The sequence below is a fragment of the Oryctolagus cuniculus genome, chromosome 10 (genome assembly GCF_051225735.1).
Source record: "Oryctolagus cuniculus isolate XC-2025 breed Fujian yellow rabbit chromosome 10, ASM5122573v1, whole genome shotgun sequence".
NCBI lineage: Eukaryota > Metazoa > Chordata > Mammalia > Lagomorpha > Leporidae > Oryctolagus > Oryctolagus cuniculus.
In genome coordinates this window covers 108429619-109460952 of record NC_142876.1, presented here as the reverse complement: position 1 = coordinate 109460952, position 1031334 = coordinate 108429619, and the positions used below count along the sequence as shown (strand labels likewise).

The window sequence follows — 1031334 nt, the reverse complement described above, 5'->3', positions numbered from 1 at the left end:
TCCTATACCAGTCTTTCGGGTTCAGTTTCTGTTTGTGGTGCTCTTTCTATGCTTCATTGAATCTCTTCTAAACCATCATCTAATGGTTTGGAGCCCTACTGCCATATAATAGTAACAGTAAGATGGAAATACAGCAAATAATATAAATAGCAGGAAGTTGTGTGAAAGCATTTTAGCAGATTGAAATACAGTCAATGGTGTTCTCCTGACTAAATAAGAGCAAAGCCAAACTGGCCAACTCAGTTCTGCTGGCACAGGTGCACATTACATGAACCTGATAATAATTAACAAAGGCAATGAGATGCCCACGGAAATTGTCATTGATCTCACATTTCTGAAATGTTGCTGGTCTGTGTAGCGATCCCTGTCCATGTCCTGCTCATATTCCCCTGACACAAGTCTCACACGCGCTGATGGCCTCTCACTGCAAACAAAGGCCACTCTTAGCCTGGGGAATCTCTCTGGCTGCAGCACCAAGCCCTAGTGACACACAAGGCAGGCTGGAAGTGCCCCTGAATGCAGCCCTTGATCTCTAATGGGCTAGGGTGGAACACCATGAGGCATGCTCCGGACGGTATCCCCAGGGTCCCAGGGAGACCGAGCCCCAGCTGCCCACCGTGGAAATCTCTCATCAATGCTCCCTGCGTTGGTTTCCCTCCCCACCCAGTCTACCTTCCTTTCTTTCCATGAGTGCTTCGTGGGATCATCTCCCAAGGAAAACACTTAGCACTCACATTTTTTGTCTCTGTGTCTCTTTCTGGGGAAAATGAGCTCAGGGCAGTTTTTCCTCCTAAATATCCCTTTGACCATGAGTTTCCTGAGCCACACTTCAGGGGAACCTACTTTAGGTAGCTCCGCTCACTTCACAGATGAGCAAAGTGTGGCCCCGAGTGGTGGCCCTGATGTGTCTGGGGTTATCATGCTGTACTCAGAGGCGGGTCCAGTGCGCTGTGGTGTTCCCTGTGATGGAACTAGCACAAGCCAGAGTCCTGATACCCTTGGAGGCTGCTTTGGAGTACTTTGATCCTGTCCTCCACCCAGGCATGGCACACAGGGGCCTCTGCCCTTAGACTGATCTGGGCCAAACCTGCTGGCAGAAGCTGGGGCAGGAGGGAACAGAGGAATAGGAAACCAAAGGAGGAGACTGAGATCTCTGGCTTGTCGACTGCTCCACATCTCCTCTGCCCGTTGAGTGTCTCCCCGGTGTGCACACCGGGCTCCTCTTGCTCCCTGCCCCCACCACTGAATTGAAGGAGTTTTTGGGTCTTTCCTAAAGAAGTCCCCATCCAAACATAGCATTTATACACACTGGTTTCTCTGTGGGATTAGATTCTCAACTCTGGATCTCAAAGAAACTGTAGAAAGAATCTGGAGAGATAGGCTCATGTCCGGCAAGAGAAGACGAGAGATTTCTGTTTGCTTCGTCTTTACCTGTTTTTATTTCCTAGGAGAGAAATGTATGACCTTGAAACCATTTTCAGTAGAAGAAATCGGTTTCTAACTCAACTTTCTAAATAACATGATGATCTATTCTAAATGTCCAATCAATGAAACTTTTTTTATGTCTGTTTGATAGGCTGGGAAATCTAAGGCCAAGAAACAGGATATGAACTCAAGATCCAACTCCCAGGTAATGATCTTCCATCCAACCGCAGAGAAGGCCTTTGAGGGAGTTTGGCTTTTTTTTTTTTTTTTTTAAGATTTATTTATTTATTTGAAAAGCAGAGTTAGAGAGAGAGAGAGAGAGAGAGAGAGAGAGAGAGGGAGGATCATCCATCCACTGGTTCACTTCCCAAATGGCTGCTGGGACTAGGCCAGCAAGAGCCTGGAACTTCATTGAGGTCTCCCACGTGGCTGGCAGAGGTCCAAACACTCAGGCCATCTTCAGCTGCTTTCCCAGACATATTAGCAGGGAGTGGATCAGGACCGGATCAACCAGTACTCAAACTAGCACTCATATGGGATGCCACCATCACATGGGGCGGCTTAACCCAATGCACCCCAATATCGATGAGGCCATACATTTATCCTCACAATCACCCACCACTCCAAGATGAGCACAGCCTATTAGAGTCGTGGCCCAGCTGGTAAAACCACCTATCCTCCTGGCTCTGTCCTGCCCAAATCCCTCACCATGGTTTTTATGGCCAGCTCCTTCAAGAAGAAATTAATTTTTGTAACATTTTCTTTTTTTGTTTTTGTGACATTTTCTGAGTTGTGCAGTAGGCAGGGCCCTAGGTTCACTTGGGGAGTGATGAAAGGGATGGATCTTCAGGAATCTAATGGATCCCCACCCTTCCCCATGAATCCCATAGGCTAAAGAGGGGAATGGTTCACTTCCTAGAAGCTAGAGTATACTAAAGGCAACAAACAATAACAGCTACGATGGTTTAGAAACATGTCCTCGAATTCTTTCTTGATCCTCTTATTCAAAATGACATCTAATTATTTCCCTTGAACAGAGGCCAGCCCTAGTGGAAGAAGTGATTTACAAGGCTATCAGAAATAGTGATACAGCTTCTGTTTGGCTTTTTCTTGGCACATTCGCCTTTGCAACTCAGCTACCATAGTGTGAGGAAGCCCAAGCTGCATGGAGAAGCCATGTGTAGATGACATTGGTCAGCTTTTTATTACTATAACAAAAAAAAATTTTTTTTGACAGGCAGAGTGGATAGTGAAAGAGAGACAGAGAGAAAGGTCTTCCTTTTGCCGTTGGTTCACCCTCCAATGGCCGCCACAGCCAGCGCGCTGAGGCCGGCGCACCGCGCTGATCCGAAGCCAGGAGCCAGGTGCTTCCTCCTGGTCTCCCATGGGGTGCAGGGCCCAAGTACTCCGGCCATCCTCCACTGCCTTCCTGGGCCACAGCAGAGAGCTGGCCTGGAAGAGGGGCAACCGGGACAGAATCCGGCACCCCGACCGGGACTAGAACCTGGTGTGCCGGCGCCGCTAGGTGGAGGATTAGCCTAGTAAGCCGTGGCGCCGGCTACTATAACAAATTGATTAAAGCAGCCTAACTTTATAAACAGGGGACACATATTTCTTGTAGTGGTTAAGATACCACTTGGGGTGCCTGAATTCTATATTAGAGTGCCTGGATTTTTTTTTTTTTTTTTTTTTTTTTTTTTTTTTGATAGGCAGAGTGGACAGTGAGAGAGAGAGACAGAGAGAGAAAGGTCTTCCTTTGCCGTTGGTTCACCCTCCAATGGCCGCCGCGGCCGGCGCGCTGCGGCCGGCGCACCGCGCTGATCCGAAGCTGGGAGCCAGGTGCTTCTCCTGGTCTCCCATGGGGTGCAGGGCCCAAGCACCTGGGCCATCCTCCACTGCACTCCCTGGCCATAGCAGAGAGCTGGCCTGGAAGAGGGGCAACCGGGACAGAATCCGGCGCCCCGACCGGGACTAGAACCCGGTGTGCCGGCGCCGCAAGGTGGAGGATTAGCCTATTGAGCCACGGCGCCGGCTCTAGAGTGCCTGGATTTTAGTCTTGGCCCTGCTCCCAATTCCAGCTTCCTGCTAATGTGTACCCTGGGAGGCTCCTTGCTGGCTCCCTGCCACCCTCAAAGGAGACCAGGATTAAGTTCTGGCTCCTGGCTTTGACCTGGCCTGGCCCTGGTTGATGTGGGCAGTTAGGGATTAAACCAGCAGATGCAAGATTCCTGTGTCTCTTTGCCTTTCTAATAAAAAAGACAATAGATTTATTTCAGTTCATGGTTTTGGATGTTGGTCTCTGGTGATGGCATTTTTTTGGTGATGGCATTCTTGTTGGCAGAGTTGGGGTGGCACAGGGCATCACACGGCAAGAGACAGGGAGCACATGCATTATGTCTGTGTCTATGTGTGAAGCCACAGGATCGATCATGGGAGCTCTGTTAGTTTAATCCAATCTTAGCACTTCACAAAGACCCCACCTCTGAACACCATAACTGGATTAAGTTTCCACCTTCTTAGTACCATTAATTTAGGACTTGGTGACTAGACTCCCGAGTTCAGGGGGACAGATTCTCAGTATCCTCAGCTGACAGTGAGCGTCAATGTAAGTTTTAAGAGTGAACATGGCTGGAGCTCTGGCAAAGTGGGTAAAGCTGCCGCCTGCAGTGCCGGCATCCCATATGGGCGCTGGTTCAAGTCCCAGCTGCTCCACTTCCAATTCAGCTCTCTGCTATGGCCTGGGAAAGCAGTAGAGGATCCAAGTCCTTGGGCCCCTGGACCTGGGTGGGCGATTTGGAAGACCCTCCTGGCTTCAGATTAGCACAGCTCTGGCCATTGCAGCCAATTGGGGAGTGAACCAGCGGATGGAAGACCTCTCTCTCTGCCTCTCCTCTCTCTGTGTAATTCTGACTTTCAAATAAATAAATAAATCTTAAAAAAAAAAAAAGGCATGAACATGGCTTCAGACAATATCAACCTCCAGCCTTCATGTTATTTCAGTTATGGGCTATCTTTACCAAGTTCTGTCCCAATTATAGATTTCTGAGCAAAATAAATGTGTTCTGTCACTAAATTTGGGGGTTGGTTTGTTATGCAGCAATAAATAGATCATTGGAACCTTACTAAATGAAGTCTATTGAGTATTCGCTAGTAGCCAAACATTGTCTAAACATGTATCACAGGACTGTGACCACATGGAGTCCTCCAGACAACCCCATTGGGTCGACTGTATGGGATTTCCATAACTGGAACTCCAGGCTATTGAGCGATCTGGTTGAACACAGAGCTTGTGAGTGGCAGATGCAGAACTGGAGGTAGGAGCATGCTGGTCAATGTTTAACAAGTAATTCTCCGGGGTGGGGAGGGATGTAGTGATTTGTTATGTTTGCCAGTTTCCATGGTGTAAATTTTCCCACCACAGCTGATTTCAGGCTATTGGTCGAGGGCAAACGTGAAATTGGAAAGAAATGTGCACAAGCGGCTCTCCAGGGGTCCTGCACGTCATGGAGTGAAGGCTGCCAACCCCAGGACCCACGTTTATGGGCTTCTGAAAGCAGACAGCTGGAAGTGTTCTGAGATGATGGAGCTAAGTGTGCGGGGGTGAGGGCTGGGAAAAGCCATCCGGGGGACTGACTCATCCTACCTTCTGAACCATGTGCCAGACACCATTCTAGTCTGTGGTCAACCACAGCAAGTGGTACCAGACAAGCTCCCTGCTCTCACGGAGCTTTCCTTGTAGCAAGACAGAAGAAGGGAGATGCCACAGCACAGGGAATTGAGAAGTCTGAGTTCTCATGGGAGCAGGTGGTACAGGGGGAAGTGAAGTGCAGCCTGAACTTGGGCTCCAAGAGGGGAGATGCGCTGGGGGCTCCCTTGTCTTTTGCAAAACCTCGGTGTCAGAAAAGCCTCCAGTCTTAGATTCAAGTGCCTTCCCCAAGCTACCTCCAGTAACCAACCCCCTTCCCTCTGCCCCATCCCATCTGTTGGTGGGAAGCTTCCAGAATTTGGCCTGAGGCTCCTTCCACTGGGTCACCATCCTCGGGACCATCCTTGGGAAGTGCAATAAAGATAAAAACCAATGCATAATTCCCACATAAACTCAACAAATCTGGAACTAGTTTTTAACTGAAACAAATAAACAAAAAATCCAATCCAAAGGATTTTGTGCTCCAAGGTGAAGAAATACCTTGTGGAAGGCACAGCGTCACCAGAAAAAATTACAGCTATTGTCTCCTCTAAGATAATATCATCCAAACTTGTGTGATTTCATCTAAGGAAGAGGATTTATTTTTGGTATGCAAGATTGGAAACACTTAAAGTATTACATGTAAAATTATTTTAAAATAATTATTATTTGAAAGGGAGAAAGATCAAGAGAGAAACAGAAAAAGAGAGAGAGAGAGAGAGGTCTTCTGTCTGCTGGTTCACTGCCCAGACGCCTGCAGCAGCCAGGCCTGGACCAGGCTAAAGCCAAAAGTGAGGAACTCAGTCCAGGTCTCCTACATGGGTGGCAGGGACCCAAGTCCTCGAGCCATCCCCTGCTGGCTTCCCAGAGGACGCATTACCAAGAAGCTGGAGGTGGAAGTGGAGGCAGAATTGAAACCGGGCACACTGGGAGGGGGTGCAGGCATCCCAGCCAGCATCTTAACTGATGTGCCAAGCATTGGCCCCTAAAGTTATTGAAAACACACTTTGATGTATAGAATTCGGTTTTCCTGAAGTTTTAGGATGGATGGAGCAGAGGGGCAAGTCACTGAGGGGGATTACAGCACAGGGCAGGACATGGTTTAAGCACACACCAGAAGTCGCTGCTCCTGAAGCCACTGGCTGCACAGGCATCGCGAGTCCATCCTTCCTGGCTGAGCCTCTCCCAGACTCCATCAGCTCTCTACCAAGGGTCCCAGGGATGCCTTAAGCCTTGTCCTCATTCAGGGAACACTTTGCATGGGTTCTTTCAGCATTACATCTCTCTTGCCATGGAAGAACCTTTCAAAGTTTTTCTTTACGTATCTGAGAGGTGGAGAGAAGGAGAGAAAGAGAGAGATAGAGAAAGAGCTTCCAGCCACTGGTCCACTCCCCAAATCTCAGCAATTTCCAAGACTGGGTCAGACCAGAGCCAGTAGCTGGGAACTCAATCCAGGTCTCCCATGTGGGTGGCAGGAACCCAATTATTTGAGCCTCCACTGCGTCTCCCAGGGTCTGTATTGGTAGGAATTTGGAGTCAGGAGCTACAAGTGAGTATGAAACCCACATACTCCAGTATGAGGTGTAGATGTCTTACTGGCATCTTAACTGCAGGATTAAACAGTTGCCCTGAGCTTTTTTTTTTTTTTTAAGATTTATTTTATTTATTTGAAAGACAGAGTTATAGAGAGATAGAGAGAGGTCTTCCATCCACTGGTTCCTCAATGTCTGCAATGGCTGGAGCTGAGATGATTCGAAGCTAGGAGACAGGAGTTTCTTCTGGGTCTCCCACGTGGGGTCTCTCCTCCGCTGCTTTCCCAGGCACATTAGCAGGGAGCTGGATTGGAAGTGGAGCAGCCAGAGCTGGTGCTCATATAGGATGCTGGCACTGCAGGCCAGGGCTTTAATCCACTGCGCCACAGCGCCGGCCCTGTCCTGAGCTTTTTAAGCTGTATTTTTTTCCTTTTGATAAAATATACACATACCTGATTAAAAGCATCCAAAATGGAACTAAGTGAAAAGTTGGGTCTCCTTCTGTTTACCCCTAGATCCCTCTGCTAGAGGCACTATTAATAGTGTTTGTTTGTCACTTCCCAGAAATAGTCTGTGTACTTTACCCATAAACACACACCTCTCATCCTACTTGACCCATTTGGAGTAAGAGGGAACTTAAAAAAAAAAGTTCATGGAGATGGAATTAAAAGATAAGTTTATTTTGGTGCAGAGTTTCAAAATCCATGCTTTTTTAAAAAAAAATAATAATTTTCCATGTACTTTTTGAAGATCCCTTGTACGCATGGATTTCAAACTTTTATGCACCAAAATAACTTGTCTTTTAGTTCCATTTCTCCACGGACTTTCTGAAGCATCCTCCTGTTTATCCTAGCCTTCTCTTCCTACTCCAGGATGCCCTCACTCCACATCTCCTGGCTCACTGACTGTTCCTCTGTAGGATCCCTTCCTGGTTCTGTTTTACCTCTCGGTGTCTAACTACTGGGTGCCCCAGGCAGTGCCTCCTCCTTTTCGTATCCGAGCTGCTCACCGTGATGGGATCCCTGTTCCAGCTTATGGTCTTGGGTATCATCTTCACAGAGCCGGCAGCTTCTATATCCAGCTCCAGACACCACTGCCACCCTGCTCCTCCCTGCTTCCTGCTGGGAACTGGCCAGAATGGGCTCCATCAATTGGGCTCCTGTGGCCTCTGGCTTCCCAGAAGGTTCAGAGAAGGGGAAGAGAGGGAGGTCAGGCTGTATGTTCTACGTGTAAGGTTGCCATTGACTGGCTGCATCCTTCCATCAAAGGCCTCAGCTGGCAACATCGAAATGGAGATATGGGGCCGGTGCTGTGGTGCAGCGGGTTAACACTCTGGCCTGAAGGGCCGGCATCCCATATGGGTGCCGCTCCAGTCCCGGCTGCCCCACTTCTGATCCAGCTCTCTGCTATGGCCTGAGAAAGCAGTAGAAGATGGCCCAAGTCTTTGGGCCCCTGTACCCATGTAGGAGACTTGGAGGAGGCTCTTGGCTCCTGGCTTCAGATCGGCGCAGCTCTGGCTGTTGCGGCCAGTTAGGGAGTGAACCATCCAATGGAGGACATCTCTTTGCCTCTCCTCTCTGTGTAACTCTGACTTTCAAATAAATAAATAAATTTTTTAAAAAAAGAAATGGATATATCAAACACACACACACACACACACACACACACCTTTCCTGGGATGAAATCAAATGAGTTTGGATTTCATACTCTTCACTTAGGTCTCTCTTTTCACCCCTTCAAAGCTCCAGATAGTTAAGTCCCCACTGTTACCTACCCTGTCCTCATGATTGCTCCAATCTGTGCCACACACTTCTCAAGACCCCTTTTATTAGACCCTCCTCAGATGTCTCCATTCAGGTCTTCCAGCTGTTTCCAGGATCCTCTGGGCTCTCATATGTCTGTCACCCCCCTGGATGGTGTCTCCATGTAACACAGGGGGGATCTTTTAAAACCCAATTCAGCTTAAGCTGCTTTGTTGCCCAAGCCCTCCAATGGCTTCCCACCTGACTGCTTTAAAAACTAAATCCCTACCAAAAGCCTACAAGTTCCTATTTGACCCAAGGAAGCGGCTCAGTCCACTGATTCTTCATCCCAGCCCCTAAGAATCCTGCTCTCTGCTGTCCTCCCCTTCTTGGTGAGAAAATGAGTCTGTGCTTCAGCTAGTTACACAACCCCTTCCTCTCACACCCACCTCTGGCTTATCAGCAAATTCTATCAGCTCCACTATCACAGCACATCCAGGTGCAGGTCACTGCCTGCTATCTCCTACCACCCTGGTCCAGGCGTGACTGTGTCTCACACAGAGCCACTGCCGCGGCTGCCTCCCTGGGCTCCCTGACCCACCCCTGCCCCTCCAGGGGCATTTAAAAATATTTATTTATTTATTTGAAAGGCAGAGTTACAGAGAGGCAGAGGCAGAGAGAAAGAGAGAGGTCTTCCATCTACTGGTTCACTCCCCCAATGGCTGCAACAGCAGGAGCTGGGCCCATCTGAAGCCAGGAGCTTCTTCTCAGTCTCCCACATGGGTGCAGGGGCCCAAAGACTTGGGCCATCCTGTACTGCTTTCTCAGGCCATAGCAAGGAGCTGGATCGGCAGTGGAGCAGCCAGGACTTGAACAGGTGCCCTTATGGGATGCCTGCGCTGCAGGTGGAGGAGGCTTTACCCTCTAGGCTATAGGGCCAGCCCCCAGCAGGGATCTAAATCCCCACCAAGGTCCTACTTGACCCAAGTAAGCAGCTCAGTCCACTGAATCTGCATCTCAGTCCCTAAAGGGGATCCCTCCACTTTGTTCCAGCCCCTCCAAGGGCTTCCCATCCGGCTGGAGAAGCTCATCTCCTGTACCCCAAAAGTATACAAGGTCCTACGTAATAAGTCTTAACTCTTCACCGCCACCCCCCCCCCCCGCACCAACCGCCCCACCCCCTTCCGCCATGCTTCCCTCGCCCATGCTGTGGACAGCCACTCCGGCCTCCGCTCCGCTCCCCCATATGCCAAGGAAAGTCTGGCCTCCCCCGCACGGTGCCCTCAGCCCTACAGACCTAAGTTCTCTCAGCTCCTGGTTTCTGCACGCATCTCAGGTTGTCCGAGGCAGCCCAGCCCTTGCTCTGCCTCCTTCTCCTCCACACACCCATCACCACCTGATGCCTTGTCCTAGTTGACCTGCCATCTCCCCAAACCTGCAGGAATCCGGACCTCTGCATTGTTTCCGGGCCACTTTGCAGAGGCTCCGTATGTTGTTGAATGAATATACACCTTACAGAAGTGACCCATCACCGAGGGGAGCACAGGCAGGCACTAGCACCGTGCTCCTGGCTTGGACACGGGGGCCGCTAACAGCCGCCTGCCTCTCTGCGGCAGCACCCAAAGGACCGAAGCACACGGTACCCGGTCATTTTAAAGACTACTTCTCTCCCAGTGGGTCCCAAGCTTTGGTGCTTCACCCAGCGCTGCCCCAGACCATCTTAGGCATTTCTGGTTGTTTGTGTCCCTAGGGTGCATCCCGTAGTACACACACATGAGGCTGTCAGGTCAAAGGGTGGCACGTTCGCTTATAACTCTGGGCGTTTTTCCGAGTTGTTTTACTGGCACGGTCAGCCGGTTCTCCTGCTAGCCCGTGCGCTCTGGCCCGCGTCCTGTCACTCCTCGCCACCCTGGCCAGCTGCGATGGCATCTCTGTGTCCAGCTGGCTTTTCTCTAATTGGCAGGGCGCAGCTTCGTTTCCTTGGGAACCTTGGCCCGGGTCAGACACGCCGGGACCCCCGCCCCCGCCCCCGCCCGACTCGGCTCCTTGTCCGCGTCTCCCTCCTCGCCCCCACCACGAGCCCCTGATTCCTGGAACCCGGCTCGGTGACCTCACGCCGGTGACTTCACATCCGGGACCTTCTGGGAATTCTCAGCAGCGCTTTTTCGTAAGAAATCTTAGCGGGGGAGAGGGGAGGGAGGAGCTTTTGGGGAAGGAGGGAGGGAGAGGAGCGGGCAGCGCCGGCTTCCTGCTTCCGACGCGGGCGGGTGGGGCTGGCAGGGGCGCGCGGCGCCGGGCGGCCGGCGGGGCCGAAGCGCCCGCGCCGGCCCGGGGTTCGTGTGCTCTGCCCAGGACCGCCAGAGAAGCCCTTCCCGACGGCTCTGGCTTACTGGAAGAGGTTACCTCAGAACTTAAGTCTTCCAGAAATGGCAGGATGGAAAACAGGCGGGGGGCAGCACAAGCGAAAACTGGGGGTCCATGATGACCTGCGTGGGCTCCTTCTCCAGCAAGGAAAAGCTTTACAGTATTTTTACATCAATGGTGGCATAAAGATGCCTATGTTAAGGTTATACAGTAAAATATTTTCTTCTACCTAACATTTTTTTTTAAAGATCTATGTATTTATTTGAAAGAGTTAACAGAGAGAGGGAGACAGAGAATCTTCCGTCCGCTGGTTCACTTCCCACGTGGCCACAATGGCCAGAGCTGGGCAAGGCTGGAACCAGGAGCCAGGAGCTTCATCCGGGTCTCCACAGGGGCCCAAACACTTGGGTGCTCTCTGATTTCCCAGGCGCATTAGCAGGGAGCTGGATCAGAAGTGGAGCAGCTGGGACAGGAAGTGGCGCCTACCTGGGATGCTTAGGTGGCAGCTTTACCGCAACGTGGCTCCCTGCCTCAGAGTGACAGCGAAGGAGAGACCTTCCATCTGCTTGTTTCACTCCTCAGATGCCACCTGGGCTGGGCCAGCGTGAAGGCAGGAACTCCACCCCCACCTCCCACATGGGTGGCAGGGTCCCAAGCCCTTGGGCCATCTTCTGCTTTCCCAGGCGAATTAACACGGAGGTGGATCACAAGTGGAAGTGGAGCAGCCAGGATTCCAACCCGCGCTCCAGTATGGGTTGATGGTGTTGCACACGGCATGGCAGCTTAACCCACTGCACCACAACAGTAGCCCTGAGCTAAAGCATTTTTAGACTAGAAAAATAATAAACAGATGAGGAGATATTCAGGGAGAAGATATTGCAATGGAGAAGCCCCACTGTGGAGATGGCACTTCCGAGAGACAGCTCCGTGTTCTTCTAGAATTTTGTGCCTTCCCCATCAAAAGGCAATGTCTGACACCCCCCTTTCAATCTGGGCAGACCTGTCACTCACTTGTAAGCAACAGAATGCAGTAGATAGGATTTTAATTTTTTTGAAGGTTTATTTATTTGAGAGGCAGTTACAGAGATTTTCCATCCGCTGGTTCACTCCCCAAATGGTCTCAATGTCCAGAGCTGGGCCTATTCGAAGCCAGGAGCTTCTTCTGGGTCTCTCACGTGGGTACAGGGGCCCAAGGACTTGGGCCATCTTCTACTGCTTTCCCAGGCCCTAGCAGAGAGCTGGATTGGAAGAGGAGCAGCCGGGATCCCATATGGGATGGCAGCACCACAGGCAGAGGCTCAACCCGCTGTGCCACAGCCCTGGCCCCATTAGACAGGATTTGTTTGCGTGTGTAACTTCAACGCTGGGTCCTAAAAGGCCGTGCAGTTTCAGCCTTGTTAGTTGGATCACATGTCCTTGGAGCCCTGGAACTGCCATGCTCTGAGGGCGGCCAGGCCCTGGGGAGAGGCCTTGTGTGTCTGTTCTGGCCGACATCCCAGCTGAGATCCCAGACATCACAGCACAGAGACAAGCCAGCCCCACTGCGTCCAAATTCTGGACCCCCGGACATGGTAGAATGGTGGTTGTTTGGGGTGGTTGGTATGCAGGAATAATATTGAGAACTCACAGTAAATAAGCAAGTAAGCTAGCATGATAATTTCATGCTGTCACAGGTCCTCGGGAACATGGAGCCAGCCCTCTTCAGATAGACGCGTGGCTACTGATGTTGTAGGAGAGGTGACTGGTAGCTGGTACAGCAGCTACAAAGGCCCTGGGGCAACAATCAGTTTTCCACGTTTTATGTAGAGCAAGGGAGCCAGTGAGACCCGGATGTGAGTGAGGGGTCCGAGCCCTGGAGCTGGAGATGGTGGCAGAGGTAAGGAGGCATTCTGGCCCTACAGGCCACTGAGCAGAGTTTAGATTTTACACTGAGCTGGGAGGCCCATGCAGGTGACTTGATCTGGTCAACTCCTGATAGCAGTTCAGGAAGGAGGTGGCGCCCATGAGAGGCTAAGGCAGTGCCTCATTCCCCTGGAGAGCGGCCCGAGGTAGGGCGACAGTGGTGAAGATGGGGACTCGGCGGACACATTCCAGACACAGATGCAGGGACACGGAGTACCAAGGAGGGAGGAGGCGCCCTGCCCAGCAGGTCGGTCCCGGGCGGGGCCGAGACGTGGGTGAGGACCGGAACCCAGCATCCGTCTGGAATCCAGGAGGGAGGCTGGGAGCCAGGGCCGGCCAGGACGGCGCGTCCTGGCGTCCGGCGTCTGCAGCGTGGAGCCAGCCCCTGGCTGAGCGCCGGCTCGCCGTTTCCTGGCAACCGCCGCCGCCGCCGGACTGTTCGGAACGCGGCGGCCCTCGTGACGTCACCGTCACCCTGGCGACGGCGGTGGGGCCCCGCCCCGCGGCGCGCTCCGCCTCCGGTTCGAGCCCTCGTTCAGCCCCGCCCTCTTCCCCGGAGGGAGGGGGAGGAACGGGCCTGGCTCCGCGGCGGGGGCGGTGGCAGGTGTGCAGGGCGCGGGGAGGGGCGTCGCCGAGTGGGCGCTGCCCACCCGCCCGCTTCGCAGCCGCCCATCCTTCCAGGCTGCCACCTGCCGCATACAGGACCGGCTCCCCTGTCATTCAGGTCACCTTCCCGGGCCAGCCGAGCTAAAGTAACTGTCCACCCTCTGCTGGTGGACTGATTTTTTTTTTTTTTAAATGTTCTTCACCGAATTCTCCCCGTCTTACGTGATCTGTTTACTATGCTGTCTTGCTGTTTTAAACCCGAGTCCCGTGAGGTCAAGGAGAAGTTCTGCCTTGTTCATTCTGTTCTCAGCCCTCTGAGCGGACTCTATGCATAAAGTGCTAATCAGTGTTGCTGGGATGAATTGGCAGATTTAGTCCCTCATCGCATTCGAGTTTGCATTCCTCCATTTCCCAGCTATAGAGTGCCTTCTGGGCACTAGTGATAAGCACCAGGGATACAGGAGGAATGAGACAGGGACCTCCCCCGGAGGTGAGAAAAGAGATATATTTTAAAAAGTCATTTCGATAACACATCAAGTGGACATCCTTGAGTTCCAGCCCCCAGCATAGCTTCAAGCCTGTTCGTTCAGCGTTCCCCGTAGTAGATGAAGACGAGAACTCAGGCACGACTGGAGCTATGCGCTGCTGGGCCTGGGTGACGTGTGGCGAGGGGCTCAGCCCAGTACCCGCAGGCAGATCTGGCATCTTGATTATGCAGGGACTCACACCTGCGTCTCCACCCCCACCCTCCTTCTGCTCTCTGTCTCTGTATCTGAGTGCAGATCGGATCTCTGTGGCTCCAGGGCAGTCCGCCCACATCCCCTGAGCAGGCCACGCCGGGCAAATGAAGGGTAGGTAGGGCTGAGCCCTGAGCAGGAGATGTGGTGGAATCCTGTCCGTTCACCTGAAGCAGAATAGAGGTGAGTTTCCATATACACGTGTGAAAGGCAATGCTAGTTGCTATCTTACTGTGAGTGGTATCTAGGAAACCCAGGAGCTATGTTTATGTCACTCCTAGGTTTTTGCAACTTCTGTTCCCTTTGCCTACCATACTTTTCCCTTGTGATTCACTAGCTGTTTTTTTTTTTTTTTTTTTTAAGATTTATTTATTTAATTTAAAGGCAGAGTAATAGAGAGAGAGGGTGAGACAGAGAGGTCTTCCATCCTCTGGTTCACTCCCCAGATGGCCACAATGGCTGGAGTTGGGCCAGGATGAAGCCAGGAGCCAGGAGCTTCTTCTGGGTCTCCCATGTGGGTGCAGGGTCCCAACCCCTTGGGCCATCTTCTGATGCTTTTCCTGACGCTTTAGCAGAGAGCTGGATCAGAATTGGAGCATCCAGGGTGCTTGTTTTGGATGCCAGCACTGCTGGCAGAGGTTTAGCCTAGCCACAGCACTGGCCCCTGAAGATTTATTTGAAAGGCAGAGTGAAAGGGAGACACAGGCACGCACACACGCACACACACATATCTTTTTGTTCACTCCCCCAATTGCCTGTAACAGCCAGAGCTGGGCCAAGACAAAGCTAGGAGCCTGGAACTCCATCTGGGTATCCTGTGCAGGTGGCAGGGTCCTTGCACTGCCTTCCCAGGCACGTTAGTAGGGAGCTGGATTGGAAGCGGAACAGCCGGAACTTGAACGGAACTCAGACGTAGAATGCTGGGGGAGGTGCTTAACAACACCGGCCCCTTGGTGGTTCTTCTTCATTCAGGCCTCAGCTGAAATGTTTTATTCTCGTGGAGCTCTCTGCCTTGGCCACCTTCTCTAAGGCAGTCACCTGTCATTTGTCAAGTGAACGCATGTTAAGACTCCTGTCCCAGAGTGTGAGGGTGGCTTACCCTGGCTCATTGCTCTATTCCGGATTTCCTGATCCAATTTTCCTTTTTTTTTTTTTTTTAAATTCACTTTTAATGCATTGTTTCTGTCTCCTCACTCTGAAAAGTCAGTTCCAGGGGGCAGGTGTTTGGCCCCACAGTTAGGACGCTGGCTAGGATACCTGAGTCCCATCTCAGCGAGGCAGGGTTCCTGTCCCAGCTCTGCTTTCCGACTCCAGCTTCCTGGTAATGCAGACTCCCTCCGGCAGGAGGTGCTGGGCCACATAGTAGAGATCCGGCCACCCACGTGGCAGGTTCTGGGGGAGGGAGGCCGCAGATGGGAGCTTTCTCTCGGACTTTGTCCCTTTCCTCTAGTGCCTACAACAGGCCTGGCACACAGCAGGTGTCCAGTGCTTTCTGCAAGGCAGAGAGGAAAGGGCCCTTCAAGTCATTCCAGTTTTTCAGGCCAGGATCTGGGCACTCCCCTTCCCAGGGGCCCTGTGCTTGGCCCACAGCACTTGGCCATCGCGGCACTGGGATTCTCCTGGTGTGAGATCCTCTCACTGTTCCAGGCCCATGTGGGCTGCTGTCCTGCTCTGGGACAGGGTCCAAGACCCCTCTCCTCTCAGGCTGACATCCAAGACATCCTGAGGTGTGTGTGTGTGTGTGTGTGTGTGTGTGTGTCGGGGGGACAACAGGGGAGTGGGCACGAGCCTTCTGGTTCTCAGCCAAGATGGCAGAGAAAGGGGTTTTTCCCCAGAGCCTTCTACCACTGCTGTTGCTACCAGAACGGGGTACCTGGAGGTTGTGGCTGTTTCCCCCGACAGAGGGAACACAGGCTCTGGAACAGATGCCCAGGCAGCCAGACATGCAGGGTGGAGAATAAAATGAGTTTATTCAGACTGTATCCTTCCATTTGGGGTGCAGAGTGGGAGGCAGTGAGGGGCACAGGCAGGCAGTGTGCACTGGGCTTCCGGGGATGCTGCTGATTGCTGACCCTTGTTGGGTGACCTTGGGGTAGCAGCTGAGTGATGGGGATGGAGGGGCTGGCAGCCAGGGCCTTGCGGAGCCCTCGGACCAATCGCAAACAGAGACTGGTGCTGTGTGCATTTGGCCCGGGTCCTCTCCAGGGACTGAGAGCAGATGGCTGAGAACAGTGAGACTCCTAACAGGAGAAGTAAAGGCTGAGTGTGGGGGCTTCTACTCTGGCAGCGGTGTGCAAACTCACGCGTGTCGGTGCATGGGCCAGGCCTGGGTGGGGTACGTGTGCGTGTCTGTACATAGCATACCCTCCACATGCAGCCTGCCCTGCTCAGTGGGCCTCTTCCCAGCCTTTCTTCCCCTTTTGCAAGAATGGAAGCCACACGAGCAAGTGGCCCCCAGCAGTCCTTTCTCCTTGGCCTCACCCTGTGTGTGCTGGAGGTAGGCAGCGCCTCAGTCCTTGGGCCCTGGACAGTGACACCCCATGACAAGCAGGAGGCTGTCATGGAAACAGGGGCTCATTGGGCAGCTGGCTGGGAGGGGCTGCGGGGCACCCAGGCCATGTCGGCCTCTGACAGACCACTGCTGAACCCAGCAGGGCTGTGCAGGAAGTGCCGCAGCAGGGGGGAGGCGTGGCGCCCCGCATGGGAGCCTGGACCTCTGGGCGGCTCTGCCTGCTCCGTGACAGTGGTGGAGGAGGCGAGGACGGTGTTTCCAAACTGGTCCACCTCCTCATACTGCTCTGTCACGGTTCTCGTGGCTCCGTAGCGCTGGGAGCCGCCCAGCCCCGTCTGCAGCTCCAGCACGGTCTTCTGCCGCCCCGTGGACAGAGGGCCGGCTGAGGCCGGCGCAGGCTTGGGCTGTCCGGGGCACTGGCTGACCTCCTTCCTAGCCTCGACCTGGCCCAAGTCCTGAGACGAGCGTGCGCTTTTCCCTGCGACATCAGGGCTGTCCTTAGGGTTGCAAGTGTCCGGAAGCTTCCTGGTGGCTGACTGGATGGAGATGAAGGTTGGGGAGGAGGGTGAATTTCTGCTGGAAGGCAGGACTCGAGGGAGGCCCGAATCGTCTCTCGATGTCTCCGGCCTCCTGGTAGGAGGGACGGTGGAGGCTGCTCGACCTCTGGCCTCTGTCTGATTTCTGAGCTCAGCTTGGCCCTTGGCCTCAGGGTGGCCTGCAACCCGTGCTTGGCTCTTTGTTACAATTTGACTCCCAGAGCCACTGGGCCTGGCTCTGCTGCTGGCCGTGACATTGACCTTGTGGGCACTGTGGCCCTCCTGGGGTCCCTGGGTATGGCCCGTAGAGTTAGCTTCTGGCTGGAGGCTTGACATGGAGCTAAGGGCCTTGTGCACAGCTTCTTCGATGTCCAGCAGCCTGGCCAGGGTCTGTTCTTTCAGCCGGGCAACCTCTGTGCTAACCCGTGTCAGCTCCCCGAAGGCCTGCTCCACCGAGGCCTCGGGCGTGCGGGGGGCGGCAGGAGCCTGCGGGGCGGTCCCTGCCAGCTGGGGCACAGCCTCAAAGAGCCTCCGCAGGGCCTGCACATCCACACTGCTTGCAGCCTCTTCCTCCAGGGCTCGCACCTGACTCAGGAGGCCTTGGAGCTCCTGCTGGCTTCCCCGTGGAGCCTCAGGGCTCTCAGGGGTCCCCAGGTTGGCGTCTCCACGGGGCTGCCTTCCTGGGGGACTGGAGCCCTGTTGCGGTGGCTTGAGGTCACAGTTGAGAACGTTGAGCTTAGGGGGCTCAGGGCTCTGGGCATTGCTTCTCACAGCCTGACTCTTGCTGGGCCTGGAGGCCATGGTGGGGAAGCCATGTACAGGGCTGGGCTGGCTGTGTCCCTGGGGGCATCCAGGGAGAGGCCTCCCGCCCTGGCCTGTCGTGGTTGCGGGAACCTGGGTCGCTGGGAGGATGGCTGTCCCCGGCTCACCTTGTCTGTTTCCTTGCTCTGGCTCTGAGGAGGAGCTGTGGGATGGAGCCGAGGGCATGGGCAGCCTCCGAGGGGGGTGCATCTGGGCCAGGTACGCAGGTTTGGGGGGCACCTGAGGCTTCTTCCGTGGAGGCTCCGGTCTGGGGGTCTCTGTCTGCGACCCCCCAGGGTCTCTCTGGCCGGCAGGGCTGCTGTGGGAGTGAAGAAGGGGGTCCGGCAGGGGCTCAGAGGCCTGCTGGATGGAGTCCTCCTCCGGACGGGCTTGGGCTGGGAAGGCAGGTCCTGTCACAGCAGCTGGGAGAGCAGGAGGGGGAGGAACAGAGGCATTATGGGAGTGCAGGCTGGCACCTGTAGCCTGGGGCCCAGAGGCCAGGGTGTGGCGGGCTAGAGGGGCAGTCTTCAGGGCGTTCTCTGGAGCTTGGAGGCCTCCCAGGGAAACTTGTGCCGTGACCTTCCCCGGAGGCCCCCTGGCCCTCTGTGTGTGGCCCTCTGGCTCCTCGTGCTGTGGCTCAAGAATCTGAGCTGGGCCTCTCTCGAGTGGGTTGGGAGGCTGGGCCCTGAGGGCAGTCTCCCTGACCCCAGGCTGGGGGTGCTCCTTGGGAGGCTGGACGACCCTGGGTGGCTCGCAGGTCCGCACAGGGTGAGCGGTGTAGATGCCATCCTGAATCCTTCCCCACCCCCCAGGCAGCCCTCTGGGCAGTGCTTTCTCTTCCCCACTGACCTTTCTGGGGGCTGCTGGGATCCCGGGGTCACCTCCAGCCACAGGCCTGGTGTTGCTGTGGGGAGCGCCAGTGGCGGAGGCTGGCGCTTGCAGGCCATCCTGGACGGGCATGGGAGTGGCTGTGGGGGCAGAGCCCTGCTTGTGCCTGTTCAGGACTTGCTGGTGCAGGCTTTGGGCCTCGGCTGTTGCCATCCGCAGGCTCTGCATGGCGGCCTGGAGGTCTGGGGCCCCAGGGCCTGGAGGAGTGGCCGTGGCTCCTTCTGCCTCTGCCACGGCTGCCACCCCCCTGTGCCCAGTGTGTCTGTTTCTCTGCTCTTCTGTGACCTTCGGTGAAGTTGGGGCTGCAGCCTTCCCAGCCAGAGGGGTGGTCTTCGCAGTGGCCTGAGGTGGGCTGGGGGTGGCCCCCGGGCCTCTCAGATGCCCCATCCCCATGCCAGGGTCCAGTGGGGGAACGTGGATGATGCTCTCTGTTGGGGGCGGCCCCTGGGCCCCCTCACTGGCGGGCACCGCACTTGGGTCCGCTGGTGGCTCCCACCGCAGACTGTGCAGGCCACTCAGGTCTCCTTTGTCTATGCAGCTGGCCAGCAGCTGCACACTGCTCCTCTCGGGGGCCCTGCTGCTTAGCTGGGGCTGGAGGGAATAGGCGGTGAGTGCCACCAGGCCCTGCTCTGTCTCCTGCATCACCAGTCCCGTCCTCATCATGGAGGTGCCGAGACTGCAAGCCAGCAGCTGCTGGAGCTTGGGGTCCATGTCTTCAGTACTCCCACTGCTGCCCGGAGCTGGCAACCTCAGTGGCTGGAGCTGCAGCTGCCCAGCTGGGTCCTCCTGCACCAGCAGCCCCTGCTGGTCCACGTCTGGCCGGCGTAGCACTTGGCGGACAATCCTGGGAAGCTCACCAGCCACCAGCTCCTCCTTCCGGATGTAGGGGCGGCCCTGTCCTGGGCCTGGGAGCACGTACTTGGCGAGGCAGAGCTCACCCGGGCCTCGAGACTCCATGAGGATCCCTCCATGGTGCAGGATGCCGGGCGTGGCGTGCAGAGCCCGCAGGGTCCCCTCGGCTGCAGTCTCCTGCCTCTCGGGCATCCCGTTGCCCGAGGGACTTGCGGGCTGCTCTTCCTGCAGGTTGCCCCCTCGGATGCTCTCAGCTGCCAGGGAGCCCATGGGGCAGTTCTCAAAGAGCCAGGTGAACTTGTGCACCGAGCCTGCGGGGATGGGCTCAGCAGGGACCCGGGATGTTTGCTCTTCCCCCTTGCCTGCCTCCAGCGCTTGGAAAACCTCCTTCTGCCGAGACACCTGCCCTGAAGGGATCTCCACCCGGCTGCAGTATCTCACGGGCCCCCTTCCACAAGGACGGCCCGAGGCCGGCAGCGGCTCCGTCTCGAAGACGTGTCCGTCCGTGTGCCTCTCCCCAGCCTGGACCTGGCTGACCTGTAGATGCTGCTCCCTGGAGCCCTCTGCCTTGTCCAGGGGCTGGGGCTTGAACATCCAGGTGCAGGACCGTGCCTCAGCCTGGGCCGTGGGATCTGGGACTTCCAAGCCTTGCTTCTCCGCCAGCTCGCTCATGGGGCATGTCTCAAACAACCATCGGATGGTCTGCACGTCTCCTTTCGGGGGTGCCTCGGGCCGGGGGCCTTCCTGCCTCTGCCCCTCCTCTTCCTGTCGCTCCTGCTGCTCCCGCTGGTGGATCATCTCCAAGGGCTGAGTCTCAAAGAGCCAGCGAGCCGTGCCGACGTCCCCGGCCACCACTTCCTGCCGGGTGATACCCCGCACCACGTCAACGGTGCTGGGGCTGCGGCCGAGTCGGTCCAGCGGCTGCGTCTCAAACATCCACCTGTAGCCTCGCACATCACCCCCGACTACCTGCTCCCTGCTGACAGAGGTGAGGGCATGAAGGTGGCCCCTGCTGTCCTGCATGGCGTACACTGGGGACCCTGTGGCCTGGGACTGCCCAGTTTCGGCTCTGCTCTCATTGCCAAGGGTGGAAGGCTCGCCCTGCCCAATGCTATCCAAGGGAAGGGTCTCAAAAAGGTTCTTGAAGGTCTTCACGTCCCCCTTCACACCGTCCTCCAGGGGGGCTCTCTGAGAGGGGGGCTCATGCAGGAGCCCCTCCCCCTGCTGGGGCCCCACCCGCTGCAGGTGGCCCACTTGCACCTTGCCTCTGGGAGTGTCCAGGGGCTTCGTCTCAAATAGCCACAGGGTGGAGCGGACGTCGCCAGGGACCACTTCTTCCTTGGGCGGAGCCTCTGCTCCGGGCTCCTCCTCTCCCTTCAGGGTGTCCAGCGCTCGGGTCTCAAACAGATGCCGCTGCTGCTGCACATCTGGACCAGGGGGGACGAGGTCCGGGGACGGCTGGAAGTCCTTCTCATCTACCTCGATCTCCCGGATGGCATCCAGAGGCTGTGTCTCAAAGATCCAGCGCGTGGCACTGACGTCGGGCCGGGCCCCCTCCTCCAGGGAGATCCCCCGGATCACCCGCACCTGGCTGGGGTCCCGGTTGATGGCATCCAGCGGCCTGGTCTCAAAGAGCCAGCGGGCGGTCCTCACCGCGTTGCTTTGGATCTCCTCCCGGCACGCGGCCTTGACCTCGTGGATGGCGCCCTCGGAGTCCTGGATGGCACACAGCGGCTCTGTTTGGAACAGCTTCACCGTCTTCTGCACGTCACCCTTCAGCTCCTGGATCTCTGAGCGCAGCTCCAAGGGGCTCTGTTCCTGGGTGGAGGGGCGGGAGCCCAGGCGGTCCAGCGGCCGGGTCTCAAAGAGCATCCTGGTGCCCTGCACGTCCCCGCTGGCCGCAGGCTCCCTCACGGCAGCCCCCAGGGCCTCGGCCTGGCCCAGCTCACCCAGCGGCTTTGTCTCAAACAGCCGGCGGGCTGCGCGCACGTCCCCTCCGGCCGGCCGGGGTTCGGCTGGCTCCCGGTCCGTGCTGTTGGCGAAGGAGCCTTCTTCAAACTTGCGGGAAGTGGCCTGGACGTCGCCGCCCTGCACGGGCTCCCTGGCAGCCGGCTTCTCATGCTCTCCGATGGCATCCAGCCGCCAGTTCTCAAAGATCCAGCGCATGCACTGGACGTCGCCCTCCGTGGGCTCCTCGGAACCGAGGACTTCGGCCAGATCCTCAGCCACGGCCTCGGCCAGGTTCTTGCGGAGCTCGGGGTGGATGTGCCGGTAGAGCCGGCGCAGTTCGCTCGCCTGCCGCTGCTGGTGGAACTTGGAGAAGGACTCCTTGGGAGGCGGCAGCGGCAGGTCCTCCGGGGCTGGGGGCGGGGGGAGGGGCAGGTCCTGTGCCGTCGCCGTGGGGATGACTGGGGAGGGAGCCAGCTGGGTCTGGGCGTCGGCCATCCTTCTGGGGAGAAGGGGGCAGAAGTGAGACTGGGGTTGGGGACGAGTGGCAGGGGACAGGGCCCAGCAGCAGCTTAGAGACTCCCTCGCCAGGTCAGCTGGGCCTGTACCTCACTTTGCCACCTGTATGGTTGGAGGGCAACAGGTCTTGAAGTCAGACCTGTGGACCCATCCATCCAGGTGGGATTCTACTTCCCTGGGGTCACCTGGATTGCTAGGGAGCACTGCTGGCCACAAAGCTAGTTCCTTCAACCCCACAAAGGATGTCCAAGCCTCCGGCGGGAAAACTGAATATGTCTCATCCTCCCCTTTGGCAAACTCAGTTTTCCCTGGTAGATTCCCAAGGAAGTGGCCCCGGGGAATACTGACTTAAAGAGTCTTAGTCATGGAGAGGGAGTTCCCTAAACTGGGGTTTGGGCTTCCCCCACAGAGGTGAAATTCCCCTGGCAGAACACCAGAGGGCGCACTTGCCTCTTGGACCGGGAACTCTGCCCAACCTTGGCTCACAACTCCCTCCAACCTTTCCCAGACTCGGGGAGGCGGCAGCCCACGCTACAGCGGAAGCAGTGGAGGCCCCGAGAAGGGGATTGCTCACCAGATGTCCTGTGGTCAGACAGAGCCAAATTCTGAATCCCAGGTTAGGGTTTTTGTGCTGTACTCCCATGACTCAGACGATCTGGGCTTATGGGGGCTAACCAGGACCCTTTGTAATTACAGTTGGGGAAACTGGGGCCCAGAGTCGGATCCTAGTGAGTGAGTGACAGGTACTGCCGGCTCAGGGTCCCTAGACCCGATTAGGAACTGGTCCCCAAAAAGAAGGTGGGAGGTGGGAAACTTTCTAACTGGCGTGGTGCCCCTCTGTCCCCCAGCAGGTTCTCCCAGGAAAATGTGAAGGTGACACCCGAGGGGTGGCGGACAGTGGGCCCAAGGCCCCACCCCTGGCGTGTGGAGACCCCTCCCCAGTCACGTACAAGCAGGCAGCCTTCTAAGGGCTCAGCTGAGACCTCTTCCTGCAGGCCTCCATCATCACTGGGCCTGCACCTGGCTCCTGGTCCTCCGCTTCCTTTCTTCCCATGTGAATCAGCTTCCACCAGGACGTGGCCTCTCCCTAGTTCCACCCCTTGGCCCTCAAACCCTCCCCTGCTCTCCATCCCACGTCTGTCTTATCAGTCCTGTGACAGGTGTCTTGATAGTTCCCAGAGGCCATTAGGGAAAGAATGTTCACCGCCCCCCACACCCCAACCGCCTCCCCCACTGACCCTGACCCACTGCTCCGTTCTACACTTGGTGCTAAATATAGCTGAGGTCCTGGCCTCAGAACAGCAGCCCAGGGCTCAGCCAGTGGGGACCTGGGCTGCTCGTGGTTCAGCCAATCCTCTTTGTCATCCTGGTCTCCCCAATCCTGCCTCCTGAGTGGGTGCCAGGCCATTGGCTTGCGAGTCAAGTAGTGACCTTCCCGTGGTGAAAGGGACTCGCAGGTGGAGCAGGTGCAGGGACACTGGCAGCAGGTGGGGGCGGGAGCTCCTTCTATGGCTGTCTCGGAAAGAGGAGAGGGGAAGCTGACCACTTGCCCAGCCGGCCAGCCGTGTCCAGCAGAGGTGTGGGAGCCCCTGGGGAGCGTGAGCTCTGGGACCTGCAGCTACAGTCCCACCTCAGTGTCTGCCCAAGGCAGACCTGCCCCTTCCTGTCACTCCAGTGTGGCCCGAGCAGCCACCAGCTCCACCCCGCCCCCACCCCCAGGAATCCCCAGAATGCAGGGGAGGGAGTCACACCGAGGGAACCTCAGAGGTCACTGACACCGACTCAGAGAGGGAAACAGGTCCCTGGAGGGGCAAGGAGCTGTCTGCGGGGGCTCAGGAAGGCAGAGGCAGCTTCCTGCCCCTCATCTCCTGCACCTTTGTCTGGCCTGAGGCTCCTGGGGCAGGGGAAGGGTGAGGATGGAATTCAGATTTGGGACAAGACTTAGGGTGAGGTGGATCCCAAGAGCTATCCCAGGGAATGGGCTGCCAGGGCTCGGCCGGGCTCTCAGAACCACCCATCTCTGCCCCAGGCTTCCTCCTCCGCTCAGCTGGCCCCGGATAGCTTTACTTCTGGGCAGACTCAGAACTAGTCCCTGGCCCTGCCTCGAGCCCGCAGCTCGGCCCCCAGGGCTTTAGCACAGGGCAAGACGCTGGCTTGGGGCGGTCATCACGCCCAGGCTCTCGGCCACATCCGGGGGTTGCTGGGCTCAGTCCAGCCCAGGGAGTTATCCCTGGGGCCAAATATGCTAGGACTTTGACCCACGACAGCTGGCACAGGGCTTGTCTCAGCCCTGCACGCTGGGCCCACTTGCTGGGCCCTGTGGCCCACGCCCTCTTCCTCTCTGTCGCTGGTTCCTCCAGACCCTGGGCCCGCCTGGCACCTTCCTGCGAGGGAGTCTCGGAGGGGCTCCTGAAAAGCCTTTGTGGACTGTGCCTGGCTGGTGAGGACCTATTTCTTCTGCTGGCCTGGGCCCGCGGCGGCCACTCAAAGGGTTCGCGCCAGGCCCAGGTGGGCACAGCCTGATCAGAGACTCATCCGCTGCCCTACACCTACTGCCCATATGTGCCCCACCCCCCCACCCGAGCCACCCCTCTAACCCTATCCCGCAGGATCCACACGGGATTGCCATCTAGTAGCCGGTCCTGCCATGGAAGGACAGAGCGGGCAGCTTACTCACCGAGGGTCCTGTTTGGCTGGTGGGGGGCGTGGGGACTGTCGCAGGGTGGCCCGGGGGTCTGCCGTTGCTCTTGAGCTTCTTGGCCGGGGGCTGGTTCTGCTCCGTGGGCTCCGCCGTCAGGTGCCTTCTTGCAGCCCTGGCTCTGGGTCTGTGTCCCCTGGCAGCCCCGGCAGCTGCCTTTATCTCGCTGGCTGGGGGTGGGCCAGGGTGGGGCGGGCGGGCTATGTTCAGAGCATTAAGTGGTTCGGTTATTTTTAGGGCTGTGGAAGTCACTCTTGCATCCCGGGGAGTCAGTTACATGTCCTTCGGGCAGGGGAGGAGAAGGGGAGCTTCATTCATCCCCGGTCTTCCCCGGGGAAGGGGTCAGTGACTCAGCCTGAAGTGGGGTGGGGGGCGCCCCGAACTATTTTGAGGGAGTGAATAAGGAGGGCCGTCGGACCTGGGCAGCCTCGGTCCCTAATGCTGTGTCTCCATTGTCCTCTCTGGACTGGCCTTTGCCTCCTGCTGACTTGAGTGCCCGCTGTGCTGGGAGACCCGAGACCCCGCAAGGGGGCATCACCCTCTGTCACCCCCTGAGTGGGGCTCGGCTCTCGTTCTCCCGTTCCCTTGTGCCCCAAATCTTCTCTCCCCCACTCCTCCGTGGGCCCCACGGCTCAGCTCCTTGCAGCCCTGGGTCCAGCATGGCCTGCAGGAAGCACGTGGCGATGCCCAGGCCCCCGATCTATCCGAGAACTCCATGGAGTGGATCTGTGGCCTTGTCTCCTTCTGGACTGTTCTCTCTGACTCACGGCCCAGACTTTCTGGGAATGGAGGGGAGGGGAGGGGTGGCATTCGGGGGCTGACGGTGGGGTTATTTCTGACCCTCGAGTCATCCGCTTCCGAGTCATGGACGGAGTGTGCGTGGGGGGGAGGGGGCAGCTCCTTGCTGCCCGGAGCCCGAGGGGCCTGGCAGGCTCAAGGTCCCCGTACTCAGTCCAGGCTGGTGAGGACATCAGAGGGCCACGCACAGCGCACGTGACAGGGGCTTTTGTCCCGGATGGGAGGCCTGGCCCCAGCTCCGTGTCTAAGGGTTAGCAGGTGCCCTCTGTCACCTGGCAGGCACAGTCTTCCTTCAGTGTCGGGGGTGACACTTAGGCATGGCTCACTTTTTCCGTGCAGTCAGTAGCAGTCAGGTGGCGGCGGTGGCTGGGACATGTGGGAGCCCCGGCTCCCTGCTCTCCCCACCTCTTTCTTTCTTTCTTTCTTTCTGTCTTTCTTTCTTTCTTTCTTTCTTTCTTTCTTTCTTTCTTTCTTTCTTTCTGTCTGTCTGTCTTTCGACAGGCAGAGTGGACAGTGAGAGAGAGAGACAGAGAGAAAGGGCTTCCTTTGCCGTTGGTTCACCCTCCAATGGCCGCCGCGGCTGGCGCACCACGCTGATCCGAAGGCAGGAGCCAGGTGCTTCTCCTGGTCTCCCATGGGGTGCAGGGCCCAAGCACTTGGGCCATCCTCCACTGCACTCCCGGGCCACAGCAGAGAGCTGGCCTGCAAGACGGGCAACCGGGACAGAATCCGGCGCCCCAACCGGGACTAGAACCTGGTGTGCCGGCGCCGCAAGGAGGAGGATTAGCCTAGTGAGCCGCGGCGCTGGCCCCACCTCTCCTTTCTTCCCCGTGCTGTTGGCAGTCCTGTCCACCTGCTGCTCAGAATCCCAGGTCTCCCTCGGCGGGGCAGGGACATGGCCATTTGCCCTGTTTGATTCCAAGGGAAGGAGCCGGGCCCCTCCCGGAGCCTGGGGATATGGAGAGTGCTGCTTCCTTGGGTGGTTTGGAGAACGGTGCGAGTGAACGTGCGGCCGGGGTTTAGGATACGGCAGGACGGCAGGACGGTAGCAACACCTGTGCACAGGTTCTGATGAGAAGGGTGGTGTAGGCGGGCCTCACTCTCCCCTTTGCCTTTAGGGGAGAACGTTTTTCTGCCATACAGCCGTGCTGTCTAGAACACTCGTTACTAGCCACGTGGCTACTACAATTTAAATACAATAAAAAGAACTTCAGCTTGTTTGCTGTGCCCGCCACATTGTAAGTGTCACGCAGACACACGTGGCTAACCATGGCCATACTGGACAGTGCGGTCCGTTTCTACTTTTGTGGAAGGTTCTGCTGGACGGTGCTGTTGTGGACAGTAAACATCTCATTACATGCAGCATTCCCATCTTTGCCTTGGCAGCCAGGGAGCTCCAAGAGAAATTCTTAGTTTTCTTCTACTTTATGGCATAAGCCCTGTGGCCTCAGTCATCTGTTTCTGACGTCCCCCAGGACAAGGGGCTTTCAGTTTTAAAACTCAGAAAATTATTTAAAAAAAGAAAAAAAAACTCTTTATATTTACTCCCCTCCCCTGACACCAAAAAGCCTCAGAAAGTTCTGAGAAAGCCAGGACAAGTTGGCCTCTCCTTGTGTCACGTCATCATGATGTCAGCCACGAGGCTGTCACGGCACTGAGTCTGGCATTATTCACGGAGTGTCTCAGTGGTATCACAAAAGGTAAACCGAGGCACAATACATTCACAGTTTATTTATGCAAACAACATGTCGCGGATCAGCTCCCAGCTGGAAGTGTTCAGGAGCTCCACCAAGCACGTGCACACAGGAGGCTTTCATGGGCGGGACACAGAGGTTAAGGGGAGGCTGTGTGGCGGGTTGGTTAGACAGGAGCCTTATTTGGTCTGTCCCACAGGACAGCGTCCGGTTATAGGAGTTTGTTGGCCGCTTCCGATTGGTTACACTTAAGACCTAGCTTTCTTTAATGTAGGCGATTTTACAAACAGGTCAGGCAGAGCCGGTGCTGTGGCTTAGTGGGTAAAGCTCATGCCTGCATTGCCCACATCCCATATGGGCGATGGTTCGAATCCTGGCTGCTCCACTTCTGATCCAGCTTCCTGCTATGGCCTGGAAAAGCAGTGGAAGATGGCCCAAATGCTTGGGCCCCCACACTCCATTTGGGGAGTGAACCAGCAGATAGAAGGACCCCCCACCCCAACACCTCTCTGTAACTCTGCCTTTCAAATAAATAAATAAATCTTTAAAAAACAAAAACAGGTCAAGTTCAGTGTCACCTGTGAGTGCGAATCAAGCCAGGATGAGGTCACTTAGGAGACCTTAACGGCTTTGTCTGCACTGGGGTTTTTCTATGTCAAACCATTTTGGGAATTAGTGCACACACTGAGGCTGATCGGTCGGTCTAAAGGAAAAGGCAGAGACTGAAGGGAGCTGTGTGCCGGCTGTGGCTTCCCAGGCACCCCGGGCCCTCCTGGACCCCACTGCCTCCCCGTCTCCAGGGCGCCAGCCCGTGCCACGCCCTCCCTCCAGGTGGGGATCCTCCAAAGTCGCAGCTCGTGCCTTCATCTCCCTCTGCTCTAAGGAGGAGGTGGCCGCCCTGTGGTTCTGGAGAGACAGCGTCCAGAGATGGTGTGAAGGCAGCCCGCCTCGGTTCGAATCCACGTGCAACTGGCAAGCTTCTTTCTGTTTTAAATCGGAGGGTTATTATTTAAACTTTTTTTTTTCATTTTATTTGAAAGGCAGAGAGAAATTTCTTTTAAAAAATATTCTGTTTATTTATTTGAGAGACAGAGTTACAGACAGAAGAGACAGAGAGAAAGGTCTTCCATCTGCTGCTTCACTCCCCAGATGGCCACAATGGCTGGAGCTGGGCTCATCAGAAGCCAGGAGCCAGGAGCTTCTTCTGGGTCTCCAATGCCAGTTCAGGAGCCCTAGCACTTGGGCCGGGGCCATCTTCTACTGCCTTCCCAGGCCATCGCAGGGAGCTGGATTGGAAGTGGAGCAGCTTGGACTACAACTGACACCCAAACGCCACGCAGGTAGAGGCGTTAGCTCACTGTGCTGCAGCGCCGGTCCTGAGATGGAGAACTTGACATCCACTTTACATCCCCAAATGCGTGCACCAACCAGACTGGACCAGGCTGAAACCAGGAGTCTGTAGCTCTGCCCGGGTCTCCCATGTGTGTGGCAGGGAGCCAGCTGCTTGAGCCATCACCTGCTGTCTCCCACAGTAGGCATCAGCAGGGCGCTGGATGGGAAGTGGAGTTGCTGGGATGCCACCCAGGCACTGCGGCGCCGGATGCTGGGGTCCTGTGCAGCGACGTAAGCCACTGGGCCGAACGCCCACACTTGGCACATTTTGCGACCTGTCTGTTCCTCAGATGCCCCGTCAGTAACAAGGGAATGGTAATTGTGGCTACCGCAAAGCCTTGTTGCAAGAAACACACACAGGAGCTTCTTGCAACCCCTGGTGTCCGTCAACAATCCTTCCAAAAGTTCCTGGAAAGTGCACATGACTTTAAATTTCTACGAACTTTTTGAAGCTTGGAGCAGGCCTGGCCCAGAGTAAACTCAATAAATGACTAACGCTGGGGCAGGCGCGTGGACTAGCAGCCGGGCCTTCCGCATGGTGGGGCCCGTGTTCCACGCCCGTCTCCAGGTCCCGACGCCAGCTTCCCGCGGACGCGCACCCTGAGAGGCAGTGGTGCTGCGACCTGCCACTCACGTGGGAGGGCGGGATTGAGTTCCGGCTCCTGGCTTCCGCCGGGCCCTGGCCCCGCCCCTTACTTCCGGGTCCCAGGTGGCATCCGGGCTTCCCGCTGGCCCGCAGGTGGACGCGGGTGCCAGGGCAGGCCGGGCTGGGTCTGCTCAGCCTCTCGGTCCCCAGGGAGGCACTTGAATGCAGAGAAGGGGCTTCGTGCTCTGGGCTCAGCGCCAAGGCGAGCGCACGTGAGGGGAACGTGAGGCGGCCGCCGCCGAGGCCCCGTTTCCCAGGGGCAGCGAGTGGGGCCTGGTGTCAGCCTGCCTGGGATCCCGTTGCCCGTCTGTCCCTCGCTGTGTATCTGACCGCTGGGAGTCCGGCTTCGGGAGCAGGGTGTGGGGGAAGCCAGCGCGGTGACCTCCCCGGGAGGGGATCCCAGTGAGGGGAGGCTTGTCGCCTCTGGAAGCCGCTGCGGCTTCCTCTTCCTGGTTCCTTCCTTTCCGTTGTTTATTTATATTTTAAATATTCATTTATGGATTCGAGGGGCAGCGTTACAGAGGGGTCTGCAGTGGTTCACTCAGCTGGTTCAGGCCCTAAATGGCCGCAGCTGCTGGAGCTGGGCCGATCCGGAGCCAGGAGCCTCCGCCGGGTCTCCCACGCAGGTGCAGGGGCCCAAGGACTTGGGCCATCCTCCACTGCTATCCCAGGCCATAGCGAAGAGCTGGATCAGAAGAGGAGCAGCTGGGACTAGAACCAGCGCCCAGAGGGGTGCTGGTGCCACGGGGCGGGTATTAACCTACTGCACTGCACTGCCAGCCTCCTCATTTTTTTTTTTAAAGAAATTTATCTAATTGAGCTGGCACAGTGGTGTAGTGGGAACACCCACTGCCGCCGTCCCATATGGGCACCAGTTCTAGTCCCAGCTGCTCCACTTCCTGTCCAGCTTCCTGCTAATGAGCCTGGGAAAGCAGTGGAAGAGGGCCTGGGTGCTTGGGCGTCTGCGCCTCTGCCTCTCTGTAACTTTGCCTTTCAAATAAGTAAAATAATTTTTTTTTTAAAGAGCCCATCCACCCGCGCTCACTGCCCTGTTTTACACTTGGGGAAACAGAGGTTGGGTGTGGCCCTGGGTGCCCAGGGTGGAGAACAAAGCTGTTTCAGGCAGGCTTCTCCCCAGTGTCACAGCTCCAGCTCCGCGAGCCTTGCTCTGTCCATCTGCACAATGGGCACAGGGCGCTTTGGCTACAAGCGGATGGGGGAGGGTGATTCAGGCAGAGAGTCGCAGGCACGACACGCGATGCATGCGACGTGAGAGCGGCTCGGGCAGCAGGCTGGGCTAGGAGGGCTGAGTCCTTAGAGACAGGAGGCAGGGCCCAGAGCCTGTCGCTGCAGCCTGGTGCTGGGAGGCGTGGAGGGCTGATGAGGAGGAAGAATTGGCCACACCTGGAAACACTAAAACCTGCACCATCTGAGTGGTGTGGCCCATTGGGCGGGGCCGCAGGGCACGTCCCTGGCTGGCTGGCTTGGGGAAGGGGCTGGACAGTGGGAGTTGGGGGCTGGGGAGCAGGGTGACTGGTGGGGCAGGGACCGGACAGGTCGCTGTGGACGAGGTGAGCGTGAGATGCCAGGGTCTCCCAGGCGGAACTGGACTCCAGGTGGCCACCTCATCTGGAGCTCGGCGAGAAGACAGTGCTGGCGCCCTCTGTGTGCAGGTGAGAACTGAGGCTGGTAACGGGGTGTGGGCTTAGGGCCAGGCCTGGGAGAGGGGCTTGCAGCAGAGCAGCAGGAGCCAGAGAGGTGAGGAGAAAGCCTGGAGGGCTCGGGGTGAGCAACCCCACTGCTCCTCCGAGGCATCATGGGTCTAACAGGCGTCCACACAGAGGTCAGACAAATCAGCCCTTAAGGGTGTTCAGGTGGCTTGCAATACCCACGGTGGCCAGAAGGCGGCAGCACCACACCGAGAGACATTTCCTGTAGCTGCATTTCATAACACTTTGCACAGGGGCTGTGTGCTGGACTCTGGGGTGAGCACTGGAGATTTTACATTCGTACCCAAATTGTGTATGTATATATATTCTCACGGAGCCTACGTTTTAGCCAAAGAGGCAGTTAATTATTAATTAATCTCGCAACTGGCAGTGAAGTCTCCAGACTCCAAAACTTGATTGCTTTGGTTTAGAGAGGAGTCTTTCTGGAGTGTGTGACCCATGCCCCGTCCTCCCTGAACAAGAGCTGAGCTCGCATGGCAATGTGAGGAGCAGGCTGGAACTTGCGTCGCCCCTGTCAGGAAGTGCAGGGGTGGGAGGTGGTCCCTGAAGAACCTCCAAGACCTCCCCCGTGATAGAAGGAGTCAGCCTGGAACCCTGGAGGGGTCAGAGAAGTCACAAGGCGGGTCCATCAAGGGGGAGGTGGCAGCGGGCCGGGTGGGGACACGGAGGGCTGCGCTGGCCTGGCAACTCCCTGAGGAAGGGAGGTGTCCCCAGCTTCCTCTCTGTCTTCTCCCCAGGCCCCAGCACCCTGCGCTTACTCCTGTTGCCCCTGACTCATCTAGGGTGTAGACAGGGAAGCACTGCTGTGCTCGGGTGCCCTGGGGACACCACTCCCAGGCACCATCCCTTGATAAGGGTGACATAACCCCCAGCCAGCTGCTTACGGTGCTCCCCGCCTGCAGAGGTTCTTGTCTTGGTGGTGTCCTGTCCAGGACCCTTTAGCAGCTCTTGTCACTCTCGCATGAGAGCCAGTGCTGGGGCTGCAGGCCAAGCTCTCCCCGTGAAGAGCCCCCCTTCAGACTTGAGGGGAGAGGAGGAACAACTTTTCCCTTCTGGGATGCACGGTTAGCAGTTAAGATGCCCACATTTCCTGTCACAGGGCCTGGGTTTGGGTCCCAGCGCGGGCTCCTCACTCCAGCTTCCTGCTAGTGCAGTCCCTGGGAGGTGGTGGTGAGGACTCAACTACTGGGGTCCCTGCCACTTAGATGGGAGACCTGGATTGAGTTCCAGACCCTCGGCTTTGTCTGCTCCCAGCCCCGGCTTAAGTGGGTGTTCAGGGAGCAAACTAGCAGATGGGAACACACATTCTGTGTGTGTGTGTGTGTGTCTGTCTGTCTGTGTCTGTCCGTCCGTCCGTCCGTCCGTGTCCGTCCCTCTCTCCCTCCTGCCCCCCCCCCCCAAAAAAAAGAGAGCGGTCTTTGCAGATTCCCTCCGCGGCCTGTGCTTCCTCCATTTGCAGGTGCGTGGCAGAGATGGGCTGAAGGACTGGCTCCGGGTTGGCTGCTGGTGTGTCTGGAGTCTGCGCTTCCCTCCAGAGCTGGGGCACTTGACTGGGAGGCAGTCTCCTTGCCTCTGGGGCTCTGGCCCGTTCTTTGAGGTTCTTTGAGACGGGAGAGCCTCTTGGAAAATCTCGTCCTGAAGAATGATTTTGCACTTGTGAGAATCCAGCATGCCCTTCAGGGCACCAAGCTTGTTTTAAGCTAAATAATGCAATGAATAGCGGCTGCAGGGGATCAACAGGCCCTCAGAGCCGTGCGCATTTCCTTAGCGGGCTTAGCAGGACCTCCTGCCAAGTTACTGCTGGCAGAAATGCCCTTTCTGGGAGATTCACAGCCAGAAAAGAGGCCAGGTAACCTAAGACTCCGTGACCTCCATTTGTTCTATGGAAGTTCTCTTCCTTCCTCCTTACCAAGTGGGTTTACAAACCTCTGTTTTTGTTTCTGGGGAAGTTTCCTCATCTGAAATCTCCCTCACATTAATAAGTGTCGCCTTCTTGTCTGTTAATCTCTCTGTCAGCAGTTAATTTGAATCTGCCCTGAACCTGCGTGGGTAGAGGAAAGACTTTTCCTCCCAACGCTTCTTCCCTTTGCCACCCACGATTTTGAGTCTGGTACTGCACTTGATCTTCCTGCCCTGCCAGCGATACTGCATGGCCAAGTTTCTTTCACTCTTTCCTTCCTTCTGGCTCATGCATCAACTAGATCAGAAGAGACGGAAAACAGAGACCCTGTCGGAGACTTCGCAGAGTTCTTAGTGCAGGGTGGCAGAATAACGAGGTTACTTAAAAAGTTCGTGGGAAATGGAGTTACAAGGAAGCTTATTTTGCTGCAGAAGGTTTTGCAACCCGTGCGTGGTTTTTCACAATGGACGTTTTGAAGACGCTTCATGTGCCGCCCCGAGACGTGCCACTTTGGCACAAGGTCTGTGTTGAGCTGAAAGCAACGAAGAAGCAGCAGATGCCAGAAAGGCCGTCTGCTCTGCTCTGCTGTTTGCCTGAGAGCAGGACATAACTTGCTGAAGGTGCCCCTCCTCCCCTCTCCCCAGGAAAGACCAAGACCGAAGACTGCTTTAGACCCCTGTCAGCCTGGGAGGGCACCAGCTGAACCCGTGACTGACTCCCTCACCAGCCTCGTCTGTCGCATCTTCCCCACACAGGTGCCTTCCCATGTGTTGCCCCTGGAGGCTTGAGGTCCTTTTTCTGTTTTTGTCTTGTCACCTCTCTGGATGTGGGAACTCAATTCCAGTGTCCTGCATGGGTGGCCGAGATCCAGTCACTTGATCCTACACCTGTTGCCGCCTGTGCACTTTAGCAAGAAGCTGGAATCAGAAGCAGAGCAGAACTCAGGCACTTCAGTGTGGGATATGGTCATTTTATTTTTACAGAGATTTATTTTATTTATTTGAGAGGTAGTTACAGACAGAGGGAGAGACAGAGAAAGGTGTTCCATTTCCTGGTTCACTCTCCAAATGGCTGCAGTGGCAGAGCTGGGCAGGTCCGGAGTTAGGAGCCAGGAGCTTCTTCCGGGTCTCTCACGTGGGTACAGGGGCCCAAGGACTTGGGCCATCTTCCACTGCTTTCCTGGGCCATTAGCAGGGAACTGGATTGGAAATGGAGCAGCCAGGACATGAACCGGTGCCCATATGGGATGCCGACGCTGAAGGTGGAGGCTTATCCCCAGGATGTGGTCATTTTAGTTTATGTCTTTATCACTAGGCCAGATGCCTGTGCCTAAGCCACCTCTTTGAGTTACTCTTCACTTGAATTTTCTCATATATGTGAATGCTGCAGAATTTAGAATGGTGGAGAGAAAATGATTTTTCCTTCCCTACATTACTTTTATTTTTTTAAATATTTATTTATTTGAAAGGCAGAAAAAGCGAGAGGCAGAGGCAGAGGCAGAGAGAGAGGTCTTCCATCTGCTGGTTCACTCCCCAAATGGCAACAATGGCTGGAGCTGGGCCAATCCGAAGCCAGGAGCTGGGAGCTTCTTCCAGGTCTCCCATGTGGGTACAGGGGCCCAAGGACTGGGGCCATCTTCTGCTTTCCCAGGCCAAAGCAGGGGACTGGATTGGAAGTGGAGCATCTGGGACCCGAACTGGTGCCCACTGCACCTATGTAGGAGACCCGGAAGAAGCTCTTAGCTCCTAATTGGGGAGTGAACCAGAGGATGGAAGACCTACCCCTCTCTCTCTCTCTCTCTCTCTCTCTCTCTGTGTGTCTCCTTCTTTCTCTGTGTAACTCTTTCAAATAAATAAATCTTTAAAAACAAAACAAAACAAAAAAACAAAGTTAATGGCCAGGATGGTGGCAGATGAATTTGGCTTGTTTGCATTCTGTCTGGTGTAATTATATTTGAGTGCAATGTGACACAACAGGTGGCTGATTATGAAGTGACTGGAAAAAAATAAATCACTAGCCTGCCTGGGCTGCCGTAGGCAGATACCATGGATGGGTGGCTTAGACACCAGGCATTTCCTTCTCCCAGTTCTGGGGGCTGCAAGCCTCAGACCAGTGTGCCTGCTCATTCAGGCCGGGGAATCCACTGGCTCACGTGACCTCAGGAGGAGGGGTTGTTAACCCTTCTAAAGACTACCTGGAGAGGTGAGGTCACCCTTCCCCCTGTCTGCCAGCAGCTTTAAGCTGTGAGTGGGTGTCTGCTGTCCGAGCGTGAGAGAGCGCTCAAGTGCTGCTGACACTGGGGAAACCCAGCTTCCAGGCCTCTTCCCAGCACGGAACTCACACGTTCCCGCTGACCGCCGGCCTCTGCAGCTTTCACGTGGGCATAACCACCGAAGGGCCTGTCCTCGGTTTACAGGGGAGCCACTGTTCAGATGCTCACTACTCACGGTGGACGGTGGCTGTGACATCGCATGGTGCGCTTCCAGCAGTAACTCAAACAGACACATTTCCCTGCCCGCGTGGAGCTTACATTCCTGTGGGGGAGAGAGGCAGCATGAGGCCTAGGGTTGTGCTCACAGTTTCCACTCACTGCTGGTAGCTTTTTTTTTGGGGGGGGGGGTGCCAGAAGTTTTTTAAGATTCCTCGTGACTCCTGGTGTTCTGCAACTTGACCGTGAAGTGTGTACTTGTGTCTGTTTCCCACCCGGCCTGTTCAGCACTGGACAGGGTGTGTGGGGGCAGTTTCCCACGTGCACAGCGTGTCTTCAGTCACCTCCAGGAATGAACTGAGCCCTGCACTTGTAATCTGAGCGGGCCACTGCCAACCAGCAGACATTTCTGCAAAATTGACAGCGACAGTTGACAAGGACCAAGGTAAACAAAAAGAAAAAAAAATTCCCAGCTGGGATTGAGGGAACCGAAAGCTTTAAACTGCTGATGGGTCTCGCTCTAAATCAGTGACCACTGAAACCTCAAGTGGCCCTGAGTGCTGCCCAGCAGTCACCCTCCTCGTCTCCTCCCCGCTCCCCTAGACAATGGTTTCCGGTCCTGCTGCCCTTCTCAGGCCTCCAGCGAAGCCTCGTCCGTGAAGACTGCCTTCACTCCTTACTCCCGCGAGAAGCAGCAGGATCTGAAGGACCCTTCCATGAGTGTGCACCCGCAGATCACCCAGGCTGACCCAGCGCCCACACTCTCTGTGGTCCTCACTGTCACGATGGAGTAACTATGTCCCCTCTTCCTTGAGGCTGGCTCCTGGCTCCTGGATCCTCCTCAAGGAAGCGACCAGGTCGCTCTGCTGAGTCCTGCTTCCCTGCCCGCTGCGGCACCATTTCCATCAGCATGTAGACACAATACCGTTTTTCACATCTTAAAAAACAGCAACCCAGTGGAGGATGGCCCAAGTCCTTGGGCCCTGCACCTGCATGGGAGACCAGGAGAAGCACCTGGCTCCTGGCTTCGGATCAGCGCAGAGTGCCTGCTGGTCGCATTGCGCCGGCCGTAGTGGCCATTGTGGGGTGAACCAATGGAAAAGGAAGACCTTTCTCTCTCTCTCTCTCTCTCTCACTGTCCACTCTGCCTGTCAAAAAACAAGACAAAACAAAACAAAGCAAAAAAACAAAAAACAAACAAACAAAAAACAATCAGCAACCCCACTCCAGCTACTGCCTTTGTGTCTTCAGCCTACGAAGAGGCTTCAAAACCTTCAGGGAAAATGTGTGTCATGAAAAAACTGTGCAAGGATTTCACAATGTTTTTACACCAAAAGAAACTCATCTTTTAATTCCATTTGAAATTGAAGTTCGCTTGTATTTATCTATCCTTGTTGCCTCCAATTTCTGATCCCCCCTTCTCTGTTTATCAGTGTTTTGCTCCCACAGTTCTGCAAAAGCAAATCGTGTCAAGATCCACAGTGAGCTCCTGATAAAGCCCAGAGTTACTGCTCAGGCTTAAGTTCATCTGGACACAGGAATCACTCTGCTTGGCTTGAGACTGTCCTCACTTGGCTTCTAGCTCCGCCTGCTCCCTTGGCTCCCTGTCTGCCCACTGCTGCCTCTCCGATGTTTACCCTCCCAGTAGTGGACTCTCCATTTAGCAGTTCTTGGGCCTCTTCTCCTTATCTTTGTGAGTTTTCTTTTTAAAGGTCATCTGTTCGTGGTGTCTTTGACCCTAACTCTTCTCCTCTTACCTCAGGATGCATGTGTTTGATTGCCTGTTGAATATCCTCTTCTCTCTCTCTCTCTCTCTCTCTCTCTCTTTTTTAAAATATTTATTTATTTATCTGAAAGGCAGAGAGGCAGAGAGAGAGCGAGAGAGAGAGGTCTTGCATCAGCTGGTTCACTCCCCAAATGGCCACAATGGCCGGAGCTAGGCCAATCCAAAGCCAGGTGCCAGGAGCTTCTTTCGGGTCTCCTATGCAAGTGCAGGGGCCCAAGGACTCAGGCTGTCTTCTACTGCTTTCCCAGGTCACAGTAGAGAGCTGGATTGGAAGTGGAGCAGTTGAGCCGGCGCCGCGGCTCACTAGGCTAATCCTCCACCTTGCGGCGCCGGCACACCGGGTTCTAGTCCCGGTCGGGGCGCCGGATTCTGTCCCAGTTGCCCCTCTTCCAGGCCAGCTCTCTGCTGTGGCCCGGGAGTGCAGTGGAGGATGGCCCAAGTCCTTGGGCCCTGCACCCCATGGGAGACCAGGATAAGTACCTGGCTCCTGCCATCGGATCAGCGCGATGCGCTGGCCGCGGCGGCCATTGGAGGGTGAACCAACGGCAAGAGGAAAGACCTTTCTCTCTGTCTCTCTCTCTCACTGTCCACTCTCTGCCTGTCAAAAAAAAAAAAGTGGAGCAGTTGGGACTTGAACTGGCACCCACATGAGATGCCTGCATTGCAGGCAATGGCTTTACCCACTACAGCACAGTGCCAGCCCCTGGATATCCCTTTTCATACTCATTGATGAGCACAGGAATCATATCTGTTCTTCACATGATGCATCCCATGCACTGTATGTTGTATAGTATGTCTGTTAGATATTCAGTACTTGAGGTCGAATAGTCACTTCACCTTGTTCAAGCTCTAATCATTTCACACCTGGCCCTCTGGAACAGCCCCTGCCTGCAGGAGGCAGCCTGTCCTGGCTTGCCTGATAGTCTCCTGGTCTCTTTATTTATTATTTTTGTTTGAAAAGAAGAGTTAGAGAGAGAGAGAGGAGAGAGCTCTTCCATCTGCTGGTTCATTCCCCAAATGGCCACAATGGCCTGGGCTGGACAAGGTTGAAGCGAGGAACCTGGGACTTCCTCCGGGTCTCCTATGTGGGCAGCTGGGGCCCAAGCACTTGGGCCAACTTCCCTGCTTTCGCAGATGCATTAGCAGGGAGCTGGATCGGAAGTGGAGCAGCTAGATTTGAGCTGCTGCTCTTACGGGATGCTGGCGTCACGGGCAGTGCCGTAACCTGCTGTGCCCCAATGCTGGCCTCTGCTCTCCTGCTTTTCACACTAGAAGTCCAGTCTCAAGGAAATTTCTCAGCCCTGGGAAACCAAGAGACTTGGTCTCTTCAGATGATTCCTTATGTCTGTTCTCAGTGGATCCAGGGTTACCCTTTTAGAAAGCAAATTTTTATTCACTGCTTCTCTGCTCAAAACCCTTCAGTGGCTTCCCACCACCCTAATCAGAAAGAAAGCCTTCACTTTTAGGGGTCTACCAACTACAGGGTGTGCAGGCTTGCAGGCAAACATTGTGTTACAGTTTGGATATTAGTTCAGGTGTCCCCCAAAAGCCATGTTAAAAGCTTGGTTGCCCCCAGACTTGTGCTTGATGGGTTAATGTTAATGGTGATGAATGAAGGTTGGAGACCTGATCCGATTATGGTGTTGTTTAGGAGGTGGGTCTAGGAGGAGGTCCTTAGGCCATTGAGGGCATGATCTCAGAAGGGTGTTCTTGCAAGATCTGGGTTCACTGTAGCCTCTCTGCTTCCTGCCTCACCATGTAACTGTTCCTCTGCACCTGATCTGCCATTGCCAGCCTTCAGGTGGACTGCTCAGTTGTGAGCAGGCTGATACCGAGGTGTCTGTGGAACTTTCAACTGGCAATGTCCAGAACTGCAGAGAGAATCAAGCATGTCTTTTGTTTGTTAAACAAGAACAGATGGCCCTGGGAAACATTGCAAGAAAGAACTCTAAGAAATTAAAAATATTTGTTAAATTGGAAAAATTCAATGTTGGACAGAAAGATAAAATTATAGAATTAATTTCTGAGGACCCTAATGATAATGTTGTATAAAATTTAGAAATGTCTAAGTAAATATACAATGTATGTATTGCAGCCGTATGTCCCAAACACCCCAGATCCTCAGTGTGCATCTTCCTTACCGAGGACACTCCTCTGTATAACCAGTGTAGTCCTCACATCAGGAAATGAGGAATCAGCACTGGTATAACACTAATGTCTGAGCCAGGGATTCCATTCATGGTTCACCAGCCGTCCCTGACATGTCTTTTTCCTGCCTGGGCCAGGATCACACTTTGCATTTTACAAATTTATGCATTTGGGAGGCAGATATAGAGCTCCCATCTGCTGGTCCACTCCTCAATGCCTGCAGTAGCCAGGGCAGGGCTGGGACCCAAGCTAGGAGCCAGGAACCCAATCAGGTTTCCCACATGGGTAGCAGAAACCCTGTCACTTGAGCCCTTCATGGCTACTACTTGGTGTCTTCAATGGCAGGAAGCTGAAGTCAAGAGCTGGAGACAGGTATGGAACCCAGGCACTCAGATATGGGTTGTGGGTTTCTTAGCCATTGTCTTAATTGCTAGACTAAACACCCATCCCACACTTCGCTCTTAACAGTCAAGTCTCTTTAGTTTTCTTCAGTCTGTAAGCATTCCTCATCTCTCCGTGTGTTTCACGACCTTAACAGTGTTAAAATTTGCAGGCCTTTCAGTCTGTAGGACAAAGCTGAGTCTGGTTCCACTGATGTTTCTGCAAGACAAGACTCAGACTTGCATTCCTGGGCAGAGCGTGCGGAGGGGACGCGGTCCTTCTCTCGCTGGGTCACATGAGCAGGCTCATGATACGCACCGTCCCACCACAGGGGATATTGGCTTTATCACCTGCTCAGTTTGGTGCCTGCCAGGTTTCTTCACATCAACTCACTGTTTCCTGTCTGTGATTGATAAGTTGATGTTCCACATCTCATTAAACCTCTTTCCCTTGTCTTAGTATCCATTGGAAATGTTTGCCTGAAGTGATCATTGTTATAGTGGTTGCCAGAGGTGATTTTTCTATTTTTATCATTCCTACTAAATGATTAGTTGGCATTCTACTATTATTTGAATGATGCTTTTTGGCACAAGAAAATGCTCCAGCATCATCACAAATTTCTCTGCCTTTGCCTTGGAATTAACTATTTTTTTCCCAAGGAATCCCAGAGTGGAGAACAATATTTGAAGACTAAAACCTAGGTGCTTGGTTGCTTCTGGCTTCTGTTGTGTTGCTGATTCCAGGCCTTCTCAGTGTCCAAAGGTGGGACAAACACATGTACCTATGTGTGTGTGTGTGTACATGTGCGTGTATGTGTCACCCCCACAGAACTGTAACTGTTCCTGTTTAGCTGTGTACATATATATAATATATATATATTTAAAAAGATTTATTTGAAAGGCAGAGTTACAGAGAGGCAGAGGCAGAGAGAAAGGTCTTCCATTCACTGGTTCACTCCCCAGATGGCTGCAACAGCTGGAGCTGGGCTTGATCCAAAGCCAGAAGTCAAGAGCTTCTTCCAGGTCTGCCACGTGGGTGCAGGGGCCCAAACGGTTCGGTCATCTTCTGTTGCTTTCTCAGGCCATAGCAGAGAGCTGGGTTGGAAATGGAACAGCTGGGACTGGAATGGGCGCCCATATAGAATGCTGGCACTGTAGGTGGCGGCTTTTACCCCTATGCCACCACAACTGGCCACTTTTAATCTTTTAAATTAATCAACTTCCTCTGCTTGCACACAGCCCTGAAATAAGTCTGTCCTAACCACAGAGGTGCCCATTGTTGTTGACTGTGGAGTCTCTGTGAGAGGGATCACCTGCTTGTCTGAGGGCAGACTACAGATCTTGGGCTGTGTCCCACCTTGGGTCTAGGTTTATTTTGGCCAAAATGGAGAGCACAGTTATAAGGGTGACTGGCGGAACTGGTGCTGTGGTGTAGAGGGTACAGCTGCTACCTGCGGCACCAGCATCCCATATGGGTGCCAGTTTGAGTCCCAGCTGCTCTACTTTTTTTTTTTTTTTAAAGATTTATTTTATTTGTTAGAGAGAGAGATTGAGATTGAGATTGAGATTGAGATCTTCTGTCTGCTGGTTCACTCCCCAGATGGCCGCAATAGTAGAGCTGAACTGATTTGAAGCTAGGAGTCAGGAACTTCTTCCAGGTCTCCCACACAGGTTCGGGGGCCCAAGGACTTGGGCCATCTTCTGCTTCTTTCCCAGGCCATAGCAGAGAGCTGGATTGGAAATCTGAAAATTAAGCCTTCCTCTGGTTTCATGGGCCACTTCTTGGGAAACACTGACCCTAAATCTCACACGGTGATTTCTCTGATGAATTGACCGAGGTCTAGAGGCCACCCCAGACTTGTTCCCATCTCTGTGGCCTGTCAATGGCAGATCTGGAATTAGAAACCCGACTGGCACTAGGGTGAGACAGGCAAGATGCCAAAGATGCAGACTTCAGGAGGTCTTTGCCCTCAGGGTCACTGACATGCCCTGTGCACTCCCTTGCCTCACAGAGGCCCCGCCCAGATTAGAACTCTAGGGTCCTACTTACCAGGAGGGAGGGGGCACGTCTGGCTTGGGGAGCTCGGGTGAGGGGGACTTGCAGGGAGTTTTCTTATGCTGGTTCTCCCGAGGTGTGGGATTCCATGGCCTGGGATGGTTACTCACCTGGGAAGCATGCATCGCACTGTACGCACAGGGCGCTGAGGGCCTCTGCAGTCTGGGTGCAGAATTCCTTGCCTGGGTTATCTTTAACTGGTTGCTGAGGGTTGCAGTAGTAGATACTTCTCTCTTATAAGAATAGGCTTTCCCTCCAAGCAGATCTGTCTCGTAGGGTTCAGATTTCTTTGTCTCTGGTCTGGTGTCTGCTTTCTTCATGTAGAACTGCTTACTAAGAATTAAGAAGGGAGAACTAGCTTTGTTGTTGGTTGGTTGAGGTAAGAAACAATCTCCAAGATGGCCAATATAAGACATAGAAGGAAGAAGGGCGAGGGGGACAAGAGACATGTCTTGAGCCACTTTGTGACTCTTCCAGTACTCTGGTAGAAAGTGCAGTCTTTTCTTAGTTGGCCTCTTGGCCCACTCTCACCCTGATCTGGTATATTTTCAACAAGGCAGCTGGAGAGATCCACTAAGTTATACACAAGGCAAGAAAATGAAAATGAATTAAAAGGCATTGGAAAGGAAGAGGTAAAACCATCTCTATTTTCAGATGACAAGATCTCGCACAGCAAACACTAAAAACTATTAGGAGTAACAAATGGACTCAGCAGAGTTTCAGGATATGTGGCCAATATATAAAAATTTATAGCAGCATCAATATGAGTAACACATTTAGGAATACAGTTAACAAAGGAAGTGTAGCACCTATATACTGAAAACTACAAAACATTACTGAAAGAAATGAAAGATGATGAAAAGAAATGGAATGGCATCCCTATTCCTACATCAGAAGAGTTAATGTTCAGATAGCAACATGTGCTCCTTGAATGATTTATAGATTCAGTATAGCCACATAAGAATCCCACTTGATTTCTTTTAGAATTTCCAGTTGGTTTCTTTTACAAGCTAATTCCAAAATTTACATGGAAACTCAAGGAACCCAAAATATGCAAAATAATCTTGAAAAGAGGAAAAAGCTGGGTGTCTCACACTTTGCAATTTCAGAATAGCTATGAAGTGGTAGGACAGTATGGTACTGACATATGCATAGATGTATGGACCAATGGAATGGAATTGAGAGTTCAGAGATAAACCCGTGTATCTATGGTTAGTTGATTATTTACAGGGATGCTAAGACCATTCAATAGGAAAAGAATAATCTCTGTAGAAAATGGCATTGAAACAATTGGGAAGCCACACCTAAGAGGATGAAGTTGGATCCTTATCTCAGACTACGTAGAAAAGTGAAATCAAAGTGGGCCAAAGACCTAAATATGAGAGCCTAAACCATAATATCTTAAAAGAAAATGTAGGTGCAAATCTCCATGATCTTGGATTTGGCAGTGGGTTCTTAGACATGACATCAAAAGCACAAATTGGACTTTCATAAAAAAGACTTTTGTGTTTTGAAGGACACTATCAAGAAAGCAAAAAGACAACCTATAGAAAGGGAGAAAATATTGGCAAATCTAGAGTATTTGCTGAATGCTTACTGCTCAGTGATAAAAAGACAACCCAGTTAAGAAGACAGTGCTGCAAAGATACACAAACAGCCACTGAGCACACAAGAGGACACTAAACATCAGCAATTAGGGAATGCACATCAAAAGCACTGTGAGATAATACTTCAGATCTACTCAGGATGATTAGAATCAAAGAAAATCAGATAATAAGTGTTATCAAGGACATGAAGGAAGTGCTTTTACCCACTGCTGGTGGGAGTGTAAAATGGAAAACAGTCTGGCAATTCGACAAAAAATTAAACAGCATTACCTTTTAACTGTCCAGCAATTCCACGCTGATGTAGAAACCCAAGAAATAAAAAACGGCCACTCAAAAATTTGCATTTGAATGTTCACAGCAATATTATGCACAATAACCCAGAGGTCCACCAACTGGTGAATGGGTAAACAGGAAGTGGTATATTCATGCAATGAGATATTATTTGGCCATAAAAAGAAATGAAGTACGTGAATCATGCTACAACATGGATAAGCCTTGAAAACACACCTGGTGAAAAAAGAGTTACAAAATACTGCTGAATTCATCTACTCCCAAGGGAGTCTAAAAAGACGGCTGCTTTGGCTGCTGCTTCTTGAGGTTCAAGGTCTAGGGCCCTTGAGGTTGGAAGAGTCCCAAGATAGCAAGACACAGTGCATAAGTCTGTGCCTGTGTCTGCATCTATGTGATTGCTCTCCTTAAAAAGCCACCAGGATTTCATCATGGATGCGCCACCCTAAATACCGTAGTCATCATTAACGTGCTTGTGTGACTTTGGGGATTAAATTCCTACAGGACTTTTGGAGGGCAATCCATATACCAGCCACATGCTATAAGACTCTGTTTACAGGAAATGCCCAGAATAGGCAAATATGTAGAAATATAGCAAGTGCATCAGTAGTTAGACACAGCAAGGGGAGGCGGTGCTGAGAAAATTGGGGAGTGATAACTAAGGGGTAGGGTGTTTCTTTTTGAAGTAGTAGAAAGGTTTGAAAAATGACTTTGGTGATGGTTATTCAACTTTGGAAATTGCTGTAAAGCATAAATTGTGCAATTTATGTGAGTGAGTTAGATGACATATAAATTACATCTCATTAAATTCTGGTTCTATTTTCTATCTGTCTACCTCTCTGTCTAATCTCATCCATTTATCTAAACCGTTCCATGTCCTGCACTGCTGAGCACCCTTCAGGAGCTCCCATTTTACTCAGAAGAGTGCACTTCCAAGTCCTTATGATGACCTCCGAGGCTCACCAGCACCCGTGGCTAAACCTGCAGCTGTCATCTGGTCTCCTACTGCTGTGTGCCTATTTGCTGTCCCTCTGGACTGCTTTTCTCCCCCGTGACAGCATGGTTCCTTCCTTTCCTTTCCCTTTCTCTCTCTCTCTCCCGTCTCTGCCTCCTACCTAGGTTTAATACCCAGTTTCTGACTTCAGATTCCTACTAATTTTACAAACCCTGGGAGATAGCAGGTGATGGCTCAAGAGGTTAAGTCCCTGCCACCCATGTGGGAGACCTGGATTATATTCATGCATCCCAGCTTTGGCTTGCCTCAGCCCTGGTCCTGGCAGGCATTTGTAATGTGAACCAGTGAACAGGAGCACTTGGTCTCTCTGCTTCTCAAATATGTGGGGAGCAACTCGGACTAGACTAAGTTACTGGAACTAAGACTTATTCTATGCATCTGCTCTCCCACAATATGGCGCTGGGAGAGAAGAAAACAGCTTCTACACAGCTGCCTCCAGTTCAGCCAATAAACTGTAGGACTTGCTCCTGATTGGAGGAGAGCAGCGTACTCGGCGTGTGGGCAGCCGAGTTGGGATTGGCAGAGGAGGACTATAAAGGAGGAGAGAGACGGCATGCACCAGGAACATCTAAGGGGAACATCTAAGGGGAACACCTGTGCAGCCCCCGAGAGAGCCGGCCGGCGGTGTGCCGCTCCCCTGCGGAAGTGGGGAATGTGGCCAGGGGGAACTGCCCTTCCACGGAGGTGGAAGGGATAGTAGCCAACCCGGGAAGAACCAGCAGCAAACCCGGGGAGGGCCGAGCAGACAAAAGAACAGCGCAGGGTCCTGTGTCGTTCCTCCACGAAGACAGGGAGCGACATAATGGTGCCGTGACTCGGATATGAAGCCTAGGCAGGGTTTAGTGTCGTTCCTCCATGAAGAGGGGGAGCGACAAAATAAGTCCAAAATTTTTTTTCTTTTTTAGCTATAATGCTGTATTGTATGTTGAGAAGTTCTGGTGCTAATTGTACAAGACAAACAGCCTGGTTCTATCAGTCACTGAAAATGCCTAGACAAAGAGGAAAGGGAGTAAGTTGCTGGTGTTAGAGGTAGGGAAGGAGTGGATTGGTCAAGACTTTGAGTTGCAAGTTACAAGCAGTCTTCATAAAGTTCAAGGAAAATGTATATTGTAAAAAAACTATACATGGATTTCAAAAATCTTTGCAACAAAATAAAGTTAGCTTTCAATCCCACTTTCATATTAATTAATTTTTTTTTATTTCAGAAAGAGAGAGTGAGAGTGAGTACTCCTATCTTCTGGTTCACTCCTCAGTTGCCTGTAATAGCTGGAGCTGTGCTAGGCTGAAGCCAGGAGCCAAGGACTCCATCCAGGCCTCCATTTAAGTGGCAGGACCCAACTACTGGAACCCTAACCACTGTCGCCCAGATTTGGAGAATCAGAGAAGGAGACGAGTCTGGGGTGGTCCAAGGCTAGGGGTCTGGGCAGCTGAGAGGGTCAGAGTGCGACACTGAGAAGGAGCACATTTTGGGTGGAAGTCAGGAGCTTAGCTGTTGCCATGTTACCTTGAGGCATTTCTTAATGTGTAAGTAGAAGGAGATGTTAAGGGAAAAAATGGACATACAATTCACGATTAGGGGATATTTCCATGCTGGAAATTGACATTTGAAAGTCTACAGCAGACAGGTTATATTTAAGTTCATGAGCCTGAATGAGCACCTATGGAGTGGCCATAGATGGAGCCAAGGAAGGATGAAGAACTGAGCCCTGGGATGCAGGAACAGTAGAGAAAGAGGGATGAGGAGCCAGAAAACAAGGTTCAGAAAGAACAGCCAGCAGTGTCAGAGGAAAGCCAGCGGGACTGGGGAGCTCTGGAAACAGGGGACATAGAGTATGTCCAGGAAGAGGGAGCAGATAACTGGTCCGAATACTGTTTATAGGTTCAGTAAGGTAAGACCTAGGATTGACCTAGGGATTAGCAGTGTTGTAAGCAAGCTTGGTTGGGCCTGTTATGTGGATACCATATGGACAGATGTTTGGAGGGCATTTAAGACATAATGGAAAGAGAGGAACTGGACTCAATGAGTTGAGAAGGATTTGTTTTTAAAGACTTTCTGTGAAGGAGAACAGAGAGGTTAGGTTGTGGTATAGAAGGGAAGTGGATATCAAGAGGTGTTTTAAAACAAGTGCTTTAACTATTTTCTGTCAGTTTTCTTTATTTTTTTAAACGATTTCTTAGCATTTTTATTTCAGGGTAATAGTAGTGAGAAACAATACAGAGAGATCCCTTGTTCCTTTTACTGAGTTTTCCTAAATGGTAGCATCTTGCACGCATGGGACAATATTACAGCCAGGGTTTTGACATCAGAAGTGTCAAGATACAGAACACTTTCATCACCACAGGGGTCCCTCGTGCCGTATGGACACTCCCCCATAACCCCTGGCAACTACTAACCTCTCACCCACTTCTGTAATTCTGTCACTTCAAGAATATTGTGTACATGGAATTACAGAGTCTACAGCTGTGTGGAATGGTTTTCTCTTCACTGAGCATGCTTGCTAGGATTCAACCAGATTGCTGCATGAATCCATAATTCATTTCTTTTATTGCTGAGTAGTATCCCATGGCATTGACACACCACATTCTGTTTAACCGTTCCTCTGCTGAAGAGTAATATCTAGATCGTTTTCAGTTCTTGGCTATCACGCATGAAGCTTCTATAAACATTTGTGAATAGATTTTTTTAAAAAAATTATTTTTACTTTACTTGAAAAGTAGACACACACACACACACACAAAGAGAGAAAAAGAGAGAGGGAAGATCAGAAAGAAGACAAGAGAGTTCTTCCATCCGTTGCTTTAGTGCCCAAATGCCTGTAACAGCCATAGCTTTGCTCATATCTGTTTCCTCTGGGGATTCTCTGTGTATTGCAATCAATTTCTCCCAGCTTCCTAACACCTCCCCCATTATAAAATGAGCCCCCTGAGGACAAGATCTAGGTCTGTTTTGTTTTTATAGCCTCAGCGCTTGGGACTACGCCTGACACAGCAGAAGTGCTTCGGAACTGCCTTTCATTGGGTGCCCTCTGAAACTGTTGCTCACCTCTGTAAAGCAGTGAAGCAGGTACCATGGACAGAGCACGGACGGACAAAGATGTGGAATTCATGTTGGAGCACAGGCTTGAGCTAGGGATGGGCTGTTTTCCTGACTCTGGCAAGAGAATATGCACAGGATCAAGCATGTCCATTCATTTTTCTTCTAGATTTCCAGAGAGAGAATGAGCCCCATGCAGTGTGGGAATTGTGCTCCTGGTCTACTTTCCCCTGATCTACACTGCTTGGATCTTCAGGTGTCACTGTGTGGACGGCCCTGAGTCGTGACTCTTCCTAGACGCTGTAAACCTGCCTCCTCTCTCCTGTTGTGGAGTTGGCACAGCCTTTGGCTGGTCTCCAGACAGCTCCCCTCCCCCCCGCCTCCCCACTCTCCAAGACCATTTGGAGCAGAGAAAGGGCATACTAAGGCTGGAGGAGAGAACAACTTTCCTTTTTTTTTTGCATTCTGTCCCTTGTATCTATAAACTTTGGACTCTCACTGCTTGGGTTGATCTGCCTGTGCTCCTCAATGAGATCGTACGTGACTTAGAATCTCCCTGTCAGTGTCATTTTTAGACCTTATATTACGAAGTCCCATCATCTACATCTGCCTCGATTCACCTTAAAATCCCCCTCTCTTCATTTCCCTCAATGTGGCTGCATAGAAGAGCCCTTCCCCAGTGTGGAGTTCCTCCCAACCCTGGAGAGGCTGAAGACCTGTGCTTAGGACAGGACCTGCAGCAATGGAGAGCTCCTCAAAGGCAGTCTCTCACTAGCTCTTCCTCTGGATTCACACTGTGTGGAGCCTGAATGGAGGATCAGGTAAGGTAAATGCTTATTCTACCCCATCCTGCTGGTGAGAAACAGGCAGGACCTCAGGTGAGGCAGGAAGCTCTGGCTTAGGACTGGGAGAAGGGACAGAGCACTCGCTGCAGAGGGGGGTCCTGCAGGGAGGAAGGTGGAGGACGCCTGTGTTCCCAGAGTTTTCCTCTCTCCAGGAAGCCATGTGATCTTTGCCAGGTAAGGGATGGGCAGGCAAGGACCACAGAGCTCTTGCTGGAGAAACTGAGCAAAAATAAATGGAAAACTCAAAACTCAGCAGGTACCAAGACTAACTGAGTGATGCTGCAGGGCAGTGCTGCCTGCATTGAGACTTCTGGGGTTGTAGTTTCTTGTAAAGGGCTTTGGGGGAGGGGAGTGGTTCTATTTCCTGGCAAGGGTTACGGACCCACTGAGACCCTAGCCACAAGTGGGTGTCTCTGTCAGCTTCGAGGTGAGAACACACCCATGGCAAGAATTCTCTAGGAGCTGCTGCTCGCCCCTCCCATCCTGCGAGGGTGTGGTGAGCTGGGTGGGGTGGCCCTTGTTTGTGGGTGCCACGACTCCTGGCTGGAAGAGCTTGAGCCACTACTCAAGCGATGGTCACAGACTTACCTTCCCAGATGAGGTTCTACCACGTAGGATAAAGGCGTCAATAATGACTAATAAGTTAGGCCAGATTGACATGGAAGAATGATCTCAAGAGATGACTTCAGGGTTGTGGACTTGGAGCGTTAAAAGCATCGTCCCAGAGAAAGAATGAAGAACTGGCAGGAAGAGAGGATTGGGGCCAGAGTGGACGTTGATGGTGGCGGTGTTAGTGTGCCTGCTATGAGGAATGTGGCGGGCAGTAGGGAAGGTGGCACGGAAGTTGGGGATGGTGATGTGTTCACAGATCCTGAGAGGAAAGATGAGGAGCTGCTCATGGAGCACCTGCAGCCATCCTCAGAGACTACAGACACGAATGAGAGACTGGGATAAATTGTTCCCTGTTAGTACAGAGGGACCACCTATCAGCTGCTGTTTTACCTTTTTTTTTTTTTTAGCAAAAGTGAAGAAGGAGCTAACAGAGTTAGTAACTGACACATCATTTTATCTTGAAAATGTTTTGAAAACTTCATGGAAGATGGAACTAAAAGAAGTTTTGCACAAAATGCAGAACATTTTGTGAAGTCCATGCATAGTTGGTCCATATTGCACTTTTAAAAAATATTTATGTTTTATTTATTTGAAAGGCAGAGTTACAGAGAGGCAGTGACAAAGAGAGAGAGAAAGGTTGTCCACCCACTGGTTCACTCCCCAAATGGCCGCAAAAGATTCGAGGCTGGAAATAATTCTTCCTCCTTCCCCTGCCCCACCCACCCTGTGCTCTGGCCAGAGGCTCCTCCAGTCACAGACTCTGCTGGTAAACATCCCAGCAGACAGTCAGCGTCTAGGAAATTGTCATCTTTTTGTTGTTTGTCTCCTTTATCCAGAACTTTCTGTGGCTCTCTTACTGCTCTCTGAGTTGGCAGGACATAGTAGGGCAGATCAAATCCTGAAGTCAGTCCAACACGTTCCTTCTTTAGTAGCACATCAGTGGCTTCTGCCGTGGAGAGGCAGTGGGATGTGTTGGGGAGCCCAGGGAGACCCTGCCAAGCCACACTCAGGAGTGCAGGGCCCCCAGTCCTTGTACTTCACATTACTCTGTCTCTCGGCCGTGAGTGTCCCAGCTCAGGGGTGTTGGGTTGAATTGCATTCCCTCCAAAAGATATGTTGAAGTCTTAAGCCCTGATACTTTACTTGGAAATAGGGATTTTGCAGAAATGATTAAGTCGAATGAAGTTACACTGGATTAGGGTGGCCCTATATCTGATGACTGATGTCCTTACGCAGAGGCTGTGTGAAGACTCAGAGACACAGACACACAGGGATAGCCCATGTGACAAGAGGCAGAGGCCGGAGTGACACATCAATGAGCTAAGGGACGCCAAGGATTGCCTACAACTGCCAGATTCTGGGATAAAAGCCTGGGACCCCTTCTTCCTCCCCCAGGGCCCCAGGAAGATCCACCCCTGGTCTCTGACACCGTGGTTTCTGCCTTCGAGCCTCCGAGGCTGTGAGAGGACAAATCACATGGTGTGGTCACTGGGTATGGCAGCTGTGAGAAGCTAATACCAGAGGTCTCCAGCTAGTTCTGGAAGAGTCCGTTCCTGCAACAGTAGCTGTGGGAGCCCCACCCAGATCTCTGCCTTTCCTTGAGCGGCCAGATGGCTGCTGACTGCTGTCACCTCTGTCCTTCTCTTGCTCTATGGAGGATGCAGCTCCAGCTGTGCCTGGCTGCTATGCCTCCTCCTCCCATGTAGCCAGTGAGAGTCCAGTCCCTTTTCCTGGAGGCCAACAGACTGGGTGCTCTGTGTGGTGGAGAGCTCTCTGAGCCATCAGCCCGAGCGTGGACATCACTGACTCCGCATCCTAGCTTAGCTTCCTCCCCTGTCCCCGCCCTCCCCGAGCCCTTGCGAGATTCTCCTGCCAGCATCCCCAGCCCCACGTCGCCTGCACTGAGCCCTGTCTCAGACTGCTCCCAGAAGGCCTGACTTCAGATGCTTTCCAGGCCCTGCTCCTCCATCACTGGGCTCCTGGCTGTTGCAGGTGCTGTGCTGTGGGATGTCCACGTGGCATGCATTGAGAATCCCCGGGACTCTGCTGGGCACAAACACTGATGGGTGACTTGTTAGGGCAGGTGCTGATGAAGTGATGTCCTCATGAGGGCTGGTGGAGGGAGCACCATCAGTGTCAGGGTGTGGGTGATAGTGGGACCTTCCTTGGTGGAGCCATGGTGGCCTGCAGAAGGTTGACCCAGCACTCAGGGGCCCGTGGATGCCCCATTGACCTTGTGGCCCCTTGTCTTCTGAGGGGGCAACCTTCTTGGTCTCCTCTGAGGTCGTCAGAGTCTCTTCTCTCAAACTCCCCCCACCCCCCGCTTCCCCTCTTATATATTTATTCACTCATCCAACAAATATTTATTGAGTATCAGCTTTGCATTAGGTCCTGTCCTAGGTACTGGGAATAGAACAGTGGGCAAAAAGACCAAGTACCTGCTCACGTGAAGCTTGGGGCCCAGAGGCAGGGACAGCTGGACAAATAGATGCGTAGGATCCTGTCCAGCCCTGGGAAAGCCCCTTCTCGTTGCTGTGAAATCATTTCCTTTTCCTGTTTTTCTCAATGTGCAGCAAGTTCTCTTCTAGGGATTTAGACTATTGTGTAATGACAGCAGTAGTAATTATTATTACAACAGCCAGACTCTATGTAGGCTGTTTCTTTTTATCCTAATCATGCTACTCGATCATATGGGCAAGAGAGAAAGTGGAAAATAACAGGAAGAGAAAAGTAAAAGTTAGTATCCCAGGATATTATCTAGCAACCAATGTCATACCTATTAAATCATTGTTAGGTGTCATCTGACAGATCTCTTGAACAAGGGGGAGATGAGAGGCTATTTCTGGAACATTCCCATCTTCAGGGCTTGGGGAAGTTTACAAGAATACCTTGTATAATTGTTTTCCAGCCTCATCACTTAGAAGGTGTGTGACTTTGAGCAAGCTCCTTAGCCTCTGTGGGGCCTCAGTTTGACAAAGCTTAATTGTCTGAGTAAAGGCATAGGGATATGCCTGGCGTGCCCTAAACATCTGGGATCAGTGGAATCAGAGATGCAGATTTGGTTGGTATGTGGAGGACTCCCAGGAACCTGTATTTTTGAAGAACGTCTCAGAGTTCTGTACATTTGGGTTCCGGGATCCCTGCTGCATGGCTGCTCCTGCACTCAGTAAGTTTTGCTGAGTCACGGTGGATACTCATGGCACAGGGTTCACTATGACTTGTTCCCTGGCCTCAAGAGCACTTGGCCCAGTGGGGACAACAGACATGTAAACAAAGATGATGTCACAGGATGACCAGTGTTTGATAGATACGTGGGTGAGACGCAGTGGAAGTACAGGGAAGGTTGTGGGTTAATGTATTTTAGGGGCGGAGTAATTAGAGTGGGCTTCCAGATGAAGGGAGAGTTCGGGTGGGTTCTGATGGAACAGGGTTGGCAGAGGTGTGAGTAGATGATTCCAGGTAGAAGGAATGACACAGGCAAGTCGCAGAGGTGTTGGGTTCAGTTTCCAGGGCTGTCCTGACAAAGTACCCCAAATACTGTGGTTAAGACAGCAGAAATGTGTTCTGTCCATCTTGTGGAGGCTGGAAGTCTGAAGCCAAGGTGTCGGCATCGTTCGCTCCTCCTGAGCCTTTCCTCTTCCTCACTCCTGGGGGTCACTGGTGATCTTGGGCATTTCTTGGAGTGGGGCTGCATGACTCCTATCTCTGCCTTCTTTCTGTGTCTACGTCTTTTCATAAGCAGACGAATCATTGGATATGGGATCCACCCTAGTGGAACCTAGTGGAACCTTACATATTACTTTAAAGATTTATTTATTTGAAAGGCAGAATTTCAGAGAGGCAGAGGCAGAGAGAGAGGTCTTCCATCTGCTGGTTCACTCCCCAAATGATTACAATGGCTGGAGCTGCGCCAATCCGAAGCCAGGAGCCAGGAGCTTCTTTTGGGTCTCCCACATGAGTGCAGGGGCCCAAGCACTTGGACCACCTTCTGCTTTCCCAGGCCATAGCAGAGAGCTGGATTGGAAGTGGGGGAGCTGGTACTGGAACCAGTGACCAAATGGGATGCTGGCACCGCAGGCAGCGGCTTTACCCACTATGCCACAACACCAGCTTCTAGTGTGACCTTATATTAACTTGCATCTGCAAAGATCTTACTTCCAAACAAGGTCACATTCATAAGGGCTAGGGGTTAGGATTTGAGCATGTCTTTTTGGGAGACATAATTCAATCTATTGCTTTGTGAGACAATCTATTGTGAGATAACAAATATGCCATTTGTTCTACTTCTGTCATTCAGGTAGCCAGACTAACACATAGAGTGCATTATAAACATTGAGTGCTGGAATAATTTAGAAACATGAATAGTAAGGCTAAGGTAACTGGGAAATTGTTTGGGAATTAGGCCTGAACTGGCTCATGCTGTTGGTTCAACCGGTTCAGCCTTTTGGGTGACACTCTTGGGCTAAACTGATCACCCTACACTGGCCAGAGCATAGATTGGTTGCTCTTGGCCAGTAACCCACCCATTGCTGGTTCAATCAGCTGTGGCTGGGCAGGTCGGATTCTCTGACACCTCTCTGAGAGCTTAATCACGTCCCTTGGGTTCCTCGGAACAGATATCTCTATGTCAAGTCTTAGATGATGGGCAGAGATGGCTCATAGGCAGAGAGAGCTGGAGTCTAGTGGCTATTTTAGGAGAATTGTAGGTATGCCTTCTGGCTCTCAGCTCTCTCTCCATACTGCCCAGCTGCTAGGAGCTTTGTGGAGTCATGGGCTGGGCAGGTGCCACTGGTCCCAGGAGTGGTGGGGGGTAAAGCATCCCTGGATTTTCCTTGAGCTCTGGTGGGGCAGTGAGCCGCTCCCCATTTACTTTGCCCATACAGTTCCTACTTTGTACTCAACAAATAGAAAAATGCAACAATTCTTGCTTCCCTTGTCTTTTTTTTTTTTTAAAGATTTTATTTATTTATTTGAGAGGTAGAGTTACAGACAGTGAGAGGGAGAGACAGAGAGAAAGGTCTTCCTTCCATTGGTTCACTCCCCAAATGGCGCAACAGCCGGAGCTATGCCAATCCGAAGCCAGGAGCCAGGTGCTTCTTCCTGGTCTCCCATGCGGCTGCAGGGGCCCAAAGACTTGGGCCATCTTCTACTGTTTTCCCAGGCCTTAGCAGAGAGCTGGACTGGAAGAGGAGCAACTGGGACTAGAACCAGCGCCCATATGGGATGCCAGCACTGCAGGTGAAAGATTAACCTAGTGCGCCATGGCGCCGACTCCTCCCTTGTCTTTGATTGGACAGATCACATATGAGCGAAGCCAGGTGTGGCAGGGCCAGTTTTATTTTCTTATTTAACCATTGAACAGGAATATCTGAAAATGTGTTCTGTTTGGCCCTCATAGTGTGTTGTCTTAAATTTACATTTCATTTATGAGCGAGCGCTCGTGTGAGAGACCAGGCGAGCTGCCCTGCACTGGTCCACTCTGCTGTGATGCTGAGTTGGGCTGAGGCTGGCAGCCGGGAGCTCAATTCAAGTGTCCTTTGTGGTGGCAGGAACCCAGTCACTTGAATCATCGTCTGCTGCCTCTCAGGGTCTGCAGCCGCAGGAAGCTGGAACCAGGAGCCAAAGGTGAGTATCAACATGTGGGACACAGACTCTGACCACGAGGTCACACACCTGCCCCAGTTATGTATTGCTGTGAGAACATGTATTTTTATTTTAAAAAAACTTTAATAAATATAAATTTTGAAAGCACAACTTTTGGATTATAGCAGTTTTTCCTTCCATAACCAGCCTCCTACCTGCAAACCATCCCATCTCCTATACCCTCTCCCATCCCATTGAGAACATTTAAGATCTATTGTCTCAGCAGTCTTCTAGTCTATGATACAAATCTTTTACTGTTAATCATAGTCACTGCTAGCCATAAAATCCCTCACTTTTAAATTACTTTAATTAATTTTTGTTTCTTTTTTTAAAGATTTATTTATTTGAAAGAGTTACAGAGAGGTAGAGACGGAGCGTGATCTTCCATCCACAGTTCACTCCCCAGATGGCAGTCAGTTTTGAGGCCCCAAAGATGGTTTTTTAAATTTTTTCAGAATCTAAAGGTGAAAAAACTTGACTATATATGTATTTTTTTCTGGAGACCTCAGCACTCTCTCTCTGTTCCTGAAGAGAGAATAATTCTTGTGCCTGAGGAGCAGAGCTGGGTGCTTTCAGCTCGTGCGCACCCCAGGCAACTCCAGCCAGAGGGCTGAAAGGGAGGGCTGCCATGATGTAGAAGCACCTAGTAACACAACAGACGAGATGACTTCTCCTTTCAGTTCCTAATGTCTAGTTTTGGACCTTAAGGAATGGCAATTTCCAGATTAAAAACAGCTTCTTGGAAAGAGGGGGCTGGGTAGAACATGCTATGTGGACCACTCGCCACAACAGGGCAGTGAGGATCTGCAGAAGGTTCATGGAGAATGCACATTATCAAAAACTCTGCATGGCTTTAAAAAATTTTTGCAGCCTGATAAACTTTTTTTTTTGACTTTTATTAAATGAATATAAATTTCCAAAGTACAGCTTATGGATTACAATGGCTTTTGCCCCCCCCCCCCATAACTTCCCTCCCACCCACAACCCTCCCCTCTCCCGCTCCCTCTCCCATTCCATTCACATCAAGATTCATTTAAACTTGTTCTTTTTTATTTATTTATTTTTTTTAAGAGTTATTTATTGGCCGGTGCCGCGGCTTACTAGGCTAATCCTCCACCTGCAGCGCTGGCACCCCGGGTTCTAGTCCCGGTCGGGGCGCCGGATTCTGTCCCGGTTGGCCCTCCAGGCCAGCTCTCTGCTGTGGCCTGGGAGTGCAGTGGAGGATGGCCCATGTGCCTGGGCCCTGCACCTGCATGGGAGACCAGGAGAAGCACCTGGCTCCTGGCTTCGGATCAGCGTGGTGAACCAATGGCAAAGGAAGACCTTTCTCCCTGTCTCTCTCTCTCACTGTCCACTCTGCCTGTCAAAAAAAGAATTTATTTATTTATTTATTTATTTGAGAGGCAGAGTTACAGACAGAGATCTTCCATGTGCTGGTTCACTCCCCAAATGGCTGCAAGGGCCAGAGCTGGGCCAATTCGAAGCCAGGAGCCAGGAGCTTATTCCAGGTCTCCCACATGGCTATAGGGGCCCAAGTCCTCAGGCCATCTTCTACTGCTTTCCCAGGCCATAACAGAGAGCTGGATTAGAAGTGGAGTAGCCAGGTCTCAAACCAGTGCCCAGAGGCACGCTGTGGCCGGTGCACCGCGCTGATCCGAAGCCAGGAGCCAGGTGCTTATCCTGGTCTCCCATGCGGGTGCAGGGCCCAAGCATTTGGGCCATCCTCCACTGCACTCCCGGGCCACAGCAGAGAGCTGGCCTGGAAGAGGGGCAACCGGGACTAGAATCCAGTGTGATGGCGCCGCAGGTGGAGGATTAGCCTAGTGAGCCGCGGCACCGGCCTAAACTTGTCTTTAATTCCATCTTTCTGCCAATTTTTGACATCCCTCATCCATAACAATGATGATGTCACAACCAATATTCATGGACTGTGTGCTGTGTGCCAGGTCCAAGCCTAAGAACTTCACAAATATAATACATTTAATTCTGGTGACACTGTGAGGTGAGCTGTAGTTCTCACCTTCACTTTGCAGAGGAAGAATTATATTGCCAAAAGTCTCATAGCTGATGGTGAACTAGCTGAGATTTGTACCAGGCAGGGACCTCTGGAGGTCTCCTGGGTCACTGCTACACTGTATTGTCCTTCAGGCTGATGTAGGTTGACCTTCCTGAATTGGAGTCTGATAGCTTGGTTCTACTGTTAGAAGTCTTCCTGGATTTAGGATGCACCCAAGTCCAAGTTAGCCAGCATGGCCGCACTATCAGGAAGAGTCATGATAGAAGGGAACTGGCTGGTGGTTGGGTTTTGAGGAGGGGATGATCATGTGCATGTTGACCATTGAACACACCCGACCTGAGTGTTAACTTACTTTAACAAGGTCATCTCCCTTATGATTGGGGATTCCAGATGAGATATCTACAAGGACAATCAAGTATTTGTTTATTGATATTTATCAACTTGAAAGAGAGAGAGGGAGAGATCTTCCATCTGCTGATTCACTCCCAAAATGTCTGAAATTGCAAGGGCTGAGCCAGGCTGAAGCCAGGAGTCTGGAACTCCATGTGGGTTTCCCAAGTCCTTGAGCCATCATCTGCTGCCACCCAGGATGCATTAGCGGGGAGCTGGATCAGGAGTAGGCAGGACATGGGCCAGTGCTTGTGACTGAACCCGCTGTACCACAATGCCTGTCCCAGGGGCAACTCTTGAGGGAGCCAACCCTCCTGCCCAGTTGGGAGATCTTTGAGAAGTGATGAAATGAAATTCCATCAGATTCAGTTCTGGGAGGCAGATGGGTCAGCCTGTGCGTTCCAGTTTAGATTAGCTCTTTGAGGATTTGTGCCTGAAATTCCTCCTTGTGGAACTCTGATGCTCACTTAAACTCTTTTCCAAGCCCTCCTCCCCTCATCCATGGATAGCAGGAAGGGAACAACCAGAGTGGACACGATGGTCTCTCTGCTGGAAGGGGGCCGGTGCAGGGGCCAGTCACGTGGATACCGCGAGGGAATGAACTTGGAAAGGTCACACACCTGATTTTCTCAACCTGCAGTCAGACCCACAAACCTCGGTATTAGCCTCTTGCAGGTGAGAGCCACCACAGTGCTGGTTGCTGGGACTGGTTTCTCAGACTTTGGGGACTGCTCCAGGCTTGGGTACCTATCAGACCCAGAACTGGGGAAGGCTGCCCACAGCCCTGCCCACCACCTTGCACATATGCAGTAGACTCCATCAGTGGTAGCTCCATCCTTGGGTCAGTTTGTATAGGGCTACTGGCAGCTCCCTGGACCATGCCACCATTCTGAGTCTGCACCATTTCCTGGACTGTGTCACCCTAGGCCCAGCCCCTTAAATTACAAGTACAAGAGAGAGAAGAGTCAGCTCATCCTGCAGGGGGCCTGGCTTCCTGCTTGTCCCATCAGGCACAGAGATGCCCCCCACTGGAACAGCGCCTCTTAATCCTCTCCTCCTAGGGTCTTGGGAACTCACTTCAGGATAAGCTGGGGCTGCTTTTGTCCATTTTTAGAAAGGAGCTGTTTGGATTTTGCACATAGCTGCGAAAATAAAAACAGGACTTCCACTGCTGGGGCTTGAGGAAGAGTTTTGCAACTCAAACCCCAAAGGAGAAGTATGGGCTCGCCTCGCTTCCCCCTGACAATAGAGATTAATGTTTCCCTGACACAGGCAGTGGGAATTAAAATAGACCTTTGCCAGGCCCTCAGAATGGGGTGGGGGATAGAGAGAAGCTGACTGGTGAAGGTGGACAAAGTCACCCTGGGCTCCTGTGGGAAATAAGACAACTCAGGGGCAGGTGCAGGCCCTTGAACCTGAATGTTGGTCCTGGCTCTGGAGGAAGCCTCCTGCTTGAGCCACACAGTGCTGGAGACCCAGTGTGGGAGGCAGGAGGCAGATAGGTGTCAGTCCCAGGCCTTGCCTTGCTCGCCCAAGCCCTCCCCCATCCCTCTCCCACCTGCCCCTCTGACGCCTTTCTCTCCCCTTCTTACCCTCTTCTAGGTGGGGGACTGTGGCTGGAGGGAGGATCTGGGAGAGAACTCAAGAGAGAAAGGGAAAAAGGAAGGAGAAGGAAAAAGATAAAGACAGGAGGACTTGGGAATCGAGAGTGGGGAGAAGAGAAGGTAGGCAGTCCCAGAGGGCTGGAAGTTGGGGGAACACGGATGTCAGTAGAAACCTGGTCTAAACACTTCCACCTGAATTAAGTAAATTCTTGTATTAGAATGGCAGCCCAGTGGCAGGCATGAGAAGGTGCCCTCAGAGCTCCAGCCATGGGCAGAGAAGTTGACCCCTGTGCTCTTAATGAACTGAACGTAGGAACACCAACGCAGCTGCACCTGGGAGACGGCTCCATGACGCTCCAGTGGCTTTGTCCAAGTTTTCCTCACCTGTCTCCATGTCATGGTCTCTCGTTGCATTCCCGTTTCCCTTGCGGGTGTTGGGTTTTCCAATACCTCTGTCACATGTCACGTCCCTTCCCTGTTGGAGTATCAGAAACAGCAGAAACCCTTAAACCTGGCTACCATTGTGTTTGTATTACAGATGAGAAAGTCAAGGTACAGAGAGGTTAAGGAATGGCTTCAAATTTCATAATGTGGATATAGCAGAGCTAGGACTTAAACCCACACACCTGCCCTCACAGATCTGGGAGAAATGCTCAGAGGGCTACAAAGTCTGGGGCAGAGCCTGGGCAGGATGACACCTGCTTCTCTATTTCCACACCTTTGACATTGCTGGGCCCTGATACCTTTGCCCAGAGGCGGCTCCTTAGCTTCATGCCAATCACCCCCAAGGAGAATGTATCCTGCTGACCAGGGAACAGGGATGCCTGGGTCCTGAGAGGCCTCAGTGGGCAACACCCTGCACAGTTGGGAACAGAAACTGCTGGGCTGAGATTCCAGCCTGAGTCTGTCTTGGTGCATAAAAATCCCGTTCTCCCAAGTACCAGAGGTGGAAGAACCTGGAAGGGAGGGAGATCACAGAAGCGGTGATGGGGGCGGTGATGCTGTGGGATAAGGAGAGAGGAGCCGGCGCCGCGGCTCACTAGGCTAATCCTCCGCCTTGCGGTGCCGGCACACCGGGTTCTAGTCCCGGTCGGGGCGCCAGATTCTGTCCCGGTTGCCCCTCTTCCAGGCCAGCTCTCTGCTGTGGCCAGGGAGTGCAGTGGAGGATGGCCCAAGTACTTGGGCCCTGCACCCCATGGGAGACCAGGAGAAGTACCTGGCTCCTGCCATCGCATCAGCGTGGTGCGCCGGCCGCAGCGCGCCGGCCGTGGCGGCCATTGGAGGGTGAACCAACGGCAAAAGGAAGACCTTTCTCTCTGTCTCTCTCTCACTGTCCACTCTGCCTGTCAAAAAAAAAAAAAAAAAAAAAAAAAAGGAGAGAGGGTGCACCTTGGAGACACCAGGCTGCTCCCAGGGGCCCTGCAGGTGACAGCAGGCCAGGAGGGCATTTGCGTGGCCCCTCTGGCAGTGGGGGCTGTGTGGGAAAGGTCCACCTGAGAGTGGGCGGGGCGGGGACTTGCCCACGGGTAAGCAGATGTCTCTAAGCCCGTAGATTGCTGCTCTGCCACGCAGTCACCAGCTTCTCACCTTGGCCACACCCCCCGGGGACTTGTGGCTCCCCGCCAGCAGCTCCCTGGGTTCCTGTGGGAGCTCCCTGCTTATTTCTCAGCAGACCGGAGCTTGCTCCCCAAGCTTGCCCTCTTGCTGCTCGGAGGAGAGTACGTGCGTGCATGTGCATATGTTCCCCTGTGCACCTGCCTATGGCCCCATTCCCTCCCCCATGGATGGATGAACAGCCCCCAGCACAGGAATCATGACAGTGTCACCATGGTGACGGTTGGGTTAAAGACCACCAGCCAGTGCTTTGAGGCTTTTCAGGAGGTGACAGTCAGGGAAAGAGGCTCCAGCCAAGGCCATCCCCTTTTCCTCTCTGGGGCTGTGGCCTTGGACTGGGAAGGGCTGGGTGGGTGGGGAACAGGCTGTGAGGTCCAGGCTGGGAGGCTGAGCCATGAGAAGCTGAGGCAGGGGAGTGGGTTAGCAGGTGGTCCCCAGGCGGTGCTGGGGAACAGGAGGCTGACCTTGGTGGTGGCAGGGGTAGGGGCGGGGTGGGGTTGCTGAGGCAGTAGGTGGAGCTGTGCAGAGTGGGAGCTGGGAGGGGCTGTTTGTTGGAGGGTCTGGGCTGAAGGAGAACGGGGAGAGGCAACCGTGAGGGTTGACTGGGTAAAGTGGAGGGAGAAGAGGTCTTGAGGGACTACTTTTGGCCACCATTTCCTGTGTGTCTGTCACCTTGTCCACAGCTAACAGCACACCTGTGGGATCCAGTCCTGCCTGGCCACTAAGGCCACAGAATCACCATCCCTAATGCTTCCGCCTTCACTTTCTCCCTTTGACCTTGCATGGCCAGAGGCTGTGCCACACCCTGAGGCAAGCTGGCCCTCTTTCATTCCTTCTTTTCAAATCCACTCTCATCTATCTGATACCTACGCTGTACTGAGGGGGTTGGAAAAGTCACAGGGAATTTGAACCTAGTCTTTTTTCTGGTCTACCTTTCAAACATCTGAAATCCATGGGCAATGGTAACAAGAAGAGTCCCCCTCTCCTTTCTTTCCAGATTCCTCAGATCCTTTTTGTAGGAGAACAGAGAGCGTGGGCAGTGTGGCCACGAATGTGCAGACTGTGGTGTGTCCCAGAGAACAAGGCTCAGCCCCTGCCCCCGGGGATGCTACAGGATCCTCCATCACTTGTAAGCTCCAGTGGCAAAGGGGGTCTGTGGGCAGGGTCCTGAGAAGGAGTGAGGCTTCCGAGAGTGAATGGATCTGGGCTGGCCATAGGCAGCATCCTGGAGTCCTGTAGTGTGGCATGGAGGCTGCAGAGTGAATTCCAGTCCTTGGTGTGGCAGGGAGGAGCGAGAAGATCAGCTGGACCCGATAGGGCCAAAGCAGACAGACACAGCAGCCAGGCCACATATACTCCCCCACTGAGGGTCGATGGGAAGGTGCCCATCTGGGTGGGCAAGGGGATTTACCAGCTGGTTACATTGAGCTGCAAGTAGTAGAAAACCCAGTAGAAGGGCGTGAATCAGTGAGAAGCTCTGAGTCTAGTGGTAGGAATTCCTTAGAGTGGGCAGCCCAAAGGGTTACAGCACCAAGACGAGGTCTGCAGGATCCAAGCACCTGTCCCTTCCTTTACCATTTGCAATGGTTTGAGTTTCAGGTGTAGCCAATGTGTTGGTGTTAAGAGGTGGGGCCTTTAAGAGGTGATCAGGCCATCAAGGCTTCTCCCTTGCTGATGGAATTTAGGCCCTGATTCTCGGAGAGTTTCTCAGCTTGCCCTTCTGCTTTCTGCCATGTGAGAGCTATTGACCGATACACAGAGACTGGTTGGAAAATCAGTTACATTTCATTCATGGAGTCAAAATGAGCATTTAAACCCAGAAGTAGTTGCCTGAGCTGGCTGCTCTGCAAGCCTGAGTTTGGTTACCGTGTTTATTCTTTTATTACAGGAGCAGTATGAGCACTGGATCAGATTTATACGGGACAGACTTAGGCATGGTTAGCAACCACAGTGAAAATCAGAGTACCTCACTGTACACCTCGCAGCAGCTGGGCCTGCACTGCTGAGGAAGAAGGGACATGACGTTCCCACTCTCATTCCCAGCCTGCATGCCAGCAATATGAAGGAGAGGCAAACAATGAGGTCATTAATCACCCTTCCTAAGAGGGCCCTGAGATGTAAAACTCACTCCTTAAAGCACCATAGAGGTTTTCTTGGTCAGGGTTAGAGTGGGTGCAAAGGTCATGGTAGCTGGGAACCGGTTGCCAGACATTTTCACAGCATCAGACAGATTGGCTGACTTGTGCCTCTGCAGTCGCCATTCCACTCTTGGGTCCGTAGGGTGCCTCGAGAAGGAGCTCAGCACAGCCAGGCCAGGGCCTTGATGGTGGCCTTCCCAGGCTCCGGAGCTGTGACGTGCATTTCTGCTGTCTGTCAATTAATCTGGGGATTCTGACATTCTGTTAGAGTAGCTCAGATGGTCTAAGACGTTGTTCTTTATTTAGAAAAAAAAGAGCAAATTTTGGGTTTCTGACTTAAGAAATAAATATGACCCATGAAAATGATTAATCTGAAATTGAGTCATGAATACAGAAGCAGTGCATCTTCTTTGAGCGCTTTTTGAAAATACAGCCTACACTGATCTTCTGTATATTAAGATAATCGAAAATGAATCTTGACGTGAATGGAGGGGGAGAGGGAGTGGGAAGGGGGGGGTTGTGGGTGGGAGGGACGGTATGGGGGGGGAAGCCATTGTAACACATGAGTCGTACTTTGGAAATTTATATTCATTAAATAAAAGATAAAAAAAAATAAAAAAAATAAACAAATGGAAAAAAAATTCTATTTCAAAGCAACTGCTGTTAATACTATTATAATTTTTGTTTGAATTAGAAAATAAAATTACTACAAAATTGTTCAAAAAAAAAAAAAAAGAAAATACAGCCTACAGATATTGACGTGCTGCTAAGCATAGCTACTCCTACAACTTCAGGCTGCCTCCAACCCAGGCAGACGTCAAGATTCTATCACTAGAAACTCAATCACTGTGTTTCTTGCTGACTTAATTTTACCCCAGTAAACCTTCAGCACTTTAAAAATAAACATGGTGTGCAGTGTGAACAGCAGTGGCAGTCTTCAAGGGTGCACAGAGCAGAATGCCACCCCCACCTCCTCTGCTCCTCCTCTATTCATACGCTAGTAGGCAGAACAGTGACACAGTGGGGTTTCAGCCAACACCAGGCCAGGTATATGTCATCTTAATTTATGTCAATCCATGATACGATGTTGACCCCTTTACGAACCCATCTGACAATGCATTTCTCAGAACTCATCCTGTTGTTAAGCGACACATGACTGTACTTGGACATAGGACTTCAATCAAAATTAACTCATCTTTAATCCGACCTTTCATAAATTTTTTTGAAATATCCTTGTGTAACTTCAAGTCCCTCTTAGGCCCTGTGGTGGGTCCAGATCTACATGTGCAGCTTAGCACAGCTGGGGATACCTGCCTTTGTCTTTGAGGTCACACGCTACAAACCCTCACCCTGTTCTACTCCAGAAGATGGGGGAGAAGAGGGGCGTCTGGGGTGGGTTCCCAGATCCTGGAATTAAGGCCCTCATAGTTGTCTCATACACCAAGGAGGGGAAAAGGCATTGGGGCAGCATGATTCCTCCTTGAGATGGGGGGCAGTGAGGGACAGGGGTTGGGGGTCCAGGAGGCTTACAAATTTACTAGGATTTACCAGGCCATTCCTGCATGCTTGATGTCATCACACCGGCCTCTTAGCTCTCCCTGAAACAGGCTGAGCTGGTTCCCACCACAGGCCAGGGGCACCTGCTCCTTCCTCTGCCTGGGAGTGCATCCCTTAACCTTGGTCTCTGCTTCAGCGTCCTCTCTACCGATGGATCCTTATAAATGTGGCGTGGAAAGTCCCCAAGAGCGAGGCTAACGTTGTGTGATATGTGGAAGGAATGTGAGAGAACAGGAGGGCCAGGGGGAGGTTTCCTTAACTTTGGGGAAGCTGGATTGTACCTTATGGGGCAACCGTCAGAGGAAGAGGGAAGTGAGGCCATGTTGGGCCCCTGCGTTGGGCTGGGCACTGCCCTTTTCCCTGCCACTCCCTACTTTCTTCTCAGCACTGAGGTAGGTGTCAGCACCTGCTGTTTCTCACCAGTAAACTACAGTCCGAGGCAGGTAGGTGATTTCCAAAGACCAACAGCCTCAGAGGAGGGATGTCTAACATTCAAGTTCATGCTCGTCTGCATCAGGGATGGGAGACTGAGGAGGGACAAGGGCAGATGCTTATGGATGAGGGAGGACAAGGTGGCCTGGGGTTCCTGCTGGCCTCTCTGAAGCTCTGTGAAGGCAGAGATGCTGGGCCCCGGGGGAGCTCATCTGTGATCCTCAGAGAGCAATCGTGAGGCAGGTGCTCCCTGAGCCTGGGAGTGGCCCAGAGGGACCCGAGCTGATGGACTGGAACTCCCCCAAAGGCCCAGGTGTATAACCTGGGCTGTGCTGCTGGCATTGCGTTTAGGGTGTGTGCACACAGTGTTTTCAGTTCTCCTCTCTTGCTAGGAAGGGCACAGGAGATTTCAAAGGTTCTTTCAATCCCTGATTGCTGTGACTGTGCCACTCCTAGGGAGCGTGTCCCAAAGCCCTTTGTTGTATAAGGTTTTGGTCCTGTCTGGTTGGGTCATGCCCCTTCAGGTACAGTATCTGAATGCCTTTAGGAAGTAGCTGAATTGAGCGCCATAAAAACCCTAGAGAATTGCCTTGGCCTCAGCGGTGTGCACCGGGTAATGATGTACTAATGCGCTGTCACTTCTGCTGCCACTGACCATTCATGTGAGTGACCATGATCAACGTACTGCAGCCAAGAGCCCCTGCCTCGATGTGACGTCCAGACTTCATAACATCCAGCTAGCTGCTGGTGGGCAGTCCTTTCCCATATTTCATTAAAATGCTACCAAACACATGGGAGAAGGCAAAAGTGGCCAATAATGACACCGACAAAGACAGAAGACATCCAGGCTAGAATTGGGGAGGAATCTGTCTTTCCTGTGAGGCTGAGCTATTTTAAGAGAAACCACCACGGGTACTGCCTTACGAAACAGAAAAATAGAAAATGACAGAGCAGGGAAAATATTTGTGACATATGTCACAGCTGAAAAAGGTTATCATATTTCCTCTATAATGAGCTCGTAAAACCAATTCTGAAATGTCAGGCACACAAATAATAAATACGCCTCATGGTGCAAGAGACACCAAAAGGCAATTCACACACATATAAAATTTATTGATTTGTTCAGTTATTGGGTGTTGAATTCCTGCCACGTGTCAGGCACCATTTGAGGCACCATGGGCCTGGCCTTTATGTCCCCATGTGGCAAACAAACAAGAAATAGACAAATATATAATATAACGTCAGGTAGTGATAAAGAGGGAGAAAACAGGCACAGTTAAGAAGAGGGACAGGGAGTGGTGGTGTGTGTGGGTGCCGTCTGTGTTATCCTGAAGGCAGAGGCAACAGTATCCATATTTTGGGTGGGTGATTTGTGAGACTCCATTGGTAGAGAGGACGCTGAAGCAGAGACTAAGGTTAAGGGATGCACTCCCAGGCAGAGGAAGGAGCAGGTGCCAGTGGCCTGTGGTGGGAACCAGCTCTGCCTGTTTCAGGGAGAGCTAAGAGGCCGGTGTGATGACATCAAGCATGCAGGAATGGCCTGGGATATGAGTCTGGGAAAGTAGGCAGGAGGGGATGGCGCAGGGTCTCATGGATCCTAGTGGAGGGTCATTATACGCGAGGTGGGCACCATGGGTGGTCTCGAGTGAAGAAGTGACGAACCTGACTGTGGGATCCAGAGGACCCCCTCCCCGCCCTGGGGCCGTGCAGTGAATGCCCAGCTGGGTGGGAGCAGGGAGGCAGGTGTGGAGCTGTCCCAGGGAGATGGTGACGGGTGGGGTGGGGGACTGAGGTGGAGGCGGTGAGCCAGGATCTGCTTTGAGATACGTGGTTCTGAGTCTTGTGTGTTAGAAAGTAGAATGTCAAGGCAAAGAGGGGCGCCCAGGATGACTCTTAGGTTTTTCAGACCAGAGCACTGCTTCTCTCACTTGAGCTACTGTGGGGTAGCTTAGAACGTGGTTGCCAAGTCAGCAAGTTAAGCAAACAGTGAGTCATGGGGAGTCTGAGATGTCCCGGCGGGCGAGCGAGTGGGGCCCTCGTGGAGAAGGAAACTAGCTTCTGGGTCCGGCCAGACTGCCTCATTTGGAAGGCACTGATAGAACATTGGCCAGAAGCCAGACACCACCGTCCTTGCTATTTTTTTTTTTCAGTGAACTTTTTCATCTTCTCTCATTCAGTCCCATTCAGCAAAATAAAGGAAGGACTGAAAACACAGGTTTCTCATGAAACAAATTTAATTTTCTTCCAGAAATGAAAAGGTTTATTATTTATTTGAAAGACAGAGAGGCAGAGGCAGAGGTAGTGGCAGAGAAAGAGAGAGCAGTCTTCCATCTGATGGTTCACTCCCAAAATGGTCACAACGGCTGGAGCTGGGCTGATCTGAAGCCAAGAGCCAGGAGCTTCTTCCAGGTCTCCCACGCAGTTTCAGGGGCCCAAGCACTTGGGCCATCTTCCTCTGCTTTCCCAGGTGCATTAGCAGGGAGCTGGATCGGAAGTGGGGCAGTCAGGACTCAAACTGATGCCCATATGCAATGCTGGCACTGCAGGTGGTGGCTTTACCCATTATGCCACATCACTGGCCCCAGCAGTTAAACTTTTAAGTTAAAAGTCTCACGATCCAGTTGTTGGAATGAGAATCAGAGAGCAGTGGAGCAACCTTATGGACACCTTGGGGAGATCTGCCCCTTCTGTTGTGAGCCAGTGCCTGTAGCTAACAGCCCTGGTTCTAGAAGTTTCTTTCCACCCATTCTGTTCCAAGTACCTTTCAATATTTGCATAAAGTTTTCTCACTCCCTAATCCATCAAGTCCCAAGCTTTCAACTCAGAGAATATTTCAGTGACATAATATTTATTTTGAAGTTATCCTAAGTGGTATATTTATTGCTCAATTTTTGTTTTTATAGGTAACCTGGACCTAGAATGATGGGGTGTAATGGTTTAAGGTGCTCATGTACAGCTCCTCAACACACAGTAGCTAAGGTATGGAATCAACCCAGATTCTATATATTCATCTATAAACTGATGACTGGGTAGAGAAATTGTGGTGTATATATACAATGGAATACTACTCAGTGGTAAAAGAGAATGAAATCCTGTCTTTGGCGACTAAAGGGTTACAACTGGAGACTGTTATGCTTAGTGAAATAAGCCAGTTTCCAAAAGACGAGTAAGGAATATACAGAGTACAAAACCAGTAATGTATATGAACAAAATTGACATTTTGAGATTTGATTATTTTACAGCAGTATCCATACTCCTGAGGAACAGTGGGTTTTCATTGAATTCTTTATTTAGTAGAAGATTAAGCTTGTGATTATAAATAAATTTAAAGCACATCATTGTAAACATTAAAAGAAAAATAAGAAAGGAACGAGGGTAGGAGGGGGGGGAGGGTAGGAAGTATCATCATGCTCATTTATTTATGTATTTTTTATTTTTTTATTTTTTGACAGGCAGAGTGGACAGTGAGAGAAAGAGACAGAGAGAAAGGTCTTCCTTTGCCGTTGGTTCACCCTCCAATGGCCGCCACGGCTGGTGTGCTGCGGCCAGCGCACCGCACTGATCCGATGGCAGGAGCCAGGTACTTCTCCTGGTCTCCCATGGGGTGCAGGGCCCAAGTACTTGGGCCATCCTCCACTGCCTTCCCGGGCCACAGCAGAGAGCTGGCCTGGAAGAGGGGTAACTGGGAAAGAATCCGGCACCCCGACCGGGACTAGAACCCGGTGTGCCAGCGCCGCAAGGTGGAGGATTAGCCTAGTGAGCCGTGGCGCCGGCTTCATCATGCTCTTAAAACTGTATATATGAAATACATTTAATTTGTTTTCTTTATATAAATTTAAAAACATTTTAAAAATAAAAAACAAAAGATGCTCATGCATGCTTCTTTTACCGTGCCATTCTCTTGGCCTCACACGTGACCCCTTCTTTGCCTAGAGAACACCTTACCCATTTGGGGTTGATGTTTGTGGAGGGGGACGGGTTAAGCCACTTTTGACACTGGCATCCTCTGTGAACATTTCTTCAAGTCCTGGCTGCTCCACTTCCAATCCAGCTCCCTGCTAATGTACCTGGAAAAGCAGTGGAAGATGGCTTAAGTGCTTGGAGCCCTGCCACCCACATGGGACACCCAAATGTAGCTCCTATCTCCTGGTTTTGGCCTGTCCCAGCCCTGGTCATCATGGCCATTTGGGCAGTGAACCAGCAGATGGAAGATTCTCTTTCTCTCTCTTTCTGTAACTCTGCCTTTCAAATAAAGAATCTCTAGAAACGAAAAGACTCAGCTCTGAAGTCATATCCCTGTGCTACTACTCAATGCAAAGCATGCATATTTATTCATTTCTCAATCTGCACATAAATATTGGAGCGTTGAGAACTGAGGGCTGGTCTCATCATCTTTGGAATAAGCTGTGGATCTGGTCCCACACATTCTATCTGCTATGCGTTCAGTAAGTGTTTTGTAATACACTGATTTCATATGTGTGTATCAAAAGCTAAACAGTTCCCATACCCTTGATGTGGTTATCTCCAGGTAGGGAATTCACGTAAAGGTAATAACTGGACAGGAGAAAGGAAATGACACAAATGAATGGGCTGAAAAACTATGTATTTGCTAAGTATTGGAAACAAGTTAAATGTTTATCAACAGAGTAACAGAAGTTATTGTACATGATCCCAAAGGACTATAACTCATTTTCTTGTTGATTAAACAAACATGCAGACTGCCAAGGAGGTATAAATACACAGCAATGGATCAGTCACCTCACCTGCCTTCAATGAGTACGCAATCAAATGAGAGTTACAAATCTACATGGAAACAAGTTGTGGGGATCTAATGTTTAAAAGGAGCAGATCATAAAACTACACATTATGACTGCAACTCAGCATGTAGGGAGAATGAGCAAGGTCTGGATGGGCAAATGTAGGAATGAAAATATTTGCACAGTTAGATCATGAATTTTTTTTTAAACGTTATTACATAGTTTTTGAGCTTTAAAATTTTAGGCCATCCCAGATGTTTACTGAAAAAAGAAACCTGCTTCCATGGTCCTGGCTGTCCAGGTTGGCAATGTCATGAATAATGGAGAAATGGAGATTTTTTTTTTCCCCTCATGACCAGCCCCGTGAGGCACCTGAGAGGGTTGGGTCAGGGAAGGTTGTCAACCCACAGATGTAGAAGTGTCCACTGAGTGTCGCTGTAAAAACCAGTCCCCTCTGAGGCTGGCCTACGTCCTGTAGCAGAGCCTGCAGGCTCCTCTAGCTCCGTGAGTACCACCACTTGGGATGTGCAACTGTGCGAGGCTGGGGGAAAGATGAAGTAGACAAGAGGCTTGGAACCTGCACGAATTGGTGGCTGATTCCTTCTGTTGGAAAGGATGCTCTCTAGGTAACAGGTACCATTACCCTCCTTCTACAGATGAGGGAACGTCCCATAGGCAAGTGACAGAGTTGGAATTGGAATCCGTTGCTTCTTATTTTGGGGCAGGGTTCTTTCTATTTCTCCCCTCTGGGCCTGGGAGCAGGTGGAGATGCAGAGCTCATCTGGCAGGGACCTGGCTGACAGGGTGGGTAGAGTCGTGTGAAAGGGAGGCCGTGGGGAATCTGGGTGATGTACAGTGGGGGCTGGATGACGGAGGGTCTCAGAGGTCAGGCTGGTAAGTTTGGACTTGATGCAGTGAGAAATGGAGAGCTCTTGTAAAGTTGAGGACGTGAAAGCAGGCAGGTTAAGGAAGACGAGGCTGGCAATGGTGTCTGCTGGTGCAATCAGGGGAGAGGCTGGGTCAGGCTGGTGGTAAGGATGTTGTGTAGCTCTTACTCTGGCCGATCAGAACAGTACCAGCCCTTCCAGCATCTTGGAAACCTGCCGTCCTGCACCTCAAACCATGAGGTCAGATGGAAGCTCCCTTTATCCCTGTTGGCCAATGAGAACCCTCCCTGGGAATTTTGTCTTTGGGACCAGGGAGGGATGAGGCCCCTCTCTGGAGATAAAGTGGTGAGAGTGGAAGACCTGTCACTACTCAGAGACCTGAGGACCTGGGGTGGGGGGACCTACAGCTACATTCAAGCCACAGTTTCCCTTCATTCTCAGGGCTCAGCCGCTGCTTTGCTGATGTCACGACGTGAACAACACTCACCACCCCCTTTTTAATGAAGCTAGTCTGGGTTTAATTTTCATCATTTATAGTTTTTAAAGAAAGTCCTAACAATTGCAATAAGAGACATGTTTGACCTTAATCATTCCAAGTTCGAGCACAGTTCGCAGAAACACTCTGAGGTTGTTTTGTGAGCATCGGGGAACAATAAAAATCTGTTCGCAGTCTTCCATGTCAGACTTAGGAACTGTGAGCTCTGTAGAGACAAGACTTCGGGGATCCTTCAGAGAAGGAGGGACGCGTCTCCATCACTCGTGTAGTGAGTGAAATTGCTGCTGACAATGCTTTCCTGCCTGCTCCTCTGCGACTCAGATGGGGAGAAACTGACGTGGACTGGACGGCCGCACAGGACAGCCTGGCATTTCCTGGACAGGTGGCGAAGGTATCGTCTGAACTTCTGTCCAGCAAATGCATAGATAAGGGGATTGAGGCAACAGTGGCTAAATGCCACTGTCTCGGTCACACTGAGGGCCAACCTCAGGTCCCTCTTCATGTCACAGTTGGGAAAGAAGCCATAGAGCTTGAGCGTCTCCAGGAAAATCATAACATTGTAGGGTGTCCAGAAGAGGAAAAACACGATGACTACCAGTAGGATGAGTTTGATGGCTTTGGCTTTCTTGTGGTTCTTGCAGGAAAACAGGGTCTGGATGATTCGGAAGTAGCAGTAACTCATGATAAGTACGGGGAGCAGGAAGCCAAGGAAGTTGGCTTCTGTGTTCCGAAGCACAGGCCAGATGTCCTGCAGGACCTCGGGGTAGTCACCCAGACATTCGTTTCCTTTTTGCTTTGTGAACATGAACTGGGGAGCCGCCACCAGGATGGCTGCTGCCCAGACGCCGAGGCTGGTGGTGACGCCATGCTGCACAGTCCGGTTGTTAATGGAGTTGGCGGCCAGGACAATGGCCATGTACCTATCGATGCTGATGACAGTGATGAAGAATATGCCCCCAAAGAAGCCGATGAAGAACAGAGCCGTCGTGAGTTTGCACACGGCGTTGTGGAAGCCTTGTTCACTTATCACATAGTGAGTCCAGAAGGGCAGGGTGGCCACGAAGAGCAGGTCAGACAAGGCCAGGTTGAGGAGGTAAATGTCTGTGATGCTCTTGGGCTTCCGGCTGCTGGTGAGGGCACATACCACCAACAAGTTCCCCACCAAGCCAAAGGCAAAGACGAGGGAGTAGAATATGGACAGGAAGATGGTTCCGAAGGCCACGATGTCCCCTATGAAACAGGCTTCTGAAGACTCATCGTACTCAAAGCTTTCGGTAGCCCAGTCAGAGTAGAGGGTGGTCATGGTGAGGTCCTGGATCAGAAAGGGAAACAAGTCACAGCGTTAGTGCTCAGAGGGACACAGTGGGAATTCTGTCTGGTGCCTTCCAAGGCAGGCAGGAAGCTGCAGGTGTTGGTTGGGTGTGCATGCTGCCACCTTTCGCCCCACCCCTTCCTGCCATGGGGACTGCATCAGACTCCACGGTCAGCAGAGGAAACAGGTCTCTGAGAGGTTCAGTGGCTTGGCCAGGGTCACACAGTACATGGCTCAGGGAGCATTGAAACTTGAAACAGATCTTTTTTTGTTTTGACTATTGAAAGTGTCTTTAAAAGGGAGGTGGCTAGACTGGTGGGTGGATGGAGCAGAGAGGATCTGGGCGGGAGTTGAGAGGTGGGGTGGAGTGGGATAATGGGGGTGCAGCCATAACTCACCCCTGGTCCTCGCTTCCCCAAAGCAGTCCTCTGTCTCTTCCCGCATTTCTGCCTTCTCCACCCCCAGCCCCTCACCCTCAATTCTCCTTCCTGAACTTGGGGCTGGAAGGAGAGGTCTCAGACACAATCCCTGAACCTCAAGCAGACCAACATCCGGATGGCCTCATCTTTGTTTCTTAACTTTTTTTTTTTTTTTTTTTTTGACAGGCAGAGTGGACAGTGAGAGAGAGAGAGACAGAGAGAAAGGGCTTCCTTTGCCGTTGGTTCACCCTCCAATGGCCGCCACGGCCGGCATGCTGCGGCCAGCACACTGCACTGATCCGATGGCAGGAGCCAGGTGCTTCTCCTGGTCTCCCATGGGGTGCAGGGCTCAAGCACTTGGGCCATCCTCCACTGCACTCCCTGGCCACAGCAGAGAGCTGGCCTGGAAGAGGGGCAACCGGGACAGAATCCGGCGCCCCAACCGGGACTAGAACCCGGTGTGCCGGCGCCTCAAGGTGGAGGATTAGCCTAGTGAGCCGCGGCGCCGGCCCTGTTTCTTAACTTCTTTTTACAGATTTTAAATTGACATGTAATCATTGTGCGTATTTGTGGGGTACAATGTGACGCTTTATGGGTATACATGTATACAATGTGTAATGATCAGGGTAATTGGTATTCACTTCAGACAGCTATCATTTCTTTGTGTTGGGAGCATTGAAAACCTTCTTTCCTAGCGATTTTGATATATATATATGCTAACGGTTGTCAACCATTAGGAGTGATTTCCCCTCTTTCCCTGCACCCACTAACAATTCTCTCTTTGTGGGACCCCACCTTTGTGTTTTGAGAACCGCTTCTCCTTTCTTTTGGAACTAGCAAGTCTTTCTCTTCCTTAGCAGGGATCAGAGAGTCATGCAAAGGTGCTTCCGAAAGTTCTTGGGGGGGGGCAGTTAGTCTAGCAGTTAAGACACCAGTTCATATGCCCACACTTCACGTCGGAGTACCTGGGTTTATAACTGGCTCCAGCTCCTGACTCCAGCTCCCTGCTAAATGCAGACCTGAGAAGCAGCAGTGATGGCTCAAGGGATCGAGCTCCTGACACCCATGAGAGAGACTTTGATCGTGTTCCTTGTTTCTGGCTTTGGTCCAGCCCAATCCGGGCCTTTGTGAGCATTTGGGGGAATGAACAGCAAATGGAGGCACATGTGCTCACTCTCTTTCTGTCTCTCTGCATCCCAAATACATTAAAACTATTGTAAGTTCATAGAAAAATGAAAAGACCATTTTAAAAAATATTTATTTGAAAGGCAGTGTTACATACAGACAGAGAGGTCCTTCATCCTCTCGTTTACTCCCCAAAAGGCTGCAATGTCCAGAGCTAAGCCAATGCAAAGCCCGGAGGCAGGAGCTTCTTCTGGGCCTCCCACGTGGGTGCAGGGATCCAAGCACTTAGACTATCTTCTGCTGCTTTCCCAGGTACATTAGCAGGGAGCTGGACAGGAAGTGGAGTAGCAGGGACTTGAACTGGTACCCATGTAGGATGTAGGCACCACAGGCGGAGGCTTAATCTATTACGCCCCAAGATCCATTTATTTCAATGCAAATGTTTGAAATCCATGCATTTTTTTCACAACAGGAATTTTCCATGAACTTTTTGAAGACCTCTCATATGCATGGAGTTCAATATTTTTTGAACCAAAATAAACGTATTTAATTCCATTTATCCAAGAATGTTTTGAAGCCCCGTTGTGCATGCCAGGGTAACTCACTTGTTCTGGGTTGCCTAGGACTCTGCTGGTGAGAACCCACCAGTCCCAACAGACCAGGATGGTTGGCATCCTACAGCCCCCAGTGAGGAGCAAGTGTTGCTGTGATCTGGGCTGTGTGACGGTTCCAAGGTGGAGGATGGGATTCCACTAGCCTGCTGGGTGCGGCCCCAAGTGGCTGACTGCCCAAGCATTACTGACCTTGGCCTTCCCCACTGTTTTTATCTCCTGTTTCCTTCTGAGCTAGAACTGAAAAAGGAGACACTTCTGCACTGGTTGGGTTAGGGTTCCACTTTCCCTCTCTTCCCAGCCAGAGCTGGTCCTTCACTCCAGAGCTGGTAGACAAGGCAGTCTTGTCACCTTGCCCATCTGGGTGCCACCTCCTCTTCATAGCAGACAGGTCCCTCAGGAACTCCCAGGGTCCCTCTGATTGTCACCTGCCACACTTTTCACCACAACTGAAAGCAAAGCTTGCAGTTCTGTAACCAAGGGAGTTTCCACACCCGCTGTGCCCTGCTTGTGATGGTTTTACCCAAGCGGTGTCTCTGCCACCGTGAGGACCCACCCAGCCCGTGGGTCGCTTCTCCCTCCCCGCCTCTGCTGTGGGTTCTGCATCCACCCAGGCCCTTCCAGCATGAGCTGGGCTAACACCTTCCACCCTGGGCCGTCTCAGGCCGGGATGGGGTTCTCAACCCCAGGGAAGGTGTATGCTTCCTTCTCTTCAGGCTGCAGTACTCTTTTCTCAGAGAGGAATCTCTGGCTGTGAGCTTAATCGGAGCTATTTAAGTGGAAGAGTATTAAATGGCTGACAGGAAGCTGTTACGGAGACCACGCGCATGTCGGGTCCATATGACTCAAGCCTGTGGAATTGCTGCTCGTGCATGCCCTTGCTGCACAGTGCTCTCTTCCCAGGCTGGCTGCTGCCTAAGGACAGAAGCAGTGAAGTCCTGGGGCGAGGGAGGGCGTGCGTCAGAGACCCCAGGGCTGCTCACCCTCTCCTTCTCGTGACAGAGCTGCAGAGCTGACCGCGAGAGAAAGCCAAAGTCCTTAGAGATCATCGTCGATCTCTCTGTGCCTGTGGTCATTCCTTCCGCCCAGGAACTCCTCCTTCTGCGCTCTCTGGCTGAGTGATGGGCGAGTTTGGACTCTCTGGGCCTGGCATTGCTCATCTCCAAGACTGGGGTTCATTCTCATGCCTGACCACATTTGCTAAGTGCAGGGGAGCACCTGTTCTATGTGTCGCATACTGCAGGCACTTAATAAATGCCAACACCGCTTTCTGGGGTAGGTGGGGAAGCAGATGTCTGTGACTTGTGGAGTCATCCAGGCTGCCTTGGATACTCATGTTTCACCCCCTCCTTGGGTATCTGGGGAATTGGGTCTTTAAAATTTATTTTAATTTTCCCCACTGAAATAAAAAAAAATTGCTTTACTTTCAGATTATTTTGGCAGGGGTAGGGAGAAAGCTACCCTTGGTTGAAACTGTCAGACTCATGGCTAAACACTCCCTGTGCATAATTATCTATTGAGTTCACTGCAATTCTGAAAGTCCCAGATAAATTCACTGCCCTGCCGAATGGTTCCAGGATCGTGTGACACAAATAAGAGGCTAGCTGGGACCCAAGTGTGTAGAAGGCAGTGGTAGCAGAGTGGCAAAGGGTCCCAAACGCCACCCCTCTTCTTGCTGGGTGCCAGGGTCAGGCTGCCACACACACAGGGCCCCTTTCTCTGTCCTGCACTGAGACTTAAGTAAAGCCAGAGGTGCTGGTTAAAGAGGTTCAACGCCCATTCAGCAAACGTGTTTGTAGCCCCAGTGGGCTCAGCTGAGTTGTGGCTCCCAGAAATGTCAGTGAACGTATCACAGCCAGGAGGTTCGTCATCTCAGTGGGGAAAATGCACACAAGCAAAGACTTTGACAGAATAGAGGAAACTGGTCAATTTATGCTGTGCAGATGAGATGCAATTACAGATAATGCACGGGAGGGGTGGCTGTGCCTGACCTGCAGTCGTATTCTTTTTTGAGAGCCAGACAGCTGGTTACCGGGTACCAGTGTGGCTTGGGCCCACTCCCTGCCATGCAGTGATCAGCTTAGAGGACAGAGCAACCTTCATCATGGCTTCTTATTGGCTCCCAGTCCCTAGCATAGGCCCCAGATCTGTCCCAGTTCCCGCAGGTGATCCCCTGCTGAGCAATGGCACAGTCCTGTGCATACAGTAGGTGCATACTCAGCACATTGTGACGCCTGCCAATCTGTTCCATGCGATGGAGGAAAGAATGGCAGGAACATTGCTTCCAAAAAGCCCCCACGGCTGGGGAATTGCCGTAGTCTCCAGGGCGCCTGGCTTTGTTCTGTTGCAGGCATCTGGGGGGTAAACCAGCAGATGAGAGCTCTCTCTTTGTTTCTGTTTGTCTGTCTCTCTGTGTGTCTGTTTCTCAAATAAATAAATACATATTTTTTTTTTGACAGGCAGATTTAGACAGTGAGAGAGACAGAGAAAGGTCTTTTTTTCTGTTGGTTCACCCCCCAAATGGCTGCTACGGCCGGTGTGCTGCGCCGATCCAAAGCCAGGAGCCAGGTGCTTCCTCCTGGTCTCCCATGCGGGTGCAGGGCCCAAGCACTTGGGCCATCCTCCACTGCCTTCCGGGGCCACAGCAGAGAGTTGGACTGGAAGAGGGGCAACCGGGACAGAATCCGGCATCCCGACCGGGACTAGAACCCGGGGTGCCAGCGCCGCAGGCGGAGGATTAACCTAGTGAGCCGTGGCGCCAGCCAATAAATACATAATTTTTAAAGGTCATGAAAAATTTATATTATGAAAAAAATGCATGGTTTTCAAAAAAGTTTTTGCACCCAAATAAATCTCTTGTAATTTAATTTCTGCAGTTTTTTTGAAGTCATGTGTTCTGTTATGCTCAGTGAGGTACCCTGGGTATGGCATGCTGACATATGCGGAAGAGAATGCCATGGTATATTTTGTACAAGGTTTGACTATCTCTGAAGCGATACACTAGTGGAGTAACTAGCAGTTTACCCCTGGAGAGAGGTTCTGGGGAGGAGAGAAGGTAGGAAGGAGATTTAATTTTCACTGTAAACTTTTGGAATTTTAAAAATCATGTAAAATGTACAACCCATTTATTTTGGAAAATATTTTAATTAGTTGACTAGGAACTTTAAAAATAATCACACCCTAGACCTTCATCCGAAAGAATTCCTGAGCATGGTGAGGACAGCATCCTAGTGAGTGCCCTGTTCCTGGGGTTGCTCACAGGGCACACAGGGGTCTCTTCTGTTCAGGACCTGGAGGCTTGAACTCTTGAGATTTTAGAAGGTGCCTAGTGTGTCAAGTGAGTGAGTGAATGAATGAAAGGCCTGGAGGAACAAGAAACGAGATGCATCAGCCTCACAACATGGAGCCCCAGGAGATAAGCACAGGCCCACCAGCCCTCCACAAGCGGGCCACACTTGGAGAATACAGCTTCTCTTCTTAACGTGCTCCTTTGGCACGTGGCTACTGAGCATGAAAGATACTGACGTCAGCAATTTCAGCTCTGTCTGCTATGCAGCCAGGCACTGCCTCAACTGCATGAGTCATGGTTGACACATTTTTTTATCAGGTCAGGAAAGGACTTGTCTGTGTGCTCAAGCAAGTTCAAACCCACCTGTGAGAGACAGGCGCTGCTGAGTGAGAGCACCATTTACGTCAGATATGACGTCATTAAGGACATCTGCCCTGCACTGAACTTGGTAGTCTTAGGAAGTCCTCTTTACACGGATGACGGGTCTGAGCTGGATCACCTTGACCATTATTGCTGGATCATCTGAAATGTTCAAGGCTTGGGAGATGAGCCTAAGGAAAGGGCCTCCTTGAAGCTGGAGAGAGTGGCCAGTCCTTGGGGTGGCCTTCAGGAGAGCTCAGAGGCCTGCCAAGGGCATGATGGACTTTCATCTTTCATGGGACAATGGCCTTTGCTCCTGAGGCCACCAGACACCAAGAGTAAGAATCGTCAGGCTAAGCCTTTGCGGCATCTACTCTGCTGGGTTTCCCATGGAGCAGGGTTGCCAGGAGAAACAGGATGCCAGCGTGCGGCACTGGTGAAGGCGTGGCCTGGGGAGAGGCTGTGCTTTGTAACTGAGAGCAGTAGCCAGCCAGGACAGGAACCCTTCCACGCTGTTCTCTGAGCTCCTCACCCTCCATTCAGCCAAGCCAAGGTTTTACCCCCTTGGTGTTGACCTGGGGAAGTCTGGGCTCAACCTAGAAGCGGAGATTTGCACATGTGTGTGTTTCATATCCAGGCAGAAATGGATTTTGTATGCCCTTCCTTAAAACTTAATTGCTTTCCCCCACTGATCTTAGCTTACTTCCTCTGCTCCACTTCCTTTTCTCATGCCTGCTCATTTATTTTTTTTAACTTTTGGGGAGGCATCTTTACCCATTATTTCCAATCAGCTTCCCTTTTCTATACTTCCTTTCTCTTTCAGGTGGCTTAAATCCATTTTCTTTTTCTGTCAGGCTTGTTTTTGTCTTGCTTTTCCCCTTCTCTTTGTCTTCACATCCTGCTCACTTTTTTTTTTTTCTAAATCCAGCATATCTGCTTTTAGTTTTTTACCTGCCTTAGTCTCTGCTTATGGTGGCTTAGGAAACCCTGCATGAAGACTGAGCTTCAGGTTCAGTCCAGTGCCAAAACAAAACAAAGAAAAAATTGTGAACACCATGTGTTCCCCTGTTTGGAACAAATGCAACTAGAGAAGTCCCTGAGCCTCAGCCCAGACTTTCGCCATGGAGAGGTCCTTGTTCTGGTAGATCCCAGGGGCAGGAGCTACTCTCAGAAAGTCCAGTTCAGAAAGAGAAGGCAGCGTGCTGGGGTTTGGATCCTGCTGCACTCTCTACAGCCCTGCACGAGAAACAGTTATCCCCATCGCGCAGATGAACCAGCGAAGTTCAGAGGCTTGATTAACTTGTCCGGGATGTCACCAAGCCAAGATTGCCACTCCAGGTGCGTCTCCCCACAAGGCCTGGGCTGCCTGAGCTGCACGATGCTTTTCTCTCAGAGGGAACATCTGCAGGATAGGGGCTGCTTCTGTAGAACTGGGAGTGGAAGGCGGGAGCCATCACCCCGAGAAGAAGCCAGCCCACGAGTTGGTTGAGCTTCTCTCTTCTATACTGCAGACCACCAGGACTGACCCTTGGGGAGCGAGTGGCAGGTGGCAGGGGGGGGATGTCATTTGCCCCTCCAGCCACTACCACGTGGTCTCATTGCCAGGCCCCCAGAACCCACCTGCCGTCGGTGGTAGTGCAGAACTTGGGCTCATTTTCCCTGGAAAGGATAGGGCTGAGTGTTCAGCCTGTTTCCTGCCTTCGACTCTCCCATGGTGCTCTCAAGACCACACACTCCACAGGGCCCCCACACCCCACAAACGTGTGGCTGAGAGACCCTGGGAGGGTCCTCGCAGCCCTGCCACAGTTTCCTGATGGTGGCATCGGACTTGCCTACTCTCAGGGCCCTGCAGCGCTGACGTGCCCAGTTTGCAAGAATCCAACATGAGGAAGGAGTCTTAGGGAGCAGCAGGCGCTCCATGTCAGGGAAAGTGTGGTCGGTCCCGTGTCAACAGGATGGCTGCGGGCAGCCTCCCAGGGAATATAGCACTCTGGGGTCACAGCCCGCAAGCATTCAGATGAGGCTCTAGAGACCCCTGCTTTATAACTTTAAAAAAATGAGACAGGCTTGTTAGTTATTTTGTTATTAATTAGGTCAATATTTATTGAGCGTCTCTTACATAGGCTAGTGCAAGGACGTGTATAAATTAAAAATACGAGACGGTTCTTCTTAATGAATATAAGGAAAGAAATCCTCCTCACTGCTTTTTTTCTCAGAGCATTTACTTTAAGAAACTTAGCATTCTCGACATTTTCTCATCTCTTTAACTATATTTCAAACTTCACAGGCCTTTTGTCAGCCAATAACCTAGGACTTTCCTAAGGACCCAGCATCCTCTCCTTGAAATGCAAGTCTTAGTCTGGGAAAGCAATAGAAGATGGCCCAAGTGCTTGGGCCCCATACACTGCATAGGAGACCTGGAAGAAGCTCCTAGCTCCTGACTTCAGATCAGCCCAGCTGTGGCCATTGCAGCCATTTGGGGAGTGAACCAGGGGATGGAAGACCTTTCTCTCTGTCTCTCCCTCTGTAACTCAGCCTCACAAATAAATAAATCTTTAAAAACAAGAAAAGAAATCCAAGCCTTAGGTGACGAGTGCCCCTATCTGCCAAACAATCTCTTGTCATAAAGAGAAGTGTGTTTCTCCTCTGGGTAGAGTCAATTGGCTAACACAGTTACCAAGTAGAGGTAGAATGAACTTGACAAATGGTGCTGCCCAGGCCTCTTGGGGAGAGTCACTGCTTATCTTGAGAGCACACATGGAATGGTTTGTGCCTGCCTGGCTACTAAGATGTTAAGATTTTTTTCTCCATAGATTGCCTATGACGCATATCACATTCTGGCTTACTGATTCCACAACGGAACTGTTTCTCTCTCTGCCCCCTTTTGTGGACAGGATTTCTGCATTTGGAGTAAATTCTATCTTTGATTATACAAAGGAGCTGCAAAAGGGTTGTGCAAAAGTAGAATTAAAAGGTAAGTTTATTTTGTTTGATGCAAAACTTATTTTTAAAAAAAAGGGTTTCAAAATGTTTGCAGAAGTGCATAGTATAAAAATATACTATGAGAATTTTCAAAGTTGTTTTGCACCAGAATGAACTGAACTCTATCTTTTCCCATGAGTTCTTGAAGTACCCTTGTTTTGCCCCCAACACTAGGTATGGAGTACTAAGTTCTGCAGAGATAAGAATGTTTAAGATGCACTTTCCGTGAATGTGATCATTTATTAAGAGAACGTAAGCAAAGGTGGGTGAACCCAAGAACGGGACCTCTTTGTTGGGGGAGGGGGATCAGGAAAGGCTCATTTACGCTGAGAGTCAAGCTGGGAAGGAGTCCTCCAGGTGGATGGAGATGGAGGAAGCAGAGGATAGGGTGAGGCTGGGCTTTAAAGCCGAGGCACAGAGAGTCTGAGCCTAGAAGTTTCCAGAGGGCCAGGGCCTGGCAGATAGAGTATGAGGGAATGTTCTAGAAACTGAGGGTAGGGTTAGTGGTGCCAATGGAGGGGTTTACCTGTTTGCGGAGCAGCTAGGGAAGCTCATTTTAGGATGAGAGGAGGCCCAGTGAAGGACAGAGAGCCCAGGGTGAGAAGGCAGAATGGGGGGCCAGCACTGTATCGTAGCAGGTAAAGCCGATGCCTGCAGTACCAGCATCCCATGTGGGCACTGGTTCGAGACCCGGCTGCTCCACTTCCAATTCAGCTCTCTACTATGGCCTGGGAAAGCAGTGGAAGATGGCCCAAGTCATTGGGCCCCTGCACCCACATGGGAAGACCTGGAGGAAGCTCCTGGCTTCTGGCTTCGGATTGGTGTAGCTCCGACCGTTGTGGCCAATAGGGGAGTGAACCAGCAGATGGAAAACCTCTCTGTCTCTGCCTCTCCTTCTCTCTGTGTGTGTAACTCTGACTTTCAAATAAATAAATAAAATCTTTAAAAAAAAAAATAAAGAAGGCAGAATGGGGGTAAAGAGGGGGCCATGGATTCCACCCTAGGGGAAAGTCATTAGAGACTGCAGGAGGACACACACACACACAACTACTGGGCCGTCTCTCTAGCACAGCCTTTGGGGCCGTCTCCCTTTTGTCGTCTGAGCAAATTTACAACCCATAAACCATAGAAACCCGCCAGCTATGCAGATAGTTCTTGGTCATAGAAACACCAGCCGTGTCTGGCCGGAGATGCCCGGGGCTAGTGGATGTGGACTGATCTTTGTGTTTACCTGGACACGCGTCTCAGCATTTCTGGAAGCACCTCACCCATGCTGCCGTGGCTGCCGTCCCTTCATGCTCACTGCTGTGTGGATATCTACCTCCCAGCTCGCCATCACTCCACTGCTGGTGCTCGTGTGGGTGGTGTTCAGTTTGGACAATGCTGCCATGAAAATGGTTGTGCCTGTGCCTCTCCTACAACACGAAGCACCAGAAAAGCTCGGGTGTGCAGTGCTGAACAGGTTGTTTAAAGATATCTGTTTAGATTGGGTCCAAACAACAGGGAAAAGCAAAGATTTGATCACCCTAAAGTCCGGATTTTGCTCTCTTGCGGGGAAGGCTGCAGTGAGGGAGGGACGGACAGGGGGCTTTGGGTGCTGGCAAGGCCCCCTTTTTTGGTCTGGATTGTGCTTATGTGGGATTTGCTTTTAACCTGGAAGCTTAATTCAGTGTGTTATATTTCACAATAAGCATAGTTTAAGGAAAAGTCCAAAGGTGATGTGGAAAAATATTTAAAGAGATGTAATACAGGTTTTTTTTTCCCTCCTACAAAGACTCACATTCCAAAATGATCACACTCTGGCCACACAAGAAGATGACGTGGTTGAAACGTCGACTGCAGCCAGAGTTCCGTGAGAATTCTGCCGCACGGGGCGGCCAGCCGGCCCTGAGCCCCCACGGAGAGCACGCAGCATCGAGGTTCAGCTGGAAGCCTCCACCTCCGCTTGGCTCTCCTGGGCAGGGTGAGTGTTGCACGAGACCCCGGCTGCCGTGATTCCCGGGCCGTGCTGCTGGGACTCAGAACGGGTCCTCGGCATGGGCATCTATGATCTGGACTCTGCCGTCCTGGCTCCACAGCCTCGTGGGACCGCTGTGGGGCACCACGAGCTCTCCTTCCTGTCCAGCTCATCCACTGCAGGTACTGCTTCCAGACAGCTCTGGGCGGGGGAGGAGCTGCTAGGTGCCCTGCAAGCTGGGAGGGAGGTTGTTTGAGGCCAGGGCCTCTGGTTTGGGAGGACCATACCCAACACCGCTGCTTCCCCAGAGCCGACCCCCGGTGGGGACAGAAGGAGGAGGAGGTGCTGAAGTGGTCCGCTTTAACGTTCTTTCTTTTCTTGCCCCCACGACTCTGGATCCCTCACCACCTCATTTGAAAGGGTTGTAAGGGACCCAGATTCTCTTTAACTTCTTTTTTTTCCAAGAGGAAAAGAAAGCAAGAGAATATTCCATCCACTGGTTAACTCCCCAAATGTTCACAACAGTTAGAACTAGGGCTCAAGCCAGGAGCTGAGTTCCCGGCCAGGTCTCCCAGGTGAGTGGCAGGAACCCAGGGGTTGGAGCCATCACTGCTGCCTCTGAGCCTGCATTAGCAGGATGCTGGAATCAGGAGCTGGAGTCAGGTCTTGAACCCAGGTACTTCAGTGTGGGACACGGGCTTCTAAACTGACATCCTAACTGCAAGGCTTACTGCCTGCCCCAGTACTCAAACCTTCTGAGCCTCGGTTTCCCCAGGATAACAATATACATGGTTTCTGGAATACCAAAAATTGGCCAAGCAGTTTGCTTGGGACTTTATATCCCCTTGCCCTTGATCATTGTGAAAGGTGGACACACGTCCATTTCTGGTGCCAAGTCTCCAGTGCAAGAGAGCACACGGCCGGCACACACTTACCAAGGGCAGAGCCAGGACTATGCTCCAAAGCCGGCAGCCTTCCCTGCCCTGTGTGTGAGGTGGGACGGTTGTGGAGCAAGGATGGGAGCAGATTATATGGGAACCAGCATGCGGTAGCATATGGTAGATACTCCCTTGCAGGGCTGTGGGAAGAACCAGGGCAGTCTGAGAGGGAATGCTCTGGTTTGGGCTGAGCCTATTTCCTACCCTGTAGCCCTTTATGGAAATAAACGCCCAACAGGACCTGGCGTTGTGTGGTGGGTTGAGATTCAGCTTGCGACACCAGCATCTCATTACTAGAGTGCTGGTTTGAGCCCCAGCTGATGTGCCTGGGAGGGCAGTGGAGGATGGCCCTGGTGCTTGGGCCCCTGCCACCTATGTGGCAGATCAGGATGGAGTTCATGGCTCCTGAATTTGGCCAGGCCTGGCCTGGGCTACTGCAGCCATTTGGAGAGTAGACTGGTGGTTGGAATCTGTCTGTCTGTCTGTCTGTCTGTCTATCCATCCCTATCCCTCTCCCTCTCCCTCCTTTCCTCCCTCCCTTCCTCCCTCCTTCCCTTTTTGTCACTCTGCCTTTCAAATAAATAAATAAATCTTAAAGTCAAAAAAGGAGGTGAAAGATCAGAATCCACCCTGGCCATCCTGAGTCCATTTCTTTTTCCTAGGGGTCCTGGCACCAGTCATCACCTCCATCTAGACTCACAGTGGCCACCGGCTGCCTCTCCCACCCAGAGCCAAGCACAGCAAGGAAGCTTTCCTGCCTGCTTTGACATGGGTCACTTTTCTTTCCTTTTGGTTCATTCTTTTTTTATCTAAAGTTTCCTATCTCAAATAGTTGAAAATGAAGAACAAAACAAAACAAATTACTTTGGGGAGTAGAGGAGGAGGAACCCTAAAATTCTGGTGTCTTTCTGGATGTGCTGTAAAGTCGCAAAGTGGGAGGGTAGGTCTCTGGCTCTGATTGCCAGATGCAAGGCAAGCACCAGGAATTAACAGACTGCAGCCAGTCCTGCACTGGGGACCCCCCCCGCCATGCATTTCCTGCAGTCCTGCGCTCATAATTTCTTTCCCAAGACTGTTTTCCGAGGACACAAACCTGGGTCTGAGCATGTTTGCAATGATTCTAACAGCATTTATCAAAACTGAACATTGCATTTGTGCCAGCAATTTACTAATTAAAACCACTTTCATTAGAAAGGCAATATATAGGGCCTGTGCTGTGGCATAGTGGGTAAAGCTGATGCCTGTAGTGCCGGCATCCCATGTGGGCACTGGTTCAAGTCTTGGCTGCTTCACTTCTGATCCAGCTCTCTGCTGTGGCCTGGGAAAGCAGTAGAAGATGTCCCAAGTCCTTGGACTCTTATACCCACATGGGAGACCTGGAGGAAGCTCCAGGCTCTTGGCCTCAGATCAGCCCATTTGGGGAGTGAACCAGTGGATGGAAGGCCTTTCTCTGTGTATCCCTCTCTCTCTCTGGAACTCTACCTTTCAAATAAATAAATAAAATCATTTTTAAAAAAGGGCAATATATGCTCATGATAAAAAAAGCAAGGAAGAAAAAGGAAAAGAAAAACCCAAAGAACTATCCACAGTCCACCGTCCTAGAATCAACCACAACATTCTTCAACTTTATGTATATTTTCTATTTATGTTGATATTTAAAATGCAAATGCCATTTAAAGAAGTCTTTAATATTAAAATTTCAAACATGTATAAAAGCATTGAGAACCATCTTGCACCCATTACTCTGCTTCAACAATTAGCAACTCATGATCAATAGTTCCATCTATTTCTCATTTTATAGTCCTGCTGGATTATTTAATTTTACCTGTAAGCACTTAAACATGAGTTTCTGAAAGACAAAGACACACACATAGGAAACTTCAATACTATTTCTAATCTTTTAAAACTTTATCTAAAGGCAATTTTGTGTTTTCATTTAATGTCAAACTACTGGTTTTACTCCATGTCCCTGAAATGTAATTATTCCCGTTTCTAATCATATTCTGTCATGTTGGGCCGGTCACACATGATCTAATCACTGCTCCCCACGCCTCCACCCCTTGGACATGTGGAGGCTGCAGCACCCTCAAGAGAGCACCTTGCATTGTGAGCATGCAAAGCAAGCCAGCATCATTAGCCTATCTGTGCCTACCTGGGCGGAGGAGAAGCTCTGGACGTGCCAATCAGCCACTCTGTCTCACGCAGGCTCCACCAGAAGTGTTTCCCCTTCCCTCCCTCTGAGGGCATCTTTATTTGCAAAGTTAGCCAATAGTATCTGGTTTCCTGTGAGGAGACTATCTTTAGAATCTGCTGCAGGCAAACTCAGAAACTCCCAGCTGGAGGCCATCTGACCACAGGGAGTCTGAATTGACCAGCCTGGGTGGCTGGAGCCCAGACAGACCTGGAGGGGGCGTGATAATGAGGGGCTGTGCACCTGGGGAGAGGGGCCGGCAGCAGGCCCTGTGGTCCCCTCAGCACAGCACAGCACAGCACAGCACAGCACGGTTCAGCTCTTGTTAACGGAAGACCCCAGGCAAGCTGGGGAAGTTGAGAGAGCCTCAGCTTTCCTGCCCAGGAAAGGCAGTTAAAAACCCAGCAGACAGCACTGGGATGGACCTTAAGGAGCTGCAGCCTTTCTCCTCAAAGCGTGGGCCCTGGCAGCAGGAGCTTGTTAACCACGCAGCGCCCGAGGACCCCCTCAACCTGTGTGTGAGCGCAGTTCTTAGGTGAGCATGGGGAAGGAGTGCGTCCAGGAGCTCCTCCTCGCAGGCGTGGTGGCCACTCCCGATTGAGGAAGCCCGCTGCCCGCTTCCCTGCTTCCCTGCTTCCCTGCCTTTCCTCCTGGCCTCGCGGCTTCCCTACCTTTCCCTCCCCTTTGACCAGAAAGCTCCAGGCTGCTCCCGCCCACTCTCGGACCCTGGCCTTTTCTCGGTCCACAGTCCACGCGTTCCTACGATCTGGCCGAGATGGTCCTCTCTTCCAACAATCTCATCTGCTCCGGGACAGCCACCACCTGCGGGACCACAGCTCCACGTCACCATCGCCCTGTCTCTCCCCTCACCATGTCCCCCCTAGGAGTCAGCAAGCTCTTTGTAAAATCCAAATCCGCCACCTTAAAACCTCCTGAGGGCTCTCCTCTCTCCTAGGGGAAGACCCTGGCTTGTAAGCGTGGCCTCAGTGGGGTCCGTTCCTTGTTACTTCTGGCTCACACGTCCTATGGCCACATCTCCTGCCTGTGCACAGGTCCTGGGCTCTTCCCTTTGGGACTCTGTGTCACCCTCCTTTGAAACTAACGAGTAAACTTTTCTCATCCCATAGATGCTGGCAGAATACAGACTTCCAGTGCAGTGGGCAGCGTTTGCCGCCCAAATTCCGCAGGGTGATGCCCTGTGCCCAGAGGGATTGCTGCACACAGGAGAGGAGCACTGCGCTGGGGAGTGCGCCACGTCGTAGAACCAGCAAGCTAGCCCGCTCTTCAGCCCAGAGCGGGTGGCACCTCATCCTTCTAGGCTGCTCGTGGCGAGCACAACCTGGAGACGTGGGCCAAGTGAACTGCAGTGGGCTTTGCGTTCTTGGCACACCCAGCAAGATGAGAAGCACTTGGCAGTTGTCAGTCCCTGCACACCTCCGTGGGCCTTTGTGCAGGGGTCCTGGGCTCTACGCTGGGGACTCTGCTCCCAGGGCTCTGTTCACCCCTCTCCCAGGGCTCCCACTCTGGATGCAGCCTCTTTTGCCAGGCCCAGTCCCCACCCAGTAACTTCTGCTTGTCCATCCGTGTGAGCTGTGCCTTGTGTGCAAGTTCATCATCGCCCCGGCTTCCAAAGGGGTGAATACTGGAGAGTTCCTGGGCTTTATGTACAGTGCACAGATGTCCATACAATACAGAAACAGATGGACAGCGTCTCCCTACAGGCTTAAACTTTCATGATGGGTGAGTGGGAACACAACGTCTCCAAATACCTCTTGTGGAGGAGATAATAATGAAAAGAAGGTTGGGAAAGTCTCATCTAAGGTGTTACACAGGCCACTGTGCTGCGTCTCGTGTTCAGAGTCTGGGGTTAGGGAGTCACAGGACAAGAGCGATCTTTGCAGAAAAAAGAACTGGTGGTTGGCTGTGAGGGATAAGAGGGGAGGAACTGCTGCATGAACAGTGCTTCTCGGAGCCAGGCACCGTGCTGGGCCCGGTGTCTGCAGTGCCTCCTTGCGGTCATATTTTCATTTTCAGATGGTGAAATGAGGAGGAAAAAGCCACAAGCCTTGCACTGCATAGCTGGAAAAGGGTCAAATTGGGATTTTTTTTTTTAAGATTTATTTATGTATTTGAAAGGCAGAATTACACACACACACAGAGAGAGAGAGGGTAGGAGAGACAGAGAAAGAGTTCATCCATCTGCTGATTCACTCCCCAAATGGCTGCAGCAGCCAGGGCTGGGCCAAGCCAAAGCCAGAGCCAGGAGCTGCTTCCCATGTGTTGCAGGATCCCGAGCATTTGGGCCATCTGCTGCTTTCTCAGGCCATTAGCAGGGAGCTGAATTGGAAGTGGGGCAGTCAGGACTCGAACCAGTGCCCATATGGGCTTCGAGCCTACTCACTCTAAAGCAGAATATCCGTATTCCTGCAGGAACCACCTGCCAGACAGGCGTGTTCTGAGTGAATCACGGTGACCTCCCTGCCTACGTCTGATGCCTGTATGTGGCTGTCGAAGACACGTATCTGGCTGTTTACCGTCCCCTGGACATAGCTGGTAGAGTGACAGTTCTCCAATGACAGCTTGGCCGGGAGGGAGGGTGCGGTGTCCAGGCAGCAGTGCTGAGTCATGGAGCTCGGTCAGTGTGCCTGTTTTGATGGAACCCACAGGGACTCTTCAGCTTAGAAAGAGCCATCGAGTGCCCAGCTGTGTCTAGTTTCTGACACCCTGCCTCCTCAGTAGAACTCACATTATTTCAGTGCCTTCAGCAGTTCGCTTCTGGCAAGTTAGGAATAGCCCTGAAAGTGAATTTGGTGTGCCTTTCAATATGGTTGAGTGGCTTACATAGAAAAGTCCCCTTTCCCAAAGTGTCTTAGACCAGTGATGAAGATGTTGTGAAGCTGCAATGTCAAGTTCACTTGTGTAATAAACAGGATAAAAGATCTAGTTCCTGGCAGCCAGTACGTACCCCGTAGCTTAAGTGTATTTTGGGGTTCCATTAAGAAGTCAGTGTTTGGTTGAAATCATACAATGGGCAGCATGTCTTTACTTCCTGGGCTGTGGCATCTCTCCGCTAAGGCCTGAGGCTGACCCCCAAGGATTCATGTGGTGGAAGCTGTGTCCTCAGGGTGTTGATGTTAAGAGATGGTGGAATGTTTAAGAGGCCAGTTCTCCTGGGATGGGGTGGTGGGGCCGTCATCCTCCAAAAAGACTAAGTAACTCTCAAGGGATCTCTGTTGGCTCCCACGATACTGGGTTGTTAGAAAAAGAGCGAAACTGATCCCTTCCTGGTCCCTGACCTCCTGTCTTGCCTTGCGATCTCTCCCTCGTGCACATGCGTTTGCCGTGGTGCCATCTGCCACATTGAGATGCAGCCAAGGGAGCCCTCTCCAGGAGCCAAACCCATGAGTCCACCCAGTCTTGGACTTTCTGACTTCAGAACTGTGGGCTAAATAAACCTCCTCTCTTTGTACAGTACCCGGGTTCAGGAGTCTTGTTACAGCAACAGAAAACAGATTAATACACTCGCCATGGGGAATAATTTAAGCTTTTAATTAGAAGATGTGTTGTCATATTCCAGTGCCTACATGTGCGTGTGTGTGATGGTTGGTGTGTGTTTATAAAGTAAATGAAATCCATCTGTGATTCCTACACAAAAAACACATCTGTCTTTCTCCGGAGCCTCATGTGGGTTGGATTGTTTTCAGATCTCAAGACATTGAGGCAGAAGTCCTAAAGTCTCATTATAAATGGAAGCAAAAAAAAAAAAAAAAAAAAAAAAAAAAAAAAGGCCGGCGCCGCAGTTCAATAGGCTAATCCTCCGCCTTGTGGCACCGGCACACCGGGTTCTAGTCCCGGTTGGGGCGCCGGATTCTGTCCCGGTCGCCCCTCTTCCAGGCCAGCTCTCTGCTGTGGCCCGGGAGTGCAGTGGAGGATGGCCCAAGTGCTTGGGCCCTGCACCCCATGGGAGACCAGGAGAAGTACCTGGCTCCTGCCTTCGGATCAGCGCAATGCGCCGGCTGCAGCGGCCATTGGAGGGTGAACCAACGGCAAAAAGGAAGACCTTTCTCTTTGTCTCTCTCTCTCACTATCCACTCTGCCTGTCAAAAAAAAAAAAAAAAAAAAAAAAAAGCCTCTTTAACTCAGACGATGTCATCGTGTGCCTCATGGCTGTTGGTAACCAGCAGCGTAGGCACTGCACTTTTGCACTTGTGCCATGAACCACCAATCTCGCCCATTTGTTCACGCATGAGCCCCTGTTAAGTGCCCTGCCTTGTGCTCAGGGCTGGCTGCAGGGGTACAGAAATGAACAGGCTGGATCTCTTCTCTTAACCCTGACATTCTCGGTTTGGCTTGCACTCTTCTGGCTGCGAGAAGAGACGGCTGTGGGAACTGGGGGTGGCAGGCAGTAGGCAGGAAGGTCCTGGCTTGCCCTGCCTTGCCTCTGTGCAGGGAGCTCTGTCTCCCTCTCCTGGTCCCTCTGCTGCTCCCCGTCACCCCCGCAGTCAGGAGCATACGGCTGTACACCCAGATGTGGCCCCTGCCTCTAGTGGACAGTCTGGCTTCAGGACTCACCTCTGGTTCATGGACTTGGCTCAAAGCACGTGGCTTTGCTGACAGAAACATCTGTGGCAGCTGCATTTCCTAGGATGGAGCTGTGTGTGCGTGTGTGTGGCGGGGGTCGGGGCAGCAGACTGGCGTTTAGTGTAGTTTGTGATGAACCGGCAGACTCACTATGATCTGCGGTCAGTGTCCTGGCTCGAATTCTGACCTGCTGCTCTCAAGTTGTGTGGCCCTGGGCAGGCTAGTAGGAGTCTTCAAAAAACAGTTAATGGAAAGATCATGTTATAAAACAACTCTGCCGGGCTGGTGCTGTGGTGTAGCTGGTAAAGCCACTGCCTGCCGTGCCAGCATCCCATATGGAGCACCAGTTCAAGTCCCAGCTGCTCTACTTCCTATCCAACTCTCTGCTAATGTGCCTGGGAAAGCAGAGGAGGACGGCCCAAGTGCTTGGGCCTCTGCACCCAAGTGGGAGATCAGGAAGAAGCTTCTGGCTCCTGGCTTCGGCCTGGCCCAGCCCTGGCCATTGCAGCCATTTGGAGAGTGAAACAGCGGATAGAAGATTTCTCTCTCTCTCTCTCTCTCTCTCTCTCTCTTTCTCTTGCTGCCTCTCTGTAACTGTGCCCTCAAATAAATAAATAAATCTTTTAAAAAAATATTGTAATTTGTCTATGTCCCACATATGATTTAGGCTGATACCCAGAATAATGTCAAGATTGTAATCGGAACTATTAAGATTGCCATTGGTGTTGTCAAGGTTGAAATTGATAGTAATTTCACATATGTTTTAGGTTAAGATTATAATTGTTATTGTCAAGATTATAATTGATATTAGTTTCCCAAAGGCCTTGGGTCAGGTTGACGCTGGTAACCATGTATTCCCCCTCCATCCTTGTGGTTTTTGCCTTTTTAAACCCTGTTACTTTGGGCTTCAGAGTCCAAAGTTCTTTAGGACATGAGCCCGCTCTCGATAGCTGGCAATAAAGGACTCCAAAATTTCTCAGTGGGTGGCGCTCCTCCGTCCCCACTCACTCAGGCACAACAGTAGGACATGCCAGGAGAGGGACTGTGCTCCATGAAAGGTAGGTGAAGGGACTTCACTCACCCAAAAGCAGCCGCTTCTCCTGGGCTCTCTGGGGTTTGCTGATAGGCAGTGTCCCAGTAAAACTCTGCTCAACATTTGTGGTCCTGTTCCCACACCGCTCCCGGGCAAGGATTCCTGGACTTGGTGACCTTTCCCAAGTCTACCTTTTGGGCAGTCTTCTCACTCTCTGCTCCTGAATGGCCTTTGTACTACGCTTAGAAGAAAATGAAGGTCTCTCTCTCTCTCTCTCTCTCTCTCTCTCTCTCTCTCTGCCTCTCCTTCTCTCTATGTAACTCTGACTTTCAAATAAAAGAAATCATTCTTAAAAAAAAAAAAAAAGAAGAAGAAGAAAATGAAGAGGCCGGCACTGTGGCGTAGTGGGCTAAGCCTCCAGCTGTGGCACTGGCATCCTATATGGGCACTGGTTCGTGTCCCAGCTGCTCTACTTCCTAACCAGATCCCTGCTAGTGTGCCTGAGAAAGCAGTAGAAGATGGCCCAAGTGCTTGGACCCCTGCACCCACATGGGAGACCCAGAGGAAGCTCTTGGCTCCTGGCCTCAGTTTGGCCCAGCTCTGGCCATTGCAGCCATTTGGGGAGTGAACCAGTGGATGGAAGATCTTTACCTCGATCTCTCCCTCTCTGTTGGTAACTCTAGCTCTCAAATAAGTAAATACATCTTTTAAAAAAGAAGAAGAAGAAAATGAAAACCCAGCTGTTATGGACTGAAAAATGTCCCTCCCCAATCCACATGCTTAAGTCCTAACTCCCTACATGAGAGTGTTTGGAAATAGAGCCGTTAAGGACGTAATTAAGGTTAAGTGAGGTTAATGGGGCCAGCACTGTGGTACAGCGGGTTAAAGCTGTGCCAGCATCTCATATGGGCACCGGTTCGAGTCCCAGCTGCTCCCCTTCCAATCCAACTCTCTGCTATGGCCTGGGAAAGCAATAGAAGATGGCCCAAGTCTTTGGGCCCCTGCACCCATGTGGGAGACCCAGAGGAACCTCCTATCTCCTGGCTTCAGATCAACGCAGCTCCGGCCATTGCGGCCACTTTGGGGAGTGAACCTGTGGATGGAATACCTCTCTCTCTGTCTCTACCTCGCTCTGTAACTCTGTCTTTCAAATAAATAAAATAAATCTTTAAAAAAAAAAGGTAAGTGAGGTTAAATGAGTGGGGTCCTTATCCAATGGGCTGCTGTCCTTGTAAGAGAGAGCAGGGGTGTGCACGCGTAGAGAAGGATCCCCTGGGGACTCAGGAAGAGGTGGCCATCTGCAAACCAAGGGGAGAGGTCTCACGAGAAACCAAACCCACTGACACCTTGATTTTGGACTTTCAGCCAAGAAGAAATACTGCAGGAAACACGCACTGTTGCTGAAGTCACTCAAACTATGGTGTTTGGTTCTGGCAGCCCAAACTGACTGGGACAGCAAGGTAGGTATCATCCAGGGGAGAATTCTTTTTCTTAGTCCCTGGCTGGAGGCCATGAGGCACATGGGGAAGCTGAGGTTTGCTTGGCTTGCTGCAGCAAGTGTGGCCAAAGGCACCCTGGGAGATCCGCCTTAGGGATCTGGGCTTAGTGCAGGGCGAGCTTCAGGACGGATCCAGGAGGCTGACTCAGCTCTGGCTCAGGTGCTTTCAAGGAGCAGGGGCAGCATGTGAGTGGCTGCCTCAGGGTCCATCGTCTGGGAGATGGAGGCTGGAAGCAGGCTGGAGTCATCCCTTGTACAGGAGCAACCAGGCTCACATCGGTCAGGTGTGTCTGCTGTGCGCCTTTTCCACATGGGTTCGCAGTGTGTCCTTGTGTGACCTTGCTGATGGGTGGGAACCCCACAGCCTCGCAGCCGGAAGGCAAGTCTACACTTATTTTCCTACCTAGGAAATCGCAGGTGGTACCACCCACCAATGGGAACGAGCACGGGGCCAGTTCTGATGCACGGGTGGCCACTCAAGCCATGGTTTACGAAGCACCCTTGGTTACGGGCGTCCGGAGTCCTCGTTGTCAGCTCTCCCTTCAGGTGAGGAAACAGGTGTGAGGAGGAGTCACTCGGGCTGTTAGGCTGGCAGGGAGGGCCACCCAGGTCAGAAACTCACCAGCATGCCACGTCTGGCTTTGGAAACCAGGGCTGCTTCTCCAGGGGCTGCTGAACCCAGAGCAGGTGCCTTTAGGGCACACAGATCCACAGTGCAGGGCCACTGCCCAGAGGACTTTTTGCTCCTGGCCCTGAGAAAAACTGAGTGTGGAACAGCAGAAGCCCTGGGAGGAGTGGGCCATGAACCATTTCCCTGAGGGAACCCCTAGGGCTCCCTCTTATGGTTATTACATGAACTGCTGCCCCAGACGCAGACCTCCAAGAGCAAGTGCCAGGGGCTGAGCACCCACCCTGAGTCAGGGACTCATTAACCCTCCGCCCGTCAGCCTGCGAGCTGGGTGGACATTCTGTCTGCGCTGGAGATTAGAGAACAGGGATGCAGTTGGAATTGCAGCAGGAAGAGTGTTCGTCACTGGGCTTTGAGAGCTGGTCCAGGAACGGAGCCCCTTGTCTTCCAGAGTCGTCTTCCCACTGTGAAGTGGTTTGTTTTTTTTTGTTTTTTTTTTTTAAGATTTTTTTTATTTATTTGAAAGGCAGAGTTACGGGGCTGCGGGGAGGATAGGGGGAATGTTCCATCTGCCAGTTTGCTCTCCAGACTGATGCCAGGAGCCTGGATCTCCATCCAGGTCTCCCATGTGGGTGCAGGGACCCAAGCACTTGGGCCATCCTCTGCTGCTTTCCCAGGCACATGGGCGGGGATCTGGATGGGAAGTGGAGCAGCCGGGACTTGCTGACGCTCATATGGGATGCTGGTGTTGCAGATAGCAGCTTAACCAAACTACAACGCCGGCACACTCACTGAGGTGTTTTTTTTTTTTTTTTTTTTAAGATTTATTTATTTATTTGAAAGGCAGAGTTACAGAGAGGCAGAGAGAAAGAAACAGAGAGAGGTCTTCCATCCACTGGTTCACTCCCGAAGTGGCAGCAATGGCTGGAGCTGGGCTGATCTGAAGCCAGGAGCTCTTTCCAGGTCTCCCACGCGGGTGCAGGGGCCCAAGGACTTGGGCCATCTTTGACGGCTTTCCCAGGCCATAGCAGAGAGCTGGATCGGAAGTGGAGCAGCTGGGACTTGAACCGGCGCCCATATGGGGTGCCAGCACCACAGGCTGGGGCCCCTAACTAAAAGCTTAATAACGTTTTGCAGTCAGCTCTCCCGCTGCACTGGGGAATTGTTTTTAAATTATAAAGGATGCACCAGTTTTACAGGTGTATTCTCATACAGCATCTCTCTAAAGCCTCACGCAACCTCGTATGCCGGCTTTAGTAGGCCTGTCTCCACTTTAAAACCAAGAAAACAGAGGCCTGGGGACAGTAACAGGTCAGAGTAGCGGCCACTGCTGGTAAATGCCTGCCATGTGCCGGGCATCAGTGCTCGCTCTTTGTTACCTTGTTCAATTCTCCAGCAACACTAGCAGTGCCCCATTTTGCAGGTGGGGACCCCGAGGGAAAAGCTCCGGGCCTGGCGTGGCCGTCTGGCTCTCACTCAGCACATGACCCTGAGGCGTGGCGTCTCTCTACCAGTGCTTCACCATCTGCGGGCAATGGTCCAGGTGGAAACAGAAAAAGTAGGCCGGTTAGAGCCAATTCTGAAGACAGGAAAAAAGCAAAGTTGGAAAGATTACTGAGGGCAGGCTTGAGGCCCCTGGGGAGGGTGTGCACCCACTGTGTGTGAGAGCGAACTCGGGGTGAGGCCAAGCTCCGGGCCAGCCCGGGACCGAGCCTGGCTGGAATCCTGCACAGAGTTGCAGTAAGTTCCAGCTGCTTCCCTGTGTGTGTTCCCTGTGCCAGTAGATGGCTCTCTCCTGGGAGTAACAGCTGGAATATTACAGTGTCTGGAGTTGCACTGGCCGAGATGGTAGTCGTCTGCTTCGTGTATGTGGCTGATGAGCCATGGAAATACAGGGAAGCGCTGTAGAAGTGTAAAACATGTGATGGAAGTGTAAAACACGCACCAGGTTTTTAAAGGCACAGTACGCAAAACACTGTAAAATACCTCATTAACCATTGGATGTTAATTACATGTGGAGATCATAGTATTTTGGATGTGTTAGGTTTTAATTAAAAATTATTTTTCAGTATTTAATTATACATATCTCTGTTTGCAAAATCCGTATCTTGGGCAGCTCTGAGCTCGAGCACGGGGTCCCAGTGGATTTGCTTGTGGCATATACAGACGGTCCTTGACTAGGGGCGGTTTAATGTCCGAGGTTTTCACCCCACAGCGGCTTTATCAGGAAGGCAGGCAGCATCTGTCCTGGAAGCAAGGCGCTCCTTGGAGACGACTCGCAAGACAGGCCGGCTTGTCCCACTATGCGGCGGAGCCTGGAGGTGGTCAGATGTGTGGTTGGGGACAAATGACAATTAAGGTCTGCCCCCCGCCCCCGCCCCAGATGGGAGAACTGAAAAGTTCCTGTGGCTGATGACAGGGAAGCAGAGGAGTAGTGTGCTTTATTTATTTATTGAAAATGATTTGTTCGAGAGGCAGAGAGACAGAGACAAATGCACAAATGCATGCACTGGCTGGCTTGGACCGGGCTGAAGCCAGGGCCCCCTGCCGCTTCTCTTCCCCTTCCCTTGGCTAGCTCTCCGGGTGGTTAAGCTGTCCTTTACATAGATCGCCCATGACCCTCTAAATAGGAGTCAGTCCCCTGCCCCATCAAACCTCTCAGTCCAGTGTTTCTTCCCTGTGGGACTGACGACGTGTGCTAACACCTTCCTGTGCATCGGTGTGTGTTTAATGTCCATCTTCCCCACCAAGATGATGCCACCATGGGACAGGGGTCACATCTGTCTCCTCATGGCTGTGTCCCAGGGGCCAGCAGTAAGCCCTCTGCAGGGTTTGTTGGTGATTTCTTGTAGTTCGGGGACAAGTCCTACCTGCCTGCACCTGTTCTGGGCTGGGCACGTGGTAGGTCTCATCCTCAGTGCATCACAACCCTAGAGGGAGCCACACTGCCACACCTTGGTTGCAGGGCAGGTCACCAGCTTGGGAGAAGAAGCTACTGGCCCAGAGTCCCCCTGGGGGCGAATGCCCACGCAGGATCTCTGTGCTGTGCCTCAGTTTTCCGCTCTGCACAGTGAGACTGTGTCCTCCTCTAGAATGTCTGCAGCCTTATGCCATGGGTGTGCTTGCCAAATTCCCATTTCGGTAGATTTAAAAAGTCACTTGTAGATAAACCATGGGGAATACTGAGCTGGATGCGTGGGTCTGGTGCACATCCTTGAATTCTAGAGATTCCATTCCGATGTCTCTGGCAGACACATCAATGCCATATTCTGGGAGGAATGGGAGACCATGGCTCAGACCATGGTACAGAACACTGAACATGTTGAATAATTATTTTTAATTAATTGATTTGAAAGGCAGAGAGAGATGGACCAACAAGAAGTTCCTGTTCGTTGGTTCATCCCTCAAAAGTGGGCAACAGCTGGGGCTTGGGCCAGGAACCCAGTCTGGGTCTTCCATGTGGGTGGCAGAGACTCAAGCACTTGAACCATCACCTGCCGCCTCCCAGGGTGCGCGTTGGAACTGGGAGTGGAACTGGGACTTGGAACCAGGCTCTCCCATGTGTGTGAGGCAGGCATCCCGAGCAGTGTCTGATTAACTGTTAGGACAATGCCTCTGACTATTTTCTTTTTTAAAGATTTTTTAATTTATTTATTTGAAAGTCAGAGTTACACAGAGAGAGGAGAGGCAGAGAGAGAGAGAGAGAGAGAGGTCTTTCATCTGCTGGTTCACTCCCCAATTGGCCACAATGGCCAGAGCTGCGCAGATCCGAAGCTAGGAGCCAGGAGCTTTTTAAGGGTCTCCCACGTGGGTGCAGGGACCCACAGACTTGGGCCATGTTTACTGCTTTCCCAGGCCATAGCAGAGAGCTGGATTGGAAGAGGAGCAGCCAGGACTAGAACGGCACCCATATGGGATGCTGGTGGTTCAGGCCAGGGCGTTAACGCGCTGCGTCACAGCGCTAGCCTCGACCTCTGACTATTTTCAACATCTTATAAAATGAATGGTTGTTCTGGAGGGCAGGGAATGGATTTCTCAGCCTGGAATGCAAACCAGGAGAGGAACGGAGGCCTGGAAGCTCCCATTGGCCCTGTGCCCTCTGTGAACCTAGGGCAGGGAGTCTGGTCTTCATAGGGGGTGCAGCTGCAAGATAGAAGTTGGGTGGGTTGAGAGTTCTGTCCGAGATCCATACAGAGCAGTCCACCTAAAGGGCAGGCTTTCAGTGGGTGAGCTGAGAACCACACCCGCACAGAGGGGAGTTGTGTGACACCTGCATTGGCCTTGACCTCAGGGAGAAGACACACAAAAAAATTTCCCCAACTCCAAACCTGGATCCATGAGTGTTAACAGGAGTTGGGATTTACACAATCTGTGTAGCCCCAGTCCAAACACTCGGGCAAACAAGTGAAGCAGAATTGGCCCCAAGTTGGTGGTGCCCCAGGACACAGGTTGGAGGAGAGGTGAGCTCCGTGAGAGCAGGGCACTTGAAAGGTAGCCCCCCTGGGGCCGGCCTTGTAGCGTAGCGGGTAAAGCCACCGCTTGCAGTGCTGGCATCCCATATGGGTGCCGGTTCGAGTCCTGGCTTCTCCACCTCCCATCCAGCTCTCTGTTATGGCCTGAGAAAGCAGTAGAAGATGACTCAAATACTTGGGCCCCTGCACCCGTGTAGGAGAACTGGAAGAAGCTCCTGGTTCTTGGCTTCAAACTGGCCCAGTTTTGGCCATTGCAGCCATGTGGAGAGTGAACCAGCGGATGGAAAACTCTCCCCCTCTGCCTCTCTGTAACTCTGCCTTTCAAACAAACAAACAAACAAAAAAAGCATACTGTTTAGAAATTTTGATGGTGGGGCCAGTGCCGTGGCTCACTTGGTTAATCCTGTGCCTGTGGCACCGGCATCGCATATGGGCGCTGGGTTCTAATCCTAGTTGCTCCTCTTCCAGTCCAGCTCTCTGCTGTGGCCCAGGACGGCAGTGGAGGATAGCCCAAGTGCTTGGGCCCCTGAACCCGCGTGGGAGACCAGGAGGAAGTACCTGGCTCCTGGCCTCGGATCGGCGTAGCTCCGGCCGTTGTGGCCATTTTGGGGGTGAACCAACAGAAGGAAGACCTTTCTCTCTGTTTCTCTCTCTCTCTCTCATTGTCTAACTCTATCTGTCAAATAAATAAATTAAAAAAAAAAAAAGAAAAAATTTTGATGGTACATTCCAGAGGGGAAACACCGGCTAAGTATTATCAGTGATATTTTCTGGAGTATAGGAATAGTGTAGCAGTTGATGACATGGGACAGCTATTAAAAAAAAAAAATTAGCACTGTTTCATTTTATGCATACATTACTTAGAAAAAATATAAATAAATAATAAAAATTAAAATTAATTGAAATAAAAATTAATAAAATGTAGAAATCCCCAGCACACTACTCCTGCCCACATCCCCGCCCAGACAAAGCATAAGAACTAACCTTTGCGAGTTGCATAGGTCAGAGAGCCGTTTTTGTCTCTGTTCTGATGTTTATCTGAATTAAACCCGTTTGGTGCTCTCCCTGAACTCTGACTCATTCTTGGGGAGGTGCTAGTATTTGTGACCCCAGAGGCTTCTGGATCCTTCCTGCTCATGTGGAGGACTTTGTGGTCCTCTTCTCCCTCCGGAGTCCTCCGCCTCTGGCAGTTCCCATGGCCAGAGATGGAGCACTCACTCCATAGCGGAGAGCGGGCGTAGTGTTCTGGTTCACAGCGCTGGGGTTTGACAGCTGTGAGAGGCTTGGTTGGGGTGAGGGCTCTGGTCGGCAGCAGGTCCTCCAGGGCTCCTGGAAACGGAACTTTCCCATTGAGTTTACCGCAGGGGAAGCTGGGTTTGAGCTGATCGCACCATTTATTTACAGATTTTCTTGACCACAGGCACGTAACTGCTTTACTAAAGCTTCTGCGTTCTCATTAACAGAATGTTAATATCTGTCAGATAAAGGACGCAGAACAGGAAGGAGACAGAATACAAACTCGCAGCCAGGCAGAATTAAAGCATCAAAGAAAGTAAACTACAGAGGTCGACCAACTGCCTGCGTGCACACAGACCGAACCCGTGGCAGAGGCCCAGACCCCAGGGGCTGGGCTTTTCTGTATCTTAGGTGGGCTAGCGGTGGGGCGCAGTAGGCAGAGGTAAGCTTCTTGGACAGGTTCTTCAAGTTTGGCTGCTTCCAAACCTGGAGAAGAATGCAGGGTGTGGGGTGGAGAACGATGGGGTCTAAGACTGAGTTGAGATTTCAGTGCAAGGGCTATATTCTGATTTTATCTGTCTTTTGGGCCATGAGCTAGAATGGCTGAGGCTTACGTCCTTGTTCCATCAATATCTTCTTAAAATTTTAATGAAGATTACATGGGACAGTGTGTGTTATGACGAATGTAGTGTACCTATCTGGAATGGCCAGTATATTAGCTATGAGCAATGTCATTTTTTTAAAAAGACTTTTTTTATTCATATGAGAGACAGAGATACAGACAAAAAAAGGGAGAGACAGAGAGATCTTCCATCCACTGGTTCACTCCCCAAATGGCCGCAACGGCTGGAGCTTGGCTGATCTGAAGCCAGGAACTTCTCCCAGGACTCCCAGGGGCACAAGCATCTGGGCCATCCTCCACTGCCTTCCCAGGCCATAAGCAGAGATATAGGTTGGAAGAGGAGTGGCTGGGACATGAACGGGCGCCCACTGGGATACTGCCAAAGGCAGAGGCTTAGCTCAGTATGCCACAGTGCGGGCCCCTCAGCGGTATCATTTTTAAGAATGGTGTTGATCATATGTAGATTACCTCTCTCTCTCTCTATATATATATATCTATCTATATCTATCTATCTATCTATCTATCTATATCTATCTATCTATCTATCTATCTATCTATCTATCTATCCACAGGTAGCATATGTGGCATGGAAGATAATGTAGTATAATAGTTAACTAGTGGGCTGGGAGTTCAGCTGGGGGCTCGGTTACTGACCTTCTATTGATTCAGAGTGAGCGAACCTGGGTAAGGCGCTCGAGGCATTGCTTGCATCTTGCATCAGCTGTGTTTAGGATGGCCTGCTCAAAGCTCACCTGCTCAGATTTTTAAAAATTTGATTAATAGAATTTGAAAGGTAGCTGGCATCTTAGAGCCATATGAATAACATGTACTGGGTAGTAATGTCCATTATACTCATATATAAAGAGTTCTTACATATCAATAAGAAAAAGGTAGCTAAGTAGAAAACTGGGCAAGGGGGTAAGTAAGAAGAAATAAAACAAAATGATATCTATTTGAAAATGCTTCCACACTGGCATATTCAAATCAATAGAAATAAAAAGTGATATAACAGGTTGTTTCTGGTATAGAGCAAACAGACTTATATTGGTGTATTTGTTATTTTTATTTTAACTAACCATAGATTCACATGGAGTTAAATGAGGGATCTTCAGAAATTCCATGGAAAATGTGTATTATAAAAAACTATGCGTATTTCAAAAAAAAATTTTACACCAAAATAAATGTATGTTTTAACTCCATTTCCCATGAACTTTTTGAAGTACCCTCCTAGCTATAACATCATAGTCTTGTGCTATCAGCATTTTACCTGTTCAGTGAGGGGTAGGACCTTGGTCTCCCTTTCCCTGCTTATTATTGCCTTACACAGTTCTTCTGTGTACAGTTAGAACCACATCCAAGGATGTTGTAATCTTGTTTCAGTGAGCAAACATCTTAGGAAATTCAAGAGGGGAGAAAAATGTTTTTATCCATATTTTTACATTATCTCTTTTTCTTTCTTCCTTCTTAATGCCTCGAGTTTCTGTCTTTATATTTCCCTTTCTTTTTAGAGTATTTGCTTTCGCCATTCTTTTAGAGTAGGTCTGCTGTGACAAATTCTCCTAATTTTCCTTCATTTAAAAATGTCTTGATTTCAGCACTTGAAAAACATGCCACTTTTTTCTGGTCCCTATGGTTTTAATGAGAAATCTGCTATTCTTTTTCCATTGGTAAGGTATGATGTCTCTCATACTGCATACAAGATTTTTTCTTTCCTTTTTGTTTCAGAAGAGGCAGAGCTGGGGATCAGTGCCGTGGCATAGCGGGTAAAGCCGCCACCTGTGACGCATGCATCCCACATGGGCGCTGGTTCGAATCCTAGCTGCTCCACTTCCACTCCAGCTCCCTGCTAATGCACCTAGGAAAGCAGCAGAAGATGGCCCAGGTACTTGGGCCCCTGCCACCTATGTAGGAGACCTGGATGAAGTTCCTGGGTCCCGGCTTCAGCCTGGCCCCACTGTAGCCATTTGGGGAGTGAACCAGTAAATGGAACACCTCTCTCTCTCTCTCTATCTATCTATCTAGATATGTATGTATATCTTCATATATATATAAATACATATCTTCCTCTGTGTGTAATTACTTTCAAAAGTAAATCTTTAAAAAAAAAATAAGATGCAGCTGGGAATTGAACTGGTACTCATATGGGATGCTGGTGTTGTAGGTTGTGGCTTAACCTATTTTGCCATAAAGCCGGCCCCTGGGCTTTTTCTAAAAATTGTTAATATTTTTTACCTAGTTGAAAGGAAGAGAGGGGGAGGAGAGGGAGAGGAGAGAGATATAGAGAGAGGGATCAATTTTCCATTGGCTGGTTCACTCCCCAAATGCCCACAACAGCCGATGCTGGGCCAGGCTGAAGCCAGGAGCCTGAAATTCAATCCAGGTCTCCCAGGTGGGTGCCATGAACCCAAGCACTTGAACCGTTGGCCACTGCCTCCCAGCAAGGACCTCAGCAGGGAGCTGGAATGGAGAGTGGAGCCAGGACTCCAACCCAGGGTTCTGATGTGGGATGCAGACGTCCTAAGCAGCATCTTAACTACGGTGCCACACCTACACTTTTTAATGCCGATAAAAGACTATAGAAAAGGAGTGTCTACAGCCGAATGTGACACAGAGTGGGATGGGTCTGCCTGAGAAGTCATGTATGTAGGGAAGAATGAGCTGGCGGAGCTCACGGTGCCATTTGAGGGGACAGTGGTCAGGAAAGCAGTCATTTTCTGCTAGAACCCTGCAGAGTGCACTCAGTCAGTAACTCTGTGGCCTGTGTTCCAGCTTTTCGCAATGTGCTCAAGCAGCACTCTTTAGATTCTGTACAAGTTTCTCACCTTGCTCAGAACTTGAAGAGAGGAGGGGTGTGATTATTTGGCACCCAAAGATCCCCAGCAGCTACTGGGGTCTGCATCCAAGAGAGGGGGAGGGGGCACCAAGGACCGGCACATGCGTAGCAAGTCCAGTGTTGACATTTGGTCAGAGCACAGAGGTGCTGCCATCCTGGTTGTCTCTGGCCAGCATCCATTTGTTAAGTAGCTCGAACATCATCTCTGAGAAAAGGTGGACTCTGTAGGGTTGTAGAGAGTACTGTGATGGGTAGCCAGGAGTTCTTCTCCACAAGGCAATAGCCCAGGGCTCCAAGGATGCTATACGTATGCAATGACCTAGGTCCCCTGAAAACTGCAGGGTCTGGCTCTTCAGGTCTGGGGCACGCACAGGATTCTGCTTATCTAACAAGTCCCTAGGAGATAAAATACTTTGGGCCACAGACCTTATGATAGTAGCCAAGATTCAGAAAAGAACAGGGGTTCTCAATCTTAGCTGGGCACTAGAATCATGGTGGGGGGTGGTATTTGCAGAAAACTCGGGGCAGTTGCATTTTATTGATCTGCAGTGGGGATATTTTAAAAACTGCTCTGTGATTCTACAAACTGATAGGATTGATAAATGCCGATTCAGAATGTCTAAGAATCATAATTGTTACTTGTTTATGAGAGATAAATGTGGTTGAAGGATTAATACCTATGTGAACAAAGCATTATGGTCAATCTAATTATCTATGTACTGAAAAAAAAAAAAACAAACCGTGGACTAGTACCATTTCCCATTTGCACCTCTGTACCTCCTGCTAGTACGTGAGATGCCTGCTGATAAAAGCACCTTCCATGCTAACCACTGTCCAGGTGCAGATACCACTACCCTTGTACAGAGCTTAGAACTGGCCCCGCTTGATGGATTGTGGTTGCTTTGAGCTGTGTGCAGGAGGAAGGAAGGAAGGATATGTGTGTGTGTGTGTGTATGCACCAGAGATAAACACTCACCGCATTGTGTTAGATTACAGGGTTGGTGCTTGCCACACTTTTTACAGAAGGTCCACAGCATTTTAGGAATATACGCCATGTTTGCTGCTGCTCTGTTGGCACAGACAACTGATGGTTATTCCTTGAAAACGTGAACATGACATCATGTACATATAAAGTTGTACAGTTTCCTCTATAGAAAGTTCTTGCTCATTTTTATTATGTTAATACCTGGATACTTCATATTTGTTGATGCAATTATAAAATAAATCTTATTTTTAAAAATTACATTTTAAATGTTTGTTCTATAGAAATACAACCTAACCAAGTGAACATTTGCATATCATGACATTTTCATTCAGCAATATTTTCTGTAAGTTTTTTCTTGGAGTTGGGGGGAGAGAGAGATCCAGCTAGAGCTCTGATCCACTGGGTCACTTCCCAGATGCCTGTAATGGCCAGGGCCAGGGCCAGAGCTGGGATCCAGGAGTCTATCCCAGGCTCCCACGTGGGTGACAGGAATCCAGTCACTTGAGTCCTCACTGCTGCTTCTCAGAATCTGTGTTAACAGGAAGCTGGAGTCCGGAGTCAGAGCCCAGGACTGAACCCAGGAACACTGATGGGGGACATGGACATCACTGGTGTTTTAACCACTAGACTGCATGGCCACCACTCACTCAATAACCCTAATAAATGTTCTTGCTACTTGAATATTTTGTCTATAGGTTCTTCTGTATCTTCTATAGTATGTGGGATTCCTTCATCCTGTTTTGCATAGTTGTAGGTCATTCATTCTCATTGCTGTCATGTACAGTGTTGTGTGAGTATCCCAGAATCCATTTATTTATCCTGCCATTGATGGACGTTTGGATGGTTTCCAGGAGCCGATGATGAATGGAGCTGCAATGTCTTTTGTGAAATGTACGTATTTGTGTTGGATATGCACTTCAGAGCAGAACCGATAAGCCGTAGGCTGTGCAGATGTTCCTCTGCAGTAGATAATACGTGATTTTCCAAAGTGGCTGCATGAACTTACAGTCCAAGAACGGGAGAGTTTCACTCGTTCCACATGCATGCTGAATTCTATCAAAATTTTCCTGCATCAGTGAAGACGATCTTGTAATCGTCTGGTATTTTCCCACTAACCTTCTAACATGGTGAATTAGAATGATAGATTTTTCTAATGAAGTTAATCTTTCATTCCTGAGATAAAGCCAAACTGATCAAGATGCACATTTTTGAATGCTGATTGGTTCAGTGTGTTCCAGTTTTGTTCAGGGCTTTTACCTCTGTCTGTTTCAATGAGTTTGGCCTGTATTTTCTTTTTTGGTAATGACCCTGACCTCCTAAAGGTTATGAAAGCTAAGATTAACTCTTTGCACTCTCCATCCCTAACACTCTTTGATTCCCGGAATATCCCACTTTGGAAAACTGCAGATTTGTCCTCTTCCCTGTAGAGATGAGAGATGCTTAGCCCAGGCACTCCCTAGGCAGAAGAACATGGTGCGACTCCTCCATCCATCCTCACAGGGACCTTTGAGGATGTGTGCAAGTGTACCAGCGTCCCCAAGTGAGCTGAGACCTCACACTGTCACAAGAAAGGGATGATAAAAGCAAGCTTGCAGGGGTGAATGTGCAGAACCCTAGTTCGTGAGCCTGAGCCCTGCTCTGCAGTCTAAAACTCTCCCCAGTGCCTGCCCCCCCCCCCCACCCCTGCCCGGCGCTGAGTTTGCTGCTGGGAGCTCCTGTAGCTCCGCCCCCGCTAGCCCTGGTGCTGGTTGCATGACAGTGAGCTCCTGGTCTACAGCTTCCAAACGCCCCCTCTTCCCTCCCTGCTTGCACTAACCACACCGCCCCGACACAGGAAACCGGTGAAAAGCAGAACTCACGTCTCCTCAGCCAGCAACGCAGACATTCTTCAGTTTTGCATCTTTAGGAGAACTTCTTCCAGAGCAGCGCCCCTGAGAGTTTAACAGGGAGTGGGGTATGTGCATGGTCTCAAAGTCTCTTTCCACAAAGGACCTACTAGTTGCAAACGGAAGAACAGTAACTCTAGCACTGGCAGGCATCCTAACCAAGCAGACAAGGTTAACGTCGCAGGCACAGGGCCTAACCGATCATGTGTTCTCTGAGGCGAAAACACCACTTCTATGGTGTTTCTCCAAAGTTCTGAACCTATTCCCAAGGCAACATCAGACCCTCACAGACTGAAGGGCGTTCTGTGAAAGATCTGGCCTGATCAAAGGCAAATAAAGGCACTTAATGAAATGGAAGACGTGAGCTTGCGTCAGACCTTAGACCAAGAAACCAAAAATGCTCTATGGAACACTACTAAAGCAACTAGTGAGCTTGTAGAATGGACTTACTAAGGTAATACTATTACTTCAGTGTTAAATGTCTTGATTGTGATTACAGTACAGGTTATGTAAGAGAATACCCTTGTTTTGGGGATATTCCCACTGAAGCATTTAGTTCAAAAATGCAGGTGTGTAGATGTCACATACAGAGAAAATGGTAGTGTCAAAATGTTAACACTTGGTGAAGCCAGGAGAAGAATGTAACAGGGCTCTTTCTATGTTCCTGCAGTGTTTCTTTTCTGTTATTCCAAAATAACAAGTTTAAAAAGAACAGGTGTACTTCTAGCCCTTGGGAAACCACAGAGGTGGAATAATAAGGGCCATGCTGGGGGCTTGGAATATGAAGGGCAGTTAGAGCATAGTTGATTTTAGAGTTCTCGGGAGGAAATGTGTTATCTCCTTAACAAACCCTTTAGTTGGAGACCACCAGCCCCTTGTTTCAGTCTCTGCCCTGTGCCTTCTGGGCATGTCCACATGCGTCCATGCATGGCAGAGAGACAGTTACAGCCTAGGCACAACCTTAGTCTCTTTTCTGATCTTGAGGATTTCTCTGGGTTTCCACCTAGTTTTCACAATGATGTTTTTACCTTTCATTATTTGTCATTCCTCAAAAGACTGTCACCTCCTGGGATTCCTGTGAAGAAAAGTGCCATGGTTGCTAAGTTTCTTAAGGGTGGGGAATCATAAAACTTCAGCTTTTTTTTTTTAATGTCTTCTAATAGGGAAAGCAATGCTGAAAATGTGCTGTGCGCTTAATAGGTGTTGGTAGCCTTAAGAGGGGCAGGCGAGGCGTTAGTCAAAGGTAAATTCTGTGAATAAATGAAGCTTAAGAGATCTAATCAGTTTTTCTTGCACACAAAGTGGCATAAATTTCCTGAAATACAACTGAAAATACAAATCCGCTGTTAACTGTGTGTTTCTCCATCTTCAACCCTTCAAAGCAATAGTGTGGTTATACTTTTGATGGTAGGCAGGCAACAATCCTGACAACACTTAGAGAGGAAATAAACAGTAGAAATAAAAAGTATTTATTGCAATTTTGGCAATCTATGCATAATCGTTTTTGTATCTATTATATAGATAGTAAGACTTTTCTGATACACTAGTTTTACGATGAAAAACACCTAAATTTTTACTAGACTCCAGCTTCTTGTTTAGCATTTTTATTTATTTGTTTATTTGAGAGAGGCAAAGGTAGACAGGGAGATGATACATAAAGACAGACAGAGGGGTCTCCCATCCACTTGTTCGCTTGCCAAGTGCCTGCAACAGCTGTGGCTGGGCCAGGCTGACGCCAAGAGATGGGAGCTCCACCTGGGTCTCCCACGTGGGTAGCAGGGCCCCGTCTCCCAGGGTCTGCATCAGCAGATGCACGCTGCTTCCACGAAGCTGCAGCTGGCAGGGGAGCCAAGACGCGAGCACAGGCGCTGTCATAGAAACGTGGGCGCCATAACCGGCAGCTTCCTCGCTAGGCCAAATGCCGGACCCAAACTCGGGCTTTTTTCTACCACCTTTTGTTAAGCAAATGCTTTCTTTCTTAAAGATTTACTGAGAGTGGCCGGCGCCTCAGCTCACTAGGCTAATCCTCCACCTTGCGGCGCTGGCACACCGGGTTCTAGACCCGGTCGGGGCGGCGGATTCTGTTCCGGTTGCCCCTCTTCCAGGCCAGCTCTCTGCTGTGGCCAGGGAGTGCAGTGGAGGATGGCGCAAGTGCTTGGGCCCTGCACCCCATGGAGACCAGGAGAAGCACCTGGCTCCTGCCATCGGATCAGCGCGGTGCACCGGCCACAGCGCGCTGGCCGCGGCGGCCATTGGAGGGTGAATCAATGGCAAAGGAAGACCTTTCTCTCTGTCTCTTTCTCTCTCTCTCACTGTCCACTCTGCCTGTCAAAAAAAAAAAAAAAAAAATTTACTGAGAGTGTCAAACCTCAGCTCCCCTCCCCAACCACCAACCACCTGCATTCCCATGACACAGCCCCACTCCAAACTGCTTTTCCAGACTGCCGGGTGTGCCTTCATCCAGTCAAGGTGACACCTAAGGTTAACCATCACAGTGCAGGAAGGGTCACCCACAGATGTCAAGTCTCACCCCCTTGCAGGTGTGATTAAGTCAAGAGTCTCTGGGTGGGGGAGTTGTCAGGGATTATCCCGGTGGATCTAAACGCAATCACAAATGCCCTAGTGAATTAAAGGCAGTGGGAGGTCTGGCGTGGGCACCAGGGAAGGGGAGTGCTGGAATGCGCAGATGCTAGAATGATGTGGCCACAACCCCAGGATGGCAGAAGCATCCGCCGAGAGCTGGAAGGCTTTTCCCCGAGAGCCTCCCAAGGGAGGGCCGTCCTGGTGGATTACAGCTGTTTGGCTCTGAACCATGAGAGGATAAATTTTTGTTGTTTGAAGTCATTGAATTTGTGGCCATTTGTTCCAGTAGCCTTGGGAAACCAATACACAGGGCAAGGGCAGATGGGTGTTCAGTCCTGTAGGGACCCACACAGCCCTCTCATCCGTCCTGGGAACCCCAGAAAGAGGGTCGCCCTCAGTCCTGGATGCGTAGTTCTGTTCACTCACCCTTAACCCAACTCCCATGTTCTCTATTCAATTAGTCATTAAGAAGTTGCTGTGTGTCGAGTACGAAAGAACACCAGATAAATGCATCTTAAGGAACTCAGAAGAGACTTCTTTGGAAGTGACTGTTTTGGCTTAGTTGGGGTACCTGGGTTCAATTTCCTGCGCTGGCCCCTGACTCCAGCTTCCGGCTAACGCAGACTCTGGGAGGTAAAAGTGATGGTTTAACTGCTTGGGTCCCTGCCACCCCTGTGGAAGACCTGGACTGAGTTCTTGACTCCTGGATTTGGCTGTGGACTAGCCTTAGCCTTTCAGGCATTTGGAGAATGAATCAGTGAATGTTAGCTTGTGTGCTCTCTCTCTCTTTCTCTCTTTCTCTCTCTCTCTCTCTCTCTCTCTCACACACACACACACACACACACACATACACACAAGACTCTTTGGGATTTAAATAGGTCCCAGAACCCCCTGCTTTGGCTAATTTTGGTTCTAACCAAGTCAAGTTGCTTAGCAGAGTTCCCTCCCTAGTGCCCGACTCTGTTGAGTTCAGAAAATGTGTGCATGGAAGTCAGTCCACCATCCCTGGCCTCCTGCCATCCCACAGTCAATTACCATGCACCCCTGTGCTTTAGGTGCTGTCTTCTGGCCCAGCCTGGATTTGGGGCTCAGGGGAATTCTGCCTTAGTCCCCTGTGCCTTGCTTAGCTGGGCGGCAGCGGCGAACATCGCATCTCCACCTCCACCTCCACAGTCGATGAGGCAGATAACACAGTTTCCACTGTGATGACATGGAGCAACAGTACCTGAGAGCCCCAAGTTCACCGACAGCTCACCACTGATACTTGTTTATCACACACATCACTCTCGTAAAGGAGCTAGGGGTTCCCCGTAAGATTCATCAGAACATGAATGATGTAGTGGGGAGTTACCCAGCTATGAATTCAGCCACCAGCAGTTATTTCTCTCTCTCTGTCTCTTTTTTCTTAAACAAAGCATTTTATTTGAAAGGCAGAGTTACAGAGAGAGAGAGAGAGAGAGACAGAGACAGAGACAGAGACAGAGACAGAGAGATCTTCTACCTGTTGATTTACTCCCAAAATGGCTGCAACGGCTAGAGCTGGGTTGGGCAAAGCCAGAAACCAGAAGCTTCATCTGGGTCTTGCATGTGGCTGCAGGGGCCCAAGCACTTGGGCCATCTTCTGTTGCTTCTCCAGGCCATAGCAGAGAGTGAGATCAAAAGTGGAGCAGCCAGGACTCAAACCGGCGCCCATATGGGATGCTGGCACTGCAGGGGTGGCTTAACCTGCTGGCACCACAGTGCCAGCCCTGCCAGCAGGTATTTCTAGGAGATGAAATTTTCAGGAAAAAGGATTGGATTCAGGGGCCACAAATCAAGAACTGAGAGGAGCAGAAAGCCATTCTGCATTTATAGCTAAGGTATAACAGTTGAATTTGTGGCATCTGCTATGTTTGTGTAAATGCTCCCCGTGATGTTTGCACCATGACAAAGTCATCTAGAGATGCATTTCTCAAGACGTATCCCTGTCATTAGGCAACACGTTGACTGTGTTTCAGATATACCTGTATATGTGTACACATATGCACATACATGTGTATGTCACATGATATGGAGAGAAATCAGTGTGTACATTATATAGCTTCCAAATAATGATGATTTTTTCTTTTTATTATTCATTGTTAAAAATTGAGGTGTCATATGATATTTTGATGCATATGTATGTGTATAATTTTCAAATCAGGGTGAACACATCCATCTTCTCAAATATTTATCATTGATTTGTGGCAAAACATTCAGAATCCTTCTCCTAGCCTTTTTTTTTTTTAAGATTCATTTATTTATTTGAAAGACAAAGTTGCAGAGAGGGAAATGCAGAGGGAGAGAGAGAGAGAGACAGAGGTCTTTCAGCTGCGGGGTCACTCCCCAAATGGGCTCCAATGGCTGGAGCTGCACCCATCCAAAGCCAAGAGCCAGGAGCTTCTTCTAGGTTTCCCACATGGGTGCAGGGGCCCAAGGACCTGGGTCATCTTCTACTGCTTTCCCAGGCCATAGCAGACAGCTGGATCAGAAGTGGAGCAGCTGGGACTCGAACCAGCGCCCATATGGGGTGCTGGCACTGCAGGCGGTGGCTTTACCTGCTATACCACAGTGATGGCCCTCTCTCCTAGCCTTTTTGAAATACACAGCACATTGTTGTTATCTGTAGTCGTCCTGCTGTGCAACAGAACGCTCAAACTCATTTCTCCTACCTAACTGTAACTTGGTACCCACTAACCAGCCTCTCCCTTTCTCTCCCTCCTCCCACTTTCTTTGACCTCTGGGGACCACTATTCTATTCTCAACTTCATAAAATAAATGCTTTTGGATTCTGTCTATGAAGGAGATCGTGTGATACTTGTTTTTCTGTACCGGGCTCATAATGTCCTCCAGTTTCATTCATGTTGTTGCAAACAGTAGGATTTTATCCTTTTTATGGCCAAATAGTATTCCGTTGATGTACCACTTTATGTTTTTAAAACTGCCTACCTCTTAACGTACATTAATGTCATCATTCACTATTAACTATGAATATCATTGTTGTAGTTGTTTTGTTGTTCAGTCTTCACAATGAAGATGTAAATAATCCAAGCAGCCTGCTGACAGTAGAATCGTGGGTTTCCTTGGCCCAGCGCTGTGTCCCAAGGCAATGTCCTGTGCTTGCGTTCTTCCCGGCTCCCCAGCTGCTGGAGGCCTTCTCCCCACTGTCTACCTGAGGTGGAGGAAGGATGGGGGAGGCGCCTCTTGCCAGGCGAAGGTGTGTGCAGAGGCGTCGGCAGCGGGTGCTGAGCTGGGGGCAGGGGCTGGGGAGCACTGCCAGGTCCTGGGTTCTGGCTTGACCTAAAGGCTCTACTTAATTCCTTCTCTCTCCTCCAGGGCTCTGTCTGTCTCCACAGCGCACAGCTTCGGGCTGGGGAAGAGGTGCTGCAGGCAGCTCTTGCCTTTCTGCCTTCCTCAATGCATCTCTTCTTATTTATTTATTTATTTTTTGACAGGCAGAGTGGACAGTGAGAGAGAGAGACAGAGAGAAAGGTCTTCCTTTGCCATTGGTTCACCCTCCAATGACCGCCGTGGCAGGCGCGCTGCGGCTGACGCACCGCGCTGATCCGAAGGCAGGAGCCAGGTGCTTGCTTCTCCTGGTCTCCCATGGGGTGCAGGGCCCAAGCACTTGGGCCATCCTCCACTGCTATCCCAGGCCACAGCAGAGAGCTGGATTGGAAGAGGAGCAGCTGGGACTTGAACTGGCGCCCATATGGGATGCTGGTGCTGCAGGCGGAGGATTAACCTACTGCGTCACAGCGCCGACCCCAATTATTTAATTTTTAATGGCTGTTAAGAACGTTTTGATACGCTTCATTTTGACTTGACGGAACCTCCTTGTGAGCAATACAGATAGCCCCACAGAGCTCCTGGACTTTGGCCTGTTGGGGCTGAGCAGCTTAAATAGCAGAAACTTACTTTCTCACAGTCTGGAGGCTGGGAGGGCCATGATCCTGGCTCTGGCAGGGTCGGCCTCGTTCCAAGGCCTCTTCTGCTGGCTGGCCGATGGCTGCCTCTCTGTGTGCCCTCACGTGGCCTTTTCTCTGTGCCTCTGCTCTGTGGGCTGTTGCAGCCACATGGGGAGTGAACCAGCAGATTTAAGATCTCTGTAAGTCGGCATGGAAAGCCAAGACACTCTGGCAAAAAGATCTCTGTGAGTGAGATCCCAGTGGAAAGAACAGGTCTTCAAAGAAGGAGGTACCTTTCTCTGAAGGGAGGAGAGAACCTCCACTTTGACTATGACCTTGTCTAAACAAGATAAGAGTCGGAGAACTCAGAGGGCTTCCACAGCCTTGGAAACTCATGACTGGAGCATAGGGAGATTACTGATGCCATAGACAGGAGTGTCAATTTGTAGAGTCAACAACCGGAGTCACTGTGCACTTACTCCTCATGTAGGATCTTTGTCCTTAGTGTGCTGTACATTGAGATTTAATACTATAACGAGTACTCAAACAGTATATTTCACTTTGTGTTTCTATGGGGGTGCAAACTGTTGAAATCTTTACTTAATGCATACTAAACTGATCTTCTGTAAAAAAAAAAAAAAAAGAAAAGAAATTATCAATTCCCAACTTGACTCTCACTGGGATTAAACATGACAATAGGTCTGATCTGATTTCATCATCATTTAAAAAAATCATCTATTATTTTTCACTTTATGTTTCTGTGTGGGAGCAAACTGTTGAAATCCTTACTTAATGTATACTAACCTGATCTTCTGTATATTAAGATAATCGAAAATGAATCTTGATGTGAATGGAAGGGGAGATGGAGTGGGAAAGGGGAGGGTTGCGGGTGGGAGGGACGGTATGGGGGAGAAGCCATTGTAATCCATAAGTCGTACTTTGGAAATTTATATTCATTAAATAAAAGTTAAAAAAAAAAAAGAAAAAAAAATCTCTGTAAGTCTATAAATAAATCTTAAAAAAAAAAAAAAAAGGCTCAGAGCTGGCTTCCTCCCTCTCTGCTGTTGGACGCGTGAGAACACCTCCAGAGGAGCTGCTGCTGGCACATTGGGGTGGAGACTCTGAGAGGAACAAATTAGCGACACTGACACCTCCAGCACCAAGCCTCAAAGCAAGGTATGTTGATAAGCTGCCCTGGGGAAAAAGGGTAGGAGTAGACAGGGAGAGTCAAAAGGAAGGTGAATATTTTAGGGTCTGGCACAAAAGGCAAACGGTTTTTAATCTTTGCCTTGCCTCTGTCTTAGTGTCCTCAGCTCTGGCTCAAGTCGTGCCTTTTTCTCTGCACGTTGCTAGCAGGGAGACAGAGCTCTTAGGGAAATAGCAAGAAAACACTCCTCCTATCACCGGGCTTCTAGGGTTGTCTGTCCTGGTGCTGGCTCCGGAGTTCCATCAGATAACTGAAGGACACCTGGCATCATTCTTAAGGGAAGAACCTAGCAGATTTACTCGGCTACAAAGTCGTCTAAAACTTGGGAATCAGGTAAACTGGGCTACAAAAGGTCAGAGCTTTTTACTCTGCCTGCAGAAGGTAGAAGTATGATAAAGAACAGGCTCTGGGATAGATAGGTGGGACTGCAGGTCGAGACCCGTGCCTCACCCTCTATGTGAATTCAGGCACTGTAGTGCGCTCTCTGAGACTCGGTTAAGATTGCAACGCGAGAAATAGCAAGGGATTGGCAGCGGCTTCACAGAGGTCCATGAGGAAAAAGCTCAGTGACACACCTGAAACTGTTGCCTCCCCTTAACAAGAGGTGGGTGTTGTTTACACTCTCTGGAGGTTTTATTTATTTATGTTTTATAATACAACTTATAACTATAATTCATAAATATAATATTTCATGATTTTATACATATAATTTTAATAATATTTTTATACTGTGGAACCTGGTCTTGCAGTTATTTTCATTATTTTCTTACTATTGCTCTTTAAAGTGGCTGTCTTTTTAAAAAAAATTGATACATGCATTGCACATAATTATGGGAAACAGGAAGATAATTTGATACTTGTCTACATGCAGCAATCAAACCAACATAAATAGCATTTCCATCTCTGCCTTTCAAATAATAAATAAATAAATCTTAAAAAAAAGAATAAAGAAAAAGAAAGAGATCTTCTATCCCTTGGTTTATTTTCCAAATGGCCTCAATGGCTGGGGCTGGACCAGGCCAGGCCAAAACCGGGATCCCAGAACTCTATCCAAGTCTCCTCTGTGGGTGGCGGGAGCCAAAGCACCTGGGCCGTCTTCTGCTGCTTTCCCAGGCACATTAGCAGGGAGCTGGATTGGAAGCCGAGCAGCTGGGACTCGAACTGGTGGTCATATGGGATGCTGGCATCACAGAGGGTGGCTTAACTTGCTGTGCCACAAGGCCAGTCCAAAACATTTTGTCATTTCTTTGTGTTAGGAGCTTTTGTATTCTTCTTTTCTAGTTATTTTGAAATGCATACAAAATTGCTGTAGACGACAATCACTCTACTGTGCTAAGGAACACTAGGACTAATACCTCCTATATAATTGTGGTGGTTATGTATCTTGGTTATATATGGTTATATATGGTTAATATCTAATATCTGTCTATCCCTCACACCCTTATGCTTCCCGGTCTGGAACAACCACTGTTCTACTTTTTGCTATGAGATTAACTTTTTGAGCTTCGACAAATGAGTGAGAGCAAGTGCTATTGGTCTTTCTGTGCCTGGTTTATCTCACTTGACTTGGTGCCTTGTAGTTCCATTCATGTTGCTGCAAGTGATAGGATTCCATTATTTTCAAGGCTGCGCGATATTTCACTGTATATATTATATAGCACATTTTCTTATGTTCTGATGGATACTTTGACTCCGTATCTTGGCTATTGTGGGACTGCGGGACTGCAGGCATGTCTTCGATATACAGGGATTTCATTGACCCAATAGTGGGAGAGCTGGGTTAGGTTCTCTTTTCAGTTTTTTGAGGAGTCTCCATTCGATTTTTCATAATAGCTGCACTAATGGAGTTCATACTCCTTCATAATGGAGTTCCTGCTTCCTCTGTACTCTTGCCAGCATTTTTTCTTTGGTTGGTTTTGTGTGTGTGATGCCTAGTCTGACTAGGGAGCGAGGTGCTATCTCATTGTGGCTTGATTTGCATTTTCTTGATGTTTCCTGATACTGAGCATTCTTTCATGTGCTTGTTGGTAATCTATCTGTCTGCTTTTGAGAAACATCTGTTCAGGTCATTTGCCCTGTTTTGAACTGGTTTGCTTTTTGTTTGTTTGTTGCTGTTGAGTTGTTCTGAGTTGCTCATGTTCTGGGTGGTGATCCTTTGTCAGGTGAGTGGCTGGCAGACATGTCCTCCGTCCTGCAGGTTGTCTCCACGTTGTTGATTGCTTCCGTGGCTGTTCAGAAGCTTTTTAGTTTGATTTAATCTTGTCTGTCTACTGTTTGCTATTGTTTCATGTGGTTTGAGTTCTTGTGCAAACAAGTTCTTGCCGAGTCCCTTCCATGACTACACATACATATGTCTCATTTTAATCATATCCTTAAACATTTTAAGTTTAACTGACATATAAAAATTACATATAAATTTATGAGGTACCATGTGATGTCTTGGTTTATGTGTTATGTTCTGCAGGGTTCAGTTTAGGGTAAACATAACTATCTCAAGCACTTATAACTCTTTTTAATCCAAAATTCTCTCACATATAAGTATAAATACATAAAAAATGAGCTATTATTTACAGTCACCATACTGTGCAGTAGAACACAATAGACCCTCCTTCTCCTGTTCCTAACTTAGTACCCGTTAATCAGTCCTTCCCCATCCATCCCTACCCTCTTGTGTCCCCAGCATTCTGTTCTCAACCTCTGTGAGGTTGATTGTTGCTTTGGATTCCATGTGTGAGTGAAACCATGTAGCACTTGTCTTTTTTTGCTGTGTTTACTTCACTTAATGTAATTACCTCCGTGTTGCCACAAACGGCAGTGTTTCATCCTTTTAATGGCTAAATAATACTCTCTCGTATATCATATCACATCTTATTTATCTAGTCATCAATTGATGGACACTTAGTTTGCTTCCATTTCTTGGATGTTGTGAATAGTGCTACGTTAAATGCACAGTACCGTGCAGACGTCTCTTTGACAGATTCATTTCATTCCCTTTGGATGTATATACCCAGTAACGGAGTTGCTGGATCATGCATAGTTCTATTTTTAAATTTTTGGGGAGCCGCCTCACTAACGTCCACAGTGGTTATTCAAATTTACATTCCTACCAAGAGTGTTTAAAGATTCCCTTCTCTCCACATCTTTGCCAGAATTTGTTTTCTTTCTTTCTTTCTTTCTTTCTTTCTTTCTTTCTTTCTTTCTTTCTTTCTTTCTTTCTTTCTTTCTTTCTTTCTTTCTTTCTTCCTTCCTTCCTTCCTTCCTTCCTTCCTTCCTTCCTTCCTTCCTTCCTTTCTTTCTTTTTGTTTTTTTTTTTTATAATAGCCATCTACCTGGAGTGAAGTGTGGTTTTTTTTTTTATTTTTATTTTTTTAATTTTTTGACAGGCAGAGTGGACAGTGAGAGAGAGAGACAAGAGAGAAAGGTCTTCCTTTGCCGTTGGTTCACCCTCCAATGGCCGCCGCGGCTGGCGCGCTGCGGCCGACGCACCGCGCTGATCCGATGGCAGGTGCCAGGAGCCAGGTGCTTTTCCTGGTCTCCCATGGGGTGCAGGGCCCAAGCACCTGGGCCATCCTCCACTGCACTCCCTGGCCACAGCAGAGAGCTGGCCTGGAAGAGGGGCAACCAGGACAGAATCCGGCGCCCCGACCGGGACTAGAACCCGGTGTGCTGGCGCCACAAGGAGGAGGATTAGCCTAGTGAGCCGCGGCGCCGGCCGAGGTGTGGTTTTTATTTACATTTTAATTTATATTCTATTTGCATTTTCCTGAAGATTAGTGATGTTGATCATTTTTTAATGTGCCTCTTGTTCTTTTATGTCTTCTTTTGAAAAATAGCTATTTAGGGGCCGGTGCCGTGGCTCACTTGGTTAATCCTCCTCCTTCGTCACCGGCATCCCATGTGGGCACCGGCTTCTGGTCCCGGTTGCTCCTCTTCCAGTCCAGCTCTCTGCTGTGGCCCGGGAGTGCAGTGGAGGATGGCTCAAGTCCTTGGGGTCCTGCGCCCACATGGGAGACCAGGAAGAGGGGCCTGGCTCCTGGCTTCGGATCGGTGCAGCGCCGGCAGTAGCGGCCATTTGGGGGGTGAACCAACGGAGGGAAGACCTTTCTTTCTGTCTCTGTGTCTCACTGTCTAACTCTGCCTGTGAAAGGAAGGAAGGAAGGAAGGAAGGAAGGAAGGAAGGAAGGAAGGAAGGAAGGAAGGAAGGAAGCTATTTAGATCTACTACCTATTTTTTTTTAAGATTTTATTTATTTATTTGAAAGGTAGTTACAGACAGTGTGAAAGACAGAGAGAAAGGTCTTCCTTCCACTGGCTCACTCCCCAAATGGCCACAACTGCCAGAGCTGCACCGATCCAAAGCCAGGAGCCAGGTGCTTCCTCCAGGTCTCCCATGTGAGTGCAGGGGCCCAAGGACTTGGGCCATCTTCTACTGCTTTTCCAGGCCACAGCAGAGAGCTGGATCAAAAGTGGAGCAGCCCGGACTAGAACCAGAACCCACAGGGGATGCCAGCGGTGCAGGTGGAGAATTAACCTACTGTGCCACAGTGCCGGCCCCACTACTACCTATTTTTTTTTTAAGATTTATTTATTTATTTGAATGTCAGAGTTACACAGAGAGAGGAGAGGCAGAGAGAAAGAGAGAGAGAGACAGAGAGAGAAGTCTTCGATCTGCTGGTTCACTCCCCAGATGGCTGCAATGGCTGGAGTTGTGCCGATCCAAAGCCAGGAGCCAGGAGCTTCTTCCGGGTCTCCCACACAGGTGCAGGGGCCCAAGGCCTTGGACCATCTTCTACTGCTTTCCCAGGCCATAGCAGAGAGCTGGATCGGAAGTGGAGCAGCCGGGTCTCGAACTGGCACCCATATGGGATGCTGGCACTTCAGGCCAGGGCATTAACCAGCTGCACCTTAGTGCTGGCCCCTACTACCTATTTTTAGATTGATTTATTTGTTCCTGTCCTAATGAGTTGAGTTCCATATATGTTAATTTTTAACCCCCTGTCACATGTATAATTTGAAAATATTTTCTCCCATTATGTAAGTTGTCTCTTTACTTCTTTGTTTCCTGTCCTATGAAAATCCTTTGTAATATAATGAAATTCCATATATTTTTTACCTTTGTTTCCTGTGTTTTCAGAGTCTTTTCCATAAAATCCTTATACTTTCTGATGGCCTGCAGTGTTTTCCTCTAAGATTTTCTTATAATTTCAGGTTACATTTAAGTATTTAATTCTTTTTTAAGTTAATTTTTGTACATGGTGAAAGGTAGGGAGTGTCCAGTTCCGTTTTTCCATGTGTGAGTATCAAAATTCCCCGCATCCACAAACTGAAAAGACGGTTGTTTCTGTGCTGTGTGTTTTTGCATCTTTGTTGGGGATCAGTTGTAGACGTCTGAGCTTACTTCCAGGCCCTCTATTCAGTGGATCTGCTGCCTTCTGATACTTCTGTCTTTACTTGCTGGCATCTCTCCCTTTCAGTTTGAAGAGCTCTAGCACGTCTTGTGGACACACCTGGTGTCGATACATTCTCTCAGCTTTTGTTCGGGAACGTCTTTGAGCTCTCCTTCATATCTGAAGTTTGCTTGGTGCGCTGTTCCTGGTCGGCAGTATTTTTCCTTCAGTACGTTCTTTTCTGACTTGAAAAGCTGCTGCTGAGGGGCCGGCGCTGTGGCACAGCGGGTTAAGGCCCTGGCTGAAGCGCCGGCATCCCACCTGGGTGCCGGTTCAAGTCCCGTATGTTCCACTTCCGATCCAGCTCTCTGCTGTGGCCTGGGAAAGCAGTACAAGATGGCCCAAGTCCTTGGGCCCCTGCACCAGCATGGGAGACCCAGAAAAAGCTCCAGGCTCCTGGCTTTGGATTGGCCCAGCTCCGGCCATTGTGACCGTCTGGGGAGTGAACCAGCGGATGGAAGACCTTTCTCTCTGTCTCTACCTCTCTGTGTAACTCTGTCTTTCAAATAAATAAAATAAATCTTTTTTTTTTTTTATAATCTTTTTTTTTTTTTTTTTTTTGACAGGCAGAGTGGACAGTGAGAGAGAGAGACAGAGAGAGAAAGGTCTTCCTTTGCCGTTGGTTCACCCTCCAATGGCCGCCGCTGCAGCCGGCGCACCGCGCTGATCCTGGCAGGAGCCAGGAGCCAGGTGCTTTTCCTGGTCTCCCATGGGGTGCAGGGCCCAAGCACCTGGGCCATCCTCCACTGCACTCCCTGGCCATAGCAGAGAGCTGGCCTGGAAGAGGGGCAACCGGGACAGAATCCGGCGCCCCAACCGGGACTAGAACCCGGTGTGCCGGCACCGCTAGGTGGAGGATTAGCCTATTGAGCCACGGCGCCGGCTAATAAAATAAATCTTAAAAAAAAAAAAAAGAAAAAGACAAGCTTCTGCTGAGAATTCTGGGACACCTTCATGTGTTGTTTCCTGCTGTTTGCAGTTTTTGAGAATTCTCTGTCTTAGCCTTGCAGAACTGGCTTGTAGTATGTTCTGGCATAGACTTAGAGAAGTTGAGTCTGATGAGTAACCTTTGACCTTCCTGTTCTGGAAAGTTACATCTATCTCCAGGCTTAGGAAATTTTCTGTTATTGTCTACTTGAATATGCTTTCTGTCCCCATGACCATCTCAAACTCCTCTTGAACCCCAATAACTTGGATATTTCTTCTTTGAATGCCCTCCCGAAGTTCCCATAGGATTCCTTCATCCCTCTTCATTCTTTCTTTCTCCTCTGATTGTATATTTTCAAATAGATGGTCTTTGAGCTCACCAGTTCTCTTTTCTGTCTAATCTGTCCTGCTGTTGGTGCCTTCTATAAAATTTTAAATTTTGTTATGTTTATTTTTCAGCTCAGTGTTTTCTGTTCCATTTAAAAAAAAACTTACATGTCTGTTAAGTTTGTCTCTTAGAGTAGGGACTAATTTCTCTGACCATTAAGTTTCCAAAAACAGCTATTTTATTTATTTTTATTTTTATTTTTTATTTTTTTGACAGGCAGAGTGGACAGTGAGAGAGAGAGACAGAGAGAAAGGTCTTCCTTTGCCGTTGGTTCACCTTCCAATGGCCGCCGCGGCCGGCGCACCGCGCTGATCCGAAGGCAGGAGCCAGGTGCTTCTCCTGGTCTCCCATGGGGTGCAGGGCCCAAGAACTTGGGTCATCCTCCACTGCACTCCCAGGCCACAGCAGAGAGCTGACCTGGAAGAGGGGCAACCGGGACAGAATCCAGCGCCCTGACCGGGACTAGAACCCGGTGTGCCGGTGCCTCAAGCCGGAGGATTAGCCTAGTGAGCTGCGGCGCCGGCCCTATTTTATTTTAAAGATGTATTTATTTATTTGAAAGGCAGAGTTAACAGAGAGGCAGAGACAGAGAGAGAGAGAAAGAGAGGTCTTCCAGTCAGTGGTTCACTCCCCAGATTACCGCAACTGCCAGAGCTGTGCCGGTCTGATGCCAGGAGCCAGGAGCTTCTGGGTCTCCCAAGTGGGTGCAGGGGCCTGAGGACTTGGGCCGTCTTCCACTGCTTTCCCAGGCCATAGCAGAGAGTTGTATCAGAAGTGGAGCAGCCAAGATTAAAGCCAGCACACATATGGAATGCCGGCACTGCAGACGGCGGCTTTACCTACTATGCCACAATGCTGACCACAAAACAGCTATTTTTAATTCTTCAGCAGATAACTTTCATAAAGTTATTGCTATCTGGTCAGTTCTGATACCTTATTTTGCTTGTTAGATGAGGTCATGGTTCCCTAAAAATTCTTTTTTTTTTTTTTTTAAATCAGTTAATTTATTTGAAATGCAGAGTCACAGAGAGGCAGAGAGAGAGAAAGGGGAGGGTGTCTTCCATCTGCTGGTTCACTGCCCGAATGGCTGCAATGACTGGAGCTGGGCCAATCCAAAGCCAGGAGCCAGGAGCTTCTTCCAGGTCTCCCATCCAGGTGCAGGGGCCCAAGGACTTGGGCCATCTTCCACTGCTTTCCTAGGCCACAGCAGAGAGCTGGATCGGAAGTGGAGTATCCGGGACTCGAACCAGCGCCCATATGGGATGCCAGCACTGCATCGGCAGCTTTACCTGCTACGCCACAGCACTGAGCCCTGAAAATTCTTGATGCTTGTTGGTGTATGACTTCATCTGCACTTTGAAGGATCAGTCTTAACTTCCTGCTTTTTCCAGTCTTAACAAAGTGGCTTTGCTTCTGCCTGCCTTCCAGAAATTCTAAGCAGTCTGCTTGCTTTCTCTGAACCCACAGACACTTGTATTTCAGCGTTACATAGCACCGTGTGTTCCCGCTTACCACAAACCTATTGTGGATGTACTGCCACCCACATTTGTCCAACTCTGCTGTTGATAGGTTGTACAAAATAAAATGCAGAGTGTCTCAAAGTGTCTGGCAGAGTTCCTCCCGCCTCTTCCTGCGATCACACGGGCTGGAGATCCTGTCCACAGTCATTGCCTCTGGTCATGCACCGCAGGATCCCGCCTGGTCCTGAGCCTGACTGTGAAAGAACAAAGCCATAGGTCCCTATGCAGTGTCCTTCCTTTTCCTCCCCCAAGGGGAAAATCACTGTCTGTCTGTGTTCTGCTGCCTAGGGTTGTAGGGGAAAATGGGGTGGGTCTGCATGTGGCCACCAGTGTTTCTCACACCTGGATCCCACGGTCCACCAAATTCAGTCGGAGCATGGGAGTGGGATCAAGGCCCACACTGCTGCCAGCTTCCTGGTGCTGAGTTGTATTCACATCCAAGGCCTATCCATCTGCCATAGGTGATGCTGGCCAGGATGCAGTGCGCTGACTGGGCCATGGGTCTCCACTTGGCACTAGGGGTGATGCAGAGGCTCCCCCTGTAGGCACTGGACTGGGGATAGGGACCATTAGCGTCTGCCCTGTCTCGGGGTTTACCATTCTGGCACTGAGTCCCAAAACCAAACCCTGTGCTGAGTTTCGGGACCTGCTCCTCGGTGGCTGGGGTCTTGCCTCCTGGTGTCTACTCAAGGGGTGGTGACGGCAGTCCCTTGGCCACAGAGGCTGACATTAAGCTAGGATGTGCCCGAGTCTCGCAGCTGCAGCGCCCTGAACGGTCCCCCAGGAATGCACCAGGCCTTTGAAGGCGGTGGTAACACAAGCCCAAAGGAGTCTTTCTTAGCAGGGTCCACTTCACCTGATGCTGAGGGTCTGAGTCTTCATTGAGTTATGGGCTTAGCAGTTGAGATCTTTGAATCTTTTCTGGTGCTGGGTCTTAATGCAGCAGGCTCGGCCCTGAGCTGTAAGGAAAAATCCTGTACTTGCTTTCTCATTCTACAGCCAGACATCTGAAGTCTGGCTGTGCTGTTTGCTGGCGGTTATGGAAGGGGTGGTGGAATCTGTCCTTGGGCTGCTTGGCCAATGAGGGTCCACAGGCTCAGTCCGCAGGCACTGGCCAGAGGCATGGGTTGTGGGACCCTGTCTAGCAGTGGGTTTTTGCAATGGAGAGCCTGGTACTGGATTTCAGGTCTAAGAGCTGGACTTTTTTTTTTTTTTTTTTAAGATTTATTTATTTATTTGAGAGGTAGAGTTACAACAGTGAGAGGGAGAGACAGAGAGAAAGGTTTTCCATTTGCTGGTTCACTCCCCAAATGGCCACAACTGCCAGGGCTGAGCTGATCTGAAGCCAGGAGCCAGGAGCTTCTTCCGGGTCTCCCATGTGGGTGCAGGGGCCCAAGGACTTGGGCCATCCTCCACTGCTTTCCCAGGCCACAGCAGAGAGCTGGACTGGAAGTGGAGCAGCCGAGACTAGAACTGGTGCCCATATGGGATGCCACAGTGCCAGCCCCGAGAGCTGGACTTCATTCCCTCTCCCTCCTCCAGGTGGGAGGTGTCTATCTCCAGGCAGTGCTGCTTGGAGCTAAGGGAGGGGTGATGTGGGCCACTTCCTCCTTCCTGCCTTCACAGAGGTGTGTCTCGTCACTATTATACTAAAACCAGACACTGTCGTTTCCCAGTTGGCTTCCTTAGCTCCTGGGAAGGTGGCTTGATGTGTGATCCAATAGGTGGCTCTACAGAGAGAGGCACGCCAGAGCATCTTACTCAGCCGCCATCTCACTCTACTTCCAACCGTGTCTCCTTTTATGTCCCTCAGAAGAGTATTTAATTGTTTACATAATTGAATTTCACCTTTATTAGGCTTAGGAATGTCCCTAGTGATTGCAGTACTTTTCATTTTTCGTATAATTAGAATAATGTATTTCATATTTTAAAATTAGCTGGTTTCTGGTGCTTAGAAGAGCAATTAAAGGATAAACTAAAGAGTCATTCAAGTGCACATACAAAATAACAAGCAGAGCATAAAATGAGAAACAGGATATTGTATCGTTTATGTAAGTTAAAACTGAATGGCCGGCGCCGCGGCTCAACAGGCTAATCCTCTGCCTTGCGGCGCCGGCACACCGGGTTCTAGTCCTGGTCGGGGCACCAGATTCTGTCCCGGTTGCCCCTCTTCCAGGCCAGCTCTCTGCTGTGGCCCGGGAGTGCAGTGAAGGATGGCCCAAGTGCTTGGGCCCTGCACCCCATGGGAGACCAAAAGCACCTGGCTCCTGGCTCCTGCCTTCGGATCAGTGCGGTGCGCCAGTCGCAGCGCGCCGGCCGCGGCGGCCATTGGAGGGTGAACCAACGGCAAAGGAAGACCTTTCTCTCTGTCTCTCTCTCTCACTGTCCACTCTGCCTGTCAAAAAAAAAAAAAAAAAAAAGTTAAAACTGAACACAAAACAGTAGTCCATAGTTTTATGGATACGTATGGAAAGGAAAGGAAGAGAAGGGGAGGGATCGGGGACCCATGTTCATGACTCAGTTTACTTTAGTTACCTCTCCAAGGCTCAGGGTCCAAACTGACTCACACCGCAAGTGACAGCTTCCGCGTCTGCATGTGAGGGATTCACAGTGTATTCCACAGCATTTCCCAGTGTCTTAGATTTTTAAAAAGATTTTATTTATTTATTTGTTTATTGACAGGCAGAGTTAGACAGTGAGAGAGAGAGAGAGAGAGAGAGAGAGAGAGAGAGAGAGAAAGGTCTTCCTTCCGTTGGTTCACCCCCGAAATGGCCACTATGGCTTGTGCACCGCACTGATCCGAAGGCAAGAGCCAGGTCTTATCCTGGTCTCCCATGGGGTGCACTTGGGCCATCCTCCACTGCACTCCTGGGCCACAGCAGAGAGCTGGACTGGAAGAGGAGCAACCGGGACAGAATCCGACGCCCCATCCGGGACTAGAACCCGGAGTGCTGGTGCCACAGGCGGAGGATTAACCTAGTGAGCCACGGTGCCTGCAGATTTTATTTATTTATTTGAAAGGCAGAGTTACAGAGAGGCAGAAAGAGAGAGAGAGCGAGCGAGCGAGCGAGCGAGTGACAGAGAGGTCTTCCATCTGCTGGTTCACTCCTCAAAAGGCCGCAACAGCCGGAGCTGCACTGATCTGAAGCGAGGAGCCAGGAGCTTCTTCTGGGTCTCCCACACAGGTGCAGGGGCCCAAGGGCCTGGGCCATCTTTACTGCTTTCCCAGGCCATAGCAGAGAGCTGGATCGGAATTGGAGCAGCTGGGACTCAAACAGGCGCCCACATGGGATACTGGCACTGCAGGCAGCGGCTTTAACTGCTACACCACAGTACCAGCCCCCATTGTTTCAAATTTTTAAAAAATATTTTACTTATTTATCTGAGAGACATACCTCTCACCCACTGATACACACACACACACACACACACACAATGCCCAGTCCAGTAGAAGCCAGGAGCTGAGAACTCAGTCAAGGTCCTCAACATGGGTGGCAAGGAGCGAGTGACCTGAGCCATCCCTGCTGCCTCCCAGGGTCTGCATGAGCAAGAAGCTGGAGCCAGGCGCTGGGGCTGGCAGTCCGGCTCAGGTGCTCTGATGTGGAATGCAGGCGTCCTACGCAGCGCCTTAACTGCCAGGCCAAATGTCCGGTGTGGGGAATGACCCTCTCTCCTGGGTTTCTATAAGCAGGTCCCCTCGCCTTGATGGATTACACCCTCGAGCCCAACGTGACAGCAGTGACTGACTACTATTACCCTGATATCTTCTCGAGCCCCTGTGATGGAGAACTTACCCAGAGACGCAGCAAGTTGCCGCTTGCCATCTTCTACTGCCTCCTGTTCGTGTCAGGCCTGCTGGGAAACGGTCTGGTCATCCTGGTGCTTGTGGCCTACAAGAAGCTGCAGAGCATCACGGACATCTACCTCTTGAACTTGGCCCTGTCGGACCTGCTCTTCGTCTTCTCCTTCCCCTTTCTGACCCACTATCAGCTGGACCAGTGGGTGTTTGGGACTCCGATGTGCAAGCTGGTGTCTGGCCTCTATTACGTCGGCTTCTTCAGCAACATGTTCTTCATCACCCTCATGAGCGTGGACAGGTACCTGGCTGTCGTCCATGCTGTGTGTGCCCTCAGAGTGAGGACGGCCAGGACGGGCGTGGCTCTGAGCCTGGCCGTGTGGCTGACCGCCATCATGGCCACCAGCCCGTTGCTGGTGTTTTATCAGGTGGTCCCTGAAGACGGCGTTCTGCAGTGTTACTTGTCCTACAACCAGCAGACTCTGAGGTGGAAGATCTTCACCCACTTGGAAATGAACGTCTTGGGCCTGTTGATCCCCTTCGCCGTCCTCATGTTCTGCTACGTCCGCATCCTGCAGCAGCTGAGACATTGCCAAAACCACAACAAGACCAAGGCCATCAAGCTGGTGCTCATTGTGGTCCTTGCGTCCTTGCTCTTCTGGGTCCCCTTCAACGTGGTCCTCTTCCTCACCTCCCTGCACAACATGCACGTCTTGGACGGCTGTGTCATAAACCAGCGGCTGATTTACGCCACCCACGTCACGGAGGCCATTTCCTTCACGCACTGCTGTGTGAACCCTGTCATCTATGCCTTCATGGGAGAGAAGTTCAAGAAATACCTCTCCGACATATTTCAGAAGAGCTGCAGCCACGTTGTCTTCTACATAGGCAGGAACGTGTCCCGGCAGGGCTACGAGAGGTCATCTTCCTTCCCCCCGTCTTCCTCGCGTTCCTCCACCATGGACCACATCTTGTGAGGAGGGGCCCTTAAAGCAGGTGTCTGCTTTCGTCACCACTCTTCTCTAAAGAGGCAACAGTGACTTATATAGGAATCGAAGGTCACATGAAGAAAAACTCTCAGAACTTTGGTTATAGATCTGAAACATATCATACGATATTCATTGAATTCCTACTATTGCAGGTCAATCTCAACTTTCAAAAACTGTGTCACTCTTTTCAGTAGTCTACTGTTAAGTAAGATGTTAGTGGTAGGGTATTTTTAAAATCATAATCTTAAAGAAGTTACCTTCTGTTCTTAACTTTCTGAATGTCTTTATCATACATGAATTTAAATTTTATCAAATACCTTTTCCTTATATTGGGATTGTCCTAGAGTTTCCCCCCGTTATTCTACTAATTTGGTATACTACACTAATTTCCTGCCCTAAATCAACCTATATTTTCCCTGAAAAAAAAATAAAAAGACCTCTTGGTCATAGTAATTTTTAAACATATTTTTCTTTTCTTTTCTTTCTTTTTTTTTTTTTTTTTTTTTGACAGGCAGAGTGGACAGTGAGAGAGAGACAGAGAGAAAGGTCTTCCTTTTGCCGTTGGTTCACCCTCTGATGGCCGCCGTAGCCGGTGTGCTGTGGCCGGCGCACCGCGCTGATCTGATGGCAGGAGCCAGGTGCTTCTCCTGGTCTCCCATGGGGTTCAGGGCCCAAGCACTTGGGCCATCCTCCACTGCACTCCCTGGCCACAGCAGAGAGCTGGCCTGGAAGAGGGGCAACTGGGACAGAATCCGGCACCCCGACTGGGACTAGAACCTGGTGTGCCAGCGCCGCAGGCTGAGGATTAGCCTAGTGAGCCGCGGCGCTGGCCAACAAATTTTTCTTTTTAATTGACTCATAGAACCTGTACATTTATTTCTGGTGTTCAGTGTATGGCCATGCCTGTGTGCAATGGGTAATGATTAAATCACTGTAACTGGCATATTCACCCCCTCAGACAGTTATTCTATCTTTGGGTCATGGTCATTTTAATAAAGAATTTTATTCTCTGAGGAGTTTTGCATCTGTGTTCATGAGAGATACTGCCCTGTAATTTGTCTTTTCTATGATATCCTACTTGCTGGTTCACTCCCCAAATGTCTGCAACAGCCAAGGCTTGGCCAGGTTGAAGCCGGAAGCCAGGAACTCAATTCAGGTCTCCCGTGTGGGTAGGTAGCAGGGACCCCCCTGCTTGAGCCGTCACCCGCTGTCTCCTAGGGTGCACATCAGCAGGAAGCTGGTGTCAGGAATGTTACTGGAGCTCAAATCCAGGCCCTTTGCTATGGGATGTGGGCATCCCAAGTGGTGTTTTAACTGCTGTGTCAAATGCCTGTACCCCGTAGTCTTTTTAATGCAAAAAGATGTGAGTTCGTCTCCCTTTTTCGGTCCTGCTTTGTGATCAGTCATACCAGAAGAGGAACTCTCTTCACTCGGAATTTCGAGTCTGAAATCCATGTAGCAATGTCCTTATACTCTGCCGCTCTGGACTGTCACTGAACTCTTCGCTGTCATCTCTGGGCTGAAGGCCTCTGTTCTCTGGGTGTGATCTCTTCTACTGACGGCACTGAGCGTGTCGAGACATGGAAAGTTCTGATTGTAAATGCCCAAAGTGTTTCTTAGGTCTTTGGCAGACTCTTATCATTCAGAATAGATGATTTGGGGCTCTGGAGAGCTCTCGCACGTACTGGTCTGAGGATTGAGATGTCTGTGTCCAAGCCAAAGGTTTTGGTCCACTAGGGTTCCCAGCAGGAGTGCTGACCGCTACTGGCTGTGTAGCCTCCCTAGTAACTCCCCTGGTGCTTCCTGCTCCTCCGGTGGCACTCTCAACCAGACCATGCTCTGAGCTCTGGGCATCTCCTGGACTTGCGGGAGAGCTGCAGTAAGGACACGGGTGTCCATGACCCCGTACTTGGGACTCCACCGTTACAGAGTATTGCAGGGTCATTTATGTCCCTGTGTGTGTCGCCACAGTTGTCTATGAGAAGTCCCTAAGCGCGGGGAGAGTCGGTTCATTCGAACCCAGAGCGAAGAGGGCTGCTGCCTGAATTTCTAATATCCAGTTCGTGATCTTCCTCTTCTAATTGGCACGTGTGGTCCATTCACGTTTGTTGGAAACACACGAAGCAACAGCACAAGAGGCAGTAGAGGTTCGGTGGAGGAATAAATAGAATAAAACATTTATGTTGTTTTTCATTCCTCCAGGAGCTTCGAAATCCTACGTTAAGGATAACTGCAATAAGTAACTTGTCTCTATAAATATTGTCATTTCCAGAGTAACTGGTGAAAAAAAGTATAAGAGCATATAACTAAAAGTCTAATAAAGGGAAAAAGAATTAAGACAATACTTGGTTAATTCAAAAGAAGCCAGGAAAATAACCAGAAGCAGGTATAACCAACAGAAAACAAATAGCAATACAGTAGAATTAAATCCAACCCTATCAATAACAGATATCAATCCAAGGCTCTCATTGAGTTGTTTGACCAACCTGGAAAGCTCCTGCTGCTAACACTCCTTTTTTAAAAATTGCGGTAAAACGCACGTACCCTTCTGAAGTGGACATTTCAGCAGCATTTAGTGCACTCACGATGTTTAGTGGGTTCACCACTGTCGAGTTCCAGAACTTTCATCATCCCGAGTGGAAGCGCAGATCATTAAGCGACCACTCCCTGTTCCTTTTCCCCTATACCCTGTCAGCTCTACACTGCTTTCTGTCTCTGGATTTCATATTAGCAGAAGCCTACCATATGTGGCCTTGTGTCTGGCTCCTTTCATTTAGAAAGATATTTTCAAGTCTAGACTCCTTCATATGTGAGAAAAATGAGCGCTCATTTCTACCCTTGGTAGTGTCTGCCTAGGTCTGTCAGACCGAGCCTGCCATTGAAGAAAAGGGAAAAACTGGAGGAAAACTGAAACGTGCTTGTCTATAGTTGCTTGAAAGCTAATGCATAATTATAAGATTTTGGAAAAGACGTAATTCCAAAGAGGTAAGCTCAGCATTTGGGTCTATTTTTTCTCCTGGAGATATTTGGCTACATCTGAGAACAGGAGTTAGATTTTTAATTGGCTCACGGGAGAAACAAATTAAAGTTGGACCCCAGGACCTTCCAAAGACAGATGCTGTTAAGTCCTCTTTTAGGTTGGGTTTGGTTAGGCGATTTCTCAGGGTTAGGACAAACCAGAAAGACAGTGACCCTTGGAGAAACTTACTCCCAGTTATCTCAATTCCGAGGAATTGATTGGAGAGAATCTCATAGGAACCAGACAGAATCAAACATTAACCCCCTTTGGAAAAATCTAGTATTCTACACTTGGATCATTTCTACAGTTTTCCAAATAGTTTTGAAAATGTATACTGTGTGTGGCACACGGGCACATGAAGAGACATGGAAACATAAGACTAGAATCTGCCCGATGACCACAGGCCCTTCTAGTCAATAAATTCTCGAATGAATGAGTCCTAATGGGGTTGTGGTAGGCAGAGTCCACAGCCTTTTTGGACTTTCAGGTCTTAAGCAGGAGTCTTCTCTAGTCAGATATGAAGGACTGTCCCCTCCCCAGTGCTGGCTGGAGCTGGGTCATGGAGGAGAGTGTGGGTGGGTCACGGATAAGACTTCTGGTCACTGGTGCTTTGTGCAGCTCCTTAAAGAAGCAGTTCTTGCTAGGATTGCTACAGCTGTTCCTGGTATGTTCAAACCCCTGCACCAGGAGTGCGCAACCTGAGGGGGCCTCTAAATAGTACAGCACGCATCTGCAAAACTCTGTGTGCCTTGTCCGCCAGGCCGTCGGCTCTGTCTCCTGTGTGGCCTACATTACGCTGAGAGTCGAGACACAGGCTCTGGACAGGCTAATGATGGACTAATAAAATGTTCAGCCAGAGAAGAACCTGGGGCCCACTTGGTTCAGTCCCCGAAGGCTACCAGTGAAGAAACAGAGGCTAGAGGGGTGACACAGCGAGCTTCTGGCAGGCTGGGTGAGCCTCGGTAACTCCTGATTCTTGGTCCATGGCTCTCTTGCTCCTGTCTGCAGTCACTCCTGGCTTCTCTTAGCACCTGCTCGCCCCACCCGGTCTTCGTAGACTGAATGTGTGAGTTGAGAAGGGGCAGGACTTCACCCCAGTGTCCTCCCTCACTGCAGGGGGTGGAGTATCATCAGGTATCCCACTGACATTTGAGGCCAGGCGCCAGGACCTTTTGGGGCAGGGTGCGTGCTCCCTCTCGTGGTCAATTTGAGCAGATCTTCTGAGCAGGTGAAAGGGAAAGGATGGCAAAGAACAGAAGACACTGGAACACAGTCCGTAAGAAACAAGAGGGACCAGTGCAAACCTCCCCGCTTTACAAACCTCATCAGCCGCGGGGAATTCTGCTTTGTGATTCTGGCAAACATTGCAGGTGTTTTGTGGTGTTTTGTAAGTATTTGGGTTTTATAGATTGGCGTCTTCACTCTGGACCGCTGATTAAGACCCCGATACCCTCCCATTTCTCTTGGAGGTCATACTGTATAAACAAAGTTCCTTTAAGCAAATCCCAGACCTGTGGAGGTTAGCGGAAGGGGTGCAATTGTTCCTTTTACGGAAAAGAGTTTTCTCTCCTGCTTGTTCCTAGAGCCGCCCAAGTTAGTGCATTTCGGGTTAGTTTGAGAGTTCTTCAGTCAGTTCATTGAAAGAGCTGTATCCCAATTTCCCAGTGATGCATTCTCCTTCCAGGCCCTCACACTGAAAATCTCTCTCCCTCCCCGGAAGCTGCTCTCCCGGCCTCCAGTCAGTTGTGCAGGGCCATTCTAGAAGGCCCAGAGAAGACACTAAGGGCAGTGGGCTGTCCCGAGGACTTCGTCTGGTCAAGCGTCCTCCCTGGAGTTCTGCACCTGCCTGAGGCCAGACTGCACTGTGCCGTCCCTCGCACTGGCCTGACTCTTCCCTTTAGTCTGAATGATAGGAGACATGGCGTCTTTTCCGGGATCACGGCGGCAGAGAGACTTGGCTTTGATTATGTCGTCTTCCACGGTGACGGAGTAGAAGGGTGTGTTTGTTGCAGGCTGCGCGCCTCTTGGAGGGGCTGCCTGGGTACAGCATGGACGCCCATCCCAAGCAGCAGCTCAGATGGGGGAGCTTCTACCTGGTCAAGGAGTAGGCAGCAGGGGGAGAGGCCAGTTGGGAGGGTGTGGGTGCCTTCTGCAGAATCTTGCTTCCTGGGCAGGGAGGTTCCTCCAGGCACCCACTCAAGGCGTAGTCCGCTTCTGTTAGGGAATTCGTCCTTGTCAATGTTGATGTCCTCAGGTGCCGGTGAGTAAGCAGTGGCTGTCAAAAGTGAGAAGGGGCTGGCACCACGGCTCACTAGGCAAATCCTCCACCTTGCGGCGCCGGCACACCGGGTTCTAGTCCCGGTTGGGGCGCCGGATTCTGTCCCGGTTGCCCCTCTTCCAGGCCAGCTCTCTGCTGTGGCCCGGGAGTGCAGTGGAGGATGGCCCAGGTGCTTGGGCCCTGCACCCCATGGGAGACCAGGAGAAGTACCTGGCTCCTGGCTTCGGATCAGCGCGGTGCTCTGGCCGCGGCGACCATTGGAGGGTGAACCAACGGCAAAGGAAGACCTTTCTCTCTGTCTCTCTCTCTCACTGTCCACTCTGCCTGTCAAAAAAAAAAAAAAATTTAAAAAAAAGTGAGAAGGGTGAGGGCTGGGATATGTTAGACCCTGCACCGAGAGCTTTGGCAATGTTAATGTGCACCAAATGTCTTAAGCAGGAGATAATAGTTTTCCTATTTTATAGATGTGGAAATGCCCCCGCAGGGTCGGCTGGCTGGGAACATGGGTCTTGAGTTATGTTTTCCTGTCTGCAAAGAAAAGCAGCTCCTGAGGGAACACAGGACTGAGGAGAACCTGAGGTGGAGGCAGGGACTGTCCCTTCCTTTGTCACCGCCTCCGGCCCTGCAGGACTGCCCATAGCAGTGCACTGGGGACCATGGCAGAGGCCAGGTTTTCCCATGACGGTGTGCTGCAGTGCTGCTGTGGCCTTCACAGGGACAAGGGCCATCACGTTCCAGAGGCTGGTTGCTTTGCCTGGTTCAAGTTAGGAGTAGGCTGGTGTGGGGTGGGTGGTTCCGTGTCTTACGATGAGGAATTGAGGTTTGCTCCTAGAAGGGACAGCTGCTTTTGGTTTGTAAGCAGAGCAATCCAAGTGTTTCTATCATTCCTTCTTCATCCAAGGACAAAGTAGGAAATTTGGAGATGATCTATGTTGTTGCAACACAAATATATTCTTTTTTTTAATTTTTATTTATTTGACAGGCAGAGTTAGACAGTGAGAGAGAGAGAGTCAGAGAGAAAGGTCTTCCTTCCGTTGGTTCACCCCCCAAATGGCAGCTATGGCCGGCGCTGCGCTGATCCGAAGCCAGGAACCAGGTGCTTCCTCCTGGTCTCCCATGCGGGTGCAGGGCCCAAGCCTTGGGCCATCCTCCACTGCACTCCCGGGCCACAGCAGAGAGCTGGACTGGAAGAGGGGCAACCGGGACAGAACCGGCGCCTCAACTGGGACTAGAACCTGGAGTGCCGGCGCCGCAAGGCAGAGGATTAGCCTAGTGAGCCATGGTGCCAGCCCTCAACACAATCATATTCTACATGAAATGACAATGAACTATTTCTGGCCACCTATAATTTAGAGAGAGCTGACCAAGGGGCCTGCTAATATTTAACTCAGGCCACAGATAATTACTGAGTCCCTCCCAGAAGAATAATTCTTTATATTTGATTAAGTCTTTGCAGAACACTTCTATATGCATTATGTCATTAGATCATCAGGATAACCTTGGGAGGTAGATAATGTTATCTCCAAGCTGACAGATAAGGAAGCTGGGTGACACACAGCTAGCGGGTGGCAAAGCCAGGATCAAATGTCAGAACTGCTACCTGATTCCAAAGTCCACTTGCTTTGCACAGTGCTACCCAGCCTCCTGTGGGGCCTCAAGGACTCACAGCCAAGAGCAAGGCACAACAGCTCATATACTCTGCGCTCCCAAGGAGGGGAGCAAGGTGCTATCCGCCAGGGTTACGTGTGTGTGTGTGTGTGTGTGTGTGTCCTATGTGTAATGCTATCTATGGAGCAGGGGGTCCAGCTGGAAGCCCCTGGCCAGCTGCTGCTGCCGCCTCCAGGTGGAATCCCTTCCTCTGGAACACTTGTTTTGTTCTCAAGGTTTTTCGACTGATTGGATGAAGCCCACCCAGATTATTATTTTTTAAACATTATTTATTTATCCGAAAGCCAGACGTACAGGGAGGTCTTCCATCTGCTGGTTGACTCCCCACATGGCTGCAATGGCCAGGGCTGGGCCAAGCCGCAGCCAGGAGCTTCTGCCAGGTCTCTCACGTGAGTGGCAGGGGCCCAAACACTTGGACCGTATTCCGCGGCTCTTCTCAGGCCACAAGCAGCTGGATAGGAAGTGGAGCAGCCAAGACTCAACCAGGTGGCACAGCCTGAGCCATTGCGAGGCGGCTGGGCGACCCACAGGGCTGTAGACAGAGTCCAGAAGAGGCGCACACCAGATTCCTAATCACCTAGAGCAGCGCTGTCTAGCAGAAATGCAACGCAAGCATCTTCCGTGAGCTTTGCGAGGACCGCACTGGGTCGGTAGAGGCTCGGGACGCGAAGAGCGGACCCTGCAGTTCTAGACTCCCCCCACGAGGTGGCAGTGAGGAGCCCACGCTCACTGGGAGCGGGAGGGGCGTCCCGGAAGCGAAAGCGAATCCCTCTAAGTAGTTCCTGCGGCCTTCTCCGGTGCCCGGGTGCGGCGGCTGGCGGCTGGCGGCTGGCGGCATGGGCAGCAGGGCGGGCCCGCGGCGCCTGCGAAGCCAGTGAGTGAAGAGCGGCGGCGGTCTGTCCGCGGCGGCATCCTCGGGCTGGGCTGGGTGTGACCGCGGCGCCCGGGCCCCACCGTCCTCGTGCCTCTTCCGCCAGGGTCGCCAGGGCCGGGCCCGGGAGCCCACCGGCGCCACCCTGGGCCCAGAGCACTCGCGGGCCTCCCGGCCAATGATTCACAAGTCGCGCCCGGCGCTGCTGCCATCCCAAGATGTGGGCGACACGGTGGAAACGCTCATGGTAAGGGGACAAGTCGGGACCGGCGGCTCGGGCGAGGAAGTCCGTGACCCTTGGGGCGGTGGCGGGGGAGATGGAGGGTGTCGGGCAGGGAGCGGGGGGACGGGCGGGCAGGCGGAGGTCCCGCGGCGAGGCTGCCGTCTGGCCGGGGGGGCGGTGGCCCTGCGGGGCCTGGGTGGCCCCCAACCAGGTGGGTGCGCCACCGGGCGTCGCTCGGAGAGAGCGACAGCTGGGTGGACGCCTGGGCGGGTCTTTGGACCTGCGCAAGGCCCAGGGAAAGCGCCGAGTCTGAGAAGCCGGTGGTGTTGGAGCGAGCCCGGCAGAGAGGTGGGCACCTCCCGGGTCCCCGGCTCCTGGCTGGCTGCGGCGAGAAGCGGCCCGTGGGGCGAAGCCACGCCCCCTCCCCGTCCGGATTGGCTGCCGTGGTCGGGCCGCCGGGCTGCCATTGGTGGAGGCGGAGGCGGGGCGGGGCCGGGGCGGGGTGAAGCGTGGATGTTGGCAGGTGGCAGGTGCCAGGCGGGCTGCGGGCCGGATCCTGGACCGGGCGGGCAGGGGCCTCCGGTGAGAGCCACAGCTGGAGGGGAGCGCGGAAAATTGGCATTTAAAAAGATGTATAAAAAGGCGCCAGCTGCAGTTCTACATCGACTTTTTTTTTTTAAAGATATATTGAGCAATCTTGTGAGACTAGCAGGGGAGTGGCTCCTGCTTCTGTGCTCCCAGTTTATTGTATAGGAAATTAGGTGTCCCACCCTTCTGCGGCTCTTTGTTTTATGAGCTGAGCCAGACAGGATAAAGGACTGCAAATCAGCTCTTTTGGTGGGTTTTGCCCCCACCTTGTAACTGAATGTCAAGTTTTTTTTTTTTTTCCCCAAAATTGTGCTTAAAACCCCACTACCACCAGCTCTCCGGGTTTTGCTTCTCTCTCTCTCTCTTTTTTTTTTTTTGACAGGCAGAGTGGACAGTGAGAGAGAGAGACAGAGAGAAAGGTCTTCCTTCTGTTGGCTCACCCTCCAATGGCTGCTGTGGTGCAGCACCACGCTGATCTGAAGGCAGGAGCCAGGTGCTTCTCCTGGTCTCCCATGGGGTGCAGGGCCCAAGGACCTGGGCCATCCTCCACTGCACTCCTGGGCCACAGCAGAGAGCTGGCCTGGAAGAGGAGCAACCGGGACAGAATCCGGCACCCCAACCGGGACTAAAACCTGGGGTGCCGGTGCCACAGGTGGAGGATTAGCCTAGTGAGCTGCGGCGCCGGCCCGGGTTTTTCTTCTCTTGGAGCCATTCTGGCTGGAGGTCTCTGACTAGTAAATCTTGCTTTTAAACCTTTTAAAAAATATTTATTTATTTGAAGGCAGAAATATATGGAGATGTTCCATCTGCTGATTCACTTTCTGAATGGCCGCAACCACTGGGGCTGGACCAGGCTGAACTCAGGAGCCTCCTCCAGGTCTCCCATGTGGGTGCAGGGGCCCAGGGACTTGTGCCATGGAGTGGCCACGCTCAAACTGGTGCCCACGTGAGACCCCAGCACTGCAATGGGAGGCTTAATCTACTGCGCCACAGTGCTGGCCCCTACGTCATTGTTTTTGACAACCTGCCTAACTTTTTCTCTTTCTGGGTCTTTCTAGCCTTTGCCTCCAGATCTGAATTATAGTGAGGATTTTTTTTTTTTTTTTGAAGAGTAAGAACTGCTTCTGGAACCAGTTTGCAAAACTATTTAAGGGCTACTTATTCTCTTTGCGTTTGTGTATTTTATTTTGCCCTCCCCTTTCTTACCCCCAAAATACTGGATTATTTGTCTTATTTACCTTGAATAATAAGGATGTACCATCCCTTATCTTAGGACCATTCAGGCTCGCCTTGTTCTTACTGCTGTTTTACCTACTGGAGGTTAGTCTGTGTTGCTGGTATTCATATTCAGCATCTGCTGTAATCAAAAAGTTACGGGCTTGATGCAGTTATTGGACAGGTATTTACTGGGCCAGTAGTCACTGTGTTGTGATTAGACGTGGTGAAAAGACCGTTCCGGCCCCTGGGGTGTGAAGGACAGTGGCTTTCAAACAAGCCCCGTGCAGCACTGGTCAGCAGCTGACATACAGGGCATCCCCACAGCCTTGTGCAGCAGACTGAGAGGTTGGCCTGTCCCTGAGCTGGGGGGTGGGGAGGGGGGCGCTGGCTCAAGGGAGAGAGGACCAGATTCCTTCATTCGCCTGTCGGTGTTGCATGCCTACCGTGCAGCAGGTCAGTTCTTGAGCGACCACCATGAACAGGACAAGAGTTGTGATTCGGCCTGTCGTGGGCCCGAGTCGTCGTGGAGATGGGCACGGGTGTTGCGGCAGGGAGGAGCCCTGAGCCTGGTCCCAGGACTTAGAGTTAGGCAGCTACAGAGGGGCTAGGGCAGATCTGCAACCTGTCAGGATGTTCGGAGGTGACAGGAAGGCAGAGCAACCTCCATTATGGCTGAGGAGAGTGTGAGGAGGAGAGCGTGGGGCAGAGGGGAAGAAGGAGCCGTATGGGCGTCCCAAGAGGACTGTGAGGCAACTAAGGGCTATTGATTTAATTTTAATTAAAGAGCTGTTAATGAGATGTTTATGTGTTGCTATGGTTTCTGATAGAATTATCACTGAATTTTAATTTCGTCTTTTTTTCCTTTAACTTGGTAAATGCAAATCGTGCGTTATGTCGAGTTTCTCGTGGAAGGCCTCTGCACCCAGAAGCAGTGTGGTCCGAATCGGAGTTTTTGGAGATGGCTCTGGCTGCAGACTTGAGAGCGGAGGAGAGGGGCACAGCTGTGAGGTGTGAGGTAGTGACAGTCGCCCAGGCCAGGCATGGCAGGGCCCTGAGCCGGGGTGCCCTGAAGGGGTGCCTCGGGGAGCTGGGTGGGAGGCAGAGGGAGCACGTGTGGGCACTGGGCGCCTGGCTTGGGCACCTGGGCTAGCTCTGGGCCCAGGCTCCCTGGAGGAGTGGGTTGGGAGCAGAGCAGAGAGATGAGTTGAGCTTTGGGAAGGTGCCCTGAGATGCCTGGGGAACATCAGTGGCTCGGGGGTCTGAAGGTCCGGCGAGAGGTTGCAGTGGAGCTGGAGGGGTGGAAACGGAGGCCGCAGCGTGGCGGGGAGGGGTGATCCTGGGAAAGAAGGGAGCACCTCCATCTAGGTGAGGAGAGGCCGAGCGGCAGGAGGAACACCGGGACGCTGTTCTCCGGAGCAGCTGGGCGGAGAGAGCCCTTCCAGGAGGGAGGGTGGCCGCGGCGGAATTCTGCCGGGCGGCCCGAGAAGCGCCCTGGATTTTCATGTTGGACCCAGGGCCACAGTGAGGACAGCGCGGGTGTTGAGTCCTGGCCGCTGGCTTCACCTCTGTGACTCAGGAGCCTGTGCCGATGCCGTGGCGCAGCAGAGTAAGTCGATGCCTGTGCTGCCTGGAGTCCAGCTGCTGTTTCTGATGCAGCTCCCCGCGGCTGTGCCTGCGCAGCAGTGGAAGGCGGCCCGCGGACCTGGATCCTTGCCACCCACGGGGAGACCCAGATGGAGATCCTGGCTTCAGCCTGGCCCAGCCCTAGCTGTGGCCTTTTGGGGAGTGAACTGCAGATCTTCTCTCTCTCTCTCTCTCTCTCTTTCTCTCTCCCCCCTCCCTTCTATAAATCTGCCTTTCAAATAAATGACTCAATAAATCTTTTCTTGTTTTAAAAAATTTATTTATTTATTTGAAAGACAGAGTTACAGAGAGGCAGAGAGGCAGAGAGGCAGAGAGAGAGAGAGAGAGAGAGGTCTTCCATCCGCTGGTTCACTCCCCAGACGGCCATAATGGCCAGAGCCGCGCCAGTGCGAAGCCAGGAGGCACATTTACCTGCCAAGAAGAGCTGTCCTAAGAGACTGCCGGTGCTGACCACAGCCGTGGAAGTGACGTTGCTGAACCACGACTTCGCAGCTTGCTTGCTTTTTTTTTTTTTTTTTTTTTTCATTTATTTGACAGGTAGAGTTAGAGACAGAGAGAGAGACAGCGAGAAAGGTCTTCCTTCCGTTGGTTCACCCCCCAAATGGCAGCTACGGCTGGCCAGCGCACTGTGCTGATCCGAAGCCAGGAGCCAGGTACTTCTCCTGGTCTCCCATGCGGGTGCAGGGCCCAAGGACTTGGGCCATCCTCCACTGTACTCCTGGGCCACGGCAGAGAGCTGGCCTGGAGGAAGGGCAACCGGGACAGAACTGGCGCTCCAGCTGGGACTAGAACCCGGAGTGCTGGCGCCGCAAGCGGAGGATTAACCAAGTGAGCCACGGCGCTGGCCCGCAGCACTTTCTATGAAGACATTGCCCCAGAAACAGCCAGGTGCTGGGACGTTGCCGGTAGCACCAGAACCTCCAGTCAGTAACTCACAGCTCCGGCAGTGACCCTCCCCCATCAGTGAGTTTTGTTTCAAAACAGCTCCTCCCTGTGGTCTAAAAGCTTCCCTTGCAGTAATCTCAGACGTAGCCGTGAGTCCTTACAGCACCCTTACCCCGGATGTGCGAACCGTCTACTCAGTCCTGGATAAACGCGTTCCTTAGAGAATCTCTGCTGTGTAGGTTGTCAGGGTCAGAGGGGAGGCCTGAGGGCTCCACCAGCAGCACTTGGTCTTGGGGCAGCAGGCCGAGTGAATCTCGTGTATCCCGGGTTCTGGTCTGGGTGCCTGGAGTGTCCCAGTGTGCACTGGGGGAGAGGCACGTGTGGGGAGACTGCTACCTGGGTGTCCGTCTGGAACATGTTGGGATGGAGGGCAGAAGAGGGCGGCACTGGGATAGTGGGGTCCGGAGATGGGCACTCCCTGCATGTGTGCAGGGGTGGTGCTCAGGGCTGCAGGCAGGGGAGATAAGAGGAGCTGCCGGTGGAGGGGGAGGCAGGCAGGAAAGCAGCAGCGAGAAACGGACACCCTTGGGTGGCCAGCGGCTGTGTCAGATGCACCAGGGAAGCCAAGTAAGATACGGCCGGGCACGGGAGAGGGGCCCCGGGCGTGCAGGCTGGGAGAGCCCTCCCTCCCGGACCACTGTCGTGAGGAGGTTTGGGCCGTGAGAGTGGCTGACACGGAGGAAGTGGAGATGGTGTCGCACTGGGCTGGGGAGGTGGAGGCTGTGGAGCCCGTGCCCCAGCACAGGAGATGCGGATGGAAAGGAGCCGCCTAGCACGCGTCAAAGCCCCGATGCTAGGACGAGGCTGAGCGACACAGAACTCCTGTGGCTGTCGCTTTGCACACCTATGTGCGGGGCACCTCGGGCAGGGGCTTTGGCCGCTGGTGCAGACCCACACACCGTGGCCTGGCTCTCCTGTTTTCTCCAGTTGCCTTTAAGGCTTCAGGGGCTATTGAAACATGGAGGTCAGCTCAGTAGGGACTCACCCGAATGTACTTAGCCCTCTCCCAGACTTTTCTCATTTGGCAAAATTTTTAATGATTTCTCTGTGAAACAAACATCACAGATGACAAAGATTTCAGTTCTGAGTAGGAAATTATGTGATGAGTATAACAAAAAACTTAACTTTCATTGTAATCATGTTTTGGGGCTTTAGTATGTCATTTATGAAAAAGTAATAGTGCAAATGTGTTTAATGAAGGAAGAGAGAAGATCTTTTTGGATGGAGTTTGCCAAGTGTGGTCTTTAGAGACAAGGGCTTTTCCTCCTTCTTGGATTTCCTTGAGTGTTTTTGTTGTTGTTTGTTTTTAAATTCGAAAGGCAGAGTGACTAAGAGACAGCTCTCCGGTCTGCTTGTCTGCAGCAGCAGGGGCTTGGCCAGACCGAAGTCAGTTCTGAACTCGGTCCACGTCTCCCATGTGGCAAGGACCTAACAGCTTGAGCCGTCACGAATGCTTCCCAGTGTGTGCACCATCAGGAAGCTGGAATTACGAGTGGAGTCGGGACACAAAGCCAGACACTCTGATACGAGATGCAGATGTCCCAGCCGGGTCTAAGGCACCAAGCCAAGTGCTTGCTGTCCCCTGCTCCCAGCTGGGAGTTTTTAAAATGTCTTTCCACTGTCATTTGTAATTCTGCTGAGTTCCGGGTGCCTGTCCTGTTGTGATAACCCGGGGCTGGGAGCTGATGGTCCTGGAACAGGCTTTAGGGAGAGATACTGTTAGTCTTGGAAGCATTCTGCTCATCTGGTGGTACCTGTAGATTCGCCAGTGCGTGTGACAGCGCACAGGCTGATGGAGAGGCGGCAACTGGGAGTGACTCCTTGTCGTTAGAACCATCCGTCGTCTGCTTAGCTCCAGTGAGGTGGGTGGGTATAAGAGAAGGGGAGAGCTTGAAACCAAGGAACCTCATAGATTTAGACAGGAAATGTGCTTGCATGTTTCGGAGTGGCTTAGCTGAAGGTTTCATTTGGTTTGGCTCTGCAGGTGTCTGCGGGTCCTATAGCCACAGGACCCTGGAGACCAGCAGTTCAGGGTTAAAACATTATGCTCAATTGATTTTACTTTTGCAAAGATAAAGAGATGATCGGTAACTTCTTGAGTTGGGACAGACAGGAAAGTATAGGCGGTAGCGTGGAAATGAGACTCACTGCTCGGCGGGAGCAAAAGTAAGGCGAGAGCGACGGCCCTGCAGGGCGCGGTGTGGGCAACAGCGTTTTGTTAACTCCCAGCTGCGCTCCGCCCGTCTCGGGTGAGCTCTGAGGGACCCTGTAAAGGAAGCCGCTGGGCCTGGCGTGGAGAAGGGCAAGGCCTGCCCAGGCACGGAGGCCGACTCTCTGTTCTCTTGTCCTGCAGCTGCATCCGGTGTTCAAGGCCTTCCTCTGTGGCTCCATCAGCGGGACCTGCTCCACCCTGCTCTTCCAACCTCTGGATCTCCTGAAAACGCGCCTGCAGACACTGCAGCCCTCCGACCATGGGTAAGGCCTGCCGCCTGGCATTTCACGGAGGATCTGGGTCCAGTCCCTTCTCAGATCCTGGAGTGTCTTGGCTATGCTAGATCCGCTCCTCCCTGTTGGATGCTCAGAGAGAAACACAAGCCTCGCCCAACCTTGGTGTGCTTCGCGTGCACTCTCTCTGTGAATGTGTTTGACGTTTCTTGGTCGTGAAGTGGGGTCCCTACCTGGCAGTTCTGTGGGACCTGCCCTGGTGACCTTTGTGGGTTATCACGCTGGCTTGTGATGTTGTACTGCCTGGTGCGATTAGTGGGTGGTTCCTGAAAACAGCGTCGTACTGAGTGTCTGTTTTGTGTCTCCGTGTTGAGCTCACCACTGTGGGAAGCATACAAGGTGTTTATGAATTGGGAGGTTACCTAATGGCTTGCGGTGTCGGTGAACAGGTAAACACGGGTGTGCCGAAGCCTGAGCGCATAGGCAGTCAGGATCATTCCAGATGCCCTGTAGAGATTCTTCGTGTTCTATAGAAGAGGCTACACGGAGGGTCTTTGAGCGGGCAGTTCCTTCACGGCAAAGTTGCCTAAGTGATTGTCTCTGTCTCCACTTTGCCTTCAGGTCCAGACGTGTTGGGATGCTGGCTGTGTTCCTGAAGGTGGTTCGCACGGAGAGCCTTCTGGGCCTTTGGAAAGGGATGTCCCCTGTAAGCTACCTCTGGGTCTGGGGTCTCCTGCCACACCCTTTGCCTTGGTATCCACCCAATTCTCATCCACCTCCGCAGCTCCTAAGGATACTGAGTCAGGAGTGCTGGGAGTACAGTAGTTCCAACCTTTTCTGTTTTCAGTTACCCGTGGCCACCGGTGGTCCAAAATTATTAAATGGAAAATTCCAGAAACAATGCATAAGTTTTTAAGTTATGTGCCATTCTGAGTAGCATGTTGGAAATCTTTTTTTTTTTTTTTTGAATAGGCAGTTAGAGACAGAGAAAGGTCTTCCTTCTGTTGGTTCACCCCCCAAATGGCGCGCTGCGCCCATTTGAAGCCAGGAGCCAGGTGCTTCCTCCTGGTCTCCCATGCAGGTGCAGGGCCCAGGCATTTGGGCCATCCTCATGTTGGAAATCTTGACCACCCCACTCTGGCATCGTCCACTGCCTCCCAGGCACATGAGCAGAAAACTAGATTGGAAGCATGGAGCAGCCGGGCCTTAACCAGACATTCTGATAGGGGATGTGGCATCCCAGGTGGTGGCTTAGCTTGCTGCGCCACAACTCCTGCCTCTCTCTCTCTCTCTGTCTGTATGAAAATAAAATAAAACTTTATAAAGTCTGTGGAGGGGCCGATGCTGTGGCGTAGCTGGTAAAGCTGCCACCTGGGATGCTGGCATCCCATGTGAGTGATGGTTTGAGTCCTGGCTGTTCTACTTCTGATCTAGATCCCTGCTAATGGTCTGGGAAAACAGCAGAGCATGGCCCAAATGCTTGGGCGCCTGCACCCGTGTGGAAGACCTGGAAGAAGCTCCTGGTTCCTGGCTTCAGGCTGGCCCAGCCTTGGCTGTTGGCGGCCATTTGGGGAGTGAACCAGCAGATGGAAGACCTCTCTGTGTGTCTCTCCCTCTCTCTGTCTGTCACTCTGCCTCTCAAATGAATAAATAAATCTTTAAAACAAAAAAGATGAGTTTAGGAAGGGAGCTGCAGCAGAGCTGGGCCCAAGTACACAGTTGGTGTCCATGCTGCCTGTGGCCAAGGTCAGACAGAACTGAACGATTCTAGAACTCTACAACACTGTAGTGTGATCTTAGTTTACAGCCTGTATTATGTGCTGTATTAAAGAACTGAACAGAGGAACTGGTAGGCTCCAACACAAAGGAAGAAATAAGAAAATAGAAAAGCTGGTTGCCTTGCGTGGTCAGTTTCCAGTGCGCGCGTGTGGGGTCTTTGAAGAGAGCCCAGCTAGGAGAGAACCTTACAGTGTGGGGTCTTTGATTTCCTTCTTCCACAGTCCATCGTGAGATGTGTCCCCGGCATGGGAATCTACTTTGGTACTTTCTACTCCCTGAAGCAGTATTTCTTGCGGGGCCATCCCCCTACTGCCCTGGAGTCGGTCATCCTCGGCGTGGGCTCTCGCTCCATTGCGGGGGTCTGCATGTCCCCCATCACCGTGATCAAGACACGCTACGAGGTGAGTCTCCTGCTCTCGGGGACTGGGGGCGGGGGGGTGCGGTAAACAGAGCCACCGGAGGTCCTCCTGCCCGTCAGTGTCAGTGCCGCTTTGTAATTAACAAAGTGGATGTGGCCAGTCTCCATTTGTGTAGGCAGGCCGGGCCACGTGTGAACGGCAGCGTGTGACACAGTGCCCTGGCAGAGCCTCATGCCCTCGGGCCTGCTTGGCGGGTCCTCAGGTGCGGGGTCTGCGAGCCAGGCAGTCACTGGTGGTGTGCTCCCTTGCAGAGCGGGATGTACGGCTATGAGAGCGTCTACGCCGCCCTGAGGAGCATCTACCGCAGCGAGGGGCACCGAGGCCTCTTCAGCGGCCTGACAGCGACGCTCCTGCGGGACGCGCCCTTTTCAGGAATCTACCTGATGTTTTACAACCAGACCAAAGGCATAGTGCCCCACGGTATGGGCCGGGGAAGGCGCGGGGCCGGTGTGGGGGCGGGGCGGGGGGGGAGAGCCCCGAGACACGGCAGCTCCTCACCGTTTGCTTTGGGCTATGAAACAATTTGTTTTCGTTAGCAGCTCCAGATTCTTAGCAGAGTGTTAGGAGCTGAGCCCTACCAGGATTGTGTCGGGAACTGGGCTGGGTGCTGGGCTGCGGAGGTGGACCTGCCCGACCTGGTCCCTGCCCTTGGAGGTTCAGTCCTACCAAGGGGACGAGTACGTATGCGGCTGTAACGGGGGCGGGGGGAGGGGGTGCAGCATGCTTGGCAGAGGCCCTGCAAAGTGCTTCCCAGTTTTCCTCTTGGGGTCGCTGGGCCCCGTCCAAGGCCTCCTACAACAGCAGCTGTGGGATGTAATCTGGGAGCCTGTAGTTTTCAAGGAACACCTGATGGGGTTTGTGTCCAGCAAATTTGGCAAACTGATGAGCGGCGCAGCTGCAGGAAAGCACTGTTTCCCCTCCCTCCCGCGTTCCCTGCTAGCACTGTTTGGAGCCCTCCGTTTGCCTGGAGCTGAAGGTGCCGAATCTGAGGCAGTGAGGCAGGCCCCGCCCGCCGGGAAGCTCCTGCAGGGCTGGACACGGGCAAGCCCGAGCACGGGCAGTGAGCAGGATCCTCCCAAGCAGAGCGGCGTTGCTGGGGAGACATTCTGCAGAACGACTGCACTCGGCAAGGTGTCCGTGCATGACATGAGCAAGGAAGCGGGATCGGGGTCACGTGGTTAGGAGAGCAGGTGGGCCGTGCTGGCCAGCCGCGCTGGGGCTGCTGCTCCCTGGGCACCTGGCGTGTCATCCGACAGAGCCTCGGCGCACAACAGAATTAAGGCCGTAAGGAAGCATGGATGTGCATTTTGAACTTCTCAGTCCACCCTGATCCAATTTATGAAAAAGTCACAATAGTACAGGGTCTAATTTTCGAGTGAATTGTGGATGTGATGGTGTTGTGTTGCAGTTCACTCTGTCACTTGGAGAAGGTAGTGTCTGCCAGGTGTCTGCCCGTGAGTGTTCTCTTCTCAGCCCTAAGTATCTTTGAGAGAGAACACTCGGAGGCCGTCCTTTCCCTCAGATGTTTCAGCATCGTTCATCAGCCTCGCCTGAGCTGCTTGTTGCGATCGTGGGTGCAAAAGGGTTCATATTTGTCGCTGCAGTGAAATACCTGCGGCAACTTACTTTGTAAAAGAACAGGTTTATTCAGCTCGGAGTTTGGAGTTTTGTGTCCAAGATTGGTGGCCCCGTTGGTTTGGCCTGTGGCAGGGCGTGAGTGCAGAGGAAGGGTGGCGTGGCGAGCTGGGAAGCAGAGAGAGACTGGGCCGAGACAGTCCCTGCTGAGAGCACCCTGCAGTGACCTGAAGTTTCCACTGCATCCCAGTGGCCTGCCCTGGAGGCTAAGCCTTTAGCACGTGGACTTCTGGGAGGAGCTCAGATTAGTGTCTAAACCACAGAAGCATGCTTTCCTACCTCCATCAGTCCATCCACTTTTTTTTTTTTTTTTTAAGATTTATTTATTTGAGAGGCAGAGTTACAGAGAGAGGGAGAGGGAGAGGGAGAGAGAGGTCTTCGATCTGCTGGCTCACTTCCCAAATGGCTCCAACGGCCAGGGCCGAAGCCAGGAGCCAGGAGCTTCATCCGGGTCTCCTACGTGAGCTGTCCTCTGCTGCTTTTCCAGGCACTTTAGCAGAGATCTGGATAGGAGGTGGAGCAGCCGGGACTCAAACCAGTGCCCATGTGGGACGCCGGCGCTGCAGGCAGCAGCTTAACCTGCTACACCACAGTGCTGGCCCCGTGTTGTATTTTCTGAATTTTAATTCTTGGGGTGGGTGGCACTGGCACCACATATGGGAGTGCTGCTTCGAGTCCTGGTTGCTCTGCCTCTGATCCAGCTTCCTGCTAATACACCTGGGAAGGCAGCAGAAGATGGCCCAGAGACCTGGCCCCTGATGCCTGTATGGGAGACGACTGGCTCCTGGCTTTAGCCTGGCCTACCCCTGGCTGTTGTACCCATTTGGGGAATGAATTGGGACAGAAGATCTCTCTCTCTCTCTCTGTTGCTCAGCCTTTCAAATAAACAAACCAAATCTTTTTTGGAAAGAAAGTATATTTAAAAAATGTTTAAACGTTTTTAGCCTTTTTTGAATCTAGACTTTTCTGGCTTCTGGGAGGAATGAGTGGGAACCTCTGCTGACTGCTGGATGAGAAGTCTGCGATGTGTAGCTTCACATTCCCTTCGTTCTGTTTCAGACCAGTTGGATGCAGCCCTTGCTCCTGCTGTAAACTTTGGCTGTGGGGTGATTGCTGGTATTCTGGCCTCTCTGGTGACTCAACCTGCAGATGTTATCAAAACTCACATGCAGCTCTCCCCGGCGAAGTTCCAGTGGATTGGCCAAGCAGTGACCCTCATTTTCAGAGTAAGACAGTAGGATCAGTGTGGGTTCTTGTGGTTAGGGATCCAGCTCTGGAGCTGTGGCTCTTGTTCTCCGTCCCCGTTAGAGCCACCTGGAGAACATGTAAAACTCTTGTCCCCAGCACAGCATCTGGGCCAGTTATATGAGAAGCTTTGAAGGGCGAGACCCTAGCACCAGTAGCTGTTTGTTTTGTTTCGTGAAGGTTAAGAACCACAGACACTATGTTGTTTTTGAGGGGAAGGGCACTTCATTAGTATGTCCTGTGCATCAGCACGCGGGCCACCAGACAGCATTCGTCTGCTTTTCCTTGCTCGAACAAAATACCCGAGGCAGGCTAGTGTAACAAAGAAAATAAAAGGTTTGTTCTGGCAGATGGTTCCGGAGGGGTACAGTGTAGGGACCTCAAGTAGTGATAGCCTTCACACACTCCCAGAGCAGAGGAGAGCATCACACAGCAAGAGACAGGGTGGGGCGCAGATGTCTCTGTTTCTCCCCCTGTGTTTATAAAGCCAGCAGGATTCAGTCGGGAGCTTTACCTTAACCACTGTGGTCAGGGAAGTTTCCCCCTCTTCATTCCCTTAGCCATGACTTTAGGATTTGCACTGCTGTGTGAGTTTGTGGGAAGCAAGCCATAATCAAACCATAGCATGGACTCCACCTCAGACCTAAGGAATCAGTAAATCTTAGTGAACACATTACTCTTTTTTTTTTTTTAATTTAATTTTATTTTTTTATCTATTTGAAAGAGTTACACAGAGAGAAGGAGAGGCAGAGAGAGAGAGAGAGAGAGAGGTCTTCCATCTACTGGTTCACTCCCAGCTAGAGCTAGACTGATCCAAAGCCAGGAGCCTGGAGCTACTTCTGGGTCTCCCACGTGGGTGCAGGGGCCCAAGGACTTGGGCCATCTTCTGCTGCTTTCCCAGGCCACAGCAGAGAGGTGGATTGGAAGTGGAGTAGCTGGGACTCGAACTGGCACCCATATGGGATGTCGGCACTGCAGGCGAAGGCTTTACCCGCTATGCCACAGCGCCGGCCCCAACATAGTGCCCTAATTTAAGGACCAAGGACAAAATATAGTCAGAAAAAGAAACAGAAGAACCCACACACTGTTTGGTTCTAGCAGTGTGCTCTAATACAAATGGACTAAAGGTATGCTTGCAGATAAACAGGAAAGAAGGTATAAAGTGTATTAGAGTGGTATTTTAATGTACTGTTATCATAAACCAGATATTCTTGTTAAAGGTCGGTGTGAATTTGTGACTCTGATGTTCTTCACACTATTTGGGTTGCCTGCTTTCTTTTCTCAATGTAAAATCATACAGTTTTTTTTTTTTTTTTTCCAGATTTTTTTTTTTTTTAATTTGAGAGGTAGAATTAGAGAGAGAGAGAGGGAGAGACAGAGAGAGGTCTTCCATCTGCTGGTTCGTTCCCCAGATGGCTGCAACAGCTGGAGCTGGGCTGATCCAAAGCCAGGAGCCAGGAGCTTCTTACAGGTGTCCCACGTGGATGTGAAGGCCCAGACACTCAGGCCTTGTTCTGCTGCTTTCCCAGGCCGTGAACAGAGCTGTATCAGAAGAGGAGCAGCTGGCACACAATCCGGCGCCCATATGGGGATGCCAGCGCCACAGGCTGAGGCTTAGCCTACTATGCCACAGCACCAGCCCCCATAAAGTTTTATAATACTGGATTCTTTGGTGTCTGTGAAGTTGCCAATCCAGATCTCAGCAAAGAGGAAGGGGTGCCATGTCTTTAATTCCTAAAAAGATAGGCCCACCAAGAACAAACAGGGAATCAGAGAGAGGTGCACTCGCTTGATAGACAAATGCGCGGAGGACCAGACAGCTCGTCTTTCAGGCCGGGGCCAGGGCCCACTGCTTGGGAAACAGACCTGTGTCTGGACTTGGACTCTGTTAGTGCTTCTCTAGAATGTATAAACTGTGCAGCTGAACACAGCAACCTCGTGTGAAAGTTTACAGCTAAGAAACTGCCCTAGATAAGAGCAGGCCTAAAAAGATAGAGCCTAGCAACTCGGCAAAAACCAAACCAAACCCTGTAAGTTCACTGGTTATCTCCTTGGTCCCTTTATTCATAGATTTGATACAAAGTTTAGAAACCAAGACTCAAAAACGAGCTGGCACAGAGACCCTCGCTCTCATGCAGGTGGGTAATGTGTCGTAACGCTGCTTGGCTTCTGGAGTGCTGATGTGTATTTTCATCGTAGGACTACGGGCTGCGTGGTTTCTTCCAAGGCAGCGTCCCCCGGGCTCTCCGCAGGACTCTGATGGCTGCAATGGCGTGGACAGTCTATGAAGAAATGATGGCCAAGATGGGCCTCAAGTCCTGACGGGGGAGGGTGGGCAAGGGCGGAGCCTGTGCCCTGGTCCCTTTCTGCCACGGGCTGCTGCATCCCACTACCCTGCAGTCAGACGAAGGCCTACCTGGAAGGCGGGCGGAGAAGTCGTGGCCTTCAGCCACCCGGTTCAAGGAGAGAACAGATGGGCCTGCCCACCTCCGAGGCGTCCCCCTGGGGCGTTGTGCAGAGGCGTTTCCGGAGGGAGCTCTGTCGGATGTGCTCCGTGGACGTGTTCTCTGGGGAGGAATCAGCGCAGAGGAGCTGGGGCCTCCCGCTGTGTCAGAGGCACCCGTGCCGGCTGTCAGAGGCGGTGTCGGGGTGAGGGAGAGCGGACGGCATTGCTTAACCGGTTCCCGGCCACTTCTCAGAAGCTCTGGAGATTGGGGACGGTGGCTTCCCTACTTCTTAATGTCCAAATAAAATGTTCCTGATCTCGGCCCTGCACTGTTTCCATGCTAAGTTCTAACATTTTTCTGCATCTAAAGCGTCATGTATATGTACAGACACGTGCATTTATGTATGTGTGTATATACGTAAATACATGTTTTAAGTTACTTAATGATTTATAAGTTTACAGTTGCTGTTTTTGTTTAAAATGCCCTCTTCAAACTAAGAGTTTGGGTAGCGCTGTGGGAGAGGGTAGGGCAGGGTCCTGATCCCGTCCCGGCTCCCAGGCCCCCAGCGCTGTGACCTGCGTGTAGACCCATGCTGGGGGGCAGGAGGGCTGGAAGGCGAGTGGAGGTGGGAGGCAGGCTGGCTGGAGCAGCTGCCCCCCCTGGAAACGTGCACTCTGGCCTGGTGTTCCGCGTCCTTTCTCAGGGCCCCTTCCCCGGGGTCCGAGGAGCCTGGTGCCAGGGAGGCCTCCAGCACAGGAGGGGAGAGATGAGGCCTCCTTGACTGGTGCCTTTGGGCCACCAGGTCCTGTTGCGTGTCTTCATTTGCTTTGCAGGGGCGAGGACACGTGATACAATGAGGAGAAAGAGTCACCTGCTCTGACACCAAAGCTGCCTTTGGGACCCTGAATCCCAGCAGGTGGCACGGAGGCCTACCCCGGGGCCCCAGAACGGCCCCTCTCCGGCCGGGAGCTTTGGAAACCTCGCCCACTGTGTTTCTTTTCCTAATGATCTTTCTCGGCTGCTTCAGACTTCAGAGGTGGGGCTCTGTGGGAGGAAAACAGCCATCTGGTGACTGAAGATAAGGCACCCAGCGCACGAGCCAAGAAAGGTCTCCAGCTGCCGTTGCACTTGATCTCTGAAAATACGCCCTCAGGAGACACTTCAAACAGTCACAACTGCAGAGCTGAGGCATTATGGGCCCTGCATCCCCCTCACTCAGATGGGACAACTGTTAGGATGTCAACCACACTTTGGGGCCAGCGTTGTGGCGTAGCAGGTAAAGCCCCTGCCTGTGACGCCAGCATCCTTTATGGGCACTGGTTGGAGTGCCGGCTGTTCACTTCGTTCCAGTTCCCTGCTAATGACCTGGGAAAAGCACTAGAAGATGGCCCAAGTGTTTGGGCTGCTGCCATCCAAAGATTTTGTCACATTTGCTCAAGATTTATTTATTTATTTGAAAGTCAGAGTTAAACAGAGAGAGAGGAGAAGCCGGGGGCGGGGGGTCTTCCTTCTGCTGGTTCACTCCTCAATTGGCTGCAACAGCCGGAGCTGAGCCGATCCAGAGCCAGGAGCTTCTTCCAGGTCTCCCATACAGGTGCAGAGGCCCCAGTACTTGGGCCATCCTCCACTGCATTCCCAGGCCATAGCAGAGAGCTGGATCGGAAGTGGAGCAGCTGGGACTTGAACTGGCATCTATATGGGATGCCGACACTTCGGGCAGCGGCATTACCCGCTACGCCACAGTGCCGGCCCCCACCCTTATACACTTTAAGGTACATCTCTCAAAATTACAGACATTTGTTTACAGGAGTGCAGTGTCATTACCCCACCTGGAGAAATTTGATAGTTTCTGGGCATATCATCCACATTCACATTTCCCTAATGGTCTCAGACTTAAAAAAAAAAAAAAAAGGTTTATTTGAAAAGCAGAGTTAGAGGGAGAGACAGAGTTTCATCTGCTGGTTCACTCCCCAAATGGCCACAACAAACAGGCTGGGCCAGGCCAGAGCCAGGAGCTTCATCTGAGTTTCCAGGTAGCAGGGGCCCAAAAACTTGGGCCAGCATCCCATATGGGTGTCAGTTCGAGTCCTGGCTGCTCCACTTCCCATTTAGCTCCCTGCTAATGAGCCCTGGAAGGCAGCGGAGGATGGCCAAACGCTTGGACCCTATACCCATGTGGGAGCCCAGTAGGAAGCTTTTTGGCCTAGCCCAGTCCTGGCTATTGCAGCCATCTGGGGAGTGAACCAGCGGATGGAACATCTCTCTTTGTTTCCGTAATTCTGACTTGTAAAAAGTAAAAGAAATCTTAAAGAAAAAAAGGTGTAGCCGGGATTTGAACTGGTGCTGGCACTGCAGGCAGAGGCTTAACCTTCGCTGTGGCGCTGGTCCCTGTGGTGGTCTTTGTGCAGGCCTGTCCCCTGGGTTTCCAGTGAACTGTGTGATGGACCCTTTGCCATCCTAGGCAGTGGAGGAAATGTGGACCATGTCCTGGTTTTTAAATTCCCACTCAGACTTCATGTCCAGAGCAAGTCACCTGGCCATGCCTGTGGTCTGTCTGTCTGGGAAATGGGAAAGGTGATCCCTTCCCACTCGGCCTACCCAGGCCCTGCCTCTGCCAGGACCAGAGCACAAGAAAAAAAGTTTATGAATGATGCTAACTCTGTTGTTAGAATATCTAGTAGAGCAGGCCACTTAAATTTCAGTCCTTTTTCAGAGTTCCTGGTGTGTATATATATTTTATTTTGGTCTGTGTTTTAAAGTAAGGATTTATAATCAACTTGTCAAGCCCCAGTAGGTATTTTGATTAGAATCCCTTTAAATTTATAAATCAGGAGCTGGCACTGTGGTGCAGAGGGCTAAGCCGCTGCTTGTGACACCTGCATCCCATGTTGGGGTGCTGGTTCGAGTCCTGGCTACTCTGGTTCTGATCCAGCTTCCTGGTAATATGCCTGGGAAGACAGTGGATGATGGCCCAGGTAACTGGGACCCTGCCACCCATGTGGGAGACCTAGATGGTTGGAATTCTTGGCTCCTGGTTTTGGCCTGGCCTTTTGCAGCCATCTGTGGAATGAAACAGCAGATGGAAGGTCTCTTTCTCTCTCCCTTTCAAACAAGGGAAAATATTTTGAAAGAGATACTACTTAGCAATAAAAAGGAATGGGCTCCTGATGTACACTACAATGTAGATGAATCTCAAAATAATTAGCCTGATGGAAAAAAGCCAAAGACTAAAACTATGTGTGATTCCATGTATCTAAAACTCTACACAGTGCAAACTAACCAGTAGTGAAAGAGCCAATTCGTGGGGCCGGGGCTGGGGCTGGGGCTGGGGGAGGAGGCAGAGGAGGGCTATTAACAAACAGGAGGCCACCAGAAATGGCTGCGTCATTCTCTTGATTGTGGGCTCATTTGTGAAAGTACTGATTTGTTAAAACTTCTCAAATTGTGACCTAAAATTTGTGTAGCTCATTGTCCATTATAAATTAAGAAAGCTATAGAAATAAAAAAGTCTAGGTATAAGACAAGCAGGACCACTGTCATGGTTATTTAACATGTCCTGGATGGTCCCAGCTAATACAGGAGTGTTCAAGATGCCAAGACGAGGTCGTTGCCTCTCTCTTGCCTTCCTCCCCTACACTGTTGTCTGCAGCCGGGCTGCTGTGCCATCCTCAAGTCTCAGCTGGGTGTCCATCTCCCTGCCCTTCCACCTGTCCCCTAGCCTGCTTGCTGCTTCAGCACCTTTGTGCTGCTGCTTTCTCTGTCTGGAGCGCTCTTTTCCACCCCAAGGTTTTAATTCTTCCAAGTTTGGTTCAGGCATCTCTTGCACGAGAAAACCTGCAATCCTCACGCTAGTCACTCTCCCTGAGCTCGGAAACCCTTTGCTTTTCTCTTCACCATTCAGCACCTTTCTCTGCTCTTCAGCAGTAGGCTCCACCAGGCAGGGGCCACCTGTCTTGTTCACCACTGCCAGCCCCGCCTCTACCCATGCTGCAAGACCAGAGAAGCCGTGCAATGAACATTTAGTGACTGACGACTGAGTTTTAATTCTCTCAGACCTTGCCTCATGGCCGCTGTGCGTGGCTAGGCACCTGCTAGCCATCCCATTCCCGCCTGCTTGGATGCCCTGTGCCCACGTTTGCCCACAGGTTGGAGGGTAACCCGTCCTCTGAACCATGTGTTCATTCTTCGGGATGCAGCTTAGATCCTCGTCCCGCCATTTTAAGACCTGTGTTTTTTGTTTTTAAGATTTACTTATTTGAGAGGCAGAGTTAGAGATGAAAGCAGAGAGAGCTCTTCCATTCACTAGTTTACTCCCCAGATGGCCGCAACCAAAGCCAGGAGCCAGGAGCTTCTTTCAGGTCTCCCACGAGGATGCAGGGGCCCAAGGACTTGGGCCATCTTCCACTGCTCTCCCAGGCCATAGCAGAGAGCTGGATCAGAAGTGGAGCAGCCAGGACTGGAACCGGCACCCACATGGGATGCCAGCACTGCAGACTGGGGCTTTAACCTGCTGCACCAGAGCACTTGGCCCCAAGACCTGTGTTTCCAGAGGAACAAATTGGAAGAGGCATGAGTGTTAACAGTAACTGTGTCTCAACTTTCTGTATAACATTGGATTCTAGTTGGGCTCAGTTTTCCCATCTGTGTAAAAAGGTTTGGCACAGCTGGCTCTGAGAACTCATCCAGCCGGACTTCTGTGAACTTGGCCTTCTCAGTGAACTCCACGAGCATCCTGCAGGCTGTTCCTGAGCCTGGGAGTTCCTGCTGGCCGCTCTCATCCCACAGTTTTGGGACTGTTGGGCCAGGTGAGGATGCAGGTGCTTGGTGAGAATGCCCTGAAGACTGGGGACCAAACTGGCAGAAGCAAGCCAGAGTTTGCAGGCCTGTCTCCATTTTGGGAATAACTGTCCTGTTTTAATTAATGTGATTTCTTAAATACTCGAATGTACGGTGTGATTTGGTTTTTAAGCCTTTGAAGGCTAGTGTTTTACATATATATTGTTTAATAGGACATTAAGTCTCCCTGGTTCAGGAAGCATGAAGTGACTCTTCTCTCTTGAGTTGCCTCCTACATGATTTGCAGGCAGAGGGACGCAGCCAGGCTGAGTGGCAGCTCCAGTGTCAACAGCTCTTACCTCCAGGGAGAGATTAAGTGACTTGTACAGAGTCCCAGCATGTGGAGACGCTGCGATTCCAGTGCATGAACTACTACAAGGCTACTAAGAAAAGTTCACAGCATCATAATATAAATCTATAATATATTAGTAATAGTATCTTGGTTAAAAATTGAAATCCATGCATAGTTTTTTTCTTAATGTGCATTTTCCATCCACCTTTTGAAAACCTCTGTATGCATGCACTTTTAAGATTTCAGCACCATACTGAACTTATCTTTAAATGTCTATTTTCCACGAATCTTTTGAGGTACGCTTATACAAGACAGAAACTACCAAGGGAGAAGAAAAGTTGTGGCAAGGATGCTTTTGGTAGATAGGAGGGTCCATTTCACTTAAAAGAGGGAATGAGAGCTTTGGGCTAAGAGGGGGAACAGTTACGTGGAACACGGTTTAGGCAACTTGCAGAGCAGCCTGTAGGACAACTGGATGGCAGCTAAACAGGCGAGGAACAACAAGGCGTAGAAAGGGAGGTGCGAAGGTGCCCAAGCTGGACCTGATGCCCGTGGCCAGCTGGGTGCCCCAGGCTCTGGGTCTCTGGACTTCCAGCTGCAAACCAGAACAGCACCCTGTGAAACGGAACCCCCCCTTCTCTCCGCCTCCACTCACTAGTGCAATCTTACATTGGGGAAGAAATAATTTAAGCCCGGCTCTTTACAAAAGGAATATAAGCCCCAGAAACCAAGGTTTGCAAAAGGAAGTCAGTGCCTTGTTAATGATCAGAAGTGGGCATAGAGAACAGGGAAGGGACTGGGCAGGGGATGAGGGTGCTCAGCTGAGACCTGCAGCCCTGCCTCTCACGCTGGGGGACCCTCAGGGTCTGCAGCCATCATGGTGAGTTTTCTTCCTTTGCACTTTTGACTCTTCCTTGTCGGGCATTTTCATCACGGAGAACAGTTCTCAAGGGCCGAGTTATTAAATGGGAAAAAAAAATCTTAGGGTTCTGTGGAGAAACACCTAGGGACAGGCATTGTGGCCCAGCAGGTTAAGCCACTGCTTGCGACAGTCCCAGCCACTGTTTACAAACCAGCTCGCTGCTAACGCACCTGAGAAAGCAGTGGAAGATGGCCCAAGTCCTTGGGCCCCTGCCACCCACGTGGGAGACCTGGATGGAATTCCTGGCTCCAGGTGTCAGCTTGGCCCAGCCTTGGCTGTTGCAGCTATTTGGGGACTGAATCTCTCTCTCTGAGGTGCTGTCTTTTAAATAAATAAATCTTAAAAATCTAAACATAGTTACTCTACAATGTCCAGGGGGTCCTAAGTATTCCTGAGGCCCCATGGTGCACAGGGGAGGGGGCTGCTAAGACGGTTTGTAGGCGTCCAAAAAAAACTCCCCCGGAGTTCCTGCTGTCCATAGAAGCCAGCAAGTTGTTCTCGTTAGCTACCTCTCCGAGTCTTCCTTTGTGTTTGGAGGACCAAAATGTCTGCAGATCTTTTCAGCAGTTGCCAGGGAGAATTAACGGCGCCAAACCGATGGGGCTTACGCCTCTGCTGTGTCAGCTCCAGTAAAATGTAGTGGAGCTTTGTTTTGTTTCAATTTAAAAACCAAACCAGACCATGTTCCTCATAGATTTCAAAACTACCAAAAAATAGGGGGAGGGGGGAATCGCCCCGTTTCTCTCTTCTTACTTCAGTGGTTTGCAGCCTGGGTGCACATTATGTTATCTGGCAGCCATTTCTGAAAATAAGATTGTTTGGGGGTTGAGCAGGATAACCAACAATTTGGCTATTTGCAATTTTATTTTTACATTCGTCTTTTGAGTGCAGAGGGCTTCAAAAATTTTTTTATAATTGCCCCGATCCTGCAACTCTGTCTCGTATCACAGGACATAGTTTAATATTCTTAAATAGCTACACAGTATTGTACTGGACGGATTATATGCTTGCTAACTGATATCCAGTTGATGAACTTTTAGCCCCTGGCAGAACGTACCATGCATACTACCTGTGTAGTCTTGTCCTTTTCGTTTTCTAGGAAAACTTGTACCTGACCTTCTAAAATCTGAATTATGAGCCGCTAAACCGTTCTCCAAAAAAAATGAAGGTAAGCTCTCAGCGTTTGTTTAAGGAACATGCAGGCCCATCGAATCCAACAAAACCTACCTACGCTACAGGTAAGCAGCGCTGGCTGGCTGGGGGGCAGGCCCGTGTCCTCGCTAGGAATTACGGCCGAACCTGCAGCCAGGCGATGCGCGCCCCACGTAACAACTTCCCTGGCCCCGCCCAGATCCGCCCGTTGGCCACGCCCCCAGAGCCTGCGTCCGCGACGCACGCCCGCTTTCCGGAAAGAGAAGCCACATCCGGGCAACGCGCCCCTCCGGCTCCGCCTCTCTTCCGCTCGGCTTCCCTTGCCATTGGCTGTCGACGGAGTATATAATAACGTCATTTCCGGCTTCCTGTCCTTTCCGCGCTACCCGGCCAGGGGTCCATACGGCGTTGTTTTTGGTGAGCTCCTTTTTGGGTTTCCTGGCGCGTCCCAAGGCCACCAGAGCAAACTTTCCGCTGTGATAGGCGGCAGGGAAATGGAGCTGAGAGTCAGTCTGGCTGGATCGGTCTCCCACTTGGCGCGCTCCGGCTCCGGCGGGCGGCCCGGCCCGCACGTGGCCGGACGCAGACGGCCCCGGGCGCGCTGCAGCCCAGGCTCGGGGCTGGGGGGCTGGATCCGCCCACGGGCCGGTGGGCTGCCGAAAGCCGACTGAGGCCCGGGCGCGGATTACATCAGCGACTCGAGCTAGTCGGCTTGCCCCTTGGCCCCTGCAGGTTAGGAGTTTAGGCTTTTGTGGGGTTTGGAGGAGAGCTGGCTGTGAGTGTGTGACACGGTTATTCCCAAGTGCCCGCCGGTCGTCTGCTTGAATCCTGCCCGCAAACATGGCTGCGTTTCACCTGGGATTACTGCCCTTTAAGTAACTCCTGCGTGCCTTCACTGTTGGATTTTAGTTCACTCTCCGTGAGGTTGCGTTCTGTGGCTGTTGTACCATTGCCACGGCTTTTGCAAGGTGCACTGCGTTTCTGTACTGCTGGGCACATAGCTGCTGTGCGGTGTGTCCGCTGTTTAGGTAGGCTGCTCTTAAACAGGAAGTTGAGGAGGTAGATGGACACGACCGCACTAAACCTGGATTGAAAAGAACTAGGCTGTTACTTACTTTTCCCCCCACAGATTCCCGGCGTAACTTAAGGGGAAGCTGTCACAATGTCCGGAGCCCTTGATGTCCTGCAAATGAAGGAGGAGGACGTCCTCAAGTTCCTTGCAGCAGGAACCCACCTAGGTGGCACCAACCTTGACTTCCAGATGGAACAGTACATCTACAAAAGGAAGAGTGATGGTTAGTCAGTAGTGTGTAGTTCCAGATGTAGGTCGGAGCTCTGACCCTGCTCTCCGATGGGTAGTACTGGCTGAAGTAATTCTTGGTACTGGCTCTGCCTCCGAGTGCTGTCCGCTCAGTAGTACTGAGCCTGGATCCCTAGGCTAGGAGCCTGCTTTTGAAGACGAGGCGCTCTGGTTAGCGGGAGGGCAGATCTCTGGGCTGTGATGAAGAGCGTGGCAGTTGCTGGGTTACGGGGCTGGGGTTGGGTCATGAGGTGAGAAGAATGGGTTCTGATAACTGGAAAGACAGGGACAGATGTTCCACCCATTGCAAGGGCCAGAGCTGGGCTGATGGAAGCCAGGAGCTTCTTCCAGGTCTCCTTTGTGGGTGGCAGGGGCCATCCGCTGCTTTCCCAGGCCATTAGCTGGGAGTGGGGTCAGAAGTGGAGCAGCCGGGACACCAGCTGGTATTCATGGGATGCTGGCGCTTCAGGCAGAGGCCTGACCTGCTATGCCCTAGAGCCGGCCCCCCAGGAAGAGTTTTAGGATGAATCTGATCAGACTAGATTATCAGGGGATCTTAGGAAGGATTAGCACAATTTTACTTTATTTGAAAGGATTACAGGGAGAGGCGAAGGCTCACTCCCCAGATGGCCACAGTGGTTGGAGCTGGATGGATCCGAAGCCAGGAGCTTCTGGGTCTGCTTCGTGGGTGGCAGGGGCCCAAGCACTTGGGCCGTCTTCCGCTGCTCTCCCGGGAGGCCCGCACACTGTTAAAGCTCAGAGTGGAGGCCAGTTCTGGCCAGTGACCTTCTGAGTGTCGGAGGTGTGCTACAGCAATGGCAGGATTTTCGCTAACACCAGTAGAGCTTGTCTCCATGACTGGAGTTGATAGTAGTCACTGCCACATACTCAGGTGTTGAGAATTCTGTCCATTTGTGCAGCTAGGTTGGAGTTAAAAGTCTTCTGTCCCTCCCCTAGGCATCTACATCATCAATCTGAAGAGGACCTGGGAGAAGCTGCTGTTGGCGGCTCGTGCTATTGTGGCCATTGAAAACCCTGCTGATGTCAGTGTGATATCCTCCAGGAACACTGGCCAGGTGTGTGGGAGAGCCCTTGGCTGTTACAGAAACAAAGTTTGTAGATGTTTTGGAAATACATAGAAAAGTATAAGAAAATAATTTCACTGTTCAGAAAACTTAAGTTGGACTGAGCCCTGAGTGGTCAATATTTGGAACTTTAACACACATTTGGCATTTGTGCTAACAAAATTTCTAATGAAACACTAAATATCTCGAAACAACCTTTCATATGTCTTCCCTGGAATCATAATTTCTCATTAAAATGATGGAATGCTGGGACAAAAAGTAGATGTCAGCCACAGCATATTTCAGGCAGGTGTGAAGAGTGCTAATAACCACCTCAGCTCAGTTCTTTTTAAAGTAACCGAGTAAAACTTGTCTTTTTTCCACAGTTCCTGTTTTCTGTTGAGAAAACTGACAACTGAAATTGATTTATAAAGTTCTTGTAAGGATTTCATAAACCCTTTGAGATGAAGTTTCCTGGGAACTTACTCCCCAGGGGCTGAGGATGACTGGGTTCCTGTAATCTGTATAGTAAAAAGATGTAATTGTAAAAATGTATCCAGGTGGGCTTGGAGGTGTGGTCAGGTGCTTGGGATACGCAGCCAGGGGAGCCTTGGTTTTGGAAGGGAAACTTTTTGGAAGAGGAAAAGTAGGGGGGGGGGCGGGGAGACAACTTGAACACAAATACAGGTGAGTTAAGGTGTCCAAGTCAAAGTAACCCGCCCACTTGGGGCCAGGAGGTGGGGGTGTTCCCAGGGTCCCAGTACTCAGGACACCATTCTGGGTGAATGCTGGTGAATTTGACGCTTTCATTGTTGAGGAAGGGGTGTTTGAGTTTGAGGGTTCCCTCTGCCGAGGCTGCTTTCTGTGATTAGAGAACTGGGGTCAGCTTGTGGAGAATGTACTTATTTGGAGGTAGAGTTACGGGCAGAGGGAAAGAGAAGGGTCTTCGTCTCCTGGTTCGTTCCCCTAGTGGCTGCAATGGCTGGAGCTGGGCTGGGCTGATAGGAGCCGGGAGATGCTTCAGGGTCTCCCATGTGGGTGCAGTGGTCCCTGTGCTTTCCCGGGCCAAAGCAGAGGGCGAGATTGGAAAAGGAGCAGTCGGGACATGACCTGGCACCCCTTTGGGATGGTGTCGCTGCAGGCACTGTGCTACAGTGCTGGCCCTGAGAATACTGACTTCGTTTCGTTCTTTACAGAGAGCTGTGCTGAAGTTTGCTGCTGCCACTGGAGCTACTCCCATTGCTGGCCGCTTCACACCTGGAACCTTCACTAACCAGATCCAGGCAGCCTTCCGGGAGCCACGGCTTCTGGTGGTTACCGACCCTCGGGCTGACCACCAGCCTCTCACGGAGGCATCTTACGTGAACCTGCCTACCATTGCTCTGTGCAACACAGACTCGCCTCTGCGCTACGTGGACATCGCCATCCCGTGCAACAACAAGGTAACAATAGTGATCTAGAGGAGAATTTGCAAATAGAAGTGCTCGTAGAAGCAACTGAATGTTCCCGTGCACATTGTTAGAGCTTGGAGTTGGAGGCCACTGATTGGCCCATGAACTCGCAAGTGTAGGTAGTGTGCTACATGAGAGGCAAGTTTCTCGCTGACACCACAAGGGTCCCGGCCCAATGAGTGGAGTTGGATAGTGACACTTGCTACATGCCTCCCAGCTGTTAGAAATGAAAGCACTTAGAGGACATCCTGCGTTTTCCGCCTTTCTTCCTATTTCTTGCTCTACTTAGACCTCTGGCAGTGGCTTCTCAGTTTTCTGACCAACAGAGGCCTGCAATAAAATTCTAAAAAGGTGGGTTGTATATGAGTCACAGTTGGTCTAAAGGGGTTTGTTTGTTTTAATGCCAATGCCCAGGGATGTTTGATTGGGGTAGAGTCCTGGCAGGTGTTTTTTTTAATTGTCATGATTGCAATGCCCAGGTAAGGTTTATAGAACAATGTTTCTTGTTACAGTAGCTCAGAAGAGGTAACACCTCTATGGAAGGGTACCTAGATGATACAGGGGAGGGACATGTTAGCTGTGGCGAGGTGTCATTTGTTAATTTGATGTTCTTGCAGGGAGCCCATTCAGTGGGTCTGATGTGGTGGATGCTGGCCCGGGAGGTTCTGCGCATGCGTGGTACCATCTCCCGTGAACACCCCTGGGAGGTCATGCCTGATCTCTACTTCTACAGAGATCCTGAAGAGATTGAAAAAGAAGAGCAGGCCGCCGCTGAAAAAGCTGTGACCAAGGAGGAGTTTCAGGGTGAATGGACGGCCCCAGCGCCCGAGTTCACTGCTACTCAGCCCGAGGTTGCTGACTGGTCCGAAGGCGTGCAGGTGCCCTCTGTGCCTATTCAGCAGTTCCCCACTGGTACGTATCAAGGTGCAGATGGACCAGACTGATTTCAGGATCTTGTTCTAACTAGCATTGAGGTTTGAATCCTAATTAGTGTAGCTGCAAATCCCTTGGTAAGTTGAATATAGGTGCTTTGGGAAACTTGGTCTCTGTCCTTGGAAGTCTGTAGCTGATAGATTGCTGTTAGAGGTGGGGGGAGGGGAATGCTATTCTGGGGAGAGAGCTGATGGCTTAAAATTTCGCTGTTTTTCTTAACAGAGGACTGGAGTGCTCAGCCCGCCACTGAAGACTGGTCTGCAGCGCCCACTGCCCAGGCCACCGAGTGGGTGGGAACAACCACTGAGTGGTCTTAGGCTGCTTGTCACGGGCTCTCACGCAAACATGGAAATGAGGTTGACGGAAAATAAACATCAGTTTCTACAGACTGAATCTCTTTAATTCCTCGTTAAAACGCCTGGCGGTGTTTTTATGTCTGGATGTGCGGCGCCTCTGATAGATGAGCGGTTGCACGTACGTGGGTGGTCGTCCTGTTTGCGTTGGTGTGGGAGTACGTTGGGTGATTGGCAGCAGAGATTGCTGGAGTAAGTGGTGGGTGAGGGCTGGAAAGCTGGCAGCATTGGAGGGGGGCGGGGAGCTGGTCAGGTGGTGGGGAAGCTCACATTTGCTGGCACTTGGGGAGAATTTGTTAGTGGGTGTCATTCTGTCTGGAACCTGCCTGTCAGCCAGGTCTCATACAAACCCACCTTCCCTTCCGGTACCTTCCAGGCACTGCTGTTCCCCAGATTCCCAAACCTCCCCTTCCCTAGAATCCAAGGTTACAGGCAGGTATTCTCCCCTGGCAGAGTGGGAACCAGGATAACCTAGATTAGGGACTTTGCCATTTCCCACTTGGGTTTGACTTGCTCTGGGCCTCAACTTCACAGTCCATATAGTGTTCTCTGTCACTGTCCAACAGATGGTGGCCCAACCCAGAGCAAGCCAGTCAGGTCAGGTTACCTCTGGTCCCAGTGGCTGCCCCACAGCTGCAGGGCCAGGTCCCTCAAGCTGTGAGCCTGTTTAACCCCATGTTTTTTCGCCTGATGGTGTCCACCTGATGGGCCGCTCATCAGTGCCTTGCATGAAGGTGTCCATCTGCTCTAGGCACCAGGCATTCTCCAATGGCAACGTCTTGGTTGGGCCTAGGCCCGAGTATTCTCCAGGAGTGCTGGGAGCCTCTCCTGGCGCGAACATGTTTCTAGACTGAGGCAGAAACTCCCTGCTCCTCACTCCTGATGTTGCAGTTGACCCGGCCCAAGTGAACCTTTTCCCAGACCTCTTCTTTCACAAAGGAGCATTTCCTGAAAATAATTCCCTTGTTCAGCCTGTTGGAAACAGCTTGCTGTATTACTAAATGCCTTCATAGCTTTCAACTTGGGGTGGGGTGGGTGTGGTTTCCTCCTATAAATGTAGGAACTTTGGGAGTCCCACAAGGAACCAGTTTCCACTTCTCTCCTGAGTGTCTTGGGGGGCTCTTCATAGGATTCCAGGCGATAAACACAGTCTTCTGAGAAATCCCAAGTAAAAGTCCCATTGAGATTGGACTACCACAGAACCTAATATTTGGTAGATACTAATTTTGAGAAAGATTGAAGATTCTGTCTGACTTAATGAGCATTTAAATAGTTGGTGGTACATCCTGGCAGCCTGAGACTGCCAACAGGATCCCAGGAGCAGGCTCTTCAATATCGTTCGGGGGCGCGTGAGCAGGCTGCCTGGGGAACTAGGGTGGTAAAGCTGCAGGCTCACGTGATGGTGTAAGGATGCAGTGTCCCCTTCCCAGAGGCGGACTGGGCTGGGCCATTGCATCACCCTTCACACCGTGTTAATGTAGTGAAATAGATAGGAATTGGAAGTAGAACTGGAGGTGTGGGATAATGAAAGCTCTGGCCAATTCCTAGGGTGTGGCTCTGGGCAAGAGACTTGTCTCCAGACAAATTAGCCCCACCATCAAGGGGGTGACCATGAGGCTGTTGTGATTCAATAGACCATTGTACAGAGCAATTAGCCTGGCTCCAGGCATATGACAAACACTATCACCTTCATTGTGTTTTGTTAGTATTTAATTCAGAAATTGTAAACGGATCCACATTCTTGAAAACAATCAAGTTAAAGCCTTTGTAGCCGTGAAAGGAGTAAGTGCCAGGAGCAGGGAGCCTGCCGGCGGCCGCTGCTGCTTCAGCCCCTTGGTTGACTCCAGTGTTTTACTGCCTAAGTATGCGCCTTCCAGTCAGGAGTTTTAGTTTCCCTGCTTGTTTTTGAGCTTCCTATTAGTGGAATCAGTATGTCCTATGTGACTCGTGTCTTTCCTTCAGTGTTGCCTGCACATGTTACCTTCTATATTGTGATATCAGCATACTGTAGTGGTAATGTGGGTTACAATTTTGGGGCATTACCAACATGGCCACTTTTTGAACATTTTTGATTCTGGTGCAAAGTTTACCTCCCTGTCGGGTTTAAACTTTTTTTTTTTTTTTAAGATAAAATAAATCTTGAAAGAGTTACAGAGAGAGGTAGAGACAGACAGGTCCTCTATCTGCTGGTTCACTCCCCAGATGGCCGCAACAGTGGGAGCTGCGCCGATCCGAAGCCAGGAGCCTCCCCACACAGAGGTGCACGGGCCCAAGGACTTGGGCCATCCTCCACCACCATCCCAGGCCATAGCAGAGAGCCGATTGGAAGAGGAGCAGCCGGGACCAGAACTGGCACCCACATGGGATGCTGGCACTTCAGGCCAGGGCGTTAACCTGCTGCGCCACAGTGCTGGCCCCAACCAGATAATGTCCTATGGTTTCACAATCCTGAAACCATACAAAACCACAATCCTTAGCACTTTTCCTCACTGTTCAGAACTGCTGCCTCAATAATCCAGAGTCTATCTCGAGTTTGACACCGAGCTTCCTGTGTTCCCGGCTCTCAGTCTGTCCCTGGCCCAGTGACACACCTACTTACTAAAACTATAAAATCTGTTTGGTTTTAGGCAAACTTCCCTGCTTTCCAGGTGAATCTTGGCTGTTACCAATCCTGCATTGTTTTTGTTTTTAAACCGACTCCTGATGGCTTAGTTCAGTCCCATTAGCAAGCCTTTTGGGATTCCATTGACCATATCATGGAGAGCAATACCATTCTCAACCCGTGAGCAACCTCTGTGTCTGTTCCCTTCTCATGTTTATGTCCTTCAGTAATGTTTTTAATCATGTAGGAATTTGATACATCCTTTGGTGAGCTCACTCACAGGTAATGTGCCCTTTTAAGCAAGACCCACGTTGGGAACAGCACAAACATCCAGTGGTAAATGTCACTATCTCCAGGGAGTTTCTGACCTGGTCTGAAGAATCCATATCTCTTCTGCAAGGCAGGAGGGCTGAGGTCGCTAAGTTCCATCCATGGCAAATCAAACCTACGTACAAGACATCCTATGCATTCAGAATTCCACAGATATTTCTCATCAAGCACTTAACTCAGGACCAAACATTATTTTAAGCAGTGAGGACAGAGCAGTGACTTAAGGCAGAACTTGTGACCTTGTGGCAGTTACATTGTGATTGGAGAGGCAGGTAATATTTTTCCATGGAAACAAGTGAAAATGATGGAACAGGAAGAAACCTCTTGTCTAAAGCAAGAATTGGTATAGAAAAGGGAGCCAACTGTAGAGAATCTAAAAGCAAACTAACTCCCCCAGAGTGCAGCTGTAGTCCAGTCTCACCAAATGAAGCCTCATCAAGAGGTTCCGCCCTCCTGGGGAGCTGAGATTCACTGGAGGCCATGGGGTGCTTCCAGGGAAGTGCAACCCTCCATTGCAGCCCATGGGAAATCCACCTATGCATTTATCTCTTCCCTCCTTTAGATATTTCTGGAAGTGAGTTGGGAACAAGGAAGAAGACTATAATCAGGTAGACATCTACCCAGCTGTGAGCCCTTGCTGAAAGACATGGTGAAGGAGCACTCTCCCCCCTCTCTGGGTGGCTGGCTCAGTCCAAACTGGTGGTGCCAAGCGCACCCAGAATTGCCAGAGGTGTCCATCATCACATCCCTAGGGGAAAGCGCTCTGCCCCTCCTCAGCTCCTGACCCCTGCATTTCCTCCCAGTGCCCAATGCTGACGCAGGAAGTTGTCTGCCCATTGTACCTGGCAGAAGAAAGCCACAGCCTTCCGCTGGTGAGAGCAGTCCTCCAGGCCATCATGGCCACACACAAGACTGCGCGTGCTTTCAGGCCTGCAGGAATGATGGGGCTGGGTTGACATTTGCTTCAAGATCCCTTATCGAGGTTGGCTTGATACTGCTGTGCAGCGTTTCATATAATTCTGTTAAATAGTTTCTACAAAACCATGTCTATTAATGCTCTTGGCAATTTAGACATGAAAATGTGATCGTCACAATTTAAAAATGAGCAGATTAAGACACTCGGGAAAAAAAGACACTGTTGGAAGTGGGTTTGAGGAACTAGAAAAATATATGAAGAAATTATAAGAACAGGGATAGTGCATAGAATATACAAAAGAGAATATAACTGAAAACAGATCTTTGTAAAAATTAAGAGCGGGAATGTGAGAGGGAGGAGGAGGAGGGGTTGGAACATGGGCGGGAGGGAGCGTTGGGGAGGAAGTGTCACTATGTTCCTAAATCTGTGTTTATGAAATGCATGAAACTTGTATAACTTAAATTTTTTAAAAGGTAAAAAAAAAAAGATACAGAGAAGGTAAACTTAGAGGTTCTACTAATATAATTGCATTCCAGAGGGAGAGGAGAGAGAATGGGCAAACAGTGTTATCTGTGGGGAAAAGAAGCCATCATAGAAGATGGCGCCGGCAGCGCCGAGTGACCAGGAAATGGCAGCAGGGAGCAGCCACAGAAGTACTCTGCCCAGCAACCAGCACCTACAGGCCAACTAAAGAAACGCCCTCTGAGCTGATTGGCTAGAACCCCTATATAAGCTGCTGCACTGACTAAAATGAGTTTGCGAGCTGCTCGCCACTAGCTTGCTTCTGCAAACTCCCCAGTGTCTGTGCCATGCTTCCGCACCGTCTTACCCCCAGCCACCACGGGAGAACCCAAACGAGACAGCAGTTATCAAAGAGATAACTTTGTGAATTCTCATGAATTCACAAATTACATGAAGATCAGTTTTGTTTTGTTTTGTTTTGTTTTTTTTTTGACAGGCAGAGTGGACAGTGAGAGAGACAGAAAGGTCTTCCTTTGCCGTTGGTTCACCCTCCAATGGCCGCTGCAGCCGGCGCGCTGCGGCCGGCGCACCGCGCTGATCCGATGGCAGGAGCCAGGTGCTTCTCCTGGTCTCCCATGGGGTGCAGGGTCCAAGGACTTGGGCCATCCTCCACTGCACTCCCTGGCCACAGCAGAGAGCTGGCCTGGAAGAGGGGCAACCGGGACAGAATCCGGCGCCCCGACCAGGACTAGAACCCGGTGTGCCGGCACCACAAGGCGGAGGATTAGCCTAGTGAGCCGTGGTGCCGGCCATGAAGATCAGTTTTTAAAAACCCATCCTGGGGCTGGTGCTGTGGCACAGTAGGCTAAGCCTCCACCTGCAGTGCCCACATCCCATATGGGCGCTGGTTCATGTCCCGGCTGCTGCTCTTCAGACCCAGCTCTGTGGATTTCCTGGGAGATCCAGAAGAAGCTCCTGGCTTCTTTGGATTGGCCCAGCTCTGGCCATTTCGGCCATTTGGGGAGTGAACCAGCAGATGGAAGCCCTTTCTCTCTGTCTCTCCCTAAGTAAGTAAAATCTTTAGAAAAACATCCTTAGTTACGCTACTGAAGAATCATGGAAACATCAAAAACAAAAGTGTGATCAAAAGCGGCCAAGGCTGAGCCGGACAGAACCACCGTTCTGAATGAATAGTGACAGACAGCAGAATTGGAGGAGACAGGCCAAGGGGAAGCCCGGCTCTGTGGTCCAGAATTAGGGCAAGAGGAAGTTTCCCAAAAACAAAGTGAATAGGGAAAAAGGAACGTGAGGCGGCAAGGAAGCTGTGGCCAAGAGTGCTAGCAGTGTGCCAGTGTCTACCTTCCCCCCTTCCAAAGTACGGAAGCCTTGGCTTTAGACTGAGCATGGGTCAAAAGCCATGTCTCTTGTTACACTGTGGGAAAATGTCAGGTTTTGGGGCCTGAATTACTTCGGAGGGTTGTCCGTAAGTTGACTAAATCTGTAAATCTGTGACGTTCGAGAAACAGTAGAAAAGATGCAGAATGACGTGTTGAATCTCTCTTGGCTGCTTTGGGAACTTCTGCGAGAGACAAGAACTCTAGCTAAATCTAGCCACCCTGCAAGCAGACGTGGAAGGATCCAGAATTTTGCTAAGGCAGGAACTTCCTGTGTCTGCTGTATGTTGAGCCGAGCACTCCCGAAGGCTCACCCCAGACGGGGACTGACTCTGAAGGAGGTTGTGCTTGCACTCTGGGAGGGCAGCATGCATTGAGGTGACGTTAAGAGGGTAAACGGGCTGGTTTCCCACTGCAAGAAAAAATCTTGTAAAATCAGATTATAGTACCAAGGATTTGGAAAAGGAACTCTGACACTGACTGGTGGGAGTTAAAGTGGATATATTTGGCATTATTTAGTAACGTAAACATCTATGTTATCCCTCTTGGTGGTAAACACCAAAGAGACCCATGCATGCCTGCTCTAGGGGGTGTGGACAGTCATGTTAATTAACAAACTGGAAATGGCTCAGGGTCCATCTATGATTGAATTACTGTCTTGTATTTATACCACAGAGGGCCAGCCAACAATGAAAATTAACAGTGCACAGTAATAGACAGTGACTTGCATGAATCTTACAAACCTAACTTTGGGTAAAAGAAGTGTAAAAGATTATTTCTAATATGTGATTCCATTTGTAAAGAGCCCAGCAACAGACAAAGGTAAGTTATACTCTTTGGAGATGTATTAGTTGGTGGCCAGCATGCCATAAATCAGTAACTGTCAAACTTCTGGGTAAAATAGGCAAAATAAAAACATCCAATAAAATATATACAATGAGCATAGGGGCTATGTGGAAGTTAGGGCATTCCTTTGTTAATGACAAACTTCAGAAAATAAGAATGCCTCTTATACCACATGCTCATTTTGCACATGACACTGTCACGACTCCATGGGTGTAACCTCTGTTTCCTTCCCTTTAACGCAGGTGAACTCTGTGACTCCCCCAGCGAGTGATGCTGTGATTTACAAGGATGGAGCGCAGAGATGTCACCCCCTTCTCTCCGGACCACTTGGGATGCTGCTGTTGGTACTCAGCAGTCATCCAGTGTGGAAGCCTCCAGGCGCCCCTGGAGGACGAGGTCTGCACGGCCTAGCTGAACTCTCAGCCAGCAGGCAGCACTAACTTGGCAGCTGTGGGAGTGATCTGTACTGCAAGTGGATTGTCCAGTCTCAGCTTGAGTCCTCTCAGCTGACGTCACTGGAGCAGGTACAAGTCATTCCTGTCAAACTCTGCATGTTTGGAAGCAAAATAAATGACTGTTGTTGTTTTCATCAACTTAGCTTTAGGAGACTTTGTTACTGAGTAAGAGATAACAGATACAATGAGAAATTCATACCAGCATTTTAACTAACGTCAGAAGCAAGATACAGATGCCCAGTACTTTATATTATTGCAATAAACTTAGCAGGCAAAGTAATTACACAAGAGTAAATAACTATATACAAAATAAATAGCCAACTGTCTTTTCCCCTATGAATTTACAATAAGCATTTCTATGGTATTATAGCTTTTATAACTGTGGGATATATTAATTACATAATAAGCTATTAGTGACTGTAAAAGAGTTTGTTTTCCTATTTTTAGTTACTTTTTATTTGAAAGAGTTACCGAGAGGGAGAGACAGAGAGATTGATCCTCCATCCCCTGATTTACTTCCCAAATGGCCGCCAACATCTGGGGCTGGGCCAGGCCAAAGCCAGGAGCCTGGAACCCATCCAGGTCTCCTACGTGTGCCACAGGGGTTCAAACATTTGGGTCATCTTCCACTGCCTTCCTAGGCACATTAGCAGGGAGCTGGATTGGAAGTGCAGCAGCTGGGACTCTAACCAGCGCTCATATGGGACGCCAGCATTGCAGGTGGTATTTAAACCTGCTATGCCACAATGCTGGCCCCTCCTGTTTTTCATATTTTATAAAATTTCAGCTATTGTAAGCATAGCTATCGTGAGCATCCTTGAATCAAATAGCAGCGAACACTTTAGAGCAATGGCAGTGTTGGTAGAATTGACGTACAACTTCCTGGATTGATCACCAGCAGGGAAGTCCTGCTGTGCACACAGCCTCTAATTCAGGAGTAGGTTGTGAAACCATCAGCTCATAGTTTCTAAAACTTGCTTACAGATTGGAAGTGATTTTCTAAGTCAGGAAACTCCTTTTAGACACGTCAGCCGTGGGTAACCACCAAAAACTCTGGGAAAGCTCCTTGCTAGTGTGCCTGGGAAGGCAGAAGGTGGCCCAAGTCCTTGGGCACCTGCCACCTAAGCGGGAGACCCAGCTGGAATTCTTGGCTCCTGGCTCCTGGTTCATGGCTGTGGCCTGAAGAGATCATCAGCAGATGGATGATCTCTCTTTCTCCCCTATTCTCTCTCCTTCCCTCTCTCTGTTGCTCTTTCAAATACATTTTTAAAACTCTGGGAAATACATGATTGCTGGGTGATACAGCAGAAAAAAAACTATTCATTTTTAGAGGGGAAATGACCCTGAGAAGGAGAAAGTTACTTGTAGCCTTTGTCCTTCTGTCAGTGCACCCCTGAGGCTAACACCTGGACAGAATGTGGTGGTCTTCCATCTTGAAGAACCAGAGGTAGTCTCAGGCAATACTGGATTAAAATCACCAGTAGCCCCACTGGCCCTCAGTGGCAGTGATCTCGAACAAGGAAGGAGATTCCTTTCCTGTCCGTATCCCCACACGTCCAGGATGGTTTAGCCTGTGTGTTGAGGTGTGCAGACAGAGGACAGACTGTGACACGCATCAGGCACACAGGGCTTGCTTCCTTTCTTTCTCCTCTTGCTTCCCAGAAAACGGCAATAGCGTTCTCAGAGTTCACATTCCATGCTCCCAGATTCCCCTCTTTGAACTTGGGATTGTCTAGTGAAACTTAAGCAAGTTCCTGTCTGTGGATGCTGGCCCCATAAACATTACTGAGCAGAGAGTCAGTTTCCTCTTGGCCTTCGAATGTCATGAAACTTTAAGCTTCAGGTTATTGCTTGGAAAAAAAAAAAAAAGCCATGGAAGAATTTAGCACACTCAAGTAGCCTTGGGGGATACTTAATATTAGAAGGAAAAAGGAGGTAGTAGTTGTTTGAAGCAACAGACAGCAAAGACTTCTTCCATTTAGGAACACATGTAGCCTTAGACTACCCAGGACAATGTAACGGTGGTCCCTAGTTAGCCACACCCTGTACCCATCATCCCAACGAGTCCCTCATAATTCTGTTTTTTTTTGCTTACTGTTATGCATTCATATGTAACTTGGATATTTTATTTTAGCATTTATCTATTTGAAGGGCAGATAATGAGAGAAAGAGAGAGAGAGAGAGAGAGAGAGAGATCTTTCATCTGCTGGTTCCATGAACCCAGAACTACTCCTAGGTCTCTCATGTAGTCTACTTCCCCGGGCACTTGAGCAGGGAGCTGGGTCAGAGGTGGAAGAGCCGGGACTCGAACCAGTGCTCATGTGGGATGCTGGCATCACAGGTGGAGGCCTTAACCTGCTGCACCACAGCACTGACCCCGTAAACCTGTGTATTTTACTGTGTGCATTTAAGGAGCTGCCATATCCTACCTCAGGGGCGGCAGAGCCCAACGCGTCCATCAAAGCCTCTGGCAGAAAAGTTCTTAGTAAAAGGGGACACGCTGAGTTGTGAGCCAAACCTAACCTGGACAAATGCTCCTCAGGAGCTGTGCCTTGAGGGTCGGGACATCTCAGTCTCTGCAACTCACGTCACCCGCCTGTGTCAGGTCCTGGAGGTCGGCCCGCCCTCATACTCCAGCTGTAAGCACACAGCCCGTGGGGGGAGGCCTTGGCTGGGCAGCCCCTCGCTGCGTGAGGCAGAGGCAGGGAGCCCTAGGCTACCTTCTCCCCCAGGAGCTCACTAAGGCAGACAGCAAACGGGAGAATACGGGGGTGAGAGGTTGATTCTATTCCCCTAAGAACCCGAATCCTGGTTTCCCTCCCCGTCCTCAGGAAAGTCATTCCAGGGTCACTGCAGAGAGAGTCACCGTGCAATGGATTTCCTTCTCTTTAGTCCCCGAGTGCAGAGTCAAACGTGAGAGGGCCGTTCCTAGTACCTCACCTTGATGGTTCCGCCAAGCGTCATTTGGTGCCAAGGGCCTGGGGCAGGTTAGGGCACTGCAACAGCTGTGGATGAGGAAGGCAAACTGTTAAGACATCCTCCAGGACAGGGGGAGGCGCCAAGTGGAAGATTCTCCTATCACACTTGTAGCGAGTGCTGAGACTCCTGGGGTCCAGCATTTCCTACAGATCCCCCAGGCAATTCTGCCTCAGGGGACCTTGTGAAAGTGTTGGGAAAGGCTTCTTTAGAAACCCCACTGCGCCTCCTCCAAGTCTGGGTGTTCAGGATCAGGACAGACAGAGGCCCGGAAGGAGTAGGGCTCTGATACAAAGGTTTGAGTGTGGACCCTACCTCCTGCTATGCAGCCATCGACTTCACACCCACGGCACGGTGGAAGCTCGGGATTCTGCCAGGTGCCGCTCATCTCGGCTGGGTTTACAAGTCTGGGGTCAGGCAGCAGGTGTGTTGGGCTCTGGGTGACCCCGGATGGTCTCTCAGCTGGGTCTCTGTGGGTGCTGGACCACATCGTTTATCGGGATAGGCAGGGTTTGCTCGTGTGGAGTCCGGGTTTCAGGGGCAACATGAAGCCGTCTCCCGCCCCCTTTTTGCGGCTGTCCCACTGGGCCTACCAAATCACACGCCCACGCCCAGCATCCAGGTGCGAGGGTTTACCTAGGAGCGTGGATAGGGAAAGACAGGGCCAGCACCTTGCCCCAAGGCAGAAAGAAAAGACGAAAAGCAACGAATCCTAAAACAGAAGGGGAGCTCCTGATAGCGGGTGGGACTGGGGACTTCAGGGAGAAGGCCGGGCGAGGACCAAAGCCACCGGGAGCGCCCGACCTGAGCGCTGAGGGAGGCAGAGCGGCCAGAAGTCGGGGGCGTGCCCGGCCCCGATGCTCCCCAGCTTCTAAAACTGCATCCTGTGCTCCAGCAGGTCGGGAAACAGCCACAGCGAGGCCGGGAACGGCGTCCACTCCTCCAGGCTGGCCTCGGTCGCCGCGGGGCCCCGGGGGACGAGTCGCGCCCCCTGCTGGCCGGCCGCGTCCAGGCACCGCACCGGCTCGGCTCCGGCCGCCTGCAGAGGCGCCGAGGCTGGGGGCTGCGCCCGGGCGCCCTCGCCCTGGCCCTCGCTCATCGGCGCAGACCTCCGTCACCCCTCGTCGGAACCGGCAAGAGCGCTGGCGACTGGAGTCCTCCGGGTCGCCTTCAGGTCCGGAGTCTCCCGGTCCCAGCGGTCCCGGGAGAGCCGCCCGGTGCGCGCGCGGTGACGTCGGCGACCCCCAGCCGTGCCCTGTCCACTCCCAACGGTCGCCAACCGCCTGCGAACGCGCCTCGTCCCCTCAGCACCCTTCCACGACCTCCCCGAGGTGCCCCTCGCCCCTGCTGGTGGAGGCCGGCGCTGGGAGGGCTGCCGAGGGGAGCGAGCGGGAGGGTCGTGGAGCCTGAGGGCCACCAGGACGTGAAATCCTGGAGCAGAGCCTGGGACAGGAGGTGACCAGGCAGCTTGCACCAGTGACGCCCCCAAAAGCACCGACGAGCTCAAGAGCCAGTTTGCTTCCGTAGCTTTGCTAACTGGGACAGTCCCGAGCTCAGTTGAGACACAGAGGGTTCCCGTGAGGTGCAGCGGGATTGAGGCTTTCAAACAAAATGGCAGGAAGGACTCAGAGAGCCTGGTGGTGGGGAGCCGACGCCAGGCAGGGGCGGTAGGGTCGGAAATTGTGCAAGGCGGCTGAAATGCGGCGAGCCAGGCACAACGGATCCCTCTCTGGGCCTGCTGGGTCTTGATCGCGTTCAATGGTTTCATCTTCATTTCTTGACCCCAAGTGGCTGCCGCAATCTTATCCCGGTCTATGAGTCTCTTAAGATTCACAAAAGGATTTCTGCTGTTTTTTTTTTTTTTTTTTTTTTTTTTTTTTTTTTTTTTTTTTTTTTGAACAAATGCTCTTATCAAGCCAGAGAGAGGCAATGGTGTGGGGGTTGGGGGGTGGGGGTCGGGACTGAGTTCCCGAGGTTTCCAGGCCCTGATGAAAGGAGCTGGGATTACCATCACCTGTATATGTGTGTGTGATGGAGGAGGAGCCTTGGCCAGGTTCCCCCCTGGAAACAGTGGAAACCAATGTGGGGCTGGAAGTGGCCAGGAGAATGTGTAGGTCGACCCAGGGGGAAGCGATGATGTCCAGGGCTTAGGTGGTGGCCACTAGGGTAGAAAATCGTGGAATTAAGAAAAAAATTTTTTTGAAAGAGAGATTGGGACAAGGGGTGGGGGGGAGGAGAGGGAGAGAAAACTGCCATCTGCTGATTGACTCCGATGCCTACAATGACCGGGCCTGGGAGCTGAGAACTGAATCTGGGTCTCCCACGGGGGTGGCAGGGACTCAGCTACTTGAAGTCATCAGCTGTTTTCTCGCAGGGTCTGCATTGGCCGGAGGCTGGAAGTGGGAGCCGGTACGAGGAGTGAACTCAGGCCTTCCAGCATGGGACGTGGGCAGATCAGATGCCTGCCTCATGGCCTTTTTTTTTTCTATAAAAAAGAACATAACTCCCAGAGCATTCAGGACAGTGGGCTCAGGGCTCTAAAGATGTGGGCCGAGGGTGAAGGTAGCTGAGTTTAGCTGGTGGCATTGCCCCTGCCCCTGAGATGGGAGCACAGGAACAAGGGGAGGCAAAAGGACTGGGGGAAAGGAGCATCAGGCTCGATCCTGGAGGTGTTGAGTTTGTGAAGAGAGATGGCCTGGGCCTGTACCAAATTCATGAGGTGTCCACTGTGTGGACCTGAGGTCGAGAGGTGGCAGCGTGAGACAGAATGAGACAGGCTAGGTTTGTCAACATGCAAGGAGTCTTCAAAACGTTCATGGGAAACACATGGTTGGAAGAAACTGTACATGCATTTCAGATTTTTTTGCACCAAAATAAACTCATACCAATTGTGATAACATGTCTAAACAGGATCTAGTTTGAGGCACTATGAAGGCAGCATCAGACATCAATTTGAAAAGAGCCCTTATAATAGCAACATGAATTCTGCTGAAATTGAAAAAAAAAAATCGAATCAATCTATGGTCAGTTTTGGGTAGAAGAATGGCAAAATGATTGATGCATTACAGAAGGTTTATAGGGGTGTTATCCCGAAGGAATCAGCAGTATACAAACGGATAACTCATTTTAAGAAGGAGCAAGATAGTGTTAAAGCCTTCTGTGGTAGACCATCCGCATAAATTTTCCAAGGGGAAAATCTTGATTCTGTGAAGAGTTCTCACAGTTCACAGCATAAATAGCCAACACCATAGACATCTTAGTTGGTTATGTTTATAAACAATTGATTGAAAAAGTGGAGCAAATTCTGTGCTTGATGGGTGCCAAAACTGTTGTGGCCAGATCAGCTGAAGACAAGAGCAGTGCTTTCAATGGGGATCTTTTTTTTAAGGTCCATTTATTTATTTGAGAGGCAGAGTTACAGAGGGAGAGGGAGAGGCAGAGAGAGGTCTTCCCTTCGCTGGTGCACTCCCCAGATGGCCACAACAGCCAGAGCTGGGCCAGTTTGAAGCCAGGAGCCTGGAGCTTCTTTCAGGTCTCTCATGTGGGTATAGGGGCCCAAACTTGGGCCATTTCCACTGCCTTCTCAGGCCATTAGCAGAGAGCTAGATTGAGGAAGAACTGCTGGGACATAAAGCATAGCCCATATGTGATGTCGGCGCTGCAGGTAAAGGTTTAGCCTACTATGCCACAGTGCTGGCCCCTCAATGGAGATTTTAAATAAGTGGGATCAAGGGCCTAAAGTATTTCTTCCAGGAATTGCAATAGTAGGCAAAATGTGACTTTCCCTAAAGACAGAGCAATCCAAGCAATAGCTACCAAGAGGTAGAAGTGGTCCTGTCCAAGCAAAAGTGGACCCACCATTGGTCAAAAGCAAAGGTCACGGCAATAGGTTTTTTTTTTTTTTTTTTTTTAAAGATTTATTTACTTGAAAGACAGTGATTGAGAGGAACAGACAGATCTTCCATCTGTTGATTTGCTCCCCAAATTCCTACAACAGCTGGGGCTGGGCCAGGCCAAAGTCAGGAAGCCAGAAAGTCCATCTGGAACTCCCAAGTCGTGGCAGAAACTCAAGTACTTGGGCCATGATCTGCTGACTCTCAGGTGCATTAGCAGGAAGCTGGATCCGAAGTGGGATTGCCAGGACTTGATCCAGGCACTCGTGCGTGGGATGCAGGGGTGTCCCAAGTGACAACTTAACCTACCTGTCCCACAATGACAGTCACGCCAACCCCCCACCCCCCCCGACTGACTGATGCTTGAGGCATTTTACTTGTTGACTTTCTGGAAGGCTAAAGATCGGTACCATCTGCTTCTGAGAGTGTTTTGAGAAAATTAGCCCGTTAGATGAAAAATGCCTGGCCGGGCTTGGTTGGCGCGTGCTACACGTACCGTGTGACAATGCTCCTGCCCGTTCCTCTCATCAAACGGGCAATTTCCCGAGAGTTTCAATCAGAAATCACTAGGCATCCACCTTACAGTTCTGATTTAGTTCCTTCTGACTTTTCATTTCCTAATTTTAAAAAATCTTTAGAGGTAAATTTTGTTGTCCCATTTGTGCATGCAAACTCTCCTTAAGTTCTACTGTTTCTGGGGGCCCCAAGCAGGGCCCCAGGTGTCACATAGAAAGTGCTACTTGGGGCAGGCAGAGCCTGGAAGGGTGACAGATCCCCCACCCCCACCCCAAGTCCGCCTGCCAGATGTGGTTAGTAAGGTGGGACAGCAGCAGAGCTGAGGCCGGGAAGTGGCTCGTCCTTTTCCTCCTCTGTGCTAGGTTCTATGAACAGGCATGGCCCCGCCTCACTCCCAGGTACCCTCTCCCAGGCCACCTGCCCCATCGCTACCCAGCTTGGCCAGCTCCGAATCCAGGCCTGAATGGACAGGCTCAAGAGGGGGCTTGGGACTTTTCTTTCTACTGTATTTTGATTTACTTGGCTTTAAAAAGACACATCATGCTTTCAGAGTCCATTTTCCTGCAATGATTGGCTAACACTGTGAGCTTCCTTAAGGTTTGCTTTTACTGTCTGGAATTGAAAACTGGAGCTAAAAGTTGGCGACGCTGCCATCCTCTCCACTGGGATTTTGCTGACCACTGCAAAAGGCTGGGGTTTTTAAAACTCTCCAGACAGGGCAAAGAAAGGGAAACAGGGTGATCTGCATGGTGCTCACAGTGCTGGAACCTTCCTCCTGCGCTTCCCCAAGCAGGCCTTGCGTGCCAGCTCACTCTCCAGCTGTGCTCCTAAGTCAGGAAAACCTTCAGGCCGAGCTGATAATGAGAGGTGTCCCCCCCACCCCCCACCAAACTGTCTTCTGTCCTCTGCTCGCTTAGAGGCAGCAGCTGCCAGGCCCCGGGGTCCTTTCTCAAGCCTTAAGGTTTCTAGGTAGGGAAGAGACCCGTGCCCCTCCCCACTGCACCCGTCCCCACCCATGCTCCCAGGGCTGAGGCTTCAATTCCTGTTTCCCTCTGTTGGGAGGTGTTTAGCTCTAGGGGGTGGGTAGGAGTCTTGATCAAACCAGAGCCCCTTCTGCAGGAAGGCCAGATGATATTCCTGGGATGCTGACTTCCTGCTCTGAGGCTCCAGGCTGTGGGGAAGGGCTGGGAGGGGGGCTGGATCCCCTGGCTCGGGGAGACACTCTTGGGAAATCTCAGCAGGGTGGGGCGCTCTGATAGTCTCCCTGTACCGCCTGTGGCTGCTCTTGATCCCTAGCCCCACCTAAGTCCTCCCCCTAGCTGCTGTTTCCCATGTGACATTCTAGATTGTTCCTGTCCCACCCAAGAAGCCCCCTCCCGGCCCTGGCTGGGGAGTTAGTGCAAAGGGCATGATGCCAGGCAGCACAGGAAGTAAAGGAAGTTCTGGAAGATGGCTGATGTGGTGCTCTCATCATGTGTGTCAGTGAGAGGTGGTGCAGATGGTGACCACTCGGGAGGATGCAGAGGGGCACCTGTTCCTCTCAGCTGGGGCACTGATCCCGATGGCCCGGAAGGCCCGGTGTGGAGGGTGGTGGCAGGGGTTGATGGGGCACTGACCCGGAAGGCCTGGTGTGGAGGGTGGTGGCAGGGGTTGAAGGGGCACTGACCCGGAAGGCCTGGTGTGGAGGGTGGTGGCAGGGGTTGATGGGGCACTGACCTGGAAGGCCCGGTGTGGAGGGTGGTGGCAGGGGTTGATGGGGCACTGACCCGGAAGGCCTGGTGTGGAGGGTGGTGGCAGGGGTTGAAGGGGCACTGACCCGGAAGGCCTGGTGTGGAGGGTGGTGGCAGGGGTTGATGGGGCACTGACCCGGAAGGCCCGGTGTGGAGGGTGGTAGCAGGGGTTGATGAGAAGTGTGGGGGCCTCAGCTCCAGCCCCAGCCAGGCTGGCTGCTTGTGTGGAATGAGGAGCTAATGGGCCCAGTGTTGGCATCTTGAGGACAGGCAGGATCCCGGACCTTCCTCTGGGGCTCATGGTAGAAGCAGCAGGTATGTTGGGGAAGGTGTCTACCTGGGAGGGCTGGAGATACGTCTTTAGTTCCCCCATTTACCCACAGAAGCACCTGCAGAGATGATGGAGAAGCAAGTGCATCTCCCAGGCCTCCGTGCGTAGGGCTGGAGGGCTCCCCAGGGATCTCCCTCTGTCACAGCACGAGGAAGATCTCCCTGACGCTTCAGAAAGCCTCTCGGGCCAAGAGCTGGCCAATCTCCAGGCAGCAGGAGATTTCTGGGGCAAATTCACTGAATTGCAAAGATCTAAGAAGGCCAGTCCATATACCTTTGTTACTTCGTAGTACATGGTATATGCTGATGTAGTTCAAGTATATATATTGTTACCAGTTGTGGAGGGGAGCACAGTGCAAGCAGCCAGTCTTCTTGTGGGTTCTTTTCCTCAGCTTAGTGTAGAAATAAAAAGCCGGGAACCACTTTGCAAAGAGGCAGAAATTTTTATTTGACAGAAAAGAAACTTTTATTTGATTGGCAAGCGACAGATAAAATCTGGTTTGAGAGGAGAGCAGGCGGAGTGACCAAGCAGGACACTGGCTTTGAGGAAATGTTTAAGGCATTACTATCTGTTCATTGAGTCATCCTACTTGGGGCACCCATTGGATGGGGGGGTTTCACATATGTATACATATACATATGTACATGTTTGGCTTGGAGCTCATGGAAATAGCAGGGGTCTCCTGGAGACGGCCTGTCTCCTTAGGGACTCAGCCCCCTCTGCCAGCTCTGGGTGAAAGATTGCACCCAACCTGGAGGTGTGATTTAAAGCCGCAAGGCTACACGTGCAGCACAAGAAGCTGTATCAGTGGGGCAGATGCCACTCGGTCTGGGGACAGGCTTTCTAGCCACAGCCGACAGCTTGCTTGTGAAGGACATTCTACCCATGTCTGAGGGGCCCACTGCCCCCCAGCCCCACTGGATGGCCTCATACGCACACACACACATTTGATATATGTTTATATATTTACACAATTTCCTGAAATAATACTGTGTGAACTGTTCTCTGGTATTTCCTGTCTCCTTGAGGCTACGGAGTTCTCATTTTCTTTTAAAGATTTATTTTATTTATTTGAAAGAATTAGAGAGAGAGGTAGAGATAGAAGTCTTCCATCCGCTAGTGCATTCTCCAAATGGCCACAGCAGCCAAAGATGTGCAGATCCAAAGCCAGGAGCTTCTTCTGAGTCTCCCATGTGGGTGCAGGGGCCCAAGGACTTGGACCATCTTTCACTGCTTTCCTAGGCCATAGCAGAGAGCTGGATCAGAAGTGGAGCAGCCGGGACACAATCTGGCGCCCATCTGGGATGCCGGCACTGCATACTGAGGCTTTAACCCACTGTGCCACAGAGCTGGCCCCAGAGTTCTCATTCTTAATAAGTTTAGTTGACTTAATTGTTTGGCCACCTAAGAAGTACATCCCTTTGAAATATAAGTTGTTTAAATTTTCTTGTTTTTTTTTTTTTTAATTTACTGAGATGTAATTCATATACCATATAATTTATCATCTGGAGTGTACAATATAATGGTTGTTAGCCATCTCTGCAATCACTTTCAGAATCCGTTCCTCACCCTCAAAGCAATGCTGGGGTCAGTAGCAGCGATTCCCTGTACCCACATCTGGTTCCCAGCTCTCGACAGCCCTTAACTGACTTTTGATCTCTCTGGATTGCCAAAATGAGTCATGCAACACGTGGTCCTGTGCAGACTGCCCTCTCCTGCCTACTGCTTCGAGGCTCACCCATTCTGGAGCGTTTGTCAGCACTTTATTCTTTTTTATGGCTGAACAGCATTTCACTGCATGGATATACTTACTATATTTCAAAGTCTGTTCATCAGCTCATGGATATTTGGGTGGGTTCTTCTTTTTTGGGTCTTGTGAACAATGCTGCTATGAATATTCACTTGCAAGTGTTCATGTGGGCGTCTCTGCCTTTCTTTGGCAGATGTGCCTAGGAGTCGAATTGCTAGATCATGTGGTAACTCTGGAACTATCAGACTGTTTTCCAAAGTGGCTGCGCCGTTTTACCTTCCCATCAGCATATACCGTATGCATACACCAGCAGTAGAGGAGGGTCTGACTTCTCCACACTCTCACCAATCTTTTTGTCCATCTTTTATTTAAAAAATCAACTTCTCTGAGAGGCTGAGAGACAGAGATCTTCCATCTGCCAGTTTACTCCCCAACCAGGGCTGGGCCAGGCTCAAGCTGGGGTCTGAGAACTCCGTGCAGGTCTCTGACGTTATTGGTAGGGACCCAGTTCTGGGAATCGTCACCTGCTGTCTCCCAGGGTACGCATTAGTTGGGAGCTGGAATGGGGGGCTGAGGCCAGGCACTGCAGAAGGGGATGCAGACATCCCAAGCAGCATGTAAGTCCTCCACCAGACACCTAACCCAGCATGTTTTTGACAGATCCTGGCGCACATATGTTTTCTCCTAAGTTTTTCTTTTAGATAAAAAAAATATTTATTTGCAAAGCAGAGTGATAGGGGAAGTGGGGAAGGAGAGCAAGCGAGCGGGACAGAGAGAGAGAGAGAGAGAGATCTCGTCCATCTGCTGATTCACTCTCCAAATGCCTGCATCCACCAGGCCTGGGCCAGGCTGAAGTCCGGAGCCTGGAGCTCCATCTAGTTCTCCCACATAGGCAGAAGGAACCTAAGTACTTGGACCATCATCTGCTGCCTTCCCAGGTGTGTTAGCAAGGTGCTGGATCAGAAGCAGAGGAGGTGGAAGTAGAATTGGCTCTCTGAGATGGGATGTGGGTGTCCCAAGCAGTGGCTTAGCCCACTGCATCACAACGCCTGCTTCTAATAGGAAGATTTGTGCTAAGGAATTGGCCCATGTGGAGGTGCAGATCTAAACTCTGCAGGTTTACCAGGATGGAGACCTAGGGAAGAGTTGAGATCCAGCTGCAATGGTAGGGTGAAGTTCTTTTCTCTTTGCCCAGAAACTTTTTTTTTTTAAGCATTTGTGTGTTTATTTGAAAGGCAGAGTTAGAGAGGCAGAGGCAGAGGCAGAGAGAGAAGTCTTCCACCTGCTGGTTCACTCCCCAGATGGCTGCAATGGCTGGAGTTGTGCTGATCTGAAGCCAAGAGCCTGAGTTTCTTCCGGTTCTCCCACATGAGTGCAGGGGCCCAAGGACTTGGGCCATCTTCTTCTGCTTTCTCAGGCCATAGCTGAGAGTTGGATCAGAAGTGGAGCACCTGGGACTCGAACTGGCACCCATATGGGATACTGGCACTGCAGGCAGCAGCTTTACCTGCTATGCCACAGCGCTGGCCCCCCGGACAGCAACTTTGAAACGGTTTCTAGCAACAGATCTTTTGCAAAGATGTAAAGAGTGTATCCCCCAGCTGGGAGCAGAGATTAATGAAGTCAAAAGTACTCCTCTCACTTTCTTTTCCACCTAGACGACAGCACACATGCTAGCTAACTACAGCAGAGTCACACAGGAACAACTCTATCTTTGCTGCTGGAGGAGTGGGGATGGAGTGGCTCTTCCGCCTTCACCCTTTGAATGCTCGAAGGTTTCTGTGCTCCTTCGCCCGCTGGTCCCCTCATCTTCCCTCCTCCCTTTCTTTCTCTCCCTGAAGTTTCCTCCCGTTACACTTGTACTGACAGAAATCCTAGCTGTGTTTATGTTCTACACATTTTCAAAAGTCACACTTGTACGTCTTCCACAAGTACTTTTGGACCTCAGCAAAGTGGCTTTCAAAGTCTTTAGGTTTAATTGAAAAAACTGTAGGGACTAAGAGCTCTTAATTTCAATTACAGTGCCTCTGCCAGTCAGACTTGGTTCCATGCATGAGAATGAGATTCTTGTTTGATTGATGTGTGGGTCAGTCTCTGTGCTTCAGTTTCCTCATTTGTGGAAGGATAACAGTAGGGTTCTCTGTCTCATGGGGTTCTTAGGAGGTCAACTGAGGGAATCCAAATTGCACTTATAGCAGAGTAAGTGGCATTTAGTTAAAACTCTAACTTTACCTTCAAAAATTTTATTTGAGAGAGAGAGATCTCCCATGTGCTGATTCACTCCCCAGATGACCTTGATAGCTGGGCCGGGCCAAAATCAAGAGCCTGGAACTCAATCCACGTCTCCCTTGTGGGTGGTGGGGACCCAAGTATTTGAGTCATCACCTGTCTTCTGGGGTGTATATCAGCAGAAGCTGAAATTGGAGGTGGAGCGAAGACTCAAACCGAGGTGCTCCCAGGCACTCTGATATGGGATATGGGCATCTTAACGTGCGGCCAAATGCCTGGCCCAAGACTTCACCGGTGGGCGTGAACTTCAAATGCAGTCCCTATCTGACATATTTTTCCCAGTTTTTCTTTTTTTTAAAATTCTCTTCCCCTAGGCTAGGAGCAGTAAGCTCCCTCCCTATTCCGCCATCCTCCCAGACTTCCCTCACATACTTTGTGATTCAGGGGAAGGAAGATAATGGGAAAGTGCTTTTGCCACACTCAGGCTTGGTTTATTGGGAGGGTCTCTGGTCCGACTGAACCGCTTCCTGCCCGAGGAACATAAAATCAGAGACTTGTGAAAGCCTCTTGGGCTGTGACCTGCGCATCACAAGAGAGTTGGCATAGCTGTCCTCTCTCTCTCTCTCTCTCTCTCTCTCTCTTTTTTTTTTAAGATTTACTTATTTGAAAGGCAGAAAGAGAATGACCCCCCCCCCCCACACACACACCCCCCTTTTTTATCTGCTGGATCATTCCCTAAATGGGCACAATGGCCGGGGCTGGGCCAGGCTAAAGCCAGGAACCAGTAACTTTATCCGGGTCTCCCATGTAGGTGGCAGAGGCCCAACACTTGGGCCATCTTCACTGCTCTCCCAGGTGCCTTAGCAGGGAGCTGGATCAGAAAGTGGAGCAGCCAGAACTTGAACAAGTGCTCATATGGAGTGCTGATGTTGCAGGCAGCGGCTTCACCCACTGCACCACGCCAGCTCAGAGCATTTTGTTCTGAAGAGGAATTCATTTTCTAAGCAGTTCTGTCATGGTTTCTGTGACCCTGAAGCATCTACATTGCCTGCATCAGTTTGATTTTTAATCTTTTAAATTTATTATTTGAAAGGTAGATAGAAATCTCCCATCTACTGATTCACTTCCCAAATGCCTAAAATAGCTGGGACTGGACCAATGCTAAGTCTGAGAGCCTGGAACTCAATTCAGGTCTCACATGTGGGTGGCAGGGACCCAACTATTTGAGCCATTGTCTGCTGCTTCCCAGGGTGCAGATCAGCAGGAACCTGGGATTGGAGGTGGAGTCAGCCCTCATGTATATGGGTGGTGGGAAGTGGCATATTAACCACTACACCAAATGCCCACCCTGCTCTATTGGTTTTAAATTCTTGTTTATTTCTTTAGAGGTGGAGTTAGAGAGGGAGAGACAGACAAAGGTCTTCCATCTGCTGGTTTACTCCCCAAATGGCTGCAATGGCTGGAGCTGAGCTGATATGAAGCCAGGAGCCTAGGAGCTTTTTCCAGGTCTCCCACCAGGGGCCCTAGCACTTGGGCCATCTTCTACTGCTTTCTCAGGCCATTAGCAGAGAGCAGAATCAGAAGAGGAGCAGCTGGGACACAAACCGGTGCCCATATAGAGGATTCCAGAGCCATAGGGGCCTAGTCCACTGCGCTGCCTCGCCAGCCATCAGTTTTAAACTCTAACTTCACCAGATAATGTCAGCTGGTTTTACAACCATATATAAAATGCTATAAGGCAGCCCTTAGCACTTCCTCTTGAAAACACCACTCTTTCCTCACTGCTCACATTGCTGCCCGCCTCTCCAAAACCCACGGTCCATTCGTGCAGAGGCTGATCCTGGCCTCCCCACTCTCCTTGCTCTATGGGTCTCCCTGGGCCAGTGCTGCACCATTCTATTTAGTAGAACTCTTGCAGTTTCTACTGTGGCAAGGGGTAGGGGAAGATTTCAGCCTGTGAATTTTGGTTAGAGAAAAGCAGATTATCTCTTGCAGGACTTGTGTTGGGATGTACCAAAGGCATTGATCAGAGCTGGTGGTTTGGGGACATGTATGCTTGGAGACTTGGAAGTCCCGCAGGGTCCAGTCACCAAGGCAAAGCACAACTGTGGTGAGGGACACTGTATGAAGTGTTGGTTGGGAGGCTGTGGTACCAAGGGAGGCTGTGAGGTGGAAACAGGACTGTGTGCTCTCTGCCCTCCTTTTTAAGGTCTGTATTGTTTTAGACTTCTGGAACCCATGGTATTGTCCTCGGTCCTTCCTGCTGCTCCTTGGACTGGTTTTACCTATTAGATTGCAGCATCAGGCAGCTGAGAGACTACTCACATTTAGAAAAATAATCATTAAAATAGAAGGGTTTTGAGATGATCACTTTATGCACCATGAAGACACAGAACTTAGAAGGTCAGAGCAGAATTCTCTGGTCTGGATCACAGAAACACCTATTATTTGCTACTTTCTTATTAATACAAGAAAATGGTGCTCCAACTATGGAGTGGACCCTGAATCGTTGTTCAAATCAATTCAGAGTGTTCAACTATTATCTTTAGAGTGAAAAGAGAATAGGTTTGTCGACAATAAAACAGAAAATACCAGAAAAATGCCAGAAAACCAATAGAAAATACCAGAAACTGCCTCCTCACAAATTTGAGCAATGTTTAGTGAAATAATATTCCAGTTACGTATAGCCTGAACTAATTTGAAATGCCAAATCCGTATTGTAGCCTGGGTCTTGTCAAAGTTAGATGTCTGAATACTGAACTCTCTCTCTCTCTCTTTTTTTTAAAGATTTATTTATTTATTTGAAAGTCAGAGTTACAGAGAGAAAGGAGAGGCAGAGAGAGAGAGAGAGAGAGAGAGAGAAAGGTCTTCCATCCGGTAGTTCACTCCCCAATTGGCTGCAACGGCCAGAGGTATGCCGATCCGAAGCCAGGAGCCAGGAGCTTCTTCCATGTCTCCCACGTGGGTGCAGGGGCCCAAGCACTTGGGCCATCTTCTACTGCTTTCCCAGGCCATAGCAGAGAGCTGGATCAGAAGTGGAGCAGCCAGGTCTTGAACCGGCGCCCATAAGGGATGCCAGGGCATTAACCCACTGTGTCACAGCACCAGCCCCATGAATACTGAACTCTTAACAATAGATCTAGGTGTTCACTTGGGCTGGAGAAACTTCTAGTGTGTCGACATTGTACTCTATCCCATGGGTACCCTGGGCAGGATTGGATTATTGGGCCCTTGGAGCTCAGTATGGGTGAAAGGTGGGACCTGACACAGTCAAATTTCATGTTGGCTTTTCTCTTTTTCCCCATTATATAACGTCTCCAAGACATAGGTGGAGTAGGGAAAGGCCCGTATGCACACTTATGTGAGTAAATGAGGTTAACAGGAGAAACTTCCTACTCTTCTGCAGCATAACACAAACTGGTGGTCTCTGTCCCTCGTTCCTGGCACAGAGCTCTCAAAATTGTCGGGAGTGATAAAAAGTGTCTATTGCATGCCTACTGGATGACTCTAAAGTGGGGGCCCAGTATAGCTTCGGGATGGGCACTGGCCCCCAAGAAAATCACTCAAGTGATCGGGGGTTAGAGCTTTGAATCTCACCTCCAATTCCTGACTCCTGATGTCTGGGGAGAGGAGAAAGGCGGCTGGAGATTGAGGTCAAGCACAAGTGACCAGTGACCTAAACCTTGGCATCTATGTAATGAAACCTCAGGAAAAACCCTTGAACAGGGGGTTTTGAAACGTTTTTTGGTTGGTGAACCCATTGGGAGGGTGGTGTATTCAGAAAGGGACTACACCCTCCGAGTCCTCCCCCATACCCTGCCTTTATCCTTACTTTAACTAAAACACCCGAGAGGAGCTTTTTGGGAAAGTAAAGGTTTATTTCAGCACACACTTCAGGATCAAGTGGCCCCGTGGTCATGGATATGGAGGAATATCCCGTGGTGAGCCAGGAAGCAGAGAGTGCTGCTAGACCGAACTTGAACCTAAATAATCAAATATCTGGCGTGAATTGCATGGAGACAAGTTCTACTCAGTCTGTAACAGCTGCCTTACAAGTGTCTTCCACTTGGTTGTTCCTGAGCTGTATCGTTCATAATAAAGCAGTACTTGAAGTAAAGCATATCCTGTGTCCTCTGAGTCTTCTAGTGACTGAACTGGGATGGGTGGTCGTGGGAATTCCCAGATCGGTAGTTGGCTGGGCAGAAGTGTAGGTGGCCTGGGAATGGGCCCTTAACTTAGGGATTTATGCTAACTCCTGGAATTTAATGTCAGAATTGAATGCAATTATTGGACATTCAGTCAGTGTCAGAGAATTGGCGATTCGGTGGCTGTTTGGAGACAAACCTGGTCTCTGTCTGCCCTCCATGAAATCTGATCCACCGGTAGCAGCTCCTGCCTATAGTTTGAGTCACTGACTCAGGATCTGTGTCTCCATGCACAGCTGGGAATGGGACTCCTTCCTGTCCCCGTGAGTACAGTGGCCTCATTCCATTCCCTTGCTTTCTCCCCACTGGTGAACAAGGGCCCTTTCTGTGAGTGGTGGGCTGGCTCATGCTGTACACAGACCATCTCCTTCCTTCCCCTGTTATCTTGTTGGGAGGCCCCTAGTGCCATTGGGGCAGTCAGGAGCAGCCCCTCAGCCTTTGACCTCTGCTTCTCACGCCATCTCATCTTTCAGCTGGCCTTTTATGGCCAGGAACAAATTCTACCTGGAATGTCAGACACTTCCTAAACAGAGACCAGAGGCATGATCATTTTAGGGTCCCTTCCCTGGGGGGCTTTCTGTGTCTAACCAACCCCCAATCCCAGCCCAGAAGGTTTCTCATCCTTACTGCTTGTCCAGGAAATTTCTAGCCTTTGGCCTGGAAAAAGGAGCCTTTGAGTCTCCTGGCTGCTACCAGAGACCTCCTAGGTTTTCAGTCTCATGGAAGGATAGAACCCTGGAAATGCTTCCAAACGCATTGAAAAGTTGTATTGCCGTAATAGGCATTATTTAGACCTTCATTCCTCAACCTGCCCTCATTCTGTACTGATTTGTGTAACCGTATACATTTTTGTTTGCTTGTTTATAGAAGAATAGCTGGCTTATATTTGTACCTCCTGGGAACTGGGATGTCACTTTAGAAAACTGGAATTTGTCAATGGAGGAGTGAAGGGGACATTAACCCTTTGAGGAAAGTGGTTTTTCAGGGCATTTGTTCTCATTATGGAAGGCTTAGAACAGGTTCCAGGAGACCCATTAGAAGTAGGTTGGGAACCATGGTGTCTATGAAGGGCACAGTCAAGGGACCCTTCCCCAGTCCCTGGGGTATCATTATTGGGCTCATGTTCATTTTTCTTATCCCAAACAGTATATATTCTTGCCTTTTCTCTCAACTAGTGCAGCTTTAGAGAATATTCCGCATACCCTCCTCATCCTGTTTTGACAATTCCGAAGTTTGGCAGATCCCCAAGACCATCCTCAGCTCTGACAACCCAGGGAAGGACTCACGGAAGTCACTGAAGCTGTGAATCTCATGGCGACAGCTTGTTCCTGAGACAGGATACAGAACTGGGATGGGTGGTCGTGGCAATTCCCAGATTGGTAGTTGTCTGGGCAGAGAATAAGCCCAGAGAAGCAGCTCAGGGCACAGTCCCCTGAAGATGGGTGTGTCCCGCCGGCTCCACCCACAGAGCACAGGGGTGTGGATGACTGCTCGCTTGGCTGACCTGGTCTCTGGCTCCTCCAGACACAGAGCAGAGGCTGTGTGGCCTGGAGATCCCATCATAAGTTATTAGACTCTCTGGTTTGGCACAAGGGCCCCAGATAAACAAAGACAATCTTAGTCAGGCAGGCCTTTCCGAGAACTTAGAGCGCACCTCCCAGGATCTGAGGGCAAAGGACAGATCTCTCTGTAGGTGAGGTTATTTCTTAATTACTCAGTTTATTTAGTCAGTGGTAACATTTAGATTATATTCAGTTCTGCATTCTGATTTTCAAGTTCTTATTTCTGTACTCTTTGCTTTCCTTGTCTGTGATTTTCTGATTTCATTTGTTTGCAAACTTCTTGATGTGAATTACATTCTTTCATTCTTGTTCAATAGTGTGTATAATAAATTTGCTTCATTATTTTCTAAGTAATCTGCTGTTGTGGTTTGGACTTGTTCTTTGGGCAAATGCTGTTTGAGAGTGCTTTTTATTACTATAAGCATTCCTATTTGCTTTTTTAAAAAAATATTTATTTGAAAGAGTTATACAGAGAGAGGAGAGGCAGAGAGAGAGAGAGAGAGAGAGAGAGAGAGAGAGAGAAAGAAAGAAAGAAAGGAGAGAGGTCTTCTATCTGATGGTTAAGTCCCCAGTTGGCTGCAATGGCAGAAGTTGCGCTGATCCAAAGCCAGGAGCCAGGAGCTTCCTTCAGGTCTCCCACACGGTTGCAGGGTCCCAAGCACTTGGGCCATCCTCCACTGCACTCCCTGGCCACAGCAGAGAGCAGGCCTGGAAGAGGGACAACCGGGACAGAATCCAGTGCTCCGACCGGGACTAGAACCCGGTGTGCCGGCGCCACAAGGCGGAGGATTAGCCTAGTGAGCCGCGGCGCCGGCCATGATTCATATAATTTTAAAAATAAATGAATGGTGGTGGGAAGGCCAGCACTGTGGCATAGTGGGTAAAGCTACTGCCTGCAGTGCCGGCATCCCATATGGGTGCCAGTTCAAATTCCGGCTGCTCCTGTTCTGATCCAGCTGTCTGCTATGGCCTGGGAAAGCAGTGGAAGATGGCCCAAGTCCTTGGGCCCCTGCACCCATGTGGGAGACCTAGAAGAAGCTCCTGGCTCCTGACTTTGGATTGGCCACCAGTGAATGGAAGACTTCTCTCTCTCTTTCTGCCTCTCTGCCTTTCAAATAAATAAATAAATCTTCTAAAAAATTAATGAATGTGGAAGAAATACTATATATGTTAAAAGAAAAGAAGTTGAAATGTGGTTAAATTAAAGAGGAAAAGTATTAAATAAGAACAAGGAGGATGCTTCATAAACAGAAGAGGTGACACCTGCAGAGAGATACAAAAAGCACAAATCTTTTATTTTGTTTGTAAATTGACAAATTGCGTGTTTTTATGGGATATAAAATGAATGCAATTTGGAATAATGAAACCAAGCTTGTTAACACATCCATCATCATAGATATTGTCGGTTTTTTAGTAGAAACATTCTGAATTCATAAAAGTGAAACCGCTGTGTGTTCCATCTATGTTGTTGCAAATGACAGAATTTTCTTCTTTTTAAAAGGCTGAATAGTACGAACACAAATCTTTACTCACCAGATAACAATAATATCTAAATAGATGAACTCCTGATAACACAAGGAAAAATCTAGAAGAAGATAATAGCAAGACTTTAATGTGCTTCTGGAACGTACCTCAGGAATGGAACGTACAAAAACATTGGCCTATTATTTGAATATATTTGGTAATTATGATATTGGGGTAGGACTTTTGATGCAGTGGTTAAGATGCTGCTTGTGTGGAGCCGGAGCTGTGGCTCAGCAGGTTAAGCCGCCGCCTGCGGTACTGGAATCCCATGTGGGTCTAATTCAATTTCCAGCTGCTCCACTTTCAATCCCGCTCCCTGCTGATGTGCCTGGGAAAGCAGCACAAGATGGCCTGGGTGCTTGGGCCCATGTACTCATGCGGGAGACTCTGATGAAGCTCCTGGCTCCTGGCTTGCGCCTGATCCAGCCCTGATAGTTGTGGCCATCTGGGGAGTGAACCAGCAGAGAGAAGAACTTCCTCCCTCTCTCTGCCTCTGTCTCTCCCTCTATGTAACTCTAACTTCCAAATCTTTTTTTTTTTTAAGGATTTATTTGAAAGGCAGAGTTACGGGAAGAGAGAGAGGGGTCTTCCATCTGCTGGCTCACTCCCCAAATGGTCGCAACTGTCGGGGCTGGGCCAGACTAAAGGCAGGAGCCAGGAGCTTCATCTGGTACTCCCACGTGGGTGCATTGGTCCAAGGACCTGGACCATCCTCCACCTTCCCAGGTGCATCGGCAGGGAGCTATATTGGAAACGGAGCAGTTGGGACTGAAACCAGTGCCCATATGAGATGCTGGCGCTGCAGGCGGCAGCTTAACCTGCTCTACTACAACACAAACCCCATAAACAAAGCAAAAAACAAAAACCCAAAAAACAAAGACGGGGCTTGCAATGTCACATTCCTTCCGGAGTGCCTGGGTTTCAGTCCCTGGGAGGGTCAAGCGTTTGAATCCCTGCCACTCATGTGGGAGACCAGGATGAATTTGTATCTCATGGCTTTTATTTGACCTGGTCCAACCTCAGCCGTTGTGGACAACTGGGGAATAAACCAGCAGATGGGAGCTAGCGCTCTCTGTCTATTTCTCTGTCTCTCTACCTCTCAAAATTATATCTCTAAGTCTGTATTATCTCCATATAGCTATATCTGCCCCCAGGGCCACTCACTTGCCTGAAGGCAGACTGGAGCCCGAGACCTGCACCTGTAGAGGCACAGCAAATCCCTCCTGTGCACCCGCTCCCAGGCACCGATCACACGGAGACTGTGCCTTCAGAGAGCAGCTGACAGCTGATGGGACCAGGTCTTGAAAGAGTTCCTTCATTCAGCGTCAGGCTGCAGAGGTAAAGCAAAGGTTATCCAAGGCTGAAAAACCTCTGCCCACACTGGCTTCCCAGCCTGGCCCCCACACTCGGAGCTCTCGTATCCATGAGCACTTCAGTTGGTGCTGGTCTCTGTTTGTCTTTGGATTCTCCACGTCTCCCCCTTCTGCCCTTGCTTGTTCACCTGACTTGGGGTCCTGAAGATAATCATCAGAAAGAGGAATGTAGTGATGACAAAAATGGAGGACCTACAGCTTATAAATTGTGCAACAGCATAGTTGCTAAATTTTTACTGATTTGTAAGAGAGTGCTCCAATCCACTGGTTTATTCCTCAAATGCTCCAGATACTTGGAGGTGAACCAGAGGCCAGTGCCAGGAGCTGAAACTCTATGTGGGTGGTCATGGTCCGAACAACTTGACCCTTCATCTGCTGCCTCCCAGGGCACACATTAACAGGAAGCTGGAGTAGGGAGTGGAGCTGGCCCTCAAACTCAGACACTAGGATATGGGATGTGGCATTGCAAGCAGCTTTTTTTTTTTTTTTTTTTAAAAAAACATTTTATTTATTTGAGAGGTTAAGCTACAGTGAGAGGGCAAGACAGAGAGATAGGTCTTCTATCTGCTGGTCCAGTCCCCAAATGGCCGCAACAGCTGGAGCTGTGCTAATCTGAAGCCAGGAGCCAGGAGCTTCTTCCAGTTCTCCCATGCAGAATTTGTAAGTAATTGACTTTTAGCAATGTATAATAAATGTACATTCTATATTAATTTTAAAAATATTTTATTTATTTATTTGAGATAGAATTACAGAGAGTGGGAGAGAGAGAAAGGTCTTCCATCCTCTGGTTCACTCCCCAAGTGGCTGCAATGGCCTGAGATGAGCTTGTCCAAAGCTAGGAGCCAGCGTCTTCCAGTTCTCCCACAGGGGTGCAGAGGCCCGAGCAGCTGGGCCGTCTTCTACTGCTTTCCAAGGCGCATTGCCAGGGAGCTGGATGGGAAGAGGAGCAGCTGGGACTCGAACTGGAGCACATATGGGATGCTGGTGCTGCAGGCTGTAGCTTAACCCACTACACCACAGAATGGGCCCCACAGGCAGCATCTTAACCACAGCACTAAATGCCCTCCTCTAATGATACAATTATTTTTTATTTTTTAAAATATTTATTTATTTATTTGAAAGAGTTACACAGAGAGAAGAGAGGCAGAGAGAGAGAGTGGACTTCCATCTGCTGGTTCACTCCCCAAATGTCTGCAATGGCTGGAGCTGTGCCGATCTGAAGCCAGGAGCCAGGAGTTTCTTCTAGGTCTCCCATGTGGGTGCAGGGGCCCAAGGACTTGAGACATCTTCTATTTTTTTCCCAGGCCACAGCAGAGCTGGATTGGACGAGGAGCAGCTGGGACTTGAACTGGTGCCCATATGGGGTGCCGGTGCTTCAGGCCAGGGCGTATAACCAGCTGCGCCACAGTGCCAGCCCCATGATATATTTATTGATTCAGTCATTTATTTAGCCATAAGATGTGCGTTTGGAGCCCAGGCAGAGTCAGTCTTTGTGCTTGTTGAGTAACAGTGGCCAGAGCTCCTCTGCTCAGTGTAGGGCCCAAACGGCCCATGCAAACCTTGGGGGATGCGTGTTTTTCTCTGCTCGTCTCTCCAGGCCTGTTTTGTGATCCTCCTATGACAAGCCTGCCCTCCGGCCCTGCGCCTCCGACCTACCCCTGCAGCCCTGACCACTTCCCTCCCAGGCTGGCTCAGACACCTGGCCTCTTTCCGACATCTTTTTGTTTGCTGTCTCTCGGCATGTGGCATTTTTACCATTTTCTCTGGAGAGAACGTATTTGTGTTTGATTATTCAACCACGAAACACTGTGTGCTGATGACTCTAATACATAGAAAACAAGCTGTACAGGTATTTGTTTTAAATATGTTCCTGACACATTACACAGGTGCTGCCAGTTTTCAACAATGTGTGCCTGAATTATTTTGTGAAAAAAAAGTTACTCCCCCCCAAAAAAGAAAAGGTTTAAATCCCGGGTTTCTCCTGGTTTATTCCTTACACCTGATACTTGGAACTTTTTCTCTATGGGGGTAGCTCAGAGAGTTATACAATGAAACTGAAAGATGTCTATTTTGGTGAAAAAATGTTGAAATTCATGCACATGAGGGATATTTAAGAAGTTAATGGAAAATGCATATTATGCAAAGTTGCATGGATTTCAACATTTTTTTTGGCACCAAGATAAACTTACGTTTTAATTCCATTTTCACAAGCTTTTTGAAGTATCTTGTATTTTTTAGTTAATATATTCTCAGAGCATGGGAACTACTTTGAATGGTTTTCTCAGGAAGCATAAATCCAGGCTGAAATATATTTTCCACAGCTGAAAAAGCACAATGTAACCATAGCATTCTCTGAAATTCACAAGAAATAAGATTTGACTGAATTGGAAATACTGATATTCAATAGGTTACACTTGTTAAACAGTGAAGAGAAACAGCCTCTCATTTTCTTAAAGATCCCAGTCCAGAGTAATGCATCTCAACCACTGAATACCAAAGAGCTTTTATATCTTCAGTCTTTTAGAAAGAAAAAAAAAATATTACCAAAACCTTCTGTCCTGTCAAGTCATGACTGGTTTGAAGGAATCATTATACTTCACAAGCCGAGCAAAAACCTTCAATGCCATAAAATATGTATGAGGATAGATATTATGATTGGCAATGTTTTTTTTGCAGGGGAAAAAGGGCACATAGAGGTGGGATACTCGGCTTTGAAAACCAGAGCACAGGACTCAGTGCTAAGCTCATATCAGGATTAAGCCGCCGTGATCCGTGCCCTACCTCCCTTCTCTTGGCCACATGACTTGGAGATACTCGATCTGCCGATCTATCTTTTGGCCAATTACAGATTCCTGTGAGTCACTGTGCATGGCGAGCAGAAGCACTAAATCAATGCTGAAATATTTGAAAACTGGAACACAAAGCTATTCATCAAAGTAACTGTAGCGATTCACTGCAGGTGCAGTGTAACTTAGAGCGCTGTTCCCCGGCTGTTGTCTTTGTAATTGTTGCGATCAACATAAGAGGACTTCCTTCTGGCATGACTAAATGCACACGGCAGGATCCTGCCTTGAGTTTTGCATGCTGGACTGTGGTTGGTACAACCAAAGGCAGCGTTGTCATCTGAAGACTGGTGGGCATGCGCCGGCTGGTCCAGGGTGACCTCAGTCCACGGCTGTGTTTTCTTTCTTCCTTAACTCTGCCCTCTGCGAGCTTCTTCAGCAGAGGCTGCTCCCTTGTACCAGAGGAGGAAGAGACGAGACTGCGCTCAGATCTCCAGGAGGCTGGAAAGCAGCCCAACAGGGAAGAATGGTGCATCTGTAAACATTCCTGTGGTAAAGGACATAAAATTTACTCCATGATGCGTCTGAGTAAAGTGGCTGGACGTGAACATGCTAATTGTATTGTGTTTCACAATTGTAGTCCAAAGAAATATTTTTAATAATAAACAATTTCTTATTTAAAGATTTATTTACTTGAAGGGCAGAGTGACACAGAGAGGAAGAGAGTGCAAGATCAATCTTCCATCTTCTGGTTCACTCCCCAAATGGCTGCGATGGCTGGGGCTGGGCCAGGCTGAAGCCAGGAGCCTGGAACTCTGTCCAGGTCTCCAAATGGGTGGCAGGGACCCATGTACTGGGGCCATCTTCTGTTGCTTTTGCAGGCACGTTAGCAGGGAGCTGGATCAGAAGTGGAGCAGCCGAGACCTGATTTGTTGCTCCAATATGAGATGCTGGTGTTGCAGGTGGTGGCTTAACCCATTGCAGCACAATGCCAGCCCCAAAGAAATATTTTTTATAAACTTTGTATAAGAATTTATATAATGACTAATTTCAAATATTAACTTTCTAAGTTAATCAAAGAATATTTGTTTCCATTCATAAGAAAAGTGACCTTTACTAGTCATTTTTGTCACATAATTATAACTGGTAAGTAAAGATCTTACGACTTTTAGCAATGTATAATAAATGCACATTCCAGTATTAATTTTTAATAGCCCAGTACATGGAAGCACACTGCTTTACCTGCCTTTCAGAAAAGCTGCCTCGGGACTGGCGGTTAGACTGCTGGGTAAGGTGCCTGTGTGCACATCAGAGCACCGAGCTTCAGTTCCCAGCGCCCCCGCTGACTCTGGCTTCCTGAGAACGTGGACTCTGCGAGGCAGTGGTGATGGTTCAGGTGGCTGGCTTTCTGCCACCCATATGGAGGCCTGGATGGGGTTCCTGGCTCCTGGCTTTGGCCTGGCCCAGCCCCACCCCAGCCATTCTAAAAATTTGGGACTGACCTAGTGGATGGGAATTCTCATATCTGTTTTTCTCTTTTTTTTTCTCTCTCTCTCTGCCTGTCTCTCAAATTTAAAAAAAATTTTCCCTTAGACGTCTCCCTGTATCAAATGTGACTTGTACAACCCCCCTTCTCCCCCAGTTTTTGATATGCTCCATTTCCAAGCTGACTGTAAGTGCGGCAGGGAACTTCTTGCCTTACTCTCAGCTCTGCTCCTCCAAGGAGGTGTCCTGAGCTTTGGCCACTGTTAATGGACTTGCTAGAGCAGAAGCTGGCTAACATCTTAATTATTTAATTTAAGGCATACAAACTTCATGCATTTCATAAATACACATTTAGGAACATGATTCTTCCCACCCTACCCTCCCTACCACCCACATGCCCACCCTTCTTCCTCTTCTATTCCCATTCTTATTTTTTACTAAGATCTATTTTCTTTTTTTAAAATTTATTTATTTGAAGGACAGAGTTAGAGAGAGGCAGAGGCAGAGAAGAGAGAGAGGTCTTCCATCTGCTGGTTCACTCCCCAAATGGTCACAACAGCCAGAATTGGGCTGATCTGAAGCCAGGAGCCAAGAGCTTCTTCCAGGTCTCCCACGTGGGTGCAGGGGTCCAAGGACTTGGGCCATCTTCCACTGCTTTCCCAGGCCATAGCAGAGAGCTGGATTGGAAGTGGAACAGCCGGAACTTGAACCAGTGCCCATATGGGATGCTGGCACTGCAGGTGGTACATTTACCCACTAAGATTAGCCCTACACTAATCATAAGTAAGGAGTTCAACAAATAGTATGAGAAAAAACAACTGTTCCTCAACAGTGGAGATTAGGGCTATTCAAAGTCATCCGTCTTAAAGTGTCAGTTTTACTTCTCTAGATTACCTTTTAAGTACTCTGTTACCGCAGATCAGGATAACATCACATTTTAGTCTCCAGTTGCCATGTGGCAGCCAGGGCTGGAATCCAGGAAAACCCCATTCCAAAGTTGCATGCTGGATTCCATTCATTTCTTGCCACTGACTGGTTCTGGCCACAAGAGGGCAGTCGATCACAGTGATCGCCAGCAAACACTGGGTCAGATTTAGGATCCCATTTCTACCCCTTTGCTTTGTGACTGGGAAAGTTGCTGAAGATTTTTGTGTTTCAGTTTCATCATCTTTGGGAATAACAAAAATATATACCTAACAGGAATTTTGTGGAGGGAATATGTGAGATAATATAGATGAAGCACATGAAAAATACAAGTGTACTACGTCCTTTATATGATGATTAGCCCAAAGCATCCAGTTGAAAATTTGGAATTATTCTTATGCATACATTCTCTATGTTGACGTATAAGACCATGAACCAGGGCCGGTGTTGTGGTGCAGTGGGTAAAGCCGCTGCCTGTGACACCCACATCTCATGGACACCTGTTCCAGTCTCTCTCCCTGTCTCTCCCTCTTCCTCTCGCTCTTCCTTCTGTCTTTCAAATAAAATAACCCTTTAAAACAAGACTGCAGGCCTTTTCCTGCTTTCTGATGGGGTTCCTGGAGGAAATGTGTTCTCTGGATTTGATACGCAGGACAAGGTGGCGATTCAGTTGTTGATGGCATGAAGTTTAGCTGTTTGAAGCTCACCGTGTACTCCTTCCTCACCCATCAGTGGTAGTATTTATGCTTATAAAAGGTAATGATACAGAACCCCTTACAATGCGGACTTCAAAAAGACAGGAAAACTCACGTTCCAGGCGCTTGATAGAGTATTGTATTTTTTACATGAAGTTGTTTAGTCTTGTGAATAGCAATCAACCCGGAATAACTCGCTAAGAGCACTTCTCAGATTCAGAATGTGAAACTGAGGTCGGACGGTGTTGGCCGAGTTCTCCGTGAACAGCAAGGCAAGCTAGAAGGAGGGGAGTGTGGCAGTGTGGCTGCAGGGGGTGGCCTGGCATGGGCACCATGCAGGAACCCGTGGGCGTCCTGACTAGGCGGTGATGTGAGCGAGGCAGAGGCCCGCTGCGAGACCCCCGTGTGAAGGGCGCACCCTGCAGCAGCTCCAGCGAAGGGGGGCTGTGCCGGCAGAGAACAGCTCCTGGCTGAGGAGGGCAGCTGTTGCCGAGAGCAGAGGAGGGGCCTGCACCAGGCAAAGAAAGGGCATTTTGTTTGGAAAATTGTTTGCAAAAATCTGAGTAATTTGAGCCCTCGGAGAATTCACCTCTTTGCAGCGCAGAGTCACCTCTCCATGCTTGGGAATTCTCTTAATTTAGATTTATCTCAAGAAATTGAGACTTTTCTGGGGCAACCAGGGACTGCACAGCTGCGTAAAGAATATTGTAATTTCGGGACTGGCGCTGTGGCGCAGCGGGTTAACGCCCTGGTCTGAAGCCCTGGCATCCCATATGGGTGCCATTTCCAGTCCCGGCTGCTCTTCTTCTGATCCAGCCTTCTTCAGAACACCGCTAGTCCTGACCAATGCCCTTAGACCATAACAGAACCTGCCCTCCCAGCCCTCCTGGCATCAGACGGCAGTGGCGTGGCTTCTGATCCACCGCTCCTCCCTGTGGCTGGCGTATTCCAGGTGCTCTGACCTCCTGCTCTTCCACCTCGCGTGAGGTTGCTGCGCCTGGATCCCAGGCTTAGAAGAATTCACGGTTAGTGATTTTTCACACAGTGCTTTGAGGAAACATAGGGCCCTTCTGAGTTGCTTTAGGGACTCCACGACAAACACTAACGTTCAAGGTGCAGGCATGTTGGTGTAGTGGTTGAGATGCCACTGGGAAGCCTGCACCCTGTGTCAGACTGCCTGGTTCACATCCCCGCTCTGCGTCTGCCCCCAGCTTTCTGCTAACGCACCCTTGGAGGCAGCAGATAGTGGCTCAAGTACTTAGGTCCCTGCCACCCGTGTGTGAGGCCCAAATGGAGTTCCTGGCTCTTGGCTTTGGCTTGGCAATCATTTGGTGGTGGTGGTGGTGGTGAGGGTGAAACAGTGGATGGAAGATCTCTGTCTGTCTTTGTGTCTCTCTTTCTCTCACTTCTTTTCAAATAAAATGAAAAAAAAAGTTTGTAAAAATCAGACTTGAAGGTTTATTTTAAAAATTCTGTTAAAAGCAAAGATTTAATGTTGTGGAACACTTCTGTCACTTTGGAATGATTTACACCAGAGATTCTTTTTTTTTTTTTTTTTAAAGATTTATTTATTTTATTCGAAAGTCAGAGTTACAGAGAGGCAGAGGCAGGGAGAGAGACAGAGAGACAGAGATCGGTCTTCCATCCACTGGCTCACTCCCCAAATGGCTGCAAGGGCCGGAGCTGAGCTGATCTGAAGGCAGGAGCCAGGAGCTTCTTCCAGGTCTCCCACATGGTTGCGGGGGCCCAAGCACTTGGGCCATCTTCCACTGCTTTCCCAGGCCACAGCAGAGAGCTGGATGGGAAGTGGAACAGCCGGGTCTCGAACTGGTACCCATGTGGGATGCCAGCACTGTAGGCAGCGGCCTTACCAGCTGTGGTGTTGGCTCCCAAAAGAAATACTTAATATTTCTTTTTATGAAGTAGTTGGGCCTGAATAACTTAATAAGCACTGATGTTCTAACAGCTTAGTAGCAGTTTGAAAAAATAATTTGTGTTGATTGGCAACAACTGTAGTATTTTTATTTGTTTCTTAAATAATCTCACTTTCTTAGCTATAAGGTGTGTACCTATTGAGCCTTGTACAACTTCTCAGACTTTGGAATCAAATTTTCACATCCTCATGCCTACTTCCTATTCCACATTGACTTTTCTGCAATTCTAATTATTTAAAAAACAAGCTTTGGGGCCGGTGCTGTGACATAGTGGGTAAAGGTGCTGCCTGCAGTGCCGGCATCCCATATGGGCACCGGTTCAAGTCCCAGCTGCTGTACTTCCGATCCAGCTCCCTGCTAATGGCGTGGGAAAGGCACTGGAGGACAGCCCGAGTGTTGGGATCCTGCTACCTGTATGGCAAACTTGCATGGAGCTCTTGGCTCCTGGCTTTAGCATTGTGGTCACTTGGGAAGTGAACCAGTTGGTGGAAGATCTATTTCTCTCTTTGAAACTCCGACTTTCAAATAAAAACAATTTTTTTAAAGCCATCTTCATAAAAAATGTGACATTGTCCTTAGGAACACAGTATTTTCTATAGTGAAGATAGTGAATTATCTTGAGCCAGGGTTCACACAGGGTTTTGGACAGAAATTTGCAGTATCCCATGGCACCCCTTGGAGCTTGCTGTGGTCTAGGGTGGCTTCTTGGTAGAATTTGAGAACCCTGAGTGTGACATAGTAAAGTGCTTGTGTATTATCATCCTGCATCCACTCTCTCCTTCTCTAATGGCAGTGTTACACAAAGTCGTTTAGTTAAACAGCAGAGGTATGGCTTCTACAGAGAGACTTTTAACACAGCAAGTTGGAAAAAGAACCCAGTCCCTTAATTAGAGAACACAGTGTACGTATTCGCAGGTCACCACCAGCCAGAACACAATTGTGACTGGGCTCTAGTAGAGCAGGAGATGGACGGAGATGTTGGGTGTGGAGCTGGGAACACATAGAGGCTTTGTCTGCGTGACTGGCAGTCCAGGGTCCTATTCTGCTGTTTACCATCGAACGCTGCGGACTGGGCTCCACATCTCCAAGGTCAAGGTCGGAAGTTTGAAGGAGACAGATTTACACTGAAAATGAGGACTGGGGGGGGGGGGGGGGGGCTGGTGTGGACTTGTTTGTCTCACATCTGACCAGCAAATTCATTATCGTTTTCCGCTAGTTACATGGTCTTAACTGCTGTTCATAAAACAAAGCACCCATTTTCCGTGTTTATATGGGAAAAGAAAATTGTTATAAATCTGAAGATCTTTGGCCTGCATTTTATCATTTTTAATCAAAAAACAACTTTTACAGTATTTTGATGTGTGATTTTGTTAGGTAAACATTCATTGTCTGATTGTGACTATGACATTATGTACATTTCAGGCCTGGAAGAATCTGTGAATGGTGATGCAGCCACAGTCTTGTGCCTGTATTAAAAACCTCTACATATTTACAGTTTAAAATGGTGAACTCTGTGGCATGAAAATCATATGTCAATAAAAACAATCACTCTGTCCAGTGGGTAAAATGATAGACTACCAAACACACACTTATGTATTCTCTCTTCTAAAACATTGCTATCATTATAGGAGTAAAACATTTTTAAAAGATAAAGGATTTAAAAGATTTTACTTCCTAAGGACAGCAAAGCATTTTTGAAAAAAAAAAAAAGGTTTAAATCCCAGCGACAGGGAGATACCTAAAGATAAAAGATTATAACAGAATTCTAGGAGACAGAAAGTAGATGGAGGTTGGCAACTGACTTAGAGTGGAGGAAGCACCAAATTAGGCGCTTGCAGGTGCGACATCAGGGAAAAGCATGTGGAAACATCTGTCAGGATACAGCCCGAGGCACTAGGTGCAATGGGAAGCCAGGGTAAGGCGTGGAGAAGCTGCCCATCTGAAAGGGTCCCCAGGTTCACTGCCCTAACTTGCTGTGGAGAAATATCCAGACTCAGGAACATGGAAAAGCCAGGGGCAGAGCTTACCCAAGGAACAAGTCCACATACTCATCTGGGTCACACAGGTTCCTTGTCTAGCCTTATCACAGAATACCAACAGTAACTTCCCTACCCCTGCCAAGGTTGAAAATAGATTGCTCCTGCCTGAAGAAGCTCAGTGACCCTTGAAGATTCCTCTGGAGTTGTATATCTTGAAGTCTGCCAGTGTGAAGGCCAGCACGGCTACTCACTGAGACCCCACCAGTGGGCTCCGTGCTTGTACTTGGAGCATCCAGTTACCTCTTGTGGACAGTAGTGGACAATGAAAGATCGCTAGACAAAGGGGAAAGGTTTCAATAAGAAGGGAAAAATGAAAACAAGTAAACAGGATGAAGGAAGCTAGAGTAAGCAATCCAATGTAATGCGAGGAGCAAAACTTACAAGGAAGCAGACAAACAAGTCCAAAACAAGCAAACATCCCCCAGCGTCATAAATGACTATTTTTCTAGGTTTGGAGGAACTCCATTGTTCTTTGAAAAAGGGAAAGTCAGCAAATAACAATAAGGTGTTGGAATTTTAAAATACAAATGTCAAAATGAAATTCAGAATTCAACAGAAGGGGTACAGTGAATAAAATCAGAAAACTTTGTGAAAAATAAAAAAATCAAAGAATAGGCAACTGGAAAGAACAGAATTAGGAACAGTTTAGAGGATCAGCTGAGATGATTCAACAGCCAAATAGTAGAAAATTCAGAAAGAAGAAAGAAAATGGAGAGGAATAAGTTAATAAAGAACCGAAACAAAAAGAGAAAAAGAAAAAAAGAGAAAACTTCAGAATGAAATGTTATGAATTTCCAGATGAAAATAGTCCACCAAGTGGGGAAGAAAAGAGACTCAAATTGAATCATAACATGGTGAAGTTTTAGAGCAGTTGGAATTAGAATAAGATCCTGAACTTCTCCAGGAATTCAGAAAAAAAGTTACAATCTGAATCTGAAACATCTGGACTTCTTCCAAAAGTACTAGGGGAAAACTACAGACGAGGAGATGTGTCCATAATTCTGAGTATATAGAGTTCTGTGCCTAACCAGGCACACAAGTGTGCCATTTTCAGGTATGCAAGCACTTGGAAAAAATCCACTTTGTATATAACTTCTTGAGAAAGGTATATTGAAGGGTGTGTCTCAGGAAAATGAGGGGGGAAACTAAAGATGGTAATGGTATGGTATCCAGGCCAAGGTCACCTATTGAAGTAAAGCATTGGAGGGAAGAAGACTTAGGCCCACCCCAGACCTAGAGAACGAAACTTAACCCAGAGCAACAGAGCAGAGAATGAGAGGAAACAACAGAAAACATTATTCCATGTATTGAAGTAAATAAAGACTGCAAATCAGGGTGTGCGTCTGGCTTAGTGTTTAAACTGCTGGTTGGAATGCCTCTTTGAGTCTTGCCTCTTCTCTTGACTTCGACTTTTGGGGAGTGAACCAGTGGATGGGAGCTCTGTTGCCTGTCTGTCTGTCTTTGTATGTCTCTAACTCTAACTCTAACTCTAACTCTAACTCTAACTCTAACTCTAACTCTAACTCTAACTCTCTGACTCTCTAACTCTCTAACTCTCTAACAACTCTCTAAAACTCTAAAACTCTAACTCTCTAAAACTCTCTCTAAAACTCTAACTCTCTAAAACTAACTCTCTAAAACTCTCTAACTCTAACTCACTTTCTAACTTTCTAACTCACTCTCTAACTCTAAACTCTAAACTCTAATTCTAATTCTCTGCCTGTCAAATAAAAAAATATTCCAAAAAGTTACACTTGGTTATCTCTAGTGAGTAGAATGATGGAGTAGGTTGAGGTCCCATAAGGGGCTATTGTTCTAAAACGTAAGCTTTTTACTAATGAAAAATTTTGCACAAGCATTATTTCAATAAGTAGGAAAACTAATATAGTACTTATTGGCACCATAGTATATTAATTTGTTTGGGATTTCATAACAAAGTTCTGGCTGGCTTAAACAACACAAATGCATTGCTTTTGAAGCTACAAGTCAGATCAAGAAACTGGAGGGATTGGTTCCTTCTGAGGGCTGTGGGTGAAGGGATTGCCCAAGGCCTCTCTCCATGGTTTGTAGATGGCTACTTTCTCTCTTTGTGTCCAAATTTCTCCTTTTTGCTAAGACACTGGACATACTGGATTAGTGACCTCATTCTAACTTGATTGCTTCTCTAAAGACTGTCTTCAAGTAGTGGCACCCATAGATGTCCTAGGAGTTAGGTCTTCCCCATAGAGTTTGGAGGAGGGCAAAGGAGCACAGTTCACTCTGTAACGTGTGAGTCTGCGTGGATGGCTGGGAGGTCCAGCTGTGTGCGGAATGCCGGCTGTCATCTAAGAGGAGTGGCCCTGACTCAGAAGTGGCCGCCTCGGCAGTCTTTCTGGGACTGGAAGTGCTGTTGCGTGGAGGCAAGCACCAACATTTAACTAGGAATAAAACAGAGATGACATAATGAGCATTTTGTGAGACCTCCTTACACTGGTTGAATAAAGTAGGTATCATCCCAAATAGGTATTATGGAGGCGACTCCACAGGGACGGGCACTTATCCTAGTGGTCATGTTAGGTAGGAAGTCAGATATGAGCTTATGTGTGTGTGACACAGGCCTAAAGAAAAGACATCTATGTCCAGTATATGCATCTGCATCTCAAAGTCATCCCAATAACGTTTCAGAGGCAGCCCAGTATTTGCATCCTGCCCTGTTGGCTTCTACCCGATAACCTGCCGGGTGGGGGTCCCCGTCCCTTCTGCCTGAGAATCTTCCACAATCTCCCAGATGCAGCCCAGTATCTGCATTTCAAATACCCTGCTCCGGATCCTAATTCTCCAGGGGGTCTTGCTCACCTTTCCTCTAAACCCAGGACGGCACCAGCAAGGCCTCCTCCTGTCTGATACCTTCAGGAGAAAACTCAGATAGGAGCTTCTTAATATTTACATCCATAAAGTCCTTTGTTTCAGGAGATGTGTGAAGACAAAGAGACCCATCTCCTTAAAGCTACCCCTGCACCCCCGGCCTCAACCGGAAGGTGCGCTCAGCCCTCTGCCTCTCTGCTGAGCCGCCTGCCTGCCTGCCCAGGTGTGATCTCTCCACTCAGCCATGTAACCTTGCTCCTCCCCCTGTCCAAGCGACTGGGCACCCTCTCTCAGGTTCTGTCTGGAGAGGTGCCCATCCGTTCTTGCGGATGTCCCTTCCCTAATAAACTTTGCTACTTTTACTTTCCACTACTCTGTCTCACGCCTGAATTCTTTCTTGCGCGAAGACAAGAACCCTGCCACTCATCGGTAGCAGTTAAAAGACCTGCGCCCGTGGAGGAGTGCCTGGGTTTGTTCCAGGCTCCAGGTCTTGACTCCAGCTCCCTGTCAGTGCAGAGTCCGGGAAGCAGCAGTGGTGCTTCAAGTAGCTGAGTTCCTACCAACCCGTGTGGGAGACCTGGAGTGAGATCCAGCTTCCCCGCTTGCAGACATTAGGGGGAGTGAGCTGGTGGATGGGAGCTCTCGCTCTCTCCTACCCACCCCCCCCCCCCAAAGATAAAATTTGGAAAAATATTGTTTGTCTTTAAAAGAATTTTGCTTCACAGAAGTTTGCCTTTAAGGATCCCTGTTGGAAAGGTTTGAGAAGCAGAGGGATTCTTTACTGAACATGGATCTTCATAATCTACGCAGTCAACCTTGCAGTGTTAAAATATCTTGAATTGGTCTCCAGCTGTTTTGTAAACAGGATGCAAGTCCTTATAGCTGTCACGCACACCTGTTTGTGAGCTTCTTCAGGGCCAGGAGCAGGGAAGCTAGCACTGGTGCAGTATTCTGTGTTCCAGGCACTGCTGAAACCGGTGTGCACACCTTAACCAATTTGGTCCTCACTCTAACCTTTGAGGTGGGTCCTGTGGTTGTCCCAGGAGTCAGGACCTCCAGAACCCATGCTCTGAACCACCTCACTCCACCCCTCATCTCTCAGACGCATTCTTTATAACGCAAGCAACTGCTAGCCTCTTAGTAGACCCGAAAGAGAATCAGCCAGGGAACACAGTAGGAGTGCGTCAGCCAGAATCCAATTGTAACTCACTGCTCTGAGGAAGAATTTAATTAACCATGAAGTTAGGTATACCATGAGATTTACATTGAATGCTGTGGTGTCATTGGATTATCAGTTCCCTGGCTGATTCTCTTTTGAACATACTGAGACAAGGGCCTAAAATGAAACTTGGTGATAATGTTGACCTGCTTCACCATCATGTAGGGTACTCTGGGAATTCAAGAGGCAGAGCTGCTGTTGGTTGGATTGGGTTCAGAAATAAGCTTGCATTTCTCATATCAATAGTGGGTTAGTCTATATGTGTATGTATGTGTGTGTATCTGTATATATATATAAAAATATGTCTAATAAAATTTAGTAGCACAGAGTTATAGGATCCATGAAATTTAACACAGTGCAGGGAGTTATGGGACTCGATAGGGTAACCCCAAATTTTAGGAACATAATAAGAAAATATCAAAAACCAAAATCAACATTATTATATTAGCTAAATGAGATTCATCATTTACAGAAACCATGCACCGTAAGAGATGGTTTATAGAGATTTTCATAAATTTGGGTGCATAAGGTGATTGTCATGGAATCCTCCAACCTCAGTGTCAGTTTGAAGTAGACTAGGTTAGATTCTTGTCAAGTTAAATGTGCAAGGGTATGCATGTGTGAGTGTTAGTCTTGGTGTGTGTGTATGTAGATATTTTAGGGAGAGGAGTATGGGTGAATATTTAATCTGCATAGAGTATAAAAACAGGACCCAAGATGGGAATTTGTCAGTGTGACTTCAACATTGTTCATGGCCTATGGGTGTGGCTAGTGATGTGTGGGGTGAAGTGTGGTGTCCCGGGGTGATGGTTACTGTGACGGCACGGTGTGTTGGCAGGAGGGCGTGGTTTGGTAGTGTGGGCTGGTGTGTGGTATGGTTAGGCCTGACATGTGGTTTGATGTGGGGGTACAGTTGGTTTGGAATGAGCCTTTCTGGTAGTTGGTATCGTGAGCTGCGAGAGGCAGGAGGCTGGAGTACTTGAGTGTGTGTGAGGCGATAGTGTGGATATGGTGTGTGTGTGTGTGTGTGTGTGTGACTTAGCTTTTGTTTAGATTTTCTTTTGCTCTTTGTTTTGGCCTTTGTTTTTGTCTTTGTTTGGTCTTTGTTTTGTCTTTGTTTCACTCTTTGTTTAAACTTTCTTTGGCTTTTGTTTGGTCTGTCTTTAGCCTTTTGTTCAAACTTTGTGTGGCCTTTTTGTAGTTTTTGTGTAGCTTTTGTTTTAAAGTGGATCTTGGCTGAGGACCCATTACAAACACCTTGTGTTATGAAAAACCCAGATATATAATCTCTCCCTATATATTCTGCATGCATTGAAGTAGCTGGAACCCTTCAGGGACCTGGTACAGACGTGGAACCTGTTGCACACAACAATTGCTATTCGAAGGTAAGAAGATCCCTTTGGTTTTCATGTCACCTCATGTTGTGCTTCGTCTTTAAATGGCAAGTGTACGTTTTTGTATGGGTCCTTTTTCTTACATCCCAGGGGAAATGGGCTGTAATAGCGGTCAATTTTGGGAGGACGTAAAAGTATGAATGAAGGAATGCCAGGCTTCTGATGTGGGCAGGGGCTCTCCAGGGGTGTTCCTGCCAGTATGTGGGAATTGCCTGGGCCCAGCGGCAGTCTCTGAGATCTTAACTCAGACTTCCTTGGGTTCAAAGCCCCATGTCCCTGGAACAAGGTCATTGGTGCTGCTGGCTTCTTTTTCCTTCGATTTTTTATTTTATTATTTGTTCTGATTTGAAAATGAGTTTTTCTTCCCTTGTGTACATGGATTTGTGTGGGGAGGAAACTAACAGAACAAAGCCTGCGTTTTCTTAGAATTCTGCAGTTCTGTTCCTGTGGACCACTGAGTTTAAGTGGAAAAGATATGAATGCTTTGTCTTATATGAAATCTCTTAGAAATCACAGGGAGTTTTTCAGTTCTGTGGTTGCTAGAGAAGGGAGTGTCAGGGGACTCCAGTAATAGCATGGCTAGAGTACTGGGAAGAAAGTGTGGGAACAGATTTCACTGCTCTGTGAATAAAACAGGGAGGCAGGAGACAGACTGCTGGTAGATGTAAGATCTGCTGTTATGATTTCTTAGAATGGCAGGAGCATCACAGAGGGTTTTAAAAATTGCTTCAGATTTACAGAAAAATGGCAAATGGTATAAGAAATTCCAGATGCACCCAGATTATCCAAATGTTAACATCTTACCACATTTGCTTTCTCAGTCTCTCTCTGTATCCATGCATATATACACATTATTATTATTTTAAACGATTTATCTATTTATTTGAAAGGTGGAGTTACAGAGAGGCAGAGACAGAGAGAGGTCTTCTATCCGCTAGTTCACTCCCCAAATGGCCACAATGGCCAGAGCTGGGCTGATCCAAAGCCAGGAGCCAGGAGCTTCTTCCAGGTCTCTCACATGGGTGCAGGGGCCCAAGCACTCGGGCCGTTCTCCGCTGCTTTCCCAGACCAAGGCAGAGAGCTGGTAGTAGAGCACCTGGGACTTGACCCGGTGCCCATATGGGATGCCGGCACTGTAGGCGGTGGCTTTACCCATTATGCCACAGCGCTGGCCCCCTACATATTATTTTTTGATCCTTTTGAGATTAAATTTTAGATGTTGTCAAAATCAGAGAATTAACACTGAGAAAATACTATTATCTAATCTGGAGGTAATACGATTTCATCAGTAGTCCTAGGGCCAGTCCAGGATCATGCATTGCCTTTAGCTGTCCTGTCTCTTTGATCTCCTGTAATCTAGAACTGTTCCTGAGACCACCATTCTCTTTTACAACCTCAAGAGTTTTGGAGAATATAGGCCAATTATTACTAATTTTTAGGTCTTTTAAAAAAGTGTTTTATTGAAATACATATACATACCGAGAAATGCACACAAATGTACAGATAAATAAGTTTTGGGTTTTCTGATCATACTCAAACACCCAAATTAAGAGCAAAACATTACTAGTACCCTAAGACATCCCTCAGTACAGATTGGGTCTGAAATTTTCTCATTATTAGGTTCAGATGATGCAATTTTTAAAAGAATATGCTTGCATTTTAGATCATACATATCCAAATTTATATTTGAACCTGATGCCACAAACTTCTAATTCAAGATCTTGTTTAAAAGTGGGATTTTATTTCTTTTTAAAAATATTTTATTTATTTATTTGAGAGGTAGAGTTATAGACAGTGAGTGGGAGAGACAGAGAGAAAGGTCTTCCGTCCGCTGGTTCTCCCCAAATGGCCACAACGGCTGGAGCTGTGCCGATCCGAAGCCAGGAGCCAGGAGCTTCTTTCGGTCTCCCACAGGGGTGCAGGGGCCCAAGGACTTGGGCCATCTTCTACTGCTTTCCCAGGCCATAGTAGAGAGCTGGATTGGAAGAGGAGCAGCTGGGACTTGAACTGGTGCCCATATGGGATGCAGGCGCTGCAGGCGGAGGATTAACCTACTGAGCCACAGCGCCAGCCCCAAAAGTGGGATTTTCAATGAGTCCCTAATATCTTTGTACACAAAGTGACCAAAAATTAAAAATCCACAACTTTTATGGATAATTCTTAAGCATTCACCAAAAATGTGTGAGCACTGCCCTTCGAGTATGTACAGAAACCTGATAGGCTTAGACTGAGGCATTCAATTTGTGTGTGTTGGATTCACATCTACTGCCCTGTATTTGTCTTGTACATGTGATTGTTCCTCTCTAAGCACAACCATCTCTGAGAGCAGATACAGTGCAGTGAAGGGTGGTCCTGAGTGCTCCTCCAGGCTTGCTGGCATCGTTAGTGGGTTGACTGGGGGCATGCACAAATGGAGGAGGCACAGCTCTGTCGATGTTGTAGAAAGGCCTCCTGATCAAAAGTATTTCCCATTTCACTGTTCAATGGTCCCCAGGTCCATCCATTTAGCCGAAATCAGGACTGCATTCTGTTTGTGACTGAATAATATTCCATTGTGAGTGTAGATCACGTCTGTATCCATTCTCTGTCAGTAGACATGCAGGTTAATGCCATATCTTCTCTTGTGAACAGTGTTGCAATGAACGTGGGAGTGCAGGTATCTCTTTGCTAGACTGATTTCGGTTCTTTTGAATATATACCCAGAAGTGGAATGGCTGGGCCAAATGGAGTTTGAGTTTTTGAGAAGCCTGCATATGGTTTTCCATAATGGTAATACTAATTTACATTTCCACCAATACAGAAGGTCTAATACTTCTGTTTTTCCTCACACATGGAAGTTAAAAAATAGTTGATCTACAGGCTGGGAAGGGTTGGGATGGGGGATAGGGAGAGATCGGCTCACAGGTATAGACAGAAGTAGCACATTCCAGTGTTCCACAGCTCAGTAGAGTTATTGTAGTTCACAATAACATATTATATGCTGTATAAACAACTGGAAGAGAGAAGCTGATAGGCACCAAAAACAAGGAAAAGGATGCATCTGGTTGCCTGGATTCCTTGGTTTATCATGTGCATGTGTGTGGAAGTATTACACTGTACCCCACAGAAATGTGCAAGTATTTGATGTTAACAAAACATATAAGTAAATTTTAAAAAGTTTGCTTTATGTTCCAGTATCCATAACCCTGCATAAACTCTGTCTTTGTGGGGACAAGACCCATAATTCTGGGATCCCTGAGATGAACCAGGCATTCCTAAAACAAATCTGTCGCTCCCCCTCTTCATGGAGGAACGACACTAAACCCTGCCTAGGCTTCACATCCGAGTCACGGCACCATTATGTCGCTCCCCGTCTTCGTGGAGGAACGACACAGGACCCTGCGCTGTTCTTCTGTCTGCTCGGCCCTCCCCGGGTTTGCTGCTGGTTCTTCCCGGGTTGGCTACTGTCCCTTCCACCTCCGTGGAAGGGCGGTTCCCCCTGGCCACTTTCCCCACTTCTGCAGGGGAGCAGCACACCGCCGGCCGGCTCTCTCGGGGGCTGCACAGGTGTTCCTTCAGATAGATGTTCCCCTTAGATGTTCCTCGTGCATGCCGTCTCTCTCCTCCTTTATAGTCCTCCTCTGCCAATCCCAACTCGGTTGCCCACACGCCGAGTACGCTGCTCTCCTCCAATCAGGAGCAAGTCCTACAGTTTATTGGCTGAACTGGAGGCAGCTGTGTAGAAGCTGTTTTCTCCTCTCCCAGCGCCATATTGTGGGAGAGCAGATGCATAGAATAAGTCTTAATTCCAGTAACTTAGTCTAGTCCGAGTTGCTCCCCACACAAATCTCAAAATCTGTGAGCTGGGACGTGTTACCCACATTTTACAGATGGGAAAGTTAATATCCAGAGCCTGGTCCATGACCACAGCCAGTGAGCAGTAGAGCTGAGGACTCAAACCAGGATAGACGTCTGTGGGTTTTTCATAGGTAGCCTTCATTATTTTTTATTCAGATATTGTACACGTTAAAGTTACAGTTAGTATTGCACATAGAAGGAGATCCAACCCGTACTGAACTATATGTGCCATATTTCCCTAAAGAAATAATAGGTATATGCAAGTGTGATTTACCGCCTTGGAACACCAGAGCTGAGCTCATTTGTCCACATAATGTTTGCACTGAAAGGGATGGTGATTTCTAGTGTCTTCAAGCCCAGTGGATTTTCTGTATCTGTTATGGAGAGCCTTTATGGTGGTTTCCACAGAACCACCAGGATGCACTTCTAATCTCACCCTTGAGGTGGTTTTCTAGCCAGACACCCTGGTTGGTTTGGAAGTGGGAGAACTTGTGTTTGGAAGTAGCTGGCAGTTTTATGAAGACAGGCTTTTGACTTCCTTTATTTGGGGCAAAGTACTAAAATGTACTCTATATATGCACATATAAAGCATTCATTTTTTTTTTTTGCTCGGAGAAAATGTTGCAGTCACCAGAAATCTGAATGTGGAGTAGTTGATGAACCTGTTGTGTGACTTTTGTAGTGAAGTGAGCATATGGTGGCTTAACAAGACTAGTCCCTGGAGGAGGTAGATAAATGTTTCCTAGTTTACCAAATATGGGACTAAATTAAAAGTTTGGGCTTCTGTATGTGTGCTGTTTAGTTTTGGGGAGCTCAGCTACTGAGGAGAAGGTAGCACTGACTATTATGATTGCGTTGTCTGGGTCATGGAAGTCGATGTATGGTTTGATGAAGTAGTTTCTGCTTAAAGGACTATGTGTTCCTGTGACGAACCATCCTGGGATAAAACAGGAGGGACCCTTCTTTCCAGTTCCAAAAGATGTTCCAGGAAATGGAAAGCTTGGGAGGCCCCAAGTCTATGAGACTGTCCTGCTCTGTGTATATTGAAGAGATTATGGGCACATTTCCTACTTATAGCTGGCAAGGTTTGGAGTCACGTCATTACACAGAAAGCCGCTGTGGGGAATGTATCTCTGCCTGCCCAAGGGCACAGCCGAGTGACCCATGTTTTCTATGCTCAGGTACCACCACTCTGTGGCCCCACTCTCTGCTTCAATGTTCCTGAAAATGGGAACCAAAGTTTTTGAGTTGGCCCATACCACACCAGATATTTCTTTCACCACCTACCCTTTAGATTTTGACTTAGAAGTTTATGGAAAAATGGAATTAGAAGGTGATGGCAACTTCTCGTGAACTTTCTGAAGCCCCCTTTTCTGGGCAGATACGTGTCTGGCTACTGTTTTCTCCTGTTCTTCTTTCTCTCCCACAAGTGGAAGGGTTCCCTCAACTGATCTTTCCATCACATATGGATCCTTCAAATATCATGTCCTTTTCCTGGTCATAGTAGAACTCACACTTGCTTTCTTCTCTGGGATTATGGTGATACAGTGGCTAAAAAGAGTAAGGGTCATTGTAAGACTTGATAGACTAGGCTGATATATTAAAAATCATATCCATATCATAAATACTTTGAAATTTAAAAAAATCTACCTATGTTGAAATTTTGTGCTTCAAGAAGCACCACGGGACTACATAAATACATGACCTAGGAGCTAATTCCCATCAGTGCATCTGCAGCTCTGAGCGTGTTCCTTTACCTCTGCAGACCTCAGCAGGTTTAAAATGTTATCTAAGTTTAACTACTAGTTTTTTCTTTTCTTTGTTAAGCTTTTATTTAAAAGTCAGAGAGAGAGAGAGAGAGAGAGATCTTCCATCCATTGGTTCATTCCCCAAATAGCTGTAAAAGCCAGGGCTGGGCCAGGCTGAAGCCAGGAGCCAAAAACTTCATCTGGGTCTCCCACATGGGTCAGGGGCCCAAGCTCTTGGGCCGTCCTCCACTGCTTTCCCAGGCACATTAGCAGGGAGTTGGATTGGAAGTGGAGCAACCAGGACTTGAACCGGCACACACATGGGATGCCGGTGCTACAGATGGCAGCTTAACCCACTGTGCCATAGTACTAGTCCCCTAGTTTTTGTTAAATGAAATATACAATAGTCACAGTTGATTCCTTAGCCAGAACGTATGAAATTTATTGGAGTAATTTCAGGCTAAAACTCCACGCTAAAATATTTCAAATTTCAAAAATTCCCCTGCATAGCCCTCAACTTCATTTCATTGCTTCCCATCTCCCTACCCTACTCCTGCCACCACCACATTCAAACCAATCTCTTTAGTCAAACCGAACTGCTTGCAATCCCAATGGGCGAATCTCTTTTATGCAGGTTTTTGCACTATTAATTTCCAACTCCTGGAACACCCTTCCCATGTCATTACTTGGATAGTTGGATCTCATGATTTGAATCTTTTGGTTATCCCCTTCTCTGGATGGGCACCATTGATTTTTTTCAGCCATGATTGAAGTAGGGGTCCCAGCTGTTCAGCAGCACACACTGATCATGGGTATCACCACACTGTGTGCTGGTCTGTTTGTCCAATCTCAGGATGGCTTCAGCTGTGAGCTTTCAGAAGTCAGGGACTTGATGTCTTTACTCTGTTTCCATGCACCTGGCACATGGTAGGCACTTGATAAATACTTGTTGAACATATTTCAATAAACTCATTCCTTGGGAGAGGGAGAAGGAGGAAGAAAGAGGGAGGAAGGGACAGAGAAAAGGCAAAGCTTTGGCTCTCTTAGTGATCCCAAGGCAAAAAGTAAATAAATGAGAAAATAAGTCATGACTGGAAGAAAATAGATGTAGTCCGTGGGCGTAGATATTCTTGCTGATTATTTATGGACAATTGGCTTAGACCCTGGCATGTAGAAGCTCATCGCTTAGAGGAAGCAAATGCATAGCTCAGGGAGTTTTAATGAGAAGTGGTAAAGGTCACAACCAGATGTAAAGGAGGTAGACCTCAGTCATTAACGACGAGTCAAGCAAGTGAGGGTAACACCTGTCATGTAATCGAGGTAAACAGTGCGTCCACAGTCCGCTTCCAGACACTCCGTGAGAAATGCAGAGACTGGATACGAGTACTGAATCCCACTTCAACTTTTCCTCAGGGCCTCGGCTCACTGTAAGTAGGCTGTGATTGGATACTGTGCTCTCCTTGTAGTATGCATTTCTTCAAGATAATTTGGTTTCTTAATAAAACTACCATGTGCACAGTGGTGAGTAAAATCTGCTAATTAATAGATGTTGAATAAGTTGGGGACTTAAGAGTCCTAGTGCCTTCTGTAGTAGTAGAGGAGACAGGTTATTCTTTTTCTGCCTGGTTCTGTCCTACACCTAACTCTATGGAGCTTATTACTAACATGCACATTTCCTATGCAAGGAATAGTTGTGGTGCTTTAGTGCCAAAATGTAGGCACTTGATGTTAATCAGGTTGGTGTTAATATTTAATGTTAATCGTAATAAGTCAGAGAATTCCAGGTCACCTGAAAGTCCACATCCAGCATTTATCCCAGGTTCTTCACAAGCTTCTGTTGCATTTCTTTTCATTCACTCATTCAGCAAATATTTGTTGACAGCCCATGTGGCAGGCCCTGCATTAGTCCCTGAAGATCAAAGGTAGACAAAGCACGTTTACATTTTAGTGGCAGTGAAAAACGCATCATACAACAACTCCAATAATCAGAAAAGAAAAGGAGAACAAATACGCAGGACGCTATGATAATGTGTAACAGGATGCTTGGTAGTTAATCTAGACTAAATTCCCTCTAAGGGGGAGGGGTATTTGAAATCTCGTATTCTCAAACAGGCTTTGCACAAGTAAAGCAAGCTGAGTATTTCCAGAAAAAGCATTATTATTAGTCAGCGTCCAAGGCAGGAGAAACTATACAGCATTGAAGAGATTCAGTGTGGTTGAAGCACATTGAGCTAGGAGCTAAATACCAGCTTAGCTTCTCTTTACCTGACGTGGTTTGTTTTCTGAATCATCCAAAGAAGGAATTTGGAAGCTCCTACTCCATTCACTGAAATATTGTACACTGTTGTCATGAAAGCACATGATGACATTAACTTAAATGAAATACAGACTCTTAAAGTATATGTCAGCTAAATTATATCTATCATCTCCACCAGGAGCCATTTCTCCTAATTGTTCTCCCCCTCCATAATATTTTAACACCATAGAATACTGTATATCTGTTTATGTAATGTAAGCATAGGGATCTGTGTTTTGCACATAGAAAATACAAGAATTTTGTGCACCCCTCCCTCCAAAACCAATTTTCATCCTCTTGGGGGGTGATACATACGGTGTACTGTTCACTCAGATCCCTTTAAAGTTAGCATCTTACAGAACTGTCTGGTATAACTAGAATAAGTTAACAGTGGTAAACATCATTAATTATCCACAGACCTTATCCATATCTAAGAATTTTCACCACCAGTGTCCATTTTCTGCATCAGGATCTGATCCAGGATCCCACATACACTTAGTGATCATTTCTTCTCAGTCTTCTCTAATCTGTGATTGCTCTTTCATCTTTTTTTTAAAGATTTATTTATTTATTTGAAAATCAGAGTTACAGAGAGGGAGAGAGGCAGAGAGGGGAACCTTCCATCTGCTGGTTGACTCCCTAGATGGCTGCAATGGCCAGGGGCTGGGTCAGATCAAAGCCAGGAGTCAGGAGCTCCATCCTAGTCTCCCATGTGGATGGCAGGGGCCCAACATTTGGATCATTCTCTGCTGCTTTCCCCAGGCTGTTAGCAAGGAGCTGGATCACAGGAGAAGCCACGACATGAACCAGCGCCCATATGGGATGCTGGTGTTGTAGGCAGTAGCCTTATCTGCTATGCCACAACACCAGCCCCTCCTCAGTCTTTTTTGGAAAATTTTTATTTATCTATTTTCATATTATTTGAAAGGCAGGGAGACAGAGACAGACACACATTCCCCCAAATATCTGCAACAGCCAGGGCTGGGCTTGGCAGAATCCAGGAGCCAGCAGCTCAATCTGGGTTTCCTTTGTGGGTGGTAGGGACCCAAGTAGTTGAACAATCACCTGCTGCCCCCAGAGTAGGCATTAGCAGGAAACTGGAATCAGAAGTGGAGGAGCCAGGACTCAAACCAGGCTTGCTCGCTCTCGCTCTCGCTCTCTCTCTCTGCATGTGTGTGTCTCTCCATCTCTGTCACACTGCTTTTTAAATAAATAAACAAACAAATCTTAAAAAAAGAAAGATACCGCAAGGCTTGGGTTGTAGGCCTGGTTAGGGCAGGCCTATTTCATCTTTGTCGTCATTCCTAGGGGTGGTCTCTGCAAAGTGAGGTCTTCCTGGGATCTCCCTAATAGTGTGAGTGCTGATATTTCTGCTCAGTCATCAGCCTCTTAGCAGATATTTTTTCTTGGGCTTCACACAGTCTTTTTTTTTTTTTTCTTTATTATTTATTTATTTGAAAGTCAGAGTTACACAGAGAGAGAAGGAGGGGCAGAGGCGGAGAGAGAGAGGTCTTCCATCTGCCAGTTCACTCCCTGATTGGCTGCAATAGCTGGAGCTGTGCTGATCCGAAGCCAGGAGGCAGGAGCCTCCTCCAGGTCTCCCAAGCGGGTGCAGGGACCCAAGGACCTAGGCCATCTTCCACTGCTTTCCCAGGCCTAGCCGGGAGCTGGATCAGAAGTGGAGCAGCTGGGACTCAAACCGGCGCCCATACGGGATGCCTGCAGTGCAGGCAGCGGCTTTACCTGCTAGGCCACAGTGCTGCCCCCTTCCCACAGTGTTATACTACAGTTGCACATTGGGTCTGATCAACTATCTGGGGGGAATTCTCTCTCTCTCTGTCTGCTATCCTACTGTCTGTTAGCCTCCTCTCTGATTCCTTCTGGATTCCTGAAGTCTTAGCACCCTCTAACTTTTTTAAAAAGATATACTTATTTGAAAGGCAAAGTGACACACACACACACACACAGAGAGAGAGAGAGAGAGAGAGAGAGAGAGAGAGATCTTCCATCTGCTGATTGACTCCCCAAATGGCTGCAATAGGTGGGGCCGGGCCAGGTTGAAGCACGAAGCCTGGAACTCCACCGGGTCTACCCTGTGGGTGACAGGGCCCCCAGTACTTGGGTCATTTGCTGCTGCCTTCCCGGGTGCATTACGAGGAACTGGACTGGAGTAGCTGGGACTCAAACCGGCACTCCAATATGGAATACCAGAGTCACAAATGGTGCCACAACACCAGCCCCAGCCCTGTCACTTGTATCTGTTTCTCTGCTTACATTCTCTCTCCCGTTACAGCAGTTTGAATAAAGTATCTTCAGGGAGAAAACCAGCATGAACATGGGGTTCACCTTCTTTGCCTCCTTTCCCTCAGGGATCATAGCCCTGCAATGTGCGCCATCCAAAGCCCAAGGATATTTCATTTGTGTATTTTTATTTAGCTTTAGTTTTAGTGGGAGTGCAAGTTTAGTACTTGCCACTATATCATGTCTGATTGATGTTTTTAAAAACTAAGAAAGCGCCAGCGCCATGGCTCACTAGGCTAATCCTCCGCCTTGCGGCGCCGGCACACCGGGTTCTAGTCCCGGTCGGGGCACCGGATTCTGTCCTGGTTGCCCCTCTTCCAGGACAGCTCTCTGCTGCGGCCCAGGAGTGCAGTGGAGGATGGCCCAAGTGCTTGGGCCCTGCACCCCATGGGAGACCAGAAGCACCTGGCTCCTGCCATCGGATCAACGTGGTGTGCTGGCCACAGCGCGCTGGCCACGGTGGCCATTAGAGGGTGAACCAACGGCAAAGGAAGACCTTTCTCTCTGTCTCTCTCTCTCACTGTCCACTCTGCCTGTCAAAATAAATAAATAAATAAATAAAAAATCTTAAAAAAAAAAAAACTAAGAAAGCTCGCAGACTCACAGGATTCAGTTACTCTGTCAAGCAGGTGGGAGAAGAGGAACACGCTTGCGATTCTTTCCTGATGTGACTTAGTGTGCCTACAAAGATTTATACAGTTCATCACATACAGCTTCCAAATACATTATTGCTATAATAACACATTATCAACTAAGACAACCAATCAAAGTTAGAGCTTTCTCTTGCAGGTTATTTTTGTGTCTGGAATTTTCAGAATCTTGAAAGATCCCTTTGTTCAAACAACGCTTGCAAGATCTGATGTATGAGGGTATTGAGCAAGAAAGGGATCAAGGACAGTCTTATTGCATGAGAAAACAATATTGATGCCCCATGGAAGTTCTCAATTTAATGCCATATCAAATTGTATTTCTTCAATTAGTTTATAAGTAAAAAAAAATGCATCTATTTCCAGAGCTGTGGGGGAGGATGGCATTACTTTAACTCCTTTCTAGGGATGATTTATTTGATTACGAAGATTTAAATCTTAGATCCAGACTCTGGGATTTTATTCATTACTTTTATAAGTAAAATTCAGTCTCATGGAGCTCTTTAATAAAAGAGATGGGGAAAAAGCTGAAGATTTTTTACTTTATGACAGTGAATTAACTGAACATATAGAATTTTTCCTCTTTAATATTAAAATGTTTTATAAGAGTTTGCCTAGGATTTTGTGGCTGTACCCTTGACTCATCCTCCAGTGATCAAACCCAATCCTTCGTAGGATTGTGAGAATGAAGTTTCATGTGTAACACATTTGAGTTATCTGCAGCCTAAGCGACCAAAATGCTACATTAACACATTTTGCTGCTTCACTTTCAGGAAAAAAAAAAAGAAGCAAATGATACCAAGACAAGCTCATATCAGAGATTTAAACACCATATGCGTGTGGAAGAAAATACAGGTAAATTGTGTCTCTTATATTCTTTTGGATCTGTATGTAAATTGTTGTATGATAATAGCTAGTATTCAGAATATCACAACAGAGTGTAGAACAGCAAAGCACGCAGCAATCGAATTTTTTTTTTTAAGATTTACTTATTTATTTGAAAGTCAGAGTTACACAGAGAGAGGAGAGGCAGAGAGAGAGAGAGAGAGAGAGAGGTCTTCCATCCGATGGTTCACTCCCTAATTGGCCACAACAGCTGGAGCTGTGCTAATCCGAAGCCAGGAGCTTCTTCCGGGTCTCCCATGTGGGTGCAGGGGCCCAAGGAGTTGGGCCATCTTTTACTGCTTTCCCAGGCCATAGCAGAGAGCTGGATTGGAAGTGGAGCAACTGGGTTTTGAACTGGCGCCCATATGGGATGCTGGCACTTCAGGCCAGGTCGTTAACCCACTGCGCCACAGTGCCGGCCCTGCAATCAAACTTGCAATAAGAATTAAACTTTTCCCCAGCATATGCTGGTGTCTCACAGTATGCTAGGTTTTAAGAGTAGAAAGGTGAAATTTTTTTCCCCTGTGTATCAGAGAGACTACAAACCAAACCACCAGTTGTCCATCCTTGAAAAACTGATGTACTGATGTGCAGTGGAGTAGCCATTCTGTGAGAGAGATTTTTTCCTCCCATAATCTTCAGACTCTACTCAGGAGATTCCTTCTATCTCGTTGTCTTACCTGAATCTAGCCAGTCTTCTGAGAGCAAAGATTTACCTGTTAGCCTTCCAAATGGCTGTCATTTTGTCCTGTGAGTAGCTCTAAGTCTGAGACACATAGCCACGTTGTTGGGGTCGGTGTCCTTCCCATTGCTACTTTCAGGCCACTACGTCTTCACTCTGCATTCGGAAGCTTCTCCGTTCCTTGTGACAGTCTTCGTCTGACCTCCCGTCTTTCACTGGTGGTTTTGTTCCCAGGCTCCTCACTCCAGTAGTTACATGACTTCAGTAGTTTCATGAATGAACTATTTGCCACTCCAGTGAATTATACACTCGGCCTCATCCATCTATTGTCATGTTGTGGGCTTTGTCAATACTTGTCAATCGAACAGTGCAAACATCTAGCATCTCATTCACAACTTTTCTTCCAACTTGCTTTAAGTATCCCACTAGAATTATTCTTCCATTGAATGCTTTTAGTTGACTTGTTCCTCCATTTCCCCACCATTTCATGAACCCATTCACCAATCACCCTTTTCTAACATATTTTTTCATATTACTAGTAGATTCTAAAACCCATCATTTCAGTTATCCTTTTGGAAATTCTCTGGCAAAGCCCAGTCCTGGATGAACCTGTCTATTTTCTCCATGTCTCTACCTGAGTTACAGAGAAGTATTGGAGAAAAACTCATTTCGATATCACTACATAGCAATGGTCAATGCCTTTATCTGGGCTCTCCAAACCTTCTGGCACCTTGGTCTGTGACTTTCAGCAGAATCTCTTTTAAATCTATCCTAAAAAAATGCAAAAATTCCCAAGCTATTCTCAAATCTCCAAATCTCTCATTCTCAGCAGATAATCTTGCTTCCCATTTCACTGGAAAAATGGAAGCTAATAGATGGGAACTTCATTCAGCCAATTGTTTTTCCTCTTTTAACAAAGGCCAGTCATTCAGCATGTGCTCTGAATTCTATTTTCACTAAAGACCACTAATTATAGCCTCTAATTTTGCTTCAGTGTCGTCTTCTCTGTCAGATTCTTCCCATGAGCATTTATACATTTGATCATCGCTCATTATAACAAACAAATCAATAACCAACCAGCTTCCTTCCACCCCTTACATCCTCCCCCCTCACCCAAAATCCTCTGGAAACCATGTATTTATTTAGCTGCCGTAAGCCTTCTCCCTCTATTCTCGAATGCTTGGCCTGAATTTCTTATAATTTTTCTCTCCAAATCTTCAACCCCTGTTCTCTCTACAAGCCCTTGATATGACCCCTGTTTCAATCACTCCATTGGAATAGCTCTTATTAGAGCCATCAATTAGTTCCACATCATGTAGCCCAATGCTCTCTAACCATCTTCATGTCACACAGGCTCTCAGAGTCATTCTGCAGAGTTGACTGCTCCCTCCTCGGGGACACTCCTTCCCTTTGGCTGCCATGACAACGCGTGTTTCTAGGTTACCTCTACTTCTCTGACTCTTCTTTATCATTTGCCATTCACCCTTCCTCTACCTTACCTGTAAGTCTGGGAGTACCCCAAGGCTCAGTCCTAGTCTCTTCTAATTCTACGTTCTGTCACCAAGAAAACGCTGTCCCCCTTCATGGCTTAATTTATCATCTGTACTCCAAAAATCTTTATCTGCAGCCAGACCACTCTCATAAACTGTCCACGTGGCATCTCCAAACTGGATGCCTGCAGATGCCTTAACTTGAATGCATTTAAAATGGAACTCAAACTCTGTTTATTCCCAGGCTTTCTTTTCCTTTGCCTAGGTACTTGCCTAGGTACTTTCACTAGCCCCTTGCTCAAACTCTATACTTTGGATTTATGCTTGACTGCCTCTTGTTACCACTCCTCATGTGCAGTCAGTCACCAACTAGTGACTCTACTCAGAATATTTTGTCATCAACATCATTTTGCCCATGACTTTCTGAAATAGCCTTCTGACAGGTTTCTTGCCTTTATAGGCCTCCGTTAATTTTCCCCAAAGCTTTAGAAGGGACCTTACAAACATGCATGTCTCAGTATAGTATTTCCCCACTTAATATGCTTAGTGCCTTTAGTGTGTTTGATCTACTAAGCATGTCAGGTCATAACTAGGCCTCAGCTTTCCTCTCCAAGCCCATCCTGCTCTACTTTCCCTCCTTACATGCAGTGTTCCAGTCACTCTGGCCTTGTTCTAGTTCTCATTCCATGTGGACTCATTACCCCCTGCGCTTTCCCTTCATGGCACCAATCACAACTGTAATTAAATAACTGCTACTCAACATGGCATTTGTTGAACGTCTGACCCGCTTGCTAGAATATGCACTCTCTGGGGTCGGGGCCTCTGTCTACTTGTTTTATTGTCAGGGTCTGACATTGTATTGGGTCCCTCATATGTGCTATTTTGAATGCATGAAAGATTCTAATAGAATTCAATAAATAAGAATATAAAGACGGAGGCAAATAGATTGCAAAATGGAACAAAGATAAGTGGGATTCGATCCAGCTGAAGAAACCTACCAGTATAACTTCTATTGTATTGCTCTGATCAGAATCTTGGAAGAAAATTCCAGAAAAGTACATGGTCAATGATTGCATGCTTGTTTGGCCTTGTATCTTTAGCATGTGGTCTCTTCTTTGACTTTCACCCTTGGAGAACCCAAGGCAGCTGGTAGCTATCAACATCCACTCACTGTGAGTAGAGCAGTAAATCAGCCTATCAAGTAACATGGATTCTTTCATTAAGTCTCTTGCTGTGACTATAGACTATGTTTGCATTTAGGCTTTTCTATTAAAACAACACAATCAGGAAGACTGTTTGCCTTCTCCATCCCTCAGGAAAGGATTAGGAAAGGATTAACAAGAGAGATACGTCTTTCACTTAAATATGTTTATATTCAGAATCCCATAATTTTCTCTTTTTTTGACAGGCAGAGAGATAGAGAGAGTTATAGACAGTGAGAGAGAGAGAGAAAGGTATTCCTTCCGTTGGTTCACTCCCCCAATGGCCGCCATGGCTGGCACTGCGCTGATCCGAAGCCAGGAGCCGGGTGCTTCCTCCTAGTCTCCCATGCGGGTGCAGAGACCCAAGCACTTGGGCCATCCTCCACTACCTTCCTGGGCCACAGCAGAGAGCTGGACTAGAAGAGGAGCAACCAGGTCTGGTACCTGGTGCCCCAACCGGGACTAGAACCCGGGGTGCTTGCACTGCAGGCAGAGGATTAGCCTAGTGAGCCACGGCACTGGCCCAGAATCCCATCATTTTCATAGGGAGAAACATGCTGTCCTTGTTTCTGACCTCGCAAGCACTCAGTTAGAAGAAGGGAATACTGATAAAACCTGGCACACTTTAAAAACAAAAATGCTTTCTCCATGCAAATCATCGTATGCTAAAACCTTAATTCTTTTTTTTTTTTAAATATTTATTTATTTATTTGGAAGTCAGAGTTACACAGAGAGAGAAGGAGAGGCAGAAAGAGAGAGAGAGAGAGAGAGTCTTCCATTTGCTGGTTCACTCCTTAATTGATTGTAAAGGCTGGAGCTGTGCCGATCCGAGGCCAGGAGCCAGGAGCCTCTTCCGGGTCTCCCACGCAGGTGCAGGGGCTCAAGGACTTGGTCCATCTTCTGCTGCTTTCCCAGGCCATAGCAGAGAGTTGGATCGGAAGAGGAACAGCCAGGACTTGAACTGACACCCTTATGGGATGCTGGCACTGCAGGCAGCGGCTTTACTCGCTCTGCCACAACGCCGGCTCTCACTACTGAATTTTGGCAATTGCAGTTCGTTGTTGAAAAAGCACATTGATTCAAATAAATATTTGGGCAGAATTTCCCATTATCTGGTATCAATTTGACACTAACAAATTATTGTTCAACACTCATTGTACTAATTTGTAAACAGAATCGTTGCCGTGGAGACAAATGGATGAACAAGGACAAATAGCTAAAGATCTCCTTAGAGACAGCAGGTCATGGTTACAACCTGAAATTTTTGCTGCTGCGGACTAATTAACACAGCAGTCATCATCTTGCATTGTGTATGTCTACACTCAGAGGAAAGCACGGCTTCTGAAAGAGCAGACCAGTAAGGTCTTAGAGACTACTGAAGTCTCACAGCGAGCTGGTGAATGGGAAGGGTGCTTGCTCAGCAGTGAAAACTGAATTTTTCTCACAGCCGGGGAGCTGGGCTGCGCAGTCTTTGGAAGGCGTGGTTAGGGTAATGCTAAATGCGAGCTCTGGCCTACGATGGAATGTTTGAACCTCCAGTTATTATTCCAGAACAACTCTTCTACAAGCGCAGCGGTGCAGTCCTCACTTACAGGGCTCTGCTGAGTGCTTGTACCGAGCAGGAGCCCAGTCAGTACTTGGTGCAGGGTCATATCCCACTGCCCCTCTCCCTGGCGCCTCTGATTGGCTGCCTCTCCCCATCCTTTGCTGATGCCATTCTGGCCTCTGTTTTACATTTTAAAAATTATTTATTTATTTGAGAAGGAGAGAGTGAGCGAGCGAGCGAGCGAGCAAGAGAGCAAGAGAACGAGAGCGCACTCCTGTCTACTGATTCGCTCCTCCAGTGCCCATAATGGCTGAGGCTGGGATCTGGGAACCCAGTCCAGCTCTCCCGCATACGGGGCAGGCACTCAGCCACTTGAGCCATCTCCTGCTGCCTCCCAGGATTCTCTTGTTTTTGAGGGTCAACCAGAGTGGGCATGAAATGACATTTCCTTGCTTTCAATTCCCTTTCTTTGAGAACTGCAGGATTCAGTGTATCTGTAGATGATTACTGGCTGCTGGATATTCATTTTTCTAGTGTTTGCCTGTTTTCCTATTTTTAAAAATGCATAGTGCTTTAAAATTAAACATTATTACTAAACATTTATACTTTTATCTGTTAGAATATTCCTTTTTATACTGATATATAACTTTTAAGTTATGATATAATAAAATCTTTTTCATTCTACAGGGCAGGCTTTATGGTTTAATATCCTCCTCTTTATTTTTGCTGTGTTAGAAGGAACACAGGGTCAGGATAAGGAGTGTATCTTGGTGCCCCACTTCCTAGCTCTGTGTCCTTGGCTGAGTTGCTTGACTTCTCTATATTTGTCATTTGTACAACTGGGCTATAGTGAAGTTATGAGGTTTATTTCTTCAAGTTTTATTATTTTTTGTTTGAAAGTCAGAGTTAGAGAGAGAGGAAGAGAGAGAGAGGGAGAGAGAGATCTCCCATCTGCTGGTTCACTCCCTAGGGGGCTGCAGTGTCCAGGGCTGGGCCAGGCCAAAGCCAGGAGCCAGGATCCAGGAGCCAGGAGCTGCTCCTGGGTCTCCCACGTGGGTGTAGGGGCCCAAACACTTGGGCCATTTTCTGCTGCCTTTCCCAGGCCATTAGCAGGGAGCAGGATCAGAAGTGGAGCAGCTGGGACTTGAACTGGTCCTCATATGGAACACTGTGTTGTAGGCAGCAGCTTTATTTGTTATGCTATAACCCTGGCCTCATTATGAGGTTTAAATGAATTAAATATATAAAGCCTTTGAAAAGTGCATGTCTTGTGTCTTGTGCCAAGTGTATCCTATTATCAACTAAAGTCTTTGGTCTAATTCCATTCTACCTTTTGAGTAGTACATTCACTTCTTATTTTTTAAAGAAATCCTCTGTCTGTTATGAACCATGCTAAATATGTGTGTGTTTTAGTGTGTGTGTGTATATGCGTGCATGTGTGGGTCTATTACTCTGTTCCTTTGATCTGTTGTTCTTTTCTCAAGCCAATGCTATTTTAATTAGTAGAATTTATGGTGAGTGTAGTATCAACACTCACCATTCTTACTCAAAATTGTCTTACTTCCATAAGAACTATAGAATTATCTTGTTGATTCTGTGAAAATCTGATATTGTTGGAGTTATGTTAAATTTACAGATTTACATAAATCAAAGATATTCAGTGTACTTATGTTACTGAATATTTCTTTTTCAGCCTTCAAAATGATTTTGCAGATTTCTTCATGAAGGTTTTGCATATATATAAATCTTTCATCTGATGTATTTCTACCTGTAAGTCTTGTCCTGTGGTTTTATGGTCGGTGAAAACGTCTCCTTTCATGTTAAATTTTGTATTTTGTAATTGGACTGTCTTGATCTCTAGAAATGATTTTGGTTTCTGCATATTGATTTATGTCCACAAATCTGTTTGGACTCTTTTTTGTAGTTCTAATAGTTTGTAGAGGATCACAGTGCGTTGTTTTATTTTGTATTGTCTGGAATTTCAAGTGCAGTGTTTTTTTTTTTTTTTTTTTTTTTTTTTTTTTTTTTGACAGGCAGAGTTAGAGAGAGAGACAGAGAGAAAGGTCTTTCTTCTGTTGGTTCACCCCCCAAATGGCTGCTACGGCTGGCGTGCTGCACCGATCCCAAGCCAGGAGCTAGGTGCTTCCTCCTGGTCTCCCATGCGGGTGCAGGCACCCAAGCACTTGGGCCATCCTCCACTGCCTTCCCGGGCCACAGCAGAGAGCTGGACTGGAAGAGGAGCAACCGGGACAGAATCTGGCACCCCGAGGGGACTAGAACCGGGGTGCCGGTGCCGCAGGCAGAGGATTAGCCAAGTGAGCCGCAGTGCCAGCCCTGTGCAGTGTTAAACAGTGGTAATGATAGGTGATATTCATGGGACCTACCTTCTCTTCTCACTGTGCTAAGAATATTTATCAAGCATGGATATTAAATTTTATTGAATTATTTTATTATATATTTTCACTTGTTTTGTTAACATGGTAAATTGTAGACTTTCCAAATTTAAAGCATTCTGAGACTTACTTTATTTAGTTTACATCATAGAACAACTTACCTATCAGTTTGGTAAAAATTTAAGGGCTTGACAACCTACTTTATTCTTAAGGCCATGAGGAAATGGGCATTATCATACACTACTGGTAGAATGACAATTTGTACAAACCCTGTGGAGAGCAAGTTGGCGAATCTGTTGAAATCTACAACATTTCGCATGCAGGGACTCTTTGACCCAGTGATGTCATGTTTAGGAATTTACCCCTGGGATGTTCATGTGTGAATCGCAGTGAGCACTAAATCAATTGTTATTAGTAATTCATTTCCCAGCGGGTATGATTTAGGGCATATTAAAATTAGCACTTTTTGTTGTTGTTCTTTTTTTAAAGATTTATTTTATTTATTTGAAAGGCAGAGTTAGAGAGAGAGAGGGAGAGAAAGGGGGAGAGAGAAAGAGAGAGAGAGAGAGAGAGAGAGAGAGAGAGAGGCTTTCATCCACTGGTTTCACTCTCTAGATGGCCTCAATGGCTGGAGCTGCACTGATCCGAAGCCAGGAGCCAGGAACTTCTGATTTGCCCACATGAGCACAGGGGCCCAAGGACTTGGGCCATCTTCTACTGCTTTCCCAGGCACAGCAGGGAGCTGGATGAGAAGAGGAGCAGCCAGGACTCGAACCCCATATGGGATTCTGGCACTGCAAGTGGTGGCTTTACCTGCTACACCACAACACTGGCCTCTCTTTTTTTTTTTTTTTTTTTTTTTTTTTGATGGGAGATGTTGTATGGTGTGATGAAATCATCCAGATAGATTTGAAATAGTGTGTGTGTGTGTGTGTGTGTGTGTGCATGTGTGGCTAGTGACTCATGTCAACAGCAGTGGTGTGGGGTGGGCTGCAGTGCAGGCTTTTTGAGGAGGCCGGTCCTCAGCCCTATCCTGAGTGAGTGCACGGCTTGGCTGGGGTGCTGTCCAGGCCAGAGGCCCCAAGATAGTGCTCTTGATGCTCCATGTGCAGTTCATAGCCTGCATGGGAACCAGAAGTGTGGCAGAGCCGAGAGGAGACTGCTGAGTAGGGGTCCTGGTGACTAGTGGCTGTGGGCGAGTCTAGCGATCAGCAGCAACGTCTGCCTCTCCCAGTGAGACTGGATGAAGCAGAGTGCAGGGGCTCACTCAGCTTCCCCATGCTCTCACCAGGGAGGGGAGGAAGAGTCCTTTTAGGGAATGGAATTCTAACTGGCTGCGTACTCGGAAGAGATGGTTTAACCGGAAGTGATCCCGGCACTACAAATTCAGAGGTGCACTTGCTCTCTCCCTTCCCATTTCTTTCCCAGCCAATGAGCAGTATGGAATGGCGTGGAGTATTACATCAGCCGCGTAATTATAGAGAAGTGAAAAAAATTGTGTTTTTTTTTTTGGGGGGGGGTTGGGTAAAACTGAGCTGAGTTTGAATAAATCAGAAATTTCAAGCTATGTTAACTTAAAAAATGTTTTTCCGAAGTACATATTAAACTTCCCATTTCTTAGTGCATAGGGACTAAGTCTTGGGACTGACTGATACCTTCCTTTGGAGTTTCTGTATCTGAAGGCAGAATGTTGCTGTCCTGTAGGATTCAGGCCCTGGATGTCAAGACAAAGGTTCACTGCTGTCCTTCCCATGCGGAGTTCCATGTAACAAGGGCAGGGTAGACCCTTGCTTGTTCTGAGCCATCCGAGTGACAAGTGAAGATCTGTTCCGCTTTCCGAATAGTGGCCTGCGTCCGCCTGTCACTCCAGTTCCTAGCGATTTTCATGCTTGACTTCCTGTGGTTCCAGGCAGATGTGCAGGGGTGCGTGGGCTGTCTCACGGCAACCCACTGCTTGCACTGTCTTTTCTTCCCAGAGGACTGCCAGGGACTGCACATGCCTCTTCTGTTAAATAATCACCCCACATGTAAATTGCCTTTATTTATTTATTTATTTTTTTTGACAGGCAGAGTGGACAGTGAGAGAGAGAGACAGAGAGAAAGGTCTTCCTTTGCCGTTGGTTCACCCTCCAATGGCCGCCGCGGCTGGCGCACCACGCTGATCCGATGGCAGGAGCCAGGAGCTTCTCCTGGTCTCCCATGGGGTGCAGGGCCCAAGCACTTGGGCCATCCTCCACTGCACTCCCGGGCCACAGCAGAGAGCTGGCCTGGAAGAGGGGCAACCGGGACAGAATCTGGCTCCCTGACCAGGACTAGAACCCGGTGTGCTGGCGCCGCAAGGCAGAGGATTAGCCTAGTGAGCCGCGGCACTGGCCTCAATTGCCTTTTAAGAAGTTAAAATTTTTAAAAAAATTGTAGATTCTGTAAACTCTATTTTATATTCATGGCTTCAGATAGTGAAGTTGTGCTCAAAGATGTGGATGGCACTAGTGGTTACATAGAGTCCAGGGCTGTCTCTGGAATGTGTAGTGAAAATGAAAGTTGGCTAGCTAATTTGCATAAATAGGAAACGGTAAGGGGAGTTTGCAAAACTTCCCCCCGGCCCTGCCTAAAGATCCCAGTTTTGTAACTTTCCGGTTCAGTTAGAAGGATCCCTGCTTGCATTGTCTTTTTTATTGAACAGACACTGCTGCCTGAGCCAGTGCAGAGTTCCCGGGTGCAGGAGAGCATCTGGGGACAGCCAGTGAGTAGCTTAGGTTGTGAGAAACGCTCTGTGTACTCACTCATTAATCAAGCAGCTACTGGCACCTGCTCTCAGTTAAGTGTTGGATGAGGCTTCTAGGCACAGAACATTTAAGGAGACAGTGGGAGAAAGTGCTGAAACTTCTAGATGCTGGTCCTAGGATTACGTACAGTGTACAAAGTCAGGGCACAAGGAGGCAGGGGTAACCTTTACTCCTGGGGTACGGAAGGCTCTGGATAGGCTCCTAAGAAGTGACTTGGCTTCGAGCTGAGCCTTAAAGGAGTGGAAGTATTGGCCGTGCAGTTATTGGGTGGGAACGGAGCAAGGGGAAAAGGCCCTATGGGATGAAACCTAAAAGCTTGGAATAATAACTTGTGGGGCTTGGAACAGTGGGTTCCACTGGCTACACAACTCCCTGCCCCCTCCCCCCCCTCAAAAAAAGCCCTAGTGTTAAGGAAAGCTCATCTTCCCCATGGCTTGTGCTACATCTCCGTGGCTACAGCATGGTCACCTGGGGCGTGGGTATATTTAACTGGCCACACGATATCAGGGTTTGTCACTGAAGGAGAGAATAGATAGTGGGCAGCCAGTTAGCCATATTGACCAATATGCACATATTCATTGTATTCATTATTTATCTTCATTCAGTAATCCTGAGTTAATTTCTAGAAATGCACAATCTTTATGAACATATGTGGACCATTTACAATTATTAACTGTGTAGTTGGTCTTGAAGCAAATCTCAGTGACTATCAACAAGTTGTTGTCACACAGACTGCTTTATCTGACTTAAATGCAGCAAAATTTTAAGTCACTGTTATAAAAATAATTCCATAAAATTTTAAATTTTATAAAAGATTTTTAAAAACAATGGATAAATTCAAGAGCAATTTATCTACATTGAAAATGAATTGAAGATGAAAGAGTTGGGTTATCAATTGCAGTATGCAGCTAAAGTTGTACTCAATGGAAAAGTTATAGTTGTAAATATACATACACACACACATATATGCCAAGCATTTGGCTCAGTAATGGAGAACAAGAACATAAACCTAAAGAAAACTGAAGAAAAGTAATAAAAAGCACACACATAAATGAATGAGCTAGAAAGAACAAAGACAAAATCAAGAGCTTGTTTTTGAAAAAAATGAGATAATCTCTTAAAAGCTTACACAAGAGAAGAGCGATATAAACCATCAAAAGGGTTATAATGGCATTTATCACAGTTTAAAAACCATGAGAGTACTGTAAATATTGCATCTATAATTTTAAAACTTAAAAATGAATGATTTTCCAACTCTATAAGTTTGAACAGTGTAGAAGTTATGGTACCGATTTTTATTAACTATATATTTACATGCAAATATTCTCAAAGGAAAAAATGTTCAAACGTTTTACAAGTGTTTTATTATGAGTTAAGGATACAAAAATTTATATTACTTTCATCTGTGCATATTTTCTAATTTTTCAACAGTGAAAACAGATTGTAAAACCTGCTATAGGACTGGAGGGGAAGGAGCTGCAAAAGCACCTGTGGGTCACTCTCCCCCTGGGACCCATTTCAGGTTCACGTTCTGACCCCCAAGGCAGACAAGTCCTGGCTGCCATGTTGCTGCGAAGCCTTCCAGTTCCATCCCATCCCTTTCCCCTCGGGGGTGAGTTATGACCCCAGCTTTCTGTCTTCTCCACTCTAGGACAGAGACCCATGGGTCTGTCCAGCCTTGTCTATCACCCGAGGCCCATTCCTAATCTCCTGAAATGCAGTCCAGGTGCCGGGCCTGGACTCCTGCTCTGCTCCTTGGTGAGGAGGGCTGAGTATGAGTTGTTCAAAGCCACGCTGAGCTTGGAGTGTTGTAGTCACTTGGACGTGGATTCCAGTCCCCTGCCTGCATCTTGCTGGGTTTATGAACTTGGTCACGTTTCTTAGCCTCTCTCATCTTTCATTTGCTGACCATATAAAAAAGCAAGAGAAAATATGTAAATCAACCACCCTACAGCAGATCCCTCAGGAAGTGTCAGTTCTCTGCTTTGCTTTTGGTTATTTGCTGTATCTACAGCTGACTTCCTGGTAATCCTGGTGTTGGGAAAGGGTGACTCTTGTCACCCTTGCTGTTTTGTGAGCAGTGATTAGCTTGTCTAAACAGGAGGGTAGTGTGGGACAGAGCTGGAGAGGCAACCATGCCTCCCAACTAAATGTTGTGTGTCTGTTACGGGGAAAGGAGTTACTAACCAAGAACCTGGCCCCAGGATACGGACATTTTACTAAGGGAGGAGAAAAATCTCATTTTAAAAGGTGGATGAATTTTCAGCTGGTTGTCCTAGGACGGTGGTAGGGTTCTTCCAGGAAGAGAATTGCTTTTTCCTTCCAGACCACTCATTGCTGGGTGGCTAGAGGTGAGGCTGCCCCCTGCTGGAACGTAGTGGGGGTGCGTGACATTCTCAAGCTGAACTTGGCAACACATGTAGGATCGGGCATATTCTCAGGGTCTTTACAATGAATCAAAGCCTGTGAAGCATCTGTAGTTTCTCACTGGTCTATAAATGCCTGTTTGGGTAAAAGTCTTCTTTAGGTATCATTGGACATCTGCTCCTGAAAATTTGGAAATTTCTAAGAGACTGTGACTCAGCCTACCTCTCTGAGGACCCCTGCTTCCCCATTCTTTGTGATTCTTCCTCCTGTAGCCCAAAGGTGGGGGGAGGTGGGCCTGGTACCCTCCTCAGAGCTCCCCTTGTGCTCACTTCCGAGCGTCCCAACTGTTTCCAAGGCTGTGTCTCTTTCCACGTGTGGAAGGAAGGACTCTCACGATGCAGCTCCCAGGTTTTGGATGCCCATTTCCTCGGGGGTGTCCTGGGCACCTCAAACTCAGGGTATTCCAAACTGATGGGATGGCCTGCCTCCCTCTCGTCTTTCTGCACCTCTGACCAGCTGATGGCATGCCCATGTTCCCAGGCACTAGAGCTGCTCACTTCGTGGTGACAGGCGACTCTCCGTCTACCTTGACACCTGTAGCCCAGCATCATTTCCTCTTCCCCTTTCTGCACTGCACTTAGGATGAGGGCTCTTGGGGGCCCTATAATTCAATTCTGTCAGCATGTTCACAGGTTCCGGGACATGCTGTCCCTTCTAGTGCTGTCACTGGTGTCTGTGTAATGTTCCTCTGTCTATAGTGTCAGCTCATCCTGAGCGCAATGTTTATCTGATCCATCCTCTCACCCCATTCAGTGACTTGTACAGATGTGGGCTCCAAAAATGAGTTTTGTGACCATTGGTTCACTCTATGCATTCTAGTCTCACACTTGTTTCGTTTCCAAGGGGTGGGTAAGTTAAGTTTTTGAGGACTTAGCATAATTCAGGGCCCTGAGCATAGTGTCTGGTATATAACAGCTGTTGAATTAAATGATGGAGGGCAACTCTGTTAATCATTTCATATTTATTGCACCTAGAAGAGCTCCAGCATTAAAAGTTTTGGATAAACTGGATGAGTCGACAAGAGAAATCAAGAAAGAGGGGCTAGAGATGAAGAAATGCAGGAGAATGTGGTGTCACAGGAAAGGGAGGGGCTTCGATGGAGAGAGCTCCAGTGCAGAGGAGAAGAGGTTTCGCAGCATGGAGAACAGGAGCGCTAGCCAGACTGCAGTGCACTGCTGAGTGAGTGGGGGCCGTGGAAGTGGACACGGAATTGTACTGAAAAGTTTTCAAGGCCTTTGCTTATCAGGAGGAGTAGAGTAAGAGGCAAGTGGTTGGGGTAGTAGGATCCAGAGAGATTTTCTTTTTTTATTTAATGAATGCATTTTTTCATAGATACAACTTTAGGAATACAGTGTTTCTTTCCCCCACTCCCATCCCACCTCCCTCTCCCTCCCCTTCTCTCATCTCCTTCTTCATTATGGTTCATTTTTAGTTTGATTTTATATACAGAATACCAGCTCCATGTTAAGCATAGATTTCAATAGTTTGCACCCATGTACACACACAACACATAGAGTACAGTCGGGAACAAAACTTGCAGTCGATTCTTATAGTACAACTCATTAGGGATGGAGGACCTACATGGGGAGTAAGTGCACAGTTACTTCTGTTGTTCCTTTAACAATTGACACTCTGATTTATGAAGTCAGTGATCACCCGAGGCTCTTGCCATGGGCAACCAAGGCTATGGAAGCTTTTTGTGACTATAGACTCCATTGGTATTTGGACACGGCTATAAGCAAAGTGGATGTTCTCTCCTCCCTTCAGAGAAGAATGTCTCCTTCTTTGGTTACCCTTTCTTTCCACTGAGGTCTCAACAGAGATCCTCCGTGTATGATATCTTTTTGCCACAGAGTCTTGGCTTTCCATGCCTGAAATGCCGAGATGATTTTCATCAAAATAGCAAATACATGAATGTGCATAAAAGCTGATGGGATAGGGAAGGCCTTTCTAAGCAAAATACAGAACCTTGAATAAGAATTTTAATTACATAAAAATTATTTTTTGTATAGACAGAATTAAGTGAAACACTGGGAAAGAACATTGACCATAAGACACATAACCCAAAATTTAGACGATCATAATCAGAGGGCCAGCAAAGCGCACTCAATTTCCTGCCTTCATTTCTGTCTTTCCCTCCCTCCCTCTCTCCCTTCCTTCCTTTTTTAAGATTTACTTATTTATTTGAAAGGCAGAGTTACAGAGAGAGAGAAAGGAAGAGAGAGAGAGAGAGAGAGAGAGAGAGATCTTCCATCCATTGGTTCACTCCCCAAATGGCCACAATGGCCAGAGCTGGGCTAATATGAAACCAGGAGCCAGGAGCTTCTTTTTTTTTTTTTTTTTTTTTTTTTTTTTGACAGGCAGAGTGGACAGTGAGAGAGAGAGACAGAGAGAAAGGTCTTCCTTTGCCGTTGGTTCACCCTCCAATGGCCGCCGCGGCCAGCGCGCTGCGGCCGGCGCAACTCGCTGATCCGATGGCAGGAGCCAGGAGCCAGGTGCTTTTCCTGGTCTCCCATGGGGTGCAGGGCCCAAGCACCTGGGCCATCCTCCACTGCACTCCCGGGCCACAGCAGAGGGCTGGCCTGGAAGAGGGGCAACCGGGACAGAATCCGGCGCCCCGACCGGGACTAGAACCCGGTGTGCCGGCGCCGCAAGGCGGAGGATTAGCCTAGTGAGCCGTGGCGCCGGCCACCAGGAGCTTCTTTTGGGTCTTCTACATGGGTGCAGGGGCCCAAGCACTTGGGCCATCTTCTGCTTTCCCAGGCCATAGCGGAGAGCTGGATTGGAAGTGGAGCATCTGGGACTTGAACTGGCGCCCATATGGGATGCCGGCCCTGCAGGCTGCAGCTTTACCTGCTACGCCACATTGCTGGCTCCCCACCCTGATTTCTGTTTCTAGCAGAAGACAATCATATCAAAAAAGAACAAAGATATTAAAATACCCTTTTAGTGTAATTTAGTTGTGTTTAGCCTTAAAGATCCATCATGTCCTCTTCTTTGAAGAATCCATCGCTTTTTGTTCTCTCCCTGACCTTTGTTCAGTCCCTCTGCTGGCCAGAGTGAGAACTATTGCACACCAGTGCCTCCAGCTTGACCTTGCTTTTGTCAGCAGTGGGGACATTCCTGACTCGGATATGCCCATCACCCTTGTATACTGATTGGCTTGTTGGCGAGTAGTCATTTAAAGGCTGTGCGCCCCAGTGTTTTGGAGCATTGGGGAGGACTAGTTCTGCATTTTTCAGAGTCCTAGAAGGAACATTTTCACTCCCCTGTAGGCGCCTTTGTGCCTTTTCTTAGGCAGCTCCCACCTTCTCCAAACATAACCACAGATTCATTTCATTCATAAAATGAGCCATACAGCTTTTATTCTTTTGTGTCAACTTATTTTCTTCAACAGACCATTTCTAAGATCCAAAGATACTGATCTGTGTGTTGATTCTTTGTTCTTTTTCATAGTGTGTAGTATTTATAGTATAAATAGTGATGATGGTTTCAATCAAACTATTCTTAGTGTTAGAGGGAAACAACTTTACTATATCTATTATCTAATTTAACTAAGGATTTATTATTAAACCAAGGATATGTAAGCTTTTGTAATATTTTTCCTATCCTATATGGGTCTCTGAAACATAAGGGAAAAAAGAGTCTATGCCCCTCCCCCTTCCTAGGAAACATTAAAAATAAATACACAAATAAAAATGAGCATGCTCTTTTTAAAAACTATTTAAACATGTAATTTAATTTTTTCTTATAATTGTTAATGTTTTTAACAAATGCAATGTGCTTTTAAGAAACAATCAATTCTAAGAACGTAATGATGTTCCCTTCCTTCCCCCTCCCTACCTCCCTCCCATTCTCCTTCCTACTACCCTGCTTTCTTTTCTTTTCTTGGTTTTTTTTTTTTTTTTTTTAAAGATTTATTTATTTATTTGAAAGGCAGAGATACAGAGAGGCAGAGGCAGAGGCAGAGGCAGAGAGAGAGAGAGAGAGAGGTTGGTCACTCTTCCATCCAGTTCACTCCCCAGATGGCCACAACGGCTGGATCTGAGCCGTTCTGAAGCCAGGAGCCAGGAGCTTCTTTAGGGTCTCTCATGCAGTGCAGGGGCCTGAGGACTTGGGCCATCTTCCACTGCTTTCCCAGGCCATAGCAGAGAGCTGGATCGGAAGTGGAGCAGCTGGGACTCGAATCGGCACCCATATGGGATGCTGGCACCGCAGGCGGTGGCTTCACCAACTACACCACAGCGCTGGCCCCCCTTGCTTCTTTTATTTTAGCTTTTGAGTTAACATATTTCAAATTTACATCACAATAAAAATGCCTACTACTTCACTGAGTAAGAAGGTTACCAAGTAAACAGCAAAAAGAGCCTAGTGTAGTGTGGATGTAGCCAATGGCTAGAAGCCGTAATTGATGGGCAAGTGGCCATTTCACCCACATCCAGCGAACTTTAACGTAGTCACAGGTCATTGCGACGACAGCAGTATAGCATTCGTAACCACTGGCTTCACAAAGGCAGAGAGCAAAGCTTGAAGCAAACGCTCGGTTCCGTTGCTCGTGAAGCCGATCTTGGACATTCCCGTCCTGCGGGACAACCCTGCGTCCTGCGCCTCCGATGGGACTGTGGGCTTAGCAGGAGCAGGGTGGCTGCTCCCGCAGAGGCTCACGGGCTCACGGGCTGCTTTGTGTCTCCCCTCTCTCCTTGCCCCGATGATCCGCAGTGAGATGAGTCAGAAGACGGGTAAGGAGGGTCCCAGACTCTCCAAGAACCAGAGGTTCTCGGAGCACTTCAGCATACGCTGCTGCCCGCCCTTCACCTTCCTCAACTCCAAGACGGAAATTGTGGATCGCAAGTACAGCATCTGCAAGAGTGGCTGCTTCTACCAGAAGAAGGAGGAGGACTGGATCTGCTGCGCTTGCCAGAGGACCAGGTGAGTGGGGGCTCTGCCCGCTCGCCCTGGCCGGCCGGTGCGCTCCGAGCCCACCGGCCGCCTCTGCTCCGGGATGCCCACCACTCCTCCCCGGCTCCCTGCGAGGTCCTGACGGCGGAAGGCACTTGAGGGCGAGCGCAAGGCGGGAGGGGGCGCAGGGCCTGCCTTCCGGTTTGCAGCTCCGGTCAGCGTCCCTCGAGCGGCGGCGGAGAGCCCTGGCGCCAGCCTCCAGCTTCTTTTGGCCCTCTCAGCACCAGCCGCCGTGCAACGTCCCCTCAGAGGCCCAAGCTCCAGCCAGCTGCGCCCCCCGCGGTGGTCAGAGCGCCCGCCAAGCCACGGTCCCCTCCGAGGTCTGAGCGTCAGCCGCGTCCCCGCCCAGAGGTCCGACCACCGCCCGCCAAGCAGCGGCCCCCTCAGAAGGCCAAGGCCAAGCAACAGCCGCGCAGCAGCCCCGTCAGAGGGCCAGGCGCCAGCCGTGGGGGGTCCCCCAACAAAGCTTCTAGGTTCTGGTAACGCGGGCTCTTCCCTTTTGTTACCCCAGCCCTAAGGTTAGTAGCCGCTTCCTGTGTTTACTAACCCTCGGGCTATCTCAATGGCCCTCCTAGAGCCTTACCACGCCTGTGTAATCATCTCCCTACATTAAATCCCCTCTGTTTGAAATACCTAGTGTGGCTTCTGTTTTCCTTCTAGATGCTATGGCTGTGTACGTAAGGTGGCCGTGTCCACTGCTCCCTTTATGAAATAGGGCTGGAAGTCATTAATTTCCCAAGTCCAAGAATTTGCCACAGTAATAGATTGGATAAATGAATACTCAGTTTTCTGTGCTGAGAGAGAGAGAGAGAGAGAGAGAGAAATGAATGGTGCTCTACTGGAATATCTGTATATGTGTTAGAATAAAAAGCTTCAAGCATTTCATTCTACCATCCTCTCAACATATATCATCTGATGTTAAGCTTAGTCTCAATATTATACACTCATTAAGCAATTCAACAAAATTCTATATGTTGTACTGGGGAGGGCATACTTGTATGACAGTACATCAGACATGGCATTTGTGATTATCCAGGATCAAATAAGATAACGTTGGTCATAGTGTAGAGTGTTAAGTGCTCTAATATTGTTATAATTAGTAGGATATTGGACTGTGGGAGCCTGAAGAAGGAGATATTGGCTCTGCCCCAGGAGTTTGGGGCTTCGCAGAGGAGATTGGCTTAGGATGAAGAGTAGGTACAAAGAGAGTGACCCAGGTAGAGAAAAGGAGGGCTGGAGAAGCACATGTCCATCTTCTCTCTCATAGATATAGGACAATTATTTTAAAAAACAGATTTTATTTTATTTTTTAACAATTTAGGGAAGAGCAATTTTAGATTTACAGAAAAATTGAGAGAAGGTATAGTGATTTCCTCTGATCTCCTGTCTGCACACGTATCTAGCCAACTCTTTAGTCCTTTTAGTATTGAAAGCGAATCATTTTTATACATTCGTTATTAGTGTTGCTTGGGTTTGAGGGTCTCATGTCTACTCTGATAGCACTTGTAATGGTCGTTACTGCACGCAGATGTGACACAATGTTGACTGACTTAGTAGGAAGAAGAATCATCTGGGGAGTGTGTTAAAGTTGCTCCTAGACAATCTTATTGGTTGGCTCCCTGGTGAGGCCAGGGGATCTATATTTTCAACAACTAATTCCCACCCCTCTCCCATGCAAAACTGACAGGCAGTTCACAGACTACAGAAGGAACGGTACTGACCTAAGTCGACCTTAAACAAATGATCCAGATTGTCTGTGGCAGGTAGTACAGAAAAGTGGGAGGTGCTAAATTTAAGTTTTTGGTTTCCAAAGTGAAAGCATTAAAAAAGATGCAAGATCAAGTGAATTGGATTTGTGAAGAAAGTAACAACCTACCCATTGCTAAAACTTTAAAAGCACATTGTATGTCAGGTTACCTAGTCATTAACTTACTCTTCAGAGGGTTGCAGTAAAGGGAGCCTGGGTCAGGTAAGCACTGATACATGGAAGTGGTTAGAAATGTGCAGGGAAGAGGAAATGAATTATCTAAGAGGTGTGTCATCTATGGTCTGGCTTTCAGGCATCACTTACTGAATGATCATGACTGAGTGGTGGCTCTTGGGGTGGCCGGAGTTCAAGTGGAACGTGGAAAAGAGAAGGTTCCAATTTTGATGATTAAGAAAAAAACTACTACATACATTCATGTGAACATAAAATTTTTAGCAAATGACTAGATTTTAGTATATATATCTTGTACCTATTTTCTTACCATTTTAAAGCTATAGTTTTTGGTGCTATTAAAATAATATACTTTTCGTCATTAAAATTTTTCAGGTGTTCATTAACATACGAAATAGAAGTGGTTTTTTTTTTTTTTTTTTTTTTTTTGTATATTGATCTTGTATCTTGTGATTTTGCTCCCTTCCTTCTAGAGTTTTTCTGGTGTAATAGGATTTTCAACGTTGACATACATGTTGTCTTTGAATAAAGATAAATCTGTATTTTTCTTTTAAGTATGACTTTTTGGTATATTTTTGAACATCTAGTTTGCTTAAAACATTTACTTTTTAGACAAGTATTTTCACATTATGCCCTTATCAAATTGACTTTCCCGATCATTAAAGAGATTAGAAGCCAAGGGCCCGAGCCAACCAGACAAGGTTTTTGAATTGGATTGTCAGTGTATTCCTGTGCTTTCTTCACATCCTCATTTCAAGATGGGGCTCAGCTTTCCTCCCTGTCCATTGGTTGACATACTCGGTACCATAGTACAGAATGGGCATAGACATGCTTTGTGTTTAAAGAGCCATAGGGATTCCATTTACGGTCAGAATTACTATGGTGATAATTGGTCAGAATTACCAGGTACTGACATCACCCTGATGTTTATGAGAGATGGTTACCAAAGCTCTAGAGACTGGTTTTATGTGATGGATTTAATTCCAATTCCCATGCGGGACCAATCTCTCCTTGAGACATGTTAACACCTTGAAGAGCAGTCCTGTGATAGCCATCCATGTGTGGGCCAAAGATTTATGGCACTTCCTTCTACAACCTGCTATGGGCCGGAGTTACGTGTTTCTTCTGTTCTGCTATGTGGGCAGTGTTTATAATTTTAACCATTCAAAGCTGGGCTGCAATTAAACGATTAGGATGTTATGTTACAACAATGAACTGTTGTTTTCCTGTTTTGAGTGGGTTGCTGGGGATGATGTCTGAAGTATTTCATAGTGGCAAAGCACTTTCTCTTTTGTGTTTACAAAATTGTTACTGCCGGTGGTAAGGAGGCCTTTGACTTAAGAGCCTTCAACACTTTTTGCTGGGCAGATGTTCTTACTCTCCCTGGGCTCTGTTGATACTTGCCTGCTTTTCATCCACTCACTTGCCTGTCTATCTCCCTTGCTGGAGTGTGTAGGAGTAGGATCTGAAATCTTACACCCGTATCCGCAGGACCTGACTCAGAGCTTGGCGGATATTATTGATGGAATGAAATCTCTTAGTACACCCAGCAGTCTGGCAAAGGCTCTGGCATCAGGTTTGAGTCTAAGCTCTACTGCCTGTGGATTCCCTTTGTCCAAGCTACTTATTCTCTCAAAGCTGCACTTTCCCCTATCTACAAAATGAAGACATTATTTACTTAATTCATCAGTGATCATTACTAAATGTTTAGTTCATCATTATTATTATAGTACTAGGTAAATGGGTGTTACAAGAACTTCTATTTAGTGGGTACTTTGTGTCATTTAATCTCAACTCCTAGCAAGTTCTCTCCAATTTAGTTGTCCCCTGGTTGCTTTGGAGTTCAGGGGCCACTGTTGCATAATTTGGCCATTAGCATTGTCATCGAAGTGGCTGTCATTGTTATTGAGGTGCCAATGAAATAACCAGATGCTGCCATTAGATAATCAGATGTGGCTGCTTGCACACAGTGATGCCTGGGATCTGTGGGCTTCCATGCTGATCTCAGCATCTGGGTTTTATATTCCGCAGAATCTTTGGGGAGTTCAAACACACCCGGCTGCCCATGTCTTGAGGCCACAGAAGCAATCTGAAACATGTAAATAGATTCCCTCTCCAAATTTCAAGGGATGTGCTTCAACCCCCAGGCTACAATTTGCTCTGCAAGTTTCAGTAAAATATCACTTCATTTGTTTTCCCTAGTTTCCTCAATTCAGTTAGGAGGGATTGCTGTATCATTTCAGATTTTGGAAAATGCTATTGCTAATACCAAAATTTAATTTTATTTCTAATTAAAAAACTTTCCAAGTTACAAGAAAAACCGTGAGTCCCGCCCATAAGCTTGATCCTGAAATAAAAGCATGCTGCACTCCTAATGCCTGCATCTTGGTTTATTTGTCTTTTTTTTTTTTTTTTTGCTTTGTAAAATAAGAATGGTGATGATGCGATGAAACTTCGCCATGGCCTCACCTTCCCGGCAGTCACGCAGGGTCTGCTGTCTAAAGGCGATGTCCTAGAACATGCCAGTTGGTACACTTGCAAGCAGTGCCTCTCTGCAGTCACATTGTTGTAGTGTCTTTATTGGGTGTTGTTTATTTCCTTCTTTAACGTAGTCTGTTACCCCCCACAATTTTTTATGTGAGCACCTATACTCTGTGTACCTGTACTGTCACATCTTTCTGGGTAGTAAAACATGTTTTTATTTTTTTTCTCAGGAGTGGGGTGTACTTTGATTTCCTTAGTGGTTTTTTTTTTATGTTTCAAAGTCACAATAATTAACCAGAAAAACAGCAACAATGGGCACACATAAAAATGGGAGTATTTAAAAAAATTTTATTTCAGAGGCAGAGAGAGAGGGAGAGATACACTCCCATCCATTGGTTCACTCTCCAAATGTCCATAACAGCCAGGATTGGGCCAAGCCAAAGTTGAGAGCTGGAAACTCATTTGGCATTTGTCACATGGGTGGCAAGGACCCAAACACTTGAACTGTCACCCACCACCTCCCAGGGTGTACATTAGCAGGACTCTGGAATTGCAACAGAGCCCATACTTGAACCCAAGCATGTGGGCATCGCAACTTGCAGTTTAACTGGTATGCTAATCCAGAATATTTTTCCTAGGTCAGTCCAGGAAAAAAGTGATCACCCCAGTTTTGGCCAGAGACTACCAGAATTGAAAAAGAGGAGTCCAAGGCTGAATTTCCCAGAAGAAAAACAGCCTCGCAATCATCTACAGGTTCTGGCGCTGTGGCACAGTGGGTTAAGCTGTCGTCTGCAGTGCCCGCATCCCATATGGGTGCCAGTTCAAGTCCTGGCTATTCCATTTCCAATCCAGCTCCCTGCTAATGGCCTGGAAAAGTAGATGAAGATGGCCCAAGAGCTTGGGGCCCTGCCACTCCTGGCTCCTGGCTTTGGCCTGGCCTAGCCCTGGCCATTGCTGCCATTTGGGGAGTAAACCAGTAGATAGAAGATCTCTCTCTGTATCTCTCCTCTCTCTCTCTGTATCTCTGACTTTCAAATGAATAAATAAAATCTTTAAAAAATCATGTACAAATTTACAATTATAGTAACCGTGCACAGAGAGAGTGTGTATGCATCATTTAACCAGTGTTGTGCATTTCCTTTTTTCTTTTGGAAACCAGATTGAAAAGAAGAACCAAGCCAACCCCCAAAAAGAAGTGACCAAGAAAGTGAATGGATGGCCTCAGCTCCTGGACTCACTGTTTTGCGACCCATCTGCCCTCGGACAAGTTATCTGGCTTTGGAAGTGATGTGGCAATTGCCATTGTGCACAGTCCCCATGGCATGGGGGCCTCAGGACAGCCTTCCTGGAGGTGAGAAGGGGCATCTGTGTGTTACGCTCCAGTCTCTCGGTTACAGCAGCACCCTTAGGGCTCCTGGGCTCAGTGCATAGGTCTTTTGGTTTCACCTGCAGTCATTTTTTCCCTAGGGTGTGCACAGGCATCCGGGGTATTTGGGTAAGGATGGCTCAAGTGCCGGCCCTGTGTTGGCCTCCAAGCCTCGAGTCCCTGCTGTCGCTGGCATCCTGTTGCTGAGTCTGATTTTTAATCCTTAACTGTCTTATGTATAATCAGTTGTCTGTCTGGGTTCCTTTTGTCCCCTGTGCCCTTTGGTTTCCATTGGACCTCCTCAGTCAGTTCCCTGAAGTAGCCCATAGTCAGAGGCACAGTTGACACTGGAGAGTATCACAGCCACAGTTGCACTGGTGCATATCCTAGTTATTTTCTGAGTATGATAATAGGCTTCCATATAATCCAGAGGTGCAAAGCAGTTTCCAGAGAGGGAAGGGGTTTTCTGAATTCATGTGTCAGATGCAGCAGTGTGCTATATCAAAGGCAGGGAGAAAAGGCATGGGGAAGCAGACCCCTGCCTTTCCACAGGCCCCCTTTTCAACCTCGTGTGGGTTTGTGAACATTACCTCCCGGTCCCAACCTAGGTGAGAGCAGACAGCCTAAGATACTGCATTTGAGCCTTGTCCAGTCCGCCTGAATGGTCCCAACTCCAGAACTGATTGATTTCATACTGTGGGCACACTGCCTGACCTCATCCTCTCTCCTGAGGGAAGCTGGACACAGGCCTGCTGCCCTCCTGTCCCTCTGCACCTCATGACACAGGCTGATGGCCCCAGGGCATTTTCACAGCACCAGAAATGGTGCTCATAGTGATTCTGCAGCCTGGCTCCCTAGTGCTTTCCCTATGCTGGGATTGAGAAAAATAGGAGAGGAGCCTGGCCTTGGGGGAAAAGAGGGTCAGTTGGCAGGGGTGGGGGAAGGAGGGGAGAAGTCAGAGGGGGTTAAGTAGATGAAGACTTCCCTCCCTGTGTGGGAGGCCACCCATGGTGCAGGGGCTCTGAACCCAGCTATAATGGGACAGGGGTGGAGGTTGACTTCTCAGCTCTTCTTTCTGCGTTGATCCCGGTATTTGTACCCTCAAATTCTTGGGCAGGACTTCAGTCTTGAGTCTGAACTCTCGATCAGGGCTGTGGGATCTAACCCCCAGCCCCACTTCACCTGATTTCAACACGTCCTTTGCACACAAACACATTTGCCTCCAGGGTCAAGTGGAGGATATTTAGATTATCTTGCCCCGTGGACTGAGTTGTGTTTGTGTCTGTTGGGGAGCTTAACCTTGGGAGAATGTCTTTGGGTGCTCATTTTCTCTCCCAGGAACAAATACTGGAGAGCCCTACTCTAAGCTCATTGTCCATTCCTGGCCCTTGAGGCCCTTGACCGCTGGAGCTGATTGGTAGAAACGTGCACTCTAACACAACTCCTTCAGGGACTTGGCTTGTGGTTCCACCGTATCTTCAACAGCACCCTGTGAGAGCTTAGGTTGCTTTCCCTACTCAGCCCAGAGGACAGGGGTTGGAGCAGACCTGTCTCTAGTTAGGGCCCAGTTGGGTCCATCCCCAAAGCCATCTCAGCTTCTTTTAAGCCCACACTTGGAGACTTCTTATTTCCAAAAGTTGGAACTAAAAGGTGAAAGATGTAGGCATGTATCCTTGTGGCACTCCTCTCTAACCCCTCCAAGCCCTCCAACACTTTTCTACTTGGGAGGTCTGTGTGGGGGAGGGGAGCCCATGCCCCAGACTTCTATAGTACAGGACTCATTGTCCTTCCAGGCTTGACCTACTCTGCTTGTGTCTCAGAAACCCCCTTTCCTATCCAGCAAGACCATGTTTTCTTGCCTTCTTTCTGTTTCCTCCTTTTGCACACATAAACACACGTGCTTGTGCCTGTCTGAAGGTTCTGTTTTTGCTGTTGATTCTGCCTGTGATACGCTGGCCCAAGGTCTTTGCACAGGTGTTGTCATCTCAGAAATGTTTGCCTTGACAACTCAGTGTCTTCCATATGCTCCATTTTCAGTGTTATTTGTTTTCATAGCACTTATCACCTGGAAGAATTATCTTTTTCATTTATCTACCAGTTTGATACTTGGCTCCCTTTTTTCTTGTAACACGAGCTCCCCAGTGGCCAACCCCTTGTCTATTGCTACATCCTCAGTTCCTGGCGCTAGAAAGGTGAAGCTTGTGGAATGAATGGATATTTGTTAGTTGTTTGTTGTAGAAATGGTTTTTCAAAAGTTTAGATACTTCTGAGAAATCAAAGGCGTCTATTGGGCTTTGCAACAAGGAACTGTTGGTGACCTTAAAGGGCATTCTGTGTTGAGCCAAATGTAGGTGAAGAATGCAGCTCTATCCTAGCTTGACCCCAAAGGGAGTCAGAAGAACAGAGCAGTGGACACAGAGTTCCGTGAACTCAGGAAGCAATTCAACATGCTGAAATGTTTGTGGTAAGGAGACAGCAGCGAGGGTGTACGAAGGAGAAGATAGTTGATGGAACTGAGATAATTGCTGATGGGAAGAGAGAGTTGCATCACAGATGGCAGATCAGGCATGAAACAGGAATGACTTTTCACTGGAAATGAGGGGAGGAGGAAAATGTAGATTGTGGTGGCTTTGAGAGTCGGGAGTTTGAGGCAGTTCTTCCTTGGGGCTTTGATGACCGTTCTAAGGCAGAGGAGGTGGCCTGCTCGCTAGGGGGATAGTGGTGTTGGGGGTCAGAGGTGTGAGGATAGAGGAGAGGGTTACAAAGCAGTCACTTCATCCTATATCTTTGAAGTCTGTCTTCTGTCTGTCATGATTGTTTTTCCAGGTGGATTCATCTTTTTAAATTTATTTAAAATCCAAGACAACATTTTCCCAGTAAATCTAAACTTGATCCCAACGTGGTTTCAGATAGAAGGTGAAAGACTTAGAGAAAGAAAAGCAGAATCTAATCTTCCCTAGAAACTTCTAAACTTGGTTTGGTAGAAGCTGGGGTACTTGAAAATGTTGTGTTATGAACTGAGAGGAAGGTAGAGCCAAGAGGACTTTGGGCTATGACTCCACTGTAGCTTTTAGGGTCTATGGCTGACTTCTAATTTTATATGGATAAAGGATCCTGCTGATGATCTACATTTTCATGGGTGAAAGCAAAAATTTATAGGATCTTTATATTACTGTTTTTCAAAATGACTTACTGAATCAGAATGTGCTATGTGGTATCACATCTTAGGTTTGGGTTTAGTTGGCTGACATTTCAGTTACTACTTCTTTCCTCTTCGGAAGCAATTCACCTGTCACTAAATTAAGTGTTTTGACTTCTAAACAGCACTCCGGCCTCAGAATCAGCCCCTGGGACATTTGGATCTGGCTAAAAGGTCCATGAGAGTCTCACAGGCATGGGAAGCCATGACACGGTGGCAAAAAACAATCTAAATGAAAGGTCCTGGTGAACAAGACCCCAGCAGAAGGAACAGGCCATCAAGGAGGGAGGCGCCTTTCTCTGAAGGGAGGAAGGAACCTCCACTGTGATACGGCCTTGACTAAACAAGTTCAGAGTTGGTGAACTCAAGGGGCTTCCATAGCCTAGACAGCTCATAGCAAGAGTCTCGGGTGATTGCTGACGTCATAAATAAGAGTGCCAATTGTTAAATCAACAATGGGAGTCACTAGGTACAGGCTCCCCACGTAGGATCTCTGTCCTTAATGTGTTTTACTATGAAACTTAAAAACAACACTACTAGTCGAACAATACCCTATACCTTGTGCAGTTGTGTGAGTGCAGCCTGTTGAAATCCTTGCTTAGTATATAGTTGATCTTCTGTATATGAAGGTGATTGAAAATGAAACTCGATGAAGGGCGGGATGGGAGAGGGAGGGAGGGAGGTGGGGGGGAGCCACAACAATACAAAAGTTGCACTTTGTAAATTCACATTTATTAAATAAAAAAAAAAAAAGAAAAAAAAAGAGGTGCAGCCTAGTGGAGATAATAAGGTCACAGGGGCACTACTCTTGGAAGGGATTAATTCCCATCTTGTTGGAGTGGGTTAGGTGTTGTATGAGAGGCTCAGTTCTCACGAGAGCAGATTCTTGTAAAGTTTGGTCACCCTACATGCTTGGCCTCTCCTGCATGCAGTTCCCTGTCCACCGTCTGCCATGTGATACAGCCAGAAGCCCCAACAAAAACCAGCACCATGAAAAAAAAAATTAAGTGTTTTGATTTCTGATCAACTGGCTGGGTTTACCCAGACTACAAGTGAGCAACAAGTATAGATTAGCAACTAGTCCCAATAATTATTTCTGTTATGTAATTATTTAAGTTTATGTAAAAGTAGTGTATTCAATGTGGGACTAAAAGTCCATTTCTGATGCATAAGTTACATTAACCTCATAAGCTACATTAAATAACAGACAAAACAGGTTTGCAGAGAGTTGAAAAAAATGGCTATAGCTTAAGTGGTGGCCTAATTTTATAGCAAATAAAATGTGCATCTGATTTTAATAATTTTGCTTTAGAAGACCACTTAACAGTAAACCTAAGTTCTAAAAATGTGCTGAGTCTAGTTACCAAAGTAACATTTTTTGGCTTTTGAAGCACACAGACTCTCCCAAGAATCAGTTAAAAAAATGTGAGGCTGGCATCTGGGGAGGTTGGTGGACTCCTCCCTAGAGGGCAAAAGCTATAAGGATTTTGTAGAGAGAAAGGTAGACAATCCTAAGTAATTAGGGTCCAGAAAACAGGTGCTCTGTGTAGGGCTCTAAGTTTCTAAAAGTTCCTTCAGCAGGGATCCTGTCCTGTCCTGTGTTAGGGGAGGGAAAACCACTGGGAAGAAAGGGTGGGAAAGTGTCCGAGTCCACGTTTGAGAGGTTGGCTGCTGGTGGTGGGAGTCTTTTTCATGGTGAGCTAATGACACAATTCCTGATAAAGATGGAAAGTTATTTATATCAGCACCTGCTCCCAAATGCATATATTTTATTTTATTTCATTTTTAAAGATTTATTTATTTATTTGAAAGGCAGAGGCACAGAGAGAGAGAGAGAGAGCGAGAGAGAGAGCGGGAGATAGAGAGATCATCTTTCTGCTGGTTCACTCTTCAAATGGCTGCAATGGCTGGTGCTGGGCCCATCTGAAGCCAGGAGCCAGGAGCTTCTTCTGGGTCTCTCACGTAGGTGCAGGGGCCCAAGGGCTCGGGCCATCTTCTACTACTTTCCCAGGCCATAGCAGAGAGCTGGATTCCAACTGGAGCAGCCGAGACTTGAACTGATACCCATATGGGACGCTGGCACTGTAGGCAGCAGCTTTACCTGCTGTGCCACAGCGCCAGGCCAGAGGCAAATATTTTACAAGATGTTGAAAATTCTTCCTTGACCCACATGGATGCCCATGCATAACCCCACCCTGACAAACCTCCAGACAAATCTATTTGGTTATCAGTGGAGCAGGGATACACTGTGTGTCCACCTCCAAGGAGGGTTAGGTAGTCTGTCATCCTGAGATGGAGGCGGGGTGCACAATAGACATTACGACAACCATTTATTAATTAAATCAATCTTGGCTTACAGATCAGAGGGTAAAGTTTTTTCCCAACACCCGTACGTCCTCCCTAGGCATACTTCTTCCATAACAGAAGCAGCTGATTGGACTTATGGGGAAGCAAGTACCTCATAGGGATTGACCCCTTGCAGCCAGTCCGGTGTCCAGGATCTCTTACTGATGGGATTTGGTTCTGTGACTATGGACTGTGAAACACGTCCACGTTTGGGTTTGCTACATGCAACTTCTGTCTCAGGAAGGCAGGGAGAATAAATCTTGACCTATCAAGAAGGAAGACCTGTTGGCCTGGGATATTTTAGTTCTCATGATGAATCAGAAGCTTTTTACATAACATGCGTCCGCTCCAGTGCACCCTGTGTTTCTGGAATTCGTTGTGAACGTCCCCTTCTCGTTTGGCTCACAGATTTCGCTCTTTCTTCCCCGACTCTGGAGCATACCGAGTCAGGCCCCTTAGCAGAGCCTGAGCTTCCTGTTCGTGAAGATCATTAAGCGCCTCTACTACCAGCTGCATGGTTTTGTGTTTATTTTCTTTTTTTTGGACAGGCAGAGTGGATAGTGAGAGAGACAGAGAGAAAGGTCTTCCTTTTGCCGTTGGTTCACCCTCCAATGGCCGCCACGGCCGGCACGCTGCGTCCGGCGCACCGCGCTGATCCGATGGCAGGAGCCAGGTGGTTCTCCTGGTCTCCCATGGGGTGCAGGGCGCAAGCACTTGGGCCATCCTCCACTGCACTCACTGGCCACAGCAGAGAGCTGGCCTGGAAGCGGGGCAACCGGGACAGAATCCGGCGCCCCGACCGGGACTAGAACCCGGTGTGCCGGCACCGCTAGGCGGAGGATTAGCCTATTGAGCCGCGGCGCCGGCCTTGTGTTTATTTTCAATTAGAATTTTGCCTGCAAGAAGTAAAAGAAGTCATTTTCCAAGTTTTAAATGTTTTGCTTCCAGCTGATGCCTTGCTGACACCTCATTGTTTGCTTTAGAGCATGTATGTTTCCTCAACTCCTGTTTAAGGTGGGTTTCAGTATCATCTTGCTCTGCTTTCCCCTTCTTTGGTGTTCTGCTGACTGAGGTTGTTTTCAACATCACCTGGTGCATTTCCTTCCCCCCCCCTAATTTTTCTCCTTTGAGTCGAAGATCAAGATCAAGCAGTTTCAGCTGCACAACCTGTTTGTTCAGAACCTCACCTCCATTATTTTCCTAAGCTAAGCTGGCTCAGTGATTTCTGCAGGTGGAGGATGGGGGACAGGAGCAGGCAGGAACAGAAAGAGACCACAGCCTTCTGTCTTCTCTTCCCTTACCAATGAGTCTGTACGGCCTCTTCTCCTTCAAGCTCCCGTCTTCCTTCCAGCTCTTTCCCTCATCCATTATTCCAACACACACTTCTCTGATCGCTCTGGTTGTCTGCAACTGAAATTCACAGAAGATCTTTATTTATAGACTTCTAGATCTACTAACAACTTTTTTTTTTTTTTATTGTTCTGGACTTTCTATTCTCCTCACTGCATTCTCTCTGCAGATACTCCCCTGGTTGGTAAAGGAAATTCTGCCCACACCAGCTTCATTCTGACCTATGTGGTTCCTCACTGTCAAATAACCAGCAGGGCCCCTGGTGGGGGTGTGGACCCACAGCCAGGTGGACTCTGACTCCAGGTCTGTCCAATTCCCTAATAGCCAACCTCCATGGTCCTATCGTGTGTTACGGCTTTATTAGGGTGGTTACGTCACTACTGAGCCAACCTCCTTAGCTTGCTTTCACCTGCAGTTTTAGTTCACTGTTCCTTGCATTGTCTTCAGTCTGCAAGAGCCCGGAGTCAGTACATGAACCAGCTTCCCCGGTGACGTCTTTCTTCTCATCTAAACTTTTTCTCAAGTTCTTGGGATCCTTCTAGGAGACTCTGGAGAATGAGGTAGGCGTATTTGGCATCAGGTGTTCATGAATGAGTTGAGTGAGTGTGTGTGTGTGTGAGAGAGGAAGGCCGGGAGGAGATTGTGGCTTCTTTCCTTTTCTGGGAGGAAGGCTGGCTCCCTGCCTCCCATTCACTGTGTCCCCTTTACTCAAAATCGCACACACAGGAGGTCATGGCTGCTGGTATGGGAAATCTTTTTTTTTTTTTTTTGACAGGGAGAGTTAGACAGAGAGAGAGAGACAGAGGGAAAGGTCTTCCTTCTGTTGGTTCACCCCCCAAATGGCTGCTACGGCCGGCGCACTGCACTAATCCGAAGCCAGGAGCCAGGTGCTTCCTCCTGGTCTCCGTATGGGAAATCTTATTATGGTCCTTACCCTCCGGGAGGAGGCTTGTATGGCAGCTCACTCCGGTTCCTTCTGTTTTCTAACTGCCTGTCAAAATGGAAAAAAAAAAAAAAACCAACAATTTTAAGGAATCTTTATTCTCTGATCATTTTAAACTCCCATGGGGATATAAATGATTATAGTGATGTTTTATGGTGACTTTTTCCTAGGGAATGTGGTAACCGACTTGTTTAGAATAGGACATTATTTACACAAGGGAAAATCAGGTGTGTGTGTTTTGTCTAAATAATTTGTCTTAAAAATATTAAAATTTAAAGACCTTAGAGGATCAGCCAGACTTTTTTCTCTACTTGTTTTTAGAAGCTTACCTTTCATGGAATCCTGGAGTACTGAACACTGTTATAACATATTTAAAAGATAAAATTAATAGTTTCTGTCTTCAAATTCATGGGCAATCCTACTCATCACAGTGTTGACACTGACCAACAGGATCATTATTTTCTGACTAAATAAATAATGAAAATATATCAAAGATAAAAATCTTTAAGGATTTATTGAATAAATACTCAGAGGTGAAAATTTCAACTGTCGGTAACAGTGTTACTGTACTGTCTACTGTATCCACTCGGCATGACAGGAGGACTCATGGGGTACAATGAACACACTCTCTGACAAGTGCTCACTTGACTTGGTTGATGGCCTCAGGGTTGTGAGTGTGGGACTGTGTTAAGGGCATGAGAGCAGATTGGCTCGCCTGTGCTCACCAGAAGTGGGAGTTGACCACAGTAGCTCTCACTTTACCATCTTTGGGAGAGGTGTTTAGTGAGGTGAATCAGAGTATACACCTGTGGTTTTTTTTTAAACTTTTATTTAATGATTATAAATTTCCAAAGTACAGCTTATGGATTACAATGGCTTTCCCACCCCATAACTTCCCTCCCACCCACAACCCTCCCCTTTCCCGCTCCTTCTCCCCTCCATTCACATCAAGATTCATTTTCAATTTTCTTTATATACAGAAGATCAGTTTAGTATATATTAAGTAAAGATTTCAACAGTTTGCACCCACATAGCAACACAAAGTGAAAAATACTGTTTAGTACTAGTCATAGCATTAAATCACAATGTACAGCACATTAAGGACAGAGATCCTACATGAGGAGTAAGTGCACAGTGACTCCTGTTGTTGACTTAACAAATTGACACTCTTGTTTATGGCGTCAGTAATCACCCTAGGCTCTTGTCATGAGTTGCCATGGCTATGGAAGCCTTTTGAGTTCACCGACTCTGATCATATTTAGACAAGGTCATAGTCAAAGTGGAAGTTCTCTCCTCCCTTCAGAGAAAGGTACCTCCTTCTTTGATGACCTGTTCTTTCCACTGGGATCTCACTTGCAGAGATCTTTCATTTAGGTCATGGTCATTTTTTTTTTTTTTTGCCAGAGTGTCTTGGCTTTCCATACCTGAAATACTCTCATGGGCTTTTCAGCTGGATCCGAATGCCTTAAGGGCTGATTCTGGGGCCAGATACACCTGTGGTTGAGTCCCTGTCTGAGTATGGACAAGTGTATGACCCTGAACAAGTGACTAGAGTTTCCTAACCTAGGAAGGTGGCAAGTGGATATGAGTCTTCTTACTTTGATTGGTTACACAGAATTCCAGAAACCTGACTACTGTGATCAGGTAGGGTCTATTGATACAGAATGATGTTCAGAGCCACGTGGTGCTGAGAAAAGGAGCTGTTGATCCCATACTCAGCACAGAGAACCATGCATGTGCTATGCTTGTACGCTGGCCAAACACACTGAGCTTCCTGAGCAGAGTGGGCTTGAGGATTATGGGATATTTGGCAAATCAAATTGCTTTTGCCTTGCCAAGTAGCAAGGTGCTGAGGTAGAGGATTGCAATCCTGAACAAAGAGAGAGGTATTCTGGAATTTTGAGGAGGAAGGTAAGAGGGTGAGACCACTGAGGAACAGGAAATGTGGGAGACTTTGGCACAAGAACAGAGAACATTTGATGGCAAAATCTAATTAAATTTAATAATGTATATTGTAAGATTTATTTTTGTTTCAAATATTTTTTTTTAAATATTTAGTTTTTATTTACTTAAAAGGCAGAGTTAGAGAGAGAAATCTTCCATCTGCTGATTTGCTCCCCAAATAGCCACAGTGGCTGGGACTGGGCCAGGCTGGAGCCAAGAGCCAGGAACTTCTTCTGGGTCTCCCGCATGGGTGCAGGGACCCAAGCATTTGGGCCATCTTCCGCTGATTTCCCAGGTGGATTAGCAGGGTGTTGGATCAGAAGTGGTGCAGCTGGTCTCAAACTGGCGCCCATATGGGAACGCTGTCCCCTGTTCCAAAGCTTTTTGAAGCCTTCATCTTTTGGAATTGGATTATTTTTTCTTTTAGGATATTAAAGCATTAGACTAAATTTAAGGAGTATTTAGGTTAAGAGCAGAATCCACTCCAAATTGCAGGGTCACATTTGATTTTCCCACATCAGTGTCCTATCTGCTCCAAGCCCTCTCCTCACTCCATTTAACTATTGCAACCTCTCTGATACCTAGAATGTGGAATCTTCAGATTCATGGCAAAGTTCTAGGATAGCAAGTTTAACATCAAATCCAAGAACTTTCTAGTGAAGAAAAAACGAAGAGAAGGAACAAGAAGGACACAGCGGACAGCCAGCATTTGGAAAGTGTCTACTCCAGGCAGAGCGTTATGCTAGATGTCTGAGGAAAGGCACTCCAAGAATTCATGTGGTTGCAGAGACAGTGAGGCCTAAGGACTCAAGATTTCTAGCCCTAAATCCGTCCCTCACTAGCTCTGTCACTCCACACAGCTCAACCTGTGATCTTTGACACCCATCTATGCAATGAAAGCACTATAGTAAAAGGCCTTTTCAACATTTTTCAGTTCTTAAATTCTGTGGTTTAAATGGATTATGTTGTCCTGAGTTTGACTGAAGAATAAAAATGTAGAACACAAGGATGTCCAGATGTACCCGGTGTCTGTGCCTGTGATGGGGGTGTATACAGAGAAGTTGAGTTGCTCTTTTTTTCTGAGGTGGAAAGTTGTTTGTAGGTAGGTCTATAGAAGCTCATTTGCTGATGGGCAATGTTTTTATTCATTACTCTTTGTTTCCTGTATTTCACAGTGATTAGGCTCTATGAATCACTTAATCTTAACTACTTCTACACTTATAATCAGTTAAAAATGAACTCTCAGTAGAACATTGTCATCATCTTTTTTATTGTTTTAAAGATTCACTTTATTTATTTGAAAGAGTTACAGAGAGGGAGGGAGAGGGCGAGATCAGTTTTCTATCTGATGGTTTACCCCACAAATAACCACAACAGCCAGAGCTGAGCTGATCCAAAGCCAGGAGCCAGGAGCTTCTTCTGGGTCTCCCAAGCAAGTACAGGGGGCCAAGGACTTGTGCCTTCTTCTCCTGCTTTCCCAGGCCAGAGCAGGGAGTTGGATTGGAAGTGGAGCAGCCGGGACTCGAACAGGTGCCTGTATGGGATGCCAGTACTGCATGCTGGGCTTTAACCTGCTGTGCCACAATACTGGCCCTAAAACTTCTTGAATTGTCCTTGTATTTCTCTTCTCTTTTCTCTTAGTCTCATTTGGCTTCTATTTCAGTTTTTATTAATCTTAAGGAAAGATTCCTATTGGGACTCTCAGATGTAAGGGACAGAAATAAAGAATAGGCACTGTGGGGAGCAACTGGGAGCAACTCGGACTAGACTGTTACTGGAATTAAGACTTATTCTATGCATCTGCTCTCCCACAATATGGCGCTGAGAAGGGAGTAACAGCTTCTACACAGCTGCCTCCAGTTCAACCAATAAGCAGCAGGAGCTGATTCTGATTGGAGGAGAGCAGCGTACTCTGCGTGTGGGTAGCAGAGTTGGGATTGGCGGAAGAGGACTATAAAGGAGGAGAGAGACAACATGCACCAGGAACATCTATCTGAAGGAACACCTGAGCAGCCCCCGAGAGAGCCGGCCGGTGGTGTGCCGCTCCCCCGCGGAAGTGGGGAAAGTGGCAGGGGGAACCGCCCTTCCACGGAGGTGGAAGGGACGGTAGCCAACCCGGGAAGAACCAGCAGCAAACCTGGGAAGGGCCGAGCAGACGAAAGAACAGTGCAGGGTCCTGTGTCGTTCCTCCGCGAAGAGGGGGAGCGACAGGCACCTCCAAAACTTGGAGGGGGCAAGGTTGAACTGGTCTCAGAGATGATTCTCTGTTTGTTTTTATTTTACTTTTTTAAAATATTTATTCATTTGAAAGTCAGAGTTAGATACACAGAGACAGAAGGGGAGGCAGAGAGAGAGAGAGAGAGAGAGAGAGAGAGAGACAGACAGACCGAGACCTTCCATCCACTGGTTCACTCTCCAGTTGGCCACAACGGCCGGAGCTACGCTGATCCAAGGCCAGGAGTCAGGAGCTTCTTCCAGGTTTCCCACACGGGTGCAGGGGCCCACGCACTTCGGCCATCATCTTCCACTGCTTTCCCAGGCCATAGCAGAGAGCTGGATTGGAAGTGGAGCAGCCAGAACTTGCATTGGCACCCATGTGGGATGCCGGCACTGCAGGCGGTGGCTTTATCACTATGCCACAGCACCGGTCCCTGTTTATTTTCATACCTACCCTTTGGACCCATCATGTGACCGGGGGCATGAGTTTCTAGACATCTACTCAGTTTCAAATACCTGATCAAGGAACAGTATCTGTTTTTGAAGAAGGTAGTGAGACCAGTTGGGGATGTATGGATACAACCACTTATAGAATAATTGAACAGTAGCATATGGAATTGTGGTTTGACATTTTTTTTCAATTCCTCTTAGCACTTTGAAGATATCATCCCTTTGTTTTCTGACTTGTATCGTTACCTTGAGAAATCTGTCAGTCTGCCTGTCCTTCCATTGTAAGTAAATTGTACTTTCCTTTGTGTTGCTTTGAAGAGTTTTCTTTGTCTTTGCTATTCTGAAGTTTCACTGTGATGCTACTAAGTGTGACTTTGTTTTTATTTATTCTGCTCAGGACTCAAGTTTCTTCAATCTGAAGATATATATCTTTCTTCAGGGACATACAAAAAAGATTGTACAACCATCAAAATGGCAAAAATAAAAAAATTATCAAGTGTTGGCAAGGATGTGAGGAGAATTCTCATAAGCTACCAATGAGAATTTATGAACTGATACAATATCTTTGGGAGTAATACGGGGATAGCAAGTTATGATTTTAGTTATCTTTCGTAGAGAAAACTTGCACTCGTGGAAAAATGAGATGCACACAAATCTACTCAATGAATCATTGTTTGCCATTGAGAAAAAATAGATGCATAAAAAGAAATTAGCCAAAATGTCCACCAAATGTTCACCACAAATGAATGAATCAATTGTGACATATTCGTGAATAAAATACTAAAGAACAGTTAAGACACATGAATCAGATGTACCTATACCAAGTAAGTAAATTTGGAAGACAAAATGAGGAGTACAAAAAGCCAACAGTAGATGGTAGATGCAGTATGATGCCTTATTTATACCTTTTAACAACCCACATACCATATAGCATATCGCTCAATAAGCAGAAACCATACTTCACATTTTTTCCTACAGTTCAGTAGAACAAAAAAATGACAACAAAGTCCAAAAAATATACTCACGAAATCTATCCTTTCAGAAAAGATTGGAAGTAACTCCTGGTTTGAAGAAATTATTTACATTTAAAAGCCATATAGAAATATTTTACAATATTGGTCATATATATTTGTTTAGAAAGAAAAGTAGAGGCCTGATGAAGAGCCTAGGATGTGCTCAAGGTAACAGGTCTTAACAAGAAAAGTCTTTGTTATGGGTCCATTTTAGATCCAGGCCTGTGATTTTGGCATCTGATGGTTTCTGACTTGGGGGGGAAATGGAAGAATTGGAAAACATCTCTGCCTTCAGAATCTTCCTTCAGTACTAGGTAGTAAAACACAGAAGAAGACAATAGAATGTTGTGGAACGTGGAGGTATGTAAAACGGACTGTATCAGGATAGAGGGAAACACAGAGCACAGGACTCCTCAGTCAGAACAGTCTTGTGCTGGGAGCTGCTGTGGCCACGACAGGCGTATGCCCAAAGCTCCAACAAGGCCGTGGCTTTGTGCCTTTGAACACACCCAGACCTAGCCAAGTTTAACAGGCAAGTAAAAATTTAGGGGCAATGTCAGAGGAAATCCTGTTGGAAGTTGAGAAGAGAAAGGCAGAGAGCAGGGAAAAATGGTAGGCTCAGGTCTGAGATGTGGCTCACAGTGTCATTCCCCCCCAGAGAGGAATCAGGCCGGTACTATCCCAAGGCAGCTGAAGGAAGACCAGGGTGGCCTGGCTTCCTCACTTGGGCATCCATGGCTCTGTCAGTGAGCCAATAAGAAGGCAGGGGAGTTTAACTCTACAGAACCTTCAGGAAGAACTTTTCTCTTGCCTAAACTCAGGTGCTAAATGAACAACAAAATGAGAACCTCTCTGATGAACAGTTTCCAGTGATGAGTTATCTGAGGCCATTACATGGCTAGGAATAATGGGATGTGGAAGGGTGGGGGCGGGGTGGGAATACATGACAGACCACTGGTGAGTGAAAACAAATTACTAACCCATCCCTCTTTAGCTCCAGTAAAGAAGTTAACATCCCTTCAGGCTGTTGTAGATTTTGGCAAAGCCACATCCGCCGAGCTTGTAGAATCCTGTCCTTCCATGCTGTTTAGAAGACGTGTTTACTACAGAATGGTTGGGGAGGGTAGAGCATAGCATATATTAATGCATGCAAAAAGTTGGATATTAGACCAGTAATGTTACTAACTAGAAATGACTGAACTCTGTGTTTGTCTGTTGTGGAAATAAAACCTTCTGGGGATGGATCAAACATATCTGGAAATTACTTGAGACTGGTCAGTAGCTAATGCAATGTGCCTTGGATATCATAGCTAAAATGTGCTGTAATCCAATTATATTTCTGTCTTTACAGGGTTGTTTCTGGGGACCTACCCAAGAAATGTCGTAGAAATTATACAAAGAACCAAAATATATTCTATGTGAACTTACAGAGCAGAAATTATCAAGCACAATGAGTAGCACATGACTCTGATAATTCTTAATGTTCACTTATCTTATGCTCTGACATTTTGACTGGTTTTGGGGAAATGGAGAAGCGTGCCCAAAGTTTATCTACAAATTTTTAACAACAGGATTTCCACTTGGTAGTCCTGATTAATAGCCTTTGCTGTTTTCCATGGTGTACATATTTCCAGTTTGCTGATTTCAAGCTGCAAACGTGATGGCCTTGAATGCAGAGTAGGGAAGAGAGGTTCACAGTTGATGCTCACAAATCAGCGTAGGTAGCACCAGGGCACCAATTTGGATACCCATGGGAATCGGAAACTGGAGTTTATGACTAAAAATTATGCCCCACAAATATATAAAGACACTAGTAAAAGAAAAAATTGAAGAATATAAAATAAATTCAAATTAGGTGGCTTAGAGGAAGAGTGAAGTGAGAATTTTTAAAGCTTTGAGAAGCATTACTTGTCTATATTCTACATTCTATAATTATCTTTTATTAAGCAAAGAGGTTGTCTGTGTATCCCACTGAGTATTCTAAACTCTTAAATTTCCTTCGTGTTCTCTCAGAGGCTGCAACTTCTTTCCCTTCAGGTATGGGTGCTAAGTTGATGCTGGCCAAGCAATCAGTGGGACCCAGGAAGTCATTTGGGGGGTGAACCAACGGCCAAGGAAGACCTTTCTCTCTCTCTCTCTCTCACTAACTCTGCCTGTAAAGAAAGAAGAAAAAAAAAAAGACTGGGCTGAGGGTCAAGAAAGAAGAATAGATATGGAGCCTCCTGAATTTTGGGGAGGCAATACTGAAATTTAGACTTGTGAGTTGGCATGACAATATGCAGCTTTTTATGGTTTTTAAGGGAGTTAGTTGTATCTCTCAAAAAAATAAAAAAAAATGAAAAACAAATCTTCCCATAAAAGTAAGGCCAAGGATCTTATTAAAATAGAGAATTGGAAATGTCCATAGGAATCTATGGTGTTTTTAAAAAGAATTTGTATTTATATATATGAGAGGGGGAGGGGAGAGAGCACGTAGTGCATGCACTCCCATCTGCTGGTTCCCTGCCCAGACGCCTGCAAGGGCTGGGCTGGGCAGCTGGGAACTCAGCTCACCCATGTGGGTGGCAAGAATCCAATGTGCTTGAGCCATCGCCCACTGCCCCCCGGGGTCTGCATTAGCCGGAAGCTAGAGTCGGGAGCTGGAGCTGGGACTTGCACCCAGGTTCTCCCACGCGGGATGTGGGCATCTTTAACCACTAGGCTGAAAGCCCCTGTCTCCACGGGCATTTCGTTAGGAAGGCTTTATCTGTTCTGTCTCTACAGTGATTTTTACTGTTGCATATTTTTAGTGTCATCCTGCCAAATCCTAGTCAGAATGTGGAACAAGCATATTTTTTTTAGCCTTGTGCCTGTGGCTTCTAAAGCTATTCTAAAGCTACCCAGCACTCCTGGGTAGGACAGTTAATTCCATATCTGAGGGCAAGGGCAAGAATTAGACTTTGAATTATAGATGCTGAAAGAAAGCAAGGTTGCCTTAGGACACATGAGAGTGCTAAGTCCATAATACTATGAAAAAGATGTAGCATAATTGTCCAAAAATATACTGAATTTATGCAATTATTTACTGAAAAGTCTGTGTATGATTAACCCAAAGTATGTGAGATCTATTCTTGGGCTTTTATAACAGTTTGAAAATGCAGGTGGTTATTCTTTCTCTGAGGACTCAGAAAGAGCATTGCAGGGTGTTTTCACAGTTCCAAAGATCTCTGTGAAGTGCAGCTGATTTGCCAGAGAAGGATGCAGGAACCTTGGAGAGAATCAGTATTTCTGGGGGTGCTGGGGGTGGCCTGTGAGAGCTGCTTCTCTTCTCCTCCCGGCAATGAATGACAACCTTGCCTGTGTGCTTCCAGCAGCAGCTGCAGAGTATGTTGTCCCTGAAAGCCCTACGGAGATTTATCAACCACCAACACACACACTCCTCAAGTAGTGTCATTTTGATGGCCATTTATCCAACAATGATTCACTCTCTGCAGGGGCTCTGTATCCTTATTCTACACTATGTTTTTTTAAAGAAAGCTTTCATTTAATTAATACAAATTTCATAGGTACAACTTTAGAAATATAGTGGTTCTTCTCCCCATACCCTCCCACTCCCATTCCTGGCCCACCTCCTACTCCTTCTCCCATCCCATTCTTCATTAAGATTCATTTTTAACTAACTTTATATACAGAAGACCAACTCTAAAGATTTGAACAATTTGTACCCACACACACACACAACGTATAAAGTACTGTTTGAGAACAAATTTTGCAGTGAATTCTTATAGTACAACTCATTAAGGACAGAAGTCCTGCCCAGAGAATAAGTGCACAGTGACTCCTGTTGGCTCTTGCCATGAGCTGCCAAGGCTATGGAAACCTTTTGAGTCTACAAGCTCTGTCAGTATTTAGACAGGGTCACAAGCAAGGTGGAAGTTCTCTCCATCCTTCAGAGAAAAATAAATACTCCTTTGATGGCCCCTTCTTTCCACTGGGGTCATACAAAGATCCTTCATGTAGGACTTTTTAAAAATTTTTTTTGCCACTGTGTCTGGGCTTTCCATGCCTGAAATGTTCTCATGGGCTTGTCAGCTAGCCCAGAGAGCCTTAAGGGCTGATTCTGAGGTCAGAATGCTGTTTAGGGTGTTTGTTACTCTGAGTCTGCTGTCTACACTAATTTTCATTACTATGGGTATGTGCACCACAGGTAATAAAGCAGAACCAGCTTCTCAGCTTTCATCATGAGGCTTGTTATGCCTTACCTCAAATGGAGGAAATTTTACAGATGTCAGAAAATGTTAAGTGGATGGTGATGAACAAAACATAATGAGTGGGCCAGATCAAATAGAAGATATGTAGGTGGAGCCAGCACTGTGGCATAGCAGGTAAAGCCGCTGCCTGTGGTGCTGGCATCCCATATGGGTGCCAGTTTGAGTCCCGGCTGCTCCACTTCTGATACAGCTCTCTGCTATGGCCTTGGAGAGCAGTAGAAGGTGGCCCAAGTCCTTGGGCCCTTGCCCCCACATGGGAGACCCAGAGAAAGCTCCTGGCTTTGGATCAGCACAGCTCCGGCCATTGTGCCAATTGGGGAGTGAACCAGTGGATGGACGACCTCTGTTTCTCTGCCTCTCCTTCTCTCTCTGTGTAACTATGACTTTCAAATAAATCTTTTAAAAAAGCTATGCAGGCATAAGAAAAGCATCAAAATTAGTTAAAGAGAAAAATAAAGGGGAAAATGTGTCATAAAATGTACATTTTACTTACACATCTGCTCTTCAGGAGATTTTAAAATCAAGGAAGAGTATAAAATAAGTGAAGAAATGGGAAGTAAAATGATGAAGGAAAAGTCTGACCATAAAGATCTGGGGGCAAAGTGTGCTTGCACCAAAACCTCAAAAAGTACAAAGATCAAGTGTGAAAACAGTTCAGTAGAACACCAGTTGACATCTGATGTCTAACTACACGAGAAACAGCTGGCAGCTTTCTACCAACGGGTGTCTATAGTAATAACTGTTCTTGGCAAAATCCATATCTTAGACACAAACTGTGGTTTACCCAAAATTGGAAAAAGAAGAAAAAAACAACTCACAAATGGTTGACCAGCAATAAAACATCACATACACCAAACATGTACAACTAGGGATGAAGCCGTTTTCCCCGAATAAGGGGGCAGTGGCGACCTGATTTGCGCAAGCAGAGACCAGCACCGTGGGTCCACCCCGTGGATGGCGTGTACTGGGTGGGAACAAAGTGAGGTTAAGGGAGAATAAAGAGGGGTTTGGTGCTCTATAAGGGGATGTCAGAAAGTTTGTGGAAAGTGGAATTAAAAGTCAAGTTTATTGGCAAACATTTCAAATCCATGCATCATTTTTTTCATAGCACACATTTTCCATGACCTTTAAAAATGTTTAATTTAGGGGGGCAGGGAGAGAGAGCTCACTTCCATATGTTCATTTACTTTCCAAAAGCCCACAGCAGCTGGAGCTGGGCCAGGCGGAGTTAGGGGAGCCTGGAATTCAATACAGATGTCTCCCGTGAATGGCAGAACCCAACCACTTGAGCCATCACTGCTGACTCCTAGAGTCTGCATTAGCAGGAAGCTGGAACTGGGAACAGAGCCGGGACTCAAACCCGTGTGTTCTGATGTGAGATAACAGGATCTTAACTACTAGGCTACATCCCTACTCCATCCTTGAACTTTTTGAAGACCCCTTTGTATGCATGGATTTAAATTTTTTTTGCACCAAAATAAATTTGCCTGTTAATTGGATTTCCACAAACTTTTTGAAGTTCCTTTTTCTAAATATGTAGTTCCTGAGTGGGTGTTTGGTCAGTGTCAAACAGGACAGGCAGATGTGCCTGCTTAGTCTGCTCCACTTCTCTCCTATGAGTGTCACTGTGAAAACTCACTTGGTGGAGGCTTAAGAGTTTGAAATGGGTTTGTGGTGATGAAGGCAGCTCACTGCTCTGAGCAAATTTGTTCTCAGCACCTATGAAGGAAAGATGAGATCCCTGGAGAGAGGAGGAAATGAGAAGCTGTCAACATAGGAGCATCTCTCCTTTACTGGCTCTTTAAAATCCAAACATTTGGGAGAACCTGCTCTGAGCATTACTGAACCCTTATTGCCTCTGGATGGGCATTTGGCCTCATGGTTCGGAGGCTGGCTAAGATACCCACGTCCCATATCAGAGTCTGTGGGTTCCAGTCTCAGCTCTGACTCCACATTCCAGCTTCCTGCTGATGTTGACACAGAAGGATAACGTTGATGGCCTTGGGTCCCTGCCACCCACATGGGATACTGTGATTGTCTTCTTAGCTTCTGACTGTGTCCCTAGCCCAATCAGAGCCAGTGTGGGCATTGGGGGGCGTGAACCTGTGCATAGGAGTTCCTCTGTCTATGTCTCTTAAATAATAAAAAAGAAAGAAAACCTTGCCTAAACATATGTAATGATATCCAGAAAGCTCTATTTGTAGATCTTTGGTAAGCAAGGGAAATAGTGTGTTGGTGAGACTTCTTGTCTCTGAAGATGGTGAATGCTGCCTTGAGAGAAGGAAAAGCCAACTCTAATGGCAATTCTTGGATAATGTTAGTTTGTCCACCCCATTGTGAACACCTAGAGAAATCTTAAGGGTATTTTGAGGAGTTCAAATTCTTGCCATCACAGATTGGGGTTTGAAGCCATGTGAATATAATTTCTATAGTCACCAACAAGTCAAAATGATATTCCACATACTTTTCAAACTCCCTTGGTTTGCATCCTTACTCAGACTTAATGGATTTTATTTTGTAACTTTTGACACTATCCTATTCTTCCTGGCTCTTGCCTTCGCTCTATGAACTGTGTGTAGTCTAACTACTCTTTTTCTTTTGGTCCAAGGCAGTGGCGGCTTCTTGGTCCTGAGAATCTGGGTCATCTGCTAGAGGTTTTGCTACTCTCACTAAATTCTCAGACCTAAGCGCCTCCATCTCAAGACACAAGCACCTCATAGTTAGCATTTTTTTTTCAGCGTGTAGTTAATTTATCTCTATTTACTTACATACTGAGAAGTGTTTTTGCCCGAATTATTCACTAGCCTTAGTTTTTTCATACAGAAGGTATCCCAGAGTTTCTCATAAGAGCATGTGGAATTCTGGAGTTAGAAATGTCCCCGTGCACAGGCATCAGCTGAGTGTAAGACTGCAAAGGATGGCCGGCGCTGCGGCTTACTAGGCTAGTCCTCCGCCTTGTGGAGCCGGCACACCGGGTTCTAGTCCCGGTCGGGGCGGCGGATTCTGTCCTGGTTGCCCCTCTTCCAGGCCAGCTCTCTGCTGTGGCCAGGGAGTGCAGTGGAGGATGGCCCAAGTGCTTGGGCCCTGCACCTGCATGGGAGACCAGGAGGAAGCAACTGGCTCCTGGCTTCGGATTGGTGCAGCGCGCCGGCCACAGTGGCCACTTGGGGGTTGAACAAATGGACAAAGGAAGACCTTTCTGTCTCTCTTTCTCACTGTCTAACTCTGCCTGTCCAAAAAAAAAAAAAAAAAAAGTAAAATCTCCTCGGAATCATAGACCTGTAGACTGTAGACTGAATATAGACATTAGAGTGCAGTCCGAGATACCTAATTTCTTCTTCTTCTTTTTTTTAAGATTTATTTGAAAGAGTTGGAGAGAGAAGGAGAGGCAGAGAGAGAGAGAGGTCTTCTATCTGCTGGTTCACTCCCCAGTTGGCCGCAATGGCCAGAGCTGTGCTGATCTGAAGCCAGGAGCTTCTTCCGGCTCTCCCACGTGGGTGCGGGGCCCAAACACTTGGGCCATCTTCTACTGCTTTCCCGGCCATAGCAGAGAGCTGGATCAGAAATGGAGCAGCCAGGACTCAAGGCGGCATCCATATGGGATGCCAGTACTACGGGTGGCAGCTTTTTCCTGCTATGGCACAGCACCAGCCCCCAATGTATCTAATTTCACAGGTGAAGAAAATGAGTCCCAAAGAGGGTCAGTGTCTTCCCCTGAGTCTCTGAGAAGCCATGCTGGAAGCGAACTTTGCAATGCAGTGTTGGGGACACTTTGTGTCACTGAGGGCAGTGTAATTGGTGACAGCCTTCCGGAGGCTCCGAGAGCAGATTTGGGTGGGGAGGAAATATCAGGAAAGACACACAGGAGGCTGTTGCAAACGTCCAGGGAAGAGCCAAAGAGGGAAGGGAGTCTGATACTGATGGAGTTGAATATCTGCAAATTAATTTTTTCAGCTGAAAATGTGAATTAATATCTGTGAATTAATTTTTCCACGTACAAATGACACAGAGACCCATCTACCTGGTCCTCCTTCTTCTCACGGACCAGAAATTCCTAGCTGAGGTGACACTGTGTATGGTTGGGCAGAGCGGGGTCTCCAAAAGATTCAGCATGGATGAAGAGAGGGAGGCTGGTGGGGGCAAAGCAGGAGATAGGTCACTTCTTTGGAATTCAGGGTTTCTCTGCACAGTCTGGGATAGATACTCATTGCACCTAAGAATTTAGCCTGTAGAGAAGTTCCAGAAAAGGATCCAACCCAGCGTAGGACTACTGCAAGCCCTTTACCAGACAGGATGAAAGCAGAGCTGTCCAGGTTCAGTCTGTGAACCAGGAGCTGTAGCCCAGGGCCGTGGTGATTTAGGACGGAGGCCTCTGGAGCAGAGGGGACTGAGGTGTCCCCGGTTTAGCTGAGAGCAGCATCTCTTGGAACAGGGGGATGATGCAGGGGAAGCAGGAGACGAGCGCTCAGCCTTTAGAACGTGATGGCTCTGAGGGTGGCCCGTCCAGATGGGACGTAGATCTCTTCCCAGGCTATTAAAGATGTTTTACAGCTGCAGACCTACACACGCTGGACATTGCCCATTGCTGGACCGTAGTGAATGATGCTTCCAAGAGTGGTTTTCAGAATAGACGCAGTCTAGCCATTCATCTGTCAGCCCAGCTCGTACAAATGCTCTTTACCCCCTTCCATTGACATGGGCTTAAGATCTGCATTGCTTTCCCTATTAAATATTCTCTAACATGAGATGTTATTTTATAATAATGTAGCTTTTTAAGATAGTATCTTTCAGTTGAAAAAAAATTTTAGAGACTGTCCGTAGTCATTCAGCTGACAGAGGACCTGCCATTCTGACACCCATTTGAGTTCTACTGCTTGGCTTGATTTCCTCTTAGAACCCAATGAATAGAGAATGTCTGGGGTCCCTCTGCAGAACTGTCAGGCCTTGGGGGTGCCTTTCCTCAGGGGTGGATGATTCCTGCTGTTGCTGCCCACTCTCCCATGTAAATGGCCAGGATGTTCCTACACAGTGAATGGCCAGTGGTGGCCATTGGTGGGGAGTTAAAGGGAGTTGCAGGGAAAGTACCATAGCGCAATACTTCTACACAGACACTTCAAATGCAGTTTGGACAAGGCCAAAGGCCATAGGCTGCAGGTTCAGATGGGAATCATCTCTGTATTGAGCAAAGATCTGGTTCTCAATCTTCTCTGACCAGGCTCCTGGTTTGTGCTAGGCCCTGATTAACCCTAGGTTTATCTCTTCTCATTCATCTTGCTACAAAGTGGACACCTTTTATTGAGGGCTTACAGTGTGCCAGACACTGAACTCAGCCTTTATAATTTCAATCATTAAAATGTTGAGATATACAACGGTATTGTGTTGTTGCAGAAGAACAAATAAATCAGCAATGAGACATTGACACGTGGCCCGAGACTCCGTACTTTGTGTGAGTGGGGCGGGGATTAGCATTCAGCAGGCTGAATCACTGGCCTTCTTGACTCCATGCTGACCTGCTGTCTTCTCAGTTCTCGGTCTTGCCAACTTGCCTGGCTCCTGACACTGACCATAGGTATTCTTGGTTTCAACTCAGTGATGCACAGGCAGCATGGGTTCCTCAATTTCCAGCAACAAACCTGTGTTTTTTGAATGGATGATGTCCTTCAACTGGACACTTATGTCCCAGGAGTTTCCAGAGGCCCACTGGAAACACTGCCCAAGTGTTCTGAGTTTAACCCTTTGGAAAGTGAGCTGACAGCTTGTTAAAATAGAACCTACTCCAACGTTGAAGGTCAGGATTAACTCATTCCTAGAGGTAGGCATACCTTGAATCGCTATTTTCTAGATAAAAAGCTTGTCTAGACTATTTTTTTAACTTCTTAAAAGACCTTATACACCTAAATGTAAGATGTGGGTGTAATGGTTTAAATGATTTATGCCCCAGCTCCCAAACTCATGAAGTCTTATGTTAATAGTACAGGAGGGTAGAAACTAAATCCAGTTATGGTGTTTAGAAATGGGGCCTTTGGAAAATTGGGTGGGATTGGGTCATTAGGGTGGAGCCATGATTGAAACCTGGTGGCTTTATAAGAGATCACATAGGCACAGCCGGACATGCACACTGCCTTTTGCCATGTGATCCTCTGTGTCACTTTGGGACTCTGCCAGTAATAATGTCATCACCAGAGGCTGAACTGATGAGGCCCACTTGATCTTGTACTGTGAACCTTCAAAATTGTGTGCTAAAGCCTTTTCTTTTAGTTACCTCAGGTATTTCATTACAGTAATGAAAAGCAGACTAATATGGTTTATCATGCTTTTTGTCAATCATGTATTTTATGTAGGTTATGCTAGACTGAAGTAACAAAAATATCGAAATTTGATTAATGGTTCAGACAATCACAGTTTGTGCCTGGAATTGGGTGACTGTCCTGGGCAGCTGTGCAGGTTTGCGGAGCACCTCTCCCCCACACAGGAGGAGGGCCTCATCATCCTTAGAGCTTGTGATGTGACCATTGCCATGTCCTCAGGCAAGTAAAAAGAGGAAGAGTAGGGAAGAAGGCACAAGGAAGGGTGTTTTTAAAACAGCCAGAAGTAGCACAGCTTATTTCTGTTCACGTCCTGTTAGCTGAAATTCAAAAGGGGTGCAAGAAAGAAAACCTAGGTGTGTGCACAAGAAGGAGGAACATTGATTTGGAGAACGACATACTACTGACACCACTCTGCACTCGCATTTATATGTCTTGTTCAGTTTCTTCTGTGTTTTCCTGGACTCAGCTTTTATGTATTTATATTTTTATACCTCGTTGAGCATGCTTATTCTTAAATAGAAGATGATAGGAAAGGAATAGAGTAAATGGGTAATAATGCAAAGATGGTAATAGCCAGTTGCAGTGTGTAAAATGATTCTTCTTTTCCATACATGGATGGAAGAGAAAGTGGGAAGACATTAGGTTGTTTTAGTTTTAAGGAAAGAGCCACACTTGAGTAGCATTCTTCAATATTCTTGCAGGTCTTAAATTGTACCTTGGATTTACTTCCTGTCCAGATATTCCCGTGATTGGAATAAGGGCAACCTGACGTTCTTCTTTTAACCTTTTAATGTTATTCATCACTAATCGATGTATGCCACTCCACTGTCAGAGGTGAATAAAGATTTCTTGACTGGAATTTTGATAATGAAACTTGTCAAATTACTGTATAGAAATTCATGTAATGAAATCATACATAATGTTTGAAAAGCAAATGAAGACTTTGCTGTTACTGAATAATCTCCAAGATACATGAATGAAAAAAAGTGAGGTCCAGGGGAGCTGGGATGGTGGAGTAAAGAGCAAGTCCTGCTTTATATTCAGAACGATGTCTGTTCATGTGCTAGGGAAGGAGAATGGGAAGCCGGATAGGTGTGTATTATTTTTGCTTCTTTCCTAAAGATAAATCCAACTCTTTTATGTAAGCCACATAATTAGGTTTCCACTCAAGGGCTTCCGGGAGAGAAATGCACCTGCCGTTCCAATAGGGACGTGTTTGTGTGTCGATCATCTTCTCTTTCTCCTCCTGTGTGTCATAAGAAAGCAATACACAAGAGGAAAACATGCTAAACATCATTTTAGAAAATCAGAGATAACATCCAGGTTTCAAAACATAGACAATTAAACTCAGAAGCTGCTTGTGGGAAGTGAGTAGAAAGGTGTCCCCATGGCGGTGGATCTCAGAGATGAACTTTGTGTAGCTAAAGATGTGGTCTGAGTGATAACAGCCCTCTCTTGTGCATATCTGGCACTTGAAGGGTCTGGGAAAACAGTGTGGAGGTGGGAAAGGGACGGCAATGACAACACACAGTGAATAGCAAGCAGCAGTAAATATCAGAATATATCTCCCCATAAAGCCCAAATCAATAAAAAGTAGTCATTCTCTGCAAACAGACAGGAAAATCCAACTAAATCAATGTGAGAGAAATGAAAAGTAGCCCATCTGGCATCAGTGGGAGAATATAATTTTGAAATTCAGCCAAAATTATGAAATAAAACATGTCAGAAAAACTTGCAAGGCAATAGATGAATATTTAAACTAATTTTTTGTCATGGGTTGAAAAATAAAAAGTTCTTAAGAAATAGATTAGTTCTGTTCTTAAGAAATAGTGAGGGCTGGCGCCGTAGCTCAATAGGCTAATCCTCTGCCTGTGGCGCTGGCACCCCGGGTTCTAGTCCTGGTTGGGGCGCCGGATTCTGTCCCGGTCGCCCCTCTTCCAGTCCAGCTCTCTGCTGTGGCCCGGGAGTGCAGTGGAGGATGGCCCAAGTCCTTGGGCCCTGCACCTGCATGGGAGAACAGGAGAAGCACCTGGCTCTCGGCTTCAGATTGGTGCGGTGCGCCGGCTGTGGCATGCCAGCCGCAGCAGGCCATTGGAGGGTGAACCAACGGTAAAGGAAGACCTTTCTCTCTGTCTCTCTCTCTCACTGTCCACTCTGCCTGTCAAAGAAAGAAAGAAATAGTGAGAAGGAAGCTTACCAAGTACAAATGCAAAGACCCAATGGGAGAGCGGCCATTTGGGGGGTGAACCAACAGAAGGAAGACCTTTCTCTCTATCTCTCTCTCTCACTAACTCTGCCTGTCAAAAAAAGCAGAAGAAAATAAAGAGCAATAACTCAGTATACAGGAACCATGCAACACCCTCTTTGAAGCTCATTTGTCTTCTGGTTAGCAAATTTCAGCAGCCAATATGGATAAGAGTCCTGACGAGGGTCAGAACCGCCTTGGGTGTCTGCAAGGATACAAGTTACAGAGCTGCTAACACCCCACCCTTCCCCACAAACTTTTGAAGAAGGAATATACACAGAGAGGCAACAGAATGACCAACTGCAGAGCTTAAAAAAAGTGGAGAACGTATATGCTTAGCAACAGTGACAGGAAACAAGCCAATTGTATTACATTACTAAGTATAAACCAGCTCAATTAACCCACTGAAACAAAGATTTTCAGATTAGGTGACAAAGCAAACAGCATGAGACCTGTGTAGCACAGAGTGAGCGAGGAAGGCTGAGAGTAAGAGGAGGGGCAAAAGCACATTTGAAAAATGTGCCCTTTGTGATAAAAGGCAGGGAAGGCCACTGTGTTAACATCAGGGTAGCAGGCAATGCCAGAAAGTATGAAATAAAGTGGATGCTCTTTATGTCCGTGTGCAACTGCCACAAAAGTGGTGAACGTGTATTCGCAGAACAACACAATGTCAAAATTTATTTAACAGAAATTATAGGATATGGAAGGAAATAAAGAAATAAAAAAGAAACTATAGTAGGAAGTTGTTTCAATTTACTTTTCTCGGACCATCATGGAACAAAGTAGGCAAAAAGGCAACATGGATACAGAGGTCCTAATAACACAAGGAGTAAGACAGGAATAATTGACACATATGAACCTATTATTCCTAAAGATACAGGCAAACAAGGAAGGGGAAATCAAGAAAAGTGACCTTCTATTAGCCCCCTAGATAAAATCTTAATGAAGTCCATAATGCAAAGCAGGAAATAAATGAGATGAATAGCAACAATAAAAGCCAGAAGCTAGATAATACCACCTAGAAAATACCACCACCACCGCCATTATATCTCTCTTAAGAAATTTGTTTTTGGCTAAAAAGGACATACAAAACACAATTACAACATTTGGCGAAACAGAGAAAAAGAGAACACTGAAGTCAGAAGGGATAGGGCTAGAGCTGTTCAGAGATGAAAGGTATAGCCTTAAGTGCTTATGCAACTAAAAAGTAAAAAGCGAAAGTAACTCAGACTGTTAAAAAAAAAAGTAGCAAAATAATCCAAAGGAACCCACAGGAATGGAATAGTGAATATAAAGGAAGAAATTCACTAGAAAAGAGAAAATCTAATAAATCTGAAAGCTATTGATTGGTTGCCAGTCCAGCTCCTGGCTTCTGTCTCCCAAAGGATCGTGCTGTCCTGTTGAGGAAGGAACAAGGTGGCACAGCTGTGTGTCGGGAGCATGTGCTGGTTTCCTTAGTGAAGATCCCCGTCTCAGCCTCCAAAGCACTGGTCAGAAAGTGGGTTAGCGGTTAGGACTCAGCCAGCACCTGGCCTAGTGTCGCCCTCCCTTCCTGCCTCCCTCTCTCCTCCCTCTTTCTCTCTCTCTCTTTTTTTATAAGAACATATGTAAAAGAAAACTGCCAACTGGTATGATGAAGAAAAAAAGAAGATTATGGAGGAAATAATGACAAAAATGATCATAGCATTATTGTGGGGAGCAACTGGGAGCAACTCGGACTAGACTAAGTTACTGGAATTAAGACTTATTCTATGCATCTGCTCTCCCACAATATGGCGCTGGGAGAGGAGAAAACAGCTTCTACACAGCTGCCTCCAGTTCAACCAATAAGCAGCAGGAGCTGACTCTGATTGGAGGAGAGCAGCGTACTCAGTGTGTGGGTAGCAGAGTTGGGATTGGCAGAGGAGGACTATAAAGGAGGAGAGAGACAACATGCACCAAGGAACATCTATCTGAAGGAACACCTGTGCAGCCCCCGAGAGAGCCGGCCGATGGTGTGCCACTCCCCTGCGGAAGTGGGGAAAGTGGCAGGGGGAACCGCCCTTCCACGGAGGTGGAAGGGACGGTAGCCAACCCGGGAAGAACCAGCAGCAGACCCGGGGAGGGCCGAGCAGACAAAAGAACAGTGCAGGGTCCTGTGTCGTTCCTCCACGAAGAGGGGGAGCGACACATTATGTTCCTCAACTCCGGGGAAAATCTTTAAAATCTGGGTGAAATGGAAATATTTTAGAGTCCTGTCTAGAGGAGTCAGCAACACTGGAAGGAGCTAGGTAGCATTGGAAAATAAAGTTGGGAGAGAGATTTTGTTGCATATATGTATTTTTCTACTTTTGATATTTGAATCAATAAAACAAGACACAGTCTATGAATTAATAATAAAGCAGAGAAGAGCTCTCATGTCCTGGTGAGTCAATCAGGTACCAGTCCAAGGACTTGAGTTATTCCTTTTTATTTAATGATATTTAATAACAGGCTGGCTCACATTAATAAATAATCAGTTTAATGGATTTCATGTCGTCTAACATTTTTTTCTACTTTCTAAATTTTAAGATCTAACAATTTTTAACCTTTTCTGCATTGACTTCACATGTGGATATTACATACATGTATACTAGTTTTCCTTGAAAGCAGGGAAATTATTATCACAAAGTGTGGCATTCATGCCATTGATCATAAAGTGGGTAAAGAAGCGTATATTGGCTTGTACATGGTATTAACCAGTGAAGTAGTATTTATAGCTCTGCACCAAACACTATGACATCTGTTTAATTTTTACACTTACTCTATTAATTTCATAAATCAGAGAAAATACATAATATTTGTGTTTCTGGGTCTGACTTATTTTACTTCACATAGTGATCTCCAGTTCTCTCAAATCTGTTGCAAGTATCAGGATTTCATTCATTTTAATGGTTGAGTAATATTACATCATGTATGTTTGCCATATCATCTTTATCTAGTCATTAGTTGATGGGTATCTGGGTTGCTTCCATATCCTTACTACTGTAAATGCACCTGCTGTAAATATGGGAGTGAGGGTATCTCTTTTATATGCTGATTTCACTTAGGAAGTGGGGTAGATGGGATTCATTTTTAGCTTTCTGATGAATCTGCATACTGTTTTTCATAATGGTTGTGCTAATTAGGGAACTCTTTTCTCTACAACCTTGCCAGTGTTTGTTATATTTTTTAAAATTTTTGTATAACATCCATTCTAACTGGAGCGAGATAATACCTCATTGTGGTGTTTTTTCTCCAATACTTCAATGTAATATCAATATTTAATGTAATATTAATACAAAGAGAACAGATTCAATGTAGTTCATAGATACAATTCTAAGAATATGTGGTTTTTGGGGCTGGCATTGCGGTGCTGCGGGTTAAACCATCACCTGCAATGCCTGCATCTCATACAGGTGCTGGTTAAAGTCCTGGCTGAACCAGGATTGTCGAACTCCCTGCTAATGTGCCTGGGAAAGCAGCACAGGGGAGTCCCAGGCACCTGGCTTTGGTCTGGTCCAGCGCTGGCCATTGTGGCCATTTGGGGAGTGAGCCAGGAGATGAAAGATCTCTGTCTCTCTGTCTCTCCCTTTTTTTCTGTATCTCCGTCTTTGAAATAAACAAATAAACCTCCAAAAATAAAATATTGTGGTTTCTATTTGCATTTTGCTGATGGCTAGTGATTCTGAGCATTTTTTCATGTGGTTGTTGGACATTTCTATTTCTTCCTTTGAAAGATGTCTATTCGTATCCTTTGTCAATTCTAAACTGGATTGCTTGTTTGTTGCTGTTGAGTTTAGCTTGTTATATATTCTGTATATTAGTCCTTTATTTGATGCATAGTTTACAAATATTTTCTCCCATTCTCTCAGTTGTCTCTCCACCTTGTTAATTTTTTCCTTTGTTCTACAGAAGCTTCTTAGCTTGGTGTAATCACATTTGCCTATTTTTGCTTTTATTGCCCATGCTTTTGAGATCTTACCCAAAATTTCTTTGCCTAGCTCAATATGTTACAGCGTTTCTCATGTGTTTTCCTCTAGTGGTTGGATAGTTTCTGGTTTTACGTTTACATCGTTGATTGATTTTGAGTTGATTTTTGTATAGGGCGTAAGGTAGGGTCTTATTTCAAATTTCTGTATGTGGAAATCCAATTTTCTCAACACCATTATGTTGAAGAGACTGTGTTTTCTCCAGGGGATGTTTTTAACATATTTGTCAAAGATAAGTTGTCGTAGATGTGTTGATTTATTTCTTGTGTTTGTACTCTGTTCCATTTGTCTACATGTCTATTTTTATGACAGTGCCATGCTGTTTGAATTATAGTAGCTGTGTTGTAGGCCTTAAAATCTGGTATTGTGAGGCCTCTTGATTTGTTTTTAATATTTAGGATTTTTTAGGCTATTCAGGGCCCTTTGTGTTTTCATATTACTTTTAGGATTATTTTCACAGTTCTCTGAAGAATGTCCCTTGAATTTGATGAGAATTGCATTGAACCTGTAAATTGCTTTGGGGAGTATGGACATGTTGAGAAAATTAATTCTTCCATGGATTTTATTTCTAAATGATACTTTGTGGTAATTTAATGTGATTTATATTCTCTTACAATTATGAAATTACATGCTCTTATCTATTAATTTCATAATTTAAAATGTTGATATATGAGTATTAATTGTTCATGTAAATGTACTATATGTAAGTTTATTGTGTATTTATACATTTTTTATAAATGCATAAATTCATTGGTTTTTATTGAGAGAAGCGTACAAGATTAATTATGGTGACTTGGATCACTTGAATGATTCAATGAGTAGCTGACCAACTAGTGCACAGATCTGTGGGGCATAATGACAGGTTACTAATAAGTTTTAGGGATCACTTTACCCATATTTAAAAATGACTATCACTCTAAAAAGTCTTGTCCCTGGCCTACTCGTTTTGCTTCTTGGAAATCAAGACTATGATTATTCTTAAAGTTTCTTCTAAAAGAAAAACTTCATGTACAAAATGAAAAATTAGAATTACCTGAATAAACAGAGTCAGCCCTTAAGGCATTCAGATCCAGCTGAAAAGCCCATGAGAGTATTTCAGGCATGGAAAGCCAAGACACTCTGGCAAAAAAGAAAAAAAAAAAAAAAGGCAAAAAAGCCCTAAATGAAAGATCTCTGCGAGTGAGATCCCATCCCAGTGGAAAGAATGGGCCATCAAAGAAGGAGGTACTTTTCTCTGAAGGGAGGAGAGAACTTCCACTTTGACTATGACCTTGCCTAAATAAGATTGAAGTCGGTGAACTCAAAAGGCTTCCATAGCTTTGGCAACTCATGACAAGAGCCTAGGGTGGTTACTGACACCATAAACAAGAGTGTCAAATTGTTAAGTCAACAACAGGAGTCACTGTGTACTTACTCCTCATGTGGGATCTGTCCTTAATGTGTTGTCCAATGTGAAGTAATGCTATAACTAGTACTGAAACAGTATTTTACACTTTATGTTCTGTGTGGGTGCAAACTGATGAAATCTTTACTTAATATATACTGAATTGATCTTCTGTATATAAAGATAATTGAAAATGAATCTTGATGTGAATGGAATGGGAGAGGGAGCGGGAGAGGGGAGGGTTGCGGGTTGAGGGAAGTTATGGGGGGGAAAAGCCATTGTAATCCATAAACTGTACTTTGAAAATTTATATTTACTAAGTAAAAGTTAAAAAAGAATTACCTGAATAAAAATGATAAACGCACTGTTGTATTGTGGAATATTGTAAAATTATTCACAGTAGAACACAAAATACATTGTTAAATGAAAAATAGAATACAAAATCTCTCTCCCTATGTCTGTCTGTCTGTCTGTCTGTCTCTCTCTCTCTCACTCACACACACACACACATACACACTTCTTATTCACAGAGAAAGAAGTCACCAAAACTCCAACAATGACGACATCAGAGTAGTTGAATAATCGGTGTTTTTTTCTTTTCTGTATTTACCAAATTTCTTTCAATGTGAAAATTACTTAAATAAACATTTGAAAAATTAAAACTAACGTTGTGAAGGAGACCGTAAGTTGAAGGCTGAATGTGATATTCCTCAGTACTTATATAATGACTGGACCCCAGGTCAGAAACATATTGCAAGCTATTATCAAATTGAAGAAAAAATACCAAGTTTAATCACATTGCACTTGCCAACTGGGATTCATTGCGACTTGGCAGCTTGCTGGATTATGAAGAGAATGTGTTCAGCCAGCAGTATTTATCAAGTTTGTTCCAGTGCTTTACTAGAGCAGCAATAGAAAACCAGTAAACTGAGAAAGGAATTCATTCAAAATAGTGGAACCTAAAACACATATCCTGCAGTATTTTATGAGTTGTAGTCATCCATCCACTCAATTATAAACAAATTTATTATGTGATTGGACAGTGTTGGGCAAAAGAAAGTGCCATACTCCATTTATGAACAGTATCAGTACATATTAGCATGTTAGAAACTTTAAGGGTTCTACTTTGATTTTTAAAGATTTATCTTACTTGAGGGGCCGGTGTTGTGTTATAGTGGGTGGGGCTGCCACCTGCAGTGCCGGCATCCCATATGGATGCCAGTTCAAGACCCAGCTGCTCCACTTCCGACCCTGCTCTTTGCTATGGCCTGGGAAAGCAGTAGAAGATGGCCCAAGTCCTTGGGCCCCTGCCCCCACGTAGGAGATCTGGAAGAAGCTCCTGACTCCTGGCTTCGGATCAGCACAGCTCCGGCCATTGCAGCAGATTGGAGAGTGAGCAAGTGGATGGAGGACCTCTCTCTCTGCCTCTCCTTCTCTCTCTCTGTGTAACTCTGACTTTCAAATAAATAAATAAATCTTTAAAAAAATTATATTATTTGAAAGGGAAGGAGAGAGAGAGAGAGAGAGAGAGAGAGAAAGAGAAAATCTTCTATCTGCTGGTTTGCTGCCCAGATGACCAGTGATAGACTGGGCTGAGCCAGGAGTGTGGAACTCCATGCAGGCCTCCCATGTGGGTGGCAGGGGCCCAAGTACTTGGGGCATCTTCTGCTGCTTTTCCAGGTACATTAGCAGGGAGCTGGATCAGAAGTGGAGCAGCCATGACTTGAACGGACAATCTAATATGGATGCTGGTGTCACAAGCAGCAACTTAACCTGCTGTGTCACAGTTCTAGTCCTTTTTACCTTTTTAAACAAACAGGTTTCTACAATATTTCCCAAAGAAATTTGATAGAAGGCTTTTTACAAATAACACCTCTTAACACCCAATGGATCATGTGGTGGGGTATGTTGTCTCACTTTACTCATTTTATAAGAGTTGACTATGTAGGCTAATCCTCCGCCTTGCAGTGCTGGCACACCGGGTTCTAGTGCCAGTCGGGGCGCCAGATTCTGTCCCGGTTGCCCCTCTTCCAGGCCAGCTCTCTGCTGTGGCCAGGGAGTGCAGTGGAGGATGGCCCAAGTGCTTGGGCCCTGCACCCCATGGGAGACCAGGAGAAGCACCTGGCTCCTGCTATCGGATCAGCGCGGTGCGCCGGCCGCAGCACGCCGGCCGTGGTGGCCACTGGAGGGTGAACCAACGGCAAAGGAAGGCCTTTCTCTCTCTCTCTCTCACTATCCACTCTGCCTGTCAAAAAAAAAAAAAAAAGAGTTGACTATGAAAGATAGAAAATATTGTTTAAAAAATAATAGTGATAACTATTTGCTTAATGGCCAACTTTTTATATGTGTTAAACACTTTCTTTTAGTGTCTAAGATAATCCTGTAAAGCCATCTTGTACATTCTCTTCTCCAGGAAGTACAGGTCATTTTTCAGCTAATTTTTTCCTCAAGATATTGATGTGATTTTGAAGATAATGTGAATGTATTGACCTTTGCTTATGACTATAATCTTTGTAGATAAATATGATTTGGGAGGGAAATCTTAGAAATAAAAAGATCTTTTAGGAGAGGAACAGTGAGGATGTTTGTAAGAATCCCTAAGTACAGCTAGATTTATTTTCAGTGAATAATTTTCAGTGATTTATTTTCTGCAGTTGTAAAAAATCACAGAAGCTGAATGTCTTATAAGAGTTTTGAGAACAACTACCCAAAGTCATAGCCATCATCATCAGGAGCATTCAGACAAGGCAGGCCAGGCAGGGACAAGCAGTTAGGGAGAGGAATAGACTCTATCCTGCGTCTGGTTTTGGAACATGTGATGTTTCTACACCAAAGAGAGGATTTTTTTCTTTTATTTATGTGACAGAGTTATAGTTAGTGAGAGAGAGTCAGAGAGAAAGGTCTTCCTTCCATTGGTTCACTCCCCTAATGGCCGCCACGGCCAGTGCTGTGCCGATCCAAAGCCAGGAGCCAGGTACCTCTTCCTGGTCTCCCATGCGGGTGCAGGGCCCAAGCACTTGGGCCATCCTCCACTGCCCTCCCGGGCCACAGCAGAGAGCTGGACTGGAAGAGAACCAACTGGGACTAGAACCCAGTGACCATATGGGATGCGGGCACTGCAAGTGGAGGATTAACCAAGTGAGCCACAGCACAGGCCCCCAAAGAGAATATTTAATTTCCAACACCAGCCAGAGGAGTAGCTATCCAGGGTACTGAAACCTAATAGCCAACTCTAGTCTCTGCCCCAGAGCTTGCTTGACCATTTCTGCAGATTACATGCCAACACGATGCTACCAAACCACTGCCTGTGGGATGCGGACTTTATGCCGTTTCTCATCAGCGGGGGCCAATTCCTCAGGCAGCGCAAAGACTATCTGGCTTTAGAACCAAACAGTTGGGTGGTTGATCTCAGCACTACCGCTTTCAGTTGTGAGATGTTGAGCATATAGCTTCTCTGGGACTGTTTTCTCATCTGTGTAATGAAAAATAGCATCTTTAGGATGGTTTAAAGGGTTAGAAGTAATGAAAATAAAGTGCTTTGGACAGGTGTTGACATCTAGTAGGTGCACAACAAATAATAATCAGGTAATACTAATTACTACTTATGCATTCATTTGTTTATGATAATATTTACAAAGCACCTGCTCTGTGGAAGGACTTTGAGGAACAGAGATGCCTGAGATCTGCCCCTTGACTCTAGGAAGTTTCATTTTATTTGGGGAGATATAACTCAGCTGTTTCACCCAGACTGTTGCATTCCAAATTGCCTATTTGTGAGTGGTGGGGTTAGTTCATGTCCATTTGATGATGAGAGTCATTTTTTAAAAAAGATTTATTCATTCATTTGAAAGGCAGAGTTAGACACAGAGAGAAGGAGAGGCAGAGAGAGAGAGAGAAAGAAAGAGAGAAAGAGAGAGAGAGGTCCCCCATCTCCTGGTTCACTCCCCAAATGGCTGCAACAGCTGGAGCTGTGCCGATCTGAAGCCAGGAACCAGGAGCTTCCTCCAGGTCTCCCACACCGGTGCAGTGACCCAAGTACTTGAGCCATCCTCCACTGCTTTCCCAGGCCATAGCAGAGAGCCAGATTGGAAGTGGAGCAGCTGAGACTCAAACCGGCACCCATATGGGATGCTGGCACTGTAGGTGGCAGCTTTACCCACTATGCCATAGTGCCAGCCCTGAGTCATTTTTTCTTAACAGATATTCTACCTTTAAGACTGAAATTACCTATGTACTACTTTTGTCTGTTGAATAAAATCCAGCAGATGATAGTCATTGAGTAGCACCTTTTGAATTGAAAACCATCTATAGGCCATGCAATTAGAGAAATACCTAGACACCACCTTGATGGATTATGGCAGAGAGTTACTCAGAGTAAATTGTGGTTGTGATGGAAAAGGCACAATATAGGAACCAGTTTCTGTTTGGGAGCCAGGTTATGAATCTGCATTTTGCACTGGGTATATTTGCTCTGTCTTTCTGAATTGTGTGGGGATCTAATCAAATGTGACAGGAAATGGGAAATGGGAAATGCGATGGGAGTAGAGTTGATATTTGAATACATTTTAATATTTTATGAGATTTTATATGGTGTTTAAGCAGCCAGTGATCACATCTCAGACTTCTTGTGTTCTTTACTGTCAGATGACTTGGCAATTAATTACTGACAGCATACATTATAAATAGGCAGAGTAAGGTTGTGCGGAGAGCTCCCTATTATTGAATAACAGCAGGTTCTAAGTATATTTTTAATTTTCATGTTTATTTTTAAGCTTCTTGAAATCAAATGTATGAGTCAGGATTCCCCAGAGTGTGGAAATAGAAGCAATGAGATGTGTGTGAATCAATCAATCAATCTCTCTCTCTCTCTCTCTCTCTCTCTCTCCTTCTCTGTGTGTGTGTGTGAAGAGATTTATTGAGAGGCATACACTCACATCATAATGAACATTGAAAAGGCTGACAATCTGCAATCCACAAGATGGAGACCAGGAGAGCCATGGTGTGGTTCCCATCCTAAACAGAAGGACTGAGAACCAGGAAAACTGATGGTGTCCCTTCCAATCTGAGAGCTGGTAGGTTTGAGATCCCTAAGGAGGTGATGTTTCCATTCAAGTCCAGGGGCTGGTGCTGTGGTGCAGAGCGTTAACACCCTGGCCTGGAGCACTGGCATCCCATATGGGCGCCGGTTCAAGACCTGGCTGCTCCTTTTCTGATCCAGCTCTCTGCTATGGCCTGGGAAAGCAGTAGAAGATGGCCCAAGTTCTTGGGCCCCTACACCCACATGGGAGACCAGAAAGAAGCTCCTGGCTCCTGGCTTTGGATCGTCCCAGCTCCGGTTATAGCGGCCAACTGGGGAGTGAACCATTGGATGGAAAACCTCTCTCTCTCTCTCTCTCTCTGCCTCTCCTCTCTTTCTGTGTAACTCTGACTTTCAAATAAATAAATTAATTAAATTAAAAAAAGTCCAAAGGTAGCAAATGTCGCAGCTCAAGACAGGCAGGTGGCGGGGGGTGGGGGTGGGGGTGGAGTTTCCTCTTGTTTTTAAGATCCTCAGCCTTTTTGTTCTATTCAAACTTTCAGCTTCTAGATGAGGTCCACTCACCTTAGGGAGGGCAACCTGCTTTGCTCAGTCGATCTCATCCGGAATGACCACACAGAAACATCCAAAACAACAATGAACTAAATGTCTGAGAACACCGTGACCCCGTCAAGTCAACAAATAAATTGAGCATTGCATCAAGAAAGTTCTGTTTTCACTCACGTTGATGTGATTCTTCAGAAGTGGAAATAAAGGTTTTCTAGCGGCTATAGCCTGCGTGGGACACAGATGGTTTAGTCGCAAAGACAAATATTGACTCATGAACAATGATGATGACTTAAAAATAGCTTTTCTCAGTTTCAGATAAACAAGATAATTCATTTCCCAAAGAAATTGCTGTCTGAAAGAAGTAGCCATTAGAGGGAGCTCTGGTTGCAGCTGAAGAATACACTTATACTCTGTTTAGATGTTAACTTGGAACTCCAAGTCCAAGGTTTCATAGAGCCACAGAAAAAATATTTTTAAAAACATAAAGACCCCTAAATATCCTTTCACAACATAATTTGTAATCTGAACTGAGCCCAAAGTTACTTTATGGACTACAAGAGCCAACTGATAGAGAGACAAAGCTGGGCAGACAGTGGGAAAGGCACTGGGTTGACATTTAAGCCATTGCACAAAATAGCTGTGTACCCTTGATTCTGTTGCTTCCTTTCTCCTCTAGCCCACGGCTGCCCTGTACCATGAAGGTGACAGAGGTTCGTGCCCATCACATGGGAGTCTGTGGATGTTTCCTAGGGGCTGCAGACTCCTAAGAGGATTTCATTTTTTTAAATGTCAGTTTCCAAGAGACAATCCTCTTTAAGATTTAAGTTCTCAAGAACGATTCTTAGGATTCTTACATTCTCGGGAGGTGATGCTCTTGAAAGGACTATTTTAACTGTATTCTCAATCGTGTGGATGATAGACTCAAACTCAACTTCTGCCATGACGTCTCAGGGCTGTGTTGGCATTTGTACTGGCAATTATGTTGGTACCCAGTGATCCCTGTCTTGAAGTGACAGCACTGAACTTTTAATGCATCGCTGAGGCTTCCTGGCCGACATTAGTTGGTGCTGTCAAAATGACAATTGACTTGTAATTACTGTGGTACTCGTGTTGTAAAGACAAAATTTTCTCTTCTACAGGAATAATATTCAAGTGAACGCACTGTCTTGGAATAAGGCTTTAGAGTCATAAGTCACTTTGCAAACTGGGATTCTGATTTGACATAATGAAAATTAATGCAGAAGAGGAATGTAACTGCCACTTTGATTTCTTGGGCTAATGAGCTGAAAACAGAACAACAATGCATAACTAATATGTCCATACAAATAAGAATGGGGTGACAATGGGGGGATCTAAATATACCACATGCAGTGAGGAGTTTTGCATGGTTGGGAAAGAGGAAAGAGGTAGGTAGGAGAATTGAGTCCTCACTTAGATAGTAGACAAGATAAATCAAAAGACCTGGATCACAGCAGGCAGAAATATCCTCATGGAAAGGAAAAGATTAGTGCAGAACCTCCAACTCCTAAGAGTTTAGAAGCATTGGCTGTGAAGACCTCAATACATCCTCATTATCTTGGACCAAACAACTCTGTTGATTGGTTCATGATAATAATGAATCATTGTTAAATGAGAAAATGCCAATGGCTCAGCATGCTCAAAAATAAAAATAAAATAGGCTATCAAGGAGTATACAACACAGCCAAGCAAAAACCTAGCTTGTATATCTTTCTATTATTAAGCCAACATCTATGTTTTAGCTTCGGCAAAACAGTTCTATACGTAACATTGAACTTGTTTTTTTTTTTTTTTTTTAATTAAAGCAGTTTTGTAGTTTGGCTTCTGGGTGATTATCCTGAAAACACATCATGTTAAGGTGAGGGGCAGGGGTGTAAATCAGATATTAACATTCACTTCTAGTCTCCTTGTAGTTTATTCAGAGTCTACTTTGCATGGTCTCAGCAAGTCCCTGCTCTCTGGTGTAAGAGCTCTTCCTGCTCCTACACAGTCCTAGAACCTGCTAGATAAGTGGAAAAGAGGAAATACTGGGATCATCAGGAAGGCTCTGCAAAGTGGCCAGTCTGGTCACAGATCACTGGGAATGGACCGTGTTATGCTGACTCTGCACTCTGGTAGTTCTTGCTAAAGAATGTAAGAGATGGCAACTGAAGATAGTTTACTGGAAAATAAAGGTTTGAGCTCCTTTTGCTGACTTGACTTCAATTGAACAAAGTCTTGACACACAAAAAGATGTTAAGAAGAGGATATGCAGGCAGGTGCTGAGGGAAACTTGGAACTGGAGAAGAGCTTTGCCCCTCCTCCCTCAGTCCCACAGCTGAAAGGGAGAGGACAAATGTAAGGGGCCGTGGTTTACTGGGACTTCCCATGGGCAGTGCCATTACATTTCTAGGAGGAGAGCGGTTCACCTTGCCTTTGTTCCCCATTCTCAGCCCTATGGGGAACTTCTATAGTGAATTTTTTCTAGGAGAGGCAGTAAGTCTTATTAAGGGAGTGTTTCTATTTATCTCATAGAATCTCTACTCTCTCACTCCCAGGAGAAGTTTGGATTACGTTTTATCAGCCTCACCAAGGGACTGTGATGGAACTTAGTCTCTGTGGAGGGAACATTTGGGTAATAAAAGAAGAAGGAAATGGGGGCTTTGGGTGCCCATTTGAGATGAATTCTGTATGGATTGAGTGTGACCAGAGGGGAATAGTAAGACTACAGGAATGACAACAAAAACATTTAGCTCCACCTTTGGAATTCTGAGGATATTCTTGTGATATTGAAACTCTAGGGAACATAGTGGAATAATTATGGGAATGTGGTCTTATTGAAGTTCTACAACAATAATGTGAGGTAGGGATTCATTTGCATACCCATTGTAGAGTTGAAGAAACTGAATCTGAAAGAAGTTAGGTCATACATCTAGCAAGTGACAGGACTAGGCTTCAACCCATACCTATCTGACACCAGACTGGTTGGTTCTCTTTCCACACCACCCTGCCTCCTCATTCTCTACCTCTGTCTCCCAAACTTTCCATTGCCATTCCTCACTCTCACATCTGGACCCACTCTGACTGAAAACATGTAAGGGATCCAGAGTTTGGGCAAGCCCGGAACTCTGTGGCCAGGAGACACCAACAGGGACCCAAATCCGTAATTTGCAGGTCTATTGCAGCATGTCTACCTGTGCCTGTTAAATCAGAATTTCCATTTCAGCAAGATCCTTAAGTGACTAGTATGAGTACTGGAGTTTCAGATATAATTCCTTGAACATACCCAGCTAAATTACTATAGGTAATACAAATTTAGGGCTCTATCATTAACTTTTGAAAAACAGAAAAGACCACATTTTAAAGCTTTACACCTCAATTCAGGAATTGAACAGAGGAGTCATTGCCATATAAGTTCACAAGGAGGTTGTGGATTTTAATGGACTTTCATGAAGAATGCACAGATGTTCACCAAACATCTGCAACATGGAAGGCACACATTTGCTTTCTTTTTTTTCTTTTTTCTTTTTTTGACAGGCAGAGTGGACAGTGAGAGAGAGAGTCAGAGAGAAAGGTCTTCCTTTTTGCCGTTGGTTCATCCTCCAATGGCCTCTGAAAACTTGAACCAGGCACTTCTATGTGGGATGCAGGTATCCCAAGTGGCAAACTAACAGCTGATCCAAACACCCATCCCAAACTTCTTTGTTAATTACAACAGAAGGAAAATTAACTTCTTGGAAAATAAAGTGTTAGAAATGTAGGAATTGCGCTCTGACTTATAAAGAGGGAGCAGGCTTGGGGTGTTCTGGGAACAAGAAAAAGTGCTGAGATGATAGAGAAAACCTTAGCTAGAAGGAGGCTGGTGTGTGGTACCCAAGGGAAAAAGACACCTCCCAGGTGGCTGTCCATGGTGGTGGTGATGATGAGAGTGGGAAGAAGTAGAAAAATGTCAAACAGTGTACTTTTGGTATTTCCTGTTACCTGCCCTGCTTCTAAGCATGCTTGATTTTCCCCAGCTAACTCTGAGAGTTTGCCACACTCAATAGGTTGGTGCTGGCGTTCTGGAAAATGAAGCAGAAGGGGCTGAAAGTAGGTGAGCTTCCTCCCTCTGACTCATTCCCCTCCACCATTTCAGAATCTTCACTGATGTGGCACAGACCTGTTATATAGCAGGACAGCCAACAGGGTGATGAAGGGAAGAATCTGGCATAGTAGTATGCCCTAACTCTTACCCTGAAAATCTGTGGCTGGAAGACTTGGGGACACTTAGAGTATAGATACAAGGTCTCATTATCAAGTAAGTTTGTGAAGCTTGTATTTTAACCTTGAAACTATTAATATAAAGGGAACGCACTTCATGTATTTGATAGACACAATTCTAAGAAGATAACCATGTTTTCTTCCTACACTCCTTCCTTCATTCTCCCTTGTTCCTTCTTTTTTTACTTTATTTTTTTGTGATAATGTACTTTCAATTTACTTTATTATCGCAGGCTTAATTCACCACTAACCATAAAATTCAACAAGTAAAAACTAGAAGGACCATTGTTTCACAGGAATATAGACAAGGTCTATAAACAATAATCAAATCATAAGATGTCAGTCTCCTTATTTTTTATATATTTTGTAGTAACTACCACAAAATTATTAGAGAAAACATGGTATTTGTCTTTTTTGTTACTGACTTATTTAAGCATAATAGTCTCCAGTTACATTCATTTTGTTAAAAAGGTGGGGTTTTATTCCTTTTTATGGCTGAGTAGTATTCCATTGTGTATATAAACCACAATTTCTTTATCTAGTCATCAGCTGATGGACATCTGGGTTGATCTATATCTATGCTATTGTGAATTGAGCTGCTATAAACATGAGGGTGCAAATAACTCTTTCATATGCTGATTTCATTTCCTTTTGGTAAATTCCCATGAGTGAGATGGCTGGGTCATATGTATGGTACATTGATTTTGAGATTTCTGAGGAATCTCCATGCTGTCTTTCATAATAGTTGAACTAGTTTCCCACTTACAGCAGATTGGGGTACCTTTTTCCCTACATCCTCATTAGCATTTATTATTTTTTGATTTTTGGATGATGGCCATTCTACCTGGGACGAGATGAAACTTCATGGTGGTTTTTATTTGCATTTCCTTGATGGCTTGTGATCTTGAGCACTTTTTCATGCGTCTGTTGGCCATTTGTATTTCATTCTCTGAAAATGTCTGTTTATATCCTTTACCCATTTCTTTTTTTAAATTTATTTATTTGACAGGTAGAGTTACAGACAGTGAGAGAGACAGACAGAGAGAAAGGTCTTCCCTCTGTTGGTTTACTCCCCAAATGGCCACAATGGCTGGAGCTGCAGCCAGGATCCAGGTGCTTCTTCCTGGTCTCCCATGCGGGTGCAGGGGCCCAAGCACTTGGGCCATCTTTTACTGCTTTCCCAGGCCACAGCAGAGAGCTGGACTGGAAGAGGAGCAACCGGTACTAGAACGAGTGCCCATATGGGATGCGGGCGCCACAGGTGGAGGATTAACCTACTGTGCCATGGCGCCAGCCTGCTTAACCCATTTCTAAACTGGATTATTTGTTTCTTCTTGTTGAGATTCTTGAGATCTTTATGCATCCAGGATATTAATCCTTTATCGGATGTATTGCTTAAAAATATTTTCTCCCATTCTGTCAGTTGCCTCTTTACTTTTTTGAGAGTTTCCTTTATAGTGTAGAAGTTTCTTTGCTTGATGTAATCTTTTTATAAGAGATATTCTTTTATTATTATCATTATCACTTTATAAATAGGTGGAATAGTACATTTTAAATAGGAAAATAAATAAGTCAATACCTATTTTTTTAAAGAAAACTTTTATTTAATGAGTACAAATTTCATAAACACAACTTTAGGAATATAGTGATTCTTCCCACCATACCTGCCCTTCCACCCCCACCCCCACCTCCTCCTCCCTCTCTCATTCCCAGTCCCATTCTCCATTAAGAAAAACAAAATAGCTCCTCAATGGTTAAGACAGGGCTGTTCAAGTCATTCCTTCTCAAAGTGTCAATTTCACTTCTACAGGCTTCCTTTTAGGTGCTCTATTAGTTATCATAGATCAGGGAGAACATATGGTATTTGTCCCTTTGGGACTGGCTTCACTAAGTATGATGTTTTCCAGATTCATCCATTTTGTTGCAAATGACTGGATTTCATTTTTTTTTTTACCATTGTGTAGTATTCCACAGAGTACATATCTCATAATTTTTTTTATCCTGTCTTCCACTGAGGACATTTAGGTTGATTCCATGTCTTAGCTATTGTGAATTGAGCTGCATTGATGTAGCCTAATTTGTCTATTTTCACTTTTATTGCTTGTGCCTCTGAGATCTTATCTAAGCAGTCTTTGCTTATGCCAATGTCTTGCAGAATTTCTCTAATGTTTTCCTCTAGCAATTTGATGGTATTGGGTTATAGATGTATATCCTTGATCCATTTTGAGCTGATTTTTGTGTAAGGTGTTAGGCAGTAGTCTTGCTTCATACTTGTACATGCTGAGATCCGGTTTTCCCAACGCCATTCGTTGGAGAGACTCCTTTCTCCAGGTGGTGATTTTGGCTCTTTTTTCAAATATGAGTTGGTTGTAGCTGTGTGGATTAATTTGGTGTTTCTATTCTGTTCCATTGTTCTATATGCTTATTCTTGTACCAGTACCAGGTTATTTTGATTATAACTGCCTTGTAGTATATCTTGAAAGCTGACATAGTTATGCCACCAACTTTGTTTTTGTTCTTTAATATTGTTTTGGCTATTCAGGGTCTCTTGTGTTTCCACATGAATTTTAGCATCATTTTCTCTCTCTCTGAGAAGAATGTTTTGCTATTTGGATTGGGATTGCATTGAATCTGTAAATTGCTTTGGATAGTATGGACATTTTGATGATATTAATTCTTCCAATCCATGAACATCAAAGATTTTTTCCATTGATTGTTTTGTGTCCTCTTTTATTTCTTTCCTTAATGTTTTGTGATTTTCATTGTAGAGATATTTAACATCCTTGGTTAAATTTATTCCATAGTATTTAATTTTCTTGGTAGTTTTTGTGATGGGTATGATGTTACAAGTTCTTTCTCAGCCATGGCATTGCTTATGTATACAAATGCTATTGATTTTTAAATTTTTTTAAAGATTATTTATTTATTTGAAAGAGAGTTACACAGGGAGGTAGACACAGAGAGAGAGAGAGGTCTTCCATCCGCTGATTCACTCCCCAGATGGCTGCAACGGCCGGAGCTGTGCCTGTCCGGAGCCAGGAGCTTCTTCCAGGTCTCCCATGTGGGTGCAGGGGCCCAAGAACTTGGGCCATCTTCAACTTCTATCCCAGACCATAGCAGAGAGCTGGATTGGAAGAGGAGCAGCCAGGACTAGAACCGGCGCCCATATGGGATGCCAGCGCTTCAGGCCAGGGTTTTAACCTGCTGCGCCACAGCGCCAGCCCCGATTTTTAAATATTTTAAATAGTTATTTGAAAGGCAGAGTTACAGAGAGAGAGAGAGAGAGAGAGAGAGAATGAGAGACAGATTTTCCATCCACTGGTTTACTCCCCAGATGGCCACAATGGCCAGTGTTGGGCTAGGCCGAAGCCAGGAGCCTCGAGCTTCATCTGGGCCATCTTCCACTACTTTTCGAAGGTCATTAGCAGGGAGCTGGATTGGAAGAGGAGCAATTGGGACTCCAGTTAGTGCCCATATGAAATGCTAGCATTGTAGGCAGCGGTTTTACCTACTACACCACTATGCCAGCCCTTGATTCATATTTTCACCTGGCAATGTCTGGCTATTCAATGCTAGCTTGACTGAGCCTGTCAGTCCCTCTTACAGATGAACAATTTGACCAGTGGCAAGCCTGCTGGCTTGGGTGAAACCAAAGTCCCCTTTCCTTATTTTTTCCTTATTTCAGCCAGCTGTGGCCCCTTGGCTGTAATGACATGCGCTTATGCACCTAACACATGCCTTCTGGGTAACTCCTGAGCTGATGGGTGGCTGTCTTGCTCAGGGGTAGAGGCCCTCACTGGGTGCATGGCCCTGACGGTGGATGTGGAATTTTGACCTTTAGTGCCAAGACACCTAGGTGCCTGGAGGGGATGAGGAAGGTTTTGAGCAACAGTGGGAGTATAGTGGGGAAAAGCAGCTGGCTCCCTGTCTCAGCACCAACTGGGCCCTGGTGAGGCACTGGGAGTGAAGGAGAGAGCATACATCTCTATCACCTTCACTAATGTGTGACCAACACAGTGCACAGGACAAGCTTTGTCTGATTAAAAAAGCTGCCGGGGATGGGGTCAACTCCGAGACTGTGTCCTGTTAACAGTGACTAGCCCCAGTGTGTAAACCAGTGGACTTGTATATAAGCACACCATTAATTTGCCATCATTTCATAACCTTACAATGCATTTCACATCATGTAAGCAAACTCCAACAACTGTGACCTCACCAAGTGGAGTGTCTTGTTCTTGCAGAGTTTCAGGATCTGACTGGGAGTCCCAAATTCAGAAGACTCAATTTATAATTCTAAATCTAAAGCATTGTCAGAGGTTCAAAATATTTGGTCAAAATAAAAATATGCTGGTAATATACATTTAACCTGAGCACTTTAACCAAAGCTGTGGGCCAGATCTAATCAGAATTAAGATAGTCACTAATCATCAAAACAGGCAGATTAACTCCCTTAAGAGTCAGTTCCCTGAAAATCATGACTCAATACTGGCAACAGAACAAATACATAAAATCTTCCCCAAGACACATAAAATTCTCATTATTTAAGTCAGTTACAATAGTACAGGAAAATTTTGATTAAAAGGGTTAACACATGACATCATTATATTTAAGCCTAGAAAACATTTAAGTATTAACCAATCATGTTTTGTTAAGACCTAGCTCCATAAATGTAATCACAAATATTTTCAAAGTTAACTGGATGCCAGAAATACTTCCAATAGACGTTCACAGTAACTCAGCAGTTGATAGCATTTTGCAAAGTACCGCAGAGTTTCAGACTTTTTACCTTTCAGGTCTCAGGACCTACCATGGAGGGCAATGGTGATCAGAGAGCTCTGGGTTTAACAAGTTGAACAAGGCATGTATTGGCCCCAACTGAAGAGCAGAAGGATTTTTTTTTTTTTGAGAAGCAGAGTGGACACTGAGAGAGAGAGAGAGAGAGAGAGAGAGAGAGAGAGAGAGAGAGAGAGAGAAAGGTCTTCCTTTTGCCGTTGGTTCACCCTCCAATGGCCGCTGGGGCCGGCGCGCTGCGGCCGGCGCACCGTGCTGATCCGAAGGCAGGAGCCAGGTGCTTCTCCTGGTCTCCCATGCAGGTGCAGGGCCCAAGCACTTGGGCCATCCTCCACTGCACTCCCAGGCACAGCAGAGGGCTGGCCTGGAAGAGGGGCAACCGGGACAGAATCTGGCACCCCGACCGGGACTAGAACTCGGTGTGCCGGCACTGCAAGGCTGAGGATTAGCCTGGTGAGCCGCAGCGCTGGCATAGGATTTTTTTTTCTTTAAAAAGTTTATTTATTTGAAAGGAAGAGTTACAGAGAGAAGGGGAGAGACGGAGAGGTCTTCCATCCACTGATTGACTCCCCAAATGACTGAAACGACTGGAGCTGTGCTGATCCAAACCCAGGAGCTTCACCCATGTCTCTCAGGTGGGTGCAGGGCCCAAGCACCTGGACCATCTTCTGCTGCTTTCCCAGGTGCATTAGCAGGCAGCTGGAGTGAAAGTGGAGCAGCCAGGACTTAGCTGGCGCCCATATGGGGTGCCAGTGTCGCGGGCGGTGGCTTTACTTGCTATGCTACAGTGCCAACTCCGAAAGAAGGATCTTAAAACAGGTGGGCAGAGAAATTTTCATAATTTAACAAGCAAGAAAATGGGAACCCTCTGGGTGAGAAGGGCCCGGAGGCCCACTCCTGCAGGTCTAGAAGACCTTAGGAGGGAGTTGGAACACATGGCCCCGCAAGGCTGTGGTGGTAGTTAAAAATAGTGGCTTAAAATGAACCCTGTTATCAAAATGGGGGCAAAGAAGGCAGGGGAACAGAGGCACGTGGTAGCCTCCAGCAGGGAAGGCGATTGAGACGAGGACGTGGGCCTTGGCCGCCAACAGACTGAACGTTTCCCCCACTACCTGACATTGGAGACAAAGGCAAGGGGTAGGGAACAACGCTGGGCTGGTCAGGCAAGACAGGGCGAAGAGGGCCTTGGCAGAAAGTTGGAAAGAGAGTAAATTGTTTCGGCCTTTTGAAGGGTGCCCCTCCTGCCTGAGTGTGGGAAAGAGAATGGCTGAAAGAGACAGAACAGGGTAAGGCCAAGGTGCCTAGGTTACAAGAAAGGGGCAAGACTCTGCCTCCAGAACCATTGGCAAAGGGACTTTAGTTGCCACTAGAAAAGGCAGGAGGAAGGCTGGAAGTGCACCCCTCAGGGTGAGGTTGCTCAGGAGGCTCCACTGGGTCTCTTGAGTGACCCACGTCAGGTGCCACGTGTGTGTCGGGGTAGTTGGGGCGGGGGTCAGTTGCAAAGGGTTCTTTGTGCAAGAAAGAATTCAGGTGTGAGAGAGTAGCTGGCAAAGATTAATGAAGAGAAACAAGGAAGAGCGTACCAGGCAGCAGACAGACCAGAACGGCACTTCAGTAAAGAGCTGAGAACCCAAATGCTGCTGACTTTTTTTTTTTTTTTTTTTTTTAACAGGCAGAGTGGACAGTGAGAGAGAGACAGAGAGAAAGGTCTTCCTTTGCTGTTGGTTCACCTTCCAATGGCCGCCGCGGCTGGCGCGCTGCGGTCGGCGCACCGTGCTAGTCCAAAGCTAGGAGCCAGGTGCTTCTCCTGGTCTCCCAAGGGGTGCAGGGCCCAAGCACTTGGGCCATCCTCCACTGCACTCCCGGGCCACAGCAGAGAGCTGGCCTGGAAGAGGGGCAACCGGACCAGAATCTGGCGCCCCGACTGGGACTAGAACCCGGTGTGCCGGTGCCATTAGGCGGAGGATTAGCCTAGTGAACCGTGGCGCCGGCTATGCTGCTGACTTTTGTGTTGATTCTATAACCTGCAGCTGTGCCAAACTCACTTGTGCGTTCCAGTGGTCTCTTAGTGGAGTCTTTTGGTTTTCCTATATATAGGATCATGTTGTCTGCAAACAGGGATAGTTTGACTTCCTCCTTCTGGTTTGTATCCTTTTGATTTCTTTTTCTTGACTATTGTCCTTGACTATAACTTCCAGAACTATATTGAGTAGTATTGGTGAACATGGGCATCTTTGTCTGGATCTGGATCTAAGTGGAGATGCTTCCAGCCTGTCCCCATTCATTATGATGCTGGCTGTGGGTTTGTCCTAGATTGAGGCTTCCTTTTTTATCTTCCCCATTGCACAGATAATGAAACTGGGGTTGGTGGGCTTCAGTTACTTGTCCAGGTTCATAGGATGAAGAAAAATTTGAACCCAAAGAGTCAAGCCTCAAAAGCTGTCACAAGTTTGTATTCTTTTCAACATCACAAAATTATATATTTTAAAGGAAGTACCAGGAGCCGGTGCTATGGGCGTAGTAGGTTAAGCCTCTGCCTGCAGCGCTGGCATCCCATATGGATGCCTGTTTGAGTCCCAGCTGCTCCACTTCTGATCCAGCTCTCTGCCAATGGCCTGGGAAAGCAGTAGAAGATGGACCAAGTGTTTGGGCCCCTGAGCCAAGATGGATACCTGGAAGAGGCTCCTGGCTTCAGATGGGCTCAGCTCTGGCCATTGCAGCCATTTGTGATGTAATCTAGTGCATGGAAGACCTCTCTCTCTCTCTCTCTGTCTCCCTCTCTCTGTAACTCTGTCTCTCAAATAAGTAAAATCTTAAAAGAAGTGCGGATGGGTTCCAAGTCCCTCCTCATCTCTGGTTCCTGTGGGCTCATCCAGCTTGGCAGATGGGGAGTGGTGTCAGGAGTTTCAGAGGAACGCACGATCCTATAAACAGTTTCTGTCTTTAGTTTTCCCCCACGCCTGTGCAATCAGGGTGATTGAGCTAGTGCAAGGAGGAAGCTGAGACAGATGCCTTGTCTGTGTCTTAAATAATCGTTCTGAGTTGAGCTTCTAGGCCCCTTGGTCAAGTAGCTGAACTACTCTGTGTGTTCTTCTTTCCCCGTTTAGACTTAGTCCTAGGAGGGAGGTCAAGGGTTACATGGAGTTCTTTTCTTAGTTTCCCACGGAGCCCAGCACACAGATGTGTAATTCTGTGTTAACACGCACCTGTTGAATTTGATTGGGATTGCTTGCTGCTTTCTCCTAGGAATATCTAATTGCCGTGTCCCAGAGCTTGCTCAGAAATGGATGGGAAGTAGGACACCAGCTCATGGAAGCTTGAAAGGAAGGTAGAAGTTGTCAGCAGTCAAGTTAGGGTCTGGTGTGTCAACTTGAACAAAAAGAAAATACAGCCAGGGAGTTATGGAGGAAGGGCTTCTAACACAGGATTGCCCGAGGCAAACTATCACACAGGACTCCGTGGGAACCACAGGGTTGTACAAAGGCCACTGCAACCTTAACAAAAAGGACTCTTGCCAAGGATCTTCCAGTTGTAGCTTGCTTCCCGAGTCACAGGGACAGCTAGAGACTGACGCAGTACCTCTACGAATGAACTATCAACTCCTATGGTAAGTTTCTGCTACCGGTGTTCTCTGTGTCCAAACAACTTATGCATACTTTTTTTTTTTAAAAAAAGGATTATTTATTTGAATGGTAGAGTTTTAGAGAGAGAGAGGCAGAGACACCTTCCATTTGCTAGTTTACTCTGTGACTGATCTCAGTGGTAGGGCTCAGCCAGGCAGAAGCAGGAGCCTGGAACTCCATCTGGGTCTCTCACGTGGATGACAGAGGCTCAGGTACTTGGACCATCATCTGCTGCTTTCCTAGGCACATTAGCAGGGAGCTGGATTGGAAGTGGATCAGCCAGGACTTGAACTGGTGCTCATATGGGATGGTGGTATTGCAGGCAGCGACTTCACTGGCTGTGTCACAATGCTGGCCTCTACTTCTTATTTTACTTTTAAAAACCCTTGTTTCCTTTTGCCCTTCTGAATATGTCTGTGGTTTACTATGGCATGCACATGCCCATTGGACTGCTCTCCCCTCTCCCCCCTCTCCCCCTCCCTCCTTTTCCCTTCTCCCTCCTCTCTCTCCCCCTCCCCTTCTCCCTCCTCTCTCTCCTCTCTGCTGGATTGACAGAAGGCTTCATAACAATTCTTTCCATAAACTGAACAAAGGTCCCAAACCTTTCATACAAGGACACCTGGACACACTGAGCTCTTTGCACAGAATAAACTGATCTCTGTTTTGCTGCAGCACTGTTTATCCACAGCAATGAGATCTTGCTGGTGGGCACAGTGAGTTGCGCATAACTGCATGCTACACTGGCCTGGCTCAGGTCATCCAGGTGAAGTGCAATCCCTCATCTGTCACTGTGTTCTCACTTTGTGCTGCTCTACAGGATTATATCAAGGTAATTAAGGAGCGCCCTGCTCCTCCAATGAGGAACAATCCATTCTCATGAGAACCCTGAAGCTCTCCATGTGTAAGGGATTTGCTGATCCATGCACAACCGGTTTTGGCCTCTGTTTTAGGCTTAGCTTGGATTTTCCTTCCAAGTTTTACATTTGATTGTGGTTTGCTTTGGCCAAGTCTAACTCAGGCAAGACAATCTCCTGTGAGATTTTCAAGAACCAGCAACAGGAATCTTTCCACTAAAATATTACAACACGCAACTCAGATGGTTTTTATTTCCAGGGGCAATGATTGCATAGAGATGATTTCGTTGTCCAATAAACATGTCTCGAGTATTATTTATCTAAATTCTGGTGTTAACTAGGACAAAATGAAAGACACAGGGTATCTCATGAGAATTTAAAAGGAGTGCTTTATTTGTGTTGCTTGTTTTCAAACTGGTTACCTTGTCTTCAAACTGGACAGTTTGCACTGAAAACCTGCAAAGGTGGAAATGTCAGTCAAAACCTTTAATGCAATAAATAAAACATTAATATCCACAAAGGAGAAAGCAAAACTGTTAAGAGGAAAATCCAAAGGGAGAAGAGTAGGAGAGAAAAAGTATTCCCTGAGGCTTCACTGATCCCATTTAATTGAAAGGCAGAAATACAGAGAGCAAAGGCAGAGAGAAAGAGAGAGGTCTTCCATCCGCTGGTTCACTCCCCAAATGGCTGCAATGACCAAAGCTGAGCTGATCTGAAGCCAGGAGCCAGGAATTTGTTCCAGTTTCCCTACATGGGTATAGGGGCCCAAAGACTTGGGCCATCTTCCACTGCTTTTCCATGCCATAGCAGAAAGCCGGATCAGAAGTGGAGCAGCTGAGATTGAACCAGTGCCCATATGGGATGCTGGCACTGCAAGGCAGTGGCTTTACATGCTATGCCACAGTGATGGCCCCCTTTTCTTTTTAAGCTTACACCCTAGTGAAGTTGACTTCCACCTACCATCACCAGTTGGAAGTTCATGGGGGTAGATCTAGTGTATGCTGACCACTTTGTCCTCAGAAACAAATTCTATCCTCTACCCCGAAGACAGACATTCACCCAAGTTTTTGTAATGAAAGGTGCATGTTCAGGTCACCTCCATTTTTTTAAGATTGATTTATTTATTTGAAAGGTAGAGTGAACCATCCACTGGTTCACTTCCCAAACAGCCACAGTGGCTGGAGCTGTGCCAATCTGAAGCCAAGGAGCTTCCTCTGGGTCTCCCACATGGCTGCAGGGGCCCAAGCACTTACGCCATCTTTCACTGCTTTCCCAGGTCACAGCAGAGAGCTGGATCTGAAGTGGAGCAGCCAGGAGTCAAACCAGTGCCCATATGGGATGCCGGCACTGCAAGTGGTTTTTGCCCGCTATGCCACAGCGCCGACCTCTAGAGATTTCTTAAAACTAGAAATGGACTTGCCATCAAATGATCCAGCAATCCTGCTGCTGGGTATCTACCCCCCAAAAATGAGGTACTTGCTCTGCTATGTTTATAGCAGCACTGTTCACAACAGCCAAAATAGGGAATCAGTGCAGGTGTCCCTGGATAGAGCAAATGGAATATTATTCAACTATGAAAAGAATTCAGCTGTGAAAAAGAGCACGGGTCCATTCTTCCCATTTTGCTAGTAAAGTCCTGTTTATTGCCACTTTGCTCTCTCCAGCACGGGGCTGTTTTGCCTCATGACAAAGCTGCTGCTTCCACTTGTGTAGTTATGGGCTCTTATTTCTCTTCATCAGTTCAGAGACAAAACCCAGCACCTGTTGGTGGTCCAATTCACGTTCAAGCTCTCTGGCCCCCCACAGTACTACCTACCTTGAAATTTCCCCTGTGTGCCACCTGTGTTATCATGCTTCCTTCCTCAAAGTGTCAAAGTAAACATTTTTGCCACAGCAACAGCTTAAACTATTTAGAGGTCAAAGGAAAACAGGCTCCCGAAACAATTATAAGATTCAAAACCCGTATGTGACTCCTTTGTTAGAAATAATATCTGTAAGAACAATTTCGTGGAGCAGCGTGGATCACTTTTCAGCAGTGTTGAGATAAAAGAACACGTTCTGATGTTATTGAGACATTTTTCTGTTACCATTTGGTAGAAAAGGTTGTGACTATTAAGGCTAAATGCTAGAATTATATTAGTTTGTACCAAGAAAGATGAGAAAAAGAGGTCAGAAGTTTAAAGTATGGAAAGAAAATAGACTAAGGTTATTAAAAAGTTAGATGTGAGTTATGAAATGTTTTCCATCTGTAATATTAGACTGATGCCTCTAGGCTAGAATCTAATTTCATCATTATTAGTTTTGGGTATACTGTTAACTGAGAGTATTTTTCTATCCTTCTCCCTTAATTGACAACTGCTTATATTTGCTGATTTGGTTCAGCCACTTACTTACTATATTCTGCTCTGTGGGAGGTTGAAGTGCTAGGAAATTCAATTGTAACGTGGTTTTAGAATGAGTGAGAACTGAAGGCAAATCTTGACTCAGTCATTGGGCACCATTACATAACCTCCTCGGTTAGGGCAAAAGGGCCCTAGTATGCCATCTTTTGCAGGCCCAGCCCAATCCAAGGTTTCAACCAGAAGCAGAGGTCCTTTTCTTGACTATATTTGGCTCCAAAGATTTATTTTACTTAACCCACATAGACTTATTTTAAAGGTCAGTTTTGGGGGCCGGCGCTGTGGCGTAGCGGATAAAGCCGCTGACTGCAGTGCCGGCATCCCAGATGGATAAAGATTTGTTTATTTATTTGCAAGGCAGAGTCAGAGAGAGGCAGAGTCAGAGAGAGATCTTCTATGCACTGGTTCACTCCCTAAATGGCTGCAACGGCTGGAGCTAAGCTGATCCGACGCCAGGAGCCTCTTCTGGGTCTCCCACGTGGGTGCAGGGGCCCAAGGACTTGGGCCGTGTTCTACTACTTTCCCAGGCACATTAGCAGTGGAACAGTGGAGCAGCTGGAACTGGAATCGGCACCCATATGGGATGCCAGCACTGCAGGTCGGGGCCTAAACCCACTGTGCCACAGCGCCAGCCCAAATAAATAAATCTTTTTTTAAAAAAATAGTTATGTCAGTTATGCCCATCTGTAAAAACTGGATGATTCTATACAAAGGATGGAGTTTTCAGCTTCTCTTGAATAATTAGAAGGAAGCAGTGAGGCAGGTGCACTGGCCACCATGGGAAAGATCCCTGGGTTTGAGGAGTAGCAGCCGCTTTGAGCATTGTGGGCCAAGTTCATTAGAGCCTGCCCCAGCCTGAGGCTCTCGTGGACTTTATCTACCAAACATTTTACTTTGTCACTCTGAGAAAGACAAATGGCTGGGCTGCACTGCCCCTGGGGGAGTTGTCCTGCAAAAACAGTGATTTTCACATCCAGACTTGAGAAGCTGGGACAGCAAGGGGCCTTTGCTCTGTCCTGCGTGAAGCTGTGAGGTGGTGCTACTGCAGGGCTGGGGTGGGGTAACATTTTGGGCATCTGGCCAGAGGGCAGCCCCTGTTGGCCTGAAGGGTTCGTGAGGGCATTTGCTCCCTCAAAGAAGAGGCCAGGGCCGCGTGTGTGGAAGTTGTCTCCAGTTTGTAAAGTGCTGTTGAACACCTGCTCTTCTCCTAACGTCTTGGGTGCCAGGCCATTCATCCCTTTAATTTCACTTCTTCCTCCGGGGCACGCTTCCCTGCTCCTCCTGATGGAGCTGCCCAGCTCACTGGCAGTTGAAGGGAGCATGGTGAGCGAGAGGAGTCCGTGGTAACTTCAGGGATAAAATGGAAATGCACATGTGGCAGACCTCACTTATCTGAGATGAATAAACTGCATCTCCTTCCCAGAGCAAGGGATTTGATGGATCAGTACACAGGTGGAAAACTGGAAAACAAGGCAGATTTTCACCCTAGGAACACAATGGGGGAAGGAGCCCTACGAAATTATTAGACATTCACTAATCTAATCAAGATCCCGACCGTGGAGAGCTATTTAATAGCCACTTAGAGTATAAAAGCGAGAAAGGCATCATTTTGAGAAAGTAGTTTTTGGCTGGTGTATTGACCCATCTTTCTCCTCTGCTACAACTGGCAGTGTTGGGAGTTCTGCTCAGGGTTGAAGCCTGACTCTTTGAGGTCCAATTTCATTACCCCATTTCAGAATGCTTCTTTATTTTCAACTACTTGGAAGGCAGAGAGAGAGAAAACTTCCCATCTTTTTGTTCACTCCCCAAATGCCCACAACAGCTCTGGGGTTCAGGTAGGCCAAAGACATGAGCTTAGAATACAGTCTGGGTCTCCCATGTGGATGGGAGGGGCCCAAGAACTTGATCTGTCTTCTGTCTCCCAGGGTGCATTAGCAAGAAACCGGATTGGAAGCAGAGTAGCAGGATCTTGAACTGGCACTCTGATACAGGATGTGGGTGACATAAGGTGGCTCACTCCACTATGACACAAAGCCTGCCCCTCCTTGTCCTGTTTTCTACTTTGCCAAGTTATGTGACTTGTAGGTAATATTTCATATACTCGGAATAGAGTCAAGTCTCAGATATTAACTTTATGTTTTTTTAAAGAAATGATGAGAACAAATATTGTTGTCTTGTTCCTCATTTTTTTAAAAGACTTATTTATTTATTTCAAAGTCAGAGTTACACACACACACAGTGAAGGAGAGGCAGAGAGAGAGAGAGAGAGAGAGGTCAGTCGGTCGGTTGGTCAGTCTTCCATCTGCTGGTTCACTCCCCAATGGGCTGCAACTGCCGGAGCTGCACCAATCTGAAGCCAGGAGCCAGGAGCTTCTTCTGGGTCTCCCATGTAGGTGCAGGAGCCCAAGGACTTGAGCCATCTTCTACTGCTTTCCCAGGCCATATAAGAGAGCTGTATTGGAAGTGGAGCAGCCGGGACTTGAACTTGAGCCCATATGGGATGCCGGCATAGCAGGTGATGGCTTTACCCAGTACCCCACAGTGCTGGCCCCGATATTAACTTTATGTTAACACATGCCCTCTGCTGTTCCTCCAGCTGCATTTTTGTTTGCTAAGATATACATGAGGTGGCCTTTTCATGGTGGAAGCGTGAAAGGCAATTTCTACAAGAAATTTCCAGAAAGGGAGGATTTAATTAGAAAATCAGAGTATTTTCTAGTTCCATAAAAAACATTCCCAGGAAAAGTTATGCTTGGGAAGACATGTAGCCTTCCACTGTGTTTGTCATGCCTAGTTCATTATTAAACAAGTTGAGTTAATGAACTTATCACTAAGTAATTAAGGCCATGCACAGTCCAGAGCTTTAGTGTCCAACACAGTGACCCTGGGCTAAGTGTGGCCGTCGAACATCTGAAATGTGCCTTGTCCACATTGAGATGTGCTGTCAATGCAAAATAGACACTAGATTTCAAAGATTTAGTAATGTATTTTACTTTTTTTGCACTAACAATTTAAAAATATTAGTTGCATACCAGGTGATATGTTTTGGTTGTACTATAATACATGAAATCATTAACATTAATTTCAACCTTTTTTCATTTACTTTAAAAGATGTGACTACTTAGAGATTAAATGTCCATCCGTGACTTGCATTATATTTCTGTTGGACAGCGTTGCTCTAGAAGTTGGGAGAGCCACGGCTCAATAGGCTAATCCTCGCCTTGTGGCGCTGGCACCCCGGGTTCTAGTCTCAGTCGGGGCGCCGGATTCTGTCCTGGTTGCCCCTCTTCCAGGCTGGCTCTCTGCTGTGGCCAGGGAATGCAGTGGAGGATGGCCCAAGTGCTTGGACCCTGCACCCCATGGGAGACCAGGATAAGCACCTGGCTCCTGCCATCAGATCAGCGTGGTGCGCCAGCTGCGGCAGCCATTGGAGGGTGAACCAACGGCAAAGGAAGACCTTTCTCTCTGTCTCTCTCTCTCTCACTGTCCACTCTGCCTGTCAAAAAAAAAAAAAAGTTGGGAGAGAATATTCCTCTTCATGTTGAGTCACCTTTCAGCTCCTGTGAAGTCCCTCTAGGATGTACTCAGGAATCCACAAGTATCCGCTCTTGTCTTCTCCATCCTCTGCCTGAGTCTTTTCTAACCCGAGCACCCCTACTACCTCCCATACATCTGTCATTCTTGCTGATATTCTTAAAGTGATGATGTTTTTTCACTCTTTGTTGGAAAGGGACAGCCAGATCCACAGTCTGTCTCATGGGTGAACTGACTTGGATATTTCAAAATCTTCAAGTAGGTACGCCTGTTACACAAGCAACTTATCATCTGGCTGATTTTGTTGACATTCTATGGCTAAACTTTGAAGAGTTTTTGTGCTAATGTGGTCTCTGACTCTTGACTTGGATCTCCTGAAGACCCCACCATCCAACCATGCATACAAAATAAAGCCTGCTGAGTACTTTTCAATGTGTTTCATGTATTTTATTACTATATCCTTAGAGAGTACATCAGTGAAGGTAGGGCTTTTCTGAAATTTGTTTCACAGCTCCAAAATGTAAATGCTCACAAAGATTCAGTATGGTTAAGGATACAATTAGACCACAATCCTTACCTCTCTCTTCAAGCCTTGATTGTTTACGGAAGGTACAAGAAAAATGTACCATGGTCTCACACAAAAGCTCCAATCAATATCTCCTTCAATCCAGTTTCCTCAGTGTTGCTAGTGGAACCCTTTAAAAATGAAGACTTGGTGGTGTTTATTCCCCACAAAACCAACAAACAGAAGCAAGCAAAGAAAACCTCCAATGGCCACAGAATTATTACCATTCCCCTTACTGGGTGTAGTTGAACATTAACATGTCTTCCTGTCCAGCCTGTGATCTCCCCTCGCCCTCTGCCCGCAGTACCTGTACAAATGCTCCCACTCCATATTTCCTGGGTCCTTTGTGGTTCCTCTCCTCTGTTTCTTTCCAGCAATTCTGCATCCCCCAGACCCTTCATCTCCTGGTTCACTATTTGGGCCCAGAGCAAATGGCAGTTTTATGGGGCGCTTTCTCTGACCTTCACAGTCAAAATTAGCACTTCTTTCTTTGGGTTTCCACAATCCTTTGTACATTGTTTGTGCCTTAATTATTACTGTTACCATATTGAGTCAACTCTTGTGTCTGTCTTGTTTTTTAGACTGAATTTCCTGAGGGGGAACTATCCATCTCTTTATTTCTCTGCACAGTATATGCCCAGTGGATGATCCCATCCATTGTCTATATGTGGGTGTTTCCCAAATCTGTCTGCTGAACCCGACTATCTTCCTCAACTTTAGGCCCAGTTGTTTAACATATCTCTCATTTGCAGTGCCATGAAGACCTCAAACTCCTTTATGACTCAATGTGAACTCGCCATCTTCCCTTCCCTACCTACCCTTCACCTCTGTGTCTGGCATCACTGTCTATCCAGTTGCTGAATCCAGAAAGTGAGTTATCCTAGACTCCATCCCCTCTTTCGCCAACAGTCCTTCTCCTCATCCTGTCAGTCTTAGCCACTAACTGCTGCCTCCAAAATATCGATTAAACCTGCGTACTTCTCTTCACTCCTCTTGCTACTCTCCCAGGGCATCATTATCTCTTGTCTGCATTCTAAGAATCATAGCCTTTGGAATCTCCCTGCCTTCACATTGGCCACCAGCACCTGGAAAAATATCGAATAAATCAAGCTCTCAGTAAGTGTATATTGAATGAATAATCAATGAATGTACATATATGAATTCATGTCTGGCTTGGTCGTGTTCAGAGGAACCACATCTATTTGAATATGCCTGCCCTCTTCCTGGTTAGAAGACTCATAAAATGACTTTGAGGCTGTTTCTTTCTGAACTGCAGATTGGAACAATATTCTTAACCCGTGCAGCACCCAGGAGCTTTCTAAGCATTTGTGTATCAGTCTTGTCTGTTGAGTCCCACATTGCCCTGTGAGATATGAGACCTCAGTTGGTAGCTGAGACTATTTCTAAACAGGCTGGAGAGGCCAGGTGATTATCCCAAGGTTACTAATGTAGTAAGGAGCACAGGAAGAGCTCAATCAAAGCATATGGACTCCAAAACCTAGCTCAGTTTGTCTAAATCTGGACCCATGCTCAGCGGAGCGGGTATGATTCTCTTGCTCAGTGGCAAGTTTGCTCCTTGGAGGGGAGCTCTGGAAGGCCCTGGGGAGCTGTATGAAAACTTCTGAACTCCTACTGGCTGGAGCGCTAACACCTCTTTCTCCTAGCCAGGAGGAAGTCAGGAAAAGGGTGAGTCAAGAAGAGCCTGGAACTTGAGGGCTTGTGGCTCTTTCTTGCCTTCCTGCTGTCAGGAGTCATGCTGCTTGCCCCAGATTGCTGCTGGAGATGTTAGCGAGATGAAGCTGTCTTTTTTAGCTCTGTCCTTAGTTTACTTTCTGGAAGCCAAAACTGCTAAAAATGCAGAAACACAGTTGATGAGATCTACTTGGTCAGGGCAGAAATTTCAGAATCACGAGTAATCACAGGAAGCGAGATGGAGAATTGCTGCAGTCAGCTTTGATGCCAAGAAATAGGCTGTGGGTGGGCACAGATGGTAGAAGAAAAGAAGGAGAGAGAGCTCCAATGGCAGCTTGAGTTTTGCAGGTAGTCCACAGGTTCCCTAGTTGACCCAGTGTGATGGTGCTCATGGGAGCAGGCAGACTTCACTCTATGGTGTCTTAGTGCATTTTCTGCTGTTGCAATGGCATAACAGAGACTGGACAATTTCTAAAGAACAGAGATTATTTCTCACAGTTCTGGAGGCTTCACAAGGGCCAAGGGCTGGCATCTGTTAGGGGTCTTCTTGATGCATCAGAACATGGCAGAGGGCATTGCATGGCAAGAGAGCATGTGCCCAGGAGCACGAGACACAGAGATCAGATGGAACTCAACCATTTATCAGGATAAACTAACCCATGATAACTAACCCAGTAGCAGCCTGAATACATCCCTGGAGTATGGGGTATGCCATCATGACCCCCTCACATCTTAAAGATCCTGCCTCTTAATAGTGTTGCAGTGACAATTAAACTTTGACATGAGTTTTGGTGGGAACAGTCAAACCTCAGCAGCTGACTTGCAGCTGGGGCTTGTTGACTGTGTGAAAAGACTTTGTGCTACCACAGCACAGCCCCACTCTCTGTCATCGCAGTGTAGCTGAGCAGGTAAGACCTGGATATCAATAGCATAATGCAAAATACAAAGGCATAGGGTTCACAGAAGGTACTTTGGGTAAGGTCCCAGGACACTCGGGGGTGAGGAAACCTGGATGAGCTTAATCATGGAGGAGGGATGTTGTGAGTGTTAACTTAAGTATTTAAGTTAGGTTTGATGTAAGACATGTTACTGTGGGGGACATTCAGATTGGAATGGTGGAACGATTAAGCTAATTACTCATAGATCTAGAAAGATCAGGTCAGCATGTCTTGCAAGGCCAACAGGAAGGAGGAGAGGTATCTGGGATACATGAGCTCAACCAGCAGGTGGAGAACAAGAAAGAGAGGAAGGGATCTTTGGACTGAAGTCTTTATTGGGGTCCCGAGTATTACCTAAGTGGGTTTCTCATGATATGGCTGGGTTGGTTAATCGGAAGGGATTGTGAGATACTTATGGAAACTCGGGAGTTACATTATCAGTTGTGCCAAGCTTGAAGCAGAAGTTAGGTGGTCAAGTGGCTCAGGGAAGGAGGCCTCACCTGATTAAAACGTGAACACGGGAACTGGATGAAGATTGCCTCAAAGTCTGTAGGTCAAGGTTGACAAGCTAGGGATGGGGCAACACAATGGATGGCGAGGCAGCACTCACGTGATCCACAGTTACAACAAAGCATTTCATCAGGGATTTAGACAAAGATGTAGGATATGGGTAAACAGAGACTCAAAAACATTACAGACTGAAAGAGCTGCATATACAAAACCAAGAGCTAGGGTTCACGACAAGGAGTCTGTCTGCTAAAGGGTCCTTGGGACTCAGGAACGGGAACCCCAGCAGCCCCGGGCCATCCAGCCTTTTTATTGCTTCTGTGGAGCTTAATTCCTGCTCCTTGGGACTGATTGCTAATGGTTTGTGTTTCTCCAGGAGTCCAGAACCGTGTGGTACTTGACTCCTAGCTTGTTTGTTTCCCTGGAAATAAACCTGCCAGAGTTGATTTCCAGAACGCTGGGTCCTGTTACCTTGGAAACCCTCTGCAGAGCAGGTGTGGTAGGCTCTCTTGGTGTGCTGACCCTGAATCCCCTCCGTCCCATTATCATCATTGCACATACTGGCTCCCCTACTGTTTTCTGTCCCAGTGGGAGGCACCTGCACCCCTTTGTCAACAGCTGCCCCATGGCTGTGCACATGAGCAGCCAGCCATGCCTGGGGACTTCTGCCTTCCTAAGGTCATCCGTTGACCAATGAGTGGATGTGGGATGGAATTGCTCCACTTTCTGTGCCCCTGAGATGTGCCTAACCTGTGTCCAGAGCCCCTGGGAGGTTGAACTGAAGTTCTCACGGGGTCACATTACTGGGCATCACATATCACATGGTCTTTTTCCTTTCCTGGTCCCACTTCTCCTTCACCTCTTCAGTTTTTTCCTGGAAATACTATCTAATAAATTGCTGTCAATCAAATTCTCACCTGAGGATATGTCTCTGGGGAGCCCAATTAAAACATAATCTAAGGGTGGTAGGCAAATTGATGGTCCCCCAGAGGTGTGTCCCCAGTCTTAACCCCTGAGGTTTTTGAGTATGGCAAAGGAGACTTTTTAAAATCTCTAAGTTTATAGATTTTAAGATAGAGGGATTATCCTGGCTTATCTGGGTGGGCCCAATGTACGCACATGAATTTTCTTTAAATGTTTTTATTTATTTATTTGAGAGGTAGAGTTACAGACAGAGACAGTGAGAAACAGACAGAAAGGTCTTCCATCTGCTGGTTCACTCCCCAAATGGCTGCAGTGGCCGGAGCTGGGCTGATCCAAAGGCAGGAGCCAGGACCTTCTTCCCGATCTCCCATATGGGTACAGGAGTCCAAGCACTTGGGCCATCTTCCACTGCTTTCCCAGGCCTTAGCAGAGAGCTGGATCAGAAGAGGAGCAGCTGGGACCTTGAACTGGCACCCACAAGGGGAGATGGTGCCACAAGCAGAGGCTTAGCCCACTATGTCACAGTGCTGGCCCTTACATGAATCTCTACAAGATGGAGCGGCAGAAGCAACTGCAGAGATGGCATGTCTGGGAGTGTTTCAGCAGGATCTTGAGATGCAGGTGCTCTGTGAAAGGACCTGGAAGTGGCCCCTAGGAGATGACAGCCAGCAAGGAGAACAGAAGCCTTAGTCCCACGGTTACAAGTAACTAGATTCGGCCAACCATCTGAATGGGATACCGCTTAGATACCTGCAGCCCGTATGTCAAAGTGCCTGGTTCAAATCCTGGCTTATGCAGACCCTGGGAGGCAGCAGATGATGGTCCAGGTGGTTGTGTCCCTGCTGCCCACGTGGCAGGCTTGGATGGAGTTCCAGGGTCCAGATTCTGGCCTGGCCCAGCCCTAGTTGTTGGAGGCATTTGGGATGTGAACCCGGGGCATGGGAGGCTGCTCTGGGTATCTCTCTGTCTCTGTCTTTCAAATAAAAATTTAAAAAAGAAAAAGATGGGAGTGGAAAAAAGCTTAAAAAAAGAAACTCCTTTTTGAGAAACCAGCTAAGCCAATTTGTGCTTCTGATCCAGAGAGTAGTGAGATAATGAGTTTTTGTGTTGTTAAGGTGATGAATATGTCATGGTGTCTTACAGCAGCAATTGAGATGAACGTACCAGTTTTAGATAAATACAAGGGTCCTTCAGATATCTTGTGGACAATGAAATAAAAAGAGAAGTTTGGTTGCACAAAGTGTTGAAATCCATGCCTGCAAGAAATCTTCAAAATATTCATTAAAATGTGTATTATGTAAAAAGCTATATATAGATTTGGACAGTTTTTGCATCCAAGTAAACTTATCTTTTTGTTCCATTTTCCTACTAACTTTATTAATTTTTTCCACAAACTTTGTAAAACATTTATTGATTCACTTTCATCTACTTGGAAGGAACACACACACACAGTGAGAGTGAGAGCGAGAGGGAGGGAGAGAGAGAAAGCCCACGGATGTTGTTTGCTGGTTCCCTCCCCTTTCCTACAGTAGTCTTGTGGGTTGCCAGCCATGGAAGGGGTTTTAGAGGAAGCCCTGGGGAAGGGTGTGGTGACGCAGTTCTTCCAGATCTTTAACTGTGACTGTCCTCCTACCTGTAACCGCAGGTATTAAATGTAGCTTGAGCCACACAGAACATTACAATGAGTTGTATTTAGCTTTAATGATAATCTCTTTGTCTTTTGGGCTTGCATCACCTCTGGGAAATTATGATATTGTTACGGTTGGTAAAATTTATAAAAGAGTCTTTTAGCCCTGGGTGAGTAGTATATACTCACATAAAACACTAAAAAATATGAATTTTTTCTTTAAAAAAAAAAACCCTTTGCGGATCACATCAAATCCTTGGGTCCCTGTACCCATGTGGGAGACCCAGAAGAAGCTCCTGGCTTCGAATCAACGCAGCTCTGCCTGTTGCAGCCATCTAGGGAGTGAAACAGTGGATGGAAAATATTCTCTGTCTGTCTCTCTCTCTGCCTCTCTGTAACTCTGGCTTTCAAATAAAATAAATCTATAACAATTTCACATGCCCCATTTTCCACAAATAAATAGCCAAAGAAATAAAATAGGACACATAGAGTTGAAGGCTCCATTCTTCTTTGCCACAAAGGTAACCATTTTCCTTTATTTAATATTTAATATTCTTAAAAATGTCTTTATAGTTCTACTATCTCTATAGGTTTCCTCAAAATCATATATTTTGTTTTAATATTTTATATCAGTGGCATCAAACCACAATTTGTGGCCCCTCCACTTATCCTTCTCAGTATTATACTGATGAGAATCCTTATGTTGATACCTATAGCTCTGGGTCTTTTTCACTGCTTTATATAATTCCTTCATTGGAGCATAACAATCTCCTTTTCTTAGACATCTAAGGTAAGATTTTTTTTACTACTCCAAGCAATGAACACATGTGAAAATATTCTTTTATTTCTTTTTTTTTTCTTTTGACAGGCAGAGTGGACAGTGAGAGAGAGACAGAGAGAAAGGTCTTCCTTTACCGTTGGTTCACCCTCCAATGGCTGCTGCGGCCGGCGCACCGTGCTGATCCGAAGGCAGGAGCCAGGTGCTTCTCCTGGTCTCCCATGCGGGTGCAGGGCCCAAAGACCTGGGCCATCCTCCACTGTACTCCCGGGCCACAGCAGAGAGCTGGCCTGGAAGAGGGGCAACCGGGACAGAATCTGGCGCCCCGACCAGAACTAGAACCCGGTGTGCCGGTGCAGGATTAGCCTATTGAGCTGCGGTGCTGGCCATTCTTTTATTTCTTGTTATGTATCTGGGAATAGCATTGCTTTACCTGCATTCAAAAATCTACTTTTCAAATGTTTGACACTGACTTAAACTCCCTAAATAGCTAGAGTATTTCTATTGCTCCAGATCCGTACATTGTCCAGTTGTTAAAAGTTTGCCAGTCTTATGTTTGCCAAATAAGGAGCCATGGTTTGTTACATATGTGCTTTGTGAATATTGTCTCTGAGTCCGTGTCTTGCCTTTTCATTGTTTATCTGTCTCCATTTTATTTGAAGAACAGAGAGACAGAGACAGAAATACAGAGATCTTCCATCTGCTGATTCACTCCCCAAATGCCTACAACAGCCAGGGCTGGGCCAGACCAAAGCAAGGACCCCTGAGCTCAATCCAGGTCTCCCAAGTGGATGGCAGGGACCAAGTACTTGAGCCATCGCCAGCCATCTCCCAGGGTGGGCAGGAGGAAGTTGGATCAGAAGCAGAGGCACTGAGACTTGAAGCAGGTGTTCAGTTATGGGAAGAAGGCACCTCAAGCAGCTACTTAACCATTGTGTCAGATGTCCTCCCCTGCTCATTATTTAATGAAAAGCAAAGATGAAAACATTTTGATGAAATCTAATTTGTACATTTTTTTCTGTAATTGGTTGCTTTCTGTGTCCTTTCTAGGAAATTTTTGTCTATACTAAGTCATGAGGATATTCTCTTCTGTTGCATTCTAGTAGATACACAGTTCTAGCTCTTACATTGGGATTTAAGATTCATGGTGATGTGATTGCATGTCTGGTGTGAGACAGGGGTTGAGATTCTATTGATTGTAGTTGTGCTAGCACTTTGGCTGGAAACGACTTTCCTTTCCTCTACGCATTGCTTTAATGTGTTGTGGGAAAAGTCAGATGACCGTAGAAGTCACGGCTAGGCCTTCTGTGTGGTCCCACTGATTGGCTTGAGGAAGTGCCACACTGGCTTGAAGAGGCAGTGTTATGGGAAGCCTCAATGCAAAGTAGTAGAAGCTTTCCAACACTCACGATTGCTTTGGGTATTATGGATCTTCTACATATCTGTGAAGACTTAAGGATTGGCTTGTCAGTTTTGATAAAAATGTCTGCTGGGATTATTTTGATTTATGCATAAATTGTAGATCAATTTAGGAGAATATTTATCTTAACAATATTGAGTCTTTTTAATAATTTCTGACTTGTACAAAGGGAACAAATTTCATGTATTTCAAATACACAGTTTTAAGAACATAATGATAGCTCCCTTCAGTACCTAATCATAGTATACCTCTGTCTTATGTAGGTTTTCTTGATTTGCTGTCAGCTGTCAGTTACAGTTTTCAGGTCTTGTATGTTATTTATTAAATTAATTTTGAAATATTTCCTGGAAAGCCAAGACACCCTGAAAAAAAAAAAAAAGGAAGACCTAAATGGAAGATCTCTGCAAGTGAGATCCCAGTGGAAAGAACGGGGCCATCAAAGAAGGAGGTACCTTTCTCTGAAGGGAGGAGAGAACTTCCACTTTGACTATGACCCTGTCGGAATAAGATCGAAGTCGCCCCGAACTCAAAAGGCTTCCATAGCCTTGGCAACTCATGACTAGAGTCTAGGGAGATTACTGATGCCATAAACAAGAGTGTCAAATTGTTAAGTCAACAACAGGAGTCACTGTGTACTTACTTCTCATGTGGGATCTGTCCTTAGTGTGTTGTCCAATGTGAAGTAATGCTATAACTAGTACTGAAACAATATTTTACACTTTGTGTTTCTGTGTGAGTGCAAACTGATGAAATCTTTACTTAATATATACTGAATTGATCTTCTGTATATAAAGATAATTGAAAATGAATCTTGATGTGAATGGAATGGGAGAGGGAGCGGGAGATGAGAGGGGTGTGAATGGGAGGGAAATATTGGGGGGGAAGCCATTGTAATCCATTAACTGTACTTTGAAAATTTATATTTACTAAATAAAAAAAGGAACTATTTCCTTCACTGATGTTTTAAAAATGAAATTTTTAAAGACTTATTTATTTGAAAGAGTTAAAGAGAAGGAAAGATAGAAGAAATCTTCCATCTGCTGGTTCACTCACCAGATGGCCGCATTGGCTGGAACTGGGCCTGTCCGAAGCCAGGAGCCTGAGGCTTCTTCTGGATCTCCTATGTGGGTGTAGGGACCCAAACAGTTAGGCCACCTTCCACTGCTTTCCCAGGTGCATTAGCAGGGAGCTGGATTGGAAGTGGAGCAGATGGGACTCGAACTGGTGCCCATATGGGATGCCAGAGCTACAGGCTGTGGCTTTAACCCCCTCTGCCACAATGCTGGCCCCTAAAGATGGAACTTATTTTTTAAGTATTTAATCTCCCAGTATTTTGTGCTAGTACATAGCAATATAACTGGATTGGGATCCTGAAAGCTTGCTGAACTCATTTTTTATCCTACTATTTGTTTTATAATTTCATATATATATATATATATATATATATATATATATATAATTTCACCCACTTCCTCTCCCCTCTCCCCCCTTCATCACGTTTCATTTTCGGTTACCTTCATATACCGAAGATCAATTTAGTATATACTAAGCAGGGATTTCAACAGGTTGCACTCACACAACCGAACCAGGTATAGGGTATTGTTCGACTAGTAGTGTTGTTTTTGAGTTTCATAGATAAACATATTAAGGACAGAGATCCTGCATGGGGAGCATGAACCCAGTGACTCCCGTTGTTGATTTAACAATTGGCACTCTTATTTATGACGTCAGCAATCACCCGAGACTCTTGCTATGAGCTGTCTAGGCTATGGAGGCCCCTTGAGTTCACCAACTCTGAATTTGTTTAGTCAAGGCCATATCACAGTGGAGGTTCCTTCCTCCCTTCAGAGAAAGGTGCCTCTCTCCTTGATGGCCTGATCCTTCTGCTGGAGTGTTGTTTGCCAGGATCCTTCATTTAGATTGTTTTTTGCCACTGTGTCATGGCTTCCCATGCCTGTGAGACTCTCATGGACCTTTTAGTCAGATCCGAATGTCCCAAGGGTTGATTCTGAGGCAGGAGTGCTGTTTTGGGCATTTGCCATTCTATGAGTCTGCTGTGTGACCTGCTTCCCCCGCAGGATCATTCTCAACCCTTTTGATTCTATCTTTCATTATTTGCTTACACTGGTCTTATTTGTGTAATCTCTTCGACACTTACCCTATCTTTTGGATCAGTTGTGTATTTATATTTGTCTCTTTACCAAGTGTGCTGGCATTGGTACCTGCCTCCTTGGTAAGATTGAGTTGAAATCCCCTGGCACATTTCCAGTTCCACCATTGGAGGTAGGTCTGATTGAGTATGTGCCGTCCTATATATCTCCTCCCTCTCTTATTCCCACTCCCATGTTCCACAGAGATCAATTTCCTATTAATTTTTAAACGCTTAAGAATGGTTGTGCATTGATTGCAGAGTTCAACCAGTGGTCTTGTGTAGAGCATACCGAGCAACAACAACAACAACAAAAATACTAAAGGAACAAAATAGTAAGTTTTTCCTCAACAGTCTAGACAAGGGCTGATCATGTCCTTGTCTCTCATAGTGTCCATTTCACTTCAATGGGTATCATTTTAGGTGCTCGTTTAGTTGCCATCAATCAGGGAGAACATGTGATATTTATCCCTTTTGGACTGGCTTATTTCACTCAGCATGATGTTTTCCAGCTTCCTCCATTTTGTTGTGAATGCCCGGATTTCGTTGTTTTTTACTGCTGTATAGTGTTCCATAGAGTACATATCCCATAGTTTCTTTATCCAGTCATCCGTTGATGGACATTTAGGTTGATTCCATGTCTTAGCTATTGTGAATTGAGCTGCAACAAATATTGAGGTGCAAATGGCTTTTTTCACCCCTTTAATTCCATTTGGGTATATTCCAAGGAGTGGGATGGCTGGGTCCTGTGGTAGTGCTATGTTCAGGTTTCTGAGGACTCTCCAGACTGTCTTCCATAGTGGCTTTACCAGCTTGCATTCCCACCAACAGTGGATTAGTGTCCCCTTTTCTCCACATCCTCGCCAGCATCTGTTGTTGGTTGATTTCTGTATGTAAGCCAATCTAACCGGAGTGAGGTGGTATCTCATTGTGGTTTTGATCTGCATTTCCCTGATGGCTAGGGATCCTGAGCATTTTTTCATGTGCCTGTTGGCCATTTGGATTTCCTCTTTTGAAAAATGCCTGTTAAGGTCCTTGGCCCATTTTTTTATTGGGTTGTTTGTTTTGATTCTGTGGTGTTTTTTGATCATTGTGTAGATTCTAGTTGTTAATCCTTTATCTGTTGTGTAGTTTGCGAATAACGTCTCCCATTCTGTTGGTTGCCTCTTCGCTTTCCTGACTGTTTCCTTTGCTGTTAAGAAACTCTTCAATTTTAGGTAATCCCATTTGTTTATTTTATCTTTGATTACCCGTGCCTGTGGGGTCTTCTCCAGGAATTCTTCGCCTATTCCGATATCTTGAAGGGTTTCCCCTATGCTCTCAATTAGTTTCATGGTGTCGTGGCGTAACTCTAGTTCTTTGATCCATGTTGAGTGGATTTTTGTATAAGGTGTAAGGTAGGGGTCTTGCTTCATACTGCGGCATGTGGACATCCAGTTTTCCCAGCACCATTTGTTGAAGAGGCTGTCCTTGTTCCAGGGGTTGGTTTTAGGTCCTTTGTCAAATATGAGTTGGTTATAGATGTTTGGATTGATTGCCGGTGATTCTATTCTGTTCCATTGGTCTATCCATCTGTTTTTGTACCAGTACCAGGCTGTTTTGATTATAACTGCCCTGTAGTATGCTTTGAAGTCTGGAATTGTGATGCCTCCGGCCTTGTTTTTATTGTAAAGGATTGCTTTAGCTATTCTGGGTCTCCTGTTTCTCCATATGAATTTCAGCAACGTTTTTTCTAGGTCTTTGAAGAATGACTTTGGTATTTTGATTGGTATTGCATTGAACTTGTAAATTGCTTTTGGGAGAATGGACATTTTGATGATATTGATTCTTCCAATCCATGAGCATGGCAGGTTTTTCCATTTTTTTGTGTCGTCTTCTATTTCTTTCTTTAGTGTTTTGTAATTTTCATCATAGAGGTCTTTGACCTCCTTGGTTAAATTTATTCCAAGGTACTTTATTGTTTTTGTGGCTATTGTGAATGGGATTGATCTTAGTAGTTCTTCCTCGGCCCTGGCATTGTCTGTGTATACAAAGGCTGTTGATTTCTGAGCGTTGACTTTGTATCCTGCTACTTTACCAAACTCTTCTATGAGTTTCAGTAGCCTCTTATAGGAGTTTATTGGGTCCTCTATATATAGTATCATGTCATCTGCAAACAGGGATAGTTTGACTTCCTCCTTTCCCATTTGTATCCCTTTAATTTCTTTTTCTTGCCTGATGGCTCTGGCTAAGACTTCTAGGACTATATTGAATAGCAATGGTGAGAGTGGGCATCCCTGTCTGGTGCCAGTTCTCAATGGAAATGCCTCCAACTTTTCCCCATTCAATATGATGCTGGCCTTTGGTTTATCATAGATTGCCTTAATTGTGTTGAGGAATGTTCCTTCTAACCCCAATTTGCTTAGGGTTTTCATCATGAAGGGGTGTTGTATTTTGTCAAATGCTTTATCTGCATCTATTGAGATAACCATATGATTTTTGTTTCTCAATTTGTTAATGTGCTGGATTACGTTGATTGACTTTTGAATATTGAACCATCCCTGCATACCAGGGATAAATCCCACTTGGTCCGGGTGAATGATCTTTCTGATGTGTAGTTGGATTCGGTTTGCCAGAATTTTATTGAGTATTTTTGCATCTATGTTCATCAGGGAGATAGGTCTGTAGTTTTCTTTCTCTGCTGTGTCTTTTCCGGGCTTAGGAATTAAGGTGATATTGGCTTCGTAGAAGGAATTTGGGAGGATTCCCTCTCTTTCAATCGTTTGGAATAATTTGAGAAGAACTGGGGTTAGTTTTTCTCTAAATGCCTGGTAAAATTCGGCAGTGAAGCCATCCGGTCCTGGGCTCTTCTTTTTCGGTAGTGCGTTTATTACTGATTCAATTTCTTCCATGGTTATGGGTCTGTTTAGATTCTCTATATCTTCACAGCTCAGTTTAGGAAGGTTGCATTTGTCCAGGAATCTATCCATTTCTTCCAGGTTCCCCAATTTGTTAGCATACATCTCTTTGTAGTAGTTTCTGATGATTCTTTTTATTTCTATTGTGTCAGTTGTTACATTTCCATTACTATCTTTGATTTTACAGATTTGGGTCTTCTCTCTCCTTTTTTTGGTTAGTTGGGCCAATGGTGTGTCAATTTTGTTTATTTTTTCAAAGAACCAGCTCCTGGTTTTGTTGATCTTTTGTATTGTTTTTTTTTTTGGTTTCAATTCTGTTTATTTCTTCTCTGATCTTTAGTATTTCTTTCCTCCTTTTGGATTTGGGCTTGATTTGCTGCTGTTTTTCTAGTTCCTTGAGGTGCATGGAGAGTTCATTCGTTTGGTTCCTTTCCAGCTTCTTGATGTAGGCACTAATTGCTATAAACTTTCCTCTTAGCACTGCTTTTGCTGTGTCCCACAGGTTTTGATAGGTTGTGTTATCATTTTCATTTGTTTCTAGAAATCTTTTGATTTCTCTTTTAATTTCTTCGATGACCCACTGTTCATTTAGGATCATGTTGTCCATTCTCCATATATTTGCATATGGTGTAGAGATTCTTGGGTTGTTGACTTCAAGTTTCACTGCACTATGGTCTGAGAAGCTGCATGGTATAGTTTCATTTTTTTTGAACTTGTTGAGGCTCCCTTTATGGCCTAGTATATGGTCAATCCTAGAGAATGTTCCATGTACTGGGGAGAAATACGTGAACTCTGTGTCTGTGGGGTGGAGGGTTCTGAAGATATCTATTAGGTCTATTTGGTCTATGGCGTCAATTATCTCAGTTGTTTCCTTGTTGAATTTCTGTCTGGTTGATCTGTCCATTGGTGAGAGTGGGGTGTTGAAGTCCCCTGTTACTATTGTATTTGAGTCTATATCTCCCTTTAAATCCTTTAGTAATTCTTTCAGGTAGCCAGGCGCCCTGTAATTAGGTGCGTATACATTTATAATAGTAATGTCTTCCTGTTGGATAGATCCTTTAATCATTATATAGTGCCCTTCTCTGTCTCTTTTAATAGTTTTTATGTTAAAGTCTATTTTGTCTGATATTAGGATGGCCACACCAGCTCTTTTTTGATTTCCATTAGCTTGGAGTATCTTTTTCCATCCTTTCACTTTCAGTCTGTGTGCATCTTTGCTGATGAGGTGTGTCTCCTGAAGGCAGCATATAGTTGGATCCTCTTGTTTTATCCAATCCGCTAGTCTGTGCCTCTTTGTCGTGGAATTAAGACCATTCACATTCAATGTGATTACTGTTAAGTACTGTCTTTTTCCCTTCATGTTTCCTGAAACGAGCTGTTTATGTATTTTGAACTTTGTGGGTTACTCTACATTCGCTTTTTTTTGCAGTGAAGTTCTTGTTTTTGTATTTCTGTGTGCAGCACGTCTTTGAGCAAGTGTTGTAGGGTTGGACGCGTGGATACAAATTCTTTCAGTTTCTGTTTGTCGTGGAAGATCTTTATTTCCCCTTCATTCACAAATGATAGCTTTGCAGAATATAGTATTCTAGGTTGGCATTGTTTGTCTTTTAAAACTTGGAATATATCATGCCATTGTCTCCTTGCCTGTAGTGTTTGCGATGAGAAGTCTGGGGTGAGTCTGATTGACTTACCCCTGAATGTGATTTGTCGCTTTTCTCTGGCACATTTTAGGATTTGTTCTTTGTGTGTCACTGAGCTGAGTGTTGCCACAATGTGTCGTGGTGAATTTCTCTTCTGGTCTACTCTGTTTGGGGTCCTGGTTATCTGTTGTATTTGTGTGTTGTTATCCAGCTGCCTTTGTTTAAAGTTTTCTGATATTATTTCGTTGAAGACACCGTCTAATCCATTCTCTCTTTCCACCCCCTCAGGGACTCCTATTATCCGAACATTACACCGTTTGATTGAATCTTGTAGGTCTCCGACCGACCGTGTTTTTTAATTTTTTAATTTCTTCTTCCTGCGATTGAACTGACTGTATTATTTCTGGAAGTTTGTCTTCGAATTCTGATATTCGGTCTTCTATTTCATCTGTTCGATTTCCGAGGGATTCCACGGTGTTTTTTATATGGTCAATTGAGTTTTTCAGTTCTAGTATCTCATTCTGGCTTCTCTTTAAGATCTCTAATCCTTGGGCTTGTTTTTCATTCAGCTCTTGACACTGTTTCTCATTATTTCTAAGTATTCTGATTATTAATTTTCTGAATTCTTTTTCTGGCATGTTTTCAACTTCTTCTTCTGCCTCTGTTATGGTTGGTTTAGCCTGCTCCATTGGCAAATTTATATTATCTTCTATGTTTTTTTGGTTTTTGGTTTTGTTTTTTGGCATTTCGTCTGGGTGATTTTTCGGGTTGATTTCCCTCTACTATAGGCTGCTGAGAGTCTCTCCCAATATCCTGTGTAACCAGGCTGCTCTACACAGGCCGCAGGTAAACAGACAGGATGGCTGCTCTCTGCCCACTGCAGCTCTGGATCCTGTGCTTTTTCCCCACCAGGAGGCGCTATTCAGTAACTTGAGTAGTCGGGTCTCAGGGCTTCGGGTTGCCCTCCCTCGAGCACCCTCAGCTCCACCTTTGGGCTCCACCTCCGAAGGTTAGTGTGGAGGCAAAGATAGTTCTCCTTTAAGCCCGAATGTAAACAAACAAAATGGCTGCTTCCCGCCCGCTGGAGCTCCGGGGAGGCGCCAAGAGACACTGGCTTACTCAGTCTCTCAATTAGTGTCCCTGAATCGTGCACTCTCTCTGCCGGCGCCACTCACTCTGTTCCGTTCTCTATTTCCTCTCCCACTCAGTCGCGCATGTCCCAGTGTCCATCCCAGGATGTGTTGGGGGAGGGGTGGCGGCAGCTGTGCCGCGGTGCTGGGCGAGTGCCCCGTCTCACCTCGGCCTCCAGCGCTGGTGCGTACACGCTCCTGCTGGTGTCCTGAGTCCCAGGCGTCCGCGTCCTCCCTGCGTGTCCACCCCAACACCCCAGTTTGAGGAAGGGCTTAAAAACTACAAATTTTCATCCCTCTTTGAACCTTCCCTTAGTGGAGCTTCACTGTGCTCCCTCCCTCTCTATTCCGCCATCTTCCCATTAATCAATTCCTGGAATTGGTTCTAAGACTTCAATTCTTTTATATAAAATGGCACTGTATTTGCATATAACCTATGCACATCCTCCCATACACATTAAATCACCTGTAAATTATTTAAACTACTCAATACAATGTAAATGCTATGTAAATAGTTGTTATGTATTGTGTAGGGAATGGTGATGAGAAAGCATGTCTGTACTTGTTCAGTGCACACGCAATGCTTTTTCAAATCTTTTCAGTCCAAAGTTGGTTGACTCTATGGATGTGGAACCCACAGATGTGAAGGTCTGACTGTACCATGCAGACACTAATCAAAGTCTGGAGCAGTTAAAGTAGTCTTCAAAACAAAGGAATCTGCCAGGGACAAAGAGGGGCATTGCAGAATGACTGAAGAGTCCATTCACCAAGAAGGAACAGCAATTCTGTGTGTGCACTTGACAGTAGAGCCGCAGAATGCGTGATGCAAAACACGACAGAACTGAAAATGGAAATAGACAAATCCATAGTCAGAGACGTCAACACTCCCCTGTAATTGTTCCATAAAGGCAAGGTACGCAGTCCGTGAAGATATAGAAGAGCTGAACAATACTACCAACAAGGTAGATCCAACTGTCGTGAATAGAACATATTACCTATTATATACATATAAACATGTATATATATATACATTTCATATTACATATTATAGGTGCAGAATGCACGTTCTTTAGAAGTGGCTTTGGACCTTTCAGTGGGATAGATAATATCAAATCACACTTTAAAATATTTAGGAGGATTGAAAAAATGCAATGTGTACCCTTTTAATGTATTTTTTTTTAAAGATTATTTGAAAGGCAAAGTGAGAGCGAGAGAGAGATAGAGAGAGAACTGACTTCCATCTGCTTGGTTCACTCCCCAAAGGCTGCAATGGCCAGAGCTGAACTGATCTGGAGCCAGGAGCTTCTTCCAGGTCTCCCACGCAGGTACAAGGGCCCAAGAACTTGGGCCATCTTCTACTGTTTTCCCAACCATAGCAGAGAGCTGGATAGGAGGTGGAACAGCCGACTTTTGAAGCAGTGCCCATATGGGATACCAGCATTGTAGGCAGCAGTTTTACCCACTATGCCACAGCACAGGCCCCGAAAGATGGGATGCTTGCCTCTTAAGTTTTGGAGCAAGGCAAACATGCCTGTTCTTATTACTGCTATTTTTTTTAAAGATTTATTTATTTATTTGAAAGTCAGAGTTACACATAGAGAGGAGGGAGGGGAGAGAAGGGGACGGGTTGGTCTTCCCTCCGTTGGTTCACTCCCCAACTGGCTGCAATGGCTGGAGCTGCGCTGATCTGAAGCCAGGAGCCAGGAGCTTCTTTGGGTCTCCCACATGGGTGCAGGGGCCCAAGGACTTGGGCCATCTTCCACTGCTTTCCCAGGACATAGCAGAGAACTGGATTGGAAGTAGAGCAGCTGGGTCCTGAACCGGCGTCCATATGGGATGCCGGCACCCCAGGCCAGGGTGTTAACCCACTGTGCTACAGCACCGTCCCCTTGTTACTGCGATTAAATGAACATGGCACTTGAAGTTCTAACCAGAGCGTGAAGGCTAGAAAAATAAGTGAAAGTTGTGTAGACTGGACAGGAAGAATAAAAATGCTCTGTATTTGCTGTGGCATGGTTATATTTGTAGACTATCCCAAGAAAACAGCAGAAAACACTTCTGAAACACAAATTTAACAGCTTTTCAGGATCCAAAGTCAACATATAAAAAATCACTCTTATTTCTAAATGTTAGCAATGAACAACTGGAAACTGAGATTTAAGAAGAAATCATTTACAATGGTTGCAAAAGAATGAAACACTGAAATATAAATGCAAACATTATGGAATATGCATGGGGCAATCTACGAAATTGTGAAGAAATCAAAGGAGATCCAATTGTTACTGTAAGACTGAACAGAAAAAAGATGTCAATTTTTGCAGTTATGCAGATTTGTTAGCATTTAAATGAAAATTCTGGTGGAATTTTTATGGATAAAACCAAGTTGATTCTATATGGAAAGGCAAAGGAACTTAAATAGACAAAATAATTTGTAAAGTTAAAGAAATTGTACTATTCAATTTTAGAGTTACTTTACTATGAAGCTATACTTATCAAAACAGTGCTTATTGACAAAGCAATAAACATAGATCAATAGGACAGAACAGAGTCTAGAAATACACCCACCCAGATTTGGTCCATTGATTTCTGACAAAAGTACAGAGGCAAATCAACGTTGTCATGTTGGTCTTTTCAATAAACAGCATTGGATGGATGGGGCATCCACTTGCACAGTAATGAACCTGGACTTAAATTTCACACTTATTAGAAAAACTAACCTAAAATGTAATAGAAATCTAAAGGTAAAAAGGAAATTTAAGCTTTTTTGGGGCCTGCACCGTGGCTCATTTGGTTAATTCTCTGCCCACAGCGCTAGCGTCCCATATGGGCGCCGGGTTCTGGTCCCAGTTGCTCCTCTTCCAGGCCAGCTCTCTGCTGTGGCCTGGGAGGGCAGTGGAGGATGGCCCAGGTGCTTGGGCCCCTGCACCCGCATGGGAGACCAGGAAGAAGCGCTTGGCTTCGGATCGGCGCAGTGTCAGCTGTAGCGGCCATTAGGGGAGTGAACCAATGGAAGGAAGACCTTTCTCTGTCTCTCTCTCACACTGTCCATAACTCTACCTGTCAAATAAATTAAAAAAAATAGTTAAGTTTTTTGTTGTTGTTGTTTTTTGTTTTTGTTTTTAGATTAAGGCATTGGAAAAAAATCTTCCTGATCTGAGGTTAAGCAAAAAATTCTGGCTGGCACCGTGGCTCACTAGGCTAATCCTCCACCTGCGGTGCAGGCACCTCAGGTTCTAGTCCCGGTCGGGGTGCTGGATTCTGTCCCAGTTGCCCCTCTTCCAGGCCAGCTCTCTGCTGTGGCCCAGGAGTGCAGTGGAGGATGTCCCAGGTCCTTGGGCTCTGCACCCGCGTGGGAGACCAGGAGGAAGCTCCTGGCTCCTGGCTTCAGATTGGCGCAGCACGCCGGCCGTAGCGGCCATTTGGCGGGTGAACCAACAGAAAAAAGGAATACCTTTCTCTCTCTCACTGTCTAACTCTTCCTGTCAAAAAAAATTCTTAGATGCATCACCAAGAGCATGTTCTATTTTTTAAAAAATGGATAAATTAGACTTTGTTGATCTAAAGCAAATCTGATCTGTGGAAGACATCATTAAAAGAATGAAAAAGACTGGCAAAGATGTGGTGCCTCCAAATCATTCACTTCTTGCTAATGGGAATAAAAAGTGGTATAATAACTTGGGAATATGTTTTTGAAGTGTCATAAATTTACATATGCCATAACTCTAGGAGCCAGCAGTTTCATGCCTAGGAATTTGCTCCGAAGAAATGAAACTACGTCACCCCAAAAAGACTGGCATGAAAATGTTCATAACAACCTTGCTCATGACAGCCAAAACCTTAAAACAAACCAAATACTCGGCAACAGGACAACGCATAACACATTATTCAATGTACATGCTGTTTAAGATCAGGAAAGCTAATTCATGGTGATAGAGCGTTAGTGGCTTTGGGGAGGTGGTGGCTGAGGGGAGTGATTCAAGTAGGTAATTTCTAGGATGACAGATGCGTTGTAAACCTGCAATGGTGTGGCGAGTGTTTTAAGCTGTTCACGGTGAACCCTCCCATCATATATGCTGTGTCCTTGGGTGACTTTGCCTAGTGTGGTGATACTTTGTGACCGACCCAATGAAGAAGTGATGGGTGAGGGTCAAGGCTGGTCCTTAGCAGAGCTGCGGTTCCCATCTTTGTCGCTTGGAACCCCCCTCCTTGGAGGCCAGCTGCCCACAGAACTGCTTAGAGAGTGCTCCACCGACCGAGAGCCAAGGTCTGGTTAGTAGTGTTGACTAGTTAGTAGTGTCGACTAGTTGCCAATCCCAGCTGGTAGTCTTTTGGGGTTTTCCAGCGATTGTAGTCACCAGCTGACATGGGAAACAGTGTATCTTGAGAATCTCCAGACTAGAGTAAGACAGAAATAGAATCTTGAGTGACACTAAGTTCTTATTTCAAGTTGATTTGGGGGAAATTTGTTATGCAGTAGTAACTAACCAAACCTTCAGGACTATTACTTACATGGACTTACACCTTTGACAAAGCTTATAGGATTTTACACATGTTCTGAGCATTGTACTGTGTACTATTCTCAGTAAAATATTCAGAATATTATCTAATGATGAAAAACCAAGAACTAGAAAGTGGTATGATATAAATCAAAATTGCCTTGAAGGTGTTAGCTAACTCAGTGTACAGGAAATTAAAACTGTATCAAGTTTTGGAAAAGAGAAAAACATTTTTATTAGCTGGTGATAAATCGCATACCTAAAAATCTCCAGAGATTCTATGTGTATTTGATGAGAGCTAATAAAAATATAGGGAAGCAGATTAATTAACTGTAAATATACAAACATCAATGGCTTTCTACAGATAAACAATACTCAGAAATGGAAATTAAAAAGAAGCCCGATTCTTAAAAATAACAAAAATAACTTTAAAAGCTACAAAAACTATAAGGAGAAATCCTACAAAACACTGATGAAGAGAAAATCTAAATTGACATATGCTGTATACCTGATTAGGAAAATGCAATGTCATAAAAATGTAAATAGGGGTGGGTGTGTGACTTAGTGGTCAGGACACCGCGTCCCATATCAGGGAATCTGGGTTTGATCCCAGCTCCTAGTCTGACGTAACTTTCTGCTAATGCAGACGCTGGGGAGCACCATGTGATACTCAAGTAGCTGAGTCCTTGCCACCCGTGTGGGCTGGATTGGGCCCCTGAGATGGGAGTGTGTGTGTGCTCACTCACTCTCTCTCTCTCTCTGTCTATCTTTATTTCTGTGTCTAGTTCTCAAATGAATTTAAAAATGAAAAGCTAAAAATATTAATCTTCCATACACGTACACACTTAATATAGTTTCTTTTTTTTAAAGATGTATTTATTTGAAAAGCAGAGTTACAGAGAGGTGGAGAGGGAGAGAGGGAGAGAGGAAGAGAGGGAGAGGGAGAGGGAGAGGGAGACGGAGAGGGAGAGGGAGACGGAGAGGGAGAGGGAGAGAAGGAGAGAGGGAGAGAGGGAGAGGGAGAGGGAGAGGGAGAGGGAGAGGGAGAAAAGGTCTTCAATCTGCTGGTTCACTCCCCAAGTGGCTGCAACGGCCAGAGCTGGACTGATCTGAAGCCAGGAGCTTCTGCCAGATCTCCCAAGAGAGTGCAGGAGCCCAAGGACTTGGGCCATCTTCTGCTGCTTTCCCAGGCCATAACAGAGAGCTGTATCAGAAGTGGGGCAGCCGGGACATGAACCGGTGCCCATATGAGATGCTGGCACTGCAGGCAGTGGCTTTACCCCTTATGCCATAGCACCGGCCCCTTAATACAGCTTCTGTTATTCCTGGTTGAAATTACAGTTCACGTGAAAGAATATCTAAGATATTTTTGAAAAGTGAAGTGATTATTACACATTTGCTTTGTTAGCTATTAATATTTACTAAATAAAACACTGAAGGGAGAGGCATTTGATGATGTCAGGGTGTTTCTGGGCATGCCGCCTCTCCATACAGGAGTGCCTGGTTTGAATCTTGGCTACTCTGTGATCCAGCTTCCTGCTCCTGTGCACTCTGGGAAGCAGCAGGTTTTGGCCTAAGCACTTGGGTTCCTGCCACCCACGTGGGAGACCCAGATGGAGTCCTGGGCTCCTGGCTTTGAATGGGCCCAGCGCTGGCTGTTGTGGGCATTTGGGGAGCGAAGCAGCAGGTGGGAGTTCACACCCACCCTCCCACACCCACATCTGCTCCTTTTCTTTTGCCATGTGAAATTTGTACCTCCTTGAGACTCTGCCAGCAGGAAGACCATTACCAGCTCTTGACCTTGCACCTCCAAGACCGTAAGCCAAAATTAAACTCACTTCTTTATAACTTACCCAGTATGTGGTTTGTGTTATTAACAACAAAATCCAGACTGACAAAACCACTTACAGAATCTCAATATGTAATCAAGATGATGGGGCTGAGAAGAATAAAAGGTATTATGGATACTATTTTCCTTGTAGCATGTTATTCTAATTTTCATGAAAATTAGGATTTTTTCACTAATTTAAAGAAATGGAAGTGAAAATATCCTGTACATGAATGAAAATGATTTTTTTCCCCTGACTTTATATAAGAGCAACACAGAGGCTCACTGGACCCTTGGACAACTTTTTTTATTATTTTTTTCTATAACAAACAAGGCCTCTAAGGTACTTGATGGCACCTGACCAAGGTTGTTAGAGCCTCCATCTGGAATTCTGCGAAAGAAAAATAAGATGGATGTGGAGGAGAACTTCTATGGATAATTATGCATTGGGCTGTGGGTAGATAGGTAGGTATACTTTACAGTGGAATATTTCTTTTTTTTTTATTTGACAGAGTTAGACACACACAGAGAGAGAAAGATCTTCCTTCCGTTGGTTCACTCCCCAAATGGCCACTATGGCCGGCACTGTGCCGATCCGAAGCCAGGAGACAGGTGCTTCTTCCTGGTCTCCCATGTGGGTGCAGGGGCCCAAGCACTTGGGCCATCCTCCACTGCACTCCCGGGCCACAACAAAGAACTGGACTGGAAGAGGAGCAACCAGGACTAGAACCCAGTGCCCATATGGGATGCCAGCACTGCAGGCGAAGGATTAACCAAGTGAGCCATGGCGCTGGCCCCCTACAGTGGAATATTTCTTTTTACGGATTCATCAGTTTCTTCGGATGAGCACATTTGTAGAGTGAGTCCTGTCACCCACTGTAGTCCTTGCATAGCCTGAAGGCAGGTGTCCCTGTAGGGCAAATAGGATGCCAACTTGCCAAAAGGAAGTGATGTCTACCACACCAGTGGGCTGTCCTGGGTGAGCGCCCTGGATCGATCCACATTTCCCACTCTCCTTCCACAACGTGCTGAGTGCATTGTGGCTTCCAGCCCAGCTGGCAGAAGTTCTTGTGACGAATGCTGCCGGGGGGGAAGGGGGGTGCACATACCACTGCGAGTGCTGTTCAAATATGTCTTGGCTGAGAGCCCTGCCCACTATAGAATTTCTGCCTTAGGTGCCCAAGGCTTTCTCTGACCCAGGACTGTTTTGTACCGATGGCACACACTGCTGCTGGCAGAAGCAGAAGAAACCAGGCAAGCCCCCACCCCCCCCTTTTTTTTTTTTGCTCAACAGACCTAACAGACAACCCATGTGTTTGCTGCAGATACTTATCCCGGGGAAGCACCAAATTCGTATTCAACTTCCAGATGTTCACCAGCTGGGATAATTTGGTTAGAACTCTAGAGGTAGTTAGCCGCAGATACACCTTCCAACACCCATGGCCGTGAGTTTCTGGGTTCAGAGGGGACTCTGGAGTCCCCTGTTCTGGGCAGGTTCCTCCTAGCTGAGCCACTGGAGAACAAATGGCAGAATTTCCGGCAAGTGACTGGACTCATCGTGAGCTGTTTCTTCCAATGCGGGAGAATTCTGGGCTTAGGCCCATCTGACCTTCCAAGGCAGAATGGGGAGTTTGACCTGAGAGTATGAGGGGGTCAAGGGAAACTCCTTCTCTCACTTACTCTACACCTAATCTTGTAGAATAATAAGAAAAAAAAACCCATTTTTTTTTCAAAGAAGACAAAAGTGGAAGAGACTCAGAGCACTGGAAGATAGCGCCAGGAGGAAAGTGTGACGTCTGTGAGCACTGCCCCGGGTGCTGTGGGGACTGCAAGGAGAACATGGATGCCGCCTCCCCTGGCAGCAGGCGCTGGCAGAGGGCGCATCTGAGCTGCGGCTGGGCTCCACGCTCTCCTTGCAGTTTTCAGATATTCAGGCTGTTCTCATGTCCCTGCGCCCCCACAGGTGGAGTGGACTTCTGCCTACCTCCTGAAGAAGGTGTCCTTTGCCAGCGCCGCGGCTCACTAGGCTAATCCTCCGCCTTGCGGCGCTGGCACACCGGGTCCTAGTCCCGGTTGGGGCAACAGATTCTGTCCCGGTTGCCCCTCTTCCAGGCCAGCTCTCTGCTGTGGCCCGGGAAGGCAGTGGAGGATGGCCCAAGTTCTTGGGCCCTGCACCTGCATGGCAGACCAGGAGAAGCACCTGGCTCCTGCCTTTGGATCAGTGTGGTGCGCCGGCCGTGGCGGCCATTGGAGGGTGAACCAACAGCAAAGGAAGACCTTTCTCTCTGTCTCTCTCTCTCACTGTCCACTCTGCCTGTCAAAAAAAAAAAAAAAAAAAAAAGAAGGTGTCCTTCGCTGAGCTTCCTGAATAAAGGGTTAGAGAGTTAGAGGCTGCCCCGGATTCGGAGCCGTAGAGACTTTATTGGGCATGGTGAGCAGGAATGCTGTCCCAGTCAGTCTTTTTTCTCTGTGCTGGTGGGCAATGAGGTGTCCCTATGATCCAGCTGCCAACTCCCCCAAGGACAGAGAGCGAAGGTTGAACTCTATTAGAGTCAGTGTGTATGGGAGTTAACCAAGTGGCTAGGACACTTGTGTCCCATAGTGGTGTGCTTGAGTTCAATCCCAGGCTCCAGTTCCTGGCTACAGGTTCCCATCAATGCAGACCTGGGATGCAGCAGCAATGGCTCAAGTGACTGGGTTCCCACCAACCATATGGGAGACCTGGACTGTGCTCCTCCCAGCCCTGGCCACTGTGGGCATTTGCAAAGTGAGCTAGCAGACGGGAACTTTCTGTCAGCTTTTCCATCTCTCAGTTAAATAAATAAAAATAAGCTGTCGTGACTTCCCTAACAAGCATTCATTCATAAAGGAGTGACACGGACTTCGAAGAAACCACTCGGTCTCATGCAGGACATCATGCGTTGCGTCGCCTCATTGAGGGTAGAGCATGGTTCTCTAGAACAGTTCTAGGGAAAGCCAAGTTCCCAGAGATCTGGCAAGGGTTTTTGGTGAGAACTGAGCCAGTAGCACTCACATTTCATTTTCCCTCATGAAGGAGACAGTTGGGGATGGGGCCAGGAGTCTTCAACAAGGAAACGTTTATCTGATAGCTTTCTCGGGTCCTGGTTACCTGTCATCAGCTGTTCCTTCTGTGGGGTTGCGGCACTGACCCTGTAGGGGATGGGATCCCAGGAAGGGCCTGCAGTAGGGTGACAGTGGCTGTGGAGGCAGTGGAGGACAGAGTGAAGGCTGAGTAGCCTTCTCTGGAGATGACTAGGGTGTGCAAATGCAGAAATGGTAATGATTCTGCAATGGGAGCTAAATTAGAGAAAGGCTGAATTCTCATATCTTCAAAGAAGTGAGTGGGGTTTATGGAAATGCTTTAAGAAACAGATAAGGCTGATTTATAATTAGCATTACATTTTTAAAATGCATACTTTAAGAATGCTTAGATGGAATTGTTATGTTGAATAGATTAAACCACTTCTCTATAATCTCATTTGCACTATTGCTCAGCAAAAATATTGTTTTACTTAAGGGCATTTGCTGGGTGCTATGGGGGGATATTGGATAAGAATGTGTCATGGCCCTGCTGTTCAGGTAAACTTCACCTTGGGGCATTTTTGAATGCCTAAGAGGCAGGCATTTACCCTAGAAATTAAGATGCCTTGTCCACATCACAATGCCATGGTTCAATACCAGGCTCTGGCACCAACTTCCTGCTAATGCAGACCCTGGGAGACAGCGTGATGGCTCAAGTCATTGAGTTCCTGCCATCTCTGTAGGAGACCTGGATCAAGTTCTGCTCCTGGTGTGCAGTCATTTGGGGAGTGAACCAGAGTCCTCTGTTTCTCTCCTTCCCTCCCTCTCAAACGAATAAAAAATGATCCCTTATAGGCTCAAAATTAGTATTGCTTGGTTGCTCTGCTTTGAATGGTGATAGAACGCTTAGTCCTTTTCCTATCTCTAGGAATCAAACCAGATGTACTTGAGTTTGCACAAATCAATAGAAAAGGAAAACAAGCATATTTCATGTACATGTGTGCAGGCTTGTGTGTGTGTTGTTCACTGCAACACACACGCTATGAACATTTGCTGGATAAATGAACATTGAATATGAACAGGAATTTTTCTGTCTCCAGGAACAAACCACAGTGGCTATGGGGGGTATTCAAAAAATTCATGGAAAATGTGTATTGTGAAAATACCATACATGTATGTAAAAAACTCTTTTGGCACCAAAATAGACTTTTTTTAAAAAAGATTTAGTTTATTTATTTGAAAGAGTTACAGAGAGAGGTAGAGCCAGAGAGAGAGAGAGAGGGAGAGAGAGAGGTCTTCCATCCACTGGTTCACTCCCCAAATGACCGCAACGGACAGAGCTGAACTGATTCGAAGCCAGGAGCCAGGAGCCTCCCCCAGGTCTCCCACAAGGGTGCAGAGACCCTAGGACCTGGGCCATCTTCCACTGCTTTCCCAGGCCATAGCAGAGAGCTGGATCAGAAGTAGGCAGCTGGGACTCAAACTGGCGCCCATATGGAATGCCGGTGCTGCGGGCCACGGCCTTAACTCACTACATCACAGCACTGGCCCCCAAAATAAACCTTCAATTCTGTTTTCTGTGAACTTTTGAAGTTATGTGCAAGCTCAGGATCATCTTCCATTGATAACTTCCCGTCTCTATGGTCGGGAAATTTCTTCCTGCTTTCTTCCCTGGTTTCACAGGTTGTGACTTTGCAGGAATTCTACCAAAAGCCTTTCAGCCTCTTTGACTGGTATTTGGATCACATTTAGATATACTTCTATGGATTTCTTGGGATGCGTAGTGCCTACCTCTATGCTTCTAGTTAAGTAAATGTCAACTCAGTGGTTCCTATGGGCTAGTGGATTTACCTTCCAAAACTTGCTGTGGTCCGTTGTCATTAATCATGTGACTTTGTGCAAGGGGAGGCAGGCTCTGGAGCAGGGACGGTGTGCACCACACACCTGGGAGCTGTGGATATTGCTGGAGCTGGCCTGCATTGCAGCGTGGGCCAGTAGCAAGGCCGGAAGTCCGGAAGTCAGGGCACCTGTTAGGGATGTGTGAGGGCAAATGCAAAGGTGAAAGGGAGGAAATTTGTAAAGATTGGGAGGTTTTTTTTTTTTTTTCTTTTACAACCCAGGAAGTCCATGAACCTGCCAAATAACAAAGTGTGTGTTGCTGTTGTTTTTGGAATATGCTTTAAGGAAGTCTCTTCTGGACATTATTCTATTGGTCTGGAGTCCTTCCCTGAGCCACCTGCTTCCATGGGCCTGGGAAATCAGGCATCCATTAAGGGTTGTGCGTGTCACACAGCTGTCCTCGGCAGACATCTCTGACTGCTCTTTGTCTCTGACTCCTGCCACTGTTTTCCCCAAACTGAGTTGTTTGAGCGTTAAGACTTTTTTTTTCCACCTGTCTTTTATAAGAAATTATTATTACTTATCTTCAATTGAGATGAACTGTATTTAACATAAAATTTGCCATCTTAACTTTTATTTCATTTGAGGGTTTATTGTTTGAAAGGCGGAGTGATAGAGAAAGAGGGAAATAGAGCCATGGCCAGCCTGCTGTAGTCCGGAGCCTCGAACTGCGTCTGGGTCTCTCACATGTGTGGCAAGGCCACCTTTCATTGCTTTCCCGGACTTATTAGCAGGCAGCTGAATAGGAAATGGAGCAGCTGGGACTTGAAATGGTGTTCTGATGTGGGATACCAGTATTGCAAGTGGAGACAAACTGTTGCACCACTACGTTGGCCCTGTCTTAACCAATTTTAAGTCAAGACATCAGTGACATTAACTCTAGGCACACTGTGGTGCGATGACACCAGCACCCATCCCCAGAACTCTTCATCTTGCCAAACTGAAGCTCTGCACCCATTATACAGCAACTCCCAGCTGCTCTGCCCTCAGTCCCTGGTAACACGTCTCTATGAATTTGCCCTAGGTACCTTATATATGTGGAATCATACAATATTTGTCTTTTTGTGACTACCTTTTGTCACTTAGCATGATATTGTCAAAGTTCACCCGCATTGCTGTACGTAATGATTCTTTCTAATGCTGAATCATCTTCCATTGTGTGCTCATATATCAGACTCTGTGTGTCAGTGGACCCTTGAGTTACTTCTACCTTTTAGCTGTTGTGAGTAGTGTTGCTAAGAACATGAGTGTACAAACATCTTTTTGACATTCTGCTTTTAATTCTTTTGTGTGTACACCTGAAGTAGAACTGCTGGATCATATATAATTCTATTTTTAATTTTTAAAGAATTTCCTTTTGTTAAAGATTTATTTATATGTCTGAAAGGCAGAGTTACAGTGATAGAGGGAGGGAGGGAGGGAGAGAGGGAGAGAGGGATGGGGAGAGGGAGAGGGAGGTCTTCCATCCCTTGGTTCACTCCCCAGATGGCCCCAAGAGGCCGGAGCTGTGCCAATCCAAAGCCAGGAGCCAGGAGCTTCTTCTGGGTCTCCCACGTAGGTGCAGAGGTCCCAAGGACTTGGGCCATCTTCCACTGCTTTCCCAGGCCATAGCAGAGAGCTGGATCACAAGTGGAGCAGCCAGGACTCGAACTGAGGCCCATATGGGATGCTGGCACTGCAGGTGGCAGCTTTACCTGCTCTGTCACAGCGCTGGCCCTCCCTCCCTCCCTTCTACTCTCTCTACATTTCTTTATTTCTTTCTATTTGAAAGACAGAGAGACACAGATTGATCTTCCATTAACTGGTTCTTTCCCAAAATGCCTGCAGCAGCTGGGGCTGGGTCAGGCTGAAGGCAGGAGCCAGGAATTCAATCCAGGTCTCCCACGTGGGTGACAGGGATTCAAGTACATGAGCCACCATCTGCTGTTTCTCAGGGTGAACCTGGGATTGGCAATGGAACCAGGCACTCTGGTATGGGAAGCAGACATTTCAAGTGGTTCTGTGCCAAATGCCCACCTTTATTTTTAACATTTTGATGATTTTTCTTGCTGCTTCCTATAGCAGTTGCTCCATTTTGAATTCCTACCAAGAGAGCACAGGGTTCTCCTTTCTCCACATCTTAACCAGCACTTACTATTTCCCATTTTTTCTTTTTTTTTGATAGTAGCTGTTTTATTGGATTTTTACTCATCTTTGTATCTTCCACAACAGCACATGACAAAGCATATGGCCCAAGGCAGGACAATGATGAATAGCTTTTAAATAGAATGCCCTTTGGTTTCAATAACATGTTGAAACCTAACCAACCTCACCAAAGCCATCTTTAACAATGCATTGAGGTGATCAATATCAGGGCTGAGAAATCTGTCCCTGAAGACTCCCTCCTGACACAGGAAAGACTCAGCATTGTAAAGATATAGATCCTCTCCCAAACAGTCTTTAACATCAGTGTGATACCACAATATAGAATTTTGTCTAAAAAAAGATTATGAGAACAGGCATAGAGATTTCTGGAAGGGAAGAATAGCGAGGCACAGAAAAATGATACTGCCCTGCCATTTAACCTATTCAGACAATGTGCATCTGCTTTTGGCTGGGAGCCAGAGGGTTGCTGCTGGCTTGGTCTTGGTACACAGGTTTTTGTTCCATCCCCCTCCCTTGCTGTGGCTGAAGGTTCAACATGACCATTGTAGACCGCAGAGCTGCTGTTAGCGTTTTCCCTTGAGGCATCCTCTTTGCCTCAGCTTATTCACTCCTTGGCTGCTCTGGCTCTGGGTCCTGGCTTGGCGCTCTTGCTTCAGGAGTGAGGAGTAAGCACTGCAATTCAAAAAGTAGTTTCCTGTATGGTCTAGTTATTTTGAAATGGACACTGGCACCCTGCAAAGTGTCAAGTATGTCATTGCACTCAAAATTTGGTCATTTAAGGACTTCAACTACTATTTTGAACATTATCACTGTTCTGTCCCATAGTGAAACCAAGAGGGATGGAGCTAATTGTTGGACAGTGGCAATGCCCTGACTACACCTTAAGCCTGCAGTGCCCAGCATATCCCTATCTAGATGATGGCATTTTGCATTCCTCTGTTGAGTGGTTCATGGAGGGCACATGTTTTGTGATTTCTGGAAGTTGTTCAAGTCCATGAACCTCCTAGGAATCAAGAATGGCCTTGTGCTGTCGTCCTATCATGGTCCCTTTCCACTGCCTTGCCACTACTGGGCCAGCCAGGTATTTCGTTTTCTTCCTTTTTTCTTCCATGAAAGACCCCTTCTAGGCATTTGGACAAGCTAGAATTGCTGTGTTGGGCATGCCGAAATCCAGATAGGTTCAGTGTTAAACAACGAAGAGCAGGTACAACCATGAGAGAGCAAAATCTAAAAATATAAGACCTTTCCCCTATACAATGAGGTCTAGCCTACCATATCCCCCCTCTAGGTCACATATGGGGATTTATAAAGAGTTTATGGGCTAGGGAGGACTGGGCAGGTGTCAGAGACTCCTTGGAGACCTGGAAAGTTTATATCTACCATTTCTTCCTATTGTTCCACAATGCAGAGCTACTGGCACAAAGCAAACTAAGACGAAGAATGGCTTGAGTTTGCTAAATGCTCTCAGTTCTTCTCTATCAGGCTTAATCCTCTGCTTGTTTGTTCCAAGCTTTTCAGGCAGTTTTCTTGCCTAGAAGCTAATCAAGCCTTAATTGGCAACAGAAATGCTGCCTTTTGCCTGAGTCACAGGATGATAACAAACAGGGATAGATTAATGTTCAGCTTGCATGAGCCTGGTCTTCTCCTCCTAATGAGGCAAGCGCAAGCTAAAAACTGCAGCTGAGTGGAAGAAATGGTCCCTGTCTTGGTGTGTAGTAAATAAGGTCACTTGCTTTTGTATTTGTGGAGCTTCAAGCTCCTAAGTGTCTATTTGAAATTTCTCATCACATCTTTTAGCCATGCATCTAAGAATACTCTTAGTCACAACAAACACGTCCCATGTCATATCATGCAGAATACAAAGAAGCAACCCTATAAATTCAACACACTTGTAATTTAGGATGCTAAGAAGATATGACAGGTAGGCTGGATTAAATTTATTCCTAAATCTCCAGACTCATTTTAGACCATGAAATGAACTTCATTTCATCTCTCTTCTTCGCTTGGCCCCCAAATTGGCCAGAGATGAGGGACTAGGAGAAGACAGGCACAGCAATGTGGAAAAGACTGGTAGTTCTCCAAAATCCACTCCTCTGCCTGTAAAAAATATTAAATCTTTTAGCTGAGCATCTGGTTTCTGTTTTTCCTACTCTATGCTGTGTCTAGCTGTGTTCATGATTAAATCCGGGCTGATGAGATGCAAAGTGTCCTGTGGCAGCATCCAGGAATCTTCCTTAGCAGGACTCTGGCATGTGTCCTTGGCTGTTTTGCTTCAATTCGTCTTCTATCCCGGTGGTAGACATCTACAAGCAGGCATACATTCTTTGTAGCTCGTTCCGTTGCACAGTGGAGTCTATCTCTCTACCCCATCATTTTGGTCTTGGTATATCACATGTTCTGGCCAATGGGACATTAGCAAATTTGACATGAATAGGGCTTGAAAATACTTGCAAGATTGGCCTTGCCCTTTCTTGCTACAGGAATCTGAAATGATTGTGAGAAAAACTGTGTGTCAGTCTTTTTGGAGATGGGTGACCACAAAGATAGAAGGACTCCAACTATCTCAGTCTGGTCCAATAAGACCTTAGATTATGTGTCCATTGTAGACCAGTTAGCCCTGCCAAGCTGGCCCAGGCAATAAATACTACCTTGGTTAAACCAAAAAACTCATGGGGAAAATATATATTATTATTACTTTAATCAGATTAGATGCAGAAGAAAGAGGCAGTGAGTAGAAAATAAGACAGTAAAAAAGACTAAGACTGAAACCAAGAGAAAATAGGCTTAAAACTCAGAAGAGGGAGTAAGGCTCATTGGGAACACCGAGAAGTGTTTCAACACACAGGCACTTGGAGGTTCAGCAAGAGAAAATGTGACATAAACAGTATTTGAAAAGATGTGACTGACGATTTGCCAAACGTGATGAAAGACTGATCATTCATAGATCTAAGAAGTTCTGTAATTTTAACAGAATGAGTGCAGAGAAAACCATACCTTGGCATATCATAGAGTATTAATTGGGCTGTGTTGTGGTTTGGGTACTACATTTCCCCCAAAGGCCCAGATGTTAAAAAACGTGGTCCCAAGGGTGGAGCCATTAGAGCTATTGGGATCTCTAGGAGGTGGGGCCTAGTGGGACATCCGTAGCTCATTGACGGTGTGGGGTTTGCCCTTGGAAGATCCTTCTTGTGTGACTTAGTGAACTCTCCACAGAAGGTTGATATAAAAGCCCGAGTTTGGCCCCACCCCCTCACCCCCAGCTTCCTGCTTCCCCATGTGATCCTTCCTCTATACTCTAACCAGCCACCACCATGGGGCCTGTGCCAAAGTTAGCCTCATGCTGTTTGGACATTCAACCTCCAAAACTGTAGTGTTGCAAAGCTGACTAGGATGGACTGCTGTGAGGGAGTACCATAGACTAAGTGGATTCCACGGCAGAAGTTACTTCTCAAAGTTCTAGAGACGGAAGTCCAGGGAGAAGGTGCTGGCGGACTGGGTTCCTGGTGTGGCCCACTCTCCGGCTTTCAGGGTCCTCACACGATGGGGAGAACAGAGGAGATGGAAGTAGGGCACGAGTAAAGCAAGCTGTCTGTTCTCTTTTGATGATAACTCATCACCCTCATGGCCTGGTCTAAATCCCACTACTTCCCAATATCACATTAGGGCTTCAAATATCACATTAGGGCTTCAATATGTGAATCTGGGGGGGAGGGGATACAGTTCAGTCCATATCACAGCGCAAACCTGCTGAAAACCAAACAAAACCAGAAAAATTTAAAGCATCCAGAAAACAAAGACACATTATATTCCAAAGATCTACAATTGGGCTGATAGCTAGGTTTTCAGTAGTAACAATGAAAGCAGGAACACAGTGCAATGTTATCTTTAAAGCTCTGACGTAATAACTGCTAATGTAGAATTATATACTCAGTGATAATATTCTTCAAAAATAAAGTAGGGGTGGGCATTTGGCATAGAGGTTAGTATGCTAGTTTGGGATTGCTTGCATCCCACATTGGAGTGCCTGAGCCGAATCCTGGCTCTAGTTTCCAGACCCAGCTTCCTGTTAACACTCACCTAGGAGACAGCAGATGATGGCTCAAGTGATTGAGTCCCTGTCACCCACGTGGTTCCCAGCTCTTTGACTGAGCCCTGGCCCAGCCTTGGTCATTGCAGACATTTGGAAAGTGAACCAGTACATGGGAGGTCTCATCTCTCCGCCTCTCAAATAAACATTAATCAATCAAGCCAAAATGAAAACAGTTTTTGGTTAAAAGTAGAAAATTTGTCACCCATGAGCTTACAGTAAAACAAATAATAAAGGGAGGATTTGTGGTAGAAAGAAAATTGTCCCAGAAGGAAACACTGAAATGCAATGAGATAAAGGGGAAATAAGCATATTAACACAAATGAATCTCGACTGCAAAAACAAATAGTGCCCTGAGAATAACAACATCTGTAAAATTAAAAATGCATAAGAGGGGCCACCGCTGTGGGGCAGTGGGTTAATGTCCTGGCCTGAAGCGCCAGCATCCCATATGGACGCCGGTTCTAGTCCTGGCTGCTCCTCTTCTGATCCAGCTCTCTGCTGTGGCCTGGGAAAGCAGTGGAAGATGGCTCAAGTCCTTGGGCCCCTGCATCCATGTGGGAGACCCAGAAGAAGCTCCTAGCTCCTGGTTTCGGATTGGTGCAGCTCCAGCCATTGCGGCCAATTGGGGAGTGAACCATCGGATGGAAGACCTCTCTCTCTCTCTGCCTTTCTTCTCTCTGTGTAGCTCTGACTTTCAAATAAATAAAAAATAAATCTTAAAAAAATGCATAGCAACAATATAGGACAGTGGTAAATGGACTTAAACTGTTATAATTGCATGGCATTGCCAGGGGAATGGTAAAAACAATTTGAGAATCGGATGAGTCGAGAACAAATGTCAAAGTGTCTAGCATATAATTAAAATAAAAATAAAAATTTGTAACTAATAAGTTGAGTGAAGGAAAAGGAGAATAAAAAGTTTTACTCAAACAGAAGGCAAGAGAGAAAAAAATCTAAAATAAGTAGTTCAAAGAATAGATACCAGTCCCCAAAGAACAAATAAGGTCTGATTCTACTTGGCTGAGGAACCTAGAGTAGTCTAATATGGGGACAGAAAGTTGTGTTGCTGGTGGCTGAGAGAGGAATATAGGAAGCAACTGTTTAATGAACAGGGATTTTCAGTTATTCAAGATGAAAAAAATTCTGAGGGTGGATGTTGGTGATGGCTGCACAGTGTGAATGTTCTTCATACCAATGAATTATACACTTAAAAAGGATTAAACGTATAAATTTTATGTATATCACTAGGTTAAAAAAAAACCGGTAAGAAAATTCAAGTCTAATCAAAAACATACAAAAGATTTGTTTGTCTTTTTACAACTCTGTATCCTGATTTTTTAAAAAAAATGATTCAACCTTATTTAGTAAAAAAAAAAGTAGCTAATTTTTTAAAAATTAGTATTTATATACTCCTTTTATATTGAAATGCAAAAGCATGAAGTAATCTACATGAGAGAATTAGACTCAGAGTTGGTAAAAAATTAGAAGCTAACTATATGTTGTTCACAAGAGATTTACTTTATTTAAGGACACAGAAATATTGGAAGGAAAAAGAGACAGGAGTGGGTAGAGATAAACCATGGAAATACCAACCAAAAAGCCCAGATGGCTTCATTGCTGAAGCCTCCTAAACTTCAAAGAAAGAAATAGAACTGATATTTCACAGATTCTTCCTGAGAATAGGAAAAAAGGTAATATTTCACTTTCTGACTATTGATTAGGCAAAGCTTAATACAGATAAAAAACCTGGCATCATGGAAGGAAAATTAGTATCTCAAAAACCCTGTATAAAAGATTGATAACTTAAATCTCCCCAGATATACAAAATCATAATTTTAAATTGAATATATTCTAAATATTCAACACTGGTTTACAATTAAAAACTCAACATAATTGAACATTAATAGCATAATGTTATAAATAATAGATTATCTTAATAACTAAAGACAATAGTAAAATTCAATACCAACTTATAATAAAACTCTAGGAAACTACAAGTATGAAGAGGCTTTCTTAATTTTTTAGAGTATATTACAAAAAGCTACCATAAATTTATACTAAATGTTAAAATAGTGATCTATATCCCTGCACGTGACAAAGTGCCTGAGCTCACGACTTCCATTTAAATTGCACTAAAGGGAGGAGGAAGAAGGAGGGGAACATGGGCAGGAGGGAGGATAGGGTGGGAAGTATCACTCTGTTCCTGAATCTACATACATGAAATCTGAATAACTTAAAGAAAGGAAAAAAAAAAGAAAAAATTGCACTAAAGGCTCCAAACACTGCGATAAAAAAAGATGAAAGTGTTAGAAAAAAAGCAAAACAATTGTTATTATTTATCATTATTGGCTGATGATATCACTGTGTATCGATCAGCTCCAAACAATTTACATACATTTAAAATTAATAATCAATTTTTAGAACTAGTACTTCAATTTTAAGATCTTTGAGCTATAAGATCAATATATTAATATCGACTATATTTATGTTAGGAATAAATAACAGAGGAAGTAAAAACTTTATTTTACAAATGCAATTTATAATTGAATATAATGTATCAAGCATCTAGGAATACATATAGTGAAAGGTGTACAAGACCTCTACATTGAAAACCAAAAGCCCCAGGCTGGTGCCGCAGCTCACTAGGCTAATCCTCCGCCTGTGGCGCCAGCACCCTGGGTTCTAGTCCTGGTTGGGGCGCCGGATTCTGTCCCGGTTGCTCCTCTTCCAGTGCAGCTCTCTGCTGTGGCCCGGGAGTGCAGTGGAGGATGGCCCAAGTGCTTGGGCCCTGCACCCCATGGGAGACCAGGAGGAAGCACCTGGCTCCAGGCTTCAGATTGGCGAATCAACAGAAAAGGAAGGCCTTTTTCTCTGTTTCTCTCTCACTGTCCACTCTGCCTGTCAAGCAAAAAAAAAAAAAAAAAAAAAAAAAAAAAAAAAGAAAAGAAAACCAAAAACCCCAACAGGAGGACTTCAAAGAGTAGCCACGTAAATGGGAAGAGTATACAATGCTCATGAAAGCAATCAATATGATAAAGATGTTACTTCTCCACAAACCAATCTGTAGACTCAATGCAAATGGAGCCAAATCCCAGAAGGATGCTTCCTGGGAAAACTGACAAGTTGATTTTAAGTGTTGTAAGGAAATACATGCAAAAGGAAAAGAATAGCCAATTAGCCAAGGCGATATTGAAGACAAAATTGGAGGAGACTTATACAGTTAAATTTGTAAAAAAGATTTATTTATTTAAAAGTTAGAGTTACACAGTTACACAGAGGGAGAAGGAGAGGCAGCGAGAGAGAGAGAGAGAGACAGAGAGAGAGAGGTCTTCCATCTGATGGTTCATCCCCAATTGGCTGCAACCACTGGAGCTGTGCCGATCTGAAGCCAGGAACCAGGAGCTTCTTCTGGGTCTCCCACATGGGTGAGGGGCCCAATGCCTTGGGCCATCTTCTGCTGCTTTCCCAGGCCAGAGCAGAGAACTGGATCAAAAGTAGAGCAGCTAGGACTAGAACAGGCGCCCATATGCTATGCCAGTACTGCAGGCCAGGGCGTTGACCCACTGTGCCAGAGCACTGGCCCCTACACAGTTAAATTAATTAACACTGGTTTGGACAAATGCACCTATAGAGCAGAATGGGAGTTCTGCTGTAGACCCACATGGACCCATCACCTGACTGCCACAAAGGTAATGCTGCATTTCCGTGGAGACAAGAAGGCCATCTCAACATGTCGTGCTGACCCCTGCATCGTACTAGGCACACAACCCAGTTCCAGATAAATTATTGATCTAAATCTGAGCTGTAAACCTTTAAGCTTCTACAAGACAGCGTTAGAGAATATCTTCATGACTTTAAGGGGGCAGAATTTTGTTACATCGGACTCAGAAAATGTGAATACTTAAAATTGATAAAATTGGAATTCAGTAAAATTGAGAACATTTTTCATCATCCACATTGCCTTAAGGGAGTGGGAATGACAAAGAACTTGAACGTATCAATACAAAAAGATAATTCAGTAGAAAAATGGACACTGTATGTAAAGGGATCCAAAACATCAAATATGCTTGACATCAGGGAAATTCAAATTAATGCCACAAGAAGAGCCAAAACGGCATGAAGCAATAATTCCACTGCCTGATAAACATTTCACCCAAACGCTCTCTACTTCCCAGAATCTCCCACACATTCTCCAGCTCCCACAGGCCCCTTTACTTGATTTCTCTGGCCAGAGAGATATTCCCCTGTGATGCGGGCTACATTCTTTCTCTCTCTCTCTCTTTCTCTCTCCTCTCTTTTTCTTAAGTTTTTATGCAATGAATGCATTTTTTCATAGATACAACTTTAGGAATACAGTGATTCTTTCCCCCATACCCACCCCCCCAAACTCCTATCCTACCTCCCTCTCCCTCTCCCATCTCCTTCTTCATTATGGTTCATTTTTAGTTTGATTTTATATACAGAGGACCAACTCCATGCTAAGCATAGACTTCAACAATTTGCACCACGTACACACACAACATTTAGAGTACAGTTTGGGAACAAAATTTGCAGTCAATTCTCATAGTACAACTCATAAATGATGGAGGTCCTACATGGGAAGTAAGTGCACAGTGACTTCTGTTGTTCCTTTAACAATTAACACTCTTATTTATGACGTCAGTGATCACCCGAGGCTCTTGCCATAGGCTGCCAAGGCTATGGAAGCCTTCTGTGACTATAGACTCCATAGATATCTGGACATGGCCATAAGCAAAGTCGGTGTTTTCTCCTCCCTTCAGAGAAGGGTGTCTCCTTCTTTGATGACCCTTTCTTTCCTCTGATGTCTCACAGAGATCCTCCGTGCAGGATATTTTTTTGCCACAGAGTCTTGGCTTTCCATGACAGGCTACATTCTGAGCAAAGCTGTGAAAGAAGGAGTAGAGTAGAAAAGGTCGAAGGCATCCTCTCACTGTCCAGCCCTCTGCGGAGAGACAGGTGTTCTCACAGGGCCAGGGTTGGAGAGATGGTATACATTTAGTAATATTACTAAAAGTGTAGGTTAGTGGATTCTCCCATTCCTCACATATGTTCAACTCAGTACTAGAGATGTTGGCCCAGGTGGAATTTAACATCGTAACTACCGAAACACATGCTGGCGTCAAAGTGGTATGGAACTCTTCCGTGAAATGCAAGCAAAGGGGCTTCCCAACGACAGTCCCTCCTTCGCACAGAGCTCCTGTCCACCTCCTAGTGCAGGCTCTCAGGGCTGTTCAGCTCCCGCTTCACATTGCCACTGAAGTTCTCTCTCCTCCTTGGAAGTGCCTCGTTTTTGTTATTTTCCCATCTTCTCTTCACTCCTACTGATAGCCTCGTGCTGAGAATTTCTGCAGAGTTATGGAAAAAACCCACAGAAACAATCAACTGGGAAGCACTCATGTATTTCCTTTCTGATCCCTTGTGTATCTACCCTACTCCTAAGTGGGAGATGGACCTGGTGACATCATACCAAACTCGGAAGACTTCAGGCAGTTTAGATAGAGTACCAAGGTTAAAATGATAGACCTTCTCCTTAAAGATGCACCAGCCTGCGGCCCATTCACAGGCAGTCATTATCCTTGTCACACTGACCAGCAAGTGCGCCTGTAAGTAGCTTAGAGATTTCACTACAGCCACATATCCTCGTGAATGACTTAAGAGAAGCTCCACCGCTACCAACCAAGTCCAATCCACAGAAGCAGAATAAGCCTACTTTGGAGTATCTTTCACTGGCTCCACACACTAAGAAGCAAAGGGTGTGCTTTCAAACCAGGCATATTTGGGTAGACATTGAATCTTGCTACTCATCAGCTGTGTGAAGAGGAACAGGTTAATCAACCTCTCTGAGCTCACATTTCCACAAATGTAAAACGAGGACTAGCCACATCTGTGTTTGCATCTACAGTGTTTGGCAAAGTTCCTGAGTTAGGGTAGGAGCTGAATGAAGCTGACAAAAGGTTGAGACTCAGGATCTGGGAGCTCCTACTGACGCTGGGGAGGGTGGGAGTGGTAAGAGTGCATTTGAAGAAAGTGGTTCACAAGTGGAGGATGGTGTGAAGTCATAATGCCTGGTATTCCATAAAAAATGTACAAGTCAAAAATTTGAACAATTTTATGTAGAGGAGTGACAAATGTGGAAGAATCCGCCATTGCTTGGAAATTTGCTTCCTTGTTTATTCTTCCTTCTTGTCCTCCTCTCCCTCCCTCCCCAGAGGCTGTGACACTGTTTTCTCCAAGCCTCGAATGTCCCCCTTGCAATGCCCTTTCTGCTACTGCTGAGCAGCCACCGTCACGCTGTCACACGGCCATATTGATTTTTCCTTCCTTTACCAACAAAATCCTCCCGGCTCTGTCGGCAGAGCAAAGCACCCGCTCTGCTCCTTCCGGGCTCTCTTCGCATGCAGTCACTGTGCCAGGCTTCACGCCTTGGGCTGGGCAGAAAGCAGTTCACGAACATTGCAGGATCCCTGCACAGTGCCTACGCCCTTGCTCCTGGCTGGCGCGAGCCAATCAGAATGGTGCAAGTCGGGGACACGTGGATGCCTTCAAGTCAGTCCAGAGAGATTCCTAAGCTGCCTTTTTCCCGCGGGAGAAAGAAGGTGGGTGCAACTCCAGAGCTCTGGCTCACTTCTCTTCATCCTGCCGGCACGGGTGCTGTCTCCCACTCGCTCTGGCTGGTGAGGGCAGGGGACTGCTGGTAGCCTTCGTGGAGAGAATGCCTGGGAAGCCAGAAGCTGAGCCCTCACCTCCTGTGCCTGTGGCTCAGACAGAGCCCAGAGAGGTCGCCCACATGGTCTAGTGACAGATGCTGAGAGCCACCCTGCAGGTCTGACTTGATGTCTCCCTCTGTGTGTTTGCTCAGAACACCTGCCCATCGAGTGGTGCTCCTCTGGAGGGGATGCAGGGAAAGGGGCCGCCCAGGGCCCTCAGAGCTGCGGAGGGTCCTCCCCTGAGCCCCCGTTCAGCAGCTCCTACGCAGACAAGCGTGGCAGCTCTTCAAGCCCCTGGGACAGAGGAGGGGAGGCAGGGCATGGGACGACACAACAAAGCAAGGCATAAGGTGGCGAGATCCTTGGCTGGCCTTTCCTTGTTGGAATGGAGCCATCAGGAAAACCTGGGACACAGCCTTTTCTAAGGCTGTGAGAACCAGCAGAAGCTGGCCTTTCACAAAGGATTAGGGGAGCAGGGCAGGCGCTATGAGTAAAAAGAGAGGCTGAGGGGGCATTGTTCTGAGCAGGTGAAGTTACTCTGGCTCCCCGTTCCCTCTCCCTGGGGGAGCCAGTCTGAGAAGTCCCATCCGTGACCCCCCAGATCTGCTGCACCTGTGCAAGCCAGAGTTGGTTTTCTGTTTAAAACATCACAGCCTGCGATCATTCCTCTCTGGAGACCTACTAAAGAGCTATGAGGTTCCAGGCCAAGGAGTGGGGACCAGGGAAAAGCACAGCTGACAAAGCAAAGCAACATCAGACTTTTCTCAGATGAGCACACTGGGCTCAGGCGTCTATAAATCTCTTTTGTGGCCCATTTCTTTTGGATTCACATGTTATTCAGTCTGTTCATGCCTCTTAGCTGCTTGCCCAAATGTTTTCTCAGCTCAGATTTGCTAGAGCTGAGAACAGCATCTCCTATTTGAAGAGCCCAACTTTTGCCTACATTTTGCAAAGCAGAGGTTGGCTCAGAGCCGTGCAAGGCCAATAGAAGGAAGCAATATGTAAGAAGTAGGGACTGAGAGTTGAAGACAGCTAACTGGACCAACGTGAATCTGAGCTTTCAAAATATTTCCCCTTAAGATTACTATTAAACCATCTGTGGGAGAAATCACTTAATTTAACAAAGTTAATTGGGATTCAGTTTCCTTTCAGGTTCTATACTCAGTGCTAGGATATAGTGGGGGAATGAAGTGGGTAACATCTCTCTTTGAAAAGACTCTACATTGTAGTGAGGAAGATAAAAGTAAACAATAGCCCTGCCTGTCTGTAAATATAAATAGAGGTGAATATTTCCCATATACACACACACATGCGTGCAGGTGGAGTAATATGGATATTTAGTATAAAGAAAAAATTCTAAATTTAGTCTGGCCAGTGTGATAGCCACTTGTCACATGCAGCTATTTAAATATACATCTAAATTCACTAACGTAAATGTTTTAGGAACTTAGTTCCTCAGTCTCTGCCATTTTGGTGGATCAGTAGCCATAGTGTTGCCATGCTGGGCTGGGCAGACATGTAATGTTACTGTCATCACAGAAAGTTCTACCCCAGCTTATCTGTCTGCTTGGCTAATTAATTCTTGTCTAATTTTAAACCTCTCTGACTATATTGAAACAAATGTGTACAACACACACATACACACACACACATGCACACACACACACACACTTGCCTGTGGGTATTTTAGAAAGTTCATGGGGAAAAAAAAGTTTGTGGAAAATGGAATTAAAAAAATAGTTTTATATTGGTGCAAAACACATTAAACTTTGAATTTCATGTATGGTTTTTTTGTAATATGCATTTTCATGAACCTTTTGATGATCTTTGTGTGTGTGCGCACACATGTGTGTGCATTGCACTATGAAGAATTGGCTCATGTGATTTTGGAGGCTGGCATGTCCTGGGATCCCCAAGTGAGCTGAGGAACTGGAGACGCAGGAGCGTGGATGCTGGGGTTCCAGCCCGAGGCTGAGGCCCACGAGAACCCACGGTGTGGTTGTGGTCCAGAGGCTGGCAGGCTTGAGGACCAGGAAGAGCTGGCGTTTCAGTTCGAAGGCAGGAAAAAGCTGATGGCCCCGCCTGCGGGCTGTCGGGCAGTCGGGCAGTCGGGCAGTCGGGCAGGCGGAATTCTTTCTTCTTCAGGAGAGGTCAGGCCTCCAACAGATTGGATGAGACCTATTCCCCACAGGGAGGGCGATCTGCCTTAGTCTCTTCTTCAAACATCATCCAAAACCATGGTCACAGAAATGCCCAGAAGGTTTGACCAAATATCTGGGTGTCCTGGGCCTAACCAAGTGGACACATGGAATCAGCCATCCCAGCAACCTTAATTCACACTAGTATCAGTGACGGTGCCATTGTGAGCCGGTGTCTTTCCACGCCTAACAAGTCTGCCCACTAGCGTCTCCCCTCTGACTTCATTTCGCTTCCAAGGAGGTGAATTTTGAAGTCAGAAGGAAGAAGCAGCTTCCTCTTCAGCTTGGATCGAATACAATTTTAGAGCATTTTCTTGGGACAATATGGAGTGTAAGAAAGTAAAAAGAGTTTGGATGTACGGCGACATGGCTCAGGTTAAAATCCCAGCCCTGATGCTTGCTAGCTGCACCCCGTGGAGCAAACGGTTTAATGTCTCTGAGTCTCAGCTTTCTCACTGGTCAAACAGAATGACAGCACTTTCCCCACTGTTGCTGTAAAAAAATAAAATAATACCAAATAGTATTAAAAAGGTGATGGGACATTCCAGCTCTTCTATAATTGGCTTTGAAATGGGGCACATTTCATGGTGAGCCTGCTGAGAATATGGGGCATATTCTCTCTATCTTTTTACTTTGTTTATTTACCTTATTGATTTATCTGAGAGACAGAATTACAGACAGAATGGTCTTCCACCTGCTGGTTCACTTGACAAATGGACGTAATGGCCTGAACTGGGCTGATCCAAAGCCAGGAGCCAGGGGCTTCCTCTGGGTTTCCCACGTGGTTGCAGGGCCCAAGGACTTGGGCCATCTTCCACTGCTTTCCCAGGCCACAGCAGAGAGCTGGCTCAGAAGTAGAGCAGCCAGGACACGAACCAGCACCCCTATGGGATGCCTACACTGCAGGTGGAGGCTTAGCCCACTACACCACAATGCTGGTCCATCTCCCTCTTGATTTACCTCAGTGCACCTGCAATGTGGTAGACACTAAGGAACATGTATATGGTGAATATGTGCATGAATTGTGGGCCCAGCTAATTGTGAGCTTTTGAACAGCAGTTACAAATTCTGTCTCACCCTGTTTAACACAGCACTGTGTTCATATATTAAGCTTCTCTGGGAAGAGACACTGTTTCTTGACACAGGTAACATTTCTGACACCAGATGTGTGGTTTTTTTTTTTTTTTCCCCACATGGAGCAACTCTCCAACTCATAGCTGAGTGTCCTATAATTATCTCAATTCTGACACTGTCTGCCTGGAGCCGGCATCAGACCCCACAAGTTCAGGGCTCATCCCATTTCAGATGCCAGACGTACGTCTGGGCTTCCAGTGCTTCTGAGTATGCAGCTACACACTGGGGGTTCCCAGGACACGGTTCTCGGTTTTGATCACTTGCTGGAATAGCTCACGGAACTCAGGGAAGCATTTCATTCATGTTTTCTGGTTTCTTAGGAAGAACAGCCAGATGGAACCAGATGGAAGAGATGCATAAGGCAGGATATGGGACTTTGGGGCGCAGAGCTCTTCTGCCCTTTTTGGGGGGACACACCACCACATGTTCAGCAACCTGGGAACTTATCTAATCTTATTGTTCAAGAGTTGTTTCTTCTTCTTCTTCTTCTTCTTCTTCTTCTTCTTCTTCTCCTTCTCCTTCTCCTTCTCCTTCTCCTTCTCCTTCTCCTTCTCCTTCTCCTTCTCCTTCTCCTTCTCCTTCTCCTTCTCCTTCTCCTCCTTCTCCTCCTTCTCCTCCTTCTCCTCCTTCTCCTCCTTCTCCTCCTTCTCCTCCTTCTCCTCCTTCTCCTCCTTCTCCTCCTTCTCCTCCTTCTCCTCCTTCTCCTTCTTCTCCTTCTTCTTCTTCTTCTATAGGCAGAGTGGACAGTAAGAGAGAGAGAGAGAGAGAGAGAGAGAGAGAGAGAGAAAGGTCTTCCTTCTGTTGGTTCACCCCCCAGATGGCTGCTGCGGCCGGCACACTGCGCCGATCAGGAGCCAGGTGCTTCCTCCTGGTCTCCCATGCGGTGCAGGGCCCAAGGACTTGGGCCATCCTCCACTGCCTTCCCAGGCCACAGCAGAGAGCTGGACTGAAAGAGGAGCAACCGGGACAGAATCAGTGCCCCATCCGGGACTAGAACCCGGGGTGCTGGCACCGCAGGTGGAGGATTAGCCTAGTGAGCCACAGCACCGGCCTGTTCAAGAGTTTTTATAGAATTTAGTCTCCAGGCCTCCCCACTTCTTCCCAGATGTAGTGGATGGGGCTGAACAATCCAGCCCGCTCTTGGGGCCGGCATTATGGTGTAATGGGTTAAGCTACCACCTGCAATGCCAGTATCCCATATGAAAGCTGGTTCGAGTCCTGGCTGCTGCTTCTGATCTAGCTCCTTGCTAGTGTACCTGGGAAGGCAGCAAAGGATGGCCCAAGTCCTTGGATCCCAGCACCCACCTGGGAGACCCAGGTGAAGCTTCTGTCTCCTGATTTTAGCCTGACCCAATCCTGGTGGTTGCAGCCTTTTGGGGAGTGAACCAGTGGATGGGAACTCTCTCTATTTCTCCCTTTCTCTCTCTGTAACTCTTTCAAATAATAAAATAAATAAAAAAGACGGTTTCTACCCTCTAATTAGTTGGTCTTTCCAGCATCTAGCCCCATCCTGATACTAGGGACCTATTGAGGGACCTTACTGCAAGTTACCTTGTTGGTATAAACTCAGAAGTGATCAAAAAGGACTCCTCATGAATAGCAAGAGACACTTCACTCACTCGGAAAATTCTAAGCGTTTTGGGAACCTTGTGCTAGAATCTGGGACAAACACCAAATATATGACATGTTACGCTGCAGCTTCAGGAAGCTGTTTTTAAATAGATTATCCTAGTTCTAAGTTAAAGAGTTTTGTCATTAGCAATTCAAGTCTAGGAGAGTGAGTACTTTATAAAAATATGAAACTGTTAGATCCTTACTTTTGTGCGTCACTCCTCTTAGTGTGTCAAAGATTAAAATCACATTGAATAGCCTTTTGTTATTTTCACCCCATCCAGCCGCAGTTTGAGTTTGGTAATTCACCTACTATCGCAATTATTACATGTCTCTTGGAGAAAGAGAATAATTTGGTTTTACTCAAAAATGACACATTGGTCTATTTTCCTCCTTCCAATATCACCTGTGAAGTAGTTTCTGATTTTTCATTTTTCAGTTTCCTGTGACCTTTCTGTGTAATGAATACAAATGTGTTCATCAACTGATTTTAGTCAGTTTTCTTTGTGAAAATGAATGCTGTGACCCTCAGAAGAGACTTTCTCATTACATTAACAGAAAGATAAAAGATTGAGTCAGCAGTGGCTTCTGAGTCATTGACTTAGCCAGACAGAGTTGGTTGGACCTTGACAAGTGATTGGAAGTATAACACAGAGAACAGGCAGAGTCGGCTGCTCCTCTTGCCAGAATGCAACAGGGGGACAGGTCAACTAGTGGCACCAGAGACGGAGGCTCTGTAGATGAGGGAGACAGCGGAACCTCCTCAGAACAGCCAGAGAAAGCAAAGGGCTTTGACCAGGACCGCAAAAGGCTAAGGAGATGAGAGAATGAGTCAAGTTTTGCAGATACAGCAAAAGCACGAATTAGCGGCCGGCGCCGCCGCTCAATAGGCTAATCCTCCACCTGTGGCGCCGGCACACCGGGTTCTAGTCCTGGTCAGGGCACCAGATTCTGTCCTGGTTGCCCCTCTTCCAGTCCAGCTCTCTGCTGTGGCCAGGGAGTGCAGTGGAGGATGGCCCAGGTCCTTGGGCCCTGCACCTGCATGGGAGACCAGGAGAAGCACCTGGCTCCTGCCTTTGGATCAGTGCTGTGCGCCAGCTGCAGCAGCCATTGGAGGGTGAACCAACGGCAAAGGAAGACCTTTCTCTCTGTCTCTCTCTCTCACTGTCCACTCTGTCAGAAAAAAAAAGCATGAATAAGCTATGTGTAGGGCTTGTCTGTGAAATCTAGAAACAAAGCAGGTCTTACCTTGCTTGGTTCAATAAGAACAGTCCTTTCCAACTAAGTGCCTAGTGAAAATGGGAACATTCATTCCTAAGAGACTGTAAGGCAAGAGATACTATTGAGTTCAATAAAACCACAGGGCATGGGAAATGTTTAGGCAGCACTTTCTATGTTGGGTATTGCATATGTCATTCTATTCAGTCTACAACATTCCTGGGAATTATGATGAAGCATAAATCCTAAATTCATAAGTGTGCAGAGCATGCACATTCTGAAAAAACCTATGCCTGCATTTCAAAATTTTTTTGGTGCCAAAATGAACAGACCTTGTAATTTTAATTTTCCACAAACTTTGATAGTGCCCAGGAAGCTGCCCTACAATTGTGCAAATGGGAAACCTGTTTTGAATCAGAAAGGGATTCTTGTTACTTTCCATACACTGCTAGGAGGGAGTGCAAACAGACAAAGATTTCCTGGAGCACAGTTCAGCAATATTACTCAAATTTTCCTTTGCCACTTGCACAACATGAACATGCACAAAAAAATCATAAACGATCCCCTTTAGGATGCTATTGATAATATAGAAAATGTAGAAAAGACTATTATATAATAAGAAAAAAATTAGATGGATAATTGTCCAGGGAGTATAATAAATATACATACTATTTTTTAAAAGACATATTTTTTAAAGACTTATTTTTTTGAAAGAGTTACAGAGAGAGAGGGAAGAGACCCAGAGGATCTTCCATCCGCTAGTTCACTCCCCAGCTGGGACTGTACCAGGCCAAACCCAGGAGCTGAGAGCTGCCTCTGGATCTCTCATGTGGTTCAGGGGCCCCAGCACTTGGGCCATCTGCTGCTGCTTTCCCAGGTGCGTTAGCAGGGAGCTAGATCAGAAGTGGAGCAGCCCAGTCTCAAACTGGCGCCCATGTGGGATGCTGGCATTGTAGGTGGCAGCCTAACCTGCTATGTCACAACGCTGGCCCTATTTCTTATTTCTAACTAAAATTTACATAGGTAGTACTGTTCTATCATTTGCTCGACCTTTGATTTAATCTTAGTTCTACAAATAAAACATACGGAATTATCTTGTCTTTTCTCCAGAATTTCTCCAGTAACTTCTTCATTGGATGAACTCTGTTCTGGAGAAGAGCTCATGAGTGCAGAATTTCATAAGTTCCTGTTCCTGTTTAAAAATGTGATAATCACAGGACAGCCTGGCTGGCTATAAAATCTTTGGTTCACACTCTTTCCTCAAGTTTCTTGAAAATGTTACTCCACTGTCGCTCCCCGTCTTTGTGGAGGAACGACACAGGACCCTGCACTGTTCTTTTGTCTGCTTAGCCCTTCCCGGGTTTGCTGCTGGTCCTTTCCGGGTTGGCTGCCGATCCTTCCACCTCCGTGGAAGGGCGGCTCCCCCTGCCACTTGCCCCACTTCCGTGGGGGAGCGGCACACCGCCGGCCGGCTCTCTCGGGGGCTGCTCAGATGTTATCCAGATGTTCCCCTTAGATGTTCCTGGTGCATGTTGTCTCTCTCCTCCTTTATAGTCCTCTTCCACCAATCCCAACTCTGCTACCCACATGCCGAGCACGCTGCTCTCCTCCAATCAGGAGCAGGATCAGCTCCTGCAGGTTATTGGTCGAACTGGAGGCAGCTGTGTAAAAGTTGTTTACTCCTCTCCCAGCGCCATATTGTGGGAGAGCAGATGCATAGAATAAGTCTTAATTCAGTAACAGTCTAGTCCGAGTTGCTCCCCACACTCCACTGTCTCCGCTTGACTTCTATATTGCTGTGGAGAAAGGTTTATGCCAACCTAATTTTATAAACCTTCATGAATTACTTAGTTTTTTGGGGCTGGTAATCTGGAAAACAATGTTGTTATTTTTAAAATTTAGTAAGCTTTATCTTGAATATAATCATTATAGATCAATTTTCAATATTTAAAGTCAAGATTTCTTTTGCATTTGAAAATATTTTCGGATTGCAATTTAATACATTAAGTTCAAGTTTGAAAAAAAATTCTTAGAGGCTTCAATAATATGTAGGTTTGTGCTTTCTTGTCTGTTTTTCATCTCTGTCACTTTCCTTTTAGTTCATTTTACCTCATTATTTTGCTTTTGTTCTTTAGGCCATTTTTATTCCTCTTCTCAAAACATCACAATATAGTTTTGGATAAATCTATTTTCTCTTGTGTTTCATATAACTTAATTCATCATTGAGATGAATTTGCCTTTTTATATAACTTTTTCCTTGAGTTTGGTCAACTCCCATTTTCAATATCCTGTCTTGTCCATTTCTTTTATAAGTTTAAAATTTCTGAGTAGGATGACTTTGATGTTTATGAATAAATTTATCATTATTTTACTTAGGTTGGGAGTCATATAATTGCTTGCTTTTTGGATAGTTTATAGGAAAAAATATTATTAGGCACTGCTCTAGTTCCATTTAAATGTATTTCTTTAGATCGATGTGTATAGATATTGTATATAATTTCCTGTTCGTTTAAAAAATGCTTATATGAGTATTTTTCTGGACCAGAGAGGACATAAAGGCCTAAGGAGTTTGGATAACTTACCAGCTTAGTTCATGTCCATACTATTTGTCGGTATGCTGAAATACAGTTCCTATAATGGGTGGCCGTTGGGTTAGTGGAGGGAAGAATTCATAATTTTATATGTGCTGTGTTTCTCTGAGATCCTTAATTGCCACCTCTCATCTCCTTTCCATTTGCCGTGAGGATCCCAGGGGCAATCTTCCCTTCTGGTATGTCTCCTGTTCCCCAGAAGCACTGCCTTCCACTTCGGATCCCATGTGCTTTCACGTTGCTTCCCGTAGCCACCCCAAGCCCAGCCACAGCCCGTGCTCTGGCTTACCAGGTTGGACATCAGTTGTGGGTTTTCTGCCCATAGGGGAGACATGTCTTTCTGGTGTCCTTTCTTTTGTGTTTCGTTAAAGCCAGGCTTTGCAGCCTCCTTTCTCCTGCAGTTCCTGCCCAGTGCTCTGTTTGGATGTGAGTTCTGGAGCTGGCACAGGCCCTGCTGTTTTGAGGATTTCTTCCTCCACTTATAGTCAAGTTGATGTTAGTTATCTTTATCTCCCAGTTATGCTATGGCATGTGTTAAGGTACGTTTGCTTATTTGATGGTTTGTATGTTTATGAAGGATGAATAGATTCTAATTTAGATGCTGCCATTACCCCACAAAAACATGTAAGCTCTGTTTATGTAACTTCTGAAGATATCAGTGTCTTCCAGAGAAGCCCAAGTGTTTATCAGACACAATGCGGGACTTCTCTGGCGCCAGGCTGGGAACAGCATGTTGGGGGCCTCAGCACCATGTCTTGGGTCAGCCCTGGCAGGGGAGCCATGGACCCTCACCAGGGGGCATTACGAAGCTCCTCGGACTTGTCGTTTGCTGAGACCCTTCCAAGGCCTCATCTTCAAAGATCGAGTAAATCTGGAACTTTTCATGAGTGCGTATTTATCAAGAAGATCCAGTGAACTGGAAGCGTGTCACATGGAGCCTGTAAGACTGATATTTCTTGGATTTTCTCCCTCTTGCTTGTGCTCTGTGTTTTCTCGTAAGCAACAGTTAGGAACACAAGGAGTGGGGTACAGAAAGAAATTCTTTATTGTATGCTCTGTTTGTGGGCAAAGCTAAAATCCCTAACGGGCCCGGGCAGCTTCCGTCCTGCTGGATCAATCCTCTGCCCTAACAGCACTTCGTAAGTGCCTGCCCTTCAGAATCATCGTTTCTGAAGCCTCAGTGCCAGACTTGCTAAAAACAGCCCCGTCGAGTTCCTCCTACCTCTTCCTAATTGGCGTCCCAAGCTTCTGTCTACATTAACGAGTTTAAAATCCCCTTCTGTGTGTCTGATCTGACGCTCTTAACACACAAATCACAAAACTCGTCTAATCGCAGTGTCTCTTAGTACAAATACAATGCGTTCACTTTTTCCCCTGAAATCCTTTCAAATCATGTTCTCATCAAAGCCATTGTCACTGAGCTCAGCTGGGCAGTCATTGCCGAAAGTGTTTTATTTTTCACAGCGTAAAACTAAGACCGACAGAAGTGAAGTGACTCGCTCAAGATATTTGAGAAAGTTAGATTTATTATTTATGGGTTTTCATTCTCACAGGCATGTTGTCCACTAGATTTCTCCAAATCCTGTAATGAATGCATATGAACTTTTATTTCATTTTCAATCAGTGGTGATAGCAAGTTGCTTGGGACTCTTAGGGACTGTAGTTGCTTAATCAGTGCCTTTGCATCGAGCTCATTCCTCTGCTGGACAGGGTCCTGGCCCTTTCTGGTCACCGATGACCTGAGTTGTGACCTAATTAAGAGAGATGCCTGCCACATTTGGATCATGAGGTCATATGACAAAGAGGTTCATGAAAGAAGAGGAACTGATTGAAAGCCCTGAGACATGGCATGGTCTCTCTAAGACATCTGAAAAACGAACCCTACCCTCTGGTCTCTGCAAAGCGTATGGGTAAACGATAGTCCTCAAGCACACAGTGGGTGGCCATGGTGTTGGACCTGATTCTAAGAAGTTCCCCTTTTGCCTCCATGCCTGGATGTAGAGAGTTGGATGGTGTTCTATACTTAGGGCTTCCCCAGCACTTGCCTGGCCTCTTGGAGGGACAGCTTGCATTGAGCTGTGTTACTCCAGTTATTTGCCTGAGAGTTACAGTGCATTGCAATTCAGTTAGAATAACATTGGTTGGTCAGTAGATAATTGGATGAGTTAATTAAAAGCTATCCATGCATGACAAATTGAGTTCCAGCTAGAGGACCCAGAGCTAGGCTGGTGGCCAGCTTTTTGCCTCTATTATTGTTGGTGGGGATGTTTCACCAGATGGCAGGTGACTGACAGCCAGCCCCCTGACTGTTGTGAATGCTCAGGGTCTTTGGGATTTAAAACAAAGCTTATTCTTGATCTCAGGGCTCTGTGTCCTCGGAGCAGGCTGATCTCTGGGGAAGCTCAATCTGGCAGCTACTCAAGTCCCATTTTTACAAAAAAGCCAATAATGTACACTCTTTATTTTTAGCTTGGACACCTCTCTGGCAAGATCTAAGTCTCATGATAGAGTGGGGCTGGCTTTGTTTTCTGCTCTCCCAGCTCCTGTCTGAACTGCAACCCCTGGGATTGTGAAGTTCCTCTCTGTTCTCATTACCTGTCATCTTCATGGCCGTCAGCCTGCACTTCTTAACCACTTCATGCCATAGCCCACGATGAACCCATCTCCCTCCAGTACTCAAGAAAGAGATGCCGTTACCTCTTCCCTGATCTCAAAAACAGTTTTCCTGAAACTCTAGCACCTTCTTCCTCAGCCAATCAATTATCCACATCACAAGCAGCATAATCTATCCAAATACAGTGTCACTCCTACTATAGGTGCCTCATCACCCTAAGGATGAAGTCCAGGGGCTGGTTTTGTGGGGCAGCAGGTTAAGCGGATGCTTACGATGCTAATGCTGGCATTGTATATCAGAGTGTCAGTTCAAGTCCAGCTTTCTGCTAATGTGCCTGGGAAGGCAGAGGAAGATGGCGCAAGTACTTTGGCTCTGCCAACCACATAGGAGACCTGGATAGAATTCCTGGCTCTTGGTTTCAACCTGGCCCAGCCCAACCCTGGCTGTTATGGCCGTGTAGGAAAGGAACCAGAAGAAGGGAGACTGCTCGCTCTCTCTTTGCCTGTGCCTTTCAAATAAACGCATAAATAAGTTAATTCTGAGACTGGATCTAATAGCAAAGTGTAAATCCGTAAAGCTTTAGAAGATAAGAGAACTTTTTGCCCTCAGAGAAGAGGAAATTGCTAATAAATAGAATATTAAAATAATTAATTATGTCTAAAAGACTAAGAAATTGCATGACATTAATATTAAAACTGTTTACCAGGGGGATACCATTAAATAAATCAGATTTTTAAAATCATAAGAGAAAACATAAAATGTACTTCAAATGATGTAAAATGTATAGTAATAAACATAACAAAATATGTGCAAGAAGTGTAAGTGGAAAAAATAGGTTTGAGATAAAGAAGAACATAAGTTACACATAAACTGAGGAGATAAATTGCAGAGGGAGTAATTAAAGAAGAAACAAACTTAAAATGGAAGAGAAAATTACAAAAGATATATACCAATGTAAAGAAAAAAAGGTAAAAAGTCAAATTACAGAGCAGATTTTTTTTCAATACGTAGCACTAACAGGCTGTTTGTGTTCAGCATATAAAAAGAGAATTCACAAATCAATAAGAAAAAGACAACACAGAGAGTGATCAGCAAGAGACTTGAAAAGGTGCCTAAGGAAAAAAATTAGACAAGTGCTCAATAAAGAAATGAAAATGTATTTATTCTCATTGATTTAATCAGGTAAATATTTATTAGAAACAATAAACATGTGGCTGAATGACAACAAATGAAAACACTGGTGATAGCAAATGTTGGTAAGGATGTAGAGTAGCGGAAACTCTCATTCAGTCTCTGAAACCATTAGAAGTTATCCATATAATTATCCATATAATAAGGTACAATAACTTAGGATCCAGTCATTCTATTCCTATGTATAGCCCCCCCTCTGATGTGCTGTGTGAACCGACAGACACGAACACCAGTGTCCATACACAGCACCGTTCCTGGGAGAGAAAAGTCAGAAAAATACAGATGTCCATCAGCATTTAGCAAAATACCTCACGCACACGCATTTCCTCCAGTGGCAGAGCAGTGGTACTGCACGAGCGATAGCTACAGATGACCTGATGAAAATCAAAAACACCTGCAACCAAAAAGGCTGGAGACCAGAGAGCACCCACATCCCATTGTTGAAAAGACTCCTCCCCCAGGGGACAGACATAATTAAGCTGTGTTTACATAGACATGTACTCCATGCTGGAACATGGCTCCTTGTTTACTTTGCTATATGTCACAGAATAAAGGAGAATTCAAATGAATGAATGAACGGAAGCCCAGTGTTCTTGCTAGTCCAGAAAAGCTTTCTCTAAACTTGCCCTAACTGCTTCTGGAGAGGAAAAGTGAGGGAAGAACTCGGACAATAGGTCCTGTGCTGCTCTCATGGAGGCTGTGTCGTCCCATGCCCTGCCTCCCCTCCTCTGTCCCAGGGGCTTGAAGAGCTGCCACGCTTGTCTGCGTAGGAGCTGCTGAACGGGGGCTCAGGGGAGGACCCTCCGCAGCTCTGAGGGCCCTGGGCGGCCCCTTCCTTTCCCTGCATCCCCTCCAGAGGAGCATCACTCGATGGGCAGGTGTTCTGAGCAAACACACAGAGGGAGACATCAAGTCAGACCTGCAGGGTGGCTCTCAGCATCTGTCACCAGACCATGTGGGCGACCTCTCTGGGCTCTGTCTGAGCCACAGGCACAGGAGGTGAGGGCTCAGCTTCTGGCTTCCCAGGCATTCTCTCCACGAAGGCTACCAGCAGTCCCCTGCCCTCACCAGCCAGAGCGAGTGGGAGACAGCACCTGTGTCGGCAGGATGAAGAGAAGTGAGCCAGAGCTCTGGAGTTGCACCCACCTTCTTTCTCCCGCGGGAAAAAGGACTGACTTGAAGGCATCCGCGTGTCCCCGACTTGCACCATTCTGATTGGCTTGCGCCAGCCAGGAGCAAGGGCGCAGGCACTGTGCAGGGATCCTGCAGTGTTCGTGAGCTGCTTTCTGCGCAGCCCAAGGCGTGAAGCCTGGCACAGTGACTGCATGCGAAGAGAGCCCGGAAGGAGCAGAGCGGGTGCTTTGCTCTGCCGACAGAGCCGGGAGGATTTTGTTGGTAAAGGAAGGAAAAATCAATATGGCCGTGTGACAGCGTGACAGTGGCTGCTCAGCAGTAGCAGAACGGGCATTGCAAGGGGGATGTTGAAAGTTTCAGTAAATGAGGAAGAAGAATTACAGGGGAGTTTTTAAGCTTTGTACATTTATACTTACAATAGCTTCCAAACAGCTTACTTCCAAAACATTCCTGCTGTCAGTCTTGCCCAGCAATGGTCTCACTGCTTTTTCTTGAATGTCTAAAATATTCCTGGAGCTCTATAGACAACATCAGTGCTAAGACGAATCCTAGTGGAAGATTTTGCTCTCAAGATAATGACTCCTCTTCCTACTCTTCCTATTACTACTGTGTTCTGTCCAAGTTTTTGCCCACGCATTTTTGGTAAAGATATCTGGAAATTGGCTCTCTGATTTAAACAGTAATAGGATGATCAGAACGAATGGGCTAAATCAGTGGCAGAGCGGTCTGTGGAATCCCACAGGCAATTCGAGATTTCAGTGGATGGAGACCCAGGGAGCGACAGGATGATGTTAGCCCTGCAGGGGTTGGTTTTGCTGGTTTGGAAGATGTGCTTGATGTCACAGGCAAATCTCAAGAAGCCTGCCTGTGTGCACTATTTTCTAGCTTCCAGGGCTGTGTGTATGTACTCCAGCAGGGAAGCAATGCAAGCAGGTGTATCTCCCACAGTGACAGGGAGTCTAGCATCTTGACCATTTCTGTACTAGCATGGTCATCCGAAAGCCAACTCTTCCATTCTCTATGAGAACTGGAGCTTAAGGAGGCCTCATCTGACTTTGTTCCCCACAACAGTCAGAAAAGCACATTTTGACAACAGATACAGTGTGTGTGTGTGTGTGTGTGTGTGTGTGGAAGGCTAGGTGGTGGAAGGAAGCCAGACTAGAGCAGCAAATATTTAAAGTTGTAGTGCTTTGTAACAGAGTTAGAGATAAGGATGTAAGAGAATGTAGACTAGCAATGTCTTGCCAGTTGAAACCAGTCTCTTCAGTAGCCTGGCTCTGACACTGGAAGGGTTGCTACGTTGCCTTACAGCGCCCAGGGAAAAGTTTTCTGTTATCACTCCCAAGTACCCCGCCCCCGCCACCCCATGAAACTGACAGTATATGAGGAAGCTCTCCAGGGAGTCAGAAGGAGATCATCTGAACTCTCTAGGTGTAGGGATGGAGGGAGCTTCAGAACACCTGCCCTGGAACACCACTGTTGAATGCAGCTGCTTCCGAGACATCCAGTGTCCCCGTGCTCGGGCCTTGTTTAGCTCACACCATATGAATGAGGCAGCATGCAGAGAATACAGAGCTGAGACCCAAGACCTTCTCTCTGTGTCTCTCCAACTCTGGCGTCTCTTGATTAATAGCACCTTGCCTCTTAGCTTTCAACATGGGTAGAAAGTAGATGGATAAACAAATAATTAAAATAATGGTTATATTCACAATTTGATTTTTTTTTTATTTTTGACAGGCAGAGTGGATAGTGAGAGAGAGAGACAGAGAGAAGCCTTATAACTCTGTCCAGGTTATCTTACCTTACATCTTGGATTAACTTTGATGGTTCATCCATTATCCAGAAGACAATGTAATGCTAACTCCAAGGTGTTGAAGGAAAATAACCGACAGTCTAGTTTTCAATAGTCAACAAATGTATTTTTCAAAAATGAAAGTGAAATAAGGTACACCTGCACTTAAGCAAAAAACTAGGTTTGTTACCAGTAATATGCACTAACAGATAAGAGAAAAGGTATTATTTTGGAGTTTCAGGAAGGAAAGAAGAGCAATAAAAATAGTTATAATATGAATAAGCCTGAATGAACTTTATGTTTAACAAAGCAGTAATAGGAGTTGGGGCTGTGGTGCAGTAGTAAGCCTTTGCCTGTGGCCCCAGCATCCCATATGGGTGCTGGTTTGTGTCCTAGCTGCTCCCGTAGAATCCAGCTCTCTGCGTGTGGCCTGGGAAAGCAGTGGAGGATGGCTCAAATGCTTGGGGCACTGCACCCTCATGGGAGACCCAAAGGAAGCTCGTGGCTTCGGATTGGCCCATATCTGGCTGTTGTGACCATTTGGAGAGTGAACAGTAGGTGGAAGACCTCTCTGTCTCTCCCTCTTACTGTCTGTAATTCTGCCTTTCAAATAATAAGTCTTTTTAAAAAAGCAATAATGATAATGACTTGAAGCATTTAAAAATAAATATATGCATGGCTAAGGTAACATATAAGTACTACAGAGCAAGATAAATGGAATTAAACGTTCATGTTGTCAGATATGGACAGAACACTTAACTATCTTAAAATCTTTTTAAAAATATTTTTTATTTATGTAAGGTGAACAAATTTCATGTATTTCATATATACAGATATAGGAGCATAGTGGTACTTCCCACTATTCCTTGCCTCCTAGCCACACTCCACCCCTCCCTCCTATTCCTTTCTTAGTCTTTCTTTTAATTTTTATGATGACATACTTTCAGTTTATTTTATAATCATAAGCTTAACCTTCCACTAAATAAAGAATTCAACAAATAGTAAGAAGGAAAAAAACACACTGTTCCTCAACAGTGGAGACAAAGGCTAAAAACAGTAAATTACCACAGATCAGGGAAGACATGATAATTGTCTTTTGGGGACTGGCTTATTTCACTAAGTATAATAGTTTTCTGTTGCATCTATTTTGTTGCAAAAGACAGTATTTCATTCTTTTTTACAGCTCAGATTTTGGAGGAATCTCTATACTGTCCTCCACAGAGGCTGTACCAGTTTACGTTCCCACCAACACTGGATTAGGGTACCTTTTTCCCCACATTCTACCAGCATTTGTTGTTTTTTGAGTTCTGAATGAGAACCATTCTAACTGGGTTGAGGTGAAACCTCATTGTGGTTCTGATTTGCATTTCCCTGACAGCTAATGATCCTGAGATTATTTATTTATTTATTTTTGGCCAGGCAGAGTTAGACAGTGAGAGAGAGACAGAGAGAAAGGTCTTCCTTCCGTTGGTTCACTCCCCTAATGGCTGCTACGGCCGGCACTGTGCTGATCTGAAGCCAGGAGCTGGGTACTTCCTTCAGGTCTCCCATCTGGGTGCAGGGACTCAAGCACTTGGGCCATCCTCCGCTGCCCTCCTGGGCCACAGCAGAGAGCTGGACTGGAAGAGGAGCAACTGGGACTAGAACCCATGGTGCTGGTGCCGCAGGCAGAGGATTAGCCAAGTGAGCCACGGCACCAGCTGATCCTGAGAATTTTTTCATGTGTCTGTTGGCCATTTGAATTTTTTCTCTTGAAAAATGCCTGTTCAAGTCCTTTGCCTATTTCTTAACTGGACTGTTTTGTTGTTATTGAGTTTCTTGAGCTCTTTATAGATCCTGGATGTTAATCCCTTATCAGGTTCATAGTTTTCAAGTATTTTCTCCCATTCTTTAAAAATATGGCATCTCGAGGTGGCATGTACCAATGCCATCTCACTAGTCCCAGTGATCAATTTCTGTTCACAATTGATCGTAATGATAGGACTAAGAACCAAAGGGATCACATAAACAAGAATAGTGTCTGCAAATACTAGCTGATAGAATCAAAAAGGGAGAGAATGATCCAACATGGGAAGTGAGATACACAGCAGACCCATAGAATGGCAAATGTCCTAATAGCACTCTGGCCTCATAATCAGCCCTTAAGGTATGCGGATCCGGCTGAAATGCCCATGAGAGTATTTCAGGCATGGAAAGCCAAGACACTCTGGGGGAAAAAAAAACCTAAATGAAAGATCTCTGTGAGTGAGATCCCAGTGGAAAGAATGGGTCATCAAAGAAGGAGGTACCTTTCTCTGAAGGGAGGAGAGAATTTCCACTTTGACCATGGCCTTGTCTAAAAATGATCAGAGTCAGTGAACTCAGGGGGCTTCCATAGCCTTGGCAGCTCATGACAAGAGCCTAGGGTGATTACTGATGCCATAAACAAGAGTGTCAATTTGTTAAGTCAACAACAGGAGTCACTGTGCACTTACTCCTCATGTAGGATCTTTGTCCTTAGTGTGCTGTACATTGAGATTAATGCTATAACTAGTACTCAAACAGTATTTTTCACTTTATGTTTCTGTGTGGGAGCAAACTGTTGAAATCTTTACTTAATGTATGCTAAACTGATCTTCTGTATATAAAGAGAATCGAAAATGAATCTTGATGTGAATGAAAGGGGAGAGGGAGTGGATAAGGGGAGGGTTGTGGGTTGGAGGGACGTTATGGGGGGGAAGCCATTGTAATCCATAAGCTGTACTTTGGAAATTTATATTCATTAAATAAAAGTTAAAAAAAAATATGGCGTCTCCTCCTGATGCTGAACAGAGATGCACTGCCCGAGTTTGCACTGCCGAGTATGGTACTCTGCAGGAGTGCGGGAGGAGGAAGCAGGTTGGCTTCCCTGCTCCAAGCTCGGCAGTTGCTCAGACCCCAGTCTGTTGAACAGGCTGAGTGAACGTCAGAGGGGTGACTGTGGACTTTCCTCCCATCTGGGACTGGGAGCAGCGCACACAGGGCGATTTCTTCCTACTTTGTCCTTGTAGGGAGGCAGCTCATCGTCCGCGGCTGGTTGCACCGCGTGGCTGGCCGCAGCGGTGCCCCTGTGCTCTCTCCTCCTGTCACATGGAGTCTTCGCTGTTTTTTCAGTTCTTTGCAGAAAATTTCCCTGGTCAGGTCCCTGGACATGTGTTCCTCCCTTTGTTCTTTTCATGGCTCACAGCAGCTGAAGTTAGTGTGGCTACACTCTGTTCAGCCCTCTTGGATCCAGGCTCTGTCTATCGTCAGTTCCAAGCTGGGGATGCCTGTGATATTCTCTCATTCATTCATTCATTCATTCTCTCTCTCTCTTTTTCTCTTTCGCTCTCTTTCTCCCTCCCTCTCTCTCTCTTTCTCTCTTTCTATATTTCTCTCTTTCTTTCTGTCTTTTTGTATTTCTCCCTTTCTCTCTTTCTGTATTTCTTTCTTTCTGTCTTTCTGTATTTCTCTCTTTCTCTCTTTCTGTCTTTCTTTCTGTCTTTCTCTCTCTTTCTTTGTTAGAGTCCTTCCATCTGCTGGTTCATGCTCCAGATGATCGCAATGGCCCGGACTGGGTCAGACCAAAGCCAGGAGATAGGAGCTTCTTTTGGGTCTTCCACTTGAATTTAGGGGCCCCGACACTTGAGCCATCTTCCACTGCTTTCCTAGGCCATTAGTAGGGAGCTGGGTTGGAAGTGGAGTGGCCAGGACATGAACCGGCACCCATGGGGGATACCAGCATTACAGGTGGTGACTTTACCCACTATGCCACAACACTGGCCCCACACCTGTGATCATTTCTAAGGAAAGTACTCCAATGATTAAAATTAACTTACTAGTTAATGGGAAATAAAAATAGAAATGATAAATTATCAATTTAAAAAGAGGAGCAAAAATTAGGTAAAAATTTTAAGTTATCAATTTAAAAAGAGGAACAAAGATGAGGTAAAACTAACTATGAAGGAAAATAGAAAGCAAATAGTTCTATTAAAAGTAATAGGTGAGTATAAAGTAACAAATACAAATAGAATAAATTTGCCAAAAATATTTATAGTTTAATTAAAAAATTGAAAGCAAGTTATATGTTGCTTTCAGAGCACACACTTTATATACAAGGATATGGAAATACTTAAAGCGATGGGAAATAAAATTAAATATACCATTAACACACTAAAGAAAGAAAGCTCTATCAGTGTTAAACCTCCATCAATGTTAAATAAAGTAGTCTTTAAAACAAAAAGCATTAATAGAGGTAAAGACAGTTGTTATATCATGATAAAATCTGTAAGAAATACATGTATGATGTTTGCACCTCAAGATACACAAAGCAAATATTCATGGTCATGAAAAAGAAATACACTAATCCAAAATTATAGTGGTAACATTTTTTTTTTTTTTTGACAGGCAGAGTCGACAGTGAGAGAGAGAGAGACAGAGAGAAAGGGCTTCCTTTGCCGTTGGTTCACCCTCCAATGGCCGCCGCAGCCAGCGCGCTGCAGCCGGCGCACCGCGCTGATCCGATGGCAGGAGCCAGGTACTTCTCCTGGTCTCCCATGGGGTGCAGGGCCCAAGGACTTGGGCCATCCTCCACTGCACTCCCGGGCCATAGCAGAGAGCTGGCCTGGAAGAGGGGCAACCGGGAGAGGATCCGGCGCCCTGACCGGGACTAGAACCCAGGGTGCCGGCGCCGCAAGGCGGAGGATTAGCCTAGTGAGCTGCGGCGCCGGCCGTGGTAACATTTTATATACCACTCTTAATGACTGATAGAGCAAAATGTGTGTATATAGAATATTGTTAGAAAACTTTTAGTGTTCATTAACTTTTTTCATCTATTTGAAAGGCAGACACACACACACACACACACATTCAGAAAGATAAAGGGAATTAAGTATATTCCCTTCCCTTCTCTGGCTTAATCCCTAAATGCTGGCAATAGCCAGGGCTGGGCCAGGCTGAAACCAAGAACCTAGAACATAATCCAGGTCTTCCAGGTAGGCGGCAGGGGTCAAGCACTTGAGTCATCAGCTGCTGCCTCCCAGGATGCATTAGTAGGAAGCCATATAAGAAGCAGAGCAGCCTGAACTTGAACCAGTGCTCTGATATGGGATGCAGGCATCTCAGGTGGTGACCTAATCTACTACGCCACTTGCTGACTTCTGTATATAGAATATTTTAACGCCATGATTAACAAACTTGATCTGACTCGCAGATAGAGAATGTTATATAAACAGTAGAACACTTAAATTTCAGTGACACATAGCATTTAAAAAAATCATAGACCATAAAGCAAGTTTTTAAGTTTTAAAGGATTGAAATCTGTAACACCAATGAGAACCCTAGGAAATTCTCATATGCTTGGTGATCAGATAATATAAATAATCCATGGGTCAAGAAGAAATGGTAATAAAAAGCTTAGAAATACATAATTTCAAGTAAATCTTAGGAGAATACCATATTAATGATTGAAATTTTTAGCTAAAACAAAGCTTGAAGAAAAATTTATAGCATTATATGAATATAGAGATATTATAATACATATGCTTTACAAAATAGCCAAGGCTGATAATGAAAGAACCTAAGAGAAAAAAATAAAACCTAAACAATCTAGAAAGAGGGAGCAATAGAGATAAGAGTTATTAATAAAACAGAAGGAAACCCAACATACAGGGAATCTTTAAAGCCAAAGTTAACTTTTTGAAAAGAGAATAAACAACTCATATTAAGGATGAAAGAAGAAATAATTACAGATATTGAGAGAGTATTGATACTAAGAACAGCTTTCTTTTTTTAATTTTCTGTTGTTTCACTTCTCAAATGGCTGCAATGGCTGGGGTTGGGCCAGGAGAAAGCCAGGAGCTCAGGACTTCATTCAGGTCCCCTTCATGGTTGACAGGAGCCCAAGGGCAGGAGTCATCTTCCACTGCTTTCCCAAGTGCATTAGCAGGAAGTTGGTTTGGAAGGGGAGCAGCTGGTTCAAGAACATTGCAGACAGTGGCTTAGCCTGCTGCACCACAACACCAGCCCCCTAAGGATAACTTTACACCAATACATTTAAATACACACATGGAATTAACCAATTCCCAGGAAAAAGTAAGCCAGCAATTGGATCCAAAGAGAAATCAAAAGTTTGAATAGACCCATATATGTTAACAAACTTCAATATACAAGTAAAAATCCTTTCAGAAAGAACTCAGTGTCTAAATGGCCCACTGGTATATTCTAGTAAATTTTTAAATCTCTTCTAGAATACAAGAAAAGAGAGAATACTTTCTAATTCATTATATAAAGCCAATATAACTTTGATACTAAACCTGGCATTTATTAACAGAAAAATTAAAAATCTTACAAGAGAAAATACTAACAAAATCAAACAATATGAAAATAAAGCAATTCATCAAAACGTTAACAAAGTCCATAAACTGAGTCAAGTAACATGTGAAAAGCAGATTAGGATATGTGAGTTTAGGATTTGCTCAAGAATTAAGGTGGGGTGTCCTGAGGCACATAGGCACAGCACCCCACTGCGTGGGCATTCCATATGAGAGCACTGGTTCAAGTCCTGGCTCCTCCTCTTCCAATCCAGATTCCTGTTAATACATCTGGAAGGTGGCACATGAGGCCCAAATAGTTGGGTTTCTGCTACCCATAGGAGATACAGATCAAGTTCCTGGCTCCTGGACATTTAGGAATGAATCAGCAGATGAAAGATTTTCTCTCTCTCTGTTTTTCTCTGTCTTCTCCACTCCCTTTCCCTCTCTGTCTCTGCCATTCTGGCTTCCAAGTAAGCAAATAAATAAATCTTAAGAAAAAAAATTTGCCGGTGCCTTGGTTCACTAGGCTAATCCTCCGCCTAGCGGCACCGGCACACCAGGTTCTAGTCCCGGTCAGGGCGCCGGATTCTGTCCCGGTTGCCCCTCTTCCAGGCCAGCTCTCTGCTGTGGCCTGGGAGTGCAGTGGAGGATGGCCCAAGTGCTTGGGCTCCTGCACTCCATGGGAGATCAGGAGAAGCACCTGGCTCCTGCCTTCGGATCAGTGCGGTGCGCTGGCCGCGGTGGCCATTGGAGGGTGAACCATGGCAAAAGGAAGACCTTTCTCTCTGTCTCTTTCTCTCACTGTCCACTCTGCCTGTCAAAAAAAAAAAAAAAAATTAGGGGCTGGCACTGTGGCATAGCAGTAGCTACTGCCATAGTGCCAGCATCCCATATGGATGCTGGTTTGAGTTCCATTCAGCTCCCAGGTAATGCACATGGGAAGACAGTGGAAGATGGCTCAAGTCCATGGACCCCTGCACCCAGGTGGGAGACCTGGAAGAAGCTCCTGGCTCCTGGCTTTGGCCTGGCTCAGCCCAGACCATTGCGCTCATTTGGGGAGTGAACCAGTGGATGGAAGACCTCTCTCTCTTTGCCTCTGCCTCTGTAACTCTGCCCTTCAAATAAATACATAAATCTTTAAAAATAAATTTAAGGCAGGTTTAGTGTTTTAAAATAATCAGTACAAAAATAAAGAAAAATCAGCACAGTTAACTATATGAACAAATGAGAAAAAATATTATGATCATGTCCATAGATAGAGAAAATAATTTGTAAATTTAGAAAATATACAATTCAATATCTGTATGTTTGTAAAAATGCTCAGAGAAATGGGTTTGGAATGGAACCTTAATATTGTGATAATTGAGAGCTATAAAAAATCTACAGGAAGTACTATACTTAACGTAATGTGTTGAAAGCATTCCTTTGAGATCAAGGCTGAGACAAACTGTTCACTCAAGAATGGGTCAAGGAAAATGGTATAATGTGATGAGAAAAAGAAAATCATTCAATTAGAAGCGAAAAATACTGCCATCCCTTGCAGAGTACTGAGGTATACACTAAATATAGAAGACACTGCAGACATAATCAGGCTTAGTACAAGAATTTAGCAAGGTCTCTGAAAATGAAATTGCTTAGAAATCCGACAGTAGGGGTGGAAATTTGGCCTGGAGGTTAAAATGCTGGTTAGGATGCCCGTGTCCTTGTTGGAGTGCCTGGGTTTGGTGCTTGGCTCTGCTCCTGACCCAGCTTCCTGCTGGTGCATCCCCTGGAGGCATCTGTGAGTTCAGTGACTGGGTTCCTGCCATCCGTGTGGGAGACCTAGCTTTAGTACAGTGTCCTGGCCTCATTCCCAGCTGGAGGCCATGGCAGGATGGGATTCCATCTGTCTGTCTCTTTCTTCCTCCTTTTTGTTGTATGTCTCTCTTTCTCTCTATCCAAAAAAAAAAAAAAAATTCTGCAATGAGTTTTAAGAACATAGCCTCAGGGTGGATCATTTAAATTTATTTTGGGACATGATCCCAGGGAACAGGAAGGTCAGAAGAGAGAAACAAGAAGAGTAGAAAGCAAATCCAAATGTGTGATGTTGAATTGATGAATATTAGGAACGACCGGCGCTCTCCTCTGCTGAGGATCTTTGCAGACACTCTGAGGCAAGGGGACATCACTCAGAATCGTCCCCTCAGAGATTGAAGAGGGGGCCGGTGTTGTGGCACAGTGGGTTAAGCTACTGCTTGGGATGCCAGCTTCTCATATCAGAGTGCTGCTTTAGGTCCTGAATGCTCCACTTATAATCCTGCTCCCTGCAAATGTGCCTGGGGAAGCAGCAAAAGATGGCCCAAGTGCTTGGGCCCCTGCCACCCATGTATGACAACCTGATGGAGTTCCTGGCTCCTGGCTTCGGCCTGGCTCAGACCTGAGTGTTGTGATCATTTAAGTAGTGAGTCAGCAAATGAAGATCTCTCCCTCTCTCCCTCCTCCCCTATTGCTCTGCCTTTCAAATAGATAATTCTGGAAGAAAGAAAGAAAGAGGAAAGTATCCTCTGGTTCCCATCCTCCATTGCTGGAAAACTCTGGGGTAGTACCTCTGTTGGGTATTTAAATACCAAAGCCTCTAGCTGAACTCCTCAATACAATTGAACCCAAGGTTCCTGTGACGGTTCCTGTCCCGTGGACCCTGACATCATCATTGAGCTTGTCTTGCCCCAAGCTCTAGTCTCACTGAACAACCCAAGACGACTCCTTAAAATCATTTCCTTGTTGTAACTTTAGAATTACTGCTTCATGAACCGCTCTTCCTAACCCCTTCCTCTGGCCAGCTCCTAACTTCTTAGAAATTTTCTCCAGCCTTCTAGCCAACTCTATAGGTCTCTACTGTGAGGGTTCTCTAGTGCCTGTTAGTTAATCCCAGCAAAGCACTTTCTGCAAATGATAATTAGTTTTTCTTCTCTGTTAAACTGTGAGTTCCTAGAGTTTCCTGTTGGGTACCAGTGCTGAGCACATAGTAAAAACTGAATAAATACGTCATGAATTGGGTTGAATTATGAAAAAGAAATGGACTTTGGGTCTGAGTGGTTTATTCTGTTTCTTTTTTCTCTAGAGAACATTTCATACCTAGACCATTGCCTTAGTGTCATTTACTCCAAATTCCCACTAATTCCATGAAGGATTCTTTTCTATTTTTTTAAAGATTTTATTTATTTATTTGAGAGGCAGAGTTGGAGAGAGAGAGAGAGAGAGAGAGAGAGAAACAGAGAGAAAGAGAGAGAGAGAGAAAGAGAGGTCTTTCCATCCGCTGGTTCACTCCCCAGGCGGCTGCAATGCCTGGAGCTGAGCTGATCCAAAACTAGGAGCCAGGATCTTCTTCCAGGTTTGCCATACAGGTATAGGCTGAAGCATCTGGGCCGTCCTCCACTGCTTTCCCAAGCCTTTAGCAGAGAGCTGGATTGGAAGCAGAGCAGCCAGGAAATGAACCAGCGCCCATATGGGATGCCTATTACACCACAGTGCTGACAGCAGTCCACTTATGAATACTCACATCTAGGGAGGTCAGTGCTTGCTCTTTGAAAATATGGGTGTTCCATCTTTTAGCAACTGAAATTACAGGTAAAATTGTATGGATCCATCATTTTTTTACAGACAAATTTGACAAGGTTTCAGAGTGAATGAAGTGTATTGAGTCTAATATCCATAATGAATGAAGACAGACCCCTGTCTTGTCCCATATTTTAAAAATGAACTTGGGGCTGGTACTGTGGCGCAGTAGGTTAATCCTCCACCTGAGGCGCTGGCATCCCATATGGGCGCTGGTTCTGGTCCCAGCTGCTCCTCTTCCCATCCAGCTCTCTGCTGTGGCCTGGGAAAGCAATAGAAGATGGCCCAAGTGCTTGGGCCCCTGCACCCACATGGGAGACCAGGAAGAAGCTCCTGGTCCCTGGCTTGGGATGGGTGCATCTCCAGCCATTGCGGCCATTTAGGGAGTGAACCAGCGGAAGGAAGACCTTTCTCTCTGTCTCTCCCTCTCCCTGTCTGTAACTCTACTTCTCAAATAAATAAAATAAATAAAAACCTTTACAAAAAATGAACTGAAAAACGAACCAAAGAGCTACCTGTAAGCACTAAAGCTATCAAACACTCAAAAGAAGCATCATGTGAGCAAGCAACAGAGGAAAAAATGGGTAAACTGAACATTACCAAAACTTAGAATATTTATATTTCAAAGTATACCACTGATAAACTAAAAAGAGAGTCTACAAAAATAGAAGAAAATGTTGTAAATTATATATCTGATAAGGGTCTCTAGAATATATAATGAGTTCTTATAACCAAATAATAAAGACAAGCAATGCTATTAAAGATGAGCAACACATTTGTATACCCTTTATTTTAAAGAGTTACTTATTTATTTGAAAGTCAGAGTTACACACAGAGAGAAGAAGAGGCAGAGAGAGAGAGAGATCTTCCATCCGCTGGTTCACTCCCCAGGTGGCTGCAACGGCCGGAGCTGCGCCGATCCGAAGCCAGGAGCTTCTTCCGGGTCTCCCACGTGGGTGCAGGGGCCCAAGGACTTGGGTCATCTTCTGCTGCTTTCCCAGGCCACAGCAGAGAGCTGGATAGGAAATGGAGCAGCCAGGACTCAAAGCGGTGCCCATATGGGATGCTGGTACTGCAGGCGGAGGCTTTACCCGCTGTGACACAGGGCCAGCCCCTGTATACCCACCCTTTCTCCAAGGTTCGAGTCCTGGCTACTCCAGTTCTGATCCAGCCCAGTGCTATGGCCTGGGAAAGCAGTAGAAGATGACCCAGGTTCTTGGGCCCCTGCACCTGAGTGAGAGACCCTGAAGACAGTCCTGGCTCCTGGCTTCAGTTCAGCTCAGCTCTGGTTGTTACAGCCATTTTGGGAGTGAACCAGTGGATAGAAGACCTCTCTCTCTTTCTTTGCTTCTGACTCTCTGTAAGTCTGCCTTTCAAATAAATAAAATAAATAAATCTTTATAAAAACAACAAGCTATCTGCAGTTTTACTTTTCCCCTCCCAATGAACAGAGCAAAGCTTGTTTATTACTAAGTAATAACTTTATATAAATCATCCTCTCTCCCTTAGCAAATCTTTGACAATATGAGCAATTAAAGAGGCTCCCTCATTCCAGTTCTGTCTCCGCAGCACCAGCTGACAGAAAACCACGTGCCAATCAGGATTATAAAATAGTGCCTTCCTTTTTCTCACCAAGCCCGCACTGAGATGGCAGAGCTGGAAGACAATGGTTGAGCGTTCTAGTTCCTTTCATTTAATAAAAGCCCACGGTGCACCTGCAGTGCCTCTGGGGTTGAAAGGATGGCTTGAATTGAACAAGAAGCAAGAGTAACCTAAGGGGTTTTAAAAGGTAATTTTCTTTGAGCCAGTATATATATTCTGGAACCCAAGAGAACAAGACCCAAAGCTATTCCAACTAAACAAACTGTCAGAAAGCATCAAGGTGATAGAATCAGATAAACTGGAGTTGAATCCCACTTCCACCTATAATTAGTGTGAACCAAGTGTTTTCAGTTTCTTTAGCCCCTATATCCTCACATGCAGCAAAGGCCTAACTTCCAAAGTTCCTAGGATTACATGAGGTAAATGCAAAGTGCCTATTACAGTAATACTCACTTGATAGAATCTTATTATTTCTGTAAAGGTTCAGGTTGTTTTGTGAAAAGCCATAAGGCATGCTGGCTAATTGTTCTAGAGAGAATTAGAAGGGTGCATGCAAGTGTGTGTGTGTGTGTGTGTGTGGAAGAGAGGGAGAGGGAGAGGGAGAGGGAGAGGGAGAGGGAGAGGGAGAGGGAGAGAGAGAGAGAGAACACTTGAGTACATCAGGAGTGGTAATTAGAATCATTTGTGGTAGTGTGATATATAATTAGAGGTAGAAACTCAAACTCACAAAATCTAACAAAGAGGCTTCTAGATTCCAGGAATAAAAGTTATGAAGAAAGAAAATCAGTCAACTCATTTTTTAATGAGTCAGCTGGACCTAACTGTAGCGTCATGTTATGTTCTACCTGAAAGCTATTTTCAAATTGGTTGTGTATTATTTTCTTGTTCTTCGAGCCAAAAAAAACAAACAAACAAACAAACAAAAAAACCACAAACCCAACCCAAATGAAGTCAAAAAAAAAACTTGAAACTTAGACACAGGGAAGGGAAGGGAATTTTTCAAGGGCACAAAACAAAATGGTGCCCTGTTTTTGGAAAGGTAGGGCTTTCCTTGTCTTTTGAGATATGGCTGACACTTGTTCATAAAATGCCTGTTTTGGTAGACTCTGTGCCACGTGTGGAGCAAAGCAAGGTGTGGCTCCACCTCTCAGTGTTAGGAAGATGGGGAGATGCAGAGAGGGAGTCATAGGAGGTGGCAAAACAACCACGCCAATGTACGAGGAGCACACACTCACACATTACATACATATACACATCCACACACAGCCACACGTGGGTGTTTACGTAGCAGATCGTCCCAGGCCTACCGCTGTTTGTCGTGGATGGCTCTCCGGAAAGAGGTGTCTGGATCTTTAGGAGACCTTGGAAGAGGATTAGTGGTGGTGTTTTTTGGAGTCTGAAGTTCTCTGAGTGGCTGCATGCGTCTGGAAGGCTTCATCTGGCCACGTGACTTCAAGAAGTCATTTAGAATCCCCTCTTTACTTTCAGTTTTTTGATTGTTGTTTTTTCTTAAAGATTTTATTCATTTATTTATTTGAAAGGCAGAGTTACAGAGAGGCAGAGTCAGGGAGAAGGGAGAGGGGGAGGGGTGGGGGAGAGGGAGAGGGAGAGGGAGAGGGAGAGGGAGAGGGAGAGGGAGAGGGAGAGGGAGAGGGAGAGGGAGAGGGAGAGGGAGAGGGAGAGGGAGGTCTTTCATTTGGTGGTTCACTCCCCAAATGGCTGCATTGGCCAGAGCTGGTCTGATCTGAAGCCAGGAGCCAGGAGCTAGGTGCTTCTTCCGGGTCTCCCACATGGGTGCGGGGACCCAAGGACTTAGGTCATCTTCTACTGTTTTCCCAGGCCATAGCAGAGAGGTGGATCAGAAGTGGAGCAGCTAGGACTCAAACTGGTGCCGATATGGGATGCTGGTACTGCAGGCAGCAGCTTTACCTGCTATGCCACAGCACCAGCCCCTGATTATATTATCTTGATTTTCCAAGTCCTCCCAGCTTGGCACTGTAGTTGAGGTCATGGTAAGGGTCATGGATTCCTGACTCAGAGCTCCTAGTTATAGATCCAGGACTCTATGACCTTTCTTCAGGAACTTCTGGGCCTTCTTAAAGAACATAGCTGGAGACCGGCGCTCTGGCAGGTTAAGTCGCCACCTGTGATGCCAGCATCCCATATGGGCACAGGTTTGATTCCCGGCTACTCCACTTCTAATCTAGCTCTCTGCTAATGGCCTGAGAAAGCACTAGAAGATGGCTCAAGTCCTTGGGCCCCTGTACCCATGCAGGAGACCCAGAAGAAGCTCCTGGCTCCTGGTTTTGGATCCAGCCAGCTCCAGCCGTTGCTAGGAAACCACTGGTAATCCTACTGTGCTCAGGAAAGGAGTGACTTCTAGTTTGTAGAACTGAGCTCAAGTCTGAGTCCTGTCACAGTATGTGTGGAAGCCGAATGTAAGTGAGCATGTCGGTAAGGCAGCAGGAAGTCCATCAGTGGGCATTAGAAATGAACTGAATGGACACCGTGTCTTTGAGGGGGCCTGGTCCCACATGGAGAACCGCCCCCTCCCCTACATTCTCCACTCTCTGCTCACTCTTAAACACCCAGCTTTTAAAATGAAGAAAGTCCACATGGCCGAAGAATAGGAAACTCTGCAAAAGTAATGCTGCAGCCCTGGAAGAAGTCTACATCTCAGATGCTATGGGTGACCTCAACGACTGGTCTTCTGTTGTTTCAGAGCTCAGTTGCTGGGACAGCAGAGCTAAGGGGAGGGGGCATTCTCTGGCCAGAATTGTTTAGTTCTGCAGCCCATACTGGAAAAGATAGAGCACTTCTGTCAGCAGGCTGGAGAAGTAATGGAATTCTTAAAACTCATAGGAAAAGGGAAGTGGGCTACCAACTGCCCTATGCTTATTGATTTTGTTCTTGGGCTTTCCGCTGATGGTTGGAATGACATTACTGCAATATTGCTTCTCCTATTGCCAGATTCTAGACCACTAGTTCCCTTTCTTAGCAATTTCCAGTGAAAGTATTGAAAAAGTAACCCATGCAGTATATTAAATATTTTCTGTTTAAAGGTATGACTCTGTGGGCCTGGCATTGTTGTGCCTTGGCTTAAGTCGCTACTTTTGACACCTGCATTCCATGTCACAGTGTGGTTTGAGTCCCTGCTGCCCTGCTTCTAATCCAGCTTCCTGCTAATGTGAAACAGTGGATGATGTCCCAAGGGGTAGGACCCCTTCCACCCATGTGGGAGACCCGGATGTAGTTCCTGGTTTCTGCCTGGCCTAGCCCTGGCTGTTGTGGTATTTGGGGAAAGAACCAGCAGATGGAAGGCGCCCCTCCCCCACTCTCCATTCTCTCCCTTTCTCTCTGTCACTCTACCTTTCAAATAAATGCATGAAATAAATGTTAAAAATATAAAGATGGAACTGTAGAAAAACACATAAAATCAAGTTCCCTTCCCCTTCCCTTAGGTACTAAAGGATCATTTTCCAGGAGTAACAAATCCACAGTTATTTCAGAAATATTCTGTGCACATACGAATCTGCATAATTGTATTTGAAAAGATACAGGCTTTTTTTTTTATTTAATGAATATAAATTTCCAAAAGTACAGCTTATGGATTACAATGGCTCCCCCCCCCAATGACTTCCCTCCCACCCACAACCCTCCCCTTTCCCGCTCTCTCTCCCCTTCCATTCATATCAAGATTCATTTTCAATTTTCTTTATATACAGAAGATCAGTTTAGTATACATTAAGTAAAGATTTCAACAGTTTGCACCCACATAGAAACACAAAGTGAAATATGCTGTTTGAGTACTAGTTATAGCATTAAATCACAATGTACAGCACATTAAGGACAGAGATCCTACATGAGGAGTAAGTACACAGTGACTCCTGTTGTTGACTTTACAAATTGACACTCCTGTTTATGGCATCAGTAATCTCCCTATGCTCCAGTCATGAGTTTCCAAGGCTATGGAAGCCTTTTGAGTTCACCGACTCTGATCATATTTAGACAAGGTCATAGTCAAAGTGGAAGTTCTCTCCTCCCTTCAGAGAAAGGTACCTCCTTCTTTGAAGACCTAAGATACAGGCTTTAATACACATACTATTCTGTGATTTTTTTTAATCACATAACACTGTGGCTTGAACATCGTATTAGCACCCAAAGGACTATATATATGTGAGAAACAACTTGGGCATCTTGGTACAGAATAAAAAGCATGGGCTATAATTAAGGATATTTGAGGGGCCGGTGCTGTGGTGTGGTGTGTAAGGCCACCACCTGTGGTGCCAGCATCCCATATGGGTACCGGGTTTGAGTCCCAGATGCTCCAATTCTGATCTGGCTGTCTGCTATGACCTGGGAAAGCAGTAGAAGATGGCCCAAGTCCTTGGACCCCTGCACCTGTGTGGGAGGCCTGGAAGAAGCTCCTGGCTCCTGGCTTCAGATTGGCCCAGCTCTGGCCTTTACAGCCAACTTGGGAGTGAACCTGCAGATGGAAGACCTCTCACTCTCTCTCTCTTTCTCTCTGCCTCTCCTTCTCTCTATATGTAACTCTGACTTTCAAATAAATGAATCAATCTTTTAAAAAATATATGTGAAAGGATTTGACTTTACTATAATAGCCTCACTGTTTACAATAGCCAATTGTTTGTAACAATCCAAATATTCATTACATAAAAATGCCATTATGGTATAATAGAAATATAGCAAAATAGTGTTTTTAGATTTGCTGTGTAGGTGACTATTAGTTTCTTAAATATTTATTTTTTAATTTTTTTAAAAAATTTATTTATTTATTTGGAAGTCAGAATTATACAGAGAGAGAATGAGAGGCAGAGAGAGACAAGTCTTCCATCTACTAATTCACTCTCCAATTGGCCGCAGTGGCTGGAGCTGAGATAATCCGAAGCCAGGAGCCAGGAGCTTCTTCCAGGCCTCCCAGCGGGTGCAGGGGCCTGAGGACTGCCAGCATTCAAACTGGTGCCCATATGCGATGCCAACACTGCAGGCGGCAGCTTTACCCATGATATTGCAATGCCAGCCCAAGATTTATTTATTTTTTTAAAATTTTATTTAAAAGGCAAAGCAACAAAGTGAGGGAGACAGAGAGTGAGAGAAAGAGAGAGAGAGGGAAAGAGAGAGAGACAGACAGACAAACAGACACTTCTATTCTCTGGTTCATGCCCCAAAGGGCCCCAATGGACAGGGCTGGACCAAGCTGAAGCCCGGAGGCCAGGGACTCCATTTGAGTCTCTCACATGGGTGGCAGGGGCCCAAGGGCTTGGGCAATCTGATGCTTTCTTGGGTGCATTAGCAGGGAGCTGGACTGGAAGTGCAGCAGCCAGGACTTAAACTGGTGCTCTGATAAGGAATGCTGGCATCACAGTCAGCAGTTGTACCTGCTGTGTCACAATGCCTGCGCTGACTATTAGGTTTGTACCTTTTAAATGAATTTTAATTGCTATATGAGAACTTATTTCTAGTGTCTTAATTCATATATGCTATTCATAAGTTCTCAGTATTTTGTATTTATGTATTTATTCCATATCTCCCTGATGGGGAGATATGGGCTTTCTCTGATGGGTGGGATGAATTATTGTTGCTTAGTCATAGCAATAACCACATCAGCTTCCCTTGTCCCAAAGTCTTCCCCTCAGGGTGATGTGATGAGGGTCACATATCATCTATACATACTAGAGTCTACCCTGGAGGCACAGAACCCCCTCAATGTGAATCTTGGATTTTATATATAACTTTTCCCTTTTCCATCTGAGAGAAACCTCTGTTTTCTAATAACAGAGGGGAAAATCCTCCAAATTCTATGGAAAGAAAAGGTCAAGGTTCTTGACCTTTAGAATGTAAATAAATGCCTCCAAAGGAAAATAAGGTAAAAATAAAATCTGAATCTGCAGTCCCTGTGATGTCTGCATGGTTCTGGGTTCAGTGTCCCTTCTGAAATGGAAACACATATTTCCCAGGATGTAAATCTCTCTTCATTCATCACGACATTCCCAGGTTTGTCTTTTTTTTTTCTTTAAGATTTATTTTATTTATTTGAAAGACAGAGCTACAGAGAGAGGTAGAGAAAGAGAGAGGTCTTCCATCCGCTGGTTCACATACCAGATGGCTGAAACGGCTGGAGCTGTGCCCATCTGAAGCCAGGAGCTTCTTCCGGCATGTGGGTGCAGGGGCCCAAGGACTTGGACCATCTTCTAATGCTTTCCCAGGCCATAGTGGAGAGCAGGATTGGAAGTGGAGCAGCCAGGACTAGAACCAGCACCCATATGGGATGCTGGCGCTTCAGGCCAGGGCTTTTGCCTGCAGCACCACAGCGCTGGCTCCCCCAGGTTTGTCTTTTAACACAGGTCTTAGTAAAAATTTTCCAGAAATCCCTACCCATGCAAGAACAAAAACATTCATTTCTTGAAACAAACTAGTTACTATACTTCTTCTAGGCTAGGTAACTTTCCTCTGAGAAGTATGTATATGAATGTACAATCCATAATTATGGATTTCCCCGTGTTGATTTCTAGAGATAATCAAAACTAGATCTTCCTCCTGAACCAGATGGAACCTCGGCCCTTTCACCATCCTCTGCTCTCCTCTCTCACCTGCTGTGCTGAAATCACCTACAGTATTTATTTATTTTTTTTGACAGGCAGAGTGGACAGTGAGAGAGAGAGAGATACAGAGTGAAAGGTCTTCCTTTGCCGTTGGTTCACCCTCCAATGGCCGCCGCGGCCGGTGCACTGCGCTGATCTGAAGGCAAGAGTCAGGTGCTTCTCCTGATCTCCCATGGGGTGCAGGGCCCAAGCACTTGGGCCATCCTCCACTGTACTCCCGGGCCACAGCAGAGAGCTGGCCTGGAAGAGGGGCAACCGGGACAGAATTCGGCACCCTTACCGGGACTAGAACCCGGTGTGCCGGCGCTGTAAGGTGGAGGATTAGCCTAGTGAGCCGCGGTGCCGGCCCACCTACAGTTTTAATACATTTTTGTGGATGGCTATTTGACATCGTATATATTTTTTTTATAAATATTTATTTTTTACTTGAATGTCAGAGTTACACAGAGAAAGGAGAGGCAGAGAGAGAGAGAGAGAGAGAGAGAGAGAGAGAGAGAGGTCTTCCAACCGCTGGTTCACTCCCCAGTTGGCTGCAATGGCTGGAACTGCGCTGATCCGAAGCCAGGAGCCAGGAGCTTCCTCCGGGTCCCCTACGTGGGTGCAGGGGCCCAAGGACTTGGGCCATCTTCTACTGCTTTCCCAGGCCATAGCAGAGAGCTGGATGGAAAATGGAGCAGCCGGGTCTGGAACCGGCGCCCATATGGGATGCTGACGCTTCAGGCCAGAGCATTAACTCAGTGCGCCACAGTGCCAGCCACGACATTGTATATTCATATGCTATTTCATCCTTGATCTTAGCCTGAGTTCCCAGACAGAGTCTGAGACAGAGGCAGTGTTCCGTCATTGTAGTCCACTCAGGAGCAAGAGCGAACATCAATCAGAGTGCAGTAAGAAAAAGGGGAGGGTGATGCAATGGAACATCACCAAACTGACCAGTGCTTGGCACTAAACATGAATAATTGTTTGTTTTCATGGGCTCTCGTGATAAGAAGTTGTTGAAAAACTATTTCAGGACTGTGAATCTGGAGGGTGGAGGACAAAGAAGTTGTCCACAGTCCTCTGTCTCCTATTGGTCAAAGATTTGCTTCCCAGGGCGTAAGTCTCCCCGCCTTTTGAATTGGCGTGTGTGGGCGCAAAGCATGGATGGAGATGCTGCATTCTTCGGTGTCACCATGGAAACTCTGGAGCGGGAAGAAACAGGTGATAATGTGGGTATAAGACAATACCCCGAGGTTTGACTTTTAACTGCACTAACTGTTAAAAGTCCAGCTAGAGTTGGCCTCCAAAGAGGCATCAGGAGCTGGAATGAGGGGCTCCCTTCCCTCTAAAGCCCCAGGAGGTCCAGTGATAATAAGTTAGTGGTGCCTGGGTGTCAGCTGAGAGAGGTCACCCTTTATGCTCCTCACTGCCTCGGGTGAGCCCCCATTATACCTAGATAGCCTCACTTCTCTTATGGAAGATGTCGAAGTCGAAATTTCAGAGTCCCTTGTGGGTTGAAGCAAGCCAGAGTCTCTGAGAAGGTTTAAGACAAAGATGGTTGGAGGAACAAGAGAAAGCTTTATCTGCGGTGAGTGTGCAGAGGTCCTAATTCATGCTCATCGTTTCCTTCCTCCTCCAGCAACTTTACTTTTTCTCACCGTCAGCCGACATTTGAATCGAGCAGGATTGCCTTTCGGATGGGGTTGCTTAGATCTTTACCCCTGACTGTCTGGAAATTGTTGGTCCATGGTTGTTGCTGTAGGATTGTGATTTCTGCAACCTCCCATTTGCTCCTTTTTAAAAAACATTTATTTATTTATTTGAAAATTAGAGTTACACAGAGAGAGGAGAGGCAGAGAGAGAGAGAGAGAGAGAGAGAGAGTTTCTATCAGCTGATTCACTCTCCAACTGGCTGCAACGCCGGAGCTGGGATGCTCATGGGATGCTATAGCACCAGCCCCCCAGATTTTAGGGGAAATGGCAAGAGATGCCCTCTGTGCTTACATTATCTATTACTGTGCAACAGATCATCTTCAAATTGCTCAAAACAATCAAAATCATCCTTTTTGGCATATGCATTTTTTGGGTCAAAAATCTTGTCAGGGTTTGGTTGGAAACCTTTTCTTGTCCGTTCTGTGTCAGCTGGGCAGCTTGAGGGCGTTCAGCTGATGGCTGGGCTTGTTTTGAGGGTCAAGGGCTGGCCTACTCTCATCAATGGAGCCTTGTTCAGAGCATCTGAAGTGTTGGGCTCCCATGAGCCCACGTCCCTCTCTGTGTCATTTCAGGGCCTTTTCAGAAGTCTGTCTGGTCTGGTAACTGGACTTCCAATTGGAGGCTCGTGCTCTAAGAACAAGTGTTCCTAGCAACCAAGGCAGAAGCTGCAAAGCTTTGTGTGACCTTCCCTGGAAAGTTAAGTGGTGTTAGTTCTGCTGTATTCTACTTGTTACTCAGTGCTGGCCCAAGTTTAACATTGGTGGGGTTGACATATGAAGCGATTATTGGAGGAGAAGCTTCCTCAAGGCTTCCTTCTAGGGTCTGCTTGGACAATGAGTCGCCATTCCCAGTGAATTCCCTGGATTCTAGGCATTGGCTGTGCTTCCGTTGTAAGGTAGCTATCCCAGCTCCCTAAGGTAGGGAGAGGCAAAATCTGGCTTCCACATTGGTGGAACTTACTGTGTCTGTCCATGGAAGAAAGCCTTCTCCCTTTGGGAACCAGGGCATTTTACCCCAAAAACCTAAGATTGTTGAGACCGGAAAGCAAGTATTTCATCATTGGCTAATTGTGAGTGATGGTTAGAAGGGCTAATTCTGCTTGCATCCACTGGTTCCCAGATCCTTATTTTTCTAGCTATTGGAAGCACAGTAGGTTATAACCCACTTATTGATTTAGGACATAGAACAAATCCCCAGAGACCTTACCTTAACCACATAGGGTATATCTTGAAGTTGACAGCTCAGGAAAACATTTCTCGTATGTAATTTACTTCGGGGTGGCCCTAAGACCAATGGATGCTCCGATCTTTGCAGCAGGTGAGTGCCTTGATCAGTGCAAGCGTCTGTGGCATCCCAGAAGCCTTGGATGTGTAGCGGTGCTTGTGGAGGTTCTTGCATGCAAGGTGCACCTCTGCACTGACCGAGGAGAATCATTAGTCTCTCATATGTCTTAATTTCATTAAAGTTTATGAGAAAATTGCTTAAGCATTTTGTGAAGAGTACTAATTTCATCCCAGAAGGAGATTTTTATTGAGATTGTTTAAAATAGTTTTGTTTGAGAGCAGATTTGGGACATTTAAAAAATCAGATATTTCCAATGTATTCTTTCCTATAACAACCTATTCAAGCTGCATGTTTCAAAGGTTCTCGCTGATCACTCTGAAGATATGTATTAAATGCATTTTAAATTGTAATTCTATTTGGGCTCTTAGTGTGGCTTCCTTGAACATAATCCATTCAAGTCTGTTTTTCTTAAGAGTGCTTACATTTCTTAGGTGTTGGGTTATTTCTTTGTGGAGTAACTTGATAATATGACCATACAGGAATATTGTAAGTCTAAATATGAACTTGAACAGCTCTAGCTCTGTTGAAAATGGGACAGGAACATCTCAGGACTGAGATAAGAGGAGTGAGTGTTGCCATCTGGGTTTGATCAACGCCTGCTAGCATTTTCCCAACTTTCTCAAGTGCCCATTATCCACCAGGGGCCTCTGCCCAGGAGATTTCATTCTCTGATTCTTGTAAGAGGCTCAAGCTCTGGATTAAATAAGGAGGGACTGTGAAGTGGGGGATGCTTAGAGACTTGCCAATCTGTCAGCCACCACTCAGCCAAGACTTGCCCTAGGGTGATCTATATAATGTATAAATGAGATCATTCGCTCCTTAGCTTGAAACTGTACCAGTTTACTATTGTACTAAAATTTGAATTCTTTCTTGTGGCTCACAAGGTCCTGTCTTGCTGTTTCCTATCTTTCCTGCCTTATCTACCATCCCACTGCGGATCCAGTCTCCAGGAATCCCTGTTGGTCAAACTCAACTGGAAACCAGAAGTTGAGAGTGTCTATGAAGGTGCTCTGTAGAATTCAGCTCTCTGGCGAAGAAAGCAATATGGAAGTGGTAGAGAGCGGGCCAGGAGGGGAATGGAAGAGATCCAGCATTGATATTCCCCAAAAGATAAGAAACACAGGCTTATAGGCCTTGTGGTTGCATAAATTGTCAACCCATGCCTCATTCCGAGGAGCTCTGTCCTGCCATCTTCAAAGGGTCATAGCTACCTAGTGCAGGGAGGAGACTATGTCAGTGGGCAAAGGTGCATAGACCTTGACACTGCCCCCAGCAGGCTGCTTTCTCTCTAACCTTCTAAGTCATGGGGATAAGAGAATGCCTAGAAGGGGAGAGGAGGATATTTTTATTCCCTCCAGGACAACCACCATGGAAAGCCTTAAAGTCTGTGGGTGTGCTCCATAGGCAAACATGTTAGTTTGTAGTCCGAGTTTGTTTGTAATATCCCTGAAACACCCCTGAAAAGGGGTCAGAAGAGACTCTTGATCATCCAGATCTATGGATTTAAAAAATTTCATTATAGGGGCCAGTGTTGTGGCACAGCAGGTTAAGTTGCTGCCTGCAATGCTGGCATCCCTTATGGGCACCTGTTTGTGTCACAGCTGCTCCACTTTTGACCCAGCTCCCGGCTAATGTGCCTGGGAAAGCGGTGGAAGATGGCCCACATGCTTGGGGCCCTGCTACCTAAGCTTCTGGCTCCTGACTCCTGGCTACAACCTGGGCTAGCCCTGGCCATTGTGGCCATTTCAGGGAGTGAAAGAGTGGATGGCATAGTTTTCTCTCTCTGTCTCTCACTCTTGCTCTCTTTACCTCTGCCTTTCAAATAAATAAATAAATTTAAAAATATTCATTATAAAAGTAATATTTTCCAAGCAATCTATACATAATTCTAAAATTTGAAGTAGAACGTGAAGTTTTTCTGCCTAAGATGTGTTTGTGTGTGTGTAGCTTTTTTTATGTGTAGAGAAGATCAACTGTTTTTTTTAAAAAAGATTTATTTATTTATTGGAAATACAGAGATACAGAGAGAGGTAGAGACAGAGAGAGAGGTCTTCCATCTGCTGGTTCACTGCCCAAATGGCCTCAACGGCTGGAGCTGTGCCGATCTGAAGCCAGGAGCCAGGAGCTTCTTCCAGGTCTCCCATGTAGGTGCAGGGGCCCAAGCACTTGGGCCATCTTCTGCTGCTTTCCCAGGCCATAGCAGAGAGCTGGATCAGATGAGGAGCAGCTGGGACTAGAACTGGCACCCATATGGGATGCCAGCACTTCAGGCCAGGGCTTTAACCTGCTGCACCACAGCACTGGCCCCGATCAACTGGGTTTTTTTTCTGCTCCTCCTCCTTCCTCTTCCTTTTCTTCCCCTCAGTAACACCTGGCATAGCACACTGGAAGACAGTAACAGAATCTTTAACATAATCTAAATTTGCTATAGAGACACGGATCCCCCACCCCCTTTTTTAAACTTTTATTTAGTAAATATAATTTTCCAAAGTACAGTTTATGGATTACAATGGCTTCCCCCCCATAACTTCCCTCCCACCTGCAACCCTCCCCTCTCCCGCTCCCTCTTCCATTCCATTCACATCAAGATTCATTTTCAATTATCTTTATATACAGAAGATTGACTTAGTATATATTAAGTAAAAATTTCATCAGCTTGCACCCACACAGAAACACAGAGTGTAAAATACTGTTTGAGTACTAGTTATAGCATTACTTCACATTGGACAACACATTAAGGACAGAGATCCCACACGAGGAGTTAAGTACACAGTGACTCCTGTTGTTGACTTAACAATTTGACACTCTTGTTATGGTGTCAGTAATCTCCCTAGGCTCTAGTCATGAGTTTCCAAGACTATGGAAGCCTCTTGAGTTCGCTGACTTCGATCTTCTTTAGACAAGGTCATAGTCAAAGTGGAAGTTCTCTCCTCCCTTCAGAGAAAGGTACCTCCTTCTTTGATGGCCCGTTCTTTCCACTGGGATCTCACTCACAGAGATCTTTCATTTAGTTTTTTTTTTTTTTTTTTTTGCCAGAGTGTCTTGGCTTTCCATGCCTAAAATACTCTCATGGGCTCTTCAGCCAGATCCGAGTGTCTTAAGGGCTGATTTTGAGGCCAGAGTGCTATTTAGGACATCTGCCATTCTATGAGTCTGCTGTGTATCCCACTAACCATGTTGGGATCCCACTCTTAAGATTTCTCTCTAAGTTGTTGAAGAGACTAGAATCCCAAATCTCTTAATCCTGTTTGGGACTTTGTCAGGCACCTCCTGTTCTACTCTCTTGTATTATCACAAGCACAGCCTCATAAAGCAGATCCAAGGCAAAAGTCATTTCGAGTTGTGTCGTTGGAACAGTCAAGAGAACAGATTGGGAGAGTGAATTTGGTGCATGTCAAAGTTGAAAGAGTGATAGGAAGCAAATGTGAACCCCAGGTCTATTTGCTGCTGACTTTTTTCCCCTCATATATGCCAAAGGCTTATGTTTAGGGATGAATAACTCTTGGTGTCACCATTTTATCAACTCATTTATCAAGCGGAAAGAGTTGCAATCCTCACAGATGTTAGGGGTGAGTTATGCTCTAAGCATGCAGCCCATATGTGGCAGGCACTCCCTCAACTTTTAGTATTTTTGGAAGCAGCGACAGTGTTTGGAGATTTCCCTGGCTACTGAAGTCAATTAGAATGCAAAACTATTTTGATGGCCACCCAGGAAGCAGCTGCTACTTAAGAACTCATTGATCTATCTGTTTAAAATGACCTCACTGAGAATCAGCTACATGGGCTTCGTTAATTCTCCAACTGGTGACAGACTAAAGGCCTTGATAAAACTGTTTATGAACAAGGCCAGCCAGCCTTTGGAATTTAAGGCACAAACCAAGTGATCTACACAACTAATTTTTAGGACATTCCCTTTTGTGTCTCCAAGCTTTTGAATTTCCTAGTCTGGGCTTCAATTATACCCTTTCTGATGTGTGTGCGTTCGATTTTCTGGGATGGGTCTAGGTGTTTAGTGACATTTAATATCAAAAGTTAATATTTAAAGGAAATAGTCAAAGAGAAGACAAGAAAATAGAGATTGGATTGCAGATACTTGGCTGGTCTCGATTCTTCCTTAGTGATTGGGAGAGCATGGGGGTATTATTCTTTGACAGATGGTTGCTAAGTCTTTCCCCAAACCTAAGCCATCTGCATCTGTCTATCAATACCCAATTAGATTTATCTCTCGCTGCTTCTCTTAAAAAAAAGTCCAATCTATGTCCTTGAGTCATCTTCCCACTCAGAGTCCATTTATCGTCTCTGTTTTCAGATCAATTTAATGAGCTTGGCTATCTGGCTTCCGATCCACTGAGAAGCTCTTCAGGAAAGAGGATGTGGTAGAGTTATGGTAAACAGTCCAGAGCACAGGAAAGACGAGATGGGCGCAGGGGAGGGTCAGTGACTCCACTCACAGATCGTTTATTTTTCAGTTGGCTAAGGCTCCCGTAACAGCCTTAAGGCACAGAGGGACTTCAACAATTGAAATGTTTGTTTTATGGTCCTGGGGCTTAGATGTTTGAGATCAAGGTGTCTGCAAGGCCATGCTCCCTCTGAAGGTGCAAAGAAAGGATTGGAGGCCAGCTCTGTTCTGGCTTCTGCTAGTTCCTTAGCTTGTGGCAACATCACTGCAGGCTCTACCTGGCCTTCTCCCTGTGTACCTGTGTCCACATTTCCCTGCTGTGTAAGTGCTCATCCTGTTGAATTAGGTGCCCAACCTCTCTAGTGCAACTGCATCTTTATTAATCACATCAGTACCCAATTTCTAAATAAAGTCATGTTCTGGGGCATTGGGGATTAGGACTTCAGCATACAAATTTTGGGAATGCATGGTTCAGTGCATCACAGACTTCAATGACCTCAGGATGGTCATACCACAGAAAAATCCATGATAAACCAGCTGAGAAGAGGCTAAGTACTAGGAGAGATGGATTATTTGGGTCCTGAATTAGGATTTAGATCTGTGTTCTTTCTAACCATGTAACTTCAGGCTCCTTGGTTCATGTATTTCAGCCCTTTTTTTAAATAGTAGAAAAGGACAGGGGCCCACTTGGTTAATCCTCGGCCTGCGGTGCCAGTATCCCATATGGGTGCTGGGTTTTAGTCCCGGTTGCTTCTCTTCCAGTCCAGCTCTCTGCTGTGGCCCAGGAGTGCAGTGGAGGATGGCCCAAGTGCTTGGGCCCCTGCACCCGCATGGGAGACCAGGAGAAGCACCTGGCTCCTGGTTTCGGATCAGCGCACCACTGGCCGTAGTGGCCATTTGTGGAGTGAACCAACGGAAGGAAGACCTTTCTCTATGTCTCTCTCTCTCTCACTGTCTATAACTCGACGTGTCAAATAAAAAAAAATAAAAAATAAAAAAATAGTAGAAAAGGACTAATAGAAGTTTCTTTTGCTTTAGGATTGTTGAAATTGAAATATTTGTTGAATTGTTGAAGAATTTCAAATTCTATTCAATATAATGCAGGTTGCATTCACAGTCTATTTGGAATTAGTACTATAATAATTTATTGAAAATAAGAAAGCTTCGTAGTTGTGTAGTTTCATCAAAAAGTTTGTGGAAAATACATATTATGGAAAAACTATGCATGATTTCAAGAAACTGTGTGCCAAAATCAATTTATCCTTTAATTCCAGTCTGTACAGACTTTTTGAAATACCTACATACGTTACAAATCTGACAGGGTAGTGATAAAATGTTTGCTTTTTTAAAAAAACTGACAAATGTATTTTAAACAACTTGAGAAAAACTGGCTTTTATACTCACCCAAATATTTACTTCTAAAAATACTCTTCCTACATCCTGAAGATCCGAGTTTTCTTCAAGTATCATTTTCCTTCATTCTGAAGATCTTCCTTTAGCATTTTTATAGAGCACATTTTCTGGTGACACATTTTCTTTGACTTGAAAATGTCTTCCTTTTGCTATAGTTCTTGAAGGATATTTTTGCTGCACATGAAATTCTTAAAATTCTGGATTAACACGGTTTCTTCCCACCTCCATTCAGCATTTTAAAGTTGTTTTCCATCATCACCTGGACTCCATAATTTTAAAAGAGAAGTATGCAATATTGAAAATCACTCTCCTATTTATAATGTGGCATTTTCCTCTAATTTCTCTCAAGAATTTTCTTTTGTCTTTGATTTTCAGCAGTTTTTGACTATGACATATCTTGGCATGCTTGTCTTTTTGTTTATCCTGCTTGGAATTTTCTGGGATTCTTGAATCTATAAATTCATATCTTCCGTAACATCTGGGACATTGCTAGCCCCCAGTGGGCGGGTTCGTCTGTTAGGAGGTTACTTCATGATCTTAAAGGCAGGACTGTGCTTCAGAATCAGTGACTGGTAGAGCTCCCTGTGGAAGCTATCCAAGTGCTTGGGGAAGTCAGAATTCCTGGGAGCTGAGCACAGATGCACCAAGGAGAACCAGTTAAGACTTCATGAATGCATGTAGACAGGCACCTTTGTCAGCAAGTGCAAAAAGATGCGCTGTAGGGAGACGGAGATTGTTCTGAGTGAGGGGATCCTACTGGAAGCTGAGGTCATCCGTGTGTTTCCCTGTCCTTACTTAGGGTACACAGTGGCTGTGAGAGCTTGCAGGGATCCTGGACATGTGCTAGTGGGTGGCTCTGATGGCAGAAGCATGAAGGTCACCTCTTTTCTTCAAAAGCCTTTGGTGGAACAAGTAGAGCCCCAACACTCAGGGTCTCATCCCATCTCAATCATGAGCTGCTCGTAGTCATACTTACATGTCACTGGCTTTACTGTCTTCTTTCTCCTGGCTTAGTGAGCCAAGCCCAAATAACCCTTTTGAAGTTATTAAAGCATGACTTTGGGACACAAAGATCTCTCTGAGTAGAGGATGGTGACTCTCTTACATGAAAAGAAATAATAATATAAATGCTAATTACTATGAAATGATCACATATATGTATTGTATTGAATTATCACACTGTACTACATAAATATGTACAATTATTATGTGTCAATTAAAAAACATCACACACAAATAAAAAGAAATAACATTCACACATAACAGATAATGAACTAAGGATTTAAACATGAGGACACTTGTATTCCCCCTTCAGTTTTCAGTGCTTACTGAAAATCCAACAAATCAAGCAAATTCCTGGTGTTAAGTGGGACCACCTGCCAGAGAGTCATAGCTTTTCCTTTGAAAATTAGTCACATCATTAGAAAAATTACTGGTGTATGATCCAGAGTCTCTGGGAATGATTCAAAAAGAAAGAACTTTAGTTAGTAGATTCAGGTTTAGTTTTCTGCTTTTGGAAAATTATGAAATTCTACCTAGATTCTATGTAGAGTTTTGTGGATTTTAATGTAGGGCATGGAACAATGTTTTCTTCCACCATCAAAGTGTCTAAAAGGTCTATAAAGGGGTGCTAGTCCCAAATGCCAGGCTACCAAACCCAGAATCCATGGGCATTTTTGTCTATAACTAGAGCATAGGGGTTATCAAATTACAATCAGGATATGAAGAATTCTAACAAATTTTTAGTTTTCTGTGAGATGAAAATTCCATCTGGTGGTTTTCAGTTCTGGAGTTGGGTAATAGTGCCTAAATAATAAAGACCAACTTCTCACTAAGAATAATCAGAAAAATATCAATTTGTTATCAAATTGTTTGTTTGGAGACATCAGAGAATTAGCATAGTAAATAATTATTGGCCTAGGATCTGGGAAGAGAAGAGAGCTTATAGAGGTAAAAATTGCATTTGGGATACTTTTTTTTTTTTTTAGAAGATTTTATTTATTTGAAAGAGTTACAGAGAGAGAGGGAGACCAACATACACAGAGATCTTCCATCCATTGATTCACTTCCCAAGTGGCCTCAACAGCCAGGGCTGAGCCAGCCCAAAGCCAGGAGCCAGGAGCTTCATCTGGGTCTCCCACATGAGTTGTAAGGACCCAAGCCCTTGGGCCATCTTGCTTGGCTTTTTCCCAGGCTCTCATCAGGGAGCATGGGAAGTAGAGCAGCCAGGATGTGAATCAACACACATGTGGGATGCAAACATGGAAAATGATGGCTTTACCCACTATGCCACAGTGCCTGCCCTTTTAGGAACAATTTTCCATAGGGCTGGTACCATGGGTGGATAGAGTGTAGTCAACATTTCAGTGGATGTAAGTGCGATGAATGAAAGCTTCTCACTCAGTTTCCTTCTCACTCATTCCTCTTCTGTTTCCTTTGGGGAAATTTCTTTCTCATTCTGTGTACAACTAGTGGAGTTTTAATCATGACTCTCAACAGAACAGGCATATGCCCCATGCTAGGGACAATAAAATAATGCCAACCAGGAGAGCAGTGTTAAAATATATAATAATGTTGAGAACTGAAAATTTTTTCTTTTTTTAACTTTTATTTAGTAAATATAAATTTCCAAAGTACAGTTTATGGATTACAATGGCTTTTCCCCCCCTATAACTTCCCTCCCACTCGCACCCCTCCCATCTCCCACTCCCTTTCCCATTCCATTCACATCAAGATTCATTTTCAATTATCTTTATATACAGAAGATCAATTTAGTATATATTAAGTAAAGATTTCATCAGTTTGCAGCCACACAGAAACACAGAGTATAAAATACTGTTTGAGTACTAGTTATAGCATTTCTTCACATTGGACAACACATTAAGGACAGAGATCCCACACGAGGAGTTAAGTACACAGTGACTCCTGTTGTTGACTTAACAATTTGACACTTTTGTTTATGGTGTCAGTAATCTCCCTAGGCTCTAGTCATGAGTTGCCACGGCTATGGAAGCCTTTTGAGTTTGCCGACAAGAAGTGAAATTTGAAGAAGCTCCACTTTTAGATGTAGTCAAGAGAAGGGTCTTAGGAAAGGCATCAGTCCAAAGCAAGTGTAATCAGTAAATTAGGAGTGGGTTGTGTTGTGGAACTCGAGAAGATAGATTATTTTGTGAAATAAAAGAGAGGCTACTGACAGTTCAACTGAAATGCTTGTAGTCTGTGTGGCATCATGGAGTTGTTGGAGATTTTTGACAGGAGAAATTTCAGCAAAATGGTGAAGGAGAAGCCAGACAAAAGAAGGAGAGAAACTGGAGACACTTTGAAACAGTTGTTTTGAGGTTTGGCTTTGAAGAGAGTTGCGAATGTGGTCATATCTGGTGATTGATAAGGATGAAGAGGAACGTGTGTTTACTTAAGATGAGATACCCAGGCATGTTTGTATGAACGCTCTGAAGTCAAATCATTTGTAATTTAAGTAAAACCAGATTTTGTCCTGGTTTTAAGTTCTTTTCCATGTTGTCCTCTACAACCAACTTCTTTACATAAATGTTGACATAACTTTTCAGAAAATACATTTGGGAGCTTAAGGATTGTCATGAGATATGTTTGCAGATGACATGATTTTGTGCAAGGGGGAAACCTAAACCTAAACTCTTCAAGAAAAAGTTTTTTGAAGTGATCAACAAATTCAGTAAAATCATAAGACACAAAGTCAACATATGAAAAACAGTAGCGGCTGGCGCCGTGGCTCACTAGGCTAATCCTCTGCCTTGCAGCACCAGCACACCGGGTTCTAGTCCCGGTTGGGGCGCTGGATTCTGTCCCAGTTGCCCCTCTTCCAGGCCAGCTCTATGCTATGGCCCGGGAGTGCAGTGGAGGATGGCCCAAGTGCTTGGGCCCTGCACCCCATGGGAGATCAGGAGAAGCACCTGGCTCCTGCCTTCGGATCAGTGCAATGCGCCAGCCACAACGCGCCTGCCGCGGTGGCCATGGGAGGGTGAACCAACGGCAAAAGGAAGACCTTTCTCTCTGTCTCTCTCTCTCTCACTGTCCACTCTGCCTGTCAAAATTTAAAAAAAAAAAAAAAGAAAAACAGTAGCATTTTTAAAAAAGATTTATTTTATTTATTTGAAAGAGTTACAGGGAGAGAAAGAGACACAGAGAGAGGTCTTCCATCCCTTGATTCACTCTCCAGATGGCCGCAATGGCTGGAGCTGCGCAGATCTGAAACCAGGAGCCAGGAGCTTCTTCCAGGTCTCCCATGACTTGGGCCATCTTCTACTGCTCTTCCAGGCCATAGCAGAGAGCTGGATTGGAAGAGGAGCAGCGGGGACTCAAACTGGTGCCCATATGGGATGCCAGCACTTCACGCCAGGGCTTTAACCCACTGTGCAACAGCGCCGGCCCCAGTAGTAGCATTTTAAAACACCAATAATGATCTTGCTGAAAGGACAATTAAGAAAGAAATCCCATTCACAGTAGCTATAAAGTATTAAATATTTAGGAATAAACTCAACCAAAGAAGTGAAAGATCTATTCAATGAAAATAATAAAATACTGATGAAAGAAATCATACAAAAAAAGCAAAGATATTCTTTGTTCATGGTTTGGAAGAATTAATATTGTTAATAACTCAAGCTGAAGACAACACAGTGATTACTAGAGCTAGGAGGGTACAGTTGATAGAGGGAATTTGAATAATGGGTATAAAATCAGAGTCGGATGGCATGAATAAGTCTCTGTAGTGGGGAGACTTTAGTTCACAAAACCTAGTATATATTGTTTGAACAAAGAAGAAAGAATCTTCCAAGCCTCCATTCCTAAAGTAATGTCAAAGAAGGGGAAATATTGATTATTATATTTTGATTAGAACACATTGTATACATGTATTGAAAAATCACTGTGAAGCCCATAAATATGTACAATTACGGGACTTGAGGTCATCTAGTTCCATCATGATTTGCCTTGCCCAAGGTCTTTTTTTTTTTGACAGGCAGAGTGGATAGTGAGAGAGAGAGAGAGAGAGAAAGGTCTTCCTTTGCCGTTGGTTCACCCTCCAATGGCTGTCGCAGCCGGGTGCATTGCGCTGATCTGAAGCCAGGGGCCAGGTGCTTCTCCTGATCTCCCATGCGGGTGCAGGGCCCAAGCACTTGGGCCATCCTCCACTGCCTTCCCAGGCCACAGCAGGGAGCTGGCCTGGAAGAGGAGCAACCGGGACAGAATCTGGCACCCTGACCAGGACTAGAACCCGGTGTGCCGGTGCCACAGGTGGAGGATTAGCCTAGTGAGCCATGCACCGGCTGCCCAAGGTCTTAATGCTCATTGAGGACAGGATCTCTTTCTTGAAGTCTATAAAAGCCAGACAGAATTTCACCTTGAATGCTGAGTCCAGTGATTTGCAGGGCTCACATATACTCTCTAAGCTTTGAAAATTTTTTGCAAGAAAAGCAACCCAACACCTTCTTTCATCAATCTCCTATAAATTTGGTGAAGTTTGAACCTGTCCTATAGTCCATGATCATTGAATCTCTGGACTGTTGGACCTTACAACACAATGTACATTATGAGCCTTTAGCTGGCCAGTCAGTTTTAGCTGGTACACCACAATACCGACCCCACTCTTATTTCTTAATTAGACCATTGACTCAGGGAAGCACTCTTTCAGCTTTAAGCATCAACTCAGAATCTCAACAAAGTTGTGGGCTAATGAGTCAGTACATAGTACTTCATTCTTAAACCTTCCTTAGCAAGTAAATGCAAATATATGCCTGAGGAACCAAAAACAAAATCAAATGTAAGTGAAGATGACTTAATAAAAGTGTTTGAAACTTTTGAAAAAGTTATCTTGAAAAAAGATTAAATGGCAGACTATCTCAAGCGATGATCAAATCTCAGATTCCCCAGATGGTTGGATATATCATATAAGCAAAAGCAAGTTACAGCTTTATTATCTCCTTGGGAAACTCAACTCCCTGTTATGCTCTGCAAACTTTTCCACAGAAAATTACTTGAAACGTATTGGTGTCCTCATGCCAGGAGGCCATCTGATGCCAAGATAGCTAAGACATCACTAAAACAATGGGCTTTGAGACTTAAAAAATCTATGAAAGTACCAGATTTCTATTTCTGAAAACGCTTGGCTACTCCTGTATTTGTCTTGAAGGCTGAGGCTTAGGCAGTAAGGAATTATTCTATATTTGAGCAAGACATCATTTGGAAAATTTCCAGTTATTCAGGATTTCCTATTTTCTTTTGAATTTTCAGGTTATTTAAATTTTTGTCCTTATTACTACCTTAGGGATGGGAATTTTGCCTACTGGTGAAGATATTAGTGGAGACACTGGCATCCCACATCAGAGTACCTGGATTTGATGCCTGGGTCTAGTTCCTGATGCCAGCTTCCTGCTCATGCAGTTCCAGGGGGGCAGTGGTTATGGCTCAAGTAATTGAGTTCCTGCTACTCATGTGGGATACCTGGATGGAATCCTGGATCTTAGCTTCAGCCCTGGCCATTGCAGGTTTTTGGGGAGCACATCAGCAGGTGGTTACTCTCCATCTGTCTGTGTCTGTCTGTCTGTCTATCCATCCATCCATCTATCATGTGTCTGTATCTCTTTATCATATGTGGCTATACACATGCACATACACAGAATTTAATTCTTCCAGAATCATCTTTTAATGCAAATTTCACTGAAAGGCTAATATTGAAGTTTCCATGTGTGTTAGAAAATATTAAGTTAGTAATAATGGACTTGATTCATCATGAGAGTCAGCAATTTATTTTCATTGGAACAGGCTCCTATTCAGAATGCCAGCACCACTGCCCATGGATTTACTGTGTGTTTTATAACCCATCAGATATTCCTGATAGCATAGCTTCTAACCAAGGCATTCATCTCACTGCATGAGAAACAAAGCACTTGGCATGGCTCTCATCTCTAGAATGCACTCAACACCTATCCCATCACTGAGAAGGACATGGATCCTTAAAATGACTGTGCTGCCAGCTGGGAAAACAAAACCATGCAAGATCAAGGTGCTGCCCTTCAGAATGTGGTACACACTGAGACATGGAGCTTCGGCGCAAAGAGGTGGAAGTGGTTCATCATGATTATACTTAGTGCCCAACTGACGGTGTTTATTTCCCAGTCTAGAACCTTGGGCTCTGTGGGTCTATGAACCTCGCCCCCGAGGAAGGAATGCTTCTACCAGGGGATACACAATGACCTCATTACCTTGGGGACAGAGGTTGAGCAGGATAGACCCCTCATGCCATTGAAACCACAGGCAAAGCAGGGGTTAATCACTCTTTGGGTGATTTGTCCCCTTGAGCTAAAGAGGCATTGTCCTCCTTCTTCTGTTGTAGAACCTTCATATATTAGCTGGGCTCTTGGCTACCAGAACAACTTTTCATACTGGCCGGCTTGACTTGTACCAATGTAGCCATGATGAAATTTTTGCCAATGGAATACAAATGGAAGTGATACATGTACCTAACTGGAGCCATTCTTAAAGGGAGGGCTCACACTTTCCTCCCCATTTCTCATTCCTAGACATAAAGACTAGAACTCCAGCAGTCATCTTGGATAAACCTTTAGCATAGCAGAAGAGAAATCTTGAAGGAACCTTTGAATGGAAAGAACTTCCTTGTTAGTCCAAAGGTTTCCTGGAACCAGTGACATCATCAGGGAATCCAAGGAGGCCAGATGCTCTTGCCTTAAGACAAGAAGAATACAACGCTGCACCCAGAGTCCATAAAGGCTGAGAAGCTAGAATGCAGGGAAGCCTCCTCACCCCCAAATACGATAGATCCTGAACTTCCCATCTACCCATTTACAGCAAGGAGGTGGAGGCAGAACAAATGCACTTCTGTGATAGGGAGATGATCTTCAAATTCTCTGAATGTCTACTCCAAAGACAGACCAAAGGAAATACTGTACACCACGAGAGACAGAGACACCATTCACTGCGCCTTTCAAAGTTGGTTTGTTTTTCCTTGCATCCTAGTAGGTGCAAGGTTAAAGGGTATATTAGATCAGTTATAGGAAATAATTGTGTTATAGGAAATAGCAGTGTTTTCTTTGAATACATGGAGTACAGTTGGCATGATCACAAGGTCAACCTGACATTGACACGGCTGGGCTGATGGAATGTGGGAGCTGTAGTTTGTAGAGAATTCTACATGCTAAAACCAGGGAAATTTCAGATGATAGTATGGCTAAAGCTGTGAAGGAGATCTTGCACGTTACGTTGTAAGAGAAGACTACAGTGATGAAGCAATAATCTTCCAAGCCTTTCATATACGAGAAGAATCTATGAAACCTGTGAAGACTTCTGCCAACAGCAGCACAAGAGAACATCAACAAGCAGGTTGTAGAAACTTCAGAAAATGCCTCTTCCCAGTGCCCCAGAAACTAAACCCTGAGCCTTGCTGATCAGTATCTTCCTTCCCTGGAGCCCAAGTTCCAAGGAGACAGTGGCAGTGCCTTCTTTTGTTGACCGTTGTATGCCCCGTGCACAGAACAAGGCCGAGGACTGAATAACTGTTCAATAAATATTTAATGTATGAATGAGCATATGCTCTTTTCTTTCCTTTTAAAATTTTCTACCTTGAAGCAGTGGTACATTTCTATTCACAAGAAAACACTGAAAAGTATCTTTGGAAATATGAACTGTAGTAGTTACAAAAGTCCCTGTTGATAGCCCTAAAAGAAAACACTGGAAGACAATGGAGCAAAAATGACATGCTTTGGAGGGAAAAAGTTGTGACTCAAGCGAGAGAACCTGTGAGGGGCCCCAGGGTTTCCCAGGATGCACCAGGGCTGGGGAAAGAGGTGAGATGGGAGAACCAGAACATGGGGTGGGCCTAAGAGTCTCATTTTGGCTTCTGTTTCCTCTCAAATATTGAGGGTGACTACTGCAAGCAAAGAACTGTTTTGGGAATTTCTTCCAGTCCTCATAGCAATTCTGTAGGGTAGGAATGATTTCCATTTAACAGTATCAGAGAGGTTTAACAACTTTCCCCAAATCACACCGCTGGAGATACGTGGAGTGAGATCTGATCTGAGCTGGGTCACACACCCCTGGCCTCGACTGGACAAACTGCTCAGAGAGTGCTGCTCACTCACCAGCCACGTCTGCTTCTCACTCCAGCTCTCGACAGGGACATCGATGCAGGCTGAGGTTCTTTGCATTCTGGTTGTCTTGTTAACTCCAGCTCAGGCTTCAGACAAAGCTCAAAGATTGTTGCCCCTTAGCGACTCTCCTTGACCGTCCCTAGTCATGCCAGGACCTAATAGGGCTGTCACCACCGTAATGTTACATTCCATTGGGTGGTTATTCTGTTAATGTGGCTCCCTCACTAAAGTGAAGACAAATCTGTTTTCACGTCCAATTGTCATCCTAATGTTTAAGACAGTGCCTGGCAAATAGCAACTCTTGATAGGTATTTACTAAATGAATAAAGGGATGTTCTGATGTGAGAATCAGTTCTGGGGCTCATCCCTACAGCCCCTCTTTAAAATTTCCCAAATACAGTGCGTTAGAGAGATGTCCCTATGTGCCTTCTGATGTGTGTCTCTGTTGAACAGAAGTTTAGAGAAAAGGAATCAGGGTATGATTTTGATTAATTTTTAAAGTGGAATATATTGCTATTTTTTCTTCAAAGATTCTGACACAGTTATCCTAGTCTGGGGACTGTGTATTATTAGTGACAAATCTTAAGGCAGAAAAATGAATCATTCCTAATTAAAACTGAGTTACTGAGATGAAACAGGGTAAGTTTTAGTACTGAACATAGCCCTTTCGCAATTAGGCACTTTACAGTCTAGTAAAACCATATACATTCTCTGTCTCTATCAAACAACTCAGTTCCAGAAAAGTAAGATATTTGTGCTCTAAAAGGCCCACACTCTTATTGACTAAATCAACCACACGCACCTTGATTTTCAATATTTAAGAGAACATGTTGCAAACTATTTAACTGGTAGAGGACTTGTATCTAGAATATATGAAGAACATGCAACTCAATAATAAAAAAGGACAAATAGCTCACTTCAAAATTGGGCAACTACTTGAGCCATCGTCTGCTGCCTCCCTGTGTGTGCATGAGCAGGAATGCTGGATGTGAAGTGGAGTTGCCAGGACTCCAATCAGCATCCAATAAGAGATGCTGGCATCATAAGCCAAGGCTTTACCCACCAGGCCACAACACTGACCATGTTAGTATTGAGAGATTTTGTTATGAGTGAACATTTAATTTTGTCAAATGTTTTTTTCCGCATCTATTCAGGTCATCATATGGGTTTTGTCTTTGATTTTGTTTATGTTATGCGATGCATTACCTTGACTGTGTATGTTGAACCATCCTTGACTCTCATGGGTAAAACCCAGGTGGACGTAGTGTATAATCGTTTTAATATGCATTGCATTAATTTGCTAACATTTTGTTGCATCTATTTTCATTAAGGCTATTTGCCTATGGTTTTCTTGTGTTATTTTTGTCTGGCTTTAATGTTAGAGCAATACTGGTCTCAAAAAATGAATTTAGGAGTGTTGTTTCTATTTTGGGGGATTCAAGAGAATTGATATTAATTTTCTCTGAAGTGGTCAGTAGAGTTCAACCATGAAGTCCTCTGGTCCTCAGCATGTCTTTTTTTGGAAGTTTTTGATTACTGATTCAATCTCATTTGTTAGTAATCTGTGCATGCATTCTGTTTCTTCTTGATTCAGTCTTTTTTTTTTTAAGATTTATTTTATTTATTTGAAAGAGAGTTACAGTGAGAGGTAGAGACAGAGAGAGGTCTTCCCTCTGCTGGTTCACTGCCCAGATGGCCACAACAGCTGGAGCTGCGCCAATCGAAGCCAGGAGCCAGGAGCTTCTTCTGGTCTCCCACGTGGGTGCAGGGGCCCAAGGGTTTGGGCCATCTTTCACTGCTTTCCCAAGCCATAGCACAGAACTGGATCAGAAGAAGAGCAGCTGGGACCAGAACCAGCACCCATATGGGATGCCAGCACCGCAGGCCAGGGCTTTAACCCACTGCGCCACAGCGCCGGCCCCTTGATTCAGTCCTGATAGAAAGTATGTCTCCAGGGGTTTATTCATTTCTTCTAGGTTATATGATTTGTTGGTATATAATTGTCTGTAGTAAGGCCTTTTGATTCTTTTGCTTTAGAAGCATCTATTGTAATGTCTTCTCTTTAATTCACTTCTGATGTCCTTTGCTTGAATCTTCCTTTTTTTCTTAGTCTAACAGAGGATTTGTAGATTTTATTTTCCAAGAAGAATCACTTAATAGTCTTTTTAAAAAAAGATTTATTTATTTTACTTGAAAGTCACAGTCACACACAGAGAGACGGAGAGGCAGAGAGAGAGAGAGAGAGAGAGCGAGAGAGAGAGGGAGTCAGTCTTCCATCCGCTGGTCTGATCTGAAGCCAGGAGCCAGAAACTTCTTCTGTGTCTCCCATGTGGGTGCAGGGGCCCAAGGCCTTGGGCAATCCTCCACTGTTTTCCCAGGCTATAGCAGAGAGCTGGATCAGAAGTAGAGCAGCCAGGACTAGAACTGGCGCCCATGTGGGATGCCGGCACTGCAGGCATCGGCTTTACCTGCTTCGCCACAGCACCGGCCCCACTTAATAGTCTTGATTTTTCCTATGTTTTTATAGCTTCTATTTTTTTTTAAATTTCTACTCTACTGGTCATTGTTTCCTTCCTTCTGCTAACTTTGGGCTTATTTTTCTTTTCTTTTTCTGTTTTCTATAGGGTGAAGTTGGATAGCTTATTTTAGATCTTTCTTCTTTTTTTAATGTAGATGTATATCACTATAAATTTACCTCTTGGTATTTTTTTTTTTTTGCTGTACTGCATATGTTTTGGTATGATTATCTTAATTTTTATTTGTCTTGAGATATTTCAAAAGTCCCTTCTGAGTTCCTCTTTGTCAAAATAGTCACTCAAGAGGATGTAAGTTAGTTCCTTGTCCTTGGGACTTTGCCCATTTTCTTACTGTTACTGATTTCTAGCTTCATTTCACTGTGGTTGGAACATTGTCTTAGTATATTCTGATGTAAAATCTGTGAACACTTGTGAGCTCACATGTAACCTTCCTGGGAATGTACTGTGTGCCCTTGAGAAGGATATTCTGTTGTTGGGTAGAAAGTTCTGTGTATACCTGTTAGATCCACTTGTTCTCTATTAGTGTATAAGTTCTCTGTTTCTTTATCAATTTTCTGTCCAGGTGGTCTTTTCTTTTTCTTTTTCTTTTTTTTTTTTTTTTTTTTGACAGGCAGAGTGGACAGTGAGAGAGAGACAGAGAGAGAAAGGTCTTCCTTTGCCGTTGGTTCACCCTCCAATGGCCGCCGCTGCAGCCGGCGCACCGCGCTGATCCGATGGCAGGAGCCAGGAGCCAGGTGCTTTTCCTGGTCTCCCATGGGGTGCAGGGCCCAAGCACCTGGGCCATCCTCCACTGCACTCCCTGGCCATAGCAGAGAGCTGGCCTGGAAGAGGGGCAACTGGGACAGAATCCGGCGCCCCGACCGGGACTAGAACCCGGTGTGCCGGCGCCGCAAGGTGGAGGATTAGCCTATTGAGCCACGGCGCCGGCCTAGGTGGTCTTTTCATCATTGAAAGTGGAGGTAATGAAGACTTCAACTTCTACTGTATCACTGTCAATGTCTACCTTCAGATCTGGTAAGGTTTGCTTATGTAGTGGGGTATTCTGGTATTGGATGCTATATATGTACACTTGCCATATGTTCCTCTTATCCTTATATAATGGCATGCTTTGACTTCATCTCTGTTTTGTCTGAGAGTTCAGACTCTCCTGTTCTGCCATTTTGCTGATGTCACCCACTTCAACAGTGATTTCTTCGTTCCCCTCAGAAACCTCTTCTTAACAAACTTTATGCATCTCATAAGTACAACTTTAGGGACATGGTGATTATTCCCCTGTACCCACCCTCTCCCTTACACTCCCACCCCTCTTCCTCCTCCTTCTCCTATTCCCATTCTTATTTTATCATAAGATCTATTTCCATTAACTTTATACACATACGATTAACTATACTGAGGAAAAAAATTGTTCCTCAACAGTAGAGACAAGGGCTATTCAAAATCATTGTATCTCAAAGTATTAATTTCACTTCTACAGATTACCTTTTTGTTGCTCTATTAGTTAAAACAGATAAGGGAGAACATATGATATTTGTCCATTTGGGACTGGCTTATTTCACCAAGTATAATGTTTTCCAGATTCATCTGGTTTTTTTGTAAATGATACAATTTCATTTTTTTACTGCTGTGTAGTATTCCATAGTGTATATATCCCATAATTTCTTGATCCAGTATTCAGTTGATGGAAATTGGGGTTGATTCCATATATTAGCTATTGTTAATTGAACTGCAATAATCATGGGGTACAGATAACTGTTTCATATTCTGATTTCATTTCCCTTGGGTAAATTCCCAGGAGTAGGATGGCTGGGTCATATGATAGGTCTATATGCAGATTTCTGAGGTATCTCCGTATTGTCTTCCATAGTGGCTGTGCCAGTTTACATTCCTTTTGAGTAATTCACCATTTAAAGGGGCTGTATGCAGTGTTGTGGTGCAGCAGGGTAAGCCGCTGCTTGCGATGCCAGTATCCCACATGAGCACCGGTTCTAGTCCCAGCTGCTCCACTTCTCATCCAGTTCTGATGTGCCAGGGAAAGCAGTGGGTGATGGCCCAAGTCCTTTGGCCCCTGCCATCCATGTGGGATACCCAGATGGAGTTTCAGGCACCTGGCTTCAGCTTGGACCAGCCCTGGCTGTTGCAGCCATTAGGATTCTCTCTCTCTCTTTCTCTCTCTCTCTCTCTCTCTCTTTTTTGACAGGCAGAGTTAGAGAGAGAGAGAGAGACAGAGAGAAAGGTCTTCCGTTGGTTCATCCCTGAAATGGCCACTACGGCCGGGTGCTTCCTCTCTTTTTTCTTTTTAAAGATTTATTTATTTCTTTGAAAGTAAGAGTTACACAGAGAGAGGCAGAGGCAGAGGCAGAGGGGGAAAGAGGGGGAAGAGAGAGAGGGAGAGAGAGAGAGAGAGGCCTTCCATACGATGGTTCACTCCCCAGATGGCCACGAAGGCCGGAGCTGTGCTGATCTGAAACCAGGAGCCAGGAGCCTCCTCTGGGTCTCCCATGTGGGTGCAGGTGCCCAAGGACTTGGGCCATTTTGTACTGCTTTCCCAGGCCATAGCAGAGAGCTGGATGGGAAGTGGAGCAGCCAGGTCTTGAACTGGTGCCCATATGGGATGCCGGTGCCTCAGGCCAGGGCGTCAACCCACTGCGCCACAGCGCCAGCCTCAGGACTCTCTCTTTCTCTCTTTCTTCTGCCTAACTCTGTAATTTTGCCATTCAAATAAATAAATATTTTTTTTGGAAAGCAAAATAAAAAATAATAAAGAGGCTGTATGGAAAAGTTACAAAGAAAAGGCCAAATGTTCTCAAGAGAAAGGCACACAGCCAAGCTATATCTCAGAAGTGGGAATTTAATTTCTCGGGCCCTGCACTTGGTAAGGAAGCTCCTGTTGGCCAGGGCTGTCTGTATATATAAGCCATTAGCTGCAGCACTTGCAGGAGCCGGGCATGAGCATGTCAGGTAGTGGAGACCATTAAGGAGAGTATCAACAAGATCTACTGCACCTTGTCTCCACTGGGAGAGGTGCAAGAAGCGTCTCTCTCTCATTATTAAGAAGTAGATTGGCCAGTGCCGTGGCTCAATAGGCTAATCCTCCGCCTGTGGCGCCAGCACACTGGGTTCTAGTCCTGGTTGCTCCTCTTCCTGTCCAGCTCTCTGCTGTGGCCCGGGAAGGCAGTGGAGGATGGCCCAAGTGCTTGGGCCCTGCACCCGCATGGGAGACCAGAAGAAGCACCTGGCTCCTGGCTTCGGATTAGTGCAGCATGCCTCTGGAGTGGCCATTGAGGGGTGAACCAACAGCAAAAGGAAGACCTTTCTCTCTGTCTGTCTCTCTCACTGTCCACTCTGCCTATCAAAAAAAAAAAAAAAAGTAGATTAAGAAACTGTTGAGAACCCATGTCCCTGAGTACTCTAGGGTAGATACATGTTCAAAATCCTTTCCTCCAAACTACCCAAGTCCTTCTTCTTGGGGTCCCTATGAGCAGGGTCATTCCCCTTTACCTCATAATTGAGGCTGTCATAACCAAGTGTCAACTTAGAGGGGGTTAAACTTCTTACAGAATCCTATTCAGAGGACTCAGTCTCTCACTGCAGACACCTGACGTCCTCAACATCACTGCCTCTCCTCCCATGCTCATCTCGTAACCTAGGTGAGAGCAACAGAGACCATTCAGGACCATTGCTGTAAATCCTTACTGGAGCTGAACGTCCTGATGAGTCCTGTATCCGTGCCCTCACTCTTCCTTTTGGTTGAATTTTATTTGAATTCAGGTAATATGCTTGCATGGATTTACAGGTTAGTGCTGTGGAGAAGTCTTCTTCCAGAGACGCACACATCTAACCAACAGTGTTCCTGTATCAAATGGAATGCCATCATCCAGAATGCAGGTTTATTTCCCCTGTAAAATGCCTCCCCAACCCTTGACTGTGCAAAGCTGTCCAGAAAGCAAATCTCCCTTCTCCTGCCAGGATCTCACTGGGCTGCCTTGGTTCGGGGAGCCTGTCTGCTTGTGGATTTCTCCAGCTGCACCTTCAAACTCTCAATGAATCCCCTTTGTTTTTCAGATTCCCATCCCTACAGGCACACCCTACCTCCCTTAGGGGACACTTTCATTTTTATGCTCCTTGGGTTCTGTGGTCATAATGCCCTTGTTTTGTCTTGCTTTTTAGCATCTCTGAAGCTATGGCATTAAGCTTTCTCTGGTTAGCTAGGTCAGTAACCAGGTAGCTATTTCACTTTCAGCCTTTGAAAATATTGGAGAATTTGTATAATCTCCAGTTTTGACTAATCTCCCATTCTCTGTTCTTGTGAACTGATGGCCTTCTTATTCTTTGACTCTCCCTTTGATGAGGCTTCTAAAGGTAGATATACACACCTGGGTTCAGCCTGCTGTATTTCTGGTTCAGCCTTGGCAGATTTTGTCAGTTCATTACTTGGCTTCTCCCTGCGGACTCCTTGTTCATGTCTGTAATGATTACCTAGAGGGCCTTTGGTGGATTACAGAAAAGATATGATTTTTAAAATTTTGCTGTCAATCAAAGAACCATGGAGAATACAAGGATAAGTTCCTGGATGTGGAGAAGCCAACTGATTTCTGCCATGCTCTTCTGTGTTTACCCCAGCATCTTTTTCTGGTTTACTGAAAAAAATTGCTGAGACTGATAATGTCCTGTCCATTATAATGGCAGGAACTAAACTTTAAACTGCTTCTTCCAAAATCAGTTACAGTGGGGTCTTCTGCCATACTAGACTCTCTTCTTTTCTTTAAAAAAATTTATTTATTTATTTGAAAGGCAAGGTTACACGCACGCACACACACACACACACACACAGATCTTCTATCCACTGGTTCACTCCCCTACAATGGCCACAATAGCCAGAGCTGGGCCTATCAGAAGCCAGGAACCAGGAGCTTCTTCTGGGTTTCCCACATGCATGCAGTGCCTCAAACACTTGGGCCATCTTCTGCTGCTTTCTCTGCATTAACAGGGAGCTGCATCGGAAGTGGAGCAGCTGAGACTCCAGCCAGGACTCCAGTTTGCATCCATAGGAGATGCTGGTGCCACAGGTGGTGGCTTTACTCCCTGTGTCACAGTACTGGCCCCAACTTTATTATCTTCAAAACTAACCTGTGAAAGATTGCCTTTGGTAATTTGTGTTGTGAGTGTTGTTGACCTCATCCTTTATACGGAGAGCATGGTCAGGAATAGAGATGGTCTGTCCCGTCTTGGCAGTCATTAAAAAAACACAAAGGAGGGGCCGGCACTGTGGCGTAGTGGGTGAAGCTGCCGCCTGCAGGGCCAGCATCCCATATGGGCGCCAGTTTGAGTCCTGGCTGCTCCACTTCTGATCCAGCTCTCTGCCATGGCCTGAGAAAGCAGTACAAAATGGCCCAAGTCCTTGGGCCCCTGTTGCATGCATGGGAGACCTGGCTCCTGGCTTCAGATCCGTGAGGCTCCAGCTGCTGAGGCCATCTAGGGAGTGAGCCAGCAGATGGAGGACCGACCTCCCCCCCCCTCTCTCTCTCTGCCTCTGATTCTCTGTAACTCTGCCTTTCAAATAAATAAGTAAAATCTTTAAAAAAAACACACACAAAGGAACTAAAAGTTTTCCCCTTCTGACTATGCGTGAATCCAAGGTCCAGACTGCAGTCTTGATCCTGTTTCCAATGTAGTTTCTAGTTCTGAACTATTACCCAATAAATGGCCATTAGGGGGCACAAGAATTGTGATAGTATGATATCCTCCAGAAGGATGCTGCTAAGATCTTTTCCAACTGGTTGACGAAATGGACATTTTTCTTAACATTTTTAGAAAAACTTTTAAGCCACACCTAAAAATTTTGTGCAGGTGGCTGAATGCAAACAAAGGAAGGGAGATAGGAAGAAGTACTAAGTGACTGGACTGACCCATGGTTCAAAATGAAGCCTATTCATTAGTCCATTCAACAAATGTTTATTAAGCACCTACATGCCAGGCACTGCAGCAAATACTGGGGATTCAGCAAGAGACACTCAATGGTGCCTCCCAAATATTCAACTTGCAATTTCTTGTATTGCTTAATTAAGAGAATTTTGAATACATCCATAGATTTCCTACAAGTGACACCAGAGTATTTCAGGAGGAATTTTTGGCTAAAGCTTACAAGAGAATGATTTCTCTTAGTTATCAAATGAACTAACAAGTTCTTTTAAGAAGGCCATAAGGTGAAAATTTGCTCTTTAGATGTATGAATTGAAAAAAAGTTTTTAACCAAATTCAATACTTTTCTTACTCAGGATACCATTAGGAAAAATTTGAGTTGATGGTGATAACATCAAATTTGAGTTTCTCTTATTTCGTGTGAAGCTTTGTCCAATTCTTAAAGAGTAGCAGACAACATATTAGGCAAACAAAAAGAGTATGTTGTGGCCTAAGAACATCACATTCATTGATTGAGTCTCTTGTTCTAATATAAAATAATCTCAATGAAATGGAGCCATCTAGGCATGGCTGAACCTTGTTCTCCTGACAAGTTATCATTTCACATGTTCCCAGATCAAGGAAGTCTTAGCACATGACAAATGGCCATCTGGCCTGGCCTGATGAGGAAGGGTTGGGCCTGGATGGATCCCACGTATATGCTCATCTTTGCATGGATTTTCATGGGAAATATGGACACCCACAATTCCTGAGCAGTGTTTCTTACTAATTCTCCCAATGGAAAATACGGATTTTTTTCTAACTTTTATTTAGTAAATATAAATTTCCAAAGTACTGTTTATGGATTACAATGGCTTCCCCCCCATAACTTCCCTCCCACTCACACCCCTCCCACCTCCCACTCCCTCTCCCATTCCATTCACATCAAGATTCATTTTCAATTATCTTTATATACAGAAGATCAATTTAGTATATATTAAGTAAAGATTTCATCAGTTTGCACCCACACAGAAACACAAAGTGTAAAATACTGTTTCAGTACTAGTTATAGCATTACTTCACATTGGACAACACATTAAGGACAGATCCCACATGAGAAGTAAGTACACAGTGACTCCTGTTGTTGACTTAACAATTCAACACTCTTGTTTACAGATTTACTTTCTTAAAAATAAGTAGGTAAAAAGGTAGGTTAGAGGCATGGCTTCAGATACTACTCCTGGAATAATCAAATGTGAACAGAGGGTGGAGTTCTGGATGGATATTGGGTGGGTAGGGGGAGGGTAGGTGCAGTTCTTAGAGCCAAGGAAATGTTTTCAGAAGAACAGTCATGGAACAAAGATGAAACAATAGGTGTCTACTGTGGACACTCTCCCTTTATAGTATGGAATTAATTCTGATTTTTAGACTCAGGGTTATTTTAGTATGGAAAAAAAACTTCAACTTTTCCCCCCTGATTCGATAAAAATAGCAAAAAACTTTTGCACATGGATACTGCTTACATGAAGAAATCTTTGGAATCATCCCAGCTAGTGCATAATACAAAAAGCAAAATATCACTGATTCCAGCAAGTCTCTTACTGAGTTTTATTCTGCTTAAGTGAAACTCAGCACAATTACGGGCAAGTGCCATACTTTTCCTGACCTCACAAGATATCTCATTCCCAGCATTCTTAAGCTCTCGACTTTGACATCTGAGGGGTAGTGACAACACAATAGGAGCTTCTTGCTAACTGCCCCATCCATATGAGGAAAGATTACCCCTACAGAAACACATTTTGAAAGTCTCCCAACTTAGCACCTTTAAATTAGCAGCAGCAGACAGCAGATCCTGCATCTGGCAAGGAAAACATTTTCAAGTATGAAATTGAATTGAATTCCTGCAGATGGAACAAGCCCTAAATATAAAACTTTGAGGGAGGCTGATTTGATTAAAGGAATTGGCTTTTACTTTGTTTTTACGAAAAAAAAAATCCATCCGTTAATTAACAATATGTGGAGGAGTTTTAAAACATTTAAATCTCACATTCAAATTTAAGATGATTAAATTTATATCTCCAAAGATTAGAAATAGATTTTTCTTTTCAAAGAATGTTGTATAATATCAACTCACAGAAAAGTTTATTGAAGTTCAGTAACACCTCAAGTGAAACACACAGCTCTGTGAATGTTTGCATTGTGTGTACTGTGGTATGATTGCTACCCTGATCAAAACATACAGCATATTTAGAACCACAGAAGACCTCCTCATGTCCCTATACACTCCCTCAACTTCTACCCCTACCTCATGGCCCTGCAAATGACTATTATTCCAACTTTTGTGACTGATTTTCAAAAGATGGACTCAATTGGCATTTTTTTTCTGTCTTCTTTCCTTCAGTAGTTTTTCTCTGAGATCTACTCATCTCATTTCATGTGGCATTGTTTGCTTTCATTGTATGAACATACCACAATTAAATTATCCACCCACCGTCTTTGGTATGCATTCATTTCTCTCAGGTATGTCTATGGATGTGGAATTGCTGTATCATGGGGTAGGCAGGTGTTTAGTTTTGCTAGATAATGCTACCCAGTTATCCTGCATGATTTACCAATCATATTGCAGTGATTCTTGAGAGTTCCAGTTGCTCCACATTTCTTTTTTTTTTAACTTTTATTTAATGAATATAAATTTCCAAAGTACGGCTTATGGATTAAATGGCTTCCCCCCCATATCGTCTCTCCCACCCGCATCCCTCCCCTTTCCCACTCCCTCTCCCCTTCCATTCACACGAGGATTCATTTTCGATTCTCTTTATATACAGAAGATCAGTTTAGCATACATTAAGTAAAGATTTCAACAGTTTGCTCCCACACAGAAACATAAAGTGAAAAATAATAGATGATTTTTTAAATGATGATGAAATCAGATCAGACCTATTGTCATGTTTAATCCCAGTGAGAGTCAAGTTGGGAATTGATAATTTCTTCTTCTTTTTTTTTTTTTATAGAAGATCAGTTTAGTATACATTAAGTAAAGATTTCAACAGCTTGCACCCCCATAGAAACACAAAGCGAAATATACTGTTTGAGTACTCATTATAGCATTAAGTCTCAATGTACAGCACATTAAGGACAGAGATCCTACATGAGGAGTAAGTACACAGTGACTCCTGTTGTTGACTTTACAAATTGACACTCCTGTTTATGGCATCAGTAATCTCCCTCTGCACCAGTCATGAGTTTCCAAGGCTATGGAAGCCTTTTGAGTTCACCGACTCTTATCTTGTTTAGACAAGGTCATATTCAAAGTGGAGGTTCTCTCTTCCCTTCAGAGAAAGGTACCTCCTTCTTTGAAGACCTGTTCTTTCCACTGGGATCTCACTCACAGAGAGCTTTCATTTAGGGTGTGTTGTTGTTGTTTTTTTTTTTTTTTTTTTTTTTTTTTTTGCCAGAGTGTCTTGGCTTTCCATGCCTGAAATACTCTCATGGGCTTTTCAGCCAGATCCAAATGCCTTTAGGGCTGATTCTGAGGCCAGAGTGCTGTTTAGGACATCCACCATTCTATGAGTCTGCTGAGTATCTCGCTTCCCATGTTGGATCACTCTCCCCTTTATTTATTCTATCAGTAGGTATTAGCAGGTACTAGACTTGTTTATGTGCTTCCTTTGACTCTTAGTCCTTTCATTATGATCAATTGTGAACTGAAATTGATCACTTGGACTGGTGAGATGGCATTGGTACATGCCACCTTGATGGGATTAAATTGGAGTCCCCTGGTATGTTTCTAACTCTACCATTTGGGGCAAGTCAGCTTGAGCATGTCCCAAATTGTACATCTCTTCCCTCTCTTATTCCCACTCTTATGTTTAACAGGGATCACATTTCAGTTAATTTTAACACTTAAGAGTAACTGTGTATTAATTACAGAATTAAACCAGTCATATTAAGTAGCACAGACAAAAAAACTACTAAGAGGGATAATGTATTAAGTTGTTCATTAACAGTCAGGGCTATGCTGATCAAGTCACCGTTTCCCATAGTGTGCATTTCACTTCAGGAGGTTTCCTTTTTGGTGTTCAGTCAGTTGTCACCGATCAGGGAGAACATATGGTATTTGTCCCTTTGGGACTGGCTTACTTCACTCAGCATGATGTGTTCCAGATTCCTCCATTTTGTTGCAAAAGACTGGATTTCGTTGTTTCTTACTGCGGTATAGTATTCTAAAGAGTACATATCCCATAATTTCTTTATCCAGTCTACCGTTGATGGGCATTTAGGTTGGTTCCAGGTCTTAGCTATTGTGAATTGAGCTGCAATAAACATTAGGCTGCAGACCGCTTTTTTGTTTGCCAATTTAAATTCCTTTGGGTAAATTCCAAGGAGTGGGATGGCTGGGTCGAACGGTAGGGTTATCTTCAGGTTTCTGAGGAATCTCCAGACTGACTTCCATAGTGGCTTGACCAGTTTGCATTCCCACCAACAGTGGGTTAGTGTCCCTTTTTCCCCACATCCTCGCCAGCATCTGTTGTTGGTAGATTTCTGCATGTGAGCCATTCTAACGGGGGTGAGGTGAAACCTCATTGTGGTTTTGATTTGCATTTCCCTGATTGCTAATGACCTTGAACATTTTTTCATGTGCCTGTTGGCCATTTGGATTTCCTCTTTTGAAAAATGTCTATTGAGGTCCTTGGCCCATCTCTTAAGTGGGTTGTTGGTTTTGTTTTTGTGGAGTTTCTTGATTTCTTTGTAGATTCTGGTTATTAACCCTTTATCTGTTGCATAGTTTGCAAATATTTTTTCCCATTCTGTCGGTTGTCTCTTCACTCTCCTGACTGTTTCTTTTGCAGTACAGAAACTTCTCAATTTGATGCAATCCCAATAGTTGATTTTGGCTTTGACTGCCTGTGCCTCCCGGGTCTTTTCCAGAAACTCTTTGCCTGTGCCAATATCTTGAAGGGTCTCTCCAATGTTCTCTAATAACTTGATGGTGTCGGGTCATAGATTTAGGTCTTTAATCCATGTTGAGTGGATTTTTGTGTAAGGCGTAAGGTAGGGGTCTTGCTTCATGATTCTGCTCGTGAAAATCCAATTTTCCCAGCACCATTTATTGAATAGACTGTCCTTGCTCCAGGAATTGGTTTTAGATCCTTGGTCAAATATAAGTTGGCTGTAGATGTTTGGGTTGATTTCTGGTGTTTCAATTCTGTTCCATTGGTCTATCCATCTGTTTCTGTACCAGTACCATGCTGTTTTGATTACAACTGCCCTGTAGTATGTCCTGAAATCTGGTATTGTGATGCCTCCGGCTTTGTTTTTGTTGTACAAGATTGCTTTAGCTATTCGAGGTTTCTTGTGCCTCCATATAAATTTCAGCACCATTTTTTCCAGATCTGAGAAGAAGGTCTTCGGTATCTTGATTGGTATTGCATTGAATGTATAAATTGCTTTTGGGAGAATGGACATTTTGATGATATTGATTCTTCCAATCCATGAGCATGGAAGATTTTTCCATTTCTTGGTATCCTCTTCTATTTCTTTCTTTAAGGTTTTGTAATTTTCATCGTAGAGATCTTTAACGTCCTTGGTTAAGTTTATTCCAAGGTATTTGATTGTTTTTGTAGCTATTGTGAATGGGATTGATCTTAGAAGTTCTTCCTCAGCCGTGGCATTGTCTGTGTATACAAAGGCTGTTGATTTTTGTGCATTGATTTTATACCCGCTACTTTGCCAAACTCTTCTATGAGTTCCAATAGTCTCTTAGTAGAGTTCTTTGGGTCCCCTAAATAAAGAATCATGTCATCTGCAAAGAGGGATAGTTTGAGTTCTTCCTTCCCAATTTGTATCCCTTTAATTTCTTTTTCTTGCCTAATAGCTCTGGCTAGGACCTCCAGAACTATATTGAATAGCAGTGGTGAGAGTGGGCATCCCTGTCTGGTACCAGATCTCAGTGGAAATGCTTCCAACTTTTCCCCATTCAATAGGATGTTGGCTGTGGGTTTTTCATAGATTGCTTTGATTGTATTGAGGAATGTTCCTTCCAAACCCAGTTTGCTTAGAGTTTTCATCATGAATGGGTGTTGTATTTTATCAAATGCTTTCTCGGCATCTATTGAGATAATCATATGGTTTTTCTTCTGCAGTCTGTTAATGTGGTGTATCACATTGATTGTCTTGCGCACATTAAACCATCCCTGCATACCAGGGATAAATCCCACTTGGTTTGGGTGGATGATCTTTCTGATGTGTTGTTGCATTCTATTGGGGAGAATTTTATTGAGGATTTTTGCATCTGTGTTCATCAGGGATATTGGTCTGTAATTCTCTTTCAGTGCTGCATCTTTTTCCGGCTTAGGAATTAAGGTGATGCTGGATTCATAGAAAGAATTTGGGAGGATTCCCTCTTCTTCGATTGTTCTGAATAGTTTGAGAAGAATTGGAGTTAGTTCTTCTTTAAATGTCTGGTAGAATTCAGCAGTGAATCCATCTGGTCCTGGGCTTTTCTTTGTTGGGAGGGCCTTTATTACTGTTTCAATTTCTGTCTCAGTTATGGGTCTGTTTAGGTTTTTGATGTCTTCCTGGTTCAATTTAGGTAGGTTGCATGTGTCCAGGAATCTATCCATTTCTGATAGGTTTCCCTGTTTGCTGGCATACAAGTCCTTGTAGTAATTTCTGATGATTCTTTTTATTTCTGTGTTGTCTGTTGTTACATTTCCTTTTTCATCTCTGATTTTATTGATTGTGGTCTTTTCTCTTCTTTTTTTAGTTAGTTGGGCCACAGTTGCTCCACATTTCTAAAAACTCTTGGTTATAACTGGTCTCATCAATTTCAGTAATCCTGGTAATTCTAGTAGTATTTTATTGTGGTTTTACTTTATATTTTCCTAAACACCCCTATATTATGCTTATTTTAAAATGCTTGATATTGTTGGTGGGGGTGAAGGAAAAAAATCCCGTAAAAATATGCTCTCATTGCTTGCCTGTGACTTGATATGAAACTATTTTAAAGAAATAATATGTGAAATCAATGTAACAACTTTCATTAATAATCATTGGGCTCCTGGAATAAAGGAAGACAAAATACCCCAGAGTAATAGGCCTTTAGCCTACACTGCATAGAATTTCCACAGATAATGTTCTGTAAGTAGTTATTCATAATCCCAAATTATAAGATAGATGATGATATAATTCACTATGACAGAAGAACTACATATTGAATATAATCTGACCAAGAGTGTATATTAAAGACATTTAAAGCAATCAAAGAAAACTGGCCATAATGGGATATCAGTATCAAACTTACATTCCTGGTATAAAGTTTTAAAACTGGACAAAGTAGAACAAAAAACTATGGTTTTGGACCACAGACAATGCAGATATGTGATTCTTGAGAGAAAAGAAAAAAGCGAGGAGTTCATTCTACATTCATCCTGGTGCCTAAGACATCAGAGGACATGTCTAGAGTGGTAGTATAGGGAAGGGAACACAAGAAGAGTGCAATTGTCCCCTTGAACAAAGGAAGCACACAATGAAAATCAGAGCTGCAGAGACAATGGGGTTTGTAGAACAGGCGAGGAGAGAAGGAACCACAGAAATCTACAGAGGGACATTCTTAAATTTTTTAAAGATTTATTTGAGAGGCAGAGTTACAGACAGAGAGAGGGAGAGACAAAGAGAAAGGTCTTTTATCTGCTGGTTCACTCCCCAGGTAGCCGCAATGGCCGGAGCTGGGACTATCCAAAGCCAGGAGCCAGGAGATTATTCCAGGTCTCCCATGTGGGTGAAGGCCCAAGCACTTGGGCTATCTTTCATTGCTTTCCCAGGCCATTAGCAGGGAGCTGGATTGGAAGTGGAGCAGCCAGGATTCTAACTGGTGCCCATATGGGATATCAGTGCCATAGGAGGAGGCTCAACTTACTACACCACAGTGCCAGCCCCCACCCCTAAGATTTTTGCCAAATACCAAGCTGTGTGTAGCAAAGTAAGACTCCACAAGGCTTGATAGAGAAGAGAAATTCTTTGACACGAACTGATTGTGAAGATCACACAGTGATGTAAATGCTTACCGTTCTGACCAGCCGGAACAAAGTGACCTCACTGTGCACCTGGAAATTCAGTTGCAATCCCATTTAGACCACAGCTGATGAGTAGAGATTCTCTGTACCCATCTAAATAGAGACTAAAATAAAGATTTGATAGAATCGAAGTCACCAGCAAAGTAACTACCAGCCAAAACTAAACTTCAAATGTTTGAAAGGAAATCCACATAATGCAAATTCTCAGGTATAGGATATCAACACTGTCTAGAACACAATTGAAAATTTCAAAGACACATTTTAAAAAAGGCAGGAGAATGTGACCTACACCACAGAGGGAAAAACAGCTCATGTGCTGTGACAAAATTCAGTTTATTGTGGTTGTGCAACTGAGGTCTTGTTTCACTGCTGACAGTCAGCTGAAGGGTCCACTGTTAGCTCCTAGAGACCTTTTCCAGTGTCCCTTCCATCTTCAGGGGAGAATCTCTGTCATACTGAATACCTGCCATGCTTCAAATCTCTAATCTTTGGACCCACATACAAAGGAATTCATTTGGTTAGGTCAGACCCACCCGTTTTCCTTTCTTAAAGACAATTGTGTTGGGCAACATGAGCTAATGACTGCTAAGAGACCCCTTCTGTTCACAGTCCTGGGAATCATGAAGGGCATGCCCAGTAGGCAGTAGGCGGCCTTGGGGGCCATCTCAAAAATCCACACAATGGGGCCAGCACTGTGGTGTGGCAGATTAAGCTGCCAGTTGCGGTGCCAGCATTCCATATGAGTGCTGGTTCGAGTCCTGGATGCTCCACTTCCAATCCAGCTCCCTACTAATGTGTCTGGGAGAGCAGTGGAAGATAGCTCAAGTTCTTGGGCTCCTGCACACATATGAGAAGCCTGTAAGAAGCTCCTGGCTCCTGGCTTTGGCCTGGCCCAGCCCTGGCCATTGCAGCCATTAGGGGAGTGAACCAGTGGGTGGAAGATCTCTCTCTCTCTCTCTCTTTTCTCCCACCCTTCCTTCCTCCCTCTCTATAATGCTTTCAAATAAATAAAATAAATAAATATTTTAAAAAATTTCACACAACATAATAGCTGCATCTGTATCTAATTTCATTGAATAGAGAGCTAGGCACACAGCATGTTTATCCTGTACTAGATGTATGTTCCAATATTTGTCTACTGGGAACAACCAAATTCCAGTGCTAGGCCAGGCAGCCTTTGGTATGCTAGATTATGGAATGTTACCATTACTTTGAAACGTGTTTCTTTCTTTCTTTTTCTTTTTTTAAAGATTTATTTATTTGAAAGGCAGAGTTACACACACACACACACACACACAGAGAGAGAGAGAGAGAGAGAGAGAGAGAGCGCTCAATCTTCCATCTGCTGGTTCATTCCTCAAATGGCTGAAATGCCCAGGGCTGGGCCAGGCAGAAGCCAAGAACCAGGAGCTTCTTCCAGGTCTCTCTTATGCATGGCAGAGGCCCAAGTACTTGGACCATCTTCTGCCACTTTCTCAGGTGCATTAGCAGGGAGCTGGATCAGAAATGGAGCAGCCAGGACTTGAACTGGTATCCATATGGGATGCCAGCGTCTCAGGCAGTGGCTTAACTGGCTATGCCACAACATCAGCCCTGAAAATGCTTTTTTATGTTTCTGTGACATCCTTACCTACCTGCCACCTGTAGTGGTGATGTAGATGGGCAAACACAACATGGAGCAGGCACATGTATACTGACAGTAGGAGTTGGAAAATCATAAAAATAGAATTACTATCAGGATCAGAATAAAAATGGGGAGTGCAGAATTGTTTTTGTTATTGTCATAGTTGTTGGAAGGTAGAGGGGAGAGCAGTGAATGCCAGTAAATAAGTGGGCTTCTACTTCCTTTGCCGTTTTGGGGTTTCTGCCCACCCCAGATAAATTTTTCAAAATGTTTGGGCAGAATTGGAATGAGTTTGGCAAGCATAGGCTGCCGGTTGAAGCCAGTTTCCCTAATCCTGATGAGGCTGAATGAAGTTGCCTCGCAGGGACAGGATGGCTAGGGGAAGTTGAATTAAGTAAAGGAAGATGGAGGGATGGAGAGCTCAAGCCACCACCTCAGTGGCTCTCTTTGCCTTGGGTCTGAGCTCCTCCTAAAAGATCTCATCTCTAAGTCCCAGGGACGAGTGACAACTGGAGTGAACAGAAAAATCTCTCCTTCCCCTACAAGCCTGCTGTCCAAAGTCTCTCCCCTCAGGCTGCCAGGCCCCAGTCCCAGCTGCACCCTGAGCCCTCCAGGCTTTGGAACTCTGCCTTCTCGTGCGTGTTGTGCTCATTTTGTTTGCGTTGCCAGCCTGACTTCCTAAAGGCCTTAGAGGGAAGAGGCGAGTGGGGAGCCGCTGAGAAGTTCGCTTTCACACTTCAGAGGCTTGGGGAAATGAGTTTTTCTTCCCAATGGGTAAAGCCTCGAGACAAAAGGACCATGTTTGTTTGAAGCTTTTAATTTATCTATCCATCTTCTTGGTGAATTTGTGTTTCTAATTTCCTCAGAACACAGAATAAAAGAACCCCCACATTGCTTTCAGATGGCACAAGCTAGGTCTGAAACCAACATCCCACGATGCCTGTTCCCACAACTTCCCCCGTTCCTGCTTCCCCTCAGTTCCCTGATTCATCAGTTGGTGCTCTTTCCTCCTAAGAATGTTTTCAAGCTTTAAAAAGACCTCAGTTTTTTTCTCTTCTTCCATATCAATGATAGCTCTAAAAAGAAAAACACATTTTCCTGTTGTTGACACTGAAGTCCTTGGGACGCATGTGAGTGGGGTGAGGAGGAGATGGTTGAAAAGGCCAGGGTTCTGACTTGATTTGATATTTTCCCCACTCTGACGTCTTCTCACTGAATTCCCACCCATAGTCCTGCTCCTGTTTACAGATGCAGGTGGTAAATTTAGACCCACAATTGAGATGTTTTATTAAAAACAAAACAAAACAAAACTTCCTGAAAATCTCCATTGATCTTCCCAGCAAGTCTCTGGGGTATGAGCAATTTCTCCAGAGGTTGAAGATTTACCTCCATTTTTTCAGATGAGAAACAAGGCCAGAAGAGGGTAGAATTACTGGAAGAGAGTAGAATTACTTGAAGCAATCAGAAGACCCATGGCAAAGGAAGGCAAACCTACTCGAGGGAAGAGAAGAGGAAAAAATGCAGAGAAAATTAAACATGCAAAATTGCAAAGCTTTCTTTCCACTTGATCAAAATAAAAACTAGAATATGTCTTTATTATAACCAATGTGGGATAAATTGGACAGTTTCCTCCATTGCTGAGCATACATTTACCATATAACCCAGAATATTTACCCAAAAGGGAAACGAAGGCATACGTTCCCATAAGGACTTGTATGTGAATGTTCACACAGCTTTCCTTGTAAGAGCCACAAACTGGAAACAGTCCATCAGTAGGTGGGTGAATGTACAAATTGTGGTGCGTGCAGACAAAGAAATGCTACTCAGCCATAAAAATGTATTAATGCTGAATGAAAAAAGTCAGTCAAAAAGAGAGAACAATAGCATGTATATAAAATGCAAAGCAACCTACACTAAAAGAATCAAAGAATACAGCAGCTAAATTGCCGCTGGGAGTTGAGGTGTGGTTTACAAAGGGGAGGAAGGAAGTTTGGGATGATTATTTTGATTATCGTGATTGTTTTATGTGTGTCATCAAATTGTGCATTTTAAATATATGCACTTTGTTGTCAATTATATAAAGGCACTTCAAAAAGTTCATGAAAATTCATATTATGAAAAACTATGCATACATTTAAACATCTTTGAATGTAAATCTTTTCATTTCACTTCTATGAACTTTTTAAACTATTCTCATATTTCAACAAAACTGTAAAAAGTGCTTGTTTCCTTCTATTCAAAATGAAAACAAAAATATGCCTCTGTGCTCAAGACCTGTGAGACAATTTAGAAGTTGGTAATAAATAAATAATGACATAGAATCTTTTCATTTGAGTGTTTAGCACTAGTTAGGAAGGCCAGTGAAAGTAGTTTTCACTGTTCAAGCTCTCCAAATACGTAATAATCTCATTGGATGGGATTGAGCTTGAGATAATGGCTTCATTTGCATCAATTTCCTGTGGATGATGTTCTTACAGAAGAGGGGGTACCCTTCTACTCCTACTATAGGTATTCCTCATGTGGCTCATGGAATAGGATCTGTCAGCACTCCTGCTGCCCAGGAGGGCCAGGGAGAAGCTTCTGCCTATCTCCCTTCCACAGCAGCAAAATGATTTACCTGATGGTGGAATTAACAGAGGAACTCTTTGCCTCTCTCTGACTTGCAGAGAATCAGGCTATTTTCCCCCGTCCCTCTCTCCTTTTAGGAGGTGAGTGTGCTCAGGCTGGGTCCCTTGTTCAGCTGGCGTGATGGGGCTTTAGGCACATCCAGATGCTTGTGACTGACAGTTTCCTCTGCAGACAGGGCTCTCCCTGTTGCATAACGGTCAGATCTAGATTTAAGCGGACATGGAAAAGCATCATTCAGAGTTGAGTTTGAGCTCGTCTCTGAGGCACGTTCTGTAGTCCAGTGAGTAATATGTTGATATTATGGTGCAATTCCATCCTCCAAATTGGTTTGAATCCTGAGAGGGAGGAGATGTGATTAAGTAGATAATGAATCATATCAGGGTGGTAGTGGTGTTGAAATAACATTCTTCATGGGAATGAAGAGTGAGCTGTTATATTCCCAACAGAAGGGAGAATCATCCTATAAATAACATTAAAAGGATGTGGGCAGCCACAGATAATCGCTCCCTTTGTTTACACTTAAACATATGAATGGAGACTTCCCCGGCACAGACAATTAGGCTAGGGGAGATTCCGGGAAAAGGCAGGAGGAACCTAAACCTTTCACAAGAGATGATACAAATAATCAGTCACACCTGTAACCTTCATTTATCACCTAAGTGTTTTTATTGTAACCTTAAGAGCCGTTTTGATATGTAAATCTTTTGTGCTCCTCCTTGTAAACAACTGGTCATGTTTAAATACTACTGCATTTATTCAATAAACGAGCCTTGATCAGGACTTGTCTTGGCTCCATTCTTTGCGTCCTTGTCCCCGCATTCCCACTCTCTGTTTCAGGAAGACCCAGTTCATTGTGCCGCAGGCCGGCACAAATGGCGCCCGAACGTGGGACCTGAGAATTAGAGAAGCAGTGAGGAACCTGGATTCACGGAGTCGCGACTATAGAGGTATACAATTTGTGGTGAGTACTCGACACCAAAATTGTGGAGATTTATTTTGAGCAGGCATTATGGGACAAGCATCGGGAAAAATCCCCCAGTAGTAAAGGCAGTGAAGGCATTATTGCAGACGCAAGGAATAGGGTTAAAAAAGAAAGTAATAGAGCAATTTTAGAAACCATAGAAATTGCATGTCCTTGGTTTATTGAAGAAGGCCTTGTAGATGAGATGCATCGGGAGGACATGAGAAAACTGAGGAAGCCAGAAGCTGTGATGGCGAGGATAATCGATCCTGCCGATCCTCTAGTTCTATGGAAAAAGTTACTCCCTCCGCCCCTCCCTTTAAATTATTTATAAAAAATAATGATAAAAAATTATCCCTTTGTCAAGAAGGGGAATGTTTGCCAAATATCTTAAAAAGAGTGTCACTCAAACCCTGAGAAAAGCAGCACAGCAAGGCCAGGAGGAAGCCAAAATCTTTTGATGCTTTTCCAGTGAAAGTATATACAGAAGATTGCCAAGAAATGCCAGTCACCATCCAGTCCCCTTTAAAATGTTAAAAGATTGAAAATCTGCTTGTGATGCATATGAGCCCACTGCTCCCTATACCTATGGCCAGGAGAAAGAGAGAGGAAAAATTCCACAGGTATCTTGACCTAGAGAAAAGTCTTGATTCAATAACCCTTTCCAACCTGATAAATGTTTTTCCATCTTTGCAGCTTATGGTAGTTCCGGTATGTCTTGAAAAGCTTTTGTACGCTATTACTTATCTGTTTTAATTGAGTGGTTGCAGTAACCCTGATTGGATCTGGCTCTGGTTTAAGATCTCAACTTGGTGGCTGTTTTAATTAGACTAGGCGCTATGGAGGTTCCCAGCACTCTTGGTGAAATGGCGGACCTACCCAACCCCACGGCCAGCCCTGCTAGGCCCCGGCATGTGCAGTCTTCCCTGTAAATGAGGGACCACAGCCTTTCTCTACACTCTATTCCAGCCAAAGTGTCCTACCGCACCCATGCAGGCTTAGCCAGATATCTCTTGGGAAAGGGCTCCTCAGGGCGGCTTTTTTAGTCTCCATTTCCAATTCAATAACCTCCTCACTAGGAGGGGGGCAGGGTAAGTGCCTCTGGCTACTGCTGGCCTTATCTAAGGGAGCAAGAACCTTAATCCATTAACCCTTTCCAACTTGATGGGTTTTTCTCTTTACAGTTAATAAAAACTTAAAGCAATGGGCTCATACGCTGATAATCAACTCTTTTCTGTACTGCTGTAGCTAACTTATCTGAGAGTTTTCATGTGTCTTGAAGGTTTCGCATTTTTCTATTGCCAGTATGAGTGTTGATTGGAAAAACTACAATACGAAGCTGTTTACGTTATTTGCCTGTCTTTAATGTTTGAGTGATTACCTAACACTGATCAGATCTAGCCCACAGCCTTGGTTAAACGTACTAATTTTTGACTAAAATGGTTTGACTCACTGATAGTTAAAATTCTAAACTGAGTCTTTCAACTTTGGGGCTTCCAGTCGGATCCCTGGAACTCTCAAAGGATGAGACTCTTTGTTAAAGTAACAGCTGTTTGAGTCAATTCAAATTATACAAAGTGTATTAAAATGTAGTAAATAGTAAATGATTTCATATCTATATTGTATTCATGTTTTTGCTTTTCAGCTAGAGTAGTCTTATAAAAATGAGAGTAAAATCTTTGTATATAAGCCTTTATGTTGTTAACTAAAGTAAGCCAATACAGATTGGTTCAGAAAATTGGGCTAATGCAAACGCCCTTTGGTTTGCTTACTCAGTTTTACATGTCTTTGATATGCTTTAAACTTGTCTCTCTTAAGGATGAAGATCTTTTCAAAGTTGTAAATATGCACTAGTGACTGTGTTTGCTGCTCAAGTGGTGTTATCCTTTTGTTACTTAAAAGCATGGAAATGTAATTTTGACTTTTAATTCAGATATTGGTGTGGTATTCATTAATAACTCAGTGTCTTAAGTTATCTAGGCATCGGTGCTAAGTAAAACATGAAAAATGTATTATGTGTACTTTTAACATCTTAAATTTGATAAGAGAGACTGTTTAAGTTTGTCAGCATGTATTCTCATAGGTTGTCCACACATGACAATTCAAGACTGTAAAACTAACTACAGGTATAAAGTTTCAGAAGGTGTGAGCAAGTCATGAAAAGTTGTAAAAAGTTTACGATTTTAAAACATTGTTTACAGAGTTTTCTATAAGTTAAATGTTAATGCCAAAATTACACTAACCTAAAGTCGAAGTATGATCTTCTGTTATAACAATGAGATTTTTTAAAATGTGTACTAATGTTAGTAATTATCTGGAAATGGTCTCAATTGTAAATCTTAAAATCTGTTGTTGGAAAAACTGTAACGTCTCTTTTTAACAGTGTCTGCTTAATCAGTTACTCTGCCATTTCTAAAGTTAGGTCGTGTAAGCTCTTTTTAACTCTGTTAAATAGTTCTGAGTTATGTGATAATTTTGTGTGCTAATTCCTACATCCAAGGTTTTTATTCCCGGTTTATTAAACAAGAAACATAGAATCCATATTCTGCCAAAGTAATCTGTGTACTCTATTGTCTGTTAAGTTATGATTGATAAAAAGCATTAAGTCTTAAAAAGTTATGTTAAATAACATTATGATCAGATGTGATCTAAAAGTGTTAAAATTGCGCTGACTAAATGTTAAGGAATTCTATTTTGACCAGATACTCTAAATTCTCTTGGCACCTTTAACAGACTTTCTGAAAATCAAAGTTTTAAATTTTCTGGACTTTTGATACCTCCAGAGGGCCCCTGGAGATGTCAAAAGATATATCTCTCATCTTGCAGAGATAATAACCAATTGGGGTGTTTAGATTAAAAGTGGTGCCAAGATGTGAAATGATGCTAAACTTCAGCTATAAACGTGTTTCTTTCTAGCTGCTCCAGTCTCTGGCTCAGTAGCCAGATCCTATAAAGAGGGACTGACAAAGTCTAAAAAGCGTCCCGTGGTCAAGATTTGCATCACCTCAATGCCCAAACCTTAGGATTAAGATATGGAATCACCTGGAAACAGGCAAGGCAAATTGTAAAATCCTGCCCTTCCTGTGTCACATTTCTCCCAGTCCCTCATTATGGTGTAAATCCTAGAGGTTTTATGCCTAATCAGCTTTGGCAGATGGATGTCACCCATTTCCCTGAATTTGGTAAACTAAAATACATGCATGTCTCTTTAGATGTTCAGGTTTTGTTTTTGTCACCCCGCAATCCGGCGAGGCTGCCAAACATCTCTTATTGTCTTCAGGCCTTTGCTGTTCTAGGAACCCCTATACAGATAAAAACTGATAATGGCCCAGCGTATACTTCCAACTCTTTTAAGCACTTCTGTACTAACTTCCACATCTCTCATCACCGGGATTCCTTATAATCCCCAGGGACAAGGTATTGTGGAACGAGCACATGCCGCATTAAAAATTATTTATAAAAAATAAAAAAGGGGGAATACGGGACCATGGCATATTCCCCACAAAAATGGCTATCACATACTCTTTTCATTTTAAATTTTCTAATACTGGATAATCAAGGGAAATCTGCAGCTGATCGTCACTGGCATCCTGAAACCGAAAGACAACAAGTCTACGTGAAGTGGAAAGACCCTCTAACTGCTCAACGGTATGGACCTGACCCTGTTTTAATATGGGGATGTGGACATGTTTCTATACTCTCGCAAAAAGACAATGGAGTACGATGGTTACCTGAGCGACTTGTGCGGCAAACAGACAATGTCACGAAGCAACCCCTTGATCTTCATTATGATAACATTGCTGATCGGGATCCCCCTGAAGATGAATGAAGCTTGCCGGCTCACATCAAACTAAGCCTAGGCCATGGACTCTGTTGGTGCGCACCAGTAGTTCAAAATTGTTCATGCACTTATGATAATGGAATTAAAACAGCAGAATTTGTACAATGGGTAAGGAACAATCAAAACTTATTCCGTATTGGGAGAGATAAAGTTGAAAATCAACGGCTTAATATGACTGATCAATCGAAAAGGGAGAATACTGACTTTACCGTATCAAAACTGGTCACCTTGACAGACTCCGGTATACCTTTATCAAATCTGGAAAAGAGGCCTCGTTGATGTATTGGTCAAAACTGTTAAAGTAACTCTTATGGTCAATTCCTCCTTCTCTGTCTCCTGCCCTTTTATCTGTGCCTTCCTTGTATATTCCAATGCCTCTCTGTGACATTTGCTGCCATTTGGTCTGAGATTTTAAAGTTGCGTCCACAAGCTTTACCCCCCGAGCCAAAAAAGATGGCATTGAATTCCAATGACGGGTAAGACTCGGTCTCCTTGTACCAACCTAAGACAGGAGCCTCAGAGAATGTCTGGGGTATCCAATGACGGGTAAGGACAAGAAGAGACACGGGCAACCTAAGACAGGAACAATGCCTCAAAAAATAAAAAAGGGGGAAATGTGGGCAGCCACAGATAATCGCTCCCTTTGTTTACACTTAAACATATGAATGGAGACTTCCCCGGCACAGACAATTAGGCTAGGGGAGATTCCGGGAAAAGGCAGGAGGAACCTAAACCTTTCACAAGAGATGATACAAATAATCAGTCACACCTGTAACCTTCATTTATCACCTAAGTGTTTTTATTGTAACCTTAAGAGCCGTTTTGATATGTAAATCTTTTGTGCTCCTCCTTGTAAACAACTGGTCATGTTTAAATACTACTGCATTTATTCAATAAACGAGCCTTGATCAGGACTTGTCTTGGCTCCATTCTTTGCGTCCTTGTCCCCGCATTCCCACTCTCTGTTTCAGGAAGACCCAGTTCATTGTGCCGCAGGCCGGCACAAAAGGAAAGGAAAAAGCAGGTGAAATTTATGTCATACTACAAAGTTCAATAGAATTTCATCCCTTCTTCTGGCATTTTGAGATGACAAATTATAAAAAGTATTACACCTTTAACACCTTTACAAGAGTAAGTTCAAGAAAGATTAATCACGCTTTTTTTTTTTTTGACAGGCAGAGTGGACAGTGAGAGAGAGAGAGAGATTAATCACCCTTTTAAGCTATGACTGTCAATGATACTTGAGGGAATATTATTAAATTTAAATATGTGAAAGTTTTCTTTTTGCCATTTGGTTGCTAAACTATCTTGTTTGATTTAGAAGAAGGACTAGGGGAAGCACCATTATATAACATTTAAATGATTAAGCCATTTATTAGATCTATCTGACAAGAGGTCAATAACAAGAATATATAAGGAACTCTAATAAATCAATAACAGGAAAACAAATAATTCAATTAAAATGGGTAGTAGATATAAGCAGACATTTCTCAAAGGAAGCCATAAAAATGGCGACATGTTCGTGAAAAAATGCTTAATGTTAGTTATCATCAGGGAAATGCAAATCAGATTCACAGCCAGGTATCGCCTCACTCCAAGTAGAATGGCTGTTATCAGAAAGACAAAAGATAGCAAGTGCTGCAAAGGATGTGGAAAAGAAGAAACCCTTGTACACTGTTGGTGGAAATGCAAAATAGTACAGCTGCAGTAGAAAACAGAATGGAGATTCCTCAGAAGACTGAAAATGGAACTGCCATTGGATGCAGCAATCTCATTACTGGGTCCATATCCAAGGGAAATGAAATCACTCTGCTGAAGTGGCCTCTGAACTCCCTTATTTATTGCAGCACTATTCACAGTAGCCAAAAAATGGAACCAGCCTAAGTGCCCATCCACTGATGAACGGGGGAAGAAGACAAGGTACGCAGACACTATAGAATAATGCCCAGGTAGAGAAAGGATGAAATGTTGCCACTTGCAACAACATGTTTGGAAATGAAGGTCATTATGCTCAGTGAAGTAAGCTGAGCACAGAAAGACAACTACACATCAACTCACTCACATTTGGAGTCTAAAAAAAGACGATCTCATAGAATTAAAAGTATAATTGTGGTTACCAGAAGCTGGTGGGGAGAATCTGGATAGAGAAAGATGAGTGATGGGAACAAAGTTAAAATTAGAAAGGAGCAAGAAGTTTTGGGGTTCTATGCACGGAGGTAATAGATAATGTTATTGTACTGTTTATTTCTCTACTAACACAATCAGGTAGAAGATAAGAGGTTTTCCACAGTATAGAAACATTAAATGTTTTTAAGGTGAACACATGTGCTGTGTTCCCTCTGAGTATGGATCAAAGGGCATGCCCTTGACATATCCCACTCCCTTCAGGGCCTCAAGAACTGTAGACCAAAGAAGAAGGAGAACCCACTGGGGGATTGCTTGTAAGACTTTTGTGTTTCTATGCATTACCTAACCCTCCAGCTGTAGTAATAGCAGAGTGACAGCAACAGTGGCTACACACTGCCAGGCAGAGTGTAAATTCCTTACATGCATGGTTTGATTTAAATCTCCCAACACATCAGTGGAAAACATGAAACAAGTCATTCATTAGACTTTTTCTCCATTCCACTTACCCTACTTGTAAAGTCTTGTGATCACTCCCTCTAAACTTCCCAAAGTTTGTTTGTGTATGGATTTTCTTTTTCTTCTTTTTTTAGACATGTATTTTAAGGATAGCCTAAACTATATGTCATGTGTTTACAGAAAATAAGAAAGAAGTGAGAGGAGAGGGAGAAAGAGACAGAGACAGAGGAGAGAGAGACAGAGACACAGGGAGACAGAGAGAGACAGAGAGAGGACTTAAATTATACCTAAAGAAATCACCTGTGGTACCAAGTAAGAGCCATTAAGGTGGCTCAACATACAGAGAATCTAGGTAAATGGCCATATGGAGTGACATATCTGCCACTCTCCCATCGTTTCTCATGCTTTGGTAACTCAGTTGAGGCACTGAGAGCCCGCAGTATGGGATCAACCTGGGCATCTGTGAATCACTACCACCATGTACGTGCTATAATGCTCTTGTATTCCTTGATCATGTGCCATGGAGCCCAGAACTGCCACAGGAGATGCCACCTTCACCAGCCTCACTGATTCTGTATTTCTCTCTCTTTTCACTCCTTCTATTTTTTTCTTGCTCCCCTTTAACTATTTTTACTTTTAAACTAGCTAATCCAATACCTAGGTTAGTCTAAAAAATGCAGGGGGCCTTTGAGACAGTATCTCCTGTTGCAGTTGAACAGGAGGTGCCGTCAGAACAGTTCAGAATGCAAAATCCCTTGCCTCCTTTCCTTCTAGCTCATACTGAGCTAGCCTTTAGGAAGATTGTCAGCTATATGAGAGTTTGCTGGATTGTCTCAAAAACAACAGAGTTGGGATAACAACCCCCATGAAGATATGAGGATACAGGGACTTGTCCAAACTCAAGAAGCTGGAGTCAGCAAAGATTTGAACTCAGCTGTGTCTGTGTCCAGAACCACACTCTTTAACCACTGCTTTATAGGGAATGTGGCGGTCCATGGCATTCTGTTTGGTTGGTCTCCTTTGGAAGTGATTCCCAGGGTCTTCCAGTCCTCTATGTACTGTAATTGTCTCAGATGTATCTGATAATTCAAGACTCTAGAAGCTTTGCATTTTTAATTTGTAGCATAACCGATGTGTTGCTGCTCCTATGTTCATTTTCCTTTAGATCCCAGCCTCTGGTCTCTACTTATAGCAACAATTTGTATCCCAAACTCAGTAAGATTATAAAACATTTTAGAACCTGCTGCTGAACACAAGTATTACCTAATTCCTGGTCCAACCACCTTCTATAAATAGCACGCATAAAAGCATTCATAGCAAAAACACACCAACCTGCATGGTATTTATCACTTTGTATCATTCTCAAGATTCTGCTCACAAAAATAGACTTTATTAAATATTTTTTGTAAGAGACCTAGGAAGTAGTTTACATAATAGATAACATTTCGTTTAGAAATTCTTGGATACTTTTGACTTGTGAACACAAGGTTTCTTTGTTCTCTCTCCAGTAATTTGCTTTTTGTATTCCCTGACATCTCTTATTGTTTCATTTATGGAGCAATTTAGCTCTCTCCCTGCTTCCATACCCAAGTTCTCATGCCTCAGCACACAGCCACTGATGATATTATCAGGTGGACTAAAACCTGCTGTTTCTTAGTCTACAGATTTTTGCTCAAACTGGACAAGCACATGCGTCTGTATTTATGAATATCTAATCATTTTAAAGACAGTGGGATATTATAAATACTTAATGTAGAGGGCAACAGGATCGTGAGGGCCAGTGAACTCCCATCTTGTTCAATTGGAAGAGGGGAAGTTAGATTTTTCATGAGATCTTTGCAAGGAACATGCCTTTGCTTCTATCATGGACATGTTTGTTGTTGGGGAGACTTCCTCACCTGCAAAGTGTAGATGTTGGAGAAAATCATTAACTTGGACGAGGCCATAATGGAGATGAATAGGACTAGAATTCATGTCCCAATTTCAGAGATCTGGAGGGAGGATTGAGATGCGGTGGGAGGTGAAGATCATCCCAGAAGAGGTCTCAAATTCGGATAAAAAAGCCGGCATTACATTTCCTTCCAAAATACTTTTTTAGGCAGCTCAGACTTCATATCCAAGGAGCTATAATTATGATAGAATGATGATAATGTGCACTCGAGTCAAAGAAGTCTACCATATAGGAATATTCTGATGTGTCTTGCTCTGTATCAACACTGCTTCCTGCCCTGCTTCTTGGAGAAGCATAGGGTATCTTTCATGAAGCTCTGCAGGGATCATAAAACTTCCTAACACCATGCTGTCTGTTTCCACGGTCTCTCCTTAGCATCCCAGTACTTCATCTTTTATCCTCTTTAGTCTAAGTGAATTATAGAAGAGGCTCAGCGCTATGGTTCTATGATGATGCCAAGTTTGGAGTTTGTGATGGAGAAGTAACTACAGTGAAACAATACTCTAGCTTCCAGCCGTTCCACATCCAAATATTGACCATTTTCTTCTGCTAGATAGTGAGAATACTTGAATTGAGAGCTACAAGCTAGAATTAATTCTCTTCCTTCTGACCCAGGAGGAGAACCCAAGAATCTGTGTTTCTCACCAACTCCTGCAGCAAATTTTTAACTCAGGTTAAAGGTTGATGATAACTGATAAAGAGGACAGTTATGGATGGAGGTTGACACTTGAGAATCTATTGGGAAGTAAGAAAGGATGGTGTTGGTGTGTGGGCCAAGATGGAAAGGAGGTCCTTTAAGAATTGAGGAAGTCAACGAGCCAACTGTTGGTGGTTCCTCCGGCACCTTCCTCTCCTTTTTTCTCCTGTCAAACTTAGTTCTGGGATGTACAATACAATGGCCCAAGCACTTGGGCCATCTTCTACTGCTTTCCCAGGCCATAGCAGAGAGCTGGTCGGAAGAGGAGCAGCTGGGACATCACCACATGTGAAGGCTTAGCCCACTATGCCACAGCACTGGCTTGGTATTTAAATTTTTTGTAGCTGCCGGCGCTGCGGCTCACTAGGGTAATCCTCCGCCTTGTGGCGCCGGTACACCGGGTTCTAGTCCCGGTCGGGGTGCCAGGTTCTGTCCCGGTTGCCCCTGTTCCAGGCCAGCTCTCTGCTGTGGCCAGGGAGTGCAGTGGAGGATGGCCCAAGTCCTTGGGCCCTGCACCCCATGGGAGACCAGGAGAAGCACCTGGCTCCTGCCATCGCATCAGCACGGTGCGCCAGCCACAGCGCGCCGGCCGCGGCGGCCATTGGAGGGTGAACCAACAGCAAAGGAAGACTTTTCTCTCTGTCTCTCTCTCTCACTGTCCACTCTGCCTGTCAAAAAAATAAAAATAAATAAAAAAATAAAAAATAAAATAAATAAATTTTTTGTAGCTGTTGTGAACAGTACTGATCTCACAAGTTCTATCTCAGCAATAGCATTCACTGTGTATACAGATGCTGTTGACTTTTATATGTTCATTTTATATCTTGCAACTTTACCAGACTCTTATGAGTTCCAATAGTTCCCCTCCCCGCCCCTGATTGATTGATTTATTTCAAAGGCAGAGTTAATGAGGCAGAGAGAGAGAGAGAGAGAGAGAGAGAGGAAGAGAGAGAGGTCTTCCATCTGCTGGTTCACTCTCCAGATGGCCACAACAGCCGGAGCTGCGCCAATCTGGAGCCAGGAGCCAGGAGCTTCTTCGGGGTCTCCCACATGGGCACAGGTGCCCAAGCACTTGGACCATCTTCCACTGCTTTCCCAGGTCATAGCAGAGAGCTGGATCACAAGTAGAGCAGCTGGGACTCAAACTGGTGCCCATATGGGATGCCAGCACTGCAGGTGGCAGCTTTGCCAACTATGCCACAGTGCCAGCCCTCCCAATAGTCTTAGTAGAGTCTTCTAGTTTCCCTATATATAGGTTCATATCATCTGCAAACAGGGATAATTTGATTTCCTCCTTTTCAATTTGTGTCTGTTTTTTTTTTTTCTTGCCTAATAGCTCTGTCTAAAACTTGCAGAACTATGTTTAATAGCAGTTCTGAAAGTGGGCATCCTTTTCTGGTTCCGGATCTTAGTGGAAATACTTCCAGCTTTTCCCCATGAGTAGGATGCTGACTGCGGGTTTATCATATATCACCTTGACTGTGTTGAGGAATGTTCCTCAATGTTCTGTACCCAATTTTCTCAAGATTTTTTCATCATGAAAGGATGCTGTGTTTTATTAATGCTTCCTTTGAATGTATTGAGATAATCATATGGTTTTTATTCTTCACCTTATTAATGTGCTATGTTCTTTTTAAACTATGTCATTTTCACTTTAGTTAATAAGGGAGCCAAACTACAACCATCTCTTAATTTTCAAGTCCTGTGCTTCTATCATAATCAACCCTCCCCTCCCCTTGCCTTAAAGTCTATTAGGAGCCACAGGCAATAAGCAGGGGCTTCTGAAAATCACAGAAGGGGAGGACAGCCTGGAGGGAGGACAGGCAGGAAGAACGTCCTGGATCTTCTCATTACTGATGCTGTAACAGATATATTCATAGCTGCGCCCAACAAAGAAGTTAACTGTGCCACTGTGAGCAAATACCTGCCAGGCTGTATTGGGGGGTATCAATTAGTTCTTAGACTAAGTTCATCTCTTTGAGAATTGCCATAGCTGCTTGTGTGAGGTGACAGAACCTGTAACAAGGAAGTAGAAAACCTTGTGGAAGTAGACAGTTCATCCCGAATATACCAAACTAGAACTGGTTATGTAGACAGGATGGACTGGGGAGAGATATTATCGTTGGCATTAGCAAGTATTTGTTGGCATTGTCTTTAATCCTCTTGGCATATGAATAAGCCCTTTCTCTATTCTGAGGATATTGCTAACCCTCAATTTCTCTGGTTGCAGTTGTGCAAACCAGAGTAAAATAGTCATCAAATAATGTCTTATTCCAACTGAACCCTCATAGTTCGTGGAAGACATTTTTTGGCCAATCTTAGTATGGGTAAAAAGCTAATGAATCGATGGGAACTGGAAGAAGTATGATGGCATTAGTAGCTGGAATGCATATACATGTTTTTGTGATGGATTATACTTCGCTATGGTAATGATACTTGTGTCACATCCCTGTTGTAAGGAGTAAAGCAATAATGTGTGAGGATCATTTTACTTTATCTTGACTGACAAATAACTATATATATATAGGGCTTCATTTTGATATTTTGATACATCTGTGCATTATGAAATGATCACATCAGACCAATTAGCATATCTGTCACCACATTTCTTTGTGGTAAGAGCATTTGAGATCTTCTTTTAGCTGTTTTGAGGTATACAGTGCCTCATTGTTGAGTGCAGTCACGGTCTTGTGTAACAGAGCACCAGAACTGTTCCTTCTATCTAACTGTAGCTTTTAGCCCTTTGCCAACATCTCTCTTTTCCCATCCTCTCTGGTAACCATCATTTCACTCTCTAACTGTGTGAGTTTGACTTTTTTAGATTCCACATATATGTAAGATCATAAGGGATTTGATTCTCTGTGCCTGGCTTATTCCATTTAGCATGCTGTCTTTTAGGTTCAAGGTAGCATACTTAATGGTGAAAATCTGAAAGCTTTTCCTCTAAGATCAGGAGCAAGACAGAACAAAAATGCTTGCTTTTGCCATTTCTATTCAACATAGTTCCAGAAGTCTCAGCTAGAGAAATTAGACCAGCAAAACAAAGTATAATCAAATATGAAAGGAATAGATGTAATTATCTGTTGATGACATGAACTTAAATGTATATAAATCCAAAATATTCCACCAAAGTCTGTTAGAAATGGATAAACAAATTTCATAAAATTGCATGATATGAAATCAATGCACAAATATATAAAATGTAAGTTGTATAGCATTCTATATACTAAGAATTAACTGAAAAAGAAATTATGAAGAAAATAATATTTACAATAACTCCAAAATAGACACTTAGAAATAAATATAATCAATGATGTGAAAGATCTGCACATTGAAAAAATATAAAATATTAATGTAAGAAATCGAAGGTGAAACAAATGGAAAGATATTCCATATTCATGGATTGAACAAATTAATAGTGTTAAATATCCATACTACCTAAAGTAACCCACAAATTCAATGCAATCACTATGAAAAGTCTAATATTATTCTTCATGGAGATAGAAAAACAATCTTAAAATTTGCATGGAACCATGTAAGATTTTGAATACCCAAAGCAATCTTGACCAATAAGAACAAAGTTAAAAGTTGGAAGCATTTCCACTGAGATCTGGGACCAGACAGGGATGTCCACTCTCACCACTGCTATTCAATATAGTTCTGGAGGTTCTAGCCAGAGCTATTAGGCAAGAAAAAGAAATTAAAGGGATACAAATTGGGAAGGAAGAACTCAAACTATCCCTCTTTGCAGATGACATGATTCTGTATTTAGGGGACCCAAAGAACTCTACTAAGAGACTATTGGAACTCATAGAAGATTTTGGCAAAGTAGCAGGGTATAAAATCAATGCACAAAAATCAACAGCCTTTGTATACACAGACAATGCCATGGCTGAGGAAGAACTTCTAAGATCAATCCCATTCACAATAGCTACAAAAACAATCAAATACCTTGGAATAAACTTAACCAAGGACGTTAAAGATCTCTACGATGAAAATTACAAAACCTTAAAGAAAGAAATAGAAGAGGATACCAAGAAATGGAAAAATCTTCCATGCTCATGGATTGGAAGAATCAATATCATCAAAATGTCCATTCTCCCAAAAGCAATTTATACATTCAATGCAATACCAATCAAGATACCGAAGACCTTCTTCTCAGATCTGGAAAAATTGGTGCTGAAATTTATATGGAGGCACAAGAGACCTCGAATAGCTAAAGCAATCTTGTACAACAAAAACAAAGCCGGAGGCATCACAATACCAGATTTCAGGACATACTACAGGGCAGTTGTAATCAAAACAGCATGGTACTGGTACAGAAACAGATGGATAGACCAATGGAACAGAATTGAAACACCAGAAATCAAACCAAACATCTACAGCCAACTTATATTTGACCAAGGATCTAAAACCAATTCCTGGAGCAAGGACAGTCTATTCAATAAATGGTGCTGGGAAAACTGGATTTCCACATGCAGAAGCATGAAGCAAGACCCCTACCTTACGCCTTACACAAAAATCCACTCAACATGGATTAAAGACCTAAATCTACGACCTGACACCATCAAGTTACTAGAGAACATTGGAGAAACCCTTCAAGATATTGGCACAGGCAAAGAGTTTCTGGAAAAGACCCGGGAGGCACAGGCAGTCAAAGCCAAAATTAACTATTGGGATTGCATCAAATTGAGAAGTTTCTGTACTGCAAAAGAAACAGTCAGGAGAGTGAAGAGACAACCGACAGAATGGGAAAAAATATTTGCAAACTATGCAACAGATAAAGGGTTAATAACCAGAATCTACAAAGAAATCAAGAAACTCCACAAAAATAAAACCAACAACCCAATTAAGAGATGGGCCAAGGACCTCAATAGACATTTTTCAAAAGAGGAAATCCAAATGGCCAACAGGCACATGAAAAAATGTTCAAGGTCATTAGCAATCAGGGAAATGCAAATCAAAACCACAATGAGGTTTCACCTCACCCCCGTTAGAATGGCTCACATGCAGAAATCTACCAACAACAGATGCTGGCGAGGATGTGGGGAAAAAGGGACACTAACCCACTGTTGGTGGGAATGCAAACTGGTCAAGCCACTATGGAAGTCAGTCTGGAGATTCCTCAGAAACCTGAAGATAACCCTACCGTTCGACCCAGCCATCCCACTCCTTGGAATTTACCAAAAGGAGTTTAAATTGGCAAACAAAAAAGCGGTCTGCAGCCTAATGTTTATTGCAGCTCAATTCACAATAGCTAAGACCTGGAACCAACCTAAATGCCCATCAACGGTAGACTGGATAAAGAAATTATGGGATATGTACTCTTTAGAATACTATACCGCAGTAAGAAACAACGAAATCCAGTCATTTGCAACAAAATGGAGGAATCTGGAACACATCATGCTGAGTGAAATAAGCCAGTCCCAAAGGGACAAATACCATATGTTCTCCCTGATCGGTGACAACTGACTGAACACCAAAAAGGAAACCTCCTGAAGTGAAATGGACACTATGGGAAATGGTGACTTGATCAGCATAGCCCTGACTGTTAATGAACAACTTAATACATTATCCCTCTTAGTAGTTTTTTTGTCTGTGCTACTTAATATGACTGGTTTAATTCTGTAATTAATACACAGTTACTCTTAAGTGTTAAAATTAACTGAAATGTGATCCCTGTTAAACATAAGAGTGGGAATAAGAGAGGGAAGAGATGTATAATTTGGGACATGCTCAAGCTGACTTGCCCCAAATGGTAGAGTTAAAAACATACCAGGGGACTCCAATTTAATCCCATCAAGGTGGCATGTACCAATGCCATCTCACTATTCCAAGTGATCAATTTCAGTTCACAATTGATCATAATGAAAGGACTAAGAGTCAAAGGGAGCACATAAACAAGTCTAGTACCTGCTAACACTAACCAATGGAATAAATAAAGGGGAGAGTGATCCAACATGGGAAGTGAGATACTCAGCAGACTCATAGAATGGCAGATGTCCTAAATAGCACTCTGGCCTCAGAATCAGCCCTAAAGGCATTCGGATCTGGCTGAAAAGCCCATGAGAGTATTTCAGGCATGGAAAGCCAAGACACTCTGGCAAAAGATCTCTGCGAGTGAGATCCCAATGGAAAGAACAGGTCTTCAAAGAAGGAGGTACCTTTCTCTGAAGGGAGGAGAGAACCTCCACTTTGACTATGACTGTGTCTAAACAAGATAAGAATCGGAGAACTCAGAGGGCTTCCATAGCCTTGGAAACTCATGACCGGAGCATAGGGAGACTACTGATGCCATAGACAGGAGTGTCAATTGGTAAAGTCAACAACAGGAGTCACTGTGCACTTACTCCTCATGTAGGATCTCTGTCCTTAATGTGCTGTGTATTGAGATTTAATGCTATAACAAGTACTCAAACAATATATTTCACTTTGTGTTTTTATGGGGGTGCAAACTGTTGAAATCTTTACCTAATGTATACTAAACTGATCCTCTGTGAAAAAAAAAAAAAAAAGAAATTGTCAACTCACAACTTGACTCTCACTGGGATTAAACATGACAATAGGTCTGATCTGATTGCATCATCATTTAAAAAAATCATCTATTATTTTTCACTTTATGTTTCTGTGTGGGAGCAAACTGTTGAAATCCTTACTTAATGTATGCTAAACTGATCTTCTGTATATTAAGATAATCAAAAATGAATCTTGATGTGAATGGAAGGGGAGAGGGAGTGGGAAAGGGGAGGGTAGTGGGTGGGAGGGACGGTATGTGGGGGAAGCCATTGTAATCCATAAATCGTACTTTGGAAATTTATATTCATTAAATAAAAGTTAAAAAAAAAGAAAAAAAAGAACAAAGTTAAAATTATCATGCAGATGAATTTCAAAATACTTTACAAATCTATAATAATCACAAGAGCATGATACATTAAAGCCGACACCTTGACTGACCATGGGATAGAGAGCCCAGAAAAGCACATCTACGGTGAATTGATTTTTGACCAAGTTGCCAAGAACACACAATGGAAAAAGGACATTTATTTTTTTAATAAATGGCATTGGGGAAACTGTGTATGCATGGGCAGAAGAATGCAAGGATTTTTTTTTTCAAAAAAATGTTATTTTCTAATGTTATTGTCACTGATAGAATTGCACTTGAGCCTCTTGGTAACGATGTGAGGTAGGAGTGTGCAAATGAGGACAAAGTTAGCAGACTGAAGTAAGGAGACACATATTCCTGCTGGTCCTATCTCTGTGGCTTAATGTTTCTAGACAAAGGCAAGTGGTCTTTCTGCACCTAAGCAGAGCACAATACGCGTAACTGCACACAGTAGTCTTGGGAGAGAAGGAGAAATTTTGGTAAACATCTGAAGGTGATGGAGTGCTAAGTTCTGCAGGAATCTTGGAGAAGAGCATTCCACACAGAAGGAATAGCACCGGCAAAGGCCTCAGCAAAAACACATGTGGTGTGCTTGAAAAATGGTCAGGAGACCAGTAGGGCAAAAGGCATTGAGTGAAAGGGAGAGTAGGTGGCAATTGTCAACAGCTCTTATCTTGGCTGTTGAGGAATAGTGTTTTCCTTGTTTGTTTGTTTCTGTTCATTTTTTCTTTTTTCTTCATACTATTTGGTGAACTCTCTCCTTAGTGTAGGGTTACTCTTATGAGTATAAAATGAACAGAAAACTGGCCTTTGTAAAAAAAATAAGAATGGGAAAGGGAGAGGGAGGAGGAAGAGGCTGGGAGTATGGGTGGAAGGGAGGTAGTGGGGGAAGAATCACCATGTTCTCAAATTTGTATATATTAAATGCATGAAGTTTGTATTCCTTAAATTAAAAAAACACTAAAAAAAATGTTATAGGGGCCTTGACATTTTTGGTGTTACCCTGGGTAAGATGGCAGCCACTGGAAAATTTTGGGCAGAGATGTGATGTGACACTAACATGCTGGCCATTGTGTTAAGGTGTGGGTATGGATACAGAGGGATTAGTAAAGAGGCTATTGCAAAAAATCCAAGGCAGTTTAGATGTTGTGGGTCGTGAGATGCAGTGACTAAGATGAAGACTTGGGCTTACATTCTAGTTTGGAAATATGGATAAGAAAACAAAGAAGACATGTTGCTTACATTCTAGTTTGGAAATATGGATAAGAAAACAAAGAAGAGATTGATGTGTAGTGTGTCAAGTGGTGTCCAGTCATATGTAGATAAGTAGATTCCAGTGATAGGGAGATGTCAGCCTCCAATTGAAATGGAATGGTGGCAGCAAATCCATGGCCTGATACGAAAATGGCCAGAAACAAGGATTAAAAAATCTTTCAAATGCAATAAAATTGGGGGAAGGAGGGAGAGAGGGAGAGAGGGAGAGAGGGAGAGAGGGAGAAGAGAGAGAGGGAGAGAGGGAGAGAGGGAGAGAGAGAGGCTGACTTTGCAGCTGCATTTTCCTTTGCGCACTGGCCAAGGAGTCAGATAGGAGATTCCATTGGGGACTAGTGCTGGGACACAGTGTGATAGCTGGAAGGTCCCAGCTGCTCCACTTCCAACCTAGCTTCCTGCTCATGCACCTGGAAGGCAGTGGAAGATAGCTCAAGTGGTCGGGCCCCTGTCACCCATATGGGAGACCCAGATGGAGTTCCAGGCTCCTGGCTTCAGCCTGGACCAGCACTGATTGTTGCTGGCATTTGGGGAGTGAACCAGCAGATGGAAGAGTCTCTCTCTCTCTGCCTTTCAAATAAATAGATATTTATTTTTAAAAGGGCAGCAGTTCATGTCACTTCAGTGAATCTATTTTTAAAAACAGATTCTGGAGCCGGCGCCGTGGCTCAATAGGCTAATCCTCCACCTTGCGGCGCCGGCACACCGGGTTCTAGTCCCGGTTGGGGCGCCGGATTCTGTCCCGGTTGCCCCTCTTCCAGGCCAGCTCTCTGCTGTGGCCAGGGAGTGCAGTGGAGGATGGCCCAGGTGCTTGGGCCCTGCACCCCATGGGAGACCAGGAAAAGCACCTGGCTCCTGGCTCCTGCCATCGGATCAGCGCGGTGCGCCGGCTGCAGCGGCGGCCATTGGAGGGTGAACCAACGGCAAAGGAAGACCTTTCTCTCTCTGTCTCTCTCTCTCACTGTCCACTCTGCCTGTCAAAAAAAAAAAAAAAAAAACCAGATTCTGTTAAAATGTAGATTGCAAAATGTGAATGCTATTGCTTTGGTCAGCACCCTTTCATAAGTACTCCTTTAACTCAATGTAGAGCCAGTGTCTTCTCAGTGACCTGCAGGCACTACCATTGGGCTCTCCCCATGTGTTAACTCTCTATTTCCTGTTGTGATTCCCCTTTGCTCACTCTGCTTCGATCACCCTGAAGTTTTTGCTGCTTCTCCAACATGCCAAGCACATGCCAGACTCAGGGCCTTTGCACTTGCTGAGCTCTCTACCTGAAATGTTCTTTTAGCTGTTAGCCTGAGTGTTTCCTTATCCTTTTTATGCTTACTCCTGCCCTGACACACCTTCTAAACAACACCACCACCCTAGAATTCCTTGCCTTCTCCTTCCCCATTTTATTTTCTTCTGCATAGCGTTAGTCTCCATTGTCTTTACTGCACAACTATTTACTTCAGTTCCTTTCTCTTTACTTTCCTCAAAATATAAGCTCGATTGGGAATTTCTTTTACATTTTGCTCACGTTGCCTAGGACTGGGACTAGCCTGTTACAGGCCCTTTCTTTATAAATATTTGTTGGATAGGATGAGTCAATGCCTTACATATTTCCAACACTGAAAAATGTCAACCAGATAGAGCTGCATTTGTTTCAGATTGAAGGAAATGACAGAAGGTGACACCAAACTCTCCTTCTTAGAAAACTATATTAGGAAACAAGTGGAGAAGAGTCTGGCAAGCCTCATCAATATTCCCTTACATTTTAAAGTTCAAGATTGAAGTCAGCAATACTTTTGCTGCCATGACTTGATCTTGCAGGCCCAGAAGAAAAAAGCATGTAGTTTTGTGGAAATTTGGAGTCAAAACACAAGTCTATGATATGCAAAAAAACCTGAAATACCTGCATAGTAGGGGACTCCAAAATATTCATGGAAAATGCATGCTTATAATAAAAAAATTATGCATGGACTTCGAAAATTTTTTGCACCAAATTTACTTATTTTTAAATTCCATTTGTCCACTTTTGAAGTACCCTTGTATGTGGTCAAGCTGTTTCTCCTAATTGGTTTCCAGATGGAAGCTTAATCTTGCTTCAGTGTGAGGGGAAGACCTTATCATGGGCTGACATAGTCTAGTGGGAAAAAGTCTCAGAAAAACAACACCGGGAGCCATTTGTACCTCTGTGTACAAACCAAAAAAGGGAGGGGAATTTAAAAACTTGATTCAGAATCATCCAACAGTCCATGAATCTTGTGTGTTTCTTTTTCATTCATTTTTCTCCCATCTTGCCTGTTTATCTAGAAGTGGCCATCTTCTATTCTAAATTACAATTTCCTACTGGACTTGATATTTCACTAACACTATATGAAAGTTTCAGTAAACTTAAGTTGAATAAATAAATGAGTCTCTGTGCATAGTACATGGTACATATGCTTATACTCAAGGCTGATGTTGCAAATACTTAACAATATAGATGGCTTGGGCAAAAGCCATCCAGAAAGAATGACCCCCATGAATAACCAATATAGCTACACCACTTAAAGTGGTTGAAATCAGCTGTGGGGCCAGTGCTGTGGCATAGTGGGTAAAGCCACCGCCTGCAGGGCCAACACCCTAAATGGACGCCAGTTCAAGTTCAGGCTGCTCCACTTCTGATCCAGCTCTCTGCTATGGCCTGGGAAAGCAGTAGATGATGGCCCAAGTCCTTGGGCCCCTGCACCCATGTGAGAGACCCAGAAGAAGCTCCTGGCTCCTGGTTTCAGATTGGGCAGCTCCGGCCATTGCAGCCAACTGGGGAGTGAACCCGCGGATGGAAGACCTTTCTCTCTCTGCCTTTTCCTCTCCTTCTCTCTGTATGTAACTCTGACTTTCAAATAAGTAAATGAATCTTTAAAAAAATCAGCTGCACACTTTTTCCCCCTCTTCTTATACCTCTCTACAACTTATATTCAAACATCACAGTATGAGGCACTTTACCAAACAGTGACAATGTCCTTACCCTTTAATCATCAACTTGTAAAAAATTTCCCAATGCATTCATTCACTTAGAGCAGGGTCACTGAGTCCCTTGTGGGGCTCTGCCTTTCTAGGCCACAGGCTTATTAGTGCTATGCTCACCTTTGAGTAGAAATTCCTCTTCACTAGATATTTACTTTTTAGGTTTAGTCCAAAGATATTCAAGGTCTAGGTCAATAAACCAATGTTAATTTGCTTGGACATCCATTTTTTAAAAAAGATTTATTTATTTATTTGAAAGGCAGAGTTACAGAGAGAGAAGGAGAGGCATAGGTAGAGGCAGAGAGGTCTTCCATCCACTGATTCAGTCCCCAGATGGCCACAACAGCCTGAGCTGCACCGATCTGAAGCCAGGAGCCAGGAGCTCCTTCTGGGTCTCCCACATGGGGGCAGGGGCCCAAGGACTTGGGCCATCTTCTACTGTTTTCCCAGGCCATAACAGGGAGCTGGATCAGAAGTGGAACAGCCGGGACTCGAACCAGTGCCCATGTGAGATGCTGGCACCAGGTGGCAGCTTCACCCACTATGCCACAGCGCTGGCCCCAATGGCCATCCCATTTGATGTTTCTATTATCTTGGCAAAACTAATTTCTTAAATATAATTTACTGGTAAATTCTACTCATTATTCAAAGAGCTCTTATGAATACAAGTGTCTGCTTAATGATATAAAACTTCTTTTTCTTCAAGGTTAAACATCAAAATTTAATTAAAATATTCAAAGCAAAAAAGTCAAATTCAAATCCCTTTGTGTAGCTGGTGAAATGAATCAAAAGAGAACAGCGTTTTTAAAAATTCAACTATTCAATCTTTTTTAAAAAATTATATTCCAAAAAATGTTAACTAAGATGATATTTCACCTTTATAGAAGGCAGAATTTTCCAGTGAAGTTTTAATGATTTGCTTATCCATATTAAAGTAATAGAATTGGCTAAAGGCAGTGCTCCATCTACAAAATTAGTGTCTGAACTGTTAATGAATATGTATCATCCCTTCATAGACCAAGACAAATAACTATTTGTGTCATTTGATTTAATATATGTCTCTCATCTCAGCATTCATTATGGAAGCAGAAAAAACTCTAATTTTATTAAATGCAAATATGTTTTCAGCAAACAAATAGTTCAACTATAGTACTACAATTTTCAGCATTTGTTCTGCTATAATCTAACACATAGCATCCACACTTCCATTCTTCTTTTCCACCTACATGAAGCTGTTTTATCCACACTGCTGTGAAAATCATTGAAGTTCATTTGAATACACACACACACACACAATGGAAGTTTCCTATATGTCTCCACAATTATAGTATTATACAAGTTGTCCACTGTGAATTATAAATCTAACTGTTCTGGGTGTCTCTTCCTGCACTAAATTTCCAGCTCTCTTCTTTTCAAAGACATGAAGCATACTTAAAAATTATCTGTGCAGCTATGAAATATTATGTGCTAGTGAAAAGTCCAAGATGGGGAACCATCAGTTTGAAAATTGTAGGGGCAGTGTTTGGGAGAATAATTTGTGATAGACAAGAAAATAAAACTGGCCGGTGCTGCGGCCCACTAGGCTAATCCTCTGCCTGTAGTGCCGGTACTCTGGGTTCTAGTCCCAGTTGGGGCGCCAGATTCTGTCCCAGTTGCTCCTTTTCCAGTCTAGCTCTCTGCTGTGGCCTGGGAGTGCAGTGAAGGATGGCCCAAGTGCTTGGGCCCTGCACCCACATGGGAGACCAGGAGGAAGCACCTGGCTCCTGGCTTTGGATTGGCACAGCGCGCCGACCGTAGCAGCCATTTGGGGGGTGAACGAACAGAAGAAAGACCTTTCTCTCTCTCTCTCTCTCTCTCTCTCTCTCTCTCTCTCACTGTCTACCTCTGCCTGCAAAAAAAAAAAAAAAAGAAAAAAAAAGAAAATAAAACTTAAACCACTGCCACGTTTTGTGAAATAAGGAGAGAAAGGGAAGACGCTGCATCATATTCATGAACACATACTCGAGTACTTTAACCTAGTGCTCAGTAAAAGTTTGTTCATTTGACAGTTGAAGAAAACTTTTCTGAACTAGAAGTAAAAGCTGGTAAATTATGTATGTGAAGAATAAAAGGGGAGCAGACAGTTACCCTAGCAGTGAGGAGGCACATTGCTAGCACTAGCAAAATGGGATTCAGTCACACTCTTGGTCTTTCCTCCACAATACACTTTTCTAATGATTAGCATCCTAATTTTAGGATCTTTTGCATTCTGGAGAGGCTGAAAACTTCCTTTTTTAACAATTCTTTCTTCAACTTCTCTTTCATTTTGCATTTTGTTAGAAGTAGCAAGAAGAAAATAGTTCACACCTTTAGACAACATTATATATGTAGTAGGAATTATCTGCGCTGGAGACTTAATAAGTACTCACTGAATAACTATGGGATGGACTGCCACTATTCTTTATGACCGCATGCAAAGTGAACCCTCTCCCGAATGTATCCATTACCATCTTTTACTATAATAGCGTACCTAATTAAAATCACTCCCACCACGAGAATCCATGAACTCACTGGAGCCTCAAAGAACAAGGCCCGGGTTTTGAATGTCAAACTCGACTGTGGAGTGTTGGAGACTCAAGCAGCTTTGCCACCTGTTCCATCCAGCATGATCACCACGGGTTAAGACCACGTGTGACCGGATAGAATAAAAATTGCTTTGCAACAACTTTCAATGGCTGGTTTTACTTTTCTCTACTTTCGGCAAGCAATGACTCACAAAACGCTCATGTAATGGAAAAGAGTTAATAATTTGATTTTTTTAAGTGGTTTCCTACTCTGTGCTTTGGCTCAGTAATAACAACCTGTATAGGGAATCCAAGAAGTCTGTGACACAGAGTGCATTCTCAGTTATGCATCTGTTACCTTCTGTGTGCCATTAGAACTAGCATCTCAAGGTTAAGGAACAAGGCTGAAATACCCAGCGAATCCCTGCCCTGGTAGTACAGCCATACTGCTGTACCCTCCTTTTTATTTTCATTGCTAGAAAATTAATGTGTGTATTGTCACTGTGACAATGATAAGAAAATTAATACTGTTGACCATTTTGCTCCTAGCCTAGTGGTTTATTGAACGAATTGGTTGCCAGGTGCAGCAAATAGTATTTTGAGGTCCTAAGACTTCCATAATAGGGACAGCAACATCTTATAGCCTCAGAATCCAAGAGCTAAATGAGACTCCATTTGAGATCAGCTGAAACCACAATGAGATTATTGTAATTTCAACAGAAAGACGAATTTAGCTTGATAAGTAACTTGGGGGCAATGGCTCAGAATTTGAAATCAAAACAGGTCCAGGAAATCTCAGAATCAGATTTACCCTAGCTAAAGTATACCAAATGGATTTTTTTCCCTCTTCTTTTACAGAACCAGGGAAATTATTTGTGTTTCCAGACTCCAAGGAATCCCCCTGACCACTAAAGAGTAAAGGGGCAGGGAAATGGATTCCGCCTTCTTGAGCAATCAGGAATAGGGTGTTGGCATGGGATCGTGTGTGAGAGGAGAACCAGATCAGAAGCTTGTGTGCCCCGGAACCCACATGATTGGTAAGGTGAGCAGCCGCGCTCTGGCTGTAGACACAGGGCAAAAAGGTAGTGACGGGGGCCGGCGCTGTGTCGCAGTAGGTTGATCCTCCGCCTGCGGTGCCGGCATCCCATACGAGCGCCGGTTCTAGTCCCGGCTGCTCCTCTTCCAATCCAGCTCTCTGCTGTGGCCTGGAAAAGCAGTAGAAGATGGCCCTAGTCCTTGTGTCCCTGAACCCACATGGGAGACCAGGAAGAGGCTTCTGGCTCCCAGATTCAGATCGGTGTAGCTCCAGCCGTTGTGGCCATCTGGGGAGTGAACCAACGGAAGGAAGACCTTTCTCTCTGTCTCTCTCTCTCATTTTCTGTAACTCTACCTCTCAAATAAATAAATAAAAAATCTTAAAAAAAAAAAGGTAGTGACAAATAGACACCTTGTCTTAGGGAGACCAACACGAGCGACTTGGTAAAATTCTATGTCTCTGAGCTTATCAGTGTCTGAACGGGTCTCCATGTCAGTGAAGTGTGTTTCACAAACTTTGTCACCCAGAAACTCCAAGTGGCTCCTTTCTAATAAATGAGTCACATTCAATATGTGTATAATGTATTCTTTTCTGTTATTTAGGTTGTGCTTGTCCAGTGTTTCAGATAATTTGAAGTACTAGAAAAGAGAATTGTGGTAACTACACTAGTCTATGAAAATAATGAACTATTTTCTTCTTGCATCCCCTTCTTTTTTAGAGTAACTTCTAGTTTATCTACCTTTCAGTGTAACACAGTTCTGCCCACACCCAAGTCCTTGGGTCACTCACTCCTTTTCCAGAAGGCAAGTTCAGTTCCCTAAATAGAGTTTCAGAGGTATCTTTTGTGACAACTGTCTAGACAACTGAGTTATATCACTTCCAACAAGTCGCATTTAGGAGGAATGTTTGGAAATCCCTTTTGTGGTCATTCTTGGGGAAAGCAAGCCATCTGTTGTCAGGCTGCTGTAGATGTTGGGATTGCCTCTCACAGCCTGCCTGTGGAGACGGCGGTCACGTTGCCAGTTGCTGAGAATGCTGGTCGCTCCTGGTGTGCAGCTGTCCCCTACTCTGGAGAATTGCTTTTGGCCGATGGGACCTCATTCTGAAAATACCTGTAAAGTTACATCCTGGGAGTTAGGTCTAGTTCCTGGCCACCAACTGGCTGATTCGTGGTTAAACTACCTTGCTGTTGACACTGGGGGAGAACTGGCTGAGCAGGAGGACATAGGAAATAACAAAATGGCATGGTTTCTTCCCCAGCAGCCACCCTATACAACCTAACTAAATGACTCACCTGTGATCCCTCTGCTGCCACAAGGATAGACGTGTAACATCTGCACCCACCGTTCCCGCTGGTTGAGCGGGACACAGAATCTCAATGCTCAAAACTGAAAAGCCCTGACAAGGCTGTGAAAATCATTTCTAGGGGAAAAATAAGGTCACTGACAACAAGAACTTGGGAGACAGCAGTGGAGGACCCAATCCTATGAGGGAAGAGCAAGGACAGAGATTCAGGACTGTTCTCAGTCCAGTGGGGAAGCCAAATGAACACACACCAACCAACCAAGCAACCAGCCGAAAACCCACCTCCATCTGAATAGAGACTGGTGAATAGTAGAGGTTGGGCAGGGTTGGGGCAGTAGAAGAACTTTGGACCCTGGATACTACATCAGAGTTAGATTGCAGGAATAAGTTCCTGGTGTGCACTGCATAATGGGAGGCTGCAGTTCACAACAAATTTGTATTTATTTTACGCACAAATAGAAGAAAGAAGCTCCAAGCCTCCAGAGAGTCAGGTCGCAGTCAGAAATGTTGATCTCCCTGCTTCAATCACTGTGCTTTGTCTACATGAACTGAGAAACCACAGTGGGGGCCACGAACATGTACACTTGTCATTAATGAAAATTCTAAAAAGCAATAATGAAGGAGAATCAAGAAGTGGCTGCAAACATCGCATTGGGAAGAATTGTAAATGTAGAGCAAAAATTAGCTGCAGCTGGTAATAGGAACCTGGACATGAAACAACAACAATAAGAAGTAACAATAGCTGCTGTTGACCAAGGCATCTGCTAACGGTAAGGCTCAGTGCCAGACTGCTTGCATTTATTCTTTATCTCCCATGCAACGACACTGTAAGTCTGGGCAGAGGCCGGTGCTCGTCTCTTTCTTACTCACCTCTTGCTCCAGTATAGGCTCCACTAGGAAAGAATCACATAGGATAGGCGGAAAATGAGAAACGGAAACTAAGGTATCACTTTCTCCTCTTTAGCACCAGCATGGTGTATGGCTCGTAACGGTCACTCGATAAATATTTTCAGAACGAATAGAATACTCATAATTCAGATATGAAAGTTTAATAGCGGATAACTTTGGATGGTGGAGCCAAAAGCTACATTTTCCTTTTCCCAAAGTTTTCCACATTAAATTTGTAACTTCATGAACTGGAAATTTATGAGTATATATAAAAATATTTTTAAAATTATGATCAATTTAATTCCTAAACAGAGAGAGGGTCTTTTTTTTTGTCTTGTATCATAAAGGCTTCCTGTGTGTCAGTGTGTCCTTAACTTATTACTATATACAAACTCTAGGTTGTGTAAATGCCCCTTGACAATCTTCTTTTAGAAGCAGCTACCACGTGCACAGAGTGTGATTGTGAAAGATGTTCTGAATCCCAGATGGAGGCTGCGCCAGCTTCCCCTCGGGGGAGCAGGCTGCTCTTTAAGGCTCCCCTTCTCCTACTCACTGAATAGGGAGCTTCTGCTTTCATTCGTGGCTATGCAGATGTCTGTGTAATTGCCTTTAAGAAGCACAATGAAGCTGTTTTCTTTGTTAAAATTATTTATTTTTATTTCAAAGGCATAATGAAGGGAGGGAGGGAGGGAGGGAGGGAGAGCAACAGCCAGAGTGAGAGGTATATACAGAGAGAGATCTGCTATTTGTTGACTCACTGTCCAAATGTCCACAACAGCCAGGGCTTGGCCAGGCAGAAATCAGGAATTGGGAACACAGTGCAGATCTCCCATGTAGGTGGCCTTGACTCAATGACATAGGCCAGCATCTGCTGCCTTCCAGGTCTGCATTTTCAGGATGCTGGAACTGGGAGCAGTGTGGCGTCTCAAACCCAGGCACTCGGATGTGAGATGCAGGTGTCCTAGGCAGTGTTGTAACTTCTGTGCCAAATGCCAGACCCATAGATGTCTTGAAGCAGAAAGTCTTAAACGTGTACCTTAAGTAATGTGTCTGTGTTTCAGCCAGCAGTGAACAAAGGAATTCCCAGCAGCCATAGAGACAGACAGATCCAAAGATTAGGGAGCTAAGATTTCTTCTTAGAGCAAAATATGCTTGGGTGTCATGGCTTGATTTTCTAGAATGATGTCCTCAAATTCTACTCTTACAGTGGATAAGTGAAAATGACGGGAAGGAGGTAGAGGGGGGGAGGGAAGTATGATCTTAGAATTGTACCTATGAAATGCATGGAATCTGTTTCTAAATTAATAAGAATTTTAACAAAGAGAAAATACTCAGGACTGTCACTTTCTGTTCCCGGGTGCACCACTCTGAGAAGCAATCGATTCTCTGCTGGGTGACCTTCACCCAGGAGCTGAGCGATGCTCCCATTTCACAGATGAAATAACTGAGCCTCTGGGAATGTCTGCCAAGGAGCACAGCCAGTTGAAATCAAGCATGCAGCTAGGGAGCAGGCTGTCTTCTCTTACCTCTGTGGTACCCACGGAAGCAGGGAGTTGGTCTGGCTTCTCTGGGCACTTCATAGTCCAGAAGTCACTGCACAAGGCTCTCTCTTATGGGCTTTCTTGCTCACTGCCCACCTGCTTCCTGGAAGAGATCAGCATTCGGCCCACCTGTTGTGCCCGCCCCCTCCCTGCGCCTGCTGGACAGTTCTCCTCTCTTCCGCCTGTAGGGGGTGGAGGTGCTCTCTCTTGAGGGTCGCAGCAAACAGGCTCCACCCATTGACCCCCACTTTTCTCTCAACCCTCGGTGGGGTGCTGCTCCGTGCAAGAAAGGTGACTTCTTCCAGATGTAGTTTAAGGAGTTGCAAGCCAAGCTCTGGCTGGGTCGTCTCAGACGCGAGCTCAGGACCAAAGTGTTGGCTTACACTTGCCGCTTGCCTTGCTCTCAGCCCAGCTCTTTGGACAAGACACTGTTTTATTTTCCATTTTTCTACCCAGTGAGGTGGTCCTGTCTCCTCTCTCCTTTCTTCAGGTCCTGCTTCTGTGGTCTGCCAGCCTCCCTTCTCCTCTGCGGCTGGGGTCCTCACTTGAGGGGTCTCCCAGTCTTCTAGAGAAAGGGTTCCTGCCTCTGAATTCGCGTGTTACTTGTGAGTATGTGTCGGATTATGCCACATTAGCCCCATTCCTGGAGCCTACAAGTTTTAGCCAGTTTCTTTTGGTTTTAGCTGGTAGAGGAAAGACAGGAACACCAGCATACTAGGCATTGTTGAGTTAATGTTGGGTGGAGTGTGAAAGAGATATTGACATCTTTTAGATTTTTAGAGCTGTTGATCTTTCCAACCACCTGTGTCCCTTAGAGTTGTACACCTTCGTGGATGTGTGTGTGTGTGAGAGAGAACACTTACCTCTCTGTTTTTAAAAATATTTATTTACTTATTTGGAAATCACAGTTATAGAGAGACAGAGACAGAGACACAGAGAGAGAGAGAGGTCTTCCATCTACAGGTTCACTCTCCAATTGGCTGCAATGGCTGGAGCTGCGCCAATCTGAAGCCAGGAGCCAGGAGCCAGGAGCCAGGAGCTTCTTCTGGGTCTCCCACACGAATGCAGGCACCCAAGCACGTGGGCCATCCTTCACTGCTTTCCCAGGCCATAGCAGAGAGCTGGATTGGAAGTGGAGCTGCTGGGACTGGAACCGGTGTCCATATGGGATGCCGGCACTCCAGGCAGTGGCTTGAACCCTCATGTGTATCTCTTGATAACTGTTTCATTTGATTTTCATTGGCAGCCCTTTAAAATGGAAACAACTATAAAGAGGAAGCCAAGGCCTTGGGTCCTGCACTGTTGGCAGGCACGAGAGAGCCCTGTCATCACCGTGCCCTGGGTGTGCGGATTCTCACAAGGACCACAGTCCTGGATGCCTGGAAGTGCACACAGCAGGGAGCAGCCGAGGTCCAGACCAGACGAGCCAGCCCTTCTGTCTGCTTCAGGGGAAGCTTTGGCTCAGACGCCGCAGGAAGTCTCAAAGTGGGACTGGAGCAATTTCCAATTAGATATTCTCATTTGCATTTTCCTTACCAGTAGCTGTTTCGAGAGGACCTGTTAAGTGTGCTGGCTGATGATCCTGAGGACAGGGTCTGCTTCTTATCTACAGAGCCGCTGGGCAGGGCGATGGCGAAGGGGCATGGGCATTTAGCCTAGCAGTTGGGGCACTGATTAACACACTGTGGGGGCCGGTGCCACGGCTCACTAGGCTAACCTCCACCTTGCGACACCGGCACACCGGGTTCTAGTCCCGGTCGGGGCGCCGGATTCTGTTCCGGTTGCCCCTCTTCCAGGCCAGCTCTCTGCTGTGGCCAGGGAGTGCAGTGGAGGATGGCCCAAGTGCTTGGGCCCTGCACCCCATGGGAGACCAGGATAAGTACCTGGCTCCTGCCATCGCATCAGCACGGTGTGCCGGCCACAGCACGCTGGCTGCGGTGGCCATTGGAGGGTGAACCAATGGCAAAGGAAGACTTTTCTGTCTCTCTCTCACAGTCCACTCTGCCTGTCAAAAAAAAAAAAAAAAAGAAAAAAAAAAAAAAAAAAAAGAAAAAAGACACTGTGGGCCTGTATAAGAGCTGTTTGGTTCAATACCAAGTTCTGGCTCTTGACTACGGCTTCCTTCTAATGCAGACTCCAGGAGGCAGCAGTGATGGCTGCAGTAATTGGGTTCCTGCCACTCACGTGGGAGACTTGAACTGAGCTCTTGGCTCCTGACTATGGCTCCCAGTTTCAGCGTGACCCAGCCCGGGCCATTATGGGTACTAGGGGAGTGGAGCAGCGAATGGAAGACCTCTCTCTGTATGTCTCTCTCTATGCCTCTTGGTCTCTGAAATAAAAAAATAAATCAAATAAAAAGATAGAAATGGTTAAGGAAAAACACTCTGAATGTGGATATTCCATCCTCTTCTTGGTGATAATATTTTATCTGTTCTCTTGGCTGTTTATATAGCACTTAATGGGTTCTTTCACATGTTAACTGGGTGATCCTAGATTAAGCACTCAACCTCTCTAAGTTTTGGTTTTCTCATCTGTAAAATGGAAGAAGGATGTGTTCCTCCCAAGACTGTTGTGTAGACTCTGAGAGAAGGCTTTCAGTCTAAGGAAGCAGCGTAATGAACAAGGGATATCAATGAGTGTTGGTTCTCATTAGGCTCTGAGAGTGACTCATGCGGATGTGGCCTGGTCTGGGGCGCCAGAGGAGGCATCGTGTACCAGAGGAGATGGAAGAAAGCATGACGCTACTGTTCTGTCCGGTTAGGAAGGCCATGTGGGGATCTTGAGGTTATTGCCAAGTTGAGATTTAGAATCTTCCTTTTCCTTTTGGTAAAGGAAAGAAGTAAAAACCCACCGTTATTAATAGATGCTTTCTCTTTACTTTTTAGTGTTCTTTCATGTGCTGGGCAAGGGAAAAGGAAGGGAGGGAAGGAATTGGCAGCAGACTCCTACTGCTAGAGCTGGATTCTTAACGGCTGGACTACTGATATTTTGGGTCAGGCAGTGTCTTGTTGTGGGACTTTTCCTGTGTTATGTAGAATATTTAGCAACACTCCTGGCCTCTGCTTACCCACCCTGCCTCCCTACCACCATCGTAACACTAAAACATGTCTCTAGAGATGGTCAAATGTCTTCTGGAGACAAAGTCACCTCCCATTGAGAACTGCTGTTCTGGTGAATTTATCTATTAATTGCATAGCACTTGGGATAAACCAGTCATGAATAGTCTCCCACGTCTGAGGACAGAAGAGAATATATAAACACAAGCAAGTGGCAACAAAAGCAAAGTCAGCCCAAGCCTTGGTCAGAATCTGAGATGGGTCATTTGGTATAATAACTTCTGGGTCTTACTATTGTTTCTGTTAAGTTGGACCTAAGTTTCCCAGAATCCCTGTCCCTGAGTGGCTCCAGATAGGGTTGGATAAAAGAGAAATCTGCACCAAATTTCGGGGCCAGAGGTAAAGTAGCTGCCATTACTCTGGTGGAAGACACAGAGGGGGCTGTATCTGAGGTCCCCAACTTGACCATGAAATTGCAGGGGCGGTGGCCTTACAGAGACAACAGCCGTCTCTCATGGCAGTCCCGCTTGGTAGAACAGGGTATGCTGCTCTTATCAGATTTCCCTGGAAGCTGTGTCCTATTGACTGAACAGTGCTATGAGAAGTCCTGTTAGCATTTCCACAATTTCACTTCTCCAACTCTTCTCACAAATGTGCAGTGTGCCATTTCTTTCTTTCTTTCTTTCTTTCTTTCTTTCTTTCTTTCTTTCTTTCTTTCTTTCTTTCTTTCTTTCTTTCTTTCTTCCTTCCTTCCTTCCTTCCTTCCTTCCTTCCTTCCTTCCTTCCTTCCTTCCTTTCTTTTTGGACAGGCAGAGTTAGACAGTGAGAGAGAGAGACAGAAAGGTCTTCCTTTTGCTGTTGGTTTGGTTCACCCCCAAGTGGCTGGTGCTTTGTGACTGGCGTGCTGCGCCAATCCAAAGCCAGGAGCCAGGTGCTTCTCCTGGTCTCCCATGCGGGTGCAGGGCCCAAGCACCTGGGCCATCCTCCACTGCACTCCTGGGCCACAGCAGAGAGCTGGCCTGGAAGAGGGGCAACCGGGACAGAATCCGGCGCCCGGACCGGGACTAGAACCCGGGGTGCCGGCGCCACAGGCAGAGGATTAGCCTAGTGAGCCATGGCGCCAGCCAGCAGTGTGCCATTTCTATAGTCAATCCAATCCCTTATTCTAGAACACTCACTGGAGCTGAGCAATGAGCTTTGATAACATTGCTCCATGTCTTAGCCTTCCCCAGGACAAGAATTTGATGTCACTGTTGTCTTAGCCATTGTTAGTCATACTCATCGCAAAGGAAGACACTAGGGACGTGAACCATCAATCACAACAGAGGCTGAGAGAAACAGAGCAAAGAGTCGGCTTCCTTCCTAATTCAATAGATACTAATACATTTATCTCTGCTGGAAGAGCATGCCTGTTTCAAGAACTCAATTTGTTTTGCCTGCACTGGAGCATTGTAGACCAGAAGAAAATGAACTCTCTCTACGGCTGAAAGTGTAAGACTTGCCCGTGCACAGCCCAGCATGAGGACAGCAGTGGTAGTCATGGCAGAGCAGGGCCCACCACACCCTGATTAGCAGTGGGTGAACCCTGGGCTAGGCATTTGGTGCAGCAGTTGAGACACTGCTCAGGAAATCCACATCCTGTAGCTGAGAGCCTGAGTTCAAGTCCTGGCTCCTCTCAGTTCCCGCTTTCTGCTGCTGCACTGTGTGTGTGGGAGGCAGCGGGTAGTGGCTCAAGTACTCCAGGCACTGTGAGCCATGTGGGAGACTCAGATGTACTTCTGGCCTCTTAGCTTCTGCCAGGCCCAGGCCTAGTTCTCGGGGCCATTTGGGGAAGAGAACCAGTGGTGGAAGATCTTTCTCTGTGTCGCTTTTCTCTGTCTCCCTGTCTTTTAAATAAAATGAAAATTTAAAAAATCCCAATCAGAAAAAAGAAATGCATGATAACACAGTCGCCTTCTCCATGCCTTAGCTTAGGGGCCCCAGAAACAGGTGCAGAGTTGAGGACCTGAGGCAAATTATCCAAAGAGACACTAAGAGTGGAGTGGGGACATGAGGCAGGACAGAGCTGGCAACCAATACGGGCTTTATTATTTAGCAAGTGAGTTCCATGGATAACTTGAGCTCAGTCACCGTGGGCGGCTCTGGGGATCAGTGTGAAAGGCAGCCCGCGTGGGTTGGATGACCCTCGGGCAGGAAAGGCGTGATGTTAACTTCTGACATCCACTTCTAACCTACTCTGCACTGGGCAGAAAGCCTCAGCTGCCAGAGATGCACGTACCAGCAGCTGGACGTTGGCCAATGTGCACTGTTACGGGGAGGTGCAAGGGCACAGAGGTACCGGCAGCATCTAGCACTCTGTGCAGCCCCAGGGGTGTGCATGTGGCTCAATGCGCAGACAGAAACCGGAGCTTAGGAGAAGAGACCTGCAGAATCAAAAAGCACATGGCCTGTGTCTTGTCTCCAGTCTCTCAGGAAGTCATTGATACCACTACCTTTGGGTCTCCAGTCTCAGTGCCTGTTCTCCACTCATACTCCCCTGATGAGTTGAGAGCAATGCAGTGCATATTAGAAATTTATTAATGCATATTAATGCAGTGCATATTAGAAATTTGTTTTCTCGGTGTGTTTAGTTCCTATTCTTCCTGGCTTTACGTCATCTTCAGACTTGGTCGTTTCTCTCTCCCTTCTTCTCCTGGTCAGAAACATGCCATTGAATCAGGAAAGAGATGAGATGGAGGTCGTTACTGGAAATGTCATGAAATAAAACATAATTGGTAGTGCCCGTTGGGTATAGATTTTAGCCTGCTAGGGAAACTGAATATATACTCTTCTGAAACACAGAAGGACCTTCCTCAACATGTATTTGGATATAGGAAACACCACGAAAAACTGCCCCTCCAATCCTGTTCCCCATAATGTGAGCTGGCTGCTTGGTAGGACAAAAGAAGAGAAGACAGGAATACCACTGTACACCTGCAGGAGGTGCCTTTCACCTGGGAGGGTCTTTCAAGAGAAAAGGATGAGGACTGGCTCTTGCGAAGCCCTGGATGGAGGAAGGTCAAGGGTCTGTGTGTTCAGTCTTCCTCTCTACAAGAGGAATGTTGTAGGGATCCCGGGTGGGGGAAAGCTCGGAACAAAATGCACTAAGACTGCAGTGCCACCTGTCATGGAACTCAAGGAAGAGAGAGTACGGGAGAGGCTACGGAGGAGCAAAGGGAGGAGGAAAGGGGGAAAAAGAAGGGCAAGGTGGATCTGAATTCTTCCTGCTTCCCCTCTCAATAGATCAATGCCATCTGAATTCTTCCTGCTTCCCCTCTCAATAGATCAATGCCATCTGAATTCTTCCTGCTTCCCCTCTCGATAGATCAACGCCATCTTGATTCACAGGTGTCATCCTTAAAACTCAGGGCGACGTTAAGTGACCTTGAAGCCTATACTTGTTTCCATTTAGCAACTCAAGGCAAACTTGGCACTCAGCGGGCAGATGGGCAGGATGTAGCTCCTTGCAGATGGAGGAGAATCCAATCACTGTGGCAACCCTAGAGACACCACCACCTGTTTATTCATCCCCATTATCCATAGCTGAGTAACATGGCATTTGAGAAATTACTGTAGGCTACACCTGTGTGTGCCACTTACTCATCAGGATATCATTTCTTTACCTTGGTAGCATGTTAGAATTACTAGGGAGCTTGTAAACATTTGAACTCCCGGCTCTGTCCTGGTTCAGAGTCTCTCAGGGTGGCATACAGCATCATACAGATTTTTTTAATATTCTTTTTATTTTAAAGATTTATTTATTTGAAAGGCAGGGTTATAGAGAGGCAGAGGGAGAGGCAGAAAGAGAGAGGTCTTGCATCCGCTGGTTCGCTCCCCAAATGGCTGCGACGGCCGGAGCTGGGCTGATCCGAAGCCAGGAGCCAGGAGCTTCTTCTGGGTCTCTCACATGGGTGCAGGGGCCCAAGCATTTGGGCCATCTTCTACTGCTTTCCCAGGCCATAGCAGAGAGCTGGATTGGAAGCGAAGCAGCTGGGTCTTGAACTGGCATGCATTTGGGATGCCAGCACCGCAGGCAGCAGCTTTATCCTCTATGCCACAGCGCTGGCCTCAGTTTTAAAAACTTCCCGAATGACTGTAATAAGCAGCCAGGATTAAGAACAGTTACTTAGAAGCGTGATTCCCAAGTTGAGAGGTATAAAATGCCTTGGAAGGTTGGAAAAGCACATTTCTGGGTTTCGGTCTCTTAATGTATGATTCTACATCTGGGATGGAAACCACCAATCTGCATCACGAACAAGTCCCAAGTGAGCTGCTGTTGCTTATCTGGGGACTTCATCTTGAGAGTATTTGGTTTGGACCAATTTTGAAGAGGGCATTATAATTATTCCCATTTTACATATGAGTAAACTGAGGCTCGATGCGCCAGCCAGGACTTGCACTCAGGTCTATGGTCCATACTCTTCAAACTTGTGCTCTATTTGCTGCATCTTGTAACGCAAGTTAATCATGCCTGACTTCACCAAATGTTCTCTGAGAAGCAGTTCCAGCTGGTTTCCAACGCGGTGTGAAAGTCTGTCTCGTGGGCTGCATGAGGTCGGTTCCAAACTCTTGCCTGCTGGCAGGAAGAAAGATGTATTAGAGTTTCTGGAGGTAATTTAGCTTCATTAATCAAGGCAGCATTAGTTGCTCCAATCTCCTTAATGAAAGACCACTGATGCAGACAAAAACACTTCGTCCAAGACAACTTCGAGGGCTCTTCACCAGGGCCTGTGCTCAGAGCGTGAAAATTCTTCCCGAATGGATGCAGTTTCTGTTTTGACTGCCTAAGTCGCTGAGAAGTTCCTGAGAAGGTAAAATTCCTGTACTGGGAGACGCGTGAGCCAGATCTCAGATGTCCCAATGAAGGGGGACTTTGGCCTTCGGTGAATTCGGGAACAGCCTCTCAGGCTTGATTGGAGTTCTTTGGAAAAATTAGAAGGTGAACATCAAAGGATACCATCGTTGTATACAATTTTTATCTGTCCATTTAAAAAATTGAATTTTACCAAGAAATTAAAGGCAAAGGGCTCCGTAAACAAGTGAATTACAAGTTCAATTTCCTCCAGCATGTAAAAAAAAAAAAAAAATGGAGATGGGGGTGAATTTGGAGGCCTCAAATACCCATATGTGCTTTCAGCTTTAGTTAATTTTTCATTTAACTTCTAAGATACACTGAGGGCCTCTGTGATTCTTGGAAGAGGGCAAACTTCTGTGTACCTCTTCTCCTTTCCTCTCTCTCTCCAGTTTTCTCCATGGAACCTGATGTTTTTATTTAGAAGGCAGTAGGGTGTGGAGCTGAGACTAAACAGTCAAGGTTAGCCCCGGGGCTGAACTTAACCCTTCCATTTCTCCTACCCAAGGTTCTTTTTTCTGACAAACAACCAACAAGCAAACACAGGAAACTTATGGCAGATTCTTCAAAGCACAACCGGAAGTGCATTGCCAGCCACGGTGGCCCACTGGGCACATGCAGGAGCTCTGAGTTTGCCAATGATATGATCATCATCTCCTCTCTCTCCTCCTTTTCATCAACACCTCTCTGTCCAGTCTCCTCTGGGCTACTTTCAATGAAAAGGAACGCAATCAGAATCTTAAAATTCTGATCTCTGGGGTTTAGGAAGTGTCTTAATGCAATTGTGCAGAAATAGACAGATGGTTCTCCTCAAATAGATGAAAATGCACAGAAGGTTTGGTTATTCTTGAACTCTTTTTGGTCCAGAGAAAGACCCACTTAGCAGCTCTTTAAAGCAAAAGGCAGTAGCCTGCACAAAAATAAGAAAGGGGACACGGATCATCCTTTGAGGTAATAACTGGCACATCCAGAGACAGGCTTTTGCCTGGTGGAGGTTGTTTTGTTATAAGGAATAAAAGAATAATTTGGAAATAAAAGTTCACAAAGGTGGCAACCTGTATGTAGACATCATTATGACATTATTGTGATATGCAGGAATTAGATTATTAAAGTATATTCCAAGGCAACATCCTCCAGTTAAACTGCAACTCCTTTACTTTAATAATCATATGAAGTTATGATTGCAATGCAATATTCACAAGCAAAAATAACTTGAGCAAAATAATGTGAGCATATTTTACAGTATAGAGATGGTAGATTAAATATATGACTTTGCCTACAAATTACTAAAGATAGATGATGGGTGGAAGCTGGGTGATGTGTCTGGTCCTAGCGCCATTTTCACGGTCTAGCAGGTCTTCATTCAAAAGAAGTTTTGCTGGACCAAATTGGAATCCTCTTGTTCCTTCTCCAGAGAGGTACCCTGGCATCCTCACCAGTCAGAGCACTGTGCTAGAAAGGAAACTGTGTCTAGCGCGCCTGAGACCCAGGTGCCTTGGAGTGATCGACTTTATTCCTTTTTGGTTGTGGGTGATGAGTATATGGAGGGGGCTGAAGCTTGGGGATATTGATGGAATTCCTAAAGGATATAACGGGGGTGGGGAATTCTAAACCAGCCATGGAAGGACGACTCCTGGTTTTTTATTTATTTATTTATTTTTATTATTATTATTATTTTTGACAGGCAGAGTGGACAGTGAGAGAGAGAAAGATCTTCCTTTTTGCCGTTGGTTCACCCTCCAATGGCCGCCGCGGCTGGCGCACTGCGGCCGGTGCATTGCGCTGATCCGAAGCCAGGAGCCAGGTGTTTCTCCTGGTCTCCCATGCAGATGCAGGGCCCAAGCACTTGGGCCATCCTCCACTGCACTCCCGGGCCATAGCAGAGAGCTGGCCTGGAAGAGGGGCAACCGGGACAGAATCCGGCTCCCCGACCGGGACTAGAACCCCGTGTGCCGGCACCGCAGAGTGGAGGATAAGCCTATTGAGTCACGGCGCCAGCCATGGTTTTTTATTGTTAATGTCTGGAAGCTCTGTGCCCAGGGAGCTGGTGCCCTCCACCAAGGCCCTGATGTGAGCTGTGTGACTGTCTGTGATTCTAGATTCTGTTTCAGATCTTTAAAATGAGAGAAAAAGTGGCTGGCGCCGTGGCTCACTAGGCTAATCCTCCGCCTGTGGCGCCAGCACACTGGGTTCTAGTCCCCATCAGGGCGCGGGATTCTGTCCCGGTTGCCCCTCTTCCAGGCCAGCTCTCTGCTGTGGCCAAGGAGTGCAGTGGAGGATGGCCCAAGTCCTTGGGCCCTGCACCCCATGGGAGACCAGGAGAAGTACCTGGCTCCTTCCATTGGATCAGTGCAGTGCGCCGGCCGCAGCGCACCGGCCGCGGTGGCCATTGGAGGGTGAACCAATGGCAAAAGGAAGACCTATCTTTCTGTCTGTCTCTCTCACTGTCCACTCTGCCTGGCAAAAAAAAAAAAAAAAAAAAGAGAAAAAGCTCCTTGAGCCTGGCCATCTATCCAGTTTGGGGCATTGAAAGAGTGGTATATTACTGGGAATATACGAAAGGCTGTGTTCTAGAAATCACTCGACCCCTGAAACCCCAACTAAGGGTTTAATGGAATGAAATTCACCTGACTGCTTCCACTTCCGGCTTTTTATGACAGACTCACTTCCATGCTTTATTACTGGATGTCTTCTGGTCCTTCCATACATTTTAGGATGCAATAACTCTAATTTGCATATTTTTTGTTTGTCTTTAAATGGTTTTCTGTAGGTGTTATTTACCATGTGAGAAAAGTGAAAACCATCTGGCAGACAGATCTTTTTTTCTCTAGTTAATTTTGAATTCTCAGTTTTCATTTTTGAAAGTTAGGTTATAATTTGCATACAACAGAATGCACATATATTAAGTGTACAATTTGATAAGTTTTTCTTATTTTAAAGAATTATTTAGTTATTTGAAAGCCAGAGTTACACAGAGAAGGAGAAGTGAAGAGAGAGAGAGAGACAGAGAAAGAGAGGTCTTCCATCTGTTGGTTCACTCCCAATTGGCCACAATGGCTGGAGCTGTGCCAATATGAAGCCAGGAGCCAGGAGCCTCATCTGGGTCTCCCACATGGGTGCAGGGGCCCAAGCACTCGGGCCATCTTCCACTGCTTTCCCAGGCCATAGCAGAGACCTGGGTCAGAAGTGGAGCAGCCAGGATACAAACCAGTGTCCCTAGGGATGCCGTCACTGCAGGCGGCGGCTTCACCTGCTACGCCACAGTGCTGGCCCCACTTTGATGAGTTTTGATGTGTTTATCCCCTCATCAGCTCAGCAAGTTCCCTCATGCCCCTCCTACTCAACTCCTACAACATCCTTTAATCTGTCTGTCCTTGAACTTCAGAGAAGTGGGTGCTTTTTTGTGTCTTGCTGCTTTTCATTTAACCTGACGTTGCTCAGGTTTATCCTTATTTCTTCCTATTCCTTTGTATAGCAGAGTAGTAGTCCACTGAATTTTTGTCCTTCTGAGTATAAGTACTTCTTCTTTCCTGGAGTAGATATCTAGGCGTGGAACTGTTGTATCCCAAGGAAGTCACTTTGTGTTCTACAGGAAAGATGGATGTCAATGTCAGTGATATAACAATTGTGGGCACAAAAACATATTAAAAATGGAAAAATTTTGAGTTTTGATACATAACTACGTGGGAAGTTTGCCACAACTGAAAATGTAATTTCAATCATTTTTGAATGTGTCTGAATTAGGTGGTTGGTTTCTAGAAAGGCAGAGTGTACAGTGAGAGAGAGAGAGACAGAAAGAAAGGTCTTCTTTTTCCGTTGGTTTACCCCCCAATGGCCGCTGAGGCCGGCGCACTGAGGCTGGCGCACCGCACTGATCCGATGGCAGGAGCCAGGTGCTTCTCCTGGTCTCCCATGCGGGTGCAGGGCCCAAGCACTTGGGCCATCCTCCACTGCACTCCCTGGCCACAGCAGAGAGCTGGCCTGGAAGAGGGGCAACCGGGACAGAATCCGGCGCCCCGACTGGGACTAGAACCCGGTGTGCCGGCGCCGCAGGCGGAGGATTAGCCTAGTGAGCCGCGGCACCGGCTTCTTAATAAATTTGATCAGCAAGAGGCACAAAGTTTAACAAGAGCTCAGTGGCTGCTGTGAGATCCAGCTCTTGCTTCCTCACTAGGTGACCAGTTGTCCCTGTTAGACTGGGACTGAGGGGGCTCCTGGGACATAGGACTTCCCACTTCATACTGGTGATTGCCTTGGGTAGAGCGGGGTGAGCTGGTCATACTATTCCTCACATTTCGGGCTCTGAGGGAATGTTTGTCACAAGAAGGAACTTGCAGAGGAGACAGTTCCTCCAGGTTAGCTCACTGCTCAGCCCTCACCCCACACCAGGGACCACGCAGGCGGCTGCAGTGCCCCCTCCCCGCCGGCTGGCAGTTTTCCCTCTGCTTTCACCGTGTCTTTGCTGCCTTCAAGACCTGTCACTGATAGAATCTTGCACATCCAGCAAGGAAGGAGAGATGGAAGGGATTTGTTGTATGTCTTTCCCTGTCTCACTCTCTGAGGCCTTTACAGTGTCAGTCTTCCCAGCTCCCGCGTGTGTCTTGGGAATAGCAGGTTGCTTTCAGTGGTCCAGGCAGTCTCCAACCCTCTGGTGTCAAAAGCACTCCTGGTTGCCCAGTCTCTAGCAAGTTTAATAGTGCTAGAATCGTGCTGGACCTTGGATTTGCACCGCAGATGTCTTCAAAGCTTCTTGAAGAATGAGCCTTAGGAAAATAAAAAATAAAAAAAAATAAATAAATCCAGCTACTGGTGGATTTCAGTTTCTGTTCTGAATGTATTTCAAGAGAAATTTCTGGTTGACTTCAGCAGAAGTTTTAAGTCATCACCCATGGCAGGTGCTTCTATTAAACCCCTCCATGCCTGCTCACGCTCACCATGTTAGTGCACAGGCGGCCTGCTTCCAATGGGAAACACCTACCTCTCTTTACAGAGAGATTTTTGCGGTCACCAGAAACCACGTCGTTCACCTGCGTGAGATGAAGCATGGCACTGTGAGTGGAACACTCTCAGGAGCAGCCCTCAGCCCATGATGAACAGGAACTGATAGAAACGCACTGTGCGTCCCCTTTGCCCTTCAGTGCAGCGAATCTGAGGTCTGCCTTCCATACTGGCTCAGGTTTTACCTGTAGGCTTAGGCTTCTGCAGCTCATACTGGCAACCTCCTTCAAGGCGCATCTTTGCTTTGTCTTCCCTTCCTCACGTCTGCAGTTCCCAATAGGGTTCTCTTCACCTCCAAAGCAAACCACCTGCACCCCATGTTTGACTGGGCTGCTGGGAAACCGCAAGCTAAAACTCTCCCACGTAGAAATGCGAAGCAGGATCTTGTCACACAGATCTCGCTGTTGCCTCCTGAGAACTTTTTGCCAGCAAAGATTATTGAGCATTTACTTGTTTCTCTCCTGTCCTCCCGCAAGACTGATGTCCGAGTGTTGAGTCTGTGTCCATGTTCCTCAAAGCTATCTTCTCAAAATGCTCGCTCAGCTCTGCATAAACAGGGGCTCAGTGAGTGGTTGGCAAATGGGCAAATGAACCAGTGAATTCTGAGGAAGTTGATCCAGAGCTAACAGATCTGCAATCAGTTTCCCAAAGCACGTTTGCATGTGTGTGCACGTGTATGCACATGCACATGCACACGTGTGTACATTGAGCTTATCTTTTATGCAAGAACATCCTCTAGTGAAATCTGGAATCTTGGGCTGGCTGATATCTAAGCCTATTCTCTAAATACTATGTTGAACAATACCCTATACCTTGTGCGGTTGTGTGAGGGCAGCTGGTTGAAATCCTTGCTTAGTGTAGACTAAGTTGATCTTCTGTATATGAAGGTAATTGAAAATGAAACTCGATGAACGGTGAGATGGGAGAGGGAGTGGGAGAGGGGGAGGGCTGAGGGAGGGAGGGAGGTGTGGGGGGGAAGCCACAACAATACAAAAGTTGCACTTTGTAAATTCTCATTTATTAAATAAAAAAATAAATACTATGTTGACTTTTTTCATTTGAAAACAGTTATTTCTGTTTATTATTCCTATCACAGAGGTTTATTGGGAACATTACATTACTGTGTGTGTGATATGACTTTGAAAAGCACAAAACATTCCTACCTCTGGCGGATCCTGTTTGTATCCACGTATGTGGACAAAGAACACAACTGATTTTTTTAATTTAATTCATTTATTTGAGAGTTAGAATTACAGACACAGAGAGAGGTCTTCCATATGCTGGTTTATTCCCCAAATGGCTGCGATGGCTGGAGCGGGGCCGATCTGAAGCCAAGAGACAGCAATTTCCTCCTAATCTCCCACATGGGCACAGGGGCCATCTTCCATTGCTCTCCCAGGTCATTATCAGGGAGCTGGATAGGAAGTGGAGCAGCTGGGGCTTGAATAGGTGCCCATATAGGATGCCAGCACCTCAGACGGAGGCTTAGCCTGCTGCACCACAGTGCTATCCCCATGACTGGTGTCTTTGACAGAGGTCAAAGACATCCTCCAGGGCATGACATCCAGGGCCACAACACCTGTCCTGCCATATTTTCCTACTTCCATTAGCAAAACACAACATGGCCACATGTGTACTTTTCTGTATACCGAGCCAAAATGAAATTTTTCTAACAAATAGATTTTTTTTTTAAAAAAAGAAATCATATAGTATCTTTCGTTGCTTTGATTTTTCTACTAGGAAAAAAGTGGGCTGTTTTTAGGATGCTGGTGAGGTGGCTTCGATAGTCGCACTGTTCAGAGGCGAAGAGGCTGGGTGCAGTGGAAGCAAACAGGGGACGAGTGGAGGTGTGAATCGCAGACAAGGATGGAGGAAGCTTGTAGAGGTGTCTCGAGCAGAAGTCCTGTACAGACCACTGGCTGGCAGGCTTCCCACTTGGCTCCCCAGGTAATTTCTTCCTTCTTTCTCCTTTCAGGATTCCAAGCAACAAGTCCCGCCCCTTGCCTCATTCAGTGCAGCTTGCACTCGTCTTTATTTCTTAGCACCTGCCCGCACCCATGCCCACATGACCCCTCCCTCTAAGTGGTTCTCGTAAGTTGGGTTTATCAGGATGCAGTCTGAGACAGGGATTTGTGGACACAACTTAAGGATGTGCTCTTGGAGATCTAATAACATACAAGATGATAGCCAACAATCTAATGTATTTCAAAATTCCATGATTCTATTTTTTTCTACCAAGGCAATCTTTTTCCAGATCTGGATTTCTCCTAGTTTATATGTGATGTGCATCTAGAATATCTTCGAGTAAATGATGTAAGGATGCAACTCGGAGCAAGTCAGATTCTCAGGGACTTCGTTCTGAAACCTTAGATGGTGCTCCTTCCTTAGAATGTAATTCCCCAGTTTGTTCTGCACGGGGGTCGTGCAGGTGTGGCCAGGACTCCGTGCTGAGGAAGTTGTCAGGACTCACATGGGACCAAGGTTGGGTTACTCGCCCCTTTTCAAATTATTTCTGTGATTGATGGTATTTTAGATGAATTTGTATATGATTAAAATAAAGTATTGACACCTGTGCTCCTTGCGGTGGCTAGCGTCAAATTGTAATTTTTCAAATTGCTAGAAAAGAGATACTTTAAAAGGAAGAAACCATGTAATATCTTCAGTTGCTGCGATTTGGGGGATTCTGTCAGCTCTCTAATATATTACATTCTAAAGACTTTGAAGGCAGTGTGCATCTCAGCTGGAAGCCTAAAGTAAGGACAAACAGAAGGAGTGTGGGATGGTAAGGAAGCAAATAATCTTGCAGAGTGGCTATGACTCTGAGAAAATAAATGTGAAGAAGTAAGCTTTGCCACAATAGGAAATATTAGAGCCATTCCAAATGCCCATTAAACATATGATCAACTCCTTGGAACAATAGTAGAATTTACTTCCTGAAAGCAGTAGCATTTCCAGAAGACAAAAATGTGCATATTATTTTTTCCTGTGATTCTAATTTTAGAATTATTGACTGATTACAAACAAAACAGAAAAGATTAGAAGTGAGATGAAAAGTATGAGAATGCTAGTCTATTTTCCTAGTTCCTTCACTTGGCTTTGAGGACCAAGAAATATTACTTAAATTTACTGAACCCACCTTTTTACATTTTAAAATGGAAATAGTAATAATAACATAGTGGTGAGATATAGTTAAAGCAAATAAGGCAAATGAAATGAGGTAGTATTATACATATTATAAGATGGCACATGTATATAAATAATATGCCATCTTTTTTGTGATAGAAATAATGAAATGAGATACCATAAATGTGTCTGCTTATTTCTGTAAAAGGACACACAGGGAGGATAAACTAAAAACCAAAACAAGTGATCAGTCGCAGGGTGGAAGTGTTGATGAGAAAGAGTGGAGGCTGTGGGATGACACTGCTTTGATTAGTTGATTTTCCAGAGTTTCATTTTTTTGAAATCATGTTTGTATTTTATATAAACCACCAAATAAAGTTAGAAAGTCAACAAGGATGAGAGGGAAAGCCTAAAATAGAATACAGATGAAAGCAACCGTAACTATTTCAAAGGAATAATGTAACAGGGAGAAAATAAGCAGTATTCATCCAAGAAACTTTTCAACACTTTGTTTTGACTGGGCGCCCCCAGAACAGGCTAGGAAAGAGCCGGAAATGAATACCAAACACTGGGTAGCAGGGAGTTGGTCTGTTTTCCCCCACATCATTTCGTGTTATAAATCCTAACATTATGTTCTAAATTGAGCAAATAAGTATAGAGGAGGCAAAAGCTAAAGTGACATCCATGGTATTGGATCTGAATTGAAAGGATCAGCATGAACCTGTGAGGTCAAACACAGCAGTAATAGTTGATAGACATGTGTGCTGACATGTAGATTCCTACGCTTCCTAGCTGTGCCCCCTGGGAGTTTGGAAGACAGGACACAGCAATAGCAATGAGCATACCTGGGGTCCAGATCTTAATTTCTAAATACAACCTTAATACAAGAAACCAACGATCCTTGGAAAAATGATTGGTTACACAATTGGATCTGGGAGAATTCAAGATGAGCCCTGCATGTTTTGTTGGGCCAGAGAGGAAAAAAGCGCTCAAAGACTGACAGAGCCAGGCTGAAGGACGTAAGAGCCAACTTAGAGGAGCATGATAGGCCACATAGGGGACAACTTGAATATCAAGTAGAATAATGAAGGGGGCTGTCTAGCAAAAGCAGGCTTGAAATAGGTGTGTGTGTGGATGGTCTTGATGGTTATTTTCCTTTGTAGCCCATTTTAAGCATAGTGTGGCTCAGAATATTTTTCAGTTTTTAATTCATAATTTAAGTGAAGTGTTTGGTAAATTGTCGTGAAGTTCAGGTTCCTTGTGGAGAGGTGATGAGCAGGAGTAAGCCTGATGCTTTAACAGTTTTGACACAAAATGTGTGAAATCCTGCATAATGATAGTAATGGTTTAGCTCACATTGAATTAGAATAGAATTCATGGGTCTCTAGTGCTACCCCCAGTTGGAGACATGGGGAGAAAAAAAACTGCTGCTCTTTATGTAAAAATTTTGTCTAATGTATGTAGAAAGAATAATGGGATTGGGGGAGAGTATCATTTTACAACCACTGTGTAATAAATAATTCTGGCTCACTACCCAAATAGCCACAACAGCCGGAGCTGGGCTGGTCTGAAGCCAGGACCCAGGTGCTTCTTTTGGGTCTCCCACATGGGTGCAGGGTCCCAAGGACTTGGGCCATTTTCTACTGCTTTCCCAGGCACATTAGCAGGGAGCTGGATAGGAAGTGGAGCAGCCAGGACCCAAACTCGTGCCCATAAGGGATGGCGATGCCACAGATGGCAGCTTTACTGCTATGCCACAGTGCCAGCCCCAAATGCCAGTTTTTTTAAGTATCTGATCCTTGTCTCTTGTCTCCAACAATCTTGAAACAGAAAGAATATATGTCACCATTATTTTCATCTTAAATGAAATCAGGATACTTTGCATTCTGAATGAGTAATGCTAGAAGAAAGCTAATGTTTTTGTGTGTTTGGAGTCACGTGGGTGTGTATTCATTGTTTTGCTTGTGTATATCTCTAGTGTTTTGAATATGAGTGTCTCTGTGTGTTTTAAAGATATTCTGGTTCTCACCAGTCCAAGCATTGCAGAAATCCCCTGCTCGTTTTCTTCCTGGTACCCTGTCTCTCTCCGTGACAGCTGCAGTGGCATATGAATGTATTTGTTCTGGCCAAATGGCAACATTAATTTATTTTAGCAGATACATGTCAAACTCTATTAGGGGTAAAGGAGGAAGGATGTTTTCACGCCCTATCTGCAGACACTATCCAGGGCAATCTCAGTTTAAAATATTCTGTTCTCATTACACGTCAGAAAAACGGTCTCAGTCTGATCATGTATCTCACTTAGGGGTTCAAAGAATATGGCCATTTACACCATCCTGGGGATTCCTGGTCAGCAATAAAAATGGACCCATTTTCTGACATTTGCTGCCACATAAATCAATCTCAAAACATTATGTGCAGTGAAAGACGCCAAATGCAAAGGACCGCAGATTCTGTGATTCCATTTACATGAAATATCCACAAGTGAAAAATCTATAGAGACAGAAAATAGTTCAGTGGTTGCTTGAGGCTGGGGAATGGGAACAGAGTTTGCAAATGGGCAGCATAGATCTTTTGCGGTGAAAGGTAGATTCCAAGGCTGGATTATAGCAATAGCTGAACAATTCTAAATTGGATTTAAAAAAATTGCTATAAACCTAAAATAGGTGAATGCTATAATTTGTAAATTAAACCTCCATAAAAATGTTAAAAATATTGCTACAATCTTATAAAGGTGGAATTGTGAGACTGTGCTAGATTTGTATGGTTTGCATCTATATGGTACTCAGTGTCTCCCTGAGACTATAAAAAAAAAAACCCAAGGTCAAGGGTCTGATATTGGCAATAAGAAAGTGAAGGAATCTTGACAGAAAAAGGAACTCAGGTGCCTCCCAGCTATGCAGGTTGAGATGCTGTCATTCTAGCATCAAGACTACAACAACCAGTAAGACAGCTTGTTTGGCATATCAGACATCTATGTGCAGCTCCCTCTCATAATTCACCTGCCAACGACCTGCCGTAGACAACACGACCTCTCTGTGACCTTGGCTATGTATGTAGGGTTTCTTTTTTTTTCCATGCAAATTCTGTATGTAGGATTCCTACGTCAAGGGTTTTTAACTTTAGATCATCATAGAAATCTAATAATATTTTAACCATGTGATGAATCAGATATCCAATAGAAGAAAAATTTTCAATAATAGGAAGTTGTTCCTTCTCACCCACACCAGTTAACGTTCCATGAATGACCACTCACTGAGGGGCACCTTTTAGAGTTCTGTCCCAAGTGGTGGTGGCTCGCAGCATCATCTAATTTGGCCGACATTACCTAGGAAACGGGAGCATGGAGGCTCTCAGAGAGTGTCACTGGTGCATGAGACCGCAAAGAGACCATTCCAGGGAAGGCACATTGGGGAAGATCTATGGGTCCTTTCACTCCTCTGCTTCTTACAGTCATATGTCAAGCCTGGTGCCTAACAAAATTGTTTGTGTCCGGGCTGTGAGCATCTGCTAGGCCAAGAACTAACTGTGTTTCATTAGATTTCCATGTTCATAGCCCCCTTGGAACTGGATGACAATGCAAGATACCCAAATGTTCCAAGTTCACTTTTGTTCTAACTCTGATATGCAGAGACCATGAACAGATCTGTTGGTGCTGTGGCTGCTATGAGACCTGGGAGTGGCAGCCCCTTTTATGGCTGCCATCTTTCCAAAGGGAAGTAGAACGATCAAGTCTTTTCTATGCATGGGCAAGCTTTGAGCTATTGCACAGTATGAACGCAAACACTGGGGTGGGGTGGGGTGGGGGGAGCTGATCCAGAGGAGCAGCTAGTGGCAATGGGTTGTCCAAGATTTCTGACAGGATTAGCACTTAGAAGCTAATCTCATTTTGCTTTGCGGTGTCGGACAAATGAGCTCAGTGGGAACATTATTAAAGGGTAAATAGTAGCTGATCTGCAGATCCAAATCTGTCTCTCCTCTGTGTATTCCCCAAACACTGAATGAGTAGAACTCATGGGCATAATTGCGAACCAATTTCATTTTGTTTCTCACTGCTCCTTTAAATAAAGCTTGCTCAGTGTGAGGCATTCTTCCTCTGGCCTTAGGTGAAAACTTACTCAATAAATTCCTTTCTGATCACTCATAGGAAATAAAAGATCCTATGGTCACTTAAAAATAGAACATAGCTCTGGATGCCCACATCTCACATCCTAGTGCCTGGTTCGAGTCCCAGCCCCTCTGCATCCACTTCAGCTTCCTGCTAATGCACACCCTGGGAAGCAGCGGATGGTGCCTCAAGCACCTGGGTCCCTGCCACCAATGTAGCAGACCTGGATGGAATTGGGTCAGGCCCTGACTGTTATGCCGTCACACAACACACCAAACATCGGAGTAAGGGAAAGGGTTTATTGGGGGAAAACCCAGCAGACTGGAGGGAAGGGGCAAAGAGGGAAAAGGAGAGTAAGAGAGAAAGAAGAGAGAGGAGAGGTGAGGTGAGAGGGGAGTGAGAGAGGAGAAGAGGAGGCTAGAGAGAGAGAGGAGAGAAGCCAAGAGCCATGTGTTCAGGAACAGGCCCTTTTAAAACATTGCCGGAGGGCGGGCAGGGAAGCAGGCGCAGCGAATCCCATTAGGATGGGGATGGAGCTTGGCACCGGTGGTTGGGCCGTGTGGCCACCTGACTTTCAGCAATGGTTTAGCAATGGCGGTGGGAGCCAGGGCATAGGATGTAAATCAGGGTGTAGATCACGCTATAGATAAAACTGCATCATTTTCCTAACACTGACTGCTACGGGATTTTGGGTGGAGTGAACCAGCAGGTGGAAGATCTTTCCCTGTGTGTCTTTCTGTCTTTCTATGGTATCTCTGACTTTCAAAAAATACAATAAATAATAAGAAAGAAAAAGTTGTAATAATAATAACAAGCTAGATTCCAAACTTGATTTCAAGTTAAATCTCCGCTGCTTTCCTAGTTCGGGGCTTCCCTTCTAGCTCATCTCCTATCTGTCTACCAACCTGTTTTCTGAGTGTTTCCAGAAGCTGCCCAGTGACCTCTGAGAATAGCTTGGGAGGCTGCTGCTTCCCACCCTCAATGAGGAATGCACACTGTTGCTCCATTCCTGATGGCGACTCAAGATAGGGATGCCAGGTGTGGGCCTTAGGCTCCCACGACATTCCTCAACCTTTGTGCTGAAGGCCTGCCTCTTTGTACAGCAATGGCCATTGTCCCTGACTGTCCAACCACACCCCTCAGAGATTCCAGTTTAATTGATCTGGGTGAATGTAGGCCTTGCTCCTTCTTAAAAGCTCTCCTGGTGACTTCAGTGTGTGGCCAGGGATGAATTGCTGTTCTGTGACCCTTGGGTACTAGTGCCAGGGGAGTGTTGAAGCAGCAGAGACTCTTAGGAGACGACCAGAGATGAGACCCAGGCCCTGGAGCTGGTTCAGGCTTTGAAGCACCCACAGCCCCACGGAGGGTTGCACAGTTGTGCAAACGCACTCCAGTTGAAACATGTGAGGGCTGGTGTTGTGTTGCCGTGGGCTGAGCCACCGCCTACAGTGCTGGCATCTTGTGTGGGCTCCGGTTCCAGTCCCAGCTGCTCCACTTTTGATCCAGCTTCCTGCTAATGTGCCTGCGAAAGCAGAGGATGATGGCCCAGGTACTTGGGCTTCTGCCATCCATGTGGGAGACCCAGAAGGAGTTCCAGGCTCTTGGCTTCAGCCTGGCCCAGCCCTGGCTGTTACAGCCATTTGAGGAGTGAATCAGTGGATCGAAGATCTGTCTCTGTCTATGTCTCCCCCTCTCTGTAACTCTGCCATTCAAATAAATTAATCTTTTTTTTTTTTGAACTGTGAATACTTTGGGGTTTGGCAATTCTAGAGGTGTTGGAAATTGGGAGAATTCAATAAAAGCATGTATGAAAAGATTTTAAGAGTTTAGAATACAAAATATCTGAAGTAAAAGTCAAAAGTTAGATTCATTTAATCCAAAGAAGTTGAGTTAGGTAATTTTCTGACTGTTTTGAAGTGTATACCTTTTCCTCATGTTAAGAAAAAAAATCTAGTATACAAAAGTCCAACTGTGTATAATAGTGACACAAAAGATGGTAATTATTTACACCTGTTCCATACACAACTCACACACACAGTAACTAAATATAAGCAGAGATTTGGGTGGAATATACCATAGGCTGGATGCTAGTGTAAGCTCTGTAGAGAGATCATTTAGTCCTTAAAATAACCACATGACATAGATGCAGCTATTCTTTTTTTTAAAGATTTAGTTTTATTTATTTGAAAGGCAGAGTTACAGAGAGGGAGAGAGAGAAGGAGAGTCAGAGAGAGATCTTCCATCCGCTGGTTCACCCCCCAAATGGCCACAACGGCTAGAGCTCAGCCAGTCTGAAGCCAGGAGCTTCTTCCGGGTCTCCCACATGGGTGCAGGGGCCCAAGCACTTGGGCCATCCTCCACTGCCTTCCCAGGCCATTAACAGAGAGCTGGATCAGAAGTGGAGCAGCCAGGACTTGAACTGGTGCCCATATGGGATGCCGGCACTGCATACCCACTACCCCACAGCACCCGCCCCACAGCTATTATTCCTATTTTAGGTAGAGGAATGTGAGGCATTGAAAGGTTAAATAACTTCCTCTTGTTACTACACGACTCTTAGATTTAAGCCTAAGTAGACCAGCTGCAGAGCCCATGCCCTTACTCATCATGAGGTACTATATTTAGGTATGCGTGTAGATCCTTTAAATAAATAGAAACAACAGGATATTTATTTGTTATGGGGAATTGGCTTGTGCAGTTATGGAAGCAGGATGAGTCAGTATCCTGGAGACCCAGGAAAGCCAATGGTTCAGTTCCAGCCCCAGTCTGAAGGCCCAAGCACCAGGAAGGCAGATGGTATAACTCCAGGTTGTAGCTCTGCAGACTCAAGGCCCAGCAAGAGCTGTTGTTGGAGTTCAGGTCCAAAGGCAAGAAAAAAGCCAATGTCCCAGAATGAAGGTCATCAGACAGAAAGAATTTTCTTTTACTCAGGGAATGATCAGCACCCACTCCCCTCTCCCCCTTTTTTTTCCCTGAGAGGTTCACTTCCCGAATGTCCCCAACAGCTAACACTGGACCAGAGCTGGACTCACGAACCAGGAATACAATCCAGGCCTCCCATATCAGAGGAAGGAACTCGATTACTTAGGCCATCACTGCTGCCTCTCAGGGTCTGCACATGCAGGAAGCTGGGGCCAAGAGCTGGAGCCAAGGGTCAAACTCAGGCACTCTGACGCGGCGAGCAAGCACCTGGACAGTTCGGCTAAGTGCCCATTCTCAAATCAAGCAGCCTTATTGTTCAGTAGAGTCAACCGATTAAGCAAGAACCACCCAAGTGAAGAAGGGCAATCTGCTTTATTCAATCTGCCTATTTTTTTAAAAAGGACTTTATTTATTTGAGAGATAGAGTTACAGACAGTGAGAGGGAGAGACAGAGAGAAAGGTCTTCCATCTGCTGCTTCACTTCCCAAATGGCTGCAATGTCCAGAGCTGTGACAGGAGCTTCATCCGGGCCTCCCATGTGGATGCAGGGGCCCAAGGACTTGAGCCATCTTTTACTGCTTTCCCAGGCTGTAGCAGAGATCTGGATTGGAAGTGGAGCAGCTGGGACTAGAACCAGCACCCAAATGGGATGCTGGCACTGCAGGCGGAGGATTAATCTGCGCCACAGCACTGGCGCCTCAATCTGCCTGTTAAAATGTTATTTTCACCCCAAAGACCCTCACAGAAGTAATGCTTGACCAAATGTCTGGGCACTGCAGGGCCTGGCCAAGTTAACACATAAAATTAGTCATCACAGTATGTATGTATGTATGTAACTCTGCATGTGTGTGTGTGTGTACACTCTGCATCCTGCCTGTCCATCTGTCCATCCATCTACTGGGTGTCTATCTATATATGCGTCTATGCACTATGTCTATCCATCCATCTGTTGGGATACATGCAGATATACATACTATATGGGCAGATACACATTGTTAAATGTGTGTACATAAACTAGGGAGTTTTCAAAAAGTTCAAGGAAAAAGTATATTATAAAAAAACTGTGCTTTGAGTTCAAAATTTCTTCACCAAAATAAACTTCACTTGCATGTTCTACACACCTCTTAAGGGTAGATAATGTTTTAAAGAATGTATATGCATTTTGTTTTACAAAAAGATACGTGTTTCCTTTAGACAATAAATCTGTTTATTAAGATGATAATTTATAGCACTGAGTTTCACAAATAAGAAAGAATTTTAAAGAGAAAAACAGTCTGTTATCATGTGATAACCTGTTATAAATCCTTTGCAGTGAAAATGTTTTGAAACAGATTAATGGGAAGGCACAAGTAGTTCAATGGAAAAATCTTGGACATTTGTTTTGGATTAGTTAGCATGTGATGGATAAATACAGTGAAAAATGTGTTCTTGTGATACTTTTCCTGCTGGAAAAGAAGCAAAATAAAAGATGGGTCTTTAAAGATTAAGGCTCTGAAATTTGGTGAGTCAATGTCTCATTGTTCCATAACTGGTTAATCGGTGGTGGCAGAACTGGAGAGTAACCCTGCGGCTGCTGGGCATAGTCCCCCTGTACGTGAAGGGGTCCTTAGGAAGCTGTGGGAGTTTCGTTTTGTTTGCTTTGCTCTACTTTTTGTTTTTACAGTAATGAGTCAAGGTATTTAAAGGACTGCCTAGTAAACTAGCTGAAATATCATTTTTTTTTTTACAAATATCCTTTAAAATCTTAGAGCAAAGGCCTGGTTTCAGGCAGCAATCTATTAATGAGTATGGACGTAGTAAGATAAAATTAAAGTATTCTTCTACTCCCTTTTGATTTACTTCAGAAAAAAATTTTGAAGCCTTCCCCTATTGGGTTGGAATTCTTTATTGGTTTTTGATATTTATAATTTGATCATTATAGTGCAATCTTAATCAAAAGACTAATCCAAAATAAAGTCTCAGCATAAGCATCTGGCTAACTTATTTAAGCAGTACTGAATTTAAAGAGCCTGTACTCGTAGTGAGAAACCATAATTGAGGAGGAGAAGTGAAAATCCTGGGACCTTCAGAATGATGACTGTGTAAGAAGGCTGACACCAGTGATAGCGGCTTTTCTATTTCATTGTACTAAAGTTGTAGATAGTTAGTGAACCCTTTGAGAAGCAAAGATAAGAGAACAAAGATGCTTTGTAGAATATTGCTGCTAAAACTTGTAAAAGGGCAGCTGCCCAATTTGCTTGAAACACATTAAGACCAAATTAGCTTATATTTTTAAAAAACCCGAAGCTGCCATGTGGGGAGCAACCCGGACTGGACTGAGTTACTGGAATTAAGACTTATTCTATGCATCTGCTCTCCCACAATATGGCGCTGGGAGAGGAGGCAACAGCTTCTACCCAGATGCCTCTCACCAACTTGACAAGCTGCAGGACCTGCTCCTGATTGGAGGAGAGCAGCGTACTTGGCGTGTGGGCAGCCGAGTTAGGATTGGCGGAGGAGGACTATAAAGGAGGAGAGAGACAGCATGCACCAGGAACATCTAAGGGGAACATCTATCTGAAGGAACACCTGTGCAGCCCCCAAGAGAGCCGGCCGGCGGTGTGCCGCTCCCCTGCGGAAGTGGGGAAAGTGGCAGGGGGAACCGCCCTTCCATGGAGGTGGAAGGGACGGTAGCCAACCCGGGAAGGACCAGCAGCCAACCCGGGAAGAACCAGCAGCAAGCCCGGGAAGGGCCGAGCAGACAAAAGAACAGCGCAGGGTCCTGTGTCGTTCCTCCACGAAGACGGGGAGCGACACTGCCAGTCATTCTTTGTGCGGGCTCACGTTCCCCTCTGGTAGGATGTGTGTTATGCATCTTAGCGAATGTTTTAGGCTTGGTTAGAAGCCATCCATGGCACACCACTAAGCCTATTAGACCTCTGTTAGCTGGGTCTCCTGGGGGCTGTGTCTGTTATCTTTCCTCCCATGCCCCATGCATTTGCTCCTGAGATCAGAGATTCTGGGGGACAGAGCATTTGTGTCTTTGCAGTTGAGCCACTGCTTCTTCCAGGCATGGTTCCCTGCTCCCTAACCCTGCTGAGATGCTACAGGTCCAGGATCCCCACGTGTATCCTTCTTGACAAAGACCTAGAGTAGGTGCACCTGCTGTGTCCACCCCTCACCTCTTCTCATGGCCCTGCTCAGGGCTTCTTATCAGGGGCAGTTTTCCAAGCAGGAAGTGCCTTTAGGTCATTTCATTTCAAGCAAAGAGACAGCAGTGAGAGGAAGGGGTCTGAAAAGTTCTCAAAGGCACAAAACTCATTTTCACATTTCCGGAGCCCCAGACGATGCCTGGCAGCCACTGGTGTTCAATAAATAATGCCTGCACCCAACTTGGACTCTTCCCCCTCCCTCCTTAATCCTCAGGATCATTTTGGATTTCTTATGAATCTATCATAAAAACATTTTACTTATAATATATGGCATGTGATTTGTCTAGATTAACAAAATCTCCTTAACTCCAAAAACATTTTCTTAGAAGTCAGATAAGTCATAGAATTATATTGTAATAGATAAATGGATTTTAAAACCATTCATATGTAATAATTAAAAATTGATAATAATTACCAAAATTCTCTTCTGTAGTTGAGTGGATTAAGAAATTGTGGTATATTCACACAATGGAGTACAGTATAGAAGCAAAAATGGTCAGTCCATAGCTGATCACACACAAAAAAGTGTGGATGACTCTCACAAATAAAGTATCAAGAGAATGAAATCAAATTCGAAGGAGTAGAGTGTATGAGTTCTTTAATATAAAATATATAAGCCAGCTGAATTAAGCTATGTGATCAGAAGACATACCAGTTGTAACCCTAAAGGCACTGGTCCTCCACTGAGCATGGGTATTTGGCAGTGTCTATCTGGGAAGGCATTTTTGGTTGTTATACTCACAGGGATGCCACTGCAAGCTAGTCAGTAGAGGTCAGGGGTGTTGTTAAATATCCCACAATGCACAGAAAATCCCCCCACCCCAAGCAAAGAATTGTCCAGCCCCAAATGTCCATAGTGCTGGGGTTGAGAAATAATGGCTGAAGTTGAGCCTGGGAGTATCTGGGAGCTGATGGTGTTCTGTCTCTTGATCACACAAACATGTTCTGTTAAAAGATTTATTAAACTGTAATGTATTAGGTGTAAACTCTTTAATTATATATATTATCCTTTAATAAAAAGTTTTAAAACTGTTAAAATCTACCTATACTTTAGGAAACTCTTATTTAATAAAAAAATACCTGAGCACTCAGTTAAAGAATATGTTAAGTAGCTATCTACTTATGTTGACCAACATCACCTAGACTTAGTAGAAAACAGGGAAAAATTAACTTACATGTGGTAGAAAATCCTAAATATTAAAGATAAGACACCAAGTATTTCACTCATCAAATCGTGGACTGAATATCAAGATTTAGGTTGTATGCGCATCGTTTTAAAATGGAAACAACTTCAATAACAGCATCATGGGCTAATAAAAAATGCATGAATGTTTTATTTACCAGAAAATCCTTGTTGATATGTAGGTAGGAATCTGGCCAAGTCACTTAAAATCTATTATATCAGCATCTGCAGAAACTACAGAGGAAAACAACCCAAGAGCGACTTTTGCAATGCCCCCGCTGCCATCTCCAGCCTCTCGCTGTGTTGTTTCTCTTTAGCCTGCACAACGACAGCATCCCCTGCTCTGTAATCTTGTCCTTGGCCCGTGAAACTTACAAGGTCGTTCACAGCATGGACTGCCATTGGCAGAGTATTTTGAGCAGGGAAGCCGATTGTGGCTGTTGGCTCCTTGTCTCACATGTGTTTGTTGGGTGTGTTGAGCGCTCCTAACTTGTCTTTTCAGTTCAGAGTCTCTAATTATGGGAAGCCTCAGAGGATAAGATCTACATTCAAAACTGCTGACTCCATCTGAGATAGGAATAAGTATGGGGAGGAGAGAAGAGCAGATGATGGACTAGGTAGATAATTTTCCAAAATGACTACAGTTATCTCCTTTCCTGGATGTAGACTTTCATACAGTCTGGTTCTCCAGCTGCTCTCTTAGGCACATGGTGCCTATTTCCCTACCTTTTCTATCTGAGCTGCTTTTGTGACTTGTGGCTTACAGAATGTGGAAAAAGTGAGACCATGCTCATTCTGAGCCTGGCCTTCAAGAGGCCTTCTCACTTCTTTGAAATTGCTTTCCTTTTGTGTGACCAACCTGTGCTTGTCAGCTGAATAACAAGGGTCCTTGTAGAGCAGAGGTCAGCCATCCCAGACCAGCCAGGCCCAGCTACTCTAGGAATCTGCCCACAGATGTGTGAAGTGTGTCCAGCCAAGAGCAGAGAAATGACTCACGGATGCCCAGTTTGTGTTGACACTCCACAAAGCCATCGACTAAATCAGCTGGAGTGATGTCTTGGGCAGTTTTCACTTTTGTTCCCAGGCAAGATGACCTAAAGTAGATCCAACACATATTGCATTTGTGCAAAGTCCTCTAGAAGCTTCTCTCACTGAATCACTGAACTAATTTCTGCTACTTGCTTCCTCCAGTAACTTCTGGAGCATTTGCTATGGTGGTGGCCAAATGCCCTGCTGGCTACACCTGGGTCTTCTCAGAGCAGGGGTGATACAGTGGAGGAAGCAAAGATTTCCAAAAGGTGGGGAAAAAAAAAAACATTAATTGTGCGTGCGTGCACAGGGTGCTTAGCCTCTACTGTGAGAGCGCGTGGCCGTGATGTTTCCTACTGGTTGTTCATTACCTTGTAGATTCTGTCATCACCATAGATACCATGGCCACTTAGCCATTAATTACTGTCCTTGCATGGTTTGAAACGTGGAAAATAAGTAGAAAATGTCATTTAGGGTAAGTCAGACATTTTGGGTGTTTAGATTTCCAGCTAATTTATTTTCTACCATATTTTCATCCTAGAGCTCCTTTCTCTTGAAGTGAGGAGAAGATGTGTTGGTTAATTTTATGCTGCTTGCTACCTATTTTGGAATCATATACTTTAGAGCAAAATTCCTGTTTTATGGAAAGTAGAATGTCACAAGCAAAAAAGTGAGGAGAGCTGTTAAATGCTTGAATAACAAATGCAGAGAGTTGATGGATAATGGATGAAAGAGTATTGTTTGCTTTAATCTTACTTAATAGACTTTGTCTTCTAGCCTTTTGATTTTCTCTGGCTGACTTGTAGATGTGCTTGACTTGAATTCATTTGCCCTCAAAAATAATGAAGACTGTGAAGTGTACATGGAGTACAACTGGGGAATTCGTTGGAAACATTTGACCAAGTTGGTGAAAAATCTTTCATCAGATGAAGATTCTATAGGTTCTTTCTGTTAAAACATTGGTTTATGCCAATGAGTGACCATCATAGGGAGGCTCCATCCAGGTTCTTGTCCCCAACACAAGAAGGAATTCAAGGACCAACACAGATGAAGGTCAGACAAGAAGCAAAATTTATTTATGTGCAAAGCAAAAGTACATACTCAAGAATGAGTGCAGGCAGTTTTGGGAAGAAAGAGCTGCACTTGACAAGGTTTAGGGCCTTATATGATCTGGATGCATAGCAGGTGTTGTCTGCAGCCAGGCTTAATCAAATGTTTAAAGAAGGCAGAGTTTGAGGTGGGGCTTGAGGATCATCCACTTCCTCGCCCTTTCTTGGCTTCTCAGAAGTGTTACACATCAGGTGCATGATGAGATTGAGCCATCGTTATTCTATTATGATGACATTATAATGAACCAAATGTCACAGCAGGAATGTGAACGGCAGCCATATTGGATATTCTTAGTGCTGGTTGTAGCAGCGAAACCCAGGAAGCTGTGGTTTTCCACCACACAGACAGTAATGGTGATGCATGGAAGATGGGCAGGGAATTAGACAGGGCATGGAAACGGGGCATTTGGGCAGGGCAGGCTAGGGGGTGTTTGAGTGGTACCCAGAAGTCGAGAGGTTAGGCAGGGCAGGCAGGATTGCAGCGTGAGGGGCTCCAGGGAGTGCTTGGAAACCTCAGCTCCTCTTTGCTAACTACCTCCCTGCCTCTGTCATAACCACTGGAGGACTGAGAGATGAAATTAGGATACCTCCATAGGACGCAATAATCTGCAGCTATTAAATTGTGTTTGTAAGGAACATTAATTGACTTGAGAAAGTATGCATAGTATTTCTGTAAATGAAAAATATTTCTGGAGAGGCATGATGTCATCTTGTTCATAATGTGCATACGTATGTGTGGCAAATATCACATATGTCTCCAAAGGCAAAATTTTGAATGGGTTTTCCCCTTTAGTGTTGCCTTATGTTTTCTAGGCTCCCACCATCGGAATGTGTTACTTATATAACTTTAAAATATAAAAATAAAAATGCAGATTGTATGAAGTAACTCTTGTAACACCACGTTAAAAAGCCATGCTAACAAAATATCTTGTTACTAGAAAAGAAATTCCCAACATCTCCCTTCCCCCTCCCCAAAATGTCTTCCTGTTGCACGAATTTTGAAATCCCTATTGTGGTCTGATGAGGATATTCTTTGCAGGGCTGCCAGATCTAAGCAGAATGAAATAATTATTGACATTTACAACATACATCCTATGTGCCAGACCTTGCTCTAAACGCTTCATGTGTTACTCATCTAACAGCCTGTGAGGTGTCCATCCTCATCATATAGATGTACTGAGGCACAAAGAACGTAAGTGAAGATGTGGCAAGGGCAGATGTCAAAGTCCCCACTTTCATTTTTTTTTTTAAGAATTATTTTATTTGTCTGAAAGACAGTTACAGAGAGAGGCAGAGCCAGAGAGAGAGAGAGGTCTTCCATTCTGCAGGTTCACTCCTGAAATGACTGTAATGGCCAGAGCTGAGCTGATCCAAAGCCAGAAGCCAAGAACTTCTTCCAGGTCTCCCACGCGGGGGCAGAGACTTGGGCCATCTTGTGCTGATGTCCCAGGCCATAGCAGAGAGCTGGATCAGAAGAGGAGCAGCCGGGACTCCATCTGGTGCCCATATGGGAAGCTGGCACTGCAGGCTGGGGCTTTAACCCACTGCACCACAGCGCCAGCCCCAGAGTCCCCACTTTTGAAAAGCTCCCCTATGGTTCTCTCCTCCCTAGAGAAAGAGGATATTTTATGTATTACTCATGAAGGCAGGGCTCTGGAGGGAGGTCAGAACTGAGAGAGCAGGTTCCCAGTGGGAAGGAGAAGGCCTTGATCTCCTTGTCTTTGTCTATTCATGGAGGAATTCACTCTGAGGACAGCACTTATCACGTAAAACTTGAAGGGAGATGTGGGTAAAAAGAGACTCCGGTGAGCTCTCTGCCTTATGGAGTTCCCTTTTATAAGGCAACGATAAACAAATAAGATGAGATATTTCAGAGTATGACTGTCTGTTGAATCCTGGCTGTGTGCTAAAATAAAAGGTTTCATGCTTATATAAGCTTCAGAATCAGCGGCTTAGATAAAGTTAGATCTGTTGCTGGACTCTCAGAACCTTCATTAGATTCATAAACTTTTTAATCTCTCTGTGTAGTGGACATAGAGTGTACTATTTCTCAACCTCTTGCAACCACAAATGATCTTTCTCATGGAGTATCTTCTGTCATCTCCCCAGGTTAATGGTCTGTGGAGCAGTCCGGGAAACGGGAGTCTCCGGCAATGGGACTCCGTATATCCATTTCCTCCCAGCCTTCAGTGTTTGTTTTGTTTTGTTGACATCTCAGGTTAATCTCAGGTATTCTCTAGAGACTTAAAAAAAAAAAAAAAAGGTTTGTGGGGCTGGTGCTGTGCCATAGTGGGTAAAGCTGCCGCCTGCAGTGCTGGCATCCCATATGGATGCTGGTTTGAGTCCCGGCTGTTCCACTTCTGATCCAGCTCTCTGCTATGGCCTGGGAAAGCAGTGGAAGTTGGCCCAGGTCCTTGGGCCCCTGCACACACGTGGGAGACCTGGAAGAAGCTTCTGGCTCCTGGCTTCAGACTGGCGCAGCTCCGGCCATTGCGGCCATCTGGGGAGTGAACCAGCAGATGGAAGACCTCTCTCTCTCTCTGTCTCTCTGTCTACCTCTGCCTCTCTGTAACTCTGCCTTTCAAATAAAATAAAATAAAATATATATTTTAAAATACTTGTGTCTTTCTTTGGACATGTTTATTACAGAGAGGCCTGCTAATTTGGGGGGTAGTTTGTTATACATAAAAACATAATTGAGGCCGGCGCCGCGGCTCAACATGCTAATCCTCCGCCTAGCGGCGCTGGCACACCGGGTTCTGGTCCCAGTCGGGGCGCCGGATTCTGTCCCGGTTGCCCCTCTTCCAGGCCAGTTCTGCTGTGGCCCAGGAGTGCAGTGGAGGATGGCCCAAGTGGTTGGGCCCTGCACCCGCCTGGGAGACTGGGAGAAGCGCCTGGCTCCTGGCTTCGGATCAGCGGGATTCACCAGCTGCGGCGGCCATTGGAGGGTAAACCAACGGCAAAAAGGAAGACCTTTCTCTCTGTCTCTCTCTCACTGTCCACTCTGCCTGTCAAAAAAAAAAAAAAAACATAATTGATAGTGTTCTTCGCACGTGAGTATTTCAGGTTTTTATTTTGATGACCTAAGCCCACTTTAGCGCCTTTTTTTTTTTTTTTTTTTTTTTTTTTGACGGGCAGAGTGGACAGTGAGAGAGAGGAGACAGAGAGAAAGGTCTTCCTTTGCCGTTGGTTCACCCTCCAGTGGCTGCTGTGGCTGGTGCGCTGCGGCCGGCGCATCATGCTGATCTGATGGCAGGAGCCAGGGGCTTCTCCCGGTCTCCCATGGGGTGCAGGGCCCAAGCACTTGGGCCATCCTCCACTGCACTCCCTGGCCACAGCAGAGAGCTGGCCTGGAAGAGGGGCAACCGGGACAGAATCCGGCACCCGGACCGGGACTAGAACCTGGTGTGCCAGCGCCGCAGGTGGAGGATTAGCCTATTGAGCCGCAGTGAGCCACGACGCCGGCTCCACTTTAGTTCTTAATATGTTGGTGAAGCCTCTGAATCTCAGCCATCGTCCACATCCTAGCTTAGGAAAATCCATCTTACATTCACTATGATAATGCTGGCTGGTTCTGCCCAAGAGTGCATCCTGTAGGCTAGCTGGCAATCTCTCAACTCTCAGCACCTTCCACTTTCTTTCACAGGGAGTAAATGATGATTTATGGATTCATTCAATGCTGTGTAAAAGCCAAGGGGGTATCAGGTTCCATCTCCTGTTCTCCTCCACATCAGTCTGCCACAATTTGATTCTCACTCGGCTGTATCTTCTCCATGTGGATACATGGTAACCATGTGGAGCTGCCTTCTTCCAAATTTCCTAGTAGAATATGAAAATAAATGAAGACAACCCAGGTGACAGAGTGTTGAGGGCTTTCTATAGCAAGAGAGTCAGGTACCATCATCTGCATTTGGCAGAGACTCAACAGAAGCAGAGAGCTAGTAACACTTTTCTAGCAGAATAAAAGTAAGACTTCAGGTGTGCCCTGATTGGAGGTTCATGCCAGGAAGAGGCTGTAGGTAGGCTAACCAGAAGTAAGTCATCCTATGTTAGAAGAAGAGGGGGTAAGTGATAATTAGAAGAGGGGGAAAAGTGGTAAAAGACCACTATTGGTGGACAACAACTAGGAGTTTATAAAAAAGGGCAAGAATAATGATTATTAGTCAATCAAAGAAGAACACTAGTCAGGGTTCTCTGGTCTCTTGGGCAGAAGCTGTGCATTCCCCAAGGTCATCTGCATAGTTCAGTGTTATTAGCTCAGTTGTCTGGTTCCAAAATTGTCCTGAGTACCTGGTAAGGTCCTTTGCATGGAAGTTCAAGAGTAGCTTTTCTCTGATGTTTCTTCCAATAGGTGGAATCTCCTGATTGCGGATCCTGAAGAAGCCACCTAAAGAGATGTTGTGAGAAGTCAGCCTCATTCTGTTGGTGATAGGAGGATATAGTCCATGAATTCTTTGTGATGTTTCGATCTCTCTACATGCAGTAGTGTGTCAGAGGTGAAATCTCCGAATGCACAGGACTTCAGTTACCAGATCACAAGGAGATAGTTGACATGACCCTCAGAGAATGGACTGTATAATTTTCCATGGAGTCCCCTTGTGACTATGGGCACAACTTATGGTCTGGTTAATTTTTATTAGAATGTTTTGGATTTGGTTCTTGCAAGACTTTGCTCTAATTTGGGGGGTCTTTCTTGGCTTTCGGGTTTATTATGGAAAAGGGATACTGTGCATACCTTTCTGGCTTTTGCCATTGAGCATTTAGTATCAGTGTTTTGACTAAGAGGTGTAAAAATTTTTGTAGCTTACATGATTTTGAGACATGAACCCAAAGGAAGTCTATAGCTTTCTATGAGTAGTGGATAGAGGTGTCTGAGTTGAAGGAGATTCTGAAATAGAACTCTCACTTCAGCTTGGGTCTAAGGCTTAAATTATACAACTGCCCAAATATTCCAAGTACATGGATGGGATGGATTTTTAGAGGAAAATGGCTCTTGGTGATCATATGAGAATCAATAGAAAAAGCTATAGGGTCTGGAAAATGAGAAGAAGAAGAATGAGTGGAAAGAAGTATAGAAAGAGAGAGGTCAGAAGGATAAGGTGAAGGAGGGAGAGCTGGACATAGGCAGGCAGCTGGACAAGGAGGGGGAAGAATTAATAGGAAAATGAATATTGTTGTTTAACTTTGTCAAGTTGATTATGAGCTTTGACCCACGGATCTTTTAGTGAAACAATTTCTGAATCAGAATTTCATTTGGAAACCTCTACTTACCAATAAAAAAGTTGCTGAGACCGAGAAATCTTATTCCATTTCTATGCTAAGGTGCCTCTCAAATGAACAATTTTGTTCAGGTAAGGTGTTCCTGAGAGTGGCCTTTCGAGGTCAGGATCATTGTTGGTGAAGTTGTATCACTTAGAGAAATAGTGAAGAGTCATGATTGTAATTCATGTTGTGTTGCAAAGCCAAAGTTTCATTCTGGAGGAGAAGAGGATTAGACTTAGGTCAACCCGTGAGAGCAGGCCGGTCAGTTAGTGGTAACGCTTGTGCCCTTTGTAGCTGGGATCTCCAGCCTGATGCTCAACTGTCAATGAATGCTGACCTAATGGTCGGCACCTCCAGGGAGGCAGAAAACCAATGGAAATTCATCAAAGGGAACTTTGCCTCTGGGTGAAAGCTAAGCTCTCAGAACAAAAATTCGTGATGGATGGGAGAGCCTTGTCTAGTTTATTGGTGACTTCACAATGTTGATCCACATGGTGCTGGTTGGTTGAGAACTCCAAGCTCATTGGTCTGTGAGACTGGCTTTAACAACAAGTGTATGGGACCTATACCTATATTTTACCTTGTGATTTTCCTTTCTATGACAAACTACATTTCAGACAACATAGCATAGAATACAAGCACAAAAGAGAGCAAAAAGGGAGTTAAGAAGAAAAAGAAGAGCAGGCAAACACCTTCACTCTCTATGGACTGAGTTCCTTGGCTATTTCTTCTCAGTTTAGTTACCTGAATTAGGTTGTCAGTTCCTGTTTGTCTGGCACCCTTGGTGGGATCCATTCTGTTTTGTCCCAAGGAAGTGGAGGAAAGGGAAAACTTGAGCTGTGCCCCGATTGTAGGTTTTTGGATGGGGGAAGCCAACTAGTGGGGTAGCTAGAAGTGAGTCATCCTATATGACATTAGGGAAGCATTGTTGCCTTCCTCTGATTAGTCCTAAATGGAAAAAAAGGTGAAGGAATTGAGAGCCTGACCATCATTGGTCAAGTCCTGAGGATTCTGGCATGACAGAGGCTGTGGGTCGGAGTTCCTCTATCATAGGTGGTCTGATCCTTGTTCATTTGTATACTCAGTCTCTCACAAGCTCAACCCTACTAGCCCCCCTCCACTTTCAGTGTCTGCCTCAAACGTTGTATCATTTCCATCTTATCATTCTTCTCCCATATTTCTCATTCTGGATCTCCAAGGGAACATGGACGATTTAGTCTTACCTCCTTGGAGGAACCAAATAATGTTTTTTCCCCCTCTCAGTATTGCTTCCAAATTATTCTCTTGATTTCCTGGAAGGGAGAGGTCTTCTCTCTTTTCTTTCTGTATTGTGCAGACTTCTTCCACATTATATCTCCTTTCTTCCCTACCTTTGGATAATCAAAGTCTAGGTAAGATCTACTTTTCTGCCTCCTTCTGGCTTTGCCTTAAAGATGCTGGCACTGCTGAAGGGAGGATTACTCAGAGAGCTATCATCAGTGAACTAGTCATGTCTTTGTAACTAACATAGGGGTTCTTCACTTCTCAAAGAATCTTTAAAATACATAAAATTCAGGTCATCTGTTCGGGAAAATCAATGTAAATTTTCAGTGTGTGTGAGAGCCTTTGAACATCCTGCATTACAAATGTTATGGATGAACATTTTCTCTGGCCGTTCATTCAGTAAATATTTCGTGAGCACTTCATGCTTGCTAGACTCTACACAGTGCACTTAAAGATGGTGAACAATGCAAACATCCCAGCTTGCATGCAGCTTACGTTCCAGTAGGGGGGGTGGGAAACAGAAAATAGCAAACAGAGTAAGAAAGCTTACAGTGCGGTAAAGGGTGACAGGGCTTGGAGAATCAAGGGTGGAGGGATGGGGGACAAGTTCATCTGTCTTCTTGTTTGATAAATGCTTGAATTTACCACATCATTGGCAAGCTTACTGCTAACCTTAGTGAATAAGCTCATGACAATTAAACAATACCACAGGGACGGAAATTGTTCTGAAGGAGATACATACTCAGATGCAGGGCTCTGGAAAAATTTCCAGACATTATTGCTAATTTTATTAATCCTTAGCCAGCTGCAGACTGAGTCAGCTGCCTTGAGTCTCAACTGGTTTAGGATTTGAGGAGCATAACAATTGGGTGTGGTTATGGACGCTAACAGCCAAGTCTTGGCTTTACCATAGATGTCTGACTTACAGAAAGAAAAATTGCAAGAAGAGAGAGTCACGGATCAAGACTCCATGAATTATAATAATCTACACTCCTGTAAGATAATGTTGTTATTATCAGAATCTTACAGGAGCATTTAAATCCCCTCTTGGACACCCTAGTCAGCAAATGACAAGATTCTACTATTATTTTTGCATTATTGTTCCAAGATAGAATCAACTTTACTAAATAAAGGAGAAAAGCTTTTTAAAAGGCATTGTTTAGTAGGGGACAAATAGCTGTATAATAAAATATTCATTGTTCTAAAAAATACTGTACTTACCAGAAACAATACATTTTTTTCTCCACATTTCTATTTCTATTTAGCCCAGTATGGTTTGTTTCATCCACTGAACATGACATACTATCACATGTCTCTTATTTTTCTAATTAGTTGTTGCTGAAGATCACAGACTCAGGGTTTCTCTTCTGAAGCATAGATTAGTGAGGTCCATCTGGTTTCTGCAAGAAGAGTGAACTGGACTGTGCTTGGTTTTTGTCTGCTGCCTCACAGTCGGGACTGATCCTGTGTGGTTCGGGTTCTGAGATTTCTGTTGCTATCTGGAAGCTCTTGCCAGTCCAGACCACAGTGGAGCCCTGTGTTGAGAACCAAGATTGCAGGTCCATTTGATTACACTCACGTGTTCCACCACTGTTCCTGGGAAGTTGACTTATGGAGGCTCCCGGCCATACTCTCAGATTCTGGCTGCCTCCCATGGTTCCCCTGCCAATGGCAAACATTTTTGGTCCTTGTGTTGAGTCCATGCACAAGCCCAGCCTCTCAAAGTCACTTCAGTGTAGTAGTCTTCTTGCTCCTCTATGCTGCAGAGCTTTGTTAGGTCAGGGCCATCCTGTGAGTTGTGTGGTTGTGTGTTGGACACAGGTATAGGGCTGGAAGTGCAAGCAGAGGTTGAAATTCAGCCCATTCTCCACTTGCCAAATTCATGTTCTGGGGTTAAGCCAACTGTTTTCTGATGCTTTCACTTCAAGGGTGAAATAGCACTGATTCATAGAGAAGTTTCAGGAGAGACCTTAACTGGAGCTGTTTTGCTCCTCCCCTATGGGTATTCCCAACTTTAATATGACTGCAATGTTAAGGCATCCATCTATTCTGCATATAAATTGATCCACCCCTGCAGGTTATCAGTTTTCAGATCTGATGAATCTGACCACAGCATGGTCTCAAGGTTCTGTTTCAGTGGGAACTCCCCCTTTCCCCTTACTCCAGACACAAGAGCCTGCAGTGAGTGCCTGCTCTACTTTTATATAACTGTGTACTAGCTTACGGGGCCCTGCCCAGAAAGCTGTCATCAGGCAGGCACCTGTGCCCTGGGGCTGTGACTGTTGGCTGGTCACAGCTCTCAGTAGCCCCCTTATCTGGGAAATTCCCTTCTGGGAACAGGACCTGCTTTGTCCACGAGCATCTCATCTAAAGATGATGACTGGTATGGAAATGCAGAAGAGGCTAGCCCTTCTTGCTTCAAGCTTGGGCCCATTCTGTGGTGCGACTCATGCTCCTGGGAACACTGTGAGGTCATCCCAGCCTCACTGCCAGCTGAGACCACACCCCTGGTACCCCTCCTCCTGAAAACAGCCACTCAGTAATCCTCTGCTTCTCAGAATCTGAGTCAGAAGAACCTCTAAGGACATCTCCTCGCTAGTTCTCAGGGGAAAACACTAGTCTGCCTCGGAATAACTTTTCTTCTCAGTTCCTCCTGAGAAATACTGTGTCCTTAAGAAAAGAACAAATACTCCCACTTAGCCTGGCATACTTATCCTTCGTTTCCTCAAGTCAACAGGAAATATATATATATATATATGTAAAATCATCTGTATATGTGCATATGTATTTATGTGCATATGAATTTATCAAGATGCTTACAGAAAATAGAATTAGTATTTATTTTGGTGGAAAATGTTGAAGTGTGCCAGCATTTTAACACAGTGGGTTATGCTTCCACCTGCGATGTCAGCATCCCACAAGCATTGGTTTGAGTCCTGACTGCTCCACTTCTAATCCAGCTCCTTGCTGATGTACTTGGGAAGGCAGTGGAAGATGGCCCAAGTACTTCCCAGTTCCGGCCATTGTGGCCATCTGGGAAGTGAACCAGCACATGGAAGAGCTCTCTCTCTCTCTCTCTCTCGCTCTCTCGTGCACACACTCTCTCTCTCTTGCCTTCACCCTTACCCTCATTCTCTGTAATTGTTCCTTTCAACTAAATAAATCTTTAGACATTTTTGAAATCCATGCATACGAGGGGTTTTTAAAATGTTCATAGAAAATGTGTACTATGAAAAAACTAGGTATAAAATATGTATAGAGACATATTCTTTTTCTTTTTCTCACAAACCTGAGCTTACAGTATCTGTTATTTTATAATTTGCTCAACATCTACCCTAACCCTGCCAACTTACATTAGATTACAGTCAACTTTCCTCATGCCTGTATGTATAGATTTACTTTATTTTTCTACAAATATATAAAATTCCTTATTTTAATCTGTTGCCAATTCATAGACTTGGAGATGTTTCTGTTTTCTTAGTATCATAAATTACGCTGAAAAGAACTTCTACAAATATGTTTTGCTTTGTGCTAGTATTTTGATAGCACAGGGTTCTAGAAGTAGACTCTACACTTCCATGCATTTGTATATTTTAAACCAATTTGACCCCACAAAGGCTCCACCCACAGAGTCTGAGAATAGCCAGTTCTCTGCATTCTCACCAATGTGGACCATTTTCTCAATCTTGTTTCTTTTGAGAACTATAATGAGTAGCACGTGTTTGGATTGTCACTGTGTTTGTAAGGGGAGAGACTGAGCACCTCTCCCGAGTTTGTGGGTTTCCTCTGCTCCCCGCTTCCCTCACTCAATCTTCCTTGACTGTTTTGCCAGGCTGCTGCCATCTCGAACTCTACAAATCCTCAGGGCTTTTGTGGCATTGCTCCTCGGTGTACAGTGCCACTGTCCAGTTACCCTTACTTTTATCCTTGTCATTGTTTGACAGGGTTTATTTTAGGGAGTGTGGTGTAGGGACGCTCTTTTTTTTCCTTTTTATTTTATTTAAGGTAAACAAATTTCATAAATACAAACTTAGGAAACAAAGTGCCCACACTCCTATACTTCCTCTTCCTTCCTCTCTTAATATTTACAATGATCTAATCTCATTCTGCTTTATACTGCTAAGATTAACCCTACACTAAGTAAAGAGTTCGACAAATAGTAAGAAAAAAAAAACCCACTGTTTATCAACAGTAGAGACAAGCTCTGTAAACAATCATCAAATTTCAAAATGTCAATTTTACTCCTATACATTACATTTTTGATCCTCTGTTAGTTACTACAGATCAGGGAAAGCTTATGGTATTCATCCTTTCCGGACTAAAAGGCAGGATTTCATTGTTTTTAACAGCCGATTAGTATTCCATACTATTTGTATACCGTAAGTTCTTTATCCAGTCATCAGTTGCTGGACATCTGGGTTGATTCCATAACTTAGTTATGGGGGGGCAAGTGAGTGTTGTGGTGCAGCAGGTCAGGCCTTTTGCAATGCCCACAACCATTGTCAGAGCACCTGGTTCAAGTCCTGGTTACTCCAGGCTTTAGATCCAGCTTCCTGCTAACATGCCTGGGAGGCAATAGATGATGGGCCTGGGACCTGGGTCCCTATTATCCATGTGGGAGACCCAGATGGAGTCCCTGGCTCCTGGCTTCAGCTTGGCCCAGCCCTGGCTGTTGCAACCATTTGAGGGAGTCAACCAGCAGATGGAAGATCTCTGTCCCTCTCTTTCTCCTCTCCTCTTCCCTCCTCTCCTCTCCCCTCCCCTTCCCTTCCCTTCCCTCCTCTCCCCCTCTCCATCCTCCCCTCCCCTCCCTTTCCTTTCCCTCCCCTCCCTTTCTCTCCCCTTCCCCCCCCCCTCCTCCTCTTCCTCCTCCTCCTCCTCCTCCTCCTTCTTCTTCTTCTCTCTCTCTCTCTCCCCATGTCACTGAACCTTTCAAATAAATATATACATCTTTTTAAAACCCAAAGGGAAGCAACATTGCAAGGAAGGATTCATTCCCACCAGGGCAGTAGGTGGCCCAGAACTGCCTCACCCAGGGTCACACAGGCCAGCCCCTTCGCTCCAGCTGGGGCAACTGCACAGTGTAGCTCAATCTTGACCTCAGGATGAGCTGAGCCCATCTCAGCACACTTTGCTGTTTTCTGTAATGTTGCTCTCCCTCTTTTTCTAACTTGAGCACCTCCTCAGGAAATCACATGTCCCTGGGTTCATATCTCAGGCTCTGCTTCCCAAGAGCCTAACCTAAAACAGCACAGTGCTAGAAATGCCCTGAGCTCAGAGAAGCATCTGATAGAAAGAGTGGGAATCATTTGTTTGTGTGCAGAAAATTCTGTAGTATCATATTTGCAAAGACAGCAGAGCCTGCTACATGTTGGAGCAACCTTAGAAAGTTGTCTATGCATCTATTTAGTGAGTACTGACGGAATTATCTATTGTCATTTTTTTAAAAAAAAGCAGAAAAAAGATTTATGTGTATAAAATCATGACAGTATGTCATACTGAGGTTACATAAGGCCTCATTCTGCCCTCAGATCTGCAGGATCATGGAGCAAGAACTGTCTGGTTTGCGGGGATCTTATCCAGGATTTATATAGTAACAGGAAAGCAGCTGATGAGGACATCAGAAGTCAATAGATCGGCTGTGCTGTCAGAACTTTGAGACTTTTCTGTGTTTGTGTGTGGGGAGCAACCCGGACTAGACTGTTACTGGAATTAAGACTTATTCTATGCATCTGCTCTCCCACAATATGGCGCTGGGAGAGAAGAAAACAGCTTCTACACAGCTGCCTCCAGTTCAGCCAATAAACTGTAGGACTTGCTCCTGATTGGAGGAGAGCAGCGTACTCGGCGTGTGGGCAGCCGAGTTAGGATTGGCGGAGGAGGACTATAAAGGAGGAGAGAGACGGCATGCACCAGGAACATCTAAGGGGAACACCTGTGCAGCCCCCGAGAGAGCCGGCCGGCGGTGTGCCGCTCCCCTGCGGAAGTGGGGAATGTGGCAGGGGGAACCGCCCTTCCACGGAGGTGGAAGGGACGGCAGCCAACCCGGGAAGAACCAGCAGCAAACCCGGGGAGGGCCGAGCAGACGAAAGAACAGCGCAGGGTCCTGTGTCGTTCCTCCACGAAGAGGGGGAGTGACATTTGTGGGACAAAAACAAATGTTTACAGCTGTCATATCTGGTTCTGTGTTCCAGTTGTCATTGGGTATTTTTGTACTTTCCAAGCTTTCTGCAGTTGTATATAAGATCAGTACCTGACATCTTCCTCCACAGTTGAAAACTTGGCTCATTCCAGGTAGTTTCAAACCATGGACTTGAACCCAATATTGCAAGATGTACAGTATAATGCCCTTAAGATCCACCTACATTGTTGTTTCTTTTTTAATGAGAGTAGAATTTCATGGTACAGATATACCTCAGTTTGTTCATTTACCTATTGAAGGATACTTGTGCAATTTCTAGTTTTGTCTGCTACAAATAAAGCTGCTATGAACAGTCTTGGAAAAGCTTCTGTATGAATGAGAATTTTTATTTCTCCAGGATAAAATCTAATGGTACAATTGCTCAGTTACATGGTAAGTCTGGTCTGAAACTAATTTCAGGAGTGGTTGCATCATTTTATGGATCCCTCAGTAATCTGTGAGTGACAGTTATTTATACGCTATCTTTTTCTTATTCATCCTGACAGGTGTGTAGTGATCACTCATTACAGTTCTAATTTACATTTCCCTAATGGCCAATTATGTAGAATGTTTTATCATGGGCTTATTTGCCAGTTGAACAGATGAGAGTATTTCAGAAAGTTAATCCAAAAATTGCATTGATAGATAGGTTTATTTTTATGCAAAATACATTGAAATCAATGTATAGGTTTATCATAGTGCAAATTTTCAATGAACTTTTTGAAGACCCCTCATAGTTTTTGTTGAAATATCTCTCTGTGTTCTTGAACCATTTCCCAACTGGATTATGTGGAATTGTTAAGAAAAAAAAAAAACCTATTGAATGTTAAGAGCTCCTTATTCTAGATATGTCAGTCTTTTGTCTGATATGTGATTTGATAATATTGAAAGCATGTACTTGGAGTATGTAATTAAAGCTGTGATTTAAAACCTTTAATAAGGTCTTTCACAGAACAAGCATTTTAAATTACAAGGTTCACTTTATCAATTGTCTTCACTTACTTTTTCATTCAACAAATAATTATTGAATATCTGCAGTTTATCGAGATAATGTTCCAGGTACCCTGAAAATTCAAAGAGATGACACAGCCATAACTTCAAGGCACTTCCAGTGTACTTGGGGAGATGGAAGATATGCCCAAATGACTAATAGTGCGTAGCAAGTGCTAAGTGGTATGAAAGAAGCAGAGATGCTTACTGATAAGTAAATAGTGAAAGGTTTATTTTTCTATGGTTGAACACATCACAAAGGGGTTAGAGTTGCTGTTGGATGTCCGTACCCCTACTGGAGCGACTGGATTTGAGTAACTGTTCAGCGTTTGATTCTAGCTTCCTGCTCATGCACACCCTGGGAGTCGGCAGGTCTTGACACCCACCCAGGAATCTAGCTTACTTGTAAATTTGAAATTGACAAGAGGCCAGCATTCAACTCTGACAAGGTTTACTGGGGACTTACGGTTAAACACAATGGAGACAGCATGGAGGAGAAAAGTTCTACCAGCTGGCTCAACAAGAGGAGCCAGCCTAGGGTTTTTATGAGGTGAGGTGGCGTGGTCGCACCCTTTCAGCCAATGGCATACTGTCATCTGCACCTGGTCCAGTGTAGTGGCTTGCTCCCCTCAGCACAGGGCACCCAGTTTCACACCTGATTTGGTGTTTTGAGCAGGTGCTGTTGTTTCTCATGCACACAACACACTCAAAAAGTGGCTCACTACTAAAACCCTGGGAAGGCCACACATCAGTCAGGTTGGGCAACTCTGGGCATGCACACAGACTCATGAAGAGGTCTCTGAGGTTAGGATGTGAATGTTCTTTTTTCCTGAGTCCTTTAGTGACTTTGATGAGAGTTGGATACATGTCGGTCAAGAGGGGCTTGGCAGGAAGTAGTTCTAAAGACAGATCATCATCCCTCCACCCCTCCTGGGCTTTTGGGGCTGATGTAATCCCATACAACACTTGCTTTATAAAAAACAAAAGGGGGAAATGTTAGTAAAATGGCGCAGTCTTGTCTGTGGCACGATTTACATCCGGGACACCATCCTAGGCTCTAGCCCCATTGCCATCGCTGGAAGCCAGGTGACCAGATGGCACAACCACAGGTGTCATCAGCTCCACCCCCACCATACTGAGATTTGCTGCTCCCATTTCCCTGTCTTCCGGCAAAGGTATGACAGGACATGCTTCCTGCATACGTAATCTCTCTTCACATCTCTTTCTCTCCTCCTCCTTCCTCCTCCTCCTCCTTCTCTCTCTCTCTCTCTCTCTCTCTCTCTCTCTCTCTCTCTCAAACCCCTCTCTCTCCTCCTTCTTTGTCCCTTCCCTCTGGCCAGTCAGATTTCCCCCATCAATAAACCCTTTCCCTTAAAAAAATAAAAAGAGAGGGGGTGGGCTTGTTATAGTGAGCCTGTTTCTATTATGTCTTGGCGATGGCTCAAGAAGTTGGGTACCTGCCACTCACACAGAAGACCCATACTAAGATACTAGCTCCTGGCATTGGCCTGGAGTGGCCACAACTGTTATTGGCATTTGGGGAGTGAACTACCAGCAGGTAGATCTAATCTTTGCCTGTTTATCTCTCTGCCTTTGAAATAAAATTTAAAAAGAAATTGTCACCATGTGGCACAGAAATTTCATTCATAAACTTACTTTTCCAGGTTAAAAACTGTAATTTATGCACAACTAACATCATAAGCAAAAAATTTCATGTGTTGTATCAATTAATAGTAATCTTACAGGGCAGTGAGGAGAATTGCATCATTTTTTCAATATTAGGGGATCCAGGATTCAGCTAAATTAAGTAACCTGCCCAAGGTTATGTAACTTGGAAGTGATGAACTTGGACTGGCACCCTGGTCTCAGGACTGACTGAATTCTACTCGGAGTCCTTGTCCTTTTCCTGCCAGGATAAACTCATCAATCTTCTGGCTAGAAAATGGACCATCCAGTTCCCATGTGACAAGAAGACATGATGCAATTCCTTGTACACACAGATGTCCAAAACCTCTTTTTGATAAAGGAAGAATCCATTAACGCTCTTCTAGCAGTCAGGATCATGCAGGAAATGGAAAAGCAAGCCCTGTCGGCGCGTCATGGGCAGCAAGAGGGGATGGATGGATATTGCGGGAACCCAGCAAGCTTGTGCTCAGAATGGAGAAATCCAGGAGATGGCAATTTAGGGGTCAACTTCTGCCAGGTTCATTGTTACCCAAACCACTTTAAAATGCCAGACCTTTCACAGGGGGACCTTAAAAACAATCAGTCTAACCTAAAGGACCATAAATATGGAACTGGAGCTCGTTTTTATTCCTATGTCTCTGAATTTCCATCTGTAGTTTCTTCCTATCTTATTTTTGACCTTGTTCAAGTCACCTATTATGTATTTATTAGTATTTCTTTTAAAGTGTTTATAACTTAGGTGAGATGTTAGCATCTTGATTCTGAGAGTCTACAAAGGGGTGGGTCTATGTATCAAGCCAACTTTGAAAACATCTGCATAATGTCAATAAACCAGGACTTGAATTAGTGTCTGTATGGGATGCTGGCACCTCAGGAAGCGGCTTAACCCGCTACAACACCTGGCCCAATTTCTGTTAGAACTTGGTTTCTACCATTTATAACTGATTGTCCTTGTGATCTCATTAATAAGTTATATCTTATTCAATGGAAGAGTATACAGATGGAAGGAAAGAAGGAAGGGAAGGAAAGAGGGAAGCAGGTGGACAGGAAGGGGAGATGGAAAGAGGAAAGGAAGGGGAAACTCTCTTTGTAATGGGAGGGAGTAACTTCATGATGCACTGTTTAGGGAGAAGCCCTCCGTGTGTTACAATCTGCATTCTTTGTAATGATTCGTTGTGACTCTAGGATACATTATTGAGAGAGAGGAGAGAGAGAGAGAGAGAAACCCGAAGAGTTCAGCATGTTATAATTTGCATTCTTTGTAATTATACCTTGTGATTCTGATACATTGTTTAGGGAGAATCCCTCAATGTGTTACAATTTGCATTCTTTGTAATGATACCTTGTGATTCTATGATATATTGTTTAGGGAGAGAGGCCTCAGTGTGTTTCAGTTTGCATTTATTATTAATACAATGATGCAAACAGTATATGCCATTTTACAAAAGATGATTCTGTCCAGATGGACAGAATCTGCTTCTCCCTCCCTCATAGCAGTCGGCAGGTCTCAATGTGGCTGACTGACTGAACCCTGTTCACCTTGTGGTAAAATCTTGTTGAAAAGCTAGTTTTAAACAAGCATTTAATGTTTCCCTGGGAGAACTGAGTCTCTCCATTAAGAGGTTATTGATCTAACAAAACTAAACCAAGAAATGAGTAAAGGATACAAACATAGAGTTAAAATGAAAAGAAAATACCCTGGAGTCTTAAAGCAATGTAAAGATGTTCTCTTTTAAGATAAATGCAAGCCAAGCTCCTGAGGCCCCTTTTCACCTCTCAGACTGGCAGACTGGAAAGTTTGGATGGATGGAAGAGTGTGTTCATGGAATCGAGAGTGGAAGAGTACATAAGTGTATCAGCATATTTAAAGTCAGGGAATTTAAACCATAGAATTGATTGTACAGATACTGCGAGGCTCAGAAGCTCCCAGGAAACAGCAAGGTCCCTGGAGATTAGCCACTGTGGGGTACCCTGTCATCTCCAGGCCAGAAGACAAAGTGCAAGATGTCGGTATAGTCATGGAGCTGGAACCACGCAGGAGGAGCGGTGGCTGCCCCAGACAACCCTTCTGTGGCCACTAACCACTCAGAGAGAGAAGAATGACAAATAGCCTGGTTTCTGCTCTCCTTCCAGGCTTCCACTGTCGACAGGGGAATCTGGTCAGTACAGACTGTAGAGTCAACCCCCTCCCCTTCCCCTGGTGAGAAAGCAAAGCAGGAAGGGTTAAGAATGGATCTGAAGCCAAACAGGCTTAGGATTCCAGAGAGGTGGTTTGTGTGGGTAAGCAGACCATCGCATATCTTGTGTGAGGTCATGAGGTAGCAGCTCTAGGAAGGACATTGGAGATTATCCAAATTATAAATGCCCGCAGCCTTTGACCTCATGACTCCAATACGAGGGGCTTATTCTTCAGTACACACTTCCACATATGCATAGTGACATATCCAAGCTACTCATCCCAGCAATATTCCTAACGACAGGTTGGAAACTAAGTGAGCACAGCTGGGGCCTGTTACATAAATTATGACATATCCTAGTCAATGGAAAACCATGTAGGTATAAAAGAAAAACATTCTGGCAATGATACAGAATGACTCCATGACAATATCTCGTCAAGAAAGAAGACCAAAAAAGACCAAGGTTAGAACATTGTGCATAGTTTGTATAACAGATGCTACCATTTTGTATAACAAAAGGTAAAACTGAAAACGTTAGACAAATACATTTATAGACATAGATTTTCTCTAGGAGGGAGAAATGTTTGGAATTCAGAGGCTGGGAGACAAGGGTGGGAAAGAGTCTTGTTAACTGTGTAGCCACATTTTAAGTATGAATGTTGATCAAGCGTAGATTTAAAAGAATTAAAATTGGATGTAAAATAGAAACAAACTTTCTTCTACTTTTCCCAGTTTGTGGATATTAAAATCCCTTTCGGGGAGGAAACAGATTTGTAGAGAAATGAACCCCCTTCTACCTTCCAAATTCCCTTTGGAAAGGTTCTGAGTGTTTGGTGCTGCAGCAAAAGAACCGCCCGCGGCTGCAGCGCACCTTGGCGCCCTGCACCTACCCGGGGCTGCGGGACTGCGAAAGCGCCAGGGCAGGAGCTCCGCAAACGCCCCGTGCTCACCGAGTGACCACCCTGCTGCCAGGACGGACAGTCTTTCCACGGCGGACTCTGGGGGGCGGACGGGCAGCTGTCTCCGGAGGATTCCGGGCCCTGGGCAATGCAGCCACGGCCTGGATGGGATCCTTTCAAGTCCCAGCGATTCTTCCCGGACCGGAACTCCTGGCAGGAGCTGGACTGCGCTGCTCATCTGCAGCAGGCTCTGGGGTCCTTCTGCCAGCGCGGGCCTCGCCGCCCCGAGGGGCTTTGGGAGACTTGGGCGCGCTTTCCCCTGGACAGCAGCCTTTGCCCGCGCAAAGCCGGCAATTCGTGCTGAACGAGTGAGCGACGCTAGAGCAGTAGATTCAAGGGAGAGTGACACGATCGGTACCCAGGGACTGTGCGGCTAGAAGGAGCCACGCGGGCTTCGGCACGACTCCAGGCAGGCCCGGATTCTCGTGGCTCCTCACCCGGCGCTCAGGGAGGGTCCAGGTCTCCGGGGCGCAGAGGCAGGGACAGGAACAGCCTCTGAGGTCGCACCCCGTGGCCCCGGGTCCGCCTCCCCAGCACTGCACTGCGCCGCGGGAGCGCGCAGCCCGGGTCCCGCCCCCTGCCGATGCGCCCCGCCCCTCCCGGCGCGTGTCGCCCCCGCGCCCGGGGAGCCCCGGAGGAGCGGACTGGGTCGGCGCCCCTGGTCCCGGCGCAGGCGCGGTCCTGAGCCGGGCTCTCCGCACGCGCCCCCGCCCCGGGCGCCTCTGATTGGCGGTCGGCGGGGCCAGCAGGTGTCGGCGGCGGCTGCTGCGGCCAGGCTGCCTGCGGCGCGGGCGCCTCCCTCGAAGCCGCTGCCGCCGCCGGCGCCGCCACGCTCCCAGCTCCCGCTGCGGCTGCGGTTCTGGCGCCCGAGCCCCCGCGGCGCTGCAGCCCAGCCTGGGCGCGCAGACCGACCCGCGTGTCGCGCTGCGGCAGGTGCCCTGGGCATCCCGAGACGCAGTGCCTGCTCCCGGCTGGCCACCCCGCGTGAGTACCATCTCCGCTGGCAGCTTTGCGCCGCTCTGTCCCTCTCACTCTGCCGCAACTTCAGGGGTGGGTGTTTGGAGGGGGTCTCCCGCCTCCCCAACCCGCGCATTCCTGATCCTGGATCCCCGGGCGCAGCCAGCCAGTCTGCCTTTGCGGAGCGGCGCGGGAGGCACTTGAACTTGCTCGGGGCTCGTGGCGGAGTCGGAGCCGCGCCTCTCCCCGGCGGACAGGGCGGGAGCTCGCCTCTGCGCTTCCCTCCGGCGCCGGCCACGTAGCGCTCGGGCTGCGGTTCACCGCGCACCGCCTCTGCCGTGGGCGCACCCGCGGCGGGGCCCGCAGCAGCCCGGCGCGGCGGACTGGACTCTGCGGACTCTTGCTTTCTCTCACATGGGGCGAACCAGGGACTCGCTGAAGGTCACCGCCGGTGCGCAGAGTTCGAGTAGGGGTCGAGGGGGGCGCGCTGTTGCGGGGCGCGGCGCGGCGGCGGGGGTGTCCCTTGGCCTTCATCCCTTCCGACTCCTTATCCTCAAAGCTACCGGACTTGGAGGGGTGAGAAGCCGATCCCAGGGGGCTCTGCTGAGGTTTGGGGGTAACTGCGGGGGACCTTCCGGGTGAGCGTGGGGATGCTTCCCTGCACCTGCGGCATTTGGAGCACCGCCCCCGCCCCCACCCCAGCGCGCTTTCCATCACTTAATTCGCTGACATCTCGGCCAGGTGGGGGTATTTGCCAGTGCCTGTCCTTAGATCTATGCTGTTCCTTCTCCTCCGCTCAGAGAAGCCCTGTCCCCGAGGAGAAGTACCCCTAGCGCGCACGCCACTTTGGGCCCAGGGACTTCGCAGGAGAAACAGGGACGCCCAGCCGCGCGGCTGGCTTCGCCAGCAGTGGCTCCCACCTGCTCCTGCTCGAGTCTGGCTTCCTTTCTGCCCGCCCCGCCCCCACCCCTTGATGTGAATTTGTTGATTGATCTGACGTCTTCCCAGCGGAGCGTGGGGGGTCAGTCCCGGGAGCTGTGAGTGCTGTCCAATGGGAATTACGTGCTCCAGAGCCTTTGAGGCGGCCTCTGTGGGGTCGTGGGCTGTTCTCGGCGCCGTGAGTCGCGGACAGGTTCGTCCCTCCCTTTCCTGACCTCGAAACTCCGCGATGAAATGAGCACTCACGTAGCTTTCGAATGACTGATAAGTGTTTTTGAGCCTCAACTTTCTCGTTTATAAAATGGAATATCCCTTGATTTTCAGTCTCCCCCAAGCACCTGGGGTTCAGAGGCTGTGGGAGACGTGAACGCACACTTAGGGTTACAAAGTAGGAGACTGGTCGAGGGATCTGGGGCTGTGGGTGGAAATGGAGGTGATTTAAAGACTCCTTCAGCAACGTCTGGGACCCTATTTGGAGATGCAAAAATCCTCTTGTCAGAGAAATGTAGTTTTGCTAAGACTTTGACAAATACCTTGGTAGGCCTTCCTGCTGGGGTTCCTGGCCTCACCTTGGGCAGCTGTCTGTCCTATTTACTTAACCTCTTTCATCTGTGGGTTGTCTTTGAGCCAGAAGCTGGGTGTGTGGGGCCGGAACCGCAGCTGGGGGTGAGTGGAGGCTGTGTGTGTGTGTGGGGGGGGGCATCAAGGGGTTTCCGTGTGTCTCCGAGGAGATGGCTGGGATTTTCATTGTCGTTTGGGATTCTTTCCTCTGTATGGTGGAGGAGGGGCTCCAGGAGATATATATATATATATATATATTTTTTTTTTTTTTTGAGAAAGTGTTCGCCACAGTCAGCAACTTAAACCAGCAAGAGGCTAGACTGTGTGCTGTCTCCCTCCTCCCTGCCTCCAGGGACAGAAAGAAAGGTCATCTGTAGCCTTGGCCTTCACAGCGATTGATTAACATATGCCGGCTAAAAAGCACCTTAGAGAAAATGGGACATCTTCCCGCTTTGCCTTCCAGGTTATGAATTGTGTGTACCCAGCGTCTTGTCTCAAAGGTAAGGAAGAGAGCGATGCTAGAGCAGACCTTGGTGAATTTAACATATGGTGGAGTAAAACCCAGTGATAAAATGTGGTGCAGTTTGATGTGTGCACAAACCAAATGCAATTGTGTAACCAGTGCCGGCTTTGCAAGCTACAGGATTTCCAGTCTCTGTAACCTGTATAGGCTCAATTCCCCCTAGGCGAATCATCTCTCTTAGTTTCCCGAGGCAAGTTTTATTTTTATTACTGTGATTCTGTAGTCTGTTACTTTGTTTCCCAAGCTAAAATGAGACTTTCTGATGATTGCTGCCATCCTTTTTAAATGGATGCAAACCAAGGTAGTTATACTTAAGCCAGGATAGAAAAATACAAGAATTTGGTCTTATGATCTGAGTGGGGAGTGAGTTGGTTGTCACAACTCACAGAGGCATCTTCACACCTTTGGGTCATGTCTAACTCAGAAAAAAAACAGTGCCCAAACTGATATATTGAGGCCAGTTTTTTCCCCCAAAAGCTTTCTCATTGAGTGAATTTAAACAATGTGAACATGAAATCATGTGACATCAAAATAGGAGTGAAGACAACTGTGGCCGCATTCTCACTTGCAACACAACAAAAGGGAAATATTTTAAATATTTTTACATTCCTCAGTGCTAAAAATTGGTGAAGAATTGTTAGAATTTCCGAGGAGAGATTGATGAATTGTTGGTGCTGTTGCCACATGGTGGCGCCACATTGGCTGGAGAATTGGAAACCTACCACTCTTTCCCAAACCCTCAGAAAGGAATCCCAGAAATAAAATCCAACCTGTTTCCAAAAATGATTCCCAAAGACTGTTTTCCAGTATCTGACAGGAAAGCCCCCCCTCTCTCACTGCCAACTCCCTGGATAGTCATTGATCCTGGCTCATTAGCACAGCTTGGGAATGGGGCAGGAGGGGTGGAGTTGAGACACTTTAGGCTTTCCCTCTGCAATATGGAGCTAAGGTGGCGTGTCCCTGAGGCTATAAGCAGGGACAAGGGGGAGGCTGGCCTAGATGTGTTAAAATCTCCCATCAGAATCCTCCCAAAGGTTTCAGAGGCTATTGGCAGAGCCTTGTCCATGGTAGACATGAAAGTGTATGTAGACCTGGCTGTAGCTATACTGTTGGCCAAGCATCCCACAAGCTGGAGTGAGGTCACCAGGGGGCAGGTAGAAATACTGTGTCCAGGTGTGGAGAGGGCTAAGTGGACCTGTTCAGCATTCCCAGTGTGACTGAGATGCTGTTTAGAATATGGCATTCGTTTGGTGGCTTCTGTGCCTGCTCCCGTTGAGTGTCAAGTGTTTGCCATATGCTGGATGCTACGTAGTCTGCACAGTGGGGAGGTGGCGGCTTTCCCATCTTGCACATAAAGGAACTGAGCTTTGAAAATGAGGCACTCTCTCTGAGTGTACACTGAGCGAGCCAGAGCCAGGATGGAGAGCCACAGTCGCTCAGATAGTTGCCTTAGCTGAGTTACTCAGCAGTGTGGGAAGAGCCTTGTCTTTTGTCCTTCCTGGCACCTAGGCTAGTACTTTGCATGCAGTAGCCACCGAGGTCTAAGTTTGAGATGGCTGGAAACAGAAAATTCTCTGGAAGGTGAGCAGGAAAGCATGCAGCACATGGCAAGAAGCTGAGGCCGAGTCTGTGGAACCTGTGACGTCAGCACTGAGTGTGTGCCCATCAGAACTTGTGGGCTTATTCCGTGTTTAAACTGTCAGGTAATGGAGGCCAGTCTTGAATATTTTTGTGGGTTTTTTTCCCCAAACTTTTTTTTTTTTACATGTGTTGATAACACATGTTGGTGATTATATATTTGGACAATTCATCTTTTTTTTAAAATTTTATTTATTTGAAAGAATTACAGAGAAAGGTAGAGACAGAGAGGTCTTCCATCTGCCGGCTCACTCTCCATCTGCCACGGCCGGAGCTTCCTCCAGGTCTCCCATGTGGGTGCAGGGGTCCAAGGACTTGGGCCATCTTCCACTGCCTTCCAAGGCCATAGCAGAGAGGTGGATCAGAAGAGGAGCAGTCGAGACTTAGAAATGGCTACCATATGGGATGCCAGTGCATCAGGCCAGGGCTTTAACTTGCTGCGCCACAGAGCTGGCCCCTGAACAATTTATCTTAACATAATATTCCTTGTTGTTTTGATATACCTGGGGTTAAACATTCCCCACTGATGGACAGTGAGTTGCCTCTGTCTTGGTATTTTTAAAAATACCATTGACAGTGTCCTTGATAAGATCTCATAGAAAGTACAAGAGTGTGTCGAGGGTTTATATCCCTAGATGATGAATAACTGGGCAGAAGGAATCTGTCACTTTGGCTCATTTTGCGGGTTGCTCTGGAAGCTTCCATGGAGCCCTAATTCCCACGTCTTCAGCCAAGGCTCGTGTTAATCAGATGCTGTAGTTAAGGTGAATCTGACAAACATGGAGGTGTTTCCCTGCCCTTCCACTTGGCATTCCCCCTAGAGATGATTTTTTTTTAAAGATTTATTTATTTATTTGAAAGGCAGAGTTAAAGAGAGGCAGAGATAATAATACAAAAGTTGCACTTTGTAAATTCACATTTATTAAATAAAAAAAAAAAGAGAGGCAGAGGCAGAGAGAGTGATGGAGAGGTCGGCCATCTGTGGGTTCAATCCCCAGATGGCCACAATGGCTGGAGCTGTGCTGATCTGCAGGCAGAAGCCAGGAGCTTCTTCTGGGTCTTTCACATGAGTGCAGGGACCCAAGGACTTGGGCCATCCTCTATTGCTTTCCCAGGCCATAGCAGAGAGCTTGATTCGAAGTGGAGCAGCAGGGTCTCGAACCGTCGCCCATATGGGATGCCGGCATGGTGTAGGCAGCAGCCTAACCCACTATACCATAGCACCAGCCCCAAGATGATCATTTTAATATATTTTGGTATTCCAGTTTTCTTTTCTATGCCTTGCTGGTTTTTATTGGAAAAGTTTTGTTCTTCACATTTAGGTCTTGTCTTATTATTTACACTTCTGTATTGTATGAGGCAGGAGTCTGTTTTCCATATTGGAAACCATTTATTTCTTTTTTCATTTAATGACTTTACAAATTGACACTCCTGTTTATGGCATCAGTAATCTCCCTATGCACCAGTCATGAGTTTCCAAGGCTATGGAAGCCCCTTGAGTTCTCCGACTCTTATCTTGTTTAGACAAGGTCATAGTCAAAGTGGAGGTTCTCTCCTCCCTTCAGAGAAAGGCACCTCCCTCTTTGAAGACCTGTTCTTTCCACTGGGATCTCACTCACAGAGATCTTTTTGCCAGAGTGTCTTGGCTTTCCATGCCTGAAATACTCTCATGGACTTTTCAGCCAGATCCGAGTGCCTTTAGGGCTGATTCTGAGGCCAGAGTGCTATTTAGGACATCCGCCATTCTATGAGTCTGCTGAGTATCTCACTTCCCATGTTGGATCACTCTCCCCTTTATTTATTCTATCGGTTAGTGTTAGCAGATACTAGACTTGTTTATGTGCTCCCTTTGACTCTTAGTCCTTTCATTATGATCAATTGTGAACTGAAATTGATCACTTGGAATAGTGAGATGGCATTTGCACATGCCACCTTGATGGGATTGAATTGGAATCCCCTGGTATGTTTCCAACTCTACCAATTGGGGCAAGTCAGCCCGAGCATGCCCCAAATTATACATCTCTTCCCTCTCTTATTCCCACTTTTATGTTTAACAGGGATCACATTTCAGTTAATTTTCAACACTTAAGAATAACTGTGTGATAATTACAGAATTAAACCAGTCATATTAAGTAGAACAGACAAAAAAAATACTATGAGGGATAATGTATTAAGTTGTCCATTAGCAGTCAGGGCTATGTTGATCAAGTCACCATTTCTCATAATGAATAGTTTGTTATTTTCTTTTTTTAAAAAATGATTTAATTATTTACTAGAAAGGCAGAGTTAGAGAGAAGGAGGGAGAGAGAGAGATAGAGGTATCTTCCATTCCTTGGTTCATTCCCCAGATGGCCACACAGCAAGGGTTGGGCCAGGCCAAAGCCAAGAGCTTCTTCTGGGTCTCCCACATGGGTGCAGGGGCCCAGGCATTTGGACCATCTTCTGCGGCTTTCCCAGGTGCATGAGCAGGGAACTGGATTGGAAATGGAGTGCCTGGGACTCAAACCAGCGCTCATATGGGATGCGGGTGCTTCAGGCAGTGCCTCAACCAGCTGCGCCACAATGCCAGGCCTGTTATTTTCTCAGTTGTTTTATTGCCATCTCTAGCTTACAAGGGGTCTTAAACATTTCATGGGATATGCACATTGTGGAAAACTAAGTGTAGGTGACCAGAATTCTTTGCACCAAAATAAGTTTATTTTTTAATTCCATATTCCATGAACTTTTTTTTTGAAGTACCCTGTTGTGAAAATTTCTGGTATATTTTTGGATTGGTTTCCTGATTCTGTTCTGTTCCTCTTTTTTCTTGATTCCTCAGCTACTATTTAATTTAATTATTAAAAGATTGATAATCTTCTCTCCTCATACTTAAGATTATCTTGGCTATTTATATTTCTTTCTTTCTTTCTTTCTTTTTAACAGGCAGAGTGGACAGTGAGAGAGAGAGAAAGGTCTTCCTTTGCTGTTGGTTCATCCTCCAATGGCTAAAGCGGCTGGCGCACCGCGCTGATCCGAAGCCAGGAGCCAGGTGCTTCTCCTGGTCTCCCATGCAGGTGCAGGACCCAAGCACTTGGGCTATCCTCCACTGCACTCCCGGGCCATAGCAGAGAGCTGGCCTGGAAGAGGGGCAACCGGGACAGAATCCGGCGCCCCGAGCAGGATTAGAACCCGGTGTGCCGGCGCCGCAGACAGAGGATTAGCCTATTGAGCCGCAGCGCCGGCCCCACATGATATCTTTAGATTAATTAGATGAGACTTTTTTTTGGTCATTTTACTACTGATCTGTCTGATTTGCAGGCATGATCTATCTCTATAAATCTTATTTTTGGCTCATTCTATAAAGCTTTATAATACAAGGGATCCTCAGGAAAGTCATGGAAAATGCATATTTTGAAAAAAAAATCCATGCATGTAGTTCAAGAATTTTTATCAAAATGAGCATATTGTAATTCCATGTTTTTTTTCCATGAACTTTTTGAAGCGCCTTGTCTTCTCCATGAAGATCTGGGACTTGTGTTAGTCACTTCACAGGTTTTTATTGTCATTGTCAATTTTTAATCCACAGCTCTATTGAGTTAAAACTTTAAATGGGTATGTTGTATGTGAAATTAATAATTCACTGTATTTTAGTAAATTCACAGGATTTTAGAAATCAATTTTAGGAAAATATAATTTTAGGACATTTCTGTCTTCTGCAAAAGAAATCCTGTACCTGTTGGCCGTCTCTTGCCAGCTTTATCCCACCCCAATCTATTCCCAGCACTTGGCAGCTGCCAGTCTACTTCCTGTCCATGTTAAGTTTCCCCAGTTTGGGTGCATCCTGGACCTTCATATACTTGTGATTATATAATAATATGTATGCCATTTAGTGTCTGGCTGCTTTCACTTGGCATGATGTTTGCAAGGTGCATCTGTGTTGTAATATCATCGTTTCATTCTTGTTTTATTGATATATTCCAACCTATGTTTCTACCACATTCTACTTACCCATTCATGAGTTGCTTACAGATTTTTTTTTGACCTTTTAAATGGGACCTTTCTTTCTCCAATTACATTTTTTTAATTGGTTATTACCAGTGTGTGGTAATAGGGCTGGATTTTGCACATTAATGTTCTAGGTGGCATCTTTGTTGGCTTGTAGGATGTTCTATAGAAGACCACGTACATTGCAGATAATGGTGATGTTGTCTCTTCTCATTTAATATCTGTCTTGTTGGCATGTGCTGCCTCGGCTTTCTGGCATAATGCTGAGTGATCATGGTGATGGGGATCTCCACTCTGGCGTCTGATAGAATGCTTTACATATTTATTTTTAAAATGTTATTTAAGGTATACTCATTTCATGTATTTCATATGTACAGTTTTAGGAACATAGTTGTAATTCCCATCCTACCCTCCCTCCTGCCAACTCTCCCTGCCTTCTTCCTCCTCCCTCTCCTATTACCACTTTTAATTTTTACATAGATTTATTTTCAGTTCACTTTAAGAATGCTTTCAAATATTCTCCAATAATATGATGGTTGCTTTAGGTTGGGAGTAAATATTCTCTAACTTTTTAAAAAAAATTCCATACCTTTGGTATTCTGATAGTATTTTTTTTAAGATTTAATTATTTGATAGGCAGAGTTACAGACAGAGGGATATATATAGAAGCCTTCCACCTGCTGCTTCACTTCCCAAATGGCCGCAACAATTGGGGCTGGGCTAATTCGAAGCCAGGAGCCAGGAGCTTCTTCTGGGTCTCCCACATGGGTGCAGGGGCCCATGCACTTGGGTTATCTTCCACTGCTATTCCAGGGCATTAACAGGGACCTGGATTGGAAGAGAAGCAGCCAGGACATAACCCACCACCATATGGAATACCAGTGTGACAGGAGGAGGCTTAACCTACTTCGCCATGGCACTGGCCCCTGGTCTTTGGTTCTTAAATTATACTTGTGTTAAATTTCATCAAACTCCTTTCCTGTATCTCCTGTAGTCTGTTAAAGTTGAATTATCATTGGATATAATGTCAACCGATTTTGAGTTTTCCTTCCAAAGTTGGTATTATGAGAACATGCTGTGCAGCATTATAAATTAACATTGCATTTGCTTTTTCAGATTATCCTGACACCCAGCCCTGAGAGTGACTTCTGTCGCTCCCTGTCTTCGTGGAGGAACGACACAAGACCCTGCGCTGTTCTTTCGTCTGCTCGGCCCTCCCCGGGTTTGCTGCTGGTTCTTCCCGGGTTGGCTACTGTCCCTTCCACCTCCGTGGAAGGGCGGTTCCCCCTGCCACATTCCCCACTTCCACGGGGGAGTGGCACACCGCCAGCTGGCTCTCTCGGGGGCTGCACAGGTGTTCCCCTTAGATGTTCCCCTTAGATGTTCCTGGTGCATGTTGTCTCTCTCCTCCTTTATAGTCCTCTTCCGCCAATCCCAACTCTGCTACCCACATGCCGAGTACGCTGCTCTCCTCCAATCAGGAGCAAGTCCTACAGTTTATTGGTTGAACTGGAGGCAGCTGTGTAGAAGCTGTTTCCCTTCTCAGCGCCATATTGTGGGAGAGCAGATGTATAGAATAAGTCTTAATTCCAGTAACTTAGTCTAGTCCGAGTTGCTCCCCACAGATCTCCCTTTCTTTTTATTTTTGGCGTTGATATGCGCCTGTCTTTGGTGCCCCGCAGCACACACTCTGCTCTGCTTGCTAGAGTTGCCCACAGGTGCTTACAAGCCCTATCAATCAGGCAAACCGAATCTGGGTCCTCTCTTCGCCATGTTGTGAGGTTTCTAGGCGCTGATGTGTGCCTGTGTTCGGTGCCCTGCAGCGCATGCTCTTCCCTGCTAGAACTGCCTGCAGGTGCTTACAAGCCCTAACAATCAGGCAAACCGAATCCAAGCCTTCTCATTGCCGTATTGTGGGGAGACTTATTGGTGTTAATTCGTGCCTGTCTTCGGTGACCTGCGGCGCATAAGCTGCTAGCCGCCCGCAGGTGCTTATCATCCTAATCAGGCAGACCGAATCCAAGCTCTCTCATTGGTGTGTTGTGGGGAGGCCTTTCTCTATTTCTCTATCTCCGGGCATTCCTATTTCTCCTATTTTACTTCTATCTACCAGCATTCCTATTTCTCTCATTTTACTTCTAAACTTCTGTTTCTCTTATCCCTGCGGCTTCCCGGCGCCCGCCCCGAGGCTGCTTCTCGGCACCTCGCCCCGTGGCAGCTTCACGGCTCTGCGCGGCTTCCCGGCGCCTCGCCCCGCCGGCGGGTTCCCGGCTCTGCGCGCACGCTCCGCGGTCTCCACGCACTTCGCGCCCGCACCACGGCCTCGCGCCAGCCCCGCGTTAGCCCCGCGTTCCCTATCTATTCATGCCCCGTGCTCTCTGCTCTCTCTGGGCAGCTTCCGCGAATGTTTCCGCCACCACCGGCATTCAGTCCAAGTTCCCTGGACTAACCTGGCGAATTCCAACCTGGCGGCCCACGTCTCTGCCTCTGGTTCCAGATTTTCGCCTTTTGCTCCCCGGGCTGACTTGAAGAATTCCAAGCTGGCTTAAGTCTTCGCCTCGGCCTGCACTCGCGGCTTCATCCTCCCTAACATTTTTTCTCTACCCGGTATGTTTCCCTAAGTTTTCTTCCAACAATATTCCTCCCTCATTTCTCCTGGCCTCTCCCCACAGTCCCTATCCAAGTCTAAGTTTCTTATAGGTTTCACTTTCACTTTCAACCTGCAGTCCGTATCTGAGTCTAAGTTTCTTCTTGCTTTCACTTTAAATCCTAACTTCTTTCCCACAGTCCGTATCCAAGTCCAAGCCTCCTCCAGGTTTCACTTTCGCTTTCGACCTTAGAGATTTCTCCCAGCTTCCCCCCGTAGTCCATATCCGAGTCTATGCCTAGACTTTCGATAGCTTCTTCCGGCACCTTTTCCATCCGGCTTTCCCCTAGGCTCTTTGTTAGTCTCTCTCTCCGGTATTTTCCCACTTCTTCCCATTTCTTTCCTCCTAAGTTTCCTATCCGAGTCACGGCACCATTATGTCGCTCCCCCTCTTCATGGAGGAACGACACTAAACCCTGCCTAGGCTTCATATCCGAGTCACGGCACCATTATGTCGCTCCCCCTCTTCATGGAGGAACGACACAGGACCCTGCGCTGTTCTTTTGTCTGCTCGGCCCTCCCCGGGTTTGCTGCTGGTTCTTCCCGGGTTGGCTACCGACCCTTCCACCTCCGTGGAAGGGCGGTTTCCCCTGCCACATTCCCCACTTCCGCGGGGGAGCGGCACACCGCCGGCCGGCTCTCTCGGGGGCTGCACAGGTGTTCCCCTTAGATGTTCCCCTTAGATGTTCCTGGTGCATGTTGTCTCTCTCCTCCTTTATAGTCCTCTTCCGCCAATCCCAACTCTGCTACCCACATGCCGAGTACGCTGCTCTCCTCCAATCAGGAGCAAGTCCTACAGTTTATTGGTTGAACTGGAGGCAGCTGTGTAGAAGCTGTTTCCCTTCTCAGCGCCATATTGTGGCAGAGCAGATGCATAGAATAAGTCTTAATTCCAGTAACTTAGTCTAGTCCGAGTTGCTCCCCACAACTTCCTTTTGTAGAGAGACCTTTTCCCTTCTCCCACTGAAGTATCAGTAGCTTGAAGAAAAATCAGGCTGGTTGGAGCATCACATGAGCGCCTTTACTAATTATCTACTTTGGCCGGTGCCGCGGCTCACTAGGCTAATCCTCTGCCTGCGGCACTGGCACACCGGGTTCTAGTCCCAGTCGGGGCGCTGGATTCTGTCCCAGTTGCTCCTCTTCCAGGCCAGCTCTCTGCTGTGGCCCGGGAGTGCAGTGGAGGATGGCCCAGGAGACCAGGAGAAACACCTGGCTCCTGGCTGCGGTGCACCGGCCACTGGGGGGTGAACCAATGGAAAAGGAAGACCTTTCTCTCTGTCTCCCTCTCACTGTCTAACTCTGCCTGTCAAAAAAAAAAAAAAAGTATCTACTTCTATTAGTTCTCATGTTGATGTTTTAAGCCAACCCCGGTGGGTTTTGCCTACCGAAGCATTATTTTTCTTCATGGCTCAGTGGCTCTCTGACTCTCTAGGACTTTATTGGACATCATAGTGAAGTCCACTGCAGAACAGAATTGCAAATCTTGCAGAAGATGGAGGGCTGCGTGGGGCTTGGTCAAACTGGGTTGACAATCTGTGGGAAGCACTTGCTTGCTGTGGAATAAGTGGGCTACAGGCAACCTTGACCTTGATTAAGGACTCAAGAAACAGGAACTGAGCGAGGATGTCCCAAATGCTGCAGAGGGGAATGAGTTGAGTGACCAGATAGAGAGAGGGTCTTCTGATGCCCACCCTCAGAGAACTTGGTACAAAAATGATGCTGTCTTTGAGCTTGTCAAAAATGTCACGTGCTCATTGAGGGATCTAAGGTTCTTCTAGGGAAATTAGACCCTAAATATGAAAGCTTAATTCACTCTAGGATAGCACTTTCCAATAGAAGTATACTTCTCAGATCACATGTAGTTTAAACTCTTCTAGTAGGTGAATTTAAAAAGTAGCAAAAAAGTGGGACTAATCATAATAGTATGTTTAATCCAATCATCAAGTTTTTGGATACATTTCAAGATATAAATGTCATTATTTTCATCCTCCTAATAATCTGCTTAATTCATATGCCACAGTTGATTCAACAAAACCATTCTTTTAAGACATTACACACACTTCATCTTTATATACATCATATTTTCTTAGGACCAAGTACATTGTCACAATCCATACATTTTTCTTTATATATAAATATACACACACATATATATTGTACATACATACATGCATGCATGCATGCATATCCAAATTACCCTCCAGGAAAGTTAATAAATTGATTTTGTCATTAGCAGTGTGTGAATGTCCCAGATCCCCATGCCTTGCCCTGGATAACTGCGATTATTCATCAACATTGCCAATTTCTTCAGCAAAAGAAATATCCCAGAATCTTGCCTTTTTATTTCACTGTTCTTCTTGTTTTTAATTTTATTTATTTGGAAATCAGAGAGGGAGGGAGGGAAGGAGAAAGGGAAGAATCTGCCATCTGCTGATTTGCACCCCAAGTGCTAACAACAGCTGGGGCTGGACTGGGCAGAAAGCCAGCAGCCTGGAATTCCACCTGGGTCACCCCCAGCGGGTAGCAGGGACCTAAGCTCTTGGGCCCCATCAGCTGCCTCCAGGGTACGTTAACAGGAAGCTGGCTCAGAAGAGAGGCTGTCCTTGATCCCTGGCACAGCGGTATAGGATGTGGGTGCCCTAAGAAGCAGCTTAAACCATTGTACTGCAACTTTCACTTTTCCTTACTGATGAGGCGGAATATATCTGCATATTTATGGCTCTTCTTCACTATAGAGTTGTGCACAGGGCTTGTCTTATTTCTTGCACATTATGCAACTTGCATTTATCCCTCATACATCATGTTCGTATTTCTAACTGTTGAATTTGTTCCATTACATGAAAATACCTTACTTTATTGATCTGTTCTTTTATAATGGACTTTGGATTGTGTCTGGGATTTTTTTTTTAACTTTTAAATAGATGCATTCAATACATACCTTTGAAATGTATTTGTGGGACAGATGCTGTGGCGCAGTGGGTTAACGCCTTGGCCTGAAGCGCTGGCATCCCATATGGGTGCTGGTTCTAGTCCTGGCTGCTCCTCTTCTGATCCAGCTCTCTGCTGTGGCCTGGGATGGCCCAAGTCCCTGGGCCCCTGCACCCACGTGGGAGACCTGGAAGAAGCTCCTGGCTCTTGGCTTCGGATTAGCGTAGCTCCGGCCATTGCAGCCATCTGGGGAGTGAACCAGCGGTTGGAAGACCTCTCTCTCTCTCTCTGTCTCTACCTCTCTCTGTAACTCTTTCAAATAAATAAAATCTTAATAGTTAAAAAAAGAAATGTATTTGTGCACATGCAAATGAAATTCTTGGGTTATATGCAGAGTTGGAATTGTAAGATCTCTTTTTCTAAGAATTCATTCACCATTTATTGGTATCATTGCCTTTCAATTTTTTACATTTTTAAAGTTTTCATTAATATGAAGAGAACAGATTGCACATATTTCAAAAAAAAAAAAAGATTGCACGTATTTCATAGGAAAAGTTGTAAGAAGATAACCATACTTCCCCTGCAATCCCTCTCCCTCCTCACTTTTTTTTCTTTAATTTTTGCAAAGACATGCTTTTAATCCACTCTGTAGTCACAGGCTTAATTCACAATTAACCATAAAAATTGGATCAATCATATCACAAGATGTCTCTTTCATTCCTATGCATTTTTCTATGTAAACTTTCAACTTGACTACCTGATACCAAATTGCTCCCCAATTGACAATGTTCATTTAAACTCCTTTAACAAGGTAGATATGCAGCATCTGTCACATTAACACAATAATGCTACAGAAGGAAGAACAAAGGTGTTAGAGACACTACGTATATATGCAATTATGTGTGTGTATAAATATCCTAAAGTTTATTTAGAAAGTTCAGAGGCCTTTGATGTATTCATTTTGAAATTAGGTCATATAAATAATTGTATTTACATGTCAACCATGTATATCATAGAAATATTTACCTAGCTTGGAAGAACTGGCGAGAGTTGAAGCAATAAGCTATTCAGTAGTGCGTGTAATTAGGGTGCAGTGCAAGAGGAGGTAAGCTCCTCTGTCCAGCTCTGCCCCTGCCTCGCCTGTCCCAGGACACAGCTTCACCCCTGGACAAGTTTTCCTTTTTGTCATTGTGTCTTTTAAAATCCAAAAGATTTTGATTAGGTGACTCCTAAGTAGCACTGTGCCGTTACCACCCCATGGGAGCGAGGGAGCGTGTGTATCCGGGACAGCAGCCCAGAGCCAAATGACCTCAGCAGGGGTTAGTGAGGAAACTGCAGGTGGCCTTGACTGTGGCAGGCCTTGATGCTTTCTTTACTCAGAGAAACCTCACCCCCTTCAGAGTCCTCCGAGCCCCCTGCCCCCAGAGTGAATACCGTATTTCTGCAAGGAGGGCAAAAAATGCTCTGTGGAACTGTGTGCCCAAAGGCGTCCAGACATTGTTCTGGTGTTTTCCTCGACCATTATTTTCTCGGGGTGATTGAGTTAAATCTTCTGTATGGACTTGTGCATCATCAGCTGGGGCAAGAAAAGCACCCTGTGCAATGTTCTGTGGCTGTGTTTCCCAGTGTAACGTCACTGGTGAGAGAGATGTTGATGTGCAGTGGGGCGCACACAGATCCATGCCCTGGGCCACCAAGCTAATGTCACTGAGCAGATACATGGGAAGAGAGTGCAAGATGAGGGTGCTCACGGAAGGGCAGGTGCCTGTGGCCTTGGGATCCAGTGTGGCTATTTGTCTTAGTCCTTGAATAATGTGGCGCTGAATCTTCATGGCTCAGATAACTATGTCCTGATGGAAGGATCGTTTCTTTTTTTGTGTGTGTGTTGAATATAACTACCTTAAAGTGTGCAGAGGCATTTTTTAGGGATGGATTCCTAAAACCTGGGGTTCTGCTGGACTCAATGAGGAAAAGAAAAAGGATACAAACCTCTCTACATTGTATTTTTTTTCTGAAGACTGTCCAATCTGTGTATACTTGATGCATCTAGTCCCAAACTGCTCCCTCAGTTCCTCTTAAAAACCAGTGTCTCCAGCCGGCGCCGTGGCTCAATAGGCTAATCCTCCGCCTAGCGGCGCCGGCACACCGGGTTCTAGTCCTGGTCGGGGCGCCGGATTCTGTCCCGGTTGCCCCTCTTCCAGGCCAGCCCTCTGCTGTGGCCAGGGAGTGCAGTGGAGGATGGCCCAGGTGCTTGGGCCCTGCACCCCATGGGAGACCAGGAAAAAGCACCTGGCTCCTGGCTCCTGCCATTGGATCAGCGCGGTGCACCGGCCGCAGCGCGCCGGCCGCGGCGGCCATTGGAGGGTGAACCAACGGCAAAGGAAGACCTTTCTCTCTGTCTCTCTCTCTCACTGTCCACTCTGCCTGTCAAAAAAAATAAATAAATAAATAAATAAAAATAAAAAATAAAAAAAAAAACCAGTGTCTCCAGCTTGTGTCACTCATCTATGTGGCTCCAGCCTCAGAAACTAGGGCGGGCACTGTTGTTCCTGTTTTGTTATTTTTAGTTTTTTAAGACATACTTACTTATTTGAAGGTCAGAGTTACAGAGAGGCAGAGGCAGAGAGAGAGAGAGAGGTGTCTTCATCCACTGGTTCACTCCCTAAATGGCCACAGTGTCCTATTCTGGGCTCATCCAAAGCCAGGAGCCAGGAGCTTCTTCTGGGTCTCCCACATGGGTGCAGGGGCCCAAGCACTTGGGCCATCTTCTACTGCTTTCCCAGGCCACAGCAGAGAGCTGGATCAGACGTGGAGCAGCCAGGACTCAAACTGGCACCCCTATGGGATGCCGGCACTGCAGATCAGGGCTTTAACCTGCTGTGCCACAGTGCCAGCCCTTTATTTTTATTTTAATTAGTTTTTAACAGAGGCAGTGTGATTTGTGGATACAATTGGAATAACCTAATGAGGCACTGGGTTTTTTGTTTGTGTTTGTTAATGTGACTGTGGCTTTGTTGTACTCATTAGGGATTTTAATTGGCTAGAATGACACATAACCGTAGTTTTTGAGACTAATCTCAGAGATGCGGTTTTAACTGGATCCTTTCCAAAGTGTTTCAGAAATGCCCCTGTCGACTTTTGGGCTTTGCTGCCTGGCACATGGGTGGTGCTGATTCCCTCCGGCTTCCCTTGGGCTCCAATGCCCGAGTCCTTCCTCCCACAGGTCCCAGGCCCCTGATGCCTGCTGCCCTCACTGCCGCCACGGCCACCCTCTTGCTGCTTGAGTTGCTCTCCCCTGAGGCTGCTGCTTCTGGTGAATGGGAGGCAAGGCTGACATTGCCCACTTCTCTTTTATACACGGGCCAAATGCAACAGGGACGAGAAACAAAAGACCAAATGCGGTGTGCGGCACACCTGGGAGATGGTTGATTACCCCAGAAGGTGGTGGAAAGGTTGCCAGGAGAAGATGACCAAGTGTAGGTGCATGCCGGTGGCTTAGAGATAAGACCTGTGTCCTCGGTGAAGGCCAAGGCTTCTGCAGAGTGCAGTTTCCAGTCGCTTCCGAGTAACCGTGGGCACGGGGAGACTGCAGAGCTGTGGGCACTTCCTACTCCTGACCGAGCACCTCCCCTCTTGCCCTCGTGATCAGTTTGCCCAGATACAGTTGCTACAGCTTCTTGCTGGACAACTTTGATGCTCTTTTCTCTGTGGGATCATTCTTGTCTGTTTATCAATCTCTTTTCTTCTCCTCTCATCATCATTCCCTTTCTTCTGCTGTTTGGGCTTTATTCCTTTCTTAATCTCTCCAGTTTACATGGTTAACTTATTAACTTACAGAATTACTTCACATCTGTGTGCTTAGGACTATAAATTTCTCTTTAGGTGTTGCTTCAGCAGTATTTGCATACCACAAACTTTGATATGTAGTGTTTTTGTTACTGTTCACATCTAAGTTTAAAAACTTTTCTCTGTGATTGCTTCTTTGACTTAGGACTGGCTTATAAGTTCTCTTTCCAGAATTTAATGGTTGTTTTTGTTTTAATGCACACTGATCAGAGAGTGCTGTCTCCTTGATCTAGTTCTTTGAAATTTTTTAAAAGATTTGTTTTATTTATTTGAAAGACAGAGTTAAAGAGAGAGGTAGAGACAGAGCGAGAGGTCTTCCATCCGCTGGTTCACTTCCCAGATGGCCACAATGGTGGAGCTGCACTGATTTTAAGCGAGGAGCCACGAGCTTCTTCCGGGTCTCCCATGTGGGTGCAGGGGCCCAAGCACTTGGGCCATCTTCTACTGCCCTCCCAGGCCACAGCAGAGCGCAGGATCGGAAGATGAGCAGCAGGGACCAGAACTGGTGCTCATATGGGATGCCGGCGCTTCAGGCCAGGTGTTAACCCACTGCACCACAGCGCTGGCCTGAAATTGTCTGTACTCTGTCTATATATTAACTTCCACATTTCAGAGAAAACATGCAAATTTGTATTTCTGTGTCTGGCTTGTTTCACGTAGCATAGTGATTTCTAGTTCCATCCATTTTGTTGCAAATGTCAGAATTTCATTGTTTGATTGACTAGTATTTCATTTGTGTGTGCATGTGTGTGTGTGTGTATGTATCACAGTTTCTTTATCCATTCATCAGCTGATGGCTATCTAGGCTGATTCAATATCTTTGGTATTCTGAGTTGGACTGTCGCTCCCCCTCTTCGTGGAGGAACGACACTAAACCCTGCGCTGTTCTTTTGTCTGCTCGGCCCTTCCCGGGTTTGCTGCTGGTCCTTCCACCTCTGTGGAAGGGCGGCTCCCCCTGCCACTTTCCCCACTTCCACGGGGGAGCGGCACACCACCGGCTGGCTCTCTCTCGGGGGCTGCTCAGATGTTATCCGGATGTTCCTCTTAGATGTTCCTGGTGCATGTTGTCTCTCTCCTCCTTTATAGTCCTCTTCCACCAATCCCAACTCTGCTACCCACACGCCGAGTATGCTGCTCTCCTCCAATCAGGAGCAAGATCAGCTCCTGCAGGTTATTGGTTGAACTGGAGGCAGCTGTGTAGAAGTTGTTTACTCCTCTCCCAGCACCATATTGTGGGAGAGCAGATGCATAGAATAAGTCTTAATTCCAGTAACTTAGTCTAGTCCGAGTTGCTCCCCACAGTTCCCCCTTTCTTTTTATTCTTTGGGTTGATACGCGCCTGTCTTCGGTGCCCCGCAGCGCACACTCTGCTCTGCTTGCTGGAGTTGCCCACAGGTGCTTACAAGCCCTACCAATCAGGCAAACCAAATCCGGGTCCTCTCTTCGCCATGTTGTGAGGAGGTTTTTAGGCGCTGATGCGTGCCTGTGTTCGGTGCCCTGCAGCGCATGCTCTGCTCTGCTAGAACTGCCTGCAGGAGCTTACAAGCCCTACCAATCAGGCAAACCGAATCCAAGCCTTCTCATTGCCGTCTTGTGGGGAGACTTATTGGTGTTGATAACGTGCCTGTCTTCGGTGACCTGCAGCTGCCCACAGGTGCTTATCGTCTTACTAATCAGGCAGACCGAATCCGAGCCCTCTCATTGCCATGTTGTGGGGAGGCCTTATTTTTCTCTATTTCTCTATCTCCAGGCATTCCTATTTCTCCTATTTTACTTCTATCTGCCAGCATTCCTATTTCTCTCATTTTACTTCTATACTTCTGTTTCTCTTATCCCCGCGGCTTCCTGGCGCCCGCCCCGAGGCGGCTTCTTGGACTGCCACAGATTGAGATTACAGGTGTCTCTTACTTAGGCTGACTTAATTTCTTTGGGATATAATCTGAGAAGTTGGATAGCTGGGTCATATGGTGAATCTATTTTTTTTTAAAGAGACTTCACACTGTTTTCCATAACAGTTCCTTGAAATTAGTAGACACTTATTTATGGACTGATACGTACCTATTTTTCACAAATTTTCCAAGTTTTCTTCAGAGAATTACTGGTTGCAGTGACTTATGTCTATTAGCTTAAGCTAGTTAATTGTGTTATTCCAAAATTCCATTTTCCTTACTGATTTTTTGAAACCTTATTCATCAGTTACTAAGGGAGAAATACAGAGATGAATTTATGGATTTCATCTCGTGCTTCTAATTTTGATTTGTGTATTTTGAAGCGATGTTATCAGGTGCATTTTAGTTCAATGTGAGCATTTACCACTGTGAGAGGACCGTCTTACTCTTTCTTAATGCCTTGTTGTTAAGCTGTCATTAGAGTTTTACTGGTTTCCCTTTGCTTACTATCTGCCTGTCTTCTCATTTTGATCCTTTTACTCTCAGCAGTTCTGTGTATTTCTATTTTATTTATGAAAGTGTTGGTAACAGTATAAAGTTGCTTTAGCTTTGTCCCTATTTTAAGATTCCTTTTTAAAATTTTTTAAAAAATTTTATTTAATATATATAAGTTTTATGTATTTCACGTATACAGATTTAGGAACATAGTAACACTTCCCACCCTACCTTCCCACCTGCCCATGCTTCAAGATTTCTTCCTCCTCCTTCTCTTATTCTCTTAATTTTTACAAAAATCAGTTTTCAGTATATTTCATACTCACAAGGTTAACCCTACACTAAGTAAAGAGTTCAACAAGTACTATGAAGAAAGAAACCCCACTATTCCTCAACAATAGAGACAAGGACTGTAAATAGTCATGTTTATTTTGCTTTTCTAAGCTGTAAGTTTGAATTGTAGAAGTTGTGTTTATTTACATTATTAATTTGAGTATATTTGGATTTATCTTACTATCTTACTTTGCCTTTCTGTTTTTTTTTTTTAAAGATTTATTTATTTGAGAGGAAGAGGTAGAGAGAGAGAGAAAGAGAATCGGTCGGTCTTTCATCCCCTGGTTCTCTCCCCAAATGGCCACATCAGCCAGAGCTTGGCTGATCTTTTGAAGGAGCCAGGAGCTCCGGGTCTCCCATGTGGGTGCAGGGGCCCAAGCACTTGGGCCACTTTCTGCTGCTTTCCTAAGCCATAGCAGAGAGCTGGATTGGAAGTGGAGCACCTGGGACATGAAGAAGTGGCCTATGGGATGCCAGCACTGCAGATGGAGGCTTTACCTGCTATACCACAGCACTGGCCCCCTGTTTTTCCCATTTTTAAAGTATACAGTAGTACCCCTTCTCTACAAGGAGTATGTTCTGAGACCTCCATTGGATTCTAGAAATAGTTGGCAGCACCAAACCCTGTCAGATGTGCTAGGCTCCCCCCGTGTGCCTTGTAGCATCAACACACAGCACAGAGTTCATTTGTTCTTCCTGGGTTTATGCCCTGATCCTCTTTCCCATCACTACTCTCGTGCTCTGGGGCCATTACTAAGTCAAAGAAGGGTTACTTGAGTAGCAACACTGCAGCCCTGCAGCAGAGGATTTAATAACTGAGACAGCAGTTGAGTGAGGAGTGGGCGTGGAAGGAGCATCCAGTGTGGGTATGCTGGACAAAAAAAGGGGACTTGCATCTGGGGGCGGGACCAAGCGGTTCAGGTCTGGACTTCCTTATGCACGACTTAAAACCTATGCATTGTATGTACGTATGAAAGCTGCCCCTCAATATCCGTGGGGTCTTCATTCCAGAAACCCCCGCAGATTCCAAAATCAGTAGATGCTGAAGTCCCATGTGTGAGATGTCATGGTATTCACATAGTACCTGCACAATATTCCTGTGTATTTTCATCTCTGTGTTACATCCAATACATAAAACACTGGCAGTGCTATGTAAATAGTGGCTGTGCTGTATTTTTAGTACCACAAGAAGAAAAAGGTCTGTACATGTTCAGTACAGAGGCAATTTTTTTTTTTTTTTATTCACAGGCAGAGTGGACAGAGAGAGAGAGGAAGGTCTTCCTTTGCCATTGGTTCACCCTCCAATGGCCGCCGTGGCCGGCATGCTGCGGCCGGCGCACCACGCTGATCCAAAGGCAGGAGCCAGGTGCTTCTCCTGGTCTCCCATGGGGTGCAGGACCTAAGCACTTGGGCCATCCTCCACTGCACTCCCGGGCCATAGCAGAGAGCTGGCCTGGAAGAGGGGCAACTGGGACAGAATCCGGAGCCCCGACTGGGACTAGAACTGGGTGTGCCGGCGCTGCTAGGTGGAGGATAAGCCTGTTGAGCCGTGGCGCCAGCCTCAGTACAGAGGCAATTTTAAAGAAATATTTTTGGCCCACAATCGGTCACAGCCATAGATATGGAACTGCAAGCACAGGAGCCTGCCTGTAGTGGGTTTCCTCTGATTGTCCTGTAGGATTCCTGGGTTTAAGCCTGAGGATTGATGTTTGATCCAGGACTTGAGAAATTTCCAGCCATCATTTCCTTTTTTTTTTTTTTAAATTTATTTGACAGAGTTATAGACACAGAGAGAGAGAGAGAGACAGAGAGAAAGGTCTTCCTTCTGTTGGTTCACCCCCAAATGGCCACCATGGCCGGCACTGCACCGATCTGAAGCCAGGAGTCAGGTGCTTCTTCCTGGTCTCCCACGTGACTGCAGGGGCCCACACACTTGGGCCATCCTCCACTGCCTTCCCGGCCACAGCAGAGAGCTGGACTGGAAGAGGAGCAACCGGGACAGAACCCGGCGCCCATATGGGATGCCAGCATTGCAGGCGTAGGATTAACCAAGTGAGCCACGGCGCCGGCCCCCATCATTTCTTTTTAAGATTTTTTTTATTGAAAAAATATTTTAAGAATTTTCTTTATTTGAAAATCAGAGTTGCAGAGAGAGAGAGAGAGAGAGAGAGAGAGAGAGAGAGAGAAGTCTTCCATCTGATGGTTCACTCCCAATATGGCTGCAATGGCTGGAATTGTGCTTATCCGAAGCCAGGAGCCAGGAATTCCCTCCAGGTCTCCCATAAGGGTGCAGGGGCCTAAGGTCTTGGGCCATCTTCTGCTGCTTTCCCAGGCCACAGCAGAGAGCTGGATTGGAAGTGGAGCAGCTGGGACTTGAACCAGTGCCCAAATGAAATGCTGGCGCTTCAGGTGGTAGCTTTACCCACTATAGCCCCGGCCCCCTCAGCCATAATTTCTTTGAATCTTACTGTTCATTCTCTACCATCTCTTTGTGAAAGTGCAATAGATACAGACATCTCCCCTTTTCCACAGGGAGTCCTGAACTCTGCATACACTGTTTCCTCATTCTATGTGCCTGTGATGAAGTTTAATGTATAAAGTAGATAGCATGAGAGATGAACACTAAAACAGAACAGTGACAACAACATATATAACGTAAGCTAAATGATGGTGGTCTTTCTCTCCTGAAAGAGGATATTTTTTTGTACTTTTATTTAATAAATATAAATTTCCAAAGTACAGTTTATGGATTACAGTGGCTCCCCCCCCATAACTTCCCTCTCATCCACAACCCTCCCATCTCCCACTCCCTCTCCCATTCCATTTGCATCAAGATTGATTTTCAATTTTCTTTATATACAGAAGATCAATTTAGTATATATTAAGTAAAGATTTCAACAGTTTGCACCCACACAGAAACACAAAGTGTAAAGTACTGTTTGAGTACTAGTTATAGCATTAAATCACATTGTACAACACATTAAGGACAGAGATCCCACATGAGGAGTAAGTGCACAATGACTCCTGTTATTGATTTAACAATTGACACTCTTGTTTATGGCATCAGTAATCACCCTAGGCTCTTGTCATGAGTTGCCAAAGCTGTGGAAGCATTTTGAGTTTGCCGACTTCAATCTGATTTAGACAAGGTCATAGTCAAAGTGGAAGTTCTCTCCTGCCTTCAGAGAAAGTTTCCTCCTTCTTTGATGGCCCGTTCTTTCCACTGGGATCTCACTCACAGAGATCTTTAATTTAGGTTTTTTTTTTTCTTTTTTCTTTTTTTTCCAGAGTGTCTTGGCTTTCCATGTCTAAAATACTCTCATGGGATCTTCAGCCAGATCCGAATGCCTTAAGGGCTAATTCTGAGGCCAGAGTGCTGTTTAGGACATCTGCCATTCTATGAGTCTGCTGTGTATCCCACTTCCCATGTTGGATTGTTCTCTCCCTTTTTGATTCTATCAGTTAGTATTAGCAGACACTAGTCTTGTTTATGTGATCTCTTTGACTCTTAGACCTATCATTATGATCAATTGTGAACTGAAATTGATCACTTGGACTAGTGAGATGGCATTGGTACATTCCACCTTGATGGAATTGAATTAGAATCCCCTGGCACGTTTCTAACTCTACCATTTGGGGCAAGTCAGCTTGAGCATGTCCCAAATTGTACATCTCCTCCTTCTCTTATTCCCACTCTTATTTTAACAGAGATCACTTTTCAGTTAAATTTAAACACCTAAGAATAATTGTGTCTTAATTACAGAGTTCAACCAATAGTAATAAGTAGGACAAATAAAATACTAGGAGGGATAAAGTATTAAGTTGTTCATCAACAGTCAGGGCAAGGGCTGATCAAGTCACCATTTCTCATAGTGTCCATTTCACTTCAACAGGTTTCCTTTTTGGTGCTTGGTTAGTTGTCACTTATCAGGGAGAACATATGATATTTGTCCCTTTGGGACTGGCTTACTTCACTCAGCATGATGTTTTCCAGATTCCTTCATTTTGTTGCAAATGACCGGATTTCATTGTTTTTTACTGCTGTATAGTATTCTATAGAGAACATGTCCTATAATTTCTTTATCCAGTCTACTGTTGATTATTCCTCAGAAACCTGAATATAACCCTACCATACAACTCAGCCATCCCACTCCTTGGAATTTACCCAAAGGAAATTAAATTGGCAAACAAAAAAGCTGTCTGCACCTTAATGTTTATTGCAGCTCAATTCACAATAGCTAAGACCTGGAGGATAAATATTAATCTTTTCAGATCATGTTTGACCAACTGCAGGCAGCTGGAGTTGCAGACAGAGAAACCATGAATAAGGGAGCGACTGTGGACCTTGTGCCTTCTTCATGTGTTACCTGGGAGCTTCAACCTCTCTCGCTTGATCTCCATTCTTAGTGCTATATCAGGTTTTTATTTGTCAACCGGTTTACTCTCTTCTCTGCCGTGTCTATTGTGTTTACAAATTTACCGGCCACGGAGTCCCGGCAAGATGGCGGAATAGGAAGGGAGCACACTGATAGTCTGGGGAGAGATAGTTTAATAAAAGTGGAGATACTGCAGGTTCAAGGAAGAGTAGGGGAGGAAACAGCAGAAGAAACTCTTCCGGAACGCGTGACTCACAGCGGACCTGCGTGGACAGCGTGGGAGCCCACAGTTTGGGACATCAGCGGCAGACTCAACACACCAGCGCTGGAACGCGAGGTGAGCCGAACCTCAATAGCCCGAGACACCGGCAGGCAAGCGGAGAGAGGAGACTAGAGGGAACGACCCCCCGGGGGGGGGAAGTTCACAAGGCTAACTGGAAGAGAGAGAGAGAGAGAGAGAGAAAAAAAGGGTGACTAGTACGGACACGGGTTTCTCTCTCTCCGCTCACCTCTCAAGGGCGAGCAAGACAAAGAGCAGGCGCCATCTTGGACATACGTCATAAGCAGAGCGACCTCAGGTCTGCACCGGCCCTGAGCCTAGCAGAAAAACCTGACTCTGGGCGGGGCGAATTAACAGGAGATTAGGAGCTAGTAAATTTGTGGTGCTACTGAACTGAGACTGTGAAAAAAGAGACGGTGGGGGAGAGAACTCACGGAATTCACGTGAGCACTCTCCAGAGACGCTACAATTCCGTAACTTTGGCAACCCAGTGGGAGGCTGAAGGAGAATTTGAGCCCACTCTAAGGGCCGAACAGATTCCCTGTGGGGATCTTGGGAAAGAGCTTCCGATCTCTGGCTCCTGTGGGTATATCATTTGCCTGCTAACTACCTCCAACTTCATTCAGCTGTGCGGAATTACTTCCCTTTTGAATCAAAAAAAAAAAAAAGAGAGAGAGATTTACCACGCCTAACCTGGGAGTGTCACCTTTGGCACACCAAACAGAGCTCTCAGGCCACACCCATCTCAAGCCCTAAGGCTCCATCAAAAACAGATAGTCCACTTAATCTAGAGTCATAGTATAACAAGAAAAAGCACCACAGTGAAGAAACCAAATATCTCCAATATGCCAAATAACAAACGCAAAAACCGAGGTAATAAAAACAAGGAAGTCACCATGACGCCCTCAAATGAAAAAGACACCCCAATTCAAGATTATGAAGATGATGACATAGAAGAAATGCAAGAAGCAGATCTCAAAAAATTGATAAGAACATTAAGAAGTTCTCAAAAACAAATTCTGGAACTACACAAATCCTTAATGGACAAGATAGAAAATCTCTCTCGTGAAAATGAAATATTAAGGAGGAATCAAAATGAAACGAAACAACTAGTACAACAGGAAACTGTGATAGTGACTGAAGTGAAGAATTCAATAGATCAAATGAAAAACACAATAGAGAGCCTTACAAACAGAATGGGTGAAGCAGAAGAGAGAATATCGGACTTAGAAGACAGAGAACAGGAAAGGATACAGTCAGACCAAAGAAAAGAAGAGGAAATTAGAAATCTGAAACATATTGTCGGGAATCTTCAGGATACTATTAAAAAACCCAACATTCGGGTTCTAGGAGTTCCTGAAGGCATGGAGAGGGAGAAAGGATTAGAAGGCCTTTTTAGTGAGATATTAGCAGAAAATTTCCCAGGTTTGGAGAAGGACAGAGAAATCCTAGTACAGGAAGCCCACAGAACCCCTAATAAACACGACCAAAAGAGATCCTCACCACGACACGTTGTAATTAAACTCTCCACAGTGAAACATAAAGAAAAGATCCTAAAATGTGCAAGAGAGAAAAGTCAGATTACTCTCAGAGGATCTCCAATCAGACTCACAGCTGACTTCTCATCAGAAACTCTAAAAGCTAGGAGGGAATGGCGAGATATAGCCCAGGTACTAAGAGAGAACAACTGCCAGCCCAGAATATTATATCCTGTCCAGTTAAAAGACACCAATTGGCTGATTGGGTTAAGGAACAAAACCCATCTATATGCTGCTTACAAGAAACACATCTTTCCAACAAAGATCCATACAGACTGAAAGTGAAAGGCTGGAAAAAGATATACCATGCCAACAGAAATGAAAAAAGAGCGGGCGTAGCCATCTTAATATCGGACAACATAAACTTTACCACAAAAACTGTTAAGAGAGACAAAGAGGGACACTACATCATGATTAAGGGATAAATTCAACAGGAAGATATAACAATTATCAATGTATATGCACCTAACTACAGGGCACCAGTTTATCTAAAAGATTTATTAACGGACTTAAAGGGAGACTTAGACCCCAATACAGTAGTACTGGGGGACTTCAATACTCCACTCTCAGAAATAGACAGATCATCCGGTCAGAAGATCAACAAGGATACAGTAGATTTAAACGACACCATAGCCCAAATGGATCTAACAGATATATACAGAACTTTCAATCCTACAGCTAAAGATTTTACATTCTTCTCAGCAGTACATGGAAGCTTCTCTAGGATTGACCACATACTAGGCCATAAAGCAAGTCTGAGCAAATTCAAAAGAATTAGAATCATACCATGCAGCTTCTCAGACCATAAAGGAATGAAGTTGGAAATTAGTAACTCAGGAATCCCTAGAACATACGCAAACACATGGAGATTGAACAACATGCTCCTGAATGAACAATGGGTCATAGAAGAAATCAAAAGAGAAATCAAAAACTTTCTGGAAGTAAATGAGGATAACAGCACAACATACCAAAACTTATGGGACACAGCAAAAGCAGTGTTAAGAGGAAAGTTTATATCAATAGGTGCCTACATCAAGAAATTGGAAAGACACCAAATAGATGAGCTTTCAATTCACCTCAAGGATCTAGAAAACCTACAGCAAATCAGACCCAAATCTAGTAGGAGAAGAGAAATAATTAAAATCAGAGAAGAAATCAACAGGATTGAATCAAGAAAAACATTACAAAAAATCAGCCAAACGAAGAGCTGGTTTTTTGAAAAAATAAACAAAATTGACACCCCATTGGCCCAACTAACTAAAGAAAGAAGAGAAAAGACCCAAATCAATAAAATCAGAGATGAAAAAGGAAATGTAACAACAGACACCACAGAAATAAAAAGAATCATCAGAAATTACTACAAGGACTTGTATGCCAGCAAACAGGGAAACCTATCAGAAATGGATAGATTCCTGGACACATGCAACCTGCCTAAATTGAACCAGGAAGACATCGAAAACCTAAACAGACCCATAACTGAGACAGAAATTGAAACAGTAATAAAGGCCCTCCCAACAAAGAAAAGCCCAGGACCAGATGGATTCACTGCTGAATTCTACCAGACGTTTAAAGAAGAACTAACTCCAATTCTTCTCAAACTATTCAGAACAATCGAAGAAGAGGGAGTCCTCCCAAATTCTTTCTATGAAGCCAGCATCACCTTAATTCCTAAGCCAGAGAAAGATGCAGCACTGAAAGAGAATTACAGACCAATATCCCTGATGAACATAGATGCAAAAATCCTCAATAAAATTCTCGCCAATAGAATGCAACAACACATCAGAAAGATCATCCACCCAGACCAAGTGGGATTTATCCCTGGTATGCAGGGATGGTTTAATGTGCGCAAGACAATCAATGTGATACACCACATTAACAGACTGCAGAAGAAAAACCATATGATTATCTCAATAGATGCCGAGAAAGCATTTGATAAAATACAACACCCGTTCATGATGAAAACTCTAAGCAAACTGGGTTTGGAAGGAACATTCCTCAATACAATCAAAGCAATCTATGAAAAACCCACAGCCAACATCCTATTGAATGGGGAAAAGTTGGAAGCATTTCCACTGAAATCTGGAACCAGACAGGGATGCCCACTCTCACCACTGCTATTCAATATAGTTCTGGAAGTTCTAGCCAGAGCTATTAGGCAAGAAAAAGAAATTAAAGGGATACAAATTGGGAAGGAAGAACTCAAACTATCCCTCTTTGCAGATGACATGATTCTGTATTTAGGGGACCCAAAGAACTCTACTAAGAGACTATTGGAACTCATAGAAGAGTTTGGCAAAGTAGCAGGGTATAAAATCAATGCACAAAAATCAACAGCCTTTGTATACACAGACAATGCCATGGCTGAGGAAGAACTTCTAAGATCAATCCCATTCACAATAGCTACAAAAACAATCAAATACCTTGGAATAAACTTAACCAAAGACGTTAAAGATCTCTACGATGAAAATTACAAAACCTTAAAGAAAGAAATAGAAGAGGATACCAAGAAATGGAAAAATCTTCCATGCTCATGGATTGGAAGAATCAATATCATCAAAATGTCCATTCTCCCAAAAGCAATTTACAGATTCAATGCAATACCAATCAAGATACCGAAGACCTTCTTCTCAGATCTGGAAAAAATGGTGCTGAAATTTATATGGAGGCACAAGAGACCTCGAATAGCTAAAGCAATCTTGTACAACAAAAACAAAGCCGGAGGCATCACAATACCAGATTTCAGGACATACTACAGGGCAGTTGTAATTAAAACAGCATGGTACTGGTACAGAAACAGATGGATAGACCAATGGAACAGAATTGAAACACCAGAAATCAACCCAAACATCTACAGCCAACTTATATTTGATCAAGGATCTAAAACTAATTCCTGGAGCAAGGACAGTCTATTCAATAAATGGTGCTGGGAAAATTGGATTTCCACGTGCAGAAGCATGAAGCAAGACCCCTACCTTACACCTTACACAAAAATCCACTCAACATGGATTAAAGACCTAAATCTACGACCTGACACCATCAAGTTACTAGAGAACATTGGAGAAACCCTTCAAGATATTGGCACAGGCAAAGAATTTCTGGAAAAGACCCGGGAGGCACAGGCAGTCAAAGCCAAAATCAACTATTGGGATTGCATCAAATTGAGAAGTTTCTGTACTGCAAAAGAAACAGTCAGGAGAGTGAAGAGACAACTGACAGAATGGGAAAAAATATTTGCAAACTATGCAACAGATAAAGGGTTAATAACCAGAATCTACAAAGAGATCAAGAAACTCCACAAAAACAAAACCAACAACCCACTTAAGAGATGGGCCAAGGACCTCAATAGACATTTTTCAAAAGAGGAAATCCAAATGGCCAACAGGCACATGAAAAAATGTTCAAGGTCATTAGCAATCAGGGAAATGCAAATCAAAACCACAATGAGGTTTCACCTCACCCCGGTTAGAATGGCTCACATGCAGAAATCTACCAACAACAGATGCTGGCGAGGATGTGGGGAAAAAGGGACACTAACCCACTGTTGGTGGGAATGCAAACTGGTCAAGCCACTATGGAAGTCAGTCTGGAGATTCCTCAGAAACCTGAAGATAACCCTACCGTTCGACCCAGCCATCCCACTCCTTGGAATTTACCCAAAGGAATTTAAATTGGCAAACAAAAAAGCGGTCTGCACCCTAATGTTTATTGCAGCTCAATTCACAATGGCTAAGACCTGGAACCAACCTAAATGCCCATCAACGGTAGACTGGATAAAGAAATTATGGGATATGTACTCTTTAGAATACTATACCGCAGTAAGAAACAATGAAATCCAGTCATTTGCAACAAAATGGAGGAATCTGGAACACATCATGCTGAGTGAAATAAGCCAGTCCCAAAGGGACAAATACCATATGTTCTCCCTGATCGGTGACGACTGACTGAACACCAAGAGGGAAACCTGTTGGAGTGAGGTGGACACTATGGGAAACGGTGGCTTGATCAGCATAGCCCTGACTGTTAATGAACAACTTAATACATTATCCCTCTTAGTAGTTTTTTTTATCTGTTCTACTTAATATGACTGGTTTAGATCTGTAATTGATGCACAGTTATTCTTAAGTGTTGAAAATTAACTGAAATGTGATCCCTGTTGAACATGGTGGTGGGAATGGGAGAGGGAAGAGATGTATAATTTGGGACATCCTCAGGCTGACTTGCCCCAAGTGGTGGAGTTGGAAGCATACCAGGGGATTCCAATTCAATCCCATCGAGGTGGCATGTACCAATGCCATCTCACTGTTCCAGGTGATCAGTTTCAGTTCACAGTTGGTCATGGTGAAGGGACTGGGAGTCAAAGGGAACACATAGACAAGTCTAGTACCTGCTAACGCTAACCGATGGAGTAAATAAAGGGGAGAGTGATCCAACATGGGAAGTGAGATACTCAGCAGACTCATAGAATGGCAGATGTCCTAAATAGCACTCTGGCCTCAGAATCAGCCCTAAAGGCATTCGGAGCTGGCTGAAAAGCTCATGAGAGTATTTCAGGCATGGAAAGCCAAGACACTCTGGCAAAAGATCTCTGCGAGTGAGATCCCAGTGGAAAGAACAGGTCATCAAAGAAGGAGGTACCTTTCTCTGAAGGGAGGAGAGAACCTCCACTTTGACTATGACCTTGTCTAAACAAGGGCTTCCATAGCCTTGGAAACTCATGACTGGAGCATAGGGAGATTACTGATGCCATAGACAGGAGTGTCAATTGGTAAAGTCAACAACAGGAGTCACTGTGCACTTACTCCTCATGTAGGATCTCTATCCTTAATGTGCTGTACATTGAGATTTAATGCTATAACGAGTACTCAAACAATATATTTCACTTTGTGTTTCTATGGGGGTGCAAACTGTTGAAATCCTTACTTAATGCATACTAAACTGATCCTCTGTAAAAAAAAAAAAAAAAGAAAAAAAAAAGAAATTATCAATTCCCAACTTGACTCTCACTGGGATTAAACATGACAATAGGTCTGCTCTGATTTCATCATCATTTAAAAAAATCATCTATTATTTTTCACTTTATGTTTCTGTGTGGGAGCAAACTGTTGAAATCCATACTTAATGTATACTAAGCTGATCTTCTGTATATTAAGATAATCGAAAATGAATCATGATGTGAATGGAAGGGGAGAGGGAGTGGGAAAGGGGAGGGTAGTGGGTGGGAGGGACGGTATGGGGGGGAAGCCATTGTAATCCATAAGTCGTACTTTGGAAAATTATATGCATTAAATAAAAGTTAAAAAGAAAAAAAGAAAATAAAAGAGAGGGAATTTGAAAAAAAAAAAAAATTTACCTGCCACCATATTGGGCAGTGCTTGTGGGACTGTTAGGGTTTCTAAGTTTTTGAGTCTCTGGGGTATATGAGGAAAGGATAACCTAAAATCAAGTATGTATTTGCCTCTGAGTTGAAGGAAGAGGAGTTGATTGCATAGCATCTGGCACTCTGATGGGCAGAAGGACGTCAAGAATTTGGTTCGGAAGATTCTCACTTCTGTATAATTAGGAGTGGGGTGCATGTTAGGACATAGGAAAATAAAGCAGTTCTATGAGTGTGGTCTCTTGCTGATCCCTCCACGAACCCACCCTCAACCTGTGCTCATTCTCCGATCAAGGGCCCAGGGCCCGGTCTATTTGTTTGCTTCTGGAAGTAGTCTCAGTGACTCCTTCCTGAATAGGGAGGGATCCTGGGTTACAACCCCACACGTCTTGTCACCGCCTGCCATTGATTTTCCTCCAGTGTTTCTTCTCCGGGTTCATGGAAGAACTCCTCCAGTAATGACCTTTCCCACAGATGGGTGTCTGACAGCGTCTCCATTCTCCCTGTTAGATGCATGAGAAATCCCCCTAATTGCCAGACCTCAGAGGCTCCGAGGCTGACGTCTGATGTGTTATTTTTCCCTCCCCCACTTCTGGATTCTTTATAATAAAGTGAGTCTCAGAAATAAGCCTTTGATTTGGGAGGACAGGCCCTCAGTCATTACGTTAGATAAATCCTGTAAGGATGAAGAATTTTAAGAAAATACCAGCAATTTGTAGCGAGGAGAATTTGAAGCACGTAGCACTCATTTCCCAAGCAGGGACTAGCTGAAAATCTAGCCAACAGCAAAATAGGGCTTAAAAAGTCTTTAAAACCAGGGAGGGGTTTAGAAGCAAAGAACTAATTTTTTTTTTTTTTTTTGACAGGCAGAGTGGACAGTGAGAGAGAGAGAGAGAGAGAAAGGTCTTCCTTTGCCGTTGGTTCACCCTCCAATGGCCGGCGCGGCCGGCGCGCTGCGGCCGGCGCACTGCACTGATCCGATGACAGGAGCCAGGTGCTTATCCTGGTCTCCCATGGGGTGCAGGGCCCAAGGACTTGGGCCATCCTCCACTGCACTCCCTGGCCACAGCAGAGAGCTGGCCTGGAAGAGGGGCAACCGGGACAGAATCTGGCACCCCGACCGGGACTAGAACCCGGTGTGCTGGCGCTGTAAGGCGGAGGATTAGCCTAGTGAGCCGCGGCGCCGGCTACAAAGAAGTAATTTTATAGTACAGCAGTGCACCCAGCGAGCATGCACAAAGGGGCACTCGGCAGCGGGAGCGGTGTTGTCTGTGTCGGTTTTGCCGTGCAGGTGGCTTTGTTGTTTCTTGGCTGGTTTCGGACAGATGCCTGAGTGTGTATCTCAGGAGCCTTCATATTCTTAAGCCGCAGTCATTTTCTCTCTGGGAATCCAGCTGGAGGGGGAACATCCTTAATGTGAAAAGTCCTTGGTGAAGAGGTGTTTTTCACCGTACGCAGTCACATAGCAGAAATTGGACTTGACCCAGATGAAGGAGGTGGTTCAGTAGATTGATCCACCTGATAAAACACAATGCAGCAGGTGTGAGTGACACTTAAAAGGGACCATCCTTATGTGGAAAATAGGCTTGAGAGTTCAGTGAAAGGCATGTGTGTCACAGGACAGTAACAACACAGAGATGACGCCAAAGTGGGCCAATGTGTTTAGTAGTAACTGTGTTTGATATTGTCATGGTGAGTTATTTTCTTGTATAGCTTATCTTATCTCTCTAGTTTTCCCAGTTGGGAATTTTGAAGGGAATTCTGAAAAGCTCCTTAAAAACTCTACACAAACTCAAAAGAATGAGAGGGACAGAGAGCCAACGTTGGCTTCCGGTGAGTGCCTGTGGATAGGCTGGGATAGGACAGGGGCTGGGCTGGGCCAGATGGAGATAGACAGTGTTGGGGGCCGACTCTTTCCGTGTCTGAAAAGGTTGAGTCCCAGCTGCATGCCTTACTCCCGGGTTCTTTGTTGGATGCAGCTCTGTTTGGCAGTGGGCACCCCACCAGTGTGTGTGTTGGGTTGAGAATCAACAGGCAAAGATTCTAGCACGTTCCTTTGGCTACATTACTGTGTTATACTTTTGGGATTATACTTTAGATTTTCAAAAACAAGGTGAAGAAAATTTGCCTTTAGTTTTTATCTGATTTGAAGTATTATCTAAGGTCATTACTGTTCAGTACAACAATGACCTTCCTCCAGTCTGTGAACCATGTCTGAACCACCTTACTTAAAATAAAGCCACAGTTGTTTCAGTTAGATTATGCTTAAGAGTTTTGTAGTCTTAGCCATAGAGGTCTATAACACACCTTTGATTAATCTTGAAGTAGCTAACTTTAATTGAAGTTTGTGTCCCTGAACCTCCTGATGATGGGAGATGTGTTACTAAGGTATAGCAGGATTTGTGAAACCCGCAGTGGATTGGGATAATGTTAAAGATCATTAAACGATTTCCCTCCTGCCTGGGTACTGAATTGGAGATTACTCTTGAGTTGCCTAAAGCAATTTGACAGTGCTCTTTGTTATCTGCCTAATAGGTTGTTATCTGGAATCAAATCTCTTTATAATGTTATTGCTTATAATGTATGTTTGAATATAACCCCACTTTGAAAAGTCTAGCTGAGCACAGTACTTTACTGTAAGCTTTTATATTTGAAGACTGTTTTCCTTTTGAAAATATGCACTCTGGTTAGTTCAAACATTTATTTCAGCTTCTGCTGTTAGGAACTTTTTTTTTCGCACACAGGCCTTGGGTCACTGAAAAAAAAAACAAAGCATAGAAAGGGCTCATATCAGAGAAGTGTTTTGATTGTTGTAAAACATTTTGTTTCAGAATAATTTTATAGAGTGAGGTGGTAATACAGAATTTCGTCCATGGGTTCACCCCTCACCCTCAATGGCTTCCCATTTGTACCCAAGCCTGGTTGTCTAGGTTGGCCCATGGAGCCATGCCCTTGGCCGTGCTCTGTCACACTTTTTATATAAGAGCTGATTGAGTAAGCCCTGGGGAAGACACTGCCCGATTTCCACAGGGTCATCTTGTCCACCTGATCATTGATTGCTTCTTCCGCAGAGGGTGGGCTTGACTTCTCGCACAGCTATTCAAATATCATCACACTGTACCCCCTTCTGAGAGGTCCATTCCTAGACCTCTCAGGCAGACCACCTTGTCTCTGGATTTCCAGTCCTGTTGTGTTGGTTGATCCAAAGGGACTTGCAGTGAGGACACAGAATTGAGGGAAGAGAGACCACAACAGGCACAGGTGGCATAGGAGTCTGAATCACCTGCCGATGCAACTGATTCCTCCTACAGTGGTTTGAGTCCAATTTCTTGGGTATCATCTGCACTTGACAGTGCATGTGTGCAGTGCACACCCAGCCGATGAAGAAAGGCAGGTCCTTCTGTTCCCATGGTCACTTGCTAGCCCATAGTCAGGTGTGCAGCACGGGGCTTGGTGGCAAACACGAGCTGTTTCTCAACAGGAGGATCATCATCTGTAGAAAAGCTCAGGACTCTGCTCCAACACCCAAGGAGCTTTTCTGGTGCTTCTCCTGCAGCTTTCCTGACCCCGATTTGTTGCAAACACTTGGCCAGTCATTGGCTCTGTGGGGTTGTGTGTAACCCCAGAGAAAGAAAAGCTGGCTCTGCTGCTTCGACTGGCCACGGCATCTTCTCTTGCTCCAGGCTGTCCTGAAGACTGGCTGCCTTACAGCCCCTAAGTAGATTGGCTACAGCGGAAAACTCCTGTGTGCCATCTCCAAAGTGTAAGAGCCCGTTAAGCTTCACATCTCTTTTTCACTGCAAGTCTGAGCGATGATTATGGCGACCATGCCAATAAAACCAAGCCTCCGTTGTTGAGGACAATGAAGTGATTCAGAGAAACTGTTGACTAAATAAACTCTGGTGGTTGTTAATGGGGGCTGTAGCTGGTGAGGCAGTGTTGCTCTGTCTCCCCTCCGGGCCCGAGTGAGGTGCCATCAGGATGCTTTGCTGTGGGCATTGGCTGATGGCTTGATGTTTGCCCTTGGGATGGGTGGCCTGAAAGGTAGTGGAAGCTGGTTAGAACTTGGCTTTTTATCACATATTTGAAAAAACAAATCCCCTAATTTGGGAGCTGGTGATGTACCTTTCTCGTTTTTTATAATTGAGATCTATGTTTCTGTATCCAGGGCCATAGTTTGGTTTATTTTCTTTGTATTTTTGAACCAAATGGACCTCTGAGTTAAAAAGCCATTGAGTTGTAGGCACTTCTGTAGACATTGTAGATGACCTGATTTGGCACAGGGTACCAGACACTGTTTTAGTTACAGCACTCATAGATCTTGGTGAAATTTTTGCAAGAATTACTTTAATAGTCTGCTCTCAGATCAGTCAGTGGCTCTACAAATAAATACCATGAATGCCTAGGTAATGCCCAGAGACTTGAAGGACTGGTCATCTACTTTCTCCTAAGCCCAGACTCTCTGAATAATCCAGACCTTTGCCAGTCAGCCTTGAAAACAGCGTGTTTATGACACAGAAACTCTCAATAGCAAATCCATACTGAATGTTGAGCAGTCACCTGAGACAGAACGAACAGGTTGAAAGGCCCAAGATTTAAATGAGGCGAGCTTCCTGCAGCCACGGAATGCCTGCAGATCAGCGTTGGTTCTGTGCTGTCTAGAGGGTGTCCTAGAGGGTGTTATTTTGGAAAATTTGGTTTGGGAACATTGAGAATGACAACATGACTGTAGCTAGCACAGAAGCCGAAAGAGTTCCTGGGGTGCTCAGCGGGAATGAAGTTTGGGGGACTCTCCCCGGAGTTCTGCCCGCTCTAGAGAAATTGTTCTTCGTCCTGTCCCATCCCAGCCAGCATAGCTTACAAGCACCCTCTGCCACGGTACCATCACGAGCTTGGTTCCTGAAGCCTGTGTCCATCAGCCCCGTAAGAACCCCAGGTCTCCAGGGCCGCTCTCGTCACTTGGATGAGATATCCACTCCCCCTGTATACTCTCGTCTGACGTGGTCTCCCGTACCTGACCCTGTATGTGCTGCATGAGCCAACAGCACTGTCCCCTGTAGCATCATCTTCCCTGATGCGCCTCTTCCCTCCTTCCGTCTAACGCTGTGTCTGTCCCACACCCCAGCCGTCGCTGGGCCTGCAGCGGTGGAGATGTCCTTCCTGTCCCTCACTGCTGCTTTATGGCGGTTGGGGCTGCCACTCCCGCACAATAGTACAAAACTCCTCCACCAGACTTGCCCACATACTGCCCTCTATTGCTGAATGCCCCTGTCGGCTCTTGAACCCTTTGCTCTGTTTCCCGCAAGATGAGCATTTGGCTTGTCCAGGGTAACAGAAATATGTATAGATATAGATATAGATGATATAGATACATATAGAGTGTATGTCAGTGTGTCTATAGATTGAAAGATGTATTATGAGGATTTGGGTCACACACTTGTGTGTGCACAGTCTGCGGGGTGGGCTGGGAGCCTGGGACCCAGCGCTGCTGGTGCTGATGAAGTCGATGTCTGCCTGCTGCTCAGTGACATTGTTATTTTGGTCTCGGCAGGTCTTTAGCGGACTGGATGAAGTCCCCTTACGTTATGGAAGGCAGTATTTTTTTTTTTTTAACTGAAGGTTTATGGAGTTAAATATTAGTCTCATGAAAAATATTCTCCGAGTTCATACATAAAATCGAACATCACAAGGCTACCGCTCATGTGGTTAGCACCCTTAATCTTCTTGATCTCAAATAAAGATAGGAACAAGGTCATACTTCCACCTAACTAAACCTTTTTTTTTTTTTTTATTTTTTGACAGGCAGAGTGGACAGTGAGAGAGAGAGACAGAGAGAAAGGTCTTCCTTTTGCTGTTGGTTCACCCTCCAATGGCCGCCACGGCCGGCGCGCTGTGGCCGGCGCATCCGCGCTGAACCGAAGGCAGGAGCCAGGTGCTTCTCCTGGTCTCCCATGGGGTGCAGGGCCCAAGCACTTGGGCCATCCTCCACTGCACTCCCTGGCCACAGCAGAGAACTGGCCTGGAAGAGGGGCAACCGGGAGAGAATCCAGCGCCCCGACCGGGACTAGAACCCGGGGTGCCGGCGCTGCAAGGCAGAGGATTAGCCTAGTGAGCCATGGCGCCGGCCACTAAACCTTTTTTAAAAAGATTTATTTATTTTATTTGGCAATAAAAGTTACAGAGAAAGAGATAGAGATCTTCCATCCACTGGTCTACCCTCAAATGTCCACAATGGCTGGAGCTGGGCCAGGCTGAAGCCAGGAGCCTCATCTATGTCTCCCATGTGTGTGCAGGGGCCTAAGGTTGTGGGCCATTTTCTGCCGCTTTCCCAGTTGCATCAGCAGGAGCTGGATCAGAAGTGGAATAGGCCAGTGCCATGGCTCACTAGGCTAATCTCCGCCTGCGGTGCTGGCACACCAGGTTCTAGTCCCATTCGGGGCGCTGGATTCTGTCCTGGTTGTCCCTCTTCCAGGCCAGTTCTGCTGTGGCCTGGGAGTACAGTGGAGGATGGCCCAAGTGCTTGGGCCCTGCACCCCATGGGAGACTAGGAGAAGCACCTGGCTCCTGGCTTCAGATCAGCACGGTGTGCCGGCTGCAGTGTGCCGGTCGCCTCGGCCATTGGAGGGTGAACCAACAGTAAAGGAAGACCTTTCTCTCTGTCTCTCTCTCTCACTGTCCACTCTGCCTGTCAAAAAAAAAAAGTGGAATAGCTCAGACTAGAACTGGCGCCCACAGGGGATGCTGGTGCCACAGGTGGTGATTTCCCCCGCAGTGCCAGCCTCTCATCAGCTCTTTCTTCTAGGAGGGGGTGCAAAGGCTTTGGGTGATGTTTAGTCTTCTTGATGTGACGCACCCTCAGTTCCTCCATCTGGAGTTGACAGTGCTTAAAACACTAGGCTGTGAAGGCAGTATATCTAAGGTTACATGATAAGGGGATAAGAGAGAGAAGAAAAGAAAGTTATTTGCTATGCGCACACACACACACATCCATGACAAAATAAGGAGGAAATGCAAGGGGCTTTGGAACGTTCATGGAAAATTCGTGTTATCTGTTGATTCGGATTTTCTGCAGACTGTTTGAAGCCCATGTACTTGCGACAGATAGCATTATGGCTTCTGTAACTGATGGTGTCGTCACAGCTGCCACTTAGAATGACCTTCTACTACCTGACCCTAGTGTTCTCTTGCTGTTGGTAAGCACTTCAGTTGATGATTTTTCTGTAACCTCCCTTTCTGGTTGACACTGCTTCTGGAGTAGTTGTCTGTGATCTGTCAAAATTAATTAATTATTAATCAGAGAGGAGTGAGAGGGGGGAAGCAGACAGGGGATGAGTGCTTATCTGCGGGTTCATTCCCCAAGTGACCACACGGTCAGGAGCTAGGAACTCAGTCCGTGTCTCCAGTGTGGGTAGGGACCCGAGTACTTGAGCCTTCACGGCTGCCTCCTTCAATGAACATTGGCAGGAAGCTGGAGTGAGAAGTGGTACTAACCAACTGCCCGGCCTCCTCCTCCTAGTGACCCTGTCCACATCTGCTCTGTTGCTGGGAATTCATGCATCCTTTTGTCTAAATTCTCCATGTGTGCCTCCCATGGAGGTGCGCAGAGGAAAGTCACAGGCGATTTTGCTGCCTCCGTAATTCCTGTGCAGGACCACACTCCCTTGTGTTCCCTCCAGGATGTCCCTGAGCCCTCGAGTCGTTCTTAGTGTTGGGAGCAAACCTGGGCTTGATGCAGACTGCAGCCAACACACAGGAGCTGCTCCTGGCTGCACCCAGACCCACACTGGACTTCTGATGCTGTGAGACTCCAGATCTAGTGGGTACTCTGAGAGCTTGGAGAGCGGCTGGAGGCCAGGGAGGTGTCACCCACGGAGGTCTGGGTGGTCCCTGTTAGGGTTAAGAGCCATCTGTCCCCTCTGCTTTACCATTTCTCCTGTTTGGGAGTAGAGAACAAATGAGCAGCCTTCGGGACTATAGGCTGCGAATCCGCTCAGCCGTACTGATAGGCATCTCTGTAGTGTTGGAGTCAGTACATAGAATGTTGTATCCTCACTTCCCACTTGGCATCACTTAAATGTTTTCTCATAGCATTGCAAATGCTCACTGCAAATGCTTCTCATTTTTTAAAAAGTATTTAAGAGTTACACACACACACACACACACACACACAGAGAGAGAGAGAGAGAGAGAGATCTTTTACCCACTGGTTCACTCCCCATGTGGCCACAACAGTCAGGGCCAAGCCAGCCCAAAGCCAGAGAAGCTTTATCCAGTCTCCCGTATGGGTGGCAGGGACCCAAACACCTGGGCCATCTTATGCTGCCTTTCCCAAGGCCTTAACAGAGAGCTGGATAGAAAGTGGAGCAACTGGGGCTGGCGCTGTGGCTCACTTGGTTAATCCTCTATCTGCAGTGCTGGCATCCCATATGGGCACTGGGTTCTAGTCCCGGTTGCTCCTCTTCCAGTCCAGCTCTCTGCTGTGGCCTGGGAAGGCAGTGGAGGATGGCCCAAGTGCTCGGGCCCCTGTACCCGCATGGGAGACCAGGAGGAAGCACCTGGCTTCTGGCTTCAGATCAGCACAGCGCCAGCCATAGTGGCCATCTGGGGAGTGAACCAACAGAAGAGAGACCTTTCTCTCGCTGTCTATAACTCTACCTGTCAAAATAAAAAAAAAGTGGAGCAAGTGAGACATGAACTGGCTCCCATAAGGGATGCCAGTGTTGTAGGCAGTAGCTTTACCTGTTAGACTACATGCCAGCCCCACAAATGCTGTTTTTAATGGCTACCTAACATGTCCTTGAATGACCATACAGTATCTACCTAAGCTTTAAAACGTAATTTTTAATTTGGGTTGGAGAGACCAAGAGCCTTACACTTTAAGCAGTTGCCAAAATAAAAAGTATTGGGCTGGGCATTTGGCACAACAGTTAAGATAACCATTTGGGACATCTGCCTCTCATGTTGGAGTGCCTGGTTCAAAGCCTGGCTACTCTGTTTCCAACCCAGCTTCCTGCCTCCACATAGGCTGGGAGGCAGCAGGTGATGGCTCAAGTACTTGAGTCCTTGCTACCCACGTTGGAAACCCAGATTGAATTCTTGTTTCCTGGCTTCAGCCTGGCTGAGCTCTAGCTCTTATGGGCATTTAGGAAGTGAACCAGCAGGTGGAAGGGAAGGTCTCTCTTTGTCTTTCTCTATTTAATCTGTCTCCCTTCTAGATAAAATGAAAATGAAACACAAAGTGCCTCTCTTTGTTAGGTTATAATTCATTTTACAAAGGGAATTTAGGTATAGTTTTGCTTCTCGATGCTTCCTCACATCTGCTCCTTCAGAAAGGGGGTCTTGCCTTGCCCCGTAGGAAGTTCTTGCAGAGTCATACAGCACCACTGAGAGTTTGTGGGTGACACACATAAGGAAGAAGGCTGACCTACTGAAGAACTCTCCTGGCTCTGTCTTCAGGTGATGGGTAGATACAGAAGGGTGAAATGAAACAGATATAGCAGAAATCCATAGCGTTAATTTCCCATCCTTCAAAATCATTGGTATTTTGACTACTGGACACTTATGCTTATTCTTGAAGGCAAATGTGTGAGTGTTGTAAATACATCCAATTGTTTTTAAATGTGAATTTTTAAGTCATCGCTTAGTCATTTAAGTTGGTTATTGGAACATTTTTGTTTGTTGGTGGACATTAGTTGGTGGAATTAATATTAGTGGAATGTTAAGTTTGCTAGTGGACATTTCTTGGGAGACTACACCGAAGATTTCCTGTTTTTGGCAGTTGCTTGTCCTCAGGTTTCTCTCCCTTCCTTCCTTCCTTCCTTCCTTCCTTCCTTCCTTCCTTCCTTCCTTCCTTCCTTCCTTCCTTCCTTCCTTCCTTTCTTTCTTTCTTTCTTTCTTTCTTTCTTTTGACAGGCAGAGTTAGTGAGAGAGAGAGAGAGACTGAGAGAAAGGTCTTCCTTCGGTTGGTTTACCCTCCAAATGTCTGCTATGGCTGGCGTGCTGTGGCCGGCGCGCCACGCTGATCTGAAGCCAGGAGCAAGGTGCTTCCTCCTGGTCTCCCATGCAGGTGCAGGGCCAAGCTCTTGGGCCATCCTCCACTGCCTTCCCAGGCCACAGCAGAGAGCTGGACTGGAAGAGGAGCAACCGGGACAGAATCCAGTGCCCCAACCGGGACTAGAACCCGGGGTGTGGGCGCCATAGGTGGAGGATTAGCCTAGTGAGCCATGGCGCCAGCCTGTCCTCAGGTTTTTCTGCAACTCCAGATGATTCAAGTCACAGGAGAGTTTGTTCTGCAGCACTGAGGGGATGATGATCCACTGAGGAGACAACTAGGAGGCTTGGAAAAGTGCAGCATTGATTGAGAGAAAGAAAAACTGGCCCTTTTGATTGAAGAAGTGCCGATAGGAGAGGATTAGCAACTACCAAAACCAGAGAATTTTCAGTTCATGGTCCCTCAAATATCCTTACAAGTTCCTAACTTGCAGGTCGTCAACAGTGATCACGGATGTTCCTGTAGGTACTGAGAGATCAGGAGCGCGTGTCCTGAGTCTCCTGTCTTGGAGCAGGACACTGCACCGGATGAATGCATGTCCTAGGAGGGCTGGCGTGGAAACACGGAGCAGGAGGAGCAGGGGAGCCTGAGCGTGTGGTGGGGGGAACTGGGCTGGAAGGAGCTGCAAGCCCCTCCAGGAAGCCCTGTTGGTATCCATGTCCCCTGGTGCCCAGGAACAGCAGCAGTGGATCGCTGGCTTGGGGAGCTGCCTCTGACGATATCCATCAAGCATTCTCTGGCCTCTGCCCTCCTGCCTCCCCTGTGGGCCAGCCCATTCTTCAGGTAACCATTACTACAGCACACTGTTTCCTCACTTGGTCATTTTATGTCCAGCCATGCCGGGCTCTGTTCTGAAAGTGACGGTATAAAGGAATAGGACTCTCCTGGGGGCTCTGGGTCACCCTTTAGGAGAGCCCTCTGGGGTTTGCTTATTTGACACCCAAGCTCTGCAGCTGTTATTTGCCTAGGGTGTAATTGTGATGTTGACACATGACTTGATACTTCTGGGGAAGTCCTTGATAATCACTTGCTCTCTGTGGAAGGTCAACAGTGTGTTTCGCGGCTACTTTTCATTTTAATCCCTTTGCTTTGTGAACACATGCAACAGTAAACTTCACGGTACTGTGTTTGATCACCAGTTGGGACTTGGTGAAGTGTGCAGTAGTGAGGTTTTGGGTTATATTTTTTCTTCATTGTAATGATGCGTTCTAGTTCCAAAGCAGTCAACCACCGGCTCTTAAACAGAAGTGTTTTTATTGCAGACAGAAGAAATGTACCAGACTGTAGGACAGTGCAGGGAGCCGAGAGCATCATTACCTTGTCAGAATGGAAGGGGGATTCTCAGCAGGCTGATGGGCGGTGTATTTTTATCATATGCTTATTAGTGATCTCCCATGGAGGGGATCAGCATTAAAACACCCGAAGGATGGGAATCGGACAGGAAAAAAGCGCCAGTGGCAGCAGGAACTTCACACAGGGCTTCCACTGAGTTCAGAGGATTGGGAAACAAAAGTGGAGGACTGTGGGCCTCTCTGATGTCAAGATGATGGGGAAATAAGCTGAGCTGTAACGCTATGGGCTCTAGGCTTTTGGTTTCTTTTTCTAAGACAATCATTGAAGATAAAACCAGAACAATTAACACCAAGATTTATAAACCAGGTCACTTATTTACCAATAATGAATGTCATATATTTGTCAATAATGGGTGATGCTTGTGTGTGACTCTGTGTGTGTGTGTATGAGAGACAGAGAGTGAGAGTGCTTTTGATTGATTTCAGAGCCTAGAATGTCTGCAGTGGTCACTGCACAGCGAAGGCAGTGACGCTGCCCCTCTGTACTCTGGGCATCTCTGGGAATGCGGGGTGGTGCCGAGAAGAGTTCTAAATGCTTGTACAGCCTTCTGCTTAGAGCAGAGTTTCTCAAGCTTTACGCTGTTGACATTGTGGACTGGGAAGTTCTGTGTCATTGGGGATTGTCCTGTGCTGTGCATTGGCACTTACCCACCTGGTGCCAGTAGCACACCCCAACTTGTGACAACCAAATGTTGTCCCCACAATTAGTTCTTTCATTATACAAATCAGAGACACAACAAGTGTGTGTGTGTGTGTGAGAGAGAGAGAGAGAGAGAGAGAGAAGCAATAATCTTAAGAGATGTTACAATTGATACCATTGAATTAGGAGGGTCATAATGTTAACAATTATATGCTAATAAATTGGATAGAAAAAGATGAATAAGTTCTTTGAAACATACAGCTTGCCAAGACTGGGTCATAAAGAAAAAGAAAATCTGAACAGACCATCCACTAATGAATAAGGAGATTGCACCAGTAATCAAAAGTCTTCTGACAAGCCGAAGACCAGTTGGCTTCATGGGTGGATTCTACTGGCATTAAAGAACTAATGAATTCTTTCTCAAATTCTTCCAAAAAGCTGAAGGCAAGGGAACACTTCGAAACTCACTTTACAAGGCCAACGCTACTCTGGTACCCAAGCAAGATGAGGACACTGAAGGAAAAGACAGTTCAAAGGGGCAGGCATGTGGCACGCAATGAGGACTGCACTTGGGACACCTGCATCCTGGGTTGCAGTGCCTGGTTCTCTTCCTGGCCCTGCTTTTTAACCAGCTTCCTGCTAATGCATGTCCTGCCAGGCAGTAGGTGATGGCTCAAGTACTTATGTCCCTGCCATTCATCTGCGAGACCTAGATAGAGTTTTGAACTCCTGGCTTTGGTCTGGCTCAACTCTGGCTATTGCATGCATTTGGGAAGTGAAACAGCGGATGGAATCTCTCTCTCTTTCTGTTTCTTTCTCTACTTTTCAAGTAAAATGAAAATGAATTTTTTAAAGAAAAGAAAATTTCAGGTCAATAACCCTAATGAGTGCAAACACAAAAATTCTCAACACAATATTAGAAAAATTAATTCAAAAGCAAATTAAAGAATATGCACCATGATCAAGTGTGTCAAGATTTATCCCTGGGATGTATATATCTCAGTAAATCTGATAGTCCACATTAGGAGAATGAAGAATAAAAACCATATTGTCTTCTCAATAGATGCAAACATTGGACAAAGTTCAACATCGTTTCATGATGCAATCTCTCAACAAAGTTGAGTATAGGAGGAATGCACCTGTATGACAAGCCCACAGCTGACATCGTACTGAGTGGCAAGAAGGCTTTTCCTGGGTGATTGGGAACAAGATCAGGATGTTCGGTTTAACCGCCCGCATCCAGCATAGTACTGGAAGTCCCTGCCATGTAGACAAGGGAAAAATGCACCCAAATCAGAAGAGAAATGAAATTGTGTTTGTTTATAGGTGACATGATCTTATATGTAGAAAATCCTAAAGATTCCACAAAAAAACTCATTAGAAATAATGAATTCATTAAAGTTATAGAACACAAAATCAGTATAAAAATTAGTTAACATTCTATACACTAACTACAGACTATCTGAAAAAAGAAATCAAGCAACCTCATTTATAATAGCATCCAAAAGTACTTAGAAATACATTTGACTAAGGAGGTGAAGGATCTATACATTGAAAGCCAAAAAGACATTAATGAAAGAAATTGAAGACACAAATATGTGCAAATACTGGATCAGAATTAACGCTGTTAAAATGTATTACCCAAAGTGATCTATAGATTCTGTGCAATCTCCATCAAAATTCCAGTGGCATTTTTCATGGACACAGGAAAAAAAAATCCTAAAATTCACACAGAATCTCAGAAAAACCCAAATAGCCAAAGCAACCGTAAGTGAAAAGAACAAAGTTGGGGGCATGATACTTCCTGATTTTAAACTATAAGTATGGTGGAGTCAAATTAGTATGGTACTGTGGAGATCAATGGAGCAGATTGTCTAGAAATAAACACACAATTATATTATCACTTGATTTTTTTTGACAAAGGTGTCAAGAAATGTAATGAGTGAAGGATTGTCTGTTCACTATATATCCAAATGAGAAGAGGGAAGAGTTTTTTTTATGTTAATTTTTAAGGTTCTTAGCCCTCACATGATTGCACTTGATCCCATTAGTAGCTTTGAGGTAGTAGTAAACAAGCAAGGAGTCAATTGTCAGACTGGAGTGAGAAGATGTGTCTTCCATAGCCAGTCCTGTCTCAGTCACTTGTTGCTTTTGGTCCTCAAGGTGAATGGTGTGTTCTGTGCCTAATGCACAACTGTACAAGACAGTCTCATACCATCAATTTCTAGTTTGTTAGGTATTTGTTTCTTAATCATGAAGGGATATTGGATTTTGTTAGGTGCTTTTTATGCATTTGTTAAGCCTGTGAACTGTTGAGGTGGATTCATTCTGAGAGGAAGAACGTGGTAGGGGCAAGAGGCGCGGAGTCACCACACAGACCCCGGGAGTCGGGTGAAAGCAGGCCTGAGGCGAGCAGCCTGCAGACTCATTTATTTCAGTTGGTAGAGCAGCTTATATAGCCAAGGCAGCCAATCCGGTCAAGGGGAGGCCTATGCCCTAACGTAACTGTTCCAGGCAGTTTCCAAAGCCATCCAATCACAGCCTGTTGCTAGGCAGTTTCCGTTGCCCGCAGCCATCTGGGCATGGCCTTCTCATTCCACCACAGTGATCTTTATTCTTTATTCTATATTTTATTTATTTGAAAGGTAGAGAGAGTGAGATAGAGTTAGGGAGCACTCCGACTTGCTATTTTACTCAACAGCTGTCTGCAATAGCTGGGGCTATGCCAGGATGAAGTCAGGAGCCAGGAATTTAAGTCAGGTCTCCCATGTGGGTGACTGGGACCCCAATTAGTTGAGCCATTGTCTGCCGCTTCCCAAGGTACACATTTTCAGGAAACTGGAATTGGAGGCACAGCCAGGCATTCCAGGATGGGATGTGAGCATCCCAGGCCGCGTCTTAACTGCTTTGTTCCTCTTTATTCTATGAATAAGCTGTATCACGTTGATTGCTTTTATACGTTCAGCCAGCCTTGTATTCCTGGCACAAATCTCACTCTGTTATGATGTATATAATTTTACTTATATGTTCCTGGATTTGTTGAGGAATTTTTCATATACATTAGTGAGGGACATTGGTTTGTAGTTGTACTTTATCACAATATCTTGGCTTTTGATATCAGGGTATACTGATATATACCAGGGTATACTTCTAAAATGAGTTGAGCATTATTTTCTCCTCTTCTAAATTTTTGGAGAGTTGATGAAGGATTGATGTTAATTCTTCTTTAAATATTAGATAGAGTTTACCAGTGAAGCCATTCTATCCCCTGATTTTCTTCATAGTAAGTTTTTGATTACAATATCTTTTATAGTTATAGGTCTATTCAGATAGTCAGGGACTGTCTGTACTTATTAGTCACACAGGGAGCCAGGTGGAGCCTGGGCTGTTTCAATTTCTGCATTGCTGGATAAGGAGTCTAAAATCTAAGTGAGATGATTTCTGAACCTTTTGAATGACTTGTAGTGAATGATGCTATTTGAAGGTAGTTCTCATAGTGGGCAGAGCACCGACTTTATAGAGACCAATGATATTAGAATGACCAGGTTTGTAACCCTAGGTATGTTACTGAATCTGTCCAAGCCATTTCCTCCAAGGAATAATGACACTATTTACGTGTATCACCTAGAGGATTTATATAATTGTTATTATCAACTATCTCTTTTTTATTTTATGTAATTATTTTTTAATTAGGCAGAGTTAGAGAGAGAGACAGAGAGAAAGGTCTTCCTTCCATTGGTTCACTCCCCAAATGGCTGCTACGGCTAGTGCTGCGGCGGTCCGAAGCCAGGAGCCAGGTGCCTCCTCCTGGTCTTCCATGTGGGTGCAGGGGACCAAGGACCTGGGCCATCCTCCACTGCCTTCACTGCCTTCCCGGGCCACAGCAGAGAGCTGGACTGGAAGAGGAGCAACCGGGACTAGAACCCTGCGCCCCTATGGGATGCCTGCGCCGCAGGCAGAGGATTAGCCAAGTGAGACACTGTGCCGGCCCCCTATCTCTTTATTAGTGAAAACCAGAAGTCAACTTTGTCGTTTCCCTTTTACCTGGAATATTTATCACCTCTCTTCCACAAAAATCTGCACCACGACCATTTGTACCCGTGGCTCTGTTTTATAATCCCAGTATTATCTAGTCAGTATTTAATATGGTTATTTCTAGAAAGCTTGTTGCACACTTAGTAGTAACAGTTGTTTTCAAGCTTTGGTTTAAAATGCTTGGGCGGTGGTTTCAGTTTTCCTTGAAGTGAGGAAGTAAGAGTCCAGTTATTTATGTATTTATTTATGTATTGATTTATTTACATATGCTCATTAGAGTTTTTGATTGCAAGGAACAGGAACCTTCAGATTACTCAAACGAAGCATGGAAAATCTTGAAAAGAGATGTGAAGGAGGGAGAGAGAGAGGGAGAGGGAGAGAGAAAGAGAGAGAGAGAGAGAGAGAGAGACGACTGACTCTAGGCTTTAGTGCTTGGTAGTAGGAGCTGCCAGAGATCCTTTTAATTGAGGGACTGCCAGAATGACTAAGCTCCAACTACAGTCTTTTGATTTCTTTGTGTAGCATTAGGATTTCAGGGGAAAGTCTAATTATCTCGAGAGTCCTATGCTTAAATTTTGCCCAGGGGGGACAAAGCTTGAAAACGCCATTAAATGAAATTGACTTGTTTGCCAAATTGTTGGGGTGGGGGAATTTGGCAGATCCTGGGCACGAAAAAAATTACTAATCTAAATACACAGAAGTTACCTTGATACGGGAATCAAAACACCGTTTTAAATTCAGGTCTCCTCACCCTTTAAATCGTTTCTAATGTGTGGCTGGTGTTTGGAAATGCAGCTGGTAAAAATTCATAAAATAGTGCCATCTGGGGTCATGTGATTTGGGAGATAACCTCAAGGTCTAATGGAATTCTGATGCTTGTCTTGGAAGAAAACTGTTGAAGGATTTGTTCCCTGAGTGTAGAGAGGTAGAGAGCCTTGAGTCCAAACAGCTTGGATTGGACTCCACTTCTGGGCAAGACGTTAAGTCGAGAGCAGCATCCATTTTATCATCTCTAACTGGGGACCGGGGGTCCCCCATTTCACTGAATATCATCCACAGCACCTAGGGCAGTCTGTGATGAACCCTGGGTACTTAGCCCCTTCCTCAATTCTTCACCAGTCTCAAAAAACTGTTCCACAAGATGACCTTGCCTAAGCACTGGGGAAACAAAGACTGGCAAGGAGTTAGCTCTGCCTTCCAAGAGCTCTACCATAAACAGGAGTTGCTGACTAGTGGTGTGAGATGTGCCAAGGCACAGGGGTGGGTACCCAGCTTGCCGGGAGAAGTGTGCCTAGAGAGGAATCCTGATTCCACTCTCACAGATGAATTGGCAAGGAGAGAGGCCTGCAGGTGGTGTGGCATGGCTGGCGTGCAGTCGCAAGGGCAAGGGCAAGGGCAAGGTTAGAGGCATGGCTGGAGCCCTAGACAGGAGTCGAAGGTCCTGGGACCTCAGACCAGGAAAGGAAGCTTTTTTGTTGTTGTTGTTGTTCCTAGGAAACCTCTTCCTCTGATGGCAGTCATGGATGTCCTTGCTCATCCCTGAGAGAGAGAGAGGTAGGGAGGGGTACCTTGTGCCAACCGAATACCGTGCAGGGAAATGGATGCCAGGAGGGACTGAGTCAGGTGGCGGCAGCCATCAACATGACCTTCCAGGTTGACAATGCCAGTCTCAAATGATGCAGATGGATTCATGATTCCATGTAGCCACAGCTAAGCCCGAGGTAATTATGAGTGTTTGCTCCTGACCCTAGGACTGCCTAAGATAAGTAAAGACTGGTTTATTTTGTTTTGATTTTTTACTTTTCTATCTGCTTTAGGAAATACTTAGCTAAAAGGACATTTTCACTGAATATTCATGACTTTCTCACACATATTTTTTTTTTTGACAGGCAGAGTTAGAGAGGGAGAGAAATAGAGAAAGGTCTTCCTTCTGTTCAGCCCCCCAAATGGCCGCTATGGCCGGCGCGCTGCACTGTTCCGAAGCCAGGAGCCAGGTGCTTCCTCCTGGTCTCCCGTGCGGGTGCAGGGCCCAAGCACTTGGGCCATCCTCCACTGCACTCCCGGGCCATAGCAGAGAGCTGGACTGGAAGGGAAGAAACTGGGACAGAACCAGCGTCCCAACCAGGACTAGAACCCGGAGTACCAACAATGCAGGCAGAGGATTAGCCTGTTGAGCCGTGGCGCCGGCCTCTCACAAATATTTTACGTGAAGAAATTCAAAAGTCAATATTCTAGATTGTCACACTTAGTATTCTGCTTTCCCCAGCTGATGGCGTTCTCCAAATGAAAACTCTACATTCAGCCAGGCTTTACTTACGGACTCAGGTTCAGTAGCTCTTTGACTAGTTCTTTCTTTGAGTCTCACCTGGGCTTTCTTAGGGGTCTGTATTACAGTTGATGACATGTTGATTCATGAATCTTTTAGTGTGAAATGAAGCATGCCTTGTCTTCAGGTTTTCTTTTAAAAATTCATCTGAGAGGCAGAAGGAGAGTTAGAAACACACACACACACACACACACAGTCAGAACAGGTCTTCCTGTCTGCTGGTTCCCTCCCCTATCGCCAGGGCTACACTGATGTTAAAGCGAGGAACTGGGAACTCAGTTTAGTCCGCTCATGTGGGTTGGCAGAGACTCAACTACTTGAGCCATCACCACTGCCTGCCACACTCTGTATTACAGGATACTGGAGCAGGGAGCAAGAGGCAGCTGTAGATACCCCAAAGTGGGGTGCGAGCATCATGCTAGCCCAAATGCCTTCCCCTATTTGAGTTTTCTGATCTTAATTTCAGCCAAAGAAATGAACAAGTTCAGGGCACATGTTTGGTGTGGCAGCTACGATGCTGCTTGGGTTGCCTGCGTTCTGTGTCAGAGTCAGCTTCTCTCCAGCTTTCTGCTAGTGTGCACCTGGGAGGCAGCAGGTGACGAATCTAGGATTTGGGTCCCTGCCAGCCACCTGGGAGACCTGGACAGAACTCTGCACTCCCAACGTTGGCTTGGCCCAGCCCTGGCTATTGTGGGTACTTGGGCAGTGAACCAGTGGATAGAAGGTCTCTTTCTGTCTCACTGTAAATATAAAGAATAAAAAAGAACAGGTTATAAAAAAGGAGGAATAACGAAGTTCATATGCCAGCTGTGGTTATCATTCTCGCCAATCTCCTTTCTTGTCTGGTGGACTGTTAGACCTCCTGGAAGTTTTCCAAGACTTGATGACACACGTCTCTGACAGCTGTCTGTTCTCTCTGACTGCATCCTATGCTGGTAGCCAGTGAGGGCTAATCTAACTTGAGAAGTAGGTACCTTTAGGAGAGGAATACGGTGTTCCGAGAACCTCTGACTAGGAAGCTTACAGGGCTCTGTGCTTGAACGTATGCCAATTAAGTTACATAATTTGATTTAACCAAGAGCTTCAGGTGTTTTCAATTTGCAATGTCAGTCACTTAAACAAATGTGGTTTTGTGATTTGAGTTCAGGTTTGAAAACAGTACAGACTTTGGAAATATCCTTCTTAGATATATAGTTATTATTAATCTGGAATCATGAAGTCTGTTCTCCATAGGTACAGTCCCAGGAAGACAACCACACTTTGCTTCCTGCCCAATACCCCTCTCTCCTCCCCCCCCTTCTTTTCATCATTTTTTTTTTGCAAAGACATAATTAAAATTGTTCTTGTGTGCATAGAGGGGAAAATTCGGTCAGTGTGACTGTATCTTTGGTCCTGCTCTGAGTGTCAGGTAGGACAGTGAACAGGTTAGGAACGCTGATTCTGGAGCTGAGGGTCCTCCACGTGTACCATTGCACAGCCCTGCCCTTTAATAGTGGGCTCCTTATTTGACTGTTTTGTGCCTCAGTTTCCCTCAGTGAAAGAGGACAAAATAGAATAACTCTAAAAGAGTTCTTGAGAGAATTTAAAGCCAAGCCTCCCACAAACACAAAAACACATCCCACCCTGTTCACCACTGTTACTGTTAATAGTTGACGATTAGCGTTAGACCTGCATGTTCGGCCAGTGGAGACAATGTTTTCAGAGGATGTGATGATGTTGCAAGGTGTATATCTGAGTTATCTAGAGTGACTTTTTAACTTTCTAAAAGTAGTTTCAGGTAGTATTTACATAAAGAGCATAGTAAGAAGTCCTTGCTAAGTGCAAAGCATTTTATTCATCTGATATATACAAAATACATAGCAAAAGCTGAACCAACTACAGGCAGTTGTGAGGCAAACGTGATAACCACTACACTACGGAAACCAGACACTCAACTACAGGCAGTTGTATCCTGTGAATGTGCCTGCAGTTGTCTCACACCAGGGACACTCAGAAGCTTTCATTAAACATTTTTGTATTTCTTTGATCCTGGAGGTTCATTAATCAAGTTTTTTTTTTTTCATTTTTTTTTAATCTTTTATTTAATGAATATAAATTTCCAAAGTACGACTCATGTGTTACAATGGCTTCCCCCCCATACCGTCCCTCCCACCCACAACCCTCCCCTTTCCCACTCCCTCTCCCCTTCCATTCACATCAAGATTCATTTTCGATTATCTTAATATACAGAAGATCAGCTTAGTATACCTTAAGTAAGGATTTCAACAGTTTGCTCCCACACAGAAACATAAAGTGAAAAATAATAGATGATTTTTTTTAAATGATGATGAAATCAGATCAGACCTATTGTCATGTTTAATCCCAGTGAGAGTCAAGTTGGGAATTGATCATTTCTTTCTTTTTTTTTTTTTTTTACAGAAGATCAGTTTAGTGTACATTAAGTAAAGATTTCAGTCGTTTGCACCCCCATAGAAACACAAAGTGAAATATACTGTTTGAGTACTCGTTATAGCATTAAGCCTCAGTGTACAGCACGTTAAGGACAGAGATCCTACATGAGGAGTAAGTGCACAGTGACTCCTGTTGTTGACTTTACCAATTGACACTCCTGTTTATGGCATCAGTAATCTCCCTATGCACCCGTTATGAGTTTCCAAGGCTATGGAAGCCCCTTGAGTTCTCCGACTCTTATCTTGTTTAGACACGGTCATAGTCAAAGTGGAGGTTCTCTCCTCCCTTCAGAGAAAGGCACCTCCTTCTTTGAAGACCTGTTCTTTCCACTGGGATCTCACTCACAGAGATCTTTTTGCCAGAGTGTCTTGGCTTTCCATGCCTGAAATACTCTCATGGGCTTTTCAGCCAGATCCGAGTGCCTTTAGGGCTGATTCTGAGGCCAGAGTGCTATTTAGGACATCCGCCATTCTATGAGTCTGCTGAGTATCTCACTTCCCATGTTGGATCACTCTCCCCTTTATTTATTCTATCGGTTGGTGTTAGCAGATACTAGACTTGTTTATGTGCTCCCTTTGACTCTTAGTCCTTTCATAGCATTTTTTTTTGTCTGTTCTACTTAATATGACTGGTTTAATTCTGTAATTATCACACAGTTATTCTTAAGTGTTGAAAATTAACTGAAATGTGATCCCTGTTAAACATAAGAGTGGGAATAAGAGAGGGAAGAGATGTATAATTTGGGGCATGCTCGGGCTGACTTGCCCCAATTGGTAGAGTTGGAAACATACCAGGGGATTCCAATTCAATCCCATCAAGGTGGCATGTGCCAATGCCATCTCACTTCTGCAAGTGATCAATTTCAGTTCACAATTGATCATAATCAAGTTTTTTTTTTATTGTTAAGGTTTGTTTATTTATTTGAAAGAGTTACACAGAGAGAGGAGGAGACAGGGAGGTCTTCCATCCACTGGTTCACTTCCCAAATGGCCATAAAGGCTTGGACTGGGTCTGGCTGAAGCCAGGAGCTTCATCAGGTCTGTCTTGTGGGTGCATGGGCCCAAGGACTTGAGCCATCCTCTGCTGTTTCTCAGGTGCATCAGCAAGGAGCTGGATCAGAAGTGCAACAACTGGGACTCAAACTGGTGCCCAGTGGGATGCTGGCACTGCAGATGATGGTTTTACCAACATGCCACAGCACCGCCCCCCCCTTTTTTTAAAGAGGTCTATTCGTATGTATGCTTTCTAAAGCTTTATTTATACTAAACAATGTAAAAAGGAGATACCAACAAATGTATGCTTTTTTTTTTTTTTTTGACAGGCAGAGTGGACAGTGAGAGAGAGAGACAGAGAGAAAGGTCTTCCTTTTGCCATTGGTTCACCCTCCAATGGCCGCCATGGCTGGCGCGCTGCGGCCTGTTCACCATGCTGATCCGAAGGCAGGAGCCAGGTGCTTCTCCTGGTCTCCCATGGGGTACAGGGCCTAAGCACCTGGGCCATCCTCCACTGCACTCCCTGGCCACAGCAGAGAGCTGGCCTGGAAGAGGGGCAACCGGGACAGAATCTGGTGCCCTGACCGGGACTAGAACCCGGTGTGCCAGCGCCACTAGGTGGAGGATTAGCCTATTGAGCTGCGGCGCTGGCCAAATGTATGCTTTCCAAATTTGTTTCCTTCTTAAAGTATGCAGGTCATCAATTGAAATCTGTTGTAGAACATTGAGTTTGATACAAATATTGCAATTTCTGCTTTTAAAATATTTGATATATTTTCCTACATTCCCCTTTATCATTTGAATCCTTTTGTTTTAAATATATAGAACGTAAATTTAGTTATCTTTGTTTTTTATATATATCTTATTTTTATCTATTAATTTTATCTATTAATCCTAACATCTCAGGGCCTCTTTCCTGTTTCTTTTTGTTTTGGGTGACTATTTCCTATTTGTTCACATGTCTAGCGATTGTTGATTGTTTACTGGACATTGTGAAAGTTTTATTGTAGAAATTCTGTAGTTTTCTTCTCAAGAGTGCTGGGTTTTTTAAGGCAGTTGTATTTGATTTTGGAGAACTTGGATTTACTTTCTTTTTTCTTTTTTTTTTTTTTTTTTAAGGAAAGAATGTTTTCAGGTTTTCGCCTAAGACATAAGGCAGATACGTTAATCCTGGAGTTAGTCTTTACTTGTAGGGAATAGCTCTTCCTTGGTTTCAAAGGAAACCTTGAGGCATTTATTAACACACTCTCGGTTGGCGGGACACAGACTTCACAATCCTCTTCGCTCTGAAGGACAGCACATGAAATCTCTGCTCATATTTTTTCATTATTCCATGTATCGCTTTAAAACTGGGCTCCTTGAAAAATTTCCCACCCCTTCACAGTTTTGGGGCCAACCAAGGATTTAAATGGCATTCAGAGGTCGATTTTGGAGTTCACCTGTGAGACTTCTTCCTTCCTGGGTTCCCTCACCGCCTTGATTGCCAGCCACTCTGACCAAGTTGAGCTCCTCCTCCTGATACTTCAGGGGTCTAATCATTCTGCTGCACACTCACTGACAACTGCTGTCACTGAAGAAGGTGTAGCACCACAGGTGTAACCCTGTGAGTGTGCTTCTCTTTTCTCCAGGGCCAGATCCCTCCAACTTCTGTCTTATTTTGGCTGCTCTGTGGTGTCAGTAAGTAGCTATCTTTGCATGTTCCATTGCTTACAATTGTTATCTGCAGGAAGGCCACTCTGAATAAGGCTACTTTGCTATGACTGGGGCTCAGTTGAAATAACTCCTTTTTAGTAGCTGCATAATTTCCCAAGGAACACGTGGCCCCAAGTTCAGTCAGCTGCTCCTTCAGTGAGGAACATTTGGCCATGTTCCAGCAACTGGGCGATCCCGATGCTCAGAGGCCCCCTGCAGAAGCAGATGTGGTGTTCATCTCCTCCTTTGTAGATGTGTTACCTTGAACAGATTATTTGGCCCCCTTGGCTTCCACTTACTCATTTGCAAAATGGGAAATAATCATGGTATCTCCTCAGGTTTGTGATGATTAAGTAGAACAATCCATGTAAATATTTAAGTGGGTCTTTTCTCACAGAATGCAATGAATAGTAGCACATTTAGTTGTTTATCATCATTTATCCAAGGTTCTAATACTCCTGACATGGGTCATTTTTGGTTCACCTTTTTGGACACTCAGTGAGTCATTTTTCATCTGAAACTTACTCCTCAGATCCGGGAAATTTTGCTGTTCTTTTTTTTTTCCTGATAATTTATTCCCATCCATTTTCCCGTTCTCTGCCTCCTTCAATTTCCTTAGTCTTTGATTTTATATCTCTCTGTCTCTTCTGTTTTCTGGGAGCTTGCCACTCTTCCTCGAGGTTTCCATTGAATCTTTCATGTTCATGATCATGTTTGCAGTTTCCATGAGTTTATTCTTGTTCACCAGCCAAGTGTTTGTTTTTAATTTTGCATCATCTTCTCTCCCTCCTCCCTCATAACACAGGTTTCCTCATCTTTGTTGACTGCTGTTTGCAAGTAAAGCAATATACTGCTTTGCTCCATATGGAAGCTGCATGCGTGTGTGTGTGTGTGTGACTGACGTGTAGACTTCACTATAGGATAAATCAGGCTGTGCTCTTGCTGCTTCCCCGGCTGGGAGAGTCCAATGTTAGCACCTCCCCTGCTCTGCATTGGAGCCCTCTGGTTTTTCCTTTCTCGTGGTCTCCTGCTCAGGTGTGTGTGAGTGTACTAGCTAGGAAGCCGAGCATGGGGCTTGGGAGGCCTCAGGGTTCTCGGTGCACATTTTAAATGAATCCTCTTGTTCTTACTGTGACTGCACTGTGCCCTCTGCTGTGCCTGGAGTCTCTGCACCCACAGCTTCTTCTCCAGCTCTGTCGCTCCTGAGTGATCGCTGAGGAGGACCCTGGTGCTCCCTGTTTTTTTTTTTTTTTCCCAACCTTTTGGCTTTTGTGGATCAAATGGGCATGATCTTGTTACCTTTCTGCTCTGTAGGCTTGGATTTCATTTTATTTTGCTTGGCCCAGTCAGTCATCCTTTATCTGTGAACTTCACATCTTGCAAATTCTGTGGATATCACTCATCTCCCTGTCATTTCCTCTCTTGTTTCTTTGTCCTTGAGTTGTTTATTGAAATGATCTTTTACAGGTATTTTGCAGTCTTGGTATACAGTTTTTGGAGACAGCATAGAAAATGAAATGTTTTAATCCAATAAGTGTAACTAGAAGCATTTTTTTGTGCTAAATTTAGTCCTTGGTACCTTATGTTGTATCTGATTTATGAGAATTCAACAAGGCGTCTGCTTGTTCTCTCCTTTTTTTATTAGCTCGTTTCCAGTGAACAGTACATCATGCGTGATGCATGGAGTTACCCTTCACAGTTCAAAGACCTCTGGGTTTATGCCCAGTTAGAAGCATATCTGTTCCCTGAAGCAGGAAGTGGTTGATGTATTTGCACGTGAATTTTCCCCGCTGTGTCCTCAGTTTCAGAATGGATGCTCTGAGTAATTGTATAGTTTTGTTTTGGGATGGCTTTCCCATGGCTGTTTGCTTATGCACTCAGGCGCATCACAATGTTTGTTTTTTAAACTCATTTAAGTAAAGTAACTGCTGTTCCATCCATAGAAAAGAAGGAGAGGTGCTCAGAATAGATTTTGCACTTTCTAGAATGGGAAATCAAATCAAAGCTTCTGCAACTTGGCTTCACATGGTCTCGGATCTGAAATTGCTAATGCACGTTCAGTTTACTGGTGCTGTAGGCACCTGACAGAAGCAGACATGTATCCTCTCTAGGGGAAAGTGACTTAATCATAGACTTCAATGTTTGCAATCGCAGCATACGTTTAAAAAAATTACGAAGTGCAAGAGGAAATAGAAGAAATATTCAGGAGCAAAAGAACTGTAAGACATAAGCAGGCCTCCAGGGTTCCCTGTGTTTCCAGCCTGCTTGATTCCCCATCAGATTCTGGACTTGCTAAGCTAAGGGAAAGCTCTGAAAGATGAAGAGAGGGAAAGTGGCCTGGGACCCCAGGGCTGGAGCAGCAGTGCAGTGCCCGGGTGTCCTAGGACGCCTCACCCGGTAGCAGAAGGTGTTGCAGGCTCAGCACTTCCCCAGCTCTGACATAGCAGTGCCAGGAGCCAGTGGGTGTTCACTGGGGGGTCCTACAAAAGTGGGCAGCAGAAGCTCCTTCCTCCCCAGCTGGGTCTGAGACTCTAATGTGTGCTGAGCCATAGTAAGGAGGATTCTGGGATGTGAGGAACTCTGTATCTGCCCCAGGCAGGGTGTATCCTACCACCATAGTGCCCATCCTCGAAGCCTCTGCATCCCCATGGGCTCATACCCTCCACCCTATGTAAACACCACAAGTGGCCCGGCTGTACCAGCAAGAAGGATCCTGCTCCCGTGAGCATTCTAACCATGGGTACCTCTTTGACCTGACTCATGGGTGCTCCCTTAGTCCACTGAAGGACACCAGAAAATCTGGCCTCTGGAGCCCACTGTTAGCCTCCCTAACTCACGTAGCTCTGTAAGGACCACGTTGAACCCAGTGGCATGAGATAAATCAGATGAAAATATTCCCAGCAGGGGCAGGTGCTTGGCCTCCTGTTAAGCCACCAGTTGGGGTATCCACATCTCATTTCACAGTGCCTGGATTTGAGTCCCAGTTTCCTGGTAATGCACTCTGGCAGGGAGCAGGTGATTTCTCCAGTGGTTAAGTCCCTGCCATCCGTGGGGGAGACCTGGGTTGAGTTCTTGGCTCTTGGCTTTAGCCCCTAGCCCAGGGCCATTGTAGACATTTGGGGAGTGAACCAGGGGACAGAAGCTCTCTGTTTCTCTCCAATTAAAGAGTAATAAAAATCTTACAGCAATGCAAAGGTCTTGAAAATGAAACTGTCATTAGAACTCTTATCCACAGAAATAGGGCCGGATCTGCATATTAAATGGTAACTGCCTGCTTTGACAAAAGATCTGAGTAGGAGCTGGTCTTAACACCACAGTCAAATTGCCCGGGATACGGTAGAAACTCACTCAGCATAGCACGGACTATGAAGATCATGACCAACACTGAGATGAAGCAGATGCTGGAATTAACTGGCAAGCTTTATATTGACTTACTTTTTTTTTTTTTTTTTTTTTTTTTGACAGGCAGAGTGGACAGTGAGAGAGAGAGAGACAGAGAGAAAGGTCTTCCTTTTGCCGTTGGTTCACCCTCCAATGGCTGCCGCGGCCGGCGAACTGCACTGATCCGATGGCAGGAGCCAGGTACTTCTCCTGGTCTCCCATGGAGTGCAGGGCCCAAGCACTTGGGCCATCCTCCACTGCACTCCCTGGCCACAGCAGAGAGCTGGCCTGGAAGAGGGGCAACCAGGAAAGAATCCGGCGCCCCAACCAGGACTAGAACCCGGTGTGCTGGCGCCGCAAGGCGGAGGATTAGCCTAGTGAGCCACGGCGCCAGCCTATATTGACTTACTTTTAAAACATTTTGTTAAACTTTTTAACAGACATAAAAATTGTACATATTTATGGGGTAGTCTGTAATGTTTTGGTACATATATACCTTGTATGATGTCCAATCAGGATAATATATCTATCTCTTTAGTCGTTTAACATTTCTTTATGGTGAAAACATCTAAAATCCTATGGTCTAGGTTTTTATTTTGGCAAGAATTTTAAGGCAGCCATCGTAAAATTGTTTCAGGATTTAACTACAGATTGAAACACATGGACAATAAAATCAGATGACAAACTCATTGCTCTGTACGCTTCAGTGCGTTTCTTGGGATTTTTACTGTATTTTAATAGTACATTTTAAAAATTAGAATAAAACTAGTTATAAAAACAAAACAGATTTGTAACTGAAAAATGTAACAGAAACCTTAAGAAAATGTTGTGGAAGAGTGAAAAATGGAGTGGAGATGAGGAAGAATGTAGTTGGTGAAATCAAGGATGGATCAATAGGATTTGCTCATTCTGAATGAGCAAATGCCCAGAGCCCCAGGGGCCTGTGGGATAAAAACAACAAATCCAATGTGTTTAAAGGTTATGGGCAAGAGAGAGCAGGATGTGGGCTAATAAGTGGCCTGGTGGGCTGGATCCTAGAGGTCTGGTCAGGAAGGGGGTGTCAGGGCTCAGGAGGTGACAGGCCAGGATGAGCTTATCAGGCTGTCCTGCTACGCTAAATCCTCTGATGTTTGTTTTTCTTTCCCTCTCCCTCTGTCTCTCCCTGACTCTTGGCTCATCCCCGCCCTCTCCTTCTCTGATTCCTGACTCCCTGTGTGATGATGTCTCAACCGTGCTCTGTCACTGCTGTCTTCTAGCCTGTCCAGATGGCTAACCCAAGGGGGCCCACCAGATCTTGGACTATGAGCGAAAATAAACCTCCTTCCTTCATAAGTCTCCTCTCACAGGTGTTTTGTTATAATAACAAAAAGTTGACTAGCACGAACAGTAAGAGGCTGGCTGTTACTTTTAGGTTATCCACCCCATTTCCATAAACGTCTGCTTATTCTCAGTTCCTTTATGAGAAGACCTAACATTATAAAGATGGCAGCTGTCTCCCAACTCAATGTCTAAATTTCCCAATCAGCAAGAAATTCATTTGAATTTCTACTCCTCACTTGGTAAAATGATTTTAAAGTTTATCTGGGAACAGAAATGGGAAATGTTAGGCAAACGATTTTTAATAAGGAAAATAATGTGTGGCAACTGGCAGTTCTAGATTTTCATGAGTTGTATCAGCTTGAGATCAGTCAGCAGATCACCAGCTCGGGACAGGATGGGACAGAGAATCCTGAGAGAGACACATGTGTGTGTATCTGTCTTGTTCAGGGCTTATCTGTGTCAGAAAAGAGTCATCAGTAAATAATGGTGGAACAAGGCCGGCACTATGGCTCACTAGGCTAATCTTCCGCCTTGCGGCGCCGGCACACCGGGTTCTAGTCCCCGTAGGGGCACCGGATTCTGTCCCGGTTACCCTCTTCCAGGCCAGCTCTCTGCTGTGGCCTGGGAAGGCAGTGGAGGATGGCCCAGGTCCTTGGGCCCTGCACCCCATGGGAGACCAGGAGGAAGCACCTGGCTCCTGCTTTCGGATCAGCGCGGTGCACTGGCCGCAGTGACCATCAGAGGGTGAACCAACGGCAAAGGAAGACCTTTCTTTCTGTCTCTCTCTCTCTCTCTCTCTCACTGTCCACTCTGCCTGTAAAAAAAAAAAAATGGTGGAACAGTTGGCCAACATGACCAGCTGTGTGATTTCTAGGAACCATTTGTTAACGATGAAGGAGACGCTTTGTGGCGTTCTCAGGCAGGGGTGTAGCAGCCTCTTAGTCTCACACACCCTAATACTCGCAGTGAGCACTCAGTACAGGTCAATATTAAATTCTCAGGAAAGCCTTCACCATGGGTCACGGGACATCCCTGGTCTAACCACCTGTGCTCCCGTGGTGTGACCATGTCTGCCCTAGGCCTGTTCCTGTGCGTGGATGAGAGACGGTTTTCAGAAAAGAGGCTGGTTCGTGGCAGGCATAACACACTTGAGAATGAGGGAATGCAGTCAGTGAATCTGAGCACCTGATAGATCTCTAAGCACTGCAAGTTTTTTTTTTTTAATTATTCCTTCGTTGGTCAAATTTTTTTCTTTTTTCCTTCTAATAGCAAGTGCCTTAGAGGGGAGATTTTATTCTAATAGAGATTCCTCGGGAGGAATAGAAATTTAATTTCCATTTTAGCCAAAAACTAGCCATGGTTAAAGAGAGAAATGCCCTTCCTTGCTTTTAGGACTTTGGATATTACAATTTCATCTTTTTCTTTGCTCTCTGTATTAGGTACATGGGCACACCCACAGACAAAACAAAAAATAAAAAGCAAAACAAAAACGTACTGTGTGTTTGTAAAGACCCTCCTCCAGAGTGTGTCCTTGACTCTTCCATGTGTGTAATTAGTACTGAGATTTGTTTGTTTCATTTGCAAGTTTTGTGTACTGTAGAACCTGCTGTGTACTTCCTCATATTAAGTGTACTAGGTGTGGGTAGCATGGACAATTCTTGGCTTTGATCTGGTAATGGTGAAGTTGTACTCATTTGATTTCCTTGGCCCAAGTGCTTGGGCCCTGCACCTGCATGGGAGACCAGGAGGAAGCACCTGGCTCCTGGCTTCAGATAGGCACAGTGCGCTGGCTGTAGTGGCCATTTTGGGGGTGAACCAACAGAAGGAAGACCTTTCTCTCTGTCTCTCTCTGTCTCTCTCTCTCACTGTCTAACTCTGCCTGTCCAAAAAAAAAAAAAAAATCCTCAACTTCTACTAAATTTCGCCTAACAGTGACATAGCACAATCGTGTTAGAGAAGCTGCTGGTGTTTTTTATCCTTTGTTTGACTTAGTGCAGAATCTCCCAGTTAGCTATTTCTTTGGCTATGAGGCATGCGTGTTATTAAGGAAATTGGTTTCGGTAGGCAGGTGTTGCAAGAGCCAGGGTAAAACACCATCAAACTGCTGATTTAGTGACAGACTTCTTAGTCTAGGCCTGTGTAACCCCAGGAGGGAAATGCAATTTGAAACATTTCTCAGATTGATTAGACCACAGAGCCTCTTACTCTCAGACTGCTTTTTGTAGAACAGTAACCTGCGAAACACACTTGTGGGAAATGGTGATCTAATTAAATGTTGACGCCATATTAATTTTATCAGCAATGAATTTTATAATGTGTTCTCTCTGTTGCCATGCTGTTTGGATGGAAGCTGAGAAACCAAGGAATGGGAGCACTGATGGAAAGGTTGGAGCAGCTGAGCTGCCCGGGATGATGGGCATCTACATCCCGCTCCTGGGCTTGCACTGTCTCACCCTCAAACGAGAGGTTCCTTCCCTCTCCGACTCATGGGCACTGATGCTTCTCCAGCTCTGTGATGCTGTTCTCTCGTAGCCCAGATCTAATTGTGTTTATTATGGGAAAGGAAGAAACTTTGACCATTTCCCGGTTTTCTCTCTATGTTCTGTCTTGTCCATTTAGAGCTACTTGGCGGAAATCCTTTCTCCTCCTGCAGCCTTGATGGGTCCTTTTCAGGTTTGGTGGGACCAGAGCTGGTCTTCTTCCACTAACCGAGACTCTTGGACGCTCATTAGAATTCTCAGAAATGAAAAGCCAGCAGGGAAGTTAAAGGGACAGGCAGAGCAGTTTCTGGGAAACCCACAAGTGTCCTTACCATGTCTAATGGGGTATTTGAAAGGAAGAAGCCAGGCTGCAGTTTCCTTTTGCTGTCTAGTCTGTTTTATTCCTGCCTATCGGGAGGCTTGAACATGGACTTCGGAGCCCCTCCCTTTATCTTTGCAGCCTAAGGATGGATTCTTCTAATTTACTTCAGCTGATCAGCAGGTGCACTAGGTACCCCACCCCCGCCCCAACTCCCAACAGTGAAAAAAAATGCTTCCTTTAAAAAATAGTTCCTGTTGTGATTTTCTAGTTACATCTTGAGATTAGTTTGTATCATACAGACATATTTAATCCATTTGGGAAAAAGCTTTGAAATACAGACGCTATTCTGTCCTTTAAATCCATGGCTGTTAACTGTCAGTAGAAAAGGAGACAGTATTTGTTTAAATAGCAACCAAGAAATGGACTCTGCAGTGTGTAGTTGTTGTGTGTTGCTTGAAAGAGGGTAGGAAACTGCAGACACCAAGTTTTTAGGCCCAAGATTCACAGTCAGCCTTTGCATCTTACGGGAGGTGTGTACATATCATGCACAGGTGTGAATCCGAGTCAGACTGAGACGCACACTCTGGCTTGCCATGGTCTTGGAATATGTAACTGTGGAATTGACTTTTCTCACCTGTAAGTGGTTTCCGCTGGATCTGGAAGTGATTGCCTATAGGGTTTCATGGGAATTAGAAAATAGATCTGAATATATGTATTTCCTACACATATATATGAAAAAGGATCTGAACATAGTAAGAATTCAATAGTGGGCCGGCACCGCGGCTCACTAGGCTAATCCTCCGCCTTGCAGGACCGGCACACTGGGTTCTAGTCCCGGTCAGGGTGCCATATTCTGTCCCAGTTGCCCCTCTTCCAGGCCAGCTCTCTGCTGTGGCCAGGGAGTGCAGTGGAGGATGGCCCAAGTGCTTGGGCCCTGCACCCCATGGGAGACCAGGAAAAGCACCTGGCTCCTGCCATCGGATCAGCGTGGTGCACCGTCCGCGGCGGCCATTGGAGGGTGAACCAACAGCAAAGGAAGACCTTTCTCTCTGTCTCTCTCTCTCTCATGTCCACTCTGCCTGTCAAAAAAAAAAAAAAATTCAATAGTGGTTAAAATCTTGGGAACAATGTTTTAAATACTTGTTTTAATTATGAGTTGTATCCACTAGATTATTTTTGTTTAGCTTTGGGTTTATTTTACCTTATATGCTTGTGAAAGATACCGTATGAAGTACCTTAAATGATTAATAACAATAAGGAGAAGCAGTAGTAGCAACACCACTCTTTCCAGTGGGCTGGAATGTTACTGATATCTTTGAAACCCCTGTTTGTATCCCCTGTAATGTCTTCTCTCTACTCTCTCTCACTTTCTTCTTCAAGGTTTTGTTGCCTTTATTCCTAAAAGTACATATTCTTTGAGTTCTTATGATTTTGAACCTGTGTGTAGGAAGAACCATACTGTGTTGATGCTGTACATGTTTTCTGCCCGTGTGGTGTGTTTCCCTGTCTCTACGGTTTTAGGGACACCCATGTTGACGACTGTACCTGTTGTGTGTTCTTTGTCACAGTGGTGGAGTATTCCATTAGACAGAAGAAATGCATTGTATGTTTTATCTTTATTCCTATTTATGGATGTTTGAGATTGCCTCCAGGATTTATTTTTTGCTATTTTGAAGATGATTGTTATGGAAATTCTCCTGTTAGGCTGAACTATGTGAAATTAGCATTTTATAAATCAATATGATTTTACTTGATTCAAACCAGTTTCTATCTCTTGGTGTATATTTTCACAGTTGTATCTGAGGAATATATATGTGGCAAAAATGCTGGTTCCTAAAGTACATTCATCTCTAGCTTTACAAATGAAACCTGATTGCTTTGCAAAGATTTTGCCAATCTACATCCCCATATGAAAGATGCCATTGTTTACCTCCTGCCAACGTTTGATTTGAATTTTTATTTTAGTGATATGAAGTTTGCCTTTAAGTTGCAGTTCTGTAATTACTAATGACATTGAGCATGATTCTGAGTGTTTTTCATTTTCTGTTTCTTTTCTATGCCTGTTCAAATCTTTTGCCTGTTGTTTGACCATTGCTTGTCTTTTTATGTTTTAATTGTGGAAACTCTTTCTATAGTCTGAATATGAATCCTATGCCAATTATTTCTGTTGCAAATATTTGTTTCCAGTTTTTGGATTGTTTTTCTCTCTTTTTGTGGTATCCTTTGAAATTGATTTGAAATTGATTTTTGCATGTGTGTATGTTGAGTTACTGATTCGACTTATTGTTTACCAGATGTCCAATACCAGAACTCCTCTGAACTCAAAGCCAGATCTGTCATATATCACGTGTCCCTGTATAAATTATTAATTACTTTAAATAGAAATAGTTTTATATGACTGAGAATGTTCCCTTGTAGTGTTTGATTTTAGTGTTTCTCTAAGGAATGGGTATTGTATTTTGTCAAATGCTTCTTCTGTGTCTGTTGAAGTGATCATAATAGTTTCCACTTTTATTTTAATGTGGTGTACATGATTGTTGACTGATGAGTCAACCTTAAATCACTTAGACCAACTCCATTTTATCTTGGTACATACTTTATCATGCTGGATTAATTTCACTAATAGATTCTTGAGGTTGCTTACATTTATGTTTATGAATGGGCACAACCATTCATTAAAATGACTTTTTTTTTTTTTGACAGGCAGAGTGGACAGTGAGAGAGACAGAGAGAAAGGTCTTCCTTTGCCGTTGGTTCACCCTCCAATGGCCGCCGCAGCTAGCGCACTGCGGCCGGCGCACCGCGCTTATCCGAAGCCAGGAGCCAGGTACTTCTCCTGGTCTCCTATGGGGTGCAGGGCCCAAGTAATTGGGCCATCCTCCACTGTACTCCCTGGCCACAGCAGAGAGCTGGCCTGGAAGAGGGGCAACTGGGACAGAATCCGGCGCCCTGACCGGGACTAGAACCCGGTGTGCCGGTGCCGCAAGGCGGAGGATTAGCCTAGTGAGCTGCGGCGCTGGCCTAAAATGATTTTTAAAAACATGGTTTCTGGGCTGTCGTTGTGGTACAGTGACTTAAGCTGTTGCCTGCAATGCCAGCAAAACCCCACATGAGCCCTGGTTGAAGCCTGGCTGCTCAACTTCCAATTCAGCTCCCTGCTGATGTGCCTGGGAAATCATCAGTACATGGCTCAAGTACTAGGGCCCCTGACACCCATGTGGGAGACTGGGATGGAGTTCCAGGCTCCTGGCATCGATGTGGTCCAGCCCTGGCTGTTGAAGCCATTTGGGGAGTGAACCAGCAGATGGAAGATATTCTCTCTCTCTCTCTCTCTCTCTCTCTCTCTCCATGCCCTTCATTCCTCTCTCTCTCCCCACCCCCTTTTGTATGTGTGTGTATCTCTCTCTCCTGTATCTCTCTTAATTAAAATAAATACATATTTTTGAAAGATACAGTTTCCTGTAATTTTTGATGTGCATTACTAAGATATTTCTCTGACATACCTTTTCTACTACTGAGAACATGACTAAAGAGCATTTTATTTACTTTTTTATTTTGCAGAAAAGTTTATTGACTTCTAGTTCTTATTTTACAGCCATATGATTAAAACTTTAAGACATATAGTATATATCAGATTTTTTAAAAAACTGTAATTTTGGGGGCCGGCACTGTGGTGAAGTGGATTAAAGCCCTGGCCTGAAGCACCTGCATCCCACATGGCCGCTGATTCTAGTCCCGGCTGCTCCACTTCTGATCCAGCTCTCTGCTATGGCCTGGGAAAGCAGTAGAAGATGGCCCAAGTCCTTGGGCCCCTGCACCCAGGCGAGAGACCTGGAAGAAGCTCCTGGCTCCTGGCTTCTGATCAGTGCAGCTCCAGCTGTTGTGGCCATCTGGGGGATGAACCAGCGGATGGAGGACCTCTCTCTCTATCTCTACTTCTCTCTGTAACTCTGTCTTTCAAATAAATAAAACATAAAAAAAAAACTTTTTAAAAATTGTAATTTTTTTCTTGCATATAATGTTTAGAATTTAAAACGTCAAACTCTAGAAATTGAGAAATTTTGAATATTGCGTTTTGATGTTTTATGGAAATCTAAACAAAGTCTTCTGTTTGGTTCATTTTGGTGAAAAGAATAACTTTGCTCTTATTTTGAGAGTCGGGATGATGAAACTGGCAGATGCTCATTTTTCTTTTCCCCTGCAGCCTTGCTAAATGCATCTGTAAATGTTTGCTGAGTATGGGTACAGAGAGATACTGTCATATATCAACATTGTTTTTAATTCTGTTTTAATTACAGTGGGTTGATTTTTGTCCTTCTAGAGCTTGTATCTGATCTTCAATCTGAGGTCTCTCCTTCTGTCTCCCAGGTCTTATGAACCATGGGGCGGAAGCTGGATCTGTCCGGTTTGACTGACGATGAAACTGAACATGTTCTCCAGGTGGTTCAGAGAGACTTCAATCTTCGCAAGAAAGAGGAAGAACGACTCAGGTGAGTGCCTCTGTTGCCCAGCAGGGAACAGCAAAACGGGCTCCTGAAAATGTCGTCTGCTGCTGGCCCTGAGTGTAGAAGTCTTCGTGTCACCTAAACACACACTTGAATGTACGGGAATGTCCTGCCCTTTGCGAGCTTCAAAGCTGGGCATCGTGATGTCGGTTCAGAGTGATGACTTGACACTCCTGGTCAGGATTTTGTTGGCGCTCTCATGTAAGTTAAGAGCTGTGGAGTGGGTGGAGTTGGTGGTGAAGATGACTGATTTGAGCTTGCTCCTGGTCTGCTCTTACTGGGCAGTTTGCTTCTTGTGGCCATTTTGTTACTTTGGTGAAGAATAACAAAGGCATTATGTGCACAGTATTTTTCTGAGAATGAGGCCCAGACATGGTCTCCTGTTAGAACTCTCATCTGCTATGGTAGAGAGAAGGAGCTCTGAAGATTGGTACGAGGAACCTGGGATTGGTTTGGGCTGTGATCACCTGACCTAACACTTCCTTCCTCATTTTACTGGAGAAGAAATGAGGGGGGCATTTGGCATAGCAGTTGAGACTCGGCATCCCATGGTGGAGCGTTTGGGTTTGAGTCATAGCTGTACTCGCTATTCCAGCCTCCTGCTATTCACAGCCTGGGAGGCCACAGGTGAGTGCTCAGGTAGTGGGATCCCTGCCACCTGAGCCCTCACCTGCTGTCTCCTAGCTTGCACAATAGCAAGAATCTGGATGGGAAGTGGAGCCAGGACTTAGACGCAGACACTGCAATATGGGATGCAGGCATCTTCAGTGACATCTTAACCACTGTACTGAGCACACACCCCAGATTTACCAGTTTGACACTGAGTGGGTATAGGTGTGACTTAGAGCTTTGCATAATTCTGCATTTCCATATTTGGTTCTTGGAATATAAAACAGAAGCAGTCGGGGAGGACCCGAGGCTCTTAGGTTGGGCAACTTGAGAATGAAGTTGGCATTCACTGGGAGAAGACAGAGGAGCAAGGTAGCTGGTAATGAGGGGAAGATGAGGGTTCTGGCTTTGCTGTCTTGAACCTGATAGGGTTGTTAGACACTCAGACGGGATGTCAAGTTGGCATTTATTCATATGCATCTAGGCTTCAGGTTGGAGGTAGTTCATGCTGATCCAAACAATTTTGTAATGGAAAAGGTCACCAAAGCAATAGGATAGTAGGTGCAATAGGGTAATGTAGTACAATTGCTAAGCAGCACCAAGACCTACTTGCAGTGTGTGGTCACTATCCTGTGTTGAGACCAGTTTCTTCATGGTAGCGAGTGTTTTCCCTACATCCTTCAACTGTACCATGGGAAAGGACAATGTCTTACTCAGTTTTGTACCTCAAACCCTGGACTCCCAGCCTGGCACATAGTGGCTGGTCCCTAAATATCTGCAACAGGCGAATGAATGTAGATGTTCTGTTAATCCCTTTGTCTAACTTCACATGTGACTTAAAGAATTGGTTTTGTTGTGTACTTTATACCATCAAAGACCACCTGTGCATCATGCTTCATCTCCTGGAAACCTAGATACAGGTAAGCCAGGAACTTGTTCAAGTCCTGTTCTGATCCCAGGGACTTCCCCTAGCTCTCTGTGGAGTCAGGCACCAATCTACATGGAAGAGCAGCTTGGTGTTTTGTTTTGAGGGGAGAATTTCAAAGGTGGTATGGTTACCAGTGCAGTAGACAAGATGAGCACCACCACGTAGCCCTACTACAGGTCTGCACAAATGTATGCTCAACGGATCCGCCTGTGCTGGGAAAATACAATGCTTGGAACCATCAGTGTTCAAAGAGGAGTGACACCTGGCCACAGGATCTCTTGTGGTCTTGTAATCACATGTTTTTCTATATCCTCTGGGGACACCTGTTACTGTTGTCCTTCTACCCACAAGTGGATACTGAACCAACAGGGATGCTGCTAAATAATCTCATCAGTTATCTTAATATTGGATAAAAAGATGAAGATTCTGTTGCATATTGCTTAAATTTAAGTGCCTGGACGGGTCTGGGAAATAATGTTACAGAAGTATTTTTGAATTCTTTCAGATTGACTTGGATGAATGTAAAACTCGTCATGGAAGGTTTTACTTTAACAGTCTGAAACCAAATTAGTTTTCTCCTTACCAGCTGGTCTTTATTTACCTAGTTTCACCTGCTGAGTTTGAGAAAATAGATCTTAGGTGTAGATGTTATCCTGTGTTTATTAATGAGCTATTCTTTAGGGCTAATGTAAAGTGTAGTAAACAGGTAGTGTGGTGCAAGTGTGAATTAAATATTGTCAGAACAAATCATGGTAATGTGCAGATAGACAGTGATATTGAAGAGTTGACTGAGAACTTGAAAGGTATAGAGCAGTTGCTATGAACTGGCACTGCCCTGGGCATTCTGTACAATTCATGTTACTGATTCCTCACAGTAGTTCTTAGAAGGTGATCCCTGATTCACATGGAAGCACCCAAGATCAGAGACAGATTGAAAAACTTGCCCAGGATCACACAGTTAATTGGGGGGTAGAACCAGGATTCTATTTTCTCAATTCTTTCCATTAAATGGAGTGGGGGGTAAACCTTTTACAAATTGTATTTTCCCATCACTCCTTCCCTCTTAAAATAATTCATTAATATTGTCAGATATTCAGTAAATTATCCAAGTGTCTTCTTTGTTACAGTCACTATATTCAAACCACTGTCCACACAAGATCTGCCTGTTAACCTGGGGATTTTGTCATCATTTCAGACTTAGATCTGAAGGGAGGAGGGGTGCTGGGTGTCCCTGGGAAATTTCAACTTGCTACTCTCACAGGAAAGGCTGCCCAGTAGGCAGAGCTCAGATGCATTGTAATCCCCCCCACCCAGGAAGGTTCTTGTGCTCTGCTGTGTGTCCTTCTCAGTTCTTCTATTTAAATTTTGATCCACAACAAATGATTCTTATGTCCAGAAGGCACGCATTTAGGATGGATGTAAGGTTTTGACAGATGCAGAAAGAGCAGCCTAACTGCTGGGGCCGTGGCGAGTGGGTGCGGAAGGGCATGGGGCTGGAGAGAGCCTTGGGGTCTCCATTCCTCCTTGGGTTCCTCCCGTTCCCCACTCCCCATCAGAGCCCATGGTGGACACAGTCACATCATAGCTGGTGTGGACATACCCACTTCTGTGTGTCTGCAAGAATCATAGGTCTTTCTCAGTAAAAGGGTTTTGTGGACCCCATCTTACCCCATTCTTGACTCTCCTGGCACTCAGGATATGAAACACTGAACCTTTTTTTTTTTTAAGATTGTATTTATTTATTTGAGAGGTAGAGTTACAGAGAGGTCTTCTATCCACTGGTTCTTTCCCTAAATGACTTCAATGGCCAGAGCTTAGCCAGGAGCCAGGAGCATCTTCTGGGTCTCCGAAGCACTTGGGCTATCATCCACTGCTTTCTCAGGTCATTAGCAGCGAGTGGGAATGGAAGAGGAGCAGCTGGGACTCGAACCGGTGCCACATGGAATGCCGGTGCCCACAGGCAGATGGTTAACCTACTGCGCCACAGTGCAGTGCAACGTCTGTGTGGTGTCCTGCCATTCCCTCTGCCACTCCTGCTCTCACATCTCTCCTTACACTTTACTCTTACACATTCACATGCTGTTCCGTAAGTATACATGAGTCTCTGCTGTTTCCTTCATAAGTCAATTGTAACAAATAAGCAAGTGCTACATAATTAGAATTGAAAATATGATTTGCTGCTCCCTCTGTCAGAATTTTATTGAACTCTGCAGGTGCTTTGATCTCCTTTTCGCTTTATGATTGCAAAGTCAGTGCTTTTATTTCTTTGCTCTCATTTTAAAGGAGTCTTGGGAGGCAAGGGAGGCTGTGGAGTGTTTGCTTAGCCTGTCCCCTGGAACCCAGAGGGTACAGTAACTTGCTTGCCAGTCAGGGCCATGTGGGATCCTGGGGACCATGCGGAGATGAGGGGCACTCCCTGAGTGTGTACCACATACACGGGGCATGCTATGGAGGCAGACAGATCTGAGTGAGAGAACTCCTGTCATGGGTCACCTCCATCTGGTCACCAGCCCTCCAAGTCGCAGGTCAGAACAATTCCAGGAAAGGGTGGGTGGCTGGTGCACGCTAACCCTGCCCTGTGTGCAGGGAAGTGAGCATTGCTGAAGCTCTGTCCTGTCGCTCATAGCGCCTCTGCTGATAGAGCCTCCTGTAGCCAAGACAACCTATGCTGTGGGCTGTGTTCTTTCTGTTCTGGGTCTGTCCCCGGGGCCAGCGTAACAGGCATCTCTCAATTACGCAACTCTTGGAAAACTTCATGGAGAGAAAAATAGCCAGGCATCTTGCCCCTTTGAAGTCTGTGATCAGAAGCCTTGCTCAGCTACTTCATTTCTTCTAGAATTGGAGTTTCCAGGGGGACAGTAGAAGTGCAGGAGCTAGAGGGGTCACTGTGTTCTTTATACAGCTCTGGGCCTGGCCACAGGCACCCATGGACAGCAGTTGGCTGAGTGTGTTTGTGATGACATTGTTCATGGCAGAAGTAAAGCTACCGGGTGCAGAGACCCTGACCATCAGAAGACATGCAAGAGACAGCTTTGTAGGTCATAAAGAGATCAGCAGAGAGTTGCAGCGTAGTTGGGGTGGGGAGTGGCTAAGCTTTGTTTTCCTCTGTCTTGCGCTCGGAATGCTTCCTGTGTGAGTCAGACTTAGGAGGCCTGGCGTCTACTTGAGTTCACATGTCTCCCCAGGAGTTATGGGTTAGAACCTCTGACTTAAACATTGTCCCTACTCCCACGTACCTTGGGGACTGTGTGTGTGTGGGTGCTGGGGCATTTGCTTTAGTGTTCACTGTCAAAGGCTGTGTTCCCTCCTCTCTGTCTGCCTTCTGTGTAACTGGTACTCTTATTTATTTATTCTTTTAAATTGTATTCATTTGAAAGGCAGTGAAACAGAGATAGAGAGAGATCTTCTACCTGCTGCTTCACTCCCCAAATGCCTGTAAGAGCCAGAGCTAGCCAGGCTGCAGGTAGTAGCTTGGAACTAAATTTAGGTCTCTCATGGGGGTGGGAGGGATCCAAGTACTTGAGCCATCACCTACTGCCTCCCAGAGTGTGCTTTAGCAGGAACTGGATCAGGAATGGAGGCAAGATTTGAACTCAGGTGCTGTGATATGGAATGAAGACATCCCAAGTGATATCTTAACCCTTGTGCCAAATACCAACCCCTGGCAAACTGAATTTTAAGAGCTTTAAAGTTCATCTTTACTTATTTGAAAAGCAGAGTGACAGAAAGGAGAAAGCGAAAGGGATTGTCCATATGCTGGTTCACTCCTCAGATGTCCACAACAGCCTGGGCTGGGCTAGGCCAAAGCCAGGAGCCAGGAGCTCGATGCAGGTCTCCCACATGGGTAACAGGGACTTGGTACTCGGGCCATCACCTGACGCCTCCTAGCACATTAGCAGGAAGCTGGATTGAAAGCATAGGCAGGGGTGGGACTCCATCGCAGACACTCCGGTATGGGAGGTGGGCATCCCAAGTTGCAGCTTAAACTGCTGTGCCATAGCACCTGCCCCAAGGACTTCTCCTTTACTGCTGCAATGTAGCACCCGATGATGTTCAGTCAATGTCTGTTCAGAGAGATGAGGTTATTAAAATAAGTAAATAGACCATTGTCTACACGGCAGAGACAAGTGGTGCTCACCAGATAATCCACCTGCTCTGCACGATGCCCAGCCTCCCCTACAGTCGAGCTGCAGCCATGTGACTAGGGCTGGCCAATCAGATGTGAGAGGAGGGGCTGTATTGCTTCCAGGGGGAGGTGTTTAGAGCCTGCTGCAGCAGGCCCGAGGTTGAGCCAGGACATCTCTGGAAAGAGAGCGCAAGATCCCTTCGGACTGAGTAGAGGAGAGTTTGTGTTGAGCAGCAGGGACTTGGAGGGAGTCTACTGGGTTCAGCACAGCCTCGGATTATCCTGGTTACTCATTTAGGTCATGAGGTCTAAAAGGGTGCTGGGTATTCCTCATGCCCCAGCCCTGGACTTTGCAGATGAAGCAGAGGCCTAGAGGGGGCGCAGGTGGCCATGCGCCTGTGGTTCCTGACACCAGGTTCCGCTTCTGCCATCATCTGCCACTCACATGAAAGATCTCGACCTCTGTGAGAATTACTAGGGATACCCTATGATTTTTATGGTATCAGGCGTATTGACAAAGCAGTTTTAAAATGAGTTTTCATGGCACAGTATTCCGGTGTTCAAATTGAGTCTTGGAGACACAGAAGAGAGAGCCACAGCTTTTCAATTTCCTCGTTTACTAAGTGCCTGCCGGAAGCTAGGGCGTGCTGGGAGGCCTTCCAAATATTCCTGATGTGCTAATGGAATTGGTCAGTCAGGGAGCAAGGGTTAGATTGGCTGAATTCATTTCCCGTAACTGCGAGCGACCGTTAATTGTCAGGGTTTGCTGAACTAACAGTGTAATTATGCCCAAGAAGGACTGCTGGGCCCAAGCTGGGCAAGGGCCAGGGGGAGGAAGAGAGGGGAGGAGCAGTGAGGGAGAGAGAAGGCGCACTTCCTGCTTCCTGTCACTTACTGGGCTCAGCAGCTCCAGGGTCAGCTCCTCCTCTGACTGGTGTTGGGGAGGAGAAAAAGCTGAGTGTTGACCGTCACCCCCTCACCTGGCCTAGCCCTCTTGACAACAACCGGGGCAGTTCTACCCCTGAGCGTGCAGAAGACTCACTGCAGAAAAGCAAAACCGCTCTCAAAATTAGAAATCAAAAATCTTTTTAAATTCATGCTTGGGTTTTTATATGTTTTTTTGTAATACACATTTTTCATGAGCTTTTAAAAAATTTCTCATGTGTAGATTTCATAAAATTTTATATTTCAGGGGCAGAGACAGAATATGTGTATGAATGAATGAGTGAGTGAGAGAGAGAGAGAGAAGAGAGAAGAGGAGGGGAGACTTCTGCTGGCTCCCTCCCCAATGCTGAGAACTCAGTTTAGGCCTCCGTCTGGGTGGCAGGGCCTGAACTACTTGAGCCATTACCTGCTGCCTTCCAGAATGTGCCACTACCAGGAAGCTGGAGGGAGGAAGGCGCTGGGACTAAAACCCAGGCGTCCTGTTCTGGGCTGTGGGTGTCCCACACGATGTCCTGACTGCTGGGCCAGATGCCAGCCCACTAAAAACATTTTTGTGCCAAAACAAACCTGTCCTAGGATTCCATTTTCTGCTGTGGGAAGCACCCCCATACAGAATCTCCTTGGAGGATTAATCACCATGTTTTGAAGTAGACAGGACACAGTGCTTTAATAAACTGAATGATCTTTGTTCATTCAAGATTGACTTTCATTTTAAACAGTGCAAATTTTGTTGTAAGAACTGAATTTTTCAAGAAGTTTCTTTTTTGAGAAAGTGTCATGTTCCTTTGCATGTACTGTTGTCCTTTGGTTGGAGTCTGTGTAAATCCATCTGTTGAGTTGACCAGTAACCCCGGTTATAGGCTCTTCTGAGGCTGGAAGTCAGATTGAGTTGTCTTTACCTAGTTGGAATGCGTGTGCCTGTGGTTTATAAATCACTGTGTGCACACGTGCACCTGCCTGATACCTGCCCACTAGCCTCCTGTAGCTCCTGGGATTCCCCACTGGCACTGTGGTATTAACCTGAGCGGTTAATGAGCCTGCTGTCTTGGAGGGGATGTCGCAAGGCAGTGTTTCCTTCAATGATGTGGTCAATCAGCTTAGCCAGCCAGTCACCCCACAGACCCTGAAAAGCCTAAGTGCCAAGCAGGTGCATTGTATAGGAAGTCTTAGACAGCTCTGTTTGCCAATCAGTTTGTGAAGGGTGGAGGAAGGTAGAAAATGGAACTGGGAGATGTTGGGAGAGAACCTGGTGACTTGTAGAAGACAGGTGTGGGGACCCCAGGAAGAAGAAGGAAAGTGGGGTGCAAGGGTCAGTCTCAAAACTAAAAGAGCCTTACAAGAGTTTTCAGAACTTTCTAATCTATTGCTATTTTTGTGACAATGAATAAGACAAATATATATAAAATGAAAGCTATTTATTGGATGTTCGTTCACTGGCTTTCACATCATATTTTGAATGTCAGGAGCCTCCTGGGTAAATGTGAAAGGGGCAGAGGGCGTGGGGACAAAGGGAAGGGTTTAAAAATTTAATGAGGGCTTGAGCCCTTGAGGAAGAGTCCAGAGGAACAGCTCAGCTCCACCTGGATAATTGGGATGCTACAGAGGGTGAGACATAAAAGCACTGAACAGACCACCAGGAATTCTTGCATTTGGAGGAGGCAGGGTAAGAAGAGGGAAATATATCCTGAAAGAAAGGGTACATCTGAGCTGATTCTTTGCTTTATTTAAAATGTTTACTTGAAAGGCAAAGCCACAGAGAAAGGAGGAGAGACGAAAAGATACTTCATCCATTGCTTCACTCCCAAATGGCTGCAATGACCGGAGGTGGACCAGGCCACAGCCAGGAGTCAGGAGCTTCTTCTGGGTCTCCCACATGGGTGCAGGGGCCCAAGCACTTGGGCCGTCTTCTATTGCTTTCCCAGGTGCATTAGCAGAGAGCTCGATTGGAAATGGAGCAGCTGGGGTTCGACCCAGCACTCATATGTGATGCCGGCACTGCAGGTCGTGGCTTAACCCATGTAACCACGAAGCTGGTGCCCTCAATCTGATTCTTGAAGATGGAGAGACCTATTTAGTGGATTGAAACATAGGCAACAGGGCACACCCTGGTGGGATGGCTTGATTATGTGACCTCTGAATTTATGTAGAAATTTAAACCCAGAATCACAAAGTAATGGTATCAAAAGGGGAAAACTTAATCCAGTTACACTGTTTAGGGGTGGAGCTTTTGGGGTGGATCCTATTGGCTTTTTTTTTTTTTTTTTTTTTGACAGGCAGAGTGGACAGTGAGAGAGAGAGAGACAGAGAGAAAGGTCTTCCTTTGCCGTTGGTTCACGCTCCAATGGCCGGCGCACCACGCTGATCTGATGGCAGGAGCCAGGTACTTATCCTGGTCTCCCATGGGGTGCAGGGCCCAAGGACTTGGGCCATCTTCCACTGCACTCCCTGGCCACAGCAGAGAGCTGGCTTGGAAGAGGGGCAACCAGGACAGAATCTGGCGCCCCAACCAGGACTAGAACCCGGTGTGCTGGCGCCGCAAGGTGGAGGATTAGCCTAGTGAGCTGTGGCGCCGGTCCCTAGTGGCTTTCTAAGGAGACGTACATGTAGCCACGGGTTCTCCCTGTCTCTTGCCATGGGATGCCCTTGGCCACCTAGGGCCTCTTCAACAGGAGGGCCATCACCAGAGGCCAAAGCAATGGGGCTGCCCAATCTTGGCCTTGAACCTCCAGGGTCATGATCGCTTTAACACTGGGTACCTCAGGTCTTTGAGTATAGTGATAAAAAGCTGGCTCATCCCCTGACAAAGTCATAGGGATAGGAAAGGGAAGGGGCTGTATTTGCCAAATTCCAAGTTATCACCCCTGGTAAGGCAGGGAAGGGGATGGCTTTGCTGGTCATTGCATTTCGCCAACAGTGCGGAGTGGAGTGCAGTATTCCAGGAGTTTGACTTCCTCTCGTTCCCGGCAGCTCTGGGGGAAGGATATAGTCTGCGTGCACTGTGAAACTGACACCCTAAAGTGGTGTCACATGATCTGTTTAGGGTTCACAGTGAAGTGGATGGAAACCCAGGCGGAGTGGCCTTGGGGGAGAACAAGTAGAACTAGGACCCTCTTGGAAAATCTACCTGGACTTACTAAAACCCAGGATTTGTGCAGTGATGGGCAAGAATGGAGTTTAAGTCAAGATGTGGCAAGTGGGGAGTTAAGGACAACAACATAGACATTGGCCATGTGCATTAGGGCTTGTCCAAACTGAGACAGGTGTAAAGTACACAAGATTTTCAAAATGTTTGTGGAAAACATATGTTATTTAAAAAAAAAAAAAGCCCTGTGCCTGTGTTTCAGAAAACTTTTGGACCAAAATAAAGTTCTGTTTTAGTTGCATTTTATTACGAACCTTTTGAAGTTCCTTAGTACATGGTGGATTTCAAAGATCAAGTACAGGGGCCGGTGCTGTGACGTAGCAGGTAAAAGCCACTGCCTGTAGTGCCGGCATCCCAGATGGGCACCGGGTCAAGTCCTGGCTGCTCTACTTCCGACCCAGCTCTTTGCTAATGGCCTTGGAAAAGCAGTGGAAGATGTCTAAAGTGCTTGGGCCCCTGCTACCCAAGTGGGAGACCAGGAAGAAGCTCCTGACTAGGCCATTGTGGCCATCTGGGGAGTGAATTAGCAAATGCAAGATCTCTGTCTCTCTGTCTCTCCCTCCCTCCCTCCTTGTGTGTGTGTGTATTTTCAAATAAATCTTAAAAAAAAAACACAAATATTAAAAAGAATATAAAATATCCCAATACTTTTAATTTTCATTACACATTGAAATTTTTCTAAGAGTGCATTTGAAATAAAATTATTGCAATTAATTTCACCTTCTGCTTTATGTTTTTAAATATGGCTACTGGAAAGGTTTGAATGATCTGTGTGGCTCTTTGATCCGTGGATGGCATAGTGCTTGTCTGGAGTGCAGGTTAAGGCAACTTTGGAATGTATGGAGTAAAAAAATGAGCTTTGTTATACTGTTTTGTTGAGGGCTAGTCTGTTTTTATATGTGCCTTGTTAGATCCAGCTAATAACAATCTAACAATCCTGTGTTGGCCTTTGTTATCAAATATTGCCTTCGACGTGTGAAGGTGCCTTAGAATCAAGCGTGACATTGAGTGCCTTTTAAAATTGCAGAGGGAAGCACTGTGTTCATGCCATGCTCACAATGAGAGCTTGAACTTCTCAAGACTGAAGGAACCGCTTCCTGTTCCTCTGACGTTAATGGTTGATGCGGTGCACCGTGACCTTTGAAATGGGGCCGTAGAATGGCCTCGTATTGGTAATTTGTGTCACATCTCTGGCACCTTGAAGTTAGCACAGGTCTGTCTGCCTTCATGAACGGCCTGGAGGGGTCGCTGGTGTGTGTGCAGGAAGGGAGACTCCTACAAGGATGCATCAGAAAGTTCTTGGGAAAAATGGAACCAAAAGATGAGTTTAAAGGTTTGAAGTCCATGCATAGTTTTTTCACAATACATCTTTTATTGAATTTTTCATAGGCAAGGATGTCAAAAAGTTACTGTCACCGAACAAACGTTTAATTCCATTCTCCATGAACTGTTCAAAGTACTCTCATGCCAAGGGTGGGAGTTGGAATGCAGCAGGTGGAGCCACCGTTTGGGGCACCCGAATCCCGCGCCGCGGAGTGCCTGATTCAAACCCTGGCTCCTGTGTCTCCTGTTCATCGTCTCATTAATGCGTGCCTTGGGAAGCAGTGCGTGATAGCTCAAATGCTTGGGCCCCTCCCACCCAAGTGAGAGACCCAGGTGGAGTTCTGGGCTTCTGTCTTGAGCTCGGCTTGGCCCTTGCTGTGGTGAGCATTTGGAGAGCAAAGCAGCAGATGGAGGTGTCTCTCCTGCTCTCTCTTCCCGCTTTGAGGTAGATGAAAAATAATTAAATATTTTTAAAAAAGGAACATGAGACATTTATGTAGCCGGCGCCGCGGCTCACTAGGCTAATCCTCCGCCTAGCGGCGCCGGCACACCGGGTTCTAGTCCCGGTCGGGGCGCCGGATTCTGTCCCGGTTGCCCCTCTTCCAGGCCAGCCCTCTGCTGTGGCCAGGGAGTGCAGTGGAGGATGGCCCAGGTGCTTGGGCCCTGCACCCCATGGGAGACCAGGAAAAGCACCTGGCTCCTGGCTCCTGCCATCGGATCAGCGCGGTGCGCCGGCCGCAGCGCGCCGGCCGCGGCAGCCATTGGAGGGTGAACCAACGGCAAAGGAAGACCTTTCTCTCTGTCTCTCTCTCTCACTGTCCACTCTGCCTGTCAAAAAAAAAAAAAAAAAAAAAAAAAAAAAAAAAAAAATTTTAAAAAAAGTACTTTCACATTGATGCTTTTATTTGCTTTTCAATGTGTGGCCCTTCAAAAATGTTCAGCCACTAGTTTGGAGATGCTAAATCCCTTCTTCCTATAACCCTGGATTTTTTTTTAACTTTTATTTAATGAATATAAATTTCTGAAGTACAGCTTATGAATTACAATGGCTTTTTCCCCTCTATAACTTCCTTCCTACCTGCGACCCTCCTCTCTCCCACTCCCTCTATAACCCTGGATTTTTTAATAACAATTTTTTCTAGGCTCCTATTGTGATGCTCCCTTCCTGATCTTGTTTACTTTTCCACTGGAAATGTCAGAGGTTCCGCTCCTGGGCCCTGATAAAGCCTTCGCAGCTCCAGTTGCTGGCCTGCCCTTCATTACTGAGCCCTCTTGTTACAGGAAGCATTTCTTTGGCATGATGTGTGCGTAGAATTCAGGACTTGAAATGGAGTAGGGAGGGCAATTTCCTCTCTGCCGGGAAAAGCAGCTCTCTGGAACCACAGTAATTGAGGCAGGCACACGGTCGTTTAGCTAGAATGTTCTTGCAGGAGGAGCTGAGCACAGGTGGACGGTGTGGGGCTCAGCGCTTGCTTTTCTTCCTCACCCTGTGCTGCTGCGGTGACAGCGTCTGCATTCCCACGGACCGGTCAGTGCCTTGGGGTCCAGCAGCTGCCTTCTGGTCATCACCCAGCTCTGAAGCCAACAGACACCTCTCTCTGTCCATTTCTTCTGCTGACAACTGCACAACGAAAGTCATGAAGACCCTCTCTCTGACTCTCCGGGTGACTTAGGATGGGTTCTTTGTCCCAGATGGAGAGATTCACACCCCACGCTGGAGATGGCTTTGCTGGAGACCAGAGACTGAGGGTCTGAAAACCCCAGAAGAGCCAGCCCCAAGAGTCCCATCCTCATGGGTTTCCTGCCAGTGCTGGCCTCTCTCTCAGGCGCTCTCATTCTGCATCACTGCTTCTCCTCTGTTGATGGCGTGGGCCTGAGACTCAAGCCGCCTCCTCTGGCTGATTCTTATTTCCAGACCTCAGGCGAGAAAGAGTCTGGGTTGACCCTGTTGGCCCTGGATTTTCAGATGTGCGGCATGCCCAGTAGCTTGGCAGGGTCTTTGGTTCTGAGCACTTCTGGGATCCGTGTGAGAATGGCGTGTCTCCCTTGTTGCTCTCAGGGCACCCACCCTGCGTGTTCCTGTATGGTCAGCCCCTGCAGCTGTGATAGTTACCCCCAGGCAGCCCCGCGGCAGTGCTTCGCTTGCCTTTTACATTTTCCAGGCTCAGCATTTTACAAGACCCCCTTCCCCATCTGAATGAGCTGGCCCGAGCTGTGACTTTGCAGTATTCCGTGCCAGTAACATGCTTGGAGACTGGACTTCCGGACTTCCCAAGCTGGTCCCAGACCCTGCTGTGAGGGCTACTGTTTTGTGTTGCTTTCAGAATTCCATCCCCCACCCTGCCCTGTTGCCCTGCTCAGCAGTACTGGAGCCCACTTGAATGCTTGTGCTGGGTGCTTTGTTACAGCTCCAGACTAAGATTCTGGCAAGGTCCCGGGTCCTGCTGTAAAGTCACAGCACAGACGGCGGTTCCCTCCCTGTGCAGCATCTCTGTGCCCTGAGAGGAGGTGGCAGGTGCAGACACCTGTATTTGCTGGGGCCTGGGTTTTTGTTGTGTGGGCTTTCCCTACCTTGTCCATCTAGGGACATTTCCGCTCCCTTCCCATCCTCTCCCATCCTCTCCCCTCCCCTCTCCTCCCTTACCCTCCTCTCCCCTCCCCTCCCTTCCCCTCCCCTCCCCTCTCCTCCCCTCCCCTCTCCCTCCATCCTCTCCTCTCCCCTCCCCTCCCCTCTCCCTCCCTCCTCTCCTCTCCTCTCCCCTCCCCTCCCTTCTCCTCTCCCCTCCCCTCCCTTCTCCTCTCCCCTCCCCTCCCCCCCCTCCTCTCCCCTCCTTTTCCTTCTCCCCCTCTTGCATCAGTTTCCCTGGTTCCAGGTTTATCCATCTGTGTGGGTGCAGACCCAGGTCTAGAAGGATATACCTGGACTGCTATGAGAAAGCATCACACAAGTGTGTGTTGCTGAAGAAGGCCCATAGTAGCCAGCATTTGCTGTGCTTTGGGGGTAGATGTGGCACATGAGAGAGAACGAGGAGGAGTTCGCTGTTAACCATGTTTCTGATCCCTCCTTCTTTGTACAGGGGATGTTCTTTTTTTCTTTTCTTTTCTTTTCTTTTTTTTTTTTTTTTTTTTGACAGGCAGAGTGGATAGTGAGAGAGACAGAGAGAGAGAAAGGTCTTCCTTTGCTGTTGGTTCACCGCCCCCCCCCCCCAAGTGGCCGCTATGGCCGTTGCGTTGTGGCTGGCGTGCTGCGCCGATCCGAAGCCGGGAGCCAGGTGCTTCTCCTGGTCTCCCATGGGGTGCAGGGCCCAAGCACTTGGGCCATCCTCCACTGCACTCCTGGGCCACAGCAGAGAGCTGGCCTGGAAGAGGGGCAACCGGGACAGACTCCGGCGCCCCGACTGGGACTGGAACCCAGGGTGCCGGCACCGCAGACAGAGGATTAGCTTAGTGAGCCGCGGCGGCAGCCGGGGATGTTCATTTTACATAGACCTCACAGTAGAGGCCTGGGGTTGGTATTTAATGGCAGACGCTTGATTAGCAGACACTGTCTGTCTGTCCCACTGCTAATCGGAGAGCCCAGGGACTCGGAGATGCTGCCTTGCTGTGTAGTCAGGGAGTCCGCACCCGACAGGTGACCTTGCGTGCCTGCCTTTGTGTTCTGTGTGATTTCCTCCTGTCAGGTGTGGATGATGGAGGCAGCTGGCTGACGTGTTGCGAGGGTTCATGTCTTCACCTTCACTGCAAACGAAAGCCCTTTTGACAGCCCCTGGAAAACAGAAGTGAAAGACCTCAGGTGCGGAACTTGCAGAGGCCTGCTCCTGGCTGGTTGTGCTCGTCCATGAATTGGGGATTATAACGACCTTTGCTTAGTACCATCATAGGTTTTTATGGTTATGCTTCCTAAAGAAAGTTGCACTCTCTTTCTTTGTAATTAGATGATTGTCATCTAGCAGAAGGAAATGGAAGTGTTTGTTTTATAGCTGGTGCCTGATTAGACTTTCACTGTTTCTTTTCATTTTGTGTATTTACTCCCATGCTGGCTTGCAGTAGCCAGAGGAGACCCTCAGATGCCAAAGCATTCCCCCCTTGTGGGATTGATACCTCTATTTAGGGAAGTTTATGCAATTCATGTTACCTTGCATAAATTCTGTAGGAGTTGTTGCGGGATTCCTGTGTCTTTCTGAATTTAAAAGCAGAGGGGAGATGCTTCATATTCTTCGTGGTGGCCCCCCATGGCTGGCTCTGGCCAGCCTTCTGTCCACTGAAGTGATAATTCAATCAGCGACTAGGGGCCCTCATGGCAGCTACTCCAACAAAACCTCAGGTGCCACTGGTTCCATCGTTGGGCCAATTCTGAATTATCATCTCTGGATCTCAGAAGAGCGTAGGCTGCCCCCAAGTCTCACTTTGGCTTGAGACGTAAAATTTCAAATGCCATTAGTGAATTTCCTATTGAGCTGCCAGATCAGCTCGTGTTTGGTTCCTGTCTTTGTCTTCTCTGGCCAGCCTCTGAGGGAGTAGGCCAATTCTGTCACTCAGCAGGAGACAGAGCAGCCAGCTCCTGAGAGAGCCTCCTAGCAGAAAAACAGCCAGGTGGACAGCATTCTGTCGTGATCAGTCTTTGCTGTAGCCCTTGGACAGGATCCTCGTGAAGACCGTGCAGCCACATGGGAAGATAGGCAAACAGTAATTAAAAAAAAAATGTCAACTGTATGTCCACTGGAATTATATCTAGTAAAATACACACATATACCTGCCCATGAATGTAACTTAGCAAAAGCAGAGGGCTGGTGGTGATTGTCTTAGGTTGTTAAAATAGTGGGTGAGTTTCTGACCTCTTTTTATGTGTAGAATTTTGCTAAGTGCCTCTACTAGTTTTGTAAAGAAACATGAACTTCATAATTTCTAAAAAGGTAATTTTTCCTTGTGTCTCTGTTGCATGTTTTTGGGAATGTAATTTAGGATTGATACTGTTTTGAAGCTCTGGAATTTGGGTGAGAAATCACGGAGCCATAATGCAATGACTATGGGTACTATGATGAAATGAAGAACTGCATCTGGTGTTTCAGTTTAGAAATGAGTCTGTGTTAATAAGACAGGGCCCATTCCAGAAGAAGAATTAAGGAGAATATAATGTCTGGGTGTATATAGTATCTATGTATTAGTGGATCTGTATGTTATTTATAAGGCTGTTTATTCTAATTCTTATTAGCTCCCCTTTTTGTAAAAGGTAAGGTAAGGGTGCTAATGAACTGGAAGGTTGGGGCAGGCCTTGCGCCTAAGGTTACGATGCCGACTGAGACAGCCCTGTCCCATGTACGAATGCTTGGATTCACTCCCTGGGTCTCTGGGAGGCAGCGGTGATGACTAAAGTAGTTGAGTTCCTGCTACCTACATAGGAGACCTGGACTGAGTTCCCAACTTGTGGCTTCTGTCCAGTCCTGGCCACCATGGGCATTTGAAGAGCGAACCAGTGAGTGGAGAAGCTGTTTCTCTGTCACTTTGTTTCCCAGCCCTCCCCCACTCACACACACACACACACACAACTGGGATGTATCATTTGCATAATATTAGAATAATAGTAGATCTTGTCAGTAAAATGAACATTCAAGTTTGCATTTTATGTGGGTGTATTCTAACATAATGGTATTATAACATGGAAATATGTGAAAAACACTTGGACCTTGAATAGCAAGAGTTTGAACTGCTTAGGTCCACATGGAAGGAAGTTTTGTTTTCAGAGACTGGCAACAATTTGAAAACACTTGCAAATGAACAGCATAGCCTAGAAATTTTAAAAAGTCCCCATTGAATCAGCAATGGAAGGTCTCTTTCTCTTCCTCTCTCTGTTACTCTTACTTTCACATAAATAAATAAATAAATAAATATTTTTAAAAGACTTAGAGGGTACCATCGCAGTGGAGGGAAATATTAATAAATGTAAAATAAGTCATAATTGCATACAATTGCCTGCAGGAGTGCTTTGCCACTGTACTAATTTTGTAGGGACCTCCTGCTGCTCTTGCAAGGAGTCAAAGGTTTGATAGGTTTTCTGCTGGTGATTGGTACTCCTCTCTGCCATGCTGTTCAAGAATCAGTGATCGCTGGGTTGTCTTGTGATGCCTGTATTCTGAATCATTTTCTTTTGTACTTTGTTGTATTTGTGAGAATTTTCCGTGATGAACATGTGCTTGTGTTTAACTTAATAAGTCAAGTGGCCTCAGGTACCATTTGAAACGTGGAAGAGCTCTTGGTAAGTTAAGGAAGGATAGTTGAAGGAAAAAGCAGTGCTATAGAAAGGTACTACTGTTCTGTTTTCCAAAGGAAAACCACTAGGCTGAAGCTTTCGAACTGCAGTTCTTTGTTTTTAAGTACATGATATGGTAGAAGAATTTTGAGTGTTGTGCTAGTTCTTTGGCCAACAATGAGAACACATTCTTGACCTTGTTCTCTTTCAGTGGTGTGTTTTATTTCCTATCAGATGTGTGGATTTAATAGCTCCTGTATCTTATCTTAACAGAGAATTAATCATTATATTTCTTAATGGCACATGATTTCCTTTTAGTGAGCAATTGGTTCCCTCTACTTGGGTGGCTGGTGACACATTTTCATTGTTTGCACTTCATGTTCAGCTGAACAATGGAATAAAACATGCATATGAAGGAAAATAAACCCAATTGGATTAATTAAAATTCATTGCTTTGAAATGAAAATGGGCCTTCTGATTATGAATGTGGCAATACAAAAAAATAAGGAAAGGACACAGAGGTTTAAAAAATTAAAATTGTATGTAATCTCATACCATAGAAATAAACACTATTAAAATGTTAATAAAGGGCTGGCACTGTGGCATAGTAGGTTAAGCCTCCATCTGTGGTGCCGTCATTCCATAAGGGCACTGGTTCGAGTCATGGCTGCTCTACTTCCCATCCAGCTCCTTGCTAATGGCCTGGGAAAGGAGTGGAAGATGGCCCAAGTTCTTGGACCCCTGCATTCATGTGGGAGACCCAGATGAACTCCTGGCTCCTGGCTTTGGATTGGCCTAGCCCTGGCCATTGCAGCCATTTGGGGAGTGAACCAGTGGATGGAAGATCTCTGTCTCTCCCTCTCTCTGTCTGTAACTCTGCCTCTCAAATAAATAAATAAATCTTTAAAGAATTAATAAGCTGCCTACCTAGATACATAGCACTTTTTTACTAGTTACTGCCTTTGATGAGTATTTATCAGCCTCATGGTATTCATTGCTGTATTTGAGGGGAAAGCTTGTGAACAGGATAGATAGAATCCTGGTCCCTCAGCCCTTACTATCAGGCAGGGATTGCTGTGTGTACAGGTAGAGAAGGTGTACAAGAGGGAGGGGAACAGGTAGAAGGTAAAATAGAAAACTACTTTAATGGTTTAGTATAAAAAGTGCCATCATAGGAGAAATGCAGTATTTCTAAAAAGCATGTTTGTGTGAATTTATGGTAGATGGATTTCTTTTTATGCTGACTTTCAAATTTTTTATTGATACAAAGTGTCAATTTCATGTAATTCATAGGTGCAATTCTAAGATAACCTCAATGCCCATCCTTCTTTCTATTCTGTTTTTATTTTATTTTTTAATTAAAAAATTTTTTTGACAGGCAGAGTTAGACAGTGAGAGAGAGAGAGAGAGAAAGGTGCCCCAACCGGGACTAGAACCTAGTGAGCCGTGGCGCCGGCCCCTTCTATTCTATTTTATCTTTAATTTTGCAATGACTTAATTTTAGTCTACTCTATAATCACAGGCTTCGTTCAGCACTAACTGTAATATTCAACAAGTAAAAAGGATGAAAACCAAACTTTCACAGAAATATAAACAAGAGCTAAAAACAAAAATCAAATCACAAGATGTCCATTTCATTCCTATAGATTTTTTTGTATTCTATATTAACTGCCACGTATCAGAGAACACATACGATGTTTGTCTTTTGGGGACAAGCTTATTTCACTAAGTATCATGGAACCAGTTGGACCTATTTTGTTGGAAAAGCCAGGATTTCATTTTTTTTATGGCTGAGTAGTATTCCACAATGTGTATATACCACATTTTCTTTGTACAGTCATCTGTTGATGGACATCTGGATTGATTCCCTATCTTAGGCATTGTGAATTATGATGTAGTAAACATGGGAGTACAAATAACTCTTTCATATGCTGATTTCATTTTGTGTGGGTAAATTCTGAGGAGTGGGATGCCTGGATCATATGGCAGATCTGTTTTCAGATTTCTGGGGAATCTGCATATTATTTTTCTTAATGGTTATACTAGTATACATTCCAACCAACAGTGTACCAGGGTACCTTTTTCCCCACATCCTCACCAGCATTTATTATTTTTTGATTTTTGGATGATAGCCGTTGTAAGTGGGGTAAGGTACAGCCTCATTGTGGTTTTGATTGGCATTTCCCTGACAGCAAGTGATCCTGAGTATTATTTCATGTGTCTATTGGCCATTTGCATTTCATCTTCTGAAAAATTCCTGTTCTTGTCTTCCGTCCAATCTTAACTAGATTTTGTTGTTGTTGAGTTTCTTGAGTTCTATATATATATATATATGTATATATATATCCCTTATATTAACCCTTTATAGGTTGCATAGTTTGCAAATATTTTCTCCCATTCTGTCAGTTTCCTCTTGACTTTCTTAAGTATATTTTGCAGTGCAGAAGCTTCTTAGCTTAGTGTAATCCCATTTGTATACTTTTGCTTTGACTGCCTGTACTTCTGGGGTCTTTTCCAGGAAGTCACTGCCTATGCCCATGTCTTACAGAGTTTCCCTGATCTTTTTCTCTGTTATTTGATGCTATCAGGTCATAGATTTAGATCATTGATCCTTCTTAAGTTGACTTTTGTATAAGGTGTGAGGTCTTGTTTCATACTTCTGCTTGTGGAGATCCAGTTTTGCTAGCACTATTTGTAGGAGAGACAGTCCTTTATACAGGGCTCAATTTTACTTACTTTGTCAAAGATTAGCTGGTTGTAGATGTGTGGATTGATTTCTGGGGATTCTCTCCTGTTCCATTTGTCTACTTGTCATTTTCTTTTTGCCAATAACAGGCTGATTGATTAAAACTGCTCTGTATTTGTCTTGAAATCTGGTATTGTGATGCCTCCAACTTTTTTTTTTAGCATCATTTTTATAGATATGAGAAAAATGTCCATAGTTTTTTTTTTTTATTGAAATATTGAATCTGGGGCCAGCACCATGGTGCAGTAATCTTCCACCTGCAGTGCCGGCATCCCATATGGGCACAGGTTTTAGTCTTGGCTGCTCTTCTTCCAATCCAGCTCTCTACTGTGATCTGTGAAAGCAGTAGAAGATGGCCAAAGTCATTGGGCCCCTGCACTCACATGAGAGACCAGGAAGAAGCACCTGGCTCCTGGCTTCAGATCGGCACAGCTCTGGCCGTTGCGGCTGTTTGGGGAATGAACCAATGGAAGAAGACCTTTCTTTCTCTCTCCCTCTTACTGTCTGTAACTTTGTCTCTCAAATAAATAAAATATTTTTAAAAAAGAAATATTATTGAGTCTATAAATTGCTTTGGATAACATGGTCATTTTGATGATACTATTTCTTGCAATCAATGAACTTGAAAGATTTTTCCCTTTTTTGTGTCTTCTATTTCTTTCCTTAATGCTTTGTAATTTTCATTGTAGAGATATTTCACAATCTTGGTTAAATTTATCATAAAGTATTTAAATTTTTTGTAGCTATTGTGAATGGTACTGATCTTACAAGTTCTGTCTCAGGCTATTGATTTTTGTGTGTTAATTTTATATCCTGTAACTTTATCAAACTCTCTTATGAGGTCCAGTAGTCCCTTAGTGGAGTCTTTTGGTTCTTTTATATATAAGATCATGTCATCTGCAAACAGGGATAATTTGACTTCCTCCTTTCCAATTTATATCATTTTAATTTTTTTTTTCTTGCCTAATAGGTCTGGCTAAATCTTCCAAAACTGTATTGAATAGCAATGGTGAAAGCAGGTATCCTTGTCTGGTTCCGGATCTTAGTGGAAATGCTTCTAACTTTCCCCTTCACTAATACCGGTTGTGGATTTTGTCATAGATTGCCTTGATTGTACTGAGAAATGTTTATTCTATATCCAATTCGTGTCATGTTTTTATCATGAAAGAATGTTTTATTTTATCAAATGCTTTCTCTGCATCTATTGAGATAATCATATGGTTTTTATTCTTTAATTTGTTAATGTGATATATCAAATTTATTGATTTGAGTATCTTGAACCATCTTTGCATACCAGGGATAAACCCCACTTGGTCTAGGTGGATGATCTTTCTGATGTGTTATTTGATTTGATTAGTTTGTATTTTGTTGGGGGTTTGTTTATCATGGATATTGATCTATAGTTTTTTTTCTTTGTTGTATCTTTTCCTGATTTGGAATTAAGCTGATATTGACCTCAGAAAAGGAGTTTGGGAGTATTCCCTTCCTTTTAATTATTTTGAATAGTTTGAGAATAGTTGAAATTTGTTCTTATTTAAAAGTTTGGTAGAATTTAGCAATGAAGTCATCTAGCCCTGGTCTGTCTTTGTTAGGGTGGTCTGTATTACTGATTCAATCTTTTCTCAGTTACTGGTCTGTGTAGGCTATCTGTGTCTTCATGATTCAATTTTGATAGATCGTAAGTGTCAAGAAATGTATTAATTTCTTCTAGATTTTTTTATTTATTTGAGAGATAGCATTAAGATGGAGGAAGAGACAGAAAGGTTTTCCAACTGCTGGTTCACTCCCCAAATGGCTCCAGTGGCCAGAGCTGCGCCAGTCCGAAGCCAGGAGCTTCTTCTGGGTCTCCCGCATGGGTTCAGATGCCAAAGCACTTGGGCCATCTTCCACTGCTTTCCCAGACCATTAAAAGAGAGCTGGTCCAGAAGAGGAGCAGCTGGGACATGAACCAGCACCCCGTGGGATACTGGAGCCACAGGCAGAGGCTTACACTGCTGGCCCCATGATGATTCCTTTTATTTCTGTGATATCCATTGTAACATCATCTTTTTCATGTCTGCCTTTATTAATTTGGGTCTTCTCCTTTTTTTTGGTTAGTTGGGCCAATAGTTTATCAATTTTGTAAATTTTTTGAAAAGCCAGCTGTTCATTTCACTGATCTTCTGTTTATTTTTTGGTTTCAATTTTGTTTATTTCTTCTCTAATTTTAATTATTTCTTTCATGCTACTAATTTTGAATTTGGTTTGTTCTTGTTTTTCTAGGTCTTTGAGATGCATTGTTAGATCATGCATTTGTTGTCTTTTTGATTTCTTGATGTAGGCACTAGCTGCTGTGAAATTCCTGTTATTAGTGCTTTTGCTTTTGTGATATGTTTTGTTATCATCACTCATTTTTAGGATTTTTTAATTTCCCTTTTGATTTCTTCTATGACCAACCATTCACTCCCAAGTGTGTTCAATCTCCATGTGTTTTCATATTTTCTAGAGTGCCTTAAATTGTTAATTTCCAGGCACATTCTACTGTGGTCAGAAAAGATACATGATATGATTTCAATTTTTTTTTGAGTTTGCTGAGATTTGACTTATGGCCTAGCTTCTGATCTATCGTTGAGAACATTTATGCACTGATGAAAAGAATATGTATTCTGTAGCTGTGGGATGAAATGTTCTGTATGTATCAATTAGGCCCATTTGGTCATAAGTGTAGATTAGGTCTATTATTTGTTGATATTCTGTCTAGTTGTTCTGTCCATTGATGAAAGTAGGGTATTAGAGTCTATATCTTCCTTTGCATCCATTAATATTTGTTTTATGTAGCTGGGTGCTCTGGCATCGGGTACATGTACATCTACTATAGTCATATCTTCCTGTTGAATTGATCCCTTAATTATTATATAATGTTCTTCTTTGTCTCTTTTGACATTTTTTATGGTATAGTCTTTCTCTGGTAATAAGATGGCTACTCATGCTCATTTTTGCTTTCTGTTAGCATGGAATATCTTTTTCCATCCTTTCACTTTGTGTCTGTGTGTATCTTTGTTGGTGAGGTGTGTTTCTTATAGGCAGCATATAGATGTGTCTTGCTTTTTAATCCATTCAGCCAGTCTGTGTCTTTTAATTGGAGAATTTAGGCCATTTACATTCAAGGTTATTATTTAAAAGTAATTACTTGATCCTAATGTTTCTCCGTAAGTATTCCTATAGTTTTCTTTGGGTTGTTTTTATACTTTGACTGGGAGATTATCTGCCTTCATATTGTATCATAATACTATTTTGCTCTGATTTTGTTTGTATCACATCCTTAAGTATCATTTGTAAGGCTGGACAAGTGGTCACAACCTCTTTCAATTTCTGTTTTGGAAGGTCTGTGTTTCACCTTCATTATAAATGAGAGCTTTGCTGGATACAGTATTCTGGGTTGACAGATTTTTCTTTTAAGACTTGGACTATGTCTCTCCATTATTTCCTAGTCTGTAGGGTTTCTGATGATAAGTCAGAAGTTGTTATAACTGAAATCCTTTGAAGGTAATCTGGCATTTTTCTTGTTCACATAGGAGAATATTTTCTTTAAGCTTTGTTTTTCAAATTGTGACTATAGGGGCTGGCTCTGTGGCACAGTGGGTTAATCCTCCACCTGCTCCGGTCATTGTGGCCATTTGGGGAGCAAACCAATGGAAGAAAGACCTTCTCTCTGTCTCTCCCTCTCACTGTCTATAACTCTACCTCTCAAATAAATGAATAAAATCTTTTTAAAAGACTGTGAGTATAATATGTCATGGTTGAGAGCTTTCCTGATTGTGTCTGTTAGAATTTCTTTGTTTCCTGTACATGGATCTTTCTTCAAATTAGAGAAGTTTTCTGCTATTATTTTATTGAATAGGTCTTCTAATCCATTCTCTGTTTCCACAGTTTTAGGAAATCCTAAAATGTATATGTTAGGTCACTTGATAATATCCCATAAATCTTGAATACTATTTTCAGTTTTTCTAATTTTTTTCTCTTTTTTTTGTCTAGATATTTCCAAAGATTTTTCTTCTAACTCAGATATTTTTTGTTTTGCTTCACCAAGTCTGTTGTTAAGGCTTTCCACTGTATTTTTATTTTACATATTGAATTCTTCATTTCTAATATTTCAGTTTGATTTCTCTTCAGGATCTATATCTCCTGGCAAAACTTCTCATCCATGTTGTGTATGGATTTCTTTAACTCAGGTATTTGCTTCTCTGTGTTTTTGACTAATCTTATGATCATTGTTTTGATTTGCATTTCAAGCATTTCACCAATATCTTAGCCTTCATATTTTTTTTTAAGATTTATTTATTTTATTTGATAGAGTTACACAGAGAGAGGAGAGGTAGAGAGAGAGAGAGGTCTTACATCTGCTGGTTCATTCCCCAACTGGCCACAATGACCCACTGCGCCACAGCGCCGGCCCCAGTCTTCACATTCTAATATGAAGTGTTACGTCCCTTTTGAACTATGCCTCTGTGGCTTAGGTGGAGTGTCTGCTCCTTCAGTGGAGAGGGTGTCATCATATTGGCTGGTGTGATCACTGCCTCACCACCTCTGCCAAGGTGATAAATGCCTGTGGTGAGCCTACATTACACACCCTACCCACACAGGCACGTGAACCACACAGAGGATCTGTGCAGTCCTCAGCATGAGCACAGGACTCTGTGCAATGACCCACTCAGGGAGCTCTTAGCTGCTGAAGCCAGAAATAATAATTGCCCAGGGACCTAGCTACACTCCATGCCCTAACGTGCAGCCACGAAATTCCCATAGTCCAGCTTGGAGGGCTCCTACAGTCACAGAGAGCAGGGGAACCACTCTTAGCCCCACAAGCCTGTCCCTACACAGACACAGCCAAGGAATCCCCAGAGCCAGCTGCCTGTCAGTGTTCCACCTTGGCAGTTGGAGTCCATGTGCCTGTGATAGAATGAGGGAGAGGAATGCTTCACAGGCCCAAGTGGGCGGCTTGCCTCGTGCCAATCCTACGGGCCAGACTCATGTCAGTGGGAACTGTGGGTTTATGGCCCCTGACCCCCCAGTAAAATCCCCAGGTAGCACGCACGCACACGTGCATAAGCTGCAGCAGCCTCTTCTCATATTATTAAGATTATGCTTCTTCCTTGCTAGTCGCTCAGTGTGCCTGTTGGGGGATGGGAAGAAAGCCATGTGCTCTCCCTCCACATGAATAGGTGGGCACCCTGACCTTGCTAGTACTCCAGCCAGACTCAAAGTCAGCGTGTCACCAGTGACTCAGACTGCCTTGAAGTCCTCTCACTTGACTTCAGGGAGGTGGCCTCTCCCCGGGCCCCATGCCTGCTGGCATCCCCAGTGGTGTCCCTGCTCACTACTCTGTGCTGCCCACACTGTTCCCGATATCTCTCCTCTTTCTGTAGAATTACCACTGCAAACTTCTCTCCAACTCTCCCTGAAAATGCAGTTACCCCACTTTTTTTCTGTTATGTTCCCGTGGTCAAAATCCACCTGTCCTTGCCCTATTTAGCCATCTGGGATTCCTCAACAGATTTCTTTTAAAAATAGATATTCTATATAGTTTGTCCCCATGTAATATTGTATAAAGCAGGAGTCTGTTAAATTAGGCATGGCTGTGTTTTGTTAGAGTATCATATCACATCATATACAAATGCATCTGTTTAAAAATATTTTATGCCGGCGCCGCGGCTCACTAGGCTAATCCTCCGCCTAGCGGCGCCGGCACACCGGGTTCTAGTCCCGGTCGGGGCGCCGGATTCTGTCCCGGTTGCCCCTCTTCCAGGCCAGCCCTCTGCTGTGGCCAGGGAGTGCAGTGGAGGATGGCCCAGGTGCTTGGGCCCTGCACCCCATGGGAGACCAGGAAAAGCACCTGGCTCCTGGCTCCTGCCATCGGATCAGCGCGGTGCGCCGGCCGCAGCGCGCCGACCACCGCGGCCATTGGAGGGTGAACCAGCGGCAAAGGAAGACCTTTCTCTCTGTCTCTCTCTCTCACTGTCCACTCTGCCTGTCAAAAAAATAAAAATAAAAAAAAAAAAAGAAAAGAAAAAAAAATATTTTATTTTTACTCGCGAGGCAGAAACAGAGAAAAAGAGGAAAATACCCTCCATCACTGTTTCACTTGTCAAATGCCTGTGCTAGCCAGCGCTGAGCCAGACTGAAGCCAGCAATTCAGTCTGGGTCTCCCATGTGGGTGTCAGGGACTCAAACAAACACTTGAGCCATCATCTGCTGCCTCCCTGGGTGAGTATTAGTAGCAAGCTGGATTGGAAAGCAGAGCAGGACTTGAGCCAGGCACTCCAGTATGGGATGCGGGCATCCCAAGGATTGTCTGTTGTTGTTTTTTTTTTTTTTTTTTTTTAAGGATTTTATTTATTGATTTGAGAGGTAGAGTTATAGACAGAGAGAAAGGTCTTCCATCTGCTGGTTCACTCCCCAAATGGCAGCAATGGCCCATTCAAAGCCAGGAGATCCTTCCAGGTCTCCCACACAGGTGCAGGGGCCCAAGAACTTGGGCCCTCTTCTACCGCTTTCCCAGGCCATAGCAGAGAGCTGGTTCGGAAGTTGAGCAGCTGGGACTCGAACCGGTGCCCATATGGGATGCTGGTGGTGCAGGCAGAAGATTAACCTACTGCACCACAGCACCAGCCCCCCAAGTGTTGTCTTAAACTTGACACCAACACTCTGCCTATATGCATGCCTCTCAGTCTCTAACAATGCTGACTACTTGGGTTGTTTACGAATTTTATAACAAAGAATGCTTCATGGAACATCTTCCTATATTATGAAATGTTGTCATGTTCTCCAGTCTATTTTTCTGAAAAGTTTCTTCTTAAAATTACTGGGTTTGAGGTATGGAATACAGCTTTTCCAGGCTGCTTAAACACTCGATCACATTGGCTTTCACCGGGCCGTTAACAGTTACCATGCTTGCTGGTCGTGAGACGTTTTGTGTTTGATCTTTCTGAAGCTTGCATTCACAAAGCCTTGTGGACAGCCTCCAAGTGAACACGCCCTAAGCTGGGTTCTTTACGACAAGTGATGTTTGGCCAAGGCTCTCTGTTATCATTGAATAAGCAAACAGAACTGAGTTCCATGTGTACCACAGCATTATTAGCAAGCCTGTGGACTTAGTACCTCTGCCTACATTCAGACTAGGAAATGAGTGTTGAATGCAGGTCAGAAGTACAAAGGAGGGCCATGTCCCTGGAGTTTGCTTTTGATCTCAGTATGTGTAAAGCATGGGAAGGAAGAGAGGACCACCACTAAGAAACAATAAGCTCTTGAGATTTTGTGCCAGATTAGAAACATTGTTATGTGAACCTTGCTGAACTCCTAGGAGTGAGTATAACTCATTTGGGCCCGACACATCCAATTTCTGGATTTTAAAGGAATAAGAATGACCCAGTGTTCTTTGTATTGATGCTTTATTTTTGTTATCGGTTTTAAGCGTTATTTATTTATTTGAAAAGCAGTGTGACAGAGAGAATTATCTTCCATGTGCTGGTTCACATGGCCGCAACAGCCAGAGTTGGGCAGGCTGAAACCAGGAGCCTGGAACTGCATTCAGGTCTCCCACATGGGTGGCAGGGGCCCAAGTTCTTGGGCCATCCTCTGCTGCTTTCCAAGGCACATTAGCAAGGAGCTGGATGGGAAGCAGAAGAGCTGATACTCCAACTTGTGCTCCTAAGGAACGCTGGCATTGCAAGTGGTGGCTTAACCCAGTGCACCACAATATCAGCTCCAGTTTTCTTTGTGTTTGAAATGTATTAATTGCACCAGTAAAAGCAGTAGTTTTTTTTTTTAAACTGAAGGAGATGTTTATTTGCTCTGAAATAGGTTTCCAGAGGGGAACATGATAGTTTTGGGGACCTTGATTCTGGTGTTCTGTATTCATTTAGGGCACCCAGACCTGAGACCAGCATCTGGGGTATGAAATGAGCTTAATGCTCTAGGTGTTACCTTTCTGTGATTTGGAAGAACTGTAACTCATCAAACTTTTACACCTAATTGTTTTGATGTTCGGCCCTAATCTATGGTGACATCCTCTTTTGTCCTTCATTTCTGAAATCCCCACCCTTCTGTTTCATGTTGGTGAAGTTCTATGATGGCCCCATACAATGAGGGACAAGAGATGGAAGACAGCGCTGCTACTGTTTCGTGTCCTGCTTACCAGGGAGTGGTCCTGTGTTTAGGTTCATGAGGTTAAAAGGAGGTGAACGTTCCTTCACTTTTGGGCAGCAGTTACCAGATGAGAACCGATTCAGGGAGGTCATGGCCATCAGGACTCAGCCTGCCGTTGTGTGTCTGCCTCGTGCTAGAGTTCTGTTAACTGCTCTCCTGCCTGCCTGAGTTACCCAGTAGAACACTACTGTCCTATAATGTCAGACATTCTCCTGGAATTACTTCTCAATTAACTTTCCCGGCATTTAATCATCAAAAACCCTACTTAGTGTCTAGGCAGTGGACGAAAGTGCCTGATGGGATTCCTTTTATTGGCAATAAGATGAAGTCCCTTGGAGCCCTACTGAATCGATTCTCATTAGACATTGATTCCTGGGCCGGGAGTTCAGCAGATTGTTGCTGCTGTGTTGCAGTGTGCATTCAGATGGCCTTTGTAGATAAATGCAAACTTAATGGACTCCAGACCCGGAATCTTGAATGTCTTCAGTCCGTAAAGTTTTATCTCAGAGGAGAGAGAGAATATGAATATGTGTGCTTGTGTTGTCATTGTCACGTGGTTCAGGGAAAAGAGAGAGGAACCAGGGTAGTTGGGGGCATAAATGAGAGCTGTCTGTTCACACTGACATCATACAAAATCAAACAAAAAAGAAATTGAGAAGAAGAATTTGAAAGTACCATGTAGTGAGGGCTGGTGTTGGGGTGTTGAGGGCTACGCTGCCACCACTGCACCGGCATCCCCTGTAGGCATCCGTTCATGCCCTGGCTGCTCCACTTCCAATCCAGCTTCCTACTGTTGCGCCTGGGAAAGCAGTGGAGGATGACCCAAGTCCTTGGGCCCCTCTAGCCACATGGGAGTTGAAGAAGAAGCTCCTGGCTTTGGTCTGGCCCATTCCTGACCTTTGACAGCCATTTTGGGATATTAAATCTTTTTCTGTAACTCTGCCTTTCAAATATATAAAACAAATTAAAAAAAAAAAGAAAATACCATCCAGTGTGGTTTGGAACTACTGAAAATCTTGCTATAGGAGACTCCTACATTACTAGTTGAAAGTTTACACTCTTATTCCATCGATGGAGAACAATGTGACCATAACATTAACATTGCAGCCTATAATCTAGTGATTTCATCTCCAAAAATTATCCTGAGGATGTACTTCAGACTCTTCAAATGATAGATGTTTGAGGTTGTAATTGTAATCTTGTTCAAAATGTATACTAATAAGATATCAGGAAGATAAAATATGGTATATGCTGATACTGGGGTGCCATGTTGTAAAACAATGCAGAAGTATTCTATAGTTATATTTAAAGATCTCTAAGATATAGTAGGTAAAATACAAACTCCAAGACTATGTAATGATCAAATTTATCTTGAAAGGGACAAAAATGCAGAAGGAGGGAGGAAGAGAGAATAAAGTGGAAGAGAGATTCTGCAGATGTATAAGATATCTCTGGGTGGCCAACATTGTGTTGTAGTGGGTAAAGCCGCCACCTGTGATGCTGGCATCCCATATGGGTACTGGTTTATGTCCTAGCTGCTCCACTTCTGATCCAGTTTCTTGCCAATGACCTGAAAAAAGCAGCAGGAGATGGCCCAAGTGCCTGGCTCCTGCCACCCTTGTGGGAGACCCAGATGAAGCTTCTGTCTGGCCAGGCCCTGATGGTTGCTGCCATCTAGAGAGTTAACCAGTGGGTGTAAGACCTCTCCCCCCCCCCCCTCCTCTTCCCTCCCCTCTCTCTGTTCCCGCTCTGTCTCTCTGTAACCCTTTCAAGTACATAAATAAATCTTTTAAAAAAGTGTATTCGGAAGATTATACTAAAACACATAACCTTTACTGTGGGGAGAAGAATTGGGTAGCCAAAGGACAAAATTAGGAAAAGACTTTGCACTGTAAGGCTTTTTATGCCTTCTAATTTTGAAACATGCCGCTTTAAAACCTCTGCAAAGCATTTTTAATGGAGCATAGGAAACATGCCTTACGGTCACGATGCCTTGTGTTGGGAGAATACTAAGGGTTCATCAAAAGTTTACTTCCCCTTCCCTGACGCTAACATAATGTGTATAATGTGTGTAAGTTTGCGCTTTTCCATCTAGGCAGAGCACTGTGAGAAATGCTCATTTTTACATTTTCGGTCCCTGTGTAGCTCTGAAACTGTAAACACATCTGAGAACAAGTAGACTCCATGAACGCTTGGCTGGAGCGTAATCCTTCTGCATGGGTGAGGCGGGATTTGATAATGTGTTGGACTTCTGTGAGTTTCGCAAGGTGTTGACTGGGGAACCTGGAGAGAGTCACAGTGATGGTTTGGCTGAACCCCTTTTCCCCTTGAGGAAGGACAGTCCAGAGAAACACAACTGTGCTTCAGTCTGCCACTAGGAATAATGCCTGGCTGGTTCTAGTTTTTTTTATTACCTGTAGAATATATTTGTGGTTCATGCAATCACAATTACCCCTGTGCGTCTACCTTGATTACAAATGCCTCTCTCTGTTTTAAATAAGAGCTTCATCACTGAGCAGAAGGAGTTGGGGAAGTGCCTTCTACTCATTAACCCGAAGGGCTTCAAGATGTTCAAGAACTTAGACTCATTTAAAATTGTCCAGTCAATTAAAAACGCAATCAAAAGAAAGCTTCAGGTTAAAGAACACGAAATATAAAATAGTAATGAAACCTTGAAATTTGAGTTACTGTTGAATAATGATTCTTACAATAGTACAACTTAACATGATGTCAGAAATCATTTCTAAGAAGAGAATAGTGTCTAAAAATCATTCATAATTGAGATATAAAGGATACAATCCTTTTATCCCATGGGGGAGGAGGCAGAATTACATAAGCATATCTCTAGATATTATTTTTTGTAAGGATTGAGAAAATAGCATTCAGTGGTTTAAAAATATGAAAGCATTCAGTGGCTTAAAGATAAGCTAAAAAACATTTAAGAGTTGAAATACTGTATTTGAATCACCAAAGAAACAGAATAAGATCAAAGGAAACTTTGATTTCTAGAGGAAATGACACTGGGGGAGGGGTGGGTAGCAGAGAGGAGAGCAGCCCTGGGGCACCTGTCCAAATGGCAGGAAGACATCAAAAACCTCATCCCGGCAGCTGTGAATCCGTTACACCTGCTTGTTAATAATCATAATAATAAAGACCTTCAAATTTACTTTTAAAAAGTCAATGGTATTACCAGAGACCCAGCTAGATGAGGTGCTATAGAAAGGATAAAGGAGTGAGTGATGTTGACGGGCAGACTTTTATGATAGGCTGAGGTTTCCCCACCCAGTCCCTAAGCCTGCGTCAGTGTGCAGCCCCATCCTGCGGGGCTTAGGTTGTGGAAAATGACCCATTTGACTTTCAGGAAGGGAATTCTCCTGATGGGCCTAACCACACAAGCCCTTTACAGAGTTTTTTTTTGCCTTGATGAGATGGAAAGAAAGAGGGTAGAAGTGGGACAGGGACTCGGTCCCTGGGTGGGTCACAGTGCTCTGAGAAGCCACAGGGCAGGGATCTAAGAGCCCCTCCCCTCTGAGGCAGCCCCAGCCAACATCTGGATGAGAACAGGAGCCTCCGTCCTCCGTCGAGGGAGATGGATTCTGCAGCAGCATGAGGGACCTTGGACGGGAACCTTGCCCTGGCTGAGTCTCCCGCAGGAGGGCGCAGATGGCCGTCACCTCAATTTCAGCTTTATGAGACTCCAGACAGAGGAGCCAGCTGAAAGGCGCCGGGATCCTGATCCAGGGAAACCATGGGATAATTAGTTTAGCAGCAAATGCTTGTGTTACTGCCAAGGTTCTGCCACCATGGTAGAAAACTAATGCCGTTTGTCTGTCCCCCCAGTAGTTGATTCTAAAGAAGAAATCTGCAGTGGTGCTATTAAGGCCAGGCAAGTGGAATTCAAGCAAAAAGCATTCAGTGAGACAAAGTAGGCTTTTTGCTACTTAAATTTACTCTATACATATATTAAATAACATTAAAATAATCTCAGTGTCTCAATTTAAATAGTAAGACACAAGACAGATGATCAGCTGGGGACAGGTGCACACAGGTCAAATCAGCATAAGGTAGATAGAGCTGTGTTGCTACTGCAGAGTGGATAAAAGAATATAGTTGGGAGCTCGCTCTGCAGTTCGGTGACTGGTCCTCCTGGTTTGGCCTCAGTGGGCAGATCTGAGGACCCACAGCTCCCTTGGCACAAGAAGAACTCTAGGCAGGTTTCAAATTCCTAGCAAAGGGCAGCCGTCTCTGGACTCAGATCACTGTTAAACTTGCCTTGTCCTAGACTGAGCGACATGCCTGCGAGAACCAACAGGTGGCTCTAGGGCGCTGAGGTTCTCATCCCTGGATCCTGTGCAAGTCCACCAGTGTGGGAGCCCGGAGACCAGTCCTACTCCCTTCTGGTGGCAAAGAGGCCTGAGCTCAATGTATCCAAAAGACAGAGGCAACAGAACCAGGTCTGTACGATACACAGACGCTGGAGTCGACAACTCTAGAATATATAAAACATACTTACCATGTTAAAGGAACTTGGGATATTAAGACAGGGATAAAGAGCAGTCTCAAAGCAAACAAAAATAATGCAAATTGAGATGCACAGTAATTTAAATAAAACCCTAACAGTGTGCTAGTATTATATAGCAGGTTAAAGAAAGCTGAAGAAAGAATTGCTATACCATAAGATAATTTGAAAAACAGAAATGAGAACATGACGGAGAGGAGTCAGAAGAGAGAATGGGATGAAGGCTGACTAGAATTGAAAGAAAAAAGGAAAGGAATGGGTTAGAGCAGTATTTGCAGAGAGATTTGCTGAGAATTCGCCACAGCTGATAAAAAGACCCAAACAGTGTTATTCATGAAGCTCATCACTTCTCAAGGGATAATAAAAATAACTCTGCATCTAGAATATTCACAGCGAGTAGTCACCAAAGAAGCAGAAGCAGGCAGAGGGAATGATTTCATTTATTCCAGTTAGATGCCTATTATCCAAAAATCAAAATATAGCAAGGACTGGTGAGGTTGTGGAGTAGAGGGTACCCTATTACACTGCTGGTGGGAATGCAGATCAGTACAACCATTGTGGAAAACAGTGGGGAGATGCCTCAACAGGACTAAGAATGGTTCTTCCATGTGAATGTGACCCAGGTATCCCACCCGTGGGAATATATCCAAAGGAAGTGAAATCAGGCTAATACCTGCATACTCATTTTTATAACAGCTCTATTCACAATAGCAAATGTGTGGAATCAGCCTAGATGTCCATCAACTGATGAATGGAGGAAGAAAATGTGGTGTATGTACATGATGGAATATTATTGAGCCAAAAAGAAATCGAAATCCTGATATTTGCAACAAAATAGATGGAACTGGAGATTATTATGCTAAGTGAAATAAGCTAGACCCAGAAGGACAAATATCATATTTTTTCTCTTATTTATTAACATTTATGTAGAGAGATTATAAAAATTAGAGAGGCGGGCATGGTGCCACAGTGGGCTAAGCTTCTGTCTGCGGTGCCAGCATCTCATATAGGTGCTGGTTCAAGTCATAGCTGCTCTCTTCTAATCCAGTTCCTTGCTGGTGCACCTGTGAAAGTAGCATAAAGTGGTCCAAGTCCTTGGGCCCCTGATCCAACGTGGGAGACTCAGAAAAAGCTCATGGCTTCAGCCTGGCCCAGCCCCGACTGTTGCATCCATTGGGGAGTGAACCAACTGATGGAAGATTTCTCTCTCTCTAACTTTGACTCTGAAATAAATAAGTCTTTAAAAAATTATGACTTGTTGTGTTATTTGTTGTATAGTTACAAATATTGCTTCACTGAATTAGACCATGTACATCTACGCTTCTTGAGCCATTATGATCATTTTTAGGAATCGCACATTTTATGATAGTAATATGTTTTCCAGGAAAAATGTTGTATATGTGTAAGTATATAATATCTACATATGAAATGAATATTGCAAAATGTTTACAAATTATTAAATCTTAATTTTAAAAATTGCTTTAAAGGACTAGCAACCAGGCTGCTACTTGTTGTCAGTGGCTGAGCAACACTACTTTAAATCGGCTGAGAAGGCCGGCGCCGCGGCTCACTAGGCTAATCCTCCGCCTTGCGGCGCCGGCACACCGGGTTCTAGTCCCGGTTGGGGTGCCGGATTCTGTCCCGGTTGCCCCTCTTCCAGGCCAGCTCTCTGCTGTGGCCAGGGAGTGCAGTGGAGGATGGCCCAGGTGCTTGGGCCCTGCACCCCATGGGAGACCAGGAAAAGCACCTGGCTCCTGGATCCTGCCATCGCATCAGCGCGGTGCGCCGGCCGCAGCGCGCCGGCCGCCGCGGCCATTGGAGGGTGAACCAACGGCAAAGGAAGACCTTTCTCTCTCTGTCTCTCTCTCTCACTGTCCACTCTGCCTGTCAAAAAAAAAAAAAATCGGCTGAGAAGTAGTGATTGTAAAATTGGTAATCTTTGGTGATGGATTAGACATGGGATCATGAAGAAATCACTTCAAGAATGCCTGTCTGTACTTCTGGGATAGATGAAGATGCCTTCACTGGGATTTAAAAAACTACCAAAGGAAGGGGCGGCGCTGTGGCTCACTTGGTTAATCCTCCGCCTGTGGCACCGGCATCCCATATGGGCTCCGGTTTCTAGTCCCGGTTTCTCCTCTTCCAGTCCAGCTCTCTGCTGTGGCCCTCGAGGTCAGTGGAGGATGGCCCAAGTGCTTGGGCCCTGCACCTGCATGGGAGACCAGGAGGAAGCTCCTGGCTCCTGGCTTCGGATCGGCACAGCGCTGGCCATAATGGCCATTTGGGGAGTGAACCAATGGAAGGAAGACCTTTCTCTCTGTCTGTCTCTCTCACTGTCTAACTCTATCTGTCAAATTAAAAAAAAAAAAAAAACTACCAAAGGAAAGCCAGCTTGGAGGGAGAAGTTCATGCATTTACTTTTGGACAAGTTGAGTGGGAGGTACTTTGAGACATCCAGAAGAAAGTGAGGTTCCTTTTCCAACCTGTCACCCAGTTCATAGTTTCTGTCTTGTCTAAAACCATGTCGTAGGAAGTTGGCCAAATGTCATGGTGAAATTAACTCCTGTCTCTGACAATCTTTTATCCCATAAGAAATGAGATTAGCTTGGTGTAAATTGGTTTTTAGTCATAGCTCAGACACTTAAACCTGAGTGTTTAAGAACCTCATTTTCCTCATCTGCATCATGGTCTTAAATTCACATACCCCACTGTGGTGTTGAATGACTCATGGCAAAGTCATTTCTGGAAGCTTTTTGCTGTGTGGTGTGCCACACCATCGCTGTCCTTTCTTCAAGAGCTCAGTGAAACTGCCTGTTCATTAGCTGTCTTTCTAGAATCTCATCAGGCACTGCTTGCTTTTAAGATTTATTTATTTGTTTACTTGAGAAGCAGAGTTACAGACAGAAGGAGAGACAAAGGTCTTTGATCCACTGATTCACTCCCCAAATGGCCACGATGGCCATAGCTGAGCCAATCCAAAGCCAGGAGCCTCTTCCGGGTCTCCCAGGTGGGTGCAGCTTGAGCCGTCTTCCACTGCTTTCCCAGGCCATTAGCAGAGAGCTGGATGAGCAATGGAGCAGCTGGGACATGAACCTGCGCCCATATGGGTTGCCGGTGCTACTACAGGCAGAGGCTTAGCCCACTATGCCACAACGCTAGCCCCTCAGCTGTTGCTTTCAGACTTCATATTTAAATCAAAAGCCACCTCCTTGTCTCCTGTTTGGAAAGTGGAATGAGATTGGCTTGGTTCAGACCTCTTGGCACTGTCTTCACAAACTGTGGCTTGTGTTCCCAGGTAGAAGTTCTTCTGGGGCCCTGGGATGTGGTTTGGCTTAGTGTGCAATTTGAAGTCAGGAACAAGCACTTCTGTGATTTTTTGTTTGTTTGTTTTAACCAATTTTATCTCATCTTGGGTTTCAGTTTCTTATTTTACTAGAAAATAGTCTGCTCCATAGAGCCAAAGGGGGAATAAAAGATGAAGAGTTCTGATTTTCCCACCAGCGTCTGTCTGTTAGCCCACATTCTACTGTCTGTGCCAAGCTTATTGTTTCATAGTCCTGCTGCCCTAGAATATAATCCCAGACACCGTTTAGCTCAGACGTCGTAAGTCACTCTGAGCTTTTCCATAAACGTTCTTAGAGATTTCTGCCATTTAATTTTTAATACGCTTTTATCTTTAGTATGCACTTCTCAAAACACTTGGGTTTTTTCAATCTTTGGTTGAAATATATGGCCTCACCGGAGCACAGCACTTTGCGCGTGGTAGATATTGCCTGCCTGTTTGTGTGAATGATTGGGTGGGTGAGTGACTCGGGTCATTTTCCATAGAGTCACTTCGCTTACTTGATGAGATATCATCTCCTTTCTTCCTTATCAAGGTCATTCCAATTATATACCAATTGATTTTCGGTTACCTGTTCTACTTCTTTTTAAACTGTATTCCAAAATGAGTCTGATGTTGTTAGTGCATATGTTTTCATAAATTCTAGAAAAAGTAGGCTTTCCTGAGGTCCTTTCCTGGACCTGATGATGCCTCGATTTTGTTTCTTCACTGTTAAGATTCTGACATAGGACCACTTTGTGGCAAAGCTTCTGTCTCCTTGGCATCAGGGGGACTTTATATTTGGTATCTGACCTCCTTTGGGACAGCTGGCATGGTGGAATCCTTCTTTCCATATGGCCTTTGACCCTGAGCCCCTTTTCGGTGTGGTAGCCTCAGGATTCCAAGAACATGAGTGCAAGTGCGAGGGCTCTGGAGCTCAGGCTCAGGCTGATCGACTCTTATATATTCTTTAATATGTATTAATTTTTTTATTTTAAGGGACAGTGAAAATCGGGGGAGGGTGAGAGAGAGAGAGAAAGAGAGAGGGAATGAACCAGCCCTCATTGATTGGTTCACTTCCCCAAAGCCCACAATGGCCTGGTGACTCTGAGCTCAATCCAAGTTTCCCCAGTATGTGCTGCCTCACAGGGTGTTGCACTACCAGGAAGCTGGGGTCAGGAGTGGAGCCAGGACTCAAACCCAGGTACTGCCATGTGGTGCGACCGTGTCCAAGTGGTGTCTTAGCTGCTATGCCACTCCACCTCTTGATGAGTGTTGCTACAAAGAATGGTGGACATATTTAATCTACAATCTGTGCTAAGTCTTACCCATTTTCACCTATTTTCGTAATAGTTGTTGACTGTTTTGGGCTACAGGATTCAGAAATCTAAAATAAGTAAGAGCAGTAGAATTATCAAAATCTTGGCACCCTGTATTTTAATTCGTACATTTTTGTGTTCAGGTGTAGTGCTCTTAGCAGAAAGTCTGCTTCTGGAGTGGTTTGGCAGAGCGGGACTGGTTATTAGCAGTTAGCACAGCTCATGTATTTCGGAAACATTGATGGAGAAACAATGGCCTTATGGGCCCTCGCTTTGGGAGACAGAACAGCAAGGTAATTTTGTCATGGAAGGGTCCGTTTTGTCTGCCAGTGGTTTACGTTGGTGTTGTTTACTAATTGTCAAGTCTGCATGTGATGTCAGTGTATTAAAATAAAACTCAGTTCCCTGGCTTTGGTGTCACGAATAATTGAGAACAGCTAACCTGGCTAAACACCAGAATCATGTAGATAGTTTTTTAGAAAACTAGTATCCCAAGAGTGTCATTTGTTTGAGTGTCATTGGATTGAGGAAGATGGGTATAATTCAATTTGCATTTATTTTTTTCTGCTTCCAAGTGAATCTGATGTCCCTTCAAGAAAGACAAATACTACTTTGGAACAGAGATTGGCTTTTCTTTTCTATAAAGGGCTAGGTAGTGAATGCTGTAGATTTTGAGGGCTGTAAGGTCTCTGTTGGATCCAGTGGACTCTTAAGTGCAGTTGTAGACTTGGGCTTTCTGCACAGTGGTTATGACGCTGATTGGTATGGTTACATTCCACACTGAAGGACCTGGATTGAGTCCTGGCTCCTCTGCTTCTGATCCAGCTTCCTGCTGATTTGCATCCTTGGAGGCAGCAGATGATGGCTCAACTGCCTGAGTCTATGCCACCTGTGTGAGAGATCTGAATCGAATTCTGGGATCCTGGCTTGGTCCTGGCCCAGCCTTGGCTGTCATGGCCATTTGAGGAGTAAACCAGTGGATGAGAGCTATCTCTTCTCTCTCTTTGCCTTTCAAATAGAAAGAAAACAAATAGAAAAAGATAAATGAAGAATTTAAAGTAATCATTGATAAGCTGGGGAAGGATAAGACTTTGGGAGGAAGTGATAACATTGAATTTTCCCACTCTTTGGCCTGGAATGCCTTTGTTCTGTCTTCACTTTTGAAGGGTAGTTTTGCTGGGTATAGAATTCTTGATACAGGAAAATGAGGCTAACCAGGTACTTCTGAGCTTCTGCTGAGTGTGCTGAGATAAATGGGAGTGGATCAGGGTCCACTATAACTGTCTCATTACCTCACTATTGTTAAACTTGGGCTTGTCTGCTGCTTACCACAGCCTCAGTGTCTTTCCCCATTCTTTGGCCTCTAGGATTACTGCTGTTTCTAACAATGTCCAGGGTCAGAAAGTTTTGCTGTGCTCTGCTGTAAATTACAGCAGCCTCACTTGGAAGCAAAAGTGCAGGTTTTCCTGACTTGCCTCCCCTTGCTAGAATCACCAGCTGGCAGAGGCTGTGTGGGGTGGGGTGATGGCAGCAGCCCCAAGCTAAAACACTGCAGATGCCCTCTCAAGTGTAGCAGATTTACTTCAATAAGTGGTGACATATTATGTGCTCTGTTCCATTTCCAGAGTCCTGAAATAGTTGCTTTTGATGTCATTTTTTTTTTTTAGTTTGATCATCACTTTTAGGAGAGAGGATTTGACAAGGTCCTCTCTGTCCCATTCCAGATGTATTGCACTAAAGTGTTTTTAAATTTGTTAAATTTGTACTGATTTGAAAGGGAGGGGAAGAGAGAGAATGAATATGAATGAATGAATTAGAATATATATTGAGGTCTTCTATTCACTGATTCACTCCCCTAATGCCTGCAGCAATCAACGCTAGGTCAGGGCAAAACCAGGAGTCCAGGACTCAGTCCTGGTCTTCTACCTGGGTGGCAGGGACCCAGGGAGTAGAGCCATCACTGTTGCCTCCCAGGGCAGCTAAATTGAGAAGCAGAGCCAGTATTCAGACCCATATGAGACAGAGGCATTTCAAAAGGCAACAGCAGCATCAGATGCCTGCTTCACTAGAGTGTTCTTAATTTGTGGATTGATGCTTTTGTCCCTAGTTAGCATATGAAAAACCTGCTTTTCTCCTGTTACTAGCAATAAAATCTAGCAGAGTTATTGGATCAGGAAGACTTAGTAGATTTTAGCTTAGGGTATTCAAAAGCACCACTAAAACAGCAAATAGATTTTTGTCAAAGAGTAAAGATGTGAGCATTAAACAATTAAGTATTTTTACATAATATCTATGTCATGGCAGGTTGAATGAGTGATAGCAGAGCTCAGTTACATCCATGTATGAAGTAGTTTTTCTTTCGAATCACAGTGCTCCTATCTGGAAATACCTATAGTTGGTGTTTCCTTATCGGCTAAGTATAGTGAAAAATGACTTCTGTGTTCTCTAACCCTACATGTGGACATGTGCTCCTGATGTGAGGTAGAGACAAGGTTGGAAGAGAGAATATTGGGTACACTGGCCAAAGGAGGGATTGGCCTTGGCCTCCTGAGCCTCTCTGTAGTGCATCTGCCATTCCCATTCTCGGAGCTGAATGTCCACTGGTCTTGGCACAGCCCTGGGGATGAGCAGGATGAGCAGGATGAGCAGTAGATGTGACAATGACTGGATGCTCCAGTCCTCATTACTGGCCCAGGGAATGTCTGTCCAGTCGGTGGGTTTGGGTTTTCAATGTAAGTGACAAATGAAACCCACATGTCCCACATTGATTCAGTCCCATATATTGCGTCTCCTAGAGGCCATCACATCCAAAGTGGGAACTAGTTCTCACTGAGCATTTATTCCTGAGACCTTGTAAAAAGCAAGAGACCTATTAATAAAGCAATTATTTAATTTTGCTTAGAGAGACAGTTTAGTAATAGCATGCAGGAAACTTGCTAATGATCTTAAGTTGGATCTATTTCTTTTATATCCTTAATCATCACATTTTAGTCCATCAACAGGTTGACTTGCTCTTTGTTCCTTGTCCCCCAAAAGAACTTTTAAAAACCCATTCAGCTTTGAATTGGATTATCATACGAAGATGGAACTATTCCCACGGTTAAACTAGTGTGACTGACGTACACATCACACCAATGTCAGTGGTGCCACGTGTACTTTTGCGTATTTGACCCAGTTCCAACATAGAATTGGATATCCTGGATCACCAAGTGGTGGTTTAGCTACAACAAGCTCCCAGCAAGGGAATCCAGAGGCTGATGTTGCCTCAAATGGGAGCTTACGTAGCCCTGGTCAGTGCTGGTTTTACACAAGCACTTTTCCTGGAAGCAAGTCATATACTGGAACCTTCTGAATACCAGCGCCTTCCCCCTCGTGTGGACTGTGCTGTGCAGGCAGGACCCTCCAGCTGAGAAGTGGAACTTTGATTGCTGCCACTCTTTTAGCATCAGCTGCATGGAGTGGCGCCTTGCAATCTGCGCACGGCAGTAGTTCCCTCTTCTCATCGAAACCTAAGCTTGGAAAGGTTTCCCTAGTGTGTGTCTGACAGACTCGTGCAAGTTGAATTCTGGAGGGAAATCCAGCCTTTGGAAACTCCTTAGAAGACTGTGTCCAGGGTTGGAATCAAGAACACGTTGCCCACGCGTGTTGTTCTCCAGACAGTTTTCCTTGAGTTCTGCTTTCTGAGGAAGGCAGAAGGGTGCTGGTAGATGGGAACGGACATGGTGGCAGCCCACCCAGAGAGCAGAGAGACCCACACACATTGCCCTGATGGTGACGACTACTCAAGTCTGCTTCAGTCTCAGAGGACTTACCCATGTTTTTTCAACATGTTTTTTTCCTGTTCAATAGGAAAAAGTAAGGCAAAGGAGAATAAGAAGAGAGAAGCAAGGAGAGAGGAACTGGTGTTTCTCTAAAATGAGCTGTTCCTGCCACAGGGGCCCCACTTCCTCTGATGTTCTAGGCGTGCATCCAGGAGAGGGAAGTGCTGAGCTGGGTGATTGAGGCCCAAGGCGAGGGCACTGGCTTTGGGGAGCAAGATCGGCCACACTGCCCTTGTTTCCTTGCTACCGGTCTCTGGAAGGCCTGGGCTTGGATTTTGGATGAACACTTCCATTTATCTAGTTAGGGAGACTATCTTTTAGTCCTATTCCTTAATGGCTGTTCATGGATTTAGCTCCCTCACAAGGAAAAATGTCTTATTCTGGACCATTAGATCAAAAAGGTGGGAATGAAAGGGAATTAAAAGCAAGCGTTACTCTGGCCTCAGAATCAGCCCTTAAGGCATTCGGATCTGGCTGAAAATCCCATGAGAGTATTTCAGGCATGGAAAGCCAAGACACTCTGGCAAAAAAAAAAAAAAAAAAAAAAAATAAATAAATAAATAAATAAATAAGTGATCTCTGCAAGTGAGATCCCAGTGGAAAGAACAGGTCTTCAAAGAAGGAGGTACCTTTCTCTGGAGGGAGGAGAGAACTTCCACTTTGACTATGACCTTGTCTAAATATGATCAGAGCCGGCAAACTCAAAAGGCTTCCATAGCCTTGGCAACTCATGACAAGTACCTAGGGTGATTACTGACGCCATAAACAAGAGTGTCAATTTGTTAAGTCAACAACAGGAGTCACTGTGCACTTACTCCTCATGTAGGATCTCTGTCCTTAATGTGCTGTACATTGTGATTTAATGCTATAACGAGTACTCAAACAGTATTTTTCACTTTGTGTTTTAGTGTGGGTGCAAACTGTTGAAATCTTTACTTAACATATACTAAATTGATCTTCTGTATATAAAGAGAACTGAAAATGAATCTTGGCCGGCGCCACGGCTGAATAAGCTAATCCTCCACCTTGTGGCACTGGCACACCGGGTTCTAGTCCTGGTAGGGGCACCAGATTCTGTCCCAGTTGCCCCTCTTCCAGGCCAGCTCTCTGCTGTGGCCTGGGAGTGCAGTGGAGGATGGCCCAAGTCCTTGGGCCCTGCACCCCATGGGAGACCAGGAGAAGCACCTGGCTCCTGGCTTTGGATCAGTGTGGTGCGCCAGCCGCAGTGCGCTGGCCGCAGCGGCCATTGGAGGGTGAACCAACGGCAAAAGGAAGACCTTTCTCTCTGTCTCTCTCTCTTCACTGTCCACTCTGCCTGTCAAAAAAAACAAAAAACAAAAAACAAAAAACAAAAAAACAAAAAAAAACAGATGGTTATAATAATACCACCAATTTCAGGGCTGTAATGAGGCTCATTCCTAGGAATGACCTGCACACAGCAGTCTCTAAGTAAAAGTGACCAGTTGCTCTGCCTGAAACCTCTGGGCTGCTGGTGTTGTGGCTGTGTTGTCGCTGTGCATTTGCATCGTGTAAGCCACTGATTGGCTATGAAAAGCAGTAACATTGCCTGCCAATCTGCTGGGAAAGCATTCGGCGATAGGGAAAGATCCAGATGCACTCAGGGTTTCATGTTCTTGGGCAGTAGTTTCACTTTTGTACTTATTCAGGGAAGGGTGGGAAGAGAGGCCCCGTAGAGTCCATCCTCATGTGAAAATTCACGTTCATGAAAGGGTACCTGGTGGCTGGTCCAGAGATACTCATCCCCTCTGAGAAGGACTTTGATTGCACTGCACAAAGAGCGAGGTCAGAGGGCTCTGCTGCAGTTACCTTGTAGAAGATGACAGTCTAGGACATTCCCGCTCCCAGGTTTTCTAGTCCTTGGAGCAGGGAGCAAAGGTATCCCTAGGTTTGGGGGAATTGAAACCTCATATTTTAGATCCTTAAGTGCTTAGTGTGGGCTGTGGCTTAGAACCACTGCGTAGGAAGATGGAAGAGAATCTGCCAGCCCATTTTCTTGGCCAAGATGCTGGGTGTAGAAGCCAAAAATTACTTAACTTGCAAATAGTTTCTGCATTAGAATGCTAGAGTTATGGATAATTGGATTTTTTTTCCATTTAGTTTTATATTATGAAGTTCTTAGACCTCAGTATGAAGGAACATATACATAAGACAAAATGGATGTAAATTAAATAGGAACAAATAATTGGATAAACCGAGGTGTGAGGGCCCCCTATATCTAGGTAGACAGAAAAGGCACATGCTCTGTGTTACAGAGGGCCTCGGTTTGAGTCCAGCAGCAGTGCCAAGACACGTCCCTTCTCCCGGCATCAGTCTCCTCGTTTGTAAAATGGGCAGGGCTTCCCTGACAGAGTGCTTTTGTATTGAGGTGAGGGGATTGGCTTGAGCTGCTGAAGTTGGTTTCTGTCTTCTCTCTCTCCCGTGGGATGCTGGGTAATATGAGGCATGAACGGTTAGCCAACGCTAGGGTTCCAGATGTTAGAGTATTAGACCTGGGGATAACCTGTGCTGATTTCAGTCAAGCCTAGCTTTGTCTCCCCCCCTCCATCCATCCCTTTATTTTTTCATATATGCACACATTTATTCATTCACTTATTTAGTCATTCAGCCCATTTTTATTGAGGATTTTGCAATGTGCTAGGTACTACTGATGGAAAAATTAATTTAAAAGGTGACGTTGTTTGGCATTTGTGAATCATATGTTAAAGTAGGAATGGCACCTTCTTAAGTACCATCTTGTGTATGGGTGTTTAAAAAAATGAATGATCAATTTAAAAATGTAAAGCTTAATCCTTGTATCAAAATTCCAGAACTTTGATGTTCTGCATGTGTCCAGAGTTGATGGATGTGAACATGTTTATGTTAAAAGCCATATTTTCCCATGTAATCTGGCTGAATTGCTCCTTGTTTATTATTTATTTTACCAATAAATCTTTACATTCCTATGAAATACTAGAAATCTGTATCTTCAAAAATAAGTTGGTTGAATTTATGTTTAAGATTGAGAAGTCTGGAAGGATTGCAAGTGTAGGCAATTAATTACTATTCTTAACTTTATAACTCAGTATTTTTTTAAAATACTTATTTATTTGAAAGTCAGAGTTACAGAGTGAGAGAGAGAGAGAGGGAGAGAGAGGTCTTCCATCCGCTGGTTCACTCCCCAATTGGCTGCAATGGCTGGATCTATGCCTATTCGGAGCCAGGAGCTTCTTCCAGGTCTCCCATGTGGGTGCAGGGGCCCAAGGACTTGCTCCATCTTCTACTGCTTTCCCAGGCCACAGCAGAGAGCTGGATAGGAAGTGGAGCAGCCGGGCCTTGAACCGATGGCCATATGGGATGCTGCTGCTTCAGGCCAGGGCGTTAACCTGCTGTGCCACAGCGCCAGCCCCTGTAACTCAGTATTAACATAGTCATCCATTTCTTGGACACTGTCTGGGATCACACATGGTGATGAGAGACTTGATATTTCTGCTTTCCTCTGCAGCTGCGCATTTGTATTTTTTTTTCTTGTATTGATACTGGCCAGTTCACCCTGAGTGCCACCTGGTACATTTGAAATGAAACAATGTTTATTCATCATTTTTTCATTTGTTTTGCTTTGATTAGTTTTTAGCTTTTAATGATCTTTATGAGTAATTGGAGTCATTGAGATTCTATTTTGTTTGTTTCACTTCAGAGAAAAAAAAACTTTTAAAAAACTGTTTCCAAAGTATTTTAAACATTAAGAAGAGTTTTAAATAGTATATACGGTAATATTGCAGGTGAGACATCACCAGCATGAATATCAAACCAAGCGATGATAAGATATTGTATATATTTGATAATGAGCTTCCAGCAAGGGGTTTCCCAGGACTGTGTGTGTTTTTAGAACCTAAAAGTGAGAACAAAGAACTCCTGTGTTCTCTGAGTGTCTTCTGTTGGAGATTAGGTGGCTACAGAAAAACACCTAACATTGGTGCAAGGTTTTTGTTCCTTTCCTTAAATACTGGGTGTGGTTGATTTTTGCGCTTGAGAAAGTCTTGTCATTTAGATGTGTAGTTCGTGACAGAATCGCTCCATGGTTGGCTGCCTGTAGCACTGTGCAGAAAATTCCTGCTTCAGGGTCAAACTGTGAAACATCACCCAGAAGAGCTTTCGATCTTCCAAGAAATGGTCAGGAAAGCTTGAAGAAGCATTTGGAATTGTAGGAGGGTTCTTGGAAGTTCAACTAACAGAAAAATGGAACCAAAACCACGTTTATTTGGTATAAAACAAAATGAAATCCCTACATTGGTTTTCATAATAGACATTTTTCATCAGCTTTTTAAAAACCCCTCTTTTTAAAATTATTTTTATTGATCTAGGGAGAACAGATTCCACATATTTCATAGGTACAGTTCTAACAAGATAACCAAACTTCTGTCCCCCTCTTCTCCCTCCCTTAATCCCCCTCCTTCCTTCCTTCCTTTTTTTTTTTTTTCGCTTTTTGCTAAGACCTACTTCAATCCATTGTATAATCACAGGCTTAATACACCAGTAATCATAATATTTGACAAGTGAAAAATGGAAAGACTACGGTTCCACAGGAGTGTAAACAAGGGCTAAACGAAGCAATGGTATTGCAAGATGTCCATGCCATTCCTGCACTGAACTCCCTCCTACAACTACTGCGGAGCACATGCCAGGCTGAGGTGGAGTTTCATGACAGTTGCATAATTTTTTTTTATGGAAGGCGATGGTTTTTGAAGAAGTTTAAACTTTCCAGGCAGTCTTCATTTATTCTATGTATTCACCTGATCATTATAACTGTTTGGAGAATTAGGACAAAAATAACAGCATTTTGATACTCGGTTTTTAGAGGACAGTAATCAGGTATATTTGGTACGTGTGGGAATAAAAAGTTCATTTAAAAACTCAGTGTTTTAATACCGTATCTTTTGAAACAATGTGGACTTGAAGTAAATGTATAATAAAATTCACATTTGTGGCTAAGTCTTGAGACAGCATAATGGTCTAATAAAGCATTTTATGTCCTAGGACAACGTTAGCAGAAATTACTCTTTATAATTTTCTTCATGTCTTCCCATAAATCTTCTAAGTGGACACGTTGAGTACTCAATTTTACTTTATTAAACTGATGGATGTTAAGAGCCGTGCGAGTTTTACCTTCATTATGTGCATGTTTGTGGATTCCACAAGCCTCCTGGTGCCCTTGTATGGATGATTTCCCATACTTTTTTTTAGCCTGCTTTCTGGTACCCCCATAATTTTGGATTTTTTTTCAAAAAAGCATCTTTATAGAAGTGTGATTCCTCTTATTTTAAATCTTATATTCTTACTCTTGGGAGCTATTTATGATTTGCTCTTCGCCCACCCCCAAATCAACATAGCTTTAGTTTTTGCTTAATTAAAGCAATGAATATGTTTACGATCTCAACTCCTTGATTTTTGTGTTGGTCAAGGTCAAAGAGGCGGAAGCAGTAGGAGACCTCTATGAAGAGATGTATTGTGAGGAATTGGCCTCTGTGGTGGAGGAGGCTGGCTTGACAAGTTCAGGTTCCTCAGGGCAGGCCTCCAGGAAGGTCAGGCTGGGCCGCTCTGGCGTGAGCTGAAGCAGAATTTCGCCTGTCTCACAGAAGCCTTGGTTCTGCTCTTAAGTCATTGTAGCTGATTGGCTCAGGCTCCCAGAGACACACAGAGAGAGGTCTCCCATCTGCAGGTTCACTCCCCAAATGGCGGCAGTGGCCAGAGCCGGGCCAGTCTGAGGCCAGGATCTTCTTGTAGGTCTCCCACACGGGTGCAAGGGCCCAAGCACTTGGGCCATCTTCCACTTAAAGCAATCTCTCTCACTATCCACTGATTATCGACTCTAATCACATCTGCAAAATACCTTCACAGAAGCACCTGGGTTGGAGGTACTCCCAGCCAAACGCACACATAGAATTGTGCATCTCAGTGTTTAAATGCCAAAAATTTTAAAGTCATTACAAGTAATACAGACGTATGCATAATTGTGTTTCTTTGAAACAAGGCGAAGCCAGTTGCTCCCTTAGTGTTGCCCTGAATGCGCATCGTGAAAGTAAAAGTTGGGGCCGATGTTATCAGGGTAGACGGGAAGGGGTGAGCAGGATGATGTGTGGGTGTTGTCTCTGGGACTCTCTGGCCTGTAGCCATCCGGAAGGGAGCGGGATAATTCTGGGATTTCAAGGAAAGTCCACAAAGTGCATTCTATTTTGTCTCTAGCTCCCAGAACTAGCCTTTCAGAGGGGGGCTCTGTCTGATAACTTCAGAGGGCTTTCCTTGGCTGCTCCAAGTGTACCTGATGCCAAGTGATTGTCTAAAATAGCTGGGTGTAAGCCCAGAAATTTTGGAAGCCAGGTGAGTGCACTGTGAGTTTCACCAAGGACACCTATAATGTTGGAAGAGTGATTTTCCAACCACTGCAGGAAAGAGGATACAGATTTCGTATGAAGGGAAACACTGAATGGCCAGTTAATTTTTTTTAAGATTATTTATTTATTTGAAAGAGTTATACAGAGAGAAGGAGAGGCAGAGAAAGAGAGGTCTTCCATCTGCTGGTTCACTCCCCATCTGGCCGCAGTGGTCAAGGACATGGGCCATCCTCTACTGCTTTTCCCAGGCTATCACAGAGAGCCGGATTGGAACTGGAGAAGCCAGGACTCGAACCGGCGCCCTATGGGATGCCAGCACTGCAGGCGGTGGCTTTACCCGCTACGCCGTAGTGCCAGCCCCATGGCCACTTAATTTGTTGGCTTCTGCTCCCTCTTCTCAAATAAAACCTTCCTAAAGGAATAAGCTACATCATTTCAGATCATGTCACAGTGAATAATGTAGCTGTCCGAGTCCCTGCAAGAAATGATGCACCCAAATTAGGGTAGTTTGAAGAGGGCTTAGCAAAAAGTGCTATTTATAAGGGTGCAGGTAGACTCTAAGGTAACCCCAATGATAGAACCGTTACTTTTCCCAGTCTGGGGTTAGGGCGAGGTTATGGGAGCTTGGATTCGATGATAAAGGACTGCCCTTATGGGTGCTCTGATTGAGGGGTAAAATCAGTCCCTGGAGAGGGAGCTTGGGGAAGAGAAATACCCTCACTCAGAAAAGACCGCACTCTCTCTTTCTCAGAACCTGCTGTGCTCCCCCCATTGTCTGAACTCTCCAAAAATGAGAGCCAAGAGTCTCCTGACACGACCCCTGCAAGTCAGCCCCCTGGGGTCCACAGTGGAGATTGGATCTGGAGGAGCAATCAGAAGAGAGTAAGCCCCCCACGAATGTCCCACAAGAGATCCAGATCTGTGAACGTGAACAAGCCACGCACTTCTTCTTAGCCTCTGTTTTCTTAATGAAGATGCGGCCACCATAGTTGTCTGACTGCTTACTCAGGGACAGGCAGCATAGTAGGCTATCTTAAACGTGAGATGCCATTCACTGTAATAGCTGCTGCTATGATTAGTACAATTGCTAGCGCCATTGTGATCCCACTGAGCTCACAGCAGATGCGTGGTTTGCATGCCAACAAGACAAGAAGTTAAAAGATCCAAGAAGCAAGGTCAACTGTTATGGAAAAACAGCATCTTACATGTATGCGTATTTGTGTGTGTACAGGTGTGCATATTCTTTACCCTAAACTCTGATCATGAATAAGAGCAAATTCCCATCCCCACCGGACACTCGTAATGGCCATATGTTTCCACTTTTCCCTACCTATCTGCCAGGGATAAAAAAGATAATGAGGAAAGAATCTTAATTTGAATTCCATTCCTCTCCTCTCCCACTCCCGCTCTCAGTGGAGTATTTAATGACAGGGAAAATGGCCAACAGACTTGGCATCCCATAGTGGGTGGGGCGAAATTGTGACTAATGCACATTGCCTGACTTCACAGTTGGGAGAATTTGGTTTCATAAAACCTGTATCAGGCATGTCATGGCACTGCGTGGTCATCACTGTGCTCATACTGGTCATTTCTCTTCTTTATGATATTCAGGATTGTAAAAGAGAAAGTATAAGTATGTAGGAGAGAAAAAAATACTTTTTTCTCAGCCCTCATGGGTTCTTAGTTGGAATAGACCCCAGCAACAAACAAACCTCATGGGTTAACAAGGGAAAAACAAACAGAAGTCTGTTGGCATGTAGATTTCCTATATAGATGGGCAGTACCCAGGGAATGAGCGATTATCCGTGCCGTGGCTCTTCAACAAAGAATAGCAAATTTCTAGAGAAGTGGCAGGATGAAAGAAGGGGACTTTGAGTCTCGGGGGTGGCAACCCAAGGCTTGTTCATACAGATTCTGGTTAATACAGATTCTGATTAATACAGTGTCTTAAGTAGTCTCCGGTGACTTTCCATTGTTCTGCCAGCAAAAAGTGGAGCTGGGTTATCTTTTGTCTTGTAAGTTTGTGTCCTGGTTTTAGGCAAATAGAGGGTGAGCCCTGAGATTTCCTGCATCTACCTCTTATTTGCCTTCAGCTCACCACTTCTCATGTCCAAAAGACATACTTGAGGGCAACGCATGCTGGCTTCCCCGGGACTTGGTATAGATAACAGAAGGGCACTCCAAAAAGGAAGATGGAGTTAAAAAGATGGAAATCCGTATAATGAGGGGTCTTCAAAAGTTTGGGAGAAATAGATGTTATGAAAAAACTGCCAGGATTTCAGAATTAGGTTGCACCAAAACAAACCTATCTTTTAATTCCACTTTCCATGAATTTGTTGAAGAACCCTCCCATAGATCACATTGCTTACTATGCCCTATTTAGAAGTATGATTTAGAACAGAAGTCAAATGGAAAGATCTTAAATCATCATCACAGAGAAGATTAAAGGGATTTGTTGGGGCCGGCGCTGTGGCGCAACAGGTTAAAGCCCTGGCCTGAAGCACCGGCATCCCATATGGGCGCTGGTTCAAGTCCCGGCTGCTCCTCTTCCGACTCAGCTCTTCACTGTGGCCTGGGATAGCAGTGGAAGATGACCCAAGTCCTTGGGCCCTGCACCCGCATGCAGGAAGGAAGCTCCTGGCTCCTGATCGGCAGAGCTCCGGCTGTTGCGACCATCTGGGGAGTAAACCAGCGGATGTCTCCACCTCTGTCTCTAACTCAAATAAATAAATAAATCTTTTAAAAGGTGGGGGGGGGACTTGTTGTAGTGTTGGCACAAAAGCAGTCTTCCTCCAAGCTCCTGGGGACAGCAGCAGGAGCACACTGGCTGTGAGTGGAATTCTTAATCATTGCTCGTGACAGACAGTCCATGCTGCTGTCTGCATGGGACTCCTGGTTGGGAATACAACCAGGTGGGCGATTTTGCTACCGTTGATCATATTACACCTATGAATGATTCATGTGCCATCTGTTGACCGTAAAGCCAGTTAAGGAATTCTAATAAATGCAGGATTCTTCTTTCTTAAGGGAAAAGCAGCTTTGACATTTATAACTTCCCTGAGCAATAAAATGCAAGTGAAAATATAACTGACAGCTACAGGGCTTTGCCACCCCTAAGCATTAGTCACCCAAAGCACAGTACCTGGCATCTGTATTTCTGTGAGTGTTAGCTACAGAATGATGGCAACGCGTGAACGCTCAGTTACTCTTTATAATATCTTAGATTCACATGAGCAAGACTTAATGACTCACGGAGACAATTTGGGATAAATACCGATATTCACCCTGGAATTTTCTTTCAGTGGCGTTAATTATTAGCAACACTGGTTTCTTCCCCAAGGTAGTGATTTTTGGCAGTTTAGTTTTTATTCAGTGTGTACTGAAGATGAGATTGTTAGTTCCTCTTTCTCAGCATGCAATTATTTGTATAATAGTTTCATGTTTTTGTTGGGTAAAATAGTACCCTATATCAGTAGAGGGATGTGACTTTAATTAACAAAGCGGGTAGTGGACCCACTGCCAGTCACTTTTTTTTTTTTAAGATTTATTTATTTGAAAGAGTTATACAGAGGAGAGGCAGAGATAGCAAGAGGTCTTCCATCCACTGGTGCACTCCCCAACTGGCTGCAGCAGCCGGAGCTTTGCCAATCCAAAGCCAGGAGCTTCTTCCGGGTCTCCCACATGGGTACAGGGACCCAAAGACTTGGGCCATCTTCTACTGCTTTCCAGGCCACAGCAGAGAGCTGGATCAGAAGTAAAGCAGCTGGGACTCAAACCAGCGCCCATATGGGATGCCGGCACTGCAGGCGGTGGCTTAACCCGCTATGCCACAGTGCCGGCCCCATGCCAGTCACTTACTTTTCCTGCAGTCTGCTTTCTCTTCTGAAATGCAAGAATGGACCCTTCTAACTTAGGCGGTGGAGCTGGAGGCCATGGTGAGCAGCTCTTTTGGATCAGAAAAACAATCAGCCCTGTAGGACCTGATTTTTGTCTTTAGCTCTAAGTTTACCTGACTTGAGTCACCTGACTCTATCGTATGTCACCCTTGTGTTTTGAAGGTACAGTTAATAAAATTTTTGGTAAGACTAGCTTGGTACACAGATGTATATTTGTGTGTTTGTATTGAGTTAAAAAAAAAGAGCAGGCAGGAATATTCCTAAATATTGAAAATGATTATTCTGGGTGATTTTTGTTTAGTTCCTTATAAATATCTTTAAATCATAAGAGTGCTTTATTTTCAAGGTGGTAGTAACTAAGTAAAAGTACCCCACTGGCCTCCTAGCCTTATCCACTGCTGAACACAGCCAGAGAAAACACTACAGAAATGAGACAGGAGGATGTGTATCATGGGGGAGCCCTTGCCAAGGTGTGGGAGGGGCCAAAGGGCAGGGGTCAGGCTCCAGTGCGTTGAGCCCCCCGAGAGCAGGGAGAATGGGAAGGGTTGCCTGAATCAGACTCCCAGAAACAGGCAAGTTCGTGAGAGCCCATGGCACCCAGCTGGTGATGGGAGTGTGGGCACTTTGTTGACAAGGAGGCCGCTGCCTCTCTGAGTACATCCTCTGTCTTACTGGCTGCAACCTGATGCTTGGTCAGTGTACAGGAGCCAAAGACGGAGGGGAGTTCCCTCTCATTGGTCGACTTCCTTTGACATCCACTTTCACTTAGAGGGATGAGTCACCTCTATTAAGGGTCTGACCTGATGACTTTTGGTTAAACATAACTCAAATCAGGGTAGCCTTGTGAAATCTACACAGAACATGTTGAGAAGTTGGAGCAAATGGAGAGAATACAATCCGCAGACCTTGAGGCTGTTTAATTCCTAGGTCAATTTTTATTCTTAATCCTTTGGGCCTTGTCTTCGTTTGTGATTTCCTTGCACCCAGTCCCCCAGGCCTCTCATATAAAAATCTTTGTCTTGGCCGCAGTGGCCAGGGCTGGGGCAGGACAAAGTCAGGAGCTTCTTCTAGGTCTCCCACATAGATGTGGGGACCCATGCACTTGGGCCATGTTCCGCTGCTTTTCCCAGGCTGTTATCAGGGAGCTGGATTGAAATTGGAGCAGCAGGATTTGAACCAGTGCCCATGTGAGATGCCAGTGCTGCAGGTGGTGGATTAACCCCATACTCCAGAACACCAGCCCTAAAGTTGGAAATTTTAACATTACTCAATAATTGATAGAATAAGTAGACTAGAAATCGATAGAGATATATCATTGAAATTTAAGTAACAGGATTAGTAATTGATCTTAAGGAACTAATGAACACTGCGCCCAATAGGACATATTCTTTACAGACCCAAAGTATTTAATTAACCACATACTAAGAAAAGGATTGAAATCCTATTTAATAACTTTTATAACTACAGTGTAATTAATCCAGAAAATAATAGAAAAATATCATATCTTTGGAAATGAAGGGATGAAATTCATATAAAACTAAATGTATGGGGCCAGCGCTGTGGTGTAGTGAGTAAAGCTGCTGCCTGCAGTGCTGCATCCCATATGGCCGCTGGTTCGAGTCCTGGCTGTTCCTCTTCCAATCCAGCTCTCTGCTATGGCCTGGGAAAGCAGTAGAAGATGGCCCAAGTCCTTGGGCCCCTGCACCTGTGTGGGAGACCCAGAGGAAGCTTCTGGCTCCTGGCTTTGGATTGGCTCAGCACTAGCCAATGCAGCTATTTGGGGAGTGAGCCAGCAGATGGAAGATGTCTGTCTCTCTCTCTCTGCAACTCTGCCTTTCAAATAAATAAATAATATTTAGAAAAAAACTAAATGTATTAGTGCATGATCCTGGACTATATCCTAAACTATAGGGGGAAAATTTAAATAGATAAGTGATATAATTAGAATATTGTCTGTAGATGACTATTTTATTAATCTTAGTTTTTTTTAACTTTAATAACCACTGTGATGATAAAAGAGAGCATTCTTGTTTGTAGGAGATGCACACTAAACTGTTAAGTGGTTAAAGGCCTATGATGACGGTGAATCTGAAAACTGATCAGTCTGTGTCTAAGATGTATTTGCCCTTTGAATCTCTGTGCTCCTGCAAATTTAACTTGGTGGTTTCCTCACAGTTTAGCAGTTAATTAAATGGCCCAAGAAATTCCCACGGATATTTCAAGATATTTTGACTTGAAGCTTATAAAAAATGCCATGTATCAATCATACCTTTTGATTTATGGCTAAGACCATGAAGAGAGGGAAATTTATATCTTTAACTTTTTATCCTTATTATCTAAATATTGAATGTATTAAGCATTTATCTCAAGTTGGGAAAAGCAGCAAATTAAAACTAAAGTAGGCTTAAAATGGGGTGTAATAAAGACAAGTACATTAATCAAAAAAAAAACCTTTCTCTTCTTCCTAGATGGTTATTGCTGGTTGTGACCTAGCAAGATAGGAGCCTGCTTCTCCCTCCTGTGGGATTGCATTCATTCACTAGAGTCCGTAGAGCCCCTACTGTGCATGCCCAGGTCCTGGGCAGAGTTGAGGTGCTCCTGGATTTGGAAAAGTAACTTTGATTTGTCCACTAAAAGGGTCTTCAACCCTCATCTGCATAGAACCCCTTCGAGGGGAGTTCACTGTGTGCCCAGGAAGGCTGACCTCATCCTTCCAGTGTGCCTGTTGCCCCGGGCTTGGTACTGTGGTGCAACCATGGTGATGAGGGCTGTTTCTAGTCAGTGCCCTTGAACTGAAACCTGTGTGTAGTAGTCTGCAAGCATAGAAAGAGAAATTTCTACATGCTATAAGAGGGGAAGTTCATGGAAAACCATGCTATTGGGGCCGGCGCTGTGGCACAGCAGGTTAAAACCGTGGCCTGCAGCGATGGCATCCCATATGGGCTCTGGTTCGAGTCCTGGCTGCTCCACTTCCAATCCAGCTCTCTGCTATGGCCTGAGAAAGCAGGAGAAGATGGCCCAAGTCCTTGAGCCCCAGTACCGATGTGGGAGACCTGGAAGAGGCTCCTGGCTTCGGATCAGCTCAGCTCTGGCCGTTGTGGTCGTTTGGGGAATGAACCAGCAGAATGGAAGACCTCTCTCTCTCTCTCTCTCTCTCTCTCTCTCTCTGGCTCTACCACTCTCTGTAACTCTGTCTTTCAAATAAATAAAATAAATCTTTTTTTAAAAAAAGAAGAAAATTAATGGTATGAAAAAACTGTGGATTTCAGGAATCTTTTTTTTTAACTCCAAAATAAGCATCCCTTAACTCTAGGAATTTTCTGAAGTAACCTCAGACTTCTGGCCTTGGCATTTGAGGGTAGTGCAAAAAGTTCATGGAAAGTGCTATTAAAAGGAGCATTTATTTTGCACATGCATGTAGTAGACAAATAGAGCACTGGGAATTTGATTTTTCCTAGTTATTAATGCTGGCATAAAGTTCCTAAACAGAGCAACCCGGCTGCAGACATTAAGGTTATCAGCGGGTGGTGAGCACTGTAGGCTCAAGGCTTCTGCCCTGTGGAACGTAGATGCTGTCTCCTGCAGCCCTCTCTTTTATTTTCCTGTCTTGATGTGGCCTTGGAGCTGTACAAAGTGAATTTGAGCCCTTGTCAGAATAAGTGCATCCTGTCTGTCGTCTATTACAAAAACAACTGTGGGTGCTGTGTTCCCCCTAGGATTATGATTCCTCAATCCCACGTGCTTGTGTGCATATAAACAGTCTTACATCCATTCAAACTCCAGCCTTGATCACGGCATAGAATTTGAGTGTAATGTTCTCATCTGTAGGTGGGGACCTTAATAATCTTGGTAAAGATATGGATGTGGAAGAAAAGTGCTTCGCAATGTTTCTACCTAGGTGTTTACTGAACTCTGTATTGATCTGGTAAAAACGCTACCAGAGTTGTTGCTCACTCAGATTCCCCAGGCTCCCTTTTGTTCTCAGCCATAGAGTTTTCCCTCTTGCAACGTGATATTTGATGCAGCAGTTGCTAACTGCTGCACTTATGGAAAAGAATATAAAATAGGAAAATATACAGGGAGAGGGGAACCCCCCATGTATGTGGCTGCTGGGTTCATTGTGCGTTAGCGTTGACTGCTGTCGAACTCAGACTTGGAAGGTGTGCGATGCTAAAGTCTTGATGTTTCTCAGACAGTAGACCTTGCAGGGCTCGCAACCCAAGTTTTTAATGAGGTTGTCCCTCTTAGGATTTGCAGTGTTTGGTAATTAAAAGTCAGCAGCTGGCTTGCCAGATACAGGCAGATGAACCACCTTTTGTCACACATGCTGCTGGAGGAGGCGGGCAACGTTTGATTTCGTGGCATTTAATAAAGTCATTTTAAAATGGCAAGTAAATTGGCTATTGATGGTATTTTCAAATGAACACAGCTACCACCTAATGACCTTGTCACCTTTAATCAGCATCAGTGTGGTCATTTTGTAATGCAACAGAAAGCCAGTGGTGAAGAGGTTCCTATGAGCTCCATCTCGAGCCTTCCGGCCATGGTGGTTGGTACTGAGGACGGAACACGAGCTTCAGCATCCACTTGAAGAGCTGGCAGTGAGTCGGAACCACAGAAGTAAATGTCGTACTGCAGTGGTGGCGCAGGTGGTGGAGGAGGGGAGGTATCACGCTGCACAGGTCACGTTCTCCCGAAGCCGAGCTGAGACGGATTCAGATGCACAAAGTTTAGTGCAGGGGTGCTCCAGGGTGGGAGTGCAGTGTCTGAGTCGGGCTGGGCCAGGGAGGGATGCACTGCTCAGGTGGACTGAGCCTCGGGCTGAGCCCACAGGAGCTCTGGAGCGTGAATTGCACCAGAGTTGTCCCACATGAAGGCAAGGGGGGCTGGTCTTTGACATTGCTCCCTCCCATGCCAGCCGGACATCAACTACCATTAAACAGGGTGCATCCTGGAATGGATGGGTATCAACCCTGGGCCAAGGAACCCCCATAAAGCCAAGGGAAATTTTCCAGAGAAGGGGTCAACAGATTAGAGAAGCGGTGCATCTTATTGTAAGGGGCTCTGAGTGTGGCACCAACGGCACCCGCACTACAGATGCTAAGAGGATATGCAAGAATATCTCAAAAAGTCCATGAAAATGGAATTAAAAGGTAAGTTTATTTTGCTGCAAAAATATTTTGAAATGCATGACTGATATTTTTTATGCAATATCTTTTCCTTGGGCTTTTTGAAGTCCCTTCATATGCCTGGATTTTAAAATTTTTTGCATCAAGATAAATTTACTTTTTATTTGCTTTTTTACATGAACTTTTTGAAGGACTTTCCTCTGACCCACTAATCCTTATTTGAAACCCTGCAGTAGGGGGTGGGTATTTGGCTTAGTAGTTAACATAACCTCATCGCACATGGATCACCTGGATTTGATACCCAACTCTGACTCCTCACCCCAGCTTCCTGCTAGTAGAGATCTTGGGAGGCAGTAGCAATAATAGGGTTCCTAGCAACCAAATGGGAGTCCTGGATTGAGTGTCCTACTCCGAGATTCAGCCCAGCCCAGGTCATTAGTGATATCTCTAGAATGAACCAGTGATAGGAGAGCTTTCTCTCTCTCTCTCTCTCTCTCTCTCTCTCTCTCTCTCTCCTGTTTCTCTCTCTTCTTCTGTCATTATCTCTGCAGCGATCTCCTGTATCGCTCAGAATACGATTCAAATTCCTGAAAAACTATTGCAGAGGCCTGTGAGATCTGGTATCCGTCTGACCCCGTACCATGGATGCCTTTGGGTCAGTGCCCGGTCATGTATAGTTCCTATTTCATATGTTTTCAGTATGTGTTGAGGCATTCAATTTTTTTATCTTAAATTTTTACTCAGAAGTTAACAAGTGCCTATAGTAAGTAAAAATTTTAACAGAAAGTAGAATGTTGAGTTCCATGGACGGAAGAGTTACTGTTTCATGGGGACCGAGTTTCAAGATGAAAAGGTACACAACGGAAGGTAGTGGTGATTGTACAAAATTGTGAATGGATTTAAAACCACTGAAGTGTATACTTACAATGGATAAGACGGTAAATTTTGTGTTATGTGTAGAGTTAGAGATAGTGAGAGAAAGAGACAGAGAGAAAGGTCTTCCTTCCGTTGTTTCACTCCCCAAATGGTTGCCACGGCTGGAGCTGCTCCAATCCGAAGCCAGGAGCCTCTTGCTGGTCTCCCACATGGGTGCAGGGGCTCAAGCACTTGGGCCATCCTCCACTGACCTCCCGGGCCACAGCAGAGAGCTGGACTGGAAGAGGAGCAACCGAGTCTAGAACTGGTGCCCATATGGGATGCCAGCGCCGCTGGCAGAGGATTAACCAAGTGAGCCATGGCGCCGGCCCCTAGCTTTATGTTGAAACTTACATAGTGTATGATATTTATGGCTCTAGAGAAATCTCTTTTCCTTTGCCAAACATGATCAGAATTACTGTCCCCCTTGGTACTACTACAGAGTTGAAGATAAAAGAAAACAGGGTCTTGATGTGAATGGAAGGGGAGAGGGAGTGGGAAAGGGGAGGGTTGTGGGTGGGAGGGACGGTATGGGGGGGGGAAGCCATTGTAACCCATGAGTCGTACTTTGGAAATTTATATTCATTAAATAAAAGATAAAAAAAAAAAGATTTCACACATTAGGAAATTGCTAGATGCAATGGGCTTGCCTATCGGCATTGTACTCTTGGCCTTTAACATCTACCTTTTTTACACATTTAGGTTTACCGCTTAGAAGCCTGGAGGCTGGGTGATTTTTTTTTCTTCTTATTGATTTTGAAAGTGAGAGTTATATAGAAAGAGGGAGGGGGAGACGGAGAGAGATTCCATCTGCTGGTTTACTCCCCAGATGGCCACAACAGCTAGGTCTGGACCAAGCAAACCCAAGAGCCAGGAGCTTCTTCCAGGTCTTCTATGTAGGGCCAAGGACTTGGGCCATTTTCCACTGCTTTCCCATGCCATTGACAGGCAGCTGCATTGGAAGAACAGCCAGGACACGGACTGGCACTTATGTGGGATGCAGACATTGTCAGTGGTAGCTTTACCTGCTATGTCATAACATTGGCACCTGGCTGGAGTCTTTTTAACAACTTTTTTTTTAATATAATACCTGTTTTATTTAATCAGTAAATATTGTTTTCTTTCTTCTTTGTTTCGTCACCTGAATTCTATGTTAGCACTTGATTTCTATTTAATGGCAAATTGAAAGAGAGCCTGACTCTTTGTCAAAATAATATGCTATCTCCTGCATTGCTTGTGTGTTGAGAAACCATTGCTCACCGTACATGCTGGGGTCTTGGAGCCCCTGTGTTGATGACATGTGATCCTTCCATGGAGATGCTTCAAATCATTTTCATTGTCAGCCTGACTGCTAGTTCTGAAACCCTGCCCAAGTCCTGGAGAGACAGTTGTATCTGACATATGTCTTCCAATTGTAGGAGCGTGTGTTACTACTCACCCTTGCACTGTCTGTGTTGGCACTAACACCTAAGTCTGATGGTAGCACCGTATGCATTCATGTAGTGTGAGCAATTGGACCCTGGTGTATAGGCTCAGCCCCGTGACACTGTTGACATTTTCTGTTCAGGGAATTGCCAATTTTCTTACCAAGGGAAGTTACCAAAAGGACCACTTCCAAGCTAGTCTTAAGCATTATTTACAAACACTTGATGGCCTTGATTGTGTTGAGTAATACTAATTGTTAATCATTGTGTTTCAGAAGCCTAGGGCCTGCCAAGTCTCTTGGGAATTATACAAAATGTTTTCAAAACAAATTTAGTAACTTCAACATCATCAAATATCTAGCAGGGAAAACTAACCAGTAAACATTGTTCATCTTGAGAAATATTGTAATGGGCAAGAGCTACCTTTTTATTAACTGCTCTAAAATAATTTTGTTGTTGCTGGAATCATGATCCTAATTACTGGGCTTTCTTTCCTGGGATCTTGAAAAACACTTTCTTGTTTGTGAGGCAAGAATATATCCTGGTACGTTGGCAGAAATTCCTCTGGTGTTATTTACCCAGTAATGTCAAACTCATAGGTGACTGGATATGTTGACGGCACATTGCCGTATGTTTCAGTTGTCTAGGCTAATATTAATTTTGACACATCGTAGAAAGAATAGCATTTATTAAACAGTGCATTCATATTACATGTAAAACCCAAGATTAAAAATATTTAAAGCAATCAAGAACTTCTTCAGAAACCTTTTTGAAATTTTAGTTTGGACAAGACTTAATCCATAACCAAATACCATTGCCAAATATAAACCTGAAGTACAGGTTTCTGATATTTGAAAAACTCAACCTGGATTACATTTTAGCCTTTACGTGACTTAGTTCCTTTATTTACATCACTACTTTGGTGGTATGTGGGCACCAAACTAAATATTGAGACAGGAAAGTACAAAATAGGACTGTAGTAGAAGAAAGAAACTCAAAAACAAAGCACAGCACGAGGTAATACAGGTTTCCTTGATCAGAACTGTCTCCTATGGATTTCAGATATGTATATATATGTGTGCCTCTTTGCTGTGTAACCTAATTGTTATCTCTTTGAGTTTGAGTAATGAGTTACTGATTAGAAATCTTCATCACAAATTAATTTGATCCGGCTGATTTCAGATCCTAAATCCTCTCCTACCATCCCACATCACCTTGAGGCTTTCTCTCTCTGGTTTACTTATTGATTCAACAAAGAGCTGATGGTCTTCCATCTGACCCCAAGGCAGATATGCCCTCTGCCTTCGTGGAATTGACATCCTAGTGGAGAAAACAAGGGAATAAATGAACGGATTGTGAAGTCATTAGTTGTTAGTTGGGACTGAGCCTGTGCACTAGGGCTTGAGCCTAAACACTAAGGGTCCAAGTTCTCACCCTACGTAAAAGCATATGTTAACTGAACTCTGAAGTGGACGTTAGTGGGAATGCATTCCCCACAGGATGCTTGAAGACATTAGCCTTTTTGTCCCTTGATTCCCGAATGTGCACACACGAAAGACCAAATTCTGAGTTAGGTGCCAGGAAATCAAGAACTGCTGACTTTGCTTTCTTCCTTGCGAAACTACATCATTTACTGTTTTTCCTTTTTTTTATTTTTTATTTTTGGCTCCTGCCCAGGGAGCTCTCATAGGAGCATCCCTCCTATTAGAATATTGGTGCAGCAGGTGACCTAAACATCACCTTCGCCCCTGTACTCCCACCACAGAGATCTTCTCATACAAAATAAGCGCTTGTGGGGCAGGCCAGGGCCAGGCCGGGCAGACCAGAACAAAGAACTTTCTCAGGCCTGAGACCGTATGTTTGAAGAAGAGCTTTAAAGAGGAGGTTTCACAGTGTGATGTACAACATAAGTCACACCGTCATTTCTGTCCAAAACTCTCGCTACAGTTGACATTGCTTACTCGTGTCAGGTGGGAATTAGGTTTCTGTTTCAGGGATGTAGCTGCATGTGGAGGCTGACCTGACACTGGCCACAAAGTCAGAACATGTGTCCCAAAGGGAGCAACCTCATTCTGGTTACATTGGATTCCTGTTCCTTTAACTTTTTTCCTCATTTTTTCTTTGCCTATCTTAGTGATTGCACAAAACTCCCCCAAAATTCTTGGAAAATGGAAGTAAAAGATAAGCTTACTGTGGTGCAAAAGTTTTTTGAAGTCATGCACAATGCACGTTATGAAAGGTGCGAGTGGGAGGGAAATTAAGGGGGGGGAGCCATTGTAATCCATAAACTGTACTTTGGAAATTTATATTTACCAAATAAAAAAAATAAAAAATTTAAAAAAAAAAAGGAGTCCAAATTTTTTTTGGCATCAAAGTAAGCTTATCTTTTACTTCTGCTTTCCATGAAATTTTGAAGTATCCTTGTATTTACCCATTTATATATGAGGGCATTAGTTATCATTACAAAAAAAAATCCTCTCTCTGAATTTCCATGAGAATATAACATATGAAAGGTAGAAAGACCTGGGTCTAAACTCTTGCTCTGATAGCTGCCAGCAAGATGCTTGGACATCCCATCCCAGTGATGGGAGCTGATGGGTCCCAGCTGGTCCCACCCCTAGATAACTTCATTTGATGCAGATTACAGCTCCCTTGAGTGACAGGTGGAGTGAGTTCCTAGAGACTATTGGCTAATCTAGGGTGACAGAGGCTGCCCTCTTCTCTCAAGGTGGGACCAAGTCTGTGAACAAAGTATGTTTCAGAGTTCCCATGGGGTCAGACTGAAGCAGTCTTCTGCTAAGACCATGTCCCTGCTTGGGTTTTTCCCCTCATTTTAATCTGCTTCCTGTGGTCCCCTTCTTATGAGGGTACAATATAATACATACAGTATTAAGGATACAATTCCATAGCATAGGGTAGCATAGCATACCAGGCAATAAATCATGTGCTCAAGGGTCCATGCCTCAGGCTGTGTCTGCTCTTTGGGCCTCTGTTGGCTTAATAAAGACAGATCACTCACAGAATTATTTTGAGGATTAAATGAAATAATGTCTGTCTGGTATATTAAGTTTAAAGCCAGAAAGTCTTAAAAATCAGGCATTCAAAGGCTGGTACTAATGGTTGCCATTACGATGTTACTCCAAAGACCATGATGAAAGAGATGTTGAGGAGCTGAAATGTTACTGGAAGCTCTCCAGAGTGTCTTGTTATTCATTCTGATTATTCTAGTCATCACAGTCCAGTGGATGACACACATTCCCTTTCCCAAGTAGACATTTTCCAGTTTCTTAGTGCAGAGCTGCCCTCTAGTGGAGCGGCTCTTAAATGTTCATTGGGGACGGTAGGTATTTCTTGCAGCCCAATAGCAAACAGAACCCCAGCCTGTCCAGGCATCAGTCTGGATGAGCTTCTAGTCCCTCCACGGACCAACCACTGTAACCAGTTGTCCTGAGAGCATGTGTCCCTGTTCCCTTGAGACTTGAGTTTTAGAGCCAGATAGAAACTGCTCCAACTTTGCATTTCCAGAGCAACACCTGAGAATTCAGAGAGATGAAGTGACTTGTGCACTACCGCCCAGGGTGATTGGGAGAACTGCGTTGTAACACTGCCATGGCCCCGATCTCCAACTCAGAGGTGTTTTTCGGTGTTGTGCCTCTGTCTATGTGGACATGAATTCTTTCCCTAGGAGTGGTTCCCATTTACTTCATTACACTTACTCCTAAGTATTTCACTACCTTCTACTGCTCTCTCCTTTGCTCATTTTGCGCTATTCACCCTGTCGTCTTACTGTTTATCTGACACAACAGACAAGCCTGCTGCCCCACAACCTTTGTACTGGGTCTTCCCTCTGCCTGCTGTGCTGTTGTACCATTTTCAAGTCCTTGCTCATGTGTTACTCTCTCGCTCTGGCCACCCTGTTAATATTTTAAGTCACCACCCCAGCATTCCAGGTCTCCTTCTATCCTGCTCTAATTTTTATTTTTACATGGCCTTTATCATCTCCTATCATGCTATATAATGTATTTCTCATTATGTAGTATAATGATGTAAGGGCCCCGAGAAGAGGATTTGTTGGGTCTTTTGTCTTCAGATAACAGTCTCTTTGCCTAGAATAGTGCATAGCTCAAAAAGCCATCTGTTGAATTAATTAACCTTTGGAAATAAGTTTGTTATCTGGTGGGAAGACCACTTAATCCAACCTGGAAATGCAACTATCTAAAGGCTGTAGACAACAAATTTCCTGTGTTTCCTGAGACTGCTGGCTTAACTCTGCCAACCACCCAGTCTTTTCATCATGTTTAACCCAAGAGACCAGTCACAAGGGGCGGCTGTCGTTAAACCTGCTTACTGACTGTCCCTACAGGGCCATCGGGATCCAGCCCATCAAGCCTTTCATCCCTAGATAGCCAACCCTTCTGCATCCCTGGACTCTGTCCCCATGTGGTGCAATTCAGCTCCACTTCTACCACTCTGACCCAACCCTTGTCCTCTGCCCTCTGGAGCTCACTGTCATTGTCAGAAGGGGAGCTGTTATCCACAGCTTGGCTCTGAGGGTTGTCATGATCATCTGGCCCTGCACCCTGCCTCTCCCCAAAGACATACCTGCCTTGCATGTGTTTGAAACAGTGGCTTTTTCTGCCCCTCAAGAACCCCAGGTCGTTGAAGCACCCACCTTTGTCCTAACCACCTTTGTCTGTTAGCCTCAGGCCCAGTCCCCCGGTCATCCTCCTAGTCCCGCCCACTGATCCTGTGACCCTTTCACTCCACTCTAGTGACTCATTATCTCAGCACTGACCCATCCAGCATCCTGGTCTCTCTATTCTGTCTTCCATCCATCTTCCCAACCATGGTCTTTGTCTAGGCCTTATCAACCTCAGTATGCCCAGCCCCCACATTCTTGACCTTATACGTCCTACTCCCCCACTTCCTGTCTTGTGGTGCCCCTTCTGATAAAGTTTCCTCTAGCAGCTGCCATTTTTTCCCGGCCAAGGACCTCCTCTGTCCTGACTTCTTACTTAGGTGGACTCCACTATCCATCAGGATATTGCCTTAAGCCATTTTGTGCTGCTGTAACAGAACAATTTGTAATGAACAAGAATTTATTGCCTTATGGTTCTGGAGGCTGGGAAATCTAAGATTTGAGGGGCCAGCCTCTGGTGAGGGCCTTCTTACTGTGTCATCCAATGGCATAAATGCAAAAAGATGGGGTGGAGGCAGGCCAAGGGGCCACGTTTGTCCTTGTATAGACAGTGAATCTACTCCCATGATAACATTGTTAATCCATTCATGAGGACAGAACCCTCATGCCCTAATAACCTCTTCAAAGCTCTGACTCTTAATAATGTTGCAGTGGTAATTAAATTTCCAACACATACTTCTTAGAGGATGCATTCAAAAATAGCACTTGACATTGACCTTCAGCCCTTTGTCCTTTGCTCTATCAGCCATACTCACATGACAGACTCTTCCCCTGGTTAACCCCTGGTATCCTCTAAGCCTCCCCCTGCACCTGAACCACTGAATGTCATTGGGGGGGGGGCATACTATCATGCTGACTGATGCTGCTTTAAATTTACAATGGGGGTCAGTGCACCCTGCGGCCTCCCTGTCACCCCTAGATCTCTTCTCTGCGGTCCTTCTTCCACTCATCACTTCTGTTATTCACACCTTCTCCTGCCATGTTCTTCCTTTAACCCAATCTTGTCATAATTCACTGAGAAAATAAAGATAATGAGAAAGAAACTGCATCATCTTTCAACCCCAGTGCCCACAGCCGTGCTAGGCCTCTTAAAGCACAAGGCCGTATGTTACTCGTGGGTAGCAGTGACCAGCCTGTGGGTGGACGCAGGAAGCCCCAACATTTCAGTACCACAGAGATGGCCACAGCAGGACTGGCCTCTTTGGGTTATGAGACATTGACTCTGGGGTAACCCTTCTTAGCTTTCAAAGACTGCCAACCTTCTAGTTACTTTATTTTCCATGATTTCAGATAAATTATGGCGTCATTTTTAATTCTGTTCCCTTTCATTGACTTGCTAAGTGGGTCATAAAGTATTTCTTTTCAGATAAAGTGGAGTCCATGAGGCATAGAATTCGTGAATGTCAAAAGAGCTTATGAACATAGACACATATTCTAAATAAATGTGTACGTCTTGATTATTGTAGCTTTAAGTATGGTCACCCGGGAGGACCATTCAGGATCTACCTGGGAGGTGATGGCAGGTCCTCAGAATTCAGAGGTAGCTTGCTGGGGTCTCAGTATTGCATTCTCTAGGAAGCACTGCAGGTTGCAGCTTGAATGTCAGCCCATCCTCAAGGGTGCAAGTGGTGCCTTATTTGTTCTTCAGCCTCCATTTCAGAATAGTTTTAAATTAACAACAAAAAATGTAAGGTATTAATAAGGAGTTCCCATATATACATCACCCCATTCTCCCTATTAACATCTAGTATTAGTATCTTTGTCACCTGGGAATATACCAAAAAAATGAAATCAGAGTATGCAAGAGTATCTGTACCCCCATGTTTGGGGCAGCTCAATTCACAGTAGCTAAGATATGGAAATGGAATCAACCTAGATACCTATCAGTTGATGACTAGATATGTGGGATATATGCATGATGGAATACTACTCAGCCATAAAAAAGAATGACATCCTGTCTTTTGCAACAAAATGGATGGCTTATTCTTTTGGTAGGAGGCTAAGCATGTAGAAGGCATTTGATCAATATTGACGAAAGGACTGGTTGAGAGCTTGGTCCGTAAGACTGCATGCATAGCTGACTCATGGTGCAAGATGGTCCCTCCTGCCCCATTTTAAATTTCATTTTGAGTAAGTCATATTTAAATCAGACTCCAGCATTACCTTGTCACTCCGGCGACCTACCTGCAAAGATAATCGTAGCCCACTCTTCTACATTAGGAACGTTGAATGTGCGCGGTGACAGGCAGAGCTTAGATCAAGTGAACAACTGGGAGTAATGTTAGGTAAACAGAGACTAAAGCCAATCCAAACCACTAAAAGAATAGACCTGTATCTATACATATATTGATATATAGATATGTATATACAGCTACATCTATGCTAGAGCCATCCAGCTAGCTAGGGATTTGTATTTCTTTAATTGTACCATGAAGCCAAATTCAAGTATTTTAAAGCTGAAGAATGTGGAGAAAGAGCAGAATCAGGAAGAAGGTGGTAAATAGCAGTGAGAACTGATAATTACGGTAATTGGTGAGGACTACCTATGAGGATGTAAAATAAGCCAGTTAGGTTTACTAGAACTTTTGGCTGACTCTGTGAAAGCTGGTGCTTTCTCTCTTGATGACAGTCTGTGGTGTGTCCTCGAAGGCTTTTTAGAGAGTAGACATGTCCGGGTGAGGGTGGGTCCAGAGAAAGAATCAGACCTGCTTGGAGAATCCTACAAGTGACAGAGCTGGAGTCCTGCTTGTATGTGGATTGAACCTCTTGACCATAGGTTCTTACTGATTCAGTGCAAATGTAGAGCTAGATGCCAGAGTTGGGATATTGGCCAGCCCTGGGTATTACAGATTTAATAGGCTGAAAAGGACACACCTACAATGACAGCTTTGGGTGAAGCACAGTGGGTTGAGAAGGCAGTAGTCTGGCCTCCCTTAATACACATTTTCTACATTATATTGGTCTCTAGAGAGTGTGTACTTTGTGACTAGCTTTTGTTACACTGTATCTCACCTCTTCTGGCACGCTAGATACAAATGAAGCTTCAGCTGCCAGCACAGATCCACTTCTCTTTAGTACTGGGATGATCGCGTTCTTGCTCCTGTTTCTGAAATGCTCACACTGACCTGTGGCCACGCGGAATCACTCATCCTGTTGTCTTGACACCTAAGCCAAGACCGTGAGAGCTCTGTGCATGAGCAGCCTGCTCAGGGCCAGAGAAGAGCTACACCGGGACTTCAGCCCAAGCCTATCTGTGAAGTTTGTGAACTTCCTGCTGTGCCATCGGCCACCCTGCCTTTCCGGTGACTTTTGTGCTTTGCAGAAACTTCCGGACAACTTCAGAGACTTTACAGCTCTCCTGGAGCCCTTGCCTTTTGAAATTCCCCAGTGTGCATGAACACGTTTAAATCCAGTGGATCTCAGCATTGCGTGTCCTCCTCGGGGTTTCTGAACTTAGCACATAGTGTCTTGTCTTCCAAACAACTCTTAAAATACTACATTTTTTTTTTTTAAGTTTTACACAAAAGCTGACACGAATCTGAGAAACCAGAGAAATTAGAAAGTATGCGTTTGATTCATCTCAGAGGCACAAAGCAGAAAGGTTTGCTGGAAGAAATCTATGATGCTAGGAAGGGTTTCCACTCTCTGCTGTGATGCTAAAACAGGATCAAAGTGAGACTGTGCTACGGGATCAGAGGTCTGGTGCCGGCCGCTCAGCCTCGCTCACCCTGTGTTGGGCTGACCTGCGCAGCCCATGTCTTTGTTTCTTCCTAAGCCGCACATATTACCTGTGTCTTAGAGTCACCTTCTCCTGCACCCTGCAGGCTCTTATCTTAATAACTTACCTTCATAACCCATGCTGCTTGGGCTAGTGCCATGAGAAAGGCAGCACCAAGTCCAGATTCATTAAATGCCTAAAGGATGTGTTTCAGGCCTAGGTTTATAGTCTGCTGCTCTTTCTGTAGTTCGTGAGGTTTATTCTCTGGTTTTATTGATCGCTATACCTTCTCTTTGTCTGCTATTCCCAAGGGTAATAGGCCAGAGTAATCTTGGCTTTCAAAATGATGCAGATCAAATGTTAAAACATGGAAGATGGACTTTTGTAGGTGGATGACTTGAAACAGTGGGATCTTGATGGGTACAGAAATGCAATATTTGATGATGGGAGCATGAGTACTATTTCTCCTCGCAGGTAATGGCTCACTCTACAGCACTCCAGTTGTTTTGGACCTATGTCATTCTCATCTTTTGAGTGGTCTTTATTTTGCAACACAGTAGAGCTATCATAAACAGTTAGCAGATCTCCTTTGCAACTGAGTCTGTAATGGGGAAAGAGACATTAAAGAAAATAGGCTGAAATATAAATATAATGCACGTCCACTCTATAGGAAATTTAAAAACATGTGTAAAGGAGAAATTTGAGGCACCATGAGAATGGTGAGGGTGCGTAACTTTGTCTGATGTTGGAGTAAGAGAAAGCTGAGACACGGAAAAAGGCAAAATGGACTTAGGGTTGAGTTAATACTGGTGTGAGGAGCTTGCACGATGAGAGACAATGTGGAAAACCCTCAAGAGGGGAAGAATTCAGCATTGGAAAAGACCAGAGCCAGGTGCATGTGACTGGAGCATCGTGGGGGATGGGTGAGCGTGGAGGAAAGCCAGGCCACGTGGGCTCCTGTTACATCCTCGGAAAAAATGAAGCAGGCACCTAAGCCAGTCAGATTTTCATTTAAAAGTCTTTATTTAATTTATTTAAAACAGAGAGCAAACGAGCATGATAGAAAGAGCCGGGAACTCAGTCTTGGTCTCCATTGTGGGCAGCAGGAACCCAACCACTTGGGCCATGGCCGCTGCCTCCCAGGGTGCACGTTAGGGAGCTGGAATGAGTAGAGCTGGGACGCGAATGCAGGCAGGCGAGTATGGGATGCGGGCATTGCAAGTGCTGCACCCAACGCCTGGCCCCGATGTTCATTTTTGAAGGGACTTCTTCCTGTAGGTTAGGGAAGGGATGGGGGAAGAGGGAGCCGTCACTCCACATTTGAAAGAGGCCGTCAGGATGGAGCTTAGGGGGAGGAGCCAGGGTTGGCCTCGAAGTGACAGCAGAGATGGAGAAAAACAGATGGATTCCAGGCAGAGTATGTGCAGAAGCTAGGCTGTGTCAGCAGGGGTGAGAGAGAGAGAAAACCCCCTATGTCTGGCCTGTGCCTTTGTGTGGCTGGAGGGGCCATTGCTGAGGCTGGACGCCTAGAGCGGAAGCCGTTACCTGTGGACTGATGACAGCTTTACAACCTGAGGAATCAGAGGTGTCTGAAAGGACCTCCGTGTTTGCACTTCGGGGTTCCGTGTTCTTGCCGGGAGCTCTCGCGTGTGAAACATTCATCACGCTGCCCTGTAACTATAAAGACCGACAGGTTCTCCAGAACGTTTGGCGCTTGCAGGATTTGTGGTCCAGCATTCGCACTAACCTCATACGCTATGGAAGACACGAGGGGAGAAATGGAATGGAGAACTGCTGCGGTTGTGTCCCCTTCCATAGCTGAACGGAGGAAACGGGTGCTGCGAGGGTCCCTCTCGTAGCTTTGCAAGCCTCAGCAAACACTCTGGAGAGCGATCTTTGCATTGGAGAACTGAGCGACGTTGGTTTAGTGCCCGGCGTTGCTTGGAGACAGAGGCAGTCTGTATTTTTGTTGGAATTCTATATGTACTGATGGGTCCAACCATGGAGAAAGCAGTTTGAAAATAGACCTGATTGATTATCAGGAGGTCATTCTCCTTGAGAGAGTGGCCTCGGAGGACTTAGCTGGTCATCGTTTTCCTATGAGCTGATGGGAGAGCACGCTGTCCTCTGAGTATTCATTTCATTGTTTGTTTATTTTGGATTCATTATTTATTTAATGAATCCAATTTTATATGTACAACTCTTAGGATTATAGCAGTTCTTCCCCCATTCCTGCCCTCTCACCCCACTCCCTTCCCACCTCCTACTCCCTCTCCCGTCCCATTCTTCATTAAGATTCATTTTTAATTGACTTTATATACAGAAAACCAACTCTATACTAAGTAGCAGTGTCAACAGTTTGCACCCACACAGACACACAAAGCATAAAGTACTGTTTGAACACAAGTTTACCATTAATTCTCATAGTACACCTCATTAAACACAGAGGTCCAACATGGGGAGTAAGTGCACAGTGGCTCCTGTTGTTGATTTAACAATTAACACTGAGTTTTAATTTACTTACATAAATCTAAACACAGACATGGAGAGCGTTCCAATCAGGAAGTTGTGGGGAGCAGTGGCTAAGAAAGCTAGCCCACTTGCTTAGCTGAGCTGGTCTTTGCCCATCAGGGCACACAGCCTGGGCTCAGGCTCTGCCCCTACCCATCCTGGGCTCTGTGTCAGGCAGAGGTTGTGCCTCTGGGGTTCTGCTTCTGCAGGTGCTGGCAGTGTGCACTGAGCAAGTGTGGCGGGTTCTTTAGAGAAATGGGAACCAACAGGATGCGTGTGTATGTGGAAGAGGTTGATGGATTTTAAGTCATGGGCTCACGTAAGTCTGCAGGGTGGCTGAGGGCCGAAGGCCCCGGCAAGATCTTCAGCTCAGATCCAGAGACTGTCTGCAGACAAAATCCCCTCTTCTTCAGTGAGGGTGACCTCCTTTTTCCAGATTCCAGCTGGTTGGATAAGGCCCACACTCATTGGACAAATCGGCCTACATAAAGTGTCCCATGTTAAATGTGAATCTTGTCCAAATAGTACCTTGATGATGACATCCCAACTTGTTGGATCAGTCATCTGGGGACTGTATTCAAAAGTTTCTCCAAAAATGCCCTTCTAGGCTTCCCCGGTTCCTCCTGGCTGAGTTCAGTAGCTCCAGCAGCTCCAGCTGCTCCCCAAGGCCCAGTCTGCAGGCTCTGTAGTACTGCCCCGCTAAGGACATGAGAATGCAGGGGGCCGATGAGAATGGCTCTGCCTTTTTATTTATTTATTTATTTTTGTCTCCGAACCTCTTTATGCTTACAATATCATACAGTACAAGGCATCATTTCCATACATTTTTATTTAATGAAGATCCACATAAAAAATGTAGGACCCATTTGTATGAGCAAGAGATAAACGTTTCAAACAAGTCTGAATGTATTCAGGATGAATTTTAAAGCAGTGGATAAATGTAGATGTTGGCTTCGGGACACATATTTTAGCTGAATTTTAGAAGAAAAACATGTTTGTAGAATCCTAACCCCCTGGAGGCCATTAGATGAATGCTGTCTGTCTTGCTCAGATGGTGAAGTTCTCTGGCTTAGCTAGGCTGTAAATCAACACATAGGTCCCAGTTCTCTTTCCAAGGAGAAAGGAGTGTGGTAGGAGGAGGTGGGCCTACCGCTGCCCTATCTTTCTGGGATTCCAGCAGCAGGAGCCAGCTCAGATGCAGAGGAGCAAGAGCTGGAAGACAGAGCTAAGCAAGGACAGCTCTGTAGTGATATAGTAATTAAGAGCAGGACTCTGGGGGACTCTTTTTTTTTTTTTTTGGACAGGCAGAGTGGACAGTGAGAGAGTGAGACAGAGAGAAAGGTCTTCCTTTGCCGTTGGTTCACCCTCCAATGGCCGCCGCGGCCAGCGCGCTGCAGCCGGCGCACCGCGCTGATCTGATGGCAGAGCCAGGTGCTTCTCCTGGTCTCCCATGTGGGTGCAGGGCCCAAGGACTTGGGCCATCCTCCACTGCACTCCCTGGCCACAGCAGAGAGCTGGCCTGGAAGAGGGGCAACCAGGACAGAATCCAGCGCCCCGACCGGGACTAGAACCCGGTGTGCCAGCACCGTAAGGCGGAGGATTAGCCTAGTGAGCCGCGGCGCCGGCCTCTGGGGGACTCTTTAACATCATAGCTCTCAGAAGCCTGACAGGTGCAGAACCAGAAAATGCACATTTCAGTCAACCCTGAGGATGGTCGTCACGGATACAGCAAGCCCAAGCAATTGAATTTTTCTGCAGTGAGTTCGGCCCCCTGCATTCTCATGTCCTTAAGTCCAGATGGGACAGGCACAACCTGACGGATGCAGACATGGTGTGATGTTTCCAGCAGGGGCCCCACTGAGCCCATCTGGGTGCTTTATTGCCTGAAGCTCCTCCTGCCTGCCTTTGCCCTGGGACTGGGGTTGTGTGGCAGGACCCACTGTTAGGGAAGTCCAGGCAAACGGCTGCACAGTGCAGGGAGAGGAATAGCGCATGGAGTGAGACTTCCAGCAGGACAGGCAGGAGCTCGGAGCTGCATGGACCAGATGTGGAGACTGGCAGGTCCCACGGTTGCTGAGGCTCTGTCCTGGGTGGCATGGCCATAATAGGGGAAAGGGTGCCTGCTGTACTCTCACTTGGAGGCCGAGGTCTTCCTGAGCAATCCAAGATGGACTTGAAGGGGATACACGGCTTCTGAATGGACGGGGCTGCTTCCTGGATTCAGAGACTGGGTGTCACTGAAGATGCCGTGTCCTGTGAGATTGCATTTTTTTTTTTTTGACAGGCAGAGTTAGTTAGAGAGAGAGACAGAGAGAGACAGAGAGAAAGGTCTTCCTTCCCTTGGTTCACCCCCCAAATGGCTGCTACAGCCGGTGCGCTGCGCTGATCCGAAGCCAGGAGCCAGGTGCTTCCTCCTGGTCTCCCATGCAGGTGCAGGAGCCCAAGCACTCGGGCCATCCCCCACTGCCTTCCCGGGCCACAGCAGAGAGCTGGACTGGAAGAGGAGCAACCGGGACAGAACCGGCGCCCCAACCGGGACTAGAACCCAGGGTGCCGGCGCTGCAGGCGGAGGATTAGCCAAGTGAGCCATGGCGCCAGCCGAGATTGCATTTCATTCCATCAGCTGGTCCCTGTGCTGCTCTCAGTGCTAATACAATGATGGAAACAGTGATTTTTCCCATATGCCCGTGGTGCTTGGTGCTATGAATGCAAACGTCATTTCTTTCCCATCGCACTGTGCTTTGCACTGGTTTTCCAGCTGGCATGCCTCCCTGCTCCCCCCACCCACAGTAGGGTGTCAGCAGTCTGAGAATTCATGTTCCTGGCTCCAGACCACTTGAATCATCCCGTCTGCCCTTCCCAGTCCATGTTGTTCAAATCCTGCCACTCTCTCCTCGTCATCCAGCCTTCGCTTTCCATCCTACCATGTCCTCGCTCCACTCGACACTGTGTACTGCCCTCCTGTCTCATAGTTTCAACTGTATGTAAGCAAAAAACTAATGACAGTGGCTTTTACAGGGTGGAAGATGATTTCATGTTCACATGCAGGAAATCCAGGGGTGGGTTCGGGATTAGAACTGTGGCTCCTCCGTGTGACTGAGGACTCAGGCACCTGTTTCTCTGGTCCATGTAGCCTCGCAAGGTCAAATAGTAGATGAAGACAGCAGGCAGGGCTCCAGCCAGCAGCACCAGCAGAGATTGAGATGGGGCAGGAAATGCGAAAGGCAAGAAAGGTGTGTCTTTAGTTGAGTGAGCTTCCTCCAAGCCTCATACGTCCCACATGTCGCTTCCACGTTGGTCTCAGGGAGTAGAAGGTGGTTACGTCCCACATCTGGCTGGGACACATGGTTTTATTGTGGGAAGCAGTGGCCCAGCTAAAACTCAAGGCTGTGTGTGTCTTATGGAAGGAGGGAAGCAGGAGTGCGTGCTCCTCCCTCCTTCTGTCCCTCCTCTTCTACAATGACCTGGCTTCACTCTCTGTTGCGGTTTTGGCTTTTCTTTTGGGTTCAGTGTCTTAGGCTGCCTGAGTATGAAAGAAAATCCGTGTATATGTAACCCTCACTTAGTTCCAGCATCCTAACCAGGCTCTGGGGCAATGGTGCTTCCCACTGTGTTTGCACAAGTCCCTCATGTGGGCCCAGGACACCTGCCCCATTGCTTTTAAGCTCAGAGGAGGCAGGGCACTACAGCCGCCTGTGACAGGTGCAGCTTCTTTGCTGAGTCCTTCGTCCCTCTCGCTGTTCAATGAACCACCCTTTGTAGATGCAATTAGAAGCAGGAAATAGAGGTCCCGGGGCAGTGAAAGATAAACAATCTCCCCTGCAACTTGGGAAGTTCTTTTCGGCAAAATATCAGTAATTGAATACACAAAATGGAAAAACTCCAAAGCTACAGTCTCAAAATATTGTGCTTCAGTAGCATTCAAAACTACAGCCTCAGGTATCTTTGTTCAATGACTTTAAATGGAAGAATCCACTTAAGAAATAAAACCACAGGCAAGTTCTCCGTAGGTCAAAAACGAAAAGCAACATTTGCTTCCTTAAATTTGCTTTGTACATTCAGATGTGCACATACTTATGCATGTCACCAATTAAACAATAGAATGAAGTCATATTAATCATAACTATTTAAAATCAAAATTACAGATGGAGTCTTATAATATTATTAGTGTCCAGTTTTTATGTATTTGTCTTTGGTTTAGTAGTATCACGGCTATCCGGGTGATAGCCGTTTTGGTGAAACCAAAACTCCTGAGACTGAGAGATCTCTGAACAAGAGGGTTTGTTGAGCCACTACAGATGCCAGCCAGGAAGAAAGGACTGGCCCAGGACACATTCCCTCAGCGTCAAACGGCAAGGCTGGGCAGCAGGTGGACATATGTCCATGGGGTCTAAATAGCAGAGTGTTTGGCAGTGGGCATTTGGGGAAGGAAGGCGTGGGTTGGTGACACTGAGCCTATAGCGGCTTCATGGAGGATGGGTGGGATTGCCCTACGCAGGGAGAGCTCCTCAGTGGGGATTTACACTGTGGGCTCCCCTGGTTCAGGCCTTCAGACTGGAACTGAATGACAGCACCCATGTCCCTGGGCCTTCAGGTTGTAGACCGCAGGTCACGGGACAGCTCAGCCTCCATAGCCCAATTCTCATAACTCACTCAAACTCTGCAGTTGGCGGTGTTTCTCTAAGGAACCACTCTGTGGCTGTATCCCAGCCCCGCCTCCCCTCGCTGTCACCTGTCCTGCCAACTGGCTCTTCCCAGATGCACCTCGTGTGCACTCACAGAGGGGGAACACTGCTCCCTTTCGGACCTCCCTTGCTGCCTTGTAGCTATTTGCTGCCTTCTCCCTGTCTGATTTTCGGTCTCCACCGCTTCTCCCTGGTAACCGCCCTCACTCCCCTCCTTTCTCCATCATGTGCCTGTGGTGACGAGATCTAGGGGCGGCTGATGGAATGCAGAGGAGTCACATTGTTGCCCCCAACTCATTAGTCTGCTTCAGTCCTGGAGAACTAAGACTCCCACCAGCTGCTCACTTCCGCCGTCTGTAGGGACAGCGAGTGTGCAGAGCGGCTCCTGCCAGAAGACACGCGCCTTTTATTCCTGTGCAAGGGAAGAGGCTGTGGGTATGCCTTAGGTGTGTGATGCCTGGGTTTCCAGAGCATGAGCTGTGTGAGCGCCCTGCAGGTTTACCATTGGAGCATTCCCATCCTTGTCGGAAATCTTCAATGGGACTGGAACCTCACCTGCAGTGACGTCATCCAGAAAGAGCCGGTTTATGGTTTCTCCGTGGCATCTCAGGACTGTGGCTGGGGGCCTGCAGTGGGAGAAGAGAGCCTGGGGCTTTGGGTGGGGTGGGGCTGGGCTTGGACTCCTGTGCAGGCTTCCCCACTCATCAGCTTTGTGAGACCGAGCGAGTCTCCTAACCTCTCTGTACCTTGGCTTCCTGCTCTGTAAAACAGAGAAAGGAGAGCTGCCTGTCCCTACGACATGGCATTGCATTGCAGCTCAACAGAATCGGCGCCCGTGAAGGTTCTTTGTACCCAGGGAGGCCGCACGCTGTCATTTTAGGCAGGTGGGCGCATTCGAAATCCAGTGAGCAGCATAAAAGATGTTTCCATTCTTTCTTCATCCTGTCTCATATTCTCAGCACAGCTTCTATTGTGTTTGATTATGGGCCAGAAGCACTGAAATCTACTGACATAACGTAAGCATTAAGTGTATTCATAACAGTAGCCTCATTTTCATAAGGAGGGAAAACACAGCTCTCTGGCTCTCGCTCTCATGGTGTTCTCTAGATGCTGGCGTTTGGGAGAATATTTATAAGGGGCTGTTTGTTGTGAAACTGTGTCATGATTTATGATTTTATTTAATTAAACACGTCTTTTGCCATTTTTATCCCTCTGAGCAAAATTCTGAGTGATTTGTAAATATTTTCCTAAGATCAAAATATTGTCTTAAAAGGCTCCTTTGGTATAATTTATTTGAATTCTCTTCCTGGGCTAAACAAAGATTGAAGAATAATAAGCAAATGTTTTTAACATGAAGCAGTGTATACAATTTACCGAAATCATAGTTTTACATTTCCTGGAGCCCTGCCTTTCTTGTTTGCTTCTTGCAAGTGTTCAGACATTCAGAACATCTCCAGGGTCTCAGGAGCAGAACTCCCATTAGCATGCAAAGGTTCACGTGGAGCAGTGGGAGGAAGCTGGCCCTGGGCGCAGGTGGCATGGTGCCCTGTCCCTTCCCTGGGCCTGTGTTTCCTGATATGTGTAATGAATACATCAGTCAAACCCTGAGTTTCTCTGTGGCTTCCTTCTCACCCTCATGGTCTATGGTAATTTCTTCCTTCCTGGGTTTGCCTTACATGGGGCTCCAATGTGGTGGCCTGTGGACCCTCACCTGGACATATGCATTGTGCAGGATCCGTGTGTTTGCAAAGTTGACCTAAAAATCCAATATAGAATTTTCATTGACAAACCAGAGGATTGGCCTGCAGCCCAGCTCTTGTCAAGGCCTGTTGAGTCGTGTCATAGTCTTCTGCTCCCCAGGTCACCTTTGCAGGTCATGCACCTGGGGGACTCTGGTGATTGTCATAAAGCAGCAGGTCCATTCTCTTTGGCTTTCCGAGTGGGTCTTTGGTAGCCAGTGGCAAGTGCCTGTAAGAATCAGAGATGACCCAGACTTAAAGCACAAGCACATGAAGAACCCTGCTTTGCCAAGTTGCAGTTTGCAATGATTGATTCTTTCTAGAATGGTTCAGGATTCTAGGAGGAACTTGACAATTCTAATGGCCTCATGGGACTAGCTTGCATTCTAACTTGCTTATGTGATTAACTCCGGAAGTAGTTGAATTGGGTCTAAGAAAATCAGGTTGCAAGGTAAATAAGAGTTGAGTTACAAATTGGTTCAAGGTGACTGCAGGCTGCTGCACCCCTTCCAAAAGCCTTGGGGAGCAAAAGCCAGGGGGTTGTGGTCAGCCACCAAGAGACAGCACCTGCTGCATGATCAGGTGAGAGAGGCCTTGGTCAAGGTCGAGACATTTCGGGCTCATGTTTCACGGAGGTGGCAGTAGCTCTCCAGGCATGTCTTCTTCACTGGTGTGGCTTCTGGGACAGCACTGGGATGACAGGGCACTGGCAGTGGAGGGAGATCAAGGGGGCCCCATGATCTCCTCTCCAGTGAAGCCATGTACTGTCCTGGGGTTGGGTACCACATAGCAAGCTTAGTGGCCTGGTCTGGTGGGCTCCTTATCCAGGATGACCAAATGGGTCTGTTCACCACTGGTGCCCCTTCCTTAGCTCTGAGCCCTCTTGTGTACTACAGCAGTGACATCCATGCACACCTGTGCTGAGCAATTGGTTTGCTCTCTGTGTCTTGTAAAGACATTATTATACCGATAGCAAAGAAAACACTTAAAACAGAACACCTGTAACCAACCAGTGTCGTTTATTTATTTTTAAATTTAGCAAATAAGAAAGTTTACTGCACCACCGTAACTGTGGCTCAATTTTCACCCTCACTGCTTTCTGGAAACCCCTCTCTGTGAGGTCACCGTTTTATTAACTTGAGTGGCCTTACGTTGCTTGACCTCTTGGTGGCACTGGACAAATCAGACTGTGTCCACCTTCGAGAATTCCTGCCTCCCTCTTCGGTTCCTTCCTTCCTTGTCTGCCAGCCTCACAGTCAGGTGGAGGGCTTGGCCCTGGATTCCCTCGTTGTCCCATGGTGCTCTCTGCTGTGATAATCTCATCTCTGTGCTGGTGACTCCTAAATCTATGCCTTCGGCCCAGATTTCTCCTCCGAGTCTCAGACCTGTAGGCCTCCTTGCCTGCGAGGCATCTCTGCTTCTGTTTTGATGAGTGCCTCCCACACCCTCTGCTGTCTTAGCCTCTTCACTCCCAAGGGTACCCGTCCCCCCAAGTGCTGTAAGTGTTGGGCAGTTGTCCACCCTCAGCAGCCCCTTGGGAAGACCTCTGCCAATGACCGGATTTGAGGGTGCCAAAGCCTAGCCCTCTCGCTGCAGGTGGGACAACTCTGCGCTGTAATCCGTGAAGCCGAGCTCCTTGTGTAATGATGTTGCCATGACCACAGCCTTGCTTAGCCTCATGCCCTGTCCCATCTCCTCCCCCCCCCCCACTTCTAACCATGTTATACAGGCATCTTTGCAGATTGCTTTAAAATTGCTTCTGTGTTTGAATCTATATTTTTTTCTAAAGATTTATTTATTTGAAAGATAGAGTTACAGAGAGAGAGAGAGGTCTTCCATCCACTAGTTCACTCCCCAGATGACCGCAACGGCTGGAGCTGTGCCAACCCGAAGTCAGGATCCAGAAACTTCTTCCTGGTCTCCCATGCAGGTGCAGGCGCCCAAGGGCTTGGGCTATTTTCTACTGCTTCCCCAGGCCATAGAAGAGAGCTGGATCAGAAGTGGAGCAGCCAGGACAGGAACCAGTGCCTATATGGGATGCCAGTGCTGCAGGCTGTGACTTTAACCTGCTGCACCACAGTACCAGCCCCTGAATCAATATGTTTAATACTAACTTATTATCTGTTGTTACCTAACTTAGAAGTGATAGAGTCAACAAACAATTGCAAGTTTTTAAATCACTCAGTTGAATTTATTTCTAAAACTAGAATGGGCATTTCATTACTTAAACCCTTCAAGTTTTGTGGTGCAGTGTTACCTTGGGTCCAAAGCCCGCGGCTGAAACAGAGAAGGTTTACATTTCAAGTGGGGATGAACATCAAGTGCAGGAGCAGGCAGCCAGCTGTGTAATCTTGAACGTGTTCTTTTGGACCTGGCTGTTTACCTGTCCTTGGGATGAGGAGGGCTGAACTTGGAAATCATAAGCTTTTTCCTTGAGGTCAGACACTGAGTGGTGAAGAGGAGCATTTCCAACCATGGTAGATGCATGCAGGAAAAATTGTTTTTATCAAATACCATACTTTATATGCAAAGCATATAACCTCTCTTCTGGGCCCCTCTGGTTTTTCTAATTTGTTGTGTTCATATTTGCATGCTATTTTTTTTTGACAGACAGTGTGGACAGTGAGAGAGAGACAGAGAGAAATGTCTTCCTTTTTTTTTTGCCGTTGGTTCATCCTCCAATGGCCGCTGCGGCCGGCACACCGTGCTGATCCAAAGCCAGGAGCCAGGAGCCTCTCCCAGTCTCCCATGCAGGTGCAGGGCCCAAGCACTTGGGCCATCCTCCACTGCACTCCCTGGCCACAGCAGAGAGCTGGACTGGAAGAGGGGCAACCAAGACAGAATCTGGCACCCTGACCGGGACTAGAACCTGGGGTGCCAGCACTGCAGGTGGAGGATTAGCCTATTGAGCCACGGCACTGGCCTATGTTTTTAAAATCGGTTGCGTAATGTGTCTCCCCAACACCACTGTAGCCAGCACGTCGATATCATGAGCTATGGTTCTGGAGACCCTGTGTGCAAAGGGATTCTGCCCCTGACCGTGTGACACTCATTATCCACACGTGGGACTTAGGCATCTGTGGAAAATCAAGCCCAGATAAATGTAGAGGCCCCTCCTTTTCTGCCCCATAGATTTCGTAGGGGAAATTCTGCCAAGTGCCACACACATGGTAGGCATTCCATACAGGCATCCCCATTTCTTCTTCTTTTCATAATATTATTTATTTTTCATTCATTCATTCAAAAGTCAGAGAGAGATTCCATCTGCTGGTTTACCCTCCAGATGCCCACAATAGGCAGGGTGGGACTGTACTGAAGACAGGAGCCAGGAACTCCATCCTTGTCTTCCCACATAGGTGAAAAGGGCCATGTGCTGGGGCTGATTCCCCAAGCACACCAGCAGGAAGCTGGATCAGAAGCAGAGGAGCCGGGACTGAGACTGGCACTCCGATACGGGACGCAAGGTGTCATGGGTGGCAGCTTAACCCGCTGTGCCTCAGTGCCGCCTGCATTCATTCCTCTTTATAAAAACCTGAATAAGGCTGTGAGGGCTTTCCTACCCTTCACTTCTGTAAGGGAGATGCCAAAGAAACATAAGGTTTTAAAATGCCTTTGACAACGTGAAGTAGATTGTTCCCTACTTTTCTTGCTGCAGCGAGATTTGGAGAAGGTAATTGTATGTGACAAGGGGACTGCAGACACGAGGCTCAGCTGTGGGTAAAATCAGAGCGGTGACAGAGCAGTGGAACTTGGCATCGCTGCACAGGCTGGCATTTGCCTTGACAGACATTGTCTTCTAGGTGGATACATCAAATATTAACGCGAATTGAACTAGGAGTTCACGTACCATGCATGATGCATTAAATGGTAGGAAATTGTGAGTCTGTAGACCATAAAGATCCTCTGAACTTGTGTCCCTCCCAGGGAAGTGGAGAATGAAGTCTGGAACATTTCTGTATTGCTGACAGCAACCTAGGGAGCAGTGACAGCTCCATTTCTCTTGGGAGAGCTGTTTTTTTTTTCCCCTCAAGGTCAGATGTACTTCAATAAGCCCAGCAACAGGAATAAAATTCTCTGTGACACAGGCATCTATTTCTGTGGATGCTATGTGATGCTGGCTTTGCCCAGCTCTGCAGGGGTTGCCTGTGTGCAGCCAGAGGCTTGAACCAGAAAGCTTGGGTTTGTCCATGTGAGCATTTGTAAATGAGTAAATAGTATGAGCATTTTAAATTCTGACATGTGAAGCTTTTCTCTTATTCAGAAATAAAATAAGATAGAACTCTATTCTTAGTGGGACCTGAGGATTGAGAATCCATGACCGTTATAAATGTTGGAGTGTTTTATGTTAATTCTGTGGTGCTTTGTTGGAGGTAAATTCTAAGCAGATGGAAATAGCAAGTCTTGCTCTGTGTGTGATTACAATTTACAGGTACGAAGGAAGAGTTAGCCGAATGTGTTTGGTTCTTTTGCCTGTACATTTTCTTCAGTCTTAGATGCTTAAGCAATTAAGGGTGAAGGAGGTCTAATGTTTATCTGGCCAGTGCTCATTCTTCACTGTCATCTCTTGCCGAGTGGCTGAACTTGAACTTAAGGAGAAAGGGAACACATACCCAGCCACTGATTCAGGTCAGTCCTGTACTCTGGGACAAAGGGTGCTCCCATTGGCTTCTTTAAGGAATTCACTGTCTTCTCCAAAGCATATAAAGTATTTTTTTATTTGACAGAGCTATAGAGAGAGAAAGGAAGGTCTTCCTTCCGTTGGTTCACCCCCCAAATGGCCGCTATGGCTGGTGCTGTGCCAGTCTGAAGCCAGAAGCCAGGTGCTTCTTCCTGGTCTCCCAAGCCAGTGCAGGGCCCAGTCACTTGGGCCATCCTCCACTGCCCTCCCGGGCCACAGCAGAGAACTGGGCTGGAAGAGGAGCAACCGGGACTAGAACCCGGTGCCCATATGGGATGCTGGCGCTGCAGGCAGAGGATTGACCAAGTGAGCCAAGGCGCCGGCCCCCAAAGCATATAAAATATTAAAATGCAGCAAGGCACATGCCAGAATAGAGTAGGAACGGAGTGCTAACTGTGTGTGGGGGGAAGATGATGCAGAATTGGGAGGCAAAGAGGAGAGATTCACCTGTAATGCAAGAGTGGTGGGACAGCACCTGGAGCAGAGACCCAGGCCAACACAGAGACAGAGTTCTGCACAGCTGGGGAGGTTACATGCGGCCCACTGGTCAGCATCGCACGTTGTCAAGTGACTGAAGGCAGATGTTTTTGGGTCAGCTCACTCTGCTCTCATTGTAGGTGGCTCAGAATAAAAAGTGCAGTGCGGGCTTGGGTGCTGTGGCACAGTGGGTTAAGCTAGTGCTTGGGATGTTGCCTTCTCATGTTGGAGTTCCCGGTTTGAGCCCCAGTTTCTGATCCTGGGAAGCCTCAGGTGATGGCTCAAGTACTTGTGTCTCTGCCACTCAGAGGAAAGACCCAGACTGAATTGCTGGCCCAGCCCTGCCTGTGTGGCCCATCGGGGAATAAGCCAGTAGATGGGAGATCTCTGTCTCTCTCTCTCCTCTGTCACTCTACCTTTCAAATCAGTCAACCAACCATGTGTGAAGAAAACAAAATATGTTGTACCAGTGCAGCATGGGAATGTTGGGGCCTGAACTAAGGCAGTGGTGCAGCAGGACCAGGGAGATATACGGAAGTCAGACCCTAGTGGTTACAAGAATAGGAGCTGGTATAGAATTAAATACAGAAGTTATAAAAAAGGCGAAAACTTGATGATGACTCAGGATTCCAGGAGGGTCTCTAGATGTAAGTCATACTCATTGGCAAAAAATATGGGAGTGGAAATAGTAAATATGCCTTTTTACATTTTGAGTTCGGTTCCATATAAAGTTGCCACCTGAAAAAGATATTGCCAATATCAGAAACCTAAGAGACACATCTAGGAGAAAACCCTAGGCGGTTACGAATCTCAGACGACGATGTGAAACGGAAGATTTCAGAAGCTCGGACTCGCAGTCAGGAGTTACACTTGTGGGTTTTGTTCCCTGCTGGCGACAGCTAGAACAACAAGGGGGAGGGCTGAGGAACAGCCTGTGCTAAGGAGGTAGTGAAACGTGAATTAATCTGAAGAGGAAACCAGGCGGCTCCCAGGGAGTTACAGTGTCTGCTGGAGAGAGAGGTCATGAACACACACGTCAAGGAAGCAATGGGCAATGCGGGCTTTAAACATTCTTTGCATTTGACCATACGTAACTTTCGTGCTCTGCAGATGTGTTGGTCGGGGTCTCATCTAGAAACCCTCTAAATATTTCACACAAAGGGTGTTTTGCTTAAAGAAACTAGCAGAAATGTTTCAAGATACAGAAGGGATCGTAACCATCCCCCACTCTCACCCCTCATAAGACAAAAAAGAAATGTTCTTTAAAAGTATTTGGAGATACTGATATTTTTAATTATTTTTAAAATTCTTGATCCACATGTCATATTTGGATATTTTATGTATGTATTTACTCCTCCCAAAGAAACCTTTCATTTAAGGAATACAGACTTAATGCATTTCATAAATACAGTTGTAGGAAACTAGTGATTCTTCCCACTATACCTGGGCTCCCATCCACTCTCCCACCCCTCCTCCTCCTCTCTCTCCTATTCCCAGTCCCATTGCACAGAAAAAAAGCAAAAAACAAAACAAAACAAAAAAACTGTTCCTCAACAGTTGAGACAAGGGCTGTTCAAAGTCATTGCATCTTGAAGTTAATTTCTTTTTGTTTTTTAGAAATTTAATTAACTTTAAAGAGGCATCCAAGAATGATACATATTTTTAATAGAAAACTTTTACTTAATAAATATAAATTTCAAAAGTGTAACTTTTGGATTATAGCGGTTCTTCCCCCCATAACCACCCTCCCACCTGCAAACCATCCCATCTCCTACTCCCTCTCCCATCCCATTCTTCATTAAGATTCATTTTTAATTATCTTTATATACAGAAGATCAGCTCTCTACTGAGTGAAGATTTCAACAGTTTGCACCCACAAAGTATAAAGTACGGCTTGAAGATTAATTTTTTTTTGACAGGCAGAGTGGACAGTGAGAGAGAGAGACAGAGAGAAAGGTCTTCCTTTACCATTGGTTCACCCCCTCAGTGGCCACTGTGGCCGGCATGCTGCAGCTGGCGCACCGCGCTGATCTGAAGCCAGGAGCCAGGTGCTTCTCCTGGTCTCCCGTGTGGGTGCAGGGCCCGAGCACTTGGGCCATCCTCCACTGCACTCCCGGGCCACAGCAGAGAGCTGGACAGGAAGAGGAGCAACTGGGACAGAATCTGGCGCCCCGACCGGGACTAGAACCCGGGGTGCCAGCATCGCAGGTGGAGGATTAGCCTAGTGAGCCACGGTGCCAGCAGAAGATTAATTTTACCATTAATTCTCATAGTACAATACATTAAGGACAGGAGTCCTACATGGGGAGCAAGTGCACAGTGACTCCTGTTATTGATTTAACAATTGACACCTTGTTTATGACATCAGTAATCACCCGAGGCTCTTGTCATGAGCTGCCATGGCTATGGAAGCCTCTTGAGTTCACAAACTCTGACCTTAATTAGACAAGGCCATAATCAAAGTGGAGGTTCTCTCTTCGGTTCAGAGAAAGGTACCTCCTTCTTTGATGGCCCTTTCTTTCCACCGAGATCTCATTCACAGAGAGAATGATGCATATTTTGCGAGCACTTAAACATAATTATAATACAGCTCTTTGAAGACAGAAGTCATGCATAGGAAGTTAGTGCAGTGACTCCTGTTGTTAATTTAACGTAACAGTCTTAAGATGTCAGTGACCACCCGAGGCTCTTGACTTGAGCTGCCTAGGCTATGGAAGCCTTTTGAATCCACAGACTCCATCAGTGTTCAGACATCCATTGCTCACTCGACTGCAGAGTTCCAGGGTGAGGGGGGCGTCCCAGCGCCTCCAAACAGTGCTCCTGGGACACTTCTGAGACACGAGGAGTGCTGCTGCCTACGGCACCAAAGGGACTGGCAATAACTCTAGCTTAAAATGGGCTCCTCCCTTTATGGCTGCAAACCAGCGGCATATTCAGTGTGTGTCATTAACTCGGCCATTTGGAAGGAATGTTTATATTTGTATTTGCTTTCCTCGCAAATCTGAGAGAGTCTGGACTCTCTTGGCCTTGGTTGGTATTTTTTATAGCATCATCACGGGGAAGGAAAATGATTTTGCCTGAAATGAGCCAGTGACAGAGTGATAGGATCCATGACATATTAACGAGAGAACATACTTTTAAATTATGAGTATTATTACACTGTAAATTGACCCAGTTCTTCAAGGCATTTGTGACATTGTTGGAGGAAGCATCCCATAGTTGATCTCACCTCGCCTTCATTCTATGTTGCACAGCTGTCCGGCTCCTGCCCTACCTCCCCCACTGAAATGGTTCTCACCTGATGGCCTGTGACCTGTGTGTGCCACCTCTGGTGGGGACATCTCTGCCCTCCTGACAGACAGGCAACCCCCTCCCCTTCTGCAAACATCCTCTTCCTCTGCCGTCCTTCTCAGTCCCGCTATCTGGCTTCTTCTCTTTACCTGTTCTGCCGGAGATTGCTATATTCCCTCACCTAGGGTGGACCCTCTATTCCTTGTTAATGAACGTGACTCTGGAGCGTACATGGCTGGCCGCACTCTCCCCTCTGAGTGCTGCAGGGTTTGGATATAGTCGCATGAATTAACTGTGTTCCCCAGGGTCTGTTGTGACTGAAGGCTCGTTTGGCCAGGCAGAGTTGCTGGAAGATGGGCGGTCATGGGAGAGAGGGGCTAAGGCAGTCCAGCTGCAACTTCTTGGTAGTTCTCATAGGACCCCTTGAGTTCTTGGGAGAGGGTCATTCTAAGAGCTTGATTTGGCCCCAGCCGCCTTGTCTGCCCCTGGGTTGAGAGGAAGTGACTTACTCCTGATTCGTGCATCACTGCCATCCTGAGGTAGGGCGGCCACAGGGCCTGTGCTAATGCTGTTTGCGCTTTCAGCTTCCGTAGCTGTGAGCTCCACAAAGCTTTTCTTTGTTTGAAGTTAGCTGACTCTAGTATTCTGTTGTAGTAACACGAAGTGCGCTAACTCGTGGCAGCTGCTGACGTGCCAGCCCCTAGCCACTGTACCCCTGGTACTGCTCTTCTGCGTCTCACGGTTTTCACTGAACCCTGCTGCTGTCCACTGTGCTTGTCCCTCTCTCCATAACAGCTCTACCCTCCACCTGATGGCACAAGCCACAAACCCTTCCGTGGGTCACTCTTTCCATGGGCCCTCAGCAGATCCATCAGCCCACTTCTGCCCATCTCGCCTGTAGCCCCCACCCAGTCCAAACCTGTTCTCTGACACAGCTGACTGCAGAGCCCCCCCCCACTTCCACATGGGGCCTTCTGTTAGTGTGGCCCAGTTGACAGCTGATGTTCCCGTGGACATGGGAGCCTGCTCCTTCCTCTGTAACTTCCCCTGTTGCCCTTAGAACAAAATTCAGGCTCCTTTCCAGGCCCTGCAACTTGTGTTCCTCCTGCCCAGTGTCAACCTCTTTGCCTCTGCTGCTCACTCCACATTGAATTCTGTGTCTTCTGTTCCATAGCACCTTGTCATCTGATAGCTTTATCATAAATGCTACTGCCCCAGAGAAGCCCTCTCTCGCCGCCCATGTCTTCTCGGTCTCAGTACTCTCCTTATTCATTCGGTAACAGGCTGTTTCACAATGTAGACTTACTTTGTTTGGGTTAACTTATCATCTGAATCTGTGCCTTAATACACATTCCACAAGGAGAGGGGCCATCTCCTGTTTGATTCTTGTCCCCAGTCCCTGGAAGAGTAGATGCCCAGTACGTGTGAACTGAATGAATGTTGACAGTCTAAGCAATAGCACCAGTGGCCATCAAATGGATCAACATTGCCATCTCTTTGATAATCAAGTTGAAGGTCAGCAAACAGACGAGTTACGTGCTGTCACTTCTTCCTGCTCTGCTCTTGGAAGACGCTACTGACGCATCGTGATACCCAGGAATTGTGTGGGCCTGTGTACATCCTCCTAACACAGAGTACTTCCTGAGCCAATGCCTTATCAGAGTTGACTTGGCAATAGGCCAAGAGACCATACAGTAGGGTGTTCAGATGCCTGCTTAGAGCATTCTATCAGGAGAAGACTAAACCAGGTGTTAGAAGGCATTGATAAAGATCAACATTCCTAGTGATTAGGCAAATGCACGTGAAAACCACACGAGATACCATCTCCAAGTCCCTGTTACCCAGTGCTCGTGCAGCAAATTAGTATTGAGCGTTCGTGATGTGTAAATGTCATCAAATGTTAGGGATACTCCAACCATTGAGTTTCTTGCTAATCCAAATGAATAACTAGTGTTGCTTTTGGTTGCTTTGCTCATTAAAAAATCTCTAGTAATGCTGTGAGAAAGGAATGATAAGAGCTACTCGGAGAAACAAGGCCCAGAAAGGCTGCTGGAGTTCGTGGTGACTGAGCCAGCTGTGCAGCCTAGCCTCTAACACTAACCCCATCTCTCTGTCCCACAAGGTTGACTATTTGGGGACCTAGATCTGGGGACGGTTCAAAGAGGGGAGCGTGCTTTGTGTGGTGCCTGGCTGACTCTGTAACTGGCACTGCCGTAGTCCATTAGCTATTCTGCTGTAACAGAATGCCTGAGATGATAACTTAGGAGGAATAGAGATTGATTTCTTGGGGTTCTGGAGGTGGTGAAATGTGAGAGTGAGGTGCCAGCATCTGTCAGGGACCTTCTTTCAGCAGCATCCTATGGCAGGAGGTAGAAGGTCAAGGGAGAGTTTGGGGGTTGGGGAGAGCCCATTCCTATGACCGTGCCATTCATCTGTTTGTGAGGGCTCTGGCTTCCTCAAGGCCCCACCCTTCAACACTCTTGCGTTGTTAAGAGCTGTTATGGAGAGAGGGACGAGCACAGTGGGCAGCAGCAGGGTTCAGTGAAAACCGTGAGATGCAGAAGAGCAGTACCAGGGGTACAGCGGCCAGGGGCTGGCACGTCAGCAGCTGCCATGAGTTAGCACGCTTCGTGTTACTACAACACACGTGCACTTTGGGGGGACATTCAAAGCACAACAGCCACTATACAACATCCTGTATAGTTCTGTCCAGTGACGACTTCCGTGAGCTGCTGTGGTGGCAACACACTCCAGTGAGTGAGAGACCATTCAGAATAACGGCATTCCATCCCTCCTGCCCCACTCCCATGCCTCTGGTTCCCAACGCCCCCTTTGCTCATGCTAAACCCTGAAGGGCATGGTACAGTTTGTTGTTAGAAATCCAGTGAGGTTTAAAATGCCACCAAAATTCGCAGTCCTGTAGGTCACAAAACAAAACTCATCAAGCTCCAGGGATTCAGGGATTCTTTTGTGATCCCCAAAGACTTTCCTTCCTGGAAAATTTAATTTAGTGTCTCTGAAATATCAATAAGACGAGTTGATGTTGTTCTTCTCTGGATTACAAATGTCAGAGATGCCACTAGCTTCTGCTCTATAAATCTAAGGGACCAAATAAGACCATATTTCTTTGTTGAGAAAGCATCGCTGCACTGTCCCCCGACAGTGTTGTATTTGGCCAGGTGAACACCTGTGCTATTTGACGCTGTGGAATCATTAGCTGGCCTGAAGTTGTCTGTCCATTGCAGTCCTGGATTCGGCTCCCTTGATTTACCTAATGTTCAGGCTGAAAATACGCAGTCGTCTCCACTGTGCAAAGCACTGAGCCCTGCTTGGGTGTGAAGTGTGTGGGCCAGCTGAGGGCACCCAGGAGCTAATACCGAAAACTCTCATTGAACCTTCATGGAAAGATGATGATACATTGTTAAGTGAAAAAAGAGGTAAAACCATACATTGATTTTCAAATACAGTAGCAGGGTGAGCTGAGATTCTGCAGTGCATCCTTTTATTAAAAAAGCACATGAACTACTGATGAAATATGACCTTCAATATAAGAAAGGGAAAATACTTACAAATCATATATCTGATATGGGACTTACATCCAGAAGATATACAGGACTCTTAGAGAAAAACAATAAAAGGTAAATAGCCTTTAGTTTGGAAATGGGCAAAAAAAATAAGAGTGGACGTTATAGCAAAATAGGTCAACAAATGGCCAATAAACACATAAAAAAAATCCAACATCATTAGTCATTAGGAAAATGCAAATCGAAACCACAATTAGGTGCCCCCACCCCAAGGGCTATAAGCAAAAGACAGAGAATGACAAGTATTGATTAAATGTAGAATTAGACATTGGAACCCTCAGCTGTTGCTGGTTGAGATGTAAAATGGTTCAGTCATTTGGAAAACAGTCCGGCAGTTTCTCAAAGGGGTTAAACAGCATCATCATGTCACCTGTGACTTCTGCTCCAGGAACTTGAGACACATACCCACACAAAAACTTGTGCATGAGGGTCCCTAGAAGCCTTATGTATAACAGCCAAAAATCAGAAGCAGGCTACACGTCAGCCGATAAACCCACAGGTTAACTTTGCTGTGTCCCTAAGTGGAGCATTAGCTGACAATAAGAGAGAATGAAGTGCGAGGGTGGCTGTGACTTGAATGGGTCTTGAGTGTAGTGTGCACAGTGAAAGGAGCCAGGCACAGGAGGCCCCGTGTGCTACAGTTCTGTCACATCAGATGTCCAGAACAGGCAAACTGGCAAGGATAGGCCGATCAGTGGTTGGCGGGGGCTGAAAGCAGGGGGAAGTGAGAAATGGCTGCTTAGTGAGTCCTGGGGGTTTTCATGATGTGCAAATGTCCTGTGACTCTATCAAGGCCCACTGAATGGCACTGTGAAGGAGCTGATTTCTGCAACGTGACGACAGCTTAATTTTTTCAAAGTCAAGTGGGAGGAAGGGAAGAAGGGGAAATTGCTAGAAGGTGTATCTTAGTTGGTTGGAGTTGCCGTGACAGAATACTGTGAACAACAGACATGTTTGCTCACAGTTCTGGAGGCCGGGCAGCCTGAGGTCACGGTGCTGGCCGGGCAGGTGTCTGGTGAGCACCCACTTCCTGGTCTGGAGATGGTGCCTGGTGGAAAACGCAGGGCAGTGACCTGGGCTTGGTCTCAAAAGCCCTCTGACCTCATTCGTGAGGGCTCCACCCTCGTGACCTAATCAAGTCCCAAGGGCCTCACCTCCTAAAACCATCTTGTTGGGGCTTAGGTCTCAATATGTGACATCGTATTTCAGGCCATAGCAGGGTAGATGTCAAGAGGGAATTTTTTTTTTTTTTTAAGATTTATGTATTTGGGGCTGGTGCTGTGACGTAGCGGTTAAAGCCGCTGTCTGCTGTGCCAGCATCCCATATGGGGACTGGTTCCAGTCCCCTGCTCCACTTCTGATCCAGCTCTCTGCCATGGCCTGGGAAAGCAGTGGAAGATGGCCCAAGTCCTTGGGCCCCTGCACTTGCGTGAGAGACCCGGAAGAAGCTCTTGGCTCCTGGCTTGGATCGGCGCAGCTCCAGCCATTGCAGCTAATTGGGAAGTGAACCAGTGGACAGAAGACCTCTCTCTCTCTCTCTCTCTCTCTCTCTCTCTCTGCCTGTCCTTCTCTCTCTGTGTAACTCTTTCAAATAAATAAATCTTTTTTAAAAAAGATTTATGTATTTGTCTGAGAGTGAGAGAGTTAGAGAGAGATCAATCTTTGATCTGCTGGCTTACTCCCCAAATGGCTGCAAAGGCCATGGCTGGATGGATCTGAAGCCAGAAGCCAGAAGCTTCTTCCAGGTCTCCTACATGTGTGCAGGGGCCCAAGCACATGGGTCATCTTCCAGTGCTTTCCCAGGCCACAACAGAGAGCTGGATCGGAAGAGGAGCAGGCAGGACATAAACTGGTACCCATATGGGATGCCGGTGCCACACGTAAAGACTTAGCCCAGTATGCACAGCACCGGCCCCGTGAAGAGGGAATTTAAAACCAGAGGCATCAGCCTGATGCAGAGGAAACAAGGATCGCTGGGACCTGCTGCCTGCAGCGGTTTCTGTCTGGAGCAGGAGATGTGGCCTGAAGCTTTGTAAGGCAGGACTGAAGGTGAGGTGCCTGCCTGAAGTGCCTGCCACCTTGAAGGGCTGTCCTTTCAGGGAAAGACACTTCTAGAAAGTGTGCCCCCATTTGCTAAGGGAGACACAGGGAAGGTTATCTCTGCCCAGGCCCCTGGGTGGCAGGGACAAAGTCTCCTGGAAGAAATAAAAACCTCACAGGAGACAGAAGATCAACATCTTGGTACCGTGGTACAGGATTCCCGAGACTGAGAAAAACATGAACAGGTCTGGGATGAGGGCCTCTGTGTGGGCTCTGGGGAAAGCAACATCATAGCCGCTGTGACTGGGACACTGACTTCCCAGGAATGCGCTGCTACAGGAAAAGCCATCTCGGCTGGAGCTGACCTTGACCAAAGTGACAAACCAGGACAGCAGAGGTGCCTCCTGCAACTTGGTTACTAGATGCATTCAGTAGGAGCACCTGTTCTGCTTCTAAGAACTTTCTGTGACAGCCAGGAAGAGGGTGTAAAAGAAGTATCTTTAGAATAATTTCTCACTAGTCCCAGTGATCAATTTCTGTTCACAATTGATCGTAATGATAGGACTAAGAACCAAAGGGATCACATAAACAAGAATAGTGTCTGCAAATACTAGCTGATAGAATCAAAAAGGGAGAGAATGATCCAACATGGGAAGTGAGATACACAGCAGACCCATAGAATGGCAAATGTCCTAACAGCACTCTGGCCTCATAATCAGCCCTTAAGGCATGCGGATCCGGCTGAAATGCCCATGAGAGTATTTCAGGCATGGAAAGCCAAGACACTCTGGGGGCAAAAAAAACCTAAATGAAAGATCTCTGTGAGTGAGATCCCAGTGGAAAGAATGGGTCATCAAAGAAGGAGGTACCTTTCTCTGAAGGGAGGAGAGAACTTCCACTTTGACCATGGCCTTGTCTAAAAATGATCAAGAGTCAGTGAACCCAGGGGGCTTCCATAGCCTTGGCAGCTCATGACAAGAGCCTAGGGTGATTACTGATGCCATAAACAAGAGTGTCAATTTGTTAAGTCAACAATAGGAGTCACTGTGCACTTACTCCTCATGTAGGATCTTTGTCCTTAGTGTGCTGTACATTGAGATTTAATGCTATAACTAATACTCAAACAGTATTTTTCACTTTATGTTTCTATGTGGGAGCAAACTGTTGAAATCTTTACTTAATGTATGCTAAACTGATGTTCTGTATATAAAGAGAATCGAAAATGAATCTTGACATGAATGGAAGGGGAGAGGGAGTGGATAAGGGGAGGGTTGCGGGTTGGAGGGACGTTATGGGGGGGAAGTCATTGTAATCAATATTCTGTACTTTGGAAATTTATATTCATTAAATAAAAGTTAAAAAAATAAATTCACTATGGAATTATAAAAAAAAAGAATAATTTAAAAGATAAAAGAAGCAGCAGATAATACAGGGAACAGCACAAACGAGAAAGCAGTAGACAGGCTGAAAGTGGAAATGAATCAATAGAACTGCTAGAAATGACTGCAAATCTGTACAATTGCAGGAGGGCTAGAGAGGAAAGGAAACACAGAGGGATAAAAAATTGATGGACCGGAAGCTGGGACTTCATGAAGGGCTTATCCTGAATGTGTCTCTGAGCACAAAGATGGAAGGTTAAACCATGGCGTTTGGCCTTTTCCAGAAAGTCATGCAGTATGTAGCTCTGAGTCTTGCTTCTTGACATAATAACTTTGACATGTCTTTGTCTCTGTGATTCTAGAGTTCTTCTTATTTATTTGTTTTCAGTTTATCTTATTTTCATTCTATTTGAAATGCAGAGAAAGGAGGAGGAAGAAGAGGAGAGAGAGAGACCTTCTGCCTACTGGTTTACTCCCCCTAAATGTCCCTAACAACCAGAGCTCAGCCAGTCCGAAACCAGGAGCCTAGAATTCAATCCACAAATCACAAATTCATATTCCGATATGACTGGCAGGAACTCAAGTACTTGAGTCATCAACCGCATCTTCCAGGGTGCACATGGCAGGAAGCTTGATTGGAAGTGGAGCCAGGACTCAAACCCAGTCACTTTGATAAGTGAATAACCACTATTCCAAATATCCACTTCCCTACTTCTTTGTTAATAAAGATTTATTTCTTTATTTGAAAGAGCAAGAGAGAGCAATGGAGATACGAGATACACACACACACACACACACACACACAGGGAGGGAGAGAGAGAGAGAGACAGACAGACAGACAGACAGACCAACCTTCCATTCACTGATTCAATCCCTCAGATGGCTGCAACAACCATGTCTAGGTCAGGCTAAAACCAGGAGCCAGGAACTCTGTCCTCGTCTCTCATGTAGGTGGCAGGGGCCCAACTACTTGGGCCACCTTCTGTTATCTTCTCAGCCACATTAGTGGGAATCTGTGATGGAAGGGGAGCAGCCAACACTTGAACTGGGACTTTGATATGGGATGCTGGTGTTGCAAGTGGTGGCTAAACACACTGTACCATGATACAGCCTCCTCCAACCCCAAGTTGTTTTTATATTTGACTAGTATTCCAACTTGTTGATATATCATTGTATCCTAACACTGACACATTGAAATGTATTTGAGTTGTTTATAATTATTGGTGATCATAGAGGAATCCCACTAAAATATTTGCATACAGAGAAAAGGAGGGAGAAGGAGGGAGGGAAGAAGGGAGGGAGGGAAGGAGGGAGGGAGGGGGGAAGGGAGGGAGGGATATGCTATGGTTTGGAGGTATCCCCAAACATTCATGTATTGAAAAATTCATTCCTCAATGCAGCAGAACTGAGAGATAGGGCTTGGTGGGCAGGGCTTGTGTCATGAGAGCATGGCCCTCATGAGTAGATTAATGCCATTCTTGAAAAGTGGGCTATCATGGGGGTTGGTCCCGTCTTCTTGGCATGTGCCTCTCCTCTCCTGAAGTCTGCCATCTTCAGAAGTGTCACAAGGTCCTCGCCAGGTTCAGCTGCCTAATCTAAGAACTTCATGTGGTGGTCAGGCTACAGCTGGGATGCATGTATTTCACAGCAGACTGCCAGTTGAATCCCAGCTACCCTGCTTCCTATGCAGCTCTGTGCTAATGCACCTGGGAAGTCACAGATGGCCCAATTGCTTAGGTCCTGCCACCCATGTGGGAGACCCAGAGGGAATTCCTGGCACTTACCTTCAGCTTGGTGTGTATGTGTGTGTGTGTGTGAGAGAGAGAGAGAAAGATCTGTCATCTGCTGGTTCACTCCCCAAATATATATATATATTATATATATACATACACACAAATACACACACTTGCACACACACTTGATCGCTCTGCTTTTTGAATAAAGGAATAATTCTTTTTTTAAAAAAAATGAGTGCACTGGGGCTGGGGCCGTGGCTCACTTGGTTAATCCTCTGCCTGCGGCACCAGCATCCCATATGGACGCCAGTTTCTAGTCCTGATTGCTCCTCTTCCAGTTCAGCTCTCTGCTGTGGCCAAGGGAGGGCAGTGGAGGATGGCCCAAGTGCTTGGACCACTGCACCCTCATGGGAGACCAGGAAGAAGCACCTGGCTCCTGGCTTCGGATGGATACAGCGCCGGCCATAGTGGCCATTTGGGGAGTGAACCAACGGAAGGAAGACCTTTCTCTCTGTCTCTCTCTCTCACTGTCTATAACTCTACCTGTCAAATAAATTAAAAAAATAAAAAAGCTTTAAAAAAATGAGTGCATAATAGAAAGCATTTGCCATATACATCATAGATATGCCCAGTATGAATTGCATAATCACAAACTGGGTGCAGAGAAATAATGATAGAAGTAAGTTATTATAGCAGCAGTAAAATTCCACAGTACTACTGTAATATAACTTACCATTATCATTGTAAAATACCGATCTTTTCTACTATAGTAATAATAGTATACTAATAATAAAATTACAGTATGGTAGTAATAAAATAGTAAAAGCAGTAATAGTAGTGGAAACAATAACTTTTCTACTACTTACTGTGGCCCTTACTTGCAGGGTAGGAGAAAACAGCTCAGACTTGGCAGTGCACAGTAACTCACTCGCTCTTAGCAAGCTTTTTCCCAAATAACTAAGTCTGGTTTGGGTGAAGATTAATGTTTTATCCTAAGCGATCCCCTGCTTCCTTAAAAAGGCATTCATTATGTGGAAGGTTTTATTCTTCAAGGATGTGCTTAGTTTTGTAGTGATTCTATCTCCGTGTAGTCTCTGAAATTGAAGTGAGAAGATGGTGCTTTCTCATAGAAGGTACAACATGCATCTAAAATATAATAGACAGAATTAACTCCGTGTTAGAGTTTGTCTGTGGATGTGGTGCCAAGCAATCGCTCTTTCTATGGGAAGAGCCTGTGTGGTTGCTTGGCCTGTGGGAGAGCCGGGGCAGGGTCTCTGGGGAGACAGCCCCTGGCCTGATGCGCTCTTTCTCTCCTCCCCACCCGGCCTTGGCAGTGAGATGAAGCAGAAGCTGGATGAGGAAGGCAGCAAGTGCAGCATCCTCTCGAAGCACCAGAAGTTCGTGGAGCACTGCTGTATGCGCTGTTGCTCGCCCTTCACCTTCCTCGTCAACACCAAGCGCCGGTGTGGGGACTGCAAGTTCAACGTCTGCAAGAGCTGCTGCTCCTACCAGAAGCGGGAGAAAAGCTGGGTCTGCTGCGTCTGCCAGCAAGCGAGGTGAGTGGCCGGGCTCTCGCCCCGGGTCTCGGCTGCTGGCTATAGCCGGGCAGGACCTGCAGGGTGGGATTACAGATCCAAGCAGAGCACTGATTGCACTAAAGAGATTATTGAGGTGATATGGGGTTAAAAGATACCTATTGGCCTTCTTAAAGTGGACAAGAGAGGGCACGGGGAGCTCCCAGGTATGAAGACAAAGGAGAGCTATGGTGGTTTTAGGACTGAAGATATTTCTTTTGGAATTTCTCCTCTGACCTCATCCTTTAGTTCATTTATTTCACATATGTGTTGGATTCTTAAAAATTGTGATGTTCATCAGAAAACATACATGACTTTATTTTATTTTTTAAAATTTGTTGAGACTTGTTTTATAGCTTAGCCTATGGTCTGTCCTGGAGAATGTTCCATGCACTGATGAAAAGAATTTGTATTCTGCGGCTGTGGGATGAGATGTTTTGTAGATACCAATTAGATCCTCTTGGTTGATGATGTAGAACTGAGTTTTTTCTTTGTTGACTTTTTGCCTCGTTGATCTGTCTGCTGATGAACGTGGGGTATTGAAGTCTCCCATGATTACTGTATTGGAACATATGTCTCCCTTCAGATCCACTAATACATGTTTTTCATAGTTGATGCTCTAGCATTGTGTGCCCATACATTTACGATAGTCACATCTTCCTGTTGAGTTGATCTGTTAATCAATATATAATGATCTCTTTTAACAGTCTTTGTATTAAAAGTCTATTTTGTCTGGTATAGCTGTTCCTGCTTGTTTTTGATATTCCATTGGCATGAAATATCCTTCTTCCATCCTTTCACTTTCAGTCTGTGTATCTTTGTTGGTGAGGTGTATTTCTTGCAGGCAGCATTTTATGGGTTTTGTTTTTCAATCCATTCAACTTGTTTGTATCTTTCAACAAGAGAATTTAGTTCATCTACATTTAAAGTTATTATTGGTAAGTAATGACTTGGTCTTTCCATTTTTCTGTAAATATTCCTATTATTTTGGATCTCCTTTGTACTGTTATAGGAAGTTTTCTGCCTTCACATTTATATTCTTTGATGATGCTAATTATCTTTCTCTGTTTCTGTGTATGGTATTTCCAGAGACCCTTATACTTAGTGAAATAAGCCAATGCCCAAAAGACAAATAACGTATTTTTCTCTGATATGTGATAGTTAATATAGAATACAAGGCCGGCGCCGCGGCTCAATAGGCTAATCCTCCGCCTAGCGGCGCCGGCACACCGGGTTCTAGTCCCGGTCGGGGCGCCGGATTCTGTCCCGGTGGCCCCTCTTCCAGGCCAGCCCTCTGCTGTGACCAGGGAGTGCAGTGGAGGATGGCCCAGGTGCTTGGGCCCTGCACCCCACGGGAGACCAGGAAAAGCACCTGGCTCCTGGCTCCTGCCATCGGATCAGCGCGGTGCGCCGGCCGCAGCGCACCAGCCACGGCGGCCATTGGAGGGTGAACCAACGGCAAAGGAAGACCTTTCTCTCTGTCTCTCTCTCTCTCACTGTCCACTCTGCCTGTCAAAAAAAAAAAATATATAGAATACAAAAAAGTATAAGAATGAAAGTGACATCTTATCATTTAATTATTGTTTATAGCCTTTATCTATATTCCTGTGGAATAGTGGTTTTTTTTTTACTTGTTGAACATGATGGTTAGTGACACATTAAGCCTATAATTATAAAGTAAATTGAAAATGTATTATTGCAAAAATTAAAGGAGGAACAAAAAGACAGGAAGGAAAGTTTGAGAGAGAGAGAGAGAGAGAGAGAGAAGGGAAGTAACAATTTTAAAAATTGTTATTTGCAGGAAATATTATGGTGAATTAGGCAGATTGTTAAAACCCCAGAAACTTAGGTGGACGATAGACTATGTAACTGTTGGTCTCAGTGTTGGTGATATGTATCCTGACCGCTTTGTCCATTGGCTGTGAGGACACTGGGCAAGGAGTGACCAATTCTGGGGCTTGGAGGAAACTTCATAGAGGACAAAAATGGAGGAGTCAAAAATACCAAGGAGTCAGTGTTGTGTAAGGGGGGGGGGGTGATGGTCCCCCATTGAAGGAGGTGCCTAGTGTGGTGTTTCATTTCTTGCCTGCGTGACAGGCAATGTATTTCTTTAATATGTTCAGTACTGGACACTGATGTCTTAGTATTTGCATAGAGTGCATTATGATTCGTATTTGCCCTGTATGATACCTATTTGATATGTATCCTTCCGTATGCCTGTGTTACTTCGTGTTACTTCAAGCAAGACTGAGGCTGGCTCTCAGGAGCTCCCCCACCCCTTCCTCCTTTGCTCCTCTCTCCTTCCCTGCCCTGTTTACTCATTTAGAGTTTTCACACAAGCCCTAGCATTGTCCCATAGAACTAGTTACGGTGTCAGATACTAAGTGTCTTTGAGATCTCCAAGGAATCAGTCTCTGGGCTACAAAAAGAAAGGTAGCCCAGAGACATCAATTGGTTTGTTGAGTGTCCAGTGTCCAGGGCTGACTGCTTCTGGCGTTGGAGAATGAGTGATGGATTACTTATTTTGGAAGTCATGTAATAAATGGAGTATTACCGAATCATTTCCTTTGTCATTTTAAGATCATAAATTTATCTTCTTGAAATTTATTGTATAAATTCACTGAAGCATTGTAAATAATATATATATTTAGTTAGTTGCATTATGTAGCCTTCTGCAGGAAACAAAACTTACAGAGCGAGCCCAGCCCATAGCAATTAGCTATTATCGTTTTGGTGTGACTTGATTCTAGAGTGATGTTCCTCCTTACTTTAGGAACAAATTGGCTTTCTAGCTCTTTGCTTCTTAACAAAAATTGTTCTTTCTGATTTTTGTTATTTGTATCATTACCCTTAACACACACCAATTTGGTAGATTGTTTTCAGGGAATAAAACGAAAAAAAATCATCCTTGGAACTGACATCAAAACACATCTCCTCATTATGCCTGTGGCATTTGCTTTGGTTTTTCTGAGAAAACATATGGCTTCATTTCCCTCTTCCCCCTTGGAAGGGACTATCCTTCATTTCTCTCTGATCACTGGTTACTTGGCATTCACACAGCCCACATAATTCGTGCACTAGCATACGCCCTTTTGGCATAATCTCTACCATGGATTTTGCTGTTACCCCGATGTATTTGTAATACCCCTGAAGAAGATGCAATATATTTTTTAAAGATTTTATTTATTTATTTGAGAGGTAGAGTTACAGATAGTGGGAGGGAGAGACAGAAAGGTCTTCTGTCCATTGGTTCACTCCCCAAAGGCTGCAACGGCCGGAGCTGCTCCGATCTGAAGCCAGGAGCCACCCGGGTGCAGGGGCCCAAGGACTTGGACCATGGAAGATGCAGTATTGATTGATGTTCACTGTGGCCTAAGGACACTCACAAGTTACTAACTCCAAGGGGAAATGTTGAACCTCACTAGAAATCAGGGGAATAGAGAGTAATGCTTCAAGTAGATTGTTTCTCATAGATTATTGATTTTTTAAATATTTTTTACCCAGTTTTGACAAAGCTACATTGAAAAAAGCATTTTCATTTTTAATCAAGTCTAAATGGGCATAACCTTTTACCAGCATGTATCAGGAATCCATAGCATATCTAAGAACTTCTACCCAGTAATTTTACTTTTGAAAACTTGTAACTAATGACAGAACAGAATATTTCAAAAATTGTAAAAAGAAAAAAAAACAGAATAGTGCTGAATTATTTGTAGCATAAAAGATATAAGTAATCTAAGTGGTAGAATTAGGACATTCAGTTTGACAAAATGTGATGTCATTAAAATAACCTGCATTTTTTTATTGGCTTGGGTAAACTGTTACATTAAAGTGAAAGATGAAGAATGTAAAGTAAAAAAAAAAAAACTTACATACAGCGCAATCACCACGTAATAAGTAAAACAGACAAAAGACTGAAAGGAAACACAAAATCATTGCCGTTAACAGTGAACATTTTGGGGGAGATAGGCTTGCGGCGTGTTGTTTTGTTCTTCTGTTTTCCATTTAGTGTCCAAGTTTTCCACAGTTTGCACACATGCTACATGAACAGGCATAAAGTAAATAAGCATGAAGTAACGTAGGCCCGTGTTGAGAGGAGGACCACGCACCCGACAGCCAAGGAAGTTGCTGGTCATTTTAGGTTCGTTGGGTGTTCATGAGTTTTCACAAATTGCGTTTGATGGAATGAGGATTAAAATTGATCCTGACATCTTACATAAATAAAAAACTGTTATAAGAGAACCAGGTAAACAAAAATTGGGAAAAAAAAGATCCTGAATTGGAAATAAACTGAAATTATTAAAATTTCTTTACAAACACAGTATGAGAAAATAAAGGACTCCATTTTTAAGGACACAGACTGAAAGTGAAAGGGTGGAATAAGATACCCATGCAAATGGAAACCAAAAAAATATAGGAGTAGCCATACATATATCAGATAAAACAGATTTTACATCAAAATCAGTAAGAAACAGAAAAGGAGATCTTTATATAATGATAAAGCATTCAGTCCAGCAAGAGGAAACAATTGTAAAGATACATGTTCCCAATATTGCAGCACCCAAATACATAAACATCGACAGATTGAAAGAGAGAAAATTCAATGTAATAGTCATAGGAAACTTTAGTTTTCCACTTTGAGAAATGGGTAGATCATCCAGACAAAATCCACAAAGAAATAGCAGAGTTAATGTCAGCTGCAGAACATTCTATCCAATATCTGCAGAATACACATTCTTTTTGTTTGTTTTATAGTAGTTTATTCATTTTTTTGATTTTTTTTAACTTTTATTTAATGAATATAAATTTCCAAAGTACAGCTTATGGATTACAGTGGCTTCCCCCCCATAATTTCCCTCCCACCCGCAACCCTCCCATCTCCCGCTCCCTCTCCCATTCCATTCACATCAAGATTCATTTTCAATTCTCTTTATATACAGAAGATCAGTTTAGCATATATTAAGTAAAGATTTCAACAGTTTGCACCCACATAGAAACACAAAGTGAAAAATACTGTTTGAGTACTACGTATAGCATTAAATCACAATGTACAGCACATTAAGGACAGATATCCTACATGAGGAGTAAGTACACAGTGACTCCTGTTGTTGACTTAACAAATTGACACTCTTGTTTATGGCATTAGTAATCACCCTAGGCTCTTGTCATGAGTTGCCAAGGCTATGGAAGCCCCCTGAGTTCACCGATTCTGATCATATTTAGACAAGATCGTAGTCAAAGTGGAAGTTCTCTCCTCCCTTCAGAGAAAGGTACCTCCTTTGATGACCTGTTCTTTCCACTGGGATCTCACTCACAGAGATCTTTCATTTAGGTATTTTTGTTTTTGTTTTTGTTTTTGTTTTTGCCAGAGTGTCTTGGCTTTCCATGCCTGAAATACTCTCATGGGCTTTTCAGCCGGATCCACATGCCTTAAGGGCTGATTCTGAGGCCAGAGTGCTGTTTAGGACATCTGCCATTCTATGAGTCTGCTGTGTATCCCGCTTCCCACGTTGGATTGTTCTCTCCATTTTTGATTCTATCAGTTAGTATTTGCAGACACTAGTCTTGTTTATGTGATCCCTTTGACTCAGTCCTATCATTATGATCAATTGTGAACTGAAATTGATCACTTGGAATAGTGAGATGGCATTGGTACTTGCCACCTTGATGGGATTGAATTGGAATCCCCTGGTATGTTTCTAACTCTACCGTTTGGGGCAAGTCAGCTTGAGCATGTCCCAAATTGTACATCTCTTCCCTCTCTTATTCCCACTCTTATATTTGACAATGATCACTTTTCAGTTAAGTTTCAACACTTAAGAATAACTATGTATTGATTACAGTATTCAACAAAAAGTATTTAAAAAATATGGAACGCTTCACGAATTTGTGTGTCATCCTTTTACAGGGGCCATGCTAATCTTCTCTGTATCATTCCAATTTTAGAGAATACACATTCTTTTCAGCAGTGTATGGAAGAGTCTCCTGGGTAGACCATGTTGTAGGTCACAAAGCAAGTCTCTCTCAACAAATTTTAAAAAATAAAAATAAGAGTGAATATCTTTTCTGACCACAAGAAGGAATTAGAAAAATGTCTTGAAAATAATGAAAATGAAAACACAGCATACAACATCTTTAGGATACAGGAAAAGCAGTACTACGTGGAAAGTTTATGGCAGTCAATACCTACAGAAAGATTCCAAATAGCAACTTATCATTGTACCTCAAGAAACTATAAAAACAAGAACAAGGCAATGCAGAATTAGTAGAGATAAAGAAATAAAGCATGGAAAAGAAATAAATGAAATAGATACTAAAATTTAAAAAAAACTTAATGAGAAAGGAAATGGTTCATTGCAAAGGCAGATGAAATTGACAAACATTTCTCTGCAAAAGAAAAAAAAAAGAAGATCCAAATAAAACTCAGAGATGAAAAGGGAGAGATTGCGACTTATACCATAAAAATACAAGGGATTGTTAGAGATTATTATGAACAATTACTTGGCAACAAATTTGATAACCTAGAAGAAATGAACAAATTCCTGTCCATACATTGCCTTACAAAGATTGAATCATGAAGAAATAGAATGCCTAAACAGACCATTAATTAAGTGGTTTTGAATCGGTAATAAAATATTTCCCATCAAAGAAAAGCCCAGGACAAGATGGCTTCACTGCTGAACTCTACAATATATTTAAAGAAGAATTAACACTAGTCCTTCTTAAATCATTCCAAAAAATAGAACCTGAGGGAATTCTTCCAAATTCACTCTACAAGACTAGCATTCCCTTGATACCAAAAACCAGGCAAGTACATAACAAAAACAAAAAAAGCTACAGGGCAATATTCTTGATGAACATAGATGTAAAAGTCCTCAACAAAACATTAACAAGTGAAATCTGAGAGCCCATTAAAAATATTATTCACCATCATTGAGTAGGATTCATGGCAGGGATGCAAGGACGGTTTAACATACAAAAATAAATGAACATGATACACAGGATCAACAAAATGAATGACAAAAATCGTATCATCATCTCAATAGATGCAGAAAAGGCATTTGATAAAATTCAAAATGATTCATGGTGAAGACTGTGAACAAATTAGGTTTAGAAGGAACGTGCCTGAACATAAAAGCCACATGTAACAAGCCAGCAGGTAGCGTCATACTGGATAGAGAAAAGCTGAAGGTTTCCTAAAATCTGGAGTAGGACATGTTTGTCCAATTGGATCGTTTTCATTTAACATAGTATTAGAAGCACTAGCTGGGGCTGGCGCTTGCACTGTGACTAGCAGGTAAAGCTGCCACCTCCAGTGCTGGTATCTCTTATGGGCACCAGTTTGAGTCCCAGCTGCTCCACTTGCAATGAAGCTCTCTGCTATGGCTTGGGAAAGCAATAGAAGATGGCCCAAGTGCTTGGGCACTTGTGCCCATGTGGGAGACCCAGAAGAAGCTCCTGGCTCCTGGCTTTGGATTGGCTCAGCTCCGGCTATTGCAGCCATTTGGGGAGTGAACCAGCAGATGGAAGACACACCTCCCTCTTCCCCCTCCCCCTTCCCCTCCCCCTCTCCCTCTCAACTCTCGACTCTATCAAATAAATAAATAAATCTTAAAAAAAAGTACTAGCCACAGCAGTTAGGCAAAAGAAAGAAATAAATGGCATCCAAATTGGAAGGGATGAGTCAAATGACGTAATCTTGTATTGAGAAAACCCCAAAGACTCCACGACAAAATGATTCAAATAAATAAATTCAGCAAAGTTGCAGGATACCAAGTCAGTATACAAAATGAGTAGTTTTATTATACACCAGAGAGTAGATTATCTGAAAAGGAAATCAAGGAAGCAATACCATTTCCAATAGCCAGAAAACCCAAACAAAACAAAAACTGACCACTAAATTTAACCAAAAATAGGAAGATTTCTACAATGAAAACTATAAAACATGGATGAAAGAAACTCAAGACACAAAGAAATGAAAAGATTTTATTTTGTGTTTATGGATTGGAGGAATCAATATTGTAAAAATTTCCATGCTACCCAAAGCAATTTATATATGTAATGCTATCTCTACCAAAATACCATGACATTTCCCACAGAATTAGAAAGAACACTACTAATACTTTTATGAAGCAACAAAAAACTCCAAAGAGCCAAAGCAACCTTGAAATAAAAGAATAAAGCAAGACGCATATACTACTTGACTTTAATTATTTATTTTTATTTATTTGACAGGTAGAGTTATAGACAGAGAGAGAGACAGAGAGAAAGGTCTTCCTTCCATTGGTTCGCTCCCCAAAAGGCCGCTGCGGCTGGCGCTGTGCCGATCTGAAGCCAGGAGCTAGGTGCTTCTTTCTGGTCTCCAATTCGAGTACAGGAGACCAAGCACTTGGGCCATCCTCCACTGCCTTCCCAGGCCACAGCAGACTGGAAGAGGCGCAACCAGGACTCGAACCCGGTGCCCATATGGGATGCCGGCACCGCAGGCAGAGGATTAACCAAGTGAGCCATGGCGCTGGCCTTACTTTACGTTAAAATATTTTACAAAATGTAGTAATACTGGCATAAAAACAGACACATAAAACAATGAAACAGAAGAGAGATCTTGGAAGTAAATCCACACATTGACAACCAACTGGTCTTGGATGCAGAAGCTAAGAATATGCATTGGAAAAAAGTCTTTTCAGTAAGTGATACTGGGGTAACTGGACATCTGCATGCAAAAGAATGAAACTAAATGCCTATCACTCACCAGATACAAAAAAAATCAACTCAAAGTGTGTTAAGGACATAAATCGTGAAACTGCTGGAATGAGACATAGAGGAGATGCTTCAGGACATTGAAGTGGGCAAGGATTTCTTTTTAAACAGACCCTTAAGCCCCAGGAAACAAAAATAAAAATGGACAAACGGTATTTCTTCAAACCAAAGAGTTTGCACAGCAAACGAAAGAACCAACAGTGCAAAGAAAAAACCCACAGAATAAGATAAAATATTGGCAAGTTATAGATCTGATGAGGAATTAATAACCAGAATACATAAGGAACTTCAATAATCTAATAGCAAGAAAAGAGTCCAATTAAGAATTGGCAGTAGGTCTAAACAAACATTTCTCAAACGAAGACACCTTAACAGCCAACAACTTCATGAAAAAAAAAAAACATTCACTATAACTAATCATCAGGGAAATGCAAATCAAAACCTCAGTGAGACATCATCTCACTTCTGTGAGATCAGCTGTTATCAAAAAGACAAAAGATAACTAATTCTGACGAGAATATGGAGAAAAAAGAACTGGCAGGAATGTCATTTAGTACAGCTATTGTGGAAAAATGGCACAGAACTTCCTCAAAAAAATGAATAGAAATACTGTATGATCCAGTGGTCTGTCTGTTGGGTTTGTATATCCATTGGAAAGGAACGGACGCTGTCAGAGGCATTTGCACTCCCATGTTTACTGCAGCGCTATTCACAATAGCCAAGACATGGAACCAACCCAAGTGTCCATCCTTTGATGAATGGTAAGGAAAATATGGCTCACATACACAGTGGAATACTACTCAATTTGCAAAAACATGCATGTCACTGGAGGTCACTGTGTTAAGTGAAATACACAGAAAGACAAGTGCTGCATGATCTCACTCATGTGAAAACTGAACCAGTTGATCTCATGGAAGTTTAAAGTACAATGGTGGTATAGGGAGACTAGGGGAGAGAGGGTGGGAAGAGATTGATGAGTGGGTTCTAAGTTATACTTAGATAGAAACATTAAGGATCCTGATGTTCTGTTGCATGGTAGGGTGACAGCAGATAATGATCATGTACATTTCTCTTCAAAAATACTGAGAAGGGGACCCGTGCTGTGGTGTAGAAGGTCAAGCCTCTGCCTGTGCCATCGACATTCTATGTGGGCTCTAGTTCAAGTCTTGTCTGCTCCTTTTCTGATCCAGCTCTCTGCTATGGCCTGGGAAAGCAGTAGAAGATGGCCCAAGTCCTTGGGCCCCTGCACCCAAATGGGAGACCCAGAAGAGGCTCCTGGCTCCTGGCTTGGGATCAGCTCAGCTCAGGCCATTGCAGTGATTTGGGGACTGAACTAGCAGATGGAAGACCTTTCTGTCTGTAACTCTACCTCTTAAATAAATAAATCTTTAAAAAAAAATAACTACAATAAAAATGCCTGGAAGAAATGATTTAGGGGTTGGCGCTGTGGTGCAGCAGGTTAACACCCTGGCCTGGAGCGCCGGCATCCCATATGGGCACTGGTTCAAGTCCCGGCGATCCACTTGGATCTAGCTCTCTGCTGTGGCCTGGGAAAGCAGTAGAAGATGGCCCAAGTCCTTGGGCCCCTGCACCCATGTGGGAGACCCAGAAAAAGCTCCTGACTCCTGGCTTCAGATCAGCACAGCTCCGGCCATTGCAGCCAATTGGGGAGTGAACCATCGGATGGAAGACCTCTGTCTGTCTCTCTCTCTCTCTGCTTCTTCTCTCTCTGTGTAACTCTGACTTACAAATAAATAAATCTTTTAAAAAAGAAGAAGAAGTAAGGCTTTGGAGTGTTTTCACCATAAAGGAATGGTGAATTTCTGTGGAGATGGATACGTTTACCCTGATTGGAGATTAAATACAGCGTACAGATGTATTGATATATCACACGGTACTCTACAAATATGTACAATTTAAAGTCAGTTAAACATAAAATAAGCTTCAAATTTTTTTTTTATTTATTTGAAGGGGGTAGGAAGGAGAGAGAGATATATACTTGTTCACTCACTCAAATGCTTGCAACAGCTGGAGCTGGGACAGACCAAAGCTGGGAGCCCAGAATTCAATCCAAGTCTCCCATGTGGGTAACAGAGACTCCACTATGTGAGCCGTCACCTGCTGCCTCCCAGGGTTAACATTAGCAGGAAGCCAAAGTCAGGACTCAAACCCAGACACCCAGTGTGGGCTGCAGGCATTGCAAGCAATACCCCAATCACTACACCAGATCCCTGTCCCAGCGTTTCACCTTTTTTTTTTCTGCTCAAATAAGTGTTTAATTGTCAAGCTATTAATATTACAAAACTAATATTTAGCTTAGCAACATGAATACCTAATGTAGACTGGTTTTAATTTACTATTTTACTTGTAAGGTTATATAAAGAGAATTAAGAATGATATAGCAATGTATGAATCCTTTATCAAGGTTATTAATTAAAATATTCCCCATGCTGTTCTCCATACTTGCATTCTGAACATGCAAATCCTTAAGCAATGCACAGTAATCAGCTTGTCTGTTAACTTTCTACATTTGGAATTATAAGTGTATGTTATTCTGCAACTTGAATCTTTGCTCAGCTTTGCCGTAAGTTGGCAAAAGTTGGCACAGCAGAGTTCATTTATGCAGTAGCTATCATGCTCACTGACTATTCCATGTCTCCTGGCATTTCCCAGCCTCCTTTGCAGGTGACTTGGAGCCGTGGAATTGGTTCTGGGTGGTGACTTTGAGCAGAAGTGTCATATGCTTATCATGGTCAAGCCACATCCCCAGGGTACTTCTCTCCCCACCCAGCAGTAGCGTTGAAGGCCTTGTGTTCAGATCATGTAGCAGTAAGATGGCAAACTCCCCGCTGGCCTGGGCTTCTGGGTGACTCTGTGGAATAGAGCCTCCTGCCAACCCAGGCTGCACATGTCCTAGGCGAAGAACCGTGATCTCTTGTGGTTTTAAGCCAGCTGAGAGTTGGATGCTAATACATTAAGGCCTGCTCGTTCTAACTGATACAGCCAGCTGCACTGCTGTGTGCTATCCGCCACATGACTATACTCCACGTTATCTGTTTGCCTGTTAATGCAGCTTTGGGTTGTTTCTAATGGCCTAAGAGTTTCTGGGAAGTTTGCCATGTACGCTTTCCCCTCCATCCTGCCATTCTCCTCCATGCCCTGTTCTTTCAAGCATGGATCTTGAGTTTGTCTTATTCTCCTGCCTCCATCCTTGTAATCCTGCTGTGCTGAAAGATTCTCAGAGTCTCTCAAAGCCCATGTGTGCTTTGCCCTGGCTGGTCTGAGGCGGGTGTTCAGTGGTTACCCATTGGTGGGCTGGGTCAGGACCCCATGCAGAACTCGTTTGGGTGTGGAGACTCGTGAGTTCATGCCACCATGAGGATATGAAAAGATACCCTACTCACATGATGGGAGTTTTGGGGAGGAGGAGGAGGAAGTTCCCGCCAGGATAGGGGGCAAGCAAAGCAGAGAAAGATGCCTAGACCCATAGGGAGAGGAACTGGATAAGGGTTCTTTTTTAAAGCTCATTTGAAAGGCAGAAAGAGAGAGAGAGCAACAAAGAGACAGAGGCAGAATGAGAGAGAGCACGCACGAGAGGGAGAGTGAGAGTGAGAGAGAGCACTTCTGTCTGTTGGTTCATGCCCCAAATGCCTGCAACAGCCAGGGCTCCCCTGGACTGAAGCCAGGAGCCTGAAGCTCTGTCTGGGTCTCCCAGGTGGGTGGGGTGGAGTGGCAGAGACTCAAGTACTTGAGCCATCACCTTCCTTCCAGAATGTGCGTTAGGAAACTGGGTCAGAAGTAGAGCTGGGAGTTGAATCCAGGAACCTCAATCCGGGGTGCAGGAATCCCAAGTGGCCAGTTAACTGCTGGGCCAAGCACCCGTAGCTGGGTGAAGGTGCTTGCACTGGCATGGGACATGCATGAGCTGAGGATGTGGACCTTGGAGCCACCTTGCCCAGTTACAAGACAAAGTGGAGGAGGAGAGGGGGCTGGGGCTTCAGAGCTGTCGGCCATTGAACGTCAGAACCGGAGCCGCTGTCTTCATTTTACCAGGCATCGTTAGCGTTGCTCCTCGGTGTGGGGAGCAATCCGGACTAGACTAAGTTACTCGAATTAGGACTTATTCTTTGCATCTGCTCTCCCACAATATGGCGCTGGGAGAGAAGTAAACAGCTTCCGCACAGCTGCCTCCAGTTCAACTAATAAACTGTAGGACTTGCTCCTGATTGGAGGAGAGCAGCGTACTCGGCGTGTGGGCAGCCGAGTTGGGATTGGCGGAGGAGGACTATAAAGGAGGAGACGGCATGCACCGGGAACATCTATGGGGAACATCTAAGGGAACCTGTGCAGCCCCCAGAAAGCCGGCCGGCGGTGTGCCGCTCCCCTGCGGAAGTGGGGAATGTGGCCAGGGGGAACTGCCCTTCCACGGAGGTGGAAGGGATAGTAGCCAACCCGGGAAGAACCAGCAGCAAACCCGGGGAAGGCCGAGCAGACGAAAGAACAGCGCAGGGTCCTGTGTTGCTCCTCCATGAAGAGGGGGAGCGACACTCGGGGTGACTCCTGCTTTGGAGGACCGTGTGTTCCGACCATCTTGCCGGGAAACTGAGTTCTCGGTGGCACCTTTGTGATGTTTAACCAGATGTTTTCTGACTAAATGCCTCTTTGCAAATGATAACCATGAGCTGAGAGGACTCTGCCACTTTGCCTTGTAGATAGCTTCTGCATAATCTCAGAACTGTTCCTGTTTTCTCTCTTCTTCCTAGGGAAAAGCACCAACAAAATTCTATGCTCTGTTCACAACTATTTTGTGAATAAGGCTGTGTGCATAGTTACACTGGGATATTTTAGAGGACCCTTGGGAAACATTAAGGATTTAGGCTACTAGATATTTTTGTATTAAACAAAATACAAAATATTGAATGTGCTTTCATAGGTATTCAACAGGGCATACATATTGATGCTGTTGATATCTTTGATTAATAGTTTGACTTTATCATGCTTTGTTTTGTTTTGTTTTGTTTTGCTTAAAGACTTATTTATTTTAAAGGCACAGTTAGAGGGAGAGGGAGTACCAGAGAAAAAGAAGTTCCATCCACTGATTCACTCCCCAAGTGGCCACAATAACCAGAGCTGATCCGAAGCCTGGAGCCAGGAGCTTCTATCCGGGTCTCCCACATGGGTGCGGAGGTCCAAACACTTGGGCCTTCTGTCGCTGCTTTGCCATCCACATTTTCAGGGAGCTGGTTTGGAAGAGAAGCAGCTGGGACTTGAACCAGCACCCGTATGAGATGCTGGCACTGCAGGCGGTGGCTTGACCCACTATGCCACAGGGCTGGCCCTTTATCATGCATTTTTTTAAATTTTCCTTTTTTTTTTTTTTTTGACAGAGTGGACAGTGAGAGAGAGAGAGAGAGAGAGAAAGGTCTTCCTTTCCCCTTGGTTCACCCTCCAATGGCCGCTGCGGCCGGCACACCCCGCTGATCCAGAGCCAGGTGCTTCTCCTGTTCTCCCATGGGGTGCAGGGCCCAAGCACTTGGGCCATCCTCCACTGCCTTCCCTGGCCACAGCAGAGAGCTGGCCTGGAAGAGGGGCAACCGGGACAGAATCCAGCGCCCCGACCAGGACTAGAACCCGGTACGCCAGTGCCGCAGGCGGAGGATTAGCCTAGTGAGCTGCAGCACCGGCCTATCATGCATTTTTAAAGCCCCACTTTTTGTTGAAATCAGCAGAAAACACAATGAGATTTTAAAGCATTATTTAGTGCAAAAATTATACTATACCAAAAGTGTAACAAATTTATTTAAAAAAAACATATGTTCTAGAGTATGTGTAATGGGTAGGGGACCTATTCGGAATCCCTGAGAACCATAATCTTGACTAAAGATCAGGTAAGGTTAACTTTGGATCCTATTGATTTTAATAAGGAGCCTGCGCTTGCACATTTTAATGTCCCTACAATCAAGAAGTGTCTTAAAAATAGTATCACATATACTTTCCAGGCACCAGGGAAAGAGTAATTGTAATTGCCTATTCACTTATAAATTTGGCCTTGTGTAACAGGTGTCTGCTCTTGAAATAATCATGACAATTTAGTTTTTTGTATTGCTTGCACCTTGTGCAATTTTTTTCATTTAATTTATGCTGGGTAATTAGCTCTTGACATGTCTTTATACACCATGATGCATCAAGTCAGAAAAAGGTATTCTGTGCTTGAACAATCCCATGCCATGCAATGCTGTAGAAAATCTGTAAAGCGATCACTTTCCTGGATTAGATTGATAATTGGATGGAATAAGATTTAAGAGAAGTTGGTGTGTAGTTTCAGCTATGTACTGTGAGAGACAATCTATCTGTCCAAATTTCAGAGTAAATCCAACCTCACCCAATACAAGTACACAGTGGGGGATGTTATACAGAATATGTGGCTTGAAGCTTTCAAAATGTGGTGTGTCATGAAGAGGACAAAAGATAAAAATGTGAGGGAGGGGCCAGCGCCATGGTGCACTAGGTTAATCCTCCGCCTGTGGCACCAGCATCCCATATGGGCGCCGGGTTCTAGTCCTGGTTGCTCCTCTTTCAGTCTAGCTCTCTGCTGTGGCCCGGGAGGGCAGTGAAGGATGGCCAAGTGCTTAGGCCCTGCATGGGAGACCAGGAAGAAGCACCTGGCTCCTGGCTTCAGATCGGCACAGCACGCTGGCCGTAGCGGCCATTAGGGGAGTGAACCGACGGAAGGAAGACCTTTCTCTCTGTCTCTCTCTCTCAGTGTCTGTAACTCTACCTATCAAATAAATAAATAAAATCTTTTTTTTTAAAAAAAGTGAGGAAGTGCTTGGATTGAGAGCTAAACAAAGTACCTGATCCTGGATTAACTGCTAAGGTAGGGGACTAGAGCTAGACGGCTACCTCAGAATGTCTGGAGAAAGATGCAAAACTTTGAAATTCATGTACCTGGAAAGTCTTCAGAAAGTTCATGAAATATTTGTTTCATGAAAGAAACCAAGGACTGGCGCTGTGGCACAGCAGGTTAAAGCTGCCAGCTGCAGTGCCGGCATCCCATATGAGTGCTGGTTCTAGTCCCGGCTACTCTTCTTCCAATCCAGATCTCTGCTATGGCCTGGGAAAGCAGTGGGGGATGGCCCAGGTCCTTGGGCCCCTGTACCCGCATGGGAGGCCCAGAGGAAGCTCCTGGCTCCTGGCTTCAGATCAGCTCAGCTCTGCCCATTGCAGTCATTTGGGGAATGAACTAGGGGAATGGAAGACGACTCTCATTGTTGCTCTACTTCTCCCTATAAATCTGTCTTTCAAATAAAGAAAAATAATTCTTTTTATAAAAAAGAAATTATATGGGTTTCAAAATTTTGATATCAGGACAAACATCTTGCATTTTTTTCAAGAACCTTTCAAAGTAGCCTTGCACTGTAGTACTTGCAGGTGGACAGTGTAACTAAAGCAGTGAAATTGCATGGAAGGTGCAATGAAGGAAAAGTAAGTCCAAAAAGGCCCCCCCGGGGTGGGGGGATAATGAAGAACAAAGGTTGCAAAACCTTACTATATAGCAGGACAGGTAAAGCCAGTCTTCAATCACATGTCTCCTATGGTGCCTGGGTCAGGCTGACTTGTCCTGTGGTGCCTGGGTCAGATGCCTGGGTCAGGCTGGCTTCTTAGAGCTCAGGGCTTGCTCCCTTGCCTTCCTTAACAGCCCTTCTACAGCCTCCTAAAGGGACCTGTTGACTTTGTTTGTGAAAAGCGACAAGAATGAGCTTGTGTTGACTTGAGAAAGGCATCCTCACCCTGTGATTTCATTCTTCACCTCGTTCAAAGCCACAGGTGGAATGCAGAGATTGAGTGTGCTGGAGACATGTTATCTCTAGCAGGGCCAGACGAGGCACGTCTGGGTTCTTGGTGAATTGGTATTTAGGAAATGATGTCGACACGCAGACTTCCATATGCCCTGTGATCAGCCGCGTGAACCCTGTGTGATCATTCCCCAGGGATACCATAACACGTCACGTGCCCTACAACAGAAGTGTGTGTCTCACGATTCTGAAGGATGGATGCTGGAAATCAAGGCGCAGGTGTGGCCTCGCTTCCTCTGAAATCTGTAGGGGCGTCCTCTCTTGCCTCTTCCTGGTGTCTACTGTTGGGTCAGCGGTCTCAGAAGCCATCAGTGGTACCTGGTGGGTGTTGATGTTGGTCTCTCCAAGCTGAGGCACCTGGGTGTTACTCTGGAGCTGGCGTCCATGTCAGGGACCCTGCCTCCCATGTGGGAAGCTGAGAAAAAGAGATAACACCCAACAGTAACAGGTAGGGGGAAAACCACAACACATGGACAGCGATGAGAAGGTGACAGTTCAGAAACCCAAAGGAAGTGTTCTGGGCACAGAAAGGGTTGTAGAGATCCTGGTTTCACATCGTCACACCTTACGGGAGCATGCGGCTCTGGTGGCTCTGGTCTCGGTGGTGGTTGGCCCCTGGTCCGCCCTGTCTCGAAGGGTGGCATTTATTCTTCTTTCCTGCCGTACCTCTCACAGCTGGAGTCCACAGAGGTTCAGACAGTGTGGAATTGAAGCCTCAGAGTCCAGACTGGGCGTCCCAGACCTGCAGTAATTCTTTCAGGTGGGACAAAGCTACATCCCTGCTCTCATTTCTTGGAGAAATAGACCTTGGCATGGTGGAGGAAGACCCCCCCCTCCCCCAGTTTGTGCACAACCTCTCCAGGGCTTCATGGTGGGAGGAGAGTCACACTTAGAGTCCCGGGGGTGCTCATTGTTTCTGGGAAGTAGAGGAGGAAGGAGGAAAAGGAGATTGTCAGATAAGCCCAGGCAGGCCTGTGCCGCGAACCGCCTTGCCCTAGCCTGGGCTTGGTCTTAGCCTTTTCCCAGAGAAATCTGGGAGCGCCTGACACTGGGGTTCTGATGTACACAGATACACACTCCAGAGTCCATGAAGGCCACCCTGGTATGTTAAAGAAAACTCCTCCTCAAGGTGCAGTTTTTCCTTTAATTTTGTGGCATCTTAACTTCGATTCATAAAGGGTGTTGGCCACATTTTTTTGCTTAGGGTGAAACTGAGTTGGATGAATTGTTGATTTCAACGCTTTTAATGAGAGCTTTCATCTATTAATTGAAACTCTGGACATAAATGGAAGCCTGTGAGCCCCTTAAGGTTGTACCTCTAGTTTAACCGTATGCCTGATTCCTCATTCATCTCCTGGTTGAATTAAAAAAAAAAAAGATTAATGAAGTAGAAGTCCTAAGATGTGCTCAATGGAATCAGAGGAGATGCTGCACACCCAGCGATGTGTAGTGGATGCAGCCTGACATTTGGTTAAGGCTACAGGCTACGCGTAACAGCAAGTGGGTGTTGATACTACAAATTGTTTTCTAAGGTATTCTTAGCATTTCACATCCCCAGCTTTGTGCTTAACATATTCCTGCTGGAGTCTTTCTCTACTACACTGTGCATGAAAAAATGTGATGTGTACAAGCCGTATGTGTGTGTGTGTTCAGATAAAAAACTGAGACCTTTCTGTTGCAGGCAACTTCCACATTTTTTGGATTTTCTGTAGTTTCCACAGTTAACACTTACTACTTAAGCAATCGGGGAAACAAAGTTTATGAATAAACCTATGATGGCCTCGCAGAAAAAAAAATATTGTTAAAACCAGGCCAAGAATAAAAATAATCTTTTTCTTCCAGCTGTCAGAGGTAATTCAGAGTTGCAAATAACAAAGAAGGATTCTGGCTCTGCTCTTCCTGGAAGAGAACCAGACTCAAGTATCTATTCAACAGGTGCTCAGAAAAGTAGCCATTCGTTACCTACTGGTGCTCCAGGACCGGGTAAATCAAGACCTACCTTTTCCTCTTCCTAATATGCACTAAATACTTTGAAACAAGGCCTAAGAGATGGTGGTAACAATTCCAGTGCCAATATTTAAAGGGTGCTTATTAGATGCCAGGCATGGGGACAGATCACCCAGGAACCTGTATAGAGTTATTGTCATCTCTGCATGTTACCATCCATATAAATCGATATTTTCCATGATGATGCTGCTAGTTGACTTAAGTATGTCAACCCCTTAGCCATATTTCTATATAATTTTTATACCAAAATAAACTTAGCTTTTAATTCCATTTTCCCCAAATTTCTTGAAGCACAGTCATTGGTAGTGATCCAGTGGAGGAGAAATCGATGAATGAACCAAGAAGGTGAACTCCAGGTGTAAGGCTCTTGGGAATCCAGGAGGAGATGGGCCCCAGAGCACGCGTGTACAGCTGACTGTGCACCTACTAGATGGCATATCCCCACCACTTAGCAGAGTTAGGAAGGGGAGTGCAGACCCTGGAAGGCTTGGGTGCAAGACAGGGGACTCCCACTTGGTGTTATATATAAACCAAAAAAAAAGATTTGTTTGGAGCAAGAGAGAAGTGTGTCTTCAGGAGAAACCCAGAAGGAAGGCTCATCAGAACCATGCGCCCCTTTGAAATCCATGGCCTTTGTTCATGGGAAGCTGGCCAGCTTGCTTGTGTAATCTTTGGTGCCTCGCAAGCCAGCATGCTGACAACAAGTTATAAGACACATTTGGGGCAGGTGTGGACTTTGGTACTTAGCTCTTTAAGTCTATTATATGTGTTGAAATAAGAAAATGTTTGCTGTCATTTTTCTGCAGCCATATGTTTCTATGTATCATATTTTTTATTATCACTCAGTTCATAGCATATTCCAATTTCTAGAGTGTTTTCTACTGTAACTCCTGAGTTTTTTAGAGGTATGTTTCTAAAATTTTCAAACTTACAAAGATATCTTGGCTGTATGTGTTTTAGTGATTTTTAACCTTACTGAATAGAAATCCGAGAGCTCTTCTGTAGAACGCCAGTCCTGTGAAATGTTTGGAGACTTGATTTGTGGTCCAGGACGTGGTTAGTTTTTATAAATGTGTGTATTCTTTTATAAAAAAATGTATAGTTATTGAATGCAGTGACATACTTCAGAAAGATCATGGAAAATGAAGTTAAAAGAAATTTAATTTTGGGCAAACATTTTGTGAACTTCACTCATAGCATTTTTATAACATACCTTTTCCATGAACTTCTTGAATATTCTTCATTTACATAAATAGATATGGATACTCATCTAATGTTTATTAATAATTTAAACTCTCCCATAGTCTTAATAATCTTTTAACCTGCTTGTATACTTTTTCATCTATCAAATTAGCAAAACACTAAAGTTTAATACCTAGGATGGATGTGTATATATGAGGAAACATACATTCTGATGCACAATAATAAATATGTATATTTTATATATTAATAAACAAGTGCAATCTTTCAGAGAGAAATTACAGATACTTTTCAATTCTAAAATTGCAACAAACATGACCAAATTAGAAAAGAATGGTGAAGATATAAGTAAATACGGTGATATACTTATTGAAATATTGCTAATGATTGAGAGAAACCTGAAACTATATAAACGTCTACTAACTAAGAACTGGTTCAAGAACTGGAAATTGAAACATCCATTCCATGGAATTCTAAACAGATTTGTCTGTCCTGATGGGAGAAGGTTGAGAGTATTGGTTGGAACTAGCTTCTTGGGTACAAATCCTGACTATCATTATTGGCTGTGTGATCTGAGCCAAGTCATCCCGCCTCTTGTACCTTCATCTTTGTTTGTATAATGTCAGTAGTAGCGCTTACCTATGAGGGATTTTGTTAGACTTATATGAATTAGTATAGTAATCTAGGGGACAAAAAGGTGTTTATCTTTTTCAGAGAACCGTCCAGGGTGAGTGTTCCGCTTTGGCCTGATCTGCCCAGTCTCCAAGGTCCCAGGACTCTGCCATCACCTTGGGGCAATACTTCACAGATTCCACTGCATATTAGAATTCTCTGTAGAACTTTGAACACATGATGTTGGCCAGCCACATTGCACACCAGTTAAATTGGAACCACTGGGTAGAACCCATGCTTGGGAAAACCTACTCCAAGGGATTCCTGCAGCCCAGTGCCCGGGAGCCTTTACCATTTAATTGTCGATGTCACTGCTCTGTGATGTGTCAGCCTCTGAAAAGGAGAGAGAAGCATGGAGAAGCCCCCTTTTCTGTACTAGGGCCCTGGCCTGAAAGAGGCACGTGCCACGTACTTGCACTCCATTGTCAAGGCTGTAATCACCCTGCCAGTTGAGCTTACGGGACACTGGCAGCCTCGTGGCTGAAATTCTGCTTCCAGGCAAAGCGGAGATGGGATTTGGGTGGCCTAATAGCACCTCCATGGCATGAACCATGTGCAGGTATCACCCTCTTTCCTACCAAAATGAAGGATTATCTAAATGATACGATTATGGTCTTTTTCAACTTATGAAGTGAGTTGGAGATGAGGAGTCTTCAGAAAACCATAAAGAAAAAGAAACTGCAATGTTATTTTTTAATCTGGGAAAAAGAAATAGCTTTCCTTTGAAACAATACACAATTTTCAACTTATGAAGTGAGTTGGAGATGAGGAGTCTTCAGTGTGAAGTCACTGCACCTCAAGGCAGGCGTCTAGAGGGACATTCAAAACGAGGCACAATAGTAAGCCAGTCTTCTGATTGCGTGGATAACCTTTTTCTATTGCATGTCACAGGTTACTCTGCCGTATGACTTTATCATTTCAATTGAAGAGTAAAACAAAACCATGAGTCCTTTAAGTAGAGATGTGTTTTAAAATACAGTTTAGAACTTTATGGTACCCACCTCAAAACCCTGCTGAAGTCAAGATCTTCTTTCTCTCATAGTTCATCTGAGGGTACTTCAAACATATGTGGAAAATGTAATTCAAAGATAAGTTTATTTTGATAAAAAAAATCTTTCAAAGTCCAAGAATCTAAGAAGTCTGCAGGAAGCTCATGGCAAGGACTGGCAGTGTGACACAGCGAGTTAAGCCGCTGCTTGCGATGCTGGCATCCCGTATCAGAGCACCGGTTTGAACCCTGGCTGCTCGGCTTCCCATCCAGCTCCCTGGTAATGTGCCTGGGAAGGCAGTGGAACATCTTCCACTCAAGTATTTAGGCCCCTGGCACTCCTGTGGGAGACGAGGTTGGACTTCAGGTTTCTAGTTTTAGCCTGACTCAGCCCTGGCTATTGCAGACATTTGAGGATTGAACCAGTGGATGGAAGATCTCTCAATCTCTCTCCCTCTCCCAGCCTCTCCCCCTCCCTCCTCCCCCCCCTTCTGTCAGACTGCCTTTCGAATAAATAAAATAAATCATTTAAAAAAAAAAACAGTTCCTGGCACAAGTATATTCTGAAAAAATATTAGGCATGAATTTTTGCACCAAAATCAGATTTTTTTAATTTTATTTTTTCCTTGAAATTTGGAAAGCACCCTGATGCATGGAGAAGCTTCCCCCAGCCCCTCAGATGCTGGTAGGAAAGGCAACCTTGGAGTCCTCTGCTCCCCTCCCTTCCCCTCCCCTCCCCCCTCCCCTCTCCCCTCCCCTCCCCCCCTCCTCCCCCCTCCCCTCCCCCCTCCCCTCCCGGCTGAGCCTCCCAGATTAGCACTTGTGAAATGGCGACTTCTGCTGTGGCAGCCAGACTGTTCTGCCAAGAGTCAGCTTGTGTTCTGGAGAGGAGACCGCTATTTTGGGAGACGCTGCCGACTTCGGCTGAAGGAGACATGGGGGTGCTGGGGGTGCTGCCTGTCAAAACCTGATCTGGAATTCCTGGGGAAAGGGGAGCTTGCCATCCTCAGAGTCCTCAAAATGCCCCCCCCCATCTCACTCTGAAACTGCTCGTTTCTCCACTTTGCCTTCATCACCTGGAGCTCTTCCCCTCTGGACGTGAGGCTGAGCAGTGCAGATTAGAAGGGAAACGGGCTCAGTTGCTTCAGACAGCAGTGAACACCCCACAAAGAGGAGACGCAGGCTAGCAGAACTCGCTCCCCTGGGATTTATTTATCCGAGACTTGAAATATTGAATCTAGCGTTTGATGATATGATGGGACTTCAGAAAGCTCATGAGCCATGGGCATGGAGTACAAAAAAATCTGAGTGAAACTGACATCTTGAGATACAATTATTGTTTATAGCCCCTGTGTATAATTCTGAGGAACAGTGGTCTTTATGCTTACTATTGAATTCTTTATTTAGTGGAGGAAGAAGCATGTAAAGTAAATTGGAGCTATGTTATTGCAAAAATTAAAAGAATAGGAAGGAGGATGGCAGATGAGAAGTATCATTAGGTTCTTCAAACTGTATTATATACATATATATGTATATATGAAGTCTGTTCTCCATATTAAATTTTAAAAGTTGAATAGACATATTTAAAAATAAGTTTATTTGGATGCAAAATATTTTGAAAATCTGTGCATAGTTTTTTCATAATATGCATTCCCTGTGAACTTTTTGAAGACTCCTCATGTGTAAGAAGATCACACAGTTGATCAGGGAACCTTCTGGCATGCTTTTGAGAATGAATAGCACCTTTAATGATCCTGGTACCAGTAGCCATAAACCAGGTCTGTTCTGAGCAATGGGTTTACATGTTGTCCCTAATGGGTGGCCCTTTAACTTGCAGAAAAGCTACCCTTGGTCTAATAGTTCTAACTTCTCAACACCCAGGAGGCCTGTGATCCTAGATTAAGGGAGAGCTACCTAAGAGTTTCGCTGAGTTGGAGAAATTCTACGCCCTCAGGGGACAGTTGCCTCAAAACCTCTGGACCAAGCAGTCCTGTTGGCCGCCCACACCTCCATCTGAGACAGCCCATGCTAACCTTAAAGCAGCTGCATTTAGCTTTCAGGCCACATCCGACTGGGGATACAATCAGGACTCACTGTGTGTCTATGTAAGAAGCAGCAACATCCTAAGAAGCTGTTTTTAACCACACATCTGGCCATGAACTGTTAAGGACAGGGGTTGTCAGGTGATTTCATCACTGTGCAAACCATCTTAGACTGACTTAACTAAAACGAGGTGGTACAGGTCAATCACTCCATATGATCTCTTTATGCAATCAAGAGACATCATAAACTCCACGTGTTGTGCCAGGACAGCACAGCCCTCTGATTCACAGAAAAAACATTTTTTTCTAAGTAGGATTGCATTTTAAAAGTGATACTAAGCTTAGTAAAGTGAATACATAAACCAGTAACATGGCTGTTTGTTAGCACATGTTGTGTACTCTACGTAATTGCATGCGTTATACTTGGATCCAGCAGGCAAGTGCCTTAGGTCTGCTTATGCCAGCAACACCACAAACACATGTGATGTGTCACGCTGTGACATCACCAGGTGACAGGAATTCTCAACTCCATCATAATCTTAGGGGCTCATCATCAGATATGTGATCTGTCATGTTCTGCAGCATGCATACTATGTGGTACATGACTGAGCACCGAAAAAACCCAGCTTCGTCCTTCCTGATCCTTATCAGTTGTATTTCTTTTTCCTGTTTAACTGCCCTGGCTAGAACCTTCAGGAAGGCTGAATAGTACAAGTCATTGCCAGTAACCTTGGGCAGTTCCTGATCTTCAAAATTCACCAGTGTGTGTGGGAGGGACTGGGGGGAGTTTAGGATGCTCCTTTTCAGAACAAGTTCCTTTTTATTCTTCCATTTCCAGTAGATTTTAACACAAATGGATGGCTCTCTTCTCCCTTAGTTTGGTGACTTACATTAATTAGTTTTCTGGTTTTTTTAAATATTTATTTCTTTATTTGAAAGGCAGAGTTGCAGAGAGAGAGAGAGAGAGAGAGAGGTCTTCCATTCACCGGTTTACTCTCTAAATGGATGCAACAGAGCTGAGCTGATCGAAAGCCAGGAGCCGGGAGCTTCCTCCGGGTCACCCACGTGGGTACAGAGGCCCAAGGACTTGGGCTACCTTCTGCTGCTTTCCCAGGCCATAGCATAGTGGAGCAGCCAGGACTTGAGCCAGTGCCCATTTGGGATGCTAGCACTGCAGGCAACAGCTTTACCCACTACACCACAGTGCCAGACCCCATTAGTAAGTTTTCTAAAAAGCAAACTAACTTGTATTCTTGGCACAAACCCAGCTTGGTTGTGTATTATCTTTTTTTTCCTTCAAAGATAACTTTAATGGTAAAATTGTCTAACAGCAGAGATTTTGCCTTCACAATTAAAGTTTAACACGAGTGTTGCAACTTCTTAAACAAAACTGTAATATACATAACGGGAAATATTTTGGTTTCATCTATGGAAAACATTAAATGATCAGATTAAAGTTATAAGGTTAAACCCCTAGTTGTAATTTCAGGTGGTTCTGAACACAGGCTTCCTAGGATATGACCAGTGACCCTATTTAATGAAATCATAGTTGGAAATGGCCAGAGTCTTGAAATAGATGCAGACATCCACACACAGGAAGCTCAAAAGACCCCCAGCAAGACTGAACCAGAAGAGGACCTTCTCCAAGGCATATTATAGTCAGATTGTCAAAAATAAAGACAAGGAGAGAAAAATATCAAGTTCTATGTAAAGGAAAACTCGTTAGACTGACAGCAGACTTCTAAGTAGAATCCTACAGGCCAAAAGAGAATGGAATGATATATTCAAGGTAATGAAGGAAAAAAAAAAAGTCCAACCAAGAATACTGTATTATATATATATACATACTATATTATTTATACTATATTATATATTAATACCTCATTTAGAGGTATTCTTCTTTTATAATCTGTTTATATTTGCTAGTATTTTTTCACCTTTGTTCAAAGGTCAAATTGGTCTGTTTGAATCAGTTTCTGCTGTTGGTTCACATTTTAAATTTTGGTATTAATGTTAAACATTTCCATGAATTGAGTGAGGGCATTATGCCTTCTTTCTCTATTTCCAAAAAAAGTGTGTATAAAATTAAATGATCTGTTCTGTAATTTGTAGTCAAATTTGCTTTCTTGGGACTCAGATTGCTTTTTTAAGAAGAAATAATTTTACTGCTGATTGACTTTCTTTACTGAGTGCAGAATTATCCATATTTTCTGTTTTGTCATGAGATGGGTTTAGTAAGGACGCGCAATCTAGGAATTCTCCTTTCCATCCAACTTCCCAGTTAATTTGCAAACTGCTGCTTATGATACCATCTTGTTCTCTGATGTCTGCCTGCATCTGTAGCTTCATACATACACTATTTGTACTTCCTCTGTTTCACTTTTAAGACAGTGGGTTATATTTTTCTGTTTTTCAAAAAATCCTGTTTCTGAGTTTCTAGGTCTTCTCTATTGAGTATTTGTTTTCTACTGTATTCATTTCTGATTTTTATCTTCTGTCTTCTTTCCACCCTTCTGCTTTTCTTTGTCTGATTTCTGCTATTGGATGTTTAGCTCATTTATTTTCAGATTTCTTTTTTCAGTAATTGTCTTTCTCTGTACTGTAGCAAACACATCCTACAAGCATTTTTATCCTCTTCCAATTCTAAGGATTGTAAATTTCTACTTTAGTATTTTTTTTGACCTAATGTTCTTTAAAAATACTTTTTTGTACAAAAATGTGATTTTTATAAAATCTTTTTTTTCTTGATTTCAGACTTAATTGTGTTATGCTCATAGACTGTGGCCTGAATGATACCAGTTCTTTGAAAGTGACTGAGACTTGTCTGTATCATAGACACCTTCCATAAATATCCCACACATGTCTGAAGAAAATATGCTTTCATGAATTGTTTAGTAGAGTGTCCTGTGTATGATCTTTTGATGGTGTGCTCTTCCGATCTATATTCTTGGTTTATTGCCATAATCACTGAGCCCTGGTAGTCTTTGTAGCCAAAATAGAGCCACACCGTCCCACTGTCAACTGTCAAAGGAACCTGGATCCAGAAATTGACATAACTAATGGAATCAAAATTCCCCTAGTGAAAAATGGCAAAAGGAGTTACTTTCCATCCTACATTTATTCCAGAGACTTTATTATGCCCCTGCACCATGCCGGATCTAATACCAGGGTCCCTAGGACATTAGAAGCCTAAATAAGCCCAGGTTCTTCCCTCAAAGCCTCAGCTGTGACCCTGAGCTAGACACTCAGAGCTGATCAGTAGAGAGGATGCCTCCCTTGGAAGTTCCTATCCTCCAAGTGCGGTGACATGCAGGAGTGTAACAGATGACCAGTGTCCAAATCCTTCCCAAAGAAGGCTTTTAACTGAGAAGCAAGATGATGACAGCACTGGTCACATTCGAAGCAAACCTCAGGCAGAGTTTGGAAAAGCAAACAATGATCTAGAATTCAAAGCAGTGTTAGCTCACCATGATTGAGCCCCAGTTGGGGCTCCTTCTTGGCAAGGGAGGCCACTCCCTTGATGTGGCCTTAAACTGTCATATACAGACATTCACTCAGCCACCTGCTGTGTACCAGCCGTCGTGCCGGAACCAGAGATATGGTATTGATAAGATCTATGAAATTTCAGGTGGGTGAGAGTGACGGTGGTGATAGAACTGTAAAATGAGTGGATATTTTCCAGCAATGCCAAGGTTGTGCAAGAGGAGCCTGCAAAGGCATGAGGTGGGAGAGTTGTCTGGGCTGGCAATAAGGCAAGGCTTTCCCAAAGTGTCTGCTGAATTCAGGCGCTCTGGAATGTACGGATGGTGCCCGGGACTAGAAGGAGCAGACCAGAATTGCATTATTTGTGAGGGGACTCCTGGTGTTGGGCTGGGCAGTGATTTTTCTGGATGGGACACCAAAGCACAAGCAGCAAACAAAAAAATAACCAAGTGGAACTGAGTCAGACTGCAAGCTTCTACACAGCCGGCGCCGCCGCTCACTAGGCTAATCCTCTGCCTTGCGGCGCCGGCACCCCGGGTTCTAGTCCCGGTCGGGGCGCCAGATTCTGTCCCGGTCACTCCTCTTCCAGGCCAGCTCTCTGCTGTGGCCAGGGAGTGCAGTGGAGGATGGCCCAAGTGCTTGGGCCCTGCACGCCACGGGAAACCAGGAGAAGTACCTGGCTCCTGCCTTCGGATCAGCGCGATGCACTGGCCACAGCACGCCGGCCATGGCAGCCATTGGAGGGTGAATCAATGGCAAAAGGAAGACCTTTCTCTCTGTCTCTCTCACTGTCCACTCTGCCTGTCCAAAAAAAAAAAAAAAAAAAAAAAAGAAAGAAAGAAACTTCTACACAGCAAAGAAAACAATAGAATGAAAAAGTGATGCTTAGAATGGGAGGACATTTTGGCAATAAAAGGTATCATACAGGATTTATATCCAAAATAGACAAGGAATTCATACAACTCACTAGCAAAACAAAGAACCAAAAACCCAAACATGCAGTTGGCCAGCAGGTACAGAAAAAGATGCTCAGAATCTCTAATCAGGGAAATGCAAAGAAAACTCACAGCGTGACGTCACCACATACCTGTTAGGATGATTGTTAAAAAAATAAAATAAATAGGCCGGCGCCGTGGCTCAATAGGCTAATCCTCCGCCTTGCAGCGCCGGCAGCCCAGGTTCTAGTCCCGGTCGGGGCGCCGGATTCTGTCCCGGTTGCCCCTCTTGCAGGCCAGCTCTCTGCTGTGGCCAGGGAGTGCAGCGGAGGATGGCCCAAGTCCTTGGGCCCTGCACCCCATGGGAGACCAGGATAAGTACCTGGCTCCTGCCATCGGATCAGCGCGGTGCGCCAGCCGCGGCGGCCATTGGAGGGTGAGCCAACGGCAAAGGAAGACCTTTCTCTTGGTCTCTCTCTCTCACTATCCACTCTGCCTGTCAAAAAAAAAATAATAAATAAATAAATAAATAAAAATAAATAAATAAATAGCAGATGCTGGTGAGGATATGGAGAAATGGAAACTTCAGTGTTGTTGGTGGGAATGTAAATTGGTGTATCCATTATTTAAAAGAGTGTGGTTGTCTACTCAAAAAATTGAAAAGAGAACTACAGTATGATTCAGCTACCTCTCTCCTGGATAGATGGCCAAGAGAAATAAAGCTGGTACATTGAAGAGATGCCTGCACTCCCATGTTCGTTGCAGTATGATCACAATGGGCAAGATATGGAGACAGTCTCAGAGTCCATGAACAAATGAATGGATAAAGAGAATGTGACACATGCAGAATGTCATGTATGGATGACAAATGATGGTCATTTCCCCCTCTCTCTCTGCTGTGTGTATATATGAATTACAGATGATGTATGTCAGGCCATTTTTGACAGCATAGATGGACCTGGAGGGCATTATGCTAAGTTGAATAAGCCAGGTAGAGAAATAGAAATGCTGCATGGTATCACTTGCATGTGGAATCTTTACAAACATAGTTGTACCCACAGACATCAAGAGTAGAACGGGTTGGCTGGGCAGGGGAAGTAGGGAGATGTTGCTCAGAGAGTACTAATTTTTGGTAATAATATCAAGAAGTTCTAGAGGTCTAATGTACAGAATAGTGACTATAGTTAATAAGACTGCATTGCATATTCAGATTTTGCTAAGAGGTGGCTTGGTCTTGTGGCATAACCAGTTAAGCCATCACTTGGGACACTCACATCCCATATTAGAGTGCCTGGGATGGAGTCCTACCTCTGCTTCTGAGCCAGCCTCCTGCTAATGGACCTGGGAGGGAGCAGGTGATGGCTCAAGCATTTGGGTTCCTGTCACCCTCATGAGAGACCTGGGTGGAGCTCCAGGCTCTTGACTTCAGTCTGGAGTTATTGTGGGCATTGGGAGAGTAAACCAGCAGGTAGAAGATCTCTCTGTCTCTGTCCCTCCCTCTCTTTCTTTCACTGAACTTTTCAAATAAGCACATAAATAAATTTGCTGAGAGAGTATATCTTAAGTGTTCTCATGAAAAAATAAAGAGGAACTGTGCGAGGTGATGGATGTGTAAAGTCAGCTTCATAAAGGATACGTGCGTCACATCATCCCTTTATACACTTTAAATGGGATATAATTTTATTTGGCAAGTCTACTTCAATAAAGCTGAAAAAAAATGCAGGGTGAGGGTCTAGGATAAGCCTTATAGGCCGGCGCCATGGCTCAATAGGCTAATCCTCTGCCTTGCGGCGCCAGCACACCGGGTTCTAGTCCTGGTCGGGGCGCCGGATTCTGTCCCGGTTGTCCCTCTTCCAGGCCAGCTCTCTGCTGTGGCCTGGGAGTGCAGTGGAGGATGGCCCAAGTGCTTGGGCCCTGCACCCCATGGGAGACCAGGATAAGTATCTGGCTCCTGCCTTCGGATCAGCGCGGTGCGCCGGCCGCGGCGGCCATTGGAGGGTGAACCAACAGCAAAGGAAGACCTTTCTTTCTGTCTCGCTCTCTCACTGTCCACTCTGCCTGTCAAAAAATAAAAATTAAAAAAAAAATAAAAAAGAAGCAAAAACAATGATTTGTTTCCCCTTAGAGGGGACTAACCAGAATTTAATGCCTATTTTAGTTTTGAAAAATATTGAAATAAGCAGTAAACCCTGAGAGCTGCCACACAGCAGAAGAAACCATCCTCTAAAGGAAGAGGCACTTTGGGTTGTGGTCTGATTTGGACCAGGCAGCCTGCTGCATGGAGGCAGTGGAGCAATGCCGTATCCATTAGGACTGCCAGCGGCTCTTCCAACCGAGAGCCAGAAGAAGGCTCTTAAATGTCTTCAGTGCTCATTTGAAAACACAAACTGGTGGCCTCCAGAAGACAAGCTTTACGTGAGCTCCAGCTGTTGGGAGAGCAGGCGCACTCAGGCCAGGAACAGGAGCTGCCTGGCAGGTGTTTGGTAGGCCCTCCTGCCGTCCAAATTGCCAGGGACCCTGGCAGAGGTGTGGATTGTCCTCAGAATTGCCATAAAGGAAGCAGAGAAAATTGTGCTGTTTCTAATCCAAAGGCAGCAACCAGCCGGGAGTACTAGGGAGTAGGTGATAGGAAAAAAAGGAAAAGGCTTGTAGTTTACAGCAGAAGTAAGGATATGAGCTGATTGGGAAAAGGGGATCTCCTTTATTCTAAAGAACTGTTCCGCAGACCCCCAGCTGCCCAGTTAAATAACATCTGGATCCTCCACCTCGTTCAAATGAAACCACACAGAGGTATCTGCGCTCCAAGTACCGCGTGAGCCTGAGGTGACCACGCTGGGCGTGGGGACTTAGCCTCCTGCCTCTGAAATGGGAAGACTGAAGAGACATGTAGGCATAGCCATGTGGGCCCAGAAATGGAACAAATCCCAGATAAGCTACGTTGTGCAGCTCAGCTGTAATCAGAAAGCACAAAAATGTGTCCATTACTTTTCATAAATTAAGCTTGTGTCTTTTACTTTGGAACAATTAATATACTATCTAGGAGGTAAGCTAGATCTTACCTTTCTTTATGTATTATTAAGTGTAAAAGATTTACTTTGCACTGTTTATAAATTTCTTTTTTTGTGGGGGCGGCATTGTGGTGCAGCAGGGTGAGCTACCGCCTGCAACGTTGGCATCCCATGTGGGCACCAGTTTGAGTTCCAGCTGCTCCACTTCCGATCCAGCTCCCTGCTGATTTGCCTGGGGAAAGCACCAGTGGATGGCCCAAGTGCTTGTGCCCCTGCAGCCACCTGGGAGACCTGGAGGAGGCTCCTTGCTCCAGGCTTTGGCCTGACCCAGCCCAGCCCCCTACCATTGTAGATGTTTGGGCAGTGAACCAACAGACGGTGGGTATCTTAATCTGCCTCTCTGTAACTCTGCTTTTCAAATATAAATAATTTTTTAATGTTTGCTTATTTGAAAGGCAGGACAACACGCACATGCATACACATAGAGGTAGAGGGAGAGAGGGAGAGAGGGAGAGAGGGAGAGAGAGAGAGAACCTCCATCTACTGACTTCCCAGATGCTCACAACAGCCAGGACTGGGCCAGGCCAAAATCAGAAGCCAGAAACTCCATCTGGGTTTCCCACGTGGGTGGTAGGGACTCAGTACTGGAGCCATCATCTGCTGCCTCCAAGGTACATGATCAGGAAGCTTGGTTGGAAGCAGGCAGAGGCAGGCCTCAGTTATAGGCACTCCAATATGGGTGTTGGCATCCCCAGAACCCACCCCTAATTTTCATAGGTATTAAATTGAAGCCTTTATGTTTAAAACTTGCCTTCAGGGAAACAAAGTTTGGGGTATATTCTCATATAAATGAAGTTTTTATGTATATGTGTGTTTATGTGTATTGTCCAGTTTGTGGACAAATGGGATTAAAAGATGTGTTTGGGTGCAAAAAATTTGTGAAACCCATGCATAATTTTTCATTGCATGCATTTTACATCAACTTTTTGGAAACCCCTCATATTAGGTTTATTTGTACTTGAGTTTCCACCGAGTTACAGTTCTGTCAGCTTACAACACAGATCAGAGAAAGCTTTATGTAAATTATGATTTGGGAGAGGGAGGGAGCCTGGCAGAGAAGAAGGGTTAAGCAGGACATAAGATGAAGAAAGAATTTGTCCCTTCCAAAGGCGGTCACCGGTGTGACGGAGGCATGGGGTGCATTCTCGAGGGAGGAGGGATGGTTTGCCATTGACATTGGGAACTCAGGCAGGCGTAGAGCAGTGCCACTTCTGAAATGCTTCGCAAGGTGGGAGACGTGCAGTGCGCTCTTTTGTATGTGTTTATTGCGTGGGTAAGAATGGCCTCCTGCCACTTTGCCTCCAAAAATTCACCAAGAAAGGATTGAAAGCTGCTGGGAGAACACTTGAAGTCACTCGGACAAGTTCTTTATTTAAGACAGTAAACTTCTTCCTTCCCAGTGCTCTTTTGGCTACATAGAAGAACAGCACATTTTCTATAGCAAAAGCAAACAAGAGTGGAGATGGCTGCTACCTGGTGGAGCTGGCACAAGGGGCTTCCTTGCCTTTGCAAGATGATGCGTGTCCAGAAAAGGCACGTGCGCACATGGGCACCCAAGCTCTGTTTCTAGAATTTCCAAACTAGAACCGACCTGGAAGTCCATCAGCAGAATGGGTATCTGTACGGTGGTGTGTTCAGATGTCAGAATGCAATGCCACAATGAAGAAGGAGGAACTAAATACTTGCAACATCCTGGATGAACACGTATAATGCTGAGTCAAAGAGCCAGACACAGATGAGTACTCATATGAGTGCACTTGTGTGGAGTTCCAGAATGTTCACACTGACCTGTGGTGGGAGAAAGGAGAATGCAGAATGCCCCAGAAGGCAAGAAGCTTTGCAGAATTAGGGGGAGCTTCCTGGAATGATGAGAATGTCTTATACCTTGACTTCCCAGTTGCTTACAGATGTATTCCTATGGAGAAATTACTGAGTGTGACATCTAACATCAGTGCACTTTACTGTATGTACATTACACTGCCCCCAAAATAAATAAATTAAAATAAAAAAAAAAAACAACTTTGTGACATTTACCCTGACTCTTCCATCTAACAGCTGTGTGGACACTGACCAGTTGATGATCATCTCTTTTTTTTTTTTTAAAGATTGATTGATTGATTGATTTACTTGTTCATATACTTATCAACTTATTCGAAAGGCGGAGTTAGAGAGACAAGAGTTCTTCATCTGCTGGTTCACGCCCCAAATTTGGCTGCAACATTTGGGGCAGAGGCAAGCCAACGCCAAGATCCGGGAGCTCTGTCCAAGCCTCCCTCATGGGTGACATCATCTGCTGCCTCCCCGTGGGCATTGGCAGGGAGCTGGACCAGAAGTAGAGCAGCCTGAACTCAAACAACCACTCTGATACAGGATGCTTCTGTTGCAGGTGGTGCCTTAACCTACTGTACTACGGCACTGGGCCCTGATGAATACCACTCAGCATCATTTCTTCATCTGCACAGTGAGATCTAATGACGATTGGCTTGTAAGGTTGGGACGAATCGTGCCCAGACTCCCAAAGACAAAAACTGCCATTTGTTTCATGGCAAGAATCTGCAGCCTGTGCCCTGGTTCTCGTATGGAGAACCAGGAAGAACCTGGGGAAGATCTCAGAACCCTCTGCCTACTCCTGGGGGACTCTGGTGGTGGTGGATGTTCTTGGTTTCCAGGACTTCATTTTAACATGTTTTTTGTTGACAGTAAGTAAACGTATTTATGGACTACGCTGTGACATTGCAGTGTGTATACATAATGCATACTGACCAAAGCAGGGCAGTCGATAGTTCTCCTTCTTTGACATGGCTTTATGATTGAAGACTTGGAGTTCTTTTTTCCTATTTTTTCATAAAATACATCCTAGATTATTGTGGACTGTACTTTTTCGACAAGGCTGTGTAACACAAGAAAATTATTCCTTCAGTTTAACTCTGAATTGGTACCTGTGACTCAAACTTCCTCTGTAACCAGTACCCCTCCTGGCCTCTAGTAGTCACCACTCTGTGTTCAGGTGGAGTGATTTTTTTAGCTCACATCTATGAAGCAGAACATGTGCTACTTGTCTTTCTGTGTCTGCCTGATTTCACTTAACATGAGGTCCCCGAGTTCCCTCTGCTTTGAAGTATGAAACGGGATTTCGTTTTTGAATGGCTGAAACATCTGATGCTGGACATCTTGCTTGGTTCCTTATCTTGGCTAGTGCCAACAGTGCTGCAGTAAACATGGTGGAGCAAGTATCTCTTTGATAGAATGATTTCGTGTCTTGGATATGTGCCAAGTAGTGAGATTACTGGGTCGTATGGCCACTCTGTGTCTAAGAAATCTGCATACTGCTTTTATACTGGCTTTAGTAACAGATATTCCCACTAACAGTGTCTAAGACTCCCCTTTCTCCACATCCTCACAAACATCTGTCTTTGATTTTTGGTTTTTGTAAGATTTATTCATTTAATCAAAAGTTAGAGTTACAGAGAGAGAAGGAGAGACAGAGAGATCTTCTATCCACTGGTTCACTCTCCAGATGACCTCAATAGCCCAGCACTGGGCCAGGCCTACGCCAGGAGCCAGGAGCCAGGATCTTCCTCCAGGTCTTCCAGGTGGGTGGCAGAGACCCAAACACTTGGGCCATGTTCAGCTGCTTTCCCCAGGCCATTAGCAGGGAGCCAGATCGGAAGTGGAGCAGTCGGGACTCTAACCAGAGCCCATATGGGATGCTGGCATGGCAGACCATGGATTTACCTGGCATTCCACAGCAACAGCCCCTGTCTTTTGGATAATGATCATTCTAATAGTGGTGAGGTGATATCTCACTGTGGCTTTGATTTGCATTTCCCTGTTAGCTAGTGATATTGAACACTTTTTCATACATTTGATGGCCATTTGTATTTCTTCTTTTGAGAACTGTCTATTCCGATCCTTTGCCCATTTCTTTACTGGAATAGATGTTTTTGTTGCTGTACTTGAGTTTTGCCAAGTTGCTGATGTATTCTGAATATTAATTTTTGGTTGATAAGTAGCTTACAAATATTCTGTTCTCATTCTGTCTCTTCGCTCTATTGTTGGTTTGTTTTGTCTTTTTGCTGTGCAGAAGCCTCTGAGTTTTGCTTTTGTTGCCTACACTTTGGAGGTCTTACCCAAGAAGTCATCACTTACTTCAATGTCTTGAATTGTTTTCCCTCCATTTTCTTCTAGGAATTTCATAGTCTCAGGTCTTGTATTTAGATCTTAGATCCATCTTGAGTTAATTTTTTTGTACATGGCAAAGAATTTCACTCTTTTGCATATACCATGGATGTTTGCCAATTTTCATTCCTTCAGCTAATAATGCCCAGGCGTGCTCTGTGCCAGGCACCACAGGTAAGCTGGAGAAACGGCCCTGAGCAGGGTAAGGTTCATCCAGGATCTCAGAATGTAGCGTGAGAGACAAAAAACCACCATTAGTAGCCACACAGAGTTAGTGCTGGTGCTAACAGGGTGACCAGCAGAGCAGAGCAAAGGCCCTGAGGAGCGACCTGGAACCTGGAGCCTATCCCTGAGAATGTGGCTTCTCCCTGTTGTTGAAACATCAGAGAGAAGCTGGCCTAGGGCTGGATGGAATGCATGGGCCAAGACCATAGGGCCCTCTCCTCCCTGGTAGGGAGTTTATGATTATCTTGAGAACCAAGGACAGGAAATGGGGGGGCTGGACTTAGTGGTACCTGTAGAAATGGAAAGACAGGGAAGGTTTGAGAGAGATCTCGACATGTGCACAGTGACAGAAGAAGAAATCAGGTGGTGCTGGGACCACAGCTCAGACACCCCATGGGTGCAGGTGTCAGCTGCAGCTGCTGAGACAGATGTTGTGTGAATGTGAGAATCTGGGTCCCCTGGTGTAGACATCCGTTAGGAAGAAAGGGCCCAATGGAGAAAGAAGGCACCTTGATGCCAAATAAATCCAAAATTAGACTCTGGCTACAAAGCACTACACAGCCATACATTACTTAACACTTAAATTTGAGAAGCATTTGTATTTTCTTTGTCTTAATCTCTCATCATCCATGAGTTATGCACAGCCAACATTCCAATTGCATAGATGAAGAAATGAATGGTTAGAGGTGGTTATGACATCATCCTTTTTCATCTTTGGACTTGGTGCCTTTCCCTGCAGGTTGTGTGACTCCAAGTGAATTCACATAGCAGTAGAAGTTTTGGTCCAAGAACTAGTATGCTTAAATACTCAAAATGTTAAAGACTTAATCTGTGCCTCAAAAAATCACCTCACACAAGAGCCAAAAACAAACAAACAGAAAGTGAGACTTTACAAAATGTTTTTCTGAGATTTTCATGACTGTGTGGTTATCTAAAAGGTTTTGCACAGTAGTACAGTGGGAAATGCCACTCTTTGTAGGATGTTGCTGGCTCATTATATTATATTGGCCTTGGCCATGGATTGTTTATGCAGAATTGCATTTGCTTTCCATAAAACCTTTTCGTACAAATTCCTATTTTCTTCTCAAATTGCACAGAGGATCTTTAGGGCAAAGTGCATGTGGTATGTGAGCACCTGCAAATCTATTTCAATAAACAAAGGCCAAGGAAAGTCGCTTACCACCCTGCCTGCACATCGACAAGGAATACACAAGTGCTTTTCTCAATTCCTGTATTTTTGACCTTTGGAAAGTCTCTCTCAGGGGTTTATTAGTAAGTCCCTGGTATGATGTTACTGGATGCTAGCGAATGACCCATGAATGCTGGTTGCATTCAAAATTGCATCCAGAAAAATCAACATGTTCAGTTTTATTTCTGGTCAGGCTTTGTTCTTGTTTGGTGAGCTTTGAGACACTGGGCAAAAGCCCCCCACTGGTCTACTGGTGACCAGGGAGGCCTGGGACACCAAGCACCCGGTACTGACCAGGGAGGAGCTGGCCAGGGTTTCTGCCTGAGCCTCACCTACATCCTGAAGGTCAGTGATTGTGATCAGGTGCTGTGTGCACTGAGGACTGAAGGCTGGCGTGACTTCCCCCGGCAGGGACAGGAAGAGGAAAGGATGAGACAGCAGGGGAGTTTGCCCCTGTGTTGGACACAGTGGCCACCTACTGTGGGTGTGAGGCTCAAGTCCTTGCGGGGAGCCCTCACTGTCAACTAGTCAGATTCCGTCTTGGACCGCTCCAGCTGAACAAGGGTTACTCACCACCGAATGCAGGTCAACGAAAGCATTGGTCAGGGGTGCTGCTGGGACACAGCTCAGACACCCCATGGGTGCAGGTGGTCAGGTCCAAGGACCCTTCTGCAATGGGCTCTCCTTTGCAGCCCTGGAACCTTGATTCAAGTCCAGCTTAGACCTAATAGCCTGCTCTCTACCAAGCGAGAGGTCATGGGGGAAGAGGCTCTGGGAGTTAGGGGGAGACTCCAAGTTTGGGTTTCCTGGTCCTGATGTTCAACTTGTTGAAATCTTTCCCTTGGTGCCAACTGCATTTTTACTTTGATCTTTATTTATTTATTTATTTGAAAGGAGGGAGAGGGAGAGAGAGACCTATCCCACCTGCTGGTTCACTTCCAGATGCTGGCCACAGTCAGAACTGGGCCAGGTCTAAGTCCAGGTCTCCCACATGGGTAGCAGGGACCCAACCACTTGAGCCATCATCTGCTACCTTCCAGGCAAAATTAGCAGGAAGCTGAAATTGAGAATGGAGTTGAGACTCTGACCCAGGCCCTCTGATGTGGGATGTGGGTTTATTAACCTCTGGGCCAAATATTCTCCTGCTTGTTTTTAATTAAAAATATGGTATTCCTCCACAACAGTAATTTTAAAAGTCATACGACCAATCAAGAGCCGTCCCCTCTAACCCCAGGCCTGCTCTGGTTATCTAATTGAGGTCACTAGGCACACATGTCAGCAGACAATTGCTGAGTGCATCCTTAGCTGGTTTATGGTTTGTCTATCATAAAAGACAGGCTTGGTTTAATGACTAGTAGCATTTGGAATGGGGTATTTTACTTGTCGCTTCTAATTCTCACATTTAATAATGTGTTTGATCTACAAGTTAGACTGCGGGATTCTTGTCCATGCTGCATTGAGGACCGGGTGGAAGAGGGAGGATTCAGACAGTACAAACGCTCTTTCTTAGCTGTGTCCTGCTCTCCCCAGAACCGCCCACAAGGAGCATTTTACATGAAAACTGCCCGCGTCTTCACCTTCCACTCTCACCCTGATAACGGTGCCAAGTATTGAATTTGCATGGCCAGAGATGAAATTGCAAACAGACTCATTGGAATGCATTGCAGGAGCTATAAATTGCTCCTCGGAGGCTCTGTGAGCTTTAAAAGAGACTGTGTTCCAGGAGTGCTGCCCATCTACCTGAGGACACACCCCCAGCCTGGGGCTGCGAGGGGGATGCACCTGGTGCTCCAAGGCTCCTTCCTCCAAGGGTTGGAAACTGGCTCTGGCTTGCGACTCAGAGACCCTGCCTGGAGTCTTTGCTGCTAGTTCGTGGTCCGTACCCTCAAGTCCCCAAAGATGTCTCCCCCAGCTGTTTGGTCCATTTCCTGGGCCCTCTTCATTTTGCTTTATCCAGCGAGCTGCCAGGAAAGGCTGGGAAAGATGATTACCCAACCCACTAAGGGATGGATGCACCTCCTTGAATCCCTCTCGAGTGAATTATTTTGACCAAATAAGCTGATGCAAAGACCTAGGACTTGACTTTGGAATGCTGTGTTGGGTTCTGTTTTCACATGTGGCTCAAGTGGGTGACTCAGAACCCTATGAAGGGTTTGGAAAACACAGGACATATCCTCTGTGTTAGACCTGTTGCATGTGTTAACTGACAACAAATTAGGTATTATCCCCAATTTACGGTGTAGGAGATGGACTCAGAGACGTTGCAAACCTGTTCAAAACCACACAGCTTGTAAGGCACTGAGCTTGGATCTGGGACTCAGGGCATTTGACACCGAAGCCTGTAACCTTTCCGCTCAGGATGCCTGGGGGCAGGAGGCTTCCACCACTGGTTTCTAGAAGCTAGGCGGTCTGGGGTGCTCACACCCGAGTGGAACTTGTGAACAGGCTTCACGTTCCAGGAGGTCCAGGATTCGGAGTCAGTGAAGACCCCTTCCTGGATCCCACTGCAGAGATGAGGCCCAGGCCTGGTGCCTCTGGCCCTCGGCCACTCATCATGATTTCCTTAGCTCTTAAGAGAGAGATGGAACTCCTTAACATGCTGCAAAGACTTGGCCCTTCTGTACTCCCTCCCTCCCTCTCTCTGGCTGTCTCTCTCTCTTTCTGTTATTCTGCACCTGCCCACTCTCCACTGGGAAGGTCTCCCTCCCATTTCGTCCGACGGGGACATGACCTTCGCACATGATGTTTTCTCTGCTGGAAATTTCCTTGCCTCCCTCTTGACACCTTCCAAAGCCTTCTGCTTCTAGACCTCCCTTTCGGGACCAGGCTGCCGTGTAGTAAGCCGGCACCCCCTGGATGATGTCTGCCTCACTGGGGTGTAAGCTCCCTCTCCTTCTCGCTCACCGAGTTGTCCACAGTGTGTGGCACATCCTAGGTGCTCAACAAAGCTCTTAAAGCCAGCACCGCGGCTCACTAGGCTAATCCTCCGCCTTGCGGCGCTGGCACACCGGGTTCTAGTCCCAGTCGGGGCGCTGGATTCTGTCCCGGTTGCCCCTCTTCCAGGCCAGCTCTTTGCTATGGCCCAGAGTACAGTGGAGTATGGCCCAAGTGCTTGGGCCCTGCACCCCATGGGAGACCAGGAGAAGCACCTGGCTCCTGCCATCGGATCAGCACGGTGCGTCAGCTGCAGCATGCTGGCCGCAGCGGCCATTGGGGGGTGAACCAATGGCAAAAGGAAGACCTTTCTCTCTGTCTCTCTCTCTCACTGTCCACTCTGCCTGTCAAAAAGCTCTTAAAGGGCTGATGACATGTTTAATGACTACAGAGGTCTTCCCAAGACTGTTAGCATCTGTCGCTCCCCCTCTTCACGGAGGAACAACACAGGACCCTGCGCTGTTCTTTTGTCTGCTCGGCCCTTCCCGGGTTTGCTGCTGGTCCTTCCCGGGTTGGCTGCCGACCCTTCCACCTCCGTGGAAGGGCGGCTCCCCCTGCCACTTTCCCCACTTCAGCGGGGGAGTGGCACACCACCGGCCGGCTCTCTCGGGGGCTGCTCAGATGTTATCCGGATGTTCCCTTTAGATGTTCCTGGTGCATGTTGTCTCTCTCCTCCTTTATAGTCCTCTTCCACCAATCCCAACTCTGCTACCCACACGCCGAGTACGCTGCTCTCCTCCAATCAGGAGCAGGATCAGCTCCTGCAGCTCATCAGTCAAATTGGCGAGAGGCAGCTGCGTAGAGGTTGTTTGGTGTCTGTCTCAGCGCCATATTGTGGGAGAGCAGATGCATAGAATAAGTCTTAATTCCAGTAACTTAGTCTAGTCTGAGTTGCTCCCCACAAGCATCTGTATTTGTAAGTGAGTAAACGGAGGCTCGAAGATGCTAAGTTGGCATTCAGGACTTGGGCGCTCTCTCCCTGAAGGTGCTGCTCTCACACAGAGACAGCCCCCAGTCTGGTTTTGGCCTCTTGACTTCTGGAGTGGTCTGTCGGCCTCCTCTGCTTTGTCATGTGAAGTCCTGTTGCTGGAACTTTGGTTTCTCGTGCAGGCATCTACTTTCCCGAGAGACTGGGGGCATGGCAGGAGCAGGAGCCTGGTGTTTTGTCACCTCCTTCCCCAGGAGCTGTCGCATCTCCTGCCTGGCATAGGAGTAATGGATTCTCAGCAGGTGCTCAGGAATCTATGAATCACCAGTGGAAAAAAAAAAAAACAATCCAAACCAGCTTTTTTTTTCTTCAATTTTTTTATAAGGTGAACAAATTTCATAGATTTCCTATGTACAGATTTAGGTGTTTAGTGATACTTCCCACCCTACCCTCCTTCTCCTTTTCTTATGCTTTCTTTTAAATTTTCACAATGACATACTTTAATCTCACAGTTATAAGCTTAACCCTCCACTAAGTCTTAAAGAAAGAGGCTTGGGTTCAAGTATATAAGTAACAGGGTTCAAGTGCAGTATGGATTCAGATGCAGCTGGGTTCAGAGCCCAGGCTATACTCTGAAGTCTTGGGATTTTTCCATTGCCTTCTCCTGCAGATGGGCTTCAGTTTCTCACTCCTCACAGTAGGCAGATGAAGGCCAGAGCTCTGCTCCCTCCTGTCTCAGCCACACGGTCTCAGAGACTGCCCTGCTTGGCACAGCTCACACTGATCTGCTGTGAGACCCCTTGTCCCTCTCTGGCCTAATCATGATGGCTAGGAGTCACCGTGATTCAGCTAAAACCCACTCTTGAAGCAGAGAATGAAGTCAACTCCAACAAATGGCAAGAGCTGGGAGAGAGGAGAAGCAGTTGCACTAATATATGGCCACTGTTTTGCCATGAAGAGGGTGCATGGAGGGACCAGCACTGTGGTGTAACGGGTAAAACCTCCACCTACAGTGCTGGCATCCCATAAGGGTGCCGGTTTGAGTCCCTGCTGCTCCACTTCCAATCCATCTCCCTGCAAATGTGCCTGGGAAAGCAGCAGAAGATGGCCCGAGTCCTTGGGCCCCTGCACCCACGTGGGAGACCCAGAAGGAGCTCCTGGTGTCAGGCACAGCTCTGGCCATTGAGGCCATTTGGGGTGTGAACCAGGAAGACCTGGTTGGGGAGAGGAAGACTTCTCTCTATATATCTCTCTGCTTCTGCCTCTGCCTCTATGTAACTATGCCTGTCAAATAAATACATGAATCTTTAAGGGGGGGGGGGGCACATGGTTGCCAACCTTCAAGAAATCCAGGTTTCCTGGGGCCAGTGTTGTGGCATAGCAGGTAAAGCTGTGCCTGCAATGCTGGAGTCTCTTATGGGCACTGGTTCAAGTTGCAGCTGCTCCTCTTCTGATCCAGCTCTCTGCTAATGGCCTGAGAAAGCAGCAGAAGATGGCCCAAGTCCTTGAGACCCTGCACCTGTGTAGGAGACCCAGCAGTTCCTAGTTCCCTGCTCTGGCCTAGCTCTACCTTGGCCATTGTGGCCACTTGGGGAGTGAACCAGTGGATGGAAGATATCTGTCTCTCTTTCCCCCTCTCCCTCTCTCCCCCTCTCCCTCTCCCTCTTTATCTCTCTCTCCCTCCCTCCCTCCCTTACTCCCTCTGCCTTCCACCCCCCTTCTGTAACTCTGCCTTTCAAATAAATAAATAAATCCTTTTTAAAAAAGAAAGAAATACAGGTCTCCACTACTACATCCTTGTACGATTTTGCAAAGGAGCTACACCTTCTGTGACCCCGACTAGCCCAGCATGTTTTTGGAATTTTTTTTTTATTTGGCAGGTAGAGTTATAGACAGTGAGAGGGAGAGACAGTGAACCGTTGGTTCACTCCCCAAATGGCCACCACGGCTGGCGCTGCACCGATCTGAAGCCAGGTGCTTCGTCCTGGTCTCCCATGCGGGTGCAGGGCCCAAGCACTTGGGCCATCCTCCATTGCCTTCCTGGGCCACAGCAGAGAGCTGGACTGGAAGAGGAGCAACCGAGCCCATATGGGATGCCAGCGCCACAGGCAGAGGATTAACCAAGTGAGCCATGGCGCCAGCCCTAGCCTAGCATTTTTAGCACCCAGGGGAGGGGTGCAGCCTGACTCCCTGGCCCTCACATCCCTTCTGGGAAGACTTTGTCAGGCTTGGAGCTGTACTACCAGGCTGGACCAGGCCAAAGCCAGGAGCATGGAACTCAATCCAGGTCTCCCACACGGGTGGCAGGAACTCAAGGACCCGGGCATCCTCTGCTGCCTCCCAGGAAACCGGAGTGAAAAGCCAAAGGCAGGACGCACATGCAGGCACTCTGATGCTGCGTCTTAACTGCCAGGCCAAACCCCTGCCCCCAAAGGTCATGTTAATTGGTCTGAGTCAGCTGTGGAATGGGAATGGCCACCCCAGACCAGAATTTCTGCATGGCCTCCTGCCAAGGACTTCATGGATGGATGTGTGGACCAGCCCAAGTGACTGTGACAGCAGCCTCAGAAACGGGGTTCAGTCCAGCAGGTCTCCAGTTGCTCCCTGTCTCAGAGCAGCAGGGCTGAGAGCAGGGACAGGAACGTGCCGTCTCTGAAATGGTGGAAACCTTTGCCAGGCAAAAGGACAACTGTAAGAAAACTCTGGAACTCGGCAGTGCAGCTTGGCAAGGCTCACGCTGCCTGGCAAAGTCACGGTCTGCTGTTTGGATGGAGAAAACATCACACCCAGCATCCGTGCTTCCTGCCGTCTGCACAAGCTTGCCTGGAGATCAGTAGCTCTGCCAGCAGCCTAGGGGAAAAAAAGACTTATCTGTTGCCATGGAGGCTTCTGACTTCTTCAGAGCCAAGGCCTTGAATCACTGACTTTGCAAATAAAATCCACTACCACCAAAAAGAAAAGAAAAAAGACAGAAAGAAAGGTTAAGAAAGCATTTAGAGTTAGGAAATTATTTCTCTGTATAACAGATTATCAGGCATTTATTTTGGGTTGGTTACTGTCCTAAGGGCTCCCCATAAGGAGTTATGTTACCCCCATAAGGCAGGTGTAATTCATCCATTTTATGGACACAACTACCAAGGAAAGAGAGGTCAAATCTTTTGCCTAAGATCTCACTACCAGCAAATTAAAAGACTCAAGGTTTGTACCTAAGCAAGACGGCTCCTCTACACTCGGGAGAGCTCCTTTAAGGAGGTGTGTGGCCGGTGCCGCGGCTTACTAGGCTAATCCTCCACCTTGCGGCGCCGGCACACCGGGTTCTAGTCCCAGTCGGGGCACCAGATTCTGTCCCGGTTGCCCCTCTTCCAGGCCAGCTCTCTGCTGTGGCCAGGGAGTGCAGTGGAGGATGGCCCAAGTGCTTGGGCCCTGCACCCACATGGGAGACCAGGAGGAAGCACCTGGCTCCTGGTTTTGGATCGGCACAGCACCGGCCTTGGCGGCCATTTGAGGGGTGAGCCAACGGAAGGAAGACCTTTCTCTCTGTCTCCCTCTCTCTCTCTGCCTAACTCTGCCTGTCAAAAAAAATAAAAAAATTTTTAAAAATGTAAAAAAAGGAGGTGCATGAGGGGTGCTTGGCTGAATCCTACTTGGTGGTTTCCGTTTTCTCTCTCAGCAGTTAATTCAAGGCTCCTCTTGAAAGACATTTGTGGCTCTATTCGGGTGGAGCCACTCTGTTTGGCTCCCTGAAGTTCAGCATGGTGGATAAGGCTGAAGGGAAAGGCCCCACCTCTGCTTACACACACGAGACCTTTGGCTAGACTCTGCCATGGACGCCCATGCACCCCGTTTCCACCCCTGTAGAGAGTGCCCCACGGTGCAGTGCCCAGAGCTCAGTGCCTCCTAAAAGTCTCAGTGGGCAGAAGTCTGCAGAGGTCTGGACCATAGTAGATCGCACGGGGCCCAGAAGGGGCATCTGTGATCCTCCACTGACACGTGGACACAGGAGTGGGAGATGAGCTCAGGCACTGAGAGAGGGAAGAGTCATCTGGAATCATGAGACTCATCTGGACGAGTGTTTGAGAATTCTGGCTGTTCATCTGCTCCTGTCTGTCGAGAAACCCTGGAAACAGCTGAGTGTGTTACCTTGCTGCTTGTTAAGACAGCGTCTTCAACACGCGCACCACCACAGTGAACCAAGGGGAGTGGCAGGTTGAGTGACCTGTGCCTGATCCATCCGTGACTCCCCCATGGTTTCAGTATAGTTTTCAAGTCAAACAGCAGCAGCAGCCTTTTTTTGAGCAGATGTGTTAGGTAGGAAGTCAGAAATGAGCTTATGTGTGTGTGACAAAGGCCTAAGGAGCTGACATCTACAGCGGTCCAGCATCCACATCTCAAAGTCATCCTGATAACCTTCCAGGTGCAGCCCGGTATCTGTACTTCAAATGTCCTGCCTGGATCCTGATGACCTTCCAGGGGGTCCTGCCCTTCTACCTGATAACCACCCTTCCTCTAAGGCGGGGCGATGCCAGCCAGGCTTCCCCTGTCTGATAACTTCAAGGTGAAAACTCAGAAAGGAATTTTTCGTATTAATGTCCAACAAGTCCTTTGTTTGGGAGGAGAAGAAGGAGAGGGGAGGGAAGGCAAAACCCATCCCCTTAAAAGCCCCAGCCTAAATGTGCACTGCACACTCTCCCAGTTTCTGTCTGGAGAGATGCCCATCCATTCTTACGCGTGTCCCTACCCTAATAAACCTTGCTATGTTGCTTTCCCCTGCTCTCTGTCTCACGCCTGAATTCTTCCTTGTGTGAAGACAAGGCCCCTTTGCTTCTCCGGTAACTTATTGACCTGAGCTCCATGTCTTTGTTTGCAGAATATACATTTCCTTGCATGTTCTTAGTAAGTGGTCACTGGTTTTTACTTGAAAATGAGCACAGCACACACTTTGTCAAAGTTGGTGTTTGTATCCTGCAAGTGTGGAGAGAACACGTTTCTAATGCAAGTTATTTCATCAAATTGAGCGGAATTTGCACAGAGGCATTTGAGAAATGGACCCATTGGCAGAGAATGTGGTTAACTGACAGGGGGCAAGAAAAAGATTTCCTTCCTCCCTCCTCAATATCTTCTCTGAATCTATTTCTCTTTAGTTCCCTTTTTAAGTAGTTCTCTATCAACAGCGGTTTGCCCTACACAGAGTGCCCTGGGCTTCATGAATATTCTGAAGCAGAAGCTAATGTTTTGACTTGCAAAATACGCTGCCACCCTCTTCACAGGGACACGCATGATCTTCACAGTCTTAGCTAGACCCTCTAGTGAGAAGCTTCCACGATTCATTCTGATCAGATACTCTGTTCCCTCCTTTTCTGTCTCTGTGTTTCTGTGTGTGAGTGTCTGGGGAATGACACTGCAATATCTAGAACTGTTGCCTTTTACAGTCATCTGCAGAAGTTGAAAGGGAACAGCTGTCTCTGGGCATCCATTGAAGGAGTATGCATGTGTGTGCATGTTTGTGGGTGTGTGTACACGCGCGTGTCTTTGAGTGTTTGAGTGGGAACTTCAAGTCAAGACCTCAGGTTTCAGTTAGCATAGAATGAAATCTTACCTGAAAAGTCAGTACTGGTTTTGGCCACAGAGCTGCTTGGCCCAACTGAGAACTGACTTTGGGGATGGCTCTGTGCAGTTAGGTAGCTTTCCTTGGAGACATTTCTGATGAGCCCCTGAATCTGTCCTACCTATGTGGAAGGGATAGAGGTGGCAGGAGGTAGATTTCAAGCCCCTGCCTGGGATTACAAGTTAGCAGTTTGCTTCTTCTGAGATGGCGCCGCCGTAATTTATGTGATCTGAGAAAAAAGGCCATCATCTGTGCTTATTGGTGCTAGCGCTTTATGAAGTGTGCGGAAGTGTTGGGGTCTGGTACGTCACAGGCATGAGACCTTTAGGTCCGTTCAATAAATTTGGAAAACCAGAGAGGGGTGGGGATGATACCCGCTTTACAACGGAGGACAGTGAAAACGATTTGCCCATGTCACAGAGCTAGTGAGTGAGCGGGTCCCTTCATCACCCTTTTTCCATGGTCACTTGGATCCTCGTGAATGGGATAGAACACATGCACACACTCTGTGCTTTTCTCGGCCCCATGGAGATGTGTGCCCATTTGCCCTGCCTCCCCAAAGAGTGAGCCCCTGGGAGTTCACCTCCAGCCATCCCCTTCCCTCAGTCCACTCCCCTGCTCTCACCTGAAGTGCATTGACCAAAGCAAAGCCCACGGAGTGTGACCGGCTGAAATGCACGTGATGAAACCTTGGGTCTTGGATTTTTCTAGATCACAGAGTCTGGAATTTGCAAAGCAAGAAAGTGGGGGGGAAATGCAGAAAATGTGGAAGTAGTACACGTTACATTTCTCCCACAAAGTCGTACTGCACTGGGCAGCTTTGGGAGAACGTGGGTGCCTCCCTGGCCCTGCCGCGCAGGTGTTCATGGGTTTTTCTCAGTTTGGTTGACAAGATTTCAGAACTCTCTGTCACCCCCCTTCCGAGGACAGTGGTAAGCACGCGTGGTGGCTTGGTGCCGTTCCTGTGTGCTCTCTGCTCCAGCTCTGGGTCTTTTCCTGAAAAGTCCTGGCTCCTGCTTACGCTCTGTGCCGGCTGTTTCTGGCTATGAGTACATGAAGAGATTTGGGGGCTTCATCAGCTGAGTCCTGGCAATCAGTTCTTTGTCTTTACTGGGGTGAAGAACTTGGCAGGAAGGAAATCGCTGGTTCTTCTGGTAACTATGGCAAGTAAACAACGTTGACTTGTCCTTTTCACACTTTACTGTTATTGATTATTTACCATACCCTTTGGCTGTAGGCTGCCTAACTATTGCCGTGGGTGTTTTCCAATAGAACAGAGTTATCTGTGTTCTTTGGATATGTAAGTGTTTAGTGTTTTGGAATGAGTATCTGTGCAAATATAACAAAATGAATTAGCAAGGGCATTGTGAATTCTTGACTCCATTTCAAGAATATGTTGGGAAGGGGGAGTGTTTCTCTATTGATGGCTTTAGAAAAACAGGTAGAATTTTTTTTTCTGCTGCTGATAAAACCAGAAATGTGGTGTGGGGACTGCTGCAGTGGTGGCTAGTTTCGCTGCAGACCTGCTGTCTCCACTTTGGGACTGAACCCCTTACTTTATTCCTGCAGAGAAAAGCAAAGTCGCCTGTCAGTGGAAAGTCAGTGGTGTACCCCAGGCCAGCGCAGGTTGTTGGATGAGCACCAACCGATGTGTGTCCTAGAGCATCTCACTACTCACCCTTGAATTTTCACACAGCAGCCACCACATGACACGGTCTCCATCACCCAGAAGAGACAGGAAGAGATTTCTCAGGATCCTACAACTAGGAACCACACCCACAGGTCTTCCCCTTAGTTGTTTGTTTTAATCGAGGTCATGAATGTATGTACTGTAAAACACCAAGCTGTGTTGATTTTTTTGCAAGAAAAGGAAACCCTTGTGCCTCTGCCTAGCCCCGGGCACCACCGTCTTCATCCTGGACCCTTGCTTCAATATGTGCCTCCAGTTTTCTAAACAGCATGCTTACGCTCCTGGTTCTAAGTTTTATCTCTGTATGTCCCTTTGGGAAAAGGTTTGTTTATTTTTTACCTCTGACACCCTCGTTACATCCATGTTCCCTTCCAGCCATTCTCCGAGTATATTTATAACATCCTCCGTGCTGCATCAGGTTTCAGTGTCTCATCATTGCGTCCATAGTAACAGCTTTCTGATGTTGCTGCTCCGTGGTCCAAAGTCGTTCTGCTGCCTAATCCTGTGTGGCTTCTTGTCAGTCCTCTTCGACAATTCAGAGGATCTGCTCTTGGATCGCAGTGTTCGAAACTTTCACCAAGGTGTTTCCATTTGTTTTTCTTTTTTCTGTATTTGGACTCTTAGAACCATTGCACTTTGGAAACACAGCTTTTTAGGTTTGGGAAATTTTCATGAATTCCTTCGTTGATTATTTTCTTACTTCCATTTTCTTTGTCCCTTTGGTCATCACTCTCCAGTGGGTCACAAACAGAAGTTTGAGAAGCTGTAGTCACCTGAGTTCACACCCGGGCTCCTGCAGCTGCACAGTTACTGTCATTTCTGTCTGTCTCTCTCTCTCGCTCTCTCCACCTTTCAAATAAATAATTAATAGAAATTTAAATATATAATTAGTACTTTAAGGACTAGCTGTGGAGAACTGCCTTGTGCACATCTTTCTATATAAATCCAAATACCTGTAAGCATTTTGCCTGGATTCCTGTTGCGTCCTGTCAAATCTGTCTCCCAAAAGGACAAACCAGTTCAGATTTCCATGAACATAGGAATACCTGCTGGGCTACCTACAGGCTACTTCTAGGTGTTACCATCTTTAAAATTTTTCTGGTAATTTTAAATTTTGGTGAGGTAATGTATATTTTAGTAGGTACTATATTTTAGTAAGGTAATATATTTCACTAAAGTGATTATATTTGAGTAAGGTAATAGGCTTCAATCATTTCCTTTGTGGTTCCAACCTTGAGTATCATGCTTTGAAGGAACTTCTAGAAACCCACAGTGTAATCATTTCGGCTTGTCTGTAAAATCACACCAAATAATATTCCTCATTTTCCCAATGAGAAATTGACTAATAATAGGGTTGTTGTGTTCATCTTCAATACATACACTTCTAGAGGTAGAGGTGAATTCATCCAGTGTCTGCTGATAAATCCAGCTACTAGAGTAGCACAGTGAACCTGTGAAAGCACCCAGGTGTGCAGCCACGCTCTGCCTGGGAGCCACAGGCCTCTTCCCGCCTCACCTCATGAACCGGTTTTACTGCCCCCTCCCTGTCCTGTGGGCCCGCCCTCTTGTCATCCACCAGCCCTCTCTGAGTCGGAGCTCAGCCTCTCCAGCGTAGCAGCCACACTTCTGTCTGTGTGGTTTCCACTCTCGGTAGGGTTCTGTAGGAGAGCTTTCCATCTCTGACCACAAAGAGGCAGTCTCAAGACACTTGTTTTCAACGCATCCTGAAGGTTTCAGAGAGTGTTTGGAAAATAGAATTAAAAGCAAAGTTTATTTTCAGTGCAAAAAATTGTGAAATCTATGCAGAGTTTTTTCATAATGTACATTTTCCATTAACTTTTTAATGACCTCCTTGTGTTCTTGTTCTCCACAATGAAACTCTATGTTGTTTTTATGTTTTGTTTTTTAAGTTCTACTCAAGATGTTGATGTGTGGTTTATGGAGTTGAGATTTGCTATGAAAAAGCCTTTCAACTTTGCATTATCTCCCTCTTGCCTCACCGCTGCCTATGGTCACAATCACTTTAGCCGTTTCACTTAATTCACTTAGCACATGCATAGGTTTATACTAACTGGACAAGGCCAAGGTGAGGAGATGCATGGTGTGGACACCTGAGTTCCCCCTCAGGAATCAAGGAGCTCAGGAGCACTGCAGATGGCTGCTTGTCCACCCTGTCACTGTGCAGACCAACACCTGAACCCGTCTCACCACAAAACAGCTGGAGACTCCGCAGGCAGAGTTGGGGTATTTCTTCTTGGACAGACGTTACTAAGAGGAATTTCATGGGAGGAGTGTTGGGAGTGGAGCCGATACGTAAGGGGTGTAAATGTTCATGTTTGTATTGGCAGTCTCTCCAGGGTCAGCAGGACCCCAGAAGGCCAAGTATCAAGTACACAGACAATGTGACTGCTGCACCTTTCTCCTTAGCAGAGGGGAGCCTGACTGCTCACTGTCACAGCTCGAACTTCCTCACCCCCACCACAGCGTCCTCACCGTAGCCAGCGTTCATTGCCCTGGAATCGCTCTTCCCACGGATCTAAACTCCCGGCTAAGTCAAAGGGTCCCACGGCTGATCTTAGCTCATGAGCTGTTCCTTCCTGTGGTTTCTGTAGCTACTAGTGTACCAGTTCATGATCCGTTCTCGTCCTCCGTGTTCTCAGAGGCTTCTCTAGACCAGCCCATAACCATTCCTGTAGCCCAGGCTCCTCTAGAGTAAATGAGCTGCACTTGCTACTGATGAATCTTACTGTGGGTTGCCATGCAGTGAGCATGACGGAACCCCACTGTGCATAGTTTTGGGAAGGAGGGAGTTGAGTAGCACACGGTCCCTGCCCTGTGAGCTCCCGCAAGAGTAGAGAGAAAATGTGTGTGAGGATACAGGGCATCCAGAACTGTTAGGTGTGAGCAAGAGCTCAATGCAGGCAGGGAACATGCAGCCAGCCCTGGAGCCTGGTCCTTCATTCCTTAACGACTTCTAGGTCATTATGGGACCGGCCCTGCCAGAGTCGTGGACAGTAGAGCCTCAGCAGGGATGGAGGCAGAGAAGGCTAAGAGAAGCCCTGACTCTTGACCTTGAAAAGCCCTCTTGTCTGTGATGGCCTCCTTGGAAAGAGATGTTGGCATTCTTTGGCGGGTTACTCTGTCCTGAATCCAGCCTGTTTTTACAAACGTAATAGAGAGCATTGCCTTTGTAGAAAATTGTGGGAAAGCAGTCCTTCCAGCACATGAAGAAACGCTCAGTTTGAAATAAGTCTATTTTAGAAGCCAATGCCCAAAGAAGTGCCCCCGGAGGACTGATCATGTGAATACAGGAAGTGATGAGAAGCAGTGATGCCGATTCCTGGTCTCAAGGGAGCCCCAGGTGGTTGAGGCAAGGGAAGGATTGGCTGCCTCCTTTGCACCTGCACAGTAGAGAGCAGAAGCCCATGCGCACCAGGGAAGCCACAGATCCTTTCCCAGACTCCTGGGCTCCGCCTGGCCTCCACGGGCCTGGGTGCTCCGCGGCCTGTTACTCCTTGTACCGTCTTTGCTTCTCGCTGATGCATGCACATGTGCCCAAGGCCTGGGGACACGGGGCCCAGCTTCCGTTGTCACCCCATGCTTTCACTGCAGGAGCACAGGCCTCTGTTCCCCTCTCTGCAATATCTGCCCCTCCTTAAGTTTTTGATTAATATATAATACTGTACACATTGAGGGCCACTGTGCCATATCTCAGTAGATATATATAGTATATGGAGGTCAAATCAGACAATGAACATTCTCACCTCACCACCCTTCCTTGTGCCTTTTTGCTTCTATCCAGTAATGTGAATGTTAGAAATGTAACCGTAGCCGTGGACTGGGAGCCAGGAGCCAGGAGCCAGGCTGGTAGAAAGCTGATGGTAGTGAGGGGGCTGTCTTCTGTTTGTGAACAGGGGACCTGATGATCCCTGTGGCCACGGGTGTCTGCTGTCCAACCTAAGGGCAGACCTCCTTGGAAAGCAGGTACCAGTAGCCATCCTAATTACTGAAGTTTATTACAAAGCTCCACCCATCAAGACGGTTTGGTTCTGATGCCTGAATGGGCTGTTAGAGCAACAGAAAAGGAGAGTCCACAACCAGCCCTCAGTCCATAGGAAGATAGAGTAGATGAAGTCAGTGACATTTCTGAGCCTTATGGGATGACTTGTTAAAATAAGTAATGCTGGGACAACTAGTTACTCATTTAGAAAAAATGAGGTTAAGTCCCAGCTTCCATCAAAATAAGTTCCAGATAGATGGTTCAGGGATTGCAGTGTTTAAGAAGGAACAGCAAGAAAGTATTAGAATACAAGGGAGAATGTATTCTAAGAATCTTGGCATGGAAGCAGCCTTTCTGGGAAACATAATAAAGCCCGTAAAACTTAAAGAGAAAAGTATTAATCACTTTGACAACCTAATTTTTAAAATGTACTGCAAGGCCAAATGTGCCGTAAATGTGAAGAGATGAACGGTACAATAAAAGCAGGGGGCATTTTGAATCCCACAAATACGGACCAGCATGTGTGTAACAGCCAAGAACAGACTGACTTAGGGAAAGAAGACTTCTCATTAATCAAAGGCCAGCAGGCCAAGAAAGGAAAAAAGAAGCAAAATTCAGGAAAAAAGAAACACCCCAAAAGACGCTTACCCTCTATAGTAAATAAATGGAATTCAAAGCAACAAAGTGATCATTGTTGTTAGAGTAACCAGCACCAAGAGCCTTAGGAGTCCAGTGTTGACAGCAGGACGTAAGCGGTGTTAGAAGGTGCTGTTGGTGGAGAGGTGAATCAGAATGGCTCCTTTCTTTGCTGGACAATTTGGCAAGAGCTATAAAAGTTGCAAATAGATAGAACCTTTGGACTATCTGCTCCATTTCTGGGAACGGGGAATGCGAAGTAGAGATAGGTACACTCGTGCCTAAAAATATTCAGTGCAATATTGCTTGTTATGGCAGAAGCTAGAAAACTGTCTCAATTCTCTCACTCACTTCCATATATAAAGTATCATACACACTTACAGTAGCATGTTCTACAGTGAGGAGTGTGTTGACATGGAAATAGCAATATGATACTATGTCTCTCTGTTTATGTTTTGGAGAACACCGAACACAAGGCTTCCCCTGATGTAAGATTTGTCATCTACAGAAAACAGGTGTTTCATTCCTACTTACCTTTAAGATGGAACTGGTATTTAAAACCATGTAGAGTTAGAATCTGAAGATGAAGCTAGAATCAACATTAAAGGCCTTGTCTTCTCACCCTGTTTGTTTGCAGAGAAAGAACCTGAAATGCACAAAGTCCATGGTCACTCAGCAAATTAGATTCAGAGCTTTCCTGCCCCCTGTTCATGGTTCCCCTTCTAAATGCTGTGGAATTTGCTTGCCTACTATTTTTTAGTTTATTTAGTTTAAAAATTGTTTTGAAAGTGAACAAACCTCATGCATTGCGTATATGTGGGAGGCTTGGATTGAGTTCCTGCTTCTGGCCCTGAACTGACACGGGCATTTGGGGAGTGAACCAGCAGATGGGGGCTCTCACTCACTCTTGGGTGTCCTCCCTCCCTCCCTCCCTCTCTCTCTCTCTCACACACACACACACACACACACACACACACAAATTAATGACTTAATTAAAAGAAACATATATGGAAGTCATTGCCTTCCTCTAAAGAATTTATGTGATCTCCACCAAAAACAATGAAAAATGCTATGTGAGGATTTTTTTCATTTTCTGGTACTCTTAGGGGTCAAATAAGAGACTTGTTGCTTTTAAATTTTATGTATTTATCTCTGAACTTGGCTATCTTCACCCAGACTGGGAGGTCTGAGCCTGCCCGCCTGTTTACATCAGGTTGGGAGGGAGCACCTTGAGCCTACAGCTTCAGAGTGTGACGTCTTGGCTTTGACAGATGACGAAGGGTGTGCACAGGGCGGAGAACAGAATGGAACACCCCAGATGGACACTGCAGGTTCTTACTCAGCCATAGATAACAGGCAGCTGTGTCCCAAAAAACCTCAGTTTGTTGGCATGGAGAAATTTGGGTGTTTCTCTGTAACCTCAGACTCTTGTTTTTGGCCATGAAGCACCTGTTTCAGGAGCCACACCACGGCTTGTTTCAGGCCACTCCCTACAGTAACTCCATAAATGCAGGGGGCATGGAGGCCGCGCGTGTATGCATTTTTCTCTGTTGCTGTGTTCTCCTCTCCGTCCTGTCTTATTCTCACCGTCTTGCCTTGTAGCTCGGCTGGAATGCAGTCTGCTGCCAATGTGCTGTAGCACCTGCCTTGCAATCCTCCCCACTTTTGTAAAATAAGAGCTGATTCATTTAAAGTTTTTCAGCCAACTGTACCAACTTTTGATGGTCAGTTTGGGAAAAATTTGATAATTGAACTAATGAAACTATTATATATTCTCTCTTAACGTGTCAGTCTAAGGGTTTAGAAAGACACAAGGATATGTGAAAGCAGGTAAGGAGTAATAGCAGTGACCCTGGGGACTGAAAAGCAGAAACAGAGCTCAGAACTCAGCCCGGAAGTGTGCCTTCATCAGTCACGTGATGGCTTTTGTGCTTATGCAAATTAAAACAAATGTATGCAAATTGAAGCCTTCTAGTTGTTCTTACCCTGCACCTACACCTCTTGGGTAACTTCTGTCCACACATATGCCTCTTGTTTCCTGAATATTCCTACTTCTCCATGCTTAGCTGTTAGATTTCTTATTTGAAATGTAATTTGTTTACTGTCCTTGCCAGTGTTACATTGGAGCTTCTTCTTCCCTGAAGAGTGATATTGGCACATCTGAAGCAAGTATCTTCCATCATCAGCGCAGTATATTAATTTTTTGGTACATTTTTTCAGGAAGGAGACAGAAGAGGAACAGTAGGCCTTAGTATATTAGGGATAGAAACACAGACTTAGGTTTAAATCTTAGCTCCACCTGTAAAAAAAATAAGTGTTTGTATCCTTACCCTCTACCTAACATCAAAATTAATCTCCTTTTGACCAAAAACTTAGGTATAAATAATAAAAAAAAAAATCATGAGAGGTCTTGGTAAGCATGGTCTCAAACCCGAAGCTTCATAAAAATTTTTAAAACCCTCCCTGCCCAAAACCATCATTAACTAAGTCAAAAGCAAATGACAAAGTAGGGCAGTTACTTGCAATTTATATAGTAAAAGCTAATTCTCCTAACGTAGTAAAACCCCTCCAAATCCAAAAGAAAAAGCGCAACCTCCACGTAGCTAAAAGGATAGGAAAGGGGAACAGAGAATTTACAGAAAATGGAACCCAGATGTCTCTCAAGCAAATCGGACAACACTTAGCCTCCCTCGTAACATGAAAAATCAGTCCCAGCAGCCACCAAGTGGGTGGACAGTGAGCAGAAACCCTGATAACCTACTGTGGTGGCAGTGGTCTAAGTTAGCACGGGATTCTAAATGGGACAACCATAGGGAACGGAGTCTGGCAGCACTGTGAAATCCTCTGGCGTGTGCCTCGCACTCTGCACTGCGTCTCTAGGAACTTACCTTGCACGTGCATTTGTCTGCATTGACCAACATGCAAAGGCCACTGCCTGTAGCACCCATAGAAGAGCAAGTGAGGAAACAGCCTAGCTGCCCATGCTAGGGGTGCTCACAAAGGGAACCGCATGTGTTCCAAGTGGGACTGAGGGGCGATTGATTTCTGATGTGCAGTGATCACTGTCTCATGAAAATGGGAAATCGGGAGCAGTATAACACGGTGATGTTGCCACCGCGCATAAAAAGCGCAGTAAGTAGGGAATACCTTCCTGTAGTTCCCTGTGTCTGTATTAAGGGCCCAAGAAACCAATAACACTGTTTGCCTCTGGAGATGGGGACTGAACGGATGGTGAACATGAGTAGCAGGAGACTTAAATTTTAAATCTGTGACCTATTACCTTTAAAAATTGACAAGAAAAAGGAGCTACTGACTTCACCACTAACCAGCTATTCTGTCATCACAAAATAATACCTGTCCCCTGTATGTCCTTTGTCTTGACAAAAGGCCCTACCTCAGTGGCAGGTGTATACTGTGCATTCAGTCAGACAGGTGTTATTAAAAATAGTTCACTGTGGCCAGTGCCACGGCTCACTAGGCTAATCCTCTGCCTGCGGCGCTGGCACCCCGGGTTCTAGTCCCAGTCAGGGCGCCCGATTCTGTCCCGGTTGCCCCTCTTCCAGGCCAGCTCTCTGCTGTGGCCCTGGAGGGCAGTGGAGGATGGCCCAAGTGCTTGGGCCCTGCACCCCATGGGAGACCAAGAAGAGGCATCTGGCTCCTGGCTTCGAATTGGCATAGCTCCGGCTGTGGCAGCTATTTGGGGAGCAAACCAATGGAAGGAAGACCTTTCTCTCTGTCTTTCCCTCTCACTGTTTATAACTCTCCCTGTCAAATAATAAAAATATATATATTTTACTGTGAATGAACATTTATATGACATCTTTAATTGCTCACTTCGTGTAGCAAAAACCCTGCCTTTTCATTCCCACGGTAACACACTGTGTGTCTGTGTGTTATAGCTAAAGTCCAGAAGTGGCTAATAATAACAGTAATCACATCATCTGCTTGCTCCCACAACTAACTAAGAATTTAATTTAAAGGGAGAACACCCCAGGATTCTCATGGAGCCTGATGTTACCAAGAGTGAAACGGATGCATGAAACCCGAAAGGAAATTGCACACCCTTTGAGTATGAAAGTGAAGATGTTATCTGAGCCAAACAGGCACATGATCATCAGGACATCCGTGAGACATAGCCCATGCAGCCCTTATGTGTCCCTGGCTGTGTGATTAAAAGAAACCGTGGTCATTTGCATTCTAAGGATGAGGGAGAGAAGATGCAGAGAGAGAGAAGTGGATGTTTTCTAGGCCACGTGTGGACTGATGTGGGGAAGGAAGCTGGGTATTCTTTGCTGTCTTGCTCCCCAGGACAGACAACTTAGCATAGAGAAGATGTAAGGTTTCCTTTCTAGACTGTCTCGGCTCAGGGCACAAATAATTTGCGGCAGCTTGAGCAAGAATAGCATCTCTCCAAATAGACACAGCTTCTGACAAGTAAAAGAAGACCCAAGAGCTTTGTCAAAAAGGAAAGCAAGACAAATGCCCCATTGAAATGATCTTTATTCCCGCCTCCAAACAACTGGGGCTCAAAGAAGCCATTTCATTCATTCCCTGTGCCCCGGGCTGGACAGCTGTCTCCTTTGGTGTGAGTCAGTGTGGGGGTGGAGCCAAGAGCCCTGGAGACCTCCTGAGAGATGGACAAGTTCAAGGCAAGGCCAGGCCAGTGGCCTCAAGACTGGAGAGAGGCCCTGGATGATCCACTAGACAGTTGGGTGGTCCTACCAAGGCCAGGGTGACTGCAGAAAGTGGTGCTGTGCCCAAGCCATGTGGATAGCACTTAGGCAAGTCCTAGAAGGACAGAGGGCACTGACCCATCCACTTCTGGTCCAGCTCAGAACATGTCCTCATGTAGACCTCTATCAGAGATCCATGTGACGTTGGTTTCTGTCTGGATTGATGCCGGACCCAAGCTGCCTACACGGCTCTTCCCCCAAGCCACCTCAGACTCATGGATTTCTAGAAGCTGCCAAGGGCAAAAGTATTGATGACAATCCATGTCATCTATGGATTTTTAAGCTGTATTATTCATATTTTGTTTCTTCATTTTTTTAGGTTTTTAATTTATATAGATGTTATAATGGTGCATACATATTTATGCGGTTCAGTGTGATAATTTAATCCATGTATATGACATGTAATGATCAAAATAGGGTAGTGAGCTTTTCCAGCTCCTTAAACATGCATCATTTTTGTTTTGGAAATCTTTGATCTCCTTTCTTGTAATTCTTTATTAAATATGCCAATGATTGTGAACTGTATTCACTGTGCTATGCTGTAGAACGTTAGAAGTTACTATATGGTTGTGTGGGTTTTTTGTGGTTTTTTTTTTGACAGGCAGAGTTAGACAGTGAGAGAGACAGAGAGAAAGGTCTTCCTTCCGTTGGTTCACCCCCAAAATGGCTGCTACAGCTGGCGCGCTGTGCCAATCCGAAGCCAGGAGCCAGGTGCTTCCTCCTGGTCTCCCATGCGGGTGCAGGGCCAAGCACTTGGGCCATCTTCCACTGCACTCTCGGGCCATAGCAGAGAGCTGAACTGGAAGAGGAGCAACCGGGAAAGACTCCGGCACCCCAACTGGGACTAGAACCCGGGGTGCCGGCTCCACAGGTGGAGAATTAGCCAAGTGAGCCGTGGTGCCGGCCTATGGTTGTGTTTTGATACCCATTATCTCTCTGGCCTCCCTCCCCCTGCCCCGTAGAGACCACTACTCTACTGTCTACTTCAGGGAGATCAACCCTCTTACCTTCCACATAGGCGTGAAAACACATGCTATATGTCTTTCTGTGCCTGGCTTATTGCCTTTACCGTAACTGCCTCCAGTTCCATCCATGTTGCCACGAATAACAGAACCAAATTCTTCTTATTGCTGAATATTGTTTCCTTGTGCATTTCCACCACACTTGGATTATCCGTTCATCTGTTAGAGAGTACCTGGGTGTTTCCGTATCCTGGCTACGGTAAATGGTACTGCAGTAGCACTGCAGTAGATGTGGGAATGTAGGCATCTCTTGGATGTACTGACTTAATTTCCACTGGATACATACCCAGGAGCGGGATAGCTGGATGAAGTGCTAGTTTCATTTTTCATTTTTGGGGGAACTCCACACCGTTTTCCAATAATGGCTATGCTCATTTACATTTCCACCCACAATGGATAAGCATTCTCCTTTTTCCGCATTCTCACCAGCATGTGTTATTTTTGTCCTTTTGATCATAGCCATTCTTTTAAAAAAATATTAATCTAAAGAGAACAGACTTCATATATTTTATAGGTATAATTCTATGAAGATAAGCATATGGTGAGATGACATCTCGTGGTTTTGGTTTGCGTTTCCCTGGTGACTAATAATGTTGAACATTTTTTTTTTCGTATCTTTTGAGAAATATCTATTCAGGTCATTCACCTATTTTGAGTTGGGTTATTTATTTTCTGCTGAGAAAAATGATAAGCATTTTTTCATAGTTTCTTTTGAGAAATATCTGTTGAGGTCATTTCCTCATTTTTAATTGGACTGTTTTCTGTTGTTGTTTGACTTCCTTCTCTGTTCCAGAAATGAATGCTTGTGCGATGGGTGTCTGCAGATATCGTTTCCATTCTGCAGGTTCTCTCTGACCTCAGTTTAGTGTTTCCTTGCCGTGCAGGAGCTTCTGTATTTGATGTGATCTCATTTGCCTATTTTTGCTTTTGTCACCTATGCTTCTGGGATGATATCCAAAAAAAGTCTTTACCCAGACCAATTTTTTTAACTATCTCCCCTATGTTTTCTTCTACTACTTTCACACTCTCTGAGCTTACATTTAAGTGAGATCCATTTTCAGTTGATTGTTATATATAGTAAAAGATCAGTTTGTTTCTTCTGCGTATGAATATCCAGTTGTCCCAGTATAGTTTGTTGAAGTGATGCCTTTTCTCTGGTGTTTTTGGCAGCTTTGTCAGAAAGTAGTTGGCTGGGGCCAGCGCTGTGGCATAGTGGGCCAAGGCTCCGCCTGCGGCACTGGAATCCCTTATGGGATGCTGGTTCATGTCCTGGCTGCTCCTCTTCCTATCAAGCTCCTGCTGATGGCCTGGGAAAGCAGTAGAATATGGCCCAAGTGCTTGGGACCCTGCACCTGCTTGGAGACTTGGACAGAGCTCCTGTCTCCTGGCTTCAGATTGGCTCAGCTCTGGTCGTTGTGGCCATTTGAGGAGTGAACCAGTGGATGTAAGACCTTTCTCTCTATCTCTTCCTCTCTCTGTCTGTAACTCTATCTCTTTGTAATAAAATCTTTTTAAAAAATTACGTGGCTCTAGATGCTTAGATATGCCTGTGTTCTTTATTATATTCCATTGGTCTGTGTACCAGTTTTTATACCTGTGCCAGGTTGTCTTGGTCAAAACAGTTTTGTAATGTGTTCCAGGGTCAGATAATGTGATGCTTCTGGCTTTAAATTGTTTTTAACTGAAGATTTCTTTGGCTATTCAGGGTCTTGTGTTTCCATATGAATTTTATGACTTTGTTTCTGTTTCTGTGAAGAATGCCATTGCTATTTTTATTGCATTGATTCCATAGATCATTTTGGGCAGTATGAACATTTTAACAATATTAATTCTTTTAGTCTGAGAACATAGGATATCTATCCTTGTTTGTGTGTCTCTTTATTTTCCTTGACCAATGTTTGGAAACTTTCATTGTGGAGATTATTTGCTTCCTTGAATAAATTTATTCTTAGGTGTCACCTTTTTTTGCAACTAATTAGGAATAGGATTTCTTTCTTAGCAAGTTTGTTATTGGTTTAGAAATATGTTATTGATTTTTTATACTGCTTTTGTATCCTGCAACACTGCTGAATTCATTTATCAGTACTGATGCTGTTATGTTTTGGTGGAGAATATATAAAATCATGTTACCTTCAATGAGGGATACCTGGACATCCTTTTTCTGATTTCAATGCTCTTTATTTCTCTTTGCTTTTTGGTCTGGATAAGATGTCCAGTACTGTATTGAGTAAGAGTGGTGAAAGTAGACATCCTTGTGTTTCTTGGAAGGAAACTCTTTAGCATTTCCCCATTCAGTGTGATGTTGACTGTGAGTTTATCATATATAGCCAATATTGTGTTGAGCTGCATTCTTTCTATACATAATTTGTTGATAGTCTTTGCTGTGATGGCATCTTGAGTTTCATCAAATGCTGTCTTAGAGTTGAGATGGTCATGTAGTTTGCTCCTTCATTCTGGTGATGTGATGTATATGACATTCATTGATTTGCCTTTGTTGGCCCATCTTTGCATCTGATGGATAAATCTCCACTGATCTTCGATGTGCTATTGGACTTGTTTTGCTGGTATTTTGTGCATTCTGAATACTGCCATGTCCATTTGGCACCACTACTGCAATGGGCATTACCAGTGTCCTCGTTGGAGACTACCCCCCATCCTGGGAGTCTCTGCTTCACCTGGCACTACTACCCTTGCCACTGGTATGGCTCTTCTTCACCTGCCAGGCTACTGGTGCCAACTGTGCTGCCTTGTCAGGATTCCCAAGGTCAAGGTGGTCAAGGTGCCCAAGGTCAGAATGAAGCAGGTGAGATACTCCTCTCAGGTGCCAAAAAACTCAGTACTCAAGGCAAATAATACCCCCAATATTAAGTATTTAGTGCAGTATTTTTAAAGTCAAAATTAATGCACAAGGGGCCGGTGCCATGGCACAGTAAGTTAATCCTCCGCCTGCGGTGCCGGCATCCCATATGGGCACTGGTTCTAGTCCCAGCTGCTCCTCTTCCAATCCAGCTCTCTGCTATGGCCTGGAAAAGCAGTGCTAGATGGCTCAAGTACTTGGGCCCCTGCACTTGCATGGGAGACCAGGAAGGAGCACCAGGCTCCTGGCTTCAGATCAGCACAGCTCTGGACATTGTGGCCATCTGGGGAGTGAATCAAAGGTCTGAAGACCTTTCTCTCTGTCTCTCCCTCTCACTGTCTGTAACTCTACCTCTCAAATAAATAAATAAATAAATAAAATCTTTTAAAAAATTAATGCACAAAGTTTGTAATGAACAAACTATACAACTTTTAAATAAATTTAGGATTCTGATACTGACATTTCCAACCATATTAAAAGCTGAAATACAAGTAAATACATGTCCCCATGCCATGCTTTTATGTATTCTAAAGAGTTAATTTTTTTAGAATATTAATATAGCTGAAAAAATTGAAAAATTCTGATGTAGTTCTATTAAACTTCATCATTGTTTTTAATTTTTCATATTATATTTATACTCAAACCAGAAGTCATTGTAGTATTACTTTCCTGGAATTAGTAGAAGCAGATTCATCAGCGATATTTTCAAAATCTATTTTTGTTTATCTCATTTTTAATATCAATTTCAACAAATGAAAGCTGGGCTGGCACTGTGATATAGTAGGCTAAGCCTCTGCCTGCAGTGCCAGCATCCCATATGGATGCCGGTTTGTGTCCCATCTGCTTCTATTCAGATCCAGCTCTCTTCTTTGACCTGAGAAAGCAGTGGAAGATGGTCCAAAGTCCTTGGGTGCGTGCACCCGCATGAGAGATCTGGAAGAAGCTCCTGGCTCCTGACTTCAGATAGGCCCAGCTGTGTTACAGCCATCTGGGGAGTGAGCCAATGGATGGAAGACCGTTCTCTCTCATGGTGGTAGGTTTTTTTGCTTAACAGACAGGCAGCAAGAGACAACAGAAACCTAGGATTCACGGTGATGATCCCACCCCCATGACTCAAGAAAGTTGCCTGGGAAGATGGAGTCCCATCTGTATGTGCCCTACTCACATCACAGCAGAGCAGCCCTGAGAAGCTGCCTGCCTTGTGATCCCGTAGGCTAAAGCATTGGCAGATGGACATTTCTATAGGGAAGTGGGGAACTGGAACAGAGCCGGAGCTGTTCTGGTCTGTTCCTATTTCAGGATGCTCTCTTCCTAGCACATTGTAAAGTTCTTGAGAACTACAAGCGAGAAAGGGAGTAGAACTGAGTTCAAGACCACCTGTACAACTGCCCTGCACCTAGGGCAAACAGCATGCTGGAGCATCCTAGAAGGGAAGTTCAGACCTCTTAGGAGTGAGCCTTAGAAATCAGACTTCACTTCTGCCACGTTCTAGGGAACCAGAAAGTCATCAACGCCAGTACAGACCCAAGAGGACAAGGAATTTAGATTGCACCTCTCAGCAGGAGAATCTTTGACATCTTTTATCTTGCCCCGTTCCAAGGAAGGATGCTTCCTTCAGAGGTTGGCTGCAGAGCATCCAGAAGCTCAAAGCTCCAAGTTCCAAACACAGCGACAACCAAATCACACTCATTTGGGCCAGGATTCTCCCCTACATGAAGGTACCTTGTGAGTGCCTTCTAGGAACCCAGCATGTTTTGATGTTTTGATGTCTACAGCCGTGAAAAATTCTGAGGAAGAGCACTCCATTCCACACCGGGTCAGCTCGCTAGGAGAAGGGTCAGGACCACTCACCACTGTGGTCAGGTCTGGGGCTGCTGGAGACACAGGGAGGAGAGAGCTGGACTCGGCGGTGACTGATGCTCTGTCCCTGCTGTGTGCCTGGCCTTTCTCCCGGCCCTTCCTTACTTTGGGGGCTGCTCAGGTAGGCTCAGTAATGGAGGAAAGGGATGGCCTTCCAGGAGGGAATCTGAGATCTGGCAAGGATGCTCTGGCCAGCTGGTGGGTGTGAAGGAAATTGTTCTGGCCTGCAGAAGTTGCGTCCTGTTGGATCAGCATAATGGAGGAGATGGGCATGTGAGACCCCAGGCCAACTCAGCCCTCTGAGGCTTGGCTGCTCCAGCAGCTGGCATGGTTGAGCAGCTGTTTTGACCTCTCCTCTTTGGGCAGGCCTCCCACCTCCGCCTGCCTAATTGCCTTCCTTCCATCAGTCTCCCCCCAGCACCCTGTACGGAAGAAGCAGAGCAGTGGTGATGGGTGCAGACCCTGCATCAGGACCAGGCACTCGAGCCCTGGCTCTGACTCTATGAGGCCAGATAGTCTCAGGCAGGGGGTGGAACTTCTGTGAACTGGGGAGTAATAACATACCTGTCCCATGGGGTTGCTGTGAGGATTAAACAGGCTGATTGTAGATGGCTTAGAAGTAGGCTCAAAAATGACACCTACACTACAGGTGATCTAGTGGGATGGACGGGCTTCGAGGCCAGATGCGACTCATGTTCCAGCTCTGCCGCTTACTACCTCTGTGGTGCTGGCATCTTGAATCTCCTGCAGCCTCAGCTTGCTCACCTGCATCCCTCTAGCTTCCTTAAGGACCGGAGAAATTGTGCACAGAGGCCCGGGAGCAGCTGCGCTATACTCACTTCATCTCCAGGCTTTTCTGCCTTCCCGTTGCTTGTCAGCTCTGCCTCCTTTCCTTAACAGGGTGCCTCATGTTAATGGCAGCTGTCACGTATCAACGGAGCGTGACTTTCCAGCCTCCCAGCCACATCTGTGCAAATTCCCAGCGGCACACTCAGGGATCGCAGCACGAGGGCTGTTCAGTTCCATCTGGACTCCCAGCGTCTCGTGACTTTTAGAGCTGATGGCTCTGGCTCTTGTGCTCCAGGGCCTCTGAGCTGTCAGGGCTGGAGGCCTCCTACCTTCCAAACCCCTGATTAAGATTCTATGGCTATCCCCATGGTGTTCAGTCCAGAATATTTACCACGGGCTCTTTGTGCCATGCCCTCTCTGTGTGTAAAATCAGTGCTTCTCAAAGTGTGGTCTCTGACCGACAGTAACATGTCACCTTCGTGGGAGGAGCTGTCCAAATGCTCATTCCAGGCCCCACCCAGTCTGAACCCCAGCCGACTCAGAGGCTCAGGGTCATGACCAGCAGGCTGGGTTTTCACGAGCTCTCCAGGAGATCCTGATGCAAACTCAGATTCAACAACTACAGACAGTTAAGAAACAGCTTGACCCCGAGCCTGGCATTTTGATTAAGATGGAATGCAAGAACTGAACACATTTTCTTGCCAAGTCTATTTTTACTGTTTACAAATTACACACACACCCTTCCGAGTAAGGGTGAAAAGAGACTTAGTATAAAATACTAATGCTGAGGTTGAGAACTCTACTGAGAAGATGCCTTGGGGGAGGTTCTGTGCTGAGGGAGCCCCATGAACTCAATCAGTAGACATTGATTATATCTGAAGAAGCATGGATCATCTCCATGTGCATTTGAAGAAACAAAACCTCTGAAATATTTGGGGGGGAAAAACTGCCTATACCTGAAAGAGAGATTTTGCATTATTTTGAGGGATTTTTGTTTAGAAATTTGGTCACCAATTTCCAAATCCCTTGAGCTTCTTTGGGACACTGTATCCAAAGAGCTTTTCAGAAATACGAATGCCTAAGAGTCGAGTCTCGTGAAACAGACTGGATTGAGTGATTCTGGTGCTGAGTCCGTCCCTGGGGCCTTCCCTCAATACTGAGCATTTAGCAAGGCGAGCTGCCACAGCAGGGGACAGACCCACTTGGAAACTTCCGGGCACACATGCCTCTCTCTGCTGGCAGGAGACCCTCAGAGGAGCTGGTGCCCAATGGCTTTGCTCTCAGATGACATAAAACAACCATGAAAGTCCCTAACTGGTGTCAGTGACCAGCCCTAATGGACAAGTCAAGGTCCTCCAACTGATCCCATATGGTGACTCTTATAGGGCAAGAGCAACTCTTTGGGTTTACTTCTTTAAAAGAAAAGTCCGGGGCTGGCACCATGGCTCACCTGGCTAATCCTCCACCTGCAGCGCTGGCATCCCATATGAGCACTGAGTTCTAGTCCTGGCTGCTCCTCTTCCAGTCCAGCTCTCTACTGTGGCCCGGAAGGGCAGTGGAGGATGGCCCAAGTGCTTGGATACCTGCACCTGCGTGGGAGACCAGGAGGAGGCACCTGGCTCCTGGCTTTGGATCGGTGCAGCGCCAGCCATAGCGGCCATTTGGGGGGTGAACCAACGGAGAAGGAAGACCTTTCTCTCTGTCTCTCTCTCTCTCTCTCACTGTCTATAACTCTACCTGTCAAATAAATTTTAAAAATTTAAAAACAAAATTGCACCACCTCTGAAAACACCTGGTCTGTGTTGCTCATCCCACGCTTCCCAAGCTTTGATGCACTTGGGAATTTTGCAGAAGTACAGACTCTGATTCAGCAGGTGCAAGGGTGAGTGTGGCCAGCTGAGATGGTGCTTCTCTGTCAAGCTCCTGGGTGGTACCCAGGCTGCTGGCTGGAGGAGCTGTAAGGTCTGCAAGCACTCCTGAGGCCTCCTCCATAGTAACTTCAGCTTGCACAGGTCCCCACCGGGTTGGGACAGAGCCTAGGGAAGCCTTGCTTCATCACCGGCAACGAGGTTCTGAGCATGCGCCACGATGTTGTGTTAGTCTGGCGTTCTTCTCCGAAGCTTTCATGAGAGTGTATGTTCAGTGCTGTCCTTGAGCTGAGGTATGTGACTCGAGTCTGCCTTCCAAGGAGCGTACCTCACGTTTACACTGACTCATGTCATGGAAAAGGAAACTAGAGAGCTGTTTACACAAGTGGCTTGAAGTGATCGTTATTTGCAGTGTGAAACTAAGGGAGGAATTTAAGGGAAACAGTGCACTGACTTCAGATCTTCACATTCTTTGATTCGTGGGGCTTCTATTTCCTTTGGTTTTGGAGCAAAAGCCCAGTTCGCGTTAAGAACACCACCCGGGCTCCTGGAAGTAAACAGCCCAGACAGAGATCACGGCACTGATACGGGAATGAGGTCTGCCATCTCCTCCCAGATCTGCTTCTAGTCCAGTCAGTGATGAGTGAGCGCATTACGTAACCTGTTCCCATTGTCTTCAGCAGAATCGGGATACCTCCAAGACACCCACTGTTAGCTTAAATACTGCCTGTGGGCCGGGAACTCCCAAACCTACATTTCTAGTTCCAGTTTCTATCCTCCTCAGGATATATGTGAATACTTCAAAAAGTTCATGGAAAATATCCTTAAAAACACATTTATTTTGGTATATAAAGATAAAGGCTTACGATTTGTTGGCAGGGATAGAACTTGCCACCTTGAGAGTCATTGAATACCTATTCCTGGGGTCCCATAGGCAGAGACCTCAAGTACATTATGCACATCATAATATACACATTTTCCATGAGCTTTTTGACGCATCCTATATATCCACGTGGGCGCATTCACATGTCTACCAGGTATCGCTACCTGAGGGTGTGGTAGTTGCCCCAAATCCAGGCGTCGTAAGTGAACCTCCCGCCTTCCCTCTGGACTGGAGCTCTCCCCATACACCCCATCCTGATTAGCTGTATGCCCATCACAGCTCACTTCCACACCATCCTCTTCTGCACTGTGTGCCCAGGAGGCTACAATGGCTGTCCTTAGCCTTTAAACTCCAGAACTTACACTAGACTTGGCACACCAACACACTCAAAAAATGTCCTGAGTTGATTGGAACTCTGTAAAATGGGTGCTCCCTACATCTCTGGGAGTTACTTCTGAGAACTGTGAAGAACTGCCAGTGTGAGAATGGCAACCCTTGTGTCATCACCACCCAACACACACTTACGAAAGGTGAATACAGGTATTTTCTCAATGATTTCTATTACCAGTGACTGCGAACTCCCATTAATCTGAAATCCGTATGAGCAGAGCTCAGTAGTGTTCTAATTATTATTTTTCATTCTGCCCTCACTCTTTTTTGTATGTATTTTATTTATTTTCTCACCATACTTAGAACCCATCTTTCTTGGATGCAATCCTCTATGCAACAGCATCATAATAGGGGCTTTGTGACAGGGTCTGTAATTCTGCAGCCTGTGGGGTAGATTTCACGGACACTGCTTTTAAATGAGGAATCTGAGGTTCAAGGAGAGCTAAGAGATTCCCCCAGTATCACACATAAGTGAGTGAGGAGGGCAGAGGTGCAGGCCTCTTTGCCCTGTGGCTGCTGGACCTTCCTAATACACGTTAGGGAGTGCAGTCTTTCTTCCTCTTAGTAGGAACAATTTCATACATTCTTTTCTGTTTATAAAATCGTATATGTCTATGCAGTTTGCAAAATTAAAGAAAATGACGTAATTCCACTGTCCAGAGATAGCGCATTGCACTTTGATATGTTTACTTCCAGGTGGGTTTTTTTTTTCTATTTATAATTACGGGTTTTTTTAAATATACTGCATTGGTTTTCTGATAACTTTGGTTTATGTATTTTAATTTTTTTGTTAAAGGCAGGGAGGCAGACAGAAATCTATCCATTGATTCACTCCCTCAATGCTCCCAACAACCAGGGCTGTGCCAGGCTGAGATCAGGAGCCAGGAACTCTATCCAGGTCTCCCTCATGCAGTCAAAGACTTCATGTACTTGACCCATCATCTGCTGCCTCCCCGGAGAAGCTGGATCAGAAGCGGAGTAGCGGTAACTTGAACCTGGTACTCCAGTAAGGGCTGTGAGCATTCGAAGTACCAACAAGTGCTGTGCCAAACACCCACCCCACTCCATTGTCTTAAATTTTGTTCATCTGTAATGTATCCCAGCATCTGGTATGGGAAAAGCTTCCTTCTCCCCCATAGCTTTTCTTTTTCAAAACTTTTCTTAGGTATATATAAAAAGAGAATTCCTCATTTTTTTAAAGTTAAGTCTCTTTGTTTGTTTGAAAGGCAGAACTGCAGAGAGAGAGAGAGAGAGAGAGGTCCGCTGGTCCACTTCTCAAATGGCCACAATGGCCGGACCTGTGCTGATCCAAAGCCGGGATCTTCTTCCAGGTCCCCCACACTGGGGCAGGGGTCCAAGGACTTGGGCCATCTTCTACTGTTTTCCCAGGCCATAGCAGAGAGCTGGACCAGAAGTGGAGCAGCCGGGATTAGAACCAGTGCTCATATGGGATGCTGGCACTGCAGGTGGTGGCTTTACTCACTACACCACAGCACTGGCCCCAAATTCCTGATTTTTAAAAACAGGACTTGTCTCAGTTCCCTTCAGTCTTGCAGATTGGATCCTTCTGAGACTCTGGGCATAGAAACAAGGGTCCTCTCCAGCAGAAACCACCGCAAAAGCTCAAAAGGAGGCCGATGCCTGATGGCCAAAGGAATCTCAACTGTGCCTTTGTCATTGTAGGAGAAATCAATTTCTTCAGTGCTAATGGAAATGTCAGTTTGCTTCGGAAGGCCTTCTCTGAGCTAGGGATTAGGGAAGGTGTTGTCCCACCAGGTGGTGAAATGAGGCCAGAAGAAAACAAGACCTTAGAGGTGTAAAAAATACTCTGTTCATTCTCCACGGCTGCAGAAAAGGAGTTCACTTGTGGGGGAGGGGGCAGAGGAGTGAAAACTTAGCTACAGAAGAGAATTTTACCCCAAAGAGGGTCCCAGCGGCATTGAAGTTACCAACGCAGTGCTGTTCCCTCTCTGCCGCTGCAAACCTCGCAAGGCAGCCTTGAAGCTGAGGAGCAAGAGACACTGCTAGGGCTGCAGCCCCTTTCCCTGTCTGTCTCCCTGCCCACCTGCAGCTCCCAGAGCATTGCAGCCCCTCAGCAGATGTGGTCAAGAAAGTCCCCAGAAGCCCAGGAGCTGTGGCATGAAAACTGCAATGGCGCATGGACATGCTTCCTCGGCTGGGACCCTGAGCAGTTCTGGGTCCCCTTAGGGTTTTGATCTCTCTGTGGATCTAAGGCAGGATTCTTCAGGAAGCCCCCACCTGGGAGCATGAAGTGGCTGCCCCATCCTGCTTTTCCAGCTTGGACATTTGCTGCCCACTGGGCTGCTTAACCAACAGGCTCACTGCAGGTGTGTTGCAGAATCTTTGACCCCACGGTGAACTAGAGGGATACAAAATGACGGGCAAGAGCAGGCATTTGAGGCAGCAGTTACGATGCACCTGTCCCTGATCCCAGCGCCTGCTCCTCATTCCAGATGCCTGCCAGTGCAGACACTGGGAGACAGCAGTGAGGGCTCAAGTGACTGGGTTCACCCCTGTGGGAGATCTGGATTGAGTTTGCCTTCAGCCTGCCCAGTGCCATCCACTGTGGGCGTTTGGGAAGTGAACTAGCAAATAGGAGATCTCTTGCTAGCATCTGCGTGTTGGGGTGTATGTGTATGTGTGTGTGTGAGAGAGAGAGAGAGAGAGAGAGAGAGAGAGAGAGAGAGAGAGAGAGAGAGACTGTTTCCATGGTTCATTTAATGAATACGTACATACATAAATTTTTTTAAAGATGGGTATGACGTCTAGTACCTGTGTGCACAGAGGTCACCCAGCATGTGCTAGCTATGTGCTAGCTAGCAGTGCAGCCTGGCCCTGGACATAACTTGCAGCCCCAGGCCAGTCCTCCATGTTGAGCACATTGGCTTTGTCAAAGCTAGCACAGGGATGCTCATGTCGGCTCACAGACTGTTGGATCGAGGCGGGAGTGAACAGTAATGCGATGGACTGATACGCAAGCTGAGACCACGTGGCGCTTCCCGGTGGGAAGCATGCAGATGCCTGCGCTGTGTGGGGGCTGGAAGAAAGGAGCTGAAGGAAGAAGAGTCTGCAGGGAAAGCAGAGGTACAAGGAGGGAAGGAAATGCATATTAACTGAGCCAGTCATGAAAGTACAAATTAAGACACAGAATGAACCCTCCTGGGAAGCCAGCGGAAACAGGAGCTGGGGAGGTGTTTATGTTTTCATTTTACAACAACAACAACAACAACAACAAAAAGAGTAGGATCGTGTTCTCCTTGCAAAGATCGTCTTGGTGTAGTGGCCCAAACTGTGAGGCTTGTGACCCACCTGTGGTCCCTTCTCTTGACGCACGCTTTCACTGAGCAGCGCACACAGATTCCTGAATAATTCATGAGCACAGCGCCGTGGAGCGCTCCCAAAGGGTTCACACGCGGAAGAGAGGGGAAGAAGTTGGATTAGGTTTGATGGAGGAGAATGGAGACCACAGGTGGAAAGAATGTGTATTTGGGATTTTGTTGTGTTTGTATTTGGGAGTGTTTGAGACGTTCTCAAAAGTCCCTGGCATGCTGTAAGGACACCATGCGCCACTCAGACTTGCTTTGCAGTGACATGAAGGAGAGGAAACATGTCTGCATCATTAAAGCTTCGAGCTCCTCTCTGGCTGTGTTTCCCTCTCGCCTTGGAAGTGGATGTATGGTTCCCATACATGCCACGTGACGTTACAATGTAGTCTGACCAACATATGTATATAGTGGTGCTCTGTATGATACTTTTAATGTACATTAATGGCATCATGCTGTGTTTGTAGAGTTCTGAAGGAGATTTTTTTTAATGAACCATTTTAGGGAGGACGGGTTTGGTTTTCTGTGTCATCCTGCTGCGATTGCTCAGGAGGTGGATGAATCCCAGGTTGGTGATGACAGCAGCTGTTTTCCTCACTTCTCCACAACTACCCCCAAGCCCCCCTGCTTCCCTTCTTCTCCCTGTGCAGAGTGAAGTTAACTGACTTGTTCAGCTCGTGGGGAGCAGAGCCAGGCTCGAAACCCAGGCTCAAAACTGTACTACTGATGATACTACTAATAAGGTATATTTCAAATGGAACTGTAATTTTGTGTTAGATTATATTGTGCTTAAAGCTCTCTGCCAAGTGCTACAGGAGGTGGGGTTAATACTTTTCCCATTTTGCTGAAGATTAAAGCACCAACAGTAACTTGCTTGATGCAACGCTTCTGGAAAGAGAGAGATCCAGAGTTTGAACCCATTTCTCTCTGGTTCTAGAATCTCAGCTTTATCCATGGTGCTGTGCTTCCCCACAGCGCTGTCGCTCTGAGCCCACACTCCTTCCTTCAGGGGCAGCTTCCCTGGGAAGGTGGCCACAGCCCAGCCTTGCCTCTGACCCTTAGTGCTGCCCTTCTTGTCATCCTGACCATTGTATGAGCTCTTAAAGGACAGATCCAGTCACACATCTGTGTCACACATCTACTGACATCCTCTGAGAGGTGTGTGGTTCTCGGTCAGTTTTGCTGCCTCATCAGTAACATCTTTCGTCACAATCCTTCATTATCCATACAGGAATGGAGTATGGCAGAAGAGGGGGTAGGGTGGATAAGAACGTGCATGTCTGGGGACAAAGTCACCTACCAAAGGATGATGCTGTTGTCCTCATTGAGGTCTGTGTCCCATACTGAGAATCACTCATTTGAAGCATTTGGGATGTTGCTGTGGATTCGTTCTGAGAGGAGGAGCGTGGTGGGGGCAAGAGGTGCGGAGTCACCACACAGACCCCAGGAGTCGGGTGAAAGCAGGCCTGAGACAAGCAGCCTGCAGACTCATTTATTTCAGTTGCTACAGCAGCTTATATAGACATAGCCAAGGCAGCCAATCCAGTCAGGGGCAGTCTATGCCCTAACCAATCACAGCCTGTTGCCAGGCAGTTTCTGAACCCATCCAATCACAGCCTGTTGTCAGTCAGGCTCCGTTGTCATGTGGTTTCTGAAACCATCCAATCACAGCCTGTTGCCAGGCAGTTTCTGTTGCCAGCGGCCATCTTGGCATGGCCTTCTCATTCCACCACATTTCCCACTTTTCATTTATTTTTGAGCAATGGGAGGCATGATTCTTGGCCATACCATTGTTGACCCCATTTCCATGTGGTCTCCATATGCACCTGTGCCTGTCTTAGGTTGTCCCCCAGGGGATCTTACCCATCATTGACTAACCAGCACTCAAAATGGGAGACCACAGGAGCGCTTGCTCAAATAGGGGTAGGAATGAAGAACAATGGTAATCAGGAATGGCATGACCACACACAGGCTATGGGCTGTTTGAGTGACTGACCAGAGCTAGTAGGTATAAAACAGTAGTGGATGTGGTGACCGTCAGTTTCTCAGGATAGGATGATAGGGCAGTTGCGTCTGTTAACAAGGCGGACTCTCAGTCTTGTTCAGCTGGTTCTGGTTGGCTGTCAGTTGCAGGCTTGATGTTTCTGTCTTGTATCCAAATGGGTTGTCCCATATTCTCTAGAAAGACACAAGCATATACTTGACCCTCGGTTAGCAGAGGATGTGGTCCCTTCCATTCTCCTGTCAGGGGGTCTTTCTACCTAACCATAGGGGCTGGGGTCTGGGGTGGAAAGGATCCCCAGTGTTTATAAGCTGGGCTGATCCCTTGGGAATCAAAAGTAAGAAAATTAATAGTGAAAAGGACCTCAGTCAAAACAAGCTGTGGGTCTGGGGGCACATGGTTGTTTTTCTGTCTTTGTAAGAGATCTTTAATTGTCCTATGAGTTCTTTCAATGATTGCCTGTCCCTGTGGGTTGTATGGGATACCTGTGATAGACTGTATGTTCCAGGACCTCAGGAAGGAATTAAATTCCTGTGATGTATATGCTGGCCCATTATTAGTCTTTATGGTCCAGGGCACACCAAGGACCAGCATGGCTGACTTAATCGCCTTTATCACATTACTAGCCTTTTCTCCGGATTGGACTGTTGCATATACAGCCTTTGAATAAGTATCTACCACCACATGGACAAACTTAAGTTTACCAAAGGAGTTAATGTGGGTGACGTCCACTTGCCAGAGCTTATTAGGGGCAAGGCCTCGCGGGTTCACTTGCCCTTGGTGGTCCTCCTGCATTATGCAGCATCTCGTGAGCATGTGTGTGCCAGCCACCAGGCGGACACTTGCCTTCTGTGTGGGGCCCTTTCCTGTCTGGGGCTGACGCAGCTGTGGACCAAGCAAGCATGGGAAGAGCTCACATGCCTCTCTCTCTTGCCTTGGCAGATGCATTCTGCCTACCCCAGCCTAAGCCATTGGCCAGGAAGGGACAGGTAGACTTGAAAAAGTCACAACTCCACATGTCCCTGCAGGAGAAACTCCTTTCTTACTACCGGAACCAGTGGTCTGTGTGGTGACTCTGTGCCTCTTGCTCCCACCACACTCCTCCTTTCAGAACAAATCCACAGCAACATCTGGTGCCCAACGTGGGGCTTGAACCCACGACCCTGGGATTAAGAGTCCCATGCTCTACCAACTGAGCTAGCCAGGCAAAAGCAGGCCAGAGGCGAGCAGCCTGCAGACTCATTTATTTCAGTTGCTACAGCAGCTTATATAGACATAGCCAAGGCAGCCAATCCAGTCAGGGGCAGTCTATGCCCTAACCAATCACAGCCTGTTGCCAGGCAGTTTCTGAACCCATCCAATCACAGCCTGTTGTCAGTCAGGCTCCGTTGTCATGTGGTTTCTGAAACCATCCAATCACAGCCTGTTGCCAGGCAGTTTCTGTTGCCAGCGGCCATCTTGGCATGGCCTTCTCATTCCACCACATTGGTCCATGGTAGGTGCTTAGTGGTCATGCAGGAAAGATGTGTTCAGTCGCTCTCAGATTTAGCTGCATCCCCAGTTGGTACTCTCAGCTGAGTCATTCATATTTATATATGACACACACATTAATTGAATCATTATAACATATGTAAGTCATTATATATAAATTAAATATATATATTTCTTCCTCCAATCAACCCTACAAGCTACAACTTATCATTCCATTTTTGTAGAAAATAATAACTCTAAGAACTAAAAGTAACCAGTTCCAACAGTGTTGTGATTGGTGAGTTTTAAATGTTTGCTGTTGGTTTTTTAAAAGCTCTAGTCTTAGCAAATCATCATGTTTGAGTCTGTGAAAACACCCAGAGATAAGGATTGTGTGGTCATCCCTGGGGCGTATCTAGCATCTTTGAAAAACTAAGCCAGGGAAACCAAGCCAGGTCCCCGTGGCGGTTCCCAGCTGGGAAGCTTCTCATAGCAGGTCTGCATCCTTGCTCAGCTGTCTGCACAGTTGCTTCCTACAGCTGCCAGGCATCCAAGAGATGCCTAAAAGAGCGGCTGGCTTCCATTTCTTACACATCTGTGGGAATGATCTAGAATCCCAGGCTCATGGAACACCGACTGTCTGACCCTTTGCAACATCCTGGCTTTGGCTTTTCATCCCGTCTCATGACTCATCGGGCATCTTTGAGCAGATTCTTCTGCAGCCCTGGGGAGTGGACACTTCATCTCTTTTTGCTCCTAATTCAGTACCTGGCATTTAGTGGGCACTGAGTAAAAAGTGAAGGCATGAATGAGAGAACAGTGAATCCATGCAGGGAAACAGGAGTCCACTCTGCCTTCTGTGCCTGCAGGGTGAAAGGCCCTTCCTTTCTTGTCTACCTGGGTCTGAGGTTATTGTGTGTTCAATTGGAGGCCTGATACCTGAGGGTGGGCTACAAAGCAGTGCCCATAGCCAAGCCTCCCTATGTCCTTACAGCCCTCTGCCCAAGTCTCAGCTTCCACAAACCACATGCATCCAGTTGGTGTCCCTTGAATGATGAATTTTTAAATAAACACAATAAAAGCAGCAATATCAAATGAGGATAATCATGACTGAGCCTTCCCTGGGGCTTCCAAAATAGCTCTGTACATTAACTCTAAGTCGAGACATAATCTGAACCACATCACTTCCTAGGGAAGAGTTTTCTGCTTCCCACGTTGAGCTGTGGTTTTGCTGGTCATTCTCTGGGGCTCCAGAGCTGGTCCCCACCTCTATATCCCCCAAGGGTGATGCCCCGATTCTGCCTTGAGGCTTGAGCAAGGGGAGGCCTTGTATCTGTGAGTTCACTAAAATGATTCTGTTTTCCAGAGAGCTGTAGTGCAACCAGAGAGTGGAGAGGTACTGATGATGCCCTTGAAGCCTTTTAGGGGTGTCTAGAATTTGGAATTAAGACTCTTGGTTGCAGATAATAGACCTAACTCAAAAAGGCTTGAACAAAAAAAATGGATTTTGTAGAATTTATAGAGTTGACTTCAGGTTGTGTGGAGCCAAATATTCTTTTTTTTTTTTTTTTTTTTTTTGGACAGACAGAGTTAGACAGAGAGAGACAGAGAGAGAGGTCTTCCTTTTTCTGTTGGTTCATCCCCCAAGTGGCCGCTATGGCCAGCGCGCTGCGCCAATCCGAAGCCAGGAGCCAGGTGCTTCCTCCTGGTCTCCCATGCAGGTGCAGGGCCCAAGCACCTGGGCCATCCTCCACTGCACTCCTGGGCAGAGAGCTGGACTGGAAGAGGGGCAACCGGGACAGAATCCGGCGCCCCAACCGGGGCTAGAACCCAGGGTGCTGGCGCTGCTAGGTGGAGGATTAGCCTAGTGAGCCGTGGTGCCAGCGCCAAATATTCTAACTATAATATAAGGCCCTATCCCTTCTCACTGTCAAATCTGCTTTTTGTCAGGAAACTACGAGTTTCTCCCAAGAGATGGCTAAGGTGGTTTCCACAGCTCCAGCCTTTGATTCTGGCACAGAGCCAGTCCTGCAAAAAGCCGATATTTCTATGCAGTAGCTTCAGTAAAGTCCCTGCCTGGACCCTGATGGGCAGGTCTGAGTCATGGGAACATGCTCCTGGAGCCAGAGGCAGGGCCGACCCTTCCAGAAGCACATGGACTGAGTTGGGGACGGAGGGACAAGTGTCCAGTCAACGATTCCTGCACCAACACTGCCCAAGGTGGGCTTTCTCAGCTGCAGAGCCAGGCCTTGCAGGGCTGTCCCTGCAGGGTGCTGTGTGGGGAGGGGCAGCCTGGAGGACATTTTCTTCCCAAATTGCATTTCTTCTGTGCTTTGAAATGCATTCATTTAGATGTGGTCTTTATTTTCTTCATTTTCGGCTATCTTTTGCATGTTCTATATTCCGAACATAGCTTGATAGTTTTTAATAAGAAAGGCGAATACACGTGGCAATGAATTTAAAATGTTATTAAAAATGTAAAGCAGTCATGTCAGAGACTGAAGAGAGCCAGTGTCTGCTCACACTGTGTACCTGTGAATAGCACGAGCACATGGTTGAGAGCTCCCGTTTTTGAATCCCTACTCCAGTTCTCATTTCAGAAAATAGAGAAAAGCAAAATGAACAAGAAGCCTTCTAGTTCAGTGGGGAAACAGGCACATGTCTAGTTGCTCTGTCTCTCCAGACCTCAGCAAATGGGGAGAAGGTATCCAAAGAGGGGTGAGGGAGTCTGTAAACATGAGAAAAAGTTCTGAAAATTCAAAGTGAGGGATAGTCATAAAGATAACAGAACAGTGTGCTTCATAATAGATGAGCCAGGGCCGGCGCCATGGCTTACTTGGTTAATCCTCTGCCTGTGGTGCTGGCATCCCATATGTGTGCCGGGTTCGAGTCCCGGTTGCTCCTCTTCCAGTCCAGCTCTCTGCTGTGGCCTGGGAAGGCAGTGGAGGATGGCCCAAGTGCTTGGACCCTGCACCTGCATGGGAGACCTGGAAGAGGCTTCTGGCTCCTGGCTTCAGATCAGCTCAGCTCTGGCTATTGTGGCCATTTAGGGAGTGAACCAGCAGATGGAAGACCTCTCTCTCTGTCTCTCTCTCTAACTCTGCCTGTCAAAAAATAAAATAAAATAGATGAGCCAGGACTCTTTGGAAGATTCAATTTTGAGTTGCTTGTTTCAGACAGGTTTGGCTTGTGATGTATTTTTCAGAAAGATAATTTAATGGATGTGTGACAGCAGTGATGTTTCATGGGTCGCCTCCCTTCCTCATTTAACAAAACAAATTGCCAGTTGACTTACGAATGATTTGTCTTAGGCCAAAAATGGAAATAGGTTCCCTGTAGATGTTAGCAGAGATGGGTGGTAGGTTGATGTCTTTGCATGAGAAAGAACTCAGATGTGAGACAGAATCATGGTGAGCGAGGGGTCGGGCATCTGTCAGAACGGATGGGACAGTATATGAGAAAGTGCCCCGGCCCTCAGACTGGGGAAAGCAAGGTTGCATGGTTCAATGGAGAGAATGCACCTGGCAGGCCAGGCAGATGGCTCGGCAGACCCCCGAGTGCTGGGTGTTTGTGCAGACTGGGGCTTATAAGGGAGAGGGGTCCAGTTCTTCCCACTTTTCCTCCTTCCCCTCCTCCTCCTCCTCCTCCTCCTCCTCTAGGACAGAGTTTGCTGAGTGTGAATTGGGTGAAATCCCACCCAAGGTTTCACGGAGCACTGTCAGACTGGAGGGCCTGCTTGGTGGCCAGCAGAGGAGCCTCCCCCAGGGGCCCTGCCTTGGGGGAAGGACAGTGTTATCAGGCCAGACAGCCCAGGAGTGCAGAGCAGAGAGGACTCTCCTGGGGAGCTTTCCTTGGGGGCAAGGCCGAGACCACCTGTAAAGGAACTGGGGTCTGGGTAACTCATGCTAGTTACTTTTCTTAATTAACCAGGCCCTTTGTTTAAAAAAAAAATGAATAGACGATCAGGGATAACCAGACAGTTGAAACAGCTCAATAACCTAAGAAGGAATGACCAAGCAACAATTTCTAAAGGTCAAATCAAGATAATCCAAAGTACTGAAAATAATTCAGATTCCAATTAAAAGTCAATCATGATCTAAAAGAAACTTCTCCATACTATGGACTGTTGTGACGTGAAAGGTAAGCAGAGGATAAGCACTCAAAAACTGTGCTGACCTGGTATTCCTATGGGATGTCTGTGGAGTTACAGCAGCAGCTTACCCTACTGTGCCACAACACTGGCCCCTGGGACCCCTTTTGAGTTGCCTTTCTTAGTTTGGGAGAGTTTTCCTGTGTTCAATCTTTGACTTCTTTTTCCTCCTCTCCCTTTTTCTCTTCTCTCCCTTTACGGATTTGTGTTAGATGCTGAACCTCCTCCACGGATCCTGCAGGTCTTTTTCTTCTCATAGGTCCTATCTTCTTGGCTGCTGTTTCTATATTCAGGAAATTTTATATTGACTTTAATGTTTAGACCTTCTGTTAAGTGTTTACTCCATTTTCTGTTCCCGGGGCATTTTTGTCCTCCGAGTACTTATATTTCACATCACACTAGCCTGTTGTGTCTTTCAAATCACTATTAATTGGAATCTTGGGTTATTTTCAGTTCTTTGAATGATGTATACTGGACTTTCGTAACTTGTCCTTTTCGGATCTGGGTACTTTCTTCCTGTGCCCCTGGGCTGTTTCAGATGGCTGGTGAACTTTGTTATCTCTTCATGATTTAAAAAAAAGACTTGATTGGTTAACAAAGGTAACGAGCCTCCTCTGCCTCTGGACAGGTTAGAATTCCCAGTGAACCTCTGTTTTTTGAAAGGAAACCGGAGGTGGGACACTGCCTCAGAAAAGCTGCCATCTGGGACATGTGGGTGGGATCAGGGGGGTGGGCATGGCCGGGGGTGGGGATGCTCCCTAGGGCCTTGCTGCACTGTCACCTCCACAGTGCATCCCAGCTCTTGCTTCCTGCAGGACAGTGCCTTCTGTCACCTCCATGTCACCATTCACTTCACAGTGTTCCAGACACTTGTCAAAATGTGTGATTCCATTTCACTCTTTCATAAACTGGGGCCTGGAGAGGAAGAGCAGCTAACTGTGCTGTTTGTCCCTGGAATCGGCGGTCTTTATCTTCATTGCGTTTTTCTGCATGTGTAGTATTACACCCATAATTGTGACAACAGCAACGAAAACTATTCTGCAAGTGGGAAGTCTGGAGAGATTTGTTCTCATCAGGCATTAAAGAAAAGGATCTTGACAATGATTAGGACCAATGATTGTGGCACTGACCATGAAACCACTTTCCGTGGTGCTTCAGGCTGATTCTAAAAGAGCCTGGAGAATTTTGCTGTCTGACTTGTGCTCTTTGTTTACCCAAGCTTGATTAAAAATGTCCTTCATGCTAAAGAGTGTCAGATACAAAGCCTCCTATTAAACAGACACATCAGTTCATCTCTGCCGTACAATAAACCACCTCCAAATGGAATATCTTAGAATAGTAAGCATGTATTAGCGTGCTCTTTGGACTCGGGTTGGATGAGCCTGCTGGTCTTGCCTGGGGTCAACTGGCAGAGTGTGGCCTCCCCCTGTTGGCCAGGGCAGGGCGGGGGTGATTGGGCTGTGCATGTATCTCATCACACAGCCGGCTCAGCTAGGCTCGCTCACCTGCCGATGGGTTGCAGCAGGGAAGGAAACCGCAGGATTCAGGACTCACCCAGCACCACTTCCACCACTGCACATGGCCCAGAGCTCAGCCCAGAGTTCAAGGGTGGAGAAATAAACCCCACAGCTCGATGGGAAGGAGCTGCAACGCGGGTTGCCAATCACTGTTGGACACTCGTAACGTTCTGTCCTGTGATTCTGTCCGTCGCTCAGGCTTCTGAGAACACAGTCTCTCGAATGGTTCTACAACAACGTGAAGAGCCGCTTCAAGCGCTTCGGCAGCGCCAAGGTCCTGAAGAACCTGTACCGGAAACACCGGCTGGAGAGCGGCGCGTGCTTTGACCTTCTCGGTAGGTACTCTGTGGCTCGGGGGGACTTGGTGGGCGGAGCGAGGAGAGGAAAGCCTGGGTTATGGGGGAGACAGGCCCTGTCTGTTGGGGCGCACACACGTGGGGCAGAGACGTTTGCCTAGATATCTTGAAGAGCAGAGGGACGGATGCCAGGAACTCAAGTTCTGACTCTTGGTTCCCGCATCCCTTTGAACCAGAGCTCATACGTTAGGGACAGAGAAGACCAATATCTCTGCAAGCTGTGAGTGTTTTAATTCTGGATCCTTTCAAGTGAGAGATTCTTGGTCATCCCTTACGGATTAAAACGTTGGAAAGTCATTTTCCTTTGGTTGCAGAGAGATGAGGTCTGCGCTCGCAGGATGTGTGTCCTCTGCTCCCCTCTCTTCCTACCAAATTCTGTTCTTCCCAGGTTCAGTGTTTGATGGAATGGGAGGTTCAGGAAGGCACCGGCTTCCTGCCAAAAAAAAGTTGAAGGATTTTGCCATTTTGCCAATACTATTAAAATACAGCCAAAACCACAAATTAACTAGATTGAGAAATTGTATTATTCGGTCCTGTTAGACCAGCTAGTACAAAGAAATGGTTGTCAGAATATGAACACCATGTCTTCCAAAGAAGCGTGATTTTTTTTTCTGTGTAGAGATAGGTTTTTTTCATCCCCTTGCTGACACAGATGAATGCTTTTTATCCGTGAGAAACAAGAAAGAAAAAATATCTCATCCATATCATTTGTAGCTTTTTCACCATCATTATTTTACGCTGTTGTATTCTCTGAAAGTCGTTAGTTGTATCTTATGGAAAACCATGCCAGCCACTTAGACAATGGGAAAATAGGGTGGAAGCATTAAAGACAGAACATCATTAGGGCTTTTTGTGGTGGTTGTTAGAGTCTGTCTTTCAAACTACTCCGGGAGCCTGTAGCTAAGAGAGCAGTGCCGGAGGTTGCCACATATTATTTTTATCTTCTCTCTACTGAGTTTCCTACATTTTTTTTTTTTTGGTCTAGGAGTGAAGGCAAAAAAGAAATAAAGGTTAAAAGTAACACAACCATCATTTCTTGACCCCAAGAGCTATCCCATGAGGGTTCTAGAATAGAATCTGCTCATTCATCTGTATCCCATCTTTCTTTGCTGTGTTGTGCTTCCATGGGTCTATTTTATTTACCCCTTTAAATATCCCCAAATGTGGGACATGCTCAATCGGACTTGCCCCAAATGGTGGAGTTAGAAATGTGCCAGGGGATTCCAATACAATCCCATCAAGGTGGCATGTACCAATGCCATCTCACTAGTCAAAGTGATCAATTTCAGTTCACAGTTGATCACACTGAGAGGTCTAAGAGTCAAAGGGATCACACATACAAGACTAGTGTCTGCTAATACTAACTGATAGAATCAAAAAGGGAGAGAACGATCCAACATGGGAAGCGGGATACACAGCAGACTCATAGAATGGCAGATGTCCTAAACAGCACTCTGGCCTCAGAATCAGCCCTTAAGGCATTCGGATCTGGCTGAAGAGTCCATGAGAGTATTTTAAGCATGGAAAGCCAAGACACTCTGGCAAAAAAAAAAAAAAAAAAAAAAAAAAAAAACTAAATGAAAGATCTCTGCGAGTGAGATCCCAGTGGAAAGAATGGGTCATCAAAGAAGGAGGTACCTTTCTCTGAAGGGAGGAGAGAACTTCCACTTTGACTATGACCCTGTCGGAATAAGATCAAAGTCGGCAAACTCAAAAGGCTTCCATAGCCTTGGCAACTCATGACTAGAGACTAGGGAGATTACTGACACCATAAACAAGAGTGTCAAATTGTTAAGTCAACAACAGGGGTCACTGTGTACTTACTCCTCATGTGGGATCTTTCCTTAATGTGTTGTCCAATGTGAAGTAATGCTATAACTAGTACTCAAACAGTATTTTACACTTTCTGTGTGGGTGCAAACTGATGAAATCTTTACTTAATATATACTAAATTGATCTTCCATATATAAAGAGAATTGAAAATGAATCTTGATGTGAATGGAATGGGAGAGGGAGCGGGAGATGGGAGGGGTGCGAGTGGGAGGGAAATTATGGGGGGGGAAGCCATTGTAATCCATAAACTGTACTTTGAAAATTTATATTTACTAAATAAAAGTTAAATATATCCCCAAATTCAAATCTTAGAGGCATCTTCTACCACTTGATGCACATTGAGGGAGAAAGCAAATGTGTGGAGGATCCTATAGAGCCGAGCACTATACTGATTTCTCTCCCTTTCTTCCTAAGGCCCCACAGGTAGAAGTGGACAAGAATCCCAAGTGGGCTGGTGCAGGGCTTTGACATGTACAAGTGTCCTTTTCAAAGGAGAACCAGTTGCTGGGGCCAAGCACCTGCCACAGTTGAAGTTGACTGAGGTGCTGAGTCCCTGTGACTCACACTTGTTTAATCTGAGCCTCAGTAGCAGCACGTACCACGCTGCATCCAGGTGATGCCTCACAAGGCCACATCTCCAGCCAGTCCCTGATGTGCAGGTGGTAGCTTCTCCATCTCTGTGTTCCCAAAACAAGGATCCGTGCCTGGCACATCATGCCTTCTCACTACTGCAGTAGTTCCATCTGAAACGCACCTTGTGAATTCCAAGACATTTTCTAAAAGTGCATATTATAATCAGTTGCTTCAGTATGATGGTATCTCCATGTAAACAACGGTTTCCTTTTGATAAACATGAAGACAAGCAGATAGGCATCAATTTATGAGATGATACCCAAGCCTAAATCCACAATCACCAGACAATGTTTTAACGTGCACACCTTGTCCTGCCATCTGTCCCTCCCAAGCTAGCCTCACTCTTCTCCCTTGGCCCATATCAGGTGCTAGATTAGGCCTAAAAAAGGAGACTCATTGTTTTTCCAGATAGGTCTCAGATTTGTCCATTTCTTTAGTAAACAGTTTTTGAACACCACCTGTGTAAAAAAGTTGAGGAGGTGCTGGGCTACCCCCTGCCATCGCAAAGCCAGCATTCCAGTAAAGAAATCAGATTCCTAAGTAACCACATTTATAAGTAACATAGTGTCCAATGGCATTGAGTAATTCCATGCCCATCTAATGGAGCCAGCATGACATTTTTAAGTTATCCTAAAAAGAAGCACTACATGAAAATCTAAAAGTAGCCGTTATTAACATACTTAGTCTTGAAACCATTGGAAAAATAGTATGTGCTTCTATTTCATATTGGATAAATACGATGGGGAAAGCAAACCCTGTTGCACATATTAGTACTGTGTCTATTTTTGACATGATTATTGGAAAGGTCTCTTGCATCTTTCATCTGGGATTTGATTGACGCATGTGAACTTTTGAGAGAGCTGGATTACATGAAATCAGAGGTTCGTCCAAGTCATGAGAAGCAGTGACTCAGCGTCCTCTGGCTGCTGACTCATTGTGCTCCCTAACAATTGCTGTCTGCCCTTGGAGAGAATCACATCGTCCTAAATGACACGGATGCTCCCACCGATGCATTTAAAGAGAAACAGAGGGCCAGACATTGTGTAGACAGTCTTGATTTCAAGTCTTGAAAAACAGGAGCTTGTCCCCTGATGAGCCCAGTCCTGTGGCAAGCTCACACACATTTTAATATAATCTCTCCTCAAATTCTGCAGTTTCCTCGTTTTCTCAGTGGAGTACCTCGCCTTCCTCTGCACATGTCAGACAGGCTACCTGAGGCTGCAGTTGGGGCACCATCCCCCTACTCTGTCTACTGCCCCTCCTCTCGTTCTTTGCATATAATTCCTGTCACCTTCCAGGAAGGTCTCAAGGTCACTCTGTCTTGCCTATCCAACCCGTGTCTTAAACAGATCCTTCCTGGTGGTTTCTAAGCACACCTGAGTCTCTCCCAATTCCTAAATTGTATGTTTCTCCACTCATTGCTCTGCCCATCTCAGCACAAGCCAACTCCAGAGAGTGGGCGGCACTTGGAGCTTTCGTGTCCTGTCCCCCCTCACTCCCCATCTCCCCCTTTTCCTTCCAAGCTCTTCTCTACACAGTAGCCATGACACACCTGTGGAGGCACAAATCTGATCCCTCTCTGGGACTCCTCATTGCCTCTTCTATAAATCCTTGGATGCGACCTGTTCTCCCATTGCCCATCCCTGTGCAAGCCACTTGCTAAGCTCTGTACTCTAACCTCCTGGCAGCCCCTTGATTGCATCCTCACTGGCTAGATCAGTCTTCCCCACTGAACATTTTAACTGTACTGAGAACTATGCCGTATGACTCCTGTTTTTCTGGAAACTGTTAGATAAGGAAACTTGCTCAGAGTCACACAATTAGAAAGATGCCTGTCAAGGAACTGATCTCACACTCTCTCTTTCTTTGACCTCTCCGTTACCTCCAAAGAAGGTATCTTAGACCATTTTGTATTGCTGGACCAGAACATCTTGAGATTGGGTCATTTATAAACAGTAGAAGTTTATTGGGCTCTTGAGTTCTAAGGGCTAGAAGGTCCAAGAGCATGGCCAAGGTCATCTTGCCACGTTATCCCTAGGCAGAAGGACAGGAGAGCATAGACAAGAGGCCGAGAGAGCAAGAAGGGGCCACTTTTGTTTCAAGCTCACTCTCCTAATAACTAGCCCACTCCAGAGAAAACACGTTAATACATTCGTGGAGCAGAGCTCTCGAGACTTAATCACTTGGTGTTGGTTTCCACCTCCCAGCATTGTTGCCTAGGGAATTAGCGTTCAGCATGAGTTTGGGAGGCAATAAACATTCACGTCACAGCAGAAGGTACTGGAAGAGAGTTACAGGAGACAGAATGCTTCACCAGGAATTATTGTGAGAGGGAGGAAATATGTACAAGATGACAGCCTTATTGTGGTGGATCCCGTGATTCTCTAAATCCACTTGCAAGGCTAACATAATCCAAGTGAGTACTGGTGGTTTGCCAATGCGATGATGTCCCCTATAAACCTTTTATTCTCTCTGTCTCCCTCTCATTCTAGGAGGAGGATTGTTTGAGTCAAATCTGGAGACTGAAGGAAGCGTTTCAGGAAGTGACTCAACATTTTATAGGCAGTCGGAAGGTAAGGTTGCTGGTGTTGATAGCTACTGGGAAGTTGGAGGAAAAAAAAAACCTTCAGAGTCTCCCAGATCACTTCTTACTCCTGGATGCAAATACACACACACACACCACACACAATGTGGCCTGGAAAACTATTCACTACCCAACTCTTTGATGATCAACTGGCATTGAAACTTAATAATCAGTCCTCTGATTTGTGCATCTCCTTCTAAAATATTCCTAGAAATAATTAATCCATTTATTGGTTAACTTATACTTCTCTATAATAAGGATTTTATTTATTTATTTGTGAGATAGAGTTACAGAGAGGGAGAGAGAGCGAAAGGTCTTCCATCTGCTGGTTCACTCCTCAAATGGCCACAATGGCCGGAACTGGGCTGATCTGAAGCCAGGAGCTTCTTCCAGGTCTCCCATATGGGTGCAGGGGCCCAAGGACTTGGGTCATCTGCTGCTTTCCCAGGCCATAGCAGAGAGCTGGATCAGAAGAGGAACAGCTGGGACATGAACCAGCACCTATACTGGATGCTGGCGCTATGTACATAAGCTTAGCCTACTACACCACAGCACAAGGCCAACTTGTTTTTTTTTTTTTTTATACCAATAAAATAGTCCCCTTAGAGCAGTGGTTAAAAGCAAAACAGACTTCTAATTTCAAGGAAAAACTGCTGAAGCACTTCAACTCCTTCTCTAAAAAGCTTGACGTTGGCAAGCCGTGCCTTCTAGATAACTCACCCGTGTCTCCAACAATTCTTGCTCTGGGTGTTGGGATGCTTAATCTTATGTGTCAACTTGACTGCCCTAAAGGATGCCCAATGGCTAGTAAAGAACGATTTGTGGGTGTGTCTGTGAGGGTGTTTCTAGAGGAGATTAGTGTCTGAGTTAGTTAAGAATATCTGCTCTTACCCATGTGGGTAGATACCAGCAATTCTTGAGGGTCCAGATAGAACAAAAAGGCAAAGGAAGTACAGATTCCTTCTTTATCTTCCAAACTTGACACAGCCATCCTCTCCTGCCCTGCATTTCCACTTCCTTGAACATTATTTAAAAATTCTTGATGAGCATATATATATATATGAATATGTAGTGATCAATCAGGATAGTTAACGTTTCCATCTCCTTACTGTTACTTTATGCTTGTACACTCCTCTCTTCTACTCATTCATAAACCATGGAGTAGCTTCCTGTGAACTATGTCTGCCTGCGATATGTAGAATACTAGATCCTACTCCTTCCATGTAACTGGGTACCCATTGGGCAACCTTCGCTCTCCTCCATGTCCCACAGTCTTTCCTACTTTCTAGCAGCCACTACTTTATATTCACATTCACTTTTTTTTGCATCCATGTATCAGTATTTTTCTTTCTGTGTCTTAGCTACTTCACTCAGCTCACTGTCCTGCCACCTATCCATGCTGCTGCAAGTGATCGCATACGTTCCTTTTGTGGTTGTGTAATACGTCACTGTGTGTGCACACCACAGTTTCTTTATCCACTCATCCATTGATAAGCATAGACATTAATTCTACATCTTAGCCATTGTGATAGTGCAGCAACAAACATGGGAATAGAAGTATCGATTCACTATGCTTATTTCCTTTCCTTTGGATGCTACTCAAATCTTGGATAACTGGATCCTATGTTAGATCTGGTTTTTAATTTGAAAGGCAAAGTTACAGAGAGGGAGAGAGGAAGAGACAGAGGATCTTCATCCACTGGTTTGCTCCTGTTCTTTGTCTTTTTGAATTTTTTAATTTGAAAGGCAGAGAAAGAGACAGAGAATCTTCCATCCAGTGGTTCATTCCTTAGTTGGCTGCAATGGCCGGGACTAGGGCAGGCTACAGCCTGGAGCCAGCAGCCTCTTACAGGTCACCCACGTAGGTCCAGGGGCCCAAGCACTTCGGCCAGCTTCCACTACTTTCCCTACCGTTAACAAGGAGCTGGATCGGAAGTGGAGCAGCTGAGACTGGAACCGGTGGCCATATTGGATGCCAGCACTGCAGATGACGGCTTAACCCACTGAGCCACAGCACCAGCCCCATTGTGTTGTTTTGTTTTGAAGCAGCCTCCTACTGTTCTCCACAATGGCTATGCTAACTTAAAGTCCCACCAGTAGTGCATAAAGAGTTCCCTTTTCCAGGCTGACGCTGTGGTGTAGAGGGAGTCACCGCCTGCAGTGCCAGCATCCCACATGGCCACCGGTTTGAGTCCTGGCTGCTCCACTTCTGCTCCGGATCTCTTCTATGGCCTGGGAAAGCAGTAGAAAATGACCCAGGTCCTTGGGCCCCTGCACCCATATGGGAGACTTTGGAGGAAGCTCCTGGCTCCTGGCTTCAGATCAGCCCAGCTTTAGCTATTGCAGCCATTTGGGGAATGAATCAGTGGATGGAGGATCATTCTCCTCTCTCTCTCTGTCTTTGAAATAAATAGATCATTATTTTAAAAAAAAAAAAAAAAGCTCCCTTTTCTTCATGCTCTTTCCAGTATTTTTTTTTACTTATTTTTTAAGATTTATTTATATGTAACTCTGCCTTTCAAAATAAATATATAGAGAGATCTTCCATCCACTGGTTCACTCCCCAGATGACCACAATGGCCACAGCTGGGCTGATTTGAAGCCAGGAGTTTCTTCTAGGTCTCCACACAGGTGCAGGGACCCGAGGACTTGGGCCATCCTTCACTGCTTTCCTAGGCCACAGCAGAGAGCTGGATCAGAAGAGGAGCAGCCAGGACTCGTACTGCTGCCCATATAGGATGCTGGTGCTGCCTGCAAAGGCTGAGCCTACTATACCCAGCGCCGGCCCCTTGTATTTGCTTTTAACCAGTATCACAGCCCAGTATTCTTAGGACATTTAATAACTTGTATCCCTGTCATCACAAGGACACATTATGTGAAAACAAAAATAATGTCTGTCTGACAAATTGGATAAAGAACCATTGTTTCCTTGTATTGGACCCTTAAGCTGTTACTTTGTTAAGCCACCGTGTGTGCTCGGATCTGTCCTTAGTGTCAGGATGCAACAATGGATGCAGCCAGATCCTGCTGAGAATGACCTATGGGAGGGGGACAGGGGGTGGAGTCTGTCCGGCTCCAGAGGAAGCAAACCCAGGACCCTGGATGGACATCAAGGCACTGGGGTGATTGAAGGGATCAAGGAGGAACCCTGGGTTGAGCTTTAGGGTCCCCAGAACCAGGAGCAGGAGACCATGGGCCCACGGTGACGGAGTCATGCCAAGAGAGCCGGTAGCTCTCAGGATTCCTGAATAACTCTACAGTGCACACGGTGTGAATGATGCGTGGGGACAGAGCGGGTAGGTGGGACAGCAGGGAGCTCTGTGCGCCCCCCTGAGCAGTGTGCCTCTCACCCTGGAGCCCCTGAAGGACTGGGGCGGAGGAGCTGCAGGTGGACCAGTCGGTGTGTGCCTGCTTCCCTTGTAGACCTTACTCTGTGTTCTGTTTCCCGTGCAGGACACAGCATGATGGACACCTTGGCTGTCGCCCTGAGGGTGGCTGAAGAAGCCATTGAGGAAGCCATCTCCAAAGCAGAATCCTACGGGGACAGCCTGGTAGGGCCTCCCCTTGGGCCCTGTGGGTGGTGGTGGCTGGGGAGTGGGGGCAGTCGCTGGCTGCCAGGAGAAAGTGGATTGTCAGGAAATCGGTGTTACAGCAGCCCCCACGGGAGCAGTGCCCACCTCCTCTGCTCCCAGAAGAGTGATTGCCAGGTCCCCCCAACCCCCCTCAGCACTCAGCCCTTCTCTTGATCCTCAGGACAAGCAGAACGAGGCCAGTTACCTGCGGGACCACAAGGAGGAACTAACGGAGGAGTTGGCCACAACCATCCTGCAGAAGGTGGGTGCAGCCTGGCCGCCTGGGCCTCTGCTTTCCTGCCTGTGCCTGGGCCAGGACATTTTTCTTTTTCAGCTGCGTCCCACATGTGGGAAGCCCAGAGCCTGGAGGCCTTTGCACAGATGTCCCTGTGACGTCCGAATGGCTGTCCTGCACAGCGAGTGGTCCGGCTGAGTGGAAGCGGAAGCCGTCCTGGTGACTGCGTGTCTGGCCCCTCCTCCGCAGGGGGCCACACCCTCGAGGCAGGATTCACGGCCAGACTGCAGGCTGGGACCCCTGAGACCCAGCCACAGCGTGCGTGGGTTGTGTGACCCTGGCTGCTCGCCTCGTCTCTCTGAGCCTATTTGCTCATCTGTAAAATGGGGTGAATTAGGGCATATTTCTCTTAGAAACACTCTGAATGAGGTAAAGCATATACAGTACCAAGCACAGAACCTACTGTATTGTAGGCCTCTGACACAGTTACGCCGAAGACTTGCGCTGAGCCCTCCATGTCTGTGGGCTTGGCATCCCTCAATTGAACCAACTGTAGATCCAAAATATTTGAGGGGCCAGCATTGTGGTACAATGAGTTAAGCTACCTTTTGCAATGCCAGCATCCCAGATGGGATTACCAGTTCAAGTCCTGTCTACTCCACGTGTAATCCAGCTCCCTGCTAATGCACCTGGGAAGGCAGTGGAAGATGACCCAAGTGCTTGGGCTCTTGCATCCACATGGGAGACCCAGATGGAGTTTCAGGCTCCTGACTTGAGCTTGGATCAACCCTGGCTGCTGTGGCCATTTGGGGAATGAGCCAGTATATGGAAGAAATCAATCTCTATCTCTGTCCTCTCTCCCCACTCTGGTCTAATAAATAAATAAGTCTTTAAAAACAGACTTGAAAAAACAATTCTGGAACTTTCCACAAAGCAGACTGTGAATTTGCCACAGGCCAGGCAGGGGGCTGAATCGGTACAGATGAAGCGAGGTGTAAGCTCACCATGCGACAGCCTCTACGGTTCTACAGCTCCTCCGCCTGCCTCCAGCACCTGCTGGCCTGCGGTTCATGCTCTGTGTAGCTGGACCTACGATGCCTGGTCTGTACTGAGCACACACAGACTGTTTTCTGTCACTCTTTGCAGACGGTAGTGGGTGCCGTAAGTAGTCCAGAGAGAGTATAAAGGAAATGGGATGTGGTGCTGAGGCTCTGTGAACATACTGCACCATTATATATAAAAGGGGCGGAGCATCCTCAGAGGTTGGGTTCTGCAAAGGGGTCTTGGAAACCATCCTCATGGACCCCCAGGGATGACTGTATTTGCCAACTGTAAAGAGCTGAAGAATGTTCAAGGCTACCACCGTGCTGTCTCATCGTAAGGCAGCTCGGAGACAGGCTGGCATTCTATGGCAACCAAGCTCCTTGATTAGATTTAAAAAAAAAAGAAAAATCCCAAAAGTAGTCCCAGGTACTTGTCTCTGGGACCCTGTCCACGCAGTTTGTGGAGCCTGGTCCAATAACTTGTCCCGCTCTTTTCACACCCCTGCCCAGATCATTCGAAAGCAGAAGAGCCGAAGTGAGCAGCAGGTGGAAGACGAGCCCCCGAGCTGCAGCCTGCAGGCAGTGGACAGCGGCGGCATGGCCTCCCCAGGAGCCCGCCGAGCTCCCGCCACCCTCTGGGTGAGTCCCCAGCGCATGCTCTGTGCACTTGAAGTTGACCGGTGCCTACTGGATCTTAAAGGACAGAAGGAGAGAATGAATGAATGAATGAATGAATGAGAGTGGGGGGCGGGTGGGTGAGAGAGGAGAGACGGAGACCAAGGAGGCACATAGAGGGGGCTTTTACCCAGGGAGCAAGAAAGGGGAGAATGAAGATGTTGATGTGCGGCATTTTTAATCCATCAGAGGGAATAGCTTCATGAGGGACACGTGCATTCTTACAGTGTAGCTCACCTGCTTTACTCCAAAACAGGAGAGACAGCAAGAAAACCACCATTGGCATCTCAGCCATCAGAATGGCCACATCTGGACATGGTGGGGAGGCCTCAGTGTGGTGCCACCCCTGTTTTTGTCTGGCACTCTAAGATCGACGCCATGGGCACAGTGCTCCCGGAGCTCATACAACCCTTGGCTGCTGGGCCAAGGTAGCCCAGCAGGGGGCGCACAGGGCACATGCAGGACACTGCAGTGATGGGGAGGAGCCAGGTGGAGCAGGGTCAGCCAAACCCTGGGGCGCCCATGGTTAGAGCATAGGGCCTGGACAGGGCAACGCACAGTGTGGTTTAAAACTAGAAAGTCAGAAGTGGAGAAGACAGCAGCAGGAATCATCGTTTTCCCCAAGGCCTCCGGTGGGACTCATCCCAACAGGGGCAGGGTTCACAAACAGCCTGCAAGGTAGCAGGGGCAGTTCCAGAAGTGATTGCCATTCCTCTCCTGCAGGAACTCCCCGCGGCCTCACCGCGCGCCCAGCAGGTGGGGGCAGCGAGGAGTAACTTAGCGCTTTATCAGAGATTTGCCTTTGTCGCTGGATTGGCAGAACTCCCCTTGCCGGCAGGCTGATGGCTTGTGTTACTGCTGCTATTGTGTGTTCAACATCAAAGACAGCAAAATAAACCAAAGACTTGGGTCTCTTCCCTCCAGAACTTTCCATGCCGGTTAGCAAGGCAGGAGGGAAATGCAGTTAATACTGGTGAGAAGGAGAAGCTAGGAGACAGGGCAGAGGTGGGCATCCAGGTGAAAGACGCAGACTGGAAAGGGATTCAGGGTTCAGAGCAGGAGGGTACCCTGCTGGCAGTGAGACGGGGAGGCCCTACCGTCCAGAGCAGAGGTCGGATGCCCTTCAAGTAGCCTGTCACTCAAACTCAGTAACTCACGCCTGCCCTTCCTGGCTTCCACCTGCATGCACCTTGCATTTGGAGAGTATTTCTGAAGTGTTTTCTGCAAAGTCAAAGACTCGCGTTTTGGGGGCTCTGAGAAGTAGAAATCCCAATGGTATCCGCAGACTCAGGAGTGGAGGAGTCAGAGTCAAGTCCAAGGAGCCTGTGCCTGTGCCGCGGCTGGGATGGGATTCTGGGTTTGCTCTTGACCCTGACCACTGGGGTACCAACTCCTTTGCCCAAAGGATTCCTCACACAGGCACCTCCATCTTCGTTGGGCTGCTTTGAGTGGGGGGGGGGGGCCTGTGGGGGTGCTGTGGAGTTGGGGCTCCCTGCAGAAACAGCAGGCTCCACAGTAGTGTGGAAGTGAGGTGCACATCGACAGGCACACAGAAGCCCCTGGGGCAGAGAGCACCTGCTGGCTTGATTGGGAGGGCAATCTGGGAAGGCTTTCCTAGGAGGTGACGTGAATTCAAGACTGGAAACACAGGAGCTTTGGAGCAGCGGAGGGAAAGCATTTCTGCAGAAGGAACAGTGTACAGGGAGGCTGCGAGCCGGCCCGTTCCGGAAACAGAGCAGCAGCCGTGCGGCTGGAGGCTGAAGGGGAAGGAGAGGTGGAGACAGACCTCTTAGCACATCAGCGGATCCCCCAAGTGGTACCCATTGTTCTCTCTGTGGTCGCGCTATTTCTGCTTCTCAAAATCGAGGTGACTGTGGCACAAGGTGCCCTGTGAGTTAGGAGCTAGACCTCTGTGTGTTTCGGTCGGCTGGCCCAGCGCGACAGCAGCGGCTGTCCCACAGGTTCTGAAACATGGGCTGCCTGCCCCCTATCCAGCCAGCCCACTGCAGGTACACACACACACACACACACACACACACACAGCCAGATAGCATCAGCTTGCTTCTTCCCGCAGTCTCAGCTTGCCCAACTGGACCACCTCTGTCCATTCTCTGCATCTCGGGGCTGCCTTGTTCTTCCCTCCTCAGTGGCCAAGAGCGCCTTTCCTCGCCCTGTCCCACGTCCCCCTGCGCTGAAAGGACCCCTCCTCAGAAACAGACCTTTCTCTGATTGCCTGTTTGCATCCATCCACTGCAGCCCTGCACGGCATCTGAAGTTCTCGTGCAAGTCCCCTGAGATCCACAGACAGGAGAGGAGCGGGTGGGCTGGGGTGGCGTGCGTGTCGTCACAGGGAACTTAAGGAATGCAGGCGGTGCTGGAGGGACCGTGAAACAGCTCAAGGATAGCATCTAGGCTTTGCCTTTACATAAAGCTGATGTGCAAAGGCCCTTCACGCATCCTGATTTGTATGAGAGCACCCTGCGTCTCCCCCATTTCACAGAGAAGCAAAGTGAGGCCCAGCTAGCTTGAGCCACTGGAGCTAAGGGGTTCCCGAACCAGAGCCCGGGTCTCCAGGCTGCAAGCATCTCCTACCCTCAGCTGTCTCCTGTCTCACTGGAGAGCTCTGGCTTTGGAACGCCTGTGTCCTCCCCGATGTCTCCCGAGTCCCCTTGTTGTGCACATGGTTAAAACTAGACAAGGGGCTCCTCCTGCCTGATAAGCTGGAGGTGCTCACGGGAGGTTTGGGATGGTGGGCACTGGTACCCGGAGTCCCAAGGGCAGGCAGAGCGGCGATTACAGGCTATAAACAGCAGGGGGCGCTGCCCAAAGTGGCTCTCCTGCTGGGTTCATCAGCTCTCTGGGATGATCTCTGTGGGTTCTTCACTGGGGAGCCAATCCCAGAGCTTCCCGGGATTCCCATGTGGTTTGCTAAAACAGAAACCTCTCCAGATGTGATTCTCTCGCTAGAAAATCTACCTTGCCTAATCCCCGCCTCCCTTGACTCATGGCTGCTATGTTGACAGTGGTGCAGAGGGAACGTCAGCATTCCTTGGCTTTTTGTTTCTGGAGGAAACAGGAAAGTGTGATTTATTTCTTGGCTTTCAGATAGAAAAAAAGCTACTGGATTCTAACATGCCTTTTGAAGTTCTGATTCCTGGTGCTTTGCGGGCTATGTCCACCTCCTGGGCACTTGTGTCTGCCTGTGTGGGTGGGCAGGAGGAGATACTGGGAGGCCCCATAGAGGACACACTGATGCTCCCCACTGGGAGAGCACCCCTCCTGGCACAACATTGTCACCACCCGGATTGTGTTTCTGGCAGGGACACGGGCACCTTACAGAAAGGACGAGGTCATTGCCCGGCTCCTACCACAACCCCCGACTCTGACTTGGGCATTTGGTCAAGGTCTCCTCCTGTCCTCTCCTTGTATGTGCTTAACATACCATGATCTGCAATATGTAAACAGCACATGTCTGTCAACAATATCAGGTGGGAGGAAGTACATGCTTTATCCCCCTCCAGCCACACTTAAAGTCATGGGGGCTGCCCAAGGCTAAACAACCCAGATCTGGGAATAAAGAGAAGTGCATGATGCACCCAGCTGAGCCACTGCACAATTTGCCCTTGCGAAGCCCGTGATATCAGCACCCCCCTGATCGTCGGTGGTCTTGTTTGTTCTGGCTTTGCTGTAGCTCACTGCTGAGTATGTGGTGGGCATTCGGGCATGGACAGCTGGATCTGGGTCCAAGGTCAGCTGGCAGGTGGATGCAGGCAAGCCCTGGACGTGAAAGCTTCCAGTCTGGCTCCTGGAGTACCTGTGATGGGAACAGAAGCGGAGAGAAGCTTGTTGACCAAAGTCCCAGCGAGAGCTCTGGGACCCGCCCCCTTGGAAGTGACCGGGTTTACCTTTTGGTAAAGAGCTGTGATTAGGGCTTTGTAAAAACACCCAGACACAGGCCGTTAGCCTAACAGGCAAAACCCAGTGCAAGGCGTCCGTGTTCCACGTTGAAGGACCAATGAGACGGACGGGCCCTGGCCAAGGCTGCCCTGTGGCATGGCTCCAGGAGCAGTACCCATACAGAATACAATGTGAGTCACGGCGCCACGTCTGTACAGCCTTGTGCCTGTGGCTCTAGCTGCCGCCGAGGTCCATGTGCAAAGGGGCTGGGAGTGACCACTGATTAAGGAACAGGCACTCTGCTTGCCTACTGCATGTTGTGTATTTTCCTCCTCATCACAACATGGAGACACAGGTATTGACCCATTTTACAGATGAGAAAATTGAGGCCACAGATTTGCGTATCATTTTTCTGCCCCAAAGCCCGTGACTTAGCATTTTCCTCTGTAAAATGAGATTCACAGGCTCAGTATCCAAGGCCCCCGTTGAGCTCAGAGATTCTAGGGCTGTGCTGCCCAAATGACTGTATTTAAATTGAAGCCGGTTGCAACTGGATACATTGAAATCCCAGCTCTTTGGTTGCTGTGGCCACATTTCAGGTGCTCATGAGCACCCGTGCCTGGTGGCCCATGCTGAATGGTGCAGATGCAGGCTGTTTGCATCGCCGTGGGGATTTGTATCATGCAGCACTGGCTCTGGGGATGTAGATAAAGAAGAGACAAACAGCACACATGAGAGCAGAGACCCACAGGGACGCTGGGCGGAGCCGGGACATGGAGCAATGACCTCTTCTAGGATCACAGGGCTTCCTGACCTGCAGATGGTGACAGGTCACCTCCTGGTGGGGCCCCCTCTGTCTTCAGGTCTCCAATAGCTGGGGCATGTCTGGCTCAGGGCATCACAGAAGAATCCCAAATGCTGATGGTGTTGCCGCATGGGCTTAGCTGCAACACCCAGAGGTCCGTCCCCTCTCCCGTGGGGTTTCGCACCTGTGCTCTTGAAAGACCGTTCATTCCCCTTCCAGGTCCCTGCTGCATCGTGTGGCTCTTGGCATGGAATATTCTAGAAGGCTCCAGCATAGGGGGTCTAAAATATGTAAAAATGGGGACCACAGTCATCTGGTGATCCTGTTGGTGACAAAGGTGATGACAGCAGGACCAGACGGCTCTTACGTGCCTGATGACGCACTGACTCCGGCTGACTCTCCGTCGCCCATCTCCCAGCTCTGTCTGCCTGCCTCAGCCTTTTGTGTCTCTGTCACTTCCTCCCTCACGTCCATTCTCTCCTTTGAAAGGCTGCTGTACTTTTTATTATTGGCCTAATTACAAGGTTGGTTTTAATGCCTGCGTCTGACCTTAAAAATACAAAGCGAAGCATGCCTCAGTCACATCAATGCCATGACCGCTCTTATCCCTTTGCTCTCCAGTCCTTGATACTAAAACATTCTCTCTCTCTCTCTGTTTCCTGCTGGGGGCTCTCTGGGAGCAAAGACCTGTGAAGCCACAGCCAGTGCCTGTAGGAGTGATGCTAATCACAGCACTCAAAGCCACAGTGCTTCCTTCCTGGAAGTGTGGGTAGAACACGGGACTGCTGCCCAGGGATGGACCGAGGGAACTCGCGAACACAGTGGATGTCTCGCCCAGAGCCTCGGAGAGTGGGCTGGAGCGTGTGAACCAGAAACGCCTTGTTCCTGGCTTTCAGAAAAGGCTAGCAGGCACGCGCCAGCATCACCCGGGAGCCATGCGGACTGATGCTGAGCCCCTGTCTCTGCCCTTGAGCAGCCCTGACTCAGTTTACCCATGTGCACCCAATCAGATTGAGTGGGAGACTGGATTGGTTTCCCTGGCTCGGTGGTAGGCTGAACAAATGATCTTATTTGGGCTAATATTTATTAAATGCTTCATGATAATGATCCCTGAACACGAGAAAGGTGAGGCTTAGAACACTGATGTTTTTCCGAGATCCGAACGGCCCACTGAAGAGCTAACATCTGTCACTTGCTAGTCGGTGCCTGATGAGCAAAGACAAGGTGTCTCTCTCCCTCTCTCTCTCTCTCTGTCTCTCTGTTTGCCTCTCTCTCCCTCCCGGAAGCTGAAATTCACAAGTCCCTCTTTGCAAGACTACTGGACCCGAGGGCTCCCCCCAACCACTGCCAGTCCCCATAGCAGAGATGTGTGACTCTGGCCAGCAACCCCAAAGCTACACCAGCCCTGATTCCATCATGGACCCTAGGGTGGGTAGGAAGGGAAGAAAAGTGGAGGCTGTGGGTGAGAAAGGGTGAGCACAGAGGGCTCAGCAGGAATACTGAGAAAATAAATTACCGAGTGACCCCATCACTGCCCAGGAGATGGAGCCAGCTGGTGAGTAAAAGCCTTGCTGTGGCGCCACCTTCTGGACCACGCATTCATTGCAGTAAATTTGTGCCAGAAACCAGATCCAAATCGGAGCCACTTGAGGGGAGTGTTAGCTTGACCTCCTGCACATAGAACCTTGCTCTCCAGGATGTAAGTGGGGACAGCAGCAGGCTTCTGTTTTTTTGTCTCTTACACCCCAGTTTTATCTAAGTTGTCATTGAAAACAAAATGGCATGTCTACAGCCATCACCAGGTCCCACTCGTGACATCACAGGCGTTCCTTGCTTTCCAGTTCTGTGCTGGTTACTGCTCCTGGGGCTTGGGATGGTCCTGTTACAGGACAGCTGCCTTTGGTTGCTCCAGGGTGTCATGGATCAGGCCCGAGAGCAGGCGTTGGATATCAAGTGCTGTCAAGCCCAAACAAACACAGAGGAAGCCAGGACCCCCAGCCCAGCTAATATTTATTAAATATCAATATATTAATATTTAATATTATTAATATCAAATATTAAATATCAGTGGGTTTCCCATGGGCCACAGCCAGCTTGCAGTGGATCTTAGCAACATGGAGTCTGGGGGATGACTCATCTGCCATATGGCTGCATTAACCTGTGATTTGTGTATTGAATGTCAGGGGTGCAGGCCCATCCTGCTGTCTCTTCTCCATTCAGAGAATGGCAAGGACAGTCGAGAACCCTGGCACACGGCGTAGAGGGCTCCATATTTGTTCTGTTGACCTATTTGCTTCCTGGATAATCCCAAGATCTTGGAAACAGACATGGAGATTTCCTATCATGTTCTGAACCTGTGTGAGGGCCCCTGGGCTCCTCCCAGGCCTGCAGTGCTGCGAGTGCTGGACTTAGGTCATCATCTATCTCCGTGTGCTTTTTCTCAGCCTTCTTCAGAACCCAGAGCAGGAAGGGTCATGGAGTACCTGGTTCTCACAAAGCTCATTGCTGTCACCAAATACATTTGGGCCAGAATTTGCTGTCTTTGCTATTCTCAAACACCTTTTCTGCTCTATGCTACCCCTTATCATGTGGTTTCCTGCGAGCGAAGAGCAAAGTTAAGTTTCCAGACCACAAGGAATTAAGTCACTTGGCCAAGTTATCATAGCAGGGCTGGTGTCAGAGCCCAGACGTGGCAAATTTCTGTTCAGCTGCAAACCCCTCACAACCCTCCAGAGCTCTCCTTTTATCTCCTAAGCACGTGTGGGAGCAGGGGAGGACAGTAGGGAATGTGACACGTTTCTTGCTTGGGATAGCAAGGAGTGGGGCGGTTGGCACCGATGTCAGCCAGCAGGGGGAGCCAGACTGCTTAGGGAGCCTGAGTTCTACTTTGTTGTAAGTAGGTTCTTTGCCTGTGAATTTCATTGACAGAGCAAAATGGGGACAGACATTTGGAAGAGCAGCAACGATGCCAGTTGGGACACCCACATCTTAGATGGGAATGCCTGCCCCTGCTCTGGGTCCTGACTCCAGCTTTCTGCTCATGAGCCCCCTGGGAAGCAGCAGGTGCTAGGTCAAGTATTTAGTTAGGGCTGTGCAACTCATAGAATGCTGCAAACAGTGCAGGCATTGGGAGAGTGAGCCAGTGGATGAGATTGAGCGCTCTCTCTCTCTCTCTCTCGCTTGTTCTCTTTTGCTCTCTCTCACTCTCTCGCTTTCTCTCTCTATGTCAAATAACAATAATAAATAAAAGAAGCCATGTGACAGTTGGGCTGTGGTGGCTCCACTGCACCCTCCCCCCCTTAAAGATTTATTTATTTACTTGAGAGGAAGAGTTACAGACAGAGGGAGAGACAGAGAGGTCTTCCATCCGCTGGTTCACTCCCCAGATAGCTGTAACAGCCACAGCTGGGCTGATCTGAGGTCAAGAACCAGGAGCTTTTTCAGATCTCCCATGCAGCTATAGGGACCCAAGCACTGTGCCATCTTCTACTGCTTTCCCAGGCCATCAGCAGAGAGCTGGGTTGGAAGTGGAACAGCCAGGACTCGAATGGGTGCTCATAAGAGATGCCGACACTCCGGCAGATGCTTAACCTAGGCCACAGCGCTGGCTCTGTGCACTGCATGTCTTAGACTTCTGGAAGGCCTAGCCAGCTTGCAGCAGAATGGACAGGGAATCCTCCATATATGTGTGACATGGTGTTATGTTCTGAAAAACCAATACCATCAAACGCATTCCCTGCGTGCTGTCCACATGCACGCCCAGAGGCTGAAGGTGTTCATCCTAGGAAGAGTGCCTGATGAGTGCCCCTGTCCCCTCTTCTCTTCCCACAGCGGTCCCAGTCTGCCTTCTCCATCACCGGAGACGAGGCCCTGAAGACTTCCTCCCTGGAGACTGTGTCGCGGAAGAAGCTGCGGGCCCGGGGCCAGCACGCAAGGGACGAGTCGGCTCTGCCCAGCTGGAAGAGCGTGGACAGGCTGGATGACTCTAGTAATGGTTTTAAGCTGTTTGTGGTTGGGCTGTGGGCTTCCCCAGCGCTGTCCTAGAGCCTCGGGGCTGTTGTGCGGCCGCACTGCTCTTGGTGGGCGCTCACTGCGGGCAGTTAAGTCACTGAGTCGCGAAGCCTCCAGCAGACACATGACGTATGGCGTGGTCATGCTCTCCTAGCTGCAGGGGCAGAATGAGGGCTCTTGATGTGTCGCTGGCACCCTGTGTTCTTTACTGAGACCTGTGGGGTCAGGGTCAGGGTCAGGGAGCTCCCAGCATGCTGCTGCGTGTCCCCTCATGAGATGCCTGCTGTGGGGGCACCAGGAGAATGAATCCTGTGTAGGTCAAGGGCACTAAAGCAGCCAAGGAGGTACTTTAGCTTTCAAAGGGACTTGGGTCCCAACAGCAGCCTCGTTTTAAAGGTGTCTTTTCTGGAGCTGGGTCTATTAGGGCAATGCATGCTCCTCTAACAGCTCAGCCGAACGTTCTACTGGCCAGATGCAATAGTTATCTTTCTCACCACCCAGCAGTGCAGAGTAGGTGTCCCTGGCCCGTGGCTGGCCTGCAGAGACCAACACTCGTACCTGGGGACTCTGCTGTCCCCCAGGACCCTGAGTCTTCTGCTGGGTCACCCAGGTTGGGCCATCAGATGGAGACAGAGGGGAGTGAAGGTCCCGGCATGCCTGCTTCCCGGCCCCTTCCACACCTCCTGCGTAATGGAAGCCAGGCACACTCAGCACCCATGAGGAAGCTGGTGATGGGGTTCTTATCTCCTGTTCCTCATCAATTCCAGACGTCTTTCCTGAACAACAAGAAAGGTTAACAGCGAGACAGCCGTCCTAGAGACAAACTTCCAAGACCTTGCTGTCGTTTCAACTCTGTAAGGGAGAAGGTTTACCTGCGACGTGAATGAGACCCACTGTTGGCAAGGTGCAATCAGAAGGGAGTCAGCATTTTTAAACTGACCTGCTAAAGATCCAAAAGAGACCGTGGCCGTGCAGACCTCTTAGGAGAAACTGCAGGAGCACAGCGGTGCAAGGGTTGGGTAGCACACAGCGTGCGTTGTGTTTGTGCTGCTGACATGCGTTTTTCCTTTCTGGATGGGCCTCTCTCTGCTGCTCTACCCAGTGCATTCCGGTTCCTTCATGCGTTCTGATTCTCCCTCCTTTCCTGTAGTTAGCAAATTCCCACAGAGAAATAGCGCTGAGGTTCCACAGGGCATATATTGTAGAGTAGATCTCCAATAAACCATAATGACTGGTTTTTTAAGAATCACTTTCCAATGTGCAGTAACTCCTTTATTTATTCTTCCAATGGCATTGGCAAAAACTGTCCTTGACCTTGCTCGGAATAGAAGCGTGTTGATGGACAGGGAGGTCCGGTGACTTGTCCAGGACTCCAGGGCTAACATGAACAGAGCTGATCCTCACACCCAAACGACCCAACACCAACATGCAGACGTTTTCGACCACTGCATGACCAGTGTCTCCCCACTATAAAAATAAACAGAAGCCAGCACATCAGAGTTCAGGCTTACAAAGTGATAGATTCATAGGACATGATGGAGAACTTTGCCAAGATACTCCATTTTACAAAATAGCTCCCCAGCAAAATTGCGATTATTTCTAGTGAACGTGCAAAGGCCTTGGGTTTTCAAAGCCTGCTTTTGTGCACCCTTATAGGATTTGTGCATCGTGCACAACAGGATTTCATACCCTGCTCAGAAATCCATCCATCTCTACGGGTGACGCTGTAAAATCTACTTGGCGTAGAACACTTCCGCTGTTTCTAGGTACTGTTGAGCCCCCGGCCTGCTCATCTCCATGCCAACCACAGAGGTCTGCAGGGTTGTGTGACATGTTTAGCAGGAAGCAAATTACTCCCAGAGGCAAGGCTCAGTGTGCACAGAGCAGAAATGTAGAACAGAGGAGGCCCAGGGGGTGGGACGGCCACTGGGCTATTTTTAGCAGCTGTGTTGATGCTGCAGGAAATGGGTTGGTTCAGGAGCCTGTTCGTGCACTGTCGGGGTCAGCCGTAGGGGCGCTTTGGTTTGCGTCAGCCAGAGCACTGCTTATAGCAGTGAATGCACATTCTTTTATTTTATTTTATTTTATTATTTTTTTTTTTGACAGGCAGAGTTAGACAGTGAGAGAGAGAGAGAGACAGAGAGAAAGGTTTTCCTTCCGTTGGTTCACCCCCCAAGTGGCCGCCATGGCCGGTGCGTTGCAGCCGGCGTGCTGCACCGATCCAAAGCCAGGAGCCAGGTGCTTTGCCTGGTCTCCCATGTGGGTGCAGGGGCCCAAGCACTTGGTCTGTCCTCCACTGCACTCCCTGGCCACAGCAGAGAGCTGGCCTGGAAGAGGAGCAACCGGGACAGAATCCGGCGTCCCAATCGGGACCAGAACCTGGTGTGCCGGCACCGCAGGCGGAGGATTAGCCTAGTGAGCCGAGGCGCTGGCAATGAACGCACGTTCTTTTTATGGGACTTGACTGAGCACCTGCTGTATATGAAGGCGTGTGCTCAGTGCTGGGGGAATTGTCACTGCTTTTGGGTAGCTTACTCTAAGTTGTCTGCACGATAATGAAAAAGCAGGAGTGTGGCTAAGTGGGGTGTTGGGGGCAGTAGGGTCCCCGAGGGGTGTTCCCAGTGGCCTGAGAGAAATGATACCGGGAACCAAGTGCAACGTAGAGCAGTTCTGACGATGCAGCTTGACAAAGACCAGGGTTTCATAAGGTCCTTCCTTTAGAAGGAGAGGTTTTTGCTGAGCTCGTAGCTGGGCAGCTTCTAGCTTCCCTGAAGGCTTGTAGCATCCTGGGGGGTGTAAAAGGCAGGAGAGTTGCTAGCCGAGAGCTGGATCCTCTCCAACCGCGGCGCGGCTGTTGGAGTCCAGGGACCTCAGTCCTGGGCCAGGCACTGAGGGCATCACCAGGGCCTTTCCAAATATGTGGCCTTGTCCCATGGCCCTGGGAGAAGCTGTAGAAGCACTGAGAGCTGCCCAGTGGTTGAGAGGGTTCCCACCCAGTCCTCTGACGTCAAGACGCACAGTCTTTCCCTTGCACAAACCAGCTCTGGGACCAAACAGGCGACTTTGCTTCGAGAGACAAATCGAGGCCCGAGGTCCAGGCTCTCTCAGCTGCCTCGGCTGTGTGCCTGGTCAACCAGCACCCAACGAGGATCTCAGGGTGAGCTTGTGAAGAGGAGGCCACATCTGGACAGGGAGAGAGTGCACTCTGGGAGAAGGGGGCAGTGGGATGAGGGGTTTGAGGCAGCCTTGGGTGGGGAGGGGGATACTGACAGCAGGAACAGCAGAGATGCTGGGCACGTGGCCTCCGGCTTCCAGATGGCCCCTGCTATCAGCAGCCCACCCCTGGGACCCTGCCCCCTCCTGGATGCAGGAAAGCCCCACTCCTGCCTCGCAAAGGAAAGGGAACCTGATGTCCCGCCCGTCTGAGCTGTAGCCAGGCCACTGAAGTGGAAGTGGGTCGCTGAGCTGAAAACAGCTGTTCCGCCAGAGCCGTTGCTCTGAAACAGGCCTGGCAAGCTCGCTGCCCTGAGGGCGACACCGCGCACGCCAGCACGTGCATTCCAGTCTGCGGGGCAGTCGTAGTTGAAGGGGAGGGAGAACCTGTGTGTTTGAAGTAGCAGGAAGTAGGCACAGCCTCAAGGTCCCTACTGCAGCACAGCTGTGGCCCTGGTGAGCCTCAGGTCCAGAAGCTGCCGTCACAGGTTGAGGGCCGTCCCCTCCAAGCCCCAGGGGCCCTCACCACCCTCCTCCAGGCATCCCCGCACAGATCCTGATGAAAGACAGCATCAGCTGGCCTCTGATGTGCCCGGGGCCACACAAGCACCATGTCCTCTTACTCTGTCGTCAGAGCCTTGTCCCGTTTGCCTTTAGCAAAAACAACACACAGCAGCTCCTCCCCGCCCCCACCTCTCTGGATGCAGAGGCCCTGGGCAGCCCCAAGCTGGACCAGACCATCCGGGATGGCTCTGGGAGCTCTTGCACGGTGCTTCATACCTCAAGGCCTCCCTTGGCCTAGGCTGTGAGCTGGTATCGGATGGAAGGTGCACCTGTCCCCGTGCTGCCCGTGACTGCCCTGCGCCCTCCAGCAGGCCGCTCAGCCCCGCTCCTCTGTCTTTCTCTGGCTACTTTTCCTTTCCAGAAAGAACAAGGCAGTGCCTCCAGTTCACGGCAGGCCTGTGTGTCCACCTCACAAGGCTGCTGTGAGACCAGTGAAAGCCCTAGGGTGGATGTGCAGACCGGTGACATGTGCCAGGGCAGGTGGTGGGCTTAACGATCCATCAAGAGGATCCCAGAGACAAAACCATGATCCATGATTAAAGAGCCGTAAGCTGGGTCTGCCAAGGGGAGTCCTGTCCTCTCCCATCCCAAACCAGCCTAGGGCAGGAGTGGGGCCATTCTGAGCACCAAGGCGGCCACCTACCCTGGTGGAGGTGCTACAGGAACAAATCTGAGAGTCTGTCGCCAACAGTGAGGCCTCAAGGACTTCTTAGAATTGCAGGGCAGAGGTGAAAGGTCCCTGTCCCCCCAGCCCCTCTGTGAGCCAGTCCTGGGAGGTGACAGGTACAGACCTCACTTCGCGCTAAGGTGATGACAGCCTCTCTTTCCTCTCTTCCCTTCCACAGCCCTGGCCCCGGTTCTGCAGAGCCCCGATGGGAACTGGGTAGCAGTAAAGGATGGCACTCTGCCCCCCATCCGCCTGCTGGCCAAGCCCAAGAGTGGGACATTTCAAGCCCTGGAGGTAGCCTCCAGTGTGACGTCTGCCTATGACGAGATGGGCTCCGACAGCGAGGAGGAATTTGACTGGGGCGAAGCCCTGAGCAAGCTGTGTCCGCGGCCCCGGGGCCGGCCCAGGAACCCCCAGGCTCAGGGCTCTGCCGGCCCCTCAGCTGCCTCGCCCTGCTCCAGGATGTCCCCCAACCCCGAGACCATGTGCTCTGACTCCGAGACCTCCTCGGCGGGCTCTTACCGGGAAGCAGCGTGCCGGGCCAGGCTGTCCTGGCTGCAGAGGAAGGCTCCCAGAAACCCGGAAGCTGAGAAGATGCGCCTCCAGGGAGAGCTGGATGTGAACTTCAACCCCCAGGTGGCCAGTGGGGAGACCTCAGACAGCAGCGAGCCGGAGGAGGCCTCTCAAGCCGCAGACCGGTGGACCAGGAGGTGGAGAAGGGTGCGCATGGGCTCAGAGGACCTAAGCAAAGAACCGCCCTCCCCCAGCGCCCACACCCAGGATCTGCATGCACACCAGGTAACAGAACTGTGCGTGCGCTCATGCACACAGACTTCTCAAGTAGGCTCTGTTCTCTTGAATGCACAGGTGACAGAGTCCTAGTGTTGGTTTTGTGGCTGCGTGATCCTGGTGTTGTGTAACTCGGGACTCAGCCAGTGTCAGTCAGCATAACGCAAGGATGTGTTTCCAATACTCTGCGACTCTTATCCATGACACACTCCATGCCTTCTGGGCACCCCGGCTCTTCCCACGTGGCCTAGTTGATGACCCCCTGTTGTAAACGTGGTTGAAGCCGTGAACTCTCCTTAGAAAAGTGCACCTGCATACTCTCAGCTCGCCACGTGTGTGTGTTTGTTGCTTAGTGTTTCTCATGGCCCAGGGACTCGCAGCACAGGAGCCGCATGTGCCCTCCTGCACTCTGCTCATTCCCAGCTCTGTGCCTTTGCTTGCGCTGGGCTCCAGCCATGGCCTCTTGAGCTGAAGGCCTGCGTGTCTCTGTGGGGACCCAGTACCAGCTATGGTGGAGCCATCTCTGACCTCCTCAAAGCAGCGTTTGTCAAGTAAAAGTGACACATGCATATGGCCCGGGTAGGCTTAGTGGTTCCTTAGAAGTGGAGGATTTTTTGCAGCATTTGAAACTGATATTTTCTCATGGGAAATCTAGGTAGGTTCAGAGTTGTCGATGACTTTACTGTCTATTTGACTTGTTATGCTCCGGGGCGGGGCGGGGTTGGGGGGAGGACCACTCCACTTCCTGAACGTTGCCATAGCTCCCATGATCCCCACCACCATGCCCTGCATTGCCCATTAAAATCCCCGTCAGTCAAAGGCAAGCCCTGAGTCCAGGGAACACATTGGCACAGCTTCTATGTGACTCACTTGCTGGGATAGAATGCCAGGTCTCCGCCACAAATACACGTCTAACACTGGCTGTTATTCAGCAGTGACTTGAAAGTCATCCTCAACTTTGCGCAACTTTGCAAGGCGTCCTTAAAGAGCAAGTGTGGGCCAGCAGAAAGGTGCCAGACCCAGCGACCTCTGCCTCCTTGGGAGCAACCTTGAACCTGTGGCAGTGTCCTCTTCTCCCCACTAGGTGGCGATGGTGCCGAGTTCCCGAAGACAGCTAGACTTGGGCCTTGGCCTTCTCCCTTTGAGTTAGTTTTCTAGGGCAGCTCTCTGATTTGATAAATGATACCGTCGTGTCATTGTGGAAGCCTCTTTGTCCAAGAATTGAATTGCTGTGGTGAGGCACGTATGGGTCTTTAATGTTGCAGTCTGCATATGCCCAGCCTCGGGGCAGTGTCCGCGGAGGGGGCAGTGTGTGTCCTCACGCGCCCCACAGTGGTGGGGCCGGTCTGTTCACCTGTTGCCAATTTTATGTGAGAAAAAGTGAACATTTTCAGAATTACTGCTGAAATGGAGCATTTTTTTCTGTGTTTAAGACTACTAGGATTTTTCTTCTATAAAAGGCACATTTATATATTGTAATTATTGTTGTATTGGACTGTATGTCTTTTTCTTAATGATTTTTAGAAATTGGGTTTGTTTTCTAATTATTATAAATTTTAGATCTTTGATGTTTACTAATGAAATTATTCTCTCCCTGTCCATCACCTTCACCTTAATTTTAGGTTTATTTTACAAACATTCTTCTTAATAATATTCCAATTATTTTTCATTAGTAATATTTGATTCATTGTTTCTTTTATAATTTTTGTAGTTTGTGCCTTGGTTTAAAAGGCCTTAAGTCCTCAAAGTTAAAAGAATTTTTCTCAATTTTTTCCTAATTCTTTGCAGCTTTGTATTTTCCACTTAGCGCTTTTGTACATCTATTCTTCTCTGAATAATACAGGGTAAGATAAAACTTTTTTTTTTTTAAATCAAGTATTTGTCACCAAATCGTTGTTAAGTGACCCAGCATTTATCTGCTGGTCTCGGATTCACCCCTTAATGCACAGTAACCTTGTGTTTGCATGGGTCTGTTTGTTTTCTCTTTCTGTTCAAGCATCCCCTTCTATGAAACTGCTTTAGTTGTGTCATCACACTCTGTAAACACCTTGGATGTTCTTCCTTTCCCTGGTGGTGTTTTTGCGGATGATGATATCTTCTAAAACTGCCCTGGTTTTTCGCAGTCTTTTACTCATATAAATGGCTTTTCGGAATATGTCCTTCAAGTTGCAAAAAAATTAGTTTTAAGCATCCATTAGAAATGCACTATGATTTTGGGGGTCATTCATTTATAATACAGAGCCTTCGCAGACAAGAATGCTGTCCTTGCTGAATATTTTGACTTGCAGTAAGGTTTTATAGATTTTGCGAAGCTCTTGTCTTATTATGTAATTTTTAATTATCTTGCATATTTTATTGGTATTGAAAATAAGATTTTAAAAACTACTACATGTTCTAATTGGGATTCACTATTGTAAAGAACACAGTTGATTTTAGGTTTATGTGTTGTAACTCGGTACCCTAGTAGGTTGTCTTGCTATCAGCTGATTTTCTTAGCTATTCTGTCGTATTGTCTACAAGTAATGACGCACTCATCCTTTCCTGTCCCTTACTTACACTGACTTTTTCTTGACTTGGCCACACTTGCATGATGCTGTGAAATGGTAGTGACAAGTGCTGTCCTAACTTTTTCTTGCTGCTTTTCCTAGCTCCCCGAACTAAGTCAGAAACAGCTTTATTTTCTCAACCGTCTTCTGGCATTTACTGAATTATCCTAGCTTTTCTTCTGTCCATTCGTGTTGTAAGTCACATGAATGCATTTCTTAATTTTGAATCACCTTTTCCTTTGTGGCCTAAATTCTGCTTGACTGTGACTTCTTTCTGTTAACACTGGATTCCTTTGCCTGGTTTCCATTTTAAGCTATTTAGTTCAGATTCATATTAGGTTATCCTAAGGATTCGGCAAGGATTCTCTGTATTACTTTCTAGAATACCATCTCTTCGGGAACTCATCCTAGGAGATTAACAGGTGCCCCTCCACCACTGCACCCCATCTAGATGCTCCACCTCCCTAGCCATGATTGACAGATAAAGCTGTAGAAGTCCTTTTCCGCATTCTACCGTTGGTCCTGGCTTCAAATTCTACTTAACACAGAGCTGTGTCCACATTGCACCTCTATGCAGTCTGTAATCACAAACCACTGAACACGCTCTGTTCTCCAAATGCCCACAGAGAAGATGAAATCCAGGGGGAGAGAACGCTCTCGTTGCAACGCCATGCAGTAGATACTTCATTGCTCTTTGTGCTTCAATGTTGAAGAGAAACTAATTTTTCTTATTTATATATTTTTCTGTTGTCCTGCATATTTGCTGGATTTGTTATAGACTTAAACAGCGTAGTGGGTGTTTGCTCACTTTTTGCTATTGGATGTGATAATATGAGTGCCTTCTTGCTCACTGAAGCATTTTTTCAATTCAGGATAGTTGTCTTCTGTCATTTTGATTATTGTTTCTGTCACATGACCCATAATGTATGAGAGCACTTCAGAAAGTTTGTAAAAATTGGATGAAAGGAGTTTATTTTGGTGCGATAAATAAATTAAGTCCAAGCATAGGGTATTTTTCATATACACGTTTTCCTTGAACTTTTTTCAGTTTTTAAAAATTTGCTTTTAATAGATTCATTATAGTTCATAGATACAGTTCTAAGAATATGATATTCCCTCCCTCCCTCCAACCCTCCCTCCCTCTCTCTGCCTTTTTTTCTTGAGTTTTTGAGATCACATTTTTTTCAATTTACATTACATTTAAAAAGGTGTTTTTTTGCTTCCTCAAATCAGAAATTCAACAAGTAAAAAGCAAAAAGCCTAGTTTAGTGGAAATATGGGAAATGGCTATAAGCAATAGCTGAATGGAAAAATGAACAAATTACCCATATACAGTAAATTTTAAAGTAATCATACATCATTAAACTATAGTCATACAGCATTCTTAGCTATTGGTTTGACAAAGATTTGAAACAGATTCTGTAAAACTACATTTTCAGGAATGCTGGCACACACGGGCATTGATTTGCTTCATTTTTGTTTTTTTTTAATTTTATCTCCCACATATAAGGGATATATTGTCTCTGTGTCTGGCTTATTTCACTCAACATGATATCCTCCAGTTGCATCCATTTTGATACAGATGATAGAATTTCATTCATCTGATGTCTGAATAATATTCCAGTATGTAAGTATATATGCCTCATTTTCTTTATCCATTCATCAGATGATGGACACCTTGGTGGATTCCAACTTTTGGCTGTTGTGAGCAGTGCTGCCGTAAACGTGGTGGTGCAGGTGTCTCTTTGATACAACATGTGTGTGTCTTTTGGGAATATACCCAGCAGTGGGATTGCTGGATGATGTGGAAAAGTTGATTTCTAGTTTTATGAGAAACCTCCACTCTGTTTTCCACAGTGGCTGCGCTAACTTGCCTACCCCCTAGCCCTGTGTAAGCGTTCCCCTTTGTCCACATCCTCATCAGCGTTCATTAATCTCTGTCTTTTGGATTGTAGCCGTGAAGACAGGGGTGAGGTGATACCTCATTGTGGTTTGATTTGTATTTCCCTGGTGGCTGGTGATGTTGAACATTTGTTCGTACATTCATCGGCCATTTGTGTTTCTTCTTTTGAGAACTGTCTGTTGAAGTCCTTTGCCCATTTCTCCACTGGACTGGTTGTTTTTATGTTGAGTTTTTGAGTTGCCAATAGATTCTGAATATTAATTCTTTGTCATGTGGCTCACAAATGGGTGTCTGTTTGCTCTACTGATCATCTCCTTTGCTGTGCAGATGTTTCTGAGTTTGTTACAATCTCATGGTTTAGTTTTGCTCTCGTTGCCTGTGCTTTGGGGATTTGTCCAAGAAGGCGTCCCCTACAGCAGTGTCTTGGCCTGTTTCTCCTGCATTTTCTTCCAGCAACGTCCTAGTCTCTGGTCTTACACGAGAGTTGATTTTTGTATATGGTGAGAGATATGAATCTAATTTCATTCTTCTGTATATATACCTCCAGTTTTGCCAGCGCCATTTGTTGAATAGACTTTCCTTACTCCACTTTGTGCTCTGAACACTTTCATAAAAGTTCAGTTGGCTGTATATGCATGGATTAATTTCTGGGCTTTCTGTTCTGTTCTGTTGGTCCATGTGTCGGTTTTAAGCCAGCACCATGCTGTTTTAACTACTGTATCTTTGTAGTGTGCTTTCAAGTCAGGTAGTTTGATGCCTCCAGCTTAATATTTTTTTGCTCACATTTGCTTTGGCTATTCTCGGTCTTTTGTGATTCTGTATGAATTTTAGCATTGTTTTTTCTAATTCTATAAAAAAATGTCATTGGTATTTTGAAAGAGATTTCCCTGAAATGTTTTGATGACCCCCTTACACACCACATCCTCTGTATTTCGTATCCATCATCTTATTTCACTGTGGCTCCCTTTCCTCAGCCTTCCAGGATACCCCCTGGAGTTTGGCCTCCACATGACTTACTTGATTTCCCAATATTAATTCTGCTATTACCACCTTCAAATGGAATTCTCATTCTGCAGCTGGGTTTTCAATTTTTCTTTTTTGCAGTGTTTTTTCCTTTTCAGTCTCCTAATTTTAGTTCAGCTTGTTGTCTCCTAGTCTAAGTGTTTATCTCTTAGAACTTTTCATGTCTTGTCATTGAAACTCCAGGGAGCACGCAAAGCAGCTCCCATACTCAGTGACCTGGTTTTTAGTAAAATTCCCCTCCCAGCTTCACGCTAACTTTTGTTCCCTGTGCTGTGCAGTGTCTTCTGTGGGCTCTGTGTTAACTCATTCTTGAGTGAGGTCGATGGTATCCCCACTGCACTTTTCCCAATATCGAGCACACTTGAATCATGTCCATGCTGCTAGCTGAAGATAGGAGACTTTCCCCTACTCTTTGGCCTTGCTCTATGTCTTCCTAGAACAGACAGCCAAGAACCTAGCCTGGGGACTGAGAGTGTGCATCTAGCATGAGTTAGGACTGACAAACAACAACTATTGTACACTTGCCGTGGTTTTTGTAGTCTGTAACCCCAGGGGGCTTAGATTTCATGACCACACTTGCCAGGATGCCATGTGACACCATGGATAGTTCTCCCTCCTCCTGGAATGGTTTTTGGTGGCTGTGTTTTCTAGTCATCATAAAACAGGGAAGCACCGTGGAGGAACTGAGTAGGGCTTTCCGTGGGTGCTTAGAAAGTCCCACCACCACAATAGAAGGCTCAGCTATTATGGTTTTTGTCTGTTTGATGTTTGCTCTATTTTATAATGAGCATTTACCTCCCATTTATAGAGCACAGTTTGAGGTTGAGAGACGGCTAAGGCATGGAGGGTGACAGTGATGTCAGCAACTACAGTGATGACTGGGAAGAGGGAGAGAACGAATGGGCCTGCACCTGCAGTGTCACTCCACCTGCTCGGGCCTCAGACTTGAAAAACGGTCTGCTTGCTGTCAGCAACCTGGCTTCTATTGCTGTTCAGTGTTGTGCCTTCTCATCTTTGTCTGTATCTTCCCACACAGCCTCTGTGGAAAATGCAGAAAGGCTGGAGGAGAGATGTTTGCCAGATGCCATTTTAAAATGGAGTCGGGCTGATGGTGTGTCATCAGCGGAGGGCTGAGGATGGCAGGAGGCTGCTGTTTGCGTCTTGCCCAGTGTTTCATTTTTGGTCATCCTCATCAGTGATTGATTGTTTTCTCCCAGGAAAAAATTTGCCCACAAATAGCATTCCAGAGCCTAATTATTCTTAAAGATATATACATATGTGTGTTAAGACTCTTGCTATATCAAGAAGCCACTAATTCCTTATAATTAATAATCTGTAATTATTCCTTTATGTAATGTGTTTATGTCTTGCTCCAGAAATCATTTAAACTGGCTTACAGAAATAAACAGGAAAAAATAAAACTACGATTATGAGAGAAGTAGGACAAAGGGAAAACCAGGGTAGGAATGATGAGATAGAGCTGAGAGTAAAGTTAGTTCACAAAATAGATGCAGCAGGGTCCACGTTGTAGGCTGTAGATGGCAAAGCTTTGTGCCTGTGCTTTCTAGAAGACCATAGGAGGGTGCGTGAGAGTTTACTCGGCCATGGGAGCCGTGTAGAACAGCAAGTGTTCCTCCGATGGTGCTCTTCTTGGAGCTGACACCCAAGAGAAGTTTGTCCTAGGGGTTCTTCTGGAGAGGATGCAGAATACAGACTCCTCTGCTGTCAGCTGCTTCCAGGGAATGCACACCGTGGGGACGGAGGGCTGCGTCTCATGATGCCACTCAGTGCCAGGCGGCGCGTCACAGAAGGTGCAGTTTAGTTAAGCTTATGGAGCAGCCGGAACATGAACCGGCGCCCTGATGGGATGCTGGAGCTACAGGCAGTGGGTTTACCTGCTACACCACAGCGCCAGCCCCATGAACTTTTAATTTTTAATCCAGGCTTGCTGTGTTTCATCAGTAGGAATGTGGACAGCCTCCGGGACCCTAGGATGTCCTCAGCGAAGGCTGACGTGCAGTGGCTAAAAGTAATCCCTTAGCCAGGATCTACTGGAAAAAGTGAGGGACGGAGGCCAGCAAGGTGTGGTGGTGAGGATGCTGCTTGGGCCTCCGACATCCCACAGCATGGTGTTGCCAGGGTTTGAGTCCTGGCTCTACTAAGATTCCAGCTTCCTGCTGGGGCACACCCTGGGAGGCAGCAGGTGATGGCTCATGTCCTTGGGTTCCTGCCCCTCAAGTGAGAGACTGGAGGAAGTGTCTGCCTCCTGGCTTTAGTGTGGCCCAGCTCCAGGTGTTCTGGGCATTTGGAAACTGAACCAGTTGATGGTGTATTCATATTCTCTCTCTCTCCCCCTCTCTCCATCACTCTCCCCCTCTCTCCATCACTCTCTCCCTCCCTCTCCCTTCCTCCATCATCACTCTCCCTCTCTCCATCACTCTCCCTCCTTCCATCACTCTCTCCCTCTCTCCCTCCCTCTCCCTCCCTCTCTCTCCCTCTCCCTCCCTTCCTCTCTCTCTCTCTCTCTCCCTCCATCATCACTCTCCCTTTCTCCATCACTTTCCCTCCCTCCCTCCCTCCCTCCGTCCCTCCCTCCCTTTTCCTCTTTCCTCCTCTTACCCTTCTACCCTTCTCCCTTCTGGCTGTTTCCATCTCTCTGCCTTTCAAATAAATTAAAAAGAAAAAAGTGGAGAAAACCCCAAACTTGCCTCCCCCTCGGCTTCTCAAACTGGATGGCTCCGTGCCCTGGCTGTGCCTATGGATGCCACCTGTGCCACACGAAGCCTGGGGAGCCCTGGGGACTCCCCTGGCCTCCCTCTGTTATCACTCCCTGGGATTCATCAGCAGCTGCCACAGCCACCCCATCTTCTGGGGCATGGAAGCCCAGAGGCCACAGGCATCCAATAAGGCTGCCTCCCACAAGTTCCAATTCGGGAACAAGCAAAATGCAGCCTTCGAGCGAGTTGGTGTCTGGACCTGCCTTCTCTCTCCACAGTCTGGCTTTCAGGAGGCTCACGGCCCTGAACAGGTGATGGAGTGAGCTCATTAATGATCTCTGGAGCTGCTTTCTCCTTCCCTGGGGGAAAAACGTTTATGGCGTAGCCTAAGGAAATGAAGATGCAGTTTTAATGGAGCATGGAAAACATTGCTTTCCTGTTTTCCAAATAATGTCCCATGAACACAGATACCAGTTTATAAGGTGAGAGGTGTGAGACACAGCCCCCACCCCCACCCCATAGGCAGGCAGTCATACTCCCAACAGTCGCTTAAAGTGCTGTAGGCCCAGATACACGTGTTTCCTGTAGTTGTCTGGCTTGCCCGTAAGGAATTCCACGCTATGACCTGTTTTCAAGGCACACAAGTTTCTCACAATTCTTGATTTTCTTGTTGATCTGTTGCATGAGTCCTTGTTCAACACACTTGGTATTTTTGGTGTTTGGGTGAAGTTTGTTTTGAAATTCAAGGTCCCTTTGAAGTAGCAAAGAGACGTGGGTACTTCAAAAAGGTTGTGAAAAACGGAATTAAAAGTTGTTTCTTTTCCTGCAAAAAAAAAAAAAATTGAGATCCATGCACGATAGGATTTTCTCACAAACTTTTTAAAGATTCCTTGTACTCATAGAAAGAACTTAATATCACCAAATGGGTCACAGAAGCAGGTGATGTAAAAATTGAGAGAGTGTCAGACATTGCTGATTTCTGTGCAAGGACTTGGCACCCTCTCCAAATCTCTGCCCGGAATACTGTTCTCCCTTTCTTCCTTAGAGCTGCGTGGCCATTACACTTGGAATCTCTGTTCAAACGTCACTTCCATTGGGAATCCTTCCCTCACCCCTGACCCCTCCCATTCATGGGCTGCTAGACACACACACACACACACACACACACACGAGGTATCATTGCCATCCTTGTCAGCATTGTTGTCATCATCATCCCGGTACATAAACCACCATAAAAGCTGCTGCATAGTTTCCGTGCCCCCCCTCCACCCGGGGACTGGCCAGGCAAGGCGGAGCCAGCCAGGTTCACTGGACACAGCAGCACCAGCTCATGGGCACGTGAGCAGTGCCACCCACGGTGGGAACTCAGTGAGTAGTTTGTGAATGAAACAGAGTGAATTTGAAAGCTTTTCTGGGTACAGAGGCTCACCTGCCTGAACCCCTTAACCAAGTGTTACAACGCATGCGTTTGGCAAAGTGCATGGCAAATGGTGAAAATTCATGTGTAGAAAAAGCAGCCAGGCCGAGAGCTGTTGCTTTCCTGCGCCGTCTTCGCCTCCCCTCTGGGGTGATTTTATTTTATTTATTTTTTATTTCTTTATTTGACAGAGTTAGAGAGAGAGAGAGATAGAGAGAAAGGTCTTCCTTCCATTGGTTCACACCCCCAAATGGCCGCTATTGCTGGCGCTGCGCCAATCTGAAGCCAGGAGCCAGGTGCTTCCTCCTGGTCTCCCATGGGGTGCAGGGCCCAAGCACTTGGGCCATCCTCCACTGCCGTCCCGGGCCACTGCAGAGAGCTGGCCTGGAAGAGGAGCAACCAGGACTAGAACCCGGCACCCATATGGGATGCTGGCGCCACAGGCAGAGGGTTAACCAAGTGAGCCACGGCGCTGGCCCCTGGGGTGATTTTAGAAATGAGCCACATGACGCTAGCAGGAGGGTCCTCATCTTGCGGTTCTGGCTTTCACGCAGGTGTCGGGTGATATATCAGAGACTGATGGCAGCAACGAGGGTCAGCGCCCCTGGACGGGCCCGGACGCCACGGAGGAGATGCTCAGAAACAGGCTATACGAGTTAGCGATGAAAATGAGTGAAAAAGAGACTTCCTCCGGGGAGGACCAGGAGTCTGAGCCCAGGACGGAGTCCGAGACCCAGAAGGAAAGTCTGTCTTCCGAGGAGAACAGCCGGAGTGTCCAGGAAGAGCTTAAGAAGGTAGGGACCGCCAAACCGCGGACAGAGGGCTCGGGGCTGCAGCTGGGGCACGGGGGAAATGTGCTGTGTCTGTGCAGAGATGCTGACCCCCAAAGAGCTCTCTGTGGAGAGCCATCCGGGAGGTGGGAGAGCCCAAGGGAACCCTCTTGATTGGCGCTGGGGGTACCCTGCGGAAAACAGCACCACGTGTCCCTGCAAAGTCTCCCAAGAGCATCAGAGCCACCTCTCGGCTCTAAGTGTGTAACTCAGTGCCCCAATCATTCTCATTGGTTTAAAAAAAAACAACACTGTTTGTCACCCCAGCCTCCCCCTAAGCAATCCTTCCCATGGAATTTGATCAGGTCAGCAAAGCCTCTTTTAATCCACAGTGGAGCCTTTGTGTTGAAAGCCGCCTTTTGGATAGTTTGTGTCTCTGGTATTAGATGTGTGTGTGTGTGTGTGTGTGTGTGTGTGTTGTAGTCTTGGAATCCTTTCCCAATCCAAGTGCCTATGGAATCCCAGTGTTGCAATCTGCTGCTGTCAGGTCCCCCAAGCCCCATCCATTGCCCTGTCCGACGCTCCTCCTCCACTGCCCCTGCCCCAGCCAGCCGCTGAGTTCCAAGGGACACGGAAGAAAGGGATGCAAGACTCCCTCCAGAGTGAGTGCTCTGCCCACTGCCCAGGCGTGCATGTGGGTTCTCGCCACAGCTTCTCAAAGCACATTCATGCCAGACTTGTCCACTGTAGAGTCAAGATATCCCTGCCTGTCTCCAAGGAAAGAGAAGAAACTAACATTTGTAGAGTATCTCTTTCATGCCTGGTGCTTAGCATGTGTTAATGAGCTCATTACATAACCCTTTGGAATAGACACAGCCCATTTTTCAGATGAGGAAAACTGAGGTCGAGTCAGGAAGGTAGTTACACAAAGGCCACAGCCAGCAAGTTTCAGTGCTGAGGCTGCCTCTCAGCCATGCTTGTCCTCAGGTCCCAGGTGATGACAAGGAACCATCAGCTCTGCAGTTTGGGGACCATTTAGCCTGCTAACATCTCCATTTCTGTGCACCTGTGATGCAGTCAGAATGAAATACTCCATTTCATCTTTGGAATGAGGATTCTGGCAAGGAAGTCCCTTCTAGGTCTGTTCCCTATCCTGTGTGAGTGCTGTAGAAGCTAACAAGTTGCTGGTGACCTAGCTGTGTGGGTGAATGAGCCCCCTTTCTCTGGTGAGTGGCTGGGCTGGGGTACTGTGGAGCCAGGCCAACCCCACCATGGCCACCAGTGGTCCAGCAGAGGCCCCTGGGGACGTGGGGGCTGTCACTCATGACTGAGTCCCTGAAGCCTCCACCGTTCACCCATCCTCAGGCCAGTCCATAGCCACTGTGTCCTTACCCATGAGTCTTCGTCCGGGCAGGTGTGTGGGTTGAAGAGTGGAGCCTGGTCTGCACGGGCAGCCCCTCCCTGGGAGGTGGGTCCTCACCTGGTGCCTCCTTGATGGTAAGGGGCTCTGATCCTCTCTGTAGTTGAAGATGCCACAGCACAGTCACCTCTGCATGCCAGAGGCGGCAACCAGATGCTACCTGAAGGAGATCGCGATCTCTTTCCCTGTGGCTCTGTGTCCTGCTGCCGACTCACGCTGCACCAGTGGTGTGCCGGGGCACAATGAGCCGTGACTCCCACCCCTCATCAGGCTCCAGGGACCAACCTCCTGGAGGCACAGCCACCCGCCAGTGCTGTGCCTTCCCGGGCAGAATGCAAGCAGGGCAATGGGGAGGCATGGGGGCAAAAGCCAGGGAACTCGGCCACACACCCGCATCCCTTCCCTGCCCTTGCTGAGCGGGAAAATAGGGGAGTCAGCTTTACCCAGACTCCTCGGTGTGTCAGCTCCTTCCCAAAGTAGCCTCTCAGCCCACCCTAAATCAATGAATTCAGTATTCCATCAGATATCATTGTTGGCATGCAATTCATGCAGGAAACAAAAAGATGATTAATTTTCCCCATCAGGCCTGGACTGCTCTGGGTAAAGGAAAACAAATATGGGCTTACATGTTGAGTAGTATTTGAAAGCAGGAGGGTATGGAGATAGGTTTTAGGGTTAGACTGGATTTGAAATACAGTCATGGCCGGCGCCGCGGCTCACTAGGCTAATCCTCCACCTTGCGGCGCCAGCACACCAGGTTCTAGTCCCGGTCGGGGCACCGGATTCTGTCCTGGTTGCTCCTCTTCCAGGCCAGCTCTCTGCTGTGGCCAGGGAGTACAGTGGAGGATGGCCCAAGTGCTTGGGCCCTGCACCCCATGGGAGACCAGGATAAGTACCTGGCTCCTGCCATCGGATCAGTGCGGTGCACCGGCCGCAGCATGCCGGCCGTGGCGGCCATTGGAGGGTGAACCAACAGCAAAGGAAGACCTTTCTCTCTGTCTCTCTCTCTCTCTCACTGTCCACTCTGCCTGTCAAAAAGAAAGGAAGGAAGGAAGGAAGGAAGGAGGGAGGGAGGGAGGGAAGGGGAAGGGGAAGGGACGAAGGAAGGAAGGAAGGAAGGAAGGAAGGAAGGAAGGAAGGAAGGAAGGAACACAGTCATGAGCTTTGCCAGCTCTGTGTTAGCTCCTTGCCTCTCCTTAGAACAAGCCAGCGCCATCTGTGGCTCCAACTCACTTTCTGACTTGTCTGCCTGGCCCTCCACATGCTTCTCAGCCGCTCCCATCCCTCTGGGCTCAGCAGCTCTCAGCTTGCTCTCAGCTGGTGGACACACCCGTGTCTGTCTGGTTTTCAAACTGATCTCAGGGACCTAGCACAGATTTTCAGTGTTGACTGGGTAGACACACCCTGGCCTCAGTTGTGAAATGGAGATCACCGTAGCCCCTCATGGAGTTGTGAGGTGTGAATTGTGCATGGGGTTTAGCACACGCTTGAAGCCCAGCGGTAAGGAATTACTAGATCCTTTGGAACAAGCTCAGGGCAAAAACTCCACCGCCATGATAGCGCATCCACCTGCAGGGATACTGAAGGAGCAGTTACCTCGGTGTCGGTTTCTAGTCCATGTTTGCAAGACTGAGCGTGGTCTAACCACCTTGCTTGCTTCCTCGTGCTATGCAGAATGTGTGAGTAAATGGGTAAAACTCTGCATTGAAACATCTGAGTTCCCATTGTCAGGATCAGAGTAACTGGCTTCCCTCATGATCCATCACCAGTAGTATCTACAACACACACACACAGTGGGGAGTGGATCTCAGCCCATGTGACTGTCCCAGCTTCTGTCAATGCTCCACCAGCCAACAGTCACCTGCCCTAGACTTCCTCAGGCAGCAGGAGCACCATTTCCTGTGCAGCAGGCCGGAGGGAGGTGCCAGAGAAATGCCACTCCCCGGAGCAGCCTAGCCAGTGACCGATGGGAGGCACAAACACATTCCAGCTCCTCTACCCTGAGTTGGGGCGCTGACTCCGACTTGCAGGCTCCCAAGTTCCCCAGTGGACTTAGCGCCGGGCACCCTCTGTGGTACGTTGCTCGATGAGGCAGCCTTTCCTGACTTCTCTCTCTCTCTTTCTCTCTCTCTCTCTCTCTCTCTCTCTCTCTCTCTCTCTCTCTCATGTTCCATTTCCTGGGACCGCATCCCAAATAAACCACCTGCACTCAAATTCTTGTCTCAGGCTTGGCTCCTGGGAGAGCCCAGCCTAATGCGGTGGCCACACAGGAGAAATGCAGAATCCCCAGTTCACGAGCCTTTACTCCAGTGTTGTGAGGAAGGCCGCTCATTTCCCTTCTCTTACCCAGAGGAGCCCTGCCTTGCACAGAGGAACAGCAGAGCCTGGCTTCTCAGGACCCCCCACCTCCCCCACCGGGCCTCTCCCTGAGAGCCGAAGCAGAGCAATGGGCACACTTGTCACCATAAACACGGTGACCGGTGTCAGTGGCACTTGGGTGTCCCTTGAATAAGTTCTTATGCAGAAGCATTTTAGAAACATCTTTTCTTGGCTGGAGTCAGGCCCTTCCTATAGGCAGGCCTATCCCTACAGTTAGGTTAGATGGCTCACCTTGGCTGCAGGTTGGGGCCCAATGATGGTGTAACAGTGATGACTGGTGTCTGGATTTTAAGTAGCTGAAGCATGGGTTTGTAAAGCTGGGACCAGTCTAAAAACCTCTTGAGAACAAGATGCCCTAAGGGCCACACTCTGGAAGTAACAGCTTTGTTCCATCAGCCTCAAAGGTCAGCTTTCCAAACCATGTGCTCCCCAGAGCCTGGGAATGGACACTCGTCTCTCCTCCACCTCTGTGCAGGTAGCCATGCGACAGTTCTAGAAGCAAGTCCTGGATGAAGTGATTCTTGTGGGTGTGTTCTCCTAGGGATGCAGGTGCTACATTTCCCAAAGAGGGATGCATAGAAGTGGGGCAAGAACTCCTGGTCTAAGAGGGAGACGGTGTGCAGGGGCCAGGTCTCCCACAAACCCTCTGATCTTTCCAGGGCTGGAGCAGAAATCCCCCCAGGTCCCTTCTGCCTCCACAGTTCGTGGTTCTAGATATCCAGTGCATCAAACAGGTTTTTGTTTCCTGATATAAGCATCAGTCACACTGCTGTTGACATGACAGAAGATATCCTCTATGTCAATCTTTGGGGTCTTGAGTGTTTACTGAAAGCCTGATTCTTGCATTAGAGTCAAATTTGGACATTCACATGTCATGAAACATTGTCATTTAAGGGGTCTTCATTCATTAATTATGACAAACAGCTGAGTCATTGTGATTTGTTTTCACAAAGAAATCATAGACAGCAAACATCTCCCATACTTAGAACTTCCTAGAGGCCGGCGCCATGGCTCAATAGGCTAATCCTCTGCCTGTGGCACCAGCACACCGGGTTCTAGTCCCGGTCTGGGCACCGGATTCTGTCCTGGTTGCTCCTCTTCCAGGCCAGTTCTCTGCTGTGGCCCGGAAGTGCAGTGGAGGATGGCCCAGGTCCTTGGGCCCTGCACCCGCATGGGAGACCAGGAGAAGCACCTACTCCTGGCTTCAGATCAGCACGGTGCACCAGCCGGTGCTGCCATTGGGGGGTGAACCAATGGAAAAGGAAGACCTTTCTCTGTCTTCTCTCTCACTGTCCACTCTGCCTGTCCAAAAAAAAAGAACTTCCTAGAATCATTTTCCTCCAAGTATCGAGACTTCTCTAAACTGATACATATCTTTCTCCTGCAAATAACAAACTAATTTGTGCATCTTCTGATGGCTTCTCTCAAAATGCCAAAGTCACAATCAAGGTCAATGTCAAGGAGACAGAATTATTGACTGTTCTTAAGAAAATCCAGGGCCACGGATTTCTCACATTGCATGCGCTTGTGGAAAAAAAAAATTGTGGATGTCACCGAGTTCACATAAGTGTTCTTTGTGTCCCACCTCGTATAGTAACTCACCTGTCACCTGCAGGTGCCGTCTCAAGTAGGCTGTTATTCCAGAAAGCTGTCTTCATCTTTGCCTGGCGGTAGAGTGAATACAGTGCTAGGTCCTGAGTTAAGGCTTCTAAGCTACTCAGACTTCAGTGTGTCTCATGACTGCTGCCCTGGGGAAAGAGACGCGGTGGTGGAGTAGTTGGAGCTCCAGCTCGTAGCCACAGTGCTGGGACATGCCCACACTGCCATCATGCATGCCCAGGCCTACGTGCGCTGCTCGTGGGGAAGGGCCCGGAACCCCAGTGAAAGGCGAGGAGCAGGGGGAGGAGGCGTTACCCCCGACGCCAGCAGTAGAATCAGAGCATGGTAGGATTCCAGGGGAGAGAAGCTTGTAGAAAGTGGTGAGTAGAAAGGTGTCAAAGTCCAGGCACTGGCTCAGAGCTCGTGCCTCCAAGCCCAAAGGTAAGATGCCCTGGGGAGGTGGGAGTCGAGAGAATATGGGGGGTGAGCATGAGGAAGTGCTGTGTGCCGGAACCTCACAGGATCAGCACGATTGGGCTCCAGGTGGAGAGACTATGAAAACAAAAGAAATGCACACTCACACGTCTGTGCACACTCACTCAACATACTTCAAAAGTTCATGGAAAATGGAATTAAGTGGAATTTTAAAATAACTATTTTGGTGCAAGAAAAATTCAAATCCATGCATAGTTTTTCATAACATGCCTTCCCATGATTTTTTTTTTAATAAAAAAACCCTAGTGTATATAAATATGCCAGTCTCTCCTATAAACATAAATTTCTAAATCCTAATAAATACTATCAAACCAAATTTTGGAATATTAAGAGAATCATGTGTCACAACTAGTGTGTTTCATTCTGAGAACAGAAAATGAAGTTAAGAACAGGAAGCCTCACTATTGGGATACATTGTTTAGTAAGTGCTGGAGGTGGTTTTTTTTTTTTTTTTTTTTTTTTTTTTTTTTTTTTTTAAGATTGATTGATTGATTTGAAAGTCATAGAGAGGCTGGTGCCGCAGCTCACTAGGCTAATCCTCCACCTTGCGACACCGGCACACCGGGTTCCAGTCCCGGTCGGGGCGCCAGATTCTGTCCCGGTTGCCCCTCTTCCAGGCCAGCTCTCTGCTGTGACCAGGGAGTGCAGTGGAGGATGGCCCAAGTGCTTGGGCCCTGCACCCCATGGGAGACCAGGATAGGTACCTGGCTCCTGCCATCGGATCAGCACGGTGCACTGGCAGCAGCGCACCGGCACTGGCGGCCATTGGAGGGTGAACCAACGGCAAAGGAAGACCTTTCTCTCTGTCTCTCTCTCACTGTCCACTCTGCCTGTCAAAAAAAAAAAAAAAAAAAAAAGAAAAGAAAGAAAATCATAGAGAAAGGGAGGGACAGAGAGAGAGAGAGGTCTTCCATCTGCTGGTTTACTCCCTAGATGGCCGCAATGGTCAGGGCTGGGCCAGGCCAAAGCCGGGAGCTTCATCTGGGTCTCCTGCTCAGAGAGCAGGGGCCCGAACACTTGGGCTCTCTTTTGCTGCTTTTCCCAGGCCATCAGCAGGAGCTGGATCCAAAGTGGAGCAGCCAGGACATGAACAGCAGCTTTACGCGCTATGCCACAATGCCAGCCCCAGAGGTGCTGTTGATCCCAAATGATGGCAGGAACACTGAGCACACATTTCACTAAAAAACAACAATCTCTCAGTAGACTGGCAAGATAATTCTATCGCACGATGAAAGGATGTCCTCAGGGAAACCCTAGGTTTTGTTTTGGTCTGATGAGAACTCATTTTAAACATCACGCATATCATAATATTTTACTATTGATAGAAGAAATACATGACAGGTGAATTTGTAAATGTTTTCACATAAATGTCTATTTTGTTTATCAAAATAGCCTGTACATATGTTTGAAAAAGAAACGCGTGGAGCTTGAAGATCTGTTTAAACTCTGGGTGAATACTCTGTAGTCATTTAGAAAACAGTGTTTGTAAAGAAGTGAACGAAACTGACTGCTGAAGGAGTGTAAGATCTGAAGAGATGACGGGAGAGATTGGCAAAGCGGTCAGAGAATTACTCCTCGGGAAGAAGCTAGTTCTGTGTGTCTTTGACAGAAAAGTCCATGGAATACTCACGGTACCAGCAATGACCATGCCATTGAAGTTGTCCTTAAACACTATGTGGGAAAAAAGATTAGGAAGCATGCCAGTTCATTATGTCTAATTAAAACCTTGGCATGAATATGACACAAAAATCAAGTACCACCAAACATTTATATATAAACTCACTGGTGAATAAGCATTGAAAAGTTCCCAACTGAGAGAGAGAGACAGAGAGAGAGAGAGACCTCGTATCCACTGGTTCACTCCCCCAATGGCCACGATGGCCAGGGCTGGGCCTATCTGAAGCCAGGAGCTGGGAGCTTCTTCTGGATCTCCCATGTGGGTGCAGGGGCCCAAGTACTTGGGCCATCTTCCGCTGCTTTCCCAGGCGCATTAGCTGGAAGCCGGATTCAGAAGTGGGACTCAAACTGGAGCCCATATGGGATGCCGACACTGCAGGCGGAGGCTTCACTCTGTGTGCCACAGTGCCGGACCCTAGGAAATCTGACGCTTTTATTATATTTACAGGATGAAGGGGGAAACATAGTTATTTCATGAAACTCTTAGCTTGATGTTTGACATAAAGTAGAAATTCATAAATAGTCATTGAAGAATGGATTCCAAAACAACGGCTGATCAGTTCAAGCCAGCACTTATGATGCAGCAGAAAGACAAAAACTCAGCTCCAGGGGCTGATATTCGTCTGTGAGCACTGGGACAGTCTGCGGCGCTGGGACATGGGGTTCTAGTCCCGGTTGGGGCACTGGATTCTGTCCTGGTTGCCCCTCTTCCAGGCCAGCTCTCTGCTGTGGCTCGGGAGTGCAGTGGAGGATGGCCCAAGTCCTTGGGCCCTGCACCCGCATGGGAGACCAGGAGAAGCACCTGGCTCCTGGCTTCAGATCAGCGCGGTGTGTGGGCCACAGCGCGCCAGCCGCAGCGGCCATTGGAGGGTGAACCAACGGCCAAGGAGGACCTTTCTCTCTGTCTCTCTGTCTCTCACTGTCCACTCTGCCTGTCAATTAAAAAAAAAAAAGTATAAAGAATGGAAATGATTTGGACAGAATTAGAGAATTCTTGGACTTGAGTGAAGCCCTTCCAAAGCCTAACAATCACCCTTATTCATGAAATAAAAAAAAAGATAACTTGTATTCCTTTTATCATTCAACTTGGGTCTGGCATCATCACCAGTACAATAAGTTACCAGTATTAGACGGCAGGAAACAAAATTAGGATGACTTCAGACTTTGGAAGTAAAATAACAAGATTACCTCAAAGGAGTATTGTAAATAATGAGTGTGTCAAGGTGAATCCTCATAAAAGAGTAGAGATGCAGAAGCAAGGAGTAACATCTCAGAGACGATAAAGGAAAAATCCTATTTGCAACAGCAACAAAAGTATATACAGTCCTGACATCCACTTGGCAGTCCCACCCCTACGTATTAACCACAGAGAAATGAAGTCTACAAATGCATACACAAAGCCCCAAAATGCATTAGACATGCTTGTAGCAGCTCCATTCATCATCACCAAAAGCCAGAAACAACCCAAATACTCATCTCTGCTGAGTGGACATACTGTGGTACATCTATACAATGAAATACCACTCGGCAATAGGAGGGAAGATAGACACGGTGAGGTCCATGAGTGCTGAATGAGAGACTCCAACGGTGACATGTGTCCACTTCCATGGCATTCTGGAAAAGGCAGCACTCTATAGGCAAGAAACAGCAGTGGCCGCAAGAAACTTAAGTGGGTGGGAGGTTAAGGGACATAATGGGATGTTCGTGGTGTGACAGAAATAGTCTGTCTTAATTCAGTGGTGGCAGCACAACTGTCTGCCCTTGTCAAAATTCCTGTCTGTAGGCCGGCACCGTGGCTCACCAGGCTAATCCTCCACCTGCGGCACCAGCACACCGGGTTCTAGTCCCGGTGGGGGCGCCGGATTCTGTCCCAGTTGCCCCTCTTCCAGGCCAGCTCTCTGCTGTGGCCCCGGGAGTGCAGTGGAGGATGGCCCAGGTGCTTGGGCCCTGTACCCCATGGGAGACCAGGAGAAGCACCTGGCTCCTGGCTTCGGATCAGCATGGTGCGCCGGCCCAGTGGCCATTGGAGGGTGAACCAACGGTAAAGGAAGACCTTTCTTTCTGTCTATTTCTCTCTCACTGTCTAACTCTGTCTGTCAAAAAAAAAAAATTCCTATCTATTTATAAAATTATTTCTAAAAATGGTAAAAAAAATAACCCTCATATAACAATGTGCCTTTAAAGGGCGAATTTTACTGTGTGTAACACATGCACACACACACACATATGGGAATATGTAAGATCTGAATAAATAAAATGAACTAACTTTGCTAAAAAGAAAACACATAGATTGAACAAGTGTAGACATATATATCCAGTGTGTAAATGGGAAAATTTCACACTTTCATATGTGTCAGCTTTCCCCCAGATTAACGCATGTATTTTGGAGAATTTCAGTCATCTTATTTAAGAGATTTTCTTGAAACTTGATGAAGATTTTTGAAACTTCATCTGGAAGAATACATGCATAAAATACAGACGAGAAAATTCAAGGCAGTCATGATAGCCAAGAGAACTTCAACCATAATAGCCATGGTGACAGCACTGGAATAAGCAAACAAATAAATGAAACACAGCAGAAAATAAAGAAACAGATAAAAATATAAGGTGATATGAGAACAGCATATTTAAGCAGAGAATATATAGCAAATATATTATTTAATAAATGATGTAGCACAATCATAATTTAGTGATTATGGCTGATCATTTGAGAAGAAGCCAAATGAGATCCCTACATTGTATCACATACAAGAATAAATTCTCAATGGTAGGAGTTTAAAATGCTAAGTGGGAAAAGCTGTACAATTACTAGAAGAAGTTATAGATGACTGGTAACATTAGGACAAGAAAGGCTAGAAATCTTAAAAGATGGAAATAAATGATTGCATACAATTAATAGCAGGTTTATAAAAATACCCATACCATTCAAAAGAAAGCAATAATTAAGAAGGCATGCTGCTTAAATATATGATGGTTAAAGGATTAATAACCTCCTAACACTGATAGATAAAGGACAGTGCAATAAACAGGCAGCTTATAAGACGGAAAAGGAGAATGGAAATGGTCAAAAAGTACGTGAAAAACAATTCAACTCCCATCATAATTTTATTTAACACCTCACTGAGAAGTTGGCACAATCATGTTTTTCCTCATTCAACAAATTTTTACTGAGTGTCTCAGTGTGCCCAGCACTATTAAAACACTGGGAAGTCAGCCATACCAGAGAAAAGTTGATCATTTGCTCAGTTAATAAGAATACAAATTTCCAAATAAGTGCAGAGCAGGCATGTAGGCCAGCAGTTAAGAGGCCCGTATCCCACATCAGAGCACTTGAGTTAACCCAGCTCTCGCTCCTGAGTCCAGCTCCCAGTGAGTGCAGACCCAAGGAGGCAGCAGTGGTGGTTCCTGCCACTGGGTTCCTGCCTCCCACGAGGAAGACCTCGAAGGCCTTGCTGTGTCGTGGCTGCAGCCCTGGCCCAGCCCCAGCCATCGTGGGCATTTAGTGGATGGGAGCCATGTCTCTGTCTCTCTGTATCTGTCCATCGCTCTTTCCCTGTCTCTTTCTCTTCTGTCTCTCAAATAAATAAATTGAAATACTGATAATCATAATGAGGTTCCACTTTTGCTGAGAAACTGGATGATGACAACAATAATCTATGTTGCTAAGAATTCAGGAAAACAGGCGACTAATGAACAGAAAATGGTGGGAGCACATGTTGGCACATCGCTAACTTGGCACACTGACGCAGTCTAAGTGTGGCGTACCCCTGGATCCAGAAGGTGTACTTTTACTGATTCATCCTAAGGAAAAACTGGGCAAGCAGCCAAGAGGGGAGTTCCCCAAACATGGTGTTTTTTATTGTAGGGGCATGTGGGAACAGTCTGAATAGTCAGCACTAAGGGGCGGGGAATGCGGGAGACAGATGGAGCGAAGGCTTTGGAAGAGCAAAGATACACTGGTTTAGATACCAGTAAGTGGGGAAATGGGATCGCAGGAAGCTGAGGCTTTGTTTTATGTTTGCTTTGGGGAGAGAGCATGGTAATAATACTGTATACTCTGTCTCTATGCCTCCCTCCCTCTCTCTGAACTAGGAGCCAAGTGTGTCTTCGGAAAGGAAGGAGACAGTGGAACTGGAGTTTCAGGATTGTGGAGAGGATTAAAATAGCTGTTGCATAGAATGTGAAGAGAACAAAGCGGGGAAGTAGGGAAGACCCTCCCCCACCATTGCCAGGCAGCACCAAGGCCTAGACGAGGTCAGATCATGAACATTTAGCTGAAATATTAAGAGCCTGTAAAAGAATATGGCAAGCTGGACTGCGAATCAGTGCAAAATACAAAATCCATTCTATTCCAAGAAGAGGTCCATTGGTAGCAGATTCATTCATAATTTCCTATCACTCGGCATAACTCTGCAGTGCAGCTCAAGTGGTTCTGGGGTTTACATGAGATCTCCCCACTTCAGAAGTTCCTACTGTAGACATCAATTTCCTATGAACTAAAATTAGCATCTGAATCTCAGGCCAGATTGAGGGGGTGGGGTATCAAATAGAAACCTATCCCATCCACAGAGCAAAGAATGTGAAATTAAAATTTAGCAAGAAAACTGCTGAGCTGGAAAGATGCTGTAAAGAAGAATTCTTCCAAAATTGAGTTAGAAGTTTAATGTAATTCATGTCAAAATCCAGGCCAGACACTTTTAACTTCTCAAAAAGATTGCGAAAATCAAAATCATCTAATAGGATAAACAATCAAAAATAGTTTTGAGATGTTTAGGAAAAATTAAACAGGAATGGAGAGGACCCATCTATTAAGATATAACTTAGATGTTGTAGGGGCACTAGAATTAAGTTTGTGAGATGTTGATACAGATGTATGATGGGGCATGATGGTCAAGGGGAGAACAGTGGGGACAGCAGGGCCCAGGCTGCAGCAAGCAGGGCCGAGTGACCCTTGCAGGAACTTCAGTGTTTCTTCTGGTGAGATAGGAAGTGCCCAAAAGAGTCTAAGGGGAACCTGCTGTTTGTCCAGATCCGCTGGGCTGTCTTGAGCTGGCTCCTTTCTGAGCACATGTGGGAGGTGATTTGTGTCACTGGACCCCTTTCAGAACCCAGCCCTGGTGGTGCCCTGGTTAGCGCCAGCCATGGAGAAATGTTTCCAACAGGTGTCAGCACCTACAGCCTGAGAAACACCCAGTAGAGAAGAGCAAAGCAGATCCATGGCCATGACCACCTCTCAGGCCAAGAAAAGGGACTGTCGCCTGTTCTATGCCTGCCAGGGCAGATTCGGTCAAAGGTGATGGCCCCAGCAGCCCCGTCCCCTGCAACCCTCCCCACGCCCTGATGTGGCTCCATGTGGGTGGTCTAAATCAAACAATACTGGACACCACCGAGGAAGGGCAAGAAAATGACCCCAAGGGAACACCCAGACCATTGGGTTTAATTCCAGAACATAGCTGCCGGTAGTATACCATTCCATTTTTTTTTAGTCACCACTGTAAAAAGGGGAAAAATCTTACTCCTTTCATAACTGGCCTTGGCCACCAAGCCCTGTGTGGTTTCTCAACCTGAACCTTCTTAGAGGCCGGTTCTGCTCTTGTCCCTGTTCTGTGTGATTGCTTCGGTCTGTTACATATGCAAATCTATCTGGTTCCCATTCCAATTTCTTGCCACGGCTCTGTGCCACTCTCTTTCATCAAATCACTCTTCAGGGACCCGAGTCTGTTGGTGGAGAAGGTATTTTGACGGGTTTTAGAAGCATCGCTGGAAGTGCCTTATGTCTCGTGAAGACCAGAACACATTCACATGGAATTTTTCTAGCAGATTTCTGTCAGCGATTTAGGAGGACAGATGGAGTTTCTTTTCTTACCTTTAAGAGGGAGGAAAAATACATGAAATCAGGGCTTCTGGACAAATTTGCTTGCTTGCTCTGGTGGACTGATGGAAGCATTGCACAAAGCCGAGACGGTGTCTGTAACGTGAGACAGAGAAGCATTGAGCAGACTGTGAAGTCTGCATTGGACTTAGAACACATTTCCTTACGAAGCACATTCTTTTTGCAGCCTGGTTGTCAGGGGCAACCGAGTCCTAGGTGGGCCTCGGAAGTACAGAACAGGACCTCCTCGCTGGACAGCTGGTGGCATGCTCTGTTGTGCAGCGTGGTCACAAGGCTTGCCAGATGGAGGGTTTCTTTCTGATGTCAGCGAGTTGGAGCTGCTGAACGGTGTGGGCTGCCTGTCCTGCAACCCTTCCCTTGCTGGTCTGTTGTCCACTGGTCGGATGCGTCCCTAAGTTTCCGGTTCACCATCGTGTTCTACAGTCCGTTGAGTCCAGGGAGTTTGCACCTGTGGAGAGGATGGTGGTGTGCCTGGGTTGGAGGGGAGGAGCATGAGTTTGGAGACCGAAGTCTCTGAGCTGGAATCCCAGCCCTGCCCCTTCTTCACGGACCCACAGTGTCTTCATTGGTAAAGATGGAATGAGAGGGAGCACATCCGGTCGTTGTGAGGTTTAAATGAAATTGCGAGACACCAGTAGTCTCCCCTGGAGCAGGGTGGAGCTGGCTTGCCTCCTTCTTCCGCTTTCCCTTCCTAAAGGCATCTCAGCGGTGGCATGGGGAGCTGGGACTCTCTGTTTGTTTATGAGCTGTTAAGAGCCTTCTCCACTCCATAATCAACTCTGCAACCCCTCCATTCATCCTGTTGGGATTCAGACAGACAAAGAGCTCCCGTTTGCTAGCTCACTTCCCAAACACCCACACAGAAGACCCCGGGGACGGGGACGTTTCTTTCCTCTCGTCCGGGTGTCCGTTGCCCCCAGGGAGCTCCTAAGGAGGCGTGTCCACTTATCCCAGGGCTGAAAGGAGGCCCGGAGGTCCCCACCTTTTCACCAGTGTCTTGATCTTGCTAAATCCAACAATGAAGATTGTATCCCTTCACCCCCTGCCCAGAAAGGATGGTATCAAAAATAGTAAATTCAAAATAAAAACTGAACAAATGAGTTAGACATTATCCCATCTTGGCATTCAGTAATCACCCAGGCTCCTGGGTTGTGAGAAAAGTAGCTTTGAAATATTTATGCTTGGCCGGCATCGTGGCTCACTAGGCTAATCCTCTGCCTGCGGCGCCGGCACCCCGGGTTCTAATCCCGGTCGGGGTGCCGGGTACTAGTCTCAGTTGCTCCTCTTCCAGTCCAGCTCTCTGCTGTGGCCCAGGAGGGCAGCAGAGGATGGCCCAGGTCCTTGGGCCCTGCACCCACATGGGAGACCGGAAGGAAGTACCCAGCTCCTGGCTTCAGATCAGCGCAGCGCCGGCCGTAGCGGCCATTAGGGGAATGAACCAATGGAAGGAAGACCTTTCTCCCTGTCTCTCTCTCACTGTCTATAACTCTCTCTCTCTGTTTCTCTCTCTCTCAATAACTCTGCCTGGCAAAAAAAAAAAAAAAAAAAAAAAAAAAATGCTTGGGGCCGGCGCTGTGGCTCACTAGGTTAATCCTCCGTCTGCGCTGCCAGCATCCCATGTGGGCGCCAGTTCTAGTCCCTGTTGCTCCTCTTCCAGTCCAGCTCTCTGCTGTGGCCTGGGAAGGCAGTGGAGGATGGTCCAAGTGCTTGGGCCCTGCACCCACATGGTAGACCACGAGAAGCACCTGGCTCCTGGCTTCAGATTGACACAGCACAGCCATTGGAGGGGGTGGGGAGTGAACCAATGGAAAGAAGACCAGATCTCTGTCTTTCTCTCTCTCTCTCTCACTGTCTGTAACTCTACCTGTCAAATAAATAAGTAAAAAAATCTTTTTTAAAAAAAGTTTATGCTTTTCCTTATTTTAGAAGCCTAATGAGCTCTTCCTTCCCTTCCCTTGTTAAATCTTATTTAATGGTCTCAGTTCTTCCAGGACATCTCCTGGAAAGCACAGCGGTGGCTGCCATCTCCCACAGCCCCAGAGTTCTCTCCTTCCTGCTCCCAGAACATGGAACTTCCTATCCCACCTGTCACCCCCTTGGGCTCTCGTGACTTCTGGTTTAATACAAGGGCTGTTCAAGAATTTCATGGAAGTTGTGTATGATAAAAAAAATACTACTTATTTATGGATTTCAAAAATTTTTGCACAAAATAAACTTATTTTGCAATTCCATTTTCCCATGAACTTGAAGTCCCCTCCTAGTTGCCGAGGCTTTCTCTTTGTGTCCAGTTCTCCCCCAGCCCCAGTGTGTTCCTTACGGGGCAGTCAGAATTATGAGTGTTGAGCACAGTTTTGTACTGGCAGGTGCACACCCTGGGTCCTTTAGGGGAAACCACATCACCTGTCCGAGCCTGAGTTCATCACTGTCAGCTAGAGGTCTCACGGTACCTACAGGGTTAAATGAAATAAGGCAAATAAAGTACTTACCCCAGAGCCTGGCATGTGGCTCCAGCCTAGTAAGGGACGGGTTCGGAAAACCCCAACAGCAGGAGCCTGCAGTGGCACCTCCTGGGCACCAGTGCAAAATGCAAATTCCAGAAGCTGTTTTCAGGGCACTGTGGGGCCCAGACCTGCCTGGCTGTGGGCTGCAGTGCCGCTGGCTCAGCATCTTTCCAACCCCAAAATCAGCAGCCAGCAGTGCTTGGTTGACCTCTCTGAGGTCCACAGCCTGCTGCTCACAGCTCAGCACAGGACGGGTCTCCTGCCCTCTGGTGGTTGTCTTCCTGACCCTCTTCTGTGTGCTGGGGACAGAGACCATGGGTCACTCAGGTCTGCATCCCCTGCAGAGCCTGGTACATAGGCTCTTCTGCTTCCTGAAGGCTGACGATGGAAGGTGGTTGGTGATGCTGGGGGGCCTGGCTTCTCCAGTGCCCCAGCTAAGCAATGCCAGGTCTTGTCTTTACTGCACTTCAGAGTGTATGGTTCAGTCAGCACCAGGGGCCTTGCTCTTTTTTTAGTTTCTCTCCTTAAAACAGCAAAATGATAGAATGGGGAGAATGGGAGAGAGAAAGACCTCTCTGTGTCTTTCTCCACACGTGCTTCTGTCTCCCTTTCTGCTGCTGTTGCTGCTGCTCCTCCCCCTCCTTCCTCTTTATCCTCTTCCTTCCTTCCTTCCTTCCTTCCTCTCCTCCTCTTCCTCCCTGCCCCCCCCCAGTATGTACATGTGTGTACCAGGTTACTTACTGTCATTTCTTAGCACATTCTATATTCTATTATTATTATTATTGAGTTATAGACAAGGGGATGCAAAGAGATCTTCTATCCACTGGTTCACTCCCTAAATGACTGTAATGGGCTGGGCCAGGGCAAAGCCAGGAGCTTCACCCAGGTGGGTCTCCCATGTGGGTGTGGGGGCCCAAGGACTTGGGCCATCCTCCACTGCTTTTCCAGGTGCATTAGCAGGGAGCTGGATCAGAAGCGCAGCAGCCGGGACTCAAATCAGTGCCCATAGGGGATGCTGGCGCTCAGGCAGTGGCTTTACCTGCTACACCACAGTGCCGGCCCCCAATCCGTATTCTCATATGATATATTCCCTTTTTAGTGTTGAGTTATCCCTTTATGAAATTGTGGTGGTAGACAGTTGTAGATTGTGGTTGATTTTTAAAAGAAATAGTTTTAGTTGGCAAAGGAAAAGGAAGGGGATGGGAAACAAAGTTTAATTTTTTTGGTAAAGAACGGTCAAAAGCAATCTTCAAAACACCAAGTAGGCATGGCAAGATGACTGAAGAGCACAGGCCATAATGAGAGGCATCAAAGCCACCAGGCCTTCACCAATAATACGCCCACCTCCAGCTGGGACATTGGCCTGGAGAGCAAATTGGAGAAACTTGAGGCTGCAGCTCTGGACCCAGACTCTGTGAACCCCTGCCCCTTGCTGTCTGATAGAGTCCCCTCAGAGCCTCTTGAGCTAGGTAGTGCCGTTTCCGTTTCAAAGCCCAGGCCCTGAGCATTAAATTGGTTGCACAACATACAGGGAACATAACCCAGGTTTCCCAGGCTCGGGGGCCTCTGTGTGCAAATGAGATCAGTTAACATGGTCCCTAGTAGGAAACTACAAGTCCACAGCCACCCCCCATCACCCTGCCTCCTTCATTTCAGAATGTCCTCGGGGAGGGTCTTGCCATGCATCTGTGAATGGCCCTCCTGTAGGTGCCCACTGTCTACAGCTGGCACAGCCCCTGGAGAACAGGCCTCCCCATGCACCTGCTGCCCAGGCTCCCTAGGACCCAGATCACCCATGGGTCTTCTCAAGGTCGGGCTGGAGATCAGCAAGACCAGGGCTGATGGATGACTTCGGGTCCTTTTGCCTTTATGAGCTCTTTTCTCCATAGAAATGTGTTTTTGTTGTTGTTGTTGTTGTTTGGACAGGCAGAGTGGACAGTGAGAGAGACAGAGAGAAAGGTCTTCCTTTTGCGATTGGTTCACCCTCCAATGGCCGCCGTGGCTGGAGCACCGCGCTGATCCGATGGCAGGAGCCAGGTGCTTCTCCCGGTCTCCCATGCGGGTGCAGGGCCCAAGGACTTGGGCCATCCTCCACTGCACTCCCTGGCCATAGCAGAGAGCTGGCCTGGAAGAGGGGCAACCGGGACAGAATCCAGCGCCCCGACCGGGACTAGAACCCCGTGTGCCGGCGCTGCTAGGCGGAGGATTAGCCTATTGAGCTGCAGCGCCAGCCATAGAAATGTTTTTCAAAATTGCATTTTATCAGTGTTGCTGTAAATAAACCCATTCTCAGACCCAAAATTTCATTTGCTTTCTTGAAATTTCAAGAGAAATTAAAACATTTCCTGTACTCAAACAAGTTGTGTTCCTAGGCTGGGTGCCTGTTGTACTTCAGGAGACCCTTGGAAGACACTAAAACTGCTTTCCCAGGGCCACAGCCCCTCTCTGCTTCTTGACTGTCCTGTGGGTCCCCAGGCACACTGCTCACTTCTGTATGTCTCAGGAACCCCATTGCACTGCTGTCTACCTGTTTGTTTGCTGCTTTTTTTTTTTTTTTGGCTGAGATACAGGTTTCTGAACAGTCTTTGAGCTACAGCTAGAAAAATCTCAGTCACCTGTCTGTGCCCCTTCATCCTCAAAGCCCTTAGTTCCCCATTAATTGTCATGTGTGAAGCCACAGGGCTACCAAAGACCTGTGGCACAGCCCCTGCTCCTCACACAGCCACACACTGACCGTGTTGGGCCAGCAAGAAAGGCAGACACAAACACACACCGCTTGAAGGTGAGAGCTGGGGTAGGAATCTACTCTGTTCACTTCCACAGTGGTCCTATTTTTTTAAAAAAAAGATTTATTTATTTTAAAGGCAGAGTTGGAGGGACAGAGAGAGATCTTCCCTCCACTGGTTCACTCCCAAAATGGTGGCAACAGCCAGAGCTGGGCCAATGCACAGTCAGGAGTTTCTTCCAGGTCTCCTAATGCAGGTTGAGGGGCCCAAGCACTTGGGCCATCTTCCACTGCTTTCCCAGGTCATAGCAGGGATCTGTATGGGAAGTGGAAAAGCTGGGACTTGAACTGGTGCCCATATGGGATGCTGGTGCTGCAGGTGGTGACTTGACCCACTATGCCACAGCACCAGTCCCCATGGTACTTTCTATTAAGCCAGGCATCTCAGGATTAGAACAGGCCCCTACTACTACTAAAATATCCTGAAGATATTTTAGCAAGGAACATTTGCATTTATCCCAACTCAAACCAAATGGCATTTCTTAATCTAACACAAAGCTTGATATGAATGATGATACAAGGAAAATCTCTGGAGCATTGGCAAGGATTGCTAATCGACAGATCCATCGCACGTTGAGAATGAAGGTGTTCTCTTCTCTGCAGTACTGGAGGCTCAGAGGCTCCTTGGCAACACTCAGCATTCTGTATGTCTTTGAAAAACAGATTGTAACAATTAAACAGGGTAAGAATTTGTAGGTAGCAACATGTTGTGTAGGCATGAGGGCAGGATAGAGAGGCGGCTAAGACTCAAGTCTGTGGATCATGGCGCAAAAAAGCAAAGTTTGCTTGACCCTGCCATCAGCAGACAGAGAGGGGTCAGAGATTGACCACAGAGATCCTGGCTTGGCCATCTTCTTTCTTGGGTGCAGTGACACAGCCACTGTGGTGGGCCCCAACCTTGGAGTGGTAAACTGCTTTCTTAAAAGCCTGTTTCAGCCCTATTGTCAGGGACGAGTCGGGCCGGGTCTTCATCAGGTTTGATGCTCGTGTCACCCCTTGGCTGATGAGTGATGGAGAAAGCTGCATGGTGGCTGAGAGGTGCCCGAGCAGGTGACCTTCCTGTCCCTCTGCACACTGGTCTGTTGGGGACTTTGACCGCCAGGGGCTTCTCAGCGCCTCTGTACCTCAAGTGGTGGAGTGGACTGTTTGTTCCAGTGCCAGCGGTTGTAGAGCTGACCTTAGGGATTTCGTGTTCCCCCTGGCACTGTGACCCTTGGGCTCTCAGAGGGGAGACCCAAAGTGTGGATGCATCAGGGCAAGCCCATCCCTTGGTAGATCAGCAACTCGGGCTTCAAGAGGGTTTCAAACAGTGGGAAATGCACATAATCTTTCATTCCATTTCTCCCTGAAGTTTTTAATGTATTTGCAAGGCAGAGCTACAGAGAGGGAGAGACAGAGAGAGAGGTCTGCTGTCTACTGGTTCACTCCCCAAATGGCCACAATGGCCGGAGTTGAGCCGATCCAGAGCTAGGAGCTTCCTCTGGGTCTCACATACAGGTGCATCTTCCACTGCCTTCCCAGACCATAGCAGAGAGCTGGATCAGAAGTGCAGCAATCAGGACAAGAATTAGCGCCCATATGGCATGCCAGCACCACAGGCAGAGGCTTAGTCGCCTACGCCACAGCACCTGCCCCTCCGTGAACCTTGTAAAGCCCCCTCGTGCCCAGCGCCCTACCTGAGCTAAGGCTATTGGCACAGACTTGGCATTCTTAAAGAGAACTGTCCATGTATTTGGTACTTGATGAATTTGTTGTTTAATTCATACTTCCTTGATCACTAGATGATTCAGTTTTGTTACACAGGTTTACTGGCCATTTTCTTTCCATGATCCGTGGGCCCCTTGTCGCCAAGTATCTTTGCAGCCAAACTTGCAATTCTGTGACAGCACTCTGACCTCTGCTTTATCTGCTACCACAAACCCCTCATTTGATGTATCTTGTGATCAGTACCTGGAGAGATGCTGGAGACCACAGCAGAGCGCTCCCCCTCAGCTTCCCAACGGCTCTGCACTGTTCAGCTCAATCCTGCAATGAGAAGGAAAAAGGATCCTTTGGCTTTTCATTTCTCCCACATCCGGGGCTCCCTGCCAGCCACCTCTGAATCTCCACTGGCTTTTCATCTGAACAAAACCCTACCCAGTGCTAAAGATAGCTTTTGTGCAAAAACAAAGTTGGAGAAGGTGTTTTCTGCTCTTCACTCTGGGCTGGGCAGGGAACAAGACATTTACATAGCAAGCAGTGTTAACGCTGTAAGAAACCTGATGTCTGACTAAGCCAGTGAGTGCTGGAAGGATCAGGGAGGCCAGCCAATTAAATCATAATTATCTTGATTTCCAACAGGTGCACTGACTATCCTCACCCCTCGTCCACAAACAGCTCTTTCCTAGGTTTTTGGATAATGTCTCGTGGATCCCAGTTTGCATTTCCCATTGGAGAACAAAATCTAGTTTTCATATATAATTTTTTTTCCCAGTCATTTCCCCCCCAGCTGGAGGCTAAATCCCTTCTACACTGGTCCCAGCTTTTTGTTTGTTTGCTTTATTTATTTATTTGAAAGGCAGTGTTACCTGTGGTGGGGCCGGGGCAGAGACAGAGAGAGAGAGAGATGGATCTTCCACCCGCTGGTTTACTCCTCAAATGGCCGCATTGGCCAAAGTGGGGCTTATCTGAAGCCAGGAGCCAGGGGCTTCTTCCATGTCTCCCAATTGGGTGCAGGGACCCAGGCAGTTCAGCTATGCTCTGCTGCTTTCCCAGGTGCATTAGCAGGAAGCTGGATTAGAAGTAGAGCAGCCAGGACTTGAACAGGTGCTCCTATGGGATGTGGGTGCCGTAGGCTGTGTGTGGTTTAACCTGCTATGCTGCAATGCCAGCCCCAGCGCTCCAGGGTTTTTAACCAGACCACAGATTTGTAGTTGAAGCTGTGGTGCAGTCATCAGACCAGCTGCCAGGGACTCCTCCCTCTTGACTTTGGCAAATGCTGATGCCTACACAGAATGCCAGTGTGTCAGGTGGCTGGGTAGAGTGAAAGTCAGCCCGAGAGGCCAGGGACTTCATCTGTCTCATTCACTGAGTTACCCCTGAACATGAAGCGAGAGCCTCCACACCACAGGCCCCGAATGAATATATAGAGTGACTGCTGGGGACTGTAGAGACCTGGGAAGTACCCGTCTCACAGAGGGCTTCCTACCGCCCTCAGAACCACCACACACACACATAGCTTTGGGCAGTGTTTGGCTTCCAGCTTGCCCCTGCCACCAGTGGGTAGACAAGGCTGTGTGTGGAATGGAAGGGGGACTGCCAGCCCTTTGATGCTGTCTTCAGCTGGAGTTGGGATACGGCTCACTTCTTCTGTTTAAAGTGTCCCTTACTTCCTGCTCATGAATGACACTGGCCCATTCATGACCCCGGAATATTTGAGAAATTTGTGTCAATTTCCACACTTTCCCGTCCATCATGCTGTAGTTTCAATGTTTTTTTCTTTGAACCCCTTAATCATATGTTTTTCTTTTTATCTGCTAAATAGGTGGCAATTTTCTAAATACATATTTTATATACTAAGAGGAGGGTAACAAATTATTTTAAAGGTTTATGTATTTGAAAGGCAGAGTTACAAAGAGGGAGGGAGGGAGAATGAGAGAGAGAGAGAGAAAAAAAAAATTTCCATCCGCTGGTTCACTCCCCAAATAGCCACAACAGCCTGAGCTATGCCGATCCAAAGCCAAGAGCCAGGAGCTTCTTCTGGGTCTCCCACGCAGATGCAGGGGCCCACGGACTTGGGCCATCTTCCACTGCTTTCCCAGGCCATAGCAGAGAGCTGGATCGGAAGTGGAGCAGCTGGGACTCGAACTGGTGCCCATATGAGATGCTGGCACTGTAGGCAGCAGCTTTACCCACTACGCCACAGCGCCGGCCCACAAATCTTTCTTACATACCCTGTTGACTTCTCTAAAACGGACTTCAGCAAACAGTGCGGCTGGTTCATGCCAAAATCATTTTGAGTCCAATTCTGCTGCAGACGCTGCCACAAGTTAACAGACAGTGAGGGTGACAGCTCTGTGGGTTTTAGGTAAAGTGTTGACCCTGGCTGGTCTCCTGAACACGGCGCATGTTCTGGTGGGTCTGTATCGCCTTTGCTTGTCCCATTCCCATAACACTGAGACCCAATGTTGGGGGTAGCAGAGTCCCTTAAATCAGAAGGAACGTGAGTCTTGGATGAATCAGGCAGTGGTTGTGGAACAGACAAGCTAGAGGGGAGCCCTCTGGGCACGTGGGTTCCAGCCCTAAGATGAGTTCACAGGCATGAGACCGTGTGCCTGAGCATGGAAGCTTCTAGACTGTGGACTCAGTTGGCCCCTCATCACTTAGCTCCTTTGATATTCTCTCTAGAGAAGTGGAGAGGTTATGGAAAACCTCCTCTAGTGAGATGAAACCTGAGTGGACTACAACTAGGGGAACAAATAAAACCAAGCAGTAGTTATGACCATATTGGTGATGACAGATAAACTGAGTAGACATGTCTTACCAAAGGCATTCAAGTTCCAGATACTGTTGAAACATCTGACTGGCCGAACAGGTCTCTGGATCATATTTGACTTGGAATTTGTGACCCCTGTAATAGGATAAAATAATTATTTCTAGAAGAAACCCTGAATACCAAACAGCATTCATCTCCAACTACTGCCTGGTGCTGTGAGTTCAGATGAACTTAACGATGTGACAATTCTTTCTTGTTAAACTGCCTCTGCTCTCTTGATGCTCTTGGCCTAGACCTGGATTGACTGTAGTTTTGAGCCATGAATATAAAAGGTGGAAGAGACCCGTGTCAGTTAGGAACACGTTCAGCCACAAATAGCAGAGAGCCTGGCCAAGTGGCTTCAATAGGTGGTTTGCATTATGCACCAAGAGGTCCAGAAGCAAGCAGTGACCTCTGATAGCTCCCCTAACCCCCTGCTCTCTGGACCCAGGCTCTTTGAGTCTTTGTGCTCTGTCTTACTTGGCTGTTTGGTGCCTGCCCTCACCCTTGTTGGCTTGCAAGCTGCAGATTCAGGGAGCGAACAAGTATGTGGGAGGATGGGAGTGGGAGGTGGGCATCAGATCTGTCTGTTCTGATTAGGAAACCAAAAGCTTTTCTGGAAGCTCCAGAGGCTTTTGCTTCAGGCTCACTGGTTAAAACCATGTCACACGACTGCTCATAGCTGCAAGGGAGGCTGGAAAACAGCATATTTGTGCTCACCTTCGTGGTGGAGGAAAGCAAGGGAGAAAGGGCTTGAGATTAGCGAGACATTGCCTGGGACCCTGGGTCCAGTACTCTCCCTGCACAGGTAACTAAACTGAGTGCCAGAAACAGGAAGTAACTTGGCCAGGTTCCCATAACTAGATGAAGAGCTAGAGATCAGCTGATCCAATTTCTGCTCGAGAGCGCCACCCTCTGGGCCACTTGTGGATGTGGTTTGACAGAAGCTATGACTGTAGTTACACCGAGGAAGTAGACTGTCCAGTGAACAAGGTAGTGGATATTAAATGATTGGTGGTGGACTCATGACCTCTTCTTCCTTCCCTCCTCCCTAAGCATCTAAAATCATTCCCTTCTGGTCAGAGGAGCTAGGCCCAGCCCAATCCAGCCTCTGCTGAGCTCTGTAGGCTGTGTGGAGTTTATCTTCTCATTACTTCAGCATGTTGATACTTGTGTGTGTTATTACAGAATCAATCTCATGACGATGTAGACTTCCCACGTCATTGTTAATGTGCTATTCTTGTCTTCTGTCCCCTTCTGTCATTGGACCAAACAGAAGTATTCTGCTGTTTCTCTCTGCAACATCTCCACAGAAGTCCTCAAAGTCATCAACGCCACAGAGGAGCTCATAGCAGAGTCTGCAGGGCCCTGGGAGTCCCCACCCGCCCCTCCTGACAGAGAGAAGGGCACGTTTCCTCTCGGGACAGACCAAGTGCGACTGGATGAGCAGCTGACTTCCCTGGAAGAGAATGTGAGTTACCCTGTCTCGGTGACCGTGTGCAAGGCAGAAGCTGTTGAAGCTGAAGCTCATCACAGTGAGTGCAGGTGCACACACACACACACACACACACACACACACACTCCGCTACTGTACCACCCTGGCAAGTACATTCTCAGGAAGGGTCTCGGGGCGGGTTCCCCAGAAGCGAACAGACCCACACAGTGAGGATGCACACACAATGACTGATTAGGGAAGGGCTCCCAGGAGAGGCTGGTAAAGGAATGGTGAGAATGAAGAGAGGAAGTGCATCAAAGAGTAGCCAGGTCTGCAGAGAGCTCTGCAGCGTAAGGTGCAGCTCAGAGATGGCCTGACCCTAGGTAAAGCCCCTGCCTGCAGCCAGTGGGTACTTCAGACTCTGCGGCAGCCAGATGTCTCACGGAGCTCCAAGGCAGTCCTGTGCACGGACCTGTGCCATTGGGAACTAAGGCACGTTAAAGCTTGGCAGGTTGGGGGAGCAGGGAGGGTGTTAGAGAAGAACATTATTCAGTGATAGTTGTTACAGCCACAGTAAGGAGGGGTTTCTTTGGAACCACTGTGATGGGTATAGGGACCACTGCAACGGGGTCTGCAGAGGGAGAGACTGGGCTGAACTGAACATTCTGCACAGGCAAGGAGAATGTAGGACCAAGGAGCAGGGTGGGAGTCTGGATGGAAACTTAGTCTGGAGAAACGTGGGGTGAGGAGGACTCTCGCTGAAGACAGGCCAGGGGAATGGGACGATGTGTCGGGGAAGGTGGGGAGTGAGGAACCTGATCAGATGTGGGGGGTGGCGGTTCTGGCTAAACCAACCGGGCAGGGTCTGTGCTAAAATTGGATGTTCCAAGGAAGTGCTAGAAGGTTCAGAGCCTGACTAAAGTTTGGCCAAGCTCTGCGTCCTTGTCAGTAGGAGTATGTCGAAATTATGAGATCCAAGGGGGTCCAGGCAGAACATGGCCAATATCACCACAGAGAATGAGGTAGTTGCCCAAAGAACTTAGGCTCCTGTAACTGGCCTGCCCTGCTTCCCTCACTCAAGATCCCAGCACAGTCATCCATTTTTTGTCTGTTTCCAATGAAATACTCAGGCTTCCATGTGTCATTGGCAACAGGAAGCCCACTGCCTTCCTCCTGGGGCCTCCACACCCCACCCCAGAATTGTCCAAGGACTCTGGGAACTCATAAGGCCCTCCTGCATTAACTCCTGGCCACATTTAGACCCTAGACTCTGCCATCAATCCTCCACTCTATTCTAACCTTTCTCCCACCCTCTCCACCGAGGAGGAGGCCAGGGCTGGTGGACCTGGCTGATCAAGAGGAAAAGACCTAATATCAAGCATATTTAAATTTACATCTCTTCTTTGGAAATAATATATTTAGCACAATGGTTGTCACAAAGTAAATACTCAAATATGTTAGATATTTTTCTTGGATTGTGGCAGTCATGTCATTATCCAAGTCCTAACACCGTCCTGTTGACATATATTGAAGAATGAATGTGTACACAGTTCTTTCTGTGCCAGTGTCTTGGCCACACAGAACTGACAAAGTCAGAGAAATGGTCCACCATGAAAGGAATGCATTTTTTATAAAGCACAGAATTAAAAAAAAACACCATGTGTGGATTATCCAAATTTAAATAGCAGTTGTCAATTCTCATGGCATACTTAAGACATTGTGCTTTGCATTTTTCACATGTTCCTTGGAGGAAATGCAATGACCTAGTGTGACTTTTCATTCTGTAAGGTCCTATCATTGTATGTTAGTTTTTTTTTTCCTTGGCTTCATTAACACTCTGAATTTCAAACACACCCTCTTACTCCCTGATTCAAGATGTCAGAAGCCCCCATAGGAACACAAGGCTGAAAGGTGGGGTTTAGAGTTGACTACTTCCCTGTCTAGCACCTCTCCTGCTCACAAAGGGTTAAATCCTTCCCCACCCTGGTCCTCCTCTGGCTTTTCAGATTTCACAGCAGAAGCAGCTCCCCCTAAGTTCTTTAGAATTCCAGGGGTTTGGATGACTCCCTTCTTCATGCCTTTAATTTGCCAGATCACAGAGCTGTGGGCACGTCATGGCGCTGTGCTCTTTCAGGACGAATTCAGTCGAGCAGCAGGAGAAGGCCAGGTTTTTAAACTGGCCTCCGGGCGCAGCTGCCTTAATTAAATCATGGCTTTGTCATCTGTGTTGAAAAGAGTGCTCCTTCAGTCCTTGGCTGCCATTGGCCTTTGTGCTGGGGAAGCAGAGACGGTCGGAAATAGAAATGGCAGCCCGACGCGCACCTGCTAACCATTGGCTACCGTAAACCAGGTCTCTGAAAGGGAAGAGAAGCATTGCTTGAGACTGTTCACCTTTAAAAGGGCTTCTGAAGGTTTCAGAGCTACATCAGGTGCAACAGAGATAGCATATTTGTTTATGCAATTGCCTGTTTCCATAAACTCCCATGTTGACTCTCTTCACTGGGGAGGGGGCATGGGGATTTTTGAATTCTCTTAGTCTGGCAATTCGGGCACCATTCATCTGTGGTCTGGTGTTAGCTCTATGAAATCGGCTCTGCTCTCCCCTCAAGGCAGGAAGCAGGGACCACCTTGCACTGGTCCCAGCCAAACACAATGGGACTCAATTCCTCCAGCTGAGTAGCTGTGTCTCTGGGTGTTGTGCGCTCTTGCTGAAAAGAGTTCTGTTGTACCTGCTGGAGCTGGACTGGGAAAGGAGAGGTTCATGAAGGGACTGTTGGTCAGGTTAAGGGAGGCCAGAGAGAAGCAATGGGAGGCGGTTATTACCAGGGCTGGGCAGTGTGACCAGAGCCAGGAAGGACTGGAATGCCGAAAGAGGACCTATACTCAGAGCTCTCAACACGAGCAGGGCTGCAGCCAGCACCGGGTGCCCACGCAGGTAGAGAACAGGCAAAGAAGTACTCCTCCCAGACAGCCAGGGTGCCCCCGCAGGGGACAGAGCAGGCCAGAGAAGCGTTCATGATGGATTCACAGGGCGAACAGAGCACTAGCCTGCCGTGAGAACGGTGGGGAGAGCCTCCTTGAGGATTTTTGTAGGGTTGTGAGTGGGAAGGCTGAGTCCACGCTCTCTCCTTTGCTGCCCCAATCTGAGGACATACCTCATTTTCATCGTGGCTGAATGCCGGAGGCAGCTGGGATAACCCATAATCCCTGATCACAGAGGCATTCCCCACTGGTTCTGTCTGGTATGGCCCATGTAGGACTCAACCAGCGGTAGCAGGCACAGTCGGACTGCCCTACAGGGAGCCCAGGTCTGTCTCTCTCGGTCTGGGACTGAGCAGAGGATGCTGGTCCTCCCTCTTGAGGCTCTTGCACAACCCCCACCACCGTGGAAAAGATGTGGCACCACAGGGCCCATGGAGGTAGTGAGGGCTCCTCAGCGGTTCTCTGCCCTCAGAGAAACACTACCTGTTACTGTCTTACCTTAGTCCCCAGAAATATATTTTGTGGAAGCCAAGTCTCAGGAGATGTTCTAGGGTCAGTTCAAGCTGGGCCAAGTGCATATTCTTTCTCTATTAGCACATTTTGCACACTGAGGATTCCTGCAGTAAAGTCAGCTCCATTATGCTCTTTCTACTAGGGAGTTTGACCTCCAAGTCTTTCCTTAATAAAAACACCTCATCTCTTGAACCACTCTGAGAAAAGCTTGGTGGGGTTGAAGCCAGTGACAGGCACTTGCAAAGGACTCACAGTTCCCACCAAAAGTGGGCCTCAACTAACCAGGCAAATCTGGCTGATTTGTTTTATAAATGGGTTATTTTTGATAAAGCGAGAAACGCATTGTCATCATAGAGTGTGTTAAGTTCTGTTACTTAAGCTAGCAACAGAGCAAATATCATATCCATCTATCACCATGATAATTCTAGTACCTTTAATGTTAAAAAATGGAACATAAAATGCCAAAGTATTCCAACGAAGACTGAACATCTGTCTTAATCCATTTTGTATCGCTGTAACAAAATACCGAAGGTTGGGTACTTTAGAAAGAGAAGTTTCTTTGGCTCAAGATGTATGGCAGCTGGAAGATCCAGACAGCATGGTGCCCGTGTTCTGGTGAGACCTCCCTGTCTGGATCGCAGCACAGCAGAGAAGCAGAAAGGGAGCTGGCTGCATGCAGAGAGGACCTGTACGTGAGCAGGAGCGGAGCGGAGCGGAGCAGGGGGCCAGGCTCAGTCTTTTCTAAGAACTCGCTCTAGTGGGATCTAATCCACTCCTGTGAGTCCCAAGACCAGCACTGATCCACTCATGAGAGTGGAACCCCAAGACCTAATTATGTTCCACTGGACCCCACCTCTCAGAGATTCCACCAGCTCAACACCACACTGAAGACCATGCTGGCCGGACATGAACCTGTATCCAAACCACAGCTGTGTCATAGCCTCAGAGGACAGGGAGGATGAAGCCAAGGGCCTGCTCTCAGCCCTGTTGAGCTCACTTCCAGCTTCCACCACTTCCCAGCTGCCCGATCTGGGAAAGTCACCAATGCTTCCTAGGACATAAAAGGCTGTCACCCTTCACATAGTCGTTAGCGTGACACCGACACTCTGGTTTCCATGAGCATCCGACACATCAAAACATTAGCTCAGTCCTGGGCTCAGTAAATCCATGATGCCATCAGCACCACCCTCCTCCTCTGGTCCTTAGGCACCATCACTTTGGCCCTAAGCCCCTGTTCAGCTGGTGTCAGTGCCGAGCCTCTGATTCTCGCCTTCCCCCTGGTGCCAGGAAAGCAGACTTTGGAGAACTCGAAGTGAAAGACGAACAGTTTGGCCTTCCCGAGGGCTTGGAGCGATGTCATACTGCTTTGTCTCGGCAGAAAAAGCAGAAACATTAGCAGAGGACCAGGCTGAAGATACAAGCAGCAGTTACGTCGACACGGAACCAGGGTTCATGAGACCACGTTTTGATGGTTCTGGTAGACTGAAGGTTCAAAGAGCTGAGTCAAGTGCATTTAACCATTGCCACCACACTTGACTTAGTCATTTAAGTCCCGTATTAATTCCAAAGTTTGTTATGCTGTATGAACCCTGAGTTTATATAAACTATATAAGCTGAGTTCATATTCCAAACTGTGTTATTAAAATAAATTGACCTTTTGTTTTAAGTATATAGGGAAAAGTGTAAGCAAAGCGTAATAAACTGCAAACTGTCCTGGCTTTCTCCTTTTGCTGTCCCTCTCCCCCCTTCCCTTTTACCCGCACTTTCTTCCCCTCAGTGTTTCTTCTGCTCTGAAGGGACATTTATCAACTTCAAAATTTTCCTTTTTATTTATTATTTTATTTACTTTTCCCCCAAAGAAACCTTTTATTTAAGGAATACAGACTGCCTGCATTTTGTAAGTACAACTTTAGGAATATTGTGATTCTTCCCACCATACCCGCCCTCCCCCACCCCTCCTCCTCCCATTCCCAGTCCCATTCTCCACTAAGATCTATTTTTGATTTACTTGATACACAGAAGACCAACTCTATACTAAGTAGAGTTCAACAATGTTATTTCAAAACAAAAATGTTCCTCAAAAATCGAGACAAGGGCTGTTCAAAGTCATTGCATCTCAGCTTCAAAATTTTTAAGAGATAACTTTTTTTTTCAGGAATTTCTCCATTCAAATACCTTTGAGATAGTCATTGTATTTTTCTTATGAGAAACCATAAGTAACCATTTCTTCTTTTGAAAACAAAGAGTAAATTGGGAAGGTTTTTTAGGAACAGGTCTCTCACAGTCAGCATATGACAAAGAAATGTAAAACAAAAGCCAGCTGAAACATTGCCCCCAGGTCACTGCTGGAAGCTTGCACAACTCAGCTAATCACGCCTGGTGCTGGTGCACAAATATGCTTTCATCAAACCTGCCCCTGCCTTTGCCCCACTTAAAAATGTTTTATTAAACTGGCGGTTTTTAATGCGGAAGAGTGGATCATGCCAAGGAATTGATAAGTAGGAGCATCTCCGGGTTCTCAGTGCAGAAAGTGCCCACAACCTGTGTGCAGAAACTCCTGGCTTGTCCCCAGTTCTGCTATCTGTGTATATACATATATCAGAACATTTATGTTTATTTATCACAAAGATGGAGAGCAATAGATCGCGTGGCCACCCTCTGGTTCATTCCCAAATGCCCACATTGTCTGCAGCCAGGCCAAGGCTGAAGCTGGAGTCTGGAACTCAATCCAGATCTCTCTGCTCATGTGGTAGGTGGTCTTATCACAGTGTTGAACAGGCTGAGGAAACATCTGTCCCATTCACTCTGGCCAGCATCCCTCAGTCTGAATTATCCTCCTGATTTTACTTTCTGTTTGCTCACTTTTAAGAGAACCTCCTTATAAACTTATTAAGTCAAAACACTTGTTTTCCCTTATCTCACATGAATTGTCTTACCTGTTTTGCTAAGTTCCAGTATCTCTCAAAAAAAAAAAATTGTCCTAATTGACAGGTAAATTTGACAGGCTTCTCTCAACTGAAACTCTGAAAAAAAAAATTGAGTCAACGCTACATAGAGACACACATCTTCCATTTGCTGGTTTACTCTCCAGATGCAACAATGGCCAGCACCAGGCTAGCCCAAAGCCTGGCGCCATGAGCTTCTTCCAGGTTTCCCATGTGGATAGCAGGAGCCCAACTATTTGGGCCATCCTCTGTTGCTTTTCCCAGGCCATTAGCAGGGAGCTGGATTGGAAGTGGAACAGTTGGGACACAAACCAGTACTCACGTGCGATGCTGGCATAGCAGGCGGTGGCTTTACCTGCTATGCCACAGTGCCGGCTCCAACATCATACTCTGTTGTAAGAAATAATGTATTTTCCTAATGCAAATTTCCTGTTCATTTTAATTCATTTAACCTATCTCAAGCACACAAGGAAGTAATTAACTTGTTCAAAAGTTTTAATTATTCTAAGTTAATCTCACCTCTTTGATGTTTTCTGAGCTTTTCTCAATTCCTGAATGCCATCCAAAAGTTTTGCTAGGGTAAAAAACCCATTGTGAGTTTTTGTCTTTGTTTTTTCTTTAGTTCTTACACACCACAGGTCAATGCACAGCCAGTACTGTGTTTTGTACTGTTTTATCCAAAGTGGTTTATTAAAATTGCTTTCTATTGCAGGAAAGTTGAGTGTGGCTGACAGATGGGTGGCAAGACCTCATGCTGCTATTTAAGTGAGAAGAATGTTTCTAAGTGGGGGTTCCCATCTCCCCCCCGAGATTCAGCCCAGTTCTCTTATTCTCCCGAATCACTGGGCTCTCTCCGAAGGGCCCCCAGAGCTCAGCCTCAGGGCTGTGTTCTCTCTGCAGGTCTACCTGGCAGCAGGCACTGTGTACGGGCTGGAGGGCCAGCTGAGTGAGCTGGAAGACGCCGCGCGTAGCATCCACAGTGGCACTGATGAGACGCAACTGGCGGAGCTGGAGGACCAGGTGGCCACAGCTGCAGCCCAGGTGCACCATGCTGAGCTCCAGGTGAGAACTCTGCTCTAACCCTGCAGGGGACCTGCAGCGCAACAGAGGGAGCCTCCTCCTCCACAAGAATCATTTCAAACTCACTGTCATCTCCAGTGAGGTTGCCTGAGTATGGTCCTTCTAGGTGGAAGACTCCACTAAATCACAGTTTGAAAGTATAGTCTTTGCCGGCGCCGCGGCTCACTAGGCTAATCCTCCGCCTTGTGGTGCCGGCACACCGGGTTCTAGTCCCGGTCGGGGCGCCGGATTCTGTCCCGGTTGCCCCTCTTCCAGGCCAGCCCTCTGCTGTGGCCAGGGAGTGCAGTGGAGGATGGCCCAGGTGCTTGGGCCCTGCACCCCAGGGGAGACCAGGAAAAGCACCTGGCTCCTGGCTCCTGCCATCGGATCAGCGCGGTGCACTGGCCGCGGCGGCCATTGGAGGGTGAACCAACGGCAAAGGAAGACCTTTCTCTCTGTCTCTCTCACTGTCCACTCTGCCTGTCAAAAAAAAAGTATAGTCTTCCCTCCCTAATTAGAGCCTCGACAGTGTGTTGGACTGCCCTTGAAAACCTTACACTGGCTTAATGCTCTCCGTGTAGGTTCTGGTATACCTCAAGACCACCCTTCCCTGATCCTTTGCATGCTAATTACCTGTTAGACTAAAATTATCATAAGGGCTAAAAGCTATGCAGCTTAACACAGTGACTCCAGTGACTAAAACAGCACCTGACACAGATTTGGCATGCAAAAAAATGGGAGGAATAAAGGATTTCAGGTGGAAGCACAGATTTCTCAGACCAATATTTCACATGAGGGGCAGGCAAGATTTTTTTTTTTTTAAGAAAAACATTTATTTATTTATTTGGAAGAGTTATACAGAGAGAGGAGGAGAGGCAGGCAGAGAGAGAAGTCTTCCATCTGATGGTTCATATCCCAATTGGCCACAACGGCTGGAGCTGCGCTGATCTGAAGCCAGGAGCCAGGAGCTTCTTCCAGGTTTCTCACATGGGTGCAGGGGTCCAAGGACTTGGGCCATCTTCTACTGCTTTCCCAGGCCATAGCAGAGAGCTGCACTGGACGAACCAGTGCCCATATGGGATGCAGGCAGCAGCTTTACCCACTACATCACAGTGCTGGCCCAAGGCAGAATTTTGATACGGCTATTTCAGAATTGATCTCCACGGTCTGTATAACTTGGTGAAAATGCCTGTGAGGTTGTCATGGATGTCCACCTGGCCTTTGATTGTATGGTCAGAATAATAACTAATTTGCAAAGTGGGCCTGCAGACTTACTCTCAGAAATCCTGGACCATTTCTTTCAAAGGGCCCCTGTGCTACTCAGGTCTGAGAAACACCCATCTTTACAGAATCAGTTCAGTATAGACCCCTGGTTAACTGATTTAGGTACAGACCCTGAATCTCAGTACTGCATCCCAGGGAAAACTGTGGCCACTAGAAATCACCTCTTAGGTGATCATTATGTTTAGACAATGATTTTTATTTTAAATTATAAAAAAAAAATCCCAGCAACCATTAGTATCACTAACTCCTCTTGAGAATGAGCAAGTGCCTCTTTTCTACTCTAGTGGGGTTAAGGGTGACACAACCATTCCCAGTTCCCAGACAGATGGTCCCATGGACTGTTTATTCCCAGCAAAGGGGGATGTACAGCAACTTTCTGAAAAACAAATACTTTGTATAAATGTCACCCAAGATATGAGGAACTTATTGTCGAAGTTATCACATAAAGAAGAATGCAATCATTTGTTTTCTGGTACATTGTGTGGCAAAAGAATTCTGAAATGATTGGGCAGAGTGTAATATTTTTATGGGTATCTGAGATTTAATTGTGTAACTACTTCTGCTAAGTTTTTAGTCCCAAATTCCATTTTCCATGTATTTAAATGAGCCTATTGATTTTCCAGTTTAAATATTATGGTGATGTTATAGTAGTCCTCCATGTTCAGCAAACCTTACTTTGTGCCAGGAATTGTGCTCAACGCTTGAGCCCATTCTTGTATCTATAGTGGTAGCAACTGTAGGTGGTGACTAGTTGGTCTTTCCCTTTATATTTCTGGGGAACCCGAGGCTCCAGCCTCACACAGCTAGAAAGTGGTGGAGTCAAGACTGCATTGCAAGTCCTACCTCACGTCCTGTGTCACTAATGGTGTCATGCTGCATGGGTCCCTGAGATGTGTGTTGGCATGCGTGCACAGGAGGTTGTTGGCTCTGCCTTCAGCATTGCAGATCGCCCAGTGCTGGTACCTCTGGGAGTGTGGGACTCTCCTCACGCTGCCCGTTGCTGCCAGAGAACAAAGCCACCAGCTCCCTGTGGCCTGTCTCCAGCCCCCACGGGTCTCAGAGAGGGGGTTTTTGCAGACTGGTAACAGAGTCCCCCTGAGGACAGAAACGCTAGACTGTGTTCTCAGATTAGATGATGTTCTAAGGATTCTACCGACTTGGAGTTTTCCTTTGGGACCTAAGAGCACTCCTGGGGACTATGCTTAGGGTGCTGTGATGTGCAAGGTTCTCTGTGAGCACTCCTGGGGGAGGTCTCCTAACTCTTGGTACCAGGAAAAGCTGTCCTTCTGCGTGGTGGAGGTGGAGTCCTACACTCAGCTGTTAGTGGTGGCTCCTGGGAAACAGAGCAGAACTGGTCATGCCCTTCCATCAAGTGTACGCGTCATTATTGGGCACACAGTGCTAGGAAGGAAGTAGGACATAACTGCACATAAAGACAACACCATATAGCAAAATCACCTCTTCCTAGTTGTCTTCTTTCATTGAACATTGTGCTAGGGAACTACAGCTTGGACCATTAACTCCTCCTCGTTCCAGAAGCTGAGAGTCAGCCGATCAGGAGGTCGGCAGCTAGCTTCCCCGCTGACCTTGTCTCTAGTCTTCCCCAGTGCCAATGACTGATCAAAGCTGAGCCTGCACACTTCCTCAGATGCTTGTGCAATTTACTGGTCTATAAACCAAAGGAATTCACCCCTTACTGTGAACTTGGAGAAGTCAGAAGGGCGGCAGGGCAGCTCACGGGCTCCTGCAGGGCAGCTCAAGTTGTTTCCTTTCCCCAGCTGCCAAGGGCTGGACTTCACTGCCCTCCTTCCTCCTCCTCCTCGTCTGACCAGGGCTGGGCAGGGGAAGAGTCTCCCCGTATCACTTATCGTTCAGCCCTTCTCTGTGCACTTCCTAAAGCACCTACCCCAGTCAATTTTGTCCAGAGATGTCTGCAGTAAATGACAACAGAATAAGGATCTGTCTTCTGAATGGAGTCTCAGGGATGGGGCACACGCATGGGGGCTGCAGGCCTGGCTTCGGGTTACCTCCTTGATTTCCCAGCAGCCCTCAGGCTGTGCCCTGTCAGCAGGAAGACTGACGCATGCCCCAACTCTGCCTGCCTCTTCCTGTCTCGGCCAGTGTACCCCTCTGTGAGACTCTGACGGTGTAGCAAGCGCATGGACACTGGCATTACTATTAAGCTCATGCCCACGGTCATGTCCTTTGCTGAGAGCAGGGACCTTGTTTTCTTCACCACAGGAGACAGGGGAGGACCAGGCTTCTCTCCAGGCACTGAGTGGGCTCTTGCTATCTGTCTGGGAGGAAATCTGAGCTCTTTCTGATCTTCCCACATGGCAAATGAGGAAACGATGCCCAAGAAGAGGCCACTCAACCTCCTAACAGGAGAGATGTGCTTGAACCGGGGCCGTAGTTTCAGATGGAGCCATGGACGGCCTATAAATAGCACTTGCCCTTCAAAACTCAGTTCAGTGCTGCCTCCTGTGGCAGCCTTCCCAGACCACTGTCTCTGACCCGCATGCTAAGGTAGGTGACCCTGCTCCCCACAGTGCTCTGGACTTGCATCTGTCCTGAGCCATACTTTTTGAAGGGGGTGTGGACAGGCTAGTCTAGGGCTACCGGATAAAAATTTAAACTTTAAAAGAAAGGTCTGTAAGGAATCGGTTCCCTACAGCACAAAGGAGAGAAGTGGTTGACAGACACTGAATAAACGAATGAGCATCCATCAAGAAGACTGGTACTTTATAAATCCGTGACAGTTTTAACAAGACTCTCACCTTCTGTGTTTTCTCCCTGCGGATCCCGTGTTGCTGCTGCGTGAAGATTTCGGACATCGAGAGCCGGATTTCAGCCCTGACCATTGCAGGCTTGAACATCGCGCCCTGTGTGCGCCTCACAAGAAGACGGGAACAGAGGCAAAGGAGCCAGGTGTGTCTGTCCTTCACTCTCTCTGTTGGAACGCTGCAAGCCTGAAAAATTTAGAAGATAAAAATGTCTTTGGTTTTGCAAAGGTGTACTGATCTCTGTGCTCTGCATGTAGGTTCACACCATAGACACATCAAGGCAGCAAAGGAGGAAGTTGCCTGCCCCGCCAGTGAAAGGTACGCTGTCATTAAAACCACAAGGCTACCAGAGAACGAATTCGAAGCATGTCCTCGGAGTCGCTCAGAGACCTGAGCTTGAGAACCGGATGTCATGGGGAGTTCTCATCCCCAATGGCGCTTGTGTGTCTGGACCTGGATCCCCACTGCAACAAACCCTGGGAAAGGATGGGAGTACAAGAAGTGCGTTTCGGAAGCAATTCCGAGAGACACTCGTAGGGGAGGAGAGAAATGATTCAAGACAGGAAATTAAGCCGAGACAGAGTAGTTTAATTTCTCTAGGCAAATGAAGCTAAATTGTGCTGGGGGCCCCTGGAAGCCAGTGTGAACTGCACTTCTCAGTTGCCTGCCTGGAGGGAAGGCAGATGCAGTATTCGCCCCTCAGCTCCTTCACTGGCTTAGCATACTTCTGGCCTGCTCCACGCATGAGGCAAGACAGTGCGGCAGTGCTTATAGTAAGAGGCTTTGGATGGGCTGGAATGGTGACCATCAAACACCAGAACGCATTTGCCACGGTGCCCAGCCCAGTAGGATGCCAGCAATGCTAGGCCTCTACCCTAATCCAGTGGACCTTTTCAACCATTTCCCTGGATGTAAGAACCACATAAATGGTGATGCCACACTAGAAATTGAGATTTACAAATTTGAAGACTATCACAGGTCCACCATCCTGTATCTGAAACCCTTGGGTGCACATGTATTTCATAATTTCTTGACTTTAATATGGTACATGTAATGTCCACTTCTTAATGTCGCCCCCAGCCCCTGATTTCTGGGAAGCACCTAATAATCAAATACAAGTATCCTTGCAGCAACACACGGATGTGGTCACTCTCAGACCCTAAATAGCCACACGTCAGTTCACATCAGGTTTTGCTATGAGATGGTTTTATCTCCAAAGTTACACAACTTAGCAGGTTCTAGAGCATTTTCTATTTCAGGATTGCACCCAGGAACTTACGGAGTGTACTGGAGTATCTCCAAGCCACCTTTCCCCAAAGAGCCACCAATGATGCCTTGACTTACTTGATACAAAACAAAACAGGATGCACAATCAAACTCCTGACCCGTCTAGAACAGAGAGCTGGGCCCTCTGACCACCTGGCCTTTCTTCCTTAACAATGGATCCAGTTCCTGGGTAACACTTATTTCCATTTGTCTCCTTTTAGCGGAAAACATTGAGGCATCTTCCATGAGCACCACTAAAACATTTAACCGCAATTTCATTCTCCAAGGCTCCTCCACAGATAGGACTAAGGAACGGAGAAGCACCTCTGCAGAGCTGATGGTAAGTGGCGTCCCTGTCTCGGTGCCCGTCGCCGACGGTACCTCCCTTCTGTAGCGTCTCCCTCCCAGAGCCTCGCGGAGCTTCCTCCCCACCTGGGCTCACCGTCTGCTAGATAAGGGGGTGGGGGTTTCCCAGACAGGTACACGGCTCCTTGCACAAATCAGACCTGAGAGAAGATTGAGAACTGTTTCTGTTTTCAACCTGCGTTCACCCTTTCCTAGATTTCTGGTTCACCATTAATGCTGTTCCTGACGCCCCTGCATGTAAAGCAAGGAGCGGTAAATAGTCTGTCTTGCTGTCACCTCTTGAGTTCATGCAGATGGCACGTTGCTTGCTGAAAAACCAGCATCTGTGGCAGAATTTCGGCAAATGCTGGAGGTGCTTACACAGGAAATGACAGGCCATGCAGAGCACAGAGCCTGCGTGGGCTGACAGGACTGAAGCACAGGCACATTTAGTCTGTTGCCTTGCCCGGCCACCCATCTCTCCCTCCCTGTTCTTCCCCCTCACTGTCTGTCGCACAAGCACACAGGCACCAGGCGATGGCAAAATGGTGGGCACATCCCGCTCCCTTGGGCGGCGTCGCACAACGACACTGCTCCCTACCTTTGCTTCGCTGGTCAGCCGTTGTCCGACGCTGCCCAAGGGAGCAGGATGTGCCCGCCATTCTGCCCTGGGCATCTTCTCCTGGCCTTTCCTCCAGAGACCTGCAAGAGAAGTTAGCCCAAAGAGCAGATGGCAAGGAGTCAGGGAAGGAATCGGGTCTAAGTTAGATAGTTTACTTTTAACTACCAGCCGGCGTTGTGGCAGTGCGGGCACCCCGGGTTCTAGTCCCGGTTGGGGCGCCGGATTCTGTCCCGGTTGCCCCTCTTCCAGTCCAGCTCTCTGCTATGGCCCGGGAGTGCAGTGGAGGATGGCCCAAGTGCTTGGGCCCTGCACCCGCATGGGAGACCGGGAGAGGCTCCTGGCTTCGGATCGGCGCGATGCGCTGGCCACAGCATGGTGGCCGCGGCGGCTATTGTGGGGTGAACCAATGGAAAAGGAAGACCTTTCTCTCTGTCTCTCTCACTGTCCACTCTGCCTGTCAAAAAAAAAAAAACAAAACAAAACAAAAAAAAAAAAACAAAAAAAAAAAAAACTACCTTTCACAGAACATAGACTGGTGCTGGCAAGGGGTGGAACAGGAAGGAGCTGCTTGATGGCAAAGGGCAATGGCTGCACAGCCTGTAAATGTCCTAAATGGCATCCAGTTGTTCACTTTTAGGTGGCGGGTGTGGTAGCATGTAGAGTTTGACTCAGTAAGTTTTTACATAAAATAAAGACAAATTACCGTAAAGTAACAAAGAGAGGTGAAAAGTGAAAGGATGGGTGACACTATTAAAGGCAGAAATATTATATTCAAACAAAGTGGATTTCAAGACAAGAACCATGCAGAGGCGAGGAAGGGAGCTCTGATTCTGGTGACGTGGGGAAGTGCTGGGCCCCGATTTGTCACGTAGAGCGCCACACTTGACTGCATGAGGGCTGGGGACACTCACACTCCCTCAGCAGCCCGAGAACACCAGAAATAAATCCAATTAGAGAACTGAATCGTGTCATTATTAAGCCTTAATGAAGACGTGTATCTAACTTGATACTTGACAGATTTGCTTTCTTTCAAGCATCAATGGCCCATTTATAAAAATTGATTTTATACCAGCCTACAGAGAAAAACTCAATACATGCCAAAATGCAGAGTGTGTGAGGCTGTTGCTGTGACCACAGTGCCACACGGTCCCTTTTGCCAAGTAGTGATGCCACTGTACCTGATGTCTCACCTCAGGAGCCCACTCTGGAGTCTGCTGTGATGTACTAAGCCCACGGAACCCCACTGCCAGTGACCCACTGCCTCTGGCCGTACACGACAGTGCCTTGACCCAACAGCCATCGAATACTGTATGGATTTCCACCTTTGGGAGGGCCTGGGGAGGTCACGGGGCTGTCCTGATACCTCGCCCAGAAAGCAGTTCTGGACCCCAGCATCGCGCGGTCAGGCCTACTCTCTGCCTTCAGCTCCCAAGGGAATCCAGGACCGAAAATCAAGACGCTGGCTTCCAGCAGCCAAGCTCCACATTCAAAGGACGCGTCACTTCCCTGTCCGCTTTGCTAGTGCTATTGTCTTTAAGATCTTTTGTTTTGATCCCTCTGTTAACTAGCATTCCATGTCAACCATTTATCCAAAGGAAAACGGTTGGGGGGTGGTGGAGAGGGACCGGCACAGGGAAGGGAGGTAGGCATTCTGTACTTCCTAACCTCGCACAAGCATCTCTGTCTTACACATGCTAAGGGGAAAAGTAAAACTGCCCCTGTGCAGTAATATCAGTCCTCCACCACCACGGATGCGGTCTCCCTTCAGGCAGCTCATTCCCACAAAGCTCTTGGCATCTAACAGAGAGCTCTGACTCAGCCATCCCACGCCCAGCCCTACCTGAACCGACGTCGCATTAGGGAGTTAGGGCCCTGCCGCAGACTTACTGTCTCCCCACTGTGAAGGAAAGGCCGCCACCAGCTCACCTGGAGGGTGCTGCCCAGAATCAACATGGCGTGGTCTAGCAAGGACCACACCTCAAAGAGGTCTGGGCAAATGCTTAACTGCAGAATACTAACACCCGATGAAAGATGTCCCCCATCAATAGTCAGCAAGATAGCAGAATGACGTTAGAAGACAGCCTTAGAAAATGGATAAGTATGAAAAAATGAAGGATAAACTGGACTTAAGGGACTCAGAGCTGATACGTGTGTGGTCTGTCTGGCCCTGTCTCAAAGGCATCACTGTTTCGAGCGTGTTTATAAAAACCAACTTTGTTTTCTCCTGGTATATTCTAAATCAGAGGATGAAGCAAGGTAGGATAGGAAGCAAGGCAACAGCGTGACTGATGGCTTTAAGGAGATCATGTTTTGCCCCTTTGAATCCCAGTAAAAGCATATCCACTCAGTAACCCCATTTTTCAGATTTGATAACTGTGACAGCCAGAGAGATTAACTTACCAAAACCATACATTTCAGCTTGTTATCACTGGATACCTCATAAAAGCCTAGCCCTGTGTTCTTTTGCTGCTGTGTACATTTCCAAACCTGATTTGCAGCCAACTGTATATCCTGATCATCTCAGATTGGGGGGGGGGGTCCATATATCTTCCAGGAACACCCTTGCTGATGCTGTGTATGTGTTACCCAACAGAAATGACAACTCTGAAATAAGGACAACTTTCTTTTTGTTCTGTCAGTGTGATTCAAAGCAAAACAAAAAAATTTTAAAAACACAACGAAAAAGATCTGACTTCCAAATAGAATGTTTCCTTTAAGAGGCATGAAAAGCAACTATTGTTGTGTTACAGTGTTAAAAATATTCAGTTTTGACAAAAAAATGTGTACTGTGTAAGCCTTGCAAAAAAAAAAAAAAAGCCTGCTCTATGGCATTTGAATTTTTATAAAGATTTCCTTGTGCCAAATAAGTGCAAAGATTTAATTTACTATTAGAAACCATAAACATATGTTATAGTTCCAGAAAAATTATTTTGTCATCAAGTGATTTTGATCTCTAGTGTCAATATTTATATTTAGATTAATTTTTATAAATGAAAATATTTTAATGGTTTAAGAAAATGAATAGGATAATAACTTTGATGACTTCTGAAAGTTACGCTTGCCTTCATGTTATATGCACATTACCAAGAATTCCTGTCAAGAAAAATGATAAAGAAAGAAAAGTCATTTATGAAAGTAAAGTTTGTGAGTGTGCGTTTTTTGTTGTTAAAGGAAACTAGGAGTAAGTGGGGGAGAGGGAACAAAGTCATATGGCCAGAAATTGGAGGGACCAAGAATCAAAGTCACTGTTGACCCCTCCCTCCTTCCGGTTCCACCTCCATTGCAGGTTCTCTTGTACACAGCATTTCCCTTCAACAACCCCCACCTGAATGGTCAGGTAAGAACCAGCAGTTCTCAAAAGGAGTACACTGTGCACTGTCACCCTTGGGGGGATGTTTAAAAATGTGTGGAAGGGGGAGCAGGCATTGTGGTATAACAGGTTCTTTAAAGATTTATTTATCATTTATTGGAAAGGCAGAGTTAGAGGGAGAGGTATCTTCCATCAGCTGGTTCACTCCCCAGATGGCTACTAGGACTGGGGCTAGGGCTGTGCCAGGCCAAAGCCAGGAGCCTCTTCTGGGTCTCCCAGAATGCAGGGGCCCACTGCTTTCCCAGGCACGTTAGCAGAAATCTTGATCAGAAGTGGAGCAGCCAGGTATCAAAGGTGGCAGCTTAATCCACTATGCCACAATGCCAGCCCCATAACAGGTTAACCTGCCACTTAGGATATCTGCATCCCATATCATTGTGCTGGGATGGAGTCACATATCTGCTCCCAAGCTAGCTTCCTGCTAATGCAAGCCCTGGGAGGCAGCAGGTGATGGCTAAAGTAGTTAAGTCTCTGCCACCCACAAAGGAGACCCAGATGGAATTCCCGACTCCTGACTTCAGCTTCTTGGCCATTTTGAGGGATGAACCAGTAGATCTCTATCCACATCTACCATCTCTGGTTGTTCTGTCTTTCAAATTAAAAAGGTAAACGTACTGAGACTTTATTACAACAACATGGAGGCAGCCAGTGCGCAGTTTAATGACGTTACTAAAGATCCTACAATCTTACAATCCTACAAGGCAACGTGGCATAGTGTGTAAAGCCTCTGCCTGCAACACTGGCATCCCCGATGGGCACTGGATGTCCCAGCTGCTCCACTTCTGATCCAGCTCCCTGCTAATAGCCTGAGAAAAGCAGCAGAAGATGGCACAAGAGCTTGGGCCCCTGCCACCCATATGGGAGACCTGGAAGAAGCTCCTGGCTCCTGCCTTTGGCTTGGCCCACGGCTGGCCAGTGCAGCCATCTGGGGAGTGAACCAGCAGATGGAAGATTTCTCTGTCTCTCCCTCTCTCTCTCTAATTGTGCCTTTCAAATAAATAAATCTTTTTTTTAAAAAAAATCCTATATTATACAGGAAAACCCCCACTATAAATAATTATCCAACCCAAAATATCAATAATGCTGAGGTTGAGAATCCCGAGGAATGTGCTAGAGGTAAATGTAAGTGTCAACAGAGAAGCCCCTACCAACCTCTGGGGATGGGGTAGTTGAGACAGGAGCAAGGCAGTGACTCTTCCGGTCTTTTGCAGGCTCAGTGGAAGTTGTCCCCTGAGGCCGAAGTATCCAGAACACTCATGCCAAACACTGACCTTTGCCACTCCCAAATAAAGCTAAGAACCCTCCACTAACCTGAATCTCAGTGCATCTCATTTGCACTTCCAACAAGCTCTTGGGTGAAAAAGACGCTGCTGATGCTCCAGGGACCACATTTTGCAAACCTCTGACCTAGGAGCAAGGAGAAAGGAAGCAGCTGACCTTAAAAGCCACCACCTGCGGCAGGCGCCACGGCTCACTAGGCTAATCCTCCGCCTTGCGGCGCCGGCACACCGGGTTCTAGTCCCAGTCGGGGCACTGGATTTTGTCCCGGTTGCCCCTCTTCCAGGCCAGCTCTCTGCTGTGGCCAGGGAGTGCAGTGGAGGATGGCCCAAGTGCTTGGGCCCTGCACCCCATGGGAGACCAGGATGAGTACCTGGCTCCTGCCATCAGATCAGTGTGATGCGCCGCCGCGGCGGCCATTGGAGGGTGAACCAACGGCAAAGGAAGACCTTTCTCTCTGTCTCTCTCTCTCACTGTCCACTCTGCCTGTCAAAAAAAAAAAAAAAAAAAAGCCACCACCTGTACTTAGGATACTCCACCCTGAGAACAGTGAAAAGAAATGAGCTACCATCTCCTGTCCATCAAGCTCCACGCATCCTCCTCTTCACATCACGTGGAGAAACTGATGCTAGGAGAAACTAGTCAGCCAGGGAGCTGGGATGTAAAGGAAGCTCTACCAGACTCCAGAAATCTCTCCTCCGCATGCCAGAGAAGGGGCTATCTCAAACTTCACAGCTGGGAAATGAGGATTTGGGAAAGAATGCGTCCTTTGTGGAGCAACTTCCAGAACAATGAGGGTTCCGAGTTGGTGAGTCTACCAAGGTGCCGGGGTAGAGGGTGTGCGAGGAGACAGCATGGGAGCTCTGTAGCCTCCCTCGCCCTGCCCCTTAGCTTGCCCTGTGCATCTCTTTCATTTGGCTCTTCTGAGATACATCCATGAAGGTGCAACTGTAATCACACGTACAGTGCCCTCCTGAGTTCTGAGTCCTAGTGAATGAACAAACCCGAAATGAGAGTCACCATTACGCCTGGATCTGTAGCTGACGAGGCACAAGTGCAGGAAGCCCGGGGACCGCACTGGAGGCTGGCATTGCAGTCTTGCAGGACTGAGCTGCAGCAGACAGTAACCTTCTGTTTCAGATGACTTCTGTCCAGCCAGCTCTCCCGTGCAAGAAAAGGGAAAGAAAGGCCGCGACGTGAACAGAGGTTTCCTCAGGCAGGCTGTGCTGCTTCCTCCTCTCCCTCCTCCAGAAAACACAATCCTCTCTTTTTCACCCCATTAGAGAGCTACCTTTGCAGGTAGCTACATGAGAATGCAGAATCGATTGCAGTGGTGCCCCACTGCCACTGAGAACCAAGGAGGGGACCTTAGCAACCTGCATCTGTAATTCAATCTTTGTGAAACTGCGTTGCTGAACTATCCCCAAGATGAGGAGTCCTCCATACCTCCCCTATTCTCACTGAAACCTGCCAAACACCGGCGCTCCACGCTCCTGCCCCTGTGCCAAACTCCAGTCTTAACACAAGCCTCAGAGCCCCTCTCTTCCCCCACTGACTAAAAGAGAAAATGCGGAGCCCTCGCCCCAGCCCTCTCAGCCTTCCCATCTAACCTCCATGACTCTTCTTGTTCCCAATACTTTCTCCTTTCTGGAGTAGCAATTAGGAGACTTTATTTTCCTAACGGGAAAGCAAGATTTCCTGAGCTAAATCTAAATCTGGTTGTCCCCAGTACTCATTCTACTTTTCTCTACACTACCATTATGTGGCTAGCACAGTAATGTTTACTCAACATCAACAACAAACAAGCTAACATTTAGATGGTCAAGGCACTTCCTATAAGGGGTTGGGGGAGCAGAGTAAACAACCCCAGTAGACCATCTGAAATACTCTCGGGGCAGGTATTTCCTGACCAGAATTCCTAATTTCCCACCCCCCTACCCCGGCACCTACATTCCAAGGGATAGCAAGACATGTAAGAGTGAAAAGGGTCAAGAGATGGACATCAAGTCTAGTGACCAAGATGCTGCTAAGAACACCTGTGTCCCACACCACAGTAACTGGATTTGGTTCCTGACTCTGGATTCTGATCCAGCTTCCTAGAAAGGCAGACTCAGAGGCAGCAGCTGACAGCTCCAGTGATTGGGTTCCTGCCACCCAAGTGGGAGACCTGGGCTGAGTTCAGCCCCAGCTCAGGCTCAGCCCCAGAGATGCACATTTGCGGACTGGATCATCGATTGATGACTTTCTCTCCTTCTCTTTCCAAATAAATAATTAAAAAAAAAAGAAAGAAAGAAAGACAACGATGATGAAAGGGGATGCAGCCACACCCAAGCTACAGGGGCATTGATCCTCTGGAAGCCAAAAGCCCTGACAGCATTGTGTTGAGCATGTCACCTGCAGGAGCCATCATTATCAGGAAACTGGGGAGAGATGCAGCTCTACTCACAGAAAATGCACAGGGAGTACTTGAATAAGTTCACGTGTAATGAAATTAAAAGATAAATGTCTTCGGGTACAAAATTTTTTGTATACAAAGATTCTTCAAAGGTGAATGAAAAAATGTGTATTACAGGAAAACTATGTATAGGTTTCAAAGTATTTTGCACCAAAATGAACTTAGCTTTTTATTTGGTTTTTCTATTAGGTTTATTCAGGTACCTTCATGCCCTTTTTTCTGGGGTAGGTAGGTACAGTGTGAAGATGGAGAACTCAATATTCAAAACACCTAATGGTTGCAGGAAAAAACAATAATCTGGGCTCCACTCTCAGATCTGCCACTGGTCAGCTCTGTGACCTGTCCTAATCCCTATAAAATGGCATTACATATACCTTCCTTGTGGTGCTACTGAAAAGTTAAATGAGGGACTGGCATTGCAGCACAGCAGTTAAGCCACTATCTGAACTGCTGGGATCCCAAACAGGCACTAGTTCGAGTGTTGGCTGCCTTTCATACAGTCTAGCTCCCTACTAAGGCACCTGAGAAAGCAGCAGAAAATGGCCCAAGTACTTAGGCCCCTGCACCCATGTTAGATGCCCAGATTAAGTTCCTAGCTCCTGGCTTTGGCCTGACCCAGCCTTGACTATTGTAACTATTGTAGCTATTTGGAGAGTGAACCAGCAGATAGAAGATCTCTCTCTCTCTCTCTCTCTCTCTCTCTCTCTCTCTCTGTGTGTGTGTGTGTGTGTGTGTGTGTGTGTCTGGCTTTCAAATAAATAAATAAATCTTTAAAAGGTTAAATGAAATGCATGAGAAAACCTTCAGCAGAACACTTGGTAACTAAGGTATTTTACTACTTCCTTCCTCTTTTTTATTTTAAAATAAGGAAAGCATTCAAATATCAGCACCATGCCTAATTAGAATATAAAATTTGATCCTCAATGTTACTACTCATGATAGAAGAGATTATTCTGCAAATAGTCTCTGCCTCTATCCCTTAACTGTGGGAGAAGTCCACCACCTGCCCCATGAAAGCTGGGCTTCGATGTGCCTGGCCTCACGTTCAGTGGAGCGTACTTCAACCCTTGCTGTGTGATGTGCTGTGCTGGACAGCTTTTCGCTGTAACAAATGCCCGAGTGGAGCTACTCATTAAGGAAGATTTATTTCAGCTTACACCTTGGGATGACCACAGTCCACAATCAGGTGGCCCTATTGGTTCAGGTGTCTGGTGAGGCCAGAGGATGGTGGAGGGGTGATCACATGGCCAGCCAGGAAGCAGAGACAGGGAGCACACACATCCGTGTCTGTGTCTCTCCTTATCAAACCACCACAATTTGATCCTAGGGGTTCCACCAGTGACTTAACCTTATCTCACCTTCCCAAGGCATCATTATTGGAGTAAATTCCCACCCTTACTCCACTAACCACTAACATCAACCCATTAACATAAGACTTTGGAGACTTACCATGTGAGCCACTGGAGGACACCCACACCAATATTCAAACCACAAGCACCTGCTTTGGCTAATGGGATGTTCATAGAAGAGCTATAAAAGAGACTTTAAATGTCCTTTTGGAGCTGGATTGTCCACTTACATCATTCCATTCACTGTGAAAACATGCCACGAGCAACCCACTGGTCCAAGGAGCAGAACTGCACCCAGCCTGCAACTGAAAGCCAAGCTCAACTGAGTCCTTCCAGAATCAGCAGAGCTACCCTCGCCAACCCGTACACATACGATCAAGCGTAAAGACCACTCTTTGAAACCACAGGGTTTTATGGTGGTTTATTATACAGCATTATTGTGCACAATAATAGCTCCACCACCTGAAAAATTAGTTTTATCAATTTAGATTTGTTTCTGTGTTGATGAACTGAAGATTAGTGAATATCCAAAGTCAAGTCACTTGTCAATGTGAAGGATGTATATGGAAACTACTGACCTAATTGTTTTTGACATTTCCCAATGTATACATATGAAACTTATCTCATTTGCAGGGGGGGAGGATCCTACCTGGGAGGGCATTAATATTTCACAAAAGGTCTTCCATGCCCTGGAAATTGTGATAAAATACTAAAGTATGGAAGACATTTGGTGTGTTCCTTTAAAAATAACTTCTTGCACGACAGCTGCTCTGTTTTCTCCCAGGGGAAGTATTTCCCGTGCAAAATTTGCATTTTGCAGAACAGTTGGTTGTGTGAGCCTTCTGTCTCTGCAAATGAGTTACAATTATGATAAAGTGCAGGTACATGGAGCTGCATTTTAAAGAGCTGTCTAGGGGTTAGAAAACCTCAGTAGCCACCTTCAAACAGTGGAAACCTCAAAGGGGTTATCGGAAGGATTCAGTTTGGTAGAGACAAGTAAAAAATACAGAAAAAAATGTGTTTCGTATCAAAGTTGTCATGTTTGGTGAAGGTGACAGACAGAAGACAGTTCTCAGGTTTTAATGAGCCAAGGAATTGTGATTCGGCAGTTCTGGGGTGGGGCCCAAGATGCTGAATTTCAACAAGCTCCCCGAGGATGCCAGTGCCACAGTCTACACTTTGAGTAGCCAAGTTCAACAGCATTCCTCAAGGGGTTCACTGGAAGATCAAGGCTCAGTAACCACAGGGTGACCCATCCATTGATGCCTCATTTGTGACTTTCCTGTCTTCACTTTCTCACACACCCTCCCCCTCAGCTTCTATGCTGGGACTCCTTCCCAAATGAACAACTCAACTCAGAGTCTGCCACGGGGGAAACTCAGAACTGAAACACCCCTTGAGTGTCGCACATGTGTTTGCATGTCTTTCTTCTGCACTTGTCCAAGAGCCTCCTGAGCTTTGTTCCACGTGTCCTGCACAGACTGGCACACAGCAGGTGTCTGAAATGCATTTGTCTCACCTAGGCAGCTATAGTGGTCCTGGCTCTAGGCTGTGGCTGTGTATGTCCATGACACTGAATTTAAGCTCCTGTACAACGAGGGAGGGAGCAGACCCTTTCATGCTAATCCCAGGGGTTGGGGGTGAGTCTGCCCCCAACATTGAAGTGTATAGGAAGAATCCCAACCCAAGATGGAGACCAGGGAGCTCACCAAACCTCTATTTCTCCCTCATCCCTGGGCAACCACAGATGGCAATGAATGATTCAGGCACCTGCCCTCCGGAGTCCTCTACAAGCCCATGTATTCAGACTCTCATTGGTCCCAGTGATACATCAGCAACTCTTAGGTTAGCTATGCTACTTAAAATGCCATCACTGGGCTACAAGTTAACACACAGTTCTTGGGGCTGGTATTGTGACACAACAGGTTAAGCTAGCAACTGTGATACTGGCATTCTATGTGAGCAATGGTTCAACTCCTGGCTGCTCCACTTCTAATCCAGCTCCTTGCTAATGCAGCTGGGAAAGCACTTGAAGACGGTCCAAGTGCTTGAGCCCCTGCACCCACATGGGAGACCTGGATGGAGTTCCTGACTTCAGTTGTTGTGGCCATTTGGGAATTAACCAGCAGATGGAAGACTTCCTTCCCTCCTTCCCTCCCTCCCTGCCTCTGTCTCACTCCAACTCTGTCTTTCAAATAAATAGAATTAATCTTAAAAAATCCATGGGATGGCACTGTATAGCAGATAATATTGCCAGCTGTGATGCCGGCACCACATATGGGCAGTGGTTCAAGTCCTGGTTTCTCCACTCCCGATCCAGCTCCCTGCTAGCGGCCTGGGAAAAGCAGCAGAGGATGGCCCAAGTGCTTGGGCCCCTGTACCCATAAGGGGGACTTGGATGGAGTTCTTGGCTCCTGGCTTTGGCCAGGCCTGGCCAGTCCACTGTGGCCATGTGGGGAGTGAACCAATTGATGAAAAATCTCTCTGTGTCTCTCCCTCTAACTTTGACTTTAAAATAAATAAATATTTTTTTAAAAAAATTCCTCACCACAGAGGACAGACAACATAACCATCTCCAAACGAGGGGGAGAAACATCCAGTTCTCCCATGCCATCACCCTCTCCTGCCATCCTTGGTCAGCTGTAGAGAGTTCAAGATGCTCTTTATAAATAAATATATATATATATATATATATAAAATTTAAATATATATATATATATTGAAAGGCAGAGCTAGACAGAAATCGTCCATCCACTGGTTCACTCCCCAGATGACTGTAATGGCCAGGGCTAGTCTAGACTGAAGCCAGGAGCATCTTCCAGGTCTCCCATGTGGGTGCAGGGAACCTAAGGACTTGGGCCATCCTCCACCACTTTCCCAGGGGCACCAGCAGGGAGTTGGATCAGAAGTGGAGCAGCCAAGACTTGAACTAGTGCCCATGTGGGATCCTGGCACTGTAGGCAGTGGCTTTAACCTGTTATGCCACAATACTGGTCCCTAGATGCTTTTAAATTGATTTCCTGGACCACAGCCCATGTGTCCAACCTGGCCCATCTTTTCTCTGAATGAATCCCTTTTCCTTCCTTCCTTCTCCATTAAAAAACTTGGGGAATCCCAAAAGTTAGAGCAAGTTTTCAAAGAAGGGGGCAGACTAGACACAAGTACAGAAGATGGCCCACTGAGGGCAGATGAAATAAAATATTACACACATATTTATACGAGTACTGAATTTTTACCTTCAATTAAGTTTCACCAACGTTAGCAATATGTACAGTTAAGAGTACACATAAATTATTTATAAATGAATATATGTATTTTGGAGGTACATTGACAAACGGCTTTTACTGATGGAATGTGGCTAAATAGATTTGGAGACTACCAACCAGTTAGGAATCCTAGCAAGTTTCTGGTGACTAAAATTCCCCTCCAGGTAGTCCCCACCTACCCCTGTTGTGGGCAGTGCTAGCTCCCGAGACCTGACACAATGCTTAGAGGTGGGGAGGTAACTGACAGCCCGACCTACTGGTGCCCCTCATGGAGAAACAGCGTCCTGGGTGTGTGCAGCTTCATCCCTTTGGTTGGTCTTGTCTGTCTGCCTTGATTTCCTCCCCTGCCCAGGGACACTGTCCACTTACTGTCCAACTAAACTGAAGTTCAGGCTATTGTTGCCCAGCAATACCCAATGGGCACCTTGAGATGCAGGGTTTCCCATGCAGTTGCCTGGTGGCTTACTCAAAGGGACCAACATTAAGTCTTCCTGCTGGTGGCATTCTCAGGTAGGTGAATCAGCTAAAAGCCGTCTGTTATCTCCGGTTCTGCTTCCCATTGTGCTCATGGTGTCCAAAGATAGCCAGCAAGGCTGTGGCAGAAACTTCCAGGCCCAGCATCTGACAGCCTCTGCAGTCCACAGGGGCAGGAAGTGGGCGATGAGCATCCTGCATGTTTACCACTCTTAAGTCTCCCACAAGTTCAGTCTGTACCCTCCTACAGCCAGGGCAACTTGGCATGCCCTTGGTGCCTCCCAGATGGCCCCTCCAGCTCTGCCAAGGACTGAGCCTTGCACTTGCTCAGGAACGTGCGACAGCCACCTTCTTCTCTCTGTGCTGCATCCTATGACAAGGAGCAGTGTTGGCTCAGAGGCCGGCTGTGCTACAACCGTGAAGTGTGAGGTGACCAGATGATAGGGTGTGTAATCGCTGTCTTCGTTCCCCGAACACTGTCTTAATTACTTAATTGAAAATAAAAGGGCTGTTTGTTAGGCTGTGGATAGTACATGTTTTCTATCGCACTTCTAACTTCAACATGCCCTTTCCTGTTTTCTTGTAATGTACTAATTGGCACTTTCAGAGCCTGTCCTTTATAATTTAGTCTCTCTGTTATTTCATTCACTTCATGACAAACCGCTGGAAAATCACAGTGAAGACGTTTAAGGCTGGTCTTCTAAAAGGGAAGGCTTGGGGCCAGTGCTGTAGCATGATGGGTAAAGCCGCTGCCTGCAATGCCTGCATCCCATAAGGGTACCGGTTTGAGTCCTAGCTACTCCACTTCTGATTCAGATCCATGCTAATGTACCTGGGAAAGCCGTGGAAAATGAGCCAAGTGTTTGGACTCCTGCTATCCACATGGAGACCTGGATGAAGTTCTTGGCTGCTGGCTTTGGTCTGCCCCAGCCCTGGCTGTTGCAGGCATTTGAGGAATGAACCAGAGGATAGAAGCTGCTTAACCCACAAATGCCATCATGTCGGCTCCTCAAGTACCCTTGAAGAATCTCATAAGTCCTTCCTTGAGGGCACTAACCCCACTCATGATGGAGCCCATATGACTCAATCACTTTCTAAACCCTCTATCTCATAATACCGTTGCACTGGAGATAAGCGTCCAGGAGAATTTTGGAAAAACAGAAGCATTCAAAGTATAGCACAACATAACCACATAACAGTGGGAAATCCAACTTACACGTCCTTGTCTTCTAAAGTCTTCTCTGTCCTCTCTCACCACTGGGCTCTCATATAGTATCAGTCTTCTGGTGTTCCCTGCATCTCCCTCTCTGGCCTCCTTCCTGACACCTGGCCCTCAGACAAAATACAGAACATTGCATCCGTGTCTCACCTTCTGGTCCCCATGCTCCCCAAGGGGTTTATCTAGACAGTTCATCACCTGAGCACACTTCTGGGACCCGATATTAAGGATTATTTTTCACCTAGTTGCATGAATAACTCATCTTCACAAGGGAGCATTTTTCTCCCATTTATCACCATCTATCATTTATGTGCCTGTCTGGATTAATGCCCCACATTTTATCTTTACTCTGTGAACAACAGTAAGCCACTGAAAACCTTCCGAGGGGAGTAACCGGATCAGATCTGTGGCATTGTTTTTTCATCCCTCTGACCTACAGCAGGACAAGAGATTGTCAGTAGATGACTCAGGAGACACCCCTCCTTTTGAAACAATCAATGCAGGCGCTTCGCTCAGGAGGCTCCCTTACAGACAGAGTCAAGAAAACTGTGATTAGGGGGATAAAGAAGGAAAATTTTGATGGATACAAGAGACATTTTTGAGGCAAAATTGGATTTAGGAATTCACCAGATATGAATCGTAAGACTGGTGTATGAAGGATGTACTAAGGGGCCAGTATTGTGGTGTAGTGAGTCAAGCCACTCCCTGCAGTGCCGGCATCCCATGGGCACCAGTTCAAGTCTCAGATGCTCCACTTCTGATCCAGCTCTCTGCTAATGCTCCTGGGAAAGCAGCAGAAGATGGTACAAGTGCTTGGGCCCCTGCATCCACATTGGATACCTGGATAAAGCTCCAGGCTCCTAGCTTCAGCCTGACTTAGCCTCTGCTCATTTGGAGAGTGAACCAGCAAATTGAAGATCTGTTCCTTTGTGTCTCTCCCTCCCTCTCTCTGTAACTCTGCCTTTCAAATAAACAAAATGGAGGAAGAGGAGGAGGACAGCAGTGGTGGTAGAGGAGGAACTTGAAGGTTTGCCCATGGATGAGAAGGGCAGCATCAGACTCAAACATTGAGAAGGAGAAGCAGACACCTGAAACAAGGAAGCTTAGGAAGGAAGAAGTGACTGAAGAGCTGAGGGCTCAGACTGTGTGAACAGATTCCAGCAACCAATACTGAAACAGAACAACAAGGCTGAGCAGAATACAGATTAAAAAGATCAATGTTTGGTCACGTGGAGTCTCGGGAACTCTGGGAAGATCCTGATGGAGCCAGCAATGTGTATACTATAAACACACACTTGTTCACTAAATTCAGCAACAGGTGCACAATGTCTACTGTTAGCCAGGCATGGTATCTGGCACTGGATATACTCCTGCCTTCTGGAAGCTTGTGGTCTAAGAAGGGAGACAGAATTAAGTAAGGCTGGCATGCTCTGTACGGAAACACAGTCAAGACTGGGCAGTCGTATCGTCCAGAGATAGGCTCAGAGGGTCGAAGTTCCGTATCACGTGTGTCAAGACCTCATCTCTAGATTTTCCTACATTCTTCCAGCTCTGCTTCATAGTGACTTCTGTTTCTTTATTTCTCCTGCTGATGTATTTGGGTTTGGGAGTCTGTTCTTGCTGTGAAAAAATGGTGTATTCCCCTTTGATCTTGAGAAACTATAGTATAACTGGAACCTCCTAATTACACGGCATAAGGGAGGATGAGGTGGGCTTTCTAAGAATATGTATACCAGGGGCTGGTGTTGTGGCACAACAGTTTAAGCTGCAGCATGCGGAAATGGCATCCCATATCAGAGTGCCAGTTCAAGTCCTGGATGCTGCATTTTCAATCTAGCTTCCTGCTAAAGTGCTTGGGAAGGCAACAGATGATGGCTCAAGTGCTTCAGCCCCTGCCACCTATGTGGGAGATCTGCATGGAGATCCTGCAGCCTGGCCAAATCCTGGTGTTAACAGACATTCTTTAACAGCAGATGTAAGATACATAGGTAGGAAGGTAGGTAGGTAGGCCGATCGATTTCCACTCCCCACCCCATCACCCTTTCAAATAAATTTTTTTAAAGAATACAGATGCCAGCTCCTTCACTTCTTCCCAAATTCTAGCACTTCACACAATTTTGTTCCCTAACCACCTCCCCACACAGGCCCAGAGCAAGAGCGAGGCTGAAAGCAGAAGTTAGGAACTGGAAGCAGATTCAGAGGCCAATCAGAAAGAGCAGACTGGAGGGAAGAGTGTGGAGAGCCCCCGGGGTTTCCTCTCAGGACCGCTGTGTCAGCAGCAGTTCCACTTGCTGAAAGGGTAGAATGAATTTAGGAAAGAGAAGTGCTTTGTTGCTTTATCTGATTTGGCTATCTCTGTGCTGTTTAACTGGCTAGCTTAAAGACACCTACAATGATCAAAGGTGTGGCACTCTTGCCATTCTTGGTATCTCAGCACCCCAGTCATATACCTCAACTGTATGCCTGGTGACTGAGTTTACAGCTACCAATTTATGTTTTCAAAACATCCCAGCTCAGGCATGAAGACAAATCTTGTTTCATCTGTTTTTTCTGCTAATGGGTCAGTGATGTCCCCAAAGCTAATTATAGGAAATGCATGGAAAGTGATGTGTTCATGTTAAAGAGCCAGGTTTGGGTTTTGTGACTGGGTAGTTAGCACAGATGCACAACCATTTCTGAAAGGGTGAAGGTCTTCATTCTTTATTGCTTGTAAGGAAAAGCCACACAAACTCCCGTTCTGCAGTTACCCTGAGAAATACAATTGAGAAACCATCCGTTCAGTCACGGAGGTGCTTTATTTATATTGGAATTAAACCCCAAGAAGCAAAGGCTTGGCCCTCCAAGCTCATGGCTATTACCGGCAGCTCTGCGCGTTCTCTTGTGTCTGTTAAGGAGTGCTACTATTGAAAAGGCCTCATATTCGAAAGAAATCAGCCTGAGCTAAACTGAAGTGCAGATTTCCTTGTATTTCATCTGTTTTCCCACCTTCTCTCCAAGGTCCTCCCGTAGTTCATGGCTGAATGGACCTGTTTATGAAACTGATCTCTGCTTCCCTTCCTCAAAGACCTTTTGATGCAGAAGAGCTTCTTCTCCATTCTTTTTTTACCTAATACAAAGGCAAGTTATAAACCATTTCCTTTCCTTCTTGCTGTGACCAAAAGTAACCCAAGAGGAAATTATCCAAGGCTCTCCATGGTCTCATGAATGCCTGGAAATAGGGACTAACTCTATGCTGGCTCTGTCCTCCTCATCCTGACCCCATGGTGCTACTGAGCCCAACAGTGATATTGTCAGGCCACCGAGTTCAATGGTCCTGTGCTGGTGACTGCTTCTCCGAAAGCCAGTCTCTGGGCTGCATATTCCCTCTCTTGGCTTCCAAGACTCCACCACCTCCTGACTTCCCTCCTGTCTCAATGATTACAATGGCACAGATTAGACAGACAAGGAGACAGCAAGCATTAGAAAGAGGGTGACCAATGATTATGGAAGAAAACCAAGAAAGGATGATACCATTGAAGTCTTATGGAGGGAATAGTTCACTTGGACAAACATTATGGAGACGGTGCAGTAAGACAGATACAGTGAAGTGGCACTAGACTGGCAACACACAGATCAAGCAGATTTGGCTGAGAGTAGTTTTGGTGTAGCACTGCGGGTGGAAGCCGTTTGGTGGGGCTGGCAAGAGACAGGTCACAGTCAAGAAGACACAGCGACTGCAGATGATTCTTTGGAAGAGGAGCAGAGAAATAAGTCCTGAAATGACAAAGACATAAGGTCAAGAGAAATTTTTGCTTTTTTTTTTTAAGATAGAAGAGTCTAGAAAATATTTGCATCTTGATGTAACTATATTAATAACTGTAATATTAAGAGAGGGAGAGGGGCCAGTGCTGTGGCACAGCGGGTTAACGCTCTGGCCTGAAGCGCCAGGTTCCCATATGGGAGCTGGTTCGAGGCCCGGCTGCTTCATTTCTAAACCAGCTATCTGCTGTGGCCTGGGACAGCAGTGGGAGATGGCCCAGGTCCTTGGGCCCCTGCACCCGCATGGAAGACCTGGAAGAAGTTCCTGGCTCCTGGCTCCTGGCTTCGGATCAGTGGCGCTCCAGCCATTACGGCCATTTGGGGAGTGAACCAGCGAATGGAAGACACCTCTCTCTCTGCTTCTCCTTCTCTCTCTGTGTAACTCTGACTTTCAAATAAATAAATAATTAAAAATCTTCAAGAAAAAAAAGAGCCGGGGGGAGATATAGATGAGAGAGAGCAAGCGAGCAGATGCTTACAGGATCAGCATCCTTGAGACGACAAAGAGGAAAACTGACATTTCCTGCACTGCAGGAACATTACTGAAAGCTGCAGGTACATTACTGAAAGCTGGATTGGAAACAGACTAACAGCGTTGAACTAGCATTCTGATATGGGATGCAGGCATGCCAAGTGGGGTCTTAATCTGTTATACTGCAACACCTACCGCTAGTTACAATATAACATATAAAGGTATAATGTACAAAGGTATTTCAAAAGGTTCATGGAAAATGGAATTAACAGATGTTTATTGATGCAAAAAATCTTGAATTCCATGTACAGTTTTTATACAGTACGTATTTATAAACTCTGAAAGACAGAATGACAGAAAGAGAAAGAGAGAGAGAGTATGATTTTCCATTTTCTAGTTTGCTTTCCAAGTATCCACAATAGCCAGGGCTGGCCAGGTTGAAGCCAGGAGCCAGGAACGCAATCTGGATGTCCTATGTTGGTGGCAGAAACCCAAGTCCTTGGGCCATCATCCACTGCCTCCCAGGCGCATTAGCAGGAAGCTGAACCAGGTACTGCGAGATTGGATGCAGGTGTACAAAAAGCAGCCTAACCTGCTGTGCCATGATGCCCTCCCCATATAAACTTTTTTTTTTTTTTTGACAGGCAGAGTGGACAGTGAGAGAGGCAGAGAGAAAGGTCTTCCTTTTGCCGTTGGTTCACCCTCAATGGCCGCCGCGGCCAGCGCACTGCGGCTGGCGCACCGCACTGATCTGAAGCCGGGAGCCAGGTGCTTCTCCTGGTCTCCCATGCTGGTGCAGGGCCCAAGAACCTGGGCCATCCTCCACTGCACGCCCGGGCCACAGCAGACAACCGGACTGGAAGAGGGGCAACCAGGACAGAATCCGGTGCCCCGACCAGGACTAGAACCCAGTGTGCCGGTGCCACAGGTGGAGGATTAGCCTAGTGAGCCGCGGCACTGGCCCCCATATAAACTTTTAACACCCCTCACATGCACGGATTTCTAAAAAGTTTTACACCACAAGAAACTTATCTTTAAATTCCATTTTTCCACGAAATTTTTGAAGGACCCTTGTATGTATCACACTTGTTCATTCATTCATCAGTTGGCGGAATTTGGGGCTGTTTCTATTTTTGCGTATTATAAATAATGCTGTTATGCACATTCATGGACAAGTTTTGCAAGCACCCAGGTTTTCCTTTCCCTTAGGTATATATACCTTGGGGTAGAACTGCTGGCCCATGTAACTGTCAGGAACTGCCAGGCTGTTCTCAAAAGAGGCTGCGCGGCATTCTCACACTTCCACCAGCAGCAAGCATACAAACATTTCAATTTCCCCACATCCTCATCAACACTTGCTATTTTCTGTCTTTCTCATTGCAACCATCCCAGTAGGTGTGAGTGGCTCTGTGATTTGGATTTGCATTTCCCTGAGAGCTAATGGCACTGAACATCTTTCCACCCACTTATTGGCAACTGTGTATCTTTTTTGGAGAAACATTTATTTAAATTCCATTTATTTACTTGAGAGGTAGAGCTACAGCACACAAGCAAGACAATGCTAGACAAGAGAGAGAGCTCTCATCTATTGGTTCACTCTCCAAATGCCCACAACAGCTCCCAAATGGGGCAAAAGACTTATGCCAGGAGCTCAATCTGGGTCTCCCACATGAGTGGCAGTAGTCCAACTATTTGAGCCCTCACGTTGCCTCCCAGGGTGTTCACTGGCAGGAAGCTGAATGAGGATCAGAGCTGGGTATTAAACCCAGGAACTCTGATGTGTAATCTGGGCATGCTAAACGGAGTCTTAACTCCTGGAACAAATGCCCACTCCTGAATTCTCTGCTTATTTCATAATTGGGCTAGGTGGGTCTTTTAATTATTGAGTTGTATTAGTTCTTTATGTACTCTGGACACAACTCTCTTATCAAATATGATTTGCAAATATTTTATCCCATTCTGTAGTTCTTTGACTTTCTTGATGTTAACTTTTTAAAATATTTATTTATTTTCATCTACTTAGGGGTGGGGAGAGATCAATCGTCAACCACTGACTGACTTCCCCCCAAATACCCGCAATAGACAGAGCTGGACTAGGCTGAAGCCAGACAGCTTGGAACTCTATCTGCATCGCCCACACAAGTGGCAGGCGCCCAAGCACCTGAGCCACTGTCTACTGCCTCCCAGGATGTGCTAGCAGGAAATCGGACTAGAAACCTGGAGAAGCTGTGACTCAAACCAGCACTCTGCTATGTGAGGCGAGTGTCTAAAGCTGAAGCTCAGCCCACTGTGCCACATCGCTTTGCTTTGCTCTACTGCGTTAGCTTTGGTGTTCTATCTAAGAAACCACTGCCTATTCCAAGGTTTCAACGATTTACATCTATGCTAATTTCCTAACAGTTCACAGTTTCAGCTCTTACATGGAGGTTCATGGCCCATTTTGAGTAATGTTTTGTCTATGGTGTGAGGTTGTGGCTCAGTTTCATTCTTTTTTAAGTTTTTAAGGATTTTATTCAGTGAGAGAAATGCACAGCCAAGTGGGGGCTTTAATTAGGGGAGGAAGAAGTCCAGAAGCTAAGCTGGGTCCCTGCCAGGCAGACAGCAGGCCGGCTGCCACGTGGGGCAAGCACACAGGCAGGAGGGCAGAGAGCGGGCAGAGAAGGCAGTCCTCGCGCCCAGAGGCGCGGTGCACGAAGGGCTCCACTTCATTCTTTACGTGTTGATATTGTCCCAGCACCACTGGTTGAAAAGCCTATTCTTTCCTCTTTATACTGTCTTGTCACCCTTGTCAAAACTGAAATGTAAGGGTTTATTTCTGAATTCTCAGCTCTATTCCACTGACCTGTATTTCTGTCTTTATGACTGTACACATTCTTGTCTACGGTAGTAAGCTTTGAAATCAGGGAGAACAAATCTACCAAGTTTCCTCTTCTTTTTTCAAGATGTTCAGTTTGGCTGTGTTGGGTGTCCTACATTGCCTTGAGAATTTGGGGATCAACTTCTATTGTCTTCAAAGAATGGAGCAGGGGTAGGGATAATGTTGCACAGGTAAACTGACTCAGAAGTTACTGACCATATCAAGTCTGTGACACAGGAACATGGGATGTCTTTCCACTTCTTAAATCAATTTCACCCATTTCTTTCTAGAACATTTTGTAGTTTTAAGTGTTGTAATTATTTTGTTAAATTTATTCCTAAGCATTTCATTACTTTTGATACTTGTGTAAACCATTTCATGGATGTCACATTTTAGCACTATTAAATAAGCTGAGAAGCTTTTCATCTTCTTGTATGCTTTGAAACATTTTACATGCATCAGATCTTTAACCTTTGATGTATCTGAGTGTGGAAGTATTTGGGCCAGGTTCCCTTTTTTAGGAAAGGATATTTTCCTATGCTCTACTTCCTTGTAAATCAATTATAACAATTTATGGAAAATCATCCTTTGCATTTAGATGTTTTGAATTTAGTCCTAAAAACGCAAGTAAAGAATTCTTATCATTTTTAGAACAGTATATTGCCGGCACCATGGCTCAATAGGCTAATCCTCCGCCTTGCGGCGCCAGCACACCAGGTTCTAGTTCCGGTCGGGGTACCGGATTCTGTCCCGGTTGCCCCTCTTCCAGGCCAGCTCTCGGCTATGGCCAGGGAAGGCAGTGGAGGATGGCCCAAGTGCTTGGGCCCTGCACCCGCATGGGAGACCAGGAGAAGCACCTGGCTCCTGGCTTCAGATCAGCGCGGTGCGCCGGCCACAGCACACTGGCCGCGGCAGCCATTGGAGGGTGAACCAACGGCAAAAGGAAGACCTTTCGCTCTGTCTCTCTCTCTCTCACTGTCCACTCTGCCTGTCAAAAAAAAAAAAAAAAAAAAGAACAGTATATTATATAAATAATTCCTCCTTATTATTAAGGTTATATCTATAAGCCACTCTCTTTTCTTTTCTTGATCAGTTGCCAAAATATTGTCTAAAAGTATTTTAAAAACCAAAAATTGTTCTCTTACTTGTCAATGAATTACACTGAACACTATGCTTGTTTTTTGTAACTTTTTAATACTTACTTTTCTTTTGTTTTTCTTTCATATTCTTTGGACTTGCTCTTTTTCTAGCTTCTGAGTTAAAAACACAACCCATTTAGTTTCCATATTTTCTTATAAATACAAGTACAAACTTTTCCCTAACACTGCTTTGGCTACATTCTCCAAATCTGGATACGGAGTTCTTTCATTTTTAAATTAATTTTTTAGGGACAGGTGCTGTGGCGTAGCAGGTAAAGCCACTGCTTATGGTGCTGGCGTCCCACATGGGTGCTGGTTCAAGACTCAGATGCTCCACTTCTGATCCAGCTCTCTGCTGTAACCTTTGAAAACAGCCCAGGTGCTTGGGCCCCTGCATCCACATGAGAGACCGAGAAGAAGCCCCTGGCTCCTGGCTTCGGATAGGCCCAGCTGCAGCTGTTGCAGCATTTGGGGAGGGAACGAGTGGATGGAAGATCTCTCTCTCTGCCTCTGCCTTTCTGTAACTCTACTTTTCAAATAAATAAATAAAGCTTTTAAAAATAAATAAATTTTAATGGTTTATAAGTTCAATTTTGATTTGAAGTTTAACAACGCAGGAAAAGTACAGAAGTCTAAAAATTTTCAAGTAATAATTTTTCTGTAGTTCCTTTTTTAAATTAATAACTGGTTGAATTCCAGTCACTCTGTCCTATACGATTTCTGTATTTTAAGTTTTATGGGAGATTCTCTTCATGAAATAACACGTGATCAATTTTTAGCATGTCATGGGTATTTGAAAACAACTGGTATGCTCTGCACTGCATGTGTGTAGTGGACCATGCATACTGATTAATGAAAAGCCTTGTACCTGGGAGACCAAAGATGGCTCAATAGGGGAAAAGACTGATTCTGACCAAGGAAGATCACAGAAGAAAAGGGGAGGAACTGCATTCCCAGAGGACGTCTGGAGAAGAGTTTGCAGTGGAAATTCCACAAAACCAACAGAGACAGCATGGAGCAGCAGAGACTGCAAGGCGACTCCTGCACCCAGAGGCTGGAGGGTTACCACCTTCTTGGAACAAGGCCCTGGCAGCCAGCAGGGAGGAAACGCTACCTTAATAAGGCAAATAGAGGCTGCTGTGGCCAGCACACAACTGGGGGATTTCATCAGAGGCATAAATCCATGGTCCCCAGGGACTTTGATTCTGGCTGGGAGGGAGGGAGGGTGGGGAGGAGGGGGTGGGCAGGGTGCCCACACAGGCCTGTGAAGTACTCCCTTCTGCTCTATCCACTAAGGGCCCAGACTTGACTGGCCAAGGCAGAGCGTGAACCAACCTCTGTCAGTTAAGCATCTCTCTGAGAATACCACAGCTCTTTCCAGGGATGGGGGAGACTTGTGGGACTGAGGATGGATCCCCTGCGCCCTGTGACTGTGGAAGACCTGCACCCTGCGACTATGAAGCAGGGCATGTGATAAGGTGTGGCTGGGTCTTTGGGAAGTAACTGTACCTGGATCCAGAAGCTCAGAGTTCTGCGCCTGCACAGAGGGGCACTCAGATCCTTTGTGCAGATGGTGTGCCAGCACGGAGGAGGGACCTGGGCACTGTGGGCTCCACCTCAGTGGTTGGTTCACCCTGACAGAGAGGGGCTGATGCTGTGATCCTGCCAGCTGATGCAGTCACACGCTCCCTCCTGCTGATGGCAGAGCACATCTACCATGCCCGACCTGGGTGTCACCTGCAACACTGGCCCCACCCGGTGTACTGGCCCGAGCTCCCTGCCCCACCCAGCACATGTCTCTGGAAAGCCACTAACAGAGCAGACACTCCACTGAGTCACAGAGGCGTATTTCAATGAGAAGAACTGTCAGAGGAGAAAACCAACAACTGTTTCCACAAACGCCTAAAAATAAATGTGGAAATACGAGAAGCAAGAACAAGGAGGACAAGATGACTCCCCAGAAGGAACACAACACTTCAACACTAGAATGAGAAGATAAGGAGACTGATGAAATGCTGAACAGGAATTCAAAAGAATGGTCACAGGATTACTCAAAAATACAGAAAAGCAAATACGTAAGATAAAGAAATCCACAGATGAGGTGGATGAAAAATTCTGCTCATCAATGGAGACAGTGAAGAGAAATCAGAAAGAAATAATAGAAATAAGAAATACAGGGGAAAGCCTTAACAACAGAGTTGGTGAGACAGAAGAAAGAATACCTAGGCTAACGTGCAAATCTTTTGAAATACTCAGAACAAAAAAAAAAAAAAAGAAGAAGGAATTAAACTGAAAATAGAGTTTGAGATTTATGGAATACGATCAAACAACCATACATGTCTTAGGAATTTCTAAAGGTGTGGAAATACAGAATGGATTAGAAAATCTATTCAATGCAATAACAGCAGAAAAGTTCCCTAATTTGGAGAAAGATGGGGCATCGAGGTACACGAAGCACACAGAACTCCTTCTGACCAGTAAAGATCTTAACCAAGACATATTATAGTCAAACTTTCAACAGTAAACCCTAACAAAAAATTCTAAAATGTGAACTTGAGAAATGCCAGAAAAACTTCAAAGGCTCTCCAGTTAGATAAACAGCTGATTTCTCATTAGAAATTCTACAGGCTAGGAGAGAACAAATGGACATAACCCAATTCCTAAAAGAAAGAAAACTGTGAACCCAGAATACTGCAGCCAGCCAAGCTCTCAGTTATAAATGGAGGTGAAATAAACAAATTTCAAGAACGACAGAAATGGAAAGGATTTGTCACCATTCATCCAGCCTCACAAATAATACTTAAGGATGTTCTACACTCAAACAGAGAAAGCAAGCCAACATCATGAAGGAATGTGAAGGCAGAAAATCTGGTAAAGCTACAAAGGAGATCCAAAACAAATGGTAGGACTACTTATGGAAAAAAGACAGGACCAAGTCGCTAGTTATCAATAATAATTTTGAATGTAAATGGCCTGAATTCTCCAATTACAAGATAGAGACTGGCTGAATGGATTGAAAAATAAGACCTGTATGTTTGCTGCCTGCAAGAAACACACCTCCCTAACAAAGACACACACAGACTGAAAGTGAAAGGATGGAAAAAGATACTCCATACTAATGAAAACCAAACAGCAGTATCTATCAGACAAAATGGACTTTAACACAAAACCTGGTAAAAGAGACAGAGAAAGGCCACTAGCAAGGAGCTGGATCAGAAGAGGAGGAGCCAAGACATGAACCATCACCCGTACGGGGTGCTCGCATCGCAGGCGACAGTTAACCCAGCTACACTGCAAAGCTGGCCCCTAGCTGTATGCTTTTTAAATCAGCTGCAAGTTGCCCTGTCTCATGACTTCATTTTTACAAATTACTAGAAGGAGATACAAAATGGCTGAATAGGGTAGAACCACTCTAACTTAAGCTGCTCTGGGATACGAAAAGAACAAAGGAAGCACTAACTATCCAAGGGTCTGACTGATGGAAGTTTTCTGTGAAGAAGTGAAAAACAAAACAAAAACTAAAAACCAAAAACCCACCGTGGACTCCATGGAACAAGAGGAGAGAAGGAGACACTGCAGACGCCAGCCATGTCGCTCAGCCAGCCACCGTCTATGAGCCTTCTTCTTACCATGTCAAGGCAGGAAACAACTGCCCTGTGCCCTGCCGCTCACCGCTTTAGCTGAAAGGGCCTTCCACAGTCACCACTGACTTTTACGTCAGCCTGCAGAGCTGACTGGGGCCTGAGCAACTGCAGGGATTGGAGCAGGGAGGCCCCTTGCTTCCTTCCCCTCCCCCACTCCTGCAGAGTGCCACACCTGGCAGCATAAAGTCACACAGTGTGCCTCTGTCCTCCTACCAGCATGAGAGTCAGAGTCGGCAACGTGTGGGACAACGGACAGTTCCCCTGCAGCCTGCAATGTGGGAGTTTAGGGCATGAGCACTCTATATGAGCAAGGGGGATTCACCTTAGCTTAACACCAGAAGCATCCCATTAAAAAAACCGACTCCTACCATGGGAGATCTGGGTAATGAGGCCACCCTGCAACACCAAGACTGTAACAATCCATTCTAAACTTCTCGGTGCCACTGGAATCTATCTGGCGGACACAGGGAAGTACCTACCTGAATTCTACCTTTCTGGACTCATACCCTTGAGAGTAAAATCTCCTGTTTACCTTATAGTCACCCTGCAGGACTGGAACAGGGTGCAGTTCATATCCCCTTGCCCTAGGATAAGCCCCAGCACAACTGGAACTCCCTAGCAGGACCTGAGGGAGGCCCCATTCAGATCACAAAGTCCTAGAGCTTCAGCAGCTGCTGCTACCGCAAACTCCAGCATCACTCAGGCTTGCCAGTGGGACAAGCTGCAGCCACCCTTGTCTTCCTCAACACCAAGAACAAGGCCCTGGCTAGCATATTCACTAGAGAGACAGACACAGAGCTCTCTGCAGACCAAAAAGATACACATCCAAGGAAACGCTCAAATTCACACTTCTCTCCCTACAAATTGCAGATTTGCCCACTGTGTCACTTAAAGACACACCTGACATTGGTGAAAAGAAATCACTCAGAGACTACACTCCTGGGCTCACCAAGAACCAACGCCCAAGCAGCAAGCCAAGTGATTTCTTCCAGCTAAAAGATAAACTCTTTTACAATAAAACCTTCTCCATAAAGCAGGGACAAATGGGGCAGCGCTGTGGCGTAGCAGTAATGCCACCGCCTGCAGTACTGGCATTCCATCTGGATGCTGGTTGAAGTGCCAGCTGCTCCACTTCCAATCTGACTCTCTCCTGTGGCTTGGGAAAGCAGCAGAAGACAGTCCAAGTCCTTGGGCATCTGCACCCGTGTGAGAGACCCAGAGAAAACGCCTGACTCCTGGCTTCGGATCAGTGCAGCTCCAGCCATTGCGGCCATTTGGGAAGTGAACCAGTGGATGGAAGACCTCTCTCTGTGTGTCTTTGCCTCTGCCTCTCTATAACTCCTCCTTTCAAATAAGTAAATAAATCTTTATAAAAGGGACAAATACAGTGATGGGAAGACATCAATGGAGAGACATAGGAGACATGAAGAAGCAAACTATCATGCTGCCCCCCAAAGAGCACAATACTCCTCCAGAATTAGATCCTGAACCGAAGAAAATCTATGAAATGACAGATGGAGAACTCAAAACGATTGTAAGGAAGCTCAACGAGATGTTAGAGAATGCAGATAGACAGATTAGGGAAATGAGGAAATCAATGAATTACACTGATGAAAATATTACCAAGGAGACAAAACTCATCAAAAAGAACCAAATAGAAAGTTGGAGATGAAATCTTCAATCAGTGAAGTAAAAAATAGGATTGAGAGCTTTAACAGCAGAATAGATCAGAAGGAATTTATGACCTCAATGACAAGAATTTTGAAATAACCCAATTAGATGAAAATAAAGAGAAAAAAATTAAAAAGAATAAAGAAAGTCTACATGAAATATGGGTACCATTAAGTGAACAAATATCTGTATTATAGATATTTCCAAAGGAAAAGAAAAGGGAAAAGGCACTGAGAACCTGTAAGTAAAATAGGTGAAAATTTCCAGGTCTTTAAAGAGACATGGAAATCCAGATACAAGAAGCTCAGGGCCGGCGCTGTGCCTCACTAGGCTAATCCTCCGCCTTGCGGCGCCAGCACACGGGGTTCTAGTCCCGGTCGGGGCACCGGATTCTGTCCCGGTTGCCCCTCTTCCAATCCAGCTCTCTGCTGTGGCCTGGGAAAGCAGCAGAAGATGGCCCAAGTCCTTGGGCCCCTGCACCCATGTGGGAGACCCAAAAGAAGCTCCTGGCTCCTGGCTTTGGATCAGTGCAGCTCCAGCTGTCGTGGCCAACTGGGGAGTGAACCAACAGAAGGAAGACCTTTCTCTCTGTCTCTCCCTCTCACTGTCTGTGACTCTACTTGTCAAATAAATAAATACAATCTTTAAAAAAGAAAAAAAATTCTGCAGAGTCTGTGCTCCTCATTCCCTGGGAAACCACAAGGCATCAAAAAAAGAAAAGGAAAAAAAAAAAAAACTAAAGGGAGAGACTCTAATATAATAATACTGGATGACTTCAACACCCCACTCTCATCAATGGACAGACTATCCAGACAAAAAAAATCACACATTGGGGTTGAAACGCACTGTCAAACAAATGGACCTAACAGATATTCACAGGACATTTCACCAACAGCTACAGAACACACATTCTTCTCATCAGCACATGGAACATTTTCTAGCATACACCACATATTAGGCCACCAATTAATTCTCAGCAAATTTAGAAAGACTGAAATCATACCATGTATCTTCTCAGGCCAAAAAGGAATAAAACTAGAAATCAACAACAAAAAGAACAATAGAACACTCTAAAAATATTGGATCCTCAATGGATCATCGAAGAAACTAAAAAAGGAAACCAAAAACTTTTTTGAAATAAATGAAAATGAAAACGCAACATATCAAAACCTGTGGGAAACAGCAAACACAACATTAGGAGGGAAACTTACAGCATTCAGTGTTTACATTAAAAAACAGAAATGTCTCAAAGTAAAGATCTAATGATGCTTCTTGAAAACTTAGAAAAAAAAGAAAAAAACCAAACCCAATGTCAGCAGGAAGCAAGAAGTAAAAAGCATCAGAGAAGAAATAAATGAAATTGAGACTAAAAAAATACAAAAGACCGGCCGGCGCCGCAGCTCACTAGGCTAATCCTCTGCCTTGCGGTGCCGGCACACCAGGTTCTAGTCCCAGTTGGGGCGCCGGATTCTGTCCCGGTTGCCCCTCTTCCAGGCCAGCTCTCTGCTGTGGCCAGGGAGTGCAGTGGAGGATGGCCCAAGTCCTTGGGCCCTGCACCCCATGGGAGACCAGGAAAAGCACCTGGCTCCTGGCTTCGGATCAGCGCGGTGCGCGGGCCACAGTGCACCAGCCGCGGCGGCCATTGGAGGGTGAACCAACAGCAAAGGAAGACCTTTCTCTCTGTCTCTCTCTCTCACTGTCCACTCTGCCTGTCAAAAAAAAAAAAATACAAAAGACAAAACAGGAAGTGTTTTTTTGAGAAGATGATGAAAAAAGACACTAAAACTGACACCACTGAAATACAAGGAATCATAACAAACTACTATGAAGAACTGTATGCTAATAAACTGGAAAACCTTGAAAAAAAAGGATAAATTCCTGGGTTCATATAAGCAGAGGTCTATCCCATTCAATATTTTTTAAATAGTTTGAAGAGTACTGGAGTTGCTTCCTCTCTGAATGTTTTCGCTAGGGTAGGCCTTATGTTAGGCCATAAAGCAAGTCTCAACAAATTCAAAAAAATTAACATCGTACCATGTATCTTTTCTGACCACAACAGAATGAGGCTAGAAATTAACTATAGAAAATACTCAAACACATAGAACTGAACAACAGGCATCCTGAATGAACAGTGTGTCATAGAAGAAGTGAAAAGGGAGATTTAAAATTCCAAGAACAAATGAAGATGACAATACAACATATCAAAACTTACGGGATACAGCAAGAACAGTGTTAAGAGGAAAGTTGATAGCAATTAGTGCCTAAATCGAGAAACTGGAAAGGCATCAAATAAATTATCTAACAATGCACCTCAAGGACCCAGAAAAACAAAAACAAGCCAGAGGCCGGCTTTGTGACATAGGACATAGGCAGGTAAAGCCACTGCCTGTGACGCCAGCATCCTATATGAATGCCAGTTTGAGCCTCAGCTGCACCACTTCCAATCCAGCTCCCTGCTAATGCGTCTCGGAAAGCAGCAGAGACAGCCCAAGGGCTTGGGACCCTGCACCCATATAGGAGACCTGGAAGAAGCTCCTGGTTCCTGGTTTCAGTTTGGCCCAGCCCCAGCCATGGTGGCCATTTGAGCAGTGAATCAGCGGATGGAAAACCTCTCTGTCTCTACCACTCTCTCTCTATAACTCTGGCTTTCAAATAAATAGAAAATAAACCTTAAAAAAATAACTCAAATTAGTAGGATAAATGTAATAATAAAAATTAGAGAATAAACAAAATTGAAATAAAAAAAAGATACAAAAGATCAGTGAAATGAAGATCTGGTTTTTTGAAAAAATACACAAAATTGATACATTGCTGTCCCAACTAACCAAAAAAGGGAGAAAAGGAGAGAAGACCAAAATTAATACAATCAGAGATGAACAAGGATAGTTAGAATAGATGCCACATGATGTCATAAACAAGAGTGTCAATTGTTAAATCAACAACAGGAGTCATTGTGCACTTGCTCCCCATGTAGGACCTCTGTCCTTAATGTGTTGTACTATGAGAATTAATGGTAAATCTGGTCTTCAAACAGTACTTTATACTTTGTGTGTTTGTGTGGATGTAAATAGTTGAAATCTTTACTTAGTATAGAATTGATCTTCTGTATATAAAGATAATTAAAAATGGATCTTAATGAAGTATGGGATGGGAGAGGGAGTACAAGACAGGATGGTTTGCAGGTGGGAGGGTGGTTATTATGGGGGGGAAGAACCGCTATAATCCAAAAGTTGTACTTTTGAAATTTATAGTTATTAAATAAAAGTTTTTGATAAAAAAAAAGAACAGATGCCACAGAAATAAATAGTCATCAGGAATTACTACAAACAGCTATATGACAAAAAAAAAAACTGAAAAATCACGAAGAAATAGATTTCTGATCACATATAATCTACCAAAATGGAGTCATGAAGACATAGAAAACCTAAATAGACCAATAACAAAGACAGAAATTGAATCATTAATAAAGACCCTCCCAACAAAGAAAAGCCCAGGGTGGGGGCCAGCACTGTGGCGCAGCAGGATAACGCTGTGGCCTGAAGTGCCAGCATCCCATGTGGGCACCGGTTCAAGTCCTGGCTGCTCCACTTCTGATCCAGCTCTCTGCTATGGCCTGGGAAAGTAGTAGAGGATGGCCCAAGTCCTTGGGCCCCTGCACCCAAGTGGGAGACCCAGAGGAAGGTCCTGGCTCCTGGCTTCAGATCGGCCCGGGAGTGAACCATAAGATGGAAGACCTTTCTCTCTCTCTCTCTCTGCCTCTCCTCTCTCTGTGTAACTCTAACTTTCAAATGTATAAATAAAAAATCTTTTTAAAAAAATCCCATGGTAGATGGCTCAACTGCTGAATTCCACCAAGCTTTTAAAGAACTAAGCCCTATTCTTCTCAAACTATTCAAAACTACTGAAAGGGAAGGAACTCTTTCCATGAGGCCAGCATCACCTTAATTCCAAAACCAGAAGAAGATACAACTATATACCAATATCTCTGATGAACATAGGTACAAAAATTCTCAACAAAATACTACTAAATCAAATTCAACAACACATCTGAAAGATCATTCACCAAGACCAGGTGGAATTTATCCCTGGTAGGCAGGGATGGTTCACCATAGACAAACCAATACAATCATTAACAAATTGAAGAATAAAAACCATATGGTTGTCTTAAAAGATGCAGAGAAAGCATTTAATAAAATACAACATCCTTTCAAGATAAAATCCTGAAGCAATCTGGGTTTAGAAAGAACATTTCTCAACACATTCAAGGCAATACGTGACAAACACACAGCCGAACTCATGCTAAATGGAGAAAAGTTGGAATCATTTCCACAAAGAAAAGGAACAAGAAAAGGATGCCCACTTTCTTCTTTTTATAAAAAATACATTATTCATTTATTTGAGACGCAGTCACATAAAGAGAGGAAGAGACAGAGAGGTCTTCCATCTGCTGGTTCACTCTCCAAAAGACCACAATTGCCAGACCTGGGCCAATCTGAAGCCAGGAGCCAGGAGCCAGGAGCTTCTTCTAGGTATCCCACACAGGTGCAGGGCCCCAGCACTTGGGCCTTCATCCACTGCTTTCCCAGGCCATAAGCAGAGAGCTGGTTGGAAGTGGAGCAGTGGAGACATGAACTGGTGCCCATATGGGATGCAGGCACCACAGGCAGAAGCTTAGCCCACCACGCCACAGCGCCGACCCCTGATTGCCCACTTTCACCATTACTATTCAATATACTTCTGGAAGTTTTGGCCAGAGCCATTAGGCAAAACGAAATCAAGCTGATACAAATTGGAAAGGAGGAAGTCAAATTACCACCCCCGTTTGCAGATGACATGATCCTATAAATAGGGGAACCAAAAGACTCCACTAATAGACCATTGGAACTCATAGGGGAGTTTGGTAGAGTTGTAGGATATAAAATCAACACAAAAATCAATAGCCTTTGTATACACAAACAATGCCATGGCTGTGAAAGAACTTGTAAGATCAGTCCCATTCACAACAGATACCAAAAAAATGTAAATACCTTGGAATAAATTTAACCAAGGATGTGAAAAGACTTTTTTTTACAATGAAAATTACTAAACATTAAAAAAAAAATACACACAAAGTTAAAATTGGAGTGGCGTAGCAGGTAAAGCCACTGTCTGTGATGCCAGCAGTCCATATGGGCGCAGGTTTGAGTCCTGGCTGCTCCATTTCTGATCCAGCTCCCTGCTAATGTGACTGGGAAAACAATGGAGAATGGCCCAAGTCCTTGGGCCCCTGCACCCACATGGGAGACCTGGAAGAAGTTCCTCTCTCCTGGCTTCAGACCAGTCCAGCTCCAACTGTTGTGGCCATCTAGGGAGTAAACCAGTAGATGGAAGATTTCTCTCTTTCCCTCTTCTCTCAGTAGCTCTTTCAAATAAATAAATCAAACTTAAAAAAAAAAAGTTAAAATCTTCTATGTTTGTGGACTGGAAGAATTAATATCATCAAAATGTCCATACTACCCAAAGAAATTTACAGATTCAATGCAATCCCAATCAAAACACCATAGACATCATTCTAGATCTAGAAAAAACAATGCTAAAATTCATAGGAAAATACAGGGCTGGCACTGTGGTACAGCAGGTTAAAGCCCCAGTCTGCAGTGCCAGCATCCCATATGGCTGCCAGTTCAAATCCCAGCTGCTCTACTTCTGATCCAGCTCTCTGCTATGGCTTGGGAAAGCAGTGGAAGATGGCCCAAGTCCTTGGGCTCCTGTTCCTGCATGGGACACCAGAAGAAGCTCCTGGCTCCTGGCTTCGGATTGGTCCAGCTCTGACCATTGTGGCCATTTGGGGAGTGAATCAGTGATGGAAGACCTCTCTTTCTCTGCCTCTGCTTTACTGTAACTTTGCCTTTCAAATAAATAAATGTCTTTAAAAAATACAGGAGACCCTAAATAGCTAAAGCAATCTTAAACAACAAAAACAAAGCTGGAGGCACCACTATACCTGATTTCAACACATATTACAGAGAAGTTATAATCAAAAAAGCCTGGTACTGGCATAAAAATAGACTGCTACAAAAACGGAACAGAAGAGAAACAACAGCAGTCTTTGACAATGAGCTAAGACCACTCCATGGAGAAAGGACAGTCTCTTCAACAAACGGTGCTGGGAATTTTGGATCTCTGCCTGCAGAAGTGTAAAACCAGAGCCCTACCTTACAATACAAGTTGATACAAAAATAAAATAAAAAATAAGCAAAGTATCTAAATCTTCCACCTGACATCATCAAATTGCTTGAGGAGAACTCTGCAAGACATTGGCATAGGCAAAGACTTCTTGGAAAAGACCTCAGAGGCACAGGCAATAAAGGTAAAAAGAGACAAATGGGATTACATCAAACCAAAAAGCTTCTGCGCTACAAAGACTACACTGAACAAAGAGGCAACCAATTAATATCCAGTATCTAGAAAGAGCTCAAGAAATTCAACAACAATCCAGCTAGGAAATGAGCAAAGGACATGAACAGGCATTCTTCAAAGGATGAAATTCAAATGGCTGACAGACACATGGAAAAAAATGCTCAGAATCACTAGCCATCAGGGACATGCAAAAAAACCACAATGAGGTTTTACCTTACCCCAGTTAGAATGACTATTATCCAAAAATAAAAAAATAATAAATGTTGGTGAGGATGTGGGGGAAAAGGTACCTAACACACTGCTGGTAGGAATGTAAACTACTACAACCATTATGGAAGACAGTATGGAGAATCCTCAGAATCTGAAAACAGATCTACCATAAGACCTGGCCATCCCACTCCTAGATTTACCCAAAGGAAATGAAATCAGCATATGACAGAATTATTTGTAATCTGATTTTTACTACAGCTCAATTCACAATAGCTAAGATATAGAATCAACCCAGATGTGCATCAACTGATGACTAGGTTAAGAAATTGTGGTATATATACACTATGGAATACCACTCAGCCATAAAAAGGAAATCCTATCTTTTGCAAGAAAATAGATGTGATGAAAAACCATTATACTTAGTGAAATAAGCCAGTCCCAAAAAGACAAATATCATATGTCTTTGATTTGTGGTAGGTAATGCAGAATACAAAAAAAAAGTATAGGAATGAAATGGACATCTTGTGACATCATTGTTCTGTTTTTAGCTCTTGTTTAAACTCCTGTGGAACTTGGTCTTTCAATTTTTATTTGTTGGATGTTATAGTTAGTGCTACGTTAAACCTATGATTGTAGAGTGGACTGAAATTATGTTTTTGAAAAAAATTTTTTTAAAAAGTACAGGAGGGAGGGGCATTAAGAGAGGGAGCAGGGAAGAGAGGGAAGTACAGTTACCCTTTTAGCATTATACCTGTGATACACAAAATCAATTCTCTTTATATTAATATAAATTTTAAGTATCTATAGCCTAAGTTTAAATGGATTATTTTTATTTATTTGAATGACAGAGAGAGTACAAGAGTTTCCATCAGCTAGTTCACTCTCCAAATGCCTGGAATGACTGGGTCTAGGCCAGGCTGAAGCTGGAAACAAGAAACTCAATCCCAAGTGGGTGGCAGGACTCAACTACGTGAACCATCACGTGTGGCCTGCAGTGGGTACCTCCGCAGGAAATCAGAATTCAGAACTTGAATCCAGGCACTCTGATACGAGATGCAGATGTCTCAACTGGTAGTTTAAACACTAAGTCAAACACTCACACCTATAACTTAATTTTTATTTACTTTATCTGATCATTTCTGCAACAAGTATGTTACTCAATCCCATAGAGTTCAGATTTGTTCATTTCTCCTTTTTTTATGTGTATTTTTCTAAGTTGTCAGGAACATGAAAGGTCAGGAAACCTAATTATTGGCTTACCATCAATTTCATTTATGTGAATTCTTCTTTACCCTTTCTAGGTGATTTTATTTAAATTTATTTTTCCTGATGAAAATATTACTACACTCACCATTATTACAGCAGGTACTTGGCATACCTTTTCCAATCTCTGTTTTAATTATGTCATTTTACCTTCAGTGTCTCTTATAAATAGCAACTAGATGAAGTTTTCAGACAGTCCTTCATCAGAGTAAGAAATTACCTTTTAACAGAAAAATACAACACAGTCTTCTTTGTAATTCCTGATAACTGTAAAATTTTTACTGCTTTATTAGGATTCAACATTTCAATTTATTAATTTCTTTATTTCATTTCAATTTCTTTATTCTAGCTCTTGTTTTCTATTTCCTGCCTCCTACTGGAAATTCCATGATAACAGTAATTTTACAAATCACTTGTAAAACACTTCATTCTTATTACACAACAATATAATTTAGATATAACCAAAATGTTTTTATTTATTTCTTTATTCACCTACATTTGTTTTTCCTTGTCTTCCCCTTCCCTGAATTTCATCAATATTGTCTGCAGAGGCAAACTTTCTGAGTTGTTGCATATTTTAAAATGACTTTACTTTGCCTTTCTTCTTACATGTTAGTTTGCTTGAATATAGGATGTGAGATTTAAAATCATCTTCCTTCAGAATTCTGAAATCATTACACTAAGATCAATAATCCAGTGGTGCCAGTGTTAGGGATGCAGTTTTCTCCAATGATTGACTTCCAACTTATTTTTCCTTCACTAAGACAGGAAAGGTCTGAGTCACTGATGGCACAACCTTGTTGACTAGTACCAGATTTATTCTTTCCAAAAATATTTTTTGACATTATAAGGGAATTTTTATGCTAAAGATGCTTAGTTTGTCCTCCTGAGCCAGTCACCATCCCCTTCTTTTTGTTTGTTTGTTTATTTATTTATTTATTTATTTATTTGACAGGCAGAGTGGACAGTGAGAGAGAGAGAGAGACAGAGAGAAAGGTCTTTCTTTGCCGTTGGTTCACCCTCCAATGGCCGCCGCGGCCGGCGCACCGCACTGATCCTATGGCAGGAGCCAGGTACTTCTCCTGGTCTCCCATGGGGTGCAGGGCCCAAGCACTTGGGCCATCCTCCACTGCCTTCCCTGGCCACAGCAGAGAGCTGGCCTGGAAGAGGGGCAACCGGGACAGAATCCAGCGCCCCGACCGAGACTAGAACCCAGTGTGCCGGCGCCACAAGGTGGAGGATTAGCCTAGTGAGCTGCGACGCTGGCACCATCCCCTTCTTTTTAAAGCTATTGTAACCCTTACAATCACTCTACTTCTGGTGATCTGCCATTCAAGTTCCCACTGTAGGTAGGCAGATTTCTAGGCATGCAGCTGTACCTTTGACCCCTACTAGCATTCATAACAAGGAGTTTTGCTGCAACAGCCTTCCTTCTTCAATGATAAATGCAGGAATTCAATCCCTCTTACCGGACAGTATTACAAGTGTTTCTCATTGACTTTTTCTAATTAACCCGGCAACCACAGAGTATCCAAAAGGTCTTGAAATATAAATGATTTATTTTTCTTCATCAAAATAAGAAATCAGACTTTTTCTCCAAATTTAGAGATGTTTCACCTGATAATTTTCTGACGCTTGGAGGAAATCATAAGGACTACACAGAGTACTTCAAAAAGTTCATGGAATCAACGTGGAATTAAAGATAAGCTTAGGGATGGCCGGCGCCGTGGCTCACTAGGCTAATCCTCCGCCTAGCGGCGCCGGCACACCAGGTTCTAGTCCCGGTCGGGGCGCCGGACTCTGTCCCGGTTGCCCCTCTTCCAGGCCAGCTCTCCGCTGTGGCCAGGGAGTGCAGTGGAGGATGGCCCAAGTGCTTGGGCCCTGCACCCCATGGGAGACCAGGATAAGTACCTGGCTCCTGCCATCGGATCAGCGCGGTGCGCCGGCCGCAGCACACCGGCCGTGGCGGCCATTGGAGGGTGAACCAACGGCAAAGGAAGACCTTTCTCTGTCTCTCTCTCTCACTATCCACTCTGCCTGTCAAAAAAAAAAAAAAAAAAAAGATAAGCTTAGGGGCCGGTGCTGTTGACATAGCAGGTAAAATCACCGCCTGCAGTGCCAGCATCCCATATGGGCACTGGTTCAAGACCTGGCTGCTCCACTTCCAATCTAGCTCTCTGCTATGGCCTGGGAAAGCAGTAGAAGATGGCCCAAGTCCTTGGGCCCCTGCACCCATGTGGGAAACCCGGAAGAAGCTCCTGGATCCAGCCGCTGTGGCCAACTGGGGAGTGAACCAGCAGATGGAAGACCTTTCTCTATCTCTCTGCCTCTCCTTTTTTCTCCATGTAACTCTGACTTTCAAATAAATAAATAAATCTTAAAAAAAAAAAAAAGCTAAGCTTACCTACTGCAAAAAACTTTAGAAACCCATGCATATAAGGAGTCTTCAAAAAGTTCATAAAAATTTGTTATGAAAACAGTATGCATAGATTTCAAAAATCAGTTACACCTAAACAAACATATCTTTTATTTCCATGTTTCCCTGTGCTTATCTTTATTTGACAGGCAGAGGGACAGAGACAGACAGACAGACATCTGGAGCTCCCATCCACTGATTCACTCCCCCTGGTTCAGGATGGGACTGAATCAGGCCAAAACCAGTTGCTGGAAACTCAATCCAGGTCTCCCACATGGAGCAAGCACCAACTACTTGAGCCATCACCCGCTGCCTCTGAGGGTTTGCATTAGAAGTTGGCTGGAATCAAGAGCTGGCGGCAGGATTCAAACCCAGGCTCTTCAGTATGGGATGTGGTGCCCCAAGCAGTGTCTTCATCACTGGGCCAAACACATTCGCCCTGAACTCTTTGATATTTGAGGCTATCTTATTATTTTAAGATGTAATCAACATCCTTCTAAAAATGAATTTATTCTGATTCTTGAACTTCCAAACAACCAGTATCTTATACCTACTCTTCATTCCAGCTCTGTGAGTCATTTAGGTATATTCATTGAATTTCTGTCATGAAGAAAATTAAGACATGAGGACATGATGAGATTCGTGTCCAGAGATTCATATCTTGGCCCAACCACCTACTAGAAGTTATATGAGCCTGAGGAAGATTCCTAATCTCTCTCAGCCTCAGTTTCCTTCTATGTAAAATGAAGATAATAATATTAACACAAGTCTTACTCACTTTCATAAATATATATATAACAACTCTGGTTAGGACCTGCGGCACCAGCACTCCATAAAGGCACCAATTCAAATCTCAGCTGCTCCTCTCCAGCTCCCTGATAGTGCATCTGGGGAAGAGTGGAAGATGGCCCAGGTGCTTGGGCCCCTGCCAAGCATGTGGGAGACCTGCAAGAAGCTCCCGGATTCTATCAGCCCAGCTCATCTGGGGAGTGCACCAGAGGGTGGAAGATTTTTTCTCTCTCTCTCTCTCTCTCTTTCCCAGAGGGTAGAAGATTCTCTCTCTCTCCCTCTCTCTAACTCTGCCTTTCAAATAATTAAGTATAAATTAAAAAAAAACACACACACTTTCTCCACTTCTAAATAAAAAACAAAAAAACTTTGGTTAGGAGACTTTGAACCAGAATGGTTGCCTGCTTACACAGCACCACCAGTCTTTGAAGTTGAAATCTTTGTATCGTATCAAGAAGAAGGCTCCTCCTGTTGGGAGGGAGAGCTGTCATGACATTGCGAAGCCAACCATTACAGGTCTTATCACTGGAACCAAATTTATTTCTTAAATTAGATTCTAGAAAGGCTGATGTTTCTATTTGGGAAAAGGAAATTCACATTCAGGTCAATAATCTCCCGGTCATCTACCCTCTCAACCTCAAGTATGGAATTTCAACCATCGTAAAGAACAAGTCTGAGAGACGCCAGGAGGATAACTCCTCAAGGCTATCAAACCCTGCAAATAAAAGGGAAACTATAGTAGCAAAATCACCTTTGTTATTTATTATTCACAGATTTTTGTTCTTTCAACAACAAAAAAAGCTGCCATTTGCTCTCATTAGCAGGTAGGTTTTACAAATTTCTTTCCCCCCATGTTTTACAGGTGAAACTGAGGTGATGATGTTCCTGACGTCACACACCCAGTGGACAGAGCTGGCCTTTGGTTGGTAATCTGCTCTGATGGGAGTGCTCATCGTGGACTTGCCCCTGACCAACTCTGCAAATTAATCCATACCTTCCACTCCTTCCACACAACATCCCCTTGCCCAGTGCTGCTGCAGCTCAAGGGACCTGCACCACTGTTCCTCCAGCCCATGAAACACATGCCCACATGCAGGCAGTTGGGCTTGCTCCAGTTTACATGCTATTGTAATTATGTACAAAATTAACGAATGCAATGAAATGAACAAATGTGATTAAGTGAATGCAAAAAGAAAGATGGTTATCACTTCTAAGATACCTAAGTTGGCTACTCTGAAAAAACTATATAAAAGCAAATTGCTGAAAAGAATTATAGTCAAGTAAGGGACAAATGACATACATATAAATGGTGGTGGGAGGCAGTCATAAAAATCTAGATGGATTTTTGCCCTATTTGTTTTTAAAATCCCCTTAAGTTTCTGATACTTTAACTAAAAACAAAACAGAAGCTACAATAAATGTATTACAGAAGAGAGACACCACAGAACTCGTTAGTAAGTCCGTAATCAAAAAAGTCTTAGCCTGACATCAAAAGGTTAACAATTACAGAATATTTAACAAAATACAAGACGTAGGATATCAATCATTTTTATGAATCTTTTCTGACTAGTTCTCCTTCTAACAGTTTAAGAATATCAGCTACAAGTGTATCTGCTGCTCTATAGTCTACCCAGTCCCCCTACAAACCAGAAGATCCCAGAATCTACGAGTTCTGCTGGTGCAAAGACAGCCAAGTCCAAGAATTTGCTTTGCCATAATCAAAAGCAACATACAGTGTACACTGTTGCCATGAGATGAAAACTTCAGAAAGTGGAAAAATGAAATTAAAGATAAGCTTATTGTGGTATAAACAGTTTTTTATATCCATGTGTAGGTTGTTCATTACACACAATTATTAAAGGACTTTCTAAAGTTCTTGCGTGTTTTGGTAATGCAATTATTGTTTGTTATTGGAGACATCAGCATAGAAAACCTTCTATTCTGAGATGGGTCCAGGCATGGGGATGAGGGAGGCAGTTAATTGTTCTAAAGGTTAAATTACCAGGAAAATTTTAATTTTTGCCTGGTGAGTAGTTTTGTTGCCCTCCTCCACAAAAACACACACACACACACACACACACACACACAGCAGAAAGAGGAGGAAGGGCTGGCAGGAAGAGGGCTAACCGTGATGGCTCACAATGAACTTAAGGGTGATCCTCACTCTGTGCAGCACTGTAACCTCTTCAGCAAGCCTCAGTTTGTTTCCATAGAAGTGCTGCACACAGAAACTCTGTTAGTATTTTGGGAAATAAAGGAGGAGTAAAGGTGATCATCTCTGGGACAAAGAATTCAACCAGCGGGCCAGCGCTGTGGCATAGCGGGTCAGGATGCCCTGGCTGTTGCAGCCATCCAGCGAGTAAACCAGCGTATCAAAGGTCGTCTCTGTGTGTGTGTATGTGTGTGTGTGTCTGTAACTCAGCCTTTCAAATAAAATAAATCTTTTTTTAAAAAGTAGTTAAAGGAAGAGCTTAGAAATCCATGAGCATTTCGGCTGGCGCCGCAGCTCACTAGGCTAATCCTCCGCCTTGCGGCGCCGGCACACCGGGTTCTAGTCCCGGTCGGGGCTCTGGATTCTGTCCCAGTTGCCCCTCTTCCAGGCCAGCTCTCTGCTGTGGCTATGGAGTGCAGTGGAGGATGGCCCAAGTGCTTGGGCCCTGCACCCCATGGGAGACCAGAAGTACCTGGCTCCTGCCATCAGATCAGCGTGGTGCGCCGGCCGCAGCGCACTGGCCGCGGCGGCCATTGGAGGGTGAACCAACGGCAAAGGAAGACCTTTCTCTCTCTCTCTCTCTCTCTCTCTCACTGTCCACTCTGCCTGTCAAAAAAAAAAAAAATCCATGAGCATCAAGAAAAAGAAATTAAAGGCATACAAACTGGGAAGGAAGAAGTCAAACTATCCCTCTTTGCAGACGATATGATTCTTTACTTAGGGGATCCAAAGAACTCTACTAAGAACTCATAGAAGAGTTTGGCAAAGTAGCAGCATATAAAATCAATGCACAAAAATCAACAGCCTTTGTCTACACAGGCAATACCACAGCTGAGAAAGAACTGCTAAGATCAATCCCATTCACAATAGCTACAAAAACAATCAAATACCTTGGAACAAACTTAACCAAGGACGTCAAAGATCTCTACGATGAGAATTACAAAATCTTAAAGAAAGAAATAGAAGAGGATACCAAGAAATGGAAAAATCTTCCATGCTCATGGATTGGAAGAATCAACATCATCAAAATGTCCATTTTCCCAAAAGCAATTTACAGATTCAATGAGATACCAATCAAAATACCAAAGACATTCCTCTGAGACCTGGAAAAAAATGCTGCTGAAATTCACACGGAGACACAGGAGACCTCGAATAGCTAAAGCAATCTTATACAACAAAAACAAAACCGGAGACATCACAATACCAGATTTCAGGACATACTACAGGTCAGTTGTTATCAAAACAGCATGGTACTGGTACAGAAACAGATGGATAGACCAATGGAACAGAATTGAAACACCAGAAACCAACCCAAACATCTATAGCCAACTTATATTTGATCAAGGATCTAAAACCAATTCCTGAAGCAACGTCAATCTATTCAACAAATGGTGCTGGGAAAATTGGATTTCCACGAGCAAAAGTATGAAGCAAGACCACTACCTTACACCTTACACAAAAATCCACTCAACATGGATTAAAGACCTAAATCTACGAACCGACACCATCAAATTATTAGAGAACATTGGAGAAACCCTGCAAGATATAGGCACAAAGACTTCTTGGAAAAGACCCCAGAAGCACAGGCAGTCAAAGCCAAAACTAACAATTGGGATTGCATCAAATTGAGAAGTTTATGTACTGCAAAAGAAAAAGTCAAAAGTGAAGAGGGAACAAACAGAATGGGAAAAAATATTTGCAAACTATGCAACAGATAAAGGATTAATAACCAGAATCTACAAAGAGATCAAGAAACTCCACAACAAAACAAACAACCCACTTAAGAGATGGGCCAAGGACCTCAATAAACATTTTCAAAAGAGGAAATCCAAATGGCCAACAGGCACATGAAAAAATGTTCAGGATCATTAGCCATCAGGGAAATGCAAATCAAAACCACAATGAGGTTTCACCTCACCCCGGTTAGAATGGCTCACATACAGAAATCTACCAACAACAGATGCTGGGGAGGATGTGGGGAAAAAGGGACATTAACCCACTGTTGGTGGGAATGCAAACTGGTCAAGCCACTATGGAAGTCAGTTTGGAGATTCCTCAGGAACCTGAATATAACCCTACCATACAACCCAGACATCCCACTCCTTGGAATTTACCCAAAGGAAAGTAAATTGGCAAATAAAAGAGCTGTCTGCACCTTAATGTTTATTGCAGCTCAATTCACAATAGCTAAGACCTGGAATCAATCTAAATGCCCATCAACAGTGGACTGGATAATGAAATTATGAGATAAGTACTCTACAGAATACTATACAGCAGTAAAAAAAAAAAATGAAATCCGGTCATTTACAACAAAATGGAGGAACCTGGAAAACATCATGCTGAGTGAATTAAGCCAGTCCCAAAGGGACAAATATCATATGTTCTCCCTGATCAGTGACAACTAACCAAGCACCAAAAAGAAAACCTGTTGAAGTGAAATGGACACTATGAGAAACAATAACTTGATGAGCCCTGGTCCTGACTGTCAAGGAACAACTTAATACTTTATCCCTTTTAGTATTTTTTTTTTGTTCTACTTAATACTATTGGTTGAACTCTTTAATTAACACACAATTATTCTTAGGTGTTTAAATTTAACTGGAAAGTGATCTCTGTTAAATATAAGAGTGGGAATAAGAGAGGGAGGAGGTGTACAGTTCGGCACATGCTCAATAGGACTTGCTCCAAACTGTAGAGTTAGAAACGTGCCAGGGGATTCCAATTCAATCCCATCAAGGTGGCATGTACCAATGCCATCTCACTAGTCCCAGTGATCAATTTCAGTTCACAATTGATCATAATGATAGGTCTAAGAGTCAAAGAGATCACATAAACAAGACTAGTATCTGCTAATACTAACTGATAGAATCAAAAAGGGAGAGAACGATCCAACATGGGAAGCAGGATACACAGCAGACTCATAGAATGGCAGATGTCCTAAACAGCACTCTGGCCTCAGAATCAGCCCTTAAGGCATTTGGATCTGGCTAAAAAGCCCATCAGAGTATTTTAGCCATGGAAAACCAAGACACTCTGGCAAAAAAAAACCAAACAAACAACAACAACAAAAAAACACCTAAATGAAAGATCTCTGTGAGTGAGATCCCAGCAGAAAGAACAGGCCATCAAAGAAGGATGTACCTTTCTCTGAAGGTAAGAGAAAGCTTCCACTTTGACTATGACCTTGTCTAAATAAGATCGGAGTTGGCGAACTCAGGAGGCTTCCATAGCCTTGGCAACTCATGACAAGAGCCTAGGATGATTACTGACGCCATAAACAAGAGTGTCAATGGTTAAATCAACAACAGGAGTCACTGTGCACTTACTCCCCATGTAGGATCACTGTCCTTAATGTGTTGTACTATGTGAATTAACAGTATAACTAGTACTCAAATAGTACTTCACACTTTGTGTTTCTGTATGGGTGTAAACTGTTGAAATCAGGCCGGCGCCGTGGCTCACTAGGCTAATCCTCCGCCTTGCGGCACCGGCACACCAGGTTCTAGTCCCGGTCAGGGCACCGGATTCTGTCCTGGTTGCCCCTCTTCCAGGCCAGCTCTCTGCTGTGGCCAGGGAAGGCAGTGGAGGATGGCCCAAGTGCTTGGGCCCTGCACCCCATGGGAGACCAGGAGAAGCACCTGGCTCCTGCCTTTGGATAGGTGCAGTGCACCAGCCGCAGCGCGCCGGCCGCAGCGGCCATTGGAGGGTGAACCAACAGCAAAGGAAGACCTTTCTCTCTGTCTCTCTCTCTCACTGTCCATTCTGCCTGTAAAAAAAAAAAAAAAAAGAAAAAAAAAAGAAAGAAAAAGAAACTGTTGAAATCTTTACTTAGTATATACTAAATTGATCTTCTGTATATAAAGATAATTGAAAATGAATCTTGATGTGAATGGAATGGGAAAGGGAGCAGGAGATGGGATGGTTGTGGAGGTTAGGGAGGGAAAAAGCCACTGTAATCCAAAAGCTGTACTTTGGAAATTTATATTTATTAAATAAAAGTTAAAAAAAAGAAATCCATGAGCATGGAAGTGCAAAGAGTATCCTCTTGCATTAGTTATCATTTGCATTCCAGAGCCTTGAAAATCAGTTTTTGTAATTATTACTCAGTATAAACCCATGTTAATGTTTAAAGTCATCTAATAGAAGGAGGGGATGCAAAATAACGATATACTTGAGTTCCTTTTATTGTTGCTTAAATTTTTTTTAAATTTGTGATATATTTCACTTATTGATTTGTTTATTTAACCTCTGCTTCATTCCGGAATGGGTGTCTGTCTCCTTACAAAAACAAGAGACACTAAAATTGGACAACTATGAACAAGTTCATATGATTAAAAAGAGAACAGTTTCTCAGGAGTAATACAACTGTTCTTGCTTCTAAAACCAACCAGGCATTTCTCTGAGGATCCTTAGAAATAGACACTGTGATATTCCTATGAGACAGGCGACGATGAGTGTCACTTGCACTGGTTCCTTCCCTGTCTCTCAGCACAGGCTGATGACAGCCCCCCGCCTCCCCAAACAACAGTTCAGCAAGACCAGTTCTCAAGGGCTGGGAGTAGCAGGGATGAATTCGAATGCAGTACAGTTCCTCTGCTGATCTGGTGTGATCCCGGGTAGACTTGGGAACACTAGAGCAATGCCCCCTTGATAGCATTACAGCCAAACTACAAGTACTCAGGGTGCTGAGTACACCCTGGGCTCAGCAGTCAGCCTTTGCAGGTGGGTGGTAACTAAGTCCAAGAAGGGCGCTGACACCAAGTGTTCATCCTTCAGTTGCTAGTTCACACAGAGGTCTGGGGTCCTAGGGAAGGAAGGAGTCAGGTGTGGGAGAGGTTGGGTAAAAGCTGTTTTCCAATCAGCATGGAAGTTTTTTTTTTTTTTTTTTTTTTGACAGGCAGAGTTATAGACAGTGAGAGAGAGACAGAAAAAGGTCTTCCTTCCGCTGGTTCACCCACCAAATGGCCGCCACGGCCGGAACTGCACCGATTTGAAACCAGGAGCCAGGTGCTTCCTCCTGGTCTCCCATGTGGGTGGAGCGCCCAAGCACTTGGGCCACCCTCCACTGCCTTCCCAGGCCACAGCAGAGAGCTGGACTAGAAGAGGGGCAGCCAGGACCAGAACCGGCACCCATATGGGATGCTGGCACCGCAGGCACAGGATTAACCAAGTGAGCCATGGCGCCGGCCCCATGGAAGTATTTTAATAACGGAACCACTGGAATAAATTCAGTTATATATGTCAACTGTACACCAACCCTCCAAGACTCAACCAAATTATAAAGTGTCAAACAATGACTGCTTGAGACTTTTTAAACTGGCATTTGCAGAGACTCCAATGCACCACTAGAGTTCTAGTGCTTTGTGTGCAAAGCAGACAGTAAACAGTGTTAACTGTGATCAAGTCTTTCCCTTGTCCTCCTGCAGGACAGTCACTGTTGCTTACTGAAGATATGTGATGAGCCCAAGATAGTTTGTGGACATCTGCCCTGTTGCTCCCCCTCTCGCGGAGGAACGTCACTGGACCCTGAGCTGTTCTTTTTCCCCGGCTCTTCCTGGAAGCTGCCGGCCCCCCCCCGCCCCCGCCTCCGCGGAGGGGTGGCACCCCTGCCACTTTCCCTGCTTCCGCGGAGGAGCGGCACACCACCGGCCAGCTCTCTCAGGGGCTGCTCAGATGTTCCTCAGATGTTCCTGGTGCATGTTGTCTCTCTCCTCCTTTATAGTCCTCTTCCACCAATCCCAACTCTGCTGCCCACACGCCAAGCACGCTGCTCTCCTCCAATCAGGAGCAGGATCAGCTCCTGCAGTTTATCAGTCGAATTGGCGAGGCAGCTGCGTAGAAGTTGTTTGCTCTCTCTCAGTGCCATATTGTGGGAGATCAGATGCACAGTGTTAGTCTTAGTTCCAGTAATTTAGTCTAGTCTCAGTTGCTCCCCATACTGCCCTGCCATGTGGCCTCTGAAGTTTAAGGAGACACAGTACATGGTCAGTTTTTCTCTCGAGTGTCCTCCTACATAACCCACAGTGACCTGGCCCAAATCCCTGGATCATGGCTGAGACAGGGAGAGTAACCCAAGCCACAGCTTGGGTGCCAGGAGAGTGCCTGCCCAGCCTCTGAGTCCTGGGGTTTCTGTTGACACAGAGTTCTTTAGGCTATGGTTAAGTTCAACTCCATGAAACTGAAAACCCAGAGAAGAGACTTAAACACATGGGCTTTATTCTTTCACATGTAGAAGTTTAAGACAGGGAGTCCAGTGCCCTGGGCTCCCTCCACCATTCTGGCCCCCAGCTGCAGCAGACCCACATGGCAAGATCACTTCATGGTCCAAGATGGCTACTGGGCACACAGCATCCTGTTTGCATGCCGGGAAGCAGGAAGCAGTAAGAAAGAAGAGCAAAACAGGGACCTTCCCTAAGCGAGTCAGCTTCCTTCAAGACATCTTTTTTGAAAACCCATTCAACACTGCTGCCTACTTTTGCTGACCACACTAGCAAGGAAAGCTGTGAATTGCGGCACAGTGTTTTGGTTGGGCACACTGCAGCCCAGAAGAAAACTGAACTCTGACTAAGAAAGAAGTGGAGAATGGATACTGGGTAGCAACCAGCAATCTCTGCCACAGACAAATTTCAGTGAAGAATACAGGAGAACAACAGAGTATGGGAGCTTCGCGACCCACGGCCTGTTCTGGACTAACCCAAGCCAGAGGAACCACCTCCGTCCCTCTCAAGCTACATGGTACAATTTAACTTTTTCCAAAATGCTAATCATTTCCTTTACGACTTTACTCTTAGGCTTGATGCTAACTCATACTAAACAATCCCCAAGGCAGAATAATTTGGTCACCTTTGGCTCCACATCTTACTCCTACTTTTTAAAAGTCACTGCTAGTTTTTCTCAAGGTAATTCCACTAATGTAATGATGCAGTCCTATGGCCTGAGCAATCAGAAGCGAATGATCTCTACATCGGCCTGGACTGATGATTTTTTTTTTTTAACAGACAAGCTAGAAATTCAGATGCGTTCCTTAAAAGAAGGCAGAAATGCAGGGTCTTCCTTTCTTGGAGCCCCCTTCCTGAGGTTTCTGACTTACATAAGTCTCTTCTCACTGCCTTGTCCACATGGAAATCCTTCTACATGAGAGAAGAACCGAGGTCGTCGTCTTCATCTCTATTTTCCCCATACCAGCTTGGCGCCGTGACTCGGATCTAACTCCGGCATGACTCGGATTCGGTTCGAATTCAACTTCCGCCAGCACTGATGGCCTTGCCAGACAGGTGAGTGTGCACACTGCCCTTGCTTCTGCTTTTTGGAAAACCTCACTCTCCACAGAAACTCTCTCAAGAACACGGGGGCCCTGTCAGCCAGTTCTAAGTGGTTAGCATGGCTGCCAGTCTTAAGACTCGGGGGTCAGGCTTGTTGACGAAGCTGGAGAGATCCCCTGGAGCGGAGACTTCTCTCCCTCTTTCTCCCCCTCTCTCTCTAGGATTGGCCCTTCACAGGGACTGGGAGAAGACCCTGAGCTGACTGAGGAATTCTGACCGTGACGTTTCCCGAAAATCTCTCGGCTGGACCCCAGCCCCTGAGAAGCCCATGTGGGCAATGGGCCAGGAAATGCACTTTATGCAAGGAGCAGCATTCAGTTTGGAGCGAGGCTTTGGGCTTTGGGTCCCCGCGACTCCACCCTTTGCCCCAAACTTGAGCACTCATTATCCACTCTTTGAGAGGCCTCACGATCGCTAGAGGCTCCACGCTCCATACTTCTTGTCTCAGCTCTGGGAAAGTTGATCCTGTCCAACCCAGTTTCCTTTCACGGGGATCGGCCCATCACCAGAGACTGGGGGAAGGTCTTGGAGTAACTGCAACATTCAGGCCAGGCCAACACTCTGGTGTTTTTCAAAGGCTCCTTGACTGGACAGTCGACTGACAGCCCCTTAGGGTACAGAGCTGAGAACTGCATTCTGTCCTTCGCTCTGCAGGGGCCAACTGGTCAATGAGACCAGGAGCAAATGTGGAGTGAAGACATGGGCTCCATGCCCCAGTGGATCCTTTCTTTACACCTGACCCCGACCAAAACTCCATCTCTTTTTCCACTTGCCGCATGCCTCCAGGTGCTCTCCTTGCCCTGCCAAATCCCCCCAATTGTTCCAAACCCAAATTCCTAGTCCCATTAGCTGGTACTTCCCTAGACATCTGGTCAGTTCTTGGTCAGAGCTGAGACACCCTGAGACAGGCAGCTTTTCCAGCTAAGAGCCCCATCAGGTACAGATGTGCAGGTGACCCTCACTTGTAGAGACAGCATGTTCTCCTGCACGCCCTTCCTTCCTTCTCCAACCTCCCCTTCTTTTGGGTCACCCCGTCAGCTCCCTCCTATGTCGTCCATAGGCTTTCTTTGTGTTAAACTATCCCTGATAGATCCGGGGCCACAGGAAAATCCCCCGACCTTCTTAGAATGCCTGAGGGAGACTCTAAGGAAATACATCCATTAAATCCTGACTCTGTAGAGCGGCAGGCAATTTTACAGGACAGACTGTTAACCGAGTCTGCCCGGGACATCAGGAGAAAACTCCAGAGACTCGTGGTGGGACCTGACAGCATGCTGGACAAGCTCGTACAGGTGGCCACTACGGTCTTTTACAACAGAGATCAGGAAGGGACCCAACAGCAGGAGCAAGGGAGATAAGAGGAGGGGTGAGCTCCTAGTGATAACTCAGTTCCAGCAAGACCCCCGGGGACCTTCTAAGTACTTGCACTGCAAAGACACTGGACACTTCGCCATGGACTGTCAAAAAGGACCCCTGGGGTCATGTCCTATCTGTAGAGGAGACCAGAGATCTGACTGTCCCCAAAGACCAAGAACTCTGGGCCAGGCATTTCTGATGGATCTCCCACAGAGGACTGAAGGGGCCCGGGGCTCTCCTTACAGGCTCCAGTGACACATCAGATCAGCACCCAGGAGCCTGGGCGGTTCTCATAGTGGAAGGAAAGCCTACAAATTTCCTTCTAGACAGTGGCGAGCAAGTTTCTCTGTCCTTTGTTCTAACTTTGGCCCCCTCCCTTCTCATACAGTGGATGTAAAAGGTGTCTCAGAAGCCCCCCAAGTTAGATATTTCACCCAACCTTTGAGCCGTGTCTGGAAGGATCTAATATTTATTCATTCCTTTTGGATCATCCCAGAGAGCCCCGGCCCAGATGAAGAACAGAGTTTTTACAGGACCCAGGGTGCCTTGATGCCTCCCCCTGAAGGACAGACATTGATCCTGAAGTTTGGAGGGTCCGGGGAAAAGTTGGTCCGGCTGTAACTGCTCAGCCTGCCCAGGTTCATCTTCTAGACCCATCCTCCTCTCCCCATCAGAAGCAAGATCCATTAAGGCCTGAGAACTGGAAAGGTCTAAGGGCTATAACAGACAATCTCAAGGTGCAGGGACTTCTAAAGCCATGCAGGGATCCCTGCAACAGTTCACTTCTAGAGGTTCAAGAGCCAAATGGAGATGCAGACAAGTACAGGGTTTCCAGCTCATTAATGAGCAGTGGTGCCCCACGCCCTGTGTTCCCAATCCCTGGACCTTACTATCTTGCTTACTGCTGCTCCGTCTCACGTTTAAACTCCTTTTCACACAGACAAAACCTCTCTTTCAGCCAAAGTCTCTTGGCCACAGCTGTTCAGGAGGAGTATCTTTAAAAAGGCCTAGGCCAACTTACTCTCTCTCAAATTCTCCCCTAGCCCCTTCTGACTTCAGCTTTCCTGATCTGCCCGGGGTCTGTTCCCTACTCCCTCTCCTTCAGCTCAAAGGTCGGGGGTGGAGGGGTTGGGGAAGTGGGAGACACACTGCACCTGTTCAGCAGCCAAGGCCCAGCACCTGCTCTCAGTTGGCCCACCCTACTAACGGATGCCACAGGCCTCATTTTCCCTACTCCTGAGTTACCTTTTTGAAAAGACACTAGCAGGAACTCATCCTAATAGGGTTCATTTAAACTGCTGGGGTTTTTCTTCTTAACCACTGACAAGACACCCTGCAGGACCTTGTTATCCAAGTTCCTCTTCTCAAGTTTTTTCCTGGCTATTTTCAGAGTTCACATTTTCTCATTTGCTAAGTCCTAAAGGTTCCTCTGCCCCCTATGTAAGATTCCTGTGTTCTCCAATCATCAATATGTGCCTTGTTAAACTCAGACTGCCACTGCCCTGAGAAATATCAAGGTCTGTAAAATCCTGCTACCAACTGCTGAGTTACTGTAGTCATGACCGCTTTGCATCTTCTGACATCCACAATGTATTCTCAAAATATTTATGTAGCATTTTTTAACAAAGCATTGTTGGTACTCTGCTTAAATGTCTTGTCTTCTAGGCTAAACATTTTCTTGAGATTCCTAGGGCTTGCAAGACCTTGGTAAGGTAGAATTGTGTCAAAAATCATTCACCTGTTTCATACCTGGATTCAGAAACTGCTTTACTGTTTTCAAAATTCAAAACTGCTTTAAAGTAACTGTGGGTTAAGTTCTCTATGTTCTTCTAAAAGAGTTTTCCCCTTAATTTAGAGGTGTTGAAGACTGTTTTAGGATATGAATTGAACCAGTAAGTAGGAAATAAAGCTGTGGAGGAAGCTATAAGCATGAGAATGTATTCTTGGTTACAGAAGGTTAAGCGAAATTTTGAATAGAAAGAATTTTTTTTGGCTACAAAGAGGAACTGACGGAAAAGCATGATGTAGTACGTTTGTGGAAGTTGAATGCTGTGCAAGATTAGTCTGGATTAAATAAGAAGGAAATTATCTTAAAAGTTAGCTCTTCCTTAAAAAGTAGCAGGATTCCCTGATTCTCTACCTTTTTGTAACATGATGTATTTTTAACCTGTCCCGTGATAGGTTCATATGCTGAAAGCACAGTGCTAACCCTTTTCCATCCAAGCTTTTCTGTTTTGTTACCGACCTAGGTGACAATTTTATGCATCTCAGCAAAGTTTCGTTTGTTTTATATTACCTTTAGTGAGTTTAATTGCTTTAAAATTTTGAGCCTTAAAGGAGTTAACTTTGCTTTAATTCTGATTACATCTGGCCCACAGATTTGGTTAAAATGCTCAAGTTTAACTTAGTTTGACCAAATGGTTTAAACCTCTGCCTTTTTTCTCTTTTTACATCTAAAGCTCTGAGACTGAGTCTTTGACCTTGAGGTTTTCAGCTGGATCCCTAGAACTCTGAAAAGATGAGGCTCTCAATTGGGAGAGACAATAACTGTCTTCCATGCTTTGTGCTATCCAGGACTAAACAACTAGAAGCCCTCACACGCCAGGTGGCACCCCAGACAACACCCACGAGGAAATCGGTACTCTACCAGGTACCCTTAGATCAACCCTCAGAAGAATGCTCTGTTGCTGCCCCGCAACAACCCCCCTTGCATGAAGCAGTCAGAGCGTAGTCCCCATATCCCTAACAGCAGTTAGGGTCCATTCTTGGGGGTGGGGACATGACTAGTTAGATGGGCTAATGGGTAGTTAGGTGAGGTCCCTTTTAGAATGAGAAAAGGGAGAGTCCCTTTAAAAGTATACAAACTGCTTGCTTCTCCCCAGAAGCTGCCGTCACCAAGACAAAACACCCATCCCACTCCTCTGTTTCTAGTTTTCTCACGAGAACAGCAAAAAGGCAGTGATCCCAACCCTTCTGAATTTCCAGTTTTATCATGAGGAGAAAGCTGAAATTACCTATCCTTTGCCTCTGATGGCTTTTTTGTTTTATCTGAGCAAGGCAGACAGGATTACAATTCCAGGTTTCTGATGGGTTTTGCCTCATCCCTCTGGTTGTTAGTTATTCTGATCAACCAAATTGTGTTTAAGGCATCACCTTGACAAGTTTCTCGGGTCTTCCCTTCTTGGAGCTGAGGTTCTGATTTAAGTAAATCTTGCTTTGCTAAAAAATTTTTTTAAAAAAGATAGTATCTGAATTTTCATGTGAAATATGATAAGTGCAGGTTATTCTACTATCTGGGACACCCACAATACATATCAGAGTGCCTGGGATTGAGTCCCACCTCCACATCTGACCCGGCTTCCTTCATTAAATAAAAGCTTTTTCCTTGGGAACAATGTAAGCAAGAACAAAGTAGAGCAATTTTTTAGGGTTCTGAAAGAGGGAAAAAAACTGTCTACCTAGAATCCTATACCCAACAAAAATAATTTCTCCAAAATTAAAAAGAAATAAAGATATTTCAGATGCACAAAAACTGGAAGAATTTCTCACCAACATACCAGCACCTCAACTAATGACAAAGGAAATTCTTTAAGCAGAAGTAAAAAAAAAAAATACCAGATGAAAATATGGAACTACACAAAGTAATGAAGAGCAGTGGAAATGGTAACCATGTAGGTAAATATACAAGACTTTTTTCTTATTATTTAAACCTCTTTTAAAGGTAATTATTTTAACAGATCTGATTGTCTAATGTTCACGGCAAAGAAAAACAAACTGAAAATGACCCCCACGTGCCAATTTTTAGAAATCAGAATAAAAGAAAAATTAAAAACAGATGTGACAGAGGGATGCAAGTAAGAAAATAAGGAGGGAAATGTATCCCAAAGTCATCACTAACACATCTTTGATAAGAACCAACTTTCTTGGGCTGGCACTGTGGTGTAGTGGGTAAAGCCGCCACCTGCAATACCCACATCCCATCTAGGCACCAGTTCAAGTCCTGGCTGCTCCACTTCCAATTCAGCTCTCTGCTATGGCCTGGGAAAGCAGTAGAAGATGGCCCAAGTCTTTAGGCTCCTGCACCCACGTGGGAGACTGGAAGAAGCTCCTGGCTCCTGGCTTCAGATCAGTGTAGCTCCAGCCATTACAACCATTTGGGAAGTGAACCAGCAAACAGAAGACCTCTCTGTCTCTCTCTGCCTCTGCCTCTGCTTCTCTGTAACTCAGCCTTTCAAATAAATAAGTACATATTTTAAAAAGGTAATTGTTTAAAAAAAAATAAGAATGATTGTGGGGAGCAACTCGGACTAGACTGAGTTACTGGAATTAAGACTTATTCTATGCATCTGCTTTCCCACAATATGGCGCTGAGAAGGGAGAAACAGCTTCTACACAGCTGCCTCCAGTTCAACCAATAAACTGTAGGACCTGCTCCTGATTGGAGGAGAGCAGCGTACTCGGCGTGTGGGTAGCAGAGTTGGGATTGGTGGAAGAGGACTATAAAGGAGGAGAGAGACAACATGCACCAGGAACATCTATCTGAAGGAACACCTGAGCAGCCCCCGAGAGAGCCGGCCGGCGGTGTGCCGCTTCCCCGCGGAAGTGGGGAATGTGGCAGGGGGAACCGCCCTTCCACGGAGGTGGAAGGGTTGGTAGCCAACCCGGGAAGAACCAGCAGCAAACCCGGGAAGGGCCGAGCAGACGAAAGAACAGCGCAGGGTCCTGTGTCGTTCCTCCATGAAGAGGGGGAGCGACATAGTGGTGCCGTGACTCGGATATGAAGCCTAGGCAGGGTTTAGTGTCGTTCCTCCACGAAGAGGGGGAGCGACAAATGATGTAGTATATAAGTAAAATGTGTTATATCAAAACCACACAAAGGCTGAGAGGGAAGGCATGAGTGTAGATGGTTGCAAGGTTCTCACACTATGTGCAGAGTGTCACGCAGAAGATGCACTGAAGATGTCCTTTGTACAGACAATGCTGGGCAGCACTCCTCACAGGGATGACAAAAACCCTGCTCCTTGAAGAATTTACCTCGTGCCCTTCTCTCTTGGGAAGCCTAATAGCTCTTCTGCTGACCAGAAAAACCATGGAGTAAGACACACTGTTTAAAGTGATCTTCTTTAAAAATGTTTCAGTTCCACACTGGCAAAGCAGTACAGAACATATGACAAAAGATGCAACGTTACTTGTACTTTAAACAAAGACATGCCTGGATGGTCCTTTGGCCTAGTGATTCAGACACTCACAATCTGCATTGGAGTGCCTGGGTTCAACTCCTAGCTCAGGCTTCATGTTCTAGCTTGCTCTTAATGCAGCTCAAGAGATAAAGTGGTGATGGCTTAAGTAACTGGGTTCCTGCCACCCATGTGGGAGATTTGGATTAAGTTCCCAGCTCCTTGCTCCTGCCACAGCCCAGCCCTGGCCACTGTGGGCATTTAGGGAGTGAAGCAGCAAATGGGAGTGCTCTTCCCACCCATCTCTGCCTCAAGCACATAGAAAATAATAATAATAAAAAAAGATACACCTGTAGATAAAGCATATTGTTACCTATTACCATTAAAACTATTTCTATGCTCAAAACAAAGGACTAAAGTTTCTACCTCCAAGTTAACTGAGATTACAATTAAGACCAAACCAATAGTCCCAGATTCATTCATTCATTCATATAGATCCCTATAACTCATAGTATTCAAACACATTTTCTAAATTTACTTCAATAAGACAGATTTAAATTTACTTCCATTTAAACAAATGTGATCCCAAGAACATCTATTTTTAAATATGGAATTACATAAGCCACCAGGAATGGATCTGGCAATGTCAAGGTCATGTTTCTGGGGAGGAATGTGCTATCCTGAGCATACGGATGTGCGAGCAGGGATAGTGAGAGAACAGCAACCGGTGGGGCTTTCTGGCCTCAGGAAACTCCTACTTCCTGGGAATACATATGCATCTTGTGGCAACACAAAGGTTTTTGCTGCCTTTAATCTGCGTCTGTCTTTCCTGGACTGTTCTAATAGAATCACATTACATAAATTGTCATCATTCCAAAACAAAAATTATTGAAATGAACCAAAGCAACTGTGGCTATAATGAAATTTCATAGGAGCACAGGATCATAGGAAAGTAAAAGAGAAATGTTTTGGACTCCCACAGCCGGTGGCTGGAGGAGACACCATTTTGTGGAAGAAGAGAGAATCCTCAGCCAGTCCATATCCTTGGTGATACTGCCTAAGAACCCTGCAGACCATGCTGACTTTGATTCCAGTCTGGAGCCCTACATGGCAGCAGGGAGCCCACCTATCCCCAAAAAAGGGAGAGCACATGACTTTCTTCCCATCCCCCTACAAGGATGCCCAGTGACTACCAGGGAGGAAGCTGGATGGGAAGTGGAGCAGCTGGGACTCGAACCTGCACCCATGTGGGATTCCAGTACTGTAGGAGGCAGCTTTACCTGCTACGCCACAATATCTACCTCTAAGCACCATCTTATTAAGACAAGTAGAGGCTGCTGTAGCCCACGTGTGACTGGGCGGTTTTATTGGAGGGATAAATCAAGGACTCCCACTGACTTTACGCCTGGGCTGGAAGGGTGGCAGGCACTTAGGCCTGTGAATCACTCTCCACTCTTCACTCTATCAAGGCACCCAGATCAACCTGCTTAGGAAGAGCATTGACCAACTTCCATCAGGCAAGCAGCTGGCTTTGGTGATGCGTTGGCTCTCTCTATGGACAGGGAAGGCTTGCAGGGCAAGCCCCATGTGACTGCAGGAGCCTTGCACGCTATGACTGTGGGAATTCTGTGACTACATGAGAGGGCATGGGTGTGGCTGGGTCTCTGTGCAATCACTGTGACTGGCTTCCAAGGCCCAGAGTTCCCTGAGTACCCAGGGTGGATCACCACAGAGGGTTCGGGCTCATATCGAGAAGCACACAGACCCTTTGTGTGCTTCATGCACCTGCTGAGTGGGGTACGTGGCCACTGTGGGCTCAACCTGGACAGTTGGTCCACCTTGGCAGAGAGGGGGTGGGCTATGATCATGCCAGCAGATGAGATCATACCTCCCCACTATTGACCATAGAGGAAAACACAGTGACCAACTAGGGTATCACTCTGGACTCTTGCACCACCCTGAAGCCCTGGTCAGAGCTCCCGGCCCCACCCAGCACATGAATCCAGATATCTGCTGAAGGAGCAGACACTCCACTAAGCCATAGAGGACTATTTCAAAGAGGAGAAAACCAAGTGAGTCTACAAATGCCTAAAAATAAATGAGCAATAAAAGAATCATGAACAAGGAAGACAATATGACTCCTCAAAAGGAATTCAAAACTTCAATATTAGAATGTGACAATGTAGAGGTTCACAAGATGCCTGAAAAGGAATTCAAAAGAATGATCATAAGATTACTCAGAAATGCAGAGAAGCAAATACATGAGTTAAAGAAATTCATACATGACATGGATGAGAAATTTTGCTGAAATACAGTAATGGAGAGAAATCAATCTGAAATACTAGAAATGAGGAATTCAATATGTCAAATAAAAAATACAGTGGAGGGGCCAGCACTGTGGCTCAGAGGGTTAAATCTCCAGCCAGCAGCACTGGTATCTCATGTGGGCACCAGTTTAAATCATGGCTGCTCCACTTCCTATACAGAGCCCTGCTAATGCTCCTGGGAAAGCAGCACAAGATGGTCCAAGTACTTGGGCCCCTGCACTCACGTCGGAGATTCAGAAGAAGCTCCTGGTTCCTGGCTGTGTGGCCTGGCACAGCCGTGGTCATTGTGGCCATCTGGGGAAAGAACTAGCAGATGGGAGATATATATCTCTCTTTCAAATAAATAAATAAATAAATAAATCTTTTTAAAAATAAGGAATAAAAAATACAGTGGAAAGCCTTAGAAACACACTTGGTGAGGCAGAAGAAAGATTATCTGAGCTAGAAGACAAATCCTTGGAAATATCTCAGATAGAAAAAAAGAAGAAATTCAAAAAACTGAAAACAGTCCTTGAGATTTATGGGACACTATCAAATAACAAAAAATGCATGTGTTAGAAGTTCCTGGAGGTGTGGAAAGAGAAATGGATTAGAAGACTTATTCAATGAAATAATAGCAGAAAATTTTGCTAATTTCAAGATAGGGACATCCAAGTACAGAAAACACATAAAACTAATTGACATGATCAGAAAAGAACTTCACCATGACACATTATAGTCAAATTTTCAACAGATCCTAAAATATGCATGACTGAAATGCCAATTACCTTCAAAGAATCTCCAATTAGACTGACATCTGATTTCTCATCAGAAACCCTACAGACTAGGAGAAAATGGATAGACATAGTCGAAGTCCTAAAAGAAATAAACTATCAACCCAAAATACTGTACCCAGCAAAGCTCTTATTTATAAATTGATGGGAAATAAAGACCCTCCAAAACAAACAGAAAATTCAAGCATTTTTCACCACTAGTCCAGCCTTATAAATGGTACTTAAGAATTTGCTGTACAGGGAAACAGAAAAATACCATCATGTTAAAGCAGAAAATCTACTAAAACTACAAAGGAAATCCAAAACAGAGAAATATTTATGAAAAATGGTAGTGCCAAGTAGTTGCATATCAATAATAACCTTGATTATAAACAGCCTAGGGGCCGGCGCCGTGGCTCATTTGGCTAATTCTCCAACTGCGGTGCCGGCATTCCATATGGGCACCAGGTTCTAGTCCCAGCTTCTCCTCTTCCGGTCCAGCTCTCTGCTGTGGCCCAGGAAGGCAATGGAGGATGGTCCGGGTGATTGGGCCCCTGTACCCACGTGGGAGACCAGGGGTCTCCTGGCTGCAGATCGGCGCAGCGGCAGCTGTAGCATCCATTTGGGGGCGGGAGGGAACCAACAGAAGGAAGACTTTTCTCTCTGTCTCTCTCTGTCTTAACTCTACCTGTCAATTAAGTAAAATAAATAAACAGCCTAAATTCTCCAATTAAAAGATACAGACAAATATCCCTGATGAACACAGATGTAAAAATCCTCAACAAAATACTACCTAAATGGTTTCAACAACATTTCAGAAATATCATTCACACAGATCAAACGGGATTTATTCCTGGTATGCAGGGATGGGTCAACATACACAAATCAATAAATGTGATACATCACACTAACAAACTAAAGAATTAAGACAATATAATTATCTCATAGATGCAGAGAAAGCATTTGATAAAATATAACATCCTTTCATGATTACAAAAAAAAAACCCTTAAGCAAATTGGATATAGAAGGAACATACCTCAACATAATCATGGAAATATATGACAAACCCACAGCCAGCATCATATTGAATGGGGAAAAGCTGGAAGCATTTCCACTGAAAGCCAGAACCATACAAGGAAGCCCACTCTCACCATTACTATTCAGTACAGTTCTGGAAGCTTTAGAGCCACTTGCTAAGAAAAATAAATCAAAGGGATACAAATTGGAAAGGAGGAAGTCAAATTAGCTCTGTTTGCAGATGACATGGTCCTATACATAGGGGAACCACAAGACTCCAATAAAAGTCTACTGGAACTCATAACAGAGTATGGTAAAGTGGAAGGATATAAAATCAACACACAAAAATCATTAGCCTTTGTATATACAAATAATGTCATGGCTGAAAAAGAACTTCTAAGACCAGTCCCATTCACAATAATAAATACCTTGGGATAAATTTAGCCAAGGATGCGAAAGACCTCTACAATGAAAATTACAAAACATTAAGGAAAGAAAAAGACGACGACACAGACAAAAAAAATGGAAAAATCTTCCATGTTCATGGATTGGGAGAATGAATATCATCAACATGTCCATAGTACCCAAAGTAATTTACAAATTCAACGTGGTCCCAATCAAAATACCAAAGACACTCTTCTCAGATCTGGAAAAATGACCCTAAAATTCATATGGAATCACAAGAGACTCCCAAATAGCTAAAGCATTCCTAAAGAATAGAAATAAAGCTGGGAGCATCATAATATGAGATTTCAACATATATTATGGGCTGTTATAATCAAAACAGGCTGGTTCTGGGAGAAAAATAAACATGCAACCAGTGGGACAGACTAGAGAAAATTAATCCACACATCTCCAACCAACTGAGCTTTTTTTTTTTTTTTAAGATTTATTTATCTGAAAGAGTTACACAGAGAGAGGAAAGGCAGAGAGAGAGAGAGAGAGAGGTCTTCCATCCACTGGTTCACTCCCCAATTGGCCACAACGGCTAGAGCTGGGCCGATCCGAAGCCAGGGGCTAGGAGGTTCTTCCAGGTCTCCCACGTGGGTGCAGGGTGCCCAAGAACTTGGGCCATCTTCTACTGCTTTCCCAGGCCACAGCAGAGAGCTGGATTGGAAGTGGAGCAGCCAGGACTCGAACCGGCGCCCATATGGGATGCTGGCGCTTCAAGCCAGGGCGTTAACCCACTGTGCCACTGCGCCAGCCCCCAACTGAGCTTTGACAGATGAGCTGAAATCACTCCCTGAAGAACGGTCTCTTCAACAAATGGTGTTGGGAAAACTGGATCTCTGCACGTACAAGTATTAAACTTACCCTACATCCTATACAAAAGTCAACTCACAGTGGATCAGGGATCTAAACCTGAGACCTCAAACCATCAAATTACTAGGGGAAACACTGCAAGACATTAGCAAAGGCAAAAACTTCTTGGATAAGACTCCAGAAGCATAAGCAATAAAGTCAAAAATAGACAAAGGGGATTGTATCAAGCCAAGAAGTTTCTGAACTGCAAAGGAAACCTTCAGCAAAGTGAAAAGGCAACTGAAAGGATGGAAGAAAACATTTGCCAACTGCACATCTGATAAAGCATTAATACCCAGAATACACAAGGAACAACAAAACAAGCAATCCAGTTAAAAAAGATCTAAGGATACAAACAGGCATTTTTCTAAGGAGCAAATACAAACGGCCAACAGACACATGAAAAGATGCTCAGGATCACAAGCCAGCAGGGAAATGTGAATAAATACCACAATGAGGTTTCACCTCACCCCAGTTAGAATGGCTATCAACCAAAAAATAACAAATACTGGCAAGGATGTGGGGTGAAATGTACACTAATACAGGGCTAGTATAAATGTAAACTTGTACAATGATTATGGAAGACAGTATGGAGACATCTCAGAAATCTGAAAACAGATCTGCCATATGACCCAGCCATTCCACTCCTGGGAACTTTCCCGAAAGAAATGAAACCAGCATAGGAAAGAGTTATCTGTATCCCCATGTTTATAGCAGCTCAACTCACAATAACGAAATATGGAATCAACCCAGATGTCCATCAGCTGATGACTGGATAAACAAATTACAGTAATATACATGTTGTGATACTACTGATTCATTAGAAAAAGAAACGAAATCCTGTCTTTTCCAACAAAATGGATGCAGCTGTAGACCATCATGCTTACTGAAATAAGCCAGTCCCAAAGAGACAAAGATCATGTTTTCCCTCATTTGTGGTAACAAAAACACAGAGTACCAAAAAAAAGTAACCTATGAGTGAAATTGATATTTTGAGATGTGATTATTATTTATAGTCCTGTCTTTACTGTTGAGAAACAATGGTTTGTCACTTAAAAAGAAAAACTTCAATAACCCCCCAATCCATTCATTTGTATAGCACATCTCTTTTGCAGGTTTATTATCTTCCATGCCCTGTTATGGGTGGTGCTTATTGAACCAAGAGTGAATATAAATTAGAACTTTGTTGTGAACATAAGGTACAACTTTCATTTTGTTCTTATGAAGGCTTTAAATTAAAGATATTTCTAGCAAACAGACTATTTTCTAGAGGTAAACTTGTGGTCCATTACAACCTGTAGTTGCGGTTGCTGTGGTTTGAAAATCATTCCACCCATCTGAAACACATGTTACAGTTTGACTGCCACTGTGATAGTGTTGGGAGACAGGGCCTTTGAGGGGTAATCAGGTCACTGAGAGGGATTAATGTCTTTCTCATAGGAGTGAGCTGGTTATCAGAAGGGCAGGTTTTAAAGAGCACTGGCCACTCACGCTTTTGTTGTTTTACACATGTTCACTTGCCCTTCCACCCTCTGCCATGTTGTGACAACTTTGTGGGAAACAGTCTCTGTGACCCTAGACTTAACAACCTCCAGAACCATGAGCCAAAATAAAGGTCTTTTACATTGTATAATGCTTGATTAACTACCTCAACCTCACATTAAATTCACTTCCCTCATATAACTCCCGGAAAAAACTTTTAATGGATAGGGCTTCATCTTCTGTTCCAAGGGCTAGAATAAGTGTTTTAGATGCTTTCTGATGCAATTATTGCACAACTCTGTGAGGCAGGAGTGAGTTATGTCCCTTTCACAGAACACTGAGACTTAGGTAACATTCTCACAGCTATTACTGACTAGACAAGGACAGGATGCCACATTAATCCTTCAGCACGGCCCCTCAAATTCCATACCATAAATAAATCCACTGGGCCCAGGTATACTCAAGTCATATCTAGGACCATAAGGAAGATAACTTATCAAGGGTCAGTAGTAAAGGAAGACTAATACCACTCCTGTAGACAAGCTTGTGGCTGAAACCCAACTATCAGGAAATCTGGGCTGGAACGTTAAGTCAAGGATTGAAGACCTCTGAGGCCTTCTCTCTCCCCTAACTCCAGTGTTAACTCACAGAACCAGCTGGCTCTGTGGGAAGAAGGAAATTAAGGAGAAGAATGAGTTCAAGGATGTAGGAGATACGCAGGGGAAAGCAGCTGCCTGGGTCTGCCCTCTTGACCTTCTACGTCTTTGAGAACACAGGATGAAAGAGTGACACATCCATGTATAGGACCTGTCAACATGCAGTGGCCTTGTCCACCAGAAAACATGGCCAATGGAGTGTTCCCAGAGTGCTCAGAGTCCCCCCCCCACCCAAGAAAGAGTAGACAGTTGCTGGGGGGAAGTAACCCACTATGGGCCGTACATGCTTGCTAATTTGACAAGGCTTCAAGGCCTTGGCTGCTTCATGCTTGCCATTTCTCTTTGGGTTATGTTTTCAGGGAGCACGTTTTCAGGAAAAAGTGCCACCTTCCCCAAGACAACTTGCTGCTGCTCATAATAAAAGCAGAAGATGCCACCTGCACACCACTCCTCTCCCTGAAGGCCACCCACTGCATATGCAGCCGTTCCTCTAGGAAGCCAACATGAACCCAAAGCTGGAGGTAGCTACTACTTCCTCCATGAGTAATAAAGTATTCTGTCTCTGATCCCTGAAGCTTCAGAATTCCCATAAGCATGTATGAAATTTTTAGCTTGACAATTAGGCTGCAGTCGCAGGTCCTTCACAGTTCTTGACAGACAGAGGATAGAACAAAAAAAGAGAGAGAGAGAGAGACATTTGGATATATCCTTTCTCCATCCTGGAAACCACAGGTTGAGTAGCACAGCTGTGTATCTACACTCCTCCTAAAAGATAACCAATAGAGGGCTTTTACCTCAGAGAAATGTCCTCAGACTTCCTGGGTTAACTCCATTAAGTCTTCAAACTCCCAGATCTCTGGAATTTTCTTATTCTATTTGCTACTTGATTGCATGTTGGCTGGATTTAACTCTTCTTTCAGATTTGCAAGCTCCCTGAAAATAAGAAGAAATACTGGCTCTTTAGCACCTGCACAGTTTCTCTGTTCACTGTAATACTCTGAGGACACCTCACATCCAATATGCTACTCATCAGCACGTGGATCACTTCCATGGTTTGAATGTCTTCCAGAAACGCATATGCTGGAAATCTAATCCCCAAGGCAACAGGGCTGGGATGGGGGATCCAGCGGCAGGTGTGCAGATCACGAAGGTCTGCTCTCATGTATGGATTAACACTGTTATCAAAGGGCAAGTCTGGCCTCCCTTGGACTTTCCCCTCCACCTTCTGCCAAACGAGGGCCAAGCTCCCTCCCTTGGGGAAGATGCAGCATTCATGCTGCCATCTTGGAATCAGAATCAGCAAACCTGCCAACACCTTGATCGTAGCCTTCCCAGCCTGCAGAACTGTAGGTCAACAGATCTCCGTTATTTACAAATCACCCGGTCTCTGAAATTTTGTTAAAACATCACAAATGGATGTCCTCAGACAACCATCATCATTAATATTTTTAATCAAGTGCCTACATATACAGAGCCCATTCACTCAAGTCTCCTTCTTTCTCCACCACAGAATGGTAGCACATGAGATTAAGAATCAGGCCTACACTGACTTTTTCTATTGGTCTTCACATCCTACAGATTCCTACAGCAACTGACTCATTAATCACTGTTTTAGACATAGTTAGCAACTGAATTCTGTTTACTTGTATCATGCAAATTGTTAGCCACTGGGCAATAAATAGGATTCCAACCAGAAAATGAAATTTTAAAGCCTCGGCTTTTAACATTCATTAAAAGCTGAGATATGAGAAACACTAGTTACGATGCTCAGAAGTGAACAGGACACTCATTCTTTGGAATTTCTCTTTGACTTGGTGTTCTGCAAGTGTCAACTTCATGGACAAGGCACTTGGGAATGGTAATGTCCCATTTCACTGATGCAGTAAAAGATCCCAGCGTCATCCCAGTCAGGGGTTGGCAGGAGCCTTTCCTACGAAGATTGGGACCTCTGCTCCAAGTATTATACAGACCTTCGTTTTACCTTTCAATGTGCTTACATTTTCTTACCATCAGACACAGAGGTACAAAGGGCTTAGTTTAAGGTGCAAATCCAGAAGAAAAGATGGGCCTTACTGGGGGAAACACCTGTGAGGGAAAGGGGATGGAACCAGAGGTGGTCTCACCCTGAGGAGAGAAGGAAGAAGAGCAGTAAAGAAAGCTCTTAGAGTTCAGCCCAAATCTGAATTCAGCGAGGCCAACTGAGAGTCCCTGAGCCATAGGTACCAGTCAGAGGATCCCACCTCTCTCAGCAGCAGGTCTGCAGCATTAGTAGCTTTACTGTACGTGGTCACTGGCTGGGGAGAGCCAGTGAGAAGTATGGCCTCAGCAAACCCAATGCTTAAATGAGAGGGTAGCAGCTGGGGCTGTCCTTCAACTGCACCTGCTTAGGATAGACATCTGAGTGGCCATTAGCTCACTATCCAATACAGCAGGCAGTCTGTGGGCAGAGAAGGACCCAAGGCTCTAAACTGATACAGCGTGTCTTCATGACTAGCTGAGACAAGAAACAGCTGCATAAAACCTAATACTGTCTTCATCGCAGGGACACTACATCATAGTGTCCCCTTTATGAGGGCTCTAGAAAAACCCCTCCTGGGCTTCAGAGCCAGGCAGAGCTATTCCTCCTGCGCAACTGGTACGTCCTTCTCCTGTACACTTACGGTTTTCTAGCTGATTTCCTCTTGTCTTAACTGCCAGGAAATTAGGAACCAGATTTGGAGGCTACCTAGCTTTGGGGACTTCTCTTCTTCAACAGTTCTACTTTATTTTCTCTGTCCTGATTACTATTATTACTTTAGTCAATTGCTATTATTCTCTATGCATGGTTTGTGCTCCTTTCTGAAATATGGCAGGAAACAATGACTTTAAGCTAAGTGGGTACCTTTTAGAACTAAAAACACTAGATTTTAAATGCTTCATTCTTTTTATAACCTTACTCAGGGTTCAAATTCTTTCACTCCAAATTAGGATTTGAACCACATATAATTTTAAGTTTTCTAATGGATGCATTTTAAAAGCAAAAAGAAAGAAGTAAAACTACAATTTGGAAGACATGATGCATCTGAAACTTCCAGACATCTCAGTTGGAACCAGCTACCCCGCAAGTGGTCAATGGCCTCACGTGGCTAGTGGTTCCTGGATTGGACAGTACAGGTCTAAACATAAAGACCGCATGACCAGGGAGTCAGAAGAGCCTTCGATATCCACAACTGTTTCGAACCTGTATTCCTACTGATTTTGGGTAAAGATTTCCAAGTTTCTGGAGGTCTCTGATGGAAACCCAAGGTCTAAGAAAGCATGAGCTCTCCTAACAGGGGTAAATGACAATGAAAATTCAAAGAGTTCTGGAATTTTTTTAAAACTTCTCTGTTTCTTTGAAATTCTTTTCATGGACTACTCTTGGCTCTTTCTGAATAAATAATTTAAAAAAGTTAGGTGCATCTAGTTAGAGTGGAAACAAATACAGACATGTTTCATTTATTCTGTGATTCATCTAGAGTTCTAAAAATTACTTAGAGTCTTAGAATATTAGAGTATAAAATTATAGTATTAAGATTACTTTAAGGCGGCCGGCGCCGCGGCTCACTAGGCTAATCCTCCGCCTAGCGGCGCCAGCACACCGGCTTCTAGTCCCGGTTGGGGCGCCGGATTCTGTCCCAGTTGTCCCTCTTCCAGGCCAGCTCTCTGCTGTGGCCAGGGAGTGCAGTGGAGGATGGCCCAGGTGCTTGGGCCCTGCACCCCATGGGAGACCAGGAAAAGCACCTGGCTCCTGGCTCCTGCCATCAGATCAGTGTGATGCGCCGGCCGCGGCGGCCATTGGAGGGTGAACCAACGGCAAAGGAAGACCTTTCTCTCTGTCTCTCTCTCTCACTCTGCCTGTCAAAAAAAAAAAAGATTACTTTAAGGCACACTTACAAAAGTATTTTTACTGTGTTTCCAGACCAACTCCAACACTAGATACCTTAGTTTGTATAAAAGTATATATCATTTGAATCAGGGACAGAAGACCAAAAACTTAGATTCCAGAGTTAAGAATTTAACTTTTTTAAAAAGCAAATTATTTAAAGCACAAGTCTTAATCTCTACATCTGTTACATAGAATGGCTCTGTTACACAGAAGATTCTATGCAGATCGCTAACATTATATCTAAGCCTTGCAACAGGCAAATAATAAGCCCTCCATAAGTGATAAGTATCAGCACTGTTACTCATAAAACTATTAAATCCAGATATCCTTCACCCGGGATCTACAGAGCCTGGGTTCATGAACAAAACTGCAAAGATAGGGCTTCCTAAACTTGATGGGGAAAAATATTACCCCTGCACTTTTGCTAACCTAGAGCAAAATGTAGCATTTCCTTCCATGACGAACACAGGCAACACCACAGTAGTATTGGAAGGACCTGTTACTTTGAAGCAACAGAAGGAAGATATTTGCATACTATTTTCTGATGTTACAGACATCTCAAAACACCAGTTATGTGTATCACCTTTTCAAACTATTGTAGCTATTAGACTTGCAGCTAAGTAGATACCATGTTGCAATGTATTGTTTACAATTTCAACATAACTGGTTTCTTTTGTAATCCTATACACTGGTATTTTGCTTTAAGTAAAGTATTATCCTGAGAAGGATCTACAGTCTTCACAAAACCTCGGCGGCAAACCAAGTTTAAGAATTCTGAATTTTAATCTCTCTGCTTCTAGAAAGCCAACCGGGTTTGACCATTGACACCTGCCTGGGTGAGCTAATTCTCAAAGTCTTGGGTTTGTTTTCGTGCTTGTGACTTTATAGGAAGACATTACTACAGTTTTGGTATCTGTTAGTTGAACTCACCTTCAACTTACAGGAGAGTGCTTCGAAAAGTTTGTAGAAAAAGGGGATTCAAACATAGGCTTATTGTGAAATAAACTAAAACACAAGTGAAAACCACGCGTGCAAGGGGTCTTAAAAGAATTCATGGAAATCGCTTGTTACGAAAAAATATGCACAGACTTCGAGTTTTTCTGCACCGAAACAAACATACCTTTTCATTCCATGAACTTTTGGAAGAATCCTCCTACCGGGCACCTTTCCCGCTCAGATTCTGAGCTGCACCCTGCGAGCAACACAAGTCAGCCCAGTTTCTTGGCTCGGTCGACTCACTTCCCTTCCCGGAGTCCCACTAGAAGCCAGGCCCGTGAGGAGGCTGGGCCCACACCTGTCCATCAGCAGCACCTAGAAGCCAGTTAGGGCTGCAGGTCCTCAGGTCACAGCCAGAGCCTGGCGTCTAGCAGTCGACGTTCGACTAAGCAGAGACACCCGGTGGCATTCGGACTCCACCGAGCCAGGGAACCCCATGGCGCCCCAACCCTGGAAGGCGGGCTCCCACTTCCAATCTGAGCGAGGACCAACAGGGACCCAGCCACTCGGAGCTGAAAGTTCGATGCTAGGGGGACGCTCGTTTGGCTCCTGCACCTCCATCCTGCCTACAGGGCCCCGGGCCTCGAAAAGGACTGACAGGGCTGACTCCCCAGCGCCGCTGCGCCGTGCACGAGGAAGGAAAGGAAGTCGAGGGAGCCCAGCGAGCACAAGAGCAGCGCAGCCCAGGTCGCACGCCGCCAAGACCCTCTCTGGCCCGGGCCGCCCTGCGCCGCAGGGCGCACACCCTGCCGGGAATTGCGGCCTCCAGAGCCCGAGGGCCTGGGCTGACCTGGGCTCCGATGCCGCCCGGAAAACTACAAGTCCCAGAATGCCTGGCGCGGGGAGCGTCACGTGGGAGAGGCGGCGGGCGCGGCTAAATAGTCTCCGTCGGCCATTTTGTGGGAGAAGCCGCAGCGCCGCCTCTTCTCTCGCGTCCTCGCCTCCGTCGCCGCCGCCTCTTCCTCCGCCTCCTCCTTGGCCTCTTCCTGCCTCCTCCCGGCTTCCGCCGCCGCCGCCGCCGCCGCTGCTGCTGCTGCTCTAGCCGCACATCGCAACCCCGGGGCGAAGCGTTTGCGTGCTGATTTCCGTTTTCTCGCCACTGCAGCCTCCTGACACGGTGATCCGGGCGGGCCCCGCAGGAATTTTATCCCCTCACCGGCCTCACACTAGTGTCGCATGTCCACTATCCAGAACCTCCAATCCTTCGGTAAGATCGGCGTGCGCCCGAGGTGCGGGGAAGTGGGGCTTTGTCTCGGCGCCCGGAAGATGGCGACTGGGCCCCCTGCGACCCCCTCCCCGAGAACGGCGCCTCCCGGGGCCGGCCTGGGCCCGCTGCCACCGCCCGGGGAACGCCCGGGCGACCCTGGCCCGAGGAGCCGCCGTGGAGCCGGGCGCGGGGCGCGGGGCGCGGTGGAGGCCCGGGGTGGGTTGCAGGCTGACGCCCGCCCGAGGTGGGCGCTGGAGGCGGGTTTTGCTTTTTTTTTTTTTTTTTTTTGCCAGGTGGCGTTACGGGGAGTGATTGGGGTGGGCATAGTCGGATGCTCGCGTTGTCATCAGAAATTTGGAATTGAGATGACGCACATTGATTTTTTTTTTTTAAACTGGCTGCAAAATTAAGGTTTTGTGCAGCTCTGCTGTCTCGTAAGAGGACCATGTTCCGTGATCACATTGTTTTCGGTGCAGACATCAGCGGACAGCCCTTTTTGGGTTTTTTGCTCATTTTGTGAGGACCTCGGATATCCTATTAAGGTAGCACCGCCATCTCCATCCTCGCCCGCAAGAGCAGAGCCAAGGCGCTGGGACTTTCGTAGCCAGATTGTCTAGATCGCTGCTGCATTTCTAGAAGGTACCTTCTTAAAAAAAAAAAAATGTTTTTCTCCTTTGGATTTTTTTGTCTCCCTCTGCAGACCCCTTTGCTGATGCAACTAAGGGTGACGACTTACTCCCGGCAGGGACAGAGGATTACATTCATATAAGGATCCAGCAACGGAACGGCAGGAAGACGCTCACTACTGTCCAGGGCATTGCGGATGATTATGACAAAAAGAAGCTGGTGAAAGCTTTCAAAAAGGTGATGCTGTCAGGAGGAAAGGGTGCAAGGGGGTTGGATCGGTCAGCGTGTCCCCGTGTGTGCTGGGACCCGCGGAAGCTCCTAGCCTGTATGGAATTAACGGGCCTCTTAGAACATGATGCACATGGCTGCCAGGCCGAACGGGAGACACCGAGCTGTTGATGCTCCATCTGAGGTCCTTCCTTGGCTGCAATCTGATTGGTTTCCAGATTAACTTGGGAGGGTTTCTCAAATAGAGTATCAATAGATTGTCACGCCTGCTGACACAGTGTATTTGACTGACATGTTGTCCGCTTATGTGTCTCTCCAGAAATTTGCTTGTAATGGTACTGTGATTGAACATCCTGAATACGGGGAGGTTATTCAGCTTCAAGGTGACCAAAGGAAAAACATTTGCCAGTTTCTCTTGGAGGTGAGTGGGTGGGTGCTTCCTGTGTAACCTTGAGACTGCTTTGAGAATTGACTATAAAGGCAATGCTGTAAACCCAGTCCCGTGAATGAAGTAAAATAGGTGATTAAATTACAGAGTTGGCATTCATTTTGAAGGCAGTAAGGCCTTTAAGCATCTGATTCTGTCGTTAGAATGAGCTGCCCATTCCTGGGTCTAAAGGGTGTTTGTTGGCATGCGGCAGATACCTCAACATCTCTATGGTGAGTTGTTAACTGTTTCCAGTGCACACCACGGACGATACTGTTGCTGTAGGCTGATACTCTTTAAAGTGGTGGCTGTAGTTTCTTAGGGATTAAGTTATATATTCCTTAGAGTGATTCCACTAAATTGAACTTTATTTTTACAGGTTGGCATAGTCAAGGAGGAGCAGCTTAAGGTTCATGGATTCTAAAATGAACCTAAATACGTGGAGAATTTCGTGAATAATTTCGTTCTCTAAACCCAGTTTGGCTGCCTTGTGAAATGATTCCCTGCAGTAAACGGACTTTTCATTTATTGAATCATTCAAAGTCCCATTCACATCTGCATGATTACAGAAAACATGGCGTATGTAGGCTAGTAACACATAAGAAAATTGCAGTGAGATGGTGACGAAGCCCCGTACTCATCTTAACATGTTTCCAATGGAAAATATTTTGTTCTGGGTTTTATTTGTTTATTGTTCAGTTTATTACTTTTCACTTGATTAAATGTTTTTCTGTTGTATTAAACCATGTATGTTGCAGCCTAACAATAAAAAGAAAGAAAGAAAACGATGCATCCTTTTGTGAGCAGTGATGCTCCCAGATCTAAGCCATGATACGCGCTGGTCTTTCGTAGTCGGAGCTCTCGTTCTACACCTATTTGATGATCAGCTGCTGTTAGAGCCAGAGAGAGAAGAGAGCTGTTGTATGTAGCTTTGTTTCTTACTGATGTACAGTAACAGGCGTGAGCTCAGCCAGGGCCACTGCTCCCTTGCAAACCATCTAAAAGTTGTGAGCAGTTTATCAGAATCTAGGGATCAGGGTTTTTTGTTGTTGTTGTTTTTTTTCCCTCTCCATTTTTCCTCGGTTTTTAGCTATCATTCCAGGCTTAGCCTATCCCTAAGTACAGGTACTGTAATCTCATAGGCTATATTTAGTCTCAGGCCCTGGCCTGCAAGTGTAGGTGGTATTATCAGTGTCTTGCAGGTGGAAAACATGGCCTTCAGGTTAAGTGGCCCAGGGTGTTAGAAGGTGACATTTGGGGTGCCAACCCAGAAAAACCATGTCCTTTGGCCAGAAGAAGCAGGAGCTGTGGGTGACCATAGAAGTTCTAGTTCTTAAATCTGAGATTCCTGCATCTCTCCTTGTTCGACTTCTGCCTTCTATTGAACAGTAGTTACCTGGCCTGGTTGTACAACACATGCCATTAAAACTATTTGCCCATGGCACAGAAATCCGGTCACAAGTGTGAGCCTTTTAATGCCATGGGTTGATGACGGAGCGCGAAACAACTCCGTACCCAACAAGCCCTTGGCCCTGTCTGGTGATTCTGCTGTCTGGGATCACAGCTCCCACAGAGTTTGCCTCTTACAGACACTAAGTACCAGGTTTTGTTAACTCTCACCACCCTATCGAGTCAGGCATCTGGTAGTTAAGAGGAGTGGACTGGAGAGCCAAGTTTGAGAAGCCATTTCTGGAAAACAATTTGACCAAGATGAAGAGGTTGGGGAGAGTATACCAACACTGATTGTACCTTTCTACTAGAGGTTGTTACGGAAATAAAGTAGAAAGACTGACGTCCGTATTCTAGTGTTGCATACAGCAGAGGCTGGAGCTGAGCCATTGCCTGAGAAGGGATGTGTTGCCATCAGGGAGGCCTCCCCCAGATCCTGTTGGTGTCGGTTCAGCTCCTGTGTGTCCGGCCACTCCCGAGAGGATGTAAAAAAGCCCTTAAGCAGAAGCCTGTGATGAGGGGTTCCCCAGGTCCTTAAGCCTGAGTGCAGGACCTCCGATGTGCCTCGTCACCGTAGGGCAGCCTCAGTCCTTGAACAGGCTGTACTCCGCTCCCCTTCTTGGAGCAAGCGTCGGAACTAAGAGTACGAAGTATCTGCAGATTTCTGAAAATGTCTTCAAAGTTTATGGAAAGCGTGACGAGACTCCTGCAGTTGCACTCTGACTAGTCAAAGGACTGACTTATCTAGAATTGTCAGCTGGGAAGCAGCTTCCGAGGCGGGGGTACCCGAGCACCAGGCCGCAGAGCTAACTTGGACTGGCCTCAGGCAGAAGGGACGTTTTGTAACAGGAGGGAAGACAGCTTGTGTCTCAGAGATGCAGCAGAAGTAGCAGCAGCCTGAGTACTTCTTGTGCCTGCCGTGTGGAGAGATGCCAATTTGCAGTTTGTTCCGAGGTTTATGCTTTAAAAATAGCGAGGAGAGGACAAGGAGAGCTATCCTTGGAGGTCCAGACTTGGCGAGGCCACTGGGAGATGCCCCTGGGTTGAGGAGCAGCCCGAAGTGCCAGTCGCAGCAAGGTCCTCTGCTTTTCGGTCTTGGCCCTCGTGGGAGCAGCCTGCTCACCTGCCGCAGGCCCCTGGCAATAGGCGTGCCCAACCATCCTAGACAGGGCGGCTCTGATGGTACAGAAGGAACAGTTCCTGTCTGCTCAGATGGTGGCGGTCGGCAGAGTAGCTTGAGAACTACCAAGTGCTAACGCAGACCTCTGCCTCCTGTGGGCCACCAGCTGGGCTCCAGCGAAAGGAAGGGGTGCTTACAGCTCAGCTGAAGTCGGCCTCAGAAGGCCGCCCCCACACACCTGTCCCACTGGGCCTCTGAGGAGGTTCCTCACCAAGCCAGAGGGAACCCAGGGAGGCCTGATTCTGCTGTAACCAAAACTGAGGGAGTCCTTATCTGCAGTGGGCTTCAGTCACCTGACAGGCAGGAGCCAGGGAGAGGCTGCCTGAGTCAGCGAGAATTAAGCAGCAGCAAAGCTACTTCACGTAGGTACGTAGGCCTTCGTGTGGTTATAGACACAGCTCCCCTGCACCTGCATACGGTGCGCATGAGAGTAGAAGTCACAGACAGGGATGGCAGTAGTTCCTGCAGGCTGGCACGTCAAGGCAGAGTTGGTGGCAGTGAGCGTTGCCACTGTGGGTGGAGGGGCTCACAGCTTAGCCCATAGGATTGTGACCCTACCAGGAAGGGCGGGAGCTCTGCCACCACAGCTCTGCTCCCTGTGAGCCCGTGGCAAGGCACCGACTCCCAGTGCCTTTGTCTCAGGCCAGTGACCAGGTTTCACACTGTTCCTGCAAACACAAACTGTATGGAGCCGGGCAGCATTCATTCAAGGTATGGAAGAAGTTCAAAACTTGATGCCAGAGACCCCTACTGGGCTTCAGGTGCTGCTCTCTGTTCTAACCCAGAGGGTTTTCAGTGGCCTCCAGGCCTACAGAATAGACCAGAAAGAGGCTAGCTTTAGCCCCTGTGGTGGTCCTTTACTCGTTCTTATCAGGACCCCAGACCCACCTCCTGACTCCACTGGGCAAAGACAAAGAAAGGCTTTGGGGCCGGCACTGTGGCACAGTAGGTTAATCCTCCACCTGCAGCGCCCGCATCCTATGTGGGTGTGGGTTCATGTCCCGGCTGCTCCTTTTGTGACCCAGCTCTCTGCTGTGGCCTGGGAAAGCAGTGGAAGGTGGGCAAGTCCTTGGGCCCCTGCACCCTTGTGGGAGACCCGGAAGAACCTCCTGGCTCCTGGCTTCGGATGAGCTCACCTCTGGCCATTGCTACCATTTGGGGAGTGAACCAGCAGATGCAAAACCTTTCTCTCTGTCTCTTCCTCTCACTGAATATAACTCTGCCTCTCAAATAAATAATTTTTTTAAAAAAAAGGCTTTAATCATGTAACCATATCAGCACCAGGAAAGGACTTGGAGGAAGACATAATCCCCTGAAATAAATAACCCATCCACTCTCTGATCAAAAATGCCCTCGCTGAGAGTTTTTGTGCCACTGACTTATTAAAAAGTCACTACTCCAAGTTCATGTTAAACTACTAGCATCAGGAAGAGTAGTGACACATGACTGGTGGAACGCATGGAAGGGGAACCCCCCAGTAACCCACCTGGCAGACCCAGCTTGCTAAAACGAAATAATGCCAGGAGAATGAAACTGTTAAAGGAATTGAAGGAGGGGCTGATTAGGGCAAGGATGTAGTCTTTTATCACCCCCTTGTGGCCATTTTAAAAACTCTCTGGCTCGTAGCTGTTCACATAAATTCTGAAGGTTGAAGTTATTGCAGCCATCATTAAAAGCACCAGCTGACAGATTTGATTTTGTCATCCCTCGATGTTATCCAGAAACTGATGTTGGCAGTCATTTATTACAGCAATCCATTTGCTTTTCCTTTGGAGAATGTTTTCATGGCCTTGCCCTGGGGTATATAAAGTCATCTCACCTGTCTACCACAGTGCTCTTAGAAGGAATTTAAATGTAAACAGAGACTTCTGTTTCTGGCCTCCAGGGAATGGGTGACTGAGCTAGGAAATAATTGAGCCTCCTAAATTGTCACTTGCTGAGACCACATCTGGAGTGATGACATACACACAACCCAATTAAGGAGTACTCCCGGTGTAAACCCTGCCGTGGACAGAGACACAGGCGATGTGCCTTGTCTGGAAGTACATCCTCTTGGAGAGTCCCCTGAGAAAGCAGCGCCTGGCTTCCCTAACCCCGCCTAAGGTCACAAGACGAGATGTGATTCCATTACAGAACTCAGTGCAGGGCACACTTGAAAAACAATCACTAGCACATTCACTTGGAGACCCTCGGGCACAGCCCACCTGCACACAGGGGAGAGGTTACTGGGCACGCACAAAGAACTTGCAAATGGCACCTGAGTCAATGGCAACACCGGTGGTGTCATCCCCAGGAGGGGCTCTGGTTAGAGAATCGCCCTAAGTGGTGTTGAGAGTAGTTAGAAAATTTACTCTCTTGCTCTCATTTTAATGGTTTAATTATTTGAAAGGTAGAGTGAAAGCGTGAGAGCGAGATCTTCCATCTGCAGTTCCATTCCCCAAATTCAGCCTGGCTCAGGCTGAAGCCAGGAGCCAGGAACTCCATCTGGGTCTCCCATATGGGTAGTAGAGGTGTGAGTATTTGCTTCGTTTGCTGCCTTCCCAGGCTCATTAGCAGCGAACTGGGTTGAAAGTGGAGCAGCCAGGACTTGAACTGGCACCCAGTACAGGAAGTGTACATTCCGACCAGAGACTGACCTTGCTGAACTACAATGGCCACCCCCTTTTAAATCTGCAATTTTTGGCCGGTGTCGTGGCTCAATAGGCTAATCCTCCACCTGTGGCACTGGCACCCTGGGTTCTAGTCCCAGTCAGGGCGCCAGATTCTGTTGCCCCTCTTCCAGTCCAGCTCTCTGCTGTGGCCCAGGAGTGCAGGGGAGGATGGCCCAGGTCCTTGGTCCCAGCACCCTCATGGGAGACCAGAAGAAGCACCTGGCTCCTGGCTTCAGATCAGTGCGGTGCGCCGGCCGCAGCGGCCATTGGAGGGTGAACCAATGGTAAAGGAAGACCTTTGTCTCTCTCACTGTCCACTCTGCCTGTCCAAAAAAAAAAAAAAAACCTGCAATTTTTAAACAGCTCCTTTGGATGTCTCCACTTTACCAAGCATCACACCTCATCTTTTCACTTCTCTTGCATGAACAACACAAGTAGCGACTTTCTTTTCAGCATGTGTATTCCAGGTCTGGCTCTGAGTTCTGATTGTGTCAGCTCAGAGAATTCTCTTTACAGATTTCCTGATCCAGCAGAGACCCCTTGTCTTTCCATGATACTCACACTCTTGCAGCTACCCTCATCTCCCTGGGTCCTCTCTCCTTCCTTTGAGTTCCTCTGTCAAAGCCTCCATCCTTTTTCAACGCAGCCACCAGTTCCTCCAAGCCTGCACAGAACAGCCAGAGGCAGCTGGAGAACAGTGGGTTTTCTTTCATTGCCTTCACCCTCATCCTCCCTCATCTTTCTCCTCCAAATCTACACAACAAAGACAGCCATGCACACTTTGTCTTCTTTCCAGCTGTCAATGGAGAAAGATCCCTAGCTCCCATCAAACCAGCCCTGCCCCCTTTGTGTCTTGGGTACTCTCTGCTTTCCTCCATGTATTATCACTGTCTCCTTTCTTCTGGGTCATCCATTTCTTCCTCTCCAGTGGATCACTTTCACCAGCAACACTCTCTTTTACCCCCCAACTGTCAAAGAGAAGAGGAGGAAGCCTCCTGATCTCATTCCTGTAGCCTGGCAGCCTGCCTGACACCAATTTGCACAGGAAATGGGTCTCTCAAACTTAGCCTGGCAGATTTAGAAATATCGACTCCCTCTTCTACCGCAAATTCTTTCCCCATTCTGCCTCATAAGCAGAGGGCACCTCCATCCACATAATTACTAAAGTCTAAAATGTAATCACCTTGAAAACTCTAAGCAAACTGGATATAGAAGGACCAGTTCTCAAAATAATCAAAGCAATTTATGACAAACCTACGGCCAGTGTCCTATTGAATGGGGAAAGGTTGGAAGCATTCCCACTGAGATCCCAAACCAGACAAGGATGTCCACTCTCACCACTGCTGTTCAGTATAGTCCTGGAAGTTTTAGCCAGAGCCATTAGGCAAATAAATAAATCAATCAATAAATCAAAGGGATACAAATTGGGAAGGAGGAAGTCAAACTATCCTTATTTGCAGATGACACAATTCAATATATAGAGGATCCAAAAGACTCTACTAAGAGACTATTGGAACTCATAGAAGAGTTTGGTAAAGTAACAGAATATAACATCAGTATGCAAAAATCAACAACCTTTGTATACACAGACAATGCCATGGCTGAGAAAGAATTTCTAAGAACAATCTCATTCACAATTGTCGCTCCCCCTCTTCATGGAGAAACGACACTAAACCCTGCCCAGGCTTCATATCCGAGTCACAGCACCATTATGTCGCTCCCCCTCTTCGTGGAGGAACGACACAGGACCCTGCGCTGTTCTTTCGTCTGCTCGGCCCTCCCCGGGTTTGCTGCTGGTTCTTCCCGGGTTGGCTACTATCCCTTCCACCTCCGTGGAAGGGCAGTTCCCCCTGGCCGCATTCCCCACTTCCGCAGGGGAACGGCACACCGCCGGCCGGCTCATCTCGGGGGGCTGCACAGGTGTTCCCTCAGATGTTCCCCTTAGATGTTCCCCATAGATGTTCCTGGTGCATGCCGTCTCTCTCCTCCTTTATAGTCCTCCTCTGCCAATCCTAACTCGGCTGCCCACACGCCGAGTACGCTGCTCTCCAATCAGGAGCAAGTCCTACAGTTTATTGGCTGAACTGGAGGCAGCTGCGTAGAAGCTGTTTTCTCCTCTCCCAGCGCCATATTGTGGGAGAGCAGATGCATAGAATAAGTCTTAATTCCAGTAACTCAGTCTAGTCCGGATTGCTCCCCACAGATCCCCCTTTCTTTTTATTTTTGGCGTTGATACGCGCCTGTCTTCGGTGCCCCGTGGCACACACTCTGCTCTGCTTGCTAGAGTTGCCACAGGTTCTTACAAGTCCTATCAATCAGGCAAACCGAATCCGGGTCCTCTCTTCGCCATGTTGTGAGGAGGTTTTTAGGCGCTGATGCGTGCCTGTATTCGGTGCCCTGCAGCGCATGCTCTGCTCTGCCCGCAGGGGCTTACAAGCCCTAACAATCAGGCAAACCGAATCCAGGCCTTCTCATTGCCATATTGTGGGGAGGCTTATTGGTGTTGATTCGTGCCTATCTTCGGTGACCTGCAGCTCATACTCTGGTCGAGCTGCCTGCTGGTGCTTATCGCCCTAATCAGGCAGACCGAATCCAAGCCTCCTAATTGTTGTATTGTGGGGGAAGCCTTACTGATGTTAATTCGTGCCTGTCTTCGGTGACCTGCGGCGCATAAGCTGCTAGCCGCCCGCAGGTGCTCACCACTTCCCTAATCAGGCAGACCGAATCCAAGCTCTCACATTGCAGTGTTGTAGGGAGGCCTCTCTATTTCTCTATTTCTCTATCTCCGGGCATTCCTATTTCTCCCATTTTACTTCTATCTTCCAGCATTCCTATTTCTCTCATTTTACTTCTAAACTTCTGTTTCTCTTATCCCCGCGGTTTCCCGGCGCCCGCCCGAGGCTGCTTCTCGGCACCTCGCCCCGCGGCAGCTTCACGGCTCTGCGCGGCTTCCCGGCGCCTCGCCCCGCCGGCGCCCGCCCCGCGGCGGCTTCACAGCTCTGCGCGGCTTCCCGGCGCCTCGCCCCGCCGGCGCCCGCCCCGCGGCGGCTTCACAGCTCTGCGCGGCTTCCCGGCGCCTCGCCCCGCCGGCGCCCGCCCCGCGGCGGCTTCACAGCTCTGCGCGGCTTCCCGGCGCCTCACCCCGCCGGCGGGTTCCTGGCTCTGCGCGCACGCTCCGCGGTCTCCACGCACTTCGCGCCCGCACCACGGCCTCGCGCCAGCCCCGCGTTCCCTATCTATTCACGCCCCGTGCTCTCTCTGCACGCGGCGGCTTCCGCGAATGTTTCCGCCACCACCGGCATTCATTCCAAGTTCCCCGGACTAACCTGGCGAATTCCAACCTGGCGGCCCACCTCTCTGCCTCTGGTTCCAGATCTTCGCCTCTTGCTCCCCGGGGTGACTTGAAGAATTCCAAGGTGGCTTATATCTCCGCCTCGGCCTGCACTCGCGGCTTCATCCTCCCTAACATTTTTCTCTACCCGGTATGTTTCCTTAAGTTTTCTTCCAACAATATTCCTCTCATTTCTCCTGGCTACTCCCCACAGTCCGTATCCGAGTCCAAGCCTCCTCCAGGTTTCACTTTCGCTTTCAATCTCCTAGCTTCCCCGCCATAGTCCGCATCCGAGTCTATGAAAGCTTTCACTTTCGCTTTCAATCCTAACTTCTTTCCCACAGTCCGTATCCAAGTCTACGCCTAGGCTTTCAATAGCTTCTTCCGGCACCTTTCTCGTCCGGCTTTCCCCCAGGCTCTTCGCTAGTCTCTCTCTCCGGTATTTTCCTGCTTCTTCCCGTTTCTTCCCTCCTAAGTTTCCTATCCGTCCTAGGTTTCCTATCCGAGTCACGGCACCATTATGTCGCTCCCCCTCTTCATGGAGGAACGACACTAAACCCTGCCCAGGCTTCATATCCGAGTCACGGCACCATTATGTCGCTCCCCCTCTTCGTGGAGGAACGACACAGGACCCTGCGCTGTTCTTTCGTCTGCTCGGCCCTCCCCGGGTTTGCTGCTGGTTCTTCCCGGGTTGGCTACTATCCCTTCCACCTCCGTGGAAGGGCAGTTCCCCCTAGCCACATTCCCCACTTCCGCAGGGGAGCGGCACACCGCCGGCCGGCTCTCTCGGGGGCTGCACAGGTGTTCCCTCAGATGTTCCCCTTAGATGTTCCCCATAGATGTTCCTGGTGCATGCCGTCTCTCTCCTCCTTTATAGTCCTCCTCTGCCAATCCTAACTCGGCTGCCCACACGCCGAGTACGCTGCTCTCCAATCAGGAGCAAGTCCTACAGTTTATTGGCTGAACTGGAGGCAGCTGCGTAGAAGCTGTTTTCTCCTCTCCCAGCGCCATATTGTGGGAGAGCAGATGCATAGAATAAGTCTTAATTCCAGTAACTCAGTCTAGTCCGGATTGCTCCCCACAACAATAGTTACAAAAAATATCAAATACCTTGGAATAAATTTAATTGAGGATGTCAAAGATCTCTACAATGAGAATTACAAAACATTAAAGAAAGAAATAGAAGATACAAAAAAATTGAAAAATCTTCCATGCTCATGGTTTGGAAGAATTAATATCATCAAAATGTACATACTTTGGAAAGCAATTTACAGATTCAATGTGATACCAATCAAAATACCAAGGATATTCTTCTCAGATATAGAAAATATGATGCTGAAATTCATATGGAAACACAGGAGACCCCAAGTAGCTAAAGCAATCTTATACAAAAGGGACCAGTGCTGTGGCGCAGCAGGTAAAGCCGCCACCTGCATTGCCAGCATCCAACATGGGCACCAGTGAGTTCTGTCTGCTCCACTTCCGATCCAGCTCTCTGCTATGGCCTGGGAAAGCAGTAGAAGATGGCCCAAGTCCTTGGGCCACTGCACCCACATGGGAGACCTGGAGGAAGCTCCTGGCTCCTGGCTTCAGATCGGCACAGATCTGGCCATTGTGGCCAATTGGGGAGTAAGCCAGAGGATGGAAGACCTCTCTCTCTGTCTCTCCCTCTCTGCTTCTCTGTGCAGCTCTGATTTTCAGGTAAATAAATAAATAAATCTTTAAAAAAAAATCTTATACAACAACAACAACAACAAAAAAGCCAGAGGCATCACAATTCCATATTTAAAGACGTACTACAGGGCAGTTATAATGAAAACACCCTGGTACTTGTACAAAAACAGATGGATAGACCAGTGGAGCAGAATATAAATGCCAGAAATCAATCCAAGCATCTACATCCAACTTATATTCAACCAAGGAGCTAAAACCAATTCCTGGAGCAAAGACAGTCTCATCAACAAATGGTACTGGGAAAACTGGATGGATCTCCACACGCAGAAGTATGAAGCAAACCCCTACCTTACATCTTACACAAAAACCCACTCAAAATGGATTAAAGAGCTAAATCTACAACCTGATACCATCGAATTATTAGAGAACATTGGGAAAACTCTGTAAGACATTGGCATAGGCAAAGACTTCTTGGAAAAGACCCCAGAGGCACAGGCAGTCAAAGCCAAAATTAACAAATGGGATTACATCAAATTGAGAAGTTTCTATACTGAAAAAAAAAAAAAAAACACCCAGAAAAGTGAAGAGGCAACCAACAGAATGGGAAAAATTATTTGCAAACTATACAACTGATTAATAACTAGAATATATAAAGAGATCAAGAAACTCAACAACAAAACAATCCAGTTACAAAATGGGCAAAGGACTTAAAAAGACATTTTTCAAAAGAGGAAATCCAAATGGTCAAAAGACACATAAAAAATGCTCAGGATGGCTAGTAGTCAGGGAAATGCAAATCAAAATCACAATGAGATATCACCTCACCTCAGTTAGAATGGCTTTCATACAGAAATCAACAAACAACAAATGCTGGCAAGTATGTGGGGAAAAAGGTTCCCTAATCCACTGTTGGTGGGAATGTAAACTGGAAAAGACACTATGGAAGACAGTATGGAGATATCTCAGAAATCCGAATAAAGACCTACCATATGACCCAGCCATCCCACTCCTAAGAATTTACCCAAGGGAAACAAAATCAGCATATGAAAGAGTTATCTGCACTCCCCATGTTTATTGCAGCTCAATTCATAATAGTTAAGACATGGAATCAACCCAAATGCCTGTCAACTGAAGACTGGATAAAGAAATTATGGGATAAGTACCCCATGGAATACTACACAGATGTATAAAAAAATGAAATCTGGCCATTTTAAACAAAATGGGCAAATTTGGAAAATATCATACTTAGTGAAATAAGCCAGTTCCAAAGGGACAAACACCACGTGTTCTTTCTGACCTGTGATAACTAATAGAGCACCTAAAAGGCAATCTGTAGGAGTGATACTGACTTTGAGAAGCAATGACTTGAACAGCCCTTGTCTTGACCGTTAAGAAACAGTTGCTTTTTTTGTTTGTTTTTACTCTTTGTTGAACTCTTTACTTAACAGAGTTAATTATATGTATATAAAGTCAACTGAAAATAGATATTAGTAAAACGTAGGAGTGGGAATAAGAGAGGAAGTAGAAAGAGGAGTGTGAGTATGGGTGGGAGGGCAGTCACAGTGGGAACAATCACCATGTTCCTAAAGTTGTAATTATTAAGTATATGAGGTTTGTAACTGTAAAGCTGTATAGTTCTGCATACATTCTTATGGACTTACTTCTAAGGGTACAATTTAAAAACTTGCCAGGGGACTCCAAATCCCATTAAGCTTTGTGGTAAAAATACCATCTTAAGTGTTAAATTGAACATATTAAGTGTTAAAGTAAACATATAGATAGGATTAAGTGGTACAGTGATCATATAAATAGGATCAAGTGCCTGGCAATAATAATAGAATTAAAAAGGAGAGAATGTCCAACATGGGAATTAGTCCACACAGCAGACTCATAGAATGACAATTGCTCTAAACAGCACTCCAACCTCAGAATCGGCCCTTAAGGCATTCTGGTCTGGCTAAAAAGTTCACAAGATCATTTCAGGCAGGGAAAGCCACGACACTGTGGCAAAAAATGTCCTACATGAAGAACCTAGGTGAGTGAGACCCTAGCAGAAAGAAGTGGTCATAAAAGAAGGAGGTACTTTTCTCTGAAGGGAGAAGACTTCCACTTTGCTTATAGCCTTGTCTAAATACTGATGGAGTTTATTGGTCCAAAAGACTTCCACAGCCCAGGCAGCTCACATCAAGAGCCTCGAGTGATCACTGATGTCATACATAGAGTGTTAATTATTAAACTAACAACAGAAGTCACTGTGCACTAACTCCCCATGCAGGACCTCTATCTTCAAGGAGTTGTATTATGAGAGCTAACTATAAAACTTGTTCTCAGATTTATTTTGTCTTAGTGTAACAAGTGGAGGATATTATGTCTCACAAGCTTTAGTTATGCCTACATGTCCAACTCCATTGCTTCTTTTCTAAGGTGCTTCTTTAATTAATGATAAAACTCATTAGCAAGGACTTACCTTTAATGTATTAAGTGGAGGATATTCTAATGTCTTACAAGTTATAGCTATGCCTAAGTGCTTGCAAAAGATGTATCCTTCTTGGGTGCTCCTTTAAAATTAATTAAAAAAAAAAAAAGAAGAGAAATTAACTTTGAGATACAATGACTTTGAACAGCCCTTGTCTCAAATGCTGAGGACAGTTGTGGTTTTTTGCTTTTTGTGTTTTGGGTTTTTTTGTTTTGTGCAGATTGTGGAACTCTTTTCTTAGAATAGAGTTGGTCTTCTTCATATAAAGTTAACTGAAAATGGATCTTAGTGGAGAATGAGACTGGAAATGGGAGAGGGAGGAAATAGAGGGGTGGGAGTGTGGATGGGAGGGTGGGTATGGTGGGAAAAATCACTAAATACCTAAAGTTGTACTTATGAAATGTATGAAATTTATATTACTTAAATAAAAAGTTTCTTTGGGAAAAAATAAAATCTAATGATTTTTTAAAAATTTAATTGCAAAAAAAGTAATCAGCTTTGATTCTCCTGGTACTGCAGTACCCCATTCAATCTAATAAAGTTGAACTGTTTCCACTGCAGAATGTATCTCATATTCATCCTTTCTCCCACCCCATCATCTGGCTGGCCTACCCTTGCCTAAGCGCCTCATCTTTCACCGGGGCCTCTGCAGTAGCCCTCCAACTGGTCTTCATATATACCCATTGACCACACAGAAGCCTGGGGTTTCTACAAAAATTCAAAGACTAGAGCTGGCATTGTGGCCAGTGTGTAGAGCCACTGCCTGTGATGCCGGCTTCCCATACTGCAGCTCCAGTTCGACTCCTGGCTTCTCTGCTTCCCATCCAGCTCCCTGCTAATGCACTTGGGAAAGCAGCAGATGGCAGCCCAAGTACTTGGGACCCTGACACCCATGTGGGAGACCCAGTTGGAGTTCCAGGCTCCCAGCCTTGGCTTGGCCCAACCCCAGGCTGCTGAGGCCATTTGGGGAGTAAAACAGAGAGATAGAAGTTCTCTGTGTCTCTCTGTGTCTCCCTCTCTCTGTCACTTAGCCTTTCAAATTAATAAATTTTTCTTTATTGAAAATGAATCTTGATATAATCGAAAATGAATCTTGATGTGAATGGAAGGGGAGAGGGAGTGGGAAAGGGGAGGGTTGTGGGTGGGAGGGACGGTATGGGAGGGGAAGCCATTGTAACCCATGAGTCGTACTTTGGAAATTTATATTCATTAAATAAAAGATAAAAAAAAAAAAAAAAAAAAGAAAATGAATCTTGATGTGAATGGAAGAGGGGAGGGAGAGGGAAAGGGGAAGGTTGGGGGTGGGAGGGAAGTTATGGCGGGGGGGGGAAGCCATTGTAATCCATAAGCTGTACTTTAGAAATTTATATTCATTAAATAAAAGTTAAAAAAATAAATAAATTTTTCTTTAAAAATCAAAGATTATGCCAGTTCTCTGCACAAAGAAAACAAACAAAACAAACAAACAAACAAAAAACTCCTACAGGCTCTCCATTGTGTATAATACTAATTCCAAACATGCTACAGTGGCTTCCAGGATCCTACACACTTGTTTCCCCATCTCTGTCTTTCCCCCGTGTGCTCTACTCCCGGAGACACTGGTCATCACCTTGGAGCATTCGCCTGCCTTGGCCACTCTGCTCTGTCCCCAACTTGCTTCTTGTCCTTCAGTTTCAGCTCACGCCTCAGCTCAAGGGGGCCATCCCTGACCACCTCATCTAAACATGCATCCCCCACCCTTAACATGACACCCTGTATTTTTCTCTTCATTTTTTACATTTATTTGAATGGCAGAAATACAGAGATAGAAGGAGAAAGAAGAGAGAGGTCTTCCATCTGCTGGCTCACTCACCAAAATGGCCATGGCAGCCTAGACCAGGCCAGGAAACAGAAGCCTCCTCTGGGTCTCCCACAAGAGTGCAGAGACATCCTCTGCTGCTTTCCTAGACACATTAGCAGGGAGCTGGATCAGAAGGCAGGACTCTGCCTTGTTTAATGACAAATCCCCAGGTATATTTATTTTGTACGTTCAATAGTGGAATAACGATGGCCGTAGTACTCAATAATAGTCAACAGGTGGAGCTGTTGGCCCATTTAAGACAAATCTTCAACTGTAGGTGTCTTATTTATTCACCTGCAGAATGGTTGAGAGGTGTACACTCTCAGATATTCCAGGCACTCCAAAAAAAATAATAATAATAAATAAAAACTTTGAAAAAGCACAGAGAACTATTCAGCAATGCACCTCGTGGGATGGGTGGAAGGGGAGAAAGAGGGGATGTCAGCCAGGGGCTGCACAGCCAAGAGTCAGAAGGACCGGAGTGGCCTCCAGGCTTCGGGCCAACGGGCATCTGCTCCCCCTGGAAGTCAGGGAGTGGGGTTTCCTGCTTGGCAATGGGAAGTTGCATACCCACAAATCCTGGCCCGGGGTTTGTCTCAAATTCCACGAGAATGAGCATGGGGAGAAAGATCAGCAGGATCATGAAGATGTTACACTTTTGGGCAAGGCGTTTTATCATTATTGTATCACAATTTAACCTAAGGAATTCCAATGCTGGGCATTTATGCCAAAGAGGATCAGACAACCAACGGCAAATCCAAATGCATTCTACTTGTTCAAGGCTCTGTTGTTCATAACGTGGAGCATTCTGAAACAACCAACAGGAGACTGACCGGTCAGATACATTAGAACCGGGAAGGATTTAGGCAGGCAAAGAGCAGGAGGTGGCAAACTTCATAAAAAGGGCTCAGCGTGATCAGAACACAGAATGTGAAGGCACGGGAGGAGGGCAGTTTGAGGCAAGCGGCCAGACTCAGCCTGGGAGACCACAGCAAGAAGCCCGCATGAGTCAAAAGCGTTGATGGGATCTGAGCAGGGGGGCAGCAGAGTTTGATTTATTATAAGGAGCTAATTCTGGCTGCTCTGCGGGAAGAGCACTGCACGGGAAGCAGGAGCGGAGGCAGGGAGACCCATGAGAGGCGACTGAGATGGTCCAGGCAGGACGATGCCGGCAGATTCAGAGCAGCACGCGGATGAGGGGCTTGTTGTGGAGACGAACTAACAGTGCTTGCTGCTGCCTTGGCCGGAAGTGGCAAGGAAAAGCTGGCTCCTGGGAGCCCCATCTGTAGGAACTGGGAGGTTTGGAGTGACATTAAGATGAGGGAAGGCTGGGACACAGAGAAAACGAGTTCCAGGTTTCTGCTACGCCCAAGCTGGCCTCCTAGTTGTGGAGATTTGGGGAACAAAGAAAATACATATGCTTAAAAAGAATTCCATTTTGAATATGTCAAGTTTTAGATGCCTAAGAGATAGCCAATTAAAGAGGTCAACCAAATAGCTGGATTGATGTCTGGAGCCCAGAGAAGACATACATTCAGGCAGCATGGCCAGCATTGTGGTGCAGCGAGTTAAATTGCAGCCAGTTCCAGCTCCCTGCTAATGCATCCAAGCCAGGAGCTTTTGGATCTTCCACATGAATGCAGGGGCCCAAGGACTTGGGTCATCTTCCACTGCCCTCCCAGGCACATCAGCAGGGAGCTGGATCAGAAGTAGACCAACCTGGATGCGAAGCAGTGCCCATATGCAATGCCGGCATTGGCACTGCAGTCGGCAGCTTAACCCGCTACGCTACAACACCAGCCCCACCTTCCTTTCTTAATTTTGCTTACCTTCTGGCCCCATTGGCAATGACGCTTCTCCCTTCTCCCTGCTGGATTTAAAGTATTTGTGAGAGCATGGACAACCTGAACCCATTTCTCCGGGTCTGGTTCTGCCAGAAGTCCAAAGCTGCAGAACTAAGTGTCCCCTTCAGGGGGCAGAAGTGGCAGGAAATGACACACCTGCCCTCTCCTTTCCATGCCCACACCCACAGCAGGTGGGTGAAAATCAGACCCAGACCCTTCTCCACTTAGTTCCTCAAAGATGTTAGCTTGAGCAGTCCAGGAAGGGGAACTTGGACATCATGGTGTCCAATATGGCTACAGACCTGTGAGAAGCCGCTCTGTGTCTGGGGCCCCAGGCCACCCACACTGGCTGTCTTTGTTGCTACAACCATCCTTCTCAATGTCTGTTTGTCCTGCTGCAAAAGAGAACAGTGTCTCACAGAGCTACACACACCTGGGAGGGAAGAGTCTTGGTGCTCCCCAGGCTAATCCTCGCCTACGACGCCCACCCTGGAGGTGTCCATCCGCATGTGAACTTTCAATTAAAAGTCAACTCGCTCATGCCTTGCCCCTGTGGCCACACGCAGCTGGGGACTAGTGCCACAGCAAGCCGGACTCAGGCTAAGGCCTTGCAGAATAACACTCAGAGAGACACCAGCAAGTGAAAACAGACATCCTGGCTATTAAATCCAGTGTGGTACTCGGGGAGTAAAGAGAGCACTCCCAACGGAAGCTGTGGCCTGGCGATAGGCAGAGAACTGATGTTCTCAGTGACCCCTGCACCACCACCACCACCACCACCCCCCACGCAGATGTGAGCAAACCGCGATTATGTGATTTCTCATGTAAATCCATCTCATTTCCTACGGGAACCCATCAGGATGAGCATAAGAAAAACAAGAACTTCCACCACTCACATGTCTGCAGGGCTGCCTTGCTGCTGGGCACACAGCAAGGAAATGAGGCACAGCTTCCTGCACACTCCCAGTGCCCCACCCACCGTGCACCTGCAGAACACCTTCCATACTTGCCCACCGCACCCTCCCTTACACCCTTGCATCTCCCAAACTGAGATGTTCCTGTGGCTGCGGGAGCCTGAGGCAGTGTCTACGGCAGTGAGGGGACCTATTGAGGGCCAAGAGCTGGAGGATCAATACCCCAGTTGCCTCTCCTCTTGGTTCTCCTTGGTGTCTTAGGAGATTCCAACAGGATGGGACATCCATCGGCCGCCTTGGCCTCTTGCTCATTAATTCTTCTTTTATCCACTTTCATTCTTCTCTCAATCACTCCCCATCTCCCTTATCAAATCTTTTGGCATCAAATAAACTACTTGCACCCAAATCCTAAGACATAATTAGGACAGAGTTTTCACGTGAACCTCAGTAATAACGACCTATAAAATTAGCTGTACTCAAAGTGAGAATCTCAAACATCTGTACACCAAACCCAAGGAGTGGCTGAACAACCATGGGCACAAATCTACAAATATCTGGGTGCTAGGGGTCTTCAAAGAATTCACAGATGACGTTATATTATGGGGAGGGGGGAGAACATGGATTTTCCCAAAATTGCATCAAAATAAACTTATCTTTTTAATTCTGTTTTCCACAAACCTTTTGAAATATGCTCACACATAGCTCACAAGTGTCTACAGGCCAGGCCCAGCACTGCGCTGCAGCAGGTTGAGCTGCAGTTTGCAATGCCAGCATTCTGTACTGCAACTCTGGTTTGAGCCCCTGCTGCTCTGCTTCCAATCCAGCTCCCTGCTGATGTACCTGCTGGGAAAGCAGCGGAAGATGGCTCCCCCGAGTACTTGGACCCCTGCCATCCATCCATGTGGGAGACCAGCATGGAGCTCCTGGCTCCTGGCTTCAGTCTGGCCCAGTCCCAACCATTGTAGCCATTTGGAGAGTGAATCAGCAGATGGAAGAACTCTCTCTCTTTTTCTTTTCTTTTTTTTCTTTCTTTCTTTCTTTTCTTTCTCTCTTTCTCTCTCTCTCTCTCTCTTCCCACCTCTGTCACTCTACCTTTCAAATAAATGTTTAAAAGATATATCTATAGGCCAAAACCAAATGGGGCATTCAAGGTTCTGGAGAGCCCATGTCCCTCTGGGAGGTAGCTGCTACTCCACTTAAGAGGCTGTCCCCGTGTCAGAAGGTGGAGTGAGTATTGTCAGATCTTCCAGTTTCCAAACAGAAGCTGGAATGTTGTATTTTCATTTGGGCTTTCCCAATTCTGAAATGCTGGAATCAACTCAAAAATATTAAAGCACAATGAAATGCAAGAGAATCTCACTCATGGACTGGAGCCCACTCATAGTCCCCCATTTGTGATCCAGAGGTGGCTTGGATTTTTCAATCAGACAGCCCTGGCGACCTGTTCCACAGCAGGTTAAACTGAACAGCAGTGCCAGAAGGCTTACTGTGCAGAGCTGAGGAAATAGCCGGAAGTGAGAAAACGGTAGAAACCTGCATACGTGGTCTTTCCAGAACAGTGGTGGAGCAGCACTAACGGAGTTCAAAGAAGTGTTTAAGTTCTTAAAGTCTGGACACTCAGGAGTAGTTTTAAGCAGAGAGTGAAGAGAGATGGAAGAACCAACTGAGCAGTTTCTCCAACAAGGCTGAGAATGCACTCAGGAGTGCCCGCTGAGGGATGGGCACAGGGAAACCCAGAATTCTCTGAGCCGGGATGCAGGGGTACAGGACACCCTGGGGGAAAGATGTGCTGAGGTTCCTCAAGGCAGAGGGGCTATGGCCTTCATTTTCCTGAAAGCAGTGGGCTTTTTTAAAGTTGATTTCTATCATTTATTGTTACTTATTTGGAAGGCAGAGCACCAGATAGAGAGAGAGCTTCCATCCACTGGTTCACTCCCCAAATTCCTGCAACAACTGGGTCTGGGCCAGGCAGAAAGCAGTAGCCCAGAAATCCAACTGAGTCTCTCCAGGGATGTCTGGGACCCAAGTACTTGAGCCATCACTGCGGCATCCCAGGAGCATTAACAGAGAGCCAGTACCAAGAAGCTGGGGGGCAGTGGAGGCAGGATTCTATCCCAGGCGCTTTGCTGCAGGAGGCAAGTGTCAGTGGTGACTTTACCCACTGCACCATGATGCCTACCCCTCATTCCTGTTAAAACAACATTTATTAGATATTTTATCTTATATTATCAAAGTATAAAATCGATAATGTTTTTTGCAGAAATGTTGAAAAATACAGAAAGCAAACATTCTCTGTTGTCCCACAACACAGAGAGAATCACTATTAACATTTGTTTCTATACCTTTTTCCTTTTAACTAGGATCATACAATACATAATGTTTTGTAATCTGATTTTTAAAATTGTTTTAAAGATTTATTTATTTACTTGAAAGTCAGAGTTACATAGAGAGAAAAAGAGAGGCAGAGGGGGGAGGGTCTTCCATCCACTGGTTCACTCCCCAGTTGGCCACAACAGCTGGAGCTGGGTCAATTCGAAGCCAGGAACCAGGAGCTTCTTTCAGGACTCCCACGGGGGTGCAGAAGCCTGAGGACTTGGGCCATCTTCCACTGCTTTCCCAGGCCATAGCAGAGAGCTGGATTGGAAGTGGAGCAGCTTGGACCCGAACCAGTGTCCATATGGGATGCGGGTACTGCAGGCAGCAGCTTTACTTGCTATGCCACAGCACCAGCCCTAAAATTTTTTAACTTCATAATATATCAAGGACATGTGTCCATGCCATTAGATATTCTTTTAATATATGATTAATTATAATCATGGTGCATTTCCCACCAAAGACCCCCCCCCACACACACACACACGTGTCTCCTATCCATGTGTTGTTCCTGTAGTGCAATGTTGACATGCCTCCATAAGGAGGTGAGGGTCTTCCTTCCCTCCCTTTGAATCTGGCCAGACTTTTGTCACTGCCACAATTCACAGCACGTAGCCTGGGCGTCGCAGTGTGACTTCTGAGACTGGTCATAAAGGCACCATGGCTCTCTTTCTTCCTTGGTGGCCTTGGACACAAACCACCATATTGCAAGGAAGCCCAGGCTACATGTGGAGGCCACTTGTGAACGTTCCAACTCCTAGACTCATTCAGGCCTCTGGCTGATACCAGCACCTGCAAACACGTGAGCAAGCAAGACTTCTGGTAGTTGCAACTTTAAGTTATCCAGCTGAGGTCCCACATACCACAGAGCAGACTTCAGCCACCCCCATGCTATCCTGAGTCAAGGAGATAATACGATTTGTGCTGGTTAACTAAAGCAGTACTGCATTGCATGGAAATGTCATAATGCCCCTTCCTTGAGCCCTCAATTGTCTCTAAATTTTTGCTTTTATGATTATCACTGAAATGAGCCTCAGCATAGCTGATTCATTGCCTAATTAACCATTGAGCTCCCAGGAACAAATCTGTATGGGTGCAATAGCGAGGTGGAAGGATAAGACCGGTGCACGGGCTTTGGAAACACATGGCTAAGTTGCTTCCTAGAATGACTGAGTCAGTTGGTGCTCCCACCGTTAAAGTATGGGAAGGTGTGGAAGCATGTGGTGAGTTATTCTTAGTCACCATCTTCTGATAGCGTCACATTTCCTTTTTCAGGGCTGTCATCCCTACCTGTGTCAGTCACTTCTTGAGACATGAGTCTGGGACTCAGCCAACAGATGAGTGGCTGTCACACCGGGTGCTGTGCAAGGCAAGGGACAAGTGGGAACTTCTGGTGGTGGCAGGGGCGTGGGGTCTGGCAGCTTTGCTCAGAATGGAGGGCTCCCATGATCAAGCTCACTACGAACCAGAGGCTCTGCCTACCCTGATTGGATAAAAGCTGGAATCGCATCTCTAGCTATGGCACCAAACCCAGGATATGCCTGCCCCTTCCCTTTTCTTAGAGCATTGCACTGGGGAGAGACTCCCTTTTCTTATCATTTATTGATTTGAGATGCAATACACATATTGTAAAATTAACCAACTTAGGGGCTGATTTATGGGGTGAAGCTGCCATTTACGATGCTGGCATCCCATGTGGGTGCCAGTACATGTCCTGGCTGCTCCACTTCCAGTCCAGCTCCCTGCTAATGCACCTGGGAAAGCAGCAGCAGATGACCCAAGTGCTCAGGCACCTACACACATATGGGAGACCTGGAGGAAGCTCTTGGCTCCTGGTTTCAGCCTGATCCATCCCCAGCCATTGGGACCATTTGGGGAGTGAACTAGCATATGGAAGATCTCTCTCTGTCTCCCCCTCTCTCTGTAACTCTGCCTTCCAAACAAATAGTTTTTTAAAATTAACTATTTTAAAGTGGCCAATTCAGCAGCATTTAATACATTCACAAAATTATGCAACCATCCCTTCTAGTTCCAAAACACTTCCATTGCCTCAAAAGGAGACTTTCAACTCGTTAAGCAATCACTCCCCATGCCCTTCCCCCTCGGCCCTCGGCAACCAGAAATCTGTTTTTTATCTATCAAATGATCTATTCCAGGGGCTGGCACTGTGGTGCAGCGGGTTAACGCCCTCACCTGAAGCGCCAGCATCCCATATGGGTGCCAGTTCTAGTCCCGGCTGCTCCTCTTCTGATCCAGCTCTCTGCTCTGGCCTGGGATAGCAGAAGATGGCCCAAGTCCTTGGACCCCTGCACCTGTGTGGGAGACCCAGAAGAAGCTCCTGGCTCTTGGATTCGGATCAGCACAGCTCTGGCCGTTGCAGTCATCTGGGGAGTGAACCAGCAGAATGGAAAACCTCTCTCTCTGTCTCTACCTGTCTTTGTAACTCTGTCTTTCAAATAAATAAAAATTAATCTTTTGGCCAGCGCCACGGCTCAATAGGCTAATCCTCCACCTAGTGGTACCGGCACACCGGGTTCTAGTCCCAGTCGGGGCGCTGGATTCTGTCCCGGTTGCCCCTCTTCCAGGCCAGCCCTCTGCTGTGGCCTGGGAGTGCAGTGGAGCATGGCCCAAGTGCTTGGGCCCTGCACCCCATGGGAGACCAGGATAAGCACCTGGCTCCTGCCTTTGGATCAGCGCGGTGCGCCGGCCACAGCGCGCCAGCCGCGGCAGCCATTGGAGGGTGAACCAACGGCAAAAGGAAGACCTTTCTCTCTGTCTCTCTCTCTCTCTCACTATCCACTCTGCCTGTCAAAAAAAAATTCTTTAAAAAATGATCTATTCCAGATCCATTTATTCCCTCTAAATGGAATTATGTCATATGTAACCCTCTATGCCTGGCTTTTGAAGTTCCTCCATGTTTTTTTTTTTTTTTTAAAGATCTATTTGAAAGTCAGAGTTACACAGAGAGAGAAGGAGAGGCAGAGAGAGAGAGAGAGAGAGCGAGCGAGCGAGCACTTCCATCCACTGGTTCACTCCTCAATTGGTTGCAACAGTCAGAGCTACACCAATCCAAAGCCAGGAGCTTTCTACTGTGTCTCCCATGCAGGTGCAGGGACCCAAAGACTTGGGCTATATTCCACGGCTCTCCCAGGCCACAGCAGAAAGCTGGATCAGAAGTGCAGCAATCAGGACTTGAACCAGCGCCCACATGGACATTGGCACTGTAGGTAGTGGCTTTACTCGCTATGCCACACACCGGCAATGAGGTTACTCCATGTTATAGCATATACTATACTTCTTTACTTTATATAGCTGAATAATATTCCACTACGTAGAGATACAGCAATTTATTATTCATTCAAAATCATGCAAGGACATTTGGGTTTGTTTCTTGCTTGTTCCCTTTTATTGGAACTTGCTCCACAGGTCACCATTTCTTGTCACTTTTCTGGCTGAGATCCACGTAAGCTCCTTGGCTTGGTTATTAAGGAATCTTCATCACTCTCTGACTCACCGCTAAAAGTCACTTGACTCCGTAGGAAGCCCTCCTTTCACTCGACATGGAGTTCATTTTCCTCATTTACTTTCAAAGCAAACCAAAACCGTTTCCATGGAGGCTGTCAGTCAACTGTATGTTATTTGGTAGAGCAGGCTTTGAAAGTCGATACTTCAATGGAGTCAAGGCAAGCCACAAGGTTCTAGAAGGCACTTCCAATTTAGCTGGATGAATTCGAGCCAAAGAAGTGTGTTTACCAAGACTTTCCTTTGTCTTTCTACGTGGTTCAACAAAGTGAGCACTCAACTAACAGGGGTAGAGAGAAGTTTGCCATTTGAGCGTTAAGGCGAAAAAGGCAAAGCAGCAGTCAGTAGCACGGATGGGCTCTACCCAGCCTGCTTTCCAACACGGGCCTCGAGCCTGGACTCTCGTTACAACACGCAACGGACATGGTGGGAGGCAGCTGGGAGTTTGACCACACCCCTTGTATAAGCAAGCTGCCACTTCATTCTTTTTGTTTTTGGGTACCCATGGTGACCCACTGGGGTCTTGGCTGAGACATCAGAATCAAGAGCTTGAGGCTCATTTGTTTATTTCCTTCTTTTTTAAAAAATACTTATTTTTAAAAAGATCTATTGATTTTCTTCTCTTTAAAGATTTATTTATTTGAGAGTTTCAGCCAGAAATAGGGAGAGACAGAAAAAGATGTCCTCCATCTGCCGCTTCACTCCCCTCTAAATACTCTAATGGGGGGGTAAACATAATTGGCTCCACCAGTTTGTCCTAGGAACGGAAATATCATTAAAGCTTAGGAATAAGACATGTTTATGGCCACATCTCGAGGACCATGGCTTTTATGTCACTTTCTGTTTGGTTGCTTGCTTGTTTGTGTTTGGATCTATCAAAGTGACTTACATGAACTCTACCTGGACATGTTCAATAGGACTCCTATTTCTTCTCTAGTAAACAGGGTTGCTTTCGGATTCTGTGCCATGTTTTCTGGTCCCAGAGGGCAGGAAGAGTATTTTGATCTGGATGGAAAGCTTACAGGTGCTGATCAAAGAGACCAAGATCATCAGATAAGACGCCTGAGGACATATACCTCCCCTGGATGAGTGTTTCTCAACCGGTAACAAAAATCAGGTTCATGTTCTCTCTTTCTCAGCTCTCTGAGATGTAGGCTGTTATGGGAAGGGAAGTGGATTGAAAAGAAGATGTTTTGCAATGTACAGAGAAATGTGTATTATGAATCCCAGTAGTTCTGATCACATGTGCCAGAAATACAACACAAATTAATTTAGCCATACAAAGAGTGTTCACTGGCTCACTGAACTAAAGATTTGGAGTTGCAATTTCTTCAATCACAGTTGAGTCTAGGAGTTCAAATTGTGTCGCAAGTTCTGCCTTCCTTGGTGTAGTCGTCACTGTTAGGCAATCGCTAGGAGAAGGTTAGCCCCAAGTGGACCAAAAGACAGAGGAGAAGCTTGGTTCCACAGAGTAAAAGCTAAGACTTCAAGGTAAGGGCTGGTGTTGTGGCACAGCAAGTTAAGCCTCCAACTGCGAAGCTGGCATCCTATATCGGAGCACTGGTTCAAATCTCGGCCACTCTGCTTCTGATCCAGCTCCCTGCTAATGTGCCGGGGAAGGCAGGTGAAGATGGCCCAAGTGCTTGGGCCCCTGCCACCCATGTAGGAGACCCAGATGGAGTTCCTGGCTTCTGGTTGGTCCAGCCACAAATGTTGCAGCTATTTGGGTAGAGAACAGTGGGTGAGAGACTCTCTCTCTCACTGTCTTTCAAATAAATAATCTTTAAAAATAAAATAAAACTCCAGGGTGGACAAAAACAAGATATTCTATCACAAGAGGTCATATCTTCTGTATCTTTATAAAATTGACTCCATGGAGCTTGAAATGTCACATTGCCTGGTCTCATGTCTCTTGCTATCAACTGAATGGCCTCACTCCTGGTTCACATGTTGCAATCCCAGTCCCCAGTGTGAGGGTGTTAGGAGGTGGGAGCTTTGGTGGGATGGGACTAATGCACCCAAGAAAGAGACTAGAGAATGCTCCCTCTCTTCACACCATGTGAGGACACTCAGAAACCCCCATCTGAGTCGGGAAGAAGGACCCTCACCAGACAGCAGATCTGCTCACATTTGTGTCTAAGACTTCCCAGCCTTCATAACCGTGAGAAATACATTTCTCTTGTTTATAAGCTGCCTGGCTTATGGCATTTTGTTACAGCAGCTCGAACTACAACACCTCTTGCATCTCTCGTGTGCCAGGCACCGTGCTGAGAGCTAGGAATAGGCGGAAGAGCAAAATGGACACTCTGTGCTCTCATGGAGTTTGCATGTGAAGGTCAGTGTGCTCCTGGGTGGGACTCCCACCGGAACTGGTTGTTGCCTTCTTCAGGAATATCCACACAACAGCTGCTGAGGGCAGTATCATGGCCAAGTGTATTCCAGGCAGAGCCTGCGCCAAGGATTAGGTATAGATGATTGACAGAAGGAGTGTTCTTAGAAGGGGTGGGATGAAGTAGGGGGAGGAGCTAAACAAGGCAGTGGTCTCAGCTGGTGCTGGCTTCAGTCTAATCTCAGGGAAGGCTCTGCAGCCCGAATGGTAGTGCAGTGTGGCTTCCCGCCCTGGGGAAGAGGTGAGCATTTTGGATCCTCATAGCAGTCGCTCATTGGTTATTATCCTCTGTGGGTGAGTGGGCTGTGCAAAGGTCAGATGCCCCTCTTCCCCCAGGGCAATTCTCTGAAGCAGGCAGTCAGGCCTGGGTGGGATGCCAACAGGGTCACCATAGATGGGAGGAGCTGGTTAAATCTTTCTTCACGTAAGCTGCTATGACCATCCATTAGAGAGCAACTTTTATTCAACTGTTAAGCAGTATGACCAGAAATCACAATAATGGTAATAAGAATCATCTTGGGAAGATGATTTTAAACTTGCTTTATGCTTTCTTGGGAACTTGATGGCTATTTTAGGCCCAAAATAAGAATGATGACAGTGCTAAATTAAAGCCAATTTGTAAGCTGAGTCTTTCTCAGTACCACCTGGGGTTTGTCAAAAACATAAAGGAAACGAGGTTGGATACTGTAAATTATATCTGGCAGCTGGAAAATGCCTCTTCTCCCAGGAAGTCTTTGCTTCCTGAAAATGGAAACGCTGTTGGATGAGGTCAGGACAATTATGGCCATTCATCATTTGTAGCTGAAACCTTGTAACTGAATCAAATGAGAGCTGAAAACTGCAAATGTGGTTTGTCAGTAATGGACAGATTATGTCTCCTGGAACCTCCACAGCAGACAAACAATGAAGACTGCTGCTCAAAGTCTTGCGCCTTCTTCTATTTTAAGACCACGTTGCCTCTTGGGAATTGTGGCTTTACTGACTACAGCAATGCTATAGGCATTAAGAGGATGCAGAACCATCAGTGACTCACTTAGGAAGGGAAGAACTGGAGTCTGAGGAGCTCAGAGGTAGCAGGTGCACCAGGGTTGGAGTTTGCAAGCCTGCACCCACTGTGAGGAATGCCTAGCTAGGTTTTGTGTTGAGCAGCTGAAATGAACAACCCTGGGGCCAGCACTGTGGCGTAGCAGCCAAGGCCGCCACCTGCAGTGCTGGCATCCCATATGGGCGCCAGTTTGAGTCCCAGTTTCTCCACTTCCAATCCAGCTCTCTGCTATGGCCTGGGAAAGCAGTAGAGGATGACCCAGGAGCTTGGGCCCCACCACCTGCGTGGGAGACAGGGAAAAAGCTCCTGGCTCCTGGCTTTGGATTGGTGCAGCTCCAGCAGTTGCAGCCAACGGGGGAGTGAACCAGTGGATGGAAGACCTCCTTCTTTCTCTCTCTCGCTGCCTCTCCTTCTCCCTCTGTGTATTGACTTTCAAATAAATAAATAAATATTTTAAGAAAACCTGAAGTGCCCGATGATCGACTACCCCCAAGAATCAGAGACCACCAGAATTCAAAGCCGAAGCAAACTGCAGGGATCGTTTATTGCGAGTTCGAACTCGGACCCTCCCCGCCTTCCCAGTAACAGTGGTATGGCAAAGGAGAGAGCCCCTAACCCAGTTTACACAAAGCTTAGCATAATCCAATGCAAACAGGTGTATAAGTAAGCACTTTCTTATTTTCTCTTTGACTGTCTTTATGAACCTATGCATTTCATTGGTGCTTTTAAAAGTGAAAGCTACTGTCTAAAAAGGAGGAAGAAATAATCTTAAACAATAAAAAAACTGTGATATGCACTTGTGGTCCCTGATCTTACATCTTCAGGAATTGTTTGCCGTTCCTCGGTTCTGAGAACTCGGCCTGCTCTGTCTAACTGTGGTGAAACAGGGAGGATGTAAAACGGAGGCAAGCAAGCAAGCAAGCAAGCAGAGTACAGAAGCCAAAACCACAATGAGCAAAGGTGCTGGCTGTGCAGGGAGCTAGCAAGCAGTGTACAGAAGCCAAAAGCGCAAAGGTGCTGGCTCTGAAGCCCCCTCTCAAATCAACATCCCTCCACAAGCGCACATATAGCCCACAGTCTACACAAATGTGACTTTACAATTTTATCTGCTATGGTTTGTGTATTAGTTTGGATGTTAACTGGCCCCCAAAGGCCCACGTATTAAAGGCTTGGACCCTACTATGGCTCTACTGGGGAGTAGTGGACACTTTAGAATATAGGGCCTAAGGTCTGGCGCTGTGGGGCAGAGAGTGAAACCACTGTCTGCAGTGCCGGAATCCCATAGGTGCTCTAGTTTGAGTCCCGACAGTTCCATTCCCTATCCAGCTTCCCGCTAATGTGCTTGGGAAAGCAGTGGAGGATGGCCCAAGTCCTTGCACCCTTACACCCACATGGGAGACCTGGAGGAAGCTCCTGGCTCCTGGCTTTGAATCAGCCCAGCTCTGGCCATTACAGTCATTTGGGGAGTGAACCAGTGGATGGAAGATCTCTGTTTCTGTTCTCTCTCTCTCTCTCTCTCTCTCTCTCTCTCTCTCTCTCTCTCTCTCATAGCCCCAGTGTGTTTGAGTTATCTGTCATACAAGGAGTAGGACCAGAGAGAAAAGGCTGTGGACCTATCAGTACCACTGGAATCCTTTCGGCCAAAATGCCTTCCATCTTCCTGGATCGTTTCTGACAAAGGAGACTTAGCCAAAACCTGCGTCTGGTTTGCCTTTCCTGCTGAGTGCTCTTTCATCACGGGACTGCCGACTCAGCACCCCAGGTATCCAGCTTTGGCTTGGCTGGACAGTGTGGACAGTGTCAATTTGGAGAGAAGGCGACACATGGACTCAAGACGTGTCTGAGATCCAAAGAGCCTAATAAAATGTCAACTTGAAAAAAAAATCTGCCTTTCAAATAAATAATATAGTAAATTTAAAAAAAAAGAGAGAGAGAGACTATGGGACCTAGTGGCAGGGGACGTGTCCCTGGAAAGTAGTTTTTGCAAGAAGGTTGTTATAAAACCCGAGATTAGGCCCCACCTCTCTCTCTTTTTTCTGACTCCGCATGTAATCTTTCCCCTGCACACATTCATTGTGCTTCTTAGATTTTCAGCCCCCAAAACTGTAAGCAACACAAACTTCTCTTTCTTTCCTAAGTAGCTGTCTCAGGTATTTCATTGTAGTAACATAAAGCTGACAGATATACCATCGTATGCCTTAGCATGACCTGGAAATGCCCAAAGACTCCTGCCCAGGAATATATCCTGAAAGTTTACAACAGCACCCGCCTAGAAAGACACAGCCTGGGAAACATCAACAGACAGCTAACAGCATCCTGGCAAACATCAGCATACTGCTCATTCCCAGAGATTCCCCCAACCCCTCATCTTGAAGCCCTTACCATATTCTTTTTTTTTTTTTTTTTTTTTTTTTTGACAGGCAGAGTGGACAGTGAGAGAGAGAGAGAGAGACAGAAAGGGCTTCCTTTGCCGTTGGTTCACCCTCCATTGGCCGCCACGGCCGGCGCGCTGCGGCCGGCACACCACGCTGATCCGATGGCAGGAGCCAGGTACTTATCCTGGTCTCCCATGGGGTACAAGGCCCAAGGACCTGGGCCATCCTCCACTGCACTTCCTGGCCACAGCAGAGAGCTGGCCTGGAAGAGGGGCAACCGGGACAGAATCCGGCGCCCTGACCGGGACTAGAACCCGGTGTGCCGGTGCCGCAAGGCAGAGGATTAGCCTAGTGAGCCACGGCGCCAGCCTCCCATATTCTTTCTACCAGTTCTAAACCATATTATATATTATATATATAATAAATAAATAATTTTAAGAACTGAAAGCCCTTCCAAGCCCTACAAGACGCTACAGGAAATGTATATACTCATAAAAATACATACACACACTATCTCCTTCCATCCCATGCCATCTTTTTAATGAGGCCAACTCTGACCACTGTAAATTAAAATGTAATCATGCAGGTTGCAACAGTTAGGCTACCACTTTTTACACCATCAACACATGATACAGTGCTTAGGTTCTAGTCCTGCCTCTACTTCCCATTCTAGTTTCCTGTTAATGTGCACCCTGGGAGTTGACAGCTGATGGTATAAGCACTTTGATCCCTGCCACCCACATGGGAGACCTAGATTGAGTTCTGGGCTCCTGGCCTCACCCTGGTGCAGCCCCAGCTATTGCAGGCATTTGGGCAAGAAAATCAGTAGATGGGGATCTCTCTCTCTCTAAGAAATAAGAAAAATAAGTAGCAACATGTATCCCTAGCCTGTACTCCTCCTCCCCCTACTCTGTTATTTGGAAAACATCTGTCCCTTCTTTGGGATCTTTATCTTCACAATTTGATTATTTATTACCAGTATTGCTTATTGTCTATTTCCTGTGACTAAAATCAAAGCTCCACAAAGGTCAAGATCTTTTGTTTTGTTCATTGATGGTGTTTTTTTTGTGTGTGTGTGTTTTTGTTGTTTTGTTTTGTTTTGTTTTGACAGGCAGAGTGGACAGTGAGAGAGACAGAGAGAAAGGTCTTCCTTTGCCGTTGGTTCACCCTCCAATGGCCGCCGCGGCCGGCGCACCGTGCTGATCCGAAGGCAGGAGCCAGGTGCTTCTCCTGGTCTCCCATGGGGTGCAGGGCCCAGGCTTGGGCCATCCTCCACTGCACTCCCTGGCCACAGCAGAGAGCTGGCCTGGAAGAGGGGCAACCGGGACAGAATCCGGCGCCCTGACCAGGACTAGAACCCAGTGTGCCGGCGCCGCAAGGTGGAGGATTAGCCTATTGAGTCATGGTGCCGGCCAAATTGATGGGTCTTACAAATCTGGAATAGTGCCTGGTATGTAGTAAGTACCTAATAAATACCTCTGGAATGAGTATACTTTTTTATGCTAAGATGGAACGTTAGCAAATTTTGACCACATAGTAAGTCAAAAAAAAACAAATTTCAAAAAATATATAAATTATTAGTATATATTTAATGACCAGATTGCAATGTTTAGTTGTTCCTCAGTTTCTGTAGGGAGTTGGTTCCAGGACTCATGTGGATACCAACATCCAAGAATGCTCAAGTTCCTTGTGTAAAATGGGCAAAGTGTTTGAGCATAACCTACACACACTCTCCCATGTGCTCTAAATAAACCCTATATTCCTTAAAATACTTAATGCAATCCAAATAGTTATCATTTAGGGAATCATGATAAGAAAAAAATGTCTGTATATATTAGATATAGACAATTTTTTTTCACATTTTTCCATCCGGGCTGCTTGAATCTTCTGATGCAGAACCCTTGAAGGCGGACATTCAACTCTATAGTAATTAGAAATGAACAGCTGGGATGGTGCTGTGTCATAGTTGGTAAGGCCACCGCCTCCAGTGCCAGCATCCCATATGGGTGCCGGTTCAAGTCCCGACTGCTCTACTTCCAATCCAGCTCTCTGCTGTGGTCTGGGAAAGCAGGGGAAGATGGCCCAAGTCCTTGGGCCCCTGCACCCGCATGGGAGAACTGGAAGAAGCTCCTGGTTCCTGGCTTCAACTTGGAACAACTCCGGCCATTGCAGCTATCTGGGGAATGAACCATAAAATGGAAGACCTCTCTCTCTCTCTCTCTCTCTCTCTCTCTCTCTCTCTCTCTCTCTCTCTCTCTCCCTTCTCTCTGTGTAACTCTGACTTTCAAATAAATAAATAAATTTTTAAAAAAGAGAGATAGACATGAACAGCCACGTAACACTTTAAAAATCTTTTGACTTTACTACTTTAGAACACTTTTCTATGTATATCTTTTCTTCTTCCTTCCATCTCCCTACCTTCCCTCCCTCCCAAAACACATATGCCTGTGATTCCTGGGTGATACTCTGCATTCCCTTCCTCTAACATCTCCATCCCCTGCTGCGAGACTTCAGTGAGAGGAGCCCCTGGACGACAGGCTGTGGGTCAGCAGCCACCTGCACACTAAGTACAGAACACAGCCTGCCCATTAGCCCACCCGTTCCTGAAGGAGAAGATAAGGGGGTACATGAGTCAACATTGTCCTGTGTAGGGACAGTGACTACTCTGGCACTGATCTGAGATATGGCATGGACAAAGTGGTCAGTTACGCCAAGAGCCTGCGCCCGAAACCTGAGTTTCCCATACTGGCCGTCTCTGGGCATGGGTCTATCTCTGTAAGCTGATTCCATGGTTACTGTGTCTCTTCCTTGAGCAGTTGTGACTGTGGGACTCAGATAGCTGTTTCTCACTGTGTTTTCTTTATTGAATACACTTTTTTAAGTTGAAACGAAGAGTGACCCAGTCGTGACCGTCTAGCGGTGCTATGTGTGGATTGGATTGTGTGCACTGCAAATTCATACACTGAAGCCTGAAACCCAGTGTGACCGTGGCTGCAGAGAGGCCCTGTGCAGAGTGACGAAGATTAAATTAGGTGATATGGGGGGGATTCTAATCTAATCTTCCAGTTCTCCCACGTGGGTGCAGGGGCCCAAGGACTTGGGCCATCTTCCCCTGCTTTCCCAGACCACAGCAGAGAGCTGGATTGGAAGTAGAGCAGTCGGGACTTGAACCGGCACCCATATGGGATGCTGGCACTGGAGGCGGTGGCCTTACCAACAAGGACTGGTACCTTGTAAGAACAGGAAAAGATCTCAAGTCTCGCTTGATCTCTCTCCCTCTCTCCCTCTCTCCCTCTCTCCCTCTCTCCCTCTCTCCCTCTCTCCCTCTCTCCCTCTCTCCCTCTCTCCCTCTCTCCCTCTCTCCCTCTCTCCCTCTCCTGCCATGTAGGACACAACTAGAGGGCTAAAAGAGAGAACTCACTAGAAACCAAATTAATTGCAACCGTGATCTCAGACTACATCCTCCAAATTGTGAGAAACAACTCTCTATTGTTTAGATCACACAGTTTATAACATTTTGCAGTCCAAGCTGACTAATACAAGCACCACGAATTCTCACAAAGTAAGCCCATTCCATGACGTTCTCCATCAGGATCAAGCTGTAGCTAGCATATTTGGGGCTGGTATTGTGGTGTAGCAGGTTAAGCTGCCACCTGTAGTGCTGGCATCCCATAGGGGCAGTCCCAGCTGCTCCTCTCCCAATCCAGCTCTCTGCTAGGGTCTGGGAAAGCAGTGGAAGATGGCCCAAGTCCTTGCGCCCCTGCATCCCTGTGGGAGACCTGGAAGAAACTCTGGCTCCTGGCTTCAGATTGGCCCAGCTCTGGCTGTTGCAGCCATCTAGGGAGTGAACCAGCAGATAGAAGATCTCTCTCTTTCTCTCTCTCTGTGCCCTCACCTCTGCCTCTCTGTAACTCTGCCTTTCAAATGAATAAATAAATCTTTGAAAAAATATTCGAGTTTGCTTATTCTTTCCTAGATGCTATGACTGTCCCCAGAATTAAAATATAAGTTAGAATTTAAAAGTATTTTAGCAAGTTTCACTAGGAGTATACACACACACACACACACACACACACCAATAATAGTAACCATGGGAACACTAAAGGAAAAACTGCTACAAATATGGAAGAGTTGGGACAGGTGGGTAGCCTATCTGCTAAGACACTGGTTAGGACAACCACATCTTGCATAAGAGTCCAGGGGTTCAATTCCTGGTTCCAGCTCCTGGCTCCAGTTTCCTGCCACATTAGAATTAGGAGGCAGTAGTGATGGGTCAAGTAGTTGGGTTTCTCCCACCCTCCCAGGAGACGTGGACTGAGTTTCTGGTTCCTGGCTCCTGGCTTCAGTTCCAGAAGGGGACTGTGGTGGGGATACGCAGAGTGAATCAGAAGATGACAACTATGTCTTTCTCTCCCACTCAGATAAACAAACAAAAAATTTAAACATACAAGAGGTTTTTTTTTTAAGAACTCAATAAATGAATGCTTTATATCAAATTTGAAAATTTAATGAAAATGGATTATTTTTCTATGGCAGTATAGATGATATAAGTCAGTGGAAGGGAGGGGGGAGAGAGAGAGAGAGAAAGAAAGAGAGAGAAAAAGAGAGAAAGAGAGAGAGAAAGAGAGAAAGAGAGAAAGAAAGAGAGAGAAAGAGAGAGAAAGAGAGGAAGAAAATATAGTTAAGATCTACCTTAAAGAAGGCAACTGGAGTTAAATGATGAAGTAGGACCAGATAATTTCCATATTATATAAATTATTCTATAGCACAGAAAATGATCAACATCTTCCCAATTCTTTTATAAACTTGGGATCCGCCTAAAGCCAAAATTGGTCACTTAGGAGAAAATGATTGGTTGATTCTACTTAGTAATATGAATGAAAAAATCCTAACAAAACCCTGGAAAACTGAGTCTAGCAGTGCATCAAAAGAATAGTATATCATGAGTTTATTCCAAAATGGAAAGATGACTCAACATTAAGATGTCTATTACTGTAAATCAGTGCATTAAGAGATTAAAAAGACAAAGCCATATGACTATATCACTGGATGCTGAAAACACATTTGATAAAATTAAACACCATTTCTATATTATTTTAAAGGAACATTTTCTAGCAAAACAAGAAAGAAAGGAAAAACCCCTTCTCATGTGCTGGGTATTTCCAGACAGCTGCATCCAACTAGACGGGGAAAAGAAACAAACCACAGATAGCATGGGTCTCAAAGAAGCAAGGCTTTTAAAAATGACTATTATTTTGACACTTTAAGTTTATTTATTAGTAAATATTATGTGTCATGCTTCCCAATTCAAAGGACACAAATGGGTACAGTGGAAAATTCTTTCTCACAGCCCATCATCCAAATACCCAGTTGCCCTCCCACAGACAAGGAGCCAATTTGCTCACATTCCCAGATTTCACTATGCAAAGAGTTGCAGATCATCATGCTCCACACCTTTCATCATTGCATGGACTCCAGCCACATTGGAAGCTGCTTTTCATCTCAGTTCTGGAAACCCTTGTGAGACTCTGGGCCAGTTGCTTAATTTCCCGGGCCTCACTGGGAAAGCTAACTTTTAAGGGAGCTTCCAGCTCCAAAATTTAGGATTATATTCAATCCTGTGGTTAGCTGGAGTCACAGTAAATAAAGAGCATGTTGCCAACGAACCTCCATCCGCCACACTCCTCCTATATTTGGTTCTGAGCATAACCCCACATGGACACCAGGGAGGCATTCAACAACTTCGGTATCTGAATGAATGAGTAAGTGAGCGAATGGCAGATTCTGCCAGATTATCTGGAAACTGCCTAGTTGTGAATATAGAGAATGACATGAGGGCCGTGGAGTAATAAGGACTGGGGTTCTCCTGCCTTCTCCTGTAGTGCTCGAGATGCTATTCCTCTTCTGGTAGATACCATGCTCGGGAATGAATCTCAAGGGTCTGGGTGAAAGATGGGGTGGAGCTCCTTGCCACTAACAGCATCTTGTCTACCAACGTCTTTAACTGACTTTTAGGTAAAGCAGCATCGAACACTCACCATTGGTTCCAGAAGAGACATCTGTTGTCAAGTTTGAGGGCACAGCATTTGGCTTGAAGTCAGCATTCTCTCATTCTAAAAGTGGTAAAAAATACAAGAAGATTAAAACCTGGGGCCCACACCTCTGAAAAAGAAAGGGGAGTGGCAGTGAAAACAAATGTCTTCACCTGTAAATTAATGATTTTTTTTTTGCAGAAAAACTTATTAAAGCAATAATGTGGGTTTTTATTGCTGAAGTCAAGGAATTGTAACACTACTAACTTTTCATAAGGGTTATTTCATTGCATTGATATGAAACTTATTTTATGGAACCATAAGAACTGTATACCTCAGCAGATTTTCTTTTTGCCTCAATTCTTTTTAAATTAACATTTACCTTAGCAAAAACGATATAATCAAATTATCTTTGGAACAATACACTAGAAAAGAAATTGTTGGTTGCTTATGCAGAGGGAATCTCATTGGCTGGGGGCTGCATCACTTGAATTTTGACGTAAGAAAATACTTTCCATTCTAAAAAATTAATAATAAAATACTGCAGGCACATAATTTTAAAAATCCGTATCAGAAGACAGGTCTTGGCTCTACCTATCACTATCTCCCACTTCATTTTCCAAAGCATCCACTCTCATTCTTCATAACTGCTGCTCATATTCACGCTTGACCTCACGCGCCTCAATGGGATGCTCTTGTGGCTACGACTGTATTTATCCATTCTGGAGAGTGTGTTAATTTCCAATTATGGTACTGAGTTTAGTTCTCTTACACCCCAGGACCACCAACTTCCCCTTCATCTTTGAAATAATTGCATCATGGTTCTTGAGTTTCACAAACAGCCCATGTGAGTGTCAGTCACCGGGGTGTTGGGGACTGCTAAGTACGCTTCTTTCCTCTTACAGTTTTCCGTTTTCTTGGTTTTTATTGGCTCAATCTATGTCATTGTTAGTCAATAAATCTATCATGTCTCAATTTTTTTCAAAAGCCCAAACACATCAAATTTCTTCTGGATTTTTAAAAATTATTATTATCATCATTATTGCTGTACAGAAATAATCAATGCTGGTTATCAGTTGCATGATGCAAGCTGATTCACTTCCTTCTTCAGGGATTCCTTTGTCCACACTGGCTTTTCACTGTGACGCTGTTACCAACACAGCCCTACCTGGACATAGCTTTCCCCCAGGGATTGCCAAGACTACCTGACTCTTCCCCCCCTTCTTTTTTCTGCTGTATAAGGTACATGGGGTTCAAGGTGTACGTGGGGTTCTATATGCTTGCTTGGCCCCCAGAAGACATTCTAGGTTAGCAAGTGTGCTTCTTGGTAGAAATGAGTCCGTTAACGAGCTTAGTGTCCCAGTGGATGCAAGCAACTGGGCAGCATTCCTGCGGCGCATGTGGCAGGGGTGAGATAGACCGGACAATGGATAAAAAGCTTCTTTCCCTCTCGGATACTTCCTTCACACACTAAACGTAGTCTTCGTAGAATTCTCTCCTTTGTATTCTTTCCTTCTGTCTCCTTACTGTCTTATCCCATATGCCAGATACAATCCTCATATCTCATTGTATAATCTAGGTATTTTTATATTTTGTTGGAAAGCTCTCATTTTGCTTCTAAAGTTGACGTGCTCCATCTCCATTTCCTTCCATGTAGAATGGAAATAATAATAAATGTTATAATTTAAACTGTTGTGAGCACTAAATGAAAAAGTTAATGTGAAGAATTTATCCTAGTTACTGACATTATGGATAAATTGTCAACAAATGTTAGTTATTATTTGTGTATTAGAGTTATTTATCACCATCCTCATCATTGTATTTGCTCATCGAAAGGAACCAGAAAGCACTGTTTTACCATCTTTTAGGAGTATGATAATTAAGAGGTCTGATGCCAATCTGGTTTCTATTCCTTTATAAGCCTCTCTCTCTCTGTCTCTCCCTCTCACCCATCATCAATGTTAGCAAATTCACAGTGATGTGCTTTGCTTGCCTCTTGTTTCAGCCATTGTGGTCAATATCAGTTTGCATTTTCAATGGACATTGCCTCTCTACAATTCTGGGGATTTTCTTGTTTTACTTCTTTGGTAATTTCTTCCCTTCATTTTCTCTATTTCTGGAACTTCCTACTTGATGTTCTACTGCTTGGATTGAGCCACCGATTTTCTAATCATTTAGCTCCTCTTTCCATATATTTATCTTTTTATAATGCATCCTAATATCTTATCTTTCAAGTGCTCCATTGTTCTCTTCACCCATCTTGCTTTAAAAGCCCAACACAATGTTCCACTTACTAAAACAGTCCCTGTTCCATAGCATTTCTCTCTTTTTAAAAAGGTTTTGTTTATTTGGGGGGGGGGGCAAGAGAGATCTTTCCTCTGCTAGTTCATGTCCCAAATGCCTGCAACAGCTAAGACTGAGCCAGGCTGAAGCCATGAGCAAGAAGCTCCATCCAGGTCCCCCACATGGGTGATAAGAACTGTGGTACTTGGGCCAACATCTGCCGATTCCCAGGTGAGTTAGCAGGGAGCTGGATTGGGAGCAGAGTAGCAAGGACGTGAGCTAGCACTCTCAAAGGAGATACAGGCATCAAGCAGCAGCGTAAGCCACTGCACCAAGGCACTTGCCCCAATATTTCTATCTACTGAACGGCTACAATTAGTATTCTCAAATTAGCGTTAGAAGTATAATAACGGTGGCATTTCTTTTCATCTCTTCCACCTCTTGCATTGTCTTGGTTTGCGTTTCCCTTTCTGAGGCCTTTTTGTGGTTGTTGTCTGTTTTCTCCCTCTCCATCATGCGTGTTGGAGGACGTCTCTACTCAGTGTGAGCCGGTGGTTCACACCACAGGTTCATCAATTCTGCCTGGAGCATGGGGGCCTCAGCTGCCACCAGGCACCGAGCAAACTGTGCAGTCCAGAGTCCCAGAACACAGACTGTTTCTGGGAGGTCGTCACAACACGGACCAACCAGCTCCGGCAGTGGAGCCAGGTAAGGCTCTGTCCATGAGAAACTGAGGCAGGCGGCAACCTGGCCCTCCTAAACACAGGGTCTCCTTCTCCTCCAGACAACGCTGTTTCTACCAAGCCTCCCAAACACTCCTGGATGACCCAGGTCTTGCCAGGTCATGCCATAGAGAAGAGATGTGAACATATTAGGTCAACCTGCCATAAGCTCCACATACTTCCTACAATACAATTGTATTCCTACAACACATTACAATTGACTCCACATTTTCATTTAAAATTTTTTAGAAGATTATTTATTTGAGAGGCAGAGTTACAGACAGAGAGAGGGAGAGACAGAGAGAGAAATCTTCCATCCACTGGTTCACTTCCCAAATGGCAGCAACAGCAGGAACTGAGCCGATCCGAAGCCAGGAGCCAGGAGCTTCTTCTGGCTCTTCTGCTCGGGTGCAGGGGCCCAGGGACTTGGGCCATCTTCCGCTGCTTTCCCAGGCCATAGCAGGGAGCTGGATGGGAAGTGGAGCAGCCAGGACTCGAACCGGCGCCCATATGGGATGCTGACACTGCAGGCAGAAGCTTAGCCTACTATGCCATAGTGTCAGCCCCTCATTTAAAAAATGTTTTCCCCGAACCCAAACAAGTGAAGAATAAGTAATGGGAGGAAAGACATGCTTGCTGCAAAGAACAAAAGCAGTGAAACTAAATCATAAGCATTTAAGGAGCATGGATCAGGATGACGGATAGGAAGATAAGGCCTGAAATTCCCTGGAAGACAGAGTCTGGCACCGGAAATGCTGATACCCAGCAGGAAGCTCCAGAGAGAAAAAATGCAAGGCATTATTTGGTGGGAAGTAGGCACCAGTAGCTGGAAGCTAGGTAATGTGTTAGAAGAAATAATTAACAGAAAGCATAGGGCTGGTGCTGTGGCATATTAGGCATAATCACCGCCTGCAGCACTAGCATCCCATATGGGCACCGGTTCCAGTCCCAGCTGCTCCACTTCCCATCCAACTCCCTGTTAATGGCCTGGGAAAGCAGTAAAGATGGCCCAAGTCCTTGGGCCCCTGCACCCATGTGGAAGACCTTGAAGAAGCTCTTGGTTCCTGGCTTTTGCTTGTCTCACCACTGGCCACTGCAACCAACTGGCAGATGAAAGATTCCTTCTCTCTCTCCTTCTCCCTCTCTGCCTCTCTTTCTCTCTCTCTGTAACTCTGATATTCAAACAAATAGATAAATCTTTTAAAGAAAAAAAAAATAGAGTTTAAATATTAATAGTTTTTAAAAAGTAACATTAAATTCCTTCTAAAATCTGAAAACGTTTCAGGAAAACAGCATTAAAACATTCCCATTTTAGCCAGAAGCGTTACACACAGTGTGTCAGTGAAGGGAGGGTGACTTTCCATCACATTCTCTGTGTGGAAGGCAGGGAGGACTGTTTAAATTGTCTCTCAGAGACCGCACCCCATGGGATCTGAGAGTCTGGGGGCCGGGGCTGCCTGGCTAGAAGGTCTAGGTGTCTCAGAGGTAGAAACAGCTCAGCTGAGAAGTCACTGCAGCGCTGGGACGAGGCCAGCAGGAGACACTGCCTCAGGGGGACAGCTCCAGTGCAATGGCCAAGCGTGGAACCTTCTCACTAGGATAAAACCACCCAGGCCCAGGCCAAGGTGAAGCGCTCCCACCGCTGTAGTTACTAACTTTGTAGGCGTGACTCCTGCCTTCACTGTATGAGTGGCAGGCGTAGGGTAGTAGAAATTGAAGGCTGAGGGGCTGACACGGTGGTGTAATGGGTTAAACCCACTTGCAATACCCGCACCCCATATTAGCATGCTGGTTTGAATCTCAGCTTTTCTACTTCTGATCCAGCTTCCTGCTGATGCATTTGGGAAGGCAGCAGATGACAGTGGTCCAAGAGCTTGGGTCCCTGCCACACATGTTGGGAGACCCAGAAAGAGTTCCCAATTCCTGGCTTCAGGTGGGCCCAATGCTCGCTGTTGCAGCCATCAGGGAGTGAACCAGTGGATGGAAGGTCTCAATCTCAATCTCTCAATCTCAATCTCAATCTCTCTCTCTCTTTCCCTCTCTCTCTCTCCATTTAAAATAAATAAATCTTTAAAAACAAAACAGATGAATAAGCTAGTAGGGAAAAAAATGGACAAATGAAGCATACTTTCAGTTCACCAAAACAAAAATAATAAATGGCCAATAAAATATGGAGCATTGTTTTTAAAATACTGTAAGTGTTTGAGTATATTTACATCATCCTATCTTTGTTATAATAATAAAGAGTGGGAAATTAAAATTTTCTAAAGTCAACAAGTGCCTTTCCCTTGGCCTATTACTTTGTTATATGAGGAGAGCAAGAGTGGCTCTCGATTTCAAAAGAAAAGCCAACTCAGAGAAAAGCCAAAATACATCAGCTTCTTTAGTTCCTCTGTCTGTTTTAATTCCCATTATCCATGGCCTGATTTACTTTTTGCTCAGATTTATAACTGTCAGTGTAATTACCAATATCATCTCATGGTCATGGCATCAGAACTTGAAATTTCTATACTTAAAAATAACATAATACCTCACAATTAAAACTAAAAAATGTAAGTTAAAATTATAGGCTATCAGCTGTAAATCACACATTCTGACTTCACTCTGGAGTGATTTTTAAATTACATTATTCAAAGGAATGCATTTTGTTCCATCTCTTCTCTGAGAAGAATAACGGGAGAAGTCTAGCAGGGCCTTGATGTGAAATGTGGCTCATCTGTCTCTGAATTTTGCCTTTTTCATTTTATCAATGTGACTTTAAGGCAACCTCCAAGAATTTGAGCCTTCTTGCATCAACACAACCAACAACTCAGGTGTATCCCAACCCTCTTGGGCTGTTTTAAGACCTTTGTAGGTTCTGAACTTTTTTGTTTTGTTTTGCTTTTTTTTTTTTTTTTTGGAGAAAGCCTTTCTCAACGTCTCTTCTAATCTTTTCAAATGCATTTGTATCACAGATAGTTACTGAACATCTACATTGTCCCAGACGTTGTTCTAAAAACTTGGCATTGACTGGTGGACAGAACTAAGACCCCTACCTTTGGGGAGCCTTTATCGCCATACGCTTGATAGCCACCTAAGGAAGAGTCAGTCTGAATTGAGTGGAACCAGAAAGCACAGGAAAGTTGTAGGAATCAAAATGCAATTCCCCCTGTGAACCCCAACAAAAAATATTAAATAAATAAAGCCAGCAGGTTTTGAAGAAAGGGTTCTGGTGCATAATTTCCTGACAGTAACTATCGCAAGATTCTTCCAGAGTGACATTACCCAGAATCCACCACAGCATTACCCAAAACATTACCTCCACATGAAACTATGTCCAGTCTCAGCTAAGCATCCCCATAGTCATCAGTCATTGTGGCCAAAGATTATTGTTTCAAAGTGTCTGACATAGTCTTCCTAGCCTTTTCCCTCAGAAACTTTCCCACACCTCAACCTATCTGAATCCCTACAGCTTTCCTATGGCATGTCTACTCCCATTCCAATGCTGTGGGATCCCAAACACACATCACTGGTGTTTACACAGTCTTTTCTGTTTCCAACTGTTGCTTGTGTTGTTATTTAGGTTCACGGGAGTATAATGCAAGTGTCACACTGTATTATGCAGACCCTCGGACTGTTGGGTCCGTCTAGACTATGCTGAGGTAGACCTCAGTGGTTTGACATAACACCAACCACTTTCTCTGGGAGCCACTATGTATGTGGTGTAGTTTGAAGGATCTCTGCTCCATGTGGTCACCCTGGGGAACGTAGACTATAGAGCCCATCTCCACCTTGAATCTGCCCCAGGGAGAAACGGGTCCTCCCCAGTCTCCTTAACTGATTATTTTTTTTTTTAATTATTTTATTTATTTGAAAGACAGAGTTACAGAGAGAGCCAGAGCCAGAGAGAAAGAGGTCTTCCATTCTGCTGGTTCACTCGCCAAATGACTGCATTGGCCAGAGCTGAGCTGATCTGAAGCCAGGAGCCAGGAGCTTCTTCCAGCTCTCCCATGTGAATGCAGGGCCCAAGGACTTGGGACATCTTCTACTGTTTTCCCAGGCCATAGGAGAGAGTTGGATCAGAAGAGGAGCAGCCAGGACTCGAACTGGTGCCCATATGGGATGTCAGCGCTGCAGGCTGGGGCTTTAACCTGCTGCGCCACAGTGCAGGCCCCTCCTTAACTGATTTTTAAATGCTTCCCAGCAGAGGTGCCAAGGGCCACCAATGTCCAGAACTAACCACAGGTGCTCCCTAATCACAGGGGGCTGGAAAATGCAGGAAATTTAGGGATAGACATGGGAAGTGAACAACCCTGCAACATAACCTAGTTAATATTTGTTGATTCTATTTTTGGTCTTTTAAAGCCAATGAATGTTTTTGAAATCTCAAGTGCCTGAATGAAGAACTCGCAGGCCTTATACATGGTTCCTAGAATTACAATAGTTTATATTTCCTGAAACCTCACCGCGTGCCAGCTATGTTTACAATGCTTTATCTGTGCGTATAAGCTTACTGACATTTACTTCTCAGTATGCTGTAACATCGGTCCTGCTCCTGTCCCCACTCTTCAGTTGAGAAAAATGGAGGCATGGAAGTGATAAATCTCTTGCCCTAGTTCCACATAGCAGCAGTTCCTGGGTTCATGCCACTTGCTTATACTGCCTTTAATACAGAACAGGCAAACAGCCTGTGGGACAGGCAGCACTTTTCTTCTTTGCCTGGACCACCACTTATGGTAACAATATTTAAAGAGGAAAGAAAAAAAGCAAAGAGAAAAGCAAAACCCTGCTGCCCAGTACAAGCCCAGTGGTCAGCAGGTCTCATTTTCTTCTGGGTGTTTTCTGCCCAGAAGAGTGCTATAAAGAGAAAAGAGAAACAGGAGATGGTTCTCGTCTTTTAAGAGCTTGAGACTGCAACACCCACAACCCTCTGCATTCTGATGAAATGGAACAGGGCAGTTACCCAACCAGAGCTGTCCCGATGGGATTGTTTGATGTCCAAATGACCATCAGATGTGATTAAAGAATGGAAATTATTAAACAAACAGATGAAGTTCACCAAGGCATTCATTTTCATTTTTATGCCTGAAACAGATACAAATGCAGCCAGTTTACTCAAGATGCTGCCTTACCCCAAAGCTGACAATTAGAGATCTGCAGAACGTCTATGACTCAGCACAACTATTCAAGTGCCTATTGTTTGCTCCTGGTTGTACTCAACGTATCACCAAGAAGGGCAAACAAGGGCAGTGCTTGAGCGTGCACCATCACGCTCATGCCCATCACTTGGAGTGGGAGGCCACACACAAGAGCACACACGATACAGTCCCATCAAGTTCAAGTACAGGCAGGGTGCATTGGTGGTGATGGACATCAGAATAGCCGTTCCCCACGGCAGGAGGTTGAGGGAACATTCTGGAGGGGTGGAAGTGCTCTGGGTCTTGAACTACATGGTGTTACGCATTACAAACTCATCAAACTAATCACTTAAGACTCACGCTTGCTGTTGTATATAAAGTATAACAATAACTCTACTGCCCCCCATTAATCATAATCAGATCATGTATCATTATACCGTAATGAGGTTAGACAAACCAGAGGCTGCTTTTATCACACACCATCTGGTGAAGATGATATCAGCTGGGTGAGTCTGCACCAATCACTTTATCTCTAAGTTCCAACTCCCACATCCATAAAAAGGAGCCATCATTGTGCCTCTTCCAGGTAGTCCTACTTACACATTCTTTAGTCCTAGTCACAAAAAGCTATTCTTTATTATAAAATAAATAACAAAAATATATAACAAAAGTCACGCATTTGCACAATGATATATGAAATACTCATATATATACACACATGAGTGATACGTATGTGCCTGTGTATGTGTGTATAAATATATTGCTGCTGTTGTTTAGAATACAATAATATCGAGGGCTTATCAGTACTGGAGGCAGAATTGTTAGCATTCAACAGCTGGTTTGCATTTCCTAAAACATGGAAGAACTTCATCTTCAAAGTGTCCAGGGTGAGTAGGGAAGGGCTCAAAGAGGTGGACATCTGAGACCCCAAACTTAGGAACTGATTGTGCATAAGTTATGGAGATCCAAAAAATAAAAAACCCACACACAGGAACCACTCAGCAAGTTGTATACCTAGCCAGGGCCAGACCACTGTGTCACATTGTATACGTTGTGCACTGTGTAGCCACAGGGTTATAGTCCACATGAGTGGTATCCCCCATAGTTGTGTTGGACAGGTACCATTAAGGGGAACAGATCTCCAACGTCCAGCCTTCTCCAAAAGGAGCACCTATCAGGTCAGGACTGAGCGCTGACTGCATCAGCTCTTCACCTGATGATTTTTTAAGGGGGCAAAGCCCAACTCCACAGTGAGCTTTGTCCTGTCCCTGTGTGAGTGCCCCATTTCACTCTGCTTGGTAACATCCCTACAAGACATAAACCCCGTAGTACCTCTGGGCTCCAAGGGGTAGAGACGTGAAATCCACAATTGCACTTACAGGACAGATTCATGTTAGGGGCACACATACCCCACCCCTTGTATCTGCTGGTGATGTTCGTTGTGTGTTTTTATTTGTTTGATAGGCTGAGAGACAAGAAAGAGCTCCTATCTGCTGATTCACTCCCCCATGCCTGCAGTGGCTGGGGCTGGGCCAGGCCAATGTTAGGAGCCAGGAACTCAACCCAGGTGTCCCACGTAGGCGGCAGGAATCCAATTATTTGAGCCATCGCTGCTGCATCCCAGGGTCTGGATTATCAGGAAGTTAGAGTTAGGAGTTGGAGCTGGGACTTGAACCAGGCACTCCCGTGGGATGCAGGCAACCCAATCTGCATCGTAACTTCTGGGCTAAGCATGTGCCTCAGCTGCTAGTATTACGAAGAATATCATTCAAACCTCTAACAGTGGCTTATCTGGGGCTCTGAAAGGGTTGTTTGTACCAGAACTCATCAATATCAATCTATTGTATGAGGCTTCAGAAAACTAAATCTTTCATGGAAACATTTTGCAAATCTCCCTTTCCCTTTACTCCCTAGTGAAAGATAGGCTGCAAGAGATCTTAAACCCAAACGGTTTAACCAAAAGATACCAGGCCAAAATAACATCAAAAACCATTGTTTCTGCAAAGGGAGTGGGGGTGGTCAGAGGGCAGGGACAACTAGAACTTGGGGCCTTGAGGGGCCAGAAGGTGGAGAGCTTTTTTTTTTTTTAATGAAAATTGCATGTTCTTGCTTGCAGAAACGTGTTCATTTCATAAAGAGAGAAAATAACGATTGTCTAGACAAAAAAAAAATGACTTCAAGGGGGCAGTTCATTTCTCTCTACTTTTTTGCCCTCTTATTCTTTTATAAGAATAGATTTTTTTTAATTCTGTTAAAGATTTATTTTCATTTATTTGAAAGGCAGAGTTACAGAGACAGGGAGAGACAGACAGAGAAAGAGATCCTCTATCCACTGATTCACTCCCCAAATAACCACGATACCTCAGGCTGGTTCCAGGCTCCTGGAACTCCATCCAGGTCTCCCATATGGGTGCAGGGGTCCAAGCACCCAGGCCATCCTCTGCCACTTTCCCAAGTGCGTTAGCAGGGAGCTGGATCAGAAGTGGAGCTGCTGGGACTCAAACTGGAGCCCACATGGGATGCCGGCACCAGGGCCCTAACCCCTTGAGCAACAGCACCGGTGCCAGTTTAAACTTTTATGAATACAAGAGCACCTCAAAAAAATGAATGGAAAATGGAATTAAAGGAGGTCTGTCTGGTACTGGTGTTGTTGTCTAGTGGGTTAAGCCACCACCGGCAATGTTCACATCCCATATGGGCACTGGTTCAAGTTTCGGTCGCTCCACTTCCAAACCAGCTCCTTAATAATGTACCTGCAGGTGAGGGGTAGTGGAGGATGGCTCACGTGCTTGGACCCTACACTCACGTGGGAGACCTAGCGGCCTGGCCCAGTTCCAGCTGTTGTCATCGTTTGTAGGGTGAACCAGCAGATGGAGGACCTCTCTGTCTGTCCCGCTCTCCATCTCACCCTCTGTAACTCTGCCTTTCAAATAAATAAAGCAAAACTTTATTTTTTATAAATAAAGCAAAACGAAGGAATCCAGCTTATTGCAAATTAGTGTATAATTCTTTAAAAGAAAATATACGTTTCATGAACTTTTTGAAGATCCTGCGTATGCATGGATTTCAAAAATGTGGGGGCCCAAATAAATTTATCTCTTAACTGTTCTCCATGAATTTTTTGAAGTTCCCATGTATCTACATAGATCTCAGATTTACCTTCGGAAAAGTAGACTTGCAAATATATACAGATGTGAGGTCGTGGTCAAAACTTACTTGACAAATTCTGCTTTTCTATTTCTTCAAATGTGTATGCATGTGTGTGTTATGTGTGTGTGCCCGCGTATTTATTTTATTTTTGCTATTACTTGGGGGATATTTCATGAAATTAGGTGAGAATACAACTCAGTGGAACTGTTCAATGCACTAAGGAAAACATCTCTAATGTCTCTTGAAAAATTAATTCACCAAATGATAAATCACCTTCCAAATGTCACCGAAACTGATGGTCAAACTTTGTTTTGTGTTAAATATTGAGTGAGGAACTTTACAGTGTTCAGTTATTTAATCTTCAAACAAACCTCTACTGACTTGTTTGTAACCCTTAAAAACACTATTTTTATAAACTCTGTGAGCTATATAATCCTCAACAAAAATCAGCTGGTTAATATACATAAATAAGCTGTAATATAAAAAAAAGAATATGATACATCAGTGAAAAAAGAAATGAAGTTTCGATGCACGCAACAACATGAATGGAACACAAAATACCATGCTGGGCCGGCACTATGGCACAGCATTTAAAGCCACTGCTTGCAGTGCTGGCATCCCATATGGGAGCCAGTTCAAGTCCCAGCTGCTCCACTTCCAATCCAGCTCTCTGCTATAGCCTGGGAAAGCAGTAGAAGATGGTCCAAGTCCTTGGGCCCCTGCACCCATGTGGCAGACCTGAAAAAAGCTCCTGGTTCCTGGCTTCGGACTGGCTCAGCTCCAGCAGTTGTGGCCATTTGGGGAGTGAATCAGCGGATAGAAGACTTCTGTCTCTCTCTGTGTCTCTGCCTATCTGTAAGTCTGCCTTTCAAATAAATAAAGAAACCTAAAAAAGTAAAAAGGATTATGCTGAGTCAAAGAAACCAGACCCAGAAGGTAACACACTATAGGAGTCCATTTATATGATACTTTGTGGAAGATAGAATTAAAGGAACAGAAAACAGATTAGTGGGTGTCAGGGACAGAGGATTGGGAAGTGATTGGATGCAAAAGAGCGGTGCAAGTGAATTTTGGGGCATGATGGAAATATTCTGTATCTTGTGTGGCGGTGTCTATGAACTCTATGTACCTGCTAAAACTCAAACTGTACACCAATAATAGAGAATTTTACATACTGCAAACAAATTTTCTTTTTATTAATTTATTTGAGAAACAGAGAGCTCCTATCTACTGGTTCTCTCCAAATGCCTGCCATGGCCAAGGCTGGGCTCGGCCAAAAACGAGCTGGGAATTCAATCCAGGTCCCCTGCATGGGTGCCAGGAACCCAATTATTTAAGCCATCACCACTGCCTCACAGGGTCTGTGTTAGCAGGAAACTGAAGTCTGGAACCAGAGTCAGGAATCCAACCCAAGTACTCTGATGTGAGACACGGGCATCTTAGTTACCAAACTAAATGTCTACCCCTCCTTCCAAACAAATTTTAAAATTAAATTTTAAAGTTTTTTTTTTCAAGTTCAATAAAATATATACAAAATTGACCAAGTGTATATCCATTAGGAAATCTTAACCATCAAAGACCATTATAACATACAAATACACATCAATTTTTTTAAATCCAAATTACTTAGAAAATTTAACTCCCAAACCTCATACTAAGGAAATACTTATAGGGGCCAGTGCCATGACATAATGGGTTAAGCTACCACCTGCAACACCAGCATCCCATATGGGCACCAGTTCAAGTCCCAGCTGCTCCACTGCTTATCCAGCTTCTGCTAATGTGCCTGGGAAATCAGTATAAGACGGCCCAAGTTCTTGGGCTCCTGCACCCAAGTAGGGGACCTGGAAGAAGCTCCTGGCTCCTGGCTTTGGCCTGGCCCAGCCCTGGCTGGTGCAGCATTTGGGGGAGGGGAGTCAACCAGCAGATGGATAACCTCTCTCTCTCTCTCTTTCTTCCTATCTCTTTCTCTCTCTTTGTAACTCTGTCTTTTAAACAAATAAAGTAAATCATTTTTAAAAAGATTTTAAAAAGAAAATACTTATATATAATCAAAGAAGAAATCTCAATAGAAATGACCAAATAAATAGAACCGAGTAGTAACAGAAGAATTAAGCACCAAGGTTTGTGGAGCACAGCTGACGTGGCATTTGGAATGAAGAGTATTATCTTAGATGCAGATAGAGAACATGAGTATCTTTTAAAAAAATAATAATAAACCAAGAACAAACTTAAAAAGTAGAGGGAAGAAAATAAGGCAACCAACAACAAAATTAGTGTTAATGGCCACCAAAGGCACAACGCAGACAGGACTATTAATAAAGTGACAGAGTTGTGGCTGAAAGCCAGACAGGAAAGCTATGAAAAGAATGCAGAATTCAATCAGATGGAAAAGAGAGTAATGGAAGCCAATCAAGTGGAGAAGAAAATTAGGCATATTCCAGCCGAAGGTGCAGAATTTCATCGTTCCCTATCTGGTGACAAAAATTGGAAAGATATTACAATGAAAATTGGTGCCTAGGGGACATGTGGAGCACTTGTTCAGGAGCTCAGTCTTCCTGAGAGGCCTTGGCCTGCCCTTGCCCACCACGTCCTGGAATAGACAGAGCCAGACCTTCAAAAGGGGCTCAGTGTGGGTCAATCTATCACTCAGGTAGCACTGGCTCAGTATACAAATTCTCAGGACCTCAAAGAGCTTCTATCTCTATGAAGTTTAGCTGCTAATATTCATCTCACTAGAGTTGAAAACTGGGAATTAAAAACTATTCATTGTAAAACAACAGTGTGGCAGGGTTGGGGGATGTCCTGTGTAGTGGGTTGAGCCACTGCCTGCAGCTCTGGCATCCCATACAGACTCCAGTTTGAGTCCTGGCTGCTCCACTTCTGATCCAACTCCCTGAGGGTATGCCTGGGAAAGCAACAGAGGATGGTCCAGGTGCTCAGGCCCCTGTGTGCACATGGGCAAGCCAGAGGGAGCTCCTGGCTCCTGACTTTGTCCTGGCCCACTCCCAGCCATTGCAAACATTTGGTGGGGGTCATGGGGATGAACCTGTAGATAGCAGATCTCTGACTCTCTTTCAAATAAATTATTAAAGAACAAAAATAAAAAAGATAAATCTAATAAAACATCTTCACCAACAATCTAAAAAATAAGAGCAATCCAAATATCCACAAACAGGGGAAAGCATAAGTGGGTTGAAGTTTATTTGCATCATAGTACACTATCCAGCTTATTTTTATCTAAATCTATAAATATCAACATGGATAAATCTCAGGGTAGAAAAAGGCTTTTGAGAAAAAAAAAAAAAAAAAAAAAAAAAACAGAATATGTAATACCATTTAAGTACATTTTTAAAAAGCAGAAAAACATTCACTGGTAGAGGCAGTTCTTTGAATTCCAGGTGGAATTTGAGTTTATCCCACAAAGCAGTGACAGCTCACTATTGAAAGCATGAGTCATAAAATAATTCTAAGCAGGAAACCCATACATCTTGCCCTCTGCTCAGAGAAGGTGGGTTGGCTGGGGTTCTTAGCCTGGGGTCCACATAGAATTCAGAGGACTCACGTTCATGCCCAGGGAAAAGGACACTTTTATTTTCAGGAAATGTAATATTTTGTTCTATTATGAACATGGGCAAACACATGATATGAACAAGCTGACTCTGTTGCCAATAGAAACCACAGATATTTTCATGCCGTGTTACCATTGTGGTAGACATCTTCAAATACCCTTTATGCTCATCACACTTGAACAAGAGAGTCAGGATTAGACCTGCTGCTGGGTCTTATTATGTAACAAGTTAATAAAGAAGCATGCAGGGGACAGCACCGTGGCGTAGCAGGTAAAGCCGCCGCCTGCGTTGCCAGCATCCAACATGGGCACCAATGAGTTCTGTCTGCTCCACTTCCCATCCAGCTCTCTGCTATGGCCTGGGAAAGCAGTAGAAGATGGCCCAAGTCCTTGGGCCCCTGCACCCGCATAAGAGACATGGAAGAATCTCCTGGTTCCTTGCTTCGGATTGACCTAGTTCTGGTCATTGAAGCCATCTGGGGAATGAGCCTTTGGATGGAAGACAACCCTCTCTCTGTCTCTCTCTCTCTCACTCTGTGTCTTCCTCTGCCTCCCCATAATTCTGCCTTTTAAATAATAAAAAAATCTTTGAAAAAAGCATACATATATGTGATACATGTGATTTTTAAAACATTTTGATAATACATTTGAACATAAAGCTTTCCTTATGTGTTTCATCTTACATATTTAATAACATGACTCTGAAAACATCCAACAGCTTCACCAGACTTCCCAAGGGGTTCACTGTACAGCACAGAAAAAAATGAAAACTAAGCAAAAAGCTCAGAATGGGGAAAGATGGGTGCCGATTTCCTGAAGGCTGTTCCAGCATGTTCTGCAGCAATAGCAGGGCCTAGAGGACATACGTAACAGGACAAGAGGGATGTTCACATCCACAAGGGTTGGATCACTTCCTGCCCAGTCCCAGAAAGTACAGCTCCCAGGACATAGAAGCCACTGAGAGAAATCTATTAGATGAATCCAAGATAGAACTAGCATAGGAGGCCATTGTGAAGTGGAAGGGTTGTTTGGCTTCTGAGAGTAGGAAGAGAGAAGGACAAAGGTAACAGATGTGGCTGCAGCAAACTCAGAGCATTCCAGCAACATCTGGGACTACAACAGGTGCCAGGTAACGGCAAACACGCAGTATGCCTACCCTAGGTAAGGGGCTCATTTCTTTCTGAGCCTACAATAGCCAACCAACATAGCTCTTAGATGTTAATTTCACTGACCTTGTTCCTTGTTCTAAATTTGCCATTTTCCCTTTGTACATGAGAATTCTGAGCACACGAAGTATGGCCAAGGATGGCTTGCCTTATATGGCTTCAAGACAAGACCTGAGTCTGGAGCTGGACCACAGATTTCTTTAAAAATGCAATGGGATTTAGTACAGCTAATTTTATGCATCAGCTTGACTGGACCATGGAGGGCCCAGCTATTTGATTAAACGTTATTCTGGTTTGTCTATCAGTGAGGATGTTTCTGGACTGCATTAACATTGAGTCGGTAGAGGAAAGCAGCTGGCCCTCCAGAGTGGGTGGCCCTCATCCAACCCCATGAAGGTGCAAATAGAACCCAAAGGCAGAGCAAGGCAGAATGCATTCTCTTTGCCTGCCTTCATCTGGGTGACACCTCAGCAGGTTTTCTTCTGCCTTCAAATTTGGACCAAGACTGAAGTTTCCATGATCAGCTTTCCTGGTTCTCAGGTCTTCAGGTTTGGATGCTAACTGCGTTGTACTCTCCTGGGCCTTGGGGTCACTGGCTGCATGCACTGGGACTTCTCAGCCTCCATAGCCAGGTGATCCAAGCCCTTGTAGTAAGTCCCTTCACATACACCAGTGCCTGCGCATGAGTGTGTGTGTGATATATGCATACGTGTCTGCATACACACACACAGGAGAGGGTGCTTCAAAAAGCTCATGGAAAATGAAATTAAAAGATAAGTTTATTTGGGTGCAAAATGTTTGGAGACCCATGTGAAATTTTTAATTTTTTGTTTGCTTGTTTTTTTTTTATTTGGTAATGCACATTTTCCATGAACTTTTTGAAGATCCCTTGTACATTCTTGGTTCTGACTCTGGAGAGTCAGATTTCTGAGAACACAGATTTCTGAGGATATAAGATGAAAACAACCCTATCTGTTTACAATTCTCCATCCATGAAAATGCTCCAAAGCCAGGAATCTAGAGAATAACTGATCTTCATGCTTTGTTAAATTTGCTAGGCCAACAAAGAACATCAAGAAAAATGGAGCAAGTAACTAATTTCTGCAGAATTTAATTTTGGCTGAAATGATGGAAGTAAGGACTGGTTTGCAGGGGACCAGAGCTGAGGGTTATGGGGGACAGGCATGTACACATGTGTGCATGCACACACTCATATACACACACACACACACACACACCTCTGCCCTGTTCCTCTTCCTCCATACTTCACTACTCTGGCAGTCTCTCCCCAAACTCCAACCATTCCCATGGTACACATCTCTAGCTTTATGCTTTCAAAAATGATGGAATCTGGGTCAGTGCTGTGGCATAGTAGGCTAAACCTCTGCCTGCAGTAGCGGCATCCCATGTGGGTGCTTGTTCGAGTCCCAACTGCTCCTCTTCCTATCCAGCTCTCTGCTTATGGCCCGAGAAAGTGGTAGAAGATGGAGCAAGTTCTTGGACTCCTGCACCCACATGGGAGACCTGGAAGAAGCTCCTGGCTCCTGGCTTTGGATGGGCCCAGCTCCAGCCATTGTGGCCATTTGGGGAGTAAAACAGCGGATAGAAGACGTTTCTGTCTCTCCCTGTAACCCTACCTCTCAAATAAGAAACATCTTTTAAAAAGTGATTGGATCACAAGTTACCTAATTCTACTCAATATCTTCATTTCACAGGTGAAAAAAACTGAGTATCCCACAAGTCTACAGATGTGTCCAAGGTCACACATCTGCTGGTCATTAACAGAGGTGAGACTAGAAACCAGTTTCCTAACTATGTAGCACTCTCCCAGTAGTCCCTCTGGGCTATATTCTAGTTTGTTACTGATTTCCTATTATATACCCTGAATTTAACTGAAATACTGCAAACCTCAACAATCAGGCAGTAGTCATTCTTAAAAACATTAGAGTTGGCCGGCACCGCAGCTCACTAGGCTAATCCTCCGCCTTGCGGTGCCTGCACACCGGGTTCTAGTTCTGGTCGGGGCACTGGATTCTGTCTCGGTTGCCCCCCTTCCAGGCCAGCTCTCTGCTGTGGCCAGGGAGTACAGTGGAGGATGGCCCAAGTGCTTGGGCCCTGCACCCCATGGGAGACCAGGATAAGTACCTGGCTCCTGCCATCGGATCAGCACGGTGCGCCGGTTGCAGCGCGCCAGCCGCGGCGGCCATTGGAGGGTGAACCAACGGCAAAAAGGAAGACCTTTCTCCCTGTCTCTCTCTCTCACTGTCCACTCAGCCTGTCAAAAAAATAAAGATAATTAAAAATGAATCTTAATGAAGAATGGGATAGGAGAGGGAGTAGGAGATGGGATGGTTTGTGAATGGGAGGGTGGTTATGGGGGGAAGAAGCGCTATAATCCAAAAGTTGTACTTTTGAAGTTTATATTTATTAAATAAAAGCTTTCTATTAAAATCTTGAGTCTTAAGCAGCAATCCATGAAAAGTATTTCTCATGTAAGGTAGTCAAAATACTTATATTCTCATTCTATAAAGAAACACCTATTTATTCAACACATGTGTTTAATGAGTGCTTAATGTGTACGTGATCATACTAGGCACTGGGAATGCAACAAGTAATGAAAAGAACAGCATGACTTCTACTAGATTTGCTATCTCACAGACAGAGAAAGACTCAACAGAGAATTACTGTTGGGAAAGGTAAGTCATATACAGCTTCTTATTCTCTTATGCGTGGTCACACAAGGGAGGCTTTGGGCCTGGAGACTTTCCTTGCATAAAGAGAAAGCATCTTCACAGGCTGTACTAGGTGTGCCTCTTTGCTTTTCAGTATCTCTCCCTACCCTGGGATTGATGTGTTCCTCGTAACGCTTGAAAACATGGGTATGACTCAGGCACATCTCCAACTTTCTTATTTCAGACCCCCCGGGGGTTGGGTTGAGGAATGTCACCTGCAGTACAAGAAGCATGGGTGTAGATCTCTGTGTATTACTTTTTCCACACTGTAGCTAAAATACCTGGGCGTCCATGACCCAGTCAAGTTGACACATAAAATTAACCACTACACCTGGAATACAGTGGGAGCTTCTTAAGGAAAGAAGGTGGTTAATTTCAGCTTACAGCCCAAGATCAAGTGGCCCCATTAGTCTCATGTCTTCTCAAGGCTATGGAATATGTGCAGTGGGATGATCACATGGCATGCCGGGAAGCTGAGAGACACAGGGAGCAGAAGACTCATCTTACATTACAGAACCCCTTCTGAGGGCAAGCCCGCAGTGACTTAAAGACTCCCCACTAGACACATATCCAAGACACTGTAATTGGATTAAGTCTCCACCTTTTATCCATCAACCGTTGACATTAATCTGTCAACACAAGACCTTGGGGTTTCACATCTGCATATGTTCAGGAAGTTAAATTCTGTTCAACCTCTAAGACTGGCCATTGGGGTCTGATATTCAGTATTAAAGCTGATCTTTCTGTCTCTGTGTGAGTGTTTTTCCAACCAGTGCCCATGTGATTCTGTCTTGAAAACCCCAACATTTGCAAACCATGCAATGGGTTCACATGCAGGTCCTGCTGCTCCTGGTGGTAAGCAAGGGGCCACTTGTCCCACAGTTTGGCTCTATCAGTAGGGTTATCTACAAAGCCTATCATGACATGATATGGGCACAAATTCTCATCAGTTCAGTCTTCCCAAAGTGGTGCCAGCTCCTTAGGGTGTGACAGGATGACAACTGCACTAGACTCCCTATGGCCACACAGTAAGTGGGATGTAGACAGTCACCCTGTCAACAGAAATGTTAGAGCAATGAGTGAAGCTGGCTATGTGAGACGTGGGTCCTATAGAGAGTAGTGAAACAAAGCCTGAATCATGGCTGTCTACCTACACCCTCATCACCTGCCAACTCCCACTGTGTCCCAGGTGTAATGGTTAATTCTATGTGTCAACTTGACTGGGTCATGAATGCCCAGATTTCTGGTTAAACATGATTTCTGGTGAGTCTGTGAGGGTATATGTGGAACAGACTAGCATTTGAATCAGAGTAAAAGAAGTAACTCTCCCCATCATGGGTGGACACCATCAATCCACTTAAGAGCCGGAATAGAACAAGAAGGTGCAGGAAGAGAGAATTCACTCTCCCTACCTGACTGCATGAACTGGAACATCAGTTTTTCCCTGCTCCTGGACTGGATGCACACCCTCAGTGACCCTCGTTCTCAGGAACACAGACATGCACTAGAATCCCACTGGCTTTCCTGGCTCTCTAGCTTCTAGATGGTGGGTCATGTGACTTCTCAGCTCCTGTAATCATGTGACCAAAACCTTATGATAAATTAGTAGATGAACTGTGTGTGAATGTGTTTATCCTACCGGTTTTATTTCTCTAATACAGCAGACATCAGAGAATGATTGAGGGAAGTCAGAGACCATGTATGGGGAGTCACATGTAATCCTGGTTGGTTGTGGGCTCCAAATAAGACTTGTTTTTACCCAGTGCAAAACCACCAATGAAACTATTGAAGTGAGATCCTTCTCTGAGAATGAAATAGGGTAACTGAAGGTCACATACAGGCAAAAGCCAGGAGAGTCTCATACGGTTCGGTTGGTGACTTTTTTGGACAAGGAGGTACTGCACACCCAAAATCCTCAGGTCAAAAGCCACATTCATGGAAACTAACCACTGATCTATTTCAGTGTATTTTTGCCCACATGGGACAGCAAAACCAACAGGAGAGAGACAGAAATAAACCCACGCTGACTGTGATCTAGGTAGTGTGAAATATGAAGGCAGTATTTCTGTCCATGGGGACTTCCCAAAGAGTAAAATAGTCTTAAAAATTCCCCATGAGTCCATAACTACCACACATGTGTGAAGGCAATAGACACTTGGTTATGCAATTCCCTCCTGGACTGGGTGAGGATGAGGCAGCTCTGTTCCACAAGACCTCAGAGACTTTCATGAGATAAGAGCTTTTCAAGGGATGGCCACCCCTTGTCTCCTACTATCTCTGGGAAGGATGGGGGTGGGGAGAAACTTTCCAAACATCCTGTCTTAGAGTGGAAACAACAAGATAGTCTCTACCTACCATTGCCACTGAGGCAGGCTCTGATGGATGGAGTCCTGGTAATGAGAAGCAGTCCCAAGGGGCTAAAAAGGAATTCTAAGAATGATGGAGGGAAGGGAAATGAGGGTAGGATCCATGGGCACAACAAATTGACTGCCCTACTGAAATAGAACAGACAAGACAGAAATGGGTGGGATTCCCACAGTAGAGCTCTACCAGTGCTAAAGGTGGAAGGGGGTCCCCTACGTTAAAAGTCAGCCTCTGCTTAGAGCCAGAGATGAGCAAGGGGATGGGGACTCACAGGATTGGAAGTACCTCCAGTCCTATGTAGTGGCACCCTGAGTCCCTGAGCATGGTCCAGGGAAGGCGGGCACTCAAATTGCCAAGGTTGCCCTGTAACCTGCTGAGGATGGCAAAGGGACACCTACAATGGGGATCAAGAGGCAAGTAAGGAGAATGCACTTTCTCACATGTATCCTGACCATATCTCCTTCACAAAGATCAATTAGAGGTGGGGCCGACAAATCCTATGCTCTGAAGGGTAAAAAGAAAGGGGAGGCGTTTCAGACTTTTATGGAGCTCTTAGATGCTGATGGCCAAAGGGCAATAACCCCAGGCCCCTCCAGGAATAGAAGTAAGCTTGTGGCACTGGAGGCTTCAGGCGCAATGCTGAGACCCAGGGCAGGCATGTGGCCGTGTGTTTATGGGTAGCATGCCTAGGTCACTGGGGCCCACCACTGAGTACATTTTAGGTTTTGGTATTGTGGCTTCTGTGGCCATATCACTACCACCATTGCAAGGTATGTACCCCCTTCATAACAGGATTCACCCATAATATCAGGGAACATTCACTCCTGCCTATCACTGAGATTACCCAGGAACCAGTGGGTTACTAAAAACAATCTTAGAGCATAGAAGGTAGAGAGAAATATATTACTTATTGTAACAGCATTACTTAGGCAGGAATACTATGCACCAGTCTATAAAAATTTAACTACCCAGTCTGGCCTATGCAACAGGCTTCAGGATGGCCTGCGATCCGGCACAGTGGGTTAAGCTGCTGTTTGCCATGCCAGCATCCCATCCCATCTTCCCCACTTCCCATCCAGCTCTCTGCTAATGTGCCTGGGGAAGCAGTGGAAGATGGTCTAAGTACTTGTGCCCCTGCCACCCACGTGGGAAACCCAGATGGAATTCTGAGCTGGACTCTGGCCTGGCCCAGCTCCCGCTGTTGTGGCCACTTGGGGAGTGAACCAGTGGATGGAAGACCTCTCTCTCTCTCCCTCACTTCCTTTCGACTAAATAAAATAATCTTTTTTTAAAAGGCCTCAGGAGTCTGAAGGCTGACAGTGGACTACTAAAGACTAAACACTAAAGCGCTGCTCTGAGCTCCTATAGTAGCTGTCCCTGGGGAAGTGGAGGTCCATATGGGAGACCGTTATTTATGTGGTTAATGTCTTTTTCCCGAATCCTTTCGTGGACTGGTAATCAGGACCAATTTGCATTCACATGGAATGTTCTGCAGTGTACTTGCACTCTACTTCAGATACCTTGGCACTGTGCCACCAGTGGCTAGGGCTAGACCTGAGAAAGCCCAGCTATACCCAGAAGCACTTGTCATGCACAATGTTGATGGCATTCTCAGTGCTGATCTCGTGAGGAAACAAGCTGACCAGATCCTAGATGAAGTTATGGACACCACGCCACAGTCTGGGCTGTCAACCCTGATAAAGTCTATCTAGAGAGCCACCTGGCCTAGCAGTCAGAGGCACACTCCTGATTAAAGTTAAACAAAAAAAATGCTTCCCTTAGAAGCCCCCGCTAATAAGAAAAAAAGCTTTACAGCTGGTAGGCCTCTTTGACCATTAGAGACAAAATGTGCCACATCTGAGGTTATTTTGGTCGCTTAAATCCAGTTTACCCACAAGGAATCCACTTTTAAATGGGGGCCCCCAAAACAGTGGACTCCACAGGCAGTGCCGTGTGCATGAGCCCAGGCCCTGCCACGGGGGGCCAATGGAACCTTCCAGCCCTGTGGAAATAACAGGTCTTGGTAGTTCCTACCCAATTGATCTGCAGTCTGCTGAAACAAAAGATTGCCCCAGGGTGCAGTGGCCTACAGGTCTTGAAGATATAAGTAACCTCAAGAGAATTTCCAGACATACCCCCTTTAGACAACAACTCCTAGCCTGGCACTGAGCCCTAACAGCAACAGGGTGCCCGACCACCAAATAGCCACAGTAACCTTAAGCCTGCAATGCCCATCCTTGTCCGAGTACTTGCTAATTCTACTAATAAAAGAAGTCAAACTCAGCAAAGGTCCATCCAAATGTTACATTCAAGATGGAGTCCTACTGGGACTCAAGGTTAAGTCAACTCCATGAAGTAACTGCCTTGCTGTAGGAGGCTGAACACATTGCAGATGTTCCAGGCCTTCTGTATTAGTGGGGGTTCTCTAGAGAGAAGCAAACAGGATAGGTATATGGATACAAGGAGGATTTCTAGGGGTTTTGCTTACACAATGATGGCAGCTGAAAAGTCCCATGACAAGTTGTCTGCAGGCTGGAGACCCTGGGATGCCAGCAGCGTAGCTCAGCCCAAGTCCAAGGGCCTTGGTACGAGGACAGCCGAGGATATGAGGCTCAGTTCCAGGCTGAAAGCTGGAGTGTCGGCAAGGGGGCCACAGGTGTAGTTTCTGGAGTCCAAAGCTTAGCAATCGCTCTCTGAGGCAGAAGTAAAGCACACCCCAGTTTCCTCAGAGAGAAACTAAGCTGCCTTCTCCATTTAGTCTCTCCAGAACTGCAGGTCTGTGGAGTGGAGGAGCCGCACCTGCAGTACAAGAGGGCTGCGTGCAGACTTTTCCTCTCTATCAGGTAGGGGGTGAGACCCACTGTCCATGCAGGACTGACATTCGGTATTATAGCTGATCTTGCTCTCTTTTCTATGTGAGTAAAGTGTTTTCCATCCAGTGCAGTGAGTTCTATCTTGCCTGGTGGGAACATTACTCTTTCCTCTTCTCTTTCCCTCAGGATCCTTTGTCATGCCTGGCGCAACAAACAGCCAATAAGAACTAGCAGTGCCATGTCAGGAGAAACTAAGCTCAAACCATGTTTCTAGTCCCATACTCCCATTTTAAAGGCCTTAGTGGTACACAATATCTCAATCCTTCCTCAAGCTATTCAAGACCACAACACTCTAAACTCTAACCTCGGTGGTGGTTGTGGGCAAGTTAATAGCCCTCAATTATCTGCAGGTGGAAGATAGTGTCTTTGTATATTAACAATTTGTGGAAGGGAGAAACCAAGCTGGAAGTGATCCATGCTCAGGTGGGATAGTGCTAGATTAATGTGTTGACTTCATTAGTTAACTTAACTAGGCATTCGGTGTTCCTGATGAAAGACCGTGTTCTAAGCAGGACTGGCCCTCCAACTGAATCTGATTCTCCTTGTGGAAAGGTGAGATCTCAAAATGATAGAGAGGTTGTGCAAGTAAACTATAGCCATGTGGGTTGCTTGAGAGTGAACTGTATTCAACTTCACCTCCACCTCCTGAGCAACTGATGACCCGACTAGATTTGATACACTTTGACAAACGCATGTGTGGACTGTAGACAGGTGGTGATACACAGCTTCTCACCTCCTGCCTGGTTGCATATAAGAGTGGACTGGAAACTTTCCTTGCGTAGAGAGAAACATCATCACAGCCTGTACTAGGCAAATCTCTTGCTTTGTAGTGTCTTTCCTTGTTCCGGGTTGGATGTGTACTCCTTTGTTCTGCTTAAGCGAATGGGTCAATGGCCCTCAGGCATCTCCCCAGCTGTCAGTATTGCCGACCCCATGGCAGATGGGTGGAGGAACTTCACCTGCACCGCAAGCTGTGTGCAGACCTTTCTCCTGCCTCAGACCCAGTGGCTATGGGGACAGCCATTCCGTATTGAAGCTGACCTGTGTATTCTCTATGAGAGTGAAGTGTTTTCCCTCCAGCACCGGTGTGGGTTCTATCTTGTTGACCCTGAAACCTGCAAACCATGCAGTGGGATGACATCCTGCGACTGCTGCTTCAAGCAACAGGTGTCATTTGCTCAACGAGAACCACAAACTCCAGCTGCAAAGGAGGAACAGCTGCTAAGGAAGCACTTAAAAATAACTGAGGGATCGGACCCTGGTTGATTGTACGACCCGACCCGGAGGAGAGAATGTCAGGGAGGTATCAGAGGAGTAGTGGAGGTGAGAACAATATCTCTAAGCAAGAGCTAATTAGAGAAAGATAGATGAAAAGAGCAGACACCACAAAAGAAATAGTGGGAAAAGTCCTTGTGGAAGGGGCACACCTGAGGCAGATGAAGAAGTGAAAGAAGGCTGGTTTGCCCTTAGTTAAGACCTTGGTTATTACTTGACAGGGAGACCGGAACCATCCCTCGCAAGCCTTCCTAGGTCACACTGAGGATTTTATTCTGTATCCATCAGGAAATGACCAGCACAGAACAGTTTTCAAAGGAGCATTTTCCCACAGTGAGATCTGTGTTTCAAGGAGATAGGGCTGTATTTAAAAAAAAAAAAAATGTTCCATGTCACTAATCATTAAGGAGATGCAAATCAGAACCACCAGGAGGAATCACTTCACCCCAGTCAGGATTGGCTGTTGCCAGAAAGACAAAGAGTAACACATGGCAGCATGGATGAGGAGACAAAAGAAAATCCTTGTACACTATTGGTGGGAGTGCAAATGAGTATAGTGATTGGGGGAAAAAAGTAGGGAGGTTCCTCAAAAAAAAATTAAAAATAGAACTATCATATAATCCAGCAATCCCATGACTGGGTATTTATCCAAAGGAAATGAAATCCATCTGTCAGAGACATCTGCATCCCCATGTTTATTGCAGCACTACTTGTAATAGCCAAGTTAGGGAATCAACCTAAGTGTCTACTGATGGGTGAGCAGATAAAGAATATGCGGTACATATACACAATGGAATGCTATTCAGACTCCAGAAAGGATGAAACCCTGTCATTCCCAGCATCATGGAGGAACCTGAAGGTCACTATGTTAAGTGAAATTAACACACAGAAAAAAGAAAATCACATGTCGCTCTTTCGTGGAATCCATAAAAGGCTGATCTCATACCAGAGTATGGACAGAGGGATGATGGAGAAAGATGGGTCAATAATTACAAAATTCAAGTCCGAGATGAAGAATAAATTCTGGTGCTTTGTATGACTAGTTCTCAATATTATATTGTATATCTCAAAACAACCAGAGAAAGGACTTTGACAGTGCTCAGCCCAAATGAGGGATAAACTGTGAGGTGGGAGGGGATGTTTGGTGGAGCAGGTTAAGCCGACCACCACTTGGGATACTGAGTCTTGTGTCAGAGCGTCTGGAATCAAGTCCCACCTCTGCTTCCAGTCCAGCTTCCTGCTAATGTGCATTCAGAAAAGCAGCAGGTGATGGACAATTACCTGAATTCCTGCCACCCACCTGGGAAACTTGGAGGGCGTTCCCGGCTTCTGGCTTCAAGCTGGCCCAGCTTCAGCTGTTGCAGACATTTGGGGTGTGAACAAGCGGATGGAAGGCATCTCTCTCTCTCCATCTCTCTCTCTCTTTCAAATAAATATATCAATTTTTTTAAAGTTTGAAATGATGGATATATTAATTGCCCTGATTTGATCATTATATAATATGTACACTTATCAAAATATCACACTGTACCCACAAATAGGTATAATTATTATGTGTCCATTAAAAACAAACTACAGCTTAAAAAGAATCGATGGGGATGGTAGCATTGGGAAAAATGGATCCCAAAGGAAGGAAGGAACATGGATTAGTAAGGTTACCAACTTGGATCGGCAGAAAACCTCACCTCTCAGAAGCACTTGGAAATATCTGGAGATATTTTTTGGCTGTCATACTGTGAGTGGTGGGCAGTTACTGGCATCTAGTGGGTAAGGGTCAAGTCTGCTTGTAAGCAAACATGCTGGAACACACAAGCTGGCAGACCCCCAAGCACAGAATCATCTGACCGAAGTATTGGTGGTGTGCAGACCGACATACACTGGTTCAGACCACTGTGGTGGTGGGGATGAAGACAGGTACTTCCTGGAGGGACAGTTCAGAGGTGGAAACCAGCAGTCACTATGACTGATTCGTTAGGGACACAATCACAATGAAAAAAAGATGATCAAAAGTAACCCTCAGGTCTCTGGCCTGCTCCCGGGATGAGTGGAGGTGATGAGAAACGCTTGAGGAGTTGCGGGCTTGGTGGGGGAAGCCCGAAGCCCAGTAGATGTGGGACACCTGTGAGACGCCCAGGTGAGGTCAGATGCCGTCCGCTGGATCTGCAGCGCAGGTGGGGAGGCCTGAGTGGGGCCCAGGCCCCTGAGGGACCTCTGGGACTGGAACAGACACAGCTGAGATTACCGGGGACGAGAACACAGAAGGGGAAGGGAGAAACAGCCCTGAGTGAACCTTGAGGAACTCCTGGGAGAAGAGCACGCGGCAACTCGAAGCACGCAGAGCGGTCGGAGGAAGCGCCACGCACCGAAATGAGAGAGCGCCTGTCTCCCTTACACTGTGCCGACACCACCACTCCAGATCTGTTTAAATGTCGTTAAGCTAATCAGCTGAAGTGTGTATGCATCCTGGCCGGCGCTATGGCGTAGTGAGCCAGTGGCTGCCTGCAATGCTGACATCCCGTATGGGCGCTGGTTCAAGTCTCAGCTGCTCCACTTTTGACCCAGCTCACCACTAATGCTCCTGGGAAAGGAAGGTGCGTGGGCCCCTGCTACCCACGTGGGAGATGTGGAAGAAGCTCCTGGCTTTGGCCTGGCCCAGCCCATTGTGGCCATTTCAGGGAGTGAACCAGCAGATGGAAGATTTCTCTGTCTCTCCTTCCCTCTCTATATCCCTGATTTTCAAATACATAAATAAATCATATAAATACACACACACACATATTTCTGTTGGAGAACTGGTGTTTAGCCCCAACAGCTAAGGCACTTGCATCCTATGTGGAGTACCAGGGTTCAGTCCCCAGCTCTGGCTCCTGACTCCAGCTTCCTGCCAAGGCAGACCTTTGAGAGGCTGTGCTGATGCATCAAGGAGTTGTGTCCCCACCACCCACATGGGAGACCTGGATTGAGTTTCCAGCTCAGGCCCATTCCTGGCTATTGCGGATGGATGAGAGCTATGTCTGTGGGTGTGTCTGGTTTTCTCTCCTCTCCCACCCCAGTCTCTCCATCTCTCAAGTAAACAAAGAACTTGATTAATTAAAGTCTTTTTAAAGGTATCCAAGTTCTGGGGCTGGCCAGAATCCCATATGGGCACACAGAGCAGTGTCACGGCTGTTCCTCTTCCCATCCAGCTCTCTGCTATGGCCTGGGAAAGCAGTAAAAGATGGACCAAGTGCTTGGGGCCCTGCACCCGCATGGGAGACCCAGAGAAAGCTCCTGGCCCCTGGCTTCGGATCAGCTCAGCTGTGGCGGTTGCAGCTATTTGGGGAGTGAACCAGCAGATGAGTGACCTTTCTCTCTGTGGTTTCCTCTCTCTGTCTGCAAGTCTGCTTCTCAAATTAATGAATAAAAATCTAAAGGTATCAAAGTTCTTAGTGGAAAATTTGTGTAAGTAATGTGATTAAGCATCTTTGCCATGAGCATTGGTCACTTATATTCCTCTTGGGCAGTGCATGTCATTTGTTCATTTTCCTGTTTGAGACATTCCTATTTGTCTGCGCATTCACAGGCCCACTGTGCCAAATGCCTGCCCCTAGCCTTGCGGGTGGAGACGAGCAGAAGGAAGGCTGGCAAAGACTGGTCTGTGAGTTTCAGACCAGCACCAAGTACATTGCAAGGCTCCCTAGGCCCTGACCTTTTCCCAGCTCCTAGGAAATCACTGTGGGGGGTGCATTCCCCCTAGAGCCGGACTTCCTGACTCAGGTCTGGGACAGTATTGGCAGCTGTGTGGGGGCTTCTGGCCCGCTGGATGCTCAGGGACCCTCAGCTCCACAGCTGCCAAAAAAAACCCAAGTCTCCTAATGCAGCCAGCACTCACTGAATGTCTCAGACCCTGTGCCAATCCCCCAGGAAGGGCCCCTCCCCAATCCTGTCTGGGTGAGAGCCGGCTGCACACACACACACACACACACACACTCTTCTAACTTGGGTCCTTCTCTCTGGGCTCAGAGGTCTCAAAGCCGGGGCATTTCTCTGTTAAGGGTCTCTGGTTTCCTAGGGGCCTTGGCCCCACCTGCAGCCAAGGGGAAGCTGGTGGGTCTCCGGGAGGGAACAGGCATGCCCACAACATGGCCAGGGCCTCAGCTCTCTTCTTCCAGGAGCTGCAGGTTGGGGCTGCTCAGCAGGGCCCACTCTATTGCTGAGGTCACTGCGGGGGTCCCTGGGCTCACTCGGAGGGCCCAGGAGGCTGCTGCTGCTGCTGTTAGACTCCCATCCCTGGGGCACTGGGTTTCTGCAGCCCCACGCTGTGGTTTAGTTCTCTTTCTGATTTGGTCCTTTGCAGGCTGCCGACTGCGATCCCCTCCATCCGCTATGGAGGGATGGGGCACCGCAGCCCCCAGGGGGCAGGTGTGTGTGTGTGTGAGAGAGGACTGCAAGCCACCGAGCACCACCACGGAGTGCCCTGTCCCTCCCGGGACCCTGGCCCAGTTTTCCCTCTACTTAGGGGCCAGTGACAGTGGAGGAAACTAGCACGGAAATCCAATGGTTCTTGGCCTTGACGCACATGCAAGGCAGGCGGGCAGGCAGTAGGCCCCTTCTCTTCCCATGTGGGGTTGAGGGGCCCCTTCCCTTCCCATGTGGAGGAAGGAACAAGAGGAACGGTGAAGTGCAATTTGCCTTGTACCTGGAGGGGGGACAGTAGGTGGTCTCCGGCACGAGGGGCTCGCCCCCTCCCTTCTCCGTCCTCCAAGGGTAGCGGGAGGCGGGGCGGGGTGACGGTGGGAGGAGCTAGAAGAGAGGAGGTGAGCAGGTGCTCTGCACCGACAGGGGCGAGGGGGCGGTCCCGGGCGCAGCCGGCACCGCCCAGCCCCGGCCTGCCCCGCCTCCCCAGCCTGGGTCTGCCGGTCTCTGGCGCCCGCAGCCTTTCCCCTAATCGGCAGCGCTCAGGTAAGGTCAAGGGACTGCGGGTCGCCCCGGCCGCCGAGGAAGAAGCAGGTGACAGCGTGAGGCTGGGAGTCAAGAAGGAAGGAAACGGATTCCCGCAAAGGGCCGCGGGGAGGGCCCGGCGCACGCGAGCCCCAGATCCTGGGGCGGCGGGGAGGTGGTTCCCGCAGCGCCGGCCAGGGCTGGACGCGTCTTCACCCCGAGTCTCTGCGGCTCGGGAGATGCCCGTGGCCGGGCATGACGCGGTCCGATGAGCCCCGCCCCCACCCCGGGTCGGGGTGCGCTGGACCCCAGGGGCTCGACAGCCCCTTTGCAACTTTGTCCAGCCCGCAAAGATACAGCTCCCTGGTCTTGAAAAGGCGGGTGGAGGCTCGCAGGCCACGAACACAGACAAGAGCTCCTTCCTTGCCTGTGTGCCCTGCCCTTGGTCTTCTCCATGGGAGCAAGGTTTGTTCTGTCTGTGTGCTGCGTGCAGGTGGAACAGTCTGCCGAAGGAGACTTTTTATTTATTTATTTATTTTTAAAAAATTACTAATTTTCAAGTTCCAGCAAACCTCATTCTTCCTTGGTTTGCCTTTAAGGAAATGACTTGAGAATTTGAGCTCCGGCTTTGGTCTCTGTCTGAAGTTCTGGGTCCGGGCTCACTGTTCCCGGATGAGGTTTTGATTGGGAGGAAGTGGAGAGGGTTTGTGTTTGAACTTGTGCACGATTTTCTGAACCTGTGGAGTCCGCGGCTGGGAGGGGGGAGCGGGGGCATCGTGTCACTCGGTGTTTTCTCTCGCACCTGCAGCTGGGAGAGAACATGTTCACGGTGCTGACCCGCCAACCCTGTGAACAAGCAGGTTAGTGTCTCAGCAGGGCAGCCAGGGAGCTTGGCCAGCACGCGGGAGAATCCTGCTCCGGCCAGGCCTTTCATCCTTGCCTCCTGCCAATGACAGTGGAACCTCGTTAGCTTGAGACTCTGGGTGGCTCGCTGGGGTTTCGCCGGCGGCGGCATTCCTCACATGAAAGTAAGGCTTTTCATCAAAGCCACACAAAACAAGGATGAACACGCATGTTCCGCTTTGATGGCTTTTCCGGTTTCTGTAATCCATTAATTTGGCCCTTGTGGTTTCCCTTACCTAGCGTGTGGAAGACTCGCTCTAGGATACTGTTGATTTTGTGATGGATTGTAGCGTACTTGGACCTTGCCTGTGTTTCCAGCCAAATGTTGTTGCTGGCCCAGGGCCGCCAACTCCCCCGCCCTCCCGCACGGGTCAGCATGAGGGTTGACACAAGTACAGAATTTTCTCTCTCTCTCACACACACACACACACACACACGCGCGCGCCTCGGAGCCTGCCCCGCCAGTCTCTGGAGCGCTTTTTGGAGCCGCTCATGTGGAAACTCAGCAGCCTCTTCCTGCTCACCTTGCAATTACACTGTTTGTCCGGCCCTAATGACAGCACAGCTCCAGGCTGCGTTTCTTAAATGCATGAGACCTAGGCTCGTGCATTTTGCTTTGTAACACGCGTTTCTGCTGGGGGGAGCATTTGCTGGAGGTAATCACAGCTTTTTCCTTGAAAACTGCTGAAGCACAGAGGACTGAGGCGGCCAGCCACGTGGCTGTGGTCAGAGGCTGCTCAGGGATCACCCGTCCCTCCCACGTGGGTAGATGTTCTTTATTCGTGGCCCTGAATTGGGCATTCCTATTCTCCAAAAGGATACGATTCCAGGAGAGTAAGGACAGTCTATGCAAAAACAGGAAAGCTTTTAAAGGGAAATTTTACTTAGCTGGTCTATTTGGATGTCCAGGTTTTCCCCAAAACGCTTTTGGCATTTTAGCACTGTGTACTGTAACATCACACATACAGATGACCTGTGACATTTCCTTCCATGGGACAACTTGAATTGGGCAGCTGAACTCTCTGTCATGTATTATTAGCTGGAAACAATCCCGAAACCTCTGTAACTGACACTTATGTTCTTGGAAAGTTGATGTCAATGTTGTCCTCAGTGGCTGAACATGTTGCTGGCTGGTTCATATGCTTTTTTTTTTTTTTTAAGATGTGTTTTATTTATTTGAAAGAGTTACAGAGAGAGGTAGAGCCAGAGAGAGGGAGGTCTTCCATCCGCTGGTTCACTCTCCAAATGACCGCAACAGCCAGAGCTGAGCCAATCTGAAGCCAGGAGCCCACGCAGGTGCAGGGGCGCAAGGACTTGGGTCATCTTCCACTGCTCTCCCAGGTCATAGCAGAGAGCTAGATGGAAGAGGAGCAGCCGGCGCCCATATGGGATGCTGGTGCCACAGGCTGGGGCTTTACCCGCTGCGCCACAGCACCTGCCCCTGGTACATGTACTTCTATCTGGAATCACAGAAAAGTGACCTGGGACCCCTTTAGATGCCTGAAGTTCAGCTCCTCCTTGGCTGGGCTCCCTGTGGTTGTTGCACATGATTCTGCATCACAGATCACCGTGTGTAAGCCATTTTACCCTTGTGGGGTGAATCCTGAAGGATAAATTTCCAGGAGTGGAGCTGTGAGTCAGTGGGGAGCTCACTTGCAGTTTTGATGAATCTTAACAAATTGCTCTCCATGGATGGAGCTGCACACCGTATAGTAAGGTAGGAGAATTAAGGTGCTGAGTGACCGACAGTTGACATCACAGAGTGTCTGACAGCATTTGCACTGCAGGAGAATCAGATGGGGCAGAAAGAGAGAGTTGCCTCTTGGGTGCTAGAGGCCCACGGCCTGCCTGCCCAACGGTGAGCTGTCATGTGATTGGATATTGGGGCTGAGTTGAAGTCTAGGAGGAGTCTTCAAAAAGTTCATGGAAATTCCTATTAGGAAATAATTATGCGTGGGCTTCAAAAAAAGTTTTGAACCCAAATATACCTATGTTTTAATTCTATTTTTCCCTGAACTTTGAAAGCTCCCTCATTCCATGCTGGCATAGACCCCCTTTTCTTCCGGGAAACTATCTCCTAGAAATAGCAAAGCAATAAAGCGCAGGTTATGTTGACCTAAGAGGAAACTTTCTGAGCAGAGCAGGATCCTCCCCACTGCAGAACGGTCTGCACTGACGGAGATGCTCTGTAGCTGTGCTGGGCAGCGTGGCAAACACCTGCCCATACATGGTTACCAAACATTTGACCTGTGGTTAGTGAGACTGAGGAACTGGGTTTCGTTTTGTTTTTCATTTTCATTTTATTTAATTTTAATTCATTAAAATTTACATAGCAATTTTTTTTCAGTATTTAAGGTATATAAATTTCATGTATTTCCTATCTATAGATTCAGGAACATAGTGATACTTCCCACCATACCCTCCCTCCCTCCCTCCCATGTTCCCACTCTTCGTCCTGCTCCCTCTTCTTTTCTCACTCCTAATTTTTATAAAGATCTATTAATAAATATTACAGAGATCGATTTGTAAAAGATATATTTGGATTCTCTGATCCAGTGATCTTTCTATTATGCTGATGTTTACCATATTTCAGCATTCAGTACCATTAATATGTCTGATAGTTCATTATAATTGATTGTCTTTTTATCTTCTTTTGACAAAAAATGCAATTTATATACAAAGAAATGGATAGATGTTAAGTTGTCTCCTAAACTGTATATGCAATTTATAAGAATCTTCTTTTTAAGGGAAATTATACTTAAGAAACTCGTTTTATTGCTTCTTGGCCTTTTGGCTAAAATCCAAGTGTAGAAGCTGGTTATTTGATTTTCAGGTTTTCCCGAAGGACTTGGAAAGGTTTGATGAGTTTTGACAGATGCCACACCCACATACTCCACAGTCCTGTTAAGATGCAGAGCACACCCCTGACCCCAGAAAGCACCCACTCTCTTCCCAGGGAATGCCTGCCCCAAGCCTTCAGGAAACCATCGTTTGAATCCTGTTGCCTGCCTGCTCCAGAACTTCTGTAAATGAAATCACCTCCATACAGCTCAATTCTGATCAACTCAGATTCAACTGAGATTCTTTTCCAACAAAATGCTGTGTCATTGGCTTTAATAGAGAACTCAGAGTTCTAAATCTGCATTAAAACAACCATTGCTATAGATCAGCTCAGGGGTGACCACTAATATGCATAATACACTTGGAGAAATACCAGGAAGCTAGATCATACTACTCTGTCTGTAAGCACTATTTGAGTCCCTGGTTTTGGAGGAAGGATAAATGGGAGTTGGAACCCAACTGCTATTCCACCTTAAAATCATGGGTCTGCTGGAAACAAGACAAAGTGACTTATGCACATAATTATGGGCCCACAATCCGTAGAGTGCCTGCGTCCTGCTTTTCCTGCATGTCCCTTCTTGGTCTTCCCATTTTAGGCTTCAAAGCCCTCTCCCGAACTCCAACCATCATCGCCTTGATAGTCCTATTTGTGAGTGTTGTGGTGCTTCTGGCGGTCACACTTATCCAAATCTACAACCAAGAAGTCTTTCCTCCGGGACTGAAGGTAAGTGGGATAGGACTGACACTGAAGGGAAGCACTTGACAGTGACATCCCTCATTCTGAAACCGTAACTTGAAGATGAGGAAAAGATGGTGAAGGCCTAGGGGAGAAGGCCTGGAAGTGCTGGGTTTGTGATGTTTGAGGAGAAAGATTGAGAACGGTGACACCTTTGCTGAGGATGGTGCAGTCTTGCTTTCGTGTCTGACTATAGAAACCAAACCATCCAGAAACCATCTGGAGCCAAGAATTGTTGATAACTACCAAATATTGACCAGTTTGCACAGTTTCTGTTTTCACCAGCTTGTCCATTCTCCCAGACCACAAATCCTGATCATGTGGGGAGACCAGGTCACCACGGTCCCTCTTCTGGTCTAGCCTGGGAACACAAAAGATGAAGGACTTGAGGTCTCCTTGAGCTGCATTGGTGCTGCCTTCCCTATGTCTAGAACCTGTGCCATGACCCTTGAAACCCTTCTGCCCTCTGCCCCACAAAAGTTAATTAGGGTCTTGTGCTTATTCCTTGAGACCTCTGTCACCCCTTAACAAATTCACCTCCCAGTGGCCCTGAGGATGATTTCTGGTAGGCTGAGAATCATGTGGACAGCCTGGGACATGGGCAGTGACCTCATGAGAGGCTAGCAACTGAAGGGTGAAGTGGGTCAGTGAGTCCTGCAGTCACGTTCAGTAGGCGTAAGCAAACTTTTTCCGTAAAGGGCCAAATAATCTGTATTTCGGGTTTGAGGGCCACCTGTTCTGTTGCATACTGTTCTGGTTTTTGACTCATTAAACATGCACAAATCCTTCTTTGCTACAGGGCCTTAGGGACCCAGTAATTCAGCCTTGTTGTTTGACTCTATTCAGCATTTACACTTGACCTCACAAGTTCTTTCCACATCTCTCTGTTGTTAGAAACTGTTTAAGGGCTGTATTTGAAGTAGAATTTTTTAAAAAAGGAACTGATATGCCCTAGGCTGTATGGGTGGGTTGGACCTAACATTGTGAGTCTAGTTTTCTCAAAGGCTAGGGTAAAATCTCCTTTAGATAATGGCATTTGGTTCCTTGATAAGCTGTTTTGTTTGAGAATCTCTGTTTCTCAGGCCATGAATGAAAAATTAAAAAAAAAAAAGCCATGTGAACTTTCCAGTGATGAGATGGAAACAAATTATCTGGTTGTCCAAATGCATTGCCCAAGGCCTGGAGAAGCTGTTTGACCAAGCTCCAGGCACTGCCTTCTTTGATAAATTACACAAAATCAGAACTGTAACTAAGAGTAACTCTGTCTCCCTACACTTTGTATTCTGAGCACTTTTCCCTGAACCATCTCACTGAATGGTCATGATGGCTGCAAGCACTGTGACTGTCATCTTGCAAGTGAAGAGACACAGGCTTGGCCGGTGGATGGCAGGACTAGAACCGAAATCAGGTCCTTTCCGCTCCCAAGGCTCTTCACTTCCCTCCTATGTCTCCCTGACCCTGAGTTCTGATAGGAGAGCATACGTGCACAGAATGGCAGATACAGGGGAAGGATGCAGATGCAAGGAGGTTTATTGAGCTGAGGGAGGGAATTTAAGGCTCATGCCACTCTTGGAATCCAGTAACTGGGGCCTCTGTCCTTTCAGAGGAACCAGTTCCATCTGCATTCCAGGTTTCTCTCTCTCCATGGGGCCAGGGGATATGCCCAACCAGAGAACCTACTATGGTACCTGAGACCCTGGGATGCAGGGTAGACATTGGCTTCTTTTAAAGGGGGGCTCTCGCCACTGACCAGAGAGTATCAGCAGAGCTTGCAGCGGTATAGATGGAGCATACAAGTAGTCTGAGCAGGTTACACACAAGTGCATAAGGCTCTTTGTAGATCTGCCAGGAGTGGGAAAAGAACAGGTTTAGGGTGAGGGTTCAGAACAGAATCCTTGGCCGGTGCCACGGCTCAATAGGCTAATCTTCCACCTGTGGCAACAGCACACCAGATTCTAGTCCCATTCAGGGCACCAGATTCTGTCCCAGTTGCTCCTCTTCCAGGCCAGCTCTCTGCTGTGGCCCAGGAGTGCAGTGGAGGATGGCCCAAGTCCTTGGACCCTGTACCTGCATGGGAGACCAGGAGAAGCACCTGGCTCCTGGCTTAGGATCAGCGTGGTGTACCGGCAGCAGCGCGGTGGCCACAGAGGCCACTGGGGGATGAAGCAATGGAAAAAGGAAGACCTTTCTCTCTGTCTCTCTCTCTCACAGTCCACTCTGCCTGTCAAAAAAATAAATAAATAAATAAAATAAAGAACAGAATCCTCCATTTATAAAATGTGACCTCGGGGCCCTACAAATATTAGGGACCGGCTTGTTAAGGAGATGCCAGCTATGGCTTCCATTTGTTCTGGGAGGTGAGGGAGATGGGACGTGCTCATACTGGAGAGATGTGGAGGAATCAGACCAGAGTAGAAGAGTAAACTGAGTGGAGAAAAGCACAGCTCTGTACCATGTAGGAGCATCTCCATCAACAACAGACAGCCTACATGACATAGTCCATAGACTACCACACAGAGCTGAGAAATTGCTGTCACCTTGTGAAGCCACCATCACCGTCACGATGTCATAGACAGCATGTTGCTCACATGTTTGGGTGATGCTGGTGTGAACAAACCTACTGCATTGCCAGTCATCTAAAAGTATGACGTATGCAATTTTTAAAGATTGATTTTATTTATTTGAAAGGCAGAGTTAAAAAGTGAGGGAGGGAGAGACAGAGATGTCTTCCATCCTCTGGTTCACTCCCCAAATGGCCACAATGGCCAGGGCTGGACCAGGCCAAAGCCAGAAGCCAGGAGCTACTTCTGGGTCTTCCACATGGGTACAGGGACCCAAGCAGTTGGACCATCCTCCACCGCTTTCCCAGCCATATCAGAAGGGAACTGGATTGGAAGTGGAGCAGCTGGGACTTGAACTGGCATCCATATGGGATGCCAGCTTTGCAGGCAGTCGCTTTTCCTGCTATGCTACAACACCAGCTGCACATATACAGTTATACTCAGGACACAATAGTTGATTGTGATGACCAGTGACTGCAGGTTTATGTCTTTCATTGTTACATATTTTAGAGTGTATTCCTTCTATATATTAAAAAAATAGTTAACTGTAAAACAGCCTCAGGCAGGTCTTTCAGGAGGTGTCCAGAAGGAGGTTTTGTGACATAGCTCCATGTGTTGATGGCTGCCCCTGAAACTTACAGTGGAACCACATGTGGAGGAAGAAGACCCTGGGTAGCCTAGGCGTCTGTATCTGTCTTTGTTTTTAACATAAAATGTCTAAAAAGTAAAGATGTATTGATTATTTGAGATTCAGAATGACACAGAGATGGACAGTTAGACCAACAGACAGAGATCTGCTGGTTCACTCTCCAACTGGCTGCGACAGTCAGGCTGAGTCAGGCTGAGCCAGGCTGAAGCCAGGATCCAGTAACTCCATCTGGACCTCCTACATGGGTGACAGGGGCCCAAGTGCTTGAGCCATTGTCCACTGCTTTCCCAGGCACATTAGCAGGGAGCTGGATTGGAAGCAGAGCAGCTGTAAGTCGAATCTGTACTCTGGTAGGGGATGCCAGTGTCATAGGCAGGGACTTAACACATTGCACCACAATGCCAGCCTCTCCCACAGACACAAAAAATTCTTAAATAGAGAAAAGTTGATAGACCAAAGATATAAAAAAGAAAATATTTTTGTGTGGCTACAAGATGTGTTTGTGTTTACAGCTAGTGATTATTACAAAAGAGAGTTTCAAAAAAATAAAAGCATATGAAGTTAAAATATTATTTTAGAAAGACTTATTTGTTTGAAAGGCGGAGTTCCTTGGGCAGGGTGGAGATAGATCTTCCATCTGCTGGTTTACTCCCCAGATGGCTGAAATGGCTCAGACTGGCCCAGGCCGAAGTCAGAAGCCCGGAACTCCAGCTAGGTATCCCATGTGGGCAGCAGGGGGCCCAGTAAGCTATTACTTTGTCCTGAAGAAAGAAATATATCTCTTAGAAACTTGGTATAGGTTAAATTTATAAAATCTACCGTAGTGCACAGTGGGGTCCTAGGCTCTCACACTCACCCACCGACAGCCAGAGCAACTTCCAGTTCTGCAATCTCCACTCAAGATTAGGGTCCTACCCAGGTGTACTGTGCTTCATCTTTTGTCCCATCTTTTAACTACCTTTTCTGTGATTAGATATGCTTAGATGCACAAACACCATTGTGTCACAACTGCCTACAGAATTCAGTGCAGGTTTGAAGCCAAGGCGAGTAGGCTGTGGTACACCGTAGCTTAGGTGTGTAGTAGGCTCCATGATGTAGGTTATCTGCGCACACTCCGATGTTTCCAAGGATGAAATTGGTTAATGATGCCTTTCTCAGAATGTGTCCCTGATGTTGAGCGTTGCTTGACTGTAGATTCCAGGGCACTATGGAGAGCACTTCTGTAGGAGAGGATCACACGCATTCAGTGTCACTGCCTTAGCTGGGTTATGTTCCTCTACTCAAACATGTGGGTTTGCTTAGAGCATCTCGGGGTTGGGGAAAGGGAAGTGAGATGGGAGGTGAGGCAGCTAGCTAAGGGGGTCAGCACTATGGGTAGCTGGGGCTCTGTCCTGCTGGGGATCTCTGGGAGCCAGTGCAGAGTCCATCTCAGAGTTGTCCTACACCAAGGGTCCTAGAGAGGTGAGCTTCATATATGTTCTATTCAAGGTAGCAGTTATGCACCAACTGCCGCCAGTCATTGGTTGAGTGGTTGTTCCTTGGAGGAAGTTCGCATTCTTCCATTTCTGGCATATTGTATGCTCAGGTAGGCTCAAGGCCACTAGAGAGACTCCAGCGAGGTGGGAGGTAGATGTGGATGGCTGGACACTGCAGTGGTCAGATCTAAGGAGATGTGGGCAGGGAACTTTTAGTGATTGTCCCATGCAAATGCTGTAATTATTCAGATGAGAAAGACAGAGGAACAGAAAGTGCAGACAGCTTCCTGAGGTCACACAGATTGAACATAGCAGAGCTGCTATGGAGGAAAGGAAAGAGAGCGCAAGACCGCAGTCATAAGCAAGGGTCTGGAGGAACTGCAAGACACACCTCCCACCACTTAGTAGACAATTCAAAGAGGGGATTTCAGTCTCTTCCAAAATCTTTTTTAATAGCCTGGCCACAGTTACAAGGGACTGGACATTGCACAAGGGAAGATTGGCTCCAACAGCGCAATCTGCTTAACTGAGTGAATTCACTAAGAGAAAAGACTGATGTCCTGGGCCAGCTGAGGCAGCAGCAGAATGACAACCATGGAAGGGCATTGTCTACACTCAGCTTCTCTCAGGGCACTGAGACTGCTCTCCTGTGGTTTTGTGTTGTGTGCTGGGGGTGGAAAGAGCATTGCAAGGGTGAAGCTGAATGAGTATGAGGACTTTTTTCTACGTTTACAATTTCATACCCTGAGCTCTGTTTTGCTCTTGTGTGCAGCCGACAGTTGCCACCTGTACCACTGGAGTGCTCTTATGGCTACACAAGACCCTCATGGAAGGTCATGCTATCTGGCTATTATATCCAACCTTGGTTTGCCTGACCTTGGTTATATGAGTTTAAGAGCAGAACTATTAAAACTGAACTCAAGGGGGCCGGCGCCACGGCTCCATAGGCTAATCCTCCGCCTTGTGGCGCCGGCACACCGGGTTCTAGTCCTGGTCGGGGCGCCGGATTCTGTCCTGGTTGCCACTCTTCCAGGCCAGCTCTCTGTTGTGGCCAGGGAGTGCAGTGGAGGATGGTCCAAGTACTTGGGCCCTGCACCCGCATGGGAGACCAGGAGAAGCACCTGGCTCCTGCCTTTGGATCAGTGCGGTGCACCGGCCGCAGCGCGCCAGCCGTGGCAGCCATTGGAGGGTGAACCAACGGCAAAGGAAGACCTTTCTCTTTGTCTCTCTCTCTCTCACTGTCCACTTTGCCTGTCAAAAAATTAAAAAAAAAAAAAAAATTAAAAAAAATACAACTGAACTCAAGGGTCAAAAATGTCTCCAGTGCCTTGGGTTGCTGTCTGACTGTGAGCTTCAAGAGAAAAGACGGTGCTATTGTTTGTACTGTTCTCTAGGGCCCCCACCTGCTTCACTATCAACAGGTCTAATATCTTGCTACTGAGTCTCACCCTTCCCACCCCCAATCACAGTGGTCCAAGAACCTTGGAATTCTCAGTCCAGAGAACAGTATCTCATTGCTGTTTCCTCTAGCAGCCACATGGTGTCGCTGCTGAAGACGAGGCCTTGCATAGTCTCAAGATCTCAGGGACAGACTTTTCTGCTGTGATCTGATCAGGCTACAATAGTTCTCCATGTTGTGCCCCATTGTATAGGCCATTATAGTTCACCCTCCCACATGCAGTCATTATTCTCCAAAGCACAGCTGCTGAGTCAGGCTGTGTTGAAGTCATTCCCCTCTCACCCTCACTGAGTCTTGCTCAGCAGCCTGAATTTCTGGTGCATTGTGGCGTGACCCAGTCTGCTGTTAGGAGCAAGAATTGGACTATTGGCTTCTCTCTTCCTAGAAGGCACCAGGTTGTTTAAAGAAATTGGGTCACCTTTCATCCCAGCCACTTCTGCACACCCCTTAACCAAGGATGTGCTTTCAAAGAACGTTCTGTCTAAAGGAAGTCTGCAATACCATATCAGGTACCTACCTTCTTACTGCATAAGCCCCATTAGATTTGGTTTCCTTGGAACTCTGTGAAAATGTGGGAGCTATGAGAAAAGGTTTGAGAGTCCATTGGACCCACACTGGATCCCAGTTCTGTGATGTTGAGCAATGACTTATCTATGTGAGCCTTGGTTTCCCTATGTGTTCAGTGGGGCTGATGATTACACTTGCCTTAAAAGACAACAACATTAATTAAGTCACTTTGTGTAGCACCTAGCATAAGTGCTCAATGTTTATTACTACTACTATCCTCGTTATAGTAATAGTTATATTAGTAAATAAATTTAAGAAAGCTGACTTAATGACCCTTGTTTTAAAAAGCTGCATTTGTTTTAATTAATTAATTAGGTTTTGCAGAGAGATAGAGAGCACCTGTCCATAAGTTCACTCCCACACATGCCTATAATGGCCAAGGCTAGGTCAGGGTGGAAGCCAGGAACTGGGAACTCAACCCAGATCTCCCACATGGGTATTAGAAACTCAATTACTTAAGCCATTGCTGCTGCCTCCCAAGGTCTGCATTAGCAGGAAGCTGGAGTCAGGAGCCAGAGCCAGAAATCAAATCCAGGTACTCCAACGTGGGATGTGACCATCTTAACTGCCAAGCCAAATACCCTCCCCATGACCTTTGCTTCGCTTCAGTATATCACACAGTCCTAAGCACTGGACCAGGGACTTCAGTACTAAAGACTGTTTACTTTCAGTTCACCCCTGAGTGTGTCTTAAGACCCATATTCAAACCATGTGGTTTTCTTTTTCCTGACAATACATTAGATAGAGGGTTATTTATTATTTTTCATCCAAATATCACCTGTTTAGCTGAACTGAAAGAAATCAGTGCTCATCTTCCCTCCCCTAGTAGAATCGCATTGAGTTATACTGAGCTGGGTGGCTGAGCTTTGGAAACTAAAGACCAATTCTTTTCGATTTTCCAAATCTCAGTGAATAATGGGGGCGGATCAGTGTTGGTGGTAGAGCTGGGCTCAGCGCTAGCCCCCGTTGACACATCAGGAGGTGCTGGAGGGGCAGCCAGCCATTTTCCCAGGCTCATGGAGCAAAGTCTCTTTTTGGTCCAGACCGCAATGAGAGCTGGATCCCAGTTGTTACAAATGAGGATGGACAGCTTTCCTTCCTTTTGGTCTTGGCTGCCCCAGCCTTCATACATCCTACACTTGATCTTAGCCAAAAGGCTGAGAAGCGATTACCTTCATACATCCTTTATGGAAAGTTGGACTAAAAAGTGAGGGAAAGGCAGATACCCTGTCTGCTCTGCACTTGTGAGTCAGTGCCAGGCGTGACAGGACCAGTGAGAGAGGGGGTGATCAGGTCTGCAGCAGAGGCGAGGAGAGAGGGCAGCCTGATGCTATGGAGGCCCCAACCTCATGAGTACCTGGTTCCCTTTTCCCTTCAGATAAAAAAAAAAAAAAAGACTTATGTTGCAAGTCAGAGTTATCAAGAAAGAGGGAGAGACAGAGGAGAGAGATCCTCTGTCTACTGGTTCACTCCCCAGATGGCTGCAATGCACAGGGCTGGAGCAGCTGAAACCAGGAGCCAGGAGCTTCATTTGGGCCTCCCAAATGCAGGGCCCAAACACTGGGGCCATCATCTTCCACTGCTTTTCCCGGGCCATTAGCAGGGAGCTGGATTGGCAGTGGAGCAGCTGGGACAGGAACTAGTGTCTCAGGTGGTGTTTTACTTGCTATGCCACAATGCCAGCCCCTTGCCTCAGTTTTAACCTGCACTCCTTCTCACTGTGAATCCCTGGGACAGACTGTGAACAATGCTCCCCTTATTCACCATGGGAGATGTCATGTCAGGATCCTGCTCAACATTCATCAGACTGAAAGGCTGAGGTTAAGAGACTGTCCAAGCTCAAATACCAATGTCAGTAGAATGTTATATTTCAATATAATGGAGAAGCTGTGATTCCAGAGCTACAGCAATATTTTCTTTCTTTTTTTCTTTTTCCATTTATTACCATTTCAAATGAAGCAAGTATTTGTAATAGCAGAAGGCTGGAAGTTTCCTAAGTGTCTAGAATCAGGGAATTAGTTAAATTATTGTACATCTCGCAGTGGAAGTGATGGATATGTTGGACGTGGTGATATGAGTCTATATTTTCAGGGAGAGATGTTCATAATATGCTGCTAAGAAAAGATCATTGTCGGGGTGGGCAATCAACCTAGCAGTTAAGAAGCCCCCTCCCATATCAGAGTGCCTGGGTTCACTATCTGCCCGCAGCTCCCTGACTCCAGCTTCCTGTTAATGCAGAGCCTAGCAGGTAGTAATGACGGCTTAAGGGACTGTGTTCTTGCCACTTATGTGGGAGACCCAGGTTCAATTTAATGGCTCCTGGTTTTGCCTTGCCTAGTCCCAGATGTCACACATATTTGAGGAGCGAACCAATAGATGGGAGCTCTCTGTGTCTCTCTGCCTCTCAAAAAACAAAAAGTAAAAGCAAAAACAAATGTATGTATAGTTTGAAACTATGTTGATTTGAAAATATGCATCTCGTGTATGTACATATATGTATATATAGCCAAACCCACAGAAGACTATTAGAAGATATACGTTGAAGGGTTAAAACAATACTTGGATTTGAGGGGCATTACTCTCTTTTCTTTCCAACTTTTCTTGCTTTGTAATTTTTTCTGTCTTGTTTAACTGGCTTTTCTGTATATGTGATCCTAGCTGTGTTTATCGGGAAGCACTACGCAGCAGGGGTACGGTCTGCTGACTTCTGAAAGTGTTTTCTAAAGATGAGGGCACCCAGAGAGGTACTACCTTACCCAGCATCGTGTGACTGAGACTCCATTCGAGTCAGCCTGGGGCCAGACCCAGTTTCATGTCCTTCCACAGGTCAGGGGAGGCTGACTCTGAGACAGTGCGATAGGGGGAATGGCTACCACTCTGGAAGTCTCTCCATGCTCTGGGATGACTCTAGGCCCAGCCAGATCCCAGAGCAGGGTCAGCAATGCTGACACCAAACTCCGTAAGCTGCTCACACATGTCCCTTCCAGGCCAGGTTTGGTTCAGAGCCTGGACTGAGCCAAACCTTTAAAGGAAGCTCCCTGGTACCTGTCTCAAACTGTGTGAGATAGTCCAGGATTCCCAGCCCTGCCCAGTAGCACCTGTTTGTCCAGGTGTTCATACACACACACACACACACACACATGAGGGGACTGCAAAAAGTTCATAGGAAATAGAAGTAAAAGGTAAGTTTGTTTTGAGGCAGAAAAATGAAATTCATACAAAAAATGGGATCTTTACCATGTTCATGGAGCATATTATGAAAAAACTATGTATGCATGATTTTCAAAAAAATTTTTACACCAAAATATTTATTTTCTTTGTTTTTCCATGAACTCTTTGAAGTACTCTCATATTGCAAAAGTGGGAACAACATGTCAATATTAACTTACGTTTTAGTTTTTCCTCCTCAATTCTGAATACTTCAGTTTGAAGGGCTGATGCAGGAATTAACACATCTCTCCCTTGTGAGAACTTCCTGCAGTTTCCTCCTAGGGTTTCCTCGTGGTTGATTATTTCCAGGCTCATACCCCTGCAAGTTGGGAGAACGAAGGGCATGCAGACGACTCACCATTCATTTCCTTTCTGAGACCCCGTTGGCTTCTGTCCCTCCCCTCAGGGCTCTGGATGAGGGAGAATTTTTCTATGAAAGATCCTTGGGGAATGACTCTCAACCTTGGCTGCATATGGGAATCATCTGGGGAGATGGAACAGCTGTTGATGCCTGGTCCCCTCTCAAAGGTCTGGTTCAATTGGTCTGGGGTGAGCCTTGGCATTGGGAGTTGTACAGGTCTCCAGGGGATTCTGATGCATGCCCAAGACCAAGAACCATGGCCTGGACCAACCTTACCTCACCCACTTCCCCTCACCTCCACATAAGCCAAACAGTGTGAGTAAAAGCCTGCAGGGTTCTCAGTGGCACACAGGGAAGGGAGTCCTCAGAGAGGTTCAGCGTGTTTCTGACCCTCCCTTCCCTTTTCATTCAGTATGGAATCGTGCTGGACGCTGGGTCTTCCAGAACCACCGTCTACGTCTATCAGTGGCCAGCAGAGAAGGAGAACGACACCGGAGTGGTCAGTGAGACCTTCAAATGCAAAGTGAAAGGTAAGGACCCGACTGTCGCAGCTCAGAGGGAACTGAGACAAGGTCCCAAGTCTTTGGGAGACCACGAGAGGTCCTGAGGAGGTGCCCAGAGGCAGGAGTCAGGGAAAGAGGAGCCCTGAGCTAGTGCAGCTTCTCATCAGTGAAGGAGCCCTGGCCCAGTCACTTCCCTTCTCTCAGCCCACTTTCACATCTGTAGACAAAGCAGGGCATGTCAATAGCTGTGATTTTTATCCTGAAGTCCTTCCAAGGGCTGCTGGTGAGAAATGGGATAATTCTGGGTCAAGCCAGAAATGAAAGACAGTTTGTTCTCATAGCAACAGCAGTGGTCAGAGTCTCCACATTTCCTTGTGCTGCTTCTCTGACTCCCAGTTTTCCAGGATCATGTGAAGAGGGCCCGACAGGACATGCCTGCCGTGGGCTGTGTTACAGGAGAAGAGCTCTGAGTTTAGGGAACCTGAAACATTTGTAATGAGCAGTGAGCATGCCCGCCTGTTGTTCTGGGGGAAACACTTTGTCTTCCGTGGCTGCTTGCTGTGCAAACACCCTTGAGAAGAAGGTCCACCACATGGCAGTCAGCACCTCTGCTCTTAAGACATGCATACACACGAGAGACCCATGGAAAACTGTCTTCCAAGGGAACAAAGCCATGGCTGTGTGTGTTGGGAGCAGGGTACGGTGTGGGGAGGGGGTGGAGACCTAATAAACACATGAGAACGACCCTATTCCAGTAAAACTTTATTTATGGACATGGAAATGTTGAATTTCTTACATTTCTCAAATGTCACAAAATACTATTCTTTTAATTTTTTTCCCTATCATTAAAAAATGTAAAAACCCTCTTACCTCATAGGCTGATTTGGTCCATGGACTGCCAATCTTGGAACAGAATCTTGTCATCTTTCCTTCTCCCCTCCTTTCCTCCATCCTTCCCTCCTTCCTCAACTTCTTTCAGTTTTCTTTTTTAATTGTGGTAGAGAGAAAAGAGAGAAGGAGAGAGAAAGGACAGAGGGAGAGGAAGAGAGAGAAAGAAAGGAAGGGAGCAAGGACTTAGAACTTAGATCCACTGATTCACTCCTCAAATGCCCACAGGTGCCCCTACCTGGGGCCAAAGCCAGAAGTTGGGAATTTGATCTGGGTTGCAAGGGACCCAACCACTTAAGCCAGAGTGTGCATTGGCAGGAAGCTGGAGTTGGGAGCAGAGCTGAGACTTAAGCCCAGGCATTTTGATATAAGACGTGGTCATCCCAAGCAGTGTCTTAACTGCCAGGCCAAAGGCCTGCCCTAGTTACCAACATTTTTAATGACCCTTTGTGCAACTTTTTTTTTTCTAAAGATTTACTTATTTGAATAGGCAGAGTGACAGAGAAAGTGGGGGATGGGGGGACGGGGGAAAGAGAGAGAAAAAAAATCTTCCATCTGCTGGTTCACTCCGCCAGTGGCTGCAATGGTCAGGGCTGGGCCAGGTTGAAGCCAGGACCCAGGAACTCCATCCAGCTCTCCAGGTACTTGGATTATCTTCCATTACCTCCAAGGCACATTACTTGGAAGCTGGATCAGAAGGGTAAAGTAGCGAGGACTTGACCCAGGCATTCCAATATGGAATGAGGGTATCTTAGCCCACTATGCCACAATGCCCACACCCAGACATGTATTTATGTAAATGAAATTGAACATATATTTTTCTGCATTTTCATTGTTCACTAACATTGAGTTTTTAAGATTCATCTATGTTGGTGTGAGTACCCGTAGCTCATTCATTTTTCCCTGTTGATGGACATATGCATGTTTTCTGCTTACTAATAAGGTTAGGTGTCTTTCCATCCATTATGACTGTTTCTGTTTTCTGTGAAACGCTTGTTCAAGTATTTTATTTATTTTTCTACTGAATTGCTTTTTCTTACTGATTGATGGATATTCTTTATATATGTCCTGAATATGAATGCTTTGTTAATATTATATTAGATTGTTTCTAATATCTTCTCACCATTTGTAGTTTGTCTCTTTAGTTCCTTCACAGTGTCTTTTGTTGGATGGAAAGTCTTAATGTTTATGTAGGTGCAAGTATCAATCTTCTCTGTGACTTGCCCATTTGTGTATTTTATTTACAAAATCAATCCTTCCCTTTCCTGAGGTCATAAAGATATTCTTCTAGCAGAGGTTTTATAATCCTTTTGCAATCAAATCTTTAGCCTGCATAATCATACTGGTTGGTGAGTATGTTTCTATGTGCACTTTTTTGAAAGCTACTCCACCTCTTTGGAGCATTAGGATCTTTGAGTTGTCCTGGAGCTTCCCAACCAGTGTATCCCAAATGGGTCACAGGTAAACCTTCAGCCCACAGGACAGCAGGTAGAGACTTTGGACTCGTCCTCCAAGCCCCCAGCAGTCTCCTTCACCTCCCTCCGTGAGCGGCCCAAATGTGATTTCTTGAAGGGCCTGGCATTGAGAAGCTGGGAAGCAGGGTCTTCCTTTTTCCACAGGGAGGCCGGAAGTCTTCTCTGGATAACCAGGGTGAGTTCTGATCATCGGCCCTTGCAGGAGGGCAGCCAGGAGCTCGCTCACCCTGACGCCCAGGTGTTGCAAGTTAGGGTTTCTAGAAGCCAGTATGGAGACAGCCTGAGATGCTGGGGAATTATCAGAGATTCATTCCTGTGGTAGGAAGAGGCAGAAAAAGGACAGGACAGACAAAGTCAAATTTCGGTGCAAGTCTGATGAAGCTCTAGCTGCCGGGAGTTATCCTGCATTGCTGAAACGGCCTGAAATAGCTGAGCTGTGATGCCTATTGCCAATGGCACTGGCTGTCTGCCATCCTGAGGGGATCAAGATCCTGAGCAGTGCAGGTCTCTGCAGCTGTGGCAATCCTGAAGGGGCTGCCCGCTGAGACAGTTAGTCTTTACTGTAAGAGGCATCCGCATGGCGCATCTTTAGTTTCACCACAACTGCAGAGTTGGATGCTTTCTGTTACTTGCCCTGTTATCCACAAGACACAGGCAGCAGTAGGCTTGCTCTGACCTCAGCTAGCAAGTCCATGTCTGTTCAGCCAGTCTCTGAGCCATTTCTTGACCTCCAAGCATGAAAGAGGACATCAGGGCGCTCTTTGGAAAAAGGAGGTCACCTTCTTCAAGAAAATGGGAGGGTGAGGTAAGGTAGTGATTGAGCCTTCTCATCCCCGTTGTGTGCGCTCTGGGAAGTTATCTAACTTCTCTCAGCCTTGATTTCCTCATCTCTAAAATAAGAAAAGTGATAATAGCAAAACTTACCCCATAGGATTTGAAGACTGGATAGCATAATGTGTGTAAATCTGGTAGCAGATGCCTGGCATACAGTAAGTGTTAGCTGTTACTATTCACGAGCACCACATTCCAGAGTGCCTCATGAACCGTTTGGCCAACAGTTACTCTGTCCCATAGTTGCAAGATCTCAATCTTCGGGTGCTTTTCCCAGGAGCATTAGCAGGGATCTGGATGGGAAGTAGAGCAGCCAGAGCTCGAACCAGGGGCCATATGGAATGCCAGTGCTGCAGGTAGCAGTTTAACTGTCTATGCCACAGTGAGCCCCGATCTCTCTGTGACTATAGGCAGAGGTCAGGCTTACGTGGGGAGGATTCCAGGCTGCCTCTCAGGGCAAGAGGCTGTAGGGCAGCCCCTGGATGCCACATTTGACTGACAGAAGGGGCAAGGTCATGAAGCCCACAACGCATCCATAAATGGATTTTCCCTCCTGTGATCACAGTGGCCTCAGACATCCATGTATACTCTGAACGACCAGAAGGCCACAACTACAGCTTAAATTACAGACTTGAAGGCTGGCAAGTGTCATCCCTTCAAGGACATGTGGCTTTTTTCAAGGATAATTTCAGTTTCTGGTTTCTAAGCTGCAGATTTCCCAGGACCTCCCTGTCTTGGCCAATGTGAGGGGAGTGGTAGATGTTTGCTCATCCAGTAGTGATTCCCAGATGTCTAGGCCCTTAGAACTTTCTTTCTCTTGGGGCCCTGGTGGGATCCCGTATTTTGTTGCTCCTCTTTTCCAGAGTTCATTGGGTACTGTCTTTTTGATGATCCCCATGCTGGTTTCTGGAGCTTTGGCTGCTTCTGGTAAAGCTGTTCCCTGGCTGAGCCTGGTTCCCATCAATGCCACTCATCTCTCTTGCAGCCTGCTTCCGTCTTCTCCTAAAAGCGATGTTCAGGACAGTCCAGTGGTTTACAATTCTAAACTTAACTATCTCCACCACCGAAATGCCTCAGAGGGTTGCTTCAGGAACCAGGTACCATACTGTTAAAAAGTAGCCTTTGCCAGCAGTTGGCCAAAATTCAAGCTGAGGCATGCAACTTTGGCTCCTGCCCCTCCTCGGGTTAAGTTCTATGCCATCGGTTCAGTTCTCTGTGTATTGAAACAGCAATCACAATTCTGTTTCCATGGGGTTGTAAATCCCCATAATCCCTCAAGCCTTGAGCCTCTCTTTTATGTCAAAGAGGACTAAGAAACCTGAGGCAAACAGGCCTTGGGTTCCACACCCCAGGGTTTCCCTACTCCATCTTACTCCTAAACAGCCCCCACCCAGAAACCTGCTCTAGCAGACCATATTTTGCTTACCCCATGTACTGGAGTATGTGATCCATTTCAACAGATAGGTGTCAGTTTGAAAATCTCACTGATTGATTGGTTCACTCGTTCATTTAATAAATGTTTGTTGGGTGGCTGCTGTTTGCCAAGAAATTTTCTTGGCACTGGGAACTCAGAAATAAAGAAAATATGCAAAACTCTCTGCAGTGGGTTTCTGGAATTTACATTCCAGTGAAGGAGACAGACAAAAAGTAAGTGCTGTGCAATGCTCAGAACAACCTCGCCACAAAGAATTTACCACTTGATGTGTCATTAGTGCCAAGGCTGAGAACACTGAGCTAGGATGGTTATTGGGAAGGAGTTGGAAGTGCCTAGATTTTGAAAGTAGAGCCAAGAAGACGTTATGATGGATTTGATGTAAAGCATCCAGATTGATGGTGTGTGAACATCAGTTTTGACCATGTGTGCCTCTTGGTATCGTTTACTGAGATTGGGAGACACTGGGAGTGGAGCAGGTTAAGGGCAGGGCAGGGATTAAGGAATGTGACTTTGGTCACATTAAGGTGAAGATGCCTATCAGTCATCTAAGTCAGAGGACAGCAAAGTTTTCTGTAAAGAGCTGGATGGTAAATACTGTTTTAGACTTCTGGGCCATATGTCTGTCATGACTTCTCAGCTGTCTCTCTAGCACAAAAACAGCCATGGGTAATATGCTGATGAATTTACCTGTGCGTGTGCGTGCGTGTGTGTGCATGTGTGTGTGTGTATGTGTGTGTTGTTTTTGTTGTTAGCAACTCCTTCCATTCTGAGCTTCTGGGACCGTGCTGTGGTGTCCATCAAGACCATGACTTGTTTTGCTGTCGTTTGTCTGGTGGGAGGCTGTTCCCCCAGGATGGGAGGCTCTGTCCTTGGCCAAGATTGGGAAAACCCATCTTTCTCTAACACTTCTCTGGAACTGGGGATGAAGTCCACATATCTGTGCATTTTAATGGATACATCCAAACAAACCTTTCTCAGATTTTCTCATGGTTTGTAGTAGATGGAAGACGGGTGGGATGGCTAAGACAGGACAGTGGAAGGAGACAAAGACTATCAGTTCTGAACACACCAAGGAAGTTTCCAGAGGATTCTTATTTCTCCCAGCTTCCTGGTTGATCTCGCACTTTTCCTCTCCTAAACTTGGATTGATTTAAACTCAGATCCTGGATTGACAGAATAAGCTATGTTACATGCACACAGTGGCATCCAATGTAACTATAAAAAGGAATGAGGGATGTTTCATCCTGCTATGGAAGGGTCACTAGGAAATACTGTTAAATGCAAAAAGGTAAAGTGGAGAAAGGTGTATAAAATAAGCTCCTAAAAGACGGGTAATACAAAATATATATGAGTATGCAGAGTTTTCAGAATACTTATTATGAAAAAAATGTGCATGTATTTAAATATTTTCCACCAAAACAAATTTAATCTTTCAGTTCCATTTCCCAATATCTTTAAGGAGTCCTCTCAGTTTAGCTTATATTAAATATACATTGATATTCTTTTTTTAAAAAAAGGAAACTGTACAGAGAGAAAACATGAGTAGAAACTAGATATCTGAATACACCTAGTTCTGTAGATTTGATTTTGGAACTACATAATTTTTTATAAGTTTAAAACAAAATGAAATTTAAAGAAACCAATCTCTAACATTCAGGAGCAAAACGAAACAAACCAGCCTAAATGTATATCAAGTTATTGATGTAACAATACTGAAAAAAAAATCTCTTACTGGTTAAACATGGTAATATGATTGTAGTTGCCTAGTGGAATATACCTGAAGGATAAAATGGACCTTTAAAAAAAAAACAGCTGGTGGCAGTGCTGACATTGTTACATGGAGACTGTCATGTGTGGATTGTGACATAGAGCAGGTGGGTTATATTGGAGTTCCTGGATGGGAATCATGACTGTTAGCATAGGAATAAGAAGATGAAGGTGTAAGGTCAGAGACATTAAGTAAAGACCTGCCATCTTGAATTTGAATTGGAAGCATCAATAAGAGTTTATGGGCCAGCGCCGTGGCTCACTAGGCTAATTGTCCACTTGTGGCGCCAGCACCCTGGGTTCTAGTCCCGGTCGGGGCGCCGGATTCTGTCCCGGTTGCCCCCTCCCAGGCCAGCTCTCTGCTGTGGCCCGGGAGTGCAGTGGAGGATGGCCCAAGTACTTGGGCCCTGCACCCCATGGGAGACCAGGAGAAGTACCTGGCTCCTGCCTTCAGATCAGCAGGGTGCGCCGGCCGCAGCGTGCTGGCCGCGGTGGCCATTGGAGGGTGAACCAACAGCAAAGAAAGACCTTTCTCTCTGTCTCTCTTTCTCACTGTCCACTCTGCCTGTCAAAAAAAAAAAAAAAAAAAAGAGTTTACGGTGTGTGTTCTCTGAGATGAAATTTTTCCTAAGTCCATCCTCTGAAGAAAGCTTGCAATGAATACCCAAGTTCTAAATTTTGTACCATTGTACAAAATTGCACTGTTTCTCAATAAAAGAAACCAGGGCTCCACAGAGAAATGACAGATTTCAGATCTGGGGCAGAAAACATACAATCAAGGACATCTGATATATCTTAACACATCAAAAGCAAAGAATCTCTCAAAGCCTTCTGAGATTATATAAAAAGGACTCATGGGTCACACTGAAGAGGGCCTCCCAGCCCAAGGTGGGATCTTCACTAAGGATAACTGCAAGAACTCAAACATGCCAAGTATCTATAAGTTCATAAGACCCTAAGGAACCAGAACAAACAAAATCCCTCGTGGTTTAAATAGGAGGGATGCTATATTTTTAAAGCTTATAAATAATTAAGCACATATCCTATCTTTGCTGTATAAACTGTACCATAGTTAATGATAGTGAAGATTTTTCTATTATAAAATTATTTTAGGTAATAAATGAAGAAAAAATTAAAATGCCATCCAATGGAATAACAGATCTAAGCCATGATCATTAATGACTGTTTATAGCACAAAAAGAGAGACGACACTATATGCCTCCTATTGGAAGTTCACACTAGTCTCTTCTGTCTTTCTGAAAATATTCAAACATGAATCTGATCAATTCTCTACATTCAGTTAATGGCTTACAGGAAATACAGGGAACCAAAGCAAGATGTTTATTGAGCTGTGCTCGTACAATCAGCAAATTCTTGACTGGAAACCCTGCAGGACAAGGAAATTGTTTAATAATTACAAGGGAAAAGACAGAGTGGCAGAACCAATAGATTAAAAGAAAGTGAAGACTGCAATGAATGGAATTGATTGGGATCCTAATTCATCTAAGAAAGACAGAGGGAGGGAAGAAAAAAGGAGAGAGGGGAAGAGAATGAGAATGCATGTGGAGGCAGTGTGAACAATGACGGAGAGTTGATGATATTAAGAAAGTATCTTGGGGCCGGCACTGTGGTATAGCAGGTAAAGCTACTGCCTACAGTGCAGGCATCCCATCTGGGCGTCAGTTTGAGACTTGGCTGCTCCACTTCCGATCCAGCTCTCTGATATGGCCTGGAAAAGCAGTGGAAGATGGCCCAAGGCCTTGGGCTCCTGCACTCTCATGGGAGACCCGAAGAAGCTCCTGGATCCTGGCTTTGGATCAACGCTGCTCTGGCCATTGCGGCCAATTAGGGAGTGAAACAGCAGATGGAAGACCTCTCTCTCTCTGCCTCTCTTTCTCTCTTTGTGTAACTCTGACTTTCAAATAAATAAATAAATAAATCTTTTTTTAAAGATTATCTTTTACTTTTTTGTTAGTGTAATAATGGAATTCTCGTTATGCCTCTTTGAGAGAATCCTTGCCTTCGGGATACATACTGAAAAACTGGATTGAAGTGAGATGACCTCTGCAATTTGCTTTGCGAGGAGAGAATGGGAGTGAGGACAGATGAAGTTACTAAGAGTCAGTCATTGTTGAAGCTGGGAGATTGCTGCACTGAGTTCACGACGCTCTTCTCTCTACTGCTGTTTATAGTTGAAATTTTCATGATGAGAACATTCTTCAAAGGAAGCTGTGGATCACTCTTCCCCCTCTGTAATTCATTCTTTCCAGAGGTTGGAAGTGGACAGATCCTTGGAACCACGTGGGACTTAGCCCATCTACCTGCTTTCTTTTTATTTATTTATTTATTTTATGTATTTGAAAGACAGAGTTACAGAGAGAGGTAGAGATAGAGAGAGGTCTTCCATCTGCTGGTTCTCTCCCCAGATGGCCACAACAGCTGGAGCTGCGTCGATCCGGAGCCAGGAGCCAGTAGCTTCTTCTGGGTCTCCCACGTGGGTGCAGGGACCCAAGGACTTGGGCCGTATTCTATTGCTTTCCCAGGCCACAGCAGAGGGCTGGATCGGAAGAGTAGCAGCCAGGACTAGAACCAGCGCCCGTATGGGATACCGGCACTTCAGGCCAGGGCGTTAACCCGCTGCAGCACAGCGCCGGTGTCTCTACCTGCTTTCAGTTCCCTTCCCAAACCCAATCATTGCCAAAGCTGACTTTTTTTTTTTTTTTTAATTTAAAAACTATTGTTGAGGGCCCAGCAGTTTGCTGCAGTGGGTTAAACCTCCCCCTGCAGCGCCAGCATCCCATATGGGTACTGATTTAAAATGAGTCCTGGCTGCTCCACTCCCAATCCAGTCCCCTGCTAATATGCCTGGGAAAGCAATGGAGAACAGCCTGAGTCCTTGGGCCCCTGCACCCATGTGGGAAACCTGGAAGGAGCTCCTGGTTTCAGCCTGGCCCAGCCCCAGCCATTGCAGCAATATAAGGAGTGCACCAGCAGATGAAAGATCTCTGCCTCTCCTTTTCTCTGTAACTCTGCCTTTCAAATAAATAAGTAAATCTTAAAAAAAAAAAAAAAAAACACTCTCATTGGTTCCTGGGAATGCTGAGAAATGCTGACTTTTTTGCTCCTCAGGCTCTGGGATCTCCAGCTACGGGAATAACCCCCAAGATATCCCCGCAATCTTTGAGGACTGCATGCTCAAAGTCAAGGGGCAGATTCCAACCCATCAGCACCGATCCACCCGCATCCACCTGGGAGCCACGGCTGGGATGCGCTTGCTGAGGTAAAGTCAAAAACAGCACAAAGGGGACCACTGGATCAAAATAGCCTAGGATGTGTTGAACCTTGCCAAGAACATAGCTCTATTTCTGGCAGCACACCCAAAGAAGTTCATATTTAAAGGCTAGGAAACTTTAAGTCCTTTTTTTTTTTTTAATGCCCAGAAAAATACAGTTCTGAAACTGATTCCCTCCTCCTTGGTGATTTTATGTAGAACATAGTGGTGGGGGGAGGGGATCTGCTCACGGGTGTGCCTCTAGTTCTTCAGAAGAGTAGAAGTTAGTTTATGAAACCTGGTATTTTGAGATGTGTAAATGAGTAGCTGAATTGTGTAGTAAGTGATGTCCACAGCTGGGTAGCTTCTGCCTGTGTACAAAATGTTCCTGAAATCTGCTTTAAGACAATGGAATGTCTGCAGCTCACACCAGTCAAAGGCTCTGGAGTTGTTAGAAAAACAAATCTCACATTTCATTCAATCAGTCAGTCCATTCCTTTTAAATTTGCAGCTCAGCCTCCCTGTTCTTAAATACCTGTTCTATTATTTTCCCCTCGTTCTATTTCCTTGACCTTGAAATAAAAGAAAAATAGTTTCAAAAAAGAAACGTTAAACTGAAATCGACTCAGGGTGGAGGCTGCTCCCAGTGTTGGAAGATGATACTCCCTCTGCTTCAAAGGCACTTTAAGATCCCAGTCATGTAAAATTATATATCTGGGTATGAAGACAATATATAGGACTGAACAGAGACATGTTAACATGATCATGAGTTGGGGGGGGGGGGGATCATCAGGATTCACAAAGCACCCTCAGTTAAACTGGGCCTATTCTTGGAGCTCCCGCATCCTTGTTTGCAACTTGAAGTCCTGCTTCTTGTTCTTCCTGAGCCACGAGCAAGCTGGCACCCAGGCTTTCTTAACTCATTGATGTCAGAGGGAATAGTCTCCCAAATAAGCTTTCTTTTGTAGGGCGGAATGGCCACATATGGATGCTATAATGATGCTATATCATGTGGCCATTCCTCTGTGGGTCACCACACCAATGGGTTTCCAATGTCCAGTGATGACTACCGTGTCCCTCATGATGAAGCAGGAGTAGCTGAAGATGCACCTCCTCCTATCCCCCTTGCTCCAAAGCTCACCTTCCCTCTGGCCCTTCCCTCTGGCTCCTTTATATGGTGCCCCCAGGAGATAACGTATGCCCCTCTAATGCCTTTGCCAATCTCCTTTCTTCTGCCCATCTGGGACAAAGCAACAGTGGTTAAGAAGGAAGCTCTTTTGATGAGCTGATCGCTAGAGAGCAGAACAGGCACAGGTAGAGGAGAACAGATCATGCTTTTATGGAAAGCTATTTTCCTGCTTGGCAGACTGACAGGTGACAAGTACCTCCTGCATTCACAGTCACCCTGGGATGCTTCAACTTGCAAAAGGGGCTGCTGTGTAGTGAACACGCCTGGAAAATCATCCCTGCCAGCAACGGGGGATTGGGAGGCATACATCTTCACTTGTGTGAAACTATTTTGAGACTGTGTTTCTGGGCACTCAGCCTTTTGTGTTCTGTGCCTTGCATAGGTTGAAAAATGAAACAGCAGCTAATGAAGTCCTTGCAAGCATCCAAAGCTACTTCAAGTCCCAGCCCTTTGATTTTAGGGGTGCTCAAATCATTTCTGGGCAAGAGGAAGGGGTATATGGATGGATTACAGCCAACTATTTAATGGGAAATTTCCTGGAGGTGTGTGGAAACAAATGCATGGTTTTTTATTTCTCCCTGTTTATCTTGTCTCCCAGGGGGTGATCGCTTAAGCAAAGGTACCTGCCAACAGGGCCATCTATTCTGTGTCATTCCTATCCTTGAATGCATTAGGGAAACACCAATGCGATGGTAGCTATGAGAAGACACTTAGAAATCTAGGACGAAACACACATCATAAACAGGACCAAATACATAGGGGAGGGAGATTACCATCGCTTTGTCAGCCTGGAAGAAGTTGGAGGGAGTAGGGTCTAAATTTAACACTGGGCTATAGGTCTTGTAAGGGCAGCTGGAGAATGACCCTTGCCAGGGGTTCCACAGCTGTCTGGAATTTACAGAGCCCCAGGCAGTCTGCTTCGCCCAGTCCCCAGAGAAAGAAGGAAGTGCTCCGTGTCCCCAGGTCTCCTTACTGCCCAATTCCTGCACTCCCTGCTCTCTTGGGGCAGAGGAAATTCAATCCCAAGAGACCATCACCTGATTACAGAGGACACACACTGAGGGCACCCAGGCCGAATCTAGCCCATGACCTATTCTGTTCTCCTGCAAACATTTTAAAACCTAAAATCAGTTGCCAACAGGTAATATTTGGGAAATGTCCACATCTGGAAACTTTCCATGTGGATAACATTCCATACTTCCACCTTCTTTTGACCTCCTCGAACTGGTCACAGCGGGCTCTCCTTCCTGCCTGATGACAGCTAACAGCAACAGTGCGGCTCCTGGACTCTCCAGTTTGTCACAGTCCCCACCAGTCCCTATTATATGCACCTAATCCACCTCACTCATTGCCAAGCTCCGTTCCACATTTCAAGTCAGCTCCCCTGGAATGAAAGGAGAGAACTGACCCCGAATGCTCCCCATATCACACTTCTTAGTGACAGGAGATGGGTCTGGGATGGAGAACCCTGAGCAAATGGGGATGGTACCTCTGGCCTTTTTTTCACTTCCTCTTCTCACTGTGCAGAAGAACCTGTGGCATATGTGGGTGCATCCATATGGAGTGGAAACCACAGGTGCCCTGGATTTGGGTGGTGCCTCCACCCAGATAGCCTTCGTTCCAGGAGAGAGGGTGAGGATGAAGACCAATGACACCGTGCAGGTGTCCTTGTATGGCTACACGTACACGCTCTACACCCACAGCTTCCAGTGTTATGGCCGCAACGAGGCTGAGAAGAGGTTTCTGGCAATGCTCCTGCAGGTACCTGAGCTGGGGCAGGGAGGGCAGCAGGATGTGTTCCCTTGAGGGTATGAATGGAGGGTAGGGTGTCCTGCTTCCTAGGAGTTGTCCTTTCCATCTCGGTTGGAAATGCTAGCATTTTCTAATTTACTCCTAGAGGACCAAGCCTACTCATGTTTTCTCTATATCTCTGTCTCTGTCCCTGTCTCTCCTGTCTCTATTGTGTTGACCACTTCCAGTGAATTTGAGTAGGAAGTCCAGGGAAGTTCCAGAGTTCCCAGTTCAGGACCTGAAGTCCCTTTATGGACACCAACTGTTTGAAACCGGTAGTTGCATGAGCCTAGTTTTAAGGCTCCTCTATGTGTGGACAAAATATCAATGGCGACATGAGAAATATTTGTAGAAAGGAGGGAGTGTAGAGCCCTTCCTAGGCTCAGCATTATGTGGGATGGGCCTATATTAGGCAGGCTCCATGCCCTTAGGAGGGTGGGGCTTTAGAACAACCACATTCCTTCATGTTGGGGAGTGATTCACGTGGAATTGGTGTGCCAGAGCATAGAAGGCTGCTTCCAGGCTGTCGCTCCCCCTCTTCGTGGAGGAACGACACTAAACCCTGCCTAGGCTTCATATCCGAGTCATGGCACCATTATGTCGCTCCCCCTCTTCGTGGAGGAACGACACAGGACCCTGCGCTGTTCTTTTGTCTGCTCGGCCCTCCCCGGGTTTGCTGCTGGTTCTTCCCGGGTTGGCTACCGACCCTTCCACCTCCGTGGAAGGGCGGTTCCCCCTGCCACTTTCCCCACTTCTGCGGGGGAGCGGCACACCGCCGGCCGGCTCTCTCGGGGGCTGCACAGGTGTTCCTTCAGATAGATGTTCCCCTTAGATGTTCCTGGTGCATGTTGTCTCTCTCCTCCTTTATAGTCCTCTTCCACCAATCCCAACTCGGCTGCCCACACGCCGAGTACGCTGCTCTCCTCCAATCAGGAGCAGGATCAGCTCCTGGAGGTCATCACTCAAGTTGGCAAGAGGCAGCTGCGTAGAAGCTGTTTTCTCCTCTCCCAGCGCCATACTGTGGGAGAGCAGATGCATAGAATAAGTCTTAATTCCAGTAACTTAGTCTAGTCCGAGTTGCTCCCAGTTGCTCCCCACACCAGGCATCCACCACAGCCTGTCACTAATGTGAACACAACACGAGTGTGGTATACATAACCTAGGACACTAGAGATGAGATCCCAAATCCCAGCATTCAGAGGACATCAAGGCCAGCCATGGCTGGGCTGTTGGGAAGGAGGGGTCAGAGATCCTGGCTTCTTTTTTTTTTTTTTTTTTTTTCAGTACAAATATAAAAGATTTATTTTTTTTTAACTTTTATTTAATGAATATAGATTTCCAAAGTACAGCTTATGGATTACATTGGCTTCCCCCCGCAATGACTTCCCTCCCACCCGCAACCCTCCCCTTTCCCGCTCTCTCTCCCCTTCCATTCATATCAAGATTCATTTTCAATTTTCTATATATACAGAAGATCAGTTTAGTATACATTAAGCAAAGATTTCAACAGTTTGAACCCACATAGAAACACAAAGTGAAATATACTGTTTGAGTACTCGTTATAGCATTAAATCTCAATGTACAGCACATTAAGGACAGAGATTCTACATGAGGAGTGAGTGCACAGTGACTCCTGTTGTTGACTTTACAAATTGACACTCCTGTTTATGGCATCAGTAATCTCCCTATGCTCCAGTCATGAGTTTCCAAGGCTATGGAAGCCTTTTGAGTTCACCGACTCTTATCTTATTTAGACAAGGTCATAGTCAAAGTGGAAGTTCTCTCCTCCCTTCAGAGAAAGGTACCTCCTTCTTTGAAGACCTGTTCTTTCCACTGGGAAGAGATCCTGGCTTCTGATGGGACCCTGGACAGGGGACAAGGTCTGGGTTGGACTGTGAGCATCCTGGACAGAGTTTCAGTGGTCACCCCTGCTCCTACCACCTGTGTTGGTGGGAGAGCACAAGAGCTCTTGCCAGCCACGTAGGCAGCAGAAGAGTCGGATGGCTCACAAACGTGCCATCCCCAGCAGAGGTTACGTCTTCAGAGCCCTGTGTTCACCCAGCAGACAGGCAGCACAGCTTCCAGGAAACAACCCTCTGGTGCCAGTCCCCACCCGGGACTTCTCCTTGCCTCTGAGGAAAGGCTGCGGCCCCAGCATGCCTCAGAGGACAGTTATTGCCAGACCAGCAAGCGGCCCTCTTGCTCCCCAGCCCTTGCCCCAGGCTTTCCCTCCTCCCCCTACTCAAAGCAAATTCCACAGGTGCCCAGTGAATTGTCCTTTGTTGAGGTCGCCATACCCACCTCTCCTCCCCACTAGCTAGTGAAGCTGTTTCAGTCAACCTGCTTCTTTCTCGGAGAACAGTTCTAAGAAACCCTCTTTGGGCCGGCGCCGTGGCTCACTAGGCTAATCCTCCGCCTTGCGGCGCCAGCACACTGGGTTCTAGTCCCGGTTGGGGCGCCGGATTCTGTCCCGGTTGCTCCTCTTCCAGGCCAGCTCTCTGCTATGGCCAGGGAGTGCAGTGGAGGATGGCCCAAGTATTTGGGCCCTGCACCCCATGGGAGACCAGGAGAAGCACCTGGCTCCTGGCTTCGGATCAGCGCGATGCACCGGCCGTGGCAGCCATTGGAGGGTGAAACAATGGCAAATGAAGACCTTTCGCTCTTTCTCTCTCACTGTCCACTCTGCCTGTCAAAAAAAAAAAAAAAAAAAAAGAGAGAAACCCTCTTTGCTGAAGCTCCTTTTATTTCCAGCAATACTGAACCTCTTTTTCCTCCAGCTCCTCCTACATCTGGCTGGCTCCAAGGAGCGTGTGTGCATGTGTGCACGTATACGCACTCCTATGTGAAGTACTATGATCTATGTATTCAGCAGTCCATGATAGGACGTGAATACCCCCACCTCCCTGAGGTCTCATTTAGGCTTGAGAACACAGGTCTCCAAATGTGAGCCCAGCACCAGGGCAGAAGAGTGCACCCAGGGAGAAGGACACAGGTCTATGCCTGATCACCTGTGGATGCCTGCCAGCGTGGCTCTGCCTGGGAGATGTCTGAATCAGTTGTGGGGAAGGACCCACGGGTGATGCGGACTTCCACACAGGCAGGTCCACACCAGCCTGGCCAGTGCTTCCACGGGTCAAATGTGTGTTGCCAAGCTGTGACTCGGAAGGTTCATGCAAATTATTGCATCGTGAACACTGGCTGAGTAAACTGACTGGCTAGGATCTCATTTCCCCCTCTACCATATAAGGATCTGTATAGTATGGTGAGAACAATATCTGGATATAGATTTTGCAAACAGTCTTTTTATGAATGAGTCACCAGGTACCTCAGGGTTCAGGTGTCACTCTGACAGCATGGAACACATTCACTCTCATTCTTTTCCTTTTTAAGATTTTATTCCCTACCATTTTAAAAGTGATACATGTTCAGTGAAACACATTTAGAAAACATAAAAATTTTTTCTAAAAACAGAATTAACTGCTACTAACATATTATTACATTTTATTCATTGTTTTTTGCATGCTTAAATGGCTTCATATATGATATATATAGTTTTATATCTGTTTTTATTTAACCTAAGAATATACCATGAGTATTTTCCTGTGTTGCTAATATCCTTTGAAATTATTTTTAATGAGTGCATAATATTATAGGTACTATAATTTTTCAAAATTTATGTATTAATTAATTTATTTGAAAGGCAGAGGGCAGAGAGAGAAAGCAAGTGAGTGAGAGAAATCTTCCATTTGTTGGTTTTCTCCAAAATGTCTACAAAAGCCTGGGCTGGGAACTGCATCCATCTATCACATGACTATCAGGGGTCCAAGCACTTGGACCAACTCCCACTGCCTTCTGACCTGATATCAGGAAACTGGATCAGAAGTAGAGCGACAAAGGCTCAAACTGGTGATCCAATATGAGATGCTGGAGTTGCAGGCAGTGGTTTAACCTGCTGTACCACAATGCCAGCCCCTAGACACCAAAGAAAAACAACTTATACTGATCATTTAATTATTTTCTTTCTTTCTTTTTTTTTTTTTTTTTTTTTTACAGGTAGAGTTATAGACAGTGAGAGAGAGAGACAGAGAGAAAGGTCTTCCTTCTGTTGGGTCACTCCCCAAATGGCCGCTACAGCCGGCGCTGCGCCGATCCGATGCCAGGAGCCAGATGCTTCTTCCTGGTCTCCCATGCAGGTGCAGGAGCCCTAACACTTGGGCCATCCTCCACTGCCCTCCCAGGCCACAGCAGAGCATCCTTATTGTAAAAATCTCCAACCCTAAAAAGATGTTAAATTAAAAGTAAAAGAAGTTCCCTGCAGTCCCATTTACTGAACAGCATCATGGCTCACAGTGTGATTTGTTGTTCCTCTACACTTCCCGGGTTAATATTTAACTCGTTTTCTTTACTGCCTGACATTTATAATCACTGTTCTCCTCCTGGTGGACACCAGGCTATGTCCTGTTTGTTGCTACAACAGTAATAAAATAAACCCTCCACATATTACCTTAGGAGGTACAGATTTTATTTCTGTAGGATACAGTCAAAGGATGGGCATATTTTTAAATTAAATGAACAAACAATCTTCCAACAAAACAAAAGCCATTTAGAGTGCCATCAGTGTTGTGATGAGCTTTTGAAATCTTTCACTCCAGGAATCGTAAAACATTCAAGTAACAAGATCTTAGGTAATGAGGGCCCATTTCTCTATTTTCTGTTCTGTTCTATGCGTCTGTTTATCTTGCCTTGGACCACTGTTTTTCTGCTCTAAGATGTTCAATTTGTACTTCAAAATCATTTTAACTAATAACAAAAGATATTTTTCATTGAAATTTTGATTACAATTGCATTAGTTCACATGTTAATTTAGTAAAAACTGTATTATTAATGATATTAGGGGGGCTGGTGGTTCACTTGGTTAATCCTCTGCCTGTGGCACCGGCATCCCATATAGGCGCCAGGTTCTAGTCCTGGTTGCTCCTCTTCCAGGCCATCTCTCTGCTGTGGCCTGGGAGTGCAGTGGAGGATGACCCAAGTGCCTGGGCTCCTGTACCTCATGGGAGAGCAGGAAGAAGCACCTGGCTCCTGGCTTCCGATCAGTGCAGTGCGCCGGCCATAGTGGCCATTTGCGGGGTGAACCAACGGAAGGAAGACTTTTCTCTCTGTCTCTCTCTCACTGTCTAACTCTGCCTGTCAGATAAAAAAAAAATGATATTAGGAATTTCTTTTGAAAATTATAAAATGTTTTCCTGTTTATTTAGTTCTAGGTTTGTACCTTTCAGTACAATTTATAGTTCTCAGCACTGGTCCTATACCTTTGTTGTTAAGTGTTTTGCTTTTTTTTTTTTTTTTTTTTTTGCATTGGCAGAAAGCTGGAGTCAGATATTGAGCCCAGGCACTCCATTATGATATGGGCATCCCAACCACATCTTAACTGCTGGGTCAAATGCCCGTCTCTCAGACATTTATTTCTAAGCGACAAGAGCAAGGGGAAGAACACTGTGTACATAGTGTAACCATCTAAGGCTTTAAAAAGAGAAAGAAAAAGGGAGACAAAAACCCATTTGCATGTAAGATCCCTGGAAGCACATACAAAAACTGGTGATGATGACTGCTTCCACAGAAGGGTCTGGTGGCTGCAAGTGGGAGAAAGAATTCACTTGTATAATGTGTTCTTAATCTGTATCTTGAAATATTTTACTAGGGAGACAGATAACATTCTGTCGAAGATAATAAATTAGGGGTGGGCATGTAGCCTAGTGGTTAAGATACTACCTTCCACATTGGAGTGTCTGGGTTCCATATCTGCCTCTGGCTCCTGACTGCAGCTTCCTACTATAGATCATGGAGACAGCAGTGATGGCTCAATTAATTGGGTTTCTGCCACCCACATGGGAGCCCTCGATGGAGTTCCTTATCTCTGGCTTTGGCCTGGCACAGTCCAGGCTATTGCAAGCATTTGGAGAATGAACCAGCAGAAGGGAATGAGTGCTCTCTCTCCCCTCCTCAAATAAATGTTTAAAAAATTTAAATAATGAATTAGATACCTTTTTCTCTTTAAAATGGAGTTCATAAAACCCATTTCATAGAGCTAACATAAGGGCTGAGTCAGAGAATCTGAGAGCAAACATTGTGCCTGGTGCTGGGTCACTGTCATACACTCCTTTTCCTGCCTCTACGTGAGTTATCTGGACAAGGTGGGATTGAGTACACACGGATACAGATTTGTATTTTTTCAGCTTCTCGCTTAACATTGGAGGGTGGTAATAGTGAGAATTTGCAAAAGGGAAATACATAGACAAAAAAGTGATTTCTAATACCTTACTCTGGTACCTACAGAATTCTTCCTATGCAACCAATGTCACCAATCCCTGCTACCCTTGGAATTATAGCACCACCTCCACCATGGGTGCCATATTTGACAGTCTGTGCACAATGAAGCAGAGGCCAGCAAGTTACAACCCCAAGGACACTATCACTTTTGAAGGAACTGGGGACCCACTGCTGTGTAGGGAGAAGGTGGCTTCCGTATTTGACTTCAAAGCTTGCCGACATGGACAAGCCTGCTCCTTTGATGGGATTTATCAGCCAAAGGTTCATGGGCCATTTGTGGTAAGAGCAGAACCCAGTGAAAGATTGTTTTCTTCCTCCCATCAAATACTTGTTGCTCACCGCGTGTGTCTGTACTGTAACTTATGACCCATTTGTTCCCCACCTTGAAACTTCCGTATGATGCTCCAACTGAGCACTAACTTCCTTCTGTACGGCTTATTTACAGGCTTTTTCAGGATTCTACTACACAGCCAGTGCTTTAAATCTTTCGGGGAGCTCGTCTCTGGAAGACTTCAACTCAAGCACCTGGTATTTCTGCTCACAGAACTGGAGTCAGGTCAGTATTTTAAAGAGAGAGGAGCAATGTCCAACCCAGAAGTAGAGCTCAGCGTATTCCATTTGTGTGTGTGTGCTCTGAAGTTAGTCTTTGTGCCCTTCTACTTCTACCACATCTGTAAAATGGAGAGAATGAGGGAAGTGGGGGTGGTGTTGTGGCACGCTGACTTAAGCTGCCATGCGCAATGCCTAGCATCCCATACTGCGGCAGTGGTCGGAGTCTTAGCTGCTCCACCTCTGATCCAGCTCTTTGCTAATGTGCCTGGGAAGGCAGGGGAGGACACAGTAGGGCCTCTGTCACCCCTGTGGGAGCCCAGGATGGAATTCTAGCTAAGTCTAGAAAGATTTATTTGATTATTTATTTCTAGCTAAATCTAGCAAGATTTATTTATTTGAAAGGCAGGGTGACAGAGAGAGAGAAGGAGAGACAGAGAGAGAGATCTTCCATCTGCTGTTTCACTCCCCAAATGGTCACAATAGCCAGGACTGACCCAAGCTGAATCCAGGAGCCAGGAGCTTCTTCCTCGTCTCCCATGTGGATGAAGGGGCCCAAGCACTTGGGCCATCCTCTATTGCTTTCCCAGGCACATTCACAGAGAGCTAGATGGGAAGTGGAGCAGCCAGGGCTGGTACTAGTTTACAAATGGGATGCCAGTGCTATAGGCCAGAACTTTAACCCACTGAGCCACAGTGCCAGCCCCAAAATAAATAAATCTTTTTAAAAAGTAAAAAATAGCCAGCGCCGTGGCTCACTAGGCTAATCCTCTGCCTGCAGCACCGGCACCCCGGGTTCTAGTTCCGGTTGGGGCACTGGATTCTGTCTCGGTTGCTCCTCTTCCAGTCTAGCTCTCTGCTGTGGCCCGGGAGTGCAGTGGAGGATGGCCCAGGTCCTTGGGCCCTGTACCCACATGGAAGACCAGGAGGAAGCACCTGACTCCTGGCTTCAGACCGGCGCAACGCGCCAGCCGTAGTGGCCACTTAGGGGGTGAACCAACGGAAAAAGGAAGACCTTTCTCTCTGTCTCTCTCTGTCTCTCTCTGTCTCTCTCTGTCTGTCAAAAAAAAAATTAAAAAATAAAAAGGTAATCTACCCTAAATGTGTATTGTAGATTAATGTTCCAACCACATGCATAATGATTAGAACAGCAGCTTGGAACATAATAAGCTCTCAGTGAATGCAGGGATTATCATCATACCATAGAGTATAAGGATATTTGATTTAGTACACTATATCACTGTATTATTATGAAGATATTTAAAAATTCATGAAAAATGGAATTAAAGTTTACTTTGTGCTAAAAAATTCTGAAATCCATGAAGTAATTTTTTTGGTTTTTGTTTAAGATTTATTTATTTGAAAGTTAGAGTTATACAGAGAGAAGGAGAGGCAGAGAGAAAGACAGAGGTCTTCCATTTGCTGGTTCACTCCCCAATTGGCAATAGCCGGAGCTGCGCCTATCTGAAGCCAGGAGCCTGGGGTCATCTCCCACTGCTTTTACAGGCTACTGCAGAGAGTTGGATTGGAAGGGCAGCAGCCTGGACTCGAACCGGCTCCCATATGGTATGTTGGCACTGCAGGCGACAGCTTTACCCACTATGCCACAACACCAGCCCCATGCAGTCTTTACATAATGAGCATTTTCTATGAATTTTTGGAAGATGATAGTCATTTTTATTATGAAATTCTGGGTGATGAGATTTTTAAAAAATGTTACTCTAAGGTATTCTGAAGTGTGCATTTAAAAACACACGTGCAGGCTGGCATTGTAGCACAGCAGATAAAGCCACCACCTTGAACACCAACATCCCACATGCGCACAGGATTCTGTCCTAGCTGCTCTCCCTCCGATCTAGCTCCCTGCCAATGGCCTGGGAAAAGCAGCAGCAGATGGCCCAAAATCTTAGGCCCCTGCCATCCATGTGGGAGACCTGGAAGAAGCTCCTAGCTTCTGATTTTGGCCTGGCCCTGCGCTGGCTGTTGCTGCCATCTGGGGAGTGAACCAGCAGACAGAAGATATCTCTCTGTGTAGCTCTTTCAAATTTCCACATGGAATTTAGGGTTGTTTTTTCCAGATCTGAAAAGAATGTATTTGGTAGTTTGATTGAGATCATATTGAATCTGTAAATTGCTTTGGGTAGTATGGACATTTTGTGCACCTCAGATTTTCAAATTTCCTTTTCAGCTCCAACTCCTGCTTCCCAAATTTAATGAGGTGTATGCCCGCTCCTACTGCTTCTCAGCCCACTATATCTACCACTTGCTTGTCAATGGATACAAATTCACAGAGGACATCTGGCCCCAAATAAATTTTGAAAATGAAGTAAGTCAAAACACAAATCTTCTCTTCTTCTCCAATGAGAACTCGGTACATATATGTGTGGATGACTTGAGGAGGTAAAGGAACTGGTGAGTTAAACTTGCTCTGTGGAATCTGTCCAGGAGGAAGAGTATGAGAACATAGAGTGGTTGCTCCCAGGAGACCCTTCCAGGTGAGGACCCACTGGAAGCCAGGCCAGAGGACTGGGAGCTCCTCCAGGCAGAGAGGCGCCTCCTTACGCTTGCATTCCCAGAATGAAGGACAGGCACTAGAACCTAGTAGGTGGTCAGTAAATGCTGGTTGAGTGATAAACGAACATGCTAAGGATCGTATTTATGAGAATTTTCATCCCAAAAACAGCCTTCAAATATAATAATTTTTCAGAGGATAGTAAGTAATTGTTTTCTCTTTTACACACATGTCAGAATAACATACAGGCTTTAGAGCATGATCAGTTAACATTAGCATTAGATAAGAATTTTCTGTTTGAGCAGAAAGTCACTGTACTTACAAAGTTTTGAGAGATGGGAAGTTTTTTCCATAATATGGTTTTTCTGTGAACCTTTTGAAAACCTCATGTAGGCACAGATTTCGCCAAAATATCTTTTAATGTAATTTCCTAAGAGCTCTTGGAAATATCCTCCTGTGTGTGTATGTGTGTGTGACTGTCACAGTAGTGTTCATCTAACACTATTGTCCAAAACTGGAATGACAATGGTCTCCCGAACTCCAGGGACTCAACCCTGTGAATACATCCAGCCAGAGCTGTGTTCTGCAGGTTCTGGGAAGGTTTTCTCATGTTAGGAACAGTTGATGTGAAGTCTGAAGATGTCTGGAGTCAGGACGTTCCATACCAGCCTCAGCAATAATTAGATTAAACCAATCAATAAATCAATATCCTTCATTAGGCCTGTGACTGTCTATTTTCACATAAGTAAAATTGAATAATGTATAAAAAATTAGGATATCTGGAGACATTAGGGCTGTTGGTGGCATGTGCTGTCTAAGCTTCACTTCTAATGAATCTAATTACTAGGAACGGAGGACTTCCTGTTAAATAGCAGTGCAGATTAATGGAATATTCCAGATTTAGAGTTCCTTTCCTTTAATCAAGTACTTTTCTATCCAGTCAAATTAGTATTTAAATGTATAAAAAGACTTTGGAAGATTTTCAACACAAAGATTGACATTGAAAGTATTTTTTGGAGGAAGTAATCAGATAAAAAGTAAATACAGGAGAAATTACAAAAAAAATACAAGAAATATGAATAAATGATGCTGTAGCTTAAAGTTTATGTTAAAAAAGAAAAAGAAAATTAATGCTAAAGAAAAGTTAAAGACAAAAATCTACCCATAGAACCCCAGTATGGAAATTATCCAACTTAAGGGCTATAATAGAAGGGGAGGGGGTACAGGAACCCAGGTGCAGCCTAAAATTTTCATCTTTTCAAATGGAACTCACAGATACCATTTTTGAGGCAAGAAAGAAGGAAATAATAAAGGGAAATTGAACTAATAATTGAAAATTTTAAAGTAAGATATTAATAGGCCAAATTTAACACTAATTACAATAGTCATAAGTGATTTCAACCTATCAGTTAAAGGACAGATATTGTCAGACTGGATTTTTAAAAATCAAGTAGATTCTGTTTATAAGAGAAACACTTGAGCTTTAAGCATAAGGACATCAACAAAGTAAAAAAAATCAATTATTAGGCAAATACTACTTAAATGAAAATTGGTGTATCTAATATATGGAAAATAGTCTAAAATAAAGAGCATTATTCAAGACAGAAAGTTACATCATTTTGATAAAAAATCAAATCACCATGAAAATTGCAAGTTCAAGACATTTATGCACCTATTAAACAGTCTAAAAAATATAAAGCAAAAGTGGATGAAGCTACCAGAAGAAATCGACAAAATCTGCTTCCCAACTGGACTGGTCCCATCCTTAGAAACGGGTCCTGAGTGCAGTGTCCTCTTTCTTTAGCCACAAGCACTCCTGTATCCTGAGACACTAGGAATACTCTTCTCCTAATAAGTGTACCTACTTCACACTTGGCTGTGACAAGAGTGGCAGGATTCCATCTTCTGCTGTGCTGAAGGTAGAACCCTCCAAGCCTTGGCAGCCACAGGGTTGTGTCTGAACATGGGCAAGTCCTTTGACCTCTTTGGAGCACAGTGGCTGTGGGAGCTTGGTGGGGTTGCCAGTGGTGTGCCTGGGAATGTAATTCAGCCTTGCCCCAAGAACTGAGCCATTTTCTCTGCTCCACAGGTGGGGAACAGCAGCATAGCCTGGTCTCTCGGCTACATGCTCAGCCTGACCAACCAGATCCCAGCTGAAAGTCCCCTGATCCACCTGCCCATAGAGCCACCCGTCTTTGTGGGCCTCCTTGCCTTCTTCGCAGCAGCGGCCTTGTTATGTCTAGTGTTCCTTTTGTACCTGTGTTCTGTGTCCAGGACAAAGAAGCACTCTGTGCATGCCTTTGACCATGCAGTGGATTCTGAGTGAGCCTTCAAAGCAGGTCCTGGAGCCCAAGCACAGCCCAGACCAGCTTGGGAGGCCCCAGGCAAGCAAGCAAAGCGGGTGCCCTTGGAAACACATGGAAGTCAAATGCCTAAGTCATGAAGCTCTCAGATTCTGATTTCTGCCAAAGCACCTCGTAGGGAGCCCCTCGGCTGCTCTGTCTCATTGCTCCTCTAGAGACCCCCTGCCCACTTGGTTATCTGTTGGGGAGCAGAGGAAAGGCAGGCTGTCAAGGTCAGGCTCTTTATTCCAAGTGCCCCAAAGGAAGAGTGAGTCAAGAATATGACAGTTTCACATTGAAGAATTGACCTCAGGGTTCAGTTTCCACTTTGCCTCCCTCGGTATTTTTCCTGGCAAGATGCTCACTCAGCATCTGGCCCAGCCAGGTCATGCATTTCATAGCTTCCTCCTGTTGTCCTTAAGACTTTCTTTGAGCAATCCCATGAGCACTGAGCTCCCTCAGACTGGTAGAGTATGGTATCTGAGGGGCAGGACCCCTTCACCCTGAGGACAGTGGCCACAGCCAGGATTCTGGTATGTAGGCAAAACCTGCAGAACAGAGACTCATAGAAAGTCTTCCAGAAAACTGCAGGCCATTCTCAAAGCAGAAATTACACTCAAGTCTCTGCTCATAAGACAGCAACCTGTGGGAATATCATCCTCTTCATCTCACCACCATGTTGCTGTGTCCACTTGTAAAACACAGACTCCTCATGAGGTGACTGCACTCCAGACCTTACTGCCAGTGCTAGGCTTCTGCTTAGGGTTGCTCTCTACTGTTACCATGGCATTCCCTTAGTTTGTCTGCCACTCCTGCAGGTGTGCTTGATGCCATCCTAAGATGTCCTATTCTATGATTTGCTTACCAATTACTTTCCTAGACAAAGGCCTTTCTGCACAGTAGCCATAGGTCTTGACTTTGGGGAAATAACAGGAAGCTGCAAGAATATTTGCCTCCAAAATGGGATGAGAAAGAACTCAGGCAAGTCCAATGGCTACCGACTAAAAATCAACATTGTTTCAGATTGCTGTTTGTTAACTAAGTGTGTAATAAAAAGTCTCTAATTTCAACTTGCAATGTGTGTGTTTGTTAAACTGCACATGGCCGGTGCGGTGGCTCACTTGGCTAATCCTCCACCTGCGGTGCCGGCATCCCATATGGGCACCGGGTTCTAGTCCCGGTTGCTCCTCTTCCAGTCCAGCTCTCTGCTGTGGCCCGGGAAGGCAGTGGAGGATGGCCCAGGTGCTTGGGCCCCTGCACCCACATGGGAGACCAGGAGGAAGCACCTGGCTTCTGACTTCGGATCGGCGCAGCACCAGCCACAGCAGCCATTTGTGGGGTGAGTGAACGGAAGGAAGACCTTTTTCTCTGTCTCTCTCTCACTATCTATATCTCTACCTGTCAAATAAATAAAAACAAATAAACCAACCGCACATGGCATTCTTTTCTAAGGACCTGAAGTAGTATTTAATTAAGAAAATTTTCTGGGGCCAGCACCTTGGCTTAGTAGGTTAATCCTCTACCTGCAGCGCCAGCATCCCATATGGGCGCCAGTTCTAGTCCCAGCTGCTCCTCTTCCAATCCAGCTCTCTGCTATGGCCTGGGAAAGCAGTAGAAGATCACCCAAGTGCTTGGACCCCTGCACCCACGTGGGAGACCCAGAAGAAGCTCCTGGCTCCTGGATTCAGATTGGCGCAACTCTGGCTGTTGTAGCCATCTGGGGAGTGAACCAACGGAAGGAAGACCTCTCTCTGTCTCTCCCTCTCACTGTCTGTAACTCTACCTCTCAAATAAATGAATAAAATCTTAAAAAAAAATTTCTTTTTTAGTAAGAATTATTTATGTGAAAGCCAGAGTTAGAGAGAGAGAGAGGGCAAGACAAAGAGCGAGAAAGAGAGACAGAGATCTTACATCTGCTGGTTCACTCCCCAAATGGCTGCAACGGCTGGGGCTGTTCTAGGCTGAAGTCAGGAGCCAGGAACTTCATCCATGTCTTCCACATGGTGGCAGGTTATTAGCAGGGAGTTAGTTTGGAAGTGGAGCAGCCAGGACTTGAATACCAGCACCTAATGGAATGCTGGTATTGCAGGTGGTGGTTCAACCTACTGTGCTACAGCACTGGCCCCTAGAAAAAGCTTTTTTGTTTTGTTTTGTTTTTATAAAAGATTTATTCGTGGCTTAGCAGGTAAAGCCTGTTTGTGGCGCTGGCATCCCATATGGGATTTGAGTCCTGGCTGATCCACTTCCACTTCCAATCTAGCTCCCTGGTAATGTGACTGTGATAGCACCATAGGATGGCCTAAGTTATTGGGCCCCTGCACCTACTCCTGGCTCCTGGCTTTGGATCAGCCAAGCTCTGGCCATTGCAGCCATTTGGGGAGTGAACCAGAAGATGGAAGACCTCTCTGTTTCTGTCTCTCTCCCTCTAACTCTGCTTTTCACATAAATACATAATAATAAATACATAAAAGATTTACATACTTATTTGAAAGGGAGAGAGGGAACACACACACACACACACACACACACACACAGAGCGGGGCGGGGGGTATCTTCCATCCATTGGTTCACACCCCAAATGGCCGTTAATGGCCGGGACTGGGCCAGGCTGAAGTCAGGAGCCTGGAACTCCATCCAGGTCTCCTATGTGGGTGGCAGGGACCTAAGGACTTGGAGTTTCTTCTGCTGTTTTTCCAGGTGCATTTCCAGGGAAATGGATGTGAAGTGAAGCAACCAGGACTTGAACTGGCACACATATGAACTGTTGGCATCGCAGGCAGTGGCTTAAACTGCTGTGCCAACAGTGTCAGCCCCCTTGGAAAATTTTTTTGAAGAAAACTTTCTTGACTTAAGAAAATCATGTGTTGGGGGCCGGTGCCATGGCTCACTTAGTTAATTCTCTGCCTGCAGTGCCAGCATCCCATATGGGCACAGGGTTCTAGTCCCAGTTGCTCCTCTTCCAGTCCAGTTCTCTGCTGTGGCCCAGGAAGACAGTGGAAGATGGCCCAAGTGGTTGGGCCCCTGCACCCGCATGGGAGACCAGGAGGAAGCACTGGGCTCCTGGTTTCGGATCAGTGTAGCTCCGGCTGTAGCGGCCATTTGGAGGGTGAACCAACAGAGGGAAGACCTTTCTCTCTGTCTCTCTCTTTCTCACTAACTCTGTATAATAAAAAAAAAAAATCTTCTTTATGGAGAGGTTTAAAAAAAAATAGAGGTTGGTGCCGCGGCTCACTTGGCTAATCCTCCAACTGTGGCGCTGGTACCCCGGGGTTCTAGGCCCAGTTGGGGCTCTGGATTCTGTCCTGGTTGCTCCTCTTCCAGTCTAGCTCTCTGCTGTGGCCTGGGAAGGCAGTGGAGGATGGCCCAAGCGCTTGGGCCCTGTACCCACATGGGAGACCAGGAGGAAGTACCTGGCTCCTGGCTTCAGATCAGTGCAGTGTGCCGGCTGTAGCAGCCATTTGGGGGGTGAACCAACGGAGAGAAGACCTTTCTCTCTGTCTCTGTCTCTCTCTCTCACTGTCTAACTCTGCCTGTAAAAAAAAAAAAAAAAAAAAAAAAAAAAAAAACAAAAAAAAAACATGTGTTAAGTGTCACCTTTATTTCAAAGTACTTTCATTTTGACAAGCCTTTGTCTCCTTGAAATAACTGAGTCAAACATTTCCACACCTTATTGGATATTCTAAGCTTCTGTGAGTTCACAACCTGCCAGTCAGATATTTATTCTCACCTAATGGCTGCCCTCATTCCAAATTGCACCTTTACTCACACAATTTGCCCTACTTTGACTGTGAATCAACCTCCCACCCATGCAAATAGTACATATGTCTCAAGGTCCAGTTTTAGCTTTACATTATCCACAAAGCGCTCTCTCGCTCTCTCGTGCGCACTCTCTCTCTCTCATACACACACACACACACACACACCACCAAGTTGATATATATCCCAAATTACCAGAAATTGCAGTCCAAGATACATGAATATGCTTCAAAAACTTCATGGAAAAATCAAAGTAAATGATAAATTTGGTGCAAAAGAATTTTGAAATCTATGCATAGATTCTTCCTACCATGCATGCTCATCAACTTTTTGAAGATCCCTTGTATGCATGGATTTCAAATTTTTTGCACCAAAATAAGTTTATCTTTTAATTCCATTTTCCATGAATTTCTAGACTTACTCTTGCATACCTCAGAGATGTGTGTTCTTCTGTATACCAGGATACAACTAATAATTATTTTTAGAAACAACCAAGATGGGCCAGTGCCTCAGCTCAATAGGCTAATCCTCCACCTGCAGCGCTGGCACACCGGGTCCTGGTTGGGGCGCCAGATTCTGTCCCGGTTGCCCCTCTTCCAGGCCAGCTCTCTGCTGTGGCCAGGGAGTGCAGTGGAGGATGCCCTGTACCCCATGGGAGACCAGGAGAAGCACGTGGCTCCTGGCTTCAGATCAGCGCGGTGCGCCGGACGCAGCAGCCATTGGAGGGTGAACCAATGGTAAAGGAAGACCTTTCTCTCTGTCTCTCTCTCTCACTGTCCACTCTGCCTGTCAAAAAAAAAAAAAAAGCCCCAGATCCAGGTGCCAGTTCCTGGGAGGGCTACCCCCCCCCACCCCGGCTTGCAGAGGCTCACTTTCTAACTGCAGCCTCAGTTAGCCTGGGGTTTTTGTTTTGTTTTGTTTCGGCAGGGGGAGGTGTTCCTGTTGTGTCTTCTTACAGAAGCACTATTTCCTTCGTGAGTCTCCCCCCCCCCCATTATCTCATTTAATGCTAAGTATCTTCAAAACACTCCACCTCCAAATACCATAACACTGGGCTAGGGCTTCAACATAGAACTCTGGGGGGATGCAAACACCCAGTCCACAAGGAAGGACTTCCAGTGTGAGAGTGTTGTTCCATTACTATGTGGCAATTACAGCCTTTTCAATCGGTTACATACTTTCTGGATGTCACTTGAAATAAAGTTACAGAGCTAAGCTAACTTAAGGATTTGCTACTTGATGCCTTTATGGTTTTCATGTCTTTCTGTCTCTTTCAGCTTCCATATCCTCATTTAGAAAAAGGAGATTATGTCTACCTCATGGGATAGAGAAAACACTGAGCCAGTGGCTGGCTCAGAAAGTTGTCAATAAACACAGATTTTAAAAGCTATTTTTCTCACCCAATTTCCAATTAATTTGCTCATCACACACTTATCAAGTTCACCTTGAGCCACCCTGAGGTAAATAATTGAGGCTCTAACAGAAATGACTCAGCAGCTGTCTCTCCTTTTGAAACACAGGGGACTTGAAGGCCCTCTGCCGGAGCCAGGGGGAAAATCTTTCCAGCTCAAGCTGCTTTTTTTTTTTTTTTTCCTTTTTTACTAATGAAAATACTGGGGGGAGGGGGGATCATTAATTCAAAAATTAGTTCAAAAATATTATCAGCATTATAAAATGATGAAACAATTGGAAATCTGAATGTTTGATCATTAATTCTTGTTCAGTTGAGATAACAGTATTGTGGATTTTTTCCTCCCAAGAATCCTTAGTGTTCAGCTACTTGCTGAACAATTTCCAGATGAAATAAGAAGTTTGGGGGATTCAAGATGGTTGAATAGGGAACAGATGTGCTGATTTTGACCAGGGGAAGATTCCTAGGGTAGAGCTGGAAAGAAGGAAGATACCGCAGAGCAGCATGGGCAGGACAAACAGGCAGCAGCGAGTGCGGACATGACCCATGACTCCCGCAGCCAGGGACTGGAGGAGATGCCATTTTCAGAGAGTGAGGTCAAAGCAGACTGCAGCATTCCATGTCGTTGGTGACACATCCTGAGGGAGAATCCTGTGCACCACACTGACTCTGAGTCTGGCCTGGAGCCCGGGGGTACGGGGAGGGATGGGGAGTAAGGAACTCTCCGAACCCCACGAAGGGAGAGCACATTTCTTTTTCCCCATTCCCCGACAAGGGCACCCAGCAACCAGCAGGGAGAAAATGCCATTTTAATACAAGTAGAGGCTCACACACATGTTCATCTAGGGGATTTTATCAGAGGGATAAATCCACATTCCCTACTGACTTTAAGTCTGGACTGAAGGGTTGGCAGAAGACTGGGCAACCACTTAGGACTGTGAGGTACTCCCTTAACTTACTCTATCACAGGCTCCAGGGCTCAACCTGCCCAGGTGGACCACCCACAGGCAGCAGGCTCTGGGAGCGCCTCTGCTCTCTGTGGATGGGGCAGGCTCACAGAGCTGAGAGTGGACCTCTACCCTGTGACTGCAGGAGCCCTGCACACTATGACTGAGAATTCTGTGACTGTACCACAGCCTATGGCTGCGTCTCTGGGAAATCACTGTATCTGGCTTCAGAGGTTCAGAGTTCCCCTACAGCCTGAGATGGGTCATTGCAGAGGGTTCTATGCTCAAACCAGGTACTCTGTGTGGCTCATGCCCCTATGTGAGAGGGGATGGTAGCCACTGCGGACTAACTCCAGGCATTGATTACTTTGGAAGACAGAAGGTGATACTGTGATTATGCCAACAGATGGGATCATACCCTGCCCCCTGCTGACCATAGAAGAATCTACCATGCCCAACTTGGATGTCACCCTGGGCTCCTGCCCTACCCTTGGGCACCAACCAGAGCCCCCTGGACTCACCTAGCACAGCCCTCTGAATATCCACTGAAGGAGCATTCACTCTACCTAAGACACAGAGGTGCAGTTCAAGGAAAAAAGCCATCAGTAGGGGCCTGCGCTGTGGCGCAGTGGGAAAGCTGCTGCCTGCACTGCTAGCATCCGATATGGGCACCGGGTCAAATTCTGGGCTGCTCCATGTCTGATCCAGTTCTCTGCTATGGCCTGGAAAAGCAGTGGAAGATGGCCCAAGTCCTTGGGCCCTGCACCTGCATGGGAGACCTGGAAGAAGCTCCTGGCTTTGAATGGGCACAGATCCAGCTGTTGCAGCCATCTGGGGAATGAACCAGCAGCTGAAGACCTCTCTCTCTGTGTCTGCCTCTCTATAACTCTGCCTTTCAAATAAATAAATAAATATTAAATTAATAAAGCCATCAGTGGAAAACAAAGTGTTGGGGCTGGCGCTGTGGCGCAGCAGGTTAAAGCCCTGGCCTGAAGTGCCAGCATCCCAAACAGGCGCCGGTTCAAGACCCAGCTGCTCCACTTCCAATCCAGCTCTCTGCTATGGCCTGGGAAAGCAGTAGAAGATGGCCCAAGTCCTTGGGTCCCTGCACCCACATGGGAGACCTGGAAGAACCTCCTGGCTTCAGATCAGCGCAGCTCCAGCTGTTGCAGCCATCTGGGGAGTGAACTAGCGGATGGAAGACCTCTCTCTCTCTCTGCCTCTCCTCTCTTCGTGTAACTCCAACTTTCAAATAAATAAATAAATCTTTTAAAAAAAAAGAAAAAAAGTGTTTCCACAAACACCTAAAAATAAATGCAGAATTACAAAAAACAAGAACAAGGAAGACGACTGGCATCGTGGTTCAATAGGCTAATCCTCCACCTGCGTCGCCGGCATACCGGGTTCTAGTCCCGGTCGGGGCGCCAGATTCTGTCCCGGTTGCCCCTCTTCCAGGCCAGCTCTCTGCTATGGCCCGGGAGTGCAGTGGAGGATGGCCCAAGTGCTTGGGCCCTGCACCCCATGGGAGACCAGGAGAAGCACGTGGCTCCTGGCTTCAGATCAGCGTGGTGCGCCGGACGCAGCAGCCATTGGAAGGTGAACCAATGGTAAAGGAAGACCTTTCTCTCTGTCTCTCTCTCTCACTGTCCTCTCTGCCTGTCAAAAAAAAAAAAAAAAAAAAAAAAAAAAGAACAAGGAAGACAAAATGACTCCCCAATCCAAGAGGAACTCAACACTTCAATATCAGAATGTGAAGACAGAGAGATTGATGAAATGCCTGAAAATGGATTCAAAAGAATGATCCCTGGGGCCAGCGCTGTGTGTATTATAAAACAACAACAACAACAGCAAACACCACATTTCCTCTGCTTACTGAAAAGAAACAAGAGGAGTTCAAGGTCATGGTTAAATATCAGGCCATCAGTATCAGTCCTGGAGACGGTAATCATTAGCAAGAGCCAAATCTAGTTATCTGTTCTTGAGTGCAGGAGAGGAAAACCCGTGGACCAGTGGTCTGATGTGGGATGCCAGCATCATGAGCAGCAGGGTAACACACTGCACCACAACACTGGTCCTTGTTTTGTTCTTAGAAACACAAGTATCTATCATCATTTCCTTCAGGATCAAGAGATCTGGGTCTGGGCTCAGTCTGCTCCTGGCCCTGATGATTGTCTCACAAAAGCACAAAGGGCATCAGATGTGCAATGGTAAAAGATTTTTCTCAACAGATAAATGAGTCACAGTTCATGCCAAATAGTGTATTGTTCTTGCAGGACATAATAAACATGATAATGAGAACTAAGTGATTGAAAACCTCAAGATTAAGAAACAATTATGAGTTTTATCAACCAACTGTGTGGCACTGAACAGGAGATTTAGCTTTCTGAGCCTCAAATACCTCACTGGAAAAATGGCAATAATTATGTGATCTCCCCAAGAATTACCACAATGATTAAATGAGAATGTATCCAAAACAATTAGGACTCCCACCTGCCACACATACTTAACATTTAATAGATGATTATTCATGTTACAGAGACTAATTGAGGACCAATTCTATGATAAAATAAGGACTTCATCTAAACCTGGATTTAGAAAATGATGGTCCATGGGTCAATTGCAGCCCATTGCTTATTTTTGTAAATAAGTTTTATTGGAACCCAGCCACATACATATTTATATCATCACTGGTTGCTTGCACTAAAATGGCAGAGTTTAATCATTGCAACTGTCAACATCTATAATATTTACCATCAGACACTTTACATGAACAATTCAACAACTGCAGTATAATCATTCCTATTTTATCATTGAGAAGCTGGGGTTTAGAAGGTAAGTAACTTGCCCAGACTCACTCAGTCGGTGAGTATCAAGAACACCACCGAGACTGTCTTCTGACATCATCATCCAGTCTCCTATCACAGTCATTTTCCCACCTCATGAGAACTTTGCGACAAAACAATGAGAAGATACAGTAGGTCAAAGAATTCCAAGGTGCAGGAGTATTAGACCATCCAAGATATCATAAGTACTTTCTCTACAGGCCATCCTGAGTGTCTCTGTCCCTTTACAGAAGTGACTCTGGCTGGCGCCGTGGCTCACTAGGCTAATCCTCCGCCTTGCGGCGCCGGCACACCGGGTTCTAGTCCCGGTTGGGGCGCCAGATTCTGTCCTGGTTGCCCCTCTTCCAGGCCAGCTCTCTGCTGTGGCCCGGGAGTGCAGTGGAGGATGGCCCAAGTGCTTGGGCCCTGCACCCGCATGGGAGACCAGGTGAAGCACCTGGCTCCTGCCTTCGGATCAGCGCAGTGTGCAGGCCGCAGTGCGCCAGCCGTGGCAGCCATTGGAGGGTGAACCAACGGCAAAAGGAAGACCTTTCTCTCTGTCTCTCTCTCTCACTATCCACTCTGCCTATCAAAAAGAAAAAAGAAAAAAAAAGAAGTGACTCTGTGCATCGGTGCAGAAGAACCAACATTGCCCTGGGATCTCAACCACCCCCCGCACACCCCCTATAAAGCCCCCAGCATCTCTGCCATAATTTTCCCCAGCAGACAACACAAACTTTGTGAGTTCCATTAGAGCATAACTAGTACCAGTCCATTCAACACTGCCCCATCACAAAGTGGGGTCCTGTCCTGTGGTTCCCTAGCCCTGCTGGTCCACCAAGGAAAAGTTTTCATTCCTGGGTTTTAATAAGAACGGGGACAGACACAAACCAGACCCAGCTCTTCTGAGGGAAGGGCAGGTGAGCTACCGAGCCCAGCCCTTGTCTGGTGAATTCATGGCACTGAGCTGACCAGAGTTCTCTCACAGGCTGGGGTGTTATGAAGGAGAGGCTGTGTTATCAACCCAACAGCCTTCTTAACACAGAGGCAAACACACAAAAACAGTGTCCAAAAAATGACAGGTATGATCATTGTATATGTGGAAGCTTGCTAAATAAATCAATCAGTGGAAAATGGTCTCATCACAAATTTCTCAGCACCATGGTAGTAAACAACATATGCACCCTTATTTAAAATGTATTTTCCACATTTTTCAATTTGTATTATCCTTCCAAAAATCTTGAAGAAAATAAAAAAAGCTTTTAAACCCCATTTCACAGAGGAAAGGAGATTAAAGAGGTTAGATAATGCTCCCACTTCAGAGAGCCAGAGGGGAATGCAGGAGGGATCTGACCAAGCAGTCTTATATTTCTTCCAGCAAACCACACTGCCTCTCTTCCAGAGAGCCAGATGCAACAGCTGAATTTGTATACCCGCTCCCCACACAAGCATCTTTCTGTTTTGTCTCTCTTCCCTTCTCTGTGAAGTCCACCTCCCTATCCCACCCATTGTCAGGACAAAAAGGAACTAGGATGATTCTATACCAGATATTTCTGCTTTTTAAAAAGTGGCCTTGGGTTTCTTGGAAAGTTTTATGTTGCAACAACAGAAAGTAAAGAAAACTTAACTCGCCGCTTGCACTCAGAACAGCACACGACAGTTTACTGGAGCACAGTGATTGGGCTTAAAGGTATCAAGCTCTCATGCCTGTCTCTACACATCTATCCCTCAACCTCACTGCAGTAAAGTTTCACAGGATCCACTTTCCTCAGAAGAATATAAGTAATACAAGTTCCAATTACATAGGAAAAACAGAAAAACCCAAAACCATATTCAGCAGACATATCTGCCCATGACAAGTTCCAAGTGCTAGTACACAAGCTTAGCAACACGGGATGTGTTCCAGTCATGCCGTCAGTGTGTGCCTGGCTCAGTCATCCAAGACCTGACGCACATCACCTCCGACGCCCTGGGAAATACACGTAAGGACCAGCCTAGCAACCCCTTGCTCCCTTCCAGATTGCCTCTGTCAGATTCTGATCCTCTCTAACCCTGAGGTGGGCCATGAGGGAGGGGTTCATACCGGCTGCATGAACACTGGGACAGAAGATGAGCTTTGAGTGCTTCAACGCAAGAGTATTATTCGGCTGCTCCTGCCTGGGAACATCAACTCAGCCATTCAACTCTGCAGCTGTTTTCTGTACTTGTCTACACAGGGACAATCCTCCTTGAAAGCCTAAGAGTGCTGCCTCAGACTTGTCACTGTTTAGCAAATACAAGCTGCTTGGGTTGAAGGCCTGAACAACAATCTAGAGAAGGCACCTGAACAGCTGCTGCTGCCGTTAAGAAGTTACATGGTTCAGGAAGAGAGTGTGGTTCTACCGGAAATCCAGGACTGTGAAGACACTGTAGAAAACTTCTTGGCCATACAACTAGGGGAAGGGGTGGTGGTTGAGTTTTTTATTCCAACACTTTACTTCATTTTACATGGACACAAAACCCAGGTCCCTACTATTCCTCATTGTCAGGAGTGTCTGTATAACACAGTTGGTTTCACTAGACAAGTAAATGAGGTCAGTATCACCCTGATGCAAGACTTGAGATTTGAAAAGAGACAGTCAATACTCATCATCATCACCATTCAGTCAAACGTGATTGAATACAGGTCTTTTAGACCCTGTGGATATCTGTTCTTCAAAACATTGAAGATGACTGCAGACTTGGCCTTAGAAAAAAATCAGACACTGAGTTTGCTCCACCTGACACTGTTCCTGATGTTTCTTTTCCTCCTCCTCCCAGGATTCAGCTCAGTTATTCAGACATGAAGGCAGCAACCCAAGAAGTGACAGCTTCCGAGGATGCTCTAACAGTATGACTTTGCTCAAAGTACCCGGATGTTGGGTGATTTGTTCCACTGCACAAAACCAAATAATGCCTGGGTCCAGCTCCCACATCTTAGAGGGCAAATACAAGGCTTTGGTAAAGATGTTACAAATCCTTACCACCTGATGAGCTATAATCACCCTCCCTCTGGTAACCAAAACCACACATGACTTCCTTTGATAACCTCCATACTATTAGTCTCCTCAGGAAGCATTCTGCCAGACTTTCAGTCATGTCAGTGGTCTCTACAAAATCACACAGGTCGGGGCCGGCATTGTGGCACAGGGGGTTAAGCAGATGCCTGTGACACTGGCATCCCATATGGGTACCAGTTTATGTCTGTGCTGCTCCATTTCCAACCCAGCTCTCGGCTAACGTACCTGTAAGGCAGCAGAAAATGGCCCAGTGCTTGTGCCCGCCACCCACATGAGACCCAGAAGCAGCTCCTGGCTCCTGACTTTGGTCTGGCTCAGCAATGGCTATTGCAGCCATTTGGGAAGTGAATTAGCAGATGGAAGACTTCTCTCTCTCTCTCTCTCTCTCTCCCCCCCCCCCCCTTTGGTTTCTCCTTCTCCCTATAACTCTGCCTTTTATATAAATAAATAATCTTTTTAAAAAGTCACACAGGCCTTTACAAAACTCCACCTTACCTTCTCAGTCTGGTGAACATAATGTAAAAAAAGAGATGGATTTCCTTCGAAGATTTCAGTGTTCCCATCTATGATTCAACTAAGGAATCTGGCTGTTTTTTTTTTTTTTTTTTTTAAGATTTATTTATTTCTTTGAAAAGCAGAGTTACAGAGAGGCAGAGGCAGAGACAGAAGTCTTCCATCTGCTGGTTCACTCTCCAAATGGCTGCAACAGCAAGAGCTGGGCCGATTCAAAGCTAGGAGCTTCTTCCAGGTCTCCTATGTGGGTGCAGGGGCCCAAGGACTTGGGCCATCTTCCACTGCTTTCTCAGGCCCTAAGAGAGAGCTGGGTCAGAAGTGGAGCAGCTAGGACTCAAACCAGCACCCATATGGGATGCCAGCACTGCAGGCGGCAGTTTTACCCGCTACACCAAGGCACTGACCCCAAGAATTTGGCTGCTTTTACCTGAGCCAGGGGCTCGTCCTCGTTTGGAGGCCTACTAGCTTGACCAGCTCTTCTGCATCTGTTTCTAGGGTCACGCATGATGCATTCATCCAACATGAGTTCCAGTGCTGCAATATAATGTGAGCATATATGAATACAGTCTTAGTGTTACTGAGTCTTCCATGAGACAGAACATTTACACTTTCAGTTTTCAATTTGTTATTTATTTAGAAGGCAGAGAGAGAGAGAGAGATTCCACTAGTCCACCTCCTAAATGTTCACAATGCCTGGAGGTGGGCCAAGCTAAAGCTGGAAGGCAGGAACCCAAGTACCTGAGCTATCACCTGCTGCCTCCCAGGGTGCACATTAATGGAAGCTGGTATCAGAAGAGGGTCCAGCCATCAAAGAATGAGGTATCTTTCTCTGAAGGAAGGAGAGAATTTCCACTTTGATTATGGCCCTGTCTAAATAAGGTCGGAATTTGTAGACTCAAAAGGCTTCCATAGCCTTGGAAGCCCGTGATAAGAGCCTCGAGTGATCATTGACATCATAAATAAGAGTGTCAATTGTTAAATCTACAACAGGAGTCACTGTGCACTTGCTCCCCATGTAGGACCTCTGTCCTTAATGAGTTGTACTATGAGAATTAACTGCAAAACTAGTCTTCAAACAGTACTTTATATTTTGTGTGTCTGTGTGGGTGTAAACTGTTGAAATCTTTACTTAATATAAAGTTATCTTCTGTATATGAAGATAATTAAAAATGAATCTTAATGAAGAATGAGATGGGAGAGGGAGTAGGAGGTGGGACAGGAGTGGGGGTGGGTAGGTGGGTATGGGGTAAAGAACTGCTATATTCCAAAAAGCTGTACCTATGAAATTTTATTTATTAAGCAAAAGCTTTCAAAAAATTTTTAAAAAAGTGGGTCGAGGGCTGGCGCTGTGGCATAGCAAGTAAAGCCACTGCCTGCCGTGCTGGCATCCCATATGGGCTCCAGTTCAAGAGCCGGCTGCTCCACTTCCAATCCAGCTCTCTGCTATGGCCTGGGAAAGCAGTAGAAGATGGCCCAAGTTCTTGGGCCCCTGCACTCACGCAGGAGACCTTCAGGAAGCTCTGGGCTCCTAACTTCAGCCTTGCCCAGCCCTGGCCGTTGCTGCCATTTGGGGTGTGAACCAATGAATGGAAGATCTCTCTCTCTCTCTCTCTCTCTCTCTCTGTCTGTCTTTCTCCCTCTAACTCTTCCAAACAAATAAAAATAAATCTTATAAACACAAAGCACAGACCACACAAAATCCCACTCAGGCACATAGAAGACTGGACAAACGTATACTACTTTAGGAGCTGGGAATTGCATTCTAACAGCCCTGACCTACTGCAGAGCCCATCAGCCTCACTGGAAACTGGAAGTTGGAAGTGAGTTGCTAAAATGATATTCATTTTCATCTCACTCATGACTACCCATCAGTCAAGAAAACGAGACACAAGACAGATGTTAACAAGAAACAGCATTTCTGCTGAGGTCTTGCTACATCTGTAAAGTATCATAATACATGACTTCAAAAAGTTAATGGAAATGTATATTATGAAGAAAGTAGATCTAGCAGGGCCAGCATTGTGTTATTAACAGGTAAAGCTACCACATGTAATGCTGGCATTCCATTTGGGCACCGGTTCATGTCCTGGCTGCCCCACTTCTGATCCAGCTGCCTGCGAAGGGCCTGGGAAAAGTAACTAAAGATGGTCAAGTGCTTGGGCCCTGATATCCACATAAGAGACCTGGAAAAAGCTCCCAGCTCCAGGCTTCGGCCTATAATCCTATAATCTTCCTTTGGGTAAATGCTCCATTATGTCTCTCCCTATCCACTGCAATCTCCCCTCGTTGCCATGGATCAACAGACCTGATTTTGTTAACCATGCATTTCTTCCTGGTGGTTTACATTGATTGGGTGTGGACCCTGTCTTGCTCAGCTTTAGGTTCCTAAGGTTGCAAATGCTGAAGACAGATTTAACACACATTTTTTTACTGCTAAATACATATGCACAAGTCACCCTGCCAGGTGGTCATGCATGAACATGATCACCACTCCTATTTGGACATAACTAGAATTTGTTCACACTCCAGCAAGGTTCCAGGAACAAGAAAGCCAGGCTGGAAAGGGTGTAGGGAATGGAGAGAGAAAGTGAGCAAAGGAGAGAGGTACAGGTGTACAGTCGGATAGAATGTTTTAATGTTTTACAGCACAGTAGGATTACTATGGTTAACAATTACCAGTGTCTTTCAAAAGAGCTAGTACAATTTTGAATATTCCCAAAACACACGAAAAGATGGATATACCAATTACACTGATCATTGCACACTATATACATGTATTGAAATATCACACTGAACCCCCTAAATATGTATATTGTGTTAAAAATAAGTTTAAAAAAAAAAAAAAAAACATAAAATCGGGGTTCTGGTAGGCTTCTGGTTCCCTTCCATATTTTTATTCTCTGAGGCTCCAGACATTTTACCTGCTCAACTGATGATGCCTCTATGTCCAGTGGCTGAAAAAGGTGGCATCTACTCAGCTGAAGCTCAGGGAAATAACGGGGTCCAGCCGGTACAGGTAGACAGTCCTAGCTACGTGGAACCCCCAGTGACCTTCGTCGCTGCTGGGCAACTCCCTCGCTCCCCATCGGGCCTAGTACCAGGGCTGCGCTCCCGCACACGCCCACGACGGGAAGCCGAAGCACCGGCCCGCCCTGCCCCTTGCCACAACAGCAGCGGGTCACGGCTCTCGGGACAGCTCCCACCAAGTACCAGCTAAGCGATCCTAGGTGCGAGACTGTCTTTCAGGCTCCACGTTTGCTACAGGTGCAGACCTCGCCTCGCCCTTCCTCTTTAAGATGCAACGTTAGACAAAGGGGGAGTCCAGAGTCAACTACCGAGAACCGCGGAGCGATGCGGCACGCCATCTCAGCTCCTGGCGTTCAGTTGCCCTTCCTCTCCGTTATTGGAAGAACCGGTTGAGCGGACCGTAGGAGGGCGTGGCTCTGCGCGTGGAGGCCGAACTACAAGGGCGCGCGCCCACGATCCCATCTTTACTCCTGGCGTCGCCCTCAACTTGCCCTTCTTCTGTGATTGGACAAAGAGAGCTTCCGGTAAGCAAGTGGCCGGTCAGCGGAGCCCCGCGCGTTTCGAGTGGTCGTCCGGTGTCCTGTACCTGCTAACGGCTGTGACCTGACACCCTGGGCTCCCGAGGAGCACAGGGCTTCCTTGGGGAGAGTTAAAGGAACTTGGAGTGTGAAGACGGCCTGGGGCTGCCTGGGAAGGGGACTGGAGATGCTTCTCGAGGGTGCACTACGGTTCTCCGGGGAGAAAGAGCACGTTCTAGGACAGGCGGCCCCCTGCATAAAGAAGCCGGAGACTTGGGGCGCAGAGCGGGCGGCCGGGGACAAAGGCAGGAACGCGTTGTGGGGTGAGGCTGTGGAGGGCCTTGGACGCCAAGCCGGGGCGTTTGCGGCTGATACTGTGGCCAGGGGGTAAAAGCGAGCTTTCCGGGGATGGAATCAAATCGTGCAGTTGGGAAAGCTGTTATTATTAATATTAAAATAATTAATAAAGCTAACCTATAATATTTGAATGAATCTCAAAGTTTGTTCAGTGAACCATTTGGGGAGCTTGTTTTGAAACGCAGATTCATGGCACATTTAAAACAGGGACTCGAGGCCGGTTCGAGTGCTGGCTGCTGCTCCTCTTCCGATCCAGCTCTCTGCTGTGGCCTGGGAAGGCAGTAGAAATGGCCCAGGTCCTTGGGCCCCTGCACCCGCGAGGGAGACCCAGAAGAAGCTCCTGCCTCCTGGCTCCAGATCAGCTCAGCTCCGGCCGTAACGGCCATTTGGGGAGTGAATCAGCGGATGGAAGACCTCTCTCTCTCTCTGCCTCTCCTCTCTGTAACTCTGCCTTTCAAATAAATAAATCTTAAAAAAAAAAAAAAAAACCTGCAAAACTCCATTAGAAAAACTTTTAATATTAACAAATGTTTGGAGGGGGAAATGCACCAATCCTAAGGACAAGGTTTTGAATTTTCTCAAGCTAAACACTCCTGGAGAAACACTGCTGCCTGCACCCAGGGTAAACACAGTCATTACTCCTAGCAGCCATTTATTCGTTTTGATGTTTAAGCCCTATGTAAACAAAATCACACAGCATATATTCCTTGTGTCAGCTGACTTTCACTAGTGTTAGGTGTGAAATTCACCCGAGTTCCATGTACGGACTACCAAAGCTCATTCCCTTGTTGTGGGCCTTTGGGTAGTTTCCAATTAAGGGCTATTATTCACTCCTGCCCCACCACCACCACCAACACAGAAAAGCTGGTATGAATATTCTCATTCATGTCTTTGACTTTGTGAATTGCAAGCCAAGATACTGAGGCCTAAGGATTAAGTCATTCACCTTAATCTGAGTCTCAGAGTGGCAGTGTGCTAAGGTCAACAGAAAAGACAGCCCCAGACTGGGGAGGTGGGGTTCTGGGTAGGGGGCAGATGGCCAGGATACTGCCTTCACAGTATTTATAATTGGCACAAAATTACAATAACCTAAGTGGACAGAAAAATAAGTCAAATGATTACAACTGTCATAATAACCCAGAGGGAAATAAAAACAGACAAGGGGAGACTAAGGTACTTTTACGTGGTAGCCAGGTTAAGTCTATCAGAAGAAACCAAGAAAAGAGACGAGTTCTCATGCAGATGGAAGAGCATCCCTTGCAGGGGAGACACCATGTGCAAAGGTCATAGGAGAGACCTAGGCCTATGCAAGGCCAGTGTGGCTGAAATACAACGATGAGGAAGGAGTGTCTAAGTGGATTTGGATATAGGAGCATTTGATGCAAGATCACAGGAAGCTGTTCAGATTTTAAATACTGTTACAACATCTTAAGGAGTGGTGTGAACTGCTTTGCTTCTTTTAAAGATCCCTGACTGCCAAGCAGAGAATAGCGAGAGCCAGGCCTTGGAGGCTGCTGCGGCAGTGCTGGGGAATGAGCCAGCACAAAGCCTAGAGAAAGGCTTGAGATGTATTTGGGAACTGTCAGCACCAAGATCACTTAAGTGATGAAGAGTGGCAGTCACACTGTGCAGTGTGTTATGTGATGCACTAAGGACACAGCATTGCTATCGAAAGTGCAGTCTGACTCTTCACGAGGAGACTGCCAGCAACACTGTAGGGATTCAGCTTGACACAACCGCAGCCTTCTTGGTTTCCATCCTGCCTATTAGGCGATCCTGGGCCGGCGCCGCGGCTCACTAGGCTAATCCTCCTCCTTGCAGCGCCGGCACACTGGGTTCTAGTCCCGGTTGGGGCGCCGGATTCTGTCCCGGTTGCCCCTCTTCCAGGCCAGCTCTCTGCTGTGGCCAGGGAGTGCAGTGGAGGATGGCCCAGGTGCTTGGGCCCTGCACCCCATGGGAGACCAGGAAAAGCACCTGGCTCCTGGCTCCTGCCATCGGATCAGCGCGGTGTTCCGGCCGCAGCACGCCGGCCGCGGCGGCCATTGGAGGGTGAACCAACGGCAAAGGAAGACCTTTCTCTCTGTCTCTCTCTCTCACTGTCCACTCTGTCAAAAAAAAAATAATAATAATTTAAAAAAAAATAATAAAATTAGGCGATCCTGGCATTCATCCCAAACCTTTGGGATAAAGTTGTCGTGGAGTCTGCTAGGCATCTCATGTCAGGCCTGACACCTGGGATGTCCTTTAATTGACATCTAAACTATTAAAATTTCTTGAAAAACTCCAAGATAGTTTGCCTGGCCAGGGGCTTCCTGGGCTTCTGGATGTGGGCAGCCACTTGTCTTGGGTTACCCAAGACTCTGTTCCTGTTGATTTTAAAAATCCCCAACTTGCATTCTGTGTAATCCTGAACTGGTTTGTGTCTTTCTTGAGTCTCATGGATCCTTCTACCTTTGACAGCCAGTTTCCACATACTGGGATTTCTTAAAAAAAAAAAAATATATATATATATATATATAGAGAGAGAGAGAGAGAGAGAGAGAGAGAGAGAGAGAGACAATCTGCCAAACCAATTAGCCTGAAAAAAAAGTGGGGGGGGGGGGTCGGCACTGTGGTGCAGTGGGTTAAAGCCCTTGCCTGAAATGCTGGCATCCCATATGGGCGCCAGTTCTAGTCCCGGCTGCTCCTCTTCTGATCCAGCTCTCTGCTATGGCCTGGGAAAGCAGCACCCGTGTGAGAGACCTGGAGGAAGCTCCTGGCTCCTGGCTTCGGGTCAGCTCAGCTCTGGCCACTGTGGCCATCTGGGGAGTGAACCAGTGGATGGAAGACCTCTCTCTCTCTGTCTCTCTCTCTGTAACTCTTTCAAATAAATAATAAAATAAATCTTTTAAAAAAATTAGCCTGTACTGTTTAGAAGTGTTAAGTATCAAGAAAAACTACGAAAGGCTTAGGAATGATTGCAGACTTAAAAAAAAAAAAAACAGTAGAATGACAGGTGTTTGGCACAATGGTTAAAATGTCACTTGGGACACCCATATCCCAGACTGGAGTGTCTGGGTTTGAATCCTGGCCCTGCTTCTGATTCCAGTTTCCTGTCAATGCGCACTCTGGTGGGCAGCAGGTGATGGCTCAAGTGCTTGGGTCCTTGCTACCTACGTGCGAGACCTTGTTTGTCTCTTTCAAATAAACTTTAAAAATACACTGAAAAGTAATAACAGTAGACACCTGATAACTAGGTGGAACTCATAATCCTTGATCATACTGAGCCAGGGGAAAAAATTTTTTTTTTTAGGTTGTATTTATTTGAAAGGCAGAGAGGGAGAGACAGATCTTCCATCCACTCTTCACTCCCCAAATGCCTGCAACAGCCAAGGCTGGGCCAGGCAGAAGCCAGGAGCCAGGAACTCCATCCTGGTTGTCCCATAAGGGTGGCAGGAGACCAAGTAACCAAGGCCATTTTTTCTAATTTTCTTGAAATGGGACAACTGATAGCATTTGATACCGCAGAACTGATGAGAATTGTATAAACCTTCAGATTTTTAAAAAAGAGATTTATTTATCTATTTGAAAGTCAGAGTTACAGAAGGAGACAGAGATGTTCCTTCCACTTGCTGGTCCATTCCCCAGATGGTCGCAATGGCTGGGGCTGGACCAGGCCGAAGCCGGGACTCAGGAGCTTCATCTGGGTCTCCCCAGGGCACCCTGCCCAGGCACCTGGGCCATCCTCCACTGCTTTCCCAGGTGCATTAGCAGGGAGCTGGACTGGAGTCGAGCGGCAGACAGTGGAAACCGAGATGGCGGCTTAATCTGACACGCCACAGCGCGGAACCCAATCGTCCAGAATTTTATAACTGATAATGTTAAAGAACGCCTTGGTTGTTAGGAAGCACACATTTAAGAGGTTAGAGATAATGGGACATCCCGCCTGAGTTTCCTCTCAAATGGTTTACAATTAGATGATAGGATAAAAGAAACGTAAATAGCATCCAAGGAACCTAGAAGGATTTCTGGGAATCATTAGTCCTATTTAAACTATGTTTCTGTACGTTAAAATACAAGTTAACAAAGATTTCCTAGAGAAGGTGAGAAACCAAAAACCCTAATATTTGCATAGCCAAAAACACCCCGCAGAGGACTGAGTATTAGAAAGAAGGCTGCAAGATGCAGAGTTTTAACGTAAGGCAAAGTTTCTGTGCGGTCCTGTAACCTAACGACCCAGGAATGCAACTCACCTAGGCCAATCACCAAACCTAGCCAGATTACAAGAGACTCGCCTCAGAGAGAAAGCCGGCTCCGCCATGTTTTCCCAGCGAGCCCCGCGCGCGCGCACGCAGCACGCAAGTACGCAAGCACGCACGACCAATCGGCGCCCACGTCTGCGTGTCGGTCGCCGCACGAGTGGGCGGCCTTCTGCGCTTGCGCAGCGGAGGGCGGGCCTTCTTCCTTCTCGCCGAACGCCGCCGACATGGTGAGTCGCGTCGTTCCTGGCTCCCGCTTCGGCGAGCATGCTGCTCGGCGTCCGCCGCGGCGGGGGAGCCCAAGCGCTTAATGGCGGCTGGAGGGTCGTGGGAAGTGCGCGGTGAGGGTCCTCGAGCAGGCTGTGCGCGGGGTGCGGGCCGTGCCGGGAGCGCTGCTAGCGAGCGCGTGGAGGGCCCGACGGGCCGGGCGCGCCCCGGGCCACGCGAGCCCTGCGCCCTGGCGGGGCTGGGCTGGACGGCTGAGGCTGCGGGCTGCTCGCCGCGGCCGCCCGAGCCGGGCGGAGCTTGGGCAGGCTGGCCTTGTTTTTTTTGTTTTTTTTTTTTTGTTTTTTTTTTTTTAATGCCGTTTTTTTCCCCACTCGTTGTAGGTGTTCAGGCGCTTCGTGGAGGTTGGCCGAGTGGCCTACGTCTCCTTCGGGCCTCATGCCGGGAAGCTGGTCGCCATCGTGGATGTCATTGACCAGAACAGGGTGAGTGGCGGTGGGTGGTCGGCGCTGTCGGTCACGGCGGCCGTTTCGGGGGCCTCCGAGGTGGGAGTCCGGTGGGTAGCGACAGTGTTTAATCATTGAGACGAGTAGGGTGGACTTGATTTTGCCATGATTGAGTTCGAGAACGAATCCCAAGCCGCTTCAACTTTGAGGGGCCGAAGCAGTTACTATGTGTGAGTCGAGTTTAGGACAGATAAGAGCCCAGGAGACACTTGCTTCCTGTTGTCAGTAGAAGAAAGGAACAGATTCAGGGGCTGACCACATGGCAGTGGACCAGCTCTCCATTTAGTTCCTGGTACGTTTTGCATTGAGCTCCTTGATCTTTGTGTTCCAGGCTTTGGTTGATGGACCCTGCACCCGGGTGAGGAGACAGGCCATGCCTTTCAAGTGCATGCAGCTGACTGACTTCATTCTCAAGTTTCCACACAGGTAACTGACCGCCAGGCTTCCCCCCTCCCTGGGTCGAGGGTACTTTGCTTAGCATAATTAAGAAAAGATGTCACTGTATTTCCTTTGAAAACACAGCAGGCAATGCGGTTCAGAAGAGGGATGTACGTTCTAGAAGTACACAGGTGGGGTGGGTGTTTGGTAGTGGTTGAGGTGGCATTTGGGATGCCCGCATCGGAATGCCTGGGTTTGAGTCTTGGCTCCACTTCATTGCCAGCCTCCTACTAATGCCCATCCATCATGGAGGATGACTCCAGTAGTTGGGTCCTTGATACCCATATGTCAAAACTGGACTGAACTGTAGGCTCCTAGCTTTGACCTGGCCCAGCCCTAGCTGTCACTGGCAATTGGGGAGTGAGCTCTACCTTTTAAATACTAGGTCTTTTTTTTTTTTTTTTTTTTAAGATTTATTTATTTATTTGAAAGAGTTAGAGATCTTCCATCCGATGTTTCACTCCCCAATTAGCCACAACGGCTGGAGCTGCGCTGATCAGGAGCTTCTTCCCAGGTCTTCCCACGTGGGTGCAGGGGCCCAAGGACTTGGGTCTTCTGCTTGCCCGGGCCATAGCAGAGAGCTGGATCAGAAGTGGAGCAACCCGGTCTTGAACCAGCACCCATATGGGATGCCAGTGCTCCAGGCCAGGGCATTGACCCCCTGTGCCACAGCGCTGGCCCCAAATGAATAGTTATTTAAAAGACGTAGATGGGTATTGTGTTCTTTGGCAGTGTCCTATGGTTCTTTTTGTACTCTGTTGGTGCTGTATGGTTTTATTTACACCTGACAGTCTCTTCTGTCGTCCTCCTTTGTTTACTAACAAAATCCTCCTATAGGAATTCTGATTGCTCTACAGAACATAGTCACTTGATTACTTTCAGCATTAAAACAGAAATACCAACTATCACCTGTTCACATAATTGAATTTTCAGTGTCTTGACAGGTGGTATTTAACCTAAGAATTTCTAGTGTTAGTTTGCGTACAGGGAATTGAAGCGGTGATGAATGGTGTTTTTTCTACATGGAAATGAAAATACTTCCTGTTGTGCCAGTCCTGTTCCGTGGTCCCCCCCCCCCCCCCATGACTGTTGTGGGCCATGTGCTGTTTGGGAAAGTGTTTCACGGATACACGGATAATTTTGCTCAGATAGTCTGTCTGGATTTTGCTACTCACCCCCTCATTCACAAAAAATATATATTGTAGAAACAAAACTGCTTTGTGCTGAGTCCCTCCCTCAGTGCCTAGCATGTGCGCAGTGGGCTTTTGAGTGCTGGTTTTTGAAGATAAAATGGGAGCCAGTGCTGTGGCATTGCATGTAAGACCACCACCTGCAGTGCTGGCATCCCATTTGGGCTCCAGTTTGAGTCCTGGCTGCTCCACTTCCGATCCAGCTCTCTGCTGTGGCCTGGGAAAGCAGTAGAGGATGACCCAAGTACTTGGGCCCCTGCACCCAGATGGGAGACTTGGAAGAAGTTCCTGGCTTCAGATGGGCCCAGCTCTGGCTGTGTCAATCATCTGGAGAATAAACCAGCAGACAGACTCTCTCTGCCTTTCAAATAAATAAATCTTTTAAAAACTAAGATGGACTAGATTGTAGAGATGGTGCTTAAAGTTATAGGCTCTCCTGGCTTAGTGAACACCGTTCAAACAGGTAAGAAGGTAAGATACAGTGTGCTTGGAGGAATGTGTCTATATTGAACAGATAAAGCTGACCAGCTTTCCCTTTATCATGATTTCAAAGCTGACTTTTAATCTATTGTCTTGGATCTGTGTAGTGCCCGCCAGAAATATGTCCGAAAAGCCTGGGAGAAGGCAGACATCAATACAAAATGGGCAGCCACAAGATGGGCCAAGAAAATTGAAGCCAGAGAAAGGGTAACGATTTACGATAACTTGAATCCTGAACTTTTTTGGGGTGTTTTGGCAGGTAGTATATGAGGGATAATACTTTTTTTTTTCTTTCCAGAAAGCTAAGATGACAGATTTTGACCGTTATAAAGTCATGAAAGCAAAGAAAATGGTAAGTATGTTAAGATATCCGTGTTCTCTGATCTCATGAATTATAGCCAGCGCCCATTCCATGTCCTTATGGAACTCGTGGTAAACTGATCAGTTAATGCCCTTTCTAAAGATGAGGATGCATTGGAGTTTTGTGTGTGTGTGTGTACGATAAATGCTTCCCTACATTGACATTCTGCAGAGGAACAGAATAATCAAGAATGAAGTCAAGAAGCTTCAGAGGGCAGCTCTGCTGAAAGCTTCTCCCAAAAAAGCCCCTGTTGCTAAGGGTGCTGTAGCCGCCCCCGCCGCCGCTGCCAAGGTTCCAGCGAAAAAGGCGACCGCTGCGGGCAAGAAGGCTGCAGCCCAGAAGGCTCCGGCTCAGAAGGCTCCGGCCCAGAAAGCCGCGGGCCAGAAGGCAGCGCAGCCTCCTAAAGCTCAGAAGGGCCAGAAGCCTCCAGCCCAGAAAGCACCTGCGCCAAAGGCATCTGGCAAGAAAGCATGAGAGGCTGTTAAGAAAGTAATAAAGGTTCTTTATGATGCGTCTGGATTTTTTTTTATTTATTTGAAAGAGTGACAGGTCTTCCATCTGCTGGTTCACTACCCAGATGGCTGCAATGGCCGGGGCTGTGCCGATCCGGAGCCAGGAGGTTCTTCCTGGTCTCCCATGTGGGTGCAGGGGCCACCTTCTTCTGCTATCCCAGGACAGAGCAGAGAGCTGGGTCGGAAGAGGAGCAGCCAGGACTAGAACTGGTGTCCACATGGGATGCCAGAGCTTCAGGCCAGGACTTTAAGCCACTGCATCAGAGTGCCAGCCCCATGTCTGGATTTAAAGCCTGGTTTTAGGGCTTGGGTAAGGCAACTTGATAGGATTGTGAACATATAGAAAATTGATTCTATATTCAGTTAGTGCAAAGCCATGATAAGGTTACAACTGGTTATTACATTTTTGGGGTGTCATAATTAGAAAAAGTGATGTTTTTCTCCCACTCCTCTAATCTAAAAAACCTGAGAATTTCAAGTTTCAGATTAAGCCCCACTGGTAGGTGTTGCACATTCTCTGAAGGCTAAAATGCTGCTGTCTCTGTTTTTGGGTAAGGGATCCTCAGTAGGTGACATTTTAAGCCTTTTCACGTTCAAGAGTCTAATAAGGGAAAATGAGGGCAAGTGCACAAATTCTGTCATACAGGTAACTTGCCGTTTATTTTCCTCTACCACATTTTAGTGGAGGAGAGTGGGTGGCTTTAAATTACATTTACTGGTCATGATGAGAGCTATGCCAGGTTTCAAGACAAATATGGGATTCAGTTGTATCAGTAGTCCAAGGTAGCCCAGACACTGAACAGGAGAGATTAGGTAGGAGTCATTGGAGATGGGACACTAGAAGAATTCTGATTAAGGTGGCTCAAAGAGGGTTTTTTAAGGGAAGGAAATGTTAAGGTTTTTCAGAAGTTTTGTTTTTGTAGTGACTACAGCATGTTTGGGAGCTGTTGGGAAAAGATCTAATGAAAGGATAGCCCTTGTAGAAGATGGCTTCTACAGGGCGAGTAGAAGAAAGTAGCGACAAAATCTCCATGTTCACTGTCAGGAAACAGGAGTTGGACCATATGCTGACAAAGGGGATAGGAGAATAACAGGTTTGTGATTTTTTTTTTTTTTAAGATTTATTTATTTGAAAGGTAGATAGAACTCTTTTATTTGCTGGTTCATTCCCTAGATGGCCACAACAGCCAGATCTGGGCCAGGCAGGCCCAAGGAGCTTCTGCAGGACTTCCACATGGGTAGCAGGGGCCCAAGCACTTGAGCCATCCTGTGCTTTTTTTCTCAGCCCATTAGCAGGGTGCTGGGTCAGATGCAGAGCAGTCGGTGGGGTGCCAGCATTGCAGGTGGATGCTTTACTTGCTCTTCCTGCCCACTCTTATTTTGGTTTGTAACTCCCTGTAAAGGTAAGGGGAGAGCCAGTGGCTTCGAGGGCAGTTTGGTTAATCCACAGGATCCTCAGGATGAGAAAGACTCAAGGTAGGAGCAGCATTGAAGTGGCACCTAGGAAATCTCAAGAGAGATTGTGCAGGGACACTAGTCCACTTTGTTTATGAAGAACTGCACACTTGTCTAGTTACCCTCATTAGAGTATAACAGGATAGTTACCAGTGCCACAGTCATATCCAGGTTTAGGTCCAGTCATTGAACCAAGGATCATTGTACTGCACATGCATGGGTCTAACACCTACTTTATATTGTGTCAAGGAGGAAGTGAAATGCTTAGGAAATTGGCAGTTTACGTCAACACCTGGTTGGATTTCCCATTTGTTGCTCAGTAATTTTGTTTCAAATCGTGTTGTGCTTGATTGGCTCAGCAGGCAAGATTACAACATTGGGCAAGTTTTTAGGGAGCCAGCCTCTAGGTAGTTGGCATGTCCTCTAATTCATACTTTCCCTCTCAAATACTAGATGAGATTCCATTTTTCCCTTTATTACCTAAATTAAAAGTAACAACTAGCTGATGTTTTTTTCAGACTTAATCAAAAAAATTTACCATAGTAAAATAGTCGAAGTCAAGGGCCCCTTAATTATCCGCTTCCACTGTCAGTACCCAATGTAAAGGAACATGTTAGGATGTTAGGTACCTCTTGCAGATGTTTCACTGTGCATCTCTGTGGGGAGCAACCCGGACTAGACTGAGTTACTGGAATTAAGACTTATTCTATGCATCTGCTCTCCCACAATATGGCGCTGGGAGAGAAGTAAACAGCTTCCACACAGCTGCCTCCAGTTCAACTAATAAACTGTAGGACTTGCTACTGATTGGAGGAGAGCAGCGTACTCGGCGTGTGGGCAGCCGAGTTAGGATTGGCGGAGGAGGACTATAAAGGAGGAGAGAGACGGCATGCACCAGGAACATCTAGCTGAAGGAACACCTGTGCAGCCCCCGAGAAGAGCCGGCCGACGGTGTGCCGCTCCCCTGCGGAAGTGGGGAATGTGGCCAGGGGGAACTGCCCTTCCACGGAGGTGGAAGGGATAATAGCCAACCCGGGAAGAACCAGCAGCAAACCCGGGGAGGGCCGAGCAGATGAAAGAACAGCGCAGGGGCTTAGTGTCGTTCCTCCACGAAGAGGGGGAGCGACAATCTCCATAAAAGGGGTATTCAGAAAGTTCATGGACAATGCAAACCATGAAAAAGCCATGGGCTACAAAACTGGGGGCACCAACATGTAATTCCATTGTCTGAACTTTTTTTAAAGTGCTCTTGTGTATTCACATAAAAATGTTGACATCGTTTGTTTCTAAACAAATATAGGCTGTATATACTCTGCAGTTTGCTTTTTTTCTGTAAATATATTCTGGAGATTGCTAAGTTCCAGTTCTGCAGAGAAGCAGGACCAATAAGCTAGATAAGGAGATCTATAGGTATCGGGTGCTGTGATGATCGGTGCCAGGGAGTCCCATGGTCTGCCGTCTATAAGCTGAACCAGGAAAGTTGCTGTTGCTATGCAGTCCCAAGTCCAAATGTCTGAGACTCAGAGGGGCCCGTGATGTAAATTCCAATCAGAGTTCCAAGGCCCAAGAACCAGGAGCACCCACGTCCAGGAGCAGGAGAAAGTGGACGTACCAGCTCAGGCCAGTTACCTGGCCTTTAAAGTTTTGTCCTGTGCAGACCCTCAACAGATTGGAAGGGGCCATCTGCACTGATGAGGGTGACCTTCACTCAGTCTACCAATTAAATGCTAATCCCTTACAGAAGTACTCTCAGACACCCAGAAATGTTTTACCAGCCTGGGCAAGTTGACACAATTGTGACAGCCCCTGTTAATGTATCTATTTATATATGAATACATATATCTGCATAGTAATCCACAGTATAAAAGTTCGTGTGATCTGTTGTTCGTTAGGGCTTTTCCTTTGACTTTTTGTCATCGGCTTTTCCATTTAAGCAGTGTTTCAGGGTCTTCCCTTCTTGGGACCCCGCGGCCACTTTGGCAGGAGGTTTCCAAGTTAAATAAATCCTGCTTTTCTCGAAACAATGGTGTAAGTGGTCATCCTTGTTCATACTTCCTTCTCTGCAAATTTAAACTTCCATCAGCAGTGAATGAAGACATTACTGCCTAGCAGTGTTGAACTCCCTATATTATTTCTTAAATATGTATCAGTTGACGTGTTAAAAAGTATCTTACTTCCATTTTCCTGACCCAATACACTAATTAGCTTTATGTTCTCTTTAGATAGCCATTAGGACAAGTCTCTGAGATTCTTTTTTTTTTTTTTTGACAGGCAGAGTGGACAGTGAGAGAGACAGAGAGAAAGGTCTTCCTTTTGCCGTTGGTTCACCCTCCAATGGCCGCCGCGGCCGGCGCACCGCGCTGAACCGATGGCAGGAGCCAGGAGCCAGGTGCTTTTCCTGGTCTCCCATGGGGTGCAGGGCCCAAGCACCTGGGCCATCCTCCACTGCACTCCCTGGCCACAGCAGAGAGCTGACCTGGAAGAGGAGCAACCAGGACAGAATCCGGCGCCCTGACCGGGACTAGAACCTGGTGTGCCGGCGCCGCTAGGCAGAGGATTAGCCTAGTGAGCCGCGGCGCCGGCTGATTCTTTTGTTTTTTAAGATTCGTTTTTGAAAGAGAGGGGGCGAGATGGAGGCCAACATCTTCCATCCACTGGTTTACTTCCCAAATGGCTGCAGCGATCAGGATTGGTCCAGGCCAAAGTCAGAAGCCATGACCTTCATCTGGGTCTCCCATGTGGGTGGCAGGGGCCCAAGTACTTGGGTCAGCCTGCACTGCTTTCCCAGGGACGTTAGCAGGGAACGGGACAGAAAGTGGAGCAGGCAGGACTCAAACCGGCACCCACAGAGGATGCCAGTGTCACAGGCAGAGGCTTAATCTGCTACACTACAATGGTAACCCCTACTTTAAATATTTAAGTTTCTTCTATTTTGTTTTTCAGATAAGATTTAGAAGTAGCATGTCAGTTAAGTCCTATTTAAGAAAAGATTTATTTATTTATTTGAAAGGCAGAGTTACAGAGGCAGAAAGAAAGGTCTTCCATCAGCTGGTTCACTCCCCAGGTGGCCGCAATGGCCACAGCTGGGCTGATCTGAAGCCAAGAGCCAGGAGTTGCTTCTGGGTCTCCTAAGTAGATGGCCAAGACTTGGGCCATCTCTGCTTTCCCCCAGACCATAGCAGAGAGCTGGATCAGAAGTGGAGCAACCGGGGCTTGAACTTGGAGCCCATATGGGATGCCGGCATTGCAGGCGGTGGTCTCAGTTCTATGATTTTGAGGTTGCATTGAATTCATAGATGTGTTAGGGGACCAAATATTCAACATCTTTGCAGAGCTAGTTCTATCTAGGGACATGATGTATCTCCAATTAGCAATTACTTTATAATTTGTATGTGTACGCCCATGTGTGTCTTTCTGTCTGGGCTTATTCCTAGTGGTATTGAAGTAGGATTAGTACCTAGGACCTTTTCTAACTGGACATTGATAAATATAAGAAGGCTATGAATTTTTGTATTAAATGTTTGTGTCACATTGCTGAACTCTGTTATTGTCTTACTAGTGTTTTTTTTAGTTGATTTTCTTAGATTTTTGTATGTGGATGATGATAAAAAACAATTTCTCCACAATACTTGTAAAGTGCTATTACATGTCAATAGGCGAAGTCTAAATAAATTGGTAGATCTTTAGATGTCTTACTGAACAAATTATGCAACTTCTTTTAAGGAGATATTTATTTATTTACTTGAAAGGCAGAGCAACGAAGAAAGGGAGAGATGGAGAGAGGCAGAGAGAGAGTGTTTTTTTGCTAGTTCGCTCCCCAAATTGTTAGAACAGCCAAGTCTGGACCAGGCCAAAGCCAGAAGCCAGGAACTCCATCCGAGTCTCCCAGATGGATGGAAGGGGCTTGTGCTTAGACCATCTTCTGCTACATTCCCAGGCACATTAGCAGGAAGCTGCATCAAAAGCAGTGTAGCTGGGACTTGACCAGCACTCCAGTATGGGATGCTGGCATCTCAAGTGCAGCTTAACCCACTGTGCCACACAACCGGCCCCTCAAATGTATATTTTTGTCCCTTCTTGGAAATAGCCACTTTGGGGCCGGCACTATGGCATAGTGAGCTAAGCCTCTGCCTGCCGCACTGGCATCCCATATGGGCACCAGTTTGTGTCTCTGCTGCTCCTCTTCCGATCCAGCTTTCTGCTGTGGCCTGGAAAAGCAGTAGAAAATGGCCCAAGTGCTTGGGCCCTTGTGCCTGTGTGGGAGACCCAGAAGAAATCCATGGCTCCTGGCTTCAGATTGGGCCAGCTTTGGCTGTTGTGGCCATTTGGGGAGTGAACCAGCAGATAGAAGACCTTTCTGTCTCTCCCTCTCCCTGTCTGTAACCCTACCTCTCAAATAAATAAATAAAATCTTTAAAAAAAAAAAAAAAACAGTTGCTTTGATTTTTGCCCTCTCCCATTAGTCCAAGATCTTATTTCCCACACCTTCACGCACAAGTCCTTCAGGACAATCTTTGAAAAAGGCCTGCCTCATTTAATACTTCTATTTGAAACCAGTTCTAAAACTGTGCTGTGCTGAATAGGAGTGCGATTATCCAGCCTGTGGCTCACAAGAATCCCCTTCTTCTGGTGGACATTTTATAATGACAAAGTCTTTTCGCTTCTTGGCGTTTGGCTAAGATGAAGTGTAATGACAAAGTCTTATGTTAAATTCTGAGTGTGTGTTCTTTAACATAGTTACCAGATGGTCAACAATTAGTGATATTTATTTCTTATATCTTTAACACATTTAGTTTTCTTTTCTTTTGAAAAGCTTATTTTTGCATTTCTTTATTTTGATTTTCTCATCCTATCTAATGAAACTTTGTGCTCTCTGACCAGTTTCTCTCCATTCTCCCACTCTAGCCCCCTGGAAACCACCATTTTATTCCCTGCTGTTATGATTTCAGCTTATTCGAAGATTCCACATCTAAGTGAGATGGTGCAGTATTTGGCTTTGTGAGCCTGGCTTATATCACTTAGCATAATGTCCTCCAGTCCATGCATGTTGCTGCAAATGATGGGATTCTCCCTTTTTTCAAAGAAGAAATATCTCACATTGATTTTCATTCACTCATTGATAAACACTGAGGTTGATTCCCTGTTGTGAATACTGCTTCAGTGAACTTGGGACTACAGATAGCACTTTAAGAGTAATTTTATTTTCTTTGGATACTTACAATTTCTAGATCATATGGTAGTTTTACTTTTTAATTTTCTATGGCATCTCCATACCATTTTTCATGAAGGGTGCCCTCATTTTTAGTGCCATGAACAGTGTACAAAGATTCTATTTTCTCCACAGCCTCATCAACACCTCCTATCTTTTTGATAACAGACATACTAACAGCTTTCAGGGGACATTTCACTGTGGTTTTAATGTACATTTCCTGGATAATTAGTGGTGTTGAGCTTATTTTCATATACCTGTTGGCCATTTGTATTTATAAATATATAATATAAAATATATAAACATTATATAAAATATTTAAATAAATATTTTAAAATAAAACTGTGGGGAGCAACTCGGACTAGACTAAGTTACTGGAATTAAGACTTATTCTATGCATCTGCTCTCCCACAATATGGCGCTGAGAAGGGAGAAACAGCTTCTACACAGCTGCCTCCAGTTCAACCAATAAACAGCAGGACCTGCTCCTGATTGGAGGGGAGCAGCGTACTCGGCGTGTGGGTAGCAGAGTTGGGATTGGTGGAAGAGGACTATAAAGGAGGAGAGAGACAACATGCACCAGGAACATCTAAGGGGAACATCTGAAGGAACACCTGTGCAGCCCCCGAGAGAGCCGGCCGGCGGTGTGCCACTCCCCCGCGGAAGTGGGGAATGTGGCAGGGGGAACCGCCCTTCCACGGAGGTGGAAGGGACGGTAGCCAACCCGGGAAGAACCAGCAGCAAACCCAGGAAGGGCCGAGCAGACAGAGGAACAGCGCAGGGTCCTGTGTCGTTCCTCCACGAAGACGGGGAGCGACAAAAACTATTTGAAAGAGTTACAGAAAGAGAGAGAAAGAGATCTCCCATCCCCTGGTTCACTCCACAGATGGCCGCAATGGCCAGTGTTGGGCCACACTGAATTCAAGAGCCAAGAGCTTCATCTGGGTCTCTCACATGGGTGGCAGGGCCATCATCTGCTGCCTTGGCTTTTTTGGGGGGATCTTTTGTGGGTCCATATGAATTTTAAATTGTTTTCTCTATTCTTGTGAAAAATGCCATTAGAATTTTGATAAGGATTGCATCAAATCTGTAATTTCTTTGGGTCATATGGACAATTTAACAATATTATTCTAATATTTGAACATTGGCTTTTCATTTACATATGTCTTCTTCAATTTCTTTCATTAATGTTTTATAGTTTTCAGCATACAGATCTTTCATCTCCTTGGCTAAACTTAATTTTTTATGCTGTTTTTAGTTGGATTGTTTCATTTTCTTTTTCGGTAATTTATTAGTGTGTAGTAACAGTACTTATTTTGGCATGCTGATTTTGTATTTTCCAATTTTACTGAATTCATTTATCAGCTTTTTTTTTTTTATGGACTCGAGGATTTTCTGTAACAGCATGTCATCTGGGGCAGGCTTGTGGTACAGTGTGTTAAGCCACTGCTTGTGACACTGGCATCCCGTACTGGAGTGCCAGTTCCAGTCCTGGCGGCTCTGCTTCCTATCTAGCTTGCTGCTGTTGCACCTGGGACAGCAGCAGCAGATGGCCCACGTACTTGGGCCCCTGCCACCCACATGGGACACCAGGAAGTTCTGGGCTCCTGACTTCCATTTGGACTAGCCCTGGCTGTTGGGGCCATTTTGGGAGTAAACCAGTAGATAGAAGATCTTTCTCTCTCTCTTTATTTCTCTGTCACTGTGCCTCTCAAATGAATATGTTAAAACAAAGAATGGGGGCCGGTGCTGTTCCATAGCGGGTAAAGCCACCACCTGCAGTGCCAGCATCCCATTTGGACACCAGTTCGAGTCCTGCCTGCTCCACTTCCGATCCAGCTCTCTGCTATGGCCTAGGGAAGCAGAAAATGGCCTTGGGCCCCTGCACCCAAGTGGGAGACCCAGAAGAATCTCCTGGTTCTGGCTTTGGATCCACTCAGCTCTGGCCATTGCAGCCATTTGGGGAGTGAACCAGTGGATGGAAGATTTCTCTCTCTCTGCCTCTCTGTAACTGTGCCTTTCAAGTAAACAAATAAATCTTTAAAAAAATGTATATTCAGTTCTTGCAGGGTATATCAATCCTGTTAATAATTATTCAAATATCTGAAATTACTGAAAAATTTTTGTATTGTATTTTTAGCTAATTTTCTCTCCTTTTTAAAAGCATTGTCATTTTTATTGTTTTTGGTGCACACTTACAAACAGCCTTTGTTTTCATAAACCCAATCTGTCTTCACCCATTAATGCAACCCATTTACAGTGCATTACATTCTGCCTAGATGTGGACTTCTCCCTGTCATCTGACTTTGTATTTTTCCATTTGCCACCCTCTTTTGGTGTATTTCGTTCTCCTTCCCTGTATTGCTGCCTTTTGTTTCTTTAACTGGCTTGGAAGTCATACACCCTCTATTTAGACCATTCCACCGCCCTACAGAATTAAACCAACGCCTGTACCTTCTGTCCGTCCGCCCCGAGCAGCTTAACGCGCAGTTCTGTGGCTCGCAGCTGCCGGCCCGGCGCCTGAACAGCAGGAGGCACCACCGGCCCGTTCCAAGACCAGTGCTGACTTAGGATGCAGAACCAGAAGCTGCCAGCAGTGCCTCCCTCAGCCGAGAAATCGCGTGGCGGATTTAATTCGTCGGGTGCCCAGCCAGATCAGGCCGTTAGGAGGGGCGTGGGGCGCGCACTCGCCGTCCACGACCAGCTTAGCGTCTAGGTGCGGGGCTGAGACGCTAGGCACAAAGAAGCCACCGGCAGCCGGGCCGGGCCAGGGCCGAGCAGTGGCCGGGGCGCAGGTCCGGCTGCCGGAAGCATGAGAAGGGCCGGCCTCCCGGTTTCCTAGAGAGGCCCCGGACTGCTTCCGCGCTGGGCTCCGGTCTCCTTTTCCCGGCTCTGTGTGCGGGAGGTGCGGAGTTCCGGCCTCGTGGATCCCCTGCCGGCAGAACCGCGGTCCACCCCGCTGCCCTGAAGAGCCGGCCTGAGGGCTTGGGCACTCAGGGCTGGGGGCCCGTGAGGCGGGGGTCGTCTGCTTCCAGTGGTGCGGGGTGCAGACCGCAGTCGGGTCTCGGGTCAGCATCGCTCTCAGGGATATTGAGCACGGGCCGGATCCCACTTGCGTTGGGTCCAGGGGTCCCCGTGGTCCCTCTTGGTCTCCAGCTGCTCATGTGATCTCTAGAAGCATTCCGTACAAACGACTGAGTAATAATGCATTCTTTCCTAGTGGGAGCAAGGATTGATTCTTCCTTCCTTTCTTCCCTCCCTCCCTCCCTGGCCATCTCCCCTGTTTTCCCAGGCTCATCCTAAGGGAGTTGGATTGAAAGTGGAGCAGCCGGGACTGGAACTGCCCTCCATGTAGAATGCTGGCACCACAGCACTGGCCCCAAAGATTGTCTTAAAAGCCAAGGGCGCCCTACAGTTCTTGACTCTCGCTGCACAGATGTTTCTCAGAATTTGTGGCTTCTTCAGGAGGTTGCACACAGGGAGCGTTTGCACCTGAATCTGTGGTTGAGTACACAGCCAGAGTGTACTGAGAAAATCTCTTTCCGGGACAGTGGCAGGAGACCGAGAGGATGGTGAGTGTGGGAAAGATTGGTCTCATTGTTTTCTCTCTCCTCTTAGCTCTGTAGGATCTTGCTTCCCCAAACAAGCAGTGCATGAAGCCAGTGGCCATCAGCTTGGAGCCACACAGCGTGGCCCCAGGTGAGCTGAGCTGTCTCCAGCTTCCCTCATTTTTAACAAATAGGGAAGTTCAGTTCAGGCCCAGCGGCCAGTTCCATGCTTGGCCTTGCCTCCATCAACAACATTCGGACAAGGAGAATGCTCACTCTACATCTGGGAACACTAGAAATGTGGTCCATAAATGAACAGCTTGGGCCTTACCAGGGTCCAGTTTGCAAGACAGAATCTCAGGCCTCACCCCAGACCTCCTGGATCAGAATCCACACTTTATACAAGATCTGGGGAATTGAGGGCCCAGTTAAAATCTGAGTGTGGGGAGCAACTCGGACTAGACTAAGTTACTGGAATTAAGACTTATTCTATGCATCTGCTCTCCCACAATATGGCGCTGAGAAGGGAGAAGCAGCTTCTACACAGCTGCCTCCAGTTCAACCAATAAACAGCAGGACCTGCTCCTGATTGGAGGAGAGCAGTGTACTCGGCGTGTGGGTAGCAGAGTTGGGATTGGCGGAAGAGGACTATAAAGGAGGAGAGAGACAACATGCACCAGGAACATCCAAGGGGAACATCTGAAGGAACACCTGTGCAGCCCCCGAGAGAGCTGGCCGGCGGTGTGCCGCTCCCCCGCAGAAGTGGGGAATGTGGCAGGGGGAACCGCCCTTCCACGGAGGTGGAAGGGACGGTAGCCAACCCGGGAAGAACCAGCAGCAAACCCGGGGAGGGCCGAGCAGACGAAAGAACAGCGCAGGGTCCTGTGTCGTTCCTCCACGAAGAGGGGGAGCGACATAATGGTGCCGTGACTCGGATATGAAGCCTAGGCAGGGTTTAGTGTCGTTCCTCCATGAAGAGGGGGAGCGACACTGAGGAGTGCTAGTCTGCATTGCAATATAAAGAGGAAGACCCTCCAGAGAGACTGGACAGGTCCTGCTAGGAGGAGGAGTTTGCCCTGCAGATGACCCAGTTAGAGTACAGTGGAGGCCAAACTGGGAACCTGTGGAAGGTGTGGATTGATGAGGGAGCTGTTTGCTTGGAGAAATGCTGAGTCTGGGGCTGAAGTGTATGCCTTTGGCCTATTACAGAGGTGCAGCCTAGCCTCTGTGGACCTGTGTCCTTGGTTGGCATGAATTCATGTAGCATTGGCAGCAGCTGTCCTTCCTGAGTTTGATGGTAGAGGGTGAGTCTGCTTCTCCAGTGTCCTGGGTACTATAGTGCGAGAGCTCCATCCTGGAGTCTGAGAAGCAGTGTACGTGTCTGTTGCTCCTGTTCATGGATACTGGACCACCCACTTTTGTTGAGTACTTCAGTCAAAATTAGTTCCTACAGGTCAGGAAAACATCTGCAGGGGCATCCATTCTGTCTTGGTGCTTTGCCTGAAATACTGTAGTCACTCGGGATAAGGTTCCACTAAGTGAGTCCCCAAGGACACTGGCTTAAACTAGATAGAGGCTTCTCTCCCATGCAGTAGCAGGCTAGGGAATCAGTGCAGCGCAAGCGTGCTGACTCCATTATTCTCATGTGTTCAGGCTCTTTCTGCTCTACCATCCTAGCACTGGCCCTGGGTTATCTTGTGGTTCCAGGTGGCTGCTTGATTTCCAGCCAGAACGGGTGCCTTCCAGCTAGAAGAAGAGATGCCACAAAAAGGTGAACCTGTCAGTTGAGTTCGTTATCTTCTAGGAACCTTCCCAGAAGTATTTACACTGGATTCTCATTGACTTCATTTAGTTGCCAGGGCTGGGTGCAACTTTAAATAAGATAAGGGTTCCATTAATAAGGAAGAAAGGGCACGCGCACACACACACACACACACACGCATACACCTGTCAGTCTTTGCTGTAATTTCATTTGTCATTTGGGATGTTCTAAGAAGTTGTACCAACCCCTGAGGTTGTAGTAAGTACTCAGATTTAGATGACAGGATGTGCCAGGGAATTTTTTAGTGGTTACACGTAGTTAACTCATTCCATGCATACAAGAGCCCACTAAGATAGGCATTACTATTCAGTTTCTTAAGTGAGGTGACTGAGGCACTAAAGAGTTAAGTATCCCATTGAAGACCTCACAGGTGATGAGAATTGGAGATGGGACTGGCCTCTAAGGAGTCTGACTCTTACAGCAGGACATTTCATGGATCCCAGTAGATTTACCCCTTCCCTGGAATGCAGATCCCTCCCTCTGCTCTCAGGCAGGGCTTGAGCAGGAGTGTGGTTTTGGGAGGCAGTGACCCTTAAGAACGTGGCTATGTACTTCACCCAGGATCAGTGGACCAGGATGGCCCCTGTACAGGGAGATGATGCTGGAGAATCCCGCAAGCATCCCTTCCCTGGGTAAGGTCTCTTTCCTCTCTGGAGCTCAGCTTTTGCCTCCGAGGGGCTCCTGGAGCCTCCATACATATGCTGCACAAGCTGAGGTCTTCCATCCCCGGTTCCAGAAGTAACTAGATGGAGAAAGATCTGGGTCATTTTGATTTTTAACAGGACTCAACTCTCCCCTGATTCCTGATGGGGACTGTATTGCAAGGGGTCTTGCTCTGGGCACAGAAAGAACTGATGGGGCCAGCGCTGTGGCATAGCGGGTTAAGCCTCCGCCTGTGACACCGGCATCCCATGTGGGTGCTGATATGATTCCTGGCTGCTTTACTTCTAATCCAGCTCCCTGCTAATGCACCTGGAGAAGCAGTGGAAGATGTCTCAAGTCCCTGGGCCCCTGCTACCCATGTGAGAGACCTAGAAGAAGCTCCTGGCTCCTGGCCTCAGTCTGGCCCAGCTCCGGCCATTGAGGCCATTTGGGGGGGGGGGTAAGCTAGTAGATGGGAGACTTGCTCCCTTTCTCTCTGTAACTCTGCCTTTCAAATAAAATAAATTTTTATATTAAAAAATTAAGTTTCCTAGAGCTCCATGTTCATCCCTCCAGGTTTCCCATTCCCCATCTTCTGTGTGTAAGTGTCTTCCAGAACCCCCATGGCCGCACCTCCAGAAACTGTGGGGCTTTCTTTCCTCTTCAGCAGAGAGCAGAGTAAGCTTAGAGCTGATTCTGTCCTCTCTGGCCTCAGTCCACGTCCTTCTTCGTCAAAGCAGAGGAGGCACCTGGGGAGTCGGCTGTCTGTCCCTTTTCTTCTTCAGTAGCAGTTCCACTCCCAAGACCAGATCTGATACTCCAGCTGGAACTACGGGAAGCCCCAGGGGGCTCAGATCACTGAGCACCTGTGGGGGAGACGTTCTGAGAGGTGTTGCACAGGTGAGCAGAAGACCCAACCATACCCCTCCCAGCGTTGCCTCCCCCCCCCCTTTCATGATTTAGCATGAAAAGAGTTTTCCCTGTTACATGGCTGTTGTAGGGTCACTTGGTACAGCTTCAGCTTCAAGCTGTAGAAGACCAATCATTTCATTTTCTGTCATTTTTCTTTGTAAAGTTTAAGGTTTTCAAACTCTTATAATGAAAATAGGCTTCTGTTGGTCAATTTAAAACACAACTACAATATAGTAAGAAGTTGTGTTTTTTACACTATTTATTTATTTATTTATTTTGAAAGACAGAGGGAGTGAGATTCCATCTGCTGGTTCACTCCCCTAATAGCCACAATGGTCACAGCTGGGCTGATCCAAAGCCAGGAGCTTCCTAGGGGTCTCCCACGTCAGTGCAGAGGCCCAAGTGCTTAAGCCATTTTCCACTGCTTTCCCAGGCCATAAACAGAAACCTAGATGGGAAGAGGAGCAGCCAGGACATGCACTGGTGCCCATATGGGATGCCAGCACCGCACAGGCTTAGCTCACCATGCCACAGCACTGGCTCCCTCCTACTATCAATTTTTTAAAAATATTTATTTCATTTATATGAAGGAGTTACAGAGAGAGGTAGAGCCAGAGAAAGAGAGAAAGAGGTCTTCCATTGGCTGGTACATTCCCCGAATGACTGCAACGGTGCAGAGCTGAGCTGATGCGAGGCCAGGAGCCAGGAGCTTCTTCAGGGTCTCCCACACAGGTGCAGGGGCCCAAGGCCATCTTCTACTGCTTTCCCAGGCCATAGCAGAGAGCTGGACCGGAAGTGGAGGAGGGAGTGCCCATATGGGATGCTGGCCTTACAGGCCAGGGCTTTAACGCATTGCGTCACAGCACCAGCCCCTAATCAGGTTTTAGCTTGGCTTCAGCACTTCGGGTCATCTTGAACCCTGGGGACCGCTTCCCAGCAGCCTTCCTGCGGTATCGGTGCTGCCCTTCCCACTGCTGCGCGCTGTCTGTTCAGCCTGGCAAAGGCTGGAAACCATCACTGTCCCATAAAACTCGCTGTGATGGCAGTGTTCCCGACTGTGCAGTCTGATATGGTAGATGTCAGCTGTGTGGGGGCTAGTGATCCTTTTCAGAGTCACTGCTCCAGGACAGTTGTAGAGACATGGTAAGATGTTGATTTCTTAAAGCGATTTTTTGGTGTTCGCTTATTTGTTTGTTTTGAAAAGCAGCACGACAGAGAGACAGATGACAGAGATTCAGGCAGGCAGGCAGGCAGCAGAGAGATGGAAGGATCTTCTATCTGCTGGCTCAGAGTGCCCACAACAGCCAGGGCTGGCTCAGGCTGAGGCCAGGAGCCTGGAAATCCACCGTATCTCTCCCGGGCGTGGTGGAGACCCAAGTACTTGAGTCATCATCTGCTGCCTCCCAGGGTTCATGAGCAGGAAGCTGGATCAGAAGCAGAGCAGCTGAGACTTGAACCAGGCAGCTTGATGTGGTTTGCGGGCATCCCAAGCAGTGACTTAACCCACTGCACCACAATGTCCACTCCTGGAAAGACATTTTTAAAAGTTGCATGGGAATATAGTACTAAGAAAATGGTACATACACTATATGTTGGCACCAAAAATTATGCCTACAAGGGGGGCACAGAGAAATGTTTATTTTGGTTAGGTTTATTGTGGCACACACTTAAATTTTTTTGAGAAATATTTTAAACATAAAACTCACCCTTTCAAAATGTGCAGTTTGCTAAGTTTTGACAAATGAATACAGTTGTGTAATCAAGATATAGAAAGTTATCTTCACTCTGAAAAGTTCCCTCAGCAGGGAGAATTGTTTTTAAGTTTTATTTATTTGAAAGGCAGGGAGAGATGGAGAGACATCTTCCATTCAGTGGTTCACTCCCCGAATGCCTGCAACAGCTAAATCTGAGCCAGGGTGAAGCCAGGAGCCAGGAACTCCATCTGGGTCTCCATGTAGTAGCAATGACCCAACTGCTTGAGCCATCATCTGCTGCTTTCCCAGGTGTATTAGCAGGAAGCTGGATGTGAAGTGGAAGGGCCGGGACTTGAACTGGTACTCCAATAGAATGTGGGCATCCCAAGGGGCGGCTTAACCTGCTGTGCCACAGCACACGTACCACAAGCAGAAATTCAGATGGCTGGTGAGATGTTGGGGATCTTTCTTTATTTTCATCCTTGATTACTTTTTTAAAAAAGGTTTATTTATTTATTTGAAAGTCAGAGTTACACAGAGAGAGGAGAGGCAGAAAGAGAGAGAGAGGTCTTCTGTCCGCTGGTTCACTCCCCAATTGGCTTCAATGGCTAGAGCTGTGCTGATCCGAAACCAGGAGCCAGGAGCTTCTTCTGGGTCTCCCACATCGGGGCAGGGGCCCAAGGACTTGGGCCATCTTCTACTGCTTTTCCAGGCCATAGCAGAGAGCTGGATTGTAAGTGGAGCAGCTGGGTCTCAAACTGGCACCCATATGGTATACTGGTGCTTCAGGCCAAGGCGTTAACCCGCTGCGCCACAATGCCGCCCCCCCTCCTGATATATTTTGTACAAAATGTGGAATTTAGGAGAAGAAAAAAAACCAAGATCCACTAAAATTAATTTCGTAGCTATCGTTAAAGCTTCCAGATTATGCAGAGAACGCTGAGTAACTGCTAAGGGAAGCAGTCAGAATGGAGGAATGTGACACTGAATGTGGTTTCTCTGTCATCATGTGGACATAAATACATTCAGAGAATTTTTTGCCCACTTTGACTATGACCTTGTCTACATATGATCAGAGTCAGCAAACTCAAAAGGCTTCCATAGCCTTGGCAACTCATGACTAGAGCCTAGGGTGATTACTGACGCCATAAACAAGAGTGTCAATTTATTAAGTCAACAACAGGAGTCACTGTGCACTTACTCCTCATGTAGGATCTCTGTCCTTAATGTGCTGTACATTGTGATTTAATGCTATAACTAGTACTCAAACAGTATTTTTCACTTTGTGTTTCTATGTGGGTGCAAACTGTTGAAATCTTTACTTAATATATACTAAACTGATGTTCTGTATATAAAGAGAATTGAAAATGAATCTTGATGTGAATGGAAGGGGAGAAAGAGCGGGAAAGGGGAGGGTTGCGGGTGGGAGGGAAGTTATGGGGGGGGAAAGCCATTGTAATCCATAAGCTGTACTTTGGAAATTTATATTCATTAAATAAAAGTTAAAAAAAAAAAGAAGAAATTAAACTGACAAAAAAAAAAGGAAGAGGGAACTTCTAAGTGTGGTTTAGAGGACAGGAGATTTTGAGATAAGACAACATGGACAGCAGGGAAAAATTACATAGTTCCTTGACTTATAGTGACGTTATGCCCTGATAAACTCAGCATAAATTGAAAATGTATGTACTACAGCTAACCTACTGAAGGTTGTAACTTAGTTCCACCTGCCCTAACTGTTCTCCCAACACATCAGCCTACAGCTGGGCAAAACCATCCAACACAAAGCCTGTTTAATAAAGTGCTGGTTATCTAGGTGACTTTCACTACAGAACAGCGTACAGCACTGGCTATGTGTCACTTCACAGCTAACTGGGAGGCTCAGTGCACTAGTGCTGCCCAGTAGTGAGTTGGGAAACCTTAAGTCAGACCATTGCTGACTTGGGGACCCTCTGTAAATGGATTTGCTCCAGGTCTCAGGGTCAAGAGATTGATTTAAGGGTTTCTAACTGGTGATTTATTTTCTCACTTATTTGTTCACTCAACAGGCATTCAGCATTCACACACTTCCGATTTTTCCTTAAGCTATTATACACCCCCCAAAAAAGTTATTATACACCCTGCTCAGCACTTCTAGTAAGTACTGGAAACAGGTAAATAATCTGGCACTTTGAATGCAGGGACTAATGTTGCCAGGTTGTCTGACATGTAGTATACTCAAGTGCTTCTTGACAAGTGGCTCACGGTGGGGACAGATGTGTAAATATAAACTCATACATCACAAAGTGTTCTTTCGAGGACTTTCTATTTTCTCTGTAAGTGAAATGGTTATATGTAAGCAAACTGGCTCCCTGCACCCCCCAACCTATGGTGTGATACATTAAAACATGTATATATTTGTCTTCCCAGTTTTTGGTACAGAGCTCCTAAAATTCCTTATAATTTCTTGAGTGATATAAGAGTCCTCAGTTTTTTTTTTAAATATTTATTTTTATTTGAAAGTCAGAGTTACACAGAGAGAGAGAGACAGAGACAGAGACAGAGACACAGACACAGACACAGACACAGACACAGACACAGAGAGAGAGGTCTTCCATCTGATGGTTCACTCCCCAATTGGCAACAATGGCTGGAGCTGCACCTAACTGAAGCCAGGAGCCAGGAGCTTCTTCTAGGACTCCTACATGGGTGCAGTGGCCCAAGGACTTGGGCCATTTTCTACTGCTTTTCCAGGCCATAGCAGAGAGCTGGATTGGAAGTGGAGCAGCCAGGTCTCAAACCGGTGCCCATTTGGGATTGAGGTGCTTCAGGCCAGGGCATTAACCTGCTGCACCACAGCACCGGCCCCCTCAGTTGTATTTTTGATATTGGTTCCTGGCTCCTGATAAAAGAGCTGCTGAAGACCCTTAGAATCTCCACAAGATAAGTGTGTTCCTCTGCTAACAAGTGACTGGTGACTGAAGACTCTAGGTAGCTAGGGGAAGCAGTTCCAAGGCCAATGCACGATTAGAGAGTTGGAAGTTTCAGCCCCAGCCTCTGCAACCTCTGGGAGGAGATAGAGGCTGGAGGTTGAATTCAGCACCCTTGAAACCTCCATAAAAGCCCTCAACACAGGACTCAGAAGGCTTCTGGCTTGGTAAACACATCAAGGTGCACCTGGAGCGGGTACCTGCTCCCGTTCTTGCCCCACACATCTCTTCCATTAGGCTGTTCCTGAGTTGCATCCTTTATAATAAGCCAGTTATAGTAAGTGCCCTCTTCAATTCTGTGAGCCATTTTAGCCAACTCTCAAGCCCAGGAGGGGTGAACAGGTGGCTTGGGACTTGCAGTTGGCATCTGACATGGGGGCAGTCTTGGGGTGACTGAGCCCTTTAGCTGTGGAGTCTGACACTAACTCTAAGCGGTTAGTCCCCCAATCAAATTGTCAGACACCCACATGATGTCCAGAGGGTTGGATAATTTGTTGTGTGCCTACATATTGGGGGTCAGAAACATTGTGAGAAAAACAGTTCATATCCTCTTCTACTTGCTAGTTTTAAGATTTGCATAAAGACTGCCCACTTCCTTCTGGAAAGGGTTTTAAGTGTATAGTCCTTGAGTTGTTTAGTCTCAAGACTTTTTTTTTAAGATTTTTAATTTATTTGATAGGTAGAGTTACAGACAGTGAGAGAGAGAGACGAGAGAAAGGTCTTCCATCCGATGGTTCACCCCCCAAATGGCCGCAACAGCTGGAGCTACGCCGATCCAAAGCCAGGAGCCAGGTGCCTCTTCCGGGACTCCCATGCAGGTGCAGGGGCCCAAGCACTTGCACCATCCTCCACTGCTTTCCTGGGACACAGTAGAGAGCTGGACTGGAAGAGGAGCAACCGGGACTAGAATCTGGCGCCCATATGGGATTCTGTCGCTCCCCCTCTTCGTGGAGGAACGACACAGGACCCTGCGCTGTTCTTTTGTCTGCTCGACCCTCCCCGGGTTCGCTGCTGGTTCTTCCCGGGTTGGCTACCGACCCTTCCACCTCCATGGAAGGGCGGTTCCCCCTGCCACATTCCCCACTTCTGCGGGGGAGCGGCACACCGCCGGCCGGCTCTCTCGGGGGCTGCACAGGTGTTCCCTCAGATGTTCCCCTTAGATGTTCCTGGTGCATGCCGTCTCTCTCCTCCTTTATAGTCCTCCTCCGCCAATCCCAACTCGGCTGCCCACACGCTGAGTACACTGCTCTCCTCCAATCAGGAGCAGGATCAGCTCCTGGAGGTCATCACTCAAGTCGGCAAGAGGCAGCTGCGTAGAAGCTGTTTTCTCCTCTCCCAGCGCCATACTGTGGGAGAGCAGATGCATAGAATAAGTCTTAATTCCAGTAACTTAGTCCAGTCCGGGTTGCTCCCCACAGATGCCAGTGCTGCAGGCAGAGGATTAACCTAGTGCGCCACGGCACCAGCTCCTAGTCTCTAGACTTTTATCTTTACCAGTGACTTCGTTAAGTATACTATTGGGGAAATCCATCTACAAACAGTAAAAGCTTACTTGAATGAACTAAATATACTTAATTGATTCTAAGGATTCCCTTAGATTCTGGCATCCAAGGGCAAGAAGGCAGACAGGGGGTTCTGGAACCTGGAAAACCCAAGCAGTCGGGAAGAACAGGCAGCAAACGCATGCTCAGTCTCCGCTCTTCCCTCAGTTCGGATCCCTTCACCCCTCTTAGCTTTCCTGCTTTCTCCGTTCCTGCTTTGTCCGTTCCTGCTTCTCCGTGGCAGAAGTTGCCAGAGGTCCCATGCCAGAGATGAGTCCAAACTGAGTTGGAATTGCCCAGACTTGATTCCAAATTCCTGGGAGAGAGACTCTGATTTGCTTGGTCAAGGTTAGATAGTTACTTCAGCTCTCTACTACAGCCATGTGGGCTGGGATGCCCAGGGTAAAGGAGGTTGCTGAGGTCTGCTCTGTGGTGAGGGGACAGGTAACTAGGCTGGTCTGTTAACCTTGTAGGTGACAACAGTTCCCTTGCTTCTGTTGCTCCCGACAACCATAACTGAGGCGAAGCCTAGGACACTTTTCCCCTCCAGCCCGAACGCTTTAGGAAACTTACCTTTGATGGTCCATAATGCATCGGTGTTAATCACTCTCCATTAATTTTCTTAGTTCACCATGAGCTTGCTCAGTCTGTTCTTCCGGATCTTCCTTTGCTGATGGTTTGGGACTGGCCTGTCTTGGGGTGGAAGAGCTAGTGGGGCTACAGGAAGTGTGAATGTGGTCTCCTCTGGGCTCTGTTCTTGGGGTCCATGAGCACCTCTGGCCATGGCTGAATGAGGGTGAACTGTTAGGACTCTTGAGTCTTTCTCTTTAGGATGTGTGTGTGCAGCTAAATCCAAAGCTGCAAGGCTGGCTCAAGCTGTTCCTCTTCATCTGGTTCAGTTCTGGTTTTAACCCTGCTTGTCCAAGCCACTCCAATACAGAGGCTGGATTGGGGGCAAAAACTATGCGTGGTTTCTCCTTAAATTTAGCCCCAACTGCCATAACTCTGGAAGGAGTAGTCCTTTGTGGGTGGAAGTGGGGTGGGAGGGTCTTCCAGGCCCAGCCCTCATTTCCGGGACCCGAGATCTCTGGTCGGTATCTTTCCAGCGCTCAATACCATAACCGCCATGAGGCAGGCTGTAGGGTAGACCTCGGCCTCCTTCCACAGTTTAGTCTAAGTTGTAAGGTGGTTGGCTGGTGACCTTCAGTGTTAACCGCGAAACAGGGCTAATTCCGTGCTCTGTAGCCTCCGTCTGTGGCACTCAGTATGTCAGGCTGTTAACGAGGTCTCACAGGATCACGGGTACAGCGGCTGAGCACATGTTCACCAACACAGCCCCCTGGACAAGGCCCTGGGAATGGTGAGGGCTTAAGAAGGGTGGCAAACAGCTGTTCCCTTGTAGGGTGCCACCCTTGCAAACCAAGCAATGGAGCTTTCCCATCCTATGTGCATGGAGGGCAGGCAGGAGCTCCAAACACCTGTGTCGCCACGGGCCGTCCTGCAGTGGCCCCTGTGGTCAGCCACTGAAGTTCTCACTGCCCGAGCAGCGTCGAGACTGTGGCCAAGCGCCGTGGGTATCGCCAACTCGCAGCGAGGAAACCGCCGCGCAGGCGCGTCAGGCAGGGGTCTGGGACCGACGCACCAGCGAGACACGAGACCTTCCTAAAGGGTTCTGGGCTCCCGTCGTGCATCCGGCTCGTGGGGCGCTGGTGGAGTCGGCGTTCCCACGGCGGAGGGCACCTGGCTCTGGCGCTTCTCGCAGGTGCGCCGCCACTGTGGAGGCCAAGCACTCTGTGACCCGGTCTGGCCCAGGAGGCCTCGTGACCTGGGGCGGGGGCCACAGTACTTGCTCCTCCCCCGGAGGGCTGATGGCACCTGCCTCTGGCCTCCTTCCTAGGTGTGGCCGTGATGTTGCCATCGCCTGCTCCTGGTTGTTCCCAGCGGGTCTGCAGCTAGCGTTGTCCACCGGGACAGTAACGATCATTTTTTTTTTCTGCTGCTTCCAGGCACTTTGTCCAGCCTTCACCTGCGTTTTTGTCTTGTAGCCCTTAACGGTCCAGCTGCCCTCTGCCTGCCTTTTATTTGCAGTCAAGGTCATTGAACTCATTTAGTAAAAGCTGTTGTCTACACCCATCCAAGTAGTCACCTGGAGGCCAGGATTCTGCTCCAGGTAGCACTCGGTTCTGGACGATGAAATGAGGAGCCATGTTTTGAGAAGGATGGGCCAGTTCACAGAAGGAACAGCTACCGCTCTCAGGTGAGGCGGGGCAGGAGGTCCTGGCGGGATGACAGGCATTGTTGTAAGAGGTGACCGATCCTTGACATGGTGATCAGAAGGAATACTGCATATATTTGCTGCAAAAGAATGTCCACGCGCGGCTCTCATCTTCTCACTTGGATCCCAGGCTCCTTTCTAGAATCAGAGAGCAGTGCAGGAAGCCAGGGGATGGCCCCATATGCCCCAGGCAGTGTCCTCAAGGGCCCTGGCTTCCCAATAGCCTGTCATAGGTGGGCTTTCAGAGAGGTTCGTACTGGAGTCAGGGCCCTCACCTGGCTTCCCCTTTGCAAGGCAGCTAGGTGAAGTGTGTGTATGTATGTGTGTGTGTACGCAGAAGTGTGTTTTTGGAGGAAAGTGGCTTGAGGCAAAAATGAGATTATCTGGACTGGGAGATAAACTCTGGTTAGAGAGAACATGTGGTTCTGAGATCTATTTTAGTGATGTGGTGGAAGCAGCTGCTAGGAGAGTTTACATACAAATCTTACACCGGTTCATACAAGGGACTGGAGCATCCATGATTTTGCTGTCCTCGGTGGCGAGGTCCAGAAACCAATCCCCCATGGATACCAGGGATGAGTGTGCACCCGTCAAGCAATCATCACAATCAGATATAATGAACACAGTCACACTCCCAGAAGTTCACAGTCCCTCCCAGCCTGCTCTTCCCTTGTCACCAGCCCCAGAAATCTACTTGTCTGTTTTCTTTTTAGATTAGTTTTCCTTTTCTAGGATTTTACCTAAGTGTAAAAGCACTGTTTTTTGGGGCATGATGTCTTTCACTCGGTGTAATTATTTTGAGATTCATCCCATATTATTATATGTGTAAAATAGTTTACTCCTGTTTATGATAGAATAGCATTCTATTATATAGATATACCACAATTCTTTTATCCATTCACCTGTTGATAACATATGAGTTTCAAGATTTTGGTTATCACAAATAAAGAAAGCTGCTATGAACCATTTGTGTCCAAGACTTTGTAAAGATACATGTTTTCGTTTATCTTTGGTAGAAATCAGGAGTGCAATGGCTAGGCCAGAAGGTAGGTGTATGTTAAACTTTTTGAAAGTCCTCCAACCTGATATTCAGAAGAGGCTGTGCTTGATTGTACATTTCCACAAGCTTTCCGTGAGAATTCCAGTTACAATACACCCTTGCCTACCTTTGATGTTTTCTGAATTTTTAATTTTCGCTGTTTTATTAAATGCAACCTCATTGTGGCTTTAATTTGCATTACCCTAACAGCTAATAATGTTGAGCATATTCTCTTGTAGTTAATTGCCTTCCATGTACATTCTTCTGTTGAGGTGTCTGTTCAAATGTTTTGCCTAATTTTTTAATTGGATTCCTATGAGTGAGCTTTTCTCTTTCTTTTAAAGAATTATTTATTTGAAAGATAGAGGCAGGGAGGCAGGGTGGGGGGGGGGATCTTCTGTCTGCTGATTCGCTCCCCAAATGGCCGCAGTAGCTGGAACTGGTTCTGGTTGAAGCCAGGAGCTGCTCAAACTGGTGCTCCAGCATGGGGTGCCGGGGTTGCAGGTGGCAGCTTCGTTTGCTGAACCACAAGGCCAGCCCTCCATGTGTAAGTGTTGAGAACCTTTTATCAGAATATGAATTGCAATGTTTTCTCCCAGTCTGTGGCCTGTCTTTTTATTCTCTTAAGTGCACTTCTTGAAAAGCAAAATTTAGTTCTGATGACGTGCAGTTTATCCATCGTTTTTCTGGCTGACACTCTAGAGTTTGTGGTGTATATGTGTGTAAACGGATGTGCACCCATGTATGTGTACTCATTTCTCTAGATGCACAGTAAATGTCAATCAACAGGTTTAGAGAAGGGGCAGAGTTTAAGTGTCTTTATCATGTTATTGATCCTGGCTATCTAAGCAATTATTTAAAGCAACTGTTCTGCATAAGCTTTCCCATGAAAATACTAGTCAGTAGGGTAGCTAAGTTTCTGCACCCAAGTAGTTGATGCTCTCGACCCCACCTGTAGACAGTCTGCCTTTTGAATGACAAGCCTCACTCTTCCCACGGCCACACCTCCGCACCAGTGCAGTTAAAAAATCCAGGCATCTTTGGCACTCGTGGGGCCTCTAGTGCAGCAGAAGCCACGGCACCCAGACTGTAACTTATCTGTGGCCTTAGCTAGCCAGACAGCATCCCCCAGAGGAGCTACAGAGTGGGGGCATTGCAGGACACTTCTGGGTGAGGTGGTCTAAAGGTTTCCCCAGAGCCGAGACAGGTGGTGGTCCTCACAGCTTACTGTGCACCTGTGCCACACCGGGTTAGTGGTCGCTGACCACTGGGTTTCCTGGCCTAGAAAGCAATTCCCTTCCCTGGGGCTTTTACTGCCTGGTTCTATAACCCCTGTGCCTAAAGCAATTCTGCTGTTTTGTAGACTCCATTGGATTTTCAGCAAAGATAAGTCTTCTGTGAATAAAGCCAGTTTTGCTTCTTTCAGTCTGAGTGCCTTTTCTTTTTCTTGCCTCGTTGCGCTGGCTAGACACTTAGTGTCAATGCTGACTAGAAGTAATGACCGTGGACACCCTTGTCTCATTCATGATGGTAGCAGTCATTCTCTCACCCTTATGTGTAACGTCCACTGCAGGATTGGTGTGCCTTTGGTCAGTGTCCTTTATCAGGTGGAGGGCCTTCCCTTCTGTTCTTAGTTTGCTGCAAGTTTTTATCATGGATGGATGTTGGCATTTGAATAGTGCTTCATGTTTTAAATTTAATTTTATTAAATTGATCTATAAAAATTGTACATACTTATGGGGTACCTTGTGATGTTTCAATATATGTGTAAGTTGTGTGTGAACATATCTATCTCCTCAAACATCATTTCTTTGTGGTGAAAATATTCAAAATCCTTTCTTATAGCTTTCTAGAAATATATACTACATTATGTTTATCTATAGTCACCCTACCATGCAGTAGACTACCAGACCTTATGTGTGCTATCTAACTGTAGCTTAATGCCCAGTGATCAATCTCTCCTCGTTCCTTCCCTTCCACCTACCCCAACCTCAGCCTCTGGTAAACTGCTATTCTGTGCCCAGCTTCTGTGAGATGGACTTTTTTAGATTCTACACATGAGTGTGACCCTGCAGTATTTGTCTTTGTGTACCTGGCTTATGCACTTCACAGACTTCAGTTCCATTCACATCAGTGCAAATGACAGGATTGATTGTTTTAGCGGCTGAATAGCATTCCGTTGTGTATATATACTGCAGTTTCTTTATCTGTCCCTCTGTTGATAGACCCTTTGGTTGATTTCATTTCTTGGCTGTTGCAAATACTGCTGCAGTAAATGTGGGAGTTCTGATAGCTCTTCAACACACCACTGATTTCATGTCCTCTGAGTATATACACCCTGTAGTGGTTTTGATGGATCATATGGCAGTTGTTTTTATTTTTTTTAGGAACCTCCATGTTTCCTACCAACAGTATACAAGGATTCCCTTTCTCTGCTTCCTTACCAGCATTTATTAACTTTTTATCTTTTTCATGATAACCGTTCTAACTGGTATAAGGTGATAAAATTTTGGTTTTGATTTCCATATGCCTGGTGATTAGTGATGTTGAGCATTTTTTCATAATCCTGTTAGCCATTTATAGATCTTCCTTTGAAAAAATATCTACTTAGGTCTATCACTCATATTAATTTTTAAAATATTTTTATTTATTTACTTATGTGAGAAGCAGAGAGAAAGAAGGAGAAAGAACATGCTCTCATCTGCTGTTTCACTCCCCAAATGGCCACAATGGCTGGGTCTGAGCCAGACCAAAACCAGGAGCCTGGAGCTCTGTTTGACTCTCCCACATGAGTGGCGGGGGCTGTTTGCTACTGATTTCCCAGGTGCAATAGCAGGGAACTGAATTGGAAGTGGAGCAGCCAAAACTCGATCCAGCACTCTGATATGAGATGCTGCTTTCACAAGCAATATCTTAACCTAGTGCTCCACACTGCTGGTCCCATAAATAGTTTTCATGTTGATGGTTCTCTAGGGAGATAATCTCTATCTTGCTCCCACCGTCTTCCGTTTTCTGTGTCTATTTAGACAACGATATGATTTGTCTTTTTTACTTTTTACATGTGGTGAATTACATAGATTTTTTCCCCCAAATATTAAACCAGCCTTGCATTCCCGCCCAGTGAGCTTGAGAAGGAGACTGTTGTTTCCGGAGCCAGTGACCTTTGAGGATGTGGCTGTGTGCTTCACCGAGATTGAGGGGCCAGTTTGGATCCTGCGCAGAGGGCCCTGTACACGGAGGTAGTGCTGGAGGGTTATGCAAATGTGGCTTCCTTGGGTAAGACGTCTCTTCCTCCTCTTGTCTGCCTCTGCCCTTTGAGCATCCTGGCCTCTTCCTTTCTTGGTCTCTAATGATCCTCAGGGGAAGTTCCTCTGGACGCTGAGCTCCCCAGAGGTTTCTGGGTGGAGAGAGCTCTGTGTGCCAGGGTTTGAAATCAGCTGTCTCTCCAGCCCCAGGAGGGGCCACACTACAAGCATGCAGGGAGATGAGGAGTCCTTGGGCGCCCAGCAGAGCCTCTGGTGCCTCAGTTTCCTTGTTTTCTGAAGAAGACTTGGGGCTCCCACGCAGGCTTTCTTTTGGTTCTTGGTTCCTGTTTGTGAGAAGTTTGTCCCTGACATCACTTTGACTCTCTCTGCTTGGCTCAACAGAGAAAGATAAAGATGGCCGATAGGGGACCTTGCTGTGTGATAGCCTCTACCTCCTTGCTCCTGTTCCTTTCACCCCATGCAGCTTTTCCTTTCTACAGTCCTGCTGTGGTCTCCCAGCTGTAGCAGGGGAGTTTCTTTTGGGCTCCAATCCCTGGGAACCTGAGGGCAGGGAGGCCCCCAGGGGTGTCCACGCAGGTGAGCATAAGGACCCTTCTGCTCCCTTTTTGCTTGCTGTTTCTTGTTTCCACATTTCAGCTTGGAAGAGGTATCTCTTCTGCTGGGAGACTGCCCTCGGTGCTGTGGAATCACCGCATGGGATGCTGTGACTCCTGGTGGCCGTCTGCCTCATGTGGGGAAGGGTCAGTCTCTTCCAAGGCAGGTACCTTCGTCTTTGCTTCTCCTTGTGAACTGTCGAGGGAAGTCGTCTGACTGAGCAGCTCCACTCTTCCCTGTCACATGGAGACAGCTGCCCCACGAAGGCAATGGGCTTCTGGCAGCCTCTCTGGCCATCTGCGTATTGTAGAGCTCGTTATTTCTCTGGGAAACTGAATCGTGAATTCTCACTGACTTAATAAAAAACTCATTTTTGTAATGGAAAATTTCAAACCTATGCAGACATCAACATCACGTAGCCCTTGGATCCATCCCTCACCTAATCTCAATAGTCACAATATCCTGCCATTCTTGTTTCAGCTTTGTTCCCTGGAAACTTAGATTTTCTTTTTAACACATGAACTTTTGAAGCTAAACCTAAAAAAGCAAATGGATTCTCCATTTTGAAAGTTAGAGATACAAGAGACAGTGTCGTTAGTTCTGATTTTCTTAATTCTGTTTCATCCCTTCTTTGCTCTTCAGGCTTATTCCAGAGGATTCCATTATTGTCCCACCTCCTTATCCCCCAGGAGCCTTGTTAATGTTATTCTCTTCCAGATATGACCCCAGGACGTCAGCCTATCAGGGGAGAAATGTTTCCTAAGCAATTTGCTTAGCTTTGCTTGTGAACACATGAGCTTTTTCACTGCCTCATTGCCGAAGGTTATGTAAGTCTGCAAAGGCCTTGGTAGCAGAGGGAGAATACTCTTTGGTTTTCCTCTTTGGCATCTTAGTTAAGGATTTGATATTCTCCCTCCTTCCCTCTCTCCTTCCCTTCTTTTTTTTTTTTTTTTTTTTTTTTTTTTTGACAGGCAGAGTGGACAGTGAGAGAGAGAGACAGAGAGAGAAAGGTCTTCCTTTTGCCGTTGGTTCACCCTCCAATGGCCGCCGCTGCAGCCGGCGCACCGCGCTGATCCTGGCAGGAGCCAGGAGCCAGGTGCTTTTCCTGGTCTCCCATGGGGTGCAGGGCCCAAGCACCTGGGCCATCCTCCACTGCACTCCCTGGCCATAGCAGAGAGCTGGCCTGGAAGAGGGGCAACCGGGACAGAATCCGGCGCCCCAACCGGGACTAGAACCCGGTGTGCCGGCGCCGCAAGGTGGAGGATTAGCCTATTGAGCCACGGCGCCGGCTTCCTTCCCTTCTTTTTGAGAGACAGTGAGACTGACAGAGAGAGCCCTCCTGTTTGCTGGTTCACTCCCCAAATGCTTGCAATGCTGAAGGTTGAGCAGGGGCTGGAGCCAGGAGCCAGAAATGTAATCCAGTTCTTCCATGTTGGAGCAAGACCCAATTACTTGAGGCCTCACTGCTGCCTCCTAGTGGCTGCATTGGTAGGAAGCTGCAATCAGGAGCTAGAACTGGGACTCAAATTCAGGCCCTCTAATGTGGGATGTGGGCGTCTTAACCACCATGCTAAATCCCCTTCTTTCTGCACACTGTATTTTTGTTATACATGTTTTTTTTTTTAACTTATTTAATGAATATAAAATTCCAAAGTATGGCTTATGGATTACAATGGCTTCCCCCCCATAACGTCCCTCCCACCCGCAACCCTCCCCTTTCCCACTCCCTCTCCCCTTCCATTCACATCAAGATTCATTTTCGATTCTCTTTATATGCATGGTTTTTTGAGACTCAGTAGTATAGCAACCTGCAATTTTTCTTGAGCCAACTTGATGATAGAGATCAGTTCTTTTTTCAAAAACTATGACATGGATAATGTTTGCTTTGTTTAATTTTCACTTCATTGGAAAGGCACACACACACACACACACAATCTCACATCTGCAGGTTTACCACCTAAGTGCCTATAATAACCAGGGTTGGCCAGGCCAGAGCCAGGAGGTAGGCACTCAGTCTGGTTCTCCCACATGGGTGGCAGGGATCCAAGTACTTGAGTCATCACTTGCTGCCTCCCAGGGTGCACATGAGCAGGGAGCTGGATTGTGAGTGGAGGAGCCAGGACTTGAACCAGGCACTCAGATGAAGCAGGCAATCCAAACAGTGTTGTAACTGCTACACCAAATTTGAATGGGAAGGCAGTGGAAGATGGCCCAAGTGCTTGGGCCCCTGCACCTGCGTGGGAGACATGGAAGAAGCTCCTGGCTCCTGGCTTCAGCCTGGCCCAGCCCTGGTTGTTGAGAAATCTGATACTATTCTCATTTCCAATCTTTTGTTTTCTCTCTCTCTAGAAACTGTTTAGGATCTCTTCTTTAAACCCAGTGTTTGATCATTCACAGTGATGTTCTTAAATGTAGTCCCCCCTCCCCCACCCCCATCCACCTTGCTGGACGATCAGTATATCTTCCCCATTTGGAAACTTAACATTCCTTCTATGATTTTAATTCAGGGGACAGGGGGATGTTGGTTTTGTCTTTCTTTTTTTTTTTTTTTTTAAAGATTTATTTGTGGGGTCGGCTCGTTGCACAGAAGGTGAAGTCCGCCTGCGGTGCTGGCATCTCATATGGGCACCGGTTCTAGTCCCAGCTGCCCCTCTTCCAATCCAGCTCTCTGCTATGGCCTGGGAAAGCAGCAGAGGATGGCCCAAGGGCATAGGCCCTTGTACCCACATGAGAGACTGGGAAGAAGCTCCTGGCTCCTGGCTTCGGATCTGTGCGGCTCAGGCCATTGCAGCCATCTGGAGAGTGAACCAACGGAAGGAAGACCTTTCTCTCTGTCCCTCCCTCTCACCATCTGTAACTCTACCTCTCAAATAAATAAATAAATTAAAGATTTATTTGTTTGAAAGGCAGAGTTACAGAGAGAGAGACAGAGATCTTGCATCCCCTGGGCCATGCTGAAGTCAGGAACAGAAACTTCCTCAGGGTCTCCCACATGGGTGCAGGGGCGTCTTCTGCTGCTTCCCCGGTGCACAGCAGGGAAGGGAGCTGGACTGGAAGTGGAGCAACCAGAACTTGAAGTGGCACCCACATGGCATTGTGGTTGATGGCTTTAGCAGCTACGCCACAACACCGACCCCAGTGGTCATTTCTTATCTTCTGGTGCCAATGCCCATCGTATTACACTGAAGTCCTTGGTGAGTAAAGTTGTACCTGGAACTGTCCAAAGTATGAGAGTAGTCAAAGTAAAGCACGGTGTGTCCATCACGTGTCACTGGAGTAAGTCCACTGTTGCCCTGTGGATTCTCAGGAGTAGGTCACTATGATTAGGTAAGTGCTGATTGGGTCTCGTCCAGTGGGTAGGGCTGTCACTGATTGGCTGGCTTTTAGGGGTGTTTGTCATTGATTGGTTCCC

The 1031334-nt window shown here is 46.3% G+C and overlaps 9 protein-coding genes, 8 long non-coding RNA genes and 5 other non-coding genes across 78 annotated transcripts; 13 read left to right on the top strand and 9 right to left on the bottom strand.

Annotated features, from left to right (window-relative positions):
- Window positions 1-15944: 15944 nt before the first annotated feature.
- On the bottom strand, window positions 15945-24885 carry XIRP1 (xin actin binding repeat containing 1). Of its 4 annotated transcripts, none has more exons than XM_017343685.4 (3): window positions 24726-24885; window positions 18692-22031; window positions 15945-18264 (listed from the first exon to the last, which is right to left on the bottom strand). In XM_017343685.4, the coding sequence occupies exons 2-3, from the start codon at window positions 22025-22027 to the stop codon at window positions 18256-18258; spliced, it is 3345 nt and encodes a 1114-aa protein (XP_017199174.4). In that variant the 5' UTR covers window positions 22028-22031; window positions 24726-24885; the 3' UTR covers window positions 15945-18255. The 4 variants fall into 4 exon arrangements, with proteins under 4 accessions (XP_017199174.4, XP_069907105.2, XP_008258498.4 ...); XM_070051004.2 differs by having other exon boundaries at window positions 18692-22028; window positions 24726-24883; XM_008260276.5 differs by having other exon boundaries at window positions 15945-22031.
- Window positions 24886-70872: 45987 nt separating this feature from the next.
- On the bottom strand, window positions 70873-71943 carry CX3CR1 (C-X3-C motif chemokine receptor 1). The gene has a single exon (NM_001082134.1). The coding sequence runs from the start codon at window positions 71941-71943 to the stop codon at window positions 70873-70875; it is 1071 nt and encodes a 356-aa protein (NP_001075603.1).
- A 10233-nt stretch (window positions 71944-82176) lies between these two features.
- Window positions 82177-127394, top strand: LOC103349152 (C-C chemokine receptor type 8). Of its 5 annotated transcripts, XR_016214978.1 has the most exons (7): window positions 86221-86359; window positions 86952-87564; window positions 88255-88382; window positions 92804-92898; window positions 93344-93482; window positions 94988-113283; window positions 125287-127394. It is a non-coding gene; the product is annotated as a C-C chemokine receptor type 8 (long non-coding RNA). The 5 variants fall into 5 exon arrangements; XR_016214979.1 differs by lacking the exon at window positions 86221-86359 and adding an exon at window positions 82177-82701 and having other exon boundaries at window positions 86952-88382; XR_011379603.2 differs by lacking the exon at window positions 88255-88382.
- LOC149124405 (uncharacterized) lies at window positions 82458-85913 on the bottom strand. Its single transcript, XR_016214981.1, has 2 exons — window positions 85786-85913; window positions 82458-82931 (listed from the first exon to the last, which is right to left on the bottom strand). It is a non-coding gene; the product is annotated as an uncharacterized LOC149124405 (long non-coding RNA).
- A 6692-nt stretch (window positions 127395-134086) lies between the features above and the next one.
- On the top strand, window positions 134087-150715 carry SLC25A38 (solute carrier family 25 member 38). Of its 10 annotated transcripts, none has more exons than XR_016214972.1 (9): window positions 134087-134219; window positions 134323-134463; window positions 141188-141309; window positions 141901-141985; window positions 143280-143459; window positions 143729-143897; window positions 144014-144154; window positions 146172-146338; window positions 148557-149126. XR_016214972.1 is itself a non-coding variant. In XM_008260273.5 (8 exons), exons 2-8 carry the CDS (start codon window positions 134395-134397, stop codon window positions 148677-148679), a joined length of 915 nt encoding a protein of 304 aa, XP_008258495.3. In that variant the 5' UTR covers window positions 134087-134219; window positions 134323-134394; the 3' UTR covers window positions 148680-149126. The 10 variants fall into 10 exon arrangements, 5 of the variants coding, with proteins under 5 accessions (XP_008258495.3, XP_002713147.3, XP_051708639.3 ...); XR_016214973.1 differs by having other exon boundaries at window positions 148428-149126; XM_008260273.5 differs by lacking the exon at window positions 144014-144154.
- A 4861-nt stretch (window positions 150716-155576) lies between these two features.
- Window positions 155577-161147, top strand: RPSA (ribosomal protein SA). 3 transcript variants are annotated; one of them, XM_002713098.6, is made up of 6 exons: window positions 156379-156423; window positions 157136-157301; window positions 158264-158382; window positions 159567-159812; window positions 160439-160733; window positions 160977-161147. In XM_002713098.6, the coding sequence occupies exons 2-6, from the start codon at window positions 157169-157171 to the stop codon at window positions 161069-161071; spliced, it is 888 nt and encodes a 295-aa protein (XP_002713144.1). In that variant the 5' UTR covers window positions 156379-156423; window positions 157136-157168; the 3' UTR covers window positions 161072-161147. The 3 variants fall into 3 exon arrangements, with proteins under 3 accessions (XP_089162660.1, XP_002713144.1, XP_089162661.1); XM_089306534.1 differs by lacking the exon at window positions 157136-157301 and having other exon boundaries at window positions 155577-156423; XM_089306535.1 differs by lacking the exon at window positions 158264-158382.
- Window positions 158045-158194, top strand: LOC127482557 (small nucleolar RNA SNORA62/SNORA6 family). Its single transcript, XR_007922057.1, has one exon. It is a non-coding gene; the product is annotated as a small nucleolar RNA SNORA62/SNORA6 family (small nucleolar RNA).
- LOC127482556 (small nucleolar RNA SNORA62/SNORA6 family) lies at window positions 159878-160031 on the top strand. The gene has a single exon (XR_007922056.3). It is a non-coding gene; the product is annotated as a small nucleolar RNA SNORA62/SNORA6 family (small nucleolar RNA).
- Window positions 161148-167295: 6148 nt separating the features above from the next.
- LOC103349189 (uncharacterized) lies at window positions 167296-172034 on the bottom strand. 3 transcript variants are annotated; one of them, XR_016214975.1, is made up of 3 exons: window positions 171404-171542; window positions 171053-171117; window positions 167296-168204 (listed from the first exon to the last, which is right to left on the bottom strand). It is a non-coding gene; the product is annotated as an uncharacterized LOC103349189 (transcript). The 3 variants fall into 3 exon arrangements; XR_016214976.1 differs by lacking the exons at window positions 167296-168204; window positions 171404-171542 and adding exons at window positions 169825-169962; window positions 171893-172034; XR_011379600.2 differs by lacking the exon at window positions 167296-168204 and adding an exon at window positions 169825-169962.
- A 33324-nt stretch (window positions 172035-205358) lies between these two features.
- On the top strand, window positions 205359-270062 carry MOBP (myelin associated oligodendrocyte basic protein). Of its 8 annotated transcripts, XR_016214956.1 has the most exons (9): window positions 205359-205509; window positions 217121-217202; window positions 223846-223922; window positions 234478-234687; window positions 234939-235235; window positions 240300-240491; window positions 247849-247961; window positions 253157-253236; window positions 253353-258663. XR_016214956.1 is itself a non-coding variant. In XM_089306533.1 (5 exons), exons 3-5 carry the CDS (start codon window positions 223909-223911, stop codon window positions 235198-235200), a joined length of 486 nt encoding a protein of 161 aa, XP_089162659.1. In that variant the 5' UTR covers window positions 205359-205509; window positions 217121-217202; window positions 223846-223908; the 3' UTR covers window positions 235201-235238. The 8 variants fall into 8 exon arrangements, 1 of the variants encoding a protein (XP_089162659.1); XR_016214958.1 differs by lacking the exons at window positions 253157-253236; window positions 253353-258663 and adding an exon at window positions 265228-270062; XR_016214957.1 differs by lacking the exons at window positions 253157-253236; window positions 253353-258663 and adding an exon at window positions 259935-270062.
- MYRIP (myosin VIIA and Rab interacting protein) lies at window positions 247852-805782 on the top strand. Of its 7 annotated transcripts, XM_089306527.1 has the most exons (18): window positions 247852-247961; window positions 392752-392833; window positions 554380-554501; window positions 649372-649593; window positions 729092-729228; window positions 734208-734288; window positions 737753-737850; window positions 738053-738133; window positions 739660-739788; window positions 748358-748514; window positions 753160-753779; window positions 763931-764170; window positions 788685-788879; window positions 796184-796345; window positions 800450-800554; window positions 800667-800727; window positions 801897-802015; window positions 803838-805782. In XM_089306527.1, exons 3-18 carry the CDS (start codon window positions 554392-554394, stop codon window positions 803868-803870), a joined length of 2550 nt encoding a protein of 849 aa, XP_089162653.1. In that variant the 5' UTR covers window positions 247852-247961; window positions 392752-392833; window positions 554380-554391; the 3' UTR covers window positions 803871-805782. The 7 variants fall into 7 exon arrangements, with proteins under 7 accessions (XP_089162653.1, XP_089162657.1, XP_008258489.3 ...); XM_089306531.1 differs by lacking the exon at window positions 649372-649593; XM_008260267.5 differs by lacking the exons at window positions 247852-247961; window positions 392752-392833 and adding an exon at window positions 486605-487645.
- On the top strand, window positions 410529-415760 carry LOC149124404 (uncharacterized). 5 transcript variants are annotated; one of them, XR_016214395.1, is made up of 2 exons: window positions 410529-411005; window positions 414566-415760. It is a non-coding gene; the product is annotated as an uncharacterized LOC149124404 (long non-coding RNA). The 5 variants fall into 5 exon arrangements; XR_016214398.1 differs by lacking the exon at window positions 414566-415760 and adding an exon at window positions 414286-414476; XR_016214397.1 differs by lacking the exon at window positions 414566-415760 and adding an exon at window positions 414218-414476.
- Window positions 655475-655585, bottom strand: LOC127492525 (U6 spliceosomal RNA). The gene has a single exon (XR_007922040.2). It is a non-coding gene; the product is annotated as a U6 spliceosomal RNA (small nuclear RNA).
- Window positions 722891-722963, bottom strand: TRNAK-CUU (transfer RNA lysine (anticodon CUU)). The gene has a single exon. It is a non-coding gene; the product is annotated as a tRNA-Lys (tRNA).
- On the bottom strand, window positions 762351-931122 carry LOC138844123 (uncharacterized). Of its 10 annotated transcripts, XR_016214961.1 has the most exons (9): window positions 930396-931122; window positions 906809-906883; window positions 865110-865248; window positions 802622-802722; window positions 800404-800595; window positions 787418-787504; window positions 784846-784920; window positions 769548-773347; window positions 762351-762782 (listed from the first exon to the last, which is right to left on the bottom strand). It is a non-coding gene; the product is annotated as an uncharacterized LOC138844123 (long non-coding RNA). The 10 variants fall into 10 exon arrangements; XR_016214970.1 differs by lacking the exons at window positions 906809-906883; window positions 930396-931122 and adding an exon at window positions 869343-870003; XR_016214969.1 differs by lacking the exons at window positions 802622-802722; window positions 906809-906883; window positions 930396-931122 and adding an exon at window positions 869343-870003.
- EIF1B (eukaryotic translation initiation factor 1B) lies at window positions 870124-872492 on the top strand. The gene is made up of 4 exons (XM_002713091.6): window positions 870124-870425; window positions 871126-871289; window positions 871600-871701; window positions 872087-872492. Exons 1-4 carry the CDS (start codon window positions 870395-870397, stop codon window positions 872129-872131), a joined length of 342 nt encoding a protein of 113 aa, XP_002713137.1. The 5' UTR covers window positions 870124-870394; the 3' UTR covers window positions 872132-872492.
- A 5777-nt stretch (window positions 931123-936899) lies between the features above and the next one.
- ENTPD3 (ectonucleoside triphosphate diphosphohydrolase 3) lies at window positions 936900-977697 on the top strand. Of its 2 annotated transcripts, none has more exons than XM_008260264.5 (11): window positions 936900-936996; window positions 937784-937835; window positions 941316-941443; window positions 952150-952267; window positions 961766-961916; window positions 963479-963638; window positions 964624-964857; window positions 971224-971496; window positions 971663-971773; window positions 973955-974092; window positions 976368-977697. In XM_008260264.5, the coding sequence occupies exons 2-11, from the start codon at window positions 937796-937798 to the stop codon at window positions 976602-976604; spliced, it is 1590 nt and encodes a 529-aa protein (XP_008258486.2). In that variant the 5' UTR covers window positions 936900-936996; window positions 937784-937795; the 3' UTR covers window positions 976605-977697. The 2 variants fall into 2 exon arrangements, with proteins under 2 accessions (XP_008258486.2, XP_069907098.1); XM_070050997.2 differs by having other exon boundaries at window positions 936990-937044.
- On the bottom strand, window positions 940634-997361 carry LOC108177085 (uncharacterized). 10 transcript variants are annotated; one of them, XR_016214945.1, is made up of 5 exons: window positions 997242-997361; window positions 992443-992632; window positions 989535-989641; window positions 951556-951695; window positions 940634-941816 (listed from the first exon to the last, which is right to left on the bottom strand). It is a non-coding gene; the product is annotated as an uncharacterized LOC108177085 (long non-coding RNA). The 10 variants fall into 10 exon arrangements; XR_016214953.1 differs by lacking the exon at window positions 997242-997361 and having other exon boundaries at window positions 992029-992506; XR_016214944.1 differs by lacking the exons at window positions 940634-941816; window positions 951556-951695 and adding an exon at window positions 964854-965905.
- LOC149124402 (uncharacterized) lies at window positions 992541-993497 on the top strand. Its single transcript, XR_016214954.1, has 2 exons — window positions 992541-992658; window positions 993217-993497. It is a non-coding gene; the product is annotated as an uncharacterized LOC149124402 (long non-coding RNA).
- Window positions 997044-1000958, top strand: RPL14 (ribosomal protein L14). Its single transcript, XM_002713086.6, has 7 exons — window positions 997044-997091; window positions 997229-997477; window positions 997856-997957; window positions 998310-998404; window positions 1000194-1000293; window positions 1000385-1000438; window positions 1000619-1000958. The coding sequence occupies exons 1-7, from the start codon at window positions 997044-997046 to the stop codon at window positions 1000919-1000921; spliced, it is 951 nt and encodes a 316-aa protein (XP_002713132.3). The 3' UTR covers window positions 1000922-1000958.
- Window positions 1000959-1002061: 1103 nt separating this feature from the next.
- Window positions 1002062-1010223, bottom strand: LOC138844120 (uncharacterized). The gene is made up of 2 exons (XR_011379587.2): window positions 1010078-1010223; window positions 1002062-1002354 (listed from the first exon to the last, which is right to left on the bottom strand). It is a non-coding gene; the product is annotated as an uncharacterized LOC138844120 (long non-coding RNA).
- An 843-nt stretch (window positions 1010224-1011066) lies between these two features.
- On the top strand, window positions 1011067-1014176 carry LOC149124401 (uncharacterized). Its single transcript, XR_016214955.1, has 2 exons — window positions 1011067-1011195; window positions 1013950-1014176. It is a non-coding gene; the product is annotated as an uncharacterized LOC149124401 (long non-coding RNA).
- The last annotated feature ends 17158 nt before the right edge of the window (window positions 1014177-1031334 follow it).

What these genes read in the sequence shown, in the direction of transcription:
- EIF1B (XM_002713091.6), top strand. Translation starts at nt 870,395, where the DNA reads ATGTCCACTATCCAGAACCTCCAATCCTTCG. An exon ending in CCAGAACCTCCAATCCTTCG is followed by an intron (nt 870,426 to 871,125) that starts GTAAGATCGGCG and finishes CTCCCTCTGCAG; the next exon opens with ACCCCTTTGCTGATGCAACT. An exon ending in TGGTGAAAGCTTTCAAAAAG is followed by an intron (nt 871,290 to 871,599) that starts GTGATGCTGTCA and finishes GTGTCTCTCCAG; the next exon opens with AAATTTGCTTGTAATGGTAC.
- CX3CR1 (NM_001082134.1), bottom strand. Translation starts at nt 71,943, where the DNA reads ATGACCACCCTCTACTCTGACTGGGCTACCGAAAGCTTTGAGTACGAT.
- ENTPD3 (XM_008260264.5), top strand. Translation starts at nt 937,796, where the DNA reads ATGTTCACGGTGCTGACCCGCCAACCCTGTGAACAAGCAG. An exon ending in CCAACCCTGTGAACAAGCAG is followed by an intron (nt 937,836 to 941,315) that starts GTTAGTGTCTCA and finishes TTCCCATTTTAG; the next exon opens with GCTTCAAAGCCCTCTCCCGA. An exon ending in TAATGGGAAATTTCCTGGAG is followed by an intron (nt 963,639 to 964,623) that starts GTGTGTGGAAAC and finishes CTCACTGTGCAG; the next exon opens with AAGAACCTGTGGCATATGTG.
- RPSA (XM_089306534.1), top strand. Translation starts at nt 156,051, where the DNA reads ATGCAGGCCCATCGAATCCAACAAAACCTACCTACGCTACAGGTAAGC. An exon ending in CCTCCAGGAACACTGGCCAG is followed by an intron (nt 158,383 to 159,566) that starts GTGTGTGGGAGA and finishes CGTTCTTTACAG; the next exon opens with AGAGCTGTGCTGAAGTTTGC. An exon ending in TATTCAGCAGTTCCCCACTG is followed by an intron (nt 160,734 to 160,976) that starts GTACGTATCAAG and finishes TTTTCTTAACAG; the next exon opens with AGGACTGGAGTGCTCAGCCC.
- MYRIP (XM_089306527.1), top strand. Translation starts at nt 554,392, where the DNA reads ATGGGGCGGAAGCTGGATCTGTCCGGTTTGACTGACGATGAAACTGAA. An exon ending in AACAGAGGCAAAGGAGCCAG is followed by an intron (nt 800,555 to 800,666) that starts GTGTGTCTGTCC and finishes CTCTGCATGTAG; the next exon opens with GTTCACACCATAGACACATC. An exon ending in GCCTGCCCCGCCAGTGAAAG is followed by an intron (nt 800,728 to 801,896) that starts GTACGCTGTCAT and finishes GTCTCCTTTTAG; the next exon opens with CGGAAAACATTGAGGCATCT.
- SLC25A38 (XM_008260273.5), top strand. Translation starts at nt 134,395, where the DNA reads ATGATTCACAAGTCGCGCCCGGCGCTGCTGCCATCCCAAGATGTGGGC. An exon ending in CTGCAGCCCTCCGACCATGG is followed by an intron (nt 141,310 to 141,900) that starts GTAAGGCCTGCC and finishes CTTTGCCTTCAG; the next exon opens with GTCCAGACGTGTTGGGATGC. An exon ending in CAGTGACCCTCATTTTCAGA is followed by an intron (nt 146,339 to 148,556) that starts GTAAGACAGTAG and finishes TTTTCATCGTAG; the next exon opens with GACTACGGGCTGCGTGGTTT.
- XIRP1 (XM_008260276.5), bottom strand. Translation starts at nt 22,027, where the DNA reads ATGGCCGACGCCCAGACCCAGCTGGCTCCCTCCCCAGTCATCCCCACG.
- RPL14 (XM_002713086.6), top strand. Translation starts at nt 997,044, where the DNA reads ATGTTTCTGTACGTTAAAATACAAGTTAACAAAGATTTCCTAGAGAAG. An exon ending in CGCCGAACGCCGCCGACATG is followed by an intron (nt 997,478 to 997,855) that starts GTGAGTCGCGTC and finishes CACTCGTTGTAG; the next exon opens with GTGTTCAGGCGCTTCGTGGA. An exon ending in ATTCTCAAGTTTCCACACAG is followed by an intron (nt 998,405 to 1,000,193) that starts GTAACTGACCGC and finishes GGATCTGTGTAG; the next exon opens with TGCCCGCCAGAAATATGTCC.
- MOBP (XM_089306533.1), top strand. An exon ending in TGCGCTTGCCAGAGGACCAG is followed by an intron (nt 234,688 to 234,938) that starts GTGAGTGGGGGC and finishes TGGCCCTCTCAG; the next exon opens with CACCAGCCGCCGTGCAACGT.